Raw genomic sequence first — 1,153,433 nt, forward strand, 5'->3', positions numbered from 1 at the left:
CCAACAGCCACCGCTTGTAGTTCTTATGCAGCAGAACACCGTCCACTGTCAATATGACCTGTTTCTTTTTATGAATCCCTTTACTTTTCTGACGATTCTTTTGTCATGAAAAGACTTTGATTAATGTGAGCAGATAGTTCTTTAGTGTGTTCAGCTGGCTGTGGTATGGGCTGACCATCTCCTGAGCTTAAGCTAAGCTAACTTCCGACACATGTCCTGCACTCTTTCTCAGACACAGGGACCAGGAGAGGGAGGTAAGCCCCCCAGAGAATAAATAATTGACTGTTGTCTCAGTTCTTCCAGGGCTGGTGCGTAAGTACTACCACTGTGGGTGCCTGGGAGAGAAGGTAGCCGTCACACACAGGGGATTCTCGGGTTGCAGTGAAGCTGAGTCCTCCCAGCTGAGAAAGGCCACTAGAAAGTCCTAGTGTGAACCGCACTGTGTCAGTGAAGCTGTGGTTGTTTAGAAAATGCAATAGCAGTTATCAGACAGGGAAAGTGCAGCTCGTTGAATGAGTGTGAAATTTGTCCAGATTCTTTGTCCTGGAGACTGTTAATAATGATGATAAACTTTTAGGAGCACAATTTGATACTGAGTGGGGTTGGAGGTGTGAGTGGCACTATAATTGTGTTTAGTTTTTGCATTTTAAAACAGGATTTTATTCCTATATGTCACAAAGAGGCCACATTCAGTTGACCACAGTCTACTTGGCCCACTCAAAGTCTTGGTAGGATATAAAATTAGATTCACCTCCTTGAAAAACCTGTCATTTATACAGAAATTAAATTCTGCAATAGTGCCTATGGGATTTCTGCAGCTGAATGTTCTAATTTCAATTCTTGTGAAAAATGAACACACATCTTACAAAGCTCATATTTGAAGGATCCGAGACCCTGAAGTGGGGCTCCTTCTCCCTCCCACTGAGAAGTGGGAAAGGTCAGTCTCTGTTCAACCCATCATTGTAAACGTCCAAATGTCAAGAGAAACAGAAATCGCCTCTCCCTTTGGGCCAGATTCCAGATATTATTTTTTCTAACCTGTTAATTATTTGGAAATTTCACTGAAACAATTTTCCTCTCAATGTAAAAGATTATTTTTTATCCCTAAGTTTATTATTAAACCCAAATTCTATACCTACGATATTTACACATATTTTTAATTTGTCATATATAAGGCAATTATGTTCTTCCATCTCTGCATTTAGAAGCCCAGCCATTCAGTTGGCACTGCACACTCTGTAAAAGTTAAGAAAGGTCACTTTCACACATCACTACATTCACAGTGCCCAGATCCCCAAATCCACTTTTTAAATTAGAAATCATCTCTTATAAAATCACTTTCTCTTTTTAAACTTTATTTGCTGAGTTATTCCTTTCCCCCATGAAATTGACAAAAGGATATCTTAAATTAAAAGAGAGAGAGAGAGAGAGAGAGAGAGAGAGAGGTAAAAATAGCAAGTCGGAATATTCTGATATTCCCTGGCTTTCTTTGATCTTTAATTGGCATCATCATAGAGTTCTCATACAAGAACACCTAGAATATGAACTGTGGATGCAATTCAGTCTTTTAAAAAATTAACCTGATGAGATTAGGTCTCTTCTTAGTTTAGGTTTTTCTCCCTATTAATACTTTACTTAATTCTTCAGTATTTCTAAATAAAATTTTTTTATTTTAAACATTTTCTTCTGATATTTGTAACAACTCTTTAAGAACTCTAATAAATCAAAGTTTTAAATAAATATAGGAGCTTTCAAATTCTTGTATATATTCCAATATCATTTATAAACTTAGTCATATGCTCTTAAACATTTTAACTACAAGTCTAAAATTAATTACACATTTTACATGAAAACATTTTATGTGAAAAACCTATTTTGCCAGATGTTTTAATATGCCAGATTCCCTTAAAGATGACAAACATACAATCTCCCAGGAGGTGACACTGACAGAAGACAGGTCAGGGATTGCCTGGAGTCAGGTTAAGGAAGGAGTGACTGCAAAACAGATAAGAAAACTGTACTGGTGGCTACATTTAGACATTTTTCAAAATTCAATAAGCTGTACCTTAAAATAGACTTATCATGTTACTTATATGCCCACAACATTGACTTAAGGGGAAATATGTATATGTGTGTTTGTGTGTGTGTGTGTATACCCATACACATACAAATTCTCAATGGATATAAAACCTAAACTTAACACAAAAGGACTAAGTCTTCACTCTCATTGACTTTACCATCTCTACATTTAATTCTATACAGTTTTTTAAGTAGTTGAGATGAGATCTGAAAGATGAGGTGTGAGGGGACACCAAGCTAAGGAACAGGAGGGGTCAGTTGAGGTTCTCCATCAAGAGGTATAAAAAGCAGAAGTAAGCAGTCAGATGGCACTTGAATTTCTGCCAGTTTTGGACCAGCTGTCACAAGATCTGCTGGTGGGCTAGGTGGAAACAGGGACTGTACCACACCTACATGCCTGGGGACATAACTGAGTAAGGGATACTGGCCAGAGGGAGTGTGTTAGTTTCCTGAGGCTGCTGTACAGATTACCACAGACGCAGGGCCTTGAAACAACACAGATTTACCCTCAGACAGTTCTGGGCGCAGAGGTCTGAGGTCAGTGTTACTGGGATAACACCTCGCTGTGGGCAAGGTTGGTTCCTACCAGAGGCCCAAGGGGAAGACCTATTCCTATTCCATTTCTGGAGGTTGTGGCATTCCCTGGCTCCTGGCTGCAGCACTTGTCAACACCCACTTCTGTGGTCACATTTCCTCATCTGTGCTACTGTCAAATGTCCCCTCTTATAAGGGCACTGGTGGTTAGAGGACTATCTCTCCATCTCAAGATCCATAACTTAGTCACTTCTACAAAGTCTCTTTTGCCATGTAAGGTCAGATTATCAAGTTCCAGGTACTAGGATGTGATATTATGGGGGCCATAGGTGAGCCCAGCAACAAGGAGTCGGTATTTTGGACTGAAGAAGCACTTTTCGTGACCTGCCTCAACAGCAGTGTGTTTGACCCTGATCTTCCTCCAGTTTGTATCCATGGTGTGATGCAGATAAAGTGTGTTTGTTAGACGGATAGTGACAGGATGGAAGGGACTGAACCATCTGGCCCATATCCAATCCACAGAAGGCTTCACATAAATGAAATGTTACTTGGAAGCACACTTTTTAAATGTTACTAGCGAGGCCCCACTTCACTGCAAGGTCCACAGAATGGTGCTGGCAGCCTTCCCTCACACTGAGCCGAGGAATGAGGAAGCACCCCCATAAGAGCTCTGGGTGAGCTGGAACCCCAAATGTCACACTGAAGTGACCAGCTCCACCGAAGGTGGCCTCAGGCAGGTTATGCATTCGTCCATCAGATGCTCACCCCTGGGGCCAGATGGCTGTTGACAGTCTCTGGGGGCAATACAGACAAGGACCCTCTGCCCAGGTAGGAGTACTGATGGCATGACTGCCTCCTATCAGTTACTGTTCAAACAGCCTAGAGCAAGCATGTCAAACCCAAAGGCTAACACGGGCCAAATAAACACGGTTTAAGTTTATGTGGGCCGCAAAAAAACAAAAGCTTGAATTTTCATAGAAACGTAGATTTATTTCGATAGAGAAATGCTGAATACAAAGGGCTGAAATAAATGAATAATAGTTAACATAAAATAACAGTACATTTTAGTAAAAATTAATATTTTTTCTTGAACATTAACTTACCAGACACTGAATAACTGCACAAATTAATAAGTGTAACGCAAATAAACCTATTTTTCTTGTACTCTGAAAGCAAAATATTCCTATTGCATGCACCAAACAAGTCAGTACAAGACTAATGATGTGGCAATCAGCTGCTAAAATATTCGCTGCTAGTATTAGTGGGGAGAAATGGGGCTCCTGTGCATAAGGTGCGTAAGGGAAATGAATGCAACACGATTACAGTAATCAGTCATTAGTGAATGTTGTAGTTAGTTATTAATAATGATGTATAACTGCATATTATAAAAATTAAGTAACAACATTTTTATTAAAACGATTCTTATATACCATTATATTGGCTGGGCCGCAAAAATATTCGTTGTGGGCCGCAGGTGGCCCGTGGGCCGCAAGTTTGACATGCTTGGCCTAGAATATCTGCTTAGGGACAAAAAGACAGCCTTAGGAATCATTTCACTGGTCAATAAAGCAGAAGATGAAACTTGTTAGAAGATTCATACTCTATACCTCCACCCCATACTCAATATAGCTACTTTTATTTGTAGTTCAAAAGAAAATGTGCCGGACACACATCAGATTTTCAGAAAGTTGTTACTGAATGGACAAATGGATGACTATGGATGTCTTCTCTTCTAAATTGTGACTTCTGTCTATCTGGGTGTGTGCCCTTTAGACATAGAATAAGGGAGACAGAAAATGAAGGAAGACAATAATTCCAATTTAGGTTGTTTGAAACAACATGAGACCAGGTTGCAGGCTCAATCCCCAGTGGGGGGCATGCAGGAGGCAGCCGATCAATGATTCTCTCTCACCGTTGATGTTTCTCTCTCTCCCTCTCTGAAATCAATAAAAATATATATAAAAAAAGCAGAGGTCACAAACTGAAGGCTAATGGGCCAAATCTGCTCTCAGAAGGCTTTTTTCTGGTCATGTGGAATGAGTTGTCAATATTAAAGTGTGGGGCCTTGGGCAGGGGAGCAGCCACACTACACACCTGGACTGTGCAGGACCAGGGAGGGTTCACTGTATGTCCCTGTCTGACAGCCCTGTCCTATTACTCCAGGTACCCCATGTGAACAAAAAAAGGGCAACATAGCAGACCCAACAAGTTAAGGTGGTTACTCAACAGGCATGACAAGCCCACATAGGATGGTCTGGTCATAAATTCCAACTGGACAGGTCATCGTGGATAGTCACGTATCAGGCCTGTAGTTTCCTTAGTAAAAGGTCAGTCTTTGCCTTAAGTGAGCCCTGTATACTGTTCTGCATCTAGGATAACATACCTTTCAAATGTCAGAGTAATTTTCTTTTCCAGGCCCTGAGAAGGCATAACCTCAGGCACCAGAGCGTAAGATTGCAGAGCTTCTCATTGTTATCTTGTGCCCACATACCATCTCTGTGTGCTGTAAATGTTAAATGTTAACTCTTTTGCACCCACCGTTGTAAAAGTATGTGTGTCTCCATTTTGCTTTTTATCTGACCCTAGAGACTTCCCCATTTGCTTTCTACCTCCTCCTTAATATACCATGTATGGATTTCATGTAACTTCCTTATGTTTTCTCCTTTGATTCTACTGCATAAAATAAACAGCAAAACTGCATTTTCCACAGCATTTCCTTAGTCTGCTGAGATCTAGCTCTGGGCATGTCATAAAAATTTTGGCTCAAGTAAACTAAACTCTTATAAAATTTTTCTATGGGTTTGGATGTTCTTTGTTTGACTTGTTATTGACCTGAAGCCCTGCCTCAGTTATTCACAGGGGGAGTGTGGTTCCTGCCAGGACCCTGCTGGCAGCCTTCACAGGGGGTTCAGGGTCACCCCTCCTTGCAGAAACTGTCCAGCGATGCCCTTTGAAGGGCACTTTCCCAGGAGCTGCAGCTCTCAGGCCACTGGCTGCCATCATGGGCTTGCAGTTTGGTGCCCCTTCTACAAAGCAGTGCTTTACTTTCCGGTGAAGTGTCCACACTTTGATGCTATATTCCAGGTTTACAGCTGGCTGCTAATTTGGCTCTTAATTCCCCTGTGCCCTGGGAAGCCCTGGCCAGCCTTTTTCTAGGTGAGATATTTTATAACTTTTAACACATTTTCAAAGTGGTGAAGTGCTGGGAGTGGCACTGGCGGTGGTGGTAGATGGTAGATCAGTGCCCGGCTGTCTTGATGGTGCTGCAGCAGGCAACAATTTATTCATTTGTAGTCTTTGCCATCTTACAGACTTTCTGGTATTTTTTTTTATTAGGAAAAATATTGGAAACTGCAGATGAGAGCTTGGGTAACCTGCGACCTGGCACAATGGCAATCTCTGTTCTTTATATAAAAAGATGCTGGGCTAGTCCAGGGCTCTACTCTGGAGCAGATCCAACTTTTAGGAGGGTCTTCTTTGCTCTCTTAATAGAGGGCCAGAAGTATAGAAAACCATGCTTGTATTTTTGTAACTTACAGGAAAATGAATGAGTAAAGATTAAAATTAAAAAGTGAAATTTTGAAAAATGTATTAAGAATTGCATGCAAGCAAATATATTTTAACTTGAAAATGTAAATCCAGTGGATCTCAAAAATGTTAATTCTATTATTTGCCTTAGGTTTTCACTGAGGGTAAGTCTGTGTTCTTTGTCATACATAACTCCTCCTCCTCCCAAGAAAATCTGACCATGCATTTGGGATTAAAGTAACTGCTATCATTGATTCCTTTATTAACCATAATAAAGTTCTTTAAAATTGTAGTTTCTGGTTAATTTGTTTCTGAACAAATTAGAATTGAATAAAAAGTTGTATTTAATTTATTGTTTTTTCTCTCTTTTTTTAAAATAAGAAGTAAATTATTAACTAAATTTCTTTTTTCTGTTTAGTGAAGTGATCTGCAGAGGCACCATTTTTTTAAAAATTACTTTTTCAATAGAAAATATGCATTCTATAGTAATAGTGATAATCTGTAGAAGTCCAATTCTGAACATTGTTGAAATAATTCAATTTAAAGGCATAATAAATTTTGGTTTTCCTTTGTTCATGTATTGTGGCAAATATATCTGCTCCACCTCACATATATTAAATATTAGAAATAATATCACCCATTCTCTAAAAATTGTTTTTTACAGAATTTAAGTAAATAAAGATGAAAAAATGATAATAATTAAGAATGTGATTGAAATGAAAAACTGTCATGTTTAACTTTAAAATGTCAAGGTTTATATTAAGAGCATCATTGTCTTCTTTCAGATCAATTTGTGCCTCATCTTGGTAAGGGGGAAGACAAAAGAGTTCCTGTTTTCTCTAAATGACTCTGCTTCTGACATTGCCAAGCACATGTATGACAATTGGCCAATGGGTGAGTGGTGTTTTTCCTATTGAGAATGAATAATGTTACTTCTCCATGCCCTTACCTTATTTCACAAACATTTTGAAAAAGTTTTAAATATATAAGAAATAAAAGAACAGTTAATTGAGGGTATAAGGCTCAAAGGTAAAGGGGACCACTGTATGACCTTCCCTATTCTGCTCTTCAGCTACCTCACTGCAAAATGGTAAAGGAGTCTCTATGCCACGTCCCTGTTTTTCACTTAGAACTGCTTGATGTAAATGAAAACTATTTTTAAAAGTAAAACACAATGTAGCAAACATACACTTTCATATAAGTAAACCCATTTATGCTGAGACACAACGTAAAGGGAAAGAAAAACTACCTTAACAGATTATAATACTTTCTCTTTGGTCTATTCTATACATAGCCTATTTAAAATTGAGTTTGACACAAAGTTAATTTCTAATTCATGTCACTTATTTGTTCTCTGAACTAATACTAGGTCAAGAAGGTATAAAGTCCATTTGTGCTTTGCATTTTTAAGCCAGTGTTCATGATACCAGAATTTTTTTGGAGGGTGTGCGTGTATCATTCCTTCCTTTCTCTGGCTCTTTTCTGTGTAATAAGACTGTCTTGCTATCTTAAAGTGAATCTTAGGTTATGTCCTTCCTTTGAATTTTCCAAACGTCATCTTGACCCTTTTATGGCATGTATCACAAAGATATGATTGTTTCAGCTGATTTCACTTAATTTTACTAGCCAAAGCAATTTGAATTTTTAAAGGACAAGACTTGTTACAACAAAGAACATGGTGTATACAAATGAATAAATTACATCAGTGTCTCTCAACCTTAAATAATATATTTTTAGAGGAAAAAATTCTTGTAAATTCCCTTGTGCTGAATTAAGTTATTTTTATCATAATGTTTATCTTAAAGATAGAAACATAAAATCCAGTTAGAACTCTTTATCCTTATTAACTCATATACATCCATAAAACTAAAACAGATCCACAAGGAAAATGCAGACTTAACTCTAAAACCAATAATATTCAAATTAACAACATTGTTGTGCCCTATGATGTATTTTTACAAAAAACAACTTAAGGCTTGCACAGTAAGTATGGTACCGTTGAGTTGGGGTGCATGTGTTCTTGCTTGGGGAATGAGGACCCAGTCACCACAAAACCTTCATTCACACCGTGTTCCAAATTGTCATTCAGCCTTCACTCAGCAACAATTGACTGATTATGTATTAAGCCAGCCTCTGTTCTTTCGTTGTTAGCCCCTTGGCAATTAAAGAAGTCCTACTTGGCACCTGTTCAATCATAAACTTAAACACATACATGGGCTTTAAAATCCCAAGGCTGTATACTTGGTTATAAGGTGATTATTTGAATTATCTAGGTCATCTATTCCAGATTATCAGTACAATGAAAACACAATTTAAAAATTCTTGAAGAGGACTTTCAGACCTAAAGAACATGTCTTTGTGATTCATAGATCTGAGTTTAAGAAACACCGAAGAAAGATCAAATAACTAGATCTTTCTTCCCACTGATAATTAAGGGTCAAGTCAGTGTTAGTCCTGAATCAGGGAGCTACCGAAGCTAAAGGTTATAGATAAGAAGGAATTTCAGAAAAGATGAAGTGGGCTAAACTCGGGGCTCTTGGGATATTGGAATTTCCTCATAGCCAGGAGCCAGGCAGGAAAGATAGCTGTCAGTATGAAAAGCATTTTTAAAATTCTTGTTTAGTAGTGATGTTTTAATAAGTATGACACAACATTACTTTTGTGATTTTGGAGGAAAAGGAGGGTAAAGATAGATAGCTTTTGACTATGGATATTGTAGAAAAGATTACACAAGACAAAAAATGGTAATTCCTCTAAAAAATTTATTTTATTTGGGCCACATTATAACTTGAGGTAAAAGAAATACTTTTATCTGCATAATTACTTGACTTGGATATTAAAATTAGTTTTAATTCCTTATAATATCCTGACTAATGGTAAACAAAGGTAAGACCCAACAGCATGTATTTGCCATAAATAGTTTCTCAAATGAATGAACCATCTACCAGCATTGGAAACTGATTGTATCAGTCCTATGGTATTTATTTCCATAAGAAAAAGTTTTTGAGCCTGGCCTTTTCTCAGTCTGCCAATTGTGGTCAGCAATTTCAGATAATGCAAGGAATAAAAATAAATAATTTATTTTCATTTTATATAAATATAAAATATTTAAGTTAAAAATCTAGTTCTAAATTGTATCACATAATGCATGAAAGGTCAGCAAATGTAAATATTTATCGGTGCTAATAATAAAGGTGTAGTAAATATTAAATCAGTCAAAGAAAATACTTTGTTCAATTTATTTGTTTATTTAATTCCCACCTGAGGATATTTTTCTACTGCTTTTTAGAGAGAGAGTGGAAGGGAGAGGGAGAGACAGAGAAACGTCAATGTGAGAGAGACACATCGATTGCCCCCCACATGCACCCAACCAGGGCCAGGGATGGAGTCTGCAACCTGCAACCGAGGTACATGCCCTTGACTAGAATTGAACCCGAGACGCTTCACTCTGCAGGCTGACGCGCTATCCAATGAGCCCAAGTGGCTAGGGCTATACAATATATTTTTAGAAGCAATTGGATTTTCTTGGTATAATATTACACAGTTTAATGAAATATTGGTGTATTTTTTTAATCCTTATCTGAGGATATGTTTATTGATTTTAGAGAGAAAGGGAGAGAGAGAGACATTGATGTGAGAGAGAAACATCGATTGGTTGCTTCTCTTATAGGCCCCCACTAGGGATCAAACCAGAGACCTAGGTATGTGCCCTGACTGGAATCCAACATGCAACCTTTTGGTATATGGGACAATGCTCTAACCAACTGAGCCACCTGGCTTGGGCTAGTGAAATATTGTTAATTTTTTAGGTGGAATAGTCAGAGTTACTGGGTCAGAGATCCAAAATGTAACTTACTACATATATGTTACTGGTAGCTGAAATTGCTCCTTGAAGCATTGTTCTTCTGCAGTTCTCTAAATTTCAGATGCTCTGAGAGGGAAGGGAGTTAGCATATTAAATCAGTGGTGTATGCAGAAATCAGGGCACTCTGTGTAAGATAATGAAATATGTGGCTTCAAGTTTCTGCAGTTCAAAAAATACTTTAAATGTTTTTAGACTATTTTTACCTATGAATTAGATAATTACTGTCATTTGTTTTTATATCTATGAAACACTTAGATCTTGACCAGAAATATTCTAATAAACCATAGTTTTGGGTGTGATGAATTCAGAGTAATTCATACAAAAGTGTTCAAGGCTTATTTGACCTTTCTTCTAGAAGATGAGGGATCTAGGAACTCTAGAGTCAGAGGGAATGAAGGCATGCCAGAGGGGAGGGAAGAGGGACAGGAGAAAAGGCTGGAGGAGTCTAGGGGAGGGGGCAGGGAAAGAGAGGTGGGGGTGGGTGGTGGGTGGGAATTACATTCACTTTTTCACTACCGAGTTTGTGCTGAGTCACTGAGAGGCACTGGTTTTATCAAATTCATATTTATTACTTTAAGCACACACACACACACACACACACACACACACAAAAGGCAAAAGGAAAGTGCTCTACAGGTTATCCATTTCTCTTCTATCACTTCCTCTTGGGGATATTTTAAACTAGTGTATGTGTTGAGAGTTATCATCTGATAATAGGAGCTTCTGTAAGAAACAAACACATCATACTAGAATTGTTGAGAAAGATAATGATGGAAATCTCAAATCTCTATCAAAATCATAGCTTAATTATATCCACAAGCTAGAGAAAATTACTAACCCCATACCCTATCACATGCCAGTGTCCTTATACCATAATTTTAAGAGTAGTGTTTCATAAGTTTCATAAGTAGTGTTTAAAAATGAACTATTCTGTTACTCATCCTGTTCACCAGTTTGTCTTTTGACTTTCATTATGCACTTCCCTAGGTCCCACAGTACCTTCTAATAAATGGTTTGTTTGTTTTTCAAGTTTCTCCTGAGTATTTTGGGTAAAGTGAATTAAAGTTGTGTCTTCTGTAATGTTTATCAAATGGCTTAAAAAAGACAATAAAGTAATAAGTCACCATTGTCCAAAAGTAAACACAATTTTTAAAAATTCTCTTTTTAAAATTTTTGTTCTCTGGTTTTACTGATATATAATTTTTTTGTTATTCTCTATTTCAATACACTTATTCTTTTCAAAGCCTTTGTTAAACATTATTTCTAACCTCAACTATATATTTAAACAGGTACAAATATTGGAATATTATAATATACTCTGTTAATTACTGGTAATGGAAATTAATTTTCAAATGATATTTCTTTTTACCTAGGATTAGACTTTTCACAGCTCTTTTTTTTTTAAACTTCAGGACTCTATTTTGGCACATGTTAGTGTTCTTAAAAAGCAAAAACTAGTCTTTCTGCAGCTCTGACTATTTAAGGCAAAGAACTAGCAAGAACTGAGACCGCAATGATTGCATGAGTAGTGCCTGCTTTTACTGAAGTGGAAGCTCCAAGTGTCTTCCTTGATGTATCCTATTTGATTTGATCAGAAGTTTAGAATAATGTAGTAGTATTTTAATTTTGCGTTGAAATACTTAACAAGTTTACTGGTTTTTTTCAGACTGGGAAGAAGAGCAGGTCAGCAGCCCAAATATCCTACGACTTATTTATCAAGGACGATTTCTACATGGAAATGTCACATTAGGAGGTAATATTTGCCTTTGTAATGGGATTTAATGTCTGTCTCATGGCAGTATTATCCATTTGTTTATTTAATGCTAATGTCTGATTTTACTAAAAAATTATAACCTCAAACTCAATATAAATTTTGCCTATTTTTTGATGTCCACTTCTTTACATTTTGCATTCTGTTAAATTTAATTTTAGCATTATGGTGTTTACTACCTTGTGAAATAAACTCTGTCCATACCTAGTTTATAAATGTAATTTTATTTACTTCTGATAATATAATTTAAATGTAATATTTAAAGTTAAAGCCAGACAAACTAGGAAACATTTATAATTGGTTTTCAAATATAATGATGAAGGAATGTTTTCAGTTTGACTTTGATGTAATGGCCATTCATTCAAGAATAATGAGTCACATTAGAGAGACAGTGTCATATAGTGGCTGAAAGAGCAGATTTTAGAGCCAGACAGTCCACGTTGCACCCTGGCTCCGCTGCTCACCTGCTGTGTAACCTTGGCAACTGACTTAACTGCTTTGTGTCCCAGTTTCCGCATAGTAAAGTGGAATAGCCATAGCACCTGCCTCCTAGGTTTGGGAGGATTAAATTGTTTTGTCCAAGTCCATAAGTTTTTTCTTTCTCTCTTTTATTTCTGTTTTGCTCAATTCCTCCACACTCCTTCCCAACCCTGACAGCTGTCTGCCTGCTCTCTATCTATGAGTCTATATCTCTATTTTGCATGTTAGTTCATTTTGGTCATTAGATTCCACATATAAGTGAAGTCATATGGTACTTTCTCTCACTGGCTTATTTCACTTAGCATAATGCTCTCCAGGTCCATGCACGCTGTCACAAAGGGTAAAATTTCCTTCTTTTTTATGCCAAGTAGTATTCCATTGTGTAAATGTATCACAGATTTTTTTTTAAAATTCCTCACTGAGGATATATTTTAGAGAGAGGGAGAGAGGAAGAGAGGGAGAGAAAGAGAGAGAGAGACAGAGAGAGAGAGAGAGAGAGAGAACCGGTGACACTCCAACCAACTGAGCCACCCGAGCAGGGCGTACCATAACATTTTTATTCACTCATCTACTGATGGAGACTTGGATTGCTTCCAAATCTTAGCTATTGTAAATAATCCTGCAATGAACATAGGGCTGTATAAATTCTTTCAAATTAGTATTCGGATTTCTATGGATAAATACCCAGAAGTGGAATTGCTGGGTCATAAGGCAGTTCTATTTTTAATTTTTTGAGGTAACTCCATACTGCTTTCCACAGTACACTCAAAGCATTTAGAATAGTGCTTGGTGTGCACTTGTTAGCTATTACTACTCTTTTCAGGTGATTGGAGAAATGTAGCTCAATGGTGCTCCCTTGTGGGTATATTTTCTACCATCAACAGGGTTTGTTTTGTTGGTACTCTGCATTCACCAGTCTTGAGTAAAGGAATGCACACAGCTGGGCGTGGCTTAGTGCAGGTCGGAACATTTAAAAATGTTGCAGAAAACCACGCCATGGGACAACAGAACCAATTACTGGTCCAGATGCAGTGTGATTACGTGCAAGTGCTAATCATGCCCTGACATTGTTTAGGCTATAATTGTAGATATTTGAACCCACAACCCTTTTTTTTTTTTTTTTTAATATCAGCGAAATTACTAGTGTTTTTTTCATATGGACTATTCATTAAAATTTGTTAAAAATAACAGTGACATAAGCATTATGTTAGTTTAATTATAAGCTAACTTAGTTAAAAGCATTTTAAAATTAACAGGGTGTTAATTTTCACATATGACATATAGATTAGAAATTTTGTCCATTGAATCTGAGGTCTGTTAAATTGAGGGCCACAAAATTGAGGGTTTACTGTACATGTATTTCAAAAGTATTATGATAATTAGAAATTTGTAGGTAAATTAATAATCTACTTTAATATATTTTTGTTTAAATACATTTTGACTTTTTTTCTCTAAAACTAACATGAAATGTTTAATTTGTTTTTCCTTAAAGGTAAAATATTTTCATTCATTCATTCAGCACATACTTATTCCTATGTGCCAACACTGTGCTAACCAATTTGAGATATACAGGGTTAACAAGATGGAATTTTTTCCTTCAAGGTGCTCTAGAAATACATAGAAACAGATAAAATCCACTATTAAAATACTGTGTGATCAAGGCTGGAGTAGCTAAGTGCAAATGATGAGTATAATAATATCAAGTAGGTAGAACATTTCAGGATATATTTTCACAAATAACCATGTTTCAGTGGCAGTGTAATAACTGGCTAAGGGTTCTACTACCTACTAAGAGATATCTGCCATTTCAAATACAGGTTTTTTTTTTTGGCTTGTAGTTCTTTTTATAGCTCTTTGTGTAATTACATAGACCAACTCTTAGTGTAAGAATTGACTATTAGCTCCCTGGCTATACTGGACATTCATTAAAGATGTGGCCATGTTTTAGTATTTTTTTTTTTTTTTTTTTTAGTGTTTGTGTCTCACACAAGCTCTTGTACTGTTGATGGGTAAATGTTGAGTGAAGTTAATCTCTTGACTACCTAAATGAATCTTGAGACTCCGTTTCCCTTTGTGAGCAATTTCCCACCAACTGAATTCTTTATCTTTTTGTTGTGCCCCACAATTCCAACTTCATATTAAAGATTGTGGAATTTGTGTTAAAATCAAACTATTGATTAATTCCCACTTAAGTCTAAATTTTTACCAGTATTTTTTGGAAATTTTTTGAATAATTAACAGACCGACGACTCATTGTTATTATTGTCGGTACTGTGGTGCTGCCAGTGTTTTCAAAAACAAAATAAACCATCTCTGGCTTTAGTGATTTAGGCAAATAGCAGAGGAGCATAACTTAGAGTCTAGACCTTTCAAGTTGATCAGTATATCTGGGTGTTTGATAAAGGTTGAGTAATATTCAACTATTTGGTTTTTTGGTTGCAACTTTTCTTTTTAGTCTTCTTTGTCCTTGAATGTGGATAATGAAGAAGACAGCAGACAGAGTCATAGCAACTGTCTTCCCGTATTCTAATGGCAAGTGTGGGGAAGGCGTCAGCTTGTGACTTGCTCTATAGCCCGGTGACTTAGATGTTGGACCAACAGCTGGAAGTCAAAGGCAGAGAGATTTCTATTCAATACCAGAAAGAATATTTGAGCAGTGGTGAGGTCCTTGTTATTGGTGACATTCAAATAGTGGATGAATACAACCATGGGCAGGGGTCAGTCATTATGTTAAACCAGGAGACCTGGGCATTCTCTGCCACTGTTGAGATTTTGTGGTTTAATAAGTTTCAGGTTTAAATTTTTGTTAACAAGTTTCTTGAAACATAAAGCCCCGAACCCCCTTTTTTTTTTATCTCAGTTACATAGAATTTCCATCCACTAAAGAAAAGGTGTGATAACAGCCTTACTAATTGTGGATAAAGAAGGTCAGCTACAGGTTTGACGTTCAGTACATTCCAGATCAGTGTTTCCCAAAATGTGGATGAGCTGGTGAGCTTGAGACTCCCTTGGATACTCTTAACAAACAGATTTCTGCATGTCCTCTCTCCCTTCCCACATCTCCCATCTTGTACTGAATTGAAGTCCTGGGTGATGTTCATGTGAAGGTTGAAAACCTCTGTTCTGGATATTGCGCAGTTTCGTAGCAGAAAGCAGAAGCATCCGCAGTGAAGGAAACACAAAGCATTTCGAATCCTTGTACCCTCTTCCTTTAGCTTCTTTGATGCTATCAGTATCAGTACCTATTCTTTCTAGTTAAAATTAAAATGGAGAAGAAAAACTATAGCCTCCTCAATCCAAGTTTTAGCTTCAAATGGCCAGCTTCTCAGCAGCTTTCCAGGCCTGTCCAACATTTCTCTAAATTGCCATCTCAGTTCTCTGCCCTGTTTCCTGAGATCCATTTTCCTTGCTGTCTCAAAAGGTTGATGTTAATGATGGCCATGGTAACACATACTGATTGCTTTCTTTGTGCCAAACCCTGAACTAAGCACTTTCCTTGGATTGTTTAATTTAATCAATAGAACTGTTAAGGGGCAGGTGATAGAATTACTATTTCCAATTTCAAGGTGGAGGAAATTAAGGCATAGGGTGGGGAGGTCAGTAACACACAACTCCTTTCACACAGTTGGTGAGTAGCAGAGGTGTAAATTTTACCTTAGGTCTTACGTACTAGAGTCAACAAGATGGTATGACAGTGATGCACAGCTGGGCATGTGTACATTATAAATTCATCCAGGTTTTCCCAATATATTTAGTGAAATTTTTAATAATATAAAGTCTTATTTGCATCTTAATGTTAAGTCAGGCTTGGGAAATTATCCAAAAAAGGCCCTCCTTTTTCCATTATCATGTGTATTTATGGGCCATCATGCTTCATTTAAACTTCAGAAGTTAAGAGAATAGACCAAATAATGGCTGGCTAATTTTAAGTAAGGTGGAAACTCAACTTGATTACATGAAATATTAACAACATTGAAGATAATCAGGACTCTTTTTATTTATTTTTATTTTTTATTTTTATTTTTTAAATAAATCTTTATTCAAATTATTACAATTGTTTCTCCTTTCCCCCCCCCCCAATAGCTCCCCTCCACCCGGTTCTCACCCCACCTTCTGCCTTTACCTCCCCCGCACTGTCCTCATCCATAGGTGTATGATTTTTGTCCAGTCTCTTCCTGAATCCCCCCATACCCCTTTTCCCCCTGAGAATTATCAGTCCACTCCCTTTCTATGCCCCTGATTCTATTATATTCACCAGATTATTCTGTTCCTCAGGTTTTTAATTCACTTGATTTTCAGGTTCACTTGTTGATAGATATGTATTTGTTGTTCATAATTTTTCTCTTTACTTTTTTCTTCTTCCTCTTCTTTAAGAGTATCTTTTAGCATTTCATATAATACTGGTTTGGTGGTGATGAACTCCTTTAGCTTTTTCTTATCTGTGAAGCTCTTTATCTGACCTTCAATTCTGAGTGATAGCTTTGCTGGGTAGAGTAATCTTGGTTGTAGGTTCTTGCTATTCATCACTTTGAATATTTCTTGCCACTCCCGTCTGGCCTGCATAGTTTCTGTTGAGAAATCTGCTGACAATCGTATGGGTGCTCCCTTGTAGGTAATTAACTGTTTTTCCCTTGCTGCTTTTAATATGCTCTCTTTGTCTTTTGCTCTTGGCATTTTAATTATGATGTGTCTTGGTGTGGTCCTCTTTGGATTCCTTTTGTTTGGGGTTCTGTGCGCTTCCTGGACTTGTAAGTCTATTTCTTTCACCATGTGGGGGAAGTTTTCAGTCATTATTTCTTCAGATAGGTTTTCAGTATCTTGCTCTCTCTCTTCTTCTGGCACCCCCATAATTCTGATGTTGGTACGCTTGAAGTTGTCCCAGAGGCTTCTTACACTATCTTCAACTTTTTGGATTTTTTTTTCTTTTTGCTTTTTCAGTTGAGTGTTTTTTGCTTCTTTGTATTTCAATTCTTTGACTTGATTCTTGTGTTCCTCTAGTCTGTTTTTGGGTCTCTGTATAATATTTCTTATTTCAGTCAGTGTATGCTTAATTTCTAGTTGGTCCTTTTTCATATCTTTGAGGGTCTCGTTATATTTATCGGCCTTTTCTAGCATATTCTTGAAAAGCCTTATAACCATGGTTTTGAATTCTATATCCAGTCATTTGTTTTCCTCCATTTCTTTTGTTTGTGATCTGTTTCTTTGTTGCTGCATTTTCACTGCTTCCCTGAGTTGGTAGGGTAGGTTTGTGTGCTAGGTTTCCTATATGGCCCAGTGGGTCAGCCTCCCCAGTTAACCTGAGGTGGATACTCTTGGTGCACCCCTTTGTGGACTGTGTGTACAGCCTTGTTGTAGTTAAGTCTTAATTGCTGTTGGTATCACTGGGAGGAATTGACCTCCAGGCCAGTTGGCTGTGAGGATCAGCTATGTCTACGCTGGGAGAAGTTCGGTGCTGGAGACAACCTTATAGGATTAGATTTGCCAAATTGCCAAAGCCTCTGTGCTCAGCTTGGATGGGGTAGAGTCTCAGGGTGGAAGAGACAGTCTTGGCTTCCAGTCAGCCTTGCCCTTGCGCACGTGTGCCTCCAGACCTCTGCCTTCCCCAGCTCCCGAGCCTCCTCCAGAGAGTCCAGATTCGCCCCCGTAAGAGCTTGGGTCCCCAGGGGCTCGCTTGGAACTAGGGTTCAGTGCAGTCAGAACTGGGGTTCAGTGCCGTCGGGGGCTTCCTTCCCCCTTCCGCCAGAGAAAGTCAGCCAGGCTCTCAGCCGCCCTTCCTCTCTGCGCGCACAAAGACCCTTTGCCGTACCTCCAATTCTCTGTGAGCCTTTCTCTTTCCTTCTAGTTGTAGAATTTCCACTCAGCCAGCTTTCCTGTGGTTCTGGATGGTGTCCGTTATGTCTTTTAGTTGTAGTTTTGAAATTGTTGTGCGAGGCAGTAGTTTAGGTGCTTACCTATGCCGCCATCTTGGTTTCTTCTCAATCAGGACTCTTTTTAAATCCACTTGTTGACCATCACCCAACAGAGCAAGATTTAAAAGGCAGGTAGCAGGAGGATCATGCTTGCTAAGTAATAGTCGTAAGCCTGCTCTTAGTGAAGACCAAGTAGTTTGGGATGTCAGAATTCAAAGGTTACAATGATGGAAATAACTCTAGAAGTTAGATATGCTGGATCTTCTCATTCTGTATACAGAATAACAAAGGAATCTACCACAAAACTTGATGTTTGTGTTTGCTTAAGTGGTTCATGAATATATGGCTGTTTTTGTGTTATTCTCTCTATGTCTGAAATATTTCATATTTCTAAATATTTGTTATTTATGAATGAGTAAAGCCTCTTAAAGACTTTATTAGAAAGTAGTGATTATTAACAATGACAAGACAGTGATTCTTTTCAAGACATCTTGTAAAGAAACTTATTTTCTAATTGAAGAATACAAGGTTGAGAATAATGTTTAAAATTGTCATTTCTTCTGTTTCAAGTTATAGTGGCCTGTTTGGTGCAGAAATTTTATTAGGTTGTTACAAGTGAGGAGAGGGGTTCATCTCCCCTGGTTGGGCGTGGGAGTTGGCCTCTTGGGGTACCGCTGGAATAAGCATTTCTGGAGGCCTCCCACTCGAGGGTGAGATATGGTTGAAAGCTTTATTTCTGTGGAATTACATCCCTGGGTTTCCAAAGTTCCATTTCCTTTAGTCCAGTCATAGAAGAAGTGTAGCTGGAGTTTTAGTAGAGCTAAAATCAGAACCAATGTCCAGAGTTTTTGTTCCATGTTGGAGCAGGGTCCAATCCAAGATCTGGCTAGTTAAGCTTGTGTTTTCAGCTGTAGTCCATTGTGGCATCTGAATGGCTGTGGGCCATACAAGTGAATGCAAGGAAGTAAAGAAGCACATTGGGAGTAACAGGAGTCCCAAGAAAACCAAGAGAGAGAATTTCTTTGTTTTGGGGATTGTGTATTTTCAAATTTCCAAGCACTTTCAGTGGCCATGCCTATTCTGGCCAATGACTTCTGTTCCCAGGTGTGACTCACAGTAAGCACCTTCCCTCACCCCCAGCTTTACTGGGCATACATCTACCTCTCCTTTGTTGGATCCCTGGGGAGTGTGAAACTATAGTTTCCTAATGAAACTGCCCAAATGACATGCCTATAATGTCTGACTCCCCCTTTGCTCCTTTCCTCTTATTAATAACCAGCTAATTATAATGGTATCAAGGTGACCGACATATAATTAGATTTAGAAACCAATGTCTCTTAATCTAAACTTTTCTCGAATTTAGAAAAAATACATTTACACAATGGAACACTACCTCGATGTAAATAGAAGGAAATCTTACCTTTTGTGACAGCATCAATTGTGACAGGACCTGAAGATTATTATGCTAAGTGAAATAAGCCAGTCAAAGAAAGACAAAGATCTCATTTGTATGTGGAATCTAATTAACAAAATAAACTGACAAACAAAATAGGTCCAGAAGCATGGATACATGGAACATACTGACAGCTGGCAGAGGGGAAGGGAGGGTTGGGGATGAATGAAAGAAGGTGAAGGGATTAGCCAAAGAACATAAATGCATAACCCATAGACAAAGACAACAGTGTGGTGATGGCCAGAGGAAAGGAGGGGGGCCAGGGCTGGGTGAAACTCCGCTAAGAAGGGGAAAATGTGGACATCTATAATAGAGTCAACAATAAAAATAAGGTAAAAAAATATATTAAACAATCATATAGGAGATACAAAACAGAAGACCAAGCAATAATAGCAATGAAAATGTACTGACATTTTCTTTAATAAATATTCAAGTGAAACAAGGCTTTTAACACAATAATTTAGATTAATCTATAATATCTTAGAAAATGCTAAAGAAATAAAAGAAAGACATGGACAGAAAACCATTTTCCTTGATATGGATAGCCCATTTTCTTACCTGGAGGTGCAAAGATCTTGGTAATTTCCTTCCAGGTCTATAATTCTGTAATTTATATACTAAATCTATATCTATATAAATATAAAAAAGAAGTTGAAATAGTTTGCCTATAAGTCAAATATAAACAAAGAAATTTTTAAAATCCTTGGCCTTTCTTATAGGTTTTAGGCAAAGGAGAAAGAAAGAGAAAAATCAGTTTCTTTTTTTCTTTCTTTATTTTTATTTTGTTTTCATTTATATTTTTTACTCTTTTATTTTTAAATTATAGTTGACATACAATATTATATTAGTTTGAAGTATACAATATAGTGTATACTTCAAATAGTTATTACATTATTGTTGACTATAAACCCTATGCTGTACTTGATAATTTGTACTCCTTAATTCCTTTCACTTTTTTTTGCTCATCTTCTTCACCCTTTTCCCAAAATCACATTTTCTTGATCTCTAATGACTTTTGTTTCTGACTAGAATAATTCTAGTCTGAAGGAAAAAGTTCCATGGTGAAGTATTTATAATTGCCATATTGATTTCTATAGTACTAGAGAGAATGGTATAAAAAATACCAAAGAATTATACAATTGTCAGTTAGAGTGGCAACTTTAGAATTCCCACTAGAGATGTGGAAAAACTATTATTTACTCCCTCAGCATAGGGTTGGAAAAGAAAGTGAGAGTGTGAAATAATGATGCTTTGGTGGAAATAAATACCTGTTACTACTAATTATTCAGTATAAACAGGAGAGAAAAAGAAGAATTTCCTTGGGAATTAATTTTTCCACTTTTCATTTGTTTTAATATAATCAATTCAAGGACATATGTCTAGTAGAGTGATGTCATGAAAGTCTGTGACATTTTTGTACACAATATCTATTCTGGCCTCATATCACAGAGTTGTTATGGTGATTAATTTAGAAGAATGCCTAAAAAGGTATCTGGCAAAGAATAAGCATTGCATATCAGTTTGTTTATTAAATACATGCAGGAATGGGCAAAAGTAGGTTTACAGTTGTTCATATGGAAAAAGACATGCAGGTTATGATTATTACAATAGCTTTATTAACTCAAAAGAATGTCACAATGCAACTGTAAACCTATTTTTGCCAATACCTGTATTTTTAGAAACCAGTAAACAATAGGTGTATTTCTAACAAAATCTACCACTTACTACTTTATTAAAGTGAAATTAACTTTTTGGCTTCATATAAATGGGTATATTAAAAACTACACCGATGGTATTCTAGGGGAGGGGAATATTTCCCCTTCCTCCTTTTAATTCTTTTGGCTAGTGGCATGATTTCAATAACAGAAGACAAATTAACAGTAGAAAATAACCAAATTTAATTATGTATGTATGTCAGAAGTTCCATAAGACTATGAGACCACAGGATAGTTGGGCAGGTAAGGCTTATATGCCATCTTGAGCTAAGAAGAGGAGTGGGGTTTGGTAATTTTAAAAAAACCCCAATTTTGTAATTGAAAATTTCCAAACCAACAGAAAAGTTGCAAAAATAGTCTAATGAAAACTCATATACCCTTCTTTCATCCATATATTCATCACATGTTAACATTTTGTCACATTTGTTCTCTATATGTAGAAAGACACAGATACAACTAATATAAAGAGAGAGAGATTTGGGGGTATGTGTGTGAAAGTTCGGATCTTGTGTCTCTTTTATCCCTAAATTCTATGGCATATAGTTCTTAAGAAATATTCAGGAAATTCACTTTATTTTCAGGAAATTCATTCACAATATATTATCTAAACTACAGTATTGAAATTTCTGCAGCTGTTCCAGTAATGCCCTTTAAGCTGTCCTCCCCGCCCCGCACCACCCCCCCCCCAGCAGCCCACCGCCCCATTCTAGGTTTCAATCAAGTTTCAAGCACTTCAGTTAATTGCCATGTCAGTTTAGTCTGCTTTCATCTAGGGCATGGAATCCCTGGTGTTTTTGTCTTTCTAGACATTGCTATTTTTTTTGGGGGGGGGGATGTTTGTTTTTTATTATGAAAGAAAAAATAATCCCTCAGAATTTTAATGAGTGAAAGGAATATTTCACACTCAGAACAGCTACCAGGATTCAAAGTTACAAATGCTCAACCCCAGTCCTGTGCCCCTCTCCTCTAAGAGCAGAGATGGGAAGGAGACAGTTGAAGCAAACAAGCAATTCTGTAAAACAAAGACTTCAAATCCCTACAAATATTATTAAAATCTAAACTTCTTTTGCTTTAAATTAAAAATATATATATATCTAAAGGCCTGCTTTAGTGACATGCTAATCTGCCAGAAAATAATCCAATACCCCCTTGTCAGTAGCATACATACTCAAGTTGGCGAGCAAACTCATATTTCCAAACCACAGTGTATACAAGTGTTTACCAAAGTCACAGGGCTCAGGTGACTGCTGCTGCTATAGGATGCTTTTCCTGTTGGCTGACCATCCCCTCTAGATGAGTGGGTAGAGCACAGAGAAACCCTTAAATGGTGGTGAGGGTTTAACAGCCAACTTTTCAAGCACCACCACCCTCACTCCCCACTCAAAAAGAGAACCTTATTTCTAACCAGACTACTTGCCTCAAATTTGGCTCCTGGTGACAGAATAGATTTTCTCCTTTAGAAAAAGCACATATATCCATGCATGTGGGTGCGCACGCGCACACACAGACACATACACACATACACACATACATTTTTTTTGCATTTATTTTTTTCTTTATTGATTAAGGTATTACATATGTGTCCTTATCCCCTCATTGCTCCCCAATCCCCACTCATGCCCTCATCCCCCTGGTGTCTGTGTCCATTGGTTAGGCTTATATGCATGCATACAAGTCCTTTGGTTGATCTCTCCCCCTTACCCCCACCCTCCCCTACCTTCCCTCTGAGGTTTGATGGTCTGATTGATGCTTCTCTGTCTCTGGAACTGTTTTTATTCATCAGTTTATGTTGTTCATTATATTCCACAAATAAGTGAGATCATGTGATATTTATATTTCTCTGACTGGCTTATTTCACTTAGCATAATGCTCTCCAGTTCCATCCATGCTGTTGCAAATGGTAAGAACTCCTTTTTTTTTTTTTTTTTTTTTTTTTTTAAACCACAGCGTAGTATTCCATTGTGTAGATGTACCACAGTTTTTTAATCCACTCATCTGCTGATGGGCACTTGGGCTGTTTCCAAATCTTAGCTATGGTGAATTGTGCTGCTATGAACATAAGGGTCCATATATTCTTTCTGATTGGTGTTTCTAGTTTCTTGGGATATATTCCTACAAGTGGGAGCACTGGGTTAAATGGGAGTTCCATTTTTAGTTTTTGGAGGAAACTCCATGCTGTTCTTCACAGTGGCTGCACCGGTCTGCATTCCCACCAACAGTGCACAAGGGTTCTTTTTTCTTCGCTTCCTCCCCAGCACTTGTCATTTGTTGATGATTGCCATTCTGACAGGTGTGAGATGTTACCTCATTGTCATTTTGATTTGCATCTCTCAGATGATTAGTGACTTGGAGCATGTTTTCATATGTCTCTTGGCTTGTGTCCTCTTTTAAAAAGTATCTATTTAGGTCCATTGTCCATTTTTTTATTGGATCATTTATCTTCCTTTTGTCAAGTTGTATGAGTTCCCTGTAAACGTTGGAGATTAAACCTTTATCAGTGATAACGTTTGCAAATATGTTCTCCCATACAATGGGCTTTCTTGTTGTTTTGTTGATGGTTTCTTTTGCTGTACAAAAGCTTTTTATTTTGATGTAGTCCCATTTGTTTATTTTCTCTTTAGTTTCCATTGCCCTAGGAGCAGTATCGGTGAAGAAATTGCTTCGGCATATGTCAGAGATTTCGCTGCCTGTGGATTCCTCTAGAATTTTTATGGTTTCCTGTCTTATGTTTAAGTCTTTTATCCATTTTGAGTTTATTTTTGTATATGGTGTAAGTTGGTGGTCTAGTTTCATTTTTTTTTGCATGTATCTTTCCAATTTTCCCAACACCATTTATTGAAGAGACTATCTTGACTCCATTGTATGTTCATGCCTCTTTTGTCAAATATTAATTAAGCATAATGGTTTGGGTCGATATCTGGGTTCTCTATTCTATTCCATTGGTCTATATGTCTGTTATTGTGCCAGTACCAGGCTGTTTTGAGAACAGTGGCTTTGTAATACAGCTTGAAATCTGGTATTGAGATCCCACCTACTTTGTTCTTCTTTCTCAGGATTGCTGCAGCTATTTGGGGTCTTTTTTTATTCCAGATGAATTTTTGGAGAGTTCTTTCTAGGTCTGTGAAATATGCCATTGGTATTTTAATGGGGAGTGCATTGAATCTATAGATTGCTTTGGGTAGTATGGACATTTTAATGATGTTGATTCTACCAATTCATGAACATGGATTGTCCTTCCATCTGTTTATGTCTTCCTCTATCTCTTTTTTCAGTGTCCTGTAGTTTTCTGCATATAGGTCTTTTACCTCCTTAGTTAAGTTTATTCCTAGGTATCTTAACTTTTTTTGGTGCAATGGTAAATGGGATTGCTTTTTTAGTCTCTCTTTCTGTAAGTTCACTATTGGTGTATAGAAATGCCATAGATTTCTTGGCGTTAATTGTGTATTCTGCTACATTGCCGAATTCATTTATTAAGTCTAGTAATTTTTTGATGGAGTCTTTAGGGTTTTTTATGTACAATATCATGTCATCTGCAAATAAGGACAGCTTTACTTTTTCTTTTCCAATTTGGATGCCTTTTATTTCTTCTTCTTGTCTAATTGCAATGGCTAATACTTCCAGTACTATGTCAAACAGGAGTGGTGAGAGTGGGCATCCCTGTCTTGTTCCTGTTCTTAGGGGAAATGGTTTTAGTTTTTGTCCATTGAGTATGATGTTGGCTGTGGGTTTGTCATAAATGGCTTTTATTATGTTGAGGTATGATCCTTCTATTCCCACCTTGCTGAGAGTTTTTATCAAGAAAGTGTGTTGGATTTTGTCAAATGCTTTTTCTGCATCAATTGATATGACTATGTTGTTATTATCTCTCAATTTGTTTATGTGATGTATCACGTTTATTGATTTGCAGATATTGTATCATCCTTGCATCCCTGTGATAAATCTTACTTAGTCACGGTGTATGATCTTCCTCATGTACTGCTGAATCCGATTTGCTAGAATTTTGTTGAGGATTTTGGCATCTACCTTGTTTCCCTGAAAATAAGACAGTGTCTTATATTAATTTTTGCCCCCAAATACACGCTAGGTCTTATTTTCAGGGGATGTCTTATTTTTCCATGAAGAAGAATACGGTACACATTTATTGTTAAATGAAAATAAAGGAAATTTATTACCTGTATACGGTACGGTAGTACAGTAGTTGTCAACACAAACCAGACAAACTGTGAATCCTACAGTATCAAGAATTTACTCATTTATTCAATGACAATCATGTCATCATCTTCTGGAACATCATCATAACAATCCAATTCCTGAATTTCCTGGTGAATTTCTTGTGACTCCATTTCTTTCAGAATCAGTGGACCATATCTCTCATGTTTAGCAATAGCACTGTCTTTAAATGAGTACTTCTTGTCAGGGTAGCCTGCTTGCAGTGCATTTGCAATGCAACTGTCAGTGATTTTCTCCCATGAATTCTTCACCCAAGTCACAACTTCTTGCAGTTTAGGTTTCACAAAGTTTCCACGCTGATTTCTCTCCATTCTATTTTCAATGTAGTCATTAATTTCCATGCGCAAATTGTCTTTGAATGGCTTGTTTATTGTAATATCAAGAGTCTGGAGATAGGCCGTCATTCCTGTGGGAATCATTATCTGATCTATTTTTCTTTTGTGAAGAAATGTCTTCATGTCTTTAGCGCGGTGAGTGCTGGCTGCATCCCAGACTAGCAGACCTCTTTGGCTCCCTCGCATAACAAGCGGCAGCATTAAATCGACCCACTTCCTTATAACTGCTTGTGTGGCCCAGGCTTTTTCAGTTTCAAGAATAAAAACACCCAAAACACGTTCAATCTTTTCCTTCTTGCCCTTAGAAATGATTAAAGGTGGGATTTTAGTGCCATCCAGACGAATTGCCAAAATACAGGAAACACGTGCACTTTCGTAAGCAGTGGAGGGAATGTACGCTAAGGAGGCACCCCACTGTTCAATTGTTGTTTGAGATGATTGGCCCATAAATACTGCAGTTTCATCCATAGCAATCATGTTGGAAAGATTGTATTTAGAGAAGTCAGCATCATCAATAAAGAACTTGAATGCAAGTGCTCGCTTAATAACTTCAGTATCTTCCAACCTAAACAATGTTGTAGATCTTCTTAAAGACAGTTCACTTCGCTGAAGGAAATTATCCAGCCAGTGTTGTGATGCTTTGAAGTCTTCGGGGGCTATGTCAAACTGTGGTGCCATTGCAAAGGCAAATTCTTGAATCTGAGCCCTATTCACAACCAAAGCCTTTGCTCTCCTGTCAACAACCCATTCACAGATCAGGTCTTCCAGCTCGGAAAATAATGGTTGCCAACCTGATCCACACTTGCGCTTTATAGCATTTCCCTTGTCCACTTGTTCAATGAGGTTACCATACTCTGCTCGCCATTTTCGGACCAATCGGATACTCAACATCTTCTCTTTGCAGAAAGCAGTAAGATTTTGGCCCCAAGAGTCTTCCACGATTCCTTTCTTGTACTCCACGGAGTAGCTTTTTCTTTTTGTGCTCATTTCTACTGTAGGGGTAAAACAAAAAGGAATTGCGGTATCAAGGTGGGGGGAGGGGGATCACTCAAAATGACACAGGGGGGATCAGAGGGGGGAATCAAAATGGTACAGGGGAATCAGAGGGGGGATTACCATTTTAGTAACCCTTTTTGATCCTCCTGTGTCATTTTGATTGTCCCCTCTGATCCTCCTGTGTCATTTTAAGTGATCCCCCTACCCCCACCCCTGTGCCACTGAACACCTTCACCAGACATCCCCCCTACCCCTTTATCAGACATTTATCCCCTGGGGCCTGCCTGGGGACTGTCAGTGGGCTTGCTGGGGCCTGGATCTGGGCTGGAGCAGGGTCTGCCACTGACTGAGAACCTTCAGTCATCATGAAGGCGGCCGCGAGCATCAGGTAGTGTCACCAGAGACAGACCAGCACTCACCACCTTCACCGCGTCCCGTCCGCTCTAATCCTCCTGTTCTTCTCCATGCATCTGCGAAAGTCTCCTCCTCTCTCCCACCCCGCGCTCACCGCTCACTCTGATCTCTGCTCCGCCTCCACACAGCAGTGACGTCAGGACTCCGCGTAACATCACTGGTTGGTAGATGCCAGTTGGGGCGGCCCTAGCGACCAGTTTACGGTAAATTAATTTTCATTCTGAGACAGAGCCTGGGGGCCTTATTTTCGGGGAATGCCTTATATTTCACTCAGAAGGAAACCTGTAAGTAGGTCTTATTTTCGGAGGATGCTTTATTTTCGGGGAAACATGGTATGTTCATGAGGGATATTGGCCTGTAATTCTCTTTCATTGTGTTGTCTTTATCTGGTTTTGGTATTAGGGTGATGCTGGCTTCATAGAAGGAGCTTGGAAGTGTTCCTTCCTCTTGAATTTTTTGGAATTGTCTGAGGAGGATAGGTTTTAGTTCTTCCTTGAATGTTTGGTAAAACTCTCCTGTGAAGCCGTATGTCCCTGGGATTTTGTTTGCTGGAAGCTTTTTCATGACTGCTTCAATTTCTTCCATAGTTATTGGCCTATTTAGATGTTTAGATTCTTCCTGATTGAGTTTTGGAAGGTTGTATTTTTCTAGGAATATTTCCATTTCCTCCAGGTTGTCCAGTTTGTTGGAATAGAGTTGTTCATAGTATTTTTAAACAATGCTTTGTATTTCATTGGGGTCTGTTGTTATTTTGTCTCTTTCATTTCTGATTTTGTTTATTTGGATCCTCTCTCTTTGCTTCTTGGTGAGCCTGGCTAGAAGTTCATCAATATTGTTTATCCTTTCAAAAACCAGCTCTTGGTTTTGTTGATCTTTTGTATTTTTTTTTTTTTGGTCTCTTTGTCATTTATCTCTGCTCTGATCTTCACTATTTCCTTCCTTCTGCGTACACTGGGATTTTCTTGTTGCTCTCTTTCTAACTCTTTGAGTTGTAGGGTTAGGTAATTTATTACCATTGTTTCTTGGTTTTTGCAGTAGGCTTGTAGAGCTATGAACTTCCCTCTCAAGACTGCTTTCACTATGTCCCATAGATTTTGGATTGTTGTGTTTTCATTGTTGTTTGTTGCCATGATGTTTTTTATTTCTTCTTTGATCTCTTTGGTAACCCAGTCATTGTTTAATAGCATGCTATTTAGTCTCCATGTGTTTGATTTTTTTGGATTGTTTTTATTGTAGTTGATTTCCAGTTTTATGCCATTGTGATCTGAGAAGATGCTTGATATGATTTCTATCTTCTTGAATCTGAAGAGACTTTGCCTGTGACCCAATATATGGTCTATCTTTGAAAATGACCCATGTGCACTTGAGAAGAATGTATATTCTGTAGCTTTGGGGTGAAATGTTCTGAAGATGTCAATTAATTCCATCTGGTCTAGCGAGTCATTTAGGATTGATGTTTCTTTGCTGATTTTTTGTTTAGAGGATTTGTCCAATGGTGATAGTGGGGTATTAAAGTCCCCTACTATGATTGTATTGCTGTTAATCTCTCCCTTGATATCTTTCAGGATTTTTTTTTTAATGTATTTGAGTGCTCCTGTATTTGGTGCGTATATGTTTACCAGAGTTATTCCTTCTTGTTGGATTGTTCCCTTTACTATTATGAAGTGGCCTTCCTTATCTCTTTTTATGTCCTTCACTTTGAGATCTAATTTGTCAGATATAAGTATTGCAACCCAGCTTTTTTTTTCATTTCCATTCACCTGAAAAACCTTTTTCTATCCCTTCACCCTCAGTCTATGTGCGTCTTTTTTCCTGAGGTGGATTTCTTGTAGACAGCAGATATATGGGTCATGTTTTCTTATCCAATTTGTTACCCTATGTCTTTTGATTGGTGCATTTAATCCATTTACATTTAAAGTTATTATTGATAGGTACTTATTTGTTGCCATTTTTATTCTTTACCCCTGTGTTTCTTCTTCACTTCCTATTTCTTTCTTTCTTTCTTTTTTTACAGCAGACCCTTTAGCATTTCTTGAATTGCTAGTTTGGTGGTAATAAACTCCCTTAGTCCTTTTTTTTGTCTGTGAAGCTCCTGATTTCACCTTCAATTTTGATTGATAGCCTTGCTGGGTACAGTATTCTTGTATTCAGACCCTTCCTTTGCATGACTTTGTATATTTCATTCCATTCCCTTCTGGCCTGATGAGTTTCTGTTGAGAAATCTGTTGCTGTCCTAATGGGGGTTTATGTGTAGCTAACTTTATATCTCTCTCTGGCCACTTTTAAGATTCTTACTTTGTCTTTGGTGTTTGCCAATTTAATTATAATGTGCCTTGGTGTCAGTCTCTTGGGGTTCATTTTGCTTGGACTCTGTGAGCTTCTTGGATTTGTGTGGTTTTTTTCTTCCCTATGTCAGGGAAGTTTTCTGTCATTATTTCTTCAAACATGTTTTCTATTCCTTGCTCAGTTTCCTCTCCTTCTGGATCTCTATTATGCGGATGTTGTTTCATTTAGTATTGTCCCAAAGTTCCCTTAGGCTCTCCTCCTGCTTTTTAATTTTTTTCTAGAAGCTGCTCTGCTTGAGTATTTTTTCCTACCTTGTCTTCTAGCTCACTGATGTGGTCCTCTGCTTCTTCTAGTCTACTGTTGATGCTTTCTATTGAGCTCTTTATAACAGCAATGTCATTTTTCTTTTCTTCTTGGTTCTTCTTCATTTCCTCTTGGTTCTTACACATATTGTTGAATTTGTCTTCCATTCTTTTCAGCCACCTTATGGTCATTTCTCTGAATTCCTTCTCTGACAGGTTGCTTGCCTTCATTTTGTTTACTTCCTTTTCTGGTGATACCTCCTTTTCTTTCATATGTGGGCTGTTTCTTTGTCTTTCCCTGATCTCTCTTCTCCGGGTGTCTGGTTATGTAGTTCTCTGTCTCCTGAGTTGAATTAAAGGCACAACATACAACACAACCAGATACAACACACAGGGCACTGAACAGAAATGTATTCATGATATTAATAATCCCAAATAAAGGTGACCACCAGAGAAAGGCAAATTAGAGTATAGGAGAGAAAGGAGAAGGGAAAAGAAAAGAAGAAAGGAGTGAAAAAATGAAATTGGGAAAAGGAGAAAAAAAGCAGGAGAGAAAAGAAAGAGAATAAGAAAGAAGAGGGGAACAAACTATATATATGGGGGGAAAACTCCAATGGAACAGCCACTAATCCCAACAAATGCCAACAACAAGTACCTGAGGATGAATTCAAACTTTAAACAACAACTAATATCAAGTGAGGCAAGGGAAATCAGCAGCAAAAAATAAACAAAACAAAACAAACAAAGAAAAAAGAATAAGCAAAACAATCTCACAAACAAGCATAAAAAATTTATATAAATCAACAATCAAGCAAACAACAACAAAAGGACAGAGAGAAAAAAAAATTTTGGATAGTGAAGAAAGAGAAGAGAGAAGTGTGTATGGACTTGGAGCAGGGGATTGGAAATTAGATATATAAGTAGGGTGAAATTTTAACAGGGGGTAAAAAGAAGGAATAGGGAAAATCTAAAGCAGGAATAGGGTAAGAGAAACAGGACAACAAAAGGGGAAAAGTTAGGAAGAGAGTGATGGCATACAGGTAAAGTTGAGATAGAGTAAAATGATGCTAAAGGAAAGATGAAAATAGAATGTAGAACACTAATCCCAAAGTAAAATAAAGAGAAAATAAAATGACACTTTTTTTTTTTTAAAAAAAAAGGTAAAATAGTAGTAGTAATAATGCTGATAGAAAATAAAAATGTAATAATTAAAAAGGTAAAATCAAGTGAGGAAAAAATAAAAAAAAATTAGTTTCTTAATTAAAAGATGAAAAAAAATAAAAATAAAAATGTGCAGTAGTGAAAGTCATTCACTTCCTCTACTGTTCTGTTTGGCATGCCTGTTTCCTAGTCAGGACCTTATTGAAGTTCCCGGAGTTCCACTGCTCCTCAGTGTTGTAAGCCAGTCCTGATTTCTAAGCAGGCAGTGCGTCTTAATTTCTTGTATTCCTTTATTAGTGTTTACACAAGAGTCAATTTGTGATTCAGCCACTGGGTGGCAGTGTTTCTGGATTGACCTCTGGGTCTATAGGTCCTCTCTAGCCAGTGCTTAGATCCTGCTTTCCCTGTGGCACTCAATGCCGGTTTGTGGGAGTAGGTTGCCCCAGAGCTGGTTCTCTGATGGTTATTCCCCGCTCTGATTCCCAGGTTCCAGAAAATAAAACTTTCCCCTGCAGTCTCTTAGGGTGTCCCCAATTGGGTGATCCTATGTTTTGGGCTTAGTAATCAGAAGCACGGATTTAAAGAGGATAAAGAAAAAAGAAAAATGAAAAAAAGAGAGAGAGAGAGAGAGAGAGAGAGAGAGAGAGAGAGAGAGAGAGAGAGAGAGCCAGTCTAAGTGTATGAACTCCAGGGCTGCATGCAAGTCTGTGCAGTCTTTTTCCCCCCCTGGGGTCTAAGCAGCTGGCACATTTGTAAAATTTTTAGGCTGTCCTTTTGCATCAGATCAAAATGGTTTTCTTTTTAAAGTTCCCTTCTGTTAGCAGCTCTGCAGACCCCCTTCCACATTCATGGATCACGCCAGCCCCAATGGCCACGGATTTTTCTAGGGGCAGACTTCCCCAGGTCTCCAGCTCCCGCGTGCGCATTTCTCTCTCCAGCCGGGACCAGAGACCTCACCTTATCCCAGGTGAAATCTGACCTTTCCATGGTGGACTGTAGAGCTTCTCTGAATCCGCGTGCTTGCGCCAATTGGGGACCAGTGTTCTCGGGTTCACAGCTGTTTGGTGGGTGCCATATTTGTAGATTCCCTGGGTTTTTCAGGCATCCGATAACATCCACTTTCCCCTTCAAGATGGCGTGGTCTGTGCATCCAAGCTGGTCACTCTGGGAGGGAACCCAGCAGCAGTGAGTGCTGCCTGGTCAGGGTAGTCCTGTCCAGCAGTCCCCCACAGTCTCCTGGAGTATAGCTGTCCCTCAGCTCACCAACAAACACTCCCCGTGCGACCACACACTCTCCCTTTGTTTTCTCACTCACACACTATCTTGCAGTTTACCTTCCCGTCAGCAGCCATCTTTTGTCTCGCTGTCCCATAGATTTTTGATTGTTGTGTTTTCATTGTCATTTGTTTCCAGGATGTTTTTAATTTCTTCTTTGATCTCTTTGGTAACCCAATCCTTGTTTAATAGCATGCTCTTTAGCTTCCAAGTGTTTAAATTTTTTGATTGTCTTTATTGTAGTTGATTTCTAATATTATGCCATTGTGGTCTGAGAAGATGCTTGATATGATTTCAAACTTCTTTAATTTGGAAAGACTGCCTGTGACCCAATATGTGGTCTATTTTTTAAAATGTCCCATGTGCACTTGAGAAGAATGTATATTCTGTAGCTTTGGGGTGAAATGTTCTGACGATGTCAATTAAGTCCATCTGTTCTAGTGAGTTATTTAGGATTGCTGTTTCTTTGCTGATTTTTTGTCCAGAGGATTTATCCAGTGATGTCATTGGAGTATTAAAGTCCCCTACTATGGTAATATTGCTGGTGATCTCTCCCTTGATATCTTCCATAAGTTGTTAATGTATTTGGGTGTTTCTGCATTGGGTGCATATATATTCACCAGAGTTATATCCTCTTGTTGTATTGATTCCTTTAGTATTATGAAGTGGCATTCCTTATCTCTTATTATGGCCTTCACTTTGAGGCCTATTTTGTCAGATTAAGTATTGCTACCCCAGCTTTCTTTTTTTTCATTTCCATTTGCCTGTAAGATATTTTTCCATCCCTTCACTTTCAGTCTGTGTGAGTCTCTTGTTCTGTGATGGGTCTCTTGTAGACAGCATATATATGGGTCATGTTTTTTAATCCATTCAGCCATTCGATGTCTTTTGATTGGAGCATTTAGTCCATTTAGGTTAAAATTATTATTGATATGTACTTGTTTGTAGCCATTTATATTTTTGGTGCCTGTGTTCCATCTTCCCTCTCCCCGTTTTTTTTCTCCTTAGAGGAGTTTCTTTAGCATTTCTTGCATTGCTGGTTTGGTAGTGATAAACTCCCTTATCCCTTTTTTGTCTGTGAAGCTCCTGATTGCCCCTTCAATTTTGAATGATAGCCTTGCTGGACAGAGTATTCTTGGATTCAGGCCCTTGCTTTGCATCATTTTGCAAACTTCCTTCCATTCCTTTCTGGCCTGATGTGTTTCTGTTGAGAAATCATTTGATAATCTAATGGGAGATCCCTTGTACATAACTTTCAATCTCTCTCTTGCAGCCTTTAAGATTCTCTCTTTGTCCTGAACATTTACCAATGTAATTATGACGTGTCTTGGCATTGGTCATTTCGGGTTCATCTTGTTTGGGACTCTCTGTGCTTGTGTGACTTTTTTCTTCCCCATATTAGGGAAGTATTCTCACATTATTTCTTCAAATAGGTTTTCTAACCTTTGTTCCTCTTCCTGTCATTCTGGCTACCCTATTTTTCTTTTTTCAATAAATCTTTATTGTTCAGATTATTACAGATGTTCCTCTTTTTTCCCCCATAGCTCCCCTCCACCTGATTCCCCTCCCCGACCCCATGCACTTACCCCCTGCCACTGTCTTCATCCACAGGTGTAAGATTTTTGTCCAATCTCTTCCCACACCCCTCACACCCCCTACCCCAAGAGAATTGTCAGTCCACTCCCTTCCTATGCCCCTGATTCTATTATATTCACCAGTTTATTCTGTTCACCAGATTTTTTATTCACTTGATTTTTAGATTTACTTGTTGAGAGGTATGTATTTGTTGTCACTTTGTTGTTCATAATTTTTATCTTTACCTTTTTCTTCTTCTTCCTCTTCTTAAAGAATACCCTTCAGCATTTCATATAATCCTAGTTTGGTGGTGATGAATTCCTTTAGCTTTTTCTTGTCTGTGAAACTCTTTATCTGACCTTCAATTCTAAATGATTGCTTTGCTGGGTAGAGCAATCTTGGTTGTAGGTTCTTGCTATTCATCACTTTGAATATTTCTTGCCACTCCCTTCTGGCCTGCATAGTTTCTGTTGAGAAATCAGCTAACAGTCGTATGCATACTCCCTTGTAGGTAACTAACTGTTTTTCTCTTGCTGCTTTCAAGATTCTCTCTTTGTCTTTTGTCCTTGGCATTTTAATTATGATGTGTCTTGGTGTGGTCCTCTTTGGATTCCTTTTGTTTGGGGTTCTCTGTGCTTCCTGGACTTGTAAGTCTATTTCTGTCACCAGGTGGGGGAAGTTTTCGGTCATTATTTCTTCAAATAGGTTTTTAGTATCTTGGTCTCTCTCTTCTTCTGGCACCCACATAATTCGGACATTGGTACCCTTGAATTTGTCCCAGAGGCTCCTTACACTATCTTCAACTTTTTGGATTCTTTTTTCTTTTTTCTTTTCCGGTTGAGTGTTTTTTGCTTCTTTGTATTTCAAATCTTTGACTTGATTCTTGGGATCCTCTAGTCTGCTGTTAGATCTCTGTATAATATTTTTTATTTCAGTCAGTGCATGCTTAATTTCGAGTTGGTCCTTTTTCATATCCTTGAGGGTTTCACTAAATTTATTGGCCTTTTCTAGAAAATTCTTAAAAAACCTTATAACTTTGGTTTTGAACTCTATATCCAGTCATTTGTTTTCCTCCATTTCTTTCATTTGTGACCTGTTTCTTTGTCTTCGCATTTTGGCTGCTTCCCTAAGTTGATCGAGTGGCTTTGTGTGCTAGGTGTCTTATGGGGCCCAGTGGCTCAGCCTCCCCAGTTACCTGAGATGGACACTCTTGGTGCACCCCTTTGTGGGCTGTGTGCACAGTCTTGTTGTAGTTAAGCCTTGATTGTTGTTGGTATCACTGGGAAGAACTGACCTCCAGGCCAATTGGCTGTGAGGATCAGCTGTGTCTATGCTGGGAGAACTTCTGTACTGGAGACACCCTTATGAGACAAGACTTGCAAAATCCTCTGTGCTCAGCTTGGATGGGGCGGAATCTCAGGGTGGAGCAGACAGCATTGGTTTCCTGTAAGCCCTGCCCTAATAGGCCCCTGTGTCTCAGTGTCCCTTGGTAATTGCTGCAAGCACCTCTGAGAGAAAGCCACCCTCAAGTTCCGCCCACTGCAAGACAGTCCAGTTTCTTCCCGAATGAGCCTGGGTCCCCAGAATCTCGCCTGGAGCTCGAGTTCAGTGCAGTCGGGAGCTTTTGTCTCCCTCCTGCTTGAGAAAGCCAGCCGCGTACTCAGTTGCCTGCCCTCTCCGTGCATGCTCCTTGGTACCTCTGCCTTCTGCAGTTCCTCTGAGTCTCAGTGTGCTTTTGTCTTTCCTGACAGTCCAGTTTCACCCCGTATGAGTCTGGGTCCCCAGAGTCTTGCCCAGAACTGGAGTTCAGTGCAGTTGGGAGCTTTTGTCTCCCTCCCGCTTGAGAAAGCCAGCCGCGCACTCAGTTGCCAGTCCTCTCCATGCGCGCGCCTTGGTATTTATGCCTTCTGCAGCTCCTCTGAGTCTCAGTGTGCTTTTCTCTTTCCTTCTAGTTGTAGAATTTCCACTCAGCCAGCCTTCCTGTGGTTCTGGATGATGTCCGTTTTGTCTTTTGAAATTGTTGTGCGAGGCAGCAGTTTAGGTGTTTACCTATGCTGCCATCTTGGTTTCTCCCCCCATTAAGATATTTTTCATTGAGCTCTGTCACATGTCACCAAAAGAGCCCTATGAAGCAGGGTTTTACTTAATTGTGCAATGACATTAGTACTGTCATGGAAGCACTTATGGAGTGAATACTCTTAGGCTGTGATAACAGAGAGACCTGGCAGCTAGCTGCTTTGCTCTGTGTTACATAGACTGTGCACAGGGACCATGAGGGGAGAGCATGCTCAGAGAACAGTAGCCAGAATTTCACTGGATGTGAGGAGTTGAAATCTGGTGTTGTCTCACACTGACCACTGTGTACACTGGCTCCTGGATCTCCAATGGGGTGCAGGTCAGCTACTGTCTGAGACCACCCAGCAGGAGCTACAGTGAGATCTATAGATTTCTCCTCTTTGCTTGGGGTTTGGAAGTTTTGGAGCTGTCTGACCGGAGCTGCAGTTTGTTAGGTTAAGCTGCGACAGGGCAGGCATATGCAAAAGCCACTGCTCCCAGTTTGGGTGGGTTTGTAAATTGGGCGGGGTCTCAGGGAGTCACTAGGGCGTGGCAAACAGTGATGGTTGCCAGTCTGCTCTCTCTGAGTCTCCGTGTTTCCGTGTCCCCTCGTTTCTATGTCCCCGCGTTCTGTGCCCCAGTGCAGTAAACAATGATTCCTGTGCACACCTCTGCAATAAAGCCAACCTCACTTTCCGACCCGATGGCAGACAGTCCAGTTTCTCCCCATAGGAGTCTGGGTCCCCAGGGTCTCGCCCGAAACTGGAGTTCAGAGCAGTCAGGAGCTTGTGTCTCCCTTTGGATTGAAAAAAACAGTGCACCCAGTCGCCAGCTGCCAACCCGATTCGCGCGCCTCCATACCTCTTCTTTTCCGTGCTTGTGCACGTCCTACCCGGTTTCAATGTTCTTTTCTCTTTCCTTCTAGTTGTAGAACTTCTACTCTGCCAGCTTTCCCGTGGTTTTGGGTGATAGACATTTTGTCTTTTAGTTGTAGTTTTGGTGTGGTTGTGAGAGGCAGCACTTACAGGTGTGTACCTTATGCTGCCATCTTGATTTTTCTCTGGCAACCCTATTTTTTCGCATGTTGCTTCGTTTCATGTTGTCCCAAAGCTCCCTTAGGCTTTCTTCTCATCTTTTAATTTTTTTCTCCAATTGCAGTTCAGATTGGGTGTGGTTTGCTTTCCCAGTCTTCTAATTTGCTAATTCGGTCCTCTGCTTCTTCTAGTCTACTGTTGAAACTTTCCATGGTGTTTTTTTTTAATGCAGCTATATCACTCTTTATTTCTTCTTGATTTATACATAAGTTGTTGATTTTTTCATCCATCCAGTTTATGAACTGTATGACCCTTATTCTGAATTCTTTTGCTGACATATTGCATGCCTCTGTTTCACTTAGCTACCTTTCTGGAGCTTCCTCCTTTTGTTTCCTTTGGGGGTTTCTTTGTCTCCCCATTTTTGCACTCACTGAAGGATCTAGGTGTTGAGTCGTGCAGGGGCTACTCCTTGGGTAGAAGCAGCTCCTTGGGCGGTAGCTGCTCCTTGGGCGGTCGTGGCAGCAGCTGCTCCTCAGTTGGTGGCAGCTCCTTTGGTGGTTGCTGCTCACAGCAGTGGTAGCTCCTTTGGCTGTTGGGCGCAGGCTGTTTGTGCAGCTGCTGCTCCTCCAATCGGGGTTGGCTGCTCATGCAGCTGCTGCTCCTTGGACAAGGTGGGCTGCTTGCATGACTGCTGCTCCTTGTGTGGGGGTGAGCTGCTGCTCCTTGGATGGGGATGGGCTGCTCTTGCGGCTGTCACCCCTCAGACGGGAGTGGGCTGCGTGTAGCTGCTGCTCCTTGGATGGGGGCAAGCTACGTGAGGCTGCTGCTTCTTGGACTGGGGCAGGCTGCTCGTGGGGTTGCTGCTCCTAGGATTGGGGCGGGCTGCTCAAGTGGCTGCTGCTCATGTGGTCATGGTGCCCTGGCCTAAGCATTGGACCAGCCAGAGGGGATCACACTTCAGAACTCACAGGAGCCTGTGCCGGAGGTGGCTGGAGTCTCAGTGACTGTGGAACCATAGCCGAGGCAGCAGGTCCCTGGCGGGGTTGGCTGTAGAGTCCTGGGTATTATCTGAGGGCACCCTGGGAAGAGGTGAGGCTGGGCTCCCAGTCATAACAGCACTCCTCTTCAAGAAAGTGTGGTCTCTGTGGAAGAGCCAGCCCCTCATGGACTGTTTGCAACAGTAGCAGAGGCTGCCTGGGTAGGTGAGCCTGGTCAGCCTGCCCCCCAAAGTCCCATGGGATCTAACTGTGCCTAACACACACACACACACACACACACACACACACACACACACACACACACTCCACATGTCCACATACTCCTCTTTTGCTCCCTTACTCACTCATGCTCTCTCCCTCACTGCTGCCTTCTTCCTGCCTCTGTGGTTAGGTCTGGAGTGTTATTGACCTGTTCATGGTTGGAGTCTCCTCTCCAGGTGTCTGATTATGTGGCTCACTCTCTACCACACTGGCCAAACAGGATAAAATGCAACTCAACAAGACATGACACAAAGGGAACAAAACACAAATATACTCATGACACCGATAACCCAAATATAAGTGACCACCAGAAAAAAGAGAATTAGGGGAGAGAAAAGAGAGCACGAATGATATCGAAGAGATAAAAAAATGGTATGAAAGAAAAAAAAGGAGAAAAAGGAAGAAAAAGAAAATATATATGGAGAGAAAACACTAGAGAACAAACATATGAACCAAAACATACAAACACCAAATACCCAGTAAAGAGGGTGAGGGCAGAATATATAGAGGCTGAGCATATATACAGAAAGTAAAGTTAAGGAATTGGATGAATATGGGGAGGACCTCAGTTCAGTATAGAGGAAGTAGAAAGAGGATGAGTGGAAAAAAGAAAGAGGGACAGAAGAAAAAAACACAATAATAAAAAATTTAAAAATTAATTAAAAATAGGATAAAATAAAAAAATTAGAATAATAAAAAATAAAAAAATAATGTGAAAAGAAATGGAAAATAAAGAAATGAAAAAAGGAAAATATAGAAAAAAAGAGAACAAAATAATAATAAAATAAAATAAAATAAAAATGAAAATGAAAAAGTGAAGTGTTGTTCTTTTCTGCCAATTTTCAATTCTCCATGAGGGCTGGTTTAAGATCCCACTCTTCTTTACTGTCTGCTGCTTCTCACTTTCCTGTTACTGGGACTGATCAGCCTCTCTTTAGGCCAGTCCCTGAGAACTCTTAGGGACTATTCAGATTTTTTTTTTGTATCCTTTGAACCACTCAGGGTGTAGTCTTGGTGTGGCTGTATTAGTTGCCTGGAGACTGTAGGAAGGGGCTAGCTTTTCAGGAGAAAATGGGTCAGGTATGACTCAGCACCAGACTTGCGACCACCTCTCCCTGATCCTCTCATCTCCCCAGCCTCTCCCCAGACTCCACAAGTCCACACCTGCACCTCAGCCATGGTGAGTGTCTATATTTGAAAGGTCCTATGAACTAGGCTCAGTGAACAAAAGCCAAGACCAAAAAGAGGGGAAAGATCTGCGCCACTGTGAGCCCCTCTCCCCCTGGCACGGCGCAGTTTGGGCAGCTGTCCAGGCTGCCCCTCTGGGCTCAGTCTCTTGCTGGTTGTAGACTTAGATCTAGAATCCCCTGCTGCCAGCAGTCCTGCTGACCTCTTTTCCATAGTCAGACACTATGCCTGTCCCAAGGGATGCAGCCTCGGTGATGTTTAACTTCCTTCTGACCCTCTGGGCTCGGAAGTCTCACAGTTCTCTACAGCCCAGATCCCTGATTTTACCACTCTCCAGGCGTCCTCTGCCCTTCCCGGCTGTGTATTGTCTCACCAGCTGTGTCTACTTCACCAATTAGGGGTGGATATTATTTGATTTAGTTGCTCATTCTATCTGCTCCAGAACAAGGTTTGGGACAGGTCCACCTATTCCGCCACCATTTTTTCTCTCTGTTTTTGTATTTAAATATAAAAATACTACTATGACTTGTGTTATAAATGGAGGACCAAGCAATGAGAACTTTTTCTTCTAGGGTAGGGCTATACATCCCATCCCTTTACACTGAGATTGTCTTCCAATGAGGACATTTAGCCATAGCCCAGGGAAGCACAGCAGAGTAAGAGGGTATCTTCCTGCCTGACTCCCACACTTTCCTAATACTTATTTTAATTAGAAAGCTGATTATAGCCTTAAAAAAATCCTTACCTGAGGATATTTTCTCCATTAATTTCTAGAGAGAGTGGTATGGAGGGAGGAGGGGGAGAGAGAGAGAGAGAAACATTGATGTAAGAGAGACATATAGATTGGTTGCCTTCTGCACGAGCTTCTACTGGGGTTGGAAACTTGCAACTGAGGTACTGCCCTTGACCAGGAATAGAACCTGCGGCCCTTTGGCCTGTGGGCTTATGCTCTAAATACTGAACCAAACCAGCCAGGGCAAGGTTATATATAACCTTTTGAGAAATGGAACTTCCCACCAAGAGGAACTTCTAACCTAATCACAGAGTAAGCCCATCACCCCACTTATTCAGCTACCTTGAAGAAGAAAAAGGTCCTTTCCCTCCCTTTGCCAAAGAGAACAAGAGCTATTAACTGGGCAGGAGAAATAAAAAAAAGACCTTGATATTCCACCCTTTGAGTTACAGCTGCTATGATAATTGAGGGGCAAGAGTGGGAGTGGGATGAAGAATTAATTGGAAGGGGATTGTTTGATGGCTGCAAGGTTAGTCCACTTAGTTTTTGTACTGGAAGGGCTCATTGCCAGTTTCGTTGAGAAGACATGTGCAGATGAGGGCTTCTGTCACTGTAAAGGGGTCACAGTTGGCAGAGGGGCATTGGACTTCAAAGTGACCCTTCTCCTGGCCCATAGCCTGGGGTGCCAATGCTAGCGCTGCAGTGCCCACGATGGTAGAAAAGTCCTTGATGTTGGAGGTTTTATTGAATCCAATTAGGCACTGGGCATTGTCCTGGACCCCCTTGGGATTGATCTCAGGCTCGGATGTGGTACTGGTGCTGTTTGCTGAGCCTCTCGATGGACTCCTCAATGTACTTCAGATCGGTCTCCTCTTGCATGGCCATGGTGCTAAAATTGGTGTAGCAGTCTGCACCATTCCAGTTTCCAGGAATGGGCACGGGATTAAAGATTGCTATCACTCCAAAGTCTTCACATACTCAGTACAAGATGAAACGGGCCACCCAGAGATAATTTCTCATGTTGATTCCTTCATACGGTCCTATCTGGCATGACCTCATCATTTGTCCCGAGATCTTGATGCTGTATACAAGCAGGCCTAGGAGTGAGCCTCCACAATACCCTGCCATAGGTTCTGTCTGCTCCCATGCCACAGTAGTATGGACCTTGGGGCCCAGGGAAGCCTGGAAAGCCAACCAAAGTGTGCCACTGTATATTCCTGCTCCATTCCAAACCAGGGATGCTGATTGCTCACCATGTTCATTATCCCTTTACACTTTACAGGTATGTCTTAAATTGGTCTGTGCAGGTTTGCGGTTATGCTTTAAGACTTCACAGAACATCAGCTTGTTGGGGTCCTTGCGTAAAGGGTCCAGAAATATGGCAGCAGGAATAAGATACATGTCACTGTTAGAACTTTCAGACTGTAAAATATTAGAGCAGTCAAAATTCCACTCAGGCCCTAACTGGTTTGGCTCAGTGGATAGAGCATCGGCCTGGAGATTGAAGGGTCCCAGGTTCAATTCTGGTCAAGAGCATGTACCTCGATTGTGAGCACATTCCCAGTGGGGTTGTGCAGGAGGCAGCTGATCGATGTTTCTCTCTCATTGATGTTTCTAACTCTCTATGCCTCTCCCTTCCTCTCTGTTAAAAAAATCAATAAAATATATTTTAAAAACACACCAAAAAACAAAATTCCACTCAGGCAACTCCTCTATACACTTGGGCTCCAGGGTCCTGGTCTTGCACCATAGTCCTTCTCCAATACTGTCAATCCACATGGACATAGCTTGGACTTTATCACCCTGAAGCAGGGACAGACTCATGCATGATACCTTTGCTCAAGTGGGAACTTGCCAAGGTGGCCATGGTGGAAAATGTTCTGGGAGGTGAGCAGGCAGAAGGGCAGGCAGGCTGTGGGAGCGAGGTGGGGAGAGAAGAGAGGAGACGAGGAGTGCTGCTCAGTTGCTCCGTTCTTACATCCTCAGCTATTTTTTAAGTGTCCAGAGTACTTGTGCAGCCTCTTGGGAGACTTTGAGTCTTTTCACTCCTACATCCCTGTCTTGCTTGCTCTGCTCCTGAGGGACCATTCCTCCATCCCCAGCTCTGACTCCCATGTTATCAGACAAGCATGTCCATAAGCCTTTTTCCTGTTGTCATCAACTGACCTCAGGCTCCATTTCAGCTCCTGGTTCACTGTCATTCACTTTCTTCAATCCTCCTGCTTTTTAAATTGTGATTTCAAAATCCACATTACCTTGTCCTGCTCCCTACTGTCTTAACCACTCATTCCCATTCTCATGTTCTAGGTCTTTTAATGGCCCATAAGAGTAAACCTACCCTGATCTCCAGATCAAGCTTCTACTCTCTAGCTCACTCCACGCACTATCCGACACCACAGCACTTCACCCTTGCCTGGGTCTGCAGTGCCTTCATCTACAGCCTCTTCACTGTGCTTTACCCTTCATGCATTGACTTCCCTCCCCACACAGCAACATGCATTGGGTCTTCCTTGACATCCTCCTTTAGCACAAACTTTCTCAACCCCCTGTCCCTCTCTTGCTCTGCTTGCCAAAACCCTGAGTCTGGACAAATCTAGCTCTTTACCTGCCACACTCTTGAATCTGGGGAGCCAAATAAGACTAGAGGAAAACACAAACTATGCTGACTGTCTTAGTCCTTTCAAGCTGCCATAACTGAATACCGTAGATTAGGTCTCTTATAAACAACAGAAATTTACTTCTCACAGTTCTGGAGGCTGGAAGTCCCAGATCAGGGAGCCAGTCTGACTGGGTTTTGGTGAGGACCTGCTGCTTGGTTTACAGACAGCATTCTTTCAGTTGTGTCCTCACATGGCAGAAGGGCCTGGAGTTATGGGGTCTTTTTTTATGAGAGTGCTAATGTTATAGGCACCCAAAAGACCAGGAAAGGTGTTATTGGACACCCCCTTGAATCAGAGGGAGAGGGATGTCCCCACTTGGGTTCTTGTCTTATCGTCTGAATGAATTCAAACTAGTGACTCCAGATAATTGTGTTGTGTTAAAGCGAATTTATTAAGACAGTAATTTATTAAGAAAGTAAAACATGAAAATTTATTAAAGGAGCAAGGCAAGCTTTATGTGGATGGGCTCTTTCAGCTAATCTGAGGAGTGAGTGGGGCTCGGTGGGGGGGTGGGTGGTGGTTTCTGCCTTATATACTTTTTTGCCCATAGATTTAAAAATTCCTCTGCCAAGTATCTTGGCATAGATTAAATTCCAAGATCCTCCTTTTACCTTGCTGTGGCTTTCTTAGACTTTGTGAGAAGTACCTGGTAATTTTATTTTGGCAAGCCCCTAGACTGCTGGCTTTTCTATTTAGGGAATGAAATAAAATTGCCCCCTTGTCCTTTCCTCTTTCCCTCTCCTTTCCTGCATTCTCTTATTAAGGAGGCTTTTAACCATTTGCTCTCAAGTGTCGCTGCTTTGGGGAAGATAATGGCTTGTTATTTACAAGCCAGCTACAAACTGTCCAAACTGCTTGACTTTGTTTAATTTTCTTGTCACAGTTTTCCCATTCCTCCTGCCCTGAAATTTTCCTAGCTTCTTGCTATCCCATAACACTAATACCAGTCATGGTGGCTTTACTCTCATGACCTCCTCACCTCCCAAAGCCATCTCCTCCAAGTACTATCACATTGGTGATTCAATGTATGAATTTGGGGGAAAACCCAAACCTTCAGTTCATAGCACTGGTTTAACTTTAAATGCTTGGCTACTAATCTCAAGAGCGTGCACAGTGCTCCCCAGCAGTTAGAAAACCTTTATCTAGTCTTTTTACTCTCAAGTTTACCTGGTAATAGTTGACCATTTCCTTTCCCCACCTTCCAATACCTCTCTGCCATTCTTTCCTTCTATCTCACTGAATAAACAGAAACAAACAGAAGAGCAATCCCACTGGTCCCCCTTTCCCTGCCGTATGTACAAACTACCAAGCCTGTAAGCATAGGCTCTTCATCCTCTTTTGTTAGAGCCTATTCTCTGAGGCTAGCCCTTCAAATAACATTAGATCCTGGTCCTTCTACCTGCTCAATGACATCCATCAATCCTCTATCTCATATGCATCACCAACCTTCTGTCTGTCAGGTCATTTCCATTACTATGTAAACATGTCATCCCTCTCATAGAAAATGAGTTAATTAAATTAAAACTCTCCAGTTCTACTTCTAGTTGACAACTACTTCTTCCTTTAAGTCCATTTTATTGAGGTAAAATATATATACAATGAAATATGCCTATTTTAAGTGTAGAATTCAGTATCTTAACAAATGTCTACACTTGTGTAACTACCACAATAGATCTTCATATTTCCTATTTTGTTGTATCTCAATTTCAGAAATTTGTCTATTATATCCAAGTTGTCAAATTTATTGACATAAAGTTGTTAATAATATTTACTTGCTACCGTTTTTTTATGTTTTTTTAATTTTTTTAAATTTTATTTTTTTACATTTTTTTTAATTGTTTGAAGTATTACAAATAGTAGTACATATGTCTCTTTTTCCCCCCCATTGACCTCCCCACCCTCCCCTTCCCCCCAGTACATGCCTTTACCTGCCCACCCCCCAGTGTCTTTTATCCATTGGTTATGCTTATATGCATGCGTACAAGTCCTTCGGTTGATCTCTTACAGCGCCCCCCCCCGCCCCACAAAACCTCCTCTGCCTTCCCGCTGTAGTTTGACAGTCTGTTCAATGCTTCTTTGCTTCTGTATCTATTTTTCCCCCTTTTCTTTCCTTTAAAAAATCTTGCCTCTGCAGACTAGAAATAAACATATAATAACAATTTCAATGTCCAACAGTTCTGATTCCCCGTTTCAATGTTAAACAGTTCCTTATGAGTACATGTCAGCAATGATATCTGGATGGTGGGCACATGGTGGCAATGCAGGTCCAACCCTCTCTGGTTTGGTCCTAGGCAACCTGCTGCATCGCACAGCTTCTGACTGCTAGCGTGGCAAGGCATCGTCAGCGTCTCCCATCTCTGGACTGTTTCTCCTCTTGTCTTCGTGGTTGGAGCAGACCTGTCAATTCCTCTCTGTTGTGGGAATCCACATGGTCTTGGAGTTGTTTTCTGAAAATATACAAACATATTCTCGACCGAAAGTTAATAAAGGAATCTTTTCTATATAATTGATTTGGGATCCTTTTTATTTTTGCCCAAATGAGTTTCCTTTGTCTTATTTAGACACCATGTGTGTTTTTCATGGGTGTCTTGCTGTTAGCATTACAAATAAAAATTAATTTTGTAAAGTAAAAATTTTCTAGATGTAATTTACTTATAGGATATTTTTCCTTACATGAAATTACCCTACTATCCCCCCTTTTTTGATTAATGGAGGCTTTTGTAAATTTTATAATGCAGTCTTGATAACTTTAAATTTTAATTTTTTGCACAAAAATATGACTGCTTTAGTTTCATTGCATGTTCAGGAATTTTACCATGAGATGAACTACCAATAGAAATTTTAGTTAACACTTTAGGAACAGCTTTTTGTCCAGTATAATTAAATTTTCTTGAATATTCACTTATTTGAATTAGCCTATTTAAATTAATCTGAAAACTTGATTATTATTTTACTGTCAAATTTAATACTCTACCAACAATCTTAGTTTACTCTGTAAATATTAGTGGAAAGGATTATTTGCATTCTTGAGTAGGCCCTGAGCATTCCTGGTGCTAGGCTGGATTTAGATATAGGGCAGCTGCTGTCAGCCAAGTCTCTGTCTGTTACCTGGGTCCCAATCTGAGCTGGGCCAAGTCACACTGTCTGTCACCTGTGTCCCGATCTGAGCTGGGTGTGGGAAGCAAAGCAGCCATGGGGGCAGGAGACCTCCCTCAGACAGGGCGAGGGTTCAGGCCCCTGCAAGGTTGGGAGGGTGGGAGTCTGTGCCCCACCTCTGATGATCCCCAAGTTCTCTCCTGATGGCCCCTCTGCGACTGTGCCTGTCTTAGGTTGTTCCTTCCCTGAGGAATCTTACCCGTCTCTGGCTAACCAGTCATCCTCCGGGGCCAACCAGGGTGATGTGAGGTTCAGTTCTGTCTCCTTGGTAGCCTATGCCCCCGTGGCCTCCACGCCCAGCACCTGCCTTGGGATCCCCTGGCCTTCTGGTGGGGCCCCAGAACTGATCACATATCTCGGGGAACTCAGGTTTCTTCTCCAGAAAGGGCCCAACTCACACAATTGGGCGAGAGACAGATCCATGGTACCAGCCACCACGAGGCTTCAAGCTCAGCATGAACAGAAAGCTCAGGCAACAGCTGAGGGCAATTGGATTGTGAGAAGAGGGTCCCTCTTGGCACAAAAAGCAAGAGGGGCCAATATAGAATGCTCAAGTGCCTTCCCAGTGCCTTAATTCCTTCTGAAAGGGATTAAATCCTTTCATGTCCTCTTTTTTTTTTTTTTTTTTTTTAAATTGCTGCCAAACATTCAAAGATAGTTTGTAAGTTTGTTTGGGATAATTGTACAGTATGCTGTTGTAAAATATCTAAAATTATAATGACATTGTAGAATAATATCATGTAAGGATATTCTTTGCTCTAGGCCATGGTAATTAAATTTCAAACTGGCTGTCAGTTTCTTTTTATAACTTTATATAAACTTTGTCAGGGAGGCAAAAACACAAATTATTCCCCCATAACCCCCCACCCCCCACTTATGCCCCACCCCCTTGTTGTCTGTGTCCATTGATTAGGCTCATATGCATGCACACAAGTCCCTTGGTTGATCTCTCCCCCTATCCCCACCCTCCCCTACCTTCCCTGAGGTATGACGTGCTGTTCGACGTTTCTCAGTCTCTGGATCTGTTCTTGTTCATAAGTCTATGCCGTTCATTATATTCCACAAATGAGTGAGATCATGTGATATTTATCTTTCTCTGCCTGGCTTACTTCACTTAACATAATACTCTCCACCTGCATCCATGTTGTTGCAAATGCTAGGAACTCCTTCTTTTTTACCGCAGCGCAGTATTCCATTGTGTAGATATACCACAGTTTTTTAATCCACTCATCTGCTGATGGGCATTTAGGCTGTTTCCAAATCTTAGCTATGGTGAATTGTGCTGCTATGAACATAGGGGTGCATATATCCTTTCTGATTCGTGATTCTAGTTTCTAGGGATATATTCCTAGAAGTGGGATCACTGGGTCAAATGGGAGTTCCATTTTTAGTTTTTTGAGGAAACTCCATACTGTTCTCCACAGTGGCTGCACCAGTCTGCATTCCCACCAGCAGTGCACGAGGGTTCCTTTTTCTCCACATCCTCGCCAGCACTTGTCATTTGTTGATTTGTTGATAATAGCCATTCTGACAGGTGTGAGATGGTACCGCATTGTTGTTTTGATTTGCATCTCTCTGATGATTAGTGACTTTGAGCAGGTTTTCATATGTCTCTTGGCCTTCCTTCTGTTTTCTTTCGAAAAGTGTCTATTTAGATCAGATGCCCATTTTTTGATTGGGTTGTTTATCTTCTTTTTGTTAAGCTGCATGAGTTCCCTGTAAATGTTGGAGATTAAACCCTTATCGTTGATATCATTGGCAAATATGTTCTCCCATGCAGTGGGCTTTCTTGTTGTTTTATTGATGGTTTCCTTTGCTGTGCAAAAGCTTTTTATTTTGATGTAGTCCCATTTGTTTATTTTCTCTTTAGTTTCCATTGCCGTAGGAGCAGTATCAGTGAAGAAGTTCCTTCGGCATATGTCTGAGATTTTTCTGCCTGTGGATTCCTCTAGTATTTTTATGGTTTCCCGTCTTATGTTTAAGTCCTTTATCCATTTTGAGTTTATTTTTGTGTATGGTGTAAGTTGGTGATCTAGCTTCATTTTTTTGAATGTATCTGTCCAATTTTCCCAACACCATTTGTTGAAGAGACTGTCTTGACTCCATTGTATGTTCGTGCCTCCTTTGTCAAATATTAATTGAGCATAGTTATTTGGGTCAATTTCTGGGTTCTCTATTCTATTCCATTGATCAATATGTCTGTTCTTGTGCCAGTACCAGGCTGTTTTAAGAACAGTGGCTTTGTAATACAGCTTGATATCTGGTATTGAGATCCCACCTACTTTGTTCTTCTTTATCAGGATTGCTGCAGCTATTCGGGGTCTTTTTTTATTCCAGATAAATTTTTGGAAAGTTTGTTCTAGGTCTGTGAAATATGTCGTTGGTATTTTAATGGGAAGAGCATTGAATTTATAGATTGCTTTGGGTAGTATGGACATTTTGATGATGTTGATTCTACCAATCCATGAACATGGTATGTTCTTCCATCTGTTTATGTCTTCCTCTATCTCTTTTTTCAATATCATGTAGTTTTCCACGTATAGGTCTTTTACCTCCTTAGTTAAGTTTATTCCTAGGTATCTTAATTTTTTTGGTGCGATGGTAAATGGAATTGCTTTTTTAGTCTCTCTTTCTGTAAGTTCATTATTGGTGTATAGAAATGCCATAGATTTCTTGGTGTTAATTTTTTTTATTAAGGTATTATATGTGTACATATCTTGCCATTGCCCCCCCCCCACCCCACTCCCATACATGCCTCACCCCCCAATGTTTTGCATCCGTTGGTTACTCTTATATACATGCATATAAGTCCTTCTGTTGATCTCTTATTTCCCCCACCTCTCCCTAACCTTACTGCTGTAATTTGACAGTCTGTTTGATGCTTTACTGCCTCTGTATCTATCTTTTTGTTCATCAGTTTATAATGTTTTTCATTATCCCCAAATGAGTGAGATCATGTGGCATTTTTCTTTCATTGACTGGCTTATTTCACTTAGCATAATGTTCTCTAATTCCATCCAGGTGCCTACAAATGGTAGTAATTCCTTCTTTTTTATGGCAGCATAGTATTCCATTGTGTAGATGTACCATAGTTTTCTGATCCAGTCATCTGCTGACGGGCACTTAGGCTGTTGCCAAATCTTAGCTATTGTAAATTGTGCTGCTATGAACATAGGGGTGCATATATCCTTTCTGATTGGTGTTTCTAGTTTCTTAGGATATATTCCCAGGAGTGGGATTACTGGGTCAAATGGGAGTTCCATTTTCAGTTTTTTGAGGAAACTCCATACTGTTCTCCACAGTGGCTGCACCAGTCTGCATTCCCACCAGCAGTGCACGAGGGTTCCTTTTTCTCCGCATCCTCGCCAACACTTGTCGTTTGTTGATTTGTTGATGATAGCCATTCTGACAGGTGTGAGATGGTATCGCATTGTCGTTTTGATTTGCATCTCTCGGATAATTAGTGACTTTGAGCATGTTTTCATGTGTCTCTTGGCCCTCCTTCTGTCTTCTTTCGAAAAGATTCTATTTAGGTCTGTTGCCCATTTTTTTATTGGATCATTTATCTTCCTTTTATTAAGTTGTATAAGCTGCCTGTAGATGTTGGAGATTAAACCTTTATCAGTGATAACATTTGCAAATATGTTCTCCCATACAGTGGGGTTTCTTGTTGTTTTGTTGATGGTTTCTTTTGCTGTGAAAAAGCTTTTTATTTTGATGTAGTCCCATTTGTTTATTTTCTCTTTGGCTTCCATTGCCCTAGGGGCAGTATCAGTGAAAAAGTTCTTTTGGCATATGTCTGAGATTTTGCTGCCTGTGGATTCCTCCAGTATTTTTATAGACGGTTTCCCGTCTTATATTTAAGTCCTGTACCCATTTTGAGTTTATTTTTGTGTATGGTGTAAGTTGGTGATCTAGTTTCATTTTTTTGCATGTATCTGTCCAATTTTCCCAACACCATTTATTAAAGAGACTGTCTTGACTCCATTGTATGCTCATGCCTCCTTTGTCAAATATTAATTGCGCATAGTGGTTTGGGTCGATATCTGGATTCTCTATTCTATTCCATTGATCTATATGTCTGTTCTTGTGCCAGTACCAGGCTGTTTTGAGGACAGTGGCTTTATAATACAGCTTGAAATCTGGTATTGAGATCCCACCTACTTTATTCTTCTTTCTCAGGATTGCTGCAGCTATTCGGGGTCCTTTTTATTCCAGATGAATTTTTGGAGAGTTCTTTCTAGGTCTGTGAAATACGCCGTTGGTATTTTAATGGGGAGTGCATTGAATCTATAGATTGCTTTGGGTAGTATGGACATTTTAATGATGTTGATTCTACCAATCCATGAACATGGTATATTCTTCCATCTGTTTACATCTTCCTCTATCTCTTTTTTCAGTGTCCTGTAGTTTTCCGCATATAGGTCTTTTACCTCCTTGGTTAGGTTTATTCCTAAGTATCTTAATTTTTTTGGTGCGATGGAAAATGGGATTGCTTTTTTAGTCTCTCTTTCTGTAAGTTCACTGTTGGTGTATAGAAATGCCATAGATTTCTTGGTGTTAATTTTGTATCCTGCTACATTGCCGAATTCATTTATTAAGTCTGTTAGTTTTTTGATGGAGTCTTTCGGGGTTTTTATGTACAATATCATGTCATCTACAAATAAGGACAGCTTTACTTCTTCTTTTCCAATTTGGATGCCTTTTATTTCTTTTTCTTGTCTAATTGCAGTGGCTAATACTTCCAGTACTATGTGAAACAGGAGTGGTGAGAGTGGGCATCCCTGTCTTGTTCCTGTTCTTAGGGGAAATGGTTTTAGTTTTTGCCCATTGAGTATGATGTTAGCTGTGGGTTTATCATATATAGCTTTTATTATGTTGAGGTATGATCCTTCTATTCCCACCTTGTTGAGAGGTTTTATCAAGAAAGGGTGTTGGATTTTGTCAAATGCTTTTTCTGCATCAATTGATATGACTATGTGATTTTTATCTTTCAATTTGTTTATGTGATGTATCACATTTATTGATTTGCGGATATTGAACCATCCTTGCATTCCTGGGATAAACCCTACTTGGTCATGGTGTATGATCTTTCTGATGTACTGCTGGATTCGATTTGCTAGAATTTTGTTGAGGATTTTGGCATCTACATTCATGAGGGATATTGGCCTGTAATTCTCCTTCATTGTGTTGTCTTTATCTGGTTTTGGTATTAGGGTGATGCTGGCTTCATAGAAGGAGCTTGGAAGTGTTCCTTCCTCTTGAATTTTTTGGAATAGTCTGAGGAGGATAGGTTTTAGTTCTTCCTTGAATGTTTGGTAGAACTCTCCTGTGAAGCCCTCTGGCCCCGGGCTTTTGTTTGCTGGAAGCTCTTTGATGACTGCTTCAATTTCTTCCATAGTTACTGGCATGTTGAGCTGTTTAGATTCTTCCTGATTGAGTTTTGGAAGGTTATATTTTTCTAGGAATATGTCCATTTCCTCCAGGTTGTCCAGTTTGTTGGAATAGAGTTGTTCGTAGTATTTTTTAACAATCCTTTGTATTTCGGCGGGATCTGTTGTTATTTCACCTCTTTCATTTCTGATCTTGTTTATTTGGGTCCTCTCTCTTTGCTTCTTGGTGAGCCTGGCTAGAGGTTCATCAATCTTGTTTATCCTTTCAAAGAACCAGCTCTTGGTTTTGTTGATCTTTTGTATTGTTTCTTTGGTCTCTATGTCATTTATCTGTGCTCTGATCTTTATTATTTCCTTCCTTCTGCTTACACTGGGCTTTTCTTGTTGCTCTTTTTCTAACTCTTTGAGTTGTTGGGTTAGGTAATTTATTACCCCTGTTTCTTGTTTTTTTGCAGTAGGCTTGTAGAGCTATGAACTTCCCTCTCAAGACTGCTTTCGCTGTGTCCCATAGATTTTGGATTGTAGTGTTTTCATTGTCATTTGTTGTCATGATGTTTTTTATTTCTTCTTTGATCTCTCTGGTAACCCAGTCATGGTTTAATAGCATGCTGTTTAGTCTCCATGTGTTTGATTTCTTTGGGTTGTTTTTATTGTAGTTGATTTCCAGTTTTATGCCACTGTGGTCTGAGAAGATGCTTGATATGATTTCTATCTTCTTGAATTTGAAGAGACTTTGCCTATGTCCCAACATATGGTCTATCTTTGAAAATGACCCATGTGCACTTGAGAAGAATGTATATTCTGTGGCATTTGGGGTGAAATGTTCTGAAGATGTCAATTAATTCCATCTGGTCTAGTGAGTCATTTAGGATTGATGTTTCTTTGCTGATTTTTTGTTTAGAGGATTTTTCCAATGGTGATAGTGGGGTATTAAAGTCTCCTAATATGATTGTATTGCTGTCAATCTCTCCCTTTATATCCTCCAGGAGTTTTTTTATGTATTTCGGTGCTCCTGTATTGGGTACATATATGTTTACCAGAGTTATTTCTTCTTGTTGGATTGCTCCCTTTAGTATTATGAAATGGCCTTCCTTATCTCTTGTTATGTCCCTCAGTTTGAGATCTAATTTGTCAGAAACAAGTATTGCTACCCCAGCTTTTTTTTCAGTTCCATTTGCCTGGAAAACCTTTTTCCATCCCTTCACCCTCAGTCTGTGTGCGTCTTTTTTTCTGAGGTGGGTTTCTTGTAGACAGCAGATATATGGGTCGTGTTTTCTTATCCAATCCATTACCCTATGTCTTTTGATTGGGGCATTTAATCCATTTACATTTAAAGTTATTATTGATAGGTACTTATTTGTCGCCATTCCTATTCTTTACCCCTGTGTTAATTCTTCGCTTCCTGTTTCTTTCTTTCTTTTCTTTTTTTTTTTACAGCAGACCCTTTAGCATTTCTTGCATTGCTGGTTTGGTGGTAATAAATTCCCTTAGTCCTTTTTTGTCTGTGAAGCTCCTGATTTCACCTTCAATTTTGATTGACAGCCTTGCTGGGTACAGTATTCTTGGATTCAGACCCTTCCTTTGCATGACTTTGTATATTTCATTCCATTCCCTTCTGGCCTGATGAGTTTCTGTTGAGAAATCAGTTGCTAGTCTGATGGGGGTTCCTTTGTATGTAACTTTCTGTCTCTCTCTTGCTGCTTTTAAGATTCTTACTTTGTCGTTGGTGTTTGCCAATTTAATTATAATGTGCCTTGGCGTCGGTCTTTTGGGGTTCATTTTGCTTGGGACTCTGTGAGCTTCTTGGATTTGTGTGGGTTTTTTCTTCTCTATATCAGGGAAATTTTCTGTCATTATTTCTTCAAATAGGTTTTCTATTCCTTGCTCAGCTTCCTTTCCTTCTGGAACCCCTATTATGCGGATGTTGTTTTGTTTCGTGTTGTCCCAAAGTTCCCTTAGACTCTCCTCCTGCCTTTTAATTTTTTTTTCTAGAAGTTGCTCTACTTGGGTATTTTTTTCCATCTTGTCTTCTAGCTCACTGATGCGGACCTCTGCTTCTTCTAGTCTACTCTTGATGCTTTCTATTGAGTTCTTTACAGCAGCGATGTCATTTTTCATTTCTTCTTGGTTCTTCTTCATTTCCTCTTGGTTCTTGCTCATATTGTCGAATTTGTCTTCCATTCTTTTCAGCCACCTTATGACCATTTCTCTGAATTCTTTTTCTGGAAGGTTGCTTGCCTCCATTTCGTTTACTTCCTTTTCTGGTGATGCCTGCTTTTTTTTCATATGCGGGCTTCTTCTTTGTCTCCCCATGGTCTCTCTTCTCTGGGTGTCTGGTTATGTAGTTCTCTCTCTCCTGGGTTGATTTAAAGGCACAAACTACAGCACTACCAGGTACAACTCACAAGGCACTGAACAGGAATGTATTCACGATATTAATAACCTCCAATATAGGTGACCACCAGAGAAAGGCAAATTAGGTGATAGGAGAGAAAGAAGAAGAGGAAAAAAGAAAGAAAGAAAAAAAAATGAAAATAGGAGTGTGAAAATGAAATTGGGAAAAGGGAAAGTAAAGAAAAAAAAATAAGAGAGACAAGAAAGTGACTAAGAGAGAAAGGGGAACAGACTATATATATTGGGGATAAAACTCCAATAGAACAATCATTAATCCCAGCAAATGCCAGCAACAAGTGCCTGGGGATTAGTACAAACTACAACACCAACTAATATGGAGTGAGGCAAGGGAAAGCTGAAGCACAAAACAAACAAAAAAATAAACAAAAGAAGAATAAGCAGAACAATCTCGCAAAAAAGCATAAAAATTCGATATAATCTACATTCAAGCAAACAACAACAAAAGGACAGAGAGAAGGACAAGTTTATGGATAGCTCAGACAGCGAAGGGAGAGGTGTATGTGGACTTGGAGCAGGGGATTGGAGATTAGATATGTAAGTAGGGTGAAATTTTAACAAGGGGTAAACAGAAAGAATAGAGAAAATCTAAAGCAGTAAAAGGGTAAGATAAACAGGACACTGAAAAGGGGGAGGTTAGGAAGAGAGTGATGGCCTAAAGGTAGAGTTGAGATAGAGTAAAACGATGCTAAAGGAAAGATAAAAATAGAATGTAGAACCCTAATCCCAAAATAAAATGAAGAGAAAATAAAATGACACTTTAAAAAAAAAAAAAGATAAAATAGCAGTAGTAATAATACGGATTGAAAATAAAAATGTAATAATTAAAAAGGTAAAATCAAGTGATGAAAAAAGAAAAAAAAGTTTCTTGATTAAAAGATGCAAAAAATGAAAATAAAAAAAAATAAAATAAATAAAAAAAATAAAAGGTAAAAATAAGATGTGAAGTAGTGAAGGTCATTCACTTCCTCTGTTTTTCTGTTTGGCACGCCTGTTTCTCAGTCCAGACAGTATTGCAGTTCCCTGCGATCCACTGCTCTTCAGTGTTATAAGCCAGTCCTGATTTTAAGCAGGCGGTGTGTCTTAATTTCTCGTATTCCTTTATTTTTGATTACACAAGAGTCAATTTGTGATTCAGCCCCTGGGTGGCAGTGTTTCTGGATTGACTTCCGGGTCTATCTATGGCCTCTCTAGGCAGTGTTAGAGCCTTCTTTCCCTGTGGCACTCACTACCGGTTTGTGGGAGTGGGCTGCCTCAGAGCTGACTCTCCGATGGTCACTCCCTGCTCCGATCCCCAGGTTCCAGAAAAACAACTTTCCCCTGCAGTCTCCCAGGGTGTCCCCAACTGGGTGATCCTATGTATTGGGCTTAGTAATCAGAAGCAAGAATTTCAAGAGGAAAAAGCCCAGTTGTGCGAACTCCGGGACTGCGCGTAAGCCCAGGCACCCAGGGAACGCAGGGGCTGCGCGTAAGTCTGGACTGCCTGAAATTCTTAGGGTGTCCCTGCACGTCAGATCAAAATGGGTTGCTTTTTAGAGTGCCCTTCTCTTAGCAGCTCTGAGGACCCCTTTCCACATTCACAGATCACGCCAGCCCCTACAGCCACGGATTTTTCTAGGCACAGACTTCCCTGGTCTTCCAGCTCCCGCAAAACATGCCTTCCTCTCTCCCGCCGGGACCAGAGACCTCACCTTATCCCAGGCGAAATCTGACCTTTCCGTGGTGGAGTGTAGAGCTCCTCTGAACCCGTGTGTTTGCGCCGATTGGGGAGCGTTGTTCTGGGGCTCACAGTCGTTCCTTGGGTGCCGCAGTTGTGGATTCTCAGGCTTCCGATAAGCTCCACTTTCAGGATCAAGATGGCGCAGACTCCGCGTCCAAGCCCGCAGCTCCGGGAGGGGACCCAGCCGCAGTTGGTGCTGCCAGGTCAGGGGAACCCCGTTTAGCAGTCCCCCACCTCCTTCTGGAATTCAGCTGTCTCCCAACCAGCCAACAAACACTCCTTGTGCGACCCCTCAGCTGTTCTTTCTTTCTGCTCTGGGACAAGGCTCGGAACACGTCTGTCTATTCCGCCGCCATTATTCCCTCCCTCCCGCACATGCTCTTGGTGTTAATTTTGTATCCTGCTACATTGCCTAATTCATTTATTAAGTCTAGTAATTTTTTGATGGAGTCTTTAGGGTTTTCTATGTACAGTATCATGTCATCTGTGAATAAGGACAGTTTTACTTCTTCTTTTCCAATTTGGATACCTTTTATTTCTTTTTCTTGTCTGATCGCAATGGCTAATACTTCCAGCACTATATTGAACAGGAGTGGTGAGAGTGGGCATCCCTGTCTTGTTCCTGTTCTTAGGGGAAATGGTTTTAGTTTTTACCCATTGAGTATGATGTTGGCTGTGGGTTTGTCATATATGGCTTTTATTATGTTGAGGTATGATCCTTCTATTCCCACCTTGCTGAGAGTTTTTATCAAGAAAGGGTGTTGGATTTTGTCAAATGCTTTTTCTGCATCAATTGATATGACTATGTGGTTTTTATCTCTCAATTTGTTTATGTGATGTATCACGTTTATTGATTTGCGAATATTGTACCATCCTTGCATCCCCGGGATAAATCCTATTTGGTCATGGTGTATGATCTTTCTGATGTACTGCTGGATTCGATTTGCTAGAATTTTGTTGAGGATTTTGGCATCTATATTCATGAGGGATATTGGCCTAAAATTCTCTTTCATTGTGTTATCTTTATCTGGTTTTGGTATTAGGGTGATGCTGGCTTCATAGAAGGAGCTTGGAAGTGTTCCTTCCTCTTGAATTTTCTGGAATAGTCTGAGGAGGATAGGTTTTAGTTCTTCCTTGAATGTCTGGTAAAACTCCCCTGTGAAGCCATCTGGCCCAGGCTTTTGTTTCCTGGAAGCTTTTTGATGACTGCTTCAATTTCTTCCATAGTTATCGGCCTATTGAGATGCTTAGATTCTTCTTGATTGAGTTTTGGAAGGTTATATTTTTCTAGGAATATGTCCATTTCCCTCAGGTTGTCCATTTTGTTGGAATAGAGTTGTTCATAGTATTTTTTAACAATCCTTTGTATTTCATTGGGGTCTGTTGTTATTTCTCCTCTTTCATTTCTGATTTTGTTTATTTGGGTCCTCTCTCTTTGCTTCTTGGTGAGCCTGGCTAGAGGTTCATCAATCTTGTTTATCCTTTCAAAGAAACAGCTCTTGGTTTTGTTGGTATTGTTTTTTTGGTCTCTATGTCATTCATTTCTGCTCTGATCTTTATTATGTCCTTCCTTCTGCTCACTGTGGGCTTTTCTTGTTGCTCTCTTTCTAATTCTTTGAGTTGTTGAGTTAGATCATTTATTAGCATTTTTTCTTGTTTTTTGAGGTAGGCCTGTAGAGCTATAAACTTTTCTCTCAGGACTGCTTTCATTGTGTCCCATAGCAATTGCATTGTTGTGTTTTTATTGTCATTAGTCTCCAGGATGTTTTTAATTTCTTCTTTGATCTCGTTGATCACCCAATCATTGTTTAATAGCATGCTATTCAGCTTCCAAGTGTTTGAATTTTTTGGAATGTTTTTATTATAGTTTATTTCTAATATTATGCCATTGTGGTCTGAGAAAATGCTTGATATGATTTTAATCTTTTTGAATTTGGGGAGACTTTGCTTGTGACCCAGTATGTGGTCTATTTTTGAAAATGTCCCATGTCCACTTGAGAATAACGTATATTCCGTGGCTTTGGGGTGAAATGCTCTGAAGATGTCAATTAGGTCCATTTGATCTAGTGCGTCATTTAGAATTGCTGTTTCTTTGCTGATTTTTTGTCTAGAGGATTTATCCAGCAATGTCAGTGGTGTATTAAAGTCTCCTACTATGATTGTATTGTTGTCGATCTCTCCCTTGATGTCTTCTAGGAGTTCTTTTATGTATTTGGGTGCTCCTGTATTGGGTGCATATATGTTTACCAGAGTTATATCTTCCTGTTGAATTGCTCCCTTCAGTATTATGTAGTGGCCTTCCTTATATCTTGTTATGGCCTTTACTTTGAGGTCTATTTTATCAGAGATAAGTATTGCAACCCCAGCTTTTTTCTCATTTCCATTTGCCTGAAAAGTGTTTTTCCATCCCTTCACTCTCAGTCTGTGTGAATCCTTTGCTCTGAGGTGGGTCTCTTGTAGACAGCAAATATATGGGTCATGTTTTCTTATCCATTCAGCTACCCTATGTCTTTTGATTGGTGCATTTTATCCAATTACGTTTAATGTTATTATTGACAAGTACATGTTTGTTGTCATATTTTTCCTTGGTGTTTGTGTTTCTTTTTGCCTTTCTCTTTCTTCTTTTTACAGCAGTCCCTTTAGCATCTCTTGCATTGCTGGCTTGGTAGTGATAAACTCTCTTAGCCCTTTTTTGTCTGTGAAGCTCCTGATTCCACCTTCAATTTTGAATGATAGCCTTGTTGGGTATAGTATTCTTGGATTCAAACCCTTGCTTTGCATCACTTTGTATATTTCATTCCATTCCCTTCTGGCCTGGTGTGTTTCTGTTGAGAAATCAGTTGATATTCTAATAGGAGAGCCCTTGTAGGTAACTTTCTGTCTCTCTCTGGCAGCCTTTAAGATTCTTACTTTGTCGTTAGTGTTCGCCAATTTAATTATGATGTGTCTTGGTGTTGGTCTTTTGGGGTTCAACCTGTTTGGGACTCTATGTACTTCTTTGACTTGCATAGTTTTTTTCTTGCCAATATCAGGGAAGTTTTCTGTCATTATTTCTTCAAACAGGTTTTCTATTCCTTGCTTCTCTTCTTCTCCTTCTGGTATCCCTATTATTCTAATATTGTTTCCTTTTGTGTTGTCCCAAAGCTCCCTTAGGCTCTCCTCTTGCTTTTTAAGTCTTCTTTCCAGTTGCTGCTGTGTTTGTGTGTTTTTTCCTACCTTGTCTTCTAATTCGCTGATGCGGTCCTCAGCCTCTTCTAGTCTACTGTTTAAGCCTTCCAATGTGTTCTTTATTGCAGCTATGTCATTTTTCATCTCTTCTTGGTTTCTTTTCATGTTGGTGACATTCTCATTCAGCTCCTTATAGTTCTCATTGAGTTGTGTGTATTTGTCATTGAGTTGTGTGTATTTATCATTCATCCGTTTAAACATCCTTATAACCATTACTCTGAATTCTTTCTCTGTTAAGCTACTAGCCTCAATTTCATTTAACTCCCTCTCTGGTGATTCCTCTTTTTCTTTCCTTTGTGAGTTGCTTTTTTGTCTCCCCATGTTTTCCTGTAATGTTTTAATTGTAGATCCAATTGCTTTGCTACCCAGGTTCTTTTGGTGATGGTGCTACTGGAGTAATCTCTTAGTTCTCCTGGGCTTGGTAATCTAGTGCAGCTCCCTACTTGAGCTATTTGGGTTCTCTTGATGTAGGCCTGCGAGCTTGAGAGGCACAACTGCAGTATCTAGAAGTCAGCAGCCGTGGAGGGGAGTATCCCAATTTTTGCTGTCTTGCACCCTTAATTGAAATCACGCGTGCCCAGTGGGGACTCACAGTGGCACCAAGGAACTGTCTGTCAGGTGATGTGGCTCAGGGGGTCTGCACTCTGGAAAGGTGTGACTGTGATGCCCAGAGTTCTGTAGTTATGGGGTGGGCAGACTCAGCTTTCACTGCTGCACCTGTGGTGGATAGGCGCTTACTCCCAGTGGCGGCTCACAGGAGCACCCACCGTAAGTTTGCCAGCGAGGCACACTGAAGCACTCTGAAGGGCTCTGGCAGTGTAGCTGTGTAATTGAGGTGCTTAACTTCTAAAGATTTCTCTTTAGGGCAGATCCTATGGCCTCAGTGAGTATTGAGATTCCATGGTGTTAATCAGTGTGGGATCTGGATGTGGCTATATTGGTTGCCTGGAGACTGGAGGGAGGGGCTATCTCTCAGGAGAAAATGGCGACGGGGCCTAGATATGACTCAGCACCAGACTCGCTTCCACCTCTCCTGGACCATCCGCTGCCTACTCTCCCCAGATTCCACAACCCCACTCCCTCTTCTGCACCTCAACCACAGGTAAGCGTCTGTATCCTAAGGGTCCTATGAACCAGTTTCAGTGGAGAAAGGCGCAGGCCCCAGCGCGAGGAGGGACCGCGTCTCTGCAAGTTCCTTTCTTGCCGGCACTGCGCCGTCCGGCAGCTCTTCAGGGCTGCCTTAGAGCTCAGATCCCAAATCCAGACTCCAAGGTCTAAAATCCCCTACCTCCCACAGTCCCGTGGACCCTTTTTTTTTTTTTTTTTTTTTTTCAGTCAGACGCTTTGCCTGTCCTCAGGGACGTGGCTAGGCACTGTGTAGTTTCTCCCTGACCTGGGCTCAGAGGTCCAGCAGAGTCTAATGCCTAGATCTTTGACTTTACCTTTATCGGGGGATCTCTGCCCTTCCCAGCTGCAAATTGTCTCACCAGCTGCGCCTCCTTTGCCAATTCAGGCTGGATTCCACTCGTTTCAGCTGCTCCCTCTATCTGCTCCGGGACAAGGCTCAGGACACATCTGTCTATTCTGCCGCCATTTTGTCTCTACTTGCTACCGTTTTAGTGTTAATAGGACCTATAGCAATACCACCTTTTTCATTCCTGCTACAGGTAATTTATATTCTCTCTCTCCTAAGTAGCTAGAGGCTTATTGATTTTTATGGCTCGCAAAGAACCAATGCTTTGTTTCATTGTTGTTGTTTTTTAAATCTGAACCCAAGGACATGCTTAGAGAGAGGAAAGGAGAGAGAGAGAGAGAGAGAGAGAGAGAGAGAGAGAGATGAGAGAGACATTAATCAGTAACCTTTGGTCCGTGTACTGACTGGGGATGGAACCCAAAACCCAGGCATGTGCAATCGAACTGGTAGCCTTTTGGTGCACAGGGCACTCAATCAACTGAGCCACTCTGGTTTGGTTCATTGTTTTTTGTTTGTTTTCTATTTTTTATTTCATTGATCTCTACTCTTTTCTTCTACTTGTTATGTTTTTAACGTACTCTTCTTTTGCATAGATTTTTAAGGTGGAAGTTTAGATTGATTTTTTCTTCTAAATTAAATATTTGAGGCACCCATTTCCCTCTAAATGCTGCTTAATCTGCATCCCACTAATTTTAGTATGTTGTGTTTCCATTAATGTTCAGTTCAAAAAAATTCTAATTATCCATGGGTTATTTAATAATATTTGGTTTCTTTCCAAGTAGGGATTTTTCAGCTATCTTTTAGTGATTGATTTCCAATTTAATTCCATTGGTGACTGAAAACATTCTCTGTGTGTTTCACAGCCTACTACTGGGTCTTTCCTGGTGAAAATTCCATGTGCTCTTGACTAGAATGTGCAGGGGCGATGGAATCAGATTTGAAATGGAACTTAGATGTTAATAAATTCATCCTTACATCCAACAAATGACTCTCCTTTAATCCCTTCCCTGCAAGGCAGGGCACTTATGCTTTCTGGTACCCTCTGCTTGAACACTTCATATAAAAGAAGACTCACTACTCAAAATTAGCTACTTCTATTTTTGCATAGTTCTGAGCTAAACTGAATTAAATTCTGCCTACTTGCACATATTATTTCCCTTTCTCATTCTTGTGTTGGATCAGAAAACAGGGCACATGTGTAACTATGTATGATGGCTATATTATGTGTCAACCTGACAGGACCACAAGGTAACCAGATATATATTTTTTAATTTAAAAATTTTAATTACAGTTTACATTCACTATTACTTTTTATTAGTTTCATGTGTATAGCCTAGAGATTAGACAATCATATATTTTATAAAGTGGTCCCCCATATTTCCTGTACCAAATGGGCATCATAGATAGTTATTACAATACTAGAGGCCCGATACACACAATTCATGCAAGAGTAGGTCTTCCTTCCCCTGGGAGCCGGCACCAGCTTCCCTCTGGCACCCAGGCTTCCCTCCGGCTGCCGGCAGGCACCCAGGACCCGGGCTTCCCTTGCAGCCCCAGCTTCATCCAGAAGGTCATCCGGAAGGACATCTGATCTAATTAGCATATTATGCTTTTATTATTATAGAGGCCCAGTGCACGAAATTCATGCACAGGGTGGGGGGGTGTCCCTCAACCTGACCTGTACCCTCTCAAATCTGGGACCCCTCCAGGGATGTCCAATTGCCTGTTTAGGACCGATCCCTGCAGGATGGGGCCTAAACCAGCAGTCAGACATCCCACTCGCAATCCAGGACCGCTGGCTCCTTAACCACTTGCCTGCCTGCCTGCTGATCGCCCCTAACTGCCTCTGCTTGCTGGCCTGATCGCCCCCTAACTGGTCCCCTGCCGGTCTGATTGCCCCCTAACTGGTCCCCTGCCAGCCTAGTCATCCCATAACTGCCCCCCTGCCAGCCTGGTTGCCCCCTATCTGCCCCTCTGCCAGCCTGGTTGCCCCCTAACTGCCCCCATGCCAGCCTAGTCGCCCCCTAACTGCCCCCCCTGCCAATCTGATCACCCCTAACCACCTCTGTCTTGGCCCCCACTACCATGGCTTTGTCCAGAATGAAGTTGGACGTCTGGAAGATGTCTAGTCAACCCGATCTAATTAGCATATTACCCTTTTATTAGTATGGATTATTGATTATATTCTCTATGCTGTACATTACATCCCCATAATGATTTTATAACTACCAATCTGTACTTTATCCTTTCATCTTTTTCACCCAGTCTCCCATCCTTTCTCATATCTGGCAACCATTAATCTGTTCTCTGTATGAGTCTGTTTCTGTTTTGTTTGTTCATTATATTTTTCTCTAGATTCCACATATAAGTGAAATCATATGGTATTTGTCTTTCTCTGACTGACTTATTTCACTTAGCATAATCCTCTTTAGGTCCATCCATACTGTCTCAAAAGGTTTTATTCATTTTTTTATGGCTGAATAATATTCCATGTATACATATATCACCACTTTCTTATCTACTCACCAATTGATGGGCACTTGGGTCACTTCCATATCTTGTCTAGTGTAAATAATGCTGCAGTGAATGTAGGGATGTATATATTCTTTTGAATTAGTGTTTTGGGTTTTTTTGAATATATACTCAGAAGTGGAATTGCTGGATCATAAGGCAGTTTTGTTTTTAAAATTTTGAGGAACTTCCATACTGTTTTCTACAGTGCCTGCACCATTCTGCATTCCCACCAGCAGTGTACGAGGGTTCCCTTTTTGTCACATCCTCACCAGCACTTACTTTTTGTTGATTTATTGATGGTAGCCATTCTGGCAGGTGGGAGGTGAATACCACTTTGTAGTTTTATTTTGCATCTCTCTAATAGTGACCTTGAGCATTTTTTCATACTTCTCTTGCCCATTTGTATGTCCCCTTAGGAGAAGTGTCTATTCAAGTCCTTTGCCCATTATTTATTTATTTTTTATATGTTTTATTGATTTTTTTTTACAGAGAGGAAGGGAAAGGGATAGAGAGTTAGAAACATCGATGAGAGAGAAACATCAATCAGCTGCCTCCTGCACACCCCCCACTGGGGATATGCCCACAACCAAGGTACATGCTCTTGACCGGAATCGAACCTGGGACCCTTTAGTCCTCAGGCTGATGCTCTATCCACTGAGCCAAACCAGTTAGGGCCCTTTGCCCATTTTTTAAACTGGATTGTTTGCTTCCTGGTGTTGAGTTCTATGAGTTCTTTATATATTTTGGAAATTAACCCCTTATCATATGTATCATTGGCAAATATGTTCTCCCATACAGTAGGCTCTCTTTTCATTTTGTTGATGTTTCTTTTGCTATGCAGATTTTTAGTTTGACATAGTCCCATTTGTTTATTTATTTATTTTTTCTGTTTCTCTTGCCCTAGGACAGTGGTTGGCAAACTCATTAGTCAACAGAGCCAAATATCAACAGTACAACGATTGAAATTTCTTTTGAGAGCCAAATTTTTTAAACTTAAACTTCTTCTAATGCCACTTCTTCAAAATAGACTCACCCAGGCCGTGGTATTTTGTGGAAGAGCCACACTCAAGGGGCCAAAGAGCCGCATGTGGCTCGCGAGCTGTGGTTTGCCGACCACTGTGGCTTGGGAGCCACATACGGCTCTTTGGCCCCTTGAGTGTGGCTCTTCCACAAAATACCATGGCCTGGGCGAGTCTATTTTGAAGAAGTGGCATTAGAAGAAGTTTAAGTTTAAAAAATTTGGCTCTCAAAAGAAATTTCAATCGTTGTACTGTTGATATTTGGCTCTCTTGACTAATGAGTTTGCCGACCACTGCCCTAGGACATGTATCTGTTTCTTTAAAATCCCTATTAAATACTACTAGGAAAGAAACCAAATGTTATAGGGATTGCAAAGAAAATACTGCTATGTGTGATGTCTGAGATTTTGCTGCCTATGTTGACTCTAGGGTTTTTATGGTTTTGTGACTTACATTGAAGTCTTTCATTCATTTTGAGTTTATTCTTGTGCACGGTGTAAGTGTGGTCTAGTTTCTTTCTTTCTTTCTTTTTTGCATATATCTGCCCAATTTCCCCAACACCATTTATTGAAGAGACTGTCTTTACTCCATTGTATGCTCTTGCCTCCTTTGTCAAATATTAATTAACCGTAATGGTGTTGGTTGATTTCTGGGGTCTCTCTGTTTTGTTCCATTGGTCTATATGCCTGTTCACATGCCAGTACCAGGCTGTTTCAATTACAGTGGCTTTGTAGTTTGATACCCAGTATTGTGATACCTACAACTCTGTCCTTCTTTCTCAAGACTGCTGGAGCTATTCAGAGTCCTTTTTTGGTTCCATATACATTTTAGGAATATTTGTATTAGCTCTGTGAAATATGCCATTGGTATTTTAATAGGGATTGCATGGAATCTATAAATTGCTTTGGGTAGTATGGATATTTTAATGATGTTAATTGTTTCAGCCCATGAACATGGTATATGTTCCACTTGTTTGTATCTCCCTCTATTTTTTTTTCAATGCTCTATAGTTTTCTGAGTACAGGTATTTACCCCCTTGGTTAAGTTTATTCCTGGGTATCTTATTTATTTTTTTTGTTGCAATGGTAAATGGGATTGTTTAGTTTCTCTTTCCAAGTGTTCTTTAGTGATGTATAAAAATGCTATCAATTTCTGGATGTTAATTTTGTATCCCACTACTTTGCCAAATTCATTTATTAAATCTAGTAGTGTTTTTTGTGGAGTCTTTTAGGGTTTTCTATGTACAATATCATGTCATCTATATATATAAATAAAAATGTAAATGTTTGTTTGTTCAAAATCTTAAATGTCCGAAAGTTCTTCGCCGATTGCTTTGAAATTTTGACACAACGTTGCATTCGAATACGCTCGTTTTTATATACCTTATACCTACTATTATATAGATGTTACACCTGTGACAGGTAAAAACATGCTTTTTTTGAAAAACAGCGCCATCTGTTGGATGTAAAAGCAACACACGCTATACTAAATATTTTACAATTCCATTTCAATGTTTCCAATTGCATTGTTAAATTGAATTTTCATAGATTTCAATTTATTTTCATTTAGATTTAATTATTTCGTGTGACATTGCGTTGGAATTGAGATGTGTCGTTTACCATAGCGTTCATTTTGTGAGTATTCAAATAATGCCTCACAGAAGATCAAACCTAGATCATCGTACTCGTGGAGTGGAAGCAGTGCGACGAGTAATTGCAAATCAAACTGAGGAAGAACGGCATCAGCGAAAGAGCAAAACAGACAAAGAATGGCTCAAATACATGCTGAGGAAGCAGCAGAGCGATGTGCAGCCAGACTTGCGGATGCACTGTTGCGAGCATGGCAATCGCGTTCTGCAGCTTCAGATCTGCTTCGTTCTCAACAGAACGAACGCGACAGGCTGAGGGTGGCTGAAAGACGTCAACTAGAAACAGCAGATCAGCATCAAACACAACTCCGTGCTCAGCAATCACGCGATTACAATCACCTTGCATTCCGGTACAACCCAGCTGATGATTATAGTTTGAGCCGGCATGTTCTCATCGGCACTATGACTGAAGTGTGCCCTTATTGCAAGGCTCTGAAATTTAATGGAGAAACTAAAGGAATGTGTTGCGCCGGAAAAATTAAACTGTCTCAACTTGGAGAACTGCCAGAGCCATTAAAAACTTTGCTTGCCGGATATACCGCCAAATCAAAGCATTTCCTATCTAACATCAGGAAATACAACTCATGCTTCCAAATGATGTCGTTGGGCGCAGAAATCATAACAGCTCAATTCATGCCAACTTTCAAAGTGAAAGGACAAATTTATCATAAAGCCGGCTCCCTGCTTCCATTCCCAGATGGTCAACATAAATTCCTACAAATGTATTTCATTGGTGATGGCAATGATGAATTGAATGCACGCTGCAGAATTTCTACCGGCATAAAAAGGTCCATCGTTTCCCAACTGCAAGAGCTTCTTTATGAAAAAAAAAAAACCACACAATTTAGTGCGTTTGTTCAAAACAGCAGTTGACATGATGCCATCTGATACACACAAAATTGTTATTCATGCTGACAAAACGCCTGCTGGAGAACATGTGCGAAGATTCAATGCTACAACTATAGACGAAGGGGCAATTGTTATAGTCGGAGATCAATTCCAGCCTAGAGATATTGTTCTTCATTGGAGAAACGATCAATTGACAAAAGTTGCAGAAACTCATTGGTGCTACGATGCCCTGCAATATCCAATCATTTTTTGGGATGGTGCTGATGGATATCACTTCAAAATTAAGATGATAAATCCAGTCAGCAGCGAAGAAACAAATTACCTGTAATTCCTCGATCGACACCAGCGGACGAAATAAATGCTTGCCTGAAATACTCTACTTTGTGGCGACACATAAAGACGTTAAAATTAACTACCAATATGCGTGTCCAGCTGCAAAATGATCGATCAGCTGAGATATTCTCACATCAATTGCTGGAAATTGGGAACGGAAAGGTGCCTGTTGATTTGACCTCAGGACGAATTTCATTGCCTCATAACTTCTGCAATATAGTGACGTCAAAAGAAGAATTGGTTGAAAAAGTATTTCCCAATATTCAAAGCAATTATAAGAATCACGATTGGCTGAGTGAAAGAGCTATTCTTGCGGCCAAGAACAAAGACGTCTACGAACTTAACAATATTATTCAGTCTAACATTCAAAACGAAGCGGTCACATACAAGTCCGTCGACACTGTTGTGGAAGCAGATGAAGTGGTTAATTATCCAAGAGAATTTTTGAATTCACTCGATATGCCAGGGATGCCACCGCACGTACAAAATTATCATGTTGTGAAATATCAATCAGCCGAAGCTTTGCAAAGGCACGCGGCTTGCAGTAAAAAATTAATGAGCAACGTCGTAGAAGCAACAATCTTGACAGGTCCTTTCAAAGGTGAAGATGTCCTCATTCCTCCCATTCCTATGATTCCAACGGATATGCCATTTCAATTTAAGAGATTGCAATTCCCAATTCGATTGGCGTTTGCAATCACCATCAACAAAGCTCAGGGCCAATCTTTAGAATTGTGCGGTTTAGATCTAGACACGATTGCTTCTCACATGGACAATTATATGTTGCGTGTTCTAGAGTCAGCAAACCAGACAATCTATATCTGCACAAACAATGGAACAACAAAAAATACTGTATACCCACAAGCATTGTGAAATTAAACCTATTAGAAACGTGCTCTCTTTTCTTTCTTTTCCATTTAACCAGACTGAGCCACAGCAACACATGGCCGGGTAAAGCTAGTCCATAAATAATGACAGTTTTACTTCCTCCTTTCCAATTTGAATGCCTTTTGTTTTTTCTTCTTGTCTGGTCGCTGTGGCTAGGACTTCCAGCACTTGTTGAATAAGAGTGGTGAATGCCGACATTCCTGTTCTTAAAGGGAACATTTTAGTTTTTGGTTATTGAGTATGATGTTGGCTGTAGGTGTGTCATATATGGCCTTTATTATGTTTAGGTATTATCCTTGTATTCTCATTTTGCTGAGAGTTTTTATCAAAACTGGGTGCTGGGTTTTGATGAATGCTTTTTCTATATCTACTAGAGGCCCAATTCATGAAATTTGTGCAAGAGTAGGCCTTCCTTCCCTCTGGCCACTGGCAGGCACCCAGGACCCGCGCTTCCCTTGCAGCCTTGACTTCGTCCAGAAGGTCATCTAGAAGGATGTCTGGTCTATTTAGCATATTATGCTTTTATTATTATAGATTGATATGATCATATTAATTTTATGTTTCAATTTATGTGATGTATAACATTTATTGATTTGTGAACATTGTGCAGGTCTTGCATCCCTGGGATAAATTCCACTTGGTCATGGTGAATAATCCTATATAATAAAGAGGTAATATGCAAATTGACTGTCATGCCCTTGCACCAGATGGCTGCCCCCATGTGGTCACAAGATGGCAGCCACAAGATGGCCACCACAAGATGGCCAGCAGGGGAGCGCAATTAGGGGTGACCAGGCCAGCAGGGAAGGGCAGTTGGGGGTGACCAGGCCTGCAGGGGAGGGCAGTTGGGGGCAACCAGGCCTTCAGGGAAGGGCAGTTAGGGGCGACTGGCTGGCAGTGGAGGGCAGTTAGGGGTGACTGGGCTGGCAGGGGAGGACAGTTGGGGGTGACCGGGCCAGCAGGGTAGGGCAGTTGGGGGCAATTGGGCCAGCAGGGGAGCAATTAGGCATCAATCAGGCTGGCAGGGGAGTGGTTAGGGAGTGATCAGACTGGCAGGCAGGCAGGTGAGAGGTTAGGAGTCAGCAGTCTTGGATTGTGAGTCAGACATCCCCCGAGGGGTCCCAGATTGGAGAGGGTGCAGGCTGGGCTGAGGGACACCCCCCCTCCCGACCCAGTGCATGAATTTCATGCACTGGGCCTCTAGTGTTTTTATATATTGCTGGATCCATTTTGCTCATATTTTGTTGATGATTTTGGCATCTATGTTCATCAGGGATATGGGCCTATAATTTTTTTCTTTGTAGTATCTTTATCTGGTTTTGGAATGAGGAAATGCTGGCCTTTTAAAAAGAGCTTGGAAGTGTTCCTTCCTCTTGACTTTTTTTCAGAATAGTTTGAGAATAGGTGTTAATTCTACTTTGAATGTTTGGAAAAATTCCCCTGTGAAGCCATCAGGTTGAGGACTTTGTTTTTTGGGAGGTTTTATTTATTATTGCTTCAATTTCATTAGATGTTATTGGTCTATTCAGGTTTTCAGATTCTTCCTGATGCAATTTTGGAAGATTTTATATTTCTAGGAATTTGTTCATTTGTCCAGGTTGTCCAATTTGTTGGACTATAGTTGTAATTATTATTATTTTTTTTTACAATCCTTGTATTTCTTTGGCGTCAGTTGTTGCTTCACCTCTTTTGTTTCTGATTTTATTTATTTGTTTCCTCTCTCCATTTCTTGACGAGTCTGGCTAGAGGTTCACCAATCTTGTTTATGACATTGGAACAAGGTAGCATAGAAGATGTTCATGCCTCCCTCAGCTACCAAATCTCCCTCTCAAAAGGATGAAAGGTTTTAGGTTTTTCTCCCTGTTGTCAGTAGGTAATACAATTTCTGTTCACAGTACCTCAAGAGTGCATACTCTGACAAGGAACTTTACTCTGGCTTTGTCAAGGAAAGGGCAGTCTGTCTCTGAAGTGCTAGTTCCTGGTGTCTAAGAACTCTTATCTGAGCCTTGTCTTTGAATGCAGATTTATGAAAGAAGCTATCTAAGCCATCAGTTTAACTTAGTTCACCTGTGATTTGCTAAATCAGTGAGTTTTGCTATATAATACCTGTCTCTATAGAAGTATGTCTCTTAAAGTGTAAGTGTGTTTTCCAGTAAAGAGCCTATGTTTCTAAAAGTTATGGAGTATGTTTACCAATGTAGGGAATGCTACTTTCTTACTTTTTAGCTTTTACTCCCTACCTTATCCCTCCAAAACTTGGCAGTTCTTTTTTTTTTTTATATAAATATATTTTATTGATTTTTTTACAGAGAGGAAGGGAGAGGGATAGAGAGTTAGAAACATTGATGAGAGAGAAACATCAATCAGCTGCCTCCTGTACACCTCCTACTGGGGATGTGCCCGCAACCAAGGTACATGCCCTTGACGGGAATCGAACCTGGGACCTTTCAGTCCGCAGGCTGACGCTCTATCCACTGAGCCAAACCAGTTAGGGCACTTGGCAGTTCTTTTTTTTTTAATTTAACAAATCCTTATTGTTCAGATTATTACAATTGTTTCTCCTTTTTCCCCCCATACCTCCCCTCCACCCGGTTCCCACCCCACCCTTTGCCGTTACACCCCCCCCCACTGTCCTCATCCATAGGTGTACGATTTTTGTCCAGTCTCTTCCTGCACCCCCCATATCTTTTTCCCCCTGAGAATTATCAGTCCACTTCCTTTCTATGCCCCTGATTCTATTATATTCACCAGTTTATTCTGTTCATCAGATTTTTAATTCACTTGATTTTTAGGTTCACTTGTTGATAGATATGTATTTGTTGTTCATAATTTTTCTCTTTACTTTTTTCTTCTTCCTCTTCTTAAAGAATACCTTTCAGCATTTCATATAATACTGGTTTGGTGGTGATGAACTCCTTTAGCTTTTTCTTATCTGTGAAGCTCTTTATCTGACCTTCCATTCTGAATGATAGCTTTGCTGGGTAGAGTAATCTTGGTGGTAGGTTCTTGCTATTCATCACTTTGAATATTTCTTGCCACTCCCTTCTGGCCTGCATAGTTTCTGTTGAGAAATCAGCTGACAATCGTATGGGTGCTCCCTTGTAGGTAATTAACTGTTTTTGTCTTGCTGCTTTTAATATTCTCTCTTTGTCTTTTGCTCTTGGCATTTTAATTATGATGTGTCTTGGTGTGGTCCTCTTTGGATTCCTTTTGTTTGGGGTTCTCTGCACTTCTTGGACTTGTAAGTCTATTTCTTTTACCAGGTCGGGGAAGTTTTCAATCATTATTTCTTCCAATAGGTTTTCAGTATCTTGCTCTTTCTCTTCTTCTGGCACCCCCATAATTCTGATGTTGGTACGCTTGAAGTTGTCCCAGAGGCTCCTTACACTATCTTCAACTTTTTGGATTCTTTTTTCTTTTTTCTTTTCCGGTTGAGTGTTTTTTGCTTCTTTGTATTTCAAATCTTTGACTTGATTCTTGCGTTCCTCTAGTCCAGGCATCCTCAAACTACGGCCCGTGGGCCACATGTGGCCCGCCGAGGACATTTATCCGGCCCGCCGGGTGCCGCTGCCTGACCTGCTTAGCAGCCGACTTGTCCCGGGTCCGCAGTGCGCATAGGAATTTGTTCATAGTTTTTTTTTTAAAAACTATAGTCTGGCCCTCCAATGGTCTGAGGGACAGTGAACTGGCCCCCTGTTTAAAAAGTTTGAGGACCCCTGCTCTACTCTGCTGTTGGGTCTCTGTATAATATTTTTTATTTCAGTCAGTGCATGTTTAATTTCTAGTTGGTCCTTTTTCATATCTTCGAGGGTCTCATTATATTTATCGGCCTTTTCTAGGATATTCTTGAAAAGCCTTATAACCGTGGTTTTGAACTCTATATCCAGTCATTTGTTTTCCTCCATTTCTTTTGTTTGTGATCTGTTTCTTCATCTCCCCTTTTTTCACTGCTTCCCTGAGTTGGTAGGGTAGGTTTGTGTGCTAGGTTTCCTATATGGCCCAGTGGGTCGGCCTCCCCAGTTAACCTGAGGTGGACACTCTTGGTGCACCCCTTTGTGGACTGTGTGTACAGCCTTGTTGTAGTTAAGTCTTGATTATTGTTGGTATCACTGGGAGGAATTGACCTCCAGGCCAGTTGGCTGTAAGCATCAACTGTGTCTACACTGGGAGATTTTTGGTGCTGGAGACAGCCTTATAGTATTAGCCTTGCCAGATTGCAAAAGCCTCTGTGCTCAGGTTGGAAGGGGTGGAGTCTCAGGGCGGAGCAGTCAGTTTTGGCTTCCCATCAGCCCTGCCCTTGCGCGCGCGCCTCCAGACCTCTGCCTTCCGCGGTTCCCGAGTTTCCGCCTGACAGTCCAGATTTCCCCCGTAAGAGCGTGGGTCCCCAAGGGCTCGCCCGGAACTGCAGTTCAGTGCAGTCGGAACTGGGGTTCAGTGCAGTCAGGAGCTTCTGACTCCCTTCCACTAGGGATAGCCTGTGGCAACCTCCGCAGTCAGTCTTTGTGCGCACTCACGCCTCCAGACCCCTGCCGCTGCGGCTCCCCCGAGCCTCCGAGTGCCTTTCTCTCTACCTGACAGTCCCAACTCCCCCTGTAAGAGCCTGGGTCCACAGGGTTTCTCCTGGAACTGGGGTTCAGTGCAGTCAGAACTGGGGTTCAGTGCAGTCGGGGGCTTCCTTCCCCCTCCCACCAGAGAAAGCCAGCCAGGCACTCCACCGCCCTTCCTCTCTGCGTGCGAATGTCTCCGTACCTCAGCCCTTTGCCACTCCTTCTCCGAGAGCTTTCCTCTTTCCTTCTAGTTGTAGAATTTCCACTCAGCCAGCTTTCCTGTGGTTCTGGATGGTGTCCATTCTGTCTTTTAGTTGTAGTTTTGAAATTGTTGTGCGGGGCAGCAGTTTAGGTGCTTACCTATGCCGCCATCTTGGTTTTTTTTTTCCACTTGGCAGTTCTTAATGAGTCACAGCACTATGTTTCTTTCCATAAATTCAATAAGACCAGTCTTCACTTTTGGTTTTATTAACCAAGACTTTGACTACAATGCCATGTCTAAGAAAGTCATGCATGGATGCTGGATATCACCAGAAAGCCTTAAGGAATTAAGATTGACTTCCAGAGCCAATCAAAGCCCACTGCAGAAATGGTCTGATACCTTGCTTGGTCACATCATTCATAGCAATCTTTCCAGGTGAGAAATGATGGTTGCTTTCCTGAAAGATTGCAAGGGAGGAACCTCAAGACACTGTGGGAACCTGAAGCACTTGAGGAACTGACCCATACCTACAGGTATTGTAGGCAGAGCCTGATGGCAATGAACTGCTCACTGAAACTCAATCTAAAGACTCCATGTTAAAATTCCAACAAAGTAAATTTAAAAGAGCCTGTGTAATATATTTAATCAGTTGCTATTTTTGTTCTGTTTATGCAAATAATCAGCCAAATTAAAATTGGACTAAATACACACAAAAAGTCAACTTTTTAAACCAAGTTCTACATATGAAGGGCATGAAAGATGATACAGTCTCAATTATAAAGGCAGATGAGTTAAACCAAAGGATGACTAAGTTTTGGGGAAGTCAAAAGTTATATTCGAATTTCCAAATGCATGGGGATTGGCACCCCTAACGTCTGTGTTGTTCATGTGTCAACTGTACAAGATATAGAGATTTTATAAAACCAAAATACTCCAGAGGGAAAGTAGGCAGTACACTTTTTAAAAAGATTAAAGAGATTCACATCCTATATAATAAAAAGCTAATATGCAAATCGACTGAATCGTGGAATGACCGATTGCTAGGATGCGCACTAACGCCCAGGGGGCAGATGCTCAATGCAGGAGCTGCCCCTTGGTGGTGAGTGCATTCCCACAGGGGGAGCGCCACTCAGTCAGAAGCTGGGCTCAAGGCTAGCGAGAACAGCGGTGGTGGTGGGAGCCTCTCCCGCTTCCATGGCAGTGCTAAGGATGTCCAACTGCTGGTTTAGGTCCGCTCTGTCAGTTGAACATCCCCCAAGGGCTCCCGGACTGCAGGGATCCCCCATGAGTGCACAAGTTTTGTGCACTGGGCCTCTAGTAGTCAAATAAGATAACTTGTCACCATCCATATAACAGTATGTACTATTCATACACACAAAAAAAGGTACCTGAGTCAGCATTTGTAATTGTAGATGGTGCTTTAAGTGTTTGCTTCAAATTGGGCAGGATAATTAGTCCTGATTCTTGATCTTTCTGCCTTTTTAGTCCTTGATAAGATGTTTCATCATTTATATTATAAATAAACTTTTTAGTTTTCTTTCTCAAAGTGGCTATTAAACCTATATTCTTCAAAGGTACAGAAGTATGCTTAATAATGACTGGACGGCTTCCATTATTAACTAAACTTGTACATAAAGAACTCGCTTTCTGGGAGAAAATAGTACTTATATCCAATCTACTTTCAGAGGCTTCAGGTTCTTTTTAAAAGTTTGGATCAGTCATGTTATTTGACAAAGCTGCACTGGATGTCTCTTCAGGCAATTCTCTTATCCTGAATTGAGAGTTTTTGATACCCTGAAGAGGAGAAGCTCTTAGGGAAGTTTCAGATACTGTGTGTTTTACCACAAGAGTGGAATCTTCATGCAAATCAAGACACTGCCCTTTATCTCTCTTATTCACGATTGTTTCCTCCTTTAATAGCTTCTCTGTCTTTGGTACACTTAAATTTGTGGCAAAGAATTTTCTAAAGTAATAAAGTTGGTACATTCTTTCTCTGTGCCTATGAGGTCTTTTTCAGAATTATTTTGGTCACAAGAAGAATTAGGCAATATTTTCCCCATCTGAGTTCCATTTACATCTGAGAGTTGGCTGAGACCATTTGAAGGCTGGAGACTGTACAACTTCCTCAGAGATTCTGTCACTTCCATTCCTGTAGGGCTTCTAACTCGTTATTTTTGAATCTAATGGATCGCTGTCATTTGGTTCTATTTTGAATACAAAAAATGTTTATTTTCTTTCATTTTTTTTAGATTCTTCATATTCATTGGTTTTTATTTTATTGAAAATACTTTTCCTAGTCTTGCCAGTTTTAATTGGATTAAATGACACATCTGAAACAGAATAAATTGATCCAAGTATAGTATTTAAAAGTTCAATCAACATAGTGAATATAGTAGTGGAAAATTTTTTGAAATGTGCACCAATGGAAGACAAAGTGGAATGTGATTGTCCTATTATTAAGTCACAGATAGTACTAAGGTATCATGGAGAATAAGGGTAAAGGAAAAGACTTTTACTGAAAACCACCAAGGTACTAAATCTGACAATATGACTTTTCTGTTGAAAACCTTTCAAGATCTTGTTCTCAAGTTCAAACTCTGTAACAAAAGTCCCTGGTGACAAGGCCTTCACAATCTGATGCCTTAATTTCTATGATGACATTTTCCATACCCTTTTCAGCCGCACCCAACCACCTGCATATCCTGCAAGAATGGTTTCTCTCAGCCTGGACCTTTGTACAGACTGTTTATTTCTCTATTTCTCTTGACCTGGAACATCCTCTTTCAGGCTCCCATTTTGAAACTACATTCTCCAGAAAACTTTAGTCATCCCTAAGGTGAGACTAAGTGAGTGCCCTCTTATGTGTTCCCTGCAGAGTTTATCATACACTGTTCCCATTTCCCCTGTTGTAGAGATCTTGTCTTACTTATCACAGCATCCTTAGCAACCACAATAATTGCCTGATATATTGTAGTCACTACACCAATACTAGCTGAATGAATTAGCAAGGATTAGAAAAATGGGTTATAGATAGCAACATATAATACTTCCATTTCTGTTGAACACATCTACTTTCTCAGACAATACTGCTCAGATGGGGTTTCCAAAGCTGTATATGACTCTATCAAAGCCAATCTACAGTCTTTTTTTTTTTTTTTTCCGAACTTTCGTACGACTGGTTTAATTTTTTCAGCAGGAGGAAAAAGAATAAAGTTACAAGAGTCTTTTAATATTTTTACAATGTTAAAACTAAAACCGAGCTCTAGGCTGTGTAAGTAAATCTAGAACACAAAAAGGTTAAATAATATTTCTCTTTTAAAGATACAAGAATTTAAGCTTTCCTTACATTTAACAAACTTCACAGAACAGATACTGTAGGGAACAGTATCCACCACCCCCTGCACCTGCCACTAGGAAGTGAGGGGGCCGAGCCTGTGTGCTGGGCTCCCCATCGCTGCCTCCAAGCAGCAGCTGGTGGGGCCTGAGGAAGGTGGGAGGCTCCGGGGGCCTCTGGGGGATCAGAGGGTGGTGGGGGCCGAGGTGGGCCAGCTCACTGAGGATGGCTGGGGACTGTCCCGAGGGCCGTGGCTTGACAACAGTGGTAAATGTGGGCAGACCTGGCCCCTCTGCCCTGGGCTGTCCTAGAACAAGACACCGGTCTGGGTCCTGAAGCAAGAATTAAGGCTGGAGATTTTGCAGCGGATTTCACTCTGGTGGGGTGGGGTGGAGTGGGGTGGGGTGGGGAGAAGGTTGGGAAGAGCATGATTTCCTATTTCGGATTTTGGACCAAAGAACATTTTCAGTTGCAGGAATTAATTTGCAGACAGAGTTGACCTGCTTGTGGTATAAAAGGGCAAGTTGCTGGGTTAAACTGTTCCAATAGCCTGAAGGTGGACAGATCCGAACTGCCTCTACAGGAGCGTTCTCACCGCCTGGATGACAGGGGCTCTGGGCCACGAACACCTGTTTCGCTTATCCTGTCTGCCCTCTCCCCCCACCCGACTGATAATGATTCCTAACATGAGCAAACAGGCGCCCCCCCCCCCCCCCCGTCCCCTTCCCCATCCACTGGAGCTACTGCACTCCTGCCTGCCCATGTGAAGAGGCACAGGCTGAGCAAGGTACCCCCCACCTCTCCCACGGAGCCTGGCTGGCCACGGCCATGAACCACAGTTGTACACAACACACCGCTTACCGCCCCCCCCCCCCGCAACACAAACATGCTGCCTCCCTCACTAACCCTGCTGTGTGGCAGGTGTGGACTGTTGTCCCTGGACTACAGGGCTGCAGACGGGCCAGGCCATCCTCCCCTTGACTCTTGGCTCCCGCTGGAAGGGGCAGAGTCTGGGCAGCAGCTCCCCAGGGGCTCCTGTGGGCTATGAAACGTCATTTAAAAAACTCCCAACATAGAACTATGGCTGCAGAGGCCCATGCGGACCCAGCCTCACTGCTGTGCTGCAATCAGCCTTATGTGATCAACTGCCAGACCCTGTACTTGGCAAGTGGCAAACCAGAGCCGGTGGGTCAGGACAGCCTGGTCAGCTTCTCGTGGCCTGGTGTCCTGTGTAGAAAGGTGGTTCTCGTGGATGGACTAGACTTGAGTGGAGCTAATTTTCAAAGTGAGGTTACTGTTTCTCTTCTCATGTGATGAGTTTTTTCATAACAAGCCAGGTAAAAAAAATTTGTGAAGATTTTCATAAGAATCTGCTCCCCCACCCCCAATGAGCTCTGTGGGAGAGCGAGGCCACCACCCAGCCAAGCCACGTGGCAAATCTCAGCAGCCTCCTGTGGCCAAGGCAGCGTGGCCACCAGGCCTCCTGCTGCTGGGACTAAGGATAAGTGAGGAGCTGAAAAGCCCGACATGAGCCAGAGTTTTGGCAGAGCCCTGTGCGCTGTGGGGACTGGAACACCAGCTTCTACTCCTCTGTGAACTCAGAGTCTCTGTCTGGAACCCTTTCCGCTTAAGGCTTTTTATAAGTTTGACTCCAGCAGTGACAGGTATGTGTTGATTTAAGTCCACTAGCCATGCTCAAAAAAAAATATTCTTCATGTTTTAATTTTATACAATGGCTAGCAAGCACCTTAGTAACCAGCCAGAAATCAATTTCAACCACCATCAACCCCTGATTACTGGGGGCGCGTTGCCCGCCCCCCACGTGAATGGTATGCCCCCTACAGTCTTTTAACATTCCTATTTTTTGTATCATAAATTGGGCCCTTGAAGCACTTATTATTACTCTTAAAAATTGCTTTTAGAAATAGTTGCTTTAACTGATTCTACAATCTCTAACTTAGAGAAGCTTTGGGGAAAATAAGCCATATCAGTGTTAATAAACTAAGCAAAGACCAAACTAAAAACTATTTGTAGTAGTATACACAAAACATTGCACTATATTCTCATTTCTCAAGTAAGAGGGAGTACACATAATCACTAATAAGCCAAATGTGTAAGTTAAAAACCCCACTTCAACAAAATATCCGACCGCCTTCTCTTATGAAAGTTTTAAAGATGTTAAAAAGTAGATAAGCCTGTATTTTGAAATTTCACTTTTCCCCTGTTCACTTAAAAAATATCCTAATCAGAAAAAAAAAACCCGGACTTAAAAATAAACCAAATGATGTGATACTACTACATACTTATTAGAATGCAAATAGAAAACCAGACAACACCAAATGCTGGTGAGGATGTGGAGCAAGAGGAACTCTCATTCATTGCTGATGGAAATGCAAAATAGTACAGCCACTTTGGGAGAGTTTACAGTTTCTTACAGAACTAAATATAATTCTAACATAGGATCCAGTTAATTGTGCCTCTTGGAAAATATCCAAATGAGTTGAAAACTTAGGTCCACACAAAAAACCTGTACATGAATATCAGCTTTATTAATAATTGCCAAAACTTGGAAGTGACTAAGCTACCCTTCAATTGGTGAATGGATAAACAAACCGGTACATCCATACAAGAGAACATTATTCAGTGTAAAAAGAGCTATCAGGCCATGCAGACATAAATAAATCTTATATTGCTAAATGAAAGAAGCCAATGTGAAAAGGCTACATACTATATAATTCCAACTATGCATACGATACTCTGGAAAAAGCAAAACCATAGACAGTAAGATTAGTGGTTGCTAAGGGTTCAGGGGATTGAGGGAGTGGGGTGGTGGTGAATTGGAGCACAGGGGATTTTTAGGCCAGTGAAACTACTCTGTATGAACTGGCATACACATGACATTCTACACTTGCAAAATCCATAGATCTGTACAACGAAACCCAACTGTAAAGAATAAAAGGAGAAAAATAAACCAGGCAGAAACAAAATATGTACCAAAATAAGCATTTCTCAAATAACTTGAGAATCTCATAAATAAGCTGAGCAATGGTAAGATAAACTTGTATTTTATGCAAAAAGGACTGCTGAGAAGCACAGTTCCTCATGGAACTTCACGGATAATTCTTTTTTAAAATAATACAGGTGTTAGAATAAAGTAGGTTAAAAAGCAGTTTAAGTCTTACATTTCAACACCGAATTAAAGTAAACTTAAAAGCAAAATGTTTGAGACTAGTCAACTGAATTATTTATGCACTATAACCTTAAAAACATTAGCTCCGCTGCAGTGAGTCGAGTGACTGTATTAATTCATCTCTGTCTTCCCCTGCTTAAGGATAGACCAATTCCAGATTACATGTAGGTAATAAATCATTGGCTCTAGGTATATTTTTCAAGTTTTAGTAGATTCAGCATCAACTGGTTCAGGCTTCTCCTGACCACATTAAGACCTATGGCTGTTCCTTTCCTTATGCCCACAACACAGGACTGTGCACAAACACTAGTATATTTATTTAGATATTTTCTCCCATACAAGACTGACTTCCTAGAGGTCAAAGGCCATTTTATAAAGGACCTTATAATCACAATAAGGACTCTGAATTTTATCATGAGGGCAAAAAGGAAGGTAATCCAAGGTTTGAAGCAGGAAGTAGCGTGATCAAATTTGCATGTGATTCTGTTTTACAACCTATCAAATGAATTCACTTTCTTTAGCCTGGAATTGGATGCCTGCCTAATCTGCTCTTTTCATCCTTAGGCTCTTATTGGTCGCTGTCGGATTCAACACCCCAAATGATCTGAATTACTTGTTATTCTCTTAACAAACGGCATATTCTTCCTCATGTTTTCCCCTCTGCCTAGGACACTATCACTCTGTTTCATTTTCGAGTTCCTGAATCTTACCTACCCTTCAAGGTTTAATTCAAATGCATCATTTCCTAATTCCCCCAATACTATTTATGCTCTTTCTTCTCAACTCTCACTGTACTTTTTGTACTTTTCTTTTGCCATGTACCACTTTCAACCTTAGACTGTAATTTATCTGTTTTCTGTTAAGTCCCCTTACTAGCGAATAATACTCTAAAGAAAGGGAGAGGATATTACTGAAATGTTTAAATGACCAATATTTGATTGATTGGAAACATCTGGCACACAGGCCGGGGAAACAACTATCAAATCAAGAGATTTATGGTGAATTGATAAAAATAATCTCTGTCCTCTGACAGCCTGCAGGAATACAGATTAATATAATTAACATCAAGTCCTAGATTTTCCCCCATTTAAAAAAATGTTTTATTTATTTTTATTTCAGAGAGAGGGAGGGAGAGGGAAAGAAACATGAATGATGAGAGAGAATCATTGATTGGCTGCCCCCTGCATGCCTCCCACTGAGGATTGAGTTTGCAACCTGGGCATGTGACCTGACTAGGAATTGAACTGTGATCACCTGGTTTACTGAGCCATGCTGGCTGGGTGAAAAGAAATTTATTAAGTACTACATTATTTTATTTAATCCATTATTTTCATTATCTCCATATTTTTAGGTGGGGAAAGTGCAGCCAGAGAGGTTGATTTGACCAACATGACACAGTTGATGTCAGAGAAGGATTCTTAATACAGGTTTGTCTGATTTCCTACTTCATATTTCCCCATAGTCTACATCTTATTACTTACCTAAATCTAATCTGCCGGTATCTAATTCCTTTAAAGGAGATTGATACAGTGGCAGAGTTAGACCTTGCTCTTTGCATATTACTGGATTTGAAGCCAACTGATGATAAGGTTTCCTTTGAGGTGTTTTAACTAGGTTTGGTTCATAACTGTTGGATTTATATTCAGATTCTTCTGCAGTTTCAGAATTATATGGTGAACCTTCTGAAGAAAGTTCTTCAAACCAAATAATACTTATTGGTCCTAAATCTGTAAGAAAAATAAAAATCTCATCTTGGTTTTAATCAGAGATAGAAAAATTTGTGAGCCAGTAAAGATCATAATAAAAAGGATGCTTGAAATTTGGACTATGGATGACTTTTGTTAAAGCATATTAATTAAACAGGATCATTTGTTTGTTCTCTTATAAATCTGTAGTAAGGTATAGCAAGTTTACAAGTTACAAAGAGAGAGCTCTTAACTATATTAGCTCTACAAAAGTTTTCTTTATTTTATATTCACAATTCAGAAACAAAAACCATAGTGAGAATGCATTCCACAGACACAATTCAAATGTTTATAGACACTACTTAAGTGGATGGGATAAATCTATAGATATAGGAACATGTAGATTCTCAAATAAGAGAATGAAAAGATTGTTAAAGAGAAATGACAAAAGTTCTTAAAAATTACTCTTAAATATTGCTTTTAAAAATAGTTGCTTTAACTGATTCTACAATCTCTAACTCTGATCTATTCTAAAAGTTCTACTCTGATCTATTCTAGCAATTCTAAAAGTGTGGTCTATGGCCCAATTAGGGGAAGGTACCTAAGACATTTTCAAGAGGTTCATAAGGTCAAAACTATTTTCAAAATAATATTAAGGCATTGTTTGTCTTTTTCACAATGCTGACATTGCACCACTGGTGAGTGAAACTGATGACACCTTTGCATGAGTCACGGTACTAGTAGTCACTGTATTCTTCATCATCATGCACTTTTAAAAACAAACAAACAAACAAACAAACACCAAAATGTCAGCTTAATTTAAATGTCTTTAATGAGGCAGTGAAAATTAGTTTTATTAAAGCCCAATATTAATATTAAAAACATGTTTTTAATATTTTGTGACAAAACGAAAAGTATGCATAAAGCATTTCTGCATAGTTAACTACAGTTATTGTCTATAAAAGCACTCATGTGATGAGTGTGAGGTAAATGAGCACTTTTTTTCCATAGAAAGCCATTTTTACTACAAAGAATTACTGACAAACTAAATCATTCTGAGTTGGATGATGTGGGAGATATTTTTTTGAAAATAAATGAAGTGAGCCTGTCACTGAGGGAAAACAACAGCCAATGAAACTATATGAGCTTTAAAATGAGAATTAGAATTTTGTTAAATTTTACCATGCTGTCAGCTTGACATCCTTAACATTGGTGAACTAACAAATATGATTATTTTTAATACTGCTTAATGCAATGTGTCAATATATGGAATATTTGTGTAATTCAGAACAAAGGCATTTTCCAAATAATCAATGCATGATGTTACAATGTGGGTGAAAGCTTTATTCAAAGTGAAAGGAAAACAAATAGAATTTAATATAACAAAAGTATGAGCATTTCATTACATGGTTTCAGATTCCACATTGCGAATTTTAAGAAACTACCACTTAAGTTTTGGTACAGCATGAAAGAAAAATACCCACAATTAACTGAAGACTATTAAAACACTCCTTATTTCTCCAACTACATTGTTGTGTGAGCTGGGTTTTCTTCACAGACCTCTACCAAAGCAACATATTACGACAGAGAGGATACAGAAACAGGTATGAGAATCCAACCATCTTCTATTATGCCAGATATTAAAGAGAATGGCAAAAATGTAAAACAATGCCACTTTTTTCTTTAAATACAGTTACTTTTCATAACAATGTTATGCATGTTAATATGCCTTGTGTTTATTTTTCCATTAAAGTGAATCACTAAATATTTTTAAAGGTTATTTATGGCAACTTACGTAAAGTAAAGCTCTTAGAGGCTCTCAATCATTTTTAAGAGTGTAAAGGGTACTGAGACAAAAATATTTGACACCTTTTGCTACAAAGTAACATTGCCAATGATTCTCATTTGCTGGAAGGTCTGAACTTTAATTTCTTACCATTTGTAAACTATAAATGCATTTATGACTTCACAAAGAACAGTTTAGAGCAGGGGTGGGCAAACTTTTTGACTCGAGGGCCACAATGGGTTCTTAAACTGGACCGGAGGGCCGGAACAAAAGCATGGATGGAGTGTTTGTGTGAACTAATATAAATTCAAAGTAAAGGAGTGGAGGGGAGAGCAAGAGAACCGGATAGAACAGCCGGATCCGGCCCGCGGGCCGTAGTTTGCCCACGGCTGGTTTAGAGCATAAACAAAAATGTGACTTATTGGATTCTTTCCAGCAAGCATGCATCCTATCTAATAAAAGAGTAATATGCAAATTGACCGTCACTCCAACACACGAGATGACTGCCACAAGATGGCTGGCAGGGGAGGGCAGTTGGGAGGGACCAGGCTTGCAGGGGAGGGCAGTTAGGGGTGACCGGGCTGGCAGAAGAGGGCAGTTGGAGGCGACCAGGCCGGTAGGGGAGGGCAGTTGGGGGCAGTTGGGGGAGACCAGGCCTGCAGAGGAGGGCAGTTAGGGGCAACCAGGATGGCAAGGGAGGGCAGTTAGGGGTGACCAGGCCTGTATGAGAGGACAGTTAGGGGCAACCAGGCCTGCAGGGGAGGGAAGTTGGGGGCAACCAGGCCAGCAGGGGAGGACAGTTAGGGGTGACCAGGCCGGCAGGGGAGGGCAGTTAGGGGTGACCAGGCTGGCAAGGGAGGGCAGTTAGGGGTGACTGGGCCAGCAGGGGAGGGGCAGTTGGGGGCAACCAGGCCTGCAGGGGAGGACAGTTAGGGGCAATCGGGCTGGCAGGGGAGAGGCTAGGTGTCGATCAAGCTGGCAGGGCAGTGGTTAGGGGGTGATCAGACTGGCAGGCAGAAGCAGTTATGGGCAATCAGGCAGGCAGGCAGGCGAGTGGTTGGGAGCCAGCAGTCCTGGATTGTGCCTAAATGGGCAGTTGGACATCCCTCAAGGGGTCCCAGATTGGAGAGGGTGCAGGCTGGGCTGAGGGACACCCCCTCCCCCTGCACGAATTTCGTGCACTGGGCCTCTAGTATTTACATATTTTCTGAAAACACTGCTCACTGCAATTGATCAATTTATATAAAATCTATCAGTACCTGCTTGGCTGTCTCGTGTCTCAAAAATTTCAAAAAAAGTTGGCCTCTCTTTGCACCCAATAGGCATTTTTCTCTATGATATTACTCCGACACTTGGAAAATGAGTCTGTAAAAGAGAACAGAACACACTTCACAGGGTGCGGTCCTTCAGTGATTGTGAGGTTACAGTTGCCTCAAGTGACACTGATGATTGGTCTGGGTCCATCTTCTGGGACTACAATGGACTCGCTGCAATGGTGGGAGCATTGCGTATTTGTGCTGCCCAACACAGTGCCCACCGGCCACGTCAAGCATTGGGAATGTGGCAAGTGCAACTCAAAAACAGCATTTTTGACATGAATTTCAAGTACGTTAACTAGTCACGTGTTGCGAGGGCTCCCATTAGAGGTAAACGCCATTTCAAATTAGGACGTCTCCATCGCACAAGCACCAGCTGGGGTGAACTGGAGCGGACACAGTGTCGGAAGCGGCCAGGAAAGTAACTATGGTGTGCAAGGAGGTTTCAGACTGGGACACCCGCTGCAGCCAAGAGCCCACCCCCGAGCGGGTGGCGCGGCCGAATCCCAGGAGAGGAGCCGAGCCTCCGGCGGCTGAGCGAACCGGTCCATCGTCCCCACCCGCGCGGGGCTGGCAGCGACAGTCAGTGGCCGCTCGCGTCCCCCCGCAGCACTAACCGCCTCCACAGACGCCGCTCCTCGGACTCCGCAGGCTTTTCTGGCGGCGACCCTCCTCCCCGAGCACCCGCCGCTGGTTCCCCGCCGGGCTTTCAACTGCTGGCGCCAAAGCCGCGCTCCCACACGTCTCCCGCTGACGTCACGACGCCTCCCGCAGCGCGCGCCGCCCGGAAGTCCGGCAGGCCCCGCCCCCGACTCGGTTTGCGAGCAGCAGGGCCTGGTGGGACATTAGAGCTGTGTAAGGCGGCGGCTTCTCTCTGAGCCTTCGGAGGGCCGCCCTGTGAACACTCGGCGACTCGATCTCCTTAGCTTAGCTTGTCTCACGTTGAGGGATCTCTCGCGGCCTGTTGTCTCTGACAGGCATCTGTTCCGGCCCAGCAGTCGCCAACCTTGGAAACCCAGTGTGGCCCTTGGTAGAGTGTTAACTTGAGGGAGAAATAGAATAGTGGGGACTAACTATAGTTATAAGAAATATTAATCGTGATCATTCTCACCTGACTGGGAGTTGTACGCCCTGGGACCTGACAGTTAACCTCGAAATGTCCTTTTTTCTTATCCAAGAACTGCCTATCATCATGGAACGATTATTTTTTCCCCCTTAAAAAATGTGAGATGTAGTTTACATATAACATTGTGTAAATTTGACCTGTATAGCATGTTGGTTTTATACATTTACTAGAGGCCCGGTGCACAAAATTCATGCACTGGGGGGCGGGGTGGGGGGGGGTCCCTCAGCGCAGCCTGCACCCTCTCCAATCTGGGACCCCTCGGGGGATGTCCGACTGCCTGTTTAGGCCCAATCCCTGCAGGCCTGGTCGCCCCCAAACTGCCCTCCCCTGCCGGCCTGATCACCCAAAACTGCCCTCCCCTGCTGGCCATCTTGTGGTGGCCATCTTGTGATGACATGGGGGCGGCCATCTTGTGATGATGCGAGGGCGAGACGCCACCTAGGCTTTTATTAGTATAGAACAGATGTTTTTTTTAAAAAATTCTTTATTGTTCAGAGTATTACAGATGTTCTCCCCTCCCCCCCCATTGTCCCCTGCCTTCTGGTTCCTGCCCCACCCCAGGTCTTCATCAACCTGTTGTTTGTGTCCATAATGTATATCCTATATAATAAAGAGGGAATATGCAAATTGACCATCACTCTACCACAAAGATGGCGGTGCCCACAGCGGAGGCAGGGGTTTCTGTAACACAAGATGGCTGTACCCACAGTGAAGGCTGAGTTCCCATAATGTGCCTTAACAAGCAATCAGCAGGGACCTGAGGCTGCACCTCTCCCCTCCCCCGGGGAGCTTGACAGAGGACCTCAAGGTGAGCCCCCGCCCTGGCACTGGGCTAGGGGACCTGAGGCTGCGCCCCCCTGCCTGGCGGGGCTTCACAAGGGTGGGACTGGCTGGTTCTGGATCTACCCAATGGGGGTGGGGGGATGGCCGGGTCTGGGTCTCGCACGATTTTGAGGTGCATGTGGTTGGGTGGGGACTTGACTCTGGATCCTGTGATGCGCCCCAGACTCTGACAGGAGGAAGATTTTCATGTACATTTTACTAATTTTCTTTAATCTCTGACACTTCTATTATAGAGAAAGGGCAAATAGCAATATGAACATATTTCCTCTAATTAATCCCCTTTTAATGTGCATGAATTTTGTGCACTGGGCCACTAGTCTATATATATAAAAGCCTAAGTCAGTGGTCAGCAAACCACGGCTCACAAGCCACATGCGGCTCTTTGGCCCCTTGAGTGTGGCTCTTCCACAAAACAACATGGCCTGGATGAGTCTATTTTGAAGAAGTGGCATTAGAAGAAGTTTAAGTTTAAAAAATTTGGCTCTCAAAAGAAATTTCAATCGTTGTACTGTTGATATTTGGCTCTGTTGACTAATGAGTTTGCTGACCACTGGCCTAAGTGACTGAATGACTGGTTGCTATGACGTGCACTGACCACCAGGGGGCAGACACTCAACACAGGAGCTGCCCCCTGGTGGTCAATGTGCTCCCACAGCCAACCTCCTACGGCTGGCCAACCTCCCACGGTCCCTCCCCCTGGCCAGCCAGCCCCAATTGGCCCCTATCGCCGGCCAGTGGGGGTCCCCACCCATGCACGAATTCGTGCACTGGGCCTCTAGTATGCATATAAGTTCTTTGTTTAATCTTTTTCTACCCCCTTCCCTCCTTCCTTCTGAGATTTGTCAAACTGATACATGTTTCCATGCCTCTGGTTCAATTTTATTCATTAGTCTACTTTGTTCATTAGATTCCTTGTTTGTTTATTTTGAGCTTTAGATTCAATTGTTGATAGATATGTATTTATTGCCATTTTATTGTTCATATTTCTTCTTCTTCTTCTTCTTCTTCTTCAAGAATACGTTTTAACATTTCATGTAATACTGGTTTGGTGGTGATGAACTCCTTTAACTTTTTCTTGTCTGTGAAGCTCTTTATTTGACCTTCAATTCTAAATGATAGCTTTGCTGGGTAGAGTAATTGTTGTAGGTCCTTGCTGAAAGGTTCCGGGTTGGGCCAGGGTCATACAGAACTGACTCAAGGCTCAGTGTAATCAAAATGATATTTATTCAAGGCATCTGGGTGCAGGTGGACTGAATCTGAGAAAGGAGTCAGTGGCGAATGGGGAGAGAGCAGGCTTTTTATGTGCCTAGGGAAAGCTGCAGGCTTTGGCTGACATTCATATCTGGACTGTGCTTCAGGCAGCTTCTGTTGATGCACATAGCTGGACTGGGCTGCAGGCGACTTCTGTTGATGCAGTATCTGAGCTGGGCTGCAGGCAGCTCCTGTTGAGCACGTATCTGGGCTGTGCAAGAGTTGTGGTCTTAGAAGTTCCTATAAGATATTCACTCAAGGGGAACATGTTTTTACAAGGCTCAGGCTTACAGAATGAGTTTCCCTTTGACATTTGTTAGATTTTTGTAAGGCTCAAGCCTTGTTTTCTCCAGTTAACCCTTTCATTCCCATCTTTATAGTTATACTAGAGGCCCAATGCACGAGTAGGCCTTCCTTCCCCCGGTTGCTGGCACCAGCTTCTCTCTGGCACCTGGGTCCCAAGCTTCCCTCACAGCCCCGGCTTCATCTGGAAGGATGTCCAGTCTAATTAGCATATTACGCTTTTATTATTATGGATAATGAAGAGGGATATAGAGAGGGATAAAGGGCACTTTTCCCTTGGTCCACTTCCTGTGGGATTTTGGACGTTGTGGACTCCTGATTAAAGAAAAAGATTAGACATTGTGGGAATTTTTGTTAAGCCATATTTTAAGTATCAGCCATAGTAACAGTGGTCATGACGTTTAGGAGTTGGTGCAGGGCTGTCTCTAGTTAGTTGATGATGGAGGGAGAGGATGATATCTGATAGAGGTCTGGAGCAGCATCATTTCCCCTATGGACTTATTGGTAATTGCCTGCATGGGGTTCTGGAGGTAGAAAGAAAAGGCTCTTAGGATGCATGGGCCAGATATAAGTGCCAGGAAGAGTATCGAGAGGGGTCTAACTAGGGGTAAAATCCAGGTTATTTGGGCAGAGCTGCTTGTAAGCTGGACCATATGGACTGCTCTATGCTGTCCTAACTGATCTCCTTCAGCCATTGAGTATTCTGTAGAATGTGTTTTTTTTCTTTTTTTTTTTTCTTGATTTCACCTGTAGAGTTTAGATAAAAACAACAGGAGGTGTTAGAAATTAAACAAATTTCTCCCTCTTGGGCTGAACGATAGTCTAGGGCTAGTAGGGGGACCATTTCAGGGATATAAGAGATTTGCAAAATTCAGAAGCACTATGAAGGTAAACAAATAGATGTGATCTGGAGAGAAATCCTGTAAAGTACCCTGGAGCCAGAGGTCTGTAATAAGTTTGAAAATATCTTGCACTGTTCAGATGGGACAGTTTGCACCAGGTGGGGGAACGTTGTCATTGACAATCTGCAGGAATGTGGAAGCCTCGGAATATAATTTATTAGTCAGTTGGGTGATATGCGAGAGGGGCTATTTTTTTTTTCCAGGAAGGCTAATGGGATGGTAGGTTATTCTAGGGATGAGGTTTTGTTTTCCCAGTTTTCCCCTTTGCTGGGCATCCACAACTTCCTTGTAGGCCCTGAGACAGGATTTCAAAATAGATAGAGCAGTGGTTAAGTTCCCTATGGAAGTTTCAACCCCTGCTGTGATGTCCAGGGTTATGAGGAGAGGGATTATCTGGACTGCTCTTTTGTGTCAGATATGATGGGTTACAGGGACAGGTAAAGACTGATTACTGGGGACATCTACACTGGGTAAGAGATAGATGAGAGAACAGGCTCCTGTCCAGTTGATCAGGAGGCAGATGCATGTGTTTTCTTCACAGAGAAAGAAAATTCCCTGATCATGGAGACAAACTGAAAGATATAGAGAGAAGAGGTGGACTAAAGCATATGTTCGGGCCCTAGAAAGAAGGAAATCTCGTCCCATGGGTAATTGAAGTCCCTTGTAGAAGGAAGTCCTAGAGAAAGGTGAGAATCCTGACGCAAAGGCAATAGTAGGACCTGTAGGATTTGTACTGGGAGAGGAGGTGGGCTTTCCAGAAGTCAGGGTTGATAGGGTCAGTACATAGGGGGCACGTGCAGGGGTGCTCACTCATTTGTCCTCTTCCTCTGGGATATGGGTAAGGTGGAGTCTGGTGGGCCCAATCTGGTGGCTGTAATACTTAGGGGACTCCAGCTCATGTGATAGAGGGGGTGGGTTTTAATATGGAAAGGTGGAACCATGGGGTATGCCCTGATAGTTTAGTTGCAGTTGGGGCAGTTAAGAGTACCTGATAAGGGCTTTGCCACCAGGGCTGTAAATTATTGATGTATTTCCTTTAGGAGGAGTAGGGGGGATGTCTCCTGTAAAAGCTGAGGGAAGACCTGATCAGCATGTTCTTCAGTAATTGTATGATGAGATTTAAAATGTGAACATAGTCTCTGAGAGGGGTCTCTGTGGAAGGGAAGTTTCCTAATAAGAAGGGTCTTCCATACATGAGTTCAAAAGGAATAAGAAAGGAGGATGTGCATAAGGGCTAGAGGTAGGAGAGTAGTTTAAGGTTCTTTTGTTTTGTGAGTTAATTTAGTTAGGTGAGACTTAATTAAGGAATTTGCTTTTTCTACCTTGCCTGAAGATTGGGGCTGGTAAGGGGTGTAAGTTCCACTGGATGTTCAGAGTGGAGGAGACCTGTTGAGTTATTTGAGATATGAGAGCAGGTCAATTATTGTGAAGCCACGGCCCACATGGCCTCATGTTCAAAGACTTGGAGAAAGGGCTGATGCACAAATTAATACACAAGACAAGAAATATAAATTTGGAAATTATGGGGGAAGCCAGTTGTGAGCTTGGTACAAGGGACCAAGTTCCACGGAGTCTCTGTTCCCATCTGTTTTTATTTACTACAATACACAATTGCCTTTTAGCAATGCAAACAGACATATCAAAGGTGATGTTTGGTAAACAGTAAGATTATCAGTGTGGGGGAGTTTGCTTTAGGCCATTGAGTCATCAGCAGTAGGTAATAAAATGCAGATATTCAGCCCTGCTAATATCAAAAAGCCCCATTCAGCCGTCTGATTGGACTTCTTACATTTATATTAATTACTGTTGACCTTGGCTCCTGGCACATTATCTGATTGTAATGAGGTGGGGAGGCTGAATCTGGGAATGATATGTTGAATGAGAGCTTGTGTGACCTCAGAGGAGTTTTCAGACCTAGTGGGAAATGCTTCTACTCAGCCTGAGAAGGTATCTACTAAGATTAAGAGATATTTTCATTTTTTAAAAAAATAGGGGCCATGTGAGTGAAGTCAATCTGCCAGTCTTGTCCAGGGATTTGGCCCCTTGACTGATGAGTGGGGAAAGAAGGAAGTCTAACCTGTCCTTGGGGAGATACTGAGTAACAGGTAGAATAGGTTTTGGTGATATCTTGCAGTAGAAGGCTAGGTTAGGACATGTGATGAGGGGGTTTTAGGAGTTGTAGGGAACTGTGAATAGCCCGTAAGATATCACAGGGCCTGTCCCTGGGGAAGGATATATTTTCCCTGAAATTTTAACCATGGATCTTCCTGAGTGGCCCCAAGAGTTAATAGGGACTGAAGTTCCTCTGGAGAATATTAGGGCATTATATGGGGTGTAGCTAAGAGTTGGGGAGACCGAGGCTTCCTTTGAGCCACAGTCTTGGCCTTTTGGTCTGCTTTGTTATTTCCCTGTATTATGGGATCATTCCTGACTTGGTGTCCTTTGCAGTGAATGACTTTTAAGAGTGTTAGAAAAGGAGAGAGAGGTTCCTAAATACCAAGCAGGAAGACCTGTTGATGCTTTCAATGATAGTGTCAAGGACTATGAATGAGCAGTGGAAATAAAGAAAGTCTAGGCTCAGATATAAGGACTTAAGCAACAGGAGAGAGCCTGAGTGGGGCTGCTTTAGCTCACTAGAAGAGAAGGGGTCCCTTTGGACGTCAGGGGTGATCAAGTCCTGACTCACTGGACAACACAAACCTTCTACCCATTCACAAATAACCAGCTTTAGCCAAAAAGTAAACAACCAGCATTTACGTTTATGAACACACTTTAAACACACTCTTACTTACAAGAAAATATACATTCAACAAAGTACAAGAGACCTTCTGTAATAAAAACCAAGAGCAGGCAAATTAACTGTCTAGCAATCAATGTTTCAATATTTTATGCTATTTTAAAGTATTTAGATGTTTATAATTTAACCCAGCAATGCTCCAAAGCCTTTAAGTTACCAAAGACTTTGGAAAATTATGTATAGGCATATAAGGCTGGAGAAAAGGCAGGGGGAGGAGAGAGCAGGCCCAGCAGCCTATTCCCAGGCCTCTAGCCACTTGGATTTAAAACTGCCACATTTTTCCTTAGAGATAACATGCTAAGGTTTGGGTGATAATGAGTTCAGCTTCTGAAAGTAGCTGGACTGTTAAGTAAGTATTTGTAGTTTTGCAGTAAAGAAAGTTGTTCTTTGGGAAGGGCAGAGGGAGGTGAGAAAGCACTGAGGTGAGAGCAGTTTTCAAAGCACTAAAGGGGTGAGAATTATGGCCTTGAGATCTAAAGGCTCAATGAGGGGGTCCTTTTGCCATGTCATGTCACAGAGGAGCTTTGCGAGAAGACTGAAGTTGGGAGCTCAGAAGAGAAAGTACTTAGTTGAGTCCGAGAAAAGAGAGTATTTTTGTTTGTTTGTTTGGAGGAGGGGACAGTGATGGAGGAGATAAGACTTTTACAGTCTAAGAAATGGTGTGGCTTTGTGGGGTGAGGGTGAAACTGAGGTAGGTGACTGTCGTTTATGAGGGGATGTGTGGTAACTCGGGTTGGGCATTGAGGTAGAACTAGAAAAGAGTGAATGGGGGTATTTAGTAAGAAGCAGTGTAGAGGTGAGGTGGCTAATGACTGTGAGACTAATCTTTTAACCCTCATAATAGAGACTGAAGAGGGGACAAGGATCACAAGCAAATTTGGGGAGGGCAGAATAAGTGGCCCCAGTGTCAGTTAAAAAGGATATCAACTTACCTGCCACCACAATCATCACCCGAGGTTCTGTCCTGGTGATGTAAGTCTGTGGGGCCCTGTCAGGACCCGGGAAGCTTTAGTCTTCAGTGGCCAGTCCAAGGAGGTCTGGGAGCTCCAAACTGGATCCAGAGGGCAGCCTTGCTGAAGTCTGACCTGGAGGGGCCAGACTACAGTCTGATTTCCAGTGGCCTTCTCTTCTGCACCTTGGGCAGGGCCCAGGTGGGGTCTTGGGTTTGGGCAGGACTTGGTCCAGTGTCCTCTCTTGTTGCATTTGAAGCACGGGCCTGGAGGAGGCTTAGCTCTGACTTACCGTTGGTTGGCACTTCATTTGGGGTTTATGAGAATGGTGGCAAGAGCTGGAAGGCCTTTGTCTGGGCCTCAGCCTTGGCCTGATCTTGCCTTTGTTTTTGGATTTGGGTCTCCTCCTCTCTATTATTAAAGACCTTAAAGGTCAGATTTAAGAGGTCTCTTTGTGGCTTCTGAGGGCCGTCATCTAAGTTTTGGAGCTTCCTCTGTGTGTCCAAGGTGGATTGAGATATAAAGCAGAGCTTGAGGATTATAGTGCCTTCAGGACTCATGGGGTTTAAATTGGTGTATTTTCTCATTGCCTGGGTGAGGCATGAGGGGAAGACAGCTGGATGCTCATGCTTGTCCTGGGTGATTTCTGCTAGCTTCTCATAATTAACTACCTTATGGGCTGTCTTCTCAGGCTGCTGAAACGGAGGAGCCATAGGCTAGGGGACGGGGGGATGGTTGGCAGGATCCAAAGTGGTGAAGGAGGAGAAGGATTTGAGATCCTCACGGGGCTTAGAATGAAGGAGGAGAATCTGTGAGGGAGAGCAGCTGTTACAAGTGAGGGTCCTGTCCTGAGTGCAAAGAAAGCCTGGATATATGGGACCTCAGACCCTTTGCCCTGCCGGCAGCAAAAGCTGTCAAGATCAGTGAGAATTTGAACCATTCTCAGGCCATTGGGACCCATTGTCTAATTTGTGTTGCAGCCAAGTGGTATTGCAATAGAAACACCCCTGGGGTGTGGTGTGGGGAATGGCTGACTGAGAATTTCCCATGGTGATGGGCTGTGGCTTAAGGTCTGTTTTCCATGAAGTTAAGGCTAAGAAAGGCGTCCCCTTCTCTCCCTAATGTTCACAAGAAATGGACGGAGCCCTCCCTCCATTACAGGCATCCCCATCAGGAGAGTGGGCGAGGGAACCTGGTTCCCCTAGAGGACTTGTCCTGACCAGCGCTGGATTTTCGGGGGGGGGGGGGGGGGCGGCCAGCTGTACAGTAACAGCCTGGAGCCTGGCTCCAAGCCCAAAATGACAGGACTGTCCAGGACGGAAGGATGGAGGAAAACAGACTAAAGCCACTCACCAGGCAATTCGGTGTCTGGTATTGATGTCTGGAGGGCAGAGAAATAGTCACTCCCTAATCCGGTTGTCTGTGTGACCCAATACAGCCCAAAAAGGTGAGGGAGGGGTCGTGACACCCAGGCAAATGCCCAGCAACCAGCAGGAGGTCAGCCATGTGTAAGTGTGGCTGGGTGTCTCCCCTGGGCAAGAGGCCTGCTCTGGAGCCAGTTGATCACAGTCTCTTGAAGTGGCAAATGCCTAGTTTCTGGGAGTCAGGGCCTGTCCTGGGGTCCACTGCCAGACCTTCCAGGTTTTCGACACAACTGAAAGGTTCCAGGTTGGGCGAGGGTAGCACAGAACTGACTCAAAGCTCAGGGTAATCAAAATGATATTTATTCAAGGCACCTGAGTGCAGGTGGACTGACTTTGAGAAAGGAGTCAGTGGCGAATGGGGAGGGAGCAGGCTTTTTATGTGCCTAGGTCAGTGGTCAGCAAACTCATTAGTCAACAGAGCCAAATATCAACAGTACAATGATTGAAATTTCTTTTGAGAGCCAAATTTTTTAAACTTAAACTTCTTCTAACGCCACTTCTTCAAAATAGACTCGCCCAGGCTGTGGTATTTTGTGGAAGAGCCACACTCAAGGGGCCAAAGAGCCGCATGTGGCTCATGAGCCGCAGTTTGCCAACCATGGGTCTAGGTAAAACTGCAGGCTTCGGCTGATGTTCATATCTGGACCGTGTGCCAGAGTTGTGGTCTTAGAAGTTCCTGTAAGATATTCACTCAAGGGGAACATGTTTTTCTCTTGATGCTTTTAAATTTCTCTTTGTCTTTAAACTTTGCCATTTTAATTATGATGTGTCTTGCTGTGGGCCTCTTGAGTTCCTCTTGTTTGGGACTCTGCATGCTGCCTGAACTTGTAAGTCTATTTCTTTCACCAGGTAGGGGAAGTTTTCTGTCATTATTTCTTCAAATAGTTTTTCGATTTCTTGCTCTCTCTCTTTTCCTTCTGGCAGCCCTATAATTTGAATGCTTGAAGTTGTGCCAGGGGCTCCTTACACTACCTTCATATTTTTGGATTCGTTTTTCTTTTTGCTCTTCTGATTGGGTGTTTTTTGCTTCCTCATATTCCAAATCGCTGATTTGATTCTTGGCATCCTCTACTCTACTGTTGATTCCCTATAAATTATTCTTCATGTTAGTTAGTGTATCCTTAATTTCTGACTGGTCCTTTCTCATGTTTTTGATGGTTTCACTAATTTTCTTGAAATTCTTACTAAGATCCTTGAAATTCTCACTAAGTCCCTTGAAGCTCTCATTAAGATCCTTGAGCCCTAACCAATTTGGCTCAGTGGATAGAGCGTCGGCTTGTGGACTGAAAGGTCCCAGGTTCGATTCCGGTCAAGGGCATGTACCTTGGTTGTGGGCACATCCCCAGTAGGAGGTGTGCAGGAGGCAGCTGATCGATGTTTCTCTCTCATCAATGTTTCTAACTCTCTATCCCTCTCCCTTCCTCTCTGTAAAAAAGCAATAAAAAAAATATTTTTTTTTAAAAAAAAAGATCCTTGAGCAGGCGTTTTCAAACTACGGCCTGCGGGCCACATGTGGCCCGCCGAGGACATTTATCCGGCCCGCCGGGTGCCGCTGCCTGTCCTGCTTAGCAGCCGACTGATCCCGGGCCCGCAGTGCACATAGGAATTTGTTCATAGTTTTTTTTTTTTTTTTAAACTATAGTCTGGCCCTCCAACGGTCTGAGGGACAGTGAACTGGCCCCCTGTTTAAAAAGTTTGAGGACCCCTGTCCTTGAGCATTCTTATAATCATTGTTTTGGATTCTGTATCTGTAGTTTGCTTGCTTCCATTTCATTTAGTTCTTTTTTTGGGATATTTCTACTGTTCTTTCATTTGTGGCATGTTTCTTTGTCTCCATATTTTGGATGCTTCCCTGTGTTTGTTTCTTTGTATTAGGAAGAGCTGTTATGTCTCCTGGAATTGGTAGAGTAGCCTCCTATAGGGCCCAGTGGCTCAGCCTCCCCAGTCACCTGAGATGGGCACTCTAGGTGCGCCCCTGTGTGGGCTGTGTGCATTGTTATAGTTGAGCCTTGCTTGCTATTGGCATCACTGAGAGGGATTGACCCCAGTCCAATTAGCTGTGAGGACCAGCTGCGCCTACAGCAGAAGAGCTCATGTTCAGGAGGTGCCCCTATGGAGCAGAATTTGCTACAGTGGAGCTTTGATGCTCACTGATTCTGCCCTTTGTTAGTCATGGATGTGTAGAGTTGTAATCTGGTGTGGTCTGAAGCTATCTACCAGCTGCACTGGCTCTTGGCCCCTCTCACCCCACCCCCCACCCCCAGGTGCAAAGTCAGCTACTGCCTGTGCCCTGGGGCCACCGAGCATAAGCTACAGAGCCATTTGTAGATGGCTGCTACTTATATTGGCCTTGGAAGTGCCCAGGAGAGGCCAAGCTGTGAAACAAGGCAGGCTGCTGCTAGTGCTGGGCCTGGGGCCTCTTGTTGAGTGGTATTGAGCACGCTGACACCTACTGCTGCTTGTCTGAGAGATTTTAGGAAAGTCTGAAGTCTGAGCCAGGACAGGCCATTTGTATGGAAAAGCCACTGCAAACATCTTGGGTGGGGCTGAAAATTGGGTGGGGCAGGGTCTCAGGGAATCACAGTGAGGAATGGACAGCATGGGACAGGTTGGTGGAGACTCAGATATGACCTCTGCCAATCATCTCTAAGATCAGAGAGGTCTCAGCATAGGGACAATGACTGCTGTGAGCACCCCTGTCAGGGAGAAATCCACCCCTGAGTTCTTGCTCCAATGCCAGACAATCTAGTTCCTCCCCATATGTCGCTGGACCCCCCAAGCTTCTGCCCCAGTGCTGGAGCTCAGAGGGAGTGAATCTGAGCAAGTCCAAGTGCAGGCCCTTCAAGAGGAATTGTCTGGCTCTCCTCAGCCGCAATCCCCACTGGTTTTTACAGCCTGAAGTTACAGGTCCTTCTCTTCTCAGCTCTGGATCCCTGGGCTGAGGGGTCTGGTTTGGGGCTAGGACCCCTCACAGGAGACCTCCACAACCTAGATATCTCTCCCATTTAAAAAAATGCCACATGTAGGTGTTGGACCAGTCTATTCCACACCTCTCCTCTCCTACCAGTCTCAGTGTGTTTTTTTCTTTACTTCTCTAGTTGCAGGACTTCCATTCAGTCAGATTTCAGGTGGTTCTGAATGATGGTTGGTCTATATTTTAGTTGTAATTGTGGGAGGTGGTGAGCATTGCATATATCTAACTGCCATCTTGATTCTTCCTCTCATTATCATGGAAAGATTAATAACCTTGTTGCAAAAACAATGGAGTCCCCAGAGGTGCCTGCCCTTTGCAACCCCCAGCCTGGCATTGCCTGTAATCTGTAACTATTATACTCATTTTTATTCCTTTTATCTATGTAATCTTTGTCCTTTTACCCAATATAAGCAGCTGGCTTGTGGGAGGGGTGGCAGAGCAGATTTTCAGAATGACCTGCTGCTCTCCCAAGCTGTCAGTATTATTGGAATAAACGCTCATACAAGATTCAACCCTGTCTCATGCTTAATTGGCTCAAGTAGTGACCGGCAGCCCAGATCCATTCATTGTCCAATTTCAGGAGGATGACCTATTTCTGGCTGCTGCTCCTTGTGGAGTGGGTGGGCTGACATGTGAAGCTCTACTCCTGTGATGCTCTTAGATAGCAGGTTCAAGAACTTTGAGCCTGTTTCCCTGCCTGAGAAATGGGGAATCCACTGTAACTCTTCCTGTGCTGTCAACTGCTTCCCTCTGCAGGCTGCCCTAGAGCCCTTTATATTCTTAGGGTATTGACCACCCTGTGTGAGCCTGTCGTCCCCTTCAAACTTCCCCAGAAGGCAGGACCTTGTCCTCCTCATGCACAGGGTCTGACATGCCCACAAGGCTTAATTCGGGTTTGTTTATGACCTAGAAAGTCTTCCACTGGGTTCTGGAGGTGGGAGCTGCTCATGGGCCTTGCTGCTTCTGGAAGGCTCTTGAGCAGTAAACAGCAGAAGCAGCCTTGGATTAGAAAAAGGGTGGGCTCTACTTGGTTCCTTAGATGTCATTTCAGTATGATCATAACCTCAGCTGTAGCAGGAAGCTGACCAATACAGAGAAATACCAAAGCTTATGATCACCTAGATTTGAACAGCAAAGGAACACAGGCCTGGGATCCTTATCTAACAACTAGAGGCCTGGTGCATGACATTCGTGCACTGGGGGTGGGGGGTCCTTCAGCCTGGCCTGCACCCTCTTGGCCTGCATCCCCCTGGGGGATGTCTGCCTGCCGGCTTAGGTCCACTCCCCGCCCTGAGCCTGGCTTCTGGCTGAGTGGTGCTCCCCCTGTGGGAGCACACTGACCACCAGGGGGCAGCTCCTGGGTTAAGCGTCTGCCTCCTGGTGGTCAGTGCGCATCATAGCAACTGGTCGTTCGGCTGTTCGGTTGATTTGCATATTAGGGTTTTATTATATAGGATAGCTGCCACTTACTCAATATGTGAGTCTGCTTTGCGCTTCACATTTAATCTTAAAATAATCATATAACAAGTGGGGTTGACCTCAGATACTTCGCTATAATTTTATTAAATCTGTATTCACCCACTAAATCGGATCAATTTGCTTCTCCCACCTTTTTTTTTTTGGTGGTGGGGGGGTTAGTGATCCTCACTAGGAGACTTTGGCATGTCATATAACCCTCTGAAATATATTTTCTCTCACTATATACACCCCTCCCCTTTCATAACGTTATGCTCCCTGCTCCTCTAGCCTTTACTTTCATTAGCCCTGTCATAATAATGCATTTTTTTCCTTACACTCTTCTAGTATAAAGCTGCTCAAATTACTTCTTGCATTTGTTTTATTATATGCATTAAAAATTATCTTGAAATGGTACATTACCATGGGAATAAATAAATGAATGGCTAATTATAGCATGTGTGTGAATAAGTCAGTAATGAAAAACAGCTTTGAAAAGAGATTTAGGAGCAGTGAATTGAAGAGATAGGGAAGAGCAATCCGAATCAGGTGGCAATTAGGCCTTTGAAGGTAGGTAGCTCTCCTCCCACAACCCCCTTCAATTAGGGTAATAGGCAGCAGCTCCATCAGAATCTGAAATAAATGGAGAAGCTTGGATGAACCTGAACCAACTTGACCAGGAGAAAGAAGGGGCAGATGAAGGTGGAAGGCAGAATAAGGACACAAGCAAACTATACCAGGATATATTGTGCTAAACCTGGACAGCAGATGGAGCGCTTTGTCCGAGTTCCCCAGAGCCTGTACCAGGGAACACACTATGGGAACACACTGCCTTTGGGCCAGCATGGACTCTCTGACCACCAACAGCCTGTCTGGAGGCAAAACACTGGTGCCCCCACTTTCCTGGCCAGGACGGGGCTGGTGGTGCCCACGAATGCCTGGGCCTACTGCACTGACCCTCACAAGAGGGCACAGCTTAAGGCCATTCTCTCCCAGATGAACCCCAGCCTGGGCCTGCGGCTGTGCAAGGCCAATACCAAGGAGGTGGGCGTGCAGGTGAGCCCACGTGTAGACAGGTCTGTGCAGTGCTCGCTGGGCCCTCTCACCCTGCGCAGCTGCTCTGTTTGGGGCTGCAGGGACCCCAAGGCACCCCTACCAGCCTGGCACCTCTATTCACCAGTAATGGACCTCCGGGGCTTGATCCGGCTGCGGAAGGATGGGAAGGATGAGGAGAGGGATGCTCTTTCCAGTACCGCAGAGGAAAGCCAGCAGCAGCAGAAGTCATCACCAGTGCCAAGGTCACAAGAGGACAAGCAGGAGGAACTGTGGCAGCAGGACAAGTTTCTGGAGGAAGATGCTTCTAGTCTTGGGAGGAGCAAGCAGGCCCAGGGAGATGCCCACCCTCTCAGGAAACCCAACTTCCAGGTGAACTTAGTCTTCCCCCTCCTCAGTCCTGTGCTGGCCCCATCCTCTCTTTCCTCTTTTCCATTTCTGGGGCAAGAAGAACAAAATCTCCCCGGCTTCCTTCCTTTATTTGGTGAAGGAGAGGAAGTTCTGAAAATATGTATTTCAAATGTTATTTTAAAAATTCTTACCAAGGTTGTGTTTATTGATTTCAGAGAGGGAGTAAGGGAAAGAGAGGGTTGGGGTGAGAGGGAGAGGGGGAGAGAGGGGGAGAGAGAGGGAGAGAGAGGGAGAGAGAGGGAGAGAGAGGGAGAGAGAGGGAGAGAGAGGGAGAGAGAGGGAGAGAGAGGGAGAGAGAGAGAGACCAATGTGAGAGAAAAACATTGATTGGTTGCCTCACGTATTGCCCAATCAGGGATTAAACCCAACCAGAAATCAAACCCACAACTGTTTTGGTGTATGATATGACACTTCAACCAACTGAACCACCTGGCTGGGTGTGAAAACTGGTGTTTTACATGGCCTCTGTGTTTTGTAACTTATTGGTGAAATATGGTGCCAGCTTTAAGCATGTGCAAACCAAAAGTCTGGCAACCATTATTAATTGGGAATGAGGAGATGAAGAAAGATTTCATGTCTGTGAAGTATATTTTCATAATCTCATTCTGGAGAGACTGTGCTTATGGAATTGTGGAAAATGGATTGAAAAAGTGTGAGAGGCAGCAGGTAAAAGAATCCCAGAGTAATCCTTCAGAGATGAGACACTAAATTAATGTAATAACCTTGAGAACAGCTGTGAGTGAGGTTAAGGAGGCTTTTTGTATTTCTTATACTAAGCCACAAGCAAAGAAGGATCTGGCTTTTTTCACTCCTGGATAATAAAAGACACTTCTTTTATTTTCAGTTTTTGGAACGAAAATATGCCTATTTTCACTGCAAGGATTGTAAGACTAGATGGGAGAGTGCTTATGTGTGGTGCATTTCTGGAACTAGTAAGGTGAGTAAAAGTGTATGGGACATGGATGAGGGTTGGGCAGGTATAGATATTAAGTGGAGGAAGAAAGTATTTCCTAATGGAGCATAACTTAATATTGTCTCATTCATCTTGGCATCCTCCATGCCAGGCACATAATAGGTGCTCAGTAAATGAACTGAACTGAAATGGACAGTCCACATGACTTTCTGAGGCTGCCGACCCATGTCCTGGTGTTTGTTCTGTTGGTTTGGTACTTATGTTGGACCACGTATCAGGTTATTTAGATGAACTTTTGTTCTTGTGGACATTAGGACTTTGTGTAATCATTTTTCAGTTGTTTTTTGAACAAGTTTGGGCATTAGTGCTAAGGAATTTCCACTGTCTGCCCACAGGCAGGGCAATAAGAGAACTTCTTTAGGCTAAGGAGTTTCCTCCCTTACTTTGAATTAGTTGTCAACATATTCATTTTGGGGAAGATTTCAGTCTGTGTTTTCAGATTTTCTAGAACCATCACATCATAGAACAGTAGGCTGGGGCTAAGCAGCTTTTTTCTCCTTTTCTCTACATTTTGTGACAGTCTACAGCTGGTCTATGTCACCAACTTCTATGAGCATTTGAGTTGGAATCCCTAACTGTAGATGGAGAGGTGTGCTAAGGCCTGAATGAAAGCATGACTTTTCACACTAGTCATTTACTATACCTGAAGGTAAATAGATTTTTAAACTAAACTAAAAGTACTTTCCTTTTCTTGCCAGAAGAAAAGCAGTGGATTTAATTCAAACCCTCTAAGACACTAGGATACAAAGACATAGAACTCATCCTCAAGACATTTATAATGATAGCAGTGATGCAGACACAGTGTGCTTTGGTGACAATCAGTGGCACCTATGGCATGGACATGGTACAGAAATAACACATGAGGGGATGAGTAACCTTGTCAGGAGGAAGGCATTGTGATATCTGAGCAGGATTTTAAAGGATAAATAGGAGTTCACCAAGTAAGGTAGGGAGAAAGTGTGCCCGAGGAAATGTACAAAGCCTAGAAACCACGTGTATTGGTGGTACAAAGGAAAGGAATGAGTTACTTAAAAACTGGGAGCCTAGGGTACATATAAACTTGGATTTAAAAAAATACAAATTTCTCTTTAGGTTTATTTCAAACAACTCTGTTGCAAATGCCATAAGAGTTTTAACCCTTATCGGGTAGAAGCAATCCAGTGTCAGGTAAGCATATAGAACACTTCCTTGTGTCTAAAATGTTTTCATTGTTACCATGAAGCTTTTGTGGCATAATGTTTGGATTTGATAGAATTGGATATTTGTGTAGGAGTGTTAGGTTTTCTATATGTTTGAATTTTTATAATATTTTAAGGAAAAAAGCATAAATTCTGTTTTTTTTTTTTGGGGGGGGTATAATGGGAGATTTAGTCTTAAGTTGCCTTACGTGGTGTGTTTATGTATGGGGTGGTGTGTTTTTTCTCAAACACCCTGTGTATGGATGTAATAATTTAATGGGTAACCTTTATTAAGCTTTTACTATGTGCCAAATTTTGGGCTAAGTGCTTTACATGCATTATCTGCTATTGAGTTACTGATTTGTTATTGTATTTTTCAGTGCTAGAATTTTTGTCTTTAAAAAAAAATGACTTTCAGTTTTCAGCTGGAAATATAATTCTCATTTCTTTGAACATATTAAGCACAATTATCTTAATATCTGTATCATGTAACTCCATTCCTTATTGTTCTGTTGCTATACTCTTGATTTTCCTCAGTTTCAAGTGTGCTGTTCTGTTTCCTTTTGTACCTTTTTATTTTTGATTGAGGACTAGATATTATATATGAAAAACTACAATAATAATTGAGGCCTAGGGTAGTATCTTCTTCCACAGAAGACTTTTTTTGCTTCTGGTGAGCAGACTAACAATTTCAGTTCACTATTTTCCAATCAGGGATGAGCTCTTTTGAAACTGGGCTTTGGAATCTGTGAAGGCTGGTCACGTTTTGGCTCATCCTTATTCTTAGAGGATAGCCTTTCAGAGTTTCAATACAAAATTTGAATTGCTTACTAGGGTTCTTCCATTTTGGAATATTTAAGATTATCCCTCTGTTAAACCCATTTTCAGAATTCTAATGTCTTTCACCTCTTCCAGAATTGGCAGATACCTTTAGAGAGAAAATAGTCCCAAATGTCAGGCTCACCTCTCTTTCTGGCTTTCCTTTTCTAATGCTTGGATAATTTTCTGGTGCCTTTAAATAGTTATTTTAAAAGAATTATTATTACTTTTTAGCTCAGCTTTTCCAGTTGTCCTAAGCAGGAAGCTTGGTCAAAAGTACTAATCCATTATTGCCAGAAACAGAAGCCCACCTTTAGAGGAAACCTAATTTTTTAATTGAGCCTTTTCTTCCTTACAAGGGTATTGTGAGAATTAAGTTAATCTATATAAAGTGCAAGTACAGTGCATATAGTAAGTATCATGCGAGTATTTGCTATTAGAATTTTCTTATAAGGACACATACTTATCAATAGGAGAGTGGAACCTATAAATGTGTATTACAAGATTTGATAAATCATACTTAAGACTCTTGTTTGAAAAATTAAAATGCCTATTTTCACAATATAAAAGGTAAAGTTTGACCTACTCTGTTTGGCTATGGACATATAGCCTAAAATAGAGCAGTGATTATTAATTGGGAGGGTGGGCCAGGCAGTATATCAGTCTCCATGGGGTGTAATTTTATTTATCAGAAGACAGAATGGGATCATGGTTAAAAACACTTTAAATTCTAGTAAAGATCAGGCATGTCCAGAAAGAAAAGAAAATTTTTAACTACCTCTATAACACCCTTTTTCCTAGTTGTAACAACCAAAAATATCTCCAAACATTGCCAAATGTTTGCTGGTGGGTAAAATACCATTGGTTGAGAATCACTGCTGGTGTTTTTAAATGTCTCAATGTAGATAATCAAATCACTTAATACTCACCCACTTCCTCTCATTCCCACCTGGTTATAAATGTGAACACCTACACAGTAAAGATACTCTATAAAACTCTAATGTGTAAAACTTTTCTCTTATATAAGATCTTCTTGATTGGCTCAGTGATATTCTCTAAAACATCATCTTTGATCACTCATCTTGACAAATGCATGCCATTTAATGGGATAAGAGTGGTTTTATACAACTTGGTCTTGGACTTTTCCTAGGACTAAAGGAGGATGAAGATACCACGGAGGGGGTGATGGGAAGTATTTTGGTTTGAGGATTACATTTGAAACACTAATTTGATTGTGTCAAAATTGTTCCTTATTTTCTAAAGACTTGTTTAAAGTCCCGTTGTTCCTGTCCTCTAAGGAAAAGAAACATTGACCTAAGGAGGCCTCATCGACAGGAACTTTGTGGCCGCTGCAAAGACAAGAGATTCTCCTGTGGCAATATTTATAGCATTAAATACATCATGTGACAGACAGTATGATTTGTACAGGTCACCCCAGCACTTCTTGTCACTTACTGTACTGTTTCTTTTTTGTACCTTAGCTCTGACTGGGTTTTGGAAAATGAACTAGGCTTTTGTACTTTTTCTAGGTTATATAACAATTGTATAGTATGAATAGAATGAAATAAATGCATGTAAAATAGACCATGAAGGCACATTAGTTGGTGAATCCAGGGTAAAATCATAAAAAAAATCATTGGGAAATGGTACATAACTGTCACTTTATCACTTTTATTAAGGGAACAATGAAGAGGAACAGTATTCATTTGACAAACTTTTATAAGCTGGGTGTTCTAAGCACTGGGAATATAGAGATAATCTAGGGGCCAGGTCCTTGCCCTCAAGTATACAATAAGGATAGCAAATACTTCAACAGCAGGAAGTAAGTGCCAGGCATTATTGTAACTCATCACAGCAGCCATAGGAAGTGGGGTCTGTTATACCCCTTCTTAACAGATGGAGAGGCAGCCGCAGAGACGTCATGGGATAGAGCCAGGATGTGAACCCAGAGGGACAAGGGATTTGCCCCAGGGCCTTCACTATTACATTTTCTCTCAGATTCAGATGTGGTAAGTGTTATAGAGGAAGCAGGGTTCTTTGACAGTGACCCTTTAGATAGTGTGGTTGGGAAGAGGCAACATGACAATGGAGACCTTCAGGATGAAGGAGCTGGGAGAAAAAATGGTTTTGATCCAAGGCAAGAGCAAAGGCCCAGAGGGGGTGGGATAATGTACTTGGCATGTCCCAGAAGTAGGAGCCCCCAAGGCTAATGTGGGGTGTGGGCTGGAGAAGACAGGGCTCAGGTCACAAAGGGTTCCTTCAGCTATGGTCCAGCAGATGGCAGCCCATAAAGGGGTTTCAACAAGGCAGTGACATCAATTCTTACTTTAGAAAACTCACTGCTGCCCTTGCTGGGTGGGTCAGTGGTTGGAGTGTCGTCTTGTACACCAAAAGGTTGCGGTCTCCATTCCCGGTCAGGGCACATACCTGGTTTGTGCAGCTTTGATCCCTGGTTGGGGCACGTATAGGAGGCAACCGATCAATGTTTCTAACATCTCTCTCTCTCTCTCTCTGTCTCTCTCTCTCTACCTCTCCCTTCCTCTCTCTGAAAATCAATAAAAACATATCCTTGGGTGAAGATTACAGAAAAGGAAGAAGAAAACACTGCTGTGAGGGAAGACCAGGCAGAGTGGAAGGAGGGAGACCAGTTAGGAGGTTAATGAACACATGAGCAAAATGATGACTATGTCAAGGGTGATAGCTGTGGAGATGGAGAGAAGTACTTCTACTCAAGACCATGTTTGGAGATGTAACGTACAGGATTGGAAGTGGATGATAAAGAACTAAATGATGACTTTTAGAGTTCTTTGAGCTAAGGGCAGATGGAATTAAGAATAATAGGAGCATGTTCCTGGATCAGATGATTCAATTTCAAATCCCGGCTGTGCTACTTAAGAGATGTATGAATGTGGGCAACTTTTTTTGTTTAAATTACTCTTCTCTAAAATGAGAACTATAATGGTACCTGTCTTCTGGTGGTGGGGTGAGAACTAAAGGAACTGATAAATGTTAAGCACTTAGTATAGAACCTGCAATACTTAGAGGGCTCCATAAACTTAGCTGTCTTATTTTGGTGGGGCTTTGTGGTGACGTGGGCAAGGGCTTCTGTTTTCAACATATTAAGTTTGAAATATTTAAGACATTTAAATGGAGATATAAGCTATTGAGCTATGAATCTGGAATTTAGGAGGGAAATCAGTGCTAGAGAGAGAGAGAGAGATTTGGAGAAAATATAGTATTTAAAGCCAGTGACCTGGTTGGGGTCACAGACGAAGATTACAGCACAGGGCTCTGGGGCACGAACATTTAGAGCAATGATTCTGTAACTTTAATGTCCTGGGAGTTAATCTGTTCACTGGAGATTCTGATCCAGTTAGTCTGGGGTCTGAGTCTGCAAATCTGACAAGCTTCCAGATGCTCTTGTGCCACTGGTCCTGTAGATCGCATTCTGAGTAGCAAGAGATTAGAGGTTAGGTAAAAGAGGTGTTCAAGAATGATGGGAAGAGGATGTTATCATGAAAGCAAAGATAAAATAGTATTTTGAGGAGGGAGTGGCTTGAGGAACTTCATCAAATGGTAGTGATGGAAGCTAAAGCTAATAGAGTCAAGATAGTGAGTAGAGATATTTTCTAGAAGTTTTGCTGTTAAAAAACCAAATTGGTGATAGTGAGAAGGACCTTTGTGGGAAATGGAGGTACTGAGTGAGTTGGTATATTCCTGGAAATAATTCAGTATAGAGAAGCTGAAGGTACAGCAGGGAGAGGACACTGAGACAGGAGCAAAACCCTTGAAAAGGAAGGGATGGGTTCAGAGAAGAGTGGAGTGATTAGGCCTGAATAGAAGCAGTGATATTCCCCTTTTTTAAAAAAAGGATGGAGCACTTAGAATATGAACTAGTTACAGACAGGTTTATAAATTTGAGGGTGAAGAGAAAATCATCTGATTTGTTTTATTTACTCAATGAAGTATGAAACAAAGTCATCAGCGAGGCAGGAAGAAAGGGAAAGGGGTGGGGGCTGAGAAGGGAGAGCAAGGTGTGAAATAATTGTCTCAGGTACTGGGAATTTGAAATTATCAGGGAGGTGTAATTGTATTTGTAATTGTAATTATCTGATAGCATTGAGAGCTCCTTTTGAAACTCTGTGCTGTTTGAGATATGCCTGGTTACAGTTTTCCTGTAGTGTCTCACTCAAGCAATTGTGGTGCAGGTGTGAACAGGGGAGATCTCAGGTTTAACTATCTGAGTAAGACAGGAGAAAGATATTTGTGAATAACAGCCAGGGAGTGATTACAATCCATGGAATTTATTTATTTTAGGTTAAATATTTTTCTCTTTAAATTTACTAAGGTAACATTGAATAATATCATTACATAAATTTCAGGTGTACAACTTTATGACATTGTATACTCTATTAGGTACTCACACCACAAAGTCTAGTTTCCTTATGTCATTATATTTTGACACCCTTTACCTTCTATGTCCTCCCCCCACACTATTTCCCCTCTGGTAACCACCATTCTGTTGTCTATATCTATCTATTTGTCTTTATGTTTTGTTTGTTCATTTGTTCCTTTTTTTGTTTTACATGCCATATTATTTTCTATCTGACTTACTTCACATAGCATGCTTTCTCTGGATCGATCCATGTTGTTGCAAATGGAAATATTTCACTTTTTTTTTTTGTGTGTGTGTGTGTGTGCGTGTGTGTGTGTGTGTGAGCTAAGTAGTATTCCCATTGTATATATGCACCACATCTTCTTTATAGAGTCATCCATTGAAGGATATGTAGGTTATTGTTTTTCCGCTCTGATTTTTATTTTCTTCCTTCTACTGACTATGAGTTTTGTTTGTTATTTTTCTATATCTGTAAAGTGTAAAGTTAGATTGTTTATTTGGGGTTTTTCTTACTTCTTGAGGTAGGATTATAACACTATATACTTCCCTCTTAGTACTGATTTGAATGCATGCCCCAAATTTTGGTATGTCATGTTTTCATTTTCATTTGTATCTATGTATTTTTTTTCATTTGTGTCTATGTATGTTTTGATCTCTTTCATTTCTTCTTTGACTAAATGGTTGTTCAGTAGCATGTTATTTAATCTCCAGATATTTATTTTTCCTCTTTCTTATTATAGTAAATTTCTACTTTCATATTGTCGTGATTGGAAAACATGCTTGGTATGATATTCAGTCTTTTTTTTAAAAATTTAAATTCTTTATTGTTTAAAGCAGTGGTTGGCAAACTCATTAGTCAACAGAGCCAAATATCAACAGTACAACGATTGAAATTTCTTTTGAGAGCCGAAAACCGACTTCTGCACATGGGCCACGAAGTTTCAATCGCACTGTATGTGCGCACCCGCATGTGGTATTTTGTGGAAGAGCCACACTCAAGGGGCCAAAGAGCCGCATGTGGCTTGCGAGCCGCGGTTTGCCGATCACTGGTTTAAAGTATTACATAAGTCTCCTTTTCCCCCCATCGACCACTCCCTGGCCACTCCCACCCCCCAGTACATGCCCTCCCCCCACCCCTATCTGTGTCCATTGGTTATGCTGATAATGCATGCATACAAGTCCTTTGGTTGATCACTTACCCCCCCTCCCCCACCTTCCCTCATAGGTTGGATAGTCTGTTTGCTGCCTGTATGACCTTGGTTCTAATTTTGTTCATCAGTTTATGTTGTTCATTATATTCCACAAATGAGTGAGATCATGTGATACTTATCTTTCTCTGACTGACTTTGGTTAGCATAATGCTCTCCAGGTCCATCCATGCTGTTGCAAATGGTAAGAACTCCTTCTTTCTTACCACAGTGTAGTATTCCATTATGTAGATGTACCACAGTTTTTTAATCCACTCATCTGCTGATGGGCACTTAGGCAACTTCCAAATCTTAGCTATGGTAAATTGTGCTGCTATGAACATAGGGGTGCATATATCCTTTCTGATTAGTGTTTCTGTTTTCTTGGGATATATTCCCAGAAGTGGGATTATGGGTCAAATGGGAATTCCATTTTTAGTTTTTTGAGGAAACTCCATACTGTTCTCCACAGTGGCTGCACCAGTCTGCATTCCCACCAGCAGTGCATGGGGATCCCTTTTTCTCCGCATCCTCGCCAGCACTTGTCATTTGTTGATTTTTTAAAATTTCTTTATTGATTAAGGTATTATATATGTGTCCTTATTCCCCCATTACCCCCCACCCTCTATTCATGCCCCCACCCCCCTGTTGTCTGTGTCCATTGATTAGGCTTATATGCATGCATATAAGTCCTTTGGTTGATCTGTCCCCCTTACCCCCACCGTCTCCTACCTTCCCTGAGGTTTGACGTTCTGATTGATGTTTCTCTGTCTCTGGATCTATTTTTGTTCATTAGTTTATGTTGTTCATTATATTCCACAAATGAGTGAGATCATGTGATATTTATCTTTCTCTGCCTGGCTTATTTCACTTAGCATAATGCTCTCCATCTCCATCCATGTTGTTGCAAATGGTAAGAACTCCTTCTTTTTTACTGCAGTGTACTATTCCATTGTGTAGATGTACCACAGGTTTTTAATCCACTCATCTGCTGATGGGCACTTAGGCTGTTTCCAAATCTTAGCTATGGTGAATTGTGCTGCTATGAACATAGGGGTGCATATATTTTTTCTGATTGGTGTTTCTAGTTTCTTGGGATATATTCCTAGAAGTGTGATCACTGGGTCAAATGGGAGTTCCATTTTTAGTTTTTTGAGGAAACTCCATACTGTTCTCCACAGTGGCTGCACCAGTCTGCATTCCCACCAGCAGTGCACGAGGGTTCCTTTTTCTCCGCATCCTCACCAGCACTTGTCATTTGTTGATTTGTTGATGATAGCTATTCTGATAGGTGTGAGATGGTACCACATTGTTGTTTTGATTTACATCTCTCTGATGATTAGTGACTTTGAGCAGGCTTTCATATGTATTTGGCCTTCCTTCTGTCTTCTTTTGAAAAGTGTCTATTTAGATCAATTGCCCATTTTTTATTGGGTTGTTTATCTTCTCTTTGTTAAGTTGTATGAGTTCCCTGTAAATGTTGGAGATTAAACCCTTATCATTGATATCATTGGCAAATACATTCTCCCATGCAGTGGGTTTTCTTTTTGTTTTATTGATGGTTTTCTTTGTGTACAAAAGCTTTTTATTTTGATACTAGAGGCCTCTTGCAGGAAGATTCCAGCAATAGGGCTTCATATGGCGGTCTGCTTCCCTCCCTTCTCCCCTGCCTCGCCTGCTTCCCTCCCTTCTCTCCTGCCCCACCTGCTTTCCTCCCTTCTCCGCAGCCCTGCTTGCTTGCTTCTCTGCAACTTTGCTGCCTTCTGCAACACTTGGCTTCCTTCTTCTATGCTGTCTTCAGTCTTCACTCTGCTCCTGGATATGCAAATTAACCACCATCTTGGTTGGGTTAATTTGCATACTTGCTCCTGATTGGCTGGTGGGCGTGCCCAGTGGGCTTGTGGGTGTAGCAGAGTGATGGTGAATTTGCATATTACTCTTTTATTAGATAGGCTAGTCCCATTTGTTTATTTTCTCTTTAGTTTCCATTGCCCTAGGAGCAGTATTAGTGAAGAAATTGCTTCGGCATATGTCTGAGATTTATCTGCCTGTGGATTCCTCTAGTATTTTTATGGTTTCCAGTCGTATGTTTAAGTCCTTGATCCATTTTGAGTTTATCTTTGTGAATGGTGTAAGTTGGTGGTCTAGTTTAATCTTTTTGCATGTATCTGTCCAATTTTCCCAACACCGTTTATTGAAGAGACTGTCTTGACTCCATTGTATGTTCATGCCTCCTTTATCAAATAATAATTGAGCATAGTGATTGGGTTGATTTCTGGGTTCTCTATTCTATTCCATTGGTCTATATGTCTGTTCTTGTGCCAGTACCAGGCTGTTTTAAGAACATTGGCTTTGTAATACAGCTTGATATCCGGTATTGAGATCCCACCTACTTTGTTCTTCTTTCTCAGGATTGCTGTGGCTATTCGGGCTCTTTTTTTATTCCAGATGAATTTTTGGAATGTTCGCTCTAGGTCTGTGAAATATGCCATTGGTATTTTAATGGGAAGTGCATTGAATTTATAGATTGCTTTGGGTAGTATGGACATTTTAATGATTTTATTCTACCAATCCATGAAAATGGTATGTTCTTCCATCTGTTTATGTCTTCCTCTATCTCTTTTTTCAGTGTCCTGTAGTTTTCCGCGTATAGGTCTTTTACCTCCTTAGTTAAGTTTATTCCTAGGTATCTTAATTTTTTTGGTGCGATGGTAAATGGGATTGCTTTTTTAGTCTCTCTTTCTGTAAGTTCATTATTGGTGTATAGAAATGCCATAGATTTCTTGGTGTTAATTTTGTATCCTGCTACATTGCCGAATTCATTTATTAAGTCTAATAGTTTTTTGATGGAGTCTTTCAATACCGTGTCATCTGCAAATAAGGACAGCTTTACTTCTTCTTTTCCAATTTGGATGCCTTTTATTTCTTCTTCTTGTCTAATTGCAATGGCTAATACTTCCAGTACTATGTCAAACAGGAGTGGTGAGAGTGGGCATCCCTGTCTTGTTCTGGTTCTTAGGGGAAATGGTTTTAGTTTTTGTCCATTGAGTATGATGTTGGCTGTGGGTTTATCATATATGGCTTTTATTATGTTGAGGTATGATCCTTCTATTCCCACCTTGCTGAGAGTTTTTATCAAGAAAGGGTGTTGGATTTTGTCAAATGCTTTTTCTGCATCAATTGATATGACTATGTGATTTTTATCTCTCAATTTGTTTATATGATGTATCACTTTTATTGATTTGAGGATATTGTACCATCCTTGCATTTCTGGGATAAATCCTACTTGGTCATGGTGTATGATCTTTCTGATGTACTGCTGGATCCGATTTGCTAGAATTTTGTTGAGGATTTTGGCATCTATGTTCATGAGGGATATTGGCCTGTAATTCTCTTTCATTGTGTTGTCCTTTTCTGGTTTTGGTATTAGGGTGATGCTGGCTTCATATAAGGAGCTTGGAAGTGTTTCTTCCTCTTGAATTTTTTGGAATAGTATGAGGAGCATAGGTTTTAGTTCTTCTTTGAATGTTTGGTAAAACTCCCCTATGAAGCCATCTGGCCCCAGGTTTTTGTTTGCTGGAAGCTTTTTGATGACTGCTTCAATTTCTTCCATAGTTATTGGCCTATTGAGATGTTTAGATTCTTTCTGATTGAGTTTTGGATGGTTGTATTTTTCTAGGAATATGTCCATTTCCTCCAGGTTGTCCAGTTTGTTGGAATAGAGTTGTTCATAATATTTTTTAACAATCCTTTGTATTTCTGTGGGGTCTGTTGCTATTTCTCCTCTTTCATTTCTGATTTTGTTTATTTGGATCCTCTCTCTTTGCTTCTTGGTGAGCCTGGCTAGAGGTTCATCAATCTTGTTTATCCTTTCAAAGAACCAGCTCTTGGTTTCATTGATCTTTTGTATTTTTTTTTTTTTTGGTCTCTATGTCATTTAACTCTGCTCTGATCTTTATTATTTCCTTCCTTCTGCTTACACTGGGCTTTTCTTGTTGCTCTCTTTTGAACTCTTTGAGTTGTAGTGTTAGGTAATTTATTACCATTGTTTCTTGTTTTTTGAAGTAGGCTTGTAGAACTATGAATTTCCCTGTCAAGACTGCTTTAGCTGTGTCCCATTGATTTTGGATTGTTGTGTTTTCATTGTCATTTGTTGCTGTGATGTCTTTTATTTCTTCTTTGATCTCTCTGGTAACCCAGTCATTTTTAATAACATGCTATTTAGTCTCCATGTGTTTGATTTTTTTGGATTGTTTTTATTGTAGTTGATTTCCAGTTTTCTGCCACTGTGATCTGAGAAGATGCTTGATATGATTTCTATCTTCTTGAATTTGAACAGACTTTGCCTGTGACCCAATATATGGTCTGTGTTTGAAAATGACCCATGTGCACTTGAGAAGAATGTATATTCTGTGGCATTTGGGGTAAAATGTTCTGAAGATGTCAATTAATTCCATATGATCTAGTGAGTCATTTAGGATTGATGTTTCTTTGCTGTTTTTTTGTTTAGAGGATTTGTCCTATGGTGATAGTAAGGTATTAAAGTCTCCTACTATGATTGTATTGCTGTCAATCTCTTTCTTGATATCCTCCAGGAGTTTTTTGTTTTTTGTTTTTGTTTTTTTGTATTTGGGTGTTCCTGCATTGCGTGCATATATGTTTACCAGAGTTATATCCTCTTGTTGTATCAATCACTTTAGTATTATGAAGTGGCCTTCTTTATCTCTTTTTATGTCCTACACTTTGAGATCTAATTTGTCAGATATAAGTATTGCTACCCCAGCTTTTGTTTTCATTTCCATTCGCCTGAAAAACCTTTTCCCATCCTTCACCATCAGTCTGTGTGCGTCTTTTTTTTTTCTGAGGTGGGTTTCTTGTAGACAGCAGATATTTGGGTCATGTTTTCTTATCCAACCCGTTACCCTATGTCTTTTGATTGGTGCATTTAATCCATTTACATTTAAAGTTATTATTGACAGGTACTTGTTTGTCACCATTTTTATTCTTTACCCCTGTGTTCCTTCTTCGCTTCTCATTTCTTTTTCTTTCTTTTTTTTTTTTTTACAGCAGACCCTTTAGCATTTCTTTTTTTTTTTATTAAGGTATTATATGTGTACATATCTTACCATTGCCCCCCCACCCCACTCCCATACATGCCTCACCCCCCAATGTTTTGCATCCATTGGTTACTCTTATATACATGCATATAAGTCCTTCAGTTGATCTCTTATTTCCCCCACCTCTCCCTAACCTTACTGCTGTAATTTGACAGTCTGTTTGATGCTTTACTGCCTCTGTATCTATCTTTTTGTTCATCAGTTTATAAATGTTTTTCATTATCCCCAAATGAGTGAGATCATGTGGTATTTTTCTTTCATTGACTGGCTTATTTCACTTAGCATAATGTTCTCTAATTCCATCCAGATGCCTACAAATGGTAGTAATTCCTTCTTTTTTTATGGCAGCATAGTATTCCATTGTGTAGATGTACCATAGTTTTCTGATCCAGTCATCTGCTGACGGGCACTTAGGCTGTTTCCAAATCTTAGCTATGGTAAATTGTGCTGCTATGAACATAAGGGTGCATATATCCTTTCTGATTGGTGTTTCTAGTTTCTTAGGATATATTCCCAGGAGTGGGATTACTGGGTCAAATGGGAGTTCCATTTTCAGTTTTTTGAGGAAACTCCATACTGTTCTCCACAGTGGCTGCACCAGTCTGCATTCCCACCAGCAGTGCACGAGGGTTCCTTTTTCTCCGCATCCTCGCCAACACTTGTCGTTTGTTGATTTGTTGATGATAGCCATTCTGACAGGTTTGAGATGGTATCGCATTGTCGTTTTGATTTGCATCTCTCGGATAATTAGTGACTTTGAGCATGTTTTCATGTGTCTCTTGGCCTTCCTTCTGTCTTCTTTCGAAAAGATTCTATTTAGGTCTGTGGCCCATTTTTTTTATTGGATCATTTATCTTCCTTTTATTAAGTTGTATAAGCTGCCTGTAGATGTTGGAGATTAAACCTTTATCAGTGATAACATTTGCAAATATGTTCTCCCATACAGTGGGGTTTCTTGTTGTTTTGTTGATGGTTTCTTTTGCTGTGAAAAAGCTTTTTATTTTGATGTAGTCCCATTTGTTTATTTTCTCTTTGGCTTCCATTGCCCTAGGGGCAGTATCAGTGAAAAAGTTCTTTTGGCATATGTCTGAGATTTTGCTGCCTGTGGATTCCTCCAGTATTTTTATAGACGGTTTCCCGTCTTATATTTAAGTCCTGTACCCATTTTGAGTTTATTTTTGTGTATGGTGTAAGTTGGTGATCTAGTTTCATTTTTTTTGCATGTATCCAATTTTCCCAACACCATTTATTAAAGAGACTGTCTTGACTCCATTGTATGCTCATGCCTCCTTTGTCAAATATTAAATGCTCATATTGGTTTGGGTCGATATCTGGATTCTCTATTCTGTTCCATTGATCTATATGTCTGTTCTTGTGCCAGTACCAGGCTGTTTTGAGGACAGTGGCTTTGTAATACAGCTTGAAATCTGGTATTGAGATCCCTCCTACTTTATTCTTCTTTCTCAGGATTGCTGTGGCTATTCGGGGTCTTTTTTTATTCCAGATGAATTTTTGGAGAGTTCTTTCTAGGTCTGTGAAATATGCTGTTGGTATTTTAATGGGGAGTGCATTGAATCTATAGATTGCTTTGGGTAGTATGGACATTTTAATGATGTTGATTCTACCAATCCATGAACATGGTATGTTCTTCCATCTGTTTATATCTTCCTCTATCTCTTTTTTCAGTGTCCTGTAGTTTTCTGCATATAGGTCTTTTACCTCCTTGGTTAGGTTTATTCCTAAGTATCTTAATTTTTTTGGTGCGATGGAAAATGGGATTGCTTTTTTAGTCTCTCTTTCTGTAAGTTCACTGTTGGTGTATAGAAATGCCATATATTTCTTGGTGTTAATTTTGTATCCTGCTACATTGCCGAATTCATTTATTAAGTCTGTTAGTTTATTGATGGATTCTTTCGGGTTTTTTATGTACAATATCATGTCATCTGCAAATAAGGACAGCTTTACTTCTTCTTTTCCAATTTGGATGCCTTTTATTTCTTCTTCTTGTCTAACCTTTAGCATTTCTTGCATTGCTGATTTGGTGGTAATAAACTCCCTTAGTCCTTTTTTTTTGTCTGTGAAGCTCCTGATTTCACCTTCAATTTTGATTGATAGCCTTGCTGGGTACAGTATTCTCAGATTCAGACCCTTCCTTTGCATGACTTTGTATATTTCATTCCATTCCCTTCTGGCCTGATATGTTTCTGTTGAGAAATCAGTCGCCAGTCTGATGGGGTAACTTTGTAGGTAACTTTCTGTCTCTCTCTGGCCGCTTTTAAGATTCTTACTTTGTCGTTGGTGTTTGCCAATTTAATTATAATGTGCCTTGGTGGCAGTCTTTTGGGGTTCATTTTGCTTGGGACTCTGTGAGCTTCTTGGATTTGTGTGGGTTTTTTCTTACCTATATCAGGGAAGTTTTCTGTCAATATTTCTTCAAACAGGTTTTCTACTCCTTGCTCAGTTTCCTCTCCTTCTGGCACCCCTATTATGTGGATGTTTTTTGTTTTGTGTTGTCCCTAAGTTCCCTTAGGCTCTCCTCCTGCTTTTTAATTTTTTTTTTCTAGAAGTTGCTCTACTTGGGTATTTTTTCCTACCTTGTCTTCTAGCTCACTGATGTGGTCCTCTGCTTCTTCCAGTCTACTCTTTATGATTTTTATTGAGTCCTTTACAGCAGCGTTGTCATTTTCCATTTCTTCTTGGTTCTTCTTCATTTCCTCTTGGAATATTTTTGAATTTGTCTTTCATTCTTTTCATCCACCTTATGACCATTTCTCTGAATTCTTTCTCTGTCATGTTGCTTGCCTCCATTTTGTTTACTTCCTTTTCTGGTGATTTCTGCTTTTTTTTTTTTTTTTTTTTTTTTTTTTTTTTTTTTTTTTTTATGCGGGCTGTTTCTTTGCCTCCCAATGATCTCTCTTCTCCGGGTGTCTGTTATGTAGTTCTCTCTCTCCTGCATTGATTTAAAGGCACAAAATACAACACAGCAAGGTACAATGCAGAAGGCACTGAACACAAATGTATTCATGATATTAATAACCCCAAATAAAGGTGACCACTAGAGAAAGGCAAATTGGAGGATAGTAGAGAAAGGAGAAGAAAAAAAAATGGAGTGCAAAAATGAAATTGGGAAAAGAAAGAAAAGTAAGAGAGAAAAGAGAGAGAATAAGAAAGAAGAGGGAAAAAAACTGTATATATGGGGAGAAAACTCCAATAGAACAGCCACTAATCCCAACACATGCCAGCAACAAGTACCTGGAGATGAATGCAAACTACAAACAACAACTAATATCAAGTTAGGTGAGGGAAAACAGAAGCGAAAAACAAACAAAAACAAAACAAAACAAAAAGAAAAAGCAAAACAATCTCATAAACAAGCATAAAAATCAATATAATCAACAATCAAGCAAACAACAACAAAAGGATAGAGAGAAAAAAATTTTTGGATAGTGAATAAAGAGAAGAGAGAGGTGTGTATGGACTTGGATCGGGGGATTAGAAATTAGGTATATAAGTAGGGTGAAATTTAACAGGGGGTTAAAAGTAGGAATAGGGAAAATCTAAAGCAGGAATAGGGTAAGAGAAACAGGACGTCAAAAGGGGAAAAGTGAGAAAGAGAGTGATGGCATAAAGGTAAAGTTGAGATAGAGTAAAATGCTGCTAAAGGAAAGATGAAAATAGAATGTAGAACACTAATCCCAAAGTAAAATAAAGAGAAAATAAAATGACACTTTTTTTTTCAAAAAAGGTAAAATAGTAGTAGTAATAATACTGATTGAAAATAAAAATGTAATAATTAAAAGGGTAAAATCCAGTGAGGAAAAAAACTTAGTTTCTTAAGTAAAAGACAAAAAAAATAAAAACAAAAATGTGCAGCAGTGAAGGTCATCCACTTCCTCTACTGCTCTGCCTGGCATGCCCATTTCCCAGTCAGTACAGCATTGAAGTTCCCTGCATTCCACTGCTCCTCAGTGTTGTAAGCCAGTCCTGATTTTTAAGCAGGCAGTACATCTCTATTTCCTATATTCCTTTATTTGTGTTTACACAAGGGTCAATCTGCGACTCAACCCCTGGGTGGGATTGTTTCTGGATTGACCTCCGGGTCTACAGGTCCTCTCCAGCTAGTGTTCAGATCCTGCCTTCCCTGTGGCACTCAATACCGTTTGGGGGAGTGACTTGCCCCAGAGCTGGTTCTCTGATGGTTATTCCCTGCTCTGATCCCCAGGTTCCAGAAAAACAACTTTCCCCTGCAGTCTTTTAGAGTGTCCCCAATTGGGTGATCCTATGTATTGGGCTTAGTAATCAGAAGCAAGGATTTAAAGAGGAAAAAAAAAAAAAAAGAGCCAGAGTAAGTGTGTGAACTCTGGGGTTGCGCACAAATCTGTGCAGTCTTTTTTCCCCCTGGGTCTAAGCAGTCGGCACACTTTTAAAATTTTCAGGCTGTCCTTTTGTGCCCAAATCAAAATGGGTTGCTTTTTAGAGTTCCCTCCTGTTAGCAGCTCTGAGGACCCCCTTCCACATTCACGGATCATGCCAGCTCCAACAGCCATGGATTTTCCTAGGCGCAGACTTCCCCTGGTCCTCCAACTCCCGCGTGTGTGTTTCTCTCTCCTGCCGGGACCACACACCTCACCTTATCCCAGGCAAAATCTGACCTTTCCGTGAGGGAGTGTAGAGCTCCTCTGAATCCGTGTGCTTGCACCACTTGGGAACCAGCGTTCTCGGTTTCGCAGCTGTTCACTGGGTGCCGTAGTTGTAGATTCCCCAGGCTTTTCAGGCTCCTGATAACATCCACTTTCCCCTTCAAGATGGCGTGGTCTGTGCGTCCAAAGCCGGTCGCTCCGGGAGGGAACCCAGCAGCAGTGGGGGCTGCCCTGTCAGGGGACCCCCATCCAGCAGTTCCCCACAGTCTTCTGGAGTATAGCTGTCCCTCAGCTCACCAACAAACACTCCCCGTGCGACCACACACTCTCCTTTTGTTTTCTCACTCACACACTATCTTGCAGTCTGCCTTCCCATCAGCAGCCATCTTCCACACTATCTCTGTATATCTTTTGATCTCATCTTTTATTTCGTCTCTGACCCAGTCATTTTTTTTTGTAGTATGTTGTTTAAGCTCCACATATTTGAGGGTTTCTTTACTTCCTTTTTGTAGTTGATTTCTAATTTCAAGGCATCGTGATTGGAGAATATGCTTGATATAAGTTCATTGTTCTTGAATTTATTGATGCTAGTTTTGTGACCCAACATATGATCTATCCTTGAAAATGTTCCATGTGCACTGGAGAAGAATATATAATCTGATGTTCTGGGATAAAATGTTCTGTAAATGTCAGTTATGTCCATATGGTCTAGTGTTTCTTTTAAGGCTGATATTTCTTTATTGATTTTCTGTTTGGCTGATCTATCTAGAGCTGTCAATGGAATGTCCCCAACTATGATCGTGTTGGTGTTTCTTGGTTGTGTGCATATTAGTATATATGAAGAAGTGTTATATTTTCTTATTGTAGTGTACCCTTATAATTATAAAGTGTTAATTTTTGTCTCGTTATCTTGAAATCTATTTTATCACACATGTGTATGGCTACACCTGCTTTCCTGTGGTTGTAATTTGCTTGTGAATCATTTTCTACCCTTTAACTTTGAATCTACCTTTGTCTTTGCAGCTTAGATATGTCTATTGTAGGAAGCATATACTGGTAGTTGGGTTTTGTTTTTTGATTCACTCTGCTGCTGGGTGCCTCTTTATTGGTGAATTCAGACCTTTTACATTTAGGGTAATTATTGATGTATGATGATTTCTTATATCCATTCTATCTTTTATTTTCGGGTAGCTCTGTGCCTCCAGTGGGTCTTTCCTTTGTGTTTCTGTCTGTTGTTTTTGTTTAGTGATATTTTGTACTTCTTTCCTCTATTTCCTATATTTTTAAAAACTATATGTCCTTTTTTTTGGGATTTTTGTGTGTGGTTACCATTAGGTTTATAAAAAAATGAAGTTGCATATATACTATAGTTTTTTTAAAAAAATATATTTTATTGATATTTTACAGAGAGGAAGGGAGAGGGATAGAGAGTTGGAAACATCGATGAGAGAGAAACATCGATCAGCTGCCTCCTGCACACCCCCTGCTGGGGATGTGCCCGCAACCAAGGTACATGCCCTTGACCGGAATCAAACCCGGGACCCTTGAGTCTGCAGGCCGACGCTCTATCCACTGAGCCAAACTGGTTTCGGCAGTTTTTTTTTTTCTTTTGAGTGTATCTGATTTTTATCCCCCTTTGCCAGTTCAGACCTTTACTCCCCCTCTCCTTTTACGTTTTTTGTTGTCACAAATTATCCCTGTTTATCCTGTAAGATTTCTGGTGATCTTACTCGTAGTGTTGTGACTATATATATATATATATATATATATATATATAATATATATATGATATATATATATTATATATATGTGTGTGTGTGTGTGTGTGTGTGTGTGTGTGTATATATATATAATCTCCTATATAATAAAAGGCTAATAATATGCAAATTGTCCCCTTGGGAGTTTGACCAGGAGACCAGGAGTTTGATCGCTTGCTATGACATGCGCTGACCACCAGGGGGTGGTGTAGAACATGGCAGGTGACCAGCAGTGACGGTGGGGTGCTGAGGGAGCAAGGGAAGGAGGAGGCGGGGAGGCAGGGAGGTGGGGAGGTGGGGAGTCAGGGAACCTGATCAGCCCTGATCACCGGCCAGGCCTAGGGACCCTACCTGTGCATGATTTCATGCACCGGGCCTCTAAAATATATATTGTTTAAAGTATTACATATAGTATTACATAAGTGACCTTATATTTTTTGTTTCAGATGGAATAACTCCCTTGAGTATTTCCTGTAGTGGAGGTTTTCTGGTGATAAAAATCCCTCAGATTCTGTGTGTCTGTGAACAACTTTATTTCTCCTTCAGATTTAAAGGATAATTTTGCTGGATATATTATTCATGGCTGGTAATTTCTCTCTTTCAGACATTTGAATATTTGATTCCACTCTCCTTAGAGTTTCTGCAGAGAACTTGGATAAAATGTTGATGGGTTTTCATGTGTAGATAACATTCTTCTTTTTCCTGGATACTTTGAGTATTTTTTCCTTTGTCATTAATTTTTGACAGCTTTAATACCGAGTGCTGTGGAGAGGGCCTTTTTTTTTTTTATTGAGGTAACTAGTTGTTCAGTTTGCTTCTTGGATTCGAAGATCTAGTTCTTTCCATAGATTTTGGAAGTTCTCATCCACTATTTGTTTGAACAGTCTCTCTGTTCCATGCTCTCTCTCTTCCTCCTCTGGAATCTGCATAATTCTAATATTGATCTTTTTGATGGAGTCAGATAATTCTCATAGAGCTCTTCCATTTTTCTTTATTCTTAGATCCCTCTCTTTTTTTCCTCTGCGTCATTTCTAGATTCCTATCTTTGATAGCACCAACTTTTTCCTCCATCTGGTTGACTCTATTTTCTATGCTCAGTAGTTCACTTTTTAAAAAAAATATATTTTATTGATTTTTTTACAGAGAGGAAGGGAGAGGGATAGAGAGTTAGAAACATCGATCAGCTGCCTCCTGCACACCTCCCACTGGGGATGTGCCTGCAACCAAGGTACATGCCCCCGACCAGAATCGAACTCGGGACCCCTGAGTCTGTAGTCTGATGCTCTATCCACTGAGCCAAACTGGTCAGGGCTCAGTAGTTCACTCTTAATCTCCTTAATTGCATGCTTCATTTCCAGGATTTCTAATTGGTTCCTTTTTAAAGTTTCAATCTCTTTGGTAAAGTACTCATTTTGTTCATTGATTTGTTTTCTGAGTACATTGAATTGCCTGTCTGTATTTTCTTGCATCTTGTTGAGTATTTTCAGAACTGCAATCTTGAAATCTCTGTCATTTATATCACATATTTCCATGTGTCCCAGCTTGCTTTCTGGGGATTTTTTGTGTTTTTTTTTCCTGATCAGCCTCATCACTGTGGTTATCTATGGTATTTGCTGCCCTCTTTTTTTTTTTTTTTTTTTAATGCATTTATCTCTATTATTTTTCAGTAGGTGGCACTGAATCACAAGATGTTTCTTTTCTCTTTGATCTTCCAATCTTGGACCTCCACGGCTTCTGTAAGATAACACAGCTGCACTGCTTGGGGTGGGGTTTGTATTGCCATCATGGTAATGGCGACCCCTGACCTCCATCAGGTCCTGCCTCAAGCATCCTTGGGATCATTTTCAGAGGAAAATAGTGCTTGTACTTTAACAGCTCTTGGTTTATAGATAATATGCTCCTGGACTTGACTCTGAGAGCAATGGGAGGTGAGTTTTGTGACTCCAAGCTGTGACAGGGCTCTGTGGTTCCATTTCTTTGAAACATCACTGCTGGACCAACAGCAGAGAGCAGCAGGGCAGAACCCCATGCTCTGTCTGGTGTCTGCTGACTCAGGAACAGTTTGCTCCCTTGCCACTTGCACTTCTGGGCTGCTTCTCCCCACTCCCTCCAGTTCTCTGTTCCTCCTGGCTGAAGGAAGTGCCTGCTACCACAGGTTTCCTCCCCTCTTTAGTCCAAGCTGTGAGCTCCCGGTTGCTGGGTTGCTTCTGTGGGCTTTCTCGCTTTCCTCCCTTCTCATCTCATTTATTCCCGGTTGCCCACCTTTATGTGTTTCAATGTGTGGGTCTGTCTGTCAGGTATGCATCTGTGTTGAGCAGGGATTTCTTTCTTGAATTATAGTTGCTTAACTTGTTGAAATTTCATGGGGAGAGGAAAGGGGCTCTCTCATGCTGCCATTCTTCTGAAGTCACCAGGATTGTTTTCTTAATGTTTCATTCAGCCATTTCTTTGTGTGTGGGGATGCAATAAATCTTTGTATGTTGATTTTGTTTCCTGCAGGTATACTGTATTTATTTACTGTCTCTAATAGTCTTTTAATGAACTCTTTAATTTTTTTAATAGAATTATGTCATCTGCAAATAGTGAGTTTTACTTCTTCATTCAAAATTTGGATGCCTTTTCTTTTTCTTGCCAGATTGGTCTGACTATGACTTCCAGTACCACGTTGAATAGCAATGGGGAGAGGGGCATTCTTGAAAAGCTTTCATTTTTTTTCACCTTTGAGTATAATGTTAGCTGAGGGTTGTCATATATGGCCTTTATTATGTTAAGACCAGAGGCCCGGTGCATGAAATTCATGTGTGGGTACAGTCCCTAGGCCTGGCCTGCGATCAGGGCCATCTTCCCTGGCTGGCCACAGCTGGCCCCACCCCCCACTGCCACCCATCCCAGTTGCCCATTCACCATCAGGTGATCAGAGCCTGACAGCTGGGGGAAAGGACCGAGAGGTCGGCCATTCCCGCCCGCTTGCTGGCCACACCCCCACCATGGGTTGTCCTCTGTGTGGGGGGTGACTGTTGGGGTGGGGGTCTTGGCCTGTCACCACCCGTGTCCCTCGCCACCCACCCCTGGCTCCCCGTTCACCATCTGGCAATTGGATCCTGCCAGCTGGGGGAAGGGACCAAGAGGTGTTCAGTACGCCTCACAGTAACTGGTCAAGGTAATTCTGGTCATTCTGCTGTTAGGGTCAATTTGCTTATTACCCTTTTATTATATAGGATAGAGGCCTGGTGCATGGAAGGGGACCAGCTGGCCTGACCTGATGGGGGCCCCAGATTGGCCGGGGTGAGGGGCCGCAGTCGTTCTGGTCTCTGGTCATTCTGGTCGTTCCGCTGTTTTGGTGGCTGGGCTTTTATTATATAGGACTAGAGGCCAGGTGCAAAAAATTTGTGCACTTGGAGGGGAGGGTCCTCAGCCCGGCCTGCACCCTCTCATAGTCCAGGAACCCTTGGGGGATGTCCAACTGCCAGCTTCGGCCCACTCACCACGCAGGGAGCGGGCCTAAGCTGGCAGTCGGACATCCTTAGTACTGCCGTGGAGGTGGGAGAGGCTCCTGCCACCACCACTGTGCTCACCCACCGTGAGCCTGGCAGCTGGCTGAGCAGCGCTCCCCCTATGACAGTGGTCGGCAAACTCATTAGTCAACAGAGCCAAATATCAACAGTACAACGATAGAAAATTTTTTTGAAAGCCAAATTTTTAAAACTTAAACTTCTTCTAATGCCACTTCTCCAAAATAGACTCGCTCAGGCTGTGGTATTTTGTGGAAGAGCCACACTCAAGGGGCCAAAGAGCCGCATATGGCTCACAAGCCGCAGTTTGCCAACCACTGCCCTATGAGAACACACTGACCACCAGGGGGCAGCTCCTGCATTGAGTGTCTGCCACCTGGTGGTCAGTGCACATCATAGCGACCAGTCATTCCTCCGTTTGGTTGATTTGCATATTAGCCTTTTATTATATAGGATACTTTCTATATCCATGGTATTGTGTTTTTTATTTTATTGCATATTTTTCAATTATAGTTTTCATTCAACATCTTGTATTAGTTTCAGTTGTTCAGCATAGTAGAAGACAATCATATCTTTACAAAGTGTTCCCCTTGATATTTCCAGTAACTGTCTGGTAACTACCATAGTTCTTACAATAGTGACTATATTTTCTATGTTATACTTTACATCCCATGACTATTTTGTAACTACCAATTTGTACTTTTTAATCCATTCATGTTTTTCACTCAGTCCTCCAATCCTGCTCCCCACTGACAACCATCAGTTTCTCCTCTGTATCTATGAATCTGTTTCAATTTTGTTTGTGCCTTTACTTTGTGTTTTTTTTTGAAGGTTCTACATATAAGTGAAATTATATGGTTTTTGCTTTTCTCTGACTTATTTTACATAGCGTAATAACCTCTAGGCTCACTCATGCTGTTGCAAGTAGGAAGATTTCATTTTTTATGGCCAAGTAATATTCAATTGTATATATGTACCATTACTTGTTTATCCACTCATCTATTGTTGGGGCACTTATGTTGCTTCCATATCTTGAGTATTGTAAATAACACTGCAATGAACATGTGGTTATGTACATAACCTATGGACACAGACAGTAGGGTGGTGAGGCTTGGGGAAGGAAGGTTGGAGAGGGCAAAAGGGGAAAATAAGAGACATGTAATACTTTCAACAATAAAATTTTTATTTAAAAAAGGTATATATATATTGTTTCAAATTTTTGTTTTGTGTTTTTTTTTTGGGGGAAATATACACAGAAGGGGAATCAGTGGATCATAAGGAAGTTCCATTTTTAAATTTTTAAAGGACCCTGATGCTGTTTTCTCTAGTAGCTGCACCAATCTGGAATCCCACCAACACTTGCAGTTTGTTGATTTATTGATGATGCAATTCTGACAAGTGTGAGGAGATATTTTGGTTTTAATTTGCATTTTTCTGATGATTAGTGATGTTGAACATCTTTTCATATATTTATTGGCCATCTATATGTCCTCTTTGGAGACGTGTCTATTCAGGTTTTTAGCCTATTTTGAAAATTGGATTGTTAGTGTTTTTGCTGTTGAGTTGTATGAGTTTTAAATAATTTTGAATATTAACCCATAGTTGGATGTGTCATTGGTGAATATCTTCTTTCATTCATTCAGTAGGTTGATCATTTTCTTTGCTATGCAAAAACTTTTCAGTTCAATTTAATCCCATTCTTTAATTTTTCCTTCGTTTTCACTCCACTCACAGCTTGCCCTTCTGGGCTGCCACCCCCTGCAGCTCTTTGTTCCTCCTGGCTAAAGGAAGTGCCTGCTACCCTGGGCTTCCTCCCCTCTTCAGGTCAAGCTAGGAGCTCCCAGCTTAAGGGCTGCATCTGCAGGCCATCTGCACTCTCCTCCCTTCTTATCTCCTGGTTTATTCCTGGTTGCCAACCTTTTGATATTTCAATGCTTGGTTTCTCAGGCATGTGTCTGTGTTGAGCAGGGATTTCTTTGTTGAATTATAAAGGTGGTTAACTTGTTGCTTCCTCATATTTTGAATTATTTATTTGATTCTCAGAATCCTCTACTCTACTGTTCAATCCCTGTAAATTATTCTTTATTTTAGTTAGTGTATGCTTAATTTCTGACTGGTCCTTTTCCATGTCTTTGACATTCTCACTAAGATCCTTGAAAGTCTCACTTAGTCTCTTGAAGCTTTCATTAAGATCCTTGAGTAACCTTATAATGATTGTTTTGAACTCTGTATCCAATGGTTTGCTTACTTCCATTTCTTTCATTTGTAACACGCTTCTTTGTCTCTGCATTTTATCTGCTTCTCTGTGTTTGTCTCTAGGTGTACCTCTGTGTGGGCTGTGTGCACAGTCTTGTTGTAGTTGAGTCTTGATTGCTGTTGGCATCACTGGGAGGACTTGACCCCTAGTGCAATTGGCTGTGAGAACCAGCAGTGTCTACAATGGAAGAGCTGCTATGCAGGAGACACCCCTATGGAGCAGGACTTGCTTCAGTGGGACTTTGATGCTCACTGAGTCTGCCCCTTGAGTGTGTCTCTTGTGGATGTGTAGAGTTGTAATATGGTATGGTCTAAAGCTGTCCACTAGGTGAACTGGCTCTGGCTCTGGCCTCCCAGGAGGTTTAAAGTCAGCCACTGATGGGGGCCACCAGCAGGAGCTACAGAGATCTACAGATGACTGCTACTTATATTAGGCTAGGAAGTACCTGGGGAGGCCCAGCTGTGAATCAAGGCAGGCTGGTGCTAGTGCAGGGTCTTGGGCCTTTTATTGATAGGGTTGGGGCATGCTGACTCCAGCTGCTGCTTGTTTAAGAGATTTTAGCAATGTTTGAAGCCTGAGCCAGGACAAGCCATTCATATGGAAAATCCACTGCAAACAGCTTGGAGGGGGCAGGGGGCTGAAAATTGGATAATGTGGGGTCTCAGGGAACCATAAGGGCAGAGGAAACAGTGTGGGCCACACTAATGGAAACTCAGATATAGCTGCCAGTCAGCTCTGCCATGGGGGAGGTCCTAGCACAGGAACAATGACCCCATAAGCACCCCTGTCTGGGAGAAACATGCCCCCGAGTTCCTGTCCTGATGCCAGACAGTCCAGTTCCTTCTCATATGATGCTGGATTTCCTCAAAGCTGCCACTGGGTGTTGGAGCTCAGAGGAAGCAGGACTGTGTAAGTTTGTGTGTGGGCCCTTTAAGAGGAACACCTGGGACTCCAGCAGCCTCTGTGCCACTCAACCACCATCCCTGATGTTTTTTTCAGCCCAAAGTTATGGGCATTTCTCTTCCCAGCTCTGGAACCCTGGTCTGGGACTGGGACCCCCTGCCTCTCACAGGAAGCCTTGGAGATATTCTTTCTAATTATAAAAAATGCCACATGTGGGTATCAGGTCAGCCTGTTCTGTGCCTCTGCCCCTCCTACCAGTTTCAATGTGCTTTCTTCTTTTCTTCTCTAGTTGTAGGCCTTCCATTCTGCCAGATTTCAGATGGTTCTGAATGCTGGTTGTTCTGTATTTTAATTGTAATTTTGCTGTGCTTATGGGAGGCAGCGAGTACTGGCATTTACCTACCCCACCATCTTGGTTTTCCTCAGTTGAGCATCTTTTTATAAGAATCCTATATAATAAAAAGCTAATATACAAATCGACCGAACACCAGAACAACTGGTCGCTATGATGCACACTGACCACCAGGGGGCAGATGCTCAATGCAGGAGCTGCCCCCTGGTGGTCAGTGTGCTCCCACAGGAGGAGCGCCGCTCATCAGAAGCTGGGCTCATGGCTGGTGAGTGCAGCTGTGGTGGCGGGAGCCTCTCCCACCTCCATGGCAGCGCTAAGGATGTCTGACTCCTATGGAATCTGTATATGGGCCTAAGCTGTCAGTCTGACATCCCCCAAGGATTCCTGGACTGCGAGAGGGTGCAGGTCAGGCTGAAGGACCCCCCCACTGAGTGCACAAATTTAGTGCACCAGGCCTCTATTATACAATATTTTAACAGGAGGAGCAGAGACTCAGGGGCATAAATATCCACGGGATCCAGCATAACAGGAGTAGGAAAACCTTTAGGAACTCAACTAAGTACTCACAGTATATATAAGAGAACTACTCCCCTCCTCTTTGCTTTATATAGAGGAAGGGGAAAAAAGCCATTTTGATCTCCTTCAATTTAAAATGCTAGCCTTGCTGGGTAGTCTTGGCTGTAGGTCCTTGCTTTTCATCACTTTGAATGTTTCATGCCAATCCTGCTGGCCTGAAAATTATCTGTTGAAAAATCAGCTGACAGTCTAATGGGAGCTCCCTTGTGAGTAACAAATTGCTTTTAAGATTCTCTCTTTGTCTCTAATCTTTTGCATTTTAAATATGAAGTGTCCTAGTGTGGTCCTCTGGTTTCATCTTGTTTGGGATTCTGTGTTTCCTAGACTTGTGTGTCTTTTTTCTTCACCAGGTTAGGGAAGTTTTTAGTCATTTCTTTCTTCAAATAGGTTCTCAATCCCTTGCTGTCTTCTCCTTCTGGGACCCCCTCAGATGTAGATGTTGTTATGCATGATGTTGTCTCAGAGGTTCCTTAAACTATCCTCATTTTAAAATTCTTTTTGATGGTCTGATTGCTTGTTTTCTGCTACCTTGTCTTCTAAATTGGTGACTTGATTTTCTGCTTCATCCATTCTGCTGTTATTTCCTTCTAGTGTATGACTCATTTCAAATATTGAATTCTTTTAAATTTTTTTATTGTTTCTATGTCCTTTGCTATGCTTGCTTCTTCTTTGTTGAAGTTCTAAGTTCCTTGAGCATTTTTATAACCATTTTTCTGAACTGTATATCTGGTAGATTGCTTGCCTCCATTTCATTTAGTTATTTTTCTGAGGATTGCTCCTGTTCTTTGGAGCAATTGTTTTGTCTCCCTCCTGTGGCTCCTCTCTGTATTTGTTTCTGTGTATTAATTAGGTGGTTCTGCTATGTCTCCCATTCTTGATAGGGTGTCTTTATGTAATAGGTGATCTGTAGGGCTCAGTGGTGCATTCTCTCTGATTACCTGAGATAGATGTTTCAGGCATGCCCCTTGTGTGGTTTATGTGAGCCCTCCCGTTGCGGTTTAGTCATGATTTCTGTTGGCCCATTTGTGGGTCAGGTTGGCCCTCAGGTTGGCTCACTGTGAGGATTGATCTTGACAACAGTGCATGAGCTTCTATGAGGGGGGTCACTCTACAAAGTAGATCCCCCTTATGGGTGCGTTCCTTGTGGAGCTAATCAGATTGGGCTCTGATGTAGTTTGAAGCCTGCCACTAGGTGTGTTAGTTCTGGGGCATTTTGGGAAGGACTCCAGTACAGATCATGTCACATTCTGCCTGTGACTGGCCCTGGGCTTCCTGGGCCAACCTGCACACCAACGTTAGCTTCCATCAGCATTGAGCCTGATGGCAGGTCAACAAAAGGCCCAAGGCACTCTGAAATTTGCCTCTGCCTGCTGGCTGCCTGTTAGGCTCAGTCACTGAAAGAACTTCTGGTGGTGTTCTCAAGATGTGTGAGATAGGTTCTCATTGAATCACCAAATAGGGGTGAGTAGTATTCATCAGGTTGATAGAGATTCAAACTTGGTGCCAGTGCTGGGTCTGAGGTCACTCAGCAAAAGTCTCAGGATATACCAAGGCCAGTTGCTACTCTGGGTCCTGTGGATTTTTGTGGTGGGATGTGGTCTCTGGATGTCATTTGCTATGAGTATCATCTTTTCACCCATTCACTTTGAGCCTATCTTTGGTCTGAGATGATTCTCCTTCAGGCAACATATGGTTAGGTCTTGTTTTTTAATCCATATTGCTACTGTGTGCCTTTTGATATGTGAGTTTACTCCATTTACATTTAAGGTAATTATTGATTTACTAGAGGCCCGGTGCATGAATTCATGCATGGGTAGGGTCCTCTGGGTGGCCTACAGGGATCCTGCTGAAACCCGCAGTCCAATGCCACCTGCAGCTCCTACCTGCCTCTCCCTCTCATCTGGCCCCACTGCACCTGCCGTGGGTTTGCGCCCAATCAGTCCCAATCGGGAAAGGCTCACGCTGCCACAGCAGCGCTCACCAGCTGTGAGCCCTGCGTCTGGCACCCTCCCAAGGGAAGTGGCCTGCGGGATTGGGCTGAAACTGGCTCTCTGATATCCCCTGAGGGGTCCCGGATTGCTAGAGGGTGCAGGCTAAGCTGAGGAACCCCACTCATGCACATTTGGGCTGGGGAGAGACCACAGGAGGGCTCCAGGGCGTGTCTGGCTTGTCTAGCTCAGTCCTGATCAGCTGGACCCCAGCAGCAAGCTAATCTACTGGTCAGAGCATCTGCCCCTGGTGGTCAATGAATGTCATAGCGAGTGGTTGACCAGTCTACTGCCCCCTGATGGTCAGTGCACGTTATAGCAAGCGGTTGAGCAGCCTTAGCATATCATTAACATATTACGCTTTGATTGGTTGAACAGTTGACCAGTCACCAGAAAACCAGACACTTATCATATTAGGCTTTTATTATATAGGATGAGGATTTACTGCAGCCATTTTATATTTTTTTAAAATTTTCTAATTACATATCCATTAGTTTGGTGGTTTTCTATGATTTTCCCCATTTCTTTACTTTTTAAATGTTCCCTATCTCAGCTCTATATTTTTTGTTTTGTGGTAGCCATTAGGTTTATGTAAAATAATGTTTCATACATAGAATAATCATTTTTCTCATTGTATCTTATCTTCCTCATCTGTACAAGTTGAGTCATTTTCTTCCTTTCCTTGTTTTTGTTGTCACCAATTATTTCCATTCATGTTGTACATTTGTTACTAATTTTCAGTAGTCATAGTTATTTTTAATGCTTTATTTCCCTTTTGTTATGATTAAGTTTAATACACTGTTTTGAAGTAGTTTGAAGTTCCTGCTTCTGTATGCTAGTCATCTTATTCAAAGATTTGTATATTTTTGACTTTTTGTTGCTGTTAGAACTCCTTTTACTATTTCTTTTAATGCAGGTCTTCTGGTGGTAAATTCTGTCAGCTTTTGTTTGTCTGGTAGAGCCTTTATTTCTTCTTCATATCTGAAGTTCATCTTTGCTGAATATATTATTTGGAATATTTCCTTTTACTATTTCCTGTCTTATAACGTTTCTAGTAAGAAATCTGAGGACAATTTAATGGGTTTCCTCTGTGAGGGACAACCCTCCACCCATGGCTGCCTTTAGAATTCTTTGTCATTAATTTTTTTTACAGTTTGAATAAAATGTGTTTTGGGGAAGATGTTTTTGTGTCAATTTAACTTTGTGTTGTCTTGGGTTCCTTTATTCTAAAGTCTAGTTCTTCCTATAAGCCTCGGAAATTATCAATCTTCTCTTTCTCACATACCCATTATCTTGATGTTGTTCTTTTTAATAGAGTCAGATCATTCCTGTAGACTTCTTTGATTTTTTAAAACTCTTAGTTCCTTTGTTCTTCCACTTGAATAATTTCTAGGTTTCTATCTTCAAGCCCACTAATTCTATCTTTCAGGTGGTCTGCTCTATTTCCATTGCTCTTTAATGCATTTTTCATCTCAATGAGTTCTTCAGCTCCAGAATTTGTTTGGTTCACTTATGCAGTTTGTCTTGTTGATTGTTTTCCATGACTTCATGGTTCATTTCTGGAGACTTTTTATTTTTCCTCTGCTTTCAGATTAACTTGATTGTTTACGTTATTTGATGGGTTGTTTCTTTGCCTGCACAAGTGAGGTTCTTTTTTGTTGTTGTTGTTTTATTGTTATTGTTTTGTTTAGATACTGTTTTGCTCTCAACAATTCAGCAAGATAATGGGTAGGGTACTTCCTTTTGTTTTCCAGTAGATGGTGTTATAGTATATGATTTTGTTTTATCTTAGCTGCAGTAGTTATGCCTCTGGATCATAGTGGTGCAGCATCACTTTAGTTAAGGAAAGTGACACCTACTCACTTGAATGTTGGGTGTCCCTTCCATTACTGGCTCACCTTGGTTCCAGGGCACCACCACTGTGATGGAGGAATGTGACAGGTGATGGAGAAGTGGTTTTGCAAGCTCCTAGCACTATTTCCTTTTTACTAATGTTCTCTGGTTCTGCTGTGTTTTTGGAGGCATCTCCACTACCTCTACCAGGGTCTGCCATGATGGGAAAGGGGGAGAGAGATGCCATTTCTTAGAGGACCACTACTTCTTCCCTCTTATAATCCAGGCCATAGTATGAAGGCTGAAGATTAATTTCTTCACTGCTACTAGCTCACCAGAGCCACAATGGGCCCCTAAGTGCATTTGAGGCTACCACCTCTGTCCTCCCCATCTTCAGATGTTTTGATGTGTGGATCTTTCAGTGTATTTGTGCATTGAGCAGGGGATCCTTCATTCAGTTTTGGATGTCTGACTTATAAATTTAAGGGGAGAAACAAAGGAGTCTCCTCACTCCCATGATGTCACCTCATTGTCTTTTATAAAATGAAGAAAAAAGAAAAAATCCCCTCTACTTTTATGACTAGATTATAATGTACTATTGGAATTCTCTTTTTTAAAAGAGTAACCCTCATAGGGGGTTCTTTGCTGAGTAAGAGGGCATGGTGGAAAATTCAGTCATGTCATGACTAGTCAATCCTTTCTATTGTGGGTCCCAACAGAACTCTGAGAGTTGGATAGCGTGGATATCCACAGAAACCTCTTCTTTTATGAAATATTTTTCAGAAAGAATATGATTCAGTTGTTTTCTACAAACTGAGGTAAATAATCTTTCAGGTATATTGAAAAAATAAATCAGCAGAATATGCTAATAGTTGTACCTTTGGTAACAACAACAACAACAAAATCCTGGGTTAGACTCCCTGCAGCAGGATATTTCTAGAAAATTACTATTTATCCCTCAGTTGTAAGGGAAGCAGGGGATGTTTGTTAGTCTAATAAATATGAATAGGAAGACAGTAGAAATTAGATCATTATGTATTTCTGTGTCCCTGTATTACAAGTGTGGTGGAAAATAGATGGGTATTCGTGACAGAATTAAAACTCCTACTTCTTTTTCCTGTTCATTATAGAGTCTGTTTAAAAATTTTAAAGGTGACAACCTAATGAATGATAGGCTGTAGACAACTGGAACTCTCTTCTGATGTCTCTCTTTTATTGATTACAGAGAGAGCTGGTTGAAAGTCAGTCTCTGTTTTGTGTCCATTTCCAAAGAGGTCATAAATACCCCCTGCTTCACAAGGCTACTGTGTTTGCTTAACAACCCCAATGGCTGCCATTTATAAAACACATAAATGGTGCCCTTTGGGGCTACCACTGTGGCAACCCACATCTAATACTGTAAAGTGTGTTAAAGGCAAAAATTTTCATTAATCAGAAATAAAGTTCATGGTCAATATGTGTTTTGTATTTTCTATTTTTTTAGTCTAAAGGCAGTTCTGAACAGAATACCAACCAAGATTACATCACAAAAACTTTAAATGTATTTATAGAGCAAATAAGTTACATAGATAAACTTTGAATATGTTTCTGATGTGCAGCAGGTTTACATGCACATATCTAACACTTGACAGCATTAAGTTTAAGGAAGAAAACTTAAGAACGGCCCTTTAGATAAATATTACAAATATAAAGTATGACATTTCTTAAGGAACAAAGTGATAACTCATATTTTACCTTTATAATTCTACTTCTGGCTATCCAAATGGATATTAAAATATGCATGCATGACAGGTGAAAAGACTTGGGATTTATCATGTGAATGACTTTAACTCTCTTCTACAAAATGGCAAAGTTGGTTAAAATTAACACTCATCCTTCTGTAGTATAAATATGTTCATAAAAGCAACTTTTAGTAAAAAGCAGCCAAGATCCATAAAAAAAGGTTTATCTGGACAATTTTTGGTAATAAGGTTCTAATCACAGACCCCTGCAAAGAGATCCAGGGTTTTAAAAAACAGTAGCCTAGCAACATAAGAAAGGTACTTCATAGCAGCTCTTTTAGGTATAGTAATTATATTCAAATTACAGTGTACATTAATTGTCCATTTACAATTCCCTTTTCACATATACAGGCTGTCAGCTTTTGACCGTCTTTTAGTTTTCAATGGCCAGCTTCATTCTGCCTGTCCCATCCTCAGTTCACAAAAAAAAAGGAAAGAAAGGAAAGGAAAAATAAAGGGAAAGAATGTACAAGTTTTAATATATATATATATATATATATATATATATATACACACACACACACACACACACACACACACACACACACACACACACACACATATATATAATTAGTGAAGGAACATTGCACTTTTGCCAATCTAAAGTAGTTTCTAGAAAGAAAGGGTATCGTTCAAGGTAGTCGGCTTTGGTATGCAATAGAAGTCACTTCTTCACTAGTGAGTTGCATTTGCTCAGTAAAATAACACATTTGTGCTACATAGCATGGCAAATGGAGTCTGTCCTCAAATGTTTTGTTACCTTGGTTCTTAGTATTGCTACATGTTGGAAGTTCTGTCATCCCCTTCAGAAAAAGTCCAACAGGTAACAAGAGGGAGAACAGTCTGACCAAGCCTTCTGAAGACTGAAAAGATACCGAGTGATGTTACCCCAGCATGGCAGCACATCCATCTTGGAAGCCATGGGTGACAGGGGGCTCCAGTCAGAGACTAGTGCCAGAAACATTGGAGTCTGGAAGAAAAGCAGTGAGGACTCGATAACTCTGGGCCCTGCGAATCATGTCTCGAATCTCCATGTTCAGCTCCATCAGCTTGGTGCAGATTTCAGTCAGGCTCTGGTTAGACCCCACCAAAGCATAAGTACCTGTTTGTCCTAGAGTTTGATGACGGAAATATATATTCAGAAGTGTCTGGACCTCATCATCAGAACTGCTTCCAAAGATGTCATTGGGCCACAGACTTCTGCATTCAAAAAAAGAAGAGCACAGATTATAGGCACTATTAGTCACAAAGAGGAGTAATTATGAGTCTGTGTTAGTAAAATAATATTTTATATATAAAAAAGCTTTATTGAGATAAAATTCACACATTATACAATTCACAAATCTAAAGTATACAATTCAGTGGTTTTACTATATTCAGAGTTCTGAAACCATCACCATAAATTTATAATATTATATGTTATTGGCTTTGATAAAAATATCTAAAGTATAAGCTTGGAATCTGATAATTTAAAAACATTTATTTGCTATGTCATGATTCCAATGAATATGTGAATATACTATCAAAATGTAGGGGTAAAACACCCAAAAGGATACATTAAAATATTAGATTTCAAAATTATGTTGGGGTATATACTTAAATTTTTAAAAAAATATACTTTATTTCAACCATTCCCCATACCCTTCCTCCTTGGCAACCATCAGTTTGTTATCTTTATCTATGGGTCTGTTTTGTTTATTCATTTTTTTTTTCACAAAGACTGTTTTAAAACAAATGAATTGCAAAATTTTATCCAGAGTGGAATCGAGAGTGCTTTTGAAATTCTTGAAGGTGAGTACTACTGTGATGTCATCCAACATACCACATATTACATTTAATTTATAGTATAAGCATCTTCTTAAAATCTCTGCAGTATGGCTGAATTAGCTGTCAGAGAAACCACAGAATTAACACCCTCTTCAGTTGCTGCTACTATAGTTTTCTTTAAAATAATTGTTCATGCCCGGCCGGAGTTGACTCAGTTGGTTGAATGTCTTCCTGTGCACCAAAAGGTTGCTGTTTAATTTCCGGTCAGGGCACATTCTTGGGTTGTGGGTTTGATCCCCAGTAGGGGCACATACAGGGGTGGGGCGGGGGAGAAGGGAGAGGGATGGCAGCTGATCGATGTTTCTTTCTCTCTCTCTCTAAAAATTCAATAAAAACATATTCTCAGGTGAGGATTAAAAATAAAATAATTGTTCACAATTTTGTGTTGAAGGACAATTTCAAGTGTAAGGATGCACCAGATACTCTCTCCCAGCCCCCCAAAGCTTTTCATCGAGTTATTGAAAACATGATGTTTATCCTGGAGCAAGGCCATTAATTAGGTACTGTACCTGAAAATGGACAGCAAGATGCTGCCCTGTGCAAGGACATCCCTCAACAGTTATAAGCATGCAAATAATTGAATAAAGAATTTGTTAATTGGCATTGAAGAGTATTCATTTGTTTTTGTTTTTTTTTCCACATACGGTGTTTGTCTTACTCTCTGACTTCTTTCATTTTTTATGGTCAAGTAATATTCTATTGTATCTATGTACCACCAATTTTTTATCCACTCATCTATTGATGGGTGCTTGGATTGCTTCCATATCTTGGCTATCTATATATATAAAAGGCTAATATGCAAAGTGTCTCCTTGGGAGTTTGACAGGGAGACCTGGAGTTTGATCACTCATTATGATGTGTGCTGACCACGAGGGTTGGTGTGGAACACGGCAGGTAACCAGCGGTGGTGGTGGGGCACTGAAGGAGCAAGGGAAGGAGGAGGCAGGGAGGTGAGTAGGCGGGGGTGGGGGGAGGAGTAATGGCACAGTGGCAGCATGTGGGTGGTAAGGGAAGGGGGAGGCGGGGAAGTGGGGAAACTGATTGGCCCTGATCGCTGGCCAGGCCTAGGGACCCTACCTGTGCACAAATTTCATGCACTGGGCCTCTAGTCATAAATAATGATGCAAAGAACATAGGAGTGCATCTATCTTTTTGAATTAGTGTTTTGGATTTCTTTAGATAGCTAACCAGAATTGGAATTACTGGGTCATATGATAGTTCTATTTTAATTAAATTTAATTTTCCATCACCATATGGTAGTTCTATTTTAATTATTTGAGGAACCTCCAAATTGTTTTCCATAGTGGCTGCAATTGCAGTCCCACCAATAGTGTACAAGGGTTCCCTTTTCTTCACATCCTTGCCAGCACTTGTTTGTTGATTTTTGATGACAGCCATTCTGACAGATGTGAGGTAGTATGGCATTGTGGTTTTATTTTGCATTTCTCTGGTGACTAGTGATGTTGAGCATCTTTTCATATGTCTCTTGGCCATCTGTATGTACTCTTTGGAGAAATATCTATTCAGGTCCTCTGCCCATTTTTAGATTGGATTGTTTGTTTTTTTGGTCTTAAGTTTATGTGTTCTTTATATATTTTGTATATTAACCCTTATTGGATGTATCATTTGTGAATATCTTCTCCCATTTAGTAGGTTGTGTTTTTGTTTTATTAATGATTTTCTTCGCTTGCACAATTTTTAGTTTGATGTAGTTCCCTCCCCCAACACCCACACTCACTTTGGTTGCTCTATACCAAGGAGACATATCTAGAAAGATATTGCTAAGACTGATGTCAGAGAGTCTACTGCCTATGTTTTCTCCTAGGAGTTTTGTGGTTTCAGGTCTTATATTTAAATCTTTAATAATCCATTTGAATTTATTTTTGCATATGGTGTAAGAAGGTGGTCTAATTTCATTTTTTTCATGTATCTGTCCAATTTTCCCAGCATCACTTATTGAAGATACTGTTCTTAACCCATTGTGTATTCTTGCCTCCTTTGTCATAGATTAATTGACCATATAAGCATGGGTTTATTTCTGGGTTCTCTATTACATTGATTTCTATATTTGTTTTACTCCACTATCATACTATTTTGATTATTGTAGTTTTGTAGTATAGTTTGAAAGTACCTCATCCTTTGTTTTTTTTTTCTCTCAAGGTTTCTTTGGATATTTGTGTGTTTTTTTTTATAGTTTTATATAAATTTTAGAATTAATTGTTCTAATTCTGAGAAAAATGCTATTGCTATTTTTGTATTGAATCTGGATATTGATTTTGGTAGTAAAGATATTTTAATAATATTAATTATTCTAATCCATGAGCATGGTATATCCTTCACTTATTTGTAGCCTCTTTGATTTCTTTAATATTTTATAGTTTTTCAGGATTCAGGTCTTTCACCTCTTTGGTTGAATTTATTTCTAAAAATGTTATATTTTTCGATGCAATTGTAAATGAGATTGTTTTCTTAATTTCCCCTTCTGATTATTCATTATTGGTGTGTAGAAATTCAACAGATTTCTGTAAGTTGATTTTGTACCCTGCAAATTACTGAATTTATTTATTAGTTCTGATCATTTTTGGGTGGAGTCTTTAGGGTTTTCTATATATAGTAGCATGTAATATACAAATTGTGAGTTGTACTTCCTTTCCAATTTTTATCCTTTTAATTTCTTTTTCTTGTCTGATTGTTGTGGCTAGGACTTCTAATACTGTGTTGAAAAGAAGTGGTAATAGTGGGTGTCCTTGTCTTGTTCCTGATCTTAGAAGAAAGGCTTTCAGCTTTTCACCATTGAGTATGATATTAGCTGTGTGTGTGTCATATAAGGCCTTTATTATCTTGAGGTATGTTCTCTCTATACTCACAATGTTGAAAGTTTCTATTATAAAAGTTTATTGACCTTTGTCAAGTGACTTTTCTGAGGTGATCATATGATTTTTATCCTTCATTTTTAATGTGATGTATCACATTGATTGATTTATGGATCTAGAACCATCCTTGCATCCCTGGGGTAAATCTCAGTTGGTCATGGTATATAATCTTCTTACTATATTGCTGAATCCAGTTTGCTAATTCTGTTGAGAAATTTTGAATGCATGTTCATCAAGGATATGGCCTGTAATTTTCTTTTTTTGTTGAGATCTTTATCTGGTTTTGGTATCAGGGTAATGCTAGTTTTATAGAATGAGTTTGGAAGTGCTCCTTCTTCAATTTTTTGAAATAGTTTAATAAGGGTAGGAATTAATTCTGCTTAAATGTTTGGTAGGAGTCACCTGTCAAACCATTTGGTCTTGGATTTTTATTTGTTGGCAGTGTTTTAATTAAATGCTTCAATTTTATTGCTAGTAATTGGTCTGTTTAGATTTTCTACTTCTTGGTCCAGTCTTGGAAGGTTATATGCTTCCAGAAATTTATCCACTTCTTAATAGCTTGTCAAACTTTTGGCCTATAATTATCCTTACTATGCTTTAATGATTACTTGTATTTCTGTAGTAGTGTTTGTGTTTTTTTTTTTTTTTTACTTTTCTTTCATTTATGAGTTTATTTTAGTTCTCTATCTTTCTTTCTTGATGAGTCTGGCTGCCTAGGGGCTTGTCAATTCTATTTATCCTTTCAAAGAACCAGCATTTAGTTTCATTTATTTTTCTATTGTTTTTAAAATTTCTATTTCCTTTATTTTCACTCTAATCTTTATTATCTCTTTCCTTCTGTTTACTTTGGGTTTTGTTTGCTCTTCTTTTTCCTAGTTCCTTTAAGTATAGAGTTAGATGGTTTATTTGGGATTTTTCTTGTTTCTTGAGGTTGTCCTGTATAGCTATGAACTTCTTTCTTAAAATTGTTTCTGCTGCCCTAACCAGTTTGGCTCAGTGGATAGAGCGTCAGCCTGCAGACTCAAGAGTCCCAGGTTCGATTCCAGTCAAGGGCATGTACCTTGGTTGCAGGCACATACCCAGTAGGGAGTGTGCAGGAGGCAGCTGATCGATGTTTCTCTCTCATCGATGTTTCTAACTCTCTATCCTTCTCCCTTCCTCTCTGTAAAAAATCAATAAAATATATTTAAAAAATTGTTTCTGTTGTATCTCATAGATATGGAAAATCTGTGTTTTCACTTTCATTTGTCTCAAGGCAGTTTTTTATTTCCTGTTTGATATCTTCTTTGATCCACTGGTTGTTTAGTTACCTGTTAATTAATCTCCATGTATTTTTATTCTTTCCAGTTTCCTAGTTTCATGCCAATATGGTTGGAAAATATGTTTGATATAATTTCAATCTTTTTGAATTTATTGAGACTTGCTTTGGGATAATGTTTTGTGTGTACTTGCAAAAAGGTGTATACTGAAGTGTTTTGATGTAATCTATATAATAAAAGGCTAAGCAACCATTACTGTGGAACTACCAGAACAACTGGTCGCTATGATGCGCACTGACCACCAGGGGCAGACGTTCAATGCAGGAGTTGCCCCCTGGTGGTCAGTGTGCTCCCACAGGGGGAGCGCTACTCAGCCAGAAGCTGGGATCATGGCTGGCGAGCACAGCTGTCATGGCAGGAGCCTTCTGACTCTGCGGCAGCACTATCGAGCAGTGGCAGCAGGCGCAGTGGGCCGGAATGTGCGCGAGCAGCATGGCGCCTGGCCCTGATTTGGGCTCCTCCCTGGCCGCCTGCTGCTTGGTGCACTGCTATACCCCCTGAGGGGTCCCAGACTGTGAGAGGGCACAGGCCGGGCTGAGGGACCACCCAACCCCAGTGCACAAATTTCATGCACCAGGCCTCTAGTATTTTATAAATGTCTATTAAGTATATCTGGTGTAATTTGACATTTAAGGCCATCACTTCCTTATTAATTTTCTTTCTGGATGATGTAGGCATTGATGTGAGTGGGGTGTTAAAATCCCCTACTATCCTATATCATAAAAGCCTAATATGCTAAGGGTCCAGTTGTCTGGTCATCGGTTGAACCAATCAAGGTGTAATATGCTAATGATATGCTAAGGCCGTTCAAGTGCTTGCTATGATGTGCACTGACCACCAGGGGGAAGACAGTTGACCGGTTGACCAGTCGCTATGATGTGTATTGACCACCAGGGGGCAGACTCTCCGACAAGTAGGTTAGCTTGCTGCTGGGGTCCGGCCAATTGTGACTGAGCAAGACAGGCCAGACATGCCCTGGAGTCCTCCCATGGTCCCTCCCCAGCTGGTCCACCTTCTGCGTCCCTCCCTGGCCCTGATCGTGCACCTGTGGGGTCCCTCAGCCTGGCCTGTGCTCTCTCGCAATCTAGGACCCCTCGGGGGATATTGGAGAGCTGGTTTCGGCCCAATGGTGGAATGACCAGTCGCGATGATGTGCACTGACCACCAGGGGACAGACACTCAATGCAGGAGCTGCTCCCTGGTGGTCAGTGTGCTCCCACAGGGGGGAATGCCATTCAACCAGAAGCCGGGCTCACGGCTGGCGAGCACAGCGGCAGTGGCGGGAGCCTTTCCCGCCTCCATGGGAGTGCTAAGGATGTCCGACTGACAGCTTAGGCCCGCTTCCCCCAGGGAACAGGCCTAAGTTGTCAGTCAGACATCCCCCAAGGGAGGGCTCCTGGACTGTGAGAGGGCTCAGGCTGGACTGAGGGACTCCCACCATCCCCCCGCCCCCGAGTGCAAGAATTTTGTGCACTGGGCCTCTAGTTATATAACTGAGAATTTCTCCCTTTATGTCCATTAATGTTTGCTTTATATTTTTAGGTGCTATTTTATTGGGTGTGTAGATATTTATGATTATTATGTCCTCTTCTTGGATTGGTAATTAGATAATGTTCTTCTTTGTCTTTATTTACATTATTTGTTTTAAAGTCTATTTTGTCTGATATGAGTACTGACTGCTAAACCAGCTTTCTGCTTTGGTTTGAATGGAATTCTTTTACCATCCCTTCACTTTCAGCCTTTATGTGTCTTTCAATTTGAAGTGAGTCTCTTATATGTGCCATATTCAGCTACCCTTTGTCTTTCTATTGGAATATTTAATCCATTTACATTTAAAGTTATTATTGATAGTTATATACATATTATCATTTTATCAATTTTTTGTTTTTTTTATAGTCCTCTGTTTCTTTTTTCTCTTGATCTCTTTCCTTGTGTTTTGCTGGTTTCTTTAGTGTTTTGTTTGGATTCTGGTTTCCTAATAATTGGTGTATCTTTTATAAGTTTTTGGTTTGAGTTTACCATGAGGTTTATATATATAATTATATATCTATAGCAGACAATTTTAAGCTGATAGTCATTACCATTTGAATATATTCTAAAAGGACTACATTTCCTCCTCCTCCATGACTTTTTTTGTGTGTGAATTTTCTTTATTAAAGTATAGTTGGCATATGTTATATTAGTTTCAGGTGTACAACATAGTGATTTGACATTTACCTATCTTACTAGATGCTTACCACACCAAGTCTAGTAATCACCTGTCATCATGCAAAGTTATCACACTACTATTAACTATATTCCCCTTCACGATTTCACCTATCCCTCCCCTCTAGTAACCATCAGTTTGTTCTTTGTTTCTATAAGTCTTTGTTTGGTTTGTGCATTTGTTTTGATTTAAAAAAATTGCACATCTAAATGAAATCATGTGCTATTTGTCTTTGTCTGACTTATTTCAGTTAGCATAATACTTTGTAGGTCTATCCAAGTTGTTGCAAATGGCAGGGTTTCATTTTTTTTTTTTAAATTGCTGAGTAAAATTCCATTGTACTGTTTATATACCAAATCTCCTTTATCAATTCATCTGTTGACGGATACTCAGGTTGCTTTCGTAACTGTTATTTACTTAATATGTTTTAATTGATTTTTAGAGAGAGAGGAAGGGATAGGGATGGAGAGATAGAAACATTGATGAGAGAGAAACATCATCAATTGGCTGCTTCTTGCACATCCCCTACTGGGAATGAAGCCTGCACTGGGGCATGTGCCATGATTGGGAATCAAACTAGCAACCTCTTGGTTCATGGATAAATGCTCAACCACTGAAGCACACAGGCTGGGCATAACTGTTATTTTAAACTAGAGGCCTGGTGTATGAAATTCATGCACGGGAGGTCCCTCAACCCGGCCTGCACCCTCTCCAATCAGGGACCCCTTGGGGGATGTTTGACTGCCAGTTTAGGCCTGATCCCAAAAGCCATGGTGGCAGGGGCCAAGGCAGCGGCAGTTAGGGGTGACCAGGCTGGCAGGCAGGTGAGCAGTTAGGAGCCAGTGGTCCCATAGGGATCGAGCCTAAACTGGTAGTTGGACATCCCTCTCGCAATCGGGGACCACTGGCTCCTAACTGCTCACCTGCCTGCTGGCCTGATTGCCCCTAACTGCCCTCCCCTGCCGGCCTGGTCGCCCCTAACTGCCGCTGCCTTGGCCCCCGCCACCGTGGCTTTGTGCGGAAGGACATCTGGATGGATGTCCGGAAGACATCTGGTCTAATTAGCATATTACCTTTTTATTAGTATAGATTACACAATATAAGCTTTAAGGTAGAATGGCATTAGTAGAAATGAAGAGACATTTCATTAAAAATGTATATTGGTTTGATATGATTCAAATCCACTTGTTTATGATAAAAATCAAGTCTTTAAGAATAGGATTGCTTGCCCTAGCTGGTTTGGCTCAGTGGCTAGAGCTTCAGCCTGAGTACTGAAGGGTCCCAGGTTCGATTCTAGTCAAGGGCACATGCCTGGGTTGTGGGCTTGATCCCCAGTAGGGCACGTGCAGGATGCAGCTGATCAATGATTCTCTCTCATTGATGTTTCTATCTCTCTCCCTCTCCCTTCCTCTATGAAATCAATAAAAATCTATTTAAAAAAATAAAAGAATAAGATGCTTTGCCCTAACCGGTTTGGCTTAGTTGCTAGAGCGTCGGCCTGCGGACTGAAGGGTCCCAGGTTCGATTCTGGTCAAGGGCATGTACCTTGGTTGTGGGCACATACCCAGTAGGGAGTGTGCAGGAGGCAGCTGATCGATGTTTCTCTCTCATCGATGTTTCTAAGTCTCTATCCCTCTCTCTTCCTCTCTGTAAAAAAATCAATAATATATATATATATATATATATATATATATATATATATATATATATATAAGATTGCTTTGCTATCAAAGCCAAGTAAAGTGTGTCATTCATTGTCCCTGATGAAGTCTGAGCAGCTCAGTTGCTAAGTGACTTCACTGGGTTCTTATCAAATAAAATCCATGGAGAAGCAACTAAGCCCACCATGCATTTAGGCTATAAAGACCGAAAGTTGGGGAGGACAGAGTCATTCTGGGGTAGGAGACAGTGAGCATCAGTGGCTGGGAGGCAGGGAAGACGAAGGAATGCCCAGTGCCTGGAAGTACTGGAGGGCCTGGGATATGCAAATCTGCTGGGGGCAGGGTCAGGCCCTGCACTTAGAGAGGTCAGGTCCAGAGGGAGGGCAGGGGTGCGGTTCCAGGGAATCCCCTTCCTGCGAGGCTCCTCCTCCTCCCCTTAACCCCCTAACCTGTCCATTTGGATAAAAGGGATGGGAAGCAGGTACTCAATGACTGGGCGGGACACCCCTCAGTCCCAGATCTCTCTGGGGCAGGGGAGGGGGTGTTTGTATTGGTTTATTTGATTCTTCTTACATGTTGAAGGGGGTGGCAGGGGAGTGTCTGCCAGACATAGTTTCCTTCTGCTTGCTTGCCAGAGCTGCCCTGCATGATGCCTTTCCCTTCCTTCCCTGCTGCCCCGAGCTAACGCGCATGTGATCGCCAGGGATGAAACTGGGGCCTGCGTTGTATTGCGTGGAGATTGCACTCCACAGGAACCTGCCAGATCCAGGGAGGGTTGGCCTCATTCACTGCCGGAAAGGCTCAATTTAAACCAAGCCACCACTTGCCGCCACTTAGATAGGCACTGGCTGAGCCATTTGCAGAGGGTTTATCATCCCTTCTGGCTGTTTCCTTGGAAACCACAAACTCAAGATAGTAGAGCCGGCTGCGTGCTTCTCAGCGCCAGGTCTCCTCAGTCAGCTGCTGAATTTACTTGAAGGATGTAGAATAATTTTTAAATGATACTAAAGTGTATACAATTAGGTCAAAGCATTATGCAGTTGTTTCCTACTAGAGGCCCGGTGCACAAAATTCATGCATGGGGGGGGCAGGGGTTGTCCCTCAGCCCAGCCTGCACCCTCTCCAATCTGGGACATCCCTCTCACAATCCAGGACTACTGGCTCCCAACTGCTCGCCTGCCTGCCTTCCTTATTGCCCCTAACCACTTCTGCTTGCCAGCCTGATCACCCCCTAACCACTCCCCTGCCAGCCTGATTGATGCGTAACTGCTCCCCTGCCAGCCTATTTGCCCCTAACTGCCCTCCCCTGCTGGCCTGGTCACCCCTAACTGCTCTCCCCTGCAGGTCTGGGTCCCCCCCAACTGCCCTTCCCTGCAGGCCCAGTCGCCCCCAACTTCCTCTGTCAGCCTGGTCACCCCTAACTGCCCTCCCCTGTAGGCTTGATCGCCCCCAACTGCCCTCCCCTGCTGGCCATCTTGTGGCGGCCATCTTGTGTCCACATGGGGGCAGCCATCTTGTGTGTTGGAGTGATGGTCAATTTGCATATTACTCTTTTATTAGATAGGATTAATTTGTACGATTGAGGGTCCTGAGTATTTGAGGATGTCAGCTCTCACAGAGCATAGTGATTTTACCTATTGAATTTAAACAAAGTCTCCAGTGATTCTTTCGGCCAGGCGGCCTCCGGGCTGGGCGGTGTGGTAGGCCTGTGCATGCCTCTGCCGGTGGCCACTTCCTCCAGGGTCTGCTCCTGGGCTGTGCCTGACTGGTTGTGACTATTACACACCTGACTGGTTGTGACTGCTAAGGCATCTGGGCTAATTAGCATATCCCTTGATTATTATATAAGATAATGCTGTAGTGACATAGGTATCCATTATATATTTTCAAATTAGTGTTTTAGTTTTATTTGGATAAATACTCAGAAGACAGATTGCTTGGTCATATGGTAGATCTATTTTTTTTAAAGACATCTCCATACTGTTTTCCATAGTGGCTGTACCAATTTGCAGTCCCACATGGACACTGCACAAAATACAAGATGGCCTTGCAACGTTTCTTGTAATGGTGGTTTGGTCTTAACAAGCTCCTTTAACTTTTTCTTGTCTGAGAGGCTCTTTATTTATTCTTTAATTTTAAGTGCTCACCTTGCTGGGTAAAGTATTCCTGCTTATAGGTCCTTGCTTTTCATCACTTCAAATAATTCATGGCAGCCCCGAATAAATCCTACTTGATCGTGGTGTTATGATCTTTTTAATACATTGCTGGATCTGGTTTGCCAATAGTTTATTGAAGATTTTAGTATATATGTTCATCAGGGATATTGGCCTGTAATTTTCTTTTTTTTTTGTAGTGTTTTGGAATTAGGATAATGCTGGCTTCATAAAAAGAGCTTGGAAGTGTTCCTTCCTCTTGAATTTTTTTTGGAATAGTTTGAGGAGGATAGATGTTAGTTCTTCTTTGAATGTTTGGTTAAATTCTCCTATAAATCCATCCAGTACAGGACTTTTGTTTGCTGGCAGTTTTTAAATTACTGCTTCAATTTCATCAGTTTGCAATTCAATAACTACAATATATGACATGAACAAATATGAAAGATAAAAATAACATGATCATATTAATAGATGCAGAAAAAACATTTGGCAAAATCCAGCACCCCCTTTTTTAAAATAAAAACTCTCTGTAAAGAGGGAATAGAGGGGTCATTCCGCAACATAACAAAGGCCATATATGACAAACCTACAGCCAACATCATACTCAATGGGCAAAAACTAAAACCATTTCCCCTAAGAATAGGAACAAGACAGGAATGTCTGCTTTCACCACTCTTATTCAACATAGTACTGGAAGTCCTAGCCATAGCAATAAGACAAGAAGAAGATATAAAAGGCATCAAAATTAAAAGGGAGAAAGTAAAACTGTCATTATTCACAGATGACATGATATTGTACATATAAAACCCTAAAGAAAAACTCCACCAGGAAACTACTAGACTTAATAAATTAATTTGGCAAGGTAGCAGGATACAAAATCAACATCCAGAAATTGATGGCACTTTTATACACCAATAATGAACTCTCAGAAAGAGAAACTAAAAAGCAATACCATTTACCACTGCAACAACAACAAGAAAAAGATACCTAGGAATAAACTTAACCAAGGAGGTAAAAGACCTGTATTTGGAAAAGCATAGGTCATTGAAAAAAGTAATAGAGGAAAATACAAAAAAAAAAAAAAAAAAAAAAAAGGAAACGTATACCATGTTCATGGATTGGAAGAATTAACATCATTAAAATGTCTATACTACCCAAAGTCCCAAAGTAATTTATAGATTCAATGCAATCCCTATTAAAATACCAATGGCATACTTCATAGAATTAGAACAAATACTCCAAAAATTTATATAGAACCATAAAAGACCCTGAATAGCTGCAGCAATCTTGAGAAAGAAGAACAAAGTTGGATATCAAACTATACTACAAAGCCATGAAAACCAAAAGCGCTTGGTCCTGGCACAAGAACAGGCATATAGACCAATGGATCAGAACAGAGACCGCAGAAATTGACCACACCATACGGCCAATTAATATTTGACAAAGGAGGCAAGAACATACAATGCAGTCAAGACAGTCCCTTCAACAAAGGGTGCTGGGAAAACTGGACAGACACATGCAAAAAGTTGAAACTAAACCACCAACTTACACCATGCACAAGAATAAACTCAAAATGGATAAAAGACTCAAATGTAAGGCATGAAACCATAAAAATACAGAAGAAAACATAAGCAGTAAAATCTCAGACATCTCACGTAGTAGAACCTTTGCCAATGCATCTCCTAGGGCAGTGGTCGGCAAACCGCGGCTTGCGAGCCACATGCAGCTCTTTGGCCCCTTGAGTGTGGCTCTTCCACAAAATACCATTGCCTGGGCGAGTCTATTTTGGAGAAGTGGCATTAGAAGAAGTTTAAGTTTAAAAAATTTGGCTCTCAAAAGAAATTTCAATCATTGTACTGTTGATATTTGGCTCTGTTGACTAATGAGTTTGCCGACCACTGTTCTAGGGCAAAGGAAACTAAGGAGAAAATAAACAAATGGAACTATATAAAAATAAAAAGATTTTGCACAGCAAAAGAAACCACCATCAAAAATGAAAAGGGAACCCACTGTATGAAAGAACATTTTTGCCAATGATACATCTGATAAGGGATTAATATCCAAAATATGTAAGTACTCATACAAATCAACAAACAGATGACAAACAATCCAATTAAAAAATGGGCAGAGGACCTGAATAGACACTTCTCCAAAGAGGACATTCAAATGGACAAGAGACATGAAAAAATGCTCAAAGTTCAGAGAAATGCAAATTAAAATCACAATGAGATTATCACCTCATACCATCAACAAATCATCAAACAAGTGCTGGCAAGGATGAATGGCTACCATCAACAAATCATCAAGCAAGTGCTGGCAAGGATGTGGAAAAAAGAGAACACTAGTTCACTGCTGGTGGGAATGTGGATTTGTGTAGCCACTATGGAAAACAGTATGGAATTTCCTCAAAAAATTAAATATGGAACTTCTGTTTGACCCTGCAATCCACCACTTGGAATATAACCTAAAAACCCTGAAATATCAATCAGAAAGAATATATGCAACCCTATGTTTATAGCAGCATTATTTACAATAGCTAAGATTTGGAAACAGCCCAAGTGCCCATCAATAGATGAATGGATAAAAAAAGCTGTGGGACATTTACAGAATGGAATACTATACAGCTGTGAAAAAGAGTGATATATTACCCTTTGGGACAGCATGGATTGACTAGGAGAATATTATGCTAAGTGAAATAAACCAATCTCAGAAAGACAAATATCACATGATCTCACTTATTTGTGGAATCTAATGAACAAAATGACCAACAAAGTAAGACCGAAAGCGTGGAGGCATGGAACAGACTGGCATACCTTGATGTGGGGGTGGGGGGATGAGAAGAATGAAACCAAAGAACTTATATTCTTTTATGCATAGCCCATGGATACGGGCAATAGGGTGGCGAAGACCTGGGGTGTGTGTAGGGGCTGGGAGAAGGGGAGTAAAAGGGGGGAAAATGGGAGACATCTGTAGTACTATAAACAGTAAAAATATATACTAAAAAATAAACATTTCATGGCAATCCTTTCTGGCTTGAAATGTTTCTGTTGATAAATCAGCTGACAGTCTTAATCAGAACTCCCTTGTAGGTAATGAAATGTCTTTCTCTTGCTGCTTTTAAGGTTCTCTCTTTGTCTTTAATTTTTGTCACTCTAATTATGATGTGTCTTAGTGTGGGCCTCTCTGGGTTTATCTTGTTTGGGATTCTCTGTAATTCCTAGCTTGTGTGTCTTTTTCCTTCAGCACGTTAGGGAAGTTTTTGTCATTATTTCTTCAAATAGGTTCCCATTTTTTTTGCTAGCTCTCGTCTCCTTCTGATTCAGATGTTGTTTTGCTTCATTGTTGTACCAAAGGTCCCTTAATCTATGCTCATTTTTGTTCTTTTTTTTTCTCTTTGTTGCTCTGATTGGCTGTTGTCTTCTACCTTGCCTTCCAAATTGCTGATTTGATCCCCTCTGCTTTATCCATCCACTATATATTTCTTCTAATGTATTCTTCATTTCTAACTGTTTCTTTTTAAATGGTTTCTATATCTGTTTTTATGCTTACTATCTCTTTAAGTTCTTGTTGATATCTATTCTTCTCCTATGCTCCTTGAGCATCCTTGTAATCACTGTTTTGAACTCTGTATCTGGTAAATTTCTTGCCTTCATTTCATTTAGAACTTTTTCTGAAGATTTCTCCTGTTTTCATTTGTCTCCCCATTTTTGCTGCCTCTTTGTGTTTGTTTCTATGTAGTAGGTAGATCTGTTATGACTCCAAGTCTTGGTAGGTTGGCCTTATGCAGTAGGTGTACTGTGGAACCCTGTGGTACAGTCCCTTTGATCACCTGTGGTGGGTGCTATAGGAATGTCCCTTGTGTGTGTGTGTTAGGTGGGCCCTCCTGATGTAATTGAATCTTGATTGCAATTGGCCCATTAATTTCTGAGGCTGACCCTCAGCCTGGCTGACTGTGAAGATCAACCTTAATCACAGTGTATGAGGTTCTGACCATACAGAGTGGGATTTATGTCTGCAGGGTCTTGTGCCTACTGAAATATCCCTTTGGATATGCCACTCATGGAGCTAATTGGATCCTGCTTTGAAGTAGTCTGAAGCTGGCCACTTGGTGTATTCATTTTGGGGCCTCTTGGGAGGGACTCTGATGCAGGCTAATGTCAGACACGTACTATGACTGGCCGTGGGCAATGTGTTTGGAGCTACAAAGTAATCCACTGTTTGTGACTGGCTCTACTGGATCTGGGTGTGTGCAGGAAGGACTAAGCTGCATAACACTGCTGACTTGTACCAGCACTGACCCAGGGACAGGTCAGCAAAAGAAACCCTGAGGTCTGCCTCCCCCTGCCTTTACCTGTCAGCTGCCTGTTAGGCTCAGTCACTAGAAGAGCCTCTAGCAATACTCAGTTTGTCTCCATTTCTGCCCAAACCTTGGCAGGGTGGAGCCACTGAGTCAAAATGGTGGGGCAGTCAGGAGCCCAGAAAGTGGAGCTAACGGATCTCCTGTGAGGGGGTGGAACCTAGTCAAGTTCAAAGGAAAGTAGGGGGAATGGCCCCCAGCCCCTAAGCCACATAATTCAGTCACTGACACCTCCTTAGTTTGCCTAGACCTCTATACCCTGCCCCAGACACCTGACTTCTTAGCAGGGCGGAAGTGCCACAGGATGAATCAACAGGGAGACCAGATGGTGGGGCTGTTGCATTACCTCAAGCTGATACCAGATGAAGGAGCATGCTCCACCCAAGAAAGATACATCTGCTGTGCAGTAGACTGACTCCACACAGGGAATCCTGTGGGCTGTTCCCTTAACTCTTTCCTCAGAGCCACAAACTTAAGGCTCTCCTCACATGACTCTAGTCTGCTCTACCCTCCCTCCAACAGAGCCCAGAGTGAGTGGCTACAAGTGATATTTTGTGCATTAGCCCTTTAAAAGGGCACCTGTGTCTCTAACAGACTTCCATCTCTCCCTGGCAGATAGAATCCCCACTGGTTTTCACAGCCAGATGTCATGTGGGCACATCTTCCCGGCTCTGGTGCACTGGGTTCAGAAGTCTAGCTTGGGGTTGAGTCCCTATGCGTTTTAGCAGGATCTTTTACAGCTGAGATACCCCGTGGAATCTCGGCTGTGGCTCAAAGGAGTGGGTCAGCCCTTATTGGTCTCTGTACCTCCTACCAGTCTCTATGTAGCTTCTTCTATAAATCTTTAGTTGTAAGACTTATCTTCAGCTAGTCTTCAGTTGATTATTCTGATTGATTGCTATATGTTTTAGTTTACTTCCAAGGTCCTGAAAGTAGGTGAGTATAGCTTCCATCTACTCTGCCACCACCTTATATCTGATTTATATTTGTTTGTAGTATAGTTTAAAACCAGGGGACATGATACCTTAAACTTTGTTCTTTCTCAAGATTGCTTTGGCATTTGTGGTCTTTTGTGATTTCATATAGATTTTAAGATTACTTGTTCTAGTTTTGAGAAGAATGGCATTGGAATTTTAAAAAGGACTGCTTTGATAGATTTGGGTAGTATGGTTATTAATCCTTTCAAATCATGAACATGGTATATCCTTCCATTAATTTGTGCCTTCTTGAATACCTTTCTTCAATATTATGGTTTCAGAGTATAGGTTTTTTTACCTCTTTGTTTAAATTTATTCCTAGGTATATTATTTTGATGCAATTGTAGATGAGACTTTCTTCTTTATTTGTCCTTCTGATGATTCATTATTAGTGTATATTCATTTTGTGTCCTGCTATATTGCTGCATTCATTTATTAATGACTTTTTTGTGGAGTTTTTAGGGTTTTCCTTATATAGTTTCACATAATCTACTATCAGCAACCATTTTATCTTTTCCTTTCCAATCTAGATGCCCTTTATTTCTTTTTCTTACCTTCTGTGGCCAGGACTTCTAATACTACAGGGTGGGGTAAAAGTAGTTTTACAGTTGTGAGTATGTGAAACACAGAGTTTATTCTTGTATTATTTATTACTTATTATATTATTTTCCATACAACTAATGTAAACCTACTTTTGTCCACCTTGTATGTTGAATAATAGTGGTGAGAGTCAGCATTTTTATTTCTGATCTTAAAGAAAAAGCTTTCAGCTTTTCACCAACTAGCATGATGTTAGCTATGGGCTTGTCATATATAGCCTTATCATTTTGAGGTAAGTTCCTTCTCTAACCACTTTGTTGAGAGTTTTCTTTAAAATCATAAATGGATGTTGAATTTTGTAAATTGCTTTTTTCCTTCATCTTTTGAGATTATCATATGACTAGAGGCCTGGTACATGAAAATTCATGCACTGGAGGGGGGTCCCTTAGCCCGGTCTGCCCCCTCTTACAGTCCGGGAGCCCTCAGGGGTGGGAGGGGACCTGGAGATCAGGGGAAGGCGATGCCCCCATCACACCTCTGCTGCTGCCACTGCCAGCAGGGCAAGCCTTGGCCGGCCCTGGTTACCTGAGTCTTGGGTGGCCCCGCGCGGCTGGGCAGCCACCATCCGAGGCTTGCCTGTGCCTTGGGCGTTGGCTGGCCAGCTGCCATCCAAGGCTTGCCTGCACCTCGGGCCGGCCCTGGGGGTCTGGGCAGCCACCATCTGAGGCTTGCCTGCACCTCAGGCCACGGTGGGACTGAAGGGACTGGGTGCTGCCATCTTGTCGCTGTGGGTGCCGCCATCTTTGAGGGCGTGACAGTTAATTAGCATATTCCCTCCTTATTGGCTGTGGGTGCCACCATGTTTGCAATGGTGTGAGGGTCAATTAGCATATTCCCTCTTTATTAGATAAAATTTTTGGCTGTGGGTTTGTTTATGTGCTGTATCACATTAATTGATTTGTGGATATTAAACTATCCTTCCATCCTTGTTATAAATCCTACTTGGTCATGGTGTATAATATTTTAAATGTATTTTTGCATTTAGATTGCTCATATTTTTTTGAGAAATTTTTTCATCTATGTTCATCGCTGCGACTGGCCTGTAATTCTCATTTTTTTGGTAGTGTCTTAGTTGGTTTAGGTATCAGGGTAATGATGACCTTGTATAATGAGTTTGGAAATGTTCTTCCTCTTCAGTATTTTTGAATACCTTGAGAAGGATAGGTATTAATTCTTAAAAACAAAACAAAATAAAACAAAACATGTTTGGTAGAATTCACCTGTGAAACTGTCTGGTCCTGGGCTTTTGTTAGGATTTTTTAAATTACTGCTTTAATTTTACTGCTAGTAATAGGTCTGTTCATATTTTCTTTTCATTTCTGGTTTAGTCTTGGAAGGTTGTATATTTCTAGAAATTTATCCATTTCTTCTGGGTTGTCCAATTTTTTTGGCATCCAATTGTTCATAGTATTCTTTAATGATCCTTTGTATTACCGTGGTGTTAGTTGTAATCGCTCCTCTTTCATTTCTGATTTTATTTATTTAGGCCCCTCTCTCTTTATCTTGAGTAGAGGTTTACCAATTTTACTTATCTTTTCCAAGAATCAGTTCTTAGTTCTTTGCTCTTTTCTATTTTTTAAGCTCTATTTTGTTCATTGTTCCTTTGATCGTTATTATTTCCTTCTTTCTACTTTGGTTTGTTTGTTGTTCTTTTTCTAGTTACATTAAGTATAAAATTATATTGTCTATTTCGGACTATTCCTATTTCTTGAGATAGGCTTGTATAACTTAAATTCTCTCTTACAAGTGCATTTGCTGCATTCCATAAATTTTGGAAAGTTGTGTTTCTTTTCTTTTTTCCCCCATTGACCTTCCCCCAACCTCCCCTACTGTCCTGCCACCCCCCTCCCAGTGTCTTGCGTCCATTGGTTATACTTATATGCATACATACAAGTCTTTTGGTTGATCTCTTACCTCCCCCACAACTCTCCTCAGCCTTCCTGCTGTAGTTTGACAGTCTGTTCGATGCTTCTCTGCCTCTGTATCTATTTTTGTTCATCAGTTTATAATGTTTTTTATTAGCCATAAATGAGTGAGATCATGTGGTATTTTTCTTTCACTGACTGGTGTATTTCACTTAGCATAATGCTCTCCAGTTCCATTCATGCTGTTGCAAATGGTAAGAATTCCTTCTTTTTTATAGCAGCGTAGTATTCCATTGTGAAGATGTACCACAGTTTTTTAATCCATTCATCTGCTGATGGGCACTTAGGCTGTTTCCAAATCTTAGCTATGGTAAATTGTGCTGCTATGAACATAGGGGTGCATATATCCTTTCTGACTGGTGTTTCTGTTTTCTTGGGATATATTCCTAGAAGTGGGATTACTGGGTCAAATGGCAGTTCCAGTTTTAATTTTTTGAGGAAACGCCATACTCTTCTCCACAGTGGCTGCACCAGTCCGCATTCCCACCAGCAGTGAAGGAGGGTTCCTTTTTCTCCGCATCCTCTCCAGCACTTGTAGTTTGTTGATTTGTTGATGATAGCCATTCTGACAGGTGTGAGGTGGTACTTCATTGTTGTTTTGATTTGCATCTCTTGGATGATTAGTGACTTTGAGCATGTTTTCATATGTCTCTTGGCTTTCTGAATGTCCTCTCTTGAAAAGTGTCTATTTAGGTCCTTTGCCCATTTTTTGATTTGATTATTTATCTTCCTTTTGTTAAGTTGTATGAGTTCTTTATAAATGTTGGAGATTAAACCCTTATCAGAGATAACATTGTCAAATATGTTCTCCCATGCAGTGGGCTTTCTTATTGTTTTGTTGATGGTTTCTTTTGCTGTGAAAAAGCTTTTTATTTTGATGTAGTCCCATTTGTTTATTTTCTCCTTAGTTTCCATTGCCCTAGGAGCTGTATTGTTAAATATATTGCTACAACAATTGTCTGATATTTTGCTGTCTATGGCTTCTTCTAAGATTTTTATGGTTTCCCATCTTATGTTTAAGTCCTTTATCCATTTTGAGTTTATTTTCATGTATGGAGTAAGTTGGTGGTCTAGTTTCATTTTTTGCAAGTACATGTCCAGTTTTCCCAACACCATTTATAGAAGAGACTGTCTTGACTCCATTGTATGGTCTTGCCTTCTTTGTAAAATATTAATTGAGCATAATGGCTTGTGTAAATTTTTGGGTTCTCTGTTCTCTTCCACTGGTCTATATGTATGTTCTTGTGCCAGTACCAGGCAGTTTTGAGAACAATGGCTTTGTAGTATAGCTTGATGTCTGATATTGTGATCCATCCAACATTGTTCTTCTTTCTCAAGATTGCTGCAGCTATTTGGGGTCTTTTTTTTTAAATTGCAGATGAATTTTTGGAGAATTTGAAGTATGCCGTTGGTATTTTAATGGGGAATGCATTGAATCTGTAGATTGCTTTTAGCATGGACATTTTAATGATGTTGATTCTACCAATCCATGAACATGGTATATTCTTCCATTTGTTCATGTCTTCCTCTATCTCTTTTTCAGTTTCCTAAAATTTTCTGAGTACAGGTCCTTTGTCTCCTTGGTTAAATTTATTCCTAGCTATCTTAATTTTTTTGTTGCAATGGCAAATGGGATTGCTTTTTAACTTTCTCTTTCTATGAGTTCATTATTGTTATGTAGAAAAGCCATAGACTTCTGAGTGTTAATTTTGTATACTGCTACATTGCTGAATTAATTTATTAAGTCTAGTAGTTTTTTTATGGTGTATTTGGGGTTTTCTATGTACAATATCATGTCATCTGAGAATAAGGACAGTTTTACTTCTTCTTTTCCAATTTGGATGCCTTTTATTTCTTCTTCTTGTCTGATCACAATGGCTAGTACTTCCAGTACTATGTTGAACAGGAGTGGTGAGAGTGGGTATCCCTGTCTTGTTCCTGTTCTTAGGGGAAATGGTTTTAGTTTTTGCCCATTGAGTATGATGTTGGCTGTGGGTTTGTCATTTATGGCTTTTATTATGTTGAGGTATGATCCTTCTATCCCACATTGCTGAGAATTTCTATCAAGAAAGGGTGTTGGATTTTATCAAATGCTTTTTCTGCATCATTGGATATGATTATATGGTTTTTATTTCTCAGTTTGTTTATGTGGTGTATCATATTTATTGATTTGCAGATATTGTATCATCCTTGCATCCCCGGAATAAATTCCACTTGGTCATGGTATGATCTTTCTAATGTAATTCGAGAATTTTGTCGAGAATTTTGGCATCTATGTTCATGAGGGATATTGGCCTGTAATTCTCTTTCTTTGTATTGTCTTTATGTGGTTTTGGGATTAGGGTAATGCTGGCTTCATAAAATAGCTTGGAATTGCTTCTTCCTCTTGAATTTTTTGGAATAGTCGAGGAAGATAGGTTTTATTTCTTCTTTGAATGTTTGATAAAACTCCCCTGTGAAGCCATTTGGTCTCAGGCTTTTTTGATTAAAGCTTCAATTTCCTCCATAGTTATTGGTCTATTCAGATTTTTTGATTCTTCCTGGTTGAGTTTTGGAAGGTTGTATTTTTCTAGGAATATGTCCATTTCTTCTAGTTGACTGGTTTGTAGAAGTAGAGTTGTTCATAGTATATATATATATATATATATATATATATACATATATATATATATATATATATATAATGATTCTTCATATTTCTGTGGGGTCTGTTGTTATTTCACCTCTTTCTTTTCTGATTTTGTTTATTTGGGTCATTTCTCTTTGCTTCTTGGTGAGCCTGACTAGAGGTTTATCAATCTTGTTTATCCTTTCAAAGAACCAGCTCTTGGTTTCATTGATCTTTTGTATTATTGTGGGTTTTTTTTGGTCTCTATGTCATTTATTTCCGCTCTGATCTTTATTATTTCCTTCCTTCTGCTTATGCTGGGCTTTTCTTGTTGCTCTCTTTCTAATTCTTCAAGTTGCAGAATTATATGTTTTATTACCAGTTTTTCTTGTTTTTTTTTTGTTTGTTTGTTTGTTCTTTTTTTAAAATCTTTATAGTTCAGATTATTACAGGTGTTCCTCTTTTTTTCCCCCCATAGCTCCCCTCCACCTGATCCCCCACCCCACTCCATGCCCTTACCCCCGCCACCGTCTTCATCCATAGGTGTAAGATTTTTGTCCAATCTCTTCCAGCACCCCTCATACCCCCTTCCCCCTGAGAATTGTCAGTCCACTCCCTTTCTATGTCCCTGATTCTATTATATTCATCAGTCCATTCTGTTCATCAGATTTTTTATTCACTTGATTTTTAGATTCACTTGTTGGTAGGTATGTATTTGTTGTCATTTTGTTGTTCATAATTTTTATCTTTGCCTTTTTCTTCTTCTTCCTCTTCTTAAAGAATACCCTTCAGCATTTCATATAATCCTAGTTTGGTGGTGATGAACTTCTTTAGCTTTTTCTTGTCTGTGAAACTCTTTATCTGACCTTCAATTCTAAATGATAGCTTTGCTGGGTAGAGTAATCTTGGTTATAGGTCCTTGCTGTTCATCACTTTGAATATTTCTTGCCACTCCCTTCTGGCTTACATAGTTTCTGTTGAGAAATCAGCTGACAATCGTATGGGTACTCCTTTGTAGGTAACTGTTTTTCTCTTGCTGCTTTCAGGATTCTCTCTTTGTCTTTTGCCCTTGGCATTTTAATTATAATGTGTCTTGGTGTGGTCCTCTTTGGATTCCTCTTGTTTGGGGTTCTCTGCGCTTCCTGGATTTGTAAGTCTATTTTTTTCACCAGGTAGGGAAAGTTTTTAGTCATTATTTCTTCTAATAGGTTTTCAATATTTTGCTCTCTCTTTTCTTCTGCACCCCAATAATTCAGATATTGGTTCGCTTAAAGTTGTCCCAGAGGCTTCTTACACTATCTTCATATTTTTGGATTCTTTTTTCTTTTTGTTTTTCTGGTTGGGTGTTTTTTGTTTCTTCATATTTCAGATCTTTGGTTTGATTCTTGGGGTCCTGTGATCTACAGTTGAATTTCTATATATTTTTTATTTCAGATAGTGTATGCTTAATTTCTGACTGGTCCTTTTCCATTTTTTTGGCATTCTCATTAAGGTCCTTGAAGGTTCACTAAGCTCCTCAAGTTTCTCAGCGGTTTTTAGAAGATTCTTGAGTAACCTTATAAATGTGGTTTTGAACTCTATGTCCAGTAGTTTGCTTTCCTCCATTTCTTTCATTCGTGACATGTTTCTTTGTCTCCACATTTTGCTGCTTCCCTCTGTTGATGGAGTGGTTTTCTGTGGTAGGTGACCAGTGGTTCAGCCTATCACCTGAGGTGGACACTCTTGGTGCACCCCTTTGTGGGCTGAGTGCAAAGTCTTGGTGTAGTTAAGCCTTGATTGCTGTTGGTACACTGGGAGAAATTGACCTCCAGGCCAATTGGCTGTGAGGACCCGCTGTGTCTATAATGGAAGAACTGCTGTGCTGGAGACACGCTTATGGGGCAGTACTGGCTTCAGTGGGGCTTTGGTGCTCACTGAGTCTGCCTCTTGAATGTGTCACTTATGGATGTGAGTAGTTGAAATCTGGTGTTGTCTCACACTGACCACTAGATACACTAGCTTCTGGATCTCTAATGGGGTGCAGGTCAGCTACTGTCTGAGGCCACCCAGCAGGAGCTACAGTGAGAACTATAGTTTTCTCCTCTTTGCTTGGAGTTTGGAGGTTTTGGAGCTGTCTGACCAGAGCTGCAGTTTGTTAGGTTAAGCTGCGATAGGGCAGACCATTTATATGCAAAAGCTGCTGCGTGGAGCTTGGGTGTGTTTGTAGATTGTGCATGGCGGGGTCTCAGGGAGTCACTAGGCTAGAGTGTGGCAAACAGTGATGGCTGCCAGTCAGCTGTCTCTGTGTCTCCACTTTTCCAAGTCCCCGCATCCCGTGCTCCAGCGCGCTAAACAGTGATTGGTGTGTGCACCTCTGCAAGAAAGTCACCCTCACTTTCTGACCAGATGGCAGACAGTCCAGCTTCTCCCCGAACCAAGATGGTGGCATAGGTAAACACTTAAACTGCTGCCTTGCACAACAATTTCAAAACTACAACTAAAAGACAAAACGTCTGTCACTCAAAACCACAGGAAAGCTGGCTGAGTGGAAGTTCTACAACTAGAAGGAAAGATGAAAGAGCATTGAGACATGCACAAGCGCTGAAAAGCTGAGGTATGGAGGCGCGCGAATCGGGCTGGTGACGGGCGACTGGGTGTGCTGCTTTTTTCAACCCAAAGGGAGACAAGCTCCCGATTACTCTGAACTCCAGTTTTTGGGGAGACACTGGGGACCTAAACTCCTAAGGGGAGAAGCTGGACTGTTTGTTCTTTTTTTGAGGTACGTCTGTAATCCTATGAATGTCCCTCTCAGGATTGTTTTCACTGTGTCCCATAGATTTTGGATTGTTGTGTTTTCATTGTCATTTGTTTCCGGGATGATTTTTATTTCTTCTTGATCTCTTTGGTAACCCAGTCATTGTTTAATAGTATGCTATTCAGCCTCCAAGTGTTTGAATTTTTGTGATTGTTTTTACTGTAGTTGATTTCTAATTTTATGCCATTGTGATCTGAGAAGATACTTGATATGATTTTAGTCCTCTTGAATTTGGATAGACTTTGCCTGTGACCCACTATGTGGTCTATCTTTGAAAATGTCCCATGTGCACTTGAGAAAAATGTATATTCTGTAGTTTTGGGGTGGAATGTTCTGAAGATGTCGATTAAGTCCATCTGATATAGTGAGTTGTTTAGGATTGAAGTTTCTTTGCTAATTTCTTGTCTAGAGGATTTATCCAGTGATATTAATGGGGTATTAAAGTCTCATACTATGATTGTGTTGCTGTCAATCTCTCCCCTGATATCTTCCAGAAGTTTTATGTATTTGTGTGCTCCTGCATTAGGTGCATAAATGTTTACCAGAGTTATATCCTCTTGTTGTATCGATCGCTTTAGGATTATGACACTTGATGTCTCTTGTTATGGTCTTCCCTTTGAGGTCTATTTTGTCAGATATAAATATTGCTACCCCAGCTTTTTTTTTTCATTTGCATTTGCCTGATAGATATTTTTTCCATCCCTTCACTTTCAATCTGTGAGTCCCTTGTTCTGGGGTGGGTCTCTTGTAGACAGCATACGTATGGGTCATGTTTTCTTATCCATTTAGTCACTCGATATCTTTTTACAGCATTCCCTTTAGCATTGCTGGCTTGGTAGTGATAAACTCCCTTATCCTTTATTTGTCTGCGAAGTTCCTGATTTCCCCTTCAGTTTTGATTGGTAGTCTTGCTGGATAGAGTATTCTTGTATTCAAACCTTTGATTTGCATTACTTTGTATACTTCATTCCATTCCCTTCTAGCTTGATGTGTTTCATTTGATAATTTGATGCGGGATACTTTGTAGATAACTCTCTGTTTCTCTCTTGCAGCCTTTAAGATTCTCTCTTTGTCATTAACATTTGCTATTATAATTATGGCATGTCTTGGTGTGGGTCTTTTGGGATTCATCTTGCTTGGGACTCTCTGTACTTGTGTAACTTTTTTCTTCCCTATATCTGGGAAGTTTTCTGTCATTATTTCTTCAAATAGATTCTTTAATCCTTGGTGCTCTTCTTGTCCTTCTGGCACCCCTATTATATGTATGTTACTTCATTTTGTGTTTTTCCAAAGCTCCCTTAGGCTCTCCTCCTCCTTTTTATTTTTTTCTCCAGTTGCTGTTCAGATTGGGCTTGTTTCTCTATCTGTTCTTCTAACTCACTAATTCGGTCCTCTGCTTCTTCTATTCTACTGTTGAAACCTTCCATGGTGTTTTTGATTGTAGCTATATCACTTTTGATTTCTTCCTGATTTTTGCATAGGTTGTTGATTTTTCTCATCCATCCGGTTTATGAACTGTATGACCATTACTCTGAATTCTTTTTCTGTCACGTTGCATGCCTCAGTTTCACTTATTTCCTTTCTTGGCTATTTCTCTTTCTTTCCTCTGGGGGTTACTTCATTGTCTCCCCATTCTATCACTAGAAAGTCCAATCACCAAGTTGTGGGGACCTTGGACTGTGTGCACTGGGGCTTTCACGCCACATAAGTGTCACTGACAAGCTCTGACACCAAGACGTGTGGCTGCCACAGGTCTGTGGGAGCCACGCTCGCCCAGGATCAGAGTCACTGGTGCTCAGTGCAGCCTTGTGTGTGCACCTAGAATCAGGGACCCCACCTGCGCCGTGCTGAAAAAAAGACCCTGCTGTTGTGTGCTAAAAATCAGAGTCTCCTATCGTGTGCCAGGAGTCAGTGTCCCCCTGTACCCACGCCGAGAATTGAGTATTGGAGTCTCTCTCACTTGGTGAAGCCTCTTGCTGAGAATCAGGATACCTGTGTGCACATGCGCCAAGAATTAGAGTCACTGGCTCTTAGTGTGCGTATACTTGGAATCAGGGATCCTATGTGCAGGTGATGAGAAACAGAGTCAAGTCACTGGTGTTCAGTGGTGTCTCTTGCGTGGAGAATGAGGTTCCCTGGTCTGCTTGGGGGACCGGGTTACACAGCCCCCCTGTGTTGGCGGGAGGTCCACTCCTGCACTGAGGGAGACAAACTTCCATGTGCCCTCACCCAGAATCAAAGTCAGGTGGCACAGCTGCCCTGTGCGGACCTGCGATCTAGTTGTGCCAGTGCACGCTGCAAGGAACAGATTCCCTATGTCTATGCGCTCAGGCTCAAATTCAGCGCAGCCTTCCTGTATGGGCGTTGGGTCTAGTCATGGGAGTGCACGCTATGTTTGCGCACCAAGGCTCAAATTCAGAGCAGCCTCCCTGTTGTGGCAGTGCACGCTGTGGGAAACAAATTCCCTGTGTCCACGCACCCAGGCTCAAATTCAGCGCAGCCTCCCTGTGTGGGTGTGGGGTCTGGTTGCGCAGGTGTGTGCTGTGGGAAACAAACTCCCCGTGTCTGCGCACCAAGTCTCAAATTCAGGTAGCGCGCTGCCGCTGTGTGTGGGCAGGAGGCCTGCTTGCGTGGAGAGGGTATAGCAGTTCCTATGCCCCCTGCCACAGGCTGGCGGGGAGGGGGATGGGCTCTGTGACTCACAGAAATCCATGGCCAGGATGCCTGGAGTCTTGGTGTCCCTGGGTCTGCAGCTGTGGTCACAGGTCTTTTACCCGAGTGGCTGTAGGGTCCTGGTTTGCATCTGAGACCAGGTTGGGTGATGGCGAGGCTAGGATCCTAGTCTCAAGCAGTTCTGTTCTTCAAGATGGCGTGATTTCTGTGCCGGCGGAGTCCTCCCCAGAGTGTTTGCAGTGGCAGCAGGGTTTCACCATCTAAGACTGCCCGGTTTGGCACCCCCCTGGAAGACCTGCAGGATCTAACTGTCCCTAGCTCACACACACACACCACACATGTCTACACACTCCTCTATCGCTCCCTCACACACTCTCCCTCCTTACCTTCTTGCCAGTCACCATCTTTCTGCATTCGGAAATTGTGTTTCATTTGCATTTGTCTCAAGGTAATTTTTGATTTCTTGTTTGATCCATTGATTGTATAGTAGCATGCTGTTTAATCTCCACATACTTACGTTCTTTCCAGTTTTTGTCCTGTAATTGATTTATAGTTTCATGCCATTATATTTGGAAAATATGCTTGATATAATTTCAGTTTTTCTGAATTTTTGATCATTGTTTTGTGTCCTAATATATGATTTGTCCTGGAAAATGTTTCATGTACCCTTGAGAAAAATGGGCATTCTACAGTTTGGGGATAAAATGATCTATAAATGTCTAATAAGTGAATCTTTCCTAATGTAACACATAAAGCCATCATTTCACTATTAATTTTCTGTCTTGATGATCTATCTATTGAAGTAAATGTGATGTTAAAGTCCCCAATTATTATGTGTGATTGTTTATTTCTGCCATTATTTCCATTAATATTTGCTTTAAATACATTGTTTTAAAGTCTGTTTAGTCTGATAATGAGTATTGCTACCTCAGCTTTCTAGTTATTTCTATATGAATGGAATATCTTTTTCCATCCCTCACTTTGTCTGAGTGTGTCTTTTGATCTAAAGTGAGTCTCTTGTGGCAGCACATTGATGGGTATTGTTTTTTGTTTCTTTTAATCCTCACCTGAGCATATGTTTTACTGATTTTAGAGAGAGGGTGAGGGAGAAAGAAAGCGAGGGAGAGAGAGAGAAGAGAAGAGAAATATCAATTGGTTATCTCCTATATGTGCCCCCACTGGGGATTGAACCTGCAACCTGGGTATGGTCCTGACCAGTAACTGAACTGGCAACCTTTCTGTACATAGGACGATCCTCCAACCAAATAAGCCATACTGGCCAGGGTGTGTCTTGTTTTTTTAAATCCATTTAGTCACTATATGTCTTTTGATTAGAGCATTTAGTCAGTTACATTTATTTATTTATAGGTATGTAATTATTGACATTTTGTTGTTTCCCTGTTCCTTTCTTCTTGTTTCCTTTTGAATTCCTGGTTTTCTTTTTTCTATTGACTTTTTTGTTTATGTTGTGTAGGTTTTCTGTTTGTTGCTACCATGAGGTCCATATATATCCATTTACTAGTATATCTATAGCAGTCTGTTTTCAGCTGATAGTTGTTTAAATCCAAATGCATTCTAAAAGCACTGCATTTTCACTCCCTCATCCATGCTTTGTTTTTACATCATGCTTTATATATTTTTGTTTTCTGTATCCCTCTGTATTGTAGCTGTAGTTAATTTTGCTTCCTTTGTCTTTTAACCTTCATTTAAGCTTTTTAAGTGGTTGATTCACTGTGCTTATTATATGTGTTTATTACATATTTGCCTTTACCAGTGAGGTTTTTTCTTTCCTGTAGTTTCTTATTTCTGGTGATGCCTTTTTCTATTCTGTATGAAGAAGATCCTTCAATATTTCTTTTAAAGATTTAGGGGTGGTGAACTTTAGTTTGTGCTTGTCTTGGAAAATTTTTTATTTTTCCTTGAATTCTGAATAACCTTGCTGGGTAAATTATTCCAGATTGTAGGTCCCTTTCTTTCAGCATTTTAAAGTTGTTCTGCCACTCCCTTATGACCTTTAAAGTTACTGCTGAGAACTCAGTTGATAGCCTTATAGGATTCCTTTGCATATAACTCATTTTTTCCTCTTGCCTTTTTCTTTTTTAAAAAATATATTTTTATTGATTTCAGAGAGGAAGGGAGAGGGAGAGAGAGATGGAAACATCAATGATGAGAGAATCATTGATTGGCTGCCTCCTGCACACCCCCTACTGGGGATCAAGCCTGCAACCCTGGCATGTGCCCTTGACCAGAAGCAAACCCGAGACCCTTTAGTGCGCAGATGCTCTATCCATTGAGTCAAACCAGCTAGGGTTCCTCTTGCCTTTTTCAAGATTGTCTATTTATCTTTAATTTTGCCGATTTAATTATAATATACATTGATTTGGGCCTTTTTGTGTTCATCTTGTTTGGAACTTTCCTTGCTTCCTGGATTCGATGTCAGTTTCCTTCCCCAGATTAGGAAAGTTTTCAGCCATTATTTCTTTTCTTTTCTTTTTCTTTTTATATATTTTTATTGATTTCAGAGAGGCAGGGAGAGAGAGAGAAAGATAGAAACATCGAAGATGAGAGAGAATAACTGATTGGCTGCCTTCTGCACACTCCCCACTGGGGATTGAGCTGCAACCCAGGTTATGCCCTGACTGGGAATCAAACTGTGACCTCCTGGTTCATAAGTCGATGCTCAACCACTGAGCCATGCTGGCTGGGCGCCATTATTTCTTCAAATATATTTTATGTGTTTTTCTTTCTCTCCACCTTTTGTAATCCCTCTAATGAGCTGGTTACAACACTTGATATTGACCTAGAGGTCTCTTATAGTATCCTTATTTTTTTTTAATCCTCATCCGAGGATATTTTTCCATTGATTTTTAGAGAGAGTGGAAGAGAGAGGGAAAGACAGAGAGAAACATAGATGTGAGAGAGACACATTGATTGGTTGCCTCCTGCATGAGCCCTGACCAGGGCCCGGGCTAAGGAGGATCCTGCAACTGAGGTATGTGCCCTGGACTGGAATCAAACCTAGGACCCTTTGGTCTGCAGGCTGATACTCTATCCACTGAGCCAAACAGGCTAGGTCCTATCCTTGTCTCTCTCTATAAAAAGCCTGTGGTCGTGACGCCCTCATGCCGTAATGACTGATCAGCAGGAGGCTGCGTGCGCGGCAAGGCGTGTGCGAGAGGGTGGGGACTTGACTCTGGAAGACTTGACTGGAGGCATGGGTGAATTTCTAGGTCCCGCCAGGGTAGTGGGCTGATTTCTGGGTCCTGCCTTCCAAGGCAGCGGTGGCAGTGGTGGCGGTGGCAGTGGGACTCTTTCTGGATCCCGCCTCCTCTTGCGGTGGCAGCGGCTGTGAGACACTTTCTGGGTCTTGCCTCCTGCAGTGCCAGTGGGGACTTGACCAGGAGGTGCATCGAGGGAGTCCTGCGGCACTGGCCACGAGGTGGGACTCGGGGAAGTTCCGTGTGGCGCCGGCCCCTCAGGGTGGGACTCCGGGACTCAGGGCAGTCTCACGAGGCACCAGCAGGGTACCAGGTCTCACACAATTTTGCGCGCTGGGCCCCTAGTTTTTAAATAAGAAAAAATTTTGCTGTTCTGATTGGATGATATCCACTATTCTGTATACAGGTAATCAACTAATCTGTTGATTTCTAGCAATGTATTTTTTATTTTAGTTATGTATTCTTCATCTCTTATTTATACTTTATTGTATTTTCTAACTCTTTGGTGAAGTTCTCTCTTAATTCCTCTTTTCTACTCTTGTTTTTTTTTTTTTTTTTTTTTTAAATCCTCACCCAAGGATATGTTTATTGATTTTGAGAGAGAGAGAGAGAGAGAGAGAGAGAGAGAGAGAGAGAGAGAAACAGAAAAAGAGAGAGAGATATATATGAAAGATAAACATTAATCAGTTACCTCCCTTATGCACCCTGATCGGAGATCGAACTCACAACCTAGATATGTGCCCTGATTGGGAATCAAACCTGCAAACTTTTGGTGTACAGGACAATGCTTCAGCCAACTGAGCTACCCAACCAGGGCCTACTCTTGTTTTTTGAATATTCTTATGATTGTTTCTTTGAACTCTTTATCAGGCAAATTACTTACCTTCATTTTATTAGATTTTTTTCCTCTGTGGTTTTGTGTTCCTTCAATTGGGGCATAGTCTTCTGACTCTCTATTTTGTTTGGCTTTCTGTGTTTGTTCCTATGAGTTACAAAATAGTTATCTCTCCCAATCTTGAAGAAGTGGCCCTGGTGAAGGCTCTGTGTTGGATAATTTTGTCAGGCTGGTTGTAGTCTAGTTGCGCACAAATGGTTTCTGGTGTGCCAATTGGCCAGAGGAAGTGCGTTCTTGGTGTACAGGCATGTGAATTAGCTCTGTATTTTTCTGCATGTCCATGGCCACAGTATAGTTGGGGAAGCCATATGTGTGTGTGCTTCCTTGCCCTTCTGATTTGGGTGGGGTTTCCAGATGTGTGGACAGGTGGTCCTGTTGCCTTAATTGTCTTTGCATGGGCTGGATCTGGGTGGGACTGTCCTGAGTGCACACATTGCATCACCCCACTGGTTTCACAATTTCTCTGGACAGGGCATCCCTACGCACTCACATGGCAGCACCTTACTATTTTCATACTATTTCTGGGTGGAGTAGGCCTGCGTGCAGCAGTGCTCCAGTATCTGTGTACTTTCTCTGTATGGCACTGCCCTGCATATAGGTATTGCAGCACTTTGCTAGATCTGATGGATCAATCTCTGGGTGGAGGACCCTGCGAGTTCATGCTATGGTATCCTGATATCTCTAACTATGAGAGGTTGGCTGTGGATGTGTTATAGTGGGTTTGTAGGTTGGCTAGAGAACCTGGACAGAGCTGAAATGCACTCTTCAAGTGCAAGGGAGATGTAACCCATGGTGCTCCCCCATCCTCTGGTCCTGTAGCATTCCCTCAGCTCCTAGAGAGCTCTGGAGGTCCCAGTCTCCTCTATGTTGTATCTCTCTTGGTTGTTGTGTAGAAGCTGTTCAGTTGGCCCTCAGTTGTCTCTCAAGAGGAACTGCTCTAAATAACACGTTCAATGTGTTACTGGGAGGGGGCTAAATCAGTGTCTTCCAACACCAACATCTTGGACTTGCCTCTCACACTTTCTGTTTTTGTTGGTGTACTTTATATCTTTTTGTTTTATGAATCTCCTAACTCAGTGGTCGGCAAACTCATTAGTCAACAGAGCCAAATATCAACAGTACAATGATTGAAATTTCTTTTGAGAGCCAAATTTTTTAAACTTAAACTTCTTCTAATACCACTTCTTCAAAATAGACTCGCCCAGGCTGTGGTATTTTGTGGAAGAGCCACACTCAAGGGGCCAAAGAGCTGCATGTGGCTTGCAAGCTGCAGTTTGCCGACCACTGTCCTAACTAATTGTATTTTGAGTTGAGTTGGTACTTTTGTCTTTTGACATTTATAGTAGCTTTTATTTATTTATTTATTTTTATTTTTTTAAATAAATCTTTATTCAGATTATTACAATTGTTTCTCCTCCTTTCCCCCCCCCATAGCTCCCCTCCACCCGGTTCCCACCCCACCTTCTGCCCTTACCTCCCCCCCCCCACCACTGTCCTCATCCATAGGTGTATGATTTTTGTCCAGTCTCTTCCTGAACCCCAGATACCCCTTTCCCCCTGAGAATTATCAGTCCACTCCCTTTCTATGCCCCTGATTCTATTATATTCACCAGATTATTCTGTTCCTCAGGTTTTTAATTCACTTGATTTTTAGGTTCACTTGTTGATAGATATGTATTTGTTGTTCATAATTTTTATATTTACTTTTTTCTTCTTCCTCTTCTTTAAGAATACCTTTCAGCATTTCATATAATACTGGTTTGGTGGTGATGAACTCCTTTAGCTTTTTCTTATCTGTGAAGCTCTTTATCTGCCCTTCAATTCTGAATGATAGCTTTGCTGGGTAGAGTAATGTTGGTTGTAGGTTCATGCTATTCATCACATTGAAAATTTCTTGCCACTCCCGTCTGGCCTGCATAGTTTCTGTTGAGAAATCAGCTGACAGTTGTATGGGTGCTCCCTTGTAGGTAATTAACTTTTTCTCTTGCTGCTTTTAATATTCTCTCTTTGTCTTTTGCTCTTGGCATTTTAATTATGATGTGTCTTGGTGTGGTCCTCTTTGGATTCCTTTTGTTTGGGGTTCTGTGCGCTTCCTGGACTTGTAAGTCTATTTCTTTCACCAGGTGGGGGAAGTTTTCGGTCATTATTTCTTCAAATAGGTTTTCAGTATCTTGCTCTCTCTCTTCTTCTGCCACCCCCATAATTCTGATGTTGGTACGCTTGAAGTTGTCCCAGAGTCTTCTTACACTATCTTCAACTTTTTTTATTTTTTATTTTTTTTTGCTTTTTGCTTTTTCGGTTGAGTGTTTTTTGCTTCTTTGTATTTCAGTTCTTTGACTTGATTCTTGTGTTCCTCTAGTCTGTTTTTTTTTTTTTTTTAAATAGGAAACTGATTTATTTATTTATTTATTTATTTATTTATTTATTTAAAATATATTTTATTGATTTTTTACATAGAGGAAGAGAGAGAGATAGAGAGTTAGAAACATCGATGAGAGAGAAACATCGATCAGCTGCCTCCTGCACACCCCCCACTGGGGATGTGCCTGCAACCAAGGTACATGCCCTTCACCGGAATCGAACCCGGGACCCTTCAGTCCGCAGGCCGATGCTCTATCCACTGAGCCAAACTGGTTTCGGCCCTCTAGTCTGTTTTTGGGTCTCTGTATAATATTTTTTATTTCAGTCAGTGTATGTTTAATTTCTAGTTGGTCCTTTTTCATATCTTTGAGAGTCTCGTTATATTTATCGGCCTTTTCTAGGATATTCTTGAAAAGCCTTATAACCGTGGTTTTGAATTCTGTATCCAGTCGTTTGTTTTCCTCCATTTCTTTCGTTTGTGATCTGTTTCTTTGACGCCGCATTTTCACTGCTTCCCGAGTTGGTAGGGTAAATTTGTTTGCTAGGTTTCCTATATGGCCCAGTGGGTCGGCCTCCCCAGTTATCCTGAGGTGGACACTCTTGTTGCACCCCTTTGTGGACTGTGTGTACAGCCTTGTTGTAATTAAGTCTTTATTGTTGTTTGTATCACTGGGAAGAATTGACCTCCAGGCCAGTTGGCTGTAAGGATCAGCTGTGTCTATGCTGGGAGAAGTTCGGTGCTGGAGACAGCCTTATAGGATTAGACTTGCCAAATTGCAATAGCCTCTGTGCTCAGCTTGGATGGGGTGGAGTCTCAGGGCGGAGCAGACAGTCTTGGCTTCCAGTCAGCCTTGCCCTTGCGTGCACTCGTAGACCTCTGCCTTCCCCAGCTCTCGAGTCTCCGCCCAAGAGTCCAGACTCCCCCCACAAGAGTGTGGGTCCCCAGGGGCTCGCCTGGAACCAGGGTTCAGTGCAGTCAGAACTGGGGCCCAGTGCAGTCAGGAGCCTCCGACTCCCTTCCACTAGGGAAAGCCTGTGTCAACCTCCGCAACCTTTGTGCGCACTGGCACGCGTGCTCCTTCAGACCTCTGCCTTCCCCGGCTCCCGAGTCTCCGCCCGAGAGTCCAGACTCCCCCTGTAAGAGCGTGGGTCCCCAGAGGCTCGCCCGGAACTGGGGTTCAGTGCAGTCAGAACTGGAGTTCATTGCAGTCGGGGGCTTCCTTCCCCCTTCCGCCAGAGAAAGTCAGCCAGGCTCTCAGCCGCCCTTCCTCTCTGCGCGCACAAAGATCCTTTGCCGTACCTCCAATTCTCTGTGAGCTTTTCTCTTTCCTTCTAGTTGTAGAATTTTCACTCAGCCAGCTTTCCTGTGGTTCTGGATGGTGTCCGTTCTGTCTTTTAGTTGTAGTTTTGAAATTGTTGTGCGAGGCAGCAGTTTAGGTGCTTACCTATGCTGCCATCTTGGTTTCTCTACATTCTATAGTAGCTTTTTAAATGTCTGATTCACTGTGTTTATTTAATATTTGGCTTTACCAGTGAAATTTTTTCATTATATATTCTAATTTATGATTATTGCTTTCCCTTTTCTCCTTAAAGATCTTTAATATTTATTGTAAAAACAATTTAATGGTGATGAACTCCTTTACTTTTTGCTTGTTTTTATCTCTCCTTCAATTCTGAATGATAACCTTGCTGGGTATATTAATCTAGGTTGTAGGTTCCTTTATTTCAGCACTTTAGAAGATGTCCTGCCACTCCCTTCTGGCCCATAAAGTTGCTGCTGCAAATTAGTTGATAGCCTTATGGGGCTTCCTTTGTTTATAACTTGTGTTTCTCTTGCTTCCTTCAAGAGTATCTCTTGGTTTTTAACTTTTGCCATTCTAATTACCATATATCTTGGTGTGGGCCTTTTTGGGTTCATCTTGTTTGGAAATTTCTGTGATTCCTGGATCTGAATGGCTGTTTCTTTTCCCAGATTAGAAAAGTTTTCAGCCATTATTTCTTCAAATAATGTTTTTGTTCATTTCTCTTTTTCTTCTCCTTCTAGAATGCCTATAATGTGAATGTTTGTGAGCTTGATTTTGTCTCAGAGGCTCTTTAAATTATCTGCACTTTAAAAAATTGTTTTATTTTCTGCTGTTCTGATTAATTTCCACTAGTCTGTGTTCTGGGTCATTGATACATTCTTCTGTATGTTAATCTGCTGTTGATTCCTTCTAGTGTATTTATCACTTCAATTATTGTATTTTTCAGCTCTCTTTGGCCTTTTATTATACTTTCTCTTTGTTGTAGTTTTAAAGTCCTATATCCCACTCTGAAGTTTGGTGAGCATCCTTAGAACTATATCTTTGAATGCTTTTTTTATCAAGCAAATGACTTATCTCCAACTCCTTAGGGTTTTTTCTTGTTCCTTCATTTGAGAGGTATTCTTCTATTTTTATTTTTTCATTTTGTTTGACTTTCTATGTTATTTGTATAAAGTTGACAAAATATCTATCTCTCCCATTCTTGAAAAAGTGGCTTTGTGTAGAAGTGACCTATGTGTAGGCTGTTTGTGTGCTGGGTTAATTTGGAAGGCCAGTTGGAGTTGAGCTGGTGCCTATGGCATTGGGCTACCAAGCTGAAGCATCTGCAGGCAGGCAGACCAAGTGTGTATAGTAGTGCTCACAGGCACCTCCAACCCTGGAGAAATTCCTACAGTTCCTGGAGAGCTCCTGTGGTTCCCTAGCCTGCTCTCTATGACCTCTCTCTCATTTCTTATACAGAAATTTGCCTTGTGTAGAAGAAACCTCTGTGTTGGCTGTGTACCTGGTAGTTTTGGCAGGCTGGTTGGAACTGGGCAGATATTTATTGGGGTGTTAGCCTGTTAGACTAGATTGGATCCAGGCAGGGAGGCCAGGAATGTGTTGTGATGCCCTGTGGTTCCTGCTTGCTCCCGTTGTTCAGAGCTGAAATAGACTCTGGTCAGAGGGCTGGGCACACATTGCTGTAATCTCACAAGCAGATCAAAGCACCCTGATAGAGCTTCCATCTGCCCTATGGAGGTGGAGGAGGACATAGACAATGGTGCTCATCAGCACCTCTGCTCTTGGAGATTTCCTACAGATGCCAAAGAGCTCCCCTAGCCTTCTCTATTTCGTCTTTCTCTCATTTGTGTTCAAAAGCTGTTCAATCAGTCTTCAGCTGTCTCTCAGGAATAACTGCTTTCTCTATAGGTGTATATTTTAGTGTGCTTGTGGGAGTGGGTGATTTCAGCATCATCCTATGCCACTGCCATCTTGGATCTCTTATTGGGGTCTACTTTGAAGTGTGTCAACATTTTAGGGATGACAAATCACCAGAAGCAACATCAATACTTTTAACATATAAGTTCTGAAATCTGATGTTTCTGTTATGGTAACAGCAGAGATCTGAGAAGAAGGTATATAAAATATCCAGATACTCCTTCTGTAGTGATCTAGTTACCAACCATGACAAAGTAATTATTAGGCATGCATTTCCTTTAACCTATCTAAAGGAAATAGAATTACCTGCATTCCCTGATTTGATGTAAAGCCTTGCCAAGTTCATTGTTCTTCAGGCAGTCCAGCATGGACTGGATGGCTGCTTCGGTAGACGTGAAGGTTGGTTCAGACCACACACCCTCTATATAAAGAGGGTCAGCTGCAATGGCTGCAGTGGCCTCCTTCAGATTTTTCTTTAAGTCACTCAGTTCCCTGGACATATTTAGCAGCTGTTAAAAAATTATTTTTACTGTAGTTAGTTCAAGGATGGATTTTACATCCCCCAAAGAAAACAATTGATTATATGTGGTATTGTTAAGCACAAGTTTAATATCATGGTAAACTAAAACAGGACAAATGAAACTTTACTACAAGGTATGTATTTATGTGTCCACATCTGGGAAGTTCTTCTTATAGAAAAGATTAAGACTTCCTTTAAAGTGTTGTCTATTTAAGTAGAAGGGCATATTCAGAAGTAAAATGCACACCAGAACAGGCTTGGGAATTGGGTAAAGCTGGGTTCTAATGCCAATTCTACAATGTATGGTGGGACCACGGTCAAGTAAATAGACTTTTATGCATCTTATTTTTCTCATCTGTGGGACTGAAGATATCACAGGTTAATTTTAAAGATGAAATGAGATAGTGTGTATAAAATAATAAGTTTTGCATAAAATGCTCAATAAATTTATCAACATGGACTATGAAAAATGAAATTTTCTTACTATTGCTATGCTATGGAAAGAGACTAAAGACATACTTTTAAGGAAGAGAAGGAAAAATCTCAGTGTAATAATTCTCATGTTACAGAGGTAAAAGATTTTCCCTCAAAATTACTGAAACCCAAAAGATTCAGAGTGTTAAAAAGTAAAGCATATGAGAGAACCTACAAAACTTAGCATTCCTAAACTTAGCACTCCTAAAACTTAGCACTCTTAAAATGTATTGTGGAAGACAACTGTTTTGGAATCTGATCTCAAGAGCATTTTTTAAAATTGACATGAATTTAAAGGTTTTTTTCTCTTTGTAATGCAAGTTGATGATTCTTGTTTTCTCTGTAGAGTTGATTTACCCATTATCTTCATTCCCAGCTCCCTCATTTTACAGGCAATAGAACCAAAGCTCTCAAGGACTGTTTCCACACAGATGCTTGTTAAATACAAATACTTACTCCAGAGTTAGGTTTAAAATGTTCTGAGGTAATGATTTTAAATAAGATATTAGAGTGCCTTATGTACATACGTTTTTAAGTTTTAAAGTGAACTTCTTTTTAATTCTTTTAAATCTATGCAAGTTTTAAATATTGTATGTGCTTGTACAATATTTAAAACTTACCTAGATTTAAAATAATTAAGGAGAAATTCACAAAATTTAAAACGATTATCTAATGTAGACACACACATAATTTACTTTTCTATGTAACGCATAATTTACTTTTCTAAAGTAGAACTTTAATTGCCTTTTTAATATGGAAAAAGACATGTAAGTTGCATTGTATGTCTTCTCTTTTTTGAGCCAAGATGGATTCTAAGGATCCTGTTAATACTTGCTGGAAGAATAAGAAGAGTAAACCTATCTTTACAACACAGCAAATAACATATCAACTGTCTTCTCTTTTATCTAATAATTTGTAATTCAATAGAGGAAAACTGGTTTGTGAAGAGCTCTTCATAAACAAAGCTGTCTGATTTATGCCTCCCTTGAAATTAGCATTTGAAAGTATATTAAAGAACTATACAGTCCTTTTCCTTTTTTCCAAATGAGTGATAAATATGGTGCTCCAACCTCACCAATATACTATTAGTGGGATGGTTTCCTGAACTCTTGGCTTTTCACTGATGACTACCACATCTACATCTTCAGTTCAGATCTCTCCTCTGACCACCAATCTCTTCTATATTTTCGTATTAAACTGCCTGCAAGATGTCATTAACCTGGGCTGGTCTAGTGGGCAGACTCGGTTATTGACTAGCAGGCAGAAGGCTTGACCCGTTGGATGTACAATTGCCTCAGTCCTCCTTTTATATCCCTGTCCCTCATGTAGTACCACCAGTCACCTAGTTAATCTGAGATGGAACCTGAGCATCACACTCTTTCCTCTCCTTCACCCCGACCCCAATTTCATTGACATTTTGTCCTAAATATCTCTTACATTTCCTCCCTTCTCTCTATACCTAGCACTTCTGGCCTAGTTGAAGCTCTAATCTCTCATCTGAGCTATTTTATTAGCTTCATAAGTGGTCTCCCTATCTCTAGTGTAGTTGTCATCAAATCCACCTCATATCTGTGCCATAAGCTCTAACCAAAACACTCCCAGGCACAGGATCTTCCACGATCTCCCCTTACCTACTTCTTCTACCTTCCTCCATCACTCCTTTTTCGTTTGCATGTTATATTCTAGCAATAGTAAATCACATGCAGTTCCTTTCTCTTTCTTACCACCATGTTTATGTTTACTAGAACATTCCTCCTTAGCCATTACTTTTTCTCTTTAACTTCAACTCATCCTTGAAGAATCAGCTAGGGTGTGATTTCCTCAAAAAGCTATGCTATTTCAGCTTGATGACTTAGGTGTTTGTCCTTCACGTTTCTATAATATCCTTTGTACATCCCCATTATTTCACTTACTACATGGCAGTAGTATTCACTTCCAGGAAAATTTCGCTCACTTGGAAGTAGTTCATTTCAATTATTTTACTTTTCACATTTAAAAATATTAAAGCATCCTGATGCAAAGCAGGGGAGTGGAAGAGAATCAAATATCATATAGATGTTTCTTTCTTATCTCAATGAAGAACAAGTACAAAAAGCTAAATATAAAGAAGGAAAACCATAACACAAGGATCCAAAGCCAGGATTAGGGCAGGCCAAGTGAGGCCTCTTAGCATGGCACTGAGGAAGGTCTCACACTCAGAGTCCTTCAGTTTTGTGCCTAGGCCTGTCACTTGCCTCACACTAGTCCTGGCACTGCCAAATGAGAATAGAAATATAAGACACCTTTAATACTTATTCTAGAGCAAAATGATTTTGTAGGAATAACATCAATTTAGATAGTTTAGTGGGGAAGCAGGGGGTGTGGGGCAGGGAGAACAAAAGGAAAGGAAAGATTTTCATGGCAGCGCTCAGGGTTGGGAGGTGCGTGGGCTCACCTCTGGCATGGAACTGACTTCGTGCACCTGGCCGATGAGCTTACAGTAGGATTGAAAAAGCAGCAGCAGCTGGAAGTGTAGCTTATATAACCTCTGACACAGTTCCAATTGCTAGAGAGAAAATTGGCATGGGGAGAAATTAGTTATTAAGGACAGTTTTTGTACAAGTGAAATCTTGATGGAGACAAACTTAAAAAAAAAATCAAGGATCCATAACTAGCTGCTATTATTCCCAATAAAACAGAACAAATCCAGTCAGTAAATATCAGTGAGAAATTCACAATATAACATAGAATAGCTCCTAGAGGATGAGTAATTAGAGAGGAGTAGTAGCTATAAAGGGACTGAGTGAATCACCAGGTTTCCATTATGTTTGCCAGTTACATGTCTACAAATTATAGTTGCAGCTGTCTTAATTTTTATAGGCTGAATATTGTTTTTAAAAGCAAAAAATTTGTGTTTTTTAAGAAGTATAGTTGAAAGGCAAAACATTAAGTCATTCTAAGTGTTAACTTTATAAATTCAGGCAGACACTTGGGAGATTACTCCATGAAACAATTCTGGCTGCATTTTGGGTGCAGACACTCATCCTGAAGTCTGTGTAAATAAAACAGTCATATGACCCTCTAAGGTGCTGTGTCAGCTTTACTGATGATGCTTCTACTCAGTGCTCAATAAATAGTTGTTTAATTAAAGAAATAAAAAACAGCTAAAATGTGCTTACAAAAGGAGAAATTACAAAAACATTCAAAACTTACTGTGGAAAGAACATTAAAAAGTAATAATACAAAATGGCCCTGTAAATACCTCTGGAATTTAAAATGTGTTCATTATGTGAGTTATGTATCCTATGAGGGAAAAATAAATCATGAGTAATTCCAACACCAACAATTATACTGCTTTTTGAGTTGTATCTGCTTATAACAGCCTCTAAATGCTGCTTATTTTATTCTAAGAATGGATTATCTCGTAGATAGTGGATGGGATTCTGTGAGGAAAAGAATAGCCTTCATTAGGTAGAATTTCATGGCTTAGCAGTCACTAGTGAAAGTGGTTAAGTATGTGGCTTAAACTACACTTCACTGTTCAGTTTTCAAATGTGGTTCCTTGAGGATAAATAGGGCCTTTCTTTTGCTAACCGAGTACAGATACCTCAGCTCAGAATTGAGAGCTACTATGGTGACTTAAAATTGTTCCCCTGAATCAGTTTAAGGAGAGAAATGACAATAATTTAAATTTAGGTTTGAAGAAGAATATTCTATTAACAGTATTATTAACAGACTTTTGATCCTACTGTAATTTTATAAAGTTACTAAAGCTCATTTGAAACCATGGTGAATGAAGTTTTCTTTCTCCTCTCACCCTTTCTTTGGCCCTTAGGGGGATAAAATTCTACTTAGATTTACCTGATCTCTCATTTCTGGAAACCAGTCTAAGGTTAAAGAAGTAGCTACACTCACTAGTTACTCCAAACTAGATCTTTGGTTGTTTCAGAAAAACGTTATATTTTGAACTTTTCTTTATGGAAAATCTTTTAAAATCTGATACAAAAAATAACTACCAGAGATTCACAGAAAGATAAAAAACTATTGTTTAAAAAATGTTATCTTCACAATTTAGGGTGAAACCTAGCTATGAAATCTCTGACTTTCCAAGTGTCAGATAATGGTAGTTATTAATTCAGGATATTCCACTGATAGTATGAGAGTTCATAGCAACATAGGTTTCTACTTTTGGGCCGAAAGCAGCCCAGAACGCTACTAACAAACTGGCATATCTCAATCTTCCAATTAATATAAAATGGAAGGAAAAAGGGGAAACATGCTAAGAGGTATAGTAGTAACAGTAAAAGTAAGGTTTGTTATGGGTCCATGCCTCAAATGGGCAGAGAGTATGAAAGAAAGTTAACTTACTGCCAGAGATTCCATTTGCTACACAGCAAGCATGGCACAGGAAACAGGAAAGGAAACAGAGTACAGGGTCAGTGTCTGCATGCAACGGAAAGCACGGCCCTCTTCCACCAGCAGAACCATCAGCAGTATTAGCATTGCTTGCCCAGACTTAATAAATGGTTGCAAATGTGGTACCCATTCAACATGCAGAGCGGCCCAGTTAAAAACAAGCTCTAGTGGGAAGCATGTTGTTGAAAAAGTAATTTGTAATCTTTCAGATTCTCTGGTTAGTTGGTTTAGATTTTGTCAGTCTTGGAGACCAGAAGTCAAGACTTTTATTGCTTTACGATTTTAGTATTTAAATGTGAATAATATGTGAACATAGTAGAATTCTGAGGTCAGCTGAGTAATGTGAATGAACTACAGCCCCAAATAAATTATACCATTGCTAAATGTTAAGGCAGAGTCTTTCATATGTTTGGCTTCATACCTACTAAACTATGACTATCCAATTAACATAAAATATAATTAACAATTTAAGTGGCATTTTACTTAATCAGATTGCCTTCCATATTGAGAATATTTTATAATATTGCTAGATATAGTCATTTCAAAGGGCTAAACATTATCTGTATACTTCCTGAACAAGTGTGAGATATGACATGTAATTTTCTTGCATTTTATTTTTTATAATTTTTGCCAGTAGACAATTTCTAAAACTAATATAGAACTTATGGTTAGTCAGAGTAATATAACTGGGCCATGTTCAACTATGGCTACTACTTTTTGGTGTCACCATATCATAACCATATAATTGGTTTAAGGAAAGTTTGGGAATGCAGAAAGAGATAACTGTAACCTGACACAATATTAGAAAAATCAATTTGGCCATTCTTAATTATATGTCAATATATCTGGTTCTAGATTTTCAAAATATTTGAGGACCTATCTGTTTCTAATTCTTGTCCGAAAACCTCTTATCTTAATGCTCTTTCCAAAACATTCTCTGGGTTATCAGTTTAATGTATTGTGCTTAACATAAGGTATAGTGAACAAAAAATAAAGTCATCAAATTATTTATTACTATCTTCAAACATAAAGCATTACCACTACCAATCTCCACCACAACCATCTTCCAAGCATCTCTTCTTGCTTCACCTGTTACATGGGTTTGGCACATTGAAGGCTATTGTGTTATGTTTATTGAGTAGTTTTTTGGGCCCTGGCCATGAATAGCTTTCAAACGTTGAAAGATAAATACCTTTAATATTGTGAAATAGATTATACAACTTGAGATATTTACTATTTTGGGAGAAAACTTTCTGCCTTAAAGTTTTTCTGACATACAATGTCATTCCAGAAAGGAGTACAGGGCCAGAGTCTTAAGTCTATATATACACAGAATTTCTACTATGAAGACTTTTAGAAAATGTCAAATATGAACAAAATGTTTAGTATGCATTTTAGTATGTAACTGCTTCTACCATAGAATAAACTATTGAGAAGTGTGAAATGAAGCAAGGACTAAGTAAATTACATGGTCTTTGTGAAGAAAATGCTCTCTTTTTACTGTTTTCCAAAACAAGGTTGTAATGCAAGAAGATCATCACATCAGGTAAAGCAAAAATCTCTGTTAAGTAAAGGCAAATGAGCCTTTCTGACTCCAGCTTGGTGCTAAGGAATTTCATCATCAATGTATTCCTTCCACTCAGTTTTTAGGGCACAAAACAGTGTTTCTTGGGAGATGGTCAACATGACACATACCAGTTCTCAGAGTCCTTCTTAAACTCTTCTTTTTAGGTAAGCTAGACCAAACTTTCTGATATTTATTATCTCAGAATCCTTTCTTAGGCCAGAGGCTGGGACCCAGTTTTCATTTAGAGCTCCAAAAAGCAAAAAAATGCCTTTCTAGGCCATTTTATAGAAAATATTAAAAGTCTCCCACTCCCATGCTAATGTTTTCTTATATCTAGGTTTTAAAAAGAACCCCTTTAGAAATTTTTATTATGAATGTTTCTAAGTGACTCAAGGTTCTTTTGAAAATACTATGGTAATGCCTAAATTTTTTTCTTCAAGCACTGTTCCTTCACTGCTGATATGGTTGATCTATAAATTGGATTTAGAGGTTATGTTTTTCAAAATGAGAAAGATCAAGAAGTCAAGATGTTAAGAATTGATCATAGATAGGGTGGTTTAAAAGCCCCAAATAATCTAATTATTATGCATTAACAGTAGCATAGGCATTCTTGTTTCTCTGGATTCTGCTCTGAAATGAATTCTAAGCTTATGGCATAGGTAAAAAGCTGAGAAGTTTTTGACAAGATAGAAAACGAGCCACAGTGTACTATACCAGCTATTATTTTCACCATCTTTTCTCTCTGAAAGTCACTCATTAAAACTAAACAATAAAATTGAGATAACCTAGCCAATTGTAATACATGGATACATCTAATCTCTCAAGTATATATGAATAATATGTACTTACCTGTTGCTAAATTACATGGGTCTGGCACATTGATGACCATTGTATTATGTTTGATAGGTACTTTTTTGGACCTTGACCATGATTATCTTTCAAAGCTTTGAAAAATAAATACCTTTAAGCTTATGATACATTTTACACAACCTGAGTATTTACTATTTTTAAGGAAACATTGACTTTAGCATACATTTCCTTAGTCAGTATTGGAAATAGGATTTCTTACAGAGTAAAGAGTGATTGACTATACCCAAAGGATGATGTTTAAAATATTACATTTTAACTGGATAAATGTCTTGTTTTGTTCAAGTTAACTTGTTGTTCAGTCTATATTGGAACAGAAGCTACAGGCTTTTTATTCAATGAATTGACATGTAGGAATAGGAAATATATGATAGAGTATTAGTGTTCAAGAAGACCCTTATAATTGGAATGATGGTTTAAATATAAGATGAAATGTAGTACTTAAGTCCAAAGAGTCACATGTTTAAGTAGTACTCAGAAATATCTGTTGAATCTTGATTGTGTCAACTAAAATGTATAATGAGTGAAGTGGAAAGATCTCCTGCTCTCAAGGCCAGCTCTGCAAAATGGGAGGTGAGCTATGTTAATTAGTTGTGGGGCTGAGGGTGTTGCCTGGAGAATCCAGAACTGAATTCTTTGCCCTGAGCAACATTTCTGTTAACGTAAATTACCTAGTAGTAGTCACTCCAGAATAAACTCCATAGGAGATGGACAGGTTAACAGAAACCCACATACTTAAATAGAAGTGCGTTTTTTAGTTGTGAAGAGATTTGTCTCTCTTCTTGATATGCTCAGGCTGAAAAATTACTGGTAAAGCTGTGTCTCCAATGAGTGTGACTCCTCTCATAAGACACATGCTTTGTTTTATGTTCTGTTGAGTGTGTGCAATGCCTTATTCTAGAAGAATTAATATTATGATCACCAACAAGCCTAAATCATTTACTAATCATGCCTGTATTTTTTAAAAAGTCTTCCCTTAAAAATACATCCTCAATGAGGGTCCAAGATGGTGATATAGGAGGATGCTGAGTTTGTCCCCTTCCAAGAACACCTCAAATATACACGTATATTTAGAGTAATCCCTCCTGAGAGATAAGTGAAGGCCAACTGAACAGCTTCTGCATAATAAACAATAGATAGATAGATGATAGATAGATAGATAGATAGATAGATAGATAGATAGATGATAGATAGAAAGTTGTGGTTTTGTGAGAGCTCTCCAGCAGCTGAGGGTCTCTCCAGAACAGGAGAAACTGGTGAGCACCATTGTTCATATCTCCCCTACACGTGGATAGAGGGCAGGAGCTCTCTAGGTTCTTTGGCTAAACTGCCAGGCTGCTGTTGCATGTCCCCTCCACCACTCCTGGAGCTACTTTGAGCATAAAGAGGGGAGCACCACCATAGCATGCACAAATGGGGCCCCTGAGATTGATCCAGCAGGTATATTATGGTGCTGCTGCACAGAGAGAGTGTAGAACTAGCAAAGCACTGAGGTGCCTTCATGCAAGGCAGTCTAGTCAGAAGATAGTGGGCCACTCCTGCATGCGCACATGGGGATGCACCATCCAGAGAAAGTGAACTAGTGGGGTTCTTCTGTGAGCACACACCTGGCACCCCAACACAGATCAGAAGATCAAGGAAGTGCACGCACACCAGGTCTCCACACCCTAACTCCATTCTGGCCAAGGACAGCGAGAACAACAGGGAGCCACTGCATATGTGCATACACCAGGCTGTCCCTCCAAGAACCCACTACTTCTGGACAGACCAGCCTACAAAACTATCTAACATAGTCTTCACAGAGGCCACTTTTTCAAGATTTGGAGAGACAATTATTTCATTTAATTCATAGAAACAAACACAGAAAGTCAAATAAAATAGGGAGACCGAAGAATAGGCCCCAATTGAAGGAACATAAAACCACAGAGAAAAAAATCTAATAAAAGGGGATAAGTAATTTGCCTCATTAACAAAATTCAAAGGAATAGTCATAAGAATGCTTAACAAATTTCAGAGTAGAATAGAGGAACTCAGAGAGAGAGAGAGAACTTAAAAAAAGAGCTAATAAAATAAACAAGCAGAGATGAAGAATACAGCAACTGAAATGAAAAATACATTAGAAGGACTTAACAGCAGACTAATCAACAGCAACTTTAAAGGCCATAAGGGAGTGGCAGGACAACTTTAAAGTGCTGAAAGAAAGAATGGAATAGTGACCTATTGACAGAATAGTAAATATCACCCAATAAGAACAGAAAAATTAAAAAAAAACAATTTAAAAAATGAAGATCATGTAAGTGACATCTAGGACAATATGAAATGCTCTAACATTTGCATTATAGGGATTACAGAGGGTGAAGAGAGAGAAAAAAGTGGAAAGTATATTTGAAGAAATAATGACTGAAAACTTTACTAATGTGGGGAAGGAAATAGATGTCCAATAAGCTCAGAGTTCCAAACAAGATAAACCCAAGATATACTGTAATTAAAATGGCAAAGGTTAAGGATAAAGAGACAATACTGAAGGAAGCAAGAGGAAAATGAGTTACATACAAGGGAATCCCATAAAGCTATCAGCTGAGTTCTCAGCAGCAACTTTAAAGGCCACAGGGAGTGGCAGGACAACTTTAGAGTGCTGAAAGAAAAGGATTTACACTCTAGAATAATTTACCCAGCAAGGTTATCACTCAGAATTCAAGGAAAGATAAAAGAGTTTCCAAGACAAGCACAAACTAAAGGAGTTCACCATTCATAAATTTTAAAAGAAACATGAAAGGGTCTTCTTCATGCAGAATAGAAAAGGACATAATCAGAAATAATAAAATATAGTATGGAAAGAAAACACCTCACTGGTAAAGGCAAATATAATAAGCACAGTGAATTAACTACTTAAAAAGCTTTAAAGAAGGTTAAAAGACAAATTTAGCACAATTAACTAGAATTACAATAAAGGGAAGACAGATAAAAAATATAAAACATGGCATCAAAAACAAATCATGAATGAGGGAGTAAAAATAAAGTGCTTTTAGAATGTATTTAGATTTAAACAATTATCAGCTAAAAACAGAATGCTATAGATATAGATGGATATATATGAACCTCATGGTAGCCACAAATGAAAAACCTACATAAAAATGAACACAAAAAATTCAATAGAAAGATACCCCAACAAAATATGAAAGAAAACTAGCAAATCAAAAGGAAAGAGATCAAGAGAAGAAAAGATTGGTAGAAACAATTAACAAAATGTCAATAAGCATGTACCTAGCGATAATTACTTTAAATATAACTGGACTAAATACTCCAATCAAAATACATAGAGTGGAAAAGGTAGATCAGAGGCATGGTGGCATAAGGGTGCATCATTTCCTCTCCCCCTGACATTTCAATAAAAGTTAACCATCTACAATACAACAAAGAAATCCCTGCTCAACACAGATGTACACCTGAGAGACCTGTGCACTGAAACACCTAAAGGTGGGCATCCGGGAATAAATGGGGAAACAAGAAGGGAGGAAAGTGCAGATGGCCTGCAAATGCAGCCCTGTAGCCAGGAGCTTGCAACTCAGGCAGGAGAGGAAAGAAAGCCAGTGGAAGCAGGCACTTCCATCAGCTGGAAGGAACAGAGAGCTGCTGGTGGTGGTGGTGGGGCAGTTCAGCAGGGTGGGCAGCCCAGCAGGGTGGGCAAGTGGTAAAGGAGTGAACAGTATCTGAGTCAGCAGATGCGTGACAGAGCACTGGGCTCTGCTGTACACTTCCCCACTGTCAGGCTGTGTGGTGGTGTTTCAGACAAAGAAACGGAACCACAGAGCCCTCTTGCTGCTTGGATTCCTAAAACTTGCCTCCTCTTGCCCTTGGAGTCAGGTCCAGGAGCATATAATCTGTAAACCAAAAGCTGTTGCAGTATAATTTCTGTTTCCCCCTGTGACTGATCCCCAGAAGGGGTGCTTGGGGTGGGAGTCCATAGAGGTCAGGGGTCAACATTATGGTGAGGGCAAAACAAACCACACCTACAAGCAGCAGGGCTGCACTGTCTTACTTAAGCTAAGAAGGTTCAAGATGGGGAGGCCTTGGAGGTAAAAAATCTTGCATTTCAGCACCTGGATTATGGTAGAAAGACCTCTTCAGAGATAAATGTGAAAACAAAGGAGGATAGCAAATAACCACAATAATGAGGAGGACCAGAAAGAAAATGAAAAATCCCCAGAAAGCAGGTTGGAACACATGGAAGTATGGGATATAAATAACAGAGATTTTTAGATTGCAGTTCTGAAAATGCTCAACAAGATGTGAGAAAATACTGACAGGCAATTCAGTGCACTCAGAAAATAAATCAATGAAAAATGAGTGTTTGACCAAGGAAATTGTAACTTTAAAAAAGAACCAATCAGAAATCCTGAAAATGAGGCATTCAATTAAGGAGATTAAGAGTGAACTACTGAGCATAGAAAACAGAACCAACCAGTTAGAGGAAAGAACTAGTGATATTTAAGATAGGAATCAAGAAATGACAGAAGAAGAAAAAGCAAAGAGCTCTATGAGAACTGTTTGACTCCATTAGAAAAAAAAATATTAGAATTATATGCATTGAGGAGGAGGAAGAGAGGGAGCATAGAATGAAGAATCTATTAAAACAAATAGTGGATGAGAACTTCCAAAATATATGGAAAGAACTAGATCCTTGAACCCAAAAAATAAACTGAACACCTAATTACATCAATCCAAGAAGCCCTAACCAAGGCACTTGGTATTGAAGCTGTCAAACATTAATGACAAAAAATTCTCAAAGCAGCCAGGTAAAAGAAGGAAGTAATCTACAAATGAAAACCCATCAGAATTTCATCTGACTTCTCAGTAGATACTCTATAAGACAGAAGAGAATTGAACCAAATATTAAAATGTCTGAAAGAGAAATCACCAGTCACAAATAATATATCCAGCAAAATTATCCTTTAAATACAAAGGAGAAATAAAGATGTTTCCAGACATACAAAAGCTGAGGGATTTTTATCACCAGAAAATCTTCATTGCAGGTAATACTCAAGGGAGTTATTCTACCTGAAACAAAGAACATAAGGTAAGAACAGCACTATAAGTAAGATCACCAAAAAACTTTCAGCATAAATAGGGATAATTTGAAATAAAAAAACATGAAAGGGGAAGGAGGAAAGGTCTGAACTGGCAAAGGAAGATGAAGATCAGATGCACTTAAAAGGGAAAAAAACTATAGTACTAGTATATAAGCAACTTTATTTTTTATAAACCTAATGGTAACCATACACAAAATCCCCAAACCAAGAAATATAGCTTAAAAAAAGAGGAAACAGAGAAAAGAAGTATGGAATACCACCAAACAAAACCAAAAGACAGAAACATAATGGAAAAGAGCCAATGGAGGTACAGAGTTACCAGGAAACAAAATATAAAGTGGCTACAGAAAATTCTCATACATCAATAATTACCCTAAATGTAAAGGGTCTGAATTCACAAATAAAGAGGCACAGAGTAACAGAGTGGAAAAAAAAAAAAAGAACCCACTCCAAAAAACCAACCATATGCTGCATACAAGAGACATATCTAAGCTACAAAGACAAAGGTAGATTCAGTTAAAGGTTGCAAAATGATACTCCAAACAAATAACATCCCCAAAAAGCAGGTGTAGCTATAATTATATCTGACAAAATAGATATCAAGACAACATAGGTAACAAGAGAGAAAGATGGATACTTTATAATGATAAAAGGAACATATATAAAACAGCTACTCACAGAATTAAAGGGAGAAACAGATAAAAACAAAATCATAGTTGGAGACCTTAATACTCCATTAACAGCTCTAAACAGATCAACCAAATAGAAAATCAATAAAGAAATATTGGGCCAAAATGAAACACTAGACCAAATGGATATAATTAACATTTACAGAACATTTCATCCCAGAACATCAGATCATACATTCTCCTCCAGGGCACATGGAACATTTTCAAGGATAAACCATATGTTTGGTCACAAACTAGCATCAACAAATTCAAGAACATTGAAATTATATCAAGTATATTCTCCAACTACATGCCTTGAAATTAGAAATGAACTGCAAAAGGAAATAGAGAAACCCACAAATATGTGGAGATTAAACAACATACTACTAAAAAATGACTGGGTCAAAGAAGAAATAAAAGATGAGATCAAAAGATATACAGAGGCAAATGAGAATGACAATACAACATATCAAAAACTGTAGGATTCAAAGAAAGCAGTAATAAGAGTGAAGTTTATATCATTACAAGTTTATCTCAAGAAGGAAGAGAAATCCCAAGTAAACAAACCTAACATTACATTTTAAAGTACTAGAAAAAGAAGAACAAAAGCAACCCAAAGTCAGCAGAAAAGAAATAATAAAAATTTGGAGCAGAATTGAATGAAATAGAGAAAAAAAAACTTACACAAAAAATTAAAACAAAGAGCTGGTTCTTTGAAAAGATTAATAAAATTGACAACCCCCTGGCTAGACTAAGGAAAAAAGGAAAAGACGCATGTAAACAAAATAAAAAATGAGAGAGAAGTCAGCACAGACATCACAAAGGATCATACTAGAATATTATGAAAGACTATTTGCCACCAAATTCAATAACCTAGAACAGTGGTCGGTAAACTCATTAGTCAACAGAGCCAAATATCAACAGTATAACGATTGAATTCTTTTGAGAGCCAAATTTTTTAAACTTCTTCTAACGCCACTTCTTCAAAATAGACTCACCCAGGCTGTGGTATTTTGTGGAAGAGCCACACTCAAGGGGCCAAAGAGCCGCATGTGGCTCGCAAGCCGCAGTTTGCTGACCACGGACCTAGAAGAAACGGATAAGCTCCTAGAAATATATAACCTTCCTAGACTAAATCATGAAGAATCAGAATATCTAAATAGACTGATCACTCCCTAGCTGGTTTGGCTTAGTGGATAGATCGTCAGTCTGCGGACCAAAGGGTCCCAGGTTTGATTCCAGTCAAGGGCACAGACCTCAGTTGCAGGCTCTTCCCCGGCTTGGGCCCTGGTCCGGGCTTGTGCAGCAGGCAACCAATTGAGGTGTTTCTCTCACATCAATATTTCTCTCTGTCTTTCTTTCTCTTTTCCACTCTCTCTCAAAATCAATGGAAAAATATCTTTGGGTGAGGATTAAAATAAGTAAATAAACAAACAAACAAACAAATAAATAAATAAACTGATCAGCAGTGAGGAAATTGAAACAACCACTAAAAACCTCCCCAAAAATAAAAGTCTAGGATCAGATGGCTTCACCAGTGAATTCTACCAAACATTCAAAGAAGATTTAAAACCTATCCTTCTCAAACTCTTCCAAAAAGTTGAAGAAGAGGCAATACTTCCTAATACATTCTATGAGGTCAATATAACCCTGATACCAAAACCTGGCAAAGAAACACAAAGAAAGAAAAAGACACACCAATATCTCTGATGAATACAGATGCAGATATCCTTAACAAAATGCTAGCAAATCGAATACAACAGTACATCCAAAAATAATACATCACGAACAAGTGGGGTTCATTCCAGGGGCAAAAGGATGGTTCAACATATGCAAATCAATCAAAATAATACACCACATTAACAAAAGAAAGGACAAAAACCATATGACCTTACGAATAGATGCAGAAAAAGTATTTGATGAGATACAACATCTATTTATGATTAAAACACTCAATAAAATAGGAATAGAATAAAGTACCACAACATAATAAAGGCCATATTTGATAAACCCACAGCTAATATCATACTCAATGGTGGAAAATTGGAAGTTTTTCCTCTAAGATCAGGAACAAGACCAGGAGGTCCATTCTCACTGCTCTTATTCAACACAGTGCTGGAAGTCCTAGCCATAGCAAAAAGGCAAGAGAAAGAAATAAAAGGCATCCAAATAGGGAAGGAAGAAGTCAAACTGTCACTTTTTGTGGATGACATGATTCTGTATATAGAAAACCCTAAAGACTACACCAAAAAAACTATTAGAAAAATAAACAAATAAAGTCAAGTTGCAGGATACAAAATCAATGCACAAAAATCCATTGCCTTCCTGTATAACAACAACAAAACTTCAGAAAAAGAAATAAAAAAATACAATTAAGTGCAACCAAAATAATAAAATATCTAGGAATAAACTTAACAAAGAACATGAAAGATCTAATACTGAAAATTTCAAAGCACTATTAAAAGAAATTAATACATAACAAAATGGAAAAATATCCCATGTTCACGGATTGGAATAGTCAACATAGTAAAATGGCCACATTATCCAAAGCAAAATATATATTTAACTAGTGGCCCGGTGCACGAAATTTGTGCACATTGAAAGGGAATTAGAGGAAATATTTTAATATTGCTATTTGCCCTTTCGCTATAATAAAAGTGTGAGAGATAAAAGGAAATGAGTACAATGTATATGAAAATAACACATAATTTTATTAATAAATAAACAATAACAAAATGATATAACAACAATAACAAACTCATGATATAAAAACAACATTGATGCAAATAATGACTGATAAAGTGATTAAACTTATTCTAATATCTCCATGTATACCACATTAAGAGTGAAAACACTTTCAGAGTGCTTGACTAATTTCCCTTGGGATAAAGTATTTACAACTTTAACTTTAATGTCACATTCTCTTCGAACTCGAGAGAAAGCAACATATAACTCACCATGTGTGAAAACGGGTACAGGTAGGAATATTCCTACTCTGTCTAGAGTTTGTCCTTGTGATTTTTTAATAGTCATTACAAATGGTGGCATCACGGGAAACTGTCGTCGAATTAATTTAAATGGGAGGCCAGTGTCAGATGGGGACAAATTAATTCTTGGAATCAGAACAACCTCTTCCTCTGCAGATCCTGTTAATACTTCAGCTTCGATTATGTTAAGTCACAATCTTTTGATAATCTGGTACCATTACAAAGACCCCATTTACTATTAATATTTCTCAATAGCATGATGATTGCACCCACTTTCAATTTTAATTTATGACACGGCATTCCTGAAGGAGTAAATACTATTAAGAAATTCGATGGGAAAATTTTCCTTTTCAGCATCATCTGTTGAGTCAATGGAATCATCACTCAAATAGGTGTGAAAATCTCCATCAAGTATATCCAAAATTTCTTCATTTAATTTTTGAACATGCTCATTTTTTGGACAAAGAATCGCACGTTTAGATATATTTTTAATATTATCTATAGATATACTATTTCCAAAGGTGGCTTCAATAATAGATCCATTACAAATCATTTCATGGGGGATTTCAATAATATCTATTCCTAAATGAAAACTGTTATCAAGTTTGCCATCTCCAAGTTTTACTAACCATTTGCTATAAGCAGAATCATCTGATCTCATATTTGTTTTAAGAGACAACTTTCTGAAACATCCCCAAACACTTTAAACTCGTTTGTACTATGGCTGATCACATAGCATGTGGCACAGTACTGAGACATTGTCAAAAATCCCCTGTAAGAAGGAGAACTTTCCCACCAAATGCAACATTCAAATTCATAATTCCTCTTAGTAATCTGTCTATGGTGTTTATAGCATGACTGGATGCCATGGTGCATTCATCAATAATGAGAAGTTGGGCCTTTAATGGTTTTAGCAACTTCGCTCTTTATATCAAGTCTAAAAATTGAAGTTTCATTTAATGGAATTGGTAATTTATATTGGGAATGAAAGGTTCTTCCACCAAGAAGTAAATTTGCAGCAATTCCTGTAGATGCTGTGGGTAAAACAGTACCACCACGACCTCTAATATAATGTATCAATATGTTTTTCCACTACCACCTGGACTATCCAAGAAAAAGCATTTGGGGTGTACAGTTTGATCTTCGATGGCTGAAGTTATAGTTTGAAAGGCTGCCAACTGTTCATTATTCAGAGAATTGATAAAAACCTCTGCCTGTTGTTGCTCGTACAATTTATTACATGTATTTACATTTATTAATAAAGGATAGTCTGGAAGTTTGAAATGTGAACATTTCATTCCATGCAATGTGAATACCTCCTGAATTTCGTTAAGGGCATGTATTTCACAGTTCACACAGGAACCTTCTCTTTGGTGCAATTTCCAACAGAAATCTTCAATAAAATGAGATTTATTCTCATCCCATAATTTGTCTGCAGCAGAAGGACATCCAAACACACATATGTATGCAAAAAGTTTCCGTAGTTGTTTGGGCATATTAAGGATGATTGCATCATCAATCGTATCTTTCCAGATAGTGTTGTCAAGTAATAATCCTCGGTGTTTAGCAGCTTCATGAAATGTATCATAAGTTACACCTCCTACAGTTCGCAGATCCTCAAAACTTATCGCACCTTTTACATGCAGAAGCAAAAATCTAAGGTAATATCGTTCTGGTTCTCTAAAGCTCACAGTGAACAGTCTACCTAATACTTTATTCCCACCCTTTCGGCGTTTTGTACACAAAGAATTATTAAACACACAATGCTGTGGAATCTCCCAATAATAATAATTACATGCATCAGAGTCTTCTTTATTCAATAAGAACCAAGCCATCAAAGTTGAGTTATGTCTTTTAGCCCTATCTAAAACTTCAGCAAAATCATCGGCATGAAAATACAAATTCTGATCATTTGGCAAATGAATAGCTAATGTTATGATTGCATGAGATTGGTCATGCATTCGCATTCCAAAAAGTCTCCAAACAGCCTCAGGAGCGCTCACATACCTGGAGTCAATGAAGTCCTGTACTTTGTCATGATTGATAATATTTTTTTCAGAAATTTGAATATTTGCACAATCATGCCCTTTATAGATGTATTTAAATAGATATTTTACACTTCTAATTGATCCACAGACTTCAACATTTACATGACAGTTATATTTGAGGCACAAATACGGGTTATAAGGGACAATCCAAGTATTATCGACAATTTTATTTCCAATAGAAATGGTACTACCAGTTCTTCATTTGTATTTGGGATATCCATCAATATTTCCAATGGTCACACTTTGAAATTCTTTTGGATATCCCTTTGAACATTTTCCATTTTCCATACATGGACTATTTGGATTTTGTATTCCACATGGTCCATGTACCATATTTGATTTTACAATTTGTAAAAGTCAAGGTCCTCATCTGGAATTTCTGCCTTAACTATGCGGTCAATGTCATCTTCTGAACGTAATTTGGACTCACTATCTAATATGAATAATATGTGAGCGTGAGGCAGTCCACGTTTCTGAAATTCAATGACATGAATCTTAGCTATTACTGTGCCAAATAAGTGGAATTTACATACATCATTTAAAAGAGCATTCAGCTTAATATTAAAAACTCTGGCTACCAAGTCAGGTCTGTTTTCAACTTTTTGCCAGCGTTGTAAATTGTTTGTAATATCTGCCCATTTGGGATTGCATGTCATGGTTATAAATAAATCAGGCTTGCCATACTTCGTTGCAATTGCCATAGCATCCTGATATCGCTGATGCATATTTCTGGGACTACCCTCAAAAGATGATGGAAGTATTATCATTTTACCAATCGGTACATTGTCATTTTCAGATCTAGATTTGAGATAATCCATCAAACCACTATATTTTCCAACTCTCAACTTAGATTGGTTTGCTTTAATGAAATTTATCTGATTGGCCTCCATTTTTTAATATGAACCCACAATAAACTGTTGAGTTAATTTTCCTGTATTTAAAATAGGATTGAACGTGTCCCTCACAGAGAGATGAAATCCATAATACTGCATTTGTGTGACTCGTATCCTTACATTTCGTCTAGTATTATTGTTGATTACACTGTTGTCTCTGAGTCTTAATGCAATATCTGTTCCCCAGCCTTTTTCACCATGTGGAAAAAGAATAGGATATGTCAGTGGTCGGCAAACCGCGGCTTGTGAGCCACATGCGGCTCTTTGGCCCCTTGAGTGTGGCTCTTCCACAAAATACCACGGCCTGGGCGAGTCTATTTTGAAGAAGTGGCGTTAGAAGAAGTTTAAGTTTAAAAAATTTGGCTCTCAAAAGAAATTTCAATCGTTGTACTGTTGATATTTGGCTCTGTTGACTAATGAGTTTGCCGACCACTGGGATATGTCATTGCATCTAATGTAGGAAACAGGATACTGATTTGTTTCAGTTTAGTGGCACTTGGATTATTGGGATCTGGTTTACAATGAATGAGCAAGTCCCTTTCAAAAGGAGGTTCTCCATCTTTGTTTCTGAATATGACGGCAACCTCGGTTACACGGGGAGAATTATATCTACCTGGGTCACTGTTACGATTGTATTTAATTGCCATAGTTACTTCCGTGGGAGCTATACCTTTTGCTGCTGCTTCAGATTGGGCTTCCTTTTCTACCTCATGTAGCATCTTGTACAGTTTTGTTAATTCATTTATTTCATGCATGAGGTTGTTGATGTTGATCATGAGTCTTTCTGAGCAGCCCTGGTTTTCTGGCATTGCTAATCTTTTACTTGTTGCTTTGGGAGTATCCAAAATATTGAGTTGAACAAACTTCCGAGAAACACCATCCGAAGGATGTAAAGTTCCAGTACAGTGATAAACTTGTCCGTGTATTCTAAAACAGTATGGCCTACCAGGGGTCCTCAAACTATGGCCCGCGGGCCACATGTGGCCCACCAAGGACATTTATCTGGCCCGCCGGGTGCCGCTGTCTGTCCTGCTTAGCAGCCGACTTGTCCCGGGCCCGCAGTGCGCATAGGAATTTGTTCATAGTTTTTTTTAAAAACTATAGTCCAGCCCTCCAACGGTCTGAGGGACAGTGAACTGGCCCCCTGTTTAAAAAGTTTGAGGACCCCTGGCCCTATACCCTGATGGCGATGCAATATTTGCACCCATGGAAGCAAAAGCAAAAGAACTATTTATGGGTTGAATATTTTCCATGAAATATTTACTGTCAGAATCTTCATTTGTCATTAATCTTTTTAAATATGCCAGGTAATCTGGAAAATGTATATCATTTGGACAGACTTTCCCTTTGCTACAACATCGAGTAAATTTCCCATCGGATGGTTTTTCATCAGAGAAATTTAGTGATAGGCAAAATTGACATGTAACAGTCATTCCACCACAACTATGTTCGAGAATTGCATCCTCATGTACTCCATTTTCGCTGAGAAGGCAGTTCCTACCAATATTGCTAGTACATGTTGATGACTGTTTTCTAGACATATTCTGTCTTCACCACCGCCTTCTTTCAACTTCAAAGGCACGTTGGTCTTTAGACATTTTCTGTCGATGATGCTGGTGTTTTTCGGCTTCAGAGCGACGTTTTTCCAATAGCTGCTCTTCAGGTACATTCTGTCGCAGGCGTCGCCTTCTTTCAAGATCAGAGGCACGTTGCTCTTCAGACATTTATGTCGATAACGTTGGCATCTTTCTGCTGCAGAGCTACGTTGTATCAACAGTTTTTCTTTGGACATAGTCCCACCTCTCTACTGCCACGTCTGAGATACAGGTGAATGAGAGTCCTGGCTGTCAGGCCTTTGAGAGCTGTGTGACCAACGGCTGATTCTGTGGGGGTGGGACTTCCTCCTACCTGTTGTCAGTTTCCACAGCTGGGATGAGGAAGCTGGGGCTCCAGAGGGAGCGATGCCCTCTAAGCCGCCAGCTTTCTCACTCTGCTGGACCCCATGGGCGGGCCTTGGCAGGGGCTGCCCGGGTCCCCATGGCTTGGACCAGATGCTGCTGGCCTGGGTCCAAGCCGCGATTGCTGCCTGCTGAATCCAAGCTGCGATCGCCGCCGGCCAGGGTCCAAGCCACCCCTGCCGCTTGCCCCCGCTGCCTGCCTGGGTCCTCGATCACGGCATGGATCTGGCCTGCGGCATGGGGCACTGCCTGCGTATGCAAATTTACCCATCTTTGTTGGGTTAATTTGATATCACTCCTGATTGGCTGTGGGCATAGCAGAGGTATGGTCAATTAGCATCTTTCTCTTTTATTAGTGTAGATGCTATCCCAATGTCATTTTTGAAAGAAATAGAATGAGAAATAATCAGATTTGTATGGAACCACAAAAGACCCCTAATAGCCAAGACAATCCTGAGAAAAAAGAACAAAGCTGGAGGTAGTACACTACCTGACTTCAAATTATATTACAGAGCTATGATAATCAAAACAGCATGGTATTGGCAGAGAAAGAGACACACAGATCAATGGAACAGAATAGAGAGCCCAGCTATAAAACCACATGTATATGGACAGATAATTTTTTACAAAGGAGCCAGAAACACACAATGGAGTAAAGATGGTCTCTTCAATAAACGGTGCTGGGAAAACTGTAAAGCCACATGCAAAAGAGTGAAACTAGATTACAGTGTGTCCACATGTACAAAAATTAATTTAAAATAGATCAGAGACCTAAATATAAGACCTGAAACAATAAGTTACGTAGAAGAAAATATAGGTACCAAACTTATGGACTTTGGTAATAGAGAACATTTGATGAACTTGACCCCAAAGACAAAGGAAGTAAAGGCAAAGGAAAAAGAATGGGACTATATCAAACTAAAAAGCTTCTGCACAGCAAAAGAAGCTCTCAACAAAACAAAGAGGCAGCAAACCAGATGGGAGATGATATTTGCAAATAGTAGCTCCAACAAAGGTTTAATTTCCAAAATACATAAAGAACTCATAAAACTCAACACCAAACAAACAAACAACCCAATCAAAAAGTGGGCAGAGGACCTGAAAATACACCTCTCCAAGAAGACATATGAACAGCCAATAGAAATGAAAAGATATTCAACCTCACTAGCAATTAGGGAAATGCAAATCAAAACTACAATGAGATACCACCTAACACTAGTTAGAGTGGCCATTATCAACAAGACAAGCAATAACAAGTGTTGGAGAGATTGTGTAAAAAAAGGGAACCCTCATTCACTGCTGGTGAAAATGTAGACTGGTACAACCACTATGGAAAGCTGTCTGGCTTTAGATTTAGAGCTATCATACGACCCAGCAATCCCTCTCCTGGGTATGAACCCAAAAAACTCGGAACACGTATTCGCAAAGATATGTGCACCCCTATGTTCATTGCAGCATTATTCACACTGGCCAAGACATGGAAACAACCAAAGTGTCCTGTGATAGAGGATTGGATAAAGAAGATGTGGTACATATACACAATGGAATACTACTCAGTTATAAGAAAGGATGAAATAGTGCCATTTGCAACAACATGGATGGACCTTGAGAACATTATGCTAAGTGAAATAAGTCAGTCAGAAAAGGCTAGGAATTATATTATTTCACTCATATGTGGGATATAAAACTGACACTTGTGAATACAATCAGCAGTGTGGTGGCTGCCATTGGGAAGGAGGTGGGGGAGAAGGGTGTCCTAATATAAGGTGACAGGAGAAGATTTGACTTTGGGTGGTGGGCACATGGTGAAATATACAGATCTGGTAACATGGATACCCACACCTGAAACCTACATGTTCATGTTGACCAATACCACCCCAATCAATCTACACTAAGAAAAGAGAAAGATGCAAATTGACTGTACCTTCATGATGCCCACCAGCCAATCAGGAGTGAGTATGCAAATTAACCCAACAAAGATGGAAGGTTAATTTGCATATGAAGGTGCCGAGTGGCCGGGGGCCATGGCAATGACGCAGGCGTTCCACACTGCCCCAGCAGCTCCGGGCCTCTGGGCAGCATGGGAAGGTGGAAAGGTGGTTTTGGGCCGGAGCGAAGGCTGTGCTGGCAGCCAGGGGAAGGAAGGGCCATTCTTGCATGAATCTTTGTGCATCAGGCCTCTAGTTTAATAAATAATAATAAAAAATACATAGAATGGCTGAATAGACAAGACCCATTTGTATTCTGCCTTCAAGAGACTCAATTTAGATTGAAAGACACACACAGACTGAAAGTGAGGGATAGAAAAAGATATTCCATGCATATAGAAATGAATAGAAAGCTGAAGTAGCAACATTAATATATGACTAAATTGATTTTAAAAAACAAAGAATGTAAAAAGAGACAAAGAAGAACATTACATAATGATAAACTGGTTAATCCAGGAATAGGATGTAACAATTTTATATACCTCTGACCCCAGCATAGGATCACCCAAGTACATAAAGAAAATATTAATAGAAATAAAGATGGAAATGAACAGTAATCCTATATAATAAAGAGGTAATATGCAAATCGACCATCACTCCAACACACAAGATGCCCACCCCCATGTGGTCAAAGATGGCCGTCCCATGTGGACACAAGATGGCCAGCAGAGTAGGGCAGTTGGGGGCAACCAGGCCTGCAGGGGAGGACAGTTGGGGGGGAACCCAGGCCTGCAGGGGAGGGCAGTTGGGGGAACCAGGCCTGCAGGGGAGGGCATTTTGGGGCAACCAGGTCAGCAGGGGAGAGCAATTAGGGGCGACCCGGCTGGCAGGGGAGGGCAGTTAGGGATGACCAGGCCGGCAGGGGAGGGCAGTTAGGGACAACCAGGCCTGCAGGCGAGGGCAGTTAGAAGCGACTAGGCCTGCAGGGGAGGGCAGTTGGGCGGGACCAGGTCTGCAGGGGAGGGCAATTAGGGGCAACCAGGCTGGCAAGGGCGGGCAGTTAGGGGTTACTGGGTCAGCAGGGGAGGGCAGTTAGGGGCAATCAGACTGGCAGGGGAGCAGTTAGGTGTTGATCAGGCTGGCAGGGGAGTAGTTAGGGGTGATCAGGCTGGCAGGCAGAAGTGGTTAGGGGCAATCAGGCAGGCAGGCAGGCGAGCTGGCACAGTACTGGATTGTGAGAGGGATGTCCAACTGTCCGTTTAGGCCCTATCCCACCAGGATTGCGTCTAAATGGGCAGTCGAACATCTCTCGAGGGGTTCCAGATTGGAGAGGGTGCAGGCTGGGCTAAGGGACACTCCCCCTCCCCAACACACACACACACACACACACACACGAATTCGTGCACCAGGCCTCAAGTACAATAATAGTTGGGGACTTTAATACCACACTTACCTCGGTGGATAGATCATCCACACCTAAATTAATATGGTAATTAAATGTCACATTTGAAGAGATTGGCTTAATAGACATTTATAGATCATTTAATCCCCAAACTACAGAATATATATTTTTATTCTGGGCACAAAACATTTCCTAGGGTATATCTCATATTAGGCACATATTAGGCAACAAAAGATGCATCAGAAATTCAGGAAGGTTGAAATTATCAAGCATATTTTCCAACCCCAATTACATGAAAGTAGAAATCAAGTGCTGAAGGAAAACTGGAAAAAAACACAAATATGTAGAGAACAACCAATGAGTCAAAGAGGAACCAAATAGGAAACAAGCTACCTTGAGACAAATGAAAATACAACTTTTCAAAATTTATGGGTTGTAGCAAAACACTTCTAATAGAGAATTTAATAGTTATACAGCCCTATCTCAAGAAACAGGAGTAATTCCAAATAGACAGTATATCTTTATATTTAAAGGAACTAGAAAAAGACCAACAAACAAATCAAAGTAAGCAGAAGGAAGGAATCTATATAGTAAAAGCCAAGTGACTGAAACAACGGGAATGACCGGTTGCTATGATGCGCACTGTGGCCGGCCAACTGGCCCGATGGAGGCAGGGCCGGCCAGCCAACCTCCTGCAGCCTCTCCCCCGAGCCGGCCCCAGTTCTGATTGGTCCCCCCACCCCGATTGGGGGCAGGGCCAGCCAGCCAATCTCCTATGGCCCCTACTCCCAGCTGGCCCTGGCCCTGATCGGCCCCCCCCCCCACCCAATCAGGGGCGGGGTGGGCGAAAACCTCTCGCATTCCCTCCCCCAGGCTGGCTGTTCCCGATCAGCCCCTATCTGGGCAGGCCGGCAGGACCCCACCCTGCATGAATTCATGCACCAGGCCTCTAGTATGTAATAAAGATCAGAGGAGCAATGAACAAGAGAAAACATAAAAAATAGAAAAGAGCATTGAAAATAAGAACTGATCCTTTGAAACGAAATATAAAATTGACAAACCTCTAGACAGATTCATCAAGAAAAAGATAGTGGGAGTTAAATAAAAACAGAAATGAAAGAGGAGAGATTACAATTGACACCAAAGAAATCCAAAGGGTCATTTAAGAATACTTTAAACAATTACATGCTAACAAAATGGACAATCTAAAAGAAATGGATACATTTCTAGAAACATACAACCTTCCAAGACTAAACCAGAAAGGAACAGAAAATATGAACAGACCAAAAACTAGCAGTGAAAATGAATTAGTAATTTAAAAATCTCCCAACAAACAAAATCTCAGGACCAGACAGTTTTATAGATGAAGTCTACCAAACATTTAAAGAAGAATTGTTACTTATCCCTCTCAAAATATTAAAAAATATTGAAGAGGAAACCACTTCCAAACTCATTCTACAAGGCCAGCATCACCCTGATTCCAAAACCAATAAAGACACTACAAAAAAAGAGAATGACAGGCCAATGTCCTTGATGAACATAGATGCAGAAATCTCAGCAAAATGCACAATCTGAATTAAAAAATACATTAAAAAGATTATATACCATGAGCAAGTGGGATTTATACCAGGGATGGAAGGATGTTTTATATCTACAAATCAATTAATGTGATACATCACATCAACAAACCCAAGGCTAAAAATCATGATACTCTCAATAGATATAGAAAAAGTATTTGAAAAACTTCAACATCCATTTATGACAAAAACTCTCAACAAAGTGTTCATAGAAGGAACTTAACCTCAAAATGATAAAGGCTATGTATAAAAACAGACATATAGATAAGTGGAACAGAATAGAGAGCCCAGAATTAAACCATTGCTTATATGGTCAATTAATCTATGGAAAAGGAGACTAGAATGTACAATGGAGAAATGACAGTCTCTTCAATAAGTTGTTATTGGGAAAACTAGACAAATAAATGCAAAAAAAAAAAAAAAAAGAAACTGGACCACTATCTTTACAAAGTATACAAAATGAACTCAAAATGAATTAAAGAGTGAAATGTAAGACCTGAAACCATACAATTCCAGAGGAAAATAAAGGTAGTAAATTCTCTGATATCAGTTTTAGTAATCTCTTTTAAAAAATATATTTTTATTGATTTCAGAGAGGAAGGGAGAGAGATAGACAGAAACATCAATGATGAGAGAAAATCATTGTTTGGCTGCCTCCTGCATGTCCCACACAAGGGATTGAGCCTATAATCTGGGCATATGCCCTAATTAGGAATTGAATCGTGACCTCCTGGTTCATAGGTCAATGCTCAACCACTGAGCCATGTTGGCCAGGCTAGCTTTTTGGATATGTCACCTTGAGCAAGGGAAATAAACAAAAATAAACTAATGGGACTTAATCAAACTAAAAAGCTTTTTCACAGCAAAGGAAGCCATCAACAAAATGAAAGAACAACTTACTGAATGAGAGTATATGTTCATAAATGAAATATCCTTTAAATGGTTCATATCCAAAACATATGGAGGAAATCATATAATTCAAAACTAAGAAATAAACAATTCGATGAAAGAATGGGCTGAAGATTTTTGAGACATTTCTCTAAAGATGACATACAGATGGCCAACAGACATATGAAAAGATGTTCATCATCACTAATCATCAGAATGAAGATCAAAACCACAATGAGATATCACCTGACACCTGTCAGAATGGCTATTATAAATAAATCAATAAATTAACAAACAAGAAGTGGTGACGAAGATGTGCAGAAAAGAAAACCCTCATGCACTGCTGGTGGGATTGCAAATTCCTGCAGTCACTATGGATAACATTATGAAGGTTCCTCACAAAATTAAAAATAGAATGACCATATGACCCCCAGCAAATCCTCTTCTTGGTGCTTATCCACAGAAATCCAAAATACCAATTCAAAAGATATATGCATGTCTATTTTAATTGCAGCATTATGTACAACATCCAAGATATGGAAGTAACCTAATTGTCCATTGAAAGACGAATGGATAAAAAAGTTGTGGTACATGTATACAATGGAATATTACTAGGCCATAGAAAATGAAATCTTACTATTTGTGACAACATGGATAGACCCTAGAGCAGGGGTGGGCAAACTTTTTGATTCGAGGGCCACAATGGGTTCTTAAACTGGACCGGAGGGCTGGAACAAAAGCATGGATGGAGTGTTTGTGTGAACTAATATAAATTCAAAGTAAAGGAGCGGAGGGGAGAGCAAGAGAACCGGATAGAACAGCCGGATCTGGCCCTCGGGCCGTAGTTTGCCCACGGCTGCCCTAGAGGGTATTATGCTAAGTAAAATAAGTCAAAGACAAATACCACATGATTTCACTTATGTGTGGAATCTAAAAATCCAAATAAAGGAACAACAAAGAGAAATAAACTCATAGATAAAGAGAATGAACTTATGGTAGCAAGATCGGAAGGGGGTTGGGGTCTGGGTGAAAAAGGAGAAGAAATTAAGAAGTACAAATTGGCAGTTACACAATTAGTCATGGGGATGTAAAGTACAGCTCAGGGAATATGGTCAATAATCCTGTATAATAAAAGGCTAATATGCAAATTGTCCCCTCTACCGGGAGTTTGACCAGAGGGTGGCGCCAGCTGGCCAACCACCCGGGGCCCCTCCCCCCAGCTGGCCCTACCCCTGGTCACCCCCCACCCTGATCAGGGGCGGGGCCAGCCCACCAACCGCCTGCGGCCCCTCTCCCTGGCCAGCCCCGCCCCCGATTGACCCTGATCAGGGCAGGCTGGCTTGACCTCACCTGTGCCCAAATTCATACACTGGGCCTCTAGTAATATAATAACTGTCCATGGTGGTAGATGGGTACTAAACTTATTAGGTGGAAGCACCTTGTAAATTATATAAATGTCTAGTCACTATGCTATACACCTGAAATTAGTATGATATTGAATGTTAACTGTAATTGAAAAATAAAAAAATTAAAAAAAATATATGAGGAACTCATATAACTCAATAACAATAAAAAACCCCAATTCAATAAAAATTGGGTATAAAACATGAAGAGACATTTCTCTAAAGATACTGGCCATCTACTTCCATCTATTTGATTTCACTTCCCTGCTTTAGAGCCTTGAGTACAGATGGTCAATAACATATGAAAAGATACTGAACATCAGTAATCATGAGGGAAATGGAAATCAAAATCACAATGAGATATCTCCTCACACCTGTCAGAAAGACTATCATCAATAAATCAACAAACAAATGTTGGGGAGGATATGGAGAAAAGGGAACCCTTAATGCACTGTTGGTTGGACTACAAATTGGTATACTCTCCATGGAAAACAGCATGGAGGTTCCTGAAAAAACTAAAAATAGTACTACTATACAATCCAGCAATTCCACTTTTTGGTATTTGTCTAAAGAAAGTGAAAATATTAATTTGAAAAATTACATCTGCCCCATGTTCATTTCTTTATTATTTACAATAGTCTTCTAAGATTTGGAAGAAACTTAGGTGCTCAATGATAGATCAATGAGTAAAGAAGAAGTGGGTACATATATATATATAGTGGAACCTTGGTTCTCAAACTTAATTTGTTCCAGAAATCTGTCCAAGAAGTGATTTGTTCAAAAACCAAATCATTTTTCCCCATTAGAAAAAAATATAAATAGAATTAATCTGTTCCAGACCCCTAAATGATTCTGTTTTAACCTTTCTTATATACAGTACATATTATCATTCTGTTTAATCTATAAATAAACACTTCTTTTCCTAAATTTATGGAGCCACCTCCTACTAACCTTAAAGGAATCACTTTCAGCACTCATTCCAGGGGTACAGCATCTTTGCTTTTTCACATATCACTGCCTCCAAAATGCTGTCACTGGCTAACTGCTTTTCATTTATCCAAATCAACAGGTTTTTCCACTTCTTCAATTGCCTATGATCATTGTTTTGTGAGCACTTTCACACCTTTAGCAACATCAGCACAGTTGATGGCCCCTTTATGGTTTAAAATTGTGCTAATCATCCATTTCACCATCAACAAAAGCAAAAGCAAAGCAAAACAAAACAACAAAAAACCCTGGAAATATTCACAGCTTAATTTCCTGAGATGTTAACAATGTGAGGTTTAGTGGTAAAGGGACTCACATTCTCTCCTTTGTTTGTGGCTTGAGAGGCACTTTTTGTCTTGCTGATGTATCAGCAAGAAAGGGTTGTCAGGTTGAGAACTGAAGTTTTGTTTGAAAACAGAGACATTTTTTCAGTGAACAACTTGGTCAAGAACCAAATTGTTCAAGATGGGAGACGTTCAAGAACCAAGGTTTGACTGTACAATGAAATAGAGTCAGAAAAAAACACACACAATAGAAAAGATCAAGAAATGAATAGTTGGTTCTTTGAAAAGATAAACTTCATAAACCTTATCCAATCTCATCCTATCTAATAAAAGAGTAATATGCAAATTAACCATCACTCCGCTACACCCACCAGCCACACCCACCAGCCACACCCACCAGCCAATCAGAGCGAATATGCAAATAAACCCAACCAAGATGGCTACGGCCACAGAGAGCAGGAAGGAGGCTTGGGTTTCCACGGCAATGGAGGAAGCCAAGCTTTCTGCCTGCCCTTGCCGGCCTAGGCCTCCACTCAAGGCTACAAAGTTTCATTGATAGAAGATACATAAATCCAAACAGAAACGGCGGCAGCCACAGAGCTGGAAAGAGCAGGAGGCTAGGGTTGCTCTGGGCGATGGAGGAAGCCAAACTTTCCGCACACCCTGGCCTGCCCAGGCCTCGCTTAAGGCTACAAAGTTTCAATTATAGAAGATACATAAAAAAAAAAAAATGGCTGCCGCCACGGAGCAAGCAGAAGGCTACAAAGTTTCAATTGTAGAAGATAAATATACCCCAGATACCAGGGCCTCCGCTTGGGTCACCAGGGGGCATGGCCGGCCTGAAAACCACCACAGGCCCCTTGCCCAGGCCGCCCCACGCCCCAAGGGAACCCCCACCCTGATCCGGGACATCCTTCAGGGCAAACCAGCTGGCCCCCACCCGTGCACCAGGCCTCTATCCTATCTAATAAAAGAGTAATATGCAGATTGACCATCACTCCAACACACAAGATGGCTGCCCCCATGTGGTCAAAGATCCTGCCCCCATATGGACACAAGATGGCCACCACAAGATGGCCAGCAGGGGAGGGCAGTTGGAGGAGGGACCAGGCCTGCAAGGGAGGGCAGTTGGGGGCGATCAAGCCTGCAGGGGAGGGCAGTTAGGGGTGACCAAGCCAGCAGGGGAGAGCAGTTGGGGGCGACCAGGCCTGCAGAGAAAGGTAGTTAGGAGGGACCCAGGCCTGCAGGGGAGAGCAGTTAGGGGTGACCAGGCCTGCAGGGGAGAGCAGTTGGGGGTGACCAGGCTGGCAGGGGAGCAGTTAGGCATCAATCAGGCTGGCAGGGGAGTGGTTAGGGGGTGATCAGGCTGGCAGGCAGAAGTGGTTAGGGGCAATCAGGAAGGCAGGCAGGTGAGCAGTTGGGAGCCAGCAGTCCTGGATTGTGAGAGGGCAGTCGGACATCCCTCGAGGGGTCCCAGATTGGAGAGGGTGCAGGCTGGGCTGAGGGACACACACACCCCCGTGCACGAATTTCGTGCACCGGGCCTCTAGTCAAGAAATAAAGAGAAAGGGCCCCAGTACAGTAAACCCTTGATTTTGCTGATCTAGATTTAATGGACTTCGGATTTACTGGACAAAATTTCCTGTCCATATGTCATAGCTTAAAATTAACACTCGGTTAATTTTAAATGCCTTTAACGAAGATTTGCTTATAACTAAATTAACAGGTTATTTTTTGTTATTAATTCACTGTTATTTTAAACAAATTTTAGCGAATAGGCCATATGTTGGAAAATTCAATATTACATATCTACAACTGACATCAATATTACATATCTACAACTACAGTTTACATATTTAAATCCAAGAGTCGTTGTTCAAAAAAAAAATGGTGAATAATTATCTCGTGATCAGACAGCATCACACCTGGTGTGACTTTCTGCAATATTTTAAACTCAAGCCAGCCAATGTTCTGATGTGTGCTAAGCCATGCCCCAGCCTTGTGCATTTGTTACTTTCAGTGACTAGTGGATGCATGCATTTACTACTTATTCAGTATAAATTCAAAATTACTGTAACACATATAGAAAACTTTTCTGCAAAATTGAACTTTTCATATATACTTAATTACACAAATGTGTCTACATAAGTAAAATAGGTAAATAACTAATTTTTCAATTTTTAACATATGCATTTGGAGGCTTTAACAGACACCTTCTTGCCAAAATTAGTCTGTTATGTCAAGGTTTTACTATAAATAAAGTCAGAAATGAAAGAGGAGAAGTGAAAACTGTCATCACAGATAGAAAGGACTATAAGGAAATACTATGAAAAATTATATGCCAACAAATTGGACAACCTGGAAGAAATGGATAAATTCCTAGAAACGTATAATCTTCCAAGGCTGAATCAGGAAGAAACAGAAAATATGAACAGATAGATAAACTGTAATGAAATTGAATTAGTAATCAAAATGCTCAGTACAAACAAAAGCTCTGGACTAGATGATAAACATTCAAAGATAAATTAATACCTATCGTTCTTAAACTATTCAAAAATGTTAAAGAGGATGGAAGGCTCCCAGGCACATTTTGTGAGACCAGCATTACTCCAAATACCAAACTCAGATGAAGACACTACACAAAAAGAAAATTAAAAGCCAACATCCAAGATGAGCATAGATATAAAAATCTTCAACAAAATATTAGCAAACCAAATTCAGCAATACATTAAAAACATCATACACCATGTTCAAGTAGAATTTATTCCTGGGATTTGAGGTTATTTCAATATTTGCAAATTAATTAACATGATACACCACATAAGCAAAATAAAGGATAAAAATCACATAATCATATCAATATATATAGAGAAAGCATTTGACAAAATCCAGCCCCCATTTCAAATAAAAATTCTCAGCAAAGTGGGGATATAGGGAACATACCTCAATATAACAAAGAGCATATATGACAAACCCACAACTAACATCATATTCAATGGGGAAAACCTGGAAGCATTATCTTTAAGATCAGAAAGAAAACAAGGATATCCACTTTCATCACTTTTATTCAACTCTAGAGGCCTGGTGCATGAAATTCGTGCATGGGGCGGGGGGGGGGTGTCCCTCAGCCCAGCCTGCACCTTCTCCAATCTGGGACCCCTTGGGGGATGTCCGAAGGCCGGTCCCACAGGGATCGGGCCTAAACCGGCAGTCGGACATCCCTCTCACAATCCAGGACTGCTGGCTCCTAACAGCTCACCTGCCTGCCTGCCTGATTGCCCCTAACCGCTTCTGCCTGCCAGCCTGATTGCCCCCAACTGCCCTCCCCTGCCAGCCCGATCACCCCCAACTGCCCTCCCCTGACAGCCCGGTCGCCCCCAACTGCCCTCCCCTGCAGGCCTAGTTGCCCCCAACTGCCCTCCCCTGCAGGCCTGGTCACCCCTAACTGCCCTTCCCTGCAGGCCTGGTCCCTCCCAACTGCCCCCCTCCCCTGCAGGCCCGGTTGTCCCCAACTGCCCTCCCCTGCCAGCCTGATCACCCCTAACTGCCCTCCCCTGCTGGCCTGGTTGCCCACAACTGCCCTCCCCTGCCGGCCATCTTGTGGCAGCCATCTTGTGACCACATGGGGGAGGACATCTTGTGCGAGGGCATGACGTTCAATTCGCATATTACCTCTTTATTATATAGGATAGTATGAAGTTCTAGTGATAGCAATCAGACTAGAAAAAGAAATAAAAGACTTCCAAATTGGAAAGTAAGAAGTAAAACTGTCATTTGCAGATGTCATGATACAATATATAGAGATCCCTAAAGATTCTACCAAAAATCTATTATAATTAATAAGTTAATTCAGTAATGTAGCAGGGAACACAATTAATATTCAGAAATCAGTCACATTTGTATATGCCAATAATCAGAAAGGAAAATTAAGAAAACAACCTCACTTACAATTGTATCAAAGAGATGAAATACCTATGAATAAATTTAACCAAGGTGGTGAAATACCTGTCCTCAGAAAATTATAAGACATTGAACAAAGAAATTGAAAAATATACAAATGAATGGAAACATATACTGTGTTCATGGATAGAAAGAATTAATATCATTAAAATGTCCATACTACCAGAGCACTTTATACATTCAATGCAATCCCTATCAAAATATCAATGGGATTTTTCACAGAATTAAAACAAAGAATCCTAAAACTTATATATGGAACCACAAAAGATCCTAAATAGCTAAAGCAATCCCGAGAAAAACAAAGTTAGAAGTATCATGCTACTTGTTATTAAACTATACCACAAGGCTATAGTAATAAAAATAGCATGGTATTGGCATAAAAACAAACACATGGATCAATAGAACAGAACTGAAATAAATCCAGGCCTATATGGTTAATTAAACTGTGTTAAAGGAGGCATGAATGTGCAGTGGGGTAAAGACAGTCTGTTCAATAAATGATGTTGGGAAAATTGAGAGACACATGTAAGGGAATGAAAGTAGACCACCTTCTCATACCATATCCAAGAATAAACTCAAAGTGGATTAAAGACTTGTATGTAAGACCCTAAACCCAAAAACTATGAGAGAAAAAAAACAGGCAGTAAACTTTTTGACATTGCTCTTATAATATTTTTTGATATGTCTTCTGAGGCAATGAAACAAAAAGAATGGGATGATATCAAAATAAAGAGATTTTGCACAGTGAAGGAAACCATCAACAAACTGAATGAATGAAGATATTCATCAATGACACATCTGAAATGGGTTAATATCTAAGATATATCAGGAACTCATACAACTTAACACCAAAAGAACAAACCATCAAATTAAAAACTGGGCAGAGGAACTGAATAGACATTTCTCCAAAGAAGACATTCAGATAGCCAACAGACATGTGAAAAGATGTCAATATCACTAATCATCAGTGAAATGCAAATTAAAACCACAGTGAGAAATCACCTCACAACTGTCAGAATGGCTATCATCAATAAATCAACAACAAATATTGACAAGGATGTGGGGGAAAAAGTAATCCTCATGCATTGTTGGTGGGATTGTAAATTGGTGCAGGTACTATAGAAAACAGTATGGAGGTTCCTCAAAATATTAAAATTAGAACTACCAAATGACTCAGCAATCCTACTTCTGGATGTTTGAAGAATTCCAAAACATTAATTTGAAAAGACATATGTATCCCTATGTTCCTTGCAGCATTATTTATAATAGTCAAGATATGGAAATAACCTGTTTATCAATAGACAATGGAATAAAGAAGTTGTGGAAAATACATACAATGGAATATTACTCAGCCATTAAAAATGAAATCTTGACATTTGCGACATGGCTAGACTTACAAGGTTGAAATACTAAGTGAAATAAGTCAGACAGAGAGAGACAAATACCATATGGTTTCACCTATGCGTGGAATCTTAAAAAATGAAACAAACTAAACTGATACAGAGAACAAATTGATGGTTGCCAGATGGGAGGGGCATTGGAGGCTGGGTGAAAAAGGTGAGAGGAGTAAGGAGTAAGAAATTGGCATTTACAGTCATGGGATATAAAGTACAGCATAGGGAATATGGTTGATAATATAATATCTATGTATGGTGTCAGGTGGATACTAGGCCTACTGGGGGGAATCATTTCATAGTTATATAAATGTCTGATCACCATGTTGTACACCTGAAAGTAATATATTATTGTATGTAATTGAAAATTAAAAAAAATTAAAAAATAGAATGCTGAAATGTCAATAAAGTCTCTTCACTGAAGGAACCAGGGGATTTAGTAACAAGTTAATGAAATTGGTTTCATATTATTAATAAAGAACAGACTTATTAGGAAATGATTAGTATAGTTAGACAATGTCCAGAAGAAAGGTTATTTTTATTTTTCCAAAAAGAACTCCCCCCACCCCGCTTCCCCACCAATCTCATGAACACACATTCATGCTTGGCCTGAATGCCATTCTGTTTTACTTTATTGGCTTCATGTGAATGTATGGATGATTCATTCCATCTCTTCCTCAAGTTCCATGATTCTTGGAAGGATCAAAACCAACACACAATGTCAGAGTACAGAAAAGACAAAATCTAAAAGGCTTTTATTACCTTTTCTTCTGAATCCCCTGGTTGACAGGTAATTACTCCATCTCTTGATCCTCCAGCAAATGTCGCCTTACAATTTGCAAGCCACTGTTGTCAGAAGGAGACACAGACATAGGTAAATTCAGTGATGTCTTGAGAATGTGTTATCATTGATTTTGTCAGGAAAAACTGATTAATCTTCTAATCACAGTAAAATAAAAATTTGCTGTAATGATTTTTTGAAAATAATTCTTTTTGGTTAAAGATAAACTAATATTTGAAATTAAAATATCTGGTTAAGTGGGTTTAGCGATGTTCATTTAAAAATATAATTTCAACATTGTGATACATTACCTATCACATTCTACTGTAACAGGTAGTTATGAGCATTAAATGATTTAATTTAAGAGATTTAACACTTAGGTTGCATTGTGGGCCTATCGCCTGTTGATTGAAATTGGGTGATAGGCCCAACACTTCCTCACAGGCTGAGTGATTCTGGACAATGCAACCTGACTCATGCCACATCTATCTCTCTGTCATGTTGAGGGTACTTCTGAGGGGGCAGGTCTATTTCTATGTAAGAAAGGCTATTATAATAATGACTCAGCTATTCAGAGTCTGTCAATCTTAAGCATCTGATAGTAACTAATCTAGATGTGGAAATGAACCTTTAGGCAGAAAACAAAAGGCACTGAAGAACCAAAATATACACTGACATAGATAGACTGGTTTGTTCACTGATGAGAATGAAAGGATTAATTTATTAACTGATGATTGAGAAACTGGAAAACAATAACAAGTAAAGAGCCACAGAAATAGATGACAGTGGGAACTGTTACAGTAGGATGTCAGAACTCTTGCCCTTGGACAGGTCAAGGACATCAATAACAATAGAAATAAACAAAAAAAAAAAACCCACAGTAACTTTACAATGAATGTCTTCTATGTATAAGACACTGTGCTGGACAGTTTCTCCATATATTATTTATATTTAAAGGCAATATTGTATTGTTTTCATAATACCATTCTCACTCTTAGCAAGAGAGGATAATGATAGCAAGTCCTAGGGTAGTTATGAGCATTAAATGATTTAATTTAAGAGATTTAACTCTTAGGTTGCTGGACACAGAATGAATTTAGGAAATTATAACTTCTATGACTATTTAAGACTGTTATATTCTTATAAAAATGCTATACATTAATTATTATCACTGTCTTATAGATGATGAATCTGAGATGAGGGAAGGTCAGTAATTTATCAAAGGCCACTAACGCTCATGTGGCTGAGTAGTGATTGGAAGCCAAGTCCATTTGACTTCAAAATTCATGTTCATGCCTGGCATATCATAGGAAATGCTTCATAGATATTACACAATTATTTGTCAGAAATCAAAGGGTGTGCATGGATGGTTTTCATATTACTTATGTCTCTATAATTTAATAATCTAGATTTAAATTTACAATCTAGAAGAAAAGAGTGAAGAGCAAGAGCAGAGGACCCGACAAGCTGTGGAGAAACAGGTCCTAAGAGTGGTCAAGAGGAGGAGAGCAATGAGATCCATCTCAACTAGTGTTGGGCAAGACTAACACTGGAAGGAAGTAATTAACAATTTAAAATCTTAGAGAAAAGTTATAACATTGATAAAGTGACATCTCAAGCAGATACCTACTTTCCCTTATAACTTGGTAGAGAAATCATGGGGCTAAAATTGAAAGCTGAAAACTCCTGTGTAGATATCATCCTATCTAATAAAGAGGTAATATGCAAATTAACCATCACTCCGACACACAAGATGGCCACCCCCATGTAGTCAAAGATGGCCGCCCCCATGTGGACACAAGATGGCCACTACAACATGGCCAGCAGGGGAGGGCAGTTGGGAGGGACCACGCCAGCAGGGGAGATCAGTTAAGGGCGACCAGGCCTGCAGGGGAGGGCAGTTAGAGGTAACCAGGCTGGCAGGGGAGGGCAGTTAGAGGTAACCAGGCTGGCAGGGGAGGGCATTTGGGGGTGACCAGGCCTGCAGGGGAGGACAGTTAGGGGCAACCAGGTCTGCAGGGGAGGGCAGTTGGTGCGACTAGGCCTGCAGGGGAGGACAGTTAGGGGCAACCAGGCCTGCAGGGGAGGGCAGTTAGGGGCGACCAGGCCGGCAGGGGAGGGCAGTAGGGTGTGATCAGGCCTGCAGGGGAGGGCAGTTAGGGGTGACCAGGCCTGCAGGGGAGGGCAGTTAGGGGTAAATAGGCTGGCAAGGGAGGGCAGTAGGGGGTGATCAGGCCTGCAGGGGAGGACAGTTAGGTGCGACCAGGCCTGCAGGGGAGGGCAGTTAGGGGTGACCAGGCTGGCAGGGGAGGGCAGTTAGGGGTGACTGGGCCAGCAGGGGAGGGCAGTTGGGGTTGACGAGGCCTGCAGGGGAGGACAGTTAGGGGCAACCAGGCCGGCAGTGGAGGGCAGTTAGGGGTGACCCGGCTGGCAGGGGAGGGCAGTTAGGGGTGACCAGGCCTGCAGGGGAGGACAGTTAGGGACAACCAGGCTGGCAGGCAGAAGCGGTTAGGGGCAATCTGGCAGGCAGGCAGGCGAGCTGTTAGAAGCCAGCAGTCCCGGATTGTCAGAGGGATCCCATATTGGAGAGGGTGCAGGCAGGGTTTAGGGCAGCCGTGGGCAAACTACGGCCCGCGGGCTGGATCCGGCCCGTTCGGCTGTTCTATCCGGCCCGTGGAGCCGAAAGAGCGGAGGGTTCTCTTGCTCTCCCCTCCGCTCCTTCACCAGCAGCAGTATTAACATGGCAACGTCGGGAAACACGGCCACAGCTCCTTCTTCTGAGTGGGTAGATTTATATCCGCCCATTCAGTAGAAGGAACAACCTCTCAATCTTCCAGAGGCTCCTTGTAATGCCCGCGGACGCGTCCCCCGACATCACCCTGGGAATGCATAGACATGCCCCTGGAGAGCACAGTATCAGAGCATTAGCTAAAAAGGAGACCAACAACACTGTTCCCACTGAAGCTGATGTTTTAAAGACCAAAAACCTTTCAACCCAGTCTACATTGCCATCTACATCTACGTCCCGGGCATAATTTGAAAGTTGCACTAAAGAAAATGTTTAATTTACTGTTTACACATTTTGTTCTTTTCTATTTGTTTTAGTTTTAAATTATTTTATTATATTTAAGTTTAATTTGAAAGGCTTTTGTACCTTTCCTTTGTTAGGCAATTTTATTTTGCCTTTGCCATCTTCAATATAAGGTATGTTATTGTGCTATGATTCCTCCATTTTTTGAAGTTTCAAATTATAATAATTAGTGTTTACATTCTTCTTGTTAAAATGTTTGAAATGAATAAAACTATTGAAATAAAAAAAAAAGACCGTACCCTTTTATGTAATGATGTTTACTTTGAATTTATATTAGTTCACACAAACACTCCATCAATGCTTTTGTTCCGGCCCTCTGATCCAATTTAAGAACCCATTGTGGCCCTCGAGTCAAAAAGTTTGCCCACCCCTGGTTTAGGGACACACACCCACCCCCCATGCATGAATTTCGCGCACTGGGCCTCTAGCTTTATATAATCCACAATATTGAGAGTTTTACCACCACTGAATTGGAATTTTAATCCCTAGCAGAGGAATAGATGAAGTTGGTCTTCTCCCCAAAGTACCTCTCTTAGGTTAATGCCAACTCCTTCCAGAAGCTCACCATGGCTAGTTCATTTGGTTTTAATGGAATGCACACACACACACACACACAGAAACACAACACTTACTGAGAGAGTGGCCTCTTTTCTGTTGTTGTAGGTGTCCAGATATTCTTGCAGTTCTAAAACACTGAACTTGAGCTTGTCCAGAAGTCCACAAGAAAGGAGCTAAAGACAGAAAAATAATTTGTATTAAAACAGCTAGAGATATACCTGGACAAGGCATGACTATACAGATAGAGAAAGAGAGGTATATGGCCCAGCTGGTATAGCTCAGTGGTTGAGTGTCAACCCATGAACCAAGAGGTCACTGATTTGATACCTGGTTGGGGCACATGCCTGGGTTGTGGGTTTGATCCCCAATAGGGGGTGTGCAGGAGGCAGCCAATTGATGTTTCTCTCTCATTGATGTTTCTATCTGTTTATCCCTCTCCCTTCCTCTCTCTCTAAAAGAATTCAATAAAAACATATTTAAAAAAAGAAAAGAGAGGTATACTTAGAAGTGATGTAAATGGGGGAAAGGGCATCCATTTTTAGTAAGCTGTGCAATTTGTAATTTTGCTGCAATTGCAATTGAATACTAGCTTGCCAATTCAAATTCAATATGGAAATATCCATTTTTCCCATATCAGTATAGACAGAGAAATCTTAGCAAGTATTCTACAGAAGCCCACATTAAGATACGCTGTACATTTTACACATGAACATTAGTATCTTCATCCAGTAATTCGCCAAGTAGTGTGAAGACAGAACTCTACTAGTAAATAGCCTTTCAAAGTGATTTTGTGTTTAATCTGTACTTTGAGTTATTAAGATAGAATGATTTTTCAGATTGTATGCCTTGCTGCAAGACAGCCAACCACCAATCAAGTTCTTAGAAATATTGACTCCTCAGAGACTTTCATAATTAAAACACATCCTCATTGGTTGTAAACCCCAGTAATTACCCAGCATACAAAATGGTTCTGTGATATGCATGGGGGATGTATAAGAAGGTAACACCCCCCAACCCCAAAGAGCTCACCAGTCTTTCAGGGTTAGAGTTATGTTCGTAAAGTCAACACTCAGCACTCAGCCAGGGACTATTTTAACCACACTTTAAACTCATCCATTGCTGCTTGGGCGGGATGAATGCATCCAGAGGGTAGTTAGCATCTTGTTGAGGGTTGGGTGTGAGGAAAATAATGACATGCTGCCTCTGGAGACCCATCTGGCTGGGCAACCTAGCATTGTGGGATAGGCTAGGTCAGCTCTGGAGGGATCACTCACCATATTCATAGCTGTCAAAGTCAGAGTCATCAGAGAAAGGTGGAACTATTATTTACTTATTTATTTATTGGGGTGACATTGGTTGACATGATCATATAGGTTTCGGGTGTGGATTTTTATGTTACAAGATCTGAATATTGAACCATGTGCCCACTATTCAAAGTCAAATGTTCTCCTATCACCTTATATTAGGACACCCTTCTCCCCCACCTCCTTCCCAATGGCAGCCACCACACTGCTGATTGTATTCACTAGTGTCAGTTTTATATCCCACATATGAGTGAAATAATATAATTCCTAGCCTTTTCTGACTGACTTATTTCACTTAGCATAATGTTCTCAAGGTCCATCCATGTTGTTGCAAATGGCACTATTTCATCCTTTCTTATAACTGAGTAGTATTCCATTGTGTATATGTACCACATCTTCTTTATCCAATCCTCTATCACAGGACACTTTGGTTGTTTCCATGTCTTGGCCAGTGTGAATAATGCTGCAATGAACATAGGGGTGCACATATCTTTGCGAATACGTGTTCCGAGTTTTTTGGGTTCATATCCAGGAGAGGGATTGCTGGGTCGTATGATAGCTCTAAATCTAAAGCCAGACAGCTTTCCATAGTGGTTGTACCAGTCTACATTTTCACCAGCAGTGAATGAGGGTTCCCTTTTTTTACACAATCTCTCCAACACTTGTTATTGCTTGTCTTGTTGATAATGGCCACTCTAACTAGTGTTAGGTGGTATCTCATTGTAGTTTTGATTTGCATTTCCCTAATTGCTAGTGAGGTTGAATATCTTTTCATTTCTATTGGCTGTTCATATGTCTTCTTGGAGAGGTGTATTTTCAGGTCCTCTGCCCACTTTTTGATTGGGTTGTTTGTTTGTTTGGTGTTGAGTTTTATGAGTTCTTTATGTATTTTGGAAATTAAACCTTTGTTGGAGCTACTATTTGCAAATATCATCTCCCATCTGGTTTGCTGCCTCTTTGTTTTGTTGAGAGCTTCTTTTGCTGTGCAGAAGCTTTTTAGTTTGATATAGTCCCATTCTTTTTCCTTTGCCTTTACTTCCTTTGTCTTTGGGGTCAAGTTCATCAAATGTTCTCTATTACCAAAGTCCATAAGTTTGGTACCTATATTTTCTTCTACGTAACTTATTGTTTCGGGTCTTATATTTAGGTCTCTGATCTATTTTAAATTAATTTTTGTACATGTGGACACACTGTAATCTAGTTTCACTCTTTTGCATGTGGCTTTACAGTTTTCCCAGCACCATTTATTGAAGAGACCATCTTTACTCCATTGTGTGTTTCTGGCTCCTTTGTAAAAAATTATCTGTCCATATACATGTGGTTTTATAGCTGGGCTCTCTATTCTGTTTCATTGATCTGTGTGTCTCTTTCTCTGCCAATACCATGCTGTTTTGATTATCATAGCTCTGTAATATAATTTGAAGTCAGGTAGTGTACTACCTCCAGCTTTGTTCTTTTTTCTCAGGATTGTCTTGGCTATTAGGGGTCTTTTGTGGTTTCATACAAATCTGATCATTTCTCATTTTATTTCTTTCAAAAATGACATAGGGATATAGATGGGAATAGCATTAAATATATATTTTGCTTTGGGTAATATGGCCATTTTAACTATGTTGACTCTTCCAATCCATGAACATGGGATATTTTTCCATTTTGTTCTTTTTCAATCTCTTTTAATAATGCTTTGTAATTTTCAGTATATAGGTCTTTCATGTTCTTTGTTAAGTTTATCTCTAAGTATTTTATTCTTTTGGTTGCAATTGCAAAAGGTATTTTTTTTCATCTTTTTCTATTTTGTTGTTGGTATACAGGATGGCAATGAATTTTTGCACATTGATTTTGTATCTTGCAACTTGACTGTATTTGTTTATTTTTCTAATAGTTTATTTTTGGTGGAGTCTTTAGGGCTTTCCATATACAGAATCATTCATCCACAAAAAGTGACAGTTTGACTTCATCCTTCCCTATTTGGATGCCTTTTATTTCTTTCTCTTGCCTTATTTGTCTGGCTAGGACTTCCAGCACTGTGTTGAATAAGAGTGGTGAAAGTGGACCTCCTGGTCTTGTTCCTGATCTTAGAGGAAAAACTTCCAGTTTTCCATCATTGAGTATGATATTAGCTGTGGGTTTATCATTTTTGGCCTTTATTATGTTGTGGTACTTTCTTCTATTCCTATTTTATTGAGTGTTTTAATCATAAATGGATGTTGTATCTTATCAAATGCTTTTTTCTGCATTTATTGATAAGGTCATATGGTTTTTGTCCTTTCTTTTGTTAATGTGGTGTATTATGTTGATTGATTTGCATATGTTGAACCATCCTTGTGCTCCTGGAATGAACCCCACTTGATTGTGATGCTTATTTTTTGGATGTACTATTGTATTCAATTTGCTAGTATTTTGTTTAGGATTTTTGCATTATATTCACCAAAGATGTAGGTCCATCTTTGAGAATGTTCCATGTGCACTAGAGAAGAATGTATACTCTGATGTTCTGGGATAAGGGTTCTGTAAATGTCAATTATGTCCTTTTGGTCAAGTGTTTCATTTAAGGCTAATATTTCTTTATTTATTTTCTGTTTTGCTGATCTGTCTGATCTGTCTAGAACTGTCTAGATCCCCAACTATGATTGTGTTATGATTTGTTTCTCCCTTTAGTTCTGTGCGTAGTGGTTTTATATATTTGGTGTTCCCTGGTTGGGTGCATATAAGAAGTGTTATGTTTTCTTGATGTAGTGTTCCCTTTATCATTATACAGTGTTCATTTTTGTCTCTTGTTATCTTTAATTATATTTTGTATAACTATGGCTACATCTGCTTTTCTGTGGATGTTATTTGCCTAGAAAATTCCACCCTTTAACTGAATCTGTCTTTGTCTTTGCAGCTTAGATGTGTCTTTTATAGACAGCATATGGTTGGGTTTTGTTTTTTGATCTACTTTGCTACTTTGCCTCTTTGTTGGTGAATTCAGCCTTTTTACATTTAGGGTAATTATCGATGTATGAAAATTTCCTACAGCCATTTTATATGTTGTTTCCTGCTAGTTCTGTGCCTCCATTGGTTCTTTTCCTTTGTGTTCTGTGTGTTGTTTTTGTTTGGTGGTATTCTATACTTCTTTCCTTTGTTTCCTCTTTTTTTAAAGCTGTATGTCCTGGTTTGGGGATTTTGTGTGTGGCTAGCATTAGTTTTACAAAAAATAAACTTGCATATATACTACAGTGTTTTCCCTTTTGAATGCATCTGATCTTCATCTTCCTTTGCCATTTCAGAACATAACCCCCTTCCCTTTCATGTTCTTGTTGTTGCAAATTATCCCTGTTTATGCTGCAAGATTTTTCGTGATCTTACTTGTAGTGTTGTGACCTTATGTTCTTTGTTTTAGGTAGAATAACTCCCTTGAGTAATTCTGCAATAGAGGTTTTCTGGTGATAAAATTCCTCAGCTTCTGTATGTCTGGGGGCACCTTATTTCTCCTTCATATTTAAGGGATAATTTTATTGGATATATTATTCATTTTTGGTAATTTCTCTCTTTCAGGCATTTAAATATTTGGTTCCACTCTCTTCTGTCTTGTAGAGTATCTGCTGAGAAGTGGGATGAAATTCTGATGGGTGTTCATTTGTAGGTCACTTCCTTCCTTTTTTTGGCTGCTTTGAGAATTTTTTCTCTGTCATTAATTTTTGATAGTTTTAATACAAATTGGAGAGGGGCTCTTTGGATTGAGGTAACTAGGTGTTCTGTTTCCTTCTTGGAGTTGAGGACCTAGTTCTTTTCATAGATTTGGAAAGTTTCCATCCACCATTTGTTTGAATAGACTCTCTGTTCCTTGCTCTCTTCTTCCTCCTCTGGAATGCCTATTCTCATATTGCTTTTTTCTGATAGAGTCAAATAGTCCTCATAGAGCTCTTTCATTTTTCTTTATGCTCAGGTCTTTCTTCTTCCCTCTTTGTCATTTCATTTCTAGATATCTTTAATATCACTAATTCTTTCCTCCACTTGCCTGGCTCTGTTTTATATGCTCAGTAGTTCACTCTTAATCTCCTTAATTGTATGCTTCAGTTCAGGATTTCTAATTGGTTCTTTTTTAAAGTTTCAATCTCCTCAGTAAAGTACTCATTTTGTTCATTGATTTGTTTTCTGAGTGCATTGAATTGCCTGTCTGTATTTTCTTACATCTTGTTGAGTACTTTCAGAACTGCAATTTTGAAATCTCTGTCATTTATATCACATATTTCCATGTGTTCCAGCTTGCTTTCTGGGGATTTTTCCTTTTCTTTCTGGTTATTCTCATTACTGTTGTTGTTCATGGTATTTGCTGTTCTCCTTTACCTATGCATATATCTCTGTCTGTATATTATTTTCCAGTAAATTCTGCTTAATTGCAAGATTTTTAACCTCTGTGATGTCCCAGTTGTGACCTTCATGGCTTCCATAAGATAATACAGCAGTGCTGCTTGGGGATAGGTTTTGTTTTGCCTTCACCATAATGGTGATGCCTGACCTCCGTAGGGTCCCAACCCAAGCACTCCACCTGGAGATTAGTCACAGAGGGAAACAGTCCTTGTACTGAAGTAGTTCTTGGTTTACAGATAATATGCTCCTTGACCCAATTCCAAGGACAGTGGGAGGCAAGTTTTGGGAATACAAGTGGTGGCAGGGCTCTGTGGTTCTGTTTTTTTTTTTTTTTTTTTTTTTTTTTTTTGTCTGAAACAACTCTTCCCAGCCCGACAGTGGAAAGCCACATGGCAAAACTCCATGCTCTGTCAGGCATCTGCTGCCTCAGTCACTCTTTAATCCATTCATAGCTTGCCATGCTGGACTTCCCGGTGTAGCTCTCTGTTCTTCCTGGCCGAAGGAAGTGCTTGCTACCACTGGCTTCCTCCACTCTTCAGGATGAGCTGTGAGTTCCCAGCCTCAAGGCTGCATCTGTGGGCCATCAGAGCTTTCCTCCCTTCTCGTTTCCCTGCTTATTCCCAGTTTTCCACTTTTAGATGTTTCAATGCACTGGTCTCTCAGGCTTGCCTCTGTATTGAGCAGATAATTCTTCGTTGAATTATAGTTGGTTTACTTGTTGAAATTCTAGGGGGAGTGGCCAAGGGGCTCTCTCATGCCACCATTCCTCTGACCTGGAGCTTACTTTTCTTTTTTTCTTTTTCTTTTTAAAATTTCTTTATTGGTTAAGGTGTTACATATGTGTCCTTATTCCCCCATAACTCCTCAATCCCTCAACCCCCTCACTCATGCCCTCATCCCCCTGTTGTCTGTGTCCATTGGTTAGGCTTATATGCATGCATACAAGTCCTTTGGTTGATCTCTCCCTCTTTCCACCATCCTCCTCTACCTTCCCTCTGAGGTTTGATGGTCTGATCAATGTTTCTCTGTCTCTGGATCTATTTTTGTTCATCAGTTTATGTTGTTCATTATATTCCATAAATGAGTGAGATCATGTGATATTTATCTTTCTCTGACTGGCTTATTTCACTTAGCATAATGCTCTCCAGTTCCATTCATGCTGTTGCAAATTGTAAGAACTCCTTTTTTTTTTTTTTACTGCAGCATATTATTCCATTGTGTAGATGTACCACAGTTTTTTAATCCACTCATTTGTTGATGGGCACTTAGGCTGTTTCCATATCTTAGCTATTATAAATTGTGCTACTATGAACAGGTGCATATATCCTTTCTAATTGGTGTTTCTAGTTTCTTGGGATATATTCCTAGAAGTGGGATCACTGGGTCAAATGGGAGTTCCATTTTTAGTTTTTTGGGGAAATTCCATACTGTTCTCCACAGTGGCTGCACCAGTCTGCATTCCCACCAGCAGTGCACGAGGGTTCCTTTTTCTTTGCATCCTCGCCAGCATTTGTTGTTTGTTGATTTGTTGATGATAGCCATTCTGACAGGTGTGAGATGGTACCGCATTGTCATTTTGATTTGCATGTCTCGGATGATTAATGACTTTGAGCATGTTTTCATATGCCTCTTGGCCTTCCTTCCGTCTTCTTTTGAAAAGTATCTATTTAGGTCGGTTGCCCATTTTTTGATTGGGTAGTTTATCTTCCTTTTGTTAAGTTGTATGGGTTCCCTGTAAATGTTGGAGATTAAGCCCTTATCAGTGATAACATTGTCAAATATGTTCTCCCATGCAGTGGGCTTTCTTATTGTTTTGTTGATGATTTCTTTTGTTGTGAAAAAGCTTTTTATTTTGATGTAGTCCTATTTGTTTATTTTCTCTTTAATTTCCATTGCCCTAGGAGCAGTATCAGTGAAGAAATTGCTTTGGCATATGTCTGAGATTTTGCTGCCTGTGGATTCCTCTAGTATTTTTATGGTTTCCTGTCTTATGTTTAAGTCTTTTATCCATTTTGAGTTTGTTTTTGTGTATGGTGTAAGTTGGTGGTCTAGTTTCATTTTTTTGCATGTATCTGTCCAATTTTCCCAACACCATTTATTGAAGAGACTGTCTTGACTCCATTGTATGGTCATGCCTCCTTTGTCGAATATTAATTGAAGATAGTGGTTTGGGTCGATTTCTGGGTTCTCTATTCTATTTTATTGGTCTATATGTCTGTTCTTGTGCCAGTACCAGGCTGTTTTGAGAACAGTGGCTTTGTAATACAGCTTGAAATCTGGTATTGAGATCCCACCTACTTTGTTCTTCTTAGGATTGCTGCAGCTATTTGGGGTCTTTTTTTATTCCAGCTGAATTTTTGGAAAGTTCGTTCTAGGTCTGTGAAATATGCTGTTGGTATTTTAATGGGGAAGGAGCTTTCTTTTGATTATCTGAAATTATTTTCCTTGGCTTGGGCTGGCACTGCACCTTCATTACTGTGCCCACTCGAGCCTTTGGGAGTCACATCACAACCCATTGTTGCTCAGAAACAATGAAAGTGTCACTCAAACAAACCACAACACAAACAAACCCCTCCATCATTCACACCAGAATCTGGACAGGCCATTGGCCTCCAGAGAAGAACTGGGACACTCACAGTCTCAGCATCCACGAAAAGTGTGGGGCACTCGGAGCATGAGGTGAGCATCTGGGAGGAGCTGACAAACTTGGACCCGATCCCCCTGAGGTTGTCTCCAAGGTAACTGGCCGCATCACAGGTTAGAAAGCAGAACCTTTTTTGAATATTCTGAAAGGCAAAATAGTTATTATTTGTAAAGGTTTAACTTATGGACTAGAATTTTTAAAAAAATTGATAAAAATGTCCAATGAGCCTAGGTCCTCAGTGAGTGTGGCCAGGAAGGAAAGGGAATAGAGTGAAAATTTGTGTGAAGTAAATAATGATGCAGTATGGACAAAGATTCTTCCTAAAATGTCACTTCCCAACATGCAGATGCTCATAGAGTCATTCCAATAAGTGTGGTTTTCCTTTGTGCTGGTGGCCAGTGTTGATCAGCAGCTGGGTCCTCCTTGCTTGTCTGTCATGTCAGATCAGTGGTCGGCAAACTGCGGCTCGCGAGCCACATGCGGCTCTTTGGCCCCTTGAGTGTGGCTCTTCCACAAAATACCACAGCCTGGGTGAGTCTATTTTGAAGAAGTGGCATTAGAAGAAGTTTAAGTTTAAAAAATTTGGCTCTCAAAAGAAATTTCAATTGTTGTACTGTTGATATTTGGCTCTGTTGACTAATGAGTTTGCAGACCACTGTGTCAGATCATTGAGGACTTAGGTTACATCAATGTGGGTGAGACAAAAAGGTTACAAAATGGAACTCCTTTCTGTTTCCTAAGGTCACAGCTCCCTGAGACAAAGCCGAAATAGAGCCATTTAAGCTTCTGGAGCAGGAAGGAGTAAAGGCTACCTGGGACCTAGAATAATATCTCCCCAGGGAGTGTGTCTGATTAAATGCCTAACTCTGTTCTATAGCACTGTCTTCATGAACTCATTAGTCCTCACAACCAGGTGATGAAACTGAGGTTAAGAGAGGTGAAGTTGGGAAACCAAGATGGCAGCATAAGGCATACACCTGTACGTGCTGCCTCTCACAACCACACCAAAACCACAATTAAAAGGCAAAAAGACTATCACCCAGGACCATGGGAAAGCTGGCTGAGTAGAAGTTCTACAACTAGAAGGAAAGAAAAAAGCTCATTGAGACTGGGAAGTAGATGCAGAGGTGCGGAAAAGCAGAGAGATGCTCGCAGGAATCATTGTTTACTGTGCTGGGACGTGGAAATGCGGAGATGCAGAGAAGGCTGACTGGCAGCCATCCCTGTTTGCTACGCCCTGGTGAGTCCCTGAGACCCCGCCCCACCCATTTTACAAACACACCCAAACTGTGCACAGCAGCTTTTGCATATGAATGGCCTGCCCTTTCGCAGCTTAACCTAACAAATTGCAGCTGGGGCAGAGAGCTCCAAAACTTCCAAACCCCAAACAAAGAGGAGAAATCTGCAGATCTTGCTGTAGCTCCTGCTGGGTGGCCTCAGACAGTAGCTGACTTGCACATCCTTGGAGATCCAGGAGCCAGTGTACCTAGTGGTCAGTGTGAGATGACACCATATTTCAACTCCTTAAGGGACACACTCAAGAGGCAGACTCAGTGAGCACCAAAGGCCCACTGAAGCAAGTCCTGCCCCATAAGGGTATCCCCAGCACAGCAGTTCTTCCATTATAGACACAGCTGACCCTCACAGACAATTGGCCTGGAGGTCAGTTCCTCCCAGTCTACCAACAGCAATCAAGGCTTAACTACAACAAGACTGTGCACCCAACCCACAAAGGGGTGCACCAAGAGTGTCCACCTCAGGTGATTGGGGAGGCTGAGCCACTGGGCCCTATAGGTCACCTACCACACAAAGCCACTCCATCAACACAGGGAAGCAGCCAAAATGCAGAGACAAAGAAACATGTCATGAATGAAAGAAATGGAGGAAAGCAAACTACTGGATATAGAGTTCAAAACCACAGTTATAAGGTTACTCAAGAATCTTCTAGAAACCGCCGGGAAACTTAGTGAGACCTCTGAGGAGCTTAGTGAGACCTTCAAGGATCTTAATGAGAATGCCAAATAAATGGAAAAGGACCAGTCAGAAATTAAGCATACACTGTCTGAAATAAAAAATAATATACAGAAATCTAATATTAGACTAGAGGACCCCAAGAATCAAACCAAAGATTTGAAATATGAGGAAGCAAAAAACACCCAACCAGAAAAACAAAAAGAAAAAAGAATCCAAAAATATGAAGATAGTGTAAAGAGCCTCTGGGACAACTTCAAGCATACCAATATCCAAATTATGGGGGTGCCAGAAGAAGAGAGAAAGCAAAATATTGAAAACCTGTTAGAAGAAATAATGACAGAAAACTTTCCCTACCTGGTGAAAGAAATAGACTTACAAGTCCAGGAAGCGCAGAGAATCCCAAACAAAAGAGGACCACACCAAGACACATCATAATTAAAATGCCAAGGGCAAAAGACAAAGAGAGAATCTTGAAAGCAGCAAGAGAAAAACAGTTAGTTACCTACAAGGGAGCACCCATATGATTGTCAGCTGATTTCTCAACAGAAACTATGTAGGCCAGAAGGGAGGTGCAAGAAATATTCAAAGTGATGAACAGCAAGAACCTACAACCAAGATTACTCTACCCAGCAAAGCAATCATTTAGAATTGAAGGTCAGATAAAGAGCTTCACAGACAACAAAAAGCTAAAGGAGTTCATCACCACTAAACCAGGATTATATGAAATGCTGAAAGGTATTCTTTAAGAAGAGGAAGAAGAAAGAGGTAAATATAAAAATTATGAACAACAAAGTGACAACAAATACATATCTATCAACAAGTGAATCTAAAAATCAAGTCAATAAAAAATCTGATGAACAGAATAAACTGGTGAATATAATAGAATCAGGGGCATAGAAAGGGAGTAGACTGACAATTCTCAGGGGGAAGGGGGCGTGAGAGGTGCTGGAAGAGATTGGACAAAAATCTTACACCTGTGGATGAGGACAGTGGCGGCGGGGGGTAAGGGCATGGGGTTGGAGTGGGGGGGGGGATCAGGTGGAGGGGAGCTATGGGGGGGGGGAAAAGAGGAACATCTGTAATAATCTGAATAATAAAGATTTATTTTTAAAAAAAGTGAGGTGAAGTTACTTGCTTAAAGCTCATGCAACTAGTAAGTAATAGTATAAGGGTGAGCCTGACTCCAGCATTCATATTCCTCCCAGAAATGTGTAACACTTCCTAAAAGTTACGGTACCTCCTGTATTGCCTGAGAAAAAACTATAATTAGAAAAAGTCTGATTCACTGTTCCTGTGTCAGTGCCCCAATGAGAACATTTTCAGTCTCCCAATATCTTACACACAATATCTTTAACCAAAAGAACACAATAATTAATGAAAAAATAATTCCAATCCTAAGCATTGACTTTCTCCAAAGAGGTCTCATACTTTTTGAGTTGTAGAATCTCATCTATGGTAAAGCTGATCTTCCTGGTTATGGAAAAATTCGCATGGCCCCAAAGCTACAGCAGTTTCTTTATAAGTTATACTAGGTAAATGCCAACCATGTTGCATATTATTTATTTTTTCTATCTAGAAATCCTGGTATAATACATAACATACATCTGTCTTTATTTTGTTACATTTGCTTTCTGTGCGAAACAAAAACAAAAACAAAAACCCTGACAGAATGTTAAAGCAGAAAGTATTGGGAGATGCCATGTCTAGCATCACAACAGCTAGTATAGTGGCAGAGCTGGGAGTGGGATTCAGGTCCCCCAAACAGTTTGGAGTTCTCATTTTACCTATGGATAAGGTGAATCTGGATTTATTGTTTATTATTCTGAGAAGCTGGATCTTCCAGGGAACTTTAGAGCCACATAAGAAGGCAAGTGCTATTTAAGGGACATAAATTCAGTTTTGTCCTCCTGAATTTCATATGAACACATCCTATAATTTGGTGGCACTGTGTGATGTAATGACAATATTCTAACACAGGAGCAGCTGGAAGGAAATATACTAACCGAGACACTTGGAAAGATGTCCAAACTGAATCATTAGAAACCATTTCCTTGCTTTTAAAACCAAATTATTTTTTCAATTACTTCCTCTCTGCTTCCTCCAAAATCCACTGAAATACAGGAAAATATGGTGTTCATATACACAGAAAAATGTTGGAAAATAGTAAACAGACATGGTGAGGACATGACAGGAGATTAATAGACTCCATGTCTGAAATGTATTTCAATTCTAGCACATTTTGATACTGTGATTGCCTTCAATCACATGGTATTTGGTAGTAGTTAAGAAAGTTCTTAAGGCAATATATAATATTAAAACCAAAACAGGAAGTACACATTTGTATTATTATTACAGATAAACTCCATGGGGATTCATCAATACAATGATGAAAAAAGAAATCCAAACCTAATGTACCACCTGCAGGGGCCCAGTCCCATCTCCCAGCTCATGTAACAGACTGTTGGTTTATTGACATTAAATCAGAAGCTGTATGTTTAAGATTTCCATTAAGCAACATTTCTGATCATTCTTCTTACATTTACTGAGCACATATTGTGTGCTAGTGAAGGTGCCAGCTACTGGGTCGTCAAAGACACCATTACCTGCTCAGGGGATAGGAGAAGGGCATAAGGAGGCTTCACTCACTCACTGACGTGACAAAGAATCAGGGATTTGCATGTAATTTGGAGGATAGTTCAGGTACAAGAGGAGATAACTTCTCTAAGTGAAGAGAAAAGTACTGCTCAGAACTATAAAATTGAGCATGAATAGTCTAGTAACTATAATAAGACAAAGTTACTACAACAGCCAAACTTAAATATGCATTATTCACCATTATTTAAAAATCTAAATAAGAAATTACTTTGCTTCTGAACCCTTAACAATGAAATTGACCTCAAATGGTAGCTTTCTGGTAGTTTGTTCTTAAATTTCAATCTGGTTTAATGTTAGGGTGTTTATGGAATTTTTATCTTTAAGCAGCCAATTGTTTTCTGTCTTAAGCCTGGCAGCTCTTACAGTCCCCAGTTAATCTCAGACACAATCTTAGTTTGTCCACTTAAACTTCTTATAGGTTCCACTGAAAGTAAATTGAAAAACTCGAGAGACAGCTGCACAAATAACATTCAGTGAGTAACCATGGTCTAAAATTTACCAAAAATGGGTCATTTAAAGGGCCTCTGGGCTGAAAAACAGATTTTACTTTTATATTAACTAAATGACAACTTCTTGAATTTAAAATGATTTAAGGCAGATGATCCCAGTTTATTCATTTTGTACTTTTTATATAGTTCCTTATTTTCTTGTCATTGCTCTTTCTGAAGGTGGTTAGAGGGCTCCTCCCTGAGTCTAACCAAGTCATCATCCCTGTCTCTGATACACTCTACAGAACTCAACATCTAACAATGTTTAGTTGGGTTCTAACTCATGTCCCCACTTATGTATCAATTATTCATATCCATTCAAAGTTGGAACTGCATAGTTATTTTCCATTTTTCCTTGTATTATCAGTGGCAGTTCTGTTTTATGCATTATTAAAAATAAAGTTAAGAAAAATGCTTTTCTGAAAATAATTCAAGAAAAGCATTTTCATTATAGGAAAATAGGAACTTGAAATAAAGTAAAAAGAAGAAAATAAAAGACAACCATAATTTCATTACCCCAAATAAACTACAATGAAATGCTAGTGTATAATATTCATTATTTTCTAGGCATTAAAAAGAGGATCAGTATTCTATATATATATATATTTAACACCAGTTTTCTTTTAAACTATATGGTAACCATGTTTCCATGTCAGTAAATCTTCAACTATGATCTCATCTTCATGGCTGAGTCAATATCTGCTTTAAACACAGCACACAAGGCTAGTTAACTACAATGATGCTTGAAGACCTTTGAGTTTCTTCCTAACAAGGCACCTTTTCTCTTCTTCGGTTGTCTCCCACCTCTGCCAACATTTGATGAAATATGGAGAGTAAATGTTCAGAGTAAGACAAAATTTTGCAAGTCAGAGATGGGCAGGCATAAAAATAAACTTTTAAGCACGAACCAGAAGTTGAGTTCTTGCCATCTCTGTAGTTGAGTCACTTTTAAATGTGCTTGAAGCTAACAAGTTGAATCTGAAGGTGCCCACACAAGAGAGGCTTACAGGTAGCTGTGTGTCCAAGATGCCCAGGTACCTGGCTAGTGTGTGTGTGAAATCCAGCCTTCCCCCCTGCTGGCCACATCTGGTACTGCAACCCTCTGGTGGGAAGGACATTGGTTCCAATTTGCACAAGGGCATTATATGGACTAGATGGGCTGCGGTTCACACAGCAGACTCAAATGATGACCTTCCATCTGTTTAGAATCAGTTAAGGGAAATAAGCAATGGTTCATAGCCACACCTAGCATGTTTAAGGAATTCTTAGGGGGGATAAAAGACAAAGAAAGGAAAAACACAGATAAAGAAGAAAAAAGATGCAGGAGAGGTCTCAGAGAAAAGCAGAAATGGGGGAGAGGCTTGGAGGAAGATTTCACTTAATGGTCCTGATATGATGGTGGCCTGGGATTCATGGCACCAATAAAGGCCAGAATGTCAGAAGTGAGCAGGACATCATGGCAGCCTAAGTCATTTTTTTTTTCTTTATTGATTAAGGTATTACATATGTGTCCTTATCCCCCCATTTCTCCTCCACCCCCTGCTCATGCCCTCACCCCCTTGGTTATTTGAGGGCAAGATCTTCACAATACCAGTGTGAGAAGGTTGAATAGATTAGGGTTGAACAGAAGAAAGGATGAAGTCAGAGGAGAGAGAGAGATATATATATATATATGTTTGGAGGAGAAAATAGTATAAACCCAGAACTAAACTACAATCCCTTCTTAAATGAGAAGTTAGCTGGCTCCCAAGAGAGCCCAACTTGAGGTGAGCACAGTACCTTAAACAAGGAAGAGAACACGTGAAACGTGTACACAGCACAGGAGCCATCAGAGTCACACATGAGCTGGTTGATGTGGCTGCGCCAGGCTTCTTCTGCATCGTCACAGGCTGCAGGCTGAAATGCAGCAAGGATGGCCGAGAAGAAGGGTGAGGGCGGGGGAGAGACTCTCCTGTCACCTTCTCCAAAGCTGGAAGAAATGACGACTGTGTCAAGAAGTGATGTCCTTCCTTACAGTGTGGTGTAAGTGCTACTCCTGAGTCAGCCTCATGAGGGGTCCTACTCTGTCCATTCCTCTGTTTGAGGTATGCTCTGGGAATTTGGCTTTCATTAAAAGATCTCTGAGATTCCAGAAAATAGAATTTTCACTTCTAGAATTTCTGTGATTCTTCCAATTCTGATTCCTTTCTACAGATTTGGTACCTCTTTTAGCCTTCAGCAACTCTCTCTCACATGTCTAGATGGCCACTCTCAAGACACAGTAACATGCTTTTCTGTGCCCTTTCAGTTCCTGGCATTTTTCATTGTGAAAAATTAGAACAAAAATTTTGAATCTTTTACCTTTTCCTTAATGAGGGCAAATCCATAAATGCCCAGAAGAAAAGTGGAAGGAGGAAAGGAAAGAGGAATGCTGAGAGGAACGAAGAAAGGAGAGATTATGAACAAAGGTTAAAAGGCAGATCTTCCTCTGGGCATTACCATAAGCTCTTTGGTGAGGGGATACTGGCCACTGTAACAGGGGCCCTTTGTCTAGCCATATCAGAAGATTTTACTTATTTTCAATGTTCAGAGGAATGATTTTAGGGTTCTGATTTTCTTCTCCTGAAGTAAGCCTGTAGCCTGTGATTTAGTCTAGATGCCACATTAGGGTTTACATCTCTATTCCTCTTTAAATTTTTTCCTATTTGTATTCGCTGACTATATCTCACTTGTTTCAGAAATATGAGGCTAGAAGCCATCCGCTCCAAAAAGCGTAGGTATTTAGCTTATAAAGAGCCTCTTGTTCTGGTCTTTCAACTCAAAATGGAAAGAACTCATTTCTGAGGCTTGCCAATCTTGCTTATTTTCAAAGCTCACAAAGACCATGTCCTCATTGGCTTTTTGTTACTCTGTGGCTTTTTAAGAACCTCTTTGGTTCCACATAGGCCCTACTGGAGATGGATGATTCCAACTCACTAGGAGCCCTCTAGGTTATGTGTCAGTTTGGACTCCTTTATTAGAAGGTCCCAGCAGCGTGAGTATGACATTCAACTTGAGTCAGAGTGAGTGCATTCCCACGGGCCACGCATACTGGCACCACGCATTTCTGCCAAGGGCTTATCTACCTTGCCAGAGTGAACTGGTCCAGGGCTTGGTTGCTTTTTTCTTCTGCCTCAGTCATATCCAGACTAAAGCTATCACTACATTCGAAAGTTGCTGGAAGTTCATTGATGGAAGTAGAAAGATCATCTTCATGTATGGTGGTCTCCTCCTCCTCCTGTACAGCTTCAGCCTGGAAAATGAAGAGAGAAAAGACCCCACAATATATAAGATATATGGGAAAGTCTGTTCAACTGAAGGAAAAGAGGCTGAAATCCTGACAGTGACAGAAGTTGGGGGCATTTGTTTTCTAGTTATAATGTCATCAATTTCTATAAGCAGACTCAGGAACTATCTGAAGTACTATTCTTTTTTTACTTTTCATTCTTCTTCACAATGGTTTTCAAAGAGGCTCTTGGGAGGTTACCACATTTGACTATGATTATGGAATACAGAGGCTAAATTGGAAAGACCACAGTGCCCCTGTTCTGACCTCCACATTTGATGAGGAAATTATGCCCCATGTGAGAAAGGCCTTGCCTAGTATCTCATCAGAGCTGGAGCTGGGGTTAGAAATACCACCAATGGATTTAGAATGCTTTCCATTGAACAACCCCAGCCTATCCAGATATAACTCTCCAACACAGAACTCCTCACCTATGGAAATTAGAATTTAGAACCCTCAGTTACAGTACAGTAGATGTTCAAGAAATGTATCCAGTGTGCATGAATGCTCCATAGTGACCACTGAGCTGCCACACTGACAGACCTTTCTACACTGAAAGCCCTCTGAGATCCACTGACGTATGAGGGGCTGTTGCGTCATTACTATACACTGTAGAACGAGTAGCGAAATGAAAGGGCTGCAGGGCAGGTAGAACTGGGATCAAGGAGGGGCAGGAAGGAGTCATAACAAGTAAAATGGAAAAAAAAGCTGTAGAACTGACTTTTCTTTATGAGAGGAAGGAAGACAACTGGGTTACAGACTAGAAGAGAAGAGGAATTACACATACATGCTTCAGTGAATGATTTTCTTAAAACAAACACAAAATCAGGGCAAAATAGAAATTTTATAAATTAGAGCATTATCACAGACATCTTGCCACCAATTTAGTATTTTTAATTGAGGATTAATAGAAAAATTAAAAGGTGTGTTTAAAGATGTGTAAGGGAATTGGCATGTCTCATGTCTTTAAAAGAATTGCTCATAAATACTGGATTTTGGAGGCTTTTGCATATCTGTTTCTTGCTGCTTTTTAAAACTGGAGTGGTGCCAATGAGACTGGCTATGGGTGACTGGTCTGGGTTATTAATGTACATAAACTTAATCTATTAGGGGACACCTGAGTTCTTATAAAAATATCTTTTATTTTCTCTTTGTAACATCATAGGTATATAAAACATAGCAGAAACCAGATTATGTTAAACAGAGATAGCTTTTCAGAAATTAAACTCAATCTTTCCTTGATAGAATTAGATGATGTGTGTCCATTAAAATATTATTATTTAGATAATGCTTTTCATGAGCAATCCATATAACTTTGCATTAAAGATAGAAAAATGCCTATTCTAAGAATAAGAAATATCAAGTGCTAATAACTTCACACTTATTTTGTGATGTCCTTTCCATGAAATTTAATTTCTTAATTTTAGGATACTAGAGTTTTAATCTCAGATAAATTTTCTTTCTGGCCCCCTTTTTGGCTAAAAAATGGCTCTACTAACTCTAAGAATCCTTGATCATAGTCCCTTTGCAATGGGGCAATCTTAGAAATAATTTTTCTTTAAGCTTCAGTATTTTTAGGAGATGCAATTTGGTTGGTTGTTCTTAGTTTAAATTATGTAAGATTTTTCTAGATCTCAGATCTATTTTTAGTGAACCATAAAAGAATACAAAATATTACATTTTCCCCATTATGACTTTTTTTCCATTAGAAGTATTAGAAAGAATATACTTTTATAATTTTTTTTATTTTATTTTCACTTTCAAACATATTATTATGACCAATCTCAAGATAAAGACAACTTTATCTTAACAGGAATAGGTTATGTTGGTATGTCTAATATGAGAAAACAAAATTCTAATCTGAAGAGCACATACAGAATGTCCCACAAATATATATACACACTTTAACAGCTGATATGTCAATTTTTAAAATGAAATGTATTTTAAAAAACTGCCTTTATAATTATTCAAAGTGTGTGTGTACATTTTTTTTTTGGTATACCCTATATATGAATACAATATGGGAATTAGTTTTATGGAAAGGATATTTTCTGGAAATTTTGATAAATAAGCTTTAAATTAAATATACATTGTTAGGTTTTTCTTTTAAGCTGACCATTTAAATAAGAAAATGGTATTCATTACTTACTTTTCTCCTCAGAGAGCCTGGCTAGGGCTGTTTGGGTGAATCTGTTTTGTTCATAATACTGAAAATTCTGATAGTATGCCAAAAGGCGAGGCCTGAATCAATGTACAAACTGTATCATTGGTTCCTACATAGGAAAAAATTTCCTCCAATACATGTACACACCCACACTTCAACAGCACATTGTTTTATAAAAGTCATGACAAAAAAGAGTAGTTTCCCAGTCACAGCGATCTCGGACATATACCAGTTTGTTCTGCCATTAATTAATCAGCTGTGTTCATGCTGAATGGAAAATGCAGACTGTTTCATTTTTAGAAGACCCCCTATCAAATCTCTTACAACCAACAAGAAGTGGCTGCTCAAGTTAGGAGGATAAAACAACTTAAAACATAGGCTTAGGTGCACAAACTCAATTACATAAAAAAAAAAAAAAAAAAAAAGAAAGAAAAAGATGAAGGTAGACCCTCTACTTGCAACCCCCTAAGAATTCTCAGAAAATTGGAAGGACTTTTCCTTTAAGAAAATTACAATCATAATTGCCAAAATATCTTCACCTTGGAACCCTCAGAAATCTGAAGACTATTCATATCAGGCAAAGAAGAGTCAAAGCTAGCCATTCTAGTGCTAAAGGAATGAGAGTCAGCGGGGGTCATTTCACAGGCTGATGTGAGCGATTCCACAGGGTTGACCTCCTCAGAAGGGGAGAGATTCATGATCTGTTAACAAAGCAAAGGAAAGAAAAATACAGTGTGATGTTTCTACAAAAGCTCTAATTCTTCTTTCCATAAGAGTACTATAGACCATTGTATGAGCAAGCTAGTTGTTGGTTGATAGGTCCTGCTTAATGTACATAGTTCACTGTTATTAGAACTTAAAAATGGAAGCTGGCGACCTGGTGTGATGGCATAGCACTCTTAACACACAAATACCCACATTTACAGATAACCACATCAAAATGTCTATCTATCATAGTTCCTAAAACTTCAGATATTTGAGGAATTTTTAAAAGGTTTCAGCACAATGCAAGTTATTTGGGGAAAATCTAGGCCCTAACAGATCTGATGGCATCCAGAGATTGTTAATAGTATAGCAAATACCCCAGCATTTGCTTCCGTGTACAACTTACAGAGAAGAGGCCACTGAGATTCAGTTTGACACCACATGATGGTTCACGTTTTAGTTTAGCAGCTTTGGAAGTTTCTTTAACTGCAACTGGAAACTGCTACTGCTTTAGTTTCAAAAACAAGTCTGCCAGTTCCTACAGTGGGAGAGCTTTACTTACAAGGTCCGAGTGCTCTAGGATTTGGCTGGTGGCCAGGTCCTCCTCCTCAGACGATTCATCAGAGTCCTCATGGTTCATTTTATTTAGGCTGGGAGAACTTCCTGAAAGCTGGTGCTCCTCCAGAAGCTGCATGTCACACTTGTCCAGACTGTCCAGAGATCGTCTGCGTACTCCCCAGTTAAAGTTGTCCATACTCTCACCCTGAAATCATACCATAAGCTATTTTTTATGCCTAAATTTACTCACATCTTCACACATTCAATTAGTCATGACTTAGAAATAATATTTGCATTATGCACTATCAAGCCTTTGGTACCAAACATTTGGTGACATGATGAGAAAAGTAGTAAAAGCATACTGTTTTCACCGTCATGTATATTGCATCATAGGTAGACTGGTCACATACTTTTGTATGGTGTGGTGGGTAATATTATGTTTTTTAAAACTTGATTGGGGTACACTTCATAAATGATCTATTTCTAAAAATCTGTAATAAAGACACCATTAATAGTAAAATAACTTCAAAAGAGATGTGCCCTAAACCCTACTTTAATACTGTTTTCAGAAGGAGCAAAAGTAGGAGCTATGCTTTTAGCATATTCCACATACTCTGGGTACCAAGGAGAAGAGCATTAGGCAAACATTTCAGCGTTTTCACAGATAAAATGCAGTTAAGAAGATGGGAGAGCAGCTAGGAAATCCGTCCAGTCATGCACGATGCAGAGGCCACAGCAGCCAGGCTTAACTTTTGCTTCTGGATCATTTTAAAAAACTGTCCCAACACAGAAAGTAGTTGTTTTCCTGGACCTGAAATGACTGACTTGGTACCAAGCATTACTGATGGCCTGTACATTAAAAAAAGTTTTTTTTTTTTAATTTCAGTTGACATTCAGTATTATTTTGTACTAGTTTCAGGTGCATAGCATAGTGGTTAGACAATCATATGCTTTATTAAGTGATTCCCCAATATTTCCAGTACCCACCTGGCACCATACATAGTTATTACAATGTTATTGACTATATTTCCTATGCTGTACTTTACATCCCTGTGACTATTTTGTAACTGCCTATTTGAACTTCTTAATCCCTTCATCTTTTTCATTCAGCCCACCTCTCATCTGCAACCCTCAATTTGTTCTCATATCTGAGTCTGTTTCTGTTATGTTTGTTCATTTATTTTGTTTTTTAGATTCCACATGTAAGTAAAATCATATGATATTTTTACTTATTTATTTTTATTTTTTAAAAATATGCTTCTATTGAATTTTAGAGAGGAAAAGAGAAGGTGAGAGAGATAGAAACATAAATGATGAGAGAATCATTGATCGGCTGCCTCCTACACACCCACACTGGGGATTGAGCCTGCAATCCAGGCATATGCCCTGACCGGGATTGAACCATGACCGCCTGGTTCATAGGCTGATGCTGAACCACTGAGCCACACCAGCTGGGTGAAATCATATGGTATTTGATTTATTTCTCTGTCTGACTTATTTCACTTAGCATAATACCCCCTAGGTCCATCCATGGTGTTGCAAATGTAAGATTTCATTGTGTCTTTTTATGGCTAAGTAAAATTCCATTACATATTTGTACCACATTTTCTTTTTTTCATGATTTGTTGTTATATTCATTTTACTTTTGATTAGGTCAGTGGTCAGCAAACTCATTAGTCAACAGAGCCAAATATCAACAGTACAACGATTGAAATTTCTTTTGAGAGCCAAAATTTTTAAACTTAAACTTCTTCTAACACCACTTCTTCAAAATAGACTCGCCCAGGCCATGGTATTTTGTGGAAGAGCCACACTCAATGGGCCAAAGAGCCACATGTGGCTCGCGAGCTGCAGTTTGCCGACCACTGGATTAGGTGATAAGAACCCATGAACCCACCTCCCCAAATAAAAGCCATGTCCTTGACAATGACCTTTATGTAACTATATGGTTACTTTCACCCCATCCCATCCTCTGCACCTCTTCTTAACCAGGGACTTATAAGCTGGGACCAATGTTCATCATTCCATTGCTTGATTTTCTTTTATTTCTTAAAATCTATGTGTATTTTTACAAAGCATATATGTATTTTTTCTATGCACATACATAATTCTCCTTCAAAAGAAAGTGAAATCATGCCATATGTAGTTTTTTTTCTGAATAAAAAGTATAATCTCTTTTTTAAAAAAAATTATTTTTCTGTTTTATTTAGTTTTCTGTTACATACATGCTATTATTTAGGACTACTTAACAGTGGCAATTAGTAATATTTAACTTTAGTACTAATTAAATAATATATGTAAGAAAATATTTTAAAAAGTATAATCACTTAAACACATCTCTTTCTCATTAAAAAGTCTCTGGAAATATAAAATGTAATGCTTGCATAATATTCCATATTTTAGTTGGACCATAATTTATTTATAATTTGCCCTTCCAGTTGGGCATTTAAAAAATCATTATTGTTGAAAGTATTACACAGGTTCTCCTCACCCCCCCCATTAACCTCTTTTAGCCTGCTCCCATTACCGCCACCCCCTCAAGGCCCTCAACATCCCATTGTCTGTGTCTACAGGTTATGCATATATGCATACAAGATCATTGGTTGATCTCTTCCCACCCAACCTCCCCTGCCTTCCCTCTGAAGTTCAACAGTCTGTTCAGGCTTCTATGACTCTGGGTCTATTATTGATCATCAGTTTATTTGGTTCATTAGATTCCACATATGAGTGAGACCATGTGATACTTTTCTTTCACTGACTGGCTTATTTTGCTCAGCATTATATTCTCCAGGTCCATCCATGCTGTTGCAAATGGTAAGAGCTCTTTCTTTTTTATTGACATGTAGTATTCCATTGTGTAAATTAACCATAGTTTTTTTATTCACTCATCTGCTTAGGGGCACTTAGGCTGTTGCCAAGTCTTAGCTATTGTAAATTGCGCTGCTATGAACATAGGGGTGCATATGTCCTTTCTGATGAGTGTTTCAGATTTCTAAGGATATATTCTTAGAAGTGGGATTACGGGTCAAATGGAAGTTCCATTTTTAATTTTTTGAGGAAACTCTATACCGTTTTCCACAGTGGCCGCACCAGTCTGCATTCCCACCAGCATCGTACTAGGGTTTCCTTTTCTCCACAACCTCGCCAACACTTGTCAGTTGATTTGTTGATGATAGATAGCCATTCTGACAGGTGTTAGGTGATATTGTTTTGATTTGCATTTCTGGGAACAGTAGTGAGTTTGAGCATTTTTTCATATGTCTCTTGGCTTTCTGTATGTCCACTTTGTAGAAGTGTCTATTTAGGTCCTTTGCCCATTTTTTTGATTGGATTCTTTGTCTTCCTTTTGTTAAGTTGTATGAGTTCCCTATATAATTTAGAGATTAATCCCTTCAGATGTATCATTGACAAATATGTTCCCCCATGCAATGGGCTCTCTTGTTATTTTGATGATGGTTTCTTTTTTTTTTTTTAATATATTTTATTGATTTTTTACAGAGAGGAAGGGAGAGGGATAGAGAGCTAGAAACATCGATGAGAGAGAAACATCGATCAGCTGCCTCCTGCACACCCCCCACTGGGGATGTGCCCGCAACCAAGGTACATGCCCTTGACCGGAATCGAACCCGGGACCCTTCAGTCCGCAGGCCGACGCTCTATCCACTGAGCCAAACCGGTTTCGGCTTGATGATGGTTTCTTTTGCAGTGCAGAAGCTTTTTATTTTCATGTAGTCCCATTTATTTATTTTCTCCTTAGTTTCCATTGTCCTAGGTCCACAATGGTTGGCAAACTCATTAGTCAACAGAGCCAAATATCAACAGTACAACGATTGAAATTTCTTTTGAGAGCCAAATTTTTTAAATTTAAACTTCTTCTAATGCCATTTCTTCAAAATAGACTTGCCCCGTCTGTGGTATTTTGTGGAAGAGCCACACTCAGGGGCCAAAGAGCCGCATGTGGCTCGCGAGCCGCAGTTTGCCAACCATGGTCCTAGGACAGTGGTCAGCAAACTCATTAGTCAACAGAGCCAAATATCAACAGTACAACAATTGAAATTTCTTTTGAGAGCCAAATTTTTTAAACTTAAACTTCTTCTAATGCCACTTCTTCAAAATAGATTCACCCAGGCCGTGGTATTTTGTGGAAGAGCCACACTCAATGGGCCAAAGAGCCGCATGTGGCTCGTGAGCCACGGTTTGCCGACCACTGTCCTAGGAGATGTATTGGTAAACATATTGCTATGAGTGATGTCTGAGATTTTGGAGCCTATAGTTTCTTCTAGGACTTTAATGATTTCACATCTTAAATTTAAGTCTTTTATCCATTTTGAGTTTATTCTTGTGTATGGTGTAAGTTGGAGGTCTAGTTTCATTTTTTTTGCATGCACCTGTCCAATTTTCCCAACACCATTTGTTGAAGAGACTGTCTCTTCTCCAATGTATGCTCTTGCCTCCTTTGTCAAATATTAAATGAGCATAGTGACTTGGGTCCTCTGTTCTTTTCCATTGATCTATATGCCTGTTCTTGTGCCAGTACCAGGCTGTTTTGAGTACAATGACTTTGTAGTATAACTTGATATCTGGTATTGTGATTCCTCCAACTTTGCTCTTTGTTCCCAAGATTGCTGCAGCTATTTGGGGTCTCTTTTGGTTCCATATAAATTTTTGTAGTATTTGTTCTAGGTCTGTGAAATATGTAGTTGGTATTTTAATAGGGATTGAATTGAATCTATAGATTGCTTTGGGTGGTATGGACATTTTAATGATGTCATTTCTACCAATGCATGAACATGGCATATTCTTCCACTTGTTTATATTTCCTCTATTTCTTTTTTTTAAAGTCCTGTAGTTTTCCGAGTACATGTCGTTTACCACCTTGGTTAAGTTTATTCCTAAGTATATCAAAAATTTTTTTTGTTGCAATGGTAAATGGGATTGTTGTTTTGGTTTCTCTTTCTCAGAGTTCACTATTAGTGTATAAAAATGCTATGGATTTTTGGGTGTTAATTTTATATCCTGCTATGTTTCTGAATTCATTTATTAAAGCTAGTAGTTTTTTGATGGAGTCTTTAAGGTTTTCTATGCACAGTATCATGTCATCTGTGAAAAGTGAGAGTTTTACTTCCTCCCTTCCAATTTGAATGCCTTTTATTTCTTCTTCTTGTTTGATCACTATAGCCAGGACTTCCAGTACTATGTTGAACAAGAGTGGTAAAAGAGGGCATACCTGTCTTGTTCCTGTTCTTAGGGGAAATGGTTTTAGTTTTTGCCCATTGAATATGATGTTGGATGTAGGGTTGTCATATATAGGCTTTATTATGTTGAGGTATGTTCCCTCATTCCCACTTTACTGAGAGTTTTTATCAAAAAAGGGTGTTGGATTTTGTCAAATGTTTTTTCTGGATCAATTGATATGATCATATGATTTTTGTCTTGCAATCTGTTTATGGGCTGTATCACATTTATTAATTTGTGAATAATGAACCAGCCTTGCATCCCTGGAATAAATCCCACTTGGTCATGATGTATAATCTTTGTCATGTATTGCTGGATCCAGTTTGCTAAAATTTTGTTGAGGATTTTAGCGTCTGCATTCATCAAGGATATTGGCTTATAGTTCTCTTTCTTTGCCATCTTTATTTGGTTTTGGAATCAGAGTGATGCTGGCTTTATAGAAATAGTTGGGAAGTTTTCCTTCCTCTTGAATTTTTTTGGAATAGTTTGAGGAGTAGAGGGGTTAGTTCTCTGAATATTTGGTAAAACACTCCTGTGAATCCATCTGGATTAGGGCTTTTGTTTGCTGGGAGTTTTTTTATTTTTTTATTACTGCTTCAATTTCATCAGTAGTTATTGGCCTAGTCAGGTTTTCTGATTCTTCCTGATTGAGATTTGGAAGGTTGTATTTTTCTAAGAATATGTCCATTTTATCTAGGTTGTCCTGTTTGTTGGAATGAAGTCATTCATAGTATTTTATTACAATTCTTTATATTTCTGTGTTATTTGTAGGTACTTGTTAGTTGTTACATCACCTCTTTCATTTATAATTTTGTTTATTTGAGTCCTCTCTTTCTGTTTCCTGGTGAGCTTGGCTAGAGGTCCATAAATCTTGTTTGTCCTTTCAAAGAACCAGCTCTTGGTTTTATTGATCTTTTGTATTTTTTTTTTTTTTTTGGTCTCTATGTCATTTATTTTTGCTCTGATCTTTATTATTTCTGTCCTTCTACTTGTTCTGGGCTATTCTTGTTGTTCTCTTTCTAATTCTTTAAGTTGTACTATTAGATAACTTACTTCCAATTTTTCTAGGTTTTTTTTTTTTTTTTTTTTTTTTTTTTTTAGGTAGACCTGTAGTGCTATGAACTTTCCTAGCAGGACTGCTTTAACTCTTCCCCATAGGTTTTCAATTGTTGTGTGTTCATTTTCATTTGTTTTCAGGATGCTAAAAAATTTTATTCTTTGATCTCTTCGGTAACCCATTCATTGTTTAATAGCATGCTATTTAGTTTCCATGTAGTTGATTGTTTTGAGCATTTTTATTGTAGCTGATTTCTAATTTCTTTCCATTGTGGCCCAAGAAGATGCTTGATATGATTTCAGTCTTGTAAAATTTGTAGAGTGTTAGCTTGTGCACTAACATGTAGTCTATCTTTGAAAATGTCCCATGTGTACTTGAGGAGAATGTATATTCTGTAGCTTTGGGGTGGAATGTTCTGAAGTTATCAATTAGTTTCATCTGTTCTAGAGGGTCCTTTAGGATTGCTGTTTCCTTGTTGATTTTTTGACTAGAACAGTGGTCAGCAGACCGTGGCTCACGAGCCACATGCGGCTCTTTGGCCCCTTGAGTGTGGCTCTTACACAAAATACCACAGATGGGCGAGTCTATTTTGAAGAAGTGGCGTTAGAAGAAGTTTAAGTTTAAAAAATTTGGCTCTCAAAAGAAATTTCAATTGTTGTACTGTTGCTATTTGGCTCTGTTGACTAATGAGTTTGCCGACCACTGGTCTAGAAGATTTATTCAGTGATGTCAGTGGGGTATTAAAATCCCCTACTATGGTTGTATTGCTGTCAATCTCTCCCTTGATATCATCCAGAAGTTTTTTTTATTATATATTTAGATGATCCTGTATTGGGTGCATATATGTTTCTCAGAGTTATAGTCTCTTGTTGCATCGATCCCTTTAGTATTATGAAGTGACCTTCTTTATCTCTTGTTACAGCTTTCACTTTGAAGTCTATTTTGTCAGATATAAGTATTTCTACCCCAGCTTTTTTTCATTTTCCTTTGACTGAAAAATTTTTTCCCATTCCTTTACTTTCAGTCTGTGAGTCCTTTGTTCTAAGGTGGGTCTCTTGTAGAGAGCATATATATGGGTCATTTTTTCTTATCCATTAAGCTACCCTATGTCTTTCGATTGGAGCATTTAATCCATTTACATTTAATATTATTATTTGTAGGTACTTGTTTTTGCCATTTTTATTCTTTATGCCTATCTTCCTTCTTCCTTTTCTATTCCTTTTTTTTTTTTTTTTTTTTTTTAACAACAGTCCCTTTAGCATTTCATTTCTTGCTTTGCTGGCTTGGTGGTAATAAGCTCCCTTAACTTTTTTTTTTTTTTTTTTTTTTTGCCTGTGAAGCTCCTGATTTCACCTTCAACTTTGAATGATAGCCTTGCTGGATGGAGTATTCTTAGATTCAGGTCCTTGCTTTGCATCACTCTGTATATTTCATTCCATTCCCTACTGGCCTGATGTGTTTCAGTTGAGAAATCAGTTGATAGTCTATTGGGAGATCCCTTATAGGTAACTTTCTGTCTATCTCTGGCCACCTTTAAGATTCTTACTTTGTCATTGGTGTTTGCCAATTTAATTATGATGTGTCTTAGTATGGGTCTTTTTGGATTCATCTTGTTTGGGATTTTGTGTGCTTCTTGGACTTGTGGATTTTTTTCTTCCCCAAATCAGGGAAATTTTCTGTCATTATTTCTTCAAACAGGTTTTCTATTCCTTGCTCAGCTTCCTCTCCTTCTGGCACCCCTATTATGTAGATGTTGTTTCATTTCATGTTGTCCCAAAGCTTCCTTAGACTCTCCTCCTGCTTCTTAATTTTTTTTTTCTGTTACTGCTCTGCTTAGTTGCTTTTTCTACCTTTTCTTCTAACTCACTGATTTGGTCCTCAGCTTCTTCTAATATACTGTTGAAAACTTCCAGGGTGTTCTCTACTGCAACTATGTCATTCTTCATTTCTTCTCGATTCTTATACTTGTTGGTGAATTTCTCATCCAGTCGTTTGAGCATCTTTATAACCATTACTCTGAATTCTTTCTCTGACAAATTGCTTGGCTGCATTTCATTTCATTTCATTCTTTTTCTGGTGATTCCTCCTTTTCTTTTATTTGGGGGTTGTTTATTTGTCTTCCCATTTGTTTTGTTCCTTTGTAATTGTTTCTATGTATTAGATCAAACTGCTATGCCACCCAGCCTTTTTGAATTGGTCTTATGTAGTAGATGTTTTATGGGATCCAGTGCTACAGTCTTTTAGGTCTCCTGGGCTGGGTGTTCAAGGGATACTCCCTCCTTGAGATATTTGGGTTCTCCTGATGTAGTTGGGTTTTGAATGTTATTGTCCCTTTCATGGACAGAGTCTCCTCTCAGGGTGTCTGATTATTTGGTTTGCTCCCTACCACGTTATGCCACCTGTTTTGAGGTGCTGACTGAACAGCACAAAATACAACACAAGACATGACACAGAAGGAACAGAACACGAATGTACACAAGACACCTATAACTCCAATAAAAGTGACTATCAGAGAAATGAGAATTAGGAAGGAGAAAAGAGAGCAAGAATGAATATAAGAAACAAAAAAGAAGAAAGAAAGAAAGAAAGAAAGGAAATGGGGAGAAAACACAACAAAACAAACAAACCTCATTTTGAGGATGGAGTTTGTTTGTTTTTTTCCTGTGCAGAAGCTTTTGACTTTGATGTAGTTCTATTTGCGTATTTTTTTCTTTGTTTCTCTTGCCCTAGGACAGGGGTCGGCAAACTGCAGCTTGCGAGCCACATGCGGCTCTTTGGCCCCTTGAATGTGGCTCTTCCACAAAATACCACGGCCTGGGCGAGTCTATTTTGAAGAAGTGGCGTTAGAAGAAGTTTAAGTTTAAAAAATTTGGCTCTCAAAAGAAATTTCAATCGTTGTACTGTTGATATTTGGCTCTGTTGACTAATGAGTCTGCCCTAGGAGATGTATTGGTGAAAATTCTGCTACGTGAAATGTCTGATATTTTACTGCATGTGTTTTCTTAAAGAATTTTTTGTTTTAAAGCAATACCAACTTTAAAAAAATATTTTTATTGCTTTCAGAGAAGAAGGGAGAGGGAGAGAGAGATAGAAACATCAATGATAAGAATCATTGATCCTCTGCCTTCTGCATGCCCCCTAATGGGGATTGAGTTCACAACCTGGGCACATGCCCTGACTGGGAATAGAACCATGATCTCCTGGTTCATAGGTCAACACTCAACTACTGAGCCATGCTGGCTGGGCATCTTCTAGGATTTTTATGTTTCATGACTTACATTTAAGTCTTTTATCCATTTTCAGTTTATTCTTATGTATGGTGTAAGTTGCATGTACTTGTCCAATTTTTTGGCATGTAGTTAGTTCAATTTTCCCAACACCATTTACTGAAGAAATGGTCTTTACTCCATTGTATGCTCTTGCTTCCTTTGTCAAATATTAATTTACCATACTAGTGTGGGCCCATTTCTGGGTTCTCTATTCAATTCCATTGATCTATATGCCTATTCTTGTGACTATCCAAGTTTTTTTGAGCACAATGTCTTTGTAGTAGAGTTCGATATCTGGTGATCTCTCCCACTTTCTTCTTCTTTCTCAAGATTGCTGCAGCTATTCAGGGTCCTTTTTGGTTCCATATGTGTTTTTGAAATATTTGTTCTAGATCTGTGAAATATGCCAATGCTATTTTAATAGGGACTGCATTGAATTGTATAGATTGCTTTGGGTAGTATGGAAATTTTAATGTTATACGGGTGCTCTGCGACTTCCCTGCCTTCCTCCAACCTCTGTTCTTGTCCATAATCAGCTAACAGTACCACTAACAGCTGCCACTTATATATCTGGTGTATGATATTTTTAATTGCTGAATTTGTTTTGCTAATATTTTTTGAAGATTTTGCATGTATGTTCATCAGGGCGATATCCCTATAATTTTTTAAATGTCTTTGTCTGGTTTTGGAACCAGGATAACATTGGCCTTGTAAAAGGAACTTGGGAGCTTTCCCTCCTCTTGAATTTTTTGGAATAGTTTGAGAAAGATAGGTGTTAATTTTTCATTGAATGTTTGGTAAAATGCACCTGTGAAGCCTTCAGGTCTGGAACTTTTGTTTATTGGGAGTTTTTTGATTATTGATTCAATTTCTTTGATAATAGTCAGTTCAGATTTTCTGTTTCTTCTTAATTCAGTATATGTTTCTAGGAATTTATCCAATTTTTTCCAAACTGTCCAACTTGTTAGGAGAAGTGAACAATTGTTCTTAGTATTTTCTTATAATCCTTTGTATTTCTATGGTATCAGTTGTCACTTCTCCTCTTTAATTTTTTATTTTATTTATTTGTTTTTTAAAATTAAATCTTTACTCTTGAAACTATTACATATGTCCTCTTTTCTTCTCCCATTGACCTTTTCTAGACTGCTCCTGCCCCCTGCCCCAGGCCTTCACCACCCTATTGTCTGTGTCCATGGGTTATGAATATATAGATACAAGTTCTTTGGTTGATCTTTTCCCACCCACCCACCCTCCCCTACCTTCCCTCTGAGATTTGACATTCTGTCCCATGCTTCTATGTTTCTGGATCTATTTTGTTCATTAATTTATTTTGTTCATTAAATTCTACATATGAGTGAGATCATGTGATACTTGTCTTTCTTTGACTGACTTATTTCGCTTAGCATAATACTCTCCAAGTCCCTCTATGCTGTCTCAAAGGATAAGAGATCCTTATTTTTTAATCTCTGTCTCTCTCTCTTTTTCTTGATTCTGGTTAAACACTTTTTAATCTTATTTATATTTTCAAAGAACCACTTCTTAGTTTCAGTGATTTTTCTATTGTTTTCTTAGATTCTACTAGTATTTTGTTTCCACTCTGATTTTTATTATTTTCTTCCTTCTATTCACTTTGTTTTTTGTGTTTTTTGTTTGTTTGTTTTGTTTTGTTCTTTTTCTAGTTCATTTAACGTATGGTTAGATTGTTTATATGCCATTTTTCTTGTTTCTTCTGGTAGACGCATATTGCTATGAAATTCCCTTTTAGGATTGCTTTAGCTTTGTCCCATAGTTTTTGAGTTATTGTGTTTTCATTTTTATTTGTCTCAAGGAATCTTTTGATTTCTTTGTTATTCTCATTGTTAACCCATTCACTGTTTAGTGAAATGTTATTTAGCCTCCATGTGTTTGTGTTTTTCAGTTTTGTTCTTGGGATTGATTTTTAGTTTCATACTATTGTGTTTGGAGAAGATGATTGATAAGATTTCAATCTCCTTAATTTCATTAATACTTGCTTTTATGGCCTAACATGTGTTTTATCCTGGAAAACGCTCCATGTGCACTCGAAAAGAATGTATATTCTGCTGCTTTGGGTTGAAAAACATCTGGTTGAATGTGTCATTTAAGGTCACTGTTTTCTAGTTGATTTTCTGAAGGTTATCCATTGATGTCAATGGTATTTAAAGTTCCCTATTATGACTGTACTAGAGGCCTGGTGCAAGGATTCATGCACTGGTGGGGTCCCTCAGTGTGGTCTACAGGGATTGAGCTGAAACTGGCATCTAACATCCCCCGAGGAATGTAGTAGTGTACAAAGCTGCAGGCAGCCAGGGAGGAGCCACTCCCACTCATCTCGGCCCTGCTCATCCTGGTCAGTTTAGTGTCTGCCCCCATCTTCCACTGCTGCCCCTCGCATCTCCTGGTCTGCTGCACCCAGCTATGGAGAAGTGGATTCCTAGGGTGGAGCTCCTGCAGCCTCACTAGGGGTATAGACTGAGGTGTGGAGAGGTGGGGAGTCACGGTAGCTGCGCTGTGAGGCTGCCCACTTCGCGCGCTGTCCTACAAATCCTGGGTTGGCTCCAGTCTGATAGGAGGAGGCAGGTGCTAGGGACTGAGTTCCTGGTCTCTTTTTTCCCTCCATCCCTTGGTCCTGGCTGCCCGGGGAGGACACGGCCAGAGGGGTGGGTTGGGGGAGCCGTGCCTCTGGAGCAGAGCCTGGGGAGTGGCAGAATTTGGGCCGATGGCCCAGCCTCCCAATATGAACTGCAGCTCAGCCCCACCTGCTTGCAATCTTTCATAGACTCAACCGTCTGTTTCTCTTTTCGTCTGTCCAAGTTGAATGCCCCCTGGTGGTCAGTGCGTGTCATAGTGACCGGTTGACCGGTCGCTTAGGCTTATATATGTATATATATTACTATTGATCTCTCCCTTTATGTCCACCAATATTTACTTTGTTTTATAGGTGCTCCATGTTGGGTGCATAAATGTTTACAAGGGTTATACTGTCTTGCTGGGTTGAACCCTTTATCATTATGTAATGTCTTTGTTTCTTATATCCTTCATTTTAAAGTCTATTTGTCTGCTATAAGTATTGATACCCCAGCTACTTTTTGTTTGCATTTGCATGAAATATTTTTTTCCATCCCTTTACTTTCAGTCTATGTGTGTCTTTTGATCTGAAGTTGGCCTTTTGTAGACAGCTTATTTATCGGTCTTGTTTTCTTATCCATACAGATACCCTATATATTTTTAATTGAATTTATTGGGGTGACATTGGTTTGCAATGCCATACAGGTTTCAAGTGTACAACTCAATAAACATCATCTGCCTACTAAATAATGCGCCCATCACCTCAAGCAAAGTCTATTTCTGTACACATTCCCCACTCCCCCTTTGCCTACCTTCATTTAGCCCCCTATGTCTTTCAATTGTTGCATTTAAACTATTTACATTTAAAGTAATTATTAGTAGGTACATAGTGATTGCCATTTTATTTTTTATATTTATGTTCCTCTTATTTTTGTCTTCTTAAAAAAGTCCCTTTAACATTTCTTGTTATATTGGTTTGATGGTGATTGAACTCCTTTAGCCTTTTCTTGCCTTGGAAGCTCTTTATCTCTCCTTCAATTTTAAATCATGGCATTGCTGGGTAAAGTAGTCTTGGTTGTAGGTCTTTGCTTTTCATCACTTTGGATATTTTGTACCAGCCCCTCTGGCCTGAAAAGGGAACTTTCTGTTGAGCAATCAGCTGGCAATCTATGTGGAGTTCCCCTGTAGGTAACTGTCTTTCTCTTGCTGCATTTAAAATTCTTTCTTTGTCTTTAACCTTTGCCATTTTAATTATGATGTGTCTTGGTGTGGGACTCTTTGAGTTTGTCTTGTTTGGGACTCTTCATTTCCTGGACATGTACAGAAGTGAAGTTTTTCCTTCACCAGGTTAGAGAAATTTTCAGTTATTATTTCTTCAAATAGGTTCTGAATCTGTTGCTATCTCTCTTCTCCTTCTGACACCCCTATGATAAGAATATTGTTATGCTTGATGTTGTCCCCGAGGTCCCTTTAGCTATCCTCATTTTTAAATTCTGTTTTGTTTTGTTTTTCTGTTCTGATTTGGTGTTTTCTGCTACCTTGTCTTCCAAATTGCTGACTCAGTTCTTTAATCTGCTGTTGATTCCTTCTAGTCTAGTCTTCATTTTACTTATTGTATTCTTTATTTCTGAGTATTTTTATAAGGTTTTAATGTCTCTTTTTATGCTTACTATCTCTTTGTTGAAATTCACACTGAGTTCATTCTTCCATAAGTTCCTTGAGCATCCTTTCGACCAGTGTTTTGAACTCTGTATCTGGTAGATTGCTTTTCTCCATTTTATTTAGTTATTTTTTTCTAGAGATTTCTACTCCTTTCTGCTTTTTTCATTTGGGATATATTTCTTTGTCTTTCCATTTGTCTACCCTCAGTGTTTATTTCTTTGTATTAGGTAGATCTGCTATGTCTCCCCGTCTTGGGAGGGTGGCCTTACATAGTAGGTGTCCTGTGGGGCCCAGTGGGGGCACTCTTTCTGATCACTGGAGCTGTGTTTCCAGGAGTGTGCCTTGTGTGGGTTGTGTGTGCCCTGCTGTTGCAGTTGAGTCTTGATTGCTATTGGCACATCAGTGGGTAGGTTTGACCCTCAGCCTGGCTGGCTTGAGGATTATCAATGACCACAGCATAAGAGCTATTGTGCTGTGGCTGTCCTCACAGAGTTGCCCTAGCAATGTCTGGGCTTGCTGAGACCTCCCTTTGGGTGTGTCACTTGGGACACTAATCTGGTGGTTCTCTGTTATGGTCTGAGGCTGGCCATTGTGTGTGTTGGTTTAGGGGTCCCTTGGGAAGGACTCCAGTGCTGGGCCATGTCAGATGCTGCCTGTTATGGGCCTGGGCTACCTGTTAGACACTGCCTAGCAATCCTCAGTTGATACTGGGCTTGGATTTGCATGGGAGGGGCTACCTTGCAAACCAAGGCCAGCTGCTACAAAAGACCTATGGCACACCAAGACCTGCTGCCACTTGTTGGCTACCTGTAATGCTCAGCCGCTGAAAGAGCCCTGGGTGGCATGCGAGTTGGGTGAGGCACCACCTGGGTTAAGGGCAAAGCAAGTTTTAAAGAAAGCTGTGAGTTATATCTCAGACTTTGTTTACAAACCATATGATATTAAGTATGTTTATTTGACCAACATAAAATGTTTTTGTAGAAATTAATTTTGGTTTTCTCTCTCTCTCTCTTTACTTTTTATTGATTTATTGGGGTGACACACTGATTAATAAAATTATATAGGTTTTAGGTATACAAATCTATAATAAATCATCTGTATATTGTATTGTGTGTTCACAATATTTTTCTCTCTCTTAAGACAGAAATAAAAGAAGGGAAATATTACATCTCATTGGTAAGCAAGGTTTAACCAAAACGAATAGATAATCTGAATAACATCTAATATAGAATCCTTCCATTTATGAGTCATTTAAAGCACTGTCTGATGGCTCACCATTAACTTTTTATGGTGAGAGTTCAGTTAATAAAAAAATATGAGAGATGCAAATTACTGTTAAAATTAGTGAGCATTAAATTGATTAATTTTCCTCTGGTTTAAGGGCTATTTCTTCTGGCTTCTAATAACACAAAGCTTGACAGAATATCTCACAGATCCCTCATAAAGCAAATGCTTAGCTATTCCCAAATCTGTTTTGGTGATTCATGGTAGAAGGCAACAGGTAAGAATCCTAAACACATTCTGGATATAATATACAAATTATCATTATTCAACCCCATTTATTATTGTTTTAGGACTATTTGATTATACAAAGAAATCAGATTCAGAATATGATTTCTGTATTCCGTAGCTGTATCTGCTGTTTTATTTGTATCAGCACCTTTTATCTATATCTGTACTTTTTATTTATATCTGCACCTTTTATCTATATCTGCTATGACAAATTACCACCAAATAAAAATTTTTCCTGGTGCATATGCTAGCTATTGCGCTGAAATTTAAAAATAGCCATTTTAATGGAAAAAAAGTGGATAGGCAAGAGTTCTGGAAAGAACAAGAGAATGCAATCTGTGAATAAATAAAAAAAATAAAGAAAATGAGAATACTAGACAGAGGGGAAAAAAAAAGAAGAATGTGAAAATAACTGGAAGAAATATACAAATATAAATGTAAAATATAAATTCACAAAACTTATTCTCTTGCACCAAATCAGTAGATGGGTTGGATGAACTATTTCAGGGAACAATTCTGGATGTTTCCCCCACTGACCATACGATAGAACCATAAGCTTGCACAGAAATTTGAATGTCTAGATCCTAGAATACTACACTGTGCATAGACTGCTGTTACTGTTGATTTGTCAGACATCCGGCAGTCAGACATCCCTCTTGCAATCTGGGACCACTTGCCCATAACCGCTCTCCTGCCTGCCTGCTCGCCCCTAACTGCTCACCTGCCTGCCTGCTTATTCCTAACTACTCACCTGCCTGCCTGCTCAGTGTGCATCATAGTGACTGGTCATTCTGGTCATTCTAATCATTCCACTGTAATGGTCGCTTAGGCTTTTATATATATAGATTAGAGCAATTGAGAAAAAAAGGCATCTTATATCACACACCCATCAATATGAATATGCATACAAACAGGCATACATTTGCTGGAAGGGAGGAAGAAGCAACTCTGTTGTTATCAATCTGCATTAATGCGAAACATTGGCTTGCATACCTGAAAAAAGAGCATCCTCTTACCTGAAGCTCCTAGGCAGCAGATGGGGTGAACAGAGAAACAAATTAAAAGGTCTATTTAAAATGATGACATTAAGGAAACTCAAGTGCTTTTCTCTTAGTTTTAACACAATAAACGTGCTAACAATATATACTTCAGTAGATGCAACTTAAACAAAGGTAAATATATATAAACCCAAAGAGAAAATCAGCATCAAACCAGAAATTCCAAACCTCATAGTGGTGGATAATGGAAGTGGGCAATAAGTCACAAATACAATTTCTGAAACAGCTTTCCCCTTTAGTGGCTACTTTTCTGTCCTCAACACTTTTTGGGGAGGGGGGGAATGACTAAGTATTTGTGATGAAATTGTGAAATATCATGGGAAAATGTATCAGGTCATCAACTGGAACAAAAAGATGGTGTCACCTGATCCTGCTCACCAAGAGAAAGGTGTGTGTAATCATGGTCTCTTCACTGCTGATATGCAGTTAACAGCAAAGACACAACACCTTGCAAAGATTCTGAAAAGTTCAAGGCCAAACCCTTACTAATATTAGGCAATAAATTCTGAGGCAATTTAATGAAAAGAAGTAGATGTAACCAAAAAACTGTCTTTTTTGATAATTGTGTTTTTATCTAGAAGGTAAATATGCTTACGTTTCTCAGATGAGGAAAAACTGAAATTATTCACCAATGATAGTACAAAGGAATGGACATTGAAACACTGCTAGAAACTTTATGTAGGTTACCTCACTAAATGCTCAGATCCACTCTATGGCAGGTATTATCATACCCATTGATTACCTGAGAAAGCCAAGAGAAATTGCATGCTTATGATCATACAGTGAGGTCAGTGACAGAGCTGTAATTCAAAGTTGGACCTTGACTGGCTCCAAAGCCGATGCATTTTTAAGCTACCCCTCATAAGCATGGTAGCATCCCTTATTGCATCTTACTGAGATGTAGTAAAACTTTCTCACATGGTTTATTTTATTTGGGTACATATATACTTTCATACTTTTGAGTGTCTATGAAATCTTAATTATATAAGATGAAGTCATCACTGTGATGTAGTTCTTGTTGGCTAGGGCAATAGAGAGAACATTAGTAGTATTCATTACTTATTATCCCTGACAAACATTAGTGTCATAGTTATTTTCAAGTGATGGGCATCTCAGATTTTTCTTCTTTTATTTTGATAGAAATTAAATTTGTTAGTTGTTCTGAAACTGTGTCTGATCTCCTGCTAGGTCATATTACATAACATGTTTTTCTTTGATCGACTTTAGAAAATGATGTGTATCTTGCAAGGTCAATTTTTCCCTCTTTAGTTTTATTTTCAGAGTGAAGAGGGTGCCTGAGCTTGAATTCTAGCCTAGGAGGGAAGATGGGGTTAGCTGCTCAGGCCAGGGAGCTCATGTTGTGACATTCCATGCAGCTCTGGCTCAGAGACATTCAAAACTGTTGTATTTCATGGAAGACTTTTAAAACAATCATCACCACAATTCGAGATTGATATCTTGATTACTGATGAACAATCAGAAAATTCTGCACTACTTTCTACTGGTTCTAGAACAACTCAAGGTGAAAAGCTGACACTTATTTTAAAGATGCCTTGCAGTCAGTGCCTTTAGCTCTTTACATAATGGGCTGCCAAACTTGTTTCCAGGAAAATATTGGTAAAGAAAATACTATTCCTTCTGAGAATAAGATTCTCCCTTGCTGGCACAGATATCCAGGGTCATCAGTGGCCAAAGGGACAAAAACAGATAGCCCCAAGGCCTCACCTTGATATAAACGAGTTGGTCAGCAGTCATATCCTTTTAGGGAAGGTAAGAAGCTAATTAAGGTAGGAAGTTAAGTTAGGAGGTGCCTTCCCACTATAGGAAATGATAAACTTTGAATCTGGGCCTCTGCTTTAACTTTAAGTCTAGCAGAAAGCCCTTTCTTTGGGAAATAGACTGTGTATAGTTACATGTGAGCTCAAGCATGTTGACTAACACCAGGAGCTGACTTGGTACCAGGGGTATCTGGCATTTTTACACATACCAATCTTCCTTTAGTGAATTTCATTTCTGCCCTTTGAGGCAAAGGAACACTCCCCAAATTATCAAAATGAGAGCAAAGGGAAAATGTGTTGCCTTCCAATCCCAGATTTAAAAAATATTCATAACTGAAAGCATCTTATGACTATACTTATCATCCAAATACACAAATCTGCCTTTGCCTATTGAGACTTGAGTTAAGCTGCTCCAAGTGTGGGGAAAACCAGCTACCCGTCTACATAAGAGCCAGAAACTCTCCTGTGCCCTCCATCCTGTTCTGAGTTCTAATGACCTAATCAGGCAGCATAAAGGCCCCAGGCTCCTGGCTCATTTTGTTGCCAGCAAGATTTCCAGTAATGGAATTAGAGCAATTTCATGTTTGTAAGCATTAAACGCTCTGCTTGTTTTAGCCAGGTACCAGCAAACAGGTTCATAACTTGAATATTTTGTATGTGTTTCTTTTAAAGTTCACTGTTGGACTATACACACAGCCTTTGTATGGTCATCAGCAGTCAACTTATGGCCATTTAAAAATAACCTGGCAGCATCTGCTGTGGGCTCAGACAGGAAGGGTGTGGTAACTTGTGCCAAAGTGAAGCTGCTCTACTTGGAATATGTTGATTTAAAATAAAGTTTACAGCTTTTCAATGAGACTCAGTTATAAAAATTCATTATTTAGCAGGTAAAAAGAAACTTTTGTTAGTCAAGTGGGTTATTTTTAGAGAATATACTATACCTCTCCGTCCTCTAGTTCTACATCCAGGAAATCAAAGTCTCTAAAGACTCTGAACTGTTGCTCACTGTTTGTGTCATCCATGTTCTCCGATTCTCGGGCACCATCCTCGGAAGAGACCAAGCTTGTCTGATGCTCCAGCAGGTCCAAGTCCCCACATGATGAAAAAATCACCTACAAATCCAAAGAGTCCTGTCCTGAGAAACCATCTCCCTCTGGTTGTTTGTGCTACAAAAAAACCATTACTGGCTCTTCATCACACTGTTCCAGTACACACCTAATTCCTCAGGCGGGTATTTTTAGAATGTTATTATTTATGTTGGACAGATGCCTTCAGATTAAACTTAGTGGAAAGACACAAGTTCATGCACCAGGAAAATGTTTCAAGAGTCAAATGGCTGCTTAATGGATGAAGACTCGATCCTACCTGCATGTATGTGTGTGTGTGTGTGGGGGGGGCATGTGTGTGTTTGTGAGATGACTGTATGTGTGTTCATAAATCAGTAAACTGACTGGGGTTAGAACTTGTACATACTCACACGCATATCACACATAGTGTCACACAATATTTTCAGGATTCCCAATACCAAGATAGGCTATTATAGAATGAACTATGAGAGCAAAGAACTTAACCCTTTCAGAGATACAATAGGAACTGGAAAGGAATAAGAAAAAGAAGCCAAAAGGTATAATACTTGCTCATTTGAACTACAGAAGTGTAGCTGAGTAGCCATGCTCATAATTTATACTTAAATTCCTACCCTATTGCCTATTGATTTAACAAAACAAGGCTTTTTCTATTAAATCTTCTCAGACCACAATGGCATAATATTAGAAATAAACTACAATAAAAACAATAAAAAAAATTCAAACACTTGGAAGCTGAATAGCATGCTATTAAACAATGATTGGGTTACCAAAGAGATCAAAGAAGAATTTAAAAACATCCTGGAAAAGAATGACAATGAAAACACAACAATCCCAAACCTATGGGACACAGTGAAAGCAGTTCGGAGAGACAAGTTAATAGCATTACAGGCCTACCTAAAAAAAAAAAAAAAAAAAAAAGGTAGTAAATCATCTAACTCTACATCTTAAGGAATTAGAAAGAGAGCAACAAGAAAAGCCCAGAGTGAGCAGAAGGAAGGAGATAATAAAGATCAGAGCAGAAATAAATGACATAGAGACAAAAAAAAAATAAAAATACAAAAGATCAATGAAACCAAGAGCAGGTTCTTTGAAAGGATAAGCAAGATTGATGAACCTCTAGCCAGGCTCACCAAGGAGCAAAGAGAGAGGACCCAAATAAATAAAATTAGAAATGAAAGAGGTGAAATAACAACAGACCCCACAGAAAAACAAAGGATTGTTAAAAAATACTATGAACAGCTCTATTCCAACAAACTAGACAACCTGGAAAAAATAGACATATTCCTAGAAAAACACAACCTTCCAAAATGCAACCAGGAAGATTCTATAGGCCGATAACTATGGAAGAAATTGAAGCAGTCATCAAAAAGCTTCCAGCAAACAAAAGCCCAGGGCCAGATGGCTTCACAGGAGAGTTTTACCAAACATTCAAGGAAGAACTAAAACCTATCCTCCTCAGACTATTCCAAAAAATTCAAGAGGAAGGAACACTTCCAAGCTCATTCTATGAAGCCAGTATTACTCTAATACCAAAACCAGATAAAGACAACACAATGAAAGAGAATTACGGGCCAATATCCTTGATGAACATAAATGCTAAAATCCTCAACAATATTCGGATTCAGCAAATCAGATTCAGCATTATATTAGAAAGATCATACACCATGATCAAGTAGGATTGATCTCAGGGATGCAAGGATGGTACAATATCCGTAAATCAATAAACATGATACATCACATAAACAAATTGAGAGATAAAAATCACATAGTCATATCAATTGATGCAGAAAAAGCATTTGACAAAATCCAACATCCTTTCTTGATAAAAACTCTCAGTAAGGTGGTAATAGAAGGATCATACCTCAACACAATAAAAGCCTTATATGACAAACCCACAGCCAACATCATACTCAATGGGCAAAAACTAAAAGCATTTCCCTTAAGAACAGGAACAAGACAGGAAACCTACTCTCACCTCTCCTGTTCAACTTAGTACTGGAAGTACTAGCCATTGCAATTAGACAACAAGAAGAAATAAGTACTGGAAGTACTAGCCATTGCAATTAGACAAGAAGAAGAAATTGCAATTAGACAACAAGAGGCATACAGATTGGAAAAGAAGAAGTAAAACCATCCTTATCCGCAGATGACATAATACTGTACAGAGAAAACCCTAAAGACTCCATTAAAAATTATTAGACTTAATAAATGAATTCAGAAATGTAGCAGGATACAAAATTAATGCCAAGAAATCTATGGCATTTCTATACACCGAAAGTGAACTTACAGAAATAGGGACTAAAAAAACAATCCCATTTACCATCACACCAAAAAAATTAAGATACCTAGGAATAAACTTAACTAAGGAGGTAAAACACCTGTACTCGGAAAACTACAGGACACTATATAAAGAGATAGAGGAAGACATAAACAAATGGCAGAACATACCATGTTCATGCATTCCTAGAATCAACATCATTAAAATGTCCATACTACCCAAAGCAATCTATAGATTCAATGCACTCCCCATCAAAATACCAACGGCATATTTCAAAGACCTAGAACAAACTCTCAAAAAATTAATCTGTAATAAAAAAAGACCCCGAATAGCTGCAGCAATCCTGAGAAAGAAGAACAAAGTAGGTGGGATCTCAATACCAGATATCAAGCTGTATTACAAAGCCACTGTTCTCAAAACAGCCTGGTACTGGCACAAGAACAGATATATAGATCAATGGAATAGAATAGAGAACCCAGATATTGACCCAAACCACTATGCTCAATTAATATTTGACAAAGGAGGCACGAACATACAATGGAGTCAAGACAGTCTCTTCAATAAATGGTGTTGGGAAAATTGGACAGATACATGCAAAAAAATGAAACTAGATCACCAATTTACACCATACACAAAAATGAACTCAAAATGGATAAAGGACTTAAACATACGACGGGAAACCATAAACATCTTAGAGGAATCCACAGGCAGCAAAATCTCAGACATATGCTGAAGCAATTTCTTTACTGATACAGCTCCTAGGGCAATGGAAACTAAAGAGAAAATAAACAAATGGGACTACATCAAAATAAAAAGCTTGTGCACAGCAAAAGAAACCATCAACAAAACAAGAAGGCCCACTGGATGGGAGAACATATTTGCCAGTGTAATCACTGATAAGCGTTTAATCTCCAAAATTTACAGGGAACTCATACAACTTAACAAAAGGAAGATCAACAACCCAATCGAAAAACAGGCAATGGAACTAAATAGACACTTTTCAAAAGAAGACAGAAGGAAGGCCAAGAGACATATGAAAATATGCTCAAAGTCACTAATCATCTGAGAGATGCAAATCAAAATGACAATTCGGTACCATCTCACACCTGTCAGAACGGCAATCATCAACAAATCAACAAACAACAAGTGCTGGTGAGGATGCGGAGAAAAAGGAACCCTCGTGCACTGTTTGTGGGAATGCAGACTGGTGCAGCCACTGTGGAGAACAGTATGGAGTTTCCTCAAAAAACTGAAAATGGAACTCCCATTTGACCCAGTGATCCCACTCCTAGGAATATATCCCAAGAAACTAGAAACACCAATCAGAAAGGATGTATGCACCCCTATGTTCATAGCAGCACAATTCACCATATCTAAGATTTGGAAGTTGCCTAAGTGCCCATCAGCAGATGAGTGGATTAAAAAACTGTGGTACATCTACACAATGGAATACTACGCTGCGGTAAAAAAGAAGAAATTCTTACAATTTGCAACAGCATGGATGGAACTGGAGAGCATTATGCTAAGTGAAATAAGTCAGTCAGAGAAAGATAAATATCACATGATCTCACTCATTTATGGAAAATAATGAACAACATAAACTGATGAACAAAAACAGATCCAGAGACAGAGAGGCATCAATCAGACCATCAAACCTCAGAGGGAAGGTAGGGGAGGGTGGGGGTAAGGGGGAGAGAACAACCAAAGGACTTGTATGCATGCATATAAGCCTAACCAAAGGACACAGAAAACAGGGGGGTAAGAGCATGAGTGGGGGGTTTGGGGAGCAATGGGGAGATAAGAACACATATGTAATACCTTAATCAATAATAAAAAAATAATTCACACCAAAAAAAACCTTGAATACATTAATATTTTAAAATTAACATTTATGTTTAGGTTCTTTTTACTGGATCATCTTAACATAACTTTGCAGAAATAATAAGCTACAAATGAAGCTAAATGTTTTGCTATTCAGCCTTTTCTGAATACAGATTGATATTACATAAAGTGAACAGGATTCTTATTTAACCATTTCATTACAACATCCAGTCATCCTTGAAAAGTAGGCAATCATTTAGAAGAATTTAAGTACACAAATGTCTATCAAAAGTAAAAGAATGAGAGGATTTACAGGTATTTTTTTTTCTCCAGTATTTCAGAACAGTCATTATTTCTCACATGTGTACATGACACAGTTTGTGCAGGTATTACACATGGGCATGTAAGACAAACAACACAGAGGGCCAGTCAACTACTTAGTCAGAGACAAGATGAGAATTCTGGCTTCCTCATATGTGCTGCTGCTCTTACTTGTAACATCCTCCAGGTAAACATTTCCAGCCAGAAAGGCCTCAGCACAGAAACAAGAGGTTCAGATCTGAAGAAGGAAGTACCACCTGCCAAGTCAGTAAGAATGGCCCTGGCTGGCAGGGCTGCATTGCAAAGGCCAAGTGCTCCTGTTTCTCTCCCTTGTGAGCTTGGAGGCTTTGTCTGCTCTAGCCACTGTCATCTTGTTCCCTCTGCCCTAAATAATGTCACAGGGGTAGCAACAAACCCAATGATCACTAACACTAAAATGGTGACTTCAATGGAGGTCAAGCTGAGCTAATAACTGGCTAGGGTACATTGCCAGACAGTAAAAAAAATACCTGGTGAAGTCAGACCCTGAGATTTTTATTGCTTTTGCTACAACAGACTCACATATACAATTTGAATTTTCTAAATTGTAGAAGGGCCTCAGAAGCTAACATCTAATACTTTAATTATTCATATATTCCAAAACCTGATGGCATGGTTTTAAAAACCTGTAACATCAGTGGAAGTTTATATGAGAAAAAAACATGATAACATCATTATTTTCACCTTTATTGTGAATAAAACAGTGACATCACAGTAAGAGTTGTGTGTACAGAATAAAATTATATCCAAAAGGAATGTGTATCATACTTGGTGGTGCAGTAGTCACATATATATTTTCAGGAAGCTGGGCATTTTTATTTAAAAAAGTAAGAGATTTAAAAAATTGAAAAAAACTGAGTATTTATTTACAGACAACCTGGAGCAAATAGCCAACAAAATCTTTCATTGTTTCCGAATTAAGGTGAGACTGAAAACCATGCTGTGGGGAGAAGTAATGTAGGGGTTTGATCTAGATGGTGGATATTATACTTGTAATTCATAGGTAAATCTTCTAAACTTGTTTTGACCAAAGGTAAGAACAGACCTAAGTAAAAAGGAGACGATACCAAAATACATGTGATATGTGCTAGAACTTACTGATGGATTTTTGCTCAATCCTACTTCTTGGCCACATAGAGAAAGGACGTGCACCAACTTCTCTTTTGTCCTCTTCTGAAAAAGAAACATACAGGCAGATTATAATCATGGCATCTTGTGACCAGATCTGCTTTTATACAGAGGGCTATCATACTGGAAATGTGACCAGTGAGAAGTGAGATGTAAAAATGCACACAGACTTTGCATGAAAAAAGAATGTAGAACATTGAATTAATAATTGTGAAATATTGATTACATGTTGAAATAATATTTTAGACATATTTGGTTAAGTAAAATATGTTATAAATTCATTTTACCTTTTTAACTTTTTAAAAAAGGTGACTATTAGAACATTTAAAGTGAGGATCACCTTCTATTTCTATAATACAGTACTGATCTAAGTTTTCCCAAGGTGGAGGGATCAGGGTCTGAAAATCAACCTCAAGATTCTTCAGTAGATATTCATCCCTTTCCTTGATAATCTTTTTTATATGCTACAACCTTCAGCATCAGCAAAGCTTTCCTTACACCTAAATTAAATCTATTATGTTAACAGCACAAACCTCTTTTCCTTAAAGAGGAGACTAACTTTACTTTGTGCAGAATTAAAAACTCAATTATTTGCAAGCTGTATTAAATCTTTTCAATTTATTCTTCCTAAAGTTAAACAACTTTAATTCTTTTTGGTGTTCTCCATACATTTCATGTTTTAGCACCTTAAGCAAGCAGATTCTTTGGTAAGACATCACATGTTCCAGTGACACAGATCAACTAGGTCTCAGAATGAATGGTAGTTTAAGAATAAAATTAAGGAGTGTCCAGAGTGTTAAAAAATATTCATGTACTTCAGAATTGCTTTCAAAGCAATCTTCCTGATCTCTCTAGAATGATATTTCCCCTTTTAATCTGATTTACACTTATGTAGCAACTGCTAGGAGGCCAATGTCACTCATAGATTTTCTCCTTAATGGAACTCAGTTCGCTGCATCCTTCTTTCCAAATTATAGAAGAGACACTCAATACAGTGTCTTTTCAGTGTTGAAGGATGTTGAAGCAAGGCAAGAGATATGTAAGCTCTTTTCCTAAGTTTTTTTTTTAGTTCATTCTCGTATTTATTTATTTATTTTTTTACTAGAGGCTTGGTGCATGAAATTCGTGCACTGGGGCAGGGGGAAGGTGTCCCTCAGCCCAGACTGTACCCTCTCCAATCTGGGACATCCCTCTCACAATCCAGGAATGCTGGCTCCTAACCACTCACCTGCCTGCCTGCCTGATTCCCCTAACTGCTTCTGCTTCTGCCTGCCAACCTGATCACTTGCTAACCGCTCCTCTGCCAGCCTGATTAACACCTAACTGCTCCCCTGCCAGCCCGATTGCCCCCAACTGTCCTCCCCTGCTGGCCTGATTGCCCGCAACTGCCCACGTCTGCCAGCCTGATCTCTCCCCCAACTGCCCTTCCCTGCCAGCCTGATCGCCCCTAACTGCCTCTGCCTGCCTGATCACCCCTAACTGCCCTCCCCTGCCAGCCAATTTGGTTCTGATTGGTCGGTTTCTATGCCAGTCAGCCTCTCTGGGCCTATCAATGGGGCCTGATCAGAAAGGCAGGGCTGATCAGCAGCCTGGTGGAGGCCTGGAGAAAAATGGAGGCTCAGCTGCTGGCCAGGCCCAGAAAGAAAGAAAGAGGCAAGTGCTGATCAACAGCTGCAACAGAGGCTATGGAACAGACCCTGCTTCTCTCTTCAGGCCTCTCCCCAGGTCTGATTCACTGCCCCCTCAGTGGTGGGCACTGTGCCTGCAGCAGTAGCAGTCAGTGCTGGGTCACCACGACAACCCAGCACTGACTGCAGGACTGACTTCCGGTTGGTCGAACCTCCGGTCATTGTGGATGTGAGGGACCCAGGGTTTTTATATATTAGGATTATTGTTTAAAGCCGTGGTTGGCAAACTGCAGCTCGCGAGCCACATGCGGCTCTTTAGCCCCTTGAGTGTGGCTCTTCCACAAAATACCACGGCCTGGGCAAGTCCATTTTGAAGAAGTGACGTTAGAAGAAGTTTAACTTTAAAAAATTTGGCTCTCAAAAGACATTTCAATCATTGTACTGTTGATATTTGGCTCTGTTGACTAATGAGTTTGCCGACCACTGGTTTAAAGTATTACAAATAGTAGTACATATGTCTCCTTTCTCCCCCCATTACCTTTCCCTGGCCTCCCCTAACCACCAGCACATGCCCTCACCCCACCCCTCCAGTGTCTTGTGTCAATTGGTTATGCTTATATGCATGCATACAAGGCCTTCGGTTGATCTCTTACCTCCTCCCCTCTTCCCCCCCGCCAGCCTTCCTGCTGTAATTTGACAGTCTGTTTGATGCTTCTCTGCCTCTGTATCTATATTTTTGTTCATCAGGTTATAATGTTCTTTATTATCCATAAATGAGTGAGATCATGTGGTATTTTTCTTTCACTGACTGGCTTATTTCACTTAGCATAATGCTCTCTAGTTCCATCCATGCTGCTGCAAATGGCAAGAATTCCTTCCTTTTTACAGCAGCGTAGTATTCCATTGTGCAGATGTACCATAGTTTTCTAATCCACTCATCTATTGATGGGCATTTAGGCTCTTTCCAAATCTTAGCTATTGTAAATTGTGCTGCTATGAACATAGGGGTGCATATATCCTTTCTGATTGGTGTTTCTAGTTTCTTAGGATATATTCCTAGAAGTGGGATCACTGGGTCAAATGGAAGTTCCATTTTTACATTTTTGAGGAAACTCCATACTGTTTTTCACAGTGGCTGCACCAGTCTGCATTCCCACCAGCAGTGCACGAGGGTTCCTTTTTCTCCGCATCCTCACCAGCACTTGTCTTTTGTTGATCTGTTAATGATAGCCATTCTCGAGGTGGTACCTCATTGTTGTTTTGATTTGAACCTCTCAGATGATTAATGACTTTGAGCATGTTTTCATATGTCTCTTGGTTTTCTGAATGTCCTCGTTTGAAGTGTCTATTTATATCCTTTGCGCATTTGTTGATTAGATTGTTTATCTTCCTTTTGTTAAGTTGTATGAGTTCTCTGTAAATGTTGGAGATTAAACCCTTATCAGAGATAACATTGGCAAATATGTTCTCCCATACAGTGGGCTTTCTTGTTGTTTTATTGATGGTTTCTTTTGCTTTGCAGAATCTTTTTATTTTGATGTAGTCCCATTTGTTTATTTTCTCCTTAGTCTCTCTTGCACTAGGATCTGTGTCTATAAAGATATTGCTACAACATATGTTTGTAATTTTGTTGCCTGTGGATTCCTCTAAGATGTTTATGGTTTCCTGTCTTACATTCATGTCCTTTAGCGATTTTGAGTTTGTTTTTGTGTATGGTGTTAAGTTGGTGGTCTAGTTTCATTTTTTTTCATGTATCTGACCAAATTTCCCAGCACCATTTATTAAAGAGACTGTCTTGACTCCATTGTATGCTCTTGCCTCCTTTGTCAAATATTAATTGAGTATAATGGCTTGGGTCAATTTCTGGGTTCTCTATTCTGTTCCATTGGTCTATATGTCTGTTCTTGTGCCAGTACCAGGCAGTTTTGAGAACTGTGGCTTGGTAATATAGCTTGAAGTCTGGTATTGTGATCCCTCCAACTTTGTTATTCTTTCTCAGGATAGCTGTGGCTATTCGGGGTCTTTTTTTTTATTCCAGATGAATTTTTGGAGAGTTTGTTCTAGATCTTTGAAATATGCCATTGGTATTTTAATAGGTATTACATTGAATCTATAGATTGCTTTAGGTAGTATGGACATTTTAATGATGTTGATTCTAGGAATGCATGAACATGGTATGTTCTGCCATTTGTTTATGTCTTCCTCTATCTCTTTATATAGTGTCCTGTAGTTTTCCGAGTACAGGTGTTTTACCTCCTTAGTTAAGTTTATTCCTAGGTATCTTAATTTTTTTGGTGCAATGGTTAATGGGACTTTTTTTCATTTCTCTTTCTGTGAGTTCATTATTGCTGTATAAAAAGGCCATAGATTTCTAGGTGTTAATTTTGTATCCTGCTACATTGGCAAATTCATTTATTAGGTCTAGTAGTTTTTTTGATGGAGTCTTTGGGGTTTTCTATGTATAGTATCATGACATCTGGGAATAAGGACAGTTTTACTTCTTCTTTTCCAATTTGGATGCCTTTTATTTCTACTTCTTATCTGATCACTATGGCTAATACTTCTAGTACTATGTCTAACGGGAGTGGTGAAAGTAGGCATCCTTGTCTCGTTCCTGTTCTTAGGGGAAATGAGTTTAGTTTTTGCCCATTGAGTATGATGTTGGCTGTGGGTTTATCATATATGGCTTTTATTATGTTGAGGAATGATCCCTCTATTCGCACTTTGCTGAGAGTTTTTATCAAGAAAGGGTGTTGGATTTTGTCAAATGCTTTTTCCACATCAATTTATATGATTATGTGATTTTTGTCTCTCAGTTTGTTTATGTGATGTATCACATTTCTTGATTTTCGGATATTATACCATCCTTGCATCCCCAGAATAAATCCCACTTGGTCATGGTGTATGATCTTTCTAATGTATTGCTGAATCCGACTTGCTAGAATTCTGTTGAGGATTTTAGCATCTATCTTTATCAAGGATATTGGCCTGTAGTTCTCTTTTTTTGTGGTATCTTTTTTTGGGGATTAAGGTAATGCTGGCTTCATAGAAAGAGTTTGGAAGTGTGCCTTCCTCTTGAGTTTATTGGAATAGTCTGAGGAGGATAGGTTTTAGTTCTTCTTTGAATGCTTGGTAGAACTCCCCTGTAAAGCCATACAGACCAGGGCTTTTGTTTGCTGGAAGATTTTTGATTGATGTTTCAATTTCTTCAGTATTATCGGCCTATTCAGGTGTTTGGATACTTCTTGGTTGAGTTTTGGGAGCCTGTATTTTTCTAGGAATATATCAGTTTCATCTATGTTGTCCATTTTGTTGTAATAAAGTTGTTCATAGTATTTTTTCATAATTGTTTGTATTTCTGTGGGATTGGTTGCTACTTCACCCCTTTCATTTCTGATTTTGTTTATTTGGGTCCTCTCTCTTTGCTTCTTGGAGAGCCTGGCTAGAGGTTCATCAATATTTTTTATCATTTCAAAGAACCAGTTCTTGGTTTTGTTGATCTTTTGTATTGGTTTTTTTGGTCTCTTTGTCGTTTATCTCTGCTCTGATCTTTATTATTTTTTTCCTTCTGCTTACACAGGGCTTTTCTTGTTGCTCTCTTTCTAACTCTTTGAGTTTTAGGGATAGGTAATTTATTACCATTGTTTTTTGTATTTTGAGGTAGGCCTATAGAGCTATGAACTTCCCTCTCAAGACTGCTTTCACTATGTCATATAGATTTTGGATTGTTGTGTTTTCATTGTCGTTTGTTGCCATAATGTTTTTTATTTCTTCTTTGATGTCTCAGGTAACCCAGTCTTTGTTTAATAGCATGCTATTTAGCCTCCAGGTGTTTTATTTTGTTTATTGTTTTTATTGTAGTTGATTTCCAGTTTTATGCCATTGTGATCTGAGAAGATGCATGTATGATTTCTACCTTCTTGAATTTGAAGAGACTTTGCCTGTGTCCTAGCATATGGTCTATCTTTGAAAATGAGCCATGTGCACTTGAGAAGAATGTATATTTTGTGGCTTTGGGGTGAAATGTTGAAGATGTCAATTAATTCCATCTGATCTAGTGTGTCATTTAGGCTTGATATTTCTTTGCTGATTTTTTGTCTAGAGGATTTGTCCAGTGGTGTTAGTGGGGTATTAAAGTCCCCTACTGTGACTGTATTGCTGTCAATCTCTCCCTTGATATCCTCCAGAAGTTTTTTTATGTACTTGGGTGCTCCTGTATTGGGTGCGTATATGTTTACCAGAGTTATATCTTCTTGTTGGATTGCTCTCTTTAGTATTATGAAGTGGCCTTCCTTATCTCTTGTTATGTCCTTCACTTTGAGATCTAATTTGTCAGATATAAGTATTGCTACCCCAGCTTTTTTTTTCATTTCCATTTGCCTGAAATACCTTTTTCCATGCCTTCACCATCAGTCTGTGTGAGTCCTTTTTTCTGAGGTGGGTTTCCTATAGATAGCAGATATATGGGTCATGTTTTCTTATCCACTCAGCTGCCCTATGTCTTTTTAGTGGGGCATTTAATCCATTTATAGTTAAAGTTATTATTGATAGGTACTTGTTTGTCGCCATTTTTATTTTTTATGCCTGTGTTCCTTCTTCGCTTCCTATTTCTTCTTTTTACAGCAGACCCTTTAGCATTTCTTGCATTGCTGGCTTGTTGGTGATAAACTCCTTATTCCTTTTTTTGTCTGTGAAGCTCCTTATTTCCCCCTCAATTTTGATTGATAGTCTTGCTGGGTACAGTATTCTTGGATTCAGACCCTCCTTTGCATGACTTTGTATATTTCACTCCATTACCTTCTGGCCTGATGTGTTTCTGTTGAGAAATCAGTTGCTAGACTGATGGGGTATCCTTTGTAGGTAACTTTCTGTCTCTCTCTGGCTACTTTTAAGATTCTTACTTTGTTGTTGGTGTTTGCCAATTTAATTATGATGTGCCTTGGTGTTGGTCTTTTGGGGTTCATTTTGTTTGGTACTCTGTGAGCTTCTTGGACTTGTGTTTTTTCTTCCCTATATCAGGGAAGTTTTCTGTCAGTATTTCTTCAAACAAGTTTTCTATTCCTTGCTCCATTTCCTCTCCTTCTGGCACCCTTATTATGTGGATGTGGTTTCGTTTCGTGTTGTTCCAAAGTTCCCTTAGGCTCTCCTCTTGTTTTTTAAGCTTGTTTTCTAGATGCTGCCCTGCTTGAGTATTTTTTCCTACCTTGTCTTCTAGCTCACTGATGCAGTTCTCTACTTCTTCTACTCTACTGTTGATGCTTTCTATTGAGTTCTTTCTTGCAGCGATGTCATTTTTCACTTTTTCTTGGTTCTTCTTCATTCCTCTTGGTTCTTACACATATTGTTGAATTTGTCTTCCAACATTTTCAGTGATCTTATGACCATTTCTTTGCATTCTTTCTCTGACATGTTGTTCCATTTCATTTACTTCCTTTTCTGGTGATGCCTCCTTTTCTTTCATATGCAGGCTGTTTCTTTGTCTCCCCATGATCTCTCCTCTCTGGGTGTCTGGTTATGTAGCTCTCTCTCTTCTGCATTGGCATAAAGGCACAAAATGCAACACAACAAGGCACAACGCACAAGGCACTGAACACAAATGTATTCATGATACTAATAACCCCAAATAAAGGTGACCACCAGAGAAAAGAGAATTAGGGCCTAAAAAAAAAAGAGTGCAAAAATGATATTGAGGAAAGGATAAAAAAGTAAGAGAGAATAGAAAGAGAATAAAAAAGTAGGGGAAAACCTATTTATATGGGGAGAAAACTCCAATAGAACAACAACTAATGCAAAAAAATGCAAACAACTAACACCCAGATCTGAATGCAAACTACAAACAACAACTAATAACAAGTGAGGAGAAGAAAAACTGAAGCAAAAAAAAAGAGAAACAATTCCACAAACAAACAAAAAGAACCCCAATCTAATCAACAATCAAACTAACAATAACAATAGGACAGAGAGAAAGAAGGGCAAAACAAAACAATATAAATTAAAAAAAAAACACAACAAAAAACAAACAAACAAAAAAAGGAAGAGAGAAAAAAATTAGATAGTGAAGAAAGAGAAGAGAGAAGTGTTTATGAACTTGGAGCAGGGGGTTGGAAATTAGATATATAAGTATGATGAATTTTTAACAGGGGTTAAAAAGAAGGAATAGGGAAAATCTAAAGCAGGAATAGGGTAAGAGAAACAGGACAGCAAAAGGGGAAAAGTGAGGAAGAGAGTGTTGCATAAAGGTAAAGTTGAGATAGAGTAAAGTGATGCTAAAGGAAAAATGAAAATAGAATGTAGAACACTAATCCCACAATAAAATAAAATAAAATAAAGAGACAATAAAATGAAACTTTAAAAAAGGTAAAATAATAGTAGTAATAATACTGATTAAAAATAAAGTAATTAAGAAGGTAAAATCAAGTGAGAAAAAAATTAGTTTCTTAAGTAAAAGATAAAAAATAAAAATGTGCAGTAGTGAAGGTCATTCACTTCCTCTACTGTTCTGTTTGGCATGCCTGTTTCCTGTAAGGTAGTCAGGACAGTATTGAAGTTCCCTGCTCCTCTGTGTCATAGGGCACAGTTTTGTTTTCAAGCAGGCAGTATTTCTTTGTTACTTAGCCTGCCTGTGGTTGTATTTACACAAGAGTCAGTTTGTGATTCAACCCCTGGGTGGCAGTGTTTCTGTACTGACATCCGAGGCTATACTCCTCTCTACCCAGTATTTAGAATTTATTTTCCCTGCTGTACTTAATACTGGTTTGGGGGTATGGACTGCCCCAGAGCTGGTTTTTTGATTGTTTCTCCCCGCTCTGATCCCCAGGATCCACAAAAATAACTTTCCCCTGCAGTCTCTGAGAGTGTTTTTAATTGGGTGATCCTAAGTACTGGGCTCAGTGATCAAAAGCAAGGATTTAAGAAGAAAAAAGAGCCAGAGTAAGTGCGCGAACTCACGACATTTTTGCCCTGGCACTGCACGCAACTTTGCTCATGTCTCTGCGCACGTCTTTTCCCCCGGCACAGCACAGCTGGTTTACTGGTAAAGCTTCAGGCTGCCGTTTTGTGCCCAGCCCAGCTATGGGTTGATTTCTAGAGTTCCCTTCTGCCAGCAGCCCTATGGACCCCCTTCCACATTCTCGGACTACTCGGGTCCCAATGTCCGCAGATTTTGTGGGGCTCAGACTTCCTCTGAACCTCTAGATTCCGCTGCATGCGTTTCTCCTTTCAGTCTGGATCGTAGACCTCACCTTTCTCTGGGCGAAATATGATCGTTCTGTGAGAAGGTGCAGAGCTCATCCGAGTCCCTGTATTTGTGCTACTTGAGACCTGGTGTTTGTGGGTTCACAGATGGTCCCTGGGTGTTGTGGTTGTAGGGTCCTGGGAGTTATCCGATTCTTCCTGATTGAAGGTAAGGCTAGGCTTCCGATCACAGCCACTCTCCCCTTCAAGATGGCTCAGCCTCTGCATCTTTTCCTAAGTTTTAGTGGGCATTTTATAATCTCAGGAAGAAATTGATATAGACTCTATTGGAATGGGCTGTACATTTCTTTCTCTTTGCCAAATCCCCAATGAACTTTGGTAGGCTCCCTATTCAACAACTCAGTGGACACTCAGTGATGATCAGCTGTGTTCCAGCAGGCACTGCTACGTGATCCATTTCCTTAACCTTTAGGAGTGAAGGTGAGTCCTACTGGGTGAACAGTATTTTTCCTTCCTAGTGCTCACTTGGTCATCATTTTATCTTGGGGACAGTCCCTCTCCCTGTAAGTGGGGTTCTGCCTCCCTCACATAAGCTGCAAGTCTTTTTATTTCTTTTTCATTATAATTTAAAAATTATTTAATTTTTTAATCTTTACTAGAGGCCCGGTGCACAAAATTCGTGCACGGGGGAGGGGGTGACCCTCAGCCCATCCAGAACCCTCTCCAATCTGGGATCCCTCTCACAATCCAGAACTGCTGGCTCCCAACTGCTTGCCTGCCTGCCTTCCTGATTGCCCCTAACCGCTTCTGCCTGCCAGCCTGATCACCCCCCTAACCACTCCCCTGCCAGCCTGATTGATGCCTAACTGCTCCCCTGCCAGCCTGTTTGCCCCCAACTGCCCTCCCCTGCAGGCCTGGTAACCCCTAACTGCCCTCCCCTGCAGGCCTGGGTCCCGCTCAACTGCCTTTCCCTGCAGGCTTAATTGCCTCCAACTGCCCTCCCTTGCAGGCCTGGTCCCTCCCAACTATCCTCCCCTGCTGGCCATCTTGTGGTGGCCATCTTGTGTCCACATGGGGGCAGGACCTTTGACCACATGGGGGCAGCCATCTTGTGTGTTGGAGTGATGGTCAATCTGCATATTACTCTTTTATTAGGTAGGATAGAGGCCTGGTGCTCGGGTGGGGGCCAGCTGGTTTGCCCTGAAGGGTGTCCCGGATCAGGGTGGGGGTTCCCTTGGGGTGTGGGGCGGCCTGGGCGAGGGGCCTGTGGTGGTTTGCAGGCCGGCCACACCCCCTGGCAACCCAAGTGGAGGCCCTGGTATCTGGGGTTTATTTATCTTCTACAAGTGAAACTTTGTAGCCTGGAGCGGAGCCAAGCCTTCTGCTTGCTCCGTGGCGGCAGCCATTTTTTTTTGGATTTATGTATCTTCTATAATTGAAACTTTGTAGCTTTATGCGAGGCCTGGGCCGGCCAGGGTGTGCGGAAAGCTTGGCTACCTCCACCACCGGGGGCAACCCTAGCCTTCTCTTTCCAGCTCTATGGCTGCTGCCATTTCTGTTTGGGTTTATGTATCTTCTATCATTGAAACTTTGTAACCTTGAGTGGAGGCCTAGGCCGGCAAGGGCAGGTGGAAAGCTTGGCTTCCTCCATTGCCGTGGAAACCCAAGCCTCCCTCCTGCTCTCTGTGGCCGTAGCCATCTTTGTTGGGTTTATTTGCATATTCTCTCCTGATTGGCTGGTGGGTGTAGCAGAGTGATGGTTAATTTGCATATTACTCTTTTATTATATAGGATTGTTGAGAGTATTACAGGTATCTTTCCCTTTCACCCCCCACACCCCCGCCTTCCCCTTCTCCACCCAGATCCCACCCTGCCCCAGGCCTTCACCATCCTATTGTTTATGTCCAAGGGTAATGCATATAAGTTCTTTGGTTAATCTACTCCCCCCCCCCCCCCCCGACTTCCCTCTGAGATTTGTCAGTCTGTTCCATGTTTCCATGCCTCTGGTTCTATTTTATTCATCAGTTTATTTTATTCATTAGATTCCTAGTTTGTTCATTTTGATTTTTAGGTTAAATTGTTGATAGATATGTATTTATTGCCATTTTATTGTTCATATTTTTTATCTTTAAATTTTTTTTTCTACTTAAAGAAGACCCTTCAACATTTCCTTTAATACTGGTTTGACAGTGATGAATTCCTTAAGCTTTTTCTTGTCTGTGAAGCTCTTTATCTGACCTTCAGTTTTAAATGATAGCTTTTCTGAGTAGAGTAATCTTGGTTGTAGGTCCTTGCTTTTCATCACTTCAAATATTTCTTGTCACTCCCTTCTGGCCTGCAAATTTTTGGTTGATAAATCAGCTGATAGTCATATGGGTGCTGCCTGGTAGATAACTACACTGTTTTTCTCTTGCTGCTTTTAAGATTCTCTCTTTGTCTTTAACCCTTGGCATTTTAATTATGATGTGTCTTGGTGTGGTCCGCTTTAGGTTCATCTTGTTGGGGACTCTCTGCAATCCTGGACTTATATGTCTATTTCTTTCACCAGTTAGGGGAAATTTTCTGTCATTATTTCTTTAAATAGGCTTTCAATTTCTTGCTCCCACTTTTCTATTTCCAGCACCCTCATGGTATAGATGTTAGTACACTTGAAGTTGTCTCAGAGGCTCCTTACAGTATCTTCATATTTTTGGATTCTTTTTTCTTTTTGCTCTTCTGATTGGATGTTTTTTGCTTCCTCATATTTGAAATTACTGATTTGATTCTCAGCTTCCTCTACTGTTGATTCCCTGTAAATTATTCTTCATTTCAGTCAGTATATCCTTCATTTCTGATTGGCCCTTTCTTATGTAATTGATGTTCTCAATAATTTCCTTGAAATACTAAGTTCCTGACGTAGTCACTATGTTCCTTGAAGCTCTCATTAAGTTCCTTGAGCATCCTTATAACCATTGTTTGAACTCTGTATCTGGTAGTTTTCTTGCTTCCATTTCATTTAGTTCTTTTTCTGGAGATTTTTACTGTTCTTTCATTTGTGACATGTTTCTTTGTCTCCACATTGTGGCTGCTTCCCTGTGTTTGTTTCTATGTATCAGGTAGAGCTGCTATGTCTCCTGGAATGTGTAGATTGGCCTTATGCAGTAGGTATCCTGCAGGACCCAGTGGCTCAGCCTCCCCTATAGGTGTACCCCTTTGGGGACTGTGTGCAGTGTTTTGTTGTAGTTAAGCCTTGACTGCTGTTGGTGGAATTGGGAGAGATTAACCCCCTAGCCCAATTGGCTGTGAGGATCAGCTGCTACTACAGTAGAAAAGCTTCTATGCAGGAGACAACCCTATGGAGAAAGACCTGCTTCATGGGGGTTTGGTGCTCACTGAGTCTGCACCTTGAGTTTGTGGCTCATGGGTGTGGTAGAGTTATAATCTGGCATGGTCTGAAGCTGTTCACGAGGTGCACTGGCTCTGGGACCTCCCTGGAAGTGAAAAGTTAGTCACTGCTTGTGTCCTGCCTGGGGCTACCCAGCACAAGCCACAGAGTAATCTACAGATGGCTGTTACTTATGTTGGGCTTAGAGATACCCAGGAGAGGCCAAGCTGGGAAGCAAGACAAGCTGCTGCTAGTGCTGGGCCTGGGGCCACTTATTGAGATGTATGGAGCACACTGAGTCAAGCTGCTGCTTGTTTGAGAGATTTTAGGAACATCTGAAGCCTGAGCTAGGACAGGCGATTCTACAGAAAAGCCATTGCAAACAGCTTGGGTGGGGCTGCATATTGGGTGGGGTGGAATCTTAGGGAATTACCAGGGTGGTGCAAACCATGATGGAGACTCAGATATGGCACCTGTCAGTCAGCTTTGTGGGGGCGGTGGGAGGTCTTACCACTTTTGTCTGAGATAAAGCTACCCTGAGTTCTTGCCCTGATGCCAGACAATTTAGTTCCTCCCTGTATGTCCCTGGATCCTTTCAAGCTGCTGCCCCAGTATTGGAGTTCAGAGGGAGTGAGTCTGAGTAAGTCTGTGTACAGCCTTTTAAGAGGAACACCTGGGACTCCAGCAACCCTCCATGTCACTCAGCCACAATCCACACTGGTTTTCATAGCCCAAAGTTATGGGACCCCTTGCTTCTCACGGAGGCCTCCACAGTCAAGGTAACCCTCCTGATTAAAAATACACCACATGTGGATGTCAGCCCAGCTCATTCCATGCTTCCACCCCTCCTATCAGTCTCAATGTGCTTTCTTCTTTAATTCTCTAGTTGTAGGACTTCCATTCAGCCAGATTTCAGGCAGTTCTGAATGATGGTTGTTCTGTATTTTAGTTGTAATTTTGATGTGGTTGTGGGAGGATGCCAGTACCAGCATTTACTATCTATGCCACTACCTTGGTTCCTATCTCTCCTGCAAGTCCTTTTTCTAACTGCCATTAGTGTGGCCAGGGAAAGGCTCTGTCCTTCTGATATCATCAGAGCCAAAGACCATGGATATATAAGAAGAGCCTGCCTGAGAATGATGCCAACAGAGAGGAAAGCAGTGCCAGGCCTGGGAAGGGAGGGTAGAGACAGAGAGAAGGAAAGAGAGTCTAGGGATCCAGTTTCTCAATTGGTATACTAGAATCTATCTGTGCTTGAAGCTAAAACACGTAAGTTAATAAATTCCCTTTCCACTTAAGATATTTTTTCTTCTTCTTTTTTTTAAATTTAATAAATCTTTATTGTTCAGATTATTACAATTGTTCCTCTTTTTTCCCCCATAGCTCCCCTCCACCTGGTTGCCACCCACCCCTGCCCTTACCTGCCCCCCCAGCACTGACCTCATCCATAGGTGTACGATTTTTGTCCAGTCTCTTCCTGCACCCCCCACACCCTTTTCCCCCAAAGAATTGTCAGTCCACTCCCTCTCTATGCCCCTGATTCTATTATATTCACCAGTTTATTCTGTTCATCAGATTTTTTTATTCACTTGATTTTAGGTTCACTTGTTGATAGATATGTATTTGTTTTTCATAATTTTTATCTTTACCTTTTTCTTCTTCCTCCTCTTTTTAAAGAATACCTTTCAGCATTTCATATAATACTGGTTTGGTGGTTATGAACTCCTTTAGCTTTTTCTTATCTGTGAAGCTCTTTATCTGACCTTCAATTCTGAATGATAGCTTTGCTGGGTAGAGTAATCTTGGTTGTAGGTTCTTGCTATTCATCACTTTGAATATTTCTTGCCACTCCATCTGGCCTGCATAGTTTCTGTTGAGAAATAAGCTGAGTTGTATGGGTGCTCCCTTGTAGGTAACTAACTGTTTTTCTCTTGCTGCTTTTAATATTCTCTCTTTGTCTTTTGCTCTTGGCATTTTAATTATGATGTGTCTTGGTGTGGTCCTCTTTGGATTCTTTTTGTTTGGCGTTCTCTGTGCTTCCTGGACTTGAAAGTCTATTTCTTTCACCAGGTGGGGGAAGTTTTCGGTCATTATTTCTTCAAATAGGTTTTCAGTATCTTGCTCTCTCTCTTCTTCTGGCACCCCCACAATTCTGATGTTGGTATGCTTGAAGTTGTCCCAGAGGCTCCTTACACTATCTTCATATTTTTGGATTCTTTTTTCTTTTCTCTTTTTTCTTTTCTGGTTGAGTGTTTTTTGCTTCTTTGTATTTCAAATCTTTGACTTGATTCTTGGGATCCTCTAGTCTGCTGTTAGATCTCTGTATAATATTTTTTATTTCAGTCAGTGTATGCTTAATTTCTAGTTGGTCCTTTTTCATATCCTCGAGGGTCTTGCTAAATTTATCGGCCTTTTCTAGAAAATTCTTGAAAAACCTTATAACCATGATTTTGAACTCTATATCCAGTCGTTTGCTTTCCTCCATTTCTTTCATTTGTGATTTGTTTCATTGTCTCCGCATTTTGGCTGCTTCCCTGAGTTGATAGAGTGGCTTTGTGTGCTAGGTGTCCTATAGGGCCCAGTGGCTCAGCCTCCCCAGTTACCTGAGGTGGACACTCTGGGTGAACTCCTTTGTGGGCTGTGTGCACAGCCTTGTTGTAGTTTAGCCTTGATTGTCGTTGGTATCACTGGGAGGAATTGACCTCCAGGCCAATTGGCTGTGAGGATCAGCTGTGTCTACGCTGGGAGAACTTCTGTGCTGGAGACACCCTTATGGGAGAAGACTTGCAAAAGCCTCTGTGCTCAGCTTGAATGGGGCGGAATCTCAGGGTGGAGCAGACAGCATTGGTTTCCTGTCAGCCCTGCCCTAATAGGCCCCTGTGTCTCAGTGTCCTGTGTTAATCGCTGCAAGCACCTCTGGGAGAAAGCCGCCCTCGAGTTCCACCCGCTGCCAGACAGTCCAGTTTCTCCTCGAATGAGTCTTGGTCCCCAGAGTCTTGCCCGGAACTGGAGTTCAGTGCAGTCGGGAGCTTTTGTCTCCCTTCCGCTTGAGAAAGCCAGCCACGTACTCAGTTGCCCACCCTCTTCGCACACTCGCCTTGGTACCTCTGCCTTCTATAGTTCCTCTGAGTCTCAGTGTGCTTTTCTCTTTCCTGACAGTCCAGTATCACCCCATATAAGTCTGGGTCCCGATAGGAAACCAAGATGGCGGCATAGGTAAGCACCTAAACTGCTGCCTCGCACAACAATTTCAAAACTACAACTAAAAGACAGAACGGACACCATCCAGAACCACAGGAAAGCTGGCTGAGTGAAAATTCTACAACTAGAACAAAAGATAAAAGCTCACAGAGAATTGGAGGTACGGCAAAGGGTCTTTGTGCGCGCAGAGAGGAAGGGCGGCTGAGAGCCTGGCTGACTTTCTCTGGCGGAAGGGGGAAGGAAGCGCCCGACCGCACTGAACCCCAGTTCTGACTGCACTGAACCCCAGTTCCGGGCGAGCCCCTTGGGACCCACGCTCTTACAGGGGGAGTCTGGACTCTCGGGCGGAGACTCGGGAGCCGGGGAAGGCAGAGGACTGAAAGTGCGCGCGCGCCAGTGCGCACAAAGGCTGCGGAGGTTGCCACAGGCTTTCCCTAGTGGAAGGGAGTCAGAGGCTCCTGACTGCACTGAGCCCCAGTTCTGACTGCAGTGAACCCCAGTTCCAGGAGAGGCCCTGGGGACCCACGCTCTTGTGGGGGGAGTCTGGACTCTCGGGCGGAGACTCGGGAGCCGGGGAAGGCGGAGGACTGAAAGTGCGCGCATGCCAGTGCGCACAAAGGCTGCGGAGGTTGCCACAGGCTTTCCCTAGTGGAAGGGAGTCAGAGGCTCCTGACTGCACTGAGCCCCAGTTCTGACTGCAGTGAACCCCAGTTCCAGGAGAGCCCCTGGGGACCCACGCTCTTGTTGGGGGAGTCTGGACTCTCGGGCGGAGACTCGGGAGCCGGGAAGGCAGAGGTCTAAAGGCACGCACGTGCGTGCAAGGGCAAGGCTGACAGGAAGCCAGGACTGAGACTCCACCCCATCCAAGCTGAGCACAGAGGCTATTGAAATTTGGCAAGTCTAATCCTATAAGGCTGTCTCCAGCACCGAACTTCTCCCAGCATAGACACAGCTGATCCTTACAGCCAACTGGCCTGGAGGTCAATTCTTCCCAGTGATACCAACAACAATCAAGACTTAATTACAACAAGGCTGTACACACAGTCCACAAAGGGGTGCACCAAGAGTGTCCACCTCAGGTTAACTGGGGAGGCAGACCCACTGGGCCATATTGGAAACCTAGCACACAAATCTACCTTACCAACTCAGGGAAGCATTGAAAATGCGGCGTCAAAGAATCAGATCACAAACGAAAGAAATGGAGGAAAACAAACGACTGGATATAGAATTCAAAACCACGGTTATAAGGCTTTTTAAGAATATCCTAGAAAAGGCCGATAAATATAACGAGACCCTCGAAGATATGAAAAAGGACCAACTAGAAATTAAATATACACTGACTGAAATAAAAAATATTATACAGAGACCCAAAAACAGACAAGAGGAACACAAAAATCAAGTCAAAGAATTGAATTACAAAGAAGCAAAAAACACTCAACCAAAAAAGCAAAAAGCAAAAAAAAAAAATCCAAAAAGTTGAAGATAGTGTAAAGAGCCGCTGGGACAACTTCAAGCGTACCAACATCAGAATTATGGGGGTGCCAGAAGAAGAGAGAGAGCAAGATACTGAAAACCTATTTGAAGAAATAATGACCGAAAACTTCCCCCACCTGGTGAAAGAAATAGACTTACAAGTCCAGGAAGCCCACAGCACCCCAAACAAAAGGAATCCAAAGAGGACCACACCAAGACACATCATAATTAAAATGCCAAGAGCAAAAGACAAAGAGAGAATATTAAAAGCAGCAAGAGAAAAACAGTTAGTTATCTACAAGGGAGCACCCATACGACTGTCAGCTGACTTTTCAACAGAAACTATGCAGGCCAGACGGGAGTGGCAAGAAATTTTCAATGTGATGAATAGCAAGAACCTACAACCAAGATTACTCTACCCAGCAAAGCTATCATTCAGAATTGAAGGGCAGATAAAAAGTTTCACAGACAAGAAAAAGCTAAAGGAGTTCATCACCACCAAACCAGTATTATATGAAATGCTGAAAGGTATTCTTAAAGAAGAGGAAGAAGAAAAAAGTAAAGATAATAATTATAAACAACAAATACATATCTATCAACAAGTGAACCTAAAAATCAAGTGAATTAAAAACCTGAGGGACAGAATAATCTGGTGAATATAATAGAATCAGGGGCATAGAAAGGGAGTGGACTGATAATTCTCAGGGGGAAAGGGGTATGGGGGGTTCATGAAGAGACTGGACAAAAATCATACACCTATGGATGAGGACAGTGGGGGGGAGGTAAGGGCAGAAGGTGGGGTGGGAAATGGGTGGAGGGGAGATATGGGGGGGAAAAGGAGAAATAATTGTAATAATCTGAATAAAGATTTATTTAAAAAAAAAAAAAAAGTCTGGGTCCCCAGAGTCTTGCCTGGAACTGGAGTTAAGCGCAGTCGGGAGCTTTTGTCTCCCTTCCGCTTGAGAAAGCCAGCCACGCACTCAGTTGCCAGTCCTCTCCGCGTGCGCGTCACAGTACCTCTGCCTCTTGCAGCTCCTCTGAGTCTCAGTGTGCTTTTCTTTTTCCTTCTAGTTGCAGAATTTCCACTCAACCAGCCTTCCTGTGGTTCTGGATGATGTCCATTTTGTCTTTTGAAATTGTTGTGCGAGACAGCAGTTTAGGTGTTTACCTATGCCGCCATCTTGGTTTCTCCCCACCTTAAGATATTTTTCATTGAGCTGTGTCACATGTCACCAAAAGAGCCCTATGAAGCAGGATTTTACTTAATTGTGCAATGACATTAGTACTGTCATGGAAGCACTTATGGAGTGAATACTCTTAGGCTGTGATAACAGAGAGACCTGGCAGCTAGCTGCTTTTCTCTGTGTTACACAGACTGTGCACAGGGACCACGAGGTGAGAGCATGCTCAGAGGACAATAGCCAGAATTTCACTGGATGTGTCGCCATCATAGAGAACTAATTGAGAGAATGCCGGTTGTATTATTTGGAGAACAGAGGACTTATTTGGGTAAGTGGCAGATGGGGCAGGGCTTCTTTAAATATTGGAAGGACCACCATGTGAAAGAGATCAGATTTCTAAGCCTTTAAGACAAGCATGTCAAACTTGTGGCCATGGGCCACCATGCAGCCCATAATGAATATTTTTTGGCCCAGCCAATATAACGGCATGTAAGAAACGTTTTAATAAAAATTTCATAACTTAATTTTTACAATATCCTGTTATACATAATTATTAATAATGAACTACAACATTTGCTAACGACTGATTACTGTAATTGTGTTGGATTCACTTCTCTTACGTGCCTTACATGCAGGCACACCATTTCTCTCCACTAATACTAGCAGTGAATATTTTAGCAGTCAATTGCCACGTCATTAGTCTTGTACTGACTTGTTTGGGGTGCACAATAGGAAATATTTCACTTTCGGAGAACAAGGAAAATAGGTTTATTTGCCTTATGCTTATTAATTTGTGCAGTTATTCAGTATTTGGTAAGTTAATGTTCAAGAAAAAATATTAATTTATATTAAAATGTTCTATTATTTTATGTTAATGATTACTTATTTATTTCAGCCCTTCTATTCAGCATGTCTCTATCAAAATAAACCCATGTTTCTATGAAAATAGAAGCTTTTGTTTTTTTGTGGCCCACATAAACTTAAACCTTATTTATTTGGCCCGTGTTAGCCTTTGAGTTTGACATGCTTGCTTTAAGAGAATAGGACTAGTGAATCAAATAAACAAAGTGTCAGACTCCAACCCCATGTAAGGAGCTGTTCACATAGAAAATAGATTCCCTTGTAATGCTGTTAAGATCCTTACCACTGGTGTTGATGCCCAATGGGCAAGGTCAGGATGATGAGTGGAGGAATCCCTTATCACATGGGCCATTGGCTCAAGTCAGTCCCCAGGCTCCCCTCCAATCCTGCAAGTCCAGGATTCTATACCTGAGAATACTGGGGCCTCTTCCAGCTCACAGGAACGAGGACATTGGAGTTGGAGCCTGATGAGGTGGAGGATGTGCTCCGGGTGACAGCCACAGTCCTAGGCTTTCCATCTCGGCCAGAAGAGTTCTGCAGTTCATCATATCGCCTCCCGATGATTGGCGTCTTAGAAAGAAAACAAAGCACATGTTCTTCTATCTCATTAACACTTCTTTGGTGTATGGAATTGTTCTACCCTGCAGCAACCAAGAACTGCTTATTTGATGAAAAATTAGAGGAGTTCAATGTTACATTAGGCTCATTTTTCTAATGTTCAAATACATATTCTGAGTCATTTTGCATCTTCAATATTTTCCCACTCTCTTTAGCAGCTGAAAACAAATCCAATTGCTTGTTCTTAAACATTCTTTAGAAACCACTGATAAAGGAAAACATTCAGGAAAACAAAATCAGTTGTCAGGTGTTTAAGCTTGAAAGAATTTCTTGTAGTCATAACAAGAGACCAAAAGTCCTGCTCTAGCTGGTTTGCTCAGTGGTTAGAGTGTTGACCATTGGACTGAAGGGCGTTGGGTTCAGTTTTGGTCAAGGGCATGTATGTTGCTTGGTTGCAGGCTCAATTTCTTCCCCAGTCAGGGCACGTGAGGGAGTCAACCAACCAATGTGTCTCTCTCACATCGATGTTTCTCTCTCTCTGTCTTTCCCCCTCCCTCCCACTCTTTCTGAAAATCAATGGGGAAGAAAAATATCCTCAGGTGAGAATTAACAACAAGAAAAGACCAAAAGTCCTTCCCTTCTTCCCAAACTTTATATACTAGATTATTTAAACATTTATTTAAGTTATTTATATCTTTTCAATTATGTAAACGAATGAGGTCAGGGACAGGTACTTGGGCACCACTTTAGAAATTTCATTTCCTGAGAGTCTTGGAGTGCAGTGGTTGTGGGCAGCATGTCCCAAGCTTTAGTGCCAAGGAGGTGTCCTGCACAGAGACCAGTTCATGGGCCTACACCTGGGGGCAGCAGAAGCCAACAGGTGATTCTACATCAAGGCCCATCATTTTGGAATAGCTGGGTCCCTTGGGTATGCAGCTGACTGGCTGCATGTTTTCTGTACCTCTTTGGAAGAGAATAAGCGGAAGTCAAAGAGTAAAAATAGCTTTTCCCTTCTGAACCCTCACCCTGTCTGAGGGAGGTCTCCTGCCCCCATGGCTGCTTTGCTTCCCACGCCCATCTCAGATCGGGACACAGGTAACAGACAGAGACTTGGCCGACAGCAGCTGCCCTATATCTAAATCCAGCCTAGCACCAGGAATGCTCAGGGCCTACTCAAGAATGCAAATAATCCTTTCCACTAATATTTACAGGGTAAACTAAGGTTGTTGGTAGAGTATTAAATTTGACAGTAAAATAATAATCAAGTTTTCAGATTAATTTAAATAGGCTAATTCAAATAAGTGAATATTCAAGAAAATTTAATTGTACTGGACAAAAAGCTGTTCCTAAAGTGTTAACTAAAATTTCTATTGGTAGTTCATCTCATGGTAAAATTCCTGAACATGCAATGAAACTAAAGCAGTCATATTTTTGTGCAAAAAATTAAAATTTAAAGTTATCAAGACTGCATTATAAAATTTACAAAAGCCTCCATTAATCAAAAAAGGGGGGATAGTAGGGTAATATCATGTAAGGAAAAATATCCTATAAGTAAATTACATCTAGAAAATTTTTACTTTACAAAATTAATTTTCATTTGTAATGCTAACAGCAAGACACCCATGAAAAACACATATGGTGTTTAAATAAGACAAAGGAAAATCATTTGGGCAAAAATAAAAAGGATCCCAAATCAATTATATAGAAAAGATTCCTTTATTAACTTTTGGTCGAGAATATGTTTGCATATTTTCAGAAAACAACTCTAAGACCATGTGGATTCCTGCAACAGAGAGGAATTGACAGGTCTGCTCCAACCATGAAGACAAGAGGAGAAACAGTCCAGAGATGGAAGATGCTGACGACGCCTTGCCACGCTAGCAGTCAGCAGCTGTGCAATGCAGAAGGTTGCCTAGGACCAAACCAGAGAGGGTCGGACCTGCATTGCCACCATGTGCCCACCATCCAGATATCATTGCTGACATGTACACATAAGGAACTGTTTGACATTGAAATGGGGACTCAGAACTGTTGGACATTGAAATTGGGACTCAAACATTTTTTGTTATTATATGTTTATTTCTAGTCTGCAGAGGCAAGATTTTTTAAAGGAAAGAAATGGGGGAAAAATAGATACAGAGGCAAAGAAGCATTGAACAGACTGTCAAACTACAGCAGGAAGGCAGGGGAGGTTGGGGGGGGTGGGTGCTGTAAGAGATCAACCGAAGGACTTGTACACATGCATATAAGCATAACTAATGGATACAAGACACTGGCGGGGGGGGGGGGGGGGGCAGGTAAAAGCATATACTTGGGGGAAGGGGAGGCAGGGGGGAGGTCAATGGGGGAAAAAGGAGACATATGTACTACTATTTGTAATACTTCAAACAATTAAAAAATACAAAATAATAAAAATAAAAAAAATAAAAAATGCACAGAGCATAGTTTCAGCTTTGGGGGACTTATGAGTCATGGGGTAAGAGACACAGGAAAGTGAAGTATTTTTACATTTTAGAGTAAAATGGTTAAGTACAGGTCTTCAGAAGGCTCATTCCTGAACTGGCTGGTAAATCTACTATTTTCTGCCCTCTCTTTTTCCCCCCATCTCTTTAGCTTGGTTCACTAGTTCTCCTACACCCCATTCCACACACTCCCCTCTCCCCAAAGGTAAGAATTTAGATAATTTTGCAGTTTAAAGAGCAGTATGGCTTGGGGAAGCAACTATAAAGGCAAATTCTGTATTCCTGCATATCTCAGTCATTAGCTGGTCTGGGAACAAGGTCACCGATATAGAGAAAAGACAGGACAGTTGTCAGATAAGGAATGAGTGAGGTTTAAAATGCTGAAGATCATTCTTTTTATAGTTATCTTTTTAGAAATCAGTTTTTATATAACCAAGGCTAGCTTCTGTTCTTAAAAGCTGTCAGTTGAGAGCCCCAGTGAATATGATACTCCACATGTTCTTAAAAAACAAGCTAAGTCGGGCTTTAGAAGAAAGTCTCCATTGGAAGCAAACATACAGTTAGTTTCTCTTGCTCAAGGCACCTTACTTGTGACCTTTGTACTATATATTAATGCTAAAGTTTACAGAAACAGTTAACATACCTCTGAAATGTCAAAGTGAAAGTCCAGAGTTTTCCCTGGTAATTCCTTAGAAGCACTGGTCCATACTCGATGTATTTCTATCTTTGACAGGTCACTGTGCTGGTAGGAGGGCAAAATGAGGCTGGCCGACCGAGAAACCACCAGCTTCAAGATATTCAGAGCTTCTCTCCAGTGAACACTCTGAGGGAAATAAAACATTCAATGGTTAATAGTAATTTCATTTTTAAAAACTGATAACACTAGCTACGGAAATGTCTCATGACCATTCAGAAGTCATGGATTTAAAACAGTGCAGGAAATTCATAAAAACACTATTTATAAGGAAGATGACCTACATTTAGGAAACAGGCAAATAAAAAAAGACCACTTTTGTCCATATTCAAATAAGTGCATTTTAAAATAAAGTACCATTTTTGCTCATGTGGTGCCTCTTTAATTTGAAAAACAAAAAGAAAAAAGAAAAACAACAACAACAAAAAAAACACAAAAAACCCCAAACAATCCTGAATGCATTTATGCTACTGACCACTCACTCTCAAAATTCTCCTACCCCCAGTTTTCAGTATCCCTTAGTCCTTCTTCTACTTCTCACGCTCTTCCCACCCATTTGTTCCTGGGCACGTGGTCTCTGCCCTCAACTCTTCTCTTTCACTCCATATCTTCCTCATGACCTAACCCAGGAATCTGGGAGCCATTCTTAACTCCTTTCTGTCCCTCCCTTCTGATATGTTTCCTCCTCGCCATTCCTGCTGGCACCAGCTCAGTCAAATCTCTCCTCCCTCTGCCTGGACTATTTCAATAACCTCTTAACTGGTCTTCCTGCTGGCAGTCTCTACTTATGTCCATCAAACCCATCCCAGCTACTGTGGTCTTTCTAGAACTCTTCAGACCATGCCACTTCCCTGCCTACGCTCCTTCTAGGCCTCCCTCTGGTGGACTCTGAGCAGGGCCTACAGGGTGATCTCCCTTGTTCTGGAATGCCCTTCCTCTCTTTATTGGCTCATCAGACTCCTATCTTCCTGTAAAACTCACTTTGTTTTACCATCTTTGTCTCCCGGACAACCCCCAGGCTGACTGAAGTCCTTTTCCCACAAAAAAATTTGAACATACATAAACCAATTTGATAAAAGCTATTATTATTATTTGCTTAGGCTTTGGGATAAAAGCACATGATATAAAGCATATTTTCTTTGCTGTTCAGTTTGCACAAGAGAGGTCACGGTTTGAGTGTGAAATTAGCTACTATTTAAGATATCTAGTACCAGAGATGGCTCATAGTATTAGGATAGGATATGCAGCCCAATAAAGCCATGAAATGGGACAGATGATTAGTAAGAAAATGTTAACTAACCCTCTGTCTTCCATGAGTGCTGTGAAGTGAGAAAGTGTTACCACATCGCACAACTATTATTGGAGCAATGCTATCTGAAAAATGGGGCAAAAAAAAAAAGCTTGGAAATCACTTTTAAGTATTAAATAATATTGGCAAGTAATGAGATTGGTGAAGTAAAGATGGAAATAAATGTCTAAAATGACACTGAGTGGTTTTGTCAATGACTTTAACCAGAGAAATCCTAGCATTTGCCCTTGAACTCTGAAGCTCACCAAGTATACTCCTGAAGCAAAATAGAGCCTGACTAGATGTGGCAAGTAGGATGTCTATGCTCCTGAGCTTGGCCCTCCCACCTTGACCCCATGGTGACCCTGAACTGCTCTCCATGGGCTGGGGCCCCCGATGTTTAGTCTGTGGTCATATGTTTCATATTAACTTCCAGGCTCTAGAAACTTGTTCTGGTCTGTTTTCTCTCTTAATATTTCTTAAAATAATATTTTTTTGTTCATCAGTTTATGTTCATTATATTCCACAAATGAGTGAGATTATGTGATATTTATCTTTCTCTGACTGGCTTATTTCGCTTAGCATAATGCTCTCCAGTTCCATCCCTGCTGTTGCAAATGGTAAGAATTCCTTCCTTTTTACCACAGCATAGTATTCCATTGTGTAGATGTACCACAGTTTTTCAATCCACTCATCTGCTGATGGGCACTTAAAGAAAAAAATTAATTAAAAAAAAATTTTTTTTTTGCTTTCCTTTTATTTTTTCCAGTAGTCTTGGGTAAGGCTTTGAAGAATCAATCTGTAGGTGTTCAGCAAGTGTCCTGCTAGGAAGGGCGCCTGTATAAGGAAACAGGCACTGGCTTTGGAACCAGGTGGACCTGCATTCAAATACCAGCTCACCATATCCAGACTAAGACTTTGAGGCTAATTTCTTTTTCATTTTTAAAATATTCTTTTTATTTTTTAATCACAGTTTGTATTCAATACCACTCCATACCGGTTTCAGATATACAGCAAAGTGGCCAGAAAACTAAGGTCTCTACAGAGTGGTGCCCCCACTACTCGAAGCACCTACCTGGCCCCACACCCAGTCATCTCGACACCATTGACTATATTCCACAGGCTGCAAACCTATCTTCGTGGCTATTCTGCAACTACCAATTTGTACTGCTTAATCCTGTCACCTACCCCCCCACCCCGCAAACCCTTGTCTCCTCTGATAGCTGTCAGTCTATTCTCTGTGTCTGTGAGTCGGTTTCTATGTTGTTAGTTTTGTTCATTAGATTCCATATATAAGTGAAATCATATGTATTTTTCTTTCTCTGACTGGCTTATTTCACTTAGTATAATACTGTCCAGCTCCATCCATGCTATTCCAAAAGGTAAGATTTCCTTCCTTTTTATGACCAAGTAGTATTCTATTGTGTAAATGTAGCACAGCTTTTTTATTCACTGATGGGCACTTGGGCTGCTTCCAAATCTTGGCTATTATAAATAACGCTCCAATGAACATAGGGGTACATATATTTTTTTGAATTAGTGTTTTGGTTTTCTTTGAATATATTTCCAGAGTGGAATCTCAGGGTCATAAGGCAATTCCATTTTTAATGTTTTGAGGAAACTTCAGACTGCTTTCCACAGTGGTTGTACTAATCGACATTCCCTCCAGCAGTGCACCGGGGTTCCCTTTCTCCACATTTGCAGCAGCACTCAATTATTGATTTATTAATGATAGCCATTCTGACAGGTATGAGGTGGTATCTCTTTGTGGTTTTAATTTGCATTTTTCTAATGATTAGTGACACTGAGCATCTTTTCATATGCCTATTGGTCATCTGTATGTCCTCTTTGGAAAAGTGTCTATTCAGGTCTTTTGCCCACTTTTTAATTAGTTTGTTTGTTTTTCTGGTGTTAAATTGTCTGAGTTCCTTATAAATTTTGGATTTTAACCCTTTATCAGATGTATCATTGGAGAATATGTACTCTTATTCAGTAGGTTGTCTTTTTATTTTGTTGATGGTTTCCTTTGATTTGTAAACCCTTTTTAGTTTAATGTAGTCCTATTTATTTATTTATTTATTTATTTATTTATTTATTTTGGTTTCCCTTGCCCGAGGCAATATGTCAGAAAAAATATTGCTATGAGAAACATCTGAGATTTTACTGCCTATGTTTTCTCCTAGGAGTTTTATGGTTTTGAGTCTCACATTTAAGTCATTAACCCATTTTGAGTTTATTTGTGTGTATGGTGGAACAAGGTGGTCTTAAAATTGTTTTTAAAGACTATAGAAATATTCAAATGTACACAAAACAGAGAGACCAGTAAAATGAACCCCCATGTACATTTAATCATTTTGATTTATTTATCCCAACATTTTCTTTGGTTTATTTGTTGTAGTATTTTCAAATACATTTATACAAGTCACTTAACCTTAGTTCCCTCAATTTTAATTTGAACCACTGAATTCACTCTTTGCATGTTGAAACACCTGGTCTAGAACCAGGGACATGCAAGTTCTTTCTCCTTTTCTCCTTGGCTCTGCCCTCCCAGCCAGGTGTGTGCTTTTAATATCCAACCCATAAACCCCAAGAGGCATAAGTGTATCCTTTGAAGAAACTTATCAGGGCCTGGTCCTATCTATCTTCTCAGTGTGCCACTTATAGTGTAGTCAGCTATCACTCTTTACTGTCTCAGTGTATTAGAATATAAGTGAATACTCAAATGGGTAGCCAAGTGCAAGCTACATGCAAGTCCTCAGTTCTTCTGTAATGACTCCCGGGTTCATAGTGTAGTTATTTAAATACTCACTTGCACATATTTCTCGATGGTCTTCAGAACTTCCACGTTAAACTGCTTTACAGGAACAACTGAAAGGTCCATGTAGCTGAGCAGGCTGTAGATGACCTGGAGAAGGGGCTGCTGCATGTTCGGGAGGCCTTTCTCCAGCAACTGCGGGAGGCAAGGCACAGCCTCAGTTGGTTTGACGCCAGATTTTCACACAGAAGCACCAACCTTTCCCAATACTTTTATGATAGTACATTTCCACAAGGGGAAAAAATCTTAACTACTGAAGAAATGAAGATATTATCAAAAGTCATGTAGGCAGATCTGAATATCTATATATATAAAAGCCTAAGTGACCGTCTGACCATTCAACCATTCACCTGGTAGCTATGACGTGCAATTACCACCAGGGGGCAGATGCTCAGACCAGTAGAGTAGGGAGCTCGATTCCTCATGGAATCAACCATGGGTTAGGTTGCTGCTGGGGCACTGTCAGCCCTGAGTCTGCTTCACCCACACCCCAGACCCAGAGAGGAGGGAGGAGGGAGCCCAATTGCTCATGGATCGGCATGGGTTAGGTTGCTGCTGGGGCACTGTTGGACCCGAATCTGCTTACCCACACCCCGGACTCAGAAGAAATGATCCAAATATGATCTGATAAAAAGTCTACATAAAAGGACCACTGTAATAGAAAAAAAATATGAACACAAGCAACAAAAGGGAGACGGGTTAAGCAAATTGTGTTACATTAACCTGATAGAATTCCACAGTTTTTCAAAGTGACACCAGGTGAGCTATGTCAGCACATAGACATTCACACACAGAGTCAATGTTCAGTGACCAAAGCAGGTTCAATGGAAATACTAACCACAACTACATAAAGTTATATGTATATGCATGACCAGCAGCTATAAGAACATGTGAGTAATAGAAATGATTATATATTATAAATGGTGCGGTGCTAAATTCATAATAAAAATGTTGGTGACAATTTGTGATAAGGGCTGAAAAAAATTAGGCAATCCAGTTTTACTTTTTAAAATCCTCACCTGTGGAGATATGCTTTTCATTGATTTTAGGAGGAAGGGAGAGAAAGAGAGAGAAACAATTGATGTGAGAGAGAAACACTGATTGATTGCTTTCCATACGTAACCTGACTTGGTACCAAACCCGATACCTAGGCATGTGCCCTGATAGGGAATCAAATCAGTAATCCTTCAGTGCATGGGATGACACTCTAACCACCTGAGCTACACTGGTCAGGGCTACTTATTTTTTATTGTGGTAAAAATCTATGTAACATTTACCATTTTAACTATTTTTAAGTGCACAATTTAGTGGCATTAAGTACATTCACTTTGTTGTGCAGCCATCACCACAATTTATTTCCAAAATTTGTTCACCATCCCAAATTGAAACTATAAAACAGTAACTCTTCATCAACTCCTGCCCCCAACCTCTGGTAACCACTATTCTATTTTCTGTCTCTATAAAATTGTCTTTTCTACATACTTCATATAAGTGGAATCATGTAATATTTGTCCTTTTGTGCCTGGCTTATTTAACTGAGTATAATGGTTTCAAGGTTCATCTATGTTGTAGCAGGTGTCAGTATTTCATTCATTTTTAAATCTCAATATTCCTTTGTATGGATATATCACATCTCTTTTATATTTTTGTGAAACTTTTATGTCTAGCAATCTAAATAAGTTTGCCTCCTTGCTACTTCACATGTCACCTTTGTAAAGATAGGCACCACCTGCCTTTGTAAGCAGAGCATTTGCATGGGTTATCCTGTACTCCTATAATCTGAGGTATGCATGTGCTGGCTTAGTAACTCTTGCGGGAACAGATGTGACCAAGGTGATAATCAGAAGCAGCCAGGTGGCACTTATGAGTGCCAGGGATGGGAGGAAATGAGCAAATGAATCAGGGTTGTTGACAGCTGAGTACAGATTACATATTTTGGACACATATCACAAATCAAAATTCTGCAGGATTAACAATAAATGATGGAACAACTACCCTCTTCTAGGCAGAGGCCTTCAGTCCTGTGGAGCCTTTCAGAAAGTGATTGGTTCTTTAACCCAGTGGTTGGCAAACTCATTAGTCAACAGAGCCAAATATCAACAGTACAACGATTGAAATTTCTTTTGAGAGCCAAATTTTTTAAACTTAAACTTCTTCTAACGCCACTTCTTCAAAATAGACTCGCCCAGGCCGTGGTATTTTGTGGAAGAGCCACACTCAAGGGGCCAAAGAGCCGCATGTGGCTCGCGAGCTGCAGTTTGCCGACCACTGCTTTAACCTATCTGGACTCTGAGTGGGTGACATAACTAAAATTAGAATGGGCTGTCCTCACCACTTCTGACAAGGCCCTGGCAGAGGTACAAATGCATGTTCCCAAATGAAAAGAAATACTGAAAATGCTAAACAAGGAGCTGCTCTCAGTCATTTCCTCAGAGAATTCCTGACCTTGTGCACTGGAGCTGCTAAACAGAATACATGTCATCCCTCGTCCCATATACTGTGTATTCTTAGCACCAATGTACACCAAAATCAGAGTAGAAACACAATTATAGGAGGACAAAAATCCCATTCCATTTTTAAAAGCAAACGTAAGAGGTGAAGATAAAAAGTTTATTTCAAAATGTATGCTTTGTGAACTAGTTCAGAGGAAACAACAATTAAACATTTCAAACCACATACTGACTTCTTAAATAAGATTTGAACACTGAAAGTAATTAGGATAAAGTTTTCTTGTTGCCATGTGCTGACAGATGTTAGTGCAATAAGAAGAATTTAAGCTGTGGGGGCATCTGTATTCTTTTTTATAATAAGTAGTGCCCCAGTACATGGATTTGTGCTCATTGAAAGGAAATTAATTAGAAGGTGGCCGGCGGTGCAGGACTGGGCAAAATGGGCCAAACCTCTTGTGGTCCCTCCCTGGCCATACATGGGGCGGTGCTGCAGCTTGAAGGGCGTCTGTGGAGTAAGCAGGGTCCCTACAACAGGTGGGGTCCCTCAGTTTGGCCTGCAGCAATTGGGCCTAAACCAGCTCTCCGACATCCCGTGAGGGGTCCTGGATTGTGAGAGGGCGGTTCTTGGGTGACGCATCCCGGAATTGGGCTTCCTCCTCTCTGGTTCTGGGGTGGGTGCGTCACCCAAGAACCGCTGCTGCCAAGTCACCACAGCTTGGCAGCTCCTGTGTTGAGCGTCTGCCCTCTGGTGGTCAGTACGCATCATAGCTACTGGTTGGACAGTTGGACGGTCGCTTAGCCTTTTATATATATAGATATCTATATCACTAGTTGTTGTGAGAATTTAAAATGATTCCAACATAGAAGGAATAAATGAAGTCTTATTATCAGTTCCATATAAATATTTTATCCAGGGAAACTATAATAGAGTTTATCCTTAATTGAAGAGCTTACCTCTGCCAGGTAGGTAACCATGTTCAAGGTGATGTCAGCATATGCTTCATGAAGGTACCGGCAGACCACGTTGACCCAGGTGGCACAGTCCCTTGTGTAGCTGTGTGTTTTATAAAGAGTCATGACATGTGCAAGATTGGAAAGTTTGGGATTCTTCTCTTCCAAACAAACCTGAAGGAGAGGAAAATCAATCAGGGATAGAATGGCCTGATGAATAGGAAGAAATGTCAGCAATTTCAGTATCAGTCCCAGCAGTCAGGAAAACAGATCACACACACACACACACACACACACACACACACACACACACACACACACACACATACACACACACATTTCTTTATAGGCTGTGGAAGTGCTTATCTTAGTAATATAATTTTCACAAATTCTTTCTACCTGCTTTTTCAATAATGAAACCAAATGTATCAGCCACCCAGGAAGTTAATGATGAGCACTATCATTTATTATTTTCAGGTTTTATGAAACTCATTGCCATGTCCAAGCCTGGTACTTTCTGTCCAACAGTGGGCCTTCTGGGAGGCCTGAATGGGTCTGTCTGAGCAGAAATGTAAGCCATACCTGAGCAATCCTGTTGGCTATATCCTTACAGAACTGATTTGGGTTTTCAAAGTGCTGAATCAGCTGGGGCAGGAGACACAGGACATTCAAAGGAAACCCTGGGTTAGAGAGGATATAATGGAGATGGCTGAATATGGTGCATTTTGGCTATTAACAGTGGAAAAGCACATTACAGATTTCATTTTGAGGCCACGCAAATACAGTCTTTTGAAGCAGCTTTAATGTGATCTAACAAAATCCAGGAAAAATGTACAACCAAAAATTTAAAAAGCAGAATAAAATGAATGGAAGCCCTGGTTTGAAATTTTATCAGAAAACATAGTTTAGGGAAAACTTGTATAAGAGGACCTAGGCAAATCATTTAAGTTTCATTCATGTAATCAAAAAGGCTCTTTAAAATGATGAGGATTCGCTTAGCACCACTGTGATAACCTCTAGCTCCATGAAAAGAATCCTGGGCCACATTCCATAGTATTAAAAATCTAGTCTGTTGCAATGGCCATTGTGTCTCAGTTGGTTGAGCATCATCCCATGCACAGAAAGGTTGCCTGTTCAATTCCCAGTCAGGGCACGCTTGAGTTGAAGGCTCTATCCCCAGTAGGGGTGTGCAGGAGGCAGCTGATCAATGTTTCTCTCTCTCTCTCACCCTTCATCTTTCTCTAAAATCAATAAAAACATTTAAAAAATTTAATTTGTTGATTTAGCTTAATTCAAGAAAGTTCTCAAGAGGAAAAGAAAATATAAGAAAAATAGAAGATTTAGGAGTTAAAAAAAAGGGAAACAATATCTGTACAAGAGCAATGGAATAAACTATAGTATCTGCAGTTTGATATGGAAATAATAAAGAAATTTCCAATAGCATATATATATATATATATTTCTCCTGCCCCCTTTTATATTATTGCCTTAAAAATATCTTCTAAAATATAAATAATTATGACTTACATTATATAAAATTTTAAAAGATAAAACAAACTATTCCCAACAAACCATTTCTAAGAAGAGCTGCTAAAAGCAGTAAGCCCATAATTTCTTATTAGCTAAACATGGACCTAAATACCAGACTTGTAAGATAGGGAATGTATTTCCTTTACCGATGGCTTGGGATGAGTCCACCATGGATACTTTGGACACTGGTGTCAGCAAACTGAAAAGCTGCTGGGTCAGGTCTGTGGTGGTGAGGGAGGTGAACCCTTTCAGCAGCAGCTGCTGTAACCCTGAGAAGTCTGACCACTTGAGCTGTGCCTGGAGTTTCTCAAGTTTTTCTCGATTCTCAGCTTTATCGAGTGGCATGTGAGCCAGAAGTCTGTTCAACAGCCTTAAGGCCATGAGGTATTCAAACTCAAAATCAGATTCCATCAAGGCCACTGTGACCCAAAAGATGGTGGCCAACAGGTTGGTTGGATGGTTTATGTGTGATGGGTCTGTGAGGCTGTCCTTCAAGGAGGATGAGCTCCTGGTTTTTGAGGAGAGACCTTGCTGGGTACAAGCCTGAATTCTGTCCAGTGTGGCACTCCGAGGTGGGTCTGAGGATCGGTCGATAACACCAAACTTCTTGGGCACAGAGAAGCTTCTCTGATGCCGGCTCCGTTCTGCAGTTGCTGTGCTGCCACTACCTGTTCCAGAGTTCACATTTAGTTGTCCTGTGCTCTTTCTGCTTGCTGTAAGTTTAGTGCTAGAGCTTAAATCTGGTGATGAAGAACTGGGTATAAAAATAAAAATGTTCACACTAGATCAGATGGATCTAATCAAAATTTATAGACCCTTTAACCCCAAAACGACAGAATATACATTCTTCTCAAGCATACATGGAACATTCTCAAAGATAGATCACACGTTAGGTCACAAAACAAGTCTATACAAATTCAAGAAGATTGATATAATACGAAGCATTTTCTCAGATCACAATCGCATGAAGTTAGAAATCAACTACAATAAAAAACTCAAAAAACACATGGAGGCTAAACAGCATGTTATTAAATAATAAATGGGTTACGAAAGAGACCAAAGGAGAAATTAAAAACTTCCTGGAAACAAATAAAAATGAACACACAACAAACCCTATAGGACACACAAAAGCAGTTCTGAGAGGGAAGTTCATAGCACTACAGGCCAACTCAAGAAACAAGAAAAAGAACTAGTAAACTATCTAACCCTACAACTAAATGAAAAAGAACAGTAAGAAAGACCTAGAGAAAGTAGAAGGAAGGATATAATAAAGGTCAGAGTGGAAATAAATGACACAGAGACTAAAAAACAGTACAAAAGATCAATAAATCCAAGATCTGGTTCTTTGAAAAGATAAACAAGATTGATGATTGATGAACTTTTAGTCAGACTCATCAAGAAACAAAGAAAGATGACCCAAATAAATAAAATCAGAAATGTAAGAGGCAATATAACAATGGATACCACAGAAATACAAAGGATTGTAAGCAAATACTATGAACAACTTTTCCCCAACAAAATGGACAACCTGGATGAAATGGACAAAATTCTGAAAATGTACAATCTTCCAAAACTGAGTCAGAAAACCTGAATAGGCTGATAACTATGGATGAAACTGAAGCAGTAATAAAACAACAACAACTCACAGCAAACAAAAGCCCTGGTCTGGATCACTGCACAGGAGAGTTTTACCAAACATTCAAAGAACTAACACCTATCCTACTCAAACTATTCAAAAAAATCCAAGAGTAAGGAACACTTCCAACCTTTTTTTACAAGGCTAGCATTAGCCTAATTCCAAAACCAGATAAAGACACTACAAAGAAAGAGAATTACAAGCCAATATCCCTGATAAACATAGATGCTAAAATCCTCAACAAAATATTAGCAAATCAGATCTAGCAATACATTAAAAAGATCACACACCATGACCAAGTGGGATTTATTCTGGGGATGCAAGGCTGGTACAGTATTCGCAAATCAATAAATGTGATACATCACATAAACAAATTGGATGAGAGAAGAGACAGAATGGCAGCGGAATAGATGGACGTGTCCTGAGCCTTGTCCCGGAGCAAATAGAGGGAGCAGCTGAAACGAGTAGAATCCAGCCCGATTTGGCGAAGGAGACGCAGCTGGTGAGACAGTTTGTAGCCGGGAAGGGCAGAGATCCCCGCGATAAAGGTAAAATCAAAGATCTAGGCCAGGGGTGGGCAAACTTTTTGACTCGAGGGCCACAATGGGTTTTTAAACTGGACCGGAGGGCCGGAACAAAAGCATGAATGGAGTGTTTGTGTGAACTAATATAAATTCAAAGTAAACATCATTACATAAAAGGGTACGGTCTTTTTTTTTTTAATTTCAATAGTTTTATTCATTTCAAACATTTTAACAAGAAGAATGTAAACACTATTATAATTTGAAACTTCAAAAAATGGAGGAATCATAGCACAATAACATACCTTATATTGAAGATGGCAAAGACAAAATAAAATTGCCTAACAAAGAAAAGGTACAAAAGCCTTTCAAATTAAACTTAAATATAATAAAATAATTTAAAACAAATAGAAAAGAACAAAATGTGTAAACAGTAAATTAAACATTTTCTTTATGTGCAACTTCCAAATTATGCCCGGGATGTAGATGTAGATGGCAATGTAGACTGGGTTGAAAGGTTTTTGGTCTTTAAAACATCAACTTCAGTGGGAACAGTGCTGTTGGTCTCCTTTTTAGCTAATGCTCTGATACTGTGCTCTCCAGGGGCGTGTCTCCCTACATCACCACGATAACGTGTCTACGCATTCCCAGGGTGATGTCAGGGGACACGTCCGCGGGCATTACAAGGAGCCTCTGGAAGATTGAGAGGTTGTTCCTTCTACTGAATGGGTGGATATAAATCCGCCCACTCAGAAGAAGGAGCTGTGGCCGTGTTTCCCGACGTTGCCATGTTAACACTGCTGCTGGTGAAGGAGCGGAGGGGAGAGCAAGAGAACCTTCCGCTCTTTCGGCTCCGCGGGCCGGATAGAACAGCCGAACGGGCCGGATCCGGCCCGTGGGCCGTAGTTTGCCCACGGCTGATCTAGGCAGTAGAATCTGCCAGACCTCTGTGCCCAGAAGGTCAGGAAGAAACTACAGGGCGCCAAGCTGTGTCCCTGAGGACAGGCAAAGCGTCTGACTGAAAAGAAAAAAAAAAAAAAGGGTCCACGGGACTGCGGGAGGTAGGGGATTTTAGACCTTGGAGTCTGGATTTGGGATCTGAGCTCAAAGGCAGCCCTGAAGAGCTGCTGGACCACGCAGTGCCGGCAAGAGAGGAACTTGCAGAGACGCGGTCCCTCCTCGTGCTGGGGCCTGCGCCTTTCTCCACTGAACCTAGTTTGTAGGACCCTTAGGATACAGATGCTTACCTGTGACTGAGGTGCAGAAGAAGGGGTGGGGTTGTGGAATCTGGGGAGAGTAGGCAGCGGATGGTCCAGGAGAGGTGGAAGCAAGTCTGGTGCTGAGTCATATCTAAGCCCCTGTCGCCATTTTCTCCTGAGAGATAGCCCCTCCCTCCGTCTCCAGGCAACCAATATAACCACACCCAGATCCCACCCAGAATAACACCATGGAATCTGAATACTCCCTGAGGCCATAGGATCTGCCCTAAAGAGAAATGTTTAGAAGCTAGGCACCTCAATTACACGGCTACACTGCCAGGGCCCTTCAGAGTGCTTCAGTGTGCCTCGCTGGCATACTTACCGCGGGTGCTCCTGTGAGCCGCCACTGGGAGTAAGCGCCTATCCACCACAGGTGCAGCAGTGAAAGCTGAGTCTGCCCACCCCATAACTACAGAACTCTGGGCATCACAGTCACACCTTTCCAGAGTGCAGGCCCCCTGAGCCACATCACCTGACAGACAGTTCCTTGGTGCCACTGTGAGTCCCCACTGGGCATGCATGATTTCAATTAAGGGTACAAGACAGCAAAAATTGGGACACTCCCCTCCACAGCTTCTGACTTCTAGACACCGCAGTTGTGCCGGTCAAGCTCGCAGGCCTACATCAAGAGAACCCTAATAGCTCAAGTAGGGAGCTACACTAGATTACCAAGCCCAGGAGAACTGAGAGATTACACCAGTAGCACCATCACCAAAAGAACCTGGGTAGCAAAGCAATTGGATCTACAATTAAAACATTACAGGAAAACCTGGGGAGACAAAAAAGCAACTCCCAAAGGAAAGAAAAAGAGGAATCACCAGAAAGGGAGTTAAATGAAATTGAGGCTAGCAGCTTAACAGAGAAAGAATTCAGAGTAATGGCTGTAAGGATGTTTAAACGGATAGACGACAAATATACACAACTCAATGACAAATACACACAACTCAATGAGAACTATAAGGAGCTGAATGAGAATGTCACCAACATGAAAAGAAACCAAGAGGAGATGAAGAACGACATAGCTGCAATAAAGAACACATTGGAAGGCCTAAACAGTAGACTAGAAGAGGCTGAGGACCGCATCAGTGAATTAGAAGACAAGGTAGGAAAAAACACACAAACACAGCAGCAACTGGAAAGAAGACTTAAAAAGCAAGAGGAGAGCCTAAGGGAGCTTTGGGACAACACAAAATGAAACAATATTAGAATAATAGGGATACCAGAAGGAGAGGAAGAGAAGCAAGGAATAGAATACCTGTTTGAAGAAATAATGACAGAAAACTTCCCTGATATTGGCAAGAAAAAAACTATGCAAGTCCAAGAAGTACATAGAGTCCTAAACAAGTTGAACCCCAAAAGACCGACACCAAGGCACATCATAATTAAATTTGCGAACACTAACGACAAAGTAAGAATCTTAAAGGCTGCCAGAGAGAGACAGAAAGTTACCTACAAGGGTTGTCCTATTAGAATATCAACTGATTCCTCAACAGAAACACACCGGGCCAGAAGGGAATGGAATGAAATATACAAAGTGATGCAAAGCAAGGGTCTGAATCCAAGAATACTATACCCAGCAAGGCTATCATTCAAAATTGAAGGTGGAATCAGGAACTTCACAGACAAAAAAGGGCTAAGAGAGTTTATCACTACCAAGCCAGCAATGCAAGAGATGCTAAAAGGACTGCTGTAAAAAGAAGAAAGAGAAAGGCAAAAAGAAACACAAACACTAAGGAAAAATATGACAATAAACATGTACTTGTCAATAATAACATTAAATGTAAATGGATTAAATGCACCAATCAAAAGACACAGGGTAGCTGAATGGATAAGAAAACATGACCCATATATTTGCTGTCTACAAGAGACCCACCTCAGAGCAAAGGATTCACACAGACTGAGAGTGAAGGGATGGAAAAACATTTTTCAGGCAAATGGAAATGAGAAAAAAACTGGGGTTACGATACTTATCTCTGATAAAATAGACCTCAAAGTAAAGGCCATAACAAGAGATAAGGAAGGCCTCTACATAATACTAAAGGGAGCAATTCAACAAGAAGATATAACTCTGGTAAACATATGCACCCAATGCAGGAGCACCCAAATACATAAAAAATCTCCTGGAAGATATCAAGGGAGAGATCAACAACAATACAATCATAGTAGGAGACTTTAATACACCACTGACATCACTGGATAAATCCTTTAGACAAAAAATCAGCAAAGAAACAACAATTCTAAATGATGCTCTAGATCAAATGGACCTAATTGACATCTTCAGAGCATTTCACCCCAAAGCCACGGAATATACATTCTTCTCAAGTGCACGTGGGACATTTTCAAAAATAGACCACATACTGGGTCACAAGCAAAGTCTCACCAAATTCAAAAAGATTGAAATCATATCAAGCATTTTCTTAGACCACAATGGTATAATATTAGAAATAAACTATAATAAAGACATTCTAAAAAATTCAAACACTTGGAAGCTGAATAGCATGCTATTAAACAATGATTGGGTGATCAACGAGATCAAAGAAGAAATTAAAAACATCCTGGAGACTAATGACAATAAAAACACAACAATGCAAATGCTATGGGACACAATGAAAGCAGTCCTGAGAGGGAAGTTTATAGCTCTACAGGCCTACCTCAAAAAACAAGAAAAAATGCTAATAAATCATCTAAGTCAACAACTCAAAGAATTAGAAAGAGAGCAACAAGAAAAGCCCACAGTGAGCAGAAGGAAGGACATAATAAAGATCAGAGCAGAAATGAATTACATAGAGACCAAAAAACCAATACAAAAGATCAACAAAACCAAGAGCTGGTTCTTCGAAAGGATAAACAAGATTGAATGAACCTCTAGCCAGGCTCACCAAGAAGCAAAGAGATAGGACCCAAATAAACAAAATCAGAAATGAAAGAGGTAAAATAACAACAGTTCCCACAGAAATACAAAGGATTGTTAAAACATACTATGAATAACTCTATTCTAACAAACTACACAACCTGGAGGAAATGGACACATTCCTAGAAAACTACAACCTTCCAAAACTCACTCAGGAAGATTCTAAAAACAAATTGGATGACAAAAATCACATTAATTGATGCTGAAAAAGCATTTGACAAAATCCAACACCCTTTTTTTGATAAAAACTCTCAGCAAAGTGGGAATAGAGGGATCATACATCAACATAATAAAGGCCATATATGACAGATTATAGCCAATATCATACTCAATGGGCAAAAACTAAAACCGTTTCCCCTAAGAACAGGAACAAGACAGGGATGTCCACTTTCACCACTCTTATTCAATACGAGAGGCCTGGTGCACGAATTTGTGCACCAGTGGGGTCTCTCAGCCTGGCCTGCAGGATTGGGCTGAAACCAGCTCTCTGATATCCCCCAAGGGATCTCGGATTGCAAGAGGGTGCAGGCCAGGCCAAGGGACCCCAATGATGCACGATCAGGGCCGGGGAGGGATGTGGGAGGTTGGCCATCCAGGCAGGGACCGCGAGAGGGCTTCAGGGCATGTCCGGTCCGTCTCTCTCAGTCCCGATAGGCCAGACTCCAGCCACAAGCTAACCTTCTGGTTGGAGCATCTGCCCCCTGGTGTCAGTGCACATCATAGCGACTGGTCAACCAGTCGACTGTCTGCCCCCTGGTAGTCAGTGCACTTGCAGGATATAAAATCAACATCCAGAAATCAATAGCATTTTTATACACTAATAATGAACTCTCAGAAAGAGAAACTAAAAAAGCAATCCCATTTATCATTGCAACAACAATAAAAAAAAAAACCTAGGAATAAACTTAACCAAGGAGGTAAAAGACCTATACTTGGAAAATGATAGGACATTGATAAAATAAATAGAGGACAATACAAACAAATGGAAGCCTATACCATGTTCATGGAAGAATTAACATCATTAAAATGTCCATACCACCCAAGGCAATTTACAGATTCAATGTAATCCCTATTAAAATACCAACAGCATATTTCACAGTTCTAGAATAAACACTCCAAAAAATTTATATGCAATCGTAAAAGACCCTGAATAGCTATAGCAATTTTGAGAAAGGAGAACAAAGTTGAAGGGATCACAGTACCAGATATCAAGCTATATTACAAAGCCATTATAACCCAAACAGTCTGGTACTGGCACAAAAATAGGGATATAGACCAATGAATCAGAACAGAGACCACAGAAATTGACCCACACCATTATGGTCAATTAATATTTGACAAAAGAGGCAAGAACATACAATGCAGTCAAGACAGTCTCTTCAACAAATGGTGCTGGGAAAACTGTACAAAAACATGCAAAAAGATGAAACTTGACCACCAACTTACACCATACACAAGAATAAACTCAAGATGGATAAAAAACTTATATGTAAGATGGGAAACCATAAAAATCTTAGAGGAGAACATAGGCAGTAAAATCTCAGACATCTCACATAGCAATATGTTTATGGATACATCTCCTGGGGCAAAGGAAACTAAGGAGAAAATAAACAAATGGGACTATATCAAAATATCCTCTGCCCAGCAAAAGATACCACTATCAAAATGAAAAGGGAACCCACAGTATGAGAGAACACATTTGCCAATGATACATCTGATAAGGGATTAATATCCAAAATATATAAAGTACTCATACAATTCAATAAAAGGAAGACAATCCAATTAAAAAAATGGGCAGAAGACCTGAATAGAGATTTCTCTAAAGAGGACATATAAATGGCCAAGAGACATATGAAAAAATGCTCAAAGTCACTAATCATCAGAGAAATGCAAATAAAACCACAATGAGATATCACCTCATGCCTGTCAGAATGGCTATCATAAAAAATTCAACAAATAACAAGTGCTGATGTGGAGAAAAGGGAACACTAATTCACTGCTGGTGGGAATGTATATTTGTGTAGCTACTATGGAAAACAGTATGGAGTTTCCTCAAAAAATTAAAAATGGAACTTCTGTTTGTCCCAGTGATCCCACTTCCAGGAATATATCCTAAAAACCCTGGAACACCTATCAAAAAGAATATATGCACCTGCATGTTCATAGCAACATTATTTATAATATCTAAGATTTGGAAACAGCCCAAGTGCCCATCAGTAGATGAATGGATAAAAAAGCTGTGGGACATTTACACTATGGAACACTATGCAGCTATAAAAAAGAGGGATTTCTTACCCTTTGGGCAGCATGGATGGATTGGAAAATATTATGCTAAATGAAATAAGCCAAATTGAGAAAGACAAATATCACATGATCTCACTTATTTGTGGAATCTAATGACCAACACAATAAGACCTGAAGCATGGAAGCATGGAACAGACGGAAATACCTTGATGTGGGGTTGGGGGGATGAGAAGAGAGAAACCAAAGAACTTATATACATAGCCCATGGACATGGCCAATAGGGTAGTGAGGACCTGGGGGTTGGGTAGGGGCTGGGAGGATGGGGCAAATGGGAGAAATGGGAGTTATCTGTAATACTATCAATAATGAAAAATATATTTTTAAAAAATGGCTCTCAAAAAAACATGTTCAGGAGAAACCAACATGCTTCAGTGAAGATCCACTTATGAATAATAAGGGAAGAAAATAATTTTTTGGAAATACTACTTTTTTGCCCATACTCTTAAACTTAAAGGAATAAGTTTTCTTATTCTTAAACTTAAAATGATGAAAAAGAAAACTTAATAACCTTAACAAGAAAATCAAATATCACATCAACAAAACAACAACAAAACCCAATACTAACTTCCATTTAGTGATAGGTTAAAGATATAAGCAGTTGGCCAAAGTTCACTGATCTTTTTTTGTTCATTTGAATTTGGGTAGAAATAATTATGAAATAAAAAGTACAAACTTTAATATTCTATTGACTGACTGATAAGAATAGAAATGAACATATTATCAAGAAAGAAAATAGTAAATGTTTGTATCAAAGGAAGTTTTTTGTACTTAATTTATGAAAAATGATTTCAAAGCTTATTTCAGGCTGAAAAGGTAAAACTCTATCAACATTCTGGTAAATTTTACTGATTTAGATGAAGCTGTACTAACATATGTATTATGTTAGTAATTACATTAAGCTTACCTATCCATAAAAAATGCTCAACTTAACAATGAAACAAGGCCCAATGAGATATGACATTACTGACCCAGTTTCAAAGCACAAGGAACTCAATGATACGAGCAGAATATGGAATTGTGAATGATCTGAAACTGGTTATTAAACACTAGCAGGAACAAAGGAATTAAAAAAGAAAAATCCTAAGGTAGAAATTCTGCAAGTAAAATCAACATTTATTTCAACGGTTTTTATAGTAATGGTTCAGATGAAGTTTTGTGCATATTCATTTAAAATAATATTTAGTTTTAGTTTCTGTTCACAATGTAATAGGAAATATTATATAAAATTTGAAAAAATACTAAGACATAAAAAGAAAATGAAAAATTGTTATTTGTATTATTTACCAGAGATAACATTTGCTATCTATCTTCCTGGTATTTTAAAATCCTTTTATGATGTGTGTGTATGTGTGTGTGTGTGTGTGTGTGTGTGTGTGTGTGTGTGTGAGATACCTGCCCCCCCCCCCTTTTTTTAACTTAAGAAAATGTCATACATACTTTTTCAGGTCATCAATAGATTTCAAAAACTAGATTTATTCTTTGGACTTTGCCCAAAGTCTGGGCATCTCCCAAATATTTAGTACAGTATATTTGATTTCAAATGTCATTAAGCTGGTTCTCACCGAGATAATACAGTTAAGAGATCACTGTTCTTCAAGCAGTCAGACAAGTTATCCACAGCAGCTTCCAAAGTCAGGAGTGCTTCCATTACGTAACCCTGCCAAACACACAGAGACAACATTTTGGACGGCTTGTAACTGCTGTTAACTTCTTGGACATAAATTTAATGAACACAAACTTTATTAAAGTAATTTTAATATTATTAAAAGCTAGATAGTTATTATTACTTTAATTTACAAAGTTTAAAACAAATTTTAAGAGCCACTGAGGAATTCAGTTGGCCCAGGAGTCAGAGATAATTATAAAGATTTATTTTCCTAGGTCTGAGCTCCTCCACAGAGCAATCTCATTTGAAATCTAACAGGGAGGGGACAAGGCTGAAGATGTCAGACACATGGTGGGCATTTGAAATATAGAGTTGCAATGTCTGAAGGCAGAGATTAAGAGATGTAGGCAATGGCTGTGCCTCAGTGGCATTTTAAACAGCTCTTCTCATGGCCAGGAGGAGGAAAATAAGCTAGGGTCTATAGGCGTGCAGGCCTCCGTAGATGCAGGCAAATTTCTGATGGAAAAGAAGGCTTGGCCCAAGTTACAGAGCAGGTAATTCTATTGGCTTTCAACCTGCCCAGGCCCCAATCTCTGGGCTCTACCTAGAGGGTCTTCTTGTGGCATCTACTCTCTCTATTACTTCTTCAGCTCTTCCAGTTTACTGAAGGATGATCATGCAGAGAAAGGTAGTGCTTTACACAGATACAACAGAAATCTCCTCTAGGTGGGGGGATTGCACAACTATGTCCTATGTTTGTGAAAAAATGACAAAACAACACATAATTTTCCTGTTCTCTACCAAATAAAACCAACAACAAAACAACAAAGAAGAGTCACCAAAGAATGTTCAGTTGTTAGCTTGAATAAACAGATAATATATGTGGAGTTTCTAGAACAATACTTCTGGGAATGACTTTTGTAAATATAAAAGCCAACCTCTAAAATTTGAATTGTACATGTCCAAAGGGCTGGAATAATTGGCAAGAGAGACAAGGTTTTGAGAAAGTCGTTAGCTCCATCTCTTTAAAATGAGAGAAACAGGAAGTGTTTAGTGTTCTTTCCTTCCCTACCTGAATCTCATCGCCATGTTCTCCAATCACCTCCACCAGTCTGGAGAGAAGGTCAGACAAGGCGTGCGCTGACAGAGGTTGTTTGATTGCCCGGAATATCTGGAAGGACCGACAGGCATAGTGCCTTGAAGAACTTGCCAGGGCTGTCTGCAATGCAACCTCACTCAAGTGTTGCTCCAGACGGAAGCCTAGGGCACCAAGAGGCCAGAGACCAGATCAGCTGTCACTCTGCAAAGTCTGGGGCAACAGTAGTTATCTGAAGGTTTGAAACAGGTTCACTGCACAGGGCTATGTCCTGGTGGTACTTATTTAAAAATTAACAATTAAAAAAACAAACACATAAATTTTAATAAAACTTAAGGAGTATAGTGTAGTAGAAAAAGATGGTTTTGATTTTGAACTAGAAGGTTTTAGACTTAGAAGGAAACTTATTCTCTATTGACTATTTCCTTATCTTTAACTTAAAGCATCTATCTCATAGAAGTTTTGTGGAAATTAAACAACTTTAAAAGTGCTTAGTACAGTGTGTGACACATACGTGTTCACAAGTATATTGCTGTTTATTACCCTGCTATTTTTCCACATTATTGTTCTGTACTACTTTTTACATGAAATATTTTCACTCCTTTTTTTAAATAAGACAATTTGTTAGAAATAAATGTTCTGAGTACTTATTTATGTAGAGGAAGCTATTAGTGAATCTAGTCAAGTCTAAACACAACTGAGGCCTAGACCCAAGTCTTTGCTCCTCAGCATGGTCTGTAAGTACTCAGATATAGAAATGTGGACACTGCAGTGAAAGCAGCCATAGTAAACCTCCACCAGAATATGTGTTCTTTCAACAACATGGAAGGAATCTTAGTCATCAGAAAACCATTTGACCAGATGGAAATTAAAATGTGAGGAAAAGCTCATAATTAATGTCTGGGCTATTACATTGTACAAGAGCCCTGCCTCTCTGCAGGGAGAATACCAGGCTCCAAGAGTTAGAACACATGATGTAAACAGTGATTTTAGCTGTTTCCGTGACCTGGAGAGCTCTGTGGCACATTTGATGGTGACGTGAAAGTGGAACAGGAGGGATAATTCATTGTTATTCTTCTTAGTTTCACTTGTCTGCTTGACCCCAGGGACATGTTGACAATATAAAAAAATGTTCCTGCAAAGTGAACGAAGGGTCCTGGGAAGTGGACTCAAGCAAATCCAGGGTCGGAAATGCAGGGTTAAACCCAGAGGCACGTTGCAACTTATGAATGGGTCATGTTTCAAAATTGTTCTTTATGTCCTTATTTTGTTTTTCAAAACATGTTTTATTTTATTTTATTTTATTTTATTTTATTTTATTTTATTTTATTTTATTTTATTTTAACCAGTTTATAAAGAGGCTAGCTCCCTGGCAGTGAATAGAATCTTATTTAAATTATCATGAGCTAAAGACTAAACAAAATTCCTCTCCCAGGAGGACTGCAGACTCCACTGCCCATATGACAATGGCTTTTAAGAAAACCTATTTAGTGTGTGGCATCTCCCCGGTCACACATGAATCTGCATCTTCCAGCCTTCCTTGCAGTTAGGTGTGACCTTGTACCTGAGTTCTAGCCAGTGGAATGTGGGAAGTAGCACTCGACTGGAATGTGAACTCCTCTGCTTAATCCCTCACTCTCTCTTCCTCCTCCAGGTAGCAGAGCCACAGGGTGGAGAGTCTCTGACCACCAGGTGGAAGGCCTCCTGCCCAACATCCACATTGAATTGTTATGTGATCCAGAAATAACCAATTGTGTTAAGTGTTTGAGCTCTGGGAGGTGTTTGTTTCAGCAGCTATGCTACCCTGACTAATAAAAATGTTTCCAGGAATACATTTTATTGTGCTATAGCAGAAACAGGCAGAGAGCAGCGATGTAGAAGGAAATTTTAGTGGGTAAAAATATATTGGGTAAGGTGTGAAAATACACATATGAATACAAGGCATTCATATGTTTTCTCATTTTTATTAACATCATACAGTTAAGGGTTTTAGACAAATAAATAGTTCACATACAACAGTAAATTTCTTCCTTTGTGCTATGTGCAATTTAAAGTAACTTTTACATGGAGAAAATATCAATAGAAGAGGTCTTCATATTTCAAAGAAGTTCCAAAGGGGAAACTCAAGACTAGAAGTCTAGGTCATCCTATTCCTGTAATGACTTTCTGTGTATTATTATTTTTGCTTTTAAAAACAAGTATCCACTGATAACAAAAAGAGATGTGGCTAATCTAGAATGTTTCAAATTGTGACACGTGCTAATCATCAGAGCAGCTAAAGAGCCAGTAAGCCATGGTTAATGTGTTCAGCCAGGTACATGACAAAGGAAGGAACAGTTGTTGCATTGAGCTGAAAGACCACATTTAAATTTCACACACAGATCAGCCCAGGCCAACTTGAATTCAAGTGGAATTTAGCTAATTGCTTCAATATGATGCTTTTATAGTCTAACTAAGAATCGCACTGGATTTAGAATATTCAATGGAATTGTTAGCAACTATTTTTAAAGTAAAAAACATTTTATCACAAAATTCTTTTTTTAAAACCAGTTTGAAGGCTGACTACTTCTCATAGTTGAGTCTATGCCAAATCAATTAATAAGAATTAGTTCTCATGGCCTTCTTTAAATAAAATTAATATTGTGGACATAGTTAATTCTAGTGAGGGAATGAAGTGAGGAGAACGTTGACTTTGGGGATGTTATTTGATAGAGTATAATGCAAATATACATGACAGTATCAGTCAGGCACATCTGAAATAAATTTCAAAACTCTTCTATGAATAGTCTTCTGCTACAGATGCCAAAATTCAGAAATATATACCATATATATCATCCATATCATATATCATATATATAGTGTGATATATGTATATAGTATAAATTCTGATTTATACTATATATGATATATAGTGTAGTCCAGTAGTTGGCAAACTCAGTAGTCAACAGAGCCAAATATCAACAGTACAACGATTGAAATTTCTTTTGAGAGCCAAATTTTTTAAACTTAAACTTCTTCTAATGCCACTTCTTCAAAATAGACTTGCCCAGGCTGTGGTATTTTGTGGAAGAGCCACACTCAAGGGGCCAAAGAGCCGCATGTGGCTCGTGAGCCGCGGTTTGCCGACCACTGGTGTAGTCATATAGGTGAAGAATGAGCTCAATTATAAAAAAGTCCTGAAAGTGTAAGGGATTTGGGGAAACAGGATGAAGTACCTGATTTAGAATCTTTAAATACGGACAAAATGTGCCGTAGAAAATTTGTGAGTTGTTCAGCGCTCTTTGAAGTTTGATTTTTGGGCGTGATGTCTTCATGGCACCAAAGTGGACCAAATGCCCTGAAACAAAACACACACAGTGTCAAAAATATAACTGTCACTTTGCATTTTGAAAACCATCTATGCAGTTCTAATTCCAAAGGCACAATATATATATATTTAAAGTTTCACTAATTTGGGGGAGAATTTCAGTCTTATAAAGTTTATGAACATACACAAACAGATCTGGCTAATTTATAGAGACACATTTTTTTTTTTATATTTTATTCACAAAATCAAAACCTCACAACATTTAATCATGAAACAAAAACCTTTCAATTCACCAGATCAGTGTCACATGATAGATGTACCATAGGTGTTTGTTAAATAAAACAACACATACAGTTGTAAAAAAAAATATAGATGTAGACACAGACTCAATTTGCACATTCAGTATTTGGAAAGATAATGCTTTTATCAGGATCACATCATTAGGTTGCCGAATACTGTGGAACCTGCTGCGACCTGCACGGCGAGGTTCAGGATCTTAAGGAGGGGCCAACACACAAATGAAAATGCTAGACAAAACTATGAATTATTAAGGGGTGGGGGCCAGGTGGAGCCTCTTTCTTGAAGAGACACCCCGAGTCCTGGCCTTGTCCACTTTTTATTCAGTTTTAGATACACATCTTGCCCTCAGTAAAGTATGGCAAACAAATAGCAGACAGACAGTCTCAAAGGTCAGTAAAGATCAGTAAGGCCCAGGAAACATTTACTTGGAGGCTATCAGGTCAGGAGATTGCTTCGAACCACCACTATCACAACACAAATAATCGGTGCCTAGCGTAAGCCCGCTAACGCTCAAGATCCATCTGCCTCCTGCGTTCCTTGGTGCTCGCTCATGACAGTGTTGGCAAGTAGTGGCTTCCTGCATTACCAAATTGAAGATACAGACTCTGTTGTTTACTTGTTTTTCGGTAGTAAGAATAGGATGGAGCCAGATGTGAGAATTTTGGAGAACACCCTTCCCAACACATGGCATTGACAATGGTGAGAGATGACAACAAAGCATTCAGGTGTCTGATGTACCTTGTGTGTGGGCACCATCAGTCCCTTCCTGTTTCCTGAACATTAAATCCCACATGGAGCTGATAGCTAGCTACGCAGAATACCCTGAACCATTAACAAAGGAAAAAAAATGCTCTGTTTTTCCTTATTTGGTGCATTAGTTAAAGAAAAAAAAAGGGGAAATATGAGATAACACAAATTGAGACTAGACTCCCAACACAAGAGCACGCCCAGGTCACATGTGAGCATGCTTTTATACAAATGCAGGACCTTGGTGTAGTAGAAATTCTGAAATGAAATTGTTCCTTAGAAGAACCAGAAGACCTAAAAATTGGGATTACGCCCACTTTTTCTTGATTTTGATATATTATTTGTTTGGTTCCTTTCCTATCATGCTTCCTACTGTTTCTGACTTCCATTTATAAATGACTCTTTGGACTGGATGAGCAGACTCTGGGTCCCTCTGCAGCTGCTCCTGGGTCAACTGTGGCTGATACCTTTGGCTTCCAGAGTGCAGTTATTTGCCAAGTTTCAGGGCTCCCAGATCCTGGCAGCTCTAATAGATGAACAAAATCATGCTCACCGAGGGGCGCTACCATATCCTGCCACCATTTGCTGCATTGTTGCTATACAAGAACTATCTCTCCCCATAAATGGTGACATCAGAGGGATCTTAGCACCTTCTACCATTGTCTGGCTTATACACAGACTCCAGCAAATACAATGTAGAGGAGAAAACAGGACTTTGCTAGAACTCTGGACTCACTTTTCCATCTGAGTGGTTTTAAAAGATGGCATTTTCTGAAAAAACTCACCTGAAAACAGCCGCTTGTCTCCTTGCCCTCCTTACCTGGTTGTCAGGAACTCAATGAGCTTGTTGGCCTTCTCATCTGTTTCAGCAATGGTGTCTATGTCTTCTACCTCTTGGGACATCTGTGGGAGGTTCCCGCTGCTGCCTCCCAGACTGATGCTGGAAGAGGTGGAACTTGAGCTCAGCCCCGAGTCTGGCACTGGTGATGACTGGTCCTCCCTCAGGAAGTCAAAGCCACCTGGTTGAGAAGAAGGTCAAGGGGGGGGTGCGCTGGGCAGGGCACATAACGAGGTCAGGAGGTGAGCATACAGAAGTATGCAGTTATCTCATTTTTTTTCATAAAACATTTTATTTTGGCTATAGCTATGATTAAAAAGAGACATATATTCTTTCCTTACTTATGGAATGGTTACACTCTGAATAATCAGAGTGCATTTAGTAATACAAGAATAGAAAATTTCTATTTAATAAATTTCTACTATAGGGTTTTAATTCATGCTTTCTGAAAAAGAAGTTGTGTGTTTGTGTTCCACTCTACATCTGTACCTAACTGCTGTTAATAAATTATGCCTGGATACTAGACTGATACAATGATATAATTTTTGAGGGTATCAGTTACATAAGGGATGATGAGTAAGTTATACATCTTGTTTTTGAGTAAATGTGCCTGGAATCACAAATATTTTGTGTATATTAATTGTTTTAACAAAGTATATATCATGTTTGTCAAAGCCATATGGTATAAGAAAATACTAGTGATTTTTTTCCACTTTGTATTTGGTTAACATTCTACATCTCTAGATGTGTTTGAAAACTTACACACATTTCCCTCTACTTAAAAATCATAAAAAGTACATAGTTCTGGTGTGTCTGACAAAAATATTGAATTAGGAGTGAGGAGCCTGGGTCTGAATATCATCTCTACCATTTACTATAAAATCTCAGGAAGTTGGTATGATTTCTCTGTACCTCAGTTTTGTATTATGATAAGATAAAGGCAATTTCTATCACAAGTTCTTAGTGTGGATTTGTAAGTAACTACAATTGAAACAAGGTGTTCAATAAATATTTATGAGAAGGAGACTCTTCCTAAACCTTTTGTGTACTTACCTAATTCAAGTATGCTACAGATTCAGTCATTCCAGTTATCTATTGTTTGTCTTGCCCATGGATTCTGTGTTTTGCTTTGTAAATCTCCACTCTCAACCATTTATGCCGCATCAGTGGGATAGTGGATATAAAACTGCCACACTCAGAGATATACAACTTAACAGACATTACGGTTTTCTCAGCCTAAAATCATGTGCTTAATGGAAAACATCTTTATCCTGGGGAGTTAGAACAGCCAAAATGTTTCATATTCTTTAAATTAAGCATCTAAAGAAAAGAGAATTTTGTGTCTCTGAAAGGCTGCTGAATTATTTTCAATTAAGTGTAGTGTGTTCAATATAAAGACCTTATAATAATAATATGGAAAATATATTTGAAAGTACTTAATGATGAATAGGTCAGTGGTCCTTCTACTTCAGTGTTAATGACTTCATATTAGTTTTCCAAAGACATATGTTAACATCTCTCATAAGACAAGGCAGTGCTGAATACCAGTGATGAATGAAAGGTACAACTTCAAAGTTATAAAGAAAGTACATGGTGACATTGTATGAAATGCCATACCATGTCCAATGCCAATGTAATGTACAAAATAATTAGGTAAAAAAGGTAGCCCAAGAACTCTGTTAGTTCATCATTTTAAGATATTGAAAATATTCTAAATAAAAACCATTGGTTAACCCTTTTGGGAAAGTTTTCATGAACAGCTGGATAGAACAAAGTAATTTTTTTTGACTCAGCTAATGCATTCTGTTCTCATTTCTAAGAAGAAATATTTGGTTTTAAAACAGCAGTGGTTTTTAATAGACTTGCACTCATTCATGCTTTCCAGAAAAGTCAGTCATTTAATAAAAGTGACAATTCCTTCAGAGAAACTAGAAGGAATGCATTAGTAAATATCTGGCACCTTGGCAATGATCCACTTGCAAGGTGATGGAGAAGGTCACTGTTTCCTGCGTTCTCATCTTTCAGGGTTCTAGACAGAAGCTCTTGTTCAATGGACATTTAAAATTTCAATTTATTGATAGAAACATAATAATAATAAGGAAAATATATGAAAATATTCAATAACAAAGAAGGATTTTGGGAGGCATGTTGATATACAGTAAAATGGTGCCTATTTATTGAGCTGTTATTTTATTACTTGGAAAGGTGGGGGATAAGAGCATTAGAGTATGGAAAAATGGGCTCCACTGACACCTTTGGTAATCTCTGAATTTGTGACTGTGTCTCAGGCTTTCAGTTACACCTCCTTTTGTTACCTGTGTAGAGATACTCAGGTTGATAAGCTGGCTGGACTGTTAGAGTCTTAGTTTCCCCCATTTCTCGAGTCTGCAGGAGCACAGAGGCAATGGCATGGAAATTGCTGTTGCAGGACAGTGCAATCAAGAGGTGAAGAAGCAAATTTTTGCTGTGTTCAAAGACTTCAGGCCGATAATGGTCCAACCCTGGAACAAAATGTGGAATCTTTTAGTATAAACAATTTTTAATCTCATTTAGATTCCAGGGATAGTAAACATTCCCTAACACCTGGGGAAGGGAAATCTTAAAAGAATGTTTAGTTTTCTTTGTTACTATTTATGGTACTAACATAAAGAATTTGGGTTTAGGGAAAATAAAGCATTTTATTCCTTAAATCAAATATTCTCATAAAATGATGATAGATGGACTTCCCTTAACCTCTTGACATAGTTAGCATTCCTCCTTCTTGAGGCTCTCCATAACTGAACTCCCTGACTGGTTGTTCCTCTTCTCATTTTTGCTCTACAACTTGGGTTACAATCTCAGTGTGGCCTGCTGTGCTCTATATTCTTTCTTTCTATGCACTAATTATGTCTAATGGCTTTAAATTTATCACATCTAGCCTGGCCGGCATTGCTCAGTGGTTGAGCATCGACCTATGAACCAGGAGGTCAGGGTTCGATTCCCAGTGAGGGCATATGCCCGGGTTGCGGGCTCAATCCCCAGTGTGGGGCATGCAGGAGGCAGAGGATCAATGATTCTCTCTCATCATTGATGTTTCTACTTATCTCTCCCTCTCCCTTCCTCTCTGAAATCAATAAAAATATATTTAAAAAATGTATCACATATAGACAAAGACTCTCAAAGAGGCCCAATTTGTTTTAGATATCTTCATAGACACAAGTGAGGTGCCACACAACTTATACTGTAGTCATAGGAACGTTTTAAACAATGCCTGGTCAACTGAACTTTAGAGCAGGAAAGCAGATGTCTATGTACAATGAAAACTCTCTGGATTACCTCCACAAGTTTAGATGTATTGGCTAGAATTCCTCTTGGATCCAGTCTTACCTAAGAAGACAGCGTGAAGTAATAATGGCAGGTGAAGAGCCCAGTCTTCTCTTACACTGTGATCTACCACCATCTCAGTCATAAAAATCACAGCAATATTGCACCTAATCAATGAAATGACAAAGTTAATGCAACTTCTACAGAGAATCGAAATACATTAAGTCACAAATGCAACACATAAGCTTTGCTGAAGAACTATGTAAGAACCTTCTTCCATGGAAGTGGAGTTTAACTTCTGAAAATGCACAGAGCTCCATAAGAATAAACATCAGTTGAGCTAATCACATAACATACTTGTTACTAGGTAATAAGAGCTGAGTCATGATGAGAAAGAGAAGACAAGAGTCCTCTCTTCAACTTGCTTACAATCTAAAATGCATAAAAAAATGAAGGCCTATATCAAGTAAGTATGACAAGGCAGCTTTACACATTGGTTAACATTTGACCAAACTCTACCAATGTGCTGAGAGCTGCAATTCAATCATGCAGGGTCCCTCTGATTTTAAAGTTTATTTCATTTGATAGGACCTGAAACAGGTTTCCCTCTTCTTCTAGGGAGAAAAGTCCAGTCAAAACTAAGTGGTCATTTCTCTCTCCTGTACATGCTGCTCACCTGTGGAGTGGCCCCCGAGGGGTGATGGTTTCTGGGAGGTAGTCAACCAGGGGGGCCCAGCATCCCCCAGTAGAAGGCATTGGTAAGGGCTGCGGCTGTTTGGTCTCTGTGATAGTCAACAGCCACCCCAGGTAGGGAGATATCGGGTCATCTGTAGGGTGAGAGAGACAAAGTGCTTTATCTAGGAAGATAATTTTGTTTTCTCTACTTAGTGTTTCTAGAAAGAATATTGCAAATTCATGCTTGTGAAAATAACTTTCTAAGCATTCAATTAGGTGAGTGTGAATTATACAATCAAATAAGTTAGAATTACCTGAATAGGTTTCTTTCATCACATTATTATTATTATTATTATTATTATTAAATATGATGTCACATTTATCCTGAGTACAGTTTCCAGAATAGTTTTACATTGAATGTTTATTCTTTTCAATGCATCTTCGTAAGGCTATTTGACTTCATGGTGAGAGTGGGTTGTGTGGGGCCAGCTTTGCTGGTTTTGATCTGCTGGTCTTTCATTTAATGGTGTTGAAATAAACTTCTAGGCCCAAGATGGAACAGTTCCTGCCCAGGGTGCCATGACAGCAAACCAAAACTTAGATAACTTTCATGTCCCTGTAAATGCATCGCTTGATCAGAAAAGCAGCATGCCCAGTAAGCCAGTATCTGGACACCATGCCAACTCTGGGCTCTATACTGACTTCCTTGTTCTTTTTCTTTTTTAAAAGATTTTTAATTGATTTTTTTAATATTTCAAGAAAAAAAAAAGATTTTAAATATAACATTACCCAAATGGTACTAACATAGTACAATATCACAAAAGTAACAGAATTACTTCTATTATATTCTAGAATATTTTTTTTCTCTGGCTCTATTTTTGTTCATCAGTTTATGTTGTTCTTTATATTCCACAAATGAGTGAGATCATGTGGTATTTATCTTTCTCCGACTGGCTTATTTCACTTAGCATAATGCTCTCCAGGCCCATAATGCTCTCCAGGCCCATCCATTGTGTAGATGTACCACAGTTTTTAATCCACTCATCTGCTGATGGACACTTAGGCTGTTTCCAAATCTTAGTTATTGTAAATGGTGCTGCTATGAACATAGGGGTCATATATCTTTTCTGATTGGTGTTTCTGATTCCTGGGTACATATTCAAAGAATTGGGATTACTTGGTCAAATGGGAGTTCCATTTTTAATTTTTTTGAGGAAACTCCATACTGTTCTCCAGAGTGGCTGCAACAGTCTGCATTCCCACAAGCAGTGCATGAGGGTTCCTTTTTCTCCGCATCCTCGCCAGCACTTGTTGTTTGTTGATTTGTTGATGATAGCCATCTTGACAGGTGTGAGATGGTACCTCACTGTCATTTTGATTTGCATCTCTTGGAAGATTAGTGACTTAGAGCATTTTTTCATATGTCTCTTGGCCTTCTGTATGTCCACTTTCGAAAAGTGTCTATTTGGTTCTTTGCCCATTTTTTGATTGGATTGTTTATCTTCCTTTTGTTAAGTTATATAGGTTCCCTGTAAATTTTGGAGATTAAACCCTTATCGGAAATAACATTGGCGAATATATTCTCCCATGCAGTGGGCTTTCTTATTGTTTTGTTGATGGTTTCTTTTGCTGTGCAGAAGTTTTTTATTTTGATGTAGTCACATTTATTTATTTTCTCTTTAGTTACCATTGCCCTAGGAGCTGTATTGGTAAAGATACTGCTATTACATATGTCTGCTATTTTGCTGCCTATGGGTGCTTCTAAGATTTTTATGGTTTCTCATCTTATGTTTAAGTCCTTTATCCATTTTGAGTTTATTTTTGTATATGGTGTAAGTTTGTGGTCTAGTTTCATTTTTTTTTTGCATGTATCTGTCCAATTTCCCCAACACCACTTATTAAAGAGACTGTCTTGATTCCATTGTATGCTCTTGCCTCCTTTGTCAAATATTAATTGAGCATAATGGCTTGGGTTGATTTCTGGGTTCTTTGTTCTGTTCCATTGGTCTATATGTCTGTTCTTGTGCCAGTACCAGGCCATGATTAGAACAGTGGCTTTGTAACATAGCTTGATATCTGGTATTGTGATCCCTCCAACTTTGTTCTTCTTTCTCAGGATTGCTGTGGCTATTCGGGGTCTTTTTTATTTCCATATACATTTTTTTGGAGAGTTTGTTCTAGGTCTGTGAAATATGCTGTTGGTGTCTTAATTGGGATTGCATTGAATCTATAGATTGCTTTGGGTAGTATGGACATTTTAATGATGTTGATTCTACCAATCCATGAACACAGTATATTCTTCCATTTGTTTATATCTTCCCCTATCTCTTTTTTCAACGTCCTGTAGTTTTCCAAGTTCAGGTCTTTTACTACCTTAGTTAAGTTTATTCCTAGGTATCTTAATTTTTTTGGTGCAATGGTAAATGGGATTTTTTTTTTTTTTTTTTAGTTTCTCTTTCTGTGAGTTCATTATTGGTGTATAAAAATGCCATAGATTTCTGGGTGTTAATTTTGTATCCTGCTACGTTGCCGAATACTTTGGTTAAGTCTAGTAGTTTATTGATGGCACCTTTAGGGTTTTCTATGTACAATATCATGTCATCTGCGAATAATGACAGTTTTACGTCTTCTTTTCCGATTTGGATACCTTTTGTTTCTTCTTCTTGTCTGATTGCTGTGGTTAGCACTTCCAGTACTATGTTGAATAGGAGTGGTGAAAGTGGGCATCTCTGTCTTATTCCTGTTCTTAGGGGAAATGGTTTTAGTTTTTGCCCATTGAGTATGATGTTGGCTATAGGTTTGTCATATATGGTCTTTATCATGTTAAGATATGCTCCGTCTATTCCCACTTTGCTGAGAGTTTTTATTAAAAAAGGGTGTAGGATTTTGTCGAATGCTTTCTCTGAGTCTATTGATATGATCATGTGATTTTCGTCTTTCAATTTGTTTATGTGATTTATCACATGTATTGGTTTGCAAATATTGTACCAGCCTTGCATCCCTGGAATAAATCCCACTTGATCATGGTATATGATCTTTTTAATATATTGCTGGATGTGACTTGCTAATATTTTATTGAGGATTTTAGCATCTATGTTCATCAAAGATATTGACCTATAATTCTCTTTCTTTTTAGTGTCTTAATCTGGTTTTGGAATTAGGATAATGCTGGGCTTATAAAAAGAGTTTGGAAGTGTTCCTTCCTCTTGGTTTTTCTGAAATAGTTTCAGCAGTATAGGTGTTCTTTGAATGTTTGGCAAAACTTGCCTGTGAAGCCATCCAGACCTGAGCTTTTGTTTGGTGGGAGGTTTTATTATTTATTTTTAATTACTGCTTCTATTTCATCAATTGTTATTGGCCTATTCAGGTTTTCTGATTCCTCCTGTTTCAGTTTTGGGAGATTATATTTTTCTAGGATATTATCCATTTCATCCACATTGTCCAGCATATAGTTGTTCATGGTATGTTCTTACAATCCTTTGTATTTCTGTGGTATCAGTGGTTACTTCTCCACTTTTGTTTATGATTTTACTTATTTGGGTCCTCTCTCTTTGTTCCTTGATAATTTTGGCTAATGGTTTATCAATTTTGTTTATTCTTTTAAAGAACCAGCTCTTGGTTTCACTGATTTTTTGTATTGTTTTTTAGTCTCTATGTTCTTTATTTCTGCTCTAATCTTTTTTTTTTAAATATATTTTATTAATTTTTTACAGAGAGGAAGGAAGAGGGATAGATAGTCAGAAACATCGATGAGAGAGAAACATCGATCAGTTGCCTCTTGCACACCTCCTACTGGGGGATGTGCCCGCAACCAAGTTACATGCCCTTGACCGGAATCGAACCCGGGACCTTTCAGTCCGCAGGCTGACGCTCTATCCACTGAGCCAAACCGGTTTTGGCTCTGCTCTAATCTTTATTATTTCCTTCCTTCTACTTATTCTGGTCTTTTCTTGTTGTTCTTTTTCTAGTCCTTTAAGTTGTAGGTTAAATAGTTTATTTTTGTTTTTTTGTTTTTTTTTTTTTTTTGGTGGTATGCCTGTAGTGCTATGATTTTCCCTCTCAGGACTGCTTTTGCTATGTCCCAGAGATTTTGGGTTGTTGTGTGTTCATTTTCATTTGTTTTCAGGAAGTTTTTGGTTTCTTTCTTGATCTCATTGGTAACCCGTTCATTGTTTAATAACATGCTATTTAGCCTCCATGTCTTTGAATGTTTTTGGGTGTTTTTACTGTAGCTTGATTTCTAATTTCATTCCACTGTGATCTGAGAAGATGCTAGATATGATTTCAATCTTCTTGAACTTGTAGAGACTTGTTTTGTGTCCTAATATGTTGTCTATCTTTGTGAATGATCCATGTGCACTTGAGAAGAATGCATTCTGCTGCATTGGGGTGATATGTTCTATAAATGCCAATTAAATCCATCTGATCCACTGTGTCCTTTAGAGTCACCATTTCCTTAAGTTTTTGTCTGCAAGATCTATCCAGTGAAGTCAGAAGAGTGTTAAAGTCCTCTATTATGACTGTATTATTGTCAATCTCTCCTTTAATGTCCTCTAGAAGTTTTTTTTACATATTTAAGTGCTCCTATTTTGGGTGCATATATGTTTCCCAGGGTTATATCCTCTTGTTGGACTGACCCCTTTAGTATTATGTAGTGACCTTTTTTGTCTCTTGTGATAGCCTTCATTTTAAAGTGCATTTTGTTGGATATGAGTATTGTTACTCCAGCTTTTTTCTTTTCCATTAGCATGGAAAATTTTTTTCCATCCCTTCACTCTCATCCTCTGTGTGTCTTTTGTTTTGAGGTGGGTCTCTTATAGACAGCATATACATGTTTTTGTATCCATTCAGCTATCCCACACCTTTTGATTGGAGCATTTAATCCATTTACATTTAGGGTTATTATTGATAGGTACTTATTTATTGCCATTTTAATTCTGTATGGCTAGGTTTCTCTCTCTGTTTCTTCTTTTCATTACAGCAGTCCCTTTAGCATTTCTTGTAATGCTGGCTTGGTGGTGATGCACTCCTTTAGTCTTTTTTTGTGTGGGAAGCTCTTTTTCTTACTGCCTATTTTGAATGATAGCCTTGCTGAATATAATAATATTAGTATCAGATCCTTGTTTTCTTGAGTCCTTCATGCCATTCTCTTCTGGCCTATAGAGTTTCTGATGAGAAAACAGGTATCATCCTTATGGGAACTCCTTTGTAGGTAACAGTTTTCTCTTGCTGCCTTTAAGATTCTCTCTTTGTCTTTAATTTTTGGCATTTTAATTATGCTGTGTCTGGGCATGGGCCTGTTTGGGTTCTTCTTGCTTTGGGGTTCTCTGTGACTCCTGAACTTGTGTGTGACGTTTTCCTTTACCATGTTAGGGTAGTTTTCTGCTATTATTTCTTCAAACACATTCTCTATTCCCTTCTCCTTTTCTGCCTCTTCTGGCAGACCTGCTATTCTAATATTGTTATGTTTCACATTGTCCCACAGCTCCCATAAGCTGTCCTCCTGTTTTATAATTGTTTTTTCTTTTTGGTTCTCTGATTGCGTGATATTTTCAACTCTGTCTTCTAATTCACTAATTCAATCCTCAGCTTCCCCTAATCTGCTGTGTATTCTTTCCAATGTGCTTTTTATTTGTGTTATGTCATCCTTTATCTCAGACTATTCTTTTTTTTATAGTTACTGTATCTTTTTTCATGCTGTTGAGCATCTTTACCATCATTACTCTAAACTCTGTTTCAGATAAATTTTTTATCTCTACTCCATTTATCTCTTCTTCTGGAGAATTCTCTAGTTCCTTCATTTGTGGGGTTGTTTCTTTGTCTCCTCATTTTGGCTGCCTGTTCGGGTTTGTGACTATGCATTAGGTAGATCTGCTACACCTCTCAATCTCCAGTGCAGGACAGTATCTAAAGGCTGTTTCTGACTAATTAGTTCAGGCAAAGACTCAAAGCCTCCAGAGACTGCCTCTGCCTACAGACTGATAGGATTCCAACTTGAATTTGCCCGCAGGCAATCATCCTCAGGTGTGGTGAGAGTTTTTTTCAACAGGGTCGGGTAGTTGCTTCTACCTGGAGGCTAATTGTTATTTTTAAGTTCTTAAGTGGCTTCAGGGCAAAGTGTTTTCCAATAGTGTGTGTAAACTGTCTTCTTCTCCCTAGGCAAGGCAGATGTCTATGTGGGAAAGATGTCTTCTGTTGCATGAGGGAATGACTTAGCCCAGGAAACTTGCGGTGTCTGTCTTCTGAGCTCTATCCCCGAGTCCCCAGTCTTGGCTTCTGCTCTCACAGTTCCAGTCCACTTCACCCTCCCTCTGCCAGAGCACAAGGTGGTGGCTACATAGGGAATTTTGTTTGTTGGCCTTTTAAGATGGAGGACCTTAAATTTTCAGCTGTCACTCCCTGGCAGACAGATGTTATGTGGGTACCTTCTCAGTTTTGGTGCTCTCTGCTGTGGGGCCCAGTTTTGGGATTAGATCCCAGAGTTCTCAGTGGCAACCCCCCAATAGCTGAGGTATCTCTCCGGGACTTCAGTTGCTGTCTGTGGGCACTTGGTCAGCCCTTTTGCGCCTCTGCCCCTCCTACCAGTCTTTATGCAGTCTCCACTTTTGGTCCTCGGGTATCAGGGTGCTCTCCTGTGAGTTTTCTGGTGATCATTTAGGAAGTTTTTCTGCATTTTAGTTGTAATTCCAGTTTGTTCCTGGGAGCATGTCCATGCAGCATCCACTTACTCTGCTGCCATTTTTAATCCTTCTGCTTATTCCAGTTCAGGGTCTTGGGCAGCTGTAGCCTTGTCCTGGCAACTCAGTCTGCAAGGTGGGAACTCATGCTGGACAGGACACCTTTTCACTGCTGGGCACACTCACACTCACCCATCACTTTATTTTTGGATGCTGAATTTATAGAGCCATAGAAAATATAGATACACACACTAAAAAAACCCATTAAATCATATGAATTCCCACCACTGTGAAACTTGCTCTTTCTCTAATCTCGCCCATCTCAATAAAATGCAGTCCCATATTTCCAGTTTTCTCAGGACAGGAGCCTTAGATCATTCCCGATTTCTCTCTCATAGCTTGTATCCAACTCAATTACGATGATGATGATGATATAAATAGTGACATTAAAATTAACACAGGGAGTACTTACTTTATGCCAGGCACTGGTCTACACACTTTCCATATTAGTAGCCCAATAATAGGTACCTATCATCCCTATTTTATAGAGGGGAAACTGAGGTTAAGTGACTTGCCACCCTCTACATATTCAATGTGCTCTACCTTCAAAAGGTATCCACAATAATATCATTTTCCACCATCTGTATCACTAACTCCCTAGTCTAAGCCAGCACCTTCTCTCACATGGGCTAGTGCAATAGCCTCCTTCCTGTCTCCAAACTACACCCTTTCCCTTTTTATAGTCTTATGTTCCACAGAGCAGCCAGAGCCATTTTATCTTTTATTTTATTTTACTTAATTTTGTTATAATTGACCAAAGCAATCCTTTAATTTATTCACTTTTTAAAATTTTCAGTCAAATTTGATTATTTTAAAAAGGCAGTAGATCATTTTATTTTAAAAAGGCAGTAGATCATTTCAATTCAAGAACCTAATCTAAATATGACTTAACAATGAAGCACATCTGAGTATGGAGTGAAACAGTTTAAAAAAAAAAAAAAACATTAAATGTATCATCTTCAAATATCCAAATAATGAATCATCTCTGCAGGCCTTTCTCTAAGTGGAATCATAAACAAAAAAATCAGAAGATTTATTGCTGGGGGGAAAATCTGTAGAACAGTACTATGAATGTTGGGTATTAAGCATAATCAGTTGAATTAAGTTAATAAGTTGAAAATATAATAAATTTGTGTGTGTATGAAAGTCTATAAGCCAACTGACTCAAGAACAACTGATATTCTAATTGTTCAGTGAGAGCAGATATTATTTAACATTTTTCTTTTTGGAAGGCAATTAAAAATTATAATTCTATGCCCACAAGACAAATTTTAAAAATTGTAAAAAGCAATTAAAACTACATTCAAAGAATCATTTTTGTCCACCTCAATTTTTGCACCCCATGTTGAAATAAAAAGCATCCATTACCATCACAGATGAAAGCAAAATGAATGTCATTGAAATCAGTTCTTTTCCCCACTGAAATATAAAATCTATATATAAATTTGATACTATACTATAAAAAATTATACTTCTTACAGTTCTGTTTTAATTTCTTTTAAACCCTGTTTAATATAGCTTTTAATTGTAAAAATGCTGTTTTCATGATTCTGAAACTGATTCCAGTTCTTTTCATATATCTATTATATAAATACTTAATATAATATATTGGCTATCAGTTCTAATCAGAAAAATATCTTGAAAATCTCTTCATTATGACAGCATGTTCAACAGAAATGACTGATATTCAAGCAAACCCTAAAGGGTACAGCTTTCTGGAAAGCACATTTATTGACTTTCATTGTCTGAGTATTCTTTACAATGATTCTTTTTTTTTTTTTTTAATCCTCTGAGGTTTTTTAAAATTGATTTTTAGACAGAGTGAAAGGGAGGGAAAAGGAGGGTAAAAGAAAGACAGAGAAAGAGACAGAGAGAAACACTGAACATGAGAGAGACACATCGATTGGTTACCTCCCACATACATGCTCTGACCTAGGACTGGGATTGAATGTTCACTGAGGTATGTGCTCTTAACAGGGAATCAAACTTACAACCTCGGGCCAACACTCTAACCCAGGGGTGGGCAAACTTTTTGACTCGAGGGCCACAATGGGTTCTTAAACTGGACCGGAGGGCCGGAACAAAAGCATGGATGGAGTGTTTGTGTGAACTAATATAAATTCAAAGTAAAGGAGCGGAGGGGAGAGCAAGAGAACCCTCCGCTCTTTCGGCTCCGCGGGCCGGATAGAACAGCTGAACGGGCCAGATCCAGCCCGCGGGCTGTAGTTTGCCCATGGCTGCACCACTGAGCAAACCAGCCAGGGTAATAGTAATTCTTGATGAAGATTTTTTCAATCTTGTAAACATTAGTATGCATGGTCTGGCTACACTGTAATTGTGCGTTCTTGGACAGGAAGGGTGGTTCATAGCAAGTGAGAAGCCAGAGGACATTAAAATATATTTTAAGCCAGAGGACAAGGCTAAAATTCTTTAAAATATATTTTTATTGATTTCAGAAAGGAAAGGAGAGAGAGAAGAGGTAGACACATCAATGATGAGAGAGAATCATTGATCAACTGCCTCCTGCACACTCCCTACTGGGGATGGAGCCAAGGTTTGTGCCCTGACCTAGAATTGAACCAGGACCTCTTGGTTCATAGGTCAATGCTCAACCACTGAGACACACTGGCCAGGCAGGAATCTAAGATTTTTTTCTTACTTTCTCCACATGAACAGGCATATAGATCAATGGAGCAGAACAGAGAACCCAGAAATTGACCCAAGTCATTATGCTCAATTAATATTTGACAAAGGAGGCAAGAACTTACAATGGAGTAAGGATAGTTTCTTCAATAAGTGGTATTGAGAAAATTGGACAGGTACATGCAAAAAAATGAAACTAGACCAACAATTTACATCATACACAAAAATAAACTCAAAATGGATAAAAGACTTAAATGAAAGATGGGAAACCATAAAAATCTTTGAAGAAACCATAGGTAGCAAAATCTCAGACATCTCTCTTAATAATATGTTTACTGATACAAGTCTGAGGGCAAAGCAAACTAAGGAGAAAATAACATGGGACTACATCAAAATAAAAAGCTTCTGCACAATAAAAGAAGCCATCGATAAAATGACAAGAGAGCCCACTCTCTGGGAGAACATATTGCCAATGATACCTTGGTAAGGGGTTAATTTCCAAAATATACAGGAAACTCATACAACTTAACAAAAGGAAGACAAACAATCAAATTATGAAATGGGCAAAGGATCTAAATAGATACTTGCCCAAAGTATATGAACAGAAGGCCAAGAGACATATGAAAAAAATGCTCAAAGTCACTAATCATCCCAGGCATGCAAATCAAAATGACAATGAGGTATCACCTCACACCTGTCAGAATGGCTATCATTGACAAATCAACAAATGACAAGTGCTAGTGAGGTGTGGAGAAAAAGGAATCTTCATCACTGCTGGTGGGAATGCAGATTGGTGCAGCCACTGTAGAAAACAGTATGGAGTTTCCTCAAAAAATTAAAAATGGAACTCCCATTTGACCTAGTGACCCCACTTCTAGGAATATATCCTAAGAAATCAGAAATACCAATCAGAAAGAATATATCCACCCCTATGTTCGTAGCAGTGCAATTTACAGTAGCTAAGATTTGAAAACAGCCCAAGTGCCCATCAGTAGTTGAGTGAATAAAAAAGCTGTGGTACATTTACACAATGGTGTACTACACAGCTATAAAAAAGAAAGAACTCTTACCATTTGCAACAGCATGGATGGACCTGGGAGTATTATGCTAAGTGAAAAAAGTTAGTCAGGGAAATATAAGTATTGCATGATCTCACTCATATGTGGAATCCTATATAATAAAGAGGTTATATGCAAATTGACCATCATTCCAACACACAAGATGGCCGCCCCCATGTGGTCAAAGATGGCCACCCCCATGTGGACACAAGATGGCCACCACAAGATGGCTGGCAGGGGAGGGCAGTTGTGGGTGATCAGGCCAGCAGGGGAGGGCAGTTGGGAGGAACCAGGCCTGCAGGGGAGGACAGTTGGGGGGGACTCAGGCCTGCAGGGGAGGGCAGTTGGGGGGACCCAGGCCTGCAGGGGAGGGTAGTTAGGGGTGACCAGGCTGGAAGGGAGGGCAGTTAGGGGTGACCGGGCCAGCTGGGGAGGGTATTTGGGGGCAACAGGCCTGCAGGGGAGGACAGTTAGGGGCAATCAGGCTGGCAGGGGAGCACTTGGGTACAGATCAGGCTGGCAGGCAGAAGTGGTTAGGGGCAATTAGGAAGGCAGGCAGGCGAGCAGTTGGGAGTCAGCAGTCCTGGATTGTGAGAGGAATATCCGACTGCCAGTTTAGGTCCGATCCCCCCAGTGGATCCCCCCAGTGGGATCGGTCCTAAACGGGCAGTTGCACATGCCTCTAGGGGTCCCAGATTGGAGAAGGTGCAGGCTGGGCTGAGGAACCCACCCCCCCATGCACAAATTTCGTGCACCGGGCCTCTAGTCTATATATATTATAGAGAAATATGCTAATTAACTGGGAGCTGTAATGGGTCAACTGGACAGGAGAAGGTTGCGCACGCAGTCCCGGGGGCGAGGCGGCAGGGGCCTCCATGTGCCTGCACTGGGGGAGGGCCTGGTCAGTAGCCGCCGAGGCTGCTTCAAGGGCTGGAGAGGGAGGCAGGGCTGGACCCACAGCAGCCCTGGCTGCTGTGGGGCCCAGGTAGCCAGGCAGGGCCAGACTGGTGACTCCAGGATGGCCGGCCCCCAGGTGGGTCCGGCCACGCAGCTTGACAGCAGACAGCGGGGCCTGTTTGGCCGTAGCCGTGGTGACCTGTGAGCAGGCAAGCGGGCCCACATGCAGCTCCCAGCAGGGCCTGCTTGCCCATCGCCATGGTTTGGAGCAGGCAGGCCCCGCAGAGAGCAGAGAACCATGGGGAGCAGGCCTAAGCCATTAGTAGGACATCCCCTGAGGGCTCCTGGATTAGAGAGGGTGCAGGTTGGGCTGAGGGACCCCCCACTCTGTGCATGAATTTTGTGCACCGGGCCTCTAGTCTAATGAATAAAATAAACTGATAAACAAAATAGATCCAGGGATCATGGAAGCATAGAACAGACTATTTAACCTCAGAGGGAAGGCAGGGGAGGGTGGGTGGGAAGAGATCAATCAAAGAACTTGTACGCATGTGTGCATGACCCATCGTCACTGACGGTGGGGGCCTGGGGTGGGGGGACAGGGTGGGCTAGGGGAGGACAATGGGGGGAAAAGGAGACATATGTAATACTTTCAATAATAAAGATTAAAAAAAGAATACAGCATACAATATATGTAACATATAAAAATATTTATCTTTATTGTTGAAAGTATTACAGATGTCCCCCTTTTTCATCCCCATTGATTCCCTCCACCCTGCACCTGCCCCTCCCAGGCCTTCACTACACTATTGTCAGTGTCCATGGGTTATGCATATATGCATATCAGTTCCCTGGGGTAAATCTCTCCCCACCCATCCTTCCCCCCGACCTTCCCTCTGAGATTCCTCAATCTGTTCCATGGCTCTATGTCTCTAGATCCATTTTGTTCATCAGTTTATCTTGTTCATCAGATTCCACATATGAGAGAGATCATTTGATACTTGCGTTTCTCTGAATGGCTTGTTTTGCTTAGAATAATACTCTCCAGGTACCTCTGTTACAGGATCCCAGGGCATGAGGGACAGGGAAACTGAGACAGAAAAGTTAAAAAAAAGGCCAAACAGTGAGGGCAATTTGCAACCAGCTTGTAACTAACAAACCATTATCTCCTCCAGCTAAGTATAGGAGAGAAAATGATTGAAAAACCTCCCTAATGAGAGAATGCAGAAAGGGAGGGGGAGAGGGGAAAGGAAAAAAGGGCAGTTTTACTCCCTAAGCAGAGAAGCCAGCAGTCTCAAGGCGTGGCAAAATAAAGTTGCCAGGTGCTTCTCAGGATTTCTGGGAAGGCCACAACAAAGTAAAACAAAAAACAAAACAAAACAAAAAAACAGAACAAAACAAAAATGGGACCTTGAGAATTAATCTGTACCAAAATAGTCAGCAGAGGAATTTTATGACCTATAGACAGGAGAGTATATAACACCTCAGAACCCCACACAACTTGATCTTCAGATTAGCTGAGAGCCCGTCTATGCTTCATGAACCAGATGTATAGGTTTGCTTGCTTTGCTTTTTCAATAAAGGTGCATGCTGTCATTGCTTTAATAGATTGGCTTTTCACAACACAGTCAAAGTCTCTCATATATGCTTGTTCTTGTGCCAGCACCAGGCTGTTTTGAGTACAGTGGCTTTGTAGTATAACTTGATATCTGGTATTGTGATTCCTCCAACTTTGTTTTTTCCCAAGATTGCTGCAGCTATTCAGGGTCCTTTTTGATTCCCTATAAATTTTTGGAGAGTGTATTGGGTGTATATGTTTACCAGAGTTATATCCTCTTGTTGAATTGATCCCTTTAGTATTATGAAGTGGCCTTCATTGTCTCTTCTTATCTCCTTCACTTTGAAGTCTATTTTGTCAGATATGAGTATTGCTACACCAGCTTTTTTTCATTTCAATTTGCCTGGAAAAAAAATTTCCATCCCTTCTCCTTTAGTCTGTATGAGTTCTTTGTTCTGAAGTGGGTCTCTTGTAGATGGCATATATATGGGTTATGTTTTCTTATCCATTCAGCTACCCTATATCTTTTGATTGGAGCATTTAAGCCACTTACAATTAAGGTTATTATTGATAGGTAGTTATTTGTTGCCATTCCTATTCTTTATGCCTGTGTTCTTCTCTTTCTCTCTCTGTCTTCTTTTTACAATAGTCTCTTTTTTCTTGCAGTGCTGGTATGGTGGTATTAAACTCTTTTAGCCTTTTTTTTTTTTCTTTGAAGCTCTTTATTTCACCATCTATTTTGAATGATAGCCTTACTAGATAGAGTAGTCTTGGATTCAGTCTCTTGGTTTTAATTACTTTGTATACTTCATGCCAGTCCCTTCTGACCTGAAGTGTTTCTATTGAGAAATCAGCTGATAGTCTAATGCAGCTAACTTTCTAACTTTCTGTCTCTCTCTTCTAGCCTTTAAGATTCTTTCTTTGTTTTTAATGTTTGCTATTCTTACCATGATGTGCTTATGTGTGAATCTTTTGGGGTTCTTCTTGATTGGGACTCTCTGTGTTTCCTGAACTTGAGTGACTTTTTCCTTCTCCAGGTTAGGAAAATTTTCTGCCATTATTTTTTCAAACAGGTTCCTTTTCAGATTCCTTTCTCAGATTCTTCTCCTTCTGTGTCCCTTATGATGTGAATGTTATGTTTCATTTGACCCAAAGTTCCCTCAGATGAGTGGTCGGCAAACTCATTAGTCAACAGAGGCAAATATCAACAGTACAACGATTGAAATTTCTTTTGAGAGCCGAAAACCGACTTCTGCGCATGGGCCACCAAGTTTCAATCGCACTATACGTGCGTGCCCGCAAGTGGTATTTTGTGGAAGAGCCACACTCAAGGGGCCAAAGAGCCTGCATGTGGCTCGCGAGCTGCAGTTTGCCGACCACTGCCTTAGACTCTCCTCCTGCATTAAATTATTTTTTTCAATTTGCTGCACTGAATGTGTTTTTTTTTTTTTTTTTTTAACTTGTCTTATAATTCACTGATTCGGTCCTGAGGTTCTTCTAGTCTACTGTTTATGCCTGTTACTGTTTGTGTCCTTTCAGGGTGCTTTTTTATTTCAGCTATGTCATTCTTCATTTCTGATTAATCCTTATTTATTGTTTTAACCTATCTGTTCATGTTAGTGCAGCGCTCATTAAGTCCCTTATAATTCTCATTAAGTTGCTTGTAGTTCTCACTGAGTTGTTTGAACACCCTTATTACCATTACTTTGAATTCTTTATCTGACAGCTTACATCCATTTTATATCGTTCTTTTCCTGGTGATTCCCCTTCTTCTTTCATTTTGAGGTTTTTTGTCTCTCCATTTTCTGTCCTTTTGTATTTGTTTCTATGTATTAGATCAAACTGCTATGCCTCCCAGACTTTGTGGGGTGGTCTTATGTAGTAGGTATTTTGTGAGACCCAGTAGTGTAGTCTCTTAGATCTTCTGGGCTGGGTGCTCTAGGAAAGCCCCTTGTTTGAGTTATTTGGGTTCTCCTGATTTAATTCACTCTTGAATGTTGTCCCATTTGTGGATGGAATCTTCTCTCAGGCTGGTTGACTATGTGGCTCTCACCTAACCACGTAATGCGAGCTGTTGTGAATGTGCTGACAGAACATAGCAAAATACATCACAACAAAACACAGAACAAAAGGAACAAGACAAAAACTTACACAAGGACCTACAGCACCAACAAAAGCAACCACCAGAAAAGAGAGATTTAGGGTACAGAAAAAATGGCGGCGGAATAGACAGACGTGTTCCGAGCCTTGTCCCGGAGCAGAAAGAAAGAACAGCTGAGGGTCGCACTAGGAGTGTTTGTTGGCAAGTTGGGGGACAGCTGAACTCCAGAAGAAGGTGGGAGACTGCTAGACGGGGTTCCCCTGACCTGGCAGCTCCCACTGCGGCTGGGTCCCCTCCCGGAGCTGCGGGCTTGGACGTGGAGTCGCCGCCATCTGGAACCGGAAAGTGGAGCTTATCGGAAGCCTGAGAATCCACAACTGCGGCACCCACGGAACAGCTGCGAGCCCCAGAACAACGCTCCCCAATTGGCGCAAACACACGGGTTCAGAGGAGCTCTACACTCCACCACGGAAAGGTCAGATTTCGCCTGGGATAAGGTGAGGTCTCTGGTCCCAGCGCGAGAGAGGAACGCGCGTTTTGCAGGAGCTGGAGGACCAGGGAAGTCTGTGCCTAGAAAAATCAGTGGCTGCTGGGGCTGGCATGATCTGTGAATGTGGAAGGGGGTCCTCAGAGCTGCTAAAAGAAGGGCTCTCTAAAAAGCAACCCATTTTGATCTGAAGTGCAGGGACACCCTAAGAATTTCAGGGGTGTGCTAGACTTACGCGCAGCCACAGAGTGCGCACACTTGGGCTTTTTCCTCTTGAAATTCTTGCTTCTGATTACTAAGCCCAATTCATAGGTTCACCCAGTTGGGGACACCCTGGGAGACTGCAGGGGAAAGTTGTTTTTCTGGAACCTGGGGATCAGAGCGGGGAGTGACCATCCGAGAGCCAGCTCTGAGGCAGCCCACTCCCACAAACCGGTAGTGAGTGCCACAGGGAAAGAAGGCTCTAACACTCCCTAGAGAGGCCATAGATAAACCAGGAAGTCAATCCAGAAACACTGCCACCCAGGGGCTGAATCACAAATTGACTCTTGTGAAATCAAAAATAAAGGAATACGAATTAAGACACACCGCCTGCTTAAAATCAGGACTGGCTTACATCACTGAAGAGCAGTGGAACGCAGGGAACTGCAATACTGTCCGGACTGAGAAACAGGCGTGCCAAACAGAACAACAGAGGAAGTGATTGACCTTCACTACTCCACATTTTATTTTTATTTTTTATTTTTTTATTTTCATTTTTTGCATCTTTTACTCAAGAAACTAATTTTTTTCCTCACTTGATTTTACCTTTTTAATTATTACATTTTTATTTTCAATCTGTATTATTACTACTGCTATTTTATCTTTTTTTTTTTTTAAGTGTCATTTTATTTTCTCTTCATTTTGTTTTGGGATTAATGTTCTACATTCTATTTTTATCTTTCCTTTAGCATCATTTTACTCTATCTCAAATCTACCTTTATGCCATCACTCTCTTCCTCACTTTTCCCTTTTCAGTGTCCTGTTTATCTTACCCCTTTCCTGCTTTAGATTTTCCCTATTCTTTCTGTTTACCCCCTTTTAAAATTTCACCCTACTTATATATCTAATCTCCAATCCCCTGCTCCAAGTCCATACATACCTCTCTCTTCGCTGTCTTAACTATCCAAAAAATTGTTTTTCTCTCTGTCCTTTTGTTGTTGTTCGTTTGAATGTAGATTATATCGAATTTTTATGCTTTGTTGTGAGATTGTTTTGCTTATTCTTCTTTTGTTTATTTTTTTGTTTGTTTAGTGCTTCTGTTTTCCCTTGCCTCACTCAATATTAGTTGGTGTTGTAGTTTGTATTAATCCCCAGGTACTTGTTGCTGGCATTTGCTGGGATAAGTGATTGTTCTATTGGAGTTTTATCCCCAATATATATAGTCTGTTTCCCTTTCTCTCTTAGTCTCTTTCTTGTCTCTCATACTTTTTTTTTCTTCTTTTTTTCCCTTTTCCCAATTTCATTTTGACACCCCCCCCTTTTTTTTTTCTTCTTCTTTCTTTCTTTTTCCTCTTCTTCTTTCTCTACTATCCCCTAATTTGCCTTTCTCTGGTGGTCACCTTTATTGGAGGTTATTAATATCGTGAATACATTTCTGTTCAGTGCCTTGTGTGTTGTACCTGGTAGTGCTGTATTTTGTGCCTTTAAATCGACGCAGGAGAGAGAGAACTACATAACCAGACACCCAGAGAAGAGAGACCATGGGGAGACAAAGACACAGCCCGCATATGAAAGAAAAGCAGGCATCACCAGAAAAGGAAGTAAACGAAATGGAAGCAAGCAACCTTCCAGAAAAAGAATTCAGAGAAATGATCATAAGGTGGCTGAAAAGAATGGAAGACAAATTCGACAATATGAGCAAGAACCAAGAGGAAATGAAGAAGAACCAAGAAGAAATGAAAAATGACATCGCTGCTGTAAAGAACTCAATAGAAAGCATCAAGAGTAGACTAGAAGAAGCAGAGGACCGCATCAGTGAGCTAGAAGACAAGATGGGAAAAAATACCCAAGTAGAGCAACTTCTAGAAAAAAAAATTAAAAGGCAGGAGGAGAGCCTAAGGGAACTTTGGGTCAACACGAAACAAAACAACATCCGCATAATAGGGGTTCCAGAAGGAAAGGAAGCTGAGCAAGGAATACAAAACCTATTTGAAGAAATAATGACAGAAAATTTCCCTGATATAGAGAAGAAAAAACCCACACAAATCCAAGAAGCTCACAGAGTCCCAAGCAAAATGAACCCAAAAGACTGACGCCAAGGCACATTATAATTAAATTGGCAAACACCAACGACAAAGTAAGAATCTTAAAAGCGGCCAGAGAGAGACAGAAAGTTACATACAAAGGAACCCCCATCAGACTAGCAACTGATTTCTCAACAGAAACTCATCAGGCCAGAAGGGAATGGAATGAAATATACAAAGTCATGCAAAGGAAGGGTCTGAATCCAAGAATACTGTACCCAGCAAGGCTGTCAATCAAAATTGAAGGTGAAATCAGGAGCTTCACAGACAAAAAAGGACTAAGGGAATTTATTACCACCAAACCAGCAATGCAAGAAATGCTAAAGGGTCTGCTGTAAAAAAAAAAAAGAAATAGGAAGCGAAGAAGGAACATAGGGGTAAAGAATAAAAATGGCGACAAATAAGTACCTATCAATAATAATTTTAAATGTAAATGGATTAAATGCCCCAATCAAAAGACATAGGGTAATGGATTGGATAAGAAAACAAGACCGATATATCTGCTGTCTACAAGAAACCCACCTCAGCAAAAAAGACGCACACAGGCTGAAGGTGAAGGGATGGAAAAAGGTTTTCCAGGCAAATGGAACTGAAAAAAAAAAGCTGGGGTAGCAATACTTATATCTGACAAATTAGATCTCAAAGTGAAAGACATAACAAGAGATAAGGAAGACCACTTCATAATACTAAAGGGAGCAATCCAACAAGAAGAAATAACTCTGGTAAACATATATGCACCCAATACAGGAGCACCCAAATACATAAAAAAACTCCTGGAGGATATCAAGGGAGAGATTGACAGCAATACAATCATAGTAGGAGACTTTAATACCCCACTATCACCATTGGACAAATCCTCTAAACAAAAAATCAGCAAAGAAACATCAATCCTAAATGACTCACTAGACCAGATGGAATTAATTGACATCTTCAGAACATTTCACCCCAAAGCCACAGAATATACATTCTTCTCAAGTGCACATGGGTCATTTTCAAAGATAGACCATATGTTGGGACATAGGCAAAGTCTCTTCAAATTCAAGAAGATAGAAATCATATCAAACATCTTCTCAGACCACAGTGGCATAAAACTGGAAATCAACTACAATAAAAACAACCCAAAGAAATCAAACACATGGAGACTAAACAGCATGCTATTAAACCATGACTGGGTTACCAGAGAGATCAAGGAAGAAATAAAAAACATCATGACAACAAATGACAATGAAAACACTACAATCCAAAATCTATGGGACACAGCGAAAGCAGTCTTGAGAGGGAAGTTCATAGCTCTACAAGCCTACTGCAAAAAACAAGAAACAGGGGTAATAAATTACCTAACCCAACAACTCAAAGAGTTAGAAAAAGAGCAACAAGAAAAGCCCAGTGTAAGCAGAAGGAAGGAAATAATAAAGATCAGAGCACAGATAAACGACATAGAGACCAAAGAAACAATACAAAAGATCAACAAAACCAAGAGCTGGTTCTTTGAAAGGATAAACAAGATTGATGAACCTCTAGCCAGGCTCACCAAGAAGCAAAGAGAGAGGACCCAAATAAACAAAATCAGAAATGAAAGAGGTGAAATAACAACAGATCCCGCCGAAATACAAAGGATTGTTAAAAAATACTACGAACAACTCTATTCCAACAAACTGGACAACCTGGAGGAAATGGACATATTCCTAGAAAAATATAACCTTCCAAAACTCAATCAGGAAGAATCTAAACAGCTCAATATGCCAGTAACTATGGAAGAAATTGAAGCAGTCATCAAAGAGCTTCCGGCAAACAAAAGCCCGGGGCCAGACGGCTTCACAGGAGAGTTTTACCAAACATTCAAGGAAGAACTAAAACCTATCCTCCTCAGACTATTCCAAAAAATTCAAGAGGAAGGAACACTTCCAAGCTCCTTCTATGAAGCCAGCATCACCCTAATACCAAAACCAGATAAAGACAACACAATGAAAGAGAATTACAGGCCAATATCCCTCATGAATGTAGATGCCAAAATCCTCAACAAAATTCTAGCAAATCGGATCCAGCAGTACATCAGAAAGATCATACACCATGACCAAGTAGGGTTTATCCCAGGAATGCAAGGATGGTTCAATATCCTAAAATCAATAAATGTGATACATCACATAAACAAATTGAAAGATAAAAATCACATAGTCATATCACTTGATGCAGAAAAAGCATTTGACAAAATCCAACACCCTTTCTTGATAAAAACTCTCAACAAGGTGGGAATAGAAGGATCATACCTCAACATAATAAAAGCTATATATGATAAACCCACAGCTAACATCATACTCAATGGGCAAAAACTAAAACCATTTCCCCTAAGAACAGGAACAAGACAAGGATGCCCACTCTCACCACTCCTGTTTGACATAGTACTGGAAGTATTAGCCATTGCAATTAGACAAGAAGAAGAAATAAAAGGCATCCAAATTGGTAAAGAAGAAGTAAAGCTGTCCTTATTTGCAGATGACATGATATTGTACATAAAAAACCCGAAAGACTCTATCAAAAAACTAACAGACTTAATAAATGAATTCGGCAAGGTAGCAGGATACAAAATTAATGCCAAGAAATCTATGACATTTCTATACACCAACAGTGAACTTACAGAAAGAGAGACTAAAAAAGCAATCCCATTTTCCATCGCACCAAAAAAATTAAGATACTTAGGAATAAACCTAACCAAGGAGGTAAAAGACTTATATGCGGAAAACTACAGGACACTGAAAAAAGAGATAGAGGAAGATGTAAATAGATGGAAGAACATACCATGTTCATGGATTGGTAGAATCAACATCATCAAAATGTCCATACTACCCAAAGCAATCTATAGATTCAATGCACTCCCCATTAAAATACCAACAGCATATTTCACAGACCTAGAAAGAACTCTCCAAAAATTCATCTGGAATAAAAAAAGACCCCAAATAGCCACAGCAATCCTGAGAAAGAAGAATAAAGTAGGAGGGATCTCAATACCAGATTTCAAGCTGTATTACAAAGCCACTGTCCTCAAAACAGCCTGGTACTGGCACAAGAACAGACATATAGATCAATGGAATAGAATCGAGAATCCAGATATCGACCCAAACCAATATGCGCAATTAATATTTGACAAAGGAGGCATGAGCATACAATGGAGTCAAGACAGTCTCTTCAATAAATGGTGTTGGGAAAATTGGACAGATACATGCAAAAAAATGAAACTAGATCACCAACTTACACCATACACAAAAATAAACTCAAAATGGATACAGGACTTAAATATAAGACGGGAAACCATAAAAATACTAGAGGAATCCACAGGCAGCAAAATCTCAGACATATGCCAAAAGAACTTTTTCAGTGATACTGCCCCTAGGGCAATGGAAGCCAAAGAGAAAATAAACAAATGGGACTACATCAAAATAAAAAGCTTTTGCACAGCAAAAGAAACCATCAACAAAACAACAAGGAACCCCACTGTATGGGAGAACATATTTGCAAATGGTATCACTGATAAAGGTTTAATTTCCAACATCTACAGGCAGCTTATACAACTTAATAAAAGGAAGATAAATGATCCAATAAAAAAATGGGCAACGGACCTAAATAGAATCTTTTCGAAAGAAGACAGAAGGAAGGCCAAGAGACATATGAAAACATGCTCAAAGTCACTTATTATCCGAGAGATGCAAATCAAAATGACAATGCGATACCATCTCACACCTGTCAGAATGGCTATCATCAACAAATCAACAAACGACAAGTGTTGGCAAGGATGCGGAGAAAAAGGAACCCTCGTGCACTGCTGGTGGGAATGCAGACTGGTGCAGCCACTGTGGAGAACAGTATGGAGTTTCCTCAAAAAACTGAAAATGGAACTCCCATTTGACCCAGTAATCCCACTCCTGGGAATATATCCTAAGAAACCAGAAACACCAATCAGAAAGGATATATGCACCCCTATGTTCATAGCAGCACAATTTACAATAGCTAAGATTTGGAAACAGCCTAGGTGCCCGTCAGCAGATGACTAGATCAGAAAACTATGGTACATCTACACAATGGAATACTATGCTGCCATAAAAAAGAAGAAATTACTACCATTTGTTGACACCTGGATTAAATTAGAGAACATTATGCTAAGTGAAATAAGCCAGTCAATGAAAGAAAAATACCACATGATCTCACTCATTTAGGGATAATGAAAAACATTATAAACTGATGAACCAAAAGATAGTTACAGAGGCAGTAAAGCATCAAACAGAGTGTCTAATTACAGCGGTAAGGTTAGGGAGAGGTGGGAGAAATAAGAGATCAACTGAAGGACTTGTATGCATGCATATAAGAGTAACCAACGGATGCAAAACATTGGGGGGTGAGGGCAGGTATGGGAGTGGGGTGGGGGGGGCAATGGTAAGATATGTACACATATAATACCTTAATAAAAATTTGAAAAAAAAAAAAAGAGAGATTTAGGAAAGAGAAAAGAGAGCAAGAATTATAGAAGAAACAAAAGAGAGAGAAAATAAAACAAACAAACAAAAAAAGGGGGTGGGGAATGGAATATGTAGGGGCAGAGCTGAAATAAAGAAAATAAGAATAAAGAACTAGGGGAATAGGGGAAGAAAAACAATTTAAAATAAAGGAGGAAGTAAAGATTGTTTTGAAAAGGAAAATAGAGGAGAAAGCAGGTAGACCCAAAAAATAACAAAAGGAAAAATTATAGGAAAGCAGGAGAAAATGAAAAGAAAAATATTGAGTAAGAAAAGGGAAGGGGAAAATGAGATATATGAACAAAACAATAGAGACTAAATAACAAAAAGTAAATAAAGCAGATAAAGAAGATAAATAATAAAAGGAAAAAATGATCAGGCCAAGAAAAAAAGGAAGAAAAAAGAGGAAAAGGAAAAAGAGGGAAAAAAAGAAAAAAGAAGAAAAGAGAAAAAAAATGTGAAATGGCATTAATTTCAGAAACTGTCTGCCTTTGTCTTTTAGCAACCTGCTTGAAGTACCAAGGGATCCACAGTTTGTGTCTTATCTCCATAGGACTTGGCTCTAAAGCAAGTTTGTTAGCAGCATGGGGCCCAGGGCTGGATCAGCAAACTTCCCCAGGTTCCCTGGGGTCTGCCTCTGCCCACCTTTGCCTGCCAGCCAGCTGTCAATCTTCATCACTCAAAAATCTTTTCCTGAATGGGATTTAGGCGAAATTGAGAGTCTAGAGCCTTTCAAGAAAAATGGCTGTTTTGGTATGGGGTGTATGACCAAATGCAGGATTCCTGGCTGCTGCTTTTCCATGTCTCCCCACAATGCTTCCCACACCAGCCTCTCCTTAGGCACCTGGAGTCCACACAGCCCTCCCTTCAGCAAAGCCTCAGGTGGATAGTTGCAAATGAAAACTCCTGTGCTCTGGGTAAAAAAAAACAAACAAAAAACCAAAAAAAACAAAAAAAAAATACCACCAAAAAGCAGAAACTTAGGCTTTCTCTCACTGGGCTCCAGCCTACCGGGTTCCAGACTCTGAGGTGGCCAGCAGCCCTGCTGCCTTTCATGGCTGGATGTTACCTGGGTTGCTGGTCTCATGTCTGGTGCTCCAGGCTGTGGAGCCCAGCCTGGGTTCCAGGCCTCAATCTTCTAAGGAAACAGACCCTCCCATAGCTTAGACCTCCCCTCTCACTCTCAGCCTGCCCCTGGAAGCTGGGTCAGCCCCTCTCGTGACCTCTCCCTTCCCACAGGTCTCCAGGTGTTTTCTGTCCTTCCTTGATATAAGCATCCTCCTCAGCTGGACCTCAATTGGTCATTTCTGGTGTATGGTCCCCACTTTAGTTTTATTCCCAGTCTGGCCCTGAGAGGAGGTGCAAGAAAGGTCTGCCTATTCAGCCACCATTTTTTCAAATCCAGGAGTCTAAGTTTTAATGAGTGATAAATGTTACATTCTGCAGGAGGAAGGACTTTTCCTTTTTTGCTTCTTTAGAATGTGGCAGACCTGGCTAGTGTGTCTCAGTTTTTTGGGCATTTTTACAGGCAGTGAAAGGTTGCCAGTTCAATTCTCAGTCAGGGCATATGCCTAGGTTGCAGGCTTGATCCCTGGTAGGGGGCATGCAGGAGGCAGTTGATCAATGTTACTCTCTCACATCAACGTTTTTCTCTCTCTCTCTCTTCCTCTCCCTTCCTCTCTTTAAAAATAAAGCAAAAACAAAAACCTTTTCTTTAAAAGATTGTGGCAGAAATGTATGCTGAAGTAGCCAGCTAACCCTTATTTTTTCTTTATATAAATTTGGTCTCAGAATATTTCTGGAAGGGTAATGTTTCGAAGAAGCCACTGCGATGACTGGCTTCCATTGTAGTCTCTAATCCTGGGCACGTGGCTACCCTATTCTGTAGCTTTATTCAGGTGCCGATTACTGTCCATATGCTACAGAGTTAATTTCACCGGATCATTCTCCCAAAGTTGGTTGCCTTTTAGATGGTGGCATTTGAACATCAGGACTTGGCCATTAAGTTTGGAGACATGCAAGCAAAAGTCATCTGTTCTAATTTCTTTGTTGGCAGTATAAAAGAGCACTTGATTACATCCCATACAATAACAGTTAAAAATTACCCCCTTTTCTCCAAAGTAACAATCTCCAAAGTTCCTTCACAATGTAACATCCTAAAGGAAATTTCTAGGTTTTCTCTTCTCCAAATGTCCATTCTAGCATCATATGTTCCAATTTTCTGAAAGTAATTTCTGTCTATTTAAAAAGGGCCTCCTGCCACTGTAGCTGTTTTGACAAAAAGAGTTGATCGCCTTTCCTTCTGTCCATTTTTCTTCGGGGAACAGGATACCAGTGAAAATTGATCTTCCACTGAATCTACCATAGGTCATTTAAGAACTGCCATGTGCTCAAAACTCTCATAGCTGATTACATCAGTGGCAAGACATACCACATTGTCCTGTCTTGTTTGATCCTGGCTATAAGAGGCTCTAGCCTAGTGGACACTCATAATGAGTGTCTGAGAAGGTGATCACTTGGCCTTTAGACACAGCAGCTCTTCTGAATCTAGTTCTGATCAATCCAGAAAATTTTTCCATTTGAATTACATGAACTGGCACTTTTAATTTTTCTCACCTAATTCTTTAGAGGTCTTTTTAAAAAGCCTCTTTCACTGGCATCATTTACTAGAACAATTTCTTCTAGCACGTGTGTTGGTGAGCAATTAATGACACTATGGACAGTTGGTAGAAGTGTGCTCAAAGCCTCATTGTAGAAAACAATTACCATACTGGTTGTAGGACCAGAGCAATACTTTTAAAAAAAAAGAGGTTCATTCATGTGCCTTTCTCTATGTAAGCCTCTCCAGTGGCTTCCCTTCACATTCAAAATGAAATCCAAAATCTATACCATGGCCTTTCAGGCCTTACAAGATCTTCCTCCTGTTCCTCCTTGGCTTCTCTCTCACTACCGCCCCCTTGCTCAATCCACTCTACCATATTGGCTTTCTTGCTGCTCTTTGACCATGCTAGGCACTGTTCGGCTTCAGAGCCTTTGCATCTACTGTTCCTTGGGATTGTCAGAGCTCTTCCTCATTAGCTGAGTGGCTTGGTCCTTTACGTCATGCATGTCTCTGCCCAATATCACTTGATCGCAGAGGATTTCTGTGGCCACTACACTAGAATCAACCCCTGCCCCAATCACTCTCTGTCCCCTTGCCCTGCATTAGTTTTCCTCTGGGACACAGATCACAGATACCATCAATGGCTTCCTCCCTAGCTCTAAAGAGCTGGGTGGGACCTCCTCTATTTTTTCATTGTTGTTTCCCTGTTACCTGGAACAGTATCTGGCACTTAGTAGAGAATTAATAAATATTTTTGAATGAATGAACTTCCTCAACTGTAACATAAACATAGCAACAAGTTTCATAGCGTTATTTCTTATTACACTTTCTATATAGGCCATAGGCATTTAAGAGCAAGGGCATTTGGGGCCACTTGGTATTGCCCAGGTATGTGGCTTCAGATAAGCTGCTTAATCCTGGCACAGGTTTTAGAGTATTAAGAGAAAGGATGAATGATATCATCTTTAGGAAATTTCTCCCAAATACAGTTTTTCTTGGTTGCACTTTTGAAAGGTGGTGAGAAGTAGTTGATTCAACGCTGCCAGACCAGAGTAGAAATGTTAGCAGAGCTGGAGGAGTGTGTATGAAAACTGTGATTGTGAAATGGAGGCTCTGAACAAGGACATGCACTAGGACCAAGCATAACCCAATTCTCCCTCACCCCAGGAGAAAAAACTTACATAATATTGGTAAAAAGCTGCTTTATAGATGAGGGTGTCCATTTTACTCAAGGTGCTATCAGTTTGTGTGTGTGTGTGTGTGTGTGTGTGTGTGTTTTAACAGAAAATACACTAAAAGACTGCACACAGTCTTTCCTTTTGGATAAACCCAGCTTATACCATGAAGCTTTGGACAACTAGGTCTCTCCTGATGCCTTCTTAGGCTGCCCAGATCTGCTGATACCCTCAGGAATTCTGGGTGGAAATGATTGCCCTTAACATACACCAGATGCCTGGTCATAAGGTTTTGGAATTGAGCCTACTAAACTTTGCTTTTATTGTGGCATAGGCTATATCTATGAATGTGTAGCTAGAACCAAAATTATATCAGGTAGGACCCATTTACCAAACCCCTGAGTATTCCTTCCTATTGGACCTGCTGCTTCCTCTAAGACAAAGTCAAGTCCTATGACTTGAACACCTGGAAGAAAATCTTAGTATGTATTTTATGGCTTTTTGTGATGAGATCTGTTGGAGTAGCTTGATTTCATTTTCTTTTATAATGAGTAAACTAAAAGTAAAAGCTCTCAGAACCCAAACTACATGCTATGAACTCTAATCTCTCTGTTCAATAACAGTAATCATGTAAAAAATATTGATACTGACTCAATTGGGTTCAAATTCTGCACCAAAATTTTCCCATTTTCTTTATATTGGTACAAAAAATTTATAAACATTTCTAGGTAAAATAGAAGCCATAATGATAATATTAGACTTTTAATTTCTTATCTGAATTCACTATCATTTTTTCCTCTTTATAAATACTTCCATAACTTCTTTCTTTTTGTCTCTAAAGTTAGTGATGTGAGTTAATTATCATCTCATTTTATTATAATCATCTTTCACAATTCACTATTTAATAAATATAAGGAATATGAGATTTTAATACCAGAGGACTGTAAAGATATATTTTTAAATGATTGATGTTTTATTTAGTATAGTGTTTTTACCAAATTCTGTGTCCTGTACCCAGAACAAAGAGATACATTTTAAAGGAATCAGCTGGCCAAGGACAGTGACATTCCCAATGTAAACTCTACAGCCAGAGTGTGTTATTTTTTGTTACATCACACCTGCCACATACTGGGGGAGTATTTGACTGCTTAACATTTTCATGATTCATTTTTTCTGTCCTCATATTTTGGGTTACAAAATATATAGTAACCAGACTTTTCTTGAACCAACAACTCTCCATTTCTTAGTACTATTCTCCCCATCTGTAAAATCTAGTCCCTCCTGGAACTCACTGCCTGTGCTCCTGAGACTTGGCTGTTGGGTTTGGATGGCACAGATACAGATCCTAATGGGGACCAGAAAGAAGGGAAAACACAAATAGCTTTATTTTACCTAAAACTAATGGTTCTAGTAAAAAGTTTTAAAGCTGCAACTTCACCTAAGTTAGAGTTTGATAATTATGTATGGATTTTAGACAATCCTCCCATTGGTATTTTGAAAGGCAGAGAATTTCCTATCTATGCAGTAAGAGGTAAAGAAGAGCAGCTGAACTGTGGTGCCATTAGGCCTACTCATCTCTTACCCCACTCTGTAAATTTCCCATAAAAACAAAACAATTTAAAATGATAGCTACAAAGGCCCCAGGTACTGACTTACAAAATAAACCTAAACCATGAAATATCATATTTCTGATTTCCACCAAAATAGACAAATAAACTCCATCAGTTAGTTTACTGATTTCCTTAGCATACCTAAATGCCACTGGGAGTGTTCTTGATTCCAGAATTTCTGTGACTTGTGACCAAGTAACACTCTTTGCCTGCTCAGTATCCACAGATGCTGTCCAGGGCTCCAACAAAATCAGTGAATGCATTGCTTTTCGGTTTCTGTCAACTTTCCAAGGAACAAAGGCATTTCTGTGATGATTGTATCTCCCATTTTAACATGGTTTTCATTTGGCTACCGAGGCAATGCTTTTGAGAGACTTTGTGTGAAACAGGGCCTTTTCTGGGTGAGCTGATTCACAAAGCTTAAAGATTAAATCCACTCCCACGATAACTGCAATATTGGTTTTCTAGTGAGACAATTTTTTACTAGCCTTTCCCCAACTGCATTACCAAGAAAAAAAAAATGCCAAGAATATAAAAATACAGGTTTGGGTAAAATTTTGAATTTCTATAATTTTAATTTGTCCACTGGTTGGCTTTTTGTTATTTTTCAAATGCTGACTCTATGCTCATCTGCATAGTGGGATTAAATGATTGTTTAATGTTTATAGGACCCTTTTTAGCAATTAGAATAAGAAAAACAAAAATACTCGTACTCCATTCTCCAACCATCTGGATTCCAATTGAAACCCCATACCTGGTGGTACTTACTTTTATCTTCATCATACGACCCTCCAGAGCTATTGCTGTACCTTGACTCCAGGCGAGTATGGGCTCTGATGACGTTACTAAACCTTCAAATACAAGAACAGTCATCATCAAATACTGCTGTGTGTGTACGTGCTATTTTCATAAACACATACTATTATCTAGTGATTGAGTTTTTGGCAGCTAGTTCCAATGATGCTTTTCCTAAAGAAATACTGCAAAAATTGTATCTCAAACATTTATTTTTCCCTGGAGAGGTCTAGTGGTTGCTTTTGCTCTTAAGCACAAGTTGAAACCTGGAACAGATAAACATTTTAAGGTTATACTGAACTGGAGAATTATAACATTTGTTTGGAAATGAAATGGAGTGATACCAAATAATATACACCCCTTATTCACATGGTATCCTGGCAGCTGGTCAGTAACTAACTGATGCATGATTAAACATTGAAAATTGACAAGACATAAAAAAGTGGTTCATAATATATCTTGGAATTTACCGGCTTTAAAGTTTCTCTTAAAATGATCAGAGGGTTTAAAAAATATGTTTTTTAATTGATTTGAGAGAGAGAGAGCGAGAGAGCGAGAGCGAGAGCGAGAGCGAGAGCGAGAGCGAGAGAGAGAGAGAGAGAGAGAGAGAGAGAGAAACATCAATGTGAGAGAGAAACATCAACTGGCTACCTCCTACAAACCCCATACTGGGGATTAAGCCTGTAACCCGGGCATATGCCCTGACCAGGAATCACACTGGCAACCTTCTTTTAGTGCAGGGGTGAATACTCAACCAACTGAGCTATATCAGCCAGGGCAATTGGAGGGTTTTCAGAACAAGGTAACTAGTTGGGTTGTAAAATAACCAGAGAGGCTCTGTCTGGTCTCTGTGGATTAAGAAGTAACGCCCTCCCCCCCACCCCCGCCCCGCCAAAATTGTAGAAATATAGTAACTTCATACACATTACTCATTTACTTTCACTTACTCATCTTTGACATAAACACTGTTTACTTTATGAATGAGGAAACGGGCCAAGTGAAACAGCTTGTCCAGTGTCATGCAGAAGACAATGGGAGTGCAGAAATGCTTTTGGTTCCAATGAGAGACGGCAAGACATGGGATTTTAAGACCAAACTCTCACTAGCTCTATGACCTTGGCCAAGTCCTTTATCTTCATGGGGCCCCTGTTCTACACCTGTCAAAAGTAATACTAATAATACTTCACCATTTATTTTGTTGGGGTTGTAGAAATCAAAAAAAAAAAATGATGCGAGAATGTTTCTAACACTGTGAGGTACCATCAAACTCTAAGGTACTAATTTTTATATTTAATAATATAATAATTATTTCTAGATTTCTAGAATGCTTTTTCCTTTTCAGGGCACCAGAGACTTTTAAGCCAATAGCATTTGAATATCATCTGGAGATCTATAAGGCATGGCAAGGGTATGGCTGGGGGAAATGGCATGTCTATATTTATTTTATACAAAGTGATACAGAGCAGGTTTGATCTACTTAATATGTATGCAGCCAAAACAAACAACTAAGGCAATCAATAAGTATCTGGAAAACTCAAGCCAAAGTAGGGGTGTGCCCCTACATTACTGACTGGATATTCTGCACTAATTGACAGCAGGTCAACACCCTGTTTCACTCTAGCTGTCCTCACCAGTGCATGGAGCAAGAGTGATGTTTCAGGGAAAAGTGCTGGATGTGCCATTATGAGCCTACCTTGTCCCAGGTGTGCATTTGTGACTGGATTTGCTAAATAAGTAAATGCACGATTTATAGTGACTGTAAAGGCTATAATGATTTTTGTTTTATTCATTTCTTAGATACTTGTAGCAGCTTTTATTTTCTCCTGAAACATCCATCTTTTCCCCAGTCACTCTGTATTTCAAACATTCTCCATTGTCCTATCTTTTGGGCTATTACTTTGTGAATCCATAAAACAGAAACTCGAGGACTTCTGCTTAGTTTCATACAAATCGGGCCACATAATTGGCACTCAGGGAATTGAAAAAGTGACAACCTATTACCTTCTGAAATTCTTTAATCATATTTATTCTGATAAAGGCAAAATCAAAAACAGCGTATGAAGAGCCAAGAGATCTTTCAGCAATAGGGAAGCGATGTAGCAGCACACGTGCTGAGGCATTTGATAGGTTAGAGGATGAGCTTGCACAACTCCAGGGCAGTCAGCCTGATGGCAGGTACTTTCCCACTTGTAGCCCCTGCTGTGTGTCACGCCCAGGACAGAATCTGAGGACAGCCATGAGGTCTGCAGGAGCATTCTGGGCTGAGGTATTTTCATTATTTAATCCATTGCATTCTCTCCAATAGGAATTTATATTTCATCCTTGTTACTTCAGTGAAAGTGCTCCCCATTCCTTTTCACTAGAAAATGCTCAGTCCTAAAGTGTTTTCAACACCATGGAATCATCCTAATTTTTTCTTAAAATATATTTTATTGATTTTTTACAGAGAGGAAGGGAGAAGTATAGAGAGTTAGAAACATTGATGAGAGAGAAACTTCAATCACCTGCCTCCTGCACACCTCCTACTGGGGATGTGCCTGCAACCAAGGTACATGCTCTTGACTGGAATCGAACCTGGGACCTTTCAGTCTGCAGGCCAATGCTCTATCTACTGAGCCAAACCGGTTAGGGCAGTGGTTGGCAAACCGCGGCTCACGAGCCACATGTGGCTCTTTGGCCCCTTGAGTGTGGCTCTTCCACAAAATACCACGGCCTGGGCGAGTCTATTTTGAAGAAGTGGTGTTAGAAGAAGTTTAAGTTTAAAAAAATTGGCTTTCAAAAGAAATTTCAATCATTGTACTGTTGATATTTGGCTCTGTTGACTAATGAGTTTGCCAACCACAGGGTTAAGGGCATCATCCTAATTTTTATTTTGAGTCCTGTTGATCTCTTTTGGTTGTGTCTCTGCTCTTCACAATCAACTAGGGAACAATGATCCAGATTTTATTTACTTCTGAGTAGGTCCTGGGCAATTAAAGGCATGTGGACAAAATAAATATTATCGAACAGCCTATAGGGAGGGGATTAAGACTTATTTGAGCAGAGGAAGACAGTGTTCTTGGTAAACCAAGACGTGACAAAGTAAAGGTGAAATAAGAAATGTGATGTTTCATAGAATTCACTTCAAGACCACTACTCGATTGCTAAGAAATTATTCAATACTCAGATATGAAAATTTCACATGAAATTCCCTCTAATTCCAAGTGGTCTTTGCAAGTAGCAGGACAGCTCATGGTTTTTGTTTGGTCCTAAGAGAAGTGAGATTCAGCTCAGGAAGAAATTGTTATCTTCAGGGATATACAGAGCAGAGATAGCAAGTCAATCATAGTTTCTAAGAATAAAGAAAGATTTCTATGTGTGTGAATTTTATAAAGCCTACAAACTTTTATTGATGCCTCTGTATACTCTACAGTTAAATTGGATATCAAGACAATTTGTGAACCAACCTCTCATCAGACTCTTTCAAGAGCTTGCCCTCCTCAGCATCTGGGAAACTGTCCTGGCCGGCAACTACTGTGTTGCTGCTGGAGGTGGTTCCTGTGGATTAGAAGACACTTAGAAAAAAAAAATACATGTGGAAGAGGTCAAAGTAAAGTCTCAATATTCCAGGAAAGGATTTCCTGTGAAATTTCATGTTTGAAGGATGCCTTCTATTTTCTGTACAATCGCTGACATTCTAAACAAACTCTAAGCCCACTCCACTGAAATAGGAGAATCCCAGACATCTATTATAGTCCAACCTAATTCCTGGACTCTCCTATAAACTGAGGTTACAACATTATTGAAAACTTTTCTTAGGTAATGAGCTTTTTTGCAATGGCCATCCCTGCTGTTAGCTGCTTTAGCACTTCTAGGTCCAGGAGTTATTGAGCTAATGTTAGTGAAACAAGTCCAAGTTTCTAGAGTGTCTGACATCTAGGCTACTGCTTGTCTGCAGGAATGCTGCTTTGGCAGCTAGATGTGGCGAGAACAGAAGGCATGAGAGACTAGGCCAGGAGAGAGATTTGAAAGCAGTCGTGATATTAGATAAACCAAAACAAAGCTGGCTTCAATGAATTTGAGGAGGATTGTATATATTTCATAAAATGATGCTGAAAGGCCAATTTATGGAAAGTGGTAATATTGTTAGAGGCATTTTAGTCAATTCTGAGAGAATATTCACCAAGGGAATCCCATAAACACAAGATGGAAGGTGCCGACTGAGATTCCTAAGTGATGCTGTGTCCTACCTGGGATCAGCCTAAAGTATAAAGCTTAGGGCATGTGAATACTGGGCCACCGATTATCAGTTATGCTTACAAAATCATTTTTTAATCTCAGCTATTCTTAAGCCATCTTTCTTTTTTTAAAGTTATTTTTCAATTACTATTAACATATAATATTGTATGTTTCAGGCATACAACATAGTAATTAGACATTTATATACCTTATGAAGTGATCACCTCAGTAAGTCTACTACCCAGCTGACACCATACATAGTATTTACAATACTATTGACTACATTCCCTATGCTGTACTTTATATCCCTGTGACTGTTTGTAACTACCAATCTGTACTTCTTAATCACTTCACCTTTGTCACCTAGCCCCCCCTACCCTCTGGCAACCATGAGTATGCTCTCTGTTTTGTTTATTTGTCTATTTTGTTTTTATATTTCACACATAAATGAGATTATATGGTATTTGTCTTTGACTGATTTGTTTCACTCAACATAATGCCCACTAGGTCCATCCATATTGTCACAATTTAAACCACCTCTTAAATGAAAATACATGCCAGAATCAGAAGTAGCAACACACTCGTATCCTTTCAGTTTCCACACAAAGGAACATCAGAGACCCAGGACAGGCTGTCCACCGGCCCTACCAGAGGCTGCTGTGGAGACCTTGCTACTGGCAGCAAAGTGGTAGAACGGTGGATTGTCACAGTGCTGGACGATGGGGTTCACGGGCTCCGTCTGCTGCAGCTCAAAGAGCAGCTCTTCCATGGTTTGAATGGTGTTATTACGGCACAAATATATCACCACCTTTTTAATCTAAGACGAAAAACAGAACACAGGGATGTTTCAAAGAGCCTTGTCCACAATAATGCCAGTGGGTTGGCAGCAAAGAATATAACCCACTCACTGCCATGAAGTGTTATCCCCAGGAGCTACTACCCTGGTAGCTTATCTTCCTGCTGCCTGGAGACAATCGTAGTGTCTGGATTAAAACTCACCTTTCTCTACAGCACATCTGATGGGAGTGTGTGTCAAAGGTCTTACCCTTCCTAATGGCTGAGTTTACAAAAGTTACTTTTGGGGCTTCTGAAATTTAACCAAAAGCAAAAAACATGCCATCTGAAGTTTTATCTTGAGAAAGGATTTCATTTATATAAACCATGGGAAAAAACTGAGATCTATTTTTTGTTTAAAAAGGAATCTGGTCCCCTGCTATTCTCTTCTCCCCTAGAAACAAATGAATTTTAGCTGTTTGGATGATTTTACATTTTAAAAATAACTGACAACTCTGGAATAAAGCTCTGTGCTACTGGAGCCCTCAGAGTCAAACCTGAGGTGCGGAAGCTGCAATGAGGCTGATGGAGCTTAAAACAGCAAGTGGGCCCAGGATCTCTCAGGAAACAGCCATACACACATGCCAAGTGAGTTAGGGCTTAAAAATCCTGTCGTTGTTGATGATCATGTCACTTTTGACTACAAACACTATATACTGGGCATCTCAGAAAGATTTCTCTCTGCTTGGATTTATCTTCTACCAACTAAATTTGAAGAGAAAAATCTGGGTATTCTGCATTTTTATTCTATTTTAAGAGCATCAAAAAGTAAACATGAAATATTTTTATTAGAAATAATATGCCTTACTTAGTTTCTCTTACATAATGGGTCCAATGTTTATAGAAGCCAGCCTCAGTAACGGATAAAAGAACATCTCTATTTTACTTGGAACAAAGGGCACATTCTGACTTGCACTTGCAGATGGAGCCACCAACAAGATAATGCCTACTGAGAGCCCAGGGAAACTTACATAGGGCAAGAGAAGTGTATCACTGCTAACCCCACACAGGCTGATCAGGAACTGCAGGGTGACCCTCAAGTTGTTACTCCACTTCTCATTGTTGGCTAGAGCATTCCAAACATTTTCCATTTCTGGTCCAGGAACTTCATCTCCATACTGCAACAAACAAAAGAAACACTGATCCAGGAGACATGGGGAAAACACAGGGGTGCAAAATGTTTGATTAAAAGTGCTTTTAAGGGTCATGGCTATCTCAAAACCATAGAAGGGGACACATGGCCAGCCATCCAAAAGATGCCACTTTCAGCAATTTGTAACACACAAATTAGTAATGCACAATGCTTGTTCATGTGATTAAAAATGTTAGACTTCTTATTTTATAATTTTTAAAACTATGGTAAAATACATGTAACATAAAGTTTACCGTCTTAAACATTTTTAAAAATACATATTTTTATTTATTTCAGAGAGGGAGGGAGAGGGAGAGTGAGATAGAAATATCAACGATGAGAGAGAATCACTGATCAGCTGCCTCCTGCACAGCCCCTACTCGGGATCGAGCCTGCAACCATGCATGTGCCCTTGATTGGAATCGAACCCGGGAACCTTCAGTCCACAGGCCGACATTCTAACCACTGAGCAAACCCGGCTAGGGCTTAACCATTTTTAAGTGTACAGTTGGATAGCATTAAGTATAGTCACACTGTGGTGTAGCCATCACCATCACCTTGTTCACTTGATTTTTAATGACAAATGCCACTCTCCCTGGGTTTGCAGCCTAGAGTTTGATGAGCCCAGATTTTCTGGGACGATGGAGCCATGTTATGGGGGCACGATACCTTGGCCGTCATGTACATGAGGTTATTCAGGACTAGAGACGTAGCTTCTGGGGAGCCCCAGCCATTCCCTTTCAGCCCATGAGAAGTGGTCACTTCTCCTTGCTGGTTCTTGCTGTCATCCTCTGGACTACTGGGGCTCGACCCCGGGAGGAGGAGTTTGCTGTCCACCAGCTCGATGTTGTGCAGCCAGGGTAGCAGGTAGGTGAGCATAATTTGACGCCCGTTTGGGTGCGTTGTGGGGAACCTCTGGCTTACCTCTAAAGAGAAGGGTGGTGATAGAGAGCCATGTGTTATGGCATTAAAATAAACTAAAATATTAACACTACTGACAGATAGCACAGGGCACTTGCATACACAGCAGCTCCCCAAGGCCATGAAATCTTAAAACTGATGCTTGTCCTCTAGCCTTTCCTTTCAAATCTGGTGCCCTGTGGGGGAAAGTGAGAGAGCACAGTGGGAAGAGCATGGCTTGGTGAGAATGGAGTGAGGGGGAGGCCCCCTGAGTTCAATCCATTGCTAATAGAAGAGGTACATTAGAGTGGACAGAACAAGGGACTTGAGACCAAAAGGACATGTGATTAGATCCAGTGCCTCCACACACTAGCTGCATGAGACTCTAGGTTCGTTACTTAACTTCTCTGTTCCTCCGTTTCCTCCTCTGTCAAATGAGGCCACTGGGTTCCACATTGGGCTATTGTGAGGATTAAATATAGAATAATAATGTTATGTAATATGCTCAGCATGGTGCTTGTTATTTTGTAGGCTCTAAATAAACAGTGGTTAGGACTATTAGAACAGTGGCTGTCTTTCCACTGCACCAATATCATACCAATAGAGCATCTTCTATGCACTATTAGGTGTTAAAAAGTGGGATGGGAGTCTCCGGGAAAAATCCATCCAGTGTGCCAACTCCTGTCCATGAAGTCCACTTGAAAACTGCCAACTATGTGGAAGCTGCATGCTCAATGTTCTGTTTCATGACATAAATGAATCAAAGGTTGAAACTATGTGTGCAGCCCAGTCATTTCACTAAAGCTTTCTCTAATAGCATGTTGCATGCGTTCACAGCCAGAAGCATTTTAATTTCATAACCTGAATGAGCCTTCTATAGAAATAAAAGAACTGCGTTATGCATGTGCTGCAAGATCTAAGATAACCTCTGATTTCTACCTTCTAGAAAAGAAACCTTTTTTTTCCTAAGGAAAATGAGAAAGCTAATCTGATGCACTTACTACCTGGCATGGGAGGGGACCTCATTTAGAGAGCTCATGGCTGTTAAGAAATAGAACAGCACAGATAACAAGAATTACACCAAGCAAACCCACTGGATTCCTGACACTGTAGTTTTAACTAATTTTGCACTTTTCCTAAAATTACAATTACAATTTTTTACTTTGAAGATTAAGAGTATACATATTTAATGCTGTGCCACAAGAATCAGACAGTGTTAAACTGTTATGTTTTACATGGGTCAAAATTTCAAAATTTACTAAATTTTTAAACTTTATGGATGTGATGACTACTATGACATATGTTTAGATCCTTGTAAAATCAGAGCAGTCATTCATTCCAACACACTGGGCCTTTTTTAGGTGCAAGGCCATGTGCTGGGTGGAGAGAGGAGACTGAAGCCTCAGTTCCAGCCCTGAGCAGGAGGCTCTGACACAAGTTATGTTCATGGATAATTCTGGGGTAAGGTAGAAAGTGACAAGTGACTCACAGAGGCTCAAACAGTGTGCTTTGGGAGTTCAGCGAAGGAAAAGGATTTCTAGTTACAAAGAGACAGAGCCCTTTCATGGCAAAAGAATGACTTAAACTCTGCTGGAAAGGATTGAGACTTTGGAAGGAATAAACTTTTCATTCACAAGGACAACCACTATTAGGAGATATATGTAAAACTTTAGACCAGTGGTCGGCAAACTCATTAGTCAACAGAGCCAAATATCAATAGTACAACGATTGAAATTCCTTTTGAGAGTCAAATTTTTTAGACTCAAACTTCTTCTAATGCCACTTCTTCAAAATAGACTCGCCCAGGCCATGGTATTTTGTGGAAGAGCCACACTCAAGGGGCCAAAGAGCTGCATGTGGCTCAAGAGCTGTGGTTTGCCAACCACAGCTTTAGATAATAATTAAAAATAAAAAGAATACTTGTCATCTTTAACAGTGGTATGAAAGCCTAGATTTTTTGGGGAGGGAGAGAGAGAGAAATGTCACTGTATGAGAGAAACATCAATTGGTATCTCCTATACGCGCCCCCACTAGGGACTGACCTGCAACCTGGGTATGTGCCCTGACCGGGAATTGAACAGACAACTTTTCTGTGTATGGGAAGATGTTCCAACCAACTGAGCTATGCCAGCCAGGGTGGTCTATAGACGTTTTGTAGACACAATCACCTTCTAACATATCACAAAATCCATTAATTAATTATTTATTATGTTAATGCATCTTAATGAGAGGATGGGATGTTGGTCAGAGGTACCCCAGGCACCTCCACCAGGGCCTGGATTGTAGAGGAGTTTTTGAAGGAAATAGAAGAAAAAAATGCCACAGATATGCAAACAACTCCCCCATTCACCTCTCCAGAAACAAATTAAATAAAATGTGAGACGTTGTCAGTGAACTGCTATATATATTTTCCAGCTCCTTTGGGAAAGACCCAAACAACTTGGCTGGTTACTGACAAGGAATTAAGTCATTTGAAAATATCCTATCTAATAAAAGAGTAATATGCAAATTGACCATCACACCAAGACACAAGATGGCCACCCCCATGTGGACACAAGATGGCTGCCACAAGATGGCCACCACAAGATGGCCTGCAGGGGAGGGCAGCTGTGGGAAGTTAGGGGTGACCAGGCCAGGAGAGGAGGGCAGTTGGGGGTGACCAGGTTGGTAGAGGAGGGCAGTTGGGGGAGACCAGGCCAGCAAGGGAGGGCAGTTGGGGGGGACCCAGGCCTGCAGGGGAGGGAAGTTAGGGGGGACCAGGCCTGCAGGGGAGGACAGTTAGGAGGGACCAGGCCTGCAGGGGAGGACAGTTGAGGGGGGACCAGGCCAGCAGGGGAGGGCAGTTGGGGGGGACCAGGCCTGCAGGGGAGGGCAGTTGGGAGCCAGCAGTCCTGGGTTGTGAGAGGGATGTCTAACCGCCTGGGATCGGGCCTAAATGGGCGGTCGGACATCCCTCAAGGGGTCCCAGATTGGAGAGGGTACAGGCTGGGCTGAGGGACACCCCCCCCTACACATATTTCATGCACCGGACCTCTAGTAGGTAATAAAAATCTCACCACAGGGTTTTAAATAATAAAGGCAGTAAAAACAAGAGCTATTATAACCACCTTTTTAAAAAACAGTATTTCTAAAATGTTATTCCTCATAAACCAAAATTTTCAAAAGTCAACTCTTGAGGAAAACCTGATTGCAACTCATCATATGAGCTTCTTTTCTTGTTAAACTTGCCATACTACTTATTTCCTCTCTCCTCAAGGTCAGATTCTCTCCTCAAGGTCAGACTCTCTCCTCTACTAGCTTCTCCCACTCAGCTAATAAACTTGCTAAAATAAAACCTCACTCATCCTCTGAATCTGCATCCCCCATAGCCCCACCCTTCCTCTTTCCTTCTTTCTCAGCCATACAGCTGAGATCTGGCTCCTGCTGCTATGTCTCCAAGGAAACTACTGACAGTTACCAATGAATTGAGAAATCCAGAGGGTAATTTTAGATCTTATCTTTTGGGATCTCTCTATTCCATTCAAGGCTGTGGACTGTTCACTCCCTCCTCAATAAATCTTCTTTCTCCAGGTTTCCATTAAAATCACCTAGACAGTGGGCCTAGGTGTTCTCTCTCAATGTGCCTCCATGCCCTCCCTCACCCTTCTTTCCTTGACCCAGTGCTTGGAAATTGGGTGTCCAGGTTCTTTCTCTCACTCTGGGATCTGTCCAAACACAATCTCATCTGCTCCCTTGGTTCTAAATCCTTCTGTTCCTCCATGAGGTGCTAGTGCTGGCCTCCCCTTGACACTGGTCTGTCTATACAGAGACCTATACTCAGTATCCCAAGTTAGCTCATGTCCCCCACTTCACCCTAAACCTTCTGTTCTCCCTGAACGACTCTCAAGATGGGGTCATCACCACTGGCCCCAGATTCACACAGGCACTCTCTTTTGTGTGCTCCACCCAGGATTCATCACCCTGGTCTCTCCTCTCCACTTGCTCTGGGCTGCCTCAGTTCCAGCCTTCATAACTTCCTCCTTGGATGACTGTCATCATTTCTCAGCTGGTCTCCTCTCTCTAGACTGCATGTCCTCTACTGTCCCCTCCACACTGTAGCCCATCTTTCTAAAATGCATTCTTGTTTGATACTGATCAGTGGCTTTCAAAACCCAAGCACCTTGCCTGGATGCCCTTCCTGTTGTTCACAGGGCTCTGAGGGGTTTCAAGAAGGACATGGAGATCACTGGCCTACAACAGTCCTTAGGGAGCAATACAAGGCCTTCTAAGATTTGACTCCTGCTTCTATCTGTCCATGACTCTCCCCTGTCCCTGTATATATTATGTTAGCCAACTGACCACTATATAGTCTCTCAAATTAACCTGCTATTTGGCACCTCTGAGTTCAAGCATACAACATTTCATTGGTCTGTAATGCCTACCTGCTTACCCACATAATGTCAACTATTTGTCTGCTTTGCAAATTTCTACTTCTTTTGAATTGCAGCTCAGACATCACATTCTCTGGGAAGTCTTTCCTGATATTCCTGGCCCAATAATTGATCACACCTTCATCTCCCAGCAGAATGTGCTTTATTTATTGCAGTTTCTGCACTGTATCACAGCTATACAATTGTAAGCCTTACTTTATTACTAGATTATGATGAACCTTTGATGGGAGAGACTGTTTTATTTACCACTGTATTCTGAGGACCCATGAACAGTGCCTAACATTGAGGTGGCCCTCAACTCTTGGTTGAAGTAAATAAAAATGAAATTTACTTTTTAAAGGAGAGAATTAATTTATTGAAAAGGATTTTCTTGGGTGAAGAGATTAATCAAATAGCATATATGCATGGCCTGTGGATACAGACAACAGTGTGGTGATGGACAGAGGGAGGGGGTGAAGGCTGGGTGAAGGTAGGTAAAGGAGGGGAAAATGGGGCCTTTTGTAACAGAGTCAATGATAAAAAAAGGCTTTTCTTGAATCCCCCACCACACACTGTTTTAGGCACCCTGTGAGGATGTGGCTCACTCTGTCTCAGGTAGATGGAGAGGTTTTACAAAATAGTAGATTTTAAATAGATCTTAAGGATGATTATGAATTAGGGAGAGGGCCATTTCCAGCAGAGGAAGCAGCATGAACAGAAGCAAGGATTACCTGAGAATTAAATAAAGGTTTGTTGGGTAAAAGGCAGAAAGCAAGCTTGGAACAGGAGGTGTCTTATAGGTGAAGGTGTTCCAATTTTATAGCACTGGCTTTGGGGAAAGATGTCTCGATTTAATTCTGACTTGGCTGCTTCCTTCATTATATGGTTTTGAGCAAATTACTGAACATCTCTAAGCATTAGCTTCTCATCTGTAATATAGAAATGATGATTCCAATGGTAGTGGTGATGGTGACAATCCCATGTCAGGACTGGGCTAATAGCTTGATTATTATTAGCTCATTTTAATCCTTACATCCTATGAGGTAATTTTTGTTGCAGACAAAGAAACAAAGTTTAGAGGCTCTGTGACTTGCCTGTGGTCCGGCAGCTAGTGCATGGTTGGGCCAGTGATTAACCCAGGCTGCCTGACTCTAGAGCTTCACTTCTAACCTCTACTCATGGAGTCTAAGATTAAATTATAAGTGAAATGTATATAAAGGGCCTAGAACAGAGCCTGGCACATTAACCACTCAATAGATAGAAGCTGTTATTAGCAATTTTTAGGACAACTGGGTAGACACATTTGAGTTAGGAAGTGCTGTATATATTTGGTTTTGCTTTGCAGGTGGATGGCAGTCAGGGGTGTTACAGGTGGGGAGGGCCAGGGGCAGGACTCATGAGGGTTTGGACTAAGGCAGTGGAGATGTAGACAAAGGAGATGAATTCAAGATACCAAAGTCAGCCTCCCCTCAAGGTACTATGTGTGCTCAGGCAAAACTTAATTGACCAATACAATTTTTAAAAATAGATTTATAAAAAAATTATTCACAAAGATTACTTGCAAAGATGTGCCAAATATAAAACTCTCAACAATTCATATATGTAGCAACATACAAGCTATAAATCACCTTTACTATTGCCACCAGCAAACAATTTGCAGCAATTATATGTGTTAGAAGTTACACAACCCATATTCATTTCTTTAGAAAATTTTACATAGACAATCTTGTTTGTAAAACATGATTAAGCATCTTTGCATTTGTCCCATGTTTATTTATACCTACACTGTTTTAGATAAACAGATACTTTTACATTTAAAGACATTATAAAATTTACTTTTGTATGTAACTGGACTTAATCCATAATAATTTTGATCTATAAATTTAGCACCAATAAGTATGATTCTAAATTGGCATTAAAATTTAAAAAGCAAGATTAGTTAGAGCAGAAAGGATCACATATGTCATCACTGATTATTGTCTGGTACCTGAGAAGAGCGGGAGAGTGAGCTCGGGATACATCCTGGCCAGTTCACATGACAAGAGGGCTAGTGACATGCTGTAGAGGGGTGGCAATGGGCCGTGGGTTCCATAGAGAATACTGCCAGGTCTTTGTTCCGCTACTTTCTTTGAGTAAACAAAAAGCTTTGCTTCAAGGATCTATAAAGAGGTAGGAAAGTAAGAATACAGAAAAATATTGGCTACATCAGGAGCATTTCTATTTAATAAAGGTTCAAAGTAAACTAATAAATATAATAGTATTCAATATAGTAGTATTTAATATAATTATATTCAGTGGATAGCATCAGTTAATTCCTATTTATAGTGATATGCACATATGACATAAATAAATGCATATCAAGAAATAGTAACCCAGGGATCAACCCCCATTTCTATTTTCTGTGCCCAAGGGTGGATGTTTCTATGTCAGTAAATGGTACATGCCTGCATGAGCTGCATGGAGATTTCATAGGTCTCTCTGTTGGTGTCAGAGGCCTTAAATAGAACAAGGTTTAGCAACGTCACTATGTCGAAGGGATAGTTCCTAAAAAACAAACAAACAAACAAAAAAACACACACACACCAAAAAGCACAGTTTATAAGACTGCCTGACTAGTAATCTTAATAAACCAATTACCTCTCAAATCCTAGAAAGCACACTGACCTCAGTCACACTTATTAATGACATCCCATGCCCATTTGGCAATTGTTTTGCCTCCTTTTTTAAAAAAAATTCTTTATTGTTTAAAGTATCACATATGCTTCCCTTTTTCCCCCATTGACCTCTCTCCTGCCACCCCCTCCCCCAAGCACAAGCCCTCCCCCCCTACAGTCTGTGTCCATTGATTTTACTCATATGCATGCATACAAGTCCTTTGGTTGACTTCTTAGCCCCTCACCCCCCGCCTTCCCTTATACGTTGTACAGTCTGATCAATGCTTCTATGTCTCTGGTTCTATTTTTGTTCATCAGTTTATGTTGTTCATTATATTCCACACATGAGTGAGATCATGTGATATTTATCTTTCTCTGACTGGCTTATTTCACTTAACATAATGCTCTCTAATTCCATCCATGCTGTTGCAAATGGTAAGAATTCCTTCTTTTTTACAGCAGCATAGAATTCCATTGTGTAGATGTATTGCCTCCTTCTTTTGCTGTTCATTAGTTGATACAGGGAAATAACTCTATTTTTGTTTAAAATAGAACATTGTCACACCAGGAGAAACAAACATTAAAAAATCTATCTAATACATAGAGATTTTAATGAAAAACAAATACAAATAGAAAGGATAGCATTTAGATGACATATTTAAATTTTTTCAATAGCTCACTGATTTAATATTTTCATTCAATCTCTCTACACTTATTAAGCAAGAAACATATACCATGAACAATTGCAAAGTGCTTATGATATTACTAGAAGCCCAGTGCACGGATTCGTGCACTGGTGGGGTCCCTTGGACTGGCCTGCAGGGATCAGGCTGAAACTGGCTCTCCGACGTCCCCTGAGGGGTCCCAGATTGTGAGAGGGTGAAGGCCAGGCTGAGGGACCCCACCAGTGCATGATCAGGGCTGGGGAGGGACTGTGTGAAGGCTCCAGGGCATGTCTTGCCCATCTCGCTCAGTCCTGATGGGCCGGACCCCAACAGCAAGCTAACCCATCGGTCAGAGAATCTGTCCCCTGGTGGTCAGTGCACATCATAGTGACTGGTCATATGGTCAAGTGAACAGTTGGACACTTAGTACATTAGGCTTTTATTATATAGGATTAGTGAGGCTAATTCTAAGGGCAGCTTCCAGTATATTTAGGGAGACAAAACTATACAGTCTAGTTATGATGAGTGGTATGATGGCAGATTGTGAACTCTTGATGAGGGACACCTAAATCAGAGTTGGGTCAGTAAAGGCTTTTCCCAACGAGAGACAAATAAACTGAGCCTCAAGCCCCAGGAGACATCAGCCAGGTCATGGAAGGGTGGTATGGGAGTGTTCTGGGCAAAGAGAACATTTTAAAAAATTATAAGAATGAAACAGCAAGATACCTTGTGAAAAAGGAAAGACTCTCTGAGTGAAAGAAATAAGTAGAAGAATAGAAGGTGATGGGACTGGGGTGGGGGTGGGGGTGGGGGAATGTGTGAAGATCCTTCAGGATTTGCAGTGGGGGTGGGGGTGGGAAGATGTGTGAAGAAATGACATTAGGTTTTGAACACTTACTCTGGCTGCTGAATGGAGAATGGGTTGCAGGGGGTCAATATTGGAAGCTGTGACAATCATCCAGATAGGAATTGATAAGGGTTTGAATTAGTGCACGGACAGTAGAAACAGAAATGTCAGCAGGATTTGGTAATTGATTGTATGTGTGGTATGAAAGCTAGGGGAAAATAAGGACATGGACAACAAAGTATGAGGCAATTAGAGGCATAATCAAATGCAACATGGAGATCAAATCCACTATTTCTTGCTATGGTATACTATTTAAAGATAATATCTTTTTACTGTATGCATTTTCTTAACTATAGTGGAAATAAGGTCACAAATGGAAAACTCCTGGCGAGAAAACTATTAGTGGATGGTCTGTACCAGAAGACTGCCAAGAAATCTATGGCATTTTTATACACCAATAGTGAACTTACAGAAAGAGAGATTTTAAAAAAATCCCATTTACCATCGCACCAAAAAATTTAAGATACTTAGGAATAAACTTAACTAAGGAGGTAAAAGGCCTGTACTCAGAAAACTACAGGACACTGAAAAAAGAGATAGAGGAAGACATAAACAGATGGAAGAACATACCATGTTCATGGATTGGTAGAATCAACATCATTAAAATGTCCATACTACCCAAAGCAATCTATAGATTCAATGCACTCCCCATTAAAATACCAATGGCATATTTCACAGACCTAGAACAAACTCTCCAAAAATTCATCTGGAATAAAAAAAAGACCCCAAATAGCTGCAGCAATCCTGAGAAAGAAGAACAAAGTAGGGATCTCAATATCTGATATTTATTTTAAGGCAACTTTCAGAAAGCAGAAGGTAGCCTGAAGGTGAAAAACATACTTGTTATTCTGTGGGTTCCTTTATTGATTGTATATAATTACACTGTCTCAGAAGTTCTGTTTTGGAACTTTCACTCTTCTAGAAAGGCACAATCCGACTATGAATACAGGCCCATCTTATGGTGGAAAAGCTTAGTGAGAGATTATAGTGAGAGTTGCTTAGACTCATAAAAAAAGATTTGTACTTTTTATATTCTATATTACTTAAATTTTAATTTTTTATGGTATTAGTAATACATGAATATATTTTCCTTTTAAAAAAAACACACACATGAGGCTTTAGGACCCACTCTGAAGATGCTCCACTTTCCTGGCTGGCAAGTCAGTGTTGGTTGTAGGCAGGTGCATAGAATAAAATGTGGACATGCCCCATCTCCTTCTCTCCCTCAGCCATTGTTTCTGACCCTACATGTAATCACTGTCAACATTTTGGTATGTGTCCTAGCCCTTTTCTAAGTCGATATACAAAGATGTGTATGTACATACCCCACCCCCACTATACAGAATTTTAAACATAAATGAGATTATACTATCTACATGTAGTGTTTGAAAATTAGGTTTACAGTGAACAATAAGGCCCACTTCAGTCTTCTTTAAAAGCTGCACAGTATTCCACAGTGTGGACAGACTATAAATAACCACTCATGTAGTGGATGCAGTGGTATGCCACCTCGAGTCCCCTTTCAGAACCCGCCACTCAATCCTCCAACTGAAGTTTTGGAGGCTGATATTGCTGGCTGAACCCTCTCTGGGAATTGCCTTCAGCCTGAGAGATGTACTCAGGCCAAGGTTATGCCTGCTCCCCAGCAGCAGCAGCCCCTGAGGGACTGGTTGAAGTTTTCACTCCTCTGCCCAGTTCTATTTCCTTCACTTCCCCATAGATGTTGACCTCGTGGGGTTTTACTAATGAATTTCCTGCACTCAGATCCTCTGTTATTCTCATTTTTTCATTATTATAATGCCACAAACACCAGATGTGCAAGTATTTCTTTAAAACAGAAGACATCATGCAGGGTCAAAGGGCACATTTAAATTTTGGGGAGATAATGCACTATTGCCTTCCAAAATGGCTTTACTAATTTGCACTCCAAAATGATTACTTTTCTAGACTGTTCAGTTTTAAATGAACAAAAAAGCATGAGGTTGATGTGTCAAATAGAGAATTGGGGAAAGCCCCCAGACAATGGTGGTGAAGAGGATTATGAAGGATAGGTGACATTTATGTTATGATGTGCTTACTTTGTGCCAGTTTCTGCCTTTACCTAGATTTGTGATTTAATTGTCACAAAATGCTGCTGAGGCTTAGAGAAGCTAAGCACTTGCCCCAAGTCACATAGAAGTAGTGGATCCTAGATGCCCTGCTGGATATGCCTAACTCCAAAGGACTCATCCTTTTACCCACAGTGTTCCTAGCAGCCCACAGCAGAACATGTCACAAGCAGTCTACATTGGAATTCTTACAAACTACAATATCTGGAAGCAGACCATTCTGATTGTGAAAATAGAAAGGACATTTTTTTTGAGCCCCATAGTGCAGAGGTGGCCCTACCTACATCTCTATCTTTGACATTGGGACTTAATTCATATATATTTATATAGAGAAAACACTGCTGGGAATTTAAAGGCAGGAAAAGAACAGATAAAGTCTGTCTCTTATGTGGGCTGTGCACTTGACCAAGTAATGAAGGTATTCATTAGTTGCTTAAGAATGACCTATGGAATTTATGTGAAACAATACTGAGAGGAATAACACAGATCCAGAAAATGAAAAAAAAAAACCCAGATAAGAAAAAGTGAGAAAGATATAAAATGAACAAGAGAGAACACATAAACCATGTGAATGTAGTTATATTAAACAGGCTTAGAAATGGAATCGTATACCTTCCAGCATTTAATTATTCACCATAGGCCCTCTGGAATGGCACAAGATGAATAAAGGCAGCTGTGATTATACAGAATAAAAATCAAATGGTGAAATAAATGTGAAAGGTAGGTACAATTCAGAAAGCAAACAAGAAATAAAAGTGTTTTTTTTCAATCTAGAAAAGAGAAGATTTTTAAAATATATATTTTTATTGATTCAGAAAGGAAAGGAGACATAGAAACATCAATGATGAGAGAGAATTACTGACCAGCTGCCTCCTGAACGCCCCACACTGGGGATCGAGCTCACAACCTGGGAATGTGCCCTTGACTGGAGTCGAACCCGGGACCCTTCAGTCTATAGTCTGACACTCTCTAGCCACTGAGCCAAACCAGCCAGGGCTAGAAAGGAGGAGATTTTTGAAGAATTTGGGAAATACCCACTAGCTATGGTTTCTTTAGAACTAAATGACAAAGGTCAGGGTAACTGAGGCATTCTTTTAACAGATTTTACTAGTCGACGGAGGGGATTACTCAGTAGCTTTTTGCCTCTAACAGCTAGTGAATAATAGTGTCTACAGGGTGTTTTTTAGGGCCAGGTTTCAGATCAAGAGACTTATTTTATTTAATCCATGCTCTAGCCTTATTATCACTCCCATTTTACAGATGAGTAAGAATTTGTAGTAACTTGCTCAAAGCACACAGGTTGAATTCAAACTCAAGATACCTAAGTTTCCATCTTTTCATATATCTGTTGGTCATTTGTATGCCTTCCTGGTAGAAGTGTCTATTCAGGTCCTATGCCCATTTTTTAAACTGGGTTGTTTGTTTTTTTGTTGTTGAATTTTATGTGTTCTTTATATATTTTGGGTATTTAACCTCTGGTTGGAGGTGTTATTTGCAAATGTCTTCTCCCATTTGGGTGATTGCCTTTTTGTTTTGTTGACAGTTTCTTTTGCTATGCAGAAGCTTTTTAGTATGATATACTGCCATTCATTTATTTTTGCTTTTACTTCCCTTGCCCTTGAGGGCAAATTAATAAAATCCTCTCTAAGAACTAAGTTCATAAGTTTAGTTTGTTTACCACGTTTTCTATGTAATTTATTGTTTCAGGTCTTATATTTAGGTCTTTTATTCTTTGAGTTAATTTTTGTATATGGAAACAAACAACTTCACTAGCTATTAGGGAACTGCAAATCAAAACTACAATGAAATACAACCTTACACCTGTTAGAGTGGTTATTATCAACAAGAAGAGTAATACAAGTGTTGGAGAGGCTGTGGAGATAAAGAAACCCTCATTTACTACTGATGGGAATGTAAACTGGTACAGCCACTATGGAAAACAATATGGAGGCTCCTCAAAAAATTAAGAATAGAGTTAGCATATGGCCCAGCAATCCTGCTTCTGGGTATCTACCCCAAATATTTAAAGACATTTATTCATAAAGACTAGTGGCCTGGTGCACGAAATTCGTGCACATTAAAAAGGAATTAATTAGAGGAAATATTTTAGTATTGCTATTTGCCCTTTCTCTATAATAGAAGTGTCAGAGATGAAAGAAAATTAGTAAAATGTATATGAAAATTTTCCTCCTGTCAGAGTCTGGGGCACACTGCAGGACCCAGAGTCAAGTCCCCGCCCACTCATGTGTGCCTCGAAATCATGCAAGACCCAGACCCAGCTGGCCCCACCCCCATTGGGTGAGATCCAGATGCGGCCAGCTCCACCCCCATCAAGCCCTGCCAGGCCGGGGGTGCAGCCTTAGCTCCCCTGGCCTGGCGCCAGGGCGGGGGGTGTGGCCTGAAGTACCCTGGCAAGCCTCGCTGGGTGGGGGGCATGGCCTGAGGTCCCCCGGCTGGGTACTGGGGTGGGTCCTCAGGTCCCCTGGCCTGGGGTGAAGGGTGTGGCCTGAGGTCCCCCGGCCTAGCACTGGGGTGGGGAGGGGCATGCCTTGAGATCCCCCATCAAGCCCCGCCTGGTGGGGGGTGTGAGGCCTGAGGTCCCCAGTCAAGCCCCCCTGGGTGGGGGGTGCAGTCTCAGGTCCCCCGCCCTGGCCCGGTGCCATGCAGCCTCAGGTCCCTGCTGATCGCTTGTTATGGGAACCTCGCCTCCACTGTGGGCACAGCCATCTTGTGTTGCTGGGACCCTGCCTCTGCTGTGGGCGCAGCCATCTTGTGATGGCGTGAGGGTTAATTTACATATTACCTCTTTATTATATAGGATATATGTACCCTATGTTCATTGCAGCATTATTCATGATGGCCAAGACATGGCAAGTGTCCTTTGATAAATGATTGGATAAAAAAGATGTGGTACATATATATAATGGAATATTATTCAGCCATAAGAAAAGACAAAATACTGCCATTTGTGACAATACTGCTAGCTCTTGAGATTATCATGCTAAGCAAATAAGTCAGGGAGAAAATGTCAAGAACCATATGATTTCAATCATATGTGGGATATAAAACTAAAAGCAACAAATGCACAAATGACAAACAAACAAAACTCATAGAAATAGATAACAGTATGGTGGTTACTAGAGGAAAGGGGGAGGGGGTAGTAAAGGGTAAAGAGGGTCACATATATGGTGATGAAAGGAGCTTTGACATTGTGAGGTAAACACACAATATGGTATACAAATGATGTATTATAGAATTGTGCATTTGATATCTAAATGATTTTATTAACCAACTAGAGGCCCGGTGCATGAAAATTCATACACTGGATGGGGGGGGTCCCTCAGCCCAGCCTGCCCCCTCTCACAGTCTGGGAGCCCTCAGGGGCGGGAGGCGACCCAGCAATCAGGGGAAGGCAATGCCCCATCACACCTCTGCTGCTGCCACTGCCAGCAGTGCAAACCTCGGCCGGCCCTGGTTACCTGAGCCTCGGGTGGCCCTGGGAGGCTGGGCAACCACCATCCGAGGCTTCCTGTGCCTTGGGCTGAACCTGGGCGGCTGGGGGGCTGAGGGACTCTGGAGGCAGGCGCATGGAGTGGTCGGGCCCACCTGGGGGTGGGCCCTGGCCTTGCCGCGCGCCTGCCACCCCAGCAGGGCTGAGGGGACTGGGCGCTGTCATCTTGTGACTGTGGGCGCTGACATCTTTGAGGGGGGGGGACAGTCAATTAGCATATTCCCTCCTTATTGGCTGTGGGTGCCACCATCTTTGCGATGGTGTGAGGGTCAATTAGCATATTCCCTCTTTATTAGATAGGATATCACCCTAATAAATTTCATTAAGAAAAGATAGTAAGTTTTTAGAGCCCCAATACCCACACTTGCAACCCTCCAGATGGCCAACTGGATCAAATGAGGCTAAACATCACTAGGTAGGGGGTGCTATAGGGATTCATGAGTCATAAGCTTCATATTTCTTCCTTGGAAATTGATCAAGTGGGGCACTGACTTTTAAGACTTCAAGGTTGCTGGGCCTGTTTTAAATTAGGAAAGATTTATAGAGTTAACTTAAGGCAAAACAAACATACAAACAACAATGACAACAAAAATAAACCCAATACAATTCTTTAAAAGTTAAAACTTTGACTTTATATATAATTCTGAAATATCTATTAAATATTTTTAGTAGTATTTTGGATAGACAGTAAGAATAAAGTCAACAGAATTCTTAAGTATTTAATTAAATGTTAAGAGAATTTTGTTAGGTCAGTGATTGGAAATGGCCTGTACTTTTAATATGGAGCATACTCTTTACCTTGATTAATAACCTTGAAAAGCCAATTAATCTCTTTTGCAATTTACTTGTCTGTTCTGTACTGATATGATTTGGAGTTAAGAGGAAAGTTAATAAGAACATGGACAGAAGCCAAATAGTTACTTGAACTACTGCTGTCTAATAGGTGAACTATTTTCTTTTGTGCTAAATTATAGTACTGAGATAGATTTAATATATTTTAATAAAATATAAACCATATTTTATGAAAAATTCTTCAAAATTAATATTACCAGTTCTACCATCACTTTCTACTTTTATCTTTACTTCTCCTGGTCCTATTCAAGTTCCACTCAGACTTCCAAATTTCTTAATAGAACCAGAGTTATATGATAGTCATAGTTACAGTTATAGGTTTGATTGGAGACCAGCAAGTTCACTACACACACACACACACACACATACACATAACACAAACACACACACATACACGCACACACTCCATTACAGAAATAAAAGAAACCAAGAACAAGAATGTAGAGACCATGTCTGGCCCATGTTGCTCAGTGGCTGAGCATCAACCTATGAACCAGAAAGTCATGCCCATGTTGTGGGCTTGATCCCCAGTAGGGGGCATGTAGAAGGCAGTGGATTCAAAATTTTCTCTCATCATTAATGTTTCTATCTCCCTCTCCCTTCCTCTCTGAGATCAATAAAAGCATTTTTATTAATTTAAATTCTTTACTGTTGAAAGTATTACATATGCCTCCTTTTCCCCCCATTGATCTCTTCCTGGCCACTCCTGCCCACCCCCGCACATGCCCTCACCCCCCTACTGTCTGTGTCCATTGATTATGCTTATATGCATACAAGTCCTTTGGTTGATCTCTTACCCCCCACCACCCTCCCCTGTTTTATCTCTGAGGTTTGATGGTCTGTTCCATACTTCTATGACTCTGGCTATATTTTTGTTCATCAGTTTACCTTTTCATTATATTCCACAAATGAGTGAGATCATGTGGTATTTATCATTCTTTGGCTGCCTTATTTCATTTAGCACAATGCTCTCCAGTTATATCCATGCTTTTGCAAATGGTAAGAGTTCTTCCTTTTTTATAGCAGTACCAGAGGCCCTGTGCATGAAATTCGTGCATAGGTGGGGTCCCTAGGCCTGGCCAGCGATCAGGGCCTATCAGGCCCATCTCGCCCAGTTCCAATCAGGACTGGGCCAGCCGGGGCCTGCCGGCTGGGGAAAGGGATGGGGGGAGGGACTGCAGGAGGTTGGCTGGCCCTGGGAGGTTGGCTGTGGGAGCACACTGACCACCAGGGGGCAGCTCCTGCATTGAGCATCTGCCCCCTGGTGGTCAGTGCGCATCATAGCAACTGGTTGACCAGTCGTTCTGGTTGTCTGGTCATAACGGTGGGTTAGGCTTTTATATATATATATATAGATAGTATCCCATTGTGTAGATGTACTATAGTTTTTTTAATCCACACATCTGCTGATGGGCACTTAGGCGGTTTCCAAATCTTAGCTATTGTAAATGGTGCTGCTATGAACATAGGGGTGCATATATTTTTTCGGATTGGTGTCTCTGATTTCTTGGGATATATTCCTAGAAGTGGGATCACTGGGTCAAATGGGAGTTCCATTTTTAATTTTTTGAGGAAACGCCATACTGTTTTCCACAGTGGTTGCACCAGTCTGCATTCCCACCAGCAGTGCATGAGGGTTTCTTTTTCTCCACATCCTCAGCAGCACTTGTTGTTTGTTGATTTGTTGATAATAGCCATTCTGACAGGTGTGAGATGGTACCTCATTATCATTTTGATTTGCATCTCTTGGATGAATAGTGACTTTGAGCATTTTTTCAAATGTCTCTTGGTCTTCTGTATGTCCACTAACAAAAAGTGTCTATTTAGGTCCTTGGCTCATTTTTTGATTGGATTATCTTCCTTTTGTTAAGTTGTATGGGTTCCCTATAAATTTTGGAGATTAAACCCTTATCAGAGATAACATTGGCAAATAAGTTCTCCCATGCAGTGGGTTTTCTTGTTGTTTTGTTGATGGTTTCTTTTGCTGTGCAGAAACTTTTTATTTTGATGTAGTCCCATTTGTTTATTTTCTCCTTAGTTTCCATTGTTTTAGGAGATGTATCGGTAAACATATTGCTATGAGATATGTCTGATATTTTGCTGCTTATGGATTCTTCTAAGATTTTTATGGTTTCCCATCTTATGTTTAAGTCTTTTATCCATTTTGAGTTTATTCTGTGTATGGTGTAAGTGGTGGTCTAGTTTCACTTTTTGCATTTATCTGTCCAATTTTCCCAACGCCACTTATCGAAGAGACTGTCTTGACTCAATTTTATGCTCTTGCCTCCTTTGTCAAATATTAATTGAGCATAATGGCTTGGGTTGATTTCTGGGTTCTGTTCTGTTCCATTGGTCTTGTGCCAGTACCAGGCCATTTTGAGAATAGTAGCTTGTAATATAGCTTGATATCTGGTATTGGGATCCCTCCAACTTTTTTCTTCTTACTCAGGATTGCTGCAGCTATTTTTAAAAAATATATGTTAATGATTTTTTACAGAGAGGAAGGGAGAGGGATAGAGAGTTAGAAACATTGATGAGAGAGAAACATCGATCAGCTGCCTCCTGCACACTCCCTACTGGGTATGTGCCCGCAACCAAGGTACATGCCCTTGACAGGAATCAAACCTGGGGCCCTTGAGTCCACAGGCCGACACTCTATCCACTGAGTCAAACCAGTTAGGGTGCAATTTTTTTTTAATTCCATATAAATTTTTGGAGAGTTTTTTCTAGGTCTGTGAAATATGCCGTTGGTATTTTAATGGGGATTACATTGAATCTATAGATTGCTTTGGGTAGTATGAACATTTTGATGATGTTGATTCTACCAATCCATGAACATGGTATGTTCTTCCACTTGTTAATATCTTCCTCTATCTTTTTTTCAATGTCCTGTAGTTTTCTGAGTACAGGTCTTTTCCGTCCTTAATTAAGTTTATTCCTAAGTATCTTAATTTTCTTGATTCAATGGTAAATGGGATATTTTTGTTTGTTTGTTTGTTTGTTTGTTTCTCTTTCTCTGAGTTCATTATTGGTGTCATAGATTTCTGGATGTTAATTTTGTATGCTACTACATTGCCAAATTCATTTATTAAACCTAGTAGTTTTTTGATGGCATCTTTAGGGTTTTCTATGTACAGTATCATGTCATTTGTGAATAATGACAGTTTTACTTCTTCTTTTCCAATTTGGACACCTTATATCTCCTCTTCTTGTCTGATTGCTAGGCTAGTTCTTCTAGTACTATATTGAACAGGAGTGGTGAAAGTGGGCATCACTGTCTTGTCCCTGTTCTTATGGGAAATGTTTTTAGTATTTGCCTATTGAGTATGATGTTGGCTGTAGGTTTGTCATATAAGTCTTTTATTATGTTGAGGTATGAACCCTTTATTCCCACTTTGTTGGGAGTTTTTATCAATAAAAAAAGGGTATTGGGTTTTGTCAAATGCTTTTTCTGCACCAACTGATATGATCATGTGGTTTTTGTATTTCAATTTGTTTATGTGATGTATCACATTTATTGACTTGTGGATATTGTACCAGCCTTGCATGTCTGGAATAAATCCCACTTGGTCATGGTGTATGATCTTTTTAATGTATTGCTGGATACGATTTGCTAATATTTTGTTTAGGATTTTAACATCTATGTTCATCAGAGATATTGGTAATTCTCTTTCTTTGTATCATCTTTATCTGGTTTTTCGGTTAGGGTAATGCTGGCTTCATAGAAGGAGGTTGAAGTGTTCCTTCCTCTTGAATTTTTTAGAATAGTCTGAGGAGGGCAGGTTTTATTTCTTCTTTGAATGTTTGGTATAACTCCCCTGTGAAGCTGTCTGGACCATGGCTTTTGTTTGCTGGAAGTTTTTTGATTACTGCTTTAATTTCCTCAGTAGTTATTGGCCTATTCAGATTATCTGATTCTTCCTGATAGAGTTTTGGAAGACTGTATGTTTCTTAGGAATATGTCCATTTCATCTAGGTTGTCCAGTTTGCTGGAATAGAGTTTTGTGTAGTATGCTTTTTACATTCCTTTGTATTTCTGTGGGGTCAGTTGTTACTTTACCTCTTTGATTTCCGATTTTGTTTATTTGGGTCCTCTCTCTTGGCTCTTTGGTGAGCCTGGCTAGAGGTTCATCAATCTTGTTTATCCTTTCAAAAAACCAGCTGTTGGTTCTATTGATCTTTTGTATTTTTTTTTTTTTTGTCTCTATGTTGTTTATTTCGGCTCTGATCTTTATTATTTCCTTCCTTCTACTTTGGAGTTTTCTTGTTTCTCTCTTTCTAATTCTTTAAGTTGTAGGGTTAGATAATTTATTACCATTTTTTTCTTGATTTTTGAGGTAGGCTTGTAGTGCTATGAACTTTTCTGCAAGGACTGCTTTCACTGTGTCCCATGGATTTTGGATTGTTGTGTTTTCATTGTCTTTTGTTTCCAGGAAGTTTTTTCATTTTTTTTTATTTCTTTGGTAACACAAACATTGTTTAATAGCATGCCATTTAGCCTCCAAGTGTTTGATTTTTAAAAATTGATTTTATTGTAGTTGATTTCTAATTTTATGCCACTGATCTGAGAAGATGCTTGATATGATTTCTATCTTCTTGATCTTGAAGAGACTTAGTCTGTGTCCTAATAAGTGGTCCATCTTTGAAAATATCTTTGTGCACTTGAGAAGAATGTATATTCTGTAGCTTTGGGGTGAAATGTTCTGACAATGTCAATTAGTTCTCTCTGATCTAGTGAGTCATTTATGATTGCTGTTTCTTTGTTGATTTTTTTTGTCTAAAAGATTGATCCAGTGGTGTCAATGTGGTATTAAAGTCCCCTACTATGACTGTATTGCTGTTGATCTCTCCCTTGATATCTTCCAGAAGTTCTTTTATGTATTTGGATGCTCCTGTATTTGGTGCATATATGTTTACCAGAGTTATAGCCTCTTGTTGTATTGCTCCCTTTAGTATTATAAAGTGGCCTTCCTTATCTCTTGTTATGGCTTTCACTTTGAGGTCAATTTTGTCAGATATAAATATTGCTACCCCAGTTTTTTTTTTTTCATTTTCATTTGCCTGAAAATATTTTTTTCCATCCCTTCACTTTCAGTCTCTGTGAGTCCTTTGTTCTGAGGTGGGTCTCTTGTAGATAGCATATCCCACTAGCAGAAAGGTGTGGACAAGGAACCCAGAAAGCTGGTTAACCTTATAAGCTCTGAAAGGTCAGAGCTAATCACTCACTATTTAGTTGAGACATTGGTAGCTGAAGCAGCCTCTATTCCATCTGTTAGTCTTATGTAAATTCTTGCTGATTGGCTATTATTGGAATTGCCTGCCTAAAGGCTATGGGTGTATCCCATAATCTTAATAAAAGGGATAGCAAGGCCAGAGCGGGGTGTAGTCCTCTCTTGGGCTTCTGCCTGACCCACAATTCCCAAATTAATACTTTTTCTAGTCTCTTTCATTTGTGTACGGCCTCCTTCAGAACCTGAACCCTGAACCTGAATCCTGAACCACGCAGGACATGAAAGGGGTTCCCACAACTGTTGCTATTTTCATTCTTTATGTCCGGGTTCCTTAGTTCCCTTTCTATTTCTTCTTTTTACAATAGTCCCTTTAACATTTTTGTATTGTTGGCTTGGTAGTCATAAACTCCCTTAGCCTTTTTTTTTGTTGTTTGTGAAGCACCTGATTTCCTCTTCAATTTTGATTGATAGTCTTATTTGATAGAGTATTCTTGGATTCAGTCCCTTGCTTTGCACCACTCTGTATTCTTTATTCCATTCCTTACTGGCCTGATGTGTTTCTGTTGAGAAATTGTTTGATAGTCTAATCTTAGATCCATTGTATGTAACTTTTTGTCTCTCTCTTGCAGCCCTTAAGATTCTTTCTTTGTCATTAATGTTTGCCATTGTAATTATGACAAATGTGTTGGTGTGGGTCTTTTTGGGTTCATGTTGTCTGGGATTCTCTGTACTCATGTGACTTTTTTCTTCCCTAAGTCAGGGAATTTTTCTGTCATCATTTCTTTAAATAGGTTTTCTATTCCTTGCTCCTCTTCTTGACCTTCTGGTACCCCTATTATGCAGATGTTTCTTCATTTCATATTGACCCAAAGCTCCCTTAAACTCTCCTTTTTAATTATTTTTTCCAATTTCTGTTCAGTTTGGGTGTTTTTTCTACCCTCTTCTAACTCGCTGATTTGGTCCTCCGCTTCTTCTAGTCTGCTATTCAAATCTTCCATTTTGTTCTTTATTGCAGCTATATCATCCTTCATTTCCTCTTGATTCTTACATATGTTGGTGAATTTCTCATCCAAATGGTTGAGCATCTATAGAACCCTTACTCTGAATTCTTTCTCTGACATATTGCTTGCCTCCATTTCATTCAGTTCTTTTTCTGGTGATTCCTCCTTTTCTTTCCTTTTGGGATTATTTCTTTGTCTCCCCATTTTTGCTGTCTTTTTCTGGCCCTGAGCACCCTGCTTGGGTCCAAGAGATTGAAGCCCCTTCAGTCAAATGGTCTGGAAATTTTTAGCCCAGAGGCTGTATCTGCCTTGAGTCTCACGCCTTTATTGTATTTGCTTTGAGTTGTATCCCCTTCTCCCATGGATCTGGTCCCTCAGTTGTCTGTTTCAGATTCTTGGGGTGTCTGGGGCATGTGTACAGTTCCTCTGGTGTGAGACTCCCTGTGTGGACCCAGAGCCCTCTGGCATGTAATTTGCTGTGTGGCCCCATAATCCATGGCAGGGTGGTGACCCAGGTTCCTCTGGAAGTGCAATTTGGCTGGGTGCACTGGATTGGTCTGGGTTACCCCGGCAGTGCTGTCTTGTGGCCTGGAGTGGGACAAGTGCTCGGTTGCTCCAAGTCGCCCCTCCTGGGGCCTGGGGTGGAGCAGGCACCAGGTTGTCCTGGGTTGCACAATCAGCACCCTACTGTAGCCCAGAGTGGAATAAAATTATTGTTTATAAAAGAATGTAGAAACTCACTTTTTCCCATTATCACACCTGACAAATATAAGGATTGATATATTAACTAGAGGCCTGGTGCATGAATTCATGCACCAGTGGGGTCCCTTGGTCTGGCCTGTGGGATTTGGCCAAAACCAGCTTTCTGAAATCCCCCAAGGGGTCCCAGATTGTGAGAGGGTGCAGGCCAGGCTGAGGGACCCCACCAGTGCACAATCAGGGCTGGAGAGGGACACGGGAGATTGGCCAGCCTGGGAGGGATTGCAGGAGGGCTCCAGGGCATGGCTGGCCCATCTCACTCAGTCCTGATCGGCTGGACTCCAGCAGTAAGCTCACCTACTGGTCAACTGTTTGCCCTCTGGTGGTCAGTGCACATCATAGCTAGTGTTTGAGCAACCTTAGGAAATCAGTAGCATATTATGCTTTGATTGGTTGAACAGCTGACTGGACGACTGGACACTTAGCATATTACGCTTTTATTATATAGGATTATGCAAATATTGCTAATTTCCCTTTCTAAAACTAAAGGTAAAAAATTTTAAGCAATAAGAGCATTAAAAATATTCAATCTTTTAGGTATTGTCAAGTCAATTATAACTGGTTCTTTAATAAATGAATCTACTTATCCTATATAATAATAGCCTAGGTTGTGTCACATGCAATGTCATTACCAGATAGCCGCTACAAGATGGCTGCCACAAGATGGCTGGCAGGGGAGGGCAGTTGGGGGGGACCAGGCCTGCAGGGGAGGGCAGTTAGGGGCGATGAGGCCAGCAGGGGAGGGCAGTTGGGTGTGACCAGGTTGGCAGGGGAGGGCTGTTGGGGGTGATCAGGCCGGCAGGGGAGGGCAGTTGGAGGTGACCAGGCTGGCAGGGGAGGGCAGTTGTGGGCAATCAGGCCAGCAGGGAAGGGCAGTTGTGGGCAATCAGGCAGCAGGGGAAGGTAGTTGGGGGCAAACAGGCCAGCAGGAGAGGGCAGTTGGGAGCGATCAGGCTGGCAGGGGAGAGCAGTTAGGGGTGACCTGGCCAGCACGGTATGGCAGTTGGGGGAAACCAGGTTGGCAGGGGAGGGCAGTTGGGGGGCAATTGGGCCAGCAGGGGAGCAGTTAGGCATCAATCAGGCTGGCAGGTAGAAGCAGTTAGGGGCAATCAGGAAGGCAGGAGAGCAGTTAGGGGGCGATCAGGCTGGCAGGCAGGTGAGCGGTTAGGAACCAGCAGTCCTGGATTGTGAGAGGGATGTCCGACTGCAGGGATTGGGCCTAAACCAGCAGTCGGATATCCCCCAAGGGGTGCCAGATTGGAGAGGGTGCAGGCTGCACTGAGGGACACCCCCCAAACCCCCTGTACACAAATTTCGTGCACTGGGCCTCTGGTATCATCATATTCTTATAAAATAAATCTGGCTTATGATCATTCCTATTTGAAAAGGAAATGGTAATTATTTATTTTACAAGAAGGATTCTTCTCTTTAGAAAATGACTTGTCATAGGAGTGACTGTCCAGATAACTTTGAGAAATTTAAAATATGACCCAGTTTATGTATGACTTCTCAGGAATCTATTCTTTCATAAGAGAAGGTATTTAGGTATTTTGCAGAAGCAAACACGCAGGAAATTTTAAAAGCAAAAGCTAAAACACCCTAATTTCTTTGAAAAAACAGAATTGAAAACAAGTGCAAAGATTGTTCAGACAAATCTGAGGCTTGTCTAAACTACACATTCTGAGAATTTATGGGAAAAGAGAGTAAATTTTGGCCACAGCTGAAGCTTTAAATTCTAAACATTCTCTGTGGTGAGAAATGACAGCAATGTTAGCAACTGTCTTGGCAGACAGGTCACGGCAATCCATGGCTTTGCCTGGCCCTCTAACCTTCCTTCAGAAATATGAATGTCATAAATGTAAATTGATATGCAATATTTGTTTAAGAAACCCAAATAGTTTAAGATCATAGCTTTAAAAATCTACTCTAAGCATAGAGGATTTTATGTCCTAATATTTTTGGGACTGGAGATATTACTGAAATTGTGATTATATTGTTAAATTATTAAAGTACTCATTTGTACTCCCTAAGGATAAATACCTAGACTTATTCAAGGAATGAAATGTAACATTTTATGAGACAGCATGCAATTAAATTATTTGGCTAGTAAAGTTCAAGGCAAGATCACTGGGAAAGGGGCGGAAAAAAGAGAAAACCTATGGTCCAAGTCGTAGATTCTAAATACATTTTTTTAGAATCAAAGCATCATGTGAGATTTATTCTTAATAGATAGAAATGACTAAAAATAAAATACATTCTGGAGAAAGATAATTTTTCAAAAAAATGTTATTTTGGTAATATCCCATAGATCCAAGTATTATTTTGTAATGTTAACATAAAAAAATAAAATGATGGAAAAATCAGTTTATATTCATGTGCTAAAATTTTATGGAGATTAAAGTGTATAATAAAAATTCTACTGCTAAGATTATGGAAAAATGCAAGTTTTAGATATGAAATGTTATCTACTATCTTTAAAAGAAAGATAAAAATTTTAAAGAGAAACTTGTCTCTAAAAAGCAGGGTTATTTTACATTTACTAAAAGTAGATTTCTTTTAAAATTCTGTTCTTATTAGTTTAGAACAAAATAGGTTGGAGTTTAAAACTAGTTCACTTTTATTTCATTTGTAATAAGTTGAAATTTATAATGAATTCACTTCTATTCCCTTCTTTGAGTACCTGAAGACAGCAGCCATTTAATTTTATTTATTTATTTATTTTTAAAATTTATTGATTGAGAGAGAGAGAGAGAGAGAGAGAGAGAGAGAGAGAGAGAGATTTGTTGTTCCACTTATTTATGCATTCATTTGCTGATTATTGTATGTGCCCTGACTGGGGATCAAACCCACAACCTTTAAATCTGCCTGCAACTGTGGCATATCTGGATGACATTCTAACCAACTGACCTACCTGAATAGGGAATCAATATAGCCATTTAAAATGCAACAATTTATCGAACAGGAAAATCAACAGTCTATATGAGTCTTTTCAAAAATATACTTCAGCTGCCTTCTTTCAAGTTCTAACATATGAGCTTTTCTTTTTGGAAAAAGCTCATGCAATTTGGGTATCTTCATTAACCCTTGTATCATAGTTATGAAATTCAATAAACTAGAGTTCTGAATATTTTTGCCAAATGACTAATTTATATAACAAGGACAGTGGTTTTAAAAGTGTGGTGTGTGGAACCTGGGTGCCACATTTCTTTCCTTTTCTTCCCTTCTGAAGTTTTGAACAAGGTGGATTTAACCTTTTGAAGGGTGCTTTTTGGGCTTAGTTTGGTCTAAAGATGGCTGAAGGGATTATTGCTCACATCTCTCACAAGCATTTCTAGAAACTCCTTTAATATATCTTCTTGATCATTTTCAAATCCTGTTCTAATGTTTCACTATGAATTTCACTATGAATTAAAAGAAGGGAGCTATAATGACAAACCACTCTCCTGGTACAATACAAAACATCAGTGTAGCTGCACATTTACAGGGTGTGGTCTTTCTGCCAGGGAAATATAGGCCATTTTGCATTCCCATAGCATTTACTATGCTTGAATAATTACAAAAGCAGTAGGCTCTCAGTTATTCATATCATGAAGAACAACCCTAATTGAATTTTCCACTGACCAGTAACCCCTGCTTACGAGAATCCATACCTGCTTCCACATACAGTTGCTATGGCTTTGAAGCAGCCAGATGCAAGTTGGTAGGAACCTGTGTAGCATCGGTCAATTGCCCAATTAAAAAGATTTATTTGGTCAGGATTAAGTTCCAAGAGTAAGACGACAACTTCACAGCCAAGTTGATGAACCTGAACACACAGAGGAAAGCAATTATTCATGTTTAATGAAAGGTTATTCCAGGGAAAGACACAAAATCAAGCTTAGTCAATATCGAATGGGTTAAATAAAGTGGAGACTGAGCATTCATCTTGATTAATTTTTATTTCAAATTTTCCTCTTTAAGAGGGAGTGATTACAACTGAATACTGAAATAAACGGGATCCTACCTAAATCTGTCTATAGGGTCTACTCATGCTCAATCATATAATGCTGGAAAGGTGGTGAAGACTTTGTCTATATTTCTTCTTTGCATTTAAAGTGTTTCTGAAAAATATATGTGTTTGGCAAAAAATTCAAACATACAAAAGAAGAGCCTTTATGTATGCAGTCTTTTAAGAAAAAATCAGAGGGAGTATGTTTAGGAGGCTTGATTACTAAATATACTGTGTAAAGCTTAGATGGCAATCTTTTTAAAAGAAATACAGTTACCAATAAACTCTTCATAATCAGAGACTTCCATATAAAATATTAGCATAGTAAAGAGAGTTAATAGGATACTTAATTGATTCCTGAAGCTACTGTCTTTTGTCCAGAAGATGACTGGTGCCTGGAGACTATATTCCCCTCCAAAAACATTTTCCTGTTTCCCTGGAAGTTGCAACAAGATGGAGAAGGAAAGTTTCTGGTTTTGGGAGTGATATTCTAATTGAATGGTCAAACATGCTCAACCTAGTTTCTAAAGGGGCTTAAGATAAAAACTTATATGGCTTTAGTATTGCAAAGGACTTAAAAACATTTCATTTCAAAGTTAGACTTGAAAGAAAATCAGCAAGTTATTATTATGCTTTAGAAGCTTGATATTGATGTATAAAATACATAGTATATGATTCACAAGTATATGATGAGTTATCTTAACTGAACACGATAATGTGAGTACCACAAAGTAAAAAACACAGATTGCTAGCACCAGTAAAGCCTGCCTGTGCATTTTCTTAATCACTGGTCTCTCTCCCCTCCTCAGAAGCAACCACATCTTGACTTCCACCACCATTGGTTAGTTTGGGCTGTTTTGAACTCCATGTAAGTGGAATTATATAACATACAACTTTGTGTCTTGCTTTCTTTCACTCAACCGCTGTTTGAGAGTAACCTACATTAATTTATGCCCACTGTTGCATAGTATTCTAATTTATGATCACTCCCTAATTTAGAAACTGCTGGTTGTTGGTATACTGTGTGCAACTTTAGTAAATAATGCCAATCAGTTTTCCAAAATGGTATTTCCAGTTTATACCCTCTATAGCATAGAGTGTTCCCATTGCTCCATTTCCTCATTGACATTTGGTACTGACAATCTTTTCTTTTTTTATGTTATATTGGTGATATTTAATCTTTATACTTCTTTATTATTTTTAAAAATGTTCTTTTTCAGTTACAGTTTACATTCAATATTATTTTGTATTAGTTTCAGGTATACAGCATAGTGGTTAGACAATTATATAATTTAAAAGTGATCTCCCAATATTTCAAGTACCCACCTGATACCATACATACATATTATAATATTGTTGACTATTTTTCCTGTGCTGTACTTTATATCCCACTAGAGGCCCGGTGCATGAAAATTCATGCACTGGAGGGGGGGTCCCTCAGCCCGCCTGCCCCCTCTCACAGTCCAGGAGCCCTCAGGGGAGGGAGGCAACCCAGGTGATCAGGGGAAAGCAAAGCCCCATCACACCTCTGCTGCTGCCACTGCCGGCAGCGCAAGCCTCAACTGGCCTTGGTTACCTGAGCCTCAGTCAGTGGGGGTGCAGGAGGACCCAAGGCCCCCAGTGGGGCTGAGGGGACTCCAATGGCAGGTGCGTGGAACAGCCGGTCCTGTCCCCACTGTGGGTGCTGCCATCTTGTGATGGTCAATTTGCATATTACCTCTTTATTATATAGGATAATTATTTTGTAACTACCAATTTGTATTTCTTAATACTTTCACCTTTTTCACCCAGCCCTCCAACCCCCTCATCAGTTTGTTTTGTGTATCTATAAGTCTGTTTCTATTTTGTGTGTTTATTTTGTTCTTTAGATTCCACATATAAGTGAAGTCATATGGTATATTTTTTTCTGTCTGACTTACTTCATTAACATAACACCCTCTAGGCCCATCCATGCTGTTGCAAATGATAACATTCCATTCTTTTTTATGGCTGAGTAATATTCCATAGTATGTATGTATCACAGCTTTTTTTATCTATTTGTCTATCGATGGATACTTTGGATTGCTTCCATATCTTGACTATTGTAAATAATGCTGCGTCTTTTTGAATACTGTTTTGGATTTCTTTAAATATATACCCAGAAGTGGAATTGCTGGGTCATAAGTGGTACTGCCAATCTTTTAAATTTCAGCCATACTGGTGGGTATCATCTCCTGTGGCTTTAGTTTGCATCTTTGTGACTACTGATGAGCTGGAAAATGTTTTCTTATGTTTACTGACCATTTAGATAACCTCTTTTGTACATAGCTTGTTTTAACCTTTGGTCATTTTTCTAGGTGTCTTTATCTTATTTATTTGTAGGGGTTCTTTATGTATTTTAGATTTAAGAACTGGTTTATGTTGCAAGTATCTTTTATGCAATGGCTAGTCTGTTCACACCCTTAATGGTGCCTTTTGGTGAACAGAAGTTATTAAATAGTCTTTCTTTATGGTTAGTAATTTTTGCATCTTGTTTAAGAAATCTTTCCATAATCTCAAGGAGTAAGATATCCTCCTGTCTTATTTTCTAGAAACTTTATTTCTTTTACCTTTCACATTTAGATTTGCCATCTAAGTTTTTCTTTTTTTATTCCTGACACCTTATTTTTCTTTCCTAATGCATATGCAAGGATTTATAGCATAATGTTGACATAAGTGGTGACAGTGGGCTCCCTTGGTCATTTTAACCTAAGGAAACACTTTCAATATTCACCATTAAGTATTTATGTTTTCTATATGTTTGTTAAAGATACCTTTATCAAACCAAGAAAGTTCTTTTTATTCTTGGTCTTATTAAGAGTTTCATGAATGAATGTAGAATTTTAAAAATGCTTTTCTGCATCTATTGAGATAACCATATAATATTTCTTTCTTGAGACACTATTAATGTAATTAACATACTAATGAATGGATGGACATTAAACCAATCATGTAGGTCTTGAATAATCACAACTTGGTCATAATGAATCATCTTTTTTATATATCACTGAATTTAGTTTTCTAATAATTTGTTTAAAGTTTTTTTTCTATACTCATGAATGAAATTGCCTTTTAATATTATTTCTTGTTAAATCCTTGCCAGGTTTTAGTATCAAGGTTATGCTGGTCTGATAAAACATGTTGGGATGTATTTTCTCTTGAGCTGTTTTCTCTTTAAGAATTTGTATCAAATCAATGCAATTTGTTCCTTAAATGTTGACTTCATCAGTAAAGCCATCTGTTCTTAAAGTTTTGTGGTTTTTTTTTTTTTTTTGTGGGAAGTCCAATTACAGATTAAATTTCTTTATTACTTATATGACTCTTCAGATTTTCTTTTCTTCTGGTATTATGTTTTTCTAGGAATTTGCCTCTTTTATCTAAATTTTCAAGTTTACTTGCACAAAGGTGTTCATTTGTTCTCATTTATTTTAAATATTTTAAATATTGTAGTGATGTTCCTTTACATTTATGATGCTAATGACATGTGCATTCTTTCTCTCTTTCTTGATCAGACTTGTCATGGATTTATTAATTTTTAAAAATATATATATTATTGATTTTTTACAGAGAGGAAAGGAAAGGGACAGAGAGTTAAAAACATCAATGTGTGAGAAACATCGATCAGCAGCCTCCTGAACACCCCCTACTGGGGATGTGCCCGCAACGAAGGTGCATGCCCTTGACCAGAATCAAACCTGGGACCCTTCAGTCCGCAGGCCGATGCTCTATCTTCTGAGCCAAACCATTTAGGGCATGGATTTATTAATTTTATTAGTTTTTTAACAAATTCAACTTTTGGTTTAAATTAATTATTTCTCTTTGATTAATTTCTGCTCTTATCCTTATTCCTTCACTTTACTTGATTGAGTTTGAGGTTATTATTTTTCCAACACCTTGAGATGGGTGCTTAGGTCATTATCAGCCTCTTTTTCTATCTATTATATGCACTTAAAGCTATACATTTCAGTCTAAGCAAGACTTTATTTATAATACACAAGTTTAGTATGTAGTGCTTTCATTATTCTTCAGTTAAAAATATTTTCCAGTCTCTCATTTATTCTTTCACTCACTGGTTATCTGGAGCAGTGTGCCTTAATTATGTACTTACTAGAGGCCTGGTGCATGAAATTCGTGCACTCGTGGGGGTCCCTCAGCCTGGCCTGTGCCCTCTCACAGTTTGGGCACCCTCAGGGGATGTCCGACTACTGGCAGTCAGACATCCTTAGTGCTGCTGCAGAGGCGGGAGAGGCTCCCGCCACCGCTGCTGTGCTTGCCGGCCGTGAGCCCAGTTCAGGGCTTCTGGCTGAGCAGCACTCCCCCTGTGGGAGTGCACTGACCACCAGGGGGCAGCTCCTGCTTTGAGCGTCTGCCCCCTGGTGGTCAGTGTGCGCCATAGCAACTGGTTGTTCCACTGTTTGGTCAATTTGCATATTAGCCTTTTATTATATAGGATGGGAGGGACTAACAGTGGTCAGAGGGGGCGGGGATGGACATAGAGAAAAGTGTGGTGATGGCCAGAGGTTGGGGGGCTGGGTGGAGGAGGATAAAGGAGGGAAAATAGGAGACATCTATAATAGTGTCAACAATAGAATAAAAACAACAATGATATACCACTACACTACATACCTATTAGGAAAACAAAAGATATATTATGAACTATGTATTTACTACTTTGATAAAATTAAAAAATTTAAAAAGAAAGGATTTTGTCCAGAAAGGAGTGTAGTTGAAATGTTTTTATTTTTATAGTAAAGCTAATGAAGCTTCAGAGCCCCTGTGAGGGCTGGATTTGTTCTGGGGGAGAGAGCAAGCAAGTTGCAAACAGTCATTTTGGATAACCTGCCTGAAATGATTTAAAAGAGAAAGGGACAGATTCCCCAAGCCTACAGTTATTTGTAATTTATTTTCTTATTCTAAATAAAGTCATTTTTGAACCTTATTAAAAAAATCCCCCTCCCCCCCCCCCCCCCCCCGCTAAAATTAGTCCTTAAGGTTCAGTAAACTTTAGGCCTCACAAAATCTGTGTTAGTCCCTGAGGGTTGGGGTCCCCAAAGAAGTTTGGATTCATTCATTATATTTATTTGCTCCTTTTAATTCTTGTTCTAGAGGGAGAGCGAGGACAGTTTTTTACTCAGTAATTTTTATAATAAGGATGGTATTGGAACCTGCTCCTTTTTTGGCTGTTCACGGGTTTACCTTACCAGGAATTCACAGAGACTTAAGCCCTTTGAAGATAGGGACAGAGCTGTATTGTGATTCTATAATACAGGCACAAAGTTAATACAACTTTTATAAATATTTGTTGAAAAAACTGATAAATTTCAGTGCCATGAGGCATTACTTTTCTTTCTGCTCCATCTCTTTATTGAGACTTTTGTGCAAAGCATAAGGCTGAGGGGATGAGCAGGTAGAGTGGAGTAAAGTTGCTTTTTCCAAACCCTAGATCCCATACTTTGATTTTACATAGTAGATGCATTTCTGAATGACATTTTGAATTGGGTATATTAGACTTTGCTAATATGAACTCCCTTTACTCATAGAGATTATTTTTAATGATGTTTAAACGTTTCATACTATGAGGTGTAAAATATTTTGCTTATTTCAAGAATCTTTGTGCATTGTTTCTGTAGTAAAGTGAATTATCAACATGGTAAGTCTATTTGGGGGGTCTGTTTAAAATGGGGCACACCAGTACTAAATTCGGCTCTAACAATGACTAATTCTCACACCACGTGTGGAGTTAGATAGCTGTTGGACATAACCATTTCATTTGGTCCCTTTGCTCCCACAGCACCTGCTTCAACCAGAGGCAGTGTCTTGACACTCCAAGACCTCTTTGACATGGCCACCGCAGGGCGTCTACTGCCTGAGGTCTTGGAAGTCAGCCAGGTGCTGACCTTCCAAAGATGGCGACAACCCCGAGGAATGTGCGTCAGGGCGGGGTCCTGTTTGCAGAGGTGGGGCAGGGAGGCACCGGGAAGCTGCCAGTACGAGTCCGCCAGGTTCAGCCGGCCTGCACGAAAGCTCTCCCTCCCCATCTCCTCTCCTCCCAGGCTGGCAGCTGGATGGCTGAGGGGAGTTGCAGCCACTGGTGAGGCCAGGAGTGGGCTCCCGAGGGTGGGGAGCCTGATGCACCAGTCCCAGCCGGGCAGGCACTTCTTCCCTGGCTTTTGGAGGGTGTTCGGGGTGGGGCCTGGAAAGGAGGGAGGCTTCCCCCTCCCCCACTGTTGGGTGGGATGTTGCAGGGGAAGGGCTGTGGATCCCTAGCCCAGGCCCACCCTCCCAGGGGTGGGTCATGGGCTCAGGCACTGCTGAGGCTGCCGGACCCTTGGGGGCCGGAAGGAGCATCTGGGCCCGCCCTGCAGTGAGTCCCTGGCTTGGGTGTCTGAGCGGCAGTCAGCGCTGGGGCCACGGAGTTGTGGCAGATAACAAAGCGCTGGCATCCGTGGCCTTGATGCTGGCGTGTGGGGGTCTGAGAACCTGGCAGACATACCTCTCCTGCCTGTGCCTGGCATGGGCTCTGCTGCGCCGCCGGCGGGGGGAGTGTAGGGGGTGGCCCAGTGGGCGATCGGTCGTGCGAGACCCCAGACCTGCCACACAAGGCAGGACCCCATACCTCTGTGCCGCTGCAGGGGCAGGACCCCAGCATCCGTCACACCGCCGTGGGGGCGGGACCCCAGACCTCAGACTCACTGAGTGAGGTGGGACCCCAGACCCTCTGCCCTGGCAAGACCCATCAATGCACCTCCTGGTGACCGGGTTGTTTGGTCGCTATGGCATTATGGCCACGTGCCATATATATATATATGTATATATATATATATATATATATATATATATATATATATATATATATATATATTATTGATCACTAGCATAATTCCACTGCAATTAGAGAACACAGTCTATGTCACTTCAGTCATTTAAACTTTATGGAGACTTGCTTTATGGGATAGTTTATTGCCAACCTTGGTAAATGTTACTGTGATATTTATCTGGATGCATCACAGTGTACTGTGAACAACACTTAAACCTACATTCTGTGGTTGATGTGGGAAGAGACTGTGTTGTGAACAATGCTTAGACACTCAGTAACCTAGCAGAGGCAGACTACCCTACACATTGAAAAAGTTAAGTATCTTTAGCTAGTACTTACTCGTAAATCTTGACAAGCCAGAATGTTGTCAAGCCATTTATATAGGTAGCCATCTGGGGAAAGGCCCACGTTGTCAAACACAGGGCCGCAGCACAACACTGCTGACATTGCCTGATAACAAAACACAAAACACCTGGGAATGAAAACTGGAATGGTCTAATGGTATGCAACTGACTTTATAAAACATAACTACCAGAATTATAAATGATAAAGGTCTTTTAAAGCAGTTATTTCCACAGATTTTTAAGTATTCCTTAGTATAGTCAATAAAAAGTAACAGATTCCCAATTGGCTCATTTTAGAAGAGCTAAACTCATAAATTTAACTTCATGAAAATGTATTTTATGATCATAACAAGTCTTTATCATGAAACACTAAACATTCAAAGCAAAATGCCATGTCACAGTTTTGAAAATAAACTTACCTTAAGTGAGTTCAAGTGAATTAATTCAGTTCAGAAGATAGAGCTTTTAAACTTTTGCTTTGATGACAAATATTTGACTATGTACTGAATAGACAAACTTGACAAATATTTGACTAATGTACTAAATTGACAAACTATGAAAAACATGGAATAATTGTGATTCTTAATCAAAGATAAAGAAAATGAAAAATATAAACTTCAGTTCCTTTGAGGTTGAGGGGAAAAAGCAAGGGAAGGTGAGATCTTCATTAATTCTGCAGTTAGCAAGTCCAAGTGACTATCAGGGACATGGTTTAAATGAGCTCCATTGAGACAATAGTCAACCTGAAAGTCAGCAATTTATGCTATATATGATAGTTGAAATTAGACTGGGAATCATGTTTCTGAAATTTTTGAACAGTCCTAGTAGAGTGGAAATTTATTTATTTCTGGGAATCTTCTAGGATAAGAGGCTAAAAATGGAAATGGCAGATTTTGAACTTGAGGTTATATATATATATATCTATAAAATAGAGAAATATGCTAATTAACCAGGACACTGTAACATGTCAACCAGACAGGAGGAGGTTGCACGTGCAGCGTTGGGGGCGGGGCGGTAGGGGCCTCTGCATGCCTTTGCTGGGGGAGGGCCTGATCAGCAGTGGCCGTGGCTGCTTCAAGGGCTGGAGAGGGAGGCAGGGCCGGACTGGTGACTCGAGGGTGGGCAGTGCTGCACGATTTCAAATCGCGTGCTGGGCTCCTTATATATATATATATTTATACACACACACACACACACACACACACAGGATGCCCCCAAAATGTATGCACACTTTAATATCTGGTAGCTCAATTTTGAAAATGAAATGTATTTTAATAAAGACTGCCTTTATAATTATTCAAAGTGTATGTATACTTTTTTGGGGGGACACCATACACACACACACACACACACACACACACACACACACACACGCACACCACACACCCCTCAATATAATCTATGGACTTTTTCTTAGGTTGGAAGTTTATTGGCAAGGCAGCTACTTTAAGGGTTTATCCCTTATGAAAAAACATGTGGTTCTATGGGAGAAAAAAGAGAACCTATGTAATACTTTCAACATAAAGATTAAATAAAATTATTAAAAACAAAAAAAAACAAAAAAACATGTGGTTCTTATATAGAAGACACAATGATTAAAGTGGAAGCTTGGATAAGTTTTGCACTTAGAAATTATGAGGCCAATTGGAATAGTTGCATATCTATACACAACTATCGATCTATTTTATATGTGTACATTTTGGAATTTTTAAGGTCAGCTTATGTATTTATGTGTGTGTTTATTTGATTTTTTTGCAAGTGTACTTGGATTCTGTCATATCATATGAAATCATATTATTTATTTTAACCTAATTTAAGGCATGGTTATCAGTTTAAGGAAAGAAACCATGGATCTCACAAGAATCATCATGAGGCAAAGGTGACCTACCTTTAAGGCACAATACTGGTATCTTGTGATCTGATGGTTCCTGTCACTATATCGATCCAGAGGTGTGAACATAATGCTGAAGGGCCCTGCCCACTGGCTGAACAAGATGAAAAGATGGTGCCTCAGGCTTTGCTGGGGGAAGAGAAATCTCCTGTGGTGAACTAGAGAGAAAAATGCAGTTAACAGTCTCTGAGAATAAAAAATATAGTGAATACAATTTATGTGATTATTATACAGCAGTTTTAAATTTTGGAGAAAGGATTAATTTCATTTCCTAACCCCAGTTTTCTTTAGGTAATAAAAAGTGTTTAAAAAGTTAAGCAGAATTTTCTTTCTAAATGTGCATCCTTCCTCACTAGCATGTTGTCAGAGCAGGAAGCAGAGACAAAAGATGACTCGCACACTGTTTTCTATTCAATATCTAGAGAACTTTCCAACACCTTCCGATCAGCTGCTTACATAGACAATGTTCCCTTGACTGCTGCCAGTCTTTAGGAAAAACTATGAAGTATAATGTATAGACAATTTTAAACAAATATACTTTAGCTGAAGAGGCCAGCTCACATCTTACTTTAGAGTCATCAAAATGAGGAGGATTGGTTATACAACATCAAAGTTATGAAAAAGTAGAAATAGTTGAGCGTAGCTTTTTGTAATTATGTCAAGTGCTTTTAATGACAGTCAGTCATTCATTTTTACACCGAACTGGCCTTGAAGTATAGTTTAGATATCAGATAGAATGATTTCTTCAACTTTGTTCTTCTTCCTCAAGATTGCTGTGGCTATTCAGGGTCTTTTGTGGTTCCATATAAATTTTTGGAATATTGGTTCCAATTCTGTAAAATATTCCATTAGTAACTTGATAGGAATTGCGTGGAGTCTATAGATTGCTTTGGGTAGTATGGACATTTTAATGATGTTACTTCTTCCTATCCATCAGCATGGTATACCGTTCCACTTATTTGTATCTTCTTCACTTTCATTCTTCAGTGTCTTATAACTTTTGGAGTACAGGTCTTTTACATTCTTGGTTAAATTTATTCCTAGGTTGTTTTTTTTTTAATGCAATTGTAAATGATATTGTTTTATTAGTTTCCCTTTCTGATAGTTCATTATTGGTGTATAGAAATGCAACTGATTTCTGGATGTTTATTTTGTATCCTGCTACTTTACTGAACTAATTTATCAGTTCTAATAGTTTTTTTTGGTGCAATATTTAGGGTTCTTTATATACAGTATCATGTCACATGCAAATAATGACAGTTTTACGTCTTCTTTTTCAATTTGGATGCCTTTTATTTCTTCCTCTTGTCTGACTGATTGCTGTGGCTAGGACTTCCAGTACTATATTGACTAAGAGTGGTGAGAGTGGACATTCCTATCTTGTTCTCAGTCTTAAGGGAAACGTTTTTTTGGTTTTTCCCATTGAATTTTATATTGGCTGTAGGTTTGTCCTATATACCTTTTATTATGTTGAATTATATTCCCTGTATTTCCATGTTGCTGAGAATTTTTATTATAAACTAGAGGCCTGGAGCATGAAAATTCGTGTGCTTTGGGGGGGTTCCCTCAACCCGGCTTGCGCCCTCTTGCAGTCTGGGACTCTCAGGGGATGTACACTGCTGGCTTAGGCCTGCTCCCCAGGGGATCGGGCCTAAGCTGGCAATCAGACATCCCTCTGGCAGCCTGGAAGGCCTCAGGGGATGTCTTGTGGGGAGCGGGCCTAAGCTATTAGTCGGACATCCTTAGTGCTGCCGTGGAGGCAGGAGAGGCTCCCGCTACCACTGCTGTGCTGGCCAGCCATGAGCTGGCTTCTGGCTGAGTGGCGCTCCCCCTATGGAAACGCACTGACCACCAGGGGGCAGCTCCTGCATTGAGCATCTTCCCCTGGTGGTCAGTGCACGTCATAGCAACCGGTCGTTCCACCATTAGGGTCAATTTGCATATTACCCTTTTATTATATAGGATTTTATTAAATGCTTTAGTCTGCATCTAGTGATACAATCATGTGGTTTTTATTCTTCATTTTGTTTATGTGGTATATCGCATTTATTGGTTTGTGGATATTGTTACCAACCATGCATCCTAGGAATAAATCCCACTTGATCATGGTGTATGATGTTTTCAAAGTATTGATGGATCAGGTTTGCTAATATTTTGTTGAGAATTTTAGCATCTATGTTCATCAAGGATATTGACCTATAATTTTCTTTCTTTGTAGTGTCTTTATTTGGTTTTGGAATTAGGATAATGCTGGTCTCATAAAATAAGCGTGGGAGTCTTTCCTCCTCTTGAATTTCCTGGAATATTTTAAAAAGGATAGTTGTTAGTTCTTCTTTGAATGTTTGATAAAATTCTCCTATGAAGCCATCTGGTCCATGTCTTGTTTGTCGGGAGTTTTTTTTACTACTGCTTTAATTCTACTAATTATAATTTGTCTATTCAGATTCTCTGAGTCTTCCTGATTCGGTTTTGGAAGATTGTATATTTCTAGGAATTTATCCATTTTTTCCCAATTGTCCAATTTGTTAGCATACAGTTTTTCATAATATTTTCTTAAAATACTTTGTATTTCTGTGGCGTCACTTGTTACTTCTCCTCTTTCATGTCTGATTTTATTTATTAGGATCCTCTCTCTTTTCTTCTTCATGAGTGTGGTTAAAGGTTTATCAACCTTGTTTACCTTTTCAAAGACCCAGCTCTTGGTTTCATTGATCTTTTGTATTTTTTAAAGTCTTTGTCATTTATTTCTGTTCTGATCTTTATTATTTCTGTTCTTCTACTCACTTTGGAGTTTGCTAGTTTTTCCTTTTCTAGTTCCCTTAAGTATAAAGTTAGATTGTTTACTTGAGATTTTTCTTGTTTCTTAAAGTAGGCCTGTAATACTATGAATCTCCCTCTTAGAACTGCTTTTGCTGTATACAGTAGATTTTGGGTTGTTGTGTTCTCATTTTCTTTTGTTTTAAGGTATCTTTATTTCTTCCTTGATCTCATTGTTGACCCATTCATTGTTTTGTAACATGTTATTTAGCTCCATGTGTTTGTGTGTTTTTCAGTTGTTTTCTTGTGATTGATTTCTGGTTTCATAGCATTATTGCCAGGAAGATGCTTAATATGGTTTCAACCTTCTTAAATTTACTGAGACTTGTTTTTGTCTAACATGTAGTCTATCCTAGAAAATATGCCATGTGCACTTGAAACAAATGTATATTCTGCTGCCTTGGGGTGAAATGCTCTGAGGATATCAATTAAATCTATCTGATACAGTGTATCACTTAAGGCTACTGTTTCCTTGTTGATTTTCTGTCTGCAAGATCTATTCATTGGTGTTAATGTGCTATTAAAGTCCCCTACTATGACTATATTATTGTCTATCTCTCCCTTTATGTCTATCAAGATTTGTTTTATATATTTAGGTGTTCCAATGTTGGGTGCATAAATATTTACAAGGGTTATATCATTTTGTTGGATTGATCTCTTTATCATTATGTATTGTCCTTCTTTTGCTCTTATTACAGCCTTTGTTTTAAAGTTTATTTTGTCATATATAAGTCTTGCTATTCCAGTTCATTGTTCATTTCCATCTGTATGAAATATCTTTTTCTATCCCTTCATCTTTACTCAGTGTATATCTTTGATTCTGTGGTGGGTCTCTTGCAGAGAGCATATATATGGATCTTACTTTTTTATCTATTCAGCCACCCTATGTCTTTTGATTGAAGCATTTAAGCCATTTACATTTATACTGATTATTAATAGGTACATATTTAATGCCATTTTACTCTTTTAACTTATATTCCTTTGTTTTTTTTCTCCTCTTGTTCCTCCTCCTTCTTAAAGAAAACCCTTTAACATTTTTTTTTGATTCAAAGGAATCTGCCTGTCATTTTTTAAAAACATTTATTATTATACTGATTAGGTGATAATGAACTCCATTAGCTTTTTTTTTTTTCCTCTGAGAAGCTCTTTATTTCTTCTTCAATTTTAATGATAGTCAGGCTGAGTAAATTAGGTCCTTGCTTTTTGTCACTTTGAATATTTCCTGGCAAGTTCTTCTGGCCTAAAATGTTTCTGTTGAGAAATCAGATGATAGTCTTATGGGAGCTCCCTTGTAGGTAACTGACTATCTTTCTCTTGCTATTTCTAAGATTTTGGTAGATTGATTGCCTCCGTTTCACTTAACTTTATTTCTTCAGATTTCTTATGTTCTTTCATTTGGGGCATATTTATTTTTCTCTCTATGTTGGCTGTCTCTTTGTGTTTATTTCTATGTGTTATGTAGGTATGCTTTGACTCCCTGTCTTGCTGGGGTGGCCTTATGTAGTAGGTGTCCTGTGGGACCCCATGGCAAAATTTCCTTGATCACCTGTGCTGGGTGCTCCTGGAATATCCCTTATAGGACTTTTCTATTGTAATTGAATCTTAATTACTATTGGCCTGTTTGTGTGTGGATTGGCCATTATGCTGGCTGACTGTGAGGATCAATTCCAACCACAGTGAATGAGCTGCTGTGCAGGTGCTGACCTCTCAAAGTGGAATCCACCTCAGCAGGGTCTGTTGCATGTAGAAATCTTCCTTTGGATGTGCCACTTGTGAGGCTATTTGGATCCTGCTGTGATGATGTCTGAATATCACCAGTGGGCATGTTGGTTCTAGGTCTTCTTGGATGGGAATCTGGTGCAGGTCAATGTCAGATGCTGCTTGTGACTGGCTCTGGACAACCTGTTTGGAGCTACAAAGTGGTCCACAATTCGTGGCTGCCTCTGCTGGGCCTGGGTGTGCATGGAAAGGATCAAGCTGCACACTAATGCTTGCTTTTACCAGCCTCGGACCAGGGAGCAAGTCTTTAAAAGTCCCAAGGAAACCTGATGTCTGCCTCTGCCTGCCTCCACCTGCTGCCTTCCTGGTAGGCTCAGTCACTGAAAGAGCCTTTTGTGGTACTCAAGTTGTATGTGATAGGTTCCTAGTGAGTCACTAGATAGGGGAGAGAGGTGTTCACCAGATCTACACAGGTTCAAACTCATTGTCAGTGCTGGCCTGAGCCACTTAACAAATCAAATGTCCCAGTATACACCAAGTCTAGCTGCCACTTGCTGGGTGCTTGCACACCTTTGTGGTAGGTCAGGGTCTCAGGGAGTTTTAGGATGAGGCCAGCAGAGTTTATCAGGCCCAAAGTGATCAAGATTTGGCTGTGTGAAGGGAAGGCCCTGCACCAGTTGGGTGTATGAGGGGAAAATTTTCCCTTTCCCATAGCGACACAACTCAGTCTGTCTCAGATTCTGCCCAGATCTCACAGGGTGGAGCCATCCAAAGTTGAGAGGCTGGGGCTGACAGGTGCCAGGAGCGGGAGGCTAGTAGATCTCCCTTGAGGAGGAGGTGCTAGTCAGGTTCATGGGAAAGCTGGGGGAATTGCCCCCTCCCCAAAGTCACACAACTCAGTCACTGACACTACCTGCATTGGCCCAGACCTCTACACCCTGGCCCAGGCATTTGACTTCTCTTCAGGGTGGAAGCTCTGTAGAGTGGGTTGACAGGGAGTCCAGAGTGTGGGGCTATTGCATTCATCCAACCTGATGCTGTCTGGAAGGGTGTGCTCCACCCAAGAAAGATGGCATCTGCTGAGCAGTACAGTGACTGAACACAAATATTTAATGAAATAAATATTTGAAATGTATAATTAAAAAAAAGAATTACTTAAATGGGCTAAATGCTCCAATCAAAGTACATACGGTAGCAGAATGGGTAAGAAAGTAAGACCCATATATACTAGTATGCCGCCTACAGGAAAACCATTTCAGATAGAAAGACACACTAATTGAATGTAAAGGGATGAAAAAGATATTTCATGCAAAGGGAAACAAATAAAAGAAAGCTGGTGTATATTTCTACCAGACAAAACAGACTTTAAAACATGTTCACAGATTAGCACAAGAATGAACAAAAATGAAGCACCTGTGAATGTTCCCTCTGAATTCCTTCCTTGATATGGAAGTCACTTAGGTTCATTTTCACATGGAAACCAAAATAAAAAATAGAAATAATGACAAATACAAAGCAAAGCTTAATTCCTATTGTTCCCTTTCCAACTCTGTGCTGAATTACCACAATCTATCCTCATGTATATTTCCAAGTATTTCAAGACAAATAGACAATCCCACCCCACCCTGCACCAAGCCAGGAGGATTAGAGGGAAGCACTGTCCTGAGGAACAAAAGTTTTTTCAAGCATAAAGGTAAGTAACGTGCAGTGATGCATCACTGTACCTGGAACACATTGAATCAAGTTGGCGACCATGGCACTAAAATGTGCCCGGATATCTTTAAGAATTTCAACTTCTTTATCATTTTCAGCTTCTAGCAGCATGCGGGTCAGGTCTACGTACTCTAGGAACAAAGCTCCAAGGGCTAAAGTATCCCGTTCTAAGGCTCCATTTGTGCTGGAATAAAGAAAAATGGAACTTTTAGATGCTCAGTCTTCATTTCAAAGTGGTACATGCTTCATGGAAAATAAGATCCACTTTCAGAAATGACACACTACATTTGTTCTTGACCTATATGCAGCGTAAATAGATTAAGAACCCCCAAAAGAATTTTGGACTTTTTCTGAGTAAAAGTTAAAGGTAATATATTTTGAAAAAGAAAGGAAATAAAAAGAGATAAAAGTAGACCAGTGTGGTAAGCAGAGGTCAATTAGGGGAAATTTTTACCCTACCTGTCACTTATTACACCAGCATCAGCCAGAAGTTCAAAAATTCGAAGTAACTGTAGTCTTAACAAGTCCCGCCGTTCTCGGCGTTTTTTGTTCTGTACAGAAAGAGGTGATACCACTTATAGACATGAACAAGGCAATATGAGCTTTTCTTTAGGAAACTGGGTTAAAGAAAGGCCTAACCTAGTCCTTTTCAATTTTCTAAACATAAAAGACAAAATGTATTTTTCTCTTTTCCTAATCCTTAGAGACAATGTTTGCTATTACAGGTTGTAAGAGAAAGATCATCGGAAGGGTGGAGGTTGGTAAGTATCTATATGGTGGAAATGTTCAGAACAAGCCTCAATTCCTAGATGCTCCAAGCATGTGTGGAAAGACTGGAGCATCTTAAGTCAAGTAGAAAAGAAGAGTGGACACTAATACTCCTGCCAATCTGACCACGGAGCTCACATGTTCTTACTCAAACTGCTCAATTTTTGTTACTTCTTGCTTGATTCTTACTACTATATGGGAAGCTCATTTTAGTCTTCTTTTATATTTTATTTTTTATCCTGCTACATTATAAGTTTGTCCTTTTTAGAGTTCACTTTGGGGAAGATAATGTTGGGGAAAATGCTTCATATGCCAGACAAAACAAATAATATTTGTGACCATTCAACTCCCTGTAAAAAAACAAGCAAACAAACTAAAAACCAAAATTCAATCAACTCAAACCTTCTTCAAATAAATGTGATATCTTAACATACAAATGACTCCTTAGGTTGTTTTGCTTTCATAAACATAGGACATAAAATCTTTTAAAGTAGGAGCCATATTATAGTAAGTATTCAAATATTGAAGAAATGAAAATAACAAAAGCTAAAATGTTAAGATTCAATATTAAAAGCATGCTGGGGAAACCATTTGGTATGATTTAAATTCATACCACTGTCCAAATACATCAAGTATCTTAATGATTTAATTTCAAAATCTTACCTCGGGTCTTCGTTCCAGAGCTTCTTTCATTAATGGGTGAAGTTCTTCTACCAATTCTCTACAGAGGAAAAAGTCAGCATTTTAAATATATTATTATTGACACCAAATTTGTCACCAAACATATCCATCCAATCCTAAATCATTTGGTTTTTCCACTTTGCTTCTGACATCAAAATCTCCCCTGGCCTTCCCATTTCCCAGTCACATGGTGAACTGTAATTAGGTACTGGCCTATACTTTGTATTATTGGTATTAATCCCAGTGCTGTGTATATCATTTTGGCTCAATACATGTATTGACTTGGTTTTGATTTAATGTCTGAACAATTAAACAATATTTTGCAAGTACTTCCTAAATTTAAAGCACTTTACTGCAGGCTGTGGACCTGAAGATAAGTGTAACTGAGTCTCTGCATAGAAATTTTCAGTCTAATTAGAGCATAAGAGAAGGTGCAATACTATAGCACTGCCTTTGGGATCTGTGCTCAGGGGAATGACTGATAGTTGATTCTGACATGAAGTTTTTTTGTAATTTCAGAGATAAATTCCTTTATTTAAACTATAAGACAAATATAAATATGGCAAGTACTATAGTAGTGAGGTTCTCATAAAAACCTTACCTCTTATGTAGTAAAAATAGAAGTTTGATCATGTTAATATATATCTCATATTACATGTACATACTTCACCTGTCCCCATTATCTAGCCTGTTGGTGGGTATTTTGTTTATAACCTGCTCCATATCTAAAAACCTTGTATTTTCTGGTAGAATATTTTGTGCTAATAGAAATTGCCCTCCAGGGAAATCCAGGGACAGGAAGGTAAACTCTATTGGATTCTGTACCAAGACATAGAAAGCCTCCATTTCATTCCTGAATTTTCCAATATAGATGCTAGAATTTTTTTCACCAAAGACATGGAAATAATATTAATGGTCTCTTCCACCTAAGAGCAGACATTAACCAAATATTTACTATGTGCATTTTTATATTAACTCTCTTAATAAATCTGAGACAGATCCTATAATTATACCAATTTTTTTTTATTAGAGAGCCACACTTTATTTTTACTGATTATAAAAATTTTACAGGGGAGGGAACGGAGGCCCAGATCTACATGGTTAGTAAGTTGCATAAGTTACTTCCCCTGAGGAACACTAAGAAGATGAGATATGCAAAAGAAAGCCTCAGGTTCTTTGGGAAAAATGTTCAGAAATTTCAGGAATTGTTCTTATTATCTTCTTATAGTATTTTACATGATGCTTTTTTAGTTTTAATAAATAAGTAGTAAAACTTTAAGTGGCATCCAAGTAGACAGAACTCACAATTACTTTTTAAATTCTTCTCAAAAAAATTCTTTATTGTTTAAAGTATTACATATGTCTCCTTTTTCCCCTATTGACCTCTCCCTGGCCACCCCCACCTCCAGCACATGCCTTCACCCCACTAGTGTCTGTGTCCATTGGTTATGCTTACATGCATGCATACATGTCATTTGGTTGATCTCTTACCCCTCCACCCAAACCCTCTCATGCCTTCCCTCTTAAGTTTGACGGTCTTTTTGATGATTCTCTGTCTCTAGATTTTTTTTATTCATCAGTTTTTGTTGTTCATTATATTACACTCACAATTACTTTTTATAAGGATAAAATCTGACTCTACATGAATAATGTAACTGATCTTTTTCAGTTGCCTCTAAGATGTCTCATTAATCTTCATTTTTCAAATAGGGTCTTTCAGAAGCTTGAAGTGTTCCCTTTTGTATCTGTGTGAAACCTATACAATTTAATTTGTCCTCATAAACTTTCCTGCTTAGCTAAAGTCATCAGAGGCAGCCCGAATATAACATTTTATTATGACTCTTTCAAAGGCTTAACACTGCCTCACATGGAATGGTTATTTAATTAAAGCTGTGAAATGACTAAGAAATCTAGAAAGTGAGTTATGATGATTCCATAAAGGCAGATAAAGCACCTTACAGAAATGTCCACTAGAGTAACAGGTCATCCCTAAGAGAGTTGTACCAATGCTTAACCTTTGAGAGTGTTGCATTATTGGCAGACACTCCTTATTGTGACCTTAAAGCCTCTGGACAGTCTGGTTAACTGGACATTGACAGGGAAATTGTTTTTACAGTTATCTAAAACAAAGCTTGAAAGTGAGATAAAATCTGAGTGGTAAAGTCAAAGTTGCAATGACAAAAAGTGAAACATGAGGCAGCTGCAAACAAGGGTTGTTTCATGCACATCAGCCAGGACACAGGAAAGAGCGTCATGCCAGAAACTGCAGATACTTGCCCATAGCAAACTCAGACTTGTGTTAAAAACAGGAACTATGACAGCAGCAGCATGTATGAATTTACAACAACTTATTAAGACTAATGTACCTGAAAACAAGGGAATTTGTTCTTCCAAATCCTAAAACTAAGGACTCTGTGATCTCAATGCCCTCTAGTCTCATCAAAGGCACCAACTGCTTTAACAGAACTCCCACCAATGGGGTGCCCATGGCCTGAAACAAGTTAATTAAAAGAGAAAAAGAGGTCACATGGGAACAGATGCTTCCTTTAGTCAAACGGTGATTCCATTATAACAGTTTCAAAGTCTGAACGACTTCCCAAGGCACTGCCATCATTTCAGGAAAAATAAAACAACCCATACATTTGATATAGCACAATGAATGCATTTTTCATCTGAGACACAAATTAAAGAACTTTTAAATTATAATAGTCTTCTTAAAAAAACAAATTAAATCTACAAAACTTATCATTAACAAGATAATTTAATCAAGGCATGGTTTAAAGGTAAAGACTTGGTGTGGAGTGACAGACATGCAGTGTGTAGGACACGAATCAAACCTTAGGGCAATAAAAATACAAGTCCCAATGTTTTAAGAAAGTTTGCTCACCTCTCTTTATCTTCTGCTGTCCATTTGTCAGGCAGAAATTATAAATTATGCACATAAACACTCAGTGGAATTTAGAAATGTTCAGGGTGAAAATCTGATTCTGAATACTCCAGATGGCAGGCACAGTACAATTTATACTGTGAACTCTAGACAAACAAGCTAAAAAAAACCCTTACAGAATAATTCTTCTGAAGCATGTCATGTCACCTTGTTATCGTAGCTCACTGTACCATCAGGTGTGGTCGCCATTATTTCTGGAGTCGAAGCTCTTAAGTGTCCCGGGCTCATGATACTGGGTTTTGCAACTCCAAAGCAAAGAATGAGGTAGTTTCTCCACAAGGTCACATAGTTGTCTCCACTGCCAGCAGTGCTGGTTTTCTTGGCATTAATTGGGCTGCTAGAAATATGGAGAAGTGAGCACTAGGTCAGGATTTTAAATATCATTTATTGAATAATGATCCTACAAAGTACTCAAAGAGAGTTGAAGAGCTATCTGTCAAGGATTGTCTGGACAGGGAAGGTCACTACTGGATAGAAAGTTGTATAAACTTTCATAACATTTTCACCAGTAAGGTCTGAGATTCTGTACTTAGACATTCATATTGATTATTATGAAAAGCAACAACAACAACAATAACAAAAAAAACTAGCTCTAGATGAGAACTTTGAACCAGATTTTTATTCAATGTTAAGAATTCTATATTAGGAAGTTCAGAATCTAGAGAAGATTATAATATCTTAATCTCTTATATGAAATGAAAATGTAAGAGGGAAAATGGTGACGAGCAAAACAGAGGAAAGCACATAGACCCCTTACTTGGGGTCCACCAGAGGCATGACCGACTGGAGCCGAGTGAAGGCATATGGCCAGGCATAGCTGAGGGCCGTGGGACAATGCTTGGGCAAGTTCTCCTGTCGCAGGAAACTGAACAGGCAGAGGACCCAGGGATCTTTGACAGACTGAGCAAATATCCAGACGTGGGATGGGCTCTTCACATCATAATGGCTGTTGACCAGGACCGCATTCCACTCCACCAACCACTGAAGATCCACACTGTGGGTCAGTGGTAAGGTGGCCTGCAGGTGCAAGAGGGCAAGGAATCAACACCATACTGTAAACACCACATCTTCCTCATAGCTTTTCCTGACCACCTCTGTAACCGGCCATGCAGTGACTCTAAAACGTTCTCCTACCCCTACCATATAGGACTTGTTCCTAGGCTAGATGACAAGCAACCGAAGTACAGAGGTTAAGGACAGGGGTTGTACTTCGTATAGTTTTAATGTCATATAACACTGTGCATTGGTAAGCAGATCTTGCTCACTGAATATTTGTTGAACAAAGACATGACATTAGTTAATTCAAACTAGACCAAAGATTTGCCATTTTAAAATTCTGAAAAGTTATTAATCTCTGAGATTCATAAATGTGCATTTAATACCTATAATAAGGATATATATATATATATATATATATATATATATATATATAGCAATGATAATTACTTAGGGAGACGGCTGAGTTTAATTCCTTTTATAAAAGGCATTTTATTGATGATTTTTAAGATAAGATACCTATATATTCTTGTCCTATGTTATCAAGCCAAACATACATTCTAGAACCTTTTGAAAGATATCGAATCACATAAGTTCTTATTCATTTTCTTTTAAGCCCAGAAATCAAAATTTACAGAAGACCAAGTTTCAAATAATGTAGCTGTAGTACCAGGAGAGAAAATTGCCTTCATCTTTGTTAGGCATTTAATGCAATCCATTTTCTTTGTTGGGTCGAGGAGTTCCTGTAGGTCAGAGCACCCCACTAGTGGCCTCGATGGTTAATGCACCAGACAGAAGAGATTCCAGCCCAGATTCTGCCCAAAGCCTGTGACCAGAAAACCCCCGGATATCCCAAAGTGTTTCATTTATGACTTGGGGATTACAATGCTGCTCTCACTCCACCTTTATGTGAATGGGAGGTAAGAACACCTGGCACAGAGCAGGTACCGCTTGCCCCATCTCCCCTCCTGTGCATCTTCCTAAGTGCAGAGTTGCTGTCCTAATTACCCTGGCTCAAGGTTTTGACTCTGATAAACACAGAACAAAATCACATGAGCAAAATATAACCTGCATGGAAATAAGATCTGTGTATAAAATAATAAAACTTGACTCCTCCATTCCATGTTCAAACAATTTGGATTTCTAAAAGACGCAGTAGATGTGCACTGCATGGCTAACAGTTTTAGTATTATCGTTATTATCACAACCATAGCAAGAACAAGACTACTAAAAGATATAGATCTGTATTGAATTTCAGTTGGAAAAAGCCACATAAAGCTCACAAGTATTGTTAGGTTTTCTAGTCACTCATAGCTATTTTTCAATTATGTTTGTATTCATTTATAGTTATTTGACAAGAATATGTGAGGGACATTGACAGTGTGGATTCTGCATGCATTCAGGATGTGTCCTGCTCTCTTCAGCTTTGGAGATGAAATTAGTCCAGGTTCCATGACTACACTGTACTAATTTTTTAAAAAACAGACAATTGAAATCCATTTCAATCTCTTTTCTACTTATTCATGAAAACTGAAGCTGCTAATATGCACTTTATAAGGGAGAATATGTTTGTGAGACAGATAAAGCTGTACTAGAGTCAGAGTCCAATTAGGGTCAAGACCAGGCCTTATCACTTCCTTCTGTGTGACTATGGCCCTGTGTCCCTTAATGTTTTTGAGTTTTGATACCTATCAGGGTCAAAATGATAATAAATGTGAAAGCACCTTATAAACTGTAAAGCACCCTTAAATATAAGGTACATATAGTGTTAAGTACAATAAATTATGTGAATTAGTTTTCTTAAAAAAGCCTGAGCAATTCTTCTTGAAATTGTAGTTTTCAAAATATTATTTATATACCTAAGGCTCAAATTTCATTTGAAACTAGAGGCCTGGGGCACAAAATTCATGAAGGGGGGGATCCTCTCAGCCCAGCCTGCACCCTCTCCAATCCGGGACCCCTTGGGGGATGTCCGACTGCTGGTTAAGCCCCGATCCCTGGGACCAGGCCTAAACTGGCAGTCAGACATCCCTCTCACAATCCAGGACCGCTGGCTCCTAACTACTCACCTGCCTGCCTGCCTTACAACCCCTAACTGCTCCCCCTGCTGGCCTGATCATCCCTAACTGTCTCTGTCTGCTGGCCTGGTCACCCCCAACTACCCCACCCCTGCTGGCCTGGTCACCCCCAACTGCCCCCCCACCTCATGCTGGCCTGGTTGCCCCATGCAGCCTGCTGTTCAGTTGTTACTGTGAGGGCGTCCTGACCAATTTGTATATTACCCTTTTATTAGTATAGATCAGTGGTCGGCAAACTCATTAGTCAACAGAGCCAAATATCAACAGTACAACGATTGAAATTTCTTTTGAGAGCCAAATTTTTTAAACTTAAACTTCTTCTAACGCCACTTCTTCAGAATAGACTCGCCTAGGCTGTGGTATTTTGTGGAAGAGCCACACTCAAGGGGCCAATAAGCCTCATGTGGCTCGCGAGCTGCAGTTTGCCAACCACTGGTATAGATTATCTGATTGTCTCCTAAGCCAGTATTTGAAAATTCCGCCTTGTTTTCCTAAGTACTTTTTTCTTGTTTTGTTAATTCTCACCTGAGGATATTTCCTCCACTGATTTTTAGAGAGTGGAAGGGAGGGAGGGGGAGAGAGAGAGAAACATTGATATAAGAGAGACACATCATCGATCAGTTGCCTCCCACACACACCCAGACTGGGCTTGGGATCAAACCTGTAACCCAGGCATGTGCCATTGACTAGGAAGCACACCTGCTACCCTTCAGTGCACAGGCTGATCCTCTAATCACTGACCTACACTGGCCCGAGCTTCCTAAGTACTTTTGCATCAGTTTATTAACCTGACATAAAACGCCTGAATTCTTTTTTTAAATATATTTTATTGATTTTTTACAGAGAGAGGAAGGGAGAGGGATAGAGAGTTAGAAACATCAATGAGAGAGAAACATCAATCAGCTGCCTCCTGCACACCCCCTACTGGGGATGTGCCTGCAACCAAGGTACATGCCCTTGACTGGAATCGAACCTGGGACCTTTCAGTCTGCAGGCCGATGCTCTATCCACTGAGCCAAACTGGTCAGGGCCCCCTGAATTCTTCCATATCATTTTTATTTGTCTCTCTTTTGTCAGACATGTCCAGATCTTATACTTAAAATGATTAGCAATAATAGTCAAATATGTACTTACTGAGTCCGAAACTGCTACATGAATAAAACTTTCAAGAATCGAAGAACTTAGCTGATCCATGACATCAATCATAGGCCTGTCGTCATCCTATACAAAGGAAAGGTGGTTACTCTCATGGGAAAAATGGATCCTTCCCATCCAGCCTACTCCCTTTGTCTAGAACATGAAAGCAGAACAGTGTGCAAGACAGAGATAAGGGTTTTCTCACAGAAAACCGAGTGTCAAGATGGTGAATGGCAGTGGATAAAACTCCCTATGTTTCTGAGTTGAGTCTTTTAAGTGTTAGTGGAAGATAATTACAACTCCCATTTCACATTGCACTGAAAAGACATGCACCTGAATTTCAAAAATTCATACATGTGCACAAGAATTTAAATACTGTACCAGACATTATTCACTGAAGCATTGGTGTTGTCATTAATTTTAAGGACTGGAAACCCCACAAAAATATGCTTTGCCTGATCTCTAAAATGCTACTTACTGAAGTCACTGATCTGCTAAAATAACTGATAAATTGTTGACAGTGACTGAATTTAGTCCTAAAGAAAGTGCACTGGAGACTAACCACATACTCTCTTTGGTAGCTATGTGATGTATAGCTATTTGGTAAAAGAAGCAAATTGGAATGGGCATAAGAAAAAAGTACCACATCTCCCTGACATTTCAAGTACCCACCTGGCACCATACATAGTTATTACAATATAATTGACTACATTCCCTATACTGTACTTTACATCCCCATGACTATTTTGTAACTGCTAATTTGTACTTCTCAATCCCTTCTTCTAAATGAATGTACATATATACATATATGTGTATGTTAGCCACTCTTTATTATGGAGAAGCTCAGATATATAAAATTGTTTACTTAGAAGCCTATAGGAAAGCTTTGGAATATCCTTGTTCACGTATGAGAATGATTTCAAAATGAGAATGAGAATGCTTTCCAAAGAGTCATGGCTGGTGTAAGAAAACAACATACTGTGTGAGAAACATCCCATACAGTCTGCTGGAATAGCAGTTACCAGTATGAACATGGGGCTTTAGAGGCATCTGTATTTGGCTTTGAATTGTGGCTCTGTCATGTCCTAGCTATTGATAAAGACTTTTAACCTCCATAAACCTCAGTCTTTGTACATTGGGGGTAATAACAATACTCATTCTTAGGTTATTGTGAGAGTTAAATAAGATAATATATGTGTAGAGCACTTAGGTAGTAACTGATAGTTACATAGAAATTGTTATCAGTATTCTCATAATTAGAGACTTACTGGAGGTTTACCAAAGTATAGCATGTCTCAGAGATCTATTTACCTGATTCCAGAGGCATGATCCTAAAATATTTCAGATAGCTACCTGAAAAAATGTGAATAACCAGGACAGTGATGGATTTAACAATATTTGGAAAGACAATGACCATTTTGAGGAAAACAAGTCAAGACCCATGATTTAAAACAAGAAAAAGGAAAGTACCATTTTTTCTAAAGAAGTAGTGGCATAAAAAGCTGGACTTTCTTTAATTGACTCATGTCTGGGGTTTGGCCACCTGTGCCATCAGGCCATGAGCCTGAACACCTGAACAAGGGTGTCCTTGACTGAGGGCGGGATGTTAGCTGAAGTTATAGCGCTTAATCATGGGCTTATTTCTCCCATCCCAAGGGACATGTTTTCTTATAATGCCATCTTTTCCACTGTTGTAAAGATTAAATGACTTTCTGTTAGCCAGACTGTTTAGTAACTTAATTATTTTAAATGGTATGCATTATTTTCTTAAGTTCATTCTCTATTATAAGTGTAATAATGTCTGCTTACTTTGATGTATGCTGAACATTATGAAGACAAATGATCTATAACTTAATCTTAATTCTTCACTTTTTTTTAAAAAATATATTTTATTGATATTTTACAGAGAGGAAGGGAGAAGGATAGAGAGCCAGAAACATCGATGAGAGAAAAACATCGATCAGCTGCCTCCTGCACACCTCCCACTGGGGATGTGCCCGCAACCAAGGCACATGCCCTTGACCGGAATCGAACCTGGGACCCTTCAGTCCGCAGGCCGACGCTCTATCCACTGAGCCAAACCGGCTTCGGCAATTCTTCACTTTTTTTATAAGCACTATCTCCTGGAGAATAATAAACAGGCTTTTCTATTGCTCTAAGAATATATGACTTATCTCTCCTAGATTAATAGTGCTAGTTCATAATTAAAAACCCACCACGAAGCAAAGTTTATTTGTTGACATCATATGTAACATGACAGAACATAAAATAGTAATGCATCATTTACAATTTTTAATCTAAACATCAAAACTCTTGAAAGGAATAAATAGGGAACTTCAGAAGAATAATCCATACCTCAGGCTGACCCAGGACAAGAAATAAAGCTCGGATTTCCTTGAGTATTAAAACGGACAGTTTGCGTGTGGCCACCTGAAAACTGCAGAGTAAAACCAGAGCAAAGCCTTCCACAGCATGGAGGACACTGCAGTGGGGACCTCGTTCTGACTGCATTCGGTGGCTGGAGCCATTTGCAATAAACTGTCATACAATAAGAACAACATTCTATATCAGAAAAATAACAGGGGAAGAAGAAACTAATCTTATATATACATCTTTGGGCACATTTAACCTCGTGATACTAAAATAGATTATAATGGCTTAGGTCCAGAAATGTCTATAAATTCATTATTATTCATGAAATATCATAGGTCCCTTTTTGTTTTTAGATCCATTGTTACTTTGGGATACCATCAGCTATCTGTTATCTATGAGAAGAAATAACTTTTCAAAGGCTATTAAAATTAATAAAAACAAAAGTGCTTACATCCATACCATATATTACTCTAGATATTCAATCAAAGTGGCCTAATTTGCTTTTTACATAAGTTCTCAATAAACTTTTTAGACACTATTAAATTGCATTTTCAAAGATTCACTTTCTAATTAGACTTGTTTTTGTATTAGATTCTAATCTAGGTTTTGGGTGTTTATGAGATGGATTCTGAATGTTCCCAAACCACAACCAAATGAATCTAAAATGCCAGCCAGACAACAGGGCAGAGTCTGCCTTCGTTTCAGTTTTCCTTTTACGAGCATATGTAATCCTTTTTTTTTTTTTTTTTTTTTTTAAATCTATCATCTTTTGGCATGTATAGAACACAAAGAAGGAGAATGACCTGGACCTCATCACTGAAGTCAGCCAATCTAGGATTTCAGCTGATCGCTAAATACAATTATACCTCCCTGAATGCTCACGTTCCTCAGATGCTCAGGTATGCTCTTCTCCAGCTAGACTCCTTTCTCCGTCTGCTCTTTGCCAATGCCATGCCACCACTGCCCTGGTTCTCCTCTGACAACTCGATGAGCTCTTCAAAGTGTTATCATGAAGTTTTACCATTTAGGACTGAGGCATGAAAGAATAAAGAAACTACAAGACTGCACTTTTCTTCTCTGTAGATATGGATAACACAACCAATATGCTGCCACTATGAAAAAACCTGGAGGGCAGCAAACTTTTATATCCACATCCATATCCATATCTATATCCATATCCAAAATTCAGCTCTATCTCCCTGGCCTATTGTCATTGCTCTTATAAATACATTTATAATCATAATTCTCTGAAAAAAAATTCAACTCCCTAAATAGCCTTGTTAATGTTAACAAATCTAACATGATATCTAACAAATCTAACAAATCACCCCCTAAGTTTCTTAGTCACAATTTAGGCAGTTGGAAAAAGTAAGGGCCACCATTTGGGAGAAAGTTCCGAGGTAGCCAAGAGTAAGAACTCCAAGGTTCTCTGGGCTCCAACTTATTTACATCCATGGGAACCAATGGGAAGAATGTGAACATCACCTCTGAATTTCTGATTTTGTTGGCTTGCTCATAGATTTTTCCTTGAGTTTGTATGACCAGTTTCCACTGGGTGAGCAGCTGGAGTAGTAACTTCAGGGAGGAGTCCAGGAGGCTGTGATGCATGTCATTTACTTCACGGAGCAGGAAGGTGGTGAAGCCAAACAGGACATCTTCCCTCCAGTCTGGGAAGTCAACCAGCAAACCCTGAAGAGAATTTTGTGCAATATGGCGCAGTTCATCATCCATGTGAATGGAAAGCCTGTGCAATGAATAAAAGACAGAAAATACTTCATTAGCTTTTCTTCTAGATCTATGAAGGAATATCTATAGGTCTCTGCTTTACTTATGTCTAAAAAATGGTCACCCTCTCCTAATATTTATCATATTCTTCACTCAACAACCCTAACATTAACATCTTATATAACCATGGTACTCTTATCAAAGCTAAGAAATTAACATTGGTACAATGCTACTAACTACACTACAGGATTTATTCATATTTTACCAGTTTTCCACCAATGTCTTTTTTCTGTTTCATAATGCAATATAAGATACCACATGACATTTAGCTGTATATGGAGATTTTTTGATACATTACTGACTAGAAGAATAAATTATTATCAAATCCTACCAATTTTAAAGATGAGAAACCCGAGTACTAGAGAAAGTAAGGGACTCAGTGAAAATGAGCAATTAAAAGTTAGTCCAGGTGTCCTTAATTAGTTTGGTGTCCAAAGGGATGTTTGGTTGTCAGAGGAGACACTGTGGTGATCACATGTTGGAGAGTACTGCTGGCATCTCTCTAACAGGTAGAAGACAGGGATGCTGATAAACCTCCTATAGTGCACAGGACAATTCCCTATGACAGTGGTCGGCAAACCGTGGCTCGCGAGCCACATGCGGCTCTTTGGCCTCTTGAGTGTGGCTCTTGCACAAAATACCATGACCTGGGTGAGTGTATTTTGAAGAAGTGGTATTAGAAGAAGTTTAATTTTAAAAAATTTGGCTCTCAAAAGAAATTTCAATCGTTGTACTGTTGATATTTGTCTCTGTTGACTAATGAGTTTGCTGACCACTGCCCTATGACAAAGAATAACCTGGCCCCAAATGTTGGTAGTGCCAAGGCTGGGCTAGTCAACTGAAGAATATCAGTGTATTTCTGGTTTAATCTATATTAAATCTCAACATTGGTATGGGGCATTATAGTTAACATATGCTTTATGAATTCTTTCATTCATTTATTCAATAAAAAATATTTTCCAGGCACTCTACCCATTGCATTCAGCTTTAGGGTATGAAGTTCAGTGTGACTGTGTCTATTGGGTAGGGTGTTGTGTAGAACAATGCTAGAGAAGGAGCAAGGACAACTCAGGAAAGGTCTGTGGACCACCCCGGAAAGCAGTACAGCAGAAAAGGGTTTAAGTGTGCATGCTCTGGAATCAGTGCCTAAACCAGTATCTTGCTTCTATAACTCATTAGTCATGTGACCTCATGCTACTTACCTAATCCCACCTAGCCTCAGAACCTCATTTGGAAAGTGGAGATAATAACTGTCCCTGCATTTCATAACCATGCTGTGAGGTTCATTGAGAGGGTCTGTGTACAGTGTTTAGCACCACAGATAGCACGAGGTAAGCACTCAATAAATGTTGGCTGTTATCATTAGAAGAAAATGAATGCATTCTGTAAATTATAGAAGTAATAAGATTAATTCACATCTGAGAAAATAAATAGACAGAAATATGGAGGATGCCTTCAAGAAGCAACAAGACTGAGGAAAAAGGCCAGTCAGGAGGGCATTGCAGTGAGTTAGGCAACAAGTAACCTGAGGCAGAGAAGTAACAAAGAAGGGAGAGATAAAGGACAAAGATGTTTAGGAGATTGAAATTCCAGGCCTCAGGAGCCTGGAAATGTTCAGTGTCAGAGAATAAGGTGGCCAATCAATGGGGGCCTCCCACAAAAAGGGTAGATATTATCCCCAAGCAATAGAAGGAAAAATTGTGACCCAGAGAGATTAAGGGACTTTCTTAAAATCCAGGGTTCTGATCCAGGCCTTCTAAACTTTAATCTAAAGTTTTCTCCTAAAACAAGTGTGATACAGTTATATATTTTTGAATAAATAGTATTTCAAAAACTTGATAAATACTTTTCTTATTGCCTAAAAACACTAACTCGTCCAAATTTAACCAGGTCCAAATATCCAGCAAAAGCTCATAAGTAAGCAGATATGTACAAAGTCAGGGAAGATCTATTTCCTGTTCCCAAAACAAGTTCCACAAAGATGTGGAGAAGGAAGATGGAAGGCAATTCTTTGAGCAAGACCCAATTAAGTCCACAGTTTTTAAGGATATCACAGCTGCTGAAAGAAAACTGAGACCCCTTTTAAAGTCCGACTTCCAATTAAGAACTGTCTGAGACAGGAATTTACAAACTTTGTATCTCAAGCAGCACCTCTATTAATTCTTTTATGTAGAACTCTAATATATAATACATAAAATCTGAGCTGCTCTGGTTAAGGCTGGAGTAAAGGGAGTCCCCCTCCCCCTTGAAGTCCACCCATTTGGGAAGAAATATTCCTTTACTGTACAAGCAGCTTTAAGCCATCTTTGCAGCCCAGAGTGTGAAAACACTAGCTTATGAAAAATGCTTGATTTCCCCATCTTACTGTTATTAATCGTGTTTACTGCATTTTACCTGCCTATGGTCCTGAATAGAGAATAAGCTTCTGCAGGTGACAAGCCACCTTTTTAAGACAGGAACAACAGGCACTCAGTAAATGTTAACTAATGATAATGGCCACTGTTATGGATTGAATTGTGTTTTCCCCAAATTCATGGCTGAAATTTAAACCACCAGGACCTCAGAATGGGACATTATTTGGAACTAGGGTCATGCTGGAGCAAGGTGAGCCCTGATCTATGGTGATCTCATAAAAAGGGGAAATTTGGAGACAGATATGTACACAGGGAGACCATCCTGTGAAGATGGAGGCAGAGACTGGGGTGATGCTTCTTTTCCAAGGAATACCAAAGGTGGCCAGAAAATGCCAGAAGCCAGGAGAGAGGCCTGAACCAGATTCTTTCTCCCAGACCTTGGAAGGAACCAACCCTGCTGGCTCTTTGATGTTGGACTTCTAGCCTCCAGAACAGTGAGACAACAGATTTCTGTGTTTAAGGCAGCTGGTTTGTGGTACTTTATTATGGCAACCTGAGCAAACCAATATAGTCATGAGGCCAGGCCAGCATCTGTCTTTAGAGTCAAACTAAAGGCCATGTCACAGTCTATTTAGATGAAACTTTTAAGTAAGGGCCAATGCTCTCAGCTTTCCAAATGAGATTAATTCTACTTTTCATTTAATTTTGCTCTCATTCATAATTTGCAATCTAGCATCTGTTTTATCTTTAAAACCACAATGCAGGATCATTTTAAGGATCGTGAGAGCCCCAAGGTTGTACAGTTCTTCATATTTGGGGGAGGGGGAGAGCACTCTTCTTAAAATGATGGCATTCACATTTGACCAGTATAAATGCTCAAAAATATCACTGGAGTATAAAGAGCCAGGACTGAGGTAGGGGCTGGGGAGGAGGAGCTTTGGAAACAGAAAACCCAATAGAAGATAAAAGTGGAGTTTTGAAGAAGAAAAAGGTCCAGACTGTCATGGAACTGAGACTGAGTGAAAAGAATGCATCAAGACAAGTCTGGGTTGCAGCAGGCAAGGGAGAAGAGGACAAAGCTGGGAGAAGGGCAGCATGGGTCCCTGTGTTTGTTCCTTGAAGAATATGAATAGACAGTTGCCAATCAGTTATAGTTGCTATTTCTTCCACCCAGATTTTTCTCACTTTCACTTTTATTAGAATTTAACCAGAAAATCACAGATCATCTTGTGACAAACATAAAACTTACTATTGTAAAGCAGGAAACAGGAAAACAACAACCAGCTAACTAACAAGGAAGAGAAGACTTAGAATTAAATGAGAAATGTGTCCAGCCATTCTGACTGTTCAGGATGTGTAGGAAAGCAGTGCGGTGCTGGCCTCCAGACTGGCAGGTGCTCTCACATCTCCTTGTCTAGTGAGCTAGGAGTAGGGCAGAGGAGAGGACAGTTCCCCAGACCACTGCTAGGTCATCACACAGATAAACTCAAACAGAAAAAAAGGACAAGTCCTTGACTTCCAAATAATCTACAATTATAGTAAAAATTTGTCTTAGGAGAGAATTTGGTGTCAGTGATTTCAAGAACAGAGAGACTTGAAGAAAAGGCAGCTCATGCAGAAATCCAACCAGCTGGGGGACAAAGCCTAAAACGGAATCGCAGATAAATGGTTATACACAAAGAAAACCATTAAGGAGGCTTGAAAGGATTCCACAATGACAGCCATAAACACAGAACATCAGAAGCCACTATTGCCAACATCATTGCAGCTGTCTTTTCCTGGCAGCTGCCATGCATGGCTCTGACCAGTCGTCTAGATTCAACATGCAGCAACATTCTGCTCAGGCTGGGCCATGATAAACACTTGGCAGTAACCTAGAGCTGGTGATGGCACCCTTCACTCCCCGCTCCCTAAAGGACTTTTCATGGAAAACATTTTCGTAGAGGTGAGCCTCGTGTTTTAATGGAATCAGCATAGCAACTTGGAATAATTTTGTTGTACAGAGGCGCATGAATTAAAAGTAATTTCAAATTCACAAGTCATATCTAGAAGAAAAGAGCCATTAGGAGAAATGGCCTCCTCTGAATGGTTGCAGGATAAACAAAAGATCATTAGAAAGAGGTGAGGGACCAGCACCCCATGATGTCAACAAGGGCAGCAGAGAAAGTGGCATTAGAGTGAAGCCGAGGAGACAAGGGATTCCAAGAGAAGGGACCTGCTGACAGGTAGACTGTTAACCTTGGGATCATTTACCAGAAGTGTTGGAAATTTTTTTTTCATTAAAGAATAAACTCCCACCATTTACAGCACTTTGGACTGCATCTTGATTAAAATAAAGAAAGAAGATTAAGTGCTTTATTGAGGATATATATGCAACTGAGACCAGAGTTCTCACTTAGCTACTCAAACCAATGAGCTGCCTTCCTTTAGTCTAGACAGTCATATACTGGAAAGCAGATAATAAATGATAAATGATAAATATTGTTCAGAAACCATAGATCACTGACACGTGTATATAAATTTCCACGAATTATAAGGAAACACTGCATAAAATGTGTTTACCTGTCAGCTTACATAAAACCATTGGCATTTGTTAATTCCATTTGGCTTCAGGAAAATTCTGTAAATCTGAGCAATGGACTTGACTCTTCTGCTACTTAATCTCCTTGTCTGAAAATAGGAATTGATACGTGGCCATGTATCAATTTTCCTAACATGTATACAAACGTGCATTGTACATCATGGCATAATATGTTCTTCAAACGTAAGGATACCTAAAAATAACTAACATTTGCTGAGTGCTTAACTGTGTTGTAGGCACTATGTTACGCAATTCATATGCATTACCACAATCGTATGACAAATTCTTAAAGAGGAGCAAACTCTTAGTGTTATAAAATGCTGCAGGAAGTGACGTAGGACAGCAACCTGGAGACTGTTGAAGGAAAATGTTCTTTTTATGGTCAAGGTACAGAGCAGGAGACATCCGGGGGTGGGGGAGGGGGGGTGTGGAGAGTGAGAAAGATGGTGACTGCCATGGAGAGAAGTAGCCCTCCACCATGTAAAGAATTCTTAGGGGACCCACGTGGCTGAGAAGGGCAGAGTCTGCTGACAGCAGGAAGGAAGTGCTCCCCAGGAATCCCATCACAATGTCAGGAAGGCCTGAGTAGCTTCCATGGAGTCTAAGTGGACAGATTCCTCCCACTCAGCCATTACAAGTGGGCTGAACAATACATATAATATCAGGAATTTTGTAGCATGGAGAAAGGGGTTTGCCTATTTCATTCCATACACCACTGTCATGCCAAACATACTCATAGAAGTCTGAGGTTAGCCATTACCTAAAATGCTGGGAAGGGGACCTAGGAGCAGTTGTGTGGGGCACACTGTGAAACTTCTTATCCAGGGAACTGAGCTGGGCGGGACAGGAATATTGGTCTTATTTTGCTAATTATGAAGAAATCCAAGTTTTTCTCCAGTGAAATTGTACCATGAATGTGACTGTGAAGAGTCTGAAATGAAAGGTCTCACACCTCTCTGACAAGACCATATATTGTCTCAAGAGTCAATTTAACCCAAATGTGATTGAACTATAGGGAATAAAATGATTGATGACTTGAAAACCACATTTATTACTACTGAATTTCTTCACTTTTGTCCTCCTACCCTCTCAAGGAGATCTGAAGGGGCCCATTTTCTCACAGCTTTCCCCTGAGGAGAAAAGTCTCTGGCTTCTTTTGAAGCTTATGAAAAAGGCCTCTTCACTGGCTTCCCATGTAAGTCCAGTCATTTTTAAAATTTTGTCCTAAGATGTGAACTCTCAAGAGTATTTATTTGTTCTTTCCTCTCATAAGAACAGTACCCATTGCTTTGGGTTTTGTGAGAACGTACATAATATCAAACAAGATGCACTATAAATAGCACTGACATTTTAACCATAACCAACAGAGTTCCCTCCTGACATGCCTAGCTCCATGGTCCAAAGATTCAGGCACCACTGAACAGGCTACCAAGGTGATTCCAGAGGTAAGAGTGTCCCACATAGATTTACAGCAAAATAGTATTAAAGACTTTACCAGAACACTGCATGACATTTAAAAAATTTAGTATTTCAAAGGCTTTAGTGTATGTCATCACCACCAATCAGAACTTCATTGACATGAGCGAATTTTCCTTCTATTCCAATTTAACTGATAACTGTCTTCTCCCTCCTGCCACATTTTCCCCTGAACTAACCAAAGTGCATATATCTTATATCATTTAGCCCTCACAACAAGCCACATGATTTCCCGGGGAAAAGATAGGCAGTATTATTCCAATTTTACCAAAAGAAAACTGATAGACTGAGGGGTTAAAAGTTGTCTAGATCACATGGCTAGTAAAAGTTGTCTAGATCACATGGCTAAGCAGGCATGCACATACAGGATTTCCAAATGATTCTGTTTTACTCTCATTGTCTGGTACTGTCTCAAAATCTCTCAGATGGTGACCTCTCACTCTCTGGTGGTTCACAGGCCACGGAGAGGGGTTTCTTTCCTAAATTTGTCACCACGGTCACATCCAGCCTTTTCATTCAGCAGCTCTTCCTTTGCATCACACCACCTTCTCCACTTTTGTCCTTGGCAAACAGACAGTCTGCCCTTTATATTTCTGGGTAATTTGGGCACCTTTCTCTTCATTCAAAGTCTACCATCACTATAGGAGACTCACTATTAGTATGGATGATCCTCCAGAGTATTTTAGTCTCTTTCTTCTTCAGTTCTCTCCACCTCCCAATCACCATGTTTTTTGTTTTGTTTTTAAAATGCAGATTCCAATTTAGCCTGGCTAGAGTGAGGCCTGAGATTCTGCATTTAAAAATATTTTTATTGGTTTCAGAGAAGGGAGAGAGAAAAACATCGATGAGAGAGAATCATTGATTGGCTGTCTCCTGCACGCCCCCTATTGGGGACTGAGCCAGCAACCCAGGCATGTGCCCTGACTGGGAATCAAACTGTGACCTCCTGGTTCATAGGTCAATGCTCAACCACTGAGCAACACCGGCCGGGCCCAATCACCACATTTATGAAGTCTTTTTTTCCTCCTCAGATCTTCTCACCTGGGACCTAAAGCCCCTTTTTTTATTCAGGGTTTTTCCCTCTCTTCCCCACCCTGCCCTGCTTCCTGGGATTATGCTCAAGGCACATTCCAGTTGCTAGGCCTCAGCAAAAGCCTAGGCTGTAATTTTTCTTTTTATGTTATATGTATTATTTACTGTATTCTTACAATAAAATAAACTAGTAAAAAGAAAACATTAAGAAAATAATAAGATGCATAACCCATGGACAGACAATAGTGCAGTGAAGGCCTGATTGGGCGGGGGGAGTAGGGCAGAGGAAGTCTATGGAGGGAAAAAGGGGACATCTGTAATACTTCCAACAATAAAGATAATTTTTTTTAATAAAAGAACACAGGGGTGAATGCTAGAAAAAAAGGAAATCATAAGGAATATAAAATACATTTACAGTACTGTATGTATTTATTGAAAAAAATTCATGTAGAAGTGGACCCATGCAGTTCAAACTCATGGTGTTCAAGGGTCAACTGTATGTTGGATGGGCTGTAATTTTTTGGTTTTATATTCTTCTTAAAACATGTCCTAAACATGGAGTGGAAGAGAGAAGAAGGAACCAAGGCCTGGAGGTCACTGATTATAGAAAAGTACAAGTTACTTTGTCTGGTGACAAAGCCAGCTAGAGTGGTAGTAGGCTTTGGTCAGAGGTACCAAGGCCCGAAATGGTGATTTTCAAAGGAATGAATCTTCAGTAAACCCCACAAACCAGCATCATCCTTGTGCTAGTGGTGACTGGGTGTAGGAAAGGAGTGGTTGTGTCACACTTGGAATGAAGAGCAATGGGGAAGAACAGTAGGCTACAGAAGTCATTGATTGATAGCAGGAAGTGGTCAACAGAGGAAATCAAGCTGGCTGTCCAGAGTAGGAGCACAATGGCCACAATGGCCAGAAGACACGGTACTCCATGGAGATACCCAGAAGCCAGGGGAGGGCACTGGGTGACCTGCAGTCATGTGGGATGAGAGCTTGGGTATTTTGTTTGGGTATTGATGGAAGCGTGCTCTCCTAGGCTAGAGAATGTGGGTGAACAAGATTATTCATACATAATGCAACTTTTATTCAGTATGCACTAATATTTGTTACTCTTTATTCCACTGTTATCAGATTAACCTGCCTAAAATGCAATTTGTTATCATGTTATTCTTCTGTTTAAAACTACATCAGTCTGAGTGTGTCAGCTAATAGTAAAGATGAGCTGAAAATCGACCTCTCATGTCTTATTTCTATTTCTTTTTATCATTGAGTTTCTAAACACCTTTTTGTTTTCTTTCTTTTTTTTTTCAAATCAAGGAGAACTTTTGTTCTCCCCTTCCCTTTCCTCCATGCACCCTGTGGTTCTTATGATGTTGCCTTCTAAATGGCATTTAGATCATTAGTCACTTTTGATTTCTGAATTGATAGGCATAATTGTCAATGAGAACCTGAGATCAACATGAGAAAGATAAGCTTACTTAACAAAAACGATACAATCTCACTCAAAGCAAATTAACTTAAGGTTCTAGTTGGACTGTGGTTCTTGTGTGGGATGGGGAGGATGATAAATAGATGATTTGGGACAGCTTTCTAAAGTACTAAAATTAGCTGAGGATCCCTGTTACCCACCTTCTTGCCCCCGCCACTCCCCGGGGGAGTTTTCTGTGGGCTTCAGATTGAAATCAGACCTAGAATGAACTTTTTCTCAGTCAGACTCATCTACTCACATCCCAGCCCCACAGCTGTGATGGCTCACATCAACCCCTTTGCCTTTCTGAATTCCATCTTTCCTTCAAAGGGCAGCTCCAGCTCTACCTTCTCCTGGGAATTATGTGCCAACTTTCCCAGGCCATAGCAATCCTCCAGGCACTGAACTTTGTGACATTTTGTGCTGTTAATTGCACAGTTCCAGGCCTTGGATTGTTAGTTACCTTATGTATTGGTTTCTACTTCTTGAACCTCTTGAACTCCACAAAAATTTTCTTTGTTCCTCCTTGCCTACACACAGTACCTAGAATAATGCCTCATTTGGTAAATCTTTGTCAGTTTTTAACAATCATTCTCTTTTTGGGTAAATCATGACAAAGGATTAAAATCAACTTAATCAAAGAATGTCCACAACCATTTCCACCTACCTAGCCAGCAAGTCAATGAGTTCAAGTTTTGACATCCCATCAGGAAGCAGCCGGGGAATAGCAGCAACACATGTCCTGAAAAGGTCTATTTTGGGCTTTCTCTCACCCCTAGAATGTGAAAACAAAGTTTAAACAGAGTCAGTGGTTATGATAAATTTTAAAAAATCAGTCAACTATGTGAACAAAGACTAGAACCCATGCTTTCTGAATCACTGTATGCTATCTGCTCCATGTTATTCTCAAATGTTTATGCTCTTTATAGCTTTGCCAGCTCTGAGAAAACTAATAAAGATTTAAATGTTAGAGTTATATATCTGAAAAGAAAAATACTGATACCAATAGCATTCCACCATGCAGCTTGCCATTCAATGGGGACTGCATTAAAAACACTGAATTTATTGAAATTCTTAAATGCATCAGCATGAAAGAAATACACAGTAATTATTCCTACATTCAGAATATAAAAGTGGGACTTTATACAAGGAATACTATCTCTAACAAGCATGACATCTGGAAGCTTCTCTTCATGATGAGTTGTGCTTCTCCTCTAGAGCTCCCACCTCATTTTTTAAAATGAAGTGCTTCAAAAATGTCTTACATAATGTCAAGTAAAATACTGCAATGCATATTTCTGATTTTAAAAATTATTCCATTGGGCCTGACGTCTACAGAGATTCCTTCTTTCTTTTTACTTTCTTGAGAATAAATGTCAACAAGTAATTAATGCTTTCTGTACTGTTGTAAAATCTGAGAGAAAAACATAAATTCTATAATAAATTGCTTAAATTTTTAGTTGTTTAAATAACTACCTTCTTAACCACATATTTTATCAATAACCTTTATAGAAAAGCTTAACTACCCATCAAATTTTTCAAATAACCCAGTGACAGCATATTTAAATTCTGATGATTTAGTCTTCTGAGAATAAACATAAAATTGCCACCAAATTAATATAATTATTGGACACAAAATACAATAATGAAAATGCAAAGTAGCATAGTAGTAATTCCTTCTTGGAATAGTAACTGTGGTCTGAATAGAAATGCAACAAGGAGAATTCTCTACATTCTAAAGATGATAACATTACTTTCTAGCATGCTTTTTAAAGTTTGTTAAGAATGAATACAAAGCTGTTTATGTGAAAAATAAAATACTTCTATGTTGATTTCTAAAATTTTCTGTGGAAAGTCATGAGACTATTTTCTCTCCTTTTTCATGGTCCTGCATGGTGTGCATGAGAACTGTGGAGAGAAAGCTATTGTGTCATGGTTTTCAACTGGCTAAAAAAGAGGACCTTCAAATAATTTCCTCAATACCTGTACAGAGGTAGAGCCCAGGGATCTCTCCCAACTGTCATATTCAACTCTGTGAGTCATTTAAATAGTCCTCTAACTTGCTCACTAGATGTTTTAAACAGCTGGTATTATTTTCCATATCTGTCAGAAAACGGATGACCTTGCCTAGCCTGAAGTCCAAGGCTAGTTCTTGCAGCTTCCAAGCCTCGATTAGAGACTCTAATTGGTGTAGGATTTCCTTTTACCACTGCAGTCCTTGCTCACTGAGCTTTTACAGGAAGCATGTGAACCCTCTAGAACATAATTTTGACATATATTATTATTATTATCTGCAAGCATGAACAATAAAAGGGATGGGAAATGGAAATGGCATGACACAGAATGCTTAGTGTTTAAGTTCAAACCTTAAGCAGGCCTGGGAAAGTGGTAGACCAACATTGAATATTAACTCCAATAATCATTCCCATTAGTGTGGTGTGGACCTCAACACTCTTCTCCTAAATGTGGCAATGAGTTACACTCCACTCAGGAATCTGCCTTAGAACCTAGCATGAAAAATACTCCTCATCCTATTTGGGGGTCTCAAGATGGCTCAATAGGAAAAAGTACAGCATCATCTTGGAAAAAGTTTAAGGTAGTGGCTAAAATACAAATGAAAATTTTACATGTACATTTAAATCTGTACCTATTTATGGTTTTGAATATATTGTTTCGGTCCTGACTCTATTTTGTGATCTCTTGATTATTAATAAAGCCTTCCTGTAAAGGCCTTTCATTTCTTTACTGTTTTAAAAGAGGAAAGAACTCTAAGCCAGAAGTTTGAAAAGCATTTCGTATATCTTCTATATTATAAATTTAAAATTGCTTTAATATATTAAAAAAGTATATAATAATGATGTTAAAGGTTTATGGACAATCTGGTAATTGTGAGGTAAGAGCTAGAGCTACAGATAATATATTCAATGTTATTACCCTTGGTCAGTTTCAACTCTGCTGTCACTTTGGTTGAAAAGTCTTTATACGTTCTTCATCTCATTATACAATAGCATGCATTGTATAGCCCATATTTTTGTTAAAAATGTATATATATATATATATATATATATAGTTGTGCTGACACAGGGAAAGGTCTTGGAAGAATCACACCAAGCCAAGGAATGGTGACAGATTTCAAGTGGAGCTCTGAGGAGGAGGCTTTCATTTTAACTTTATATGATGGTAAATATTATTTACTAGTAAAATAATTCTGTAATTTTTACTCTTCATGTTTTATTTTGTCATACTTTGTTTTCAACATGCCACCCTTGTAAAATACACACCCACAATATAAACTTCCATATATAGGTAGCAACCTTTTAACTAACTGTGGTATTTGGAACTGAATATGCTGAGTGACAAAGAAAATTTTCCTAACTATATATCTTTGGAAATTTATTCCACAGGTGCCAAATATAATTTAATTCACAGTCCAACAACAAAATAGAAACTTTATTAAAATGTCAAGTTAATGCCCTGGACAGTTTTTCTCAGTGGTTAGAGCGTCAGCGATCAGACTGAAGAGTTGCAGGTTTGATTCCTGGTCAAGGGCATGTACCTCAGATGCAGGCTTGATCCCCAGGCCTGCTTGGCACATGCAGGAGGCAACCAATGGATGTGTCTCTCTCACATTAATGTTTCTCTCTCTTGTTTCTCTCTCTCTGTATCTCTCTTTCTCCCTCTGTCTCTCTCTTTCTCCCCCTCTCTTTCCCTCTCCTCCTTCCCCTCCACTCTATCTAAAAAAATAAATGGAAAAATATCCTTGGGTGAGGATTTAAAAAAAAAAAAAGTTAAGTTAAAACCCAATCCTAGTTTCTGCCATAATTAATCAAATGTAGCGAACATAAGTTGCATGAATTTCTTCTGTAGAACTCTGGTTACAAATCTAGATCTTAGATTTTGGGTAAGAACATTTCATTTCTACATTCAAAGTTACGAATGCTTTCTTAAAATCCAGTATTTCTATGACATGGTTGCATAGAGACTATTCAGCAGATTTAACTCTCTCAGTTCAGGACTATCACCAGAAACAAATGAATTTGACATTTATTAAGATGGACTGTCTGTAAACTGGTGATCAAGCTTGGGAACAAAACATCACTTCTGAAAAAATGAACTAGAGCACTGTGATCAAGCTTGGGAGCAAAATGCCATGTCAGAAAAATGTGAACCAATGAATTTGAGTCTTGGGCCCATTTTCTAACTTACTGGCCTAATGATACTTCACATACAACCAAAATAGATCAATATCAGGCTTGAACTTACTTTCAGAGTTAGTCAAATATTATGAAAGTATGTTTTTACAACCTTAACACTTCTTAAAAATCTGATTCTAAGAAGGAAAGAACAAAATACAGTTGACCCCTGAACAACATGGGTTTCAACTGTATGGATCTACTTACACACAGATTTTTTTCAATAAATATGAACAGTACTGTAAATGTATTTTATCTTTCTTAATAACATTTTCTTTTCCCTAGCTCATTTTATTGGGAGAATACAGTGTATAATACATATGGCATACAAATATGAGTTAATCAATTGTTTATGTTATCAGTAAGATATCTGATCAAGAGTAGACTATAAATAATTAAGTTTGGGGGAGAAAAAGTTACCCATAGATTTTCAACTGTGCAGGGGTCGGTGCCTCTATCCCCCATGTTGTTCAAGGGTCAGCTACACAGAATAAATGAGAAGAATCTCTGCTGGTGTCTTATGGTTATTCAACCCTTTGTTGAGACTTAGTCCTCACTGTACTCACGTGATCATGTCCTCAGGTTCTTTGTTTAACATCTGGACGTTAGTTAGCATCATACACCTTCCTACTTCTTTATCAAGGTGCCTTAAAATGCTGTCCACAGCTTTTCGTACTTGAGAATAATATAATGACATGCCTGAAAAAATGCATTATATTTACATCTTTGACTAAATTTATCAAAGAATGAAATCTTAGTGTATTCAGCCTCTACGTCATTTTTTACTGAAGACTTTCTATGGGTAATGGCTTCTTTGAACAAAGTCTAATTCAATCTCTTATCTGCAGGATTGTTAGCACAGTGCCCTGCACTTAGTGGGTGTTCACCAAATACCCATTTAAATTAGGAATAAGTAGGAATTCTAATACTTCAATGGGAAATATTTTTCAGAATAGTTAAAATAAATAAGGAAATAGAAAGTTCTACTTAAGAATTTTTATATTTCTAAATTAGTACAAGAAAATTCACCATCATTGATGAATGAAGAATAATTCTCACTTGGGGTGAGGATATACTCTGAAATATATGTGTGGATTTTAAAAAATAAAATAAACAAAATGACTTCACATCATAAATTTTAAAATAAAGGAAAATGTACTTTAGCTATATTACTTTACTAGTTTCATTAAATACAGTGTCAGTGTCCTACAGGGAAAGGCACATATATATAGCATATGTATTTCAAATATGCATTTTATATGTTTATGTGTATAATACAAATGAAAAGTAAATTGCATTGCATTTACAATGTATACTTTAATAAAATAATTATTAATGGTTATTTCTCATGCATTAAATCTTTTTGAACTCCTTTAAGCATTGCAGAAAAGATAAATACAAGGTGTTCCAAAAAATGTAAACACACTTTAAAAGCTGATAGCACAATTTTGAAAATGAAATGTATTCTAATAAACACTGCCTTTATAATTATTCAAAATACGTGTATACATTTTTTTGGAATACCCTATATTTAAAGCAAAAAATATCCTCATGTATTTTTATTAGGCCTTTGAATTCTAGTGACTATCTTAACAAACTTTGTAGTAGGTTTCTAAATTCAGGTACTCAGAAAGAAGTAAATACAGAAAAATCATCTCTTAGGATTAAGATTGCTAAATTACAATGAAACTCTCATATAGGCGAAATCCATAATATAACTAACTCAGTATGTGTGGTAAAATGCAGATTAAACTAATTTTACTGAAAAAAAGAAAATAAACTATAAAAATAAACAAATAAATGGATGAATAAATAAATGTATATGTGGTTGCTTTATAAACAAGATTATCTACCAAAGGACATAGATGTCTTAGAAATCTACTATAAATTGTAGATAATCAACATTAGAAGTTTGAAAAGACCACAGATAAGAGTCTAACATTAAAATGGCAAAATGTTTACCAGAAAGTTCCAAAAAGTTTAAGGGAAGCACAGCCACTTTTATAAGGATCTTTTTGCCCTGGCCAGATGGCTCAGTTGGTTGGAGCATCCTCCCATGCACCAAAAGGTTGTGGGTTCCATGCCTGGTCAGGGAACATACCTAGGTTGTGGGTTTGATTCCTGGTCAGGGCACATACAGGAGGAAACCAATGGATGTTTCTCTCCCACATGGATATTTCTCTATATACCTCTGTCTCTCCCTTCCTCTCTCTATAAAAAAATAAATAAATAAACATATCCTCAGATGAGGAAAAGAAAAAATATTTTTTCAAAGTGTGTCACTAAGGTTAAATATTTTGGATAATTTTTAAGACTTAATAAGTCGCATATCTAACACATCTTTGAAACCCACCTATCGTTTTGGCCTCCTCTTCAGTGAGTGTTTTACTCAAATATGTTTTCTTCACTCTCAACGTGTTTCCTGATGGGAGGACAGCGCCTGTAACGGGCATGGGTGGTTCACCGTCTTTCTGCTGTAAGCTATCAGCTATGACCAAGAAGGCCCTTAAACCGATGTTCATTCTCTGTAAGAGACAGTGGACTTGTGATACAAAGAAATACCCAATTATTGTAGTGCAATTAAGCCATCAGATTTGTAGGGCAGTTAAGTATGGCTTGCCATCTAGATTAGTGTGGGAAAGTAATTTAAAAGGTACAAGAGTTTACGCCAAAACTATGAAAATAAAACACAATTTCTGCTACTATTTGTTATAACATCATAAGAAAACAAGCAGGAAATTTTTCAAGTCTTGGAGGGCACATTTGAGATGGTCATACTCATTCTGTTTGGCAGACCCTGAGTATACCTCACAGAGGTGAGTGATCATGCTCCAGACCAGCTGCAATTAGGTAAACTAAGGCAAACTGAAGGCTCTATGTCTCCTTGAAGGAGAGATGCAACATGCGTGAATTCACAAAGACCAAGTAAAAGAGAATTTCAACATGAGAATGACAAAACAAAAATCACCAGCTTGGAATTGCAGGTGGTTGACTTTTGATTTAAAAGGCTGGCAAGTAGGAAAATAAATTTTAAAAACTCAATGCCACAGAACCTGTTACTGATAAAAACACATGAGCTTATAAGAAGAAACACCACCAATTCCATTTCTAGGAATTTATCTGAAGAAACCTGAAACATTATTTTGAAAGAATATATGCACCCTTATGTTTATTGCAGCTTTATTTACAATAGCCAAGATTTGGAAGCAGCCCAAGTGTCTGGTAGATGAGAACACAAAAAAGCTGTGGTACATTTATACATGGAATACTACTCAGTTGCAAAAAAGAAAGAAATTTTACCCATTGCAACAGCATGGATGGCACTGGAGAGCATTATGCTAAGTGAAATAAGCCAGTCAGAGGAAGACAAGTACCATGTGATTTCACTCATATGTGGAATCTAATGAACAAAATGTACTAACATGGATTGGTAGAATCAACATCATTAAAATGTCCATAATACCCAAGGCAATTTATAGATTCAATGCAATCCCTATTAAAATAACAACAGCATATTTCACAGATCTAGAACAAATACTCCAAAAATTTATATGGAACCTAGGAAGACCCCGGATAGCCGTAGCAATCTTGAGAAAGAAGAAAAGAGTTGGAGGAATCACAATACCAGATTTAAAGTTATATTACAAAGCGACCATAATCAAAACAACCTGGTACTGGCACAAGAACAGGCATATAGATCAATGGAACAGAACAGAGACACCAAAAATCATCCCAAGCCATTACGCTAAATTAATATTTGACAAAGGGACAAGAGCATACTAGTATAGTGGAGTCAAGATAGTCTCTTCAATAAATGTTATTGGGAAAATTGTACAGATACATGCAAAAATTTGAAACTAGACCACCAACTTACACCATACACAAGAATAAACTCAAAATGGATAAAAGACTTAAATGTAAGTTGTGAAACCATGAAAATCCTAGAAGGAACCATAGGCAGCAAAATCTCAGACAGCTCTTGTAGCAGTATGTTTATGGATACATCTCCTAGGGCAAAGAAAACTAAGGAGAAAATAAACAAATGAGACTACATCAAAATAAAAAAACAACAACTCTTGCACAGCAAAAGAAACCATAAACAAAATGAAAAGGGAGCCCATTGCATGGGAGAACATATTTGGCAATGATAGAGCTGATAAAGGGTCAATACCCAAAATATATAAGGAACTCATATAACTTAAAAGAAGAAAAAGAAACAATCCAATTAAAAAATGGGCAAAGGACCTAAATAGACACTTCCTCAAAGAGGACATACAGATGGCCAAGAGACATACGAAAAAATGCTCAAAGTGACTGATCATTAGAGAAATGCAAATTAAAACGACAATGAGGTATCACCTCACACCTGTCAGAATGGCTACCACCAACAAATCAATAAATGACAAGTACTGGTGAGGATGTGGAGCAAAGGGAACCCAAGTACACTGCTGGTGGGAATGCAGACTGGTACAGCCATTATGGAAAACGGTATGGAGTTTCCTCAAAAAATTAAATATGGAACTGCCATTTGATCCAGTGATCCCACTTCTAAGAATATATCCTAAAAAATCTGAAATACCAATCAGAAACAATGTGTGCACCCCTGTGTTCATAGCATCATAATTTACAATAGCTAAGATCTGGAAACAGCCCAAGTGCTCATCAGTAGATGAGTGGATAAAAAAGCTGTGGTACATTTATACCAGGAAATATTATGCAGTAGTAAAAAAAAAGAAGAATCTCTTACCCTTTGAGACAGCATGGAGGGACCTGGAGAGTATGATGCTAAGTGAAATAAGTCAGTCAGAGAAAGACAAGTATCACATGATCTCACTCATATGTGGTATCTAAGTAACAAAATAAACTGATGAACAGAATGGATCCAGAGACATGGAAGCATAAAACAGAGTGCTGAATCTCAGAGGGAAGGTAGGGGAGGTTGGTGGGTGGGAGGTAATCAACCAAGGACCTTGTATACATATATGCATGGCCCATGGACACAGATAATGGGGTGGTGAGGTCCTGGGATGGAGGGTGGGGGCGGGCTGGAGGGGGCCAATGGGGGAAAAAAGGGGACATAAAAAAGTATATAATACTTTCAACAATAAGGAATTATTTTTTAAAAAGAACAACAACAAAAAACACACAAAATGAACTAACAAGCAAAACAGAGACATACTCACAGATAGAGAGCAGGCTGCCAGCTGTTGGGGGAGTGGCTGGGTGTGTGTGTGCATGTGGAGGGATTGAGCAAAAAAGAAAAAAAAAGAGTAGCACTCATGGATAGGGTGATGCTTGATGAGCAGAGGGTGGGGAAAGGTATAGGGAGGATAAATGGTGATGGAAGGAGACCTGACTTGGAGTGGTGAACACACAATACAATGTACAGGTGATGTGTGGTAGAACTGTGCACCTGAAACCTGTATATGTTTTTCAATCAGTGTCACCCTAATAAATTCAATAAAAAATAGTGAAAAAACAGGAAGGCCATTCTGAGTCAGAGTTTTATCTTCCTTGGGCTCAGGTAAGATATAATAACAGCTCTGGAAGATCAGTCAGTAAGACAGGCCCAGTACAATAATCTTAAAAGGTCAGAAGGTACTAGAACATCTGTACTTCCTTATACAACCGTATAAAACATTCTCATATTTTCAAAGCACATGAAGTAATAAGTTCCCAAAACTGACTACTTCCTACAACAGAAAATTATTAGTACTAAGAATGATAATCTACATGCAATTTATCAAGTCCCTAAAATGTATCCAGAACTCTCATCTTTAAAACAGCCATGCACGGAAGGCATGATTATTCCCATTTTTTCAGGTGAGGAAACTGAAGCTACCTAATTAGTAGGTGGGAAGCTTTACATTCAAGTCAGGTTTGCCCAAATCACCTATTCTGTGGTAGGCTTACATTTCTTAACATTAAAGTAATACTGACTTCTCTTCATTTTAACTATTTATCCAAGCTTCAATGTGTAATGATATTCCACCCAGGATTTGGTAAATGTTTCTCTGGCTCATTTATACTCAATCAAATGTGTACTTTATGATTTTATGGCCTTCAATAATACTCTCTCTCCATTTTCTAGAATGATAGAGTATTAACTTTAAAATATTTAAGCATACAGGGACCTGGAGAGTATTATGCTAATTGAAATAAGCCAGTCAGAGAAAGACAAGTATCACATGATCTCACTTATATGTGGAATCTAAAGAATGAAATAAACTGATGAACAAAATATAGCCAGAGACATTGAAGCATGAAACAAGACTAACGAATTTCAGAGGGAAGCAGGAGAGGGGGCGGGAGGGGCAGGAAGAGATTAACCAAAGAGTTTATATGCATATATGCATAACCCATGGTCAAACAATAGTGAGGTGAAGGCCTGGGGAGGGGGCAGAAGAAGGTGGAGGGAGTGAATAGGGAAGAAAAGGGGACATCTGTAATACTTTAAAAAATAAATATGAATTTTTAAAAAGTCTTTTAATTCCCTCATGTATTTTAGTAGTTCTTTCATGCAATGTTTCCTAGGCTTATGCATTTTTTGAGTTTTGAGAAATATATGTATCAGGTAACTGCCATCACAGTTAAGATATAAAATATTTCCATCATTCCAAAAAAGTCCCTTGTTCCTCTTTCTAGTCAGTCTTCTACTTCAACCCCAGAACCTACAACCCTTTGTCTAATTTTTACCTATAGTTTTGCCTTTTCCATGTGATATAAATGGAATCAAACCCATATATATATATATATATATATATATATATATATATATATATATATATATGGCCTTTTGTGCCTTGCTTCTTTCACTTTGCATAATGCTTTTGAGATGTTGCAATATCAGTAGTTTGTTCCTTTTTATTGAAGAGTTTTCTGTTGTATTGATGCTTCATAATTTGTTTGGCCATTTACCAGTGGCTGAACAGGAGCTGCTTTCCTACTTTTAGTGATTATGAATACAGCTGATATAAATATCCATATAAACCTTTTGGATTTAATTTCCTGAGGTGGAAATGTTGGTACGTTTATGTTTAACCTTATAAGAAATTGCCAAACCGTTTTCTAAAGTGGTTGTACCTTTTTTGCATTCTCATAAAAATAGTGCGAAGTTGCAGTTGCTCTGTATCCTTCTTAGCATATTTCACTGTGGTTTCACTTGCTTTTCCCTAATGACTAATGATGTTGAACATCTTTTCATGGACTTATTTGTCATTTCTACCTCTTTTTTTGGTGAAGAGGCTGTTCATTTTTTCCCATTTAAAAAAAAACTGAGCTATTTTTTTGTTGTTGAGTTGTGAGAGTTCTTTATAAATTTTGGATAGAAGTGCTTTATCAGATAAAACGTTTTCTCCCAGTCTGACTCTACATTTTATTAACAATGTCTTTTAAAGTGCAGACATTTTTTATTTTGGTGATGTTGAATTTTTATCAACATTTCTTTTGTAACTTATGTTTTATTATGTCCTGAGAAAATTTTTGCCCACGCAAAGTTCACAAAGATCTTACGTTTTTTTCTGGAAATTTTATAATGTATTTTACACTTATGTTTATGTTTAATTTTAAGTCTATTTTTGCTTACGGTGAAAATTATGAGACAAAGTTTATTATTTTCAAGTGGATATCCAGTTGTTCAGCACCATTTATTAGAGAGACTATCCTTTATCCACTGAGATAACCTGGAACCCTTGTTGAAAATCAATTGACCACATAAGTGTGGGTATGTTTCTGGATTCTTTATTCTGTTTCATTGGTCTTTATATTCATCCTTCCTCTAATACTACTACTGTAGCTTTATAGTAAGTTTTGAAATCAGGACATGCCAGTCCTCCAATTTTATTATTTTTCAAAATTATGTTGGTTATGCTAGTTCCTTATACTTTCCATGTACATTTTAGAATCAGCTTATTTATTTCTATAGGAAAAGCAGGATTATTATTGGAATTATGGTTTAATTAGATTAATTTGGGAACAAATAACCTTGTATAATCTTAAATCTCTGAATTCACAAACAGTATTTCTCTTCCTTTATTTGTTTTTTTATTTCTCTCAATGTTTTTTAGTTTTCAGTATATAAATCTTGCACATATTTTGTTAGCTTTATTGATAAGTATTTTTTCATTAGTATTATAAATTGTTCAATTTCCAATAGTTTATTCCAAAATATAGAAATATATTTATCTTATATCCTACAAACTTTCTAAAATAATTTATTAGTTCTAGTAGGTTTTCTGTAGGTCCTTTGGAATTTTCTGTACAGGTAATCATATTGTCAGTGAATAAAGACAGCTTTATTTCTTCCTTTCTAATCCATATGCTTTTAGTTCTTTTTGCCACTGGCACTGGCTAGGACCTCCAGGTACACATTATTTTAGATAAAAACAAAAATGAGAGAAATGGATGATCAAGAAACTCTTCTCACAGATGTGTAAATTCTTATGATGATGAGGGTGCATGTAGAAGTCCATCTAGGTTTGAACTAAGATGAACACTTACCTGGAAATCACCTAACTGCTCAGTGTGGGGGGAGGGGAGGGGAGAAAGTCACAGTCCTGCGGCTGTTTGCCTCTGTTTTGTCTTTATTTTTATTCACTAAACCCAGTTCATAGGACCTTTCAAATACAAACTCTCACCCGTGGCTGAGGAACAGGTGGGGGTAAAGATTTGTGGAATCTGGGGAGAGGCTGTGGAGGAGAACTTGACAGGGAGAGGTGACCAGGAATCCAGCACTGAGATATTCCTGACCCTCCAAACTTACACAGCCATTTTTCTCCTGAAGAGCCAGCCCCTCCCAGCAGCCTGAAGACAGCTAATACAGCCACACCCAGACTACACCCTGAGCTGTGCAAAAGAAACAGACTCTGAATAGCCTCAAAGAGCCCTCAGGGACTGGGTTGAAAAGAGGTGTTCAGTCCTGGAAAGCTATAAAGCACTATCCCTACCTAAAGCCCTGTCAGAAACAGACACTTGAGAGATTAAGATTGACAGCAGGCAGACAAGCTAAGTGGGCAGTTTGGTCCCACCTGCTTGCAGCCAAGGCTGTGGAGAGAGAACCAAACAGAGGAGTGGTGATTGCTTGGAACTTTAACACTGTGCTGACTACCTAACACGGTGGTCAGCAAACTCATTAGTCAAACAGAGCCAAATATCAACAGTACAACGATTGAATTTTCTTTTGAGAGACAAATTTTTTAAACTTAAACTTCTTCTAACGCCACTTCTTCAAAATAGACTTGCTCAGGCCATGGTATTTTGTGGAAGAGCCACACTCAAGGGGCCAAAGAGCTGCATGTGGCTCGCGAGCTGCGGTTTGCCGACCACTGACCTAACAGGAAACTGAGAAGTGGCAGACAGAAGAGTGGGATCTTAAACCAGACCCCATGGAGAAATAAAACTCAGCTGAAGTGAATGACATTTCACATTTTTTATTTTTTATCTTTTATTTAAAAAATAATAATTTTTAATTTTTTTATTTTTCATTATCTTTCTTCATTCTTTTTAATTTTTTAATATATATATTTTTTAATTTAATAAAACTTTATTGTTCAGATTATTACAATTGTTCCTCTTTTTTCCCCCCATAGCTCCCCTCCACCCGGTTCCCACCCCACACTCTGCCCTTACCCCCCTCCCCCACTGTCCTCATCCATAGGTGTACGATTTTTGTCCAATCTCTTCCCACACCCCCCACATCCCTTTCCCCACTAGAATTGTTAGTCCACTCCCTTTCTATGCCCCTGATTCTATTATATTCACCAGTTTATTCTGTTCATCAGATTTTTTATTCACTTAATTTTTAGATTCACTTGTTGATAGATATGTATTTGTTGTTCATAATTTTTATCTTTACCTTCTTCTTCTTCTTCTTCTTCTTCTTCTTCTTCTTCTTCTTCTTCTTCTTCTTCTTCTTCTTCTTCTTCTTCTTCTTTCTCCTTCTCCTTCTCCTTCTCCTTCTCCTTCTCCTTCTCCTTCTCCTTCTCCTTCTCCTTCTCCTTCTCCTTCTCCTTCTCCTTCTCCTTCTCCTTCTCCTTCTCCTTCTCCTTCTCCTTCTTCTTCTTCTTCTTCTTCTTCTTCTTCTTCAAGAATACCTTTCAGCATTTCATATAATACTGGTTTGGTGGTGATGAACTCCTTTAGCTTTTTCTTATCTGTGAAGCTCTTTATCTGCCCTTCAATTCTGAATGATAGCTTTGCTGGGTAGAGTAATCTTGGTTGTAGGTTCTTGCTATTCATCACTTTGAATATTTCTTGCCACTCCTGTCTGGCCTGTATAGTTTCTGTTGAGAAATCAGCTGACAATCGTATGGGTGCTCCCTTTTAGGTAACTAACTGTTTTTCTCTTGCTGCTGTTAATATTCTCTCTTTGTCTTTTGCTCTTGGCATTTTAATTATAATGTGTCTTGGTGTGGTTCTCTTTGGATTCCTTTTGTTTGGGGTTCTCTGCGCTTCCTGGACTTGTAAGTCTATTTCACCAGGTAGGGAAAGATTTTGGTCATTATTTCTTCAAATAGGTTTTCAGTATCTTGCTCTCTCTCTGCTTCTGGCACCCCCATAATTCAGATGTTGGTACGCTTGAGGTTGTCCCAGAGCCTTCTTACACTATCTTCAAATTTTTGGATTCTTTTTTCTTTTTGCTTTTCCAGTTAAGTGTTTTTTGCTTCTTTGTATTTCAAATATTTGACTTGTTTCTTGCAGTCCTCTAGTCTGCTGTCAGGTCTCTGTATAATATTTTTTATTTCAGTCAATGTATATTTAATTTCTAGTTCGTCCTTTATCATATCCTTGAGGGTCTTGCTAAATTTATCAGCCTTTTCTAGGAAATTCTTGAAAACCCTTATAACTGTGGTTTTGAACTCTATATCCAGTCATTTGCTTTCCTCCATTTCTTTCATTTGTGATCTGTTTCTTTGTCTCCACATTTTGGCTGCTTCCCTGAGTTGATAGAGTGGCTTTGTGTGCTAGGTGTCCTATAGGGCCCAGTGGCTCAGCCTCCCCAGTTACCTGAGGTGGACACTCTTGGTGCACCCCTTTGTGGACTGTGTGCACAGCCTTGTTGTAGTTAAGCCTTTATTGTTGTTGGTATCACTGGGAGGAATTGACCTCCAGGCCAATTGGCTGTGAGGATCAGCTGTGTCTACACTGGGAGAACTTCTGTGCTGGAGACACCCTTATGAGACAAGACTTGCAAAACTGCAAAAGCCTCTGTGCTCAGCTTGGATGGGGCAGAGTCTCAGGGAGGAGCAGACAGCATTAGCTTCCCGTCAGCCCTGCCCTATGAGGCCCCTGAGTCTCAGTGTGCTTTTCTCTTTTCCTGACAGTCCAGATTCCCCCCGAATGAGACTGGGTTCCCAGAGTCTTGCCTGGAACTTGAGTTCAGCACAGTTGGGGGCTTCTGTCTCCCTCCCGTTTGAGAAAGCCAGCCGTGCACTCAGCAGTCAGTCTTCTCCGTGCACGCGCCTCCGGACTTCTGCCTTTTGCAGCTCCTCTGAGTCTCAATGTGCTTTTCTCTTTTCTTCTACTTGTAGAATTTCCACTCAGCCAGCCTTCCTGTGGTTCTGGATGCTCAGCCCTGAGACTCCGCCCCACCCCATGAAATGGAGGCAAGCAATTATTTCAGAGAAAGAATTCAGAGCAATGGTTTTAAGGATGCTTTAAAGGATGGATGAAAAATTCAAAAACGTGTAAGAATCAAGAGGAAATGAAGAATGACATAGCTGCAATAATGAACACAATGGAAAGTTTCAATAGTAGACTAGAAGAAGCTGAGGTTTGCATCAGCAAGTTAAAAGACAAGGTAGAAAGAAACACACAAGAAGAGGAGAAACTGAAAAAAAAACACACCTTAAAAAGCAGGAGAGCCTAAGGAAGCTTTGAGACAACACGAAACTAAACAACATCTGCATAATAGGGGTGCCAGAAGGAGAGGAGGCTGAGCAAGGAATAGAAACCCTGTTTGAATAAATAATGAAAGAAAATTTCCCTGATTTTGGGAAGAAAAGTCACACTAGTCCAAGAAGCACACAAAATCCCAAACAAGATGAACCCCAAAAGACAGACACCAAGATACATTGTAATCAAATTGGCAAAAATCAACCACAAAGTAAGAATCTTAAAGGCTGCCAGAGAGAGTCAGAAAGGTACTTACAAGGGATCTCCGATTAAACTATCAACTGATTTCTCAACAGAAACACATTAGGCCAGAAGGGAATGGAATTGAATATACAAAGTGATGCGAAGCAAGGGACTGAATTCAAGAATACTCTATCCAGCAAGGCTATCATTCAAAATTGAAGGGGAAATCAGGAGCTTCACAGACAAAAAAAGGCTAAGGTAGTTTATTACCACCAAGCCACCAATGCAAAAATGCTAAAGGGACTGATGTAAAAAGAAGAAATAGAAAGGGAAGAAGGAACACAGGCATAAAGAATAAAAATGGTGACAAACAAGTACCTATCAATAATAACCTTAAATGTAAATAGATTAAATGCTCCAATCAAAAGACATAAGGTAGCTGAATGGATAATAAAACATGATCCATATATATGCTGTCAACAAGAGACCCACCTCAGAACAAAGGACTCACACAGACTATAGTGAAGGGATGGGAAATTTTTTTTTCAGGTGAATGGAAATGAAGAAAAAGCTGTGGTAGCAATACTTATATCTGACAAAATAGACCTCAAAGTTAAGGCCATAACAAGAAATAAGGAGGACCACTTCATAATACTAAAGGAAGCAATTCAACAAACAATATAACTCTGGTAAACATATATGAACCCAGTACAGGAGCACACAAATACATGCAAAACTTCTGGAAGATATCAAGGGGGAGACTGATAGCAATACAATCCCCATTGACACCATTGGATGAATCCTCTAAACAAAAAAATCAACAAAGAAACAGCAATCCTAAATGACTCACTAGATCACATGGACCTACCATATTTTTCCATGTATAAGATGCTATTTTTTTCTAAAATTGTTATACTGAAAATCGAGGGGCATCTTATACAGCCAAGTTGGGAGTCGCACAAGTGCGAAGCTTCACATACCTTGTCAATCAGGTTTCCTCCAATCACAAGCCTTATTGTTACTTATGTCAGATGATGCTATAATTGGAGGTGGAGGTGGAGAGTGCGCAGATGCAACAGGAACTGGAGCATTCAGAGCCCATAAGGATGTCAAAAAATAAAAAGATAAATACCTCATACATCCAACCTACAGCCCACATCATACTCAATGGTAAGCGATTGTCTTACTCTGCAAAATTCAAACTGAATGTAATCAGCTACGCAAAAGAGCATAAAATAGAGCTGGAGAGAGACAATTTGGACCACCTCCCACTGAGTGTATAATCAGACAGTGGAGAAAACAGGAAGAACAACTCCTTAAGATGCCAAAAAAGAAGAAGGCCTTAAGAGGAAAACCAGCAAAATGGGCAAACTTGGAGCAGAGGTTTAAGACTTGGATTATAGAGGAGCACCAAAGTGGCTTATATGTGACAACAAAGGTTATTCAATGTCAGGCAAGAATGTCTGCCATCTAAATGAACATTGTTGATTTTACAGGAAAGACAAAATGGTGCTTCAATTTCATGAGAAGAGAAGGGTTGGCCATGAGAACATGAACAAAGTTAGCACAGAAAATGCCACCAGTTTACTATATGAGGATGATCTCACATATGTAGACAGTGACTTAGAAGACAGCAGTGATACAACAGAAGTTGAAGAAATTGATATTTGTGGAACTAATATTGATGAAGAAGAGAACAGTGATGCAACAGAGGCTGAATAAAGTGATATGCTGCATAATATCATAGTACTGGTATGTAAACATTACCTGCAGTAATTACTAAACAAAACTGTGTTCTGTTTTATATTTAAAATACTAGTGGCCCAGTGTACAAAATTCGTGCATGGGGGGGGGGGGAGTTCCCTCAGCCCAGCTTGTACCCTCTCCAATCGGGGACCCCTTGGGGGATATCTGACCACAGGGATCGGGCCTAAACCGGCAGTCGGACATCCCTCTTGCAATCTGGGACCACTGGCTCCTAACTGCTCACCTGACTCCTGCTTGATTGCCCCTAACCCCTCTGGCTCCCTGCCTGATTACCCCTAACCTCTCTGCCTGCCTGCCTGATCGCCCCTAACTGCCCTCCCCTGATGGCCTGATATAACCCCCAACTGCCCTCTCCTGCCGGCCTGATCACCCCTAACTGCCTCTGCCTGCCTGATCACCCCTAACTGACTCTGCCCACCTGCCTGATCACCCCTAACCTCTCTGCCTGCCTGGCCACACCTAACTGCTTCTGCTTGCCTGATTGCCTCTAAATGCCCTCCCCTGCTGGCCTGATCTCACCCCCAATTGCCCTCCCCTGCCAGCCTGATCTCACCCCTAACTGCCTCTGCCTCGGCCCCCACCACATGGCTTTGTCCGGAAGGAAGATGGATGTCTAGAAGTTGGCTGGTTGACCCTGTCTAATTAGCATATTACCCTTTTATTAGTATAGATAGATTATATAGGATAAGACTGCTTAAATGGGGAGGGGAGAGAAAGCCTTTTTCAGCAGGAGGAGATGCTCTTGGCAGACAAAAATACATAATCCCTATATCTGGACTGATAGCCAGCCAGATGCACTATACTGCCAAATCAGTCATTAAAAAATTGAACCACTTTCTTACACCTTATACCAAACAGCTGTTGCCCTTAAAACCCCTCCTCAGCCCCCACCTTAGGTTATGCCTTCGCAGTTCACCCAGATTAGGTTCTGATTGATCAGTTTCTATGCCAGTCAGCATCTCCGGGCCTATCTCCATGCCTGATCAGAGAGGCAGAGCTGATCAACAGCCACCCCAGGCTGCTGGCGAGTGGGTTGAACTACTGATCTTAAGAAGAGAAAGAGGCACGGCTGCTGGCAAGGCCCAGAGAGAGAGAGAAGCAGGGTATGATCCACAGTCTTGAGGACCCTGCTTCTCTCTCTCTTGGGGCCTTGCCAGCAGACGTGGTAGCTGCTGATCAGCCCCGCCTCTCTCTCTCCTCAAGAGGTCAACACTTCAGTCTGCTGGACAGTCCCCGCCCACCGGATCCTGCTGCATGCACAGCCTGGCATTCGGTCAAGCCTTTGGTCATTATGGACCCTGGGTTTTAATATATTAGGATTGATTTCTTAATTTGGGGTTGGAAAAGAGGGGGGGCATCTTATACACAGAAAAATATTTTAATTGACAGCTTTAGAACTTTTCACCCCAAAGCTATAGAATATACGTTCTTCTCAAGTGCACATAGGACATTTAAAAAAACAGACCACATATTAGGACACAGGCAAAGTCTCTTCAAATTCAAGAAGATGGAAGTAATATCAAGCATCTCCTCAGATCAAAATGTCATCAAATTAGAAATGAACTACAATAAAAACAATGAAAAAAATCAAACAATTGGAGGATAAATAGCATGCTATTAAACAATGATTGGGTTACTAAGGAGATCAAAGAAGAAATAAAAAGCATCCTGGAAGCAAATGACAATGAAAACACAACAATCCAAAATCTATGGGACATAGTGAAAGCAGTCCTGAGAAGGAAGTTCATAGCATTACAGGTCTACCTCAGAAAATAAGAAAAAATGATAATAAATTATTTAACCCTACAACTTAAAGAATTAGGAAGAGAGCAACAAGAAAAACCCAGAATAAGAAGAAAGAAGGACATAATAAAGATCAGAGTGGAAATAAATGACATAGAGACCAAAAAAAAAAAAAAAAATACACCAACAATAATACAAAAGATCAATAAAACCAAGAGCTGGTTCTTGGAAAGAATAAATGAGATTGATGAACCTCTAGCCAGGCTCATGAAGAAACAAAGAGAGAGGACCCAAATAAACAAAATCAGAAATGAAAGTATTGAAGTAACAACCAACCCCACAGGCATACAAAAGATTATAAAAAAAATATTATGAACAACTCTACTCCAACAAATTGGACAACCTAGACAAAATGGGCATTTTCCTAGAAAAATAAAATCTTCCAAAACTCAACAGGAAGAATAAAAAACCTGAGGAGACCAATAACTACTGAGGAAATTGAAGCAGTAATCAAAAAACTTTCAGTAAACAAAAGCCCTGGTCAGGACAGCATCACATGGGAGTTTTATCAAAAATAAAAAGAAGAACTAAAACCTATCCTCCTCAGACTACTCCAAAAAATTCTTGAGGAAGTCACACTTCTAAGCTCTTTCTATGAAGCCAGCATTACCCTAATCCCAAAACCAGATAAGGACATGACAAAGAAAGAGAATTTTAAGCCAATATCCCTGATGAACATAAATGTTAAAATCCTAAACAAAATTCTAGCAAATCGGATCCAGTATTACATTAGAAAGATCATACACCATGACCGAGTGGGATTTATTCTGGGGATGTGAGGCTGGTACAATATCCACAAATCAACAAACATTGTACATCACATAAACAAAATGAGACAGAAAAATCACATAATCATATCAATTAATGCAGAAAAAGCATTTGATAAAATCCAACACCCTTTCTTGATAAAAAACTCTTAGCAAACTGGGAGTAAAGGGATCATACCTCAACATAATAAAGGCCTTATATGACAAACCTACAGCTAACATCATACTCAATGAGCAAAAATTAAAACCATTTCCCCTAAGAACAGGAACAACACAGGGATGCCTACTTTCACCACTCCTGTTTGACATAGTACTGGAAGTGCTAGCCATAACGATCAGACAAGAAGAAGAAATAAAAGGCATCCAAATTGGAAAAAAAGTAAAACTGTCATTATTTGCAGATGACATGATATGTACATAGAAAACTCTAAAGATGCCATAAAAAAACATGAATTTGGCAATGTAGCATCATACAAAATTAACACCCAGAAATCTATGGCTTTTTTATATACCAATAATGAACTTACAGAAAGAGAAACTAAAAAAAAAAAAAAAAAAATCCCATTTACCATTGCAACAAAAAAAATAAGATACTTAGGAATAAACTTAACTAAGGATGGAAAAGACCTATACTTGGAAAACTACAGGGTGTAGAAAAAGAGATAGAGGAAGACATAAACAAATGGAAGAATATACCATGTTCATGGATTGGTAGAATCAACATCATCAAGATGTCCATACTACCCAAAGCAATCTATAAATTCAATGCACTTCCCATTAAAATACCAACTGCATATTTCACAGACCTAGAAAGAGCTCTCCAAAAATTCATATGGAATAGAAAACGACCCTGAATAGCTGCAGAAATCCTGAGAAAGGAGAACAAAATTGGAAAGAACACAGTATCAGATATTAAGCTAAATTACAAAGCCACTGTTATCAAAATGGCCTGGTACTGGCACAAGAAGAGACATATAGACCAATGGAACAGAACAGAGATCCCAGAAATCAACCCAAATCATTATGCTCAATTAATATCTGGCAAAGGAGGCAAGAACATACATTGGAGTCAAGACAGTCATTTCAATAAATAGTGTTGGACAGATACATGGAAAAAAATGAAACTAGACCATACACAAAATTAAACTCAAAATGGATAAAGGGCTCAAACATAAGATGGGAAACCATAAAAATCGTATAAGAAGCCATAGGCAGCAAAATAGCCAACATCTTTCATAGCAATATCTCTACTGATACAGCTCCTAGGTCAATGGAAATTAAGGAGAAAATAAACAAATGGGACTTCATCAAAATAAAAAGCTTCTGCACAGCAAAAGAAACCATAAATAAAACAATAAGAAAGCCCACTGCATGGGAGAACATATTCGCCAATGTTATCTTGGATAAGGGTTTAATCTCCAAAATTTATAGGGAACCCATACAACTTAACAAAAGGAAAATAAACAATCCAATTAAAAAACAGGCAAAGGACCTAAATAGACACTTTTTGAAAGAGGACATGAGGAAGGCCAAGAGACATATGAAAACATGCTCAAAGTCACTAATCATCTGAGAGATGCAAATCAAAACCACAATGAGATACCATCTCACACCTGTCAGAAGGGCTATCATCAACAAATGAATCAATGACAAGTGCTGGCGAGGATGTGAACAAATAGGAACCCTCATGCACTGCTGGTGGGAATGCATACTGGTGCAGCTACTGTGGAAAATAGTATGGAGTTTCCTCAAAAAATTAAAAATTGAACCCCCATTTGACCCAGTAATTCCACTTCTAGGAATATATCCCAAGGAATCAGAAACACCAATCAGAAAGAATATATGCACCCCTATGTTCATAGCAGCATAATTTACAATAGCTAAGATTTGGAAAAGCCTAAGTGCTCATCAGCAGATGAGTGAATTTAAAAACTGTGGTACATCTACACAATGGAATACTATGCTGTGGTAAAAAAGAAGGAACTCTTACCATTTGCAACAGCATGGATGGACCTGGAGATCATTATGCTAAGTGAAATAAGCCAGTTGGAAAAAGATAAATATCACATGATATCACTCATTTGTGGATTATAATGAACAACAAAAACTGATGAGCAAAAATAGAGCCAGAGGCATAGATGCAATGAACAGACCATCCAAATGAAGAGGGAAGGCAGGGGAAGGTGTGGGGGTAAAAGGTCAACCAAAGAACTTATAAGCATAACCAACAGACACAGATGGTAGGGAGGTGAAGGCATGTGCTAGGAGGTGAAAGCAGCCAGGGAGAAGTCAATGGCAGGGAAAGGAGACTTAGATAATACTTTAAACAATTAAGAAATTTTTTTAAAAAGACACAATCTGGATTTGTTTCCTGAGAAACTGCCCTACAACATACTCCATCAAATGTATGGCATCTTCTTCATAGACAATCCTCATCCTTGTATGTCTTATTGAGTGGGGTCACAGATGTGCCTTTGAGATTCTAATTACAGTTACTGACAAACTAAATTTTTCTGTATTACTATAAAATCAGGAGAAATAGAAGATACTCAAATATTTCTTACTAGAGGCCGGATGCACAAAGATTTGTGCAAGAATGGGCCTTCCTTCCCCTGGCTGCTGGCATCACCTTTGCTCCAGCTCCAGCTGCCTTTTCGCTCTGGCCCAGAGCCACCTTTCTGCCTTCCCACGCTGCCCAGAGGCCCGGAGTGGCCGGAGCGGTGTGGAACGCCTGTGTCGTTGCCATGGCGACGATGCAAGTGTCCTGCCCTGGGTGGCCTCTCGGTGCCAGCATATGCAAATTAACCCACCATCTTTTTTGGGTTAATTTGCATACTTGCTCCTGATTGGCTGGTGGGCGTCGTGAAGGTATGGGCAATTTACATCTTACTCTTTTATTAGTGTAGCTTTTTGGTAGTTAAAAAAAACAATATTATTTCAAATGCTCTGCACAGAGATGCTAACTTATTAATCATTGATTGAATGAGGAGTTTGAGAGAAGAACCAAGGGTAAATTTTCTAGATGGTGATAATGATTAAAGACTTTCAACATGTTCCTTTTAGACAAATAACCCAGTAATTCTGAGAACTGATTGTTAAAGATGCTAGAACCATGACTCCTGAAAGGTGAAAAATATTTTTGAAAACCTTCCTTCAAGAGAAGACTCTTTACTAATTGTGGCCTGAGCTCAAGCCAACCCAAATGCCATGGAGTTTTACTGGCTTTGTCCCCTTCCTATTGGCCCATGAACCCTGGTTGCAGCCATTTCAGAAGCTTTTAATGTCAACAGACACCAGAAAGAAACTCCTTTGGGGATTTCTACAGCTGTCCCTATATGTGTCTGTGGCAACCTTATCACCAAGAAGAGAATCCAGGGTGTGGGGGGAAGAAGCATGAAGACACCAGGAGACCTAGGCTCCCTTTGCTACTGACCAGCTGTTTATTTGGAGCTTCTGGATCTCCTTTTTCACTGACAGAATGTAGGATCTAGACAATATCACAGTTATGATAGGAATAATCTTTTAAAAGGAATTGTATGGTGTGCAACTTCTTCCCTCCCTCCTTTTTTCCCTCCCTTCTCTCAAGTTTGTAGTATCATAATATCACAATTCTTCTGTGACCTAAGAAAGAATTTTGTCCATTGTACTTGTGGATGAGCTGAAGTGCAGAGAGGTAAATGTCATATAGCTGGTAAAAGTGGTAGCTCCCATGGCAAGTGGCAAATCCAGCTCTGCTGACTGCCAGTCCAGTACTCTTTCTACAGTCTGATAGAAAAAGGGCTACACAGAGGCAGCTTGTCAGGCATATTTCCAATGGCCAATGTGTTTTTAAAAGTTTAAAGCTGAATGCACTTTTCATTTGCACAGGCCCGTTGCTCCACATCCTGTATCATGCCCACTATATCCTCATTTCCATGACTGCCTAGCCCTGAGTTGTGATGCTGCTACAGAAACAAATTTTCATACATCATTTATTTAATCTCACTAGATTTTAGTACTTTATTAGATATATTTATTTTTTCTGTTTTATCAGTTCTTAATATTCAACTAGTTAATCTGCATCAAAATAATTACAAATAAATGCACTGACTTTTAAAAAATAAAACAATTGGCCTTGTAGTAAGAGATTATCTTTGGGGGCATAGTGTACTCTGTTATAAATGATCAGAATCTGGTAGCACACCAACCGTTCATCATTCTAAGTCTATTGATCTAATATCTTACTTCTCAAATGCCATCATTTGTACTATTTAGCCAAATAACATGGACAGAAACACATAGAAGACTTTTAGAGGAGATGTCCTTCATACATTCTCCAGAGTTACAAAGGTGTGGCTCTATCAATGCCCACACTGTTACAGGAACAGAAAAATGATCACTCATACCTCTGGATTGAGACTGAAAGCTTTTGCTGGCTTTCCCACACAAAGAAAATCAAAAATGATTTCTTTCATTGCAAAATCTAAACGTTCCTGTAGTGAAAAAGAGAAAACAAAACAAATGAAAAAGTGTTAAGATAAAAATTACACATAAAATATCTACTTTCATCATATGTACCAAGCAGGTGGCTACTAAGAGTAGAAGTCCTGCTCAGTGTCACAGATCACGGGGACTCCCCAAGGAAGAACATGCCCATTGAATCTTTGGTGAAGCTGCTTCTGTTTTTGTGTAATGCACAGGGATGCTCTCATTATAATGCAATTATGTGCAATTATATGTAATACTAATGGCCCGGTGCACAAAATTCGTGCACGGGGGGGGGGGGGGTGCCCCTCAGACTGGCCTGTACCTTCTCCAAAATGGGATCCCTCTCGCAATCCGGGACTGCTGGCTCCTAACCACTCACCTGCCTGCCTGCCTGATTGCCCCTAACCACTCTGCCTACCAGCCTGCTCCCCCTCAATTGCCCTCCCCGCTGGCCTTCTTGCCCCCAACTGCCCTCCTTGCTGGCCTGATTGCCCCCAACTGCCCCCCCCCCACCGGCCTACTCACCCTTAACTGCCTCCCCTGCCAGCCTGATCGCCCCAACTGCCCCCTGCCAGCCTGCTTGCCTCCAGCTGCCCCCCTGTCAGCCTGCTCTCCCCTAACTGCCCCCCCACCAGCCTGATCACCCCCAACTGCCCCCCCTGCTGGCCTGCTTGCCCCCAACTTCCCCTCCCTGCCAGCCTGCTTGCCCCCAACTGCCCTCCCCTCCTGGCCTGATCACCCCTAACTGCCTCTGCCTTGGCCTCACCACCATGGCTTTGTTTGGAAAGATGTCCAGAAGGTCTCCCAGTCTAATTAGCATATTACCCTTTTATTAGTATAGATATACAATTATTCCCCCAAGCACAGAATGACTAATAACCCAAAAACAACAAAGGGAAAATAAAAACTCTTGAAGTCTCTGGGCTTATATTCAGGCTCAACTCTTCCTGCTTGTTTTGCAAATACTGACACCTTCTTGAAATTCAGTTTACAATGTATTGTTTAAAAGCCACTGCAAAATTATCATTTTCTTTTATTTTCTAGCATTTCAAATTCTTTGGCTCATATTACAACAAATAATTCTACAAGTGAAATGAATAACCAACAAATAAGATATGTCAAGGTTACTTAAATGAGAAGGTTGAAGCTAGATTATAATAATTTGAGACAGTGGCTGTGAAGACATGACAGGCTCATTTTATCAAACCTATTCCAGAATAATTGAAGCCCATCCTCAGCCACATGATAATTACATGCAGAACAGTTACATTCATCTGCCTGCCAAGCAAGTAATGTCCTTTCCCTAAGTATAAATATTACAGAGGCATTTCGTTGTGCCAATCACACAGAGATATATATTAAAATAGAGGCCTGATGCATAAAATTTGTGCAAGAGTAGGTCTTCCTTTTCCCAACTGCTTGCACCAGCTTCCCTCTGGCACCTGGGACCTGGGCTGGCTTCCCTCTGGCCACCTGCAGGAACCTGGGACCCGGGCTGGTTTCCCTCCGGCCCCAGCTTTGTCTGGAAGGACGTCTGGTCTAATTAGCATGTTATCCTTTTATTATTATAGATAGCAACAATTAAACATATGTCTTTATATCAATGTCAATTGTGTTTCAACAGTATTTTCATACCTATTATTTCCCTTTATCCACTCAGCATTCTAGGTATAACGGGTAAGCATTTTCCCTCACATTTTACAGATAAAGAAACTGAGAAAAAAGATGTTCTCTGAATTGTTCAGGGGTATATAGCTGGCTCAAGGCATAGACTGAGCTGGAATAATTGTCTTTTCATATTCCTTTGTAAATCAAAAAGTTGGAGTAAAACCATTTACTCACGAAGTGAATTATAAAGCAAAAATCTTAGGTCTAAATAGTAAATTAAACACTAAAAACTATGTTTAATATTATTGGTCCCAGTTTTTAAGTAATTTAATACATGTAAAATACTTAGAACTATTCTTAGCAAAGAGTGAGTACTTGATAAATGCTAATATTCCTATTATATTCTTCTTTTTCACAGAATGAAAGTTTCAGCATTATTCTTTACTCATCAAATTTCACTAAATTATCTTCTTTTGGTTTCCTCCAAACATCAGACTCTTTTGTTTCCTCCTGATTTGCATAATCCAGAGCAGAGAATCATGGAAAAAAAAAAAAAAGCCAGAGACTATGAGTTTAAGAGACACCTTTACTAACATGCTCTAGGACCTGGGGTGAATCACTTAAACTCTGTCTCTGTTCCTTCATTTGTCACATGCTGAAAGCACTCTGCGTTCCCATGTCACAATTTGTTTTGAAGCAAAAGTCACTAGCTATGTGTGAAAACACTTGTAAACCCATTCTGAAAAGTCAATACACGTAAGATATTTTAGATACCTCATCTGTTAGTACATCCCAAGAAGGAGACTGTCTACTTAAAGATAACTAGAAGACTCACACCAGAAGCTTGTCCATTACCTGGGCAATGAACTGAATGATTTTCACAAAGATGTTCAGAGGCATATCCCTTGGTACCACACCACGGGACCCTTTGGGGAAAAGTGTTGTGATGATGGTTATAAGACGGCTGAAAGATAAAGGAAAAAAGAGAAAACAAGCAAGATTGGCTGAGCGCCAGTTCTTCAAGGGAAAATAGCAGATGTTTCACCTTATCTTAGTATCAGACAAAATTCAGAAAAAGAAAACAAACCACTTTATCCCTTTCCATTAGCATAATTGCTCTATGAAAAGTGTTCCAACTACCGGCAGTTGGAAAATTGTAGCCATTTCTTTTTTAATGTGACAAATGTATCCCTGGACATGGACCTTGGCTGTCCCGGTTGAGGCTGGAGTTTCTGTCACGGCTGCTGAGCCAATAACTAAGGACTTAGATCTTGCAGTAACTGTCAGCTTCTAATTGGGTTAGTGTAGGTAGTAATAAAACAAAACATCCTCTCACTGGCTGAGTGATGTGGCTACCACGAACTCAGTGATGTGATTACCGTTACCCCAGGCCAGCTCCTTACCTCTGAGTAGCTGTGTTGCTTTCACATTTAATTCGAATCATGTAAACCCAAAGTAATCTGTACAGAGATTCCAGTGCAACTCGAGCCATCTTGGGGTCTTTATTCTACAACAGAAACCAAGATGTAAGATTGCAGAGTAAATGGTGACATATGAAGATTATTCTTTTCTCAATGCCTGGGAATGAAGGGCCCCTACAAGGGACACTGCATAATCAGAGACTTGGGTCTTTGCCTCTTGCTGTCCATTGGATAAATAATCTATGAGGAGGGGTCCACATAGCCTAGGGTAGGACAGAGTAGTTCTGGGGGAAGGCATGTCATTCTCTCCTTTGCCAAGTGAAAACTTGATACTGCCTTTTTTTTCTCCGGTACCAGGGAGCTCATTCTCCTAGCACCAAGAGGAGAACCGATCTATTCTTTCAATTGCTGTTATGCCCTTGTCAACATTATTATTGCTTTGATTCCTCAAACCCCACCCCCATCTAATTACCCTTAAACATTTATTGAAGCTAATATACAGTAAGGCACTGTGCTAGAACCTGGGAGATAGATATAAAAGATAATCCTTTTCCTGAGGTATTCCCAAACTATAGGAGCTGGGAGACAGATAATAAAGCAATCAACAAGAACTAAGACAGTGTGAAAAGCTGGTAGGGATAGGAGTTAGAGGATGAGAAGGGGAACCTGTGGTAAACTCAAGGAACAAGGTCAGGAACAGTTCTCATGGGTGGCCTGAAACTCAAGTGAACTTTAATGCATTCCTCTACTCTGGGCCAGGTACTATGCTTGGCACTAGAAGTTTTGAATGGTATAAACAATAATGGGAGCCTGGCCAGCATGGCTCAGTGGCCAGGAGGTCACAGTTTAATTCCTGGTCTGTGTTGCAGGCTTGATCCCCATGGGGGAGGGAGGACGGTGCAGGAGGCAGCCAATTAATGATTCTCTCTCATCATTGATGTTACTATCTCTCCTCCTCCCTTCCTCTCTGAAATTAATAAAAATATATTTAAAAAAATAATGGGAAGGGAGAATACTTTAGGCAGAGGCAACAGCACATGGAAGCTAGGAGAGCTATGCCAGTGTAGGGGAACAAGTGAGGGAGCAGTGGTCAGTGAGGCTCAAGAGGAAGGCAGGAGTCACATGAGGGATGCTCCTACATGCCATATTAAGTAAGAGAACAGAGTTCTCATGATGATAACAGGAAGCCACTACAATCGAGGAGACATGTAAGTAGTCCTGTCTGCTGTGTAGGAAACAGAAACAAGGCAGGGAAACCAGCTATAGGACAGCTACCAGCTTTCAGGCAATAACATATCAGCCAGAGAGGAGGAAACTGAGCCCCATCTGTGCTCTCCTATCTAATTATATTCCTTTCTATTTAAAAACCATGGATTAGGTGGTTCCCAATGCCTATGGTATCAAGTTAACATTTCTTGACATGGCATACCTGAACAGCCAATACGTGGCTCTAACCTAACCTTTCCTACCTCCCATCCTGAATTCTCCCACAAGCTCCCTAAACCTTAGGTAGGCTATATTCATCCATTTCCATGTCAGGAGATGGCTTCCCTACTCCCACCCCTGAGTCCTTCCTTCCTATCAGATGAACCCTACCCCTGTATAGTCTACTTTTGCAGGCCTTTCTGTTTTTCCTTAGTGTCCTGAAACCCATCCCATTAAAACTGTTCCCTCCTGAGTGTCCCCTGATGAACAAACCTCTAGTAGAGCCCTTCAACTTCATGTTTAGACATCTGAAAAAAAAGGGGCATTTTTACCCTGGACATCTATTGGAATTCCTGCCATTTTTCAGGGGATTGATATATTTGCTAAGCAGTCTTAAATATCCCTCAATTTTCTTATAGGTCTTTGCTTTTACGTTACTACTGTTCCCTTATTTCTCCATTTATCTTGTCATAATTCTTTTAGCTGTTTTATTCTTTTTAAAAAATATATTTCTTTATTGATTTCAGAGAGGAAGGGAGAGAGAAATAGAAACATCAATGGTGATAGAGAATCACTGATCAGCTGCCTCCTGCACACCCCCTTCTGGGGATCGAGCCTGCAACCCGGGCCAGAATTGAACCCAGGACCTTTCAGTCCACAGGCCTACACTCTATCCACTGAGCCAAGCTGGCTAGGGCTAGCTGTTTTATTCTTAGGGCAGATAATTCAGGCACTGATTTTTGTAGAATTCATAATTATTTAAAAGTTAAAATAAAATTTATGTTTAAACTATTTACTGAATAAAGATGAATTAGGTAAAGATTGGAAAAGATTATAGGGAGTAGTTTTTTAGATTTAGAAAAGATAGTTCTTATGTCTATATAGTCTTAAAATAACTTTTTAGTGTGATCACTATTATAAGATTCTAAGTTTCTATATGCATTTTTCTCTATCTCTGGATTCTTTTTAGTTCTATTAGTCTATTAATGTGGTAATATCACACCATTTTAATATTTGAGGTTTTATATAGCCTAGTCTTCCACTATCCACTGCTTTATTTTTCTTTTAATTTTATTTTTGGGCTTGGATCAGATATTTCTCTATGTTTATTCTTCCAAATACACTTTACAACTACTTCTCTAGCTCAAGGAGAAAAAAAGTCTCAATTTTTTAGATGCATGCTTTCTACATAAATAATGATCTCTTTTTTGCCTATAATTAAAACAGGTATGGTATACTTTGTAATTTGTCAAATGTTTTGGTGACATAAACAAACTTGAAGTAAACTATCAAACTACTAAATTTGCATTTAAAATATGCCATCATTTAAAAATTTTGGAAATTCTAATTATCCTTCCTCCAATCAGTGCAAATCAACCAACATGTATGATGTGCTTACCTAGTAGTTAAAAACAGACTCTAGACACACACTGTCTACATTTGAATATTCCCCACTCTGCAATTCATTAACAATGTGGCCAACTTCAGGGAAGCTCCTAATTTTTCTGGGCCTGATTTCCTACGTGAAATGCAAATGAGAATCCCACCTGCCTTATAGGAGTGGTATGAGAATTAAACGAGTTAATGCACATAGGGTATTGAGCACTGTTCTTGTCCACAGTAACCATTATTATATACAAGGCACCAGGGCCCAGCAGCAAACAGGGAGATGTAGGCCCTGATTTCTGGGAGCTTTTATATGTGTTTTGTATATCATTCAAAATTCTCTCCTATGCCTTATCTCATATTGTGAATCATGATGGGGTAGGGAAAATATCATCTAAGTTCCACTGAAGAGCCTAACTGACATTTCTTGTCTAAATGATTTATATTACTATCTTCTGTTTAACCTCAACTTCCTTTATATTATCTTCTTGCCCCCTCTCCCTCACAGTTATCTTTTTGGTGTGTCTTCTTGTGACCAATGTTCTTTCACTATTATGAATATGTTGAGATGGTCTATTTTTGCTCCCATAAAGACTGAAGAGCAAAGTGGTAGACTTAAGTTTTTATTCTGTTTTAAAAATGGATCCTGTACTGGTAACTGATATTTTAGCATTTCAAGATGATATATCATTGATGGCTCTGACTGCCCCCTAAAGTGGTTTCCTTGCCTATTTCCCATTCTTGGCACTGTCAAATGATACCTTAAACCACAGACATGATTGTTGACTTCCTTGCATTTAAAGTCCTTAAGTGGCTTCAAATTACCTCCTGGACAATGTTCAAATTCCACGGGGCCTTTGGTGACTTGGCTCCCCCATGTCCACCCTTGCCTTTACCTCGGGTTGGTGCACCTTGTGCTGTACCATCCCTTCTACAACTCTCTGAGTGCCTGGAGTGCCTTACTATCCTAGTCTACTTGGAACATTCTGTCTCTCTGGCAAGACTCAGTGAGGTGTGGCTCCCTCAGTTATGCTTCCCTGTCCCTCTACTCCCTCCTCTCCAGAAAGACTGCCAAATGGCCCTTCTCTCTGGCTTCTAGAAAGTTGGTCTATCCCAGTGGTCAGCAAACTGCGGCTCATGAGCCACATGCGGTTCTTTGGCCCCTTGAGTGTGGCTCTTCCACAAAATACCATGGCCTGGGAGGTAAATATCGGGCATGGAAACAAGGTGGGCAAGTTCCACGATGGACTTTATAGGAAGCGCAAAATCCAGACCTCGAGTGGGGGTGAGCCATGGGCTGGTAAAGTAAAGTGAGAAAAATGGAGTCGGGAGAAATCAAGATGGCAACATAGGTAAACACCTAAACTGCTGTCTCGCACAACAATTTCAAAACTACAACTAAAAGACAAAACAGACATCATCCAGAACCACAGGAAGGCTGGCTGAGTGGAAATTCTACAACTAGAAGGAAAGAGAAAAGCACACTGAGACTCAGAGGACCTGCTGGAGGCAGAGGTACTGAGACGCACACACGGAGAGGACTGGCAACTGAGTGCGCGGCTGGCTTTCTCAAGCGGGAGGGAGACAAAAGCTCCCGACTGCACTGAACTCCAGTTCCTGGTGAGACTCTGGGGACCCAGACTCATACAAGGTGAAACTGGACTGTCAGGAAAGAGAAAAGCACACTGAGACTCAGAGGAACTGCGGAAGGCAGAGGTACCGAGGCGTGTGCGCGGAGAGGGCGGGCAACTGAGTACATGGCTGGCTTTCTCAAGCAGGAGGGAGACAAAAACTCCCAACTGCACTGAACTGCAGTTCCGGTCGAGACTCTGGGGAACTCAGACTCATTTGGGGAGAAACTGGACTGTCTGGCAGCGGGCGGAACTTGAGGGTGGCTTTCTCTCAGAGGTGCTTGCAGCAATTAACACGGGACACTGAGACACAGAGGCCTCATAGGGCAGGGCTGACGGGAAACCAATGCTGTCTGCTCCGCCCTGAGACTGCCCCATCCAAGCTGAGCACAGAGGCTTTTGCAAGTCTTCTCCCATAAGGGTGTCTCCAGCACAGAAGTTCTCCCAGCGTAGACACAGCTGATCCTCACAGCCAATTGGCCTGGAGGTCAATTCCTCCCAGTGATACCAACAACAATCAAGGCTTAACTACAACAAGACTGTGCACATAGCCCACAAAGGGGTGCACCAAGAGTGTCTACCTCAGGTAACTGGGGAGGCTGAGCCACTGGGCCCTATAGGACACCTAGCACACAAAGCCACTCTATCAACTCAGGGAAGCAGCCAAAATGTGGAGACAAAGAAACAGATCACAAATGAAAGAAATGGAGGAAAGCAAATGACTGGATATAGAGTTCAAAACCACGGTTATAAGCTTTTCAAGAATTTTCTAGAAAAGGCCGATAAATTTAGCAAGACCCTCGAGGATATGAAAAAGGACCAACTAGAAATTAAGCATACACTGACTGAAATAAAAAAAATATATATTATACAGAGATCTAACAGCAGATTAGAGGATCGCAAGAATCAAGTCAAAGATTTGAAATACAAAGAAGCAAAAAACACTTAACTGGAAAAGCAAAAAGAAAAAAGAATCCAAAAAATATGAAGATAGTGTAAGGAGCCTCTGGGACAACTTCAAGCATACCAACATCAGAATTGTGGGGTGCCAGAAGGAGAGAGAGAGCAAGATACTGAAAACCTATTTGAAGAAATAATGACCGAAAACTTCCCCCATCTGGTGAAAGAAATACTTACAAGTCCAAGAAGTGCAGAGAACCCCAAACAAAAGGAATCCAAAGAGGACCACACCAAGACACATCATAATTAAAATGCCAAGAGCAAAAGACAAAGAGAGAATATTAAAAGCAGCAAGAGAAAAACAGTTAATTACCTACAAGGGAGCACCCATACGACTGTCAGCGGATTTCTCAACAGAAACTATGCAGGCCAGATGGGAGTGGCAAGAAATATTCAAAGTGATGAATAGCAAGAACCTACAACCTAGATTACTCTACCCAGCAAAGCTATCATTCAGAATTGAAGGTCAGATAAAGAGCTTCACAGATAAGAAAAAGTTAAAGGAGTTCATCACCACCAAACCAGTATTATATGAAATGCTGAAAGGTATTCTTTAAGAAGAGGAAGAAGAAGAAAAAGGTAAAGATAAAAATTATGAACAACAAATACATATCTATCAACAAATGAATCTAAAAATCAAGTGAATAAAAAACCTGATGAATAGAATAAACTGGTGTATATAATAGAATCAGGGGCATAGAAAGGGAGTGGACTGACAATTCTCAGGGGGAAAGTGGTGTGGGGGGTGCGGGAAGAGACTGGACAAAAATCGTACACTTATGGATGAGGAGAGTGCGGGCGGGGGTTAAGGGCAGAGGGTGGGGTGGGAACCAGGTGGAGGGGAGCTATGGGGGAAAAAAGAGGAACAATTGTAATAATATGAACAATAAAGATTAAATTAAAAAAAAATCACGGCCTGGGTGAGTCTATTTTAAAGAAGTGGCGTTAGAAGAATTTTAAGTTTAAAACATTAGGCTCTCAAAAAAATTTCAATTGTTGTACTGTTGATATTTGGCTGTGTTGACTAATGAGTTTGCTGACCACTGGTCTATCCCTTTACTTTTCTGTGAGGTCTGGACTGTGATCTCCAGAGACTATGAGTTGCTCATCATTGGGTCCCCAGTGACTGCCACTGAACAGATTATTAATAAATATTGAATTTTAAAAAGAAAATTGTGAGTAGTATCTAAAGCAAAATTTGATGCATAGGAAAGATTTCTTTCTATAGAGCCTATGCAGAGGCAACCCTTGGTGTGTAGCCAAAGCTAATTTATGTGATACTAGAGGCCTTGTGCACGGATTCGTGCACTGGTGGGGGTCCCTCAGCCTGGCCTGTGGATATCGGCCGAAACTGGCAGTCCAACATCCCCAAGGGATGTAACAGTGCTCAAAGCAGCCTGTGGCTGGGGAGGAACCTGAGCCTGGGCCAGGCGATATGCAGCTCCCACTCATCCTGGCCCCGATGCACCTGCTGCTGCTGCTGCTTGGTAGGTTAGCTGCCGCTCTGCTCTGGTCTCTGCATGCCCATCCTAGGGCGATACCGGTGCACCCATGACCAAGAAGTGGCTGTGGGCTTGCGCCCAGAAAGTCCAGATGCTGGTCCCAATCCCAATCCCGGTCTGGATGGGGGAGGGGCATGCAGGGGAAGTGTCTGCAGGAGAGGCTTGTGCCACTGCAGCTGCGCTCATCAGCTGCTTCTGGTGCCCTTTGATTAGCTGAGTGGTGCTCCTGCTGTGGGAGCTCACTGACCACCAGGGGGTAGTGCATTGAGCTCCTGCCCCCTGGTGGTCAGTGTGCATCATAGCTACCGGTCACTTAGGCTTTTATATATATCGATAAGGATATCACAAAACATCTCACATTCAAAAGTGCTTCACATACCATGACATCTACTGAGGGATTTTATCATTGAGAGAGGCCAAATGACTTGCTCAAATAACAGCTGGGGTAGAAACTGACTTCTCCATAAGTACTGTTTTCTCAGAAACTGGAGGATATATATTACTTGGTGTTTACGATGCCAGGCATTGTTATATTGCTGTGCATATATTAACTCCTTTTAATTCTCACAACAACCTATAAAGCAGATACTGTGATCATTCTCATGTTCAGATAAGGAAATCAAGGCACAGGGGGCTAATAAGTGGCAGAGCCAAAATATGGACCTAGGCAATGTGGCTCCAGTGTCTTTAAAGCATTAATTTTTCCACTTATTTGGAGGCTGCTTAAATACAGGGGTGAGCAAAAGTAGGTTTACAGTTGTGAGTATGTGAAACAGTTTATTCTTGTATTATTATTTATTTATATTACATACTAGAGGCCCGGTGCATGGATTTATGCACTGGTGGGGTCCTTCGCCTGGCCTGTGGGGATCGGGCTGAAACCAGCTCTCCAACATCCCCTGAAGGGTCCTGGATTGCGAGAGGGCGCAGGCTGGTGCACAATCAGGGCCAGGGAGGGATGCAGGATGTTGGCCAGCTGGTGAGAGACTGTGGGAGGGCTTCAGGGCGTGTCTGGCCCATCTCACTCAGTCCTGATCTGCTGGACCCCAGCAGCAAGCTAACCTATCAGTTGGAGCGTCTGCCTCGTGGTGGTCAGTGTATGTCATAGCGACTGGTCGACTGTCTGCCCCCAGGTGGTCAGTGCATGTCATAGCAAGCGGTTGAGCGGCCTTAGCATATCATTATCATATTACGCTTTGATTGGTTGAATGGCCAACCAGACGACCAGACACTTAGCATATTAGGCTTTTATTATATAGGATTATTTATTAATTATTATATTTTTTATGTATTACAACTGTAAACCTACTTTTGCCCATCCCTGTATGCTACTGCACCTACTAGATTGTTCTCTACTGGAAAACAGGACTTCTTCCTCATTACTTTTCTATTCTAACAGCAGCTAACATAATAGGGGCTCCATATATATTTTAGGATATAGTCATTTTTGGCATGTCTCAAACCACTGATTTCTATTCTTTCATTGGAATCTGCATCTCCATCAATTAATTAACCAACAGTACATTAATTATGGCTCTGAAGCTGTTGATAAAACTGCTAAAGAAACTAGTATGCTTCAGAGTGGATCTTCCCTGAATCCTGCGTCTCATCTCAGAGCTGGTACCTGATACACATCATGTGACATGTCAGCCTGCCCAACTTTAAATTTTGCTTTTGGCTTAATGAAAGCAATTCACTGTTAACAGTATTCAGTAAGGATAACTGAATTCACCAATAACTTGGCTGTTGATGGGCTCACTGGACAGACCAATGTTTCTTAAGGTCCATCAGCTGACCATCCGTACCAAGTCACATGGGCCATTTATAAATATGGGTTGCTTGGAGATTCTCATGCATCCTTAATATATTACGCAAATATCTATCAAGGTAGATTGGTAAAAAATTTTAGCCACCTTTTGATCTTTTCTTTTTAAATACCTTTGAGTTTTCTCTTTCACTTCAACTAAAGCCACTACTATATTCCCTTGCATATCATAGTCAACACCTTTCTTCTTTTTAACATTTCCTTTTGATACTTGTATCAATTTACTTTGATCATAATTCACTTTTTTTTGTGACTGTATTTTCCAAATAACTTATGTGTTATAGTCTATAATAACCTCTAAAATTACTGTACTGACAATTCATGGAGATTACTTTTCTATTTAGTGGCTGAATAAATAAGACATTCATGGAAAGTAATATATATGCTTGTCATCTGATCTCTAGTTTTTAGACTCATTTTATAGGCATTATAAGAATTTGTAAATTCCACTTTGAAATGTGCCTTTGACAGATTGGAAACATAGATGGTAAGAGATTTTCTCAAGTTTATAGAAATAAGATTAATATCAAAGGAAAATAAGTATTTAAAATTAATACTTAAAATAGCTAATACGTACCATGTAAAATTGGTATTTCTAAAGAGAAGAGTAGTTGCTTTAAAATAAATGATGCCATACATTTTAATGTGTGCCAGCAGACTCTGGAATCCTTAATTTATTATTCAATATCTCAACTTGTAAAATAAAGATATTAATACCCTTATTATTATAAGAACATTTTTTAAAAAAGCACTCCTTAATCTTTATTGTGATAATTTCATACAAATATATGTTAAATGCTCAGGACAAGTTTCATCAAATGTATTTATGGCAACCATACTTGGAGATCCTTAATGGAAATCAAAGACCTCCCTTATACCCCCCTGTTTCATCCCTCCTGAATGCGTAATTCTCTATCATAACATCCTGTTTGATTTTCTATATAGAGTTATCACCATTTGAAGTTTTCTTTTCCTGTATTTGTTTATGTGTTTACCATCTGTCTCTCCCACTAAATTACAAGGTCTAAGAGGCTAGAGAGTGTTACTGACTTATTCATCACTTATTTCCAGGACATGGTACACTTCTTATAAAAAATTGTTGACCATTTGACTGACTGACTGACTAACTGACTGAATGCATTCCAGTTCAAGTATAAGCAGGGGCTGAGATGAAAGAAAGGAGAACCATTTTTAATTCTGTACTTTGATTTCTAGGACTATGAAACTAGACTAATTAATGTCTACCCTTCAATGAAGTATCGCTATCCTAGCAAAATTTTTAGAAAAATGTAAATAATATCCATGAAAGCATAGAGATAGTTCAGTGTAGCCTGTCACATTATCATGATAATTCCTGACAATGGCCCTAGCCAGTTTTGCTCAGTGGATAGAGTGTTGGCCTGTGGACTGAAGGGTCCCGGGCTCAATTCCAGTCAAGGGCACAGGCCCAGATTGCAGGCTCAATCCCCGATCAGGGATTCTTTCTCATCATTGATATTTCTATCTCTCTCTCCTTTTTCCTTCTTCTCTGAATTCAATTAAAAAATTTTAAAAAAGATTCATGAGAATGTATGTAAGCTCCTACCACTGGCCTACCTTACAACCAATCCTAATTAATGAGAGCTATTGCTGTTATAAATACCTTTCTTAACTTTGAGTTTTCTGTTTTTGTTTTATTTTTATAATCTGAATCTCTCTGGCATATTATATTTCTTATTGTAAGAGAAAATAAAATTAAATATTCTCCTTATTACATCCATTTTAAAGGATAAGAAACTAGCACCTAGTTGTTATGAATACTGAATAAATACTACATTTAAAAAGAGCTATTAATAAATGGGGATTAATAACAAAAATGAATGTACTATTGAATCAAGTTTTCAAGTTACATTTTTTTTTCAGAATTAGGTATAGATGGCAGATGTGAAGGAAATGTATCATTTTTTATAGCTCAATACATGTAGATTCTGACATAAAATATATACAAGAAAAAAGTTTTAGTTGCCACTGACCAAGAGTGTCTGAAAGATGTCAATACTGTGGTGAGAAGGTGCCAAACATTGCTCATCGTTTTACAAGGCCATATTGCTAATATATGGTTAACTGAGTTTAAGTATAAATAATAATGTTTGTGTTACCAATGGGAAAAAAATGACATTGCTTTTGACAGACTGACACTAATTAAGCATAACAGCAGCAGCTCACTGATGCTCACACACACTGCTATTATTCTCTATGTCACCTTGATGACTTGGTTCTTCAGAATACACCAGATGGCTGCTTATTTCATTGTGTTCAAACATCAGGTTTATCACTCTTAAGTATGTGTGGGGCAGGAGGAGGCAAGGTGGAAAGTGTGCTGGAGGGATAAAGGTGGGGGGGGAAGACAATGAGGGGAGCATTTTGGGGGTCCTTTATGAGATTATATGATTGGTTCTATATCCCATAAATTACTGAAGCTACTCAAGACAAACCATACTTCTGAAGCCATGTTAGTTTTTCCTCAGGTCTTTCTTCCCTATTGATGACTCATGAGGAGGTCTGGGAGGTTTTCTGAACACTTATGACATTTTCAAATGGTCCCATTAAGTCCCTACTGGGTTTAGTTCTAAATATATGGAATATAATTTTATTCCAATTGTAATTCATTAAGAATATGTTTATGTCTTTTAGCCTGGGGATGTGAATTCTAACAGTTTATTACCCATAAAGTAAAATATGGTTGACTTTACTTTGCCTAACAATTACCTCTTTCATGTTTCATGGGACACCAGACCTCTATAAATGGCACAGGCATCTCTCTATTCCCAACTTTTATACTCCTCACGGACTGTATCATGCATGTCAAAACTTCATTACGTAGCCCACAATGAAATGCTAAGCTCCTCAAGGACAGAGACTTTATTCTAGATCAAATTTTTATATAGTTGACTTCCTCTATTTTTTCCACTTCCAGTACCTTCCCTAGCCCATATACAATGGGCACTTCATAAGCACTTTGTGAATTGATCTGGTTTAGACTCTATACCAGCCGTGGGCAAACTACGGCCCGCGGGCCGGATCCGGCCCGTTCGGCTGTTCTATCTGGCCCGCGGAGCCGAAAGAGCGGAGGGTTCTCGTGCTCTCCCCTCCACTCCTTTACTTTGAATTTATATTAGTTCACACAAACACTCCATCCATGCTTTTGTTCCGGCCCTCCGGTCCAGTTTAAGAACCCATTGTGGCCCTCGAGTCAAAAAGTTTGCCCACCCCTGCTCTATACTATTGACTCTTTGTGATCTTATTGCCTTTCTCTTTTACAAATCCCAATGCTTGAAGTGTTTGCATGGAGAAACTCTTCTCTCTAGGGCTGTTTATAACCCTACTAGAGGCGCAGTGCATGAAAATCATGCATGGGTAGGGTCCCTAGACCTGGCCGGCGATCAGGGCCCATCAGGGCCTTCCGGCTGCCGGACTGAGCCTTCCTTCCTCAGCTGCTGGCTGCTGGCTGCTGGCCAGGGCCTTCCTTCGTTCCACACCACCCCACCCCCTGGTGGTCAGTGCATGTCATAGCGAGTGATCGAACTCGTGGTCCCCAGTTGAACTGCTGAGGGGACACTTTGCATATTAGCCTTTTATATATATAGATTAGTAAGACTTTTGGGTGGGCTTTGACTAGCACTCCAAACAATATTCTAACTTTGAAGTAGTTAAGTTCCAAACTAAGATTATCCTGCTATACTTCAAAAGCAACTTTGGACAAAAGATTTTGGTATTTTGTGGCCACAATAATAAATTGCCATGCAAAATATAATTTTAATTCTAACTAAAATTAATCTCAAACACATCTAGCACATATATAAATGCACTGTGAATATTTGTAATAATTTCTCTTTTTTTTGAACAAAATGACCACTTTCTATCTGTATGAAATGTAAAACACAACAGTTTAACTAGAACCAATTACTGAATACCTGAAATGTTTTTACAAAAAATGACATTGGACTGTATGTTAAAGGTTTATTGACAGATGGATAAATCTCTAAATAAAATATCTGAAAGTGGCCATTATATCATAGTTGATAACCCAGAAAATTTTTGTTTTTCAGAATACTTAAAAGCTTAATTCTATATCCATTGCTATTATAGTTCACTGCCAATTTGTAGAAAATAAATGGTTCTAGTCTTGGATTTTACAATCAGCTTTTAGAGCCAGTACATAATTGGTGCTTAAAACAGCTCTGAAACAGATTATTGTGTAATTATGATAATGCCAAAATAATATAATTAATCTTAGCCACTTCATCAAATTAAAGTGTCTTATAACAAAAAGGGCAACATGTATAAGCACATGCAGGATTTCATAGCTGAGTATATTTCTCAAAAATTCTAAAGGAGCAAATATCAAACTTATAAACAGAAATTCAACATGTTTGGACACAATGGCACAATTGTGAAAAATACATTCTATGTGCACTTATATTAGGGATGGTTTTCATTTAGTTGTCTTTTATCAATAGGTCACTAAAACTTAAAATGAGTTTACCATTTGCAAATTTTAAAACCAATTTTAAAGCTAATCATTATAGTTGTTTTCTCTGTAGTTTCCACAGTTTTGGGGTCCATGACTTTATTTTTCATGTCACCAGGCCCTAATGCTGCCTTCCTGAAGAGAGCTGGTCAATGAAGGCTTGGGCCTGACAGACTGGCATGTGGCTCAAAGAGAATACCTTAATCACAAATAACAGTGACAAGAAATAAGTGCTCTCTATTACCAAATCAGTCATCCCACAGAATGGAACTTCTTTCTCAAATATGTTCCTAGACTCAAATATATTCCTAGAGGCAATACATGAGCTTCTGAAATCAATTCACATGCTCTGCCAATGAAGTGTGACTTCCTTTTTAAAAAATCATTTAGGTAAAATGTGACAATAGAGGCATATGAGAGGAGGGCATTTAATTCTACTTTTAAAGTGATCCAGAAAAGATATTTGAAGTGATTTCTCTTATCCCTAAGTTACCTTCTAAAATTGACTATATATGATAAGGAGAGCCCTTATTAATATTTTTTAATTTTCTTTATTCCACCAGGACACGATAATTCCCCTGCAAATATCAGAAATCACTCGCAAAAGCACATATACCAAATTAAGAATCATATATATTTTTATGAAAGACTTTTTGAGCCAACAATACTAACCTTAAGGTTGGATAAGCAGTTGTTGAGGAAAATGTGCCACCTGTTCAGGAACAGCTGCTTCTGACTGACACAGAGCAGACAGGTGACCAGGGGGTACAAGGCCTGAGGAAAAAGAAGACAACATCCAGAGGATTATAGTCCAACAAACCAGGTAACACAAGTTCTCTGAAACATCCTTATGTGGCCTGTATGGGCCAGAATAAACAGGGTCCTTATAACACAGAGATGGATATTTCACAAAGGCTTTCTGATGACAATGGGGATGAATAAGCTAGAGTTATATATTGTGTACAACTTTCATGTACAATAAGTAAAATCTGATTCATTGATTTAGTCTTCACTTCTGAATGTTAAACACAAACTCATTTTTTGGTGTGTTTTTTTTTTTGGTTAATCCTCACCTGAGCATATTTTTTCCATTGAGTTTTAGAGACAGTGGAAGGGAGGGGAGACGAGAGAGAGAGAGAGAGAGAGAGAGAGAGAGAGAGAGAGAGGGGGGGGGGGGAGAAAAGGGAAAGGAAGGGAAGGGAAGGGAAGGGAAGGGAAGGGAAGGGAAGGGAAGAGAAGAGAAGAGAAGAGAAGAGAAGAGAAGAGAAGAGAAGAGAAGAGAAGAGAAGAGAAGAGAAGAGAAGAGAAGAGATGAGATTGGTTGTCTCCCACATGCACCCAAACCAGCAACCTGCAACCCAAATATGAGCCCTAGACCAGGAATCAAACTTGGGACCCCTCAGTCCGTGGGCCGACGCTCTAACCACTGATAAAATGTGGGGAGGGCCAAACTCTTTTTTTTTTTTTTTTTAATAACTCTCAATCCTAAGAGGGAAAGGAGGAAGGCACACTAATTTTGAAAATGTTACTGGCTTTTTTGCTTATAAAGCATCTACTAGTTTGTCCCTGACTTAGAGGTAGGTGTATATATTTTCTTTTGCATGTTATCTTTCTGTAATTAAACAAGATTCCTAAAAGAAATGTTATTGCATTGGTAAATTCCACCAAGACAAATTTAACCACAGAAGGAATTTCTTATGACTGAATAAACAGAGGTGCTACTGCACTTTTCCAGCCTAAATGGGCCAGTTGCCTGCAGCAGCTGAAGAAGACAGAAAAGCTAATGGGCAGCCACCCAAGAAATATACATGCATACTTGACACCACTTTGCTGAACCAGAGGCCATATACCTTTATGGCTTCCCCCAAAATTAAGGCTAGTGAAGATTTAAAAAAAATATTACTGGCTTGTCCATTAATTTGAATTACCAAAAAAGCAATTGCCACAATGAGAGTCAGTACTTAACAATTCATTAACTCATTTTTAATTTACTTTATTTTTTGTTATTAAAAAATCACAGTTTTTTTTTTCATTCCAACAATTTATTAAAAGTATGTGCAGTCAATACATGTTTATGCACATGGCTTAAATATAAAATCATTATGGGATGTGAATTGGTAGGGGAATAATACTAGATTTTAATTTAAGATTTAACAAACTCAGAAGTAGTTGATTTTAGATTGTAATTCTAGGTTCAATTAAGTTTCTGCTACCTCAATATCTCTTTTTTTAAAATATTTAAACCATTTTTTGTTTTCAATTACAGTTGTCATTATATTAGTTTCAGGTGTACACCCAGTGACTAGACCAGCCATGGGCAAACTACGGCCCGCGGGCTGGATCCGGCTGTTCTATCCAGTTCTCTTGGTCTCCCCTCCGCTCCTTTACTTTAAATTTATATTAGTTCACACAAACACTCCATCCATGCTTTTGTTCCGGCCCTCCGGTCCAGTTTAAGAACCCATTGTGGCCCTCGAGTCAAAAAGTTTGCACACCCCTGGACTAGACATTATATAACTTACTAAGTGAGCAACCTGATAAATCTCGTACCCATCTGATATCATACATAGTTATTAGAATATTATTGACTATATTCCCTATGCTGTACTTTGCATCCTCATGACTCTTCTGTAACTACCAATTTGTACTTCTTAATCCCTTCATCTTTTTCATCCATGCCCCCAACACCATTCCCATCCAGCAACCATCAAAATGTTCTCTATTACCATGAGTCTGTTTCTGTTCTGTAAGTTTATTTTGTTTTTTAGATTCAATTGTTGATAGATATGTATTTATTTATTTTTCTAAGTAATTTAAAAATGTTTATTGTTGAGAGTATTACTGATATCCCCTCCTTCCCCCCAACTTCCCCCTCCACCCAGTTCCTGCCCCACCCCAGGCCTTCACCACCCTACTGTCTGTGTCCATAGGTAAGATCTTTGGTTAATCTCTTCTCATCTCCCCCTCCTCCCTTCCTTCTGAAATTCCTCAGTCTGTTCCATGCTTCCATGCCTTTGATTCTGTTTTATTCACCAGTTTATTTTGTTCATTAGATTTCTTGTTCATTTATCTTGATTTTTAGATTTGATTGTTGATAGATATGTATTTGTTGCCTTTTTATTGTTCATATTTTTTTTTTATCTCTTCTTCTTCCTCTTAAATAATATGCTCCAACATTTCATATAATACTGGTTTGGTGGTGATGAACTCCTTTAGCTTTTTCTTGTTTGTGCAGCTCTTTATCTGATCCTCAATTCTAAATGAGAACTTTGCTGGATAGAGTAATCTTGGTTGTAGGTCCTTACTATTCATCACTTTGAATATTTCTTGCCACTCTCTTCTGGCCTGCAAAGTCTCTGTTAAGAAATCAGCTGACAGTCCTATGGTCGCTCCCTTGTAGGTAGCTAACTGCTTTTCTCTTGCTGCTTTTAAGATTCTCTCTTTGTCTTTAACCCTTGGCATTTTAATTATGATGTGTCTTGGTGTGAGCCACTTTGGGTTACTCTGTGCTTCCTGGACTTGTAAGTCTATTTCTTTCACCAAGTAAAGGAAATTTTTTGTCATCATTTCTTCAGGTAGATTTTCAATATCTTCCTCTCTCTTTTTCTTCTGGTACTCCCATAATGCAAATGTTGATATGCTTGAAGTCCCAGAGGCTCCTTACACTATCTTTATATTTTTGGACTCTTTTTTCTTTTTGCTCTTCTGATTGGGTATTTTTTGCTTACTCATATTCCAAATCGTGATTTGATTCTCGGAATCTTCTACTCTACTGTTAAATCCATGTAAATTGCTCTTTATTTCAGTTAGTGTATGCTTAATTTCTGACTGGTTCTTTCTCATGTCTTTGACATTCTCACTAAGATTCTTGAAAGTCTCATGAAGATCCTTGAGTAACCTTATAACCATGATTTTAAACTATGTATCCAGTAGTTTGCTTGCTTCCATTTCTTTCATTTGCGACATGTTTCTTTGTCTCTGCATTTTAGCTGCTTCCATGTGTTTGTTTCTATGTACTAGGCAGAGTTGCTATGTCTCCTGGAATTGGTAGAGTGGTCTTGTGTAGTAGGTGCTTTAGGGCCCAGTAGCTCAGCCTCCCCAGTCACCTGAGCTGAGCACTCTAAGTGTGCTCCTGTGTGGGCTTGTGCACAGTCTTATAGTTGACCTTTGATTGCTGTTGGAATCTCTGGGAAGAGCTGACGTCCAGACCAATTGGCTGTGAGGACCAGCTACAACTACAGTGAGAGAACTGCTGTGCAGGAGGTAAGGTCCAGCTGTGAAGCAAGGTAGGCTGGTGCTAGAGTCAGGTCTCTATTGGGCCTTTTATTGATAGGTTTGGGGCACGTTGTCACCAGCTGCAGCTTGTTTAAGATATTTTAGCAAATTCTGAACCCTGATCCAGGACAGGCCATTCATATGAAAAAGCTGCTGCAAACAGCTTGGGTAGAGCTGCAAATTTGATGGGGTGGGGTCTCAGGAATCCCCAGGTTGGAGATAATAATTTGGGCCACATTAATTGAGACTCAGATATGGCTGCCAGTCAGCCCTGCGACAGAGGAGGTCCCAGCATAGGAACAATGACCCTTGCGAGCACTCGGACTAGAAGAAAGTATCCCCCGAGTTCCTACCCTGATGCCAAGCAATCAATGCTGTTCCTCCTATGTATCTGGGTCCCCCAAAGTCACCTGGTGCTGGAGCTTTGAAGAAGCAGGACTGTGTACGTTTTTGTGTGAGCCCTTTAAAAAGAACACCTGGGTCTCCAGTAGCTTCTATGTCATTCAGCCAAAATTCTTGCTGTTTCTTACAGCTCATAGTTATGGGGACTTCTCTTTCCAGCTCTGGAACCCTGGGCTGGGGGTCTGGTGTGGGCTGGGACCCCTTGCTCCTCATGGGCAGCCTCCGCAGTGATGATCTCCCTCCCCATTAAAAACAAAAACAAAACAGCACACGTGGGTATCAGACCAGCCCCTCTGAGCCTCCGCCTCTCCTCTCAGTCTCAATGTGCTTTTTCTTTAATTCTCCAGTTGTAAAACTTCCATTCAGCCAGATTTCAGGCAGTTCTGAATGATGGTTATTCTATATTTTAGTTGTAATTTTGATGTGGTTGTGAGAGGATGCAAGTACAGGTGTTTACCTATGCTGCCATCTTGGTTCTCTTTAGATATGCATTTATTGCCATGTTTTTCTTCTTCTTCTTAAAGAAGACCCTTTAACATTTCATGTAATACTGGTTTGGTGGTGATGAAATCTTTCAGCTTTCTCTTGTTTGGGAAGCTTTTTATCTGACCTTTGATTCTAAATGATAGCTTTGAGGTAACTCCATACTGCTCTCCACAGTGGCTGTACCAGTATGCATTCCCACCAACAGTGCAAGAGAGTTCACTTTTGTCTTCATCCTAGCCAGTGTCAACACTTGCTGTTTGTGGATTTGTTTATGATAGCCATTCTGATAGGTATGAGGTGATATCTCATTGTGGTTTTAATTTGCATCTCTCTGATGATTAATGAAGTTGAAGTTTTTTTCATATGTCTATTGACCATCTGTATGTCCTCTTTGGAGAAGTATCTATTCAGGCCATTGGTCCATTTTTTAACTGGATTGTTCTTTTTTGGTGTTTAATTTTATAAGTTCTTTATAAATTTTGGATATTAACCCTTTATCACATGTATCATTGGCGGATATGTTCTCCCATTCAGTGGGTTGTCTTTTCATTTTGTTGACAATTTTGTTGATAAAAAGTTGTGCAAAAACTTTTTACTTTGATGTAGTCCCATTTGCTTATTTTTTTTCTTTCATTTTCCTTTCCCAAGGAGATATGTGTATCAGCAATAATATTGCTATGAGAAATGTCCTAGATTTTACTGCCTGTTTTCTTCTAGGATTTTTATTGTTTCAAAACTGACAAGTACCATATGATTTACTTATTCATGGAATCTAATGAATAAAATTAACTAACAAACAAAATAGAAACAGACCCATAGATACAGAGAACAGATTGACAGCTGTCAGAGGGGAAGGGGCAGGTGGCTGGATGAAAAAGGTAAAGGGATTAAGCAAAAAAGAAACCTCAGAGACACAGACAACAGTGTGGTGTAGGGCAGGAGCATAACTGAGATATGCATATAAAATTTATTTACACAGCCCGACCAGTGTGGCTCAGTGATTGAGTGTCGACTTATGAACCAGGAGGTCAGGGTTGGATTCCAGGTCAGGGCACATGCCCAGGTTGTGGGCTCGATCCCCAGTGAGGGGCATGAAGGAGGCAGCCAACCAAATTATTCTCTCTCTTCATTGATGTTTCTATCTCTCTCCCTCTCCCTTCCTCTCTGAAATAAAAAAATCTTTTAAAAACATATTTTCACAAATTTAAGTAAATACATCTTAATTCTACCACACACTACCACATATTCCATAATCTATAAAAAACCCACATTTACCTATGTTGCCATCATAACCAAAAGCCTAATTTTCTTTTATAATCAACTAAATTTTAAACTGATTTTTGAACTACTGCTACCATTGAATGCAACTCTAAATTCAGGCCAGGAATCTAAAACAAAAACAACAAAATCACACAACCAAGCATCAGTCACAATGACCACAGAATGTAGACAAATGAGCAAATTTGCCACCAATAGCAGCAAAGCAACTCTGAGTATCTGCTTAAATAATGGTGGCAATGTTCACACTTTGAAGACTAGCATCAACCATGCCAGTAACCAGTGACCTAAGCAAGCTGCTCCTTCATCCACACTGTGGCAATTACAGCAGGTAAAACACTGACCAATTCATAAATCAGAGCTTTATTTACCACTGAGAGCAAAAGGTAGGAATTCAAAAGAACTTTCTATGCTGCTCTTAGTGTAAAAGCTTTTCCAGAAATTGTTTTCTCAGCCTTCTGAGAACCTTTCTTATGGGGAATTATCTGTGTCCCAACTCTCCCTCCTGTCTGGATACACTTTGGTTCTGAATATGGTACAGGAATTAGCCAAAGAAGAGTCTTGAGGACTGAGAAGAGAAACTGTGAGTGTAAACTTTAGCCTTCATAGAAAAATACCTAAAAATTAAAACAAAAATTAGTTAAGGCAATCTCAAAAACAAACAACACAATTCTTAGGACTAGAAGGGTCATCCAAGGTGACATGGCCTAATTCCCTTATATTACCATGATTTAATCATGGTCAATATTGAGTGCAAGCTCCACATTTTAAAATGCTACCTTTCTTTGAGGTAGTTGTAGATAATTCTCCTACCAGTGGAATGCTTGTGATTCCCAAATAGATTCCAGCCTAGGAATTTAGTCTCTGCAGTTTTGTGGTTTGGATTTTCTCATAGTTACTAACCAAGGAATGCTTTTTTCGAGAAGAAAGTTCCAGCGTGGTATCATACAGACTTTCGACAAAGTTTCTAAGGCAGGGGACATTGACTTCATTTTTAACAGCCTGTAACAGAGATGCATGTTAATACTATAATAATTAAATTGTTGGTTATCTAATCCAATTTGAAGAAGTTCTTAGACATGAAAATTTAACAACTCACAGCAGCAACTGGGACAAGAATTTCAACAAAAAGCCCGGCCAGGGCATGCTTGATGTCTTTGTCTTTGACCTCCAGGAAATAATGTGCACATTCCTGGGAAGCAGAAAAAGAATGAAGGGCAGGAACATAGACTGAGATATGCATATAAAATGTATTTACACAAATTTAAGTAAATACCTCTTAATTCCACCATCCATACTAACATTGCATATTCCATAATCTATTAAAAAACATGAATTTTGCATTTATATTAAAATTAACAATGGCCCCAATGACATTTTCCAAGGCTGGTTTTCTCACTCCCCTCCTACTTCCACCTCAAATCACTAAGTTGAAAGGACAAAGCACTACAACCAGCAAGCAGGCATTCATCAGCTGACTTTCTGGTTGATTTGATCAGTCATTCATTTCCAACAAACTTCAATTGACTATTTACTGTGTGTGATGCCCTGAGCCCTGGATTGACTCAGAAACACAGACCCCCCCCCCCCCTCCCCCCAGAGAAGGTAAACATGGGAAGAGAGGAAGAGGAAATTATATTTATTTGAGGCCCTGACATCCCTGGGTACAAAGCTGTTTACTTGCTAGCTCTGAATTTTAAGTGTGTTTATTATTCCGACAGTTTCACAAGCAAGTCTGGAAGCCTTTCCTTCCCTACCTTAGACAAGGAAACCTTTACAATATTTTCCTTAAGCAAGGACTTCTTTGCCTGTGGACTGTTGTCAATGAAAGGATATTTTGGGTTGCCCAGGGATCTAGTAGGAGTTGGCCTGTCCAGAATTCTGCCAGCCCCTTTCTCCTTCCTGGCCTTGGTAGAAACTTACTGTGGTCTTCATTAGGTATTGTTTTCATGGAAGTGTCAAAGGCAACATGTATTTGGGGTGACATGTTAATATCGATATTAGCTACTACCACTTATTTTCAGTCAACATTGGGATTATTCAATAATAGTTACTGAAGTCCCAAGTCTATCTTTATCATACTAAGACCTCAGCCCAAGATAGTCACTGCCAGCATGGAAAGCCACTGACAACAGAGTGGAGCTTTATGGTTCCCAGCACTGTGACCCTTTTCCTACATTATTTTGCATGTGTATATAAATACTCTCTCAAATGGCCATTCAAGTACATTGATACATGAATTAGGTGAGAGGGATAAAAATAATAATAGTTTTATTTTTAATAATAGCAGTTACTGAGAATTCTCAGAACTCCTGTCTAAGGTTAGTGTCATTACCACCACTTTGCAGATAGGTGAGTGAGGTCTGGGATGGGAAGGTAGGGGAAGGGTTAAGTCTGACTTGCCCAAGGTCACAGAGCTGGTTAGTGCTGAAGCTTGAATTCAAACCCAAACCCAAGAAGTTTGATACACAGCCTATATTCTTTTTAAAAAACAGCCTTTTTGAGATATAGTTAACATACCATGCAATTCACCTATTTAAGTGTATTTTCTGTATGTTCACTGTTGTAAAACTGTTAAGGGCAAAAAATAGAATATTGGGGACTAGCTATGGTTACGGGAAATATTAATCATGCTCTGTTCACCATGATTGCCTTATGCTGGTTAAAGAAGGGGCATTCTAACCTGGCTGGGAGTTGTACTCCCCTGGGACCTGGGAGTCAACCTTGGAAAGTGGTCCATTCTCATTCAAGAGCTGCCTATTATCTTGGAAAGATTTAACAACCTTGTTGTCCAAACAATGGAATCCCACCCCAGCCTCCTACTTCCCCATACCTGTAATCCCTACTTCCCCATGTAATCTTTGTCCTACCTTATATAAGCAGCTGGTTTATGGGGGTCGGCAGAGCAGATTTTTGTGGATGACTTGCTGCTCTCCCACACTGCCTCCAGTATTGGAATAAATGCTCATATATGATTCAACCCTGTCTCTGCTTAATTGGCTCAAGTAGTGACAGGCAGCATGGACCCATTGATTGTCCGGTTACAAAACTATCACCATAGTCAAACTTAGAAACTTTTCATTATCCTCCAAAGAAACTTTGCCCTCCTTATCAGTCATCCCCAATCTCCCTACTCACACTCCCTTCCTCCAGCCCTATACTTTCTGTCTCTATAGATTTGCCTATTATGGATATTTCCTATAAATGGAATCATATATGTAGCCTTTTGTGTCCAATTTCTTTCAGTTACCATACTATGTTCATATCAGTGCTTCATTCCTTTTTATGGCCAAATAATATTGTAGACCACATTTAATTTATTCATTCATCAATTGATAAACATTTGGGTTGTATCTACTTTTTTGCTGTTACGTATAGTGCTTCAATGAACATTTATTTGCATTCATGTTTTTGTGTGCACATATATTTTCATTTCTCTTGGGTATACACCTAGAAGTGGAATTTCTGGATCATATAGTAATTATAGATTTAACCATGTGAGGAGCTTTCAAAATGTTTTCCGAAGGTACTGCCACCAGCAGTGTACGAGGGTCCCAATTTCTCTATATCTTCTTGCTAATACTATCTTCTTTTTTTAAATATATTTTTTTATTGATTTCAGAGATGTATAAAAAGGGAGAGAGATAGAAACATCAATGCTGAGAGAGAATGATTGATCGGCTGCCTCTTGCACACCCCACATTGGGGATCGAGCCTGCCATGTACTCTAACTAGGAATCCAACCATGACCTCTTGGTTCATAGGTTGATGCTCAACCACTGAGCCACATCAGCTGGGCAACACTGTCTTTTTTATTCTAGCTGGTTTAATGGATATGAAGTGATACAGGCTATATTCATAGCCCCTATATCTTAGCTCTTAATTAAGATTCCACTAAGTCTGATTCAGAGCAGCATTAAAAATATCCCTTCAGATACTAAAGTTTTGTAAACTTAATAGCTGTATATTCTGTGGAATCCTCATTAACAACAATTCCTTTGTTAGCACATAATAGTAAACACTGTGTAATTGACACCTAAACCTGTATGGTTTGGTTAATTTTCTAAATTCCTTCTGATAGTATGAATAAAAAGATCTCTTCATTATTTAAAGTTCTGCAATATGTAGCCAATGGATGAGAGAGAGAGAGAGAGAGAGAGAGAGAGAGAGAGAGAGAGAGAGAGAGAGAGAGAGAGAGAGAGAGATGGGGAAAGAAAGAGAAAAGGTTAATAAATAAGACATTCCTCTGGACACCCTGTTCCAAAGGTGATGTGAAGTTTAAAAATAAAATTATGTGCCTGCAACTCTATTATTTGGTTACAAAACCCTTTCTTAATTATTAAGGAAAAAGTAGGAATTTTTCTCCACCTTGACAAGTGACTGGGTTTTCACATTCCCGGTGAGTTACTTTGAGGAAGGGAGTCACTCAAACTTATAGCCCTTGATATCTTTCTGCTGAAGATATTACCTGCATAAACTGAAGAGAGGCCTCAAAGTCCTCCACTGGGTACATCTTAATCCGAAAGAATTTCATTCCCATTATCAAGCTGATGATGCTTTGAACAACATATGGGCTCTGCTCCTTGTGCCGTAATTCTTTGAGCTCTGCCATAAATTTCTTCTTCACAGCATGGAATCTAAGAAGAGAATATGAGTGATTTATCAAATAATGGGTAGGAAAGTGACTGTAATGGAGGCCTCCAGCATCTCAGGGTGACAGGGAACAGGGATGGGAGTCCTTCAAATCAAAGTACAGTGGCTGCAATTTTGAAAGGAGTTGGTATTGGGGATTTGGTAGAGTCCCATCTTCTCCCTTGTTATTCTGTAAATACTCAACATCTCCTTCAGGCTAGAGATAAGATCCAAGGTTATATAGATTTTCTCAAAATAGTACAGCTCTTAAACCGAGCTCCATTTCTTCAGGCTTAGCTATTTCCAACACACTTGCAGAGCCCCAGGGCCTGAAGCATCAATTGTGAGCATATGAGCAATAGCATGCCAGGCTTGCTAGTTCTGACAGTGACAGGGAATAATGCCCAGGAAAATGCCCATATCCACTTCCAAAGTTTTAAGTTGTTGTTTTATTTATAGTTTTAAGTTTATGATTATGGAAGAAAATATTTTTAGTTTAAAAGAAAATCTAGTAATGGGAAAATTTAAATCAGCTCTACAAGATAAGTAAGTTCTCTACTAGATATATGGGAAAAGATCCAGTCCCCAAGGAACTTAAGGCATTTGTATTGTTTGAAAATAAAATAATATTAATAATATTAATTATAAAATTATTATATAGGATTAAAAAAAGAATAGATCTTAGGATGTAAGGTGGTAGCAAATTTTCAAAGCACCTGAGGGTGAGGGAATATAAACACAGAGGTTATCCAAACTATTTCTGAGATAGACAGTTTCACAGTTAGTTAAAAAAAGAAAACACAAGGAAATTGTTTCAAGAGTCATGATACTGCTTTTGTTTTCCTGAGACCATCAGCCTGAGGTTCTGCATAAGTTAAAAGGGACAATTAGTAAGGAGTGATTGGAGAGGGTAATTATGATGATAGAAGTTAAAGGCCATCTAGTAGAGCCCCAGAAGTATGGAACAGCAACTCTTGATACCCCAAAGTAGAAATTTTAGGACAAATTAAGAGGTTGGTAAAATACAGAGACTGTTTCACTAAAAGGCAACGACAGGGGTGTATGACTGAGAGGTTGGGTACAAGGGGCTTCTGACAGCTGGCAATTTTCCAGTTCTCAGCTTGGGTGGAGGAAGTGACGTGGTATTCATTTGGTAACATTTGGTTAAAATTGTTTGTCTTGTTCTACACAATGTGTGGATTTTTTTCCTTTAGGTTTGCTATATATATATTTCACAATAAACAAGATTTTAAGAAGACAATGGAGCAGAAAATATAAATTCCAAACTCCAATGTCATCATTCTTTTCTACTTCTTAGAGTAAAGGAATAAAATTGATGATGATAACCACAAGTAGACAGACAGAGCTTACAATATGCTAGGCAAAGTTCAGTGAACTTCACATAGGGTGACTCATTTAACTCTCACAACCACTCTAGTGGGATACTATTATTATGCCCCTTTTACAGAAGAAACACTTGTGGCAGAGGTTTTGTAATAAAGTCACATAGCTGGCAGAGCCAGACTTTTAAGCAAAATGTATTTAATCTATAGTATGTCCAGACCAGTGGTTCTCAAAGTGTGGTTCCCAGATCACCATCACCTGGGAATTTGTGAGAAACACATTCTCTGTCCCACCCCAGACTTCCAGAACAAGAAACTCTGGGGATGAGTCCAGTCATCCTATTTAACAAGCCCTATAGGTGAAGCTGATGTGCTAAAGTTTCTAAGGTATTGGTATGAATCAGGAATAACAATTGGATACATTTGTAAGATGGTGTATATTTGATGTACCTTACATACACTCTTACATTTTTATCTTCATAACAATCCACTGAGTCAGGCAGTGAATGCATTTCCACTTTACAAATGAAGAAACAGATCTGGAAGACTAAAGTGACAAAGACAAGACTCAAACTCAGGTTTTTCTGATCCAAATTCCAGGAATTTCTACTATAATACAGCTGCATAGTTCATGACAGTCATGAACTATGAAATGTAGCTCCTGTCCTATCTAGAACAGTGTACAGTTTAATTGGGAAGATAAAATAATGTATCCTTGACAATGAGCCTTGTGAATAAATAATAATAATAATAATAATAATAATAATAATAATAAGGTGTGTTAGCATGTGTCTGGCACTTTGTCTGGATCTCTCTGATCCTTCAGTGAGGTTGAATGCCCCAGGCCAAATCACTTTCTCATATCTTCCATTGTCTTTTATGTGAATAATACACTTAAAATCAGGTAGAGGGCATTGGAGAATGAAGAGACTCTTTTCAGCTGGATAATTAGAGATTTCAGACGGGATCTGAGTATCTAGAAGGGCAAGCAGAGGTCCTGTGGCAGAGATGGAGAGAGGGTAGGGAGAAGAAATGGCCTGGAAAGCCATGAAAGTGACTTTCAATCAAGATTATAAAAATTAATAATGAAATATGTGTTTAAAAATTTAATTAATATTACAGGTTATATTGTTTTAAAGATCACATGATACCTAGGAAAGTTTTCCATTTCTTTTTCATAATTGAAACAAGGAGAGGTAGGAAAAGGCAGGTTATTTGTGTAACCCACTATTTCAATATTCTCATGAGCTAGTAGTTAAAAGTCTATTTCTCATTTGAAAATAAATATGGCTATCTTTTATATAAAAACATTCCAAAATGACATAAGCATGTTATTTTAACATAAAAATAATCCTAAAATCTATTTGTACTAAAATCAATTTTCCCTTAAGATAATTCCAGGGAAAAATAAACTTTTCTTCAATGACTGTGCCTCTAGTATTTAGTATTATCTTTAGTAAAAACATTAGCTAAATGACATTCACATATAAATAACTTTTGCTTTAAAATGAATAGTACAGATTATAAAAGTGAGAGTAAGAATATATACATTAAGATTTTATCACATAAGGAGAAAGTAGTTTTGAAATCTATGAATCTTAGAAGCAATCATCAGTATTTAAATGAATATGTCATATCTTAACAACAAAAAAACTCCCTACCTTAAAATACCTAATTTTAACTTAATTGACTTTGACAAAGTTAACACTATAGGTGAATACTACTTCATAGCAAAAATGTTTTCTCTTGAGGACAATAATTAAGCACATCATCACTATTAAGATTAAAAATAGTCATTCTGTTAAGACTACAGTAATATTAAAAACTAAAGTTATAATGAAGAAAGTATTTCATATGCATTATCATTAGGAACTAGATACAAAATCTTAAATTAGAATTGTTACATTACCCAAGTTTATTTTAAAAGAGATAACCACCTGTACCTGATAAGCAAACACCCCTTTTCCCCAAGAACAAATGAAGCATTAATTCCAAAGGCAGTGATAAAGTGATGGTCCTGGAGCATTTATGAGAGGAAAGTAATGTGATAATTCGTAATATGATACCAGTTCAAGATTGTACTGTCTATTAGTAAAGGTTAACTGTCCATTGATTGTGATGACCATAACTACAAGAACCCACTGGCCAAGTGGTTCTCCTGTGACGGCAAAGTATTGGAGCTTTGTCTAAATAGACACATTTCTTACACTCTACTATTGCAGAATTGGGACAAATATTGAAATCATAAAAATAGAAAAAGCCACTGTTGGCAAGAAAAATTGGCTTGGTGTATCATACATCTAACCAAATATGGCAATTCCTACAACTTTAGAGTATTGTTTAGTTATTATATTGGTTCTCCATTCAGAACTAACCCTAAATTGAAGTAGCTAAGAAAGGTCATTCTAGAAGTAATGAATGTTGTTATGCATAATTCACAAAAACTAAGAAAACACAAAATGTTATTTTTGACATATTAAACTTCATACGGACTGATGAACCATAATGATTACAGTATGTTATATTAAATGAAGTACAATGTAGTCTCCTGCAAAATGGTCTGGATAACTCTACTGTTTAACTCTAATGTAAGTTTTAGCCAGTGTTTTCTTTCCTCTATTGCTGTCAGTCTTTGAGCTTCTTAGTTCTCACTGGTGTGAGTGTACCTACCACTCTTCCATCTAATACTCATGTTTTATGTGTTAGAAAAAATGGGTAGTTCAGATAAACAGATAAACTGGGTCAGATTAAGTCATGCCATGGAGTTTTTTGGGTCTATTCCTGAGTTCTTGTCTATGTTTTGGCTAGGTAGGATTGTTGAATAAGTACTTCAATTAAAAAAATAATAAATTGGGTATTTCCATGACACTAAGTTAGGAAATTCCACCTTTAAAGATAAAAATCTCTTTCAGAAGGTTGCATTTCACAAGGATCAGGGCATCACTGTTGCTTTCAACTGGCTTCTTGCCTTGGGTTCCCATTAGGTCCATAGCTCATTTTGCCAAACTAGGCATTCAGGATCTTGCCCGATCTGCCTGAGAGTGGAATAAGATGAAGATGGGAAAATAGGGTGTAACATCACTTTTGGAAGAAGTATATTATTGCTTATAATCTAACACCACTTTGTTCTAGCCTGCTAAGTAGTGTTATGGGGCCAGATAAATATAGCAATGACAATTTTTCTCTGACTTGTTTCCATGACAGAGTATAGGACATTTTTAGCTCAGCTGAATTAAGTAAGCTCTATAATAAAGGGACATTCTAGAATGGAATTTTCCCACTCATAGATGATATCGTAATCATCCACTTGTGGAATATAGAAAACAAAACATTTTAGTATATGTTCTGCTGAAGCTAGCACAACAAAACTTTTAAAACTGATTAACTTCTTTGGAATATTTGGGCAAAAATAAAAATAATTTGATTAGACCATTTCTTTATTTGATGCAGTCATATGAAACTCATGAACTCTTGGTAGGATCTGACCCAACTGTCAAGTGAAAAAAAAAAAATAACAGAGCAAACAAATTGGAAAAAGACTTGTATTTGCCTTGGGGAAGCTTTTAGCCAGTTTCAGAGACAGGGCACACACAGCAAAAAAAAACCCTAGCTTCCTGTAAGCTCACTCATATCTCCGTCCTGAGAGTAAGGTGGAGGGGTGGGATGAGTCGACAGAGACACTCCTGTTCTTGTGGTAAAGAGTTCTGACTGACATTTACTTACTTAGCTTGTGCCAGCACTCCAATGACTTCTGCATACAGGTCTGCCACAATGTGCATATTACCAGTGTTAGGACCAAGGTACCTAAATAAAATATAATTAGACACATTAGGGGTCCCTAGTCATCTAAAACTTGATTTAGTTTTAGCATCCAACCTTGTCAAAATTCTAAAGTGAGAAATTACTTTACCCTTCTTTGTATTTAAAGTGCTTGAAAGCCAAGTTAATAACGTCATGTATTAAACTGTCTAATACAGGATGAAGTGGAATCTGGAAAAAAAAGAGATGGCTCTTAATTTGAAGGGAATATTAAAGATCAAATCAATTAAAGCACTTCCAATAATTGTATATGGACTTTAGCAATCAATAAATATAATTCATATGATCCAGTATTTGAAATTCAAAAAAAAAATAAAAAACTTAACTAGTTTTCAGATAAATAAATCATATATAAAAGTAACATTAAATTACTGACCTGTTTTAAAACTTCTATTAATACTAAAGAAAAAATAAAATCAATGGCGAGGTCCCGTCTTTCCATTAAATAATCTCGCTGCTGTTCATCACTGTAAAATTTAAAAAAGTCACATTAATTGGCATTGAAGATACTGTGAGTGATATAATTCATTAAAAACTGAGGACTCATCCCAATGGACTGCAAGCCATTTTTGGTATTACAAGATTGCAGTGGTAACTACAGTATTTGCTGAAGGTAATCCTAATACTTGTGTGGTACAGTGGACAAACACTGAATCAGAATATTTGACCACAAATTTTACATTTTCAACCATGCCAACTTGAATAGCTATTTGTGAATCTATAACCCCATCTTGTCAGCTTTTCTAAGGTATGTTTCAACCCAGGAATTCTATCATCTGTAAAGTGGATACAAACACAAGACAGGGTTACAATACTAGAGGTGTACAGTGAAAGTATCTTGTGAAAGGAACTAAATAATGTAAGGACGTAACATGGTTACCTATTGGAACAGAACTATAGTGGTGAAGAAAGGATCAGAATTGCTTTTTTTTTTTTTGCCCTGTCCCATTCCTCTTGACCTGTGCACCTTGATATTTATGAAAGGAGGAAAGAAGAAGTGACAGGGTATTGGAAGAGAGAGACTGAAAACCAGATGGAAAAAGAGGTAAAAGAGGCAAAGTGGAGTCATTTGAATTCATTCAAAAGTTGGGGAACAAAGTTAGCATTGCCAGAAGGATGGAAATGTAAGTCCATAACCCTTCCCTCCCCGCCACCCCACATCTTATGCTTATTTAACATACTGACTGAGGGCTAATTTCAATTGAATAAAGAAAGAAAAATAAAATGATTGCTGAGTTCCCCAGCAGAGAAGCAAGAATAGTGGCTAAGAGCATTGGCTTTGGTATGAACCAGTCCTGGGTTAAAATTATGCCTCTTCTACTTACCAGTAATGTCCCTATCTATGAATGGAAATAATAATAGCAATTATATAAAGGTTTACTTGAGTACTAAATAAGATAAAGCAGTTTACTCTCTCGAACACACAACTGCTCAATGCTTGTATCTATATATACACTGAGTGGCCAGATTATTATGATCTCTGAACGCATAATAATCTGGCCATTCAGTGTATATCCTATATAATAAAAGGCTAATATGCAAATTGTCCCCTCGACCAGGAGTTGGACCAGGAGGCAGGCCAGCCAACCGCCCATGTCCCCTCTCCCTGGCCAGGCTGGCCGGACCCCACCCATGCATGAATTCATGCACTGGGCCTCTAATATATATATATGTGTGTATATATATATATATACACATACATACACTGAGTGGCCAGATTATTATGCATTCAGAGATCATAATAATCTGGCCACTCAGTGTATAAAAAGCTAAGCAAATAGCCAACTGGCCAACTGGCTGACTGGCCAGTGGTATGACGCACACTGACCACCAGGGGGCAGATGCTCAAGAAGGAACTGCTGAGCAACAGCTACTTTGCAGAGTGCCCTCTCACACTCCAGGATCCCTTGGGGGATGTTGGACTGCTGGTTTCAGCCTGATCTCTGCATGCCAGGCTGAGGGACCCCATCTGCTGGAAGGACCCTGCTCACTCTGCAGATGCCCTTCGAGCCCTGATGCCACCCCAGGTATGGCCAGCCAGGGAGGGACTGCAGGAGGTTGGCTCCAGGGCGTGTCCGGCTCATCTCTCCCAGTCCCACCCCGTGGGCCACCTTCGAATTAATTTCCTTTCAATGTGCACGAATCCGTGCAAAGGGCCTCTAGTAGTAAATAAAGCAATGAGAAAGAATGGCAGGATTTGGACTTGTCAGGCAAATATTTTCAAAACAAGTCAAGAATATTTTAAATATGATTTTTTTTTTTTTTTTGTCTTTAGTTCAGAGGGAATGAGCAGAAAGGAAGATGATATTTAGGTTATAAAAAATAACTTCTGGAGGAGCTCTGTAACCATCAACAAGTCAAATTAAGGCTGGTGGATGACAGGATGGGTTAACAAGGGAATTTGCAGCTTTGACTTTCAAGGGGAAATGTAGTGACAGGGTCAGAACTCCTTCATTCAGGATCATTTATGAATAGTCCTGCTAGAAGGAGGAGCAGTGAACTGAACAGAACCATTTATCTGAAGCCCTTCAAGACCCACCAGAACAAGAAAGTGCTACTGCCAGTTGGGAAAGAAGAAAACATGTGGAAATACATTTAAAAAGAGGGCATTCACACATCTAACCTAGAGATTGTATCATGGAATATGGAAACAAGAAGCTTGATGACCAAATGGAAGGAGAACTCTCTAAAATGGCCAGCTGCAGTAGAGAGAAAATGTGTTGGATGGGTCATCAGGGTCTTCAAAAGGGGCCAGAAGACCTTGAGAAAGTAGCAGTTCTTGATAGAAAAATATTTTTTAAACCCTTAAGTCTGTCTTATTTATTAAGCACATGATGCTTTCAATTAAAGTAAGACATATACTTTTCCAATAATGAATTCAACTTTATTGCTTGTTTGAGGTCTAACTCCCAAGAGCCAGAGGCATTTGACAAATTTATTTGGCAGTCAAAATGTTGATATTGTACACATGTAATACCTTAATCAATAAAAAAATTAAAAAATGATAAAAAAACCAAAATGTTGATATTATACTAATCCTAGAAAACATAACCCAAATACACACTTGTCACATTTGACTGTTTTCAGTTGCTCATGCTTCTCCTAAAAGCTCTTTTTTTCTTTATTTCTTTTTTTTTCTTTTTTTTTTTTTTTTAGTAACAGAAACTCACATTATTGGCTACATTATGCTTTGGAGACCCTGATTCTGTTGGCTTTCTCCCAAACACACACACACTCTCTCTTGTTTAAACTTTCAAATGCAGTATACTGAGTTGAATTTTGCTGTCCTGATTCTGTATTTGATCCCAGAAATTACTTTGATCTCCTGAAAATAATCAGTAACATGATTAAAAAAATATTATTTTCAATCCATAAAGAATCAATTAATGAAAAATCTAGTTTTAGTAACTAAATTCTGACAAAACCAAGGAACAAAACTAAAACTCACTTAAGTCAACTCAACAAAATCATCCCACTTCCTACCCCCAGGAAAGTTTTAATAATGTCTGTTCATAATCTAAAAGGTAATGTGAGAAATATAATAAAATGACTCCATTAATTTAATAACCACACAGCCTCAATTTTCAGACACAAGAATTGAATTTCTACCTATGAAATTTGGTACATTAAAAAAGTATTTATGAAGACAGATTGCTAATTGGTATGGAGTTCCTTTATGAGGAAGTGAAAATGTTCTGGAATTATACAGTGGTGATGGTTGTATGACCTCATGGATGTACCAAAAACACAGAATTATACACTTTAAAAAGGTAAACTTTACTGTTTGTGAATTATATCTCAATAAAAATTCCCTCTTTAACTAAAAATTTTTCTCCCCCAAACAAAATGATAAATGATTGAATATTGCATAAAGTCACATCCTATCTAATAAAAGAATAATATGCAAATTGGCAATACCTCTGCTACACCCACAAGCCACGCCCACCAGCCAATCAGGAGCAAGTATGCAAATTAACCCAACCAAGATGGCTGCAGCCACGGAGAGAGCAGGAGGCTTGGGTTTCCCCGGCAATGGAGGAAGCCAAGCTTTCTGCCTTCCCTGGCCTGCCTTGGCCTTCACTGAAGGCTACAAAGTTTCAATTATAGAAGATAAATAAATCCCAACAAAAATGGCTGTGGCCACGGAGCAAGCAGGAGGCTTGGCTCCGCTCAAGGCTACAAAGTTTCATTTGTAGAAGATAAATAAATCCCAGATACCAGGGCCTCCACTTGGGTTGCCAGGGGGTGTGGCCGGCCTGCAAACCACCACAGGCCCCTCGCCCAGGCCACCCCACGCCCCAAAGGAACCCCCACCCTGGTCTGGGACACCCTTCAGGGCAAACCAGCTGGCCCCCACCTGGCACCAGGCCTCTATTCTATCTAATAAAAGAGTAATATGCAGATTGACCATCACTCCAACACACAAGATGGCTGCCCCCATGTGGTCAAAGATCCTGCCCCCATGTGGACACAAGATGGCCACCACAAGATGGCCAGCAGGGGAGGGCAGTTGGGAGGGACTAGGCCTGCAAGGGAGGGAAGTTAGGGGTGACCAGGCCAGCAGAGGAGGGAAGTTGGGGGCGACCGGGCCTGCAGGAAGGGCAGTTGGGCGGGACCCAGGCCTGCAGAGGAGGGCAGTTAGGGGTGACCAGGCCATCAGGGGAAGGCAGTTAGGGGAAAACAGGCTGGCAGGGGAGCAGCTAGGCATCAATCAGGCTGGCAGGGGAGTGGTTAGGGGGTGATCAGGCTGGCAGGCAGAAGCGGTTAGGGGCAATCAGGAAGGCAGGCAGGCAAGCAGTTGGGAGCCAGCAGTCCTGGATTGTGAGAGGGATGTCCCAGACTGGAGAGGGTGCAGGCTGGGCCGAGGGATACACCCCCTCCCCATGCACGAATGTTGTGCACCGGGCCTCTAGTACATTATAAAATGAAATTACAAGTTTGGATGAATTGTAATTTGGTAAAATAACAGTCTCCTATTAAAAGAGATGTCTATATTTTAAAAATATTAGGAGTGTCAAGAAAAATGAAAGGGATCAATTACTTATAAGTAGTAATTAATATCTGATTTTCTGAGTGATTTCAGTTCACTGTCTTTAAATACATAAAAACATGCATAACCAATTCATGTGGAGAAATCTAATTTCTTTTGAAATAATCTTTTTTAAAAAGATAAATGTATTAAATAAAAACGTGCTCAAAGTCACTGATCATCCAAGAGATGCAAATCAAAACAACAATGCAGTACCATCTCACACCTGTCAGAATGGCTATCATCAACAAATCAACAAATGACAAGTGCTGGTGAAGATGTGAAGAAAAAGGAATCCTCGTGTACTGCTGGTGGGAATGCAGACTGGTACAGTCACTGTGGAAAACAGATGAAGTTTCCTTAAAATTAAAAATGGAACTCCCATTTGACCCAGTAATCCTACTTCTAGGAATATATCCAAAAAAATCAGAAACACCAATCAGAAAGGATATATGCACCCCTATATTCATAGCAGCACAATTCACCATAGCTAAGATTTGGAAACAACCTAAGTGCCCATCAGCAGATGAGTGGATTAAAAACCTGTGATACATCTACACAATGGAATACTATGCTGCTGTAAAAAAGAAGGAATTCTTACCATTTGCAACAGCATGGATGGACATAGAGAGCATTATGCTAAGTGAAATAAGCCAGTCAGAGAAAGATGAATATCACATGATCTCACTCATTTGTGGAATATAATCCTATCTAATAAAAGAGTAATATGCAAATTGACCATCACTCCAACACACAAGATGGCTGCCCCCATGTGGTCAAAGATCCTGCCCTCATGTGGACACAAGATGGCCACCACAAGATGGCCAGCAGGGGAGGGCAGTTGGGAGGGACCAGGCCTGCAAGGGAGGGCAGTTGTGGGCAACCAGGCCAGCAGGGGAGGGTAGTTGGGAGGGACCAGGCCTGCAAGGGAGGGCAGTTGGGGGTGATCAAGCCTGCAGGGGAGGGCAGTTAAGGGGTGACCAGGCCTGCAGGGGAGGGCAGTTAGGGGTGACCAGGCTGCAGGGAAAGGCAGTTGGCAGGGACCCAGGTCTGCAGGGGAGGGCAGTTAGGGGAAAACAGGCTGGCAGGGGAGCAGTTAGGCATCAATCAGGCTGGCAGGGGTGTGGTTAGGGGGTGATCAGGCTGGCAGGCAGAAGCGGTTAGGGGCAATCAGGAAGGCAGGCAGGTGAGCAGTTGGGAGCCAGCAGTCCTGGATTGTGAGAGGGATGTCCAACTGCCGGTTTAGACCCGATCCCACCGGGATCGGGCTTAAAGGGGCAGTCAGACATCCCTCGAGGGGTCCCAGATTGGAGAGGGTGCAGGCTGGGCTGAGGGACACCCCCCTCCCCGTGCACGAATTTCGTGCACCCAGCCTCTAGTGAACAATATAAACTGATGAACAAAAACAGATCCAGAGACAGAGAAGCATTGATCAGACCTCAAACCTCAGAGGGAAGGCAGGAGAGGGTGGGGGTAGGTGGGGTAAGAGATCAACCAAAGGACTTGTATGCATGCATATAAGCCTAACCAATGGACACAGATAACAGGGGGGTGAGGGCATGTGCTGGGATGGGGGATGGTAGGAGTGTCCAGGGAGAGGTCAATGGGGGAAAAAGGAGACATATGTAATAGTTTAATCAACAAAGAATAAAAAAAGATAAATGTATTAAAGAAGGTTTATTTAAAACATATGAAATTACATTTATTTACCTAAAATTTGGAGAAATGTATATTCATTGGACAGTATGAGAATTTCAAGTTTTGTGACTGCCAAAGTGCTCATGCAACAGCAAGTTCTACTTTCCAAATGCACATAACAAATAAACAAAATTCTTTGCTGGAACAGAAGTTAGAGATGCTATAATCTGACTTTCCCACTTTGCTCATGAAAAGGGTGAGGTACAGAGAGGTGGTTAGTTGCCCAAAGTCACATGGCTAATTAGTGGCAGCTCCAGAACTATGGCTAACATCCAACCCAGCATCTTTTCACAGTATACTGGGCATTCAAGGTTACTAAGAAGAACTAAAACATCCAGGCAGTGGCATGCAGGGCACGCAGCAGCCTTTCTGCTTTCAGGTGTAGACTGGAGGTGAGAGGGCACAGAAAAGGTCTGAGGGTAAACTTGGCCCCTTACACCTTGCCCCACCAATGTTGAAATAAGGCCCTGAATAAATTTTCAACCTATGACAGCTGCCAGTGACTAGTTTTCCAAATGTGCCACCTGCCAAATAAGGAGCTCCTGCACCTGCTAGGTATCTGTGCGAAGAGGCAGGGATACCTAGATGCCTCTTAACTCCCATTTTGATTTACATTTCTTAAACAAAATGAAAGAAAGAAGGAAGGAAAGGAGGAAGGGAGGGAGCAAGGAAGGAAAAAGAAAAATAAATAAAAAGAAACCATAATTCTCAAAATCCTTATGCAAAAGAAATGTACCTTTTTGATTTATTGCTTGTTCTTGGTCTGTATTCATGTGATTCATCCTCAATGTCATTTTGTCTTTTATACCAGTCAAACAATGTGCGCAGAATGGAAGGCAGGCAGTACTCAGAAAGAGAGCTCATTGAGCTGATGACCTATAGAGAAAAGCAGGTGATTAAAGCAGTGATTTCCAAGTTTTTTCATCTTAGGGCATACATAAACTAATTATTAAAATTCTTTGGCACACCAACAATATATTTTTTTGCTGATCTGACAAAAAGTAGGTATAATTTTGATTCATTCACATCGGATGGCTATTGTTGTGTTGGCTGTTGTTATTTTTTTATTTGACAATCTAAGGGAAAAGAGGTCAGTGCCCCTGACCAAATAGTCAGGTATTGTATGTTTTAAAAATTCTTGTAGCACACTGGTTGAAAATTGCTGGATTAAAGGCTTTGGTGGCACTGTCAATTACTGAGAAACTGTTTATTTCACAAATAACTCCAAGACACAGTCACAACAAAGTTTTCTTATCACAGTCCTTCCTTTAATAAGGACAGTGCTGTGTCCTTCTTAGGTCCTCAAAAATACTGTACTGTTCTATAAATAAATATATTAATTAATGCAATTATATTAATAGTTTAGGTGAAATAAGCAAACCTATTTCCCCTAAAAAATAACCTAAGTGGTAATAAAATGTATGGTTTTCTGCCAATAATCATTCATCCACTAATCTGGTATATGCCCCAAATTAGACTCCAGATACAAATCAGTAGCAATAATTTACCCATATTACATTAAAGGCAAACTTCTCTCCTCTTCTTTAAACAACACACCATCAATTAAGAGTCCTGCTCTTTTATTAATTATCACAAAAAAATGAACTTCTATCTATATCTCATATTATATGCAAAAATTAACTTAAAGTGGATCATAGACCCAAGTATAAAACTTAAAACTCTAAATCTTCTGAAAGAAAACATAGGAGAAAGTCTTTGTGACTTTTGGTTAGGCAAGGATTTCTTTGGTATGATACCAAAATCAAAGTCCATGGAATCTAATATACTGGAAGTCATCAAAATTAAAAGCTTCTATTTTTAGAAAGATATTGTTAAGAAAGTGATGAAAAAGACATTTCACAGATGGGGAGAAAATATTTTTGAAATATATCTGATAAAGGCCTTATAACAAGTATATGTAAAACTGTAATAAGATAAGTTTTAATGACCTAATTATAAACTCTAGTGATGATGAGGCAGTAGATAAAATGAATATGTTCATACATTGCTGATTGAAGAAAAAATTGGCAAAATGTGTCTGGAAGATAATTTGGAAATAATTATCAAGAACCTAGTAAAGCATTATGCTAAGTGAAATAAGCCAGGCAGAGAAAGATAAATATCACATGATCTCACTAATTTATGGAATATAATGAGCAACATAAACTGATGAACAAAAGCAGATCCAGAGACAGAGAAACATCGATCAGAACATCAAACCTCAGGGAAGGTAGGGGAGGGTGGGGTAAGGAGGAGAGATCAACCAAAGGACTTATATGCATGCATATAAGCCTAACCAATGGACACAGACACCAGGGGGGTGAGGGCATGAGTGGGGGGGGGGGGTTGGGGGGTAATGGGGGAATAAGGACACATATGTAATACCTTAATCAATAAAGAAATTTAAAAAAAGAACCTAGTAAAAACTATACTCAATAAGCCCACTTTTAGGACTTTATCTCAAGTATATAATGTGAGATGAGTAAGAATGTTCAGGTAGCATTACTTATTAAAGAAAAAAAAAATAAGTCCCTAGCTGATTTGGCTCAGTGCAGAGTGTCGGCCTGCAGACTGAAGGGTCCCAGGTTCAATTCCAGTAAAGGGCACATGCTGGGTCATGGGCTCAATCCCCAGTAGGGGGCATGCAGGAGGTGGCCAATCAATGATTCTTTCTCATTGTTGATGTTTCTATCTCTCTCTCTCCCTCTCTTCCTTCTCTGAAATCAATAAAAATATCTTTTAAAAAAAAAAAGAAAACAAAGGAGAGAACCTATATGTCCAACTGTATGTAAATGCCTTAATACAATGTGGAATTTGATGTAGATTATCTATGAAGCTATGACAAATCACATTCCAAAAGTATTTATTGACATAAAAATGTTCATGATATATTAAGTGAAAGAAAAATGAAAAATAATTTAATTGGTGTGATCCCAATTTGATATAGACACTATATCAATATACACATACAGAAAACAGGATCAGGAGGAAACACATCAGCATATCAATAGTGCACATTTAGACCAGGAGTTCTGAGGAGGGACACATCACTAGAGCGAGAGGGCAGTTGGGAGTTAAGGAGAAATGAAGGTAGGATTTTATCTGGGCCTCTTTTAGAAAGGGTAGAAATTTGAGATGAAAGTCAAGAAAGAAACTAAGCAGACACAGGGCAAGAAAGCTCCTGGTAATGAAGTTGCAAAATAATTTTTTGTTGATAATAATTATAATAATAAATTTAATGAAAATTTTTAGTGAACTGAAAGAATATATATCTGTCTGGTGAAGCAACTTTGGTATACCTGAGAGGAGGGAAAAAATGTTAAAGATTTTAAGTTGGAACAAAATTATAGAAGGTATTTAATACCAGTTTGAAAAATTTCAATTTTCTTCTTTAGAAAATGGGAGGTCCCTACATATTTTTTCAATGGGGAAATCCATCCATAAAAATGGTGTTTGTGGAGGTTAATCTAGTAGTAATGTGTAGGCTGGACCAAATGGGTGTGTTAATAAAGGCAGTTAGGAGAATATACACACACATGCTTAAAAAAATGAGGTCACTGCAACAGTTCCAGGCATGCAGTGAGCATGGTAGTGAAGGTGGCAGAAGAAATGGCAAACCTTAGTTAACTTAAAATATTTCTGGAGCTAAGCAGGCTAGGTTTAACTTCCATTTATAAAGCAGGAAACCAGCACGATGGGAGCTGACGTGTTTCATGTCAATAGGACTTCCCACTGTCACATTTAAAAGAATCTCTAAGATTGAACAAAATTATTACTGCATCCCTTAAATTCTCTTTCTTGACAGCCTTATTTCATGTTCTATCTCTTATAAATTATGGTTATATGTACCTACACAAAATTGTCCATGATCTTTGGTTATGGGTTAATATGATTTAAAAATAAGTAAGTTATCATTCAGCCTGCCTTATGAACTTAGTCACCCTTAGCTTTGCCTTTAAATTTAAAAAAATCTAATTATTAAGAAAAGAGCCCCCTTTCCTTCATAGCTGCATATTTTCCTGTTGTTCCTGTGGGTAGAACAGCAGTACATTTTTGGAGGAAACAAATCATGGTGTGTGAAGGGAGTAATTTACCAGTTGTATTTTAAAATACCCCAGAACAAGAAAGTTACCATCATCTAAAATGTTTTGAGTTGGGAAATGAAGGGATTCCTCCCACAGGGAAAAGGGGATCCGAATAGAATCCCTAACCATGGATTAATTGAGTCTTAATTATTGCATATGTAATAAAATCTGAAAGCATTTACTGTTATATTTTAAGAATCCTATTTAATAAAAACATAATGTACAAATTAACCATCACTCCATCACAAAGATGGCGGTGCACATAGCCACAAGATGGCAGTGCCCAGTCGTCTCAGCCCCGCTGGAGTCCTCCAGTCACCTCAATTTCCCTGGAACCTGGGGGAACCTTGCAAAGTTGTTGCGATGATTCTCACCATTATCTTGATATTTCACCTCCACTAGCTGTGCAAAGTTTGGGTGAGAGGAATGCAGGTGGATATCAGTTCTGTGACAGGTAGGGGAGAGGTCGGGCGGGGAGCCTCCGCCCCAATACGGGGCGGGATGCTAGGATTGGTCCCCCTCGGTGTCTGCCCCCCAGTCTGAGCTCAGCGATGGCCCTTCACAAAGCAGATCGGATCCTGCCCCTGGCACTTGCCCTGGCCACAGTGACCACAGTGTCCTGGGTGAGAGGGCCACCTGACACACTCCAGCTGGGGCAGGGCTGCTCTGTGCTGGGTCGCTGCTGCCCTGGCTGCGACCTGACCTGTGCAGCATGTGGGCCCCCATGCTGCTTCTGCGACCAGGCATGTGGCGTGGACTACTCGCAGGCCTGCCCAGATGCACCTGGGAGCGCTCCACACGGGCAGAGCGCTTGGTGCGTTGGGGAGCGGGGTTTGGGGGTGTGGCGGGGGATGTAAGGATGCTGTTCACAGAGGGTTCTGGGCCTGGAGGTGCACGTGGAAAAGTTGTACGAGGCATGGACCAGGGTGCGTGAGTCTCGGGAGTGGAATGGAGAGGGATGCTTAGAGAGTTGAGGGGTGTTCCAGAGAAGGGGGTGCAAGGACTATGCACTGGACTTGGAGGGGGTTTGAGGGTGGGGGACTCATGAAGAGGCGTGCTGGCCGGGCACCAGTTTGAGACGGACACTGAACGGAAATAGGCAAGTTGGGGGCATGGAGGGGTGTGAGGTGGGAGAGGGTGCTGGGATTGGGGTAGGGTGCCAGATTTAGCAAATAAAAATACAAGAGGCCCAGTTAAACTTGAATTTTGGATAAACAACCAATAAGTACTATTTTCAGTATAAGTCCGTCTTATATACTGCACAGGCCACACTTCTTTTAAAAGCCATTGATTATATTTTTCTGAAATTCAAATCCAACTGGGTGTACAGTGTTTTATCTGACAACCCTAACAGGGTCGGGGTGGGGGGAGGAAGAGACGTGGGGCATGGAGGGGTGCAAGGAAGGATTGAGTGCATGAGCTGCACTGCAGACATGGGGGCGGGGGGTGTGTGTGTGTCACAGGGCAAATGGAGAGAGTGTTGAGAAGGCCTAGGGCTGGGTGAATCCAGAGGGGCAGGAGAACTGGGGGTGGGTGGGGGGAGAAACAGGCTAAAGCTTGGTTAGGCCAGCAGAGGTGGAGGTAATGCCTCCCTGTGGTCCTGGTGCTGGGAGTGACCAAGGGACCAGGGTCTAAGCATCCTATATAATAAAGAGGTAATATGCAAATTGACTGTCACACCTTCACATAAGATGGCCACCCCCATGTGGTCAAAGATGGCCACCACAAGATGGCCGGCAGGGGAGAGTGGTGGTGGGTGATCAGGCCAGCAGGAAAGGGTAGTTAGGAGCAAACAGGCTGGCAGGGGAGGGCAGTTAGGTGCGATTGGGCTGGCAGGGGAGGGCAGTTGGGGGTTACCAGGCCAGCAGTGGAGGGCAGTTGGGGTGACCAGGCTGGCAGGGGAGGGCAGTTGGGGTGACCATGCCTGCAGGGTAGGGCAGTTGGGGGCAATCTGGCTGGCAGAGGAGGGCAGCTGAGGGCAATCGGGCTGGCAGGGGAGCAGTTAGGCGTCGATCAGGCTGGCAGGCAGAAGCGGTTAGGGGGTGATCAGGCTGGCAGGCAGAAGCGGTTAGGGGCAGTCAGTTAGGCAGGCAGGTGAGCAGTTGGGAGCCAGCAGTCTGGATTGTGAGAGGGATGTCCAACTGCTGGTGTAGGGATAGGTCCTAAACTGGCAGTCAGACATCCCCCGAGGTGTCCCAGACTGGAGAGGGTGCAGGCTGGGCTGAGGGGAACCCCCTTCCCCAGTGCACTGGACTTCTAGTCCTATATAATAAAGAGGTAATATGCAAATTGACCGTCACTCCAACACACAAGATGGCCGCCCCCCAGTGGTCAAAGATGGCCGCCCCCATGTGGACACAATATGGCCACCACAAGATGGCCGGCAGGGGAGGGCAGTTGGGAGGGACCAGGCCTGCAGGGTAGGGCAGTTGGGGGTGACCAGGCCTGAAGGGGAGAGCAGTTAGGGGTGACCAGGCTGGCAGGAGAGGGCAATTAGGGGTGACTGGGCCAGCAGGGAAGGGCAGTTAGGGGCAACCAGGCCTGCAGGGGAGGGCAGTTGGGGGGGACCAGGCCTGCAGGGGAGGGCAGTTAGCGGGGACCAGGCCGGCAGGGGAGGACAGTTAGAGGCAACCAGGCTGGCAAGGGAGGGCAGTTAGGGGCAACCAGGCTTGCAGGGGAAGGCAGTTAGGGGGGACCAGGCTGGCAGGGGAGCAGTTAGGCGTCAATCAGGCTGGCAAGGGAGTGGTTAGGGGATGATCAGGCTGGCAGGCAGAAGCAGTTAGGGGCAATCAGGCAGGCAGGCAGGTGAGCAGTTGGGAGCCAGCAGTCCTGGATTGTGAGAGGGATGTCCAACTGCCCATTTAGGCCTGATCTCAGAACATTCCTCAAGGGGTCCCAGATTGGAGATGGTGCAGGCTGGGCTGAGGGACACACTCCCCCATGCACGAATTTCGTGCACTGGACCTCTAGTTCCCTATAAAGACCCCACCTGAGTAGTACCCACTGGGCTCTGAAATCAGGAGCTGATTTGTTGAGTTACTAGTGGGAAGGATTCTGTCTTCTTTAAATCCCAGGAGTAAGTTTTTCACACCCACTGGAGATAAAAATCTACATTCTGTAAAGTGGATATGACCGAATTTTGTCAGGCGATATAGCAATTGGACTCTTCTGTCCTGAGACATCAGTGGTCCTTCAGGAATTTACATTGAAAAGAATTTACATTTAAAATTTAAGAATTTACAATTTAAAAAATATCCTCACCTGAGGATTTTTTCCCCCCAATGATTTCCAGAGAGAGTTGAAGTGAGGGAGTCAGGGGAGAGAAAGAGAGAAACATCAATGTGTCACATCAATTGGTTGCCTCCCCCCTGCACCCTTATCATGCTGGGAAATCTACAATTGAGGTACATGCCCTTGACCCAGAATTGAGCCCCTGACCCTTCAGTCAGTGGGCCGGTGCTCTATCCACTGAGCCAAACCAGCCAGGGCAAGAATTTACAATTTTTAAAAACTCAAAATTGAAGGCACCTAACATTTATTGATCATTTACTATGTCTGTGCCCAAGATCTAAACTGGGTGTCTCATCAAACCTGATTACTTTCTCACATTACTCTGGGGTCTCGCATATAATAATGTCCCCATTCAGCAGATGAGAAAAGCTGGGCTTGGAGAGGAGAAAGCTTTGGCCAGCTAAGGTATTCCAGCAGGTTTTGCAATATTAAAATATTTCCTCTAATTAATTCCCTTTCAATGTGCACGAATTGACCAAATGGCAGAACGACAGGTCTATGACACACACATTGACCACCAGGGGGCAGATGCTCAATGCAGGAGCTGCCCTCTGGTGGTCAGTGCGCTCCTACCACAGGGGAAGCACTCTGAGCCAGAAGCCCAGATCATGGCAGCCCTACGGATGTCCAACTGCCAGCTTAGGCCCGCTCCCCAGGACTAAGCTGTCAGACATCCCTGGAGGGCTCCTGGACTGCACAAGGGCAGGCCAGGCTGAGGGAGCCCCACCACCCCCAGCACCGCTGAGCCATAAGCCTGGCTCCACAGCAGCCCTATGGATGTCCAGCTGCTAGCTTAGGCCGGCTCCCCAGGCCTAAGCTGTCAGTCAGACATCCCCCGAGGCTCCCGGACTGCAAGAGGGCAGGCGCAGGCCGGGCTGAGGGGAACCGACCCCCTCTGTGCACGAATTTCATGCACCGGGCCTCTAGTTAAAAAATACTTGTAAGTACTTGTGTAAGTCTGGATGAGACTTAAGGAATCATGATGACTGAATGTAATGTGGTATCATAGATGGTATCTTGGACTAGAAAAGAGATATTAGGGGAAAACAGGAAATACAAATAAAGCATAGAGTCTAGTTAATAATAATTTACTTATGTTGGTTTCTTGGTTGTGACAAATGTACCATGCTAAGATGTTAATAGGGGAAATTGAGTATGAATTATATAACCACTGTCTGTATTACCTTTGTGACTTTTCTGTAAATCCAAAATAATTTTAAAATAAAAAGTTTATTTAAAATACTTGTGTGGGATAATTACAAGTTTCATTATTCACTACAGACTCATAAAGGTGAGATGAACCTACATTTGACTCTTAAACTTCCATGGATACGGCACACAAAATTCTGCTACTGCTACTACTCTTAGGTCTAATCCACATTCTCCATTGAGAACACCAGTAGTGTCCTTCCAACCTCAGCTATAATAATTTTGTCTACTCATTAAAAAGTCCTCATGGCTTTTTTCATCTGACTTATTTTGCTTAGCATGATATCCTCAAGATCCATCCATGTTGTCACAAAAGGCAATATTTCATATGTGGGATATAAAACTGAAAGCAACAAATGAACAAATAAGACAAACAAATAAAACTCACAGACACAGACAACAATATGGTGGTTACCAGAGGGATAGGAGGGGAAGGGGGAGTTAGAAAAGGATAAAGGGGGTCAAATATATGGTGACAGAAGGAGACTTGACTTTAAGTGGTGAATACACAATGCAATATACAGATGGTGTATTATAGAATTGTACGCTTGAAACCTATATAATTTTATTCACCGAAGTTACCCCCCCAAAAAAAATAATAAAATTTAAACAGAAAGGTAAAAATTTATACTAAAGCAATTTTTGGTATTATATCTACTGGGCACATTTTCCTTGGCAAATACACTGAGACAATCTCAGAAGAGATGAAGGGTTAGCATGGGGTGGTTGTGTGTGCTTTTCCATTTCTCTATAACTGCCCTTTTGAGTTCAGGCTTTCAGGAAGGAAGGGTAGAATTTGCAAAGACCTGGCCCTCAATTCTCAGGAAGGGAGGAAGCTCTAGCTGCCTTCTAGGTTATTCAAACTCTTTCACTTACAGGAAGCAGAGCCCATGGTAAGATGAATTCTAGCTCTGTGCTGCTGTTGAAAGGGGGCAGGCCCATTCACAAAGATGCTCTGTTGCATTTAAATGATCATAATCTTCCATCATAGATGAGCCCGGTGCTGTGCAGCTTGAGGAGATGAAGTGTACAGAATCACAGAATTATTTCATACTGGTGTTTTCTTTTTTGGGAGGGTAGGGGGGAATGAAAAATGTACTTTGCAAATGTTTCTTTAGTGTTTATTTTGGCATTTTATGTATAAAAAGGCTAAAAAAGACTGTCCTTTATGCTGTAGCTAATACATTAATTTTTCATAAGCATTTATTATACTTGCTGATTGCAAATAAGGAAACTTCACCCAAAATATTTTATTACTCAGTGAAGTCATTCTATATTTTACAATAATAAGGCTGACTTGTCCTGCATTGTACATTTAATGAAAAATTTTAAAGTAGCTTCATTGATGGTTTAATATCTCAAACTTGTTCAAGTGGTCAAGCACTGGGGGTCCAGGTACTCTCTAGGTAATACTACAAAATAAGAATCTATTAAAGTAATCCATTTTTTTTTACTCAATCACGTATGCTATTACTAGATTATAGCATTCAACAAGTCATGACAGACACCAAAGGTGTATGAATAATGTATTACAAAAATTTAAAATTATAAAAATCTATACATTAAATACATTGTTTTGAAAATTAAGATCTTCATTATTTGATTTTTAACATCTTGGTCCATTTTACAGACATACTGTTTCACTGAAGAACAATGTAAGAAACACTGAATAACACTAATATGAATCCAATGCCAGTTAACTTGCTTTTACTCTTAATTGCTTATATTTTTCATTTATACATTTTAAATAGATTTTCACTGAATTGTAGCATTAGAACTGATGTTGTAATACTAGAATTTCATCTCTTTCCTTTCCCGGAAAATTATTATTACCCAAGATGGTAAAAAGTTATTTTAGCCCTGTGAAAATTAGTGAACAGAAACCTAAATTAAAAAGGAGTTGGGCCCTGGCTAGGTAGTTCAGTTGATTGGAGCATTGTCTGGTATACCAAACGGTTGTGGGTTCAATTCCCCATCAGGGCATATACCTAGGTTGTAGGTTTGATCCCCAGTCAGGGCATGTATGGGAGGCAACTGATAAATGTCTCTCTCTTTCTTTTTTTTTCTCTCTCTCTTCCTTCCTCTCTTTCTAAAATCAATTTGAAAAAACAAACAAACATATCCTCAGGTGACGATTTAAAAAAAAGAGTCAAGAGGTTGGAACAGAGAACTCTTTGTGTCACCAACAGGAGCATCTTGACAGAAAGTGAGGCCACATCACTACCTCTGCAGGAGGAAGAAAAGATTCCTTCTTACCAGGTTAGCATCTCAGCCAACAGGAGACTGCCATACTGAGCCAATGAGAAGCCCCTACACTTCTAACTTTCAGTTTCCTCCAATGGATTCTTCGTTTATAACAGCCCCTCCCAAGTCCATAAAAAAAAACATTCCTCTGCTTTGTTTCTCTGGATTTGTTTGTGGTTCACCATTAGACTGCATGTCTGAAACTGCAATTCTTTATTGTTCCCAAATAAACTCATTTGCTGGAGAAATATCTGGCTGTCTGTGTGTTAAAGGTCAGTAGCTCTATTATAAATGTATGGATTTATTTTACCATGTGTTTCCTGTTTAGAGATGGCACATTTAACATATTAAGAAACTCAGGTGCCACAAAACATATAACACCTGGAAGAAAATACCGATAGAAGTTACAATGTTTGAGTAAATTATTTGGAATAATCTCGCATTTATACAAATCACATCAGTAAATAATATGTTACACTGAATTGCAAATAGCTGCGACTTAATGTTCTCAAAACACCATATGTGTGAGTGATCCTTCACAAGCCATATTTTCATAACTCCGTGAGTGTACTGGGAAGATCAGCTTGTCTTGAGTTCATTTCATCTTTGCCCTGTATTGGCTGTATGAGTGTGGGCATGTTGCCATTTCTTTGAAGCTCTGTTTCACCTGTAAAACAGGACTCAAGAATACTTACTTCACTGGGTTTTTATGAAGACTAAATGAGATACTATAATGAGAAGGCACATAGCAGACCTTAAAAAATGTCTGTTTCTTTTTCTCCTTCTGCCATTTCCAAATATCTATATATATAAAAGCCCAGCGACTGGAATGGTGGAATGACCAGCACTACCAGAATGACCGGTGGCTATGACGCACACTGAGGCAGCCAACCAGCCTGATCCGGGCCCCAATTAACCCCACCACCAGCTGGCCCCGCCCCCAATAGGCCCCCAACACCCCAATTGGCCCCAGACACCCCACACTGGCCTGGCCTGATGGGCCCCCTCTAGTTTAATCTGAAGCACAGATAATAAAACACTTTTACTTTGATGAGATCATAGGCTAAGTTAATGACAGAAGGGATGACAGAAGTTGATGAAAGAATTTATCAAAGTAGATAATTGTTGCTTTTAGTTATATTATATAAAAAATAAAAAACACCAATCTATATTTTATCCAAGCAGAAACTCTTAGGGTCTCCATTAGAACTTTGTAGTTTATGTTCCCACACTTTTCTGGCTCCAGCAGATATAAACATAGTGACTTTGAAATGCTTCTTGTAGAGGTAGCTGAGCAATGTATGTCCGACATTAGCTCCATAGGAGAAAGGGTAGAAAACATTGGGGTCCCCAAGTTTGCTGCCGACAACCAGTTATTCCAAAGCAAATGGGAAAAGACACTGAGACAGTAACTACTTTGAAACCAGAATCAATCAGTTAAATAAAACCAATTATTGTAGGTCTAACTCATCTATACATCAGACTCTCAGGAACATCAACCATCCTGAAAAATATGTTTGAGCCAAAGTATAAGAGAAGAATGGACACACTTGTTGGCAGAAAGGCAGAGCATTAAGCACCTATATTTCACTCAGTGTAAGAGGTTTCTGTAAAATACATGCAGCCCTTATTTGACTCTGCTCACCCTTCTGCAACCAAGAGCTATTCTTCCTTCAAGTCAACTTCTAAATCAGATATGCATGTTGATGCTTCCTCTTCCTATCTCACTTCTTTATCCCTGAACCTTATTTCTGTTCCTGCCACACTGCTGACACCTCCATATGAAAGAAGAGATAGGACACACCCAGTGGCCAGGCAATGGCTTTTTTGCAGTCATTTCCCTTGAAGTGTTCTGAGAAAATTGCACTATTCATCAGGCTTTCTTTGAAATGCCTGCCTTCCTCCTCAGGATGCTAGGAGACTGCCAGTCTTAGTCACCCCCTATACTTTCTGTCTCCCATATGTTAATTATGCAATGCCAATGTGAAAATTCATCTGTGAAAATAAGGATCTGAGTCCTACTTCTGGCTGCTCAAGCACAAGCTCCTTTAGGGAGCAATCATATTTTATTATGTGGAGAGCAAATCACTTCCACTTACTGTATGAGACTATTTTAAGAAACAATGTCAGAGTGATAATACTTCAAATAGGAAAACATCCTGTATCATACAATTGTTTGTGTCATTTAACTTATTGCATATTTATGTCATCATTAGATATGAGAAAAAGCCCAAAAGCAAAAAAAAAAAATCAGCAAGAAAGCATATGCAGCTGGAAGGTACATAAAATAAAGATTCATTTGTTACTTTATTCAACAGCTAAAATTTTCATCTAATGCATCATTAGTCCATCCTCCACCAGGTGAGGGTTACATTCTCCCTCTGGTGAGGGTTATTGTGGTGAGAGTGTTGTTTATCATTTGATAGTTGAGCTGCATTTAGTCACCATCTACTCCGGTCCACACTCATTAAAGGTTAGCTGTTGTTTCATTGGAGAATCCAAAATAAAATGCCTTTGGCCTTTATATTTTAAAAGGATGTCTATAAGCTTTGATAACAGAAGAAAGTCACTTGGAGTTACCATGGGAAGCTTCCATGCCCTTCTTTCACAGGATGCTTTCTACAGATCAGAAACAGGAAACTGGTGCCAGGATGGCTTTTTAATGTAAGTGTTGCCAATCCTAGTCAGCTACTAAACTTAGTGTAAAAGTCAGTCTCCTAAAATATTTAACATTAATCTATCAACTATGAAAATGCATTCCACAAGTCAATGAATAGCCACTATAACAAAAGGCTTTCTCAAAGCCAACTTCAATGAGCTCCTGCCTGCTGACCTCTGGTTCTTTCATGAGAGTCCCTGCACAGACTGTTTTCATGGGCCACCCCGGTCCTGGAAGGCTTTGTCTTCTTAGGGTTCTCTCATTTTTTTGGCCACCATTTCTGTGGGCATTCTTTTGTGGGTCCCACTTTCTAACTATGTTTCCCTGTGAAATTCTTCACCCATTGTTCTACTCTCTTTCTGATCTTTCAGTGTTAGCTGAGTAACCATATAAATGAATGAATCCATTATTTCTCCTGAGCTATTCTACCCTCACTGAAAACCCACAATATATAAATTTGATTCATAACCTCTCCCAAACACAGCCTTCCTCTGCTTGAAGAGCTCCTTATCCAAAGAAAATAGTCCAGAATCTTTAGTGTGGCTCCTGTGGCCCTTGGAGAGATGGGCTCTTGTCTACCTTTCCAGCTTTATCCCAGGCACTTTCCAGCTCTCTGCTCTTCTCACTGTTAGCGTCTTTGTCCACTCAGCTCTTCCTGTCTAGCATGAGCCAGCCTACCTTGTTCATCTGAATAACAGATATCTTAAAACATCACTGCCCTTTGATTACTTTCTGTGACACACCTGTCCACCTTCTCAGCTTCATTAACGACTCCCCTGAACCCCCCAGAAATTGACATGTACCTCTGCTATCTCATTTACAAAGCTCTATTATTTTTTTAGAGGTCTGTTTTCCTCCTGAGCTTGAAAATTCCTCAAGGGCAGGACTGTTTTGTGATGCTAGCACGGTATACAGATCCTAGGAGGCTTCAGCCCCACATGTTCATTGAAGTGAATGGAAATGGGTCCAAATCAGGGATGAAAATTACAGTTCCTTTTTGTTTCTCCTTCTCTCAACAAATATTGATTCTTCATATATAATTTTGTTTATAATTATTCTTTCTTTAGAGTTCCTACTGTGTCTATTTTAGTTTTGGCCCTCTCAGCTTCAAGTCTTTATCAATGCCCAAACTTCTCAAATGCCTCCAAACTTTAAGGATTTCTCTGTTCATGAATATTGCTTTCCCAGAGTAACATCAAGTCCCCACTATGATTACTTTGTTACTGGCATGCATGGGATTAGGCTCTACCCACTGGCATTAAGGTCTCTCACAAACTAGTCCCTTCCTACCCTATCTCTCCCACATTGCAGATAAATTTTGTGTTTCAGTAGAAAAGTGTACATTGTTTAGCACACATCTCTCTAGGGGTTACCTGATTCTTAGTCTAGGGTGGCTTTGCACCTTTTGAGCTACTTTAAAACTGTGTATGGTGGATAACTGATGGCAATGCAAAATAATTTCTGCTTATAGACAGAAAAATATTGGTCCGGTAAGTTCAACTGACTTCCCTCTCCCACTGTGGAAGAAGCCAGATTTGCCTCTGATTGCACATTCATTTCCACATTCTTGATTTATTAAAGTGTATTTTTTTAATGCTTTCTTCTTAACTGGTTTTAATGTCTCTCTTTAATGAGTTAGATAAAATCTTTGGCACATGTTCATTATATATTTCACTGAGAGTCATGACGTTGCCTCTTTCTGAAGGTTATCCTTTAACAATACACACCTCTGCCCAACTAAATTGATCCATTCATCAATCCCTAAATAACTTAAAAAATATACATATTTTTTAATTGATTTCAGAGAGGAAGGGAGAGGGAGAGAGAGCTAGAAACATTAATGATGAGTGAGAATCATTGATCGGCTACCTCCTGCATGCCTCTTCCTGGGGATTGAGCCCCCAACTCTAGACATGTGCCCTGACCGAGGATCAAACAGCGACTACCTGGTTCCTAAGTCGACGCGCAACCACTGAGCCATGCTGTCCAGGCCCCAAAATAATTTAATGTCATTATTCTGTTCAAGGCCTTTGCACAAAATGTTCCTTTCTGAAATCCCTATTCTTCTCACCAAAACCCAGCAAATCCTATTGCTCCTGAAGCACAGTAACCTCCATGTTGGGTAAAAACTGCTGTTTAAAATTTAACCCTGCTATTCTGGCTTCTGTAAACATTTGCTTGCTTAATTAATAGGGAAAAATAAGACTACTCCCCATTCCAAAGAGGCCATAAACTATGCCCCAGACAGAGTTGTAGTGCTGGCATCAGGCCAGGCCTTGAGATATGGTCTCATGGCCCCTTCCCAGCATGCAGGCCTTCTTAGAAGACCCGGAAGTCTCATTCCAAATTTGGAAAACAAAGAGCTGAAAAACATATATATAGGAAAGACTTCCACCATATTGGGCCCCAGAATTTGAGAAGCAAGATTTCCTCTGGGCCTGCTTATGCTAGTGAAATGAAAAGGACTCCAATAAATTTGTCTTTTGATTTACAATATAACACTCCCATTGTTTTAGGTACCTGATAAACTATGTCCTCTTTTAGAAAGTGTTTTCTTGTCATCTGGCTCTTGTCGTGCAACAGAGACACACTTAATAAGTTCCTTATTTTGCCGAAGAAAGGAACTATTACCAGGACAATTTTTCATTCACTTCACTTTCTAAACCATGACCATTAATTTAGGCATTTAAAATAAATTAGTGATAGTATACATTTTCAAAATGCTGTTGGAAATCTCTTCTACCATTATTAATTCCTACTACCAGTAAGACTTCCTTGTTAGCAGAGACTGGAAGCCCTCCCTAGGCTCCCTAGTGAAGGGCACAGTTTACTCTGCTTGGTTCTTCCACCATGAGCTGACTCACTAGCCTGAGGTTATAATTATCTAATTATATGTGTCTTTGTCTCTCCAGAACAGGCACCTTGCTTCCTTCACCTTTGTTTCTACAAGTGGACCATAATGCTTGGCACATGGTAGCCACATAGTAGTTGCTGTGTAAGAATGTGTCAAGTTTATACTCATGAAATTTGTAAACAGTAAAATTATAAAACTAAGGGTACAAATTTCTAGATCTCCATGTGCAAAGCTGTCACTAGGTTGACTTGTCTCCCACAAATACTGAACTTTAAAAAGTTAATCCTATTTAGACATCTTGTCACTTATGAAACAATAGTGCTTTTTCCCCAGGTCTATTCTATACAGGGTTAGATTGTAATTAGATTGATTTAAAAATATTAAACCAATAGTTAATTAAATATAAAAGGAATTTAAAAGTTAAGGAAACAAGCTTTAATCCCCTATCTATCTATCTATCTATCTACCTACCTACCTATCTACCTATTTATCATCTATCTATACTAGAGACCCAGTGCATCATGAAATTTGTGTGTGGGGAGGGGGGTGTCTCAGCCTGGCCTGCACCCTCTCCAATCTGGGACCCCTCGGGGAATGTCCAACTCCCTCTCGCAATCTGGGACTGCTGGCTCCTAATCACTCGCCTGCCTGCCTAATCACCCCTAACCACCTCTGCCTCACACCCATGACCGAGGATTCCCTCCTCTGGCTGGTCGCAGGCACCCAGGAACCAGGCTGGCTTCAACCAGGCTGGCCACAGCTGCAGGCGCCCGGGACTGCAGGGTGGGTGGCTTGTCCCTTTTCCGGGCCGCAGATGCAGCCACTGGCACCCAGGACTGTGGGGCGGGTAGCTTGTCCCTCTCCCGGGCCACAGCCCCAGCCACTGGCACCTGGGACCACAGGGCGTGTGGCTTGTCCCTCTCCTGGGCTGCAGTCTGGCTAGTCCCCATTCCTCTCTCCTGAGCTCATTTGTGCCTGGCTGGTCCCCATACCTCTCTCTCCACTGTTGAGTGTCCGAGCCTTTACAGCATGACTGCGTGAGGGCATGACAACCATTTGCATATTAGCTCTTTATTATATAGGATATATGTATATACACAGACACATATTTAAATTCAAACTGGAAAATTGACCAATTGAGGAGAGTTCCACAGTGGAACCACAGAGATACAGAACTGAAAACAGTAATCTCTACTGGGCATTTTGGCAAAAACAAGCTATCTAATATCTAGTAGAGAGAGGTAATATAAAATTTCCCCCAATCTTTCTTATAGCTTATGTGGCTATGTGATCAAGATCTGGCCAACTGGATATAATCAGAAGTGTTGTGTGCAATGTTGAGATATTATTTTTTATTATTATTTGTTGTTTTTCTAATTCTTTTTTTCCTTTCTCCTTCCTCCTGCCTGAAATCCAGATGGAATGGCTGAGTTCTAGAAGAACAAATGGGCCATAACATGACCTTGGGCAGGTAAGCCATACACAGGAAAGAAAAAAAATATATAGATACTGAACTTATTTTTTTATACTGCTTGATGTGAGAAAAACATCTATCTTGTTTGAGCTACTGTTATTTTATATATCATTTGCACCCAAACCTAATCTTAATTGATATAGGATCTCCAATCCTTCACTTTGATCCCATCTCTGAATTCTCACCAACTTAGGTCTTAGAAATATAAGCATGTTACAGCATGAAGATCACATTCTTCATAGTCAGAACATAAGGATTCCAGTCTTGGTGCCCTCAGGCTTTCATCATAGAGTCCTTGGGCAATCTCTTTGTGACTCATTGTCATTAAGTGTAATATAGAGATGATGTTGAAAATAAGGCCTTCTGGAGGCTGTTGGAAGTACTGAGTGATGTCAGATGAGATAATGCATGAGAAGGGGTTTGGTAAATAATCAAGGATCACATGATTTTTAAAGTTTTCTTCTACTTCTAGCAAGTGAAAAATGAATCATGAGCTTGTTAAACAGAGTAGGAAACAGGGCCACCCAAGAAGAGGCACTGAAAGTGTAGAACTATCATTTATACTAGTGAAATTTCAAAGGAAGAAACTGATAAAAGTATTCTCTAAATAGGAGCCAGCTGGATGCTATCCAAAGAATGTACTCAGTATAGTGCCTATCCTAAAGTAAGTATTGAATAAATGTGACTTCTACAATTACTACTATTCCCACCATTACAGCAATGGCAATGGAATCAACACCAGGCAAAGTGGTATCACCAACATGTTTTTTTCCCCATATATAGATCTCTGTGTCAATCCAGATTAAAATCCTACTGCTTGCAGTCAGAAAAAGAAGAATTACATAATTTGAACTTTTAATATGAAAAGACTTAGAGAGCTTGATTCATCCATGGCCTTGACAATGGAACCACAGTTCTTATAGTTTGCTGTCAAAACAGTGTATGAGTACTTTCAAAGATGATTTTGTTGACTTTATGTCAATGAATCCACAGGTGGACCAAGTTTAGTTATGTTTCCATGTGGCCTGGGATAAACTTTGCAGGTTGCCTCCATCTCTCACAGTTCATGTATAAATTTATGGTTTAATGATGAGGGGATAATCATATGGGTCTTACTTGAAAGTTATCAGTAACCATCTTACTGGCTCCCACCTGAATACGTAGAGATATGTTACAGATCAGTGCTTCTCAAGCTTAAATGTGTGTCTGGGTCACCTAGTGATCTTGTTAAGTTGCAGATTCTGTTTCAGTAGCTCTGGGGCAGGAGAGAGTCAAAAGTATTACAGCTGACTAAGTGGCAAAGTGGGGATTTAAATTCAGGTCTGTTGAATCCCAAAGGCTATCTCTTTTCCACAGTGCTAAAATATAGAACTACAGTGCTGAAGAATAAATGAGAGATTGTGTTTAAGCCAAATTATTTAAGATAGCTATTATCTGCAATGTTAAAACTTAGAAGTATTGTTTTCCCAGAGAACAAAGAAAAAGTAGTTGGGGAAAAATAACATCATATGTTTTGAGGAAAAGACAATTATGATCTAACAGGATAGAAATGAAATATGCAAAATAGAGTAAAAAATTATGAAAGACAGATGATAAATATTTACATTCTTAAAGAGAATAGTGAGAGTCACAATTTACCACATTTCCAAAATAAGGACCCCACACATTCATCCAGGGTCTCTGACCATCCAAGCATCTGCCAGGTGACAACAACCTAGGATGACATGACTAGGGAAGATAGCTCCATGAAAATGGAGCCCCCACTCCATTCCATTTCAGCAGCATTTTGGAAACCAGCCAGCTCTGCCAGTAGCCATGCAGCCTTCTGTGACTAGCTGTGAGCATGAACAGCTTATAAAATACAAAATGGAAGTTTTCTCTTTATGGTCAGTCCTTACATTTACTGGCACTGAGTGAGGATTTTGAGAACATGCTGTGCTCTTTATCATTAACTGCAGAAGTTCAGAAGTGCCACAAATAGGATATCTAACTTCCCTGATATCATATTATCCTTCACTCTTTAACATGCTTACAGCCTTCCTGATCTTACTGAATCAGAATCTGCCAGATTTGGTTTTACCTACCATTTAGAGTGAGAGGTTCTTTTACTAGTCCTGAGCTATTTTCAAAGAACTTTCTTTGTATTTATTTTGTCCTATTTTGTTCATGTATAACCTCCTTGATTAGCATCTAAATTATTATACTGCTTTATAATTATGGTTTAGGTGGTTTCTCTCTCACAGGATTGTGAATTCTAGAAGGGCTAACTCTTGTCCTAGATTTTGTCTCACTAGAGCCTAGCATTGTATCAAGCAAACAGTAGGCATTCAAGACAATACAGAATGAAAACATGAATAAACCCTAGTGCAGACATCTGATCATCACAGTACAGTGAGTCCTCACTTAATGTCATCAATAAGTTCTGTGACTTTAAACAAAATGACATATAACAAAACCAATTTTACCATAATTTATACAAACAAGGGTTAAGTTTCTACGGAATCTCATCAACATTATAAGGAAATGACATTCAATGAATCCATGTTATTCGAGGACCTGCTGTATCATTTATTCAGAAGAATCTAAATAAGGGTTTAGATAGAAGTTCCTTTATCCTTTCTCAGCTTGTTTAATTCTGATATACATAGATTTAGGAAACAATCAATTGAGGGTTTACTTATATTATTCCAACACTTTCCAGTTCTTTGCCTTTGAAATCAATAGACATTTACTGACTGTCTCCTGTGAGCCACAACTGTAAACAAGCTGCAGGATCAGCTCCCAAGATTACACCCTCTGTGAGGAAGCTTGTCATCCAGCCTGTGCCTTTTGTACACTTTGAAATAAATAAAAAACAGAATATAACATACATGACATGTCACATACTTGATCAAATTGGGGGTCTTCTCCACGTTGTAGGGATTTTGTCAATGGCTTTTCCTAGAAAGAAGAATATGTATGAGAAAATTAGAGGCTCTTAAATATTACAAGTGAAATGTCATTATTGTTACAAGTTTTCTCATCTATTTCTCCCTTTATGGGATGAAGAGGTGACAGTTTTCAAATGAGTTAGAACCTCCCTTACTATTCTAAACTTAACTCATAGTATTTGATCTTTATTGTCATATACCCCCTCTTTAACCAAAACATTAGATATCTAATGCTTTAAGTTATACTGCATTTTTCAATGGAAATCACATTATAAAAATCATGTAATTCATTTGACAAATTTTAGTACCTATCTTGGGACTTGAGAGTTAATAAAATGTTGAAAGTGATACACTAGTCCAAGACCCTAGATTTAGAAACAAAATAAGTTCTAATTATTAGACTAATATTAAGGAATAACCTACAAATCACACCTTTACTAGTAATAATCAGTAAATTTGGGGCACATTACTTGACTTGCACCACATCTAAATCTCTGAAGAAATAATCTGGATAGTGACAAAGGTCTCCAAAAATATTTTTTCCTAATCATCACACCTTTGTTTATATTAGAAAGCTTTACATCACCTTCTAGCATTTTATAACTATTTATTCTTACCTGTTGGTTTTTATTTTATTTTGTTTTGTTTGGTATGGAAGTTAATACTTATCCAAATCTGGTTTAGCATTAGAAACCATGCAAAAGTTATACATCAAAAAATAATGCTGCACTTTAGCCAATGTAGCTGTCTTAGGAAGACTCCAGTTACATTTTTCCAGTCATATAGATCCTCTCCTTGACTCACTTCTCTAACCTTCTCCTTTACTGGGAAAAAAAAATGCTACATACCTAAGGTGGATGCAAGCCCTACCTCACCCCAAATGCAAGTGCCACCTCCACTAGACTATAAGCTCCAGAAATGCAAGGCCTTCTATTTATTTCTCCCAGCACTTGAAGTTACAGGCAGAGCATTGCTTGGTAATGGTCAAATATTTGTCACATTAATCTAAGTCTAGGCCAATGACACCCAGGTTCTTTAAATATGAGATACTCTCATTTGGTGTGTGTGTTTCATTGTAAGTTTAAAAAACCATTTTTAAGTGTAAAATTCATTGGCATTAGGTACCTTCACAGTTTTTCAACCATCACTATCATCTATTTTATGAGGATCGATTTTAAAAAATTTCAAAGAATTTCCAACCACAAAACATACACTCACACCTCCAAACATAGGTACACAATAACAATTTCATTTTTGTATCCATTATATTTAAAACTATGCATAATGACAGAGCTAGTGCCATGACTTCAATTATACTTTTATGTATGTATTTATTTATTTTTAAATCCTCACCTAAGGATATGTTTCTATTGATTTTAGAGAGAGAGAGAGAGAGAGAGAGAGAGAGAGAGAGAGAGGAGTGGGGAGAGAAAGAATGAGGAGGAGAAAAAGAGAGAGAGTGAGAGAGAGATTGAGTGGTTGTCTCCTGCACGTGCTCAAGTGGGGATCAAAACCACAACCTAGGTATGTGCTTTGACTAGGAATCGAACCCACAATCTTTTGGTATACAGGGATGATGTTTCAACCAACTGAACCACCTGGCCAGGGCAATGATACTTTTAAATGGCTTTGTCCTATGATAGCAACAATACTCATTTTATCTACATTAGGAAACTGGTAATACATCTACATGAGAGATCACAGTTTACTCAGCCCAAAGACAGTGCCTGGCATACACGTGGACCTATAGACCCTTGTATTAACTCAGAAGTCCATACCTTGGGAATTGGTGGTCCTTCATCCACTACCACCTGAAAGGCAAAATCCTTCCATAGTGGAGGAAGGCAGGTGACCATGTCCTACAACATTCTGAAACTTCCCATGCCTAAAAGTTATTTTTTCTCCACTACTAATGGGGTGGGAATGATGATAAATGTGATGTTTTGTAATTACACATATTTGAATACATATGAAGGATGCAACATATTGCAAGTTTCTTTAGCAGGCAAAGTTGATATGGTAAGTCGTTACCATATCACAAAAGTCAAATTCATTAACCAACAACTGGGTTCAGTGCCTCAATAAAATAATACAGCACTACACTAAGTTTTCCTTAATTACTTTTATACAAATATGCTATATTTTTTAAAAAATTATTTTTATTGATTTCAGAGAGGAAGGGAGAGGAAGAGAGAGATAGAAACATCAATGATGAGAGTCATTGATTGGCTGCCTCCTGCACACCCCCTACTGGGGATCGAGCCTGCAACCCCGGCATGTGCCCTTGACTGGAATCGAACCCAAACCCTTCAGTCCACAGGCTGATGCTCTATCCACTGAGCAAAACTGGTTAGGGTGAAATGATGCTATCTTAATGATATGAAGACTTAGTTTAAATATCACTTCCCAGATTAAGCCCTTCCCATTTTCTCTGGCAGAGTTGCTGATTAGTTGTCACATGGCAATTTGATTGCATCTAATCTTGTCAGCATTTCCATGGAGTTGTAACTTGTCCATCTCCCACATTCCTAGTACACAGTTGGAACTCATTATCAGGGTTTGTTAAGTGATTGCACATATCCATATGCTATGGTGAAGACAGTTTTGGCCACCGAGAATCAAGTTCACAATTTGCCATTCCCAAGATTACCTTTGCATCAACATAGATTTTTAGCAGTGTCAGGAGGTTTAAGAGTAGATATGGATAAGGGACTACCATGCTGGCTAAAAAAGAGAAAAAGAAAGAAGGAGTAAAGGAGGGAAGAAAAGAGAAAGAAGGAGAGGGGAGAGAAGGGAGGCAAGCCTGCTCAGCTCAGAAGAGAGCCATTTGAACACAGGGCAGAGTCTAGTAAGGCTTGTGCCTCCTTGAGAAAAGACAGCTACAGAGGTGAGATTCTCTTTGAGGTTCTCTGTAGGGAGACCAGCTGCATGGAATCAAAGACCTGCACATTCCAGGCATCCTGGTTCTCAAAGAGCACTGAATAAGTAATACAGTGAAATTCACCCAGAATAAACAATGGGTATTGAAAGAACAAGTGGAAATGGAGGATCATAGAGGAGGTTCAAAATAAAGGTCCCATTTGTCCAATAAGAAGACTGTATTTTGTATGCTTTTAAAATTTGTCTTGGTTTTATATCTTGGTACAATTGTATTTATTTACTGAAGGTTCATTAATTGAGTTGAATGATAGTTTTTTAAAAAATAATTCTGACAGACATGAATTTAGGGTGATGGATCCCTGAAAATGCTTAGTGGTCCAAAGCTGGAAGACCTTGGCCTGTGACCCTGCCTTGCCCAGAAGCTCCAGCTCAGTAGGTGACAGGGAACAAAAGAAATGGCAAAGCACAAACCTGGGGACACTGGGCATTGAAAATCAATGGCTGCGAACAGCCCCCTAAAGAGAAAATGAGATATTGAGTCTCTTCTGATGGAAGCAAATGCTATGAAATAGTCTTGATAAAACAACAAACAAAAAATCAAGCCTGAATCTGACCAAGCCTTTAGAAATAATTTCTAATTTTTAGGAAATATAGGAGTTAGAAGGAACTAGAGGAATATGTTATACTATACAACAGGAATGCAATCAGCAAAATCCAGCCCAAAGGAGAATGAATGAAAGACATTTCTTCAGTAAAGGAGTTCCAAGGGGGAGATAAGAGAAATTGGGGAGGTTCTATTGATTTCTTAAAAAGGCTATTGTAATGTATGGCTCTTATCTGAATACTGATTCAAACTATCTGCTTTTAAAAAGTATGATGTTTATGAGACTATTGGCAATTTGAACACTAATTAGATATTTGATGATGTTAAGAGATTATTGTTAATATTTTAGGTATGGCAATGGTATTGCAGTTTTGTTTTAAAAAGAATCATTATCTTTTAGAGATACATGCTGAAACACTAAAATGATATGGTTACTAGTATTTCAATTACTATTCGGGGGAGGTGCAAGGATTGTGTGACAAACTGGCCATGAGTTGACAATTGTTGAAGACAATCATAGGGTTCATTATGCTGTCTTTCTACTTTATTTATTTTTTATTTATTTATTTTTCTTTATTGATTAAGGTATTACATATGTGTCCTTATCCCCTTATTGTCCCCCCATACCCCCTGCTCATGCCCTCACCCCCCTGGTGTCTATGTCCATTGGTTATGCTTATATGCATGCATACAAGTCTTTTGGTTGATCTCTCCCCCTTACACCCACCCGCCCCTACATTCCCTCTGAGGTTTGAGCATCTGATCAATGCTTCTCTATCTCTGGATCTTTTTTTGTTCATCAGTTTATGTTGTTCATTATATTCCACAAATGAGTGAGATCATGTGATATTTATATTTCTCTGACTGACTTATTTCGCTTACTATAATGCTCTCCAGGTCCATCCATGCTGTTGCAAATGGTAGGAGTTCCTTCCTTTTTACAGCAGCATAGTATTCCATTGTGTAGATGTACCACCTTTTTTTAATCCATTCATCTGCTGATGAGCACTTAGGATGTTTCCAAATCTTAGCTATTGCAAATTGTGCTGCTATGAACATAGGGTGCATATATGATTGGTGTTTCTAGTTTCTTGGGATATATTCCTAGAAGTGGGATTGCTGGGTCAAATGGGAGTTCCATTTTTAGTTTTTTGAGGCAACTCCATACTCTTCTCCACAGAGGCTACACCAGTCTGCATTCCCACCAGCAGTGCACGAAGGTTCCTTTTTCTCTGCATCCTCACCAGAACTTGTCATTTGTTGATTTGTTGATGATAGCCATTCTACAAGTGTGAAATGGTACCTCATTGTCATTTTGATTTGCATCTTTGGGAAGATTACTGACTTTGAGCATGTTTCCATATGTCTCTTGGCCTTCCTTATGTCCTCTTTCGAAACTAAAACTATTTCACCTAAGAACAGGAACAAGACAGTGATGCCCACTTTCACCACTCCTGTTTGACATAGTACTGGAAGTGCTAGCCATAGCAATTAAGACAACAAGAAGAAATAAAAGGTATCCAAATTGGAAAAGAAGACATAAAACTGTCATTATTCACAGATGACATTATACTATAATAGAAAACCTTAAAGACTCCATCAAATATTATTAGACTTAATAAATGAATTAGGTAATGTAGCAGGATACAAAATTAACACCAAGAAATCTCTGGCATTTTTATACACCAATATTGAACTTACAGAAAGAGAGATTTAAAAAAATCCCATTTACCATTGCACCAAAAAAAATTAAGAAACCTAGAGAGATGAGGGGTTGGAGGATGAATTAATCACTCGTTGGTTTAACTAAGTATGACTACCTGATGAAGCTTTGGCAAAACCCAGAAGGACAAGGCTCAGAGAACATTCAGACAACTGCGTCACCCATGGAACAGTTGCGAGCCCCAGAACACCAGTCCCCAATTGGCGCAAACACGCGGATTCAGAGGAGCTCTACACTCCACCACGGAAAGGTCAGATTTCGCCTGGGATAAGGAGAGAGAGAACTACATAACCAGACATCTAGAGAAGAGAGACCATGGGGAGACAAAGAAACAGCCCGCATATGAAACAAAAGCAGGCATCACCAGAAAAGGAAGTAAACGAAATGGAGGCAAGTAACCTTCCAGAGAAAAAATTCAGAGAAATGGTCGTAAGGTGGCTGAAAAGAATGGAAGACAAATTTGACAATATGAGCAAGAACCAAGAGGAAATGAAGAAGAACCAAGAAGAAATGAAAAATGACATCGCTGCTGTAAAGAACTCAATAGAAAGCATCAAGAGTAGACTAGAAGAAGCAGAGGACCACATCAGTGAGCTAGAAGACAAGATGGGAAAAAATACCCAAGTAGAGCAACTCCTAGAAAAAAAAATTAAAAGGCAGGAGGAGAGCCTAAGGGAACTTTGGGACAACATGAAACAAAACAACATCCGCATAATAGGGGTTCCAGAAGAAAAGGAAGCTGAGTAAGGAATAGAAAACCTGTTTGAAGAAATAATGACAGAAAACTTCCCTGATATAGGGAAGAAAAAAACCCACACAAATCCAAGAAGCTCACAGAGTCCCAAGAAAAATAAACCCCAAAAGACTGACGCCAAGGTACATCATAATTAAATTGGCAAACACCAACGACAAAGTAAGAATCTTAAAAGCGGCAAGAGAGAGACAGAAAGTTACATACAAAGGAACCCCCATCAGACTAGCAACTGATTTCTCAACAGAAACTCATCAGGCCAGAAGGGAATGGAATGAAATATACAAAATCATGCAAAGGAAGGGTCTGAATCCAAGAATACGGTACCCAGCAAGGCTATCAATCAAAATTGAAGGTGAAATCAGGAGCTTCACAGACAAAAAAGGACTAAGGGAATTTATTACCACCAAACCAGCAATGCAAGAAATGCTAAAGGGTCTGCTGTAAAAAAAAAAGAAATAGGAAGCGAAGAAGGAACATAGGGGTAAAGAATAAAAATGGCGACAAATAAGTACCTATCAATAATAACTTTAAATGTAAATGGATTAAATGCCCCAATCAAAAGACATAGGGTAATGGATTGGATAAGAAAACAAGACCGATATATCTGCTGTCTACAAGAAACCCACCTCAGCAAAAAAGACGCACACAGGCTGAAGGTGAAGGGATGGAAAAAGGTTTTCCAGGCAAATGGAACTGAAAAAAAAAGCTGGGGTAGCAATACTTATATCTGACAAATTAGATCTCAAAGTGAAAGACATAACAAGAGATAAGGAAGACCACTTCATAATACTAAAGGGAGCAATCCAACAAGAAGAAATAACTCTGGTAAACATATATGCACCCAATACAGGAGCACCCAAATACATAAAAAAACTCCTGGAGGATATCAAGGAAGAGATTGACAGCAATACAATCATAGTAGGAGACTTTAATACCCGGCTATCACCATTGGACAAATCCTCTAAACAAAAAATCAACAAAGAAACATCAATCCTAAATGACTCACTAGACAAGATGGAATTAATTGACATCTTCAGAACATTTCACCCCAAAGCCACAGAATATACATTCTTCTCAAGTGCACATGGGTCATTTTAAAAGATAGACCATATATTGGGACATAGGCAAAGTCTCTTCAAATTCAAGAAGATAGAAATCATATCAAGCATCTTCTCAGACCACAGTGGCATAAAACTGGAAATCAACTACAATAAAAATAACCCAAAGAAATCAAACACATGGAGACTAAACAGCATGCTATTAAACAATGACTGGGTTACCAGAGAGATCAAGGAAGAAATAAAAAACATCATGGCAACAAATAACAATGAAAACACTACAATCCAAAATCTATGGAACACAGCGAAAGCAGTCTTGAGAGGGAAGTTCATAGCTCCACAAGCCTACTGCAAAAAACAAGAAACAATGGTAATAAATTACCTAACCCAACAACTCAAAGAGTTAGAAAAAGAGCAACAAGAAAAGCCCAGTGTAAGCAGAAGGAAGGAAATAATAAAGATCAGGGCAGAGATAAACGACCTAGAGACCAAAGAAACAATACAAAAGATCAACAAAACCAAGAGCTGGTTCTTTGAAAGGATAAACAAGATTGATGAACCTCTAGCCAGGATCACCAAGAAGCAAAGAGAGAGGACCCAAATAAACAAAATCAGAAATGAAAGAGGTGAAATAACAACAGATCCCGCCGAAATACAAAGGATTGTTAAAAAATACTACGAACAACTCTATTCCAACAAACTGGACAACCTGGAGGAAATGGACATATTCCTAGAAAAATGTAACCTTCCAAAACTCAAACAGGAAGAATCTAAACAGCTCAATATGCCAGTAACTATGGAAGAAGTTGAAGCAGTCATCAAAAAGCTTCCGGCAAACAAAAGCCCAGGGCCAGACGGCTTCACAGGAGAGTTTTACCAAACATTCAAGGAAGAACTAAAACCTATCCTCTTCAGACTATTCCAAAAAATTCAAGAGGAAGGAACACTTCCAAGCTCCTTCTATGAAGCCAACATCACCCTAATACCAAAACCAGATAAAGACAACACAATGAAGGAGAATTACAGGCCAATATCCCTCATGAACGTAGATGCCAAAATCCTCAACAAAATTCTAGCAAATTGGATCCAGCAGTACATCAGAAAGATCATACACCATGACCAAGTCGGGTTTATCCCAGGAATGCAAGGATGGTACAATATCCGTAAATCAATAAATGTGATACATCACATAAACAAATTGAGAGATAAAAATCACATAGTCATATCAATTAATGCAGAAAAAGCATTAGACAAAATCCAACACCCTTTCTTGATAAAAACTCTCAACAAGGTGGGAATAGAAGGATCATACCTCAACATAATAAAAGCTATATATGATAAACCCACAGCTAACATCATACTCAATGGGCAAAAACTAAAACCATTTCCCCTAAGAACAGGAGCAAGACAGGGATGCCCACTCTCACCACTCCTGTTCAACACAGTACTGGAGGTATTAGCCATTGCAATTAGACAAGAAGAAGAAATAAAAGGCATCCAAATTGGAAAAGAAGAAGTAAAGCTGTCCTTATTTGCAGATGACCTGATATTGTACATAAAAAACCTGAAAGACTCCATCAAAAAACTAACAGACTTAATAAATGAATTCGGCAATGTAGCAGGATACAAAATTAACGCCAAGAAATGTATGGCATTTCTATACACCAATAGTGAACTTACAGAAAGAGAGACTAAAAAAGCAATCCCATTTACCATCGCACCAAAAAAATTAAGATACTTAGGAATAAACCTAACCAAGGAGGTAAAAGACCTATACACGGAAAACTACAGGACACTGCAAAAAGAGATAGAGGAAGATGTAAACAGATGGAAGAACATACCATGTTCATCGATTGGTAGAATCAACATCATTAAAATGTCCATACTACCCAAAGCAATATATAGATTCAATGCACTCCCTATTAAAATACCAATGGCATATTTCACAGACCTAGAAAGAACTCTCCAAAAATTCATCTGGAATAAAAAAAGACCCCAAATAGCCACAGCAATCCTGAGAAAGAAGAATAAAGTAGGAGGGATCTCAATACCAGATTTCAAGCTGTATTACAAAGCCACTGTCCTCAAAACAGCCTGGTACTGGCACAAGAACAGACATATAGATCAATGGAATAGAACAGAGAATCCAGATATCGACCCAAACCACTATGCGCAATTAATATTTGACAAAGGAGGCATGAACATTCTATGGAGTCAAGACAGTCTCTTCAATAAATGGTGTTGAAAAAATTGGACAGATACATGCAAAAAAATGAAACTAGACCACCAACTTACACCATACACAAAAATAAACTCAAAATGGATACAGGACTTAAATATAAGACGGGAAACCATAAAAATATTAGAGGCATCCACAGGCAGCAAAATCTCAGACATATGCCGAAAGAACTTCTTCATTGATACTGCCCCTAGGGCAACGGAAGCCAAAGAGAAAATAAACAAATGGGACTACATCAAAATAAAAAGCTTTTTCACAGCAAAAGAGACCATCAACAAAACAACAAGAAATCCCACTGTATGGGAGAACGTATTTGCAAATGTTATCACTGATAAAGGTTTAATCTCCAACATCTACAGGCAGCTTATACAACTTAATAAAAGGAAGATAAATGACCCAATAAAAAATGGGCAACGGACCTAAATAGAATCTTTTCGAAAGAAGACAGAAGGAAGGCCAAGAGACTCATGAAAACATGCTCAAAGTCACTAATTATCTGAGAGATGCAAATCAAAACGACAATGCGATACCATCTCAAACCTGTCAGAATGGCTATCATCAACAAATCAACAAACGACAAGTGTTGGTGAGGATGCGGAGAAAAATGAACCCTCGTGCACTGCTGGTGGGAATGCAGACTGGTGCAGCCACTGTGGAGAAGAGTATGGAGTTTCCTCAAGAAACTGAAAATGGAACTCCCATTTGACTCAGTAAAGCCACTCTTAGGAATATATCCTAAGAAACTAGAAACACCAATCAGAAAGGATATATGCACCGCTATGTTCATAGCAGCACAATTTGCAATAGCGAAGATTTGGAAACAGCCTAGGTGCCCGTCAGCAGATGACTGGATCAGAAAACTATGGTACATCTACACAATGGAATACTATGCTACCATAAAAAAGAAGGAATTATTACCATTTGTAGGCACCTGGATGGAATTAGAGAACATTATGCTGAGTGAAATAAGTCAGTCAATGAAAGAAAAATACCACATGATCTCACTCATTTGGGGATAATGAAAAACAGTATAAACTGATGAACAAAAAGATAGATACAGAGGCGGTAAAGCATCAAACAGACTGTCAAATTACAGCGGGAAGGCTAGGGATAAGTGGGGGAAATAAGAGATCAACTGAAGGACTTGTATGCATGCATATAAGAGTAACCAACGGATACAAAACATTGGGAAGTGAGGGCATGTATGGGAGTGGGGTGGGGGGCAATGGTAAGCTATGTACACATATAATACCTTAATAAAAATTTAAAAAAAAATTAAGATACCTAGGTATAAATTTAACTAAGGAGGTAAAAGACCTGTACTCAGAAAACTACAGGACACTGAAAAAAGAGATAGAGGAAGACATAAACAGATGGAAGAACATACTGTGTTCATAGATTGGTAGAATCAACATCATTAAAATGTCCACACTACCCAAAGCAATCTATGGATTCAATGCACTCCCCATTAAAATACCAACGGCATATTTCACAGACCTAGAACGAACTCTCCAAAAATTCATCTGGAATAAAAAAAAAGACCGCAAATAGCTGCAGCAATCCTGAGAAAGAAGAACAAAGTAAGAGGGATCTCAATACCAGATATCAAGCTGTGTTACAAAGCCACTGTTCTCAAAACTGCCTGGTACTGGCACAAGAACAGACATATAGACCAATGAAATAGAACAGAGAACCCAGAAATAGACCCAACCACTATGCTCAATTAATATTAGACAAAGGAAGCAAGAGCATACAATGGAGTCAAGACAGTCTTTTCAAAATGGTGTTGGAAATATTGGACAGACACATGCAAAAAAAAAATGAAACTAGACCACCAACTTACAACATACACAAAAATAAATTCAAAATTGATAAAGGATTTAAACATAAGACGGGAAATCATAAAAATACTAGAGGAATCCACAGGCAGCGAAATCTCAGACATATGCCGAAGCAGTATCTTCACTGATACAGCTCCTAGGGCAATGGTAACTAAAGAGAAAATAAACAAATGGGATTACATCAAAATAAAAAGCTTCTGCACAGCAAAAGAAACCATCAACATAACAACAAGAAAGCACACTGCATGGGAGAACATATTTACCAATGTTACCTCTGATAAGGGCCTAATCGCCAACATTTACAGGGAACTCATACAACTTAACAAAAGGAAGATAAACAATCCAATCAAAAATGGGCAATGAGCCTAAATAGATACTTTTCTGTCTTTCTACTTTTTTTTTTAATTTTTTATTTATTGATTTTGAGAGGGAGAAACATTGCTTTGATGCATTGGTTGATTCTTTTTTTTAAATTTAATAAATCTTTATTGTTCAGATAATTACAATTGTTCCTCTTTTTTCCCCCATAGCTCCCCTCCACCCGGTTCCCACCCCACCCTCTGCCCTTACCACCCCCCACTGTCCTCATCCATAGGTGTACGATTTTTGTCCAGTCTCTTCCCGCACCCCCCACACCCCTTTCCCCCCAAGAATTGTCAGTCTACTCCCTTTCTATGCCCCTGATTCTATTATATTTACCAGTTTATTCTGTTCATCAGATTTTTTATTCACTTAATTTTTAGATTCACTTGTTGATAGATATGTATTTGTTGTTCATAATTTTTATCTTTACCTTCTTCTTCCTCTTCTTAAAGAATACCTTTCAGCATTTCATATAATACTGGTTTGGTGATGATGAACTCCTTTAGCTTTTTCTTATCTGTGAAGCTCTTTATCTGACCTTCAATTCTGAATGATAGCTTTGCTAGGTAGAGTAATCTTGGTTGTAGGTTCTTGCTATTCATCACTTTGAATATTTCTTGCCACTTCTTTCTGGCCTGCATAGTTTCTGTTGAGAAATCGCTGACAGTCGTATGGGTACTCCCTTGTAGGTAACTAACTGTTTTTCTCTTGCTGCTTTTAATATTCTCTATTTGTCTTTTGCTCTTGGCATTTTAATTATGATGTGTCTTGGTGTGGTCCTCTTTGGATTCCTTTTGTTTGGGGTTCTCTGTGCTTCCTGGACTTGTAAGTCTATTTCTTTCACCAGGTGGGGGAAGTTTTCTGTCATTATGTCTTCAAATAGGTTTTCAGTATCTTGCTCTCTCTCTTCTTCTGGCACCCCCATAATTCGGATGTTGGTATGTTTGAAGTTGTCCCAGAGGCTCCTTACACTATCTTCATATTTTTTTGGATTCTTTTTTCTTTTTGCTTTTCTAGTTGTTTTTTGCTTCTTTGTATTTCAAATCTTTGACTTGATTCTTGCGATCCTCTAGTCTGCTGTTAGATCTCTGTTTAATATTTTTCTTTCAGTCAGTGTATGCTTAATTTCTAGTTGGTCCTTTTTCATATCCTCGAGGGTCTTGCTAAATTTATCTGCCTTTTCTAGAAAATTCTTGAAAAGCTTATAACCGTGGTTTTGAACTCTATATCCAGTCATTTGCTTTCCTCCATTTCTTTCATTTGTGATCTGTTTCTTTGTCTCCGCATTTTGGCTGCTTCCCTGAGTTGATAGAGTGGCTTTGTGTGCTAGGTGTCCTATAGGGCCCAGTGGCTCAGCCTCCCCAGTTACCTGAGGTGGACACTCTTGGTGCACTCCTTTGTGGGCTGTGTGCACAGTCTTGTTGTAATTAAGCCTTGATTGTTGTTGGTATCGCTGGGAGGAATTGACCTCCAGGACAATTGGCTGTGAGGATCAGCTGTGTCTATGCTGGGAGAATTTCTGTGCTGGAGACACGCTTATGGGAGAAGACTTGCAAAAGCCTCTGTGCTCAGCTTGGATGGGGCAGAGTCTCAGGGTGGAGCAGACAGCATTGGTTTCCCGTCAGCCCTGCCCTAATAGGCCCCTGTGTCTCAGTGTCTTCTGTTAATCGCTGCAAGCACCTCTGAGAGAAAGCTGCCCTCGGAGTTCTGCCCGCTGCCAGATAGTCCAGTTTCTCCATATGAGTCTGGGTCCCCAGAGTCTCGCCCGGAACTGGAGTTCAGTGCAGTCGGGAGCCTTTGTCTCCCTCCCGCTTGAGAAAGCCAGCCACGCACTCAGTTGCCAGTCCTCTCCGCCCGCGCATCTCAGTACCTGTGCTTCCTGCAGCTCCTCTGAGTCTCAGTGTGCTTTTCTCTTTCCTTCTAGTTGTAGAATTTTCACTCAGCCAGCCTTCCTGTGGTTCTGGATGATCTCTGTTTTGTCTTTTAGTTGTAGTTTTGAAATTGTTGTGCGAGGCAGCAGTTCAGGTGTTTACCTATGCTGCCATCTTGGTTTCTCCTCTGTCTTTCTACTTTAGATGTTTGAACTTCTCTATCAAAAAACTAACAACAAAAACTAAAACCAAAAGAATATGATACATCACTTCTGTCATCATTGTTTAACAACAATTTTATGTCTCCCTTTTCAAGATGGTATAAGCTACTTCTTAAATCTTATTTCAACAGCACTTACCCAACTTTCACATTTGCCTAATGGCATCGCAGAGGGACCCATTCTGCAGTTCTTCCCTTTTATAGATAGGATTTGGGAGGCAAATATCTTGCCTGCTGTGAGAGGAGTGGAATTAAGAACACAGCTGTCCTGACCCATCCCAGTGGGTGTTTCTCCTGTCATGAAGAGTGGTATAGGAATGTCCAGTATTTCCACAGGGAAAGAGAGGGGTCCTTATTTGTGCTTTTCACACCTTGGGAAGTTCCAACTTCCCCAACCCTCCCTTAAGAAAATATAAACTCTAAAAGCTCTTTGAATCTCTATCTACCTAAATCATCAAGGAAAGCCATTGACATCTACTTCACTTTTCAAACAATTTCAGTGTACAATAGCTACATTTCCACTTTATAGTCTTCTCATACTGGGCCCCTCTATAATCTGTAAGAGAAGAGATGCCATACATGACAGAACATGGGCAGCTAGACAAGCCTAGAGAGAGTTTATGTATCAAAGGAGTTTTATTTGTGGATACAAGGGGCTCATTTAATAAATCACTTTCTACATTGTGTCCCATGAAGGTAGGACTTAATTAAAATAAAAAAGTTCCAAATTATTATTGCCCTCAGAAATATTTCAATAAACACATAACCCAGCAATGCCATGAGAGTTAATGTGAAATTATTCAACTTGTTAAATATATCACCAATCTTTCTTAAGGTGCTATTTTTGTCTTTTAATTAATATAACAGACGGATCTAGTAGTTCAGCACATGGTCTGAGATCTGAGAAGTTTGAGGTCGAATCCTAGGTCCCTTGTTTATAACACATGGACCTTATTTAGTCTCTTTAAACTTTAGTCATCTTTTGGGTAAAATAGGGATAAATTTTACCAATCTACCTCATAGAACTAAAATATGAATGGCACAGTCCTTATGGTTATTAAAATTCCTAATACCATTATTTTGGGGATTAAATAAAATTAAAATGTATGTCACCTTTCCTAATGCTCAGGAGGTGAAACTGAGCTCCACATGTTTTGCTGCAGGAGTATGCATTCCATTAACATTAATTAAAGCTTTAATTTTAGCTTCCATGATGCTTTCAAGTGAAACTAGGAAGCTACATTATAGAAAGTAGGGAAAATTATAAATATTAATTGCCCTTCTCTCAGATTAATTGCCCAATGTTATTACTGTGACTTTAATTCTTAATATATAATTTAGAGGAAACCTTTTAATTTAATGGTGGGATAAGATAAAAACAAACAAGTTTAAAAAACCACAAAAACAACTTCCACCACAATGAAGTGGTTTTTATTATAAGAACACGAGAGGCCCAATGCATGAAATTCACGCACTGTGGCCCCTGCTCACTGCAGAGGCCACCTCTGTCTTGGCCCCCTCCCGCTGCGGTGGCTGCCTCTGCCTTGGCACGCGTCCGTGGATTCGTCCAGAAGGACATCTGGTCTAATTAGCATATTATGCTTTTATTATTATTATTAGATATTTATTCATAACTGAATCAGGGTTTTGATAACACCAATAGCAATATTTTATAATACACATATCTGGCCTTCAAATTAATACTGAACTTTCAGAATTGAACTACTACAATTGGAATCTCTCTTCACCAGAACATGAGGAAGATGAGGAGTGAGCTGTTTCATCCCAGTGGTCCCCTGGTGACAGACAGTGCTCTTCAGAGCAAAGAACTGGGCCAGACCTGCAACACCACTGGAGCCTTTTCTCCAGACTACCAGTACATAGCGGCAGGCATCTTAGTTACCTTGAACCAAAGGAATACCGGTTCTAGGTATCTCCATGTCTGGCACAGATTTTTCTCTTTGGGTCTCATTTGTGGCAGCTTGGACTCAATTTTGGAAACTAATATAAGGAGTGAGCCAGAGGTCTCACAATTCTGAACACGGAGCATTTATCCCCAAAAGACTCCCCCGACATGAGAGGCAATCAGGGTCCCAGGGTTTGAGTTGTTGTCTTGAAAATATACTCTGGTCATTTTGATGATTTGCAGGGATCACTGAACTTTTGATGGAAAACAGAGCCTCCTTGATGCCTGCCTGTTTACCCACAGTAGTAAAAATGGACACCACCCTGATATCCTGACCAGCTTTCTCACAAGAACTAATGAGCACTCTTAAGACCCTTGGAGACCTGTGAAAGAAGGATGCTTATAGATATTGACAGAACTGTGTTTTTTCTTTTTAGTTTATTCAGTTACCAAAATGAATTTCCTTAAACATAACCATATATGCTGGTTTTCATCCAAAAACTTGGGGAAAGAATTCCCAATATCAACAGAATTATACAGAGAGAGTACCTCAAATCAGCTAAAGGCACTAGCAAGTAAGATGCTGTGTAGTACCTGAAGACATGAGACAAGAAGGTAGACTAAAATCTGAAAGACTATTTTGACACTTTTTAAAAAACTAAAAACCCTTGAGAGACTCTGTCCTATTTGCAGCTGGCTTTGCACATTTCACTGAAACTCATTACTTTGCCAAATCTAACAGTCCCAAGTACAAATACAGTATTTAAACAGTAAAGAGGAAACTTCAATTAAATTTGACTACAGTAAATCATCTTAATTGGACAAAAGAGTAGCTCCCATAGACGTTCTTTTTTTTTTTTTTAAACTATGAACAGCTACCAAGACATGTAAGATACCACCTTCACTCATCTATCTCTGTATTACATTCTATTTTGTTGGTATTTTTTACTTTCCCCCCCTAACATATCCCACTAAGTGTACATGCTACACCCAGTAATTAGACATTCGGTATATGTGGATGGATGTTCCCTGTTTCTTCCAGAACCTTGCTCCATCAGCCAGCTCCTCACTTGCCCTTAGGCCAACCTCCTCTTTTCCTTTGGCTCTCTTTCTCAGCTAACAACAAGCTTAGACCTTTTTATCTTTGTGCCTGTCCTGAGTGCATCTCCACCTCTGGCTACTGTTTCTCTACCCTGCTTCCCACCTTTGGTTCACCAATGAGTGGTCTACCCCTCCCTCCCTCCTTTCTTTCTTTCCCTTCCTTCCTTCCTTCCTTCCTTCCTTCCTTCCTTCCTTCCTTCCTTCCTTCCTTCCTTCCTTCCTTCCTCCCTCCCTCCCTCCCTCCCTCCCTCTCTCCCTCTCTCTCTCTCTCTCTCTCTCTCTCTCTCTCTCTCTCTTTCTTTCTTTCTTTCTTTCTTTCTTTCTTTCTTTCTTTCTTTCTTTCTTTCTTTCTTCTTTCTTCAACCACCTGCAATCTAACTTCTTTGTCACCACTAAAAATAATCTCCCTAGAGGCCTCAGTGACTTTGCAAATGACAAATCTGGTGGCCATTTGTCAGTACATTTCTTTTGGGACATTTCAGCTTCCATGAGACACTAATGATTACTCCCTTCTAGTTACTTGAATCATTCCATCTCTCAATTTTCATCTACCTCTTTAGACATCTCTTCTCTGGGTCCTTCATAGGCTTGTATTTCTCCTTAAATATTTATATTCCCCAGGGCTATCTTTGGAGACTTGAAATCAATCATGTACTGATTTATCTTTTAGCACTACTAATACCTCTCTCTCTCTCTCTCTCTCTCTCTCTCTCTCTCTCTCTCTCTCTCACACACACACACACACACACACACACACACACAGAAGCACACCCCATACACATTTACCCTCCTCAGACCCAACCAAACCACCTCTCATAAAAAAAATCCTACTTGTCCTTCAAGTTTCATTTATTCCACCACACTTTCCCTATCATCTTTACAAGAAGTGACAGCCCAGTTTCACTCTTCAATAGCCTTTTGGTATTCTCTAGTTATTGTATGCCCACCTATTGTCAACCTACTTATTCATCAATATATCATTTTCCAAGTAGACTTGAGCTTTGACTTTGGAATCAATCAGGCAAGGATTTGAACTGATGCATTAACTCCAACTATACCACCTTTGGTAAGTTTTATGAAATCTCTCCGTTTTATCATCTCTGACTAAAAATTAATAAGGCTGTGAGTGTAGTGGTTAAGAGCAAGGATCCTAGCATAGATAGTCCACATTGAATGCCAGCTCCACCACTTACTATGACTTTTGTCAAGTTGTGTTTATATCTCCGTTTTCTTGTGGGGTAGTAAGTGTACCTACCTCATACTGTGAAGATAAGGTGAGTTAATATTATTCAAGTATTAAGAACAGTGCCTGGCAGTCAGTAGGCACCTGAAATGTTGCTATTATTACCTACCTTCTAGGGCTAATGTGAAGATTTTTTTGCCCAAAATATGATAGCTAAGCAAAAAATGAAAGTTATTCTTACAAAAGTTTGTCTTACTCCTCTTTCTATAATGCTTAGTCTCAAATACAATCACTTATGCTTGGAAGTTGGAAAATAAGGTCCTTCCTTCCTCCCTCCCTCCTTCCCTTCCTTCCTCCCTTCTTCTGTAAGCTACTATCAAAAATACCTTATAAAATATATGCTATTACAATTATTAGCATGACCTGTGGGAATCAAGACTTGTGCTATTTAAAATTGTACTCAAAAACTTTGTTGACCTAAAATTCCATCAAAATGTGATTAAATACACATTATCCTGAGTGAAACAGACTAGATACAAATGGGCACATATTGCATTGCTTCCATGTATATGACATTCTACCAAATGGGAATGCATCTATACATAGACCAATAGTTGCCAGAGACTGGGGTGTTGGTATAGGTCTCTGTACAGGGGCACAAGGAGACTCCTGGGATGAAGAAACTGTTCTCTATCTGGAATGTAGCAGTCCTGACACATGTGTTTACTTTTGTTAAAATTTATCAAACTGTAGTTTTAAAATCCCTGCAGTTTACTGTATGAAAATTATATTTTAATAACATTACTTTAAAAATAAAACTCATCACTTACTGAATGAGAAGAAGAATGGCTAATCTATCTGAAAGAAATTTTATTTTTCTGGGGACCAAAGGTAAGAGGGGAGGTGATTTTGATAGGAATGACCTAGCTTGGGGAATGACCTAGCTTGGGGACCGGGAACCACCAGCCACTCCCTCTCTAGTGGCACAGCTCTGACCATCCTGAGCACAAGGATGGGAGTTTTTGCTTTTGAGAAATTCACTATGTGTTATGCTGCCCACTGGGAATCCCAAAAAAATCTTGAGCAAGACGGTATGGTTGAAGCCATAGAGCTGATATTTACAGGGGTAAGACACTGATCTCAATGTATGAGTGGGAATCTCTGGAATTAGAACACTGTGACTGGCCAATTTGGTATGTATGGAGCATTGTTTAAATGGGAAAGAATGAGTGATGCTCACTTTCTACAAGCCTTTCTAGGCAATGCCTCTCAGGGTATTACTAACAGGTCAGAAACCAGCACTGGAGAATAAGACCACCTCACTCAACACTGCAGAGAAGTCTCTTCTTAGGTGGCATCTGGTCACACAGGACCATCATCTGAACCAGCACCTAAAACCCAGAGGAAGGGGGATGCTACTATTCCTCAGTTGGAATTTGACCAGCACACATGGATAAGCATTTTCATTTCTGCTGAAGTCCTACAGCCCATATGTATCTTGAATTTTTGTTTTCTACAGGAGATGAAAGAAGCAATTTCATAGGCAGCATTGGTTTTATGGTTATCATTAATTGCTATTCATTACATGCCCAAATTCATGCAGCCAAACAGAATTCAGTTAAAACCTAAATGATCCAAATTAACTAAGAAAAAAAGGTTTGGTTTTATGGCAAAATAAAAGGGGAATTCCAGGAGATAAATGATAGAAAAATAAGTAGATCAGAATCAACTGAACTACTCTGTCTTTTAAAGGCACTGTTCTGGAATCAGACAGTGAAGGTTGCACAATTTTTTGAATATGTATTGAATTGCACACTTTAATAGTGTTAAATTTAAGGTATGGGAATATATCTCAATAAAAATAGCAATATATATACATATATATATGCATGCACACACACATATTAAATCAATTAAAAATATTTTAAAATTATAGTGCCTAACCTTTTTTTTGTCCTTGATTTCTGGGCATGGCTACTGAATCATCTTGGAAAAGCCTTCTAGAAAATTCCAGCCCCACCTGCCCTCAACATAGATGGTTACAACTTATGAATCAAGTAGAAATCCCCAAAGGCATCAGGAAATACTATCAAATACAATACTGTGTTTTGAAAAATTAATTTGGTTGGAGGGTACTAGATAAATGTTAACCATCAATCAAAAATACCCAATAAAACATGCCTTAGGGTTGTTAGCAAAACCTGTGAAAATCAAGACTTATGCTCATTAAAATTACCACAATACTATATAGTAAAGATTGCTGCTTCCTAAATTGTATTAGTGACTTTCATGGATGTCAAAATGTAAAATGCTATGTGGAGACAGCAATATTACATCATAGTAAGCATGGGAATGGACTATGTCAAAATATTGAACTTACTTTTATTGGCATTTTATGTCACTTTAAAATGTGGTGATATATTTTCAAATGATCTCTTATTTGTGCTAAAAATGATATCTCTATAAATAGTAAAAAGAAGCATATAACCAGAAAGAACTAGACTAAAAATAACTTGAGGAATAACATCTCCCTAGTCTTATATTCTCAAAAAGAAGAAACTTTGATAATCTTCTCTAAAGTTGCTGGACATAAAAATGATGGTCTACCCATGGATAAACTGAATTGGATACTATTAAGTTGAAATAGAAATCCCTTTGATTTTTTAAAATTTATTTCAGGACACTTTTCACATGGTTTATTTGCTATAAGGTTCAAACGTTAAATATCATGATGCATTAAATTTCATTTCACAGCTGAAAAAGTCCCATTTAACACTACGAAAGAAATGCTTTTCATCTATATGATTCTAAGAATATTCATAATAAGGAATACACATTTCAGGTTGAACACTGTACAGAAAAAGTGAGTTTCTGAGCTCTTTGGGAAGGTCACCTCATTCAGCAGCTAAGTGACACCTTTCAACAATTATCTCTGATTTTAGCTATAACTACTATATTTTGTTTCTGGGTTAGAATGAGTTTTCAGATTTCTGGTGAATGTCTGTAAGATTAAGTAAGGGGTACAAGGCTGAGCTGCTTTGCCAAGAAACAGCTACTTTAAAATTATTTATGCATAATTTGGAACCTAAGCCAATACTTTATCGAGTATAATATAAATATTCCTTATCTGACCAGAGCTTTTTCTTAGTCTCCTTTTGGGACAGCCTTATTTTAATTCTATCACTACACTTGAGCAGGGCTATCAATGTTCAAGCAATATCTATAATAAAACCCTCCATTTTCATGTCACCTCTCATTATAAAAATGTTTTTACTTTTTTAGCAAAGAAAAAAATATATATATATATATTCCATGGTGATGGCCAAAGGGAAGAGGAAAAGAGGGAGTGGGGGCTGGGTGGAGGTTGGCAAAGGGGGAGATGGGGACACCTGTAATAGCATCAACAATAAAAATAAAATAAGAATAACCCATAAAAGTGTTTTTAAATCCAGAACTTTAGAAGAAGGTGAGCTCTGCCCCCTCACCCAGTCATAGGCTTTGCTGAAGGACAAGAAGTTAGGTTTGTTTCCTTTTTTTTGAAGTTATGCCTATCTTTGCCTTCTTCCAGGTTTCAAAGTAGAGAATAAATTACTTGCTTTCTAAGTCTTTGGTAAGTTAGAATTTCTTCTTCTGTTGCTGCTGACATTTTATGCTAACAGAATATAGATCCACATGAAACCCCTGGCCCAACACCTGATTTAGCTTCCTGAACAAGTACAGAATCAAAACATGAATTCATTAAGGTACACAAGGGAAGTAAGATAGGCTGTAGCCAAATCAAGGCATAAAAAGATGTGAAGCCAAAGTGAAAGGGTTGTATTTAGGCACAATTTATAAAACAAGATCAGAAGAGGAAGAATTAGTGACAATCCCCTCTTCTTCCTTTTATTTGTTTTGGGGACACTTCACCTTGCCATGGAAACTTTTGCTTGCTCATAAGCCTCACAGTGCAAACAACTACCTTGGCCTTATCTGTATGAGAAGCAAACCAAGAACTCCCCAGAAGACTTTGGCAGGATAATGGGCTGAAATAACTCAAAATCTCAGATACTATAAACACCTATAAATGTTAGATGGAATATAGGATATTTTAAAATGCAGAAATGAGTAAATAAGAAAGGAAGAGGGAAATGGAAAACAGGAAGGTATGAGGTGATGCAGTGGCTGCAGAGGGGGAGGGTTATTGGTCTCAGTACCCTGGAGGCTTTTTCTGTTTCCACTGGGAACAGAAACAAAGCTGTGGGCCTTGAGAGGTGGGACATCAGAAATAAGACACCTACATAAATGTCTTGTCCTAAACAATGAAAAAATGGACTAGGGAAAAATGTAGGAAGATAAAAAGATATTCCAATGGTCCCTGCCTGGGTTCTAGGTAAAAACAACAAAAAAAAAATCATCTCCAAGCATTTGAAAACACAGTCTCAAGTCTTACATGAGTTGTAGTTCCATTAAGATTACATTCTGGGTGCAGAAATCTCCAAGCCAAGTAATTAATAATATTTGGCCCCAGACAGTAATAAATTCTAAGGCTAATCTAAAAAAGGTCACAAAAAAGTATGTTTAAGGTGATCAAAGACATAAAAGAGAAACTGTAGACTTAATTAAGGAACAAAATACATCTTAAAAACCCCTCCTAGTTCTGGCCAGTGTTTCTAAGTGGTTAGAGTGTTAGCATGCACACCAAAGGGTTGCAGGTTTGATTCCTGGTCAAGGGAACATATCTGGGTTGCAGGTTCAATCCCTGGCCCCAGTCAGGGCATGTGAGGCTGTGAGAGAGGCAACCAATTGATCTCTCTCTCTCTCTCTGTCTCTTTCTCTCTCTCTCTCATCCTGCCTCTCTCTCTCTCCCCCTGCTTCCCTTCCACTGTCTCTAAAAGAAAAAACTAATGGAAAAAACATCTTCAGGTGAGGATTAACAACAAAAACAGCAACAAAAAATAACCCACCTAAATAGACTTTAAAAGAAAACCAAACAGGACTTCTAGAATTGAAAAGTATAGTTACCAAAATTATAATTCTCAACTGGCAGATTAAACTACAGACTAGATATAGTCCAAGAGAGTATTAATTTCACCAGAGAAAATCACTTAGAATGTAGTGGTGAGAGACAAATAAGTAAATATATAGTAACAGAAGGATAAAAAAAATATGCAACGTAGCATGAGAAGGACCGATCTAATAGGTATGTCAGAAAAAGAGAAGTGGCAATATTTAAATACTTAATGGCTAAGAATTTTCCATAATTCATGAAGGATATAAACCCTCAATTCAAGAAGCATCAGAATCTCAAACAAGAAAATAAAAATAAGTCCACATCCAAATAATAGAGTAGTGAAACCTCAGGACATTACATAGACAAAGAAAAAATAATCCTATCTAATAAAAGAGTAATATGCAAATTAACCATCACTCCACTACACCCACAAGCCATGCCCACCAGCCAATCAGGAGTGAGTATGCAAATTAACCCCAACCAAGATGGCTGCAGCCACAGAGTGAGCAGAAGGGAGGCTTGGGTTTCCCCGGCGATGGAGGAAGCCAAGCTTTCCACACACCCTGGTGGGCCCAGGCCTCCACTCAAGGCTACAAAGTTTCAATTATAGAAGATAAATAAACCCCAGATACCAGGGCCTCCACTTGGGTCACCAGGGGGCATGGCCAGCCTGCAAACCACCACAGGCCCCTTGCCCAGGCTGCCCCACACCCCAAGGGAACCCCCACCCTGATTCGGGACACCCGTCAGGGCAAACAAGCTGGCCCTCACCCATGCACCAGGCCTCTATCCTATCTAATAAAAGAGTAATATGCAGATTGATCATCACTTCAACACACAAGATGGCTGCCCCCATGTGGTCAAAGATCCTGCCTCCATGTGGACACAAGATGGCCACCACAAGATGGCCAGCAGGGGAAAGCAGTTGGGAGGGACAAGGCCTGAAAGGGAGGGCAGTTGGGGGTGACCCGGCTGGCAGAGGAGGAAAGTTGGGGGTGACTGGGCCTGAAGGGAAGGGCAGTTGCGAGGGACCCAGGCCTGCAGGGGAGAGCAGTTGGGGGAAGGGCAGTTAGGGGTGACCAGGCCTGCAGGGGAGGGCAGTTAGGGGCAAACAGGCTGGCAGGGGAGCAGTTAGGCATCAATCAGGCTGGCAGGCAGAAGTGGTTAGGGGCAATCAGGAAGGCAGGCAGGCGAGCAGTTGGGAGCCAGCAGTCCTGGATTGTGAGGGGGATGTCCGACTGCCTGGTGGGATCGGGCCTAAACAGGCAGTCGGACATCCCTCTCAGGGTCCCAGATTGGAGAGAGTGCAGGCTGGGCTGAGCGACACCGCCCCCCCCCCCGAATTTTGTGCACCGGGCCTCTAGTCAAACATAAAAGCAAGCAGGAGAAAAAGTTAAAAAAAACCCACAAACAAATCATAAATCAACCACAGGCTTTCAACAGCAGTAATGGAGGCAGCATAGTGAAACATATTGTCAAAAACCTAGAGGAAAAATAAATTTCAAACTAAAATTCTATTCCCAACTGAACTATCACTGAAAATTGAGGGAGAAATAAAGCAGCTTAGATAAACATGACTGAATGATTTACAACCCAAATGACTCTTAACTAAAGAACGACAAAAATATACTTTGGGAAAAAGAAAATTTAAAACAAAGAGAAAATATAGGAGGCCAGAAGGAAAAGTATCAATTATATTAGTTTCTGTACAGATTACCCAATTTAGCTTATTTAAAACACTTTGCTTGGGAAAGGTGAAATAGTGGTAAAACTGGGTGAGAGCAAATGCTACAAATGACCCCATGAAGCAACAAAATTAGGATAAAATTATTGACTAAACCAGTGATTTTCAACCTTTTTCATTTCATGACACACATAAAATACTTACTAAATTTCTTTAGCACACCAAAAATATATATTTTTCCAATCTGACACAAAAAATCAGTATAATTTTGATTCATTCACACCAGACGGCTATTGTTGTGTTGGCTGTTGTCATTATTTTACTAAGGGAAAGGAGGTCAGTGCCCCTGACTAAATAGTCAGGCATTGCATGTTTTAAAAATTCTTGTAGCATACTAGTTGAAAAAATCACTGGACTAATCCATAAAAATTAATGAATCTGTCCTGAGCATCTTTTGGGCACAAAGAACAATACTGCTGAACTAGTGTAAGATGTTTATAAAGAATATAATATAAAATTTGATCTTGGTAGAATATTTTTGTTTTCTTGTCCTTTTTTCATTAAAGTTAGCTATTTGGATATTCATAAATATAACTTTAATATTGTGTATAATTTATTGCACATAATCTAACTGATGTAGAATTGTGAAGGATTCAGTCTTTTAAAAATAAAACAAGCTCTGGCCATTGTGGCTCAGTTGGTTGGGCATTGTCCTATGCACCAAAAGGTTACTGGTTGAATTCCTGGTTAGGGCACATTTCTGAGTTGCAGGCTTCATCCCCGGTAGGAGGCAGCCAATCAATGCTTCTCTCTTCCTCTCACTCTCCCTTCTTCTCTCTCTAAAAATCATTAAAAGTATTTGAAATAATAAAATAAAATGAAATAAAAATACAAATTCCTGAGTATTCCCATAAATAATAAACATATACTTTCAATTTGTTGAAAATTACCCTTTCCACTCTCATATAAATTTATGTCATATTAAAGATATAGAATACAAATTAGCAATTTGATATAAACCCATGTAAATCTACACTCTTAAAAGATTCCATGTGTTTTTAAGTAAAGCTAATTCAGCAAGAGAAATAGTTGAAAACATCTTGTGAAATTTACTTTAAACGTACTCTAGTACATAAAAAATAAAACCTCTTGCTATCATGATAGAACAAAATGTCAGATGTCCATTTACATTTTTAGAATCAGGTAATAAGTTCCAGAATATACTCACATTTATTGTTCCATAAGTAAACAAATATAAGGACACACATTTCTAAGCATTTTTCAACAGACAAGAAATGTAACAAGAAATGTTACATCTCTGCCAAAAATACAAGGGAACAAATCATCCTATATAATAAAAGAGTAATATGCAAATTAACCATCACTCCACTACACCCACAAGCCACGCCCACCAGCCAATCAGGAGCGAATATGCAAATAAACCCAAGCAAGATGGCTACGGCCACAGAGAGCAGGAGGGAGGCTTGGGTTTCCCCGGCAATGGAGGAAGCCAAGCTTTCCGCCTGCCCTTGCCAGCCTAGGCCTCCACTCAAGGCTACAAAGTTTCAATGATAGAAGATACATAAATCCAAACAGAAATGGCGGTAGCCACGGAGCTGGAAAGAGCAGGAGGCTAGGGTTGCCCCCGTGATGGAGGAAGCCAAGCTTTCTGCACACCCTGGCAGGCCCAGGCCTCTGCTTAAGGCTACAAAGTTTCAATTATAGAAGATACATAAATCCCAAAGAAATGGCTGCCACCACGGAGCAAGCAGAAGGCTTGGCTCCGCTCCAGGCTACAAAGTTTCATTTGTAGAAGATAAATAAACCCCAGATACCAGGGCCTCCGCTTGGGTCGCCAGGGGGCGTGGCTGGCCTGCAACCCACCACAGGCCCCTCACCCAGGCTGCCCCATGCCCCAAGGGAACCCCCACCCTGATCCGGGACACCCTTCAGGGCAAAACAGCTGGCCACCACCCATGCTCCAGGCCTCTATCCTATCTAATAAAAGAGTAATATGCAGATTGACCATCACTCCAACACACAAGATGGCTGCCCCCATGTGGTCAAAGATCCTGCCCCCATGTGGACACAAGATGGCCACCACAAGATGGCCAGCAGGGGAGGGCAGTTGGGAGGAACCAGGCCTGCAAGGAAGGGCAGTTAGGGGTGACCAGGCCTGCAGGGGAGGGCAGTTAGGGGCAAACAGGCTGGCAGGGAAGCAGTTATGTATCAATCAGGATGGCAGGGGAGTGGTTAGGGGGTGATCAGGCTGGCAGGCAGAAGCAGTTAGGGGCAATCAGGAAGGCAGGCAGGTGAGCAGTTGGGAGCCAGCAGTCCTGGATTGTGAGAGGGATGTCCGACTGCCCATTTAGGCCCGATCCCACCGGGGTCCCAGATTGGAGAGGGTGCAGACTGGGCTGAGGGACACCCCCCTCCCCCGTGCACGAATTTCGTGCACTGGGCCTCTAGTCTTTTATATAAAGCAATGATACTAAAAATTGATTTGAATATATTGCTTTAGCTAGAAACATAATGTTCATCTAGTTGGCCATTAGCATCCAGTAGAGTCTCTCATCTGATAAGAGATTGGCTGGATAGAGCGTACTCTCATGTTTCAATTTTTCTTATTTGGAGACATTTAAGTTGTCTCACAGAAAGGAACAAAAACATCAACTTCTAATTTAAAAAATGCTGTGGCAAATGTTGTTTTTCAGACATAATGTTTACTCCATGAAGAAAAATACAAAAAATTCCAAGCTGAGTAAAGATGAAAAGTTAAACCCAAACTATTTGACTTAATAAATTCTTTAATAACAGTATTTAAGCTATTATTTTGGAAACAGGGATGACTCAAAAGGTGCCAGAACCTAACTTTTTAATCATCTCTTTTAACTTTGGTACAATTTCTCAGTCCCTCAGGAAAATTCCCATGATCACAACTTCAGAGAGCCCTGACCAGCCATTTTGGCATTTTCCAATGCTAAGGAGTGTGATATGCCTTGCCACTCTATCCTCCTCAAACTCCCCAATGACCACTAGAGCCGAGGCAGCTTCCACCATCCATGAGGGTGGGAGTCTGGGCTGCCTCAGCATCTTTCAAGGAGCTCAGAGGGTTCAAGTACAGCACTGTTTTGGGCAATGGAAATTCAAATACATGATTTATGGCAGGCTGGTATAGAAGAGCCTGCGTTGATTTGTCTTAAGAAGTTAAAGCACAACCAGTGTTGCTCAGTGGTTGAGCGCCAACAGGAGGTCACAGTTCAATTCCCGATCAGAGCACATGTCTGGAGTTGTGGGCTTGATCCCCAGTAGGGGGCATGCAGAAAACAGTTGATCAATGATTCTCTGTCATCATTGATGTTTCTATCTCTCTCCTTTCCTCTCTGAAATCAATAAAAATATATATTTTTAAAAAGAAGTTAAATAAGGTATCCTTAAACAAAGATGACCATGCAGACTGTTAATAAAGTATAGAATGGTTCAGAGATTGGCTGTGAGGTCACCCAGCTTAAATTCCAATTAATACTTGTGACCTTGCACAATTACTTTCCCTCTCTGTTCTAACTTTTCCCATCTGTAAACAGGAATAGGAATACTACCTAAGACGATTGTGAAAATTAAAGGAGACAGTATGTTCAGCACAGTGCCTGGCACATAGTAACTACTTCAGAATTATTAGCTATTATTATTAATTATAAGAATAGTAGAAACATAAAAACATGAGTGAATGGGGAAAAGATACTGTAGTACGGTTTAATTTAAATGATTTAAAGGGCAAAACCAAGGAACATCTTCCATAAGAAGTTAGAATTCATAAAAATAACCTCCACTGATCTAATACAAACTTGAAAATGGAAAGTGTGTAACTTCCAGGTAACTACACACTTAAATATTCTTCAATTCTGATACCCACCCTTACATTGTTACATATTTTTAGAAACTTGTGTTTTGGCTCAACAACATTACATTTAATTATTTTAAGCTATGATGCTGTAAAACAAACTTCAGACTTTGCATGCCCCAGTATCCCCACAGGAGGAACAAAGCCCAGCTTCACAGAGAGAGCTGCATTACTCTGAATTTCTCTCTTTTTCTCTCATTGTGTGTGCCAAGATCAGAAAACCAGTAATCTGAATCTATTTGTTGGACTTCCTTGCAGACCGTCCTTTTTAGAACCAGCAATTAACACATGGCCACAACACATGACTTACTTTGTGGCAGAGTTAGCTGCAAAGAAAGACACCGATGTCTAAGAGCATCATCTACTAAGGGACCTAAAGGTAATGAGTCAAGAATGACCTAACTTCCAATTTTCAGAATACAAAGTGGTGTTTCTGAAAGACACACCAAAAAGCCTCCTCAAACCCTATATCACTGAGACCATGTGTTCTCAAACTGGCGGTCCAGGCAGACACCTGAACAACAATGGTTTTTGTTTTTTTTTCCTCTTGTTTACTCTAAGAACAGGACAAAGACATTGACTAAAGTATGTCAGCATAGAGACTGAACACAATTTTTCTATGATTAATACTTCTTATTGTTCAATTATGCTGATTAGCCTTAAACTTAGTAATAAAGTGTGCTACTGAAATGTATTTCCTGAGGATTGTTTTAAAGTCTTCAACCCTCAATATTTTTAATTAAATTAGGAAACTTAACTATAATCTTTCAAAACTTACTAATGGTATTAAAAAAAATCTCTGGAAATTAGGGGAAAAGCAATCCATCATTTCTTAAGAGTTGTAAAATCCCCTCTGTTCAATGTAAAGATTAATTTAAAGAGAAACAGGCATCACGGGGCACACTCACCAGTGGTTCTGCCATGACGATGCGAATCTTGCGCTCAGCCTGGGTGGTGAAGTTGACAAATAAACTCTTAAGGACATATTCCCCTGGTTTGCTGTCTGGGTCCACATTGATGGGTAACATGGTTGGTGGCCCTTTTTCCCTTTGTGTGCCAGACACAGGTGGAACTGGAGGCTTGATATAACCGTTGCCAACTGGAGAAGCTGAAAAAAATAACAGGTATTCTTACAAGCTGGAAATCACATTGTAAACATTCAGATTGGCTGTGCTACACCACAGGTATAAAGGATAAGAATCATATCCGGAATGCTGTCCTTAGCATCATAACCTGGCCTAATTTTTTAGAAATGGTGTCAGAATGTAATTATTTTTATTACATTAGACTTATGTTATTACATATTTGATAATCTCAAAATACTTCTGTGGTTACCACATTGCTTTAGGTAAATTATGTTGTAAGTACCAAATACAGTTGATAAATCCAACAACATTTATGATGTTCCAGGGAAGTAAAGAACATATATGTGGGGGGGGGAAAAAGTGATTTGTTGTCCTGATTTTCCTAATGGCAAGGAGCTCTGTCTCCTGTGCTTCATTCTAACTAATGGAACAAGAACTAATGAAATAAATAATGCCCAAAACTTCAGAAGTTTCCAAGAATCAATTTACAGTAGCCCAACTTGCTCTTTCTCCAAAAGGAATGATCTTCTTGAAAGTTAAAGGTTCAGGAAGGGCCCTATCAATGCCAATCAAAGTGTAGGTTTAACTTTTCACTCTCAACACCCTTGGTACAAGTTGAGATGCCCTCTTCACCCTTCATAATATGTGCAGATTCCCCACTTGGATTAGATTTTGAACAGAGTTTCTGGTGAGTGGCCTCCTTTCAGAATGTAATAGTCAGACAACTATTTTAACTTTGATAGTTACAGAAAATAAAATTTTAAATTATAGCTAGAGAAAATAGATTTTTATTCATAAATGGAAATTTTATGTCTCTCTTCTTAAATTGTAACATGAACTACCCCCTGTAAAATGTTCAGTTATCACGATTCAATTGAAGAAATACAAGCATAAGTGGGCTTGGATAGAGACATTAGGAATTCTGAGGAGAGGATAATGATAAAGCAGACACTTAAAAGGTAGACTGTATCATTTTGGGTACAGAGATTAAGGAAAAGAGTAAAGACAAAATTAGATTTCCAGTTTGGACCCTGGTTAGGGTATCAGAGAATGGTGGTATATCGTCATAATAAAGGAAGAAAAAAGTTCTTGAAAGCTTCTCAAAACTACAAGTAAATTCAAGGCTTCTCTTACCTTCTTCCAACCCCAAGCCAAATTTTGAAGAAGCCATGAAAATTTATTTTATTTTATTAAATTACAAACATGTCCCCATGTTGCACATTCTCCCTCATCCTTCCTACTCTTTCCTAATGCCCCATCCACTTTGAGTCCCTTACAATCTTAACTATCACTAAACTTTAATTATATGGCCTCTCCATATATAAAAATAAAATATGTTGTATATTACTTCTTTCCCTCTCCATTCTTAGCAGTTCTATCCTAGGCCCTTGGAAGCCTATGGCATGATTACTAGAGCCGTCCCTCTGTTGCCTTTAGTTCATTAATTTTACATACTAAACCAATCTTTGTTCAGAATGGTTTTAATCATAACATTTTTTATTTAACATTTTCAATGGCTCTCAATTATCATTGTCAAACCTCAAACACATGCCTTGGGTTTGAGCCTCACCAGCAGTCTGCGTCCATCCTGGCTGGCCCACGAGCACACTGTTCTCACTTATGCCTTCCTCTCCTGCTGCTCCTTCCCATCTTCTCTGCTCATCTAAGCCTCCTGTCCCTTCAGAACCACTTCTAGTGTCATTGCCACCAGGCTAACCCCTGCTGGTAAGTTTGTATTTTCAATTTTAAACATTTAACTCATGACCTTTGGCACTGTACATCCCACATTACCCAGGGAAGACTCAATAGACAGGTGACAAGAGACGTGATCATTCAATGCAGTTCTGCATAAGGTTGGTCCTATAACTGAACCATACATTCTTCTAAATGTATCCCTTAAAGGTTCCCCAATAAGACTGCAGTCTCCCAGATCTAGTATAGAGTTCTTCACTCAGGTAATGTCCAAAAAATATCCTTAACTAATTAAAATGACATCTTATTTGATTTCTGTACATCTTGAAGTGATTCACTGGGAGGAAACTCTATGACAAGATTTAGTAGTAGAGTCTCTAAAGGAATACCGTGCTGGATTTTCAATGAAGGGTCATTAGTTCAAATGGTGCTCCAAGCAGCTTCCTAAAATTTCTATTTAATCTAAAGGGGCATACTCAAAATCAGGTAATGCAAATGAAGTCCTGGCCATGCCCCCATGTTACTTCCTACTCTCTCAGTATAAGTCCAACTTACAAAGGGACATGTGACCTCCATGAGATGCTTCCTAATGTATCAAGGTCATTGTGCCACAGGACTAGAGTCTGGAATATAAACCAAGAAAGTCTAAGTGGAGGATGACTTCATTTACTTATTTTTAAAATTTATCTTTATTGTTGAAAGTATTATAGATAGCCTCGTTTTTTTCCCATTGAGTGGGTGAGTTTTTATTATCTTTTGTTTTCTACAGGATTTTATCCCTTTCTAGAATAAAGCAAAAATCAGGTTGATGCAACATAATTGTAAGACCAGCTCCATAACTGTAAGACTGTGGGTCTTGATAGTGATAACTCAAGTGAGAAAATGTTCCTGAGAGTGACCTCTGGCAGTCTTCCTGCCAAATCACCTTTTGAAGCAGATAACTGATATCCACAAACCAGAATGTCTCTTAGACAAATATTCCATTTAAAATGCGAAAGTACCAATTATCACTGCTGTCATAAAAAATGTTATCTGCCTGTACTTCAAAGCAGACATCTTGTGAGCACAAAAGTCTGTGTACACAACCTTCATGAGTTGGAATGGTCCTAGCTCAGCCGAGCCTTGTGTCAGAGCTGAAGGTAATTCAAGGGGATGGTGCCCATCACTGTGGAGTCAAACAGATCAGCTGGGCAGATGGAGATGCAGTAAAAGTTAATGGGGTAAGTGTCCTTTAACTGGGTGACTTCTAAGTTTTAGTAACCCTTTATCCTACCACAACTAATTCTTAATAAATCCTAGCCTTTTGTCAGGATAGTTTGCAAAATAAACATATGACATAGCACCTTTCAGTAACTCAGTTATCTGGGGAGAATATAGCTGAAAACTAAGAAATACATGATCCTTGCTGCTCAAAATTGAGTCACAAAGTTCATACTACTCTAAACATTAGAATATTGCCACTAGAAAAAGAAATCATTAGACTCTCCCTCAGCATTGCTTGCTCTCAGTCTACCAGTATTTATGATCAACTGTCTAGTTTCTAAGTTCACTATAGTCTGGAAACAGAAAATTAAAAGGGAAAGGTGCAACTTCTCTGGGTAGAAACACTAATAGCAAAAGAAGAAGAAAAAAAGGCATAAGCCTAAAAAGCCACCGGACCTTAAAAATGCAGTTGCCTGAAGCCATGAGTACAGGGCCACAGAATGTGACATTCTCACAGGCTTGGGTCATCGATGACTCAGTCCAGCATGTGGTCACGATTAATATTCATGGCATGACCCTGAGTCCCATGGAAAGGTTAAAATAAGTCTGATATATAGTCCTGTATTTGAGAAGGTGGGAAAAAGAGGAACAGAAATTTTCAGAAGATTTCCATTTCAAATGGATAAAACTAAAAAAGGCTTTGGTGTCTAAAAGGGGAACCACCATCTCTAAGAATTTAGCTCTCAAGAATTAAATCTATTTGTGCACACACCTGAAACCAATATAAAATAACATGTGCACATACCTGAAACCAATATAAAATAACATTGATGTAAACTGTAATTGAAAAATAAATAAAAATAAATCTATTTGTGCACAGGTCTGATTTCTAACTGACATTTATTGTTTTTTATTGAATTTATTGGAGTGACATTGGTTAATAAAATGATATAGGTTTCAAACAGGTGTACATAAAATAAATATCCAGAAATCAATTTCATTTCTATACACCAATAATGAACTATCAGAAAGGGAAACTAAGAACAAAATCCCATGTACAATTGCATAAAAATATAAAATACACCGTCAAACCTCAGAGGGAAGGAAGGGGGATGGGGGTGAAGGGGAGAGATCAACCAAAGAACTTGTATGCATGCAAGTCAATAGACATAGACAACAGGGGGGTGAGGGCATGAGAGGGAGAGTGGGGGGACAATGGGGTGATAAGGACACATATGTAATACCTTAATCAATAAAGAAAAAATATATAAAATACATAGGAATAAATGAAACATTTCTTATTGAAATGGACAAACTGCCAATTCAGGAACAGCCATTCTCAGGCACTGTTTTCCAGCTCTGCAAATGCAGGCAATCACTGTTGGAATCTACTCCTTGCCACCGGAGTGCTTTGCCTATTTTCTATCCCCCTGGACAAGCAAGTCAGCCCATACTTCCTGTTCCAGTTCTGGCTCTGCCTGCCTGTGTGACCCAGCTGCTCCAGCTGTTCAGCAACCTCTTCACCTGGGGCCTCTGGAAGTATGGCTCCCTTACGATTAAAGGGTCCTGACTGTCCATTGGTATCTTGTGTCCCCCACCTAAATACATGTTGAAGCAATGATTTAATTTGTTGGATTAAGAACCTCCCATTTAAATTTGTTGCATGTGATAAAACTTTAAGCTTCAACTCCAACTGTCCGTATCTCTCTCCTTTTCTTTTTCATCTCATCTTTCTATTTCCATACAACAGCCCAATCTCCCTAGAAAGTCACTCAGCCCAGTGCTCCTGCTCGTGGATGAGAAGCTAAGGGGGTGGAGTCGAGAAGAGCATCACCTTCAGATATCCATTAGGTCTCAATCTTTTGAGATTTGCTTTCTCTTTATATTTTAGTCTTAGATTTAACATGGTCTGACTTTTCTCCATTGCCTTCTTTTGCCTTAAGTGGTTTTTGTTTATGTTATTTTCTTTTTATTCCAAATTATTTTTCTATTTGGTTCTGCTCCATGGTGTTGGGAGGTGTTTCTCTCTTTCACTGGGTCTCTATTTCTTTCTTTTTGGGAGAAAGTGTCTCTATTTCTTATATGAAGCAGGGTTCTTTCCATAATCTGGAAGAAGTCTGCTTTATGCTTTAGGCTCTTGTGGTACCTTTTCTTATCTTTTCATTAGATCTATTTCTGACTGCAAGGGATGAACTTTTGAACAGGACTATTTTTTTTTTTTTCCAATTTCATTGACAAACACCTTAATTTTCAGGCTGGTTGTACTTAGCTGGCTAAGGTCTTCAAAATAATTTCCCTAAATTACCGATATTTATAGGAATTACTAACCTAACAGTGGCACAACAACAAAAACCCACAACTCGCAGTCCAGCTACATTTCTATTATGACAGTGAAAGGAAAGGAAATACTATGAGTTTCCTTATGTGAGTACCCAGGAGGCTACAACTGGCAATACATGTTACAATAAAACAATTGGTTTTCTCAGTCAGACTTTCAGAGACATTAATACCATCACTCATTTGTTCACTCATTCATTTCAACCAGTATTTATTCAGTGAGTGCCTGGGTTTCAGGCACTGTCCTAAGCACCCAGAAGATAGGAGTAAACAGAACAGATGGTTCTTGCCCTCATGCAGTTTACAGGTTACTGAGGCAGGGTCATATAATCATCTATTTCATGTGTGTCTACACACACACACACACACACACACACACACACACACACAATGTTAGACTGCAATACATTCTAAAAAAAAAAAAAAAAAAAAAAAGTGAAAACTACACAGAGAAACCGCTTGTCTCTATTTGCCCAAAGGTGCTCAGGTATTAATAGATTGGAACTGTCCTGGAGAGGAAAGCTGTGTACTTTTGGTGGCTGAGAAAATCCAGGCACACCTGGCTCAGACAGGATCTGCTTTTCCAATCCATCACTTTGGCTTGTTCGTATCTGTGTCAGTCCCAGTTGCAAATGAGAATTTTAAGCAGCCTATAAAGGGCATTAATCAAAGTGGCCATCAAGTGCATTACTCTCTGCCTCCACCAAACACGAGGCTCAAAGAGGGCATCTCTGCTTGCTTTTCTTTAGCTTACAAAAACAGATGAGCACAGAGGCAGTTTTTCAAAACACCCAATTCTCTTTCTGATGTTCCTATTACCAAAATCAGACTCAGAGCATTTGAAATAAAAGTTTCCCCCTTTTTTTTGGAAGTGTCCCTGAGATTATACGTAATACAATCAAAGTAGGTCTCTTGTTAGGAAGGATGGTCCATTCAAATTACTTTCTAGAGATCAACGTGACCTTATCTTTCAACATGGGAATAAAATTATTATATTTCTGTGCTTATGGTTGGATATACGTTGCTCTTTCTACCAGTTCTCAGCGCCTTGTTTATTCTGTAGGTTATAAAGGCAAACCCCTTTAGTAACCAAGACCCTTCTCTAGGACCACTTTCCCTCACCATACCTCTTTGCCTGTAAGTCTTAGTTTACAGGAATATTTCATAAAGCATAACAAACCAAGGATGACACAGCTACCATGAAAACATGTCACAGTGTGTATAGAACAATAATAAATTGTCCCCTAATGCATATATGAGGGTACTTGAGAAAAGGCATTTTAAAAGTTACTGTAAAGACTGAAAGTGATCAGAAACTCTGAAAGTCATGCTAAGTAAATTAGGATGAAAAGAAAGGAACCTCCAGGTATGAGAGGAAAAATCATTTTCCTCTGAGGAGTATTATTAAGAAATAAAAATATTGGAGCAGGAAGAAACAATTATAACATCATTTCTTAAGAAAATGAAACAATTTAATATATTTCAAAGTAGGTCAAGAAGAGACTAATGGTTACAAATGCTCAGAAATAATTTTTGCCTTGGAAGAAAAATATATTCAACGATATGCCTAGTTCTGCTTAAATAATTTCCATAAAAATTTGATAATGTGAAGTGTTCCTCCCATTTTTTTAAAATCTTCATTGTTGAGATTGTTACAGATATCCCTCTTTTTCCCTCCCATAGCTCCCCTTCACCTGGTTCCCACCCCACCCCAGGCCTCACCACCCTATTGTCTTTGTCCATAGGTAATGCATACATGCATGTAAGATCTTTGTCTAATCTCTTCTCGCACCCCCCACACTCCATTCCCTCTGAGAATAGTCAGTCTGTTCCATTTCCATGCCCCTGATTCTATTTCATTCACTAGTTTATTCTGTTCATCAGATTTTTTATTCATTTGAATTTTCGATTCACTTGATAGATATGAATTTGTTGTCACTTTGTTGTTCATATTTTTTATCTTTACCTTTTTCTTCTTATTTCTTTTCTTAAAGAATACCCTTCAGCATTTCATATAATACCGGTTTGGTGGTGATGAACTCCTTTAGCTTTTTCTTGTCCATGAAGCTCTTTATCTGACCTTCAATGCTAAATGATAGTTGTGCTGGGTAGAGTATTCTTGGTTGTAGGTTCTTGCTATTCATCACTTTGAATATTTCTTGTCACTCCCTTCTGGCCTGCATAGTTTCTGTCGAAAAATCAGCTGACAGTCTTATGGGCACTCCCTTGTACTTAACTGTTTTTCTCTTACTGCTTTTAAGATTCTCTCTTTGTCTTTTGCCCTTGGCATTTTAATTATGATGTGTCTTGGTGTGGTCCTCTTTGGATTCCTCTTGTTTGGGGTTCTCTGTGCTTCCTGGACTTGTAAGCCTATTTCTTTCACCTGGTAGGGGAAGTTTTCTGTCATTATTTCTTCGAATAGGTTTTCAGTATCTTGCTTTCTCTCTCTTCTGGCATCCCCATAATACAGATGTTGGTATACTTGAAGTTGTCCCAGAGGCTCCTTACACTATCTTCCTATTTTTGGATTTTTTTTATTTTTTTATTTTTTGCTCTTCTGGTTGGGTATTTTTTGCTTCTTCGTATTTCAAATCATTGATTTGATTTTCGGGATTCTCTACTATTGAATCCCTGTATATTATTCTTTATTTCAGTCAGTGTATGCTTAATTTCTGACTGGTCCTTTTCCATTTTTTTGGCATTCTCACTAAGATCCTTGAAAGTCTCACTAAGTTCCTCAGAGGTTTCTAGAAGATTTTTTGAGTAACCTTGTAGCCATGGTTTTGAACTCTATATCCAGTAGTTTGCTTTCTTCCATTTCTTTCATTTGTGACATGTTTCTTTGTCTCCACATTTTGGCTGTTTCCCTGTGTTTGTTTCTATGTATTGGGTAGTTGCTAAGTCTCCTTGAATTGATAGAGTGGCCTTGTTTAGTAGGTGTCCTATAGGGCCCAGTGGCTTAGCCTCCCCAATCACCTGAGGTGGACACTCTTGGTGCACCTTTTTGTGGGCTGTGTGCACAGTTTTGTTGTAGTTGAGCCTTGATTGCTGTTGGTGTCACTGGGATGAATTGACCTCCAGGACAATTGGCTGTGGGGACCAGCTGCGATTGCAGTTGGAGAGCTGCTGTGCAGGAGACACCCTTATGGAGCAGGACTTACTTCAGTGGGGCTTTGGTGCTCACTGAGTCTGCCTCTAGAGTGTGTCACTTATGAAGAGTTGTAATCTGGTGTGGTCTCACACTGACCACTGGTACACTGGCTCTTGGGTCTCCAGGGAGGAGCAAAGTCAGCCACTGCCTGGGGCCACCCAGCAGGAGCTACAGAGAGATCTGCAGACTCCTTCTCTTTGTATCAGGTTTGGAAGTGCTCAGACAAGGCCAAGATGTGAAGCAAGGCAGGCTGGTACTGGTGCTAGTTTTTGGGGCCTTTTATTGGTAGGTTTGCAGCTCCCTGACCCAGCTGCAACTTGTTTGAGTTTTCGCCTGAGAAAGAACAGATCATTCATATGCAAAAGCCACTGCACACAGCTTGGGTGGGGTTGTAAATTGGGTGGTGCGGGGTCTCAGGGAATCTCCAGGGCAGAGCAAACAGAAATGGCTGCCAGTCAGCCCTGCACCGAGGAGGTCCCAGCATGGGAACAATGACTGCTGCGAGAATCTCTGTCTGGAATAAAGCCACCCCCAAGTTCCTGCCCCGATGCCAGACAGTCCAGTTTCTCCCCGTAAATGTCTGGGTCCCCCAGAGCCTCGCCCAGCACTGGAGCTCAGAGGAAGTGGGAGCTTGTAAATTCAGTATGTGGTGCCAGCCTTTTGAAAGGAGCAGCTGGGTCTCCAGTGGCCTGTGTGTCACTCAGCCCCAATCCACACTGGTTTTTATAGTCTGTAGTTCTTATGGCCCGTTCTTTCCCCAGTTTTGGAACCCTGGGCTGGGGGTCTGGTGTGGGGCTGGGACCCCTCGCTCCTCTGGGCAACCTCCACATATATGATCTCCCTCCTGATTAAAAAAGCAGCACACCCAGGTGCCAGACCATCCCGTTCCGTGCCTCCCCACCTCCTACCAGTCTCAATGTGCTTTCTTCTTTACCTCTCTAGTTGTAGTACTTCCACTCAGCCAGCTTTCCTGCAGTTTTGGGTAATAGTTGTTTTGTATTTCTCTGTAATTTTGATGTGGTTGTGGGAGGCAGCAAATACAGGCGTTTACCTCTGCTGCCATCTTGGTTCCTCCTTCCATTTTTATTGATTAAATACATCCCAACTTTCTTTTAAACTATTTAGTTCTCTTAATCCTGTAGTTCTCAAAATGCATTCCTTCAAGTTCAGGGTCCACAAGATATCTCTAGTATAATTTATATATTTACTCCTCAAAAATAATCCTAGCAGGCCAGACAATTTCCCATTTTCAGATGAGACCATGCTTGCCCAAGGTTGTGGAGTGGTTGACCCAGGATCTGAACTCATGTCTATTTGATAACATATTTGATGAGCTTCCTGTATCACTGTCTTTAAAAACAAAACAAAACAGCCTGGCTGGTGTGGCTCAGTGGTTGAGTGTCAACCCATGAACCAGGAAATCATGGTTCATTTCTCCAATGTGAGCTCAATCACCAGTAGGAGGCATGCAGGAGGTGGCTGATAGATGATTCTTTCTCATCATTGATGTTTCTCTCTCTCCCTCTCCCTTCCTCTCTGAAATCAATAAAAATATATTTTAAAAAAGAACAAAAGAAAATAACAAAAACATTATTTATGATGAAGACAATAAAGTCTCATTACTCACAGATCTTTCCCTGGCATAAATTAGTTTGGGGACTTCAAGGGACAAAATAAAAATGAATGTGATTTGGAGAATAAGGCTTTCTACTGATTAATATAATTGGTTATTTTCCTGAAAGACTCCTATAATGTTCATCCATGGAGGTCCCACCTACCAGGCAGTCTTCCCTCTTAATATTGAGTGCCTCTTTTAGCTATGAGAGGGGCTTTGAGAAAGGCTAGAAGGACAAAAAAGAGTCAAGAATTGAAGGCCCATAAAAATATAGGAAATCTGATTAATGACACACCTTACAAAGGTCTAGAGACTATTTCTTCTGAATATACTGATGATACAACATTTCACTGGTTAACATCCTAACAAGAAGCAAGTGAACTTGAAGGCAGAGGTCTTTGTTTACTTCAATCTGAGACCTCACAAAACCATTTTTGTCTTTGGTTTCCCAAGACTTAACACCTTGGAGAGAGGAAATCGTTCAATAAATAGAATGTCAGCAATAAGTTACCCTCTTTTCTTTTCTCTCTTCCTCTGCCTTTCAGCATTTTATCTCGGAGAAATTACAGTAATACTTCAGTGACTTCCTTTATAAATGTCTATCAACTCCTAAGATGCCATTACACGAACTTCCCCTGATTTCCAAAGTAGGTACTGTCACCAGAGCCTGAGAGAATGTTTGCCAAGATCTGTAAGCACAAGAAGATGAAGTTACATTGACCTTTCAAGGTTCTTTTGTCGCCAAATGTTGATCAAATAATCTGTGAGAGGCAGGATATTCCTGAATTTCAACTTCCTGCTTCTCCCCAACAGAACTGACAAACTGCTCTCATTCATGTCCCCTGGCTGGCCATTTTCTCTTCCTTCTTTCATTTTTTTCTCATTATTTTCTTCCACTTCTGGCTCATTTTATGCAGCAAAATCTCATTAATTTGAAATCCATTCATTTTCAATTTGTGATAAATTGGACAAGATCTTGTATATTTTCATGTTAGTGTTGGAAAAGGTTTTCTGACATACAAGGTGGATCAGTGGTGCTCAGCATCATTGCACATTGGCTTCACGTGGAAGGCAGCATCCCACCTGATTCAGTGGGTCAGGGGTGGGGCTCAATAATTTGCATTTCTAACCAGTTCTCAGGTTATGGCAACACTGCTGGCCCTAGGACCACACTCTGATACCTCTGATGTAAGTAAATAGGAAAGCAAAGAGGATCAATTAATCCAGTTGGTAAAATTGTTTTACCCATAGCAAAATGAACAGGGCTCATTAACTCCAAGTAGGGTAATGTCTTGTAGGAAAAATATACAGCATTTAACAAGGAGTAGAAAATCCGAGTCCTAGGGTGGTCCAATGTGACGTTGGAGGAGAACTTGCACCCACTGGACTTTGGTTTCCTTACTGTTATTCTTTTTTTTTTTTAATCCACACCCAAGGATATGCTTTTACTGATTTAAGAGGGAGAGGAAGCGGGAGAGAGAGAAAGAGAAACATCGATCATTTGCCTCCAGGTATATGACCTGACCAGGAATTGAACCCACAACTTCTGGTGTATGGGGCGATGCTCCAACTAACTAAGCCACTCTGCCAGGGCCTTACCTGTTATTTTTAAAGAGGCTAAGTCAGGTTGTCCTTTCTAGCTCCAGTATTCTATGACTGTAAAAAGATATACACTGACAATCCATTAAAGAATCACTTATTAAAAACTTTCACAATTTAGATAGTAATTAACACCTGCCTTCTTTTGAAGTACTATGAATTAGTGAGATTCTATTGTTTATCCTCTGTGTAGAGGAAAGCTTTGCAAATAATCCTCACCCTGACAATTATACCTGCACTTCTTCTCTGGTTCCACTTACCTTGCTGAGACTGGCAACTATCTACATTGCATGTGAACACAAGAGGAAGCCTGTCTTTATCCCTTGCTGTAAACTCAAGATTCATGTTACCATATTTTTTAAAGATTATGTACTAAGAGTCTACCTTTCATAAAATCCTGTGCTAGGCCTAGGAAGGACAGAGGTATCATCTCTGCTCTGGGCCACTGATTAGCCAGACATTGTAGGATACATGGCATTTGATCCAGGTCTTAAAGGACAGGTAGGGACAGATAACAAGGGGGCAACCTAGGTTAGGAAACAGCATGGCAGGCACATAAAGGCATCTGTTAAGAGTCCCTCCTCATCCTTTCCTCCCTTCACCCTCCCACCACACACCCCTATCTTAGCACATGCTCAAACTTTGATTTGTCAAGGAACTGCAAAGTCCTCAAGAACAGGACTATGTCTTATCTTTATCCCTAAGCACTTACCACTGGGCCTGGCATAATTAATTAAATGTGTGCTTACTTAATTTTTTTTAACTGAATCCATCTGATACCACAATACAGTCTTTGTGTGAGTAAAATAATTGAACAAGTAAATGTGAAAAACAAACTCTTAAGTCCTATAAAAATGTAGGTTTTTAATTCTTATCATTAAAGTCTTGAGTGGCCAGTTAATGAGTTTGGACTTTATTTGGGGAACAATTGGGAGTTAGCAGGTTTCTGAGAAGAAATGTTGACCTGATATTGTTTTGTAGGATGGGCTAAAAAGGGGCAGTTTGAAGGACAATACAAATTAAAGACCACTGCACCTACCATGAGAAAATTAATAAAGGTGGGGCCCTGGATGGGGCTTATCAAAACAGCAAGGAAGAGCCTGTCTTACACAGATGGATCTGAAATTCTGTCACATCACCCTTTCCCAATCATACAAGGTATGATTCCTAGTGAAATGTTATAATGATTAAGAAGCTTCTTTAGAATATTGTCTCTAGAAGCTTTCTCAAAATTCCTTACTTGTGGCAGGGTGTTGGTCAAAGTTCTTCTATCCAAGCACTGAAACTACTAGCTACGAATTCCTGGGAATGAGAGTGTGACTCTCAGTCTCCCAGCATGAGGAAAAAATGACCCTGGCAGAGATGTCCATGTTCATCAAGTTTCCAAAACATTAGAGCTACCATCCATTTACAAACAACAATGGGGACATAAGAATAAATTAAATGTCACCATAAGGAAGCAAAAGTGCTAACCCAGAATGAAGTCAATTCTATAGGAAAGCAACACCAATTTCTGTAAGTCGGTGGAAGAGATAAATATGGGTAGAATAATGAAAGGAGACAGAACAACCAATGTAGTATGTAGACCTTGTTTAAATCTTGATTTGAGCAAACCAACTATTGAAAGACATTTTTAAAAATGACAATGTGAATATGCACTGGATATTAGTTGATAGCAAAGAATTTTGGTCAATTATGTTAAGTACTAGAGGCCTGATGCACAAAATTCAGGCAAGGGGCTCTAAGGGCCGAGGCAGCAGCCCTGGCTGCCACCCCAGCTGCTGCTCCAGCCTTTGCAGCAGCAACCCTGGAAGGACATCCTGAAGGACATTTGGTCTAATTAGCATATTACACTTTTATTATAGACTAGAGGCCCGGTGCATGAAATTCCTGCACAGGGTCGGGGGGTCCCATAGCCTGGCCTGCACCCTCTCCAATATGGGACCCCACAGGGGATGTCTGACTGCCAGTTTAGGCCTGATCCCGTCAGTCAGACATCCCTCTTGCAATCTGGGACCACTGGCTCCTAACCGCTCACCTGCCTGCCGGCCTGATCCCCCTAACTGCTCTCCCCTGCCAGCTTGATCCCTCTAACTGTTCTCCTCTGCCGACCTGATCCCCCTAACTGCTCTCCCCTGCTGGCCTGATCCCCCTAACTGCTTTCCCCTGCTGGCCTGATCACCCCTAACTGCCTCTGCCTCAGCCCTGCCATCATGGCTTTGTCTAGAAGGACGTCCGGAAGGTCATCCAGAAGATGTCCAGACTAATTAGCATATTACCCTTTTGTTAGTATAGATGATAATATCATTGTGGGGAGATAAGACAATATCCATATTTTCTAGAATGCATACTGATTATATGGAGTTCAATGAAATTATGCCTATATTTAATTCAAAATACTTTAAGAGAAAAATGATATAAATGAAGTAAACATGACTAAATCTTGATAATGTTAAATCTGAGTGAAAGCAATATGTTGTATATTTTACTATTCCTTATCCTTTTGTGCTTGTTTTAAAAAAAGTCACAATAAAATATTGTTTTGAAAAGATAAGGCTGATTTGCAAAAAGTTTGCTATGTCTTATAATGGCAATAATGAAGTAATGCTATCTTAGAACTTCAATTACAAAGAAATATATATAAGTCCTATCTAATAAAGAGGGAATATGCTAATTGACCATCATGCCCTCATAAAGATGGAGGCGCCCATAGCCAATAAGGAGAGGATATGCTAATTGACTGCCACGCCCTCAAAGATGGCGGCGCCCACAGCCACAAGATGGCGTTCCTCAGTCCCCTCAGCCGCTCTGTGTACCTGCCTCTGGAATTCCCCAGTCCCCTCAGCTCCCCAGCCACCCAGGGCCGGCCCGAGGCACAGGCAAGCTTCAGATGGCAGCTGCCCAGCTGCCCAGGGCTGGCCCGAGGCGCAGGCAAGCCTCAGATGGCGGCTGCCCAGCCTCCCAGGGCCGCCCGAGGCTCAGGTAACCAGGGCCAGCTTGCACTGCCAGCAGAGGCAGCAGCAGAGGTGTGATGGGGCATCGCCTTCCCCTGATCACTGGGTCGTCTTCCACCCCTGAAGGCTCCCAGACTGTGAGAGGGGTCAGGCCGGGCTGAGGGACCCCCCTCTCCAGTGCATGAATTTTCATGCACCGGGCCTCTAGTTATTATGTAAAAGAACTAGAACACCATCTCTAATCCAGGGTCAATTACATAGGTTTGAAAGTCCACTAAGATTTCAAGTCCAACTACATACTTCCACATTCACTAAATGGGTTGAACTGGATGGTGTGAATCTGGAAGCATTTATAGCTACAACATACTGCAAGGGTGAATGCAGGTAGGTGTCATTTAAACAGGTACCCTTTGTTGTATTTGTGTTACAATATAGTTTCAGTCCTTTTAGAAATATTTTTGCCTCAAAAGACTGTGAGTGACATCAGTTAACCAATTCACTAAATAACAAATTTTCATTGAGATCTTAGTGTGGACAAGGTCTTCTGCAAAGTTCTGTGGAGAGTACAAAGATCTTTCAGATTAAAAGATTTTTAGAATTTAATACATTCAGTCCCAATGTGCCACAAGGCAGTGTTGGATTGAAGAGCCAATGGAAGAGCAATTGAATTTAGAACAGCATTCATTAATTAATTTATTTAGTCATCAAATATGTACTGAAGGCCCCTCTACCCTAAGCATTGTGCTAACTTATGGGGGTTTTGAAAAAGCAGGCATGCCTCCTGTCCTCACACAGTGCATAGTACACAGGGGAGACAAGCATTATATAACAAACACACCCAGAAATATAATTACAAAACAGGAAGTGCAGTGAAAGCTACTGCAAGAGAGACACAGGGGAGACATATCTGTGATTATGGGGTCAGGACAGGACTGCTGACAGTGAAGATGAGACCTAGAAATAACTGATGATAGATCCTGTCAGAGAAGGCATCAAGGCAGAAGGGAATGGGGTTTGGGGAATTATATCAGTGGGAAAAGTCACTTCATAGTGGCTCACTTGCTCACTTCCTCTGGTTTCATTATAGGCTCTTTGGGCCAACCACATCTTCCCTCTGATATAGCCTCTATCCCCTCACCCAGATTACCCGCCCACAGAGCGCTAGCTGCCTCTTGATATAACAGTAACATATTTATATTTGTTTTCTGTTTCCTCTACTACAATTAAGTTGACAAGGCAAGGAATTTGTTTTGTTCCTCTTGCATCCTCACTTTCTAGCTTAATATCCAGTACTCAATAAATATTTGTTGCATTAATGAGTAGGAAGCATTAAGACATATAAAGTCATGAATTGTCCCCTACATTCAACTCAATACTGACATCAAGTCTACTGAGAGAGATTTTTTTTGAAAACAAGCAGAATGCTGACAAATAAAGCACCAACATGCCCAGGAGTAGAATATTATATCAAGGACGACAGCACATTACTTCAGTAGAGAATTTCATTTATGGTATGTTGAGAATGTCTGGCTTATGAAACCTTTACAGCCAAGTTTGTCAAAGTGCAGGTTAGGACTCATACTAGCAACTTGACCATGAAGCCAATTTAAGGGGTGCTGACCATTGTGACTGCAACAATAAACAGGAAGTCACAGAAGACCAAACAGCAGAGTGACACACCCTGCAAAGTGAGGGCAAGCACCGTTTCACAGAACTAGTTTTCAGTCTGTGTCTACAGATATGTAAGTGTTCGTGCTCGGGGGCATAATGCAAAGCATGTTTCTCACTGTTGGTTGTGGTCTAAAAGGCTCTGGAGGCTGTGGGAAAAGCTGTCACATGCAGCGTTTATCTGAACATTAGGCTTGGGCCTACCCCAGTGGCAAAACCAGCTTCTTCACCTATTTTCTTAGAACCAACTTAACCCAGACATCAAGGAAAGAGAACAAGTTTGAACAGAAGTTTCTGCAGCTGTGTTAGTGGGCACATTACACAGGGACCCAATCAAAAGGGGCAATGAGGACGGTGCAGACTGTATGTGTGGGGACTGCCACCAAAAAGCAATGCTGGCAACTGCTCTGGTTTGACAAATAAAGGTCACAAACCAAAATTTTAGCTGTTCCACTCCAGGATACCCTTGGAGATAACATGATGAGGGGAGTGACCTGAAGCAGTCTACTGCTAATGTGTATTTGTTAATATAATGTACACTAGAGGCCCAATGCATGCATTCATGCATGGGTGGGGTCCCTCAGCCTGGCCGAGGGCCTGGCCAGCAGTGGGGAGGGACCGTGGTAGGTTGGCTGGCCGGGGCGAGGGACCACGGGAGGTTGGCCGGCTGGCCAGGGGAGGGGAGGACACGGGAAGTTGGGTGTGGGAGCACACTGACCACTAGGGGGCAGCTCCTGTGTTAGCGTCTGCCCCCTGGTGGTCAGTGCACATCATAGCTACTGGTTGACCGCTCATTCTGGTCATTCGGTTGTAACGGTCACTTAGGCTTTTATATATATAGACTAGAGGCCTGGTGCAGAAAATTCATGCACGGAGGAGGGTTCCTCAGCCCGGCCTGCACCCTCTCCAATCTGGGACCCCTCAGGAGATGTCCACAGGGATTGGGCCTAAAATGGCAGTCGGACATCCCTCTCGCAATCTGGGACGACTGGCTCCTAACCACTCACGTGCCTGCCTGATCGCCCCTAACCCCTCTGCCTGCCAGCCTGATCACTCCTAACTACCCTCCCCTGCCAACTTGATCTCGCACCCTGTAGGGAGCGGTTATAGGATTAAGCCTCAGACTGACCTGCTGGCAAAGCCGCAAGCAAGTCCAGCATAGAGGGCACAGCCCTCTTAGCATAATTAAGCTTGATCTTGTGACTGCCCCCTAGATCTTTCCTGGGTACCTAATGGGCTGTGGGAGGTGCAGCAAATGCTGCCAAAACAAGTGAAACTTACAAGAACATTGTAAATTACCTTGTTTACCTCTGACCATAAAATAAAGGCTCAGCTTGCAGTCTGGATCTGTTCTGTGGTCTCAGCCAGGCACAGAAGATCCACCTAGACCCAGTTTATTCTCTTTGTCTGTCTTTTCTTCATCCTTTGTTGGCCCTCCCTCAGGCTCGCCAAACCCTTGGCTGTGCTGGCGTGGCACAGCCCCCAACTGCCCTCCCCAGCCGGCCTGGTCAACCCCAACTGACCTCCCCTGCCGGCCTGATTGCCTCTAACTGCCTCTGCCTTGGCCCACACCACCATGGCTTTGTCTGGAAGGAAGTTGGACATCTGGAAGATGGCCGGTTGACTCAGTCTAATTAGCATATTACCCTTTTATTAGTATAGATAGGTTATATAGGATAGGATTGCTTAAATGGGGGGGGGGGGCTTTTTCAGCAGGAGGAGATGCTCTTGGCAGAAAAAAATACATAATCCCTATATCTGGACTGATAGCCAGCCATATGCACTATACTGCCAAACCAGTCATTAAAAAATTGAATCACTTTCTTATATCTTACACCAAACAGCTATTGCCCTTAAAACCCGTCCTCAGCCCCCACCTTAGGTTCTGCCTTCGAAGTTCACCCAGAGTAGGTTCTGATTGGTTGGTTTTTATGCCAGTCAGCATGGAAAGCTCCACCTCCTAGGCAGCCACTGGCTCCTCGCAATTCACCCAGATTTGGTTCTGATTGGTTGGTTTCTATGCTAGTCAGCATCTCTGGGCCTATCTCCGGGCCTGATTATAGAGGTGGGGCTGATCAGCAGCTGCCCCAGGCTGCTGGTGAGTGGGCTGAACTGCTGACCTCTGGGAGAGAGAGAGAGGCTTGGCTGCTGGCGAGGCCCAGAGAGAGAAGCAGGGCCTTGCCAGAAGCCGCTGCCACTGATGACCAGCCCTGCCTGTCTCTCTCTCTGAGAGATCAGCTATTCAGCCTGCTCACCTGCTGAGTGTGCTGCCTGGCATTTGGTTGAGCCTTCGGTTGTTTTGGATGTTATGACCCTGGCTCTTTATATATATAGACTAGAGGCCTGGTGCACAAAATTCATGCATGGGGGGAGGTCCCCTCAGCCCAGCCTGCACCCTCTCCAATCTGGGACCCCTCGGGAGATGTCCAACTGCTGTTTTAGGCCCAGGGATTGGGACTAAACTGGCAGTTGGATATCCCTCTCATAATCCGGGACCACTGGCTCCTAACTGCTCACCTGCCTGCCTGCCTAATCGCCCCTAACTGCCCCCCCTGCTGGCCTGGTCACCCCCAACAGCACCCCGTGCCAGCCTAGTCACCCCCAACTGCCACCCCCACTGGCCTGGTCGTCCCCAAATGCCCCCCCCCCCAGCCTGCTTGCCACTAACTGCCCCCCTCTGCTGGCCTGGTTGCCCCTCACTGCTTCCCCTTGCCAGCCTGGTCGCCCCATACTGCCCCCCTGCCAGCCTGGTTGCCCCATACAGCCTGCTGCTTAGTCATTTGGTCGCCCCTCACTAACCCCCCTGCCAGCCTGGTCACCCCACGCAGCCTGTTCAGTTGTCCGTTCAGTTGCAATGGTCGCTTAGGCTTTTATTATTATAGATTATATCATAAAGTAATATACATATAGGTATAATATACATGACAACATGCGTTTTATTACTATATATACATATGTGTGCAATAACATACATATAAATATGTACAGTATATATGTCATGCATATACATTATATAATATATATGCTAACACAAGGTATATTTCCAGCATCTCTGGCAAGGGAAGAACTTCCATTGCCATAGTGGAAGCTCTACAAACATGTGTAAAATGTGTAAATTAATTAATTAAATAAGTAAAATCCTTTATAGTCTTATTAGTTTTTTGTCAACATCAAAATATCTATTAAATTTCTGGTTCCTATAGGCTTATTTATTTAGATGCCAACTCACATAATATAACATATTTTAAGTTTTATTAAATTCTTAAATAATTATCGAACTGTACAATGACTATGTGTAAAATGTTCTTGATACATGATTACCTTACGTTTATAATTTAAGAACTCTACGAATTCACAGAAACATATTAGTTGTTCTTGATCTCTTATAAAAGGTAAGTTTATACATTGTGAGCAAGAAAGGCAGTAAAAGAGGAATCAAGGCGCTTACCAGACCATGGGAGTGGTCTGTTCAGTTGAAACACAGTGAGGGTCTGTATCATTTCCAAGAGATATCAAACAACAAAAATATGAAGCATTACACATAGGTTCTGTTATAATGCAGCATTTTTCACAATATATGAAACCACAAGTTTTATCATTCAACTTGTATGCTTTTTATACATTAAAAAGAATCTCTTGAGAGAGAGAAAGTTCCCTAACACACCCTCTACTTTATAAACCACAAATAAGAGGTAAACTAATGACTGATAGAGATTTTATTACTAGAAAAACAGAATGGTATTATATGTAAATATCTATTCATTTCATTAGAGACAGTTCAGTAGAATAATTAACAAGTAGTTAAGTCTCCCAAATCATTAATAAACAAAATATTTTTCCTCTATTAAAATAAGGATGTTGTGTTTATCATTTACAAATTAACTATTTCTACCTTCATTAAATAGAAAGTTAAACAGTCAACATCCAAGATGCATGTAATTAACTCCATGCATGCCATGAAAGTTTTCTCTCAATAATTTTCAGAACCCTTGTACAATATTGCCTGCAGGATTGTGCTAGAACTAATGTAACCAAGCTACTCTCAGATAAAGAAGATGCAGCAAAATGCAATTTGGATCCATTTAATGTTGGTTGGCATATGGTATCCTGTTTTTAAATTCATAAACAAAAAAGAAAAACATTTAATTTTTAAATGTCGGAGAAGGGTAAGGCAGAAGAAAATGAAAAGCTTCTTTCAGCCAATGTCAATGTTTCAAACAAAACTAATAAAGATATTTATGCTTTAGAGGAAATCAAGCATAAATCCTACTTCTGCTGTAATACTGAATGTGATGGTATTAACCATTTTCCAAACATGTACAAGCTATTTTTACTGATTAGCAATTTTACAGAACAGACAGTTATGCTGAATCTTTTAGTGAAACTTCAGTGCCCAGAAAATTTCTTTATATCATAGCTTGTTCCATAAACTCTTGTACAAAAATGACCAAATCTTATCCCTGAAATACTGCAATCCCAAACAGAAAACCTCTAGGGCCATGGTCGGCAAACTGTGGCTCGCGAGCCACATGCGGCTCTTTGGGCCCTTGAGTGTGGCTCTTCCACAAAATACCATGGCCTGGGCGAGTCTATTTTGAAGAAGTAGCGTTAGAAGACGTTTAAGTTTAAAAAATCTGGCTCTCAAAAGAAATTTCAATTGTTGTACTGTTGATATTTGGCTCTGTTGACTAATGAGTTTGCCCACCACTGCAGGGCATTCCTCCTGTCTCTGAACAGTAACATTATAAATAATAGCTCCCGCTCCCCCACCCACTGAGACCCTCCCTACACTCAGAATTTAACAACCACTTACTCCCCCCTCCCTCCCCCCTCCCACACACAGCCTTGGGTACCTACCAAGCCCTTTGATGAAGCTGATCACACAGGATCTTTGCCAACAAGCTGCTGTAATCTCCATGAGCCTAAAAGGAACCCAAACTAACAGTCTGGAACCAATTCACAGACTATGCTCCCAAGCCAAAAAAACATAATGACAGGCTCCATGATCCAGCTGCTCCCTACCACCATGAATGTCTTGGCCACAAGAGAGGACTCTTTTATTTTGGGCACAAGGTGTATTTTCAGTCAGGTGCTGAAGATCTACAGTAGAAGACAAACTAAAACAGGCCTTCCTTCCAGGACAGACTGTTCTCACCAATGGGACAATTTTTAGCTGCTCAGTAAGACAGTGACCTATAACTCGCAGACTGCCCATGTGTCTATATTTATCCACAAGAACATGCAATGCTGACAGATGAGTGAAGCTGCTCCAAGCCTTCTTGGGCCTGAGCCGGACCCACACAGCCTATCACACACAGTCCATGCATACTAGGCACACACGTTTGACCCACAGATCTCACCCCCAGGGCTACTGTACTCCTGTGACCCAGGAAGTATAAGAGCAGAGATTGCACAGGCTGGGTAATAAACCATTGCTTTGGAGATGAGGAGCTCTTGACCACAAGTGCAAACAGCCTGAAACAGTTTCAATTCTTACAGACTGACCCAGAGTCCCCACATGGAGCCAAGAGTCAGTGAGAAACCTATGTCCTTAGGGAAAATCAGATGAAGAACATTTGCTGACATACTAGTAAAGGGAAGTTATTGTGTTTAAGTCTATAGTTATGTTATTTTAAAAGGCACAACCTAAATTGACTAGTTAAAAGCTTAATTGGTAAGACCAAGAAGGAGACAATTTTGGCAAAATACCCGTCCCACCTTCAAAAGAAAACAGGGTTAGGCTAGTGAGGAAACCGAGAAGGAAAGTGCAGAGTTACCTGAAAGCAAAACACAAGTGTGACTAATTCGTCTTTCAATGGATATTACTTCTGACAGGACTTGATGAGGGTCAATGAAAACCCATTTCTTTACTAATACAGCTGTGAAGTATAGGAAGCCCAGGTAGTTTCTATTATTGTTTTACTCAGGATAATGGAAGATTTTCTTTAGCAATATAGGTTGGAATTACAAAACAGTATGATCTGGAGCACTGAACTAACATTTTACAGGAAGGAGAAAAGCGTTTCGATTAGCCAAATGAGCACTTAATGTAATTTAGCAAGCTAAGCGCCAGCAAAGATGCCCCATGGTACTACTGTGTCTCAGGTTTTATGACACCTTTTTAAAAGTGTTGACTGAGGTGCATATGGGCCATTTAGTTTATGTTTCACAAAAAGTGGCCAAAACAATTATAATAGTCCTAGAGGCCTAGTGCACGAAATTCGTGCATGGGGGAGGGGGGGTTGTCCCTCAGCCCAGCCTGCACCCTCTCCAATCTGGGACCCCTTGAAGAATGTCCAACCACCCGTTTAAATGGGCGATTGGATATCCCTCTCACAATCCAGGACTGCTAGCTCCAAACCGCTCACCTGCCTCTGCCTGATTGCCCCTAACCACTTCTGCCTGCCAGCCTGATCATCCCCTAACCACTCCCCTGCCAGGCTGATCGACGCCTAACTGCTCCCCGGTTGGCCCGATTGCCCCTAACTGCCCTCCCCTGCTGGCCTGGACACCCCTAACTGCCCTCCCCTGCCAGTCTGGTCGCCCCTAACTGTCCTCCCCTGTAGGCCTGGTCGCCCCAACTGCCCTCCCCTGCTGGCCTGGTCACCCTTAACTGTCCTCCCCTGCAGGCCTGGTCCCTCCTAACTGCCCTCCCCTGCTGGCCCAGTCACCATTAACTGCCCTCCCCTGCTGGCCTGGACACCCCTAACTGCCCTCCCCTGCCAGTCTGGTTGCCCCTAACTGTCCTCCCCTGCAGGCCTGGTCACCCCAACTGCCCTCCCCTGCTGGCCCAGTCACCATTAACTGCCCTCCCCTGCTGGCCTGGACACCCCTAACTGCCCTCCCCTGCCAGTCTGGTCACCCCTAACTGTCCTCCCCTGCTGGCCTGGTCACCCCAACTGCCCTCCCCTCCTGGCCTGGTCACCCTTAACTGTCCTCCCCTGCAGGCATGGTCCCCCCTAACTGCCCTCCCCTGCTGGCCCAGTCACCATTAACTGCCCTCCCCTGCTGGCCTGGTCACCCCTAACTGCCCTCCCTTGCAAGCCTGCCCCCCCAACTGTCCTCCCCTGCAGGCCTTGTCCCCCCCAACTGCCCTCCCCTGAGGGCCTGGGTCCCTGCCCCAACTGCCCTCCCCTGTAGGCCTGGTTGCCCCCAACTGCCCTCCCCTGCAGGCCTGGTCCCCCCCAACTGCCCTCCCCTGCTGGCCTGGTCTCCCCCAACTGCCCTCCTCTGCTGGCCCGGTCACCCCTAACTGCCCTCCCTGCTGGCCTGATCACCCACAACTGCCCTCCTCTACTGGCCTGGTCACCCCTAACTGCCCACAACTGCCTCTCCTGCAGGTCATCTTGTGGTGGCCATATTTGTCCACATGGGGGCAGGATCTTTGACCACATGGGGGCAACCATCTTGTGTCTTGGAGTGATGGTCAATTTGCATATTACTCTTTTATTAGATAGGATGCCTGTGGAGCTATCTGTGTTTTGAGTAATATTGACTTCTTTGATTCTCCTCTTCTATATCTAAATTGGAATCTAGAATCAACTGAAAGTTTATAGTTTGTCAGTTTCAAGTCTCTAGTGCTATGATTAGACCAACCTTTCAATGATGTGACTGTCATCCTATTAAAAGAACACTTCTTAAAACAGCCTCATAAAAATATTTAACAAGTGTTTGTTATTGTATTTTTTCATTCTTTTTACAGATACCAATTAACAAACAACATTTAAGAGAGGTGCAAGAAAGAAAAAGTAGGAAAGAGAACTAACATTTATGGGACACTGGAGTTGATTTGGGTACTCTGTTTGGCACTTTTCATGTATTATTTTATTCAGTCCTCACAGGAACCTTGTAAGGTGGATATTACCATCTCCATTTCAGAGTTGATGAAGAGGAATAGAAATAAGATTGCTCAAAGTCATTCAAATACAGGTTTGTCAGACTCTAGAGTCACTACATTGAATAATTTATATTGGGTACTTTCCTTAATATACTTTGGGACTTCTAAACAATGGTAACCTTAGAGCAGTGGTCGGCAAACTGCGGCTCGCGAGCCACATGCGGCTCGCAAGCTGCGGTTTGCCGCTCTGTTGACTAATGAGTTTGCCAACCACTGCCTTAGGGAAAAACACTTAAAAAACATTTTAATAATGTACTAATGTCTTTAACCTGAAGTCAAAACTTCTGGGTAAGGGTAATGCCTTACAGCAGTGGTAGGCAAACTCATTAGTCAACAGAGTGGCAAACCGCGGCTCGCGAGCAGTGGTTTGCCGACCACTGCCTTAGAGTATTTGCCTTTGTATACATTTAAGATAAGCCCCCAAATTATCTACTTCTTTCATGTTACATGTCCAAAACGCAGCTGAATCCAGAATGTGCAGGCTTCTTTGCTGCCCTCCCTACTCTTTTTGTCTTGGGGCAGACTGGCTCTCACTGGTGTGGAGGCAGCCTATGGGAATGAACCACCTTTGGATCCTGAGGGTCTAGAAAAAGTTTAATTAATGAATAATCAAAACAGATGCCATGAAGTCCATCTATTAAAACTCAGAGTCGTTGTTACAGGGTCCTCACCTCACTTCACCCATGTCCAGTCCTCCTGAGGTAGACATCATTCTAACAATCTTGACTTCTCAACAAATTATAGGTAGCATATTGATGGTTGAATGAGTGATGATTGTCAGCTGATGGCTGATATTCATAAAAAAGTCAGAAAACAACAACAAAAAGCAGACATAAAACTTATGAAAGATAAGCAGCTTAAGGATACTTAAATATAAAAAGAGAGAGCCCTTAATATTTCGAGAGCCCCAAAGATACCCATATATTATGGAATCATTAATAATGAATATATTTGCTGATGGTCTGACTTCATTCAGACATGGTTAAATTATGAAAGCATTCTATAACACAGACACATACTGTGAATAGTAAAGTGCAATTGAGAAAGAATTCTATAAAGTTTATTAAATTGAAATGTTTTGACACTTTAAGGGTTAAGCTTCATGATAGGGATAAATTTACTCAGAGACCATTTGTTCCCTGAGAATAAATATCATGCATTTAAAACTATATCATGTAGCCCTGGCTGGGTGGTTCAGTTGGTTGGAGCATCATTCCATACATTAAAAGGTTGTGGGTTTGATTCGTGGTCAGAGAACATATCTATGTTGCCGGAGCATCGATGTTTCTCTATCTTTCTCCCCTCTTCCTCTCTCTCTAAAATCAAGAAAAAACCTATCTTTGAACTATATCAATGTTATCTCAATTTAAAAAATAAAATAAACTGGATTGCTGGCATGTTTAATTAATAGTTCCATAATTACTCTCATATTCTAATTGAATGATGACTTTAAAGTTGATGCTTTTTATTTATGTAACAATTAATCTAATATTCATAAAAAGTTCCTTTCTGCTTCTGTGTGGCATGGTGGCATGACTTGTAAATATTTTTAAGTGCAAATAAAAGTTCAAACATGATGCTTCTACCTTCACAAGCTTAGAAGTTGTTAAGAAAGTTCTGAGTGCATTTAGTTTACCTCACTGCTCCAAGAAAGACTGTTCTTAGGTTATTGGTTGACTAATAGCTACAGTATTAGGATGAAGGTTAGTCATGTAACCACTCATTAAATGTAGCCTCTAGATTCTATTCACCTTTCTTAATGTACAATCTACTCAATTATATTATGGAAAGCAGAAAATAGCCTTTAGACAAAAAATCAAGACTTTTTTTTCAGCTGGGAGAATAAAATCAATATTTTAAATGATTAGGAGAAACCAAGATGGCGGCATAGGTAAACACCTAAACTGCTGCCTCGCACAACAATTTCAAAACTACAACTAAAAGGCAGAACGGACACCATCCAGAACCACAGGAAAGCTGGCTGAGTGAAAATTCTACAACTAGAAGCAAAGAGAAAAGCTCACAGAGAATTGGAGGTACAGCAAAGGGGCTTTGTGCGCGCAGAGAGGAAGGGCGGCTGAGAGCCTGGCTGACTTTCTCTGGTGGAAGGGGGAAGGAAGCCTCCGACCGCACTGAACCCCAGTTCTGACTGCACTGAACCCCAGTTCCGGGCGAACCCCTGGGGACCCATGCTCTTACGGGGGAGTCTGGACTCTCGGGCGGAGACTCGAGCTGGGAAAGGCAGAAGTCTGAAGGCACACGCGGGCCAGTGCGCACAAAGGCTGCGGAGGTTGCCACAGGCTTTCCCTAGTGGAAGGTAGTCAGAGGATCCTGACTGCACTGAGCCCCAGTTCTGACTGCACTGAACCCCAGTTCCAGGCGAGCCCCTGGGGACCCATGCTCTTGTGGGGGGAGTCTGGACTCTCGGGCGGAGACTCGGGAGCCGGGGAAGGCGGAGGACTGAAAGTGTGCACGCGCGCGCGGGCCAGTGCGCACAAAGGCTGCGGAGGTTGCCACAGGCTTTCCCTAGTGGAAGGGAGTCAGAGGCCCCTGACGGCACTGAGCCCCAGTTCTGACTGCAGTGAACCCCAGTTCCAGGCGAGCCCCTGGGGACCCACGCTCTTGTGGGGGGAGTCTGGACTCTCGGGCAGAGACTCGAGCTGGGGAAGGCGGAGGACTGAAAGCGCACATGCGCGCAAGGGCAAGGCTGACAGGAAGCCAAGACTGAGACTCCACCCCATCCAAGCTGAGCACAGAGCCTATTGCAATTTGGCAAGTCTAATCCTATAAGGCTGTCTCCAGCACCGAACTTCTCCCAGCATAAACACAGCTGATCCTTACAGCCAAATGGCCCGGAGGTCAATTCTTCCCAGTGATACCAACAACAATAAAGACTTAATTACAACAAGGCTGTACACACAGTCCACAAAGGGGTGCACCAAGAGTGTCCACCTCAGGTTAACTGGGGAAGCAGACCCACTGGGCCATATTGGAAACCTAGCACAAATATCTACCTTACCAACTCAGGGAAGCAGTGAAAATGCGGGGTCAAAGAATCAGATCACAAACGAAAGAAATGGAGGAAAACAAACGACTGGATATAGAATTCAAAACCACAGTTATAAGACTTTTTAAGAATATCCTAGAAAAGGCCGATAAATATAACGAGACCCTCGAAGATATGAAAAAGGACCAACTAGAAATTAAACATACACTGACTGAAATAAAAAATATTATACAGAGACCCAGAAACAGAATAGAGGAACACAAGAATCAAGTCAAAGAATTGAAATACAAAGAAGCATAAAACACTCAACCGAAAAAGCAAAAAGCAAAAAAAAAAAAATCCAAAAAGTTGAAGATAATGTAAGAAGACTCTGGGACAACTTCAAGCGTACCAACATCAGAATTATGGGGGTGCCAGAAGAAGAGAGAGAGCAAGATACTGAAAACCTATTTGAAGAAATAATGACCGAAAACTTCCCCCACCTGGTGAAAGAAATAGACTTACAAGTCCAGGAAGCCCACAGAACCCCAAACAAAAGGAATCCAAAGAGGACCACACCAAGACACATCATAATTAAAATGCCAAGAGCAAAAGACAAAGAGAGAATATTAAAAGCAGCAAGAGAAAAACAGTTAATTACCTACAAGGGAGCACCCATACGACTGTCAGCTGACTTCTCAACAGAAACTATGCAGGCCAGACGGGAGTGGCAAGAAATTTTCAATGTGATGAATAGCAAGAACCTACAACCAAGATTACTCTACCCAGCAAAGCTATCATTCAGAATGGAAGGGCAGATAAAGAGCTTCACAGATAAGAAAAAGCTGAAGGAGTTCATCACCACCAAACCAGTATTATATGAAATGCTGAAAGGTATTCTTAAAGAAGAGGAAGAAGAAAAAAGTAAAGAGAAAAATTATGAACAACAAATACATATCTATCAAGAAGCGAACCTAAAAATCAAGTGAATTAAAAACCTGAGGAACAGAATAATCTGGTGAATATAATAGAATCAGGGGCATAGAAAGGGAGTGGACTGATAATTCTCAGGGGGAAAGGGGTATGGGGGGTTCATGAAGAGAATGGACAAAAATCATACACCTATGGATGAGGACAGTGGGGGGGAGGTAAGGGCAGAAGGTGGGGTGGGAAATGGGTGGAGGGGAGCTATGGGGGGAAAAAGGAGAAATAATTGTAATAATCTGAATAAAGATTTATTTAAAAAAATATTTTAAATGATTATATTATATCACTTTAATATCATTCAAAATTCTAGAGTGATAAGAAACTTAAGCTGATGATGATTCTTTCTTAATTGTTGGTATTAAAAGTTTAACATTTCTCACTGAGACTTGAGAATCAGTTTGTGATAAATTCAATGAAATAGTTCAGTAGTAATAAGGTTACATTTATTTGCATAATCACATGCATATTAGCCTTTCTAGAAATTTAATAAATTCAAGTATTAAAATATTATCACAGAAATATGGCAGTTAACAATAGATGCCAGTGCCAAAAGTATTATTATATCATTTTACTATTTTTCTGTGACTAACATAATTCATTTGTATTAACAATCTTTCAGAGAAAAAGAACTTCTGAGGCTGTGTTAAGTTAGGAACCAAATTAAGTATAACACAAGCAAACATCATCTGCTGTCTTCCCTGTGCCATTGTGCTTAGAAGTCATGGCTCTAGTTGTAGTGCCATTTGCCAAGCATGTCATTACCTGAAGACATATGCAGCAAACAAATATGACCTGCAGATGTTTACCAAGAAGGCCTCAGAAAATAGTGGTTTGTTTTGGCACAGGTTGCCTCTGGAACCAAGCAATGGTTAAGGCAGTGTTCTACCAACAGATGTGAGATGCTTATGAGTACAGACTGCCTGAACCTACAGAGACTCACTTTAAACCTCCAAGTGTCAGCCATTCTCTTATAAATTACCAGGTACACTTAAACCCAACCTTGGAGAGGGTAGCCAGAATGGATTAGGGGCGTGGCTGGCCTTCAAACCGCTGGCAGCCCCAAGCCCAGGCCGGCCAGCGCCCCAGAGGGGACCCCGCCACAATCAGGGTCGTGGCTGGCCTTCAAACCACCAGCGGCCCCTAGCCCGGGCAGGCCTCCTAGCCAAGGACACCAACTCTGTTCTGGACCTAGGGCCGCTCTCTCCCCACAAGTGACTTGGAAGCCGCCAGTGTCTAACTGCCAGTCTCCGGGAGGTGGGAGTGTGTCCACCGTCCACCAAAAAGTAGGACCATCGAGCCGTTCACAGTCTCAGTGCAGGCGCAGGTCCATGGCTGATGGGGTGGAGGACAGACCAAAACCAAACAGCAGAAACACCCTGCCCACCTGGGCGGGTGCAGCTGCAGTCCACGTGGCCTGGGCAGTGTAGAAAGCTACCTTCTCCCGGGTCCTGTGCTGGCACCACGGCCTCACTCACCCTCAAGCCCCCCTGAGTCCTGACAGGGAAGTGTGGAGGGCATCCTGCAGAAGTTGTGCCGTTCTGGGTGCTGTTGCCCAAAGACACCCTTTGGGATGAATTCAGAGACACATCTCACTTCCCATGAGACCGGAAGAACCATGTAAAAGGAATTCGACAAAAGCTTTCCACATCTCTGTTTATTCTTTTGAATCCATAAAACGACCTAAAAAAAAGCATTCGGGCCACCTAAGAGAGAACGCACTTTCTGGCCAGAGCACGCAGGATTCTTTTGACCAACAGGTTAAGGAAGCAGAGAGCTGGCACAGTGGGAATGGCCCTGGTGCCCTATGAGGAGACTGCGGGAATGGGATTATAGAAATTCCACAAGCCTCTTGCCACCTTCTCCTTTGCAAAGCACACCGTCCAGATCCACCAGGACTGGAGGCAACTGGGAGTTGCAGCCGTGGTTTGGGACGTGGTAAGCAAATCCTGGGGGGCCTCTGAAAACATCTGCAATTGATTATAAGACTGGTCTTTATTTAAAAAGAAATAAAAGAACAGCTTTGTTGAGATATAATTCATATACTGTACATGTCACCTAAAGTATACAATGAACTGATTTTTTTAAAGTAAATTCGGAGTGGTACAACCATCACCATGCTCAATTTTTAAATATTTTCTCCACCCCATCCCCTCCAAAAAAAACTTCTACCCACTAGAATCACTTTCCTGATCATCTTCCCCAAAATAGATTGCATTTTAAGGGTGAGTAAAGGAAAGTTGATGGAAGTTAAAATACTGCACAAAGGATATTGTAAAATGACAAAGCCCAAAGTGAAGATCATGTGTTTTCTTTTTTTTTTTTCAATATTTTTTTATTGATTTCAGAGAGAAAGGGAGAGGGAGAGAGAGATAGAAACATCAATAAGAATCACTGATCAGCTGCCTCCCACAGGCCCCCTACTTGGGATGGAGCCCACAACCCAGGCATGTGCCCCGACCAGAATCAAACCTGGGACCCTCCAGTCCACAGGCCGATGCTCTCTCCATTAACCCAAACCGGCCAGAGCCATGTGTTTTCTTTAAGTTCTGCGTGGTTATAATGGGCCCCAAATCTATACTAATAGAAGGGTAATATGCTAATTAGAGTGGACATCTTCCGGACGTCCTTTCAGACAAAGCCGCAGCGGCTGCGAGGGCCAAGGCTCAGGCAGCCATGGGTGGCTGTGAAGGGCTGAGGCTCAGACCAGCAGTGGCAGCAGCAGTGGGGTAATGAGGGTGGTGCCTTCCCCTGATCCGCCAGGTTGCCCCCCGCAGAGGGAGGCCAGACTGGGGGCAGAGGTAGTTAGGGGCGATCAGGCTGGCGGGGGGGGGGGGGCAAGTTAGGGGTGATCAGGCTGGCAGGGGGCAAGGACTGAGCAATCAGGCCGGCAGGGGGGCAAGGTAGGGGTGATCAGGCTGGCAGGGGAGCAAGGTAGGGGCGATCAGGCTGGCAGGCAGAGGGTTTGGGGCAATCAGGCAAACAAGTGGTTAGGAGCCAGCGGTCCCAGATTGCGATAGGGATGTCCGACTGCTGGTTTAGGCCTGATCCCTGTGGGTCCCAGATTGGAGAAGGTACAGTCTGGGCTGAGGAACCCCCTCCGTGCGTGAATTTTGTGCACTGGGCCTCTAGTTCTATATGATAAAAGGCTAATATGCCAATCAATGGAACGGAGGAAGGACCGGTCACTATGATGCACACTGACCACCAGGGGGCAGACACTCAGTGCAGGAGTTTCCCCCTGGTGGTCAGTGCATTCCCACAGTGGGAGCGCTGCTCAGCCAGAAGCCGGGCTCATGGCTGGCGAGTGCAGCAGCGGTTGTGGGAGCCTCTCCTGCCTCCGTGGCAGTGCTAAGGATGTCGGACTGACAGCTTAGGCCCACTCCCCTCAGGAATCCTGAACTGCGAGAGGGTGCAGGCCGACAAATGCTGTGCACCAGGCCTCTAGTCCTATCTAATAAAGAGGGAATATGAAAATTGACCCTCACGCCATCACAAAGATGGCGGCACCCATAGCCACAAGATGGTGGCACCCAGTCACCTCATCCCACTGGAGTACCCCAGTCCTTTCAGCCCTGCCTCTGAGAGTGGACAGCGGGGCATGGGGGCTTTGTCCATGTGGTGGCGGCGAAGCCCCCAGGCCCTGCAGACAGAGAGTGGACAGCGGGGCGTGGGGGCTTGGTACCTACAGCGGCAGCAAAGCAGCCAGGCCCCGCAGAGAGCAGAGAACCATAGGGAATGGGCCTAAGCCGTCAGTAGGACATCCCCTGATGGCTCCTGGATAGGAGAGGCTGCAGGTTGGGCTGAGGGACCCCCCTGCCATGCACGAATTACATGCACTGGGCCTCTAGTATTTAATAATATGTGATAATTGAATATCCTGTAAACTGTCTCCCCAGACAGGATAATGCAAAGGAGTTCAAAATAGTTACCATCATAAACAATGCTATCAAGCATGTAACTTCACATCTACAATTCAAACATAAAGAAGAATCAGGAAGTAAATTTAAAAACCTTGGGGTTCACTTATGCTGTCCTTAATTTGTTTCTTACCTTAAAACAGCCTCATGGTTTCCTTTTCTCTGTCCCTAATAAATAGCACAAAATTCATGTTCTTTAGACATAGACTAATGCAAGCTCTCACTTCAAGTCTATTTTTTTTACCTATAATTCAAGATAGCTTATTTATTTTTATTTTTTTTTAGTTTTTACACCCTCAGCAAATTAGATACAGAAAATTGAAAGGCAAGATGGAATAAATGATCACTTGATAGATATTAAAATTGTAGAAGGCATTCACACAATTAATGACAATGACATCAAAGGCAGGGCAATGCCATTCAGTTTAGAGTAAACCTCCTAGAAAGCCTTAATAGTCTTTAAGGATGTGTTTGAAGAGCTGCTCAAAACAAAAAAGGTTGTATGTTGAAGATGACACTGTATCAACAAAGGGTGAAAACTTCTGAAGGATTTTCATCCAAAACATCTAAATACTTAATAAAATAAAACTGGCCATGGGAGCTCTGATTGATTTATTCATTGGCATTCATGTAGGTAAAGTTAGAATAAAAGTAAATAACTATTTGCATCTAAAAAAGCAGCACTGGAATCAAGATTTGACTGGTCCTAAAAACATTAACCTTTTTTATAAAGTATCTGTATTCTGGTGAAATGTTTAATGGCTGGAGCTCAAGCAATTAGCTCATATCCTTTTGAATATTAAAAAAGCACACAGGAACTAACAGTGTCTAAGAACTGGTTACATTTTGAATGTTAGGGAATTATTTATCTAAATATCCCACAGCCATTACCATGAAGCATCTTTACTGGTTTTATTTAGAAGCAAAAGATAAATTTCCAAGAGAAATTTATACATAGAAATGTACATGGTAAAAGCATCACTATTTTGAGGTCTATAATGATTGGTTTTCTGTCAGGTTAAATTTTGCCTTTACAAGTGCAGTCAAGGAGCAGGGAGAAATCACAGTCACAAAGTTCTTTACTACTAAGGAGGTCTCTTTTCCCACAACCTCATCTCTACAACCTGCTCTGTCCAAGGAGTCTGTCAAACAACTCAGTCTATAACATGTTCTCCACATGCCACCTTGTATTGGGGGTTGATGAGATTTAGGGGACTAAAAAATAGCCCCAGAAAGGGTACTCCTTCATGCAAGCCACTAAGTATCCAAAGCAGGGACATCAGTTAGACACCTGCACACAAATGAGGCAAAATATGAACTCCATGGCAGCATGGTCCCATATGGCCATGTGTAAGGGCTGTCTCTGCCACACACTAGCCATGGGACCTTGTGCAAGTTATGCAGCCTAAGACCCAGACTTCATCTGCAAAGATAATGAGTTCAAAGGCATGTAAATTCTGCAGCATTTAAAAATTTTTTAATCCTCACCGGAGGATATGTTTTATTGATTTTTTTTTTTTTTAGAGAGAGAGGAAGGGAGAAACACTGATTAGTTGTCTTCAGTAAGTGCCCCAATTGGGAATTGAACCTGCAACCTTTTGGTGTGAGGAATAATGCTCCAACCAATTGAGGCATCCAGCCAGGGCAATCCTGCAGCATTTTAGACATAACTAAATATTACCTAGGCTAATCTAGAATGTTTCGTTCAAAGGAGATCTCATAGCTCTATCAGGAAGAATGACAAGCTGTGTCAGAAGTCACCATTAAGCACAGTCAGTATAAGGCAACTTCCTAAATGAAATCCAGGTTTAGAATGTCCTCATTTTGTGATGGGAAATAATTCTGCAGCCTAAAAGTCTGAAAACCAATTCAAGATAATCCTATCTGTGGTGTTCAGCACTAGCCACATCTAGCTAGTAAGCACTTGAGATGTGGCTAGTGCAACAGTTACTGAATTTTAATTTTAATTAGTTTAAATCCACATTTAAAAGCTGATGCCTGATTCAGTTATTGGAACATTTTTAAGTATGTTTGGAACAATTTACATATGGAAACTACATTCGTAAGTGTAAATTTTACAAAATCTAACTATAAATCAAGTAGTTTTGATCAATTTGGTGTCCAAATTTAGATATGCTGATGCTGTAAAACACACATTGGACTTTGAAAAATTATTCCCCTCAAAAGGAATTTAAAATATTTCATTAATAATTTTTATTCTGTTTATATGTGTAAGTGATATTTTAGATATATTAGATTAGGTAAAATGTTTTATTAAAATTAATTTCAAAGTCTGTTTTAATGTTGCTACTAGAAAACTTAAAACTTTGTAGGTGTCTCACATATATTTCTACTGCACATGCTGTTCTCCAGATCAATTACTGCTCTATAAAACTTAGAAATAGTAAACAATTTTTGTGAATAAACATGAAAAGTCATTAAGAAAAGCCACAATGTTGCATACTCATTAATTAGTAAATACCTGTAGTCATATATAGTCACAAATAAGTGATAAAAATATTCATTTGTTGATTCAATAAGCAAAGATCTATTAATCACTTCAAAAAGTATTGGGCTGGGTGAAACTGACAGATGGTTATCTCTACAGCATTCGAAAACTGAGAAAAATCAAAGTAACTTGCTCAAGGTCACACAGCCAAAAAATGCCAGAAAAGGGGGCTCAGTTGCAGCTTTTCTGGCTCAGAAATGTGTATTCTTCCTGCTACACAAGATTGCCTCCTAGAAGTTGAAAAGCGAAGACACCATGAAAGGTTATCTCATGGCCCCTAAATCCATATAAATGTCAAAATATAAAACTGACAAGGGACCATATTTTTAAATATCTTAATACTTCCTTAGCACTGTCTATATCAACCACATTAGAAATGATTACTAATTGATTTGTGATAGCTCCTGTATTGACATCATCTCTCTTATCCTGGCTTCTCCTGCAGTGTTTTGCACACTGTGGGTTCTTAATGAATATTTGTTGATTTGGTCAAACTTTAACTTTTTAAAACCACATCTGTGTGGAAAGAAAGCTGGTAAAACTGTATGAAAAATTGTGAATTCCTAATACTGACTTGTACTAGGCACACCACTATTTCCATTTATACTATTACCACAACACAACCATTGTCGTCATGTGCACACAGTTTATTGGGCTCAGAGACTTAAACCCCACCTGAAAACTCAGGAGTAATTAGAGTTAAACATAGTTAAGCGGAAAATAACCTGGGAAATGTGCCCGTGGGTTTTTGGTGGGCTCTTTCTCATTCCAAGATGTGGTTCTGGAATTCCCTCCCACCTACTTTGGCCAGCCACTGCACCACTCCCTTCCTTTGCTTCTTCACTCTAACTACACACTTTGTGCTTACATGCCTTTTCCTCCCAATCCTGCCAACACATCTCTTTCAAACACCTTTTGAAAATTCCACTTGTACCACAAAATCCCCTTTAACCAAATAAGAGGGAAGCATGATTTGCTGACAGAACTACATACTGGGATGCACTAATCTTGAGCTCCCTCCCAAATCAGAAAGGATGAAATCTATAGCCCAACCAGCATGGCTCAGTGGTTGAGCGTAGGCCTATGAACCAGGAGGTCACTGTTCGATTCCTACTCAGGGCACATGCCTGGGTTGCAGGCTCCATCCCCAGTGTGGGGCATGCAGGAGGCAGCCGATCAGTGATTCTCTCTCATCCTTGGTGTTTTAATCTCTTCTCCCTTGCCCTTCCTCTCTGAAATCAATAAAAATATATGTTAAGTATGTATCTATATGGATGAAGTTTTCTTACTACATAATCTCTCAATTTGAGTTATTATCTCTGTTCTCAACTGTATTTCTATAAGTTCATCTACTTGAATAATCCTCAGCAAGTGACTTTTTTAGAGTTTGTCCACATGCTGACATGTCTTCCCGAAATACTGTATGTGGTGGAAATATAATTATAGATTAATTTTAAGTTCCTTTATTTTGTAATACTCATCCAGAGAACTGAGAATGCACAACACAGTATAGGCATACAATTTACAACCTGTTGTCTTACTATGGCATTAGGTGAGTCTGCCTTACTTTCTTATGTGATGACATATAATCTGCCATTACCTATTAATTGTTAGCAGAATATTCAGTGGCATTCTGGAGTAGTTACTGTCATGCTCTGGCAGCTCATAACAGTTAATAAAACTTCCAGAAGTTTCCCCACTTAAGGGCAGGGGGCAGGCATTGGAAGATTCTGATTTAAGTAGCCTACAGGGATTGAATTTGAATTGGATTAAAAACAGAAAAAAACATGTCAGTGTCAATTCACCTAAGACTAGGAGAAATTTTCTCCTAGAGAGGTTTATGAAAGTGTACATGGCCCTGGAAAGCACACTACTCTCCCTAAAAAGTAGGAAGAAAATGACCTGCCAAACTACGTATGACTGTGAATACAATAAAAACAGCTAACACAAATCATCTTGGACTTGTTTCTTAAAAAGTGGTATCTTTGGGAGCCTTTATGATACATCAGTTTCCTGTGAAAATTAAAGTATATTTACCTGGGAGAATTCCATATATAAAAACTGGTTAGACAATGTAGATGAATTGACAGCCCACAACTATTCTAAAGTATTCCAGAAGACCAGGCAGTATTCATAAGACACTTATTTATACATTTCAATGATTCAAGGTCATTTGGTTATCTAAATTTTATATTTCATTGAAAAATAAAACAAAACAAAACCTTTGTCAACCTATAACCAGGGAATAACCATGAAACAAATCCACCAGAGGCTACACACAGCAGCTGCAAAATGCCTCTGTATTATTTTGCTGCAATAAATCCACTGAGTATTGTCAAGAGAGAACTCTAGCATCATCTTTTGATCTCAACAAAAATATCCCATATAAAGAGCACAGCTTCTATTCAACATATAATTTCAAAACACAATTCCTTGGGCAATTGCTTCTGTTTCTCTCTTTCCTTAAGCAGCTCACATGAGCTACATAACCACACATGTTTTTATCATGCATTAAAATAAAGCACAGGCTGGATCTAACGGAAAATACAAAATCCTGGCCATTCCATCTTAGACAAGGAGCTTGGACCTGTTCCCTCCTCTCCACACACCTCCACTATGACCTTACTTTGAGTCCTTGTCATCTCTTACTTGGGTTACCCTCAAAATGATTCTCTCTACCTCCATTTTCAGCAGAGACTCCCCAAATCAGCTGGAATTTGACTATGTGGCTGCCTGCTTAAAGACCTGTGAGACCTGCCCGATGCTCTCAGGAGACAGCCCAGACCCTTCAGCAGGTCCTTCAATGCTTCTTATAATCTGACCCAACTTGCTTGTGCATACCATCTGTCACTCTCCTTCTGGGACCCTGTGATCCAGCTGTTGCTCCCTGAACCTGGTCACTCTCTAAAGCCGGTCACTTTCACACCTCCCTGCATTTGCTCATGCTCTTCCCTCTTCTCTGTAGTATCCCTCAAGTTTAAATGTCACAGCCTTTTGGAATTATTCCTCAGCCTCCTCCTTCCCATAAAATGCTGAATCACTTCCTCCTCTGAGTGGAAGTATCCCTAGGTCCAAACACAATGCATGGGACAAGCTGAATGTGTATTTAATCAGCAGTTTTGTTCCCTGCAACTTCCTTGTGTCTCCCCCTCAGCAAAGCAGGCCACCTTTGGTTGAAAACCCACAGAAGGAAAGAGCTAAGCCTGCTTACTCACAGTGTCCTCTACCTACCTCTGTGTCCTACACTATTAGGCATCTAATACTTTATAAGAAGGGAAGGGGAGGGCTGTTGATTCACTCTCAGGACTTTCTGAAGCTGATTCAGGCATGTCCAGTTTGGGTTGATGCTCTGAGTACATCCACCATATTCGTCATGATAAAATCTTTGTGTCAGAACTTTAGTTCTAGTAAGCCAACCAGTTAGTTTCTCCAAATATGAAACACCAACATCTCTCACACAGAGAAAAGACCTCGATCAGTAAAGAATTAAATTAACTCAGTAATTTCACTGAGAATGGTTTCCTTCCAATTTGGTAAAAGTGACTGGAAGGTACCCTAGCTAGTTTGGGTAGAGTGTGGGCCCGTGGACTGATGTATCCCGGGTTCAATTCCAGTCAATGGCATGTACCTGGGTTGCAGGCTCCATACCTCGCCTTGGTAGGGGTGTGTGCAGGAGGCAACCAATCTATATGTCTCTCTCACATCGATGTCCCTCTCTCTCTGTCTCTTCCCTTCCCTCCACTCTCCCTAAAAATCAATGGAAATGCCCTAACCGGTTTGGCTCAGTGGATAGAGCGTCGGCCTGCGGACTGAAGGGTCCCAGGTTTGATTCCGGTCAAGGGCATGTACCTTGGTTGTGGGCACATCCCCAGTAGGAGGTGTGCAGGAGGCAGCTGATTGATGTTTCTCTCCCATCGATGTTTCTAACTCTCTATCCCTCTCCCTTCCTCTCTGTAAAAAATCAATAAAATATATTTTTAAAAAATTAATGGATAAATATCCTCAGGTGAGGATTAATAAACACACAAACAAACAAAAGTGGCTGGAAGGTTAATTAGATCCAGGTAATTTAAATGACATTTAGACAAATATGGGAATAAGTTAAAAATTTTTATAGAGAACAATCTTTAACACTATTGATTGATCAAAAGACAAAAACAAAACAAAAACAAAAACACCATCACATAAATATTCTCTCAAGTTGGCTGATCACTACATAAATTAAAAATTATTTCACTCTACTTCATTTTGAGTTTCCTGGATACATCTATCTGCCCAGGGTTCAGTGAACACAATGATACAATCTCACTTGTAGAATCCACCTAAAAAAAAAACACAGGTGAGGGTCACAGAAAGAAAGAGACTTTATCTCAGGCTTAGATGTTGAGTTACTGCTTGGAGTAAAAGAGAAAAAGACCCCAAAATACAAAATGTTGCTATTGCTTGCTGATGGCTGATCCATTCACAGGATAAGTTAAGTTTGGCCTTTATAAAGCTTCCACACCCATCCAGATAATTTTATTCACCCCATCAACATTTAAATGTTAATTCACAAGAGTCAGTGTGTCCTGTACTGTGAAATGTCCTGGGAAATATAATAATGAACAGCCATTGACTCAGCCAGGAGGGACCTAGATTGGCAAAGCCTACTTACACAACAATGTCACCATTGCTACAGTGGAGCTGTGTATAAAGGGCAGGGGAAGTGGATGGTCAGAGAAGACTGAACCATGAAGGTGACACTTGGGGAGGAGTTTGACTCCAGTCCAAAAAACACATGCTTCAGATTCAGTTCATGTGACATTTGCCGGAAATGCTGCCACAGTAGCATATCTTCACACAGGGCTCATTATCAGTCATTTTACACAACTGTGAATGTTAAATAAAGTTATTTCACCTGGGACATCTTCAACATTTTACTTTCTGAAGTTCCAGAAACACACCTCTTTACCAAAATGTCAGATCAGCAATATTGTGACAATAAAATCACAAAGAGACTCCAGGATTCTTCAATTCCTGGTCATCTTGTCTTGGTAGTGGGAAGACATAATAAAACCATTAACTCACAGAGGAATTTAGACAAGCATTAAATAGGTAAATTAATAATAATAATGGCTACCACTTATCAAGCAATTACTAGAATGAGGCTGCATACTAAACATTTCATCAATGTTAACTCTGTTAACATTGGGATGGTATATATGCATATACATAAAAATATATTATTCATTTATAAAGATACATATTGACACCTTCTTACAGAATCAGAGTTTAAGCACCCTACTCAAGGTCACATAGCAATTAAGTGGCTGAGGCAAAGTACATGTTCATAACTATCCCAAATTATATGGAAAAAGTAAATCTTACATAAATTCTTCCCACAGTATGTATTACAATCAAAATGAATGAACCCAGTGGTCAAAAAGCATAGAATAAAAAAGAGATAACAGCAAAGTTAAACACCATGGCTCCTCCATGTGGAGAAGGACCCACAGGTCTGAGCTGCTGCCCAGTTCCAGTCAGAGGAAGGCAAGTAAAAATTTGCCAGGATCTTTGGATAAATCCTCTTATTTCCAAAAGAAAGACCTACCCTGGGCCTCCTTCCTTCCTGACTCTTAAGTAAAGCAAAAATGTTTAGAACTGAGGTGGCCACCTTGTGATCATGCAGTGACAAGTCTGAAGATGGGAACATCTGGGTTCTTGTGTTTCTCAACCCATCTGCACCTCCCATTTCCAGGCTGTGGGTTAGGCAAGCCCATTAAAAGTCTTTATTCTTTTAGCCATTATGAAATTATTCAGCTATTTATAGCAAAAGTGTCCTAAAATAATATACATTTCAAATCACTTGATGGCAAAAATTACTTCTGTGTATTAACCATCCTGTGAACAGCATGTAGGTTACTGTACTGTGATTAGTGTCAAGAGGGATTTGGGGTTTAGAAATGAAAGTCACCTCAGAATCATACTCAATCCTTCCCAATTTATATATTTTCTTAAGTAAAGCAGCTGACAAATTGCAAAAGATAATAATTTGATTTTGAACTCTTTGCCCCTCTAAGAAAATCACAATAAACAATAAATGGCTAATAAAATGGTTAACAAAAAATAAGTGAAGGTAAACAGATTTTTGGATATTTAAAATATCATCATTAATAAATATTTATCTTTCTTAAAGTTCAAGCATTTAAAATTGTTAGTTAAAAAAAGTTGTTCTTTTTTTCAATTGAAAATGGGCCAGGTTTTCAAACATCTTTAAAATTGATATCTCCATTGGCATAAGACTAGGATTAGCATTCCCATGATAATAAGGGGTTTGTCAGTAAATGGAACGCAAAATCACAAGGTAAGACTAAAATGTCTCTTATTTTCCTATTTTCTTGCAATTGTATTCAGTCAAATAAAAGAGAAACAGGACAGGTTGTCATGCACACTCAATCTGGAAGAAAAGATGAGAACAGGCCTCAAGGCCACCGTCAAAGCAGGGAAGTAAAACAGAATAATCAGTCTGGCCCAACACAAGTCTTGGCTTCTCTCTAAACTCCCCAAGGAAGCTAAAATTCTCATTAGACAAGCAGGAGATTATATTTGAGGAGCTGAAATAGTACAAGTGATACTACTAGCTAAGGCCATTTGTCATTCAATTGCAAGACCTAATTTTTAGGGGACATTTGTTTAAAATGTGGCTTTCAAACACTCAAAATTGAAAAGCAAGTTTTTTTTTTAAAAAAAAGAAATGCAATTTTTCTTCTAAATGGTGCTGTAAGTTGTAAATTTTAAAGTAAATGCTTATAATTTGCTAAAGTCACAGGCAATCTATTTACCTAGAGCAACTCTTTTAGTTTTAAAATTGTTTAAACCTGCCACAGAGCCTTATGCCTCACTGCCAGCATTAAGTAATGGTGAATGGTATTACCCACCAAACAATGTTTCAGACATATTTTTTTTGTAGCATCTTGCATCCTTATTCCCTTTTGTATTTCAACATGGCTTCACTGAAAAAAAATGTACCCAAACCTAGGAGAGTATCCTTTGCCTGTATGATCTACGTTATAAAAACCTCCAGAATGTTAGGAATTTCCATAAACACCATTATCTCCCTGTGCAGAAAAGAAAGCTTATCATCAGTTCAAGAGACAGCCCTGTTCACTTCCACTGAGTTAGATACACAGTCACTTTACTGTAAAAAACAACAACAGAAAAACGTGACAGGCTGTGTAGTGTGACAACTTTTTCTTATTCAGAATACTGAAAAGTGAGCTAGTCTAAGAAACTGACCAAGCTTAGAAATCTAGTTAGAGGTCCCGGCTGTACTTATCAGTCAAGTTAAAAAATATACAGCTCAACTTCCTTTAGACTAGCTTTAATGGTGTGGGTGCAATAACTGGCAAATATTATGCTGTTCACCTAAAGCCCATGTTTCCGTGGAGGCATTCAAACCCTTCACATGAGACTGCTAGAGACAAAGTGTCAGGTTTGATCATTTCCTATAAGGAAGTGAGGCAAGGACATAAACAAGGTCACACACAGCAAAATAACAAAACAAAACAAAAACAGGGAAGAAAAGCCTAATCTTGTATTTGTACAACTGAAGCATTTTTTTGATTTGCCTAATCCTTCCTACATAAATACATATAACATTCAGATGGAATTTTACTCAAGTATTGCCTTAGTTAATTTACTACCCTTTCCTTTTCATGGATGCCAAAATACATATTTACCTATTTAAGGCTAAACTCAAAGAAGTTAGCCTAGTGTTCTTCAGCTTAAGAAGAAATCTTTAATGGCAATTTAATTGTATATTTCCATAATATTGTTGTGCTTGTGCCATTAGCTGAGAAGTCCTGAAAATTTCAAAGCCATCTTCAACTGTAAAAACAACTTTGCACTCACAATTGATTAAAACAGCAGAGGCAGTCAGAGCTGTATATCAAATTAGAGTTGATAAAGGCACTTAATGTAGATTTGAATGCCTTTTCGAAAAAGATTTCAACTTCCTTTAGTTGACATGACAACAAATTCTTACAGCAGAATAAAAAGTATTAGATGAAATGTTATAGCTTTGGCTTAAATTTCCATCTGCAGCTCATCAAATGACTAAACAGTAGGAAGGAATTAAACCAAAATCAGACTCATTTTAGAGTCTGATATGCTGGCAGAATATAAACTTTCACTGCCTAGCATCTGGAGTTTTGAGTGACTAAGATTTAAATGCTTGTGTTTGTATGTCTAGTGGAAAAGAAGAAAAGAGTTTGTAAGAATATAGGTGGATTATATGATAAAAGTTAACTTATAGAAACACTAGAGGCCCAGTGTGGTCCCTCGATCTGGCCTGCGAGGACTGGGCTGAAACTAGCTCTCCAACATCCCCCGAGGGGTCCCGGATTGCAAGAGGGCAGTTCTCAGGTGATGCACCCCAGAATCGGGCTCCCTCCTTTCTGGTTCCGGGTGCATCACCCAAGAACTGCAGCTGCCAAGTTACCGCAGCTCGGCAGCTCCTGCGTTGAGTGTCTGCCCCTTGGTGGTCAGTATGAGTCATAGCTACTGGTCAGAGCGTCTGTGCCTGGGTGGTCATTGAATGTCATAGCTACCTGTCGGATAGTCGAATGGTCAGACGGTCGCTTAGGCTTTTATATATATAGACTAGAGGCCTGGTGCATGGATTTGTGCACCCATGGGGTCCCTCGGCTTGGCCAGCAGGGATCCATGGACTTCTGAGCCACTGCAGCCCAGCCTTACCCGCCAGCTCATTGGGCTCCAGCCCGCTGTTCGCGTTGATTCCGCACAGCACAAAGTAGTGCACCAAGTGGCAGGTGGCTAAGGAGGAGCCCGAGTCTGGGCTGGGCGCCATGCCACTCCTGCTCATCCCTGCCCCAATGCACCTGCTGCTGCCACTGCTTAGGCATACAGGGGGAGTGTCCACAAGAGAGACTCACGCTGCCACAGCAGCGCTTGCCAGCCATGAGCCTGGCGTCTGGCACCTGTCAGCTGAGCGGCGCTCCTGCTGTGAGAGCACACTGACTACCAGGGGGCAGCTCCTGCATTGAGCGTCTGCCCCCTGGTGGTCAGTGCGCATCATAGCTACTGGCCAGTCGTCCAGTCACTTAGGCTTTTATATACTAGTATATAGATATGAACACACACACACACACACACACACACACACACACACACACCCTCTTCCCTTTAATCCCATAAATATTCTTAAGAATGAGGAGACCATTTAAAATTAAGGATAACCAACTATAAATTAGTCCCAAGTTAAAATTCCAATGAACATGGCAACTCTTGTTCCCATCTTTCTGATGTAAAGAATACCTGTCTGAAATGCTTGCTGTCCCAAATCCTGACATCTGGTCAAGTATGTCAGGGTAAGTAATTTACATTTCCTCTTCTCTGTCAGCCATCCTGCTAGGTGGAATATTCTAAAACATTCGTTCTTACAGGACTTGGCCTGTAAACACCAGGCTTCCAGTAGCTTTCTGATACAGTGAAAGTACAACTCCATAAAGCCAAAATCATCAGAATCTATCAAACACATCTAAAATAAAATTCTCTAGGCCACACTCTGTCTCTGAAATACCACTGGTCCCTCTCCCTGGGGTTAAGTCTGAGAAATTCCACATTAATATTCCTGAATCCTGGCTCTAACAAGGAAGAAAGGGAAGCTCTGAAATCCTTGACTGGAGGAGCCGGGTCTCATATTCAGCTAGAGTGCTCCCGAAGCAGTGAGTCTAATTAGAGTATAGTAGATGCTCAAGAAAGACATACTGACTAGGGTTTGCCTTGCTTATCTAACACTGTTGGGTACCAAGGCATTTTAGAGGGAGCAATAACCAAGAAAAGTTGGCACTAAGATAGTAAGTTTTCAGTATAATCCAGCATTGGAAAGTAAGCAAAAGTGATCTTATGGAAAAGGCTATTCCCATCACCGCCCCTTCAAGCCTGGGAGATACAACTTCTCAGCTCAATGAGACAGCATTTTCTTCTTCATGCAGCCTTCATTTCTACAATGGAGCAATATTTACACGAGTCTGATTAATGGGATCTGTCGAATGAGAAAAGTTAGTAAGGAAAAAAGTGAGATAAAGTTGTGCACTATCTTTTCCACAAATGCCAATCAGTTTTCCAAGACTGGGTGCCTAGCTGCTAAGCCCTCTACACTGTATTTGTCATAATGATGGTGAAGACTTGTCAATACTTAGTTCTTTCAAACAGATCTGTGCTAAGGGGTGGTTGTCTCCAGAACACACACACATAGTGGGTGACTCACATGGCAGAAAATCTGAAATATGTAAGGGTTTAAAAAAGAGACTAAGGACTAAAGGAATGCTAGGGTACAAATGTTAGGGTACCATGTAGGAAAACTTAATACATATGTTTTTTGGATGGGCTCATCACTGTATATCTTAAGTGATAAATGCCAAGATATACAATGCATAGAAAAGTCTTATTCAGAGTAAAGACAGTGGACTATGATTATTTGTTTATTTGAACACAGAAGCTAAACTTTGGGAGAATTAAGCCTTATCATCCCAAACCAGGAACATTTAAGAAGAAGCTGGTTTATTCATAATCAATGCATCTCATTCATCAAATGGGGTAATCTGTTTGAAGGCACTGAATAAACTATAAGGCACCAAATAAATTTGAGGTGTAGTCCTAGCCAAGAACTTGCAAGCTTTAAATGGGGCTGTCAATCAACAGAACAGCCCCAAGAGTCAAATGTCATTTCTCATTAACCAAATCCACTTGTGCATTCTGAATATCAATAAGCTCAAAAATATAGAAATTGCTAATACGATGGTCAGGACCTATGTAACCCATTCTACTCCTTGAACACTACCCCCAAAATGACCTAGTAAGTCATGGGTATTAAAATGTTTTGGAACAGATGTCTTTTAAATAAAGAGAATATCTGCATGTTGTATCAGTTGATACAGCTAAATACTGGCCACTTTTTTTCAAATCCCCCGGGCTATTCCCAGATTGTTACATTGTTAGGTCATTTCTCCTCCTTGCCTACTGTTCTTTGTCTCTCTCATTCTTCAATTCTTGTTGGTGCAAAAGTAGGAAAATAAATTGAAATTGAATCATTTTGTGTGGCCAATGTGGGGAGAATTTTATGTTGGTGGAGACCAAAGCTATCAAGTAAAATGTGACACCATAATTATAGATAGATTTCCATTATCACTGAAAATATTCTCTGTTCTCACAGTTGAAGAGAATTGGAGGTTTGCTACTGTTTTCTAAAAAAAAAAAAAAAAAAAAAAAAAAAAAAAAAAAAAACAACAAAACAAAAAACAAACGAACAAACAAAAACATATCAGAGAAACCTCAGGAAGAAGGAAATGAGAATTTTAAAAGAAGTAAAGATCATTAATACACTTTTATTTACTGGAGCCATTTAAATTATGAACTTACATAGATCTTAAAAATGGAAGAAATCAACATAAAATACTCCTAACTGAAGCAACATACCTTTTTACCATAATATCCTTGTGTATGTGTGTAACATCAAATGACCATAGTGTGCAGAACTGGTGTATTTGTCATAATGATGGTGAAGACTTGTCAATACTTAGTTCTTTCAAACAGGTCTGTGCTAAGGGGTGGTGGTGGTCTCCATAACACACACATACAGACATACAGAAAGAGAGAGGGAGAGAGAGAGAGAGAGAGAGAGAGAGAGAGAGAGAGAGAGATGTTAGTTGAGAGACAGAGATGAGAGAAAGAGAGTCCCTCAGGGGTGCCCAGAGAGGGAGGAGGCTAAGAATGAGCAGAGCATCAGACATCAAGAATGAAAGTACCTATAAAGCACTAAGTTCCAAAAAGTGTTCTCCATCCTTTGATCATTGTATGGGTGATTTTAAAAATAAGATTATCAACTGCATTGGGTACTGGGGTTCATGGCACTTATTAGCATCCTGGCTCTGAGAAAATCACTTTCTCAACTCTCATTTTTCTTTTTTTTATCTGTAAAATGTGGATGATACATATAAATTGCAGGATTATTGGAAAGAGTGAAGGTGATAAACAGAGGAGTCATATGGCCTCCTCTGCCCAGGGCTATCCCAGTTTATGCCTAGTGTCCCAGCATTATTATTAACTTACACTCTAAAAAGTGTCTCAGTTTGTACAAATAATGATGTTCTACATATAAATTACCAGGTATAACATTTGACACAGAATGGACCCACAGCCAATGTGGCAGTATTTTATTCCAGGGTTGTTCATATGTTTAAACAACCAACCAACCATACCTCTAGACTGTCTCCATCATAAACCCAGGGATAAACCCTGTCTACTTAGAGTGGATACTTATTTGGAATTTTGTGTCTCAATGAACAGCTTTAGTAGAAGGGATCTCAGCTGCAGAAATACTAGAGTAATGCTCTTGGAGTTCCTGGACCAGTGTTGGGTACCTTCTCCTGTTGAAAAATCTGAGTGAGGTAAGTACTGCTCTGCTGGATTTAGGCAACTTGGTTAAACCTCTTTATACTTTTCTATTTATTTAAACCAATTCTATAAAGAGGCTAAAATGAACATTTCGAGATTTTTCTGGAGTCTTTCTCCTGGTGCTTGGGTACATGGCTGACATAAATCAGGACCATAAGCACTGCTCTGCAGCCAGTTGGAGGTGTTTTCAATCCTGACTTGTACATAATTTTTTGTCCCCAGAGCTAACCCTATACCAACTGGCATTTCTATGTTGGACTGAACAGTATCCTTATCACCACAATCTAACTCACTACCTGAAAAATGCTGCATTCGATTCTGAAAATTGTTTTATGTTTTTCTATAGCAACATTAGACATTCTATACATACCAGCTCCTTCCAAAACAAACGAAGGGGAGTTTGTCAATGAAATTAATTAACTCATTACTTGAAAGAGTTAATAGGCATTCAAAAAGTTTCCTTCCATGGGGGAACTAAATGTTATAGGAAGGAAAAATTAAGGCCTTGAATGGATTCTGACTGTATTTTTGTCATTGGGCCTGTGTTCACTGCACATGGTGGGGGGGGTGGATGCAAACATCAGGACAGCCACTCAGAGTTTTCAGATCAGCGGGAGAGCCTACACACCAGCTTTATCCATCAACACAAAACAACCCCTCCTTTCCAGAAAATAGTTTGGAACTATCTGCTCTAAGCTTTTTTTTTTTTTTCTTTTTTTTTATAGCAAACCTTAGAACCCAAGATGACTTTCTATACTGAGAAAATGCCCAGGCCACCCTATGCTGCTGGAAAGTATGTACTTAGGGGAGGTAGGAATATTTCAATAATAGCTGAGGTGGAAAAGGGAGTAAAGTTAAAAGGTAAATCTAGAAAGAAAAGTGGTCCAAAGCAAGCAACTAATTTCATCTATATTCATGCAGTTCCCTTCTTCAGTGGTGTTGACAACACACAGAATGATTCCTGAGGATGTCAATGCTAAGAAGAAATATGGCCTAAGTCTGATTTTAAGTGAGTTTAGAGAAGAGGGAAGCACTGGAGTCTGTTGTAAACGCTCAATATATGTAAAAATATCAATGTGCTAGAAATTGTGCTGAGTGCTTTACATCTTAATATCTCATTTACTCCTATGAGCTACTCATTATTTTTGCCTCCATTATATAGCTGAGAACATCGAGGCAGAGTAGATAACTGTCCCAGACCACAAAGTGCAGGCTAGAGATCTAAGCCCATTTGGTCCTGTGACTTGCGTGTTCCAGGTAAGGGTGTGCCAGCTTGGGGCCAATGTGTGTGTGGGCATAGACTGGAGAGCAAGGTAGTGAAATTCAGAGGAGCAAGGTAGTGAAATTCAGAGGCGGTTAAGCAGATTAAACATGGCAGGAGCAGAAAAACAACATGAGTGGATGGACGAAGAGTTCAGAGAAGGTCCTGAATGATGGTCACAGACACTCAGGGGCAGGAGAAGCTGTGATGTAGTCCTTGAAATGCTGGTAGAAGCCTCTCCAGAGTGCTCTTTGTCAACATTGGAGTGTCCCAGATTAAATTGACTACCACAGGGCAGTAGCTGGTAGAATCACTGAAAAGCTGGGGAAAGCCTGGACAAGAATGAGGAAGGAGCAATAGAACAGGTGTCCAAGGGGATAAGGAAAGCCTCTGCAGTGAGCGCTGCAAAGGACATTTTATTCTCAAACAGCAATGCCATTTTACTTCCCAAAGCCATTACACAGAAAGGGCAGCTTGACAGAGTGGGCCTAGGAAGAAGAGGGTATCAACATGAATAGGGGGAAAACCTAATACTTCTCACCAGGCAATGAGTGTCTTAATTGACTTGTTAATTCTTCAGTATATAAAATTACATTTTTCTCACAATGTACCTTTTCTTGGAGGAGGGTTAACAAAAATAAAAACAAATGGAAATCTTGGAAAAGTTCATGGGATTATCTTCTCTCTTACTACCACCTAGCAAAGCAGCCAGCCATAGTTATAGAGTTTTATTGCTTTTTAATTGTTGTGCTTTTATAAATAACCACTGCTATATAATTAGGGGCCTGGTTCTTCTCACAGTTTCTCCCCTCAAACTTGTGATTCTGGACCAAGGAGTGGCTTTTCCTCTGTACATCCTCCCAGCCAGGTTACCCTGAGTAGCTTAAAGCCCTTCTGTTTTCTACTTTGTCTTCCATACAGACAAATTCCTTCCTCTCTTTGCTACTGAAAATATGTAAAACAGGGAGCTATACTAGATTACAAGCAGGTTAGTGTTGCAACAAGTTTAAAGAAGACTAAGCATAAAGTATATTTACTCTTTCTCTTTCAAGACAGGACTGAAAACATTCTGAGCCCCAAAGGAATGCTAGAGAACACCAAGTTCCAGTGAAGACATTAAGATCAAGGGCAGGGACCTGTCTTATTCATCTTTGTAGCCCCATAGTCTGGCACATAGTAGGTGTTGAATAAATAGCTGCTGAATGAATTGAAAGAATTCAAAATTGTATCCTAGATACTCCCCAAATATAAATGAACAGTAATTTTGAACCATTTTCTGATGTGAGTGTGGAGGGAGTGGGGAGAGCTTAGGAATGGTTGAGGGAATATACTCTGTCCAGAGTAATTTAAAAACAAGGGGAGAATGATTCTAATAGAAATCCCACTGGCCTCAATATTTTGTCAGAGCACAATTTTCTCTCTCATAAAGCAATGACAAAAATTGATGAAAGAAAAACATCTGGCCTCAGAGAACCCAAAATGATTGAAAACCACTGGCTGTTGTCAGATGCACAGGAGGCCTTTCCAGTGTTTGGAAAACTGTTCCATAAAGAACCCTGTATGTCAAATTATTTTCATTAATTAAAGGGTGGAGAAACAAAAGAAGATTTTTCCTGAAGTAGGAAGGATTACACACACAACAAATGAATTATGGCTGTGACAGATAAAGGAATGCTATTTGGGTGACAGTATTGCTCCTAAGTGGCTTCCCACTTATAGAAAGCAGCTTCCTACAAGCCCCACAGTATATATAATGGTGCAAAACAACCATTAAAAAAATGGTTTCTGAAAATATCACAGAGAGATGTACATCTTTGTGTACCTTACAGCTGAGGAGATTTTGGCAGTTTTCTCAAAGCAATTATGGCTCAGGTTCTCCTGCCCACGCTTTGTTTACAGAATAATCTTGGCCACAGGTCATTTGTGTGGAGATAACTAATTGCCAAGTCTTTGCATACAGGTAGATTAATTAGTATGCACCTAATATAACATCAAAATATTTATTGGAAATTTTTTTAAAAATCCAAACAATTAATGATCTATAATACCTGACAATGTTACCCAGAGCAAGTACAAAGCCTATTGGTGAAACAGGGAAGACTTTGTTTTTAAACTGTTCCAAAAACACAAGGCATCACTGACACCCTGAAGGCCTCATTTTCATTTGATTCCAGATCCATGAACCCATGGAGGTTATCTTTTTGAAATACTTTATTGCTCAAATCTTTAAGTAGGTCAGAGATGGCACTTCGGAAGCCAGAATATTCTGATATCCTGATATTCAGAACCTTGCCTATTTATATTTCAGAAAAGTACATTATTTGGACTAGAGCAAACATCAAGGTTAAAAATTCAAATATTAAATACCGTCCTGAGTATCATCCACACAGACAAGGGACAGATCAAATAAGGGTGCAAATGCCTCTGTGTACAAAAAAGATGAATCTCAGGTTTTGGACTATTAAGTACTTTTTGTCTTTAGACAATACCCTAATAAAACAATTAAGAAGTACTCTGAAACCCTGATACACCCCTCTGGCTAAACCACAGTTCACAGAGTATTGAGCTAAAGCCTGAACAAATCAAATAAATACCAAACGCCCAACAAGGCAGGAAATGCAGCCTGAATGCCCTATCGTGAGCTCTGCCAGATTGGAAGGGCCATCGCACTTGAAAATATAATCAAACAAAACCCGCTGTAATTCCACTGCAGCCTCTGCATCTAAGGAGAGCTGTTTCAGTCACTGACATTTTGATTTTCATAGCAGAGAAAGCAAAAAAACTTCCTCGGCTCACAAGCATATGCATCCAGTTGAGATTTTATTTCTCCAACCTTATACAACATCCAGCCAACAAACAAACAAACAAGCAAAGGTTATTTTCTGTTACTCACTATTACTCCAGGATTTTAGTAAATATTTGATGCTGATCTCAAAGAAGCCAGAGTCCTGCTGGCTGGCCATGTCCGCGGCATACAAAGAGGCTCCAGGCTGGGCTGGGAGCCGCAGGAGGAGCAGGTACCGGTGGGGATGTTTCTGTCACAGGTTAGTGATGTCAGCAGGGGATCAGAGCACAGAGGAAGGTTCTGCAGATTTACCACCCAGAGGGCAGGGAGTCCTCATGTAAAGGACACCAAGGAACAGGAGAGAGATGCTCCGCGCTCCTCCTCCTCTGAGTCCAGAACTAGTTCTTATTTTTCTTATTTGCTGGGCACAGCTCTCCTTGCAGCTTTCAGAGGCGTGGCTGCTGCTTTCATTTCTGAGCTGCCATAACCAGAAGCGCCTGCTGCAGGCTGTTCACAGGCTTTGCTCTAGCCAGGTATGGTCCAAGGAGGACCGGCACCCTCGTGATTGTTTTCCCCAGGGAGGAGGGTCTTGGGCTGGCCTCCCTGACCCTGTGAACAGCCTAGTTCCCAGCTCTCCCCAGGCGCGGTAGGGTGAGAGCTGGGCTGGGAGCACCGCTTCCTGTCTACAGCCTCGACCTGAGCCCCAACTCACTGGGCCCCTGACTCAGCTGTAGGAGGAATTTCCAAGCGTCTACAGATCCTCAGTTCAGAAATGCTCCCAGTGAACAGCTCTGTGTGCCGGCAGCAGCGGCGCTGGCGGCTGCTTTGCCTTGTGTCTGTCCCCATGCACAGGCAGCTGCATTGTGCTGCAGTGAGCCAGGCTGCACCCCTGGATCTAGTTGTAGTGACGTTTCTTAAAAGCCCCAACCTTCAGCCTCCTTGCAGTAGGAAAGCTGGATGACAACAAGACAGTTGCCGGGTATTTTTCTCCCTCTTCTTGCACCAGCACAGTGGAATCTGTACTTTGTTGTGTCTCTCTCTCAGAAATGCTGTCATTTTGAGGGGCATACCAGCACCTATGTGGGCTGCTTAAGGGACCAGTACCAACTGCTCAGTGTGCTTATTTATGGAATGTGAGGCTCCACAGTGGATCTGTTTCTCAAACCTTTCATTTTTAATTAGACTGAGCCCAATAAAGCTTAGTTTATTTGTACTAAAAGGATAAGAAGCGAAAGCATTAGGTTCCTTGCTGCACAAAGGCTTTTTACTTCATGAAATCTGATATCAGGTATCCCAATTTTGGTTAGCTTTGTTCCTCATTATCATTTAGCTTGACCAGGGCATTAAACAAGAGTATTTTAATTATGACAGGCTACATTTGAGTATGTGGAATTTGGCCAACCATCTCATAAACCATAGAATCCTTAATAAACCATATTGATAATTATTTAACATAAAAATTGTTGTGCACCCCCCCTTAAATCATTATACAAATAGGACTTCCTAGACTAACAGTTCATTTGAGAAATAAAAGGGAAAGAGAACAATATAGTTTTTGTAAGACTAAGAAATTTTAAAATTCAATTTTTAAAACTATGTTGTGGAATGCCCTAAGATACTATCAATTTAATGAGCTTTTCAAACTACATACATGTACACAAAAGGCAAGCCCCCTCCCCTCCCCCCATAGGATTTCCAACTCGACTCACAGTGCTTTATTCTCATAAAATCTCTCATCAGATTGAGTTCTTTTTCATTTACATGCCTATGAGATTTGACGAGCTAATTTTGTATTATCACCTGTACAGTAAAACCTCAATATAATGGACTAATTCTGGCAAGTTAAAGCCGGAAGTCTGTTATGTAATAAAGTAGGTTTTCTGAATGCATATATTAAAAATTTGACAAATTAGTTTACCTGTTTTTACTTATGTAGACACGTTTGTGTAATTAAAATTAAGTATGTATGAAAAGTCTTATTTCACAGAAAAGTTTTCTATATGTATCCCTGTAATTTTAAATTTATATTGAATAGGTCTAGTTAATGGGTGCATTCACATGTTACCGTGAGTAAACAAATGCACATAGCTAGGATGTGGCTTCGTGCACATGGGACCATGTGGGGAGGGGGGGACAAGTGTTAAAACTGCTGCAGAAAGTTCAGCCACGCAACAGAACCAATTACCCCTTGCAATGCGATGTGATCATGTGCTAATCATTCGCACAACATTGTTTACGAAAAGTGACTATTGGAATTAAATATGTAGACTATAGCTGTAGATATGTAATATTTATTTTGGCAAAATTACTACAGAATTTTTTCCAACGTATGGTCTATTTTGCTAAAATTTGTTAAAAATAACGGTGAATTAATAACAAAAAAATAACCTGTTAATTTACTTATAAGCAAATCTTGGTTACAAGCATTTTTAAATTAACAGGGTATTAATTTTTACATATGACATATGGACCACAGGTTTTGTCTGTTAAATCGGAAGTCTGTTAAAGCAAAGTCCGCAAAATTGGGGGTTTACTGTAATTTGAATGTGTGGATTCCAGGTGAAATCGGGCCCAAAGGTTTTACCTTGAAATAGTTATTACATCTGAAAACAACTAATGCCCATGCCTACCACTGTAGGAGGCAGTGGATGACCAGGGAGCTGCATGAGTAGAGAGACTAACAGGAAATGTCCCTGGTTCTACCTGGCACCAGCCTGTACTAGCTATGAATTCCATGGCAAGCTGTTAACCTCACTAAGCTTTAATTTCCTCATCTGCAAAATGTGAATAGTGGTACCCACCTCACTAGGTTGTAGGAAAGATTCAATGACATTACGAATGAAGAGTGCCTAGCATAGTCTTGCATAAAGTAAACAATGAAATGTTAGCTATATTGATTTTTATTAAGAAACCTTAGGGACTCAGAATAGAACTTTAAAATTTAAGTTAAATACATGTTTGTACCATTTATGTGACTTAGAAGGTATATGAGTTTTAAACTTCAAAGGCAACTATTTGGGGATACCAAGTTGGAGACATTTATTTATTTATTTAAATTTATCTTTATTATTGAAAGTATTGCAGATGCCCCACTTTTTTCACCAAATGACCCTCTCCACCCCTCTTCTACCCCCACCCCAGGCCTGCCTTCACTGTACTATTGTTGTGTCCATCAGTTATGCATATATGCATATAAGTTTTTTGATTAATCTCTTCCAGTCCACCCCTCACACCCTTCCCTCTGAAATACATCAGACATGCTTCAATGTCTCTGGATCTATCTTGTTGTCAGTTTATTTTGTTCATAGATTACACATATAAGTGAGATATGTGATACTTGTTTTTCTCAGACTGGATTAATACTTAGCATAATACCCTCCAGGTCCCTCCATGCTGTCTCAAAGGGTAAGAGATCTTTCATTTTTACAGCTGCATAGTATTCCATTTGTAAATGTACCACAGCTTTTTAACCCATTCATCTACTGATGGACAATTGGGCTGTTTCCAGAACTTAGGTATTGTAAATTGTGCTGCTATGAACACAGGAGTGCATACATTCTTTCTGATTGGTGTTTCAGGTTTCCTAGGATATATTCCTAGAAATGGGGTCACTGAGTTAAATGGCAATTCCACTTTTAATTTTTTGAGAAACTCCATAATGTTTTCCATAATGGCTATACCAGTCTGCATTCCCACTAGCAGTGTATTAGGGTTCCTTTTTCTCCACATCTTTGCCAGTACTGGTTGTTGGTTGATTTACTGAGAAAACCATTGTGGCAGGTGTGAAATGGTACCTCCATGTCATTTTAATTTGCATTTCTCTGATGATTAGTGACTTTGAGCATTTTTTCATATATCTCTTGGCCGTTTTTATGTCCTCATTGGAGAAGCCTCTATTCAGGTCTTCTGTGCATTTTTTAATTGGATTGTCTTCCTTTTGTTGAGTTGTATGAATACTTTATATATTTTGGAAATTAATCTCTTATCAGATGTATCATTGGCAAATATGTTCTCTCATACATATTTTCATTTTGTTTTTGGTTTCTTTTGCTGTGCAGAAGCTTTTTATTTTGATGTAGTCCCATATGTTTATTTTCTCCTTACTTTCCTTTGCCCTAGGAAATGTATCTGTAAACATATTGTTATGAGAGATGTATGAGATTTTGCTGTCAATGGTTTCTTCTAGGATTTTTATGGTATCATGACTTACATTTAAGTCTTTTATCCATTTTGAGTTTATTCTTGTGTATGATGCAATTTGGTGGTCTAGTTTCATTTTCTTGCATGTACCTGTCCAATTTTCCCAACACCATTTACTGAAGAGATTGTTTTGACTCCATTGTATGCTCTTACCTCCTTTGCCAAATATTAATTGAGCATAATGGCCTGGGTCAATTTCTGGGTTCTCTGTTCTATTCCACTGTGCCAGTACCAGGGTGATTTGAGTACAGTGACTTTGTAATTTAACTTGATATCTATTATTGTGATCCCTCCAATTTTGTTCTTCTTTCTAAGATGGCTGCAGGTATTTGGGGTCTTTTTTGATTCCATATAAATTTTTGGAGTGTTTGTTCTAGATCTGTGAAACATGCCATTGGTATTTTAATGGGGGTTGTATTGAATCTATAGATTGCTTTAGATTTTTATGATGTTAATTCTACCAATCCATGAACATAGTATATTCTTCCACTTGTTTATATCTTTCTCTATTTTTTTTTTTCATCAACCTGTAATTTTTTTTGAGTACAGGTCTTTTACCTCCTTGGTTAAGTTTATTCCTAAGAATCTTAATATTTTTGTTGCAATGACAAGTGAATTTTTGTTTTTGTTTTTAGTTTCCCTTTCTGAGAGATCATTATTGGTGTATAAAAATGCCATCAATTTCTGGGTGTTAATTTTGTATCCTGCTACATTGCCAAATTCATTTGTTAAATCTAGTAGTTTTTTGGTGGAGTCCTTAAAGTTTTCTACCTACAATATCATGTCATCTGCAAATAATGACAGTTTTTCTTCCTACTTACCAATTTGGATGTCTTAAATTTTTTCTTCTCTTATCGCTGTGCCTAGGAATTCCAGTACTATGTTGAATAAGAGTGGTGAAAGTGGACATCCCTGTCTTATTCCTGTTCTTGGGAGAATGGTTTTAGTTTTGTCCATTGAGTATGATGTTGGTTGTAGGCTTGTTATATACTCTATTCTTACTTTCCTAAGAGCTTTTGTCAAAAATGGTTGTTGGATTTTGCCACATGCTTTTTCTGCATCTATTGTTATGATCATGTGATTTTTGTCTTTTAATTTGTTTATGTGATGCATCACATTTATTGATTTTTGAATGTTGTACCAGCTTTGCATCCCTGGAATAAATCCCACTTGATCTTGGTGTATAACCTTTTAAATATATTGCTGGATCTGATTTCCTAATATTATGTTGAGGATTTTACCATCTATGTTCATCAGGGATATTGGCCTGTAAGTCTCTTTCTTTGTAGTGTCTTTATCTGGTTTTGAAACTAGGAAAATACTGGCCTCATAAAAAGAGCTTGGAAGTGTTCCTTCCTCTTGGATTTTCTGGAATAGTTTGAGGAGGAGAGGCTTTAGTTCTTTTCTGAATGTTTGGTAGAACTCCCCCGTGAAGGCTTCAGAACCACATGTTTGCTGAGTTTTTAAAATACTGCTTAAATTTCATCAGTTGTTATTAGCCTATTCAGGTTTTCTAATTCTTCCTAACTGCATTTTGGAAAATTTTATTTTTCTAGGATTTTGTTCATTTTGTTCAGGTGGTCAAGCTTATTAGCATATAGTTGTTCATTTTGTTTTCTTACAATCCTCTGCATTTTTGTGGTGTCAGCTGTTACTTCACCTCTTTTGTTTTAGATTTTATTTATTTGTGTCCTCTCTCTTTGTTTCTTGATGAGTCTGGCTAAAGAGTCATCAATCTTGTTTATCTTTTTATAGAACCAGGTCTTTGTTTCATTGATCTCTCTTTTATTTTATTTTTTTAATATATTTTATTGATTTTTTACAGAGAAGAAAGGAGAGGGATAGAGAGTTAGAAACATTGATGAGAGAGAAACATCGATCAGCTGCCTCCTGCACACTACCTACTGGGTATGTGCCCGCAACCATGGTACATGCCCTTGACCGGAATCGAACCTGGGACCGTTGAGTCTGCAGGCCGATGCTCTATCCACCGAGCCAAACCGGTTAGGGCTCATTGATCTCTTTTAGTGTTTTTTCAGTCTCTATGTCATTTGTTCTGCTCTGATCTTTATTATTTCCTTCCTTCTACTTACTCAAGGCTTTTATTCTTGTTCTTGTTCTAAGATTTTTATTTGTAGTGGTAGATAGTTTATTAGAGCTTTTTCTTATCTTGAGATAAGGATATAATGCTACAAACTTCCCTCTCAGGACTGCTTTTGCTGTGGGTTGTTGTGTGTTCATTTTTGTTTGTTTCCAGACAGTTTTTTGTTTCTTCCTTGATTTCATTGGTAACCCATTCATTGTGTAATAACATGCTATTAAGTCTCCATTTGTTTGATTGTTATTGAGTGTTTTTACTGGAGTTAATTTCTAATTTCATGCCATTGTGATCTGAAATGTTGTTTGATATGATTTAAATCTTCTTGAACTTGTAGAGACTTATTTTGTATCCTAACATGTGGAATACCTTTGAGAATGTCCCATGTGTACGTGAAAAGAATGGATATTCTGCAGCTATGGGAAATGTTCTGTAAATGTCAATTAAATCCATCTGTTCTAATGTGTCATTTAAGGTCTCTGTTTCCTTGTGGATTTTTTATCTGGAAGATTTATCCAGTGATGTTAGTGTGATGTTAAGGTCCTCTACTATGACTGTATTGCTGTAGATCTCACCCTTAAGGTTCTCTCAGGATTTTTTTTTTTTAAATATATATTTAGGTGCTCCTATATTGGGTGCATATATGTTTATCAAGGCTATATTTTCTTATTGTATTCATCCCTTTAATATTATGTAGTGGCCATCTTTGTCTGTTTTTTATGGCCTTTGCTTTGAAGTTTATTTTGTGAGATATAAGTATTACTATCCCCGCTTTTATTTTTTCATTTCCATTTGCATGGAAATTGTTTTCCCATCCCTTCATTTACAGTCTGTGTGAATCTTTTGTTCTGAGGTGGGTCTGTTGTAGACAGCATATATATGAGTCATTTTATTTTTATCCATTCAGTTATGCTATGAATTTTAATTAGAGCATTTAATCCATTTACATTTAAGTTTATAATTGATAGGTACTTATTTACTGCCATTTTTTATACATATGTTCCTCTCTCTTAATTTCTTCTCCTTAAAGCCCTCCCTTTAACATTTCCTGCAATGCTGGTTTAGTGGTAATGCACTTCTTTAGCCTTTTTTGTCTTATTTATGGTTTCTATTTCTTGGTTTATGCTTTTATAGTTCCCACTAATTTTCTTGAAATTCTCATTAAGTTCCTTGAGCATCCTTATAACCATTACTTTGAACTCTATATTTGAAAAAATTGTTTGCCACCATTTCATTTAGCTCTCTTTCTGGAGTTTCCTCCTTTTCTTTCATTTGGGGGTTGTTTCTCTTTCTCCCCATTGTTGCTATCCCTTAGTATTTATTTCTATGTATTAGAGCAAATTGCTATGCCTCCCAGTTTTCATGGAGTGGCCTTATGTGTTAAGGGTTTTGTGGGACCCAAAGGTGTAGTCTCTTAGGTCCCCTGAGCTGGGTGCTCCAGGAATGACCCTTGTGTGAGCTACTTGTGCTGTCCCATAATTGGGTCCTGAATTATGTTTTCCCATTCATGGGAGGAATCTCCTCTCAGATTGCCTGAGGCTCACTCCCATGCAAGCTGTTGTGAAGGTTCTGGCAGAACAAAACAAAAGAAAACAAAACAAGAGGAAAAAAAAACCCATAAACAAGACCCCCACAATAACAACAAAAGCAACCACAAAAGAAGAGAAAGAAGAAAAGAGAACAGAAAGGAAAATACAAGGAGAAAGAAAAAAGGAATATGAAAGGGCAGAGATGTAAGAAAGGACATATGCATAAAGAATAGGGGAAGGAAAATCATACAAAAGAAAAGAGGAAGAAAATTATTTTGAAAAGGAAAACAAGAAAGCAGGTAGACAAAAAATGAAAGGAAAAATGAAAAGAAAGCAGGAGAAAGAAGGGAAGGGAAAAGTAGGGAAAATTAGATCTATGGTAGAGAAAGGATAGATGAAAATAATAAATCTTTAAAGAAGAAAGATAAGGAAGATAAATTTTAAAAAAAGTAAAGTGGCCTTCATCTCAGAGTTTGGTGCCTTCTGGGAGCTCCCTTTGGGTCCTGCTCTTCTGATGACTGTGGCTGACTGTTTTGTCTGCCAATTCTGGACTTCCAGGCAGGTGTTTAGGTGCTAACAACTGTCAGGAACTGTCCTTCTTTGGCTCTCAGCAACCTGCTTGAAGCTTCAAGCCATCCACAGTTTGTGTCCGTTTCCACAGGGCTTGGCTATGCGCAGGAGGTCAAGCTGCTCTCTAAGGACGATTTGTCAGCAAACTTCCCTAAGTTCCCTGGGCTCCACCTCTATCTGCTTTTGCCTGCCAGCCAGCTATCAATCATAATCACTCAAAAGTCTGTTTCTGAAAGAGCTTTAGGTGGAGTCTGGAGTCTAGACCTCTGGGTCTCACTGTTCAGATTTCAAGGAAAGTGATGGGTGTGTTTCCTTGTCTCGGAGCTACTCCTCTGAGAGTGACCCAGAATATGTCCCTGCCCTCAACTGGAGATCTTCTTAAGCAGTCCAGTGGGATCAGTTGGAAACCTGAAATTTCTAGCAGCTCTCCCGTGCCGGGGAAGCACCAGTCAGGCTTCTGGGTTACGGGGATCATCAGCCCCTCCCCCAAGCCAGTGACTGATGCTCCCTGAGACTGTTCAAACCCCTAGGCTTGGTCTCTGCTGCTGTTTCCTCTGCAAAGGTCAAGATGCAGGGTGTGGCAGGCAGGTTCCCGAGGGTATGGTGGGCTGTATCACATAGGGCAGGGTTTTCTCCGTTTCCTGGGCTGTGGCTTCTGGAAGGGGCCAGTACCTCTTAAGAAAAATGGCCGTTTCAGTTTGGTGGAATGCGACTGAAAGCAGGTCTCCAAGTCACCTCTTTTCCACGTCTTCCCCCAATGCCTCCTACCCAGCCTCTCCTCAGTCACCTTAAGTCCTCACCACCTTCCTCCACTGAAGCCTCAGGTGAGAAGCTGCAAATGAAAATCCTGTGCTCTGGGTTTAAAGAAGTAACAACTATGGCTTTAACTCCTGACCGACTCCAGACTCCCCAGTGTCCAGAAGCCCTGCTGGTTTTGGCTCTGGTGCTCAAGGCTATGGAGACCAGCCTGGGTTCCAGGCCTCCATCCTCTCAGGGAAATAATCCTCCCACGGGCGCGAGATCCCTCTTTACTCGGCTTGCTGCCTGTGGAAGCTGGGTCAGTCCTTCAGTCTCCAGGTGTTTTCTGTTCCTTCCTTGATATATGTTTCTTCCTCAGCTGGACCTCAGTTGGTAATTCCTGGTGAATGTTCCCCAATTCAGCTGTATTTCCAGCCTGGCCCTGGAAGAACGGCCACCATCTTCTCCCTCCTCTCCAAGTTGGAGACATTTAAAAACAGCACAGTGAACAAACATGCTATGATATATTTTCTCAGGCATCCAGAGATTCTCTCTGTTGACTTTATAAAGTTTTCAATCCTATTATAAACAGCAATTTGTTGAGAATGCCCCTCTTACATATATTTCAAGAGAAAACTATCATAAACATGTAAATGCTACTTAGAAAATAATGTTTTAGTGACATCTGGTTTTACCTGTGAAGAGTGAATGAGCAACTAAGCACCCAGTTTCTGCCCATTAAACCTGAAGTTTTGTCCAGTGTGTGCTTTTGATCCTCATTTGAGTGCCTTTAAAGAGAGCATATATTGTAACCAAATAGCAAAGTCCTTCATTTTGTTGAAGGGTCTACAAATCAAACAGAATGACACCTGCTATGGGTTGAAATAAAACCTTTATCCTCTGTCTCCTGTCTCTACGAGAGGGGAGGAGCATTATAAAAAATATGGTGAGAATAAGCACCTGGACAGAGGTACTTAAAATACAACGATAAAATCTGAATTTGTCTCTGGCTTGCTGTGTCTTCAGTTGTCATTTTACATGGCCCAAAATTATTTCGGCTTTTATATCTTAAAAATCTTAGGAGGACATATAAAGGATCTTAAAGCAAGGAGCTGGGCATCAATGTTGGGGACTGACAGAAAGGTAGCAGGAAAAGTGGGAGGTCTCAGGAAACAGTATCATAGTGGAAAAAAGTCCAAAAGTGACCTGAGACAAGTGATAACAATGAATGACACCATCTACATTTATTGAATATTAATATCATGATAAAAATACATATTTTATCACATTTAACCTTTACCCCAAATCTATGAAGTACTTTCTTTTAAATATGTTTTCATTGATTTGAGAGAGAGAGAAAAGGAGAGGGAGAGAGAGATAGAAGCATCAATAAGAGAGAAACATCAACATTGATTGGCTGCCTCCTATATGCTCCCTGCTGGGCATCAAGCCCACAACCCAGTATGTGCCCTGACCAGGAATAGAACTGGTGACCTCTTTGGTGCATGGGTCAATCACACTGAGCCACACCGACCTGGCTATAAAGTACTCTTAATAGAGGCATAAAATAAGATCAATAGAGCTGGTAAAATTTAGGTATAGCAAATTTGAGAACATGAGTCATCATCTTTTTATTAAAATCACAAGCAAGAGGAAAATCATCATTACTAACTTCCCGAGAGAAAGTTCAGGAAGAAACTAAGAATTCTTTTATCACTAATTGGAATATTTCAGGCCCCATTAGCTTTCCAGGACTACAGTTGACTCTTGAACAATACAGGGTTGGGGCTAGGTAATAAGCTCTTCCCTTCCTTCCTCCCAACTCTATAGACAAAAATCCACATATAACTTTTGACACCCCAAAAACTTAACTAGTAATAGCCTCATATTTTGTATGTTATATGTGTTATTCCTGTATTCTTATAATAAAGTAAGCTAGAGAGAAGAAAATGTTATTATGAAAATTATAAGTTTCATCTGAAAGTTTTTTTCAAATGGCCACAAATCTCTGAACATTTTTCAAATGTACTTATTTTAAAAACCTGCTTAAAATCGGATCTTCACAGTTCAAACCTGTGCTGTTCCTGGGTCAGCTGTATTCACTGCCTACCCGCCAGGGGGAAGAATGGTTCCCTGGGGCTCTAGTCCCAACCCAAAGGAACCAGAGAAGAATGCTATTCTTTTTCACATTAATTTGATTCCTGGTATAGGTTGTTATCTGTACAAGGATACCTGACCTGGGTTGGGGAGTGAAGGTGGAAATCCAGTCTGAACTCTACTCTCCAGGCAAAGGGGTAGTCATGGTCTGTGTCCATCCTGGTAGGTGGCACATATGCCCAATAGTCAATCCATAGAAAGAGATCCCTATTTGTGATCAAGATACATGATGCACTGTTGCAGTAGGAACTAAGAAAACTGAGTATTTCAGAAAGGCAGTGGTCAAACTGGTCACCTAGGTCTCAGGCTTCTCAGTGGCAGTGGATGAGTGGTACAGGGTACATGGGTTATATGTAGTTCACAGTCTCTGCCATTTCCCTGAATCCTGCCTTGATTCAGATTGCAACCTGCTGTCTACCTCTCCCTCCATAAGAGCTGTGTCTTACTCAGTTGTCTCCCTCACAGCTCCTGGAACACATTAAGTCTTTATGCAAAAGACTTAGTGAGTGAGCCAGTGAATGAACAGGCTTATTGTACAAGCCTAGTGCTGCCTGTTGCCTGTGAAAAAAACGTGTAACTGAAGTCCAGTTGTTTGTGTTTTAATTCATATTTAATTTTCCCTTTGCTAGCATTTGTGATAGTTTTTTTTAGACTAAAATGTGTAGTGTTCAAAAAATATGTGAAAACAAAGCTCAGCACATAATCTGGATGCTTGTCAGCATCAAGGGCCATCATCTAATAATTTTAGAGCATCTGATCAAGTTGATTTGGTTAGTGTTAGAATATGCCCTTTTCCCTGGGGATGGTTCCACATGGGCACAGCCATGTAATTATTGTCACAATAACATGCATATTCAGGCACAGACTGTAATAGGGAGAAAAAAAATACTTTGCTAACAAACTGTGGAAACAAAGAAAAATCACTTAATAGAAAAAAATTGCTTTATCAATTTCTGATTAGCAGTTTCAAAGTCCAAAAATTCATCAAATACACTATATCCCTACTGTCATAGTACACTGTGCCAAGTCAGATTAAGCATGGGTTGAGTTAGAAAGACAGCAGCTGAGATCAATGGTGACAATTAAGGAGACAGGGTTTTGTTTTTCTTTATGGGGTAGAGTAAGAGGCCTTTTAGAGATAACCTAAAGAGCCACTTGTTAAGAAATCACAAACTTCACTTTTGATCTCTTTTAGTTACTTGATTTGGGCTGATTATCTATTTGAGAAATAGAGAATAAACAGGAAGTGATATCACACAATGTTCATGTCATAAACATAAAATGCAATCATCATTCCCTTAAAAATTCAACCCACATCACAAACCATCACAAAAATAAATTCTGTGAGTTTTGAAAACATTTAATCCATGACTATCCAGTACAAATAATTTTTCAAGTGAATTAAGACATTAAAAATTTTTAATGTAACTGAACTTCATTAAAGCATAGCTTGTTGTTGCACAGATCCAGATGCAAATAAGGAAAATTGTGTCTCCTATAATTGTTTTCAGCAAAGGATAGCAGCAGAACTTCCCCACTTGTATCCCCTGCAAAGAAGTTTTGTATGGAACTGAGGCCAAAACAAAAGAAGTGGATATTAGCCTAGAGCAGTGATTTTCAACCTTTTACATCTCATGGCACACATAAACTAATTACTAAAATTCTGTGTCACACTAAAAATATATTAAATTTTTTGCCTATCTGAAAAAAAGGTGTAATTTTGATTCATTCATACCAGATGGCTATTGTCGTGTTGTCTGTCGTCATTTTTAAAAAAAATTGACAATCTAAGGGAAAGGAAGCCATATGTTATACCCCCAGGGCCAATACCATACTCATTGGGCAAACGCTAAAAGTATTTCCCTTAAGATCAGGAACAAGACCGGGATGTCTGCTTTTATCCCTCCTATTGAAAATAGTACTGGAACATCCTAGCCACAGCAATCAGACAACAATAAGATATAAAAGGCATTCAAATAGGAAAGAAAGAAGTAGACCTGTCATCATTTGCATATGACATGATACTGTTTATAGAGAACCATAAAGATTCCACCAAAAAACTAATAGAACTGATAAATGAATTCAGTAAAGTAGCAGGATACAAAATAAACATCCAGAAGTCAGTTGCATTTTTATACATCAATAATGAACTACCAGAAAGAGAAACTAAGAAAATAATTCTATTTACAATGCTTCAATAAAACTCAAACACCTAGGAATAAATTTAACCAAGGATATAAAAGACCTATATTCTGAAAAGTGTAAGACACTGAAGAAAAAAATTGAAGAAGATACAAATAAGTGGAAGCATATACCATGTTCATGGATAGAAAGAATGAATATCATTAAAATGTCCATATTATCCAAAGCAATTTATAGATTCAATGAAAATCCTATCAAAATACCAATGGTGTATTTCACAGAAATAGGACAAATATTTCAAAAAATAATATGGGACCACAAAAGACCCTGAATAGCCATAGCAATCTTAAGAAAGAAGAACAGTTGGAGGAAATATGCTACCTGATATCAAAGTATACTATAAGGTCATAGTAATCAAAATAGCATGGTACTGCCGAAACCAGTTTGGCTCAGTGGATAGAGCGTCGGCCTGTGGACTGAAGGGTCCCGGGTTCGATTCCGGTGAAGGGCATGTACCTTGGTTGCAGGCACATCCCCAGTAGGGGGTGTGCAGGAGGCAGCTGATGGATGTTTCTCTCTCATCAATGTTTCTAACTCTCTATCTCTCTCTCTTCCTCTCTGTAAAAAATCAATAAAATAAAAAAAAATAGCATGGTACTATAATAAAAACAGACATATATGTCAATGGAACAAAATAGAGAGCCCCGAAATCAACCCATGCCTTTATGGTCAATTAATATTTGATAAAGGAGGCAAAAACATACAATGGGGTAAAGACAGTCTATGCAATAAATGGTGTTGGGTAAATTGGACAGATATATACATGCAAGAAAATGAAACTAGACCACCTTCTTATACCATGCACAAGAATAAACTCAAAATTTATTAAAGACTGCCGAAACCGGTTTGGCTCAGTGGATAGAGTGTCAGCCTGCGGACTCAAGGGTCCCGGGTTTGATTCCGGTCAAGGGCATGTACATTGGTTGCAGGCACATCCCTGGTGGGAGGTGTGCAGGAGGCAGCTGATCAATGTTTCTCTCTCATCGATGTTTCTGGCTCTCTATCCCTCTTCCTTCCTCTCTGTAAAATATCAATAAAATATATTTTAAAAAAAAGAAAAAAAATTTATTAAAGACTTAAATGTAAGACTCAAAACCCTAAACATCCTAGAAGAAAGCATAGGCAGTAAAATCTTGGACATTTCTCCTAGCAATATTTTTTTCTGATATATCCCCTTAGGCAAGGGAAACAGGAAAAAACAATAAACAAATGTGACTACATCAAACTAAAATGTTTTTGTGTAGCAAAGAAAACTATTAACAAAATGAAAAGACAATCCACCTAATGGGAGAACATATTCGCCAATGATACATCTGATAAGGGGTTAATATAAAAAATTATAAAGCACTTATAAAACTCAACACCAAAAAAAAAAAATTCAATTTTAAAATGGGCAGAAGACCTGAATAGACTCTTCTCCAAAGAGGACATACAGATTGCCAATAGACATATGAAAAGATGCTCAACATCACTAATCATCAGAGAAATGCAAATTAAAACCACAATGAGATAATGGCTGACATCACTAAATCAACAAAGAACAAGTGTTGGTGATGATATGGAAAAAAGGGAATTCTCATGCATGGTTAGCGGGAATGCAGATTGGCACAGACACTGTGGAAAGCAGTGTAAAGTTACCTCAAAAATTTTTAAATGGAACTGCCTTATAACCCCATAGTTCCAGTTCTGGTAATATATCCAAAGAAACCGGAAACACTAATTCAAAAGAATATATGCATCCTTATGTTCATTGCACCATTAATAGCTAAGATTTAGAAGCAGCCCAGTGCCCATCAGTAGATGAGTGGATAAAAAAAGTTGTGGTACATTTAAACAATGGACTACTACTCTGCTGTAAAATAAAAAAGGAAATCTTACCTTTTGCTTAAGCATGGGTGGACCTGGAGAGTATTATGCTAAGTGAAATAAACTATTCAGATTAAGTATCATATGATTTTACTTATATGTGGAATCTAATTAACAAAATAAACTAACAAACAGAGTCAGACTCATGGATACAGAGAACAGACTGACAGCTGTCAGAAGGAAGTGGTTTGGGGCTAAATGAGATGGGTGAAGGGATTAAGCAATGAATCCAGCCTAGCACCAGGAATGCTCAGGGCCTACTCAAGAATGCAAATAATCCTTTCCACTAATATTTACAGGGTAAACTAAGATTGTTGGTAGAGTATTAAATTTGAGAGTAAAATAATAATCAAGTTTTCAGATTAAATTAAATAGGCTAATTCAAATAAGTGAATATTCAAGAAAATTTAATTGTACTGGACAAAAAGCTGTTCCTAAAGTGTTAACTAAAATTTCTATTGGTAGTTCATCTCATGGTAAAATTCCTGAACATGCAATGAAACTAAAGCAGCCATATTTTTGTGCAAAAAATTAAAATTTAAAGTTATCAAGACTGCATTATCAAATTTACAAAAGCCTCCATTAATCAAAAAAGGGGGGATAGTAGGGTAATATCATGTAAGGAAAAGTATCCTATAAGTAAATTACATCTAGAAAATTTTTACTTTACAAAATTAATTTTTATTTGTAATGCTAACAGCAAGACACCCATGAAAAACACACATGGTGTCTAAATAAGACAAAGGAAAATCGTTTGGGCAAAAATAAAAAGGATCCCAAATCAATTATATAGAAAAGATTCCTTTATTAACTTTTAGCTGAGAATATGTTTGTATATTTTCAGAAAACAACTCCAAGACCATGTGGATTCCTGCAACAGAGAGGAATTGACAGGTCTGCTCCAACCACAAAGACAAGAGGAGAAACAGTCCAGAGATGGAAGATGCTGACAACGCCTTGCCACGCTAGCAGTCAGAAGCTGTGCGACGCAGCAGCTTGCCTAGGACCAAACCAGAGAGGGTCGGACCTGCATTGCCACCATGTGCCCACCATCCAGATATCATTGCTGACATGTACACATAAGGAACTCTTTGACATTGAAACGGGGACTCAGAACTGTTGGACATTGAAATTGGGACTCAAACATTTTTTGTTATTATATGTTTATTTCTAGTCTGCAGAGGCAAGATTTTTTAAAGGAAAGAAAAGGGGGAAAAATAGATACAGAAGCAAAGAAGCACTGAACAGACTGTCAAACTACAGCGGGAAGGCAGAGGAGGTTTTTTTTTTGGGGGGGGGGGGCTGTAAGAGATCAACTGAAGGACTTGTACTCATGCATATAAGCATAACCAATGGATAAAAGACACTGGGGGGCGGGCAGGTAAAGGCATGTACTGGGAGGAAGGGGAGGCTGGGGGGAGGTCAAAGGGGAAAAAAAAAGAGACATATGTACTACTATTTGTAATACTTCAAACAATTAAAAAAATTTAAAATAAAAAAAAATAAAGACTCATGGGCACAGATAACAGTATGGTGATTACCAGAGAGAAGTGAGGTGGGGGAGAGGGAGGAGGCAGAAGAGAGTAAACGGAGAATAAATGGTGATGAAAGGAGACTTGACTTGGGCTGATAAACACAATACAATATACAGATGATTTACTGTAGAATTGTATACCTGAAACTTTTATAATTTAACTAGAGGCCTGTTGCATGAAGAGATTCGTGCAATAGGCCTTCCTTCCCGTGGCATCCAGCACTGGTTTTCCTCTGGCACCAGGGACCCAGGACTTCGCTCCGGCCAGCGTCTGCCATCTTTGTCTTTGCTGCAGATTCGAGCCAGACTCTGCCATCTTTGGTGCAGACTACGGTCTTTGTCTTTGCTGCAGACTCTGGAGTCTGCAGTTTTTGTCTTCGCTGTGGCCAGAGTGCCACTCCTGTAGATCCCTTCACCCCCCACCCTCCCTTTCATAGCAGGTGTCCTGCCCCGCCCGGCCACTCCATGCCTGGAGCAGCTGGGTGGCTGCCATTTTTCTCCTTCTAATTTGCATATTCCCTCCTGATTGGCTGGTGAGCATAGCGGAGTGATGGTTAATTTGCATGTTTCTCTTTTATTAGTGTAGATTAACCAATATCACCCCAATAAATTCAATAAAAAATAAATTTAAAAAAGATATTTACATGATTTAGTGACAAATATTAACTACCTCTTAGGGCCAGAGCTAATATTTCCACTAATTTCCCAATTTCATACACAAAAATAAATATTATACTTTAAATCATAAGGTCATCCCGGCTGGCATAGCTCAGGGGTTGAGTGTCAACCTATGAACAAGGAGGCCATGATTTGATTCCCAATCAGGGCACATGCCTGGGTTGTGTGCTCGATCCCTACTCAGGGGCATGCAGGAGGCATCCAATCAATGATTCTCTCTCATCATGGATGTTTCTTTCTTTCTCCTTCTCCCTTCGTCTTTGAAATCAATAAAAATATATTTTAAAAAATAAGGTCAACTTTTCCTCAAAGGTACCATTTAATGTATATAGTTATTGAAATTTATAATTTTAAAGTCTATGAAATTGGGAGAAATTAGAAACGTAAATTTTTTTTCTATGCTTGCTACTTAAATTTACATATACTAAAATATTTTCCCTCTTGGTGTGATCACATGTTCATAGTTATCTACCAACAAAGATTGAAGGACTGGGAATCAGAAAACTATGTTGCTCTTTTTATTTTTATTTATTTTTTGACCCTGATACTATGACCTTGGACAAAGGTACTTCTCTATAAATGAAAAACTTTGTCCCTTAGGGCAGGCCATGCTCTCAGGAGGAACCATGGGCTGGTGAAAGTATGACACCATGTAATAAATTACTTTATGTAAGTCTTTGGCATATTATTTGAATGTTTTGGCAACAAATTCATGTTCTCAATTATGTTTTAACTAGAGGCCTGGTGCACAAAATTTGTGCACTGGGGCGGGGAGAGGGCTGTCTCTCAGCCCAGCCTGCGCCCTCTCTCTGTCCGAAAGCCCCATGATTGACTGCCCCTGCGGAGGGAGGCCCTGCCCTTTCACCGCAACACTGCTAGGGGGTAGCCTGGGCCTCCTCCCTCTGTGGGGCAATCATGGGGCGATGGCTGGGCCCCTGACAAATTGCATCGCACCTGCCTTGGCTGGCCTGGTGCCAGTGGGTGTCATAGCGTGGTCATCCCGATGGTCATTCTGCTGTTTGGCCATTCGGGTGATTTGCATATTGTGCTTTTATTATAGAATAGAGACAAAATTCATGCATGGTTGGGGGTCCCTCAGACTGGCCTACACCCTCTAGCAATCCAGGACCGTGGGGGGATGTCCGACTGCCGGTTTAGGCCTGATCCCGCATGGATCCCTAAACTGGCAGTCAGACATCCCTCCTGCAATCTGGGACCACTGGCTCCTAGCCGCTCACCTGCCTGTCTGCCTGATTGCCCCTAACTACTCGCCTGCCTGCCTGATTGCCCCTAACCACCTCTGCCTCAGCCCCCTCTGCCACAGCTTTGTCTGGAAGGACATCCAGAATGATGTCCGGAAGGTCATTTGGCTGTCCGATCTAATTAGCATATTATGCTTTTATTATTATAGATAATGCTAGTATCAAAAGTACCCAGTAGGAAGCACACACTGGCTGATTGTAGGAGATGACACAGCACCAAAAAATAACTGAAAGTTAGAAAGAGATAAATCAGTAATGAAAATAATTGAGCTATCTGCTGTGAAATTAGTGATGCAATATCAAAGTGCTTTGTTCAGCCCAGAGGAAAACTGATAGAAACTGGACAAGTCTTGTAAACCAGGAAGAACCTGGTTGTAGCCAGGTTATTATCACTGAGGTGGAGAGGAGTTGAACTAAAGAATTAAAGGTACATAGAACATCTCTTCATTTGGAACTAATGCTTTAACAAAAAGTGTCTACTTTACTGAGCATTACTGATTAGATCTTCAAAGTCTTCAAAACTACCATTGTTCATGGTGCTGTGTGGTTCAGATCCTCTGACTTCTGCCCTTCAAAGACTGGTCTGAGCCCCACAACAGGGAAGCAGAGACACACATACATGTTCTCTACCACAGGCACAGTTTACACACAGCTAAACATGTAACTGTGAAGGAGCAAGTATATTTTGGAGGATAGAAAGTCTTGCAAGGCATGTTTTTAGAAAGGGTGGGTAACTCACCCCTACTTTGACCAGACAGGCAGGGCTTTGTGTAGGAAGGTGGAGCTGTCAGGAACTGTCTGAATGGTGGTAGGGAAAATCTTAACTGGCTGGTGGTGAGAGCAATTCCAAATGCATAGCTCAGCTTAGGAGCCAGAGTGAGAATAATGATTTTTGCAGACAGTCAGGGTGGGTAAGGTTACTTTGAGAAGCCCAGGGAAATGGAGGTGCAGGGCATGCTTCTGATCCTACTATGTTAGCTATGGAGAAATGCAAGCTCACAATCAGCCCCTACTCTACCAGGCACTGGCCACAGTGTCCACTTATGTGTTCCAGCATTTCCCTTCTCATTTATAAGGGGTATGTAATAATATACTCTGCTCTCTATAGAAAGTTGTTTCATCATCTCAAAGGAGATTCTGTAGATGAAAGAGATTTTATTTCCAGGGCACTAGAGTTAAAATGCTCAGGGCTCCAATACAGTAAAGATTAGAAACAATAGGGCCAGAGTCCCTCTTCAACCCTTTACTCTTAAAGAGACACACTCCCACCTTTCCCACCCCCTGCACATAGCCCACTGGACTTTTAGTTTTTGATTTAGGGACACACCAGGTTATTCTGACTTTAAGTGGCCATCTCCAAACTCCAGGAATATACTTGGTTTGCTTGGGTTGTATTCAAATGCCACCTCAACCTTTCTGAATAAATACAGGATGGGTGGCAACTGTAATCTGCCCAATATTCTAACCCATTTCAAGACATTTTCCATCTTTTTTTTTTTTTTTTTTTTGCTTTCCAAGGGAATTATCCCTTGTTTATCCTTTTTTTTTTAAAAAAAATTCACTTCATCTTTCAATTCTTATATCATTATCTTTGTATATCACTTCATATATGTAATTTAAATTTTTTATTCATTAGAATGGGTAGCAGAAGAGTAAAAAAAAGGGACATGAGTGAAGGGCCTTTGTGATAGTAAGAAATGTGTTAGGAAGAAGGCTCTATCTGGACTAAGTAGCCATACTCTCTCCTTTGGGCTTATACCTACTTTTAAAGATAAGGAAATTGAAATTTATGGGGATCCAGCAGTTAGGACATGGTAAAATAATGACAATAGCAGTGATGATGATGATAATTGCTGGTTATGTGATAGAGTCAAGGTTGGAACTCGGATCTGACGTTAGGCCAGTGATATCCAACAGAAATGTAATGCGAGCTACATATGCAATTAAAAAATTTTTAGCACTTACATTATAATAATTAAAAACAAACAGGTGAAATTAAGTTTAATATATTTTATGTAACCAATGTACCCCAACATGTGATAAATATATAATTATCAGTGGAGCTTGGAGCTGATGTTAGGCCAGTGATGTCCAACAGAAATGTAATGCTAATACTATACTTGTTGCCTATATTCGCATTTGAAGAAAATACTAAACTTGGTTGGAGGTTAATAAACCGTAAAATGTAACATTTCTCATCTAGGCCTATGGACCCCCTCATTCCTATCTAGGGAACTGCTTGACAGAGTGGGTTCTCATCATTCATCTCTCGTGCTCCCAGATACCACTCCTTCTAGAAAAGCTCACTTTTGGGTGATTCTTAACAATGATCATAATTGCTACACATTTGACAAGCTCCTCCTAGTTTTCTCGATTCTACTTTTTCCTCTCTCTTCTTCTATCCCTGTCACTTGCTCTTTTTGTCCTCACCACTCTACTCTTTAGTATCTTACTCTACAAAATACTCAAGCGATACTGAAAGAACTGAGCCATTCAATAAATGAAAATAACATGTGTCACAGCACTTTTCCTAGAAACCATGGGTATAAAACTCACCAAAAAAATATAAAACACCAGCTAATTACATTTCTCACAGTACCAAGTACATACAATATAAATGATATTTATAAGTGAGCTAAATTGCCTGTATTTGAGACTATAACATATAGAATGTCATTTTCACAAGTTAAATATGTCCCCCCAAAACTTATACATATTGATAAGTTGATGAATGATACCCTAAATTCTTTGAATATTCAAATGTTATATTCTTTTATACACTTAGAATAGTACTCTGATCTTAACCGCTAATTTTTAAGGTTTCATTTTGCTTTGAGTTATGGAACTAATTTGGTGGGTCAAAACCAGCATAATTTTTTAAATAAAATAGGACAAGAAGGAACACATCAGAGTACATCATATGGTAGTAACAGTAAACACAATTTCATGAAATTTGTTTTATATATTTAAATATGTATGTTATATACATATGTTGTATATAGATCTACGTATTTGAATGCTGGGTGGTAATGTAAAATATGTATATTTTCTACTGTGAGTCATGGTCAAAAAAAGTTTGAAAATCTTATACATTGCTGTGGGAATACAAAATGAGTCAGCAACTATGGAAAAATTTGATGGGTCCTCAAAAAGTTAAACAGAGAATTACCAAAAAACTCCACAATTTCCCTCTTGGTATATGCCCCAAAGAATTGAAAACAAGGATTCAAGGAAATACATGTACACCCATGTTACAGCAGCTCTATTCACAATAGCCAAAAGGTGGAAATAGCCCAAATGTTCATCTATGGGTGGCTGAGTAAGCAAATTGGGGCCTATCCATACAATGGACTATTATTCAGTCAAAAGAAAGAAATGAAGTACTCATACATACTATGAGAATGAACCTTGAAAACATGATGGCAAGTGGAAGAAACCAGATACAAAAGGTCACATATTACATGATTCCGTTTATAAGAAATAACCAAACTAGGTAAATCCATAGAGGGAATGCTGATTGGCTGCTGTCAGGGGGTCCAGGAATGGAGGATGGGGAGAATCTGCTTAATAGTTAAGGAGTTTCACTCTAGAACAATGAAAATGTTTTGAGACCGAGAAAGAGGTGGTGGTTGCACAACATTGTGACTGTACTAAATGCCACTGAATTGTCACTTTAAAATGGTTAACTTTATGTTATGTGAATTTCACCTCAAGAAATTAAAGAAAAAATGTTTTAACATCCTCCCTCTAGAAGGCTCCTCACTAGGTTGCTTTGCCATATGCATTGCATCCACTTGCGGTGCTGTCACATCGCCACCTACTGTTGAAGGCGCCTCCTGTCCTACTCTGGAATGAAGATGCCTTACTGCCAGGAGAGCCACCCTCACATCAGTAGTTCAAAGCTCAAGTCAAGGACCGTGCCCTTAACTGGGGTGCCAACTGCATGAGTGTCCAGGTGATTCATGGTGATAACCTCCATTCTCTTTGAGGTTTTGGCAGGAAGAAGGATGTTTCTAGTCCTGGCCCTGAAATAGGTCTCAAGAAGTCACTGAATATATCAGAAAACCAGGTGCATTAACTGAGATCAACACCTCCTACAGCAGGGTTACTGTAAGGGTTAATATAAGATAGCATAAGGAATGCACCTGCTATAAATAGATGTTCCCAAATGTTAGTTCCGTTCCTTATTTGGTATGGACTTAGGAATACCAAACAAGATGACTCTTACCTCTAAGGGGCTCCCCTGCTTCAGAATGTCATTGGAGGAAAGATAAGACTGTGGGTGCTTGGAGCAAAGCAACTGGGAACTGGAGCATACAAGCAGAGAACACAGAGCAGAAACTAAACATAATACAGAGCCAAGAGGCGAAGCACAGGACCTGGTGAGTGCCGGGTGTCTAATACGTAGGAACAGACCAGAGGAGGAAAGGAAAGACCTAGCAGACATCCTACTTATCATCACAAATGTTCCCAATTGAGAGGGGCGGATGCACTGAAATATACATGGGCAACGTATTTGTATATTTTTACAAATGGGCTTGATAATATGTTCTATAAAAATTACATGGAAAGAAGAATGGATTGTGATTGGCAGTTACAAAAAACAACCAGAAAAGACAGACAGAAAACCAGGTGCTTCTCAAATTGTGAGGCCAGAGGTGTGAGCAACTCAGAGGGTATAAGCAAGAACATGGAGGGAAGTATCATAAAATTAATTAAAAATAAAATATGAAGGAAAAATGACCAGAGCAAAATGCACTTCTTCCCATGGCAGATTGGGATTTGTAGGAAATTATATAAAGTGATGTAATTTGACATTGGAAAACCCCAGAAAACAAAATCAAAACATTCTACTCATATGCTGCTAGGAATGTTTACAGGATCAGTGAGGAGAGGGCGGAGTAGGAAAAAACCCTGCAAAGAGGTATAGGTGGCCAGGCTCCCCCAGGTCATTTCAAGGCAAGGGTGTGCCCTGTGCTCTGTCACAGTCACTTCATGCCTCTCCTCTTCAGAGCCTTCCCATAGGGTGGCTTTGCCCATAGATGACAGCTGATGTAAATGCTTCTGATTTTTCTGTCCCCAAATCCCAAGCACCACCTTACCACCCTCTCCTGTTAGGATGGAGGAAATACCATTTCTGGCCCCCTTTTGGCCTCTGGGCCTGGGACCTCACACCACTGGTCTCTTATATCTGAACCTTTTTCTTTATATGAGATCTTCCCAATCTTTGTGAAAATATACCTCACATCTGAAAAGCAAACACTAAACAAAACAAAAAGCTTCCTTTTACTCCACATTTCCTTCCAATTTCCACCTCATCTTCCTGATGTCTCAATCATAGTATAGTCTCAACACAGGTGCCTCTACATGCTGCCTTTATTTCCTCACCTCTTCAGTTCACATGTATCTCCTGTGGCCACACACCTGCTAAGGTGAACCATAGCCTCCAATGAGCCAGCAAGCACTTCTCAATCTTAAACTCAAATTTGATTCCAGTTAAGTCATTTTATGCTGCTGAACCCATGACCTCCTACATTCCTGTTTTTCCAGGTCTTGCCTGGCTGACCCTGCCTACCTCTCCAGTCTCACCTGGCTCTCCCTCCTTCCCATTTTATAGCCACCTTGCCTTCCTCTATCTCAGGATGAGCAATGCTGCCACCTGCCTACAGGAAACAACCTCACCCCAGATTTTGCTTAAAATCTCTGCCACCCCTGGGAAAGCTCCTGCATTGGGTTAAATCCAGACCCACTGTTAAATATTCTCATTCCTCCTTTCCCCTTTCTTTACTAGCCCTTATCACAAATTGTACTTACACATTTACTGTGTAATTTTTTTCCAATATGCTTTTCTCCCTCTTCAGATGATCAATTCCACTGGAGCAGATTCCATGGTTATGTGCACCATTTTACTCCTTGTGTCCTAGGTGACACAATAAGCATAGCACACAGTAGGCACTCAGTAAGTAATTACTGAAGGAAGATGATTGAGGGAGCAAAGCTTCTGCTCAAGGCCAGGGAATCAGAGCACATAGTGACTTGACTCTGGCCATTTCAGGCCTTTCATATTCTCTACCCAGACCTATTCATAATTTTTCTGGCTCTCTGATACCTATTTGAATAGATTCCCATTTTGGCCAAGAGATGTATAAGGGAAAGCAGAAAACAGGCCATGTTTCCCAGTGTTTGCTTCCTTATTTTTCTGACACAATCTCCAACCAGGTCAGCTATAGATGGGCTCTTTGCTAATGGTGTACTGGAGAGCTGGTACCTCCAGAAGCAATGGTATAGGTCCACAGTGGTCGGCAAACCACGGCTCGCGAGCCACATGCGGCTCTTTGGCCGCTTGAGTGTGGCTTTTCCACAAAATACCATGGCCTGGCAAGTCTATTTTGAAGAAGTGGCATTAGAAGAAGTTTAAGTTTAAAAAATTTGTCTCTCAAAAGAAATTTCAATCGTTGTACTGTTGATATTTGGCTCTGTTGACTAATGAGTTTGCCGACCACTGGGCTAGGAGAGGCACAGGCTGGGTGGCCTGGCAAAAGGAGCACTGAAGACTGAAAAGCCCAGAGGACCTGGCAGAGACAAGTCTTATTAAGTTATTGAGCCAAACCCACTCATTATACAGATGAAAAGCTCAGGGTCTCTATTGGTGGGAAAATTGGGTAGAGTGAAGTCCCAGATGGGTATCTAATTAGGTCTGGCTTTTAATGTAAAATTTTTTACTCTCATTCTTAAAAATAAATGCTGTGAAGAGCCTATTGATTTAAATAATGATAGAATGGACAGAGAAGTCTTTGTTGCAATTGGTCAGGCTGAGAGAATAAAAAAATGGAATGCACAATCTCCTGTTCTCATTACAGCCAAATTTCATGAAAAAGAAAAACAAAACACACTTTCTGTCTACCCTTTCTAATCTCACGCACTATCCAATGTACTGCCATTCCAGCTTATTGGGAATGAATGTGCCATGACCACCAAAGCCCAAACTCCATAGAATGTTCTTGTCTTAACCTTACTTGGCTTCTTGGTGGCATTTGACAATGTTAGCCAAGTCTTTTTTTATTTTATTTTTTATTGATTTTAGAGAGAGGAAGGAAGAGGAAGAGAGAGATAGAAACATCGGTGATGAAGAGAGAAGCATTGATTTGGCTGCCTCCTGCATGCCCCCTGCTGGGGATGAAGCCCGCAACCCTCCCCTCCCCAGTTCGACCTCCCCTCCACCCCCCCGCATCCTGACCAAGAATCGAACTATGATCTCCTGCTAGGAAACCAAGTCATTTCTGACACATAGGCTTTACTGGGCTTCTGTGACATCAGTCTACTCTGTTATTCTTCTACTTCTGTGACCATTTGGTCTTTTTAACCTCAGAGCTCAACCTCTGTCCCTCCCTTAAATCATAAGAGGAACTCAGAATTTCATATTAAGCCCCTTTTCTTCTCATATATAAGTATTTCTTATGATATTTCATCTGAACTCTTAGCTTTAAATACTGTGTGATGTTTCTTGAATTATTTCTCTACCTCAGATCTCACTGCTGAGGTCCACATCCATAGATACCTCTTCACATTTTATTGTACATTGCCAACTGAAATTCAACACATCAGTCTGAACACACCACTTCCCTTCCCCTTTTCCCAAATTCTCTCTCTCAAACATTTCTTCTTCCCACCATCACTGTCTAAACTCAGAGACTTATAATTCTTTGCCTGGCTCAATGCAACAGCCTTCTTACTGGTCTCCTGGTTCTCCCTATTGCTGCCAGATTGTTCAATTATTCCCTCTCTGTTAGTTTAGGAATAAAGATGAACCTTTGGTTATCACACTACACCCTTTCCTACTTCTCTAACATCATGCAGCCCTATGCTTCAGCCATAGGGAACAGTCTTCAAGTCTCTACAGTATCACACCACCAATAGTGTTATGCTCTACTCTGTACATATTGCTTTTCTCCCTGTTCCCCAACTCTAACCCTCACCCAGAAGCTCTGACTGGCTGTCCCAGGCCAAGACAAATGCTCCTCATTTGGACTCCAGGAGCACTTGTTACACAGCCTTGTAATTATTAGTTTACATGTCTGCCTCCTCATGAAACTGTGAGCTGCTTGAAGAAATTCAAGACCATACCCCTTGTAACTGAATTCCCAGCATCTAGCATGGCGCCTGGACATCATGGAGTCTAACAAATGCTAACTGGAGTTTATTTTGAATGCCCACAGCATTCCCCTGTATAGATTAAATACATAAAATATAGTCCATTGCTGTGCATCTGTCTAGTGATTTTTCTAGAAATCAAGAAAAAACAACAAGAAGAATTATTTCATACAAACCAAAGAGCAAACATCATACGATAGCATGAAATAGCTTATTGTTATTAAAATGGCCAGAGAGATGTAAATTCTGGAGATTAATTTAGAAATCTTCTGCTATTATCACAGAATTTATTTAAAGGCCATAGTCCAACGCTTAGAAATAATAAGGCAGATGCAAGATGTGCTCCATGAAATTTTATAACCTCTACAAACACTTGTCAATGACCAAACTAAATTTTATTGGACAGACTTACCTAGCTCATCAGCCACAGAGAAGCAGCTCCAGGCAAGAAAGTCTACCACACCTCAATGTGCTACTTTCTAAGGATGAGCTAACTACCTTTACATCATGGGAAGGTCTACCATGTTTTTGATGCACATACAGAGGAATTGAAACGTTTAAACAAAATGGTTGAAGAATGAGTCCAAACTCTATTCTTGTTTTTGCAAATTTTCCTCTCAGGACCAATGGAAGTCACATTGTTGGCATTTCAGAGTATAACTATGAGGCAGTTATAGTTTATTCATTTGTGGTCTGGTGTCCCCTGAGATCTCCAGTGTGTTGGTGGATCGTCACAGCCTTGTTGGGTGGTCAGAACCACTATAGCTGGACAGTGCCAGGTTGGCCAGGTATAGCATCACCTGCTTCTGAAACAGGTCACCTCTTAGAGCCAGACTCATGAAAACACTGAGAAGCATAAGAAGTGTTGGCTTTGTAAGAAAAAATTGAGAAAAAAAATCCCAACATGTCCCAGAAGCTGACTGTCCACAAACAGGCTGCTAGGAGGTCAGGGAAGCATGACTGTGCTTGAAAAGAAGACTGGCATCAGGAAATAGCCTCACCCCAGGTTCTGCCTATTAAATTGTCTGCCACCAATGGGAGAGCTCCTGCAGTGGTTAAACATAGGTGGGGAGGGATCTATTAGAAATCAGAGTCCTTATTCAAATTTTCTATGACTCGGGCCCTCACCCAACTCCCCTGCATTACTTAAAGGATGAAAATAATAGCATATGCAGGATTGCTCGCTAAGCACTGGTTGCAAAATAGACCCTAAGGGGTCTTCTGATCAGGTAGATGACTAACTCTCACACTCCCACAGTGAAGCATAAACATGTATGTCTCAACTGCTCTTCCAATTAAACATATGTGTGTGTGTGTGTGTGTGTGTGTGTGTGTGTGTGTATACGTCTGATTTTCTGTTATGTTTTCTGAAGTACCAGCAGTGAGGAAGCAGTAGCTCCACTCCAGCCACAGTGGCCTCCTTGCTCAGGGCCTTTGCACTTCACTTGCTCTTCTCTCTGCCTGAACTCACTCTGCCCAGACATCCCAATGGTTTGCTCCTTCTTTTTCTTCAGGTCTCTGCTTGTCAGCAAGGTATACCTTGACCAAGATTTCATTCCCCTGTCACTGTACGCCCCTTTCCTTGCTTTACTTTATTTAAACATGTCTTACTTTCTGAATAGCACATATTTACTCATTTGTAGTCTGCCACTGACCCCCATGCGAATGTAAGATCTGTGGGGTAGGGGTTATTTCTGTTTAATTCCTTGCTATAATTATGTTCCTCTGAACAATGCAGGCATGAGAGGTGCTCAATAAATACTGAATAAATGAATGAGTAAAATTTGTTGCAATTTAATTTACTCCATGTCTATCATGTAACATAATGTGCCCTGTCAGCAAGCAAACTAACATCAAGTAATATCTACATTAACAAATGCTTACAACAGTACCTCTTTGCTCATGAGCCTTGACAAGCTATGGTCTATGCTAAATTATAGGTCAGGTATGACTGTCTCCAAAATCATTTCTTTTTCTCTACTGGTCTGTGTGCTCCTGCGGATATAAGGGCAGCACACTTGGTGTCAGTAGCCCTCTGATGGTTTAGGGCAGTGGTCGGCAAACCACGGCTCGCGAGCCACATGCGGCTCTTTGGCCCCTTGAGTGTGGCTCTTCCACTAAATACCACAGCCTGGGCGAGTCTATTTTGAAGAAGTGGCGTTATAAGAAGTTAAAGTTTAAAAAATTGGCTCTCAAAAGAAATCAATCGTTGTACTGTTGATATTTGGCTCTGTTGACTAATGAGTTTGCTGACCACTGGTTTGGTTAATGTGCCTGTCCAATGATAGGCTTAATCCCCAATTCTCTGAATTTGGTTGAACTCTCCATACCCCAACTAGAAAGAATGACAGTTCAGTGGACTGGCAGCCAACCGATTTGGGGTGCTTTTTATCCAAACATTGCATGTGGTTGCCGAGGACATACACAGGGACTGTTTGTGGGGAGTCCATGTTGAACCAGGGTAGCAAGTGTAGAACTGAATGTTAAAGCCAGGATACCCAAGGTGAGAAGAGAGGGAGCACCATGGAGCTGGTCTGGGGAAGTTCTTGCCTTGGACCCACAATGCCTCAGGCTTCTGGAGTAGCCTGCATTAGAAGGGCAGGTCCAGTTAAAAGGAGCTGATGGACATCACCTATGAGCCTTAACACAGTAAAACACGGGTTTCTGATGTGCAAATGAGTCCTTGCTGGCTGGATTGAAAACAACTTAATTTCCTCATGTTAGGAGTGAAACACTTTAAATGGACTTGACCTTTTGAGAATCATGAGACAGATAAATTGAAAGGCCTTCTGTGATAAATGTGGCCCAAGGAGAGAAACATTTCAGATTCAGGCTGGTGATACAGAAAACTTAGCAGTGGGCAGCTCTAATCTTGTTAATATTTCTAATTAGAGTTCCCATTTACAGATGATGGCTAGACCTTTGGTTATGTGTAGCTCATGGATATTATTGTTAGTTCTATGACAATACTGATACTGTTCTGATCTGCTAGACATTTTGATTAATGATTTAGATGAAGCCAGAGATTATCATGCTTATCATTTTGGAGAATGATGTGAAGGTGGAGGTAGCTGAACAGAAGCTGGATACACCCTCTCTGAGAATATCATTGAGAAGTTTCTTGCAGAGAGCACAGGGTTAGGGTAATTCAGGGTCATTTTCCAAAGTTGGCATTTTGTTAATCTGATTCTATTACTGATGAATGTAATACAGGCATTTCTCATAGTAAAGATCCACATGTAAACATCTATCTTCATATATGAACTCTAGTCAAAGTATTGGGACCACATACTTAATATTTTACATTTCTTCCACCTGAATTTATTATCCAAGATGGGAATTGCATATTTCCCAACACGAGAGAAAAAAGAAATGTTAAGTATAGATTACTAGTAATTGTTTTTTCTTAAAGCCAGCTCTTTTCAGTCTTTTAAAAAAGAGACATTCCTGTTTCATAGGTCTGTTTAATTTACAGCATTGACTGCTTTTTTACAGATGAAAAGGCAGAAGACTATGGACTTTTACTGTCTAATGATGAATAATTAATAATATTAACAGTTATCATCTTCCTTTGTTCCAAAGAGCAGTGGCAAATGGTGAATTTTGGCTGTGCCTAATTCTGGTTGTGCTGTGGCTGCCTAGAGATCTTTCAAGAAGATGACATCCTAAGAACAGGGTGAAACGAGAATATATCAGTTTTGTTGTTGCTCCAAAGGTTCTTTTGGCACAGACTCTGCTCTAGCAGGTGAGCCCACTTTCAATAACAGCAATTTGATTAAAAGAATGTTACCAGATATCCTTACACAGATTTTGAAAAACAGACCTGTCCTTGAATACTAAAGAGTGAGGGGTATAGGGCAACCTTCTACTTCAATTCTATTGAAGAGTTTTAGTCCCAATTTTAAGATTTGGGGACTTTTGTATAGCCACAAAATACTGAGCATTTTGTTCAGGTAATTGAAAAGCATATTGTTAGCAAACACAATCTTTGTTTCATAATTGACTTTTACAACTATTTAACAGTTGTCTGCTCCCATAAACTTTATTTCCAACTTGCTAAAATCCTGTCATGTTCCAGGAGCAATACTACCTATGGGGCAAAGATGGTAGCTTCTGCAACCCAATATATGTCTAGGTGTGTATTACCTCCACTGTCATGTTTGTTTATATTCTAGAAGCACCTGCAATATATTTATTTTCATAAGGAAAATTATCACTCTCAATGGGACCAAAGAAATGATTAACACTGACAGCAACCAGGTGAAATAGTTTTGCTATGAAATAGTGGCGGTAAGTCAAACATGTTTATAATTCCAGGTGATCAGTACTGAAAGGTAGGCAGTGTTGAATAAATCTTTTGAAAAAATACATTTTTATTGATTTCAGAGAGTAAGGGAGAGATAGAAACTTCAATGATGAGAATCATTGATCAGCTGCCTCCTGCACGCCCCCTACTGGGGATCGAACCCAGAACCTGCATATGTGCCCTGACCTGGAAATGATCCTGGTTCATAGGTCGAAACTCAACCACTGAGATACACTGGCCGGCTTGAACAAATCTTAACAGTCATATTTCCCACCCAGCTCCCACAGCCCACTATGCCAGCAGGAAGGCATGGGGACAAATACACTGACAACAAAGAGTAATTGCTAAGTTTAGGTTATCTGTTCATCTTCATCCTCATCAATGGAAAAGCAGAGCTTATACCAAGTAGGATGGGTACTACATAAAATGTTACTTGTGGCTCTGGGGTTTCAAGAAATGTTTACTATTCTGTCCAGTGATTTTCAAACTATTCTTTGAAGAATTTTTTGAGTGGGGTTTCAAGGAAAGAGTTATCGTGACACATTGCAAAGGCTTGAGACACACTGGCATAGTGGAAATCATGCCACTTAGAACTGGAAGATCTGTGTTCAAGTTCAACCTCACCAATTGGTAACCCTGAGAAAATCACTTAACTTATCCATACTTCAGCTCCTGCCTATAAAAAAAATGAGAACTTGAATACTTGAATAATACATTCCAATGGATGTATTAATGAGCCAGATGGGGGAAATCCTTTATAAATATATATTACAATTGTATTTGTCAATCTTACCTCAATAAAGCCTAGATAAAAATACATACCACTTAGGACTATAATAATGATAGAAAGAGGTAGCATATGTACATAGCACTTAGTAGGAATCATAATGATATTAAGACCATAAGTATGCTATGATATCATTTATTGAAAGACTGCTATGTGCCAGTAATGATGCTCAGCAGTTTCCATGTATCATCTCATTTAATTCTTATAATAACTATATGAGTTTATACATTATCCCTACTTTATAGATGAAAAAACAGAAGTTTAAAGAAACCAAGGTCACTCAGATAATACATACTTGCTTGGCTGAGGAGATGTAATTTTTATGAGATTTAATAGCTATTTGTATCATGAACACCTACCCTATTTTCAAAGGAACTAATACTTTGGTAAGATATTACTATTAAGCTATTAAATACTAGATTGTACAAGCCTAGAAAATAGTCACCGACCCATGCCTAGTTGGAGAAGATTATCCTTCTTTGTCTGTTGAATTTTTAAAACATAACACACAAGGAAAGAGATACTGGTAACTTTTAAAGACTGAACACAAATTGTACCTAACCTTAAAGGAGTTAAAAATTTTAATCTAATAAGAGACCTGATAGTTATTAAGTGCCTTCTATGTGCCACATAATGGGCTATTTTACATGCTATTGCACTTAATCCAGACTTCGGTGTGTGTTTATAAATGAGGTATTGCTCCATTTTAAAGATGGGGAAACTGAGGTTCACCAGGTAAAAGTATTAACTAAAGTGGCATAGTTGTAAATGATTTTTGATCCCAGACCCAAGCATAGCTTAACACACAGCATACCTTTAACTTTGTGTTCTCATCTGTTCTAACATTAGTTAACTGAATGAAGGCAATTAAAAATAATATAATAATAAAGTAAAATAATAACAAAAGATTAAAACATTTTTTCTTTTCTAATTCTTGCTTTTGGGTACTTGCTTAACATGATCAGCAAGCATTCGATTAAAAAACTGACCATGAACACTTTCTTTTCACTAGCACAAATGAGTAAAATGAAAAACCAAGCAGATCTCTGAGGACACTTAAAAAAGTATCATACAGTTAACATGAGGTTTGTAAAGTAATTCAGGTCAAAATTAAATAATCATTTTGGCCCCTACTCTGCCAACCAACTTTCTTTACATTTTTTCCCCAAAAATGGCAAACTTCTTCTTCCCACCATCACCACAACTACCATCTTCTCCCCATCATCACTCGGCCACTCCTCTGATGCCTCCCGTCCACACTCACCAGACCACTGTTACATTCTCCTCTCCTTGCTCAGGATGTGGTCTTATTCACCAGTTCAAATTCTACTGGTCACTTAGATAGTGGCCAAATCTTCCCTGTCCATGAACTGACTACTATGATTATCAATTTTCTGGTCTCTGACTGTATTTAAAGACATCCCTCTTCTGTATGGCACTGGGTATTAGCTTTACTGCTTCTAAATGTGTAGCCCATCTCTCTAAAAGGATAACAATGTCTTTGGGAATAGACTGTCTTTATTGCTTCATTTTTCCCTCAAAATCTCTCCATAATTTCATAAGAATGGAAGAGTTTAATTTTTTAAAATAAAAACACACACACCAGAGTCTGTAAATGTTACCAGCCTCTCTTTTCTTACATGTTATGTTGTAAAAATTTAACAGGCGAAGAAAGATCATCTTCTCCAACATGGTACAGATCATTGACTATTTTTTAGGTTTGTATAATCCAGCATTTAATAGCTTGATGGTAATATCTTACCAGTGAAATTTGATATAAGTGGTGTATGTATTACTAATGAACATATTAGTTCCTTTGAAAATCGGGTCAGTGTTCACCAATCTTTATTCATTCAACAGACAGCTACTAAACACCAATTAATTGCTTGGCACCATGTTGGGCCCTCTGAATACAATAAAACATGGACTTGACACTCAATAGGTTTACTTACAGTTGAGCAACAAGACTAACAGTGATCAGTATAACAATGGCTCTGACGTAGGTTTGTATAATAATTAGACTTTAACAAAACAGAATCAGGGTTATTACCAGGCATCCTCAGTGTTCTCTATCAGTGTTTTTTTTTTTTTATGGGTAAAGTCTAATAATTAGACTTTAATAAAACAGAGTCAGAGTTAATACCAGGCATCCTCAGTGTTTTGAATACCACCTTTTAGGGGTCGTATTCAAAACTAATGCAGACACTTTTGGTAATATTGGTGATATGGGATGATACTGCTGACATTTTGGGCACAGGGGACAGCACTGCCAGATGTCCTGCAACGTGTGAGGCTCTCCTCCATGGTGAGGAACTGTCTCATGTTGCACCTGACTTTCAAGTGCTCCCTTTCATCCCTGGACTTGAAAACATCATTCATAATGATACAAGTCTGGAATTGAACATTTCTACATTTAAACAAAGTCTTTTTGCACAGGTAAAATAGCTTCTAAATTTTCAAGGACTGTAATTACTATGTGTTGAGGGAAGACTGTACTTTTTTGGGTTTGAAGATTTAACAAGAATTAGTCATCTGTTTGGAAAATGATAACATGGAAGGCAATGCCACACCTGGCCCACACCTGTGTCAGTTTGCCTGGGGGACTATGAATTCAGGGAGCATGTGAACATTTCAGCATATCTGTCTGTGTAAGAGTGTCGGAGTACTGAGGGTGTTGACATTCAGAGTAGTTTACCATGGATGACTTTCCTTACTGTTCTCTTTTATATTATAGATGTCAGATGCAGATACTGGTGTTGAAATGTAGATTTTTTTCCTAAAAATTATTAAGAATAGGTGAGTATTATCTTTGAACATCATTTCAGAATACTAAGGGAGATATGACCAAAAAAGTTGTTATAAAAGGGGGCATATACTAAGTTGAGAATCATTAGTTCTAGATTCACAGAGAAATTTAAAGATAATGTTCCTGATATTCAGAGGTCAAATTCCTTTCTGGAGTTGTTTTCCTTTTATCTTTGCAGGCAAAGAAAGGACTGCTGACACAGATGAAGATAGAAAATATGTACCATAAGCTGTTACACTGAAGAAGTTTTATAGCTAGCCTGAGAGAAACAAAACATAAATCAAGAGATGAGAGGGAAAGTAAGAAGATGCAATAATTTTTACCACCAAGACATGTTTATTAAAAAATAGGAACACACAGAGTTCTTAAATAAATCCAAGCCCTCAAGTGCTTGCAACACCACTAAACATGTAAACACTACATGCAGTTTCTTGCAAACTAGGAGTACCTGAGACTAAAGGCACTGGATTGGATAGAGAAGGTGTGCAGGTGACATCTAATTCCCAGGAGTGAGTCTGCCGGTGGGCCACCTGACAGATGGCTCAACCCTGAGAAGAGATGTAGGCTGAAACATGGGGATAGAGGAGGAACAAGGCAGTAAGCAGCAGAGGGAACGAAGCACTGAGAGGCTAGGCCATAAGAGAACATTCACATGAAGGCTATAATTAAACTGACCGATTTTATGTCAATATCAAAATTAAGGCCATAAATATTCAGTAAATAACTATAATATAGATTAATACTGGGCAGTTCCACAATTCTATTCTTAAGTAATTTTACAATAAGTACAAATAAGATCCTAAGTATTTAAAAGAGGATAAAATTTTAAATAAATTATCTGTATGTTGATTATTTTGAGGTACATGATTTGGGATTAATATACAATGCTAGCATTGTATATTAATATATGATGTTAGGAATTTAATCACATTGAAATTTCTGGCAACTTTTAAAAAATTGTTATTGTCGACAGTATTACAGATGTCCATTTTCCTTCTTTACACCCTTTGCTCCTGCCCCATCGCAGGCCTTCAGAACACTGTCTGTGTCCATGGGCTATGCATGTGTGCATAAAAGTTCTTTGGTAAATCTCTTACTGACCCTCCTGCCCCTCTGAGATCTGTCAGTCTGTTTCATGTCTCTGAACCTATTTGTTTGTCAGTTTATTTTGTTCCTTAGATTCTACATATACTAGTAAATGAGATTATGTGAAACTTGTCTCTCTCTGACTGGCCTGTTTCATTTAGCATAATACTCTCCAGGTCCCTTCGTGGAGCCTCAAAGGGTAAGAGATCCTTCTTTTTTACAGCGACATAGTATTCCATGGTGTAAATGAACCACACCTTTTTTCCACTCATCTACTGATGGGTACTTGGGCTGTTTCCAGTTCTTAGTTATTGTAAATAATGCTGCTATTAACATAGGAGTGCATACATTCTTTCTGATTTGTGTTTCAGGATTCTTAGGATATATTTCCAGAAGTGAGGTCACTGGGTCAAATGGCAGTTCCATTTTTAATTTTTTGAGGAATTGCTACCTTTTATTTTTAAATTTTTGTTTAATGATTTGAGAGACAATGGAAGGGAGGGAAAAAAACAGGGAGGAAGGGAGGGAGGGGGAGAGAGAACGAGAACGTCGATTTGTTGTTCCACTTATTTATGTATTCATTGGTTGACTCTTGTATGTGCCCTGACCAAGAATTGAACCTGCAACCTTGGTGCATTGGGACGACGTTCCAACCAACTGAGCTACCTGGTCAGGGATCTTGGCATCTTAATAAGGCTAAATAAAATCCCATTGGTTAGCCTAAAAAAAATCTCATAAAATAATAATTTCAGAAAATTATTTTACTGGGGAGATCTCAACATGGCAGCCAGCAGGATGGCAGTGAGGGAAAGAGTGTGAGTATAGGAGTGAGCGGGGAGTGTGTGGTGTGTGTGCGTGAATAAGGGACAGTTATATCTCACAGGAGTCTCTGGGGCTGACAGATCAGGCTCTCCTGGACAGGGAGCCCCTGCTACTGCCACAGGCCCTCCCAGGCCAGGCTTGACTTTGGTGTGGAGACACACCATCTTGAAGAGTGGAGCAGCAAAGGCCAGGAGCACAGCCACACAAATACCCAAACTGGCCTCAGACACCACTATGAACCCATGCAGTGAGCCACTCACCAGCCATAACTTTCAAGGGACCACTGCCATTTCCCTGTGGTGAGTGGTGCACTACCTCACCACGGGCTCCCAGACATCCACAGTGAGTGCATGCCAGAGAGACCACCTGCACTTCCCCACCTGGGATTCAGGACCCCACACTTCAGGATCCTGCACTCCAGGACCCTGCAACCTCATTCTGTGAGTGTGCACCTAAAGCACCTGGAACAGGGCCCCACCCAGGCCCCAGGCCCACACTGCCAACACCCGCCAGAGGAACCTAGAGTGACACCCTGCCATGGGTGCCGGGGCTGCACAGTGAATTGTATACCAGAGGGATCTGGAACCCTACAGGGAGTTGCATACCAGAGGAACCGTGTACACACCCTCACCAACACCGAGCATCTATAGTGGACAACTGCGGGACCATATCCATGGGGAAAGGAAGTACAACTCAGAGCAGAGACAATAAAGGTGTGAAACTGAAGGCAGACCCAGCCTCTGGGATAAGCAGTCCTGGATCATTAGACTGCTAGGGGCTTCAACCACTCTGACCTCAATCAGGTCACCCAGGGTTAGAAAGAGACAACAACTGACATTACATAGAAACAAATACAAAGGGAGTTGTCAAAATGGGGAGACAAAGAAACAATCCCCATAGGAAAGAAAAGGAAGAATTGCCAGGAAAGGAACTAAATGACATGGAGGCTCAAACATCTGGATACGAAATTCTCAACATGTGTAAGAATCAAGAAGAAATGAAGAATGACATAGCTGCAATAAAGAACACAATGAAAGATTTCAACATTCATTAAAAATTGAGGACCCAATCAGGGTGTCAGAAGACAGGGTAGAAACACCACCCAATCTGAACAGCAATGGGGAAAAAATAATTAAAAGGCAGGAGGAGAGTTTAAGGGAACTTTGGAACAACATGAAATGAAGCAACATCTGCATAGTAAGGGTGTCAGAAGGAGAAGCAGCTGAGCAAGGACTAGAAAACCTGTTTGAAGAAATAATCTACCCTACATAATAAAAGCCTAATATGCAAATCAACCAAATGGTGGAATGACTGGTCACTATGACACACACTGACCACCAGGGGGCAGACGCTCAATGCAGGAGCTGCCCCCTGGTGGTCAGTGTGCTCCCACAGGGGGAGTGCCACTCAGCCAGAAGCCGGACTCATGACTGACAAGTGCAGTGGTGGTGGCAGGAGCCTCTCCTGCCTCCGCTACAGGCAGGTGGTAAGGAGCAAGGGGTCCTGGACTGTGAGAGCCCCGGACTGCAAGAGGGATGTCTGTCTGCTGGCTTAGGCCCGATCCTCCTGGAAGGATCAGGCCTGAGCTGGCAGGTGGACACCCCCGAGGGGTTCCATACCACGAGAGGGCACAGGCCAGGCTGAGATACCACCCCTCAGTGCATAAATCTTGGGTACTGGGCCTCTAGTCTATATATATAATAGGCTAATATGGAAAATGTCCCCTTGGGAGTTCGACTGGGAGTTCGATCACTCACTATAACATGTGCTGACCACCAGGGGGCTTCACGGAATGAAGGAAGGCTTTGGCTGGCAGCCGGCAGCTGGTAGCCAGGGAAGGAAGGCCCTGGCAGCAGCCAGAAGGCCCCAATTGGCCCTGATTGCTGGCCAGGCCTAGGGACCCTACCTGTGCACGAATTTCATGCACTGGGCCTCTAGTCTATAATAATAAAAGCATAATATGCTAATTAGACTGGACAGCTGAAAAACCTTCCGGACGTCATTCTGGATGTCACTCTGGAGGTCCTTCTGGATGAAGCTGCAGTGGGGTGATCAGGCAGGCAGGCAAGCAGTTAGGGACAATCAGGCAGGCAGGTGAGTGGTTAGGGGTGATTAGGCAGAGGGGTTAGGGCCAATGAGGCAGGCAGGCAGAGTGGTTAGGGGCAATGAGGAAGGCAGGCAAGTGAGTGGTTAGAAGCCAGCAGTCCCAGATTGCGAGAGGGATGTATCCCTGTGGTATCAGGCCTAAACCAGCAGTCGGACATCCCCCGAGGGGTTCTGCATTTCGAGAGGGTGCAGGCTGGGCTGAATTTCATGCACGGGTCCTCTAGTATATGTATATATATAAAAGGCTAAGTGACCGACCATTCATCCTCTGACTGACTGACTGGCCAGTACATATAACACGCACTAGCAATTTAAAAATAAACGCAGAAAGCCAAAACCTGTTTGGCTCAGTGGATAGAGTATCGGCCTGTGGACTCAAGGGTCACAGATTCGATTCCGGTCAAGGGCACGTAACTTGGTTGCGGGCACATCCCCAGTAGGAGGTGTGCAGGAGGCAGCTGATCGATGTTTCTCTCTCATCGATGTTTCTAACTCTCTATCCCTCTTCCTTCCTCTCTGTAAAAAATCAATAAAATATATTTTAAAAAAAAATAAAAATAAATAAAAATAAAAATAAACGCAGAAGGAGAGGTTGTTCTGATTCCAAGAATTGATTTGTCCCCATCTGACACTGGCCTCTGATTTAAATTACTCGAAGACAGTTTCCTGTGATGCCAGCATTTGTGATAACTATTAATAAATCACAAGGACAAACTCAAGACAGAGTAGGAATATTCCTACCTGTTTTCAGACATGGTCAGTTATATGTTGCTTTTTCTCGAGTTTGAAAAGCGTATGACATTAAAGTTGTAATTACTTCATCACAAGGGAAATTAGTCAAGGACTCTGAAAGTGTTTTTACTCTTAATGTAGTATATAGGTAGATATTAGAATAAGTTTAATCAATTTGTTAGTCATTGTTTTTATCAATGTTTTTGTTGTTTTTATATCATGTCTTTGTTGTCGTTACATCATGTTGTTATTGTTTATTTATTAATCAATTTATATATTATTTTCATATGCATTTTACTAATTTTCTTTTATCTATAACACTTCTATTATAGAGAAAAGGCAAATAGCGATATTAAAATATTTGTTCTAATTAATTTCCTTTCAATGTGCATGAATCCGTGCACTGGGCTACTAGTGACATTAAACTTCTCTGACTTGGGGAAGAAAAAAGTCACAAAAGCATGGAAAGTCCCAAACAAAATGAACACAAAAAGACCCACACCAACATATGCCATTATTACAATGGCAAATGTTAACAACTTAGAATCTTAAGGGCTGCAAGAGAGATACAGAAAGTTACCTACAAGGGACCTCCCATTAGAATATCATATAATTTCTCAAAATAAACATATCAAGCCAACAGGGAATGGAATGAAGTACACAAAGTAATGAAAAGCAAGGGACTGGATCTAAAAATACTTTATCCAGCAAGGCTATCATTCAAAATTGAAGGTGAAATAAGGAGCTTCTCAGACAAAAACAGAGTAAGGAAGTTTATTATTACCACCAAACCAGCAATGAAAGAAATCCTAAAGGGACTGGCATAAGAAGAAGGAATAGAAAGAGAGGAAGAAAGACAAACATTAAGAATAAAAATGGCAACAAATAAGTACATATCAATAATAACCTTAAATGTATATAGATTAAATGCTCCAATCAAAAGACATAGAGTGGCTGAATAGATAAGAAAACATGATCCATATATATGCTGTCTACAAGATACCTACCTTTAGAATAAGGACTCACACAGACTGGAAGTGGAGGAATGGAAAAAATTTTTCAGGCAAATGGAAATTAAAAACAAACAAACAAACAAAAAACCAAACAAACCTGGGGTAGAAATACTTATATCTCACAAAATAGACCTCAAAGTGAAGGCCATAGCAAGAGATAAAGAATGTCACTTCATAATACAAAAGGGATCGATACAACAGAGGATATTACTCTGGTAAACATATACTAGTATACACCCAATACAGGTGCACTCAAATATATAAAAAACTTCTGGAAGATATCAAGGGAGAGATCAACAGCAATACAATCATAGTTGGGGACTTTTATACCCCATTGACATCACTGGATAAATCTGCTAGACAAAAAATCAACAAGGAAACAACAATCCTAAATGACTCACTAGATCAGATGGCACTAATTGACATCTTCAGAATATTTCACCCCAAAGATATGGAATATACATTCTTCTCAAGTGCACATGGGACATTTTCAAAGAGAGTATACATTAGGACACAGGCTAAGTATCTCCAAATTCAAGAATATTGAAATTATATCAAGCATCTTCTCAGATTACAATGGCATAAAATTAGAAATCAACTACAATAAAAACAATAAAAAACAAGCAAACATATGGAGGATAAATAGCATGCTATTAAACAATAAATGGGTTACCAAAGAGAACAAAGAAAACATAAAAAAATCCAGGAAACAAATGACAATGAAACACAACAATCCAAAATATATGGGACACAGTGAAAGCAATCCTGAGAGGAAAGTTCATAGCACTACAGGCCTACCTCAAGAACAAACAAACAAACAAGAAAAACTGGTAATGTTACCTAAGCCTACAACTTAAAGAATTAGAAAGAGAGCAACAATAAAAGCCAGAATGAGTAGAAGGAAGGAAATAATAAATAGCAGATCAGAAATAAATGACATAGAGACCAAAAAACAAACAAATAAACAAAACAAAAAAACACACAAAACAAACAAACAAACCAACAAAAAAATATGAAAGGTCAATAGAACTAAGAACTGGTTCCTTGAAAGGATAAACAAGATTGATGAACTTCAAGCCAGGCTCACCAAGAAACAGAAAAACTCAAATGAACAAAATAACAAATGAAAGAGGTGAAATAACCACTGACCCCACAGAAATACGAAGGATTGTAAGAACAACAACAAAAAAATACTACAAACAACTCTATCCCAACAAACCAAAATGGACGTGTTGCAAGAAAAACAGAATCTTTCAAAACTCAATCAGGAAGAATCAGAAAACCTGAATAGGTCAATAATAACTAATGAAATTGAAACAGTAATAAAAAAAAAAAACTGCCAGTAAACAAAAGCCCTGGTCTAGATGGCTTCACAGGGGCGTTTTACCAAACATTCAAAAAAGAACTAACATCTACCCTCCTCAGACTATACCAAAAAAATTCAAGAGGAAGGAATACTTCCAAGCTCTTTCTATGAAGTGAGCATTACCCTAATCCAAAAACCAGATAAAGACACTAGAAAGAAAGAGAATTATAGGCCAGTATCCCTAATGAACATAGCTGCTGAAATCCTCAACAAAGTATTAGCAAATTGCATTAAGCAATATATTAAAAAGATCATACACCATGACAAAGTGGGATTTATTCCAGGGATACAAGGCTGGTACAATATCCACAAATCAATAAATGTGATATATCACATAAACAAATTGAGAGACAAAAATCACAAAATCATATCAATTGATACAGAAAAAGCATTTGACAAAATCCAACATCCTTTCTTGATAAAAACTCTCAGCAGAGTTGGGAATATAGGGATCATAACTCAATATCATGAAAGCCTCATATGACAAATCATATTCAATGGACAAAAACTAAAACCATTTTCCCTAAGTACAATAATAAGACAGGGATGCCTACTTTCACAACTCCTGTTCAACATAGTATAGAAAGTGCTAGCCATAGTGAATAGACAAGAAGAAGAGATAAAAAATATCCAAATTGAAAAAGAAGTAAAACTGTCATTATTCACAGATGACCTGATATTGTACATAGAAAACCCTAAAAACTCCTGCCCAAATTACTAGATTTAATAAATGAATTTTGCAATGTAGCAGGATTAAAAATTATCACCCAGAAACCTATGGCCTTTTTATACAACAATAATAAACTCACAGAAAAAGAAACTAAAAAAAACAATACCATTTACTATTTCAAAAAAAAATTAAAATACCTAGGAATAAACTTAACTAAGGAGGTAAAGACCTGTACTCAGAAAACTATAGGACGTTGAAAAAAGAGGTAGATGAAGACGTAAACAAGTGGAAGAATATACCATGTTCATGGATTGGTAGAATCAACATCATTAAAATGTCGATACTATACACAGAAATCTATAGATTCAATGGAATTTCTATTAAAATACCAACAGCATACATCACAGACCTAGAATAAACTCTCAGAAAACAAAAAAAAAAGGAATAAAAACAGAACCTGAATAGCCAAAGCAATCCCGAGAAAAAAGAACAAAGTTGGAGGGATCATAATACCAGGTATCAAGCTATATTACAAAGCCACTGTTCTCAGAACTGCCTGGTACTGGCACAAGAACAGACATAAGACCAATGGAACAGAACAGAGAACCCAGAAATCAACCCAAGCCATCATGCTTAATTAATGTTTGACAAAGGAGGCAAGAGCATACAGTGGAGTCAAGACATTCTCTTCAATAAATGGTGGTGGGCAAATTGGACAGATACATTCCAAAAAATGAAACTAGACCACTAACTTATGCCATACACAAAAAATAAACTCAAAATGGATAAAAGACTTTAATGTAAGATGGGAAACCATAAAATCTTAGAAGAATCCATAGGCAGCAAAATATCGGACATATCTCATAGCAATATGTTTACTGATACAACTACTAGGACAATGGAAACTATGAAGAAAATAAACAAATGGGACTACATCAAAATAAAAAGCTTCTGCACAGCAAAAGAAACCATCAACAAAATAACAAGAGAGCCCACTGCATGAGAGAACATATTTGCTATTGTTACATCTGATAAGTGTTTAATCTCCAAAATTTATAGGGAACTTATGCAACTTAAGAAAAGGAAGATAACAGTCCAATAAAAAAAATGGGCAAATGACCTAAACAGACACTTCTTGAAAGTGGACATATAGAAGGCCAAGAAGCATATGAAAAATACTCAAAGTCTCTAATCATCTGAGAGATGCAAATCAAAATGACAATGAGGTACCACCTCACACCTGTCAGAATTGCTATCATCAACAAATCAACAAACGACAAGTGCTGGTGAGTCTGTGGAGAAAAGGGGACCCTTTTACACTGCTGGTGGAAAAGCAGACTGGTGCAGCCACTGTGGAAAACAGTATGGAGTTTCCTCAAAATTTTAAAAATGGAACTCCCATTTGACCCAGTGATCCCACTTCTAGGAATATATCCTAAGAAACCAGAAACACCAATCAGAAAGGATACATGCACCCCTATGTTCATAGCAGCACAATTTACAATAGCTAAGTTTTGGAAACAGCCTAAGTGCCCATCAGCAGATGAGTGGAATAAAACAGTTATGGTACGTTTATACTGTGGAATACTATGCAGCTGTAAAAAAGAAAGAACTCTTACCATTTACAACAGTGTGGATGGACCTGGAGAGCATTATGCTAAGTGAAATAAGCCAGTCAGAGAAAGATAAGTATCACATGATCTCACTCATTTGTGGAATATAATGAACAACATAAACTGATGAACAAAGATAGATCTAGAGACTTAGAAGCATCAAACAGACCATCAAATCTCAGAGGGAAAGCAGGGTGGGGGATGGGGGGGAGTAAAAGTGATCAACCAAAGAACTTGTATGCATATAAGCATAACCAATGGACACAGACCATAGCGGGGTGAAGGCCTGCGCTGGTGTGTGGGGGCAGGCTGGGAGAGGTCAATGGGGAACAAATGGGACATGTGTAATACTTTCAACAATAAAGAATTAAAAAAATAATTTACTGGGAAGAGAAGGAAAAAGCTATACACAAAAGTGGTTCTTTAATATATCATTTTATATACAAATCTAACCCTATTTTGGAGTAGAAGATGATGTCTCTTTTCTGAGAGACTAAAACAATTTGATTTTTTCTTTTTTTTTTTTAATAAAAAGGTTGATTGAGTTTAAGAAAGGTGATCAATCCTAATTGTTTGTCATTTTTTATCTTTTTGCTGCATGGATTTGGGGCTCCTTCTAAGCTCAAGATCATCATTGGCTGCTGCCCCTTTCTGAAGTGACTTGAGTCCTCCTGCTGCTGCCAAAGGGAGTAACTAAGCAAAGGTAACATTTGCAATGAGGCCACTTAGTCTAGGCCCTGCCATGACACAGCTGTTAACACTCATTAATGTTCAGGTGACAATATTTGATTTTGTGTTCTCAAGGTGCTCTTCCAATTTCACCATGTAACTCATATTCTAGAATATTCTGGGAGAAAAAGTGACCTCTAGGGGGAGCATTTGTCATTTACAAATAGTTAATCATCAAGGCCAAGAAGCATATTTTCCCCTAGCCTCTGCTTTTAAAATATTACATTCCACGTGATTAATAATTAACTCAAAATCCTATATAATAAAATCCTAATATGCAAATAGACTGAACAGCAGAACAACCAGTCACTATGATGTGCACTGACCACCAGGGGGCAGACGCTCAACTCAGGAGCTGCCCCCTGGTGGTCAGTGTGCTCCCACAGGGGTAGTGCCACTCAGCCAGAAGCCGGACTCACGGCTGGCGAGTGCAGCAGTGGCGGTGGGAGCCTCTCCCGCCTCCATGACTAAAAACCTCTCCTAAGTGGTCCCAGACTGTGAGAGTCACAGGCTGGGCTGAGAGACACGCGCCCCCTCTCCACCCCTGTGCACAAATGTTGTGCACTGGGCCTCTAGTATAATCATATGGAAGGCTGGATGAGGATGTCAGCACACCCTTGGGAGTAAAGATTCTCAGTTAAAAGCTACCTTGGAGACAAGCAAGAAAGCACGCCAGATAGGTTTCCAGTGATGTACTTTCTACTCTCCAGAGGAAACACAAAATCAGAAAAAATGTCAGGAAGCAAAATACAATCTAGGTAGTTTAGAAAGAATCTAAAAGTAATCAGAAAATGGCATGGTAATTTCAAGGAAAAATATAATTTAGGCCTCATCCACTTATGAAAACTGAATTGTATAAGATAATTGCAACTCCTGATGTGGGGTAATGCATTGTAAAATTCTAAGAGATAATTTCATAACAATAGAAGCTGGTATGAGATCATGCATTCTAGTTTAATGACCATATGACTATCTTATCTTGTTGGAGATTCATATTCCTTAGATGTCTTAAGCACAGAAAAAATAACCCATTTTACAAATTGGGAAACAGAGGCTCTGAAAAATCAGTTCCTCGTTTAAAATGGGTGGTAGAATATCAAGAGGACAGTCCATTCCAGATGTTTAAAGAACCAATGATTTACCTTTAGGACAGTTAACTGGTGACATGCTCCCTTCACACTATCCATGTGGACATGGCCGACTCTAAGCTTAGATGTACTTGAGCATGCACTCCCTGAGGGAGGCACAGTGGCAAGATGCCCCTGAGTACAGGGTTCATGGCCCAAGTGTGACTCCTGCTTTGTCACCTCCTAGCCATGCGACTGGGAAGGCTACTACTCACTTCCTTCCCCCCATCCCCACTGACCCCTACATCCTGTGCTTCAGTTTTCTATAAAGTGAGGTACCAATAATAGTATCTACCTCACAGGGTCATTATGATGATTATATTAATCCACAGTGAAAAATCAAAAAGGCCATACATACATCCCTATACTTCCTTTTATAAGTGCTGGAAAGTTCTCTCATCATCAAATATACAATAAACAAACTCAGGACTGTCATGGCAGAATGGAAACACGAAACAGAATCATCTCCTCACCTCCCAACCTCCACCCAAATGTTTTAAAAAGGGCTTTACACTACTTCATGGATTGATGTTCCATACACAAGGAAAGAGAAATAGGTCCTCACCTAAGAATCATGTGCTGACCAGAGAACAAGGTAGCAGGGGAAGTGTGTGGGCCTGTGAGTGCTCTCAGACTCCAGCCTCCTGTTACACCACACAGGCAAACCTGCACCATCTTTACATCCTCTGAGCCCTTCACTATTTGATTTAGCCCTTGATTATTTGCCTGGTAATTTTTTTTAAACAAAAACTAATGTGTTTTTCTGTTCTTCCTTCATATTGAGAAACAATAAAAGGCTGCAGAAGGTCATATAAGGTTGCTTGTGGGAATAATTCTCAAGACTAACTTTCTCATACTATTTAATAAAAGGCTAATATGCAAATACACCGAGGAGTGGAACGACCAGTCACTATGATGTGAACTGACCACCAGGGGGCAGACACTCAATGCAAGAGCTGTCCCCTGGTGGTCGGTGTGCTCCCACAGGGGGAGCACTGCTCAGCCAGAAGCCGGGCTGATGGTGGCGGGAGCCTCTCCCACCTCTGTGGCAGCACTGAGAATGTCCGACTGCTGGCTTAGGCCCAGCAGTTGGACATCTCCCAAGGGGTCCCAGACTGCAAGAGGGTGCAGGCTGGGCTGAGGGACCACCCCCTCCCCAATGCACAGATGTCATGCACCGGGCCTCTAGTAATATATAAGAAAAAATCACTTCTGTTACAATTTACCTTTTACATTTTTTCTATTTTTTAATATTCCATATATCATTAGGTTGTTTAAATATCAGTACAGAGCTGATGTGAATCTATATATATAAAAGGCTAAGTGACTGACCATCTGTCCATCTGACCATCCGACCAATCGACCGGCTGGTACATATGACGCACACTGGCAATTTAAAAATAAACATTGACTCGCACATGCCCAATACATATAAAGCTCTCGGAATGGATATTATTGAAATCCCCCATGAACTGATTTGTAATGGATCTATTATTGAAGCTACCTTTGAAATAGTATATCTATAGATAATATTAAAAATATATCTAAATGTGCAATTTTTTTGTCCTAAAAATGAGCATGTTCATAAATTAAATAAAGAAATTTTGGATATACTCGATGGAGATTTTCACACCTATTTGAGTGATAATTCCATTGATTCAATGGATGATGCCAAAAAGGAAAATTTTCCCATCGAATTTCTTAATAGTATTACTCCTTCAGGAATGCTGTGTCATAAATTAAAATTGAAAGTAGGTGCTTGTATGCATGCATATAAGCCTAACCAATGGATACAGACAACAGGGGGGTGAGGGCATGAGTGGAGGGGTGGGGGGTAATGGGGGGATAAGGACAAATATGTAATACCTTAATCAATAAAGAAATTTAAAAAAAGAAAGTAGGTGCAATCATTATGCTACTGAGAAATCTTAATAGTAAATGAGGTCTTTTTAATGGTACTAGATTTATTATCAAAAGATTGCGACCTAACATAATTGAAGCTAAAGTATTAACAGGATCTGTAGAAGGAGAGGTTGTTCTGATTCCAAGAAATGATTTGTCCTCGTCTGACGCTGGCCTCCCTTTTAAATTAATTCAAAGACAGTTTTCCGTGATGCCAACATTTGCGATGACTATTAATAAGTCACAAGGACAAACTCAAGGCAGAGTAGGAATATTGCTACCTGAACCCATTTTCAGACATGGTCAGTTATATGTTGCTTTCTCTCAAGTTCGAAGAGCATGTGACGTTAAAGCTGTAATTACTTCATCACAAGGGAAATTAGTCAAGGACTCTGAACGTGTTTTTACTCTTAATATAGTATACAGGGAGATATTAGAATAAGCTTAATCAATTTGTTAGTCATTATTTTTATCAATGTTGTTTTTATATCATGTTTTTGTTGTTTTTATGTCATGTCTTTGTTGTTATATCATGTTGTTATTGTTTATTTATTAATCAATTTATATAATATTTTCATATACATTTGACTAATTTTCTTTCATCTCTGACACTTCTATTATAGAAAAAGGGCAAATAGCAATATTGAAATATTTCTTCTAATTAATTTCCTTTCAATGTCCAGGAATCCGTATAAATATAAAATGAACTTTTTAAGTATGAAGTCTATTGTTTCCCTCTGTGGCATTGATTTATAAAGCTACTTCTAGAGAAGTTCAATAATTAGGGTCTAGTTAGAAAAGCCTATGTAAACTGCATTGCCCCACATTGCAGTTCACTCACAGTCACAGATGACAAGCCTAACTTTGGAGATGCCATCTCTCTATATCCTACATCCTGCAGGAGATCTGGCCTCATAACAAAGGTTCTCTTAGCAAATCAGTCATATTTTATTGGCCACCTGTAGTAAGCCTGGACTCAAACCTCCTCTAGTGGTACTACTCTCTCGTGCCAGGTTCCTGGGCTCTGAGGTGTATCTAAATTTCATTTGTCTGACCCAGTGAATAACAGCAGTGAACACGGACCAGGCGCTCAGAGCAGATCATCTGCTCCAATCTCAATGGTGTCAAACCATACTTCTTAGGCCTGCCAGGCAAAAAGCACAGCATATCCCCCAAAAGGAACCAAGACATGGGCTCTTGGGGAAGGAGGTGCAAAGCATGAGAAAAACATCCAGGCCCTTCTCCTCACCTCCCAACCTCCACCTAATTGCACCCAAGGATAAGCCCCTGCCCAAAGAAAGTAATTATGTGGCTCGCATCTTTGGAAGAGCTGGACTCTTGGAGATGGCTCCAGGCTTCTGACTCCCCTAGGGACACATTCTGGAATTTACAATAGGGGGCTGCACAGATCTTAGTCCCAAATAGCTACAAGCCACAGGGAGTTTATTTCCCCCAGTTGTGTGAGTGACCCCTAGTGGTAATAAGCAATAAAACACCCAAGCGGAAAGGTTTGTTGGATGCCACTGGCCTGCCTAAGGTAAATAGTGGGGATGGATTTCCAAGTCCATATAAATAAATTTGTGCTCATTCCAATTCCTTATATTTATGATTCATTTTTTATTCGTTGTATCACATGTGTCGTGTCTAACAATAATTCTGTGAGGTGATGGTGATTTTATAATCAAATTATATTTTCATGGAAAAGTCTCAACTATATCACTTTCTCTTTCCAAGAGGTAATGTGTTGGCAGAATTTCTGCAATTCCCCCGCCGCCCGCAACCCCACAAAACCTGTCCCTCTCTAGTCCCAAGAATTCATGGATTTCATGACATATCAGTTCCAGCATTGGGTTATGTAAGGTTATAGTTTATGGCAGTGATTTTCAACCTTTTTCATCTCATGACACATACATAAACTACTAAAATTCTTCTATGCACCAAAAACATACATTATATTTTTTCCAATCTAACAAAAAAATAGGTATAATTTTGATTCATTCATATAAGATGTCTATGGTTTTGTTGGCTGTTGTTATTTATTTATTTTTTTGACAATCTAAGGGAAAAGAGGTCAGTGCTCCTGACTAAATAAGCAGGTATTGCATACTTTAAAAATTCTTGCAGCACACCAGTGCGCTGTGGCACACCAATTGAAAATTGGTGGTCTGTGGCATAAATGACCTTATCACAGGGAGATTATCCACGTGAAACTGATTTGATCACATGAGCCCTTTAAGCAGATAGCTTTCAGGTGAATGGCTGGAGGAGGCAGCAGAAGATCTGACAATCCAGGATGCCCTCGTTCACATGCCAGGTTTTCAGCCTCCATGTGCCACTGCTGGTGTGAAGATGTAAGGAGGAATGTGGGCAGCCTCAAGGAGCTAGGATGGCCCCAGTGGATGACCAACAAGGAAACAGGACTCCAGTCCTACAACTGCAAAGCCTATATTCTGCCAACCTGAACAAGCCTGGGCATGGACTTGTCCCTAAGGCCTCCAGGTAAGAGTCCAGCTCAGCCAAAACCTTAATTTGGTCTAGAAGACTTGAACAAAGAACAGGCTTTGACCTATGCCTGACTCCTCACCAAAGAAAATTGAGCTAAAAAGTGGGTGTCGTTTCAAATTGATATAGTTTTAATTTGCTGCAGAGTAATAGAAAACTAATATGGATGATAATCAAATTTTTGGATTATCCCAAAGTGGAAGTCCCAGAATTAGGATTCATCCTTTGGTGTACACACACACACACACACACACCCTCATCCTATCCTGGTTCTAAATCTTACTGTAAGCTATTTGTCACATTTCCCTGGCTTCATGATCACTTCAGTGGCCACTCACCTGCTTCTTGCTCTCTCATTACCTCTTATCTGCATTCCTATCTGGCTTCCCTGCTTGGAGTCTTCCCATCCTTTTCTCTAATCTCAGACAGTGCTGCCAGATTCATTTCCTAACATCACAGTTCCAAACACTTCTCTAGAAGAATAATGCTGACAAGAATAAAGTTTCCACCACTCCATGGTATTAATAATAAAAAATTTTAAAGGAAAAATGAGGTGAGGATTTTGTTTTTTTTGTTTTTTGTTTGTTTGTTTGTTTTGTTTTTGGTAAAGCTAAATACTTCACATTTGAGGATCTTTTGTTTTAACTTTTTTGGTAAGATGCTCCTTTCCTATGCAATAATGATAATAACTGCAGTAGACTACAGTATAAGTGGTCACAAATTCTTCCAGTTTGTTCCCCCCTTTGTAGTGTAACTTAGCCACTCCTCCCATCTGGAGGAGGAATAATTTCTCCACCCTTTAAATTCGGGTTGCATGTGACTGCTTTGGGCAACAGGCTTGCATGATGGGCCATTCTCTCTTGCTGAGAACCCTTTGACCACCTCTTGAGTAAGGCCAGGCTGGCCTGCTGTCATTAAAGACCAAGTGGAGAAAAGCCCTGTGCATTCTAGCTGCCCATGCTGAGAACCTGGCATGTGAATGAGGGCAACCTGGATTGTCTAGCCCCAGGCAAGCAGGCCCAGACAGGAAGAGCAGCAGAAGCATGACAAATAATAACTCTGCGATGTTTCAAGCCACTGCATTCAGGATGGTTTCTTAGGCAGCAAACTTATGTGATAGCATAAACTAGTTTGCAGGAGTTTATTCTTACTTAGAAAACTAGAAAGTAAATAAATACTTCATAAGTACTTTAAATTTTTAAACATCTTAGAATGATTGCTTTGATCCACATCTGCAAATATGTCTTTGTGTTGCTCAAAATGCTATGAACACCACTCTATAGAGAAAGAGTTGGATCCTAAGTATCTAGAGATTTTTCTGCATAATAAATGGCATCAGGCTAGGGAAGGTGAGCAGAGGGCAAACAGGGTAAGTGGAGAAAGCTGCATTAGGATAAAGTGGAAGTCATGATTGGGGCAGTAGTGTTGAGGTAAAAGGATCTTGGGTCAAGAGCCTAAAGAGCTGCAGAGATGTTTTATTAACCCAGACTTATCTTTCTTGTTGCTTTCTGGGGAATAAACCTTCTGGAAGATTTAGCCCTTTGCCTTTGAACTTCTTATCTGGAATAATGCTTATATCTGGAATAATCCTATATCTCTAGGAGTCTACAGAACACCCTCTACCACTATTCCTATCCCTACGTACTTCCTGCCTTTCTAGTGTGGACAACTCCCAATTTTATACTTAGTAGTTCTGGATATTATGCAGCCAGATGTGGAGGCCCCTATATACCTTCTAGAATGATAGCGGTAGGAACAATATGAACCTACTTTGGGTCTGTCTGAAGCTACTCTCTGAGTGAGGGCCAGTGTCATGGCCATCTGTAGACAAGGAAATAAATGGTTGGAAAGCAACTGCATAGTGATTGTAGAGGTTGCTCAGGTGCCCAAACAGTATTATCTTCTAAAAGGAATAACTCAGGAGTTCCAAAATGGTGGCAGATTAAGTGGAAGCTACATTGACACTCTCCCAGGACCAAATTGGAATTACAACTACAAATACAGAAAAACCATCTTTAAAAATCAACCGAAGACTAGCTGGAGAGAACTCTAATAAACAAGCATGGAAAATGGAGCCTGGTAGGAAGTGTGGAGGTGTGAAAGGGCTGGACAGGCAACCACAAGCAGCAGCTGAAGTTCTGGAGAAATATCTCAGCTGTGTGAGGTTCCCACTGAGAACTCTGGGGTCTAAACACCAAGCTGGGCTCCCCACCCAAGAACACCAAAACTGAGAAAGGTGCCCACATATTACCTGGATGTGAAAAGCAGCAGGGTTCTATCTGCCAGGGAGAGATGGCTGGAAATTCAGGCACACTCTTAAAGGGCCAAAATACAAAATATCATGTGCAGCCACTCACCTTGGGCTCTGGCAGAGAGTGGGCAGAGTGGACTACAGCTGTGTGATGATAATCCAGGGTTGGGGCTCTGGAGTTAGGACTCTGAAGGCAGCCATCCTGGTTTCCTGTGAAGAGTCATTCCCTAATACTGCAGAGGACATCTTTCTCCACCAGAATTTACCATTCAGGCAGCTTTTGCATGGGGGGAAGGGGGAGAAAGCAACTGCCCTACCCTGTGGGTGAATCTCTCACCCCACCCTGTAGAGACTACCTGAGGCACTTTAAAACTGAGTATAACAATCAGACTATAGGCAGAGGCAGATCTCTGGAGGCTATGAGTCTGCCTGATCTCCTTCTGGGTCAGAGGCTAGGAAGAGCAGACTTTGGTGCACATCTTGGTCCTTTCCAAAGGCACCCAGTCCCAACACAAGGAGCTATTAGCTGTGGACTGCTGATAGCTCCAAACAGTTCTCAGAGCCAGTCACAAATAGCATCTGAAATTGTCCTGCAGACTTTGAATCTTAGCAGACCTACATAATACGTGGACACAAGCACAAATAGGCAGCCAACATGGGGACACAAAAAAAACAAGTCCCAAATGAAACAAGAGAATTCTCTAGAAGAAGAGTTAAATTAAATGGAGATAAGAAATTTATCACATGTAGAATTCAGAATAATGATTACAAGGACGCTCAGCAGCATGAGAAAGATACAGAACAATTAAAAATGACCAGTTTGAAACAAAGAAAGACATAGCACTAATAAAGAACACAGTGGAAGGAATACATAGCAGATTAGGGGAAGCCGAGAATCAGATCAGTAAATTAGAAGACAGGGTAGAAAAAAATCACTCAATTAGAGAAACATAAAGAAAAAAAAAACAAGAGGTCACCTTAAGGGAGCAGTGGGACAACATGAAAGTTAACAATATTCTTATCATAGACTACCAGAAAGGGCAGAAAGTGAGCAAGGGATAGAGTACATGTTTGAAGAATTAATGGCAGAAAACTTCCCTAACCTGATGAAGGAAAAGGTCACACAAGTTCAGGAGGCTACCATCAACAAATGACAAGTGCTGGGGAAGATGTGGAGAAAAGGGAACCCTAGTACACTGCTGGTGAGAATGCAGACTGGTGCAGCCATTATGAAAAACAGTTTGGAGTTTCCTCAAAAAATTAAATATGGGATGGCCATTTGACCCAGTGATCCCACGTCTAGGAATATATGCTAGGAAACACGAAACACCAATCAGAAAGACTATATGCACCATTATGTTCATAGCAACACAATTTACAATAGCTAAGGTCTGGAAACAGCCTAAGTGCCCATTAATAGAAGAGTAGGTAAAAAAGCTGTGGTACATTTACACCATGGAAAACTAGGCAGCAGTTAAAAATAAGGATCTCTTACCCTTTGAGACAGCGTGGAGGGACCTAGAGAGTATTATGCTAAGTGAAATAAGGCAATCAGAGAAAGATAAGTATCACATGATCTCACTTATAACTGGAATCTAAAGAACAACATAAACTGATGAACAAAATAGATCCAGGGACATAGAAACATGGAACAGACTGTCGAATATCAGAGGGAAGGTGGTAGTGGGTGGGTGGGTGGGTGGGAAGAGATTAACCAAAAAACTTTTATGCAAATATGCGTAACCCATGGACACAGACAATAATGTGGTGAAGGCCTGGGGTGGGAGGAGGGTTCGGGCCAGAAAGTGTCAATAGAGGGAAAGGGGGGATATTTGTAATACTTTCAACAATAAATATTTTCAAAAAAATAAAATAAATAAAAGGAATTACTCAGTTGATTGCTTAACCATATTTTCCTAATTTTTATTTGATCAATTTTTTCCTACAAGCTGACAATTTTACTGAATTTGTTCTAAATTTGAAACAAAGGATGGAACTGGTAAAAATATTGGGAGGGACTTCTGCTTTGGGTGAAATGAAGAATAGGTACATGGACTGACCCTCCTGTTGGAAACAACTTAAACATTCTAGATATTTAAATACTTAAGCCTAAATATTTGAATTCTTGGATCTAAAATCTAAGTGAAAAACTCAGAGGTAAATGGAGCACTGCAGCTACTTTCACTTGCTAAACTGCATGATCTTTAGCTTTGATATACATGACCATACAGCAGACAGATAAAAAGTCTAGACATTGCCCCCATATGGGGAGCAGTCTAATATGAGTTACTCTCCAACCTAAAGTTGAGAGTACAAAGGGCTATACCTAAGTGTAAGTGAATGGAAAATAACACCACTCTTCACACCCACAGGGAAATGACAAGAATAGTACACTTTCAAGGTTAGGTAGTACTAGGTAGATAAGAAAAAATTATTGTTGAAAAATTGGATTCACAAGCCAGTTTGAATGTTAGCATAGGAACAAAAACTTACGCTATGTAGGTAGTTCAAAGTATTTCAAATCAAAAATTTTATTTTGAGTGATCATTGGCTGGTAGTGCTCTCAGGTGGTGTCCTGGTAGAAACAAATGGTAAACCTCTCTAAAGGAAGACACTTCTGTCCTAAGTTCAAAGAATTATCACAGATAAAATTCCAAATAAGTAGTTCACAGTTAAAAACAAAACAACAATAATAAAAAACAAACAAATAAACAAAAAACTAACCAGCTAAATACACAAGACAACAAGGCATCATAAGGAACAATTAGCAACAAACAGCAGAAACAGACCCAAAGGATTTTGGATGATAGAAATCAGTAGATACAGACTCCAAAGTAACTATATTTACTATATTTACATAAATGAAAAACCAGTTTGAAAATAAGTTCAGGGAACCAGAAATACTCAAGAATATCCAAATAGATAAAGCAAAGAAACAAACGTGTAGAAATAAAAAATATAATAATTGAAGTTGGAAATGAACAGATTTAACAACAAATTCTATACAGCTGAAAGAAAACAACTGGTGAACTGGAAGATGTACTGAAAAATTATCCCAAATACACCACTACCAGCAAGAGAGGAAGAGAGAGAAAATATGAAAGAAATTAAGAGACAAGGAGGATAGAATGAGAAATTTGAACATACATCTAATTAGAATTCCAGAGTAGGACTGACATATTTGACATATTACTTGAAAATTTCCCAAACTGTGCTTGTCAATTAAATTGAAATAAAAGCAAGGAAAATTCATGCTGTGAAAGAAATGGAAAAAGAGAAGGACTGACTTGAGTGTGTTATATGTGGAATTACAAGATCATTGCTAGGTGTGGTAAGATAAGACCAAACAGAAATACTGTGTTTTGGGGGCTCTTGCATGGTGAGGCATCTTTGCCAAAGATTACTTATGGTTGAAAATTTGACTAGGTAGACGTTCTGAAATGTGAAGGTAAAAAGAGTAGAAGTCTCCTATCAACTCCTAAAATGTTTTCTTAAGAATTATTCTGAGAATAATAATAATATTTACTGAGTGGTTACTGCATGCTTGAGCTTTACAGCATGATCTGATTTAATCTTCACCATCTCAAGAGGTAGGACAATCCACATCTAGACGTTATGGCCTCTAGTATATGAGGCCTTGAGAGCTCAAGTACTTGGTCCAGGCCATGTGTTTAGTAATCCATGAGACTGTGATTCAACTCAGGTCTCTGCCTTAGAGAAATCGAAACTCTTAATACTTTTTAAGAAAAAAGATAGAAGCAATGATGGATTTGGAGTCAAAAGGATTTGATTTGAATTCAGCTCTGCCATTTTTTATTGTTGTTATTCCTCACCTCAGGATAGTTTTTCCATTGTTTTTTTTTTTTTTTAGAGAGAATAGATGGGAGGGAGGAAGAAAGAGAGAAACATCAATGTGAAAGACACATATATTGGTTGCCTCCCGCAGGCGCTCCAACAAGGGCCAGGGATTGAACCTGCAACCCAGGTATGTGCCCTTGACAGGGAATTGAAATGAATGTGTGACCCTTTGGTGTGGGGACTGACATCCTAACCACTGGGCTATGCCAGCCAGGGCTCATCTCTACCATTTTAAAGTATGTTTTTCAGTAAATTTCATTTCAGAGTCTTAGGTTTTTCATCTGCAAGCAGAGAACAAGTAACATCATCTAATGCCTAGGCTTAGTTTGATAATTAAATAAGACACTATATATAAGTGTGTAGTGTACTACACAGAAAGATGCTATAACTACTATTATCTTTTATAACTCATGCACATTCCAATATAGTGGCAGGCCTATTTATTATAACCAATAATATTCCATTAGTGAAACATTAGTCCACAAACCATAACCCAGATACAGTAAATTCAAGGTAAAAACTTTTAGCCAAATAATATAGAATGTGTAAGTTTTTGTTTTGTTTTGTTTTGTCAGAGCTATGTCTAAGATTAAAATATATCCCCATAAAGTCTAGAGGCTGAGAAAATTAGTATAAACAGGCCATAGTTAAGTCACAGACAGAATGCCATGTAGAAAGGGTAATTTGCACTCCAGAATGTACTTTATTGTATCAAATAAGTTTCCGCATCCAGGTAATGAACTTAAAAGAAAGTATTTCCTTCTCATAACAAGCATATTAAACATCTTTATCGAAAAGAAGAAAACCTATGGGGATTGAAATCGCATCATAGAAATCAAAGAATTTAAATTGGCACATTTTATAGTGCCTATATTTTTTCAAAATAGTTATCTATTAAAGTACTCTCGCCAGAGACGAATAATTCTGTATGAGTGGAGATACTAATTTGAGATCTGTTTGGCATCTCTCCAGGGGAGGTCTCTGCCCTTTGGGACATTATCCTTTGACCACCCAGACTTTATCTCTTGGGTAAATCAAAGTTCTGGCCTTTGCTTGTCTCATATTGGTTTAAGATACAGTCCAATGTATTGTTTTCCCTCCTTTGGCTCCTTTGGGGGAAGAGAGAAAAATACCATGTTTACATGCATATATCTAGATTTTCTGAAGTTATGACCTGTATGCTGTTTATTGTCCTATTTTGGCCAATAAACTGGGCGTTTTAGGCTTTGTGTGCTTCATAATCAAAGATGCAACGGACTAGAAAAGGGGACTTTAAGTGATCCTGTTTCAGAGCATGTGGCCTTTTAGCTATTGGATTTACTAAAAAGTAATAAGGTGCCACAAATGGCTGACATAAAATTATTTTAAATTGTTCAATATTTTCAGCAAACAAACATTGTGTCAATAGAGTAAACACAAATAAGTCTTCAAAACATCTTTAAATCACTTGTATTCTGGAACCCTTCCAAACAAATGGAAATGAGCATCCACAAAGTCAAGTAACTTTCACAACTGAAGGTGGGCTTTCCTTCCTGGGAACTTGGTTCTGTCGGTTTCTTTCAGAATAGCAGGCCTTGTTGATTCCATGATCTATTCAGTAACTTTGGGTTCCTAGGACCAAGCACAGTGTCTGCTGTATTTGCTGATTGTTTGCTGGGTGAATGAATGAATGAATATATCAGGCCAATAAATGGCAAAGCATTTAAATGTTTGACAAAATATAAAATGAGATACCCCCACCCCGAAATAGGAAATACTAGTATTTATATGGTGCAGGAAGACTCTAGGAATGGGGGCCAGTGCAGCTGGTGGTGGGAAACTTGGAAGGGAGGAAAAAGGAAGATGATATATGTATGATGCCCCAAGCTTTGTCTTGCACATAGAGCCCATTAAAAATCCCCAACTGGCCTCTGTCTATTACCAGCACAGAAGTAACAGCAGAGAGATACCCAAGCAGAACTCAATGAGAGATGTGGAATTGGAAGAAGACTTGACTTGGGGTGGTAAACACACAGTACAATATATAGATGGTGTATTGTGGAATTGTACAGATGAAACCTATATAATTTTATTAACCAATGTCACCCCAATAAATTCAATTTTAAAAATAAAGAGTTGGAGTATCATGGAGAACCTGGAATGCCATTAAAATAGTCTTAGATGTTGCCCTAGCTGATTTGGCTCAGTGGATAGAGTGTCGGCCTTCAGACTGAAGGGTCCAGGTTTAATTCCAGTCAAGGGCACACGCCCTGGTTGCAGGCTCAATCCCTGGCCTTGATGCAGGAAGCAACCAATCTATGTGTCTCTCTCACAACGATGTTCCTCTCTGTCTCTCCCCCTCCCTTACATTCTCTCTCTCTTAAAAAAAAAAAAAAAAAAAAAAAAGGAAAAATATCCATGGTGAGGATTAACAACAATAACAAAATAGTCTTAGATGTTTTATTTCTGTGGGCAGTAGAGAGCCATTGATATTGCTTATAGGACAATAGATATGCACTGCTCTACAACACTTGAGGGTCGGGTAATGCATGTTTCTTTTATTTCTCCAATTAAATCAGAGCCAGTACCAGCTCTTGTTCCCACTGTTACTTAGTCTCTGGTGTTCCCTCCTTTTCCCTTGGATCATTTGAGAATCTCCTGTGACTGACAGCTCCAACAAGATGATTGTCAGCCTTTTTATTTTTTATTGAAGTGAAATTCACACATATATAAAATAAACCATTTTAAAGTGAGCAATTTCCATTAAGTCTTCTGACCCCGTCATTGCCCCAGCCTCCCATGCTATTGCTGGGCTTAGAGCAACTTTGCTGTCTGACATGGCTCCTCCATGTGGAAGTCAAGCCTTGTTCCCATTCCTGCCTGGAATTGTGGTCTTTTTTAAGTGAAGTGCCCCAGAGGAACTCCATCCCTTTGCCTGAAGCTGAGCTCAGATTTCACTTGCTCAGACTCTCAAGATCAAAGCTGCAGTGCCTATCCTTTAGGGAGCCCAAGCCCCAGTGCCTCTTATGTCCTGCCTCACAGGACAGATCCAAACATACTTGGATATCCACCTCTCCCAGAATCTGCAACTCTGTTTTGTACCTGCCCAAGGGGATCAACAGCACCACTTTCCATTATCCTCACCCCAGTTCCACCCAAACCAAAAAATTCATTCTAGTTTCTTTTGATAGCTCATCAGGAAGAAGGTTCAGCCTTTAGGATCTTTCACTACCCAAAAAAATACACCCTACATTTTTATTTCTTAGAAAGTATAGCCAGTTGTTCTTGGAAAATCTTAATCTTTCCTCCTGAGTTAGTTTGGATTTTATTGTACATCCAAATTGTAGAGCAAATTATAAGCCTCATTTTTAAGGACTTTGAAAAGAAATCAGTAACCATTAGAAACCAATTCACTATATTAAACTCTTTTCATATTATTAAATTCAAAGTTCAAGGAAATATAGCAAGGGAGTTCACAAAACCTTTCATTACATTTTCATAGGTTATAATAATACATACCTGACCATACTTAGGGAGATTCATAATCATACAAATACGTGTCTATTTATGTGTCTCACATAGAGAAGGTGCATTCCTTTCCCTACATTCTTAGAGTTCTGAGTTCACATATGCATCACATGTCATATTGTAATTATTATTATTTTTTTTAAAATATATATTTTTTATTGATTTTTTACAGAGAGGAAGGAAGAGGGATAGATAGTCAGAAACATCGATGAGAGAGAAACATTGATCAGCTGCCTCTTGCACACCTCCCGCTGGGGATGTGCCCGCAACCAAGTTACATGCCCTTGACCGGAATCGAACCTGGGACCCCTCAGTCCACAGGCTGATGCTCCATCCACTGAGCCAAACCGGTTTTGGCAATATTGTAATTATTTTTTATGTGTGTCACTCCCACTAGAACATCATAAAGTCCCCCAGCCAGAATCGTATTCATCTTTTGTCTCCAGGGTCCAGTACTGTGGCTGAAATAGCATGTTGTTCAATTAGTGTTTGTAAAGTAAATTAAAACAAAAAGAACTGATATACCCAAAGCTCAGAAAGTTGGGAGTAAAAATAATAACTTCTCTTCATAAATAATAACATGATAGGACCACCCTTCAAAAGTGAATATAATCTTGCTGAATAAATAGAGTCCAACTGTTATCTTGGAAGTGCTCAGACCACATCAGGAGGTGTCAGCACCATATTTTAAAAGGGGCCTTGACAAACTGAGGCCCAAGATATTTAAAAGTATGGAAACAAGCCCCTATGAAGAACAATTAGGAGATATTAAAGTTGAGAAGAAAAATTTAGAAAGATCATGACCAATTTCTTCAACTATTTGCAAAGGGCTGTCACAGTGAAGAAAGTTTAGACTTAACTTCATGATCACAGAACCAGGTAGATTATATAAGCAAAGGGGGATTTTGTATAGCATGAGAAAAAAGGTTCTAGCAGAACCTTCTAGCAACCTTATAAAGTTGATCACTAATGGAATGAACTGATTTCCAAGTAGGAAACTCCTTGTCTCTGAACATTCCCAAAAGAAGTCAAAGAATCATTCAATAATTCATCAGATGCACTGGGGTATGTGGAGGGCATTCTCAGGTTAGAAGAAAGAACACTGAGGCCACCACCCAGTTTCCTCCCAATGCATGGCTTCTGTTGCATGATTCCTTCTAATCCATGATTTTATTATTGTATCAGATTATATACTTCACATTTCCTTATAAGTTCCATCAAAGGCACTGCGTTTTCTATCTTAAAGTTCATTCTCACTTTTACTTTGGCTACACTGTTTGAATCTAATTAATTCTATGCTAGTTTTAACTATCAATAAACATGTTAACTTTCAATTATCCCCTTTCACTAATAGATGTGAGTTTCCTCAAATTTAAGTGCTCCCCTCATTCTATAGTTAAACTACATATAAGTAAAGAGGTCATCTTCTTTTCAGAAAAAAATATGATGTTTTATTGCTATCCTGCACTATACCTCTATACTGGTTTATTTTTCTGCTTTTCCTCTTCACAAATTCATATCCTTAAATTTTATCTATACCCTAAACAAATGTCACATCTCCAGATTATCTCAAATAACTAGGCACTCAAATATCCCTAGAGTAGACCATTAACATCATGAATATATTTGAGAAAATCAACTTTAAATATAATTGTTTGACTATTACATTTTTATCTGTAATTTTTGTTATGTCTTTGTTATTAAGTACTATGTCTTAGAGAGCAACTTTTCTTTGTGAAGTGGTTTCCAAATGTAACTGACTTCTTGACATTTTCTTCGTTATATTCATTTGAGAAAAAAGAAATAAATGTAACTACCATTTTCTGAAGAAACTAGATGGAAGATAGTGAAGATACTAACTATATTTGAATGACCAACTAGAATATGAGGGAGAATGCAATCATTTACTAATATGGAAACAAGTAAAGAGTTATGATTAGAATATGATTTATTGGCTAATAGTAGATTTAAGTAAGAATCAGGAAATTTGAGGTATTCTATTTCAAGAACATGGCAGAGCAAAGAGCTACCTCTTCTGTTGTCCCACGACACCTTGTTGACCTCTATTGGAGAAGTGTTCACATGTCAGTATTAGGGACTATATTCTTACCCACTTTGCAACCTCAGTCCCAGCCTTGGGAAGGGCTTGGAACATTAAAGATGCTTAATGTTTGTTGAATGAATACATAAATGAATAAATGGACCCAGAAGCAGATCAATGGCATGGTGGGAAGGTTGAAACATCAGCAATAGATGCCTGGTAGTTAAACTAGATCAGAGGGATTAAAAAGTTAATGTTGTCAGCATTGAACTAAAGACATGAAGAAATAAATCCCATATAAAATGGCTTCCAGCAAAGAGAGGAGAAAGTTACTTATTCCCCAGTGTAAGTCAGTGAGGGGAAAACAGCATGTCAATGAAAATCAGGGAGGCAAATATGTGCCAAACTTCCACAGCATTTGTACTTGTACTAAAGGACACAAAGTGAAAGTAGGCTATATTTGGAAAGGCATATGCTATGAACACACTCTTTAAAGATGGAAAAGAACCCACTAGATGATTATATCCAACCTCGGCAGACATCCGAATAAGAAAAACTGTGGTCTATAGGGTCAGTGTCATGCCCTACGTCACATGATGGCATTTTAGGCAGAACCAGGATTGGAATCCAGGTTTCCTGTTGCTTGGTCTGGCTGTCACATGAATTCTTTACCCATAAGTGTCCCTCTTATGGGCAGTGGGGACATTCCAAGACCCCTAGTGGATGCCTAAAACTATGATAGTACTGAACCCTATATACACTATGTTTTTCTTATATGTACATACTTCTTCACTTAAAGGAAGCACTTTATGGCATACCAGAATTGTCAGCATTCCTACTCTTGCTTTTTGGGGCCATCAGTAAGTAAAACCAGGATTACTTAAATGCAAGCACTGTGATACTGAGATAGTTGATCTGATGACTGAGACAGTGACTATAGGGCGGGAAACATCTACAGTGTGGACACAGTGGACAAAGCAGTGGTTCATGTCCTGGGCAAGATGGAGTGGGACTGTGTGAGATTTCATCATGCTACCCATAAGGGCACACAATTTAAAAATTAAGAATTAATTCTATAATTTTCCATTTAATATAACTGAAATTACAAAAAGCTAAAGTATAGTAGTAAAGGAATACTACTATACTCCAAAAAAGAACCCCAGTTACAATTCCTGCTTGACAAGGGGCCTTAAAGGCTCACAGTCCTCCCAGCCTCACAGGACTGATAGACTTCAAGGCTTCCTTAAAATTTCCAAGAAAATAATCTTGCAGGGTTATCCCACCATACTGCTCTTTTAACAAGCCCTTTATTTCCCATCATAATCAATGTTCTTAAACTTATGTTTAGCCCTAAGTGATACAAATGTTATTTCAAAGCATTTTACAATGGGGAAATATAACTATCCAGCTATATTTTTTAAATAAAAAAACATTTCATTCATGGTTTGAAACTGAATGCAAGCCTTAGTGTTAGGGGTAGGAAGCTGAGAGGCATTGCCATGCCAACTATACATTACTCAGCTCCAGGGGGAATCGCACACTGATAGTCATGTTACTGTGCATAAGTATGTGGTTCCGGGGGTGGAGCTCAAGGGATGTGTTATCTCTGCAACTCTCACAAGGACACATTCAATCAGAAATAATTTTAAGTTACTTAATGTTAATCCTCAGTTGACTAAAAGCCCACTATATGCCTTACGTTTGCCGGCCTTTTAAGCAAACAGCATATAGATTGCCGCAAAGCCTCAGAGACACTGAAAAGCATAGGTGTAACTTGGCCCTGGGAAGGGAGTGCCATGCCAGATTTTCTAAAAGGAAAAATGACCATCTGAACAAAAATTTTTGGCTGAAATACCTAACTGGAATTTCTAGTTTTATTCTTCCAATAACCAGTCAGGGTTTATCTTCTTCAACCTACAAATTACGTTACTTATAATTAAAAACTGTCATGTACTGGGGGGTAAGGGAGGCTGGGGGGAGGTCAATGGGGGAAAAAAGGAGACATATGTACTACTATTTGTAATACTTCAAACAAACAAAAAATAAAAACTGGCAGAGGTTTTGACTAAGGAGTGGATAAGGGCAAACAAAGCTTTGTTAAGAAAGAAATTAAAAAAATATCCATTATTAGGGAAGAGAATGCAAACTTTGAAGTAATTTGCTAAAATCAACATATTAATTTATTAAACAGTTCTACTTCATGAGCATATGTGGGGATTTTAAGAAAACATTTACAGTCTCTTTTGGGAGTATTCTTAACAAAAGAAAAAATGAACACTGTTTTGTAATAAAATTGCTATAAAATATTTTTTCAGTTTTATGGGAACATTTAGTTACCATTATTGTAAAAACTTTTGTCAGGTTTTAAATACTTGTCACCTCATGGTACAGTTCCTAACAATAGCAGAATCTTATGGGAAGATGGTAACTGAAGAAACTGAGGCCTGGGGGACTCACCATTTCAGAGAGGGATCCTGATTCAAGACACGGTAATTATTCAGAATCCCATTAACATGTTAACACAAGAAAAGAAAAATTTACTACAGGAAAATGACTGGTCTATGAAAACAAAGTGATAACTTCTTTTTCCTACAGTGCTGTAGAGAAAAGAACATGAAAACATTCCTATTAAAGTTATATATGCTGGCTAAGGTATAGGACATAATTTTTAACATACATGGCTAAGTTTATTTGAAAGAAGGAAAATCACAGGCTTCACAAAATGCCCCAGGAATTGACAACCAGTGAACATGAGGTGACACAATAGCAGTCCTGGTAGGAAGGACTGGGAAGCAGGAGCTGTCCTTGGGAACCTGTGAGCTTGAGCTTGAAGGCTGGTGTGGAGACAAGAAATAAGACCATGGGCTCATGAAAAGATATATTGTTGTATATGTAAACACATTTCACAAGAATGAAGAATACTGATGTCAGGGACCAATGGTTCCTTCTTGGGAGGGACGAATGGGGGAGGGATAAAGATCAAGATTTAGCTATATGTATAAGGTTTAATTTTTTAAATTATTAACATCCGTTTTCTTTTGAGGGTGGTTATATAGGTGTCTGTTATAGTATTTTTTTTACTCTTTTCTTTTTGGAATGCCTCATAATTTTTTAATGAAAAAAACCCTAATGTTATATAAACCACAAATAAAACAAAGGAAATATATGAGTTCAAGGAAAAGGCACATTCCTTCTTAGAAGAAACAAAGAAGTTGGTATCCTGAGCTGGTGATAAAGAGCATTGAGGTCTACATAGAAGTTGAGAGTTTTTTCCTAATCAATGTTTAGACTTCATAAGATTGGAGATGCTGTTGAAATGATGGAAGAGAGCTTGGAAAACCAGAAAGAAATGCTCTATGTTGTCAGTGGAGGCTGATAGGAGGCTTACCGTTGTCAGTATCCTTGAGTATGAAACAACAAGAGAATAGGTGGGGCTTTGAACAGAGCAGCAGAGGGAGTATTGAGTGTTGCTGTGGGCACAGTGGTTTTTCAAAAAGTCCTTAACCAGCCTTTGCAATATGTAACAGTTTACTGAATTACACACACACACACACACACACACACACACACACACACACCTAAATAGAGTATACTACCCCTAAAACAAGGAGCATTTAGGATTCTAGGATTCCTACTACTTCTATTTCATGTCAACTTAATCTTCTAAAGAAGTTTCTAGGAAGTGCTTTGGAAGCCAAATAAATTTGACATGGCAGGATATACTAAAAACAATACTTAAAAAATCCCTATGTTCTAAAATCTGTTTATTATTTATTTTTAAATATATTTTTATTGATTTCAGAGAGGAAGGGAGAGGGACAGAGAGATAGAAACGTCAATGATGAGAGAGAACCATTGATGGGCTGCCTCCTGCAAGCCCCACACTGGGGATCGAGCCCACAACCCAGGCATGTACCCTTGACCGGAATCGAACCTGGGACCCTTCAGTCCATAGGCCAACACTCTATCCACTGAGCCAAACCAGCCAGGGCAAATCTATTTACTATTTTTGTGAGTTATAATTATATCTAGGGTTAAGTAAGGTACCAATATAAAACACCCAAGATTACCCAAAGAAGGAACTAAGATGTCAGTATGTGAGAAGTAACAAATCAGTTTTGCAAGGATTAGAAATGCTGGTCCTTTTACTCTTTATTATATGTCTGGCGAGTTCCTGCCAGAACTTATTCTTGTTTTTCTTGTACCTCTGTCACTTTTGGGTAAAGTTATATTTCCTGTACACTTCTCTCCATCTACTTACCTATTTAATTTCTCTTACCCAAGACTCTTCTGCCATAGACAATATTTAGATTTGCCCCTATGTGATCACCTTCTAATAATCATTATACAACCAAGCAATGTGTACATCACCAGGAGAGGTAACCATACTGTCCCCATTACACACAAGGATACTGAAGCTCAGAGCAGTTAAGTCATTAATCTATGTTTAAGAGATACAAGTTTCAAGCCTAAATTGTTCCTATTCTAAAGGACATGATCTCTACTCCACTCATGCCTTCATTTAACAAACACTGAGTCAGAACCAACTATGTGCCAAGTACTATGCTAAATGCTTTGGAACTGAACATAAACAACAAAATCGTGAGATGGGCAACAGTTTCCTTTCTGACATGTTTCAAGAAGTCTAGATCTATCATGTCACTGAAGCCACCTGTGCCAGGAAGTAGACATCAGTGACACTAGCCAATGTTTGGGTGTTTGTTTTTTCATTTCTGAGATTTTCAACATAAAGTTTCCCAGGGCCACCAAAGCAATGCAGGCAAATCAGGATGACTCCCTACCTTTTGTAGAAACCTTTTATGATGAACATAGTCCCTTTTTGACAATTTTCCCCTGTTCTTCATTTCTAGTCATAATGAATGCCTGTTTTCACCAGATTTTATTCTGTTTTATGTAGTGGGGGTTATGGGTTCTTCTTAAGACTGTACTCTGAGTTGTTGGATCTGGGGAATTTTCCCACAAGTTAGATTACCCCATAGATGAGGGTCAACCAAGGACCCATCACAACTAGTCTTTTCTCCTAAACCCAGGGTCTATAGAAACCACAGGATTAGTGGTGAATGTCTGGATCCCTTGATGCTTTTACTATTAAATAATTGTTGTGGTTTTCATTCTGAAATTCCCTTTTTTTAAAGCAAAGTAAAAGTCATAAAAAGTCCCATGTATACACAAATATTTCCATCACAATATTGTTAGAGAGAAACAAATGTCCAATTGCAGGTAATTGGCTAAGTATATCAACTCACATGGAATACTGTCACACCATTAACTATTATGGTTATAAAAATAAAGGTAGCAACATAAATATAACATAGTGTTAAGATAAAAATGTATAAACATAGAAGATAATATATTTTAAATGAAAAAGGAAGATTGAAGCAAATGAACCAAAATGACACATTTGTGTAAAAAAATTTAGATGATTTTCCTTTTCTTTTTTCTACTAGTACAAACAGTATAGTAAAAGGCAGATTTGTAGCTCTTCTTCCAGCACCAACAATTTGTCACATTTTTATACTTAGTAGCCATATAATTTCAAATATAGACTGAGTGTAAAGAGCTCAACAAATCTAAGGTTGAAATCTATCTACATGGTGTGATCTTAGTCATTTTAGCTTTGTTACCCAATTTGTCATTCAGAGCATGGGGTAGAGATATCTACCTCATAAAGTTGTTAAAAGAATTATATAAATAACTGCTGCTGAAAAGCCCTACACCATGCCTGGCACATGGAAGGAACTTGGTAAGAATTAGATATAACTCATGTTTACACATCAATATTCCATTTTCAGACCAAGATGAAACATTCATTCATTTGTATATTTTTTTGTTCAACACATGTGTTGTTGTTTTTTATCTTGCCTAGGTGCCAGGCAGAAATCTAGGTGCTGTGTTTTAAATAAAAAGACAAAGTAGATGGTTTTTATCCTCCAGAAACTCACTATCCAATGGGGGAGACAAGCAAGCGCTGGGATGTTATAACCAAGGTTTGCCGAAGGCCCTTGGGAGTACTCAGTAAGGGACCCAACTCAGCATGGATATCAAGGCAGCTTCCCTGAAGGGCTCATGCTTAAGTCAGGTTCTGAAGGAGCCTGGAAACTATAGGACAGAAGGGCATTGGTGGCCGGGGGAGGAAAGTCTCTTCCAGCCAGTGGGGACAGCATGAAGGTGAAGGAAGGTATATGAATGGTAGTGTAAGAGGTTCAGATAGAAAAGAAAAAGGTGTGTGTGTTTTGGAAACTGTTTGGAGTCTAGTACATCTGGAGTGTAAAGATGTGTCTGGGGAGTCAGCAGTTACCTCGATGAGTGCCTGCCTCTGATACATCAGAACTTCATGAAGCAACCTTATCATCTGAGCCAAGCCTTTAAAAAGATAAGACTTTAGGAAGCAAGGCTATTATCTGTGTCTATGTGCATCCATGTGTGTTAGGAGCACTCACTCCTGAGTCCACACATACTCCTGAGCTCTCCGCATTCTCCTGGACCCTGCTCGCTGTGCCAATTGTTGGAGTAAGTTCTTCCTTGACCCTGCTCAACTATGCCAACTATGGGGTGTACAGGCTCTCATGGGGCCTCAGGTCCTCTACCAGAAACTGGACCTTAATGGATGCCATGTAATGGATGGAGAAGATATGAGCAGTCAGGCATATAAGAGAGTCTTTATTGCAGCTCAAGTAGCCAATGCTACTAAGGAGCCATTAGAAAAAGCAGTCCAACCAGGCAGCCTCACACAGTAGTAGCCTTACTCTGGCTGGTCAGTAACGTACTTTATACTAACTTAGACAAAAGAGGCTTCTTGCCTAAATAGTGACATCAGTCTTTTGGATTATAGAAGGGTACACTTGCACAGTGCATACAGTGAAACTGCTGTGTCCTTGTACCTGCATGTAGGTACTAATTAGCCTTGAACACTCTGATTAGGATTCCCACGCTCAAAGTGGCCTTGAATATCCAGGGTACTCTTGACAAGGCCCCCACAATGTGTCACCTCTGAGAAATGCAGTCCTATGATCTACTTAAATCAACATCTAAATAACACAATATCACATGTTAAAATAGATGTAGATATCACCCAGTGAACAATTGTGTCTTTTAGACTATCAGGACTTTGCTAAACAAAAATAACTTTAGGTGGATAACAATAAGTTATAATAGGAATTCCATCAGTGTTTCATCATTTTGAGTACCAAAAACATGAGGTTGTTACTTTATCTGGGGGAGGTGGCATTCTGCTGACCTATTTGCTGCTTCACCAGATAAGAAATGAGATGCAGGATGTGTATAACAGCAATAGAAAGAGGAGAAAAGACTTAGATGCTGCTACTTGATACTTTTAGAGCTTTTGTTTTTCTTGAAAAGAATTTAAAACATAATATGATTAATGAAATTCAGGGCTGGAAAATTCCATTTCTTGATGGTGTGGGAAGGTGAGATGTGACTCAGAGGAAAGTACCTGGAAGTGATGGAATTGCTTACCTCATTCCTCAGCTAAAAGCCTGATCATTCCAGCTTCTCAGCTTTCATATTTTACAAGTCTATAGATTTTTATCCTATCAGAATGGAATATCTACATACATAATTATTATCTTTTAAAGTTTAATGAATAGATAATAACTGTACTGGTATTTAAACACATTATCCTGAATATTATAAACTCTCCCAAGAATAGATTTAAAAATTGTTCTTTGTCATCCTTTACAAGGTTTACATTATGATTTGTTTAATTTGTTCTATAGTCCATGTGAAATAGTAGTTGCATAAAAACTGACATTCTCTATTAGGGATAGCAATTTGAATCTTGGCCTATAGAAACATAATTTTGTAAAAAGGTCAGTGCCTTAAGGAGAAATATGGCCAGTTGAAATTCCGTTTTTTAAATTTTCCTTTCATAGTCTCTAAACATAACATTTAAATTGTCATCATGAATGCATATAACTATAAATCTGTAGAGACATGTGGAGAACATTCTCACAGAATTTTTTTAAAAGCCTCAGAGTTGATAATGAAGCACTGGCTCAAGAGCCAGGAGACAGAATTTATTTTTATAACTTTACTCCAAACTTATGGAATAACCTGGGATCAACCAATATACTAAAAATGACCTTGCTTTCTGATTAATTTTAGGGGAATATTCTAGGAATCAGATAATAATTTTTGGAACCTAGGATGGCTTGTTTGAGACAGATAAACATAACTCCTTATAGAGAACCTGTCTAATATACATTATTACTGAAGAGTAAGAATTAAACACACACACACACACACCAACAAACCCAGAGATTTAAAAGATTGGCTTTCTCCCTAGCCAGAGTGTTCAGTGGTTAGAGCATGGGCCTGTGCACTTAAGGGTCATGGGTCTGACTCCCGGTCAAGGGCATATATGTGGGTTGCAGGTTCAATCCTAGTCCTGGTAAGAGTGTGTGCAGGAGGCAAACAATCACTATGTCTCTCTCACATTGATGTTTCTCTCTCTTCTCTCCCTCTTCTTCTTTCCCTTCACTTCCTCCCTCTCTCTAAAAATCAATGGAAAAAATATCCTCAGGTGAGGATTAACAACAACAAAAAAAAAAAAAAAGAAAAAAGAAAGATTGGCTTTCATTTTTCTACTCAATATTTCAGTAATATTGCCATTCATGAAGTTCAATATAGGGGGGATGGGAAAAAAAGAAACTAATTTATTAGTTGCCTACTATATACTAGGTGCTGACATGTGTTAACATCTTTTAAAACAGGACACTTGTTCCTGTTTTATAGACAAGAAAAGGAAGTCCCAAATAAAACTTGTCCCAAATCACAGAGTTATTAGAATCTACTTGTCTATTTCTTGATTCCACATCTCATCCATCTTCATGTCCCTCCCCCATGCCTCCAACAGACCCATGCTATTGAGTCTTAGCATTGTATCTCTTAAATATCTCTTGAATATATGCATCTGTCTTAGTTTAGGTCCTTATCATTTTTCTCTTAGTCTAATACACAAGTTTCTAATGGTTTATCTGGCTCTGACGTTTATTATCTCTTGTACAAGAATGTCTAACCTTAAGAGTTATATTTTTTCTAAAACACAGAACTATTTATGTCATTTTTGTTGTGTGTTTCTCCTCCTCCCTGGCTCTTGAATTACTAATGAGCAAGGGTGGTGTCAGAAAGATGACAAAACTAGGTAGTTATAAGCCCTTCTTCTCACCCGGAAATACCAAGTGAACAATAGCATTTGGACCAAAGTAGCTTGTGGGAACTCTAAAAACCAGCTAAGAAGCTGTGGCAACTAAATGAATGCCTAGAAAGAAAAAGCTATCTCAAAACAATGGTACATTTCATGGCATTTTTGTTTATCCTTACCCTCCCCCTACCATATCACTCCAGCACAGCATGACATGGTCAGGAGGATGCCGTCTAATTCCTTGTCCCTCCCTTAGGACAGAAGAAAATAGTGGAATTTACTTGCAACATTCTGGATGGTCTGAGGGACTGGTTTTTCTCTGGTCTGGCTCAGAGTATTGATAACAATGGGGGCATATTTGGGATACCAGGTTGGAGGCTGCTGAAAGCAGGAATGGGTGCAACAACCTGTGAGAGCTTCAGAAAACTGCAGACCCATTGGCACCTGAGGGCAAGAAATTATAGACAGAGGAATGCAATAGGACATCTAATGTCTTCAGAATAAGCAAGGATAAGACTTTTAGGAAAATTAAGAGATTTAAAAGCAGCCCTGTATGTAGGAGAATTGGAGAGAATAAAAAAGCATATGTACAGGTTCAGGAAAGACATTTTTCCATAAAAAGTCTGAGAGAACCTTAAGTCTTCATGACAGGTTGATTAGCAAAGAGCTTCCTCTGTGCAGAGGCACTCCTGGGTGAGGAAATGACTTCTTCAAATGCCTAATTTTCAACAAAATATCACAATACAAAGAAAAAGCTAAATTCATCCAAAGGAACAAAATAAATATCCAGAAACCAACCCTAAAGAAACACAGGCCTTGAATTTACTTAACAAAGACTTTAAAACAATGTTCTTAAGTATGCTCAATTAAATAAGAACAAACACAGGCAGACAGCTAAACAAATTCAGGAAAAATGTATGAACAAAGTGAGACTATCAACACAGAGATCAAAATGATTAAAAAGGTCCAAGCAGAAATTATGGAGCTGAATAAAACAATGATTGCACTGAAATTTTCACTAAAGGAATTCAACAATAGGTTCAAACAGGCAGAAAAAAGAATCAGAAAACTTGAAGATAGGTCATTTGAAGTTATTGTTTTAAAAACAAAAAGAAAAAAAATAAAGAAAAGAAAGGGAGCCTATGTTACTTATGAGATACCACAAAACAGGTCAATATATGCATTATAGGAGTCCCAAAAGGAGAAGAGAAGGAGAAAGAGACAGAGAATTCATTTGAGGAAGAAATGGTAAAAACGCCCCAAATTTATAAGAATCTTAACAAACTCTAAGTAGGATAAACCCAAAGAGGCCCATCCTGAAACACATTATAATTAAACAGCAGAGAATCAATGACAAAGAAAATGTTGAAAGCAGCAAGAGAAAAAGCAGATTTGTAATGTATAAGAAATTGTCAATAAGGTTATCAGTGGATTTCTCAGCAGAAATCTTGCCCGCTAGAAGGCAAAGGGATGATATATTTAAAGTACTGAAAGTACTATATCTAGCAAAACTGCTCTTCAAAAATGAGAGTAAAATTAAGACATCCCCAGATAAATGAAAGATGAGGGAGTTAACATTACACCTGCCCTAAAAGAAATGCTAAAAATGCCTTAAAATCTAAACAAAAGGGTGCTCAAACAGTAACTTGAAACTATGTGAATCTGTAAGTCCTCTGGTAAAGGTCAATACGTGGACAAATATAAAAACTTGAGCTCAGCCGTGATGGCTCAGTGGTTGAGCTTCCACCTATGAGCCAGGAGGTTACAGTTCAATTCCTAATCAGGGTACATGCCTGGGTTGTGGGCTCAGTCCCCAGTGTGGGACATGCAGGAGGTAGTTGATCAATGATTCTCTCTTATCATTGATGTTTCTATCTCTTTCTCCCTCTCCCTTTTTCTCTGAAATTAATAAAAATATATTTAAAGAAAAACAAACAAACAAATAAAAAACTTGAGCCATTGTAATTTTGCTTTGCAATTTCACTATTGATTGTTTTATAGGATGTAAAAGACAAAAGTACTTAAAAACTTACAAATCTAAGTTAAAGGGGGCACAACGTGACATCAAAAATGTAACCTGGAAGCATGGCAGAGATATAAACAAGTAGAGGTTTTGTTCGCAATTGAAGTTAAGTTATTATCAGTTTAAAATAGATTGTTATAACTTTAGCATATTTTATGTAATCCCCATGGTAACCAAAATGAAAATATCTATAAAATACACTCAGTCATCAGGGGCAAGAATGAAATGAGAAGAAAATCAAAACATGTCATTGCAAAAAATTCAACTAAACAGAAAGGAAGGCAGCAAGGAATAAAATGAGAAACAAAAAGGTATAAGACTTACAAAAAACAAATAACAAAATGGCAATAGTAAGTCCTTCCCTGTTGGTAACTGCTTTACATGTAAATGGATCAAACTCATCCTAAAGACTTAGATTGGCATAATGGATTAAACACACACACACACACACACACACACACACACACACACACACACACACACATCTTAGCTATGGTGAATTTTGCCACTATGAACATATGGGTGCATATATCCTTTCTGATTGGTGTTTCTAGTTTCTTGGGATATATTCCTAGAAGTGGGATCACTGGGTCAAATGGGAGTTCCATTTTTAGTTTTTTGAGGAAACTCCATACTGTTCTCCACAGTGGCTGCACCAGTCTGCATTCCCACCAGCAGTGCATGAGGGTGCCTTTTTCTCCGCATCCTTGTTTGTTGATTTGTTGATGATAGCTATTCTGACAGGTGAGAGATGGTACCACACTGTTGTTTTGATTTGCATCTCTTGGGTAATTAGCGACTTTGAGCATGAACAAAAACAGCTCCAGTAACAGAGAAGCATCAATCAGACCATCAAACCTCAGAGGGAAGTTAGGGGAGGGTGGGGGTTAGGGGGAGATCAACCAAAGGATTTGTATGCATGCATATAAGCCTAACCAATGGACACAGAAAACAGGGGGTAAGAGCATGAGTGGCGGGGGGGGGGGGGGGGGGGAGGACAGTGGGAGGATAAGGACACATATGTAATACCTTAATCAATAAAGAAATTAAAAAAAAAACCCACAGAATTCAACAATCTGCTATCCACAAGAGATTTATTTTAGATATAAGGATTTAAGGACAGAAATAGGTTTAAAGGAAAAGGCTAGAAAAAGATATTCCATCCAAATAGTTATCAAAAGAGCAGGGGTGACTATACTAATATCAGAGAAAATAAACTTTAAGTAAAAAATGGTTACAAGGCCCAGCTGGTCTGGCTCAGTGGTTGAGCACAAATCTGTGAACCAGGAGGTCAGGGTTTGATTCCTGGTCAGGGCACATGCCTGGGTTTTGGGCTCAGTCCCCAGTAGGGGGCATGAAGCAGGCAACCAATCAATGATTCTCTCATCATTAATATTTCTATCTGTCCCTCCCTCTCCCTTCCTTTCTGAAGTCAATCAAAATATTAAAAAATAACTCTTACAAGGAACAAAGAAGGAAATTACATAATAATCAAAATATAAATTCACCGAGATATAATAACAATATATGCACTAAACATCAGAGCTCCTAAAAATACAAATGAAAAAGGATCCCAAGTCAAATTTATAGAAAAGATTCCTTTATTAACTTTTGTTTGAGAATATGTTTGTATATTTTCAGAAAACACCTCCAAGACCATGTGGATTCCTGCAACAGAGAGGAATTGACAGGACTGCTCCAGCCATGAAGACAGAAGAGAAACAGTCCAGAGATGGAAGACGCTGACGATGCCTTGCCATACTAGCAGTCAGCAGCTGTGCATCGCAGCAGGTTGCCCAGGACCAAACCAGAGAGGGTCGGACCTGCATTACCACTATTTGTCCACCATCCAGAACTGAAATATCATCGCTAACATGTATACATAAGGAACTGTTTGACATTGAAATTGGGACTCAAAAGAACTGTTGGCCCAGAAGGAAACTCACTACAGACTGATTCATTTGCCTCCCAGCATAACCATTATTGCTTGTCTCATTTTCGGTTCTTGTAAGTGTATTTCTAGTATCACATGATCTCACTCATCTAGGGAAAATAATGAACAACATAAACTGATGACCAAAAACAGACCCAGAGACAGGGAAGCATCAATGAGTGTCAAACCTCAGAGGGAAGGTAGGGGAGCATGGGGGTAAGGGGGAGAGATCAACCAAAGGACTTGTATGCATGCATATAAGCCTAACCAGTGGTCATGGACAACAGGGGGTGGGGGCATACGTGGGGAGGGGTTTGGGATGGGAATGGGGGGATGAGGACAAATATGTGATACCTTAATCAATAAAGAAATTAATAATAAAAAGCAAATACTGACAGACTTGAAGGGAAAAATAGAGAGCTCTATAATAATAGTAGGAGAAGTTAATACTTATGAGCAAGTTCTAGGCTGGTACCTGGCATGTTATAGGTTCTCAAAAAAGTGTTTACAGAGTGTATGAATGAATGAATGATTAATCTAGTTTGTGATTCTTCTATAAATCACAGCTGGGGAGGTAATCAATATGGAAAAATAATCATAACAATAAAAATTACAAGATTTACTAATATAGAAATGAAGATCAAATTAGGTAAGGTGATCCTAGTCAATTAGGGAACAGTTAAAATTAGTATTGGGGGACTCCTTGTAAGAATTCTAGATTTTTAAAGGTATTCAAAGGGATAAATGAAACATATGGCACTTAAAGATAACATCAATGGCTTATATGCTTCTGGATATATCCATGCATTAATATATAACATTTGTCCTGGCTGGTGTGGCTCAGTTGGTTGAGTGTCATCCCCTGTACCAAGAGGTCGCCAGTAAGATTCCCAGTCAAGGCATAAACCCAGGTTGCAGCTTGATCCCCAGTAAGGGATGTGTAGGAGGCAGCCGATCAATGTTTCTATTTCCCTCTCTCCCTCTCCCTCTCTCTCTAAAATAAATAAAAACACATGACTATATATTAATATCCTATCTAATAAAGAGGTATATGCTAATTGACCATCACACCCTCACAAAGACGGCAGCATGCACAGCCAATAAGGAGGGAATATGCTAATTGACTGCCATGCCCTCAAAGATGGCAGTGCGCACAGCCACAAGATGGTGGTGCCCAGCCCCTCAGCCCGCCAGGGTGGCAGGCGCACCAGGCAGGTCCGGCCACTCCATGCGCCTGCCTCCAGAGTCCCCCAGTCCCCTCAGCCCCCCAGCCACCCAGGGCCATTCCGAGGCACAGGCAAGCCTTGGATGGTGGCTGCCCACCCTCCCAGGGCCACCTGAGGCTCAGGTAACCAGGGCCAGCTGAGGCTTGCGCTGCTGGCAGTGGCAGTAGCAGAGGTGTGATGGGGGAGTCGCCTTCCCCTGATTGTCCGGTTGCCACCTGCCCCTGAGGGCTCCCAGACTGTGAGAGGGGGCAGGCTGGGCTGAGGGACCCCCCCTCCAGTGCATGAATTTTCATGCACCAAGCCTCCAGTATATATATAAAATTAATAATCTAAACATGAGATTAACATGCTATAGATCATTATAATGGAAAGTACAATAGTTACTGCTAGGTAATGAAGGTTACCTAACTGAAGATTTAGTGGAATCACAGCTCTCAGTGTTCCAGCCAAAAAACCTAACTGGGTTCACTTCCCTGAATCCTTATTTAACTTCATGAAAGTGAAAGTAACTGTAGGTAGAAATGAACCTGATGTTGGCCTGGGCCAAAGAACTTTTTCAGTTTACCTCAGTTAGCCTTGGAAACATCAGTGTGCACAAACAAAACTTCTGCAAACTAGGAATTCCCATAGGAGAGGAAGATGAGGTAAATATAATGAAAAGGATTTGCACATTTTTCTGGGGCCTTAATTGTTTTGATTTTGGCAGATTATCTTGGGCCTGATTAGTATTGTTGTAACAAAAACAACAAGGATCATTTTGTAGGAGCAAAGATGGTAGTTCCAAAGGTGGCCAGACACAATGAAATTGTAGCAAATGTCCTGAGACCAACTGAGATAGAACATGTAAGCGGATGACAATGAGGGCACCACTGTCACAAAACTTGTAGCAGTATCTTTATAGGAGAAAGTATTCAACTGAAACCCCTATAACTGCAATGAATCCTTATTTCTTTAACTCATTTCCTGTTCTCTGGTAAACAAAAAGATAATATAGCCATTTTACTGATAAAGAAACCAAAGGGCAAAAGTCACACAATTAGTAGACTTTTATCTCTGGAGCCAGTAGATGTTGTTCTTTCTAATAACTTTAAATTTTGTTGTTCTTTTAAATTTTACATAATTAAATAGCTAACTTATTCTATATGTACATGCTTTGGAATCCTGATGTGTTGCCACAATGACTCTCTTCCTCTATATAATAAATATCGGATAAATTACAAAAAATAAAAAATCAGACAACATATTAAATATTTAAGTAGTAGCACCTTTTCCACATTCACTAGAAAGGTAGACTTAAAATGAGTTAATTTATTTCTTTTGAGTAATAAGCCCAAACATCTTATCTGGAAATAGGCAGTGCACTGGAACTTTGGATCCAGAGACATGTACAGATGAGCCCAGGGGGTTCTTCTCCAAATGAGCAAACTGACCCCCACAGAGGTAAAGTGAGTTGCCCAAAAATGTCACATATTTACAGAGCCTGGATGCTAACATCCAGGTCTTCATGTAATTTCAAAAGAAGTGACTGCTTTACCTTTAGGAGAAAATGTAAGTCCTCTATCTCTAAAAATGAAGAGATTTTTAAAAGAAAGAAAAAATGGAGTGCAGTTTGATATTTATAACTAATTATTTCTATTCCAGTCACTCAGGGCACAAAGCTTAAGGAACATGGAACCACTCTGGAGAAACCAGCCAAAAAGTGGCACCACACCTCAAATGATTAATGTGGAAATACATATTTGATTATGGACATGACAAGTCAGGAAGGCTAAACCCACCAGGAATAGGTGTGGGAGGAACTGTTATTAAATATTTACACAGCACTGATGAGTATAATTGTGCCAAACACATAAAAGTCCTGGCCTTACGGAGTTCAGTCACTTGTTAATCTGGTTAGTCCTGAGATATTGATGTTGCTTCATCAGGTAAACAATCCATTCCAGACATCAAAGAACCATCATTTCAACAAGTTTTCTTAGAAATAAGACTTTATACCTAACTACTTAATGCAAAAGTTGTATATACTTGTCTCTATATTAATGATTTTAGGAAATTCACTTTTCTCCTCTTTTGAATCTCTTTTCATTCTTTCTACTTAATTCTTCCATATTGTTGCACAAAACACAATTGTATTCCCTGCTACTGTGGCATACGTAGTAATACCAGCAAAAGTGGAGTGTCAATGATGCAGAGTCAAAACAAATTAATAAAAAATACGTACCCGAGCCCGGCAGCAGTGGCTCAGTGGTTGAACATCAACCTATGAACCAGGAGGTCACGGTTCGATTCCCGGTGAGGGCACATGCCCCATTGCAGGCTCTGTACCCAGTGTGGGGCATGCAGAAGGCAGCCGATTCTCTCATATCATTGATGCTTCAATCTCTATCTCCCTCTTTCTTCCTCTCTGAAATCACTAAAAATATATTTTAAAAAATACCTGAAAACATGGTGCAACTTGATGGACACATGAAGAGCTAACATCAGCTTTATTTGGGAGACAGTAAGCAGGGAAATGGAAGTGGAAAAAATGAGGCTGCCTTTGATGGAAAAATATTTTATTTAGCTCAGATGATGTTTAGAGGATATTATATTTACCACTTACTTAAATCTTCAAAGGATTTAAAGTAGCTAAAAGTATAAGCAAAAAAGCCTATGGAATTGGAATACATTACGACAAGAGTACACAGTAACAGGGGTCCAGGTAACAAGGAATTTGAAGAGAGGAAGACACTACTTTTCCTGGAAAACCACTACTAAAGAAGACTATTGCTTCTTTGGAAGTCATTTAGTTTTGTGCATGTTATTGATAACTAAGGCAGACCTCACAGTTAAGATGGACAGCTGCAACATTCATTCATTCCTTTATTCATTCATCCATTCATTTCTGAGATGCACAGTTTCTGCCTTCAAAAGGTTTGGAGCCTGGGCAGAGAAGGTGATGATAACAACAAATATGTAGAGAATTAAATACCATGATAGAATGATGTGCAAAGACCTATGGAACAAAAGGTGTATGCAACTAACTTATCAGTGGTGGAGATGTAAGAGACAATTTGAGAGATAAGGTGACATTTGAACTCAGTTGAAACAGAATATGAAAGTCAGAGAAAAGCAAGGTGGAAAGATGAGACATTCTTTGTGAAGACCCCATCTCTGAAGGAACAGCAGGGCCAGACAGCAGTCAGTGGTTGGGTATAACTGGAGTACATGTAGAAGGGATAGGGGCAGGGATGAAGCCTTCCATCTGAGCACCAGACTGGAAGGACTCCTGGGTCTTAAACACCATGCTCAAGAGTGCTGGCCTGATTCTGAAAGCAAAGCTGCTTAAACATTAGAGAGGTGCTAGCAGAAAGTAAACGCAGGGTGCTACAGAGTATCTCCAAAGAAAATCTAGCAGTGGATAAGAGAACTACTTTGTTGGATACAGTTCTAGACTCCCTATAGGTCTTAAAAATAGTAGAGACTCTTTGGGTCAGCTACTATTTTATTTTATTTTATTTTATTTTATTTTATTTTATTTTATTTTATTTTATTTTATTTATTTTTGTTAATCCTCATCCTAGGATATTTTCCCACTGATTTTTAGAGAGAGTGGAAGGGAGGCAGAGAGACAGAAAGAAACATTGATGTGAGAGAGACACATCAGTTGGTTGCCTCCCACGAGCCCTGACTAGGTGTGGGATCGAGACTGCAACTGAGGTACGTGCCCTTGACTAGAATTGAACCAGAGACCCTTCAGTCTGAAGGCCAATGCTCTATCCACTGAGCCAAACCAACTAGAGCAATATAGGGAATAATCTAGAGTATACAGGGTGGCTAAATTACTTATCTAGATCCACACAGGACTAATAGAAGATGGGGCAGTATGGCACAGCTCTGGGTGAGGTATAGCATTTTCCTGAGCACCCTCTGTGGGCAGAGATTATTGAATAAATGTTTTAGGAAGATGAAGAAATGGGAAATTTAGCTCTTCTGTTCAAAGAGCTAAGAATTAAGGTAGAAAGATGACAGGAGCAAGGAAAAAGACAGTACATTTATTTGTGAGAATAGTATAGACATACTTTACACAATAGAGCTGATACCTTCCTGAGAAGTGGGCACCATTTTTATAAAACAAATTATTTAAAAAGCATTATATAAGAGACTTTGTTAATTCATAGTATGGATCATTTACACTAGTATACTTTATAATGACCCTCTGATCACTTTTTGATTTTTATAATTATCTTTTAAAAGAGACATAGTTGTACTGTAAACTGAGCTTTAAAAAAAGCTATTCTCATTGAAAAATGTTGCTCAAATTAAAGTGAATTTATCACTACTCTGGGTACCCTATATAATAAAAGAGTAATATGCAAATTAACCATCACTCTGCTACCCCACAAGCCACGCCCACCAGCCAATCAGGAGCAAATATGCAAATAAACCCAACCAAGATGGCTACAGTCACAGAGAGCAGGAGGGAGGCTTGGGTTTCCCCGGCAATGGAGGAAGCCAAGCTTTCCGCCTGCCCTTGCTGGCCTAGGCCTCCACTCAAGGCTACAAAGTTTCAATGATAGAAGATACATAAACCCAAACAGAAATGGCGGCAGCCACGGAGCTGGAAAGAGCAGGAGGCTAGGGTTGCCCCCGGCGATGGAGGAAGCCAAGCTTTCCACACACCCTGGCCGGCCCAGGCCTCCGCTTAAGGCTACAAAGTTTCAATTATAGAAGATACATAAATCCCCCAAAAAATGGCTGCCGCCATGGAGCGAGCAGGAGGCTTGGCTCCACTCCAAGCTACAAAGTTTCAATTGTAGAAGATAAATAAACCCCAGATACCAGGGCCTCTGCTTGGGTCGCCAGGGGGCGTGGCCGGCCTGCAAACCACCACAGGCCCCTCGCCCAGGCCGCCCCACACCCCAAGGGAACCCCCACCCTGATCTGGGACACCCTTCAGGGCAAACCAGCTGGCCCCCACCCGTGCACCAGGCCTCTATCCTACCTAATAAAAGAGTAATATGCAGATTGACCATCACTCCAACACACAAGATGGCTGCCCCCATGTGGTCAAAGATCCTGCCCCCATGTGGACACAAGATGGCCACCACAGATGGCCAGCAAGGGAGGGCAGTTGTGGGCGATCAGGCCTGCAGGGGAGGGCAGTTGGAGGGGACCCAAGCCTGCAGGGGAAAGCAGTTGGGGGGACCAGGCCTGCAGGGGAGGGCAGTTAGGGGTGACCAGGCCTGCAGTGGAGGGCAGTTAGGGGCAAACAGGCTGGCAGGGGAGCAGTTAGGCATCAATCAGGCTGGCAGGGGAGTGGTTAGGGGGTGATCAGGCTGGCAGGCAGAAGCAGTTAGGTGCAATCAGGAAGGCAGGCAGGCGAGCAGTTGGGAGCCAGCAGTCCTGGATTGTGAGAGGTATGTCGGGGTCCCAGATTGGAGAGGGTGCAGGCTGGGCTGAGGGACACCCCCTCCCCCATGCACCAATTTCTTGCACCGGACCTCTAGTTAAAAATATAAATTAATGTGGAAGTTTGCTAACCTGAGAGGGTCTTACTTCCTGATTCTTTAAGACTATCTTATATTACACTAGAAGCCCGGTGCACGGAATTCATGCACTTAGCCGGGGGGTGGGGTGGGCATCAGCCATCCTGCACCCTCTGGCAGTCCAGGAGCCCTTGGGGGATGTCCAACTGCCACGGAGATGAGAGAGGTTCCTGCCACTGCCGCTGCGTTTGCCAGCTGTGAGCCCAGCTCAGGGCTTCTGGCTGAGTGGCGCTCCCCTTGTGGGTGTTCACTGACCACCAGGGGGCAGCTCCTGCATTGAGCGTCTGCCCCCTGGTGGTCAATGCGCGTCATAGCAACTGGTTGTTCCACTGTTCTGTCTATTTGCATATTAGCCTTTTGTTATATAGGATACCTCTGGAAGATGGTAAGCTAAGTACTCTGGGTTGTCCCAGAGCAAGCTTTATTCTCCATGTGACTTAGCTATATGGGTCACTGAGCCTGTTCAAATGAATACAAACATGTTTCTGACAAGAGAAATCCTCTTAAGACAGGAAATATGAGTCTTATCCCCTACTAATGAGTCTATAAACATTTTAACTGACAGAGCTTCTAACAATAGTGCTCTTAGGCTTACACCAAATGACAGTGTGAGCAATAGGATGATGGGGAGATGTTCAACTCTAATCATGGTGGAGTCTTTCCAGAACTTTGTTTAGAATAAGGCATACTAAAGGAGAAAAAACCCACCACTAGACTCCAACTGCCTCCTATAGAGATGAATCTTGTTGGACTACAGAGTTTCTCAAAGAATGAGCAGAAGGTCTCCCTATCATAATCAAACCATGACTATTAAAGGTAGATATTTCTAGGCCAATCCAAAATTTGATGAACCAGTATCTGAATTTAATTTTTAAAAGATTAGCTGATTTTAATAACTACCTTTATCATGACCACGGGCTTAACAGAAGTAATCTCATATAGCCCTTTAATTTTGATGAGCCCTTTGATTGGTTTCATATGAGCAATGATAGGCCTGAAGAAGAACTTGGGAGTAGGAGCTGGGAAGATCAGAATTACTCTATTCCACAGAGGGAGAAGAACATGAGATTCTGGAGACATGGTGGTAGAAGGAATGTTGAAAGGATAGAGGGTAGAAGAAAAGGAGAAAGGAGTCACCAGGTGACCAAAGGTTGGAGAATACTGGTAGAGCAAGCACCAAAAAAATCTCAGATGGTAGTGAGGCTGAAAAGTCTTTTAAAGAACAGGGACATTTAATATTAAATCAAAGTCATTAGTGCTGAATAAATACCTAAGTTCTAGATTCCCCTTGTCTCTCCAGACATCCAGCAGAATCAGCTATCCACACAGAGGCTGTCAGTGGTTGAGTTTTTGTTTGTGGAAATCAAGGGAAGAGGTTGAACTTTACAGAATATATACAGAGTAAGATCATGAGAAAATCCATACATGGCAAAAAAAAGAACAAACAAAACATTAGCAGAAACAGGAACTTAAGCACAATGACATGTGTCCCTGAAAAGTTATAGAAATCTTGGGGTTGGGCCTGGAACTTGCTACAGGTATTGGCATGGAAGCTTGATCCATTTTTATTTAAATTTAAGAAAAAGTGCTCCCAGGTGACATTTAGATTCCATCATCTTCTTTGCCTTCTACCACTTTAAAACAAAACAAAAGAAACAAAAACCCTTCTATATTTTCAAACTCTGGTGCTTATAAGAAATTGGCATTTTTTAAAAAAAAAATTACTTTCTTTTGAGCTTTTCTAGAATTCTTTTCCCAAAGAAATTGTAATTTATTACACATTTCTTTAAGAAGTGTAGTACTTTCCATTCAACAACTTTTTAAACTGAAGGCCACACAAAGCAATAAGGTGACCTATTTTCAAGAATTAAGTTGAGCCCTGACAATTACATGAAATGCAATTACAATTGCAATCCCCCCAAATGAGCAAAATATTCACTTTTCTTTATTTTTTTAAATAGATTTGTATTGATTTCAGAGAGGGAGAGAGAGATAGAAACATCAATGATGAGATATAATCATTGATTGGCTGTCTCCTATACACCCCACACAGAGGATTGAGCCCACAACTCAGGCATGTGCCCTGACTGGAAATCAAACTGAGACCTCCTGGCTCATAGGTCAATGCTCAACCACTGAGCCACGCTGGCTGGGCCAAAATATTCACTTTTCAATTGATAGATGCAGGCACATAGCTGCCCCACAAGCATATTTTGGCCAAGTCTACTGTATACACTCATTACCCAATTAATCAGAGACTTATTGATTTTTTTAATTTCAGATTTGATTATTACCTGTATGGAAAAATATACTTTTTTGTTCAATTACTCAAATATATGGTAGTAAAGCTGCTTTAGGTTATAACCTTTGGAACATGAGAATAGAATAAACTTTAGAGAATATTTGGTGAAGGAGCACTTGAAATTGAGAAATTGTGAACTCCTCTCTCAAATTTGCTCTCTTAACACTGAACAAATGATTTTCCATGAGCCTCAGTTTCCTCACTGTGATATTGGAATAGTAACAAATCTCATTCTGTGAGGACAATGAAAGTTTAGCAGACCTTTACCTTTCAAAGAAACATATCCCCAAACCTTTGCCCCACAAAGAAAATGTTCACTAGTGTCCAGGTTTTTCTCTGGATCAGATCTCTGAGGAGAGTCATGTTTCTTGTGTGTTTTAACTAAAATTAAACTGAAATTCCCTTTCTCTCACTGATTGTTTCTGTCAGAGAAACCGACTTTTTCTCTCTTATAAACAAAATAAAAAATGAAGCCAGTTGAGATCTTGATGCCATACCCAACTATTACTGGTATATGGAGGTTGAATACACACAGGCTGGTGCATGAATTATTTGCCTCTGGGACCCACATGGAAAGTTGTGGGTGGCATTTTATCCTCATTTTCTATGTTCAAAAAAATGACCCAGAGATTCTTAAGTGGGTCTCTGGGATGCTCTTGTGAAGGTTAGACTGGGAGCAGGAGACCCTCAATGTAAGCTGACTGTGCAGGCCTGTATCTCCTCCTCTGTAAAATCTCTACGATATTTTTCACATCCATAATCCAATAACTCTCTGATTCTGTAGTGCTTACTGCCAAGTGACTTATTTACTTATTCATGTTCTTCAACAGCACAACCACCATGCACTATTTCTTTGCAGTGTGAGCTCTGAAAAAAATACTAAATCTCCAGGACTCAAAGGCATATCTCTGTAAGATTCATAATGAGAGAAGAATAACACCACCAGAAAAACAACCCAACTAAAAGGTGGGCAGAAGACCTGAATAGATGAAGGCATACAGATAGTCAATAGACATATGAAATGTTGCTCAACATCACTAAACATCAGATAAATGCAAATCAAAACCACAATAAGACATTACCTCACACCTGTCACAATGGATATCATAAGTAACTCAGCAAACACGTGTTGGTGAGGATGTGGAGTAAAGGAAACCCTTGTGCACTGGTTCCCTTGGTGGGAATGAAGATTGGTGCAACCACTATGGAAAACAGTGTGGAGGTTCCTCCAAGAAACATGAAACACTAATTCAAAAGAATATTTGTACCCTATGTTTATTACAATGTTATTTACAATAGCCAAGTTATGGAAGCAATCCAAGTACCCATCAGTAGATGAGTGGATAAAAAAAGCTGTGGTACATTTACACAGTGGAATCCTACTTGGCTGTAAGAAAGAATGAAATTGTACCCTTTGCAACAGCATGGATGGATGTAGATGATATTATGCTACATGAAATAAGTTAGTCAAATACCATATGATTTCACTTGTATGTGAAATCTTATGAAGAAAAATAAATAAACACAATAGAAACAGACTCACAGATACAGAGAACATACTTGGGGGCTGGGTGGAAAAGGTGAAAGGATTAAGCAGTACATATTGGTAGTTATAGAATAGCCACAGAGATGTGGATTACAGTATTGGGAAGATAGTCAATAATGTTGAGATAAATATGTATAGGGTCAGGTGGGTACTTGGGGCAGTAGGGGCACCACTCTGTGGAGTGTATGGTTTTCTGGCCACTTTGGTGTATATCTGAAGCTAGTGCAGAATGGTATTAAGTGTGAACTGTGGTTTAATTTTTTTAAACAAAAAATTAAATAAAAAAAGAAGTAAACATTTGAAAAAATGTCATAGGTTCTCTAAGATGCCTTATCATTGTTGATTAAACCACCAACAATGATGATGAGAAACTGAAATAACTCACTGATATCAAGAATTGGCAAGGTCTAAGCTTGATGAATTCTTATGACTTCAAAAAGGGTATACTTCTCCTTACTTTCCCAATAATGAAATTAAAATATTTTGAAAGCAAGATATACTCCTCACTTCATCATATTCCACTTTGGATGAAATTCATGGCATTTCAAGTTTTATAACTTATTTTAAGTCCTAAACTATGCAATAGTACTATGCCACATTTATTTATTTATTTATTTATTTATTTATTTATTTATTTATTTATTTTAATATATTTTATTTATTTTTTACAGAGAGGAAGGAAGAGGGATAGAGAGTTAGAAACATCGATGAGAGAGAAACATCGATCAGCTGCTTCCTGCACACCTCCCACTGGGGATGTGCCTGCAATCAAGGCACATGCCCCTGACCGGAATCAAACCCGGAACCCTTCAGTCCACAGGCTGACGCTCTAGACTTACTAAATTAAATCTCCAGTGCCAGTGCCTATAGATATGAGAAAGCTCTTCCAGTAATTCTGTTAATTGAAAACAAATGTTGATAAATTAATATTCCTTTAGTCATTCAGCAGTTCAAAAATCTCAAAAGAATGGAAACCCTTCCTGAGTTGGGCTCTTAGGAAAGGACATTCAATTTAGGACCCTTTCCCATTTATCTGTTTGTTAGAGGGGGAAGAAAAGAGAAACAAATTATGAAAAGTCACAAACCTCCAGCAAATAAACCCTGAGGAGGAGAAAAAGGAGGAAGAAGGGGGAAGGTATTAAGGTCCCTTGGGACTTCCCTGTAGGCAGATTCATTGTCAATTAGGGCTTCTGTGCCAGACAACATGGTGTCAGTATTGCCATTAAATAGTGCAACAGGGAGGCTTAAATACTGGTTGCCACAGAAAATGAATGCCCAAATTAATGCACTCTGCTCTTTGAGTGAGAGAATATGGTTCCTTCTAGTTCATCATTCCATAGTCAAGCTTTATCTCATTTGAATTTAATACAACTTGCAAAACTGGTTTGAGACATCAAGGGACTTGTCCCCAGTTACACTTTTAGTAAGTTGGGGATTAGGACTTGAACCCTTTGTGAGGAAGATATTCACTTGGTGACATTCATAGATGAAACCCTTTCATGAGAGGAGAGGTTCATTGTCCTGTTTTCAAGGATCCTTGGCTTGGCCCCTGAGCACGGCTGCTCTGGAAGTGGCCCAGGAACATCCAGGCCAGGGTGTGGCCCAGGAGTGGTTGTGACACGTTATCCTCACACATCTTTACCTTGCCTATTTTACCACCTGGGAATCCCAGGTGCATGAACCATAGCTCCTGTCATCACAAAGTGGAACCACTGAGCCCACGCACAGCCTATGACAACTGAACACTCTCCAGAAAGCACTCTTTTCATAGCACAGCTTTCAGGAGGCCTGACCGAGTTCTCCATGTCCCCGGAAGGCTCTGCTGAAATGTCATCAGTGTACTACTGAGCGGGGTTCTGGAATGACACCTTTCTAACAGAGAACAGGACACTAGAGGAGGCATGCTTAATTCCAGTGTCTTTCACGTGACTATGACAGTAGGTGTTCAGGAGGGAAACGGGACCAAACTGCCTGTCCTCATAGCCTCCTGATCACCCTAAGGAAGGACAGAACACATTTAACTGGCATTGTTCTAATGATGACACTGTGTTTCCAAGAAAAGCAGTTTCAATTTAGAAATGTTTGCAATCTAATTATAAAAATAATATTTTTTAGATTGTGGACCTGAAAAAAAAATTGCCTTTTGTACAGAACTGAGTTAAAACGAGAACCATGGTTAGCCTACATGCTGTGCATCTGCCATGCAAGTCCTAGCCAGAGCTCCCTGCTCCTCTTGGCCATAAGCAGCCCTCATAACACTTGTCCTTTGACTAAGTTGCAAGGAAGTCTGTAGGGATGGCTGTTTGCTTGGAGCAGATGGCTCCTTGCTTTTCACAACAGATGACTGTAAAATTAGTAGAGTATTTTAAGAACTGGCTGATTGAACACACAACTTGCTTGCTTAAGAGTGCTGAATGAACAGCCCACTACACCTGGCACTGAACCCTGTTTTCTTCCGGGTATATATGATGCTCGTTGTCATCCAACGTGCCGTGGCTATGGTGTGTGTTAGTGTTACAGGATTTCAGGGTAGGAGGGATAGGGAAACTGAGACAGGAAAGTTAAAATAAGGCCAAACAGTGTGGGTAATTTGCAGCCAGCTTGTAACTAACAAGCCATTATCTTCCCCAGCCAAGGACACAGAGCACATGGTTAAAAAAAACCTACCTAATGACAGAATGCAGAAAGGGAGGGGGAGAGGGGAAAGGAAAAAAAGGGCCATTTTACTTTGTAAGCAGAGAAGCCAGCAGTTTCAAGGCTTGGCAAGATAAAGTTGCCAGGTGCTTCTCATGATTTCTGGGAAGTCCACAACAAAATAAAACATAAAAAAGGGGACCTTGAGAATTAAGCTGTACCAAAATAGTCAGCAGAGAAAGTTTGAAGCCTATAGACAGGAGAGTAGATAACGCCTCAGACCCCCACACAACTTGCTCTGCAGATTAGCTGAGAGCCCGTCTGTGCTTCATAAGCCAGGTGTATAGGTTTGCCTGCTTTGCTTTTTCAGTAAAGGTGCATACTTAAATTGCTTTAATGAATTGGCTTTTCACAATGCAGTCAAGGACTTTCGTATAAATTCATTTATATGAAAAAACAAGGCTCAGGAGGCTGTCATGTCCAGTAACACCTCTCTGGTGTTGGTGAGAGGTGCCTATAACATTAGGACCATTTCTGTCTCTTCCCTTTGTTTTCTTTAGCTGGGCTGAACCCCTGCTATAGAGCTACTGGAAGTCTTTCGGGAGGAGGGGAACCAAGCTTCTGCCTGCTACAGGGACCACTACTGGTAACACCCGGCCAGGTGAGACCTGAAGCTGTAGAACTTTGTAGCAACTCAAACTAGCATCCTGTTGTTAAGGTTTCTTTAATGAAATAAAAATTGTTGGGTTTTAATGTTTTTGTATAAAATATGATTTTTAAATATATTGGTTCTATTTTTAAGATTCATTGCTGTGAGTATGGTGTTCCTTCATTCCTGTATCCAAGAAGTATTTATTGAGTAGCACAATAGGCAAGCACTCTGATAGCAAAATTCCCATCAGCCTAGACCAGACATCATCTTCCCCTCTGCTTTCCTCCCAAGGTTTAGAATAGTTCCTGGAATATTGTATAATCCTAACACATTTTTCAATGAATGAATTGCACCCTGAGACAAGGGATACCTTGCACTTCCCCAAGAGTTCTTATAATGATGAAAGTCAGTATAAAGACCTTCCCTTTTGACAGTCTCTCTCTGCCAACTAGTTCTTTCCTGGAAATGCAATCAGATAAGCTCTACAGGATGGACACAGCTCCATGGCAAATCACTTAATAAACTAGCAGATGCTGACTGAACACCTACTCTGTGCAATTCCCCCTCCTAGACAATTGGGTCATTCCAAGACATATAAAGATATAGTCTCTGTTTTCAAAGAGTTTCTATAAAAACAAAAACTTAACAGTTGCCACAGAGGGACAATGACCCCTGAACCCATGCACAACCTAAGCTAATTTAACACAATCCCAGGTAGGACTCTTTTTTACAGTTTCCTGTAGTACTAAAGCCAAGGAGGTGGTGGGCATAAAGGAGAAAAACTCCAAGAGGCTGGAGGAGGAAGACTGGGTGGCTGCAGAAGTCAGAAGACTTGAATTGGGCCTTGAAGCTGAGGTAGAAAATGGAAGAAAGAGCATGACAGGAATGCAGGAGTGTGTGTGTGTGTGTGTGTGTGTGTGTGTGTGTGTGTGTTTCTCTGTGTGTGTGTCTCTCTGTGTGTGTGTCTCTGTGTGTGTGTGTCTCTGTGTGTGTGTCTCTGTGTGTGTGTCTCTGTGTGTGTGTCTCTGTGTGTGTCTGTGTGTCTGTGTGTGTGTGTGTGTGTGTGTGTGTGTGTGTGTGTGTGTGTGTTGGAAGATGACTGAGAATAGCACAAGCAGAGTCTGGAAGAAGGCAGAGCAACCAAACTATCCCAAGAGTTAATTTCATTTAGCACAATTTGAGTCAATAATAAATATTTATTGAGCACACACTATGGGCCAGGCATTGTGACAGATACTAAGAATACAATGGATAACAAGACTGATATGGTCTCTGGCTCACTGGTTGGTGGGAGATACAGACAATTACAATACAGTGTGATACTAAGTGTATGATAGGTAAAGCCTGGGTATTATGAGGATATAGACTGGACCCTGCCCAGATGTGGGGGCCAGGAAAACTTCCTAGAAGAAGGAATGTTGAACTGACACCTAAAGCCAAGGTAGGAATTAGTGAAGTGAAACTCTACAGGTAGGGTATATAGCATCTAGATGCCTTAAAAGAGCAAGCATGATGTGCCATGGGGATCTAAAGTTGACCGAGTTTGTGAGGAGACAAGAGAAAGGTGTGCTAACAGATGGGGCTGAGGATGGAAGCAGAGGCAGATTATGCAGTCTCTTGTACTTTGCATTAAGCAGTCTGAACTTTATCCTAAGAGCAGTGGTAACCACTAAAGAATTTTAAGTAAGGGAATGAAGCAAACAGATTTGCATTTGGGGTGTGTAACTATCCTCAGTGTGCAATGGCTCTTAGAGAAAAAAATGGCTCTTAGATAAGAACAGAAGGGCAACATGTATCTGGATTCTTGAAAGTCTATTCCTAACACAGTGCAGAATGGAATGAATATTTCATGAGTGAATGAATGAGTGAGTGAATGAATGAACTGATCAATCAGTCATTCAGTGTGGGACTGAAGACATGAGACTTGAGGTGGAGGCTAAAGTTGTCTGTGTGCATGTGAGGTTCCAAGCGAATACATATAGAACACTGACATGTCCTCCAGAATCTTCTCAGACAAATGATAACAACAGATGACAAGAGGGTGAAACATAAAAGAGGGAAGCAGCTTCAGTGCTGTAGTCCAAAGGTCCTGTCTGAGCCCTACTTTTGCTAGTTATTAATGTTGAGTTGCATCTTAATTTCTCTGACCCTCAGGTCCCACATAATACCTGTTCCTTATGTGCAAATACATAGCTGTATAAAATGGGAATAGGTTCTCACAATCTACCCACGTTTCTGTTTACAGTTGATATTTAGGAGATGAGGTGGGTTTTTCAGCCCAGTGGCAATTCTAAGTCATCCATTGTAAAAAGAAATTCATGCAACATGGATGACAGTGGAGTTGAAGGTTAGTTGAAAGGAATTTAGGAGTCATGCCACCAGTAGTATTCAAACTTTGGGCAGGTCACTCTCAAGCTTGTCAATTGGAGACCCTGGCAGAGAGGTTGGGAGAAGGACGGTAAGGGCCATCTCCTGTTGCTGTTCCAGTGAAGGGACAGGGGGCAGAAATAAATAACGTGCTTGAAGGCCATAGGGATCAGTGAGGTGGCTTGAAAAACACACACAGCCATTTAGGGACACAATCTAGACTAGAACTCAGCTCACCTAAGTCCAATACTCTTTTCACATTCCACCCTGTTACATATGTCAATTGGAGATCTTAGAAAGGATAACCTGTGTGAGATCTAAACTAACAGGTTTCCTCACAATTTTGTGATTGTACACATATTCACACCTCTGGCTCCTTCCAGTCTGGGCTTTACTTTTCCTGCAGAGGAGCTAGACATGAGGGCAACAGCCTAGAACTAGCTGATCTTGCAGAAAGAGAAGCCAAACTGGGAATTATGGCAAGGAAGTGAAATGTCCTGGGATCTGGTAGTTTGGAAAGGAGGAGAAGCCCTTGTGAAATATGGGAGTGGGGCTTGGTGGTGGAGAAAAGCAGGAAGAATCATGTATACATGGATCCAGATATATTAACCCAAAGAATAAAGAAAGAGAAGAAAATGCAGCAGGTGAAAAATAGGTCTGGCAGAAGGTTCCTGAGGTACTTAGGGAACCAACGCAGCGGGCAATGCTTCATGTCTTGCAGATCAAAGAGCACAGGCCTAAAGCAACTGTGTTTTGAGATACTTTAAATATGTAAATGTTCCTCCTTACAGCATTTTTCATATCATATCAGCCTCTCCTTTTCCCCAGCACACTAACACATTCACACCTCTGGCTCCTTCCAGTCTGGGCTTTGCTTTTCCTGCAGAGGAGCTAGACATGAGGGCAACATCACTGAACCAAAAAGAAATTGATGAAAATAACAGCTTCCTTAGAAGTGTAATTTTCAGCTCCTGGCCTTGAGTCCCATATTTCCAAATCACCTCCTATTTCCTAAAGCAATACAAAGACTCAGCTATTAGGGGAGTCAATATCATTTTACTAAGTAAAACCTGATTGAATTATTTTTCCCTTTTCTATCCTGCCTGAAGAGTCTAATAAACCAATTAATCATAATGAAAAGGCCACTTCCAGTTTCTCTAGGAAATTCCCATGCAAATATTGTTGAAATCAAGTTGACTAAATAATTCATATTCTTCAATGATCCCTGAGGTAGGGTTCACTGTCACAGGCATCTTATACCATCTCCACATCTGTAATATCCAGGCACGAACATCTACAGCAGACATCAGAGCCCTTTCATAAAGATTAAACGCAGTGATGCCTCTGAGCTTTCATACATTTCACCATCCACATTGTTTAATTGAGCGCTTTTCTACCAAAGGGTTTAGGCTCTGACGCAAGACAGGAATTTGAAGCATGTACTCAAGTATTTAATGTTAATATCTATGGCACACACACATCAGCTTCACTCAACAATCCAATGATCTTGCAAAATAAAGGAAAAAATGCCAGTGAATGAAAAGCAGCGGGGACTTCTTCAGGACTGTAAGCAAAGCTGCTCCTGACAAATAATAAAACAACAGCCTATTCACAGACCCTTAAAGATGTTAGGAAAAATAAAAGAAGTGGGAGTACTTTTAGATTGGAGAATCATTTTATTTTTTACATTCAAACATGTTGATTTGGCTCTGAAACATGTCCCAAATTAATTTTAAATATAACACATCTGATAGTAACAAATAAAATACAGTCCTTGTCATGTTTTTGTTTTTTTAACCAACAGACAAAATTTAAACAATTCCTACCTGGAAATATGGATGGTCTCTTTTTCGGGCGCCTCAGGTGAATGGGTTCCAAGTTTTTAATGTTTCTTTGAAGTCTTCCTCTAATATCATGTCCTAGGAGTAGTTCAGGTGGCAGACTACTCCGTCTTGATGACTTATAATCATTTTGAGCTGACTGTAGCTTGTTCTTCGTTCTGGAATACAAATTGCTGTCATCAACTGCCATTGCAGGAGATACATTAGGGACTCTTTAAAAAAATCTGCAAAGCCAGAGTCAGCAGCAGCCACCGCCAAGTCCAACCAGGTTCAGATGTCCTCAGCTTTGCCCCACACTTGTTTAGGAAGCTCAAGTTGATAGGCGCAGACTTGAAGGTGTAGAATTACTAAGTGGCCCCTCCTTTCAACACTTAATAGCACGGGGAGGAGAGATGCAAAAAAAATCATTAGGGAAATGGGAACAGCTGTGGCCACTCCCAACCTCTTGTAGACAGCAGTAAAAGCGGGGCAAGTGGTTGCTGGGTGAAATTTCTGTTTTACTGGAGCAATGCCATAAAGCAAACACAACTCACTACTTAAACTAGAATACCTATGCAGATTGTAGTTCTCATTATTCTTGTTTCCAAAGTCTTAGAGACTTTAAACTTTTCAAGAAACATTTTTACACGCCCTCATAACTTTTGTCCCAAACTACATACTCAGAACACACGTCCGTCTTTATTAAATTCCTTATTTGGCTGGAAACCAACTGGAAGTTGGCTGGAGAGGATGAGATAGCTGGTGATGATCAGGAAGGAACCTGGGCGTGTGTCAAGCAGCAGTGCTGGGAACCCAGTGCAGCCCACGCCTCTCCTTCCATCCTGTGTATTATCTGGCAGATGGCTGGTCTAAAGTTCAGCTGTCTGGCTGAGAAGTTAGAAGTCTGACAAACAAGCTGTGACCCTGACACTGACGACAGCCTCTGTTCAACAAATAGAAAGTAGATGTTGTTATCCTTCTGCCTGGCTTTCCACTCAAATGGTCAGTGCTTTGGTGGTCTGAGAAAAAAACAGCATTTTTTCTAGACTCTTGCCTTGACCTGTCACATGTTTTCTTACTTTCTCTTTCAGATTTGCATTTTGTCCTTTGTTCTCTTTCCCCCTTGCTCTATTTATGTGGAAATGTTCCACACTCTTTTCTGAAACTGTGCAGAAATCCTAACTCTAATTTATCCTCTACTGCTGTGTCCTGTGTGTTCTCTGTGCCCCTCTCCCCTGGCATTCTCTCTCTCTCTCTCTCTGCTCTCCACAGGAAAAAGAATGTAGATCCTGCTTTTTCTCTTCCCAGTGCTTGGGATCAGTACATATACAACATTACAAAGGATTTAGGGGTTGGTTCAGAATCACTGTTTACTTTGGTTTCCTGGACGCCAAGTAGATTTTACTGTTTGTTAAAATGTAGAAGTTAGATCTCTCTGCCTAATTAAGAATATATTTCCACACTAAGAGAACTTTCATTCTCTATTCTCCTTATTCTTCAGCAATAGGTCTTCAAACTACAACAGATTTTCTTAAAAGCATTTTTTGACAAGTATGTCCAGATTAGGGTTGCCATTATAATCCAATTACAATTACAATGCAGCAATTGTATTTACATAGATTATTGTTATTTTATTAATTCTGAGAAACACCTACACTGTTTCTCTCACAGGACTTGAACTATTTTGTCAAGTTGAAAGGACCCTCAATTTTAAAACAACTTGTGGCTTGTACAAAACTGTTTTTAAAAGCCTGTGAGACCGCTCAAAGCTCCCTTAGCTTAATAAAAATACATTTTTTTCTAACAAAGAAATAAAAAGTATTTTTAAAGTTTGAGGTAAAGATTTAATAATAGAAAAAAAAATTCATAACCCAATCTCAAGAACGGTGTTCAAGCTTCAAATAGACAGCAGGTTAGAGCCCTGGGACACAAAATACTGGAAGCACACTGGGAGAAATACAGCAATAACAAGAAAAAGGAGGAGCTCTTTAGAGCTGTTTCTTTCTAATTCAGGGTCACCACGGGCCGAAGTAACAGTGTATGTGAGAGGAAATAAGAGTCTCAGAGGAAAAGTTTTATTACCACACATGTGCCACAGGTACAGATGCACAGTGTGCACAGGTAATTTTGTCTTTGTCTTCAAGAGACTGGCTGGAAGCACAGATGAAGTACTTATGTGTCTGGAATGCATTATAATAACAGCCATCATTTATTGCATGCTCAGACTGGCCAGGTTCTGTGCTCAGCCTTTGACATACATTATCTCACCGCCTCTTCCAAATCACCCTGTCCTGAGATCACACTGAGGCACTGCATCAAATGTCTAGAAGTTGGGGGAGAAGATGTGAAGGTAGGTTTACCTGAATCCAAAACCCATGGTCAAGTCCATGCTTTAAACTACAATACCATGCTGATTATTAACCATATATAACACCTAAAAGAAATGGAAGAGACTTTCTCTGTTTTCCTTGGGCTGAAGCAAATTCCTGTTCCATCAGAGGTGGGCTTGAGGAGTGGTCCATGCCCTACCCTGGCCTGTCCCATGTGACTGAGCCATCAGCAGGCCTGTAAGGTTCACAGCAAAAAGTCAGAAAAAGCAAAAAGAGAATTCAGACTTTTGCTTTAATAATAAAGTATCCATGTTGAGGCTTTTCATATTAAAATACACTTAATTAAATTATTATATATTTCCGAGATTTGAATTATAATTAGAAAAGAACCTCTATCCTACTGAAGGGGTACCTTTAATCCCCCGATCCTCTAAAAATTAAATGATGTAAAAGAGAGCTGGAGGGTTCATGGCATGCTCAAATTAACCCCTCTTCTGCCCAACCATTCTCCCCTCATAAGGAATATAATCAGACATGAATTTGGCTTATTTAACACATTTTCTTAATGAGAAAAGTGGGAACAACCTGAATTTGCTATTATTATAATTTAAGGTAATGTAAACAAAGAATAATATTTATTTAAAAGAAGTATTAAATCTGTGAACATGAAAAAATATAAACTTCCCTTTCAAAATATTTAAATTGGCAGACAATATGAATGATAATCAACCACAGAAAATTTAGTTTGGTTTAGTCTAAAAGAGAATATTCATAGACTGTAACGTTAAGTCTACCCCACCCTCTTTATACTAATAGCCAAAAGCGGAATGTAATTTTTTTCAGTCAAATGAATGATGATATTGGGCTCTGGGCTAAGAGTTCTCTCAAAAACCTATAGCATAATTAATTTCAAATATATAATGGGACATTTTCTATTACTATACTTTTAAAAAAGTATTATGTTTTAAATGTCTCCATTCTCCAAAAAATCCAATATATTCATCTCTTCTGAAGTATTCCCTATCTTTCAAGAAGTTGTTTATTTTATATTAAATGATGTTACCATCTCACGAACATTTTATTCTTTCTGATGGTAAGACATTGTCTTCTTTTTCTTAGAATGTTCAAATATCCATAGGAACACATTTCCTTACTTTGCAGCCATGATCTTCTTGTGATTTTTGATCGTTTTTAAATATCATGACTGAATAATTCTGCTCTTGTGACTACACAAAGCCCCAAACTTCAACATAGGCATTGCTATGGTCTCCCCAAGCCTGGATCTGGACAACTGACTTTCAGAAATGCACCAGAGATCTTCTATGTGGCTTCCAGGAGATTTCATTTAGTTGGTTTTGGCTCTTAGATCCAGCCTTTGCTTTTCCCCACATGTTTGGGGCTCTGTTTGGGATGACAGCAGAAAGAATAGTATTCAGAAGCTTCTTTCAATCTTTTTTATTCAAAAAAGTTATCTTAACCTATAAAAATCTAAGTGTATAAATTTTGTATTTGAACAAGTAAATAAATCATTGTTCCTTGGGACTAAGCTATTTAATGTCCTGGTGTATTGGCTTTCTGATCTAAAAAATAAAGAAAATCATTTTTGCTTCTTTCAATGAATTGTGTGAATTACCTAAGTAATGGTTGATATCCTAAGGTGAAAGATTTTATATACAAAGTAGATAATAGATAACAAATTTAGAAATTACATGTATTCATATAAATGGCAGGAAGTATTATTCTGGTAAATGAAATCTTTATCCTTTTAATGCCATTTTTATAAAAATTATTTGATTAGAGAGTGGTTTTCTTGACAATAGCACTCAACAAAATAAGAACTGAAGAAGACTTCCTCAACCTAATGAAGAATATCTATAAAAAACTTATAGATAACATCATACTTAATGATGAAAGACTGAATGCTTTCCCTCTAAGATAAAAAACAAGGTAAAAATGTCTACTCTTTCCAGTTCTATTTAACTTTATACTGGATGTCCTAGCTAGTGAAATTGGACAAGAAAAAAATAAAAGGCATCCAAATTGTAGAAGATGTGAAACTACGTTTGCAAATAACATGTGTAGAAAATCTAACAGAATCTACAAGAGTTACAAGAACTGAGTTCAGCCAGCAAGGTTTCAGGATACAAGATAAATGCATAAAAAGCAATTGTATTTCTATATTAGCAATGAAAACTGGAAAATAAAACTTAAAAAAAACAATATCATAAGATTATTAAATATTTACAGATAAATTTGACAAAGGATGTGACAGATATATACAGTAAAACTAATTACTAAGGAATTACAGAAAACCTATAAATGTAGATAAAGAGAAAGATATCATGTTCATGGGTCAGAAGACTCAATATTGTTGAGATATTAATTCTTTCCAAATTAACCTATTAATTCAATACAATCAATAAAAATCCTAGCAAGCTTTTTTGTAGAAATTGAAAATCTGATACTAAAATCCACAGGGGAATGTAAAGGATCAAGATTAGACAAAACAAGTTGGAAGATTAATACTACCAATTTCAAAATCTTGATATAAGGGTACAATAATCATGACAATGTAGTTCTGCCTTAGAGACAGAGAGAAAAACAAACAATGGAATAGAACAGAGAATCCAAAAATGAGCCCACATATAAATGGACAACTGGTTTTTTACAAAATTGCAAAAGCAGTTCAGTAGAGAAAGGATAGTCTTTTTAAGAAAGTGATAGAACAATTAAATATGCAAAAACAATCAATCAAACAAACTTTGATCTATACCTCACATCACATGCAAAAATGAACTAAAAATGCACCACAAGCTTAAACATAAACTCTAAAATCATTAATTTTCTAAAACAAAATATAGGAGAAAACCTCTGATTGATAAAAACACAAATTAATAAGATAAATTTTATCAAATTTAAAACCTTCTAAAATTTTTTAAAAATCCCCTGCTCTTTGAAAAGCACTGTGAAGAAAACGAAAAGATAAGTCACAGACTGGGAGAAAATATTTGGAAGGCATATATTTGGTAAAGAAAAAAGCCAGACTAAAATGTTTGCATACTGTATGATTCCAGTGATCTGGGCCATTTTCTGTGGCCAGGAAAAAGCTACTGAATCAAATGAGGACTATCAGAAGGTGTCCTTCCAATACCTCCATTCTTAGATGTTGACAGAAGCCACCATTTTCTTTCCTCTGTCCAGGAATTAAATCCCAATTCCAGACACCTATGTTTTACTCAAGACTTCAGAGTGGGCAATGTTTGTTTACTTGCTATTGAGTCCCAGCCAGCTTTCAGGAAACTATCAAAATTTGAGACCATCCTCATCAGTAAGGTGGGTCTTAGTTCTTCACTTCAGTTCTCCCAGGTTCCCCCATCATCTCAGAAAGATCTATCATCTATCTATCTATCTATCTATCTATCTATCTATCTATCTATCATCTATCTATTCTTGTATTTATTTTTAGCATTTTCTAGATTAAAAGGTGATTTATTTTATATCATATTCTAGAATCTAGGGAAGGTCCAAGTATCAGAAACAAAATTGTAAGTCAAAGCAACATCTTTTCACCCCCAACAAAATATAACTATACATTTATATTACTACTCTATGATAAATAGTTAAGAGGTAGGCTTTAAAACAACTCTTCTTGAAGCAGATCTGTTTTTGGTTTGTTGCACAAAATTCATACTTCTTGCTAGTTATATTAATACTATTAGTAATTACAATTTAAAGGAAGACAAATATTTAAAGGAAGACAAATATTTTTATTGTAGCTAAATTGCAAAATAATTGCATATTTGATTCTTTTTTGGAAAATTCTTTTGATTACAAAGGAAATACATGTTTGTTGCAGAATATTTGAAAAGTATAAAATGAAACTTTAAAAATTATATAACCTCACCAATCAAGACAACCACTGCCAACATTTTGTCACATTTGGTTTCAGATTGCAGGCTTTGTCCTGCTACTCACCACCTACCCAGATTCAACCTCAGAGCTGGCTCCCAGCCCATGAATCCATCAAGGGAATGGTGCTACATGCTTAGAGGGCCCTGCAAAGAACTAATCCTGCTTAATTCTGTTTAACCATCATTTTCCAAACTTAGTTGAATATGGAATTTCTTTCCCCCTTTTTTTATGTAACAACTGCTAGTATCCTTCAGCCCTGATGTTTTACAAAACAAGTTTGGGAACCGCTATCTTAACCCAAAGCCATTTGTTAATGGCCTCTTCGGGCACTGTGGCAGGCCATGGTAGAAGAAACCAGAACAAGTTTGTGATGTACCTTAAAGTCCTACTCATTGTGCTCCAGGACTCCCTCCCCTACAAGCAGAATAGGCCTCAGTGCTATGTGGTCAGTACAAAAATCTGCTACCTTCCCATGTGCCAAAGAAGGTGGGCCAAAGAAAAGTAACTTCAAATAATTCATGTCTGGCTCAGGAGTCAAAGACAAGCCAAATGAATTGTCTTTATAATTATAACTTACACAGACAACTAAAGAAATACATTTTTACTTCTTCAGCACACCCCAACACTTGGAAGGGGGCAAGTTAAATATAATTTCTATTTTTTTACAGATTGTCCTCAAAGTAGATGGAAAATAACTAGGACACAATGTTCTCACTCTGTCAGTAACCCCTCTGTTCTACACAAACCTGTATTTTTCTTGTTGTTGAACAAGTTTCTCCACAAAGGATAAGCTCTCACACCACCTCTATGAAATGCTATCCTATCACAGAGGTCAGTATTTTTCCATCTATGCTTTCTTGTGGTTTCATTTTGGTCTTCATAGAGGTGTAAAAATTTGATGAGTAATTTAATAAAACCCATTTTGTGGTTTTCCACTTTTCTATAATAATTCCTCTGAAATTCTCAAAAGATGAACCACCACATCAACTCAGACTTTTATTTATATTTATTTGTTGTCAGGCCTTTATTTTTACTTACTATTGATCTGAAAGGCTGGTATTTCACTGCAGTTTTTCTAAATCCCCTTTCCACACTGAGAGAGAATTCTTATGAAGTTTACAGTAATGAAACAGGTGAGAATTTTGGAAAATTTTAGAGTTTTAGAAAACCTATCATGGAATTCTCAATGTAATTCAGACTTAAAAATATATGATACTAACTGCTACAAGAAATACAATTCTTTACATCACTTAATACAAGAGTTCCATGTATTGTTTGAGTTGCCATTCTGGAAGGTAATACAGATCATACCATATATGAAGCTTCTTTTCCTTAGAAAACATCTACCTTTTTACTTCCACTTTGAGACATCAAATGACTTTAGTGAATGTCCCAATCTAGAAATAAGCAGTATTTTGTGCAGTTGCATACTTACTAGCAGGGGCAGGGGGGGATGAAAGGCGGGGTAAACACATATGCCCAGGGTGAGCATGGTGAGGATGTACTAACAGTGACTTCATTTTATACTAAAGATATAAGGGTGTCTCTGGTGACTACTTGTGAACATTCTTTCCTCCAAACAAAACAAGTTAGTAATTTGAAACTTCTTCTCATATCCTGTAGCTGTCAGACACCCTTCCTTGACACAGATTCAAGGCTATAATTTTCTACATGGCCTGCTCTTTTTTTGGAGAAAGTGGTTTTTGGTTTATGTTGTTTTGTCTGCATTCCTTGCAAACATCTATTCTGATGCAAGGCTTCACAGAATATTTCTTATTTTATTAATCCTTAGGGGATATATATATATATATATATATATATATATATATATATATCTCCTATCTAATAAAAGAGTAATATGCAAATTAACCATCACTCTGCTATACCCACCAGCCATGCCCACCAGCCAATCAGGCGTGAGTATGCAAATTAACCCAACCAAGATGGCTGCGGCCACTGAGCTAGTAGGAGGCTTGGGTTTCCCCGGCAATGGAGGAAGCCAAGCTTTCTGCACACCCTGGCAGGCCCAGGCCTCCACTCAAGGCTACAAAGTTTGAATTACAGAAGATAAATAAGTCCCAACAAAAATGGCAGTGGCCACGGGGCTGGAGAGAGCAGGAGGCTTGAGTTGCCCCCGGCGATGGAGGAAGCCAAGCTTTCCGCACACCCTGGCAGGCCCAGGCCTCCATTCAAGGCTACAAAGTTTCAATTATAGAAGATAAAGAAATCCCAACAAAAATGGCTGCTGCCACGGAGCGAGCAGGAGGCTTGGCTCTGCTCAAGGCTACAAAGTTTCAATTGTAGAAGATAAATAAATCCCAGATACCAGGGCCTCTGCTTGGGTCGCCGGGGGGCATGGCCAGCCTGCAAACCACCACAGGCCCCTCACCCAGGCCACCCTATGCCCCAAGGGAACCCCCACCCTGATCCGGGACACTTTTCAGGGCAAATCAGCTAGCCCCCACCTATGCACCAGGCCTCTATCTTATCTAATAAAAGAGTAATATGCAAATTGACCATCACTCCAACACACAAAATGGCTGCCCCCATGTGGTCAAAGATGACTGCCCCCATGTGGACACAAGATGGCCACCACAAGATGGCCAGCAGGGGAGGGCAGTTGAGAGTGACCAGGCCTGCAAGGGAGGACAGTTGGGGGGGACCCAGGCCTGCAGGGGAGAGCAGTTGGGGGTGACCAGGCCGGCATAGGAGGGAAGTTGGGGGTGACTGGGCCTGCAGGGGAGGGCAGTTAGGGGTGACCAGGCCTGCAGGGGAGGGAAGTTAGGGGCAAACAGGCTGGCAGGGGAGCAGTTAGGCATCAATCAGGCTGGCAGGGGAGTGGTTAGGGGGTGATCAGGCTGGCAGGCAGAAGTGGTTAGGGGCAATCAGGAAGGCAGGCAGGTGAGCAGTTGGGAGCCAGCAGTCCTGGATTGTGAGAGGGATGTCCGATTGCCCATTTAGGCCCTAAACAGGCAGTTGGACATCGCTCTCGGGGTCCCAGATTGGAGAGGGTGCAGGCTGGGGACACACTGACCCCTGTGCATGAATTTTGTTCACTGAGCCTCTAGTGTATGTGTGTGTGTGTGTGTGTGCGTGCATATATATATATATATATATATATATATATATATATATATATATATATATATTAGAGGCCTAGTGCATGAAATTCGTGCACAGGTGGGGGTGTCCTTCAGCCAGGCCTGCACCATCTCCAATCCGGGACTGCTGGCTCCTAACCACTCATCTGCCTGCCTGCCTGATCGCCCTAACTGCTCCTCTTCCTGCCTGATTGCCCCTAACTGCCTCTGCTGGCTGGCCTGATCACCCCTAACTGCTCCCCTGCCAGCCTGATTGCCCCTAACTGCTCCCCTTCCTTCCTGATCACCCCTAACTGCCTCTGCCTCAGCTCCCGCCACTGCAGCTTTGTCCAGAAAGACATCCCCAATGACATCCAGAAGGTTGTTTTGCTGTCTGGTCTAATTAGCATATTACACTTTTATTAGTATAGATATATATATTCAATCACTTATGTATGTGTTCATCTAGAACTTTTTTTAATATGTCTAAGCAACATGTGGCTCTTAGACAAGTACTGTTAGCTGAGGGATATTTAATCAACCCATGTTCTCATTCTCAAATACTGGCTGTGCATTTTTAAGATATATCTAATTCTCAAATCGATGCTACCATTTCATATTTGGGCCCCTATGTCCAGCCATCTGATTGGTATTTCCATTTGGATATGATCACCTCAAACACAACACATCCAGAACTGAAGTCATCATGATCTCAAAATCACTACCCCTCCTGCATTTTCTTGACTTCTTAAGTTCCTAACTTGGAATTATTCTAAATTCCCTCCTCTGAACACCACCACACACACTACTTACCAGGTGTTTCCAGTTTTACCTTTTTGAACTTATCACTTCCTCTATTCCTGTCATACATGTTCTAATGCAGGTCTCCATTAACTCTTGCCTGGATTCTGCAGTAGCTTCCTCTCTATCTCTAGTGCTCTGCCCCTAAACATATCCTAAGTGTTGGTGCCCAATGACTCCATATTAAAGGAAAATGGTGAGGTCATTCTTCTACTTAAATTATATTAATGGCTCCCTATAGCCTACAGGTGGAAAGGCTGTGATAGCTTGATTTCTATTCCTTAGCAAGACCCTCATTTCCTCTGTGACCAGGTGCTGGTTTACTTCTTTACATTCATCTAATTCAAAGGCCTTCTTTGTGCTGCCTGTTCAGCGTCACTCAAGTACATGTGGCAGTGCCCTGACATGCCTCACTCCAGCCATTTTTCAGTTAGTGCCTGAGTTCATTTTGCCACTGTCTCCTGAGTCCTTTCTCACTCTCTCCTCACCTCTAAGTTCACTTTCATGATCCCTACACTTCAGCCCCCGTCTCCTGTCCTAATTCCCTAGGCTCCATTAAGAAACCATTAATGGCTTTTGCCAGCTGAGTTAGGTGGCCCTTTGTGCTTCTACCTCACCCTGCACAACTACCTACCACTACATTTCCTGCACTGTTTGATACTTCTCTACCTATAACTCAGTCTCCCTTGCTGGAATGGCACTCATTTCTTTTTCATCTTTGTAGCATCAGTGCCTAGCTCAGTGCCTGGCATACAGTAAGACCTCAGTAAATGTTTGCTGGGCTGTGGAACTGGAGGCTCATCCTCCTTACTTACTGGAACCACTTCTGCCTTGCCCTGGGTGCCTGTGTCCTACAGAGGCAGTCTCCTGGGGCTAAGAGCAGAAGCAAAGGTGGATAACAGCAGAACCGTGTCTTCTGAGTCCAGGCAACTTCTAAAAGCAATTCTGGGCTGTGGGAGTTATATTTTCAGACACTTAAACAAACACAAATATCTTAACAGGTTGACATCAGCAGAAGAAAGGAAGTTAGGAAGAGAAAAACAATAAGAAAAGTTCAAGACAAACTGAAATATTTAGGTAAAAGGCTGATGTGGAAGGATAAGGCCTGAACAATTGACTCTAATATTAAAAGGTTGATTTCCTTGATTCACAAATGGCTCAAACATAACTCTCAACAACTTTTTTGGGTAACTTTCAAAATGAGTGAAATAATCACAAGAAAGTAACTTTTTGTTCTTGTTATACCAAAAAAGAGGGAGAAGGGAAGAGAATTCTAGTGCTATTTTGTGAACTTGACATTTCCCAATTCAGAATGATACAACACAGATTTGGGCAATGGAAATAGCCCCAAGGGAAGAGGGAAGAGCAAAGAATGGAGGGGCAGGCAGTTGGACTCTGGAACCCAAGGCTCTACTGTCTGTCACAGTAAATTGTGTGTCTCTAGGAACCTCACTTCCCTTCTGGAAGCACTCACTTCTGAACGCAACAGGGCTTATGGAGGCACAAACAGGACATCCACCAAGGGCAGACAGATACTACAATTCCATTCCATTCAATGTGACACATGTTTATTGAGTTCTTTCATGTATCAAAATTATAAGTCCAGCTGAAACAGGAGGGCATAAAAGTATTAGGCAGAGTTCCTAAGTTTGAAGAACATACAATTTAATAAATGACAGAGAATAACACTACCTGACTTGATTAATTGGCCTCTGTACACAAAGGCCAGGAGACACCTTGAATAAGAAAAGGGTGGGGGGTAAGAGATGAAAATTCCATCATATATATTTAATAAGCTATTTAAATAGAAAAGTGAATGTAAGCAAAAAATATTAGTAAGCATGATTTGTGCCAACAAATGACTCAGTGTTTGTGCTGAATTTCACAAATGCAGCAGACCATGCTGTGTATGCACAAGTTCAAAGGGCTATCTATATGCCATTCTGCCGACAGGGAAACATGCAAGACTTTAGAGGCCAAATTAAGAACACTTACTTAAAATTACATACCACTTCTGACTTGAATAGCTCCTAAAAAACTAAAAAAAATTCTAATAAATTTGTAAGAGGTACATCAGTTTCAGCAGGAAGAGAGTAGGAAAGAATACCTAGATTTAAAAAAAAAATCTTTATTGTTGAAAGTATTACATATGTCCTCCCTTTTCCCCCATTGACCCTTCTAGCGTTCCCCTGCCCCCCACCACAGGTCTTTATCACTCTCCTGTCTGTGTCCATGGGTTATTCTTATATGCATACAAGTTCTTTGGTTGATCTCTTCCCACCCACCCACCCACTCCCACTTTCCCTCTGAAATTCCACTGTCTTCCATGCTTCTATGTCTCTGGATCTATTTTGTACATCAGTTTATATTGTTAATTAGATTCCACATATGAGTGCAATCATGTGATAATTGTCTTTCTCTGACTAACTTATTTCACTTAGCATAATACCCTCCAGGTACATCTATGATATCTCAAAGGGTAAGAAACCCTTCTTTTTTACTTCTTCGTAGTATTCAATGGTGTAAATGTACCACAGCTTTTTTATCCACTCATCTACTGATGGGCACGGGGGCTGTTTCCACATCTTAGCTATTGTAAATTGTGCTGCTATAAACATAGGGGTGCATACATTCTTTCTGATTGATGTTTTGGGTTCCTTAGGATATATTCCTAGAAGTGGGATCACTGGGTCAAATGGCAGTTCAATTTTTAATTTGTTGAGGAAACTCCATACTGTTTTCCATAATGATTGCACCAGTCTGCATTCCCACCAGCAGTGTATTAGGGTTCCCTTTTCTTCACATCCTTGCCAGCACTTGCCATTTGTTGCTTTTTTGATGGTAGCCATTCTGACAGGCGTGAGGTGATACCTCATTGTCATTTTAATTTTCATCCTTCTGATGATCATTTTTTCATATGTCTTTTGGCCATCTGTATACCCACTTTGGGTTAATAAAATTGCTGGTGCAGATTGCTTTAGTTTCATTTTTTACTTACTGGTAACCAATCAATTTATGACAAGAGGGATGAACTTCTGAAAACCAGCTGAATTTTCACAAGGGATATAAGACATCTGAGGAAGCAAGGAGAGGACAAAATGGCAGCAGAATAGATGGATGTGTCCTGAGCCTTGTCCCAGAGCAGATAGAGTGAGCAGCTAAATCGAGTAATATCCACCCTGAATTCATGAAGGAGACACAGCTGGTGGGACAATTCACAGTGGGAAGGGCAGAGGACACCTGGAGTAAGCCCAGGGCACTGCAACCATGTGAGCAGTAGACACGTGAGCAGCCCACTCCTGTCCGAGGAGCAGCAGCCCCACGAGCAGCCCACCCCAGGCCAAAGAGTGGCAGCAGGCCAAAGAGTGGCAGCCTCAAGCGGCCCTCCCCCCTGTCTGAGGAGCAGCAGCTGTGTGAGCGGCCCTCCCCCTGTCTGAGGAGCAGCAACCATGCGGCAGCACAACCCCACCCGAGGAGCAGCAGTTGCATGAGGAGCCCACCCATGACTGAGGATCGGCAGCCCACCCCCATCTGAGAAGCAGCAGCTGGATGCAGCCTGCACACTGCACCTGTCCGACGAACAGCCCACCCCCATCTGAGGAGAAGCAGCCACGTGAGCAGACCACCCTGTCTGAGGAGCAGCAGCTGTGTGAGCAGCCCGCCCCCATTTGAGGAGCAGCAGCCACCTGAGCAGCCCACTCCAACCCGAGGAGAAGCAGCCACACGCAGCCTGCAACCATCTGACGAGCAGCAGCCGGGTGAGCGGCCCGCCCCCGTCCAAGAAGCAGCAGCTGCACGTGCAGCTCGCTCCCGTCCAAGGAGCAGCAACCACGCAAGCAGCCTGTCCCCCATCAGAGGAGCAGCAGCCCTGTGAGCAACCTGCCCCTGTCCAAGGAGCAACAGCCTCATGAGCATCCCATCCAGTCTGAGGAACAGCAGCTATGTGCAGCCAGCCCCCATCCAAAGAGCAGCAGCCATGTGAGCAGTCAACCCCAGTCCAAGGAGCAGCAGCCATGCAAACAGCCCTCCCCTGTCTGAGGAGCAGCAGCTGTGTGAGCAGCCTCCTTCCACAAGCCAGAGGAGCCACCACTGCTGTGAACAGTACCCACCAGAGGATCCACTGCCAACTGAGGAGCAGCTGCTGCTGCAGCCACCCAAGGAGCAACTGCAGTCCGAGTAGCCACTGCCACCCAAGGAGCAGCCCTTGCATGAAATGACATCTAGATCCCTTGGTGAGAACAAAAATGGGTAGACAAAGAAACCCCCAAAGGAAAGAAAAGGAGGAATCACCAAAAAAGCAGGTAAGTGAAATGGAGGCATGCAGTATGTCAGAAAAAGAATTCAGGATAAGGGTCATACAGTTTATAAACTGGATGGATGAAAAAAATCAACAACTTATGTAAGATTCAAGAAGAAATAAAGACTGATATAGCTGCAATAATAAAAAAAAAAAAAAACACCATGGAAACTTTCAACAGTAGACTAGGAGAAGGGGAGGACCAAATTAGCGAATTAGAAGTCAGGGAAGCAAAACACACCCAAACTGAACTGCAAGTGGAGAAAGTAAAATTAAAAGATAGGAGGAGAGCCTAAGGGAGCTATGGGACAACATGAAATGAAGCAACATATGAATAATAGGGGTGCCATAACAACAGGAGAGGAACAAGGGTTAGAAAACCTATTTGAAGAAATAATGTCAAAAAACTTCCCTAATGTGGGGAAGAAAAAAGTCACACAAGCACAGAGAGTCACAAAAAAGATGAACCTGAAAAGACCCACACCAAGACACATCATAATTATGATGGTAAATGTTCAGGAAAAAAAGAGAATCTTAAAGGCTGCAAGAGAGAGATAGAAAGTTACGTACAAGGGATCTCCCATTGCATTATCAAATGATTTCTCAACAGAAACACATCAGGCCAGAAAAGAATGGAAGGAAATTTACAAAGTGATACAAAGCAAGGGACTGAATCCAAGAATACTTTATCCAGCAAGGCTATCATTAAAAATTGAAGGGGAAATAAGGGCCTTCACAGACAAAAAAAAAAAAAAAAAAAATGGCTAAGGGAGTTTATCACTACCAAACCAGCAATGTAAGAAATGCTAAAGGGACTGGTATAAAAAGAAGAAATAAAAAGGGAAGAAGGGACACAGGCAGAAAAAATAAAAATGGCTACAAACAAGTACCTTTCAATAATAACTTTAAACATAAACAGACTAAACGCTCCAATCAAAAGACATCGAGTGGATGAATGAATAATAAAACATGACCCATGTATATGCTGTCTACAAGAGACCCATCTCAGAACAAGGGACTCTCACAGACTGAAAGTGAGGGGATGGAAAAATATCTTTCAGGCAAATGAAAATGAAACAAAAAGCTGGGATAGCAATACTTATATCTGACAAAATAGACTTCAAAGTGAAGGCCATAACAAGAGATAAGGAAGGCCACTTCATAATACTAAAGGGATTGATACAACAAGAGGATATAACCCTGGTAAACATATATGCACCCAATGCAGGAAGAGCCAAATACATAACAAACTCCAGGAAGATATAAAGGGAGAGACTGACAACAATACAAAAATAATAGGGGACTTTAATACACCACTGACATCACTGGCTAAATCCTCTAGACAAAAAATCAGCAAAGAAACAGCAATGCTAAATGACTCACTAGATCAGATGGATTTAATGGACATCTTCAGAACATTTCACCCCAAAGCCGTGGAATATATGTTCTTCTCAAGTGCACATGGGACATTTTCAAAGATAGACCACATATTGGGTCACAAGCAAATTCAAGAAGATTGAAATTATATCAAGCATCTTCTCAGACCACAATGGCATAATATTTGAAATAAACTACAATAAAAACAATCCAAAAAATTCAAACACTTAGAAGCTGAATAGCATGCTATTAAACAATGATTGGGATACCAAAGAGATCAAAGAATAAATTAAAAACATCCTGGAAACTATTGACAATGAAAACACAAAAATCCAAAATCTACGGGACACAATGAGAGCAGTCCTGAGAGGGAAGTTTATAGCTCTACAGGCCTACCTCAAAAAACAAGAAAAAAATGGTAGTAAATCATCTAACTCTACAACTTAAAGAATTATAAAGAGAGTGAAAAGAAAAGCCCAGAGTGAGCAGAAGGAAGGAGATAAAGATCAGAGAGAAATAAATGACATAGAGACAAAAAAAAAAAAAAAAAAAAAAAAGGAAGGAAGAAAGAAAGAAAAAGGCAATACAAAAGATCAATGAAACCAAGAGCTGGTTCTTTGAAAGGACAAACAAGATTGATGAACCTCTAGCCGGGCTCACCAAGAAGCAAAGAGAGAGGACCCAAATAAACAAAATCAGAAATGAAAGAGGAGAAATAACAACAGACCCCACAGAAATACAACGGGTTATTAAAAAATACTATAAACAACTCTATTCCTACAAATTAGACAACCTGGAGGAAATGGACATATTCTAGAAAAATACAACCTTCCAAAACTTAATCAGGAAGAATCTAAAAATCTCAATAGGTGGATAACTATGGAACAAATTGAAGCAGTCATCAAAAAGCTTCCAGCAAACAAAAGCCCGGGGACAGACAGCTTCACAGGGGAGTTTTACCAAACATTCAAGGAAGAACTAAAACATATCCTCCTCAGACTATTCCAAAAAATTCAAGAGGAAAGCACACTTCCAAGCTCATTCTATGAAACCAGCATTACCCAAATACCAAAACCAGATAAAGACAACACAATGAAAGACAATTATAGGCCAAAATGCTTCATGAACATAATCCTCAACAAAATTCTAGCAAATCAGATCCAGCATTACATAAGAAAGATCATACACCATGATCAAGTAGGATATATCCTGGAGATGCAAGGATAGTAAAATATCCACAAATCAATAAACGTGATACATCACATAAACAAATTGAGAGATAAAAATCACATAGTCATATCAATTGATGCAGAAAAAACATTTGACAAAATGCAGCACCCTTTCTTGATAAAAACTCTCAGCAAGGTGGGAATAAAAGGATCAGACTTCAACATAATAAAAGCCCTATATGATAAAGCCACAGCCAACATTATACTTAATGGACAAAAACTAAAACCTTTTCCACTAAGAACAGGGACAAGACAGGAATGCCCACTCTCACCACTCCTATTCGACATAGTACTGGAAGTATTAGCCATTGCAATCAGACAAGAAGAAGAAATAAAAGGCATCCAAATTGGAAAAGAAGAAGTAAAACTGTCCTTATTCACAGATGACATGATACTGTACATAGAAAACCCTAAAGACTCCATCAAAAAATTATTAGACTTAATAAATGAATTCGGCAATGTAGCAGAATACAAAATTAATGCCAAGAAATCTATGGCATTTCTATACACCAATAATTAACTTACAGAAAGAGAGACTAAAAAAGCAATCCCATTTGCCATCGCACCAAAAAAATTAAGATACCTAGGAATAAACTTAACTAAGGAGGTAAAAGACCGGTACATAGAAAACTACAGGACACTGAAAAAAGATATAGAGGAAGATATAAACAAATGGAAGAATATACTGTGTTCATGAATTGGTAGAATCAACATCATTAAAATGCCCATTCTACCCAAAGCAATCTATAGATTCAATGCAATCCCCATTAAAATACCAACGGCATATTTCACAGACCTAGAACAAACTCTCCAAAAATTCATCTGGAATAAAAAAGACCCCGAATAGATGCATCAATCCTGAGAAAGAAGAACAAAGTAGGTGGGATCTCAATACCAGATATCAAGCTGTATTACAAAGCCACTGTTCTCAAAACATCCTGGTACTGGTACAAGAACAGACATATCGATCAACGGAATAGCATAGAGAACCCAGAAATTGACCCAAACCACTATGCTCAATTAATATTTGAAAAAGAAGGTGAGAACATACAATGGAGTCAAGATAGTCTCTTCAATAAATGGTGTTGGGAAAACTGGACAGATACCTGCAAAAAATGAAACTAGACCACCAACTTACACCATATACAAAAAATAACTCAAAATGGATAAAGGACTTAAACATAAGATGGAAAACCATAAAAATACTAGAGGAATCCACAGGCAGCAAAATCTCAGACATATGCTAAAGCAATTTATTCACCAATACCGCTCCTAGGACAATGGAAACTAAAGAGAAAATAAGCAAATGAGACTACATCAAAATAAAAAGCTTTTGGACAGCAATAGAAATCATCAACAAAACAACAAGAAAGCCCACTGCATGGGAGAACATATTTGACAATGTTATCACCAATAAGCGTTTAATCTCCAACATTTACAGGGAACTCATACAACTTAACCAAAAGAAGATAAACAACCCCATCAAAAAAATGGGTAATGGACCTAAATAGATACTTTTCGAAAGAAGACATAAGGAAGGCCAAGAGTCATATGAAAACATGCTCAAAGTTACTGATCATCAGAGAGATGCAAATCAAAACAACAATGCGGTACCATCTCACACCTGTCAGAATAGCTATCCTCAACAAATCAACAAATGACAAGTGCTGGCGAGGATCCGGAGAAAAAGGAACCCTCTTGCACTGCTGGTGGGAATGCAGACTGGTGCAGTCACTGTAGAAAACAGTATGAAGTTTCCTTATAATTAAAAATGGAACTCCCATTTGACCCAGTGATCCCACATCTAGGAGTATATCCAAAAAAACTAGAAACACCAATCAGAAAGGATATATGAACCCCTATGTTCATAGGTTCACAGTTCACCATATCTAAGATTTGGAAACAGCCTAAATGCCCATCAGCAGATGAGTGGATTAAAAAACTGTGGTACATCTACACAATGGAATACTACGCTGCGGTAAAAAAGAAGGAATTCTTACCATTTGCAACAGCATGGATGGAACTGGAGAGCATTATGCTAAGCAAAATAAGCCTATTAGAGAAAGATAAATATCACATGATCTCACTCATTTATGGAATATAATCAACAACATAAACTGATGAACAAAAACAGATCCAGAGGCAGAGAAGCATTGATCAGACTGTCAAACCTCAGAAGGAAGGTAGCAGAGGGTGGGGGTAAGGAGAACAGATCAACCAAAGGACTTATATGAATGCATATAAGCATAACCAATGGACACAGACAACAGGGAGGTGAGGGCATAAGTGGGGGAATAAGGACACATATGTAATACCTTAATCAATAAAAAAAAAAGAGATAGAGCTATAATTACACAATAGAAAAAAAAAGACATCTGATGTTCTTGACATATGATAATGCATTTCTCATAGCACAGAGAGGCAGCCCAGTGAGGTTGAAATAGCACTAGGGCTGGAGTCTCAGGATAAGTTAGAGTCCTTTTAAGGATTAAATAAGATACCCTGTGGAAAGTGTGTGGAACATAATGTTTGTTAAGGAAACACAATTGCTTATTTCCTCCCTCTTCAAATTCTACATCAAATTGCATGGATTAATTATGGAACAAAAACTCATTATGTAGGGTGGGTCAGGGGGTGGCTAGTTCTTTTGTGTGTGTTTTCTTGGGGGAAATGGCTAGTTTTTAAAGGTTTTATAGCATTGTGATCTGACCTCTCAAACAATACTGATGTGATGCTTTGATAAAAATAAAAAGCAATAAGGATAATTAGTGTATAATTAGTGTATTTTCCTGGGAAACAGCTGACAAGGCTCTGTATAAAGGTAAACAAGGCATTCTCCTAGACCTGGAGGAATGAACATGTAGTATGAAATTGCTTTGTCCTGGCAGAGAGGTGAAAGAATATTAAACTCGAAATCAGAAGATCTGGATTTGATTTTAGATTCTGACATTTATTTACTGTGTGATCCAGGATAAGTTGGTTAATCTCTTTGAGCTTCCGTGACTTCATCTTTAAAGCAAGAATGACAATATCCACTATACAGGAAGTGGCTGTGTAAAAGTGAATGAAATATATCTTTTGAAAGCCTCTGGGTATGGGAATTTCATAGAGTTGACCCATAATAAACATCGGTTAACTCAAAATCTTATAACTTGCATTGAATTTTACAGGTAACTCCAGGTAATAAAAGTCAAACTCCCCTTACCTTCATGCAATACAAAAAATAGAAATAAAAACATACACTGAGTATTATTCTGTGTAAAATGTAAAAAACTCAGACAAAATAGATGTAACAGAGTGAAATACTCGGCCCTTCCAACTCCATATTGTTCAAGTCTGCTTTGTTCCCATGGTCTTTGGGCTAATAGCTTCTGTTAGTGTTGCAAAAAATATATTAATCATTAGAGGAATTCTGCTTCCAGCTTTAGGTTTATAAAAACATACCCTTACCAGAAAGTGCCTCTCCAGAGGAGATAAGGGAAATATATATTGTTTATCAAAGATTTGCAGGAACCTCCTGACCATACTCAATGTCAACCAGGGTCAACAGACTAAGCACGATCTTCCTCTTACCCTTAGTTGGTGTCCAGATGTCTATGGTTGTCAATTATCTCTTGCCTCTCCTATTACTCTTTCCCTTGACACGAAAGAAGCCTGAACTCTGTGTTTTCATAAGATAGATTTGAGGCACCACTAAGTCCCCCATCTTTTGGTGTTGGTGTCTTCTCCATCAATAAACCTTTGCTTACTCAAAACTCTGGCATTTTGAATTTTGGCCTTTCAAAGTGTCAGGTTCACAGACTTTGGATCAGGAACACAGACACTTATAAAAAAGGTAAAAATTATACCCATTGCAAAAACATTTGTCCCTTCAAATGAAGATGCTCCACCACAAGATCTCTGGGGTTTTAGACTCTTCTCTGTGTGTGAAATATACGTATGTACACATATGTATGTTCACCAATATGTACAGACACAAATCCATTTTTTTATATCTTCATTTTCAAGGGCTCATCAACATCAAATGTTACAAGAAAGTATTTAGCTTTCATAGTCCTTGGTAAGTAAAAATGAAGAATCCTGTCCATATTACTCCATGACACTCCACCTCTTACTAATACAAGGTAGCACAGCTCTTTCTTAATCCACTTGTTCTCTCCCCACCCCCCTGAACTCTAATTCAAGGAGATGCAATCCTTCACAAGTGTAGCTTTCAGGTAAAAATGCATCCAGGTCATGACGGCACACTGGCACATGGGAGCACTTAGCAAACAGAGCCAGGCTCTCTAACCTGGAGGTCAGTTTTAGAGCTGGGCAGCTGAACAAATGTGTGGATGCTTCAGGACAGGTATGGTTCCACTGGTCTGAAACTCTAGTTCCAAAGCCTCCCTCTACCGGCCTTGCACCCTACCTGAATCAACAGAAGGTTTGATTCAGCCTGTGTCAACACAAACTAACCTCTGTCCCAGAGAATGAAAAAGAGCACTCAGAATGTCTGTAGCTGGCCACTTAAGTCCTAGGCATTTGAGAGGAGTTTCCTAAGTTGTCATGGCAGACAGGTCATATTTCCAGTAGAAATGATTGTCCTTATTTCATTCTCATATCTGTTTTGGTTAAGAAGCTAGGTGGAGTGGTACAGTGGAAAAGAGGGTCAGGGACACTGATACTCATTTTGGTTCTGCAACTAGCTAGCTCTGAGACAAGCCTTTCACCTGTTTACGTTCCCAATATGGAACACAAATGGTTTGATTTACATGATTTGACAATTCCCTCAGGTTCCAAACATTTGGGACTCTAAGAGATACTATACAAACATTTTAGAACTAAGATTTCTATTATTAAATCAGAACAAATTAAAATAAGTGAATTAAACATATAACATAAGATGACAGAGGAAAAAATATAAATCTAAAAAATATGAGAGGGCATGATTTAAGAGACATGTAAAACCAGAAAGTAATGAGTTTTAAAAGTATAGAACTAATCATTCCAAGAACTGGCTCTTTAAAATGACAGTAAAAGATCAAAAGTTCTGCCAAAGGTAAAGATTACATCTAGGAGAATCTACAAATATACCACTTTAGGAAGGAAACTAAAATATATGATGAAGAACAATATATACACTCTATGTGAGAAAATTTTTTAATTTATAAGAAATAAACAATAGAAAGCTGCTCCCAAAGGGATCCCAGAAAAATTTTCCACTATGCTGACAATTATGGGAGAAACTGTAGCAATGATCTATACATATAAAGACCCAGGGTCCATAATGTCCAAAATGACTGAACAGACGACCCAACATCGGAAGTCAGTCCTGCAGTCAGTGCTGGGTTGCCACAGTAACCCAGCACTGACTGCTGAGGCGGCTGCGGATTAGGCCTGGAGAGAGGCCTGGAGAGAGAATCAGGGTCTGATCCACAGACTCTGTGGCAGCTGTTGATCAGCCCTTGCCTCTCTTTCTCTCCAGGCCTTGCCAGCAGCCACAGGGGCTGCTGATCAGCCCCACCTCTCTGATCAGGCCCAGAGATAGGCCCAGAGATGCTGACTGGCATAGAAACCAACCAATCAGAACCAAATCTGGGTGAATTGCGAGGAGCCAATGGCTGCCTAGGAGGCAGAGCTTTTGACACTGACTGGCATAGAAAACGACCAGTCAGAACCTAATCTGGGTGAACTGTGAAGGCAGAACCTAAGGTGGGGGCTGAGGAGGGGTTTTTAGGGGAACAGCTCTTTGGTGTAAGGTGTAAGAAAGCAGTTCAATTTTTTAATGACCAGTTTGGCAGTATAGTGCATATGGCTGGCTATCAGTCCAGATATAGGGATTATGTGTTTTTGTCTGCCAAGAGCATCTCCTCCTGCTGAAAAAGACTTCCCCCACCCCCATTTAAGCAATCCTATTCTTTATAATCTATCTATACTAATAAAAGGGTAATATGCTAATTAGACTGGGTCGACCGGCCATCTTCTGGATGTCTGACTTCCTTCTGGACAGAGCCATGGTGGTGGAGGATGAGGCAGAGGCAGTTAGGGGTGATCAGGCTGGCAGGGGAGGGCAGTTGGGGCAACTAGGCCAGCAGGGGAGGGCAGTTGGGAATGAGATCAGGTCTGCAGGGGAGGGCAGTTAGGGGAGATCAAGCAGGCAGAGGCAGTTAGGGGCGAGATCAGGCCAGCAGAGGAGGGCAGTTAGGGGCGATCAGGCAGGCAGGCAGGTGAGCAGTTAGGAGCCAGTGGTCCCAAATTGGGAGAGGGATGTCCGACTGCCGGTTTAGACCCAAGGGATTGGGCCTAAACTGGCAGTCAGACATCCTTCAAGGGGTCCCTGATTGGAGAGGGTGCAGGCTGGGCTGAAGGAACCCCCCATGCACAAATTTCATGCACTGGCCTACTAGTTAAAAAATAAAACCCAATTTTCCCACAGCCACTAAGACCAAATTATGTTCTAAGCATTTGTTAAGCAACAGATACTCTTATATTATTCAAGTCATTCTGGATAACAACAACAACAAAAAAGATGGATTGTCAATTCATTTCATAAAACTCACATATTCTTGAAACAAAAAGCAGAAAAATAGTGTCCAAAACAAGCAAGCAAAGCAAAAATCCAGTCTGATAACACTTAGAAACAAAGATGCAGAAATCTTAAGAAAATATTACTAAATAAAGTGAGTAAAAAGAGAATTATTACAGGCCTGGTAGTGTGACTCAGTGGGCTGTGCATCATCCCATGCACCAAAAGATTGCTGGTTTGATTCACATGCCCAGGTTTTGAGCTCAATCCCCAGTTTGGGGCATGCAGGAGGCAGCTGATCAATGTCTCACTCTCTCATTGATGTTTCTATCTCTATTCCTCTCCCTTTCTCTCTCTCTAAAAATTAATAAAAATATTTTTAAAAATAGAAAATTATTACAAAATATACTTTATGCCAGTAATACAGAGACAGTTCAACCTTAGATAATTTATTAATAATTAATTACTTCAATTTTTATAATTGATCTCAAAAAAGTGGAAAACACATGATCATTTCAATAGATGCTAAAAATTACTTAATAAAACTCACTTCCTAATAAAAAAATTAGTTTGCTAGGATTTGAAGAATAAATCATTAATATAATAAAAATTACAATCTAAAACTAGCCAACACCTTACATAAAAATGGTGAAGCACTGTAGATATTCTCAATAAAATCAGAAACATAGTATTTCACAGTGTTATCTAGGAATTCTGACTAAGTAATAAAACAAGTAAAAGATAAAATGAGTTCCATTATTTACAGGTTGTAATTTATACTGTAAAACCCATTACTGAAAAATCATCAGAATAAATAATTTCAGTAAGAAAGGTCATTAAGCCAAAACCGGTTTGGCTCAGTGGATAGAGCGTCGGCCTGCGGACTGAAAGGTCCCGGGTTCGATTCCGGTCAAGGGCATGTACCTTGGTTGCGGGCACATCCCCAGTGGGAGGTGTGCAGGAGGCAGCTGATCGATGTTTCTCTCTCATCGATGTTTCTAACTCTCTATCCCTCTCCCTTCCTCTCTGTAAAATATCAATAAAATATATATAAAAAAAAAGAAAGCTCATTAAAATAGCAGTGTAGGAAAAGTCATTGTTTTCCTATATATTAGCAATAATTGGTTGGCATTCATATTTTCCACAAAGATAATAAAATCTATACTAATAAAAGGGTAATATTCAAATTGGTCAGGATGCCCTCACACAACGACCGAACAGCAGGCTATGTGGGCGACCAGGCTGGCAGGGCGGGCAGTGAGGGGTGACCAAATGACTGAACAGCAGGCTGCATGGGGCAACCAGGCTGGTGGCGGGGGGCGGGGGGGAGGCGTGAGGGGCGACCAGGCAGGCAGGGGGGAAGTTGGGAATGACCAGGCTGGCGGGGGGGAGGCAGGGAAGGGTGACCAGGGCAGCAGGGGGGGGGCAGTTAGGGGTGACCAGGCTGGCAATGGGGGGCAGTTAGAGGCAACCAGGTTGTCAGGGTGGGGGTGGGGGATTTAGGGAAGATCAGGCTAGGAGGCAGAGGTGGTTAGGGGTGATCAGGCTGGCAGGGGGGGCAGTTGGGGGCGATCAGGCAGGCAGGAAGAGGCTGTTAGGGGCGATCAGGCAGACAGGCAGGTGAGCAGTTAGGAGCCAGTGGTCCTGGATTGTGAGATAGATGTCCAACTGCTGGTTTAGGCCTGATCTCTGGCAGATTGGGCCTAAACCAGCAGTTGGACATCCCCCGAGGGGTCCCGGATTGGAGAGGGTGCAGGCTGGGCTGAGAGGATCCCTTCCCCCTCCCCTGTGCATGAATTTCATGCACCTGGCCTCTAGTAATAAAATAAAAATCTTAACAAGTACAGGATCTATACCATAACTACTAAAAATAGCTTACTACAAGTTCTAAAATGGAGCATGCATATATTGATCTCTTATTAAAAACTGTCCTAAGAGTTATATACATTATTGCATTTACTCTTCATAGCAGTGATATCCAATATTTTATACTCATTTTACAGATGAAGAAACTGAGGCTAAAAAGTGTTAATATTCAAGCTAGAACAGGTAGACCCTAAAATCAAAACTAGGGAACAAACATTATTACTTGCAGATAATAATATTATTCACCTAGAACTGTGGTTGGCAAACCTTGGCTCGCGAGCCACATGCAGCTCTTTGGTCCCTTGAGTGTGGCTCTTCCACAAAATACCACGTGCGGGCACGCACGTACAGTGCGATTGAAGGAGTACCCTAATTAAGTTAATAACAATGTAGCTACCTATATAGTTTAAGTTTAAAAAATTTGGCTCTCAAAAGAAATTTCAATCATTGTACTGTTGATTTTTGGCTCTGTTGACTAATGAGTTTGCCGACCACTGACCTAGAAAATATAAGAGAATTGTAAAAAACTACAACTACTGTCAGAGATAAAGTCATTATACAAATACTAGAGGCCTGATGCACAAATTGGTGCACCAGTGGGGTCCCTCGGCTTGGCCTGCGGGATTGGGCTGAAACCAGCTCTCCGACATCCCCTGAGAGGTCCCAGATTGTGAGAGGGCGCAGGCCAGGACAAGGGACCTCACCAGTGCATGATAGGGGCCCGGGAGAAATGCAGGAGGTTGGCCAGCCAGGGAGGGACGACGGGAGGGCTCCAGGGTGTGCCCAGCCTGTCTTGCTCAGTCCCAATTGGCCGGACCCCAGCAGCAAGCTAATCTACTGGTTGGAGCGTCTGCCCCCTGGTGGTCAGTGCACGTAATAGCAAATAGTCGGCTGGTCGACTGTCTGCCCCCTGGTGGTCAGTGCACATCATAGCGAGTGCTTTATTATGCTTTGATGCTTAGCATATTAGGCTTTTATTATATAGGATACACAGATCAAATTATTTCCTACATAGCAGAAAAGAAGAAGGAGGAGTAGAAAGAGGAGGATAAGGGGGAGGAGAAGGAATAAAGAAAAAAGAAATTATATTTCCAACTATCTACACTAATAAAAGAGTAACATGCAAATTAACCATCACTCTGCTACACCCACAAGCCACGCCCACCAGCCAATCAGGAATGAGTATGCAAATTAACCCAACCAAGATGGTGGCCGGCCACGGAGCGAGAAGGAGGTTTGGGTTTCCCCAGAAATGGAGGAAGCCAAGCTTCCCGCCCGCTCTGGCTGGCCCTGGGCTCCACTCAAGGCAACAAAGTTTCAATTATACAAGATAAATAAACCCCAACAAAAATGGCTGCAGCCACGGAGTGAGCAGGAGGCTTGGGTTTCCCTGGTGATGGAGGAAGCCAAACTTCCTGGCCTGCCTTGGCCTCCACTCAAGGCTACAAAGTTTCAATTATAGGAGATAAATAAATCCCAGATACCAGAGCCTCCGCTTGGGTCGCCGGGGGGCATGGCCGGCCTGCAAACCACCACAGGCCCCTCACCCAGGCCACCCCACGCTCCAAGGGAACCTCCACCCTGATCCGGGACACCCTTCAGGGCAAATCAGCCGGCCCCCACCAGTGCACCAGGCCTCTATCCTATCTAATAAAAGAGTAATATGCAAACTGACCTTCACTCCAACACACAAGATGGCTGCCCCCATGTGGTCAAAGATCCTGCCCCCATCTGGACACAAGATGACCACCACAAGATGGCCAGTAGGGGAGAGCAGTTGAGAGGAACCAGGCCTGCAAGGGAGGACAGTTGGGGGGCACCAGGCCTGCAGGGGAGGGCAGTTAGGGATGACCAGGACTGCAGGGGAGGGAAGTTAGGGGCAAACAGGCTGGCAGGGGAGCAGTTAGGAATCAATCAGGCTGGCAGGGGAGTGGTTAGGGAATGATCAGGCTGGCAATCAGGAAGGCAGGCAGGCGAGCAGTTGGGAGCCAGCAGTCCTGGATTGTGAGAGGGATGTCCGACTGCCCGTTTAGGCCCGATCCCGGTAAGATCGGGCCTAAACGGGCAGTTGGACATCCCTCTCGGGGTCCCAGATTGGAGAGGGTGCAGGCTGGGCTGAGGGACACACACCCTACCCCCGTGCACTGATTTCATGCACTGGGCCTCTAGTAGTAAAAAATATTAGAATGTTTTCTCCTTGTCAGCCTTGAGTTCTTTTCTCAGTATGGCAAATGCAAAAGGCAAGAAGACATATGTTCTAAACCAGTGGTCTGCAAACTGCGGCTCGCGAGCTGTGGTTTGCCGCTCTGTTGACTAATGAGTTTGCCGACCACTGGGATAAGGGCTTAATCACAAGGAACAACCACAGCCTGCAATTATTGGAATCGAGAGTCTAGGTCAGTGGTCGGCAAACTCATTAGTCAACAGAGCGGCAAACCGCGGCTCGCGAGCCGCAGTTTGCCGACCACTGTTCTAAACCAAAGGTGCTGGGTCTGCGCTGGTCTTTTTTTTCCCTGGGGTTGTTAGAGCCAAGAAATAATTAGAAGCCACACATACTGATGAGCACTGCATACAGAAACTAAAGGTGGAGAGGCTTTGAGGGGAACTCAACGAAGTCAGGGAAGCGGAAAAAGCATGCAAATTGGAAAAATCTTCTAACCGGTACAAGCTAAAGAGAAACATTGGGTTTCTGGTAAACCAAGTATACAAAGAAGCTCAGGAATAGAAACAAATGGAAGAGATCTATGAAAGATGACAAAGCTTCCTGTCCACAAAAGATGGCACAAGCAAATAAAAGAGTAAGAGTTCACAAGAAGATGCCAATTCCTCCACTGCCTATTCACTTGTCACCAGTTAACCTAATTCACCAAAATGCCATGAGGGCTTGGTGCCAGCAATTAAAGCTGGGCACCAAAGGCATGAAATTGGAAACATATAACACACTGCGTGAACATGCTTACCCTAATCAAAAGAATATTCCTATCACACCAGAGGAGGCAAGGATATTGACAGTATCACAAAAGAAGTTGAAGATGAAAAAGGGGGAAATGACTCTGGACAGTTTGGTCTTCCTGAAGTGACTGGTCCCCTGAATATTGCAACCCTGATCCCTCAATATTTTCAAGACAATTTCCATGCCAGATGCTGTTTTTGCCTCCTGGAGCAGAACTGCAGCCATAACTGGGAAGATGGAGACCTTGGTGTCACCACAGGAGGCCTATGGTTACAAGTGGTCTGTGGTCCATGGGCAAAGTCTCCCTGCAGCCACAGAGGGTTGGGTTCAGCTACAGTTTTATGCTGGGCAGATCTGGATTCCTGAGAAACAAGGGCAAGTGTGTGCACTCTTCTTGCTACCTGCCTGCAACTTTCCACCTTCACACCTGAAGGATAATATGTTGTGCCCCAAATGCATTCATAGGAATAAGTTATTAATGAGAAGCCTCCGGTGAGATTATAATGCCAAGAAAAATAGTACAGCTATACTTGTAATTAATGGTAAAAAGGTGACTACGATCAACTCCATGGTGCCACTAACAGCCAAACTTCAGGCTGTTTGACATCCTTGGTGCTCCCTACTTACAGGGCCCACAGACAGGTGGGGAGCAGATGTTACCCTCAGACTCCCAACAGTGCCTGCTGCTTTGTCTGCTGGGATACAGACATTTATGCTTTAAAATGGACAAGCATTTCACAAATTATCTTTCATTGCAGTGAAGATGCAAGTCACAGACACCATCCAAGGACTACCCATCTAAAACAGAAGTGACCCCAGCAGCTTTTTCATGGTGGGAGTCTGCAGTAAACCTCATGAAGGGAGTGGTGAAACAGGTGTGCTCCCTTGCTGGACTCCTGCCTCAGAATTCTGATTCCTTTAGGGGCTGCTACCTCCTAATTCTAAATTTAATCACTTCAAACTGCTAACTTTTTTCCCTTTTCTTATCTTCAAAAATTTTCATTCTGTAGGTAACTTCAGTTCATCCTGTTTAGAAGTTTGGCAGGTCATTTTCTAGCAAGATTTCAGTTGGCCCAGTGTAACAGAATGATGTGCTAAATATTAAAAGTTGAAGAATGGAAAATCCCATTTTTCCTTTTATCAGTATAGAGAGAAGGCCGTTGAAAAGAGACAAAAAGGATATAGTAAAAATGTGCATCTTTTGAAAAAAAAAAAAAAGAATGCAAGGGTAATTTTATATCTTCACTCTAGTCTAATCACTCAGCTTCTGAGTTTGCTAATCTCTTCTTGGGCAAATTGTACATTTAGTAATAAACTGATTAAACTTGTAGTATAGTGATTTACACAGCTTCTTTTGGAACTGTGTTACATTCTGTATGAGATTGCTTTTCCACTATGCTATAGGAAAAAATATTCTCTGTATGCTTTCCATTTTCTCTATGTTTTTATAACTTAGGTTACAGCTTTCTTTCAAATGTTTGGTGATGACATTATACAAGGAATCCCTACTCAAAATTAATCACATTCCATTTGAATTCTAAATTCTTCTGCTACTTGTTTTCTAATGGTGGAGGCCACTACCTCACTCTTCAAACAGTACCCAGTTCCTGTCATTTCATATGCTGGGAACAACCCAGCATATATGCAAAGACTTCTCCTCAGCAGCCTGTGAAATGTCATTCCAAGCTGCATATGATTCAGCTCCAACCTTTAAATATGACTTAAAGCTGTTCTCCAATAGCAAATGGAAATGTCTGTGTGATGTCAGCCCTCAGTTTTATAATTTATATACCAGATGCTTGACCTTTCAAAATAAAAATCTTTACCCATAGAGAAAATATACACTAAAACCAACAGTGTTTATTGAATTATTATTTTGTACAAAACAATGCATTAAGTGCATTATGATACATGAGACATAATTCCTGTCTTTAAGGAATCTAAGATATACACTAAAACCCAGCTGGTGTGGCTCAGTGATTGAGAATCGACCTATGAACCAGGAGGTCACGGTTCAATTCCAGTCAGGGCACATACCTGGGTTGTGGGCTCAATCCCCAGTGTAGGACATGCAGGAGGTAGCTGATCAATGATTCTCTCTCATCATTGATGTTTCTAGCTCTCTCCCACTCTCCTTTCTTCTCTGAAATCAATAAGAATATATTTTTTAATAAAATCTACACTAAAAATATGATATAAAAGCATGAGAATGTAACAACAATGATAGTTCACAGGACATAAATGACAGTTTACCTTAAGTGTGGAAGTGCTGTCACAAATCAGTGGATGATTCATTTCAAAATGAATCAGAGACAATAACAGTAGATGCTATATGAGTTGAAAGTAAAAGGTAATTCCTTCATTTAACAATGAGCCGCAAAATATAATATTAAAGAACAAGACTAATTAGGAACTGGATATCGAAGAATGAATATCTTGTCTTGGCAGAGAGACATGAAGAGAACCTCCAGGAAGTGGTAATGGCAGAAGCTGAAGTGCGGAGATCAGAAAGCGCTCCAAGCAATTCCAACTGCTCATATTCTGCTTTTACTGCCTGTCTGTCTCTGTGCTAAAATGAACAAAGTAGTCAGAATGTCTTTATTTAGAAAAAGGGTAAATATTGTTTAGTATAGCCAAATGTACCAGAACTAAAATAAATTGGTTCAGAATAGCAAGGTGCATAAAATAACAAAACCACTTGCTATCATTAAAGTTGCCTTAATTATAGCCATGAGTTACTCAGTGTAAGAAAAAGGCACAGTTACAGCAAAGGAAGCAGTTCCACATTCAGAATGATTTAGTGAGTGTTGCCTATAATATCTGCTCACAAGTACTATTTCCCATCACTACCACTGAGAGATGTCAAAAATGACTGTTACCACAAATAGGTTAGGCATCAACTTGGCAGGAAGCCAATCCAATAGTGATCAATTGGATGTGGAATTGAAAAACCAGACTCCTCGATTCATAGTGCTTCTCCAACATTTAAGTGCATATAAATCACAAGAGGAAATGGTTGAAATACAGATTATTTTTTCAGAATCTGGGGTAGGGCCTGAATTAAAATAATTTACTTATTTGATTATTTATAACATCCCCTTACCACTGGAATATAAACTCCCAGTACAGGGATCTTTGTTTATTTTGCTCACTAGTGTATCCCAAGCACCTAAAACAGTGTCAGCTACATGAAAGCCCTCCATCATTAAGTGTTGAATGAATGAATGACATTGTCTACAAACCCTGGCACTAACTGGGTAAGGATGCCAATTCTGACTTCGAGTGATTAGTTTTGCTTAAGAGACACTACTGACTCATTAAGACTGAGAAAGGTGTGTGGCAAGGACACAGGTGGCCAGAGTTTTGTAATAGATCATTTTAGAGTCACTGCTTTCTCCATAGGGCTCGGCTTCCTTGAGTTCACTTGCCTAACACTTAAAAAACAATAGAATTTATTTGGCATAAGTTTTAGCTCAGAATCTGGCTTCCTGTGACTTTGCTATCAGTGGTTGCTCATTCCTATAGCCTTGGGTCTCCCTGTCTCACCAAATCTTCATCCAGTTTCTGCTTTCTCCAAAACCCTGTGTGGTTTGGCTTAAGACGTGAATTCCATATTACTCCAGCTGTTGACCTAAGCTTTGGCAAAGTTGGAAAGCGTCAGGCTTCAACTTGGCATCTAGTTCCAAATCTCAGTGTTGGTTTGTAAACTCCTTAAGACAGTGAGTCTTCCTTCTACAATAAATGTCACAAGGTGCTGGAGCAATTGCATGGGTATCTGTAGGCCTATCCATAACAGCCTCATCGCTCAGGAGGATGGGTTTCTTTTCATACCCAATTAAATACCTTCTGTGTATTTTATGTTCCTTTTCTTTGCCCAATTTTATATTAGGCTTTGCTTTTATCTTATTGATTTAGAGTTTTAAGATAGATTTTGGATACTAACTACAACACTTATACTCAAAGGAAATATCTTCTCCTGTGATGTATTTCATCATTTGATCTTGTTTATAGCATTTTCTATTGAAAAGACAACCTTAACTTCAATGCAGTTGGACCTATCAACTGCGATTGTGCTTTCTGTATCCTGTTTGAGAAATCTTTTCATAATATGAGATTTTGAAGACATTATTCTTAGATTTTTGTTGTTCACATTTAGGTTTTCAGTCCATCTGGAATTTGTTTTTGTATGTGTCATGAGGTAAATATCCATCATTTCTTTACTCCATCTGCAGTGTCAATATCTAGGGCCACATAGCTCATCTCTGCTGTATATATATATGAATTTGTTTTTGGGGTCTTTACTTTGATCTATGTTTCTGTCTCTGCACTAACATTACCTGACTAAATCAGTATGGCGTTAAAACAGGTTTTGACATCTAATAGAGAAAGTTTCTTCAACTAGGTCTTCTTCAAACATGTCCCAGGTATTTTTGCCTTTTTGTGCTTTCCACATGAATTTTAGGAACAGCTTGCAAAATTCCATACTTGTACACACTCGTAAAAAAAAACAACTAATGATAGTTCAATTGGAATTTTATTGAGTATTTAAATCAATTTGGTAAAAACTGACTTTGCTATTGAATCTCACAATGTAAAAAATGTGGTTTCTCCTTTGATTTGCATCTTATTGTATGCTCTGTAATATTCTGCAATTTTGTCCATAAGGCCTTGATTATCTGATCTATTCCTAAATAGCTTTTAGCTTTTGTTATTATTGTGGATGAGATTCCCCATCCCTATTACTTAACAGTGTTTTGTTGTTGCTGCCAGAAGCCTTTAGATGTTTGCAGGTTGACCTTATTTCTCTGGCAATCTGGGTGTGTACAGGCAGCAGGTTAATTTTTTTTTCAGCTTCTTTAGGAAGTACAGGATTGGGGTGTCTTCTGAGATATGTCTGACTGATCCTTCAGGCAGGAGCTTGTCTTACTGATGTCTGAGTCCATGGTTTCCCTCTGGTGAAGCTGGTGAAGTGGGGATCACAGAAGGAGAGGGCAGCAATCATTTTTAGGAGTCCCATTATACACAAATTTCATATTATTAGCCTCATTTTTAGAGGCTTAAAGAGAGAAAGAATCTTTCCCAGTATTTGTAAGTAGGGCTCACAACTCCAGGCCTATCAGACCCCATAACCCTAACCCTCACCCTAACACTAACCTTGATCCTAACTTTAACCCTTATTTTTTATTACATATTTCCTTCTGAATACCACTGTCCTGATAAGAGGTTGAACCCAAGCCTCAATAGTGAGAACACAGGATCTTAGCAACTAGTCCACCGAGGAGGTACCCATGTTTATGAGGAAGCTCAGGCTAGAAACTGGAGAATCAGGTATTTCACCATCAGCCACCATTCAGCACTGAGTCTTGGGACTCAGCATCCCAAGAGTTCTAGAATGCATTCTCTTCTGTATCTCAGTGTCATCTCTCACCCTGCTTCCTGTTGAGAGCTCTCCATGCTTCCACCTCCACCACTGCCTCACAGCAAGGCCATCATTTTTACAAAAATATGAATATATCTCTGATTTTTAAAAACCTCCAGAGCCTGTTGGTAGAATTGCAAATTGGTGCAGCCACTATGGAAAACAGTATGGAGGTTCCTCAAAAAAGTAAAAATAGAACTACCATATGACCTAGCAATTCCATTTCTGGGAATTTATCTGAAAAAATTCAAAACACCAATTTGAAAAGATACATGTATCCCTATGTTCATTGCTGGATTATTTATAATAGCCAAGATATGGAAGCAATCCAAGGGCCCATAATAGATAAGTGGCTAAAAAGTGGTGGTATATATTCCTCGGTCATAAAAAAAAGAATGAAATTTGCAACAACTATGCTAAGTGAAGTCAGAGAGAGAAAGACAAATACCATATGACTTAACTTTTATGAAGAATAAAAAAAAAATTAAGCGAGCAAACAAAACAAACAGACTCATAGATATAGAGAACAAAGAGATGGTTTTCAGATGGGAGGGGTTTTGTGGGGGTGGGGTGAAAAGGTGAAGGGATTATGAAGTACAAATTGGCAGTTACAAAATAGTCATAGGGATGTATAAAGTACAGCATAGGGAATATAGTCAATAATCCTATATAATAAAACCATAATATGCCAATCTACTGAAAGGTGGAATGACCAGAGAACAACTGGTCACTATGATGCACACTGACCACTAGGGGGCAGATTCTCAACGCAGGAGCTGCCTGCTGGTGGTCAGTGCACTCCCACAGGGGGACCGATGCTCAGCCAGAAGCCTGGCTCACGGTTGGCGAGTGCAGCGGCAGTGGCGGGAGCCTCTCCACTTTCGTGGCAGTGCTAAGAAGCAGCGAGCCTGGCTTTGTTGTGGAGCGAACGTGAGTAAAGACCACTGGAGTCCAGACCAAATTAAAATTTAGGGAGCCTTTATTGCCGGCCGGCGACTGTCCCCTCTCCACTCAGGGAGATCAGAGAGCAGCCCTGACCCTTTTTGTCCGACCGTATTTAAACCCACTCACTACATCCTGTTTTTTGCAGAGCAAACAGTCTAAAACAATTTAAAACAAAGCAGTTTTCCTTAATTAAAGAGCCAGCCCTATGTGTGCTTAGTGGTTATCTCGCTGCTGGCCTTGAAAACAACACAGTTCTATCCAATTAAAAAATGCACCTGGCATGGCATTGAGAGTATGGGCATCTCTAGTCTCTGGCCTACAAGGTCAGACAGCTAAGTTTATCTTCCTCATTATTCAAGCAGGCTAGAAAGCAAAGTTATTTTTTAGAATAAGAGTTCATCTAAAAAAACAGCAGAGAATTCCAAACAGTAGTTTTACAAAATAGGCGTTAGCCTTCTCACTAGGAGGAAGCATGCTCAAAAATTCCCACTCTCCAACAGCTTCTGGCTGAGTGGCGCTTCCAAGGGGGAGCATCTTTCAGCCAAAAGCCAGGCTCAAGGCTGGCGAGCACAACAGTGATGGCAGGAGCCCTTCCCACCTCCGCTGCAGGCAGGCAGTAAGGAGCGAGGGGACCTGGACTGCGAAAGGGCACAGGCTGGGCTGAGGGACTCCCCGCCACCCATGTACAAATTTCATGCACCAGGCCTCTAGTATTGTAATAATTATGTATGGTGTTAGATGGGTACTGGACTTATCTGGGGAATCACTTTTAAAGTTATATAAATGTCTAATCACTATGCTGTAAAAAAATAAAATAAAAAACTTCCAGTGCCTCCCAGAGCAATTAGAATAAATCTCACCTCCATTCTTTTTCTGCTAATGCTTTGAAATCTGGCTCACCACCTTATTCTCTGACTTCATTTCCTACCTCTCCTCCTCTATTCACTACTCTTTATTCTATCACTGTTCTTTATCTCTGCAAAGCTCCTTACCACCTGAAGGCCTTGACCCTGATAATTTCACCACCTAAAATATTCTTTCACCAGATCCTGGCATGACTGAGTTTTTCCTTAAGGTTTCAACTTAAATGTTACTTCTTCAGAGTCCTTCTCTTGCTACCTCAATCAAAGAAAGAGCCCAGCAGAGCCACCACCCCATGATGCTACAATGTTTTCTATGACATCATCTGATTGTTTCATATAATTCACCACAACCTGTTAACTTTTTTGCCCAGAAAAAAATTTACTTGAAACATAGTTTTTGCCATTCTCTCTTGCACTTGTTTACCCCATAGATTCACAGAATATATGCTAGGGGGCAGGTGAAGTTTTCTTGCATTTTTGTGTTTGTTTAATTGTGGTAAAATAGATATAACACAAAATTTACCATTTAACTATTTTTAAGTGTATAATTTTGCAGCATTAAGTAAATTCACGATGTTATGCCACCATCTCCACTATCTATTTCAAGAGCGTTTTCATCTTCTCAAACAAAACTACCCATTAAAAAGTAACTTACCACATTCCCACTCCACCCAGGCCCTAGAAAACTGTTCTTTCCATCTCTGTTAATCTGACTACTGCAGGTCTCTCATATAAATGGAATCATACAGTATTTGTTCTTTTGTATCTGGCTTATTTCACTTTGCATGTTTTCAAGGTTCATCCACACTATAGCATATGCCAGACACACACACTGAGTGGCCAGATTATTATGACCACCTGATGTTTGTAGGCAAATTAGCCGTACACTGCATCGTATGGGATGTGGAAGCCGAAGGCCTGTTTGAACACCTTTGCTGTCTGCAGTTACCAAGATAAAACATCTCCAATTCGCACAGGAACACAAGGATTGGACAGTCGAACATTGGAAAAAAGTCATGTGGTCCAATGAATCACGTTTCCCGTTGCATCATGCAGATGGCAGAGTGAGAATTTCATGGAAACAGCATGAAAGCATGCACCCCACATGCATGATTACAACCCTTCAAGGTGGTGGGGGCAGTGTTATGGTTTGGGGCATGTTTTCCTGGCATGATTTGGGCCCTTTAATTCATGTGGAACAATGTCTGAATAGCACAACATACCTAAGTATTGTTGCTTGATCAAGTTCATCCTATCATGTTGATGGCATATCCCAATGGAGATGGCTTCTTCCAACAAGACAATGCACCATGCCACGGTGCTCGTATTGTGCAGGAGTGGTTTCAAGAACATGAGGGAGACTTTACCTTGCTTAGGTGGCCTCCACCATCACCAGATCTCAATCCAATTGAGCATTTGTGGGACAAAGTTAAAAGAGCCATCATGCAGCTGGTTCCACCACCATCAAATCTCACAGAACTGGACAGTGCTATTGATCAGGTATGGTGTCAGATTCCTCGCATCACCTTTCAACATCTCGTGGAGTCAATGCCAAGAAGAATCACTGCAGTATTGAAGGCAAAAGGTGGCCCAACGAAGTACTGATGGGGTGGTCATAATAATCTGGCCACTCAGTATATGTATATTTAAATCCTCACTCAAGGATATGTTTTTTAATTGATTTTAGAGAGAGACTAAGGGGAAGAGAGGGAGGGAGGGAGGGAGGGAGAGAGAGAGAGAGAGAGAGAGAGAGAGAGAGAGAGAGAGAGAGAGAGAGAGAGAGATGAGAGAAAACATCAATTGGTTGCCTCCTGTATGCCCCCAGACAGGAGGATCAAACCTGAAACGTGGAATGTGCCTGATTGGGAATCAAACCCATAACCCTTCAATGCACAGGATGATGCTCCAACCAACTGAGTTGAAGTCAGGGTATCTTTCCTTTTTAAGGCTCAATAACATTCTATTGTACATATGGACCACATTTGGTTTATCCATTCACCTGCTGATGGACCTTTAGGTTGTTTCTACCTTTCGCCATTGTGGATAATGCTGATATTGCATTAATTTTTAAATGTATTCATTGTCTATCTCTCCTCACCTGAATGTAAACTCTAAAAGGACAGAGGCAATAGAACAGTGTCTATTTGGTAGGAATAATATAAACCAAGCACAATGTTATAAGTCAACTATAATATGATACACTACAGTTGACCCATGGACAAAGTGGTGATCAGGGGAAATGACCCCCTCCCCATGCACAGTTGGAAATCCACCTATAACTTTGATTTCCCCAGAACTTAACTACAGTGCAGTCATCCATTGGTATCATTAGAGAATTGGTTCCAGGGCCTCCCATAGATACCAAAATCTGCAGATACTAAACTCCTTTATATAAAATGTTGTAGAACAATGTACACAGTGGCCCTCCACATGTGAAGATTCCTTTCTGTGGCTTAAAATACTATTTAAAACTGTGATTGGTTGAATCTGTGGATATGAAATCTGGGGATATAAGAGCTGACTTTATTGAAAAAGGTTCATGAATAAATGAATATACTAAATTCAAACCCATGCTATTCAGGGTCAAAAACCAGTCATACTTGATAAATAAAAAAAAATTTGAGGAGTCCTTTCTTTCATGAGTTATCAGCATCTCTCAGCTGGATGACTGCTCCTTTGCTTTTTTTATTGTTGTTATCCTTATGTTTTATGTAGGATACCATATTTATATTTAAAGTTGTTATATCTTCTGGATAAATCTGTTCTTTATTATGCAATGTCCCTTAAAGTCAATATCTTTGTCTGATATTAATGTAGCTAAACTTTTCTATGGTTAAGGTTTGCATGGGCTATTTTCCTTTTCTGTTTCTTACCCATTTTACATAAAGACACTTTGTACTTGACTATGACTTTCTAAGATCATATAGTTGTTTATTTTTATTCGTTTAACAACTTTTGTATTCATTTTTTTAAAACCTTTATTATTGAAAGTATTACAGATGTCCTGTTTTTTTTGCATTGACCCTCAATACACCATACCGGACCCCCCCACCCCCCCGCCCCAGGCCTTCATCACACTATTGTCTGTGTCCATGAACTTTGCATATATGCATATACGTTCTCCAGTTAAACTCTGCCCCCCACCCCCACCCCCACCCCATTCCCTCTGAGATTCCTCAGTCTGTTCCATGCTTCTACATCTCTGGATCTATTTTGTACATCAGTTTATTTTGTTCATAGGATTCCTCATATGAGTGAGATCATGTGATACTTGTCTTTCTCTGACTGGCATATTTCACTTAGCATAATACCCTCAAGGTTCCTCTATGCTGTCTCAAAGGATAAGAGATCCTTCTTTTTAGCTTCTGCATAGTATTCCATGGTGTAAATGTACCACAGATTTTTCATCCACTCATTTACTGATAGGCACTTGGGCTGTTTTCAAACCTTAGCTTTTGTAAATTGAGCTGCTATGAACACAGGGGTGCAAATGTTTTTTCTGATTGGTGTTTCAGGTTTCTTAGAATATATTCCTAGACGTGGGATCATTAGGTCAAATGGCAATCCCATTCTTACTTCTTTGAGGAAACTCCTTACTGTTTTCCATAATGGCTGCACCAGTCTGCATTTCCACCCTGCAGTGTACTAGGGTTCCCTTTTCCCTACTTCCTTTCCAGAACTTGTCATTTGTTGATTTATTGATGGTAGCCATTCTGACAGGTGTGAGGTGATACCTCATTGTCATTTTAATTTGCATCTCTCTGATGATTAGTGACTTGGAGCAATTTTTCAATATGTCTCTTGGCCATCTGAATGTCCACTTTAGAGAAGTGTCTATTTAGGTCCTTTGACCATTTTTTAATTGTCTGTGAAGCTCTTTATTTCACCTTCAATTTTAAATGATAGCCTTGCTAGATAGAGTACTCTTGGGTTCTGTCCCTTGGTTTTCATTAGTTTGTATACTTCATGCCATTCCCTATGACCTGAAGTGTTTCTATTGAAAAAATCAGCTGACAGTCTAAGAAGAGCTCTCTTGTAGATAACTTTATGTCTCTCCCTTGCAGCTTTTAATATTCTTTCTTTGTCTTTAATGTTTTTCATTTTGATTATGATGTGCCTACATATGGGTCTTTTGAGGTTCATCTTGATTGGGACTCTCTCTGTTTCCTGAACTTAATAACTTTTTCCTTCACCAGGTTATGGAAATTTTCTGCCATTATTTCTACAAACAAGTTCTCTATTTCTTCCTTGCTCAGATTCTTCTCCTTCTTGTATCCCTATCATGTGAATGTTGTTACTTTTCATATTTCTTCAAAGCTCCCTTAAATTCTCCTTCTGCTTTTTTATTTTATTTTCCCAGTTGCTGCTCTGAATGGGTGTGTGTGGTTGTATTTTTTTTCTACCTTGTCTTTTATTCACTGATTCAGTCCTCCACTTCTGCTAGTCTGCTGCTGACTCCTTCCGGAGTATATTTTATTTCAGCTATTTCATTCTTCATTTCCTCTTGATTATTATTGATGGTTTCTAACTCTTAATTATTCTTCTGTAGTTCTCATTAAGTTGTTTGAGCACCCTTATAACCATTAATCTATTTTGTACATCAGTTTAGATTAATTAATTAATTTATTTATTTATTTATTTTTATTGTCTATAGTTTTACATATGTGTCCTTTTTCTCCAATTGACACCCCCCATATTCCCACCCCAGGCAAGCCCCCACCAACCCAGTGTCTGTGTCCACTGGTTATGCTAATATGCATGCATACAAGTCCTTTGGTTGCTCTCTAACCTCCCTTCCACTCCTATCATTTGTCTCTGAATCTATTCTAGTTCATCAAAATATGTAGATCATTATATTCCATATATGAGTGAGATCGTGTGATATTTATCTTTCTCTGACTGGCTTATTTCGCTTAGCATAATGGTCTTTAGTTCCATCCATGCTGTTGCAAATGGTAAAAGTTCCATCTTTTTTTACCACAGTGTAGTATTCCATTGTGTAGATGTACCACAGTTTTTTAATCCACTCATCTGCTGATGGGCACTTAGGCTGTTTCCAAATCTTAGTTATTGTAAATAGTGCTGCTATGAACATAGGGGTGCATATATCTTTTCTGATTGGTGTTTCTGGTTTCTTGGTCCTAGAAGTGGGATTACTGGATCAAATGGAAGTTCCATTCTCAACTTTTTGAGGAAACTCCATATTGTCTTCCACAGTGGCTGCACCAGTCTGCATTCCCACCAACAGTACAGAAGGGTTCCTTTTTCTCCACATCCTCGCCAGCACTTGTCATTTGTTGATTTGTTTATGATAGCCATTCTGACAGATGTGAGATGGCATCTCACTGTGGTTTTGATTTGCATCGCTCAGATGATTAGTGACTTTGAACATATGTTCATATGTCTCTGGGCCTTTTGTATGTCCACTTTCAAAAAGTGTCTATTTAGATCCTTTGCCCATTTTTTGATTGGATTGTTTATCTTCCTTTTGTTAAGTTGTATGAGTTCTCTGTAAATTTTGGAGTTTAAACCTTATTGGAAATATCATTGGCAAATATGTTCTCCCATGCAGTGGGGTTTCTTGATGTTTTGTTGATGGTTTATTTTGCTGTGCAGAAGCTTTTTATTTTAATGTAGTCACATTTATTTTCTCCTTAGTCTCTCTTGCCCTAGGATCTGTGTCTGTAAAGATATTGCTATGACAAATGTCTGCAATTTTGCTGCCTATGGAGTCTTGTAGGATTTTTATGGTTTCCCGTCTTACATTCAAGTCCTTTAGCCATTTTGAGTTTGTTTTGTATATGGTATAAGTTGGTGATCTAATTTCATTTTTTGCATGTATCTGACTAAATTTCCAAGCACCATTTATTAAAGAGACTGTTTTGACTCCATTGTATGCTCTTGCCTCCTTTGTCAAATATTAATTGAGTATAATGGCTTGAGTCAATTTCTGGGATCTCTATTCTGTTCCATTGGTCTATATGTCTGTTCTTGTGCCACTACCAGGCAGTTTTGAGAACCGTGGCTTGGTAATATAGCTTGATATATGGTATTGTGAACCCTCCAACTTTATTCTTCTTTCTCAGGATAGCTGTGGCTATTCAGGGTCTTTATTCCGGATGAATTTTTGTGGAGTTTGTTCTAGATCTTTTAAATATGCCACTGGTATTTTAATAGGGATTGCATTGAATCTATAGATAGCTTTAGGTAGTATGGACATTTTAATGATGTTGATTCTACCAATCAATGAACATGGTATGTTCTTCCATTTGTTTATGTCTTCCTCTATCTCTTTTTTCAATGTCCTGTAGTTTTTTGAGTATAGGTCTTTTACATCCTTAGTTAAGTTTATTCCTAGGTATCTTATATTTTTTGATGCAATGGTAAATGGGATTTTATTTTCATTTCTCTTTCTCTGAGTTCATTATTGCTGTATAAAAATCCCATAGATTTCTGGGTGTTATTTTGTATCCTGCTACATTGCCAAATTCATTTATTAGGTCTAGTAGTTTTTTGATGGAGTCTTTGGGGTTTTCTATGTATAGAATCATGTAATCTGCAAATAAGGACAGTTTTACTTCTTCTTTTCTAATTTGGATGTCTTTTATTTCTTCTTGTCTGATCTCTATGTCTAGTACTTCTAGTACTATGTCAAACAGGAATGGTGAATGTGGGCATCCTTGTCTTGTTCTGTTCTTAGGGGAAATGAGTTTAGTTTTTGCCCATTGAGTATGATGTTGGCTATAGGTTTGTCATATAGGGCTTTTATTATGTTGAGGTATGATCCTTCTATTCCCACTTTGCTGAGTTTTTATCAAGAAAGGGTGTTGGATTTTGTCAAATGCTTTTCCCGCATCAATTGATATTATTATGTGATTGTTGTCTCTCAGTTTGTTTATGATACGTATCACAATTATTGATTTGCGGATATCGTACCATCCTTGCATCCCTGGAATAAATCCCACTTGGTCATGGTGTATGATTTTTCTAATGTATTGCTGAATCCAATTTGCTAGAATTTTGTTGAGGATTTTAGCATCTATATTCATCAAGGATATTGGCCTGTAGTTCTCTTTTTTTGTGGTGCCTTTATCTGGTTTAGGGATTAGAGTAATGCTGGCTTCACAGAAAGAGCTTGGAAGTGTGCCTTTCTCTTGAATTTTTTGGAATCGTCTGAGGAGGATAGGTTTAATTCTTCTTTGAATCCTTGGTAGAACTCCCCTGTAAAGCCATCCGGACCAGGGCTTTTGTTTGCTGGAAGATTTTTTACCTCTGTTTCAATTTCTTCGGTAGTTATCGGCCTACTCAGGTTTTTTATTCTTCTTGGTTGAATTTTTGGAACTTGCATTTTTTTAAGAACATGTCTATTTCATCTATGTTGTCCATTTTCTTGGAATACAGTTATTCATAGTATTTTTTTCATAATCGTTTGTATTTCTGTGGGATCTGTTGTTACTTCACCTTTTTTATTTCTGATTTTGTTTATTTGGGTCCTCTCTCTTTGCTTCTTGGTAAGCCTGGCTAGAGGTTCATCAACCTTGTTTATTCTTTCAAAGAATCAGCTCTTGGTTTTGTTGATCTTTTGTATTGTTCTTTTAGTCTCTATGTTGTTTATCTCTGCTCTGATCTTTATTATTTCCTTCCTTCTGCTTATGCTGGGCTTTTCTTGTTGCTCTCTTTCTAACTCTTTGAGTTGTAGGGTTAGATAATTTATTACCATTGTTTCTTGTTTTTTGAGATAGGCCTGTAGAGCTATGAACTTCCCTCTCAAGACTGCTTTCACTGTGTCCCATAGATTTTGGATTGTTGTGTTTTCATTGTCATTTGTTGCCATGATGATTTTTATTTCTTCTTTGATCTCTTTGGTAACCCAGTCTTTGTTTAATAGCATGCTATTTAGACTCCAGGTGTTTGATTTATTTTATTGTTTTTATTGTAGTTGATTTCTAGTTTTATGCCATTGTGATCTGAGAAGATGATTGATATGATTTCTATCTTCTTGAATTTGAAGAGACTTTGCCTGTGTCCCAATATATGGTCTATCTTTGAAAATGACCCATGTGCACTTGAGAAAAATGTATATTCTGTGGCTTTGGGGTGAAATGTTCTGAAGATGTCAATTAATTCCATCTGGTCTAGTGAGTCATTTAGGATTGATGTTTCTTTGCTGATTTTTTGTTTAGAGGATTTGTCCAGTGGTGTTAGTTGGGTATTAAAGTCACCTACTATGACTGTATTGCTGTCAATCTCTCCCTTGATATCCTCCAGGAGATTTATTATGTATTTGGGTGCTCCTGTATTGGGTGCATATATGTTTACCAGAGTTATACTTCTTGTTGAATTGCTCCCTTTAGTATTATGAAGTGGCCTTCTTTATCTCTTGTTATGGCCTTCATTTTGAGGTCTAATTTGTCAGGTATAAGTATTGCTACCCCAGGTTTTTTAAAATTTCCATTTGCCTGAAAAACGTTTTTCCATCCCTTCTCCATAAGTCTGTGTGAGTCCTTTTTTCTGAGGTGGGTTTCCTGTAGACATCAGATATATGGGTCATGTTTTCTTTTCTTTTTTTAAAAATATATTTTTATTGATTTCAGAGGGGAAGGGGGAGAGAGAGAGAGAGAGATAGAAACATCAATGATGGAAAAGAATCATTGATCTGCTGCCTCTTTCACGCCCCGCAATGGGGACTGAGCCCGCAACCTGGGCATGTGCCCTTGACCAGAAATGAACCTGGAACCCTTCAGTCCCCAGACTGACGCTCTATCCACTGGGCCAAATAAACTAGAGCTGGATCATGTTTTCTTATCCACTCAGCTACCCTATATCTTTTGATTGGGGCATTTAATCCATTTACATTTAAAGTTATTATTTATAGGTACTAGTTTGTCACTTTTAATTCTTTATGCCTGTGTTCCTTCTTCGCTTCCCATTTTTTCTTTTAACAGCATTTAGCATTTCTTGCATTGCTGGTTTGGTGGTAATAAACTTCCTTAGTCCTTTTTTTGTCTGTGAAGCTCCTGATTTCACCTTCAATTTTGATTAATAGCCTTGCTGGGTACGGTATTATTGGATTCAGACCCTTCCTTTGCTGACTTTGTATATTTCATTCCATTCCCTTCTGGCCTGATGTATTTTTGTTGAGAAATCAGTTGCTAGTCTGATGGGGGATCCTTTGTAGGTAACTTTCTGTCTCTCTCTGGCCACTTTTAAGATTCTTACTTTGTAATTGGTGTTTGCCAATTTAATTATAATGTGCCTTGGCATCAGTCTTTTGGGGTTCATTTTGTTTGGGACTCTGTGAACTTCTTGGACTTCTGTGAGTTTTTCTTCCCTATATAAGGGAAGTTTTCTGTCACTATTTCTTCAAACAGTTTTTCTATTCCTTGCTCAGTTTCCTCTCTTTCTGGCACCCCTATTATGCAGATGTTGTTTCGTTTCATGTTGTCCCAAAGTTCCTTTAGGCTCTCCTCCTGTTTTTTAAGTTTGTTTTTTTTTTCTAAATGTTGCTTTGCTTGGGTATTTTTTCCTACCTTGTCTTCTAGCTCATTGATAGTCTACTCTTGATGTTTGCTATTGAGTTCTTTATTGCAGCGATGTCATTTTCCATTTCTTGTTGGTTCTTTTTCATTTCCTCTTGGTTCTTACACATATTGTTGAATTTGTCTTCCAACATTTTCAGCGACCTTATGACCATTTCTATGCATTCTCTCTCTGACATGTTGTTTGCCTCCATTTCGTTTACTTCCTTTTCTGGTGATGCCTCCCTTTCTTTCATATTCAGGCTGTTTCTTTGTTTCCCCATGACCGCTCCTCTCTGGGTGTCTAGCTATGTAGCTCTCTCTCTCTTGTGTTGACTTAAAGGTACAAAATACAACACAACAAGGCACAATGCACAAGGCACTGAACACAAATGTATTCACGATACTAATAATCCCAAATAAAGATGACCACCAGAGAAAAAAATTAGGGGATTAAAAAAAAAAGAGTGCAAAAATTATATTGAGAAAAGGAAAAAAAAAGTACGAGAGAAAAGAAAGACAATAAAAAAGAAGGGGATAAACTATTTATATGGGGAGAAAACTCCAATAGAACAACAACTAATCCAAAAAAATGCATATTCTCGACCAAAAGTTAATAAAGGACTCTTTTCTATATAATTGATTTGGGATCCTTTTTATTTTTGCCCAAATGATTTTCCTTTGTCTTATTTAGACACCATGGGTGTTTTTCATTACAAATGAAAATTAATTTTGTAAAGTAAAAATTTTCTGGATGTAATTTTCTTATAGGATATTTTTCCTTACTTGATATTACCCTACTATTCCCCCTTTTTTTTGATTAATGGAGGCTTTTGTAAATTTTATAATGCAGTCTTGATAACTTTAAATTTTAATTTTTTTGCACAAAAATATGACTGCTTTAGGTTCATTGCATGTTAAGCAATTTTACCATGAGATGAACTACCAATAGAAATTTTAGTTACCACTTTAGGAACAGCTTTTTGTCCAGTACAATTCAATTTTCTTGAATATTCACTTATTTCAATTAGCCTATTTAAATTAATCTGAAAACTTGATTATTATTTTACTGTCAAATTTAATACTCTACCAACAATCTTAGTTTACCCTGTAAATATTAGTGGAAAGGATTATTTGCATTCTTGAGTAGGCCCTGAGCATTCCTGGTGCTAGGCTGGATTTAGATATAGGGCAGCTGCTGTTGGCCAAGTCTCTGTCTGTTACCTGGGTCCCAATCTGAGCTGGGCCAAGTCACTGTCTGTCACCTGTGTCCTGATCTGAGCTAGGCGTGGGAAGCAAAGCAGCCAAGGGAGCAGGAGACCTCCCTCAGACGGGATAAGGGTTCAGGCCCCTGCAAGGTTGGGGGGGTGAGGGTCTGTGCCCCACCTCTGTTGACCCCCAAGTTCTCTCCTGATGGCCCCTCTGCGACTGTGCCTGTCTTAGGTTGTTCCTTCCCTTAGGAATCTTACCCATCTCTGGCTAACCAGTCATCCTGTGGGGCCAAGCAGGGTGATATGAGGTTCAGTTCTGTCTCCTTGGTAGCCTGTGCCTCCATGGCCTCCATACCCAGCACCTGCCTTGGGATCCCCTGGCCTGCTGGCGGGGTCCCAGCACTGATCACATATCTTGGGGAATTCAGGTTTCTTCTCCAGGGCGGGCCCAGCTCACAAAGGATCCCAAACCAATTATATAGAAAAGATTCCTTTATTAACTTTTGGTTGAGAATATGTTTGTATATTTTCAGAAAACAACTCCAAGACCATGTGGATTCCTGCAACAGAGAGGAATTGACAGGTCTGCTCCAACCACGAAGACAAGAGGAGAAACAGTCCAGAGATGGAAGACGCTGATGACACCTTGCCATGCTAGCAGTCAGCAGCTGTCTGTCGCAGCAGGTTGCCTAGGACCAAACCAGAGAGGGTCAGACCTGCATTGCCACCATGTGCCCACCATCCAGATATCATTGCTGACATGTACACATAAGGAACTGTTTGACTTTGAAACGGGGACTCAGAACTGTTGGACATTGAAATTGGGACTCAAACATTTTTTGTTATTATATGTTTATTTCTAGTCTGCAGAGGCAAGATTTTTTAAAGGAAAGAAATGGGGAAAAAATAGATACAGAGGCAAAGAAGCATTAAACAGACTTTCAAACTACAGCAGGAAGGCAGGGGAGGTTGGGTGGCAGGGACTGTAAGAGATCAATCGAAGGACTTGTATGCATGCATATAAGCATAACCAATGGATACAAGACACTGGCGGGGGTGCAGGTAAAGGCATGTACTGGGGGAGAGGTGAGGCCGGGAGGGAGGTCAATGGGGGAAAAAGAAAAGGAGACATATGTACTACTATTTGTAATACTTAAAACAATAAAAAAATGCAAACAACAAACACCCAGAAATGAATGCAAATTATAAACAACAATTAATAAAAAGTGAGGAGATGAAAAACAGAAGCAAAAAAAAAAAAAAAAAAAAGAGAAACAATCACACAAACAAAAAAACAAAATAATCAACAATCAAATAAACAACAACAATGGGACAGAGAGAAAGATTGGCAAAACAAAACAACATAAAAGAAAAAAGAAAAAATAAGGGAAGAGAAAAAAAATTTGGATAGTGAAGAAAGAGAAGAGAGAAGTGTGTATGGACTTGGAGCAGGGGATCAGAAATTAGATATATAAGTAGGATGAATTTTTAACAGGGTAAAAAGTAAGAATAGGGAAAATCTAAAGCAGGAATCAGGTAAGAGAAACAGGACAACAAAAGGGGAAAAGTGAGGAAGAGAGTATTGGCATAAAGGTAAAGTTGAGATAGAGTAAAGTGATGCTAAAGGAAAAATGAAGATAGAATGTAGAACACTAATCCCAAAATAAAATAAAATTAAGGAAAAATGAGATGAAACTTTAAAAAAAGGTAAATTAATAGTAGTAATAATATTAATTAAAAATATAATAATTTGAAAAATAGTTTAAATAAAAGATAAAAAATAAAAATGTGCAGTAGTGAAGGTCATTCACTTCCTCTATTGTTCTGTTTGGCATGCCTGTTTCCTGTCAGGTAGTCAGGACGTTATTGAAGTTCCCTGCATTCCACTGCTCCTCTGTGTCATAAGCCACAATCCTGTTTTCAAGCAGGTGATATTTCTTTGTTTCTCAGCCTGCCTTTATTTGTATTTACACAAGAGTCAATTTGTGATTCAATCCCTGGGTGGCAGTTTTTCTGTATTGACATCTGGGGCTATATGTCTTCTCTACCCAGTATTTAGATTTTGTTTTCCCTGCCGCTCTTTATACTGGGTTGGGGGAATGGACTGCCCCAGAGCTGGTTTTATGGTCATTTTTTCCTGCTCTGACCCCCAGGTTCCACAAAAACAACTTTCCCCTGCAGTCTCTGAGAGTGTTTTTAATTTAGAGATCCTATGTACTGGGCTTAGTAATCAAAATCAAAGATTTAAAGAGAAAAAAAAGCCAGAGTAAGTGTGCGGACTCAGGACTCTTTCCCTCAGCACTGCGCATGACTCTGCGCACATCTCTGCACGTCTTTTTCCCCTGGAACAGCACAGCCGGTATACTGGTAAAGCTTCAGGCTGCCTTTCTGTGCCCAGCCCAGCTGTGGGTTGATTTCTAGAGTTCCCTCTGCCAGCAGCCCTGTGGACCCCCTTCCACATTCACGGGCTACGTAGACGGCAACGGCCCTGGATTTTGTGGGGCGCAAACTCCCTCTGAAACTCTAGATTCCACTGTGTGCATTTCTCCCTCCAGCATGGATTGCAGACCTCACCTTTCTCTAGGCCAGTGGTTGGCAAACTCATCAGTCAACAGAGCGGCAAACAGCAGAACCCGCATGTGGCTCGCGAGCTGCAGTTTGCTGACCACTGCTCTAGGCAATATCTGACCTTTCCATGAGAAGGTGCAGGGTTTGTCTTCATCCACGTATTCGCGCTGCTTGAGACCCAATGTTTGTGGGTTCGCAGCTGGTCCCTGAGTGTTGTGGTTGTAGGGTCCCAGGAGGTATCCGATTCTTCCTGTATGAAGGTGAGGCTAGGCTTCCAATCACAGCCACTCTCCCCTTCAAGTTGGTACAGTCTCTGTGGCAGAGCTGGCCACTCTGGGAGAGATTTCAGCAACAGTGTAGGCCAGGGGTGGGCAAACTTTTTGACTCGAGGGCCACAATGGGTTCTTAAACTGGACCGGAGGGCCGGAACAAAAGCATGGATGGAGTGTTTGTGTGAACTAATATAAATTCAAAGTAAAGGAGCAGAGGGGAGAGCAAGAGAACCAGATAGAATAGCTGGATCTGGCCCACGGGCCGTAGTTTGCCCAAGGCTGGTGTAGGCTGCCTGGTCAGGGGAGCCCGGTCTGGCAGTCGCCAACAGTCCCTTGGAATATAGCTGTCCCTCACTCACAAATAGACACTCCCTGCATGTCCACACACTCTCCTTTCGTTCTTGCAGCCTGCTTTCCTGTTGGCAGCCATCTTCCCCAACCTATAACCATTATTTTGAATTGTTTATCTGACAAATTGCTTGCCTCCATTTTATTTAGTTCTTTTTTTTTTTTTTTTTTTTGGTGATTCTTTTCTTTTTTCTTTTTTTTTCATCTCCCCATTTTTGCTGTCCTTTAGTATTTGTTCCTATGTATTAGATAAAACTGCTATACCTCTCAGACTTTGTGCAGTGGTCTTATGTAGTAGGTGTTTTGTGGGACCAAGTGGTGCAGTCTCTTAGATCTCCTGAGCTGGGTGTTCTAGGAACGCCCCTTGTTTAAGTTATTTGGGTTCTCTGGCTGTAATTGGGTCTTTAATTCCCCTGTTGTCTGTTTTGTGGATGGAATCTGAAGTATGGTAGCAACGATACTTGGGTAAAAATTCCTGTTTAATATTTTAACTTTGCTGTTTTGGGTTCTGTACTCATTTAAAAGTTATTTTGATTTTCTGAACTTATGTATGATTGAATACTCCCTTGATTGTGGTTTGAATATCCCATTGATTGTGATCTCACTGGTCATCTAAGCACATTCCTCTGGGACCCAGGACAGATAGTGATCCTAAATTGTCTCAGTAGCTACAGATAACTGAATTTTGGTTGACTCAGTGGTCCTGGAATCTGGACAGCACAATTATTCTAAATCGTTCAGGTGGGTGGTCCCAGATAATGTGTTTCTGTTGATTCAGTGATTCATAGATACTTTAGATAACTAAGTTACTCAAATTCTGCTTCTGTAAAAATGCTTTTTCGCGAAACAGGTTCCTCATTCCAGACCCAACGATGTAATCAATACCTTTGTGATATTCTGTCAATATAAGCCAGATGTGGCAAGCTGTTCGGGGCTGCGAGGTCTGGAGCACTTTTGCTCCCTCGTATGCCGCCGGCTTTTAATAAATGACTCCATAATTCGACTTTTTGAGGCGTCCTTTGTAAGATGGGGGTTACACTACAACAGAATCTCCTCTTAGGCTGGCTGACTATGAGGCTCACCCCCAACCACACCATGTGAGCTGTTGTGGAGGTGCTGACAGAACAGAACATAATACAGAACAAAACAGAACAAGAAACAAAAGAAACAAAACAAAAACATAAAAGAACCCCTTCAACAACATCAAAGCTACCACCAAAGAAGAGAGAATTTGGACAGAGAAAAAACAGCAATAATGATAGATGAAAAGAAAGAAAGAAACAATACAAGGGAAAAAAGAAGAAAAAAACTGGGGAGGGAGAAAAAGAAATATGAAGGGACAGAGAAAGAAAATAAGAATATAAAGTTGGGGAAGGAATATATTATAAATTAAAAGAGGAAGAAAAACTTGGAAATGAAAATAGAGGAAAAAAACAGATAGACCCAAAATAAGAAAAAGAAAGAAGATGAGAAAGCAGGAGAAAAAGAAAAAAAAAATAATTGATTAGGAAAAGAGAAGCGAAAATTAGATATATGAATGAAACAATAGAGGAATAATAACAAATCAATAAAGCAGATAAAGAAGATAAATGAAAAAAAGAAAGAAAAAAAGACAAAAGGAAAAAAAAGTGAAGTGGCCTTCAACTCAGATTTTTTTTAGTGCCTTCTGGGAGCTTCCTTTGGATCCTGCTCTTCTGATGACTGTGAATGACTATTCTGTCTGCCAATTCTGGGTTTCCTGAGAAGTTCTTAGGCGCTAATTATTGTCAGAAATTGTCCTCCTTTGGCTTTCAGCAACCTGCTTGAACCTTCAAGCAACCCATAGTTTGTGTCTGTCTCCACAGGACTTGACTACATGCAGGAGGGGACAAGCTGCTCTCTAAAGGTGGTTTGGCAGCAGCATGGGGCCCAGGGCTGAGTCAGTAAGCTTCCCTAGGTTCCCAGGGCTCTGCCTCTGCTTGCCTTAGCCCTCTAGCCAGCTGTTAATCTTAATCATTCAAAAGTCTGTTTCTGAAAGAACTGTAGGCAGAATCCAGAGTCTAGATCTCTGGGTCTCCTGTGAGGGGCTGGAGATTTCAGGGAAAGTGCTGGGTGTGTTTCCCTGTCCCAGAGCTACTCCTCTGCCAGTGACCCAGAATATTACTCTGCCCTTGGCTGGCTGGAGATCCTCCTATGCAGTTCAGTGAGATCAGCTGGAATCTGGAGTTTCTATCAGCTTTCCCATGGGAAGCACCAGTAAGATTCCCTAGATAGTGGGGTGAATGGCCCCACCCCCTATCCAGTTACTGGTGCTTTCTGAGACTAACACACTTAGGCTTGGCCTCTGCTATTGTCTCCTTTGCAAAGGTCAAGATGCAGGGTGTGGCAAGGAGGGCTCCTGAGGGTGGGGTGGGCTGTATCACCTAGGGCAGGTTTTTTTCCTTTCCTTGAGCTTTGGCTACTGGGAGCAGCAAGAGCCTCTCAGGAAAAATGGCTGTTTCAGTTTGGGGGTATGTGACCTAATGCAGGACTCCTGGCTCCTGCTTTTGCACATCTCCCCACAATGCTTCTCACCCCAGCCTTTCCTTAGGCACCTTGAGTACACAATCACCCTCCCTGCACCAAAGCCTCAGATGAATAGCTGCAAAGAACTCCTGTGCTGTGGGTTAAAAACAAAGGCTTTTTCTCTGACTGGGTCTCTTCTACTAGCTCCAGACTCCCCTGCAGCTAGCAGCCATGCCACCTTTCATGGCTGGATGTTACCTGGGCCATTGTTCTTGGCTCCGGCTCTAGTGCTCCAGGCTGTGTAGCCCAGCCTGGGTTCTGGGCCTCAGTCTTCTGTGGAACAAGACCCTCCCTTAGCTGGGAAATCCCTCCTGACTCTCAGCCTGCTGCCCATGGAAGCTGGGTTCACCCTTCTCGAGACCTCGCCCTTCCTAACAATCTCTAGGTGTTTTCTGTCCTTCCTTGATGTAAATCTCCTCCTCAGCTGGACCTCAGTTGGTAATTCCAGGTGAATGTTCCCCAATTTAGTTTTATTTCCAATCTGGCCCTAGGAGGAGGTGCAAGAAAGATCTGGCTATTTAGCCGCCACCATTTTCTCTTCCCTGACTGCTTCTTTTCAACCCATCCATCCTACCTCTGCAACAGTTAAATCTTTAAAACATAAATCTAGCCATGGCTAGTGTTTCTCATTGGTTAGAGTGTTGATCTGCACACCAAGCTTGTTCAATACCCGGCCCTGGTCCTAGACTAGAGCATGTGGGGTGGCAATCAATCGATGTGTCTCTCTCACATCAAGTTTCTCTCTCTCTCCCTCCCTTCTACTCTAAAAATCAATGGGAAAAATATCCTCAGGTGAGGATTAACATAAAACAAACAAACAAAACAAATCTAAATATAACCTTTTTCTTAAAAACCTTCAATGGTTCCCCATTGAATAAGTCCAAACTCTTTTCCAGGGCTTCCAAGTCCCTGGGTGGCCTGATCTGGCTACCTGTTCAGGGTCCATCCTCTAGCCAGAGTGGACTTCCTTCAGTACCTTGAAGGTGGCATAGTGTCTCTTGGGCATTTGCAGATGGAATTCTTTTTGCCTTAGACATCTCCTGCCCTCTCTTTCATCGGTTCCTATTTGTCCTTTGGATTTGTGTGGGCATACTTACAAAGAAACTTTTTCTGACGCTCCAAGTTCAGTTAATTGCTCCTATTATGTTTGTAGGAGTTGCATAGTCTTTTGTTTCTGATCCTTTGGAGTCTGTAAGGGATGAGAGCAGAAACTGTCTCTCAGTTGACCACTGAGTCTCTGTGCCCAGCATGCTGTCTGCAGTTAGTAAGGGCTCAATTAATGAACAAATGATCAGATTTGTAAGCCCTATCTATTGTTTTGAAACAGATCAGTATCTTGCCTAATAGTTTAGAAAATATCAACCTACTGGAGTTTAGGTGTCCATTCAGTCTTCCATGCAAATGTGATCCATCTGAGATCTTCGAATAACATTTTTTTTACCTAATTACCTGGATCTCATACATGGAGCCTTGCCATCTTTATATAAGCACTGTAAAACTCACTGCTACCAGGTGTCACCCAGTTAGGTAGAGATCAATTAGTAATTATAATTTAAGCCTCATGTAATTAATTACCTAATTATGAGCCATTCACATTTAATTCCTATGACGTTACAACACGAACCTGAGGAACTACAAAAAATAATTGAAAGAAGAGAAATAGATATGAAAAAAATCCTGATAGATTTCCCCCCTGGGGCAGCTAAGGACTTGTAGAATTGGACTAATTATATGAACTCATATTAGGATGAAATAATATAGGTTGGCAGTTGTTTGAGTATAACTTAATCAGTAGTTTAACTGGTGTTCAGAAAGACTCAGTCAGCAGACATCAAAGAATTTAGTGTGTCTCATAACCCAGAGGAGAGAGCACTAAATATGGGGCCTGAGTAATCTGGCTATCCAAGTACACACAGATTCATGTCCCCATGGCCCTTAAAAGAAGAAAGAAAGAGAGGGAGGGAGATTGGAGGGAGGGCAGAAGGAAGGAAGAAAGGCTTCTGCAGTACTTTTAGGTCAGTCCATTTTATGATGATCCGTCTTGTGCCTTTGTTATCACACCAAAGATCCCTCCCTCTCTATCAATATTAAGCACAGATTTTTAAGTGTTTTATAGTAACACTTAATAAATAAATCTACTGACATTTACAGAGACTTAAAGTGTTTATCATCTCAATTTGTCATGCTCATTGCTATGTTTATCACCTAGTTCGCAATCATGAAAAAGTGAACCTTTTGACTGGTTAAATTCATTGATTAAATCAATGTATCTGTACAGTGGACATCTATTTTGCACCAAAAATGCTGCTGTAGATTAATGATAGGAATATGGCCATTTAGATGTTTGCTAAAATACAAATTCTGGAGCCATAACCCTGACTCTAAATCTGCAGTGCCAAGCTAGGGCCCAGGAATCTGAATTTGAACAAGCATGCCCCAGGGAGATTTTTATGCAGCGAGTTTGTTGACAGGAATCATCATATGGCAATTAATACTTATGTGAAAATGTGGAGATTATTAAACGAACAGGCTATAAAATTATGTATATGAGAGTATAACCTCATTAAAAATATTGAGAGATAGAAAGATAGGTAGATAGAAACACAGAGATTCATACAGATATTCACAGAAAATGTTCTGTGGGACAGACACTAGGTGTTAGTGAACTGAACGAGAATAGGGTGTTTTCAAAAAATATTTTGCTCCACTTATTTTCTAATTTTCCACAATATATTTTTATGGATATTATACTAATAAAATTCTGTATTTTTTCTTGAAGTGCATTTTATTTATTTTGTTTTTTTATTAAATGGATTGAGGTAAAATTATTTAATAACATGATATAAATTTCAGATGTACAATATTATAATTTGATATCTGTATGCTCAACACCAAAACGCCTTCCATCACCAGATATTTGACCCCTTTACCTACTTCACTTTCCTCCCACCCCCTTCCCTTCTGGTAACCACCCTTCTGTTGTATGTATCTATGAGCTTGTTTTTATTTGTTTGTTTTAGTTTGCTTGTTACTAACAGATGGTTTTAAAAAATTTTTTTAATTTTTTATTTTTCAATTACAGTTTACATTCAACATCTTTCTGTATTAGTTTCAGGTATACAGCATTGTGGTTAGATAATCATATATTTTATAAGGGGTTCCCTGATATTTCAAGTACCCACCTGGCACCATACATAGTAATTACAATATGATTGACTATATTCCCTATGCTGTACTTTACAGCCCTGTGACTATTTTGTTACTACCAACCTGTTCTCAATTCTTTCCCCTTTTGCACAGTCCCTAACCTCCCTCCCCTCTGGCATTCATCAGTCTGTTCTTGGGCAGATAGTTTTAATTATATAATAAATATTTATTAAGTTTTTACTGCACAGTGAGCATTGGGCCTACAAAGATTAAATCAGGCCAAGGTTTTCCCCTGAGAAATTCTGTTCTGGGAGGGAGATGACAGGTTCCCAGAAGCATTAGGATACAGCCACGCACTGACCTAGATGGAGAGCTGTGGAAACACTGAGGAGGTGATCCCGGACCTCCTGAGACATCACAGCAGCACATATTGATCTAGCTGGAACAGAGCTAGGAGAGGCCGTGAAAAAATATTGGCAATTTTTGGGATGAAGAATGACTGTTGGGATGGTTTTCTTTCTCTGGTAAAAGACTCACCACTATAATTAAAACAAACAAATAAACAAAAAACTCTAGAACAAAACCAACTAACAACAAAAAATCCAACCCACAACATTAAAAGCAAGGAAATCATAGAAAAACAAATGGCATTTACTAGTTTGGACTCAGACCTTCCTGTGGAAGGATGAAGAGATGTTGGATATATTCTTGCCCGCTGTCCCTTCTGGCCAGGCTATTATTCAGCCATTGCCTGTTAACTGCTAAACTAAATCCCACCCATACTAAATAGTTCCTTCCATTCACAAGTCCCCTTAACCCTCCAGGCCTGTGGTATCTCCATCCTATAAATATGTAAGATGTTATGATACATATTTGCAAAATCTTGCACGTTTTGTATATATTATTTATCTCTTGGTTTATTTAAGTTGTCATGTGATAACTTCTTGAAGAGAAAAAAATATTTTGTCTTTTCAAGTAAACTGCCAGGCCCCTGAGGGCAGGAATGGCTTAAAAGACAACTCCAGGCAAAGACAGTAATATTAGGCACTAAGTATAAACTTTTAAAGTAAGCAATGCTGAACAAAAATACTTTATTTAGATTTAAAAAATTATTTTCTTTATTGATTAAGGTATTACTTACTAGTATGTGTCCTTAGCCCCCCATTACCCCCCCAACCCCCCCATCTCATGCCCTTGCCCCCCCTAATGTCTGTGTCCATTGGTTAGGCTTATATCAGATCCAGAGACAGAGAAGCATCAATCAGACTGTCAAACCTCAGAGGGAAGGTAGGGGAGGATGGGGGTAAGGGGGAGAGATCAACCAAAGGACTTGTATGCATGCATATAGATTTACTATTTTTAAATAGCTCTTGGTTAACCTAAATGGTTGTTTCTGAATAAATGCCACTATAGTTTTCTAACTATGCATATTATCCTATACTAGAGGCCCGGTGAATGAATGAAATTCGTGCATGGGGGTGGGGTATCCCTCAGCCCAGCCTGCACCCTCTCCAATCTGGGACCCCTTGGGGGATGTCCAACTGCCAGTTTAGGGGATTGGGCCTAAACCGGCAGTTGGACACCCCCCTCACAATCTGGGACTGCTGGCTCCTAAATGCTTCTGCCTGCCAGCCTGATCGCCCCCAACTGCCCTCCCCTGCTGGCCTAGTCACCCACAACTGCCCTCTCCTGCCAGACTGATCTTGCCCCCACTGTCCTCCCCTGCCAGCCTGATCTCGCCCCCAACTGCCCTCCCCTGCAGGCCTAATCTCACCCCCAACTGTCCTCCCCTGCTGGCCTGATGGCCCCCAACTGCCCTCCCATGCAGGCCTGGTTGCCCCCAACTGCCCTCCCCTGCTGGCCTGTTCACCCACAACTGCCCTCCCCTGCTGGCCTGATCATCCACAACTGCCCTCCCCTGCTGGCCATCTTGTGGTGACCATCTTGTGGCAGTCATTTTATGACAGCCATCTTGTGACAACGTGAGGCCAGCCATCTTGTGCCAGCCATCTTGTGATGACACCACGGCAGCCATCTTATGATGACGTCGCGTGACACCACCTATGCTTTTATTATCTAGGATATGCTGTGTATGACCGTTCATTCGACCGTTCAACTAATTGCTATAACGTGCACTGACCACCAGGGGGAAGACGCTCCAACCGGTAGGTTAGCTTGCTGCTGGGGTCCGGCTGATTGGGACCGGGTGAGATGGGCCAAACACACCTTGGAGCCCTCTGCAGTCCCTCCCTGATCGCAATTGTGCACTGGTGGGGTCCCTTGGCCTGGCCTGTGCCCTCTCGCAATCTGGGACCTCTCGGGAGATATCGGAGAGCTGGTTTCTGCTCTATCCCCACAGGCCAGGCCGAGGGACCCCACCAATGCATGAATCTGTGCACCAGGCCTCTAGTATATAAATAAATGCCAGTATAATTACCTAACTCCTCATATTTATATATATTTTCAGTACTGCTACTTTATTTTGATGCATTCACACTTTATTTAAAATTCAACTGGAGGCATATATTGATAAATTATCACATTCTATGATTTCAAAAGCAGGTTTTGAAATAATTCATTTCTTCAATAGTTAGCAGACTAGAACTCCTGAACATTTTAACATACATGACTGGCTCTTGGAAGAGGAAAAAGTCACAATCCTTGAAGAATATGTACATGCTTTCCTTGAAAATACTATGAGGAGACGTTAAAAATTACTTTCTGAAACTCAGCATGGGAAAACAACAACCCTGCCTTTGAGAAGTCATTGATTAGAATGATAAATAATAACAATATTTGACTCATATCATAAACCTACAACACAGCTTTCTATAAATGTGTGCAAGCCAGGAAAGGGCATTATTTTAAAAGATTTTTTTTATTTATCTTTGAAGAGCAGAGCTAAGGGAAAAGCAGAGGCATGTTACAGCATTGCTCTAACACCCTCTGGTGTCCTGTTTGCAGCACGCCTTTTTGAGGTCATTATTGCTCTTTGGATAGCTATTTGCAAAGGAGCTCTTTGGGAAATCACTAATGTGTGTGAAGGTGAATGAATGGAAGGTGAATCAATGCCTCATCTAAGACAACCAAATACCTGGGTCTTACAACCAGATGGTGTGCTAATTATGCCTGTACACACTTTTCACAATTCTCTGTGGAGCCAGAGTCTATATTGCACTTATTAACACCACACAGGTAAGGGGAGTCAGTTAAAAAGTAAATGTTAGGGCTCCAAGAGGAAATGTTTGATCTGATTCAATGGTTGTTTTGTGGCACATTTCCATGGGAAACCATAGGTGACCTGATGAGAATGAAATGTTTGGTGTGTACCTGCCATATTAGACTTTCTTTATTAAAAAGAAGTTGAATGAATGAGTGAAGATTCTTCACCAAAAGTGATGTTAACCCCTTTTGTTGTGCATCAGAAATGTATATATGCTTCTTTAATACATACAGATTTAGAACTGACTTCATATTTGGGAGTCAACCTAACCTGAAATATTAAAATAAATTAATAACTGCTACTCAATAAATATTCTAAAACTAAGGGTAAAGGTATGTACATTATAGCTAGGCATGAATAAACAAATACACAAACTAATAAACCAATCTAATATAATAAGTACAGATCTCTAAAGAAAATATACACAAATACTAATAAGGTTTATATTAAAATAGTTAAATTATGTGTCATTTTTTCCTCCTATAATTTCCCTTTTTCTTCTTTTGGTCATGATAAGAAATTACTTTTATAATGAGGAAAAACTCACTTCAATAAATAAAAGTTCTTGCCAAAACCGGTTTGGCTCGGTGGATAGAGCGTCAGCCTGCGAACTGAGGGGTCCCAGGTTCGATTCCGGTCAAGAGCATGTAACTTGGTTGCGGGCACATCCCCAGTGGGAGGTGTGCAGGAGGCAGCTGATCGATGTTTCTCTCTCATCGATGTTTCTGACTATCTATCCCTCTTCCTTCCTCTCTGTAAAAAATCAATAAAATATATTAAAAAAATAATAATAAAAAAATAAAAGTTCTTAAAGGAGATATGCTTGCTTAGGTCTTTCTAAAAATATATGCACATTAAGGCAAGGGGAGAGGGTATTTTGTCCTGTTTCCAAATTCTCCCAGTGGGTAACTATTAATCAAATTTTTATTTATGAAAACTTCACTTATTCCTCATCTAATCCCAAATTCCAAGTGTTAAAAGTAGCTGTCCTCATTTCTGGCTACAGGTGTCCTATCTTTTTCATTGTCACAGCTGAGTAATTGACAATTTATGCAATCCACTTAATCTGCCTAGCAACAGGAAGGGTGGGGCCAAAACAGAGGAAAACCACACCAGTAGCATTCTGCAGTTGTAAAATGAGAAAGAAAGAATGGGACAGTGGCCATAGATCATGCAAAATATTTTCAATGTTAAATCACAAAAGCAAAAGTCAAACAAGAAATATTCTATATTCTTCTCATACAGAATTACATAAGTATAGTCTTAAGAGCACCATAAGATTAGAATGCCAGAAATACTATAGTGCTTTAATGACAAGTAAATGGAAAGTTTCTTGTCCCTGGATCTCTAAATGAGCCAGTGAGCATTGCCTTAGAAAACTCCCTCCAGAAAGGGTGTGGCTTAGCTGAAAATCAGATAATGATCTGCTCTAGCCATATAGGTAAGATGCTGTGATGTTAATTCTGACTGAGAATACTTGGGTACCATTTCTGCTATACTTTTCATTTCATCTTGGGTCAGCAGAAAGGAGGGAAGAATGGGGAAGAAACTGAGACATACACCAGATGAATTCTTAGCACTAAAGCTTTCCCTTTCTGCCAAACTACTTGGAAGTTTATGGCAACAATCTCATCAAATGAATGAGAATGCAGAGGTCATAGGTCGTAAGGATCCTGTGTTCAAGTTCATTAATGTCTCCCATGCATCTAATCAGAAATCTATCAAATATACAGTGCCACCTGTTTCTTCTTTACTGCAGCACTGATCACAAATAAAGAAGGAAGAGGTTTCAATGAACTAAATTCACCAAATGACAGTATGTTTTAATTTTATTTTATTGATTAGTCCAAGTTAAATCAGTAGAGACCTTGCTATGAAAGAAAGCAGAAAAGGTCACCAATTTCCAACATAACAGATTGTCCTGTTTCTTGAACTTGTTCATTCATTTGTTTGAAATGTTTTTTGAGCACCTACTGTGTGCACTGTTCCACTGAGGTTACTGTGGTGAATGAGACCCATTCTCAGAAATTACATTATAGCTCTGCTTGTGCCCACATGCAGAGTATAAAGACAAAATCTATCTATATAAAAACCTAAGTGACAGTTATGACCAAATTGACCAGAACTGGCCAGTCGCTATGATGTGCACTGACCACCAGAGGGAGTGCTGTTCAGCCAGAAGCCTGACTCTTGGCTAGTGAGCACAGCTGCAGCTGCGACAGGAGCCTCTCCCGACTCCACCACAGCGCTACCGAGCAGCAGCTGCAGGCTCAGCAGACCCGGGATGAGTGCGAGTGGTGCGGCACCGGGCCCCGGCTCAGGCTCCTCCCTGACTGCCTGCTGTTTGGTGCACTGCTACATCCCCTGGGAATCGGGCCTAAACCGGCAGTCAGACTTCCCCTGAGGGGTCCTGGATTTTGAGAGGGCACAGGCAAGGCTGAGAGACACCCCCCCGCCCCCGCCCCTCCATGCACGAATCCGTGCATCAAGCCTCTAGTTAATAAATAAACAAGAAAATGTCAAACAGTAACAAGTACACAGGAGAGAACTTGGTAGAGGGTGACTATTTTAGATTGGGTGTCAGAGGAGTCATCTTGAGGAGGTGAATCAGGCTGAGATAGGAATATTAAGCAGGACCCAGCTGCTCAGAGATCAGGAGTAAGAGTTGCCAGCCCAGAAATAGCATAACAGCATATGTATGCAAAGCCTCTATGGTAGGAACATATTTGGTGTGTTAGAGACATAAAAAGTAAACCAGTATAATTGAGGTTTAAAAGGGAGGAGTGATGCCCAGCCAGCATGGCTCAGTGGTTGAGCATCCACCTATGAACTAGGAGGTCATGGTTTGATTCCTGCTCAGGGCACATGCCTGGGTTGCAGGCTCGATCCCCAGTGTAGGGCGTGCAGGAGGCAGCCAATCAATGATTCTCTCTCATCATGGATGTTTCTATCTTTCTCTCTCTCTCTCTTCCTCTCTGAAATCAATAAAAATATATTTTTTAAGAAGTGAGGAGTGATACAGAATGATATTGGAGAAATAGGCAGGCCCCAGGTAATGTCAGGGCTTTGTAAACCAGAGCAGAGTCTGGGTTTTATTGCAGGAGAGAAGGGATGCCACAAGGGAATGATAAATGAGGGAAGGGGGCTATAGTAAATATTATTTATGTTTTTAAAAGATCACTGTGGCTGCCATGTATAGAAGTGACAGAAGAGGACATGAATGGGAGTAGGGGGATAATTGGGAGCTATCTGGATAAGGCGAGGGTCAGAGACAAAGGTGATTTGTACTTGAGTGTTGATAATGTAAGTGGAACTGGGATCTGTTTTGAAGGCAGGGTTGATAGAACAGACTGAATGTGGAGCATGAACATGAGAAAATTATCAAGGATAAGCTCTAGATGTTTTGTCTTAATGGGAGATAATGGTGTTATCTACTGAAATGGGTAAGTTGGGAGAAGAACAGGTTATGTGATAGAAAGTCCATTTTTACCTCGGCCATGCTAGGCCTGAAATGCCTCTGAGACCTCCAAGTGAGGACATTTAGAATATGAGCAGAATATTTTGGGGAGATGTCAGGGCCAGAATACAGTTTGGGTATTAGCATGAGATTGGAGGAGATGACCTCAGAGAGACTGTAGATAATGAGGAAACAGAGGCTTGGGACTCAGTGTCATGAGACACTCAGCATTAGTGGTTGGGCAGGAGAGGAGCCAGCACAAAGATGGGAAAAGAGCAGCCAGTCTAGTATGAGGGAATCAGGAGAGGGTAGTGGCCAGAGAACAGGTGAATAATGTGGGCAGGTCAATGCAATTAGCTACTACCAGGGATCTTAGTAAGACATGAAGAGAAGATGACCAGGGAGCTTGCAACATAGCTACACTGAATGAAGGAGGGTGTATGCACAAAAACATAGCAACTGAAATTATAGTCAACCACTGTGAATGTTTATAATACTTTATAAACATTATATCATTTTTCTAAATTTTATGAAGCATCTATTTACTATTTACAGCTCGTATCTTTTTTTCTCATTTCTTTTTTTATTTCTATAACCAAACCACAGAAATAAGTACTTAAATATTTCTAAGCTTATAAACACATTTTGTAATATATACATTGAAAACTGGCTTTATTAATATTTGTTGCCTTTCTCTTTCTTTCCTGCAGGCATTTAGAGCTAGTGCTGGGACTCAAAAGCTGGACTTTTGACTCTGACTCTGTTTTTTCCCCCACCATGGCTTAGCTCTGCAGCACTAAGAAGACAAGCTGTACAAAATGTTTCTGGTAAGTTTATTTTATTTTATACTACTTGTTCAGGAAAGTAGCAGCCAGGCATTTGAGGATTTGAGATGAGGCTCTCTGTTTGTTAACAGTGGGATCCTGGAAACATCACGTCTCTCTAAACTTCAGTTTTCTCATCCTATATAATAAAAGCCTAATATGTTAAGTGTCCAGTCATCTGTTCAACCAATCAAAGCATAATATACTAATGGTATACTAAGGCTGCTCAACTGCTTGCTATGATGTTTACTGACCACAAGGGGGCAGACAGTTGACCAGTCAGCCAGTTGCTATAACATGCACTGACCACCAGGGGGCAGACGCTCCAACCAGTAGATTAGCTTGCTGCTGGGGTCTGGCCAATCAGGACTGAGCAAGATGGGCCAGACACGTCCTGGAGCCCTACCGTGGTCCCTCCCCAGCTGGCCAACCTCCCACATCCCTCCCCGGCCTCGATCGTACACCAGTGGGGTCCCTCGGCCTGGCCTGTGCTCTCTTGTAATCCAGGCCCTTCGAGGGATGTTGGAAAGCCGGTTTTGGCCTGATCCCACAGGTCAGGCCAAGGGACCCCACTGGTGCACGAATTCATGGACCGGGCCTCTTAACAGCTCCCTAAATTCTGAGGCTGTATTGACCAGAACCTATGACTGACCAGAATATCATAGTCGTCTGCTAGGCTTAAACCGCACATTACTTTTCCCAGTGTGCTTTGGGGAACATTGACTTTGGTCACAGTGATACAGTCTAGTTCACCTTTCCAGTAAAAGCTTGTTAAATTATTCATTTAAATGGCCTTTGGGAATTTAGAGACATTTCACTTCATTTCCCACTAGTCTATCAGCTTCAGAAAGACATTATTTATTCCCTATTTGGTTGTCCAGTATCAACTAAGGAAAGGCATTCCATCAGGCTTTACAGGGATGTAGGAAGTAAGAAAAGTGAAGAGGAGCTGCCAATTAATTTGGAATGCAAAGTCTGTAAAAACAGCCTGAGGCTACTAAATCAATCCAGAATATTAACATTTTAAAATACTACTGGAACCAGGGTTAGCATTATTTTCTTTATATGGATTCAGGCCTAACAGACATGTTTGTTTAATCATAAATATAAATTCTTGCCATGTGACCAGGGTTTTTAAATAAATCCAGAAAAACTGAGGAAATGGACAAAAATAAATATAATAAAATATGCCTCCCTCTTCTTTTTGCCCACTTTTCTTGACTTTTATAGAAGCCTGTTTTGCTGCCAGAATGATGTTTCTCTTTGATATAGGTCAATTTTTATGTTCTCAGAGTTGTCACGTGCAGTACAATAGGTGGGAAGTAAATATAGAAAATATAATTTCTACAAATCACACAGAACTCATTTTTCTAAAAACTTTTTTCAATACTACTGTATCAACATTATGTAGGTTAATAAATATCTGTCCAACTTATTTATTATTTTATCATTTATTACTTCTTCTGAGTAATAAAAACAATGTATATTTTCTAAAAGTGTTTAAACTTCATTTATTTGACAAGCACCATTTTCAGTAACATAAAAAATTCAGACTCACCAGGAAAGACTTCTTGGTCCATCCCATTTGTCCTTATCCTTCCCGTGGCTCACACTAGAGTCTGTGATCCTAACTCCTGCAACATGCTCACCAGCGCTCCCTCTTCATCCATATCACTTTGTCCCCATTCATAACTCTCTAGCTGAAATGCAGCCATACAACTGGTAACATAATTTGGGAAGAGAATGGCATAATCCCAAAACTTTCAGGTTTCAGGTATCAAAGGAAACAGAAGAGGATGATGTGCATATGAAGAGAGAAACAGAGAGATGGTAGAAGGGCTTGTCCTGGCTTTGCAGATGGAGAAAGGGGCCATGAGCCAAGGAAAGTGTACAGCCTTTAGTAGAAAACAGATTCTCCCCTAAAGTCTCCGGAGAGAAATTATGTCCTTGAGTTCAGTGAGGCACATATTGGGCTTCTGATCTACAAAACTGCATGTAAATGAATGTGTTGTTTTAAGCCACTAAGTCTGTGGTTCTTTGTTATAGTAGCAGTAGGACATTAATATACCTTTTCTTTGAAATGAATACCTAGGTGGCCCACAAGTCACATGTCTGGTCATCATATATTAAAAGTACAAACAAATCTCACCATAGTCTATTCATTATAGAGTTGAATTAACTATGAGGCTCTCCTGGTCTGGCTGGGTGGCTTAGTTAGGTGGAGCATTGTCCCATTTACCAAAAGGTTGTGAGTTCGAATATCTGTCAGGGCACATACCTAAGTTTCAAATTAGATCACTGGTCGGGGTGGGTGCAGGAGGCAACCAACTGATCAATGTTTCTCTCTCACATCAATGTTTCTCTATGCCTTCCTCTAGCTCTACAATCCATAAAACATAGCCTCGAGTGAGGATAAAAAAGATAAGTATGAAGCTCTCCTAAACAAAAATTCAAAGCCAAAGACAGGTTGGTAGAGAATCTTTGTTATGTTAAACTAATTTTCTCTAGTTAATAATTATTTCTTACTCCTTCTGTTAAAGGCCTCCAAGGAACTATTATTGTCTACCCAAATTCATTTCACATCTTTTATTTCTTTGTGTCTTTGGTCCAGTTCGCCTCTGATCAGGCTTATCATGTCCTGTCTGCCTCCTTGCATTGTTATTCATAGGTCCCTGTGCCTGGGACACTTCCTTCCTCATTCCAACTAAGCTACCTCATTCACAGTTTAAGCCAGCACTTTCAACACCTTTAATATTTCCTTAGACCTTTATTTCTTGCAGGAAGTAGTATAACCAAGCATAATGAGCACAGAGGCACTATTGCATACACAGGTAACACATGAAATTCAAGCAGGAGATCCTGAAAGGTGTTGTGTGGCACTGCCCTGTCTCTTTAGAAGGCATGCCAGAACCCAGACCCCCTTCTCATCATAGTATCTTCTGAGTTCCCAAAGTCACTTTTTGTTTGTAATTGGCTACCTCTAAACCCTCTATTTCAGGCTGCAAACTCCCTGAGGAAAGGGAAACAACTTTAGTTTTCTTGGATTCATTCCTGTATCATACCAATTATGGTGCCTTCCACAATCTAAATAAGTTCCATCATTTTAGTTCCACCCTCTGTAAATTGGGTGTTATTTTTGTATCTTAATGACAATGGAGACAGCTGCCTGGTTTCTAATCCCAGTGTGCCATTTACTATATGTGAACTCAGGGCAAGCTACTTAACCCTTCCCATGCTTCCTTCACTCCATCAATATTAACAGCCCACTTCAGGGCTTCCCTGAGAATTAAATGAATTAATATATGAAAAGCCCTCATTATTGTTCACATTATTAGGCAAGTTTTCTTAAAGATATTTACTCCAGAGCATTCAGCACCTCATGTCAATGGGGAGCAGCCTAGGACAGGGAGTGGCTTCCATGTCCGGCTGCTTGGATTTTATGGCAGCTTCACCACTCACTAGCTTTTGTGGTCTTGGGTAAGGTACTTAATCACTCTGGGCCCATTTTCAGTAAAATAATAGGGGCACTTAGAATATACAGTTCTGGGGATTAAATGATATAACTCATTTAAAAAGCTAATAGTGTCTGGCACATTAGCAAGTACTCAATAAATATGAATTTTAATTAGGCATCAACAAATTCCCTTAATGCATTAGGGAACATATGACATGACACATGAGTGGTTTTTCCATGTCCACTGAGAGAGCAGCAGGGCAGCTCAGCTCTCTCCACTGCTCTCTCTGAGGTGCAGAGGAAGGGATAGAAAAGGCCAGTCCTGGGCCTGCTCTGGCACACGCCCTCCCACTGGGAGGAGGATATGAGCCCAGGGCAGCTGTTAAGGAGATGTGGATGGGATCTGTGCTGAGCATCACTGAGCAATTCCCATCCTCCTAGCTTCCAAGTGTAGCAGGTGCTCCCACCCTGGAGCCCTCAGCTTTGAACCCCAGAATGAGAAGCTTCCGCATGGAATTCTTCCATCTGCCTCAGCACAAGAATTCTGCCTCAGCCACTGACTTCCAACCTTTTCTCTGCAGGCCGCTCTTTCAGAGCCAGAACAGCAAGAGAACCATCTGTTCACCTGGATCCCACTCTTGGGCAGCTATCTACCAGGAACTTTCTTCACACCATCTTGCTACCACAAACCGCAAGAGGAAGCAGAAAAACATGGTTGTATTTTAAAGATTGTGCTGGGAGACAGGACTAATGACCAAGTTATGTGCTAAATAGGAAGCAAAGATAACTATACACTGGGAGGAAATGAGCAGGCTTGTATGTGGTTTGCCATGACAGTAACGCAGAGAATGGACCCTGTTACCCTAGAAAATGACTCAAATGCTGCAGAATGAGGGATGAAGAGGCTCTGGACATAACAGTTGATGGAATGTTAAGGGAGAAATCCCCACTTTGTCGACATAAAACTTGAATGCATTTTCATTTTCACCATAGAAAATGTATGAAACTATAGAATTCTGAACAGGAACACATGGAGTTTGCATACCTTTCACTTCCCACATTTTGCCTTTTTCTCCACTGATTGATTTCAGTCTGGGCTGTTAGTCTAACACTCTTCACAGTCTCAGTGTGGTCAGCTGATCAAGGGCCCCTCTAAGATGCCCACATCCCAATCCCTGGGTATATCATTTTGCATGGCAAAGGGACTTAGCAGGTAAGATTAAGTTAAAGATCTTGAGACAGGGATATATCTTCTTTTTTTTTTTTATTTCAGAGAGGAAGGAAGAGGGAGAGAGAGATAGAAACATCCACGATGACAGAGAATCATTGATCAGCTGCCTCCTGCAAGTCCCCCACTGGGGATCAAACCCACAACCCAGTCATGTGCCCTTGACCGAAATCAAACCTGGGACCTTTCAGTTTGCATGCTGACACTCTATCCACTGAGCCAAACTGGTTAGGGCACAGGGACATTTCTTGAGTTATCTGGGTGGGAACTAAATACAACCACAGGGTCCTTAGAGGAAGGGGGTGGGGGATCCGAGAAAAAAGAGGGAGCTGTGGCTGTGGGTGCAGAAGTCAGAGTGCAGTGCTATGCGTCAGAAGTGCTGGCCACCTCTAGAATCTGGAAAAGGCCAGGAAAAGATTTTCCCCAGAGTCTCCAGGAGGAATGCAGCCATGATGGCCATTTTAGATGTTTGAGATCCAGGAATGTAAGGGAATAGGTCAGTGTTGCTTTAAGAGACTACATGTGTGGTGAAGTGTTACTGCAGCCACAGGGAACTAATATTCTCAGGGGAGGGCAGGCAAGGCATTCTGTGCAAAGCCAACAAAAATAGATAATAGAGGGCAAAGTCACATATAATAATGAGCAGCTCCTAATAATCATTTGTGTATTACACATAAAACAAGTACAAGTATAGCTGGGTTAAGATTTAAACTCTCCAGTATTAGTTTTTAGGGTATTTAAAAATTTGTGTTTTATCTTAGAATCTAGTGGTTTAAATTCTATTGTCTTTTGCTTGCTATGAGTTTCTTCTACTTTATTTTTGTTTATTTATACCATTCTCCTTGTATTCATGAGGTCAAAGTTTGTAGTCTAAAATTATCTCGTTTTCTTGTCTTAGTGTCATACCCAGTCAGGAGAAAGCTCTACTGTGGTTTTCAGCTCCCAGAAACCCCATGGGAACACTTGGTTAGGAAACTATGAAGTTTGCTTTATTCAGAGGGTGGAGTCCTGTTTTAAGGGTGGGAAAGCAGCTCTGAGTCTCAGAGCTATTCAGTGAATCACAGACAGCCCTGGTTCCTTCTGGGCAAGGCCCTGCTCTCACACACAATGGTCACAGTGAGTCACAGTGGCACAATGATGCCTCTGTAGCCGGTAGGGGGCTGCAGTCAAGGACTGGGACTGTGGGGGAAAGGGACTCCTTGTTGACAGCATGATTTCAGATGTGTATCCTCTGAGTAAAGCGACTTTCAGAACTGAAGGTCCTCAGGATCACAATGAGCCTGTCATTCTAAGAAGCTGGTTATTTTAGGATGTTCTCTCAGTCAAAATTATATGATGGCACTTTTCTTCTTCTTCTTTTCTTTTTTTGCCATTATAGTTTCCTTTCAATATTATTTTGTATTGGTTTCAGGTGTACAGAATACTGGTTAGACAATCATATATTTTACAAAGTGTTCCCCCAATATGCCTAGTACTCAACCGGCACCATATACAGTTATTGCAATATTATTCACTATATTTCCTATGCTTTATTTTTATTTTCAGTTTTATTTTTCTACTAGAGGCCCGGTGCACAGTGGGGGGCATGGCCTATGGGCATCAGCCCATGGTGGGAGCAGCAGCTCATCCTGGTCAGCTGTGTGGCTGTGGAACCGCCCTCTGAGTGGCTGCTCCCGCTGTGGAAGTGCCCCTCATCCCAGTCAGCTGAGCAGTGCTCCCCCTGTGGGAGCACACTGACCACCAAGGGGCAGCTCCTGCATTGAGCATCTTCCCCCTGGTGGTCAGTGTGCATCATAGCGACTGGTCGATCGGTTGTTCTGATCATTCTGCTGTTCGGTCGCTGGGCTTTTATTATATAGGATAGGATTATAAACAAAGCTGTTATAAACCTCTTGCATGTGTCTCTTTAGTCTTTCTGGATTACATATCTAATGGAAAAATTGCTGGTTCAAAGACATGCTTACTTTCACCTTTAGCAGGTAATGTCAAACTATTTTCCAAAATGACTGCATCAATGTATTTTCCCTCCAGGAAGAAACTGGGGCTCACATTGCACTATAAGACTGCCTTGATTATTTGCAGTTTAGTGGGGATGGCCTTAACTTGTCATCTGTGGTCTTATTTTCCCCCTGGCTACTAACAATGTTAATAATCTGACCAAAATCTATTTGTGCTTCCTGTCATTTGAAATTCTTTTTAAAATTAAATTTATTTTTTATTGTTGACTTGTGGCCCAGTGCATGAATTTATGCACCTTGAGAGGAACTGTGGCCTGTGAGGCTGAGGTGGGCACAGGGGCGGGACTTGGCTCATCCTATGCGCCCCTGCTTGGCCCCTCCCACTGCACCCCATCCCCTTTCTGCCCACAACTCCACTCCCACTGCTGCTGCTCCCACGTGCTGATGGCACTGGCCCCACTTGCACCCACTCACTGCACGGAGCAATCGGGGCCAACGCCAGCAGTGGGTGTGATTGGAGGCTGCTGCCCTGATTGCTCCTCAGTCCTCAGGGGTGATCAGGGCTGGCAGCTGCTGCTCACACCTGCTGACAGTGTCGAGCAATTGGGACCGGCACTGGGCATTAGCAGTGGGTGCAAGCAGCAGCTCCAGCACCAGCAGCGGGTGTGAGTGGGGCTTTCACCAGCAGCGGGTGGGAGAGGCAGCTGCTGACCCCGATCACCCCTCAGGAGCAGGAGGAGGTGGAGAAACCCTGAGGGGTGATCGGGGCTGGAAGCCACCACTTGCACTCACTGATGGCACCGAGCGATTGGGGCCGGCGCTGGGCGCTGGCAGCAGGTATGAGAGCCAGGTGGGACCATGGCACATGGGAGCAAAGTATTTTCAGTAGCCACCAGAGGCTCGCCCAAATGACAGCGACCAGCGCCCCGCCTTGGTCTGGTGCCCCTACTCACCTGCTCCACCATCCCGCTGTAGCCGACACCGGCCGTGTTCTGTGCTCTGCCACCTGTTGCTGACACCCGCCATTTTCCGCACGTAGCCCCTGGTGGTCAGTGCACATTTAGCTACCGGTTGTTACGTTGTTCCGCTGTTCGGTCTATTTGCTTATTAGGGTTTTATATATATAGACTAGAGGCCTGGTGCATGGAATTTGTGCACAGGATGGGGGGTGTCCCTCAGCCCGGCCTGCACCCTCTCCAATCCAGAACCCCTCATGGGATGTCTGACTGCCGATTTAGGGCTGATCTCTGCAGGATAGGGCTTAAACTGCAATTGGACATCCCTCTCACAATCTGGGACTACTGGCTCCTAACTGCTCACTTGCCTGCTGGCCTGATCCCCCTAACTGCTCTCCCCCTGCTGGCCTGATCCCCCTACATGCTCTCCCCTGCTGGCCTGATCCCCCTAACTGCTCTCCCCTGCCAGCCTGATCCCCCTGCTCTCCCCTGCCAGCTTGATTGCCCCTAACCACCTCTGCTTTGGCCCCACCACTATGGCTTTGTCCGGAAGGACGTCCAGAAGGTTGACTGGAAGACGTCTGGTCTAATTAGCATATTACCCTTTTATTAGTATAGATAGTATTACAGATATCTCCCATTTTCCCATCCTTTACCCTCCACCTCACAGACCCTACTCACCCCACTACACCGAGGTCTTGACTACTCTATTGCCTGTGTCCATGGGCTATGCATATCTATCTATATACATAAAAGCCTAAATGACCATTCGACTGTTTGACCAGTAGCTATGATGTGCACTGACCACCAGGAGGCAGATGCTCAATGCACAGGCATGGAAACATGGAACAGAATGATGAATCTCAGAAGGAAGGGGGAGGGGAGAGGGCCGGAATATATTAACCAAAGATCTTATATGCATGATAGAGGCCCAGTGCATGGATTCGTGCACTGGTGGGGTCCCTTGGCCTGTGGGGATCAGGCCAAAACCCGCAGTCCAACATCCCCTGAGGGTTCCCAGATTGTGAGAGGGTACAGGCTAGGCCAAAGGACCCCAGTGGTGCACGAATCCATGCACTGGGCCTCTAGTATGTATATAAGTTTGGTTTATCTCTTCTTATCCCCCCAGCCCCACATTGAGGTATGTCAGTCTGCACCATGCCTCCATGCTTCAAATCCTATTTTGTTGGTCAATTTTGTTCACTAAAATCCACAAATAAGTGAGATCATGTGATACTTACCTTTCTCTGACTGACTTATTTCACTTAGCATAATAGTCTCCAGGTCAATCCATGCTGTCCCAAAGGTGTAAGAGATGCCTCTTTTTTACTGCTGCATAGTAGTCCACAGTGTAAATATCCCACAACTTTTTAATCCATTCACCCACTGATGGTCACTTGGGCTGTTTTCAAATCTTAGCTATTGTAAATAACACTGGTATAAACACAGGGGAGCATATATTCTTTCTGATTGGTGTTTTGTTTTTTTAAGAATATATGCCTGGAAGTTGGATCACTAGGTCAAATGGGAGTTCCATTTTTAATTTTTTGAGGAAACTCCATACTGTTTTCCATAATGAGTACACAAGTCTGGTTTTCCACCAGCACTGTACTAGGGTTCTCTTCTCCACATCCTCACCAGCACTTGTTGTTTGTAGATATTTTGATGATAGCCATTCTGACAGTTATGAGGTGATCACTCATTGAGGTTTTAATTTGCATTTCTCTGATGATTAGCGACTTTGAGCATTTTTTCATATGTCTCTTGGCCATCTGTATGTCCTCTTTGGAGAAATATCTATTCAGATTTTCTGCCCATTTTTTAATTGGTTTGTCTTCCTTTTGTTGAGTTGTATGAGTATATTATATATTTTGAATATTAACCCCTTATCAGATGTACAATTGACAAATATGTTCTCCCATACAGTGGGTTTCTTTTTTAATTTGATGGTGGTTTCTTTGCTGGGCAGAAGCTTTTTATTTTTATGTAGTCCTATTTGCTTATCTTCTCCTTAGTTTCCTTTGCCCTAGGATGTGTATCCATAAACATTTATATGTTACATGTCTGAGATTTTATTACCTATGTCCTCCTCTAAGATTTTTAGGGTTTCATACCTTACAATTAAGTATTTTATCCATCTTGAGTTTGTTCTTGTGTATGGTGTAAGTTCGTGGTCTAGTTTCAACTTTTTTGCTTGTGTCTATCCAGTTTTTCCTGCACAATTTGTTGAAGAGACTGTCTTGACTCCATTGTATGTTCTTGCCTCCTTTGTCAAATATTGACTGTAATGATGTGGGTTGATTTATGGGTTCTCTGTTCTGTTCCATTGGTCTATACGCCTGTTCTTGTACCAGTACCAGGTTGTTTTGGTTACAATGGCTTTGCAGTATAGGTTGATAACTGGTATTGTGATCTCTCCTACTTCATTTTTCTTTCTCAAAATGGTTGCAGCTATTTGAGATCTCCTATGGTTCCATACAAATTTTTGAAGTATTTGTTCAAGCTCTGTGAATTATGGCATTGGTATTTAAATAGGGATTGTGAAATATAGACATTTCAATGATGTTAATTATTCCAATTCATAAACATAGTATATGCTTCCATTTGTTTGTATCTTCCTCTATTACTTTTTTCAGTGTTGTATGGTTTTCCAAGTACAGGTCTTTTACTTCCTTGGTTAAGTTTATTCCTAGGTATCTTTTTTTTTTTTTTTCTGGTGCAATGGTAAATGGGATTGCCTTTTTAGTTTCTCTGAGAGTTCATTATTGGTGTATAAAAATGCCACTGAGTTCTGGATGATGATTTTGTCTCCTGCTACCTTGCCTAATTCACTTCTTAAGTCTAGTAGTTTTCTGGTGGAGTCTTTAGGGTTTTCTATGTACAATATCATGTCATTTGCAAATAATGAACATTTTACTTCCTCCTTTCCAATTTGGATGCCCAGTAGCTCTTCTTCTTGTCCCAATGCCCTGGTCAGGACTTCTAGTACTATCCTATATAATAAAAGCCTCGGTGGCATTGCACGATGCCCTCGCACAATGTTGTCACAAGATAGCCATTGCAATGTCATCACAAGATGGGCAAAAGATGGCCATTTCAAGATGGCCATTTCAAGATGGCCACCACAGATGGCCCCCACAAGATGGCCAACAGGGGAGGGCAGTTGTGGACAATCAGGCTGGTGGGGGAGGGCAAATGGGGGGGCGAACAGGCCAGCAGGGGAGGGCAGTTGGGAGCCATTGGGCTGGCAGGGGAGAGCAGTTGGGGGTGATTGGGTCGGCAGGAGAGCAGTTAAGTATCAATCAGGCTGGCAGGGGTGCAGTTAGGGGGTGATCAGGCTGGCAGGCAGAAGCGGTTAGGGGCAATCAGCCAGGAGGCAGGCAAGTGGTTAGGAGCCAGCAGTCCCAGATTGTGAGAGGGATGTCCAACTTCAGGAATTGGTTCCTTTTTCTCCACATCCTTGACAGCACTTGTCATTTATTTATGATAGCCATTCTGACAGGTGTGAGATGATACCTCATTGTCATTTTGATTTGCATCTCTCAGATGATTAGTAACATTGAACGTGTTTTCATATGTTTCTTGGCCTTCTGTATGTACTCTTTCAAAAAGTGTCTAATAGGTTCTTTGCCTATTTTTTTAAAATATATTTTATTGATTTTTTTTACAGAAAGGAAGGGAGAGGAATAGAGAGTAAGAAACATCAATAAGAGAGAAACATCAACCATCTGCCTCCTGCACACTCCCTACTGGGGATGTGCCTGCAACCAAGGTATATGCCCTTGACCAGAATCGAACCTGGGACCCTTCAGTCCGCAGGCCAACACTCTAGCCACTGAGCCAAACCAGTCAGGGCTCTTTGCCTATTTTTGAATGGATTATCTTTTGTTAAGTTGTATGAGTTACCTATAAATTTTGGAGTTTAAACCCTTATAGGATATAACATTGGCAAATACGTTCTCCCATTCAGTGGGCTCTCTTGTTGTTTTGTTGATGGTTTCTTTTGCTGTGCAGAAGCTTTTTATTTTGATGTAGTCCCACTTGTTTATTTTCTCCTTAGTTTCCATTGCCCTAGGAGCTACATTGGTAAATATATTACTACGACATATGTCTGATATTTTGCTGCTATGGATTCTTCTAAGATTTTTATGGTTTCCTGTCTTATGTTTAAGTCCTTTACCATTTTGAATTTATTTTTGTGTATGGTGTAAGTTGATGATCTAGTTTCATTTTTTTTTTGCATGTTGTCTGTCCAATATTCCTAACACCATATATTGAAGATACTGTCTTGACTCCATTGTATGCTCTTGCCTCGTCAAATATTAATTGAGCATAATGGCTTGGGTCGATTCCTGGGCTCTCTGTTCTCTTCCATTGATCTGATCTATATGTTTGTTCTTGTGCCAGTACCAGGCAGTTTTGAGAACAGTGGCTTTTTAATATTGTTTGATATCTGTTTTTGTAATCCCTCTAACTTTGTTCTTCTTTATCAGAATTGCTGCAGCTATTCGGCATCTTTTTTTATTTTTTTATTTTTTTTATTCCAGATGAATTTTTGGAGAGTTTGTTCTAGGTCTGTGAAATATGCCGCTGTTATTTTAATGGGAATTGAATTGAATCTGTAGATTGCTTTGGGTGGTATGGACATTTTAATGAGGTTGATTCTACCAACCCATAAATAAGATATATTCTTCCTTTTGTTTATGTCTTGTTCTATCTCTTTTTTTTCATTCAATGTCCTATAGTTTTCTGAGTACAGATCTTTTACTTCCTTAAGTTTGTTCCTAGGCATCTTATTTGTTTTGTCACAATGGTAAATGGGATTTTTTTTAAGTTTCTCTTTCTATGAGTTCATTATTGGTGTATAAAAAAGCGATAGATTACTGGGTGTTAATTTTGTATCCTTCTGCATTTCTGAATTCATTTATTAAGTCTTGTTTTTTGATGGACTCCTTAGGGTTTTCTATGTACAATATCATGTCATCTGCAAGTAATTACAGTTTTATTTCTTCTTTTCCCATTTGCATATCTTTTATTTCTTCTTCTTGTCTGATCTCTATGGCTAGCACTTCCATTACTATATCGAACAGAAGTGGTGAAAGTGAGCTTCCCTATCTTGTTCTTGTTCTTAGGGGAAATGGTTTTAGTTTTTGCCCATTGACTATGATGTTGGCTATAGCTTTGTCATATAAGGCTTTTATTATGTTAAGGTATAATTCCTCTATTCCCACTCTGCTAAGAGTTTTTATCACGAAAGGGTGTTAGATTTTGTCAAAAGCTTTTTCTGCATCAATTGATATGATTATGTGATTTTTTTCTCTCAATTTGTTTATGTGATGTATCATATTTGTTGATTGGTGGACATTATACCAGACTTGCATGCCTGGAATAAATCCCACTTGGTCATGGTTTATGATCTTTCTAATGTGATGCTGGATCTGATTTGCTAGAATTTTGTTGAGGATTTTAGCATCTATTATGTTCATCAGGGATAGTGGCCTATAATTCTTTTTTTTTTTTTGTCATGTCTTTATCTGGTTTTGAGATTAGGGTAATGCTGGCTTCATAGAAAGAGCTTGGAAGTGTTCCTTCCTCTTGAATTTTTTGGAATAGTCTGAGGGGGATAGGTTTTAGTTTTTCTTTGAATGTTTGATAAAACACCCCGGTGAAGCTGTCTTGCTCAGGGCTTTTGTTTGCTGGAAGTTTTTTGATTACTGCTTCAATTTCCTCCATAGTTGTAGGCCTTTTCCGATTTTTTGAATCTTCATGATTGAGTTTTGTAAGATTGTATTTTCCTAGGAATATTTTCATTTCTTCTAGGTTGTCCAGTTTGTTGGAATAGAGTTGTTCACAGTATTTTTTTTTTTTTTTAACAATCCTTTGTATTTCTGTGGGGTAGGTTGTTACTTCACCTCTTTCATTTCTGATTTTGTTTATTTGGGTCTGTCTCTGTGCTTCTTGGTTAGCCTGGCTAGAAGTTCATCAATCTTGTTTATTCTTTCAAAGAACCAGCTCTTGGTTTTATTGATCTTTTGTATTGGTTGTTTTGTTTTGTGTTTTTTTTTTTTGTTTGTTTGTTTTTTGTCTCTATGTCATTTATTTCTGCTCTGATCTTTATTATTTCCTTCCTCTTCTTACTCTGGGATTTTCTTGTTGCTCTCTTCCTAATTCTTTAAGTTGTATAGTTAATTTATTACCAATTTTTCTTTTCTTCCCTTTTCTTTCCTTTCTTTTGTTTTTTTAAGTTAGGCCTGTAATGCTATAAACTTCCCTCTCAGAAGTGCTTTCACTGTGTCCCATAGATTTTGCATTGTGTTTTCATTGTCATTTGTTTCCAGGATATTTTTTACTTCTCTTTGATCTTGTTGGTAACTCAATCATTGTTTAATAAGATGCTATTTAGCCTCTAAGTTTTTGATTTTTTTTATTGTAGTTGATTTCTAATTTTTTGCCACTGTGATTTGAGAAGATGCTTGATATGATTACAATCTTCTCTGATTTGTAGAGACTTAGCCCCTGTCCTAATATGTGGTCTATCTTTGAAAATGTCCCATGTGCACTTGAGAAAAATGTATATTTCATAGCTTTGAGGGTGAAACTTTCTGAAGATGTCAATTAAGTCCATCTTATCTAGTGAGTCATTTAGGTTTGCTGTTTCTTTGTTGATTTTTTTTGTCTGGAAGATTTATACAGTGATGTCAATGGAGCATTAAAGTTGCCTCCTATGACTGTATTGCTGTGGAACTCTCCCTTTATATCTTAGATAAATTTTTTATGTGTCCGGTTCTCTTGCATTGGGTGCATATATGTTTACCAGAGTTATATCCTCTTGCTGTATGGATTCCTTTAGTATTAGGAAGTGGCCTTCCTTAACTCTTGTCTTCACTTTGAGGCCTGTTTTGTCAGATATAAGTATTGCTACCCCAGCTTTTTTTTTTTTTTTTTCATTTCTGTTTGTCTGAAAACATTTTTCTCATCCCTTCACTTTCAGTCTGCATGACTCCCTTGTTCTGATGTGGGTTTCTTGTAGACAGCATATACTGTATATGGGTCATGTTTTCTTATTCATTCAACCACACAATGTCTTTTGATTAGAGCATTTGTCCATTTATGTTTAAGGTTATTATTCATAGGTATTTGTTTGTAGCAATTTTTATTATTTATGCTTGTGTTCCTCCACCCCTTTCTATTTCTTCTTTTTACAACAGTCCATTAGCATTTTTTGAATTGATGGCTTGGTAGTAATAAACTCCCTCAGCCTTTTTTTGTCTGCAAAGCTCCTGATTTCACCTTCCATTTTGAATGATAGTCTTGCTGGACAGAGTATTCTTGGATTCAGTCCCTTGCTTTGCATCACTTTGTATACTTCATTACATTCCCTTCTCACCTGATGTGTTTTTGTTGAGAAATCATTTGATAATCTAATGAAAGATCCCTTGTAGGTAACTCTCTGTCTTTCTCTTGCAGCCCTTAAGATTCTCTCTTTGTCGTTAACATTTGCAATTTAATTATAACATGTCTTGGTGTGGGTCTTTTGGGTTCATCTTGTTTTGGACTCTCTGTGCTTGTGTGACTTTTTTCTTCCCCAAATCAGTGAAGTTTTCTGTCATTCTTTCTTCAAATAGATTTTCTAATTCTTGCTCTTCTTCTTGTCCTTCTGGCACCTCTATTATACAGATGTTGCTTCATTTTATGTTTTCCCAAAGCTCCCCTAAGTTCTCCTCTTGCTTTCTAATTATTTTCTCCAATTGCTGTTCATATTGGGTATGTTTTTTTTTTTCCACCCTGTCTTCTAACTCACGAATATGGTCCTCCGCTTCTTCCAGTCTACTGTTGAAACCTTCCATTGCGTTTTTTATTGTAGCTCTATCGTTCTTCATTTCTTCTTGATTCTTACATATGTTGGTAATTTTCCATAAATCCGGTTTAGGTACTGTATGACTCTTATTCTGAATTATTTCTCTGACATATTGCTTGCCTCCATTTCATTTAGTTCTTTTTCTGGTATTCCCCCTTTGCTTTCCTTTGGGGGTTGTTACTTTGTCTCCCCATTTTTGCTATCTCATTCTGGCCCTGGGCTCCCTGCTTGGGGTCTGAGGGGTTGAAGCCCCTATTGGTTCAATGATCCAGGACTCATGAGACCATAGGCTGGGTCTGCCTTGAGTTTCACACCTTTATTGTCTCTGCTCTGAGTTGAACCCCTTTCTCCCACAGTTCTTGTCCCTCGATTGTCCACTTCAGATTCTCAGTGTAGGTGGAGGCATGTGCACAGTTCCTCTGGTATGTGACTCTCTGTGAGGGCCCAGAGCCCTCTGGCATGCAATTCTCTGTGCGGCCCTAGCCCCCAAAGCAGGATGGTGCCCTAGGACCCTCTGGCAGCACACATGCAGGGTGGTCCTGTGACCTGTTGCTGGGAACACCAGGTTACATTAGTAGCTCTGACCTTGGCTGGCGGTAGGGTGTGTTGCAGGTGACAGTTCTTTCCAAGCCAGGGATGGAGTGAGCACCAGCACAAAGGCTCTGTCTATGTTGGAGGACAGAGCATGTGCCATGTCTGTGCTGGGAGCAGAGCACACACTGGTTTGTGGCTCTGTACTGGGACAGGGGATCAGGCAGGAGGGCGGTAGCCCTGGCTTGCACTCACAGCATGGGGGCTTGTAGTGCAGGATCCTGGGATGCTGGTTTGGGGCTCTGGTGAGGAGGCACAGCTTGGGAGGTCTCTCTGGCTGCACTTGCTTGGACCTGTATGTATGTACCACCACTATGTTATTCACTTGTCTATTACTGGGTACTTGGGTTGCTTCCATAGTTTGGCTATTATAAATAATGCTGCAGTGAACATAGGAGTGCATATATTCTTTCCAATTGGTGGTTTGGGTTTCTTTGGATACATTCCCAGAAGTGGAATAGCTAGATCATAGGCACTTATCTTTTAAATTTTTTTGAGGAACCTCCATACTGTTCTTCACATTGCTGCACCAATCTATATTGCCACCAGCAGTGCAGGAGGGTTCCCTTTGCTCTGCATCCTTGCCAGCACTTGTCTGATGATACTTTTCCTTTCCACTTGGCACTGTACCCCATTTAAACCTTTACTGAGTGAGCACAAAACATCCTCCTTGACTTGAATACCCCTTATTTCTGTGCATTCTTTAAACATCAAACTTTTGGGACTTTCATTGCTCTAGCTCAGAGATCTCTCCCACCCCCAAGATCTCTAATATTTATTTTTCTAATTTTCTATTCACTTACAGTTCCAACTTAAAACAAGGTCACAATCTAAGTCTATAGATGAAGCTAGTATTTCATATTCAGACACCTTTTCCCCACAGTTTGAACAACAACAATAACAGCCACCCTAGGCTGCCATGAGAGTTGCATGGGCTGTGCCCTGTGCGACTCAAGAGCCTGCTCTGTGCACGTCCTGTCACTAACAAGTACTAAGTGCATGTCATGGCAAGACATGGTGCCATGCATGTATCTTGAAGATCAATTTGTTCCTTTATTCTCTACATAAGCATTGTTATTGTGATTTACAGCTGGAGACATTGTGTTTTGAGAGGTAAGTTGTGCAGATTTACACAGCCAGTAAGCTGAGATCCAACTCAAACCCAAGCCTGTTTAAAAAATTAACATATTAGATATTTGCAACAAAACCAGCAAAACATTAGTAAGCAATGCTGTTACAGAAATCATAAGTAATAAAATTGGTATATAAAGTCATATTGGTTGGTTATGTATTTTATTGGAGTTCAAGGTAAAATGATGTCTATAAACAGATGCTCCCATAGAAAGGATTTATCTTCAAATACTGAAAGTATATAATTGAAGTATATAATTCACAGTGGCTTAATGATTAATTAAACATAGAACTTGTGTCCATTATTTGAAAAATATTGAGTATTAAGACCTTGATTGGAAATGTAAATTCTTATTCTATTGTTGTTTCTGGAAAAATCACATTGAACATACTTCATTTAAAATTTTCCCCCACCAATATAATCTGCTGCAAATTTGAGAACCCCTCAAAGTAAACTTTTGTAGGTGTAAATACCAATAAAATGTGGTATCTTTTACTTTAATATCTTCTGAAGATCTTTTCATTTGCCACTCACTTTCTAGCACTTTTTCATATCTATTATAATTAAACTAGAGGCCCAGTGCATGAAATTCGTGCAGGGGGTGTGTGTGTCCCTCAGCCCAGCCTGCACCCGCTCTAATCTGGGACCCCGAGAGGGATGTCCTACTACCTGTTTAAACGGGCAGTCAGACATCCCTCTCACAATCCAGGACTGCTGGCTCCCAACTGCTCGCCTACCTGCCTTCCTGATTGCCCCTAACCACTTTTGCCTGCCAGCCTAATCACCCCCTAACCACTCCCTTGACAGCCTGATTGATGCCTAACTGCTTCCCTGCCAGCCTGATTGCCCCTAACTGCCCTCCCCTGCAGGCCTGGTCACCCCTAACTGCCATCCCCTGAAGGCCTGGTCCCCCCAACTGCTCTCCCCTGCAGGCCTGGGTCCCCCACAACTGCCCTTCCCTGCATGCCTGGTCACCCCCAACTGCTCTCCCCTGCAGGCCTGGGTCCCCCACAACTGCCCTTCCCTGCAGGCCTGGTCGCCCCCAACTTCCCTCCTCTGCCAGCCTGGTCACCCCTAACTGCCCTCCCCTGCAGGCTTGATCGCCCCCAACTGCCCTCCTTTGCAGGCCTGGTCCCTCCCGATTGCCCTCCCCTGCTGGCCTGATCGCCCACAACTGCCCTCCCCTGCTGGCCATCTTGTGATGGCCATCTTGTGTCCATATGGGGGCATCCATCTTTGACCACACGGGGGCAGCCATCTTGTGTGTTGGAGTGATGGTCAATTTGCATATTACTATTTTATTAGATAGGACTAGAGGCCCATTGCACAAGATTCATGTAATAGGCCTTCCTTCCCCTGGCTGCTGGCACCGGTTTTCCTCCGGCACCTGGGACCCAGGCCTTTGCTCTGGCCACTGCCTTCTGTCTTCGCTCAGGCCAGAGCCTTCAGTCTTCACTCCAGCTGGAGTGCCACTCCTGTAGCTCCCTCTGCCCCCCGCCCTCACCCTCATAGCAGGCGTCCCACCCCGTCCGGCCGCTCTGTGCCTGCATGCATGCTGCCCAGAGTGGCTGGGGGGGTGCGGGGTCACCACCATCTTTGTTGGGTTAATTTGCATACTCACTCCTGATTGGCTGATGGGTGTTGTGAAGTGACATACAATTTGCATATTTCTCTTTTATTAGTGTAGATTCACCATGATTTTTCAATTTGTATGTCTTTTTCCTCCATCTTCTGATTCAGCTATTAGATTATGAGTACAATGAATTTCTCAAGGATACATTTTCTTCATCTTCTATTCAATTAATTTACTAAATATTGAATCTGGGGTCAATATCTCTAAGGCCTAATGAGTGCTTAGCTTACAATAAATGCTTAAAGAGGTTTATTGAACAAATGGATATTTCTTAACATGAAAACCTAACAAAAATTAAAAAGATCTGGAGTTAAATATTGTCAAAATAATACCCAGTCACCATGAAAATAAGTATAAATGGGGATGTTGATAATGGGAGATGTGGATAATCTCTCTACCTTCTCATTTTGTTGTGTACCTAAAACTTCTCTAAAAAGTTAAGTAATAATAAAAAAATAAGCAGATATGTTTCAGAAGATTTTATGTAATACAATCTAATCTCTCCAGGGTTGAAGTGAAAATGTCCTATAATAGGATATTAAGGCAGTGAAGATGCTTGAGAATATATTTGATGTTCTCACAATGTCAAAGTATGGGCAAAATGTTTCACAGTGTTGAATGATGCTATTATTAATTTCCTCAAATGAAATCTTTGATTTACTTAAACATGAATTTGCTTTTTAAAAAGCCACTCATTTCAATACTGATTATTCAGACTGTGAAAGTTCACCTACTATCCCCCCAACCACACCCCTCCTTGCCTATTTTGTGGCTTAACAACAGTATTACTGGTGGGCAGCATTCATGGGACCATCTTCAGAACACATACATATGGAGCATGTCTAATTGTGTTGCTCTGACGTCTCTTTAAAAATGTTACTTTTCTCATGAGAAATCACCACCATCTATTTTTCATGACTACTAAGTGGAAGTCATTCAGCTATACCCACAGCTGAGCATGAACCAAGGGGCACCATTCCACCCCAAAGATAATGTCCACAAGCTTATTAAGACTATTACCATTGTAAGCATAGTCACTGTTTCTTTGCTGAGCTTGCAGACTCTCTCCAAATCTTTTATGTGAGACACTGAAGAGCATAATTATCTATCCTATCAGGAGAAATGACTAGTGACCTCAAGTGGTCTCTGCTTCAGCATGGTTTTGTGTCCTTTGTTTGTGCCTATGGTGAAAAAGAAAATAAATTAAAAAGAATAATTATCTTTATGTCCAATCAAGGTCTTAATACTGTGGATTGTTTTTTTAGGTATGGAAGGAAGTATCACAAACCAGATATGGTACACAGTTTTCTCCTTATGCATTGAAGAATAGGAAGTTGTAATAGGTGTGATTGTGAATTACATTTACTTGAAAAAAGCAGTAAACACGTTACACTGTTTCATTCAACACTGCAAAACATGTACTATAAATAAACTTAAGCAGAAATTCTCACTTATATATTTTTCTCTCAAAAGCCCAATGACTGATACATTAGGATGATCTCATGATTTACACTGAAAAGTAGAAAATGGTAGCCAGCTCTTAGTGTCTGAACTTTCATATAAAGTTTCACACAAGTAAGAGGAGGAAAAGTAAAAGCATTTTCAGAGTCGGCTGACATACAGAATAATGCAAAGCTGAAGAAACCCAATATTTAAGTATCGGTTTCAGATTAAGATTTAGAAATGTGGTTCACTGTGGCCACAGTGACTTCTATAAGATACTGTCCAGGACAAGACAGGCTGGTGAATAATAGATGTGTGCCTAAGATTAGAAAAGCTAGCATACAGACTGTTCCTATGTGGCAGGCACTGCAGAGTCTCAGATGAGCAAGTGATGACCTCACAACTCTCAGTGCAATTGCACATGTATATTTCTCTGCTAGTAACCACAGAGAGGCATGTAATAGAGTGAAACATCACGATGGCTCAATGTATGACATTTTTACCTAGGCAATAAAAAGACAATAAAAGGAGTGGTGCTGTGGTTCAGAGCAGTTTTTTGTGTGTGTCTCACTGCATCCTCACAGTTGCTTTGAAGACACTTCACACATGCAGAATTTGTTTCAGAGATGCTAGTGACTGGGCTATGGTTGCCTGGCTGGTACAGAGCACAGGACCCAAGGCTTCTGCTTCACCTTCCCTTATGAAATAAGCCCTTCTTACCTTAATTTGCTTTGGGGAGATTTTACTGCCAACTCTTTGTTTTAGATGACCTCCTTCCATCCCCAGATAAATTGAGTTATGTCCAATTCCATGAGCAAAAGTATAAAAGTGTTTTAAAAACTGTATTGTATTCCTTTTTAATTGTAAGCAGATCAGGAGACTTGATAAGAATTGCAGGTCACAGGGAGATTCACCTGCTGGACTGCACTGGCTTGTCGCATTGTCAGGCGGGGACATAGGAATATGCTAAGTGACCAAAGACAGTAGATGGAGACTTAACAATACATATCCTGCCACTATCAAGAGAGATGACAAAGCTATATACTTTTAGGCCAACTATCTATTAATATTTATGCTCAAAAGGGCTGGAAACATGGCATGCTGTGCTCCTTTTCACTTAACCTCCTTTCTTTTTAAAAAAATATATATTTTTATTGATTTTGGAGAGGAAGGGAGAGAGAAATAGAAACATCTATGATGAGAAAGAATCATTGATCGGTTGCCTCCTGCATACCCCCTCCACAGGCATATGCCGTTGACAAGAATTGAACCCAGGACCCTTCAGTCCACTGGCCGATGCTCTATCCACTGAGCCAAACCAGCTAGGGCTCATTTACTAGTAACCTTCTTTCAACTCAGAGTTCTGTCTTAAGGAAATAAATTACCATGTCTGGTGGTGAAGTTTTGCAAAAGCTCCAGGCACTGGAGTGAGGGCTGGCATCGCAGAGGAGGCCTGGTAGACTTTCATTTGTGAATGCCAGCAGCAGCTGACAGCAGGTCAGATGCTTGAGGACCTGGCACTTAGGAGCTTAACTGTCTGCTCATTTTACAAACATTTGATGGTTTTTCACTGAACTGCTGTAGTGCCCTAAGGAATTCAGTAGCTAAAAGGGCCATTCTGCAGCATTCTGAAGCCTTTTACAGGGCTCTCTGTATTGGCTTGCCTCTAACGTGGAGGCAGATGGATATCTGCCAAAGACTTGGCCCATCACCTCTTACTTAGGCAGGGCCCACACAATGCAGCAAGAACATGCACCAGGCTCTGGTGTAGGTGTGCATCTTGAATGGCAGAAATACTACACGAAGCTGAGCAATGTTTAAAAATAGCAGCAGGAATTATTCCAGTGGGAATGTGAAATGTCAGTTATCTGCTCTCTACTTATCGTTATATCTGATTCTCCCCTCAGTCATCTCACAAGAATTAAAAAACGAAGGTTCAGACATGGCACAGCCAGTCAGGAATGTATGATTTGGCTTTGAGGAAGTTGTTAAAAGGGTGGCAGAATCCAAAGAGGCTGAGGCTGCAGTGAAGGAGGGGGCTGAGCAAAGGTTGGGAGGGCCCCACCCCAGCTGCAACTTTTAATTTTTAATCTTTGCTTGATGAGACATGCTTCTTATGCAGAGCCCCAGCACACACAGAACACAGGTAAGTGGGTGATGTGTACACACACACACACACACACACACACACACACACACACACAGAATTACATATACATATAGGTGAAATAAAATTTCATAAAACAATACTTAGCCCTACTAAGAGTGAGGCACTCATATTTTCTCATCTGCTCTATTTTACTCTATGTCATTAAAAATTCCTATTGTGCCTCATGATCCAACTAGAAAACAATGCTCTGTAGCATCTAAATTTCTATTTGTTTGATTGAGTCCAGATGCTAAGTGTTAGGTTATGACATTATTCATGTTAGGGAAAAAAAGTTTTATACATTAAAAGTATTTTGCAGCTCAGGTGTGGCTCAGTGGTTGAGCGTCGACCCAGGAACCAAGAGGTCAGGGTTTGATTTCTGCTCAGGGCACATGCCAGGGCTGTGGGCTTGATCCCCAGTAGGGGGCATGCAGGAGCAGCCAATCAATGATGTTCCTCTCTCATTATTGATGTTTCTATCTCTCTATCCCTCTTCCTTTCTCTCTACCTAAAAGTAAATAAATAAATAAATAAAAACATTAAAAACCTTTTACATATATGAAGACATTTTAAAGTATATTTTCTGCAAGTATATCCTTACACAATTTATAACAATAATAAATTTCTAAGTTAAAAGAGATGAACAGAAATAAAAGCTACTTGAAAAAAAAAACAACTGTGGCACTCAAGGACTACTGCCTCTGTCTATAGGCAATAAGAGAACTGTTTATGTGAGTGTCCATCTCAGTGGACCCAAGGCTTGGGCTCAGACCTTGCAGGTGAGCGGAGGAGTTTTATGTCCCTGGCTGGAGTCCAGTGGAGTCTTTCTCCAATATATCTAGTTATACCCACTAGTTTACCTGGAAGCAGAGAGGTCTTTTTTGAGTAAAGAGACCTGAATCCCAGCCCCTACTCTTTCAGATTCACAGTTATTAACATCTGTCTGATGAGGTGTACCTTGACTAAGATGAGATGGAAGAAAGGACAGAGTTGCCTGAGAGAGGATACCTCCAGAAGGTAGAAGGAGATGGAATCGGTGAAACTGCCTCTCCTAGGCACTGAGGTCTGTGTTCATGGAGTGTCCTATTATAAAATCTGTTCCAAGGCCAATGGTGGCAGATGGCTCCATCAGCATGATGCTCTCAGGCTGTGTGAGTGAAATAAGGTAGCCATGACCCTGGAGCTCTCCTGACTGACTGCAACTCTGGGGGAAGATATGTGTCCTTGAGCAATCACTGCAGCTGGATGTCTAAGGGTAAAACATAGGAGGTATTATTGAGGCAAGTTCATCTTCAAAGCAACTCTCTTCTGCCACAAAGTGGTTCAGGATATGAACCTGAAACCCTGAGAGAGAGGGAGAGAGAGAGAGAGAGAGAGAGAATGAGAATGAATTTCTGGCAGAATAAATATCTGCAGAAGGCACTTCCAAGAGAGTTATATACTTTAAAGTCTAAATTTGAAGCAACGTGAGAAGAAGGTGCCTTCAGCCTGCCACAAAAGGTCTACGGGAGCTTCAACTCTGCCCGTAAATAAATGAGATGCTCAGAAAAAAATCAGCAAACCTGAACCAGGAGCAAAAGAATTTCTGAGCAGACTGGGATGCCAATGATTTCTGAACAGCGCCAAGACAGCAAGGAATGGGGGTCTGAGGGGAGAGGCACTGGAAGGTGAACTATGGTTTATGATTTGCCTGGCTTTGTTAGAAAAACTGGGATTTAAACTTTCTCAGGCAAATCTTTACTTTTCTTTAGGAAATCTAAACTGAAGAATTTTTATAGGTAGTTTTATGGATTTCCAAATTCTTATACAGGTGCAGATGCTCAGAAGGAATAGATATGATCAGAAACAAGTTTGCTTATTCCTGTCCAAAGGTGCAACACCTTACATTGGGTGGTAGAGAAAATAAGCCAAGAAATAAGAAATGGATTCTGCCTCCATAACCCCAGGAAAAGTGAACACTTTCTATCAGTAATGATAATAGGATATTAAAACTGGTTAAGTTCTATGAAATAAACAGCAAAAGCACTGTGAAAATTTGTTAGAAGGATAAATGACTTCTGGCTGGAGGTGAAACAAGAAGAATTTGGAGACCAAAAGTTTTGTGGCCAAGAACGAGTAGCACAAAGGCTAAGAGCCTGCAGTTTGTGGGACACAGCCTGTATCTCAGTCCTGACTCCTCTATTATAGGCCATCCACCAATCTTCACTGGACCTCAGTTTCCACAGCTGGGAACCATAAAAGCATTGCTCAGAGGTTACAGGCATTGAACTCCCAAAAGAATAGAGTCTTGCACCTGGTAAATGTGTCCAATTAGCATTAGCTGCTGATACTATTAAAGATGCCCTTGTGGAAGCTGGCCTCAAGAATAAGGATGATTGATTCGTGGGGATGGTTGGAGTACTGCCACAGGGAAAGCTATGACAAAGCCATGGTAGGAGAGCATGACTGTGATGTCCTTGTTCTTGCCTGTCTCTCCCCTCCACCACCTGCTCTGTTAAAGCGAACACGATGCTATGATTGGAAACAGAAGTGCTGTGTCCTTACATGACCTCATGCCATGCTCCCTGCCTGTGTGAGTGAGGGTGAGGGGGTGGCGGTGAACAGAAAGGGCTGCACATAGTCCACTCTTTGTGGACACGTGTGCAAGTCTTTAGTGACATTCCTATTTGTGACTGTGCAGGCCAGTCAACCAATGCCCACAAGAAAATATAAGACTCATCACAAGTGTTCCGCTCTATCTTTGGAATCAAATGGGAAACAAGTGTTCATCGGCACAATGTTCCCTGTTAAACTTACACACTAGGACTCTGTTATACTGGAACCTGAGCCAGCAGGACTTACTCTCTCCCTTCAAAAAGGTACAGGCTTAGAGAAAGTGAATGTAAAAGGCTAGAGCATCACACATTACAGAAACATGTTATTGGAGCCATTCAGTCAAGTTAGAGTTCAACAAGGGGACAGTCGTGACAGCTTCCCACCAGGAGAGATTCCAACTCTGCCAGGTGAGACTATACAGGCACACCTTGTGTACTGTGCTTTACTGGTTGTTGCATTTTTTACAAATTGAAGACAAGACCCTCCACCAGCAACAAGATTACAACTTGCTTCATTGCAGCAGTCTGGAACCAAATACATAATAATATTTCCAAGGTATGACTGTAGTGTGAATTCAACCCAAACAGATGTTTTTCAATTAATATGGTATAATAAACAGTCCTTTTTCCTCTCCACTCTCCCCTACAACGTAGATCTAGATGATCATCAAAGGAAGTGGGGGACCTTAAAAGGTTTTATTCATTCAATTCTATCCATTTCAATTTAATTCAATCTAATCCAACTCAATTCATATTTACTGGAGTCAATGCATAGGGTTCTACCAGGGATATAAAGATCCCAAGACAGTCTCTGACCTTTCATGTTTTACAATCTATTTGAGAAAAAAAACTAAGCCCATAAATTAAATTATTAAAACAGAGTAATAAAGAGCTGAGACTCTGAGGTCAGACAGCTACTACGTGACATTGTGCAGATCACTTTATCTTTCTTTGTCTATAAAAAGTCACAGGTCTTTTTTTTAATCTTCATCCAAGAACATGTTTTTATTGGTGAGAGAGAGAGAGAGAGAGAGAGAGAGAGAGAGAGAGAGAGAGAGAGAGAAAGAGAGAGAGAGAGAGATTTATCAGTTGCCTCCCATATGTGCCCAGACCAGGGATTGAAGCTGCAATCTAGGTATGTGCCCTAACCAGGAATCGAACCCGCCACCTTTTGGTGCACAGGACACTCCAACCAATTGAGCCTCACCGGCCAGGGCAAAAGTTACAGGTGCTTTAACTCATAAAGTAATTATTAGAACAGAGCGAGGCATAGAGTATTCATTATTAAATTATTGTGATTCCAGTTATAAAGAGGATTAAGTTTTAACTTCTCAGCATGGCATACATGGCCATTCTGCAGCCTCATCTCCTATTCCTTCTCAACATATAACTAGGTGCCAGCCATACCAGCCCCTGCAATGGCGTTTATCTTTCTTGAGCTTGAAGCAAAATTACTTTCAAGACAGGTCGATTTAGATTCAAATCCCAGTTCCATCAAAATATATCATATTTATCATAACTAGTACTGATAAAAAGTATAACTAGTTATTTTTGTCACTTCAAGGAGACTGTGAGCCCCTCCAAGATAGAGACTTGTATTTCATTCATTTTGGTGCCACAGATTGCCTGGCACAGGAAATTTGTTCAGTGAATGTCTGCAGTAAGTGAATGAAGAATCTATTGTGAGCAGAAGGAATATTGTAGAGTCATAAAGCACAGTGCAGGAGGGGACAGTCTGGTTGACATGCACAGGGGAGTGAAGACTAAGGTGAGAACAAGGTAGAGGCAAGTCACTGAGAGTGGTGCACGCAGGGCCCAGGATCAGGATTCAAAACCCAGGATAGTGGAGAATCAAAGAAAGCTTTCAAATAGCAGTAAGTAAAGAGGACCTAAATCAAACTATAGGCTGACTTGGGCGGGGGTGGGGGGGGGAAGGGGAAGGAAGGATTGATTTATGAGGGTTGAGGGGGAAGAGTTTACAGGACTTGGTAATTAGATGGATATGGGAGATATGTTGGAGTCATTAACCATGAAGTGAATAATGGTGCCAGGAAAAAGTTTATGAAAGAGATGAAGAGTCTTTTTCATAATAAATCAATTCAGTTTTTAAAGACCTATTTTTCCGCTTAGAAGAAAATATATTTTTATTGTAGAAAATCTGGAACAGGCAGAAAAGTATAAAGAAAATTGAAATTATTTGTAATCTGGCCACCCCACAAAAATTGTTTCTAATGTATTTCTGATGTCCATTTAATCTTTTTGAAATGCATACATATACACTGAGTGGTCAGATTATTATGATCTCTGAACGCATAATAATCTGGCCACACAGTATGTATATATATATATATATACATACACATATATGTATATATGTATGTATGTATATATATATATATATATATATATATATATATATATATATATATCCGGCCAGCCTGGCCATGGGGAGGGGACATGGGTGGTTGGCCGGCCTGCTCGCTGATCAAACTCCTGGTTGAGAGGACAATTTGCATATTAGCCTTTTATTATATAGGATATACACTGAGTGGCCAGATTATTATATGTTCAGAGATCATAATAATCTGGCCACTCAGTGTATATTTACCATGCTGCATATTGGTAAATGTAATTGTATACCAATTGTATATTTACACAATTGCACATTATATAATTGTACACTACTGACATTGAACACTTTAATAAAGTCCTGATTTTTAATGTCACCATTAGATTATCTTCAATTTCTCAGTGCTGCAAATTATAAAAAATGCTGCAATGAACATCTTACCTATATATAATATTGGCATTTCTAATTATTTTCTTAGGACAAATTTTTTTTTAATTTCTTTATTGATTAAGGTGTTACATATGTATCATTCATGCCCCATTACCCCCCATCCCCCCACTCATGCCCTCACACCCCTGTTGTCTGTGTCCATTGGTTAGGCCCATATGCATGCATACAAGTCCTTTGGTTGATCTCTCCCCCTTACCCCCACCCTCCCCTACCTTCCCTCCGAGGTTTGATGGTCTGATCGATGTTTCTCTGTCTCTGGAACTGTTTTTATTAATCAGTTTATGTTGTTCATTATATTCCACAAATGAGTGAGATCATGTATACTTACCTTTTTCTGACTGGCTTATTTCACTTAGCATAATGCTCTCCAGTTCCATCCATGTTGTTGCAAATAGTAGAAATTCTTTCTTTTTTAGCACAGCATAGTATTCCATTATGTAGATGTACCACAGTTTTTTAATCCACTCATCTGCTGATGGGCACTTAGACTGTTTCCAAATCTTAGCTTTGGTAAATTGTGCTGCTATGAAGATAGGGGTGCAAATATCCTTTCTGATTGATGTTTCTAGCTTCTTGGGATATATTCCTAGAAGTGGTATTACTGGGTCAAATGGGAGTTCCATTTTTAGTTTTTTGAGGAAACTCCATACTGTTCTCCACAGTGGCTGCACCAATCTGCATTCCCACCAGCAGTGCACCAGGGTACCTTTTTCTCTGCATCCTCGCCAACATTTGTCATCTATTGATTTGTTGATGATAGCCATTCTGAGAGGTGTAAGATGGTACCTCATTGTCGTATTGATTTGCATCTCTCTGATAATTAGTGACTTTGAGCATGTTTGCATATGCCTCTTGGCCTTCCTTCTGTCTTCTTTCAAAAAGTTTCTATTTAGGTTCGTTGCCCATTTCTTGATTGGATTGTTTATCTTCCTTTTGTTGAGTTGTATGAGTTCCCTGTAAATGTTGGAGATTAAACCCTTATCAGTGATAACATTGGCAAATATGTTCTCCCATTCAGTGGGCTCTCTTGTTGTTTTGTTGATGGTTTCTTTTGCTGTGCAAAAGTTTTTTATTTTGATGTAGTCCCATTTGTTTATTTTCTCTTTATTTTCCATTGCCCTAGGAGCAGTATCAGTGAAGAAGTTCCTTTGGCATATATCTGAGATTTTGCTGCCTGTGGATTCCTCTAGCATTTTTATGGTTTCCTGTCTTATGTTTAAGTCCTTTATCCATTTTGAGTTTATTTTTGTATATGGTGTAAGTTGGTGGTCTAGTTTCATTGTTTTGCATGTATCTGTTCAATTTTCACAGCACCATTTATTGAAAAGACTGTCTTGACTCCATTTTATGTTCATGCTTCCTTTGTTGAATATTAATTGGGCATAGTGGTTTGGGTGGATTTCTGGGTTCTCTATTCTATTCCATTGATCTATATGTCTGTTCTTGTGCCAGTACCAGGCTGTTTTGAGAACAGTGGCTTTGTAATACAACTTGATATCTGGTATTGAGATCCCACCTACTTTGTTCTTCTTTCTCAGGATAGCTGCAGCTATTCGGGGTCTTTTTTTTATTCCAGATGAATTTTTGGAGAGTTTGTTCTAGGTCTGTGAAATATGCCGTTGGTATTTTAATGGGGATTGCATTGAATCTATAGATTGCTTTGGGTAGAATGGACATTTTGATGATGTTGATTCTACCAATCCATGAACACAGTATATTCTTCCATTTGTTTATATCTTCCTCTATCTCTTTTTTCAGTGTCCTGTAGTTTTTTGCATATAGGTATTTTACCTCTTTAGTTAAGTTTATTCCTAGATATCTTAATTTTTTTGGTATGATGGTAAATGGGATTGCTTTTTTAGTCTCTCTTTCTGTAAGTTCACCATTGGTGTATAGAAATGCCATAGATTTCTTGGCATTAATTTTGTATCCTGCTACCTTGCCGAATTCATTTATTAAGGCTAATAATTTTTTGATGGAGTCTTTAGGGTTTTCTATGTACAGTATATCATGTCGTCTGTGAATAAGGACAGTTTTATTTCTTCTTTTCCAATTTGGATGCCTTTTATTCCTTCTTCTTGTCTGATAGCAATAGCTAGTACTTCCAGTACTATGTCGAACAGGAGTGGTGAGAGAGGGCATCCCTGTCTTGTTCCTGTTCTTAGGGGAAATGGTTTTAGTTTTTGCCCATTGAGTGTGATGCTGGCTGTGGGTTTATCATATATGGCTTTTATATGTTGAGGTATGATCCTTTTATTCCCACCTTGCTGAGAGTTTTTATCAAGAAAGGGTGTTGGATGTTGTCAAATGTGTTTTCTGCGTCAATTGATATGACTATGTGATTTTTTCCCCTCAATTTGTTTATGTGATGTATCACGCTTATTGATTTGCAGATATAGTACCATCCTTGCATCCCTGGTATAAATCCTGCTTGGTCATGGTGTATGATCTTTCTGATGTACTGCTGGATTCGATTTGGTAGGATTTTGTTGAGGATTTTGGCATCTATGTTCATGAGAGATATTGGCCTGTAATTCTCTTTCATTGTGTTGTCTTTATCTGGTTTTGGTATTAGGGTGATGCTGTCTTAAGAGAATGAATTTGAAAGTGTTCCTTCCTCTTGAATTTTTTGGAATAGTCTGAGGAGGGTAGGTTTTAGTTCTTCCTTGAATGTTTGGTATAACTCTACTATGAAGCCGTCTGGGCCTGGGCTTTTGTTTGCTGTAAGCTTTTTGATGACTGCTTCAATTTCTTCCATAGTTATTGGCCTATTGAGATTTTTAGAATCTTCCTGATTGAGTTTTGGAAGGTTGTATTTTTCTAGGAATATGTCCATTTCCTCCACATTGTCTAGTTTGTTGGAATAGAGTTGTTCATAATATTTTTTAACAATCCTTTATATTTCTGTAGGGTCTGTTGTTATATCGCCTCTACCATTTCTGATTTTATTTGAGTCTTCTCTCTTTGCTTCTTGGTGAGCCTGTCTAGATTCATCAATCTTGTTTATCCTTTCAAAGAACCAGCTCTTGGTTTCATTGATCTTTTGTATTGTTTTTTTTTTGGTCTCTATGTCATTTATTTCTGCTCTAATCTTTATTATCTCCTTCCTTCTGCTCAGTCTGGGCTTTTCTTGTTCCTCTTTCTAATTCTTTGAGTTGTAGCATTAGATGATTTACTACCATTTTTTCTTGGTTTTTGAGGTAGGTCTGTAGAGCTATAAACTTCCCTCTCAGGACTGCTTTCATTGTGTCCCATAGGTTTTGGATTGTTGTGTTTTTATTGTCATTAGTTTCCAGAATGTTTTTAATTTCTTCTTTGATCTCATTGGTAACCCAATCAATATTTAATAACATGCTATTCAGCTTCCAAGTGTTTGAGTGTTTTGGATTGTTTTTATTGTAGTTTATTTCTAGTATTATGCCATTGTGGTCTGAAAAGATGCTTGGTATGATTTCAATCTTCTTGAATTTGGGGTGTTACTACTTTGCTTGTTACCCAGTATGTGGTCTATTTTTGAAAATTTCCCATGTGCACTTGAGAAGAATGTATATTCCGCAGCTTTGGGGTGAAATGTTCTGAAGACGTCAATTAAGTCCATCTGATCTAGTGAGTCATTTAGGATTGTTGTTTCTTTGCTGATTTTTTGTCTAGAGGATTTATCCAGTGATGTCAGTGGTGTATTAAAGTCCCCTACTATGATTGTATTGTTGTCTATCTCTCTCTTGATATCTTCCAGGAGATTTTTTATGTATTTGGCTCTTCCTGCATTGGGTGCATATATGTTTACCAGGGTTATATCCTTTTGTTGTATCGATCCCTTTAGTATTATGAAGTGGCCTTCCTTATCTCTTGTTATGGCCTTCACTTTGAGGTCTATTTTGTCAGATATAAGTATTGCTACCCCAGCTTTTTTTTCATTTCCATTTGCCTGTAAGTTATTTTTCCATCCCTTCACTTTCAGTCAATGGGAGCCCCTTGTTCTGAGGTGGTTCTCCTGTAGACAGCATATATATGGGTCATGTTTTTTTATCCATTCAGCCACTCAATGTCTTTTGATTGGAGCATTTAGTCTGTTTACATTTAAAGTTATTATTGAAAGGTACTTGTTTGTAGCCATTTTTATTTTTTGAGGCTGTGTTCCTTCTTACCTTTTTGTTTCTTCTTTTTACAGCATTCCCTTTAGCATTTCTTGCATTGCTAGTTTAGTAGTGATAAACTCCCTTAGCCTTTTTTTGTCTGTGAAGCTCCTGATTTCCCCTTCAATTTTGATAGTCTTGCTGGATAGAGTATTCTTGGATTGAGTTCCTTGCTTTGCATCACTTTGTATATCTCCTTCCATTCCCTTCTAGCTTGATGTGTTTCTGTTGAGAAATCCTTTGATAATCTGATGGAGGGTCCTTTGTAGTTAACTCTCTGTCTATCTCTTGCAGCCTTTAAGATTCTCTCTTTGTCGATAACATTTGCCATTGTAATTATGGTGTGTCTTGGTGTGGGTCTTTTGGGATTCATCTTGCTTGGGACTCTTTGTACTTGAGTAACTTTTTTCTTCCCCATTTCAGGGAAGTTTTCTGTCATTATTTCTTCAAATAAATTTTCTAATCATTGCTGCTCTTCTTGTCCTTCTGTCAGCCCTATTATATGTGTGTTATTTCGTTTTGCATTGTCCCAAATCTCCTTTAGGCTCTCCTCCTGCTTTTTAATTTTTTTCTCTAGTTGCTGTTCAGATTGGGCTTGTTTCTGTACCTGATCTTCTAACTCACTGATTCGGTCCTCTGCTTCTTCTAGTCTACTGTTGAAGCCTTCCATGGTGTTTTTGATTGTAGCTATATCATTTTTCATTTCTTCCTGATTTTTGCATAGGTTGTTGATTTTCTCGTCCATCCGGTGTATGAACTGTATGACCCTTACTCTAAATTCTTTTTCTGTCATGTTGCATGCTTCTGTTTCACTTATTTCCTTACTTGGCGATTCCTCCTTTTCTTTCCTCTGGGGATTGCTTCGTTGTCTCCCCATTCTGACTATCACCAGAGGGTTCAGATGTCGAGTTGCGGGAGCCTGGACCGTGTGCAGTGGGAGTTTTGCACCCCCCAAGTGTCACTGAAGAGCTCTGATACCAAGACATGCGGTTGCTGTGGGTTGGTGGGAACCACGCTTGCCCTTGGTCAGAGTCACAGGCGCTTAGTGTGGCCTCATGTGTGCACCTAGAATCAGGGACCCTGTCTGCGCCATGTTGAAACAGAGAACCCACTGGCGTGTGCCAAAAATCAAAGTCCCCTATTGCGTGTCAGGAGTCAGAGGCTCCCTGTGTCCATGCCGAGAATCGAGTATCAGAGTCTGTTTCTTGGTGCTACCTCACACTGAGAATCAGGGCCCTGTGTGCACATGCGCCAAGAATTGGAGTTGCTGGCTCTTAGTGTGAAGGTACTGGGAATCAGGGATCTCAGGTGCATGTAATGAGGAACGGAGTCTAGTCACTGGTGGTCAATGGTGCCTCTTGTGTGGAGATTCAGGGTCCCTGATCTGCCTGGGAGACCGGGTTGCTCAGTTGCACTGTGTTGGCAGGAGGTCCACTTCTGCCCTGCGGTAAACAGCCTTCTGTGTGTGCTTGCCCTGAATCAAAGTCAGGTGGCTCTGCCCCTTAGTGTGGGTGTGGGGTCAGGTCACGCGGGTGTGCACTGTGGAAAACAAACTCCCTGTTTCCATGTACCCATGCTCAAATTCAGCGCTGCCTTCCTGTGTGGGCACAGGGTCTGGTCGTGGGGAACAAACTCCCTGGGACCGCACATCCAGGTTCAAATTCAGTGCAGCCTCTCTGCTAAGGTGCAGGGTCTGGTCATGTGATACAAACTCCCCGAGTTTGCACCCCCAGGCTCAAATTCAGTGCTGCCTCCCTGCGTGGGCATAGGATCTGGCTGCAGAAGACAATCTCCCTAGGGATGAGCAGCTAGGCTTGAATTCCGCTCAGTCTCCATGCCTGGGCGCGGAGACTAGTCGCGGGAAACAAACTTCCCGTGTCAGACACCAAGGCTCAAAGTCAGGCAGAGTCGCCACTGCTCTGTGTGTGCAGAAAGCCTTATTGTGTGGCTGGGGTCTGGTAGTTTCTATGTCGCTGCCACGGGGGTGGCGGGGGAAGGGGATTGGCTTTGTGACTCACAGAAATCTACGGCCGAGTGCCTGGAGTTCTGGTGTCCCTGGGTCTGCAGCTGTGGTGGCAGGTCTTCTACCAGAGCAGCTGTAGGGTCCTGGTTTGCTTCTGAGACCAGACTGAGTGGTGGTGAGGCTAGGATCCTAGTCTCATGCAGTTTTGTTCTTCAAGATGGCGTGGTCTCTGTGCCGCCAGTGTCCTCCCCGGTGCGTTTGCGGTGGCTACGGGGTTTTGCTGTCTAAGACTGCCTGGATTGGCAGCCCCCTGGAGTAACTGCAGGGTCTAACTGTCCCTATTTCACTCACACACACATCCACACAGGTACACACACACCTCTATCGCTCCCTCACTCTCTCACACACTCTCCCTCCCTAACTTCCTGCCGGTCACCATCTTCGACTGCCTCTTAGGACAAATTTTGAGTGAATGGGTATTATCACATTTAAAGTCTTAGTACCTTTTGCTAAATAACTTTCCAGAAAGTCCTTATCTACTTAGACTCCTCCTAGTTGTATATGAATGCCAGTATTGAGAATTATCTTGTAAAAATTGCCAATTTAATAAAGAGAAAGTCTTCATCTTATTTTAGTTTACATTTCTTTAATTACTTGAGAGAATGATATTTTCTTGTACATTAGCCACTTACATTTCTTCTTTTGTAAAGAAAAGTGATGTCAGGTCCTAGCCAGTTTGGCTCAGTGGATAGAGTGTCGGCCTGCAGACTGATGGGTCCCAGGTTTGATTCTGGCCAAGGGCACATGCCCAGATTGCAGGCTCGATCTCCAGTAGGGGGCAAGCAGGAGGCAGCCAATCAATGATTCTCTCTCATCATTGATGTTTCTCTCTCTCTCTCTCTTCCTCTCTGAAATCAATAAAAGAATATATTAAAAAATGAAAAAAAAGTGATGTCAGTAATCAGGTCTTTTGTCCATTATTTTAGTGGGATGGTAAAGTTTATTTTTTAAATAATTGATTAGAAAGACTTATTTGTCTATCATATTTATTGCATATGTTTTAAAAATTTAATAAATTTTTATTATAAAAATTGTCTGTAGTTAAATTTATCATGGCAGTTAAAGTCATCAATTTTTCATTTAATTTTTTTTCCCATTGGTTTTACACCTCGACAGCATCTCTACAAATGAGGGTTTTCTTTTCATTTATATTTTCTTCTTGACTTCTCTGGTTTTATTTTCTGCATTCAACTCTTTCAATCAGTCTTGAGTTGATTTTAATGCATGATGTGTCTGAAAGCTCTCAAGTACAATGGGAAGGATCTATCTGTATGTAGCAATATGCAAGGCACTTAACCTTGTTTGTTTTTAAAACATAAGGGTGGATAACATGGACCAACTATGATTTAGAAATACCAGAGAATCTTGCTTGCTCTCTTAGTTTTGAGATAAGGTTCCCTTCGACAATGAGACTTGATACAACATGGGACAGAAAGCTGAGAGTTTGTTTTCTTCATAGAGCAAATTTCTAGAAAGAATGGAAATATTAAAGTGCTTATGCTTCTTCTTTAATTGCTGAGATCTGGCTACTCTGAACAACAGACATCCACACAACTTCCAAGCCAGTGACTGTCCCTTGAAGATGCTGTGCTTGGGGGGATGATGCTGTATCCTGAGTCTCGATATCCCCTTGTTACACAGGCTTCTCATCCCACCTCACTTTACTCTGAGACAAGGAGGAGAGTCTGTCTCCAACAGCATTTCAGCATGTAGGGAAGGTCCCTTTGAAATAAAAGCATCACTATTATAGAGACAATAACAAAGTGAAACAAATCTGTTTAGAGACTGAGTAAAACTTTTATATTCAGTTAACCATTTTGACTAACAGGGGTCAGTCATGCTGGGGCATCCATTCAGCTAGAATCTTGCGTATCCGCTGCTTTACTGTTTCAATAACACATGAACACCCCAGAGTATAATGAATTCAGCCCAGATTCATCCCTTATATACACTCTTCTCATACTCTTTCATTTCTTCATCTGAACCTTACAGGTAGGTTGTTTCAAGGGAGAAAAGACTGCACATGCATGGGAAATGAGGTCTGAAGACATCAGCTAATTATCAAGATCTAGGTCTACTGGTTCCCAGATTTAAGTCCTTTGAAAATATTACCTCAAAAACTACTACAAATGGTCTGTTAGTTTTAAAAGCCCCAGAGCAAGATATTATGAGCTTAGATAACTAAGTCATTTGACCTTCTTGAGTTTTTTAAAAGTTTTGGATTTTCATGTTAAAATATACAAAACATAAAAATTTCCATTTTAACCATTTGTAATCATATAGTTTAGTGGCATTAAGTATACACATTGTTGTGCAACAATTACCAACATTCACCCACAGAGCTCTTTTTATCTTGCAAAACTAGAACTCTGTCCCCTTTAAACATTAATTCCCCATTCCCCTCTTCCTAACCCCTAGGGACCACCATTCTATTTTCTGTCTCTATGGCTTGACTATTGTAGGTCACTTATATGAATGGAATCACTCAGTATTTGTCCTTTTGTGACTGAATTATTTAATTTAATGTAATGTCTTCACATTTCATCCACATTGTAGTTTGTGACAAGACTTCCTTCTTTTTTTAAGGCTAAATAACAGTCCATTGTATGAATATATCACATTTTGTTTACCTATTCATCTATAGATGGACAACTGGGCTACTTCCACCTTTTGGCTATTGTGAGTAATGCCACTATGAATGTAGGTGTGCAAATCTCTCTTTGTGTCCTTGCCTTCAATTTTGGGGGATAGATACCCAGATATGGAATAGCTGGATCTATTTTTAGTTTTTTGAGGACCCACCATATTGTTTTCCAAAGTGGCTGCACCCATTTTACATCCCCAACAGCAGGGCACAAAGGTCCCAATTTTTCCACATCCTCATCAATACTGCCTCCTTGGTTTTAAGTTATTTATGTACTTATTCAGTCAACACTTGCACAAAGTCTTCCAAATACCAGAAGCAGTGAGGAACAAGATAGACTCTGCCTTAGGATATAATGAGGAACAAGACAGACTCTGCCTGCCCTCAAGAAAGCTGCAGTTGACCAAAAATAAATAAATAAATAAATAAATAAATAAATAAATAAATAAATGCTGCAATCTATCATGGACTAGAACACTGAAACAATAGCTTCAGATGGGATGGATGTTTTTAAAAAGGGGACATGCAGTCAATGAGAGCAGTTAAGTGCTTTATCCCAAAGCCTTTCCAACTCTAGGTTCTATGCATCCTAAAGGCACCCACTTAGGTGGGCAAAGGCAACTACTGAAGAATTCCTAACACAGGATACAATCCATCAATTTAAAAATGTGTTCAAACACATCTGTATTTGTGAAAAAAACCATGGATTTTTATTATCCTTAGCCAAACCTAATCCTGCATGTTGGATGAGCCAAAGAACCTGAAATAGTTTAAAATATGAAATGCTGGGAACAGAAGGCTACAAACTGGCCACCCAAGGGCCAGGTCCATGTGATGTTTCAAAAGTTTTGAACTAGTTACCAACACTTAGAAATCAAGAAATTTCCCCAAGAACTCTGAACTTCTGGCTTCCCTGGCAAAATTAAAAAAAAAAAAAAAAATCCAGCATTAAGGCTATGGCTGGAACACTAGGGCTAAGGCCCATTTTAGGAATGTCACAGCTCGCCACTGTTTGGCCCCTTTAAGCCTTTGGTCAGAGCTGTACTTTCTAGTATGGTACCACTGCCACATGTGGCTACTGAGCACAAGAATGTAGCTGACCTCAATCTGAGATGTGCTACAAGTACAAAATGTACACCAGATTTCAATGACAGTAAGAAAAAATGAAAAAAGTCCCATTATTTTTTATATTGATCACATGTTAAAATGATATTTTGGATGCATTGGGTTAAAGAAAATGTAGTATTAACATTGATTCTCCTGCTTCTTTTTATTTGTAATGTGTCTACTGGAAACTGAAAATGACTACATGGCTCACATTATATTTCTATTGGATGTCAATGCCCTAGGGCTTCTTTCAGCATGGAATAACTCTGGAACTTTTCTCCCCACAGGGAATTACCATTTGAATTATGTCACAGTAACTACAACTTATAAGGAATAACCATTTATTAAGAAAACAATCCTATTGGGGGAAATAATTAATCATCATATAAATTGCAACTCATGTAAAAAATATGAAATCATGGATCTTATATAATTTTAAAACACATTTATTCCTCTCCAGTATAAAATAACATCTGTAACTATTGCTCTGAGGACTTTATTACTACTCTAACATTTAACTCTGATTTTTTTATCTAACGTATTTATAATGAGTTACAAGGTAAATTCATGTCACTTAATGCACTTTAAAATGAAATCTATTCAATTCATGTAAACCCTTTCCAAAATTCTTTTTTGTAAAAGGATTAAAAACTGATAGCATACTTAGCATTTTACGTGGGGAATTATTTTATGATTTTATTGGAGAAATTACTTTTTCTAAAGTCTTCTAACTTAATTAAATAAGTTACTGATAATTAAAATTCATTTTCAGCAAGTGTGGGACAAAGGATTTTAATCCAAAACTCGTGGAATCATTCTAATTAGTCTTTTTTTCTTTTTTGCAAAGACAACTAACTACTCTTTTCTTAGCAAATCCTATATAATAAAGAGCTAATATGCTAATTAGACCAGACAGCAGAATGACCTTCCAGAACAACCTTCCTGAAGGACCAGTGGGTGGGGGGCAGGGCCACAGGGCTGCAGAGCAGCCAGGCTGTGAGGCAGCCAGGGCTGCGAGGGCCGAGGCAGCTGGGGCTGCAAGGGCTTACACTTGCAAGAATTTTGTGCACCGGGCCTCTAGTAATATATATTAAAATGAAGTGAGGTCCTAATTGAGGTTGTAGAATACCTAGACATGTAAGCTGAAACATAGGCCTCCTGGTGGCAGTTATTCAAAAAACAAAGAAAAATGAAGGGCTGAGAAAATTATGGGTCAACTCAGGTACAACTGAATAAGGAAAATACAATTTTGAAGCAAAATTCTAAATTTTGAACTGGGCTTTCCAGTTTGTGCATTTATCCTGATGCGATTCATCAGGGAAAGGCACAACTTTCCCCTCTTCTTAACCAATATATCCATTACGGAACATAGGAACATTATGGAAGGGGCTGTTCCAACTTCAAAGAAACACTATGGAAGTGTTCTGTCTCCTCTATTGTTTTCTGTCTCCTTTTTTCTCTATCTAAATGATTTAAATGGAAGGATCACTCTATACAAGTCTGACTTTTGAGCAAGGTGATGACAAAATAGTAAATTCCCAGTGCGACAGTGGGGTAAGTAGAAGCTACACTGATATGCTCACAGAGCCAAAATTTAATTACAACTAAAATACAGAAAAGCATCCTGAATAATCAACTGAAGACTAGCTGAGAGAACCCTGATAATAAAGAATGGAAAGTGGAGACTGAATAGAGACTAGTAGAAAGGGCAGAGGAGTGAAAGTGATATCTAGGACCCCAGACAGCAGCTGAAGTTCTGGAGAGATATCTCAATTGAGAGGAGTTGCCACTGAAAAGTCTGGGATCTAAACCCTAAGCTGGGCTCCCCAGCCCAGAGCACCAGAACTGAGAAAGGAGACCACAAAACATATGGCTGTGGAAAGCAATAAGGTTGCTATCTGCCAGGGAGAGACAGCTAGAAATGGAGCCATCCTCTTAAAGGACCAATGTATAAAATTTTGTGTGCTGCCACTCACCCAGGGCAGAGGGAACTGAAGCTGTGTGAGCAGAAGCCAGGATTGAGGCCTCTGGGGCCAGAGCTCAGAAGGCAACAGCCCAGTTTCCTGTGGTGAGTCATTGCCTCATATTGCAGAAGACATCTTTCTTCTGCACATCTTTACTAACCAGGCAGTGTTTGCCTGGGTGCTAAGCAATTGCCCCACTCTACTGGAAAATGAGTTTCCCCACCCTGTGGAGTTTCTAAGGCCTATTAAGAGACCGAGAATAACAATCAGCCTGCAGGAAGAAGAAATTGCCCCACCCTGTCGGAAAGCCTCTTGCCACACAATGTGGTTGATAGCCTGAGGTTAATTAAGACTGAATAACAATCAAATTTCAGGCAGAGGGGTTCTCTGGAGGCTTTGCATCTTTTCCTGATCTAATTTGGGGCACAGGGCTAGAAAACTCAGACCTTGGTACACATCTTGGTCCTTTCCAAAAGGCACCCAGCCCAGCAAAGGGAGCCAAACAGTGACCTTTGGATTGCTGATAGCTCCAAACAGTGTACTCAGGGGCAGTCGGAAAAGGTGTCTGACACTGTCCTGCACTAGAGATTGGGAGTTGTAGCCAATCTACCTAATACATAGACAAAAACTTAAATAGGCAGCCAGTGGGTAGATTAAAAAAAACAACAACAACAAAAAACAACCCCAACAACAACAACAAAAACCAAGCCAAAGAACAGGAGAATTCTCCAGAAGAAGAGCTAAATGAAATGAAGATAATAAATTTACCAGACTTAGTGTTCAGAAGAATGATGCCAAGGATGCTCAAAAAGATATAGTAACTAAAAAGAATGACATAGCACTAATAAAGAATGCAATGGAGGAAATACACAGCAGATTACAGGAAACTGAGGATCAGAACAGTGAATTAGAAGACAGGGTAGAAAAAAATGACTCAATCAGAGAACCAAAAAGAAAAAAAAAACAATTAAAAAACAGGAGGACAGCTTAAGGGATCTGTCAGACAACATAAAACATAACAATATTCATATCATGGGACTAAAAGAAGGGGAAGAAACTGAGCAAGGGATAGAGAACATGTTTGAAGAAATAATGGCAGAAAACTTCCCTAACCTGGTGAAGGAAAAAGTCACACAAGTTCAAGAGGCACAGAACGTCCCAAACAAGAAGAATCCAAACAGGCCCATGCTCAGACACATCACAAAATGTCAAAAATGGAAGACAAAGAGGGAATGTTAAAGGCAGCAAGAGAAAAGCAATTTGTTACCTACAAAAAAGCTCCCATAAGGCTGTCAGTTGATTTTTCATTAGAAACTCTACAGGCCAGAAGGGAATGGCATGACGTTTTCAAGGTAATGAAAAGCAAGGATCTGAAACCAAGACTAATATATACAGTAAGGCTCTCATTCAAAATAGATGGTGAAATAAAGAGCTTCCCAGAAAAGAAAAGGCTAAAGGAGTTTATCACAGCCAAACCAAAACTGCAAGAAATGCTAAAGGGGCTGCTATAATGAGAAAAATAAATATATAGAAATAAAGGCAGGCATAAAAAATTAAAATGGCAATAAATAAGTACTTATCAATAATACCTTCAATGTAAAAGGATTAAATGCTCCAATCAAAAGACATAGGTAGCTGAATGGAACCAAAAACATGACACAATTATATGCTATCTACAAGACACCTCCCTCAGAAAAAAAGACTCACACAGGATGAGAGTGAAGGTATGGAAAAGAACTTTCCAGGCAAATGGAAGTAAAGAAAAAAAAAGCTGGGGTAGCAATACTCATATCTGACAAAACAGACTTCAAATTTGAGAAAATAAGAGTCATAATGCTAAATGGTTCAATCCAATAAGAGGATATAACCCTGGTAAACATATATGCACCCAATATAGGAGCACCTAAATATTAAAAAAAAACAAACACAACAACTCTGGAGGACTTTAAGGAAGAGATTGACAATAATTCCATTAAAGTAGGGGACTTTAACACTCCACTGTCTTCACCTGCTAGATCTTCAAGACAAAAAAATTAACAATAAAACAGTGACTCTAAATGGCATACTGGATCAGATGGATTTAATTGACATTTATAAAATATTTCACCCCGAGGCTGCAGAATATACATTTTCCCCAAGTTTACATGGTTCATTCTCAAAGACAGAATACACATTAGGATACAAACTAAGACTGAACAATTTCAAGAAGATTGAAATCATATCAAGCATTCTTTAGATCACAATGGAACGGAATTAGAAATCAACTACAGTAAAAACACGGAAAAACACATGGAGGCTAAATAGTATGTTATTAGACAATGAATGAGTTACCAATGAGATCAAGAAAGAAATAAAAAACTTCCTGCAAACTAATGAAAATGAACACACAACAACCCTAAATCTCTGGGACACAGCAAAAGCAGTCGTGAGAGGGAAGTTCATAGCACTACAGGCCTACATCAAAAAACAAGAAAAAAAATGAACTATTTAACCCTGCAACTTAAATAATTAGAAAGAGAACAACAACAACAACAATAACAAAAACAACAGCCCAGAGTAAGTAGAAGGAAGGAAATAATAAAGATTAGAGCAAAAAAATAAATGACATAGAGACTAAAAAAAAAAAAAAAAAAAAAAAGGTCAATGAAACCAAGCACTGGTTCTCTGAAAAAATAAACAAGATTAATGAACCTTTAGCCAGATTCATCAAGAAACAAAGAGAGAAGACTGAAACATAAGTCTGGAAATCATAAAATTCTAGAAGAAACTATAGGCAGCAAAATCTCAGACATCTCTCGTAGCAATATGTTTACAGATACATCTCCTAGGGCAAAGGGAACTAAGGAGAAAAAAAACAAATGGGACTACATCAAAATCATAGCTTCTGCACAGCAAAGGAAACTATCAGAAAATTGAAAAGGGAGCCCATTATACAGGAAAACATATTTTCCAATGATACATCTGATAAACGGTTAATATCCAAAATATATAACGAACTCATATGACTTAACAAAAGGAAGACAAACAATCCACTTTAAAAATGGTTAAAGGTCCCAAATAGATACCTCCAAAATGGACATACAGATGGCCAAGAAACTATGAAAAAAATGCTCAAAGTCACTGATGATCAGATAAATGCAAATTAAAATGACAATGAGGTATCACCTCACACCTGTCAGAATGGCTACCATCAACAAATTAACAAATGACAAGTTCTAGTGAGGAAGTGGAGAAAAGGGAACCCTAGTATACTTCTGGTAGTAATGCAGACTGGTGCAGCCATTATGGAAAACAGTTTGAAGTTTTTTCAAAAATTAAATATGGAACTGCCATTTGACCCACTGATCTCACTTATAGGAATATATCCTAAGAAACACAAAACACTAATCAGAAAGAATGTATGCACCTCTATTTTCATAGCAGCACAATTTACAATAGCTATGATCTGGAAACAGCCCAAGTGCCCATCAGTAGATGAGTGAATAAAAAAGCTGTGGAATACTATGCAGCAGTAAAAACTAAGGATCTCTTACCCTTTGGGACAGCATGGAGGGACCTGGATAGTATTATGCTAAGTGAAATAATCCAGTCAGAGAAAGACAAGTATCACATGATCTCACTCACATTTGGAATCTAATGAACAAAATAAACTGTTGAACAAAATAAATCCAGAGATATAGAAGCATGTAACAGACTGGAATCTCAGAGGGAAGACAAGAGTGGGTGGGTGGGAAGAGATCAACCAAAGATCTTGTATGGATGTATGTATAACCCATGGACACAGACAATAGGGTGGTGAAGGGCTGGGGAAGCGGGCAGGCATGAGCTAGACACAGTCAATGGAGGAATAAAAGGGGACATATGTAATTCTTTAAAAAATGAAGATGTTTTAAATATTTTTGCATTGATTTCAGATAGAGATAGAAACATTAATGATGAGAGAGAGTCACTGATCGGCTGTTTCCTGCATGCCCCACTACTGGGGATCTAGCCCACAACCCGGGCATGTGCCCTCACTGGGAATCAAATCGTGACTTCCTCATTCAGAGGTTGACACTCAACCATTGAGCCAGGTAAGCCATGTCTCAACAATAAAGATTTTAAAAATAATAATAAATTACCAGTGTGTACACTATACCTTACTTCACTATGGAGTTGTTTTTCAGTGGGGTTATGGGACACAAAAAAAAACATGTTTCACAAAATGGCAGATGAATTTATGGCACAGAGACAGTGAGGCTTAGTTCTTAGCAAAACCTCATTTAGTACTGTATTTCCCCGAAAATAAGACACCCTCCGAAAATAAGACCCACTTACAGGTTTCCTTCTGAGTGAAATATAAGGCATCCCCCGAAAATAAGGCCCCAAGGCTCTGTCTCAGAATGAAAATTAATTTACCGTAAACTGGTTGCTAGGGCCACCCCGACTGGCGTCTAGCAACCAGTGACATTACGCGGAGTCCTGACGTCACTGCTGTGTGGAGGCGGAGCGGAGATCGGAGTGAGCGGTGAGTGCGGGGTGGGAGAGAGGAGGAGACTTTCGCAGATGCATGGAGAAGAACAGGAGGATTAGAGCGGACGGGACGCGGTGAAGGTGGTGAGTGCTGGTCTGTCTCTGGTGACACTACCTGATGCTCGCGGCTGCCTTCATGATGACTGAAGGTTCTCAGTCAGTGGCAGACCCTGCTCCAGCCCAGATCCAGGCCCCAGCAAGCCCAGTGACAGTCCCCAGGCAGGCCCCAGGGGGTAAATGTCTGATAATGGGGTAGGGGGGATGTCTGGTGAAGGTGTTCAGTGGCACAGGGGTGGGGGGATGGGGATCACTTAAAATGACACAGGAGGATCAGAGGGGGCAATCAAAATGACACAGGAGGATCAGAGGGGACAATCAAAATGACACAGGAGGATCAGAGGGGACAATCAAAATGACACAGGAGGATCAAAAGGGGTTACTAAAATGGTAATCCCCCCTCTGATTCTCCTGTGCCATTTTGATTCCTCCCTCTGATCCCCCCTGTGTCATTTTGAGTGATCCCCCTCCCCACACCTTGATACCCCAATTCCTTTTTTTTTACCCCTAGAAATGAGCGCAAAAAGAAAAAGCTACTCCGTGGAGTACAAGAAAGGAATCCTGGAAGACTCTTGGGGCCAAAATCTTACTGCTTTCTGCAAAGAGAAGATGTTGAGTATCCGATTGGTCCAAAAATGGTGAGCAGAGTATGGTAACCTCATTGAACAAGTGGACAAGGGAAATGCTAAAAAGCACAAGTGTGGATCAGGTCGGCAACCATTATTTTCCGAGCTGGAAGACCTGATCTGTGAATGGGTTGTTGACAGGAGAGCAAAGGCTTTGGTTGTGAATAGGGCTCAGATTCAAGAATTTGCCCTTGCAATGGCATCACAGTTTGACATAGCCCCCGAAGACTTCAAAGCATCACAACACTGGCTGGATAATTTCCTTCAGTGAAGTGAACTGTCTTTAAGAAGATCTACAACATTGTTTAGGTTGGAAGATACTCAAGTTATTAAGCGAGCACTTGAATTCAAGTCCTTTATTGATGATGCTGACTTCTCTAAATACAACCTTTCCAACATGATTGCTATGGATGAAACTGCAGTGTTTATGGGCCAATCATCTCAAACAACAATTGAAAGCGGGGTGCCTCCTTAGCATACATTCCCTCCACTGCTTACGAAAGTGCATGTGTTTCCTGTATTTTGGCAATTCGTCTGGATGGCACTAAAATCCCACCTTTAATCATTTCTAAGGGCAAGAAGGAAAAGATTGAATGTGTTTTGGGCGTTTTTATTCTTGAAACTGAAAAAGCCTGGGCCACACAAGCAGTTATAAGGAAGTGGGTCGATTTAATGCTGCCGCTTGTTATGTGAGGGAGCCGAAGAGGTCTGCTAGTCTGGGATGCAGCCAGCACTCACCGCGCTAAAGACATGAAGACATTTCTTCACGAAAGAAAAATAGATCAGATAATGATTCCCGCAGGAATGACGGCCTATCTCCAGACTCTTGATATTGCAATAAACAAGCCATTCAAAGACAATTTGCGCATGGAAATTAATGACTACACTGACAATAGAATGGAAAGAAATCAGTGTGGAAACTTTGTGAAACCTAAACTGCAAGAAGTTGTGACTTGGGTGAAGAATTCATGGGAGAAAATCACTGACAGTTGCATTGCAAATGCACTGCGAGCAGGCTACCTTGACAAGAAGTACTCATTTAAAGACAGTGCTATTGCTAAACATGATAGATTTGGTCCACTGATTCTGAAAGAAATGGAGCCACAAGAAATTCACGAGGAAATTCAGGAATTGAATTGTTATGATGATGTTCCAGAAGATGATGACATGATTGTCATTGAATAAATGAGTAAATTCTTGATACTGTAGGATTCACAGTTTGTCTGGTTTGTGTTGACAACTACCGTACTACCGTACCGTATACAGGTAATAAATTTCCTTTATTTTCATTTAACAATAAATGTGTACCGTATTCTTCTTCATGGAAAAATAAGACATCCCCTGAAAATAAGACCTAGCGTGTCTTTGGGGGCAAAAATTAATATAAGACACTGTCTTATTTTCGGGGAAACACGGGAGTGAGAGAGAAAATACAAAATCATTTGCTAACTATAAGCTTGGAGAATCTTTGTTATCATAAAATGCCACTATTCTTCTAAGATAAAAGTGTGTAATAAAATGGTGTGATAGGGCATACATTGCTAGCAAATTGCTAGACTGTCAAAATTTTCAACTTTTCCATCTCTTGTTTTTTTTCTAAAATATATATGCAGAAGTGTAATTCTACCCATGTAGCTTTTGTCTCTGCTCAATTCTACTTGCTGAAATTTCACAGGGGCACTTAGAATTCAGTGTCTCTCAGATTAAAGAAAAAATGAGCCTTCCCATAGCATTTGGGTAAGGATTATATTTATGTCTCACTAAACAGGGGAGAGAAATATTTTAGATCTCTCTGAGAACCCTAAAAGCCCACTGAATTTGAAGCTAAGACAGAAGCTTTGCATCTTTTTTATGAACTCAACCATCAGAAGGACCAACTACTTTCTAAAACAAAACTGGCAGCACAAACACAAGAAAATCTCTGCTGTTGCTTTTGAAAATAAGACATATTCACAGCTGCTTCCTCTTCTCTGTCACTCAGAAAAGATGTAAGGATTTCTACCTTAAAGCTCTATCTGGTTTTATTTGAACCAGCATCAGTCCAAAACCAGAGAACAGTTTCAGAATTTAGGTTCCTGGGAGTCCCAGCCAGCAATACTCTCAGGAAGTGGTTACTATTGAGTAAGGCTAGACTTCACTAATCCTATCCTACAGTGAATCCTGATTTTAAGTAGTGAAAAGTGTCATCAACAAATTTTAGTGGGGCAAAATAGTACCAATTAGACAGTTGGGGACATGTGTTACGTCTGAAAAAGTATAGATTGCTAGGAAGTGACTATTTGTAATGTATACATAGTCTCTGCCAGTCTAGGTGAGAGATAGCACACTCAATTCCACAGGACTGCTCTAGTGTCCAAATAAGGATGATCAGAAAATCCTATATAATAAAAGGGTAATATGCAAATCGACTGAACAATGGGACGACTGGTTGCTATGATGTGCACTGACCACCAGGGGGCAGAGGCTCAGCTCAGGAGCTGTCCCCTGGTGGTCAATGTGCTTACACAGGGGGAGTGCTGCTCAGCCACAAGCCTGGCTGACAGCTGGTGAGCGCAGCGGCCCGCTTCCACGGCCCAACTCCATGGCAGGGCTAAGGATGACTGTGGGGAGCAGGCCTAAGCAGTCAGTTGGACATCTCCTGAGGGCTCCTGGACTGCTAAAGGGCACAGGCTTGGCTGAAGGACCTTCCCTCCCCCCACAATGCACGAATGTTGTGCACCAGGCCAGCCTCTAGTATGACAATAAGCATCTTGTTTGCAAGAATAAGGCTTAGCATACTCTTAAGCCCATGGTGTTGATCAGTAAATACCCATGGAATAAAAGAATGAATATTCATAAGGGACTCAGAGATTTGGTAGTCAAAAAAGCATGGGACCCAAGTTGAAATCCTCAATTCACATCCTTAGATACACAATTTTGGTTAGTCACTTAAACAATAAGCCTCAGATTTCTAGTTCCACTTTTATTATAAATACAGAATTAAGTGAAACCTTATGCCCAGGTTTCACTTAAATAAACAACTCCAAAATTGTGGGTGAATTAATGAGATTTCACTGTCTCTATATATAAAAGCCTAAGCGACCTTTACGACCCAACGACCGGAATGACCAGTCGACTGGTCGCTATGATGCGCACTGACCACCAGGGCAGACACTCATTGCAGGAGCTGCCCCCTGGTGGTCAGTGTGTCTCCACAGCGGGAGTGCCACTCAGCTGACCCACCCCTCCCGGTGGCCCACCAGCCCGGCGGCAGCCACTCACTCCCTCAGTAGTCCTGCAGGTCTAATTTCTGGAGAAAGGGCTAGGCAGTGATGGACTGGCACTGCCGGTACAATCCCGACAGTTCCACTGGCATCCTGGAAGTCTGTCTCAGGCACTGCAGCCGCTTCCCCTCCCTAGATGCTCTGTAAGGAAGAAATGATATAAAAGCGGCTGCCAGGTGGCCCCCGACAACCGGCGCGAACATCAACTGGACAAATCCAGATCTCAGGCTGGCAAGGGCATCCCACCGCCTGCCCGGAGGGCTGATAGTGTTCCGCGCCCCCCTCACCTCCTCAGGACAGGTGCCAGACACAGGGCTCACGGTTGGCGAGCACCACTACAGCGGTGCGAGCCTTTCCCAATTGGGACTGACTGGGCACAGGCCGGGATGAGTGGGAGCAGCAGGTGGAGTTGGACTGCCGGTTTCGGCCCAATCCCTGCAGGCCACACGGTGGAACCCCACCCATGCATGAATTCGTGCACCAGGCCTCTAGTGTATATTTAATTTGGAAGCAAATCTCTAGGCTTTCTTGGTGAACAGGTACAAATTCAGAAATACCCAAATAGCCATTATAAGATCAAAGATACGCTCTGATGCCTACTAGGCATAAGGGTTTTTCTCAGTCAATAAATTTCAATTCCATAATAATCAGAAAATTCCTAATTTAGTTCAGAACACCTCAAATTTGAACCGTGGTGCCTATAGAAATTATATTTCAAAGATAGACCTAATCTCAGGATAGCAGCATCATCCTGGGGGTTTACAATGATGCCTATCCCCTCTAGTTCTTAGGCCCAAGGCCAAAAATTAATTTCACATACAAAAAAAGTCACTGGAAAATGCCCTTTAAAAAACTGTTAAAGAAAAAAAAAAACAGACCAGTCAGCTAGGCATGGAGAACCCAGGCCACAGGTCTTGGTGCCCAGTGTAAGAGCAGCGTGCCCACTAGGAGTAGAAACACGCCCGTACTGCCTGGGAGCTATTGGAGACCAAACGGCACTACCAGAAACAGCTGGGGCTGGTTGGCCATGTACTTCATGGAATTCTGAAAGTCAAGGGCACCCTGCAACCACTGGACCCCCAGGCCAAGAGCTGCTTCCCTACGTGAAAGGAAGGCACTGGGGACAGGGGCTGGAGGGCTTCTCCCCCACCTGGAGTTCTACACCCCATTTGCTGCCAATGCAAAGAGGTCCTGAACCACCCTGCAGGAACAACTAAAGAAAAGCAAAGGTTTCCAGAGATCCCTGAGGCTTCAAGAAAGCCGCCCTGCGTTTGGGGCCTTCAGCTCCAGGACCTGCTCCCTTTGCCTCTCCAGAGGCTTCAGCAGTATGAGAATCTTGTTGCTTTGGCTGAAAACACAAGTCCCAACAGCCCTGACCACCAACAGCTCACCTGGCTGCTTGGCTAATGAGACTGTCCAGAGGGTCCACACCATTGGTCAGAAACATAAGAATGACCAGCACCTCCGGCATGTCCAGGCTCTTCTCAGTGTACACCAGGCAAAGGGGCTTACCTCAGGTTACTGATTCCTATGCCAGGGTTGGCTATTGGTGGTGCCTCCCTGTGGGGAACCTCAGCTCCAAATATTCTTCCTGTTCTCTGATGTTCTTTTCATGGTCAAGGCTCAACCCTCACTGCACCTGCTGCCTTGTGGCACCTTTGTCTGCCAGGCCATTTACTCCAAAGGGTATTTGGCCACTCGGGAGGCCCTTGTGGTAGACTGCTCAGTATGTTCTTTCCTCATGAGAAGCTACTGCTTATGTCCACAGACCAGGAGGAACTGTTGTACTGGTACCATAGTCTGAAGGTATGGGTACATAGTCTGACTTTGGCCATCAGCAGCCAGAAGAACTAGAAGAATCTTACGAATTCCAGAACCCAGGATACTTCAGGATTGGTCAGGGTCTGGAGTACAACCTAAACAAAACACAGAACCCTTCATGGTTTGAGAAGGGTCATTTTGTATTTGCCTGGGACTGCGTTATTTGACAGCTCTTAAGAATCAGGAAATCAAGTCTGACCCATTTGAACCTCTGCTGAACGAATCCCTCCAGCACAGATGAGGGGATGTGGGGCTGATAAACTTGGTGTTGTGTCTATGGCCAGTCATTTTTCAAGGCTATGGCTTTGTAAAGGTGGCTGTTTTTATAGTTTTATTTTCCCACTGGATTTAAGTAAAGTTTTTTTTTTGGGTGGGGGGGTGTGAAAAAAGAAAAAAATATATATATTTTAATGTATAAGCCCAGACATTATCTACCCAAAATTTGTTCTCTAAGGTATATGAGCATTTACAACTATTTATTGCTTGCATGTTGTTCAGGAATATACTTGAAAGTGAAGGAAATAATTTGCAAATGATTTTCAGTCATCTGGGATATCTTTAAATATTAAGTACCTACACATACGTGCAAGCATACAATATCCACAGAATACACATGCACACATGATCTGTGCACATGCTTACTCTTTCCCTCTCTCTATTCTCTCTCTATATATATTTGAAAGGCTATCTAGCATATATGTATGGTTTATCACTTATATGTAAATATGTAATACACACATACAGATCATAGATAGTCTTTCCAAACAGATACAAATATTGTGCGTGCAGGCTGAGAGCATCACATTTCAGGGGTGGCTATCACGACATCAGGATCCCAGATTCCTCTTCCACTCTGATCCACATTCAAGGGTAATGATAGCACTCTTTATCTGTCTTAGCTTCGAGTTTCCATTGCATCTCAATTCCATTGGTTATTCAATCTGCAGTCAGTTAAACTACACTCAAGCTAAAGGTATGGGTACATGTGGAAACATCAGGCATCAATCATGGTCATGATTTGATACCTTATACTTTGAAAACTGTATCTTAGCCATATCCACACTTCAATTAGCATAGCTAGAAACCTCAATGAAAACAAATTATCAAACTGAGTTGGATACCCCTTATAATATCTTAACATATCAAACAACTGTTAAAATGCGTTTAAGAAAAATTTTATCAAGAAGCTTAAAATAAGTGGTGGATCTCATCCAAAAGTATCTCAGATGCAGCCATATTATCAGCCACATGACGATCTTTTCATTGAAGGCATATGTGGCATTTGTTGACCTTTCACTTGCAACTCAGAATTTTGTTTATTCCTCTGAGCAGTGGACTGAAAGCCATGCCTTACATTAAGTAATGACTGAAAACTATTTGACAGGGTATATTTCCAAAATAGGAATTTTCCATTTGTATGGCAACAAACAGTCACTGTCGATTCCCTAAACTGGCAAGAGAAAAATGATTCTATTTCAGAGTCAAAATTTCAACTGGGCTTTCATTCTGCCAACATCCTCAATTTTCCTAGTATGCCATGAAAGTAGAAATATTTAAGACTCACACAACAATTTGTTTGTGAAGAGGATAAAAGAAAATATATCCTCATTTGAATCCCAAGAATTAGAATATAATCAGTTGGTTGTTGTTTAATGTATCTTAAATGCTACAAAAAAAGCAGCAACCAAAGTGACAATCTCAAAACTGAACTAGAAGTTATAGACCCATGTCCTTGCTGTTATATAATGCACACATATACACGGGTACATCTACAATATAGGTAACGAATGTTGAATGTTGCCCTGACAGATCTCAAAGGATAATTAAATAAAAAGATAAGAATGTGTAGTACAAGTTTTACTATCTTCTGTGTCATCAATTATGAATGTCACCAGCTCAAGCTAATATTCATAAAAGCCTCTTTTGACCCAAATGGCTATTCCTGCCTAATGCCCTTTTCCCTTCCCTTTTAACAAAAAACTCCAATATACTCTGCGATAATCATTATTTTCTTCCCTGGTGCCTTACTGAATTTTAAAATAAAAGGTGTTTTTTTTCTTCGTATTTTTTCCTCTTAAAGTCAGTACATGTCTTCTTATGAACAATGCTAATTGCCTCTATTCTACCTTTACCCTCATCCAACCAGGGGTAGATATTCCTAGTGGAGACTGACCTCATCTTAAATGATACTGTCCTTCCCAGGGTTTCCTGCTAATCTCTCCAACAGGTCTTAAATAAGCTTAACCTCATTAGAAGGCTCATGTTTCAGATCCCAAAGGGACACAAAGGTCTAAAGATCAAATGGGGCACTAGAATCCACTCTGGTAAATATTCTTTCAGGAATCAAAAAGCAAAGCACACAGGATCCACCCAAAAACATCCTACCTGGAGTGCAGGCGCAGCATCTGTTTCAAAAACTTCTTGGGGAACTCCAGGTTGCAGGATGGCAGTGAACACTACAAGATGTTTTGGACCCCTCAACTTCACTTGCAAGTTTAGTGTAGACATAGCCTTAAAGACTTGGCTTTTTCTTGCTTGTGTTAATTTAAAAAAAAAAATAGATTCCACCGTCGGTCTACTTGCCCACCCTTTTGGTAGGTTACCTGTACCCAAATTCTACCTACCACCCACCCTGTGTTTGCAGGTCCCCAATCCAATGGCCCATCTCTGATCTCTTCATTCTGTGGAATCTTAACTGTCTGTTATCTCTGCAGCATCTTCTAGGCAGCAGCTCATCAGCAATTCAAATGTAACTTGACCAAGATTGGTGTCTAAGACTTAGCAGGACTCCCCCCACCCCCCTTCCAGTCTTGTCATCTGACTCCTGCCTTCTAGCATCTTTCTCTAACTCCATTCTCATTGATTTGCCCCTTCTGGACACAGAGCCCAGGCATATGTGGCATTTGTTGACCTTGCCTTCAATATTATTGAAGGTGTATTTTCATAGAGGGTTTGACAACATTCTTAAATACCTCACCATTCTTTGGAATCCAATAAAAGAAAAAGAGTCCACTTTTATGATTCCTTGGGGTGTATTAGCTCCCTAGTGATACAAAGTCAGTGCAATGCTATGGTTAGTTGCTAGGCTGAAATGACGTTTCTATTCTTCGGTTTATTATGTGTGTTGCTGCCCAACTACATTGAACAAGAGAAAAAGCACGACACTGCAGTAGAAACAGGGCAATTTGTGCCTCACATTTTCATTTGATATTTATAAATATAACTGAAGTTACCAAACAATATTCTACTGCACAATGAGACTTGATTTCCCCCCAGTTTTATTGAGATGTAAATGACATATAACATTGTTCAAGTTTCAGGTGTACAAGATAATGATTTGATATATGTGTATATTGCAAAAGGATTGCCACAAGTTTAGTTATCATCCCTTACCTCACAGTTAAATACTTTTCCTTGTGATGAGCTTCTCTCTTAGCAACTTTCAAATATACAATACAGTATTGTTTACTACTAGTATATCACCATGTTGTACATTATATCCCCAGAACATATCTACCCTACAACTGAAATTTTGTATCTGATTTTCCCACCCTTCACAAGGCAACTTTAGCAGAGAGTGTTTAAGTCCCTTGGCTAGTATGTTCCAAAGAAGGAAGCACCCACAGAGTCGAGTGAACAGAGAGCTCTAGCATCTCAAGCAGCAGCTTAGCAGAAGTAAAATAGGCAGAATATGTACAGAATTTGGGTATTGTGGCCTTTAATGATTCAAAATATGTCTATTCTTATTAAGTCCTATGAAGACAATGACATTCCAGGAAGGCTTTCAGGAAGGGAAGGGACAGTTGTTTTCGTGAATCTAGATCACAAGTGTGTTGGCAGTCTAATAAAAGGGGAAAAAACAATAAATGACAAACTGATAGACAACTGATTCTTATTTCTTGGATGAATTCATTTTGAATTTTCAGGACAACTGGATTCACTATTATTTTTTAAATTATCTTTTTGTGTCTTGTTTTTATTTTATTTATTTTAATTGTATTAATCTTTATTGTTGAAAGCATTACATATGCCCCCTTATCCCCCCATTGACCTCTTCTAGACTGCCCTTACCTCCCACCCCAGGCCTTCACCACCCTATTGTCTGTGTCCATGTGTTATGTATACTAGTGGCCCGGTGCACGGAATTCATGCACATTACAAGGGAATTAACTAGAGGAAATATTTTAATATTGTTATTTGCCCCTTCTCTATAATAGAAGTGTCAGAGATAAAAGAAAATTAGTAAAATGTATATAAAAATCTCCCTCCTGTCAGAATCTGGGGCGAGACATAGGACCTAAAGTCCCCGCCCACCACCCGCATGAGCTTCTAGCTGTGTCTCCATCACCTAATAAGTCAATTTCCATTTCATTTATAATAATGTTCCCCTTTTGTATCAAATTGACCTTTTTTTTTTTCAAAGCTCTGCATTTGTTCTTCACTTATGAGTCATCTGTCATTTGGCTCAAAGTCATACTTCTTCCCAAAGCTCTTTTCCCTTGCTAATATTCTGTGGTTATATTTAGATCACGTCTCTACTTTGCTGGTAATGTTGACCTTTCACCTGTTTGCTTCAGCACCTCCTACATATTTTACATAAGAGGAACAAGTTTTCAACCTCACTAGACAGCAACATACCTTCAAAGCCATCACTCGAGGAATAGAAATGGTGTGAATATAGGTATGCTGATGGCTGAACATAACCTCAGCTCAGGTCACAATAAACTTTTGTATTAGTTCTGTTTTTGTGTGTGCATTCCATAAGTTTCAAAGTTCATGTGTTTTCATTTTTATTTGTCTCAAGATATTTTCTAATATTCTTTTTGATTTTTTCTTTGACCCAATGGTTGTTAAAAAGCGTATTTGTGAATTTTCCATGTATTTGTGAATTTTCAAGTTAGTTTTTGAAAATATAAACAAAATTGACAAACTCTTAGTTAGACTAAGATAAAAAGGAGACAAATAAAATCAGAAATGAAAGAGGAGTCATCACAATTGATGCCACAGAAATAAAAAGGATCATAATAGACTACTATTAATAATTACACCAGAAAATGAATAACCTAGATGAAGTGAATGAATTCTTAGAAATATACAACCTATCAATAAACAGAAATTCTGAACAGACTTATAGTTATACATCACTTAACAGCAGGAATACATTCTGAGAAATGAATTGTTAGGTGATTTCATTTTTGTGTGAACAGCACAGAGTGCTACACAAATTTAGGTGGTATAGCCTACTACTGTAACTGTAAATGCTATACTTTCATATGACTGGCAACACAGTAGGTGTGTTTACCCCAGAATCACCACAAACTCATGAGCAATGTATTGTGCTATAATGTTATGACACCTAGGACATAACTAGGTGATAGAAAATATTCAGCTCCATTATAATCTTACTAGAGGCCCAGTGCACGAAATTCATGCACAGGGTGGCGGGGGGGGGGGGTTCTCTCAGCCCAGCCTGCAGCCTCTCCAATCTGGGACCCCTTGAGGGATGTCCAACTGCTGGTTTAGGACCTATCCCAGGGATTGGGACTAAACCGGCAGTCAGACATCCCTCTCACAATCCTGGACCACTGGCTCCTAATTGCTCACCTGCCTGCCTGCCTGGTTGCCCCTAACTGCCTCCGGCTGCTGGCCAGGTTGCCCCCAACTGCCCCCTCCCTGCTGACCTGGTCGCTCCTAACTGACCCCCCGCCAGCCTGGTCACCCCCAACTGCCCCTCCTGCCAGCCTGGTTGCCCCCAACTGCACCCCCCCCGCTGGTCTGGTCACCCCTAACTGCCCCCCACCAGCCTGGTCACTTCTTACTGCCCCCCCTGCCGGCCTGGTCACCCCCAACTGACCCCCTCTACTGGCCTGGTCTCCCCTAACTGCCCCTCCCTGCCGGCCTGGTCACCCCACGCAGCCTGCTGTTCAGTCGTTTGGTCATCCCTCACTAACCCCCCACCGGCCTGGTCACCCACCACAGCCTGCTTGTTCAGTCATTTGGTTGTCCCTCACTAACCCACCTGCTGGCCTGGTCATAGGCAGCCATCTTGTAAGGGCATGAGGGTCAATTTGCATATTACCTCTTTATTATATAGCAGTGGTTGGCAAACCGCGGCTCGCAAGCCACATGCGGCTCACAAGCTGCAGTTTGCCGCTCTGTTGACTAATGAGTTTGCCGACCACTGGACTAGACTAAATGTTACCATGTAGTTGGGAGCTGTGAGGATTAGGCAATTGTGGTATATTGTGTGCAAAGAGGTAAAGGGTAGTATATGACAATGGTCGGCAAACTCATTAGTCAACAGAACGGCAAACCGCGGCTCACAAGCAGCATGTGGCTCACGAGCCGCAGTTTGCCGACCACTATTATATAGGATAAGACCACCATCATATGTCTGGTCCATTGTTGACTGAAACACTGTTATTTGGTGCATGACTATAGTATATAAATTGAATTAGTAGTCATTATTTCCCAATAAAGAAAAGCCCAGGAACAGATGGCTTCACTGGTTAATTCTACCACATAGTTAAATAATTAATGCCAATTCTTATAGGAAATGGAAGAAAAGAGAATACTTCCAAACTCATCTTATGAGGCCAGCATTACCCTGATACCAAAGCCCAACAAAGACACCACAAGAAAACTATAGCCAATATCTCTGATGAATACATATGCAAAAGTCCTCAAAATATACTAGCAAAGCAAAGCCAACAGCTTATTAGAAGGATCATATGCCACAACCAAGTAAGACTTATCCCTGAACTAGAAGGATGATTCAACATAAAAATCAAATAATGTGATTAATAGAATAAAAGATAACCATCACATGATCATCTTAATAAAATGCAGAAAAAACGTATGATAAAATATAAAACTTTCATGATAAAATATATCAACAAACTAGGAATAGAAAGAAAGTACTTCAATACAATAAATACCATAGGAAAAGTGCACAACTAACATAATAGTTTTATTATTATTATTTTTTTTACTTTCTAAATTATTTTTTCAATTAGAGTTGACATATTAGTTTCAGGTATACAGCATAGTAATTAAACATTTATATAACTTATAAAGTGATCAACCTGGTAAGTCTAGTACCCATCTGACACCATATGTAGTTATTACAATATTATTGACTTTATTTCCTATGCTGTAATTGATATTCCTATGACTGTTTTTCTATCTGGCACTTTTTTTTTTATTGTTTGAAGTATTACAAATAGTAGTACATATGTCTCCTTTTTTTTTTCCTCATTGATCTTCCCGCCCCCCCGGCCTCCCCTACCCCCCAGTACATGCCTTTACCTGCCCCCTCCCCGCCCCCGCAGTGTCTTGTATCCATTGGTTATGCTTATATGAATGCGTACAAGTCCTTCGGTTGATTTCTTACAGCCCCCCACCCCCAAACCTCCCCTGCCTTCCCTCTGTAGTTTGACAGTCTGTTGAATGCTTCTTTGCCTCTGTATCTATTTTTTCCATAATAGTTAACGGTGAGAAACCGAAAGCGTTTACTCTAAGATCAGGAATAAGACAAGCACACCCATTCTCGTCACTTCTATTTAACAAAATACTGAACACCCTAGCCAGAGCATTAGAAAAGAAAAAGAAATAAAGGCATCCAAATTAGAAAAGAAGTAAAATTGTCCCTGTTTGCAGATGACATGATCTTATATATAGAAAACCCTAAGGACTCTACAAAAAAAATAATTTAAAATAAAAAGATTTAGTAAACTTATGGGATACAAAAATCAGTTACATTTCTATATACTTGCAATTAACTATCTAAGAAGGAAATTAGGGAAACAACCTAATTTAAAGTAGCAACAAAAAGAATAAAATAATCAGAAATAACTTGAAAACTACGAAAGATTGATGAAACAAATGGAAAAACATCCCATGTTCATGGATTGGGAGACTTAATAATGTTAAATGCCCATACTATATCCAAAGTGACTTATAGATTTAACACAACTCCTATCAAAATCCCAATGGTATTTTTTACAGAACTAGAAAAACTTTCTATAATACCATGGAACAACAAAAGACTGAGAATAGCCAAATCAATCTTGAGAAAGTAGAACAAAGCTGAAAGCATCACATTTCCTGATTTTAAAATATACTGCAAAGCTACAGTAATCAAAACAGTATGGTATTAACATAAAGACAGACATATAGACCAATGGAACAGAATTAAGAGCCCAGAAATAAATCCATGCATATACTATGGTTGAATGATATTTAACAAGAGTGTCAAGGACTCACAATGGGGATCATTACTTCACCTAATGGTGTTGGAAGAACTGGTTATCCACATGCAAAAGAAATGAATTGGGTCCTTATTTTACATCAGACATAAAAATCAACTCAAAATGAATTAAAGACTTAAATGTAAGACCTGAAACTATAAAAATCCTAGAGAAACACATAGAGAAAGAGCTTCATGATACAGGTCTTGACAATGATTTCATGGATATCACACCAAAAGCACACATAACAAGAACAGAAATAAACAAGCAGGACTCGACAAACTACAGTGCTTCTTCACAACAAAGGAAATAAGCAACAGAGAAAAAAGGCAACCCATAGAATGGGAGAAAATATGTGCAATACATACATCTGTTAAGGAGATCATCTCCAAAATATATAGGAATTCCTACAACTTAAATTTGTTAAAGACTTGAATAGACATTTAAAGAAGACATACAAATGAACAACAGGTGCAAGAAAAAATGTCCAATACCACTATATTTACAGGGAAATGCAAATCAAAAACACAATGAAACCTGTCAGGGTGGCTATTACTAGTATGAAAAAAAGCAAAATCAAGTGTTGACAAGAATGTGGAAACATTGAAACCCGTGTGCTTTGTAAGTGGAAATGTAAAATGGTGCAACTGCTATTAAAAACAGTATAGAGGTTTCTCAAAATATTAAAAATAAAACTACCATTGTGTAGATGTACCACAGTTTTTTAATTTACTCACCTGCTGATAGGCACTTAGGCTTTTTCCAAATCTTAGGTATTGTAAATTGGGCTGCTATGTAATACTTTAAACAATAAAGAATTAAACACACACACACACACACACACACACACACAAAAAAAAAAAAAAAAAAAAAAAAAAAACTACCTACAGTATGTTTCAGCAATCCAATTTCTGGCTATTTATCCAAAAGAATTGAAAGCAGGATCTTGAAGAGATATTAGCACTCCCATGTTCATTGCAGCACTATGCACAATAGATAAAGATGGAAACAACCTCCATCAAGAGATGAATCGATTAAGAAAATGTGGTACACACAGATAATGTAATACTATTCATCTTTAACAAAGAAGAAAACTCTGTAATATGTGACAACATCGATGAACCTTGAAGACATTATGCTAAGTGAAATAAACTAATTACAGAAGGACAAATACTGCATGATTCCACTTATATGAGCAATTTAAAATAGTCAAATTTGTAAAACCAAAGAGTGGAATAATGGTTGCCAGTGGTTGGGGGAAGAGGACATTGAGAGATACTTTATCATCTGGCATTAAGTTTCAGTTAAGAAAGATAAATAAGTTCTAGAGATCTTTTGTACATTATACCTATAGTCAACAATACGGTATTATATACTTAAAAATTGTTAAAAGGGTATCTCTCATGTAAAGTGCTCTTATAACAATTTTTTTTAAAAAAGCTGTAATCAGCAATTTTTTTTTTCTGGCAAGGATGACATGCAAATGAGCATTTCTTTCTCCCTTCTCCACACAATGCTTGGAGACTTACAGACCAAACTCTTTGCTTTTCATGTAGTATTTTGTAAAGAGGTCACCCATTATGTATAGGTTACTCAACCTCAGATAAAGTACAGCTTCTTGGCTGATGCCAAACAGCCTTTTCTAATCTACCACAGGGTCAAGTATACCATTTCGGTTGGTTCAGGAATGTTTAGGGTCATGCACTGCATCCATTAAAACCACAATCAATATTAAGAGGTTCCAAGCTCTGGGCCTGTCTCATTTCAGTATGTATCTAACTCACCAGGGAAGCTTGACCTTCCTTATTTCTAACAAAATCAGCCCCACTTAAGTCCATTTCCAATTGATTGGTTCTCTAGGAACATGAAAACAACTTTGAACCTCACACAATCAAGTGCTTAATTTTATAGTTTCATTTGTTCATTAATTGTTTCTCAAATGTTCGTGTCCTTTCTTCAATGACCTCAAGCTATTCAAAGACTAGAGTTTTCTTGTGCAATTTTTCTTGTATCACCTCCAGCCCCACCTTAGGCAATGGCACCCACCAGACACCTATGGTTTGACCCGCTGAATTCTGGGCCTACTTGATGTGCACTAGTGCTGGTGGAGAGAGGAGAGAAGGCTAGGATGGGAGCAGCTGCTGAGAGTGTCCCTTGAGGTCCAAGAAATGACACTCTTCTAGAATTACATATCAAGGTCAAAGTTGTCTTTGATACATTGTAAAGCCTTAGAAAGAAGTTGTCTGCAATACTGCAATGTCAAGTTCCTCCTCCAGGCCACAGTACACTTGTGGGAAAGTAATAAAGATTATTTGAAAGTGATTGCAAGGCTATTGGCCTTTTAAATTATTTCTAGTAAATGGTATGTTATTTTGCAACAGTTAATTTCTAAATACCTTAGGATTGGATGTAGGTCTAAACAGAAAGCCAGTTTTACAGCACTGTAAGGCCTGGTAACCCTTATGCTGGTGTTCTGAGAGACATCCTCACACACAGGAAATCACATGGGGATCTTCCTTTCAGACATCTAGGGTGGAAGTATATACCTGTCCTATGGGCTGAAAATTTACTATATAAATATTACAGGAAAGCCTTTCCTGGGCCTTATGTCCCAAAACATGATTAACTGATATAAAAATAGAATATACCCGAAATGGTAAAATTGTGAATCATTTTCTGACACTCATATTTAAATAAAATTCCTTTACTGAGCAAAAGGACAATAAAGCCAACAAATATAGCACATGAGGGGTTGAAAATAATGATTCTGATATTTTTCCTAGTGCCTGGATTTGTATAGTTCTAACTAAAGGCCCAGTGCATGACATTTGTGCACTCGGGGGGGGGGGGGGTGCCCCTCAGCCCAGTCTGCATCCTTTAGCAGTTCAAGAGCCCTCGGGGGATGTCCGACTGATGGCTTAGGCCCACTCCCCCTGTGGGAGTGCACTGACCACCAGGGGGCAGCCCCTGTGTTCAGCATCTGCTCCATGGTGGTCAATGTGCATCATAGTGACCAGTCGTTCTGCTGTTTGGTCAATTTGCATATTACCCTTTTATTATATAGGATTACAGAGCCATCCATGGCCAGGGCTATTTCAGGCTGAGATGCAAAGTTAGTGAGAAGAGATAATTTCCTGAGTAGAGTCATATCATTTCCTAAAGTATCATTAATCATTCTTTATTTTTTTAAAATATATTTTATTGATTTTTTACTGAGAGGAAGGGAGAGGGATAGAGAGTTAGAAGCATCAATGAGAGAGAAATATCAATCAGCTGCCTCCTGCACACCTCCTACTGGGGATGTGCCCGTAACCAAGGTACATGCCCTTGACTGGAATTGAACCTGGGACCTTTCAGTCCGCAGGCCAACGCTCTATCCACTGAGCCAAACTGGTTAGGGCAATCATTCTTTATTTTTAAAAAAATATTATTTTAAAAAATCTTTCTTGTTGAAAGTATTCCAGATCCCTCCCTTTTTTCCCCCCTTGCCCCTCACCACCCAGTCCCTGTCCTACCCCAGGCCTTCACCACCCTATTGTCTGTGTTCATAGGCAATGCATTTATACATATAAATTATTTGGTCAATCTCTTCCCACCACATCCTCTCTTCCCTCTGAGATTTGTCTGTCTGTTCTGCTTCCATGCCTCTGATTATATTTTGTTCATCAGTTTATTGTGCTCATTAGATTTCACATGCAAGTGAGATCATGTGATGTTTGCCTTTCTCTGACTAGCTTATTTCACTTAGCATAATCAAAATTGTGAATGCCTTTTAGTTTAGTGACAGGAGTTTCCAGGTAATCAAATTAGAAATGCAGAAACAGCCCATGTGGATACACTGACCTGGTCTAGCTGATTATCACATTTGCCTGAAGTAATTTTCAGAATCAGTAGGCTGCTACCTAAGCACATGTACACACACCCCAAAATCATTCTCAGAGACTCACCTCCATTTCACTGCAAATCTCAAGACATTACAATCTAAAGTCACATATGATGAAATTATCCCCCCCTCCCCGCATCAGCAGAGCAGATAAAGTGAACTGAGGTCCCCAAAGTGCCTTTCTATGACCAACAAGAATCAACACCGAAGGAGTCACATCACTCGTTCTTGTTCTGATCCATAGAATTTTCGTTTCATCTAAATGGCTTACTTATTGTGATTACCCAGGTTCCCATCTGGGCCAGTTAATTTGTGAGGAGGCTCAAATGTTCACACTTAAAGCCACATGATTTTACATTCAGCCCCCAAAGGGCAGAGAGCTTCCTCGTAGAAGCTGTGGCTTGGGTCCACATGATCAGTCAGCTTCTCACATATTACAGAGATTTCCAGATATTTAAATAAACTTTTCTAGATGTGGGAGTAGTATGAAGAAGACAAGCTTTTCCTCCAGGCCGTCTGAAATGTTGGAACATATGTTGTGGCTTTCAACTTTTTCTGAATGACATTTGTTTTAAAAATAATCCAACCCTACAGTAAAAATACCTAAAAACATTCAAACACATGGAGGCTGAATAGCATGTTATTAAATAATGAATGGGCTACCAATGAGATCAAGAAAGAAGTAAAAAACTTCTTGGAAACAAATAAAAATGAACACACAACAACCCAAAATCTCTGGGACACAGCAAAAGCACTGATAGGGAAATTCACAGCACTACAGGCATACCCCCAAAAAACAAGAAAAATCAACAATGAAGTATTTAACCCTAAAACTTAAAGAACTAGAAAGAAAACAACAAGAAAAGCCCAGAATAAGTAGAAGGAAGGAAATACTAAAGATTAGAACAGAAATAAATGGTGCAGAAACTAAAAAAAAAAAAAAAAAAAAAAGGAAAGAAAGAAAGAAAAGAAAATTACAAAAAAAATTAATGAAACCAAGAGCTGGTTCTTTGATAGGATAAACAAAATTGATGAACCTTTAACCAAATTCATCAAGAAACAAAGAGAGAAGACCCAAAAAATAAAATCAGAAAATGAAAGTGGAGAATTAACCACTGACACCACAGAAATACAAAGGATTTTAAGGAAATACTATGAACAATTATATGCCAACAAGCTGGACAATGTGGATGAAATGGACAAATTCCTAGAAAAATACAATCTCCCAAAACTGAATCAGGAAGAATCAGAAAACCTGAATAGAGCAATAACAACTGGTGAAATAGAAGCAATAAAAAAAATTCCCAGCAAACAAAAGCCTGGGTCCAGACAGCTTCACAGGGGAATTTTACCAAACATTCAAAGAAGGACTAACACCTATACTCCTCAAACTATTCCAAAAAATCCAAGAGGAAAGAACACTTTCAAGCTCTATTTTTGAGGTCAGCATTACCCTAATTCCAAAACCAGATCAAGATACTATGAAGAAAGAGAATTACAGGCCAATATCCCTGATGAACATAGATGCTTAAATCCTCAACAAAATAGTAGCCAGTCGGATCCAGCAAAATATTAAAAAGATCATACACCATGGCCATTATTCCAGGGATGCAAGGCTGGTACAATCTTCAAAAATCAATAAACGTGATATATCACATAAACAAACTGAAAGACAAAAATCACATGATCATATCAATAGATGCAGAAAAAGAAACTGACAAGTCCCAACAACCATTTTTTTTAAATTTTTTTTATTAAGGTATTATATGTGTACATATCTTACCATTGCCCTCCCACCCCACTCCCATACATGCCCTCAGCCCCCAATGTTTTGCATCCGTTGGTTACTCTTATATGCATGCATATAAGTCCTGCAGTTGATCTCTTATTTCCCCCTCCTCTCCCTGACCTTCCCGCTGTAATTTGACAGTCTGTTTGATGCTTTACTGCCTCTGTATCTATCTTTTTGTTCATCAGTTTATACTGTTTTTCATTATCCCCAAATGAGTGAGATCACGTGGTATTTTTCTTTCATTGACTGGCTTATTTCACTTAGCATAATGTTCTCTAATTCCATCCAGGTGCCTACAAATGGTAATAATTCCTTCTTTTTTATGGCAGCATAGTATTCCATTGTGTAGATGTACCATAGTTTTCTGATCCAGTCATCTGCTGATGGGCACCTAGGCTGTTTCCAAATCTTAGCTATTGCAAATTGTGCTGCTATGAACATAGGGGTGCATATATCCTTTCTGATTGGTGTTTCTAGTTTCTTAGGATATATTCCTAGGAGTGGGATTACTGGGTCAAATGGGAGTTCCATTTTCAGTTTTTTGGGGAAACTCCATACTGTTCTCCACAGTGGCTGCACCAGTCTGCATTCCCACCAGCAGTGCACGAGGGTTCCTTTTTCTCCGCATCCTCGCCAACACTTGTCGTTTGTTGATTTGTTGATGATAGCCATTCTGACAGGTGTGAGATGGTATTGCATTGTCGTTTTGATTTGCATCTCTCGGATAATTAGTGACTTTGAGCATGTTTTCATGTGTCTCTTGGCCTTCCTTCTGTCTTCTTTCGAAAAGATTCTATTTAGGTCCGTTGCCCATTTTTTTATTGGGTCATTTATCGTCCTTTTATTAAGTTGTATAAGCTGCCTGTAGATGTTGGAGATTAAACCTTTATCAGTGATAACATTTGCAAATACGTTCTCACATACAGTGGAATTTCTTGTTGTTTTGTTGATGGTTTCTTTTGCTGTGAAAAAGCTTTTTATTTTGATGTAGTCCCATTTGTTTATTTTCTCTTTGGCTTCCATTGCCCTAGGGGCAGTATCAGTGAAGAAGTTCTTTCAGCATATGTCTGAGATTTTGCTGCCTGTGGATTCCTCTAGTATTTTTATGGTTTCCCGTCTTATATTTAAGTCCTGTATCCATTTTGAGTTTATTTTTGTGTATGGTGTAAGTTGGTGATCTAGTTTCATTTTTTTGCATGTATCTGTCCAATTTTCCCAACACCATTTATTGAAGAGACTGTCTTGACTCCATTGTATGTTCATGCCTCCTTTGTCAAATATTAATTGCGCGTAGTGGTTTGGGTTGATATCTGGATTCTCTATTCTATTCCATTGATCTATATGTCTGTTCTTGTGCCAGTACCAGGCTGTTTTGAGGACAGTGGCTTTGTAATACAGCTTGAAATCTGGTATTGAGATTCCTCCTACTTTATTCTTCTTTCTCAGGATTGCTGTGGCTATTCGGGGTCTTTTTTTATTCCAGATGAATTTTTGGAGAGTTCTTTCTAGGTCTGTGAAATATGCCATTGGTATTTTAATGGGGAGTGCATTGAATCTATAGATTGCTTTGGGTAGAATGGACATTTTGATGATGTTGATTCTACCAATCCATGAACATGGTATGTTCTTCCATCTGTTTACATCTTCCTCTATCTCTTTTTTCAGTGTCCTGTAGTTTTCCGCGTATAGGTCTTTTACCTCCTTGGTTAGGTTTATTCCTAAGTATCTTAATTTTTTTGGTGCGATGGTAAATGGGATTGCTTTTTTAGTCTCTCTTTCTGTAAGTTCACTATTGGTGTATAGAAATGCCATAGATTTCTTGGCATTAATTTTGTATCCTGCTACATTGCCGAATTCATTTATTAAGTCTGTTAGTTTTTTGATGGAGTCTTTCGGGTTTTTTATGTACAATATCATGTCATCTGCAAATAAGGACAGCTTTACTTCTTCTTTTCCAATTTGGATGCCTTTTACTTCTTCTTGTCTAATTGCAATGGCTAATACTTCCAGTACTATGTTGAACAGGAGTGGTGAGAGTGGGCATCCCTGTCTTGTTCCTGTTCTTAGGGCAAATGGTTTTAGTTTTTGCCCATTGAGTATGTTAGCTGTGGGTTTATCATATATAGCTTTTATTCCAACAACCATTTTTGATAACAATTCTCAGCAAATGGGAATAGAGGGAGCATATCTCAACATAATAAAGGCCACATATGACAAACTTACAGCGAACCTCATACTCAATGGAAAAAAAAAAAAAAAAACTAAAACCATTTCCCCTAAGAACGGGAAGAAGACAGGATGTCCACTTTCACCATTTGTATTCAACACAGTACTGGAAGTGCTAGCCACAGCAATCAGACAAGAAGAAGAAATAAAAGACATACAAATTGGAAAGGAGGAAGTAGAATTCTCATTATTCCCAGATGACATGATATTGTACATAGAAAATCCTAAAGACTTCACCAAAAAACTACTAGATTTAATAAATGAATTTTGCAATGTAGCAGGATACAAAATCAATACCCAAAAATCGATGGCTTTTTTTATACACCAATAATGAATTCTCAGAAAGAGAAACTAAACAAGCAATCTCATTTACCATTGCAACAAGAAAATTAAAATACTTAGGAATAAACTTAACCAGGGAGGCAAAAAAATCTGTACTCAGAAAAGTACAGGAAGTTAAAAAAAAAAAAGAGAGATCGAGGAAGATATAAACAAGTAGAAGAATATACCATGTTCATGGATTGGTAGAATCAACATCATTAAAATGTCCATACTACTCAAGGCAATCTACAGAGTCAATGCAATTCCTATTAAAATATCAAAAGCATATTTCACAAATCCAGAATACTCCAAAAATTTATATGGAACCAGAAAACAAAACAAACAGACAAAAAACCTCAAATAGCCACAGCAATCTTGAGAAAGAACAACAAACTTGAAGGGATCACAATACCAGATTTCAAGTTATACTACAAAGTCACCATAATCAAAACAGCCTGGTACTGGCACAAGAACAGGCATATAGATCAATGGAATAGAACAGAGAACCCAGAAATTGACCCAAGCCATTACATTCAATTAATATTTGACAAAGGAGGCAAATGCATACAATGGAGTCAAGATAGTCTCTTCAATAAATGGTGTTGGGAAAATTAGACAGATAGATGAAAAAAAAAAAGAAAGAAAGAAAGAAAGAAAGAAAGAAAGAAAGAAAGAAAGAAAGAAAGAAAGAAAGAAAGAAACTGCGGCTGTTTGAGGTTTTTTTGTCTGTTTGTTTTGTTTTCTGGTTCCATATAAATTTTTGGAGTATTCTGGATTTGTGAAATATGCTTTTGATATTTTAATAGGGATTGCATTGACTCTGTAAATTGCCTTGAGTAGTATGGACATTTTAATGATGTTGATTCTACCAATCCATGAACATGGTATATTCTTCTACTTGTTTATATCTTACAGGCTGTTGTTGTTCCTTGTGATTAAGCCCCTATCCCAGTGGTCGGCAAACTCATTAGTCAACAGAGCCGCAGTTTGCCAACCACTGTCCTAGGGCCAAGGAAACTAAGGAGAAAATAAACATATGGGACTACATCGAAATAAAAAGCTCCTGCATAGCAAAAGAAACCATCAACAAAATGAAAAAGGGTAGCCCATTGTATGGCAGAAAAAAATTAGCAATGATACATCTTATAAATGTATCATATATAAGAAACTCATACAACTTAACAAAAGGGAGACAAATTTAAAAATGGGCAAAGGATCTAAATAGACACTTCTCCAAAGTGGACATACAGATGGCCCAGAGACATATGAAAAAATGCTCAAAGTCACTGATCATCAGATAAATGCAAATTAAAATGACAATGAGGTATCACCTCACACCTATCAGAATGGCTACCATCAACAAATGACAAGTGCTGGCAAGGATGTGGAGAAAAGGGAACCCTAGTACACTGCTGGTGGGAATGCAGACTGGTGCAGCCATTATGGAAAAACAGTATGGAGTTTCCTCAAAAAATTAAAAATGGAACTCCCATTTGACCCAGTGATCCCACTTCTAGGAATATATCCTAAGAAACCCGAAATACCAATCAGAAAGAATAAAGGCACCCCTATGTTCACAGCATCACAATTTACAATAGCTACGATCTGGTGCCCATCAGTAGATGAGTGGATAAAAAAAGCTGTGGGACATTTACACTGTGGAATACTGTGCAGCAGTAAAAAAGAAGAATCTCTTACCCTTTGAGACAGCATGGAGGGACCCAGAGAGTATGATGCTAAGTGAAATAAGGCAGTCAGAGAAAGACAAGTATCACATGATCTCACTCTTATGTGGAATCTAAGTAACAAAAGAAACTGATGAACGAAGTGGACCCAGAGACATGGAAGCATGGAACAGAGTGTGGAATCTCAGCAGGAAGGCAGGGGAGGGTGGGTGGATGAGAAGTAATCAACCAAAGACCTTGTATGCATATAAGCATGACCTATGGACACAGACAATGGGGCAGTGAGGGCCTGGGAAGGGAGGTGGGGGCAGGCTCAAGGGGGTCAATGCGGGAGAAATGGGGACATACGTAATACTTTCAACAACAAAAAATTATAAAAAAAACATATTTCAACCCAAAGAATTTTTAAAGCATTCATGATAGTTCAGAGACCTTTTTTAAAATATTTCGGCCAGGGCTCCATGGTTTCCACTGTCCATATTTCATCACCATCCCAGGCTAAGACTAAAGTGCTCATAAGACAGAGCTAAATTAGTTGTGAGGTTCTGACTTTATTTTTATAATAAGAGCCTTCTACATGTTAGGCATAGCTTCTGCTTACCCCTCACAACACACCTATGAGGCATACATTCTAATCTCCATTTTACAGAGGCTAAAGCTAAGCACCTGTAAACATTAATAGGAATGGAGCCACTTTAAAATTGAGCAGGAGCTGACTTCGCAGAGGAATTGCTTTGCATGTCTTATGCCTCAAACCTTAGAATATTAAAACAGTGCAAAATAACCTTTGGAATGGACCCTCAGCAACCTTGTTTCCAAAAAAAAAATGTTTGCAAAGATAACAAGAAATCAGTTATTATGCCTACTGGACTAATGACTATTGAACTGGAAATGTAGAACTAACATTACTATGTTAGTTTATTTGAACGAAATTCCTGTCTTCTATTAGTGTAATTGTTCTCCTTCCCTTTCTCATAAATACCCACTGCCTTTTTCTCCTACTGGAAACATTATTTGGGCTTCTGTCTAAATCAGCATGTCTCAAATAGCTATTCTTTGAACTCAAATAAATACTTTTTACTTCTCACTTTTAAAGGTGTTTTTAGTTTTAGGTTAACACACCTACTGCGTGCCAGGTCCTAGTCTGAGTTATGAGTTATCATGCATAGGAGCAAGGGCCGAGTTGTCTGGCCCAGGTTACACCACCCAAAAACAGGGTTTTGTTTAGCAGTATGATTTCCTACCTCTTCATTGCTGCTTTCCACGCCTCATAAATCCAAGTGCCACTGTTTAGAGAATGCTGGGCTATCAGGAACAAATCTAGATTTGTCTACAGTGCTATATCCAGATTGCTCAAAATCCTTCAAAGTCAGCCCCAAATCCAATGATTGTGCTGGTGACCACTGTCTGGAGGGTTTGCCTCTCCTCACCCACTGGACAGAGATTTCAAACAGTAAACCCCTGGGAAAGTTCACTGTGAAATGAGGGAAGGGTGCAAAAGTATTGTTTTGGTAAACAGCAGGGAAAGAGAACTTAGAAACTAGTGAATGAGTATACATTTTTCTGTTGTAATAAAATAGACTGATAGTTTAATAGGAAAACAAGAATTTCATTCCATAGACAAACCTAAATATAAAGGAATCATGTATAACTATCCTCTGAACATCCTTAGTAGAGAAAAACAACTAAATATATCTTGTTCATAATAGGTTGGAGACCTGAATTTTCAAGTTTACACTTGCAGAGTAATCAGTTTTATTGATCAACTGCCATCTCTCTAAGTTACTGGCATTTGTGGATAAAAAAGACTAGAATCGCCCTAGCCGGTTTGGCTCAGTGGATAGAGCGTCAGCCTGTGAACTGAAGGGTCCCTGGTTGGATTCCGGTCAAGGGCACATGCTTGGGTTGCAGGCTCGATTAGGGGGCATGCAGGAGGCAGCCGATCAATGATCCTCTCTCATCATTGATGTTTCTATCTCTCTCTCCCTCTTCCTTCCTCTCTTCCTTCCTCTCTGAAATCAATAAAAATATATTTAAGGAAAAAAAAAAGACTAGAATCAACTCTAGTCTGAAACTGAAAAGGAAAAAGAAATTAAATGTGTTCCAGGACAAAAGGAGGAGCTGCTGTCATAACCAGACTTTCTATATAACTGAAATATGTTTTCATTTAATTAGATAGGCTCTAATTATGCTATTTACAGCCACTGCCACCACAACTGTGTGGAAGTTTTAAGTAAGCAAAGTGTAGATGTTTAATTTCTTACAGGCTAAAATGTACCCACTTCTAATGTTAAAAAAGCATAAATAAATAAATAAATATTGGAAGAAGTGTAATAAAATACAGAGGTACAGTCTTAATTTCATGAAAAAAATAATTAATTGAAAATAAATAAAAAATAATTTTTATTGTTAAGCATGTACTAAGAAATATTATATTTATAGGGATATATGTTCAGGCAGTCCTTGGGTTATGTCAGACTCGACTTACATCATTTTGTGGTTACGTTGCCATCTCTCATTTACAGTATTTATAAAAAAAAAAGTTCTGTCATTTCAACATATGTACTTATGTGCTTTATATTTTTTATTATTTATTTACCACAAGTAAAGGTCAGGAATTTTTATCTTTCTTTTAAATTTTTCTTACTGTTTCACTTCATTACTGCTGTGTATGTGCTCCATGTGAGTGATGTAGGTGCTTATGTAGGTGGTTCCGACTTATGGTGAAAATTGAGTTACGTCGTGCCGTAGGAATGGATCACCGATGTAACCCGAGGACTGCCTATATAGAAACTAAATCGTCAAACCACTTAGTGTGTGGCCAGTACCTTATATCTTAGAGACATAGAACTATAAATATATTTAAATCCTTCTGTAATGAGTGAAAAGTTACATGTATATGCATAGTGATATGAGCTGTTCAAAACTCTCATTTATTTTCCTTTAGGTCCTTATTTGCACTATTTTACAATTTGTGTTATTTACAATACACTACATCTATATATATAAAAGCCTAAGCAACCGGCCGACCAGCCAACCAGCCGGCTGGTAGCTATGGTGTGCACTGACCACCAGGGGGCAGATGCTAAACGTCGGAACAGAAACCACAGGCATGGAAACATGGAACAGACTGATGAATCTCAGAGGGAAAGGGGGAGGGAGGAGGGTGGGAAGAGAATAACCAAAGATCTTATATGCATACTAGAGGCCTGGTGCACGGATTCGTGCACAGGTGGGGTCCCTCGGCCTGGCCTGCGGGGATGGGCCAAAATCGGCAGTCTGACATCCCCCAAGGGGTCCTGGTTTGTGAGAGGGTGCAGGCCAGGCCTAGGGACCCCACTGGTGCATGAATTCATGCACCGGGCCTCTAGTATAATATAAATTAAGCCAACATTTTTGGTTAAGGTACAATTAGTAGACTGACTCAGGTGAAGCTGGATAAGGGACTTTGTACTGACAGTTTCTAAAGAGGTCAAAAGTTAAAAATTATAGGGTATGTTTCAGAATGGTGGCAATCTATCTATATAAAAGCCCAGTGACCTTTATGGCAGAAAGACCAGAACGACCGGTCACTATGATGCTCACTGACCACCAGGGGGCAGACGCTCAAAGCAGGAGCTGCCCCCTGGTGGTCAGTATGCTCCCACAGTGGGAGTGCCACTCAGCCAGAAACCAGGCTCACGGCTGGTGAGTGCAGCAGTGGTGGCGGGAGCCTCTCCTGCCTCCGCGGCAGCGCTAAGGAGCGGCGAGCCAAGCAGTAAGGAGCAAGCAGGAGGGCAGTTAGAAGCAAGCAGGCAGGCTGTAAGGAGTGAGCAGGCGGGCAATTAGGAGCGAGCAGGCAGGCGGTTAGGAGTGCGGGGTCCCAGACTGTGAGAGGGTGCAGGTCAGGCTGAGGGACTCCCCCCTCCCCACCCCCCCATGCATGAATTTCATGAATCGGGCCTGTAGTGTCATTATAATAAACTACAAGTTATTATTTAACCTAAACTTATTCAGAGAATAATTAAAACCAATAAGCCTCATTGCCCTGAATTACATGTATTCAATCCTAATTCACTATTTTTAAAAGAATAGCATTTTTAAAGTGCTCTTTATAAAGAGCAGAGCCATCTTATAAAGCCATCTTTCTTTATAAGAAAGGTGCAGAGTTATCCAAGTAACTCTGACAGGTATGGAAAGTAACCATGACAATCTATGGATGAAAAGTTCCATAAAAATAAGAGTGAATAAGGAAGCACAGACATATGGGCAATTTAGCTGAATGGACAAATGGTTCCACATTCATAGGTTACAGCCCCAGTAAGTACATCCCCATGTTCACACAGCTGGCACAGCCATATGGAAAAGGGAACGTTTACTTCAGCACTTGTTTCAGAAGACTGAAGAGAGTGTCTTTACTGCAGAAAGAGTCCCAACAAAGTGAGCTTGAGTTATTTGAAAAACATTGTTGGAACACACTTCTCCATAATGGTAGATAAATGAGGCTTTGTTGCACTTGCGACATCCTAATGGACAGACTTTGCAGAAGCCCTCCATAGAGTATACTAAGACTGCTCATGCCAAGAGAGTGCTCTGTCTGTAAACAGAGTGTTCTGCTTGGCACTTAAGCATGATGACTTAGGATCAACAATGGGATAGTTACCGGTATATTAACACTAGAGGCCCGGTACACGAGATTTGTGCACTCAGGGGTGGGGGTCCTTCAGCCCGGCCTGTGCCCTCTCACAGTCCAGGAGCCCTTGGAGGATGTCCGACTAATGGCTTAGGCCCCACTCACCATGGGGAATGGGCCTAAGCCATCAGTTGGACATCCTTAGTGCTGCTGTGGAGGTGGGAGAGGCTCCCACCACCGCCGCTGTGCTTAACAGCCATGAGCCGTGAGCCCAGCTTCTGGCTGAGCGGTGCTCCCACTGTGTGAGTGCACTGACCACAAGGGGGCAGCTCCTGCATTGAGTGTCTGCTCCTGCATTGAGTGTCTGCCCCTGGTGGTCAGTGTGCGTCATAGCAACCGGTCATTCTGCCATTCGGTCGATTTGCATATTATCTTTTTATTACATAGGCTCTGTCAATCATCACTTTCTTCTACTTTGGTTGGTTAATCCTCAATGAAGATCTTTCAGTAAAGCATATCATCTTATTTAATGGTGTTCAAGTAAAATGGATACCACCTTGCAAAGTTCTGCAAATATGCAAATTCATCCACAAAAGTCCACAGATTACTCAAGTTCACAGATAAAAACTAATGATCAGACTGGATAGTTCAGAAGATTAGGAAAAAGGTATTTAACCAGTCAGTGCAAAATGAAAGTGACTTAGAATCTCCCTTTTAAAATAAGGTCGAGCCTTCTCTACAATACTGTTAATGAAACTGATATGAAGATATTAACAGAAAACTTCCAAAAATAAAAATTTAATATATTTATTTATTTTCCCTGTATGTATATTTGGGCAATTCATCACAAACACTGATACCATAAAGAACAGTCCTTAAGCTCTCAGAACCTAATTGCATATAAAACAGGCTTGATTATGACTTGATTTCATTTTGACTGGTATTAGTTCAGACCAGTCATTTTTAAAAAGGAGGTTCTGATAAATTTATATGTCATTAAGTACCCAATCTTACCACAGGCCAATATCACGACACCCACCAACCAATGAACTTATACCATCAGTGGAAAACAAAATGACTACAACCAATTCTTACCACACATTTGAATTGGTCCAAAAGATCACACATTTTTGAACTGGTCATTCTCTATGTACCCAGCATCCTCCAGCAGCTATCTGACCACCTTGGGAGTGGATGGTATCACCCTTCACACACTCAGTCTCCCCAGAGCAGCCTATGCTCAACTGTCTGATTTCTTGGATTTGCTGGGTGCTCAGGGAAGTAAGGGTTTGGGTTTAAAAGCTCCCTAACCCCAGTAGCTGAGGTTGGAGGTTTAGAACACCTCACACTTTGTCTTTTTGGGGATAGCTTGAATAAAACTTAGAATAGCAAAGAAGAGGCTATTCTAAACTGAGGAGGAAAACTGGAACTGAGGTTTTTAAACACTTTCTGGCCATGGGTTCCTTTAAGAAATTAATCAAAGCTATAGACTCCCTTCCAAAACAAAAGAATACATACATTCGCCCATGTTTTGCATGAATTTCAAGGAAGAGATCTTATCCAGGATGCGAGTGCAATCAACAGTGCCACAGCCTTTTCCCCACGTCCCTTGTGAGCTCTGAACTGTGTTTCTTATTTTCTAATCTTGTTTCTAAGCTGGTGTTGGTTCCCTGGGTGGGTGGGCCTGGGCCCTGTGTCCCATGGGAGACAGAGAAGGTGGGAGGAGGGCGTAGGTCCCGGTCTCCTCCTCTGTTTGCCTCCTGATCAACAGTCCTCACACTTGGTCAGTTGTGGCCGAGAGCTCAGCAGCTGTGCCAGCTCTGATTGTCTTCTTCTAAATGGGGGTAATTCACATATAATTTCTTTTCAACACTTCCAGTATTCCTTTCAGATGCTAAGGACATGATCCAACAAGAAATCAAGTTCCATGGTTTCAGTAAAAATACAATTCAAAATACATACTATACTGTGGACATTTCAACTGTTTAACAAATACTGAGGAGAAACTAAAAGCACCCCAAAGGCACCAGCCTGTAAGTGCTGCCAAAGTAAGTGTCTGGAAGGCTTTTAAAGAGATTGGTAGCTTATTCAAACAGGTCAGAGTGGTCCCCCAAGGCCTGAGTCCCTCCTACTGCTGGGGAGTGAGCCACTTACACAGCAAAGATGGGGACAAGCTTAGGACTAAATGCTCTGAAAGGCCTTTGTCAAATGGCCCTTCTCAGCATCTCTTACATCACCAGAGGGCAGTTACAGTTACAGCTCAACCAGCTGTTAGTATGTCCTGACAGCCAGAGCACCTATGTCTTCCTTTAAGAAAACAAAATCTTCTATTTCAATTGGGGGGAGACCACTCTATAAATTACATGATTTTCTAACTACTATGCTATCCATCTGAAACTAATACAGAATAGCGTTGAGTGTAAACTATAATTGAAAAAAAAAACAACAAAAAATAACATACCAAATAAGCAAACAAATAAAAAAGAAATTAAGTAAAAAAGCCCACTTATAATGTATTAGGAATATCTTTAACCAAAAAAAAAAAAAAATCTTTTAAATATGGAGTACTGTTTTAGGAAAGTTTACCAGCTGTGATAATTGCTGATAACACCACACTCCTTTTTTTACTGGTACAATGTGGGTTTTTGTGTTTGTTTGTTTAAATATAGTTTTATTGATTTCAGAGAGAAAGGGAAAAGGAGAGAGATAGAAACATCAATGATGAGAGAGAATCATCGATCAGCTGCCTACAGCATGTCCCACACTGGGGATTGAGCCTGCAACTGGGCATGAGCCCTGACCAGGAATTGAACCATGACCTCCTGGTTCATAGGTCGACACTCAAGCACTGAGCTGGGCCAGCCAGGTAAAACACCATATTCTTAAAGTTTGTTCTTTCAGATACATCATATTTCCTCTCTGAGAAGACAAAGATGTCAGGGGAATAGAAGGCATTGTACAACAGGAAAGAGAGTGGAAACAAGAAATGGCAATGCAGAAAGAAGACTTTGAGTTGGGGAAAGAGGGATGAAGAGGGACACTGCTGCCCATGTGGCCACGGAGGGAAGGACACTGGCAGCACACAGGCACACGGTGGGTTGGTGATGTCCAGGCTCAGTATTCCTTGGAAGAAAAGGTAAAAGAACAAAACTATTGGAGGCTAGAGAATAATTACTCTCACTCATTTCTTAAACTGTATAACAGTGTGTATTATATATTTACTAGAGGCTCATGCATGAAGATTCATGCAAGAATGGGCCTTCCTTCCCCTGGCTGCTGGCACCGCCTTTGCTCTGGGCTGGAGCCGCCTTCCTGCCTTCCCGCACTGCCTAGAGGCCTGAAGTGGCTGGGGTGGTGCAGAACGCCTGCGTCTTTGTTGGGTTAATTTGCATACTCACTCCTGATTGGTTGGTGGGTGTCGTGAAGGTACAGTCAAAAGAGCATGTTACTCTTTTATTTGGTAGATATGCAAATATACACATAAATATACATATATACGTGTATATATATATTATTTTGTAGGAGAGTGGAGCTATGATGGCAGATTGAGAAAAGAGGAAATCAAGATAAGTGCAAAAAGAAAAAAAAAGAACATCAATTAGTTGGAACTTGTTAGAAGAGCTTTGATGGGCTTTGGGAGAATTGAGGTAACAAAAAGCAATTTATATGTTCCTAGGTAAAATATCTAGATAAAGAACCAAGAAGGCATAGTAAGTGTCTGGTTGTACTGTTATAAAATCAATTCTTAATACTCTTCTCAGTAAAATCACTGGTGGTTTCAGGGACTGATACTCAAAATGCAGGACCATAAAGACAGGCTAGGTCTATTCATCTCTCTGGCAACCAAATTCTGGCTACATAGTGGCTCATTAGATTCTGAATTGGGGAAATACAAGGAGAAACTCAAATCAGTCTATTTGTGAGCAGCTCTAGTTGAAGATGGAGGGGGAGGTGATTTAAACTATCATGAATTTTGATTATTAGCTGTGGGTTTCAATTCTCTATCATCTCAGCTCTTAGGGGAAGCAATGTTTAAGAGCCAGCTGTAGAAATAAAAATGATATGATGGGGAGAGTGGCAGCACTCTGAATGGCAGCTTTTAGCTGGCAGATGGCCTTGGTTTTAAGAGGCCAGTTGGCAGGGTTGTGTCTCCTGACAGTCATCTATCAGGAGATGCACGGTGGAAAAAGCTCCTGTGCACTTCCACATCAGAACCACTAGGATGGCTCTGAGATGCACAGATCATGAAATAGTGACAGGCTCATGATGATAAGAACCAAGAAGATAATACTAAGGTAGAGAAGCTGTTTAATGTGCTATTAATGCCTGTAAGTGTCCAAACTGAATTCTGTTATTGAATTTGTTTCTACTGTCTGGAAAAACATCTAAGTAAAGGAAAATCCCAGTGAGGAATTCTGTCATAACTGGTTTCTGAATAAAAGCCCTACAATTATCTTCTGTAGTGCTGGTTCAGGATTATTATCATTATTTTCGTTTTACTTATAACAAATGAAAAAGAAGTAGACATAGGATTTCAACTTTCCAAATCACTTTAGACTTTTGCCAAAGCACAAATCACACCATTAAGTGCTGTTATTATTGTGTATGTTTTATGCTCTGGGCTGATCACACAATGATCTAACATTTGTATTTCAATGCCCAAAATATCTGTTCATGTCCCTCAATGCTATGGAGTAGAATCTGAGTACTTGTGACACAGTCCATATTCATATCAACACTTTACATATTTTAGATAAGTTTTCATTAGCCATCTCCTTTCTCATTCTGTCATTTTTGTCTTTTACAATTGTTTTATTTTTATTTCATTAGTTAAATAATTTTCTGTTTTCTATATTCCATCTTTCTTTTTATAAGATGACATAAATACTCAGAAAAATCCTCACTGCTTTCAGACCTGGAATAAATACATTACTTTGCTTGGTTTCCCTCCCTCTCTCCCTTCCTTCTTTTTTTTTATTAAGACTACTGTTTCAGAGCAGTTGAGGGGAAGGGAGAGAGATTTCCAATACATCTCCTGCACCCACACATGCATAGCTTCCTGAATATCAACATTCCCCACCACAGTGGTACATCTGTTACAGCTGATGAACCTACACTGCATGTTATCATGAGCCAAAGTCCACAGTTTACATTAGGGCTCACTCCTGGCGTTGTATATCTGAGTTTGGATAAATGTATAGTGATATGTAACCTCCATTCTAGTATTTCTTTTTATTCTCCAACATTGAACACTATGGCTTATTTGAAATTTAATAAAATATTTGGTTATAATCAAAATATAAGTTATTCTTTTCTTTACTGTTTTTTCTTCATACTGTTATTCTATTGTTTTAGCAAGCTGCATTAAGTAATTGATCCTTTCTTCAAGGTTGCATTACTTATTTGTATGTTTAAATTAAGTTCACTAAGTAATCTAAATCTAAATCTGAAATTTATATACTATTATTTTTAATCCAATACCACAAAATTTTAATATACTATTATTTTTAATCCAATACCATAAAATTGTAATAATGTGGTCATTTGTAATAGATTTTTTAAAATTTCTTAAGGCAAGTTTATTTTCACGACTTTTAAAATTTCAGTTTTGATTTCTTGCTTCTTCATTCTAGGTGATTTAATTATAAAATTATAAAGTATTTTGTGAGGACTTTTATTCATAACTAATAACAATCTTTGAACCAAGAAAGGTGGGAACCAAGAAAGGTGGGAATTCCAGTCAAATAATATTTTTAATTCAGCAGATAGTTATTAAGCTCCTACAATTTGCTGGCACCTTTCTAAGCTCTAGGGCTTAAAATGTAAGCAAGGGTATGCCTCTTTCCACTCTACGCCCAAAAGAGTAAAATTCAAATTCATAAAGGTTAAAGCTCAAATAGAATGAAAATACCTCCAGGAGGGCTGTCCCTTAACCCTCTCCCTCCCATTATGGGGTCTTATAAGGGCTCCAAAAAGCAAAGGACTCATGAATGTTTCTGATGCTGAGAAGTACCAGAAAGCACTCATGTAGATATAATGTCCATTACATATTTTGAATAATTCAGATATTTTCACATATTATTTCATTTGACAGAATACAACAATTTTTACATGGGCCTAATTTGTGTACAGAATCAGAAGTTAAAAGGCCCCTATATTCATAGCAGCACAATTTATAATAACTAAGATCTGGAAACAGCCCAAGTGCCCATCAGTAGATAAGTGGACAAAAAAGCTGTGGTACATTTACACCATGGAATACTATGCAGCAGTAAAAAAGAAGGACCTCTTACCCTTGGAGACAACATGGAAGGACCTGGAGAATATTGTGCTAAGTGAAATAAGCCAATCAGAGAAAGACAGGTATCACATGATCTCACTTATATGTGGAATTTAATGATCAAAATAAACTGATGAACAAAATATATCCAGAGATACAGAAACATGGAACAGACTGTTGAATCTAAGGCAGGGGTGGGTGGGTGGATAGGTGGGAAGAGATCAACCAAAGAACTTGTATGCACATATGCAGAACCCATGGACACAGACAATAGGGTGGTGAAGGACTGGGGTGGAGGCTGTGGGCGGGCTAGAATGGATCACTAGGGGGGAAAAGGGGACATTATGTAATAGTCTCAACAATAATGATTTAAAAAAAAAAGAAAGGCCATAGAAAGCCTGGATTGTAAAACATATATTAGGTTAAGAAATATGCTTCACTTAACATATCCTAATCACGCAAGGACTGTCATGACAAACATGAACTCTAGGTCAGCAACATAAACTAGGCAGAAATGCTTTCATTGGCAAGTTTAGGCTAATGTTGCTGCTCTAATTAGAGTTATGATGTCAGTTTGGAAACACAATAGGTGAGCAGCTGTGCTCTAATGAAAGCATTCCTACAATTTCCATCAACATAGATAAGCTCCTACACAATGCAAAGGAGATGTGTGCAAAGTCAGAGTGGAAGGAATGGTAAGCAAAGGGCAATCTCAGAATTTTCACTGTGAAGGAGTTACCTTCTTAGATTATTATTATTTTTTTTTTATTGTCTAAAGTTTTACATATTTTTCCTTTTTCCCCGACTGACCCCCCTCCCCAGCCATTCCTACCCCTGGCAAGCCCCCAGCGCCCCAGTGTCTGTGTCCATTGATTATGCTAATATGCATGCATACAAGTCCTTTGGTTGCTCTCTAACTCCACCTTCTTAGATTATTAGGTTGACCTCCTGCTTATGTTTTCATTATTATTAATGTGCATGGTCAAAATTCTAAGGAAAAGTAATAGACTTTAAAGATGTCATCATCATTACCCAACCACATAAAGAAAAGTTACAAGGCAACATTTTATTTCATTTACTTCGTTGTGAGTCCTAAAACTCCTAGCCTCATGCACTCCTGCCACTCATCATTAAAAATAATGTCCTGTGTCTCACCCCATGTCCATCCCACTCATCGCCACCCTACATCAGCATCCTCAAAGTGGACATTTGTTAGTACAGGTACATTTAAAACATACTTTGCCTAAACTTTTCATCAGCACACTCCCTGTTAAATGCTTTCATATAACTCTGTCCAGTACCATTTCTTTATGTGTATGTATATCATATCATCTGATCACTACTGACATAAAGTTAAGAAAAGTATGTTTCGTGCTTTTTTGAGTAACTCATATTTAAAAGTCTACTCCTGAGCACAACAAATGCCACACACAATTCACTTGCAACTCCATTTTACTCTGAGAAACAACCTTTTAAAAAGTTGCCTTTAACTTTCATGTTCCCTGACTTTTGTTGATATTCCAAATCCACAGTGAATAAGGAATTACGCCAAAGATATAATTACCTTGTAGATTTCAAAATTCTACAGCTAAAGATGTATTTGCTTAAGGGCTTATTTATGTTTTTAAAGACTTCAGTGTTTTGCCTCCTTTTCACCCTGGGTGGTTCATCTTTCATCTGTGGAGTGTGCAGTTTCTTATCTTTTCTTCTTCTGAAGGTGAACAGTAAACACCTGACTGTTCCAGCAAAGCCTGACTGTGAGCATTGGCTGGACCATCTGGCACCATGACTCAGATTTAATTACTGGTTACTGGATGAGTACCATGTGTCAGACCCTGAGTGAGGCATTTCTGCACAATTGGCTGAATACTCCATGTATACATGGGCCTAATTCATTAGGTGACTATTTAACAAATTCCCATGTTACCATGTCTTTTATCTTCTGTATTCTGATGTTTTGACATCTTGGGGTCTTGATGACTCTAGAGGGACTACTCTTCACAGGGTGAGCAAATTCCTAGAGATAAACATCTTTCCTTCCAGTATGCCTTTCCTATGCAAACCAACCAATACTGAGTCCAAACTCCCAATCACCTCCTTAACTGGCTCTCATACTCAGGGCCACTATCCCCCTGCCCTAAACACCTCAGAACCAGGTACAAAACATCTAGGAACTTCCTTGTGTCCCAGAGCCCTCTGAAATTATTCCAAATAGCCAATCCTAAACCTGTTTACCTTGCCTCCTGTTCTTTCCAGTGGAAACCACAATAAAGTCTCTTGTCCACATTTTCCTTATTCCCTCTGACTCCACTGTTTCCCTGCTTCCCATGGGATGTGAGTATAATAAATTTCTTCCTTTATGACAGTAATATCTATATCTGCATGTTCTACCATACCTGATTAAAACAAATCACCCCACATAATCACAGAACTAGCAACTAAGATTATCCTGTTTTTCTTTCATTCTATCCTCTGTGTTTAGAAAGAAAAACACAAGATTTAAACTTTTCTTTTTCTCATTTGTCATTTGTTTAATCCATGTTAACAATACTTAATAAAAGTAAGTATATGTAAATTCCTTTAGAGTATAAACCCAAAGATTTAATTGATCATTATTTTCTATGTGAACAAGCCATCTCTGATCTATCTGCCAAGTCCCTTCACAGCACCCACTACCCTGCCATACTACTTCACCCATACACAGGGAGAGTCCGGAGCAACCCTCTGCCCACATCATTCATCCTTCCCCGGAGCCAGCAAACTAGATGAATCTTAGAAACCCATCAGTGACCTCTGTCACATGTGGGTTTCACAGGTTCTATAGTTCACTGAACTAGAATCTGGGTGTGTTATTGCAGGTCCAACTAATTATGTTCATAGGCTGTGGGGTAATGGTCAATGCTAACTTGCTTCAATCCTCAGAACTGCTTTAGAGCTCACTGCTATGTTACATTTCCCTACCATCCTTATCAGGCTTGCTGTCCTTGTCCAAGAAATGGACTTTGCTTGACCAGGGAACAATAAAGAAGCAGAGGCAATGACAGATGGAAATATGAATTGCCCATCAAAATTTTCTCTATCTTTTTAATCTGTCTCTTTGTCAAATGTCAAAATATAAAAGATAGGCTTTGGGGGAGGCAAAGGACACAACAGGGCACACACGGTCTCCAGGGCACAGAAGTTAGTATTATGAAATAGTATTACGGTATGACTGTATCGTGGTAAGAAATAAATTAACTGAGAATCCACATGTGATCAGAATTGCATCAGAATGATTAGAATTAGATAGTAGTCAACATATATTTGTTGAGAACTGCTAATTTCAAGTCCATGCAATGGCCACTCTACTACCTCTACCCTGAGCTACTTTGTGTCCCTACAATCTTGTGTAAAACTCATTTCTGGCTCTAATTATTTCTCTGCATTAGAGAAAGTTTTGTAAAGCAAATGATCCCTACCTATAACCCGTCTAGTTTTGAAGGCTGAAACTTTCTCCTGTCTTCAAGTGGATACACATGCTCTGCATTCTTTGTTTCTACCTGTTACCCTGAGAGCTAGGCCACAACTTCCCCCTCCCTCTCCTGTGCTCCACAGCAGCTAGTGCTCAGGGAAAGCCTGTTGCAAGCCGTGACAATAAGAAAATATTCAAGACATGACAAAAGTAATTACTGGCACCTTGGGCATTCTAGTGATTGGGGGCTTTAATTAGAAGGTAAAGTAGATAGACAATTTTTTTTAAGTTCTGAAAGTACAGACCTTGGTAGAGCCCATTCTAGGAGATGAGAACATGGGGACATTGACTACTTGATGCACTGCTTTCAAGCAAAAGTCATAGTGGTTCTCAAGGGGGTTCCTACAAATGAATTTTCTCAAGAACAGCCTGTGTCAGAAATGCTGCTCTGATCAGAAAGCCGCACACATTCAGGGCACAGACCCCCGGCAGGCAGGGGAACTGCCTCTATTAAAGGCGCGGGCCTTGGGGACGCCAGTCTAGCTCCTGGAGTCTCAGCATCAAACTTTCTCCTGGAACAAAAGCTCTTTCAAACCACTTGGAGGCAGAGGCAGATGGAGGATGGGGATGCCACCAGCTGCCGGCCAAACACAGCACCTCCCCCTGGGCTCCCTCCCTCTTCCTCATTGGGACTGCCGCCTGGCAGCGTAGCCCCGCCCCGGCCCCGCCCTCCCCCACCGCCACCCCCGTAGCCAGCCCATCCCCGGCTCAAGAGCCCAGCGCCGCACGGAGCCTTGACCTGGGCGCTGCGGTGCCCCAGCCAAGGAGCGAACGGGGCCACTACCTTAGGAAGAGGCCAGGGCTCCTGCGCTCGAGGAGTGCCGCAGCATCGCCGGGTCGCCGCTGCCACCGGAGCCTGAGCCTCTCTTGCTCACCACGCTGCACTCAGCTGGCTGCGCCCGGGCTCGGCTGCCCAGCAACCTCCACTGTCAAGTGTAGCCCCGCCTCTTCTGCGCCGGGATTGGCTGTCGGCGTCGTTGTCCCGCCCCCGCGCCGCGCCCTCCAGCTCCCTAGCGCGCGCCACCTAGGAGGGTCCCCTGCTAGGTGACGCTTCCTGTGGGCGTAGCGCTGAAGCTTGGTTCCCGAGCTCTGCTGGGTCCCTCTCCTGGGCCAAAAGAAAAGAAAAAGAGAGAGGAAGAAAAGAAACGGAGAACACAGCTTCTCTAGGGGAGGTCAGCTGCGGTAGCTCTGCCCTGGAATCTGAATTCTATAGACACATTTATTAAGAGAGCCCAGGGAAGGTTGACGAGGGTGGGGTGTTGGAAGTGTAGCCAAGGGTGTTTTGCTTTTGCTGCTTGGTTTTCTTTCTTGTTTGTTTGGGCGCGGGGGGGCGGGGGGACTCGTTAATTTTGTTTTTGTAGATCTACTTTTAAAAAAAATTTTGTCAATCACAGTTGGCATTCAAAATTATATTAGTTTCAGGTAAACAGCATATCCAGCTTAGTAGTTAGACAATCATATAATTTACAAAGCGATTCCCCCCGTAAGTTTAGTATCCCATAAGTATAGTAATCATACATAGTTATTACAATTATTGACAATAATTGTCCCTATGTTGTACTTTATATCGGCATGACTATTTTGTGATTACCAATCTGTACTTCTTAATCCCTTCACCTTTTTCACTCAGACCTCCAACCCCTCCTCCCATCTGACAACTATTAGTCTGTTCTCTATGAGCCAGTTTCTGTTTTGTTTGTATATTTATTTTGTTCTTTAGGTTGGTATTCTAACCTGAAGATTCCCTCACACACAATGTACACTTCTTTATTTTAGGAAGAAAGTAAATTCAGTTCAACACGTGTTCAGGATCACAAGTCAGGAGGTTGATTCTATGCTAATATAAGAAATCAAAGCTACCTCGGATTTTATTTATTTCAGTCATGGGAGAGATGATTCTAATACTCGTCGATGCTCTGTATACATGCAATGAGATTAATTAAAAATCCAGAAACAGGAAGTAGGTTAGTGATTGCTAGGGAGTGAAGAGAAATGAGGAGTGACTGCTAATGGGTAGGGGTTTCCTTTTGGGGTGATGAGAATGTTCTGCAATTTGATGGTGGTGATGGATGCACAACTCAATATATACTAAAAGCCACTGAATTGTACACTTTAACTGAGTGAACTTTATGGTATGTGACTTGTAACTCAAAGCACTTACAGAAATATATTGCGACTGAGGTCGCTTTGGGGAAACCCAATTAAACACATAGTTGCACTAAGTCACAATTCTGTTTTTTGTAGACAGAAAATTATGTGCACACACTTATTCATTCATGCATTCATTCATTCATAAGCCATGTTCATCTTTACCAGATACTCTGAAGGGATACAAAGATTAATAATACATGATCTGTTGTCTGACTATTGAGGGGGCAGGCATTATAATACAATAAGGTGTCTGTTACTGCAAGGGAGTTAAGCTAAGTGCCATGTTTAGGTTATTCATGTTGTTGGAAGTGGAGTCTTTAGATACTGCTGGAATAAGAATTTCTGGAGGTCCCCATGGGAGGATAAGATACTGTAGAAAGTTTTATTTCTGTGGAATTACACCTCTGAATTTTCCAACATCCTATTTTCCTTTGTCCTGCTAAGGAAGAAGTCTCAGTTTGTTTTCAACAGAGCTAGAATCAAAGCTGGTGTCCAGAGTTTTTGCTCCATGTTAGGGCATAGTCCAATCTAGCATCAGGCTAGCTTAGTTTGTGTTTCCTGCTGCATTGTGTGTGGGGTCCACAGGGCCATATGGCTATGGAGGGAACACGGGCAGGAGCAAAGCCAAAGGAACTAGAGAGCCAGGAGAGAGAGTGCCAAGAGCCAAGAGAGTGAGCTCCTCTGCCTAGGGCCTTAGTCGGCAAACTGCGGCTCGCAAGCCACATGCGGCTTGTGAGCCGCGGTTTGCCGCTCTGTTGACTAATGAGTTTGCCGACCACTGGGATAGGGGCTTAATCACAAGAAACAACAACAGCCTGTAATTATTGGAATCGAGAGTCTAGGTCAGTGGTCGGCAAACTCATTAGTCAACAGAGCGGCAAACCGCGGCTCGCGAGCCACATGTGGCTCATGAGCCGCAGTTTGCCGACCACTGGCCTTGGGTATGATATGTGGGTCAGAGACAGTAGGCATTACTTCTTGGTAAGAGAGTCTCCCACTGACACTTTTCACTAAAGAGTTGTCTGCCATCTCACTTTGTCCACCCTCTGAATTATCTTTCCTTCCATTGAAAGTCGAAATGTCCATCATGCTTCTGATTTCCAATTGATCTACTAACTTTCAGATGAGCCTTCTCATGATTATGAAGAAACTTCATAAGCAAAAAGAAAAATAAAGAGTAACTTACAAAATTCTGTAGCCAAAATGAGCTGAAACGTTAGCCATATACCACCCTTCCCATAAAATCATGGGAACTATGGTTTTATAGATTCATAAAAACTATGAGTTCCTATACATTAAGAGGACTTGGGACCCACATCTCTCCTTTATATCAATTCCTAAGTGTTTACTTGAACTCCTATGTCTTAGTTCACTTATGTCCCAACTACAGATTTTCATGTAGCCTAGGGCCTGGGTGTGTACTCAAATTATTTAATTAGAAATGTTTGTTATAAAATGTGCAGAGTGTTTTGACTTTTGCTCAGAGGTGTTGATTTTTGGCATCTCTTTATAAGTCTTAAAGAGTTGGTTCAACCATGTGTGAGAATAACCCAGAGAAAAAATTTTCTAGAGTTATCTAAATGGTTTAATGCTAAATAAGATGGACTTAATAGGCAAAGAAAAAACAACTCCAAAATCTATTGACTAATAATAAATTATCTAATGATACCCTGTAGTGTGTTTTCCTGAGGCACATGTTATCTCATTAAGTCCTCATGATAATAACCCTTTGAGACAAGTGAGGGGGAATTATTTTTGTCTTACAAACATTTGAAATTTAAAGATAGTAGAAGACTTACTCAAGATCATACCGCCTTTCTGTGGCTGACCTGAACTTGAACAATGTCTTTTGATGCTCAGTGTGTGATTTATGTTCCATTTCTACCTAATGGTCTGGCAACCTCATATTTCCTTCGTGGTATGTAATAGGTCAGTATCTCCAGGAAGCCGACTCTGAGATAGAGTTTAGTATTCAGGAAGTTTATTAGAGAGAACCCTTGGGATGAACACCCTTGGAAGGGAGAGGGAAGAAGCAGATTAAGCAGAGGGAGAAGTAAGCTGGGATGCAGGATCAGCAGCTTGGGCTGACACCATGGGGAAATCTGGGTTAGAGATGTACCATTAGAGATGTTATACATTGAACTGCACTGGACTAAAATGGCTAGACCCCCATTTCAACCAGTTACTGGATGCCAGCCACCTTGGTCTAGTAGTGACTCTAGAGATGAGGTGATCCTTGACGGGGCTGACAGCTGAAGGCTGCTGACTACTCACAGAGCCAGGCCAATAAATCCTTTCTTAAGAGTCTTATGGGTAGGTGACACATCTGTCTGAAGCCACCACAGAGAATAAGTAGGAAGTGGGGTTGTGACTCATTCTGCTTAGCTTCCAAAAAAACAAAAAAGTTTGTAGTGGCCTTAATCTTAATTAGAAGCTTTAGAGAATGACTGCTAATATTGGCCAAATGTTAATAGAAAACTCTTGTCCACATTCTGCAAATCTCACCATCATAGTGTCAACTTTGCTTGTCTATATTCCAGAAGAAAAGAGGCTAAGACTGACACAGATATTAAAGAAGAGTCATAAAAGATTTTGTGCTCAACCTAAGTCCACTGCCAAGGGCTTGAGTCCTGATCCTATCAGTGTGCCCTTGAGCAGTGCTTCGCAGACCTAGTGTGTGTGTCAATCAACTGGGAAATTTTGAAAATGCAAGTTCTACCTCATTGGGTCTAAGGTGTAGCCTGAGATCCTGCATTTTTATAAAACTCTCAGCTGATGCTCAGGCTGCTTGTCCTCTGACCACACTTTGAGTAACAAGGTCCTAATCTAACATGGAAATTTCAGGTGTTTCCAAAGACAAAGGAAAATTTACCTTATATAGCAGATGGAAGGTGATATGACTGCATGCCACCAATTAGCATCTGCCATGATTGCTAACTACCATCTGCCACAGATTTTTCTTGTTGGGGTGTGTGGGTTTATGACCAAGAATGTGTACATTTGGCCAGTCAAGCACTTACATTTACTTTGTGTAACTTAGCCACTGTCTTCAGAATTATAGAGTCTTTATTTCTTTATTTTAGTTTCATATTACGGTGAATCTCTTTCTATCTGTCTCCAAATATAATTAACAACTGACATCTGTGTTGTTATGCTTTAATTTTTTTGTTATAAATTTTACCATAACTAAAATATATATTTGGTAATTTCCTAAATTAATATAGTGTCTTTCTATCCTAGTTCTCAATACACTTCTTTTATAGTAATAATCTTTTTTAAAAATTGTTTTATTTATTTCAGAGAGGAAGGGAGGGAGAAAGAGATAGAAACATCAATGATGAGAGAGAATCGTTGATTGGCTGCCTCCTGCACGCCAACCTTTGGGGGTCGAGCCCTCAACCCGGGCATGTGCCCTCTTGATTCATGGGCTGACACTCAACCACTGACTCATGCAAGCCGGGCTATAGTTATAATCTTAAACACAGGCACAGAGAATTGTAAATAATCTTAAATAACATAGAATCTGACATCCCAATTTTCAGAAAAGGTGCAAGGAATCATGCAACTATTTAAGGGAAAGCAAGAACTAAAACTTTGGTTTCTTGTCTCTCAAATATCCCTCTTTACACAATATTATACCTCTTTCATATTCCTATAGAAATCTTTTTAACAAAATCTTTATTGTTGAGAATATTACAAATTTTCCCATTTTTCCCCCTCCATTACTTTCCTCCACCTGGTTTCTGGCCTGCTCTAGGCCTTCACCACCCTATTGTTCGTGTCCATAGAAAATGCATTTAAGTAGATAAGTTCTTTGGTTAATATCTTCCCTGCCCCCCCCACCCTTCCTTCTAAGATTTGTCTGTCTGTTCCATGTTTCCATGCCTCTGATTTTATTTTATTCATCAGTTTATTTTGTTCATTAGATTCCTTGTTCATTTAATTTTATTTTTAGATTCAACTATTGATAGATATGTATTTATTGCCATTTTATTGTTCATATTTTTTTATTTCTCCTTCTTCTTCTTCCTCTCCTCCTCCTCCTCCTCCTCCTCCTCCTCCTCCTCCTCCTCCTCCTTCTCCTCCTCCTCCTCCTCCTCCTCCTCCTCCTCCTCCTCCTCCTTCTCCTTCTTCTTCTTCTTCTTCTTCTTCTTTGTTAAGAAGACACTTCAATATGTCATGTAACTAGAGGCCCAGTGCATGAAATTTCTGCACTTGGGGTGGGGTACCTCAGCCCAGCTTGTGCCCTCTCACAGTCCAGGAGCCCTCGGGGGATGTCCAACTGACAGCTTAGGCCTGCTCCATGGAGACAGGAGAGGCTCCTGCCACTGCTGCTGTGCTCACCAGCCATGAGCCTGACTCAGGGCTTCTGGCTGAGTGGCGCTCCCCCTGTGGGAGCGCACTGACCACCAGGGGGCAGCTCCTGCATTGAGCATCTGCCTCCTGGTGGTCAGTGTGCATCATAGTGACCAGTTATTCTGCCGTTTGGTCAATTTGCATATTAGCCTTTTATTATATAGGATACTGGTTTGGTGGTGATGAACTCCTTTAGCTTTATCTTGTCTGTGAAGCTCTTTATCTGACCTTCAATTCTAAATTATAGCTTTGCTGGGTAGAGTAATCTTGGTTGTAGGTTCTTGCTATTCATTACTTTCAATATTTCTTTCCACTCCCTTCTGGTCTGCAAAGTTTCTGTTGAGAAATCAGCTGACAGTTATATGGGCACTCACTTATAGGTAACAATGCTTTTCTCTTGCTGCTTTTAAGATTCTCTGTCTTTAACGCTTGGCATTTTCATTATGATATGTCTTGGTGTGGGCCTCTTTGATTTCTTCTTGTTTGGGACTCTGTGCTCCTTGGACTTGTAAACCTATTTCTTTCACCAGGTAGAGGAAGGTTTCTGTCATTATTTCTTCAAATAGGTTTTCAATATCTTGCTCTCTCTCTTCTTCTGCCACCACTATGATGCAAATATTGGTACACTTGAAGTTGTCCTTGAGGGTCCTTACACTAGCTTCATATTTTTTATTCTTTTTTCTTTTTACTCATCTTTTAAAAATTTTTTTTAAATTGCTTTATTGATTAAGGTGTTACATATGTGTCCTTATTCCTCCGTTACCTCCTTATCCCCCCCACTCATGCCCTCAGCCCCCTGTTGTCTGTGTCCATTGGTTAGGCTTATATACATGCATACAAGTCCTTTGGTTGATCTCTCCCCCTTACCCCTCCCCTCCCCTACATTCCCTCTGAGGTTTAATGGTCTGATCAATGTTTCTCTGTCTCTGGATCTATTTTTGTTCATCAGTTTATGTTGTTCATTATATTCCATAAATGAGTGAGATCATGTGATATTTATCTTTCTCTGACTGGCTTATTTCACTTAGCATAATGCTCTCCATTTCCATCCATGCTGTTGCAAATGGTAAGAACTCCTTTTTTACTGCAGCATAGTATTCCATTGTGTAGATGTACCACAGTTTTTTAATCCACTCATTTGCTTATGGGCACTTAGGCTGTTTCCAAATTTTAGCTATTGTAAATTGTGCTGCTATGAACATAGGGGTGGATATATCCTTTCTAATTGGTGTTTCTAGTTTCTTGGGATATATTCCTAGAAGTGGGATCACTGGGTCAAATGGGAGTTCCATTTTTAGTTTTTTGAGGAAACTCCATACTGTTCTCCACAGTGGCTGCACCAGTCTGCATTCCCACCAGCAGTGCATGAGGGTTCCTTTTTCTCCACATCCTTGCCAGCACTTGTCCTTGTCCTTTGTTGATGATAGCCATTCTGACAGGTGTGAGATGGTACCTCATTGTCGTTTTCATTTGCATCTCTCGAATGATTAGTGACATTGAGCATGTTTTCATATGCCTCTTGGCCTTCCTTCTGTCTTTTTCGAAAGTATCTATTTAGGTCCATTGCCCATTTTTTGATTGGATTGTTTATCTTCCTTTTGTTAAGTCGTATGAGTTCCCTGTAAATGTTGGAGATTAAACGCTTATTGGTGATAACATTGGCAAATATGTTCTCCCATGCAGTAGGCTTTCTTGTTGTTTTGTTGATGGTTTCTTTTGCTGTGAAAAAGCTTTTTATTTTGATGTAGTCCCATTTGTTTATTTTCTCTTTATTTTCCATTGCACTAGGAGCAGTATCAGTGAAGAAGTTCCTTTGGCATATATCTGAGATTTTGCTGCCTGTGGATTACTCTAGTATTTATATGGTTTCCTGTCTTATGTTTAAGTCCTTATCCATTTTGAATTTTTTTTTCTTTTTACTCTTCTGATTGGCTGTTTTTTGCTTCCTCATATTCCAAATCACTGATTTGATTCTTGGCATCCTCTACTCGACTGTTGATTTTCTGTAAATTATTCTTCATTTCAGTTTGTGTATCCTTCATTGCTAAGTGATCCTTTTTTATGTCTTTGACATTCTCACTAAAATCCTTGAAATTCTCACTAAGTTCCTTGAAGATCTCAAGTTCTTTGAGCATCCTTACAACCATTGTTTTGAACTCTGTATCTAGTAGTTTTCTTGCTTCCATTTCATTTAGTTCCCTTCTGGAGATTTCTTTTGTTCTTTCATTTGTGACATGTTTCTTTTTTTTTTTTTTTTTTTTTTTAGAAAGACATTTTCTTTTTTTTTTAAACACATTTTATTGATTTTTTACAGAGTGGAAGGGAGAGGAGGGATAGAGAGTTAGAAACATCGATGAGAGAGAAACATCGATCAGCTGCCTCACGCCCCCCACTGGGGATGTGCCCGCAACCAAGGTACATGCCCTTGACCGGAATCGAACCCGGGACCCTTGAGTCCGCAGGCCGATGCTCTATCCACTGAGCCAAACCGGTTTTGGCAACATGTTTCTTTATCTCCGCATTTTGGCTGCTTTCCTGTGTTTGTTTCTATGTATTAGGTAGAGCTGCTATGTCTCCTGGAATTGGGAGAGTGGCCTTTTGTAGTAGGTGTCCTATAGGGCCCAGTGGCTCAGCTTCCCCGGTCACCTGAGCTGGGCACTCTAGGTACACCCCTGTGTGGGCTGTGTGCATTGTCTTGTTGTAGTTGAGCCTTGATTGCTGTTGGCATCAGCAGGAGGAATTAGCCCCCAGGCCAACTGGCTGTGAGGTCCAGCTGTGACTACAGTGGAAGAGCTGCTGTGCAGGAGATAATCCTCTGGGGCAAGACTTGCTACAGTGGGGTTTTGGTGCTCACAGAGTCTGCCCCTTGGGTGTGTCACTCATGGATACGTAGAGTTGTAATCTGGCGTGGCCTGAAGCTGTCTACCAGGTGCACTGGCTCTGGGACTGCCCAGGTGGTGCAAATTCAGTCACTACCTGTGCCACTGCCTAGGGCCACCCAGCACAAGCTACAGAGCGATATGCAAATGGCTGCTTCTTGTGTTGGATTTAAAGGTGTGCAGGAGAGGCCAAACTGTTAACTAAGGCAGGCTGCTGTTAGTGCTAGGCCAGGGACCAATTTCCCAGAGGTATTGGAGCATGCTGAGTATAGCTGTTACTTGTTTGAGGGATTTTAGGAAAGTCTAAAGACTGAGCCAGGACAGGCCATTCCTATGGAAAAGGCACTGCAAACAATTTGGGTGGGGTAGGGTCACAAGGAATCACCAGGGTGGGGCTCACATTGAGGGCCAGGTTGATGGAGACTCAGATATGGTACCTGACAGTGGCAGTGGAAGCGGGGGTGGGGTTGAGGGTTTCCATGCCTCCACCACTCCTACCAGTCTCACTGTGCTTTCTTCTTTAATTCTCTAGTAGTAGGTCCTTTCAGCCAGATTTCAGGTGGTTCTGAATGATGGTTGTTCTGTATTTTAGTGTAATTTTGATGTGGTTATGGGAGGATTCAAGTACCACATTTACCTACATTGCTATCTTGGTTCCTCTCTCCCCTATAGAATTATTGTGGGGGATACCTGTCATCTCCATTTGTGTGTAGAAAATTTGAGATTTCTTTTTACAGTATATTTGTCAGACTCAGAAAGAAAAATTAAGTGTTCAATCTTCTTATACAGTCCGTTTCTCATCCTGGCCCCTTAAAGCAAGCCAAACCAAACCAAATAAAACCAAAGAAACAAAAGCAACAACTGTGTCTTGAACCCAGCTGGCATGACTCAGTGGTTGAGTGTCAACCTATTAACCAGGAAGTCACAGTTTGATTCCGGATCAGGGCACATGCTTGGGTTGCAGGCTCAATCCCCGGTATGGGGTGTGCAGGAGGCAGCCAATCAATGATTCTCTCTCTCCCTCTCCTTTCCTCCCTGAAATCAGTAAAAATATATTAAAAACAAACAAACAAAACAAAAAAACCCCATGTCTTGAAAATTAACCCCAGGCAGTCTTCATTTGTGAGTGACATAATAACTAATATTTATTGAATAGTTTCTATATTCCAGATACCTTTCTAAGTGCTGAAATATACTAGTTCCTTTAATCTTCAAATTCAATGGAGTGAGGAACCAGAGACACAATAAAGTTCAAGAGACTTGGCAAATTAAAGAGATAAGAATGGACAAAGCCAGGGTTTTATTCCTATCTGTTTGGTTCTATCATGGCCAGCTATAGAACCTGGATAAGGGGAAAATTGCCTTTGTTTAGCTGTGGGAGAATTAACTTACAATCCAGTTGGGAGTAAGTTCTAGATAGTTTTCTGAGAGTAGGTTCTTCATAGGGCAGAAGGGAAAGGGACACCGGGCACCCGGAGGGTTTTGGAAGGAGTCAGCATTAGAAGGGGTGGGGTAAGCCAAAACAAAGGAGCTGAAGGAACCAGAGGTTAGCCTTCTTTTACAGTGTTTCCCAGCATTAGTGCTGTCATGTCTATCTTATTTTCCTGTGGCCACTATATCAAATTATCACACATTGGGTGCCTTAAAATAAGAGAAATTTATTCTCTCACGGTAGTGGGGGTGAGATGGCTAACATTAAGGCAGGGCCTAGTTTCCTCTAGAAATCTCTTCCTTGTATCTTTCAAATTCTGGTAGACTTGGGTATTTCTTAGCTTGTGGCAGCATAATTCTAGTCTTTGCCTTATTCACATGGTTGTCATTCTGTGTCTGTGTCCAAATTTCCCTGAGGCAGCAGTTATAGTGGATTAAGGACCCCCCTAATGACCTCAATTGAACTTGATTACATCTGCAAAGACCCTATTTCCAAATACTAATAAGTTCACATTCACAGGTATTGGGGGTTAGTATTTCAATACAGTCTGAGTCCAGAAGCATGAGAATCAGGGGAGCTGATGTTGTAAACCCCAGTATGAAGGAAGGAGAAGATAAGATGAGATGTCCCAGCTCAAGTAAAGAGGCAGGGAAAAAATGGGGCGAATTCCTCTTTCCTCAATCCTTTGTTCTATTCAGGCATCAATGGGTTGGATGATGCCCACTGACAGGGGCAGGTCATCTACTTTGCTGAGTCCATAAATTCAAATGTTCATCTCATCTGGAAACACTCACAGATACACCTGGAAATCATGTTTAATCTGAGCACCCATTGGCCAGTCAAGTTGACACATAAAACTAAGCATCACAGTATCCATTCATGGCTGGAGGAATCCAGCCAACAATTTAAACATTTCATGCTGTGGATGAAATTGGCAAACTCAGACTCTGGATGATGTGTTTATTGGTTCAGTCCATTTGGACACGTGCCTATAATGTGGACCAGAATAGCTTTTCTCAGGGTCTATCTAGTAGATCCTCTGTCTAATTCTCTTGCAAAGGATCCCAAGATTGCAATAAAAGATGTGGTAAAAGACCATATTCCTTTCTGGAAATCCATGGCACTCACTGGCTCTGTAGGAGCATAGACTTTTAAAACCCTGTGCTTAACTTTGTTTCCTTCTATTTCTCCCTAAGTCTAATTGGCTCTGAACCCCCTTTTGTCATAAGATATTTTTGTCCCTTTCAAATTAGTTTGGGAAATGTTAATCAAGACTCCTAAAAATCATCTATACCTTTCACTTCTGATCCCTTCATTGCATTCATTGCATTGTGTTTGGGTCCCCCTTTATCAAATCTCTTTCACCCCGAGCTTCTCAAGAACAGGGACTATTTCTTATTTACCTTTACATCCCTAATGTTTAGGACAGTGTTGGGACATAAAGTGTTTCATGCTTTCTGAATAAATGAACAAAGTTGGAAGGAACCAAAGTGTTTCACAGCCAAGAAATGGTTAGATCAATTAAGATTAATACTTCAATAGAAAATCATTAATCTCTACACAGAAAAATAATTATGAAAATTGTGTAACATAGAAAAAAATTACCATATTGCAAAAACACCCCACAATACATTTATATATATGCTGATTTTACAATGACAGAAAATATTTATTTACATAATAAGGGACAAAAAAGAAAGAAATCAATGAAAATAGTCATTATATTAAAATGGAGGAATTATGGATGATTTTCATTTTTGTTATTTCTTTAAATAGCACTATAATTTGATTTGTGCAATACTAATTACATTGCTGAAAAGAAAAACAAACCAGCAGTTTGTGGCTTTCCCAGCACCACAGCTGGCCTGAGAGTGAGGCTGTGGGCCCCAGCTGTGAGTTGGGGTTTACAGAGGTGGAGGGTAGAGCTGCCAGGAAAAGCCAGTAAGCTCCCATGAAAGTCCAAGAGGGAAGGCTATGCTTTGCTTTTTCAGTCCACCCCCAGGGAAAATGTTTGCTAGAGGCTATTCTAAAATGGGCAACTCTTACATTAAATCATCAGTATCTACTGATTCAAAATCATGTTGAGTAAATGGAGTTTTGGTTTTTTTGCTGTTCATGTTAACTTATTACAAGATGTTTATAATTCAGTCCGGTTATATGATTTCATTATTTGCCAATGTTCTATCAGCTTCTGGTGTGTATAGACCAAGAACCCATTCAGGGGTTGCTGAAGTTTATTGAAAACAGAGACTTCTTTTTTTTTTTTTTCTTGTGAGCTTTCAGGTGACTTATTAACATTCTGGTAGTTTTGCTAGATTGGGATTGCTTATATTTTGGTTAGTGTAAATTCTCCAGTAGGCTTCAATCTGACAACAGTAATTGTAATACGGTTTAGAACTTGGTCCTCATTCTTTCTCTTTGAATTTTTTCTCTCTTCTCTTAATCTGAAGCAAATTCTGCCAAATAAAATGGCTATTTGCTTAGCCACCATGATTCATAGTGATTCATAGTGAAGGGTTTTACTTCACCACCTCTTATCTCTGTTAAGGGCTGCCTCATTCACTCAGCCCCCAGAAGAAGGATGTCAGAAACGTTCTCTCTTAAAAGAAACTCTGTTTTCCATGAAGACTATATGAAAGGCACTCTGTTCAGTAAGTAATAAAGTTGTGAAAAGGTCTTATATGATTCTCAGTGTCTTTCTCTGGGTAGGGTTTTTATATCTTGGATACATTTTCTTTTCTGTTTACAATCTATACTTTCTATGTGGCTTTTGGATAATTAGATGGCAAGGAAGAGAATAATAAGGAGGAGACATTTCTGAAGATTATATATACACATACAACAGCATTTCAACCATCTTAAAACCCTTGGTTCACTCTGGATAAGTAAATTGTGATTTTAGGCAGCTAAGGAGATACACATTTCATTTATTCATTCAACAAATAATTATTGAGCACCTTCTATATTCTAGACAACCATTTATCCACAGACGCTTAGACTTTGAAATGAACTTTCTCTAAAATCTTTGATATTTCTTTTCACTTTCTTCTTTCCATAGTACCCTGATCCTAATCTAATCTTTTCTTGGCAACATAAAGCTTGGTAGTGTGGAAAGGAATCTCTTATGAGTCAAAAGAACTGGACTTTGTTTTCAGTTCTGCTAAAAATTATTCATGTGATCTTATATATTTCTTGACAGATTTTTTAAATGTAAAAGTTCCTTGTAAACTGTGGAAGGTTATACACTTATGCACATTCATTCTAATATTGGATCATAATACAGACATTTCTTCAGTATCATCTAAGGTATATGAAATTATTTGCCCCTAAACTAAATGGGCTCATATTTTAGGTCTTTTGGTATCTATATAACTGTGCAGGGGATAGGTGGGTAAATGGTGGGGGGAATGGGGGGACTTACTATTCTTTCAGACTTATTCTGTAGAGGTTAAGTACATTTTCATACTGTTTTCCTTCTGTTTTATGAAAGACTTGTAGGGGGAAACTATCTTACATAAAATTCAATCATGCTAGAGGAAAAACTATAATTTCAAAGCTTTTTCTTTTGTTTTATGCTGCTAAAGGGCAGGGACCCTGACCAGGAGGCCCTTTGTTTAGCAATGAAGATTCCTATTGTGGATAGGCAAAAGAAGACTTGATGCTTTGAAGCTTAGTTTGGGCCAGGGGTGAAGCACAAACTATTCTGCAGAAGTAATCCAGAGGGTATTTGGAGGCAGGTTGCTGTCAGTCAGACTCTGGAGATAGATAGATAGATGAGAGAGAGAGAGAGAGAGAGAGAGAGAGAGAGAGAGAGAGAGAGAGAGAGAGAGAGAGAGAGACCCCAGAAGATGAAAACAATGTAGCCCTAAAGGTAGAGGTAAAAATGACTGAATGGGCTTTTAGTACCTGAACTGTAATTCACCTTCATTATCCCCAAGTATAAGTCTATGCATAGTAGCTCTGTGTAGCCATGATCTAGGAGCTGAGGGGAAAGGCAGCCCTCTCTCCAGCACCTGCTATGCAATGTGTTGGTGATAGCACCACAGTGAGGGAGGATAGAGGCTTTTGGGCCTCTGCCCAGAGGCAGTCAAGGCTAGAGGTGGCCCAGAGCTAGGGATCAGACAGGGAAAAATGCTCACAAAACAGGAACTGACTCAGCCAAATATAAATCCCCTAAACATTCAAAGACATCTTGAAGAAAACTCGAGCCATTTACAACCTGGGCTTGTGCCCTGACTGGGGAATTGAACCTAGGACCTCCTGGTGCATGGGATGATGGTCAACCAAGTAAGCCACACCAGCGTGGTGAGTTTTTAATTTTAATGAGTGCATTTTCTATTTAAGAAGTTGTTTTTAAAGAGACTCTATAATAGGGGCTTGTATTTTATGCTTTCAATTTCTTTATTATTTCTTGAATATTTAAAAATGTATTTTATAGACTTTCTTAGATCTATTACTTGAAGTTTTGTTTAATTTTGGTTCTAATCCCTTTTTTTGTATTGTGTTTGTTGACTCCTACTTGTGGTAGATTTTATCTCTTCATGGTTCATTAATTTGGATTATGAGCTTGTCTTGTGTGAGACATTACTGGGTCTTGGACTCGATTCCAGGTCAAGGGGACATACCTTGTTTGCAAGCTTGACCCCTGGCACCAGTCAGAGCGTGAACAGGAAGAAACCAACTGATGTGTCTCTATCGGGTGAGGTAACATTCTGGAGATGTTTCTGAAGACTGAGTTGGGGACATATGTTCTAGAGAAGTTGGTCTTTGATTCTTTGGTTCTTCCATTATCTCAGTTATCATTAGCCTAGGATTAATATTTAGGTAAATTTCTTGGCTTTGAAGTGTATAGATCACAGGAAGACTAAATCAGTAATGGAAACCCACATGGATTTCCAAGCCACATACACATATTAATACACACTCATATTTTTTACCATCTCCAAGTTTAGAAATAAGAAAATAAATTTTGCTAAAATTATATGTGAATTATAGGAAAATGGGTTCTGAATATATAAAGGTTTTTGTGATGAGTGAAATTTATGAGATTAAGATATATATCTACTGTTTGTTGAGTAATTAATGAATTTTGGTCTGTTTTGAAATATATATTTGTTCAATTAAAGCTTTCAGTAATTTTGTAAGGTGGCTATTATTTTTTTTTCATTTTAAAGATAGGTAAATGAAGGAGAAATGGCATCAGAATATTTTAGTCAAATGTCACCTCTTATTGAGGATGTCCATTGATACTGCTCCTGCTCAGGCAATAACTCACCCACTTCCTAATTTATTTATTTTTCCTACAACTTCTCACCCTGTAGGACAGTATAGGTTTGCTCATTTCTTTGATTGTTTTTTCTCCCATACACCCCACCCACCAACTCCCCAAGAATCTAAGTTCCATTAAGACAGGCAGTATTTTTTTTGGTCCATGTGTTTAATACTAATTTTTTTTATTGAGTTTGGCATACCAGAATATTGTCTAACACAATAAAATATTTGTGAATGAATGAATGACATATATGAGATTCTCTGTGCTTTCTTATATGTTTTCTTATATGCACCATTCCACTTCTGAGCTCTAATTTATGAATCAGTGACAATTGTTTTGTTCTTAGTCCCTTAAAGGCCTTTAAAAATATCGTTTATTTTTTTAACCTAGTAATGTCCTATGTAGGTGAGGCTGCCAAATATATTAATTCTAACATTGTGAGGTATTTATGTGTATATACATGTAAAAGCATGCACTTATGAATAAATAATGCTTGACCTCCAGCAAAATAAAAGCTTTGTGAAAGCCTTTGGCAGTCTGTAAAGCACTGTTCAGATGTAAGGTGTTTCTATTATTATTCTGTTGTTATATGATGGTAGTCAGACAGTTAGACCCTTATCGATTTAAGGCACTCACAGCCAGCTGAGAGCATAAGATAAATGTAATCAATCAGTCTGCTTCCTGATGTACTGAGCAGAAGAATCCATCTTGTCCTCAATCTGGCCTTACATCTACTCCCCAAACACTGACTATACAGGGAGATACAAGACAGAGACAGAGAGAAAGAGATAGAGAGAAATCCAGAGGGACAAAGAGACAAAAAGAGGGAGAGAACGCACAACAAAAGATAGAGAGAGGACAGAAATGGGGAAGCCAAGAAGCAGATTTAGAGAGAGACAAAGAGGTGTGTGTGTGTGTGTGTGTGTGTGTGTGTGTGTGTGTGTGTACAGAGCAAGAAAAAAAAGGGCAAGAAATGTTAGCAAAAAGTTTGAAAGAAGAAAAGTGGAGAGGAAAAGATGCTAAAATAAAGAGGAGTGTTCTGTGAATTATATGTGGGACCTGATCTCCAAAAGGCAGCTCTAAAGAAGTCCTGAAATTTTCTTGCCAAGGCTGTTTCACTGGACTGTCAATTACCAGCCCTTGGAGATGACCTTGTTCAATAGCACTGTGTCTGGCTGCAGGTAGCTGCATAAGCCTGTTTGTTGATTGACTGGATGAATGACTAAATGAATGAATGAATGAATGGTAACAGACATTAGAGGCATATTCTTGTTCTTTGGAGTGATTCACTTTCCTTTAGAGTCATACATTATGTCCAACGGTTTTCTTATTAGCTGACAAAGAGCAAGGCAGGGCTCACAGAATGGCCATGACCCATGGTTGTAGGGCAAAGGGCAGGGCTTATGGCAGGCAGACATGATTGTGAATCTAAATCAAACCCACTGCTGAGTGGGTTTAGAGTCAACCCCTACTCAGGACAAAACTTTGAGGCTTTTAAAAAATATTTGAACAATGATTTAAAAGAGGTAGAAATGAAAAAGAGAAGTTGAGAATTGGATGATCCTTGAACATTATGTAAACTTTTGGTTTCATAACCCATGTGGTCATTTAGCAAGTGGTTTCATCCACATTATGGATCTTCTAAGAAATAGGACAAGACACAGTTTATGTGATATGATCTTTTTGTTTTTAATTTAATAAATCTTTATTGTTCAGATTATTAAAATTGTTCCTCTTTTTTCCCCTATAGCTCCCCTCGACCTGGTTCCCACCCCCCCTCTGCCCTTACCACCCCGCATTGTCCTCATCCATAGGTGTACGATTTTTGTCCAGTCTCTTCCCGCACCCCCACAACCCTTTCCCCCCGAGAATTGTCAGTCCACTCCCTTTCTATGCCCCTAATTCTATTATATTCACCAGTTTATTCTGATCATCAGATTTTTTTATTCACTTGATTTTTAGATTCACTTGTTGATAGATATATATTTGTTGTTCATAATTTTTATCTTTACCTTTTTCTTCTTCTTCCTCTTCTTAAAGAATACCTTTCAGTATTTCATATACTTCTGGTTTGGTGGTGATGAACTCCTTCAGCTTTTTCTTATCTGTGAAGCTCTTTATCTGACCTTCAATTCTGAATGATAGCTTTTCTGGGTAGAGTAATCTTGGCTGTAGGTTCTTGCTATTCATCACTTTGAATATTTCTTGCCACTCCCATCTGGCCTGCATAGTTACTGTTGAGAAATCAGCTGACAGTCGTATGGGTGCTCCCTTGTAGGTAACTAACTGTTTTTCTCTTGCCGCTTTTAATATTCTCTCTTTGTCTTTTGCTCTTGGCATTTTAATTATGATGTGTCTTGGTGTGGTCCTCTTTGGATTCCTTTTGTTTGGGGTTCTCTCTGCTTCCTGGACTTGTAAGTCTATTTCTTTCACCAAGTGGGGGAAGTTTTCTGTCATTATATCTTCAAATAGTTTTTCAGTATCTTGGTCTCTCTCTTCTTCTGGCACCCCCATAATTCTGATGTTGGTACGCTTGAAGTTGTCCCAGAGGCTCCTTACACTATCTTCATGTTTTTGGATTCTTTTTTCTTTTTGCTTTTCCGGTTGAGTGTTTTTTGCTTCTTTGTATTTCAAATCTTTGACTTGATTCTTGCGATCCTCTAGTCTGCTGTTAGATCTCTGTATATTTTTTATTTCAGTCAGTGTATGCTTAATTTCTAGTTGGTCCTTTTTCATATCCTTGAGGGTCTCGCTAAATTTATCGGCCTTTTCTAGAAAATTCTTGAAAAACCTATAACCGTGGTTTTGAACTCTATATCCAGTTGTTTGCTTTCCTCCATTTCTTTCATTTGTGACCTGTTTCTTTGTCTCCACATTTTGGCTGCTTCCCTGAGTTGATAGAGTGGCTTTGTGTGCTAAGTGTCCTATAGGGTCCAGTGGCTCAGCCTCCCCAGTTACCTGAGGTGGACACTCTTGGAGCACCCCTTTGTGGGCTGTGTGCATAGTATTGTAGGTAAGCCTTGATTGTTGTTGGTATCACTGGGAGAAATTGACCTCTAGGCCAATTGGCTGTGAGGATCAGCTGTGTCTATGCTGGGAGAACTTCCGTGCTGGAGACACCCTTATGAGACAAGATTTGCAAGAGCCTCCGTGCTCAGCTTGAATGGGGCGGAGTCTCAGGGCGGAGCAGACAGCATTGGTTTCCCGTCAACCCTGCCCTAATAGGCCCCTGTGTCTCAGTGTCCTCTGTTAATCTCTGCAAGCACCTCTGAGAGAAAGCCGCCCTCAAGTTCCGCCCACTGCCAGACAGTCCAGTTTCTCCCCGAATGAGTCTGGGTCCCCAGAGTCTTGCCCGGAACTGGAGTTCAGTGCAGTCAGGAGCTTTTGTCTCCCTTCTGCTTTAGAAAGCCAGCCATGTACTCAGTTGCCCGCCCTCTCTGCTCACGCGCCTCAGTACCTCTGCCTTCCACAGTTCCTCTGAGTCTCAGTGTGCTTTTCTCTTTCCTGACAGTCCAGTTTCACCCCGTATGAGTCTGGGTCCCCAGAGTCTCGCCTGGAACTGGAGTTCAGTGCAGTCGGGAGCTTTTGTCTCCCTCCCACTTGAGAAGGCCAGCCGCGCACTCAGTTGCCAGTCCTCTCCGCCCGCGCATCTCAGTACCTCTGCCTCCTGCAGCTCCTCTGAGTCTCAATGTGCTTTTCTCTTTCCTTCTAGTTGTAGAATTTCCACTCAGCCAGTCGTCTTCCTGTGGTTTTGGATGATGTCCATTTTGTCTTTTAGTTGTAGTTTTGAAATTGTTGTGCGAGGCAGCAGTTTAGGTGTTTACCTATGCCGCCATCTTGGTTTCTCCTATGTGATATGATCTTAAGGAAACTCAGTGACAGAGAATGGAAGAGACTTAAAAGTAATTTGTCTGAGGTCTTGTACGTAGTTGATGGCTGAACTAGAACTATGGCACCAGCCCCCTGATTACTGATCCTGTATTGCCTTGCCCTTCAATGTGAGTTGTCTGTAGCAAGGAAGTATACAGCTTCTATTACAAAACCACTTCTGAATCCAACACTCCAGCACAAGGCACTCAGAGAATTGGCAAATAGGTTAAAATTTTATTGGTTACCAGATGGACCAAAAATAATTTCTCCTTGTATTTAAACTAGTTATAAGTTTATAACTCAAAATAGTTATGAGTTTTCTCTACTACTAGAGGTAAGAGGTATCACCATTGGTCACAGCCAGGCTGTTCAACAGCAGGAGGTCCCCATTCTTGGAGATCTATAATGCTGTCACTTGGCCTTGTTGTTTTCTGTTTCTTCATTTATAATTTATTTTTTCCAATATTGACAGGTGGAAAAATTACCTAGAGACTATTATAATGAAACTAGAGGCCCAGTGCACGAAATTCGTGCATGGGGGGGTGTGTGTTCCTCAGCTTAGCCTGCACCCTCTCCAATCTGGGACCCCTCACGGGATGTCCGACTCACATCCCTCTCACAATCCAGGACTGCTGGCTCCCAACTGCTCACCTGCCTGCCTTCCTGATTGCCCCTAACCACTTCTGCCTGCCAGCCTGATCACTCCCTAACCACTCCCCTGACTGCCTGATTGCCCCTAACTGCCCTGCCCTGCAGGCCTGGTACCCCCCAACAGCTCTCCCCTGCAGGCTTGGTCCCCCCCAACTGCCCTCCCCTGCAGGCCTGGTCACCCCCAACTGCCCTTCCCTGCAGGCCCGGTCACCCCCAACTTCCCTCCTTTGCCGGCCTGGTCACCCCTAACTGCCCTCACCTGCAGGCTTGATCACCCACAACTGCTCTCCCTTGCAGACCTGGTCCCTCCCAACTGCCCTCCCCTGCTGACCATCTTGTGGTGGCCATCTTGTGTCCACAAGGGGGCAGGATCTTTTACCAAATAAGGGCAGCCATCTTGTGTGTTGGAGTGATGATCAATTTGCATATTACTCTTTTATTAGATAGGATAGAGGCCCAGTGCACAGATGGGGGCCAGCTTGTTTGCCCTGAAGGGTGTCCCGGATCAGGGTGGGGGTTCCCTTGGGGCGTGGGGCGGCCTGGGTGAGGGGCATGTGGTGGTTTGCAGGCCAGCCACGCCCCCTGGTGACCCAAGCAGAGGCCCTGGGGTCTGTGATTTATTTATCTTCTATAATTGAAACTTTGTAGCCTTAAGTGGAGCCAAGCCTCTTGTTCACTCTGTGGCCACAGCCATTTTTGTTGGGATTTATTTATTCTATCGAATAAAAGTGTAATATGCAAATTGACCATACATCTGCTACACCCACAAGCCACGCCCACCAGCCCATCAGGAGTGAGTATGCAAATTAACTCAACCAAGATGGCTGCAGCCATGGAGAGAGCAGGAGGCTTGGGCTTCCTGGGCAATGGAGGAAGCCAAGCTTTCCACACACTCTGGTTGGCCCAGGCCTCCACTCAAGGCTACAAGGTTTCAATTATAGAAGATAAATAAATTCCAGCAAAAATGGCTGTGGCCACGGAGCAAGCAGGAGGCGTGGCTCTGCTCAAGGCTACAAAGTTTCAATTATAGAAGATAAATAAATCCTAGACCCCAGGGCCTCTGCTTGGGTCACCGGGGGGTGTGGCCAGCCTGCAAACCACCACAGGCCCCTCACCCAGGCCACCCTATGCCCCAAGGGAACCCCCACCCTGATCCGGGACACCCTTCAGGGCAAACCAGCTGGCCCCCACCCGTGCACCAGGCCTCTATCCTATCTAATAAAAGAGTAATATGCAAATTGACCATCACTCCAACACACAAGATGGCTGCCCCCATGTGATTGAATATGACTGCCCCCATGTGGACACAAGATGGCCACCAGAAGATGGCCAGCAGGGGAGGGCAGTTGAGAGGGACCAGGCCTGCAAGGGAGGGCAGTTGCGGGCGATCAAGCCTGCAGGTAAGGGCAGTTAGGGGTGACCAGGTTGGCAGAGGAGGGAAGTTGGGGGTGACTGGGCCTGCAGGGAAGGGCAGTTGGGGGGGACCCAGGCCTGCATGGGAGAGCAGTTGGGGGAGGGGGAACCAGGCCTGCAGGGAAGGGAAGTTAGGGGTGACCAGGCCTGCAGGGGAGGGTAGTTAGGGGCAAACTGACTGGCAGGGCAGCAGTTAGGCATCAGTCAGGCTGGCAGGAGAGTTGTTAGGGAGTGATCAGGCTGGCAGGCAGAAGCAGTTAGGGGCAATCAGGAAGGCAGGCAGGTGAGCAGTTGGGATCCAGCAGTCTTGGATTGTGAGAGGGATGTCTGACTCCCCATTTAGGCCCGATCCCAATAGGGGTCTTAGATTGGAGAGGGTGCAGGCTGGGCTGAGAGACACACCCCCCCATGCACCAGGTCTCTAGTCTTCTATAATTGATACTTTGTAGCCTTGAGTGGAGGCCTGGGCCAACCAGCATATGCGGAAAGCTTGGCTTCCTCCATTGCCCGGGAAACCCAAGCCTCCTGCTCACTCCGTGGCTGCAACCATCTTGGTTGGGTTAATTTGCATACTCGCTCCTGATTGGCTGGTGGGCGTGGCTTGTTTGCATATTACTCTTTTATTAGATAGGATACTTTGAGTAACAGGTCTCAATCAGCTTCCAGGACTTTTGAAAGTATTTCTCAAGGATTTCAAGATTTCTTACTGAAAATCAATTGAAAAGGATAATAGTCTAATTTCATTTCTCTGGTGCAGAAATAAATATTATCATTATTAAATATTCATCTTCTATCTTTCATAAACAGAATATCAGCCAACTGATTGCAAATCGCAAGCTATTAGAATTCAGTCTTATCCCATTTCTTGGCATGCTGCTGACTAGCATATACCTTCCATTTTTCTGTGACATATGCTGCCCATTTCTCTGACACATGTGACCTTTTGCTTCTCTTCATGTCCTCTGCTCCACAGTGAGAGCATGGACATTGTGTCTAAGTCTTGGTTCATGTGCTTGGTACTCTTCAAGAATGGAGACACTCATTTGTTCTAAGATTGAAATACTCTATGTCTGGAGTCTATTTTTTATTTGTGCACCCTGTTTTGGGGGATATGTATTAGGAAATAAATTTTATGATGATCAAGGATTGGCAAAGAGCATTTAATAAAGTGTCTGTGAATAGAGAAAATACATTGGGGAGTGACTAATCCTAGACATTGTTTTTTAATGAGAAGGGATCATGGACACATTAAGTTTGAAACCACAGGAAAATGTAGTCAACAGGTGGTAACATTATTTGTAGAATCCTAAGGAGAAGATCTCAGTGTTATAAGAAATATCTCACTTGATCAAAATAAGGGAATTCACATGATGTGTTTAGGCAATATTAAGTAGTAACAGGTAAATTACCAAGACATCTGTGACACAACTCTAAGATTCTTCCTTTCCTGGATGCTACTGAATGAAAGGCATCCCATCCTATATAATAAAAAGGGATATGCTAATTAGCCCAGATATGCTAATTAGTCATGACCAGTCAGGCGCTTAATAGTCACGACTGGTCAGGCATGGCCTAGGAGCAGACCCTCTGGGGGCGCGCGGGCCTGCGGTGCTGCCCAGCCCAGAGGCCGCCAGGCTGAAAGAGTCACTGGAGACTTTGGTTAAATTCAATAGTTAAAATCACTATGCTCTGTGAGAGCTGATATCCTCAAACACTCAGGACCCTCAATCGTACAAATTAATAGGAAACAATTGCATAATGCTTTGACCTAATTGTACACACTTTAGTATCGTTTACAAATTATTCTACATCCTTCAAGTAAATTCAGCAGCTGACTGAGCAGAGCCAGTGCTGAGAAGCGTGCGGCCCGGCTCTGGCAGGTTCCTGTGGAGTGCAATCTCCACACAATACAACGGGCGCCCCAGTTTCATCCCTGGTGATCTCATGCGTGTTAGCTCAGGGCAGCAGGGAAGGAAGGGAAAAGGCATCATGCAGGGCAGCTCTGGCGAGCAAGCAGAAGGAAACCATGTCTGGCAGACACTCCCCTGCCACCCCCTTCAACGTGTAAGAAGAATCAAATAAACCAATACAAACACCCCCTCCCCTGCCCCGGAGAGATCTGGGACTGAGGGGCGTCCGCCCAGGCATTGCATACCTGCTTCCCACCCACTTTATCCAATGGACAGGTTAGGGGGTTAAGGGGAGGAGGAGGAGCCTAGCAGGAAGGGGATTCCCTGGAACAGCACCCCTGCCCTCCCTCGGGACCTGACCTCTCAGAGCACAGGGCCTGACCCTGCCCCCAGCAGATTTGCATATCCCAGACCTTCTGGTACTTCCAGGCACTGGGCATTCCTGTGTCTTCCCTGCCTCCCAGCCACTGACCCTCACTGTCTCCTACCCCAGAAATACTCTGTCCTTCCAAACTTTTGGTCTTTATAGCCTAAAAGCATGGTGGGCTTAGTTGCTTCTCCATGGATTTTATTTGATAAGAACCCAGCGAAGTTGCTTAGTAACTGAGCTGCTCAGACTTCATCAGGGACAACGAATGACACACTCGGCTTTGATAGCAAAGCAATCTTATTCTTTTATTTTTTAAATATATTTTTATTGATTTCAGAGAGGAAGGGAGAGGGGGAGAGATAGAAACATCAATGATAGAGAATCATTGATCGGCTGCCTTCTGCACGCACCCTACTGGGAATTGAGCCCACAACCCAGGCATGTGCCCTTGACCAGAATCGAACCTGGGACCCTTCAGTCCTCAGGCTGAAGCTCTAGCCACTGAGCCAAATCAGCTAGGGCAAGCAATCCTATTTTTAAAGACTTGATTTTTGTCATGAACAAGTGGATTTGAATCATATCAAACCAATATACATTTTTTAATGAAATGTCCCTTCATTTCTACGAATGCAATTCTACTTTAAAGCTTACGTTGTATAATGTATACTAATAAAGGGTAATATGCTAATTAGACTGGACGACTTCTGGACATCCATCCAGATGTCCTTCCACACAAAGCCATGGTGGTGGGGGCCAAGGCAGCAGTGGTTAGGGGTGACCAGGCCAGCAGGGGAGGGTAGTTAGGGGCAATCAGGCCAGCAGGCAGGTGAGCAGTTAGGAGCCTGTGGTCCCAGATTGGAGAGGGTGCAGGCCGGGCTGAGGGACACCCCTTCCCATGCACAAATTTTGTGCACCAGGCCTCTAGTCTATATAATAAAGAGGTAACATGCTAATTGGTTCTAACAGTCACGACCAGGCTGCATGAATACAGGAGCTGGTGGGTGGGGATGGGGGCAGGGACTTGTGCCATCGGGACATGAGGCTGCCACAGGGGGCGGCCCCCCTGGTGGAGCCGTGCGCAGGGCCACAGTGCCACCCAGCCCAGAGGAGGGAGTCAGGACAGGGGCGGGGCCTAGGTGGAGAGCTCTCAGCACTTTTGCGCCGGGGTCTGAAGGCACGGAGAGGAAGGAAGAACACATAGGCAGTTAGGGGCTTTAGGCTAGGAGGGGAGAGCAGATAGGCAGTTAAGGGGATCAGGCCAGGAGGGGAGAGCAGTTAGGGCCACCAGGTCAGCAGGAGAGCAGTTAGGGGCATCAGGAAGGCAGGAGAGCAGTTAGGAGCATCAGGCAGGCAGGTGAGCTTAGGAGCCCCTGTTCTGGATTGTGAGAGGGATCCCAGATTGGAGAAAGTGCAGGCCAGGCTGAGGGACCTCCCCCCGTGCACGAATTTTGTGCACCGGGCCACTAGTCCTATATAATAAAAGCCTAATATGCTAAGTGTCCAGTCATCCATTCAACCAATCAAAGCATAATATGCTAATGATATGATAAGGCTGCTCAACTCACTATGACGTGCACTGACCACCAGGGGGCAGACAGTTGACCGTTCGACCAGTTGCTATGACATGCACTGACCACCAGGGGGCAGATGTTCCAGTTGGTAGGTTAGCTTGCTGTTGGGGTCCGGCTGATCTGGACTGAGCTAGATGGGCCGGACACACCCTGGAGCCCTCACGTGGTTCCTCTCCGGCCCTGATCATGCACCGGCGGGTCCCTCGGCCTGGCCTGCACCCTCTCGCAATCTGGGACCCCTTGGGGGATGTTGGAGAGCCGGTTTTGGCCCAATCCCGCAGGCTGAGGAACCCCACTGGTGCATGAATTCGTGCACTGGGCCTCTAGTTTAACCTAAAATACTGGTGTTCTCAGTCAGCTATTTACATTTCATCTCATGAAAGGAACTCAGAATGAATTAAACAGTGAAGAAATTAAGTTATTGCCACATGCTTTGTACAAAGGAGGAAGAGAAAGAAAAATGTTGTGTGTCTTATTTCTGAAGTGCTGTCTCCTAACTCTATTCTCTATCAAGAGAAACATGGGTAATAGTCAATAAACCATCTCTGTGGTCTTTGTTAAATTTTAAATAATACATGGACAAATGAGAAATATAATTTTATTTACCTGATTTTTTTTTTTTACATACAAACTTTCAGTATAAAAACATACTCAGGCCTTCACAAGTACTTTTCATGTTCAAAAGACAAATCCAAAATTACTGGCCTTTTTATTAAAAATTATGGGAATTTACCTGAATGAGCAAATGGTCCTATCAAACCATTATTCTCAAATCTCCTTTAATACTGCTATATCTGTGTTCTATGAAGTCAGAACTTGCTATCAATAGAGATACTTCTGTAAAGAAAGCATACTTAAACAATATTAAAATGTAGTTTTGGGTGGTTGGAGCACTCAATTTTATTTATTTGTTTTACAGGCATATTACCCTTTTATTAGTATAAATTATACAACATAAGCTTTAAGAAAACATTAAGAAAAATGCCTTGTTTGAGATCTCAGCACTTCTGACATGAAATAAAAGCCAAGATTGTGAGAGGTGCTAGGCTTTGTTGGTGTGCCTCTGTGGTCAAAGTTCCACATGGTAACTTTATATGAAGGTGTTTTTTTTCAAAGGTGTTACTCCACTGACCTGCATAGGGCAGGACTTGAGGTGAGTGACCATCTCAGAAATCCTTTCCTATCTGAAATGCTGATGATTTCACTGAAGAAGCAATAAAAGAGATGTTAGACGTATGGTATGTTACTCTGGCCACACTGGAATTAGATGTGTCAATGTCTTTATTTTATGGATAGTGCAACTCAATTTAAAAGCAGACCATGCAGTGCCAACATGTGGGCATTAACTGGTAGCTTGGTAGTATTAACTAGGTGGAGACCAATTGCATATCAATCTTCTGTATATGGATTCATGTCTCACTTCAAGAATGTAAGGGTGAGTGGAAACCTTAGGTACAATTCTTACCACAACTGGTAAATAGTATGGCTGCCATTGGACCACAGCACCAGAAGTCGTTCTACTGTATTCTCCATGCAGGGAGGTTTGCTGTTGGTAAAGATGAAAAGCATTGCCGAGTCATCTTCCAAATGCAGCACTTTTTAATAGGTAGTCCATTGGAAGTCCAGTGATCCCCAACCATTACTAGGACATTGGTTTTGTTATACTGTCTCCAAAAGTTATTTTGTTCAAAACCCCAAGTTTAAGGGAAGAGGAGTCATCTGTCCATACAATGGATGTAGACAAACTTTTATTTTTAGTTTGGAAAATCGATTTTCTCCGATGCCTGTGTAGCAGCTGTTTCAACTTGTCCTTGAAGAAGCTGGTTGTGAGTGTGTAAAGGATTGGGTTCAAGGCGCTGTTCACTGGCAGGAAAAAAATGACTACCCAGGAAGTGATTGTGCCTGGATAAGGAAACAAAGTGTGAAAAACAGAAGTTTTTCATAGTGTGTTAATAAAATTTTGTATACCTTGCTATTTTTTAGCAGGCTACCTCATTCACTTAAGTTTTTTCTCACTATCTCTTTATTGGAAGGGTGTAGGAGCCATAAATTGGATGACCTACCATGTAAAAATACTTCATAAACTATCAGTTCATATATAACATATTTTTCTTTCTTTATAGAAAAATAAGAAAGTGAGAATAATTCTTAATCAGTGTTCAGGAAACTTCTGGTCCAAGGTCAGATTGGACTTTGGTCTTAACTTCAGTCCTGGAGGCTTTATTGCACTCATATTCCAGCTATCCTATTCAGAAGGGAGTCTGACAATTTGAAGAACAAAAACCAGTACATATCCAAACTTAACGAATTCCTTTTGTGTGAAGCCTTACAAATGCTAGTAGACTATACTAGGGAAAGATGCCACAAAAAGTTCTTTGTGAGGAGAAACTGGGAACTAGCTGAGCATTTTTAGTTGAATGAGCATTAGTTAAAAATACTATATTTTGATATAGTGGAAATATTCTGGTAAGATAAATAAGACATGGTCCCTACTCATGGATATATTAAAAATAATGCTGATATGAGACACTTAATCTGAGGCTAATAAATTAATTGCAAACAAAATTGAATGAATACTTCAGCAGTGGAGTTGGATGCCAGTGGGTTGGGAGAGGTCTGGAATGGTACAATGAAAGAGAGAGTACTTGGCTTAAACCTTGGAGGATAAGAAGGGTGTTTCATAGACTATAGTCTTACAGATTGAAAGTATAATCCAGGTGGAAGGAACAGCTTCAACAAAGGCAAGACATAAAAGTTCAGAAAAAATGTCCGATAATTTTAATGGGCCTGGGTCACAGAATATAGGAAGATGGGGCTGGAGAAAGAAAAGTCTTCATGCTAATCCCAGCATTGGGACTTTATTCCATGAGCAATGGAGTCCAAAGGACATTTCAATCCTATTGAATTTGAAATGTTACGACATAACAATTGAAATGTTTGGGAAGCTGTGGTATACTGAGACTGTTCATCAAAGTCCACAACTGTCACCAGTAAATAGTTAACTCTGCTTTCTGCGTACAACTGACTCCTGAGTAAACTCACATATTCTTATGGCTTTTGCTCTTGCCACCCAGCAAAGGTTCCCAAGTAATCAGTCCTGATCTTCACTTCTACATGTTCTGTGGCTAGAGTCCTGCTGGGAGACTAAACTATTGGTTGAGGGGATTCTGTGGATGCCATGTGTCTTTTTTTTTTTTTTTTCTTTTTGCATTTGACAAGGTCTCTCAGGACTTTGTGCACAAGCCAGAGGGACATAAGTTGTTACTTGGATAGTTATCACTCTTTTACAAGGGTTTCTGACATGTCAACCCCATGTTTGGCACTGGTGTGCCAAGATGATTAAGATATAATCCCTGCCCTGGATAAACTCCCCATGTAGATTTGCAAAAGGCTGAAACAATGAGTTGAATATAATCCCAAAGCTGTTTCAGAAAGTCGGGCTAAAGCCCTGGGTGGTCCCCAGTTGGGTATGATTTCTAGGTCCCAGAACAAGCTTCAAATATAATCCTAACTAATGAGGAGGTTATTTTCTCTAGTTGAGTAGGCGAGTGAGCAGGAAACCTTGGCCTCCTGGATGAGGCACCTTCCATGGAACACCTAATGCTCCAGGGAGCCCAGTGTGATGACTGTTTGGCCAGGACCACGACATAGACTCGTGGTTCTTAACTGGATGTGTGCCTCAGAATCACAGAGGCCCTTTTCCAAAACACCCATGTAAAGGCCTTAGCTCCTGTGGACTGAATTCAGAAGCCCAGGGAAAAACCTGGACATAAATATTTTGATTTTTCACGTGTACTCTTAAGAACTATTATTCCATTCAGGTAGAAGCAAGATACTAAGACTGTTTTTCTCTCTCCTGTTTTTTATTATACTTGTTTCGATTGCACCACTGCCCAGTTTCTTCCTTCCTTCCTTTCTTCCTTCCTTCCTTCCTTCCTTCCTTCCTTCCTTCCTTCCTTCCTTCCTTCCTTCCTTCCTTCCTTCTACCACTGCCCACTTTCTCTTGTATAATACTCAGTATAAAGCACTGTGGGAAATAATGACTGTTTGTATTAAAGTTGTAGGTATTTATGGAGAATTTATGGAGAATTGTAAAGCACTGTTTTCTGGCCTCATCAAACAAAGGGCATAAGAAGGCAAAGTGTACTTCGGAATAAGAAAAGGGACTGACCTGGTATTTCCACTCGGAAGAGGGAAAGAATTTTAATTACAAACACAGGAATCCAGCAGATGGCATCAGAGAACACTATAAAAAAGAAACGGTTTGCAACAGCCACCTCTCTTCCAATGTGACTCCTCACTTCCGAAGTCTGCAAGGCCGTTTTATGAATGGAACAGAACATAATACCATAGGAAAAGACAATGATGAGAAAAGCCAGCAAGTTCACACCTGTTGGGAAAAGCACAGCTCTTAATATCTCAGGAGTGCAGGTCAGCAATGAAATGCTGTGTTACTGAGATGTCCAACACAGTGCCTCTTTCCCTGAACCTACAAGAAACACTCTTTTGTATCAGCTCAGTGGTACTAGGCTGAAACCCTGAGTTCAAGGTTATAAGCTGGAATAAACAAAAAGAATCAGGTTTGCCAGATCAGAAATATATTTCAAATACATAAACCATTTATGAAGAATTGTAGACTTCTGAAATTCAGATTTGGGTATCATGAAGTCAATTTTATTTTTGTAAAGCAGAAAAGAACTATTTTTGTTTCTAGTTCTCTGCAAATTCAAAGCCTTAAGAAATTACTGTAATCATACGTACATCTTAAAAAATAAGTATGACTCCATTCTTTTACCTTACAAATATGAAAAAGATAAACTTGAAATATCAAGAAGATAATAGCCTCAGAAACATTATTCCTCATGTTTTTTTTTTTTTGGCATTAACTAAACATAATACATGGAACAAAAATGTCATTTTTGTTTATTTTTCTTCAGATTGTTTATAATCATTAAACTAAAATTCAAAACCTTGTAGATTTGTTTTAGGAAAAAAAGAATAAGAAAAAATTAAAAATTCAACTATGTGAATTACTCTTTCAGAGTTAAATATGTTCAGAAGGTTATCATGTAAGCCTGACTTTGTAGTTACTTTGTTATGTTTTTGCTATAGGAGGTCACGGTTCGATTACTGGTCAGAGCACATGTCTGGGTTGCGGGCTCGATCCCCAGTGTGGGGTATGCAGGAGGCAGCCAATCAATGATTCTCTCTCATTATTGACATTTCTATCTCTCTCTTCCTCTCCCTTCCTCTCTGAAATAAATAAAAACATATATTTTTTAAAAAGGAAAAAATTTTAATTAAAAAATCCTAGGAGTGATCATCTTATACCCTACGGTAAACATAAATTTTGCACATAATATCAAAGTTGTTAAAAATGTTCATCTGACTTAGATTGTAACTAAGACTGGTGAATCTAGGGGAAACTACTATACATTGAAAATGTTCTGTTAGTTTTATTCAAAACTTTTCATTTTTTATGGAATCTCGTTATGAAGCCATACAAGATAATTTTTAAAGATTGATTTATCTTAAGCCTCTTGCCAGAAAGTTGAAAAAAAAAAAAACAAAAAACCTGTTAAAGAAGATCCTCCCAATGGGAGGGAGGGGTCATCTGTAATACTTTCAACAATAAATATAAATTAAAAAACAAAATGATGATCCTCCAGTACAAATTCTGAAAATAGACTTAACAGAAAGGATCAAACTATATGTTCTGAAGGCACCAAAAGAATGTGAGATATTAACAGCAGGAGAAACTGGGTTATGATATAGGGAAACTGTGCTATCTTTGCAACTCTTTTCCTCTAAATGTATGTTATTCTAAAATGTAAGATTAATTTTTAAAATTGTATGTTCTTACATTCTTTAGGCAGAATAGTGCTTTATGGGGGAGAGAGAGAGAGAGAGAGAGAGAGAGAGAGAGAGAGAGAGAGAGAGAGAGAGGGGCTATCTTTTTATCAATACAGAATATATCACAAGTACTAAAATCCTTTTAGCTGACCCACACCTTAACTATAAAATCTGAACATCTTTCAACCTTCATCTGGGCCTATTCCCTGGCTTTAGGGCTCTGAGGCCTCTGTCTTTTCCTGAACACAATCTCTGCCTTCACTTAGCTAATACCTCCTCCTTCTGTGGGCCCCAGTTTGGATTCATTTCCACTGGGAATCCTTCCCTGGTACCCAGATCTGGGGCTCCTAGAACATGCTGTATTCCTCCTTCAAGCATTTGTCAGCCTGTGACGTAGGATGTGTTTACTTGTCTTCATTCTCCTTTCTGGCTGCAGGCCTGTGAGGACCAATCTGTTGTATCTCCAGTACCCAAAATTGCTTCATAAATTCATGTTGGATCAATGAATGTAACATAATGTAACGCAAAGTAACATAACATACTGTGTGTGTGTGTGTGTGTGTCTATGAAGTGCACCTATGCTAGGAACATGTTACAATATCCTAGGAGGAACATAGCCATGAAAAATAGCTATAAAACAAGGTAGTATGTGAGGAGTATTATTAAAATGGTGCAAATAAGGTGTTTTACTTTTCAGAGGAAGAAGACAAGGAATAGGTGGAGAAGACCTGGAAATAGTGGCTAGGGCCACTCTGTGGTGGGCTTTAAGTGCTAATTTAAACTTGACCTTGGTAGTAGCAAGATTTCATTGAAAATATCTGAGCAGAGGCACATACAGTTCTTTCAGTCCTCAGGGAGGCTGAACAGTGGTATTTGCCACATGAATAGGAAAAAAGGGCCCAGAGTACAAAAGACTAGGAAGGGCTAATGCAATTCAGGATTCAGGTGACAAGGTTTTTAAAGGAAGGTGGTAGCAGTGGATTGAGAGACTGGAAGAAAAGAAAGCAGAGGCATATTTTGATAAAAAATATTTGTGAAAATGAGAGGACAATAGAGTTTATTGACCAACTGTATGGGAGGAAAAGATGAGAAGAGGAAATGGAAATTATAATACTCCCCTAAAGAGAGGACTTGGGTATGACTTTAATTTTAAGCAATTGATATATATTAAATGATAAAAAGGTTTTTAACCTTATAGGACCAAACTTCTCTTTCATTTGTAACAGAGAATATATAGTCTTCTTTTCTTTAAAAAAAAAGGGGGAGGGGGAGAAAGACTGAAAAAACTGAAAAAAGAAGAGTTTTATGAAATAACATGTTGTTAACTTTTGAGCAGCATTTCCCAAAGGCAACAAACCTTTCTGGAATTGCCACTCAGGTAATCTCCTGTGAGTTATTATTATTTAACTCATATGTAAATTGTAAAACAAATGAGTTCAAGTAACTTGGTTGGGTGAGAGGACAACTAAGTGACCTAAAATTCCTCCAGCTCAAAGGTCTGGCAGATAATAAAAAAGCCATCCAGAGATCCTGACAGTATGGATTTTCATGCTAAATCTCTATAATAAAAATTTTAATTAAATTTATGTAAATATGCAGTAAGAACTTTATTTTAAAAAAGGGACAGAGTCTTGTCTATAATCATTTACTTTCTGAAAAGAGTAAATATGATGAACTTTGCTAAACTTTGTGGTATTTCTACCAAGATTATATTTGTTAAAAAAAATGAAAAATATAATTTACCTAGGAAAATTCCAAGAGAATACCCTTTGCTTCCACTATCTTCAGTTTGATCATCATAAAGTGGGAAACATACTCCATTTTTTCCATAAAAGTTTCCAAAATAATCATCATTCCAAAATGGAATCACAGCTATTAAAAATCCCACAATCCAGATGCCAATGAGGATGAGTGAAGTGTGCCGTTTTCCAGGATGAATGTTACTGAAGGGAAAGACAATGGCCAGGAACTTCTCCAAAGTCAAATATGTCAGCAACAGGACAGAGACTTCAGTGGACAGCATGGCCAGGACACCCATGAGGCGGCACTGTAAACTCTCCATCCACAGCAATGCATACTTCTGGTACTGCCCACGGTATTTTAGGTCAGAAAAGCCAACGAAGAACAAATAAACACCCATCAGGCAGTCTGCACCTGTTAAGGAATGGATAAAGGGTACGTTGGTAGTTCCAGCATTTTTGTTTTAGTTTTCTAATTAGGTCTACTTCTTTCATCCTCTATTAAATGAACTAATATAAACACCTACAACAATACCTACAAGCCTGGACTTCAAAAGGTATATTATTTCTAAGTACCATGCTATGTCTTAGTTTTATAATTTTTTTAAAAGGTGGTGAGGGAATTGGGGAGGCTAGTTTTTAAACAGTAAACAAATATTACTTACATAGTTAATAAAAAGAATAATTTTCTGGGCTTGAGTAGAATGGGTGTTATTGTAATTAAGGGTTAAACAAAATTTAGTTTTCTAACTCACAACCTGTCCTCCAGAATTCATCCTTGATTCTTCAGCTCTCTGTTACCCTATTTCTAAGACATAACTCCCAGGAATGGGTACTAGTTTCCTGAAAACTCATATAAGAACAGAGCAGCCAAAGATAATAGCACCATCATACTTTCAAAAAATTGCCCAACAGGTATAATTTAAATTAAATGCCATTAGTTGAAGGCCAGTATATATCTAATTTACAGCACACAGAAGATTTCCTAGATCTATGTGAGAGGAAACATACTTACAACAAAGGATTTTGATGGACATAGCATGAGTCGTGTTTTCAGCTTTAATGAAAGATCTCATGCCAATGACAAAAAGATTTCCAAAGCAGGTTATGAAAGCTATAACCCAGACACATATTCTGAGGATATTGTTAGCCAAGAGGTCCTCAAATGAAGAAATGCCGTCAGTCAAGGGTATACATATTCGGACATGGGGAGCATAGGAGCAGTATCGAAAGTTTTTGAAATAACTAAAGTCAAAGGAAAAAGCAGAGTTACTTTACAGCAATGACACAGAAACCACAGTTGCAGTCCCCTCAGGTATGCAACTTCCCTAGGTCTGTTTGTTTTTGTTTAATAGAGATTATGTAATTTAAGAGTTCTTCATGGAATATATGTTACTCTAGGCAGGGTGCTTCTTTTAAAAATGAACCTACAAAAATAGAAATTCTGTGGCTTGTCTGAGGTGAGTCAGGGGAGGACATGAGAATGTGAAGTCTGCATCACATTGGATTATTATCTAGGGTGTTATAAAAAGTAGGTTGTCAAGTTGATTTTGAGCAAAAATTCTGGGGCTTGGGTTTGGGATGCAAAGGACCTACAGTAGCTCATAAAAACATTCCTGTCTTGCACTTAGTTTTAAGTATACTCATGTAAACTAGCCTCCTTATCCTTGGCAGGAAGGGAGGGTCTCTGAGAAAACTCATTCTCACTGGAGCTAGGAGTAAAAGCAGCTGCCTGAAACACAGATTTCTTTATATGGATTAGAAAGACTTAATTTCTAGAGGAAAATAAAGGTTTCTTTGTGATCAATCTATTTATGATCCATGTGTGTGGGTCAAGCATTTGAATTGGGGAGGTTGTCTGGCTTATTGCCATTTCCCAAACCTGTGTGTTCAGAATTTTTGCCCATAAAGCTCATTCTATTTTTGTGTTTTTTACCACCTCTTTTAGTTCATCTCTTTTCCTCTAAATCTTTTCATTTCCTTCCCCATACAGTTGGTAGACCAGCAAGTTAAACAAAGCTTTACTTTGCCACAGCTTCAAGGCCTCCCATGATGGAACCCCTGATTACCCAGGTCCTTCTTACCTCCTTGGCGTCCTGTCTCACTCCACCCAGACACACTGACTTCTTCTATCCTCAGACAAGCCAGCTCACCCCCTTCTCAGTATGATGCTTTTGCTTTTCTCTCTGCCTAGAACATTTTTTCCTCTCCCCTCAGATGTTCAGGGCTGCTCCCTTCCTCCATTAAGGTCCACTAGACTATCACATTCTTTGACTTCTCTGTGGACTATCGCTGTCCTCTTTCTATGCCTTCATCTTGTTGTACTTTTCTTCATAGCATTTATTAACTACTAGAGGCCCTATGCACGAAATTCGTGCAAGAGGTTCGGCCCTCGCAGCCCTGGCTTCGTCTGGAAGGTCGTCCGGAAGGACGTCTGGAAGGATGTCCGGAAGGTCGTTCGGCTGTCCAGTCTAATTAGCATATTATGCTTTTATTATTATAGATTTTTTTGTTTACATGTCTATGTTCTGGTTCTAAAAGCTCCACAGGGCAGGGGCAGACACTTGTTTCTCCTGGTCATCCTGAATGCTCAGATCTAAAACAGCACCTGGCACATTGGAAGTACTCAGCAAACACTTCTTAGATGAGCTAATGAATGATGCATAATTTAGTGCTGAGATGTTATGTAGAAAAATTGGAGGCAATACCTACCCCTGAGCAGCTTACAGTCTAGCTTCCCCATATCATCTACCCAATTTATAGGAACCTGATGTATAACTCTGGTTTTCCCCTTCTTCCTGGAATCCCTAGCATGCATTGAACCCTTGGTTCTTTCAGGAATTATGTTCACTGTCTTCAGATAGAGCCAGTAGGATATCTCAGTAGTTCAGCCTCTCTTCCCACTGTGATTTTGGCACTGAATGACAAGTGGAAGGGATGGGGTTATGGGGTGAAGGTGTTTCAATAAGTGTGGACAAGGAAGATGAAAGAACTAGGCCACTGAGTAGGGACCTAAGTTAACACATTTTCTGTTAGTTGTTGGGTCCTCTTGACCTCAACCTAAGGTTCTCTATCAAGTTCTAAAATGATTGAATTTCTCTATTCTAAGACCTCACATTCTGCCTGTAACAAGGAAATGAGAGCCTCCTTAAATATCTACTGGTGCCACAGAAAGAGAAATTGTGAAAACCATGCGAGTATGCATCAGACAATTGTCCTTTAGTAATTACACCTATGGCACGGACACAAACAAAATGTTTTCTCAAAAGAGCACCTTCACACCAACCATTTCAGCCACTTGCTGCACCCAACTTGTAAGCTTACTTCGAATTCTCCCTATTGTTGTGAATAACAATGGTTAATTTTTGAAATCATGAACACAGAGATTACACAGTTGATAAAGAAATAATCATGTCATAAACACATATATTAACACAACGTACACAGTGCACTTTAGTCAAATATATTCAAATGTTATCAAAAACTACTATAAAGATTAATTACCTCCATTTTGAAGTGCACTTAGTAACAGTAACAACACCTGGAATTTATATAAGCACCTTTCTTCCTAAGGGCTCAAATCTTAGAGCAGCCGACTGCTCACTCATGAGAGGTGAATTAATGTTCCCAGGTCTCCTGAGTACCATTGAGCCATTGACTTCATCTTGTGTAATGTGTGGCACTCTGGTACCCTGATCTCTTATTGGGCCTCAATTGGATAAACAGCATGTTTCCAGAGAGAAGTGTCATTCATGTCGGCACATCATAATATTGAATTCTATTTGAACAGGGACCAAAGGTGACAAAATTAAAAAGTTCTCAATAAAAAGACTTTTCTTGCACCAAAAACACATTGCAGTGACACACGAGACAGTTTGCACTAGAACATCTGCGACATTCCACCATGCGGTCTTCTCTGTTCTTTTATACATACATACATGTGAGAAAGATTCCTCATGGGCTGAAACATGCGTGTGTTTATATTTGGAATCTCTATCCTTTCCAGGTCTCTGGAAAACAGGCACACAGGTTTCATGTTTTTAGGGTTTCACTTTTTAGTAATTGCATTCTTTGTCCTTCCTTAATATCACCTTTCAAAAGCCTATGTTACCAATTCAAAGTAGGATGAGCATTTCACAGTAAGCTATCTTAGAAAACTGTCATTTCTCCTTATGCCTCCTGTACACAGTTTACTTTGTCACTAACTATGCAAAATTACATTCAAATACAACACTGACATTTATTTCTTTGGATTAAAAATGGCAGTGGTGATTTGTGATTTGCGCGCTTATGACCTTTTTGGGGTGGCAGGAATTAAGGGAGTGTGTCTGTTCTCAGGAACAATAGCTGGAGAGAGGACAATCTAAAATGAGAAAAACCTTGCACTTTTAAAGTATATTGTGAAAGGTGTTTGATTCTCATTCCATTTCTTTTTGATTAATCTAAATAAGGATTTCTCAACATGGCCCTGAGTTTTCCATTGCCCATTGAGTCCTTCACAATGGAACTATCCTGCCCTTTGGTCATCAGGAACAAGGCTTAGAGGAGTAACAGTGCTACTGAGTCCTCTCAGGGCCCCTCCTGCAGGAAACACTTGAATCCTTTAAATGGATTTTCCCCTCTTCTTTCTTTTGCCCTCTAGCTTTTTCCTGGACTTATCACAGTTTTAGCTTTGCATGGATTGTGTGATTATTTGAATAATAACCTATAGTTTCCAAATGAGCAGAAGCCACTATATCCTGAGTTCTTAAGACAACAAGTGCTATAAATAAGTTGGTGGCCAATAAATGTGAAATAAATATGTAAATAAATCCTATCTAATAAAAGAGTAATATGCAGATTGACCATCACTCTAACACAAGATGGCTGCCCCCATGGGGTCAAAGATCCTGTCCCCATGTGGACACAAGATGGCCACCACAAGATGGCCAGCAGGGGAGGGCAGTTGGGAGGAACCAGGACTGCAAGGGAGGGCAGTTGTGGGCAATCAGGCCAGCAGGGGAGGGCAGTTGGGAGGGACCAGGCCTGCAACGGAGGGCAGTTGGGGGCAATCAAGCCTGCAGGGGAGGGCAGTTAGGGGTGACCAGGCCAGCCAAGGAGGGAAGTTGGGGGTGACTGGGTCTGCAGGGAAGGGCAGTTGGGGGGGACCCAGGCCTGCAGGGGAGAGCAGTTGGGGGGACCAGGCCTGCAGGGGAGGGCAGTTAGGGGCAAGCAGGCTGGCAGGGGAGCAGTTAGGCATCAATCAGGCTGGCAGGGGAGTGGTTAGGGGGTGATCAGGCTGGCAGGCAAAAGTGGTTAGGGGCAGTCAGGAAGGCAAGCAGGCGAGCAGTTGGGAGCCAGCAGTCCTAAAGAGAGACCCTAAATCTTGCATTCATTTTCAATAGAAAGCAATTTAGCAAGAATAAAAAGTGATAGTAAGTATCAGTCTTTGGAATTATATGAAGAAAGGCTTTAGGTTGAGATTGGCTAACACGGTATACGCTCTGTGTAAAAACATAGGATGACTGGCAGAGTTCTTGACACTACTTGCAGCTTAATATGTTTGAAAATTTAAAATACTAAACAAAATTAATTATCTGAATGTTCATCTTCGTGGCACAATTTTTTCCTGCACTGAGTAAAAAGTAAAAAGCATGCTCTGTAGGCTGATAGAATGTTGATTGCTGTAGGAAAGGGGATAGGGAAGCAGCAGCAAGTCTCCCACAATTTGTTCTTCACCAAAGGTTTAATAACAAAACAATTACAAATTTAAATCTCTATGAAAACTGTAGGATGAGATTTCCCATATGAATTAGATATGTTTCTAAGTGAAGTACATCCACTAAAATATAATCAGCACACTGTCATATTTCACTTACAGAGACTGAAGTTGTTTAAGACTTTCAAACTGGTTCTTGTGGAGATACAAGAGAGGGTTGGACGACAGGTTCCTTTTGTTCCATTAGAGGAAAGAAGGAAGGAAACATCAGGATGTTATTATTTTGGAAGCTTAAGATGTTGCCATTTAAATCTGATGGCGGTGGCAAGAAGAACTTACAGTTTTTGTAGAAACTTCAGGTCTTTAAAAATGTGGGTTGGTAGCTCTGTTATCATATTGCTAGACAGGTCCCTATTGGTGACAGTGAAAATCCAAAGCAATTACATTGGAAATAGATGACATGATTATTACTCCTCACAAGTTTCATCATCCCACTCGACATAATAGAGAATATGATTCCATTTTTTTAACCAACCTGATAACTTGTTATACAACCAGCCTCTGTGAGTCAGCCAAATTAGTATGTTTTCCATCACTTTCAGACATGTGACATTTTGCTCAACCAGTTCCTGTCTGGAATTTTCTCTCAGCCCTTTTCCAACACATTCCCAACCTGGCTTCAATATCTACTTTGATTAATTTCCTCTGTTTTAGTATGAAGAGTACACTTCGACAATTCACTGTTTTGTAATCCTATTTGGTTCATATATGTGATAGTATGTTTATTCAACTATAAGCTTTCTGAGGTTAAGACCCACACCTTCTATTTATTTTATATTCCAACTAAGATAGCATTACTGTGTACACTATATTTGTCCAGATAATCTTGAATGGGTAAGTTCACACATTTTTCATCTCTTTTATATGGTACTATTTTTTTAAATAAGAAATTGAGAATTTAGAACTAAATATAATAGGACAGTCTGATCCAGAAAGAATCAGAGGGAAGTTTTTCTGAAGAATGAGGAAAAGAGATCTGTCAGCATCAGAAGAAATCAGGAATTTTTAAGAGTCCAAAATATCCTTCTGAGCCAGAGAAGATGTTAAAGCAAAACATGTGAAATTGCCTAAGAATCAAACAAAAGATCTTATCTATTTTTGATGTTTTGGAACTGCTGGTCAATGTGTGGGAGCTACAAATAACTAAGACTTAGCTCTTTCTCTAAAGAATATTACAATTAGAACAAACAGCTCTATTATGAATCAAGGAATGAATGAAACAAGTGCTATTATAGAAGTACAGATAAGAAACAAAGGAAGAAGTCCTCGAACTTGGCCTATGAAATTAAGAAGTGTCTGAACAAAGCTGGGTGATTTTAATAAGTGGAACAAAAGAAGAGCAGCTTTTCAGTGGAGGCTTAAATTAAGCAGGATCACAGAAACAGATGGTCAGAAGTCAACTCATCAGGATTCAGCAAGTGGTCCAATGTGTTAGAGGATAGAAAGTATGGGATGGAGAGGATGGGGGTCTGAAAAAGCACATACAGACAAAATGGAAGGGCCATGAATACTTTCTGAGGCAGAATTTGCCAGAGTTGAGTCCAGGCATCAGAATCAAGGAGGATGCTCATAAAAAGAGCACATTCCTAGTGACTGTCTGTAACTATCACATTGGAAGTTCCAGGGGTGGAGGGAGGAGTAGCCATGCATTTAAAGACAGAGCTGTGATTTTTTTGAACATTAACATCTGAGAACTGTGTCAAGGACTTCGTTAAACAGCATGCAACAAGAAGGGAGGATATTAAGTAGGACAATGGCATAATATGCTATGGGTTGTGGAACGATATAAGTCTGTCTGAATCATGAAAGATAGACTGAGAAGCCAGAGTCAGAGGAGAGAACCTGGCAGGAGACTTTGACCCTGGACCAGCTGAAGAGGGTTCAAGGAAGGGCACTGGCAGGGCTTATGGTCTGTAAGGAGGTGAAGTATAAGAGAGTTAGAAGGAAAGGGAGCAGTCTTTGAGCCTGGCTGCCAGGAGGGTGCTGATGGCACTAAGATGATAAGACTAAGGCACGGAATTGGTAGTGGGGTAAGAGTTGTTTTAACAGATTGTTCTTGAGTGATTGTGATGACATTCAAGTGTAGAGGTCCTGCCAGTTGGGAATTCTGACCTGGCTTTAGATGGAGGAGCACACTTGGGTCTTGGCACAGAAGGAAAGCCACAGGTGTGCAAGGATAAGGGAGCCCAACAACCGAGTAAGGTGACAATGATCTTGTACACCTAGAACATGTCCTGCAAAGTGCTACACTGAAAAAGAAAGGGCAGTCTTGGGGGAGAAAGGACTTCAGTGGCCTCACATAAGCTTGCTATTCCTCTCCAGGAGGGGTTGGTGTCATGAAGGCACAGTAAAATGACCTAACATTTTTGTAAACTCAAGAAATATATATGCCTTGTTCAAGTTAATTCTTTTAACTTCTAAATTTCTTTTATCTTACTGATGTTATGTGGTTGAAACATTATTATTGGCAGTCTTAAAGAAGCAATTAGGTGTCTCTTAATTAGGCTCTTTTATTTGTAGCAGGAGTGGCTCTAAGTATAGGATAAGAGGAAGATTAGGAATTTTTTCAAAATGTGGACTCCTTACCACTGTTTTCTGAAGTTTGTATATAAAACCCACACTTATTTGCCCTGAGCTGCTCCTCCTCCTCTCCAACCCATAACCCAAATCCATATTCATCCCCCAAGATCTGATCAGGAAAACCCCTTTGAGAAATGAGCAAGCTCTTCTGAGTGAACTGCCCTTAATTTTTTTTTTTTGCCATAAAATGATATTTTTAATTCTAATGCAATGCCTTGTACACACTAGGCACTTAATAAATATTTATGGATTTGGCTTATGGTACTCATGAATTAAATTGAAGTATCTTAATTGTTCATGAAATTCATGAATTATTTTTCAAATTACTTGGTGTGGTTTTTTTTTTTTTTTGAGAGAGAGAGAAACATTGATGTGAAAGAGAAACATTGATCAGTTGCCTCCCATACATGCCCCAAATGAGGATTGAACCCACAACCCAGGTATGCTCCCTGGCTGGGAATTGAACCCGCCACCTTCCAGTGTTTGGGACTATGCTCTAACCAACTGGCCACACCTTTCAAATTACTCTGACTGAGTTATTTCCCCCAGTCTTTTCTGAATGTCAAAATAAGGTATAAAAAATGGAGAAGAGGTTAATTAAGAAATTAATTTCTGTTTTTTAGACCTCACATCAGAGGGAAGAGCTTTCTTCCCTAATTGCCACTATTTGTAATATAATATAATTTTAACTTCCAATGAAACACAGCTATGTGGGTGATAATGAATTAATGACAATACAGATGCTTTTTTCAAAGGCTTAGATCTACAAAACATGTGTTTGAACAGAAAAAGGTCCATGAGCTCTCTGAATTGCTTTCAATGAGCCTAAGTCTCATTCCCAAGGTCAGTGTTTGCTTCATCTACTCTAGAAGTCATAATTTCTCAAGAAATAAAAGCATCTCTGTTCCTTTCTTTATAATTGGTTATAGTATTTTAGTTAGTCAGTTATTCATTCAGCAAGCATTTATTAAGAATTAACTACACTTTAGTCATTAGAGATAATAATCACTGGGTTTAAGGAGCTATGAAAATTCATTTATTCCCAAGCACACATATGCATGAAATTACTCAAAGAAAACAGGCAGGGAAATTAAAGTAGGTTAAATCCATATTAAGCTCATGTCTAATTTTAATTTGCTTTTGACTTTAGGATAATGTTGATTTTCTTAATGGATCTTGAATCTCCAGTAGTCTACAGGATTTTGATTGCTACTAGTGGAAAAGCAGTCTCACTAGTCAATTAAATTTATCATCTTGGAAGATGCAATCATATTTTCCTAGTAGACAATGCTACTTACAGTTCTCCTAAATTTTTTAATGAAGAAAATGTCTTCTCTGGAACAAAATCAATTTGATTTCTAGGCAGAAACCTGTAAGACATGGTGAGAGTCAGCACTGTTGGTTTGTGTCTGCTGCAGTAACCAGTTCTCCTTGGGACAGGCCAGTGATCTGTCCCAAGCCTCCTTTGAAATCACAAAGTGAGGTAGGTTCTGGTGTGGAAATAAGGCTGGAGTTTCTCACTGAGTATGTCCACATGTCCTTTCTAGGAAATGCTGTCATAAGTAGTTTGAGGTGCTGAGTGTGGTCTATAAAGCTACATTTTGTTTGGATTCTCATCATTTTAGAAAGTGTTTCTTTCTCAAATACACACAAGTAATATCAGATTTGGAACCTGTAAATAATTCTCTAGAAGGCTTTGAGAGAACTTTTGTGTAAGGCATGCTCCTTAGGAGAAAGCCAGAAAGAGCAAAGCTTAACCAACCTCATAGTAGTTTCTGGGGCCACAAACAAGTTTTACATTTGGTGGGAGCACATTGGTTTTACTTTGTGTGTAAATGGACTCCTCTAGGACAGTGGTCGGCAAACTCATTAGTCAACAGAGCCAAATATCAACAGTACAACGATTGAAATTTCTTTTGAGAGCCGAAAACCGACTTCTGCGCATGGGCCACGAAGTTTCAATCGCACTGTACGTGCGCGCCCACACGTGGTATTTTGTGGAAGAGCCACACTCAAGGGGCCAAAGAGCCGCATGTGGCTCATGAGCCACAATTTGCCGACCACTGCTCTAGGAGAAATGGCAGAAAGTGGGGGTCAGCCGCCACCTGCCTTACAGAGGTGCTGAATGAGAGATAATGGGTATGAAAATGATTCAAAAGCTGAGTGAAGCTATACAATAGAAGCATAGATGTATTTTGTTTAGTTTTCTAGTATTCACTCTCATTATCCATGATAAAAGTAGTAAACTCTTTGTATTCGCTGAGTGGGATCATCTCTTTTCTCATTAAACATGCTTATCTGCAATCTGATTGATAAATGTACAACTTGGAAATAGCCTTAGCTCTTAATTTGTTAGAGAATAGTGGTTAGGCTACTACAAATGGATAGACTCCAATTTTTCCAATCACCCATCAAACCAACCAACCAACATTACTAATTGTTTACTCTATATAAAAAATTATCATTAAAACAAAGACAAAATGCAAATGACTTTAAGTTTTCCAGTGCAAATGTGTCAATAATTAACTCATCTGCCTTCCAGCCCCCATAAAAAACATTGTTGACAATCAGAATCACTAATCAGAATCTTTGGCCTATCAGAACACATTAGATGTCTTTCTCTTTAGAATTAAAAAAAAATTTTTTTTGAGAGAGATCATGTGATAAATGTCATTGGCAGTAAGAATCACTGGATAACTAACCACTTTCATATACATTATCTCATTTCTGAGAACATAGGTTTAGTTACGAGTTCAGCTGAGTGTATGCACAGAAATAGTGACTGTCCTCAAAAACAAGAACAGCTGAAGACCTACATGGTGGCCGCTATAGGTAAGGCTTAGACCCCTTTCAAAATAAATCAAGTTACATAAGCATTTTATAATACTGCAGTTTCAGACTAAGGTTGTTAAATTCCTTGTCAATATTTTCTTTTGATTTTCAAATATATTGGGTAGCCCCTCATTTACCAAAGTTCATTGCATACTTACAGAACAGTGAGTGCATCGCATGACAGAAAGGTAGAATTTGTAAGATACTTTATTCCATTGCCTTCCAAATCCCTAAAAGTCATGGAGGAAATACATTTTTAATATTTTTGTACAAGTTGTATGTCTAGAGGCACTTTTTGTTGATATGACTGTTCTTTTATTTATTTTTACTTCGTTTCAATTTTTATGCTTCCCTCCTAATTACTGCAGTTAGTATGATTCATATTATGCTTCTTTTTTCCTTTCAATTGATGTTAGAACTTAATGAAATTGAGGGAAAGGGCAGCCCAACATTTAGTGAGTATTTGTCTATGCTGGTTACCATGCTGTTAATTATCCTAATATTACCCCTATAATAGCGGTAGCTGGCATTTATTGGATTTTTATGCTGTCAGGTACTGTTTTGAGTACATAAGTTGATATTATCACCCCCATGTCATATGTGAAGAATCTGAGTTTCTCAGAAATTCACTTTTATTCTGGTTAAACAGCTAATAAGTGGTAGAACTGCCCTTCTAATCCATATCTGTCTGACTGTAAAGCCTTGACATTTAACCATTGTGTAATAGATAGTTACATCTTATATTCCGCCAATATTGTCTTTATTTTGCTGAAGGAAAAACTCAGACCTAAGTTGTCTTCCAATTCCTAAATGCCAGAGTCAGGATATATATCCTGATTTGCAGGATGGAGAGTGGCCGCTCTTTCTACTATGCCTCAGTGAGCTCTTTATGCCATAAAAGCCTTTGATAACAGGCATATAAGTAAATACACAGTAAGTATACACAAAGCCACCTACTAGTATTGTTACAAGTAATTCTGAGGCCAGTTCAGAGAGAATCAATAACTTAGGTACTAAATTTTATCGTTTTGTGGGCTTTAAGTCCCCTGATTTGATGTGAGAAAAGTTCTAGTGGACTTTCCCAGTGTAGGAAATGGCTACCTGTGACCACACTGCCTATCTCAGGGAACCATGAGGATAAATGTGACAAAGAATGGTGGGTAGTGGTAATGAAGCCACGAAGGAATTTAAATGAATGATTAAACAAGTATTGATTAAAAGCCAACAAAGAATTGAAATAGTTTAGCCATTTCATTTGACTGAGTTTTGTTGAGCTCCTATTATGTGACAATCATTGTACTAATCATAGTGGGTTTCTGCCCTCATGAAATTTCTAAAAGGGTAGGGGACACACAGTAAATCAGTGGCTCTGGTACTGTGAAGTAGGTGTGCAGGGTAGAAACTGGGTGGCATAGTGGAAGCCTGTTCTTGGCATAAGGGGAGCACAGAGGCAGCCACTGAAATCAGTAAATGTGTCAAGGATGGCTTCCTGGGGGTGATGTTTAAGGGAACTTTTGAAGGAACCAAAGTTAACCAAAAGAATAAAGGATCAAGTCTTTTCAAGTCAACCATGTGTGCTGAGGGAAGTGACTGTTGATACATGTGTAAGGAAGGCATGAGGCAGAGGGGCAGGGAAAGAGACCAGATAGGGTGAAGGAGGGAAATGATGGTTCCCAGGTGCTCAAGGGGGAAGTATGAACTTTACCCTTACACCCATTGGAATTCTCAAAAGATTTTTAAACCAAAAAGTAACAGGATCAGATTTTAGTTTTGGAAAGAAGAACATAGATGAATTTTTATGTAACTATGAATTAACTTCAGGGCTAGTTTCCTCAAACTGTGCAAATAACAAACTAACGCCTACATGCATACTCACATCCAGTTAAGTTGAGGCATTTGGGCACACATCTGCTTGGGAAGGGCTTCTAAGTAGTTATTAACCATAGACCTTTACACAAAAAAGATGTTAATTAATGTTGTACATTTGGAACTAATATAACCAACATAGGAATGTATACTAACTATACTTACACTAAAAAAATAAAACTTTTAAAAAGAAGCAATGATATGCCACTATAAGAGCAGTATTTTTATTATTCTTATAATACAGAAACTTGCATGCTAAAATTGATTTATTAGGATGAAGACTATCAACATAACTTCCTCTTCAAAATGCTATCTAGATATGTGTGTGGCATGGAAAAGGAAACAGATGTCAAAGAAGCTATGAATGCATCAGTGTGCCATATAACCTGAGAATAAATGTTATACAATTTAATTTTATGAGATGAAACAAAATATATCTTAGGTGATAATTTTTCTTGTAAACTCCAAATTTGCAGTCACTTCCAGCATTGCTTATCCAAAGTTTCTTCTTAAGAGAAACATTTATAATTTACAATATTAAAGAGCCACACTGGAACTGGCATTAAATCTAAGAAGTGATGTAGGGGACATTTGGGCAAAGAAAACAACTCATGAGCACGTTAAGCTGCACAATTAATTTGTGATATTGTAGTCTCTCCTGACAAATAGAGAAATAATGATGTTATATGATTAACTGCAAAGGGTCATAATAGACCCCTGCTGATGGATTATTCTAGTCTATTAATAAACAGGGACAATCTAATTATGAGAGTAACTCTGTTGGTAGGGCAAAGATTTTGGCATTTCAGTGACTCTTGATGGGCAAGGGCACATTTTCCTCTGTTAAAAATGTAGTTGGGACTAATCTTCTAGGAGATTCCACCCAATTTATATGTAGTTAGGAGATAAGAATGAACATTACCTTTGATCAACCACTGAAAATGTAAACATGCCTTAGGACTAAAAGAAAGAAAATGAGATTTTTAAAAAATCAACTGGCTTAAAATATACATGAGCCCTGGCCAGAACGTAGCAACAGTAATTGTGACTGGAAATACAGGAAAGATTTTGACTAATAAAAATCATAGTGGTCTTGATTTTTCTAAAGTTCTTTTTGTAAGCTGGTGTTAAATGTCATTGCAATGTACATACAGATGTATTGAAAGGGAGGTGAATACTTACAGAAAAAACAAAGAATTTAATCCAGTGAATAGCTGCTGTGAAATTCTGGTTATTGGATTGTCATCTAGAATTCTGACAACACAGATCACAAACATTTCCAATGTCAGAGATATTTTTGAAGTAAAACCAGGAAAAATTAAAGGCTTGTGACAATCCTGCCTCTGTCCAACACCTGCTGTCCCCCTTCCTGTTCCTTCACACTAGGCTTACTTATCTTCATGAGAGCCTTCCCTTCATCCTGTGGCAAGGCAGCTCTTTCCTCCAAAAGCCCAGATCAGAATCGAGCAAGTCCATACTGATGGACTTTCAGACCCAAATTTTACCCTTCACCTCTGGACATGTGGGTCCCACACAAGCTACTCTTATTTACTCAGTGGCTGAACTTGGAATCCCTAAATGCTTTGACCCACTAATTGACTAAAGAATGAATTGAAAAAAAATGTTTAGGAAATCACAAATGGTTCAATTGTCTCACAGTATTAAAATGATGTATTTAATGGTGTTGACAGAAATAAATTCATTAGGAGCTTAGAGGGTGAAAGAGTGAAAATATTTACATGTTCAAATTACTGATTTTAAGTCTATATGGTATTTCTTAGAAAAAAAATAGACTAAGGGGAAATATGCCTTCTTTTCTTTTGTTACTTTTGAAGCCAAGTACCATTTCCTCTTATTGCCAGAGGTTCTTGAGGATCTAGAGAAGGGAGTGATGTTGAGAATCTACTATATGCCAGGCACAATGCATATGGCACTTTACATATGTCATGCAAGCCAGTCCTCATAACATCGCTCTTACAAAGGAATTATGATTTCAGTCAACAGATGAGGAAAAGAGGCCTAGGAAGATTAAGAAAGTTACCTGCAATATTGGACTGGGATCACAGTTTATACAGGGTCTGGATAAAGTTGAGGCCCTGATCTTTTCCATTAAACTAGGCTGAACTATGGAAAATGGGCAAGCAGACACAGAGTGCCTTCTAATTGTCCTTTGTTTATTTCCCTGATGAAAACACAGACATCTGAGGTGAGACCCCTTGGGGTGAGGTTGATAGCTCAGCCTTGAAAGTGGTGAAGCACCAAAGCCACTATACACTCAGACTTTTCTATGAAGGCTCTGGAAACCCAAAAAATTCTTAACTTGCTTACTTTCTAGATCAGTGGTTTTCCACAGAGGGCAGTTTCTCTCCCAAGGGACATTTGGGAGTGTCTGGACACATTTTTGGTTGTCACACTCAGGCAGCTAGTACTACTGGCATCTAATGAGGTAGTGGTAGAGGCCACAGAGGCTGCTAAACATCCTAAATGCACAAGGACATTACCTCCTCCCCCAATCAAAGAATTATCTGGGACTACATGCCAATAGATCTGAGGTGAGAAATGCGGCCATAGGTAAACACTGGGTGGATAGAAACCTCAGCAAGCCCAATTCTGGGCTCAGAGGCCAACCTGCAAGGGCATGGCACCTGTTATTTTCACACAGCTACTACTCAAATTGTTTGGGTCAAGTGCTCCAGATTATGTGACAACTAGAAAAATAAGTATAGTAAACAAGATACACAAATAGATGGAAACTGTGAACACTGATAAATATCATTAAGATTGGGGCAGGAAAAACTAGAATACTTACAGCCAAGTTAGTTGATGCAGGTCCTTGAACACTCCAGGTCTGAGGGCTGTAATGCAGTTGTGGTTGAGATATCTACAAATAGCATGAGTGAGTGAATTAGGTAAACTCATGACCCCATTTTAGTCACATGAATTAGAATATGAGCCATTGATGATGACCATGAAGCATGGGCATCTGTTTCTAAAAGCATTTTACTAAGGGGGAGGGGAGAAACCAAGGGACACCAGGAGACACAGATAGCCACAAGCTTAGTGTGTGCAACAGTCAGGACCAGGAAAGTTGCCCAAAATAGCATGTTGGGATATTATGTTTCAGAATAAGAGTAGAATAAATATGGGGGTGTATGATTTTTGCTTTTGTCCTTTTTGGTCACATCCTTAGTAGACTAGCATTTTAAGAAAGTATATAGGTAAGTTAGTATGGGTTAGAAAAAATAAAAAGCCAAAATATTGTGGAAATGCCCCAAATTTGTGTAGACAAGGTTAAGGAGAGCCTCTAAATCTTTCTTTCAATGTAGTAATTAATCTATCCCCTTTGTAATAATGTAATCTTCCCATTTCTCTACAACTAAGTCACACCTTTCAAAAATACCATTCTACCCTTTCTTAAAATTATACTCATACCATAATTATAAAGGGATTACTCACAATATTTGCAGATTATGTAATCCAAAAAATGCTGTCCTGGATATGTGTCTGATGCAATTATGCTGAAGAAATCTGATGGGAATAAGATAGAAGAGTCACGTGATTGTGGTTTGTGTGCTTCATCAGGTTGTTGAATGTGTGATCCACTTTCTTTCCCTAAAGACATTTGTGAACTTGGCTTATGAAATCTCAAGTCCAACTCCCATATGGGGATGTGAAGACATTTCTAAGGACAGATGGCTGAGAACCCAGCTGATACCTGATGACCCTGTAGAGCTTATACAGTGAGACTGGACATCTCTGATATGTACCACTGAACTCTGGTGTGACATGAAGAGGGAACTACTGGTAGTTCTGTTTCTGCAAATGGGAACTATGGCAGTCTTTCCGCTCTGAGCTGCAGGAGGGCTCACCATGAGAAACCAACTAGTCTCTCACAGCCAAGTTCTACTGCAAACTCCTCATTTCTCTTTGTTCTATTCCCACAAAACTAAAAATAAAAAAATAAGAGGGCAAGTTTTATTCTTTTCTATATTGAGATGAAGAGTGAGAAGCACAAGGCAAGTTGGCAAAGTGCTTAAGGTCCAAAAAGACACCAGAGGTTGAACTGGAGCTAGTTCACCAATTTCAACTTGCTAGTCATGATTTACTTTTTAAAAAATTCTTTATTGTTTAAAGTATTATGTATACTATTACATATGTCTCCTTTTAACCCCATTGACCTCTCCCTGGCCACCTCTATCCCCCACACATGCCCTCACCCCGCTAGTGTCTGTGTCCATTGGTTATGCTTATATGCATGCATACAAGTCCTTTGGTTGAACTCTTACCCCTCTCCCCCCGCCTTCCCTCTAAAGTTTGATGGTGAATTCGATGCTTCTCTGTCTCTGGATCTATTTTTTTAAAATATATATTTTTATTGATTTTTTTACAGATAGGAAGGAGAGGGATAGAGAGTTAGAAACACTGATGAGAGAGAAACATCGATCAGCTGCCTCCTGTATACCCCCTAGTGGGGATGTGCCTGAAACCAATGTACATGACATTGACCAGAATTGAACCTGGGACCCTTCAGTCTGCAGGTGGACACTCTATCCATTGAGCCAAACCAGTTAGGGCTTGATCTACTTTTGTTCATCCATTTATGTTGTTCTCTGACAGGCTTATTTTGCTTAGCATAATGCTCTCCGTGTTCATCCATGCTGCTGCGAATGGGAAGAGTTCTTTCTTTTTTATAGCAGTGTAGTATTTCATTATGTAGATGTACCACGGGTTTTTAATCCATTCATCTGCTGATGGGCACATGTGCTGCTATGAATATATGAAAACCTGTCCTTTCTGATTGGTGTTTCTGATTTCTTAGGATATATTCCTGGAAGTGGGATTACTGGGTCAAATGGGAGTTTCATTTTTTTGTGAATGTCCAGTGTTTTATTTTGCCTTGTTTTTTTCCATATTTTAATTGATTTTTTAAAATTGATTAAGGTATTACATATGTGTCCATATCCCCATTCCCTCCCCACCCCACTCTCGTACATGCCCTCACCCCCCTGCTGTCTCTGCCCATTGGTTATGCTTATATGCATGCATACAAGTCTTTGGTTGATCTCTCCCCCTTTCTCCCACCCTCCCCTACCTTCTCTCTGAGGTTTGAGCATCTAATCGATGCTTCTCTGTCTTTGAATCTGTTTTTGTTCATCAGTTTATGTTGTTCACTATAATCCGCAAATGAGTGACATCATGTGATATTTATCTTTCTCTGACTGACTTATTTCACTTAGCATAATGCTCTCCAGATCCATCCATGCTGTTGCAAATGGTAGGAGTTTCTTCTTTTTTACAGCAGCATAGTATTCCACAGTTTTCTAATCCACTCATCATAGGCTGTTTCCAAATCTTAGTATTGTAAATGGTGCTGCTATGAACATAGGGGTGCATATATCCTTTCTGATTGGTGTTTCTAGTTTCTTGGGATATATTCCTAGAAGTGGGATTACTGGGTCAAATGGGAGTTCCATTTTTAGTTTTTTGAGAAAACGCCATACTGTTTTCCACCAGTTTGCATTCCCACCAGCAGTGCACGAGGGTTCCTTTTTCTCCACAGCAATTGTCATTTGTTGATTTGTTGGTGATAACCATTCTGACAGGTGTGAGATGGTACCTCATTGTCATTTGATTTGCATCTCTCAGATGATTAGTGACTTCGAGCATGTTTTCATATGTCCACTTTTGCCCATTTTTTAAATTGAATTGTTTATCTTCCTTCTGTTAAGATGTATGAGTTCCCTATAATTTTTGGAGTTTAAACCCTTATTGGGTATAACATTGACAAATATGTTCTCCCATGCAGTGGGCTTTCTTGTTGTTTTGTTGATGGCTTCTTTTGCTGTGCAAAAGCTTTTTATTTTGATGTAGTCCCATTTGTTTATTTTCTCCTTAGTTTCCATTGTCCTTGGAGCTGTATGGGTAAAGATATTGCTACAACATATGTCTGATATTATGCTGCCTATGGATTCTTCTAAGATATTTATGATTTCCCATCTTACATATGAGTCCTTTACCATTTTGAATTTATTTTTGTGTATGGTGTAAGTTGGTGGTCCAGTTTCATTTTTTTGCATGTATCTATCCAATTTTTCAACACCATTTATTGAAAAGACTGTTCTTGTCTCCTTTGTCAAATATTAATTGAGCATACTGGCTTGGGTCAATTTCCGGGTTCTCTGTTTAATGCTGGTGGTCTTGATCTGGCATCTAGAAGGGTTCAGCAATCTGGAGAAGGGCTGTGTGTAAATTAAATAAGAGTCCAGAGATGAAACATAATTTTGAAAAGCATTTGGCGGGGGGCAGATGAGCTTGGCTAAAGAAAACCAAGCTCTCCTTGTCTCAGGACCCCTTGCTTTTTATTAACACAATTTGTCCTTAGGCAAGGTGGAGATATATACATCAAAGGGTAGGGTTAGGTACAGAATCCATTGTCAGATTGGAAGAATTTGCCTACAGCTGTTCAGGTGTTTGGCTAACAGAAGGCAATAACATGTAGATTGAGATGCCCTGAGCTGTCTGGCAGTAAACAATCCATTTATGTATCCTTTTCAGGTTTGGGGAAATGCCTTTAGCCATTCTCAACAGGAGATAACATATGTGACTCATCCCTTGTTGAGTTTCCAAGTTCCATCAACCCTTCAATGAAACTCTTGCAATTATGACATGCTGGAATTGGCTTCCGGCATCTGTTCTGTTCCATTGGTCTATATGTCTGTTCTTGTGCCAGTACCAGGCAGTTTTGAGAATAGTGGCTTTGTAACATAGCTTGACACCTGGTAATGTGATCCATCCAACTTTGTTCTTCTTTCTCAAGATTGCTGCGGCTATTCGAGATATTTTTTTATTCCATGTGAATTTTTGGAGACTTTGTTCTAGGTCTGTGAAATATGCCTTTGGTATTTTAATGGGGATTGCATTAAATCTATAGATTGCTTTGGGTAGTTTGAACATTTTAATGATGTTGATTCTACCAATCTATGAACATGGTATATTCTTCCATTTGTATATGTCTTCCTCTATCTCTTTTTGCAATGTCCGGTAGTTTTCTGAGTACAGGACTTTTACCTCCTTAAGTACGTTTATTCCTAGGTATCTTGGTATCTTAATTTTTTTGGTGCAATGGTAAGTGGAATTGTTTTTGTTGGTTTGTTTCTCTTTCTGTGAGTTCATTATTGGTGTATAAAAAAGCCGTAGATTTCTGGGTGTTAATTTTGTATCCTGCTACATTTTCAAATTTATTTATTAAATCTAGTAGTTTTTTTGATGGAGTCGATAGGGTTCTCTATGTACAATATCATGTCATCTGCTAATAATGACAGTTTTACTTCTTCTTTTCCAATTTGGATACCTTTAATTTCTTCTTGTCTGGTCGCTATGGCTAGCACTTTCAGTACTATGTCAAACAGGAGTGTTGAGAGGGGGTATCCCTGTCTTATTCCTGTTCTTAGGGGAATTGGTTTTAGTTTTTGCACATTGAGTACGATGTTGGCTGTAGGTTTGTCATATAAGGCTTTTATTATGTTGAGGTATGATCCATTTATTCCCACTTTTCTGAGAGTTTTTATTAGAAAGGATGTTGGATTTTGTCAAATGCTTTTACTGCATCAATTGATATGATTATGTGATTTTTATCTATCAATTTGTTTATGTGAGGCATCACGTTTATTGATTTCTGGATGTTGTACCATCCTTGCATACCCAGAATAAATCCCACTTAGTTATGGTGCATGATCTTTCTAATGTAATGCTTGATCTGATTTGCTAGAATTTTGTTGAGGATTTTAGCATCTATGTTCATCAGATATATTGGCCTGTAATTCTCTTTCTTTGTAGTGTCTTTATCTGGTTTTGGGATTAGGGTAATGCTAGCTTCAGAGAAAGAGCTTGGAAGTGTTCCTTCTTGAATTTTTTGGAATAGTCTGAGGAGGGTAGGTTTTAGTTCTTTGAATGTTTGGTAAAACTCCCCTGTAAAGCTGTCTGGCCCAGAGCTTTTGTTTGCTGTAAGTTTCTTGACTACTGCTTCAATTTCTTCCATAGTTATGGGCCTATTCAGATTTTTTTATTCTTCCTGATTGAGTTTTGGAAGGTCTTGTTTTTCTAGGAACATGTCCATTTCTTCTAGATTGACAGTTGTTCATAGTTTTTTGTTTGTTTGTTTGTTTGTTTGTTTGTTTTTACAATCTTTTGTATTTCTGTGGGATCTGTTGTTATTTTGCCTCTTTCATTTTTTATTTTGTTTATTTGGGTCATATCTCTTTGCTTCTTGGTGAGCCTGGCTAGAGGTTCATCAATCTTGTTTATCCTTTCAAAGAACCAGCTCTTGGTTTTATTGATCTTTTGTATTTTTTTTTTTTTTTTGGTCTCTATGTCATTTATTTCTGCTTTGATCTTTATTATCTCCTTCCTTCTGCTCACTGTGGTCAAGCAATGCCTATGGCTGCAGAGGTGGGTCAGCAGGAGGGTCACCTACCCAGAGAGTCACTGGAGGGACCAGGCACGGGGAAGTGTGTGGCAACAGTGGTGGACTGGCGGGAGGGTCACACACTCTGGGACTCCCAGGAGTCTGTGGCCGGGGAGGCTGGCGTCCCAGTGTCTGTGGGTCTGTAGCTGAGGTAGCAAGTTTCTACCTAGAGTAGCTGTAGGGTCCCAGGTGTTGTCTGAGGCAAGTCTGGGTGGTGGTGAGGTTGGGCTCCTAGTCACAGCAGCTCTCCCCTTCAAGATTGCATGGTTTCTTTGCCAGCACTGACCACCCTGGAGTGCTTGCAGTGGTAACAGGGGCTCCCCGTCTAAGAGAGCCCAGTCCACCAGCCCCAGAAAGTTCTGCAGGATCTAACTGTCCCTTGAGCTCACATACACACACATACACCACACATGTTCACACACTCCCCTTTCGCTCCCTCACTGCTGTCCTGCTATCTTTTTTTCCCAGTCCATGATTTACTTAATCTTCAAAGCAATTTAGCAGTCTAGTATGGATTCAATAAGAACACTATCAGGAGTAGCTAAGTAAACAATTTCCTTTTCCTGTGCTCATTATACAATGAGAGTTAACCCTGAATACGTATTTACCAAAGGCCATTAGGGGCAGGAAATATCCACAGAAATAATTCAGTGGTCCTCAAACTTTTTTTTTTTTTATATATATTTTATTGATTTTTTACAGAGAGGAAGGAAGAGGGATAGATAGTCAGAAACACCGATGAGAGAGAAACATCGATCAGCTGCCTCTTGCACACCTCCCACTGGGGATGTGCCCGCAACCAAGTTACATGCCCTTGACCGGAATCGAACCTGGGACCTTTCAGTCCGCAGGCCGACGCTCTATCCACTGAGCCAAACCGGTTTTGGCGGTCCTCAAACTTTTTAAACAGGGGTCCAGTTCACTGTCCCTCAGACCGTTGGAAGGCCGGACCATAGTTTAAAAAAAAAAAAACTATGAACAAATTCCTATGCGCACTGCGGGCCCAGGACGAGTCAGCTGCTAACAGGACAGGCAGCAGCACCCGGTGGGCTGGATAAATGTCCTCGGCGGGCCGCATGTGGCCTGCGGGCCGTACTTTGAGGGCCCCTGGACTACATAGTCTATTAAATGGCTTCCCTAGCTCTTATTTGTATTTTATTTGGTTTCTAAAACATTATACAACACTTTCTTAGTTGTTATGATACTTCACGCAAAACTATTGGTAGGACACGTACTCATTGGGCACCTGGCTGTACTCTGAATTTGCTTATACCATAATTATTACCTAGAAAAGCCTATGAATCATGAATGTGTTACAGGTGTGTTAAGATATTGATGCACTCAGCCCTCTGGGTAGCTAGGTAAAGTCAAGATCAGCTTCCAGCTACAAATAAAACCAAACTTTTAACTCAAATGTTGAACAGATATTGTCATTTTCTCTGGGTACCACCATGTAGGAAAGGTTGGTACTATAGAGCACATGCTTTACATTCATAGTGATACAAAAAACATCGATTTCTGTCCTACAGAGTAAACTTGAAATCCAGTGAGTCTGGTTGTCATTTCAACCTCCTCCCCTTGTACCATGTATGTGAAGAGACCCTTCACATTACAGCATAAATTCTGCTTTTGGTTTAAACTTCCTCTATGGGCCCTGGCTGGTGTGGCTCAGTTGGTTGAGCATCATTCCATGCGCTGAGAGGTGCTGGTTTGATTCCTGGTCAGGTCGCATACCCTGGTGGCAGGCTTGATACCAAGTAGGGGACATGAAGGAGGCAGCTGATTGATGTTTCTCTCTCTCTTCCTCTCTCTCTCTAAAATCAATAAAAACATATTAAAAAATAAAGTTCTATGAATACAATGAGCCCAAACAGATCAATTTCTGTTATAACATTTTCTGAGCCCGTAAAGTGATGTAATGAAAGTTAATACGATGAATTATAATAGCAAACATAAAAAGAAAAAGAATATAATACTACAGTGTGTATATATTGAAGTTCCTTTAAAATATAAAATTTACTGCCTAACTAGTACTATTTACATTTCTTTTAAGATAATTCATTCAAAAAGGCAATGCAAATTTTACCCACATGTTGTCAATCTTGAAGAAATGGGTGCAGTCATGAATTGTGAATTCGACCTTGTGCTTTTATTTTATTATTATTATTATTGTTGTTGTTGTTGTTGTTGTTGTTAATCCTCACACAAGGATATTTTTTTTCCATTGATTTTTAGAGAGAGTGGAAGGGAGGGAGAGGTAGGGAGAGAGAAAGAGAGAGAGAGAGAAATATTGATATGAGAAACATCAATCTGTTGCCTCTCTTTCACGCCATCCTGACTGGAAATCCAACTGGCACCTTGGTATGTGCCCTGACTGGGAATCGAGCCCACAGCCTTTTGGTGTATAGGACAATGCTCCAACCAACTGAGCCACCCAGCCAGAGCTGCATGGCTCACCTGATGTGTACAGCCTAACTGCCTTCACTGACACAAGTTAAGACTCCATCTCCTTAAATAATAAAGAGCTTCTAGTCTATTTAGTCAGCTTGTTGGCACCCAAGAAAGAACTGGAGTCTTAAGTGCCCTGTCTCAGACTCAGGTGCCAAATTTTTACTCTATTCTCTAGTATCCCCTTTCTTCTTTGAAGAATGCTAGCTTGGTGAATACTAAGGGAAATTTGGAAAACTGACAATTGGGCAAGTGGTGTATTCTTCTTATTCAGAGTGGAGATAGGAGTCCATTTAATATACTTTACATTGAATAGCTTCTCTAAGAATAACTTACTGGTTAATGAATTCCTGATGTTTCAGCTGTCAGGAATTTTCAAGCAGAAACACCAGGAATTTATGTACCTGAAACTAAAGCAAATATATGTTTTAATGACATGCATGTTTATGGGCTATTTTTTAACCCAACATGGTATATTCATGAGCCAGGTGACTCACTGAATTACATTTTGTTGCCAATGATTGCCTTGAACAAGAACCAGTCTAACATGGAATTCCTAAATTATATAAGGTTTATGTTACAATGATGAGGAGAATGGCTGGTAGTTTCCATGGTAGCAGTGAGAAAGTATTATAGTCAGTCCCATAAATTATATTTCTCTGGAAGATCATCTTGAACTGCTCCTCCCCCAAATTAGAAAGGCTTGATATTTTTAAAGATTATTAAAGTTAATAAACTAATCAATAACAAAGCTTTCAGATAATTGAGCAACATTTATTAACCTGGCAATAAAAATTTTATTTTGAGTTAGGAATTTATTCTTCTGGGCACCTAAATGACCTCAACTTCATTGTGAATATTTACAGCATTTCAGACCAGAGAGACTCACTTAATGTTAAATTTGGTATTTCTTAAGATATATTCCAAAACAACTTAAGAATGCATATTAACATTATTAGCTCAAAATCATCTAAAACACAACTTTATACATGCCTTTTCCCTGGTTAGACAGAATTCTTTAGTACAGGCACCATCATTTCCTGTGGACATACTTTATTTTTTAGACAACCTGCCCTGGTCACTCTCTTCCCAATATGCTTTGATTGTTTCTGCTTCTATTAGTTTATTTCTTCCTGCTGAAGATGTTCCCCACAATCTGTTTAGTCTTGCATATCATTCCTTCAACAAATACTCATTGATCTTCAGCTATGTTTCAACATATGCAACAATGAGGGCTGATGGTGGCAGTGGTACCTGGTACATGAGAGAACCAGAAGGATCATCCCACTTAGAGGGGAGGTATGATGTTCAGTAAGTAGTTTCTTCAAAATTCAAGGACAAATGTGAGTGGTTCACAAAAATAGAATCAAAGTTGAAAAATAGTTTGTCATGTTCAAAACTCAGACCGTGAATAATAGTGTGGGCAATATCAATGCATTTCTATTATATTTTAGAAATAAGACAATTTTAATAAAAAGTCCAAGCCTATTGTATGGGTTCTGTTTTATAATATTATGAAATAGTATACAAAATAAATTCTCAACTCCTACAAAGTTTCTGTCTTCTCAGTCAATGAAGATGATCTCAGACTGAAAGAAATAGAAAGGATACAGGACAGGAGATGTGAAAGCCCAAGATGGTAGAACATGTTAATCAAAATAAGTCAAAGTCCTATGGTTTGGAAGATATCTCCTAGAAACTGAGAAACACAGATATGAGAACACCAAGTCATGACCAATTACTGAGGAATCCAGACAAAGGAAGAGCAGCTGGAAAATTAAAGATGGCAAATGCAATTTTAATTTTTCAAAAAGGCAAGAAGTGGATTTCATAAGTTACGTTGGTTCTAGGAGAGATTGAAGAACAAGCTATTGCAATGCTGCTTTGTAAGCACCTCAGAGAGAAAGGGGATAAGGTAGTTCATGAGAAATAGGACAGGCAGACCTACTTGATTGTTTTTGAAAAAGTGATCAGACAAAAATGTGTGGCCAACATTGCTTATATGTTTACCAGGCATCAACATAGTGGTTTTATGATGTTTTTATGGACAAAAATAAAGATGCACATTTTCTAAAGGATATTGGTGAAGGGGTCTTGGAAGATGATTGTCCTCTTCAGTATTTCACTCTATGACTTGAGTAAAGATGGATCATCTTATTTTCAGATAACAGAATACTGGGAGTGAATTATGTTGGATGATCCAAAAAGATATTCATACTCTGGTAAGAAAAGCTGAATCCAACAGGATGAGACTGGATAAGGGTACATTTAAGGACCCACAGCTAGTTCTCAAATGATAAGTGACAACTGCAAGGTGGAGAAGCTATCACTTAGCAGTGATACATTTGACACAGGATTGGGAACTTTAGAGGCAAGATGGCTGGGAGTTAAGGGTATGAAGTAGCTACCAAAAGAGCAAATGTAACTTTAGCACTTGTGAGGTTTAGAAAGGGAGTTCTATGGCCGCATCACAGTGATCATATTATTCTAGATACTATACACAGGGCAGAGTAGTGTCAACAAATGATGACAGATTTGAAACCAGCCTCCTAGGGAAGAATTGAAGATTCTGAGGCTGCTTGGAGAAAGAACTTGTGGTGGGCTACAGGGTGATGGTCAGTGTTAAATATCTGAAGAGTCACATAGAATACTGATTGGGTGTGCTTCGATCAGTCTCATGAGGTGAATTTCAGAATGAGGGGAGCCTTAGAGAAGCTTGGGGAAGTAGTAGAGTTATGTGACAGGACACAGTTTAGTAGCATATTGATATTGTTTAAAATTCCTTTCCCTCAGCAACCTTTAATTCCTAAAATAAACTTTCTGGTTTCTTTTTCTCCATTGCCCTAATCACTATCTAACACACTATTTATTTTATTATCTATCTTCCTCCATGGGAGGTTAAGCTCTGTGAGAAGAGGGCTCTTCATAGGTGTTTTCTGCTGTATATTTAGAGTCAGGCACTTCATAGATATCAATAAATATTTGTTGAAAGAATGAATGAATATGGGGTTTTGGCATCTTTTACAATTCTGCTCTCTGCTATCCAAGAGCTCTGGGTTGCCCATCTGGTGTCTTTTTTTCCTGGGGATGGTTTGAATTTTGTACTTTGATCATTTGGGCAACAGTAATGCAGAATTAGGAAGAAAAATGAAAGAGTAGAAGGACAGGAGGTACAAGGGCTTGCCTGAGGTGGGGCAAGACTTTTCTGGCAGCTTAGGAGAAAGTGGAAGGAGGAGCTGAGGAATATGAGGAAAAGGGGCTGGAAGAGAGATTTTAAGGAAGAATTGCTGAGCTTATGAAATGCTGTAGGGTATCTGAATAATGTTTGTAAAAGACCTGAGTTATTTTAAAATCAAAGTTTGGTCACTGGATGTTTTCATTGATAATAGCAATGTTTTGAGACTGGACCATGTTGGTGAACTTCCAAAAGACCATAGTTAGAGGTTTGGCTTTGAGGCCAAGCTTCAATATTTGTCAACTGGCTGACTTCGGACAAATGGCCTCTCTTTTCCAAGGGTGGGTTTCCATATTTCTGAAATAAATTTAATGATATCTTCCCTATCTGACAGATTTTGAGGGCCAAATTCCAAATGAGAATCCCAAATATTGGAATTCTTTCTAAATTAAAAAAAAGATATGTAAACATAAGGAATTGTATTTCATCCCCTGTGCTACCCCTTGCATATAATAGACACTTAGTGAATGTTTACTGATGGGAGTCTTATAATCTATTTTCTCTGAGTCTCAGGAGGGGGAGTGGGAATCAAATTGCTTAGAAAGCATCAAATAACTTGCATCAAGAGAACCCCTGTTTTTCTCAGACAAAGCCAAGTTAAACATTTACTTGGTAAAGTTTCCAGCTGATCTGGCAACTAACATTAATTCCTACTTTTTTTTCACCAAAAATAAAATAAAATAAAAATACAACAACAATGGAGCCTGAGTTATCTAAGCTAGTTCTTCCATATTCTTCTTTTCAGTGAGCTAGCAGATACCATGTGAGATAAGTACTGACTTAGAACAAAGCTATGGCTCAGTGGTCCAGGAAAGAACTTGACCTAAGAAGTCTAATTGTAATTCTCCCTTCTTGATCCTTTAGTGATCCCCCTGCCTCCCTAGAAGTCAGCCTCCCTCAAATTAGGAAGCAAAAGGTATAGAAGGGAGTTCTGCATGGGGCAGGACAGGATGTGTTGGTAGAAGATTCAATTAGATGCTCAGAACAAATTCTTTCTATCTTGAAGTTTCTGGTTATTATAAACTAGAGGCCTGGTGCATGAAATTCATGCACGAGGTGGGGGCGGGAGGTGTCCCTCAGCCCAGCCTGCACCCTCTCCAATCTGGGACATCCCTCTCACAATCCAGGACTGCTGGCTCCCAACCGCTTGCCTGCCTCTGCCTGATTGCCCCTAACCGCTTCTGCCTGCCAGCCTGATCACACCCTAACCACTCCACTGCCAGCCTGATTGATGCCTAACTGCTCCCCTGCCAGCCTGATTGCCCCTAACTGCCCTCCCCTGCATGCCTGGTCACCCTTAACTGCCCTCCCCTGCAGCCTGGTCACCCCTAACTGCCCCTAACTACTCTCCCCTGCCATTCTGGTCACCCCTAACTGCCCTCCCCTGCAGGCTTGGTCCCCCCAACTGCCCTCCCCTGCAGGCCTGCCCCCCCAACTCCCTTCCTCTGCTGGCCCAGTCACCCCTAACTGCCCTCCCTGCTTGCCTGATTTCCCACAACTTCCCTCCCCTGCAGGCCTGGGTCTCCCGCAAATGCCCTCCCCTGCAGGCCTGGTCCCCCCAACTGCCCTCCCCTGCAGGCCTGGGTCCCCCACAACTGCCCTCTCTTGCTGGCCTGGTCTCCCCCAACTGCCCTCCTCTGCAGGCCTGGTCACCCCCAACTGCCCACAACTGCCTTCCCCTGCCAGCCATCTTGTAGCAGTCATCTTGTGTCCACATGGGGGCAGCCATCTTTGACCACATAGGGGCGGCCATCTTGTGTCTTGGAGTGATGGTCAATTTGCATAGTACTCTTTTATTAGATAGGATTAAACACAGTGGCCTTGCTAACATGGCTCAGCAGTTGAGTATCAACCTATGAACTAGGAGGTGATGGTTGGATTCCTGGTAGGGGCACATGCCTGAGTTTCAGGCTCAATCCCCAGTGTCGGGCATGCCGGAGGCAGCTTATCAATTATTCTCTCATCACTGATGTTTCTATTTATCTCCCCCTCTCCCTTCCTCTCTGAAATCAATAAAAATATACTTTAAAAATAAAATACACATAGCATTGAGCATCAGAAGATATGGGCTCTAATTCTGGCTTTTCCACTAACTAGTTCTAGATCTAGGTAAGTTATTTAACCATTGCAGACTGTCATAAGTTACCTTATGATTAATAAGATTTAATTAGACATTCATAAAACTTGCTCTAACTCTAGATAACAAAATTTAAACAGCTACTCTAAAATTGCCAGTGCTACTTTATTTTTCCTCCCTTGAGCATTATTCAGACAGCACAGGGACAATATTGATCCCTATAATGAACAAGTGGTGATTCTATGAATTTCCAGTAAGACCGGAAGTAGTATAGTTATAACCTTTTCTCTAGAGGAGTCTGGAAACCCAAAGCTAAGGCATAGCTACTCCTGTGGGACAAGGACAATATGACCGCATGCTCCAGGATGAAGCTGCAGGTTCCTACAGTAGATGGGATTTACAGAGGCTGTAATAAACAGCATGGTTACCTACACTCACACAAGGTCCTGTCTTCCTTCGGTGACTTCCTTTCTTGGATAAGGGAGTCTGTTCCCAGTTCACAAACAACACATAACTGTTGATGGTATTCAAACCAAGTGCATCTGTCCAGTAGCAGCAAAAGATCAGATTGTTTTTATTCCTGTATTTTAACATATTTCACAGTTCTAGAAACATTCTCCTTCATATTGAATGTTGAAGAACCAAACAATAAGATGGCATTGCCGAGGGGCCCTACAGTATTACCTTGCTAATTTTAAAATCTAGTCTAAAGATCATCCTGGCAAATGTGGAACTTGATCTCTTCATTATCCCATAGTGACCAGGCTCAGAGGGACTGATACATAGTTACCAAACTCTCAAATGCTAAATATTCTCAATGTCTTTATTTAAATAGATGGTACCCCATTTCACTAATAAGAGTGCTTTTGGTGTCTATCCAAGGTAACTTCCAAAATACTTTAGAATGAATAATTTGGGAAGGTAATGTAGTCATCATAAGGTTGCTTAGTGAGCAGGGAAGCAAACTAAAAGCCATTTCCATATTGATGTGGATGCGATCAAAAGATAGTTCATGCAAGTTGAGGTAGAGTTGGACAATCCATCTCTGTCCTCCAGTAGAGATGATCTCAGGGATCACATCTCCCAGACCCTGGTTTTCTTTCTTGGACAATGCTGGAAGCATCTTGGCACTTAGCTTCTCACTGACTAGCATTTCTTCAATGCTGACTGTGCCATTTATTCACATTTTCTTTCCTCAGATACAGTATCCCTGCTTTCACTAAGATCACATTTTCTACTGTCATCCTAAAAGACAGTTTGTACTATCTCAGCATCCTGTGTGTTAAATTATCTGATCTTTCTTGTCAGTGTTTTTTTCTGTTTGTTTGTTTAATATGCCTTTATTGTTGAAAGTATTACAGATGTCCCGTGTGTGTGTGTGTGTGTGTGTGTGTGTGTGTGTGTGTGTGTGTGTGTGTTTTGGTCAGTGTTTTTGTGCTAACACTCTTCTCTTAGGTAAAAAGTACAGTTCCTAGTGCCTCTGAATCTGCAGTATCATTTTCCAAATGACTTGGAGTAAAAGCACAGAACTATGTATTTTTTTATTGAGCTGCTTCATCTGAACTCCAATTTAACTCCAAAAATGTTTAAATAAAATCAGTTCACTTCAAATTATGAAATGGAAGGATAATATACTTTTTAATGCTTTATTCTCTAATATTAATTACATTTATATAGGTAAATTCAATATAAAGATAATCAACTTTATATTTCATTTTACTTTTAGATAAAAAACATCATAAACAAAACCCCACATGGATTTTCCCATTAATACACCCTTAATGGCTACTTACATCTTTTTAAGTTCTGTGTATTTGATGAAAACTTTATCTGGAAGACTGTGAATTTTGTTTTTCTTAAGAGACCTAAAATAACATATAAAGAAGATTTCAGTAAGGATTTTATGACCAAGCAAACTCTTCCTAGAAGCTCTGTGCTTGAGAAGAGCCTTTCTGATGATCCTTCATGCCACTTCACACATTTGAAAAGCACTGTTGTAACTGAAGACTTTCTCATGTGATAACAAAAAGTCCATAGCGCAAAATTAAAACAGCTTGCAATCATTTGACCACTTTAGCCAGTTAGCATAAAAGACTGGGACATCTATGGGGATTTAATTTTGTCTTTTATTCTCTGGATATTTTAATAGAACACAATAAACAAGACCCAAAAAACAACCAGCTTATGCATGCCCAAATTGTGATATGACAGCAAATTCCAGAGACTCTCAAAACATTATGCAAAGTACACAAATACACGCATGATTATGACACAACTAGCTTTGTAGCTCTCTTATACCTTCCTACTTCAAACAAATCACCACTTCTAAAAAGGAGGTACAATAAGTGAGTGCTCTCCCTTTTCTTTTACTTTTTTTTGGTCTGAAAAAATAATCAGTTTAATTGAAAAATGTGAATCATATTACCCCACTCTCCTAGATGTTAATTTTGATTTTTGATTGCATAGTAATGGCATATTAACAACAATACATAAATCATAAAGTAAGTGAAAATAAGAACTCCAGATGACAGGCATTTGCCAGCTAAAGGATAACATGGGTAATCTAACATACAATGTTTAAGACATCATTTCCCCAGAGAAGAAGCACGCAGAATTCTCGGATGACTAGTGGTTTTAAAGGATATTTCTGTTATTTTTTAATATACAAGTAACAGTAACATAAAACAGAATGAAGAGAGATTAGATCAGGCTCCACACTTTTCCAGTGACTTTAGGAGCAAATATCATTAAGATGTGAATTCTACTCACAGCAGCGTTACGTTGCTGGAAACGGGTGGCACCAACTTTAAGTCAGCGTTCACACACTCCAATTCTGTTTCTTTGCAGTCACAGTGTGGTGGATACTGGTTTAGAACTAGGGCCCAAAAGAGCAAGATTTCATTAGGCAAATACTTTAATTATGACTTTATCGCTGATAATTGACATTATTCTCTTTTCTTTGAATGTATAACATTTATATGTTGATGATGAAATAATTCAGTCCCATAATAAAAGAAAATAAAAATTCTCTTGTAGTCAAATACTGACTAGTGTGGCATTCATCTCAGTTCAAGCTCCCAGTGTTCTTTTCATAGTCACTTAACAAGTGATTAGAAAGAAACCATAGAAATGTTTAAAAAGCAAACAAACCAAAACCCCAAACAAACAAACAAACAAAATGTATAGGGAAACAAGATTATGTTCTTCTCAATGAGGGGCATTAATTAGTATGTTTAACTAAATCTTTAATGGGTATAATTGAATCAATTCAATTTAATCAAATGGCACAAAGAGGCTGCTCAATAAACACTTGTTGACTCAAATTAAATTCAATTATTTTCCCCCTTTAAACTCCTCTTAGAGAAGAGTTAGATGCAGGTTCTACAGTAGCCACCATCATGCCTATTAAAATCAACCAAGTCAGATATGCTCTCATTTTTTTTTGTTTGTTTTGTTTTTATTGCTTTGAAGTTAAGGTGGAAGGTAAAGGGTGTAGAGCAGCTACAAAGCTGAGAAAACCAAAGGGTCATTTTTGGGAAGCATTTAAAAGGAAAAAACAGGCTTCAGAACTTGCTCTGAAGGAGCCTTCATAATTATTAAGACAATGACATAAAGGAGTGAGAAATCAATGGTGAAACCAGACCAAGTTGGCCATGGGACAATCATGTGTATGTGGTGGTGGTGGGGAGAGGGTGGTCTGAGGTAGAACACCCATTTATGAAGCATTTGATTTTGCCTCCAATTCCATGGATATTTGTTTTGATGGAGCTAAAAAAAGAGTTATTTTCAAAATTTAAGCTTTATTATTATTTACTAGAGGCCCAGTGCACAAAATTTGTGCATGGGTTTGTGTGTGTGTGTGTGTGTGTGTGTGTGTGTGTGTGTCCCTAAGCCCAGACTGCACCTCCTCCAATCTGGGGCCCTTACAGGGATGTCTGACTGCTTAAACAGGCAGTCAGACATCCCTATCACAATCCAGGACTGCTGGCTCCAAACTGCTCGCGTGCCTGCCTGCCTGATTGCCCCTAACAGCTTCTGCCTGCCAGACTAATCACCTCCTAACCACTCCCCTGACAGATGCCTAACTGCTCCCCTGCCAGCCCAATTGCCCCTAAATGCCCTCCGCTGCCGACCTGGTCACCCCCAACTGCCCTCCGCTGCAGGCCTGGTCACCCCCAACTGCCCTCCCCTGCTGGCCTGGTTGCCCCTAAATGCTCTCCCCTGCAGGCCTGGTCCCCCCTTTCTGCCCTCCCCTGCAGGCATGGTGCCCCCCAACTGCCCTCCCCTGCAGGCCTGGTCTCCCCCAACTGCCCTCCTCTGCCAACCTGGTTCCCCCCCTGCCCTCCCCTGCAGGGCTGGTCCCCCACAACTGCCCGCCCCTGCTGGCCTGATCACCCACAACTGCCCTCCCCTGCTGGCCATCTTGTGTCCACATGGGGAAGGCCATCTTTGACAACATGGGGGCGGCCATCTTGTGTGTTGGAGTGATGGTCAATTTGCATATTACTTTTTTATTAGTGTAGATTTAAATCTGAGTATAAATTCTTTGTAATTGTTTGGCTTATTTTAGACTACTTTTATCCAAACTCGAATTTAAAAATCAATTTCATTGACTTTTTGTCAATTCAAGAAACTTGTGTTGAGTACCTGCTTAATTCACAAGATGCCTTCTAGAGTATAAAGTTTTGGAAAACATTCTATATCATTTATAAGTTTGTGCTAATTAGCTCAACTTCCTAAATACTACTTCAGAATGTTTACTTCAATGTTTATTGATATTGAGAATAGTGTTATTTACATTGAAAACCTGTGGTTGGACACTCTTGTTTACCAATAAAAGAATTCCTTATAGCCCAAGCTGTTCCTGTTGCCTAAACCAGACTGTGAGCAGAACTTCCTCACCTGCAAGCCAACCTCAACCCAAGCTATGTGGCATCTTCTGAAATGCCTCTTGCATCTCTCTACCTCACTCTTCCTAATGGTATTTTCTGGGTTCAGATTCTTACTATTAGTCTGGAGCATTGCAAGAAACATAATAACCAGTACCTCTGTCAACATTCTTTCTCCTCAGGTAAGATTGACATTTGGATCGGATCACTGTCTGTTGTTGGGGGCTGTTCTGTGCACTTTAGGATGTTCAGCAGCATCTGTGGCCTCTGCCCACTAGATGACAGTAGTGACCCACCTCCCTCCAGCTGTGACAACCCAAAATGTCTTCAAACATTATCAGATGTTCTGGGGGTGGGGGGAGAGTGGTGGAGGGAGTTTCCCAGGTTGAGAATCACCATTCTAATCCGGTCTCTACAATTCTGATGGGAGCATCATTATCACATATACTTCTTATTGTGAGCCTTTTCCTCTTCATAAAAGAAAATTAGGCTCAAAACTTTGGTGGTTGCCCACGTGTACAGAAGTGATCTCCACAAAGGGGTGTTTACAAGATGACCCATTGTGGTGCAGAGAGAAACTATCAAAATTTTCAGTTATACTGATTTCTAATTTTTAAATTTACTCTCTTTAACTTTTATATATGATATATTTGTGTATAATAAATTATATGATAAAAGGTAATTATACACTATTACAAAGTGTATAATGTATAAATACTGTTAGGGTAGTATTTTATTGTTCATACACCTACATAATTATGTTTATATGTGTACCTATATCATGTACATTGTATATAACCTCATATATTAGATTATTGCACATATATGTAATACATGTGTATACATAGACACAATTCTGTCTATAACATAGAGGCCAAACTCCAAAGCGTGCAGCCCAAATGCTTTATGGGCAGGCCCTACACTTCCAGGTTCAGCTCCTGCTCTTCCCCCACCACACATTCAGCACCCTATGAAAGGCATTGAGAAGCATGCTCTGTACCTTCTCACCTCAGGATTTTGCTGACCTTTCTCTCCTGCTCATTCTGTTACCTCTTACCCTTCCCTCCATCCAAAGACTTTCTAAATTAATCTCAATGTCACCTTCTCTCTGGGTCTTTTCCCATCCATGGCAGAGCCATTATTTCTTCCAAGGGATTTCCATGTTCCCTTATGCAAACCATTCCTCAAGTTTTGTACTAATACTGCATCATTCCTGCTTCTATAGGGACTTGTCTTCCTGTTACAATATTAGACATGTGTGAGCTAGGGCCACATCTTAGTATTGGATCCTCAATTCCTACCATAATGGCTGAAAAGTAGTTGGTGTGAAGAAAGTAACTAAAGGGAATAAGTTCTTTATTACTTATCATAATTAGTCCACATCTGTACATTCTTGCAATCAGACACTAATACAATAATGAGCATGCATGGAACATTCTGTATTTTTCTCTTTATTTTTTTCAGTCCCTGGGCATAGTGTGATATAGTGTGATCCTAAAACACATTGCACATCAGTAGATATAGTGTGATCCTAAAACACATTGCACTGAAATTGAAATATAAAGGGAATTGATCACCCTCCTCATATAAACCTATACACCCCAAAACATCCGGAGTCATTGAAGCAATGCCACTTACAGCACTCCTGGGTGAATGCCACTTTATCAGCATTTCCATGGATTGTGCCAAATATAGTCGCCCATCCACTAGTGTCCCCTGCAAAATGGTGATGAATATGTGTCAGTTATGCTATAAATCATATGTCAAAGTGCAAAACAAAAGTCTAATCATTTGATAGTGAAATCAGTTAAAATTGGTTTAAAGAATAGAATGATAACATTGAAGGTAAGGGAGAAAACACTAGATAGACATCTAGAGTTTTTCTCTTTTTTGAAATTACAAATACTTCAAATGTATGTATCATAAAATATATAATAGAAACATAGGATATCCCCCAAAATGTATACACACACTTTGAATAATTATAAAGGCAGTGTTTATTAAAATACATTTCTTTTTCAAAATTGAGTTATCAGCTCAGCATCCTGGACTTTGCTGTGTCCCTTTGATTGCTAGCTGGGCAGTGCCAACAAGTGGCAGCTTTGTGTGGTATAAAACACATTGGATTCTTTCAGATTCAGAATACCTGGGTCTTGGTGTCTACTCTGTGACTAACTAGGCATGTCAGCTTCTCTTGACACAGTCTCTTTGAGAGAAAATACACAGGTTATATTAGACAATATACTGTATACAGTCTCAACATACAGGTTTAAAATGGCCTATAAGACCCTTCATGATCTGGCCTCTGCTTAATTCTTTACCCTTTATATTCTTGTTCACTCTGTTCAAGCCATACTGGCTTTTTTGTACCATAAACACGTTGTCTTATTTCATGCAACCTCAGAGCCCTTGTACTTGCTTATTCCTTTGCCTGGAACTTTGTTCCTCCAGAATACGTCATGGTTTCCCTATTCATTCATTCTCAATTCAAATGTCATCATCTCAGAGAGGTTTTCTCTGGTATGTCTTTGAAGTAGCCCTCCCTCCAAGTCACTTTCTAGCCCATTATCCTGTTTTATATACTTCCTGGCACTATCACTCTGAAATTATTTATTTATGTATAAGGTTATCCTTCTCCTTGTTCACATGGCCCATGTGAACTTTGCAAAGGCAAGATTATCATCTCCCTTAAACCTGTTGGGTCCCAGTGATTTTGAGAGCACTTGGAACATAGTGGGCACTCAACATGGGTCTGTTAAATAAATTCTCTAGGCAGGCCCATTCATATTGAACCAATTACCAAGCCATAACAAGGTAGTTATAGCAAGTCATTTAAAATTAAAATATATGTATCCAAGTAGAATTTAAAATATAATTTTAATTTTTATCAAATACTAGAGGCCTGGTACATGAAATTTGTGCATAGGGGTGGGTCCCCTCAGCCCAGCCTGCACCCTCTCCAATCCAGGACCCCTCAGAGGATGTCTGACTGCCGGTTTAGGCCCGATCCCTCACAATCCCGGACCGCTGGCTCCTAACTGCTCACCTGCCTGCCTGCCTGATCACCCCTAACTGCCCTTCCTGCCAGCCTGATCACCCCTAACCTCCTCTGCATGCTGGCCTGATCACCCCTAACTGCCCCCCCCCGCCAGCCTGGTTGCCCCCAACTATCCCCTTCCCCCGCTGGCCTGGTTGCCCTTACTGCCCCCCCTGCAGGCCTGGTTGCTCCTGTGCCAGCCTGGTCCTATGCCAGCCTGGTCACACCCAACTGCCCTGCCAACGGCCTGGTCACCCCTACTGCTCCCCCTGCCAGCCTGGTCGCCCCATGAAGCCTGCTATTCAGTTATTTGGTCATCTCTCACTAACTTCCCTGCTGGCCTGGTTGCCCCACGCAGCCTGCTGTTTAGTCGTTTGGTCGTCCCTCACTAACCCCCTTGCCAGCCTTGTCGCCCCATGCAGCCTGTATTCTGTTGTCCATCCAGTTGTTTTGGTCATGATGGCCCCTGGCTTTTTATATATTAGGATAATGCTTTGTAATACTGTATTTCTATTTTAAACAACCTCTGTATATGAAAGTTCAGATAATTATCTATCTATATATATAAAAAGACAGAGACCAGAACGCCATAACTACCAGAACAACTGGTCACTATGACGCCCACTGTGGCCAGCAAACCAGCCTGATTAGGGGGTGGGGCCGGCTGGCCAACCTTCCTTGGTCCCTCCCCCAGCCAGCCCTACCTCAATCAAGGGCGGCCTGGTGGCCAATCCCCCCATGGCCTTTCCCCCCGGCCAGCCCTGCCCCCAATTGTTACAAAGGGTTTCCCTATAGACAAGGCCGATGGTGGGGCAGTTGGGGGTGACCAACCTCCTGAAGCCCCTCCCTCCATCCAGCTCCATCCACGATCGGCCTCCCACCCCATTTGGGGGTGGGGCTGGCTGGCCCACTGCCCACAACCTCTCCTTATGGCCAGCCCTGCCCCCAATCGGCCCCCCTACCCCAATTGGGGGTGGGGCCCACCAGCCAATCACCCGTGGCCCCTCCCCCCAGCCAGCCAACCTCCCGCCATCTCCTCCTCCCAACAGGCCCGATTGGAGCCTGGCCAGTCAGACTCCACCCATGCACGAATTTGTGCACTGGGCCTCTAGTCCTATATAATAAAAGAGTAATACGCAAAAACGGCAGAACAACCAAATAACCAATCAAAGCGTAATATGCTAATGATATGCTAAGGCTGCTCAACCACTTGCTATGACGTGCACTGACCACCAGGGAGCAGATGCTCCAATTGGTAGGTTAGCTTGCTGCTGGGGTCTGAGTGAGATGGGCTGAACATGCCCTGGAGCCCTCCCGTGGTTCCTCCCCGGCTGGCCAACCTCCTGTGGTCCCTCCCCGACCCAATCTTGCACTGGTGGGACCCATCTGCCTGGCCTGTACCCTCTCACAATCTGGGACCCCTCAGGGGATCTTGGAGAGCTGGTTTCAGCCCAATTCTGCAGTCCACTCCCCTTGGGAGGGCACCAGATGCAAGGCTCATGGCTGGCGAGTGCTGCTGCAGCAGCATGAGCCTCTCCCAATCAGGCACAGTGGGGCCGGATGAGCAGGAGCGGCAGGTAGGAGCTGCAGGTGGTGTTGGACTGCGGGTTTTGGCCTGATCCCGGGAGGCCACCTAGAGGGACCCCACACATGCATGAATTCGTGTACCGAGCCTCTAGTCATAAATAAATTGGGGAGCAACTATTTGTATTACAAAGGGTTTCCCTATAGAATAACAAACCATATTGTCCACTTCATTATAATTATTATCTGATTCACCCACAGTTTGGGGGCTCACAAAATGGGGTACACATATGGAGCTGAGTGGGAGTCCTCACCACAGTTCTCCTCATCAGCACCATTCCCACAATCGTTCACACCATCGCAATGAAAAGCACGTGGCAAGCACTTGGTCAGATTCCCACAGGGAAAATATCCTTTTTGGCACAAAGGAGTGATTACACTATCTTCAGTCAATGCAAAATCTGTGTGAAAGAGAGGACACAAATCTTATGTAATAGCAAGAAAGCGTTAATATGTCCTAACTCTTTTCATGTTGCCCCATTTAATTTTCACAAAACCTATTAGTTGAGTTTGTCTGATGTTATTCATAATGCACAATTTCTATGAGCAATTGCAATCATACCTAACATAAGCTACTCCAAGAATGGAATCAAGGCTTATTTTTAAGTCACTTTAGGAAGTCTAAGTAAGCAATACCGAAGCAATTGTCCTACTTTTGTAGAAAATCAAAGGCTTGTCCACTCCTAGAAACAGAAAGGCTAGACTGTGAGCTCACAGGATCAAATTGCTGGATTCATTTACTCATTAATCTTTTATAAGAAGGATTTGAAGTGACTTGTAATAAAAAATACATATACAAAGGACAGTGTAAGTGTAAATTAGAAATCCAGAAACACATTTGAATAAGGAGATAATAGTAAGTAACAAAATCTCTTTTAGCTCACTGTTTGCTAGGTGGCTGGCACAGGTGGAGGGGCCACGGGTGATTGGCTAGGGTTTATCTAAGTTATTCTTGAGATAAATCTACGTATGTTTGAGGGGTAAATACTGTCATTAATCTGGGAAGTCACAAAAGACAGATTTGAGTCATCCCTCTGACTCCACAGGCCCATCTTAATCACTGTGCTATGAGAATATCAATTGAATACGGAACCTACATTTTAAGAAGCATAAGTCCCCAAAGAGGATGAACTAAAAATTATCTTCTTGGACAGGGAACATAAGAGAAGATGAATGAACGTTGAACAACTGCTACATTAAATGAAGGAACCCAGAAAAGGTAAGATAGCATTTACAGAGTTACTATTTCTGGCCATAAAATGACCAAGAAATTCCAGAAACTTAGATATAAGAGACATTCTTGCAATTTTGAAAGAGTACTTTTTCAGGAAGTTAAGAGATGTGTTCTTTGTACATATTCCAGTAGAATGGTGGAAGTCATGTATTTTTAAAAAGGAGTGCAGCATGAAATTTCACAGAAATTGATTTAGACGAGTGTAGACTCAGGCATGGCTACAGTTCAGTATGACTAATGGGAAGGCGAGAGGGATGTTGGCAAAGTGTCCCTAGCCACAACACTGAAGGTTGACATCCTGGCCAGGAATTTCCTTGGATTGGTATGACAATGTTTTTAATATGACAGAAGGACAGAGAACATACCTTTGTGGAGCATCATCTACTTTGTGCTGGGTGTCTCCTAATTATTTCACTTAATAGCAACTTGGTGTGATTGGTGTTAATATCTTCATGTAAAGATGAAGAAATGGAGACTGAAAACATGAAAGCACTTTGACTCTGGATCTTAGGAAAATGCCCTTGTGAGAGCTGGGCCCTCTAAGACATGATGCCTTTAGCAAGGTGTTCTCCCAGCAGAATGATCACAAGTTCTCCTAAAGTATGTGAAGCCTGTTGGCCCTCATTGTTTAAGAAATAATGCCTTTGAGGAGTTTGATTTTCAGTACTAAAGCTATGTGTGAGTTACAAGTTAATGTTAACCTTTTAGTGATATGTTAGAGAATGAGTGAACTATTGGATTACTTGAGTTTTAGTCCTCTAGGCATCAAAGGCACAGAAGAGGAGAATCTGGGGCTTTCTTGGGAGTGGCCAGATGTAACAATGCACACTCTCCCCAGAAGCTATGGGTCTTCCCTGAGTGGAGAGCATGGTTCTCAAATGCTTTCCTGAAATCTCTGGACTTTTGTTCTTACAAAAGAAAAATCTATTTTCTCCACTATTGCTGCAGTGGTGGATGAATGATTTACTATCAGCAAATAGGCCCAGGACCAGTCAGATCTGACTATTTTAGGAAAACTTGTTCTGCTTTGGGGTTGGCTTGGAAGTTGCTTCCCACGGGGGCATGTATACTGAGTCATGGATTTTTAAATCTCTTAACTTCTTTCTTATAAAGATTTCTGTAGAAAGCAGATTTATGAAAACTAGTAGTCCTCCTATGTTTGGAATGTGTGTGAATGAGGGTCAATATATTTTAGTGTAGCAGCTTTGACGTTTTTTAAGATAATAATTCACAGTTAGAAATAAATTTTGTATCAAATGCAAATTTACACACAGACTGTAAATAAAATTTCTTGAAATATTAATTGTTTTTACTTTGTGGGATGTATTTTGTAGAATGTACTCTATCTTATTCACTTAAAAAGGAATTACAAGCTTCTAAATGGATCTTATGATCCATCCACTAATAGGATGCTACCCAATATTTATTATTTCACTCATATGTGAGATATAAAACAGAAAGCAACAAACTAATAAACAAAACAAATCCACAGAAACAGATAAAAATATAGCAGTTACCAGAAGGGGGTAAGGAGAAGATGGAAGAGGATAAACAGTTCAAATATATGGTGATGAAAGGAGACTTGACTTTGGGAATTGAACACATCATGCAATATACAGATGATGTATTATAGAATTGTACACTTGAAACATGTATTCGTACTAACCAATTTCATTCCAATAAATTTAATAAAATTAAAATAAATAAAAATATTGATTAACAATGCAGTGCTCTGGAGACCATCAGACCTACCTGGATGAGCATTCTCTCAGCCACTCACTGGCTGTGTAAATTTTGAGAAAGCTACTTAAGCTCTTTAATCTTGAGTTTTCTTTCATTTAAAATAAAGTTGATGATATCCCCCCAAATGGGTGTGTTTCAGGAGTGAGACAAGTTAATGCTTGTAAAGTACTGGATAGTGCCTGGCCCATGGGGATCCCTCAGTTAATGTTGGCATACAGGCAAGTTCAACACAAGGTAAGAAATCAGGGCTTTAATAAGGAAGCTCTATTATCAAGTGTAAGTTTGCTGTACCTTAGCATTGCATGATTTTTTATGTGACTTCTATGAAAGAAAAAATAGGGACTATCATAAAGCTTCCTCTACTTCTTTATACTATTCTATTTTTAAAAACATATGACATATGTAGTTTATATCTTAGGCAGCCTCAAATTTCTTTTGAAAGCTAATGGGGGAGTTGTAAATGATAAATAAGCAATGAAAATATCTTCATAACCTATAAAATACTAATAATATTTTCTGAATAATATTTTCTGAATGATCTGAATGATTAAATATTTGATTAAAGACAATTTTGAAGTAGAAAGCTAAGGCTGGGTAAAATATTTTGAAGGGCTTAGATTGTGCTCCCTTATGGGGTTACCATGAAGATAACCTGGAGTCCTTTGAACCCAACTAAATATCTACTTCACAGATGCAGACTCCCTTAAAGGGAGACAAGCAATTAGCTGTCACAGACAGGAGGAATAGAGATTATTTTCTTCTCCCTAGAAAATATTGGGTCATATGTAGCTAGTATGGGTGAGGGAAGAGGAGGGGAAGGGCTGACTATGTGCAAACAGAAATGGTTGATTGCATTTCTCCTAACTCCCCATCTTTCATCTGAGAATGTCTTCCTGAAGGCATCTCCAGGTATAAATTTTATGTAATAGGAAAATAAAGAAATCCAATCTATTCCCTACTCCCTGCCCTTTGTATCCTAAATCCCTCTTGTTCTATTTAGTGCCTGGTACTTACTTTATGCTCAGTAATGATTTTAATGAATAAATGAATGGGTTGGTTGGGAATAAACAAGAAATTGAAGAAAACCCCTTTTAAGATGTAAAGTTCCCAAAGTTGGAGCTCAGGGGCTATGATCTCTGAGAAGAGCAGCAGCACCACTCAGAATAGCTCTGATATGACACCAAGGTGAATCCAGCTCATTTGCTGAGTCTACCTGCCAGAAGCTCTCTTACTTTGGGGAAGATTATTAGTGTCACTAAAAGCTGACCTTTGCAGGTAGATGATTTAAAGTTTATTTGAAGGAAACTAGTAAAGTGTTCCTTAGAAGCTTTTATATTGCTTCCAACATGGGCTAGAAGGACTGGAGTGAGAGGGGGAGTGTGTGGGCATGCATGGGTGTGTGTGTATGTGTGTGTGTGTTAGGGACAGTCTGATGGTGTGTGCTCTCCTGGACAAGGAGCGGCTACTACCTCGACAGCCTCTCCCCGGGAATGGCTCTGGCTTGAAGACTGCCATCTTGAAGAGTTTATAAGGTCTTCTTTTGGAGGAGGCTGCAGGGAGCAGCAGCAGCTAGGCACTCAGAGTCACCACCACCCAGACTCACTGCAGCCTGGGCCCAAACCCACGTGCACCCTGCCCCAGGCTGAGCACCCACCGAGGACACAAACGAGGACTATGCGCCTAAGTAGACACTGGTGGGACCTTTTCACAATGGTCACTGACATGGCAGGGCTATCACACCTGCTGTACACTTATCCACCACCACTGCTACTGTGCTGCCACCACTGCCCTAGAGCCCAGCTGCTTGTATCCACTGCCAGAGCTCAGGGCAAGAACTGCACTGAAGGCCAGGGAGATAGATGTAGCCTCCCCCATCCTGGTCCTACTAGAACTGAGGACCTGAGGAGACTGAAGAGACTGCAGATCTGTGGGTGAGATGGGAGTGCTTGGGACTGAGAGATGTGGCCCTAAGGGCTGGATGTGGAGACTGCAGCAGTGGAAGCCTGGTGTGAAGTCCCTGGATAGAGTAGCCCTAGCACCCTGCAGTTGTGCAGCCTGAGAAGTTCCTCCTGAGCTCTGGGAAGGGCCATGCAATGGCACTTAGGGCCAGCCTACACTGGAGGTGTCTGAGGACACACCCAATATTGAATCTGGGGGACCCTTTATTTCTTGGAGGAACTTATGCTGGTGAGCAGAAAGGGCTGGACATTATGACCAGGAAGAGGATCAGCCCTGCCTACATGGAACCCAGGAAAGGTGCCCTCTTTCCCACCAGGGAAACAGCTGCTTCTGACCTGACCTGCAGTGACCTGAGGCAAGGGCAAACAGCCCTGGGTTGGAAATCCATGCCTCTGCAGGTGGCAGGGGGGAGGTGCCAGCAAACCAGGCTGAGCTGAGACCTTGAAAGGAGAGGAAGGGCCATCCCCCAACAGCCAAGACCAGGATACTTCCACAGAGCCCAGCTCTGTGGGGAAAGGGAGAACAACTCAAAACAGGGAAAATCTGGGTGTGAGACTAGAGGCAGACCCAACCTCTGAGATAAGAAGTCCCCGTTCACTGGACTACTAGGGGCTTCAACGTATGGGACCTCAATCAGGTTGCCCAGGGCCAGAAAAAAAAAATGGCTCTCATTAGCTTGCAACAGAGAAGTTCCTAGGAGGCCCAGGATAGACTCACCAATGGACTAGAGTCAACAACATAAGAGCAAAATCAAGTGAGATCCACAAATAGCAGACTCAAAGTTTTTTGAGTGTGTGAGTATGTGTGTGTTTAAATATATTTTTATTGATTTCAGAGAGGAAGGGAAAGGGAGATAGAAACATCAATGATAAAAGAGAATCATTGATCAGCTGCCTCCTGCACACCCCACACTGGAAATCAAGCTGGCAACCCGGGCATGTGCCCTGACTGGGAATAGAACCATGACCTCCTGGCTCATAGGTTGACACTCAACCACTGAGCAATGCTAGCCAGGCTGCTTTTGTTTCGTGTGTGTTTGTGAATGGCTTTGTTTGTTTGTTTTTCTTTCCATAGTAGTTCTTTTAGCTTCCTTCTTGTTTCCAGATTGCCATTTTTTTCTTCTTCTTTCTCAAATTTTCTTTATATCCAATCTAAGTCTTTGGTCTCATGTCTTTTAGTATTCTTTTTATTTTTTCTTTGCTTTGCTTTCTCTTTCCTTCTTAGTCTTTCCTGCTGTCATTGTTGCTTTGTATAAGCTTGATTTTAGTGGTGTTTTTTTTTTTTTAAATAAATCTTTATTGTTCAGATTATTACAGGTGTTCCTCTTTTTTTCCCCCATAGCTTCCCTCCACCTGATTCCCCACCCCACCCCATGCCCTTACCCCCCGCCACTGTCTTCATCCATAGGTGTAAGCTTTTTGTCCAATCTCTTCCCACACCCCTCACACCCCCTCCCCCCTGAGAATTGTCAGTCCACTCCCTTTCTATGCCCCTGATTCTATTATATTCACCAGTCCATTCTGTTCTTCAGATTTTTTATTCACTTGATTTTTAGATTCACTTGTTGGTAGGTATGTATTTGATGTCATTTTGTTGTTCATAATTTTTATCTTTACCTTTTTCTTCTTCTTCCTCTTCTTAAAGAACACCCTTCAGCATTTCATGTAATCCTGGTTTGGTGATGATGAACTCCTTTAGCTTTTTCTTGTCTGTGAAGCTCTTTATCTGACCTTCAACTCTGAATGATAGCTTTGCTGGGTAGAGTAATCTTGGTTGTAGGTTCTTGCTGTTCATCACTTTGAGTATTTCTTGCCACTCCCTTCTGGCTTGCATAGTTTCTGCCGAGAAATCAGCTGACAGTCGTATGGGTGCTCCCTTGTAGGTAACTAACCGTTTTTCTCTTGCTGCTTTCAAGATTCTCTCTTTGTCTTTTGCCCTTGGCATTTTAATTATGATGTGTCTTGGTGTGGTCCTCTTTGGATTCCTCTTGTATGGGGTTCTGTGTGCTTCCTGAACTTGTAAGTCTATTTCTTTCACCAGGTAGGGAAAGTTTTCTGTCATTATTTCTTCTAATAGGTTTTCAATATTTTGCTCTCTCTCTTCTTCTGGCACCCCCAAAATTCGGATGTTGGTACGCTTAAAGTTGTCCCAGAGGCTCTTTACACTATCTTCATATTTTTGGATTTTTTCTTTTTGTTTTTCTGGTTGGGTGTTTTTTGTTTCCTCATAATTCAGATCTTTGGTTTGATTCTTGGGGTAAGTTGATCTACAGTTGAGTTTCTGTATATTCTTTATTTCAGACAGTGTATGCTTAATTTCTGACTGGTCCTTTTCCATTTTTTTGGTATTCTCATTAAGATCCTTAAAGGTCTCACTAAGATCCTCAGCGGTTTTTAGAAGATTCTTGAGTAACCTTATAAATGTGGTTCTGAACTCTATGTCGTCCATTAGTTTTCTTTCCTCCATTTCTCTCATTCGTGACATGTTTCTTGGTCTCCGCATTTTGCTGCTTCCTTGTGTTGATGGAGTGGCTTTGTGTGATAGGTGACCTATAGGAGCCAGTAGCTCAGCCTCCCCAATCACTTGAGGTGGACGCCTTTGGTACACCCCTTTGTGGGCTGAGTGCAAAGTCTTGGTGTAGTTAAGCCTTGATTGCTGTTGGTACACTGGGAGGAATTGACCTCCAGGCCAATTGGCTGTGAGGACCCGCTGTGTCTATAATGGAAGAACTGCTGCGCTGGAGACACGCTTATGGTGCAGGACTTGTTTCAGTGGGGTTTTGGTGCTCACTGAGTCTGCCTCTTGAATGTGTCACTTATGGATGTGAAGACTTGAAATCTGGTGTCTCACTCTGACCAATAGGTACACTGGCTTCTGGATCTCCAATGGGGTGCAGGTCAGCTACTGTCTGAGGCCACCCAGCAGGCGCTACAGCGAGAACTGCAGTTTTCTCCTCTTTGCTTGGGGTTTGGAGGTTTTGGAGCTGTCTGACCCTGGCTGCAAGTTTGCTAGGTTAAGCTGCAATAGGGCAGACCATTCATATGCTAAAGCCGCTGCTTGGAGCTTGGGTGGGTTCGTAGATTGTGCAGGGCGGGGTCTCAGGGTGTGACTAGGCTAGGGCGTGGCAAACAGCGATGGCTGCCAGTAAGCCAGCTCTGCGGCTCTGAGTCTCCGACCGTGTCCCTGCGTCCCTCGCCCAGCACAGTAAACAATTATTCCTGCGTGCAGCCCTGCAAGCAAGCCTCCCTCACTTTCCGTCCCCACGGCAGACAGTCCAGCTTCTCCCCGTAGGAGTTTGGGTCCCCCGAGTCTCCCCAGAAACTGGAGTTCGAAGTAATCGGGAGCTTATCTCCCTTCGGGTTGAAAACAGCAGTGCTCCCGATTCGCGCGTCTCCGTACCTCAGCTTTTCCGCGCTTGTGCACCCCTCAATGCTGTTTGCTCTTTCCTTCTAGTTGTAGAACTTCCACTCAGCCAGCTTTCCCGTGGTTCTGGGTGATAGACGTTTTGTCTTTTAGTTGTAGTTTTGAAATTGTTGTGCGAGGCAGCAGTTTAGGTGTTTACCTACGCCGCCATCTTGGATCCTCTCTTTAGTGGTGTTTTTGGTTTGCTCCTGTTGTGTCTTGTTCTGTTATGTTATAACAGCTGACATGATGAGGTTGGGTTTGAGCCCCACTGTCAGTGATTCAGTGGTGTTTTTGGTTTGCTCCTGTTGTGTCTTGTTCTGTTATGTATAACAGCTGACATGATGAGGTTGGGTTTGAGCCCCACTGTCAGTGATTCAGAGGGGAGACCCCTCCCACAAATTTATCATTGCAACAACAACAACCAAAAAAAATACGATACCTACAAATAAACTTAACTAAGCAAGGAGGTAAAAAACCTGTACTTGAAAAACTATAGGACACTGAAAAAAGAAACAGAGGAAGATACAAATAAATGGAAAGGTCTACCAGGTTCGTGGGTTGGAATAATTAACATCATTAAACTGTTTAGATTATCCAAAGCAATCTATAGAGTCAAAACAATCCCTATTAAAATACCAATGCATACTTCATAAAACTAGAACAAATACTCTGAAAATGTATATGAACCATAAAACATCCCAAATAGCCTCAGCAATCTTGAGAAAAAAGAAAAAAGTTGGAGGGATCACAATACCAGATATTAAACTATATTACAAAGCCATTATAATCTAAACAGCCTGGTACTGGAACAATAACAGGCATATAGACCAATGGAACAGAATATAGAACACAGAAATTGACACACACCATTGTGGCCAATTAATATTTGACAAAGGAGGCAAGAACATACAATGGAGTTAAGACAGTCTTTTCAACAAATGGTGTTGGGAAAACTGGACAAACACATACAAAAAGATAAAACTAGACCACCAAATTACACCATACACAAGAATAAACTCAAAATGGATAAAAGACTTAATGTAAGCCATGAAACCATAAAATTCCTAGAAGAAAACATAGGCAGTAACATCTCATGTAGCAGAATTTTTGCTGATACATCTCCCAGGGTAAGAGAAACAAAGAAAAAATAAACAAATGGGACTACATAAAAATTAAAAGCTCTGCCCAGCAAAAGAAACCACCATCAAAATGAAAAAGGAATGCACTGTGTAGCAGAACATATTTGCCAAGGATACATCTGATAAGGTGTTAATCTCCAAAATATATAATGTACTCATACAACTCAACAAAAGGAATACAAACAATCCAATTGAAAAATGGGCAGGAAACATGAATAGACACTTCTCCAAAGAATACATACAAATGGCCAAGAGACATGAAAACATGCTCAAAGTCACTAATCATCAGAGAGATGCAAATTAAAACCACAATGAGATATCATCTCACACTTGTCAGATGGCTGTCATCAATAAGTCAACAAACAACCTGTGCTGGCAAGGATGTGGAGAAATGGGAATACTAGTTCACTGATGGTAGGAATACAGCCACTGTAAAGAACACTATGGAGTTTCCTCAAAAAATTAAAAATGGAACTTCTGTTTGACCCAGCAATCCCACTTCTTGGAATATGTTCTAAAAACCATGGAACAATAATCAGAAAGAATACATGCATCCCTATATTCATAGCAGCATTATTTACAATAGTTAAGATTTAGAAACAGCCCAAGTGCCCATTAGTTGATGAATGAATAATAAAACGGTGGGACATTTACACAATGAAATATTATACAGCTGTAAAAAAGATTTATCTCTTTCCCTTTTGGGACAGCATGGTTGGACCTGGAGACTATTATGCTAAGTGACATAAAACAAACATCACATGATCTCACTTATTTGTGGATTGTAAAGAACAAAATGAATTGACCAACAAAATAAGACCAGAAGCATGGAGGCATAGAACAGACTGACATACCTTGATGTTGGGATGGGGGGATGAGGAAAGAGAAACCAAATAATGTAATATACTTATATGCATAGCCCATGGACATGGATAATAGGGTAGTGAAGACCTGCTGGGTGGGGAGGGGCTGAGTAGAAGGAGGTAAAGGAGGAAAAATGGGACACATCTATAATACTGTCAACAATAAAAAAACACTAACAGGGGAAAACAAGGGTGATTATAAAGCTGTACTAATTCCTAAGTCAATCCTAAAACAAATGATCTCTTGTATGAGAAATAAAATTAAGTATAGTTATAGAAAAAACAAAACAACAACAAAAAGAAGCTTTTATGTTAAGGTGAGTGGAGAGAAATTGGCCAGTCAGTCGTTTTTTTAAACTTAGAAATCTTATGCTTTTCTGCTTTTGTTTGTTCCTCCCTGCCCTGACAGGGTTGTGTGGCCTTATCAACCCAAATGTGTAAGATTCGGATTCAGTTCCAAGCCCATATTTCCTCCACCTCCTTCTCACTTCAAAGACTCCTGCCTTGACTGAATTTCTCTAAGCCCCACTTTCTGTCATGTTCTGAAACAAAGTGACCACCTCAGGCTGGTTAAGGTCCCTCAGGATCCTACTCACAGATTTACCGCAGAAAGGATCACCCCATCTCCCTCCTCAGATGGCTGCCCGATGTTTGAACAGTCAGATTTGGGGAAATGATGTCTAATTTTGTGGTACAGAGAATAGACGTAATACATGTTGATTTAAATTAGGGGGGAAAATAGAATTTCAAATTGTCAGTATCACCCTCACCAGGGATGGATTTCAGCTCCATGTTCCCCTTGATTTGGTGTTGTTACCTAGGTCACAAACTAAATGCCAAGGTCCTTGATGGGTTCTAAAGTATATATAAAGGCACAAGAAAATCTTCTCTTCCAAAAAGATTTCTTCTATGACCAGTAAACTGCTTAACTTCATCTTTAGAGATGTGTTCTTTTAGATTAAAATTTCTTTTATAGTATTTAAATACCTCTCTTGTTCTGCATGAGTTTGAGAGACTGTCTTCTTCCTAAAATCTTCCTGAGCACAGTGAGCTCAGAGAATGAATGCTCTGGTGGGTGAAGGAAGATTAACTTGGAAAGGGTGAAGCTTAATGGAACACTGGCACAGAAAATGTAGGGAGGAGAGAAGGTGATACCTTTTTTCCCTTTGTTTCCCTCTCTCTCCTAATTCCTCTCTGACTCATTAACTGATCTGTCTCAAGGGACTTTCCATGGCTATCCTTCTCCTTGATTGTAGTTCTTGCAAATTCTAGTCCCACTGACTTCCAAATTAAGCTGCCTGCATGTGAACTGGGAAGGATGTACCTCTTACAAGTGTGGGCACCACTCACAGAGACTACTGATGAAGAGCTGTGCAGAAGCCACACAGTCCCAGGCTGAGGCCCTGCACCCTTCTTTCATGATGCATAAAGGATGAAGGTCACCTTTCCTGCTTGCAGAGAAGCCTTCCATTTGTATTCTATACAATTCCATTTAATCTCATCTTCCCAGAATCCCTCTCCATTAATCATTTCCTTTATCTCTTATATTTTCAAAATCCTTGTCCCTCCACTGTTTTTTTTTTATTAATAGTAATCTTATTCAATCAGCTTCCATCTTCAAAACAACCAATCAACCCAAATCCTGTATCCACACAAAAGCTAAAACACACTTTTCCCTAAATAATTAAATTTATCAGAAAAAAAATCATACAATTCAATGTCTCCAGTTCCTCATCACCCTTTTATTCTTAAATTCACAGCTTCGTCTTTGGCCTTGCTGCTCCACTAAAATTCTTTAACTAGAGTCACTAATATTCTCTTTGTTACTAGATGCAATAGGCATTTTAAAGTCTCTATTTTACTTAGTTCTTTGCAGCATTTGAATCAACCAGTCTCCAGGTTGAAACCAATTTGTTCCTTGGCTTTGTGAAATCTCACTGCCCTGGTTTACTTCCTCCTCCATATTTTCTAAAGGTCCCTCTTCTGCTTTACTCTTTAGTGCACTGGCTTATTTTTCTCTGTCATTACCCTGAATGTAATCCATATACATTAGGTCAGAGGTTTCTTAGATCAATCAAATCAAGTAAAGAATTTAGAGAGAACTGCAAAAAGTCACTAATATTTTAGACTACCAAATAAGAACATTATAAATCTTAAATTACCATGTATTATGATAATGATTTATTAGAAAAAAAAGAGTCTTTACTTGTTAAAAATTAGAGCATATCCACAGAAGAAAACACAATCCTTTGAAAGAATACAGTTATCTCTATGAAAAACTCACTTATTTATGTTCATGGGCTGGTGAATTTTTTCTTCCTGACAGCCTGTGACCTAGGATACAGTGTTTGGAACTGTGCGAGAAATTTGGACCTGGCAATATTACCAGAATTCCTTAGGGAGTTAGTCCTCTGTTCTGTAACTCACAAATATTTTTTCTCACTTTGTCACTTGTCTTTAACTTTGCTTATGACTCCAGAGAGGAAACCATCAGACCCTTACTTTAAAATAACTATGCAAACTAAAAATAGAATGTAATTTACTTGATTTAATTAAGGATATATATAAAACCTCATCTATATATATAAAAGCCCACCAACCAGAACAGTGGTATGACCAGAACAACCAGAATGACTGGTGGCTATGATGCGCACTGTGGCAGCCAACCAGCCTGATCCAGCCCTGATCGGCCCCCTCCTCCCGGCTGGCCCAGCCCCTGATCAGCCCCAAACTCTCCAATCAGGGGCTGGGCCTGCTGATCAACCACCCGTGGCCTCCCCTCCCCGAACGAACAGCCTGGCATAGGGCATTGTTCCTTTTCTGAGACCTCTCCCCACAAAGCCAGAAGGCAGGTGCCATATCTGAGTCTTCATCAATAAGGCTATCATTATTTATCCACCTTTGTGATTCCCTGAGACCCTGCCCCACTAACTTTTGGGGCTATCCAAGCCATTTCTAGTGACATTTCTATACAAAAGGCCTCTCTTGCCTGATGCTTCAGATTTTCATAAAATCTCTCAAACAAGCAGTATCTGGGCTCAGTGTGCCCCATACTTCTTATAAGTGGCCCCAAACCAGGCACTAGTGGCAGCCAGCCTTGGTTCACAGTTTGGCCTCTCCTAGGTAACTTCAAGTCCAGCACAAGTAGAAATCATCTGCAGATCACTCTGTAACTCATGCCAAGTGGCCCCGGACAGAACACAGGCAGTGGCTGACATTGGCCTGTACCTCCTAGAGCCAGAGCACCCAGTGGATAGCTTCAAACTATGTCAAAGTACGACCCAACCACCTCCATAATTGACACATTAAAGGGGAGAACTCTGTGGGTATCAGAGCCTCACTAAAGTAAATCCTGCTCCATAGGTTGGGCCCCTGCACAGCTGATCCTCCATGATGGTCACAGCCAGTCCTTCCAGGAGATTGGATCAACTACAGCAAGGGGGTGTACACAGCCAACACAGGCATGTGCATCTGGAGTGCCCAGCTCAGGTGAATTGTGAGACTATGCCACAGGAACCTATAGGACATCTACTACTTTAGTCCACTCTACCAAGCCCAGGAGACACGGAAGCTCTACCTAATACATAGAAACAAACACAAGGAGGCTGCCAAAATGAGGAGACAAAGAAATATGTCCCAAATGAAAGAACAGAACAAAACTCCAGAAAGAAAACTAAATGGAGACAAGTGACCTACTAAGTGCAGAGTTCAAAACACTGGTTATAAGGATGCTCAATGAATTTAGAGGTAGAGTAGATGAACTTAGAGAGCACTTCAGCAGCATGAGAAAGGACATGGAGCCTGGCTGGCATGGCTCAGTGGTTGAGGGTCTACCTATGAACCAGGAGGTCAAGATTTGATTCCAGATCAGGCCATATGCCACGTTGTGGGCTCGGTCTCCAGTGTGGGACATTCAGGAGGCCACTGATCAATGACTCACTCTCATAATTGATGTTTCTATGTCTCTATCCGTTTCCCTTCCTTTGAAATAAATTATATATATATATATATTTTAAGGACATGGAAATCATATAAAAGAACCAGTCAAAAATGAAGGATACACTAACTGAAATGAAGAATAATTGACAGGGAATCAACAGTAGAGCAGATAAAGCTGAGATTCAAAATAGTGATTTGGAATATAAGGAAGCAAAAAACATCCAATCAAAACGAGAAGAAAAACAATCCAAAAAAAAATAAGGACAGTGTAAGGAGCCTCTGGGAGAACTTCAAGTGTATCAACATTTGAATCCTGGGAGTACCAGAAGGAGAAGAAAGAGAAGAAGAAATTGAAAACCTATTTGAAAAAATAATGATGGAAAACTTCCCTAATGTGGGGAAGGAAATAAACATGCAAGTCCAGGAAGTATAAAGTTCTAAACAAGATGAATCCAAAGAGGCACACACCAAAACACATCATAATTAAAATCCAAAAAATTAAAGACAAATAAAGAATCTTAAGAGCAGCAAGAGAAAAGCAGTTAGTTACCTACAAGTGAGCAGAGTTCAAAACACTGGTTATAAGGATGCTTAATAAATTTAGGGGAAGAGTAGATGACCTGTCACCTGATTTCCAACAGATACATTTCAGGCCAGAAGGGATGGCAAGAAACATTCAAAGTGATGAAAATCAAGGACCTACAATCAAGATTATTCTACTCAGAAAAGCTATCATTTAGAATTGAAGGACAGATAAAGGGCTTCCCAGATAACAAAAATTTAAAGAAGTTCATCACCACCAAACCAATATTACATGAAATGTTAAATGGTCTTTTTTAAGAAGAAGAAGAAGAAAAGATAAATAATATGAATAATAAAATGGCAATAGATACATACCTATCAATAATTTAATCTAAAAAAATAAATAAATGAACAAGCAGAACAGAAACAGACTCATAGATACAGAGAAAATTTTGGTGGTTACCAGATGGGAGGGGGATGAGGAGTTGGGTGAAAAAGGTGAAGTGATTAAGAAATACAAACTGGTAGTAACAGAATAATCATGGGAATAAAGTACAGCATAGGGAATATAGTCACCAATATTCTCATAACTAATTATCATGTTAGATGGGTACAAGATTAATGGGATGATCACTTAATAAATTGCATGTCTAATCATTTGGTTGTGCACCTGAAACCAATATAATATTGTATGTCAGTTGTAATTAAAAAATAAAAATGATGCCCGGCTGGTGTGGTTCAATGGTTGAGCACCCATCTATGAACCAGGAGGTCACAGTTCGATTCCTGGTCAGGCCACATGCCCAGGTTTCAGGCTTGATCCCCAGTAGGAGGAGTGCAGGAGGCAGCCAATCAATGATTCTTTCTCATCATTAATGTTTCTATCTCTCTCTCCCTCCCCATTCCTCTCTGAAATCAGTAAAAATATATTTAAAAAATGAAAAAAAAATTATTTTTTATAAAGAAAACAATCATAAAGAAATTGCTTTGGAATAAGGGAACAGAGTTTCTTAATAACATTCAGCCTGGATTATTATTATTTTCCTGTCTATGAGCAAGTTTACATAAAGACTAACTTCATCTCACCTTCTGACAGAATTTGAGGCTTTTGAAGGAATACTTTTGCTGTGGACTTCAAAGGCAGAATGAAAGAGGATCAATATTTTATTAACTTCTTGTATTTTGTGAATTTACATATAAAAAATTAAGAGTAGAAATATCTGCAACAATAGGTATATTATGTTTTGCCTATGTAGTTAGGACAGAAAATCTCAGGCAAGTTGTGAATAAGAAAGAGACAGAAAACGAGTGGGGAGAGGAAGAGAGAGAACCCTGAATTATCACTCTTATCTTGCTATAGTCAAATGATTAGTCCAGTGTTCACTGGCTGGACCATACTTGAACAAAATAGCGGATAATGAAAACCAGGTGATAAATGAGAAAGATTATCTTGCTCCAAATCCAAGAGACTCTTCTTCAGCCACTGTGTCATAGGTTTACTAATTTTTTCTTATTTCTTAAGGAGGGAGTAGTAATTAATATCAAGTCTACTTTATAGTTAAGCTTGTATATTAATTATACTTTTTAAATTATATTCTCTATCAAGAGGCTGTATACTGATTATTAGACAATGTGGCTTCAGCAATTCCCTTGCTAAATTAATTTTCTCTAAATTTAAAAAAGGAAAGTTTTCAGGTAGAATTAATGTGTTAAATAATCCAGGTGAACTTAATTAACAATCCAGGTACACATAAAGAGTTCAGCAAGGAATTGGCATCTCTTACAGAAAAGAAGCCTACCTATACTCTACCAATACCAATATTTGCAGTGGTGTGATCCATGGGACAGGTTCATCAGGTCACCTGGAGCGCAGAATCCCACAGCTCACCTTGGGGATTGAAGTCCTAGAATCTTTTTTTAACATCACCATAGTGGTTCTCAGAAACTCAACAATTGCACAAATTTGTTACACTGAAAGCCAAAGGCTGGTAAGGATCAGGGCTATGACTTGAACACATGTCTGCTAGCCCCTAAATGGAGTCTCCTTGCCACCTCACTGCCTCTCCTGTCCTAACTCCTTATACTTGCACAGCTCTTTACTCCATAGTTCCAGATCTCTGATGTGTGTGGCCTCTCACGTTCAGTCTCAGATCAAGCAAAAGCTGAAGAATAAAATCTACCTTCTTTTCTGAGCTTTTGGGTCAAGACGATCTATTGTGAGAAAATCCTGAATATGTTCCCCACAACATATCTGCTCCATAGACACAGGAAAGATTGACATGTGTTTTCATTAAAACATTCAGCTCACAGATGGAAGAACTCTCCACAGAACATTAATACAGGAAAAGCCACTGTTGTGAGAGGAGCTAAACCATTTGTTGGCAGAAAGCTGACACTGGATAAGCATGGAGAGCTAGATTTTGGCCTATTTGAGAAAGGGCCTGAATGCAGCCCCACTGCAGAGGCTGGGACAGAAGGGAAGCTATATGCATGGAATTACCCCTGACAGTGAGTGGGGATGAAGGAGTTCTGCCTGACACCAAGACTGAGATTTGAATGTTGCCCTTGCCCATGGCCAGCAGGACTGTAGATTGGGCATGAGCTTTGGAACTGGATCACCACAGTGTAAAATCCTTGAGATGCTAATATAAACTAAAAGCTCAGATCTGAAGACTCCAGTGGACTTCGTTCAAGCAATTAAGAGATCACTCACATAGAGACGTGTGTGGGAGAAAAATCCCTCCAACTTCATGAAAGTGTCCAGGGCTCTACTGAAGAGAGAATTGATCCCTGCAGAACCAGGAGATGACAGTGCTTTCAAAAGCAGTTAAAAATATGGATGGTTAAATTCTCAAAGAAATAATGGAAGGAAGAACATCATTAAGTAAGAATGGAAGTTTATAAAACCAGATCAACTTTAAATTCTGTTGAAATTATGGGAATGAAAAAATTTTTTTAACTTTATAGATTAAATAAAAATAAACTGGAATTAGAGAAAGGAAGAATTAGTTAAATTTATCTTTTCCTTATCAAACATGTATTCTATTTACATAGAACTTTTCTGGGCAAAGAAAATAGCCATACAGAACTGGTGAGAAATGTTTATTGCAGGTTTAATTTTTTTCTGTACATACTGAGCAACTGGATTTATAGGGCTGAGAAATGGGTGAATGTGAATAAAGAATGGAAGAGAGAGTTATATTTTATCTTCAGATAATTGTGCCTCCGACTCCACTATTATTTCTCCTATAAAAGAAGCAGATTCATTTTGTCTGATGAATGTTATAAGTAAACCAAGCTGTTTTGGATTCTTAAATGTATGTATATGTAAGCCTAAAAACACAGTGCATTTATCTATACTAATAAAAGGGTAATGTGCTAATTAGACCAGATAGACTGGACGTCTTCTGGACATCTTCCCGGATGTCCTTCCAGACAAAGCCGCAGTGGCTGTGAGGGCCAAGGAGGGCCAGCAGCTGCAGCGGCTGTGAGGGCTAGCAGTGGCAGCAGCAGCGGGGTAATGGGGGAGGGCACCTTCCCCTGATTGGCCAAGTTGCCTCCCCCAGAGGGAGGCCAGACTGAGGCTTAGACCTGCTCCCTGTGGGAAGTGGGCCTAAGCAGTCAGTAGGACATCCCCTGAAGACTCCCGGACTGTGAGAGGGGGCAGGCCAGGCTGAGGGACACCCCCTCCAGTGCACAAATTTTTGTGCACTGGGCCTCTAGTTATTATATAACTGTGTACACAAAAACTAGTCTTAGTTGAATTTTATTCAGGATGCAATTTTTTAGAATAAAAATATGATATTTCAATATCAGCTTATGTGAAAGCTGATATTGAAAAGTATCCCAATTTTGTCTCTAAAATTCAGGTGACAGCCAATTTTGTCACTTCAAGGGAGAGTCCTTAAACTCTTTTATTACATGTGGTCATATTTATTCACAATAAGATGAACAAACGAATAAACATCTGTCGCAAGATGGGGTTAGTTAGTGCTTACCGGAGGACATATCTTCATAGCTTTAGCTTCCGAGTGTCTAGGGTGTCCCCTCCTGCTGCACAGCAAGCTCCATGCAGCCCTCAAGCTGGACAGTTTCTTTTCATTAGTGCTGCTGCTTCAGCCTCTCAGTATGACTGGCTGGCGATATAACTTATTTTCACAGCTATCAGCAGCATGAATGCAATTGTGTGAAATTAAAATTTAGTTGGAAAACCTTTTATCAAGTTCCGGAGTGGAGGTTTGAACTAGTCCATTAGGGGGCAGTCACATACTGCTCACTTCAAAATGCTGCTCAGGACTTCTTTGATGACTACATTTTTTCAAGGTTAGCAAATTATTTGAATAAGTAACAATTGGTAGTTACCAAGTAGCAATCTCCATACTTCGTGCTTTAATTTCCCATATAAGCCCATGTTTTTGATTTGTAATATTGTCCATAATTAGTTCACACCAAAAAGTTATTTTGGGTGGCAGCTTGAGGCTGGTTAGCAAGCATAACCAATGCATAAATTGACAATAAAGTACATTTTAGAAAACGATAAGATATTTTATCTTTACCTATCGATTAGTGTCTATAGCTTAAGATAGTCGATATTGTTCATTCTTTAGGCACTCAAGGGTGATCATGGCCAGAAGGTTGGGGGGGGAACAATCATATAACTTCTACTTTTTCCTTTGTTTAGATCTAGTCTAAAAATCTATCAGAAATATTTATTTAAATGTAGCTTACATAAATTTAAAATACTTTTATTTGTTTATTATAAGTAGTTTTACTGCTTTAAGTGTCCATACTTTTATTGTGAGAAAGTAAAAAGTTTTGCTAATTATATATCAAATTACTACTGTATTTATATAAAGAGGAGTGAGATATCAAAGCATTGATTAATATGCCTTGAAAATAAATAATTTTAACTATAAAGGTTTAAGTTAGCAATCAAAAGTAATGTAAAATAGAAAGTAAAATTTTCCAGGGGATTACAATTAATCAATACTTATCAGTTTGGTACTATGAATCTGAAATATGACATTTACTTAGATATTAAAAATATCATCTGTTTAAAATTTCTTTTCCTTTTTTTTTAGTGTAAAGAACACAGTGTGATAAATCTTAAGACATTATTTTAGTAATAGATGTTTTCATCTCATAAAGACTTTTTTTTTCTAAGCAAAATCAGTTAGATACTTTACCAGAAGTAAAAGCAGTATTATAGTAAAACTGGTTAACTATAGTTACATTCCTGTACTTTAAAGAATTTTTTAAGGGCACAGATAACCTCTACAAAGTGTATTGAATTCAAGAAGCTACTTTTTAACTGTTTATTCTTAAAAATTATAAAAAATTGAATATTATAAATGTGCATAGGACACGAACTTCTGAGGGAAGACCTTAATTCAAAGAAATAGACAGTTTTCTACAACTGTGTTTTATACAAAATGAGTTCATATATTTTTTTTCCTTAGATAACACAAGTTTTCATGGAAGAGCGATGAAACACAAAACAAAAATTGTGCTAAGTGTATTAAAGTAATGCTTTAAAATAATTTGAAACAAAGTTTTAGTATTTCAAATTCAAGCTAAAACTTAAATATTTTATTAGTTGGAAGTTCTCAAATAATTTCTCATAAATACTGTATTTTATTTCAAGATTAATAATATTCAATTAAATTCATTTACTAAAACTGAATATTTTAAAAATCTAAAACAAATTTCTCAGAAAATAAAAATAATTTCAAATTCTAACTTGTATTCTTTTTATAAAAAGTCTCAATGAAATTTTAAACTTAAGTAGATTTTGGAATAGTAATAATAAATCCAATATGCATTGAGTATGATGAATAGATTATGTATTTACAAGTGTACAAGCTCATAACAAAATAAGTTTATATATATATTTTAAACCAGGTAAAGATTAAATGTTATTTTTTTCTCAGCTTTACAATAGAAATACCACTAACTTGAAAATTAGCAGTTAGGCTAAAATAAAAATGTTAAAAACAGAAAAGAAAATTATCTAAATGTGTACACTCTTGTATGTTTTTAATGATTTTATTTTAGATAGGTTTGCTCTTTGGGAAAGATAATGATTTTTTATTTGTCTGTGACTTTGCAATTCTCAATGCAACTATGTTTACAACAAAACATAGCAACTAACAATTACATAAATATTATAAACACATTACAGCAGGTTGAAAGTTCATAAGACAAAATTTTAATTTGTTATTCATCTGTTTTCACATATTAAAAATTTCTCCATTATAATTGATATATTTAACATTGCTTTTAAAATATATTATATCTGCAATTTTAATAATATAAAAGGCAAATTTCCTGAAAAATTTGTTGCACCTATAAATTGCTAGGATGAGACTTTAAGCAGTTAGAGATAGTGACAATGAAAATGACAATGCAGACTGGAGGGCTGTTATCAAACACTACAATGAATCTATTACAAATATGATAAAACTGGATAGAAATGTTATATTTTTTGGAATTGCACTCATGTAAGTGAGAAAACAGCAGCCTTACCTTTGACATATATCAAAACGATGAAGTAAAGTAGAAGGAACATTGCAATCAATCTGCAGTTGAAGAAATGCTTTATACCAGAATAATAGAAATAGGTTCACAGCAATTGAGTTATTAGACGTGTCCTCCTTATACCTCAGAAGGAGTAACTTCGGTGCCTCCCAATGGGCTGAGCATGCTCACTTCACTGGCACAGGGGAGAGCGTGCTTTGTCACAATGCAGCCTATCTTTCTTTTTTTCATTTTAATTTAAATATTCAGTTGTATTCTTGGTCATTATTTCATAATAGTATGTACAGAGGAACATAGATAAGACTTTGGTATTCTTAGATAAGAAACATTTTATTTTAAAAAATCACTTTAATTTTTCCTCCTCCAAGCATGTAGTTCAGTTTGCTCTTATTTAAATCCAAACATAAACAGAGGTTCTTAAAATATGAAGGGATATAGATTTACAAGGAATAGGTGACAAAACCCTCTGTAAGCATATTTTCATGCAATAAGCAACTGACACAAAGCTACTCCTGGCAAATAGACTTCTATTCAAATTCACTTAAATGTTTTCAAATGACACAGAAAGATAGTAATAATTAAAATACATGGACTTGTGTTTAATAGTTTCTTACTGTAAGACATTTCCACAATATTATAAAGTTCCTGAACTTTCTCTATAATCATATTCCTTTTTTAAAGTGGGAAACTTCATTCTGGGCTTTCAATTCTGTGTTGCACACCTATTAGAAAACTTTCATCTTAATTTAGTTCTTACATCCTGAAAGCAGCTTCTGAAACAGCATAGTACAAGTTAAAGCACAGAAAGGGACTTGTGGTTGTAGGATTCAGTCGGTCCTAGTATAATCATAAAAACTTCTATAAAAGGAAACTGTAGAATTTCATTGTCAGAGCACATATTTTACCAATTGTGAAATGTCTATTTAAACACGTAAAACAGGATATAGTTCTAATCTGAACAGAGAATTTTGTAAGTGAATGTTACAGATTCTCTTACATGTTTTTATTAGCCATGTTGTAACAACACTGTTGGAACACTCTCCTGTGATGACGGGCTATTATCATCATAAATCACAAGAGACAGGGTTTTCATTGTGCTTTCTTTCATTCCAAACTTCGATGGAATAAGGACTCAAAAGGAATTTTAAATAGAAAATATTTTATTTATCACATAATATAGTTAGCTCTTTTCTCTTTTAAGAAGTGAGTTAATTCTCCAAGACTCTTTCCAGATACATTTAGATGTGTTTTCATCTTATCTTTCAAACCCAAAGAGAGAGCAATAAAGAGAATAAAGTAAAGATGAGAAGAAATATTTCAAGATATTTTTTCTACATCTCAAACACATTTTTTTCTTCACTAACATTCAAATCTTTTAGATAAAAATTGCCTTACTTCGCTTAAAAAAAAATTAGGGTGGTGAGTTTTTCTTACATTTTGTGTTCTGCTGACAAGGTGATAGATGCTAGTTTCTGGTCCTGAAACTTTGAGCATGATTTTTTAAGTGCCATTAAATAACATGAATTGCCTGCCACAACTTTATTAGAAGTTCAAATATATGTTCTATGAAAATATAATTTTTAGAGGAAGAAGAAATGTCAAGATTTCAAAGAAATTAGTTTAGATATTTTTTGTGAATATTAAGCCTTAGAAATAGATTTAAATTACTAAAAGTTTGAATCATCATATCTTTGTGTCAGGCTTTTCAAAATTACTTTGAAAAATTAACACAAAAATTCAGAACTTAATAATTATAAATAACAATTAAGAAAGTTTAAGGATCGAAACACGTTTTATTTAATATATTTTACCTTTGATTATTCTAGTGTGAATCTGCAGCCTTTTGAATTAAGCTGAAATGACTGAAAGGTGCACATGGATATAATGTATGTGTTTAAATAATGAATGCATTTACTTTTTTCTTAGAGACATTGTGGAAAAGTAAGCTCCAGAGAGTACCTCATACAGAGCTGGGCAGGAGACTTGTACAAACTGATTCATCCCTGGATATTAATGTCAGATTCATGCAAGTGTATTTTATTTATCCTTGTCTGCACCAACTCATTTCTTTCTTCCAGTCTTCTGTGGGTAGTACTCAGGCTTTTGGCAATCTTACCTAATAATAGACAAACATGTAAATTGACCGTACCTGTGCTACACCTACAGCCAATCAGAGTGAGTATGCAAATTAGAAGGCCAAAGATGGCCGCTGTCCAGCTGCTCCAGGCGCAGAGTGGCTAGGCGGGGCAGGACTCCTGCTATGAGAGGGAGGGCGGGGGCGAAGGGATCTATAGGAGTGGAGTGCCGCAGCAAAGACAAGACTGCAGACTCCGGCCTGAGTCTGCCATGAAGACGAAGATGGCAGACTCTGGCCTGAATCTGCAGCGAAGATGAAGAAGGCAGACTCTGGCGGGAGCAAAGGCCTGGGTCCCGGGTGCCGGAGGAAAACCGGTGCTGGAAGCCAAGGGAAGGAAGGCCTATTGCACGAATCTCTTTGTGCAATGGGCCTCTAGTAACTGTATAAAAGCTCACATCAATACAGTATTTACTATATGGCACAATTCAATATAATTCTGGCTAATTCTAGGGAGTTTATTAACTGAAAGTACTAATTACCTGGCTCCAGATGTTGGGGTGGGGCATTTTCTTAGCTTCTGCTGTAATGTTTATTCACCTTAGAAGCCATTGTTACCTATAAAGTTCTAAAACTCAGAACATAATTTGTTTAAATATGGTCAGAAAACCCAATTTTAACACATTTTCAATATTGTGTGTTTGTTTTTCATATGGAACATATCTTTCCAAATTAATGTTTGCAGTCAAGATATTTACTCAACACTCACTCTGCTTAATTCCAGTATAGGCTTGTAAACACCTCACACTTCTACCATCAAACTATTTTTTTTTAATCAAAACCTGATCCATTAGCTGTTTTGTATCACTTTCTGTTTTGAGGGGAAAAGACCATGCTATTCAATGAACCAATTATATTAATAGATATATTTTCTCCTCAAAAAGAGAAATTATAGCATAATAAATATCAGAATCCCAAACTCGTGATATCAGGCCAACAATGGCAATGCTCACTTGAATGTCTCCCTACCATAAACGAAGTTATAGTAAAATGTTAGTAATTCAGCCATGCTACAATGCTTAGCCTTTCTATGTGACATTATATCATGAACTCATCATTAAATACAATTAATATTTTGAGTAACTGTCTCAGCAGTGGTAACAGGTTTATTTGCATCCTATAGGCAGAGCAAACCTAACTGAATTACATGGTCGCAGTAAGCATAGTGCATAGTCAGTTAGCAAACCAGTCCATTATAAACAAGAAAGTCTAACTTAATTGTTCTAACTCTGATGTTCTACATTTAAAATAATTTAAATCATTCTCCATTTCTCTGGGAATTTCAATTATTGGAAAGCTCAAGGATAAGGAGTATAGCTATAAACCCAGAGTACAAAACATCACTGAGACATCTACCATTGGCAGTATATTGATTAGATACTTTGAAAAGGATAGCACTTGCTTGAAAAGGATAGCTCCTGCATAAAACAATTTTCACTGTGTCTCTGGAGTCTTTGAAATGAGGGTAATTAAGTCTAAAGAGACACATGAGACAAAACTAAAAGAAAATGCTGAATGGCAATGAAGAATAGTAAACAAATATATAAGGCAAATTAATTAGAGTTCGGGCTGGGGGAGAATAGTGAGAATGAAGAAGAGATAATACCTGAGGAGATAAAGACTAAATTTTCTAGAAATGATGAAATGTAAAATTTACTAGTATATGTAGGGAAAAATGTACAGTACATTGTACATATAAAAATAAATCTACACTCTAACATTTTATATTGAAACGGCATAATATAAAATATGCAGAGAAAGCTTTCAAAGGAACCAGATAAAAAAGGTCACTCAGAAAGGGAAAATTGAAATACTAGCAGACTTCTCAAGAATGAGGAAGCCAGGGGAAGTGCAAAAGCACTTGGCATTCTGAGAGAAAATAACTGGCATCTAAAAATTGTGTACCCTGCCGAAACCGGTTTGGCTCAGTGGATAGAGCGTCGGCCTGCGGACTGAAGCATCCCGGGTTCGATTCCGGTCAAGGGCATGTACCTTGCGGGCACATCCCCAGTGGGAGGTGTGCAGGAGGCAGCTGATCGATGTTTCTCTCTCATCGATGTTTCTAGCTCTCTATCCCTCTCCCTTCCTCTCTGTAAAGTATCAATAAAATATATATTTTTTAAAAAGATAAAAATTGTGTACCCAGGAAAACTATCATTTTAAAAGGTGTATAACATAAAGCCAAATACAAAATTAAAAAAAAAAGTTGAGGAAGAACCCAAATAAAAGGTGTGGGTAAGGAGTTCAGTGGCATGTCATGGAAGGGAACAATCTGTTTCAGTTGAAGAACATTAGAAGAAAGAAAAGCTCCGTCGTCTTGAAGAATGAAATGAGAGATTAAGAAGTAATGTCAACTGTTCTCACAGTGGTATGAAGACCAAAACCAGGAGAGATACTTCCCAAGCATCTTGGAGATATGGTGGTAGATTTAATTACTGCTCCCAATTATTTCACTCCCTGCAAAAAGGTTATGTACTCCTACTTCTTGCTGTGTGACTTCTGACTGCTAGCATGGCAAGGTGTCTTCACCATCCTCCATCTCTGGACTGTTTTTTCTCTGTCTCATCAATGTGTTGCTTGGGGCCACCACCTTCTGTGGCTGGAGTTGTCTGGTTAGTTCCTCTCTCAGATCCCTTGTTGCAGGAATCCACACAGGCTTAGAGGAGTTTTCTGGAAATGTATAAGCATATTCTCGACCAAATGTTAATAAAGAAATCCTTTCTATAAATTAGACTCGGGATCTTTTCATTCTGCCAAACCATTTTCCTTTGGCTTATTCTGACACTATGTGTGTCTTGCTATCAGCATTACAAGTGAAAAAATTTAAGTAATTAAGGCTTGATGTAATTTACTTACAGGAGATTACTTCACTATCCCCCCTTTTTTGTTTTAAATAATATCAAGAGGCTTTTGGAAATCTTGCAATGCAGCCTTGATAGCTTTAAATTCAATTCTTAGTACAGAAATATGACTGGTCTGAATTCATTGCATTATAAGCAGCTTTACTATGAGATGAACTATCAGTAAAAAATTAGTTAATGCTCCAGGAATAGTTTCCTGCATAGTAAAACCAAGTACCCCTGAATATTCACTTATTTCAATTTGTTCCAATTTAAATCAGACTGAAATAAGGCTTATTTTCTAATTTTACTTGTCCTTGGGTGTGGACAGTAAATGACACTAATTGGATTTCTGCTACCAGTCTTTGAGTATATTAATACAAGCTTTGTTTAGGGAGGCAAAATACAAATTATTTACTTTTCTTTTTGAGGCCTAACACATTAACTTTTAATTACAGTTTTCTAGATATTTGAAGGAAATATCCTTTCATTTCCTACAGAGTAATTTCTAAGCCACCTTTAGAGAACTTCTTTTTAAAACTTTTTTTTTTCTTCCTTTTACACCAAGCAACAAACATGGTTGCTTTTTAGATTCTGGCCAATACTGTGATGCCTACATATTAAGTGACTCTCTTTCTACTTATGGTGACTACTAATGATCAGATTTAATGCTTGAATAATAATCTTCAGTTTACCCTGTAAATAGTAGTGGAAGAGATTTCAAAATTTTAAAATGTCTTCTTTTTATTAAGCTTAAAATTTACTTTTAAACAGCATTCCTTTTGGCTAGTGTTCATTTGCATACATAGAAGGATCATGGGAGGTCTCAGAAACTATTTCAGAGGACTTTACTAGAATCCAATTGTTTATAAAAATATTTGCTTCTCATATAACTGAAATTATATGAGAACTTGATTATATTTAAAAAAAACTAATTTATTAAGTAACTAAAGTAGGCATCTTAATTGAAAAAGCAAAGTAAGCAAACTTATACATTTGACCTATGAAGTACAGATGCTGTCCCATCCCCCTAGCCTATCTGAAGTGCAGGCTGCCTGAGGGTATTGCTTGCTTTTGTTTTTAAAATTCCGCTGCTGAAGAAATATTAGCAACTTTGCCTTGCCCTCCCTTAGAGGCTGAAAAACCCCCATAACATTCAAGATATCCTAATATATAAAAACCCAGGGGTCGTCACTTCCTAAATGACTGAACAGATGATCAGACCAGGAGGCTGCATGGGGCAACCAAGCTGGCAGGGGGGGTAGTGAGGGATGACCAAAAGACTGGGCCCTGGGCTCTGGCCGAAGCTGGCAGCTGAAGGGAGCTCTGGGCCCTGGCCAGGACACGGCAGAACTGCGATGGGTATGTGGCCGATCTTCATACCCGGGGCCCAGAGCTCCCCGTCGGCCATCCCAAGCTGAGGCCCAGCAGCCAAAGGGAAGTCTGGGCCCTGGCTGGGATACGGTGGAACTCTGGGTCTCACGCAATCAGGTGTGGCTGGCCTTCAAACCCAGGACCCAGAGATCCCTATCACCGCTGCCCCCAGCCGGGGCTCAGAGTTCCCTCCTGCTAGGACCCAGCAGCCAAAGGGAGCTCTAGGCCCCAGCCAGGACATGGCAAAACTGCGATGGGGGAATGGCCAGCCTTCAAACCCGGGGCCCAGAGCTCCCTGTTGTGGCTGCCCTCAGCTGGAGCTCAGAATTCCTTCTTGCCAGGGCGTGGGGGTGGAAGGGAGGTTTGAGGCCCAGCTGAGACAGGTGGAACTCTGGGTCTCCCATGATTGAGGCATGGCTGGTCTTCAAACCTGGGGCCCAGAGCTCTCTGTCACTAAAGTAGGCATCTTAATTGAAAAAGCAAAGTAAGCAAACTTATACATTTGACCTATGAAGTACAGATGCTGTCCCATCCCCCTAGCCTATCTGAAGTGCAGGCTGCCTGAGGGTATTGCTTGCTTTTGTTTTTAAAATTCTGCTGCTGAAGAAATATTAGCAACTTTGCCTTGCCCTCCCTTAAGAGGCTGAAAAACCCCCATAACATTCAAGATATCCTAATATATAAAAACCCAGGGGTCGTCACTTCCTAAATGACTGAACAGATGATCGGACCAGGGCTCAGAATTCCCTCTGGCTGGGGTGCAGCGGCCAAAGGGAGGTCTGGGTCCAGCCAGGATGCTGCAGAACTATGATTGGGGCATGGCTGGCCTTCAAACCTAGGGAGCAGAGCTCTCTGTCTTGGCTTCTCCCAGCCAGGGCTCAGAATTCCCTTCTGCCAGGGCATGGCGGCGGAAGGGAGGTCTGGGCCCTGGTCTGGACCAGTGGAACTCTGGGTCTCCCATGATCGAGGCGTGGTCAGCCTTCAAACCTGGGTCCCAGAGCTCCCTGCAGAAAGTGTTTCTGTTTGTTTAGTCCATTAGTTTTAAATCAGATTAGACTCCCACAAACAGGGTAAGAGAAAAATGTTCAACTTGCCTTCAGGAAATCACAAACTCTTGCTGTACTTGTGTGACCCCTCCCCAGCATAGCTGTCTTTGTGCTTTTCAGGGCACTTTTGAAGGAAGGAAAGGGATCCAGTGTCCCTATGGCTCTCCAGTGGGGACAGAGCTGGAAAAGTAAAGTTTCCCAAGGAGGTGGAAGTGCAGTGGGGATCCTACCAGCTGGGGGAGGAGCGTGCCCAGATGCCCCCTTCACTCCAGGGCTGGGTCATGGCACAAAGGGTGTGGGACATCAAGTGGTAAAGGTCCAGCAGACACCTGGCCTACAGGCCGCCTGAGGAGGGGTGTCAGATGCATGAAGGAAAGGCTTAGAATCTCTGTCATCACTTTGGTTTTCAGAATTCCCTGCTCCCCATATGTCAGCTCCCTCCCTCTGAGGGGTGCTGTTGTCCTCACATGGGTGCAACTGGAATATTGTATCTCGAGAGGATTGCCCCAATGTACGTATCCTTTTATCTGATGGTGAAAAAAATCCCAAAGAACAGGAATGGAGACACACTACTGTCTTTTAGGCTTATAAAAACCTAGAAGTGTCCTGCGAAGAGCTGAGACTTGGTTCTGTCCATGCACCTCAGAGAGATTGGATGAGGAAATGGCCTGGCTTGGCCCTGACTTTACCCACTTATGTTACTCTCGAAGGTGTCTTTGCCACAATGTGAATGCCACAATGTGTCTTTGCCACCTTTTGGAATAAGGGCTCATATGAAAGTCTGCATTCCCAACTTTTCTTGAAACAGATCTATGTTCTGTAGCTGTGGCCACTGTCCTGAGATAAGGTCCTGTTGACCAGGTCCTGTCACTGGGAATCAGGGGGCACTGGAATAGAGGCCCCCCCTGCCCTTTTACATTCAGGGATTGAGCTGAACTCACTTTGGGGGAGGCCTGGCAAGAGTGACAGGTGTCACAGATGGAAGGATAGAGAATGGAGAGGCGGACACCCTGCTCAGTACCTCCCTGGGTGGGGTCAGGCAGATGAAGGCTGGCCAGCCTGCCCCACATTGGGTGAGATAGAGTCCTCTGTGTCCACCTCTCACTCCGTGGGCCCGGCCACTCCCCTCAGCTCTGGGCAGCCCTCTGCATTCCACGACAGCACGCTCTGCCCTCACATGCTGCTCGCCCTAAGTGAGAAGGAAGAGAGCAGTTGGCCCACAGACAACTACACAGAAAGATAGGGCTCACGGCTGGTGAGCACAGTGGTGGTGGCAGGAGCCTCTCTGCCTCTGTGGCAGCACTAAAGAGCAGCGAGCCAAGTGGTAAGGAGCAGTGAGCAGGTGGGTGGTAAGGAGTGAGGGGTCCCAGACTGGGAGAGGGGTTTCCAATTGTCAGTTCCCCACAGGGAATGGGCCTCAGCCAGCAGGCGGACATCCCCTGAGGGATCCTGGACTGAGAGAGGGTTCAGGCTAGGCTGAGGGACCCCCCAACCCCAGTGCATGAATTTTGTGCACTGAGCCTATATAAATAAAATATGGTTATTAAATTTTATTTGATAAAGCTTTCCACATGATTTCAAGTATATTAAATTGGCCTAATTAAAAAATATTTCTTTTAAGAAGAGAGAATAAATTCTTGAACCACTCCAGGGCCCTTGGAATGCTTAAAAATCCATCTCTCAGTTAGTCTTGAAATTTAATTTGGAAAGACCATCAAATATATATATATATATATATATATATATATATATATATATATATATATATGTGTGTGTGTGTATATATATATATTTCAAATATATAAAAATATATAAAATATATAAAAAAAATATATGTATTGTTATGCCCAGATTTCATGATCCCCAAAGACCACCAGGGAGCCGAGTCCGATGCAAAAGCAAAGAGCCTTTAATCGAGCTAGCTCGAGCCCAGTCCCCCACACACACACCGGCGCAGCGGCGAGGTGGAGAGAGAGAGAGCCCCAGAACCCAAACGCACTGATTTATAGGGGGCCTGGGAGAGGTAGGAGGGGTGAGGTAGTGTGGCCTCTGCCGATTGGTCGGGGTCAGGTTGCACATGGGGGCAGGGCGCGGCTTACTTTCCTCTTGCATTTCTATTGGCTAATTCAAAAGTGTGGGTTGGGCTCTTGGAGAGGTTCTAGGGCGGGAACCTGACTCCACAAGGTGGAGGACATGGAACAAAAGGAACATGGAGTCGGCCTCTCCCCACCCTTTCATTCCCCCCTTGTCTTGAAACTTACAGGCTCAATCATGGGTCGGTTTGTATTTCTACTGAACAACATTCCTGGGTCACGAGGGTGCACCATCCCAAATTCCCTGCACTGATAAAATCTGAGTCCCCAAGTCTTCCCGGTGTCCGGTAGCCTTCCTTCCCCCTCCAGCATCAGGCAGGTCGAGCACGCCATAGCTTGAGCTTGAGCAGGTTGCGTTGATCTCGATCGATGCTCCATTTGGTGACGAAGTCTTCCCGGATCACAGATGGGTCTGCTGACCGGACGTGAGTGTGATGGACCCAGGTCGCGACGCCATCTACCTTGAGATCGGTGGGGGTCGTCAGCACCACAACGTAGGGACCCTTCCAACGTGGCTCAAGGGTCTCCCGGCGGTGTCTCTTGACGTAGACCCAGTCCCCGGGCTTATGCTGATGAGGAGTCGGGGCTGGGCCGGTCTCGTAGATAGTGCGGAGGCGCAGCCAAATGTCCTCGTGCGCCCTCTGGAGCCCTCTCAAGGAAAGAAACAGTTCTTGACTTTCAAATTCTGTAAGAAATTCAGCTTTAAGGTTAGGGATAATAGGGGGTGGCCGGCCAAACATGATCTCATAAGGAGTAAAACCCAGGGTGTAGGGGGAGTTCCTAACCCGGTAAAGGGCATATGGAAGGAGAGCCACCCAGTCCCTGCCAGTCTCCATGGTCAATTTGGTAAGGGTCTCTTTTAGAGTTCTATTCATCCTCTCTACTTGCCCTGAGCTTTGGGGCCTATAAGCACAATGCAATTTCCAATTTGCCCCAATGGCCTTGGCCACTGCCTGCGTTACCTGCGAGACAAAAGCTGGTCCATTGTCTGACCCTATCTCAGCGGGAAAACCGTACCTGGGCAAGATGTCTTCCAGCATATACCGTCACCCCTTCTCCTCCTTTGCTTGGGGAAGCTTCCTAATGTGCTGTAACTCCTCCAGGGAATATCCTGGCTGAACTGGTGGAACTGGGTCTCCTGGGTCTGGGATCTGTAGGGCCACGGTGAGGATCGGAGAAAGGGCTACTGCCTTGGCTGCCTGGTCAGCCCTGCGGTTTCCTCTTGCCACTGGGTCATCAGCCTTCTGGTGTCCTTGGCAGTGTATGATGGCCAATTTGGCAGGGAGCCATAAGGCTGAGAGTAAGTCGAGTATCTCCTGTTTATTCTTTATAGTCCGCCCCTCTGCTGTTAGTAGCCCTCTCTCTTGGTAGATTGCCCCATGAACATGAGCGGTGGCAAACACATACCGGCTGTCTGTGTAGATGTTGAGCCGCTTTCCAGCTCCCAGTATCAGGGCCTTGGTGAGGGCCACAAGCTCTGCTCTCTGGGCTGACGTCCCGGAGGCAGAGCCTCTGCCCATACAGTGTCCGTTTCAGTGTCTACAGCTGCACCCGCATACCTGCTCCCGTCCCGTACGAAGCTGCTTCCATCCGTGAACCAGGTGACGTCTGCATCTGGAAGGGACTGGTCGGTCAGGTCCTTCCGGAGCCTATTCACTTGCTCTAGAATTCCCAGGTCCTCGTGCAGGGCCTCGTCGAAGATGGTGGGTGAGTTCTTGAACCCGAGGCAACCGAGTCCACGTCAGTTGTCCGCTGTAGCCCTCTATTGGAGAGGCTTTTTGGTGAAGCCGGTACTCATCCTCCAGCCTTATGGTCAGGACCGTCCTCCTGGTTGCCGGCAAGTTGGCGGAGACGGCGGTTCCGTTCTTTGGAAGAGTCCGCGGTGGTGGCGAGCAGGATCTTAGCTAGGTCTCGGGTTTGTTTGCTGCTCGCAGACGCCGCAGCGTGAGCCTGCCTTTCTTCCGGGGGCTCCCTGTTATTATACACCTTCTCGGCTACCTCCAGTAGGTCCTTTAAACTCTTCTCACCCAACCTATCTACTTTTTGCAGTTTCTTTTTAATATCCCCAGCCGATTGGTTTACAAAGCTTATGATCACAGCTGCCTTGTTTTCAGGAGCTTCTGGATTCATGGAGGTGTAGGTGCTGTATGCCTCCATGATCCATTCTAAAAAGACAGCTAGAGACTCATCCCTTTCCTGTTGTACATTCCCTACCTTGGCCAAATTAGTTGGCTTTCTAGCAGCCATTCGGAGATGCCCCATTAGAGTCTGGCGGTAGACCCGGAGCCTCTACTTACCTTCTGCTGTGTTGAAATCCCATTCAGGCCTAGTTAAGGGAAAAGAGACATCTATCTGGACCGGGTTGGTGGTTGGGTTCCCGTCCAGGCCTGGAACCACTTTCCGGGCCTCATTGAGGATTCTTTCCCTCTCCTCAGTTGTGAACAGGACCTGTAAAAGCTGTTGGCAGTCGTCCCACGTGGGCTGGTGGGTGAAAAGGACAGAATCTAACAGATCAATAAGCCCTGCTGGCTTCTCAGAGAACTTAGGATTCTGAGCCTTCCAGTTGTAAAGGTCACTAGTGGCAAAAGGCCAATAGTGATGGGGTTGATTGCCATCTGCATCTGGGAGCCCACCAGAACCATAGCCGCTCCCGGAACTCCGCCCCCAGCCGCTCCCAGAACTCTGCTCCACGTGGCGACCGCTTCCCCTCGTGTGGGAAGATCACCCCCCTGTGGACTCCTAGGGGCCTGATATGAGGGAGGAAAGATTAGTTCCTCTTCAGTTCCCCCCTGAAAGACAGGGTAGAGGGGAGCTGATGGCGGGGTGAGATCCTTCTTCTTCTTCACCTTCTCCGTTTCCTGCAAAGCAAGTATGGGTTTCGGCTCCGGGGGGCGCGGGGACAGAAAGGGCTTAAGCCAGGAGGGTGGATCTTCCATGAGGTCCTGCCAAGTAATAATGTAAGGGAGTTGATCAGGATGTCCCTTCTTGGGCTGAGAGACGATGTCCCTCACCCGGTGGATGGTGGGGAGGTCGAAGGTCCCCTCCAGCGGCCACCCGACACTAAAAGTCGGCCACTCCCTAGAACAAAAAGTTTACCACCGGCCCTTCCAGACCTCTACACTGAGGTTGCTAGCTCTCCCCTTAACCTCTTTGAAATGATCAACCATAATGCTTAAAGGAGTGGTTTGAGTCTGTCCCATGATGTCCGTTAACAGAGTCCACAAAACAAAACAGAGAAACACAGACACAGACAAACAAAGGGCCCTTGAGACAAGCTTTCCAACGCAAGTCTGTTGGAACAAAATTGACAAAACCAAAAGTGCAGACGACGGCCTCACGCCAATCGGTGGGAGCGACCCACCTTGTCCCAGAGGTTTGAGGGGAATACACGTCCCTCCTGAAGGAGGATCGGGACGTCTCCCGATTCCTCCCGCCCGTGGTCCTCTGGTGCGTCCACCTAGACCGCTTCGGGCACTGCCAGAGATCCAGAAATGAGCTCACACAAAAGAGACAAGGAACAGACAGACACCTACCGTGGCCAGTCAGACTCTACGGATCGGGGGTCCCTTGAGGTTCTTGGGGATCCCGGGCGAGCCCCCAAATGTTATGCCCAGATTTTGTGATCCCCAAAGACCACCAGGGAGCCGAGTCCTATGCAAAAGCAAAGAGCCTTTAATCAAGCTAGCTCGAGCCCAGTCCCCCCCACACACACCGGTGCAGCGGCGAGGTGGAGAGAGAGAGAGCCCCAGAACCCAAACGCTGATTTATAGGGGGCCTGGGAGAGGTAGGAGGGGTGAGGTAGTGTGGCCTCTGCTGATTGGTCGGGGTCAGGTTGCACATGGGGGCAGGGCGCGGCTTACTTTCTTCTTGCATTTCTATTGGCTAATTCAAAAGTGTGGGTTGGGCTCTTGGAGAGGTTCTAGGGCAGGAATCTGACTCCACAAGGTGGAGGACATGGAACAAAAGGAACATGGAGTCGGTCTCTCCCCGCCCTTTCAGTATATATATATTTCAAATATTATATATGTTTTGTAATCTAAAATATATCAATTAAATTTAATCTGATTTTTATATTAAAAATTTGGTTCAGATCATAGAATTAATCCTGTTTTTTAATTAGACCAATAAACAATATATTTTGAACTACTATTTATTCCAGAGAAAACACAAGAACCATTCTCTCAAAAATATAATTCTATACTTTATGCATCTTGTTATTACAACTATATGATTTCTCCTAAATTAATTTGAACTTTAAATTCTTAGAAGCCTTAAATTTTAGCTGGCAAGTTAAATACTTATCATTTCTCAGATTAATAATAACTTTATATTTTTAAGAATACATTTCAAAAATACAAGACATGTTTAATTAATAGATTCAATTTTGTCCTCTAGAGTTTTCATAGGAGGCACACTCATATTAATACTTTAGCACTCTGTCATTTCAAAATACCCAGATAATTCAATACGTTTTTTCTTATTTAATTCAGTAAACTCCAAAGTTACAAGTTGCCAATGGCTTTGGAAGCAAGCCTGTAGTAATTTAAATGTAAAATAGCCACATTCTTTTCTTAGAAGTTGCTGCTGCAGGAAACTAGCCCCTTCCTCCAATCAGAGAAGCACAGCCAGTCTCTTTCTGGGCTACTGTACCTTCATTTTTAATATACCTATACTTATCACTGAAAAGCTCTACCACAAATTCTTCATTTTAATTACAATTATTTATCTACATTTCAAAAATTTTGGGATTTTAAAGCCAATTATTATTCTCCAAGGCATTTACTTTGATAAATTCTGTAACAGAGAATATTTTCTAACATTCTGGCAGCCTTAAGGTTAACTTTGGAATGCGGTCCATTATTATTCAAAAACTACCCTTTATTATGGAAACACTAATCTTGTTGATTAGAACCTGCCTATATTTTTTCCCTCCGGTTATCTCTGCAATCTTTCTGAGAAAAAAACAGTGTTGCATTTATTCTGTAGCATCTGTAAAGAGATTAAGTTTAGCCCAAAACCTGTCCAAAATCAGACAGAGCGCTCTTTTGTTTTAACCTAGCTTTCTCTCTTGACAAGTACAGAAATCCCAGATGCATTCCTAAATTCTGCTAAATTTTTAAATGACAAACCGGGAAAAAATAAAAAAAACATGAGACTATTTATTTATTTTTTATTTTTTTATTATTGTTTAAAGTGTTACAAATAGTAGAACATATGTCTCCTTTTTTTCCCCCCCACTGACCTTCCCCTGGCCTTTCCTACCCCCTCTCCCCACCCCCGGCACATGCCCTCACACCACCCCCTTAGTGTCTTGTGTCCATTGGTTATACTTATATGCATTCATACAAGTCCTTCTGTTGATCTCTTAACTACCCCCTCCTCACTAGGATTCCCGATGTAATTTGACAGTCTGTTCGATGCTTCTTTGGCTCTGTATCTATCTTTTTGTTCATCAGGTTATAATGTTCTTTATTATCCATGAATGAGTGAGATCATATGGTATTTTTCTTTCACTGCCTGGCTTATTTCACTAAGCATAATGCTCTCCAGTTCCATTCATGCTGCTGCAAATAGTAAGAATTCCTTCTTTTTTATAGCAGCGTAGTATTCCATTGTGCAGATGTACCATGGTTTTCTAATCCACTCATCTGCTGATGGGCACTTAGGCTGTTTCCAAATCTTAGCTATTGTAAATTGTGCTTCTATGAATGTAGGGGTGGATATAACCTTTCTAATTGGTGTTACTGTTTTCCTAGGATATATTCCTAGAAGTGCTATTACTGGGTCAAATGACAGTTCCATTCTTAAATTTTTGAGGAAATGCCATACTGTTTTCCACAATGGCTGCACCAGTCTGCATTCCCACCAACAGTGAAGGAGGGTTCCTTTTTATCCACATCCTGTCCAGCACTTGTTGTTTGTTGATTTGTTGATTATAGCCATTCTGACAGGTGTGAGGTGGTACCTCATTGTTTTGATTTGCATCTCTGGGAAAATTAGTGACTTTGAGCATGTTTTCATATGTCTCTTGGCTTTCTGAATGTCCTCTTTTGAAAAGTGTCTATTTAGATCCTTTGGCCATTTTTTGATTGGATTGTTTATCTTCCTTTTGTTAAGTTGTCTGAGTTTCCTGTAAATGTTGGAGATTAAAACCTTATCGGAGATAACATTGGCAAATATGTTCTCCCATGCAGTGGGCTTTCTTGTTGTTTTGTTGATGTTTTCTTTTGCTGTGTAGAAGCTTTTTATTTTGATGTAGTCCCATTTGTTTATTTTCTCCTTAGTCTCTCTTGCCCTAGGATCTGTGTCTGTAAAGATATTGCAACAACATATGTCTGCAATTTTGCTGCCTATGGAGTCTTGTAAGATTTTTATGGTTTCCCATCTTACAGTCAAATCCTTTAGCCATTTTGAGTTTATTTTTGTGTATGGTGTAAGCTGGTGATCTAGTTTCATTTTTTTGCATGTATCTGACCAAATTTCCCAGCACGATTTTTTGAAGAGACTGTTTTGACTCCATTGTATGCTCTTGCCTCCTTTGTCAAATATTAATTGAGTATAATGGCTTGGGTCGATTTCTGGGTTCTCTATTCTGTCCCATTGGTCTATATGTCTGTTCTTCTGCCAGTACCAGACAGTTTTGAGAACCATTGCTTGGTAATATAGCTTGATGTCTGGTATTGTGATCCCTCCAACTTTGTTCTTTCTTAGGATAGCTGTGGCTATTCAGGGTCTTTTTAAATTCCAGATGAATTTTTGTAGAGTTTGTTCCAGATCTTTGAAATATGCCATTGGTATTTTAATCGGTATTGCATTGATTGCTTTAAGTAATATGGACATTTTAATGATGTTGAGTCTACCAATCCATGAACATGGTATGTTCTTTCATTTGTTTATGTCTCTTTTTTCAATCTCCTTTAGTTTTCCGAGTACAGGTCTTTTACCTCCTTAGTTAAGTTTATTCCTAGGTATCTTATTTTTTTTGGTGCAATGGTAAATGGGATTTTTTTTCTTTTTTTTTTCTTTTTTTAGTTTCTCTTTCTGTGGGTTCATTATTGGTGTATTAAAAGGCCATAGATTTCTGAGTATTGATTTTATATCCTGGTATATTGCCAAATTCATTTATTAGGTCTAATAATTTTTTGATGGAGTCTTTGGATTTTCTATGTATAGTAACATGTCATCTGGGAATAAGGACAGTTTTACTTCTTTTCCAGTTTGGATGCCTTTTATGTATTCTTCTTGTCTGATTGCTATGGCTAGTACTTATAGTACTATGTCAAACAGAAGAGGTGAAAGTGGGTATCCTTGTCTTGTTCTGTTCTTAGGGAAAATGAGTTTAGTTTTTGCCCATTGAGTGTGATGTTGGCTATAGGTTTGTCATATAGGGCTTTTATTATGTTGAGGTATGACCCCTCTATTCCCACTTTGCTGAGAGTTTTATCAAGAAAGGGTGTTGGATTTTGTCAAATGCTTTTTCTGCATCAATTGATATGACTATGTGATTTTTGTCCCTCAGTTTGTTTATGTGATGTATCACATTTATTGATTTGCGGATATTGTACCATCCTTGCATCCCCGGAATAAATCCCACTTGGTCATGGTGTATGATCATTCTAATGTATTGCTGGATCCGATTTGCTAGAATTTTGTTGAGAATTTTAGGATCTATGTTCATCAAGGATATTGGCCTGTGCTTCTCTTTTTTTGTGGTGTCTTTATCTGGATTTGGGATTAGGGTAATTCTGGCTTCATAGAAAGAGCTTGGAAGTGAACCTTCCTCTAGAATTTTTTGGAATAGTCTGAGGAGGATAGGTTTTAATTCTTCTTTGAATGCTTGGTAGAACTCCCATGTAAAGCTGTCCAGACTAAGGCTTTTGTTTGCTGGAAGGTTTTTCATTGCTGTTTCAATTTCTTGGATAGTTATCAGCCTATTCAGGTTTTTTTATTCTTCTTGGTTGAGTTTTGGGAGCTTTTATTTTTCTGATAATATGTCCATTTCATCTAGGTTGTCTATTTTTTTGGAACAGAGTTGTTCATAGTATTTTTTCATAATTGTTTTTATTTCTGTGGGATCGATTGTTACTTCAACTCTTTCATTTCTGATTTTGTTTATTTGGGTCCTCTCTCTTTGCTTCTTGGTGAACCTGGCATCAATCTTGTTTATCTTTTCAAAGAACCAGCTCTTGGTTTTGTTGATCTTTTGTATTGTTTTGTTTTGTGTTTTTGTTTGTTTGTTTGTTTGTTTTTTGGTTTGTATTTCATTTATGTCCAATCTCATCTTTAATATTTCCTTCCTTCTGCTTACGCTGGGCTTTTCTTGTTGTTTTCTTTCTAACTCTTTGAGTTGTAGGGTTAGATAATTTATTACCTTGTTTCTTGTTTTTTGAGGTAGGCCTGTAGAGCTATGAACTTCCCTCTTAAGACTGCTTTAACTGTGTCCCATAGGCTTTGGATTGTTGTGTTTTCATTGTCATGTGTTGCCATGATGCTTTTTATTTCTTCTTTGATCTCTCTGGTAATCCAAACATTGTTTAATAGCATGCTATTTAGCCTCCAGGTGTTTGATTTTTTTATTGTTTTTATTGTAGTTGATTTCTAGTTTTATGCCCCTGTGATCTGAGCTTGATATGATTTTTATCTTCTTGAATTTTAAGAGACTTTGTGTCCCAACATATGGTCTATCTTTGAAAATGACCCATGTGCACTTGAGAAGAATGTATATTCTGTGGCTTTGGGGTGAAATGTTCTGAAGATGTCAATTAATTCCATCTGATCTAGTGTGCCATTTAGGATTGATGTTTCTTTGCTGATTTTTTGTTTAGAGGATTTGTCCAGTGATGCTAGTGGGGTATTAAAGTCTCCTACTATGACTGTATTGCTGTAAATCTCTCCCTTCATATCCTCCAGAAGGTTTTTTTTAATGTATTTGGGTGCTCCTGTATTGGGTGCATATATGTTTACCAGAGTTATATCTTCTCGTTGGATTGCTCCCTTTAGTATTATGAAGTGGCTGTCCCTGTCTCTTGTTATGTCCTTCAGTTTGAGATCTAATTTGTCAGATATAAGTATTGCTACCCCACCTTTTTTTTTTCATTTTCATTTGCCTGAAAAGCCTTTTTCCATCCCTTCACCATCAGTCCCTGTGAGTCCTTTGTTCTGAGGTGGGTTTACTGTAGACAGCAGAAAAATGGGTCATGTTTTCTTATTCACTCAGCTACCCTATGTCTTTTGTTTGGGATATTTAATCCATTTACATTTATAGTTATTGATAGGTACTTGTTTGTCACCAATTTTATTTTTTATGCATGTGTTCCTTCTTCGCTTCCTATTTCTTCTTTTTACAACAGACCCTTTAACATTTCTTGTATTTCTGGTTTGGTGGTGATAAATTCCCTTGGGGTTTTTTTTTTTGTTGTTGTTTTTTTGTTGTTTTATTTTTTTTGTCTGTGAAGCTCCTGATTTTACCCTCAATTTTGATTGAAATCCTTGCTGGGTACAGTATTCTTGGATTCAGTCTCTTCCTTTGCATGACTTTGTATATTTCATTCCATTCCCTTCTGACCTGATAAGTTTCTGTTGAGAAATCAGTCGCTAATCTGATGGGGGATGCTTTGTAGGTAACTTTCTGTTTCTCTCTGGCCACTTTTAAGATTCTTACTTTGTCATTGGTGTTTGCCAGTTTAATTATAATGTGCCTTGGCATCAGTCTTTTGGGGTTCATTTTGTTTGGGTCTCTGTGAGCTTCCTGGATTTGTGTGAGTTTTTTCTTCCATATATGTGCCGCGCCAGCACAGCCAAGGGTTCGGAGACCCTGAGAGAGGGCCAGCGAAGGATGAAGAAAAGACAGGCAAAGAGAATAAGCTGGGTCTAGGTGGATCTTCTGTGCCTGGCTGAGGCCACAGAACAGATCCAGACTGCAAGCTGATGCTTTATTTTAAAGTCAGAGGTAAGCAAGGTAGTGGTCACCATAGTTACAATGTTCTTGTGAGTTTCACTTGTTTTGGCAGCACTTGCTGCAGCTCCCACAGCCCATTAGCTACCCAGGAAAGATCTAGGGAGCATAATAAGATCAAGTTTAATTATGCTAAGAGGGCTGTGCCCTCTAAGCTGGGACTTGTTTGTGGCTTTGCCAGCAGGTCAGTCCAAGGCTTAACCCTATAACCCCTCCCTACATCTCACCCTTCTTTTAATTTTAAGCTACTAATAATGAAAGTAAAACTTAAACATCAAGAACCAAGTTCTGACTATTAAAATATTAACAAAACAATGCCAATGCAAAACCCAAATAACAAAACAATAATAGAAAAATCAAACTACAGTAACATTTTTCTACTAAATGAGTTTCATTTGCTGATTTACTCAGAGTCCTCGGACTTGGCTGCACAATACTTTGCAGAAGACTGGCAGCTAACCAATGCTAGCATAGCCAGAAACATGGTTGAAGGAGTAGCTTCCACTTCTTGCTCTTCTGCTATCTGCTGGGCCTCAGTTGTTAAGTTCTTCAGCTGACCCCATGTTGGCACCTCAGTCTCTTGCATAGCCTTCGTCATCTTCCTTTTCCACTTTGCTGTCATCGGGACAACTCTCAGTCTTTTGAACGAAGGGACAAGGAGCTTCTCTGGGTCCATTGTGGTGACGCACGTAACCCTCTGGCACCCAAATTGGCTGCGCTGCTCCTTCTGGAAAGATACAAACACAACCTCTTCTCCACATCATTACTGGATCTGGTCCAAACCATTGTCCAGTTTGTGCATCCTTCCATCCGTCTAACCCCGTGGAGACTATTGTACAGGAGGCCCGATGCCTTTTGGCTGCTGTACAACCCTCTGCATCGCAATTCAAAGAATTTAAAGTATAGAGAACATGACTGAGTTTGTTTTGAGGTGACTCGTAACATCCGTCTCCCCCTTTCTGTTTTAGTAATTGCATTTTAAGAGTACAATTGGCTCTTTCCACTATTGCTTGACCTTGAGGGTTGTAAGGAATACCAGTTTTATGACAAATTTGATATTGCTGACAAAAATGTTGAAAAGCAGAACTAGTGTATGCGGGTCCATTGTCTGTCTTTAGCTCTAAGGGAGGACCTGGTACCACAAAAGCAGCTAGGCAATGATTAATTACATGCTTGGCACTCTCTCCCATTTGGGAAGTCGTAAAGATAAAGCGGGAACAGGTATCTATATTAACATGTACCCATCTATGCTTACCAAATTCCAGTATGTGGCTGACATCCATTTGCCAAATTTGATTAGGTTTAAGACCCCTAGGATTAACCCCCAACGATTGTACAGGGCAATGAATTACACACTGAGAGCACTGCTTAACAATTTGATGAGCTTGCTCTCAAGAAATATGGAATTGTTTGTGTAAGGCAGCAGCACTTTGATGATTCAAAGCATGGGAGATCTGGATAAGAGAAAACGAAGTAGCCTCTTGCATTACAGTAAGGAGGTGATCAATAGCATCATAGCCTATAGTTAATGGACCAGGCAGACCTGAATGAGATCGGATATGACCAATGAAGCAGGGAAATTGTTATTCTCTAATGACTTTTTGAAGGTTGCAAAATAAATGAAAGAGTTCCTCCAAATTAGTGTGCCCTATAGTAACAGTTTCAATAATTTTGGCCATACTTACCACATAGGCACTATGACTATATAGGTTAATGGGCTCCATAGCAAAATCTGTCAAGGCATAAATAAGAGCTTGTATTTCTACCCATTGTGCTGAAATATAAGGGGTTTGAAGGACCTTTGCACCTCTGCTGCAGTAGTATCCAGCTTTCCGAAGATAAGAAAAAGGAAATGTCCTTTGAACTTTTTCAGGTGTTATGCATAATCCAGCACAATGCAGGGAATCCTGTAAATTTATATAGATATTATTTAGATGCGTTTCATTTTTATAAGCTAAGAGAATGTCATCCATATAATGAGTAATATAAGCCTCGGGATATTTTTTCCTTATAGGATGTATGGCTGCAGCCACAAAATCCTGACATAAGGTAGGACTATTGGCCATGCCCTGAGGCAATACTTTAGCATATCTCCACCCCCATCATCCCAAACCCACCAGCCCTGTTCCCTTGCCTCCTCCAATCCTTGCTCATATTTGGGAGAAAGCGCATCATCCAGAGGGCTCTCTCCCACAGGAGCTGTAGCCCCAGGGACTGGAGGAGGCGGCGGAGGTGCAGATGGTGGAGTCAGAAGCCTCTGGCAGCCTTCCTCCATCTGTCTTGATTCCCCTGCCACATTCATCCACTCCCTTTCTGGAGTGGGTTCTATGCAGTCCTGAATCAGGGACCACAGACTGAAAATAGAGGCAGGCATTTCCTCTGGACCTTCAGCTATATAATGATCACGAAGTTGTTTTCCTACCTTCTCCCATGCCTCTATATTTACCTTTCCTTCCTCAGAAAACCATGGGCAGGTTTTACTCACAAAATCCAAAAAATCGAAAAGCTGTTCATACCTCACAGAATAGCCCCTTGCTTGGAGCATAGCCTTAAGCATGGATACACATACATTCTTTCCCTGCTATCCTGAATTTCCCATGTTTTACACATAGCTAGTACTAAATTGCGCTCCTTACCTTCCTTTTTGCTTTCTGCACGTGCTTCACTGGAGCGTCCTTTCACCTGACAATTTGCAGTTCCCTCACACTCAGTCTCGCATTTGAGTGCCACTTGGGCCGAACTCAGCCCCACTTTGGGTGCCACTTGTGCCGCGCCAGCACAGCCAAGGGTTCGGCGAGCCTGAGGGAGGATGAAGGATGAAGAAAAAAGACAGACAAAGAGAATAAGCTGGGTCTAGGTCAGCCATGGGCAAACTACGGCCCGCGGGCCGGATCCAGCTGTTCTATCAGGTTCTCTTGCTCTCCCCTCCGCTCCTTTACTTTGAATTTATATTGGTTCACACAAACACTCCATCCATGCTTTTGTTCCGGCCCTCCGGTCCAGTTTAAGAACCCATTGTGGCTCTCGAGTCAAAAAGTTTGCCCACCCCTGGTCTAGGTGGATCTTCTGTGCCTGGCTGAGGCCACAGAACAGATCCAGACTGCAAGCTGATGCTTTATTTTATAGTCAGAGGTAAGCAAGGTAGTGGTCACCATAGTTACAATGTTCTTGTGAGTTTCACTTGTTGTGGCAGCACTTGCTGCAGCTCCCACAGCCCATTAGCTATCCAGGAAAGATCTAGGGAGTGTCACAAGATCAAGCTTAGTTATGTTAAGAGGGCTGTGCCCTCTAAGCTGGGACTTATTTGCAGCTTTGCCAGCAGGTCAGTCCAAGGCTTAACCCTATAACCGCTCCCTACACCTATATCAGGGAAGTTTTCTGTCATTATTTCTTCAAACAGGTTTTCTATTCCTTGCTCAGTTTCCTTTCCTTCTGTCACCCCTATTATGTGGATGTTGTTTCATTTTGTGTTGTCCCAAAGTTCCCTTAGGCTCTCCTCTTGTTTTTTAAGCTTTTTTTCCCAGATGCTGCTCTGCTTGAGTATTTTTTCCTACCTTGTCTTCTAGCTCACTGATGCAGTCCTCTGCTTCTTCTAGTCTACCGTTGATGCTTTCTATTGAGTTCTTTATTGCAGTGATGTCATTTTTCATTTCTTCTTGGTTCTTCTTCATTTCCTCATGGTTCTTACACATATTGTTGAATTTGTCTTCCAATATTTTCAGTGACCTTATGACCATTTCTCTGAATTATTTCCCTGACACATTGCTTGCCTCCATTTCATTTACTTCCCTTCCTGGTGATGCCTCCTTTTCTTTTGTATACGGGCTGTTTCTTTTTCTCCCCATGATCTCTCCTCTGCGAGTGTTTGGTTATGTAGCTCTCTCTCTCCTGTGTTGACTTATAGGCACAAAATATAACACATGAAGGAACAATGCACAAGGCACTGAACACAAATGAATTCATGTTACTAATAACCCCAAATAAAGGTGACCACCAGAGAAAAGAAAATTAGGGGATAAAAAAAAAGAGTGCAAAAATTATATTGAGAAAAGGAAACAAAAGTAAGAGGTAAAAGAAAGAGAATAAAAAAGAAGGCAGAAAACTATTTATATGGGGAGAAAACTCTAATAGAACAACAACTAATCCCAAAAAATGCAAACAACTCACAACCAGATATGAATGCAAACTAGAAACAACAACTAATAACTGGTGAGGAGAGAAAAAACAGAAGCAAAAAAAGAGAGAGAGAAACAAACAAATAAAAAACCAATCTAAACAACAAAACTAACAATATTATGGATAGAAAGAAGAGTAAAACAAAACAAAATAAAACAAAAAAAACATAAATTAAAAAAACAAAAAGAAGGGAAGAGAGAAAAATATTTGGATTGTGCAGGAGAGAATAGAGAAGTGTGTATAGACTTGGAGCAGGGGATCGGAAATTAGATATATAAGTAGGATGAATTTTAAAAGGGGGGTAAAAAGAAGGAATAAGGAAAATCTATAGCAGTAATAGGGTAAGAAAAACATGACAACAAAAAGGTAAAAGTGAGGAAGAGAGTGTTGCATAAAGGTAAAGTTGAGATATAGTAAATGATGCTAAAGGAAAAATGCAAATAGAATGTAGAACACTAATCCCAAAATAAAATAACATAAAATAAAGTAAAATAAAGAGAAAATAAAATGAAACTTTAAAAAAGGTAAAATAGTAGTAGTAATAATATTGATTTAAAATAAACATATAATAATTAAAAAAAGGTAAAATCAAGTGAGAAAAAAAGAAAAAAAATAGTTTCTTAAGTAAAAGATAAAAAATAAAAATGTGCAGTAGTGAAGGTCATTCACTTCCTCTACTGTTCTGTTTGGCATGCCTGTTTCCTGTCAGGAAGTCAGGAAAGTATTGAAGTTCCCTGCATTCCATAGCTCCTCTGTGTCACAAGCCACAACCTTGTTTTCAAGGAGGCAGTATTTCTTTGTTACTCAGCCAGCCTGTGGTTGTATTTACACAAGAGTCAGTTTGTGATTCAACAGTTTGTGGCAGTGTTTCTGTATTGACATCTGGGGCTATACGTCCTCTATACCCAGTATTTAGAATTTGTTTTCCCTGACACACTTAATACTGGTTTGGGGGTATGGACTACCCCAGAGCTGGTTTTCTGATCGTTTTTCTCCACTCTGATCCTCAGGTTTCACAAAAACAACTTTCCTTTGCAGTCTCTGAGAGTGTTTTTAATTGGGTGATCCTTTGTACTGAGCTTAGTAATCAAAAGCAAGGATTTAAAGAGAAGAAAGAGTCAGAGTAAGTGCGTGAACTCACGACTTTTTCACCCCAGCACTGCGTGTGACTCTGCTTACATCTTTGTGCAGGTCTTTTTCCCCTGGCACAGCACAGCCAGTTTCTTGGTAAAGCTTCAGGCTGCCTTTTTGTGCCCAGCCCAGCTATTGGTTGATTTCTAGAGTTCCCTCTACCAGCAGCCTTGGGGATCCTCTTCCACATTCACAGACTACACTGGCCCCCACGTCCGTGAATTTTGTGGGGCACAGACTTCCTCTGAACCTCTAGATCCCACTGCATGCATTTCTCCCTTTAGCCTGATCGCAGACCTCACCTATCTCTGGGAGATATCTGACCTTTCTGTGAGAAGGTGCAGAGCTCATTCAAGTCCATGTATTTGTGCTGTTTGAGATCCGGTGTTTGTGGGTTTGTAGCTGGTCCCTGGGTGTTGTGGTTGTAGGATCCCGGGAGGTATCCAATTCTTCCCGATTGAAGGTAAGGCTAGGCTTCCGATCACAACCACTCTCCCCTTCAAGATGGCGCGGTTTCTTTGGCAGAGCTGGTTGCTCTGGAAAAGATTTTTTTTTTTTTTTTTTTTTTTTTTTTTTTTGCTCTGGGAAAGATTTTAGCAGCAGTGGAGGCTGCCTGGTCAGGGGAGCCCGGTCCGGCAGTCCCCAACAGTCCCTTGGAATATAGCTGTCCCTCACTCACAAATAGACACTCTCTGTACCTCCACTCTTCTTTTGTTCTCTCACTCACACATTATCTTGCAGCCTGCCTTTCCATCAGCAGCCATCTTCAATCCCCTCCTCCAGGAAGTCTTTACAAATCCCCAGGGGAACACTCATACTCAGCTCTGTCTGTATTGCCAAAGAGTTTATATACTTTCAGAAAATGTCTGTTGCTTTCCCCATAGCCCTGGATCATAACTCCTTGTACTTTTGTCTCCCTTTCCTCTGGACAATGCACTACCCAGATCCAAGCACAAAGTAGCAGCTCTCTGGAGTCACCTGGCTCAGGTTCCTCTCCTGACTCCACAACCTACTGGCTGTGTGACACTGGCCAAAGATCAGGGCTTCTCTGGGCCCTTCTCTCCTGGAAAATAGGTAAGTAATGTCCAATATGAGACTTTTTAATAGCTCTCTCGGGAGTGGGAATCCATTTTACAGGATCACCACGTGTCTCCCTACCCCTACATCCTGTTTCCTCTGGGGAAATTCAGTAAATGGTCTGTCTGGGTTTCTTTTCCCAATTAAACTAAAGGCATGCTTAATAAACTAACAATAAACACATCAAACCAAACAAAAATGACAGATAAAACATACAAGTAATTAATCAAAGTTCTTTTCCTGAATCTTTTCTATACCACTCTCCATAGAATTGACTGGCCTTTAAAGTTATTTTAACTAAAATCTGCCTGTCCCAAGGCGTCCTATGGTAATTTTTAAACAAAGCATCAGAGTTCCTCGGTGAGAGGATTAACACTCCATCCTCTCTAGCAGCCAAGTCTTTCCACACAGACTTTTGATCCTCAATATGAATTAGGCATTTTGCAATTTGAACAAGAACTCATCAATAGTTAAAGATGACAATGGCACTCTTTTTCCTTGAGCCTGATTTAAGAAAGTGCTTTTTGACATTTCAATGTCTTTATCCTTGAGCATACAAGCTAAAAATTTACAATGACATTTTTGCCTTTGAACCGAATTCTTCCCCATTATAGTCTGGCTAGAAAAAGAGGTTCCCACCCAGTCTGTATCATGACTTCCAAAGCTGGTGCAGGCTTTATGCACAGTTAATCTCCCCACTGAATTTACCAGAGGACCCCCTCACCTTTACTGGTGAATCCTTCACCTCTCTCAGGTGAATTTCCTTTCTTTGCTCAGGCAAATAATCTTCTTCTCCAGATGTCCCTGTCTCAGGCACCATAAATGCGGAGTCTTTTTTGCATCTACTAGGGTTCAGGAATCTGGAGAAAGGCTGTGTGTAAATGAGTGAAGAAACTAGAGAAGAAATATGAATTTGGAAGGCATTTTGGGAGGTCAGACAGATACTTAGTTCTAATGACTAAGCTCCCCGAATCTCTGGACCCCTGGCTTTTTATTCCCACATTTTTCCCTATAGCAAAGCAGATATACATATCAAAGGTAAGACTTGGTAAACAATAAAGGATTATCAGTTAGGGGAACTGCCCTCAGCTATCTGGCAACAGGCAATAAAGTGCAGGTCTTCAACCCTGCTGAAAATGCCCGTCAGCATTCTGATGAACTTCTTGCATTTATTATGCCCTGCTGGAATTTGCTTCCAGCAATACACCATGATTAAGTAGGATTTATTCTGGGGATGCAAGATTGGTACAATATCTGCAAATTAATTAATGTGATACATATACAAAATCACATAATCATATCAGATGCAGAAAAAGCATTTGATAAAATCTACTACCCATTTATGGTAAAACAAACAAACAAACAAACAAAATGAAACAAAAAAAACCTCAGCAAAGTGGAAATGGAGAGAACATATCTCAACATAATAAAAGCCATATATGACAAACCCACAACTAATATCATACTCAATAGGGAAAAACTAAAAGTGTTCCTCTTAAAATCAGGAACAAGATAAGGATATCCACTTTTACCACTATTATTAAATACTAGAGGCCTGGTGTACAAAATTTGTGCCCTGGGGGAGGCCCTCAGCCTGACCTGTGCACTCTCACAGTCCAGGATTCCCTGGGGATCGGGTCTAAGCTGGAACTCAGACATTCCTCTCGCAGTCCAGGGCTCTCACAGTTCAGGGCCCCTTACTCCTAACCGCCTGCCTGCTGTGGAGGCAGGAGAGGTTCACGCCACCTCCGCTGTGCTCACCAGCCATGAGCCCAGCTTCTGATTGAGCAGGGGTGGGGGGTGAGAGTGTGGCTCAACCAGAAGCTGGGCTTGCTGCTTCTTAATGCTGGCCCCGCCCCCTGCCCACTGGTGGTGGTGGGGGGTGCAATCTGGGGCCAGGGCTGTGGGAGGTTGAGGCACCACAGTCGCACACCGTCCAGCCTCTGCTGGTGCTGCCTCTGTGGAAGGGGCCGCGGTGCTGTAGCAGGACCACCATGGCTGGCCTGGTGGAGCAGGCTTACTGGCCCTGCCCCCCACCTACTGGTCGTTCTGGAAGGTCTTCCAGAAGGTCGTTCAGCTGTCCAGTCTAATTAGCATATTACTCTTTTATTAGTATAGATAGTATTGGAAGTTCTAGCCACAACATCAGGTAGAAAGAAGAAATAAAAGGAATTCAAATTAGAAAGGAAGAAGTAGAACTCATTATTTGAAGATGACATGATACTGTATACTGATTTTAACTTTATAATTTAGTCCATAGGTTATAAACTATTGAGATAGTAACATGACAGAATTAGTGGAGAAATGGACATCATCCAGAATTCCAGTATTTTAAGCTAATTAATTAACTAATTATACTTTAGTTTGTCCTACTTTGGAAATGAAAAAAAACTCACTTTTAGTGGTAGGGGAAAGTTACATGATTGAAAAAGAAGCATTTCTTGATTCCCTTTTCCCCCAGTATAAATATCTATATTATGTTGTGCATCCAAAGAGAGTATTACATGTATATTTAACATCCACCTCTTTTGGATGTTTAGCATATGACCTTTCTTCTCACATTTGGGAAATACCTAGAAGTCCTCACTACCTGGAAGAAAAGCCTACTTCCCACTATAGAAGCTGAAGTGCCAGGTACTTTGTTTATGTTCTTGATTCTCCTGCTGCTAAGTAGAGGACTTATGACCCAGTCACCAGTCATCAGAAACACCTCCAAGGATAGCAAATTGGGAGTTTGTAATCCAATAAAGAGGAGCTATATATAGCCCAATTCTGGAGCAGGTGTGGGCAGTAGAGCAGTGGGTGAGGTATGATGGCAACAATCAGGGTAAGGTAGAATGTAGCAATGACAATGGGGAGGGAACAGACTTTGGCAGCCAGTGTTTGGTGATGGTGACAAGAGTATCCTCACCAGAGTCACTTTGTAGCAGGGTTTCAGCTGTTGTCTGGTTTAGCAGTCCTTTATCCTACACATTTTCCAAGTTTTGTTCTTTAGCCTTTCCAGTAACTAATTCCTATGCTGCTAAAATGCAGTTTTTACATAAGATCCCTGCCTGATGTAGCTCTCTTGTTAGCAAGGTTCTATTTCTCACTTCTCCAGTCCCATCTTTTTCCATCTCATTATAAATTAACCCCCAAAAGTAACAACTCAAATGCATATTTACCACACTGTCCCAATAATCCTGACAAATGGACATCAGTGCTGACGCAGTGCTATGTGGATTCTGGATTCATGGCCTGCCAGCACACACAGTGGTGAGAACAGCAAGGACAAAACCTCATCATTGGTTGTTAAGATGAAAACCTTCTGATCAATAGATATACAATCTGATGCAACAAAACCCAAATTTCTTAGAACCAAGTTAACATTTTAGTAATCTATTATCTCTCTTCCTAGTGGTAAACCATCAACATGGTTCAGGAGCGTCAAAGGAGGTCCTTACAGGATGAACAGAAATAACTTTAGTATTTCTTGAAAGAACAAGTTGGAGTGGGGAGGTGGATAAGCTCTGCACCTGAGGAAGCTACAGGTTTGTAAACAATTAAGTGAGGATTTGGGAGTTGTGTTTATTGAGTAAGGCCTGGCTTGGTTACATCTGCGGACCGTGTTATAGTGAAACACATGTTGAGCTATGGTGAGTGATGTTTCCAGGATTGATGCTGGTGTATGTAGTGTGGAGCATCTGTTTGAAATCCTGTCTGGCATAAAACGATGGGGAGGTCAGTTGAAGGTCTTATGTAATTAATGTAGGGTAGCCAAGGGCTGTAGCCTATGTATTTTGCTGGTCTTTACAATCCAAACTGAGCAGTTTTTCCATAAAAGTGGAAAAATCTGTAAGGGTCATGATCTGTGCCAGCTGTGATATAAGTGATTGGTTGACAAAATTTATTTATTTCTTATGCGAGGTCATTTTCCTGACTGCTAATTAGCATAAGAATTTAGTTAAGACTTCTCACTTTACTTCTAGACTACATTTCTAGTTGGCCAAATAGCAATTATTCTTTCTGTCACCTATTTGATGGTTAAGTTTTTCATGGAGAAATAAATTGAACCAGGGACAGTAACGATGGAGCTGAGTCTTGGTTTGTCTGTTACTGGGCTATGAACACCCACGGTATCAAGGCCTGCAGGCAGCCCTAATACTGAGTAGACATCCCTTAGGTTGTGAGAGCTCTGCTATGGAAGAGCCTCACATAAGCCCTTTGAATTTAAAGTATTCTAAGATATATTGCTGGCCATCTATAATAATAAAAGCATAATATGCTAATTAGACCAGACATCCTTCTGGCTGACCCCTATGTGAGCAAGAAATATTCAGAGCCTTCACCCGACGACCAACCTTCTGGACGAAGCGAGGCTGCCAGGAAGCCTGGATCCTGGGTGCCAGAGGGAAGTAGGTTCCAGCAGCTGAGAGAAGGAAGGCCTACTCTTACAAGAATTTTATGCATCGGGCCTCTAGTGATAAATAATATGCTTAACTGAGTAACTTTCAGTAATCTTCAAAATAGTCTTTTTTTCAAATTAAGAATATCAATAATATATTTAGTTATTTATCTGGGTTTGTGACTGCCACCACAGTGTTTCTAAAACCTGCCAAAATTGAAGTGAAATTTACATAACATGAAATTAATCACTTTAAAGTGAATAAACCAGTGACATTTAGTACATTTGCAATGTTGCACAAATACTGTCTCTCTCCAGTTTCAAAATATTTTTATCACACTATATTAAAACCTTTTACACATTAGCAGTTATTTCCCCTCACCACCCCTCCAACCCTAGAAATCACCTATCTACTTCCCATTTCTCTACACGTTTTGAGTATTTTGTAAAAATGGAGTTATACAATATGTGACATTCTATATCTGTCTTCTTTCATTTGGCATATTTTTTCAACGTTTATCCACACTGCTGCATCTATCAATACTTTATTTCTTTTTATGGCTGAATAATATTCCATCATATGTATAAACTACAATTTGCTTATCCATTCACCTATTTATGACAGTACTACCATGAACATTTGTATTTGCTTGAGTACCTGTTTTCAATTATTTTGTGTATATACCAAAGGGTGGAATTGCTATATCATATTATAATTCTATGTTAAAATTTTGAAGAACCATCAAACTACTTTTAATTTTGTTGTTGTTGTTGTTGTTAATCCTCACCTGAGAATATTTTTTTCGATTGATTTTTAAAAAAATATATTTTATTGACATTTTACAGAGAGGAAGGGGGAGGGACAAAGAGTTAGAAACATTAACGAATGAGAAACATCAATCAGCTGCCTCCTGCACACCCCCCATTGGGGATGTGCCCGAAACTAAGGTACATGCCCTTGACCGGAATTGAAACTGGGACCCTTCAGTCCACAGGCTGACACTCTATCCACTGAGCCAAACCCGTTAGGGTTCCATTGATTTTTAGAGAGTGGAAGGGAGGGGGAGAGTTGGGGAGAGGTAGAGAGAAAGAAACATTGTTATGAGAAAGACACATTAATTGGTTGCCTTCCACACACACACACTGAGCAGGGCTGGGGATTGAGCCTACAACTGAGGTATGTATGTACCCTTGATCAGAATCAAACCCAAGACCCTTCAGTCTTTGTGCCAACACTCTATCCACTAAGCCAAACCAGTTAGGCTCAAACTATTTTTTTACAGTGGCTGAACCATTTTACATTTTCACCAACAACGTGCAAGGGTTCCAATTTCTCCACATCTTCCCTCACATTTTATTTTTTAAAAATTAGTCACCCTGAATAAGAATTCTGGGAAGACAGAATTGATCTGATGTAACTAGTCTATTGAAGGCTTGCAACTTCTAGACAGAGGAAGGCTGGGACACTAAATTGAGCTTAATTTCAGTTCATTTCAGCTCTTAACTTCGAGAAAGGGGCAGAGAGATTATCTGAAAAAACAATAGCTAGAAATTTCCCAAATTTGATGAAAGACATGAATATAAGCTTCTAAGAAGCTCAGTGAATTAAAGTAGAATAAATTCAAAGGCATCTACATCAACATTATAATCAAACTGTCAAAACACACAAACAAAGAAGGAATCATGAAAGTACCAAGAGAAGCAACTCAGCACATACAAAGGATCCTCAATAAGAAAATCAGGGTATTTTTCATTAGAAACTTTGGAAGGCAAAAGATTGAAATATTCAGTGCTGAATCAAAAATTAACCTATCAATAAAGAATTTCACATACCACAAAACTGTTCTTCAAAAGTGAGAAAGAAATTTAAATATTCCCAGATAAATGTGGAGGGAGTGTGTTAACAGTAGATTTGCCCTTTTTAAAAATACGTGTTTTTTAATTGATTTTAGAGAGGAAGGAAGAGAGAGAAAGAGATAGAAACATCAATGATGAGAGAGAATCATTGATTGGCTGCCTTCTGCATGCCCCCTACTGGGGATTAAGCCCACAACCAGGCATATGCCCTGACCAGGAATGGAACCATAACCTTCTGGTTCATAGGTTGATCTTCAATCACGGAGCCACACTGGCTGGACTAGAACTGACCTTTAAGAGACTTGGAAGTACTCCTCATTGAAATGAAAGGACACTAGAAAGTAACTCAAGTTGTATGAAGAAATAAAGATCTCAGTAAAGGTAAATATGTTAGAGAAAGCTGTAGGGAGTGGCTATAGGGTTAAGTCTCGGACTAACCTGTTGGCAAAGCCACAAAAAAGTCCCAGCTTAGAGGGCACAGCCCTCTTAGCATAATTAAGCTTGACCTTATGATGCTCCCTAGATCTTTCCTGGGTAGCTAATGGGCTGTGGGAGCTGCAGCAAGTGCTGCCAAAACAAGTGAAACTCACAAGAACATTGTAACTATGGTGACCACTACCTTGTTTACCTGTGACTATAAAATAAAGCATCAGCTTGCCTTCTGGATCTTTCTCTGTGGCCTTAGACAGGCACAGGAGATCCACCTAGACTCAGCTTATTTGTCTGTCTTTTCTACATCCTTCGCCGCCCTCCCTCAGGCTCGCCAAACCCTTGGCTGTGCTGGCAAGGCACATGTGGCACCCAATGCAGGGCCTGAGTTTGGGGAACTACAGTTGTCAGATGAAAGGATGCTCTGGTGAAGCAAGTGCAGAAAGCAAAAAGGAAGGTAAGAAGCGAAGTTTAGTAATAACTAGGTGTAAAACATGGGAAATTCAGGATCGCAGGAAAAGAATTTATACGTATCCATGCTTAAGGCTATGCTCCAAGCACGGGGCTGTTCTGTGAGGTATGAACAGTTTTTTGATTTGTTGGATTTTGTGAGTAAAACCTGCCCATGGTTTTCTGAGGAAGGAAAGGTAAATATGGAGGCATGGGAGAAGGTAGGAAAACAACTTCACGATCATTATATAGCTAAAGGTCCAGAATGCCTCTACTTTCAGTCTGTGGTCCCTGATTCAGGACTGCCTAGAACCCACTCCAGAAAGGAAGTGGATGAATGTGGCAGGGGAATCAAATAGATGGGGGAAGGCTGCCAGAGGCTTCTGACTCCACCACTGGCACCTCTGCTGCCTCCTCCAGTCCCTGGGGCTACAGCTCCTGTGGGAGAGAGCCCTCCAGACAATGCACTTCCTCCCAAATATGAACGAGGATTGGAGGAAGTAAGGGAACAGGGCCAGCAGGTCTGGGATGATGGGGGTCTAATTCAAACATTCATGGAGCTTATTGTTGCTCATAAGCCTCTCCTTTTAACCCCTAAACAGGCAGAAATAAGAATGGTGCCTTTGTCTCTACTCCAGCGGACTCTGCATGAGGCCAGGTCAAAACAAACTCAGTCATCCTCTTTATACTTTAAATTTTCTTAATTGCAATGCAGACGGTTGTACAGCAGCTGAAAGGCATTGGGCCTCCAGTGCAATAGCCTCCGCCGAGTTAGCCCGGTGGAAGGAAGCACAAACCAGACAAATTTTATCAGATTCAGTAACAATGTGGGGTTGTGTTTTGTATCTTTCCAAAAGGAGCAGAGCAGCCAATTTGGGTGCCAGAGCATATGTGCATCATCACAATGGACCCAGAGAAGCTCCTTGTCCCTTCGTTCAAGACTGAGAGTTGCCCTAATGACAGCAATATGGAAAAGGAAGATGATGAAGGCTACACAAGAGACCGAGGTGCCAACATGGGGTCAGCTGAAGAAGTTAACAACTGAGGCCCAGCAGATGGCAGAAAAGCAAGATGTGGAAGCTACTCCCTCAATCATGTTTCTGTCCATGCTAGCATTGGTTAGCTGCCAGTCTTCTGCAAAGTCTTCTGCAGCCAAGTCCGAGGACTCTTGAGTAAATCAGCAAAATAAACTTTCATTTAGTAGAAAAATGTTACTGTAGTTTGATTTCTCTATTATTGTTGTGTTCCACTGGCGTTATTTTGTTAATAGCCATGTCTGGGTTTTGCATTGGCATTGTTTTGTTATTGTTTTAATAGCCAGAGGTGTGTTCGTGATGTTCAAGTTTTAAAATGTTAACATGTCTGTAGTTTGGGTTTTGCATTGGCATTGTTTTGTTATTGGGTTTTGCATTGGCATTGTTTTTGTTATTATTTTAATAGTCAGAGCTTTGTCCTTAATGTTTAAGTTTTACTTCCATTATAGTAGCTTAAAAATAAAAAAAAAGGGTGAGATATAGGGAGCGGCTATAGGGTTAAGCCTCAGACTGACCTGTTGGCAAAGCCACAAACAAGTCCCAGCTTAGAGGGCACAGCCCTCTTAGCATAATTAAGCTTGACCTTATGATGTTCCCTAGATCTTATCTGGGTAGCTAATAGGTGAAACTCAGAAGAACATTGTAACTATGTTGACCACTACCTTGTTTACCTGTGACTATAAAATAAAGCATCAGCTTGCCTTCTGGATCTCTCTCTGTGGCCTTAGCCAGGCACAGGAGATCCACCTAGACCAGGGGTGGGCAAACTTTTTGACTCGAGGGCCACAATGGGTTCTTAAACTGGACCAGAGGGCCGGAACAAAAGCATGGATGGAGTGTTTGTGTGAACTAATATAAATTCAAAGTAAACATCATTACATAAAAGGGTACAGTCTTTTTTTTTTATTTCAATAGTTTTATTCATTTCAAACATTTTAACAAGAAGAATGTAAACACTAATTATTATAATTTGAAACTTCAAAAAATGGAGGAATCATAGCACAATAACATACCTTATATTGAAAATGGCAAAGGCAAAATAAAATTGCCTAACAAAGGAAAGGCACAAAAGCCTTTCATATTAAACTTAAATATAATAAAATAATTTAAAACTAAAACAAATAGAAAAGAACAAAATGTGTAAACAGTAAATTAAACATTTTCTTTAATGCAACTTCCAAATTATGCCCGGGACATAGATGTAGATGGCAATGCAGACTGGGTTGAAAGGTTTTTGGTCTTTAAAACATCAACTTCAGTGGGAACAGTGTTGTTGGTCTCCTTTTTTAGCTAATGCATCAAAGTCTGGAGTTAGTTTTGTTGTGGCTATTCTCAGGATAGATCTGAGGTGTTCGTCAGTTAAGCTGGATCTGTGAGGGGCTTTGTTGATGTTCATGATGCTAAATGTCTGCTCACAAACATAGGTTGACCCAATCAGCACCAGTATCATCTGTGCCATCCTCCGGATGTTTGGAAAGTGGCTTCATTAAGTGAAGCATAAAAGTCTCTTAGTTCAAGAGAGCTGAATTTCTCCTTTAGGACAAAGTCAGACTGAAGATCGATGAGTTCCAGTTGCACCTCTTCTGGTGCTGTTTCAGGGTTTTGTGACAAAGGACAGGCCACCAGTTGAAGTAACTGGTCAATTTTTTGAACATCAGAAAACCGACGACAGAATTCTGCATGCAGGTCATCCAGTGATTTGCTGTATTTCTTCACGTTTTGGATGGTCTCCTTCTGTGTGGCTAGTGTGGCAAAATGAGTGAAGACTTTGTCTGAAATTTGTCTGGAAAAGAAAATCAGCTTTGATTTAAAGGCTTTCACATTAGTGTACATGTCATGTACATACTGATCTTTTCCCTGTAGCTTCACATTTAGCTCATTCAAATGTGAAAATATATCTACAGCAAATACAAAGTCACACAGCCAATTCTTGTCACTCAGCTCAGTAAATTCGTCAGACTTCCCCTTTAATTTCAAAAATGCACCAATCTCTTCTTTGAGCTCCCACACTCGTTGGAAAACTTTTCCCAAACTCAACCAGCGGACACGAGAGTGGTAAAGTAAGTCGTGGTGATCCGCATCAGTTTCCTCCAGAAACTTAATAAACTGACGGTGCTGAAGTCCCTTTGCTCGAATGAAATTAACAAGCTTTACGACTGGATTAACAACATGATTAAGTTGTAATATAGACTTGCACAATGATTCCTGGTGAATAATACAGTGAAGAAAAATAACATCTTGGTTAGGGTTCTCCTCTTTCACTTTATCCTGAATTCTTTTTAGCAGTCCAACATTTTTTCCAGTTAAATTTGGAGATCCATCTATCATGACATTAGCAAGTTTACTCCATGGTAGCTTCATTTTCTCGATGACAGTAGACACCCGGTCATACAAGTCCTCTCCCCGTGTTTTTCCTTTCAGTGGCTCCATGGCTAAAAACTCCTCTGTAATTTCAAAATTGTCACTAATCCCTCAGATAAAAATTAAGAGCTGAGCAGTGTCCTTTACGTCATTACTTTCATCCAATGCTAGTGAATAAAACTTAAAGAACTCTGCCTTACTATTTAACTTGCTGGCCAAGTCTTCATCAATCAGTTCCACTTGACGAGTCACTGTCCTGCGCGATAAGCTGAATTTTTCAAACTTGCCTTTGCTCTCTGGACACAAGAGACCTTCTGTCTCTATCATACATTCTTTCAAAAACTCGCCTTCAGAGAGAGGTTTGCTAGCTTTTGCTAATTTGAATGATAGCATAAAACTTGCTTTGGTAGTTGTCTCTTGAATTGCAGTTTGTCTGTGAAAGACATTTTGCTGAGCCTGTAATTTAGCCATCAACCTCTGTGCAGTAGCCTCCCGTTCTTGAGGTGACTGCTTGCTAGCATAGTTGCCATGCTTTGTGGCAAAGTGATGGCTGAGATTGTACTCTTTGAAGACTGCAAGTGTTTCCTGGCATATCAGACATACCGGCATTGATCTGATTTCGGTGAAAAAATATTTTGTTGTCCACTCCCTCTTAAACACTCGGCATTCACTGTCCACTTTCCTTTTCTTTGGTCCACTCATGTTTAATACTGGGCTAAAACCAACAGTACCGTTCTCTTATTAAATTCTTTACTAAAATAAGACAGTAAAGTATAAAAACAAGTGATTAAATTTGCTCTACTATAACATTTTTGGTCTTCTAAAAATATATATATATAACAAAATCATCTGAAAAAGTTCAGACATGGGACAGAGGCACACCCTGACCATAGAGAACAACCCCTTTCCTCCACAGGAAACCTGTGTATCTTTCACACAGGCCCTTTGTTTATGGTAACACACATAGCTGCACATTGCTGTGTCTTCCAGAAACACTTGTATGGGAGGTGCTAGGGCAGTGCAAAACATGGGTAACCAGTAGTTACCACTAGCACTTCCGTTACTGGCAAAAAACAGCCGCAGTGCACATAGTGTGAAAGAGCCCATTATCAATGTCAGATTGCATCCACTGGAGTCTATAAAAACAACCAAGTGCCACTTTTAAATGCCCATTGCAACAGTTTTTCTTATTAAAAGCTGGAAATGGCAGGATATTTATATATATACCCCTACTGTGACAGCCTGGCAGAGCATTACAAAGGAGAAAACCCAGCATCTGGTGATGTCCATAAGTATAAGACTTCAGGCTGTCATTACCAGGAAAGGGTTTCATCCAAGTATTAGATATGAACATTTGATTTTCAGTTTTTCATTTGTCCAATTACTTCTGAAACCCTGAGATTAAGCGATTTTGTAATAAAATCTTTAGTTCATCACATTTCTATACAATCTTTTTGTTCAACCCACTGAATTAGGGTTCGTTCACACTAGCCGTGCTGCCATTGCAGTGTGGTGCAGTACTGCAATGCAGCGCAGCTAGGGTTAATGCAGGGTACACAGGTTTCCATCATGTTTGCGTTGATGCTAATGTGCAGTGGTGCATGTTAACACAAATGCCCTGTAGCACGCATTTTTATAGGCGCAAGGGGGAGAAGCAAACGCAGCGCAAAATGCATTTGTTTTGCCGCTAACACATGCAGTTAGTGGCCATGGTAGCGTTACTGATACCACATCCGTATCAGCAAAAAAATGCAGCTGCAGCATGGCTAGTGTGACATGTCCTCTGTGTGTCTTTTTCCCTGCTGCGCGCATCCGCAGTGGGTACAAGCCCTAAAAGCTGAAAGTCTTTGTTGTTTTATTAACAAGTCATTGTGATGTACAGAATGTGGGAACAGGAAAAAATTGTGTTTGCGTAGAGCTCTTAATCTTACCTCAGAAAGGCTCTGATACTGTGCTCTCCAGGGGCGTGTCTCCCTACATCACCATGATAACGTGTCTACACATTCCCAGGGTGATGTCGGGAGACGCGTCCGCGGGCATTACAAGGAGCCTCTGGAAGACTGAGAGGTTGTTCCTTCTACTGAATGGGTGGATATAAATCTGCCCACTCAGAAGAAGGAGCTGCGGCCGTGTTTCCCCACGTTGCCATGTTAACACTGCTGCTGGTGAAGGAGCGGAGGGGAGAGCAAGAAAACCCTCTGCTCTTTCGGCTCCGCGGGCTGGATAGAACAGCCGAATGGGCCGGATCCGGCCCGCGGGCCGTAGTTTGCCCACGGCTGACCTAGACCCATCTTATTTGTCTGTCTTTTCTACATCCTTTGCTGCCCCCGCACCCCCCCCCCCCCCCGCCACCGCCCCTCAGGCTCACCGAACCCTTGGCTGTGCTGGCACGGCACAGTAGGCAGATAAAAAGATATGAGCTAGGAGAGGCTGGGAGAGGCAGCTGGGGTTTGGAGGAGTGGGTGTGAGACATGACAAGCTGAAATTAGACAATGGAGGTGGCAGACCCCTATGTGAACAAGAAAGATTCAGAGCCTTCCAGGATATGGTCTAACTGGTGACATAACACCTAGATGAAGGAGCCTTTATAGCTTGTAGATACTTTTTTTTTTTTGAGAAATAAGGGAGGAGGAGAATTACTGAGTGGCACTTCAGTCTAGGGATATAAATATGCCAAACCCCACCCTAGCAGGGCACTTGGTTTGGTCTCGGCCAGCTGAGTTGTCTGCTTAGGTCTATCTGCTTTTGCTCCTGTGTGTTGTCCCTTGTTTAAATTTATTCCTATAAGCAAGACAAGAACTGGGGTTGCATAGTTCTGTCTCTGGGCAAAGGTTATCTCCGGCCAGAGAACCCCTAGACCACTGCTGACAAATACAGAGGCAATTATAAACACTAATATTATTATAATAGCAGCTTACAACCACTTTTATTTCCTACATGATTTAAGAAACTAATACTGTAAAAAAAAAGTCTAAAAACTGGTACGTTTGTAACTCCACATTTTGCTTTCTACATAATCTAAGAACTAATGCATAAAACAACAATTATTAGTCTATGTTCAATTATTTATTGACATCAATAATTGAAAGAACAGAGCTGTATAGGAGCAGAGTTTTTGTATGTTAATGAAGTTAAGGTGGTATAACTTCAAATTAGAGGTGCATACACCTTAAAAATATCTCCTCATAAGTGCAATGGATAAACCAAAGCAGTTTTGGTGAGCAGATTTAGCATGGGTTTGGGATGAATTGTTTGATTTCACTCAGCTCACATGACTCCTCCAAGAAGCCCTCTGTTCCCACATATAAAAAGAGGAAGTCGAGCTAGAGTTGTCTCAGGTCCTTTGACAGGCCAAGCCAAGCTGTTTGAAGTTCTCTGTCAGGAGTCACTAGCAGCCCTAATGCATCTGGTCTTCCTCTCTGTCATCTGTGACCAAAGTCTTCCCTACCTCTTATTTTCAGTATTCCATTATTTGTATCACAGCTTTCTTTTTAGAAGCCCTAATCACATTTGAGGACAGAGCCTTGTGCCTGATATGTAGCCCTGGAGATGAAATGCAACTGTGGGAGCCTTATCTTTCTGTACGTCTCATATTCTTCCACCTTCATTTGATTTCTCTTTGTTCTCTTTAAAATTATGCCATCCTCTTTTCCTTTCTGGGTACTCCTTCCTATCAAGGAGATTGAATTGTCATTCATAAATTTGAGCAGAATTGTTTTAGTATCTTTTCACCTTCTGCAAGAGAAAAATACTCCTTTTTTTGTGGCACATGGAACCTATGAACACCAATAATTCCTCCTTTGCCCCCACATCTCCACTTTTACAACCTCTGCACCTTCTGTGAAGAGTGAGCAATTGGACAAGATATCGCCACACACACCGATGCGCACACACAGGGCACCCAGAAGACTCAACATAGAATTTCTCCCTCAAGAAAGTTTTTCACATTTCGAAGGTATCCAAGAGCAAACTGGACCTTGTTCACATGCATCTAGGTGTACCAGTTAATAATGTGGATTTTTTTCACTAGATGGAGTTACACATATGTCGATATATATGCGATTTGATATGTATGCTATTTTGTTGAGTTGACAACAAGCTTCAAAACTTCATATGTCAAATTTTCTAAAGGTGTTAACATAGATATTTTTACACTTAAAAATGTCAAATTTTGTGCCAAAAAAAAGAGCATTTGCAGGACATTTTAATTCATTATCTTATTTTGAAGAAAAGTGCTGCTGAAAGTTATCGTACACTTTGGGAAGCTTATGGTGAACATGCTCCATCTCAAGATACTTGTGAACGCTGGTTTAAACACTTTAAAAGTGATGATTTCTATGTGAAAGACAAAGAACGTCCAGATCAACTGAAAAAGTTTGAAGACCAACAATTACAAGCATTATTGGATGAAGATGCGTGTCAAACTCAAAAACAACTTGCAGAAAGATTAAACGTTGCTCAGCAAAAAATTTCCGATCATTTACAAGCAATGGGAAAAATATTAAAGGAAGGAAAATGGGTGCCACATCAACTAAACGAAAGACAAATGGAAAACCGAAAAGTCATCAGTAAAATGTTGCTTCAATGGCACAAAAGAGTCTTTTTTGCATCGGATTGTGACCGGTGATGAAAAGTGGATTTATTTTGAGAATCCCAAGTGCACAAAATCACGGGTTGATCCAAGTCAACCTTCAACATCGACTGCAAGGCCAAACTGCTTTGGAAAGAAGACAATGCTCTGCGTTTGGTGGGATCAAGAAGGTGTGGTGTATTATGAGCTTCTAAAACCAGGTGAAACCATTAATACTGATAGCTACTGACAACAAATAATCAATTTGAACCACGTTTTGATAGTAAAACGACCAGAATGGGTGAGAAGACACGGCAAAGTAATTTTGCTTCATTGTGATGCACCATTACATACTTCAAAACCAGTTAAAGACACGTTAAAAGATCTTTCCTGGGAAGTATTAACCCACCTGCTGTATTCACCAGACCTTGCTCCTTCAGATTACCACTTGTTCCAATCGATGGCACGCGCACTTTCTTTTTGTTTGTTTGTGTGTTTTTTTGAAAGAGTACATGTGTACATATTTTTATTTTTTTATTGATTAAGGTATTACATATGTGTCCTTATCTCTCCATTGCCTCCTCACCCCCCTACTCATGTACACTGACAACAGGGGGGGTGAGGGCACACGCACTTTCAGAGCAGCACTTCAAAACATACAAAGAAGTGGAAAATTGGGTCTCTGAATGGTTTGCCTCAAAACAAGAAAAGTTCTATTGGGACGGTATCCACAAATTACCTGAAAGATGGGGGAAATGTGTAGCTAGCGATGGACATTACTTTGAATAAAGCACTTTTGATGTTTCTCTTGAAATTATCATGTTTTCTTTGATTACAAAATCTGCATTAGTAACCGGTACCTGTCACAGGACTCTGAAGTAGTAAAGCCTGGCTATCTAAAGGTAAATTATACTCAACCCCCACAATTTCACCTGGTCCAGTTTTCAGGGCCTGACTTGGTAACATGCACAGGAAAGAAGTGTGCATTTCTGAATATACAACATGATGTGTGACTCCACGTTACAAAAACAAACATTCTCTGATTATGTCCAACCTATTGAGCAGTGGCAGAGAGAGTTAGTCTTTCCACAAATGAAGGGTTTAAATCAAACAGGTGTCACAAGAGACTGGTGTATGAGAGTTGATACCCAATTTCCCAGAAAGAAACCCTCCATTATATTTGCCTAAGATTATTTTTCCCCTTTGGATTGAAAACTGAGGCTTTTTATTTCAATATCTAGATGGAACACATTTTCATCACATGGTTAATAAAACTGTAATAAAAGTATTTGTCAGCTAATGGCAAAGTGTAGATTTCTTGGTACTCTATATATGAAAGAAGGAAAAACTATGAGAAATGCAAATGCATTGTTTCTGTTCTCTCCCCCAAGATACCATATTATCTACCTTTCATTATATATATATGATGATCAGGGCAACTGTCTCCTAAGATGACAAGGTACTTTTAATGACAAGGACATTTAACAAACATGATTGTTTTCATTGGAGACTGATGACTGAGTCTGTTTTTAAATATGCTTGTTACATGAACAATACTCAGAAATCTGTTTTCCTCAGCTTCTTTGTTAATCTTTCTCTTTGCTCATGCATAGATTATTTCCCCAGGTTGCATTCTGAACTTACCCTTGAATAATACACAAAGCTCTCCTGTGCTCCTCCCTCTGAAGGAACTATTCCCTTATGTTCCTCTTCACCATCTATTTCTTTTCTGCAAAGCTTTTTTAAGCTCAGCCTCTTGGAACAAGAGAATTACAAAGGTGAAATTTATTGCAATCAATCATTTTTAGATAAAGCTGAACATCTTCCAGCCTCTCTAAATTGATTTTTCTTCCCCCATTGAGGAAGTAGTGAGCAACTGGACAGAAAGGATTTAGAACACATGAAGAGGACTGAATTGATTTAAAAAAATGAGAATTTAATGGAGGTAATCATATATAGAAAAGCAGAGGAGCTGATAGGACTAGTTAATAGGGGTAAGTTGCTTACTCAGTTTTAGTAACAACTCACTAGGCAGGCCATAAAACTCTGATTTCCAACATTAATATATGCCCCTACTCCCTAGTGTAAAGAATGTACAGTCATTTGTTGCATCCTTTCCATGATTTAGACACAGTTACGGCTTCTCACAATGGCATTAAGAAATGCATATGATATGTATAGCATCATAATGTTAAAAGAAATAACTTCCAAAGTCTGATTAGAAGTAATAATGATGATAGTAATAAAATAATGCTATTTGAATATCATCATCATTTATTTCCACTGGGAGAGAAAGGTATGTCATGCTGGAATTCCCTTCCCTCTCTGATACTCCAAAGGCAGCTGGTTCTTATCTTTCTTAATGTATCTTTTAAATATTTTAAAATTTTTGAGAAAACATATATAACTGAGGAGAAACCAAGATGGCGGCATAGGTAAACACCTGAACTGCTGCCTTGCACAACAATTTCAAAACTACAACTAAAAGACAAAATGGACATCATCCAGAACCACAGGAAGGCTGGCTGAGTGGAAATTCTACAACTAGAAGGAAAGAGAAAAGCACACTGAGACTCAGAGGAGCTGTGGAAGGCAGAGGTATGGAGGCATGTGCACGAAGAGGGCTGGCAACTGAGTATGTGGCTGGCTTTCTCAATCAGGAGCGAGACAAAAGCTCCCGATTGCTCTGAACTCCAGTTCCAGGTGAGACTCTGGAGACTCAGACTCATTCGGGGAGAAACTGAATTGTCTGGCAGCGGGTGAAACTCGAGGGCAGCTTTCTCTCAGAGGTGCTACAGAGATTACCGCTGGACACTGAGACCCAGGGGCCTCTTAGGGCAGGGCTGACGGGAAGCCATTGCTGTTTGTTCCGCCCTGAGATCCTGCCCCACGAAGCCATTGCTGTTTTCTCTGCCCTGAGACTCCACTCTATCCAAGTTGAGCGCAGAGGCTTTTGCATATGAATGGCCTGGTCCTTTGAATTCTAAACTTACCTAAAAAACTGCAGCTGAGTCAGTGAGAACCAGAACATCCAAAAGAAGGCCCAAGGCCCTGCAGCAGCTTGCATTGCTTCACAGCTGGGCCTCATCTGGGCACCTCCAAAACCCAAACCAAGAGGAGGAACCTGCAGATCTCTCCGTAGCACCTGCTGGGTGGCCTCAGGCAGAGGCTAAATTAGCACCTCCTTGGAGATCCAAGAGCCAGTGTACCCAGAGGTCAGAGTAGGACCATCTAGATTACAACTCCTCAGATCCATAAGGGACACACTCAGGGGGCAGACTCAGTGAGCACCAAAGCCCCACTGAAGCAAGTCTTGTCTCATAAGGGTGTCTCCAGCACAGATGTTCTCCCATTGTAGACACAGCTGGTCCTCACAGTCAATTGGCCTAAAGGTCAATTCCTCCCAGTGATACCAACAATTAAGGCTTAACTACAACAAGACTGTGCACACAGCCCACAAAGGGGTGCACCAAGAGTGTCCACCTCAGGTAAATGGGGAGGCTGAGCCACTGGGCCCTATAGGACACCTAGCAACTCAGGGAAGCAGCCAAAATGTGGAGACAAAGAAACAGGTCACAAATGAAAGAAATGGAGGAAAGCAAACAACTGGATATAGAGTTCAAAACTATGGTTATAAGGTTTTTCAAGAATTTTCTAGAAAAGGCCAATAAATTTAGTGAGACTCTCAAGGATATGAAAAGGACCAACTAGAAATTAAGCATATACTGACTGAAAAAAAAAATAATATACAGAGATCCAACAGCAGACTAGAGGATTGCAAAAATCAAGTCAAAGATTTGAAATACAAAGAAGCAAAAACACCCAACTGGAAAAACAAAAAGAAAAAAGAATCCAAAAATATGAAGATAGTGTAAGGAGCCTCTGGGACAACTTCAAGCGTACTAACATCAGAATTATGGGGGTGCCAGAAGAAGAGAGAGACCAAGATACTAAAAACCTACTTGAAGAAATAATGACTGAAAACTTCCCCCACCTGGTGAAAGAAGTAGACTCACAAGTTCAGGAAGCACAGAGAACCCCAAACAAAAGGAATCCAAAGAGGACCACACCAAGACACATCATAATTAAAATGCCAAGAGCAAAAGACAAAGAGAGAATATTAAAAGCAGCAAGAGAAAAACAGTTAATTAACCTACAAGGGAGCACCCATACGATTGTCAGCTGATTTCTCAACAGAAACTATGCAGGTCAGACGGGAATGGCAAGAAATATTCGAAGTGATGAATAGCAAGAACCTACAGCCAAGATTACTCTACCCAGAAAAGCTATCATTCAGAATTGAAGGTCAGATAAAGAGCTTCACAGATAAGAAAAAGCTAAAGGAGTTCATCACCACCAAACCAGTATTATATGAAATGCTGAAAGGTATTCTTTAAAAAGAGGAAGAAGAAGAAAAAGGTAAAGATAAAAATTATGAACAACAAATACATATCTATCAACTAGTGAATCTAAAAATCAAGTGAATAAAAAATCTGATGAACAGAATAAACTGGTGAATATAATAGAATCAGGGGCATAGAAAGGGAGTGGACTGACAATTCTCAGGGGGAAGGGGGTGTGAGGGGTGCGGCAAGAGACTGGACAAGAAATTGTACACCTATGGATTAAGACAGTCCGGGGGGGTAAGGGTAGTAGGTAGGGTGGGAACTGGGTGGAGGGGAGCTATGGGTGGAAAAAAGAGGAACAATTGTAATAATCTGAACAATAAAGATTTATTAAAAATCATATATAACCAAAAAATGGCTATTTTAATTAGTTTATGGCTTACAATTCAGTGAAATTAATTACATTTACAATGTTGTGACACCAGCACACTATAGATTCCCAAAACTTTTCCATCAGCCCAGACAGAAATTTTGTATCTATTAAGCAGTTCTACCTCTCAACCCCTGGTAACCTCTAATCCATCTCTGTCTTTATAAATTTGCCCATTAAGTGGAATCACATGATATTTGTCTTTTTGTGTCTGGTTTATTTTACTTTGCATAATATCTTCAAGGTTCATGTGCCAGAAATGTATTCCTTTTTATGACTAGATAATATTCCAGTGTATGTACAATTGATCCTCATTATTCACAGCTTCTGTATTTGCAAATTTGCCTGCTCATTAAAATTTATTTGTAACACCAAAATCAATACTTGTGGCTCTTTTGTGGTCAGAAGTGGACATGTATTGAGTGGCAAAATTTCAATCACCTGATGCTGATTTCATAGCTGAGGTTGAACAAAAAATGCTGCAGTGAGCAAGTGTCTATTTGAGTCCCTGATTTTGATTCTTTTAGGTATATTCCTAGGAGTGGAATTGCTGAGGCATATGGTAATTCTATGTTTAACTTTTTGAGGAACTTCTTAAGTGTATTCCAGAGTGGCTGCACCGTTTTATATTCCTACCAGTAGTGCATAAGTGTTCAAATTTCCACACATCCTTGGCAATATTTAATACATCCTGTTTTAAAAAATAATAATAGGTGGATTAAAACTGTTGGTGGACATGCTCCCAGGACCAAACTGGGATTACAACTGAAATACAAAACAAAAACAAAAAACACTGAAAAATCAACTGAAGGCTAGCTGGAGAGAACCCTGATAATCAAGGACAGAAAGTGGAAACTGCATAGAGACTGGGAGTAAGGGAAGAGGCACAAAAGGGCTAGCAGAGATCTTACAGACAGCAGCTGAAGTTCTGGAGATATAGCTCAGCTGTGGGAGGGTTGCAACTGAGAACTCTGGGGTGTAATCCCCAAGCTAGGTCCTGCAGCAGAGAAGACCAGAACTGAGAAAGAGGCCCACAGAAAAGCAGCAGGGTTGATGTCTGCCAGGCAGAGATGGCTTGAAATGCAGGAATCCTCTTAAAGAGACAAGTCACAAATTTTTGTGTGTAGTCACTCAACCTAGGCTCTGGCAGAGGGTGGGCAGAGTGGAATTGAGCTGGGTAAGTAAAAGCCAGGATTAGGGGCTCTGGGGTTAGAGCTCAGAAGGCAGACACCCCAGTTTCCTGTGCTGAATCATTACCTCACACTGTAGAGGACATCCTTCTCTTGTGGACTTTTGCTGTCCAGCCAGATTTGGCCTGGGGGGAAGGCAGTTGACCTACCCTATTGGAAAACACCTTGCCCTATGGTGTAGAGTTTCTGAGGCCCATTAAGAGACTGAGAAAAACAATTGGCCTCCAGGCAGAAGCAATTGCCCCACCCTGGTGGAAAACCTCTCCACACACCTTTGGATAATTGCCTGAGGGCTACACACGCCTGAATCCTATCAGTCAGCAGGCAGAGGTGGAACTCTGGAGGATTTGAGTCTTTCCTTGATATAATTAGTGATAATAGCATTTGACACTGTCCTGCACTAGATTTTAGGAGGCATAGCAGATCTATCTAACACACGGTCACAAAACCAAACAGGTGGCCAAAATGGGGAGACAAAAAACAAACAAACAAACAAACAAAAAACCAATCAAACAGGCCAACAACAAAAAAAGAATTCTCCAGAGGAAGAACTAAATGAAATGGAGATAAAAAAAATTATCAGACATAGAGTTCAGAATAATGATGGCAAAGATGCTCAACAGTATGAGAAAAGATATAGTAACTATGAAGAAGGATATATCACTAATAACATACTGAAAGAAATACACAGCAGATTAGGGAAAGTTTAGGATCAGATCAGTGAATTAGAAGATATGGTAGAAAAAAAAATCTCTCAGTCAGAGAACAAAAAAGAAAAAACAATTTTAAGAAAGAGGACAGCTTAATGGAGCTGCAGGACAACATGAAAAATAACAATATTTGCATCACTGGAGGGCAAGAAGGAGAAGAAAAGGCTAGAGAACATGTTTGAAGAAATAATGGCAGAAAACTTCCCAAACCTGGTGAAGGAAAAATTCACAGAGTACAGGAGTCACAGAGAGCCACAAACAAGAAGAATCCAAACATGCCCAAGCCCATACACATCTTAATTAAAATGCCAAAAATTAAAGACAAAGAGAATCTTAAAGGCAGCAAGCAAAAGCAAATTGTTACCTACAAAAGAGCCCCATAAGACTGTCAGCTTATTTCTCATCAGAAACACTTCAGGCCAGAAGGGAATGATATGAAGTATTTAAGGTAATGAAAAGCAAGGATCTGAAACCAAGATTACTATATTTAGCAAGGCTATCATCCAAAATAGATGGAGAAATAAACAGCTTTTCAGAACCCTCCCCCCGCCGCAAAAAACGGTTAAAGGAGTTTATCACCATCAAACCAGCAATGTAATAAATGCTAAAGGGACTGCAGTAATAAGAAGACATAGAGATAGAAACATAGGCATACAGAATTAAAATGGCAATAAATAAGTACCTATCAATAATAACCTTAAATGTAAATGGATTAAATGTTCCAATCAAAAGATATAAGATAGCTGAATGGATAAAAAAACATGACCCAGTTATATGCTCTCTTCAGGAGACCCACCTCAGTACAGAAGATTCACACAGTATGAGAGTGAAAAGATGGAATAAAATTTTCCATGCAAATGGAAACAAACAAACAAAAAAGCTGTGGTAGCAGTACTCATATCTGACAAAATAAATTTCAAAATTAAGTCCATCACAAAAGTCAACACAGGTCACTAAATAATACTAAAGAGATTTATCTAATGAGAGGATATAATCCTGATAAACATATGTGCACCCAATATAGGAGCACCTACATATAAAAAAAAATCTTCTAGAGAACTTTAAGGGAGAGATTGACAGCAATAATATCATACTAGGGAAATTTACCACCCAGTTGACTTCACTTGACTTCGAGACAAAAAATTAACAAGGAGTCCTAACCGGTTTGGCTCAGTGGATAGAGCATCGGTCTGCGGACTGAAAGGTCCCAGGTTCAATTCCAGTCAAGAGCATGTACCTTGGTTGCAAGCACATCCCAGTAGGAGGTTTGCAGGAGGCAGCTGATTGATTTTTCTCTCTCATTTATGTTTCTAACTCTCTATCCTCCTTTCCTATCTGTGAAAAATCAATAAAATATATTTTTAAAAAATTAACAAGGAAACAGTGACTCTAAAGGGCACACTGGATCAGATGGACTTAATTGACATTTATAGAATATTTCACCCCAAAGCTGCAGAATATACATTCTTCTCAAATGCACATGGGCCATTCATAAAGATAGACCACATGTTAGGACACTAAACAAGTCTCTACAAGTTCAAGAAGATTGAAATTATATCAAGTATCTTCTCAGGTCACAGTGGAATGAAATTAGAAATTAACTACAATAAGAAAACTAAAAAACATTCAAACACATGGAAGCTAAGAAGCATGTTATTAAACAATGAATGTGTTACCAATGAGATTAATAAAGAAATAAAAAACTTCATGAAAATGAATGTAAAACAACCCAAATCTATGGGACATGGCAAAAGCAGTCCTGAGAGGAAAGTTTATAGCACTACAGGCATACCTCAAAAAAATAAAAAATAAAAATAATAATGAACTACTCAACCCTACAACTTAAAGAATTAGAAAGAGAAGAAGAAAAGCCTAGAGTAAGTAGAAGGAAGAAAATAATAAAGATTATAGGAGAAATAAATGACATAGAGACAAAAAAAATCAATGAAACCAAGAGCTGGTTCTTTGAAAAGATAAACAAGATTGATGAACTGTTAGCCAGGCTCATCAAGAAATAAGGAGACAGGGTGAAAATTAATAAATCAGAAACAAAAGCAGAGAAGTAATAATTGACACCACATAAATACAAAAGAATGTCAGAAAATACTATGCACAACTATATGCCAAAAAGCTGGACAATGTGGGTGAAATCAACAAATTCCTAGAAAAATACAATCTCCCAAAACTGAATCAGAAAGAATTAGAAAACCTGAATAAGCCAAAAACAACTGATGAAACTGAAGCAGTAATAATAATAATAATAAACTCATAGCAAACAAAAGGTCCAAATGTCTTTATGTCTTTATAGGCAATTTTGCCAAACATTCAAAGAACTAATACCTATCATCCTCGAACTAGTCCAAAAAATCCAAGAAGAAGGAACACTTCCAAACTCATTTTATGAAGCCAGCATTATCCTAAATCCAAAACCAGAAAAGACATACAAAGAAAGAGAACCACAGGCCAAATCCCTAATGAACACAATTGATAAAATCCTCAACAAAATATTAGCAAATTGGATCTTGCAATGTATTAAAAAGATCATACACCATAACCAAGTGGTATTTATTCCATGGCTGCAAGGCTGGTACAGCATCACAAATTAAAAAATGTGATATATCACATAAATGTGATATATCACAGAAATACAAAAATATCATGATCTTATCAATAGATGCAGAAAAACCATTCGACATAACCCAACAACCATTTTTTATAAAAACATTCAGCTAAGTGGGAATAGAGGGAGCATATCTCAACATAATAAAGGCCATATATGACAAAACTACAGCCAATATCATGCTCAATGGGCAAAAACTAAAATCATTTCTTCTAAGAACAGGAATAAGACAGGGATATCCGCTTTCACCACTCTCATTCAAAACTAGTGGCCGAGTGCATGAAATTTGGGCACAGGGGGTGGGGGGGGGGCCCTCAGCCCAGCCTGCACCCTCTCCAACCAGAGACCCCTTTGGGGATGTCTGACCACCGGTTTAAGCCCTATCCCACATGGGATCAGGCAGTCAGACAACCCTCTCACAATCTGGGACTGCTGGCTCCTAATTGCTCACCTGCCTGCCTGCCTGATTGCCCCTAATCCCTCTTCCTGCCTGCCTGATAGCCCCTAACTGCCCTCCTCTGCTGGTCTGAGCTCACCCCCAACTGCCCTCTCCTGCCGGCCTGATCTTGCCCCCAACTGTCCTCCCCTGCAGGCCTGATCTCGCCCACAACTGCCCTCCCCTGCAGGCCTGATCTCACCCCCAATGGCCTTCCCTTGCTGGACTGGTTGTCCCCAACTGCCCTCCCCTGCCAGCCTGTTCTCACCCCCAACTTCTTTCCCCTGCTAGCCTGATTGCCCCTAACTGCCTCTGCCTCTGCCTCTGCCACCATGGCTTTGTCCAGAAGGAAGTTGGACGTCCGGAAGATGGCTGGTCGACCCAGTCTAATTAGCATATTGCCTTTTTATTAGTATAGATAGATTATATAGGATAAGATTGCTTAAATGGGGGGCAGGGGGGCGAAACACCTTTTTCATCAGGAGGAGATGCTCTTTGCAGACAAAAATACATAATCCCTATATCTGGACTGATAGCCAGCCATTTGCACTATACTGCCAAACTGGCCATTAAAAAATTGAACTGCTTTCTTACACCTTACACCAAATAGCTGTTGCCCTTAAAACCTCTCCTCAGCCCCCACCTTAGGTTCTGCCTTGGCAGTTCACCCAGATTTGGTTCTGATTGGTCAGTTTCTATGCCAGTCAGTGTCAAAAGCTCCACCTCCTAGGCAGCCATTGGCTTCTCGCAGTTCACCAGATTTGGTTCTGATTGGTTGGTTTCTATGCCAGTCAGCGTCTCCGGGCCTATCCCCAGGCCTGATCAGAGAGGCAGGGCTGATCAGCAGTCCCCATGGCTGCTGGTGAGGCTCAGAGAGAAAGAGAGGCAAGGGCTGATCAATAGCTGCCACAGAGGCTGTGGATCAGACCCTGCTTTTCTCTACAGGCCTCTCCCCTGGTCTGATCCCCAGGTCCCTCAGCAGTCAGTGCTGGGTTGCCTCAGAACTGACTTCTGGTGTTTGGTCATCTATTCAGTCATTTTGGACATTACGGACGCTGGCTCTTTATATATATAGATAGTACTGGAAGTCCTAGCCATAGTGATTAGACAAGAAGAAGAAATAAAAGGCATCCAGTTGGAAATAAAACTGTCACTATTCACAGATGAAATTATATTGTACCTAGAAAACCCTAAAGACTCCACCATAATACTACTAGATTTAATAAATAAATTTAGCAATGTAGCAGGATACAAAATTAAATTGATGGCATTTTTATGCACCAATAATGAATTCTCAGAAAGAGAAACTAAAAAACAATATCATTTACCATTTTGGCAAAAAAAATAAAAAATAAGATACTTAGGAATAAAATTAACCAAGATGGTAAAAGACTTTTACTCAAAAAACTACAAGGTGTTGAAAAAAGAGATAGAGGAAGATATAAACAAGTGGAAGACGATACCATGTTCATGGATTAGTAGAATCAACATCATTAAAATGTCCATACCCAAAGCAATCTACAGATTCAATGAAATCCCCATTAAAATGCCAACAGCATATTTCACAGATCTAGAACAAATACTCCAAAAATTTATATGGAATCATAAAAGACCCCAAATAGCCGCACCAATCTTGAGAAGGAACAAAGTTGGAGGAATGACAATACTAGATATAGATATCAAGTTATATTACAGAGCAACTCTAGTCAAAACAGCCTGGTACTGGCACAAGAACAGGCATATAGATCAGTGGAACAGAACAGATACCTCAGAAATCAACCCAAGTCATTATGCTAAATTAATATTTGACCAAGGAGGCAAGAGCATACAATAGAGTCAAGACAGTCTTTTCAATAAATGGTGTTGGGAAAATTGGACAGATACATGCCAAAAAATGAAACTAGACCAACAACTTACACCATATACAAAAATAAACTCAAAATGGATAAAAGACTACTTATATGTAAGCCATGAGAGCATAAAAATTCTAGAAGACGATAGACAGCAAAATCTCAGACATCTCTCACAGCAATATTATTACCGGTGCTTCTCCTAGGGCAAAGGAAACTAAGGAGAAAATAAACAAATTGGACTACATAAAAATAAAAAGCTTCTACACAGCAAATAAATCATCATCAAAATGAAAAGGGAGCCTAGTATATGGGAGAACATATTTGGCAATGATACATCTGATAAAGTTTTAATATCCAAAATATATAAGGAACTCATACAAATTAACAAAAGGAAGTCAAACTATGCAGTTAAAAATGGGCAAAGGACGTAAATAGACCCTCCTCCAAAGTGGACTACAGATGACCAAGAGACATGAATAAATGCTCAAAGTTACTCATCTTCAGAAAGATGCAAATTAAAATGATAATGAGGTATCACACCACACCTGTCAGAATGGCTACCATCAACAAATCAGCAAATGACAAGTGCTGTCAAAGATGTGGATAAAATTGAACCCTAGTATACTGCTGGTGGGAATGCAGACTGGTATAGCCTCTGTGGAAAACAGTATGGAGTTTCCTCAAAAAATTAAATATGGAACTGACATTTGACCCAGTAATCCCACTTCTAGGAATATATCCTAAGAAACCCAAAATACCAATCAGAAAGAATGTATGCCCCTCTATGTTCATAGCAGCACAATTTACAATAGTTATGATGTGGAAACAGTCTAAGTGCCCATCAGTAGACGAGTGGATAAAAATGCCATGGTACATTTACACCCTGGAATACTTTGCAGCAATAAAAAAAAGAAGGATCTCTTAACTTTTGAGATAGCATTGAGGGACCTGGACAGTATTATGCTGAGTGAAATAAGCCAGTCAGGGAAAGACAAGTATCACATGATCTCACTTATATGTGGAATCTAATGAACAAAATAAACTGATGCACAAAATAGATCCAGAGACATGAAGCATAGAACAGACTGTGGAAACGCAGAGTGAAGGCGAGGGAAAGTGGGTGGGTGATAAGTGATCAACCAAAAAACTTGTAAGCAAATATGCATAACCCATGAACACAAACAATAGGGTGGTGAAGGCCTGGGGTGGGAGGCAGGGTGTTGGCTAGAAGAGATCAATTGGGTCATATGTAACACTTTCAACAATAAAAAGTTACTTAAAAATAAAATAAAATAAAATAGGCTAATATCAGAAAATAGTAAAATAATAAAATAATAGTAATTATAGATATTTTATTATGTGTATAGTGGTATCCTATTATAGTTTTGACTTAAATTTACCTCGTGATTAATGATATTGAGCATCTTTTCATGTACTTGTTAACTATTTATATATCTTCTCTGGAGAAATGTCCATTCAAAATTCTTTGTCCATTTTTTAATTGGGTTTTTAATCTTTTTGTGGTGGAGTTGTAGGAGTTCCTATATACTCTGTGTACTATAATTTCATCATATATGAGATTTTCAATATTTTCTTTTATTCTGTATGTTGCCTTTTCATTTTCTTGATAGAAAGTTTTATCTTTAATCCACCTGTATTGCTCCTATTACCTTAGGCTACTCCTTCACTGTTTCTAGTCAGTGTTATATGAATACACTCTGGACTCCAACTGATATTCTTTGCTTCTTTTTTTGCATATCCCCCTTCTCATTCTCCACTCACTTGTTAAATGATATTTTTATAGATAAGCCAGATTACATCTTTCCAGGTTTGCTCATAGCAATCACAAGAATCAAAACCCAGTTTGTTATGATAATTTTTAAACTTCATTATCTCCAACTCATAGCTGAAGCTTCAGTCAAAAACCAGAAATTATCTTTGCACTCCAGGCACAATAGCATGGGCCCTCACAGCTCTGACCATTGTGCATGTGATGCTCTCTGCCTGGAATACCTGTATCCCTCCAGTCTTCAGCTATTAAAATTCTACTTACATGGACTTTAATGCAAGATGCCATGATGAATATAGGTATGTTAGAGAATGCATCATTGAGGGGGAAATTAACTTAAGATATGTTAGTATGTTAAAAAGATAGGAAAGTGAAAAAGCATTGGGTCAGTTTAATGCTGTGTAAGATATGTAAGCTGTAAAGGGCACTCCATTATGTGGCTCTTTACATAATGATGATCTTAGATCGTTAATTTGAATTTCATACAACATCTTTGTACACTAACTAGTTTTACCTCATCTCATTAGGGGAAGACTGCCCAGCTGCCAAACAAAGTAACTTGAGACACCAAACCACTCTCTGTGTTATCATTCTATCTAATAAAAGAGTAATACGCAAATTAACCATCACTGCACTACACCCACAAGCCACGCCCACCAGCCAATCAGGAACGAGTATGCAAATTAACCCAACCAAGATGGTTGCATCCACAAAGCAAGCAGGAGGCTTGGGTTTCTCCAGCAATGGAGGAAGCCAACCTTTCTGCATGCCCTGGCGGGCCCAGGCCTCCACTCAAGGCTACAAAGTTTCAATTATAGAAGATAAATAAATCCCAACAAAAATGGCTGCAGCCATGGAGCTAGAGAGAGCAGGAGGCTTGAGTTGCCCCTGGCGATGGTGGAAGCCAAGCTTTCCACACACCCTGGCAGGCCCAAGCCTCCACTCAAGGCTACAAAGTTTCAATTACAGAAGATAAATTAATCCCAGATCCCAGGGCCTCCGCTTGGGTCGCCGGGGGGCGTGGCCAGCCTGCATACCACCACAGGCCCCTTGCCCAGGGTGCCCCACCCCCCAAGGGAACCTCCACCCTGATCTGGGACAACCTTCAGGGCAAACCAGCCAGCCCCCACCTGTGCACCAGGCCTCTATCCTATCTAATAAAAGAGTAATATGCAAATTAACCATCACTCCAACACACAAGATGGCTGCCCCTATGTGGTCAAAGATCCTGCCCCCATGTGGACACAAGATGGCCACCACAAGATGGCCAGCAGGGGAGAGCAGTTGAGAGGGACCAGGCCTGCAAGGGAGGGCAGTGTGGGGTGGTCAAGCCTGTAGGGGAGGGCAGCTAGGGGTGACCAGGCCAGCAGAGGAGGGAAGTGGGGGGTGACCAGGCCTGCAGGGAAAGGCAGTTGGGAGGGACCCAGGCCTGCAGGGGAGGGCAGTTGGGGGGGACCAGGCCTGCAGGGGAGGGCAGTTAGGGGTGACCAGGCCTGCAGGGGAGGGCAGTTAGGGGTGACCAGGCCTGCAGGGGAGGGCAGTTAGGGGCAATCAGGCTGGCAGGGGAGTGGTTAGGGGGTGATCAGGCTGGCAGGCAGAAGTGGTTAGGGGCAATCAGGAAGGCAGGCAAGCGAGCAGTTGGGAGCCAGCAGTCCTGGATTGTGAGAGGGATGTCTGACTGCCCGTTTAGGCCCGATCCTGGTAGGATCGGGCCTAAACGGGCAGTCAGACATCCCTCGAGGGGTCCCATATTAGAGAGAGTGCAGGCTGGGCTGAGGGATACAACCCCCCGTGCACGAATTTTGTGCACCTGGCCTCTAGTGACATAATAACACAGGTAGGAGGATGAGTAATCTCATGAAGGCAGCGAGTCAGCCATGCTGCTGAATGGATAGGCAGAGACTGGCCAGGAGATGGTTATTGGCAAAACTCTAGGTGGAATCAAAATAAGAATCCAAGTGTAAGTATATATGCTAATTCTGATTTGGGGGAATTTCTGGAGTACAGTGGCTCCTTGTTTCTCCCAGGGGCCCATTAGCTGGTGACTATAAATAGACCAATGCTGGCAGAATTCTTTCCACTTCATCTCTTCTTACCAGTGTGAGGTATAGTTCTTGCATTAATCAGGAGTATTATGAGTTGAACTAGAGTTGTGGCAGGCAGAACCGCCTCTTGCTTTAATTCAGGGGTGGACAAAGTTTTTCTGTAAAGGATCAGATTATAAATATGTTAGTCTTTGTGGAGTAAGAGGCAAGATCAAGAACATTATATAGGTTCTTATATAACACCAGGGAAAACAAAACTTTTAGTGATGAAATTCAAATTATAATAATAAAAATTGAGTACAGGTATAATACAGGCCTACTAATGGGGATAAAACTCTTGGGAATATTATTTTGCTTGGTTGGGATACCAAATTAGTGTTTCTTAGCACCACATGGGTTGGAAATGTTCATCTGTGAAAACCATTCTCAGCTATGGGCCTTGCTATACCAGGTGAGGGGCTACAAGCTCTAGTTTGCCAGTCCCAGCAGTTTAGCCAAAAGGTTCTTGTTTCTTTGAACTACCAAAGAGAAAGAAGTGAAGCAGTCAAGAACAGAGGGTGGGGGAGGGTTGCCAATAAAAGGCTTTGTTTTTGCACATTCCCAGTTTCTCCACCATTACCACCTTGGTTCTCTTCAAAAAGATCCCTAACCATTCAAACACAGATGTGCCTGCATTGTTTTCTGTCATCTTTTCAATGAGGCCCCTCTGACCACCCTAATTAAAACCAGTCTCCTCTCCCCTCCAGTTGATATGGAAAACGTGGGCTAATTATCTTGTAATACTTGATTTATTATTGTGTTATACCTGCTTTGCAGGATTCAGATTAAAAACTCATCTTAGATTTTCTTTTCACATTCCCCACTTCATATTTTGGAACCATTTGAATATAACCAATAACAACATCTCTTTTCATGAACTCCTGGAACTCAACTGTTAAGGAGGTTTATGAGAATCTACCATTGCATTGGTTAATATTTAAAATGGATTTTGACAAAAAAAAAAATGCAGCTCTAGGCCAAAAGAAACTTGGCAGGAAGAGCAGACTTTCTGTAAGGCAGTGTTAACGTAAAAAACCATTGAAACCTGTAAAGAATTTTGTGAGTTTATTTGAGCCAAACAGTCAACATATGCTGGGAGGCAGAACCTCGATGAATTGAGATAATGCTCCGGAGAATGGCGGGTTACATCTGTATTTATACATTGCAATCAAAGGAAAGGGACTTGGTGGGTTACATGAAATCCATTGGTGATAGACACATACTTAGGTGGGTGTAGGAACAATTAATATGATAATGAAGGAGTTTGTGGTATCTGTCCTGGCACCCAGCACATTAGGTTGTGCCTCAAGGGGTCCAGAAAAAGGGAAGTTACAAGTTACCCAGACATTTCAAAGGGTATGTTATCATAGATGCAAAAAGACAGATAGGTTCAGTTAAGGTAAAGTTTGACCTTGTCAGTGAAGATACCAGCCTAGGATATAACTACCCACCATAACTGCTTTTAGTTAAAGTTTAATTTCAGACCATCCTTTGTGGTTACTTTAGATCTCTGAGTTTGCAAGACTGCCATGCGGGCCTCCCTGAGCTTGTCAGGTTAGCATGTGGCCCCTTTGGTCCACAGCAGGAAGGTAGCTTTTGGACTGGACAGGAACTTGTCTTCTTTGGCTCTGCTGAGGCTCTTGGAGCTGCTATCTTTATCATTTGGTTTTGCTATTTTTATTTTTGGAGTCCAGTTGCAATAATTAATGCATATTTGTATGGTTCTATCAGAAAGAAACCTTGTTCTTTAGAACAAGGTACAGCTATGCCATGAAAAATGTGTGCATTAATATAATGCCTCTACTGAGCATTCAACCCATGTTAAACATTGATCCCAGTTTCCCTTGGTCTTGGCACTAAGGAAGTGGAACCACTTAACTGTGACGAGCACATTGGTGACCCCGCTGGTAGGCATACATACCTACAAATGGTATATTAACCAGGAAGAATTTTATATTATTTCCCTTGAAGTAGATCAAATATCTACTTCAAGGGAAATAATAAGTAGTCTTCCCATTTGCAGGATCACTCCCCAGGTGAGCTTAAGGTCAAAGCACAGTCCTTACAGACCTGAAACTAGTTGAATTATGTGAGCAGGTTTAAAAGCAAGCCTAAATGAGTCAGAAAGAAGTGCTAAGCAGGACCAGACAGATCTGTCTGTCTCCTTCTTAAGGTTGCTCTGATCCCCACATTCCATGGCAAAAGTGAAATGGAAGAATCCTGCTGCTTGGAGCTGGTAGAAGCAGCATGTTCAGTGAAATGAACTAGGGTTTAGGGTCAGGCAGACTTGGGTCAAAATTCTCGCTTGCCTTCTTCTAGTTGTATGACCTTAAGAAGGTTGATTAACCACCCAGCCAGCATAGCTCAGTGGTTGAGCATCGACCTATGAAACAGGAGGTCACAGTTCAATTCCCGGTCAAGGCATATGCCTGGGTTGCTGGCTCAACCCCCCTGTGTGGGGCGTGTAGGAAGCAGACAATCAGTGATTCTCTCTCATCATTGATGTTTCTATCTCTCTCTCTCTCCTTCTCCCTTCCTCTCTGAAATCAATAAAAATATATTTTAAAAAAGAAGGTTGATAAAACCAATATAGGGTTTGTGTTAAATATGATCACATTTGTAAGTCTGTGTGCCTGACACATAATGAGAGTTTAACAAGAATTGAAAATATAAATATTCCTTTGACTTGTTTGTGAAGTACAGCCATACCCAGTTTTTGTTAGGAGACCATAGAAGGAACATGGGTGAACTTTAGGCTGGGATTCATAGTTGGTCCATCTGAGATGTCATAAGGGAATCCTAGACTGAAGAATTTTGTTTCCACTTCTTCTGTCCCTGACCCACTTTTTTCACCTGTCCTGAGGCCCCAGAATTGGGATACAATCAGGAGATGAATTTCTGGATATCTGAAGACCTCAACTGTTTCATGAAAGCTTAGCACCAGTATGTGTTCTTATCAGACTCTTAGGTTTTAGCCCACTTATCCTTCTTTTACCTGAATGTTCCTAAAAGCCAATAAAAAAAAGGTAGATCATCACTTACCACTGATATAACTTACTTCCACTTGGAATCTTCTTAGGTTTCAAGCCCTCTATGTATGAAAATAAATGTGTTCTCTACCGTATCAATGTAGAAAATACAGAAGTCTAACAGTTTTAGCATTTTAAAAGACAAAGTTGATTGCATTGAGTAAGTACCTTTAAAAAGGCAACTTTTTATTTATGAATATGTTATTTGGGAAATAAAACTTGATATCTGGTGTCTCTAACCAGGGAGGGGGAAAAGCTCTCTTAAAAGTTTGTGGTGATTTGTGGAAATTTCAAACACTTTACCCTCACAAAGCCTGATGAAACTGAAATTCTACACTTTTAAAAACATGGCTAAATTGGCTTCTCTGGCTTGGCAGAAACACAAAGTATGAACAAGAATCCAAATCCATGTGTCGTATAAGAGCAGAAATTCAGCACACATTCATATGATCACTGGGAATGTAATTTCTATTTGTGACTGCCTCCTCAACACGGCACGTACTCCAGTAGCCTCTACAAGATTCAGCCAAAAGGTTCTCCTTGTTTTTTAAGAGCTATCACACACATCATTGCCATAAGGAAACGTGACCCAACTTGGGCTTGACACAGCACAGATTTCACAATGGTGAACTATAGGGACCGTGAGAATGACACTGGCTGGAAATCCACTGTCGCAGTCAGCTCAGCTGCTATAAAAAATACCAGAGACTGTGTGGCTTAAACAACACACATTTCTTTTTTCACAGTTCTGGTGGCTGGGAAATCTAATTTCAAGGTTCCAAAAGATTTGATCCTAGGCAAGGGCTCTCTTCCTGGCTTGCAGATGCTGCCTTTTTGCTGTGTTCTCAGGTGGCAGAAAGAGGAAGGGTGGTGTCTATTCCTCTTCTTATAAGGGCACTAATCCCATCAGGAAGCCTTTTGGCCTCATCTAAACCTAATCACTTCCAAAGGCACCACCTCCTAATAATACCACATTGTAGGTTAGGACTTCAACATGAGGATTTGGGAGAAAATACAAATATTTAGTCCAAGATATCCACTAACTCCACGTAGCCTTGAGTGACTAAATGACTTATTTTAGGAATCTTTATTAGGCTTTCCTTTGGACTAAGAAATCCTGAATAAAATCATGAAAACAATTTGTTGCAAATTATACTCCCAAACTCTGACGAATAGATAGATTGATGAATGGCAGCTTGGAGGAAGATCCTTATCTAAGAACAAGGTAACTTGCTCAAACTTTTGATGAGAGGTTTAGATGAAGAACCAGAGGACAAGTTTTTCAAAACTGCAGTAACATAAAGCTTTAAGAGGGGGCATACAGTGGGTGACAGAATTAGATTTCCAGAGAACACCAGGCTGAAGCAGTGAGTCAAATCTTACAAGATAAAATTTAGTAGGACTAGCTATGTAAGCTGTGAACTTGCATTTTAAAAATATCAAAACTGCCCTGACTGGGTTGCTCAGTTGGTTAGAGAGTTGTCTCCATACACCCCGGTCAGGACACATGCAAGAATCAACCAATGAGTGAATGGATGAGTGGAACAACAAAAAATGTATCAAAACTGCACAGGTGAAGATTGAGGAAGCTGTGGCTTTAACAGAAACTTGGGTGAAAAACACACACACATGCATAGTCTAGTTAAAATGCAGTTTCACCTGGGTAGAAAATGTGACATCTCAGCTGGAAAAGGTAATGCAGTCAAAGAAGCATGCCACCAGGAGTGAGAGAAATGATATCCTGCCTAGATCCATGCCTGTGCCCTGTACTCAGGTCCAGACCTCACATTGAAGACACACACACACTGGGCTATGTTCACAGAAAAGTATTCAGAATGGTACAGAAGGGCAAGGCTCTCCACACATAGAGAGCTTAACAAATTTGGGAATGTGCCACCTAGAAAGAAGATGACTTGGGGTCACAACTGCTGCCTTCAAATGCCTCCATGAGGTAAAGCAATAAAACCAGTTCTATTTGCATGATGTATTAGGGAAGTGTTAAGACAACTGAAGAAAGCTGCAGGGGCATATATCTTATCTAATAAAAGAGTAATATGCAAATTGACCATACCTCTGCTATACTCACAAGCCACGCCCACCAGCCAATCAGGAGCAAATATGCAAATAAACCCAACCAAGATGGCTACGGCCACAGAGAGCAGGAGGGAGGCTTGGGTTTCCCCGGCAATGGAGGAAGCCAAGCTTTCTGCCTGCCCTTGATGGCCCAGGCCTCCACTCAGGGCTACAAAGTTTCAATTATAGAAGATACATAAATCCCAACAGAAATGGGGGCTGCCTCGGAGCAAGCAGAAGGCTTGGCTCTGCTCCAGGCTACAAAGTTTCAATTGTAGAAGATAAATAAACCCCAGATACCAGGGCCTCTGCTTGGGTCACCGGGGGTGTGTGGCCAGCCTGCATACCACCACAAGCCCCTCGCCCAGGCCGCCTCACACCCCAAGGGAACCCCCACCCTGATCCGGGACACCCTTCAGGGCAAACCAGCTGGCCCCCACCCATGCACCAGGCCTCTATCCTATCTAATAAAAGAGTAATATGCAGATTGACTATCACTCCAACACACAAGATGGCTGCCCCCATGTGGTCAAAAATCCTGCCCCCATGTGGACACAAGATGGCCACCACAAGATGGCCAGCAGGGGAGAGCAGTTGGGAGGGACCAGGCCTGCAAGGGAGGGAAGTTGGGGGCTATCAAGCCTGCAGGGGAGGGCAGTTGGGAGGGACCCAGACCTGCAGGGGAGGGCAGTTAGGGGTGACCGGGCCTGCAGGGGAGGGCAGTTAGGGGCAAACAGGCTGGCAGGGGAGCAGTGAGGCATCAATCAGGCTGGCAGGGAGTGGTTAGGGGGTGATCAGGCTGTCAGGCAGAAGCGGTTAGGAGCAATCAGGAAGACAGGCAGGCGAGCAGTTGGGAGCCAGCAGTCCTGGATTGTGAGAGGGATGTCCGACTGCCCAATCCCAGTGGGTGGGATCGGGCCTAAACGGGCAGTCGGACATCCCTTGAGGGGTCCCAGATTGGAGAGGGTGCAGGCTGGGCTGAGGGACACCCCCACTCCCCCCGGTGCACAAATTTCATGCACCGGGCCTCTAGTTTTAATATAATTTTTAAAACTTTTCAGTAGTCCTATATTTGCTTACACTTATTCTCACAGCCATGGCCTAAATATCCTGACAATGATTTACTTCAGAAACCTTTAAACTTGGTGTCCCATTGTATGCATTAGGGTTAGATTCATCTGGGAGTAATAAGAAATTCCAAAGTAACAATAAGTTAAAATTATATAGGGTTTTATGTCTCTCTCACATGAAGATCAAAATGAAACAAACAAACAAACAAATCCAGCGCTGGAAGACAAGACAAGCCTCCTGCTTTGTTATTCATGCATCTTCCATGAGCTTCTTCAGGGGGCCACAATGGCCTGTCAGGCTCCAAGATTATGTCTGCATCCCAGGTGAAAGGGAGGTAAAGGGAAGAAGAGGGAGCAGGTTCAACTCATCCTTTACCAGAAGTTTCATACAACCCCTCTGCTTATTCCTCACTGGGCAGAATTTAGCCCAAGTTGAAAGGAGTCTGGAAAATGTGGACTTAATATGAGTGACAAGGTGCCAGGCTACAAAAGGAGTCCATATGGAGAGGATGGGGGAGGGATATTACAAGTTTCTGCCACACCCTCTTTAATTTTTGGCATTTTAATTATGATGCATATGGGCATGGACCTGTTTGGGTTCTTCTTGCTTGGACTCTCTGTGCCTCCTGAACTTGTATGACTTTTTTCCTTCACCAGGTTAGGGAAGTTTTCTGCCATTATTTCTTCAAACCTGTTCTCTATCCCTTTCTCCCTTCCTGCCTCTTCTGGCACGCCTACTATACAAATATTGTTACATTTCATGTTGTCCCATAACTCCCTTAAGCTATCCTCTTAGATAGCTTTTTAATTGTTTTTTTCTTTCTTTCTTTTTGGTTCTCTGATTGAGTGATTTTTTCTACCCTGTCTTCTAATTCACTGATCCGATCCCCAGCTTCCCCTAATCTGCTGTGTATTCCTTCCACTTTGCTCTTTATTTGTGCTATGTCATTCTTTATTTCTGTTTTCATAGTTACTATATCTTTCCTCATGCTGTTGAGCATCTTTGCCACCATTATTCTGAACTCTATATCCAATAAATTTCTTATCTCCATTTCATTTATCTCTTCTGGAGAATTATCTTGCTCTTTGAGGGTTGTTTCTTTGTATCATCATTTTGGGTGCATATTTGGGTTTGTGACTATGTTAGGTAGATCTGCTATGCTTCTCAATCTCTAGTGCAGGACAGTGTCAAACACTGTTTCTGACTAATTAGATCAGGCAAAGACTCAAAGCCTCCAGAAACCACCTCTGCTTGCAGACTGATTGGATTTAGTCTTGAATAGCCCTCAGGCAATCATCTACAGTGTGGCAAAAGTTATTTCCAACAGGGTGAGACAATTGCTTCTGCCTGGAGGCTAATTGTTTTTCTCAGTCTCTTAATCAGTCTCAGAAACTCCACACCATGGGGCAAGGTGTTTTCCAACAGAGTGGGTCAACTGTTTTCCCCCCAGGTGAAACTACCTAGATAGCAATTGTCTACATGAGAAAGATGACCTTCACAGCATGAGGGAATGACTCAGCACAGGAAACTGGGATGTCTGTCTTCTGAGCTCTAACCCCAGAGCCCACAACCCTTGCTTTTGCTTACACAGCTCCAGTACACTCTGCCCTCCCTCTGCTGGAGAACAAGGTGAGTGGCTGCACAGGGAATTTTGTGTGTTGTCCTTTAAGAGGGTGCCTGAATTTCCAGCCATCTCTCCTTGGCAGACAGCAACCTTGCTGTTTTTCACAGCCAGATGTTATGTGGTACCCTTCTCAGTTCTGGTGCTCTCTGCTGGACAGCCCGGCTTGGGGATTAGACCCCAGAGTTTTCAATGGCAACCCCCCACAGCTGAGATATCTCTCTGGAACTTCAGCTGCTGTCTGTGGGCACCTGCCAGCCCTTTCACACCTCTGCCCTTCCTACCATCTCTATGCAGTCTCCACTTTCCTTCCTCAGTTATCAGGGATCTCTCAAGTGAGTCTTCAGTTGATTACTCAGGAAGTTTTTCTGTATTTTAGTTGTAATTCCAGTTTGATCCTGGGAGCGTGTCCATGCAGCATCCACTTACTCTGTCACCATTTTTAATCTGCCACACTCTCTTTATGACCATAGTCACCATCTTTCTACATCTTGCTTTAATTACTTTCTCTTTCTTGGGGATGGCAATTCCTTGACCCTTTCATTTTCTGTAGCCCATCACTCCTAGTGTCCTCTTTTTTCTCCTGATACCAGCTAGGGTCTCATGCACATCCTGATTTCCCTTCACTGCACCCACTGGTCATAACCTATCCCTGGATATAACGTCTGCCTTTCACCTTTCCACAAATGAATATCCCAGCATTCCTGAAGGTTATGATGAAACCATGAAGATTGGTGTCACAACAGTCCTTAGATTCCCATGACAGAGAGGCCCTTGGCTCTGCACACTCATCCTTTTATTACCCCACAGTTAGATCTTTTGCTGAAGCCTCTCCATGGCTGAGCCAAACCTTCATTCTTTCTCTTAAGTATTGGCTTCCTCACACTCAGAAAAATATGTAATTTTCTATTACTCCCAAAAATAAAAGAAAAATAAGTTAGGTTATCAGCAGTCATCATACTGATATTTATGGAATGTTTATTAAACTCAAATACTTTATTAAAATCTTTAATTTGTCATCTCATGTAAGCCTTACAGCTCAATAGTAGTTATTGTGGTTATACAAAAATAGCACTAGGACAAATATGCTTAGTCTTAATATGTTATCTTTTTAATATATTGTTGAAAATGTTTGCCAACATTTTTTTTAGAATTTCTGCATTTATGTTCATGAAGGATATTGCCAAACCAATATTAATAGAAAAATTATAGAATAGTCAATCACATTTTTTAACAGTTTTTTGACAGTTTTTTTAAAGCTGAAATATGACCCTTTTTTTGACCAACAAAATTATTTCTAGGTCATTTGAAAAAAATAATTTCCCGAGTTTATTGAAAAAATTCATGCACTGAGTTTATTTTACAGCCTTTTATAAAAATTGTTTTGCCTTCTGGCAGAATCTCCAATGCTAGGATCTCCTCTGACTTGGCACTCCCATGGTAAGAACTAGACACACCAGAAAATACCAGGAAGTGCTCTCCTTCCAAGAGTTAGTGAGCTCAGTGGTGATAGGCCCCAATCCTTATCAACAAGCTTTTTTCATTTCATTTCTCACACTAAGCATGAAATCCTATGCCTCCAAATACAAGTATTTAAGCATATAGATATTTCTGGGATATGATTAAAATCTAATTCTTAAATCTGAACTTCAAGAACAAAGCCATCCATCTGTTTATGAAGGAGGAAAAGATGAATCACAATCATCTAATTCATAGCAATTGAAAGTATTTTTCAGTAGGTTTGATAATATCCTGATATCATCCATTTATGTTTTCCTTCTTGGAGCTCAAACACAATATAAATATAAAAATCAATAGTTTTCAAGTCAAGATGATAGGGTTAACTATTAATTTGTGGCTAAAAGGGAATAAATAAATGTAGCTTTTTAAATTTCCCATCATGTCAGACTTCAGCATATCAATTTTTATTTGTTTGGCATATTTACAGATTTTTGGCTGTGGAATTTAGCCCAAAGAATGTAGGCAGCTAAAATAACCAGATTGACTGAGCTATGGTAAATTCATACCTAAATACTAAGGATGACAAATTCAGAATTGAAAATACCTACATAGACTGCCCTTCGGAGGGCATGTTAGTGAGTTGAAATTGTACAAATGAAAATGTAAAATTCCTCTAAATATAGATATTAATAACCTAAGTGTACAATGAGGGATGCAAGCATTTACAACAGTTCATGTGAAAGAAACCAGAACTTTTTCTGTTTTTTGTTTGTTTGTTTTTGTTTTGTGTGTGTGTGTGTGTGTGTGTGTGTGTTTTCAACTTTTTACTAAAAATAATCTGAAAATCCCAAAAAAGGAAAAACTAAAACTGATACCCGGTAAATAGAGTGACGATAATCTTGAATTCCACACTGGTTAGATTAAAGCAGGTAAATAGGGACTTGGAGATGCTAGACTAAATCCAGAGACTCAGCAAGAAGAAATAGGCATCTATAGCCCCTGTGTAGGACTAGTCATGCTTGTAAATGCCATCATATTCAGTATTTTGCCTAATTGCTCTGGATAAGACAAATATATTTATGAGTGATAGCACTCAATGACTAAGTATGCACTGGAGCAGCAGTATCTTCATTTTTGTCTGTTTCCTTCTATAACAGTATGCTTATTTTCTGCCTGTGTTTCTGCAGCAGAGTGAACAAAGAAGGAAAGTGGGAGGTTTCCAAGCAGAGTAGTAGTAATGGCACCAGAACTCATAGGGTGTCCTGGGTGAGAGTAAGGACTTGGGAATGAATTGTGGTGGGATGGCATGTTAGTATCAGAAAATGAAAAATTATCTGAGTTATTGAAGGAGAAAAGGACAGAGTTCATTGTATTTGGTGCTTGCAAAACCTTTGGAAGGTGTGGAGGCACAGGTTCTCAAGAGATCGCTGGGAATGACTTCCAGAAAATCTCCCCACAAGGACATGCCATGAAAGCTACTCTTCCCTGAACAGGAAGGTGGGAATCAGGGGCTCACATAGTAACTATTCTCTTCTGGGGCCCACAGTCAACAATGTGATCAGGAAGCTGCTGCTTCGTAAATGCCCATCTACAGCCACCAAGCTGGTTCCTGGACACTAAGATGCTGCTTCAGAGAATAAAACCAAATCAAACCATCCACACTGTTTATAATGGGGCTGGCCACCCACAGCAGGTAAGGAAACAGCAAGCTAGCCCCTGTGTCATTTCTGCCTTCATCTTAATTGGTAGAATCAAAGGTGTGTTCAGGACATAACTGGAAGGTAGTTGTAAGCTATTCATGCTGGAGAGGTTTAGAATTAACACTGAGTGTGGATCCAGATGGAAGATTTCTAAGTGTTTGAGCAGAGGAGCAAAGACATGATTTGACTTAACCTTTTACACAAATGATTATCTCCTCTGGGAAAGGACAGTTGGAGAGACTAAGAGGGAGTAGGAAGTAGGGTGGTGGGGTCTGCCCAGCTGGAGGCTATTGTTAAGAATAGGTGAGATGCAAGTTGATTGGCTTGGACCTGAGGGGCAGTGATACTGGTGAGGAGATAAGAATAAATTCAAAAATTTTAGCCTGAACAATTAGAAGTCATTTCTTGAGATGGGAAAGACAGTGGGAGAATCAGATTTACTTGAGGAAAGTAAAAGATACAAGTAGCTATGTCCTGTAGAATGAACTAATGTTATCTACTTAGATAACATTCAAAGTCAGGAGAGCTGATAATTTCAAACTATATAGAGTGTATTAGAAAAGAAGTTTGAGGACTGAGCCCTGAGGCACTCCAATGTTTAGATAGCAGGAAGGTGATGAGGATATATTGCAATGGAGAGTGAGAACTGTTCACCAGTAAAATAGAAAAATGGAGACAAAGGAATGTTCAATGTTCAAGAAGTCAAGGAGACAAAGTGAGTCACAGAGGAGAAAGTTATCACTTGTATGAGATACTGCTGGTTGATTGCATCACATGAGAAGTGAGAATTGTTCCCTTTATCTGAAACATTAAAATCATAGATTTTGGTGGAATGGTGAGGCAAAATCCTGATTGAAATTGGTTCATAGGGGGAGAACCAGTATGACAGATATTTCAAGAAAACTTATTGCAAAGGGGAACAGAGAAATGATTTAGGAGCTTAAGATGGATGTTTGATTTGGGGATTTTTTTTTTTTAAGTAAGTCCATAATAGAACAGGTATGTGTTCTCCTGGGAATGGTCCAGTAGTGAGGGGGAAAAGTAGATCACTAAGATGATAATTTATTATAGATTTTGGATCCTGTTTTTTTCTGCTTAACATTTAGAACACTCTTTTATGTTATTTTAACATAACATTTTGTAGAAGGCTTTAATAGCTATATTATATTTTATGAAATGGAAATAATGATCTTAGGTGCCTTTTCTTTATCTCATGTATTTGGGTTGTTTACTTGATTTGCTACTATAAATAATATTCAGAGGAGCATCTCCTTATATTTGTTTCCCTATCTTTATCTATTTTTTCAATTTCTCATTTCCAGTTGAGGGATTTACATATTTCAAAGTCTCATACAATGACACTTGTGCTTTCCAAAAATCATGCTCCAAGTTTTCAGTTTGGGATTTAAACATTTTTCTTTCACATAAAATACCAGGTAGCTTCTCTGGGCCCCACTTCTAGCTCAGTGTCATGCTGATGGTTTGACAAAATATTTGAGGTTCAGAAATGTGCCCAAAGGGGTTCCACATCAACATGATTGCTTAGAAGCAGTTGCCAAAGTTCCACTGCTGAGCGGTATACTTTTTGCTTTATGTATATTTTATAAAGTTCCCAGTGGAAGAGTTGATTTACACTGAAAGGAAAGCATTATTGAGAGAAAGATTTTATCTAGATTTTTCATTTGTTATATGTGAAACTCACTGATGTTTTTAAACTTCCTACATAGAACTTTCCTGACAGTGATGCTTATTGTTTCAAAGAGAGGGAAAAAGATAGGAGATTTTTCCTAGTTATTTCAAAATGAGTGAGGGTATGAATAGTCAATAAATATATAATAGTCTTTGGGGGGGGCAAAGGAAATAAGTAAAAGAAATAGTAAATATTGGTAATATATCACTAGAATTTTTTAATTTAATTTTCTGCAACTAAAATATGATTTTTTCTTTAATTTGTGGGATAGAATTAAAGAGGGAAAATACTTATAGTTGTCCCAACCCTTGCCAACCCCCCATAAAACACATCATACAGAATATAATACTTTTTTTGCAGCCATAACTTCCTTTGGGATTGTAAATAGTCCACATCTTAAAAGAATCACATTGATGTTTTTACTGTACAGGATGGATTGTCCTAAAGATAAAGAGTTTTGCTTTGGTTAATGAATGTTATTTACAGCATTTCACAATCGTTTAGATTCTGTAAAAAAGCCTTTAAGAAATCACCCAACAACAATGTAAAGCTTGTTAAAAACAAAGTTTCTCTTTCAGTTAGGCTTTCAGTCTCTCATCTGCATTTACAGATTGCAAAAAAGCTCTGAAAATTTAAAATCTTTTCATAATTCATTTGGCTGCAAAACCAGATCTGACCTGAACTCTTTTGGTCACAAAACTTGATGTTTATTGACATGAGGCTATAGTTAGTCTTCATTTATTCCATTTTGTGTAAATATTCATAGAATTCTATGCAGAAATATTAATGTGTTTAATTACTGATAATGACTTAGAACATTGCTGAGAAATCCTGAATATAAAAGCAACTATGATGCCAAGGGTTTATATATTGCTTTCTAGCATATCTTTCTCTGAATATAATTGATGAGACATTTAAACTTCTTTGAAAGTAGTCAAACTTTAAATTAAAATTAACTAGCACCGTATGGCTATTCTTTTAGTTCCGTTAAAATTCATTATGCCCAATCAAAATAGTAAAAAGGTTTTAATGGTTAAGAAATAGGTCTTGTTAAAGTATTATATATACTTGTGGACCGGTGCCCCTCAGGAGATGTCCGGCTACTGGTTTAGGCCCGATCCCTGGCTCATAACTGCTCACCTGCCTGCCTGCCTGATTACCCCTAACCACTCTGCCTGCCAGCCTGATCACCCCCAACTTCCCTCCCTGCTGGCCTGCTCGCGCCCAACTGCCCCCCCCACCAGCCTTCTTGACCCTAATTGCCCCCCCGCCGCTCGCCCCTAATTGCCGCCCCTGTTGGCCTGCTCACCCCCAACTGCCCCCTGCTGGCCTGATTGCCCCAACTTCCCTCTCCTCCTGGCCTGATCACCCCTAACCACTTCTGCCTCAGCCTCGCCACCATGGCTTTGTCTGGAAGGATGCCTGGTAAAGTCTCCCTGAAAGTCTCCCAGTCTAATTAGCATATTACCCTTTTATTAGTATAGATACTAGTGGCCCGGTGCACAAAATTCATGCACAGGGGAGAGGGCTCCCTCAGCCCAGCATGCACCCTTTCCAATCGGGACCCCTTGGGGGTTGTCCGACCACCGGTTTAGGACTGATCCCACAAGAATTGGGCCTAAACCAGTGGTCAAACATACCTCTCTTAATCTGGGACCGCTGGCTCCTAACTGCTCACCTGCCTGCCTGCCTGATCACCCCTAACTGCCTCTGCCTGCCTGCCTGACTGCCTCTAACCCCTCTGCCTGCCTGCCTGACCACCCCTAACTGCCCTCCCCTGCCTACCTGATCTCGCCCCCAATTTTCCTCCCCTGCCAGCCTTGTTGCCCCCAACTGCCCTCCCCTGCTGGCCTGATCTTGCCCCCAACTTCCCTCCCTGCTGGCCTGATCTTGCCCCCAACAGCCCTCCCCTGCCAGCCTGATCTTGTCCCCAACTTCCCTCCCCTACCATCCTGGTTGCCCCCAACTGCCCTCCCCTGCTGGCCTGATCTCACCCCCAACAGCCCTCCCCTTGGTGGCCTGATCTCACCCCTAACTGCTCTCCCCTGCTGGCCTTATTGCTCTTAACTGCCTCTGCCTTCCTGATTGCCCTTAACTGCCCTTCCCTGCCGGCCTGATCTCACCCCCAACAGCCCTCCCCTGGTGGCCTGATCTCACCCCTAACTGTTCTTCCCTGCTGGCCTTATTGCTCCTAACTGTCTCTGCCTGCCTGATCGCCCCTAACTGCCCTCACCTGCCGGCCTGATCTCACCTCCAACAGCCTTCCCCTGCCAGCCTGATCTTGCCCACAACTGCCCTTCCCTGCTGGCCTGGTCACCCCCAACTGCCCCCGCTGCCAGCCTGGTCGCACCACGCAGCCTGCTGTTCAGTTGTTTGGTCATCCCTCACTAACCTCCCTGCTGGCCTGGTCATCCCACGCAGCCTGCTGTTCAGTCATCAGTCTGGTTGTTTCAGTCATGATGGCCACTGGCTTTTTTCCATTTCTTCATTTTCATTGAGGTCCCTCCAAGCATGTATATATTTTATATGTATATTTGATGGTCCATACATACTTGATATATTTCATGATACAGAATTGATATTTTTATCAGCTTGATAGAAGAAGTTTATTTCTGTAGCCAAATTGTTCCTGATTGAGACTGTGGACACAGGTAAAGATAGAGCAGACCCAGCCATCAAGAAATTCCCAGATTGTAATTTTTTCCTTAGTAGATTTTTGAAAAACTTAGCTTAAGGCACATAATAAAGATATAAAAATCTCTGAAAGAGGGGTGTGTGTGTGTGTGTGTGTGTGTGTGTGTGTGTGTGTGTGTGTTTACTACTTTATGTGAGAAAAACAATGGTAAATTTAAAAATTATCTCAGTGAAGAGATGATGCCATTTTCAGTGAGGGCTCCACTGGCAACTCAGGATATATGTGAGAAGCCAGGGAATCAACTCATAGATATGTTTTATGCTTTAATAATAGATGAAATCTAAAAATATAATGACAAAATTCCAAAGGAAAAGCCACTATAGATATAGTATCTGAGGTTAAAGGCTTGAATAAGTACCAGGAAGCCAATTTTTTTTTAAAATATTTTTATTGATTTTTTTACAGAGAGGAAGGGAGAGAGACAGAGAGTTAGAAACATCGATCAGCTGCCTCCTGCACACCCCCCACTGGGGATGTGCCCGCAACCAAGGTACATGCCCTTGACTGGAATCGAACCTGGGACCCTTCAGTCCGCAGGCTGACGCTCTATCCACTGAGCCAAACCGGTCAGGGGGAGGAAGCCAATTTTTAAAACAAGTTAAAGAGCTTCCTCAGCCACTAAAGATAGCCCCTGAAACTTTTAACATGCTGTCATTCAGCAAAGACTGCTCAGGGAAAACAGAAATCTCAAAATAAGTTATTGCAAAATGAAAAGCATGTGGTGTATAACTGTACAAATTTAGCACACTTGTGCAAAGTTAATGCTTTCTAAATATAATCATTCCATGTAAGAACCAATACAGAATGATGACACAGAAAAATGCCTTTGGCCACCTGGCCAAATTAAAAGAACATTTTTTTTTTTTTGGAGTGGCATTACTTTTTGTTTATAGTGTGAATTCTTGTCTTTTAAATGAAAAGCATGATTTTACCATAATGTACCTTTAATCAAGCAGCTAAGTTAAATTCTTTAGCCTTAGCAATAAAATGCGTGTGGCTAGAATTGTAGAAGTCAGAAGAGAATATTGAATTCCAGGGATGCACCTAGGATCTTCCTAATGCTGGCTGCATATGTGCAGTAGAGAGCTTACTAGTACTATTGAAGGTGTTAAATCATTCTCAGAGGAGAGATTTAAGAAGTCCAAGGTAGGCACAATTTTCTCCCCTGTGGGTTTAGGAGTACCATAAAGGGAAGCTACTGAAAATAGAACAAATGTAAATCATTTGGAGTATCTATTGTTGCAACAAAAAATACTCTCAAAACTCATGGCTTGAAATAGTAATCATTTATTTTATATCTCTTGATTTGATGTGTTTTGGGGGGCAAAGCTGGGTTGGGAGATTCTTCTGCTCCATGCGACATCCACGGGAGTCACTTTATGGTACTTAACTTGGTCTGAAGGGTCCAGCTGACCTTTCCGCATGCCCAGTGCATTGGTGGTGACTTAAAGGGCTGAACTCAGAGAGGTAGTTTCCCTCCTTGTATTGTCTGGGAACCTCTCCATGGGGTTATTATACTTATTCCAGGGCAGGGCAAAGCTCTGAAAGAACAGGCAGAAACTATTGGTCCTCTTAGAGGCTAGAACAGCCGTGGGCAAACTACGGCCCGCGGGCCGGATCCGGCCCGTTTGGCTGTTCTATCCGGCCCCGCGGAGCCGAAAGAGTGGAGGGTTCTCTTGCTCTCCCCTCCGCTCCTTCACCAGCAGCAGTGTTAACATGGCAACGTCGGGAAACAAGGCCGCAGCTCCTTCTTCTGAGTGGGCGGATTTATATCCGCCCATTCAGTAGAAGGAACAACCTCTCAATCTTCCAGAGGCTCCTTGTAATGCCCGTGGACACGTCCCCCAACATCACCCTGGGAATGCGTAGACACGTTATCCTGGTGATGTAGGGAGACACGCCCCTGGAGAGCACAGTATCAGAGCATTAGCTAAAAAGGAGACCAACAACACTGTTCCCACTGAAGTTGATGTTTTAAAGACCAAAAACCTTTCAACCCAGTCTACATTGCCATCTACATCTACGTCCCGGGCATAATTTGGAAGTTGCACTAAAGAAAATGTTTAATTTACTGCTTACACATTTTGTTCTTTTCTATTTGTTTTAGTTTTAAATTATTTTATTATATTTAAGTTTAATTTGAAAGGCTTTTGTACCTTTCCTTTGTTAGGCAATTTTATTTTGCCTTTGCCATCTTCAATATAAGGTATGTTATTGTGCTATGATTCCTCCATTTTTTGAAGTTTCAAATTATAATAGTGTTTACATTCTTCTTGTTAAAATGTTTGAAATGAATAAAACTATTGAAATAAAATAAAAAAAGACCGTACCCTTTTATGTAATGATGTTTACTTTGAATTTATATTAGTTCACACAAACACTCCATCCATGCTTTTGTTCCGGCCCTCCGGTCCAGTTTAAGAACTCATTGTGGCCCTCGAGTCAAAAAGTTTGCCCACCCCTGGGCTAGACATAGAATGGTTGTTACTTCTGCCATACTCCATTGGTCAAAGTACCCACGCCACTTCAATGCAAAGGGCAGAGAAATACATACCACCTTTCTATGGGAAGAGTGTATGAATTTGCATCTATCTTTAATGTGCTGCCACCTTCCCACTGGCCACAAATACTTTAGATTGCTCCCACAGGACCCTCAAAGTCTCATTCCATTATGCCATTAGCTTGGAGTTTAGGTTCTAAGTTAAGACTACATGTAGATGAGACTTTTCTGTTGTTAATACTGAGTATGTTTCCTTTGGCTTTTAATGCCTGTGAATTAAGGAGATAACTATCTGTCCCAATGTACAATTGACATTTTCTGCTTTCTAAAGCGAAAAAAAAATGGGAGATGCATAGAAGTCACTGACCTTTGTCACTAGTTTCTTGGTTAGGGTCCAGTCCTGGTCCCTTGAAATGATTCCCCTCCATTCCTGGGTTCATTTGTTATCCATTGATAAGTGACAAATAATCCCAGACCTAATGGCATCAGACAAAAATTTACTATTTTCTCTCATATTTCTGTCAGTTAACTGGACAGTTCTCACTTGCTGAGATGCAGTTACAGGCAATCTCGACTGGGGCTGTAATCATCTGTAGGCTCACCTGGACTATCTGTACAGACTTACCAGAGTTCCAGGTTATGAGTTGGATGGCTTATATAACCACTCACCTTGAGCTCCACATCCTCTTTGAGATGGTTCAGATTGGGACTCTGAAAAATTATATTCCACAAATTCCCTTGTTAGTTGGCTTCCTATTGGATTCTGCCATTGAGAGTCACTCAAGGAAGACTGGAAGGCAAGACAAGAAGAGAGGAAGCTCCTTTTGGTATTTAGCTTCAGTCCAGTTGAAGCAGACATGTGGTTTCGACCTCAGCTACTTCTTTTTATTTTTATTGAAGTATAATTTATATAGCATTATATTTGTTTCAGGTGCATAATGTGATGTTTCAGTGTTTGTATACATTGCAATAAGCCTAGTTAACATCTATACCATACATAGTTATACATTTTTTTCTTATGATAAGAACTTTCAAGGTTCAATCTCCCAACTACTTGCAAACATGCAATACAATAATATTAACTCTAGTCACCATGCTATGCATTACTCCCCATGACTTCCTCACTTTATAATTGGAAATTATAAAAGTTTGTACCTTTTAACCCTCTTTGTCCATTTTTCCCAACCCACCCCTGTCACAGAGCACCCACTCCTCTGGCTACGTATCAGTCATGTAAACTTAGCTCCTATAGATCTGAACACCAGTCCTGAGGAGTTCCATCTCAAACTCCTAGGTTCTGGTAACCCCAACTCTTCCTCTGGGTTCCCTCAGCCAACATTGAAACTAACTACTGAAGTTATTAATCTCTGAATAATGTCAACATGCTTTATTACTATTTCAACCCTCAAGTACTTATAATGCCAGTTCCCTGTGTTAAATCCCCTTTGTGTGATATGGCATGGTTTCTGTATTTCTGACTTGACCTGATGGATACAGAAACTTGGCAAAGATGCCTTCTCTCTTTTATTTTTGAACAATAAAATGGCCCAAAATGCATATCTATCAATAATTAAATCTAAAAATCAAAATAAATGTACAAGAAATATAATGAACAAAATAAAGTGGTTATTAAAATAGAATCAGAGGCATGGAAACATGGAACAGATTGATGAATCTCAAAGGAAAGGGGTGGAGTGGGGGGAGATTAACCAAAGATCTTATATGCATATATGCATTTCCTATGGACACAGACAATAGGGTGGTGAAGGCCTGGGGCAGGGCTGGAACCTAATGGAGGGAGGCAATAAGGGGTGGAGAAAGGAGAACATCTGTAATACTCTCAACAATAAAGATTTTTTTTTTTAAAGAAACAAACAAAAAAATTTTATGCAGACGAGAACAAAAACCACAGCATCCTTTTAATCCTATCCAAATAAACAAATGCTTAGTGTGTAAGAGCCTGTTCAAACACAAGGTCAAAGTGGACAGACTAAATTGTCTTGGTTAAGAATAATCAGTTAGAAATAGAACAAATTCACTCAGTTTCTTCTTGTGTTGACTTTTTGGGTTAAGTTTGTATGTCCACTTTCCCCTGAAGCTGGTGAGCCTCAAGGGCATCTGATTTTTATTTGCCCATGGACATGCTATACAGGCCTCTGGGAAAGAGCTCCTGATGTCCCTCTGTTTTGCCCCACACTCTCCTTCCCCAATCCTTACCTGTGGTCACTGAGGTAACCCATTAGCCTAGCACTGTCTCACGTTGCTCAGTTTCACAGCCTGTACTCCACAAGCCAGGGTAGAGGAGATTGCTCTACACTGAAATGATCTTTTCTACCTCTCTTGAGAGGTATATTTCTGACAAAAAAGCAGGAAAATGAGATGATTTGAATCTTTACCACAGTCACTGATCTTAGAATATCAAAAATATAATTACTCTTTTCCAAGATTCAGTTTTCTAAAATTCTGGCAAGCAGCTAAAGTTAATTAATATAATTGGCTGCCCATCTATTGGCAGTGACTTAGCATCAATTTGCTTATTGGAGACCAATAATCAGAAATGCAATTGCCTGCTTAATTAACAACTAAAAACACCAATTTACTAATCTAAGTTATCCCTGGAAGCAATTTCTTATTTTATAATTTAAACTTTAGAATTTACATAGAAAATAGTGTTTTTGATTTGATAATAACCTTGTAGTTTATTTTACTGTTTATTCAATTTATTGTGGTCACATTGGTTAATAAAACCATACTGGTTTCAAGTGTACAACTCAATAAAACATCATCTTCATTCTGCATCTTATACTTATTGCTCAAAGCGTTTCCATCTCCATTTTCCCCACCCCTTTGCCCACTTCCACTTACCCCTATGCCCCGTGCCCTCTGCCTATCACCACATTATTGTCTGTGTCTATGTGTTTCATATATATATATATATATATATATATATATATATATATATAGTTTGTTTGCTTAATCCTCCACTTTTTTTCATCCAGCCCCTGGCCCCTCTGAAAGCTTTCAATCTATTCTATGTACTATGTATCCATGCCTCTGTTATAACTTTGTAATTTATATAATATTACATATGTTTCATTCATTAATTCAATTAGAATAAATTGAGCGAGTGATTTTCTGAGTCAGAGTAGTACACTATATACCACCTTACATTTTCCTAACACATTAGTCTAGGTCAGTGGTCTGTAAACTCATTAGTCAACAGAGCCAAATATCAACAGTACAATGATTAAAATTTCTTTTGAGAGCCAAATTTTTTAAACTTAAACTTCTTCTAACGCCACTTCTTCAAAACAGACTCGCCCAGGTCGTGGTATTTTGTGGAAGAGCCACACTCAAGGGGCCAAAGAGCCTCATGTGGCTCACTAGCCGCAGTTTGCTGACCGCTGGTCTAGGTTGACAAAGGGTCTATGTACTAAGATTCAGCAGGTGACAGTTGTGGCCCCAGTATATGCTTTGAACCAATAATCAATATATGGTGCTGTTTCTCCCATAGCACAATACATGGGTATCCTGGTTCCAAACGATGGGACTGGCCATTCTCACTGTTATACCTCATAGCACACTCGGAATGTCTGCCTTTCCTTCCTGCAACCAGGGGAGGAATGTTTGTACCAGAGAAAACAGCAATGAGCCCAGTAAATTGGAATGAGGACTATCACTTGGCTATTTGGGAACCAATAGACAGAGGGGAGTTTGCTTTACCAGCTGTGGTGAAGATCTCAACTTCCAGTAGGGAATCAGGTTGCTGGTACTCAACTATAACAGAGGACCATCTGAAATCCAGGTGGCTCTCTGTATCTTAGGGAGGCTGACCCCTATAAGCTATCTGGAAAGCACTGTGGGGAGTTTGGAGGGTGTCTGTCTCTGGTAGCAGCGGCATCTCCAGCAGCAGCTGTGTCCCTTTGTGGCTCCAGTGCTCACTGACGGCCTGCCATGATTCCAGCTATGGCTGTGACCCTGAACTCTGGACTCTGATCCTATCACTGCCTTTCTTGGTTCTTCAAGCACAGGAGTGATAGTGGCTCTCTGCTGTTGCTAATCATTGGATAGTATCACTGCCCTGTGGTTTGGCTCTTTAGCTCTTCCAATATGTATGCACCAAATCCCCTTTATTAAATTTGCTTTGTTTTAGATACCCGAGGTGGTTTCTCTTTTTCTGGTTTTACCTTGTCACATACTAGTATACCAACTCTCTTCTATTATTAATCTACTAGAGGCCCAGAGGGTGGGTATCCCTCAGCCCAGCCTGCACCCTCTCCAATCTGGGTTTAGGCCCGATCCCTGCAGTCGGACATCCCTCTCACAATTCGGGACTACTAGCTCCTAACCACTTGCCTGCCTGCCTGCCTGCCTGCCTGATTTCCCCTAACCGCTTCTGTCTGCCAGCCTGATCGCCCCCTAAGCACACCCCTGTTGGCCTGATTGACACTTAACTGCTGCCCTCTGCCAGCCTGGTCGCCCCTCACTGCCTGCCCCCTGCTGGCCTGGTCACCCCCCTACAGCCCCCCCCTGAGGGCCTGGCCGCCCCACACAGCCTGCTGTTTGGTCATTTTTTTGCCCCTCACTAACCCCCCTACCGGCCTGGCCGCCCCACACAGCCTGCTGTTCAGTCATTTGTTCACCCCTCACTGACCCCCCTGCGGGCCTGGTTGCCCCACACAGCCTGCTGCTCAGTCGTTTTGTCACGCCTCACTGACGCCCCTGTGGGCCTGGTCATCCCATGCAGCCTGTTAGATCATCCATTCAGTTGCGATGGTCACTTAGGCATATATATATATATATATATATATATATATATATATATATATATATATGTATATGTATATATATATATATATATATATATATATATATATATATATATATATATAGACTAGAGGCCCGGTGCATGAATTTGTGCATGGGTGGGGTTCCTCGGCATAACACTGCCTGCCACACCTGCCTGCCTCTCCTGCTTATCCCGGCCTGCTGCGCCTGCTGCGGGCTCGCACCCACTCAGTCCTGATCAGGAGAGGCCCTCTGGGCAGGCAGTGGGACACCCTTGCCAGCCCAGGATCCAGATTCGTCCAGCTGTTGTTCACGCAGGTTGTTGGGAGCCATCTGGCAGCCGCTTTTATATCATTTCTTCCTTGAGGAACATCTAGGGAGGGGAAGCAGCTGCAGTGCTCGAGGCCAACTTCCAGGAGTCCAGTGGTGCTGTCGGGATCGTGCCTGTGGTGCCGGTTCATTGGTGCCTGGCCCGTTCTCTGGATATTGGATCTGCAGGACCACTGAGGGAGTTCATGGCTGCCACCCAGGCTGCTGGGCCACCGGGACAGGTCAGTTAGCTGAGCGGCACTCCCACTGTAGGAGTGCACTGACCACCAGGGGGTAGCTCCTGCATTAAGTGTCTGCCCTCTGGTGGTCAGTGTGCATCATAGCAACCAGTTGGCTGGTTGTTCAGTCGTTTGGTTGCCTAGGCTTGTATATATATACTAGAGGCCTGGTGCACGAAATTCGTGCACGGGGGCATTGTGTCCCTCAGCCCAGTCTGCACCCTCTCCAATCTGGGACCCCTCGAGGGATGTCCGACTACCCATTTAGGATCGGGCCTAAACAGACAGTCGGACATCCCTCTCACAATCCAGGACTGCTGGCTCCCAACTGCTCGCCTGCCTGCCTTCCTGATTGCCCCTAACCGCTTCTGCCTGCCAGCCTGATCATCCCCTAACCACTCCCCTGCCAGCCTGATTTATGCCTAACTGCTCCCCTGCCAGCCGAATTGCCCCTAACTGCCCTCCCCTGCAGGCCTGGTCACCCCTAACTGCCCTGTCCTGAAGGCCTGGTTCCCCCCAACTGCCCTCCCCTGCAGGCCTGGTCCCCCTAACTGCTTTCCCCTGCTGGTCTGGTCCCCCCCAACTACCCTCCCCTGCAGGCCTGGGTCTCCCCAAACTGCCCTCCCCTGCAGGCCTGGTTCCCCCCAACTGCCCTCCCCTGCAGGCCTGGTTACCCCTAACTGTCCTGTCCTGCAGGCCTGATTCCTCCCAACTTCCCTCCCCTGCTGGCCTGATCACCCACAACTGCCCTCCCTTGCAGGCCTGATTCCTCCCAACTGCCCTCCCTGGCTGGCCATCTTGTGGCAGCCTTCTTGTGTCCACATGGGGGCAGCCATCTTTGACCACATGGGGGGAGCCATCTTGTGTGTTGGAATGACAGTTAATTTGCATATTACTCTTTTATTAGATAGGATAGAGGCCTGGTGCACGGGTGGGGGCCAGCTGATTTGCCTTGAAGGGTGTCCTGGATCAGAGTGGGGGTTCCCTTGGGGCATGGGGCGGCCTGGGCAAGTGGCCTATGGTGGTTTGCAGGCCGGCCATGCCCCCTGGTGACCCAAGCATAGGCTGGAAGCAGGTATCTGGGATTTATTTATCTTCTATAATTGAAACTTTATAGCCTTGAGTGGAGGCCAGGGGAGGCCAGGGCGAAGGAAGCTTGGCTTCCTCCATTGCCGGGGGCAATCCAAGCCTCCTGCTTGTTCCAGCTCCGTGGCTGCTGCCATCTTGGTTGGGTTAATTTGCATACTCACTCCTGATTGGCTGGTGGGCATGGCTTGTGGGTGTAGCGGAGGTACGGTCAATTTGCATGTTTCTCTTTTATTAGATAGGATAGACTAGAGGCCTGGTGCACAAAATTAGTGCAGGGGGGTGTCCCTCAGCCCAGCCTGCACCCTCTCACAATTCAGGACCCCTCAAGTAGGGTCCCTAGGCCTGGCAAGCGATCAGGGCCTATCAAGGTGTTCCTTCCTCCAGTTGCCAGCAGCTGGTCCCACCCCCACCACTGCCACTGTTTGCCATCTGTGCAGCGCTAACCCCCCCCCCCCCGCCCTGCCACCAGTTGCCTCCTCTGTGGGCAACAGGCATGGGGTGTGATCAGTTGGCTGGCCTGGGCCTCCCTCTGCAGGGCAATCCCTGGCTGGCCCTGCCCACCTGCTGCAGCATTGCTGGCTGGTGGCCAGGGCCTCCCTCTGTGGGGCAATCGATTGCCCAGTAGAGGGAGACCCTGCCCACCTGCCACAGCACTGCCTGCCTGGTAGCCTGGGCCTCCCTCTTTGGGGCAATCATGGAGCCCCCCCGACCAATTGATTGCCCTGCCAGCTGGTGGCCTGGGCCTCCCACTGCAGGGCGGTTGTGGGGTGATGGCAGGGCCCCCCAACCAATTGCATCACACCTACCTTGGATGGCCTGGTGCCAGTGCATGGTCGTCCAGTTTGTTCTGCTGTTCAATCATTCAGTTCATTTGCATATTATGCTTTTATTATTATAGACTAGAGGCCCGGTACATGAAATTTGTGCACAGGGAAGGGCCCTCAGCCCAGCCTGCACCCTATCCAATCCGGGACCCCTTGAGGGATGTCCGACTGCCGGTTTAGGCCCAATCGCCCCTAACTGCCCCCCTCCACCGGCCTGGTTGCCCCTCACTGCCCCCCATGCTGACTTGGTCGCCCCCAACTGCCCCCCCCCCCCGCTATCCAGGTCACCCCTCACTGTCCCCCTCTGCCAGCCTGGTCTCTCCTCACTGACCCCCGCCTGCCTGGTCACCCCCAACTGTCCCACCCTGCAGGCCTGGTCACCCCACACAGCCTGCTGTTCGGTTGTTTGGTCGCCCCTTACTAACCCCCCTGCCATTCTGGTCACCCCACACAGCCTGATGCTCAGTCGTTTGGTCACCCCTCACTAACCCCCCTGCCGGCCTAGTCACCCCACACAGCCTGTTCAGTTGTCTGCTTGGTTGTGAAGGTCACTTAGGCTTTTATATATATAGATTAGATATGAGGCCTTGTAAAGAAAGAGGAAGTAATCTTGTGGGTATAAGTTGAAACTGTTCTTCTAGGAATAATAAGGAAGAAGTTATGGGATGTTTACATTCCTGCTGCCCTGAGAGCACAAGTTAGAAGTGCTGTTGGAGGCTGGCCAAGTGGAGCCAAGTCCTAAAGGTACAACATCTCCTCCTGGTTATTGCATTCACAGAGCCTCCTCCAATATGTACTAATATTTCCAAGGGATGTAAATGTTTGAGTTAAAGGTTGAATAGTCTAAACATTTACAACATAACAGTTGTTATAGAAGATTATATATTTTTCCACTTAAGTTATAAAAAAGACAGAAACTGATTTCTCCTGTAATTAATTTATGTCTATAAATGCTGAGTGAATTATTTATTAAGCTAAAGCATTTTTGACTACACAGTTTGTCTCTCTCTGTATATAAATATCAATGTTAGAGATGTTATGGCTGGTTTGGGCAGCTCTAATTGAGGCAAAATATGAAGCGCCATTTCCTCCATATCAGAAGATATTTTACTTATGACCAGGATTGTGTCACTCTTATGCTTTAAAGACATCAGTAATCCTTCTTTGCTCTTAGGATGGAGTCAAAACTTCTTAACCTGAATTAGGCAGCTCTACATATCCTGTCACTAGTTAGTTGTCCAGCCTTATCTCAACCAACCTGTTTAGGTTCATAAGGATGCTGCACTTTCTGTCCCTGCGGGTTGTCACATACATTGTACTCTTGCCTCAAATAAGTCTCCCTGCCCCTCCCAGTGCTCTTCCCTCCCCACTTCTGAGTCTGGCTTTCTCTGATTCAACCTTCACATATCACCTTGGCTGTCCCTTCTCCATGCCTCATTCCCAAGCCTAGATAAAGTGCCTTTCCCTCTGTGTGCCCAGAGATCCACTACTGATTCCCTACTCAATCTGTACTTGATTATATCATATCCTCATTTACTTTCCTACATCATCCACTGGACAGTAAGAGCAGTAATAGCAGACATCATGATTATCTTAATAAATGAAATGATAATAGTAGTTGACATTATTAAGCACGTATACAGTAACAATTACACTAAAGGTCTTATGTGACATATCACATGTACTCTTCATAATGTTTGAATTCATGAGCAACAGAATCTGATGCTAACTAAGTTAAATATGGAAAGGAAAACTTGGGAGGAGGGTGGAAAGGTGCAGAAAAATGAACAGAATCAAAGGAAAAGCTCAACACTGGGTTGTGGGATGCATGGCAATCAGGGACATCCTGGGAATCTAGGACAGTTCCCACATGAAAAGATCCCAAAGCTTCCTGGAAGGGTGAGGGGGGGAATGTATCTATAAAGGAAACTTTTTACAGGTTTATTGAGGTATAATTGCAAATAAAATTATAATGTATTTAAATTGCACAATATGGTTATCTACACTAATAAAAGAGAAACATGCAAATTACCATCACTCCGCTACACTACCAGCCAATCAGTGAGTATGCAAATTAACCTGAAAATATGGCAGCAGCCCCGCCCCCTCGCCCCCACCATTCTGGGCCTGTGGTGGTCGGAGAAGTTGGGGCCAGCGCCTGAGGCTGACTGCAGCCCGAGAGATGAAGAAGCCTCCTGCCTTGTGATCCCAGGCCGCAGCCAGCGGCAGAAGCCTCATGTCTGCCCGCCTCACGTCCTGGGGGAGACAGAGAAACTGGGCCCCAGCGCCTGAGGCTGGCTGCAGCCAGGGAGACCAAGAAGACACTTGCCCCCTGATCCCAGGCCGCAGCCAGCTGGAGTAGTCACCCACACTGCATCCCAGGGAAGATGGAGAAGCTGCCCGCCTGAGGTCCAGGCGCCAGCACCTGTGGCTGGCTACAGCCTGGTAGACAGAGAAGCCGCCCACCCTGCAGTCCTGGGCACCAGTACTTGTGGCTGGCTGTGGCCCGGTAGACGGAGAAGCTGCCCACCCCGCGGTCCCGGGTGCGAGCTCTTGCGGCTGCAGCCCAGGCGAAGCCACCTGCCCACCATCCCCTGTGGCTGCAGCCGGCCTGGGTGCCTATGGCTGACCAGAGGGAGAGAAGTCTGGATCCCGGGTGCCTGTGGTCGGCTGGAGGAGGGAATCCTGGGTCCCGGATGTGGGGCCGAGGCAGAGGTGGTTAGGGGCAATCAAACCAGCAGGGGAGCAGTTAGGGACAATCAGGCTGGCAGGCAGAAGTAGTTAGGGGCAATCAGGCAGGCAGGCGAGCGGATAGGAGCCAGCAGTTCTGGATTGTGAGAGGGTTGTCTGACTGCCAGTTATCCCCTGAGGGGTCCCAGATTGGAGAGGGTGCAGGCCAGACTGAGGGACACTCTCCCCCTCCCCTGTGCACGAATTTCGTGCACCAGGCCACTAGTTTAATATATATAAACATTGTGAAAGTTTTCCCATCACTGAGTAATTTAACACATCCATCACCTCACATATTTATTTTTTATTTTATTTTATTTTTTGTTTTTATTATAACAATTGAGTTGTATTCTCTTAGCAAATTTCAATTATACAATACAATCTTATTAACTGTAGTCATTATGTTATACATTAGTTTCTTAGACCTTATTCATCTTATAACCAAAGTTTGTATTCTTTTGAAAAGTTGGTAAGCAACCTCTCCCTATTTTCTTCACCCCGCATACTCTGGCAACTAATATTCTATTCTCTGTTCCTGTTAGTAAATCTGAGTTTTATTTTTTAGATTCCAAATATAAATGTACCATGCAGTATTTGTCTTTCTCTGTCTGGTTTATTTCACATAGCACACTCCCTTCGGAGTAATGCATGTTGTTGCAAATGGGACAATTTCCTTTTTTAAAGGCTGAATAATATTCCATTGTATATAATTAAACCATATTTTGTTTAGTAAGTAATATTTTTTAATTTAAATTCTTCATTGTTTAAAGTATTACATAAGTCTCCTTTTCCCCCCATTGACCACTCCCCTGCCGCGCCCCCCCCTCACATGCCCTCACCCTTCCTATCCCCCCGTCTTATGCCCATTGGTTATGCTCGTATGCATGCATACAAGTCCTTTGGTTGATCTCTAACCCCCACACCCCCCACCTTCCCTCATAGGTTGGGCAGTCTTAAACCATATTTTTTTGTCAATTGGTTTGTCAATGGACACTAAGGTTGAATCTATACCTTGGCTATTGTGAATAATACTGCAATGAACATGGGAGTACAGATATCTCTTTGAGAGAGTAATTTTATTTACTTTGGACATACTAGTATACCCTGAAGTGGGATTGCTGGATTATGTGATAGTTCTATTTTTAATTTCTTGAGGAAATTTGATATTGTTTTCCATAGTGGCTATACCAGTTTACATTCCCATCAATAGTCTACAACGTTCTCTTTTCTCCAAATCTTTACCAACAGTTATCTTACATCTTCATGATAATAGCCATTCTAACAGTTGTGAGATAAAATTTCATTTGGGGTTTTCATGTACAGTTATCTGATGATTATTGATGTTGAGAATCTTCTCATGTACTTATCAACCATTTATATCTTATCTTTGATAAAATACTCTATTAAGGTGCTTTGCCCATTTTTATAATGGGTTATTTGGGGTGTTTTGTTGAGTGTATATTTTGAATATTAATTCCTTTTTGGATATCTGGTTTTTAAAAAATCTTTATTGTTGAAAGTATTACATATGTCCCCCTTTCCCCCCATTGACCTCTCCAAGACCACCCCAGGCCTTCACCACCCTATTGTCTGTGTCCATGGGTTACGTATATATACATAAAAGTTTATTGTTTGATCTCTTCCCATCCACCCATCCTCCCCTGCCTTTCCTCTAAGGTTTGACAGTCTCTTAGATGCTTCTATGTCTCTGGATCTATTTTTGTTCATCAGTTATGTTGTTCATTAGATTCCACATATAAGTGAGATCATGTGATACTTATCTTTCTCTGACTGGCTTATTTCACTTAGTATAATGCTCTCCAGATACATCAAATGCTGTTGCAAATGTTGTGTGTTCTTTCTTTTTTTATAGCAGCATAGTATTCCATTGTGTAGATGTACCACAGTTTTTTAATCCACTCATCTTCCGATGGGCACTTAGGCTGTTTCCAAATCTTAGCTATTGTAAATTGTGCTTGCTATGAACATAGGGATGCATATGTCCTTTCTAATTGGTGTTACTAGTTTCTTGGGATATATTCCTAGAAGTGGGATTACTGGGTCAAATGCGAGTTCCATTTTTAATTTTTGAGGAAATTCCATACTGTTCATAGTGGCTGCACCAGTCTGCATTCCCACCAGCAGTGCACAAGGGTTCATTTTTCTCTACATCCTTGCCAGCACTTGTCATTTGTTGATTTGTTGATGATAGCCATTCTGACAGGTGTGAGATGGTACCTCATCATCATTTTCATTTGCATCTCTCAGATGATTAGTGACTTTGAGCATGTTTTCATATGTCTCTTGGCCTTCCTTCTGTCTTCTCTTGAAAAGTATCTATTTAGGTCCCTTGCCCATTTTTTATTGTGTTGTTTATATTCCTTTTGTTAAGTTGGGCTTTCTTGTTGTTTTGTTAATGTTTTCTTTTGCTGTGAAGAAACTTTTTATTTTGATGTAGTCTCATTTGTTTACTTTCTCTTTAGTTTCCATTGCCCTAGGAGCTATGCTTCAACATAAGTCTGAGATTTTTCTGCCTGTGGATTCCTCTAAGATTTTTATGGTGCCCTATCTTATGTTTAAGTCCTTTATTCATTTTGAGTTTATTTTTGTGTAGGGTGTAAGTTGGTGGTCTAGTTTCATTATTTTGCATGTATCTGTCTAATTTTCCCAATGCCATTTATTAAAGAGACTGTCTTGACCCCATTGTATGATCTTGCCTCCTTTGTCGAATATTAATTGAGCATAGTGGTTTGGGTCAATTTATGGGTTCTCTATTCTATTCCATTGGTTTATATGTATGTTCTTGTGCTAGTATCAGGCAGTTTTAGGAACAGTGGCTTTGTAATATAGCTTGATATCCAGTATTGAGATCCCTCCTACTTTGTTCTTCTTTCTCAGGATTGCTGCAGCTATTTGGGGTCTTTTTTATTATTATTATTCCAGATGAATTTTTGCAGAGTTCGTTTCAGGTCTATGAAACATGCAGTTGGTATTTTAATGGGGATTGCATTGAATCTATAGATTGTTTGAGTAGTATGGACATTTTAATGATGTTGATTCTACCAATCTATGAACATGGTATATTCTTTCATTTGTATATCTCTTCCTCTATCTCTTTTTGCAATGTCCTGTAGTTTTCTGAATACAGGACTTTTACTTCCTTAGCTAAGTTTATTCCTAGGTATCTTAATTTTTTTGGTACAATGATAAGTGGGATTGTTTGTTTGTTTGCTTGTTTCTTTATCTTTCTGTGAGTTCATTATTGGTGTATAAAAAAGCCATATATTTCTGGGTGTTAATTTTGTATCCTGCTACATTGCCGAATTCATTTATTTAGTCTAATAATTTTTAATGAAGTCTTTTTTAAAATGTTTATTTTTATTTTTATTGATTTCAGAGAAGAAGGGAGAGGGATAGAGATAGAAACATTAATGATGAGAATCATTGATCGGCTGCCTCCTGCACGCCCCTTACTGGGAATCAAGTCTGCATGTGCACTTGGATGGAATTGAACCTGGGACCTTTCAGTCCACAGGCCGAGGCTCTACCCACTGAGTCAAACCAGCTAGTGCTTCATTGAGTCTTTAGGGTTTTCTATGTACGGTATCATGTCGTCTGCAAATAATGACAGTTTTACGTCTTCTTTTCCAATTTGAATACCTTTTATTTCTTCTTCTTCTCTAATTGCTATGCCTAGCACTTCCAGTGCTATCAAACAGGAGTGGTGAAATGGGCATCCCTATCTTGTTCCTGTTCTTAGGTGAAATGGTTTTAGTTTTTTCCCATTCAGTATGAGATGTTGGCTATAGGTTTGTCATATAAGGTTTTTATTATATTGAGGTATGACCCCTCTATTCCCACTTCGCTGAGGGTTTTTATCAAGAAATGGTGTTGGATTATGTCAAATGCTTTTTCTGCATCAATTGATACGATATGTGATTTTTATCTATCAATTTGTTTATGTGAGGCATCACGTTTATTGATTTGTGGGTGTTGTACCATCCTTGCATCCCTGGAATAAATCCCACTTAGTTATGGTGCATGATCTTTCTGATGTAATGCTGGATCTGATTTGCTAGAATTTTGTTGAAAATTTTAGAATCTATGCTCAGGAGGGATATTGCCTGTAATTTTCTTTCTTTCTGTTGTCTTTATCTGGTTTTGGTATTAGGGTAATGCTGGCTTCATAGAATGAGCTTGGAAGTGTTCCTTTCTCTTAAATTTTTTGGATCATTAAGAGGAGGATAGGTTTTATTCTTCCTTGAATGTTTGTGAAGCTGTCTGTCCCCGGGCTTCTGTTTGCTGGAAGCTTTTTGATGACTACTTCAATTTCCTCCATAGTTATTGGCCTATTGAGATTTTTGGATTCTTCCTGACTGAGTTTTGGATGGTTGTATTTTTCTAGGAATATGTCCATTTTCTCTAGGTTGTCTAGTTTGTTGGAATGGAGTTGTTCATACTATTTTTATTTTTTTACAATTCTTTGTATTTCTGTGGGGTCTGTTATTATTTTGCCTCTTTCATTTCTAATTTTGTTTATTTGGGTCCTCGCTCTTTGCTTCTTGGTGAGCCTGGCTTATAGGTTCATCAATCTTGTTTATCCTTTCAAAGAACCAGCTCTTAGTTTCATTGATTTTTTGTTTGTTTGTTTTTTGGTCTCTCTGTCATTTATTTCTCCTCAGATCTTTATTATTTACTTCCTTCTGGTCACTCTGGGCTTTTCTTATTACTCTCTTTCTAATTCTTTAAGTTGTAGAGTTAAATAATTTATTACCATGTTTTTCTTGTTTTCTGCGGTAGACCTGTAGAGCTATAAACTTCCCTCTCAGGACTGCTTTCATTGTGTCCCATAGATTTTGGATTGTTGTGTTTTCATTGTTATTTGTTTCCAGAATCTTTTTAATTTCTTCTTTGATCTCTTTGGTAACCCAAAGATTATTTAATAGCATGCTATTCAGCTTCCAAATGTTTGGATATTTTTATTGTTTTTATTGTAGTATATTTCTAATATTATGCCATTGTGATCATAGAAGATGCTTGATATGATTTCAATCTTCTTGAATTTGGAGAGAATTTGCCTGTGACCCAATATGTCTGTGGTCTATCTTTGAAAATTTTCCATGTGCACTTGAGAAGAATGTATTTTCCGTGGCTTTGGGGTGAAATGTTCTGAAGATGTTAAGTCCATTTGATCTAGTGAGTCATTTAAGATTGCTGTTTCCTTGCTGATTTTTTGTCTAGAGGATTTATCCAGTGATGTCAGTGGGATATTGAAGTCCCCTACTATGATTGTATTGTTGTTTATCTCTCCCTTGATATCTTCCAGGAGGTTTTTCTTTTTTTTATGTATTTGGGTGCTCCTGCATTGGGTGCATATATGTTTACCAGGGTTATATCATCTTATTGTATCAATCCCTTTAGTATTATGATGTGGTCTTTTTTATCTCTTGTTATGGCCTTCACTTTAAGGCCTATTTTGTCAGATACAAGAATTGCTAACCCAGCTTTTTTTTTTTTTTCATTTCCATTTGCCTGGAAGATATTTTTCCATCCCTTCACTTTCAGTCTGTGTAAGTCCCTTGTTCTGATACAGGTCTCTTGTAGACAGCATATACATGGGTCATGTTTTCTTATCCATTCACCTACCGAATGTCTTTTGATTGGAGCATTTATTCCATTTATCTTAAAGCTATTTTTGATAGGTATTTGTTTGTAGCCATTTTTATTTTTTTGTGCCTGTGTTCTTTTTCCCTTTTTATTTCTTCTTTTTACACTAGTCCCTTTAGCATTTCTTGCATGGCTGGCTTGGTGGTGATAACTCCCTTAGCCTTCTTTTGTCTGTGTTTTGATGGCATTGGGCCTCAGCAAAGGAGAGCCTTATCAACCGAGGCCTTAGGAAAACACTCAGCCCAGGGGAAGAATCCAGTTACATTGGCCCTGTAGCTGTGAGCAAAACATAGGAGGATCTATTACTGACAAGCTGAGTGAGACAACGGAGCCTTCAAAGACCTCCCCACCTCAAAAAAAAAGTCCAGATTTGGAAATGCTAGCAGAGCGGGGGAATAGAAGAGAATCAATCATCAGGGGGGACTTACGTTTGAATTGAGGTTTTCCTTTGGTAGAATTTTCAAGATGTTATAAAAGTGAGAAAAATGTACTGATTTGTCAAAAACTGTTCTCAATATAGCTCTAAGTGCTGAGCAAGCAGCAGCATTCCATGGATTCAAGCCATTCAAATAATAATAGCAATAGCTCAAAACTTCATGAGCCAAAGAGAAATCTTTATTACATATCAATTGAGATGTCTGTGAGAATAATTAACATGATGGAAGCTATAGCCAACATCAGAAGTGAGCCGAATGCAGACAGGATGGAAGTGAGGGCAAACATCACATTCCTGTAAGGGGTGCAACCTAGATACTTCCCACTTTGTCCTCATCTGGTACCTCACTGTGGTATGTGTGCTAGCTACCATGCAGTTACTTTCTCAATGGCCTAATGTGTCCATATAAGTTACTTCAACTGAATAAGCAAGCATGCTTCCTTCTTGATTTACAGTCCAAGCTTTTCTTGATTCCACCCATTGAAATCCTCCTGAACCTTTCCTCTGCATGTTGGACAATTTCCACTTAGATAAAATGGCTACATCTTTTTCCAGGCTAGAGAGGACACACCCTCCCATTTGATGGTTAATTCTGCTAATGATTTAGTTTCTTCACATTCATTTCTTATTTCAGACAGATTTTTTAAAAATGTAAAAAATATAATACTAAAAGCAAACATATAGGCTAATAATCAGAGTGGTTTAGTTAACATTTTATGTAATACATAAACCTTAAAAATTGATTCAAGTCTGAACCCTAGATAGATTAATAACTGAAAGAATTTGAGAAAGTTACCGAAGAAAGAACGATAAAAGGCCCTGGGCTCAGAGGTTTCATGGTCTAGTTCTGTTAAGCTTTCAAAGGTCAGATGATTTCCTTTAAATTATAAGTTAGCATAGAAAAAAAAACATAGTAATTTTATAAAAATAGAATAATTCTTATTGTAATAAAAAGAAAGATACAGGCCTATCTTATTTATAAAAATACATAAACAAAATTCTAAATAAATGACTAGAAAATAAAATTAGAGAGTATATTAAAATGATAATCTGCCATAATCAAGAAGATTTTACCTAGGAAGAAAAGAATGAATTAAGATTAGGCAACTTAATGAAGTGAAACATTACTTTGATAAATAAAAAAACAAAACAAACCTGAATCGTCTCAATAGATATTAAAAAAGCATTCAATATAATTGCTACCATTACTGATTTAAATAAGTTCTTTTCCATTTAATTTAGAAGTATGTTAACTAACTATTGCTACTTAATGAATTATCCCAAAATTATAAGTTTAAAAAACATAAGCATTTATTATCTCACAAAGTTTTGGGGGGTCAGGAATTAAGGAACAGCTCAGTTGGATGGTTTTAGCCCAGGGTTTTTCATGAGCTTGCACTCAAGATATTGGGCAGGGCTGCAGCCATCTGAAGGCTAGATTGGGGCAGAGTATCTGCTTCCAAGGGTGCTTATTCACATGCTCAGCAGGTTAGTGCTGGCTGTTGACAGGAGGCCTTAAGTCCTCACCACTAACGGGCTGCTTGAGTGTCCTCACAATATAGCAGAAACCTCAATGCCTTTTATAAACTAGCCCAGGAGTCACAAAACATTGTTTACCTAATATTCCTATTGGTTACATACGTCAGCCTTTTTAAAAAGGGAGGAGACTACACAAAGTTATAACTACCAGAGGCAAGCATCACTGGGAGCACTTTGAAGACCTGCTATCCCAGATTGTTTCTCATAAGATAATATAAATAAAATCTATTTTAAACTGTACACAACATCAAAGTTAAAATAGAAATGCTAAAAGTTCTAGTAACACTCAGATAAAACTAAGATACCTGTTGTGGTCTTATTATTCAACATGTTCTAGAAGTTTTAGAAATTCAAGACACAGAAATAAGAGGTATGTTTATTGAAAGAGAAAATGTTTATTTATTTGCAAACTCTGTGGTTGTATAAATAGAAAACTCAGTTATGCCAACAACAACCAGTTAGAAAATGCCTTTCACCATAGCACCAAAAATCATCAAGCAACCTGAAGTCTCCTAAACAATAACAAAACTACACTTTACTGAGAGCTGTGAGAATCGGAAGAGGAAGGCGAGGGAGAGCATAATGCCAGATACTAAAATGCATTTTACCCAGTGATCCCACTTGTAGGAATATATCCCAAGAAACTAGAAACACCAATTAGAAAGGATATATGCACCCCTATGTTCATAGCAGCACAATTCACCATAGCTAAGATTTGGAAACAGCCTAAATACCCATCAGCAGGTGAGAGGATTAAAAAACTGTGGTACATCTACACAATGGAATACTACACTGCAGTAAAAAAGAAGGAACTTTTACCATTTGCAACAGCATGGATGGAACTGGAGAGCATTATGCTAAGTGAAATAAGCCAGTCAGTGAAAGAAAAATATCACATGATCTCACTCATCTATGGGAAATAATGAACAACATAAACTGATGAACAAAAACAGATCCAGAGACAGAGAAGCATCGATCATACCATCAAACCTCAGAGGAAAGGTAGGGGAGGGGTGGGGTAAGGGGGAGAGATCAACCAAAGGACTTGTATGCATGCATATAAGCCTAACCAATGGGATGAGTGGGGGGGTGGGGGGGCAATGGGGGGATAAGGACATATGTAATACCTTAATCAATAAAGAGAGAAAAAAAAGAAATCACATATATAATAAAATTAAAAGTCCACACACACACACAAAATAATAAATAAATAAAATGCATCTTAGAAACACAATTACCAGGTTTGATACTGATGCAAAACTAATTAGATAAATCAATGTGACAAAATAAATAACCCAACATTAATGAATTTAAAATAATAATTTAAATGTCCAATGCAGCTTAATAAATATAAAAATTCAAAATAACATCACAAATTGGAGAGGAAATGAAAGCTTGTTAACAATATGATTCTGGGTTAATTGGTTAGAGATGTGAAAAAAATGAGCTGAAAAATAGGGAACACTGAGTACTGGGAATGAAATATCTCCATTCTGGGAGTCTGACAGACCAAATTTCAAAAGATACAACATCCTTACTCCCAATTTTTTCCCAATTGTGACCCATACTTGCAAATAAATAGAAAGTAAATATGCCTGGTGTGGTTTTCTCCACTATTGCCAATGCTTTTTCTTATGAGGTAACTTTAGTAGTAATCAAGTCTTCACTTTCCTTTTGGGTGGGACTGATCTCAAAAAATGAGACAAGTTATCTCAACAGTGTTACTTGTAAAGATTCAGAAATCCAGGTCAGCCTTTCAAACTTTCACAAAGTTTGAATTTATTTGCTCACAAAATTAAATCTTTTCCTTGTTTGGCCTCTAGCTTATCCCATCAAAGTGGTCAATGAAAGAGAAGAGTGGGAATTTGGAAGGCACTAAATGTCAGGCTTATTTTGATTGGGATTCTTTTTTCTCAATATTTTCAAACATCTACTGCCAAAATACTCAGAAAATACTCAGAATGTGTATATATATATATATATATATATATATATATATATATATATTCAAGCCATAAGAAATGAGGATGTTTTAATAGTCTTGAAAGTAAGTTTCGCTATGATGAGTTATGGCCTAGGGCTTTAACTTCCTTTATGGAAATTGTTCCTCTCACCCTGTAGGAGAAAAGGATCATAGCTGATTTGAAAAGAAATACCGTTTAAATGTGAACCAAAAGCAGAAATATTCAAATACTCAGTAACAAGTTAATGTATTGACCTGACTTCAGTGGATTATTCTAGTTTGCAGCTTGGTAATGCTGAGTGAAATTCACTTGGTTCCAAGTGCCTGAGTAGCTGATGCAAATCCCCTTCTCACCCAGAACCCAGACCTTGCGCTCTTCCTTCTCTAAGTCTCCTTTTACCTTCATTTTATATTAGAATTGCCAACAGATTTTCTCAAAAATACAGAGGTCTGGATCCCCATATGAAGCAAACAGGCTTCCCCAAGAGATTCTGACAACCACTGTTCTAAGTCATTGTCTTTTGGAACTCTCCCTGGACTTCTTTTTTGTCCAATTCAGTATACCACCAATACCTCTTGTTTTAGAACTAGAGGCCCAGTGCATGAAATTCGTGCATGGGGGCGGGGGGTGGTCCCCCTCAGCCCAGCCTGCACCCTCTACAATCTGGGATGCCTCAGGGGATGTCCGACTGCCAGTTTAGGCCCAATCCCAGGCATCAGGCCTAAACCGGCAGTTGGACATCCCTCTCACAATCTGGGACTGCTGGTTCCGAACTACTCACCTGCCTTCCTGCCTGATCGCCCCCAACTGCCCCCCTGCCAGCCTGATCACCCCTAACTACCTCTGCCTGCTGGCCTGATCACCCCTAACTGCCCCCCCTGCCAGCCTGGTAGTCCCCAACTGCTCCCCTCCAGCCTGGTTGCTCCGTGCAGCCTGCTGTTCAGTCGTTTGGTCATCCCTCACTAACCCCCCTGCTGGCCTGGTCACCCCACACAGCCTGCTGTTCAGTCGTTTGGTCATCCCTCACTAACCCCCCTGCCAGCCTTGTTGCCTCATGCAGCCTGCTGTTCGGTCATTACTGTGATGGCGTCCTGGACAATTAGTATATTCCTCTATTATTACTATAAATAGCAAAAATCAGTAATTATAGATTTGTAAGATATATTTTCTTTTACATGTGTTGTTGGAATATACCTCTCCTGCATTATATTCTGGTACACAATATGCTCAGATTCATTAAATTGTCACAGTTTTTGAATTATCAGTAAGTGAATTATTCTCCCCAATATCACACTTACTATAAAGCTCAATATCAAAATGGCTGATATTTATATATAATTTATTATGCATCAGGCACTGTCTAGACACTTTATATCTACATTCACTCAATCTTCACACTATGCTATGGCGTAAGTCTCCCAATTTTCAAATGTGAAATTTGGGCCACAGAGAAGTTCAATAACTTACCCAAGGTTACATAGCAGAGCCATATTTGAGCCTAAGTTTTCTAGCTCTTATTTGCTGTATTGTTCTGCCTCTCCTGCTTCATATTTTGTGTCTTTCTTGAATCTTTTTAAAGCACAAAATGCAGCAGTATTAATAGCTTTAATAATAAAGATAGAATTAAAGGTTATACGTCTTCTTAGCTTTGAATAAACTATAACATAGCTTGCCATTCTTTTTCATACAGGTAATCAAATCAGTTAAGATTAAAATTATACAGATAGAGAAAGAATCTAATTATGAATCATGTGTGCTTTTGGTAGAGATTACAAGTCCCTCCAAACCTCTAACACTCCTATACTGTTGCCAGAGATGGCTTTGATAGTGCAGGTTTAGACAATAGACACTTATGTGTCATTATTTCAACCATTGATATTTTTAAGTATTAAATTATTCTAATCACATATTGAGTCCCTTCCTCCTATGTGTAGAGAAAAAAAAAATCAAAGAAACAAAGACCAAAAACCAAATAGACATAAAATCTGCACTAACCCCTACAACTGATGAACACTTATGCAATACTTTGGGCATCCTACTAGGTATTTCCAGGAACACAAATACATAGGAAACACTCTGATCAGCAATACTCTGAAATCCTGGTTGATTGGAAGCAACTTTCCAGAGTCTGCAGAAGCAGAGTCTCATTGTCTTGCACTAAACCCTGTGGTCCAGAGCTTCTCAATGACCCATGGCAGCCCTCTGAGCTGCCTGGTTTCATGAACAGTAAGACAGGACAGAACACCCTCCACTGGAAGGACTTAGTAAGGCTTGTGAGAAAGATGGCGCTGCAACTGAGGTCAGATAAAATGAAAATTCATCACATTTCTTTTAGGCAGAACCTAAGACTATTCCTATTAACTTATAATTAAATTGTTGCTTAGAGATAAATTACCCTTCCTCTGTACTCTTCATTAAAAATGAAATAGAACTGCTACCAGGAATTAGTAATGACTTATACTTAACTATTTTAGTGTAGTGTTACTTATTAAATTATCTTTACTCCAACAACTACACCTATTGGATATCCTGCTACTTTAGGTAATTCATCAACAATACCCAAGTTATAGATTTAATATCTGAAGAGATAAAACTAGCATCCTGAAGGCTTAGCTTTGATAAATTTAAAAACTTAAGACTATATAGCTAATATCTCCATAACGTTTTTCTTTCATTCACTTATTTGTTAAATATTTGTTCTGAGACTTTGGTATACCAGATACATTTTCAAACATTCCTTTGCCTTAGTATATATGAATTTAAAAATTTTTATATAAATATAAGTAAAGCCTATTTCTCTTATATGTGAGAAGCTGCTGTGCTTCCTAATCTGTTTTAATTAATGACTAAAGCTATAGCTTGAATTATAAGATAGTAAAATGAGAAATCATAAAACGAAGAATAACCATTTAGCAACTTAGTATATGCAGAATAGTGAGTGAATGTTTTATACTTTTTGAAAGTGACCCCAGAAACGCATTTACATCAACATGGAAAATGCTTCCCTGAATTTCTGATTAATGTTGCACTTATCTCTGGAGACAATGATACTAGTGATTAATAAAACAGACAGCAAAGTCATATTTATTAAAGTTCTGGCATCTTAGCATTTTCAAAAGCTGAAATTAACCTGAGGATTAATGATGAAGCAAGTTTGTGAGGCAGTTTTAGTTGCACATTTTGCAGAAGAGAATTAAAGAAAGGAGCTAATCTCCAAAATGGGAGAAAGGAGTAAAAAACGGAGAGATCATAAATTCACTGAGGCCTGTGCACTTAGTTTGCAGAATGGCCGAACATCTGGGACTTCCTTGCCACTGGCCTGGATTTATGGGCATGTTGAAGTTTCACAGTTGGTGCATAAATTATGTTACAGTCATTTAAACAATAACAGTTATGTGTTTTGTATTCATTCATCAAACTTTAATATCACTGCAAACCCACAAGGGTTGTCACCCCAAGAGCCTGTGTGTATCAGGGCACCCGACATCATGCATTGTCCTCATCTCATACACTCTGTGGCTGTAGAAACCACAAAGATAAAGTAATAATGGATTTTAATCTTCACTTTTTAAAGAAGATCTATAATTCATGATTCCGTATGAAATAGGTTGGTTCTCTCAAGCTTAGGAGAATGCATGAGCCTGAAAGTTACCAAAAATGGGAAGTAAATTTCTTTAAAGAGGTTTCTGTTATAAAGATGAATGACGAGTTCTCTCAAACTGAAGAAAGTTGAAAATATGTTTTGAATTTAGAATACTTGTGATAGCCAGATCTCTATGAAATGGTGTATTCAAATTTGGGGAAGGCTTTTAAAAAAAAATTAAATCTTTATTGTTGAAAGTATTACATACGTCCTCCACTTTCCACCATAGACCCCTTTAAGGCCACCACTACACACCCCAAGGCCTTCAACAACCTATTGTCTGTGTCCATGGGTTATGTGTATAAGTTCCTTGGTTGATCTCTTCCCACCCACCCAACCTCCCCAGCCTTCCCTTTGAGATTCCTCAGTCTGTTCTATGCTTCTATGTCACTGGATCTATTTTGTGCATAAGTTTATTTTGTTCATTAGATTCTACATATGAGTGAGACCATGTCATACTTGTCTTTCTCTGATTAGATTATTCACTCAGCATAATACTCTCCAAATCCCTCCATGCTGTTTCAAAGGTAAGAGATCCTTCTTTTTTACTGCTGCATAGAATTCCATGTACCACATCTTTTTATCCACTCATCTACTTATGAGCACTTGGGCTTTTTCCAGATCTCAGCTATTGTAAATTGTGCTGTTATGAACATTGGGGTACATACATTCTTTCTGATTGGTGTTTCGCTTTCTTAGGATATATTCCTAGAAGTGGAATCACTGGGTCAAATGGCAGTTTCATATTTAATTTTTTGAGAAAAATCCGTACTGTTTTCCAAAATGGCTGCACTAGTCGGCATTCCCACCAGCAGGGTACAAGGGTTCCCTTTTCTCCACATCCTCACCAGCACTTATCATTTGTTGATGGTAGCCATTCTAACAGGTGTGAGGTGATACCTTATTGTCATTTTAATTTTAATCTCTCTGATTATCAGTGACTTACACGTTTTTTTTTCATATGTCTCTTAGCCTTCTATATATCCACTTTGGAGAAGTGTCTATTTAGGTCCTTTGCCCTTTTTTAATTGGATTATTTGTCTTCCTTTTATTACTAGTAAGTGGCACTAGTTCCTTATATATTTTGGATAATAAACCTTTATCAGATGTATCATTGCCAAAAATGTTCTCCTATACAGCGGGCTCCCTTTTCATTTTGATTATGGTTTCTTTTGCTGTGCAGAAACTTTTTATTCTTATATAGTCCCATTCGTTTATTTTCTCCTTAATTTCCTTTGCCCTAGGATATGTACAGGTAAATTTATTGCTATAAGAGATGTCTGAGATTTTGCTGCCTATGGTTCCTTTTTGGATTTTTATGGTTTTATGACTTACATTTAAGTTGTTTATGAATTTTAATTTTATTCTTGTGCATGGTATAAGTTGGTGGTCTAGCTTCATTTTTTGCATGTATCTGTCCAATTTTTCCAAACCATTTATTGAAGAGACTGTCTTGACTCCATTGTATGTTCTTGCCTACTTTTTCAAATATTAACTGAGCATAATGGCTTGGGTGGATTTTCGGGGTCTCTGTTCTGTTCTATTGATCTATATGCCTGTTCTTGTGCCAGTAGCAGGCTGTTTTAATTTCGTTGACTTTGTAATATAACTTGATATCTGGTATTGTGATTCTTCCAACTTTTTTTTTCTTTCTCATGATTGCTATGGCTTTGGGGGTCTTTCTTTGTTCTATACAAATTTTTGAAGTATTTGTTCTAGATCTGTGAAATATGCTGTTGGTATTTTTTTTTAATATATTTTATTGATTTTTTACAGCGAGGAAGGGAGAGGGATGGAGAGTTAGAAACATCGATGAGAGAGAAACATCGATCAGCTGCCTCCTGCACACCCCCTACTGGGGATGTGCCCGCAACCAAGGTACATGCCAATGACCAGAATCGAACCTGGGACCCTTGAGTCTGCAGGCTGACGCTCTATCCACTGAGCCAAACCGGTTAGGGCTGCTGTTGGTATTTTAATAAGGATTGAATTGAATCTATAGATTGCTTTGGGCAGTATGCACATTTTAATGATGTTACTTCTACCAATCCATGAGTACAGTATATTCTTCCACTTATTTATATCTTCCATTATCTCTTTTTCAACATCCTGTGCTTTTCCTAGTACAAGTCTTTTACTTCCTTGGTTAAGTTTATTCCTCAGTATCTTAATTTTTTTGCTGCAATGGTATATAGGATTGTTTGTTTAGTTTTTCTTTCTAAGAATTAATTATTGGTGTATAAAAAGGCCATAGATTTCTGGGTGTTAATTTCATATCCTGCTACATTGCCAAATTCATTTATTAAATCTAGTAGCTTTGTTGGTGGAGTCTTTAGGATTTTCTATATACAATATCAAGTCTTCTGAAAATAATGACAGTTTTATTTTCTCCTTTCTAATTTGGATGCCTTTTATCTCTTTTTCTTGTCTATTTGCTGTGCCTAGGACTTCCAATAATGTGTGTGTGTGTCTATATATATATATATATATATATATATATATATATATAGAGAGAGAGAGAGAGAGAGAGAGAGAGAGAGAGACACACACACACACACATACCTAATAAAAGAGTAACATGCTAATATACCGTACCTTCGCGATGCCCACCAGCCAATCCGGAGTGAGTATGCAAATTAACCCAACAAAGATAGTGGGTTAATTTGCATACACAGGCACTGAGCAGCTGGGGGAGGGGGCAGGACACTTGCATCATCGCCATGATGATGACGCAGGTGTTCCGCACAACCCCAGCCACTCCAGGCCTCTGGGCAGTGTGGGAAGGCAAAAGGGTTTCTCCGGCCAGAGCAAAGGCGGTGCCGGCAGCCAGGGGAAGGAAGGCCCATTCTTGCACAAATCTTCATGCATTGGGCCTCTGGTGTATATATGCCTAAGCAACTGAACGACTGGCTCAACTGGTTGCTATGATGCCCACTGACCACAGGGGGCAGATACTCAATGCAGTGTGCTCCCACAGCCAACCTCCTGCAGCCGGCCACCTCCTGCAGTCCCTCCCCCCTCCTCCCATGGCCAGCCAACCTCCCTCGGTCCCTCCCCTTGACTGGCCAACTTCCCACAGTCCCTCCCTCCAGCTGGCCAGGCTACCCAATTGGCCCCGATGGCTGGCTAGGCCAAGGGACCCAACCTGTGCATGAATTCATGCACCAGGCCTCTAGTGTTTAATAAGAGTGGTGAAAGCAGATGTCCCTGTCTTGTCACTGTTCTTAGGGGAATTGGTTTTAGTATTTTCCCACTGAGTATGATATTTTCTGTAGATTTTTCATATATGGCCTTTATTAAGTTGAGGTATGTTTTTTCTATTCCCACTTTGCTGATAGTTTTTATCATAAACTAGAGGCGCAGTGCACAATTAAATCATGCACATGTAGGGTCCCCTAGGCCTAGCCTGCCATCAGGACCATGTCCACTGCCCCACGATGCCTTGCATGCTCTGCGGAAGCTGCCGGCACCCCATGACACTTCACTGACGCTGCCGGTGCCCCGGGGGTGGGGTGGGGAGAGGGCTTGAGAGGTGCTCCAGCACCCCCTGGTGACTGGTTATTTGGTTGTTCTGCCATTACGGCATCATGACCACAGGCTTTTTATGATACAGATGTTTGCTGGATTTTATTAAATGCTTTTCTGCATCAGTGGATATCATCATATAATTTTTATCCTTAATTTTATTTATGTGATGTATCACATTTATTGATTTGTGGACATTGTAGCAACCTTGCATCCCCAAAATAAATCCCACTTCATTGCGATGCATATTTTTAAAGTATTGATGAATTCAATTTGCTAATATTTTGTTGAGGATTTTAGTATCTATGGTCATCAGGAATATTGGCCTATAACATTTTTCTTTGTAGTGTCTTTATCAGGTTTTGTAGTTAGGATAATGCTGGCCTCATAAAATAAGCTTAGGAGTCTTCCCTCCTCTTGAATTTCTTTAAATAGTTTGAGAAGGATAGGTGTTAGTTCTTTGAATGTTTGGTAAAATTTACCTGGGAAACCATCTGGTCAAGACTTTTGTTTGGGGGAATTTTTTTATTACTGCTTCAATTTCATTACTGGTATGTGGTCTATTCATGATAGCTGATTCAGTTTTGGAAGACGGTGTGTTTCTAGGAATTTGTCTAGTTCATCCAGATTGTCAAATTTGTTGGTATATAGTTATTCATAATATTTTCTGACAATCCCTTGTATTCATGTGGAGTCAGTTGTTACTTCTCTTTTATTTTTATTTTATGGATTTGGATCCACTTTTTTGTGTGTGTTTTTTTCTTGATGAGCCTGGTTACAGGTTTGTCTAGCTTGTTTATCTTTTCAGAGAACCAGCTCTTGGTTTAATTTATCTCTTGCATTTTTTTAAATCAAAATCTACTTCATTTACTTCTGCTCTGATCTTTATTATTTCCTTCTATTCACTTTGGGTTTTCTTTGTTGATCTTCTTCTAGTAAGTTTAAGTGTAAAGTTAGATTATTCATTTGGGATTTTTCTTGTTTCTTGAGGTAGGCCTGTAATGATATAAATTTCCCTCTTAAGACTGCTTTCACTGTATCCCAGTTGTGTTCTCATTTTCATTTGTTTCAAGGTATCTTTTGATTTCTTGCTTGATCTCATTGTTAACCCATTCACTGTTAACCAATTCTTGAGATTGATTTCTAGTTTTATATCATTATTATCAGAGAAGATACTGCATATTATTTCAATCTTCTTAAATTCATTGAGACCTATTTTGTATTGTAACCTGTGGTCTATCCTAGAAAATGTTTCATATTCATTGAAAAGACTGTATATTCTGCTGTATATCAGAATATATCAATTAAATGCATCTGATCTAGTGTGTCATTTAGGGTAACTGGTTCCTTGTTGATTTCCTGTCTGGAAGATCTATCCATTGATGTCAATAGGGTGTTAAAATCCCCAACTATGACTGTATTACTGTCAGTTTCTCCCTTTATGTCCATCAAGATTTGCCTTATATATTTAGGAGCTCCTCTGTTGGGTGCATAAATATTTAAAAGATGTGTATTCTCAGAGAGACAACCAAGAGGGCGGCATAGGTAAACACCTGAACTTGCTGCCGTGCACAACCACATCAAAACTACAGCTAAAAGACAAAACGGGGCGGGGGGAGGGGGGCGGGGGATGGTGGCAGAATAGATAGACTTGTTCCGAGCCTTGTCCCAGATCAGGAAGAAAGAACAGCTGAGGGTCGCACAAGGAGTGTTTGTTGGCAAGTTAAGGGACAACTAAACTCCAGGAGAAGGTGGGGAACTGCTGGACGGGGCTCCCCTGACCAGGAAGCCCCCACTGCGGCTGGGTCCCCTCCCAGAGCTACGGGCTCGGACGCGGAGTCTGCGCCATCTTGAAAGGGAAAGTGGAGCTTATCGGAAGCCTGAAAATCCACAACTGCGGCACCCACCAAACAGCTGTGAGCCTCAGAACACCGGTCCCCAATTGGCGCAAACACACGGATTCAGAGGAGCTCTACACTCCACCACGGGAAGGTCAGATTTCGCCTGGGATAAGGTGAGGTCTCTGGTCCCGCCGGGAGAGAGGAACGCGCATTTTGCGGGAGATGGAGGACCAAGGAAGTCTGTGCCTAGAAAAATCTGTGGCTGTTGGGGCTGGAGTGATCCGTGAATGTGGAAGGGGGTCCTCAGAGCTGCTAACCGAAGTGATCTCTAAAAAGCAACCCATTTTGATCTGACGTGCAGGGACAGCCTAAGAATTTCAAAGGTGTGCTGGCTGCTTAGACTTGCATGCAGACCCATTGTTCGCACACTTTGGCTTTTTCCTCTTCAAATCCTTGCTTCTGAATACTAAACCCAATACATAGGATCACCCAGTTGGGGACACCCTGGGAGACTGCAGGGGAAAGTTGTTTTTCTGGAACCTGGGGATCAGAGCAGGGAGTGTCCATTGGAGAGCCAGCTCTGAGGCAGCCCACTTCCACAAACTGGTATTGAGTGCCACAGGGAAAGAAGGATGCAAATACAGGATAGAGAGGCCAAAGAGATCCAGAAGTCAATCCAGAAACACTGCCACCCAAGGGCTGAATCACAAAATGACTCTTGTGTAATCAAAAATAAAGGAATACGAGAAATTAAGACACAATGCCTGCTTAAAAATCAGGACTGGCTTACAACCCTGAGGAGCAGTGGAACGCAGGGAACTGCAATACTGTCCGGACTGAGAAACAGGCATGCCAAACAGAACAATAGAGGAAGTGAATGACCTCCACTACTGCACATTTTATTTTTTATTTTCATTTTTTTTCATCTTTTACTCAAGAAACTAATATTTTTCTTTTTTCTTCAATTGATTTTACCTTTTTAATTATTACATTTTTATTTTCAATCAGTATTATTACTACTACTATTTTACCTTTTTTTTAAAAGTATCATTTTATTTTCTCTTTATTTTACTTTGGGATTAGTGTTCTACATTCTATATTCATCTTTCCTTTAGCAAAGTTTTACTCTATCTCAAATCTACCTTTATGCCATCACTCTCTTCCTAACCTTTCCCCTTTTGGTATCCTGTTTATCTTACCCCTTTCATGCTTTAGATTTTCCCTATTCTTTCTGTTTACCCCCTGATAAAATGTCACCCTACTTATATATCTAATCTACAATCCCCTACTCCAAGTCCATACACACCTCTCTCTTCACTGTCTTAACTATCCAAAAATTGTCTTTCTCTCTGTCCTTTTGTTGTTGTTTGCTTGAATGTTGATTATATCGAATTTTTATGCTTTTTTGTGAGATTGTTTTGCTTATTCTTTTTTTGTTTGTTTTTTTGTTTGCTTTGTTTTTGTTTGTTTTTTGCTTCTGTTTTCCCTTGCCCCGCTTGATATTAGTTGATGTTTGTAGTTTGTATTAATCCCCAGGTACTTGTTGCTGGCATCTGCTGGGATTAGTGGTTGTTTTATTGGAGTTTGCTCCCCATAATATAGTTTGTTCCCCTTTCTCTCTTAGTCTCTTTCTGGTAGCTCTTACTTTTTTTTTCTTTTTCCCAATTTCATTTTGACACTCTTTTTTTTCTTTCTTTCTTTTTTCCTCTTCTTCTTTCTCTCCTATCCCCTAATTTGCCTTTCTCTGGTGGTCACCTTTATTGGAGGTTATTAATATCGTGAATACATTTCTGTTCAGTGCCTTGTGTGTTATACCAGGTTGTGTTGAATTTTGTGCCTTTAAATCAATGCAGGAGAGATAGAACTACTTAACCAGACATCCGGAGAAGAGAGACCATGGAGAGACAAAGACAAAGAAACAGCCTGCATATGAAAGAAAAGCAGGCATCACCAGAAAAAGAAGTAAACGAAATGGAGGCAAGCATACTTCCAGAGAAAGAATTCAGAGAAATGGTCATAAGGTGGCTGAAAAGAATGGAAGACAAATTCAACAATATGAGTAAGAACCAAGAGGAAATGAAGAAGAACGAAGAAGAAATGAAAAATGACATCGCTGCTGTAAAGAACTCAATAGAAAACATCAAGAGTAGACTAGAAGAAGCAGAGGACCACATCAGTGAGCTAGAAGACAAGATGGGAAAAAAATATAGTAGAGCAGCTTCCAGAAAAAAAAATTAAAAAGCAGGAGGAGAGCCTAAGGGAACTTTGGGACAATACGAAACAAAACAACATCCACATAATAGGGGTTCCAGAAGGAAAGGAAACTGAGCAAGGAATAGAAAACCAGTTTGAAGAAATAATGACAGAAAACTTCCCTGATATAGGGGAGAAAAATCCCACACAAATCCAATAAGCTCACAGAGTCCTGAGCAAAATGAACCCCAAAAGACCAATGCAAAGGCACATTATAATTAAATTGGCAAACACCAACAACAAAGTAAGAATCTTAAAAGCGGCAAGAGAGAGACAGAAAGTTACATACAAAGGAACCCCCATCAGACTAGCAACTTATTTCTCAACAGAAACTCATCAGCCAGAAGGGAATGGAATGAAATATACAAAGTCATGCAAAGGAAGGGTCTGAATCCAAGAATACTGTACCCAGCAAGGCTGTCAATCAAAATTGAAGGTGAAATCAGGAGCTTCACAGACAAAAAAGGACTAAGGGAATTTATTACCACCAAACCAGCAATGCAAGAAATGCTAAAGGGTCTGCTGTAAAAAAAAAAAAGAAATAGGAAGTGAAGAAGGAAAACAGGGGTAAAGAATAAAAATGGCGACAAATAAGTACCTATCAATAATAACTTTAAATGTAACTGGATTAAATGCTCCAATCAAAAGACATAGGGTAACGGATTGGATAAGAAAACAAGACCCATATATCTGCTGTCTGCAAGAAACCCACCTCAGAAAAAAAGATGCACACAGACTGAGGATGAAGGGATGGAAAAAGGTTTTCCAGGCGAATGGAAATGAAAAACAAGCTGAGGTAGTAATACTTATATCTGACAAATTAGATCTCAAAGTGAAGGACATAAGAAGAGATAAGGAAGGCAACTTCATAATACTAAAGGGAGCAATCCAACAAGAAGAAATAACTCTGGTAAATACATATGCACCCAATACAGGAGCACCCAAATACATAAAAAATCTCCTGGAGGATATCAAGGGAGAGACTGACAGCAATACAATCATAGTAGGAGACTTTAACACCCCACTATCACCATTGGACAAATCCTCTAAACAAAAAATCAGCAAAGAAACATCAATCCTAAATGACTCACTAGACCAGATGGAATTAATTGACATCTTCAGAACATTTCACCCCAAAGCCACAGAATATACATTCTTCTCAAGTGCACATGGGTAATTTTCAAAGATAGACCATATGTTGGGACATAGGCAAAGTCTCTTCAAATTCAAGAAGATAGAAATCATATCAAGCATCTTCTCAGACCACAGTGGCATAAAACTGGAAATCAACTACAATAAAAACAATCCAAAGAAATCAAACACATGGAGACTAAACAGCATGCTATTAAACCATGACTGGGTTACCAGAGAGATCAAGGAAGAAATAAAAAAGATCATGGCAACAAATGACAATGAAAACACAACAATCCAAAATCTATGGGACACAGCGAAAGCAGTCTTGAGAGGGAAGTTCATAGCTCTACAAGCATACTGAAAAAAACAAGAAACAATGTTAATAAATTACCTAACCCTACAACTCAAAGAGTTAGAAAAAGAGCAACAAGAAAAGCCCAGTGTAAGCAGAAGGAAGGAAATAATAAAGATCAGGGCAGAGATAAATGACATAGAGACCAAAGAAACAATACAAAAGATCAACAAAACCAAGAACTGGTTCTTTGAAAGGATAAACAAGATTGATGAACCTCTAGCCAGGCTCACCAAGAAGCAAAGAGAGAGGACCCAAATAAACAAAATCAGAAATGAAAGAGGTGAAATAACAACAGATCCCTCCGAAATACAAAGGATTGTTAAAAAATACTATGAACAACTCTATTCCAACAAACTGGACAACCTGGAGGAAATGGACATATTCCTAGAAAAATATAACCTTCCAAAACTCAATCAGGGAGAATCTAAACAGCTCAATATGCCAGTAACTATGGAAGAAATTGAAGCAGTCATTAAAAAGCTTCTGGCAAACAAAAGCCCAGGGCCAGATGGCTTCACAGGAGAGTTTTACCAAACATTCAAGGAAGAACTAAAACCTATCCTCCTCAGACTATTCCAAGAAATTCAAGAGAAAAGAACACTTCCAAGCTCCTTCTATGAAGCCAGCATCACCCTAATACCAAAACCAGATAAAGACAACACAATGAAAGAGAATTACAGGTCAATATCCCTCATGAACGTAGATGCCAAAATCCTCAAAAAAATTCTAGCAAATCGGATCCAGCAGTACATCAGAAAGATCATTCACCACGACCAAGCAGGATTTATCCCAGGAATGCAAGGATGGTACAATATCCGCAAATCAAAAAATGTGATACATCACATAAACAAATTGAGAGATAAAAATCACATAGTCATACCAATTGATGCATAAAAAGCATTTGACAAAATCCAACACCCTTTCTTGATAAAAACTCTCAACAAGGTGGGAATAGAAGGATCATACCTCATCATAATAAAAGCTATATATGATAAACCCACAGCTAACATCATACTCAATGGGCAAAAACTAAAACCATTTCCCCTAAGAACAGGAATAAGACAGGGATGCCCACTCTCACCACTCCTGTTTGACATAGTACTGGAAGTATTAGCCATTGCAATTAGACAACAAGAAGAAATAAAAGGCATCCAAATTGGAAAAGAAGAAGTAAGGCTGTCCTTATTCGCAGATGACATGATATTGTACATAAAAAACCCCGAAAGACTCCATCAAAAAACTAACAGACTTAATACATGAATTCGGCAATGTGGCAGGATACAAAATTAATGCCAAGAAATCTGTGGCATTTCTATACACCAATAGTGAACTTACAGAAAGAGAGACTAAAAAAAGCAATCCCATTTACCATCGCACCAAAAAAATTAAGATACCTAGGGATAAACTTAACCATAGAGGTAAAAGACCTATACGCAGAAAACTATAGGACACTGAAAAAAGAGATAGAGGAAGACGTAAACAGATGGAAAACATAGCATGTTCATGGATTGGTAGAATCAATATCATTAAAATGTTCATACTACCCAAAGCAATCTATAGATTCAATGTACTCACCGTTAAAATACCAACGGCATATTTCACAGACCTAGAAAGAACTCTCCAAAAATTCATCTGGAATAAAAAAAGACCCCGAATAGCCACAGCAATCCTGAGAAAGAAGAACAAAGTAGGTGGGATCTCAATACCAGATATCAAGCTGTATTACAAAGCCACTGTTCTCAAAACAGCCTGGTACTGGCACAAGAACACACATATAGACCAATGGAATAGAATAGAGAATCCAGATATCGACCCAAACCACTACGCACAATTAATATTTGACAAAGGAGGCATGAACATACAATGGAATCAAGACAGTCTCTTCAATAAATGGTGTTGGGAAAATTGGACAGATACATGCAAAAAAATGAAACTAGATCACCAACTTACACCATACACAAAAATAAACTCAAAATAAATACAGGACTTAAATATAAGACGGGAAACCATAAACATACTAGAGGAATCCATAGGCAGCAAAATCTCAGACATATGCCAAAATAACTTCTTCACTGATACTGCCCCTAGGGCAATGGAAGCCAAAGAGAAAATAAACAAATGGGACTACATCAAAATAAAAAGCTTCTGCACAGCAAAAGAAACCATCAATACAACAACAAGGAACCCCACTGTATGGGAGATCATATTTGCAAATGTTATCACTGATAAAGGTTTAATCTCCAACATCTTCAGGCAGCTTATACAACTTAATAAAAGGAAGATAAATGATCCAATAAAAAAATGGGCAACGGACCTAAATAGAATCTTTTCGAAAGAAGACAGAAGGAAGGCCAAGAGACACATGAAAACATGCTCAAAGTCACTAATTATCTGAGAGATGCAAATGAAAATGACAATGCGATACCATCTCACACCTGTCAGAATGGCTATCATCAACAAATCAACAAACAACAAATGCTGGCGAGGATGCAGAGAAAAAGGAACCCTCGTGCACTGCTGGTAGGAATGCAGACTGGTGCAGCCACTGTGAAGAACAGTATGGAGTTTCCTCAAAAAACTGAAAATGGAACTCCCATTTGACCCACTCCTAGGAATATATCCTAAGAAACCAGAAACACCAATCAGAAAGGATATATGCACCCCTATGTTCATAGCAGCACAATTTACAATAGCTAAGATTTGGAAACAGCCTAGGTGCCCGTCAGCAGATGACTATATCAGAAAACTATGGTACATCTACACAATGGAATACTATGCTGCCATAAAAAAGAAGGAATTCTTACCATTTGTGGCAACCTGGATGGAATTGGAGAACATTATGCTAAGTGAAATAAGCCAGTCAATGAAAGAAAAATACCACATGATCTCACTCATTTGTGGATAATAAAAAACATTATAAACTGATGAACAAAAAGATAGATACAGAGGCAGTAAAGCATCAATCACACTGTCAAATTACAGCGGGAAGGTTAAGGAGAGGTGGGGGAAATAAGAGATCAACTGAAGGACTTACATGCATGCATATAAGAATAACCAACAGATGCAAAACATTGGGGGATGAGGGCATGTATGGGAGTGGGTTGGGGGGGCAATGGTAAGATATGTACATATATAATACCTTAATAAAAAAATAAAAATAAAAATAAAATAAAAGACAAAACGAATATCATCCAGAACCACGGGAAGGCTGGCTGAGTGGAAATTGTACAACTATAAGGAAAGAGAAAAGCACATTGAGTCTGGTAGGAGGTACGGAGGTGCATGTGAAAGGGGCTGGCAACTGGGTGCGCTGTTGTCTTTTTCAATTGGGAGGGAGATACAAGCTCCCGACTGCTCTGAACTCCAGTTCCAGGTGAGACTCTGGGGACCCAGACTCAGACCTCATATGAAGAGAAAGTGGACTGTCTGGCATCGTGCTGAAACAGGAGGGGGACTTTCTCTCAGAGGTGCTTGCAGAGATCATTGTTCCCACATGGTGCCATGGAACACAGCGACCCGGGGTCTCTTGGGGCGGGGCTGATGGGCAGCCATTGCTGTTTGCTCCATCCTGGTGATTCCCTGAGACCATGCCCCACCCAATTTACAACCCCACCCAAGCTGTGTGCAGAGACTTTTGCATATGAATGGCCTGGCTTTTTGCAATCTAACAAACTGCAGCTGGGTCAGAGAGCCCCAGAGCTTCCAAAAGAAGACCCAAGGCTCCACAGCAGCTTGCATTACTTCACAGCTGGGCCTCATCTGGGCACCTCCAAACCCCAAACCAAGAGGCGGAATCTGCATATCTCTCTGTAGCTCCTGCTGGGTGGCCTCAGGCAGTGGCTGACTTTGCACCTCCTTGGAGATCCAAGAGCCAGTGTACCCAGTGGTCAGAGTGAGACCATCCAGATTACAACTCCTTTTAAAAATATATATATTTTATTGAATTTTCAGAGAGGAAGGGAGAGGAATAGAGAGTTAGAAACATAGATGAGGGAGAAACATCAATTATCTGCCTCCTGCACACCTCCTACTGGGGATGTGCCCGCAACCAAGGTACATGCCCTTGACCGGAATCGAACCTGGGACCTTTCAGTCCGCAGGCTGATGGTTTATCCACTGAGCCAAACTGGTTAGGGCAGGATTACAACTCTTCACATCCATAAGAGACACACTCAGGAGGCAGACTCAGTGAGCGCCAAAGCCCCACTGAAGCAAGTCCTGCCCCATAAGGGTGTCTCCAGCACAGACGTTCTCCCATTGTAGACACAACTGGTCCTCACAGCCAATTGGCCTGAAGGTCAATTCCTCCCAGTGATACCAACAGCAATCAAGGCTTAACTACAATAAGACTGTGCACACAGCCCACAAAGGGGTGCACCAAGAGTGTCCACCTCAGGTAATGAAGGGAGGCTGAGCCACTGGGACCTATAGGACACCTAGCACACAAAGCCACTCTATCAACACAGGGAAGCAGCCAAAATGTGGAAACAAAGAAACAGGTCACAAATGAAAGAAATGGAGGAAAGCAAACTACTGGATATAGAGTTCAAAACCACGGTTATAAGGTTACTCAAGAATCTTCCAGAAACTTCTGGGAAATATAGAGAGACCCTCTAGGATATGAAAAAGGACCAATTAGAAATTAAGCATACACTGTCTGAAATAAAGAATAATATACAGAGATCCAACAGCAGACTAGAGGATCCCAAGAATCAAGTCAAAGATTTGAAATACAAAGAAGCAAAAAACACCCAACTGGAAAAACAAAAAGAACCCAAAAACATGAAGATAGTGCAAGGATCCTCTGGGACAACTTCAAGCATACCAACATCCGAATTATAGGGGTGCTAGAAAAAGAGAGAGAGCAAGATATTGAAAACCTATTTGAAGAAATAATGACAGAAAACTTCCCCTACCTGGTGAAAGGAATAGACTTACAAGTCCAGGAAGCGCACAGAACCCCAATCAAAAGGAACCCAAAGAGGACCACACCAAGACACATCATAATTAAAATGCCAAGAGCAAAAGACAAATAGAGAATCTTAAAAGCAGCAAGAGAAAAACAGTTAACTACAAGGGAGTAACCATACGACTGTCAGCTGATTTCTCAACAGAAACTATGCAGGCCAGATGGGAGTGGCAAGAAATATTCAAAGTGATGAATAGCAAGAACCTACAACCAAGATTACTCTACACAGCAAAGCTATCATTTATAATTGAAGGTCAGATAAAGAGCTTCACAGATAAGAAAAAGCTAAAGGAGTTCATCACCGCCAAACCAGTATTATATGAAATGCTGAAGGGTATTCTTTAAGAAGAGGAAGAAGAAGAAAAAGGTAAAGATAAAAATGATGAACAACAAAGTGACAACAAATATATATCTATCAACAAGTGAATCTAAAAATCAAGTGAATAAAAAATCTGAAGAACAGAATAAACTGGTGAATATAATAGAATCGGGGACATAGAAAGGGAGTGGACTGACAATTCTTGGGGGGGAAGGGGGTGTGGGGGGGTGCGGGAAGAGACTGGACAAGAAATTGTACACCTATGGACGAAGACAGTGAGGGGGGGTAAGGGTAGTGGGTAGGGTGGGAACCAGATGGAGGGGAGCTGTGGGGGGGGGGGGAAGAGGAACAATTGTAATAAGCTGAACAATAAAGATTTATTGAAAAATAAATAAATAAAAATAAAAAATAAAAGATGTGTATTCTCTTGTTGTATTGCTTTCTTAATTGTTATGTAGTGTCCTTGTTTTTCTCTTACTATAGCCTTTGTTTTAAAGTCTATATCACCTGAAATAAATATTACTACCCCAGATTTTTTATTTATTTTCATTTTCTTGAAATAGCTTTTTCCATCCCCTTTACTTTATTCTGTGTGTATCTTTCATTCTGAAGTGGATCCTATAGATAGCATATATATGGGTCTTTTTTTTTTTTAAATTCAATCAGCTACGCTAAGTTTTTCAATTGGAATATTTAAGCCATTTATATTTAAAGTGCTTATTGATAGATATTTATTTATTGCCATTTTATTCTTTATAACTATGTTCATCTGTTTTTTTCTTTTTCTTCTTTTTCTGCCTAAAGAAGTCTCATTAACATTTCTTGTAATACTGGTTTGATGGTAATGAAGTCCTTTAGTTTTTCTTGTCTTGGAAGCTCTTCAATATTAACTAATGGCCTTGCTGGGTAGAGTTGTCTTGGTTGTAGGTTCTTGCTTTTTCTCACTGAATATTTCATGCCAATCTCTTCAGGCCTGAAAATTTTCTGTTTAGAATTCCTGTAGGAAGCAGCTATATGGTTAAGCCTCGGACTGACCTGTTGGCAAAGCCACAAACAAGTCCCAGCTTAGAGGGCACAGCCCTCTTAGCATAATTAAGCTTGATCTTGTGACTGCTCCCTAGATCTTTCCTGGGTAGCTAATGGGCTGTGGGAGGTGCAGCAAGTGCTGCCAAAACAGGTGAAACTCACAAAAACATTGTCAAACTATGGTGACCACTACCTTGTTTACCTGTGACTATAAAATAAAGCATCAGTTTGCCGTCTGGATCTGTTCTGTGGCCTTAGCCAGGCACAGGAGATCCACACCCAGCTTATTTTCTTTCTCTGTCTTTTCTAAATCCTCCGCTGCCCCCATCCCCCACCCCCTCAGGCTCACTGAACCCTTGGCTGTGCTAGCACGGCACAAATTCCAGTGACAGTCTTATTGGAGCTCCTTTATAGGTAACTGTCTTTCTCTCACTGCTCTTAAGATTCTCTCTTTTCCTTTAACCTTTGACATTTTAATTATGATGTGTTTAGGTGTGCTCCTCTTTGAGATCATCTTGTTTGGGACTCTTGCACTTTCTGGACCTGTGTCTTTTTTCTTCACCAGGTTAGGTAACATTTCTTCTGTTATTTCTTTAAATAGATTCTCTATCCCTTGATCTTTCTCTTCTCCTATGATATGGTACCCCTATGATGTAGGTGTTGTTATACTTCATGTTGTCCCAAATGTCCCTAACAGCTATCCTCATTTTTTAAAAATCCTGGTTTCCTTTTACTACTCTGATTGAGTGTTTTCAGCTACCTTTTTTTCAAATCACTAATTCATTCCTCTGCTTCATCCAATATGTTTATTCCTTCTAGTGTATTATTCATTTCTGATATAGTATTTTTCATTTCTGACTTGTTATTTTTATTATTTTATGTCCTTTTTTTGTGCTGTTTCAGTCCTCACTAAGTTCCTTGAGCAACATTATAACCATTTTTTAAAACTCTGTATCTGGTAAATTGCTTGACCTCATTTCATTTAGCTCTTTTTCTGGGGATTTATCCTATTCCTTTGTTTGGGACAGGTTTCCTTGTCTCTTCATTTTGGCTGCCTCTTTGTGTTTGCTTCTATTTATTAGGTAGATCTACTATGTCTCCCATTCTTAGTAGGATAGCCTTATGTAGTAGGTAGTTTGTGGAACCCAGTGGCGCAGTCTCTTTGATCACCTGAGCTGGGTGGTCTAGGAATGTCCCTTGTTCAGGTTATGTGAGCCCTTCTTTTGCAATAGAGTCTTGATAACTACTGACCCATTCATGTGTGGTGTTGACCCTCAGGCTGACTGACTGTGAGGATTAACCCCAGCCACAGTGTATGAAATACTGTGCAGGTGCTGATAACACAAAGCTGAATTCACCTCAGCTATGTCTAGTCCATTTTGAGATCTCCATTTGCATATGCCACTTGTGAAACTAATTGAATCTTGCTCTTATGTCATCTGAAGCTGGCCACTTGGTGTATCTGTTCTGGGACCTCTTGGGAGGGACTCTAGTGCAGGCTAATATTAGACACTGCCTGTGACTGGCCCGGGGAAACCTGTTTTTAGCTACAAAGTGATCCACAGTTTGTGTCAGCCTCGCTTGGCCTTGGTTTGTGTGGGAAGAACTAAGCTGCACACTAAGGCTAGCTTCCACAAGCACCAAGCTTTGAGATCTGCCTCTGCCTGTCTCCACTTGCTGCCTGCTTGTTAGGCTTAGTAACTGAATGAGCCTCTGGTGGTATTTGAGTTGCATTTTGTAGGTTCTTAGTGAGTCACCAGGTAGGGGTGAGTGGGTTCATCACATTGATACAGGTTCAGACTCAATGCCAGTGCTAGATCTGAGGCCTCTATGCAAAAGTCCCAAGGTATACTAAGTCTAGCTACCCCTGGCAGGTGCCCACAGACCTTTGTAGTGGGATGGAGTTTCAGGGAGTTATCATGTTGATGACAGAAGAATTTAATAGGCCCAAACAGACCAATATTTGGCCATATGAATTAAATTCTCTGCACAGGTCAGGCTTGCAAGGGAAAATGGTCCCCTGTCTGAGAGGCACACAGCTCAATTTGTTCTATATTCTGCCAAGCCCCTAAGCTCATAAGACCATCAGGAGTTTGGAGTGTGTGGCTACTCGGGGGCCTAGAGGGGGAGGCATCCATCAGGTTCATGAGAAAGCGGGGGAAGGGGGAATAACCCTGCTGTAGAAACACACAATTCAGTACATCCCCGGAGTCTGCTCAGATATCTACACCCTATCTCAGGCAGCTGACTCTGCAGCAGGGTGGGAGCTTGTCAAGGTGGGTCTACAGAGAGTCCTGAGGGTGGAGCAATTGCCTTCCCCGGGCTAATGCCATAAGGAGGGGGAGTACTCCACCCAAGAAAATAGCATTTGTGATGTGGGAGAGGGACCCAGCACCAGGGATCCTGGGGGTTCCTTCGGCTTTCTCCCAGAGTCACAAACCCCAGTCTCTCCTCACACAACTCTAATCTGCTCTGCCTTCCCTCTACTGGGGCCTAGGGTAGGGATAGGGGACATTGGTTCAAGAAATCATTTGGTCTGGCTCTGTCAAGGCATTAGGGGTGAGTTAATTAAATGTTTGACCAAATATTGCAAGCTAATTTTTAAGCTGATAATTTTGTATGGCCCGTGAATGATGTTATAAATACCCAAATGACCTTTGGCAGAAAAAATGGTTTCCCAAGCCTGGCCTAGGATAAGTGGCTGTGAATGAGATTCTGTGAACTGGCCCTTTGAGAGGGCACCTATGTCTCTAACATATTCATGTCTCTCTCTGGCAGACAGAATCACATTGATTTTTACAGCTGATGCTATATGGGAATCTCTTATGGGCTCTGGTGCTCTGGTAGAGGCTATTGTGCAGTTGAGACCCCACGCTCCTCTGGTGGAACCTTTGCAGCTGAGATATCCCACTAGATTCTCAGCTGCCAGATATTAGATTAAGGCCATCTTCTTTTGTGTCTCTGACCTTCAAACCAATCACAATGTGACTTCTTCTATAAATCCTTAGTTTAAGACTTCTGTTCAGCTAGTCTTCAGATCATTATTCAGGTTGCTTGTTCTATATTTTGGTTCTAATTCCAGTTTGGTCTTGAGAGGAGGTGTGTGTAGCTTCCACCTATTCTGCTGCCATCTTGGATCTCTTGATGATGCAATAATTTTTAAAACGTTCAAGAAGTTCAATTTGTCTGTCTTCTTTTTTTTTAACCAGTGCCTATGATGTCATATCCAATAAATCATTGCCAAATCCAACTTGGTGAAGTCTTTGACCCATATTTCCCATATTTTCTTCTAAGAGTTTTATTGTTTATAGTCTTACCTTTATGTCTTTGATCCACTTTGTGCTGAAAATTCTCAGTATACTCCAGAGTTCTAAAGAGGTACATTATGCAGATTCTGGCACAAAACAGCACATGTTTATTGTTTGACAGACTTTGTGGGTCAGGAGTCTGGACAACTTAGCTGAGTAGCTAGTTTGTGGTTTCACAAGGCTGTGGTCAAGATATAGGCCAGGGCTACAGTCTGAGGTTTAACTGAGGATGGACCTATTTTTGTTGGCAGAATTTAGTTCCTTACTGTTGTAGATCTAAGGATTTCAGGTTTTTTTTCTATCACCAGAGACTACCCTCATTTACCTACCTAACATTGGAAACTAACCACATGGCAACTTGGCTCTTCAAAGATAGGAATGGAATGACAAAAACCCTAGCAAAGTATGCACTAAAATCTTGTAATACCATAATTACGTACATAAAAACCACACACATCCTACTAACATTGCCATAGTTTATTGATTACAAACAAATCACAGGAACTCAGACACAAACTGCACCAGCTTAGGAAATCAAGCAGACTATACCATTTGATCACATAAAACACTTACTACAGAAGGCCAGTGCACCAAAACTGGGAGTCATCTAATACATAGAAACAAACACAAAGAGACGCCAAAATGGAAAGACAAAAAAAAAAAAAAAAAAAAAAAAGGCCCCGAAAGAACAGGAGGAATCTTCAGAAAAAGAACTAAGTGAAATGGAGGCAAACAATTACTCAGAGAGTTCAAAAATAATAGTTATAAGGATGCTCAAGGAACTTGGTGAAAATAACAACAGGATGAAAAAGGACATAGAAACCATGAAAATAAAGTCAGAAGTGAATAATACCTTATCTTAAATACAGAATACATTGGAAGTAATAGCCAGCAGGCTAGGTGAAGCAGAGGATTGAATCTGTGAATTAGAAGACACATAGAGAAAATGACTCAATCAGAGCAGCAAAATACAAAAGAATTACAAAGCAGGAGTATACTTTAATGGAACTTTGGGAAAACATGAAATGTAACATCCACATCATAGGTGTAACAGAAGGAGAAGAAATTCAAGCAAGGGATAGAGAACCTGTTTGAAGAAATAATGACATAAAATTTCCAAGTCTGGTAAAAGAAAATGCCACACAAGTTTAGAAAATACATAGTCCCAATCAAGATGAACCAAAAGAAACCCACGCCAAGATACATCATAATTATTATTATTATTATTTATTAATCCTTTCCCAAGGATATTTTTCCCATTGACTTTTTTGAGAGAGTGAAAGGGGTTTGGGGAAAGAGAGAGAGAGAGAGACATCAATGTGAGAGAGACACATTGATTGGTTGCCTCCTACAGCTGCTCTGACCTGGGCCAGGGATCAAACCTGCAACACAGGTATATGCCCTTGACTGGGAATTGAACTCATGACCCTTTGGTGTACCGGCCAACACTCTAACCACTGAGCAATAATGGCTAGGGAAGACACATCATAATTAAAATGGCCAAGGTTAATGACAAAGAGAGAATCTTAAAGGCAGCAAGAAAGTCAGTTACTTACAAGAGAGCTCCCATAAGGTTGTCAGATAATTTCTCAACAGAACCACTTCAAGCCAGAAGGGATTGGCATGAGGTATTCAAAGTAATGCAAAACAAGAACCTGAAACCAAGACTGTACTTACCAGCAAGGCTATCTTTAAAATTGAAGGCAAAATAAAGACCTTCACAGACAAAAGTAGTTTATTACCACCAAACCAGCATTGCAAGAAATGCTAAAGGGACTGCTTTGAGAAGAAGAAATATATACAGAGAGGAACATAGGCATAAAGAAAAATGGCAATAAATAAGTACCTATTATTAATAATCTTAAATGTAAATGGATTAAATGCTCTGGTCAAAAGATATAGTGTAGACAATTGATAAGAAAACACAACCCATATATACTGTCTACAAGAGACCCATCAAAGAACAAAAGATATAGACAGGTTTAAAGTGAAGGAATGGGAAAAAAAAATATCCAATGCAAATGGAAACAACAACAACAAAAGTGGGGCTAGCAATAGTTATATCTGACAAAACAGACTTCAAAATCAGAGACAAAAACGGTCATTACACAATATTAAAGGGATTGGTCCAACAAGAGGATATAACAAAGATGCTAAAATCCTCAACAAAATATTAGCAAATTAGATCCAGCAATATATCAAAAAGATCATACAACATGATCAAGTGGGATTTATTTTGGGGATGCAAGACTGATACAATATTTGTAAATCAATAAATGTGACACATCACATGAACAAATTGAAAGATAATGCCCTAGCCGGTTTGGCTCAGTGGATAGAGCTTCAGCCTATGGACTAAAGGGTCCCAGGTTTGATTTCAGTCAAGGGCACATACTTTGGTTGCAGGCTCCTCCCTGGCCCAGGCCCTGGTCGGGGCACGTGCAGGAGGTAACCAATCGATTTGAGATCGAGGTTTCCCTCTGATTTTCCCTCTCTCTTCCACTCTCCCTAAAAATCAATGGAAAAAATATCCTCAGGTGAGGATTAACAAAACACACACACACATACACACAATATTGAAAGATAAAAATCACATGATCATATCAATAGATACTGAAAAAAAAACATTTGACAAACTTCAGCATCCTTTTTTGATAAAAATTCTCAGCAAAGTGAGAAGAGAGGGATCATATCTCAACATAATAAAGGCCATTAGGACAAACCTACAGCCAACATAACACTCAATGGGCAAAAAGTAAAAGTATTTTCCTTCAGAACAGGAACAAGACAAGGATGTCTGCTTTCACCACTGTTATTCAACACTAGGGGCCAAGTGCACGAATTCATGCACCTTAAAAGGAACTGTGGGCCATGAGACTGTAGTAGGTATAGGGGTGGGTCTCAGCCCATCCTCTGCGCTCCCACCCGGCCCCTCCCTTCGCGGCCCCCAGTCCTCTCTTCCCTGTCTGCTGGCAGCCCTGTTCCCACTGCCGCTGCTCCCACGTGCTGACTGCACTGGCCCCGCTCGCACCTGCTGACTGCATGGAGTGACTGGAGGCAGTGCCAGCAGTGGATGCAAGCAGGGCCAAAGCCATCAGCGGGTGCGAGTGGTGGCTGCTGCCCTGATCTCCCCTCAGGAGCAGGGGTAGGTGGAGAAGCCCTCAGGGGTGATTGGGGCTGGCAGCCGCTGCTCACACCCACTGACAGTACTGAGTGATCAGGACCAGTACCAGGTGCTGGCAGCAGGTGTGAGTGGTGGCTCCAGTGCTGGCTGTGGGTGCGAGCAGGGATGGCCCTGGCAATGGGTGCAAGTGGGGTCGGCACCGGCAGCAGGTGTGAGTGCCGAGTGGGATTGTGGCACGTGGGAGCAAAGAATTTTCAGTAAATACCAGAGGCTTGCCCCAATGACAGTGACTGGTGCCCCACCTTGGTCTGGTGCCCCTGCTCACTTGCTCCACCATCCTGCCATGGCTGATGCCCACCATGTTCCGCGCATAATCCCTGGTTGTCAGCGCACCTCATAGCGACCGGTTGTTCAGTTGTTCCAGTTGTTCCACCATTCAGTATATTTGCATATTAGCCTTTTATTATATAGGATAGTACTGGAAATCCTAGCCACAGCAATGAGACAAGAGGAAGAGATAAAAGTCATCCAAATTGGAAAGGAGGAAGTAAAACTTTCATTATTTACAGATGACATGATATTGTGCATATAAAACCCTAAAGACTCCACTAGGAAACTACTAGATTTAATAAATAAATTTGTTAAGGTAGCAGGATACAGAATCAGTATCCAGAAATCCATGGCATTTTTATACATCAATAATGAACTCTCCGAAAGAGAAACTAAACAAACAATCCCATTTACCATTGCAATAATAAAAAATAAGATACCTAGGAATAAACTTAACCAAGGAGGTAAAAGACCTATACTTGGAAAACTATAGGACATTGAAAAAAGAATTAGAGGAATATACAAACAAATGGGAGCATATACCATGTCCATGAATTGGAAGAATTAAAATGTCTATATTACCCAAAACAATCTATTGATTCAATGCAATCTCTACTAAAATACCAATGGCATGCTTTTCAGACCTAGAAAAAAATACTCCAAAAGTTTATATGGAACCATAAAAAACCCAAATAGCTGCATCAATTCTGAGAAAGAAGAATGAAGTTGGAGTGATCACAATACCAGATATCAAACTATACTTTAAAGCCATTATAACCAAAATAGCCTAGTATTGGCACAAGAACAGACATATAGACCAATGGATCATAACAGAGACCCCAGAAATTGACTTACACCATTAAGTTCAATTAATAGTTGATAAAGGAGGCAAGAACATACAGTGGAGTAAAGACAGTCTCTTCTACCACTTGCAACAGCATGGATGGACCTGAAGAGCATTATGCTAAGGGAAATAAGCCAGTCAAAGAAAGATAAATATCACATGATTTCACTCATTTGTGGAATATAATGAACAACATAAACTGATGAACCAAAATAGAGCCAGAGAAAAAAGTATTTTAGAATATAATAGAAGTAATCCTGTTATTTGCAAATTTTTAATATTTCCTAAACTTTGTGATATTACACTATGTTAGTACAGTTGTGGTAATATTATTATATTTAAAATCTTTTTTTCTTGAAATATTAATTTATTGCATGTAATATTATTATACTTAAAATCGTTTTCCTTGAAATAATGTTTATTGCATATAACATTATACTTAAAATCGTTTTTCTTGAAATATTAATGTTTATTGCATGTAACATTATTATATTTTAAATCGTTTTTCTTGAAAAAAAAAAAAAGACAGTCTCTTCAACAAATGGTGTTGGGAAAACTGGAAAGATGCATGCAAAAAGATGAAATTAGACCACCAACTTATACCATACACAAGAATAAACTCAAGGTGGATAAAAGACTTAAATGTAAGGCATGAAACCATAAAAAATATTAGAAGAAAAAATAGGCAGTAAAATCTCAGACATTTCACACAGCAATATGTTTATGGATACATCGTCTAGGGAAAAGGAAACTAAAGAGAAAATAAACAAATGGGACTACATCAAAATAAAAAGCTTCTGCACAGCAGAAGAAACCACCATCAAACTGAAAAGGGAACCCACTGAATGGGAAAACATATTTGCCAATGATACAACTGATAAGGGGTTAATATCCAATATAAGGAACTCATACAACTCAACAAAAAGAAGACAAACAATCCAATTAAAAATAGGCAGAAGACCTGAAGAGACAATTCTTCAAAGAGGACATAAAAATGGCCAAGAGACACATGAAAAAATGCTGAAAGTCACTAATCCTCATAGAAATGCAAATTAAAACCACAATGAGATATCACCTCACACCTGTCAGAATGGCTGTCATCAAAAAATCAATGAACAACAAGTGCTGGCAAGGAAAAGGGAACACTAGTTCACTGCTGATGGGAATGTGGATTGGTGCAGCACTATGGAAAACAGTATGAAGTTTCATCAAAAAATTAAAAATGCATGTTCTGTTTGACCCAGCAATCCCACTTCTGGGAATCCTATCTAATAAAAGAGTAATATGCAAATTAACCATCACTCCGCTACATCCACCAGCCATGCCCACCAACCAATCAGGAGCAAATATGCAAATAAACCCAACCAAGATGGCTACGGCCACAGAGAGCAGGAGGGAGGCTTGGGTTTCCCCGGCAATGGAGGAAGTAAAGCTTTCCGCCTGCCCTTGCCGGCCTAGGCCTCCACTCAATGCTACAAAGTTTCAATGATAGGAGATACATAAACCCAAACAGAAATGGCGGCAGCCACGGAGCTGGAAAGAGCAGGAGGCTAGGGTTGCCCCCGGCGATGGAGGAAGCCAAGCTTTCCACACGCCCTGGCCAGCCCAGGCCTCCGCTTAAGGCTACAAAGTTTCAATTATAGAAGATACATAAATCCCAATAGAAATAGCTGCTGCCACCGAGCAAGCAGAAGGCTTGGCTCCACTCCAGGCTACAAAGTTTCAATTATAGAAGATAAATAGACCCCAGATACCAGGGCCTCCTCTTGGGTCACCAGGGGGCATGGCTGGCCTGCAAACCACCACAGGCCCCTCGCCCAAGCCACCCCACACCCCAAGGGAACCCCCACCCTGATCCGGGACACCCTTCAGGGCAAACCAGCTGGCCCCCACCCATGCACCAGGCCTCTATCCTACCTAATAAAAGAGTAATAGGCAGATTGACCATTGCTCCAACACACAAGATGGCTGCCCCCATGTGGACATAAGATGGCCACCACAAGATGGCCAGCAGGGGAGGGCAGTTGGGAGGGACCAGGCCTGCAGGGGAGGGCAGTTAGGGGTAACCAGGCCTGCAGGGGAGGGCAGTTAGGGGTGACCAGGCCTGCAGGGGAGGGCAGTTAGGGGTGACCAGGCCTGCAGGGGAGGGCAGTTAGGGGCAAACAGGCTGGCAGGAGAGCAGTTAGGCATCCATCAGGTTGGCAGGGGAGTGGTTAGGGGGTGATCAGGCTGGCAGGCAGAAGCGGTTAGGGGCAATCAGGAAGGCAGGCAGGCGAGCAGTTGGGACCCAGCAGTCCTGGATTGTGATCTCCACTGGGATCGGGCCTAAACAGGCAGTCGGACATCCCTCAAGGGGTCCCAGATTGGAGAGGGTGCAGGCTGGGCTGAGGGACACACACCTCTGTGCACGAATTTCATGCTCCGGGCCTCTAGTATATCCTAAAAATCCAGAAAAACCAATCAGAAAGCATATATGCATCCCTATATTCATAGAAGCATTATTTACAATAGCTAAGATTTGGAAACAGCCTGAGTGCCCATCAGTAGATGAATGGATAAAAAAGCTGTAGGACATTTACACAATGGAATACTATTCAGCTGTGAAAAAGATGGATCTCTTACCCTTGCAGACAGCATGGATGGACCTGGATAATATTATGCTAAGTGAAATAAGCCAATCTGAGAAAGACAAATACCACATGATCTCACTTACTTGTAGAATCTAATGAACAAAATGAATTGACCAATAAAATAAGACCCAAAGCATGGAGACATGGAACAGACTGACATACCTCGATATGGACTTGGGGGAACAAAAAGAGATAAACTAAAGAACTCATATACTTACTAGTGGCCCGGTGCATGAAATTCATGCACTCAGGAGGTGCGGAGGACCCTCAGCCTGGATTGTGAGAGGGTGCAGGCCAGGCCGAGGGACCCCACTCATGCACAATTGGGCTGGGGAGGGACGCGGGAGGTTAGCCAGCCGGGGAGGGACCATGGGAGGGCTTCAGGGCATGTCTGGCCCATCTCCCTCAGTCGCGATCAGCCAGACCCCAGCAGCAAGCTAACCTACCGGTTGGAGCATCTGCCCCCTGGTGTTCAGTGCACATCATAGCGAGCAGTTGAGTGGCCTTAGCATATCATTACCATATTATGCTTTGATTGGTTGAATGGCTGACCAGATGACCGTACACTTAGCATATTAGGCTTTTATTATATAGGACTAGTGGCCCGGTGTGCAAAATTCATGCACTGAGGGGGAGGGGTTCCAACAGTCCTGCCTGCACCCTCTCCAATCGGGGATCCCAGATTGGGCCTAACCCGGCAGTCGGACATCCCTCTCACAATCTGGGACTGCTGGCTCCTAACCGCTCACCTGCCTGCCTGCCTGATCACCACTAATTGCCTCTGCCTGGCTGCCTGATTGCCCCTAATCCCTCTGCTTGCCTGCCTGATCTCGCCCCCAACTGCCCTCCCCTGCCAGCCTAGTTGCCCCCAACTGCCCTCCCTTGCTGGCCTGATCTCGCCCCCAACTGCCCTCTACTGCTGGCCTGGTTGTCCCCAACTGCCCTCCACTGCCAGCCTGATCTCACCCCCAAAGGCCCTCCCCTGCCGACCAATTTGGTTGTGATTGGTTGGTTTCTATGCCAGACAGCATCAAAAGCTCTGCCTCATAGGCAGCCATTGGCTCCTCACAGTTGACCCAGATTTTGTTCTGATTGGTCAGTTTCTATGCCAGTCAGCATCAAAAGCTCCGCCTCCTAGGCAGCCATTGGTTCTTCGCATTTCACCCAGATTTGCTTCTGATTGGTCAGATTCTATGCCAGTCAGCGTCTCTGAGCCTATCAACGGGGCCTGATCAGAAAGACGGGGCTGATCAGCAGCCCCAGTGAGGCCTGGAGAGAAATGAAATTTCTAGAGAGAAATGGAGGCATGGCTACTGGCCAGACTGGGAGAGAAAGAGAGAGGCAAGTGCTGATCAAAAGCTGCCACAGAGGCAACAGATCATTCCCTGCTTTTCTCTTCAGGCCTCTCTCTGGCCCTGATTTGCAGCCCCCTCAGCAGTCAGTTATGACCCAGGGTTTTTATATATTAGGATATGCATAGCCCATGAATTCGGGCAATAGGGTGGTGAAGACCTGGGGGTAAGAGCTGGAAGAAAGGGAGTAAAAGGGGGGGTGGAGGCGGTAAATGGGAGATAACTGTAATACTATTAACTATAAAAAATATACATTAACAATAAATAAAAATAAAAACAACTAGCAAGATGATTAATTAAGTCTAACAAAATAATTGTAAAATGCTCTTATTATTTGCAACAGTATGGATAGACCTGGAGAGTATTATGCTAAGCAAAATAAGCCAGTCAGAGAAAGATAAGTATCACATGATCTCACTCATATATGGAATCTAATGAACAAAATAAACTGATGAATTAAATAGATCCAGAGACATAGAAGCATGGAATAGACTGACGAATTTCAGAGGGAAGGCGGGGATGGGATGGTGGGAGAGGGGTGATTAACCTGGGAATTTATATGCATAACTCATTGACACAGACAATAAAGTGGTAAAGGTCTGGGAGGGGTGGGTACAGGGTGAAGGGGGTCAGTGGGAAAATAAATATACAAACAAAAAAAAGGGGACATCTGTAGTACTTTCAACAATAAAGATAAATTTAAAAAATAAATGGAAGTTATTTAAACCAGTGCTAATATTGCAGCCACTCCCTACATGTGGTTATTGAACATTTTATATATGGCTTGTCTGAATTACTAGATTTCATGAATTTGCTACCAAAACTGTTAAATATTTAATTAATACATTTTATATTAAGTAGTTATTGAAATAATATTTTGTATATGTTATGTTAATTAAAAAACACACTAAAAATTAATTTATCTCCTTTTTACTTTTTAAATGTTAATGCTAAAAAATTTAAAAGTACATATGTGGCTTACATTGCATTTCTTTCTGATAGCTTTGGTATAAACATTTCTTTTAAAAGGCAATGATTGTCAGATGGAATAAAAAGCAAACCTAACTATATGATGTTTGGAAGTATGGTAGAGGAGGCAGGTCTATATCCCAGATGTGAAACCAAAGATTATATTGTTTCCACTATACTCTGCTCTTTCCAGCTTTCTTTGGAAACTTTATAGCTTTAGGTATTTGAGATACAAAATGGCTTATAAATACAAACATTCCATAAGTGTCAGTAAATACAATACAATGCATTAAGGGCTAAGAAAGTTTAGTAGTCGGCAAAGTTTATTCTTTGTTATCTTCCCAATTTCCTGTTAGTGTCTTTATGGAAATAGTACTATTGATATCTTTCATTTCATGAACTACCTAGCTTTCCTTCAGCCCCTGCTCTGATCCAGTTGTGAACTAATTCTGAATAAAGTAGCAGTTTAAAAAGTTTAAGGAACTATCTAGAGCAAAGTGACTTATATTTTACTAGAGAACTCTAGAAATGTCTTGAAGAAAAAACATTAAAATTTCAATAAAAGTCTTTATTGATTGAAGGAATAAATAAAATCTTTACTAATTGCAATATAGGCCCCTCGAAAGGCCTTGTTTGGGGATAAGGATCCTATCCCATGCCATCAAATAAGACCATATAATGTGATAGGCTGATGAAAAAGTAAATGTCTTATTCCTTTCATCAACAAACACATAATATCCACTTCATAAAGGTTACTTACTGGACTCTGTTTCTGGACTGGTCACAACACATTTGCAACAGTTTTTTGACAAACATTTAAAACGAGAAGTGTGTTCATATGAAAGTCATCAAGATAGTAAAGAGACAGGAAACTATTTCAATCAAGGAATACTGAAACATTTGGAAATATTTAGCCTGTAAAAGCCTCTGAAGAAATATGATACTCCTAAATATTTAATAGATAATCACATAGAAGTGACAAGAGATTTATGCTTTGTTACTTCAGAGAAGGCCTTTGAGAATAAGAAAGACATTTAAGAGACTGTTTAGAGCTGCCCATCAAAGGACTGATGGAATAAAATTGGATGTGCCTCACTGAAAGTATTCAGATAGAGGTGAATGAAGGGTAATCAGTCAGGGATGATAATATATGCCTTTGGGAGGTATTTAACTTAATGTCCTCTAAGATTTCTTTCAACAGTTATGATTTTGTAAGTCCAATATTTTTATATTAATCTTTCTCCTATAAGTAGCCACATTTTAATGAGAAAAATCAATTTCTGACATTCATACAAAATAATTTTATTTCCAAATATTACATTAATATATAGATTGCATTTCTCTTTTCCATGTTTAACATACTGATGATCCCTCTTTATAGAGAAGTCAACTGGACCCCTGCATAGTAGTAAGGGATGTTGTAATAAGTAATAAGACTTGTAGTTGAGTTCATGGTCTTCATTTTATGCAAATATTATTGTATGAACATTGTCAAATAGAAGCAAATATTATAATTCTATTGTTTAATAATCAATAATCACTTTCACTAAAAAGAAATAGTTCCCTTATTCTTCCTTGAACTAATATGCAAACAATTGTAGTATCAACTTCACATGTGGATAGTAATATGGTGGACCTTAGAGAAATTAAGCCCACAAAAAAATTTTGACAACTTGTTTGTTATAATACATTCAGTATCATGCCTGGTAATAAACTGCTGTGTACCTAGTTTATAAGATAGACAAGATGAGGTTGAGTTATTGATTGCTGATTTGACCTGAATGGAGAAAATGCTGGTTATCACTATAGATGGTGGCTTCCCTTACTAATTATATCAATCATTGTACTAGTACATTTGACTGAATAGCATTAGGACAAAAAGACTCACCCCTGGTTTTTCATATAATATTGTTCCATCTAAAAATGTTTTCCTTAATTTGTGTAGAGTTTGGGTTAAAAGTCTCCAAGGAGACCTAAGTGATTAAATACATTATATTCATGTTGTTTGAGTATAGGTTTTCCAAGTGTTAAGCAAGTTGCTCTACTTTAATTGTTTATATTTTTTCTCCACCTGGAAGAATTAATGAACTTTTCCCTATCTGGAAAAAAAATAGTTGTGCTGAAATAAAATGCAAACCCAGAATTCTGATTTCAACAGAGCATTTGACCTCATTATGTCAGTGTAAATACATATTTACCAATATGTCAATCTCACAATCTCTAGAAGCTTGGACTAAAACCTGCTATCTTGACTATGGGCTACATCTTTCTTGACATTTTAGGTGAGAGTTAAGGCATGTTTACAAAAATCTGTGAATATGTGCTGTTTATAAAAGACTGCTGGTTCCCCCAAATTTGCTCTTCCTTTTTTCCCATGCTAATTCAGTTTAAGTGGGGCCCATGGTCACCCACCTAGAGACTACATTTCTCAGCTTCCCTTACTGCCAGATGCAGCAAGTGATTAGGTTCCAGAGGGCTGCTTTCTCACTGATGAATCCTTTAAGCAGGTGGTTTTCTCATCCTTGGCAATAGAAAGTATAAATAGTGAACAAGACTTGGTGGAAATGGTATTTCTGTGTCCTCTTACTTGATAAATCCCAGAACATGTGGGTAATTGCTTTTACGCTAGTGTTGTGAGATCATACTGTTTAATTCCCCTAGAGAAAATTCTAAACTGTAGAATACAAGGGAAAGTGATATATGCTTCCATGTCAGTTGATGAAAAAGAGAAATCACTTGTCTTCCACTTTTCAGGGGCTGAGATAGAAACAAGGCGGTGACCCAACTCTCCCAGACCAAGAGAGGTCAGTACCCTTTAAGATGGTGAAACAATGAGAAGAAAATCTTAGAGTAGGTAGATAGATATTAATAAAAGAGGAGGGAGCAAAGCTGGCTAAGCGTAATTAGGTTAGAAGCTACAGCTTCACACATTATAGTGTATGGGACCACTGCATTGCCCTGGAGACCTAATCCCCCAAACAGGCAGGTTGGATCCTTACTGGCCATTAGCCTGGATTACTGAGGGAGGAATAAAAACAGCAGGAGAAATTCCTCTGCTGGGCACATGCATGCAGGAGCCACAATAATGACCAGAAAAGGAGGTGTCTAATCTGGGGGGAGGGAGACTGGATTTGTTAGGGGGAGGATCCAGCACAAGCCCATAACAAATGGGAAAGAGATTGGTCAGTTTGAAAACCCAAGATAATATAATGAAAATTTAGCAGAGTCCTCTCATTAGATAACACGTTTGCCCATTTGGTCATGTGCTCATGTGTCTGCTCCTTCTCTTTCTGTAGCAGCCATGTGGGCCTAGCAGCCTTGCCATCACAAGTGCAGGCTCTAAGCATGGGCTCCAAGCACAACCCTGGTGCAGCAATGCAGCCCTGCCAGAGCACAGCCAGGAACAGGGACTAAGCTAGCGGGATGAACTGGACTAAGCTTTGTCATGGACTGAGCTAATGGCACAGAATTTCTGGACCCTGGACATTTTTGGGGTTTAATGACTCACCCCTGCTTTTTCATATAATACTAGTATTGTTCCATCTAAAAATGTTTTCCTTGATTTGTGTAGAGTTTGAGTTAAAAGTCTCCAAGGAGACCTAAGTGATTAAATACATTATATTCTTGTTGTTTAAATAAAGATTTTCCAAGTGTTAAGCAAGTTGCTCTGGAAAAAAAAAATAGTTGTGCTGAAATAAAATGCAAATCCAGAGTTCTGATTTCATCAGAGCATCAGAAGACAAGGCTGGACTACTTCCACAGTGGGACAGATGGAGATGAGACACTGGGAACCTGGGAGACAGTCTTATTTCTACCCCAATAAATCTTACAACTATACCTTATCCTCCCATGCATGGGTCCCCAGAAATGCTTTTCTCACAACTTCGTGGAAGGACTCCACTTTTACCTGCAACAGAAACATTAATCTGGGTCTCTGAATGACCATATCGAACAGACTCATTCTAATGGCAAGGATCTTTGATGGATGATAGTGTATGATATTTGCATATCCATTGGTCTTCAACACACGGAGCAGGCAGGAGCTAGAGACTGTGACAGAAGACATCAAAAGTGTTTTCTTGTTTGGCCAACTATGACTCTCAATATAACCATCACAGCTTGCCTTGGTGTGGTTACATCTGATATCAAGGCTATTTGTGTGAATTATTCAAAATGTTAGGTGCAACATTCTTCATCAGGCTACCTGCAAAATCTAAATATTTTTTTGGGGGGGAGAGTGACTTCTAATACAATTTTACCCTAAATATATTATCCTAGAAACTATAACAATGTATTTCAGCAGCACACACAGCAAAAGCGGGTTGGGGTGGTGAAGAGTGGTTGGCACATAAGGGAACTGTATTTTATCACTGATATTGTTTAGAATTGCCAGGGGATTGTGATAATAAAAGTAGACAGACTTTTAATCCGTTTTATTATTGTTTTTAAATTGTCTATAGTCAACTGTCTCCTTGCTGTCTCTACTGGGAGCACCACACCCAGTAGCTCATCCTTTGTATGCCACTGACTTACCTGAATATTACTGAATTCTGCACAACTGTTTTCCAGAATAGCTCAAACCACTAGAAAGATAAGGTTCACTTTTAGTGACATTTGATAAAGCAAACAAAAAGAAACTAATAAGTAAATTGTTCTCTGTACATACCTTTAGCAGACATTTGCCAGTGCCATACCAATATACCCTTAGCCATTGTTTTAGTCAGCGTGGGCTGCCAGAACAAACTACCACAGAATGGGTCGTTTAAACAACAGAAATTTATTTTCTCACAGTCCTGGAGGCTGCAGGTCCCAGATCAGAGAGCCTACATGGTCAGATGCTGGTGATAACTGTCTTCCTGGCTTAAAGTCCGTTACCTTCTTGCCATGTCCTCACATGGCAGAGAGAAAGAGAACTTTTTTGTGCCTCTTCTTATAAAGAACCTAGTATCATGACTTCATCTAACCCTAATTACCTCTCCATCCCCAAATACCAACACATTGGGGGTTAGGGTTCCAACATATAAATTGAGGAGGGGAACACAATTTAGTCCATAGAAGCTATTTATCATTCCCATGCATGCCAACCCAATTTCCAACTTTTCTTCATTACCACAGCCCCAAGAATGGTAGCTCCTTCCTGCAGTTACTATTTCAGTATTACATTTTTGTTCTTCAATCCCCTATATTAAATTGTCTTTGTTAAGTTAACGCATACATTTCAGCTTCTCTGAGTAGACTTTGATACAGCATTAAAATTGCAAATAAAAAATTGTCTTTCAAAAGACATACCTTTCATCTTAAATGGTTAAAAGAAGTTAGAAAAGATGTATCATCTCCCACAAACATATATATTTTTTTAAAATTTTGCCATGAAGAAAGTTATAATGTAAAGAATGTTTAACTCAGAAATTAGAAACTCTAAATAGAAGATCCCATTTTTATATGTTGGTCAACTTTAGACATATCAACCAGCTTTGAAGCCGTCATGGGAATATAATCACCCCTGCCTCCACAGTCTTGAGATGCAACTCACGTAAGAGAATAAATATTAATTGCTTTATAAACTGTAATTCATTTTGACATGAGTTATTTATTATTTGTTAGTAATTATAATTTTAAGTAAATAATTGATTTTTGCAGGTTTGTCAGCATAACAAAGTACTTATCTATTTATGTCAGCATTTTCTTTCTTGCCTGCAGAGATGACCCATGATTCTGTTAACTCACTGTCAATAAGATTTGTGCTCTGTATGTTTATTATTAGTGGTAGGTAGGTAGTTGCTGTGAACCACTGAAACATAGCAAGTCAATTCTGATTAAACACTTGACTAGAAAAATAAAGGATGTTAAAACAAAGGTTTTGGCTGATTTGTTTTTTGCAACAATTATATTACCAGCGATTGTTTTTTACCATTTCTGAACACATAATGCTAGACTGTTAAATCCTATAAATAAGCACTTTAATGTTCTCCATGTCTAAAAACAAGGACTTCTGTGAGTCACACCTATGATTGCAGAAGAAAATCAATGATCCTGAAATTAAAAATAGAAAAAATAATCCATATGCAGTATCACATGAATGCCTTGCCAGCTCAGATTCAGTATGTTTCAAAAAATACCTCGTTATTTCTCACACTAAGAAAGATAATAGCCAAGATAATGCTATTTCTATCTCCAATTATTCATATTGTAAACTCAGAATCAGCCTTTTTCTGGGAACTCTAGCTGCAGTTACTTGTCAAATTCAGTTAATTTTCATTTTTAACATCTGCCACATACTTATCCTTCCTTCCTTTTCATTTTCATGGCCCAAATCTTGCCCTAGCCTGATACTTGGACTGACACAGTCAACTCTTATAACACTTAATTTGCCTCCATGCTTCTTGTCTTTCCCATTTTCCAATACAATCTATACTCTGCTATAATAAGTGTATTTCCTAAGCAGTCCTTAAGAAAAAGCTGTGTGACCCTTTGGCTAAGATGTCAGAGAGAACATTCAAATAGTAGGTTCCTTCCAAAACTGATATTCTATTATCCTATGGTTTTAACTATACATCTTTTCACATTTCCATATATCTCTATTGATTTGTCTTGTTCCTGACTTTTTTCAAGTTCATTACTCCAAGATCTGTGATGTGGTATTTTGGGCTAAGAAATAATCGTTCTAAGTTAAAAGGGCTTCTGAGTTGAATTTAAACTTACACTGATTTCTACTTAAAAATCCTGAGAAGAAGACATTTAAGTTGATCTTCTCTCAATTGTATTATATGTTAAAATTGAGTTTAGATGAATTTCTCAATTAAGAGTAAGACTTTTCTTAGATTTTTCTATAGTTAAGGGAGTTCACATGTTAGAGATGTTCTGATTAATATATTTATTCCATTCTATTATTATTTTGTTTTATTTAAAGCTCTGGAATAAATTAAATAATTATATTAAAACACCACTTACAATAGGAACTTTGGAATTTCCAAAGTGTTCAGGTAATCATTTAGTTCCAGAGTTTTTGAAAAATTTGTTGAGAATCCAAATGTTTTTGAGACACAATTTTTTTTGTGTAAAGTATCCTATCTAATAAAAGAGTAATATGAAAATCAACCATCACTCCGCTACACCCACAAGCCACGCCCACCAGCCAATCAGGAGCGAGTATGCAAATTAACCCAACAAAGATGGCTGCAGCCACAGAGTGAGGAGGAGGCTTGGGTTTCCCTGGCAATGGAGGAAGCCAAGTTTTCCACACACCCTGGCTGGCCCAGGCCTCCACTCAAGGCTACAAAGTTTCAATTATAGAAGATAAATAAATCCCAACAAAAATGGCAGCAGCCATGGAGCTGGAGAGAGCAGGAGGCTTGAGTTACCCCCGGTGATGGAGGAAGCCATGCTCCCGCAACCCTGGCTTCCTTGGCCTCCGCTCAAGGCTACAAAGTTTCAATGATAGAAGATAAATAAATCCCAGATACCAGGGCCTCCGCTTGGGTCGCTGGGGGACATGGCCGGCCTGCAAACCACCACAGGCCCCTCACCCAGGCTGCCCCATGCCCCAAGGAAAACCCCACCCTGATCCGGGACATCTTTCAGGGCAAACCAGCCGGCCCCCACCCGTGCACCAGGACTCTATCCTATCTAATAAAAGAGTAATGTGCAAATTGACCATCACTCCAACACACAAGATGGCTGCCCTCATGTGGTCAAAGATGGCTGCCCCCATGTGGACACAACATGGCCACCACAAGATGGCCAGTAGGAGAGGGCAGTTGGGAGGGACCCAGGCCTGCAAGAGAGGGCAGTTGGGGGTGATCAGGCCAGCAGGGGAGGCCAGTTGGGAGGGACCAGACCTGCAGGGGAGGGCAGTTGTGGGGGACCCAGGCCTGCAGGGGAGGGCAGTTATGGGCAAACAGGCTGGCAGGGGAGCAGTTATGCATCAATCAGGCTGGCAGGGGAGTGGTTAGGGGGTGATCAGGCTGGCAGGCAGAAGTGGTTAGGGCAATCAGGAAGGCAGGAAGGCGAGCAGTTGGGAGCCAGCAGTCCTGGATTGTGAGAGGGATATCCAACTGCCCATTTAGGCCTGATCCTACCATGATTGGGCCTAAACAGGCAGTTGGACATCCCTCGAGGGGTCCCAGATTGGAGAGGGTGCAGGCTGGCCTGAAGGACACCCCCCACCCCGTGCACGAATTTTGTGCACCGGGCCTCTAGTAACTATAAATAAAATCTTGGTAATTTTACATTGTTTTTCTTTTTGTCTAACTGAAGAAAACTGAAGTAGCATCCTTGTGAAAACACACAATTTAAAAATTTTACAAATATTTTGGTGACCTTATCATCCTTCTCTGTCCACTCACTGAGTAGACAGCTTGGCCCTCTTTTCTATGGTTATAGCTGATTGACTATTGGAAGGTGTAGCATCTCACCCAAAGTGAGCATGTTCATAGGCTGGCCACCACCTAGGACATGAGTAGCTTGAGTTCAAAAAGATCACAGGATCAACCATATTAGTTTCCAACAGAATTGAACTAAGGCACAAAGAGGGAGCTGAGGTATATCAACAACAGCACTGCATTCTATAAGCCTATTAACTTCTGATATTGAGTTAACATGAAGTGTCCCTTACCACTTTTTACATTAAACTCCCTTGGAAACTAGTGTGAAGAGTCTTTGGAAAACATAAGTTAAGACAAAAAATAGCAGGCAAATATATGCATATCTTCATTCATAATTTGAGTTTTAGAGTTTTAACTTTTAAACTTATGTTTGTGTGTGCACACAAAACCTATAAGTTCAATAAGTAAATTAAATATTTTATTAGGATTTCTTTGAATGGTTTTATACTTAGTAAGTTATTTCTCTATTTTGGTATCTGATTAAAAATGATTAGTGTATTTTTATATGTATTTTTTAAGATGTATTCTTGTTATAGTTTTATATTTTATATGTATTCTTTTGATCTGACTGGAACTTAATAGATGTTATATAAAGCTCTATTTTTACCCAAAGTAAATCATTCATATAATTCATCTCCACTGAGTGATTTATGATTCATTGCTTATCATTATATCAGGTTATATACCCTAATACATGTAACAACATATGTTTCTGGATTTCACTTTTGCCCAATGGAGTTACATGTCTTTTCTTTTATCAGTAATAGATAATTTTTATTGTTGTAGCATATCAGTTTGGATTGTATTAGACTGTAATAAAAATCACCACTACTAAGAAGGCATTATTTATTTTATTATTTCAATAAGATGTCAGGGTATTGTTAGCCCAGTGGTGACTCAACTGCTCAAGATACCATCAGGAACTCAGAATTCTCTCTTTTTGCTTCATCAGATTTAACAATGGCTACTGCAACTCCAGCTACTACACACTCAACTGCATGAAGAAGGAAAAAATAAAGAAGGTGGAAACATCTATGCTACTGGGTCATCTTTAGCTATAAGACAGTCTAAAAAATTACAAGAGGATTTTTTTTATTTTTATTTTATTGGTTTACTTGTTTTGTTCTGTAAAGAAGACAAGACCAAAGGGATTGAAATTAGCATTAAGTTAGCCAACATATAGCAAATGTCATGGATAGCTTTATACTATGTTTGAGATAGTTTAAGCCAGTGGTCGGCAAACTGCGGCTTGCGAGCCACATGGAGCTCTTTGGCCTCTTGAGTGTGGCTCTTCCATAAAATACCATGGCCTGGGCGAGTCTATTTTGAAGAAGTGGCATTAGAAGAAGTTTAAGTTTAAAAAATTTGGCTCTCAAAAGAAATTTCAATCGTTGTACTGTTGATATTTGGCTCTGTTGACTAATGAGTTTGCCGACCACTGGTTTAAGCAAAAATGTCTTGTTACTCTTACAAAATTCCATAGCTTCTCTTTGTTTATCCTTCCTAATGGACTTTGGAATTAAGATGTCAAATTTGACTCAGTTTTGTGATTAGAATTACTCACTCAAGAATATGGTATGTCTTGCCCAGCCGGTGTGGATCAGTGGTTTAGTGTTGACCCATGAACCAGGAGATTACCTGTTAGATTCCCTGTCAGGGCACAGGCCTGGGTTTCCAGCTCGATCCCCAGTAGGGGTTGTGCAGGAGGCAGCTGATTGATGTTGATGTTTCTATCTCACTGATGTTTCTATCTCTTTCCCTTCCCTTTCCTTTCTTTCTAAAATTAATTTTTAAAATATTTTAAAAGAATATTGTCTGTCTTTATTTATCTCCTTAATTATTTTTAAGTAACATTAAGATCCATTCAGTTATTAAATTATTTTCAGGAATTTGGTGTTTAGGAGTTGACTTTTGAAAATTACTTTCTTAGATAAGTACCATGTGATTTCACTCATATGTGAAATTTAATGCACAAACTAAACTACCAAGCAGAATAAAGACAGACTCATGGATGGAGAGCAAGCAGATAGTTTTTCATAATGGGGTTTGATGGTAGAGGGACTGAGCAAAAAAGAGAAATCTTGAACATGGAAAACAGTATGGTGATTGTGGGAGTGGAGGGGGTAGGTGGAGGTAGAAGAGGGCAAAGGGGATAAATGATGATGAAAACAATAAAATAAAATTTATAAAGAAAAAAAGTTCTTTTTTATGTGTATTTTAATTAGTTGCTAGCTGATTAACTATTGATTTGAGGTTACCTATTTTGTATGTAGATATACAATTCTACCTTTATTAGAGTAATACTTATTTTTTTGTTTGATATTGCTTTTTCATATTTCTTGAGTAGAATGTTTTGCTTAACATTCCTGGCATACATTTAGAACATGGATATCTTGCTTTTTAGTCTATCAAGCATAAATTTTATCAAAAGATGTACTCATGCCCAGCTGGCATGACTCAGAGGTTAAGCATTGACCTGTGGACCAGGAGGTCATGGTTTGATTGCAGGTTAGGGCACATGCTCAGGTTGCAGGCTCGATCCCCAGTGTGGGGCATGCAGGAAGCAGCTGATCAATGATTCTCTCTCATCATTGATATTTCCAACTCTCTCTCACTCTCCCTTCCTCTCTGAAATCAATAAATAATATGTATATATTTTTAAAAAATACTCATATACTGAGCTGTGTTTTATCATAGTAAGAAAAAATACAACAGAGGAGTTTGTAGTGGTAAATCCAGAATCAGGTAGGAACTGAAACTTGATCAATAGTTCCCAAACTGGACTGTAGGAATTAAAATAACCTTGTTTGAGAAGTAACCTGGGAGAAGAAGAGGGATATAAGGAAAACAATGGTTAAAACTTTAAAAATTACTATACCTCACTGTAGTCATGAGAATTATGATTCAGTAAATTAAGAATGGGGTTAAGAATCAACATTTTGAGAGAAACACTCCAGGCAATTGTTTGTATGAGAATTTAGGTATCTGAATCAGAAGATCCCTTTTGAACTAAGGTCCTCTCTAAACTAAAGATACTGTATTTTTATTGAATGCCTTCTAAAGTCTTTAAATTATGCTGGAGCCAGATGTTATTTTAGATATACCCAAAAGAATTTACAATGATGTGATAATACTTCTTTCAAAAGACAAGGAAATAACATAAAGGACACACTAAAGACAAAGAAGATTAGAGGAGACGCCTGACTAGAGGAATTAAGACTAAGAAGGAATGATGACAAAATAATTCCATTGAGTTTGGCTTATGTTTTTATAAATTCCCAACAGTTCTGGATACAGAAAATGTGAATGAATTTTCTGTCATTGTTTGAAAACAGGGTAAGTCTATCTCTTGTGTTAAATGGGTGAAAATAAAGTATAGATTTCATGCCAGAGGTGTAAACTATAAAAATGTAATTGCTCCCAAATTGAGATACATTATCTATTCCCAGCTTAATAGAGGTTAGAATTAAAGGTCATTAATCAGCATATTTGGCATGGCAGAAGCATGGAGCTATAGTAATAGGTTTTTTAAAATAGAAAATTTAAACATTAGCTAACATTTTATTGTTATGTTTTATTGATTTTAGAGAGAAAGGAAGGGAGGGAGAGAGAGAGAGGGAAAGAGAGAGAGAAACTGAGAGAGAGAGAGAGAGAAACATCGATGTGAGAGAGAAACATGAAACATATGTGCCCTGACCAAGGATCAAACCTGCAACCTAGGTATGTGCCCTGACAAGAAACTGAACCTGGAAAGTTTTGTTGTATGAGTCGACACTCTAACCAACTAAGCCACTGGATTAGGGCTAAATAACATTTTTAAAGTTACCCACTATGGTCTAGGTCTTGTGCTAGACACTTTACTTACCTTGTCTCTATTCTTCACAGTAGTCCTACAAATAAGGGGTGGGATCTAGACTACCAGGAGACAGAACAATATAGTAGAAGTAAATATGGAAACAGGATGTTAGTCTGAACTGTGCCACTAATTGGATGATCTCTGTCATGTAGCCTATCTAATAAAAGAGTAATATGCAAATTGACCATGACACCAACACACAAGATGGCCGCCCCCATGTGGTCAAAGATCGCTGTCCCCATGTGGACACAAGATGGCTGTCACAAGATGGCCTGCAAGGGAGGGCAGTTTGGGGGTGATCAGGCCTACAGGGGAGGACAGTTGGGGGGAACCCAGTCCTGCAGGAGAGGGCAGTTGGGAGGGACCAAGCCTGCAGGGGAGGGCAGTTGGGGGCAACCAGGCCTGCAGGGGAGGGCAGTAAGGGGTGATTGGGCAGGCAGAAAAGGGCAGTTAGGGCTGACCAGGCCTGCAGGGGAGGGCAGTTGGGGGCAACCAGGCTGGTAAGGGAAGGAAGTTAGGGGTTACTGGGCCAGCAGGGGAGGATAATTAGGGGTGACCAGGCCGGCAGGGGATGGCAGTTAGGGGCAATTGGGCCAGCAGGGGAGCAGTTAGGCGTCAATCAGGCTGCCATGGGATTGGATAGGGGGTGATTAGGCTGGCAGGCAGAAGCGGTTAGGGGCAATCAGGCAGGCAGGCAGGCGAGTGGTTGCTAGCCAGCAGTCTTGGATTGTGAGAGGCATGTCCGACTGCCTGTTTAGGCCTGATCCCGGGCCTAAATGGGCAGTCGGACATCCCTCGAGGGGTCCCAGATTGGAGAGGGTGCAGGCTGGGCTGAGGGACACCCCCCTGTGCACAAATTTTGTGCACCGGGCCTCTAGTAACTACATAATTCTCTAAATTTAAGGTCTTTGAAATGAAGAGTAACTTCTAGCTTAATAAAAGAGTATGATGAGGATCGGGTAGACTATGCAGCTGTAACAAACAACTCATTCAATGCCTTACACAACAAAAGTTTTTCACTCATCCAGAGTCCAACATGAGTCTGGCTGACTCCTTAGATCTGTTGTTCTCCATGTAGGGATTCAGTAATCCAAGCTACTTAGACTCTCTGGTTTCATCTTTTTTTTTTTTTAATTTTTTAAAAAATTTCAATTAAAATTGACATTTAATGTTATATTAGTTTCAGATGCTGTTGATGGAAAGCCCCAAAAGTCTGAATTTAGGATTGATTCTGAAGAACTGACACGTGGCTTTATTCAAATTCATAAGAGCTTTAACAGGAGAAACTTACATATATAGGTAAGGCAACTGCTCCCAGTGGTGGCAGGTGGGGAATTATCACACCCTTCCCAGAAGAGGATCTCTTTTTTATAGGGACTGAATAGTAAAACTATATGGTGGATAGCCACATAGGCCAAGAAAGAACAGTGCATTCCTAAGTTGACAGATAACACCAGGCAGTTATCCACAGGCTATACATTCATTCCCTTCCTTCCTGGGAGCATGACCTTTATCTTTGAGTAGCATTCTGGTTTTCTGGATAGTCAGCCAAGCCTGAGGCTACAGAGAATTCAACAGTCACAGAGGTTAAACAGAAAGTCCAATATTTCCCAGACGCCTTTACTGCTGGAACCATACTGCATCTCTGAGTTCCCCTAAAGGTGGACAGATGACTGGTCAAACATTTATGTAACTTACAAACTGGTCACCCTAATGAGTAAGTACCCACCTGGCACCACACAGTTATTATAATACTAGAGGCAAGGCACACGATTTGTGCGTGGGTACGGTGCCTAGGCCTGGCCTGTGATCAGGGCCATCTTCCCTGGTTTCTGGCAGCTGTCCCCACCCCCTGCCACCACCCTCCCCCAGTTCCCCATTTGCCATCAGGAGACTGGAGCCTGCCAGCTGTGGGGCGGGACCAGGAGGTGGTCAGTGCACAACATTGCGACTGGTCAAGCAGTCGCTTTGGTAGTTCCACCATTTGGTCAATTTGCATATTGCTCTCATATATGTATAGACTAGAGGCCCAGTGCACGAAATTCGTGCATGGGGCTGTGTGTCCCTCAGCCCAGCCTGCACCCTCTCCAATCTGGAACCCCTCGAGGGATGTCCGACTGCCTGTTTAGGCCCAATCGCGGTAGAATCGGGCCTAAACGGGCAGTTGGACATCCCTCTCACAATCCAGGACTGCTGGCTCCCAACTGCTCGCCTGCTTACCTTCCTGATTGCCCCTACCCCCTTCTGCCTGCCAGCCTGATCACCCCCTAACCACTCCCCTGTCAGCCTGATTAATGCCTAACTGTTCCCCTGCCAGCCTGTTCCCCCCCAACTGCCCTTCCCTGCAGGCCCAGTAACCCCCAACTTCCCACCTCTGCCGGCCTGGTCACCCATAACTGCCCTCGCCTGCAGGCTTGATCGCCCCCAACTGCCCTCCCTTGCAGGCCTGGTCCCTCCCAACTGTCCTCCCCTGCAGGCCTGATCCCTCCCAACTGCCCTCCACTGTTGGCCATCTTGTGGTGGCCATCTTGTGTCCACATGGCGGCAGCCATCTTTGACCACATGGGGGGCAACCATCTTGTGTTGGAGTGACAGTAAATTTGCATATTACTCTTTTATTAGATAGGATAGAGGCCTGGTGCACGGGTGGGGGCCATGTGAAGGTTGTCCCGGATCAGGGTGGGGATTCTCTTTGGGCATGGGGCAGCCTGGGCAAGGGACCTGAGGTGGTTTGCAGGCCGGCCACACCCCCCAGTGACCCAAGCAGAGGCCCTGGTATCTGGGGTTTATTTATCTTCTATAATTGAAACTTTGTAGCCTGGAGCGGAGCCAAGCCTCCTGCTTGCTCCAAGGCCACAGACATTTTTGTTGGGATTTATCTTCTATATTGAAACTTTGTAGCTTTGAGTGGAGGTTTGGGCCGGCCAGGGTGTGTGGAAAGCTTGGCTTCCTCCATTGCTGGGGAAACCCAAGCACCCTGCTCGCTCCATGGCTGCAGGCATATTGGTTGGGTTAATTTGCATACTCTCTCCTGATTGGCTGGTGGGCGTGGCTTGTGGGTGTAGTGGAGTGATGGTTAATTTGCATATTACTCTTTTATTAGATAGGATGTGCTCCAATCCTTCCACTTCCAGGGAAAGGGGCAAAGGAGTGTTGCTGAAAGTGATAAGGGAGGCAGCAGGGTGAACTTTTTTTGGGGGGGTAGGGAGAGTTTCCTCTTGTTGAGGGACTTCAAAGAATAGCAGCCTACTTCTGCTACCTCTGTCTCCAGAGACACAAGTTCTTTTTTTTTTTAATATATTTTATTGATTTTTTACAGTGAGGAAGGGAGAGGGATAGAGAGTTAGAAACATTGATGAGAGAGAAACATGGATCAGCTGTCTCCTGCACACCTTCTACTGGGGATGTGCCCCCAACCAAGGTACATGCCCTTTACCGGAATTGAACCTGGGACCTTTCAGTCTGCAGGCCAATGCTCTATCTCAGGGGTGGGCAAACTTTTTGACTCGAGGGCCACAATGGGTTCTTAAACTGGACCGGAGGGCCGGAACAAAAGCATGGATGGAGTGTTTGTGTGAACTAATATAAATTCAAAGTAAAGGAGCGGAGGGGAGAGCAAGAGAACCCTCTGCTCTTTCGGTTCCATGGGCCGGATAGAACAGCCGAATGAGCCAGATCCGGCCCGCGGGCCGTACTTTGCCCACGGCTGCTCTATCCACTGAGCCAAACCAGTTAGTGCAAGATGCAACTTCTGATTGGCATCTGGCAGGACAGAGCAGTTCCAGGTACAGGACTGGGAGCACCTTTCTGCATGCAGCTTCCTGGGGAGTCTCTTCCCGCCAAGGAAAGCTTTGTTCTAACCATTTATCCCAGAGCCAGGGTGGTGTGGGGCAGGAGGGAAGAATGGAGGTGGGGCAGGGCAGGGCAGGGTAGGAAGAAGTATGGGGTAGAAGACGGGGGGGTGAAGGAGGGAAAGGGTGAAATCTATGAGGGGGACGGGGGTAGGGCTGGTGCAGAAGGAGAGTCAGGGTCAACATAGAAAGGTTTGGAGGTACTGGGGGAGTAAGAGGGACCAGCAGATGCCAGAACAGGGGAAACGGTCTATGGAATCAGATGGGGGTCCGCAAGGGTGAGTATAGACTAAGTCCCTTCCCCAGACCCTGGCATCCCAGGTGGCTAGTGGGAGAGGTCCATAGCGAGGCGCTGAGCCCCCTACACTTTGTTTCTTTTTTTTTTTTTTTTAATATATTTTATTGATTTTTTACAGAGAGGAAGAGAGAGGGATAGAGAGTTAGAAACATCGATGAGAGAGAGACATCGATCAGCTGCCTCCTGCACGCCCCCTACTGGGGATGTGCCCGCAACCCAGGTACATGCCCTTGACCGGAATCGAACCCGGGACCCTTCAGTCCGCAGGCCGACGCTCTATCCACTGAGCCAAACTGGTTAGGGCTACACTTTGTTTCTGAAGCTCCAGAACATGTGGCCAACATGCCCTGCCCCTGCCATCCCTGCCAAAGTGCTGCCAATTTGGAATGCATTTGTAGACACATGGATTTTTTTTAAGTTAATGCTTTTTAATTCACTCTGTTTCCCACTTGTCGTTTTTTATTGAAAAGGCTGATTCTGCTGGTGTGTTCCTTTGCAGGGGTGGCAGGGGTGTGCTCCACGGGCAGAGATCCAATGAGAGACAGAGACAAAAGGCCCAGCGAGACATGGGGAATGAGTAAACAGGATCAGAGAGCAAGGAACAGGGAGAGAGATGCACAGGGCAAGAAGGAAACAGGACACAGGGTGCTATGGACAGGGATAGAGCTTTCCGGACACGTGAGAGGGCTCATTCCGCGGAGCAGCGGCTCTATTGGCACGTTCACCCCAGGCACAGCTCCCAGGCCCGGAGTGCGAGCCCAGGAACTGAATGCCCAGGATAATTAAAGCTAATTACATGTGTGCAAACAGCCACAGGGGAGGCCTTTGGCTGGCCACCCCTCCCCCAGCCTGCCCCCTACAATCCCCGCCTCAGCAAAGGGGCTTTGCTGGCACAGCTGGGGCTGAGCACCTGGGGGAAGGGTGCACAGGCAGAGAGCCTCTGGGGCCCAGGGGTTGGGGTAAGCCCTCTGCCTCCAGAATCACCATGCGCCCCCCACCACCACCCCGGATTACATACTCCAGCGTGCTCTGCGGCCCAGGATGGCAGGTTGTGATCAGGTTAGGAATTGGACCAGAACTTGGTCCAAGCTCCCCTTGGGCTTGTGCTGAGCAGGCCCTGGCGGCATGGGCCCCAGCATTTGGGTCTGTAGGTTTCTATTATCTTGGCCTCCTGAGCATTCCTGTCTCTGCAAGATTCGAGACAGGGCTATCCTTGTATCCTGCCACGGGGAGTGCCTGTCTGGAGCTGAGGCCTTGGGATGAGAAAGGGACAGAGTTTGGTGCTTGGCGTTTGGTGATCAGTTTGTCTCTGCCTGGATGTGCCACAGGACCCCAAAAGAGTGATTTTTCTGAGCTTTCATTTGCATGTTGATACCGTGCATGCCTCCTCTGAGAAGCAGAGTCCAAGGGGAAGGAGAAAGGTACAAATTCCTCATGTAAGAATGAGGCTTTACACTTTGAACTGCTAGCCTGAATCAGTGATCTAATTTTGTGGTTTCAGGAGCCTTTGACAGGTTGGGTTGGAGTGGTGGCCAGGGTAGGGTTTTATCTACACTAATAAAAGAGAAATATGCAAATTACCATCACTCCAAAGCTACCAGCCAATCAGAGTGAGTATGCAAATTAACCTGAAAACCTGGCGGCAGCCCCGCCCCCCACCGCTCTTGGCCTGTGGGGGTCGGGAAGTCCGGTGCCAGTGCCTGAGGCTGGCTGCAGCAGGGGAGACAAAGAAGCTGCCTGCCCGGTGATCCCAGGCTGCAGCCATTAGCAGAAGCCTCACGTCTGCCTGCCCCACGTCCTGGGGGAGACAGAGAAACCGGGCCCCAGCGCCTGAGGCTGGCTGCAGCCCAGAAGACGAAGAACCACCTGCCCCATGATCCCAGGTCACAGCCAGCAGGAGAAGTTGCCCACATTGCATCCCAGGGAAGACGGAGAAGCAGCCCGCCTGTGGTCCAGGTGCCAGCACCTGTGGCTGGCTGTGGCCCAGGAGACAGAGAAGCTGCCCACCCCATGGTCCTGGGTGCGAGCACTTGCGGCTGCAGCCCAGGCGAAGCCACCTGCCCACCATCCTCTGCGGCTGCAGCTGGCCTGGGCTCCTATGGCTGACCAGAGGGAGGGAAGCCTGGATCCCAGGTGCCTGTGGTCAGCTTGAGGAGGGAATCCTGGGTCCCGGATATGGGGCCAAGGCAGAGGTGGTTAGGAGCAATCAAGCCAGCAGGGGAGCAGTTAGGGACAATCAGGCTGGCAGGCAGAAGTAGTTAGGGGCAATCAGGCAGGCAGGCGAGCAGTTAGGAGCCAGCAGTGCTGGATTGTGAGATGGATGTCTGACTGCCAGTTATCCCCTGAGGGGTCCCAGATTGGAGAGGGTGCAGGCCGGGCTGAGGGACACCCTTCCCCTGCCCCCCCCATGCATGAATTTCGTGCACCCGGCCACTAGTCTATAATAATAAAAGTGTAATATGCTAATTATATGGACAGACAAATGACCTTCCGGACATCCTTCCAGACAACCTTCTGTACTAAGCCAGGGCTGTGAGTGCTGAGGCAAGCTGCCGCAGCTGCGAAGGCCAAGCACCTTGCACAAATTTTGTGCATCGGGCCTCTAGTATTTCTATAAAGCCCCAGTGTACAGGTTGGGCTGGCCAGCCTGCCCCGATGGGAGCCCCAGATCAGTCCTGCTGGGGGGTTGGGCCGGCTGGGGTGAGGGGCTGTGGTCATTCTGGTCTCTGGTGGTTCTGGTCTTTCTGCCATTTCAGTTGCTGGGCTTTTATTATATAGGATTATTGACTGTATCCCCTGTGCTGTACTTTGCATTCATGGGACTGTTTTGTAACTGCCATGTTTAGCAACCATCAGTTTGTACTCTGTATCTATGAGTTGTTTTTGTTTTGTTTGTCCATTTATTTTATTTTTTAGATTCCACATTCAAGTGAAATTATATGGTATTTGTCTTTCTCTCTGACTTATTTCACTTAGCATGATACCCTCTAGCTCCATCCATAATTGTCGCAAATGGTAACATTTCACTTTTTAAGGCCAAGTAATATTCTATTGAATATATGTTCCATTAATTTTTTACCCACTCATGTCTTGATGGGAACAGGGGTTACTTTCATATCTTGGCTGTTGTATATAATACTGAAATGAACATAGAGGTGCATATATATTTTTTCAATTAGTGTTTTGGATTTCATCAAATAAATACCCAAAAGTAGGGTTGCTGGGTCAAATAGTAGTTCTATTTTTATTATTTAAAGAACCTCCATATTGTTTTCCATAGTGGCTGCACAAATTTACAATCCTACCAAAAATGCAGGAGGGTTCCCTTTACTACACATCCTCAACAATAATTGTTGATTTATTAATGATAGCCATTCTGACATGTATGAGGTGATATCTCATTGTGGTTTTAATCTGCATTTCTCTGAAGATTAGTGATGGTGAGCATCTTTTCATAGCTCATCTTTTCATCTTACGTCCTCTTTGGAGAAGTGTCTAGGTGCTCTGCCCATTTTTACCCCATTATTTAATTGAATTGGGTTTGTTGTTGTTGTTATTGTTGTGGTTTTTTTTTTTTTGGGGGGGGGGTCTTATGTTGTATTAGAGCTTTATAAATTTTAGTTATTAACTCCTTATCAGATGTATCATTGGTGAATATGTTCTCCCATTAGATGGGTTGTCTTTTCATTTGTTGATTGTTTCCTTTGCCATGCAAAAACTTTTAGTTTGATGTGGTCCCATTTGTTTATTTTTTCTTTTGTTTCCCTTGCCCAAAGTGACATATCAGAAAAAATATTGCTATGCTTTATCCTAGGATTTTTAGAGTTTTGAGTCTTACATTTAAATCTTGAATTCATTTTGAGTTTATTCTTGTGTGCGATGTAAGAAGGTGGTCTAGTTTCATTTTTTTTTTTTGCACATATCTGTCCAATTTTTTTTTGCACGTATCAATCCAACACCATTTATTGAATAGACTGTATTTACCCCACTGTATAGTCTTGCCTCCTTTGTCAAATGTTAATTGACCATGAAGGTATGGGTTGATTTCTGGGCTCTCTATTCTGTTCCATTGATGTATATGTCTTTTTATGCTAGTACCATGCTGTTTTAATTACTATGGCCTTGCAATATAATCTGATATCAGGAAGCATAGTTCCTCAAACTTTGTACTTCTTTCTCAAGATTATTGTCGCTATTCAGGATCTTTTGTGGTTCCATATTATTTTTTGTAATGTTTATTCTAGTTCTGTGAAATATGTCATTGGTATCTTGATAGGAATTGCATTGAATATATAGATTGCTTTGGGTAGTATGGATATTTTAATGATGTTATTTCTTGCAATCCATGAACACAGTATATGCTTCCACTTATTTGTATCTTCTTCAATTTCTTTCATTAATGTCTTATAATTTTCTAAGCACAGGGCTTTTTCTTTTACATGCTTGGTTAAATTTATTCCTAGGTACTTTTATATTTTTAATCTGATTGTAAATGGGACTCTTTTTTCCTAGTTTCCCTTTCTGATAGTTCATTACTGGTGTATAAAGATACAACTGATTTCTGAATGTTTATTTTGTATCCTGCTACTTTACTGAATTCATTTATCAGTTTTAGTAGTTTTTTTGTTAAAATCTTTAGGGTTCTCTATATATAGTATCATGTCATCTGCAAATAATGACAATTTTACTATTTCCTTTTCAATTTGGATTTTTTATTCTTTTTGTCTGATTGTTGGAGCTAGAACTTCCAGTACTATGTTGAATAACAGTGGTAAGTGATAGATCCTCCCTTCCCCCAACTGGTGGGTGGAGTATGAGTAACCTGCGTCTGTGGCCAGGACATTCCTGAGACATTGAACCACCAATCAGCATGTGACAAGTGCCCTGGGCCCCACCCCTTCCTGTTCCTCCCCTCAAAAGGCGTGTTCACTGCTGCACGTGTTGCTGTTCTCTCTCTCAGTGAGTCAGCCCGGCTGTGTCCTTCTCCTCCTCCTTCTCCTCTAATCCTGGTTTTTCTATCTCACTCATTAGTGCAGAATAAACCTCCTCTTTAACATGCCTTGGTCCCCGACTCCCGTTTCCTGTGCCTCGAACCTTACAGTAAGAGCACACATCCCTGAATTGTTCATGATTTTAAGAGAAACATTTTAGTTTTTTCACATTGAGTATGATGCTGGTTGTGGGTTTGTCATATATGTTCTTTGTTATGTTGAGTTATGTTCCTTGTATCACTTTGCTGAGATTTTTTTCTCAAATAGGTGCTGGATTTTATCAAATGCTTTTTCTGCATCTATTAATACCGTGTTTCCCCGAAAATAAAACATCCTCTGAAAATAAGACCTACTTACAGGTTTCCTTCTGAGTGAAATATAAGGCATCCCCCGAAAATAAGGCCCCCAGGCTCTGTCTCAGAGTGAAAATTACCGTAAACTGGTCGCTAGGGCTGCCCCGACTGGCGTCTAGCAACCAGTGACGTTATGCAGCATCCTGACGTCACTGCTGTGTGGAGGCGGAGCGGAGGTCGGAGTGAGCGGTGAGCGCGGAGTGGGAGAGAGGAGGAGACTTTTACAGATGCGTGTAGAAGAACAGGAGGATTAGAGCGGACAGGATGCGGCGAAGGTGGTGAGTGCTGGTCTGTCTCTGGTGACACTACCTGATGCTCACGGCCGCCTTCATGATGACTGAAGGTTCTCAGTCAGTGGCAGACCCTGCTCCAGCCCAGATCCAGGCCCCAGCAAGCCCAGTGACAGTCCGCAGGCAGGCCCCAGGGGGTAAATGTCTGGTAAAGGGGTAGGGGGGATGTCTGGTGAAGGTGTTCAGTGGCACGGGTTGGGGGGAGGGGGATCACTTAAAATGACACAGGAGGATCAGAGGGGGAAATCAAAATGACACAGGAGGATCAGAGGGGACAATCAAAATGACACAGGAGGATCAAAAGGGGTTACTAAAATGGTAATCCCCCCTCTGATTCTCCTGTGCCATGTTGATTCCCCCCTCTGATCTCTCCTGTGTCATTTTGAGTGATTCCCCTCCCCCCACCTTGATACCTCAATTCCTTTTTTTTTTTTTTTACCCCTAGAAATGAGCGCAAAAAGAAAAAGCTACTCCGTGGAGTACAAGAAAGGAATCATGGAAGACTCTTGGGGCCAAAATCTTACTGCTTTCTGCAAAGAGAAGATGTTGAGTATCCGATTGGTCCGAAAATGGTGAGCAGAGTATGGTAACCTCATTGAACAAGTGGACAAGGGAAATGCTAAAAAGCGCAAGTGTGGATCAGGTTGGCAACCATTATTTTCCGAGCTGGAAGACCTGATCTGTGAATGGGTTGTTGACAGGAGAGCAAAGGCTTTGGTTGTGAATAGGGCTCAGATTCAAGAATTTGCCCTTGCAATGGCACCACAGTTTGACATAGCCCCCGAAGACTTCAAAGCATCACAACACTGGCTGGATAATTTCCTTCAGTGAAGTGAACTGTCTTTAAGAAGATCTACAACATTGTTTAGGTTGGAAGATACTCAAGTTATTAAGGGAGCACTTGCATTCAAGTCCTTTATTGATGATGCTGACTTCTGTAAATACAATCTTTCCAACATGATTGCTATGGATGAAACTGCAGTGTTTATGGGCCAATCATCTCAAACAACAATTGAACAGCGGGGTGCCTCCTTAGCGTACATTCCCTCCACTGCTTACGAAAGTGCACGTGTTTCCTGTATTTTGGCAATTCGTCTGGATGGCACTAAAATCCCACCTTTAATCATTTCTAAGGGCAAGAAGGAAAAGATTGAACGTGTTTTGGGCGTTTTTATTCTTGAAACTGAAAAAGCCTGGGCCACACAAGCAGTTATAAGGAAGTGGGTCGATTTAATGCTGCCGCTTGTTATGCGAGGGAGCCAAAGAGGTCTGCTAGTCTGGGATGCAGCCAGCACTCACCGCGCTAAAGACATGAAGACATTTCTTCACGAAAGAAAAATAGATCAGATAATGATTCCCACAGGAATGACAGCCTATCTCCAGACTCTTGATATTGCAATAAACAAGCCATTCAAAGACAATTTGCGCATGGAAATTAATGACTACATTGACAATAGAATGGAGAGAAATCAGTGTGGAAACTTTGTGAAACCTAAACTGCAAGAAGTTGTGACTTGGGTGAAGAATTCATGGGAGAAAATCACTGACAGTTGCATTGCAAATGCACTGCGAGCAGGCTACCTTGACAAGAAGTACTCATTTAAAGACAGTGCTATTGCTAAACATGAGAGATTTGGTCCACTGATTCTGAAAGAAATGGAGCCACAAGAAATTCACCAGGAAATTCAGGAATTGAATTGTTATGATGATGTTCCAGAAGATGATGACATGATTGTCATTGAATAAATGAGTAAATTCTTGATACTGTAGGATTCACAGTTTGTCTGGTTTGTGTTGACAACTACCGTACTACCGTACCGTATACAGGTAATAAATTTCCTTTATTTTCATTTAACAATAAATGTGTACCGTATTCTTCTTCATGGAAAAATAAGACATCCCCTGAAAATAAGACCTAGCGTGTCTTTGGGGGCAAAAATTAATATAAGACACTGTCTTATTTTCGGGAAAACAGGGTATTATGGTGTGATTTTTATCCTTCTTGTTTATATGGTGTATCACATTTATTGATTTGCAGATATTGTATCAGCATTGAATCCCCAAAATAAATCCCACTTGATTATGGCGTGTAAACTTTTTAATGTATAGTAAAACCTTTATATAACTGACTCATTCAAATGGGGTGTCCATTAAAGCTAAAAGTCCATTATATGATAAAGTAGGTTTTCCAAATGCCTATGTTAAAAAATTGACAAATTATTTATCTATTTTTTACTTATGTACACACATTTGTGTAATTAAGTGTATATGAAAAGTTTAATATCACAGACAAATTTTCTATATGCATTACAGTAATTTTAAATTTATACTGAATAGTTCTAGTTAGCGCATGTGGGGACATTAGCTGGCAAGCTTTAAAACTGCTGCAGAAAGTCATGCCAAGTGACAACAGAAATAATTACCATGCTCAATGGGGTGTGATCATGTGCTAATCATTTGCCGGACACTGTTTACAAGCAGTGATTCTTGGAGTTCAATATATAGGCTATAGTTGTAGATATGTAATAGTTTTTTATGTCAGTGAAATAACTACAATGTTTTTACCAACATATGGCCTATTCGCTAAAATGTGTTTAAAATAACAGTAAATTAATAACAAACAAACAAAAAGCCTGTTAATTTAATTATATGCAAATCTCAGTTAAAAGCATTTGAAAATTAACAGAATATTAATTTTCACATATGACATAAGGACCAGAAATTTAATCTGTTATATCCAAAGTTTGTTAAGTCAAGGTCAGAAAAATCAAGGGTTCGCTGTATTGCTGAATCTGGTTTGCTAATATATTTTTTGTTGTTATTGATCCTCACCTAAGAACATTTTCCATTGCTTTTTTTTCTTTATTGATTAAAGTATTACATATGTATCCTACCCCCTCTTGCCCCCAACCTGTCCCCCCACTCATGCCCTCACCCCCCTAGTGTCTGTGTCCATTGGTTATGCTTATATGCATGCATACAAGTTCTTTGATTGATCCCTCCCCCTCCCCTTTCACCCACCCCTGCCTTTCCTCTGAGGTTTGACGGTCTGATCGATCCTTCTGTGTCTCTGGATCTGTTTTTGTTTATCAGTTTATGTTGTTCATTATATTCTACAAATAAATGAGATCATGTGATATTTATCTTTCTCTGACTGACATTTCATTTAGCATAATGCTCTTCAGGTCCATCCATGCTGTTGCAAATGGTGAGTTCCTTCCTTTTTACCACAGCGTAGTATTCCATTGTGTAGATGTACCACAGTTTTCTAATCCACTAGACCACCAACTTACACCATACACAAAAATAAACTCAAAATGGATAAAGGACTTAAATGTAAGATGGGACACCATAAAAATCTTAAAGGAATCCATAGGCAGCAAAATCTCAGACATATGTCTTCACCAATACAGCTCCTAGGCCAACAGAAACTATAGAGAAAATAAACAAATGGGACTACATAAAAATAAAAGGCTGCTGCACAGCAAAAGAAACCATCAACAAAACAACAAGAAAGCATGGGAGAACACATTTGCCAATGGTATCTCTGATAAGGGTTTAATCTCCAACATTTATAGGGAACTCATACAACTTAACAAAAGGAAGATAAACAACACAATCAAAAATGGGCAATGGACCTAAATAGGTACTTTTCAAAAGAGGACATACAGAAGGCCAAAAGACATATGAAAGCATGCTCAAAGTCACTAATCATCCAAGAGGTGCAAATCAAAACAACAATGCGGTACCATCTCACACCTGTAAGAATGGCTATCATCAACAAATCAACAAATGACAAGTGCTGGTGAGGATGCTAAGAAAAAGGAACCCAAGGTGGGAATGCAGACTGGTGCAGCCACTGTGGAGAACCGTATGGAGTTTCCTCAAAAAACTAAAAATGGAACTCCCATTTGACCGAGTGATCCCACTTCTAGAAATATATCCCAAGAAACTAGAAACACCAATCAGAAAGGATATATGCATGCCTATGTTCATTGCAGCAAAATTTACAATAGCTAAGATTTGGAAACAGCCTAAGTGTCCACTGCTTTTTAGAGAGAGTACAAGGGAGGGAAGGAGGGAAGGAGAAAGAGAGAGAGGAAAAAAAATGTGAGAAAGGCACATCGATTGGTTGCCTCCTGCATGCACTCCTTCGGAGGCCAGGGATTGCACCTGTAGCCTAGGTATGTCCCCTTTACTGGGAATCAAACACATGACCCTTTGGGTCTGAGGGCTGATGTTCTAACCACTGAGTGCATTGTCCAGCATTGGTTTGCTAATTTTGTTGAGGATTTTAGCATCTATGTTCATCAGAGATATTGGCCTCTAATTCTCTCTCTCTCTTTTTTTTTTTTTTTTGTAGTGTTTTTATCTGGTTTTGGGATTAGGGTAATGTTAGCTTCATAGAAAGAGCTTGGAAGTATTCCTTCCTCTTGAATTTTTTGTAATAGTCTGAGGAGGATAGGTGTTAGTTGTTCTTTGAATGTTTGGTAAAACTCCCTTGTGAAGCCTCTTGGCCCTGGGCTTTTGTTTGATGGAAGTTTTTTGATGACAACTTCAATTTCCTCCATAGTTATCAGTCTATTCAGATTTTTTTATTCTTCCTGATTGAGTTTTAGAAGGTTGTATTTTTCAAGAAATATTTCCATTTCCTTTAGTTTAACCATTTTGTTGGAATAGTTGTTTATTTTTTTTTACAATCCTTTGTATTTCTGTGGAGTCTGTTGTTATTTCGCCTCTTTCATTTCTGATTTTGTTTATTTGGGTCCTCTCTCTTTGCTTCTTTGTGAGCCTGCTTAGAGGTTCATTAATCTTGTTTATCCTTTCAAAGAACCAGCTCTTGGTTTTGTTGATCTTTTGTATTTTTTTGTTTGTTTATTTGTTTTTTTGTTGTTGTTTTGTTTTTGGTCTCTATGTCATTTATTTCAGCTCTGACCTTTACTATTTTACTATTTCCTTCCTTCTCTTTACTCTGGGCTTTTCTTGTTGCTCTCTTTTTAATTCTTTAAGTTTTAGAGTTAGATAACTTATTATCAGTTTTTCTTGTTTTTTTGAGGAAGGCCTGTAATGCTATAAACTTCCCTCTCAGGACTGCTTTCACTGTGTCCCATAGATTTTTGATTGTTGTATTTTCATTGTCATTTCTTTCCAGGATGTTTTTTGTTTCTTCTTTGATATCTTTGGTAGCCTAATCATTGTTTAATAACAGGCTATTTAGCCTCCAAGTGTTTGAATTTTTTAAATTGTTTTTATTATAGTTTATAATAATAAAAGTATAATATGCAAATTGACTGAACAACTGAACAGTAGAACAACCGTCCGGACGTCCTTCCAAATGACCATACTGTGACACACACTGGTGCTAGGCCAGCCAAGGCAGGTGCGATATGATTGGTTGGGTGGCCCCTGCCATCGCCCCATGATCACTCCACAGAGAAAGGCCCAGGCCACCTTCTGCAGGACGATCAATGGGGGCGCTCCACAATCGATGGTCCCAAAGAGGAAGGACCGGGCCACTGGCCAGAGGGGCAATAGATCAGGGAAGGGGAGGCTCTGCGATCACCCCAAAGAGGAAGGCCCAGGCCACCCTCTGTGCAGCAATTAATCGTGGAGTCCCAGCTGGGTGGGTGGGGCCTCCCTCTGTGTGGCAATTGATCTGGGATCGCCACGATTGATCGCCCTGCAGAGGGAGGCCCAGGCCAGCCAAGCAATCTCGCTCCACTCCTGTCACCCGTAGAGGGAGGCGACCAGTGGTGGGGGAGGGGGAGCAGTGCCACACAGATGGCAAGCAGTGGCAGCAGCGGGGGCAGGGTCAGCTGCCGACAGCCAGGGGAAGGAAAGCCCCGATAGGCCCTGATCGCTGGCCAGGCCTAGGGACCCTACCAGAGGGGTCCTGGATTGCAAGAGGGTGCAAGCTGGGTTGAGGGACCCCCCACCCCCCATGCACGAATTTCATGCTCCAGGCCTCTAGTTTCTAATATTATGCCACTGTGATCTGAGAAGATGCTTGGTATGATTTCAATCTTCTTAAATTTGAAGAAATCTTGCATGTGTCCCAATATGTGGTCTATCTTTGAGAATGTCCCATGTATATTCTGTAGCTTTGGGGTGAAATATTTTCTGAAGATGTCAATTAATTCCACCTGATCTAATGAGTCATTTAGGATAGCTGTTTCTTTGCTGATTTTTTGTTTAGAGGATTTATCCAGTGATATCAATGGGTTATTAAAGCCCCCTACTATGATTGTATTGCTGTCAATCTCTCCCTTGATATCTTCCAGAAGTTTGTTTTTTTTAATGTATTTGGGTGTTCCTGCATTGGGTGCATATATGTTTCCCAGAGTTATATCCTCTTGTTGTATTGATCTTTTAGTATTATGAAATGGCCTTCCTTATCTCTTGTGATGGCCTTCACTTTGAGGTCTATTTTGTCAGATATAAGTATGCTACAACAGTTTTTTTTTTTTTTTTCATTTCAATTTTCCTGAAAAATATTTTTCCATGCCTTCACTTTCAGTCTGTGTGAGTGCCTTGTTCTGAGGTGGGTCTACTATAGACAGCATATATATAGATCATGTTTTCTTATCCTTTCAGCCACTCTAAGTCTTTTTATTGGAGCAGTTAATCCATTTACCTTTAAGGTTTTTATTGATAGGTACTTGTTTGTGGGAGCACAGGACTTGGTTGGAAAGTCTGTAAGGAGGAATCTCTGAAAGGATGGGAGCCTCTAGGGGGACCTTTTCAAAGGCAGCAGACCCAGCCTTGATTTTTCCAAACAAGTCTGAGCCCCCAGGTGTTTTATTGGAATCTTTATGTTTATCCTTAGACTTCCTTGCTTAAAGGACACTGCAGATGCATGTGTCTTCTCACAGATACTTATCCTGCTGATAGTATCTAATAGTTAATTTTAGTTCAAGCTCTTGTTACAATTAAAGCCTAAGGAGGCAGGCAGATGGGTCTGTTTAGTTTCTCAAGCCAAGCAATCCCTTAGCTCTCTCTATCACAGAAACATGTGTCAGAGTAATCATTCATCCATCGCTCAGGGTCTGTCGGTCGACCCCAGTATTTGTTTGTAGCCATTTTTATTCTTTATGCCTGTGTACCTTCTTCCCTTTCTATTTCTTCTTTTTACAACAGTCCCTTTGGCATTTCTTGCATTGCTGGCTTGGTAGTGATAAACTCCCTTAGTCTTTTTTTTTTTTTCTTTGTCTCCAAAACTCCTGATTTCCCGTTCAATTTTAAATGATATCCTTGCTGGATAGAGTGTTCTTAGAGTCAGACCCTTGCTTTGCATCACTTTGTATACTTCATTCCATTCCCTTCTGGCCTGATACGTTTCTGTTGAGAAATCATTTGATAATCGAATGGGTGATCCTTTGTAGATAACTCTTTCTCTCTCTCTCGTAGCCTTTAAGATTCTCTCTTTGTCATTAACATTTGCCATTGTAATTACGACATGTCTTGGTTTGGGTCTTTTTGGGTTCATTTTCTTTTGGACGGTCTGTGCTTTTGTGACTTTTTTCTTCCCCAAATCAGGATATTTTTCTGTCATTACTTCTTGAAATAGGTTTTCTAATCCTTGCTCCTCTTCTTGTCATTCTGGCACCCCTATTATACATATGTTTAATGTTGTCCCAAAGCTCCCTTATTCTCTTCTCCTGCTTTTTATTTATTTTTCCTATTGCTGTTCAGATTGGGTATGTTTTTCTGTCCTATACTCAAACTCACTCATTCAGTCCTCTGCTTCTAGTCTACTGTTGGAACCTTCCATCGTGTTTTTTATTGTAGCTATATCATTTTTTAAATATATTTTTATTGATTTCAGAGAGGAAGGGAGAGGAAGAGAGAGATAGAAACATCAATGATGGGAGTGAATCATTGATTAGCTGCCTCCTGCATGCTCCACACTGGGAACCTAGCCCACAACCTGGGCATGTTCCCTTGACTGGAATCGAACCCAGGACCCTTTAGTCCACAGGCCAACACTCTACACACTGAGCCAAACTGGCTAGGGCAACTATATCATTTTTAATTTCCTCTTGATTCTTACATAAGTTGTTGATTTTCTCATCCATCCGATATATGAACTGTATGACCCTTACTCTGAAATCTTTTTCTGATTTATTGCATGCCTCTTTTTCATTTAGTTCCCCCCCCCTTTTTCCTGACTAGTCCTTTTCTTTCCTTTGGGGTTGTTTCTTTGTCTCCCCATTTTGCTGTCTCTTTCTGGCCCTGGGCTCCCTACTTGGGATCTGAGGGGTTGAAGCCCCTAGCAGTCCAATGATCCTGGATTTGCTAGCCCCAGGAGCTGGGTCTGCCTTGAGTTTCACACCTTTATTGTCTCTGCTCTGTGTTTTACCCCCTTTCCCACAGTTCTGATCCTTCAGTTATTTGTTTCCTTGGGTTGAAGAGGGTGGGTGCACAGCTCCTCTGGTGTGAGATTCTGTGAGGGCCCAGAGCCCTCTGGCATGCAATTTGCTGTGTGGCCCCAGCTCCTAAGGCAAGATGGTACCCTAGGTACCTCTTGCAGTGCACTTGCAGTCTAGTCCTGTGACCTGTGTCTGGGCATACCAGGTTGCACCAGCAGCTCTGATCTGGGCTGGGGGTAGGGCATGCACTGGATGAGACAGTTGTGTCTGTGGTGGGTGCAGAGTGCACAGACACCAAAGGTTCTGTCTCATCCAGGGGTGTAGCACACACTGGCTGTGGCTCTGGCTGTGCCAGGGGCAGGGTGCACACCAGCCAAAGGCTCTGTCTGTGCTGGTGGCAGAGCACCAAATAACCCAAGGCTCTGTCTTTCCAGGGGGCATAGCACACACTGGGCTGAAGCTCTGTCTGTGCCAGGGGCAGGGTGCCTACTAGCCAAAGGGACTGTCTGTGCTGGTGGCAGAGCACCAAATAACCCAAGGCTCTGTCTTTCCAGGGGGCGTAGCACATGCTGGGCTGAAGCTCTGTCTGTGCCAGGGGCAGGGTGCCTACTAGCCAAAGGGACTGTTTGTGCTGCTGGCAGAGTGTGCTCTGTCTAGGGGGTGAGGGGGCTGTAGCATTCACCAGGCCATGGTTCTGTATTGGGATCAGGGATAGAGTGGGAAGTGTGGTACCTGTGGCTTGCACTCACAGTGTGGGGTCCTGAAGTGCAGGATCCTGGGACATTGGGTTTGGGCTCTGGCTAGGAGGCACAGCTCTGGAAGTCTGTCTGGTGAACACTCACTGCAGACGTCTGGGACCCACATCGCAGTACCACGATACTTTCTGCTGAAGCATGATGGTGATTCCATGCATGTTATGGCTGGCAAGTGGCTCCCTGCACAGGTCCAGGGGTGCTGTTTGAGGTCAGTCTGAGTGTTGGTGTGGCAGCAATCCTGGCCTCTGTTGCTCCCCTCTACAAGATGGCATAGGTTCCTCACCAAAGCCTAACTGGCCTGGGGGTGCCCACAGCAGTAGTAGGGGCTCCCCATCTAGAAGAGCCCAATCTGCCAGTCCCTGGGACACCTGAGATATCTATCTGTCCTTCACTCACCCACATACATACCACACATGTCCACACATGCTCCTCTCGCTACTTTACTCTCCCTCCCTGCAGTCCTGTTGGCTGCCATGTTGGAACTCCTTATGAGTCTTATTAAAGGTTTGCCAATCTTGTTTATCTTTTCAGAGAACCAGCTTTTGGTTTCATTGGTCTTTTGTATTGTGTGGTGTGTGTTTTTCAGATGCTATTTCCTTTCTTCTACTCACCTTGGGTTTTCTTTATTGTTCTTTTTCTAGTAACTTTAAGTGTAAAGTTAGATTGTTCGTTTTTATTGTTTCTTGAGATAGGCCTGTATTGCTATAAATTTCTTTCTTAGAACCACTTTTGCTGTGTCCCATAAGTTTGGGTTGTGTGTACATTTTCATTTGTCTCAAGGTATCCTTTGATTTCTTCCTTGATCTCATTGTTGACTCATTAATTGTCTGTTATTTAGTCTTCAAGTGTTTGTGTGTTTTCCAGGTTTTTTTCTTGTGATTGCTTTCTCAGTTTCATACCATTGTGGTCAGAGTAGATGCTCAACAGGATTTCTGTCTTCTTAAATTTATTGAGACTTGTTTTGTGTTCTGACATGTTATCTCTCCTAGAAAATATTCCATGTGTACCTGAAAAGAATGTATATTCTGCTGTGTTGGGGTGAAATGCTCTGAAAATATCAATTAAATCTATCTGGACTAGTGTATCATTTATGACTGTTGTTTCTTTGTGGCTATATTGTCTGGAAGACTTATCCATTGATGTCAATAGGGTGTTAAAATCCTCTACTATGGCTGTATTAGTATTGATCTCTCCCATTATGTCCATCAAGATTGCTTTTATATATCTTGGTGCTCCTATGTTGGGTGCATAAATGCTTACAAGCATTATATACTCTTTTTGTATTGCTCCCTTTATCATTATGTAGTGTCCTTCTTTTTCCCATATTATAGTTTTTAAAGTATATTTTGTCTGATATAAATATTCCTACCCCAGATTTTCTTCATTCCACATGCATGAAATATTTTTTTACTTTTTGGTCTCTGTGTGTCTTTCATTCTGAGGTGTGTTTTTTGTAGACAGCATATGTCTAAAAAAACAAAACAGGTTTTGTTTTTTTATCCATCCTGCTACTCTAAATCTTTTGATGGTGTATTTAAGCCATTTACATTTAAAGTGATTATTGATAGGCACATATTTTTTGCTATTTTATTTTTTTAACTATGTTCCTTTGTTGTTTCTCTTCCTCCTCCTCCTCATTATTATTATTTCTTCTTCTTCCTTTTTTCTTAAAGAAGACCCCCTAACATTTCTTGTAATACTGGTTTGGTAATAATAAACTTCTTCAGCTTTTTCTTATCTGGAAAGCACTTTTTTTTTCAATTTTAAATGATAGCCTTGTTGGGTAGAGTTATCCTTGTTTTTCATGACTTTGAATATTTCATGGCAATCCCTTCTGGCCTAAAAATTTTCTGTTGACAAATCAGCTGACAGTCTTATGGGAGCTCCCTTGTAGGCAACTGTCTTCCTATTACAGGTTTTGATATTCTCTGTTTGTCTTTAACCTTTGCCATTTAATTCTGATATGTCTTGGTGTGGGCCTCTTTGGATTCTTCTTCTTTGCAACTCTTTGTGCTTCCTCGACTTGTATGCCTTTTTCCTTCACCAGGTTAGGTAACATTTCTGCCATTATTTCCTCAAATAGGTTCTTGATCCCTGGTTTTGTTTCTTCTTTTATTGTGCATTACCCCTATGATGCAGATATTGTTAGGCTTTATATAGTCACAAAGGTCCCTTCAAGTATCCTCATTTTTTAAATTTTCTTTGCTGCTCTGATTGGGCACTTTCTACTAACTTGCCTTCCAAATTGCTGATTTGATCCTCTACTTCATCCGTGCTGTTGCAGTTCTCACTAAGTTCCTTGAGCATCCTAATAACCATTTTTTAAAACTCTATATCTGGTAAATTGTATGACTGTTTTATTTAGCTCTTTTTCTAGAGATTTCTTCTATTCTTTCATTTGGGGCACATTTTCCTGTCTCCCCATTTTGGCTGTCTCTTAGTGCTTGTTTCTATGTGTTAGGTAGATCTGCAATGCCTTCCAGTCTTGTTAGGTTGGCCTAATGTAGTAGGTGTCCTTTGGGACCCAGTGGTACAATCTCCTTGATCACATGATCTGGGTGGTCCAGGAATGACCCTTAGGGTGACTTATGTGAGGCATCCTGTTGTAATTGAGTCTTGATTGCTCACTGGCCCATTCATGCATGAAGTCAACTCTCAGGATGACTGACTGTGAGGATCAACCCCAAACAAAGTGTATGAGCTTCCGTTCAGGTGCTGACCACACAAAGCAGAATTTGCTTCAACAGTGTTTAGTGCCTGCTGAGTTCTCCTTTCAGATATGCTGCTTTTGATGCTAATTGGACTCTGCACTGAAGCTGACCACTTGGTGTGTCTATTCTGGGGCCTCTAGGGAGAGACTCTGGTGCAGGTCAATGTCAGACACTGCCTGTGTTGGCCCAGGACAACCTATTTGGAGCTCAAAGTGCTCCACAGTTTGTGTCTGCCTCTGCTTGGCCTTTGTGTACATGGGAAAGAACAAGCTACACACCAAGGATAGCTTCCATCAGCACTGAGCCCAGGTGCTGGTCAGCAAAAGGCCCAAGTCACCCTGAGATCCACCAATACCTGTCTTCACCTGCCAGCTACCTGTTAGGCTAAGTCACTGAAAGAGCCTCCCGTGGACCTCGAGTTGCATTATGTAGGTTCTCAATGAGTCATCAGGTAGGGGTGAATGGTGTTCACCAGATTGATACAGGTTCAAACACTGTGCCAGTGCTGGGTCTGAGACTACTAAGCAAAAGTCTCAGGGTACAAAATTAAAAATGGAAATGTCTTATGACCCACCAATTACACTTTAGGGAATATATTTGAATAAATCTGAAACACTACTTTGAAAGAATATGTGCACCCCTGTGTTCATTGCAGTGTTATTTACAATAGCCAAGCATACTAAGTGCTCATCAATAGATGAGTGGATAAAAAAGCTGTGGTACATTTACACAATTGATTACTACTTGGCTGTAAAAAAGATGAAATCTTACCTTTTGTGACAGCATGGATATACCTATAAAGAATTATGGTAAGCCGAAACCGGTTTGGCTCAGTGGATAGAGCGTCGGCCTGGGGACTGAAGGGTCCTGGGTTCGATTCCGGTCAAGGGCACGTACCTTGGTTGCGGGCACATCCCCAGTAGGAGGTGTGCAGGAGGCAGCTGATGGATGTTTCTCTCTCATCGATGTTTCTGACTCTCTATCCCTCTCCCTTCCTCTCTGTAAAAAATCAATAAAATATATTTAAAAAAAAAAAAAGAATTATGGTAAGTTAAATAAGCCAATCAGAGAAAGAGAAATACCATGTTTTCACTTATATGTGGACTCTAATGAACAAAATAACAAACAAAATAGAAACAGACTCATAGATACAGAGAACGGACTAACAGCTGTCAGAGGAGAGTGGGGTTAGGAGGCTGGGTGAAATAGGTGAAGGAATTAAGCAAACAACAATAACAATAACAACAACAACAAAACTAATAGACACAGACAACAGTATGAAGACTACTAGAGGGAAAATGGAATGGGAAGGTAAAGGGGGATAAATGATGATGGAAGAAGACTTGACTTTGAGTGGTGAACACATAATACAATATACAGATGATATATAATAGACTAGTACACTTAAAAACTATATAATTTTATTAACCAACTAGAGGCTCAGTGCATGAAATTCGTGCACGGGGCGGGGGGTGTCCCTCAGTCCAGCCTGCACCTTCTCCAATCTGGGACCCCTCAAGGGATGTCCGACTGCCCGTTTAGGCCCGATCCCACCAGGATCGCACCTAAACGGGCAGTCGGACATCCCTCTCACAATCCAGGACTGCTGGCTCCCAACTGCTCACCTGCCTGCCTTCCTGATTGCCCCTAGCTGCTTCTGACTGCCAGCCTGATCACTCCCTAACCACTCCCCTGCCAGCCGGATTGATGCCTAACTGCTCCCCTGCCAGCCTGTTTGCCCACAACTTCCCTCCTCTCCTGGCCTGGTCACCCATAACTGCCCTCCCCTGCTGGCCTGATTGCCCACAACTGCCCTCCCTTGCAGGCCTGGTCCCTCCCAACTGCCCTCCCCTGCTGGCCATCATGTGGTGGCCAACTTGTGTCCACATGAGGGCAGGATCTTTGACCACATGGGGGCAGCCATCTTGTGTGTTGGAGTGATAGTCAATCTGCATCTTACTCTTTTATTCGATAGGATAGAGGCCTGGTGCATGGGTGGGGGCCAGCTAGTTTGTCCTGAAGGGTGTCTGGATCAGGGTGGGGGTTTCCTTGGGGCGTGGGGCAGCCTGGGCAAGGGGCCTGTGGTGGTTTGCAGGCCGGCCACGCCCCCTGGCGATCCAAGCGGAGGCCCTGGTATCTGGGATTTATTTATCTCCTACAATTGAAACTTTGTAGCCTGGAGCAGAGCCAAGCCTTCTGCTCCCTCCATGGTGGCAGCCATTTTTGTTGGGATTTATTTATCTTTTATAATTGAAACTTTGTAGCCTTAAGTGGAAGCCTGGGCCAGCCAGGGTGTGTGGAAAGCTTGGCTTCCTCCATCACCAGGGGCAACCCTAGCCTCCTGCTCTCTCCAGCTCTGTGGCTTCTGTCATTTTTGTTGGGATTTATTTATCTTCTATCATTGAAACTTTGTAGCCTTAAGTGGAGGCCTGGGCTGACCAGAGTGTGCAGAAAGCTTGGCTTCCTCCATCGCCGGGGAAACCCCAGCCTCCCTCCTGCTGTCTTCGTGGCCGCAGCCATCTTGGTTGGGGTTAATTTGCATACTTGCTCCTGATTGGCTAGTGGGCGTGGCTTGTGGGTGTAGCAGAGTGATGGTTAATTTGCATATTACTCTTTTATTAGATAGGATGTCACCCCAATAAATTGAATAAAATTTTTTTAAATGTTACTAAGAGCTATGTTTTCTTCTAGGAGTTTTGTGGTTTCAGTCCTTACATTTACTAGTAAGTCTTTAATCCATTTTGTGTTTATTCTTGTATATTGGGTAAAAAAGTGGCATAGTTTTTTTTTTTCTACATGTATCTGTCCAGATTTTCCAACACCATTTATTGAAGAGACTGTCTTTAAACCATTGCATATTCTTGCTTCCTTTTGCATAGTTTAATTGACCATATAAGCATGGATTTATTTCTGGCCTCTCAAATCTGTTTCATTGATCTATGTGTCTGTTATGACAGTACCATGCTCTTTTGATTACTATAGCCTTGTAGTATAGTTTGATATCAGGTAGCATGATACCTCCAACTTTGTTCTTTCTCAAGACTGTTGTGGCAGTTTAGAGTCTTTTGTGGCTTTCTATAAATATTAGGGTTATTTGTTCTAGTTCTGTGAAAAATGCCACTGTTGTTTTGATAGGACTGCATTGAATCTGTATATTATTTTGGGTAGTATAGACATTTTAACAATGTAAATGTTTTCCTACTGAGAAGCACATGAAAAATAAAGTCTTAAAGAAAAATTAGCTTTAATTTTAAAATGCTTTTCTTTGGGAACTAAAGCTAGGACTAGAGCTGAGGAAAGGCTGATAATTCTTTAATACATGCATTCATTCAACAGAACCTTATTACTAACTAAACCTCATTTATTATTTTATTTTAATATTGTGTATATATTACATTAAGAAACATTAAAAACTTGCCAATTGAAATAAAATAATAAAAAATGACAAATATAATTTAGCATTCACCGTATGAAAACCTTTTATATGACTGCAAATGTTTTAAAAATTCGTGTTTATGTAGTTCCATAATGTATACTTTGTTTCCAGCTGAGTTAAACATTCTTAAATTGCCTTTGTCTCTAACTGAACCAGAAAGACTCAAATTAGAGCATCCTTTTTACCTACACTTCTCACTCTCATTGTTTACTTAGCACTTGCAGCTAATCAAGTATTTCTGAAACTCAGAGGGTAACTCTAGGGAGAAAAATAGTTTATGGTATAGACTGAATTGGGTCTTTATAGATTACTAGAGGCCCGGTGCATGAAATTTGTGCATGGGGGGTGTGTGTCCCTCAGCCCAGCCTGCACCCTCTCTAACGTGGAACCCCTCAAAGGATGTCCAACTGCCCGTTTAGGCCTGATCCAGGACTGCTGGGTCCCAACTGCTCACCTGCCTGCCTTCCTGATTGCCCCTAACCGCTTCTGCCTGCCAGCCTGATTGATCTCTAACTGCTCCCCTGCCAGCCTGATTGCCCCTAACTGCCCTCCCCTGCAGACCCAGTCACCCCCAACTTCCCTCCTCTGCTGGCCTGGTCACCCATAACTGCCCTCCCCTGCAGGCTTGATCACCCCCAACTGCCCTCCCTTACAGGCCTGGTCCCTCCCAACTGCCCTCCCCTGCTGGCCATCTTGTGGCGGTCATCTTGTGTCCACATGGGGGCAGCCATCTTGTGTGTTGGAGTGATGGTTAATTTGCATATTACTCTTTTATTAGATAGGATAGAGGCCTGGTGCACGGGTGGGGGATGGCTGGTTTGCCCTGAAGGGTGTCCCAGATCAGGGTGGGGGTTCCCTTGAGGTATGGGGTGACCTGGGCGAGGGGCCTGTGGTGGTTTGCAGGCCAGCCACACCCTCCAGTGACCCAAGTGGAGGCCCTGGTATTTGGGATTTATTTATCTTCTATAATTGAAACTTTGTAGCTTTGAGCAGAGGCCAGAGCAGGCCAGGGTGGGCAGAAAGCTTGGCTTCTTCCATTGCCAGGGAAACCCAAGCCTCTTGGTCGCTCCGTGGTTGCAGCCATTTTTGTTGGGATTTATTTATCTTCTATAATTGAAACTTTGTAACCTTGAGTGGAGTCCACGGCTGGCCAGGGTGTGTGTGAAGCTTGGCTTCCTCCATTGCCAGGGAAATCCAAGCCTCCTACTCGCTCTGTGGCCGCCGCCATCTTGGTTGGGTTAATTTGCATACTCGCTCTTGATTGGCTGGTAGGCGTGGCTTGTGGGTGTAATGGAGGTATGGTCAATTTGCATATTACTCTTTTACTAGATAGGATTTATACAGTGATTTTACTTGTAAAAATAATTTAAGGAATTTTATAATTCTAAAATGAGATTGTTAAAAGAGAGCAAAGAGAAACAGAAATATTATCTAGAAGAGTCCATTTTTAAATATCATTAGGATAGAACCCTGCTACGATTTGCTTCTTGCAATGCAAGTTCTAAAAGGTCTCAGATCAAACCAAGCTTTTTGAACTATGACTACTTGCAGAAAGAACTCCTGCAACATGCTTTACACATACAGCTAGGTAAACATTTTCACCAGCATGCCCTGAGAAGGAAGTCTGGGGAATCCTATAGTGAAGATGAGTCAGATCCTCCCACAAGTTTCCTTGTGCCCCACCCTCCCCAATTCCTTCCTTTTTCTTTAATCCTCACCCGAGGACATTTTCTCCATTGATTTTTAGAGAGAGTGGAAGTGACGGAGAGAGGGAGAAAGAGAGAGAGAAACATCAATGTGAGAGAGACACATCCATTGGTTGCCTCCTGCACATGCCCAAACTGGGGCCAGAGATCAAATCAGCAACCCAGGTACTTGTCCTTGACAGGAAATTCAGCCAACGACCATTTAGTGTGAAGGCTGATGCTCTAACCACTGAGATACATCAACCAGGGCTCCTTTCATTTTTTTTTTAATATAGAGAAGTTCCAAAGAGGGCAGAGATCCCATGACAATAAACAATTCTTCACAACAGACTTCCTCCCCTGCAGCAGTTAATAAAATGAAATGTCTGTTTATGCAGCTTTTTGCAGCTGTTCTCTTGGGAGAACTAGAATGCTGCTTAGCCTGTCATGATTTTTGCTCTGCTGTGAAAATTATCTCTCACCCACACTCCCCTATACCTTTGCCTGTAAACCACCTTTCTCTGAAAAGCAAACTTCTTTCCCAAACCCCCTCCATAACCCTCCTTCCAGTCTTTTAAGAACTTAATGTTTATTTTTATCTTGGTGTAGCTAAAGAAAAAAATGTGAAATTATATTTATAGGAAATTCACAATAATATGAAAATTAAACTCTAAGTAAGAAAGCTTTTTTTAGGGCTAGGGACCAGAATTGCATAGATAGGGAAAAGCAGGAAGAGTTCACTTTACACAATAGAGTTGTATTATACCGTTTATTTCTACAGTTTTGGAGAAAACGCTCTACCCTGCTACAGATTTAGTGCAGGGGAATTACCATATGGAAAAGATAATCTAAATTAAGATCAGATGAGGGGGATATCTGAGCCATTAATAGAAACCAATTAGTTTGCTCTCTTAATGAACAGAATTTTTCAAGAATGCTTCCTGCTGTAAGCCAAGGGTGGAAATGGAACATAACTTCACTGTGATGAATGTAACTAGCTAGTTTCATTGGTAGAATAGGTCAATGCTAGGCTAATGGTCGATCACTGGGAAATTGGAGCTACTAACATTCAGTGGTAAAGAGCCCTGGCTACCACCAGATTGCACAGGATGCATCCCACTCCCTTTACCTACTGTGCACTTAGGCTTTAATTTCCTTCTGTGCAATGTGGGGCATAATAATTACTCATAAGATGATTGTGAGGAATAGATGAATTACTATACATGAAATGCCAGGCACATCAAAAGCATTCATTAAACATTATACATATACATATACATATACATATACATATACATATACATATACATGCAGAGAAAACATATACATATATATATGTATAAATAAAAGGCTAATATGCTGTGTCCCTCAGATCATCCGACTGGTCACTCTGATGCACACTGACCACCAGGGGGCAGACATTTAATGCAGGAGCTGCCATGATGCACACTGGCCATTTAAAAAGTAATAGCACCATGGACCTGGTGCCAACAAACCAACACTCAGCTTCCCCCAAGTGGGACACAGGCCCCACCACCACCCTGGAGTGACAGCCCACCAAATCACAGCCAATGCTGCCAAGATCCCATGGTGCAAAATGCTGCCCACAGCCCAGCCCAGCCCAGAAATGGTTGCTGTGGATGTCGGGTAATGATGTCATGTAGCAACGCCTGGCTTCCCCTCCCTAGCAATTAGCCTCCTTGCAGTTTCTTCAGCCCAGGAACACGACTTGCTTTATAGCTAGGTACAAACATTTTACACTTTAACCAAATGTCTGTGAAGCATTTTCCCATGCCTCATCTCATTTGATCCTCACAGAATTCCTGGAGAGGTTGATAGGAAACTTGGTAGAATCCTATTTTCTTTTCATTAGCCGAAAAACAAAGATTTAGAAAGTTTAGAAACTTGACCCAACTGAAAAGAAGTAAGAAATGGTGGACCTTTAAAATGACTTCAGGTTTTCTCACTGCACAGAGTATAGTCAAACGCTGCTGCAGTTAAATATTTTACCCTTTGTTCTCCCTGCGTGATCTACAATAATAATCTGTTTCATATTGATATTTACTGCTGTGTTGCTGACAATTACCTGAAAGAGAAGTTGGGATGATTCACTGGGCTGGAAAAAGTTTAGCTAAATCAGAAAGCAGGTCTAATTAAGCAAGTTTATTCTATCTCTATAAAAGGCTAAGTTGACTCGCGCATATATGATATGTATAAAGCTCTCGCTGGCACCGATCGTATACATGTGTTTTGATCTTTCCTTGCCAATCGTGAATTTAGTTGACACTTCTATTACAGAGAAAGGGCGAATAGTGATATTAAAATATTTCTTCTAATAAATTTCTTGTCAATGTGCACAAATCCATGCACCAGGCCACTAGTCTGTAATAATTGTTATTAATTTTTTGCATTTAACTTACGATGCAAAATAATTACCTGCTACAGCCATTGAGTTCTAACTGGGTGGCCACAGTAAATTTTACTTTGTTGCAAAATAGAAAGAAAAGCAAATATTTATAAAATTCAGTGTGTTGAGTTTTTTGCCATGTTTTCTCTGCATTCATGGTGTCCAAATCTAGAAGACCATATAAAGATGACAACTGAAGGACTTATGTAAGGGTTAGAAGTAATCTTTACTTTCCCACATTGAAAATGGTTGATTTGGGGGGTTAGTGTGTCATTTGCAATGACCTAATCTAATATCTAACTTCAAAGTCAAGGTATATGCAGTTGTGGACTGAAGCCAATTGTGTCAAGAACCAATTATAAATAGTCAAGAATTTTGTAAGCTGGTTGTTAAACTGTTGACAGATTGAAATCAACCATGGTGGTTGTACTTACCACAGAAATCAGTAACCACTACAAACTGGGATCTTTTTTTTTCTCCTGGGAGAGCAAATTTACCAGCCTGCCGCTGAGTACCAGGTATGTGTGTCATACAACACATGAAAGGAAATGGGGACACTTCAAAGGTCTTGATTTTTTCTTTCCAAAGTGAGTTTTCATCCTATCTAAATGATCTTTCCACCTATTCTATGACCATGGCAGAGTACTAGTGTTATTATTATTGTTTTTGCTTTTGTTATTATTTTACATATTTGGAATCTGAAACAATGATGCATAGTAATTAATAACCAAAGTAATGCTTAGCAGGACAGAACCAGGACTAAAACCCAGTTTTCTGGACTTACCATAACATTTGTTCTATCCTGGTTTTGAGATAATAGTATAATATTTTATTTTTGGCAATTTGGGACTTCCAATGAATTTTAAGAGATGCTACAATATTTTCTAAGTAAAAAAATAAATCATCTGAATTAAATATTCTATATATCACTTGAGAGGGGGGATTGAAGGAGTGAGAGAAAATTGAAGACATGGTAAATATATCTTATAGATGTAAATATTTCATTTGTCAACATTAGGAAAATTTTATGCTGGTAGCCTTTGGGTGTGGAAAGAGGACATCTAAGAAATGAATCATGTACATTTGTTCCTGAGGAAGACTTAAGTATAATTAGGAATCTTAAACAGACATAAAAATGCTTAAGAAGATTTACAAAGCAAAATAAACAACAAAACACAGTTTTGTTCAAAACTGGGAATTTACACTGCACTGAGGGGTTGATCAAAGAAGGCCTACTGAATGGAAGAATTTTGAGGTGTGTTTTTCTGGAGGTATCAACTAAACTTGAATTGCTGCAGAGGACAGGAAAGGATTCTGTACTCTCTGGTATGCTGGAATGACTAAGCCAGTACTCGCCCCCCCACCACCTGTGCCAGAGTACCTCCAGCCCTCTGGACATTGCTCTAGGTCAGTGGTTGGCAAACTGCGGCTCGCGAGCTGCAGTTTGCCGCTCTGTTGACTGAGTTTGCCGACCACTGTTCTAGGTAATGGTACCTCCTCTAGGAGGGAAAAAAGGAAACTCAAACCAGATGACTTTATTACACTTTCTCCAGTCTGGGAAAGGAACTGAAGTTGACAATTTATAACACAATAAATTGATGCCTGGGGTTTTCATTTTCCTTTCTATCACTTTCCTGAGTCATTTTTTACATTCTCGTGGATAAATCACTGTATTAGGCATGGGATATCTGAGAAAATGTTCCTATTGTTCTCTTTGAAGCTCCAGGACATATTGTTGTACCACAATTAACAAAAATCCAGCAAACAAATATCCAAACTCATAAACCAAATGGATCAGGGTATGTTATTTGCATCACAGAAAGAGCTCTTCATTTTATAAAAGGATCTGCCATTGTTTTATTCATTTTTTCAGCATTTGTTAAGTACAGACTATATTTCAGGCCCTAAAGACACAAAGCTGTGTAAAAGAGATTCCACTGCCCTCACAGATCTTGGAGGACATTGGAGAAGACTAAGATGCTCTGGCATAATTAATCATGCTTAATTGTTATAATAGATGCTCAAATACTTTAGGAATACAGCCATCAGGATAGTTAACTGTTGCAGACATTGAGCAAGTACAAAAAGAAGGTGATGCTTCAAGTGGAAATTAATGGGTTTACCAGACAAAAAGGAATATCTGTCCTAAAGAATGGCAAAGTAGAAAAGTAAGCAAGTATTAAAAGAAAATCAATGTGTTGCTATGGTTTCAATTGCATTCATGGTGTTCCGATCTAGAAGACCACTTACATATAATAACCAGACTCATGTGAGGTTAGGAGTAATCCTCACTTTATGTCTCAGGAGCAAAAAGATTGTTGTTGTTATAATTGGAGTGAGAACACTGAAGTTTCTAGAGATAGAGAGAGTAGGTGTAAGTAATAGGAAATCACTGAACACTTTTAGCAAGAGCTGGAGTGGCATGCTCTGATTTATTTATAACTTTTAAGAGATGACTTTAGAGATAACATAGAGAATGCATTGAAAGGTAGAATTCTTTAAATAGAAGCTCCTTTATTGCATCTAAAATGTGATTTCATTTACAAATGTTCGGCTTGTGTGGAGCAGCAAATGCTTAACCCATCCCTGTAGCAAGCAAGCATACTTGTGATTGATGGGTGAAAACCAGTTAAGCACAGTCTTCGGTGCTTTAATGCTGTATGCTTCCATTTTCAAGCAGCACAGAGCAGTTCTGCTGAGAGAAACTTGAAATCTGATAAATTATTAATGTACCATCCACACCATAAATATTTTCAAAGTGTTAAAACAATGGCTACAAATAATTCAGATATAGCTTTCCTATCTTTTGTCTTCCATTTCCCCACCAAAAATACAAGTTCTTTGGAACCGTAAGGTTACCTGCTTTTTCCTTTGCTTTGAGATGTCATAAATTATTTTCTGGGCTACGTACAAAGCTTGGAAGGGATTCACTTCATCCTTAAAGTTAATAAAGAAAGCTTAAAGGAAATTCCTCAAAATGAGGGCAATAATACAGATGACAGACCCTAAATGTTTTTCCAAGTATTTTCTGAATTGAGTTTAGAATTTGCTTCTTATGGCTAGCATCCTACTGAGCTAATGATGTTCAAATTTAGAAGATATAAAATAATTTTTAAAAATTGCTTCTGAAGATGCTGTGAAGGACTGAAGAGGGCCCTGATAGTTCAGGTTAGTGCTATTGGGATGCTTGGTGATTTAGCCAGGGATCCTGGCAGGCGGTTGGTTCTATCCTTGTGTTTTAAATAAACTTATCTTGGAAATCATCTTATTGGTGCTTATCACCCCAATTCTACTGGGCCAACATAGCAGATTATTGCAGATTATTTTTAACTTTTAAAATATATTTTTATTGATTGCAGTGAGGAAGGCAGAGGGAGAGAGATAGAAATATCACATGATGAGAAAGAATCATTGATTGGCTGCCTCATACATGCCACCTACTGGGGATTGAGCCTGCAACCTGGGCATGTGCCCTAACCAGGAATCAAACTGTGACCTCCTGGTTCATAGGCCAATGCTCAACCACTGAGCCACACCAGCCTGGCTCATATTTAATTTTTAAAAGAGGTGAGAGACTTTAAAAAACTCAATCTCAAACTTCTTGAACCAAATAATCCAGGAAAATAATGCTCCACCTGCCATTTACAGGTAACCAGGTAGATCATATTATAAGTCAGAGACTGAAAATCAATGAACTCTATTTTTCTTTCTTCTTTTAACTGTGTCAACAAATCCTTGTATTTTATTAGCCAAGGAGGGATAGAAAAATGGCTGACAATAGCAAATTACCTGGGATCAACTCAGACTGTAGACTGAAAAATTTTCAGCCATTGGCTTTTAAAAATATATATTTATCTGTAAGGCCACTTGAGTTCAAAATTTTATTTTAACCACAGCTTTATTTCTCATAGTTCAATAGACTTTAGATTATGATCATTTCCTTTAAGACCCAAAGGGTTCCAGGCCTTTGTTGCACAGGAACTCAGGAGGCTAGGTGGGTGGCTTTGATGAATTTCAGTCAATGATGTTGAGGGCTGGGGGGTGGGAAAGCAGTATCCTGGTTTACAAAATTGTCCAAATAGTCTTCTTAAAGCATCACTTCAATCATTGCTATTGGATCAAGACTAAATCCTCTACCCTAGGATCTAATTCCTTCAACTTACAGACCTCACTTGACCTTGATCTGAGCTTTTCTCTCTCTCTCTCTCTCTCTTTTTTAGTGCCAAACCTATAAGCTTATATTTTGTATCTTTACCTTTATTGCTCATCTTCAACCTATGACACTCTCTTTAGTTCTCTCCGTTAAAATAAACCATCAAATTCCTTAAAGACCTAGAGTTTAAAATATCACCTTGCCAAACTTACCCCATCCCTCAAGGATGCCTTGGTGTCCATAAAGCATGTCATATGATATCTGCAAATGCTGTACACCCTTTGTCATACATCTTTAGCCCTTTCATTCAAAGGCCATAGGACTTTCAGGCTGAAGGGACCTTAATGATCATTTACAGGAGTGGATGATGAGGCCCAGAGAGATTAAGGGACTTTTCCAATGACATGAAATAGTACAGTGAAGGCTGATGCTCCTGAAGACCCAGTGACATCATGAGATGACTTCAGTATCATCAAAGAATGGTTGACTCATGTTTATTCCAGGTTCAGAGTTGAATCCTAATCTCAGAAAACAAGTATCCCAGGTAATTCTTATGTGACATTTGCTAGTTCTGCACTATAGGTATATTTCAGAGTATCACATTATCCACTCATTCCAAGGTCAGAGAGCATGTTATATTTGGGAAAGTTTCCTTAGTTGTTTTTTTTTTTTAATATATTTTATTGATATTTTACAGAGAGGAAGAGAGAGGGATAGAGAGCTAGAAACATCGATGAGAGAGAAACATTGATCAGCTGCCTCCTGCACACCTCCCACTGGGGATGTGCCCGCAACCAAGGTACATGCCCTTGACCAGAATCGAACCCGGGACCCTTCAGTCCGCAGGCCGACGCTCTATCCACTGAGCCAAACCGGTTTCGGCTCCTTAGTTGTTTTATGTAAATTACTGTTTCCTCTTCCACTTTCCCACAGCAACCATTTACTTTGCATAGCAAATATTCATCAATTTTATAATTGAATTGAACTGTCATTATCATATGATTATAATAATGATGTTACAATTGGACTGTGAAGTCATGGGGCAATGGAATTGTTTTGAATAATTGTATCCCAACATCCAGCACAATGCCTTGAACATAGCAAGTACTCAAGAAGTGTTGACTGAGTAAATGAATATGTGTGCCTTTTTCCAGCTTGAATGTAAAGTCTACAGGATGGTGACTTAGTTCTTGTTAGCTTAAAGCAAGCCAATTAAAGCCAGCCAATTAAAGCCAAATCAGGGTTTTAAAATAAAATACAGTAGAACAGGGTAGTGCCATTGGGACCATTGGTCTAATAGGTCTTTGCAGCTTTTTTGTACTACTCGCACCCTGGGCACTGCGGAGCTGAAGAAGCCGAGCTCACAGGCCAGTCATCAAGACATGCTACTGGCAATAGGGAGAGAAACCAAGGGAATTGGTGCTGGCAAAGGGGAGTTATAAAGGGCTTTCAGTTATTATGGTCCCTTAAGAATTGTGTGGATTGCAAGAAATCCTTCAGGATTTGCCTATGTGGAATTTGAAGACACTAGAGATGCAGAAGATGCAGATCGAGGCCTGGATGGCAAAGTGATTTGAAGTTCCCGGGGGTTGAACTATCAACAGGCAGGCTTCAGAGATTTCGTTTTGATAGACCACCTGCCTGATGTCTCTTTGATCCAAATGGTAGATGCTATGGGTGTGGTAAAAAGGACATTATGCTTATGATTGTCATTGCTATAGCTGGTGAAAAAGAAGCAGCAGGTCACAGTTTTGATGACATTCCAGATCCAGAGGTAGACAGTACTCTCACTCACAAAGCAGTAGCAGGAGAAGGAAGTCAAGATCAGCATCTCCTCGATGATCAAGATCTGTGTCTCTTCATAGATCACGATCAACTTCACTCATGTGATCTAGGTCTGGTTCTATAAAAGGACTGAGATCACCATGAAGGTCAAGATCAAATGCAGGTCTCTTTCATGACCAAGAAGCAGCTAATCAAAGTCCAGATGTCCATTTCCAAAAGAAGTCATTCCTCATCAGGAAGTCATTCCTCATCAAGAAGTGCAAGTCCCGAAAGAGAGGACTGAAGTTCTCAAGTTCACCGTTTAGGGAAAAGTTATTTTGATGTATGTAAAATCTAACTATCTAATAAAAATGGATCTGGATTATTACTCTGTAAATTCACATCGGTAAGATAATATAAATTTTTGTTGAATGTATTAACATCTTATGGTTTGAAAATGTGGGTTTTTATTTAAACATGTAAATAAAATGTTTCTAACTAGAAAAAAATACGCTAGAATAGGAGTTACTAATTTAAATGTCTATAGATGCAAGCAGGGAACATAGATGAGCATCAACAGACTGGGTGTGAGACATACAACACAACAGTGCACAATTATTAGAAAATGATACTAAGTGATAATAATGGTGAGAAATGTGAGAAAGAAAGAAAGAAGAAAGAAAGAAAGAAAGAAAGAAAGAAAGAAAGAAAGAAAGAAAGAAAGAAAGAAGGAAGGAAGGAAGGAAGGAAGGAAGGAAGGAAGGAAGGAAGGAAGGAAGAAAGAAAGAAAGAAAGAAAGAAAGAAAGAAAGAAAGAAAGAAAGAAAGAAAGAAAGAAAGAAAGAAAGAAAGAAAAGAAGGAAGGAAAGGAAGGAAGAAAAGAGTGGGTATATCTTTCATCTAGACAGGTTGTTGTTGTCAGATAGGAATGGAAACCCAATGTCACTAGAAGTTCTGATATTTATATAAAGAGGCTGAAATGCAGATTTTAATATAAAATATCACCTTAGTAAAATATTGATAATTTGTTTTAAAAGAAAACACTGTGTGGACAAATCTTTCTGTGGGCAATCTAGAGGCTGCCAATTCCCAGACTTCTGATCTAGAATCAAAGGCACTCTGCATGGGTTATTGAACCTGGTGTTTCTCACCTTTCCTGTATGGGACTTCCTCTGCAGGTAGATAGCATCATGTTCTGAACATTGGCCCCCTAAGAACCAGATGGGCCACGTTGTGCCTACCAGAGCCAAGAAGAGAGAGCACAGATGTATCCTGATGGCAGGCTCTGCAGCTTCAGGACCCGGTAACTGGCTTGACATTTTTAAAACAGAAAAATCAACAAGGCTTATGCACTCTAAATTGACCTTGAAGTGCTTTCTAAGGAAAATTACCACCAAGCCTATCTGAAACATCTTTCCAGAGGACTGTCTGTAATCAGTTTTCTTCAGACGTACACCGCCCCCCTCTCCTGCCTCATGCTATGTGCTGGCTCCTAGGAAGGCTATTGTCCTGATCTGGTCAAGTGTGCAAATTCCTGTACCTGGTAGCATTCACATACTAGTACCCATGACTGTTCCTGCCATTACCCTATGTAATTCTCTGGCACCTGCCAAGTGGCGTGAAGGGTATCCACTTCATCTTGCAGCTGCCCAAGATGGATCCCGTATGTAAGTTTCCCTTAATAAACTCTGTTAGTTGCTACACTGGAGTGGTAGCCTCTTTCTTCCATCACTATCTGCCCTCTGCTTACGGAGGTAGATTCCCAGTCTTGGGGCTTTTCCCTGGGTTTGCATGTACAAAGACCTATAGACAGGGTGGGGCAAGTTAGGTTTACAGTTGTGAGTACAAAAATAATCAGAGGTTATTTTATTACTAGGGGCCCAGTGCATGAAATTTGTGCACTGGGGAGGGGTCCCTCAGCCCAGCCTGTCCCCTCTCACATACTGGGAGCCCTCAGGGGATGTCCTACTGATGGCTTAGGCCCGCTCCCCATTGGCCTCCCTTTGCAGGAGGTGACCAGGCTGATCAGGGGAAGGCACCAGCCCCATCACCCCGCTGCTGCAGCCACTCCCAGTCACCATAGCCACCAAGGTATTTTCATCAACACGGACTCCAGTCCCCTCACTATGAAAAAATGACAACTTTCTTTAGGCATTTTCAAGATGTGTCTTTCATAGGATATGACATTTCTTTCTTTATTTTTCTTTTTATCTTCATCTGAGGTTTCCATTGATATTTTTTCCCCTTCCCTCCAATCCCAGGCTCAGCCCCTGCCCAAGTCTAAAGCCTCCGCCTGAGGCTTTAGGCTTGGGCAGGCCCCCCCCCCCGCCCCTCCCATCGCCAGCTCTGCCCCTTCCCTCCGATGGCCGGCTGGGAGTGACCTGGGTGCAGAGGAGGTTCCCAGGACCCAGGTATGTATACAAATTAACCTCCATCTTTATTGGGTTAATTTGCATACTCACTCTGATTGGCTGTGGGCATAGCAGAGGTATGGTCAATTTACATGTTTCTCTATTATTAGGTAAGATTATTATTTAGTAATTATTGTATTATTTTCCATATGAACAACTATAAACCTATTTTTGCCACACCCTGTATTTGGTATAATTCATAAATTAGTAATGTGTAATTGATTGGGATCTTTTGTATATTAACACAGAAGAGCATGTGCATGAGAAAGGGCTTTTACATAATAATTTGGTTTAAGCATGCAATATATTACCTATTTCTTATACAATAAGCCATACCTTCTTGAAGCCAGAACAATTGGTTTTCAACTATAGAAAGTTAATCAAATTTCTTACTTGTATGGGTACCAATATGTTTTAATACCCCTCCCCCCAAAAAAACCCTTAAGCAGCACACACACACACACGCACACACACACACACACACACCCTGAGCTATGTGCATAGAATAGGTTAGTCAAAAAGAGAATTTTATCAAACTGCTTTGTGTGTATGTACATGAGCCTAAAATAACAATTGCAAGTTCACTAATCAGCCCAATGTGCCATGGAGAAAGCTGGCAGTCAGAATCAGTAACCCACAGGAGGGGACTTGGAAACAATCTAGTGATTATGCTCATGTCAGCAGGCTAACACATGTTCCAACGTCACTCAGCAATTGTTTGAGCTCCTATTGTGTGCCAAGCACTGTGTGAACACCAAGACTCACCTCTCACCCAAATTCTGTCCACAGGTTGCTCAAAGATCATTTTTCTTTTTTAAAAAAATTTATCTTTAGTGTTGAAATTATTACAGATTCTCCTCCCTTTTTCCCTTGACCCCGTCCACCCCACACCCACCACTCCCCAGCCTTCATCACACTATTGTCTGTGTCTATGGACTATGCATATATACACACAAGTTCCCCAGTTAATCTCTCCCATTTCCCACCCCCACCTTCCCTCTGGAATTCAACATTCTGTTCTATGCTTCCATGTCTCTCGATCTACCGGTATTCTGTTCACCATTTATTTTGGTCTGTAGATTCTACACAAGAATGAGATCATGTGATACTTATCTTTCTCTGACTGGCTTACTTTGCTTAGCATATAATACTCTCCAGGTCCCTCCATGCTGTCTCAAAGGGTAAAAGATCTTTCTTTTTTACAGCTTCATAGTATTCCATGGTATAAATGTACCATAGCTGTTTATCCATCTGCTGATGGGCACTTAGGCTTTTTCCAAATCTTAGCTATTGTAAATTGTGCTGCTATGAACATAGGGGTGCATACATTCTGATTGTTGTTTTAGATTACTTGGGATATATTCTTAGAAGTGGGATCACTGGGTCAAATGTCAGTTCCATTTTTAATTTTTTAAGGGAACTCCATACTATTTTCCATAAAGAGTGCACCAATCTGCATTCCCACCAGCAGTGTATTAGGGTTCCATTTTCTCCACCTCCTTGCCAGCACTTTTCCTTTGTTGATTTGTTGATGGTAGCCATTCCAACAGGTGTAACCTGATACCTCATTGTCATTTTAATCTGCATCTTTTGGATGATTAGTGACTTTGAGCATTTTTTCATTTGTCTCTTGGCCATCTGTATAACCACTTTGGAGAAGTGTCTATTTAGGTCCTTAACCCATTTTTTTATTGGATTGTTTGTTTTCCTTTTGTTAAGTTGTAAGAATTCCTTATACATTTTGGAGATTAACACCCTATCAGATGTATCAATGGCAAATATGTTTTCTCATGCAGTGGGCTCCCTCTTCATTTTGTTGAGGGTTTCCTTTGCTGTGCAGAAGCCTTTTATCTTGATGTAGTCACATTTTTTTTTATTTTCTCCTTAGTTTCCCTTGCCCTAGGAGATGTATCCATGTATCAGCAAATGTATTACTATTAGAGATGTCTGAGATTTTGCTGCCTATGGTTCCTTTCAGAATTTTTACGGATTTGTGACTTACATTTAATGTCTTTTATTGATTTTGAGTTTATTCTTGTGTGTGGTGTAAGTTGGTGGTCTAGTTTCATTTTTTTGCATGTATCTGTCCAATTTTCCCAACACCATTTTTTGAAGAGACTGTCTTGACTCCATTGTATGCTCTTGCCTCCTTTGTCAAATATCAATTGAGCATAATGGTTTGGGTTGATTTCTGGGGTCTCTGTTCTGTTTCATTGATCTATATGCCTGTTCTTGTGCCAGCAATAGGTTGCGTTGATTACAGTGGCTTTGTAGTATAACATGATATCTGGTATTGTGCTTCCCCCAACTCTGTTTTTCTTTCTCAAGAATCTTGCAGCTATTTGGGGCATTTTTTTGTTTTGTTTCATATACATTTTTGGAGTATTTGTTCTAAATCTCTGAAATGTGTCATTGGTATTTTAATATGATTTGTATTTAATCTATAGGTTGCTTTGGATAGTATGGGCATTTTAATGATGTTGATTCTACCAATCCATGAACACAGTATATTCTTACACTTGTGTATATCTTCCTCTATCTCTTTTTTCAATGTTCTATAGTTTTCCCAGTACAGATCTTTTACCTCCTTAGTTAAGTTTATTCCTAGGGATCTTATTTTTCTTGTTGAAATGGTAAATGGGATTGCTTTTTTAGTTTCTTTTTCTGAGAGTTCATTATTGGTGTGTAAAAATGCCATTGATTTCTTGGTGTTAATTTTGTATCCTGCTATGTATCCAAATTCATTTATTAAATCTAATAGCTTTTTGGTGGAGCCTGTGGGATTTTCTATGTGCAATATCTTGTCATCTGTGAATAATGACAGTTTTACTTCTTCCTCTCCAATGTGGAAGACTTTTATTGTTTTCTTCTTTTGTGATTGTTGTGGCTAGGACTTCCCATAGTATGTTGAATAAGAGTGGTGAAAGTGGATATCCCTGTCTTGATCTTGCTCTTATGGGAAATGGTTTTAGTTTTTGCCCATTGAGTATGATGTTAGGTGTAAGTTTGTCATATATGGCTTTTATCATGTTGAGGTATGATCTCACTATTCCAACTTTGTTGAGAATTTTCATCAAGGAGAATTTTGGATTTTGACAAATACTTTTTTCTGTGTCAATTGATATACTCATGTGATTTTTATCTTCCAATTTATTTATGTGATGTATCATATTTATTGGTTTGCAAACATTGTACCAGCCTTGCACCCCCAGAATAAATCCAAATTGGTCATGGTGTATGATCTTTCCAATGTATTGCTGGATTTGATTTGCTAATATTTTGTTGAGGATTTTGGCATCTATGCTCATCAGGGATATTGGCCTGTAATTCTCTTTCTTTGTAGTGTCATTATCTGGTTATGGAATTAGGATAAGGCTAGCCTAGTAAAAAGAGCTTGGAAATTTTCCTTCTTCTTGGAATTTTTGGAACAGTTCAAGGAGGCCAGGTGTTAGTTCTTTGAATGCTTGGTAAAACTCCCCTGGGAAGCAGTCTGAACCAGGGTTTTTGCTTGCTGGGAGTTTTTTTTTATTATTATTACTGCTTCAATTTCATCAGTAGTTATCAGCCTATTCAGGTATTCTGACTCTTCCTGATTGAATTTTAGAAGATTATATTTTTCTAGAAATATGTCCATTTCATCCAGGTTGTCCAGCTTTTTGGAATATAGTTGTTCATAGTATTTGTTTATGATCCTTTATATTTCTGTGGGGTCAGTAGTTACTTCACCTCCTTCATTTCTGATTTTGTTTTTTGTGTCCTCTCTGTTTCTTGACGAGTCTGGCTAAAGTTCATCAATCTTATCTTTTCAAAGAGCCAGCTCCTGGTTTCATTGATCATTTTTATTGTTGTTTTTGTCTCTATATAATTTATTTCCTCTGATATTTATTATATCCTTCCTTCTACTAACTCTAGGCTTTTCTTGTTGTTCTCTTTCTAATTCTTTAAGTTATACTTTAAGATACTTTATTAGAAGTTTTTCTTGTTTATTAGAGACTAGTGACTCCATGCACAAATTTGTGCACATTGAAAGGGAATTAGAAGAAATATTTTAATATTGCTATTCACACTTTCTCTATAATAGAATTGTCAGAGATGAAAGAAAATTAGTAAAATATACCTGAAAATAATATATAAATTGATTAATAAACAATAACAACATGATATAACAGCAAATATTTTCCATGAAATTTTTACTGTCAGAATCTTTGTCATTAATTTTTTAAAATATGGAGAGTATTCTGGAAAATTTATATCATTTGGACAAACTTTACCTTTGCTGCAACATTGAGTAAATTTTCCATCAGATGGTTTTTCATCAGAGAAATATAGTGATAGGCAAAATTGACATGTAACAGTCATTTCACCACAACTATGTTCAATAATTGCATCCTCATTTACTTCATTTTCACTGTGAAGGCAGTTCCTACCAGTATTGGTAGTACTTGTTGATGACAGTTTTTCCGACATATTCTGTTGACCATTGCTACCATGCCACTTTCTTTCAGCTGCAGAGGTATATTGTGCCAATAGTTGGCCTTCAGACATTCTGTCAATGACGCTGGCTTATTTCAGCTGCAGAGGTACAATTGTGGCTGGCCATCCAGGGAGGGACTGCGGGAGACTGGCCTGCCTGGAAGGGACTGCAGGAGGGCTTCAGGCCATGTCCTGCCTCATCTCACCACAGAAGGCACAGCTCACATCCCCAGCCTCGCAGCCCCACAGCCGTGCCTGGCACCCCACCTTGACCTGACATCACCCGCTCACCTGCTCCACCATTCCATCATGGTCCCACTCTTATCAGGGTCCCTCAGGGCCAGCAGTGCCTCCACTGCTGCCCGCTGCCAGTGCTGTGTCGCCAATGCCCGCCATGCTCCAATGCCCACCATGTTCCGCGCCACACCCTGGTGGTCAGTGCACGTCATAGTGAGAGGTTGAACTCCCGGTCTCCCAGTTGAACTCTCAAGGGGACAATTTGTATATTAGCACCCTCTCTAATTGGGGACCCCTTGGGGGATGTCCGACTACCTGTGGAATTGGGCCTAACCCGGCAATGGGACATCCCTCTCTCAATCTGGGATCGCTAGCTCCTAACCGCTCACCTTCCTCGTTGCCTGATTGCCCTTAACTGCCCTCCCCTGCTAGCCTGATCAAACCCCTAACTGCTCTCCCGTGCTGACCTGATCACCCCTAACTGCCTCTGCCTTCCTGATTGCCCCTAACTGCCCTCCCCTGCTGGCCTGATCTCACCCCCAACTGCCCTCCCCTGTAGGCCTGATCTCGCCCCCAACTGTCCTCCCCTGATGGCCTGATCTTGCCCCTAACGGTCCTCCCCTGCCAGCCCAATCTCACCCCCAACTGCCATCCCCTGCAGGTCTGATCTCGCCCCCAACTGCCCTCCCCTGACAGCCTGATCTTGCCCCCGAATGCCCTCCCCTGCTGGCCTGATCTTGCTCCCAACTGCCCTCCCCTGATGGCCTGGTTGCCCCCAACTGGCCTCCCCTGATGGCCTGGTTGCCCCAAACTACCCTTCCCTTCTGGCCTGATCTCACCCCCAACTGCCCTCCCCTGCTGGCCTAATCTCGCCTCCAACTGCCCTCCCCTGCCAGCCTGATCTCACCCCTAACCCCCTGTTGGCCTGATCTCGCCCCCAACTGCCCTCCCCTGCTGGCCTGATCACCCTTAACTGCCTCTGCCTCAGCCCCCACCACCATGGCTTTGTCCGGAAGGCAGTCAGATGTCCGGAAGATGGTGGGTCGACCCAGTCTAATTAGCATATTACCCTTTTATTAGTATAGATAGATTATATAGAATAGGATTGCTTAAATGGGGGTAGGGGGAAGCCTTTTTCAGCAGGAAGAGATGCTCTTGGCAGACAAAAATACATAATCCCTATATCTGGAATGATAGCCAGCCATATGCTCTATACTGCCAAACCGGTCATTAAAAAAATTGAACCTCTTTCTTATACCTTATACCAAACAGCCGTTGCCCTTAAAACCCCTCCTCAGCCCCCACCTTAGGTTCTGCCTTTGCAATTCATCCAGATTAGGTCCTGATTTGTCGGTTTCTATGCCAGTCAGCATCAAAAGCTCCACCTCCTAGGCAGCCATTGGCTCCTCACAGTTCACCCAGATTTAGTTCTGATTGGTCGGTTTCTATGCCAGTCAAGCATCACTGGGCCTATCTCCAGGCCTGATCAGAGAGGTGGTGCTGATCAGCAGCCCTGCAGCTGCTGGCGAGGCCCAGAGAGAAACAGAGGCAATGGCTGATCAACAGCTGCCAGGGAGGCTGCAGATCAGACCCTGCTTTTCTCTCCAGGCCTGATATGCAGCCCCCTCGGCAGTCAGTGCTGGGTTGCTGCACCTGCAGCAGTAGCAGTCAGTGCTGAGTCACCGCGGCGACACAGCACTGACTGCAGGACTGATTTCTGGTGTTTGGTTGTCCATTCATTCATTTTGGATGTTATGGACCCTGGCTCTTTATATATATAGATAGGTCTGTAATGCTATGAACTTTCCTCTAAGGACTCTTTCACTATGTACTATAGATTTGGGGTTGTTACATGTTAGTTTTAATTTGTTTACAGAAAGTTTTTTATTTCTTCCTTTATGTCTTTGATAACCCATTCATTGTTTAATAACGTGCTATTTAGCATCCATGTGTTTGAATGTCTTTGAGTGTTTTTATTAAAGTTGATATCTAATTTCATGCCAGTGTGATTCAAGAAGGTTGTTGATATGATTTCAATCTTCTTGAACTTGTAGAGACACAGTTTGTGCCATAGCATGTGGTCTATATTTGAGAATGACCCCTGTACACATGAGAAGAATGTATTTTCTGTAGCTTTGGGGTGAAATAACCTGTAAATGTCAATTAATTCTGACATAGTGTGTTATTTATGATTGCTCTTTGATTGTTGATTTTTTTTTTTTGTCTGGAAGATCTATCCAGTGCTGTCAGAGTGGTATGAAAGTCCCCCACTATGATTTTATCACAGTAGATCACTCCCTTAAAACCCTCCAGAAGGTTTTTTTTTATATATATTTCAGTGGTCCTTTATTGAATACAGTGAGTATTTACCAGTTATATCCTCTTGTTGTATCAATACCTTTAGTATTATGAAGTGGCCTTCATTGTCTCTTATTATGGCCTTCATTTTGAAGTATATTTTGTTAAATATGCATACTGCTACCCCAGCTTTTTTTTTCACTTCAATTAGCATAGAAACTTTTATATATCTCTTCACTTTTATTCTATGTTAGTCTTTTGTTCTGAGGTTGGTCTCCTGTAAACAGCAGATATATGAGACAGTGTGCTTTCTTATTCATTTAGCTACCTATGTCTTTTGATCAGAGCATTTAAGCCATTTACATTTAACATGCTTATTGCTAAGTATTTATTTGTTGCCATTCTTATTCTTAGGCCTGTGTTCCTCTATCTCTCTCTCTCCATTTCGTCTTCTTATAACAATCCCTTTAGCATTTCTTGCCATGTTGGTTTTGTGGTAATAAACTCTTTTAGCCTTTTTTTTTTTTTTTGTCTGCAAACCTCTTTATTTCACCTTCAATTTTTGGATTATAGCCTTGCTGTATAGAGTAGTCTTGGATTCAGTCTCTTGCTTTTCATTACTTTATATACTCCATGCCACTCCCTTCTGGCTTGAAGTGTTTCTATTGATAAATCAGGTGACAGCCTAATGGGAGCTCCATTGTAGATAACTTTCTCTCTCTTGCAGAAAGAATCCTTAAGATTCTTTCTTTGTCTTTAATATTTGCCATTTTAATTATGATGTACCTAGGTGTGGGTCTTTTGGACTTCATCTTGATAGATACCCTCTGTGTTTCCTGAACTTGAGTGACTTTTTCCTTCACCAGCTTAGGGATATTTTCTGCTATTATTTCTTAAACAGGTTCTCTATATATTGCTCAGATTCTTCTCCTTCTGGTACCCCTATGATGTGAATGTTGTTATATTTCATGTTGTCCCAAAGCTCACTTAGAATTTCCTGCTTTTTACTTTTTTCCCCCAATTGATGCTCTGAGTGGGTGGTTTTTTCTTACTTTTGTTTCTAATTCTTTAATTCAGTCCTCTGCTTCTACTATTCTACTGTTGATTCCTTCCTGTGTATTTTTTTTTTAATTTCAGCTATGTCATTGTTCATTTCTGCTTCATTCTTATTGGTCGTTTCTACAACTTTTTTTATGCTGCTGTAGTTGTCATTAAATTCTTTAACACATTAAGTGTCCAGCCTGTTTTGTCTTCCAGATGGAAGTATAGTGTCAGTCACCAGGGTCTGACATGGGGCTTAACGTGTTCTGATTAAGTTTCTTATTGTTCTTACTAAATTGTATGAGCATCCTTGTAACCACTACTTTGAATTCTTTTTCTGAAAAATTGCTTTCCTCCCTTTCTTTTAGTTCCTTCTCTGGCAATTCCTCTTATTTTCTTTGGGGGTAATTTCTTTGTCTCCCCCTTTTTTTGCTGTACATTTGTATTTTTTCTATGTATTATATCAAACTATTATGCCTCCCAGAATTTGGGGGGTGATCTCATGTAGCAGGTGTTTTGTTGGACCCAGTGATGCAGTCTCTTAGATTTACTGAGATGTGTGCTCTAGGAAAGCCCCTTACCTGAGTTATTTGGGTTCTCCTATTAAAATGTCTCTTGAATGTTTTTGTCCTGCTCATGGGTGGAGACTTCTCTCAGGCTGGCTGACTATGAAGCTCACCCCAAACCATGTTGTGTGAGCTGCTATGGAGGTGTTGACAGAATAGAATGAAATACAACACAACGAATCATGAAACAAATGAAATAAAACAAAAACATACACAAGTCCTCTACAATAACAACAAAAGCAACCACCGGAGAAGAGAAAATTAAGAAAGAGAAAAGAGAGCAAGAATTACAGAAGATAGAAATAAAAAACATGAGGAGAAAAAAAGAAGGGTGGAGGACAAAGAAATATGAAGGAGGAATAAATAAATAAAATAAGAGTAAAAAAGAGGGGAGTAAGAAAACAGTTAAAAATAAAAAGGGGGGATTGAAAAGGAAAATAGAGGAGAAAGCAGATAGATCCAAAATAAGAAAAGGAAAAGAGATGAGAAAGCAGGAGAAAAAGAAAAAAAATTAAATTGAAAAAGGGAAAAGAAAAATTAGATATATGAGTGAAACAATAGAGACTAAAATAATAACAATTCAATAAAGCAGATAGAAAAAAAATGGTGGCGGAATAGATGGACGTGTCCTGAGCCTTGTCCCAGAGCAGAAAAAAAAACAGCTGAGGGTCACATGGGGAGTGTTTGTTGGTGAGTTAAGGGACAGCTATACTCCAGAAGAAGGTGGGGGACTGCTGGACGGGGCTCCCCTGACTGGGCAGCCCCCACTGCTGCTGGGTCCCCTCCTGGAGCCACCGGCTCAGACGTGGAGACCGCGCCATCTTGAAGGGGAAAGTGGATGTTATCGGAAGCCTGAAAATCTGCAACTGCTGTATTACAAAGCCACTGTTCTCAAAACAGCCTGGTACTGGCACAAGAACAGACATATAGATCAATGGCATAGAATAGAGAATCCAGATATTGACCCAAACCACTATGCTCAATTAATATTTGACAAAGGAGGCATGAACATACAATGGAGTCAAGACAGTCTCTTCAATAAATGGTGTTGGGAAAATTGGACAGATACATGCAAAAAAATGAAACTAGATCACCAACTTACACCATACACAAACATACTCAGATATATGCCGAAGCAATTTCTTCACTGATACCGCTCCTAGGGCAATGGAAGCTAAAGAGAAAATAAACAAATGGGACTACATCAAAATAAAAAGCTTTTTCACAGCAAAAGAAACCATCAACAAAACAACAAGAAACCCCACTGTATGGGAGAACATATTTGCAAATGTTATCACTGATAAAGATTTAATCTCCAACATCTACAGGGAACTTATACAACTTAATAAAAGGAAGATAAATAATCCAATAAAAAATGTCAACGGACATAAATAGAATCTTTTTGAAAGAAGACAGAAGGAAGGCCAAGAGACACATGAAAACACCCTCAAAGTCACTAATTATCCGAGAGATGTAAATCTAAACAACAATGCGGTACCATCTCACACCTGTCAGAATGGCAATCATCAACAAACCAACAAATGACAAGTGCTGGCGAGGATGCGGAGAAAAAGGAACCCTCATGCACTGCTGGTGGGAATGCAGACTGGTGCAGCCACTATGGAGAGCAGTATGGAGATTCCTCAAAAAATTAAAAATTGAGCTCCCATTTGACCCAGTAATCCCACTTCTAGGAATATATCCCAAGAAACTAGAAACACCAATCAGAAGGGATATATGCACCCCTATGTTCATAGCAGCCAATTCACCATAGGTAAGATTTGAAAACAGCCTAAATGCCCATCAGCAGATGAGTGGATTAGAAAACTGTGGTACATCTACACAATGGAATACTACGCTGTGGTAAAAAAAGAAGGAGTTCTTACCATTTGCAGCAGCATGGATGGACCTGGAGAGCTTTATGTTTAATGAAATAAGCCAGTCAATGAAAGAAAAATACCACATGATCTCACTCATTTATGGAAAATAAAGAACATTATAACCTGATGAATAAAAAGATAGATACAGAGGCAGTAAAGCACAGAACAGACTGTCAAATTACAGCGAAAAGGCTGGGGAATGTTGGGGAGGGGGGAAATAGATCAACCAAAGGACTTGTATGCATGCATATAAGCACACCAATGGACACAAGACACTGTGGGGGTGGGATCAGGGCATGCGGCAGGGGGTAGAAGAGGCTGGGGGAAGGTCAATTGGAGGGGAAAAAAAAAGATATATGTACTAATATATGTAATACTTTAAACAATTAAAAAAAAAAGCAGTCAGCCTAATGGTTGTACTAGCTAGATTTGTATTAATCTCACTCATCTCTATATATAAAAGCCTAAGCGACTGTTCATTCGACCATTCGACCAGTAGGTATGATGCGCACTGACCACCAGGGGGCAAATGCTTAACAAACAGCCATGAAAACATGGAACAGACTGATGAATCTCAGATGGGGGAGGGCGGGAAGAGATTAACCAAAGATCTTATATGCATACCAGAGACCCAATGCATGGATTCTTGCACCAGTGGGGTCCCTAAGTCTGGCCTGCAGGGATCAGGCCGAAACCAGCATTCTGACATCCCCTGAGGAATTTCGGATTGTGAGAGGGTGCAGGCCAGGCCGAGGTGCCTCACCGGTGCACGAATCCATGCACTTGGCCTCTAGTTTTAAAATAAAACATCTGAAAGAAAGTGTAACTATAGTAGTATAATAGCTAAGATTTATTGAGCACTTATCATTTGTCAGGTACTTTCCAAGCATTGTACCTGAAATAGCTTAAATCAGTGTTCAGCAAACTGCGACTCACGAAGCACATGTGGCTCATGAGCCGTGGTTTGCCGCTCTGTTGACTAATGAATTTGCCGACCACTGACCTAGACTCTCAATTCCAATAATTACAGGCTGTTGTTATTCCCTCTGATTAAGCCCCTATCCAGTGGTCGGCAAACTCATTAGTCAGCAGAGCGGCAAACCGCGGCTCGCAAGCCGCATGTGGCTCGCGAGCCGCAGTTTGCCGACCACAGGGTTAAATCATTTAAATCCCCAAACCAATGAAATAGATACTATTTATTCCTACTTTAGAGATGAGGAAACTCAAGGAAAGGGAAGTTAGGTAACACCCAGTTTCTTCTGTTATTAACAGTTTGCATTACTGTAACTTTGTCACAATTAATGGACCAATATTGATATATTATTATTAAAGTATATATTTTATTCATAAAAAATGTATAATTTCATTTAAAAAATAAAATAACACAAATGTATTATCTTACAGTTCTGGAGTTTTGAAGTCTGAAATGGGCCTTCCAGAGCTAATTCACGGTGTCTACAAAGCCGTGTTCCCTCACAGGCTTTAGGGAAGAATATGCTTCCTTGCTTAGTCCAGCTTCTGGAGGATTCCTGCTCATGGCTTCAGCACTCAACCTTGGCTTCCCTTGTCACAGCTCCTTCTCTGGTTCTTACTGTCCTGATACTGACTTATTATAAGGACCCTTGTGATTAAGATGGGCTCAACTGATTAACCCAAGCTTTTCTTCTCACCTCATCTCCTTAACTTGGTCACATCTGCAAAGTCCCTTTTGTTGTGTAAGGTAACATATTCACGGGTTTGGGCATTAAAAGATGGCCGAAACCGGTTTGGCTCAGTGGATAGAGCCTCGGCCTGCAGACTGAAGGGTCCCGGGTTCGATTCCGGTCAAGGGCATGTACCTTGGTTGCGGGCACATCCCCAGTGGGAGGTGTGCAGGAGGCAGCTGATCGATGTTTCTCTCTCATCGATGTTTCCAACTCTCTATCCCTCTCCTTTCCTCTCTGTAAAATATCAATAAAATATATTAAAAAAAACAAAAAACAAAAAAAAATAAATAAAAGATGGATACCTTTGTGGTTAGCCATTGTTCTGCCTAACACAGCATCTTACCCAGAGAGGAGAATTAGAGAGGTTCCTAGAAGAAGAGATACCTGAACTGGAACTTAACTGATAAAATACTATATTTCCGGGGAGGGAGGTAGACTGTGATAAGTGAAGGAGGCAGAACAGTCATAGAGAAAGGTTTTCCAAATAGAGAAAACATGTGAGAAGACCCAGAAAAAAAAGAAAACATGTTTGTGGAACTTAAAAAATGTGTTTCAGGGCTGTGTGGTGGGTCGGGGAGGAAAGGCTCTAAACCAGGGGTCCTCAAACTTTTTAAACAGGGGGCCAGTTCACTGTCCCTCAGACCGTTGGAGGGCCGGACTACAGTTTAAAAAAAACCAACTATGAACAAATTCCTATGCGCACTGCGGGCCCGGGACGAGTCAGCTGCTAAGCAGGACAGGCAGCGGCACCCGGCGGGCTGGATAAATGTCCTCGGCGGGCCGCATGTGGCCGCGGGCCGTAGTTTGAGGACGCCTGCTCTAAACAGTACTCAGAGGGCAGATCATGGAAAACAATGTCAAAAGCTGTATTATGAACTTCGGGATTTATCCTTAGGGTAACAGGGAGCAACTAAAGAATTTAAAGTAGAAAGATAGTTTCACTTTGATATGAAGTGAAGCTTGGAAAGGGGCATGATTGAAAGTTGTAGAAATCCAGAGAGATGATAGAGCTTCCTAAACTGAGGGTTTGGATGTTAATGATGCTGTTTCATATACAAGGCCCATTCAGCTACTGTCTGTATGACCCCTGCAAATTGCTTACCCTGTTTATACCTCATTTTTCTTATCTGTGAACATGAGAATAACACTTGAGCTCGCTGAAGTTTACTCAGTAGTATTGTTCTGAGGATTAAATGAGGAAATACATTTAAAGCAGTTAGTATAGAACCTGGTTCATGACAAAAGTTAACAGTTTAAAGGTCATTTCTATAGGAATAGAAACAACTGAAGATAATCAAAAGATATTTGGGAGAAAAACTGGATGGGACCAGCGATGTGGACCAGAAAGCCAAAGCTAAGGGGGCTCTGGTGTCTAGGTGGGCAGTTGATTCAATGGTGCAGATGATGGTGGCCCAGGGCACAGACAATGCACTAAGGTATAAGTGTGGGTGTGGTGGGGGATAAAAGGGTCTTTAGTTCTATTTTTTAAAAATATATTTTTATTGATTTCAGAGAGTAAGGAAGAGGGAGAGAGATAGAAACATCAATGATGACCGAGAATCATTGATCAGCTGCCTCCTGCATGCTCCACACTGGGGATTGAGCCCGCAACCTGGGCATGTGCCCTTGACCGGAATCAAACGTGGGACCCTTCAGTCCGCAGGCTGACGCTCTATCCACTGAGCCAAACCAGCTAGAGCTAGTTCTATTTTTGACATGTTGAGCTGAAAGGTGGTTATGAGACTATCAAGAGACAAGAATCCAATAGACGTTGGTTGTATATATTTAGAAAGATTTGAATTAGATATCTTAGGAGGGTGGGGCCAGTAAGCCAGGACAAGTAGAATAGGGAAACTGAGACAGATGAACAGATAAGTAGTAACAGCCTTCCAGTAAATCACAAAAGTTTACCTTCCCTAACTAAGAACACTTAAGAGTAAGTAAATGGTTTATACTTCTCCTCCACAACCACAGGGTAAATAGCTTAAATCACACTATTCAGGGAGATAGATAGCAGAAATCCAATTAGTGCTATTTGCCAACCACTCACAAGTACATGGAGGGGGTCAATGTCTCCACCAGAGGAGGAGGCTGAGAACAAGGGCGATTTTCCTGCTGAACACTTTCTGACCTACCCAGGTGGGCCACCTCCTTCCTCTGGGCACCCCTTTCATAAAGCAGCTGTGGATTGCAGCCACTAGAGGGCAAACATGGCCTGAAAGTCATCCACACAATGAGAAACTTCCCCTGGCCCATTTCCTCTTGGTCTCCAGACTACAACTATTTACATTTCCACAACCCTTCACAGTTTACAAATTCCTTCCAAATCACAATTCATTTCATCCTTGCCACAGCCTCCTAAAGTAGCACTTTTGTCATCTTCATTTTACAGAAAAACTTATGAAATAATGAGACAGGTGTGTATAATTTTACAATCAAGATTTTTCTAGAACGGAAGAAAGCAATGATTCCTTAAGACAAATTGGGATCAGCAACCCAAAGCATGAAGTGTTGGCACTTAGAGGGACAGCCATGTCTTGTTCAGTCCTGGGCCCTCACAAACAAGGGCTCAAGAAATATAAATTAACTAATTAAAGAAAAGAACCTTGGGAACCTATGGTGTCAAATTTACTACCTTAAAAGATTTTACAAATATGGCTACTTGGCTTTATTATCCCATTTTAAAAGCAAGGTATCTGAAGCCCAGAGAGACTAACCTTAAACCACAAAGTTTTTCAGTGAAAAAAAAGTGAGACTTGGATGAGGTGTTTATGTTCAGAACTCTTTTCACCATAATCACTAGATCCAAACCCACAAAAAAATTAAAGTCAAAATGGACACACATCTTGACAATGAGATTTTAGGAGACTGGGAATGTTCAGGCCATCTGTCACTGACAGGAAGAGTCGGCTATGATATGTATGGCCAGCCTATTCAATTAGACCTGGGTTCAAGAAAGCCCCTCACGTCACCCTGTTCACAGGGTTGAAGCACGTTACAGATAACAAGGCATTGGAATAACACTTTGAAAGCTAACTGTTAAAAGATAGGTTGAGAAAAACTGATTCCAACTAGGTCATAAAGATGACCCATCACAAACTAGCTGGTGAGAACTTCTACCAAGCTACATTGATGATATATGAACTAAGACAATGGCAGCCATTGTTTGAAACCTCACTGGATAAAATAATAAAGGAGAAAGGTGTGGTGAAGAGCTTATTCTACTTAATCCTTCAACCAGGTTCCAATCTTTTTATTCCCGTAATTATGAGAGGACACTTCAACTGTACCTCCTAGCCATTCCTCTGCCCAACCAGCTTATTCCATCTTGGAGAAATGGTGGTTGCTGCATGTTCAGTCAATACTCCTTTGGGACTGTGTGTTTCATTCTCAAATCTGGCTTCACCATGAGATACAGTCATGTGAATGCCCTTAGCACCATAGTCTGCAATCCTAGTACCAAATCCACCACCCTCACTTCTAAACCAGCCCCCAGAATTCCATGCTGCATGGAACGCTGGTCTCACTTTTCAGTAAGGAGTTCCCACAGAAAGGGAACCATTTCCACAGCATTGATTCAATATAATTCAACAAATATTGATTCCATTTCATTCAACAAGTATCTATTATGCACATTCTGTGTATAAGAGTTGTGCTAGGTATAGGCAAGGATCCAAAGAAAATTAAAATAAAAATTCACGTACTCAGTCCTGGCCAGTGTGGCTCAGTGTGCACCAGAAGGTCTCCGGTTCAATTCCTGGTGAGGGCACATGTCCCTGTTTCAAGCTCAATCCCCAGAGGGAGACATGCAGGAGGCAGCAGGCTGATCAGTGTTCTGCTCTCACGTCAATGTTTCTCTCTCTCTCTCTTCCCTTTCTCTCTTTCTAAAAAAACAATAAAAACTATAAAAAATAATCCATATACTTAAGAGAGAAAATGACACCCTCAAGAGCATGTGCAGAGAAAGCATTGAAAGTGTGTCTAGACTTGTGGAATGACCCAGTGTGGCTGAAGAAAAGGGAAATGGGATTTCTGGAAAGGGACAGGAGGGAGGACGTGTCAGCCACGTGGCTTCCTGAAATTCAGGAAAGGAATAAATGAACTGGCCTTTTCAAACCAAGGGTACAATGTGTTCTGACTCACCAAGATTGAGCAATGTTTAAACCATAACATTTCCACTGGGTGAGCTTGTGCTGAAGGGAGCTACTTGATCATTAACATTTGCCTGCAACATGTATTCTTGTCCACCACCACAGCTCGTTAAGCTCTTTCCTTCTGTTCCAACTTCTCAAAATTCCCACCTCTTCTTCCAAACCTTGACTCACTTCCTAGAAGAGAGGTAATTATTTCACTTCTAACAAGTAACTATATCATCCCAGGCTCTCTCTCTGGGTTCACCTCCACCTCTCCCCAAAGCTTCCAGACTTCCCATCTTCCACCCCATCAGACATTTTGCTCATTTTTTGTGTTAAACTGAAATTTTTTAAATTAGTTTTGCCATTTCCGTGCCAACAGTGCTGCCTGTCTCAGATAGTGAGGTCTGCACATTGATTTTTTTAATATATATATATCCAGCAGGAATCCCTGCCATTGTGTGGCTGGGAATGGAGTTCGGGAATAACTTTTTCCTATAATTAAACTTTTTAAAAATATACTTTTATTGATTTCAGAGAGGGAGAGAGAGACAGAAACATTAATGATGATAGAGAATTAGCCATTGCCTGCCTCCAGCATGCCCCCTACTGGGGATTGAGCCTGCAGCCCCGGTTTGTGCCCTGGGCTGTAATTAACCTTTGACATTAAGCTGTCCATGCCTTAAGTGGACGTTTTATTTATTTATTCCAAACTTTCCTTGTGTGTCAAGTGGTTTGTCTTTATTTGTGCAGTCCATGATGAGGTCCAGTGTTAGTTATTACTGCATAGAGGTTTTTAACACACGTGTGTGCACATAACAATTTTTTATCTCCATGGCCATGTGTTCATAAATGCAAATTGGATGCTTGAGAGGAAAGATTTCATCATTCCCAAGTTGGGGTAACATATTTGTATGGTCTCATAATGATGTTCTAAGAGAGGTCAGGAGACATAGGGAAAAATGTAGATAATGGAAAGTACACGAGGGTAGAGTGTCAGGGTTTGGGAGGAAGGAGGCAGAGTGGGAGGGACCAATCATATATACTGTGCAGTGGAGGAAAAACAAATTTGTGGGCAAGGGGTTGGACTGGATCCTTGTTAGATGAAAACAAGACAATGAAAAATCAAGTCCTAGATTGTTGACTCAGATAAGAATTCTAGATGCAGGGATGGAAAGAGGGCAGAAGGCAGAGCAGTGCTGCCTAGAGAAACTCTCACCTGGGCCTCTTCCAGGTGCCGTCAGAGGCAGAACAAAGAGTAGGGGCTGGAGACTGAAAATGACATCCAGGCCATGAGAACAGCTGGCTTTCTTTCTGTTTCTCTAGAGAGTTGGCATCACTGATATTTTTGGTCTCTCAGAAGGAATAGGCTTCTAGAAGTTTTTGAGCTATTTTATCTTTATATGTCATCTACTGTGTGCTATGTTAGATGCCATGTAGAAAACTGTAAAAAACAGGGCCCATGCCACCAAGAAACTTAGGGTCTAATTAAGAAGAAAGGCCATGACAAGTCAAAAGTATGAGAAGTTAATGATAAGACACAACAGAGTCATAATTAAGCACATGATATTTGGGAAATAAATAGTATGGATAAACAGGTGTCTGAGTTCAGAGAGGAGAGTAGTAGACTCAAGTGGTATGGGAAGGTTTTAGAGGGATTAGTAGCTTGCACAGGGGTTGGGATAGCATTCAGACAAAATGAGAAAAAAGTGCATTCCAGGCATGAATAAGACATCTGCCAAGTTAGAGACCAGGCAGCAAAGGGCTCATGTCAGAGTGGCTGTGGAAAGGGATGCAAGAAGCAGGCAGCAAGACCAGAGTGAGGAGGCCTTGGGATGTCAGGATGAAGAGCCAAAAAGGCAGGGCTTGTCCTATGACAGTGGTAGGCAAACTGCGGCTCGCGAGCCACATGCGGCTCTGTTGACTAATGAGTTTGCCAACCACTGGCCTAGACTCTTGATTCCAATAATTGCAGGCTGTTGTTGTTCCTTGTGATTAAGCCCCTATCCCAGTGGTTGGCAAACTCATTAGTCAACAGAGCGGCAAACTGTGGCTCGCGAGCCGCAGTTTGCCGACCACTGTCCTATGACATTGAGAAGCCAGGAGGCTGAGAGTCTTCACTCTCTGTAATTTGATTTCTACTGAGAGAATGGTTCTATAAAACAATTCCATGTGATTCACTCCAGGATGCTCAGAAACATTCAATAAGAGTCTTTGACTCAGGAACAGACACTATGCTTTTTAAGGTGAGAGTTTGGTAGTTCTTGGCAATTGCTGTCGTTTTGCTGGTAATTGGGGCCTAGAGCCTGAGAGCCAGCACTGTCAGTCATCAGCCTCAGCTGGGAAAACCCGGAGCAAAATGGAACAATGAAGTTGGGAGTGGCTGAACCAGAAGTAAGGACTCAGGGACCAAATTCTATTCAGAGAAACTGAACAACAAAGAAACCAAGAGACTCAGCTGTCACACAAATATTTTTAAAGGAATAGTTGTCCATAATAAGTTAAATGGAAATGTGCTGAATTGGAAAATACAACAACAAAAGCTGAGAAAGATATTTAGAAATATATTTCAACTTTGAGAAACTTTATTGATCAAATGCCACCCAAGAAAAGAAACAACCCAGGATAACAATCCTTTCATTAAATCATTTAAAGGTTTTATAAGTTTTTTAGTTATTTTTTATCGCTTTTATTGAAAAGGCCATTTCTCTGCTCTAAGGGTGAATTCTCTGATAAAGGTTGAGTAGCTTTGAGGTGAATGTGAACTCAGTTTTCAAAGCAGCGAGAAAAGTCATGCAGTGTTAAGATGCCAAGCTTCCTCCAAGAAATCCTCTGAAAATAACTGATAAAGATGTTCAGGGCTCCTCTGAATTCTTGTGAGGCACGGTTTGCAAAGAAACTGGTAGTTTAGAACAACCCTTTCCTGTGACTACAGACTGTTGAATTCTAAAATGCCACATAGCAACATAAGAGCAAAATAAATTTATCTTTCATTCATTGTGGGCAAAATGCATAGATACAGTCTCCAATTTGGGGCTAAGGAGGTGGACCTGGATGTACCAGTCAAATTATCTTGTTGATTGATCTAATGATCATTACCAACGCCATGGCCATTAGTTATTAGGGATGGAACGATTATATCAGCCACTTCATGTAGTTGGCAAAGATAGTTAAATTCCAGAAGGGAAAATGGAGAAGAACAGGAACAATTACAACAAAGATCCTCATGAAGCCAAGAGTTCTTAGCTGGCCTCTGACCTACATAATAGCGCATAGGAAGCAATACCACACCATTTTAATACAAGGAAAAGAAATGTATCCTTTCTGGAGTTTGGACATTTTGTTGATTATTAGAATTTTATTGTTGCTTTTTAACAGACTTTAAAACTTCTCTATAATAAAAGTCATTTGTTTAATAATTGTAGTAGTCAACACACACCATGCTTTTTATATAACCAGCATCAGAATTTACAAGTATAAATCTCATCGATCCCTATTTTGCAGAAAAGAAAACTGAGTCACAGAAAGTTTAATTTGCCAAAGGTAACAATTATTCAGTGACAGAACTAGGATTCAAACCCAGTTAATCCAGCTGAAAAGTCAAGGCATTTAGGCTACTGTCCCACACACTGCAGCTTATTATTATTATTATTATTATTATTATTATTAGCATCTATTAAGGACATGGCATTCTGGACTATGTAAAGTATAAGATGATTTAATACATATATATGAATATATATATATATATATTATATATATATATCCTATATAATAAAGAGCTAATATGCAAAGGGTCATCATGCCTTCACGTCCTCGCACCCTCGTGCTGGGGCTGGGGAATCTGAGGCCGGGTGGGGGGACCTGAGGCTGCGCCCCCTGCCCTGTGGGGCTTGACAGGTCTGGGTCTCACGCAATTTTGAGGTGCATGCAGGTGAGCAGGGACTTGACTCCGGGTCCTGTGGTGTGCCCCAGACTCTGATAGGAGGGAAATTTTTATATACATTTTACTAATTTTCTTTCATATCTGACACTTTTATTATAGAGAAAGGGCAAATAGCAATATTAAAATATTTCCTCTAATTAATTCCCTTTCAATGTGCACAAAATTTGTGCACCGGGCCACTAGTGTGTGTGTGTGTGTGTGTGTGTGTGTGTGTGTGTGTATATATATATATATATATATATATATATATATATATATATATTAAATAAATACCACTTGGTATTTTTCTACTTTCTAAAAGCCCATGTGCATGTACACTTCACATTTTGCCACATAGCCTTTGGTGCCATCTTTACTGAAAATTCCTAAACAGTGGAAATAAGTGACTGATGAGTAGATCACATGACACCTAATACTCATCTATTCCCAGGGTAAATATCTTGGTCAGCTGGAGGAAACAGATGACTCAGTGATGGTGCTCTGGACAGGAAGCCTACACCGCCAGCCTGCTTCCTCCATGCTTAGCCCACACCCCCATCACTAGGAAACAGACAACAGGGAAGTGGTCTGGCAAGACTCATCAGGGCTGCCCTTGGAGTAGCCAGTGCTGTGACTACAGTCTCATGATAGCAACAGCAATAGTAATGCACATAGTTAATTAGCACTGCCCTATGGAGCATCATCACAGAAATATTTCTTATTAAAAATATTTAGAGACTATATACTCACTATAGTGAGGAAGAGTACAATTATTAGGGTGAAGCATATGAAATTACCAATATTCAACTTTTTTGACCTATAAATAAATGTTTTCTTATATAGAGTGCATATGATCAATAAAGTGCTATCGTAAGCTCTCAGCCCATAGACCCACTTCTCATTGGGTGCTTTACTCAATCAAACTCTCTGTGGTCTTCCATTCTCACATATTCTTGGGGTTCAATATTGACTTACAAAATAACAAAGGGTGTGCAGGTTCCTCGGGCGCTGCAAAGCTTCAGGGAAAGATGGTGGGTGATGCTGAAGTGCAAACCTGGTGGCTAGTGGCCTTTCCAAGGGAAGCTCAAAGAAGCACAGGGTGAAAGTCAGCGGCCAAGCAGGGAGTGGTGCAAGACCAAAGACCTTATGAGTAGTATCTATCATAAGCATCATCACTGCACTGGAAAAACAAGGCAAAGATATGTCACAACTTTAGAACCACTTAAAAGAGTCATTTCTAAAGAGAGTCACATTGATGGGCCAACTAAGGTCATGAAGTAGCTGTCACAGGGAGTAGACAAATAAACCCAAGAGAAGAAATTAGGGAAAGCTCCCCCTCCTCCCCAAGCCTAGCTGGGTGCTCCATCCGCAGTAGTGTGACATCGCTTGGCCAAAGCCATCTGGATCATCCAGATCTGTCTGTTCTTCCCATTAAGATTTTGGTAACAAAAAGTACAAAGATTTAGTGAGACAATTAATCTTGAAACAGAGCAGAGGAGTCCTGCCTGCCAGAGACATGAAATGGGAAGTGTTTCTTCCTCCTGCACAGAGTGTTACTGGCAGAGTTCTAAGCCTGTCTAGAGGTTTGGGCCAGAATCTCACTTTGAAAATTGAAAAATGAATGAATCTGGACCAGTTTGGGTTTTATATTGGGTTTTATATGCTTAATATTCATCTGGGCATGTTTTCCTTTCAGTTTATCCAGTTAGAGATTTCTAAACTTTTTGAATTTTTAAATTTATTTCTTTCACCAAATTTGGGGTGTTTTCAGACATTATTTCTTCAAATATTTATTCTGCACCAATCACATTTCCTTTTCCAAGTACACATCTGAAATGAATGCTATACCTTTTAATACTATTCCACATGTCTCTGAGACCTGATAACTTTCCTTTTTCTAATATATTTTTTCCTTGTTGTTCAGATTGGATAATTTATATTGCTTATTCAAGTTTATAAGTTCTTTCCTCTGTCATCATAACTTACTTTATTTTTTATTCTAAAGTATCTGTTTGTTTGGGTGAACTTTTCTTTACAGCTTGCTTTTCTTTGCTGAGAAATACTATCTTTCCATTTGTTTCAAGAGTGCCCAACCTTACTTCATGCAACAAGTTATTATAGCTACCAAGATTCAGATCACCACAGGGTAGACAACTTTTTAATAATTTATTTTTCCTTATGAGTAGTTGAGATTTTTCCTATTCTTTGTATATCAACTAAATTTGCATTTTAAATATAATTTTGTGATACTCTCGGTACTGATAAAATCCTCTGGGAAATGCGACTTCCAATTGAAGCCAGTTTGGAGCAGTAGAGACCAGTTTGACCATCCCTTTGAAACAATAACACTTCTAAAAGAAAACTTAGGAGGAAACATTTGTAACACTGGTTTAGACAAAGATTTATTTAATATGACACCAAAAGTATAATTCATAAATGAACAAATTGATAAATGGACTTTATCTGCCAGAAGCCAATTCCAGCATGTCAGCAGGGCTGAATCATCTGGGAATAGCTAAAGGCATTTCCCCAAACCTGAAAAGGATACATGAATTGATTGCTTGCTGCCAGACAGCTCAGGGCATCTTAATCTACATGTTATTGCCTCCTACTGGCCAAACACCTGAACAGCTGTAGGCAAAATCTTCCATTCTGACAATGGATACTGTATGAAACCCTACCCTTTGATGTGTGTATCTCTACCTTGCCTTAGGACAAATCCTTATAATAAAAGCCTAATATGCAAATTGACTGTTACTCCAACACACAAGATGGCTGCCCCCATGTGGTCAAAGATGGCCACCCCCATGTGGACACAAGATGGCCACCACAAGATGGCCAGCAGGGAGGGCAGTTGGGGGGAACCAATCCTGCAGGGGAGGGCATTGGGAGGGACCAGGCCTGTGAGGAAGGGCAGTTGGGGGTGATCAGGCCTACAGGGGAGGGCAGTTGGGGGTGATCAGGCCTGCAGGGGAGGGCAGTTGGGGGTGATCAGGCCTGCAGGGGAGGGCAGTTGGGGGTGATCAGGCCTACAGGGGAGGGCAGTTGGGGGTGATCAGGCCTGCAGGGGAGGGCAGTTGGGGGTGATCAGGCCTGCAGGGGAGGGCAGTTAGGGGTGACCAGGCTGGCAGGGGATGGCAGTTGGGGGCGACCAGGCCAGCAAGGGAGGGAAGTTAGGGGTGACCAGGCCAGCAGGGGAGGGCAGTTAGGGGTGACCAGGTTGGCAGGGGAGGGCAGTTGGGGGTGACCAGGCCAGCAAGGGAGGGAAGTTAGGGGTGACCAGGCCAGCAGGGGAGGGCAGTTAGGGGTGACCAGGCTGGCAGGGGAGGGCAGTTAGGGGCAATCAGGCAGGCAGGCAGGTGAGTGGTTGGGAGCCAGCAGTCCTGGATTGTGAGAGGGATGTCCAACTGCCTGTTTAGACTCGACCCCAGTGGGATCGAGCTTAAATAGGCAGTCGGACATGTCTCAAGGGGTCCCAGATTGGAGAGGGTGCAGGCTAGGCTGAGGGACACCCCCCCCATGCACAAACTTCGTGCACTGGGTCTCAAGTTGTGTTAATAAATAGCAAGGGATCCTGAGACAAGGAGAACTTAGTTCCTTTAGCTAAGCTCCTCTTGCCCCCATAATGCCTTTCAAAATTATATTTCATCTTTGGACTCTTGATTAACTTATGCACAGCCCTTCTCCAGATTGCTGAACCCTTCTAGATGCCAGATCAATACCACTGGCATTACTTATCAAAATTAAAAATGTCTGTTCTTTAAAAGACTAATTTAAAGAATAAAAAGACAAACAAATTGAATTAAAACATTTCCAAAACTTATACCTAATAAATAACTTTTATCTATAACAAAATTTTAAGACTTTCATCTTGAAACTCAATAGTTAAGAAATAAACCCAATAATTTAAATACACAGATTTTTTTCCCACTCTGTAGCTTACCTTTTTATTTTCTTATGTTTTTTCAAAAGATTAATAGTGTTAGATTTTGTATTTACATCTATGATTAATTTTGACTTAATTTTTGTATATGGTAGGAGGTATCAAGTTCTCTTTTTTAATATATAGATATCCAACTTTTGTCTTTGCACCTTTGTCAAAAATAAGTTGTCCTTATATGTTGGTCTATATATTTTTAAAATCTTTCTTTTTTTCTATTGATCTATTTATCTATATGCTGTTTCCACATAGTCCTGATTACTTAGGTTTTATAATAGTCTTGAAATCAGGTAGATTTCAATTATTCAACTTTTTTAAAGCATTTTATTTAATTTAGATATTTTGCATTTTAATGTAAATTTTAGAATTTACTTGTCAATTTCAACACACAAAAAAGCCAACTGAGATTGAGTTGAATATATAAGTAATTTGGAAAGAACTGACATGTTAACAATATTGAGTCTTCAGAGCCATAAACATAGCATGTCACTTTATTTAGGTCTTCCTTAATTTCTCTCATTAATGTTTTATAGTTTTCAGTGTATAGGTCTTGCATGCTCTAGGTCATATTTATCTCTAATATGCATATTTTGAATGCTATTTTATGGTATTGTCTGTAAACTTTAATTTTAATTATTAATGTATAGGAAAAAAATTTTTTATATTAAGCTTCTATTCTGCAACCTTGCTAAATTCCTTTACTAGTTCTGGTTCTAGTAATTTTTATTTATATTTTTGGTAAAATTGCATCAGATTTTCTACATTTACAACCATGTCACCTGCATATGAAGTAAGTGATAGCACTAAAAAAATAATTTATTTAAAATGCTCTCCAATGGTGGAAGTTACTCAGTTGTCTTCTACCAAGAAGCCTGCTTCCTAGGAATCTAAGAAAAATTGTCTGTGTGTAAAGAAAATAAAAATTCCAAAGAAAAACTTGGTGGAAGATTGGAGAAACAAAGATTGGGTTGGCCTCTGCTATGTGCAGGAAAGGCTCAAGGTTAGAGCGACAGCATAAAATTCCACTGGTGCTTGCATTTCTTCTCCCATCATGTGGAAAACTTCTTTCAGAGAAAGATTTGAGGCATATTTATATTTGACCAACCTGCAACATCATGTAAATCTGTGGCAAAAAAAAATTATGAAGTGTGTAAGAATATTTTTTGACATTTTAAATTTAGAACATTAGAAATAGACTTTAAACAAAATAGCCCAGTTGCTTTAGATATGTAGTGATTAGCTTTTCTAATAAGCTGCATACATGAAAATGGGCCCTTTAGCCCCCCCCCCCAAAAAAAAAAATAGAGTAGATGGAACTCATTTCACAAGGTGCCTTTTTTTTTCAAAGACTTTGACTATCAACTTTAAAAAAGGATGACATTTAATAAAAGCTAAAAGCTTCACATTTTTCATTCCTCTTTGAGCTTCTCTTGATCATGTTATTTCTGGATAGATTCCCTTTATAGCACCTGCCAAATTATCCATTAAAAGGACAACTGAAGGACTGAGTGCACTTAGTGCAACTCTGACAGGTGAGATGACAGAAAGGTTTCCTGCAGTTAGCTAAAAAAAAAAAAAAAAAAAAAAAAAAAAAAAAAAAAAATGCCTCTGCACCTGGGACCAGAGGGAGAGTTTTAAAGTTGAAGCAAAGAGTAATCTTTGATACTCCAGGTATTAGAAATGGAACTGTGATGCTATAGTACCAGATGAATCAAAGTGATTTTAAATTGGTATTTGAAACCTAAGAATGTAAAGTTTGTAAGAAAATTTGCTACAATAATGCTTCAATTATTACCTCTTATCAATGGGTTAAAATATCTTTATGACGTTCTATGAATATCATAGAGTATATGATGTAATCCATAATTGTCTGTTTAAGTACAATCAAACATGGATTATTTATACTACAGTAGAGTTAAGATGTTGAGAGAGAAGCTGATTCACTGCTCTTGGCATCATGCCTTGCTGCTGAATGTCTTTTCAGGTCTTGAAGATAGATAATATGTCATCACCCCTGCCACCTCCTTTCTGCCCACCCTAAATCCATACTATTGTACATTTATATGCTCTAACAACCCGTTCCATGTCTACCCTGCAAGCTCCACACCAGTCAAATTCAAGGACTAGATTCTGCCTTTCTAAAAAGCATGTATTTAGAGAGCTGGGCCGGAGGTGGCTATGTTCCTTCTGTCTTCATTCTTTCTAGCTAGTTGAGATTCAACTGTGTGAAATATGAGAGGGCATGTAATTTCACAATCCATATGGGAAAAAAATACTAGAAGATGAAGAGTCTTCCTAGCCAGTGGTTGTCCAGCAGCCCACTGAAGACCAGTATCAATAAAAGGAGACACCAACGGAGAGTCAGGATATTACACCTGATTAAGAGAAAGATCTGAGGTTCAACATCCTGACAGGATGCGGATCTTCAAGAAGTGGCTCACCCAAAGACTGGGGGCAAGGGCAAAGATGACATCAAGGGTGAGATTTTACCATAACTAGAATCTGTTTACATACCAGAAGCAAGGGAAGGGCAACCACAACTCTAAAGGAAGATGGGCTGAAAACATGCAGTGTTCATGCAAAAGATTTGGTATTGCATTGTGATGCTCTCAGGTGCTCAGCATGGTGGTTGGACAGTCATATACTTTGCATCATGGTCCCCACAATGTTTCAAGTGCTAACATGGCACCACCATATGTGGTTGTTACAATATTATTGACTATAAAAAAGAAAATACATATTTAGGTTACATGGGTGCTTGTTTAATATTATTTTTTAAACTGTATAGATAGTATTATGTATTCTTTGGCATTATATCTACTCAAAAAAAGGTAAAAATAAATATTTCTATGGTAAAGAAAAATAATTTCATTTTAGTATTTTTTGAAGTTACATACTCTATCAACAAATGAAAAGGCAGCTTATTGAATGGGGGAAATATTTGCAAATTATATATATAATAAGGGGTTAATATCCAAAATATAAAAAGAAGTCATACAATTCAATAGCAACAACAACAAACAATCTATTCAAAAGTGGGCAGAGGATCTGAATAGACATTATTCTAGAGAAGACATACAGATTGCCAACAGGTATATTAAAAGATGTTCAACATCACTAATAATCAGGGAAATGCATATCAAAACCACAAGATATTACCTGACACCTATCAAAATGGCAATTATCTATAGCTCAACAAAAGGAAGACAAACCATCCAATTAAAAAATGGGCAGCAGGACCTAGCTGGTTTGGCTCAGTGGATAGAGTGCCGGCCTGCATAGTGAAGGCTGAAGGGTCCCGCGTTCGATTCTGGTCAAGGGCATGTACCTTAGTTGCAGGCTCTTGACCCTGGTAGGGAACATGCAAGAGGTAACCAATCAATGTGTCTCTCTCATATCAGTATTTCCCTCTGTCTCTCTCTCTCCCTTCTACTCTCTCTCTCTCTCTCTCTCTCTAAAAAAAAAAAAAAAAAAAAAAAAAAAAAAAGGAAAAAAATATCCTTGCCTGAAGATTATAAAAATAAAGAAATATATTTAAAAAATGGGCAGCCGGTTGTGGGCTCTATCCCTAGTGTGGGGCATGCAGAAAGCAGCTGACCAATTATTCTCTCTCATCATTGATGTTTCTATCTCTCCCTCTCCCTTCCTCTCTGGAATCAATAAAAATATATTTTTAAAAAATGGACAGAAAACCTGAATAGACATTTCTCAAAAAAGGACATAAAAATGGCCAAGAGACACATGAAAAAATGCTCAAAGTCACTAATCATCAGAGAAATGCAAATTAAAACCACAATGAGATATCACCTAACACCTGTCAGAATGGCTGCCATAAAAAAAATCAACAAATAACAAGTGCTGGTGAGGATGTGGACAAAAGGGAACACTAGTTCACAGCTAGCGGGAATGCAGATTGGTGCAGCCAGTATGGAAAACAGTATGGAGTTTTCTCAAAAATTTAAAAATGGAACTTCCATTGACCCAGTAATCCCATTTCTGGGAATATATCCTAAAAATCCCCCAAAAAACAATCAGAAAGAATATATGCACCCCTATGTTCATAGCAGTGGTATTTACAATAGCCCAAGTGCCCATCAGTAGATGAGTGGATAAAAAAGCTGTGGGACATTTACACTATGGAATACTATGCAGCTATAAAAAAGCGTTCTCCTACCCTTTGGGACAGCATGGATGAACCTGGAAAATATTATGCTAAGTAAAATAAGTCAATCTGAGAAAGACAAATATTACACAATCTCACTTATTTTGTGGAATCTAATGAACAAAATGAATTGACCAACAAAGTAAGACCTGAAGCAAACAAGGAAGCATGGAACAAACTGACATACCTTGATGTGGGGTTGAAGGGATGTGAATAGATAAACCAAAGAACCTATATACTTATATGCATAGTCCATGGACATGGGCAATAGGGTAGTGAAGACCTGGGGGCGGAGGGGTAAGGGCTGGGAGGAAAGGGAGGTGGGAATGGGAGATATCTGTAATACTATCAACAATAAAAATATATTTTAAAATAAATTTTTAAAAAGGCAATTATCAAAGAGAGAGAGAGAGAGAGAATATGCTGGCATGAAAAAAGGAAAACCTTGTGCACTGTCAGTAAGATTGTAAATTGGTACCATGCTATGGAAACTAATATGGGGAACCTCAAAAAATTAAAAATGGAATTACCAGGTGACCCAGCAATCCCACTTCTGGGTATTCATCTTAAGAAAACAAAAACACTAAAAGAAGATATATGCACCCTTATGTGCACTGCAGCATTATTCACAAGAATCAAGATATGGAAACAACCTGTGTTCATCAATGGATAAAGAAAATGTTATACATATAAAATAAAATATTATTCAGCCATGAAAAAGAATGAAATCTTGCCATTTGCAACATGGATGGACTTCAAGGGCATTATGCTATGTGAAATAAGCCAGACATATAAAGACAAATATCATGTGATCTCACTTACATGTAAACCTAAAAACAAACAAAAACAAACTTCAATTTCATAGCTACAAAGAACAGATTGGTGGTTGATGCGGCAGGGAGTGAGGGGGTAAATGAAATGGGTGAAGGTGGCCAAATGGCACAAACATCCAATGATGAAGTGGTAAGTCATGGGGGATGTAATGTACAGCATGGTGACTATAGTAAATAACACTGTATTGCATATTTGAAAGTTGCTAAGAAAGTAAATCTTAAGTCTCATCACAAATAATAAAAATAGTATAACTATGTGTAGTGATAAATGTTAACTAGACTTGTGATCATTTTGCAATATACACAAATATTGAATGATTATGTTACATACTAGAAACTAATATAATATAATAATGTTACATACTAGAAACTAATATAATATAATATGAAAATAATATCTCTATTTTTTTTAAAAAAGAAACACAACTACCAAATCATACCCAATATAAAATGGATAATTTGAATACCCTTGTTACTAATAAAGAAACTGAATTTGCAATATTCACAATACCTGAAAAAAGAAATCTCTAGGCCTTGACTATTTCACATCAAAATTCAACCAAATGCTTGAGGAATTAACACCAGTTCTACAATCTTTTCCAGAGGACAAGAGAATACTTCCCAACTCCTTTTTTTTTTATGTTGGTATGAACCTGATACCAAAACCAGGCAAAAAATAGTATGGAGAAAACTACAGACCTATTTGTTAATTATTTAAATAATTAATTAATAATAAAATAAAATGATCCTCATTTGCATGAGTGCTGCCCACTTAGGATTAAAAACTCTGCTACCCTGGTCTTGAGGTCCATCTAATCCAAGTATTGGCATAGAAAAATACATAGAATTCTTTCAGTTAGAATTTTATGTAAAATAGCAAGATGATATACTGAATATGAGTGAACACATGCTTCAAAAAATGAAAATTAGACATACTTTGTAATGAACATGGAAAAGGGTGTTTTTATTCGGGCTAGAGCTGAGGAACCTGAGAACTCATGACCTCTGACCAAGAGGTCAGCTGCAATGCTCCAGGTAGACTTGCTTCTTAACTGTCACAGAACATCAGGGAAGTTCTTAACTGCCACTGACAGCAGTGTCCAGCCTTTCTCTCTTGATGCACCTGATGGAGCAGGAACCCTGTAGGGACATTTGAAACCAATGTACAGTCAGATATCTCTGCTGCACTAAGTGTCCACAATGGAAGACAGATTGAAGGGAGAAAGTATAGGGGTCCCAAGAGAAAGTCCCTGTGAATGAAGAAGTTTAGCGGATAGGTCCTGAGAGAACAGGGCAATGCACGTCTGCCCGCTAACAGCAAGGGTATCCAAGGCCTCCCTGAGCCAGCTTTTCTATCCACCTACCCCATCCTTCTCTTCCCCAGAGGAGACGTGTGCTCCAGAAAGGGGAGTGGATGGCCAGCAGTGTGGGGAAAGGCCTGGATGAGAGGAGACCTGCATGGAGCAAGGGACACAGGGATTGCAAAACATTTGACTTTGCTTTTATGATGCTAAGTCCCCATGCCTCTTTCCAGGCACTTCTGAAAGAAAAATGAGTTTCCCAGAAGTAGGAGGATGGAGATTCAGATTACAAATAAAAACACACTTAGGAATCCTGAGGAACACTTGGAAGGGGGCAAATCAAACTTTTTGCTGGGGAAAAATGTGGGAAGTCAGAGCAGAGAGAATGGCAGGTTACTACACAGTTGGTTGTGTATGACCTCAGTGACAAATGAGACTGAGTATCAACTAAAAAGGGTGAATAATAGGTGCTGGTATGAATCTGGAATTTTTCCACTAAGGGATGAATGATAAAGCTTAGCCAGAGTGGGTAAAGGACCCAACCTGATCCAGTCTGGATCCTCTTATGCCCCACATGTCCCTGTCACATAGATCAGATCTTCCCTGGATATCTGCCACCCCCCCACCCCCGGCCCCTTGCCATGGTGCCCTTATTTCTGACACCTGAATTTTACCCAGGCAGTTGCTTATAGAACAGCCTCTATGTATATTATTATTCTCATTTATTTCACAGCAGGCTCTGCTACCCTACTCTAATGCTGTTTGAGGTTTGCTGTGGCCATAAGGCTGCTATGTCAGTTTCTATGTTCTCCTTGGCAATTGCATTTCTCTCTTCCTACAAGCTATGGTAATCAGAGAGGGGGTTTAAATCAAGCTCAATGATTGAATATCAGCTCAAAAGGAACCCCATTAGAGAAAAAATGGGGATGGGTTAAAGTTTTAACATAAAAGGTCAGTTTCTATTTGAAATTTGTGGTGGAAAGTGTTCCCCACTAGTCCAAAATATGGACACCAATTCATTCCTTAAGCAACCACAGGCAGGATGCCTCTCTCTAGCCTCCCACCCATTTTCTTGCTATAGTAACTGATAACAGATATATTTTGTCAATTTTGTGCCTGTAATAACTGCAAACCTCCACAGAGCAGATCCTAAAACTTCACGGTCCACCTCTGGTCATTTTGCTTCTTTGTTTCTTAACTTGGTTCCCAGTACCCTAATACCTCACCTGTATGCAACCTGGTTACCTTCTTGGCCTAGATTTTTGCTGCCCCCGCCCCTTCATTGTCTCCTCCAGAAAGCCAGCAGGACCCAGGTACCAAAAGTCTGGCTTCAAAGGAAGAAGGGTCTGGAAGGTGCAGTCAAGATGGTTAAAGTTAAGAGGGAAAAGTAAACACTGTAAGTCAAGTGGACACATCCAGATTGTGGAAATTCATTTGGTGCTATAGAGCCCTTTGGGGTGGAAGTTAACATCTTTGGCCCCATTGTATTAAGGAAAGCATCTGGTTTTTATTCTGCTGAATTGGTTGGGTGAATTTGGGCAGGCTGCTGACTTTCTAACTGTGGTTCTTTATCCAGATTTTGGGGAGGATAGGAAAAAGATGGAGAGAAGAATCCCTGGAAAATCTATGAGAACAGAGGTAGAAGCAAGAGAGACCAGCAGGAAGTGCTGACAGCTCAGGCTGAGGGTGTTAGCTCTGTGCTCAGCTTCATATCACCTGCCACATCTGTGTGGCCTGGAAAGTTCTTGATGCTGATGTTTTCCTGTGTCTCCGGACTTCTCAAGTTCACTAACACACTTGTTTCCAAGACTCCCAGGACCTCTCAAAGACTCCTGAGATTCCCTTACTTTATCCAGCATAGGGCATTGCTCCATATCTGTTTTTTTCTACTATCATGTCTCCTAGCTTGTTGAGAAGCACCAAGTAGAAATCTTCCTGGCTCTAAAAAAAAAAAAAAAAAAAAAAAAAAAAAAAGACATTAAAGTCTGAGTTAAGAGCAACCATTGTCATCTTTTTTTCTTTTTTGTATAATTTAAAAAGAACTTTAAATTTATATTTTAGCAGCTGAATGGCACTCTCTCACTTAAAACCTTAGATGATGCCCCATTGTCAACAAATTAAATCAAACTCCTTGGATGAAATACTCCATCTAGCCCTGGCTTACCATTCCAATGTTATCCCCTGTCACTTTCTCACACCCTTAGAGATTTGAAAATGCTGAATAGTTTCATATCTTTTGTCATTTTATGTTGCTATTCTTCCTCTCTCTTATGCCTATAAAACATGGCTCCATCATAATTTCTTCAACATGACCTCATTACTCTTCCTCTTTCCTTCTGGAAAGGCAACTGTCCTCCTCATTTCATACTCCTGAAAGTATACTTATGCTCATTTTTGTAAACAGTTTATTTAACTTCATGTGTATCTTGTTTTCCCAACTGTTAAAAGTTTTAGGGCAATAGAAAAATGGTTCTTACATTTTTTTATGCTTTTCATGTTGCCTGACACAGTACACACATGTAGCTGTTCCATCAATGTTGAATTAAATTATAAGAAAAGAAAGCATACCCACCAAACCCTTTGAAGGTATACCAGCGTGAAATTTTCTTTCTAAACCTACCACATCCATTGAATGAACACTTTTTCAGCCATTCATGTTCAAGTCAGTTGATCAACATTGATGGTGCTATTGCATGCCCAATTCACAGGCAGGAGGCAGTTGAAGCTAGATTTACAGACATAAACTAAGGAGAGCAAAAGTCTTCTGAACAATGCTTTCAGGATGTCTGAATGTATCCCATTGAGATTAGACTAAAATGCCATGAAAAAACAATGAGTGGCCTGAAGCTAGCCTACAGAGTCAAGAGTCAGACTCTATCTAGTTAATCTCCTTTTAGATAGACACACTGTATTATTCAAAGTTGAAAAAGGAGATTTGGAGAAAATTGACAGCTCAATTAAGTTTTTTTTTTATTTTCTGTATGTCTTTTAAGTGACAAATTATGTCTCAAAAGAAATCCAACTGTATTTTCTCTCTATTGTTTTCCCTCAGGAATAAGAGATTATAAAAATTTATTATGGGTAATTGAAGAATTGAAAGAATAATTTTTAAAGTATTAAGGAAGCTACTTAATGATTAGAAAGATTTTAGGCCATTCTTACCAACTATTCCCAGAACATATCTTTACATAATGCAGGTAGTGGTGTACATAGAAACACAAACACTAGCATTTGCCCTTAAATTGAAAAATAGACTTGAATGCTGTACTTTTCTTGACTGACAAAAACCTTCAATCCCAAGCTACAAAATTCTACAAACTTGTTCACACTGTACTGGGGTGACCTTTACTCATATTCTTTCCTGGCATTCTTTAATCTTTCAAGATGGAACCAAAAAAATCAAACTGTCCTAGTAAAGATTAGTTCATCCTGCTGAGAAATATACATTTTCCAAAGTAACAATAGCCCATGAAGTTAATTGCTCAATATCTGGGGGATTGGAAAGATGCCAGGCTCTTGGGCTACTTAGTTGCTTTCCCAAAATATCAAAAGACATCAATTGAAATCTATCTGATTCAAAAACACTTTGAGAGGTAATCACACACATGATAATCACATCCTAAATGTCTTTTGTCCTGGACAGACATATGACAGCATTGCAGAAATAGTCCATAGCACTGGGTTGTAATTCTGAAGTCAAGTTCCAGTGAATGAAATTTAAATTATCAAGAAGGCTTCCAACTTATCATTTCCACCTGATTTCTCATCTTAGTATATGATTTCCAGAAATTTAGATATTGAAAGATAGCATAAATTTTCTTATCATTCAACCTGTACAATTCTAACTCTTGTCCCTAATGTCTTGTCTCTTGCCCTCTATTCTCCACAATTCAGGCCAAAATATCTCTCTAAAATGCTACTCTGATCATGTCACTTTGCTATTTAAAATCCATCAAGGGTCCTCCATTGCTCTTAGGATGAAGTCCAAATTCCTTAACTTGGCTTACAGACCTGTCAGATTTGGCCCTGGCTTATCGCTCCAATTTTCTACATTTCCACCTATCACCACTTATCATCATCACCACATAGGTCCTCTGCTTTCCAGCTCTATTGACAACCCTTTGTCTTCTACACCATTGACTCCATGTCTTCAGCATTTTGTTCCCTCCTACTCCTGCTCCTATCTCACACACGCTTTTAATGTAGACTTCAGTACATGTGTTTGCACAAACATGTAAAAATTAATGACTTGGGTGGTGTGAAGAATGAAATTTAACTCTTAACTATTATACATTACAAATTCTGTAGTGATTTTACAGGCCAACATGTAATTCTAAACACTGTCATATTTTTGTTTTCATTTCCACCTCCCCCCCCCACCAACATCAGTTTAAATGTTTGATATATTATGAAATAACTTCTGTTTCAAATGTAAAACAACTCTTAATTTGTAGAGTGTTCTGACCATGTCTTTAATTGTACACTAATGGGATTAGAAGTGCTCAGCCCATCTGTCTGCGTTTGATTTGGCCTGATCTTGACTATGTATTATACAGTAACATTAATAGATATTTAATTCACTGAAGAAGTCATTTAATTTTCTCATTTGCTGCATGAACAGGTGGCATGGAAGATGTCCTCTGAGGCCAGCTTGCTGCTGACAGGACTACTCACAAAAAACCTCACTGTCATGCTATCCCTGGAGAGGAGTTTAGAGAAGGGTAATTTTATGAGATTGTAGTCTGAAGATGTGGTTTGTCTTTGCCAGCATACTTTTTGTAAAATTTATTTATTTTTTTAATTGTTTGAAGTATTACAAATAGTAGTACATATTTCTCCTTTTTTTTTTCCCCATTGACCTCCCCCCGGCCTCCCCTTCCCCCCATTACATGCCTTTACCTGCCCCCCCCCCCCACAGTGTCTTTTATCCATTGGTTATGCTTATACGCATGCGTATAAGTCCTTCGGTTGATCTCTTACAGCCCCCCGCACCGCAACCTCCTCTGCCTTCCCGCTGTAGTTTGACAGTCTGTTCAATGCTTCTTTGCCTCTGTTATCTATTTTTTCCCCATTTCTTTCCTTTAAAAATCACATCCTAAATGTCTTTTGTAATGCCTCTGCAGACTAGAAATAAACATATAATAACAAAAAATGTTTGAGTACCAATTTCAATGTCCAACAGTTCTGAGTCCCCGTTTCAATGTCAAATAGTTCCTTATGTGTACATGTCAGCAATGATATCTGGATGGTGGGCACATGGTGGCAATTCAGGTCCGACCCTCTCTGGTTTGGTCCTAGGCAACCTGCTGCGTCGCACAGCTGCTGACTGCTAGCGTGGCAAGGCGTCATCAGCGTCTTCCATCTCTGGACTGTTTCTCCTCTTGTCTTCGTGGTTGGAGCAGACCTGTCAATTCCTCTCTGTTGCAGGAATCCACATGGTCTTGGAGTTGTTTTCTGAAAATATACAAACATATTCTCGACCAAAAGTTAATAAAGGAATCTTTTCTATATAATTGATTTGGGGTCCTTTTTATTTTTGCCCAAACGATTTTCCTTTGTCTTATTTAGACACCATGTGTGTTTTTCATGGGTGTCTTGCTGTTAGCATTACAAATGAAAATTAATTTTGTAAAGTAAAAGTTTTCTAGATATAATTTACTTATAGGATATTTTTCCTTACATGATATTACCCTACTATCCCCCCTTTTTTGATGAATGGAGGCTTTTGTAAATTTTATAATGCAGTCTTGATAACTTTAAATTTTAATTTTTTGCACAAAAATATGACTGCTTTAGTTTCATTGCATGTTCAGGAATTTTACCATGAGATGAACTACCAATAGAAATTTTAGTTACCACATTAGGAACAGCTTTTTGTCCAGTACAATTAAATTTTCTTGAATATTTACTTATTTCAATTAGCCTATTTAAATTAATCTGAAAACTTGATTATTATTTTACTGTCAAATTTAATACTCTACCAACAATCTTAGTTTACCCTGTAAATATTAGTGGAAAGGATTATTTGCATTCTTGAGTAGGCCCTGAGCATTCCTGGTGCTAGGCTGGATTTAGATATAGGGCAGCTGCTGTCAGCCAAGTCTCTGTCTGTTACCTGGGTCCCAATCTGAGCTGGGCCAAGTCACTGTCTGTCACCTGTGTCCCGATCTGAACTGGGTGTGGGAAGCAAAGCAGCCATGGGGGCAGGAGACCTCCCTCAGAAGGGGTTAGGGTTCAGGCCCCTGCAAGGTTGGGGGGGTGAGGGTCTGTGCCCCACCTCTGTTGATCCCCAAGTTCTCTCCTGATGGCCCCTCTGCGACTGTGCCTGTCTTAGGTTGTTCCTTCCCTGAGGAATCTTACCCATCTCTGGCTAACCAGTCATCCTCCGGGGCCAAGCAGGGTGATGTGAGGTTCAGTTCTGTCTCCTTGGTAGCCTATGCCCCCGTGGCCTCCATGCTCAGCACCTGCCTTGGGATCCCCTGGCCTGCTGGCGGGGCCCCAGCACTGATCACATATCTCGGGGAACTCAGGTTTCTTCTCCATTGCCAGCATACTTTAAAGAATGTGCTGGTAAGAGGTGCATAATTTTATTTGATTATTTTAGTTAATTGCTCATAAGAGTATGTTTTGATATAAAGGTATAAAGGAAAGTGCCTTAAATACATTTGGCTGGAAGAGTTTAAAGCACTTGAAATGGTTTTTATTTTTGTTAAAGAGTTTATCAGAATCCTATACACAATTGACTCTCTCTGTGGTCCCTGGCTTGGCCTCTGGCTTTAAGAGATGTACTAGTCAACCACTCAAGTTCCCATACAATAGTCCCTCAGCCCCCAAGGAGCTGTATCTTGGACAGTCCCTATATACTGGTGACTCTGGAGAGCCTCAGCCCACTGGATGCAGCTTCTTCTAACCTGGAAAAATGAATCAGCACCTGGGGATGATGGGGGCGGGGGAGAGAAATGAGGGGGCTGGTGAACTATTTCTACCATCGCTGGTTCCTGCTGCACAGACAAGACAGTATATCTGTGCAAGGGGTTGAGATATCCAGGACTCTGAGGTGTAGTGACTGCCAATGACCCTGCTTGAGCCAAGTCCTCGGGCCCTGGGGAACTTTTTACTTCACAGTGTTCCATCTGCTTCCTGAAAATCCCTATGCTCATAACCCTGGTACTATAATGCCATCCTATGCTTCCAAAAATAGCAGAGTGCTTAATTCTGGATATAAGACTGACTGAATTTTAAGATAAAACATGAGATTTCAAGAATGGAGTCAATGTTTTGGTGTGGCTTTGGGTTGGTCTAAAGTGAGATTTGGAAGAGTGTGGTTGGTGCCCAGTGATGGGGGGGATGATGTAAATTCATTGTCCTCTGGACTTAGGAACATTTCAGTACAAATGCTGTGAGAGCAGCTTCCTCAAGCCCAAGATGAGAGTAAATGACAGGGCCAGCTCTTTGTAGACTGCAGTGCTGTACCCAGATGAAAGGCATCAAGGGAGTTGTCATGTAGTTCAGGCCAGGAACTTCAGGCTCCCTGCTAGGGTCTGTGTCCCAGCTCTGCCACCTACTGCGCCATCTCGGGAAAAGTACCCTTGGGCACCTCAGTATCCTCATCTGAGGAAAGAAAGATGAGAGTAACAGCCCTACCTCATAAAGTGGTTGTGAAGGTTAAATGGGTTAATTCATATAATGCTCTTGGAAAGTGTCTGACATAGAGTAAGCACTCAGTAACTGTGGGCCTAGTGCATCAATAGACTTTGCATTGGACACTGTGCAGATAAGTGACAGAGAGAACTGGTGGGCCTTCCCACCCTGTCAGACTGACAACTTCAAAAATAAAATTAAAGTGTTCTGAGATGTGTGACCACTTAGATACATGTGCATCCTGAAAGTATGCACAACAGTATGTAAAGCATTGAGCTTGGGATATCACTGCTGAAGATATCTCTTCAAATGAAAGATTATAAATCTATAGAAAATAAGTAGAATTTGTGGAGGGTTGATTATTCTAAGAGCTTACTCCATGTTTGCTGTGGCACTGCCTATACTGCAGTAGGAGAAAGAGGAGTCGTCACAGCCACAGACAACTCGAGGAAGCTCAGAGGTTCCATTGCTTCCCTCAGGTGTGGAAAAAGGGAGACTTTGGAACTCTGAGAGGAAAAGTGATTTAGAAGTGGTCTGAGGGGTCTAGAAGAGGCTGTTACAGAAGACAATGATAAAAACTTTGGTCATCTTCAGGGGGCAGGAGAGCCATCACTTGATGGATCCCAGCACCAGATACCTGATGCCCAGATATCTGATGCCCAGGCTACTAAGCTATGCCCAGCAGATACTGCAGGGACAGACAGCTATGCCCATGGGGGACAAGAAACTACTTTCCCAGTGCCAGAAAGTACATTAGGCCCTTTCCCTCAGGCACTTAATGTCATCTCTGAAAAAAAAAAAAAAAAAGGCAAGTTAAAGAGGAGAAAAACGAAACCCCAGGAAACAATATTTACCCCACCATGAACTTGACAATGAATCTATATAATAAAAGCCTAATATGCTAAGTGTCCAGTCGCCCGGTCATCCATTCAACCAATCAAAGTGTAATATGCTAATGATATGCTAAGGTTGCTCAATTGCTCCCTATGGAGTGCACTGACCACCAGGGGACAGACAGTCGACCATTACTATGACAGGCACTGACCACCAGGGGGTAGATGCTCTGATAGGTAGGTTAGCTTGCTGCTGGGGTCCGGCTGATCAGAACTGAGCAAGACAGGCCAGACATGCCCTGGAGCCCTCCTATGGTCCCTTCCCAGCTGGCCAATCTCCCTCATCCCTCCCCAGCCCTGATTGTGCACCAGTGGGGTCTCTCAGCCTGGCCTGTACCCTCTCGCAATCCAGGACCCCTCGGGGGATGTTGGAGAGCCAGTTTCAGCCCGACAGTGGAACAACCGGTCGCTATGACGTGCACTGATCACCAGGGGGCAGATGCTCAACACAGGAGCTGCCCCCTGGTGGTTTGTGTGCTCCCACAGGGAGAGTGCTGCTCAGCCAGAAGCTGGGCTTATGGCTGACAAGTGCAGTAGGTGAGTGCAGCGGCAGTGGTAGACGCCTCTCCTGCCTCTGCGGCAGCACTAAGGATGTCTGACTGCCGGCTTAAACCTGCTCCCTACTGGCTGCAAGAGGGCACAGGCTGGGCTGAAGGAACCGTCCCACCCCCACCCCAGTGAACAAATTTTGTGCACCAGGGCCTCTAGTTGAGAAAATAACATTTGAGTATAGCTGGGAAAAAATCCCTGGATTAGACTGACTATGACAAAATGTAAAGATGAATTCTCTGTTCTCAAGAGTGAGGTTGAGTTCAGAATTTAAAAATAATGTCATGTTTGCTCACATTCAAATTCATGATGGTCTTATATGGACTTATAATACATGCCAAAGGAAAAATAAAAAAGTAATATTGTAGGAGTGTTCTAGGAAAAGTGGGAAAGCAGCAGACCATTATCATCATGGGAGTTTATAGCCGGAAACCCTGCACTGAAACTAGCTAGGAAGCCACTTGTGACATTAAATTTCAAAGCAGAGGGTGTGATAGTAGAGGTTGGGAACCAGAAAGGACACTGACTTTTACTTGTCCAAAGATAGGAGTTGCAAGGTTGAGGCAGAAGGGATAGATATCAGAGAGAATTAGGAGGTAAAAGCAATAGAAGTTGCTGTTTGAAACTTGACAAAGGAGGGGGCAAAGGAGGGATAAAGATTCACGTTAACCAGTGGCCAGCTTCTTTGGACAGCTCAGCACATGGGATTGTCATTTTCTAGTTTTACCAGGAAAGGCTGGGGCTGAGGGGACAACACTCTGGATGGTGACAGGAAGTAGGGAGATGCCTGTGGAATGTTCAGTGGAATAGGTCTGCTTGCCAGTAATTCAGCACACAGATCTAGAAAGAAACAAATATTGGAGAGTCATCAACATACAGGCTGTAGCTGAAGTTGTGCTATGTGTGAGATAGCCCAGCGGCCAAGCATAGAATAAAAAGAGAGGGGCCCGCCCAGGCAAAGATGTAGGGAGGATGGATATTCAGCACGAAAGAGAAGAGGAACCCATAATGGGCTCTGGAGAAGAGCAGCCAGAGGGGTGGGCAGGGAACTGAGAGAGGGTGGGTTCAAGGACGTGAACACAGGGTTTCAGGAGGGATTGGACTGTTGGTCAGTTGCCCAGAGAGCCTGGTGAGCTGGAACTTTGGAGTGAAAGGCTCTAGGTCAGCCGTGGGTAAACTATGGCCCGCTGTTCTATCCGGCCCCGCGGAGCCCAAAGAGCTGAGGGTTCTCTTGCTCTCCCCTCCGCTCCTTCACCAGCAGCAGTGTTAACATGGCAACGTGGGGAAACAAGGCCGCAGTTCCTTCTTCTGAGTGAGCGGATTTATATCCGCCCATTTAGTAGAAGGAACAACCTCTCAATCTTCCAGAGGCTCCTTGTAATGCCCGCGGACGCGTCCCCCGACATCACCCTGGGAATGCGTAGACACGTTATCCTGGTGATGTAGGGAGACACGCCCCTGGAGAGCACAGTATCAGAGCATTAGCTAAAAAGGAGACCAACAACACTGTTCCCACTGAAGTTGATGTTTTAAAGACCAAAAACCTTTCAACCCAGTCTGCATTGCCATCTACATCTACGTCCCGGGCATAATTTGGAAGTTGCACTAAAGAAAATGTTTAATTTACTGTTTACACATTTTGTTCTTTTCTATTTGTTTTAGTTTTAAATTATTTTATTATATTTAAGTTTAATTTGAAAGGCTTTTGTACCTTTCCTTTGTTAGGCAATTTTATTTTGCCTTTGCCATCTTCAGTATAAGGTATGTTATTGTGCTATGATTCCTCCATTTTTTGAAGTTTCAAATTATAATAGTGTTTACATTCTTCTTGTTAAAATGTTTGAAATGAATAAAATTATTGAAATTAAAAAAAAAAGACCGTACCCTTTTATGTAATGATGTTTACTTTGAATTTATATTAGTTCACACAAACACTCCATCCATGCTTTTGTTCCGGCCCTCCGGTCCAATTTAAGAACCCATTGTGGCCCTCGAGTCAAAAAGTTTGCCCACCCCTGCTCTAGGTTATACTTTTTCTTCATTTCTTCTCCTGTGGTTGCATGGCTGTAGCAGGCTCCTAGTTGCCACAGATTGCCTGACTGAACCACCAACCAAGGTCAGCGTTGTTTTTGTTTTTCTCCCACAGCTCTCCTCATTTAGTAAGAGCAAGTTAATTAGCCTCATAGTGACTAGAGAATGGCAAGAACTATGTGGGGGCAATGTCAGCCTAGCCACCAGATCCCAGCCCCCTTTTTCTGTGAGACTCTCACCTTTTCAGCACCTCCCTAGAACTACAATGCTGGCATCTCCAGAAGTCTCTAATACAAGTTAGAAAATCTGGTCACCATAGAAACTAATAACTCTGATAATTACACCTGGGCTGTAGAGTGCCCTTTCCTAATATTGCCCCCCAAATAAGATGGGTCCATGAATTGTTTTCAAATTTTCCATTTCTCCTTAGGAGTTGGATAGCACTCAGTGTAAACCTTATTTTGGTTTCTAGACCTGTATAAATCTCAGGCCTCTTTCAATCTCACTGCATGGGCCACACAAAGTATGCCCAATCACTTTGTTTTCCAGTCACAAACAAAATACAAAATGGGTTCATTAAACTCTGCAATTCTCCTCAGACTATGTGCATTTGGAAAGGTCTCCCGGCTGGTCCCCTCCAACCACACTCAGATGCGGGGACTGAGGACCCCCAGCTGTAAGCTCAGCTCCATGCCTTTCCTGATCATCACCATTCCTGATGGTACTTGAGGTGTCTCCTGGGCTTTCAGTAACACCCAGTGGTTTATCAAGTCTTTCTTTTCTTTTTATCATTGTTCTATTTTTAAATTATGTTCTCTCTCTTTTTTTAAAAATATGTTTTTATTGATTTTCATGCCCCCTACTGGGGATCAAATCCACAACCCCGGCATGTGCCCTGACCAAGAATCAAACCGGTGACCTTTTGGTGCATGGGACAATGCTCAATCCACTGAGCTACAGTGGCCAGGCCCACAAAATCTTTCTTTAATACCAGCATGGTGACTAGTCTGAGTCTTATTTTTTTTTTATTGTGTTAACAGTTTGCCACACTGGGATGGGGACTCTTAGCAACCAAATTCATACTCACTTTGTCCCATAGCCTCAGCTATTCATGGCCTCCTCCTTTTTTGCTCTCAAGAAATCCTCAACCCATAATACCTCTCCTCTATTCATCTATCATTTATCCATTCAACAAATACTTTCATGCAATACACTGGGATATAATGCGTTAACACAGTCCTTACCCCCTGGGACTTGCAGCTTCATGATGTAGACACACAAGAGGATAGACATAAGGCTGCTGTGGTAAAAGGCTATGATGGAGTGGGAAGGTGCATAACCTAGCACTGGAAGTCAAGAAAGGATGTCTAAGTTGAATAGTAAAGAATGAATAAGGTAGAAGTGGGAGAGGAAACAGAAAGTGACATTCCTAAAGGCCGAGGAAGTCAATGTGGCCCATCAGGCGAAGTTGAGGTCTAGGTCATGTAATGTGTCTCAGGGTCAGAGAGGTGAGCAGGACAAATGGTGGCTAACAGGCAGAGTCTGTTGGGCAAAGGTGCTTGGTCTTTATCCAGTAGGTAATGCAGAACTGTGGAAAGGGTTTTAGTCAGTGCAATAACAGGAGGAGGTTTTATTGTAAAAGATCTTTGCAAGGCCCTAATCTAGGAGCCTGGGCAGGAAAGACAGCATGCTAGGGAGTGGGCGGATGGTGATAGTGGAGACTATCATATCATTTCTTGGGGATGTCATGGCATTGACCCTATCTTTGAAAAAGAAATTGACCTGAACATTAAGAAGGGATTGCCCTGGCCAGTATTTCTCAGAGGTTAGAGCGTCGGCCTGTACACCAAAGAGTTGCATGTTAGATTCCCAGTCAATGGCATGTACCTGGGTTGCAGGTTCAATCCCCAGCCAGATAGGGGCACATGTGGGGTGGGAGGCAACCAATCAATGTGTCTCTCTCACATCCATGTTTCTCTCTCTCTCTCTCTCTCTCTCTCTCTCTCTCTCTCTCTCTCTCTCTCTCTCTCTCCTCTCTTTCTCTCTCTCCTTTCTTACTACTTTCCACTCTAAAAATCAATGGAAAAATGATCCTCAGGTGAGGATTAGCAATAAAAAAAGAAGAGATGGGCTCTGAGATACCCAGACTAAAATTTCATTCCCTTGGTTGGAAAATTTCATTCTGAGTAATTTTTGCTCGTCACTTCATGTTCGCTGTCCTTCGTTGTGAGATCCTTATAGGCATTACTTGATAAGTCCTTTGTATATCTTCATTATGGAGATCTAATAGTCATTAGTTTCTTACTTAGAAATTTTCCATCTTTTGACTGACTTGGCCTTAGATGGACTGGAATAAATGTACCCCCCACCCTGCTGTGGGGCAGTGCCCAGGGAAGATATTCAGGAACCTCAATTCAAGTTGAATTCCATTTGTGTACATTGGGGGAGGAATGTGAGGATGTTTGTCATGGTCCAAATAAACCATCATTTGATCATAGAACTCCTTCCCCTAGCCACCCAGACAATACCCTTTTTCATGAAAAAAAAAAAAAAATGTCCCATCCAAAGGAGGACTACAAGATGGCAGAGCCGGGTGCTGAACACATGATGGACAGGTGTTGCTGGACACACTAGTGGTGCCAGTGTGTAAAAAGCCACTGTTAAGAGCATGCCCTTGTCAGAGTAGCAGAGGGGAACTGTCCCCTAAATGTGAAGCACACATTTGGTTAGTCTGCCAAGTAAAGCTGTTGTGTGAGGCAAAGGAGAGGATTGCTTCCCCCAGAGAAGGTGATGCAGAAAGCTCTGAGCTTGAGCTAAGTGGTTTAGAAATGGCATGATGTCCATAGTCTGATGTCAAATAAGAAAATAATAGACTATTTATAAAAGAGTAATATTTTAAACTTCTGTTTTTAAAAACAAAGCTTGCAAATGTTATGAAATAAAAAGCAAAAATTATCAAATTGATGAAAATATTGAAATGCAACATAGTATTCTAGCTATCTCCAATATCTTTGGTGTGCCAAAACAGTGCTCTCTCAAAAGTCCAGGAATACTATTTGGAAAAACAATAGCAAAGGTTTAAATCCAAAGTTTTAATTAAGGAAACTATTAGATCTGACAGCGGGGTCCTTTGGACTAGAGAAAAGATGAAGACAAATGATGTGGAGAGAATTTACCAGCCTAAGCTTTGCCAACAGAAACAACTATTGCGCTGGCCTGTCTTTGAGCACCTTGTGATAAGCACTAGGACATGCAGTGGCACTAGCCAGAAGATTTCATGCACTGTTAACAAGAGTAAGTGGGAAGCATGCCTGACAGGGAGGAAGACTGAGTGACACTGACGCACCATCTGAGGAAATGCCCAAGTGGCAGGAAATGTAAGATGGGGATAGTGGGGGTTGCTTAGTTGTGGTGGTGGAGGTATGGAGGGAAGGAGAAGAGGTGGCTTGGGAGTTATGGAGAGGTGGAGGAGCATGATGGCAAACAATGGATTTCCAAGGAAGGAAGGATGGAGGTATAGCAGAAGGAGGGATTATGAGGGAAGAGGTGGCTATAGGGAAAATATGTATCATGGAGATTCAATGGAGGAGATGGTGGATATATAAGATAATTTTTTAAAAGAACCTTATAAATTACCTGGTTATTATTATTATTATTATTACTACTACTACTAGAGGCCTGGTGCATGAAATTCATGCACTGGGGGGTGGGGGGGATTTTCCCTCAGCCCAGCCTGCACTCTCTCCAATCTGGGACCCCTCTCACAATCCGGGACTGCTAGCTCCCAACCACTTGCCTGCCTGCCTGCCTGCCTGCCTGCCTGCCTGATTGCCCTAACTACTTCTGCCTGCCAGCCTAATCACCCCTTAACCACTCCCCTGTCAACCTGATCGATGCCTAACTGCTCCCCTGCCAGCCCGATTGCCCCCAACTGCCCTCCCCTGCTGGCCCGGTCACCCCTAACTGCCCTCCCCTGCCAACCTGGTCCCCCCCAACTGCCCTCCCCTGCAGGCCTGGTCCCCCCCAACTGCCCTCCCCTGCCAGCCATCTTGTGACCACATGGGGGTGGCCATCTTGTGTGAGGGTCAATTTGCATATTACCTCTTTATTATACAGGATTATTTTATCCTTACCTGAGGATATGATTATTGATTTTAGAGAGAGAGGAAGGGAGAGAGAAACATTGATGTGAGAAACATCAATCAGTTGTTTCCCATACATGCACCAACCAAGGATTGAACCTGCAACCTTTTGTTGAATGGGACAATACTAAAACCAGCTGAGCCACCCAGCCAGGGCTATATGATGATTCTTGGTAGATACTCTAGGCATAGAATTTTAAATACTAGGCATATATATCGCCTTTGAAGTAAGTCCCTGATACATTTTTGAGTCTTGTTCATAGGTTTATACTAGTTGTTCTCTTTGGAGAAGTAAAATTTTTTCTCCATATGTCCTTTTAAAATAAAAATATTTAAGCGAAAATAATGTTTAAGTTAAATATTTATTACCAACAAACTAAAATATAGAAAGTATGTTGTCATGATTGAATTTAAACTGTTACGTATATTTAAGTTTAGAACATATAAACTATTATAATGCAAAGGAGTATAAACTACTAGCCTAATTTTAAAATGATCAGCCTAATTTATGCAATTTTTTAAAGCATTAAATAGATAAAACCCTATTCCTCTCAACCCATAAGCAGACTGATTAAGGTCTTCTTGGGGACTGAGGTTGGGTTATGGGAAGCAAATTGATCTCCTATTTTCTAAGTAAAGCCTTACAGGTGCTGCAGGTTTATCTAAAAGCAAAATTATGAAGTCAAAAGAGTCTTGAAGCATCTGGCCTTTCTTCTTTTCAACCAACCAAAAAGGGACTTCCAGCTCCCAGAACACTGCCTACCCTACAGTCACACTTAGTAGATCTTGTATGAGTGAATGCAGGGACCAAATGAATGAATGCATAAAATAAGTACAAATGTTAGTGAGCATTACCAAGTTCTCAGAACCCACATGCCAACAGTGGAAACAGGATATCATGGGAAACAATGGAATAATACAATAGGGAATTATTCTATTTTCTATTAAAGTAGGAAACAAACAGCTGCAGTGAAGTGCTTTGGTAGCAGTAAGTGTGGCATGCTGAAAGCACATCCAGGCTCTTGCCGCTTTCTGTCTCTTATATTTTTGTTTGTTTTGGTTTTGGTTTGTTTTCCCATGCCACCTGCATCCCCATTTCAGCCATTCAACAAGTATTTATTGGCCACCTCAACACACAGCCCAGTAGTGAATGGGATATGCTAGGCTCTGCCTTCTTCCAGCTTATAGTCTGATAGGGACTGGGAATACACAATGTTTATTTTAGGTTTAATACAGTTTCAGTTTCTAAGACAGTGAATACTATTAAGGCCAAACATAAGTTAATATGGCAGTGATGGGGGACTAAGCCAGATAGGATGGGAAAGCTTCCCTGATGAAGAGAATTGGCCTTCTGCCCACTACCTAAGCAGAACCTGGCTTTTCTCCAGGCACCACCACAAAGGAGAATAAATTTAAAACTGGAAAATCCCAGAGAAAGTAAAGAAGGCATTCAACTATAAAAGTAACAAGCAAACTCCTAGCAAATAATTATTTGAAATTCCTGTTCAGAAGAACTTAAATCATGAGGAAATTTTTTGACATAATCTTGGAAATCGGGTAATGTTTGAGGGATTATGGAGGATAAGGTGGGAACAAAAAAAAAGTGTTGATCATTCACTATAAGGTAAGAAAATGAAAATTTTGGCCCTGATTGCTGAGTTTAATGTAAATTCTCAGCAAAAGGCAAGACAGACGTTCAAAGAACCTGGTGCAGATGTCCTCAAGGTTCTCTTCTATTTGCTCAGTCAGCCATGGCTTAACACTGAGCCTGCACTTCCTCAATGTCTCCTGGTCAGCTGCTCACCTGGATGTTCAGAACACATCATGTTGACATCCAAACTTGAGACCATCATGCGCCCACCCATGTGCCTCTCTTTCCCTCATTTTATCTTAATTTACTCACCTTCATTCATCCATTTCACAACACTTAGTGAGCACTAACTACTATCAATACAAAGAAGGTATAGTACAGTGTTACTGACATGCATCAGCTTCAGAGTTAGGCACTAGGGACTCCATTGAACTGGCTTCGTGCACATGCTCAAACTACTTATCCCTTCTGTACCTCAGTCTCTTCATGTTCAAAATAGGGATGCTAGCCCAGGCTTGGCACTGAAATATGTGTGGAAGGAAGGAAGGAAAAGGGGGAAGAGGGAAGAAGATATGAGGAGGAGAGGGAAGTGAGAGACATGGGGAGAGAGAGCAGAAAGATTAGCACTTTCCTCATTAGTGAGGGTTCAGTGAAATAAAAGCACTTAACACAGCACCTGGCACATGGTAGTATCTGTAACTACTGTCCCTCATTTCAAGAAACTCATCATCTAGTGAGAACATGGAAACACAGCTCAGGTAATATATATGGTTAACACAAACTAAGTGCTAATAATGTGCCAGGTACAATTCTAAACTTTAAACATTTAGACTTACTTCAGCCTCAGCATTTTGTGAGTGAGGTTCTGTTCTAATTATCCTGACTCCATAGATGAGAACTACAGGCAATTTGCCCAAGGTCACACAAAGAGTGAGTGTGGGTAGCAGAGCTGGGATTCTAGTTCAGGTACTTTGGCTCTAATCACTACCCACTACGCCTCTCACAAATATGAGCATATGCTGTGACTGAAATATGTGTGCACATGCTATTAAGAAGGACTGGCAGCCCAGGGAGAGAACTGTGTAGCAATGGAACCATCCTGAGGAGGGGGGACTCCTGCACTGGAGAATTTTAGGGTACTAGAAGGCATTACAGAGAGGATGAGTTGTCCCTATGTTGTGGGAGCAGGGATACCGTGATGCAGGTTATGCTGCATCACACACCATGCTGAGGGCTTGGACTTTATCCTCTAAGTAATGGGGAACCCCAAGGAAGCAGCATGACCATAATTAAACTTTAGAAAGATGATTCTGAGATGTGAGGAAAATGACCATGGAGGAGGAAGGTGGGTCAGAAGACCACTGCCAGGGTGCTCCAGGACAGTGAACAAAGACAGGGGCAGATTCATGACTTATTTAGAAGATATAAATTAAAAAGGTGGTGCTTGCTGAATGAGAATGCTGAAAGAGAAAGAACGGATGAGGAAGACTCTCAGATTTCTGACTTGGAAGCTGTGGGAGACAGTAACGTTACTGGCAAGATGATGTGACCTTGGTTCTTGTCTTCTTGAAGGAAATATTTAAATCAAGATATAAAGTGTAGCAAAGTAAGAATTTATTGGCTGCAACAGAAATATACTTATGACAGAAAGAAGGAGAGGCATAGAAAAAGCAACAGGAGAGGCTAGGCTTGGCTGCTTTGGGTCGCCAAGAAATCAGAGAAAAGGGGGCCTTGGTGACAGGCTCTGAGGGTTAGCCTGGAATGAGTTGCCACTGCCCATTGCTCTCCTGGTTGCAAGTCTCCTAGGGTCCCTTAGAGGAGAGAAGGGGAAGGGAATGGTGCCGGCACACTCCCCTGGGGGAGAATGTGTACTAGGTCCTTCATCCTGAGTGTATTTATCTCTCTCTTGCAGGTGGAAATCCTAGGAGAGTTCTCAGGGGAGGGTCTTAATAGAATATTCATCAGCTTTCCAGGTGTGCTCTTTCAGGGTCGTGGTCTCCACTGATTGGTCCGTGCCAGGGCAGGGGGTCATTAGTCAAAACAGCTGGTCCTGAGGCAGCCATAGTGTCACTTGTCTGGTTTTGCTGCTTTTCTGGTCCTGGACCTGAGATACAACTGAGGCCTAGATGTTATCTTTAGGGAAGAAAAAGTCAGGAAGTCTAAGCCACATGACCAGCGATAGACTAGGGGAGGACAGGTTACCCTGGGGGTGAGGTCCTTGTTTTCCCAGTTTTGCCCTTTCTAGGCATTTGGGGCTTTCTGCCCTGGTGAGTTTCTGTACCTGGCCCATCTTCCTTGCTTTCTCTGCTCATGGCTGTCTAACTGCCTATAATAGTACCACTGCTAGGCAGGAAGAAATGTAGGCATAAAGCTCTCAGGAGCAAGAAACTTCCGTGTCCCAAAGTCTGGGAGTTCCTCATTCTCTTTTACTAAAACTTATATAATAAAAGCCTAATATGCTAAGTGTCCCATCATCTGGTCATCCGTTCAGCCAATCAAGGAGTAATATGCTAATGATATGCTAAGGCTGCTCAATCACTCACTATCATGTGCACTGATCACTAGGGGGCAGACACTCTGACTGATAGGTTAGCTTGCTGCTGGGCTCCGGCCAATTGGGACTGAGCAAGATGGGCTGGACACACCCTGGAGCCCTTCCCAGGGTCCCTCCCTGGCTGGCCAACATCCCGCATCCCTCCCCAGCCCCGATCGTACACCAGTGAGGTCCCTCAGCCTGGCCTGTGCCCTCTTGCAATCCGGGACCCCTCAAGGGATGTCAGAGAGCCACAGGCCAGGCCAAGGGACCCCAGTGGTACATGAATTCATACACTGGGCATCTAGTTTAATAATAAAAAGGAAACTTTAAACATATATAAAAGTAGAAGGAATCTATATATATAAAAGCCTAAGCAACCATCACAACCAAACGGACGACCAAACAGGCTGCATGCGGTGACCAGGCCAGCAAGGGGGTTAGTGCGGGGCACCCAAATGACCAAGCAGCAGGCTGTGTGGGGCAACCAGGCTGGCAGGGGGGTCAGTGAGGGGTGACCAAATGACTGAACAACAGGCTGTGTGGGGCGACCAGGTCGGCAGAGGGAGCAGTTGGGGGCAACCAGGCCAGCATGGCGGGGGGGGGAAGTAAGGGGCAACCAGGCCAGTAGAGGGGCAGTTGGGGGTGACCAGGCCAGCAGGGGGGGCAGTTAGGGGTGACCAGGCCAGTGGGGGGGCAGTTGGGGGTGACCAGGTCAGCAGGGGGGCAGTTAGGGGCGATCAGGCAAGCAGGCAGGTGAGCAGTTAGGAGCCAGTGGTCCAGGATTGTGAGAGGGATGTCCGACTGCTGGTTTAGGCCCCCAACAGGATCGGGCCTAAACTGGCAGTCGGACATCCCCTGAGGGGTCCCAGATTGGAGAGGGTACAGGCTGAGCTGAGGTGACCCCTCCCTCCGTACACGAATTTCATGCACCGGGCCTCTAGTAGTACAATAAATACCCATCACCTAAATACAATTATTCTTGAAAAATTATTAAAAGTTTGCCACATCTACTTAATATATACATAAACTATATTAATTTACATGTAGTAATATAGTTATGTCATTTTTTGTTTTTATTCTTATAAATTCATTTTAAATATAAAACAAACATCATTATATTTACCTTTAAACACTTTAGGCCACATCTCAAAAAATATTTAACTAAACTATCACAATACCATTATCACATGTCAAAAATTAATAATTAACTAATATCATCTAATATTGAATATTAAAAGTTCCCAACAGTTCCCAGAATTATTTTTTAGTTTTTCTTCAAAATAGGATTCATTAGTCTCTTCAAATCTACAATGTTCCTCACCTTGTTTATGACACTGACTTGTTAAAGAAACCAAGCCAGATGTCTGGTTTTATCACCATGTAACTTGTCCCTTCTACTTCCTTCATTTCCAGTGAACTGGAAGTAAGTTCTAAAAGCTTAACCAGATTCAAGTTCAACATTTTGTCACCATATCTTATCCCATCAGTGTCAAGATTTGGTTTCAAATGCCATCCTCCTATCATGCTACTAAACAAAACTCGACTGATTCCAGGTGTGAGGTAGAAATGAAGAAGGTGAACCTTATTACAGAAAGCACATAAGTACACAGATACTAACAGATCATGTCAAAAGACACAACAGCAACTTAAGGGGCACCCACTGATCAAATCTAGGACATTTTGAGCATCAGAAAGAATAACAGGAATTGATTGAAATACATTGAATATGTAAATCTATAATAGTCAATACTCAACCATAATATTAAAAAATATAAAATCGTAGGTCACTGTGAGAAGCAGGATTGGCTCACATACCGTTGAGGCAGTTTCTCTTTTTGGCATCTGAATCTGGTCCACAACTCTGTCTTGAATCTAGACTATTCTGGTCTTGACTTTAAACTTGGACTGTGACCTTCACTATTCCTCATGTATGCCTGGGATCATTAGTAAAATGATAAAAAACTGAAATTAGATTTTTTTCTAAAAATATTACTTAACATTTTTCATTTAAAAATTAACATACAGAAACTACATTCTCATGTTAAATTAAAAGTTAATTTTTAATTAAAATTTTTAAATAGTGCACATTTTTTGTCACTATTTAAAAACAAAGGAAAAAAATCTAAGTTTCAGATTCCAACTAACAAATACACCTTCCTAGTAAATATTCTTCTGATGGTTCTGACCCCACCCTAGTTATTTTTGTAAAGTTTGCCTCTGTACCATTTCAATAAGTAGCAGTTTTTTTTTTTTAAGAGAACTGGACTCACTTCTTCATATTAACAGAAATAAAAAAATCAAACGAAATTTTTCTCTAGAACTTAAAGAAAATATATATTTGTCCATTAAAGTTCACCTGGTTTAGATTTTTCTTTCATTGCTAACATAGTGAGCTAATGTCTAATTCATGTTGCAGAAGTCATACTAAATGAAACAAATAATAAAACATCACAGGGATGACGAAAGCAATATTTGTAAAAACAAAACAAAAAACCCTACAAGAACATAGAGTTCAAAAAGGGACATTAAATATATTTTTGGCATAAAATAAGTATCATGTCAAGATAAAGTCTCCTGAAACAAGTTCTGTTTGGATCTTAACCAAATGTTAACTCTCCCACTCTTTACTAACAATTGGAGAGGCTGTGTGGACACCATTCTTTTCTCCTCTTCATGCACAGGCCTTTGTTTAGAGGCTGCTGTAGATTCTATAGGAACAGTATCATAGTTTAGTATAAACACAGTTTTAGTCATGTTTGGAAAGCCACCATCACACTTCTCCTGATTCTGGACAGGCTCTTCATGCTTTTGTCTTATTCTGGAATAAATGCTTAGCTCTAAAACAACTTCGAAAGTTGATTCTAATAAACAATGATCTTGAGGCAGGATTTTTTCAAACACACTTCAGAAAAATACAGTTACATTTATTTCCAAGTCTGAGGTTAAGAAACCATCAGCTAGTTTCACCTGGTTTCAATACTGGTTTTGGAAATTCAAATAGTTTTATTAAGTTGACATTAGATACTGTCCTCAAATATCAAATATTCGAAGTGTTCCTGACTATGCAGACAGAAATTAAGAGCAGGGATACTGGGCAAGGCCCCAAACCAGTAAAATGAACAGGCTTGTGCCTCATCTATACCATTGGCAACAGGGAAGAGAGCTCAGCATAGGTTTCAACAAGGCCTGGGAGATACTTTCTAAAAATTCATCTCTACTTGGCATAAACTATTTTTTTTTTTTATTCTTAGTGAGAACAAAATATAGAACAAAATATAGAACAAAGAAGTTGGGATGGTTTTCTGTCATGTGATTCAAGGGCCAGCTTTTCAAAGTTGTAGCAGAAAAAGAATTGTCATTTCACTTTTCATGACAGTTCTTTCCCACACACAAGAGCTCTTCCTGAGAAAGAAACACTTCAATCCTGCATACCTCCAAAGACTACTTTAAAATATGGGTTAGTGAGCAGGAAACCAATCTTTACTAAGGGTTAGGATTACTGCACAGCATTTTAAGGACCAGGCAAGTTTATTATCTCAGTAAACCTCAATGCCACTTGCCAATACATTCTCAGTTGATAATTTATTCATTTTCTAAATTAACCCTCAACAAAAACTCAACTTGCTCAGAGAGGTGTAACTTTCTGTTAACTACAGACATCATTCATGCTGCATTTGGCTGACTCAGCACTTCCTCAGGATTAATTGGCTGCTCTTCCACAGCCACTGTGCACCCAATTAGCCTCCCAATCTTTGTATTGATCACTCAACATTAATTTGTAAACACACTGAATAGCCAAGCTTGTCAATTATGCAAGAAAAACCAGGGACAACACTAGCATAAGGTAAATAAATCTTTGGCGGAGGGAGAGAAACACAAACAAAAACCTTTTCTTTGTATTTCCACCATGTTTTCAGAGACAAAGGTAAGTCATGACCCTACTGGCTATTTAATCAACAGAACTCTATTAATTAACAAATAATATACAAGCTCCAGGACCTGTTACATTTCTTAGTAGAATTAAGCTCTTGATTTGTTCGCACCAATTACATAAATGGTCACCATTGTAAACAGAGCCCCTGACTATGAGTTGAGCTGTGTGTGACTCAGCTGCCAGGGTCCCATTAGAGCAGGAGCAACCTTATTTCTCTAGGCATCTCTTTCATCTTAAAGAGAATGTTCTCAATGAGTCGTAATGGTTTAGACAGTGTGGCAAATGACTTAAGTCGTCCTTACCTACAGCTTCTACACTCACCGTTACAGAGGCTGGAATCTAACTTTCCTTTAGTAACCCCTAGAAATGGCTTTTCTTTGGAGACAAGTTTCCTTGGCAAGAGGTTGAAGTCAATAAATCAAACACAGAGCTATATTGTGGCAGGATAGCAAGAAGCTAGGAAAATTCCTGGTCAAGTGGTATGGGGAAACTGAAACAAGAAAATTAAACAAGGCTAAACAATTTGAACAACTTACAGCCAGCTTGTGAATCACAAGACCTTACCTTCCCCAACTAAGGACACTTGAAAGCAAATAGTTTATACATCCTTTCCCTCACCAGAGAATACAGAGCTTAAATCAACATTGTCTGGGAAATAGAGAACAAAGACCCAATTAATACCATTTGTGCCAGCTAAACCCAAGGGCATATGAAGTCAGGGGGACAAAAACCAAAAACCCCATTAAATCTAGGTAGACCCAAGATAAAAATAAAACAGTAAAGAAGACCAAAGAATAATCCAAAACTCCCCTATACACTCATTTTTATGCATCAGCATATTAAAAGCGCACCTGGGAAGCAGATAAATATTCTGTTAAAACCCTCCCCTAAGACTCTCACCCACAGGGGAAAAAACAAAAAACAAAAACAAAAAAAAAACAAGATGAAAAAGCCTCAAGACAAGGACCCAGTGCAGAATCGCTCTAGAGCAGGGGTGGGGAACCTTTTCCACCAAGGGCCACTTGGCTATTTATAACACCATTCACTTGATATTAGGTGAATTATATCAAGTGAATGGTGTTATAAATCACCTAATGTAACTTTATGTTGCTATGAAGAAAGCTCCTAGATTTATTGAATTTCAAGTCCTGCCTGCAGTTACCTTGGCAGGGCCAGACCAAATGATTTTGTGGGCCTTATATAGCCTGAGGGCCAGAAATTCCCCAACCCTGCTCTAGAACATGCTCATGCCCCTTCCCAGACATGACCTTTTTATTTCTTCCTAAACTCTAAGGATCCCATAAGACTTACAACCAGGGAAGTGGTGGCCAGCAGCAGCTTGTCCCAGACTAACCTCTGATCCTTTTCTCAGACTTCCCAGTGAGATAAAAGCAGCCCCACCTCGGCTCACTTCTTTCCTATAACATTTCTAGAGGGCAAAATGGAGCACTGCCTAGTCTCTCTCTTTCTGTCTCTTGTACCCTAAGTCTTTCCTTTGTTTCACTGTCCCCAGCATTAATAAATGTGTTCTCTAAATCACCTGAACTTGTGTTGTGAAATCTTTCCTACATGCAGTCAAGAATCCACACACTACAGGCCAGCCTGTAGCAGACCAGCTCCAGGCCAGTCCCTGTCCAGTAACTACACCCATTTCATGAAGCTTTCATCCTAGTAGGCTCTTGGCCATAGGAGTTTGATGAACACTGACATCATTAGTTTGGAAACTAGTTTCTTGAATTCCATCTCATCTGTGAGAGCAGTTCTCTCCAAACTGTTGTGAAGGCGCCCTCTTTGCTGATGTCCCAGCAGCTGGGAATCCATTGGGCTCTGTCCTAAGGAGTTCTTGGCATGTAGGTCACAGCTTTGGCTGATAAGAAATAAGTTTGAGGAGCTCTGGCCAGTGCAGCTCAGTTGGTTGTGGGTTCAAAGCCTGATTGGGCAAGTATGGGAGGCAACCAATTGCTGTTACTCTCACATTGATGTTCCTCTCTCTCTCTCTCCCCCTTACCCACTCCCTAAAAATAAAAATCAAACATATCCTCTGGTGAGGATTGAAAAAAAAGAAATTTGGGGAGAGGTTCCAAGAATACAACTCCATGAAAGAACAGCTCACAGATTCAATCATTTCCTTCTAAAGGACTTCATTGAATTCCTTCTTCATACCTATTTTAGGACAAGACTGGGGTATTAATATTTACGTCAGCTTCACTTATTCATCTTCATCAATTACCTTCATCAAGGTCCTTCAGTCTCTTCTAGGCAGCTTCCCACAGGGACTCTGAAGTCTCCTAACCCAGTGGTTGGCAAACTCATTAGTCAACAGAGCCAAATATCAACAGTACAACGATTGAAATTTCTTTTGAGAGCCAAATTTTTACAACTTAAACTTCTAATGTCAGCCACTTCTTCAAAATAGACTCGGCCAGGCCATGGTATTTTGTGGAAGAGCCACACTCAAGGGGCCAAAGAGCCGCATGTGGTTCGCGAGCCGCAGTTTGCCGACCACTGTCCTAACCCATTGCATAACAGTGAAAGGTCTCTTGTGCTGAGTGCAAAAGGACCCCCAGCATACTGAGCCCTCACACTGGGACACACAGAATACTGCTCCAGTAAGGCTTAGCATTCTTACTGGACAATCTCCTTCACCATCATGTTCGACCTATGTTTGTTTCCTCAGTGAACTGAAGCTCCTCTAGACCCTAGAAGCCTGCCAGTTTCCTCAGGAGGGCTCAGGCAAATGTGGAGCTGCACCCCTCTCTGGCTAACACATCCCCCAACCTGTGAGCTGCAGCCACGGTGACTTTTCAGCCCTGACCCCCAAACACATGTTTTTATTGAATTGTAATTCTCAGTGCTCATGTTATCCCAAAGATGGGATTGTTTCCCAATTGCTTAAGAATACTGGATAACGCCCTAACCAGTTTGGCTCAGTGGATAGAGCATTGGCCTGGAAACTGAAAGGTCCCAGGTTTGATTCCTTCAAGGGCATGTACCTTGGTTGCGGGCACATCCACAGTAGGGGGTGTGCAGGAGGCAACTGATCGATGTTTCTCTCTCATCGATGTTTCTGACTCTCTATCCCTCTCCCTTCTTCTCTGTAAAAAATCAATAAAATATATTTAAAAAATAAATAAATTAAAAATTAAAAAAAAAGAATACTGGATAAGAAACATGAATAACGAAATGTCAATCCTATCTCTGCCTCTTCTAGCTTCTAGAACACACAAATGCCTATTTAACTATATGGAGTAGCAAACACACTAGGCCCTTGTAGAGGATAATTATTACTGTTTTCTATCCACTAGCATCAAATATTCCACGAAGAAAATTGACATTTACTATATAGAAGATGCTCTAAGACAGCTGTTTTTATTTCAGCTGTGCATAATTAAATTTCCTGTACCCTACCTTTGAAGTTTCTGATTTGGTAGGCATAGAATTTGGAAACAACTGAGCTGGCTTTTGGAACCATTTGCTAAGGAGCATATCTCTGTTCCCATCTTTAGCTATGCCCTCCAATGGCTGGACAATTATTGAAGGGTGTGTGCTTATTTCTTTTTAATTTTTCTTCTACATGAACCTCTCCAACTCCAAGACAATGAAGTATTATACTGGCTTGCCTCACTCTATGTTTCTACTGGTGTTGAAAGCAGAAGTGGCCTGAAGTCAAACCTCGCTGTCTTCTGTGAGAGGCTCAACCCACTGAGGAAATATCTTTAGATTCTCCAGGGTAAAGACCATAAAATAGAACCACACAGTGGGATTTCTTCCAGACTAAAAAAGGGACAGAAGTTTCAGGTCGTACTATGGCAAAGAACTATGCTGAACTGAGACAATGACAGAGATTCAGCGATGAGTGGCTGCAGCTATATATGTAAACAGGTCCCATCTAGACCCTGGGATTCTAGCCTTGACAAAGGCTTGTGCCCTCGGAGAGCAGCTTGTAAGTGTATTCGGGTAACTCAGAGAAGCAGAGCCAGTAGAAGATAAATACAGATTTAAAAAAGGGAGCTGGCTTAAGCACTCATGGGATTCACTAAGCAATCTCTGCAAAGTTGTCCCCATGTCTGCAGGCTGGTAGTCAGGAAGAAAGATCATGAGCAAGCTGGAACCCTACAAGGGCCTGGATGGCCCACATGGATTCTCATGGCCTCCAACCTTGGTGAAAAGAGTATTCTACAGAAACCAAGGTCCTTTGTCAAGAACCTAAACATACACACACACACACACACACACACACACACACATGAGTCAGAGAAACTAAAGGAAGATCTAGGGGGAAGAGAGAGCAATTGCAGGCCAAATTGCTGCTTCGTGCCAATAAGATGAACGGACAGATCAGAAACAATGTGCTAGTATGTGTGCTACAAAAGGGCTGCTGCCTTCCTTCCATTCTCCAACTGTCAGGAGGGAATCTCCCTCATAGCTCATGCTGACAGGAAACACAGAAAGGAAATTATGGGAGATGTAGGACAGTCCAGCCAAGTGGGCACATGGGAAAGCCATCACAGGAAGCAACAGAGGCACCAGCAAGGACCAAGACAGAGGATCCCCTGAATATGTTGTTCTGTAGAAGGTGGTGGGAAGTCCTTGCCCAAGCCTATGGGGAATCTCAATAATTATGAACATTAAATTTTCTACCAGCCCTATAGAAGTGGCCTGAGTTAGAATTACTTTGATTTAAAGGACATAATGTGACAAACATGCTGAAATGTAATCCAGTGGGGCCTGAAAAAAATTATATATTTAGACCATCTTAGATTAGCTTTCCCCAAAACTGCCTTCATGAAGAATTCATTTAATGTTTTGGATGATTTAGTATCAATCATTAAAGAAACAATAATATGCCTGGCCCATGTTGCTCAGTGGTTGACCAAGAGGTCACTGGTTTGATTCCTGGTAAGAGCACATGCCCAGGTTGCAGGCTTGATCCCCAGCAGGGGTGTGCAGGAGGCAACTGATCAATGTTTCTCTCTCATTGATGTTTCTATCTGTCTATGCCTCTCTCTAAAAAAAAAAAAAAAAAAAAAAAAAAAAAAAAAAAATCAATGAAAACATATTTTAAAAAAGAAACAACAATATGATCAACACTGCTATTTTTTTATTGAAAGTATACATCACTAATATCAAGGGTGTTATTTATTTTGTTGCCCCTTATATAAAATCTATGTAGAAAACCGTAGTCCAAATGGCCCAAAGATGCCAAAGACTGAAGTCTATAAGAAAATAAGCCCATGGGGAATTTTGGTTCAGGAACATATTTCTGAGGATTTCTGAGCAGTCTCCTTGAGACAGGCCAACCAGGACAAGTAGAATAGGGAAACTGATACAGATAGTTAAACAGTCAAGCAGGTTACAGACATCTAGTAAATCACAAAATCCTATCTTCCCTAAACAAGGACACTTAAGAGTAAATGGTTTACACCTCTCCTCCCAACCAGAGGACAAATAGTTTAAGTCGCCCTACTCAGGGAGATAGATAACAGAAATCCAATTAGTGCCATTTGTGCCAACCACTCCCAAGGACAGATGCAGTTAAGGGAATAAATGTCATTCAGGTGCATCAGCATAAAGCTGAGAAATATTCAATTGAGATCCTTCCCTAAGACCTCCCTAAACTCCCAGCCTTTAAAAGCCTCAACACAAAGGACCAGGGTGTGCTCTCCCTTCCAGGAGCACACCCATGTCTTTCTTTTTTCTCAGGGGTGCATGTCCTAAACTCTCAAGGTCCCCCAGGAGACTTGCAAGCACGGGAGCAATGGGTAGTGGCAGTTGTCCTGGCTAACTCCCTGAACCTGTCTCCAATGCCCCATTTGCTCTGATTTCTCAGAGAGCCAAAGCAGCCCTGCCTAGTCTCTCTCTTGTTGCTTCTTTTATCCTAAACTTTTTGTTTGTTTCACTGTCCCCAGCTTTAATAAGAGTACTCTCAAAATCATCTGGACTCATGTTGTGAAATTTTTCTTGCATGAAGTCAAGAACCCATATACTACCGTCTCCAGGCCCAGTACCTGTCCAGTAAAAGTATGATTTTTGGGTTATAACAGTGTGTTCTCACATCATTAGGATATCTTGGAGACCATGATGTGCTTTCCCACTGTAATAGTGATAACCAGAATGGTGAGCCGAGGTTTTTCCCCAGAGTCATGTCTTGAGACGCAGAAGAATGAACTCCTTGGACCAAAAGATTTAAACAAAAGCATGGAAAATTTATTACAAGCAGATTCAGACTCCCCTCACGGGGACAGGGGACCCATAATGGCTGCCCCCTCAAGCCTTATAGTGCAGGGGTATATATTTGCTATAAGCCTGCTTTCATATCTATCCATTTCGTCACCTGATTGATCCCCTCAATTGTTCTTGCCCAGCAACGGACCTGAACTTTCCCTGTTTCTGTGTATTCGTACACCTTGTTGCTGCAGGTCCTCCCTTGTTTTCCCATGCCTCCCACTTTGAGTCCAGAAACATTTTATTATATTTGCATGGTTCGTTCCTGTGATTAGGCTACTCAAACTGCCATGTATGCCCTGCCTATGTTCCACCTGCCTTTGTTTTCCATTGGACCCCTGCTCTATCTGCCTGCGTTTCAAGTTAACCCTCTCAATAGCTGTCCATAACAATCTCCATACTGCTCTAAATGTGGCTAAGTTTCTTCCCTGGCCAGAACCCACCCAACTGCCTTTCTATCAATGGCTGGGACTCTTGGTCACTTCTGTTCCAAAGAGTCTGAAACTGTGTTCTTTACCCCACTCAGAGAGCTTCCATACAAACCACTCAAGTGAGGGGTTGAAAGTCAGTCTGTTAGAACTGAATTTTTAAAATTTTTTATTGATTTTAAGAGAGGAAGAGACAGAGAGAGAGATCAATTTGTGTTCCACTTATTTATGCATTCATTGTTTGATTCTTGTATGTATCCTGACCAGGGATTGAACCCACAACCTTGGTGGATCAGGATGATGCTCTAACCAACTGAGCTACTCGGCCAGGTTAGAACTGAATTTTTTAGAGGAGAACATAACTGGCCCAGTTCCAGGTACTTTTGGAAAATGCTTTCATCTATGTTAAATTCTACAAAAATCAATTTCTCAAATCCCAAAAGATCTAGTGAGTATATTTTTCTCCCTCTGATGTCAACTGCTTTATTGCATTGTTGTCAGAACACCCTTCTTAGAATCTGACAAAGTAGTTATCTCAAATTGTCTGGTGATAAGGCAGAGACTATAAACTCTGTGGGCTTTATGAAGAGTGTGTTTTGTAAACAATGTCTTATGTCTCAGAGCCTTTGTCCCATCAGAGTTGAGAGCTGAAGACTTACCCATAGACTAGTTGGAAAGTACAAGAACTTAGGATCTGGCAGACCAGAAGTTGGATCTGAACTCTGCCCTTATCAATAGTATGACCCTGAGCAAGTTACTAATTTTGCTGAAAAACAGTTTTTTCATCTGTGAAAAATAAATATCCATTTTATGGGTGGAGTATCTTAATTAAATAAAATTCCCAGCGGGCACGCATTCCCTTACAGCTGTGCTTCCGATGATTGGTGTTGACACAAGCACCGCCTGTGCATGTGCACCAAGATACAGGTATCATTTCTTTAAAAGCATTCTATATCCATACGATTTTATATAAAACAATTATATATACCAGTAAACTAGAGGCCTGATGCACGAAATTCGTATAAAAGGAGGCCTTCATTCCCCCAGCTGTTGGCACCGGATTCTCTCTGGCACCTAAAACCTGGGCTTCCCTGGCAGCCCCAGCTTCATCTGGAAGGTCATCCGGAAGGTCAATCAGAAGGTCATCCAGAAGGACGTCCAGAAGGACATCCAGTCTAATTATCATATTAAGCTTTTATTATTATAGATAATGTTTATGATTAGATTATTATGGATAAGTCATAATCAAATATAATATTTCAAGGAAGGCAAAAAATAAATCAAGAAATTCTCCCAAGGCTCTTTCCAGCTGATGCAGAGCAATGGGCATCTTTCAAGACAACTAGTACAAGCACTGCAAGACCTGGGGCAAGAGAGAGCCCCACCACAAGAAGTGAAAATATGCGCTAGGATGTCCTACTGCCAACACTAATATTGGCCCCTGCCAAATACACACAGTTTGCATGCAGGGAGGCAACAGGAAGTACCAAGCCTTGAGGCTGGATGTGGGCAACTTTTTCCTTGGGCTTGGGGTGTTACACACAAAACAAGGATTATTGATGTTGTCTACAATGCATTCAACAATGGACTGAGTAAAGAACTGTAGCGTGCTCACCATACCTACTGTGGTACAAGTCCCTCTAGCACTGCCCCTGCGCCACAAGAAAGGGGCCAAGCTGACCCCTGAAGAGGAAGAGATTTTAAACAAAAAATGATCAAAGAAAATCCAGAAGAAATATGATGAAAGTAAATAAAATATCAAAATCAGCATTCTTCTGGAGGAGCAGTTGCATCAGGACAAGCTTCTTGCACTTCAGGACCAGACCAATTTGGCCGAGCAGATGATTATGTGTAGAGGGAAAGGACCTGCAGTTCTAGCTAAGGAAATTCAAGGCCCAGAAAGGCAAATAAATCTTCCTCCTTCCAATCTTAGCTCATGTAATAAAGGTATTTATTGTTTTAAAAACATCTACCAAGAATAAGAAATAGAGAAAAGAAATAAGAAAGATAATCTCGGTATTCTCAGGGGGAAAAAAATTAGTACCTGAAAGTAGGGTACCCACCTAAGGGATTAATATTTTGCATCACCTTTTCAGCAGTAGCATCACTGTTTTAAACAACTACTGATGAGTATTAACAAAAGTTTATTTTGTATTTGGTCATTAGTTAGTTGTGATTTAGAGATGGGAATGGCAAGGGGAGGTTTGACAGAAAATAGAGATTATACTAAATGTCCTTGCTAGAGGCTCTTCCAATTTTGATTACTGGCATTCAAAGGTAGAGATAGCCACTACGCTGTAAAGAATGAGTGACCTGAAAATTAGGGCTATGTGCAGCTTGATTATGAAGATGACTAGGGCACAGAAGCCACTGGATTCCTAATCTGAAAGAGAACAAAGCCTGTATTCCTCACTGGATTCTGAGAAGCTGGGCTTTCTGAAATACCCAGGAGCTGGGCTACAGTTTCTAGCTGGAAAACCATAGAACCCTTTCTGTAGGAAGACGAAGGTGGGTACAAAGCTTATAAATTAGAAGGAGATATGCAAAATTGAATGGCATCAGTTCTCTGTGATTCAGATTCTTTCTGTCCGGGCCACATGTCCTTGTGTTGGGGTAGGTAAGGCAAAAGGAGAAGGCATGATCAAGAGCAAATCAAGACTAAAAGATCTCTTACTAAAAATCTCTATAAGGCATTGAGGACTCAGGAGTGTAGTGCTGTGCAACTTATAAATACAGAAAGTAAAACATGCAAGGGTGCCAGGTCCATTTCTCACTAGGATCATGAATAGACAAAGCAACCTGGGAATAAGCCATTGTTTAGCTTAAATCCAGACTAGAGAAATAAAAACAATAGGAAAAGGTAAATATGAATTGGCAACCACATTAAACATTGACAGTATTTAAATTATTTTATTTAAGCCCTAGCAGGTTTGGTGCAGTGGATAGAATGTCAGCCTGCGGACTGAAGGGTGTCAGGTTCAATTCTTGGTCAGGGCACATGCCCAGGTTGCAGGCTCGATCCCCAGTGTGGGTGTGCTGGAGGCAGTCAATGTTTCTCTCTCTCTCCCTCTCACTTCCTCTATGAAATCAATAAAAATATTTTAAATTGTTTTATTTAATAAGTACAAATACAGTACTTAACTATTTACCAGGTCCTGTTTGGAGCACTTCACAAAAAGTCACTCATTTAACTGTCATAATGACTATGAATAAGAGAAGAAGTGAATGAGACATATCTCCAAAGGGATTCTGAGTCTCTTTGGTTCTAGGAATTTAAGAAACCCAGATTTTATAATGTTGCCTGAAAATGTGATTTAAAATAATAGAATCAATTTCAACAATGCTGCAGAGCAAAGATGACCCACTTCGATCTCTGTGAGGGCTAGGCAGATGACATAGTAAATAACTACCCTGGTGGAGAAATACAGTGCTTGACCCATATAAAGGAGAAAACAGATCCCTAGACCCAGCCAATTTGCTCAAACTCTCCATTTTAAAAAACAATCTCCATTTTTAAAGAGAAGCTGGAAACCCAGATTTTATGCTTCATCTTCCTATTTTTAAATGTTGGCAACTAATTTAAGTTTTTCATAACACTGTAAGTGAAACAAAGCAAGTCTGCTAGTCTCCCCTGGACCTTGGGCATCTGCTGTGCAATCTCTTCCCCATGGCTTTTGCACCATGGCCACGTGGGACTATCCTTACAAGAAGCTGAGTATCCTATCAAGGGCTCCAACCCATGTATAATTCATTCTCAGAGATGTCCCCCCCGCCCCCGACACACACACACTGCTATTTCTTTCAAAACATTTGAAAGCCTTATTTTTTTCATGTGGAAGCTGAGTGAGAAGAAGTAAAAAGTACACCACATAATTGTTTCCCAGAGTCACTCCCTTGAACCAATAATCAAAGGCAAGGTTACTCTGAGGTTTCTCTAATTAGTTGAAGGGCACCCAATGTGCCTGGTTCTTCCTCTTCACTGATTTTTCTGGCATTCTTCTTCTGTTTTGAGGACTATAATAAAAGACTCAGAACAACCTAATTTCCCACTAGCTTCTGCTCCACAATCCTCCATCCCTGCTTAGCCTGATGGCTCACATCAACCTTGGCGGCCCTACCCGGGTCTCAGTTTGCTCATAGTCCCACCAGTCTCTTCCATCTCAATGAAACCATGTCTGTTTGGGTCATTGCTTAGTAATTAACCTTGGCCAGTTGTCCAACACAAATCCCTAGGTAGTTGCCAGTAACCAAAAAAAAAAAAAAAAAAAAAAAACCAAAAAAAAAAAAAAAAACTCTTTTAGAATGGCTCAATGTAGGAGTGAACAAATTCTCTTTGACATTTTATCATTTTATGAATTTGACCATACCATCTTTTTTTAATCTCTCTGGGACACTGCACATATCTCTTCTCACTGTGCTGACTTCTTCTCTGGCTTATTTGCTCTCAACTACCCTTCGGTGGCTCTAAGCAATCAGGACTCCTCTATCCCTGCTGATCCCTCTTATGGCAGCTGAAGGACCTCAATAAATTGGGCTCAACCCAAAGATGCTGCTCTGACTTGTTTCATGTTTTTAAAATTACTTAACACTGACAGACTAATTTTGAGAGGTATTTTCAAGGTCAAATACTCTGTGGCTTTCACCCTGGAAAAACTATTCTAAGGAAAAATAAAACAACTGAAATAATCCTAAGTTAGGCTGTAATTAGGAGAGAAGAATAGAAGGATCATGAGTGATGGAACATACTTCTTGATCTTGAAATATATAAAGTCCTTAGAAGTTAGCAAGCACTCACAATCCCTCAAAGAAATCTCTACTAAGTCATTGGGATGTTCTATGGCTCAATCACTTAGTACTAGTGCACAGAGCATATGACACAATTTATGTCCTCGAGGAGTTCTTTCTTTTTGATTCATCTCTAACTGGATCTGCCACAAAGGCCCAGAGGAAAGAGGTCAGTTGATCTATTTCTGTGTATATAGGATTTGATGACATGTGAGAGAAGAGGTATGGTAGAAGCAAATTGGAAATAAAACTTGATAGAACATTTAGAACCTGACATAAAACTGTGTCAGTCACAGAGGACAAATGAGATGTGAAAAGATACAATACAATAATCCTTGAAAAAAAATAAAAATCAGGAAGCAGAGAGAGGAGAAGCCAGAGAAGGAGGAAGACAATGACGACACTGCACTATTCATCCCAGTGAATTCAGGGAGCTCTTGCATTTGTTCAAAATATTCTTTCAATGCCCTTGAATTATCTTAATGGATTCTCACACGAGACCATAGATGAGTTCAGTGAAGTTACAGAATTGCCCAAGGTCGCACAGCTAGTAAGTGCTGGTGGAACTGGAATATGAAACAGTCTACTTCTGGAGCAGGGATATAAAAGAAGAGTGTGCTTAAAAGTGTTAAATAACCCAAGAACAAAAGTAAAATGGGAATGAAGTATTTTGAATTTGGCAGTTTTAACTGTTGGAAAGTGTGCTTCCAGTTGAGTCACAGGAACCAGGTTATTGGTATGAGACAGTGAATGGATGGAAAGAACTTAGAAGTTGTTGGATATGTGGCATTTATTTGAGAAATTTGTCCTCAAAGGAAACTGAACTTTCTAGAAGGAACTTAGTAACCCCTGACTCTGTGTACTACTCGAGGCCAGTGTGCTCATCAGGATACAGTAGTCACTCTAATAGCTCCTAAATCTCATTGGCTTAAAACTGAAGAAGTTTATTTCTTGCTCTCATTAGAGTCCATGAGGTCTGAGGAGAGGAGCACTCTGCTCCACAGAGCCATTCAGAGATCTGTGCTCCTTGTAGCATGTGGCTCATCCATCTTCTGAGACCTCAGAATCCTCTACTGAATGTGTGACTCTTAAAACAAGGAAAGAAATTGCAAGTGGAAGATGTGGAGCAAGGAGGAGTTAAGGGCCAGGCTTAGAGCTGGTGTTACATCATTTCCACCCGCATGTGTCACATGGCCCCACTCTGACTGCAGGACTCTCTGGAAAATGTGGTTTAAGTATGTGCCCTGGAAGAAAAGCAAGCAGTACAGCTGAAGCCTCTCTCTGAGCCCTCCAGCCATGTCTTTTTTTCCCCCCTCTGCTCACTAGGTACATGGTAGAATAAAGAGATTCAGATGCTTAGAGACCCTGATTTCTTTTCTATTTTTGTCCCCACAATGAACTTGAAGTCAAGGTTTGATCTGGACTACATTTCGGCCCTGCCTCATCTCCTAACAGGTCCAGAGCTGGCCTCCACCAGTGCTCCATTAATGTTCCAAGGAGACTGGTGGTGCTAGACTGGCCCTGAAATAAGAGAAGTCATTATGGGAATACTTGCCCCTTCTAAACTTTTGCTGAGCATCAGTGCATAGTAATATGGCCCCTTGTTGCCAGATCTTCACATTTTTCAGGAAAAATCAGGACTCTGACTTTTTATTTAAACACTTCCAATTTTATTAAGCGGGCTCAAACAAAATATCTGTGTGCCAGATTTGACCAACAGGCTAAACATTTCTATCTCTAGCTTAAATTCTGTAATGTGATGCCAGAGACTCTAAACTTCTCACCATTGGGGTCCTCATAGAGACCAGAGGGGCTCAGCCTCTGGCACTCCCTAAATAGCTGTCATCACAGGGAGGGAGGGAACTGGGACAGGGGAAAAATATACCCAGAAGAAGCAACTGTGGTAAACCTGGCCTTGAAACAAGCTACCATATACTGGATGATGCCCCCCAAAAGGGCCAGAAACAGAGTGCCCCTTTGAGGTGCATGCAGTCTAAAAGGTTCCACGGTTAGGCTGGAGACGGGTGTGCAGTGTGCCTTCCTTGGGGAATCTCGACCACATCAGCTCCTGGATCCTGGCATGCTGTTGCCACACTGCCCCATACGTCATTCTAGCAAGCCCCGCTTTATTCTGAGCAACAATGAAACTCAGCCATCATGATGTCAGCAAGTACCTATGCTTGCTTACAGAAGGTGACCTATACATGAACAAGTGACAGAAACCCAATCTGTTTTGTTTGCATCTTTCCTGTTTTTATTGGAACATACTACTTTATTATTACAGTTCAATATATTTTCCCAAAAACCATTGCATTATGGTTTTATTAAATTCTTTATTGTTGAAAGTATTACATATGCCTCCTTTTCCCCCCAATACCACTCCCAGCCTGTCCCCATCCCCCAACCCAGATCTTCAACACACTATTGTCTATGTCCATTGGTTATGCATATATGCATACAAATTCGTTGGTTGATCTCTTCCCACCCGATCACCGTCCCCTCCCTTCCCTATGAGGTTTGACAGTCTGTTCCATGCTTCTATTTCTCAGGATCTATTTCTTTCTGTTCATCATTTATGTTGTTCATTATATTCCACATATGAGTGAGATCATGTGATACTTATCTTTTTCTGACTGGCTTATTTTGCTTAACACAATGCTCTGTAGCTCCATCCATGCTGTTTCAAATGCTAAGAGGTTTTTCTTAGCTGCATAGTATTCCATTGTATAAATGTACCACAGGTTTTTATTTATTTTTTTTTTCAAATTTTTATTAAGGTATTATATGTGTACATATCTTACCATTGCCCCCCACCCCCACCCCACTCCCATACATGCCCTCACCCCCCAATGTTTTGCATCCGTTGGTTACTCTTATATACATGCATATAAGTCCTTCAGTTGATCTCTTATTTCCCCCACCTCTCCCTAACCTTACCACTGTAATTTGACAGTCTGTTTGATGCTTTACTGCCTCTGTAACTATCTTTTTGTTCATCAGTTTATAATGTTTTTCATTATCCCCAAATGAGTGGGATCATGTGGTATTTTTCTTTCATTGACTGGCTTATTTCACTTAGCATAATGTTCTCTAATTCCATCCAAGTGCCTACAAATGGTAGTAATTCCTTCTTTTTTACGGCAGCATAGTATTCCATTGTGTAGATGTACCATAGTTTTCTGATCCAGTCATCTGCTGATGGGCACCTAGGCTGTTTCCAAATCTTAGCTATTGTAAATTGTGCTGCTATGAACATAGGGGTGCATATATCCTTTCTGATTGGTGTTTCTGGTTTCTTAGGATATATTCCTAGGAGTGGGATTACTGGGTCAAATGGGAGTTCCATTTTCAGTTTTTTGAGGAAACTCCATACTGTTCTCCACAGTGGCTGCACCAGTCTGCATTCCCACCAGCAGTGCACGAGGGTTCCTTTTTCTCCGCATCCTCGCCAACACTTGTCGTTTGTTGATTTGTTGATGATAGCCATTCTGACAGGTGTGAGATGGTATCGCATTGTTGTTTTGATTTGCATCTCTCGGATAATTAGTGACTTTGAGCATGTTTTCATGTGTCTCTTGGCCTTCCTTCTGTCTTCTTTCGAAAAGCTTCTATTTAGGTCCGTTGCCCATTTTTTTATTGGATCATTTATCTTCCTTTTATTAAGTTGTATAAGCTGCCTGTAGATGTTGGAAATTAAACCTTTATCAGTGATACCATTTGCAAATATGTTCTCCCATACAGTGGGGTTTCTTGTTGTTTTGTTGATGGTTTCTTTTGCTGTGCAAAAGCTTTTTATTTTGATGTAGTCCCATTTGTTTATTTTCTGTTTGGCTTCCATTGCCCTAGGGGCAGTATCAGTGAAGAAGTTCTTTTGGCATATGTCTGAGATTTTGCTGCCTGTGGATTCCTCTAGTATTTTTATGGTTTCCCGTCTTATATTTAAGTCCTGTACCCATTTTGAGTTTATTTTTGTGTATGGTGTAAGTTGGTGATCTAGTTTCATTTTTTTGCATGTATCTGTCCAATTTTCCCAACACCATTTATTAAAGAGACTGTCTTGACTCCATTGTATGCTCATGCCTCCTTTGTCAAATATTAAATGCGCATATTGGTTTGAGTCGATATCTGGATTCTCTATTCTGTTCCATTGATCTATATGTCTGTTCTTGTGCCAGTACCAGGCTGTTTTAAGAACAGTGGCTTTGTAATACAGCTTGAAATCTGGTATTGAGATCCCTCCTACTTTATTCTTCTTTCTCAGGATTGCTGTGGCTATTCGGGGTCTTTTTTTATTCCAGATGAATTTTTGGAGAGTTCTTTCTAGGTCTGTGAAATACGCCGTTGGTATTTTAATGGGGAGTGCATTGAATCTATAGATTGCTTTGGGTAGTATGGACATTTTAATGATGTTGATTCTACCAATCCATGAACATGGTATGTTCTTCCATCTGTTTACATCTTCCTCTATCTCTTTTTTCAGTGTCCTGTAGTTTTCCGCATATAGGTCTTTTACCTCCTTGGTTAGGTTTATTCCTAAGTATCTTAATTTTTTTGGTGCGATGGAAAATGGGATTGCTTTTTTAGTCTCTCTTTCTGTAAGTTCATTGTTGGTGTATAGAAATGCCATAGATTTCTTGGTGTTAATTTTGTATCCTGCTACATTGCCGAATTCATTTATTAAGTCTGTTAGTTTTTTGATGGAGTCTTTCGGGTTTTTTATGTACAATATCATGTCATCTGCAAATAAGGACAGCTTTACTTCTTCTTTTCCAATTTGGATGCCTTTTATTTCTTCTTCTTGTCTAATTGCAGTGGCTAATACTTCCAGTACTATGTCAAACAGGAGTGGTGAGAGTGGGCATCCCTGTCTTGTTCCTGTTCTTAGGGGAAATGGTTTTAGTTTTTGCCCATTGAGTATGATGTTAGCTGTGGGTTTATCATATATAGCTTTTATGATGTTGAGGTATGATCCTTCTATTCCCACCTTGTTGAGAGTTTTTATCAAGAAAGGGTGTTGGATTTTGTCAAATGCTTTTTCTGCATCAATTGATATGACTATGTGATTTTTATCTCTCAATTTGTTTATGTGATGTATCACATTTATTGATTTGCGGATATTGAACCATCCTTGCATTCCTGGGATAAACCCTACTTGGTCATGGTGTATGATCTTTCTGATGTAGTGCTGGATCCAATTTGCTAGAATTTTGTTGAGGATTTTGGCATCTACATTCATGAGGGATATTGGCCTGTAATTCTCTTTCATTGTGTTGTCTTTATCTGGTTTTGGTATTAGGGTGATGCTGGCTTCATAGAAGGAGCTTGGAAGTGTTCCTTCCTCTTGAATTTTTTGGAATAGTCTGAGGAGGATAGGTTTTAGTTCTTCCTTGAATGTTTGGTAGAACTCTCCTCTGAAGCCGTCTGGCCCCGGGCTTTTGTTTGCCGGAAGCTCTTTGATGACTGCTTCAATTTCTTCCATAGTTACTGGCATGTTGAGCTGTTTAGATTCTTCCTGATTGAGTTTTGGAAGGTTATATTTTTCTAGGAATATGTCCATTTCCTCCAGGTTGTCCAGTTTGTTGGAATAGAGTTGTTCGTAGTATTTTTTAACAATCCTTTGTATTTCGGCGGGATCTGTTGTTATTTCACCTCTTTCATTTCTGATCTTGTTTATTTGGGTCCTCTCCCTTTGCTTCTTGGTGAGCCTGGCTAGAGGTTCATCAATCTTGTTTATCCTTTCAAAGAACCAGCTCTTGGTTTTGTTGATCTTTTGTATTGTTTCTTTGGTCTCTATGTCGTTTATCTGTGCTCTGATCTTTATTATTTCCTTCCTTCTGCTTACACTGGGCTTTTCTTGTTGCTCTTTTTCTAACTCTTTGAGTTGTTGGGTTAGGTAATTTATTACCCCTGTTTCTTGTTTTTTGCAGTAGGCTTGTAGAGCTATGAACTTCCCTCTCAAGACTGCTTTCGCTGTGTCCCATAGATTTTGGATTGTAGTGTTTTCATTGTCATTTGTTGTCATGATGTTTTTTATTTCTTCTTTGATCTCTCTGGTAACCCAGTCATGGTTTAATAGCATGCTGTTTAGTCTCCATGTGTTTGATTTCTTTGGGTTGTTTTTATTGTAGTTGATTTCCAGTTTTATGCCACTGTGGTCTGAGAAGATGCTTGATATGATTTCTATCTTCTTGAATTTGAAGAGACTTTGCCTATGTCCCAACATATGGTCTATCTTTGAAAATGACCCATGTGCGCTTGAGAAGAATGTATATTCTGTGGCTTTGGGGTGAAATGTTCTGAAGATGTCAATTAATTCCATCTGGTCTAGTGAGTCATTTAGGATTGATGTTTCTTTGCTGATGTTTTGTTTAGAGGATTTGTCCAATGGTGATAGTGGGGTATTAAAGTCTCCTACTATGATTGTATTGCTGTCAATGTCTCCCTTGATATCTTCCAGGAGTTTTTTTATGTATTTGGGTGCTCCTGTATTGGGTGCATATATGTTTACCAGAGTTATTTCTTCTTGTTGGATTGTTCCCTTTAGTATTATGAAATGGCCTTCCTTATCTCTTGTTATGTCCTTCAGTTTGAGATCTAATTTGTCAGAAATAAGTATTGCTACCCCAGCTTTTTTTTCAGTTCCATTTGCCTGGAAAACCTTTTTCCATCCCTTCACCCTCAGTCTGTGTGCGTCTTTTTTTCTGAGGTGGGTTTCTTGTAGACAGCAGATAAGCAGATATATGGGTCGTGTTTTCTTATCCAATCTGTTACCCTATGTCTTTTGATTGGGGCATTTAATCCATTTACATTTAAAGTTATTATTGATAAGTACTTATTTGTCGCCATTCCTATTCTTTACCCCTGTGTTACTTCTTCGCTTCCTGTTTCTTTCTTTCTTTCTTTCTTTCTTTCTTTCTTTTTTTTTTTTTTTTTTACAGTAGACCCTTTAGCATTTCTTGCATTGCTGGTTTGGTGTTAATAAATTCCCTTAGTCCTTTTTTGTCTGTGAAGCTCCTGATTTCACCTTCAATTTTGATTGACAGCCTTGCTGGGTACAGTATTCTTGGATTCAGCCCCTTCCTTTGCATGACTTTGTATATTTCATTCCATTCCCTTCTGGCCTGATGAGTTTCTGTTGAGAAATCAGTTGCTAGTCTGATGGGGGTTCCTTTGTATGTAACTTTCTGTCTCTCTCTTGCTGCTTTTAAGATTCTTACTTTGTCGTTGGTGTTTGCCAATTTAATTATAATGTGCCTTGGCGTCGGTCTTTTGGGGTTCATTTTGCTTGGGACTCTGTGAGCTTCTTGGATTTGTGTGGGTTTTTTCTTCCCTATATCTGGGAAATTTTCTGTCATTATTTCTTCAAAGAGGTTTTCTATTTTTTGCTCAGCTTCCTTTCCTTCTGGAACCCCTATTATGCGGATGTTGTTTTGTTTCGTGTTGTCCCAAAGTTCCCTTAGACTCTCCTCCTGCCTTTTAATTTTTTTTTCTAGAAGTTGCTTTTCTTGGGTATTTTTTTCCATCTTGTCTTCTAGCTCACTGATGCGGTCCTCTGCTTCTTCTAGTCTACTCTTGATGCTTTCTATTGAGTTCTTTACAGCAGCGATGTCATTTTTCATTTCTTCTTGGTTCTTCTTCATTTCCTCTTGGTTCTTGCTCATATTGTCGAATTTGTCTTCCATTCTTTTCAGCCACCTTATGACCATTTCTCTGAATTCTTTTTCTGGAAGGTTGCTTGCCTCCATTTCGTTTACTTCCTTTTCTGGTGATGCCTGCTTTTCTTTCATATGCGGGCTGCTTCTTTGTCTCCCCATGGTCTCTCTTCTCTGGGTGTCTGGTTATGTAGTTCTCTCTCTCCTGGGTTGATTTAAAGGCACAAAATACAGCACTACCAGGTACAACTCACAAGGCACTGAACAGGAATGTATTCACGATATTAATAACCTCCAATAAAGGTGACCACCAGAGAAAGGCAAATTAGGTGATAGAAGAGAAAGAAGAAGAGGAAAAAAGAAAGAAAGAAAAAAAAAAGAAAAAAGGAGTGTGAAAATGAAATTGGGAAAAGGGAAAGTAAAGAGAAAAAAAAAAAGTAAGAGAGACAAGAAATTGACTAAGAGAGAAAGGGGAACAGACTATATATATTGGGGATAAAACTCCAATAGAACAATCACTAATCCCAGCAAATGCCAGCAACAAGTGCCTGGGGATTAGTACAAACTACAACACCAACTAATATGGAGTGAGGCAAGGGAAAGCTGAAGTACAAAACAAACAAAAAAATAAATAAAAGAAGAATAAGCAAAACAATCTCACAAAAAAAGCATAAAAATTGGATATAATCTACATTCAAGCAAACAACAACAAAAGGACAGAGATAAGGACAAGTTTATGGATAAGTCAGACAGCGAAGGGAAAGGTGTATGTGGACTTGGAGCAGGGGATTGGAGATTAGATATGTAAGTAGGGTGAAATTTTAACAAGGGGTAAACAGAAAGAATAGGGAAAATCTAAAGCAGTAAAAGGGTAAGACAAACAGGACACTGAAAAGGGGGAGGTTAGGAAGAGAGTGATGGCCTAAAGGTAGAGTTGAGATAGAGTAAAACGATGCTAAAGGAAAGATAAAAAATAGAATGTAGAACCCTAATCCCAAAATAAAATGAAGAGAAAATAAAATGACACTTAAAAAAAAAAAAAGATAAAATAGCAGTAGTAATAATACAGATTGAAAATAAAAATGTAATCATTAAAAAGGTAAAATCAAGTGATGAAAAAAGAAAAAAAAGTTTCTTGATTAAAAGATGCAAAAAATGAAAATTAAAAAAAAATAAAAAAATAAAAAAAATAAAAGGTAAAAATAAAATGTGGAGTAGTGAAGGTCATTCACTTCCTCTGTTTTTCTGTTTGGCACGCCTGTTTCTCAGTCCAGACAGTATTGCAGTTCCCTGCGATCCACTGCTCTTCGGTGTTGTAAGCCAGTCCTGATTTTAAGCAGGCGGTGTGTCTTAATTTCTCGTATTCCTTTATTTTTGATTACACAAGAGTCAATTTGTGATTCAGCCCCTGGGTGGCAGTGTTTCTGGATTGACTTCCGGGTCTATCTATGGCCTCTCTAGGCAGTGTTAGAGCCTTCTTTCCCTGTGGCACTCGCCACGGGCCTGTGGGAGTGGGCTGCCTCAGAGCTGGCTCTCTGATGGTCACTCCCCGCTCCGATCCCCAGGTTCCAGAAAAACAGCCTTCCCCTGCAGTCTCCCAGGGTGTCCCCAACTGGGTGATCCTATGTATTGGGCTTAGTAATCAGATGCAAGGTTTTGAAGAGGAAAAAGCCCAAGTGTGCAAATTCCGGGACTGCGAGTAAGCCCAGGCACCCAGGGAGCGCACGGGCTGCGCGTAAGTCTGGACTGCCTGAAATTCTTAGGGTGTCCCTGCACTTCAGATCAAAATGGGTTGCTTTTTAGAGTGCCCTTCTCTTAGCAGCTCTGAGGACCCCTTTCCACAGTCACAGATCACGCCAGCCCCTACAGCCACGGATTTTTCTAGGCACAGACTTCCCTGGTCCTCCAGCTCCCGCAAAACGCACGTTCCTCTCTCCCGCCGGGACCAGAGACCTCACCTTATCCCAGGCGAAATCTGACCTTTCCGTGGTGGAGTGTAGAGCTCCTCTGAACCCGTGTGCTTGCGCCAGTTGGGGAGCGTTGTTCTGGGGCTCGCAGCTGTTCCTGGGGTGCCGCCGTTGTGGATTCTCAGGCTTCAGATAAGCTCCACTTTCCGGATCAAGATGGCGCAGACTCCGCGTCCAAGCCCGCAGCTCCGGGAGGGGACCCAGCCGCAGTTCGTGCTGCCAGGTCAGGGGAACCCCGTTCAGCAGTCCCCCACCTCCTTCTGGAATTCAGCTGTCTCCCAACCAGCCAACAAACACTCCTTGCGCGACCCTCAGCTGTTCTTTCTTTCTGCTCCGG

The 1,153,433-nt window shown here is 40.2% G+C and overlaps 3 protein-coding genes and 4 pseudogenes across 17 annotated transcripts; 4 read left to right on the forward strand and 3 right to left on the reverse strand.

The window, feature by feature from the left end:
• Window positions 1–40,716: 40,716 nt before the first annotated feature.
• LOC308243667 (glutamine synthetase-like) lies at window positions 40,717–42,044 on the reverse strand (annotated as a pseudogene). Its single transcript has 2 exons — window positions 41,867–42,044; window positions 40,717–41,620 (listed from the first exon to the last, which is right to left on the reverse strand). The product of its transcript is annotated as a glutamine synthetase-like (transcript).
• Window positions 42,045–98,212: 56,168 nt separating this feature from the next.
• On the forward strand, window positions 98,213–103,397 carry ZAR1L (zygote arrest 1 like; the record flags this gene model as incomplete). Its single annotated transcript, XM_080662185.1, is given in 5 exon segments — window positions 98,213–98,274; window positions 98,276–98,981; window positions 99,865–99,957; window positions 101,086–101,160; window positions 103,254–103,397. Coding segments are annotated over 5 exon segments (1,080 nt in total).
• A 29,694-nt stretch (window positions 103,398–133,091) lies between these two features.
• Window positions 133,092–810,472, reverse strand: FRY (FRY microtubule binding protein; the record flags this gene model as incomplete). Of its 11 annotated transcripts, XM_080662182.1 has the most annotated exons (63): window positions 133,092–133,489; window positions 170,264–170,466; window positions 173,386–173,496; window positions 175,299–175,316; window positions 206,010–206,093; window positions 209,752–209,850; window positions 217,971–218,120; window positions 224,875–225,064; window positions 226,200–226,366; window positions 229,103–229,264; window positions 229,831–230,031; window positions 248,925–249,095; window positions 254,629–254,703; window positions 273,969–274,130; window positions 277,224–277,403; window positions 281,372–281,512; window positions 284,782–284,952; window positions 285,361–285,458; window positions 286,455–287,062; window positions 296,502–296,596; window positions 297,618–297,805; window positions 300,857–300,978; window positions 302,816–303,014; window positions 305,149–305,334; window positions 306,200–306,303; window positions 306,813–306,963; window positions 335,238–335,320; window positions 338,711–338,801; window positions 340,131–340,299; window positions 341,288–341,434; window positions 342,118–342,374; window positions 348,745–348,916; window positions 349,202–349,301; window positions 368,096–368,250; window positions 375,608–375,718; window positions 377,501–377,661; window positions 383,764–383,936; window positions 384,212–384,303; window positions 385,184–385,241; window positions 387,568–387,692; window positions 388,296–388,485; window positions 388,906–389,165; window positions 392,357–392,443; window positions 394,715–394,897; window positions 396,218–396,476; window positions 406,093–406,200; window positions 410,185–410,317; window positions 411,972–412,143; window positions 430,416–430,502; window positions 432,961–433,069; window positions 433,509–433,612; window positions 447,438–447,539; window positions 454,110–454,208; window positions 454,306–454,398; window positions 457,675–457,843; window positions 462,905–462,985; window positions 463,092–463,171; window positions 463,377–463,467; window positions 470,464–470,603; window positions 490,430–490,483; window positions 519,703–519,902; window positions 664,327–664,499; window positions 810,305–810,472. In XM_080662182.1, 61 exons carry the CDS (start codon window positions 519,820–519,822, stop codon window positions 133,231–133,233), a joined length of 8,910 nt encoding a protein of 2,969 aa, XP_080518308.1. In that variant the 3' UTR covers window positions 133,092–133,230. The 11 variants fall into 11 exon arrangements, 10 of the variants coding, with proteins under 10 accessions (XP_080518308.1, XP_080518301.1, XP_080518305.1 ...); XM_080662175.1 differs by lacking the exon at window positions 810,305–810,472 and having other exon boundaries at window positions 664,327–664,531; XM_080662179.1 differs by lacking the exons at window positions 664,327–664,499; window positions 810,305–810,472 and adding an exon at window positions 571,005–571,766.
• On the forward strand, window positions 692,498–693,169 carry LOC308244154 (developmental pluripotency-associated protein 4-like; annotated as a pseudogene). The gene has a single exon. The product of its transcript is annotated as a developmental pluripotency-associated protein 4-like (transcript).
• On the forward strand, window positions 701,344–776,994 carry LOC308244155 (rho guanine nucleotide exchange factor 39-like; annotated as a pseudogene). The gene is made up of 2 exons: window positions 701,344–701,400; window positions 776,095–776,994. The product of its transcript is annotated as a rho guanine nucleotide exchange factor 39-like (transcript).
• A 26,565-nt stretch (window positions 810,473–837,037) lies between the features above and the next one.
• RXFP2 (relaxin family peptide receptor 2) lies at window positions 837,038–903,129 on the reverse strand (the record flags this gene model as incomplete). Its single annotated transcript, XM_080661055.1, has 18 exons — window positions 837,038–837,297; window positions 839,567–839,785; window positions 842,992–843,402; window positions 844,003–844,232; window positions 846,926–846,997; window positions 848,846–848,917; window positions 849,025–849,096; window positions 852,624–852,695; window positions 854,316–854,387; window positions 856,034–856,105; window positions 857,206–857,277; window positions 858,833–858,904; window positions 859,480–859,551; window positions 874,041–874,112; window positions 875,017–875,122; window positions 878,775–878,852; window positions 882,012–882,158; window positions 903,087–903,129. 18 exons carry the CDS (start codon window positions 903,127–903,129, stop codon window positions 837,038–837,040), a joined length of 2,214 nt encoding a protein of 737 aa, XP_080517181.1.
• Window positions 903,130–1,075,435: 172,306 nt separating this feature from the next.
• Window positions 1,075,436–1,075,943, forward strand: LOC308244156 (serine/arginine-rich splicing factor 7-like; annotated as a pseudogene). The gene has a single exon. The product of its transcript is annotated as a serine/arginine-rich splicing factor 7-like (transcript).
• The last annotated feature ends 77,490 nt before the right edge of the window (window positions 1,075,944–1,153,433 follow it).

Source organism: Plecotus auritus (assembly GCF_963455305.1).
Source record: "Plecotus auritus genome assembly, chromosome: 3".
Lineage (NCBI taxonomy): Eukaryota > Metazoa > Chordata > Mammalia > Chiroptera > Vespertilionidae > Plecotus > Plecotus auritus.